Source organism: Bubalus kerabau, chromosome 8, assembly GCF_029407905.1.
Source record: "Bubalus kerabau isolate K-KA32 ecotype Philippines breed swamp buffalo chromosome 8, PCC_UOA_SB_1v2, whole genome shotgun sequence".
NCBI lineage: Eukaryota > Metazoa > Chordata > Mammalia > Artiodactyla > Bovidae > Bubalus > Bubalus kerabau.
Window position 1 is genome coordinate 97,953,575 of NC_073631.1, and position 1,153,433 is coordinate 99,107,007.

Here is a 1,153,433-nt window from a genome sequence, read left to right on the forward strand (position 1 = left end):
CAAGGGGTCACAAAGAGTCGGACATGACTGAGCAACTTCACTCAATTTCACTTTGTACAGGTCTGTGTCCTAACTTTCTCTTCTTACGAGGACACCATTTTCAATTAGGGTCCACCCTATGACCGCACTTGAATGTAATTACCTCTGTAAAGCCTCTATATCCAAGTAGTCACATTCTGGGGTATTGGAAATCTGGGGAGAAGGGGCACAATTTAGCTCTAATAGTGGGAAAGCACAAGAAAATCCAGGGGTTGTGGTGGCTCCCCATTGTGCTGAGAAGTGCTGAGTTCAGTTCAACCACGTGCAAGTGATCAGGGGTAGATCTGAAAGCAGACCAGTTTGCTTTGATAGATGGATAACTTCTCTTGTCATAGGCTTTTAAAAAATGAGTGTTTATATGCTAACCATTAGTGCTTCCCAGGTGGCACTAGTGGTAAAGAACCCACTTGCCAATGCCAGAGATGTAAGGGATGCAGGGTCGATCCCTGGGTCAGGAAGAACCCCTGGAGGGGGTTCATGGCAACCCTCTCCAGTATTCTTACCTGGAGAATCCCATGGGCAGAGGATCCTGATGGGCTACAGCCCATAGGATCATACAGAGTCAGACACAACTGAAGTGACTTAGCACATACACATGCTAACCATTAGGTTGAAAAACTGAGATATGGGATAGGGAATCAATTTGCTGCCCCAAATGCAGGCTAGGCATGGTTCCACATGGGTGTCATCTGCAAATGTCAACATCTCTTTTCCCCAACTGTATTAATAAAACAAAGCTGCTGGATAAGAGAAGTGGCATTGTTAGACTCTCCACAGCATATGTGGCTGTTGATTACTTCTTTTGGTTTATAAACTCACTACCTGATTTTAATACTTAGACGAAAACATTCTTCTTCTTGATTGATTGATTGATTGATTGGGGGATTTTGAAGCTTACCGGGTTTTTCTAATCAGAAAAATATTCTGGCTTATTGCATAAATTTGGAAAATTTATAAAAGTATAAAAAAATTATTAAAAATCAGAGACATTTCACCATATATTTAGAAAACCAGTTAATAGATTAGCATATTCCTTTCTTTCCCTAGGCATACATTTTCAATAAAATTAGGATTACACTATAATGTTTTCACAAATTCTATTGTAACAGACATGTCCCTGTTTCTTACTTATGAAAATATTTAAATGGTTATGGTGCATTTTATCCATTTCTTTGCAAGTATCCATTCATTTCACATTTTTTTTTTTTTTTTCCTTCAGTGCCTCAGCATGCTCTGCTTGGTGCTAGGTGCTGGGGATGCACTGGTAAAACAGATAGGACTCTTGCCTTCATAGAGCTTTTCCCATTTTATGGATATATGAAGATTTCCTTAAACATACCTCAAAGAGAGCTAAGCTGGGAGGAAGGCATTTTGCCCTTTTCCTCTCCCAGGCATACATCTAGAATGTGATTGATGGCTGGCACTCCAGCAGCCATCTTGGGCCATAAAGTAACTTTGAAAATGGAAGCCAAATATTGAATATAGGATGACATATAGGATATCTGGGGGTCTGAGCAAATCATGTAGACAGGATAGATAGTTCATGAGTCCTGGGCTGTCCACATCATGACTGAGTCCATGTGAAATGAAGATAAACTTCTAAGCTGTTTAAGCACTGTTATTATGTGGTGGTATGCACCAAACTCATTTCCTGATACAATGCTATTTGTGTAGAAGCTGCAAAATTCTACATAATCCAATATATCACGTTTTATCAACTCTAAGACACATTTACTTTTGTTTCTAAAATGCGTGATTTTAAGATTCTATATGCCCTCATCAACATGGTTTAAATGACAGATGTCAAAACTCTTAGTGGTATATAAAATAATAGTGAATCTTATTGTCAATGTCATGGCATCAATGAAATGTGATATGCAAGTTTTCCTTGGACTCATTCTTTGCTTTTTATCTTAAAATCTAAATAATAGAGATAAACATAGAATAGTAAACATTTTTATCCTTAGTGCCCATAATTGAAAAAAATTAACTTTTTGTTCACTTTTTAGTTTAAGATATTTTAAAATAAATAGAACATAACAGATAAAAAGTTCAAGTCCTCTCTTTCCCTTCCATCATGCCTATTACATTGCCCCCCTCTCCAGAGACAATTGTTATCACAAATCCGGCATTTCTCCTTCTAGACTGCATTTTATTACCATTGATAAATATTATAAATATATAACTTTTCTATATGTTTTTAAGCTCTAAATATATGCCACCACACTGGTGTCATTCTGCAACTTTCCTTTTAAAATAAATGCTGTGTTTGAAGTCTGTCTAGTGACGTGCTGGTAAATGCTTAACCACCAGCTCTTGTGATGGTGAAAAGGGGTGTGATTTATTGCTTGTTCTAATTTCAGTGTTGTAAATACTCCTAACGTGACTGACCTCAAACTACTGATATAATATCAACCAGCTCATAAAATTACTGAAATTTTAACAAATAGCTCTTGAGACGTGGCTGCAGCATTCCACTAAATCATTTCATATCCTTGTGTAGATCTGAGCTTTGCGTTTGTTCACTTGGGTATTGTAAGAGTGTGTCCTGATGTTTCTGTCAGTTTGCTTGTTAACAGACACCTAGATTATTTCCAGGGCTTCACTGCTGTAAAATAGCACTCCTCCCTCTCCAGCTCTCTCGTGCACGCTGCAAGACTTCCTGGGCTACTTGGTGTGTTCATCCTAAGTTTCACTAGATCTGGAAAACTGCTCTCGTCAGTAGCTGCATCAGTTTACCCACCTCCTGGTGGGGTGTGCGAGATCCCACTTCCCCACAACCTTGCTGACACTGGTGATGTCAGATGGTGATTTTTGCCAATCTAAATGGTGAAATTCCATTGACTTCAGCATTTTTTTGAAGTATAGTTGATTTGCAGTGTTGTGTTAATTTCTGTTGTGTAGACCTTTACTGTCACAGGACCATCTCGTGTAGCGGGCAAGTATTTTTAGTGGGGGGTACATTTTGTCTCATCCTCTGAACACGACTGGCGTTCTGTTAGAATGGGAAAAGAAAGGAGATGCCTGCCACAGGAGTTATTTGAATGTGAATTTTGTGTACATTATTTTTTCATAGTATCGTCAAATTGGGTAAATGCTGGGAACTTAGAAATTTCTACGATCCCCAAAAAGACACAGAACATCGTTTTTACCTTTCATCGCCTTTCATCGCTTTATCCTTCATGGTTTTGTTCATTTTATACTACCATTAGGTATACAGGCTTCATTTCCCTTTGTCTCTTTTCACTAATTCAAAAAGAATTTCATATTTAACTAGGCACAGGCTCTCTTATGATGTTCTCCAGGCATGACTCATGCCAAAAAAGGGCAGAGATTTTATAAGTATAGGTTGTGGGGTATGAGAAAGCAGCACATGAGGCCTAAAAAAAAAAAATCTGATTTGTCATTATAGTTTTGTGTTTGTAAGACAAGTCCGTTTTATTGTCTCATATTACTTAACATAACTCAGGAATGCTTTTTCCCAAAGTTGAAGACTTAGCAATGTGTGTAGGTGGGACCAAAAGAGGTGTGGTTCCTTCTAGATCATTTCCAAAAGGTGAGTCATGGGAGGGTTGTAAATTAAATATTTGCGAAGGAGGATATCTGGTATGAAAGGAGGACATACATTAGATTCCACAGCAATTAGACTTTTGTATTAAAAAAAGCATCTGGTTTTAGAACTTGCAAAAAAAGAATAAGTGAGAATTTGAAGGAGATCTTGAAGTAAAGCATCCAGGCACTCAACTAACGGTAATTAATTACTACATCCTGTGATTGTCATCACTGCTGTGCTTCCTAGGACACTTGTTATGGGGACGGAACCTGCAGTGTATCCCCATGCGTGCTAGTTCACTTCAGTCATGTCCAACTCTTTGAAACCCTATGGACTGTAGCTCACCAAGCTCCTCTGTCCGTGGGATTCTCCATGCAAGAATTCTGGAGTGGGTTGCCATGCCCTCCTCCAGGGGATCTTCCTGACCCAGGGATCAAACCTGCACCTCTTGTGTCTCCTGCATTGGCAGGAGGGTTCTTTACCACTAGTGCCACCTGGGAAGTCTGCAGTGTATCCCCATTAGGACCTAATGAGGGTGGCATGCGTGTGTGTGTCCATGCCACTTTGTAATATTAACTTACTGTGGTTTCAATTTTATACATTCTACATTGTTCAATCTTATACATTCTCAAATAGATCAGAAAAGCAATTAGTCATCTACCACCAAGTATTTCATTTAACATTTTATATTCCCACTGGAAGGATTTCAATTCTAGTTCTGGATTCTAAACTTTTTGAAATAAGGGAAGAAAAAACCTGAATGAGTGTTCTCTAAGACAACACAACATGAATGTAGAGCTTAACTCGTATCTTTAGGACTGCATGTATCACATAATGCAAAGCACACAGGTTATTAACAAGAATGGGTTTCTCCTCCACCCTCCGCGGCCGTGCGCCGCATCCGTGCTTGTGCACATGTTCCTGTGAACTGGCGTTAGAGACTCGCACTTGCGTCAGGCTGCTGTGCAGATGACAAGGCGGTTACCATTTCACACCTGGCACACAGGGGTTGGTCAGGAGATGTTAGTTCCTGCCCCCTCTGCATTATAAGTTTGCCTGGACTCACATAGGTTTAGCTTTTCCTATAGAAGAGCCATTGTGAAGGGCAAAGGATGATTCTGGGGCCAAGTCTTCCTTCAGGGTCCTTGAGGACAGCCCCTACCTTCTGTTTTAGAGGACCCCTCAGACATCTGGATTAACACAACTAAAAGATATGATGGCTTTTTCTATTTCAGATTAGCAGACATTGAAAATCAGCAGGGGAAAAGCAGCCACCTCCAAACTCTTACACTTAAAGGAGTAAGTCCAGATTGAGACCTGTGGTTATGGATACGGGTTCCAGTCCAGGCAACACCTGAGGACAGAGTGGTTCCTGTCACAGTGTGGAGCTGGGGCTTCGAGCGTCTTTTCTTTGGCTGCCCTGAGCACTGGCTTGACCAGCCATTAGAGTCAGGGAAGAAGGTAAATTCTTTTTTAAAGACTTCTTTAAAAAAAAAAAAGTTTAAAAAAATGTTTTAGGATTACAGCAAAAGTTTTAGGAAGGTTCAGAGGCTTCCCGTATAATCGGTCCTCATATGTGGATAGCCTCTGCTATTACAATATCCCCCACCAGGGTGTACACTTGTCACAAATGATGAAGCTACAGTGACGCATTGTTATCACTCCAAGTCCTTAGCTCACATGAGGGTTCACTCTCGGTGCTGTATATTCTACAGTCTGGACAGATCTACAGGGGCAGGTACCCACCACTACAGCATCATGCAGAGTATTTTCACTGTCCTGAAAAATTCCCTGTTCTCCACTTGTTTATCCCTCCATCCCCACCTACCCTCTGGCAACCACCGGTCTTTCTCTTGTCTCCAGAGTTTTACCTTTTCCAGAATGGCATATAGTTGGAGTCATACAGTTTTCAGCCTTTTTGAATTGGCTTCTTTCACTTACCAGCATGCACTTAAGTTTCCTTTTCAAGGTTCAACAGCTCATCTTTGGGTGCTGAATAATATTCCATTGTCTGGATGTACCACCCCTTCTTTATCCATTCACCTACTGAAGGACATCTTGGTTATCTCTGAGTTTTGGCAATTATGGATAAATCTGCTATAAACATCCATGTACAGGTTTTAATGTGGATATAAGTTTTCAACTCTTTCAAGGGACATGATTGCTGGATTGTATGGTAAGAGTATGTTTAGTTTTGTGAGGTGCTAGACTACCTTCCAGAGTGGTTGATAGGAACCATTCTGCATTCCCACCTGTGATGAATAATTCTTGTTGCACCACATTCTTCTTGGCATTTGGTTTTGGCAGCGTTCTGCATTTTTGCCATTCTAGTAGATGTAGTGGTATCTCATTATTGTTTAGAAGGAGAATTCTTCAGATAAAGAGTCCCTTTATTTCTCTCCTATAGAGGGGATTTACTTCAGGCCCAAATTTAATCTCTTTGGCCCTGACCATGGTGCTGAATCATCTGATCTTTGAAAATTCAGCTCCTACAATGGCAGTAGATTTACGTTCTCACGGATGTGGAATGTCTTTAAAGTGGTATAAGGAAGTGTGTGCCCCTCCTAAAGCCACATATTTAAGCTATAAAGTCCATCTGCTCCCTGAACTCCTTTTAGGGAATGTAAGATAGGCAGAGAACTTCTGGCTAAAATTTATAGATTAGGATGCTCCTAGTTCCAGAACTCCATTTGAATATGAGTAGGTTTTTAAATAGTCTAAAAACCAGCTGGTGCCAAAGTCAGTGGAATACAGGTCGAGCGCAATATTTTACCCTCAGTTTCTAAGGGAGTAGCAACAGCTATGCCATACTCCCAAAGACAATGGTTAGAGAGAGGCTTCTGCTTCTCAGAGTGGGGGTTTCCAACTTCAGTGTGGTGCTGCCTTGCTGACACCCAGCAAATCTGTGTTGACATAAAGCTTTATCATAGGTTAATCCTCTAAGAACAGTTTGTGGAAAACAGCACTTTTCATGCCAACTCTACACTGAGTGCTTAGCTACACTGTGCAAGGCGTGTGCTGGGAATGTGGACCCTGACATCAAAAGGCTTACAGCCTATTAAGTGAGAAAAACATGAATGTGAGCGATGCCAAAGGCAGGCAGAAACGCACTGTTGCTCTCACCAAGAATCAGTGTGTCGGAAGAACTGTGACAGGACAGTGACCCACTCTGACCTCAGCAGGGAGTTCTCCAGCGTCCTGAGTGCTGGTCTTGACCTTCCACTTACCTTCCATTTCAGACCAGGGGCAGACATATCTGAATTGATGAAGTCCGGTCAGCCATACACTTCTTTTTTTTTTTTTTTTTCATAGCAATTGTCAGATTTTAATATTCAAGAAAAATTAAGTCCATCATACACATTAAAAATATAGGAAATTTCATGCAGACATGAAGCTTCCAATTCAGCCTTTGTGGCAACTTTTAGAATGAGTTACATATAAATACAGTACATTTTACAATTCCCAAACTTAATTTTATACTGTGATTTATACAGCTTCATACACTTCTTTTGAGAGATGAATTCCACTTTGTGATGAGATCCTGGTCATGACTCTTGGGACTCCTGCTTGCTGGGAGCTTGGGAGGATTGCTTTTTTTTTTTTTTCCCCCATTCAAGTACTGCCAGCCAGGGAGAGGACAGTCTCAGGCAGGTTGGGGCAGATAGTGTTTAATCTGCTCCATGGACACACACTGCAGCTCCATCTCCACCAGCTCTCTGCAAACGAACAAGGCAGAGATTACTGTATGGAGGTGGTGCAAATCACAGGCTACGTAGAAGTTTGTTCGGGAAGGACAAACCACACGATCAGACTTTCCTCTGCTGACTAGGGAGGACCCTGGTTGCAATAGGATTCCAGTGTCTTTCACCTAATTAAGCATCAGGGGTTCCTCCTGCCCTTCTTAGGGTCTCTTTCTCAGGACCTAGGGTACCCTGGTGGCTCAGTTGGTAAAGAATCCGCTTGCAATGCAGGAGACCCAGGTTTGATCCCTGGGTCGGGAAGATCCCTTGGAGAAGGAGATGGCAACCCACTCCAGTATTCTTGCCTAGAGAATCCCATGTACAGAGGAGCCTAGCTGGCTACAGTCCAGGCAAAGAGTTGGACACAACTGAGCACAAAGCTCTCTCTTCTGTCTCAGAACTTAAAAAGTACTTCAAAGAGAAAGTTGTAGCATGCTAGATAAGCAGCATGGGGAGAGCAGTATGAGATTTAATAGCATGAAAAGATAGCACTTGCAATCAGTTTACCAATATCTTGAGGTGGAAATGGCCCGAGTTCTGGGCATGTTACAGAGGAACTTGCCTCTTAAATCCTAGACAGTGCCTGGAACATTGTAGGTGCTCAACAAATCTGTATTCAACTGAATTGTGCTGAGATATTAAAGGAATGGGGGATGGCTGCTTCCCAGGGCCAGTGTTGTGCTCCAGAAGGCAAAGTGGAACGAGTCACATGTTCTGGGTCTTTGGGACACTCCCACAACCCAGCAGACTGTAATCCTCACACTGTGCAGCACTGAGGAGCTCTTGCTTCAGGGATAAGAGGTATGAACTCAGGAAAAGCTTACCCAAGGACCTAGAATCTAGCCCATCTCAGCAGGACACATCTTTTTTTGTTTTGTTCCAGACTTTAAACTTTTTATTTTGTATTGGGTTATAGCTGATTAACAACGTTGTGATAATTTCAGGTCGGATACATCATCTTTAGATAAAAAAAGACCCGTATACATGACCACAATCCCTCTTTTTCTCTTTATGGCCATTACCACTTTTATTTTCAAGACATCTCAAGGAGGTATCGCTATTGACCTTACCTTCTAGGTAGGAAAAATGGGGCTAGTGGTTTCTTTCAGCCCATCAGGATGGAAACAGGACCTTTTCCAAAGTCATTTCGCAGTCGTTTGCAGGCAAGGGCCCCCCCACTCCACACCAAGAATTTCGTAACTGTTCACTGTTTTATTGCGGAAGGTCTGCTCATTTATGTTTCTCCTGGCCTCTTCCCCACCCAACGTTATTTTTTGCAGGAAGTCAGTAAGTGAGCTAGGATGAGAGCACGGCTCCATGTACAATCCACACCTTAGTCCTTTGTCCTGGTTCTCCTGTCTGCCCTTGACCTTCCCCTCTGGCCTGTTCAGTCACAGGAAGGAAGCCTGAAGGGAGGGGCAGCTGTTTTCATAGAGTAAAAATGCCTCTTTCAAAAGCATAGCCAGGGGCTGTGCTTTTTTCTGAGACCAGTTCTGACAGCTAAGAAGGCTGGCGCCCAGCTGGCACGCTCCAGGACCTTTGTCCTGTCACCTCCTGCCACATCAAGCCTTTGGCACAGGACCGGCTACTCACCCTCTGCCAGGCCTGCACCATCTCTGCCCAACCCATGGCGGGTGGTGTCCAACACTGAGGGTTGATACAGACCGGTGCAGCGCCACACTTCTGTGGATGTTTGTTTCCCTGGAGGCAGGATTTATAAAAAGCAGTAGATATAACATGGACCTTCTTTCCTCCTCCTCTTCTTTGACTACTTCCTAGGAATTTGATGAACAAGCTCCCTGTCCACCTACAGACCCCTCTTACCTCCCTGAAGGAAGAATTATGTACCCACCACCACTCTTGTCTTCTCTAGCTTTAGAAAGTGCTAATCCAGAGACAGCAAGTCGGCACAGTTTGGCCTCAAGCTTCCCAACCGCACCCACATACCAGGGCAGTGCCAGCTCAGGCACTTATCTATTGTTTCCACGCAGTGGGCAGGGTTGGCCATTGGATACTAAGGCTACCTGGGTGGAATGAGCCTTTTCAAAGCAGGGTGGGTCCAAAGCAGTTGGCTAAAGGTTGTTGCTTGGCCTTGACAGTGTGAGCAAAGGAGGGGTGTGGAGCTCAGAACTTCTCTAGAACTAGGTCACGGGGATTAAGAAAAAAAATCAATGCCAAAAAATTCTTTCATCAACTTAAAATAATTTCTATAAGGTTCTAAGCTCTGGTATCAGAAAAAATCAAAACTCATGGCCTTGGGTGGCCATTGTGCATAGATGGCGTAGGACAGACAGGATGCTGGCGGATGCTCTTCCCAACCCTCACTGACTGCTGAACCTAAGAAAACAGCTCTTCTTTTGGATACCTCTCATTTTTACCAACTGTAGAATGGGGTTGTTGTTCAGTCATTCAGTCATGTCTGACTCTTTGTGACCCCATGGACTGCAGCATGCCAGGCTTCCCTGTCCTTCATGATCTCCTGGAGTTTGCGCAAACTCACGTCAATTGAGTCGATGATGCCATCCAACCATCTAATCCTCCGTCACCCCCTTATACTGTTAAAACCCATCTCAAAGTCTTTAAAAAAATGATTGGCTGGTGAAGCCACTGCTTTCTATATGCTATATGACATATCAAACATAACTTGTACTTGGCAGGCTCAGCAGTTGCTCTCATAACTTGCTTTTTCCATTTAACAAAATACTGACTTCATGTGTAGATAGAAGTCCATCTCTGCCCTCCATTGTCTTTAGTACATCATTTGTATTTCTGCACTGTAATTTATTTAAATGATCCACTATTTGACTGTCTCCAGTTTCTCATAAACCATGTGATGTAAGGTGCAGCCTCGTAGTTGATTCTGTCCACACCTTTGTATCATTGCCTTGACTGTGTCACGAGTGGGGGTGCAGGGCTCGAGGGGTGTGTGCATCCTCATGGCTCTGCTTCCTGACACTCACACCTCAGGGCTGCTGTGCCACTTTACCCTTCTCCCTGGCAGTTCCTGACATCGGGCATTTACTATCATAAATGAATATGTTGCTACTGTAATGGGAGCAAAAATAGTGTCCTGTTGTTATAATTTGCTTTTATTTCTAATGAATTTTTATGTACTTAAAAAAAGGCTTAACTTTCTAAAACTTGCAACATGTAAAAGAAAAAAGAGAATGAACAAAACTACCAAGGCAAAGGAAGATGGCACCGAGGTTACAGGTATGTGGCCTCCGTCCACTCAGTAGTAATCCTATTATGGCCCTACATCCGGAGTTCCAAGTAGCCTCAACCAGATAACAAACAAAGGCATTAAATGACTTACTGGAAAAGACCCTGATGCTGGGAAAGATTGAGGGCAGGAGAAGGAAGTGACAGAGGATGAGCAAGCTCTGGGAGATAGCGAAGGACAGGAAAGCCTGCTATACTGCAGTCCATGGGGTCACAAAGAATTGGACACGACTGAGCAACTGAACAACAACAAAAAGCCTTGTCGGGTTGATCTAAGCTCTCATCGGGTCCAGAGATAAAAAACTGTAACTGCAATGCTGCTCTGATTTCTTGGAGGACAGTTAGTAGAGACGCTCCCCTTCACACTTCCTCCTGACCTAGGCAAAAGCTGTGCCCTTGTTCCTCTCATCTTTCTCAGCAATACAGGAAAAGTTCTCTTTGTCAGCCCCAAACAAGTCATCTTGCCCCTTTTCCACACAGAGCATAATACGATAATATGAACAGAATCCTAGCAGCTATGCTGCCCCTCAGGTCCTAAAGAGCTAAAACAGAAAGACCAAAACCAATATAGGGTTGTTTGGGTACATAGTGATGCTACTGTCTAGCATCTGTAGCTCAGCTGAGCTTGTTTTCTTGACATCACTTTTAAAAATTGTGGGGCCTTCCCTGGTGGTCCAGGGGTTGGGAGTCTGCCTGCTAATGCAGGGGACATGGGTTTGATCCCTGGTCCAGGATTCCACATGCTGAGGGGCAACTCGGCCTGCATTCCACAACTTTGAGCCTGTGCGCTGTGACCGCCGAAGCCCATGCACCTGGAGCCCACACTCTGCAACAAGAGAAGCCACCGCAGTAAGGACGCTGTGCACTGCCATGAAGATCCAGTGCAGCCAAAATTTAATTTAAAAAATCGTGTGCTGAAGAGTGCAGTGACAGGGAGACTACTGCTGATGTCACCTGGACTACCCTCAATGCCTGCCGGCCAAACTTCTGATAAGATTTCTCCCCAGGATTTCATGGTCTTTTTCATGATGAGCAAATGAGAAGGTTCCTTTAATCTCTGGTCACTCCTTCCACCAGGAATGCCAATTAATCATCTGGAAGTCCACAAGCCACTTAAACCTCGAAGCCCCTTTTTAAATTTACTTCAGAAAATTTTATTGAAGTATAGCTGATTTACAATGTTGGGTTTAATTTCTGCTGAACAGAAAAGGGACTCAGTTATACATAAATATATATTTTTTTCATATTTTTTCCATTATGGTTTATCCCAGGATATTGAATATAGTTCCCTGTGCTGTACAGTAGGCCCTTGTTGTTCATCCATCCTATATATAATATTTTTATATAATATATTTTATATATATATATATATATATATATAGTATAATTTGCACCTGCTAACCCCAGATTCCAGTCCTTCCCCCTCACCTTTGGTGACAAGTATGTCCTCTGTGTTTGTGAATCTGTTTTTGTTTCCAGATGTGCTCATTTTGTGTTATATTTTAGACTCCACATGTAAGTGATATTGAATGGTATGTGTGTTTCTCTTTCTGACTTACTTCACTAAGTATGATCATCTCTAGGTCCATCCATGTTGCTGCAAATTAAGTCTCTTGATCCCTCTGAAATGAATTAAGACTAAAAGCTGGAGTCCAGCTTTTTTGGTTTCTTGATAACTAGTACATTGAAAACTATTTCCTTAACTCTTTTATTTTTTAACTTTACAATATTGTATTGGTTTTGCCATATATCAACATGAATCCGCCACAGGTATACATGTGTTCCCCATCCTGAACCCTCCTCCCTCCTCCCTCCCCATACCATCCCTCTGGGTCGTCCCAGTGCACCAGCCCCAAGCATCCAGTATCGTGCATCGAACCTGGATTGGTGACTCATTTCATATATGATATTATACATATTTCAATGCCATTCTCCTAAATCATCCCACCCTCTCTCTCTCCCACCGAGTCCAAAAGACTGTTCTATACATCAGTGTCTCTTTTGCTGTCTTGTATACAGGGTTATTGTTACCATCTTTCTAAATTCCATATATATGCGTTAGTATACTGTATTGGTGTTTTTTTTTCTGGCTTACTTCACTCTGTATAATAGGCTCCAGTTTCATCCACCTCATTAGAACTGATTCAAATGTATTCTTTTTAATGGCTGAGTAATACTCCATTGTGTATATGTACCATAGCTTTCTTATCCATTCATCTGCTGATGGACATCTAGGTTGCTTCCATGTCCTGGCTATTATAAACAGTGCTGCGATGAACATTGGGGTACTCGTGTCTCTTTCTCTTCTGGTTTCCTCAGTGTGTATGCCCAGCAGTGGGATTGCTGGGTCATATGGCAGTTCTGTTTCCAGTTTTTTAAGGAATCTCCACACTGTTCTCCATAGTGGCTGTACTAGCTTGCATTCCCACCAACAGTGTAAGAGGGTTCCCTTTGCTCCACACCCTCTCCAGCATTTATTGCTTGTAGACTTTTGGATTGCAGCCATTCTGACTGGCGTGAAATGGTACCTCATAGTGGTTTTGATTTGCATGTCTCTGATAATGAGTGATGTTGAGCGTCTTTTCATGTGTTTGTTAGCCATCTGTATGTCTTCTTTGGAGAAATGTCTATTTAGTTCTTTGGCCCATTTTTTGGTTGGGTCATTTATTTTTCTGGAATTGAGCTTTAGGAGTTGCTTGTATATTTTTGAGATTAGTTGTTTGTCAGTTGCTTCATTTGCTATTATTTTCTCCCATTCTGAAGGCTGTCTTTTCACCTTGCTTATAGTTTCCTTTGTTGTGCAGAAGTTTTTAATTAGATCCCATTTGTTTATTTTTGCTTTTATTTCCAATATTCTGGGAGGTGGGTCATAGAGGATCCTGCTGTGATGTATGTCAGAGAGTGTTTTGCCTATGTTCTCCTCTAGGAGTTTTATAGTTTCTGGTCTTACGTTTAGATCTTTAATCCATTTTGAGTTTATTTTTGTGTATGCCTTGAAATGTCAACTTTGAAATATACTTCATTTAAACCTTACAGCTTTGAAAAATCAGAATGTCCAATCTAAAAGTAGCCTCAGAGGCAGTATAAGTCAGGGGTTCTGAACTTTGGGGTTAATACCCTTGGAGGCTTCTTGGAAGGCCCTCAGGGACCTGTGAACCTTCTAAAATAAACTCGCGTGTGTGTGTACACATGTGTACTGTTTTTCTCTTAAGGGAGAAGGACGACAGCTTTCACTGGAGTCTTGAAAAAGGACCCCGATGGGACCACTTCGTTTCAGAGATGAGAAAATTTGGCTCTTTAAAATGGTAAGGTAGCTGGAACTAGACCCAAGCCACCTGGCTTTGAGCTCTTTACACAATATACAATTAACCTTAAAAACCTTACAGCTGTTCAGTTAAACAAAGTGAACTCATAGGCTTGTTGACTTGCTTCTGAAATCCCACTAACATGATAATAAAGGGTAAAATAAGTATGAGCCAATAAGGACAAAGAGAATGCCAGAGTAGACAGCAGCCCGTGAGGCTGTGGACAAAATCTTAAGAGAGGAAACAGATATGTGGTAAGGAAACAGGCCAAAACCTTAAGACCCCAGCAAACTGATAACTGTGCAGATTGGTGGAAAGTGGAAGGTGCAGTCGCCTCTGAAAATGGGGACCAAAAACAGGCCTCACTGGGAGTCTGGGTGAGGGCTCAGTTAAAACTCCAGTCTTCTCCCCTGTCCTCCCCAACACAAATGCCATTCTCTGGAGAAGCTCTGGACTCAGGGAATCTCAGGCACAGCCATGGGAAGATCAGGTACCTTACTGCGAAGAGGGTTAGATTTCAGTCCATGTTGTGAACAGTGAGCTTCCCTCATTGTTCAGCTTCTAGCTGCTTTCCTCAGTTCAGTTTCCAGAACCTGGCAGCCAAGCTTACAATATACCTCCATGCTGGGTTGTCTACTCATGGTTGTCAGCATGCCTGTCTAAGGCTGGGAACCACCCTTCCCAGAACCCCTTTCCTGGCACGATTCCAGGCCTAGTCTGCCAGTGAGAGGAATGTGAATAAGATTCAGGTGCCAGAGCAGAGGGAACACCATTATTCCAATGGTCAGATGTGGTGGGTACACTGATCTCTCCCCACAAGCTCCCATTTCACGGCCCCTTTTGGTTGGTAGATGCTGTGGCTTCTTGGAATTGCCTGGTGCCTCCAGCTTCTGCTCATGTTGCAGGCTCACGTCTTCAGTGACAATTTCACTAATTCTCCAGCTGCAGCTTTCAAGCCCTCTCCTTTCCCAGCAAACCCCCTCCCACGTTTGTGAAGACCCTAAAGCCTGTATGGGCTTCCCAGATGGCACTAGTGTAAAGAACCCACCTGCCAATGCAGGAAACATAAGAGACATGGGTTTGATCCCTGGGTTGGGAAGATCCCCTGGAGGAGGAAATGGCAATCTACTCCAGTATTCTTGCCTGGAGAATCCATGGACAGAGGAGCCTGGCCGGCTATAGTCCATGGAGTTGCAGAGTTGGACATGACTTAGCAACTAAACACACACACATTAATGGCTATAATTAATTTATTCTAGTGAAACCTGTGGTGATTCTCTTTGAGCCTAACTGATAGACCCCCACAAGGAGAATGAAGGATTCATCACTGAAGAAAGTGACCAGACCAAAAAGTGAAAAAAAACCCCAAAGTTTATAGAGAGTGAAATTGGGAATTCTCAGTGAGCGGCTGCCCTTCCAGTTACCCTGTAGTGAAAGGGTTAGTCACTCAGCCATGTCTGACTCTGCAACCCCATGTCCTGGACCCGCCAGGCTCCTCTGTCCATGGGAGTCTCCAGGCAAGAATACTGGAGTGGGTTGCCATTCCCTTCTCCAGGGAAATCTTCCTGACCCTGGGATTGAATCTGGATCTCCTGCATTGCAGGCAGATTCTTTTACCGTCTGAGCCACCAGGGAAGCCAATCACCCTGTATTAGTTTTCTATTGCTGCTGTTAGAAATTTTTATAAACTCTGTTGCTTAAAACAACATAAATTTATACCTTACCATTCTAGAGGCCAGAAGTCTGAAGCAGGTCTCACTGGGGTAAAAGCAGTGTCCGCAGGCTGCATTCCCTCCTGGAAGTTCTGGCAGAGATTCTGTTACCTTTTTTCCCCCCAGCTTCTAAGAAGCCGACTGTATTCTCTGGCTTGTGACTCACATCCTCCATTTTCAACACCAGCAATGTGGCAACTCTCTGACCTTTCTTAGGTAGTCAAGTCTCCCTCTGAAGACAGCTGGGAACCATTCTCTCTTTTATGGGCTCGAGTGATTAGATTGATCCCACCTGGGTAATGAAGGCTGCTCTCTCCATCTCAAGGGTCTTAACCTGAAACTCATCTGCAAAGTCCTTTCTGCCATGTGATGCAACATTTCTACAAGTTCTGGGGTTTAGGATGTGGACATTTTGTCATGATTCTGCCTCTCATGCATCCTAGGATGAACCCAACAGTTGGTAAGTGAATGGATAGTCAAGGATCACAAGACATCCAAGAAAGCCTCTAACGTGAAAGACAAAACCAAAAAGTAAAACACAAAGAAACTGGGATAAACAGGTTTATCAGCAACAGTGCAGGGAGCAGAAAACTTTAAAAGGTGGGGGAGATGAATATCTATTTAACATCTTCAGAGACATTCATGAATCCTCAAAACAGGAACAAAAGGCTAAAAAAAAAAAGACAAAAACGCTCAGATATTAAACACATGTTAGCAAAAATAAGAATTTGATATTACATTTTGAAAATATAGGTGGGAATTGTCCCAGAAATGAAAATAAGATCAAGAAGATAGGAAACCGGAAGGGAAAAAAAAAGGAAAAATAACAGAGATTGTCCAGGAGGGCCAATATAGGAAAATTAACATTTCAGGAAAGAAAGAACAGTGAGAATGAATACATGGAATTATCTAAGAAATAACAAATTATTTTTGAAAGTTGAAAAAAAATAAACCTCCAAGATGAAAAGGATATTAAATACCTGGTTGAATAAATCAACAAAACCTCAATCATACACATAATTATGAAATTTAAACAACATAAGGAAGAAACAGGATCTCCTAAAAACGTCCAGAGAAAACGAGCCAGAAATTAGCATTGTATCAGACTACTCAGCAACACAGGGAGCTAGAAAACAAATGTCTGTTTTCCAATCAGGAATTAACATAAAAGTAAAGTGAAAAGCCTCAAAAAATTACCTCCTGGTTCTTCTTTCTTGAGGGCTTCCCAGGTGGCACTAGTGGTAAAGAACCTGCCTGCCAGAGCAGGAGACAGAGATGCGGGTTTGATCCCCGGTCGGGAAAATCCCCTGGAGGAGGGCATGGCAACCCACTCCGGTATTTTGCCTGGAGAATCTGATGGACAAAGGAATCTAGTGGGCTACAGTCCATAGGGTTGCAAAGATCTGGACACGACTGAGGCAACTCAGCACGCACATCCCTTTTTAGGAAACTGCTGAAGGATGGCCACGAAGTTAAAAGTAAAGCAAGCAACATTCCAGGATCCAGGGTGGGGAATCCAACCCAGGAGAAGAGAAAAGGAATTTCTAGTATGATAATGAAATTAAGTCCTGGGATGATGGCTGGGAACCATGCCCAGAAAACAGCCAGTCCAGATCACCACGGGAGGATACACAGCTCCAAGAAAAAAATGCTGAGATGGTCTTAGGGTTTCATAGTGAAGACTGGAAAAGAATTAAGTACATAGAAAATTGAGCAAGTTAAAATTATTAAATTACTAATTTCAGTATTAAAAGTTTAAAAAGAAATGTAAAATTATGTAGACCCGGGTTTGATCCCAGGGTTGGGAAGATCCCCTGGAGAAGGAAATGACAACCCACTTCAGTACTCTTTCCTGGAAAATCCCATGGACGGAGGATCCTGGTAGGCTAAAATCCACAGGGTCTCAGAGTCAGACACAACTGAGAGATTTCACTCACTCACTCATGCTGTCAACAGCGTTTATATAATTACTGACACTAATTCTTGGTTTAACCAAAAATTGTGCTATAACTAAACTGTGATGGTAAATGGACTCCAGCGTTCTTGCCTGGAGAGTCCCAGGGACGGCGGAGCCTGGTGGGCTGCCGTCTATGGGGTCGCACAGAGTCGGACACAACTGAAGCGACTTGGCAGCAGCGGCAGCAGCAAAGGGAGTAGTATGTACTTAAGGTGTGATGTTAGAACTAAATCCTCATTTCCCATAGTAGAAAAAGTAAAATAAATATAGCAGAAATGAGGAAGTAGCAGTATGAGCATTTTAAATGGAAGAAAATAATCAGAAGAAACAACTGGGCTGGAGATGGCTGCTTGTGGAAGGCAGAGGATGGCCCTTTGTTATTGTGGGACCAGCACCACCTGACTTGATAGTCTGTGGACATGTATTGCTAGAAATGTAGAGAAAGACAAGCCAAATGCCCATCAGACCGATAGCAAATAAACAAAACGTGGTCTACCCGTACAGTGGGCTATGGTTCACCCACAAAAGCAATCAAGTACAGACACTGCAACAACATGGGTGAGCCTTGAAAATGTTACGCCAAGTGAGTGGAGCCAGGCCCTCATGCTGTGTGTATCCATCTGGCATGATGTCCACAACAGGCAGGGCTTCCCAGATGGCGCTAGTGGTAAAGAAGCTGCCTGTCAATGCTGCAGATGTAAGAGACGTGGGTTTGATCCCTGGATCGGGAAGATACACCGGAGGAGGACATCCAGACCACTCCAGTATTCTTGCCTGGAGAGTCCCACAGATAGAGGAGCCTGGTGGGCCATGGTCCATACGTGTCACAAAGAGCCGGACACAACTGAAGCGACTTAGCACGCACATACGCCAGGACAGGCAAATCCATGGGAAGCGGATGGGTGGCAGAGGGGGCACTGAGGAGATCTTGCTTAACGGCTACAGAATTTCTTTTGGGAGTGATGAAAATGTGCTGGAACTAGGTAGTGGTGAAGGTTACACAGCAATATGAATGTAGGAAAAGCCACTGAGCTGTACACTTTAAGTGGTTAAAATGGTGAACTTTATGTTAGGTAACTTGGATCTCAGTAATAAAATTTAAAGAATAATGGGTTCTGTCTATAGAGTATACAGATTTGATTTTAATTTTTTGCTAAACGAGAGTTGTTTACAAAGTCTCGACAGCACATTTCTACAGTTTCTGGCTTTAGCAAGCATAGGGTGATGAATATGATTGAAGCTTTTGATGATTTATGGTTTCCACGGTTTCTGAGGATCAGTCATCATTCTGAATAGCCAAGATTATATTTTAGGCACATTAGACAGAAATGAATTATGTACTAACCTCCAAACATAATATTAGAAATATTTATGCATGCAGTTTTTCAGTAAACTTAACAGCTTGCTTTCTTGTCATCTGACACTTTCAAAGTAGAAAAGTGCGGAAAACTTAATGAATTCAGAGTTCTGGAAAGTGACGGCTTGTGAATGAGGTTACACTGTGTTCTGCTCCTTTTTTCCCCCAATCATATTTATTTCTCTTTTGTTGGCATCTCTTGCTTCTGCAACATCTTCTATTGTCTGTTTCATTCAGTAGTTAATTACTGAACATCAGGTATGTCATTCTGGCCACAAAGAAGGGCTTGATCCCTCAGAGACAAGCCAGGAAGTAAATCTTGGCCACTAAGACTTGGGGTCTCGTGTGTACATTATTTTCAAAGTTCAAATTTGTTTCTGTTGTTATTTTTAGTGGTTTATTTGGGATTCTGGTAGGTCACCAAGAGGACTTGAAATATCCAATCTCACTTAATAGCTTTTCAGGATCTATCTGAAGTTTTGCCTTACATGTTATTTTCTGCTAAGTCACTTGACTTCCTCCTTTGTACACCCTACTTAAAAATTCAACCACAAGAGTGTGTGTAGAAATGGAATGTCTTTTCTCCTTTAAGCAACATCACTCATTCTTTCCTAAAAGTTTTACTTTTACATGGATCACTTGGAACAAGGCTGCAAAATAATGCAGCTAAACGTTTAATTAGACAGTAGTTTATGATTAAATGCTGTAGACAAGAGTTTTGTTTGCAAAACGTTTACAGCTACTAAGTAGTTGTAGTCCATGATTAATTTGTGGCAAAAATCTAGTAATACAAATTCATTCCAAGGAAAAACCCAGAAAGACCAAGTGACTTGCCAAGATTGCACTGCATAGGAATTAAGTACTCTTAGTTGAACAGTCTCTATTTAAATAGTTACAAGCAAATTAAGTATTTGCATATTATATAAATAAAATTAATTTATGCCAACATCCTAATGCCAAAGAACCATTTGTGAATCTTGTAGCATTCAGTATACTTAATAAGTGGAAACCTTTAAAGGTTTTTAGCAACATATATTTGACTTTTTAAAACTATGACATGTTAGCGCCTTAACATTTAGTACTTGGGAGCCACTCCCTCCTCCCTCCTCAGTCACTTCACATAACTGTTTTCAGTTAATGTAATGATTATTTTTCTAAATAATTATAAACAGTATCCCTAATTAAAGACTTTTCTAATATTCTTTTATTATTTAAGGAATAATAAATAATGTATCTTCCAGATTTTAGCAAACACATATATATTTCATCTTGTTCTACACACACACATATACACACACACACACACACAGAGTTATGGGGTATGATATCTATTATGCTATTAAAAATGCAACCCTAATGGTGGAATAGTAAAAGCACATTGGTGGGAAAACCAGTGAGCTGTGAGTCAGTTCTGAAACTTAATCAACAGTAAGGCACCAACGTTGGCTTGTTAGCGTGGACAGTGTACCATGGTTACACAACGTAACAGACGGTGAGAGAGAAAACTGCTTTGTACTCTTTTTACCTTTTCTTTAATGCAAAGTTATTCCAACAATCAGTTTATCTAAAATATTAGGTACTGTAAGCAGAAAGTTTGAGTCTAGACATGAGGACTATGAGCTATACAGTTACCTACTGCTGTGTAACAAACAACCCCCAAACGTAGTGGCTTAAAACAACAAACCTGTATTTATTTTGTTGTTTTAATGTCCCAATTTCTATGGGTCAGGAATCTGGGCACGTTTAACTGGGTTCTGTGACACAGGGTCTCTCACAGGCCACAGTCAAGGGTTTAGCCGCAGCGGCAATCACCCCCAGGCTCTGCAGGAGGTCTCATTTCCAAGTTCACTCACGTGACTCTTGGCAGGCCTTGGGTCCTCAGGAGCTACTACTGTCTGAAGGCGTCAGTTCCTTGCCAGATGTGCCTCTCCACTGAGCAGATCCCAATGTGGCCTTTGCTTAGAGAGAGAGAGAGAGAGAGACAGCATATTTAAGAGCATGACAGAATCACAGCTATTTGTGACTTAATTTCAAAAGTCACATCCTATCACTTTTTGCTGTTATTCTATTTGGGAGAAGCAAGTCACTAGGTCCAGCCCACACTTCAGGGGAGAGGATTACACTGGGCATGAAGACCCATAGATGGGAAGCAGAGGGGGCCATCTGAGAGCCCGCCTACCAAATGAACAGGCCTGGCGTGCTGCAGTCCATGGGGTCGCCAAGAGTCGAGCACGACTGAGCGACTGAACTGAACTGATGGTGATACCCACAGTGGAGACAGCAGGACTAGTGAAGAGAAGAGCCCTGGAATCAATGTCTTGGGTTTGTACTCCTGCACAAAAATCTTAAGGTTACACCATCACTGACAAATCATTTCTTTTTGCTTGTTCTCTCGTGCAAAATAGGAATAACAGTAGTAATACCGACTTCACAGGATGATTTTGAAAGTTCTGTTAAATGAGAGAATTCATGTAAAAATGCTTATCAAGTGCCTTGCACAAAATAGGAGCTCAGTGTTAGCTGCTATTATTGTTATCATCGTTGTTGTTTGTTTTCCAATTTAGCATGACTTGAGCCAGAAGCTGGAGAATAAGCTGGAGTTCTAGGCTGAGGAGGAGAAGGAAGATCCGGGCAGAGGAACTATCACACACAGGCTTGGAGGTGTGACGGTAGCTGCGGGTTTGCAGCAGCAAGCAGCTGGGTGAGCTCAGAAGCTGGGCCCTGGGGGCGGGGGTGGGTCTGGAGAGGAAGATAGTCCTGTAGGCAGGGGTGAAAACCCCCAGGGAAGGAGAGGGAGCCAAGTCACACATGTCAGAAGGATAACTGGAGGCAACACAGAAGCTGGACGGAAGGTGAGAGGTGTGATAAGAAAGCCGCCCAGGCTACTGAGGGTGCGGGATGGATTTCAGAAAGGCGGGGCAGAGGAGCAGCACAGCCTGGGGAGTGAAGTGAGGCTGGGGCAGCGGAGGGGAAAGGCAGACACTTCTCAGACGGTCAAGCCTTAACGTGGCGGGCAGGGAGAGCTGGTTTTGGGGAATGAAAATTAGCACAGCTTTAGCATTATAACTGAGACCAAAAAATGGGGGGCAGGGGTGGAATCCCCTGGCAGTCCAGTGGTTAAGGTTCCATGCTTTCACTGCCGAGGGCCCAGGTTCAATCCCTGGTGGGGGAACTAAGATCCCTGTTGCTTAGAATAGCAAGTAAAACTATCTAGTCTTCTCTGGAGGCAAGCTTCAAGTACTGCTGCCCCACAGCCTGTCTTAAGTAAGATGTCCTCATGGAAGAAGGCTGTGGGGAATGTGACCACTTGGTCCTGACCAGACCAACTGAAGAATTGTGCCAATTATCTTATGCGTGTGTGTGTGTGTGTGTGTGTGTGTGTGTGTGTGTGTGTGTATGTAACTTATCAGGTGGCCAAGTCTGGTAAAGCTGTTGGAGTGAACAAGTGATTCTTTGCATGGGGAAAAAATGGAAATATGGACACAAGGAATTCAGGAGAATCTTCGTGGCTAGAATTCTAGTTTGAGGAAAATCATCACGTAGCAGGTGTATCTGAACCAGGGGAGTAATAAATAAGGTTGCTCAGGGAGAAAAGAGCAGGTAAGAAAGCAGCAGGCAGAGTTCTGGGGAAGGAATAACCAGAGGACAGAAAAAGCAGCAGCGAAATGGCCTTACTTGATGTCCATGGCTGACAGAATGTTTTGACGACAGATCCCATGTCGTAGCCCTGAAGTGGAAGGACTCTTCCTGACAAATTGCAGGCAGGAGTGGGGAGAGGCAGAGTGGGTGTGGGGAGGGCAGGGAGGTGGCGATCCGAGCTTTGTGAAGCAGGGTGAGGTGTCGCCCGATGTCAGTCAGGCTCCAGGGCTGCTCCAGGCCAGAGAGAAGGTGGAAGGTCGAGGCCTGGACTTCCTGCAGGAGCCCCTTCTGTGTTCCAGGACGGCCCGTGAAGGCAGCAGGTGAGGTCAGGCGGCACCCGGGGCAGTAGCCGTAGAGGAGCCCTGGGAGGCGGGGCGACTGAGACAGCTCACTCCTGAGCCCTTCCGTGCCCCTCCCGGGCCTGGGACTAGAAACTCAAGGCTGGTTTTCAGTCTTATGACTTCCCATCCATAGTAAGAAAGAAAAATTCAGGAAAATGGTTCGAGGGTGACCTGAGGCCTTCTTCACCTTGTTTGCTATACTGAACGGAAACGTTAACTTCATTGTGTCCTAGAGAGATAAACTCAGTCATCTGTGCACCTCCCCTCACACACCTTGTTAGATTTAACTTCCAGCCACCTGAGCCTGACGCTGCCTTCAAGAGAAAGACCTGGCTGACCATGGAATTCACTCCACTCCACGGAGGCAGGGGAGTGTCAAAGGTGAGGTTCACAGGCTTCTCACTGGGAGCAGAAATTACTCCCTCCTCACGACACCTCGCAAATGACCCGAGGAACTGACTTCGCCCACTTTTTCCTAGGTGTCCAGCATCAAAACAAACATCCCTACAAAGTCTGTGGAATTCCTCTAAAATACAACCACTAGGAATATGGTAATAGTTATTAGTATTAGCATTATTAGTATTATTACCATTTATTAGCATTAAAACATAAAAAAGAAAAACCACCTTGATAGGTCCATTTTCTTAGTCTTGACCCCGAAGTTCGCCAACACATTTTCTCTCCTTAGTCAGCAGCCTGGTGCTCTTCCCCAATCATTATAACCGATTTCAGATGGTGCTAGAAAATTATATTGACTCTGAACACCAAAAGAAATCAGTCATCCTCTAAGGGGGGGTCACAGGAGGAGGCGAGGGTTGGGAAGGCCCCAAGATTAATCAGTCTGCCATCTGCCACACTCTGCTTTAATGCACGCACGGTGGAGGCTGTGTCATGGGAAGAGTGCTATAGGTTTATCGCACAGATGAGTGTAAAGTTCTAGGAATGAGATGTCGCATTGTTGACCTGCTGTGTGTAACGCCGCTGCTCACCGCTGCCGGCGGTGGCTTGGGTCAGCACAGCTCCAGGCGGGCTCTCCTCGCCAGCTGGTCCTCAGGGCTTCGTCCCATTTGCCCCTTTTGCTGCCGGCGGTGCAGCTGGTCTCCCCCAAGAACACTGATTTCAAATGGTGCTAGACAATCACTATTTAAATCTAAACCACCATATGAAACCAGCTTCCTGAAGAAGCTTTAAGATCTGTTCTTCCTTCGGAACGCTCTCTTACAATGAACAAAGACAACCTGGGAAGGGAAGAGTTGAAACCTTGCTGCGAGGTACTTCCTTCGTGGTATAAGGAAAGCCTTAGCACATCTATATGCTTATACGTCTGTCTCTGTCTCCATCGCTGATGGGGGTATGGGGCAGTGATTGTGACTCTTTTATTCTCAAGCTGCCCAAAGACTCAGTTTTTATCATTCAGAGGCAAGGCACAGGTCATCTTCTTTACTCCTGGTGGGAGGTCAAGGGAAACCCTCTACTTAGGTAAAAGGTCAGCCGGTGCTGACCCAGGGGTTGGAGTGCCCAGTGCAGGATGAGTCAGAGTGGTACAACATACACGTAAATGGTACCAAGTACCATTGTACTCTGGTACAAGTTCAAGACCATGCTTTCCTAAACCTAGTGCTTTCATCTGAAGATAATTTTGTTTGATTCAAAGGATGACTACGATTTGGGGGGGCCTAAAGGAGATAACGTAATAGCTCAGAGGCAAAGTAATATATTGATGCTGCTGCTGCTGCTGCTGCTGCTAAGTCGCTTCAGTTGTGTCCCACTCTGCGCAACCCCATAGACGGCAGCCCACCAGGCTCCCCCGTCCCTGGGATTCTCCAGGCAAGAACACTGGAATGGGTTGCCATTTCCTTCTCCAATGTATGAAAGTGAAAAGTGAAAGTGAAGTCGCTCAGTCGTGTCCAACTCCATGCAACCCCTAATGAGAGCCAACTTTTTTTTTTCAGAATGGAATTCCTTAGATTGCATCTGTTTGTTAAGGATTCCTGTTGGCTTTACTTAAGGTTATGCTCCCCTCTGTTCACTGCACCCCTGGTTCGCCTTAAATTATTTTTTGCTGCAGTTCTTTTCTCCTTCCCATTATTGTTCTTGGTATCATTCATTAGGAAGCTTACTGCCATTCCCTTTAGGGTTCCAGGGATCCAAGAAGATACAGATGTGCCATTCTTTTTTTAAAACTGTTATGAAAAATTTCAGACACACGTTACATTTGAAGGACAATGAACGAATTTCTAAATTTCTTCCACCTAAATTCAATAACTGTTCACTTTGGCTACTTTTGCTTTAGTGATGTTATCTACATGTACGACATATGCATACTTTTTGCTGAATCATTTGAAAGTGAATCAACAACCATTGTGACATTGTGCTCCTAACTTTTTGAGCAGGTCTAAAGAAAAATGGGGCCATTCTTCCATCTAGTTATGATATTTTATTCATACCGAAGAAAATTAACAATTCCTTAGTATCATCTAACGTCTAGCCTATATCCAATTTTCCCCACTTTCTCCAAAAATTTTTCTTTTATGGATTTGTTGGGTTGTTTTCTACCCCAAATCCCATCAAGGTTCAGTCACCAAGACTCTGGTTTCTTTTAACTTAAAACATTTCCCTGTCCTTTTTTGCTTTTCTCATGTCAGCATCATCTTGTGAGAATGGGTTTGAATCTTGGCTGTACCACTCACTTAACTCTGCTCTCTTTGCTTAAAGATTAATTAACAGAAACTTAGCTCTTCTTCTTGACTTGCCTCATACATCAAGTGAGTGTGGGAAGAACATCCAATTAAAGGTGTCTGTGGCTGAAGATTCCAGGTGGGCTCAGCAGGATGTTAATAAAGCAGGGCAGGGAGTTCAGCTCACATTCTTATCCTTGACAGGCTTGGCCACTGACCGCTTCATCAGGAGATCGCAACACAGACTCATCTTTACAGTGGAAAAGCTGCGCGTATGTGCCTACTGCTACTAGGCTAGTTTTCTCATCTCTTTAAATAAGGAAATAGAATACTATTGGGCTGCAGAGCTGGGTAGCAATCATTTCATCAAAGTTACTGCAAAGGAACGCGCATATTTTGTGAAGTGACAGGCAGTTAAATATTTCAATTGGAGAGTCAATTCAAGCATTTAAACCCGAAAAAGAGCCAAGACACATGTAATCACTGGCATTCTCAAATAACTATGTCACTAATTTTGTTCCTTCTGGATATCCTATTGTAATTGATAATAACAGTGACTGAAATATGCAAGATGCAGCCAGACTGTTCTCATCATTTTTGGTTAAAAAAAAAACAACACCCAAAATCCAGAACAAAAAGGTCTGCTTATGTTTTACAAGTGACTAGTTACAGTTTTTGCCTACTGCCAATCAGAAGTTTTGTTTTGTTTTCAAATGACTGACACTTCAGTTATGGAGAAAACGTTTTCCTGAAGAAAAGTGAAGAGTGAATTGCTCCTTGTTACTTACGCCTAATAAAATTGTACATCAAATATATGTCAAACCCACCCAGGCACTTCATGCACATACACAACACATACTATATTACAAACCATACTCTTCTGTTCCCTTAGCAGAAACAAAGAGATAAGGTAAGTTTTGTGTTATCCTTTAAGTATATTTTTTAAAAAGTTCAGCAGAAAAATGAAGGTGGATATATCCTTTCCCATGTATATCCCTCCACGTGAGGAAGCATTCCCAGCAGACACAGGGTAATCGGCACAGGGATCAATCATGTAGTATACTTCTCTGAATTTTGTAATAAGCAGCAAACCAAGGTACTTAGTTGGTGACTGTAAAATGACTTAAGCCAAAATACTGTGAACTAGAGATCTTGAGTTGGGCCTCTGTATATAATCTTCTACAGCTAGAGGTTGGTTTTCTTCGAAGAGGTCTGTGGGCAGGCTGGCTATCGAATTAACACAGAGGAAAAACAAAAATTGCATTGTTTACTAGTAAGTGAAAAACAAAGTTGGTAAGTTACCAGGCACTTGTTCATTCTCTTTCCAGGAAAACAAGACGACAGCGCGTGGTGTCTGCTTACTTTGATGAGTGTTTCAGTGACAGTCAACTGCAGGGAAGACTTTGCTCAGTAAACATCAACATGTTTCCACTCCTCCCCATCCTCCCACCTCCAACAATCCATCTGATTGTCTGTATTTCCAGGCCAGGAGAGGGCAGGGCTGAGTTTCTGTAACTCAGGGTGTTTCTATTTGACCCCTTGACAGTGCGAAGGTATTGCATCATTTGAAAAGAATGTTATTTTTTTAACAAATCTTTCTTACACACAGGATACACACTTAACATTGTTAAACGCTCCATCTCCAGGAGCCAAGTAACCACCTTTCAAGAACAAAATCCTTCCTTGGTGTCTCTCAGCCCAGGGGCCACAAGGATGTGTTTCCGTTTCAAAATCCCACCTGCGATTCTTTACCTTCATGCTGTTTTTGAACAAGTTGCCCTTCTCTGTATTTTTTCTTCCAGATCTGATAGGAAAGTTAGAGCCAGAAATGTGAATCAGTGAGCCACACCGGTAACTCCTGTGTGGCAAAAGCAGAACAGCGGAAACATGTTGTCTTCCTTGAAGTGAAAAGCCAGTTGGTTCTTGCACGAGCTAACCAGATTAAGATAATGTCCCTTGGGGCCTGAGGATTGCACAAAGAGATGGTATCTGACTATGACACTTTGAGAAGGTAGCTTCAAAATGTTAACAGACATCAGGATATGAGAGTCCTAGCCTGAATATTTAGGACTAAAGATACAACTCTTTGATCAGTTGGAAGGTGCTGGATCCTACGGTGGGAGGTGGTTCTCTATTGACTTACGTGCCTTTAATGAGTATTTTCTTACAGGAAGTGGATGAATAAGAGTCTCAGGATCTGGCGCTGGGCTGTGCTATCGACTAGCTGTGGAATCTTGGGCCATCATTTAATTTTGCTGAGTCTTCTTATGCCGATCTAGAGAATGGAGTTACAGATTCCTGTCCTACAGTGGTTCTTAGAGGCATCGGGATTTCAGTATGAGGAAACATCTAATTTTTAAAGCACTGCACTCAAATGTTGTTTTCTTAGATGGGTTGGAACACTGCAGTGCGTTGTAGGGGGAAGGCCAACATGAACTGAAAAGTGGACGGAAAGGTTCTCTGAATAATAGCTTCCACTTTTGGAAGACTTACTCTGGGCCAAACACTGTGCTACATGCTTTCTATGCATTTTCTCATGTTCATCCGCCTACAAGGCTGTGGAATTATTTCCAGTTTCCAGGTGCAGGAACAGAGATTTAGTGAGGGTGCAGGACTCACTCTGGTCAAAAAGCTTAGGACTAACAAGACGAGGGATCAGACCACTTTGCTTGATTCCAGGCCCAGGCTTTTAGTCATCCTTCTTTGCTGCTTGGATACTGTAACAGCCAATCTTCACATGGCCATGTGGATCTCTGAACAAGCTGGCTCTGAGCTACAGGGTTTCACCAATAAGCACACACGCAAATCACTGAAACCAGCTTTGGTCACTATTAGCAGAAAACTCGGATATCGGTAGGGTTTGGCCCAGGGCCCTCAGCTACACTGACTTGCAGTGTGACCTTAAACTTAAGTTAGGTCTTCTCTAAAGCTTTGTTCTCCCACTAATCTTAAGGAAGCTCCAGGCTTTCTTAAGTCCAGCAGCCCCTTCCCACAGGGGATTGTGGCAATGCTAAAACTGTCTCCAGATACAGCCCCACTGCTCGTCCTCCAAAGCTGCCTGTTTCTATGGGGCATTTGGTGCGCTGGCCCAACGCAGACTTGTGGAGCCGAAACTCACTCCCGGCACAACCTGGGGGATGTTACTTGACTCTCCATGCCTCGGTCTCCCCATCTGGGAAATCACACCTGTGTAATATGAGGACCCACACCACAGAAGGCTGATGTGAGGGTGAAGACGGAGGAGGAGCAAGTAGAACTAGAAACGGCACACGTATACACTCAGCAAGTGATGGTGACGATACAAACAAGAGAAAGGTTTCCGTTTTGCATGTTCTAAGCGCAGATGTGGCTATGAGATCAGCCACGGCTGCCAACAGAAGGGCCCCCACATCATGGGGGCTCACCCCTGAGCTGTATGGGGCACGTTTCCACAGTTGCTTCGCACAGGAGTCTGGCGAGTACTAAACCCTGAAAAGATGCCCTTGGACCCACGAATGGCATCTCCAGCGGAACTGCCTGGAGTGAGCAGCTTTAATATTTTCTGCCTTCTCCTCTTCCCATTCTAATACCTGAATATGAGATCCCATACCCTTGCTTCTAAGCAGGAGTTCATGTCATAGACTTTCTGATAGTAAATCGGAAGTTGAGTGTTTCCGAGAAAAGAAACAGAGAAGGAACACTGATGACCATTTAAAAAATTTTACTGGGGGGATCCTCCAGGAACAAAATAGAACAAAGCTCCCTTGAGACGGATTTAGGACCAAGAGCCTCTACTTACGTCAGGCGTCACAGCAGTCTGTTGACGGATAAGTTCCAGGCACAGAAATTCTCAGGGAGCGTTGGTTCAGAATATCAGCACCTAGAATTTAAATGACACTATGAGCCCTTAGGGAACATCCCAGAGCCACAGAGGAACAAAGTCGGGCGTTTTCTCTCCTTACTCAGAGATGAGTTTTTGAGAAGGGGAGTAAGGAGCACCTTCTGCATCCTGCTTAATTAGGACACACAGTTTGAGAGGGTTCTGCCCACCAAGCGGCACACACCTCCTCTCTCTGTGGAGGTGGTACGGCTGCTGCTAAGGAGACTGTCCGCAGACACAGGGCTGTGCATTTTGCCGCCCATCAAGGTGCGTTCAGGTAGACGTCTTATGAAGTAAAACACTGTACTGACCCTCTACCTCTAATCACGAAGGGCAAGAAAGCAGCCTGCACAGGAGGCTTCTGTTCATGTTTTCAGAACTGATTTCTGCCACTGTGGGCTGCAGCGGCACAGACTCCAGAGGGCCAGCAGAGGGCAGCACGGGTCTGCACACTTGACCTCTTCCCTGCTTGGGAAGCAGGCGGACAACCCAGATCAGGTTCCAGGGACACTGTCCCCTTTGGGATCTAACTTGAGGGGTGGAATGCACCTTTCACCACATCACGGGAGGAGTGGGAGCCCAGGTTCCTAAAATCTGGTGGTTTGAGGTAAGGCTTGAGTCTGCACGTGGGACGTGCCGGACTCCCCCGGGGGCTTCAGAGCAGCTTCCAGGAGAGTTCACCTAGGGAGGACCTGGCTCTCAAGCCTTCACGTTTCAGCCAGTGGGAGGCTGAGTGACTCAGCAGTGCCATGCCGGAAAGTCTGTCTTGGCAAGTGACCGCCTGGTGAAATGTCTTAAGTTAATGGCTACAGCCCTTTGCAGGAGGAATGTCAACACGGTGGAGGCAGAAAGCAGCTGGCTCATCAGAGGACGGGTCAGAACCTGGTTCCTGGGAGCAGCCTTTCGGCCCGGTGCTTCTGAGGGGGAGGGGCCGTGCTCGGGTGCCTCGTGGTGCCCTCAGCACAGGGACACACTACGCCAGGAAGGGCCTTCAGAGTCGGGGTTGAGTCCAAGAGCATCTTGACCATTAAGAGAAACGGTTGAGAAAAAGCAATAGATGTATTCATAGAGATATAGATGAATTACAGCGATATTTTAGGTGAAACAGAGAGATATTTTCTGTTGTGCTTACAATCTAAAAAGTCAAGCAAATGGAGAACACGTGGGAAGATTTATCAGGGTGAACACAAAATTCCGGCCACCACGGAGTCACACACGTTTCTGGGATAGTTAAATACCATGTGTGACAGCAGCTTCCGAAATCGCCTACTCATAAACACGAGGACAGGACCCAAGTCGGAGAGGAGCTCTTTCCCTTTGAGATGGTTAATAGAGATGTGCAATCAGACTGTTAACTGGGGGCTTTCCAGTATCTGGGAAATGTATTTTGAGTAGTTCATTTTAGGTGCTGGGAAGCACTTCAGCTAACCTCTTCCTGCAAGAGCTGGAGATAAAGCCTCATTCTGCGGATGCTTCTCCCACCCTGGTGGTCACTCCTCTGAGGACTGTGGGAGCACTCTGTGCCCTGTGCCTGCAGCCTCCTTAGACGAGTGGGCATCAACTGCAGGTAGGGACACCAGAGCACGAAAAGAATTTGGTCAAGAAGAGTATGTAAGTTGGTGCCAGGGTTTTCAACCATGAGGATGTAAGTATGCCAGAGGCATTTGCCATCGACATCTCCACCCTCTGCCTCCCATGAGCACAGGAGGACAGTGCCTCCTACCAGCTGCTCTCATCTAAGCACAAGGCTGAGGCTGGTCCCCAGCCCATCACCAAGGGGACAGCATACTTCACTCGGATTCCTGCTGCTTTCCTAGACTGTGGGGGGGGGGGCGGGGGGAGCAGTCCGGGGTCAGCCTACACTTTCCACTGACAGTCCTTTGCCACCGAGGCCCCCAAAGGTCGTCTTCTTAGGTCATTCTCTTGAACCTTTAAGGTGTTAGAAGCTGGTCCTGGTCAATCCCTGCCCGGAATCAGTCTACCAGTATCGTTTCTTGTCTTGGCCTTTCCTCGTGAGCATTAGCTCATCTTGAGTGAGTACTTCTGCACTGCCTTTTCCATCTCAAGTGCCATTAAGCAACCTCCCATTTAATGGTCCATTTAAACTGGGAACAGAGAGACAAAAGTATAAGCTTGGAGATCAACACCACCAGGATTCAGGTTTTCCCACTGACACTTGTTACGCAGCTGGACAAGCTGTTTAACCCGTCTAAGCCTTGTGCTGTGTGCTTAGGAGCTCGGTTGTGTCCGACTCTTTGAGACCCATGCACTGTAGCCCGCCAGGCTTCTGTCTATGGAGTTCTCCAGGCAAGAATACTGGGATTGCCATGCTCTCCTCCAGGGGAGCTTCCCAACTCAGGGACTGAACCCAGGTCTCCTGCACTGTAGGCGGATTCTTTACCATCTGAGCCACTGGGGAAGCCTAGTTCCCTCATTTATAAAGTGGAAATGCTGTTAATTCTCAGAGTTGTGTAAATATAGCTTACTCAAATAAGACACATGGTAGGTACACAGCTCTTCAAATGTCAACCACCCCATCACCCCCGCGTTCCCCTCCCTGTGAGAAGATGGCTCATGTAATATTCTGGATAACATTTCCTAAGGCATTATGATCAATATGTTAAAGTTGGCATGAAACACTGAAGTCAGATTGGACATCAGTACATAGAGGCTGTGGATCGGGGGCTTCTCTGGAGGGAAAGGGTAGCACATAAGCCAAGGGATGTTGACAAGGAGCCAACAGTCAGGGAAGAGAAAAGACATACAATCCGAAACTGGGATGGGAATCTTCTAACTACGTCCATCCATGTAGTCATGCGTCACAGTTTCACCAAGATGACAATGTACCAGGAGGTGAATGAGGCTCAGAGGACACGAGAGCAAATACGGCAGGTGAGTCCAGTGTAAATAAACGAAGAGATGATGACATAACGAGGGCCCCAAAGGAAGACGGCGGGTGTGGGGGCCAACTTGGGACCACGTCCAAGGGAGGGGCTGGGGCAATCACGTCTTCCGTGGAGGGACTCACAACAGCAGTGCTCCAGGGCCAGAAGTCACTCCTCAGCACTACTGGCAAAGACAGCCCCTGGGGAAGGCGACGGCAACCCACCCCAGTGTTCTGGCCTGGAGAATCCCATGGACAGGAGCCTGGCGGGCTGTAGTCCATAGGGTTGCAAAGGGTCAGTCACGACTGAAGCGACTTAGCACAATGAAGACAGAAACATCAAAACCAAACAGCAGGCATTCACTGATGGCCTCCTCAGAGCCCAGCACTGGGCCAGACACCAGAAAAACAGGTAAAGCAGATGATGCGGTGTGCCTGCACGTGACCATACAATGTAACTGTGGAATGACCTCTCACATACAGAATGGGTGAGTCCTTCAGAGTGCACGCAGAGGACAGCGCTGCAGTCAGTCAGGGCTGGGTGGGCATGGAGCTGGCTGGGGGTGGTGGAGGGGTGGGGCTCGAAGAGGAATGGGATCTGAGCTGGGCTCCACAGGCGTGGCCCGGGCAGGTGAAGGATGGGTGGGGATGCTGACACTCAGGGGGTGGGGTGGGCGGAGGTGAAGTCAGTGAGCGTGGGGGAAAGCCACTGCATGTGGGGACTTTGGGAAACTAGACTACAAGGTATTTGAGGCAATGCAGGATTGCTGTGTGTGAGAGAGCGCCAGTTCATGTGTGCGTTGTGCCCTCCCTGCGTGCGCATGCGTGTGCACACACACAGTGAAAGTGAGATCCAAGGTGGCAGCAGAGATGAGAGAAAACATGACATTTATGAAGAACAGAAGAAACAGGTGTTTGTCGGACTCTACGTGGGAAGCACTAGGCTGGAGACACAAAGTGAACCAGCTGGGGTCCCAGTCCTCACGGCCTTGGTGGGCTTGCGGGGGTCCAGACTAACGGGCAAAGTGGGCTTTAGGTACCAGGATGGGGGAGACTCTAGGGTCTACGGGGACCCAAAGCTGAGGCCCTGGACTGCAGGGTCAGGATAATAAGCTTTCCCAGGGCCTCCTAGTCTCCACGTCTGCAGAGGTGTGGGCAAGAAGAAATGAGGGTGGTTGGGTCCTTCTGGGAGCCCTTTCTCAGGATGCCTTGATGAACAGGGTGTACAGGTATCCCTGTCTGTCTGGAGGGCCGGGGTTATGGCCCACCTCTGACTGCAGGTGGGTAGGACATGCCACACACCCTCCCTTGCTTCGCCTCACAGGACTGGAAGCACCTTCGAGTCCAACACAAATGCACAAACCTTAAGGAGAACCCTGAGTGGCTTTCTATTCTGTTTCTCCAGCTTTACCATGTAATTTTTGGCTAGGAAAATTCTACTTGTGGCTTAAATTTGAAACATTTGCTAGATTCTAATTTTTTAAGGACACACAAACATAACAAAGCCAGAGTTTTAAAACTCAGTGGTAGACAGTATGTTAAACCACTGCCCAGGCCCCTGCTGGGTGCCCCCACCCTTGGGGCAGCATGTGGAGGCCCAGCACCCTCAATGACTGGGAAAGGCCGCTGGGGACACGACTGAACGCTTCTTCTTGGCTCTTTTTAAAATGCATTGTCTCTCTTAAAAATGACAATACGAGTGATGGAGAGGAAAGCATTATTATTTATCCCCTAAAATCATCCTTAGAAGCTCAACACAAGCTGAGTCCCCCACCCTGAATTCCAGGCCTGGGAGGAGGGAAGGCGGCACTTACTGGCACTACGGGCAGCTCCTCCCACCAGCAGATCCTGTCGGACGTGCTTAATTGATATTCCCGTCATGGTAATGCCATGGCTGAGCTGTTAACAAAGTGATACGTGATGTGACGGCTGCTTGTGGGCCATCTAGAGGGGCACCTGCCCCCAGGAGGCCTTGGGCGGGAATCTTCCTGTGGCTTTTCCTCCTCAGGGAAGTGGCTCCATTTCTTAGTTCAGGGTGCTGTCCTTACACAGATACTCTCAGCGCCATCTGCCTAGGGGCTCAGGGAGGCTGCTGGTGGAGAGCCAGGGTCCTGATGCGTCCTTCTCTGTGGTTCCTGTGGATGCAGAGGTGGCCTGTGCGTCCATTAAAGGTCACAGGTTCACGTCGGGGCTCAAGGGGAACTGAGTCCTTGCCTGTGTGGGTGTCTCAAGGCCTGAAGTCCCCGGCCAGGCAGGCGGGGTGAGTCACTGCTCCTCTGGGGCGGCTGCGGTGGCTTCGCTACCCGTCTCCACCCCCTTCACGCTATTCCCAAGAGGCACTTCCAAGCTTCTAGAGCATCTTCTAAACATCACATTCACTCAGGGCTCCAAGGAGCACAGTGTGTTCTCAGAGAACATTGCTCAATTCTGTCTCCTGTGGGAAGGAGTCAACGTTTGTTTTATTAAGAACTAGCCGTGAAATAAAGTTAATTCTCATCCAGAAAAAGAAAAAGTGAAGTGGCAGGGGGCAGTGGCGGGTATATTCAAGTCTCCCACTTTGGCCCATAGACAGCAATGCTATTATTTTTATTTTTGGAAGTCCAGGAGATAATAAATTCACCACATGGACAGAGGAGGTTTGGGGAAAGCTGCCTGTGACAAGTAAATGACTTGTTTCATTTTGTAAAAATGAGGTTCTTCTTTCTGACCTAAGCCCTTTTCTAAGCATTCCTCAAAGGGCAGCGGCCTCTCCCACCGGGCTTGGACGGGAGCTGTGTGGTGGGAGGAGGGTGGCCTGGCTCTCGAGGGCCTTGCCTTCCCACGCAGTGACCTCTGGCAGGCCCCGGGCCCAGTCTCTTCACCTCTGAGACAGGCAGCTGTATGTGGCAGTTTCCCTGCTGCTCTAATATAAGAGGATTCTAAGCTGTGACACCAAGTGTGAGGTGGGTCTCTGCCCTGGCCCACACCTAAGGGGCTTCAGTCGTAAGCCCCTGTGTGCACAGTGGCCCTGCCAAGAGAGAAGCATTCTGAATCATCCAAAACCATGAAGAATGTTGGCTCTGACTTCAGAAGGGCAGGATAAACAAATCCGTGCCTAGGCGGGCACTTGCTGACTGGCTGTCTCTGCCTTTTTAACTCCTCGGGCCCTGAGTGCTTCTGTGGAGCCTTCTGACTCTGATGCTCCAGCCTGGTACCTATGCCGGCTTCCTTAAGGGCGGGCAGGCCGAGCTTGGGGCCAGTGCTCATTAATCTTTCTGTATAGTCACCAGAAAGTCACTGCCTTTTTTTTTTTTTTTTTGCAATCTCTACCCACAAAACAGATTGGTTCTCCCTCCAGACTGGTCAAAAAATAAAGAATAAAGCTGCGGTCGTGTTAAAAAATCCTCCCCCTAAACCACATGCCCCAATCCAGTGAGTGTAGAGATTCTTTTTGGCTGGAATGGATCCTACAATCAACTGGCCGCTAGCTTTCAAATCTGTTTTGATTTGGCCTTTATTGAGGCTGTAGGAATCAGGACATGGTTCTGGCTTCTAGGAGAATTCGCCTCAGTTCTTCTTGCCTCAGAGAAACTGGGAACACTTTTGACTGTCCATATTTTTGTGTGCGGTTCACAGAAAATAAAACAATAGAGAAAACCCAACTTCCTAGTCACAGCTCACAGCCTCTCTGGCAACTAAGAAGTGAGTTCCATGGCCTTGCTGAAAACTGTCCCAGGCTTGTCAGAGCAAGGAGATACACCCAGTGCTCAAGACAATCTGCCCAAGAGAATGACTGGGATTCTACCTTCAGGGACACTTCAGCAGTAGAGAATAACTAGGCTCACGATGTGTAAAGTGTGAAAAATTAAGCCTTTTAAGTTAAAGAACTGCATACTCGGAAAGCCAGAGATGTGGTCTCTGACTGTGAAAGCTCAGTGGTCACAACATAGTTAACCGTGGAGGGCTTTTGCATTCGGTCAGCTGTCTGATTAATTGTCACCAGACTTGTGGCCTTGTAGGAACTGAGTAAGCTGGGAGCATTTCCCAAGAGCCACTGTTCGGCTGTGAACACGTAGAGAGCCTTCTGTTTTTGTCTTTTGGAAAATCTAATCGGCTGAAATGACGACTTGGTGGTCAGACTTGCACTTCTCTTGCTACTTGATAAAGGCTTATTTTGCCAGGCAAGGAGTGAGATTATGGTTAACTTGTTTTTTTTTAGACTGAGGTCATCTCTATTCATTGGTGTAGTAAACAAGTCAGATTAAAAAAAAAAAAAAAAACAAAACCCTTCCTTTCAAGAGTAACACTGCATTTTTATCTTCTCTGGGATGAAATGAAAGCACCATAAAAACAACATCCACCAGAATATCTATGAATCATATAGAAAACTTAAAGAAACCCTAAACCTCGTTTGCTCATTTCTAAGGATACTGGCAGCTTAGGTACTCTATCGCTCCATGTCATTTTGTTCCTTGAGCTCTCTTACTGTACAAGGTCAAACAGAATCTTAAGCCAACATTTTCAAAACCTCTTCATTCCATTCTTAAAGATATCCATCAATGGATAATTTGCGTCTGTTCAATTAAAACCACCACAGCCCCTGTAACTGTTGAGAAAAACCCTGTGCACTTTGCCAAAGACACCAGCCAGAAATGACCATCAGGACAGTTTCCTTTTTGGTCTTCCGTGGCCTCTATTTCACTTTTCCTATCAGCCTGATGACACTCGGGATGCATAAAGGATCCCTTTCTCGGGAGCACCAACGGTGCCCTGAGAGCCTTGCAGAGCTGGGCGAGGTGGAGACCTCCCGGTTTGCCTGGGCCGGCCTTGCCAGGGCACTGTTCCCAGGGCGGTGACTCAGCTCTGGAGGCCACCTGCTGCGGGGGCGCTGCCACCTTCCGGGTCACTGCCAGTCACGAGGGGACAGGGACAGGGCAGAGCTGAATGGACTCAAAGAATCAACAGCTCAGAGCCAGGTCAAGGGCAGTGCCGGAAGCAGAGCCTTTGTTTACAGGAAGCCCAGTGTTTCCAGGTGAGGCTGTGTGTGTGTGGAGGGGCTCCGCACCTGGGTGCTGACCGTCTCGGGCAGCACCGAGATGGTGGGCCTTGGACCGTGGTGTTAAAATTAAGGAAGGGCCATGGGGCAGCTCCCACTTTCAACACCACTTTGGTCAGATCACCATGGTTTTCACAGGTAACAGAGGGTGCCCACTGCTGCAAGATACCCCACTGCATTTGAGGTCTTCCCATCACCTTCCATCACTTACATCCACCCTTCCTCCAGGGCAGCCTCCTGCCTGCCTTTAGGTAAACCCTCTGCTCCAGCTAAAATAAGCCACCTCCACCACTCTGCCCTGCAGGGCTCGCTCCCTCTCCTCTGTGCTTCTGTTTTGAGAGGCCAATTGGGCTGTCAGCAGTCAGACACAGGGCTATCCCACCTCAGACGCTCCTCGTTCTCTACCTGTTCTCTGAACGGAACCTTTAAGGTGCAGTTCAACCTTCCCTACTGTATGCAGCCTCCCTGGACCGCCTGGGCATGTCACCTTCTGCACTCACCAGCACGCAGGTCTCAACTGCAGAACCAACCGATGCGTGCTCAGTCGTAATGTGTTTCGGTCAATGACAAACGCTTATGGGACACGTGCTCAGAGTGTGAGGAGAAGAGACAGGACCCTGCGGCAGGAGTTCACCTCCTTCCCTCCTCCTGCCGCAGGACAAACTCACGTGCGCATTGCCGTCCAGCACACGCAAGGGGCTCAGCAGGCTTTATGGAGGAACTCTAGGCTGGGTTTTAAAAGAAGAGGAGGGTTTTAAAGGAGGGACAAGGCTGGACAAGGGAGGGAGGTGGGTTGTTCAGAAACAAGATGGCACGTTCTCTTGAGCATCTCTGCAGCTTTGGGTTCAAGGGTAGAAGGCCCTGGGGGCCGGGAGGCAGGCCGGGATCTGAGCTTGAAGGACTTGGCCCGACTGGCTGAGTACCTATGCTGTATGAGACGCATCAACGGGGTTACTCCTGGGTGAGAGAGGCAGAAGGCAGGGCCCGCTGGGCTCAGAAGTGCTGAGGGGTGGGGCACTTGGACATACCATGTTCAATCACCACCATGTTCTTGAGCCATTTGTTTGGCAATTAATCACATGCTGCCTTGTGACGTGGTCGCCCCGGCTATCTCGTCCCCGATGTGGCCTGCATGCTCATTTTCTCCCCAGCTGGACAGTCAGCCCCATGCAGGCCCAGAAGGCCTTCCCTCTGACTGCCCACAGTGGCCAGCACAACGCCTTATACCCACAGAGAGACAGTAACACACGTCTTTTTTTTTTTTTTTCCTTCCCTGGTCTTTTTTTTTTTTAATAGAAGTACAGTTGATTTAACAGACACTCCAGGATGTGCTTTTGCCACATCGCCTGCTAAATAAGTAATTAAGTCCATCAGGAAATAATTCTTGAGTCCTAGACTCTGGATAGTGCTCGGGGTACATGTCAAAAAGGGTGTGCAGTACAGGTGGGTGGGTCCTGCTGTGGAATCTGGAGGGCGGGCAGGAAGGAGAGTTTAGCCAGCTGCTCTGTGAGGCAAGGCTTCCTTCCACCCACCCTGACTGCTGCGCCTTCACTCTGCCTGGAGCTTAGCTGAGCTCTTTCCCAAGCTCCGCCAGGCGCAGGAGGAAGTCGGTGGCCTGGGCCTTGGCCTGCTTTAATTGTGCCTCCCCTTATTCCTTCTGTAAGGAGGACAACAGTGACAGCCAGACCCGGTGACACGGACAGCCTCCCCCTCAGGTAGCTTGCGCCTTGTGGGAGAGGAAGAACAGACCTGGTTCTAACACAGCATGCTCACGTTTTCCCCACTTCCCTCCTCCCTCTAATTACATCACATGACATCATCTAACCTAAGGCAGAGGGCTCCGTGGAGGAGGTGATACCTGAGACGACTCTTCGGAATGCACAGGTATTAGCAGGTGAAGACATGAGGAAGACAGAGGAGCGCAGGCAGAGATGGAGTCTGGGGCAGTGAAGTGGGCCTTGGGGATCTTCTGAGACTGGTGCTGAAACCTGGAAAAGAAGGAGCCGTTAAAGGGCTTGGAGTACGAGGAAAGACATCCGATTCACATTTTTGAAAGATCAGTTGGGAGGCCATGGAACAGCTTATTTGAAAGTAGTGACTCTGGAGTCAAAAGGGGACAAAAGCAGATGCCAAAGCAGAATGGTTAAGCCCTGGATATGGAGTGATATGTGTAGAGAGAGACAGCGCCTGAGAAAAGTCTTTAAAAAGACCTTTAAAACGACAGTATTTCGGAGTATTTGCAGAGTATTTCAGCAACAGGTTACACACGCACTGCTGATGCTAGCCACAAGGGGGCAGCCTCACACAGCCATTCAAGGCCAGGCCCTCCAGGATGAAGGGGGAGAATTCCCAGGTTTGCAAAAAAAACCTGAGAGCTCTGAATTCTGACCACAAGAAGTGGCTGGCCTTTCCCAGGCCTTTTGGATGAACAATTTTAGTGATGAAGAATGTTTACCATTCTCAGTTCAGTTCCTTGTAAAAGTCGATTTGAGACACTTACCTATTCAGGGTGGTTCTCTCCTTACCCAGAGATCTCCCAAGACTTCAGGTTTGTGATTTACGAGACAACAAACAAGCAGCAGAACTTCATGTGCTCTCAACCTGACTTTCTCTTCCCAGACTGCTCACCTGCTTAGCACCTCCTGGACTCATAGATGTCCACTGACAATCCCCAGGTCTCTAGCAAGGAATACCAGACCGTTATGCCCAGGCAGCCTTTAAAGATGTAATTCCTAGTAAAGACTGGATGGAACCCCCAACTTAAGTGAACGGGGTTCCCCACCATGTAAGGCAGAGCTGCTAAGTCCATTTTGAAGAGAAGACATAAGCTCTCTGAACTTGCCTCATAAACATAACTTTCTCCCATTGAGAACCTCTTGCAGAAACCACAGAGTATCAGGTGATTTGGGGGATGGGGTTGGGGTGTGGGTCAGCATGAAAACTGGTGGTCTTGCCTCTCACTGGGGTATCTGAAGGGAAGCCAGCCCAGGAAGTGTGTTGGGAGTCTGAAACAATGTAGATTGAGAAAGAAAAGTTTTAAATGAAAGGGTTTTCACCAGGGAGAACTAGCTAGTAAAGAGCCTGGCCCCATGATGCAGTCTGACAATGACCCTTGAAACTGCAGGGAATGGGCACATGACACTAGGACCTCGGCAGGCCCAGGAGTGCCACACCCAGGTCAGCAACACTGCCCACCGAGGCCCCGGGTCCTTTGTGCAATCAGTTGCCTGCGGGAGCTTCTGGGGCCTGGGCTCTGTGTGGGGCTCAGTTTCTCTTTGGGGTGGGGGTGGCGAGGGCTGCTGTGTAACCAGCTGGTGAGGGAGGTGGGCACCAAGGGGCTCTGGGACCCCGCCCCAGGGCTTTCCTGGTCATCACTTGCTCTGACTGGCTCTTGTGACCACGTTGGTCTATGTGCCTGAAGAGGTAGGAGAAAGTAGCAGGCTCCATCACTAGAACCAGTGTGATGGAGCCCTCCCAGGAACGGCAGACTGCCTTGCAGTCACGCCATACATGTTAACCCCTTCAGGCCTCACAGCAGCCTGTGAGATGGGTACTGTTCCCATTTGACAGATGAGGAGACTCGGGCACTGAGACATTAAGTAACCTTAATGTGTGCAGAGTCATACAGCTAGCAAGTGGCAGAACCAGGCTGCAGACCCTGGCAGCCTGACTTCAGGGCCTGTGGGCCATACACTGTCTCAGCTTTTCAACAGGGGGAGAGAGAGAGGCCCAGGAACCTCCCAGGTCCTTGGCGTTTGTAGGGAATAGACAGGGGCCGGGCCTCCCAGCCCCGGCAGCGCTTCCTCCACACAGCACGTGGTGCCTTCTGTGCTCTTACTGCCACCACTTGCTCACGTGGCTAGAGACCAGCTGGCCCTCAATCAAAACAATGACCAGCCGAGCAAAAGTTTTACCAAAGAGGCCCAAACCCTTGTGTGGAAATTGACCTATAACTTCCTTACTACACACAGAAGCCCTGCAGCCTGCAGAGTGATTCTAGAGATAGCAAGTTTATCCCAGGTAGGATCCCCTCCTTTTCTCACTTATTCTTAAGTTGTACTTAATTTATAACCTCACTGAAGTTTTTCGTTGATATACCATTGCCAGCGATTTAAATTGGCTCACCCAGAATTTTAAGAACCCACTTGTAGATGGGCATGTTGTTCTCAACATTAGAACTTCCAGGCATGCCTGAATCACCTCGATAGAAAAGTGAAAGTGAAGTCGCTCAGTCGTCTCCAACTCTTTGTGACCCCATGGACTGTAGCCTACCAGGTCCCTCCATCCATGGGATTTTCAAAGCAAGAGTACTGGAGTGGGTTGCCATTTCCTTCTCCAGATCTTCCCGACCCAGGGATTGAACCTGGGTCTCCCGCATTATAGGCAGACGCTTTACCGTCTGAGCCACCAAGGAAGTCCACCTCGATAGAGGAAAAGAGAAAAAGAATGAACTATGTCCCCTGGCTCTGATTTCGAGAGAATACCATATGTGGGAGGGAAGACACTGGTCCCTGGGGAGTGGGGTTTGTTGGGGAGACACAAAGTCCTCCAAGAGGCCCTCCAGCCACGTCACAGACTCCGGCCTGAACTGTGGGGTTTCAGAGCTGCTCCATCAAATTGGCAGCCCACCAGGCCTCATGAATATCTGAAAACATGACATGAAAGTGAAGTGAACCAAAGCAAGCACGCCTGGCAGGGACCTCGCGCTGGAAGTACTGGGTTGGGGGGAAACCTATGTCTCGAAGCAGTCCTGACCAGCTAAAAATATCTTCCACTTCTGCTCTTGTCCGTCTGGTCACTGTCCTAGACGCCAGCTCAGCACAGCCTGGTCCAGAGAACCTATTACATCACCGTCTACCTCCACTTCGTAACTGGATAAAGAAGACGGGATCTTCTCTTTTGATTTATTTTTTTCTCATGGACTCGAATACAAAGTTACAGACTAGGATATAACAACATTCTGTTAAGATGTAGATGCCAAGGGTAGCTAGCTGTTCCAGCCTGGCATCTCAAACTTTGCAGGTAGAGTCCTTTAAAGGAAACCACTTCCTTGAACTATAGACTAGCGGAGATCCAGCTAAGTGTTGGCACTCCTGATGAGAGTCAAGCAAACAGGATCTCATATAAAGGGAAACTTCTGTGTAATATGCCGCGTGGTCAAGCTGCTCTGACCTCCTGTGGCTTCAAAGCTCGTCTGCTCTATTGCACAACCCACAACCTTGAGAACAATCGGCTCTTCCTGCCAGCAGCTTCTCTGCGTCCACCTGTCCCTACAGGTAGTAAAAGAGAAGGAGGATCAGGAATCGGTGTTTACACAACACTGCAGAGCGCTCTCTTCCTCCTAGCCCTGCCCCACCCCCCAAGTGAGTTCGAAGTTCATTTCTGCTAAAATGGGGGAGAGGTGATTCAAAGAGCGAAAGCAGGGAGAAAGAGGGAAAGGTTCAGAAAGAGGGAGGGGTTCCTCGCCGCAGCACAGAGGAACCCTTCCTGCCCACTTGGGACTCGGGAGAGGGACTCGCCTGCAGGAGGCAACCAGGCTGCTCACCAGGGAGGCTCAGACATCAGATCAGAGGAGGTTTAGAGTCAGAACCCGCCCACCCCCACCCCATCTCCAGGAAACAGGTCCACCCAATCAGCAGACCACCTGCCCCAGGACTTCAGGGGCCAAGAAAGTAGGTTGCACTTCACAGAACTGACCAGGAGTTTTGTTTTAATCCTGCCTCCTGGCTGTCTTCCTGCTCACAAGACTGGCACGCGTGACCACGGTAGGGCAGGCGGATCATCTGTTTTAAAGCCATTTCCATGTCAAGTCACTGTATAGTCCCGTGGGCACATTCTCACTCTGGGGCGCCTGACATGACTGCTGGTTTCACCAACATATGCATCTGCTGAGATCCCCTTGACGAGTGACAGTGACAGAACAGGGAAGTGGCAGGCGGCCTTTGGAGCCTGGGCTCTCCTGAGAGCCTGGGGGCATGGGCCGGGGGCACTTCCGGGGCTCACCGGCCACATGCCTGAGACCTCCGGGGTGGACGTCTTCCGGAGCAGAGACGGATCAAGCTGGAGGCCTCCGAGGGGCCGCGCCTGCTTGCCCCTCCCTCGCCTGGGCCACACCAGCCTTCTTGATCCTCAAAGGCCAGGCTGTCCCCCACTCCAGAGCTCTTGAATGTGCTGCTCTCTGTGCCTGGAACCCGCCCCCCGGTGCCTCTGTAGACACACTCCTTTCCCATCCAGCTCTCACCTCGGAAATCACCTCCTCGGAGAACCACGTAAAGGGAAGGCTCCGTCTCATCACAGCACATTTCCCCCGATCTCAGGGAGCCTGGGTTTTAATAGGCTGTTTTTCTGGGCATTTACTCAAGTTCCATGGCGACAGAGGTCACTATCCTCTGTGCTGACCAGTGCCTGACACGCTCAAGAAATCTTTGTTGACTGAAACAGCCTGCCTTGACCTCCTCAAGCCTCTCTATTCTCTGAATGTCCTGGAGAAGGTACCTCCAGCCACATCTCCACCTCATCCTGACCTTGCCCACCCCCCAGGAAAACCACAGTAAATGCGGGGATGGCTTCTCACTGTGCATGAATGAATGAAGTCACTCAGTCGTGTCCGACTCTTTGTAACCTCATGGACTGTACAGGCGCCTTCATCCATGGAATTTTCCAGGCAAGGACACTGGAGTGGGTTGCCATTTCCTCACTGGGCATAACCAGGTACAAAAGGAGGCGTCCGTAACTAACACTCCAGACCACTGCTGAAGGAATGCCTACTGTTCTGTCGTGGTGGCAAAATTAATCTGTGCGCAATTAAACATTCCTCCCTTTGACAACATTCCCAGGAGTACTCAGAACAGAGCAGGGCTCAGTATTAAATTCTCAACTCTTCAAGTTTAGGGGTTGCTGCCCCCAATCTCTCTCTCCTCCTCTGGCTCTGTTGTGTTCCACGGGTTCCCTGCTTATGTTAATGACACAGGCCCTGCATTCCAGGTGAGTCAGTCACCTAAGCCCTGTGCGTCCAAGATGCCGCCAATTCACTTGCTTGCCACCCCTGCCCCCAACCCCGCAGGCCCGGGAAGAACACCCCCATCTGATATTAAGGTCTGTTCAACCGGTTCATTACCCAGCACACTCCAGCCAGCAGCCTCTCAACAATCTCTGGCTTGCCAAGTGAACCAGCCCCCAACTCACATCCTCTTGCTCACTTTCTCGGTTCCTAGACCCCTCCCCCAACACACACCTCCCACCCTGCTCATTTCTTACTCCCTGATACACCAGGATCTTACTCAGTTTGCTTAAGGACTTTACCAGAACTCCGTCAGCCATTTTTCCCAAAATCTCCCCCAAATTAAGACCAGCAGCCGGCCTGCTCTGCAAACAAAAGATTCACCGTCAACACCTTGAAATCTGGAAAGGATCTGGCACGAGTCACTGGGAGGTTTTCACTGGAAATGCAGGTGAGGGTGGGGGGTAGGAGGATGCCAAGGAGGCCAGCAAGAGAAATTAAAACCCGTTGATTCTCCCTCCGGATCTACTTGGTTAGGGCAAAAATGGCACGCTGCTTTGCTCCAGAGTCTAACAGCTGTGTTAAGACTGGCCTTGGGATATTCACATGGTATATTAGAGCATAAGGTGTGGGGTCAGAGACCTAAGCTCAAGTCCTGGCTTTCCCACCTACTAACCACGTATATGCACGGGGGTAAGTTGCTGTTTCCATGTCAGTGCAAAGGGGTTAATGGAATTGATTTTGCCATGTTGCCATGAGAATTCAGTACAGTAAAATCATGAATGTACCTTATGAACTGTAACCACTAGGTACTGTATATATTAGTTTCCCTCATCACCATATATGTCATTTCTACCTGTGTCTCATTTGAACATTTGTAAAGCATCTGTTGCGTCAGGCACTGTCCTGTGTGTCAGGGTTTTTATTCAAAAGTTGTTGTTTAATCGCTAAGTTTTGTCCAACTGTTCTGTGACCCCATGGACGGCAGCCTGCCAGGCTCTTGTGTCCATGGAACCTCCCAGGCAAGAAGACTGGAGTGACTTGCCATTTCCTTCTCCAGGAGATCTTCCCGAACCAGGGGTCAAACTTGCATCTCCTGCATCGGCAGGCAGATTCTTTAACACTCACCCCCAGGGAAGCCCCTATCCAAAAGTAAACAATACCAATCCTGGCCCTTACAGGGCCAGCTTTTCCAGTCAGGAGACAGATAAGAAACAGGAAGTTAGAACTTAATATAACATGTGCACGAAGAAGTAAGCAGAGGGAGCTGTGGAAGCGTTTGGGGCACTTGACCTGGTCCTGAGCAGTCAAGGAAAGCTGCCTGGAGAAGGCTTCATCTGAAGGGAACAGTAGTGGTTGGCTAGGAAGAGAGGGAAGGAAAGAGCTTCCATGCATAGCGCATGGATCAGAGACCATGGAATAGGGGAAGGATGGGGTGGTGCCAAAAGATGAGACCAATACACGAAGGGCCTTTGTGCTACAACAGTGGAAAACCAGCTCCCCCACAATTGAGGCAGTATGTAGGCAGTCAACCAAACAATAATAGTCTCATAAGACAGCAGATTTCTAGGTCCTGAGAGTGTACTTAAATTATAGGGCTCGAACTTACTGGAAGGCATGATATTAATGAGTTTCTATTCACTTCCAATAATAAAAGAAAAAGGGATTCCTCATGAGCCAACCACACTGGTTTTTTTGGTAGTTGGGATAGCTGCTTTGTTAATTCCCTTTTTTGGACATACTACTCTCTTTTAACCAATAGTGCATTTGTTGGAGCCATGGGGCTGTATTGTGGTAACATGCATCATTAATAACAAGCTGCAACCAGGTGATCCAGAGCAAGGTTAGGCATGAAAATGCCCAGCTTCGGGGGCTGCATTCATCCTTCCTAATACATTAAAAGCACCATGGAAGATAATGGACTAAATGAAGCTGAGCAGCCCCAAAGAATAGAAGTACCTCCAAAATATGAGTTGTTTATGGAAACTGAATAGGATACCAATTAAGAGCTTGAGTTTAGGAGCCAGACTGCTGTGATCCATCCTGGATCTTGCACTTACTACCTGTGTAATCTTGGGAAATAAAAACCTTTCTGCACCTCAGTTTCCTATCTATAAAATGGGTATAGTAGCAGTACCCGCTGCATAGGATTGTTTATTAAAATAGACAATCAAGTAAAACACTCCGCCTAGTGCCTGATATACAGTGCCCAGCTAACACTGTTAGCTACTGTTGTTTAGTAGTACAGATCTCTCAAACCTGTGTTGGGTCAGGTCTATTCTCACCTATTGTTTACATGAATGAAAAATTAGAGACTTAAACACAGAAATGACTTATCCCCGTTAATCCTGCCCCCGGAAGACTGAGGCGACAGGAAACACAACTGCGGTGTCCTGGAATCCCCAGTCAGTCATGGCTGGTACAGTTTAGGTCACATCTAACAGACACTGTTATCATCACAGTGGTGGAATTTCAGTTTCATCTGAGAGGGCTCTCAATTAAATCGGTACGTGAAAGATTCCATCCTGGAAAATATCTCCAATCTATCTAAAACAGTGTTTCTGTACTCTCTGTTGTTGTTTTTAAATCCATGAGAGTAACACCATAGTGTTTCATGAGCGTTTTCTCAAGACACCTAACTTAAAAGTTAAGGATGTACCCCCAGATCTTATTTTCTTTACAAACCTGTTATATAATCCCATTGCCTGTGAATGTACCCAAACCTCATGCTTAAAAACTTTATAATTGCATTTAGACTCATTTTAAAGCTGGTTTATATTTTTGACATGTTAACCCCTTTGGGGATATTAAGGTTCCAAACAGGTGTAACCCAGTTAATAAAGCAGCTTACACAGGAGTCCCAGTGCTAACGTTACAGGACCTGGTAAATAACTTCATACTCCCTCCATAGCATTTATGATCTCACCGTCGTATTTCCTGCAGATCAAGCCCAGAAGCTAGATTTTAAAACTAGCTGTGGATTCAGAAGAGGATTCATAAACCCCCTGCACAGCCTGTTGATGACTGGTGGGGAGGCAGGTTCTTTCATCGGTCTGCTTTACATTTTAATAGCGCAGAAAATAACAGGTTAGAGAGGTGCTTTGTAACTACCCTCCCTTGCTCCTGGCAAATTAATGAAAGCCCAATCAACTCCCTACTTTAGTATCTGGGTATCTGTTAAGCAGCACTGGGCTGGGAGAGGTGAGCACGGTGGGGAACAATGGTACTGGGGAGGTGGGCAGAGGGGTAAGGGTGGGGCAGCTGTGTGTTCAAAGGCAGGGCAACAGGAAATGGCCTGGCAGGTTTGGGAAGCAACACGCTGAGCCTTGCTGGAGTGTAAAGGTGAGAGGGGACAGTGGCAAGGGAAAAACTAGGTTATTTAACTTTTCTTTCCCTCTGAAAATTCACTCAAATAGGATGCCTCTTCTGAATACTGGTGTTACTAGAATATTAACGTAGGTTGTGTTACATTTTTTTCAGTATGCCAATCTTTCCATTTCAAAGCACTGGGTGGCTACGCTTCTAAAATACTATCGCATCATTGGCTACGAGCAGAGAATTCAGGACAGAAGTGACACTGGACCACAGGGTGAGTGTCCCGGAGGAGGTCCGGGCGGGAACGTGCTCTGCAAGCAGCTAGTCAGCTAACAAGCTTCCTGTGAGTAAGGCTCTCCCCCTCTGCCCGGTCTCAGGAATGCCCTCTCATTCCTTTCAGAGGAGCTAATGGCTTTAAAATTCTAGCCCCAGATCCAGAGTCTGATGAACTTCATCCAGGGTCTTAACAGCCTGGACAGACCTGTCTTCCCAGATTTCTGAGAAAGAGGTGAATACTGACCTACACTCAATGTTCTAGACTAAAATCGCAGGTTTAGGATAAAGAAAAAAAAAAAACTTCTATATAATCTAATAAAATCAACATTTTACAGACAGAAAATTGAAGCCTGGATGGGGAAAAAAGACACAGTACAAAAACGAAACGGCAGTTTATTTCTAGCGGTGACCATGAGGCAGTCTTTTAACGCAGGCTGTGCCTTTTTCCATCAGCTACTTGTACGCTGCCCCAAGAGGCAGATGCTGTGCATCAGTCTGCAGTGAGCACACGGCTGCAAACCCATCTCTAAGCTGGCATGCCATCAAGCACCAAAAACCAAGGGAATTTAAGGTGCTCATCATTGAGCCTGAAAGAGAGGTGGCTAAGCTCCTTGACCTAAGGTTTATTTGTTCTCATCACTTGCGTGAACCAGGGACACGCAAAGACGAATGTTAGGAGGGCGGGTCTGGGACAGGGCAAAGCGACCTCCATGCCAAGGACTCTGGTGGCAGAGACTGACGGCAGCCACTCAGGGAAGTGGCCGACTCCGGCAAGCGCCGACCCTCAAAGCCCACTGCGGCCCAGCCAGCCCCCTCACCAGCTCTGCCAAGGCCCATCCACCACACACTTCCACCAGCATCGTGGCGTCTACTGAGTGGCCTTTCTGGCCCTTTGCAGTTCCCGCTGGAAGAACAAAAAGCAACTGTAGTGGAAGACAGAGCTCACAGAGGACGGTGCACCCATCGTGATGTGAATGACCATCATAATCCCGACAGAGCAAACTATATTCATGAAATTAAAGGACCAAAACCAGGCAGTTTCTCTTGGTATCTATTAGGGTGTTCACTATTTTACTGTATTAATATAAATTGCTGAAAGTTTCCTATTGTTTAGTCGCTAAGTTGTGTCCAGCTCCTTTGAGACCCCATGGACTACAGCCCACCAGACTCCTCTGTCCATGGGATTCTAGAAATCAAACCTGCAAATTACAGAAAAAACCCAGAATGAAATAAAATGTCTTTGAGTCCCAGATTTGAATTCAAACAATAATTTAGGAGTATAAAAGTTAACAGATGAATAGGCAGACGATAAAGGAAAGAGTGGTAAAATATTAATTGCAGAATCTAGTTGGGATATATATGGGGGTTAACTGTAAAATTCTTTCAGCTTTGCTGTGTGAGATTTTTTTACAATAAGATGCTAGCTTAAAAGTATTTTCATAACCTTCACTTGGGTGCTAATATCCACCAAAACTCATGGACTCCTACAGCTCAATTTAAGAGTACAAGCTCTTGAAATATAAAATAAAAGCAGCACCAAAAAATCAACTGGGGAAATGTAGATGACTCTGCACACAATGTTGAGAGATTGACTTTGTCAAAAAACCCATCTGGATCCATTTGGTGGATTTTATATAAAAAATGTTTTTTAAAATTTCTCATTAGATGAATATTGTCTAACTTACGGTGGGAAGGAATTCCTAAGCCCAAGGTAACGGAAGTCACAAAGAAAAAGAATAGACAAAAATCATTTCATTTTCAGCTAAATAAAATGTAAAGTTTCTATACTTCAAAAAATCATAAGCAAAATAAAAAATCAAAGAAGCTGGGAAAAATATTTGCCACAAATGTCACATACACATAAAAGACTAAATATATTACAGAACAATGCAAATGCATTATAGAACAATTACACCCCAGTAGAAAAGCTGGTAATGGATGTGAACAGAACATTTACAAAAGTAAATAATGGACTAATCAGCACATAAAGAAGGTAAACTTTACTGACAGCTAATAAAAATGCCACATGCCTGACAGAGTATTCATCAAATAGCTGTTGAGTAAATCAACCAAAAATAATGTAATGTTTTTTGCCTAAAGATTCAAAAATAGATAAAACTGTGTATAACTTGATATATATTTTTCCAGAAAACAAACAGGCAAAGGATAACAAGAATCTTTAAGAGTTCAGCTCTTTGTGACTTGAGTTCACTGCAAGGAATCTGTCCTAAGGAAATCACTGAAAATTTGTCCAAGACACATGTACAGGTTAACTACTGTCACAGCAAAGGAACTTCAAAAAACAAAAAAGCAACCTACTAAATGGGAGAAAATATTCGCAAATGATATGGACTGATAAGGGATTAATATTCAAAACATATAAACAGCTCATACAACTCAACATCAAAAAGACAACTTGATTAAAAAAAAATGGGTAGAAGACCTGAATATACATTTTTCCCAAAGAAGACTTACAGATGGCCAGCAGGTACATAAAAGATGCTCAGCATCGTTAATTACTAGAGACAAAGAAATCAAAACAACAATGAGATATAACTTCACATCTGTCAGAATAGCCATCATCAAAAAGTCTACAAATAGCAAATTTGGGGAAGGATGTGGAGAAAAGGGAAGCCTTGTACACAGCTGGGAGGTAAACTGGTGCAACTACCATGGAAAACAGTATGGAGGTATCTCAAAAACACTAAGAACAGAACCACGATATGATCTAGCAACTGCACTCCTGGGTATATATCCAAAAAAATAAAAAATAAGAACACTAATTCAAGAAGATATATGTACTCCAATGTTCATAGAGCACTATACACAAAAGCCAAGATGTGAAAGCAACCCAAGTGTCTGTCAACAGATGAATGGATAAAGAAGATGTTTGGGGTATGTGTGTGTATATACACACACACACACCCATATATACACATACATATATTCAATGGAATATTACTCAGCCATAAAAAAAGAATGGAATTCTAACATTTGCAACAGCATGGGTGAACCTAGAGAGTACTATGCTTAGTGAGATAAGTCAGAGCAAGACAAACACTGTATATTATCATTTATATGTGGAATCTAAAACAATAAAATTAACGAATATGTATAGCAAAAAAGAAAAAGACTCACGATACAGAAAATAAACCAGTGGGTACTGGTGAGGAGAGGGAAGGTGGGGAGGGGCAAGATAGCTGTATAGGATTAAGAGACACAAACTACCTTTCATAAAATAGAGAAGTAACAAGGATACATTATACAGCACAGGGTGATACAAGATATCGCCATTATTTTGTAGTAACTTTAAGAGAAGTATAATCTATAAACATTTTGAATCACTATGTTGGACACCTGAAACCAATAAAATATTGTAAACTATATTATTATAAATCAATTATTAAAAAAAACTTTTCAGGAAGATTCTAGTCAAGATATAATTAAAAGTTTATACTTAGAAAAGGATAATTATTGTAATGTTAAGATGGCTTTTAAAAAAATGGAAGCAAACTGAATACACCCAAATTAGAGAACAATGCACCATTAAAAATGTTTTTAAAGCACTTTAAAGCACATGGATAAGATGTGCATTTAACGTGGGATATAAAAATGCCTGTACAGACAATGCTGCTCTTGCAACTCTGTGTGCACGCGCGGACATACGTGTGCATGTTCTGGAAAATACTGCAAGGAAATAAAAATATGCAAATATTAACAGCACTTTGGGTGATGGAATCAGAAGAAAATTTGTATTTCTTCTCTATTTTATTCTACAGTTTAAAAGAAGTTTCAGGAAAAACTTTTAAATACTGTATAAACAATTTAAAAGACTGATCTACTACTTGAGAAACAAGTCTTCACACAAGTCAAGACCACCACCGACTTCAGGCTGTTGCTGCTAACCCACATTTCAAGGTCCAACCCCATAGAAACCACCTTCGTGCTTGCTCGGCTCTTACGCCTCCGCCTGTTCCGTCCATGTGACTGTCACACATCCAAATGTCGCCTTGTCTTCCCCTCCAACCTGTTTTTCCTCTCGGATTTCATTCTGTGGTGAACGATACCACTTAATAACCTAAGCCACTAACCCGACTTCACCTTTCCCCTTTTTTCACCTCGCAGATCTCTCTGGAATCCACTGCCCTTGGTGTCATCATTACTTCACTGAACAACCAGAGGAGCTGTCTTTCCATCTGGACTCCTTGCCTCTTGCCCAACCCATCCCCCCACCCCAACACACACACACACACACACACACACACACACACACACACACACACTCCCTTCAGGACAGCCCCATGATGTGTCTTAAGTGCACACATCTGGCCTCATCACCCTCCTACATGGACACCTTCAGGCTAACAGGGCACAGCGGGACAGATCCCTGTATCAATGGCTCTTCCTGCTTCATCTTCTCTTGCTGTTCCTTTCCCCACACCTTCCACTGTACCTACTACTCTGAGCCTCTCTTCTTCCTCTCTTCCTCTGCATCCACTCTTCCTCCTGCCCGAAGCCCTCACCACAATGCCTGCCTCCCTGGTCCAGCTCACTCCTTAAAGGCTGTCCTTTAAGGATCAATTCGGACGCCACTCCATCAGGAAGACTCATGGATGGTGGCTGAGTGTTTGAAGGTCCCACACATACGCTATTTTTATGCAGCCAGAGCACTAAACCGTACGTTGTGAATCTGCTTTTGTAGCTAGACTGTGCGCATCTAGCAAAGTAGGTCCTCAGAGCTTGTAGAAGGAATTAATAAATGTTTCCACCACCTAAAACAGAATTCCCTAGTTTCATCTTGAAAGACAGCCCAACCAAAGATTTCATAACTTCCCTCAGCCACTTGTTTACTTTATCATCTTGGCAATCTAGATAGTCTTTCTTATCTATTAATCAACAACGAAGTGTATTTATTATACACCTTATGTCCTGACAACTCTGGTTTTATTTGAATCTATTGATTCTTGCCGAAGCCCTCATGTAAGTGTTACACATGTGCCTACACAGGACAGCCATCAAAGGATCACAATTCACTGAAAGCAAGCAGTGTGCTACAAAGATAAATCACACTGTTACTACTTAAAGACCTTTAGCAAGAAATCCCTTAGCCTTTTGGAGACTAAAACCTCCAGTTGCTTTATCTTTTGCTAGAAGAGTATATAACTTTCTGTTGATGGCATATCAGAGCTCTCCACAACTACCCAAAATCTTTTTTCAAATGTGACTCCGGTTGCACACAAGAATGAGTCTGACTAATGCAAGCCTTATTTTCTTACCCTTTTATGTCATACTCCTTTTAATACACTCCAGAATCATGTCTATTTTTTCCCACGTCAGCCTTACAGTACTGACAAATTTAGGTGACGGCCAAGAAGGGCTGTATCTTTCTTGTGGTGTTTTGTTGTGTACTCAGCTAAACTACCTTATATATACCCCAGCAAATACCTTCTGCTAATGTAGAATCATTTCTCCAATTTGTTACAGCTATTATTATTTGTATTTCTGGGGTTCAGATATTGGCAGTCCTACCTGGCTTGGTAACACACACAATGGAAATCAAAAAGGAAAGCAAAGAGGTTTCATTCCGTGTCAGGAAAACTCTCCTCAACTGTTGAACGTTGAACCCTCACGTCTTCACCGGAATTCACAACGTACTTGACGAATATCCAAGGTTAAACACTTAGGGATTCTGGAGGTTCTGATATTAATGATTCTCTTTATTTAATATCAGTCACATATTCTCTACTCTTCCTCCTTTTCTCGGACTTTGCACCCCCACCCAGCGACCATGGAGAATGACTTCTTTTCAACTTAGATGCCTGTATTTTAAGTCTCAGCGTTTGCTGGGGAACGCAGTGTCGCCGTGAGGTCTCACTCTTGGTGGAGTCCTTAACCTGGGGCCCGCGGACGAGCGCCACTGTGGCCGTAACAGTCTGGAGAATGTGGGCAAATGTGGGTGTGTGAGTGTGGTAAGAGGATTCATGGCTTCCATCACATTCTCCAAGGGGCCCAATACACCCTGGAAAGGTTAAGAACCCCATCTCTAAGGCATTCAGACATAAAGCAGTGAATGGAATAAACTGTGCCAGCATGGCCAAGTCAACTTTTTTCTCATCCATCTCCAAAAAGAATGAGAAACTCTCTAATAATTAAATAATAAATCACCACTCCTTGAGGGTGTGATCTGGTGGATCCATCATATATGAGATTATACAGAGGCCAAAATCTAACTAACACTTCAAATATCAATCACTTCAAACACCTCAGTTTCTACTTTTATCCAAGTTCAGCATATTTTTGTTGTCCTCTTGATACCTTTAGCTGATTTGATAATGCTGCTTTAAAACCAAAACGCCATGAATCAAGTTTCTCTGCACATATATTATGTTACTAGTCAAAAATTTATGCCTTAACTATTAGCAATTATATTATTTTTGCTGGAATATATGATTACCTTCCATTCCTGTGTTTTAAATAAATTACCCCAAAAAATCACTTAATACAAATATGTCAAAATCAAAACTGCCTCCATGTCAACAAGCTGCAAAAATCTATTCTATGCAAATAAATCCCAACTCTTCACTTTCATTGTTGTCTGCAGGTTATGCTGTCTTTTATACTATCACTGCACCCAGTGTATTTTCTACAGGTCAATATAAACTGTATACTGTAATATACAATGTATATTGTATAAATATAGTGTGAATGTGCCAAGAAAGAATGCTGTTTAAACTGTGTCCTTGGATAAAATGCTCTTTAGAAACTGAGAAGCAAAAACCCACAAAAATCAGAAACTGCTGCCATCAGTACTCACCACTGAACGGCCACACAAGGGATCCCCAGGAACAGGCTGGACTCGTCTGGAGGCAAGGGACTGAATTCCATTAGGAGAGCAGGCAAGTAGAAACAGCAAGTGCCAACACTACCTTTCTCCAGCTCATCTCATTTGCAGACACACAGATTTTGGAATCTTCCAGGACTAACAATGAAAACCACACTAGGTTGTTTTCTCCAATTCCTATGAAATGAGTCAGGAGGTCAAACAACTTCTCCACTCGGGAGAGACAACAATTTCTGAAGCTGCACTCACTGTTTCCAGTAACTGGATTCCTTCTCTTTCCCCTCTAGATAAAAGTACTGCCAATCATCTGTGTGGAGAGCCCACCGGGTTCTGAATGAGACACATCACAGATACTGCCAGAAGGGTTAGTATCCTTCATGGGGTAGTTTCCCCTTGCGGATAGTCAGGAAGACAAAAATCCAGTTAGGAGTAACACGTGGATGAAGTTTCTTCAGTTAAAAAGAGTTGGCAAAACTTTTTCTTTGTTGAAACCATATAGTCATTTCCTTCACACAAGAAGATGGGAGTGATAGTTAAAATAAATACAGATGGGCAGTAACTGCAGTAACTGGGCTTTTTAAACTTTTAAAAGCCCCTTACAAATGGCTTCCGTCAGTAAAATGGCCTTTCTTCCTCAAAGGGACTAGTATATTCAAAAGATTCAATGATTATTCAATTAATCCATGTTCTGAAACCCTTCCACAGGCTTCTATGAGTCCTGCAGTTCCATCCACTAAATCACACAAAGCAGAAGTATTTAAGAGCTTGCTAGCAGTCCTCTGAATCCATGACTCAAAAGAGGATGAGCCCTGGGTTAGCAACAATCTTCAGAATCTACCACCTACTCACCACAGGTAACATTTCTTGTAGTTAGCGACCTTCTTCACAGGAGATCAATCAGCTACTAGCAACGAATCCATAATTCCAAGGACTCCTACAGTGTAGGCAAGTACTAATACTCGGGCGTGTGTCGCCACACGCAGGCACACAGACCTTCCGTGACAGCGCGTCAGGAGGAGACTGGAAGTACTTTTGCTTTCTGTATCGAGAGTACTTTCTTTCCTTTTAAAGAGGAGGTTTCGTTTTGATCTTGAGACATTCTCTCTGATAAAACCACCAACTGAAAACCTGCCATTATAAACGAGGGATTTCACAACATTCATTCCAAAAAAAAACCGTGGCTATTCATTTCTGGAAGTGACTCACTGCAGAAGAATCACTGGCAGTGGAGGGAGCGTTAATTTTTAGAAGACAGCCCGCCCTCGGAGAAGTGAGCAGAAACCTCAGCGCCGGCGGCCACGTGCCTTGCAGACCCCCATCACAGCTTCCTGAATCACCACCACCAAGATGACGCGCGATGACCAATTTCCTCTCGTAACTCCCTCAGTACACAAAAATCCTTCGGTCTGTACGCCCTGAATATTCCCCTGCTCCAGCGCAAAGGTTCAAAGAAATCTGAGCAATGGCAGCAGCACTTCTCCACCTGTCAGCGGTCAGCTGCCGGCGAGTAACCAGCATATGGATACTCACTTCCTGTGAGTATTTCTAAAAGAGCTTCTGATATTTCCTTTGGAGAAAAAAAAAAAGTGGGGAGGAAAGCACCACGGGGAGGAGAAGTAACTCCAACAAGCCTGCGGAGCTAAGAGCAGGCAACGTGATCGCTGTTTACCAGCCACGCCTAATTTTAATTTGGTTTCTCAACCCCTGTGTAATTAAGACAGCCAAGACAGAACAGCATCAGGAGAAAGAAAAAAAAAAGACATTTCACAAATGCTTAGACCTTCCGTGCGCGTGACCAGAAAAGTAATTTTAAGATTCAAGTGAACCAATCTGAAGCTGTTTAGGGCATTAACCCTTCAAGGAAAAAGAGTTATTTTTTTGTTTGTCCCTAGATTTCAAATATGGAAACCATCTTTCCCACCCTGGGTGCTGAGAACACCAAAGGCACAGCCTCCGGGTGCCATCCGCACGGTCTGCAAGGAGAGAGAACGTTTTCAGATTTGTGATGGGGGCAGAAAAACACATATCTAACACTGTCACATGAATACTGACCACGTGATTTTTGCACCAAAGCACCCCTCGAAAACCAACCGTGAAGGGCTAAAATATGACCTTTTGTATTTCTCTTGTCTTTAACCAAACCTGATCACTTCAGAGAAGAGTTTCTTGACAACTGGGCAAACTAAGAAAAACTGCTTTTATCCCATCTTAAATGTCAGAGCTCGTTTTCTGATGGGACGAGTAGACATTTTGCTAAGAGATGAGCTTAAAAAAAAAAAGCCTGCCCTTTATTTTCAGGCTGTTAATGTGCTTCTATTTGGGTACGAATGGTGGGGCACGGGAGTGGAGGAGCTCATGAAGGCAGGAGGAGAAAAGCACAAGCTTCCACTTAATGGGGCTGAAGAAGTAAAATAAACAGATCTAATGTGTTCACGTTATCTGTTATACAGCACCACTAAGCCCTCAATTTCTAATGTAGCAACACTGAAATTTCTACTCTAGTGTCTGTATTTCTCATTTTTTGAACACTCAAGATAAACACAAAGAATATATGTGCAAAATTTAATAAAACCATCTGTGTGTTATATTCTTGAGGGAAATTTTCATGAATGTGAAATGTTTTTATACTTTGACCAAAACTGATGTTTTAAAAAGAAGAGTATGGAAACCATTTGCATGGTGTGAATATAACCTTCAAATTGAGGATGAGTTAAAAAAAAAAAACAGCATCAATAAACATCCTTAAGGATTTCATTAAAAACCAACTATACTACTGAACAGTCGTCTCTCTGCCCTCACTGCCAAGACCTCATCATGAATTTGCTCGCTGTCAAGAGGCCCTCTCTGTGTGACGTCTAAAGAAGATTAACCCTACATGGAGGGCAGTTTTAAATACCTACAATTTAAAAAACCTTATTGATACTGAGCTTGGTGAACGATTAGAGGCCAGACAACTACCCAAATGTTAGATCAGCTAACTTCCCCTCCCACTGTGTCACGCACATACACACGCTCGAAGTTCTCCAAGCTTCTGAGCAGTGTGTTCCTGCTTCAGACCGTGCTGTATATGAGAGTTCCTCTGAAGTCCTGGGTGACCCATGCAGAGGTTTCAAAAAGAGAAAGGAAAACAGAGCGAAACAGAATAAAGATGACAAAAAATACATGCTGGGGGGCCAGCAGGGAGAATATGAACTGAACAGGTGTGGCTGCTAAGGAGAAGGCACTGCCCCCTGGGAACTCCTCTGAACGGGGAAGGTGGAGGGGACTGTTTCTAAGGTGGGCATTTAGAATGTGATTAAGCTATAGAGACTGTCGGGTCCTGTTCTGATTCACTGTGCTGTAGACATCCCACAAGCCCAAGCTGAAAGAATCAGTGTTTGCTCTCCAGGCCTCTGGGACCATTATCACCCAGCCCCCACCTCCCCAAACAAAACCAAACCAATGTCACAAATCCTCATGGTTAACGTTTACTCAGTGCTTCCTTTTAAACAATGGCAAGGGGTGCACCCTTTAGTGATCCTTTTATAGAAAGGAGGGGGTGTGGCCCCACACAGGAAGGGCACTTGACCCAACACGGGAGGTTGAGAGGCCTGGCATTGGAGTTTCACCTCTTCCCCGGGTGACACTTCTCTCTGGTCCAGGTCACCCAACCCTCTTTCAGCCAGTTTACTCATCTGTGGTTGACAGCGCCTGACCCCAGGGCTGGTTTAGGCACCACCTATGGGGTTGCACAGAGAGCAGCAGCAGCAGCAAGGGCCTACACAGATCTGTTCGTTTGATCCTCGCAGCAACCCTGCAAGTTCAGTTCTGTGGTTATTCCCATCCTATAGATGAGGATGCAGCTAGCCTGGTGGCTCCCGGCAAATGCAAGAGACTCAGGTTCAATCCCTGGGTCTGGAGGATCTCCTGGAGGAGGAAATGGCAACCCACTCCAGTATTCTTGCCTGGGAAACCCCATGGACAGAAGAGCCTGGCGGGCTACAGTCCAGGGGGTCACAGAAGAGTTGGACACGACTGAATGACTGACCACGCCTCCACAGATAAGCACACTGAGGGACATTTAAGGGCTTGCCTAGGGTCACACAATCAGCAGGCAGTGGAGACAGGGTTCAAAGCCAGGGAGCCGCACCTTGACTACTCTGCTCTGAGCTTTCTAGAGGCCGCCCTTCGTGCCAGGCTGCCGTGTGTGTTAGATAAAACTGCCTTGGAGACCACTACTTGAGACAGATTTTCACTCATGCCACATGCAAATACATTCTCTGCAGAATTTAAAGAAAACTAGTGACAACTAAGTACTGGTAACTTTAACACATTAGCTTGTTCTCTGAGAACAGCTTCGTGTAATTTGCAAACTACTTCTTTGCAAAATTTGTGATACTGAGTTTTGGAGGCAGAAGGTATCTAGAGACCAGGCTTTCAATCAGAGTGGTGGAGGGAAGCTCCCAGCCCAGAGGGAAGGCTTGCCCTCCATCACTGGCCGCCCGGAACTGGGGAGCACTTCTCGGGAGTTCTGACCTGTCAGGCATCCACTTACTCTTGTGATGCATGCGTGTGTAATATCAGTCCTCAGAAACGTATCAGTTAAACATTTTCTTCTCACTACAAGCTCCTCAGGCTTTAAAAAGAGAGGAGAAAGATGAAGGGAAAAAAAAAAAAATCTTTTTCCAGGTCAGGGAAACAGAAGCCACCATTGAAGTTCTCCTACAGTGAACCTTGGAGAAGGAGACGGCAACCCACTCCAGTGTTCTTGCCTGGAGAATCCCATGGACAGAGAAGCCTGGTAGGCTGCAGTCCATGGGGTCGCACAGAGTTGGACATGGCTGAAGCGACTTGGTAGCACAGTGAACCTAGGGCTTCCCTGGCAGCTCAGCTGGTAAAGAATATGCCCACAATGCAGGAGACCCCAGTTCTATTCCTGGGTTGGGAAGATCCCCTGAAGGGGTGGGTTTCCCTGGTGGCTCAAATGGTAAAGAATCCACCTGCAATACAGGAGACCTGGGTTTGATGCCGGGGTTGGGAGAATCTCCTGGAGGAGGGCATTGCAACCCTCTCCAGTATTCTTGCCTAGAGAATCCTCATGGACAGAGGAGCCTGGCGTGCTACAGTCCATGGGGTCACAAAGGGTCAGACACGACTGAGCGATAAGCACAGCACACAGTGAACCTAACTGAAGGCCTACCCATTCCCTTCTTTTCTCTGCAAATCTGCTGACGTGCAGACTTGATCTTAAACAAACTATCTTTCCCATGTGCTTATGGAACACGGAAACCAGAGGAACTGGGAGCTGGGGACCTTCTTGTCTTCATTTACGCTTCAAAGAAAAAGTAACTTCCTATTTAGGGATTCAAACTTTTTGTGCTATTTATTCTGTAAAATTTGATCTTATTATTCTCTTTTGGAAAATTTTTTTTAATGATTCCATGTCATATTGGGACACACCAAAATACCCAAAAATGCCTCATCCTAAAGCAAAGACATTTGTTGACAAGAAAAGTTAAGAGGAGGAAGAAATAAAACCATGTTCTAATTTTATTTCCACTTAAAAGAGCAAAGATTCTGGGAAATTTATGTATGTTAAATTTATAAGTGAGCCCTTTCCCCCCCCAAGATTTATTTGGCGTGAAAAGTTACTTCCTGTACTGTAATCATAAAATAAAATATTATTTACTCCTGTCATAACCATTCACACACTTCCTGTCATAAAAACTTGAACTTGGCTGGAATGTTAAATAAAACATGCAAAAAACTACAGGTAGGAAGCGACTATATAAATACCTATTATCAGTTCATATTCTGATTTAAGAAAAGAATCACCTCTTCTTGGCTTCTGGGTTTGACTCGGCCAGATGCAAACCACGTGGTCCTGAGAACGTTTTGCAGTCTCCTGGAAGCACTAGTATTATGCTTTATCATCTTGGGTGACTAAATCCCACTTACGGCCCACAGAAGGAACTTAAAGGGTAAAAAGCTTGCTCTATTTACCGAGTTCAGTCAATAGTTTTCTGGCGGCCTTAGGATGCCTCCCAGGGATGCTCTGTGTGTACCAGGCTGCCATGTTCTTGAGGGGTTCATGGCCCAGAATCAGAATCGAGAAGAGTCAGAACGCACACGGGGTAGGTGTACACACTGTTAAAGGCACGTGCATGTCCTTCTTCAACGCCTGCATGTTTCTAACAGAAAACAAGCTTCTAAATCCTAGGCTTCCGTGTGTCTAGTGGGAAAAGCCGAGCCAGTGTACACATACAACGCTAGAAGAAAGTGTGTATGAACAGATTTGTTTACCAAACAGGGCCCAGCAAAGTCTGTCTCTCAGCGCCACAGCAGGATCCATCCAGCAAAACAAACAGGCAGACACGGAAGAATCTATAGGACTAGCTCTTCTTTCTGATGAAGGTATGACAGCTGGTGAATTATAACTGGGCAGTAAGTTACAATGTGGCTTAGTCTTGAACTGGGAATATGTCACAAAATCTGCTTTCACACACAAGCACGCACACACGCATACACAGAGGTGCATATAAGTCTATATAGCACAATGGTTTCAATGCTCCTGCGGCATTAGAGTCTCTAATTTATTTCTTCACACAGGCATCTTCTCCTACCTTCAATTCTATATGTTTCTATCTGCAAAGGGTGGTTGGTCCCTTTAAACTCATCAGGAAACAACAAAACCAAATGAGTTCTATTTATTTTAGCCTAATTAACTGTATGGCCATCTGACCAGGCTGGAAAGCCTATACTCAACACCCTTCTTCAGGGACCAATAGGTCGCCAAGTCTAGTCGGCACCTGTTCCCTGTTAACTACTGTTTCTGTCCTCTCCCTCCCACGCTTGCTTCTAATACATATGCCGGACCCTTATCACTTTGTTGCAAAACAAGTGTGACAACCTTTTCGATTGGTTTACTTGCCAACGAGCAGCTTTGTGGCAGTGAAACACAGACAAGAGTGGGAAGACTGGCTTCTGGGTTTGACTCGGCCAGATGCAAACCACGTGGTCCTGAGAACGTTATGCAGTCTCCTTGGGACTCAGTGTTCTCATTTACAGCAAGAAGAAAATGTCAGTCGAATTATATGCTCTGATGTGGGATATACACAGTCCCCAAATATGATCTTCTGAAACTCAGTTTCCTCAGGGAAATGCACACCTTCAAAACTTTCAGTGACTTTGCTGAGGTTTAACTTCTTCAGCCTGAACTGAGTGTGAAAGTCTCATAAAATGAACGGCACTGCACAGATGCAATGGTGACTCTAACAGGGGTCATTTCTTGAGGTGCGTGCACTATGCATTATCCAGGAATTTTATGTACGTGGGCGCTAATCCCCACGACCACTCCACAAGGTGGTTTTATGACTACATTATACACCAAGAATCTGAAGTTCTGTGGATACCTTGCCCAAGGTTATAAAATCTATTACATGTCAGAAACGGCATACAAAATCTGACTGTGGTTAATTATAAAGCCCACTAAATCATACTGAGTGCTTTAAATGTACCATAAGATGAGAGGGGGATGTCCCTAATTACTTGAATGATCATTCTCTGAGTCCCTGTAGATTCCAGGCTGCATAAGAAAGCACCAATCATCTGAATATAAAGAACAATGATGGCACGTCCCTGGTGGTCCAGTGGTTGGGATCTGAGCTTCCAATGCAGGGGGCGTGGGTTCAATCCCCAGTGTACTAGGATCCTACATGCTGTGCAATGTGGTCAAAAATAAATAAAAATAAAATTAATATTAAAAAAACAATGACAAAATGATAACTTAGTATTTAGTCCTCATTAACATCAGCATCCATTACGCTCACTTTCTTGATGGGTCAGTTCAGTTCAGTTGAGTTCACTTGCTCAGTCGTGTCTGACTCTTTGCAACCCCATGGACTGCAGCATGCCAGGCCTCCCTGTCCATCACCAACTCCCGGAGTTCACCCAAACTCATGTCCATTAAGTCAGTGATGCCATCCAGCCATCTCACATTCTCTGTCTGACTGGTCAGTACCACAGAATAAAAATGCATATACAATGAAGTTCACTTGTAACATGAAACTATACAGTTTCAACCAAAGCTGAAAACCCAGGGAAACCTGTGAGTCACACACAGTCACTGAGAAATAAGGATCAAAGGGAGTTTCAACAATTAACAACCAAGGAAGCAAAAGTCAAGAGAGATGACTGCACGCGGGGTAGGTTCTTCAAGAGAATGGTTTGTGTATCAAAAGATTAAGAGAGGTCCTTTGGGAAATTAATGCTTATTAACAAAAATCACCCTCTTTACGGTTCTGCCACAGAAGTGACCAATCTTTGGTCTAAGAAAGAGCATATTGTTGCATCATAGCCCAAATTTCTGTTATATAATGTAAAACAAACTGAGATTCAACTTTAAAACATTTTTTCAGGACTTAATTCCACTAAAATCTTTTAAAAACTTTTTACTGTTTAGTTAATTCTCTAAAAGTAAGTTTTCTGGTAGCAGTTATCTTCAGATGATAAGACTTCTTGAAATGGTAGTAACAGAAAAAAGGAAGAATAAAAGGATTACTGATATGCAAATAGTAGTGAACAAAAGATTACTAATTCTCCAGCCCACAAGTGGAAAGTAATGTCTTAGGTTTTCTCTCTCATTTCAAGATTCTTGGGCTTACCTGGCCCAGAACACCCATAAAGAAGATTCGCTCATCAGCTACATGCCCTGGTCCCACCACTGTGTCTATGGTGGCCTATATATGACATTCATATGGCATTAGCTAGCCTTTAGGCAGGTCTGTCTAGGCAAAGCTAGACTCTAGTCTAGTACTAGTGAGCTCTGTGTAAATCCTAACTTTACAAGATTCACTGCACCTACTCTGTGGTGGGTTAGTCACTATGTTGGGTCCGACTCCTGTGACTCCACACTCTGTAGCCTGCTAGGCTCCTCTGCTCATGGGACTTCCCAGGCAAGAATACTGCAGTGGGTGCCATTTCCTCCTGCAGGAAGTTCAGTTCAGTTCAGTCGCTCAGTCGTGTCGGACTCTTTGCGACCCCATGAATCACAACACGCCAGGCCTCCCTGTCCATCACCAACTCCCGGAGTCTACCCAAACCCATGTCCATCAAGTCAGTGATGCCATCCAGCCATCTCATCCTCTGTCGTCCCCTTCTCCTCCTTCCCTCAATCTTTCCCAGCATCACACTCTTTTCAAATGAGTCAGCTCTTCTTCACATCAGGTGGCCAAAGTTTTGGAGTTTCAGCTTGAACATTAGTCCTTCCAATGAACAACCAGGACTGATTTCCTTTAGGATGGACTGGTTGGATCTCCTTGCAGTCCAAGGGACTCTCAAGAGTCTTCTCCAATACCACAGTTCAAAAGCATCAATTCTTCGGTGCTCAGCTTTCTTTATAGTCCAACTCTCACATCCATACATGACCACTGGAAAAACCATAGCCTTGACTAGACGGATCTTTGTTGACAAAGTAATGTCTCTGTTTTTGAATATGCTGTCTAGGCTGGTCGTAACTTTCCTTCCAAGGAGTAAGCATCTTTTAATTTCATGACTACAATCACCCTCTGCAGCAATCTTGGAGCCCAGAAAAATAAAGTCAGCCACTGTTTCCACTGTTTCCCCATCCATTTGCCATGAAATGATGGGACTGGATGCCATGATCTTCGTTTTCTGAATGTTGAGCTTTAAGCCAATTTTTTCACCCTCCTCTTTCACTTTCATCAAGAGGCTCTTTAGTTCTTCTTCATTTTCTGCCATAAGGGTGGTATCATCTGCATATATGAGGTTATCGATATTTCTCCTGGTAATCTTGATTCCAGCTTGTGCTTCCTCCAGCCCAGCGTTTCTCTCGATGTACTCTGCATATAAGTTAAATAAGCAGGGTGCCAATATACAGCCTTGACGTACTCCTTTTCTTATTCAGAACCAGTCTGTTGTTCCATGTCCAGTTCTAACTGTTGTTTCCTGACCTGCATACAGGTTTCTCAAGAGGCAGGTCAGGTGGTCTGGTATTTCCATCTCTTTCAGGAAGTTACCAGGAAGTTAATCCAGCTACCTGACTATCTCTACCTTTTTCCCCAGAAGAGTTTATAATCTGGAAGAATTTTGCCTTATAATAATTCAATTAAAAAGGGCTTCAGACTTCCCTGGTGGTCCAGTGGCTAAGAATCCGCCTGCTAATGTAGAGGACACATGTTCAATCCCTGGTCCGGGAAGATTCCACATGCTGCAGGGCAGCTAAGCCCACGAGCCACAACTACTGAGCTAGAGAGAAAGTGCCGCTCACCACAAGTACAGAAGCACATGTGCAGCAATAAAGACCCAGCATAACCAAAAATAAATACATAATTAATTAATTTTTTAAATTTAAAAGATATTTTAAAGAAAGGCCTCAACAGTGTATCAAGATCCCTCTTGATATGCATATATACACCTGTGTACAAAATTAAACAGTTTTGGTTTCTACCAATATCCTTCAATCAAAGGTTCAGAGAAGAACTGTTTTGAAAAGATTTAATGGGATTTGTAACATAAAACCTCAAAAGCATATTACTGACTTAACCAAGACAACACTGGAATACAAAATGTGGTTGCTGTGCTTTTTCTAGTGACTATCATGTTGACTTCCAAGAATTTAATAAAATACTGTTGTCTCCTATGCCAGAGAAACCCAAGAAGGGACACCCTCGGGAGACTGAGTCTTACTGCGGTGAATTCAGAGGCATGTGGTAAGTGATGAGAACAGTATTAGTGCACTCGTGGCCTTGCAAGATGCTTGCTTGCTGTAGGGATCTTGGCTTGTTACTTAAGACAGTGGTTTTGTGATGCTCCGAAACAGCTCCTTCTCTCTGAAAAGCAAGAGGTGTCACTCTTCATAAGGAAAAACCCAGAGCCTGTGATCTAAACCTTAGAGATTCTTTTTCATATATGTGCAGAGGCCATACAAGCTCAATAATGCACCGTGAGAAATTAATATGTTAAGTAAATACAAGAGGCTTTGTAGAATTCAGCAATCTGAAACCGGGGCACGGGGTGAACTGAAGTAGGATGGGAAGAACTGGTGGCAGTTCAGTGGTTTTGAACTTCTGACTGTGATCCCAAAAGATTTTTAACACTGCCCTCGTTTTCCAGAAAGGGTTTTGCAGCACTGACCCCAAAGGCAGCATAATGTCACTGTCATAGTGTGTATTAATGAAGGCCATTGTTAATGATATGCTCTCGTTTAAGACTAAACAGAAGCTGAATACGCAAGTGGATAATGCAGAGCCATGCTGCCGTTCCACTTAAGTCCTCAGAAGCAGTGAAGCCTGTACTTCAGAAGCTTGGGGTGGAATGCTTGTTTTGGAGAGCATTCAACGGACAGCATTTGGTTTCCTCCATTTAACCAGGTCACCCAGGCATGGAATGCACAGCTCTGCCAGACAGAGTGTTGTGGATGCCTGAGAAACAACGGCCCTGTCCGGGCTACTGATGCGGAGAGAGGCCATGGTTTCCTTTTTCTCTGCTTTGAATGGCAGCCTTGACGTCACAACAGCTAGGAACCGCTGGAGGGACAAATAACAAGGCTCAAGCCAAGAGTGCCTGCTCTGTTGCAGGACCATTTTCATCTCATTCTCTCATTAGAAACAGAGGCAGCCTCTGGGCTGATAAAACAGATCTTTGACCATACTAATCGTCACCTTTAAGAAACCTGGATAAAGAACAGTTCTTGCATTAAGCTGATTTCTAACCAAATAGACTCCCCAGGGAATGCTTGGAGTGATGCTGCTCAAGGCTGAGACATCTGCATTTTCCCCAAGGAGCTGAACTTCCTGTATTTCAAAATGAACCTTTTCAAAACAGGGCTGCCACAAACATTCTGAGACAGGCAAGGAGGTCAGGAGAGCTGGCAGTTTTTGCAAGAGACTTATATTCCAGGATAAAAACATCCTTTAGGGATTTTATAATTTAAGTTCAAGCAATTAAACATGCGCATTTAGCACCCAACTGCAGGTGTCTGAACAAATGGATGAAAACTGTTCAGATGCTGGCAGGCTTAACTCACCATTATATAAAATGAGTTGTCTATCTAAGTCATCATAGCAGTTTGAAAAGCATGATCTTTCATGTTTCAATCTTACTTCAAAATTATAAATTATATTTAGCTACATGAGTGTCAGATCATTTCTTTTCATTCTAAATGCAACGGTAACTATAGACCTATACTGGGCAGTCGGAAGGCAGGATCTGAAAGTATTGTGTCTCTACTTTCATGGAACAGAGAACAGCTTTCTGTTGCCCCAAGTTTGCCCAAGTCCAGCCCTCTGCCTTAGGGCCAATAACAACGTTCACCAAACTCCAACCCTAGCCTGAGCCCACGGTTGGTCCTTTGGGACAGCCGAGGCTGGAAAACCAGGGGCTGATCTCTGAGGTGCGGGTGTGTCGCAGCGGCACAGCAACGCAGAGGGCCATGGACACATCTGCTCCTCTGACTTCTGCGCTTGTAGTTCAGCAGATTGAATGTCTAACGGCAACCCACTCCAGTGTTCTTGCCTGGAGAGTTCCACAGACAGAGGAGCCTGGCGGGTACAGTTCATGGGGTCACAAAACAGTCAAACACGACTGAGCACCTGAGTACTGAGCTACGTGGCTCCTTTTACAAGCTTCTTCTTTCCTTAATTTGATGAGCACTCCCAAAGCATAACCTCCCTGTGGTTGCTGCGTCCATCTCACTTCAAGAGAATAACCTGCTATGAAGATTTACTCACTTTCAAAGATAAAAGAGGGTAGCATTTTTATCCAAAACTCTCATTTAAGAACCCCCCTGGGGCAGAACACAGCCCTTTTGCCTGCAGGTTGCCTTGAACATCTCTGATTCTCTGCAGGCATCTGAGGCCTGTTTGGAATTTGGTCTTTGGATTCTAGTGATCTTACCTCAGTAGAGAACAAACTCTGTGCCTTGTTCCTGTTGTTTAAAAAAGAAAAAACAAAACAAAACTCCAAGTATTTTCAGTGATTAAACAGCGGAAAATATACAGCAAAAATTACTTCTTGACTACATTTTCTTTCAAATGATGATTATGCTCAAGAGGTGAAACTTATTTTAGCCCTACCCTTGTTTTTTTAAAAAGCTTTTAATAGTTTAAGAATTATAATTAAATTTCCTCTGAACTGATTTATTAAACTTAAGTTTTCAAAAAGAGAATGATGGGATTTCTTAAACTATTAAGTTTCAAAAACGAAGACTACTTATTTTTATTCTAATATAAGAGATGAGAGACTGAGAGGGAAAATTTTTTCCATCTGTATTTTGATTAGAATTTTTTAATGTTCAAATTTCTGGTAATAAACCACAGTAAACAACCAGTCATTCATTAAGAGGCAACTATTGAAATGGCGATATTTAGAGGAGAAAAAATAAAACATGATGTGATTAAAACCCCACGCACGTCTTCACTTCAAGGCAAACGCTGTGCCCATCTGGGTATTAAGAAAGTGCCAAATATCACTGGGATCTAGATTTAACTCATGTCATAAAGAAGCACTGTGTTTCATTTGTTTACAAAGGACCTGGAACCTCATGGAAATGATGGTGGTGATATGGACCTGAAGAGAACTCAACAGTAAAACGAGGTACTGATTTATAAATTATTTAAATATTGAATCAGTCACAGCATGAACTTTCAATGATCTACTGTTTCACTCTTAAGGATAAGAGGTAATATTAAAGAATGTTAACTTTCGGCTGTAATAGGTCTCTGCTCTAATTTTCTCCTCTGGAAATCTTTAAGGGTTAGTCAGTTTAAAAATCCTGGCTACTTTTAAGTCAGAAGGGCCAAAGAAGAGGAGACACAGTTTGTCCTGAGGGGACTCAAAGACTGTCCTGAGGAGTTAAGCCCTGGATGTGTTTCCTGAACTGAAGGTGCTGTCTCTGCTTGCTTTACGGTGAGGCTTGGGAAGGACTGAGCTCCAGAGCCCTCTCTCCAGGTGACGGGAAGTAGGAAGTGCCCTGAGCCAGCCACTTCCAGCACACGTTCCAGGTATCCACATTCAGAAATGAAACTCAAGCTGGCCACCCTGCCAGCCAGGATGCCCACCCTCAGCAGGGATAGGGGTTTTCCTTCCACACTTTTGTGCCCACTGAGTCTCACGTGAACAGAAGACCTGATCCCTGATTTCAGTGTAAGAACAATGATGGGAATTTTCCATGAATTTTCTTTAGGAACCGATGGCTACCATAAATCCCACAGAAATGAGCTTTCCCTTTATAAATTCCTTTGAAAACGGCAGACAAAGGCATATCCTTGCGCTAAACTCACTTGTAAATAATAATAAAAGTTTTTCCTGTAAGTTTATTACAACACAACCAACAGTCATCATCCAATCCTATAATGCACATGTGAGACACTGGTTTTCACAAATGATCTTTTGTGATCGTTAGGAAAAACTAACTTTCTATCTATTCTTTACCTACATGAGAACAAACATAATACTAATCTCCAAGAGTGATTCTAAGGTAAGTAGCTTTATAAAATCAGTCTTTTTTTTTTTTTTTTTTGGCCATGCCGCATAGCATGTGGGATCTTAGTTGCCTGACCAGGGATCAAACCTGTGCCCTCTGCAGTGAGTGGAAGAACACAGTCTCAACTGCTGGACCACCAGGGAAGTCCCTAAGACCAGGCTTTATGCTTATAAACCTATCCTCCAACTGGCAGCAACAGCTCTATCATTCCCCTTAGTTTCTACTATGTACACGGAGAGGCAAACACCGGCTTTATTGAGACTCTTTACTGTTTCTGATTTTCTTCTTCTTAGCACATCATAACCTGCGATTGCCTGTGTGTGTGTTTGTACACTGTTTTGCACAAACACTGTGGGATGAATGGAAGGAAGGGAGGGAGGGACGGGGAGGGAAGCGGAGAAGAGAGCAGTAGAGAAGGAAGGGAAGGCAGGCAGGGAAGGGAAAAAAACACTGCAAGAGCAGCTCCGCTGGTTTTAAGCAAAGCTAAGAAGTACTGTTTCATCAGATTCTTCATTTATAGAATTTAAGATTCTTTGTAACTATGATCTCATCAAATCTCATAGTAACCCTAAGTGAACATGAAATTAAAATTATTGCGTATCACCTAGAGGCACAAAAATGAGGAGCAATTAGCTCCTATCGCTCTCACGTTTTAGCTGTACAGCAGCCACTACGGAAGACAGTTCTCCTCACTGACTTCTCAGGGGGTGTGTAAAATCAGAGCTGTATTTCTTAAGAACTGTGACCAAGGTCCAGTATTTCTCCCCCTTTTATTCACTCAACATGTTTTGGAAACTGACATGGAAAGCCTGATTTTTAACTTTGGATATATTCCTGTGAAGGAAGAACTAGTTCTCAAGCAATTCTCATTTTTCCCACCCACACACAAATGCACATTCTGATGTGAAGGATGCCTCTCAACGAGGAAATTGCTTACCAATAATAAGCAGGGTCACCCACTGGGACGCCGAGCAATGTCAGACCCGATGACTGGGAAGAACTGACGTGGTGGTCCTTCCCACTGCCTAGCTCCAGGGAGAATATCCAAGGTGCCCTCCTCACACAACATATCCTATGATGATACGACGGACAACACCGTCAACACAGGGCCGAGGAGGACTCGCCCGCACTCACACAGCCCGTGACTGACGGAGCAGAGGCGTCGCCCCAAGTCTCACAGGCTGTGTGTGCTGAGCTCACCTGGCCGCCAGGCTGCTCGCTGCCCAGACTCTGAACTGACAGGGCTGCAGAAGTGGCAATGGAGTCAAGTGCAACGCAGAGAAAGTGTGAACACAGACAAGCCCAAACCGATCATCATACAGTTCTGAAGCATCTGGTCTAGGAACAGTTGCAGACAGCAAAGTTAACCTGCTGAACTGAGTGCAGCCCCAATCAGGTCTGTTTTTGTCCCAACTGCCTCGAGTCCTTCCATCAGGGCAGAGGCAAACCCCAACTCCCATCTCAGCTGTCGTGGGAACTATGAGAATTAAAAGAAATAATGCACGCCCTTGTGCACCTTAGCACCGTGGCTCTCCTGTGAATACGACACCCAACCCCAGTTCCCATATGAACACAACCAGACCAACCTTGGAAATTCAGCTTCCCTCTTGCTGAATCCTTTCTCTCAGTTTTTCTCTATCATTTTATCACAGTGTGCATTCGGTTCACAATGCACTTACCATTCTTCTCATGACAAAAGTAATAAACCACTCCCCGTACATTCCACACTCAAGCAGTTTATAATTCAAGATTTTTTTCCCCTTATGCTTATAGTTTTTTTTTGACTGACCATGGTTTAGAAAGTATGGCACATTCACAACCGTAGCAAGTTACATGCATGGCACCTGTCACACAACAAGAAAGGCAGACAAGTATTGGTTCCGACTAGCTCGGAGTTAGGAACCAATACTTGTGGAGAAGGCAATGGCACCCCACTCCAGTACTCTTGCCTGGAAAATCCCATGGATGGAGGAGCCTAGTAGGCTGCAGTCCATGGGGTCGCTAAGAGTCGGACACAACTGAGCGACTTCACTTTCACTTTTCACTTCCATGCATTGGAGAAGGAAATGGCAACCCACTCCAGTGTTCTTGCCTGGAGAATCCCAAGGATGGGGGAGCCTGGTGGGCTTCCGTCTATGGGGCTGCACAGAGTTGGACACGACTGAAGTGACTTAGCAGTAACAGCTCGGAGTTAGCTGGGCTAACTCACCTGGGTCCTGACCTGTATCACTGGTGTCCCAGGAATGTGACTTCCCCATCACAACCCCCGCGGCAATCAGCTGTGACATGCTGGCTCTGTGGGTAGGACGTCATACGTTCCAGCTCCACTTGCAAGAGTATGTCTAGGTCCAAGTGTGGCCTTGTGACCACAGCAGAGGTCCTGACCCCCTTCAGCCAGCACCAGAGGGAGACGGAATCAAGGCCAGCGATCTATGATCTAATTCTAGAACCAGTGTGAGTTTGCCAAAGGCTCTGAGAGCAAATCATGTTTTCCCTGCCTGGAGCTTGGTTTCTGTGCTTTGAAAAGGATTCTTAGTATTTACTGCAATAAAATTAACCACTTTCAAATTTCTGCCAGATCCCATGGAGAAATATGGTTTATTAACACAAAACAAATGTAGTGCTTGAAAGGCAGGAGACCCAGATCACAGTCCCTGGCCCACTACTGGCTCACTGGGAAGTTTTAGGCAGAACTTAAATCAAGTGCATCATTTTTAATGGGCACAGAATGGACACTTGGGAGGTGGGAGCACCCTGTGAGATCTCGGGCCAGCCCAGTGGTGAAACTAAGTCAGCTCAGACAAGGCCCTTTGCCAGCGCCTGCGGCCTTGAGTGCTGTTTTGTAGGTGGTTCAAGGTGGCCATGCTGCAATGTGACCCAAAAAGGTTTTGAAAGCTTGAAGCTGAAGGAACTGGCTGAAACTTGTCCTTGAAAAGAGAGGCAGTCCCACGTATTAGCTAAGAGCACAGCTTTTAGGAGCCAAATCTGTGCATTCAGATCCGGAGTTTAGTTTCTGAACTTTAGTTTTCTCATCTGTAAAATATGAATAAATACCATCTCTCTGTTATAGGCTGTTTTAAGGATTAGATGTCTTAATTCATGTAAAATAAGCACTAGGTAAACATTAGTTATTAGCCAAAAGTTAACAAAGTATTAAAATAAGATATAATAATTAAGTATATATTTTTTTAGTTTCCAATGCAAACTTATATAGTTTCAGTTGGACTGAATGAGACTCCCTGAGAGAGGTAATAATAAAATACCCAAGCTTATACAGCCCTTTAGAGTTTGCAAGACACTTCCCTCTATTTTCTCCAAGGCTCATATTCTTCTCATTTATTTTTTTACAAGTCACACTTCAGCAAAGTGACCAGAAAGATGGGAAAAAAGAAAAAAAAATGCCAATCAATGGGTTAAACAGTATTCTACAAATGGCTGGAGAAATAATACTTTAGCTGCCATCCATACGCTGGTATCTTCATCAGAGACCTTCCTCTGAATTACAAACTTGAGTGTCTACCTGCCAGCTCAACACCCCCAGTGGAATTACAACAGGCATCTCAAAGTTAACAGGACTCAACAGAACTCCTTGTAATTTTCCCCTTTCCCCATAAACAGGATACTGGGTAAACTGTGATATAGTCACACACGCGGGAACACTGCAGCAATGTATACAGAGGAACTGCAGCTCCACTCCCAACAACATGGGTGAGTTTTATAAACATAATACGGAAGGAAAACATAAGCTGCAAAAAACTACACGTGGTGTGATACCCCTTTCTGGTATCTCCAAACACCTTTAGCAATGCTCATTTATGTGATACAATTTATACATCTGTTAAAAAAATCAGGAGAATTATAAACACAAATTTCTAAACTGCAAGGAGGCCAGAGAAGAGCGGGAAAGAAGTACAAAGATCCAGAAGCATCTGTACCATTCCAGTTCCTAGAGGAGGAGGTGGGTCACTGGAGTGTTTTAAAAAATTGTGCTTTAGAGCTTAGTTGTATGTTATGAGTAATCTCTTGTATATATCAAATGACAAACAAATTAAAAAGACAGAACTACAACTCATAAAATGCACTGTGCTGAAAGTTACACTTCAAAACTAACCCATGAAGGAAAGTACATCTCGCTAAAAATATGAAGAAATTAATGTTTACTAGTAAAGTTGGGTATGGAATATAATTATTTTTACAAGGATGAATAAAACATACAAGTGTTTTATGAGAATCAAATGCCAAGGGATAAAATGATTAGGCTTGTGGAAGTGGAAGTGTTAGTCCCTCAGTCGTGCCTGACTCTTTGCGACCCTATGGACTGTAGCCTGCCAGGCCCCTCTGTCCAAGGAATATTCCAGGCAAGAATACTGGAGTGGGTAGCCATTTCCTTCTCCAGGGGATCTTCCCAACCCAGGGGTCGAACCCGGGTCTCTTGCATCGCAGGCAAGATTCTTTACCGTCTGAGCCACCAGGGAAGCCCTGGACTAGGTTTAGAGGTCAGGACAAATTTATTTGTCAGGGGTTCTTTTTCTATTTTGGTAGGCTTTCTTTTCTTAAAAACAAAATGGGTTGATTGATATTACTTGTTTAGTGTTATCTGTTTAGCAGATGGTCGGTCCAAGCTGCCTAGGATGAGAACCTCTCCCTACCCTGCCCAGGCTCGGGCCTCTGGAGGTTCGTCCAGGAGCTCAGCGCCGCATCTGGTGAGGGCCCGTGGTTTTAGAGTTCCTCTTCTTTCCTCCATCAGCACTGACAGCAGTGATTTACTGTAGACAAGCTTGGGACGTACAGGATTTCTTATTTTTTAGAGCATCTAAGTTGCAATTCTTAAAACACATATAAGAGTCCATTTCCGAAGGAAGTGACCAAGCTCAAAGCAGCACACGGCATGATATGCCTTCTTTATTTATCTGTTTTAACAGGCAAGGAAACAAAAAGAGGCCTGTGCATTTCTTGGGCTTTTCAAACAGGAGCTGAATCTATTTGAATGGCCAGGGAGGAGAAGACAGTTTGACTTAGATTTGGCATGGGTTTAGGGGAAGAAATGTCTTTGTAGCTGGTCCTAAATATTATGGCAACTTGGACTGAGTCAGTCTCCAAGAGAGAAGTTGCCACATGTTGTAACAGAAGCCACTGGGCTTGGCAAGGAAGGGAATGAAAGAATTACAATGAAAGCAACACCATTTCTCCATCATGGCGAAGATGCACTGGCCAGGACCATGGCCTGTCCTCCTTTTCCATGGCTGATCAGACCAAGCACTGCCCTTTCAAACCAGTCTTTATCATCATATTGTAAAGAATACTAAATGCTGAGATTAAAATTAATTTCTAATGAATTTTTAAAAAGAACTTTTTCTTCCTCCTTACTGGAAAAAAAAAAAAAGTAAACAATTCAGAATAGAGGTTCAAAAGGAGGAATGCCAGCAAAATAACTGAGCTTAAGAACGCTGAGAGGGAACATCTCTCAAATGCATTTATTAATTTTAGACCTCCCATGAGATAAGACTATAATCTGTTTTGAGGCACGCTTCCTCCCCACCACTTAAATTTTTGAAAATTAGATTCTTGCTTATCTGTCTCACTGTTTTGACTGGTCATTCCCAAACATACACTGCCCAGCTTTGACGCTTTCCAAAGCTAAGAGGAGGTGAAGTCTGGCACAGAGAAGGCTGTGAGTTCTTACTGAGTGATTCTGCATTATTGCATGGCCTAGAGTTGGACGTAAATTCTAAGACTTCTTACATTTATAGTCATTTTTCAGTCAATGTCATCATAACTTACTATGTCCAAAAGGAAAAATTAGCTTATTTAAAGGTTACTGAATACAATATCTAGCTTTCATTTATGGATCGAAGGAGAGGAATTTTAAGGAAAAAGAGAGAAAATATAAATCACACAGTTTCATTTTACAAAGTGGTCTTCCATGTATACCACGTGTTTCACTAAAAAAAGACAGGAGATGTTTATGAGACACGTAGGCGACAAATTAAGGGATGTGTGTGTGTAAGACCAAGAAAGTGTGAGAGAAAGACACAGAGAAAGAGACAAAGAGGAATGTAGGATAATGGAAGAAGCAGAGAGTTTAAGGAATGTTTTAAAAATATACAACTGATGACCCCTTAAAAGCACCAGTCTTACTTAAATGGTGTCCTAGACCAGTGTGGCACACCAGCTGTGAAAGGTGGCGATCCCGACAGATCACGACAGCGACGTACACAGTGCTGTGCAGACTTCTTTTGGGAAGGAGAGTTACTCACGGAGCCATGTAGGACTGACTGGGCGCAGGCTGAGAGGTTCATCGGAAGGATAAAACACCCTGGAATAGGTGCCCAAGGGCGAAACCCACGTGTGTCCAAGCTACCCTCAGTAGGTCGGTGCTCTCCCTGCCCCGCCCCTGGCCCCTGGCACCATGGGTATTGGGGAGTGATCCTAAAGAACAGGACGAGTCCACTGATCACTCAACATCAAAGTGATAAGCATCTCCTGTGTGTCAGGCCCTGCACCTGGTAGATACTGAAGTCTGATGGTGAACCCAGGGGAAAACAGTCCCTGCCCTCACAGAGCTTACAGTCTAGCAGGTAGGAATGGTAGGCACCAGGGAGGTGCCAGCAGAGTGACAGGGAACACGGTTGGCTGGGGTCCCTAGACAAGGTTTAAATCCTGCCTCGGAAGCATGAGCTCCCTGGGTCGCTGCTTTCTTTACATGTAAAATGGGATGATAATGTGAAGAAGATTCCAAAAGACCATGTTTGTGAAACACTTAAAACAATCCCTGATGCACCAAAGGCCTGCTAAATGGCAGTTACGAGGGGCAGTTCCTCAGAGAACCAAGGGACACACACGAAGAGTCTGCAGAGCACAACCCAAACTGCTGGACAAGGTGCTAGGCCACATCACCACTTCCTCACGTTGCTGCATGATTTTTGGCCAGTCAGGTGGCCCCCAGTGTCTCTAGACTAGACAGGAAAGTCTAGTCGCTAAAAGCATACCCCGGCAAGAATTTACCCCACAGTGTTCCTACAATGGGAGTGTTTTCTGTTTCTCAAGGAGGCAGCAAGGGAAGTATTATAGGAAGGCCTCTTGAAAACTAACATACAGCATTTTCTCTTTTAAAGCAAGCACTACCAAAGCACCCCTACCATGATGAACGTTCTGGATGGAAGCTCCCCAGGGACAGAGGAGGGGGCGACGTTCAAGACCTCTCAGGCCAAGGAGCAGTGGGATGGATGTGTGCGGAGCATGCTTCTGGGGCCAGGCGGCCTGGGCCCTGTGCCGGCTTGCACACACTGGCTGTGCGGCAGTGCCCACGCTGCTCGCTGGGACCTGGTGTCTCAAATCTGGAAAGGAGGGTGAATATCAGTTCTGATCTCACTGGGTAGTTGTAGGAATTAAAATCATTAACACCTGTCAAGCAATTAGGATAGACCTGACCTCCTGAAAACAGTTCACAAATGTTAGCAGTAATTATGTCTGGAAACCCAGTTAACTTTATTATCTTGCTTAATAAGAACATGCGAGCCAAACAGCAAGAGGGCAACTGAACCACACTCGAGGAATCAGAGTTCTCTCCTTGGCTCTCCCATCTTCTTTCTGCATCACAGTGGGTGCACACATCCCTCCTGGAATTCGCTTTCCTCATCTACACAACAAGCAGTACACACCTCCACCAAGCATGCCTAGAGAGGCCTGATGCAGTTTTTTGTTAGTATCAACAGCAGCTGAACAGTTTAAACTTCTATGTCTTTCTGTCTATATTAGCCACTGATCTCCAGAAAAGGAGAGTCAATAGAATGTGGTGTGAGTGTGCATGTGGACACAGAGAGAGACAGAGGGAGAGATGGAGAGACTGGATTTTAAGGCAATGGCTTCGGCGGTCAGGGGTCGATAAATCCAAAATTTGCAGGGCAGGCTGGTGACCCAGAGAAAGGATGATGCTGCAGTCTTGAGCTGGAAGGCAGTTCCTGGAGGCAGAATTCCTTCTTCCATGGGGGACAACAATCTTTTTCTCTTAAGGCCGTGAACGAACTGGATGAGGCCCACATACCTTATGGAGGATAACTTGCTTTTATTCCATATCTCTGATTTAAAATCAGCTAAAAATACCTTCATAAGTATGTTTATACCTTCTAGACTGGTGTTTCACCAAATACCTGGGTACTAGCCAAGTTGACGCATAAAATCAACCATCACACTATCATTTCAGACTAGATGGATAGATAGTTCTTTGCTGCAGGAAAAGCCTCTAAGAATGGGCAACAACTTCTCTGAGATCAGATTAAATGCAAGAATTCAGATGAGGTGCCCATTTTACTTAAGAGCTGAACTCTTAAGTCTGAAGAAAACCTTCAGAGCAGATATGGAAGATGGCATGTGAACTTAACAGAAGACTCAAATGAATGCACTCCAGTCCACAGGAAGGACAAACCTTTAGAACAAAGACTGCAAACTCAGTACCTACAAGGGCCAGACAGATAAGACAACTGAGTGGGGCGGGGTAGATGACGAACAGGGTAGGGGTTAGGCAGAGTGCACTGAGCACACTCCATGTAAAACTGCTCCTCAGATTTGGGCCATGGAAGGTTCCGAGTCTTTATGCAACAGCCCAAAGGGCAGAGCACGGTCCAGTGGGCGGACTATCAACTTCAAGTCAGGTTGAAGGAACTCTGTGCCCCAATTCCACCACTCATTAGCAGAGTGACCTGGAATAAGTTCCTTAAAACTTTCCAGGCCTCTGTTTTGTTTGTAGAATCAGGGAGCTGCCACTTACACAAAGAAGTATTGTGAATACTCAGGAAAAAGTACCTAAGACATGTGATGGCTGATATAGATGGTTCCTACTTTGCTTTTATTAAGCAATCACTTACATGGCATTTACTACGTGCCAAGCACTGCTTTACCAACTCATTTAATCCTCACAGCATCCCCATGAGGCAGGTTCTCATTTTACAAATGAAGCACAGAAAGGGTAAACAATTTGAACAAGGACACACAGCTGGGAATTACAAGAAGATTGTTCAAAAAAAAAAAAAAATAGAACAGTAGGACTCATTAGTAGATGCTATAATCTCTCTTGCAAGTGTAGGTGATGCTTGCTATCCAACTGATTCGCACTCACTCCTCATCACTCCATGAACCTTTCCCTTTAAGGAACTCAGGACTCTGTGCTCAGCAATCCCATGGTCCCTCAAGTCCTCGTCTCTTAGCCCTGTTAGCTGGGCATTGCTCAACACTTCCTCTCTCATGCACCGGCCTCCACTTGCCTCCCAAGACTCCGAGATTCCCTGTTTTCCCCTTTGAAAGCTCCTCTGGGGTCTCTTCCCATCCCTAACTCCTCTCAGAGGTGAGCCCTAGGTCCCACTCATTCTCTCCTCTTCCCTCTCTTGACGCAATGCACACAGACTGGGGAAATCACATTTTCAATGCACACACCTCAGTGCCCAACCTCAACAGGTAGTGACCAACCTACACACTGACCCTCTCCACTCCAAGTCTGGCTGGCAACCTGTGTGACTTCAACTTTCATATGAAAACTTATCGAGGTCTCTGTGTATGTTAGTCATGTCCAACTCTTTGTGACCCCAGGGACTGTAGTCACCAGGCTCCTCTGCCCATGGAATTCTCCAGGGAATAATACAGGAGTGGGTAGCCTTTCTCTTCTCCAGGGGATTGTCCCAACCCAGGGATCAAACTCAGGTCTCCCACATTGCAGGCAGATTCTTTACCGTCTGGGCCACCAGGGAAGCCAGGTCTGTCAGCTCCTTAACCTCCCCCTAGTCTGCCCTCCTCTTGGCCCGCCCACTCCAAACACCTTGTCCTCTTCCTGTCGCCTGAACTGCTTCACTTCTGAACTAGGACATTCTGACGTCCTCTAACCAACCCCCTTGCCTTCAGCTCCTTTTATTAAATATTTAGGATAACCAAACCTAACCATCTTAAACCCCACATCTGATCCTTCCACCATGTCCCCTAGGGAAGTACCAGCAACAACCCAGTGGTCCAGTTAGAAACTTCCATGTTGACTTCTATTCCTCTCTCTCCCTCATCTCCCACATCCAACAGACCCCCAAGTTCCATACATCTGCCATCCATAAACACCAACCAGAGTCTCTCTTCTCTTTCCAGATCACCAGTGCTTCTCATCCAGAGTCCTCTCTCCAATGAGCTCCTTGCCAGTTTCCTGCTTCCAGTACTTGCTTCCCTAAAATCTATGCAGCAGGCAGAACTGTCCCTCTGAAACATGAGTCTAATCACAGTGTGCCAGCGCTTACAATCCATGAACATTTTCCTACGTCCTTAACGAGATGACCAGATCCCTGAGCAGAGCTTCTGGGGCGTTCCTAGATCTAACTGCTGCCCACCTCGCTGGCCTCATCTCCTGTTTTCTCCATTTCGGCCCATCATTTCTAATTCTTCAGATGTATCGTGTTTCTCTTGCTGCAGGGGTCTTCATATATCCTCGCTCCCCTGCCTGGATTATGCGTTTTCCTCAGTTTTTATCTTGGGACTTAGCATGTGAGTGTCATGCTAAGTATACCTCTTCCTTAAGAGACTTTCCTGGCCCCCAGTCTTGGTGAGATCCTTCAGGTGGGTGTTCTATAGCCAACCTGCATTCCCCCTACCTGACAGCCACCCCACAGCATGGAGTCTCCCTCAGGAGCCTGTTCTGTGGAGTAGTATATGGCTCTCTCATTCAGCGCTGTACTCTCGTGGCCACGCAGTGCTGGTCCATAAAGACACTCCACAAGTCTGTGCCAAGTAAACGAGCGCGCAGTTGATTCTTAAAGCCTTGTCTTCAACCCTCCTACACACTGAGATTTAGCTCCTCCAGGTCTCCAGTTGCCTGATGGACACCTGACTGAGTACAAAGTGGATGGGAATCGTCTTCTCTCTCACACCTGCTCTCTTCAAAACCTAGTAGAGCAGCAAGAACACAGGCGTGGAATCAGGGGTGCCTGGGTGTGCTACATCCCACTGGCCGCACAGCTTCAGACAAACCTATCTCTGAGCCTTAGTTTTCTCATCTGGGAAATAAGGACTAGCCTCATAGGATCATACTGAAGGAGATAATGTACGTGAAGGGCTCGGCAGATGACATGGAAATAACAAATGGCACCTGAGTTAAAAAAAAACACCGGGAGTAATTCTGCTTCCATTCTCCTCCCTGCAGCCACTCCCTCTCCTCCAGACCCATTCCAGCCGGGCCCCCTCACTCAGCCCCCTGCTCCTGCCTCCTTGAGCTCTGCTGGGCTTTCCTGACTCTGGTTTTCTCAGTGCCTGGGCCACCCCACACACTGATACTAGAAGATCCTATGATCACTCCCCTGACCGAAATTCTTCATCTGCTCCTGTGACTTGAGTGTTCAGTCTAAATCGTTTAGTCATAAGCCCTCTCTGGCCTCCTGGGTCTGGCCTCAACAGACCTTTGCTGCCTTCTCTTCCCGTTAGTCACTAACACACACACTGTTGTTGCCTGGCAACAACACATGAGTCACTGCCCACTCGAAGCAACGGTTCTTCCCATCCCTATCTATGCCTCTGCTCGTGTGTCCTTGGACTCGGACCACCCTCCCGACCCCAGTTCTCAAATCCAACACCACTTTTCTTTCACTGTCTGGCCAAAGCCTCCTCAATCCATGATGCATTTCTTGATTGCCCAGCCTGAGAAAATCTTTTCTACAAACACGCGGTGTTTGATTTATCCCCCTCCTTTTATACATTTCATCTCTCTCCTCTATGTTTATCTGTGCGTGGAACCTCAGCTCCAGGCTCTCCACGGGCAGCATTGTGCCGGGGCCCATGCCGTTATGCTCAGGAAAGGTGCCCAGGAAGCAGCAGCAGCTGAGTGTGTACACCCACAGAGTCCTACTGAGGATGCAAAGCACCCCAAGGGGCCGCAGTCAGCTAAGCTTCTGCTGGGCTCCTAGGTGAGTGCCTGGCATACAGCAACACTCCACAAATAACTCTTGAAATTAACTTATCCTCGGGGAGATCAGCTATTGGCTTTGGGACAGAAATTCTGTCTCCGGAAAAAAACATGAAAGACATAAGGAAGGTTTATCTCTCCCATCATATACTTAGGATGTAGGCAAGCTTCAGGTTCACTCTCTCCCACATGCTAGACAGCTACACTCAGCAATCAATACAGTACGTGATGCTTTGATATATTTAGTATGTCAAAGTACTCGATTCTAACATATTAAGACTCATTCTTCAAAAGTCTCATTTGGGGAACACAGAGTTATTCTAACAAAGTCCAAAACCTTTTTTAGACCTTGTCTTTTATACCACCACTTCTTTTTTTTTTTTTTTTTTTTTTAATGATTACACAATGAACCCTTTTTCTCATAAAGGTTTCAACCAGCTGAAAATTGAAAACTTTCAGAAGTAAATTTCATTTTCCTCATATTTAAAGTAGAAGGCTTTTTTCAGGGCCTTCCTTTTCAAAATTCTATTATGTAAGCCACTTTATAAATCATGTACACAACAATTCTCATTTTTCCATCAAATTTTAACTCCTTCCTCTCCCCCATGCCTCCCCACCTGGCTCTGCCGACACCACGTACCATGGGTATGTCTGTTATGGTACTTGTCAGTATGTGGTGTTACCTCTTTATATGTCATTTATCCCACTAACATGTCCTGGAGGGCCAGGCCCCAGACATGCCCGTTTTTGAATCTGCGGTGCTGACTGCTGGCATGTGGTTGGTGGCTCAGGAAATGTTAACATAAATCAATGACTCAAATCAGTTATTGGATCATAAACTTTTTCATCGGACCTAACTGCTGGCTCCTTCCTACCTTCCTACTCTCCAAGGCCAGAGAATTCCCACTACTGTGGATAAAAAAAAAAAAAAAAAAAAGATGGGAGGCTCTTAAGGCAATTGCAAACAAAAACTTCTAAACGTGTCCTTGGCAAAGATGGCATGGCTCTAGGAGAAGTTTAAAGTCTTCCCAGCTAACACAGTACTCGAAGGAGGCAGCATCCATTTGCATGTGAGCTAAAACATTAATTTCACTACTTTACAGTCACACCTTATACATATGCTTCATTTAATGCATTTATTTAGTCCCCCTGAAATAAGTACTGAGGGGTAAAAACCAATTAGTGTAAATCACAACTTTAAAAAGAGAAGTTAGGGAAGGATCTAGTTCAACGGCCCAATTACATGAAAAAGCAAAAAAAAAAAAAACCCTGCCAGTTCAGCACTGTGTACCCTTCAGTGATTTGGAAGTGAGCTGCTTTTCAGGTATCATCCAATCATATTAACTGATGTTAGTGTTTCCAGAATCTACACACTGCTCTTCCCAAGATCCAACAGCATAAAGCACATCTTAGTGCTTTATTAAAGCTCATTACAAGTTGATGAGGAGTTTGAAAGAGAAAAAAAAAACCTCAAAATAAAATTAATAGACAATGACTCTCACATTTGGGCTTTCCAAACATATTGTTTAGGGTAAGAGAAATATATTTCCACATCACAAAGAGTTCTAGAAACCAGCATATTCTGGGAAGTCCATATCCACTACTTGGGGGTGGGGGCTTAATAGAGTGTATTAAGGACCAAATCTTCTTAGATAATTGTTGACACTTGGCTTAAGAATATAAAAACTGAAAACAAAAATAACCCAGATTTTAGAATTTTTCAGTTATAATGAAGTTTGGATCAAAGACTGAAAGCATTACTCTATATTCTCTTAAACACTTTTAAAAGCAGCACACATCTATTCCATTTAAAGAGGTGAAAACTGAGGCAACCAGGCTCAATCATCTTTTATGTACTCAATGTCTCAAAAGCAGTTAAAGCTATGGCCCCAAACTACAACTAAATGCTCTAATAACCCATTCTCATGAGGGAAGGTTTAAAAGGCTTCTTGCTGAACTGCAGGATAACCGATGTGACTTATTTCAATGACTGGTCCAAAAAAGCTGCTTGCAGTAGACCAGCAGACCACTCAGTATCTTGGAGACCTGTTAACATCTTTGTCCACAATTTCCCTTGAAGTTATATATATATGATATATAATGTTAATTATTTGGGGTGTGTGTGTATATATATCTTTGGTTTTGCTAAGAATAATATTCCTGTATATCCTAACTGGGTGGCTACATGCTGCCATCTTCTGATTATGCCCAGTGGAGTGTAAAAAATTTTTCACGAAAAAACAAAATCAATAAAAGCAAAACTCCCCATTTTTTCTGCCAGTAGTGCCCTTAGTAACAAGAAGGGCAAAGACACCAACACAGGGATTACAATATTCTCAGACATAACTCAAGCAGAATTGTAAATGGATAAATGCATGTTATAAACTTTTTTTTCCGCAAGTGCCTTGCATACTTATGTTACTATTCATTCTGAGACAGACAGACCATCAATGACCTTCTGGGTCACTGCCTAGGGAGAAAGCTGCCTATAAAGAAGAGTGGGGGAAAAATAAGAGGGGGGTTGCTTCCTTCCACCCCAGGCCCCCTACTGCCTTGAATGAAAGAAGACAGATGGCAGCCACCTTCCCCTTTAATTAGGAGGAGCAGCTCAGAAGGGGACAGCCCTGCTCACTTGGCACCATCTTTAAGAAACCGTTTCGATGGTAATGCTCTGCTCATTTGCCCTTGTTTCAAACTGTTCTCAATCTTTGATTTACAAACTGAATTTCTGTAAATTTCATTGTGAAAAACTACAGCTCTGAGCACAACACTCTACAGAAAGAAGGTATTTAAAGATGGCTCCTGAATTAATAATTCATACACATTCATACAGGGGGCCTGGAGTGTTTCATACGAAATACAGACACCTGAAGTCCCACCATCACCCTTTTGACATGAAACTGGAACCCTTACGGCACAGCAGCCCTTGTTTAAATTCACACAGTATTCCACACTCGATTCAGAAGACCCTGATTTCTGCTTTCCAACACCACACTACCTTCATGACACCCCCTTCTACCTTCAAAGTGACACTGTTTTCAGTTGAGAAAAGTGGAGAAAATTCTTGGTAAAAGCAGTCCATTTTATGAGGAGAGGATAATTTTAATCACAAATCACAGACTACTCACTCCACGTTTCTATTTGCTGTGCATCTGCAGAAGCACCAAAAGTGTATCAAGCCATATAACATCTCTGGAGACAGGAGCAGCTCCGAAAACCAAGTAAACAAAAACGGAAGATGAGGGCCGAGAGTCGGAATTAAGCTGATGTCACAGAATCTTCCGTGTGAGTGATGAAGCCTCTTAATTATTTTTTTTTAAGTTATTACACGTATTTGCTATAATTCTACAAGGCATGAAACTTTCTAACATGAAGGAAAAGTTCGGCTAGGTCTTTATCCCATTTTAATATTAAACCTGTTGCTGTTTTTTTTTTTTTCCTCAACATTATTAATTACTTGTTATCCCTCAGGTCCTTTCCATCTCCTAACAGGTTTTAAAATGACAGCCTCTCATCCAAGAGCCATTTCCACCTGGTGTCTGCAGTGCCCACATGCAGACTCCCTGTCCTCACACCTGTCTCATATATGCACCTCCCTGCTTCCCACTGCAAGTAAGGCCAGTGTCGTTAGACGAGCTCCTGGCCGCACCACATAAAACAGCCTTGTCTGTGTCACTGTCATTTAATTAATGGCAAAGTTCTTGAACCATTTAAACAGAGGGGGAAAAAAGAGAACTCTTTGTTTTCTCATTGATGATAAAGTTCAGTCTCTTACTATCTCTAACACGCCAGCCAGAGGGCTAGATACAGGAAGAGAGATAGAAAAGATAAAAGAAGCAATTAGCTATTCAACAAACTTCATCTCCTACTTCCCAATGAAGGGGAAAGGAAAAAAAAAAAAAAGCAACTTGGTGTTTGCCAGATATTGAGTGTCCTTAATAACGTTAGCAAGAAAAAACATGTAGGAGAGACTGACTAACAAAGAAACAAACAAAACTTACTTTGTTTTCCAGCGCAGTAAGCAGGTCCGGAACGAGATGAGGGTAATTCCTTTCCTCAAGGCCCCTGCTTTCACTTTACAAGCTGTGTTTACGCGTTCATCCAGGTTTGCTGGGGGAACTCCAGAATGCCTGCGCTGCCTCGGGATGCCCCAAGTTCACGGTTCATCTCAGAAGCTTCACGGAGGACCGGCAATCTCCAGGCCAGACCGAGGTGACCTCTGGGCGCCACGTGGCACCGCTGCTGCCTGGGACACGCGCGCCTGGGACACCCACTTGTTAGCTCAGGAACCAGGCCACCAGCAGATAACCGCTCAGACGCGCGTCCAGGGACGCCAGCCTCTGGCATTCTCAGGTTCAAGGCTGGAAAATGCATTAGGACGAGAACCATGCACTCAGCAGTATTCTGCGCCATTAACTTTCTTGTACTTAGATGCCGGTCTAAATAAGAGCAAAAGGTACAGAATTAGAAGGAGTGTTTTACTGGGGATGGTGATTGGCATTTGTTGTGCACTGGGTCAGAGCTGCTCTCAAATAAGGACATTTAAGAATCCTAGATCAGAAGTATTTTCATTTCCTCTGTGGCAACTATATGAATCACTTAAAAACAAACAGAAGACAACAGGAAAAAAAAAAGTATATTAATTATGCTTAAAAAAAATGTACCCCTTACTAAATCTCATCTGGTTAACTTTTTAAAATTCAGAAATTAGGAAGGAAAACTCAATATATAAATTTGATGTTTGTTTTGAAAAATTACTTCATCCATGTACTGTCCAGCTCATAAAAACAACCCTTCTTCCAGCAAAACGGGACACTTTGACCTTGTTTACTGCAGGGTTTTGAAACCGCTGTCTCGTAACTCCTGACATCACTGGACGTGTATTAGCACCTTTACTGCTGTTGGCTGCACACGCTGCTACCCCAACTGTCTTGAATTGCCCCTAGTTAAACAAACACTCCTCAGAACGGTAGGGATACTGGCGTTAGCATTAAGCCCCCAGAACTCACGTGATACCTTTGGTAATTGTCACATCTTTCTGATCACTAATACAACAAAACAAAAAGCATCGAACATCAGGTACTTTTTAAAACCCCTGCAGCGGCACCCACACTTAGCACAGACCACTCTCTCTCCTGACTGTCTCCCTGCCCGAGAGAAGGGCTCCGTTCCTCACCAATCGCCATATTGGCAAGAATTCCTGCCACAGAGCTTTTTCTAATAGAAGATCCTGACCTACTTTCTCCCAATAAAAAATTCCCACAAACTTTCCTAGAGGATAATTTAGTTTAGCATACTTTAGAGTTTCAAAGAGCACTGCTGCATTTTTAACTTTGGTCAAGTCAGATTTATCCATTTCTTTTTCTTTTGTGGAACCTGATTTTGGAGGTGTTTCTGAGTGCTGCATTTTTAAAGAAATAATTTTCTCTTGAAAGTCTGACATTTCCCTTCTGTGTTCCTCATTTCTTGTTCTTGATCTAGTAGAATTTTTAAAAAGGAAAACATGAGGATAGCTGTGACACAATTCAACTGTGTAAGTTGCAATAAACATCTGCCATCGCTTTAAAGAAAACTAAGTTCAGGTGCTACAACGGTGGTGTGACTTTAGAAAGACAATTAAAAACCCAGGTTTAACCTATCTGAAATCAACTGATAATATCCTCTTTCCTTCCCTACAACAACTTGCAAAACATCAAGTCCTCGAACTGTAGTCACCAAGAAATAAAGAACACGAAATACATATCTGAGCAATTACGGCCCTTGTTTATCAGAGAAGGATTAAAAACAAAGACGTCCAGGGTTAATAAAATTAATTAACTCTAGCTAGAGAACTACTAAAAAGACCCTCCAAATATCATGCCGTTACTATGACAACTTCAAAATTGCTTTGAGAAAATGTGAGGGATTTTAAGATTCATGATAAAACAAGCGTCATCTAGTCTGCTAGAAATTACTTTCATTTATATCAGGCAGCAAAAAGGCTAAAGGGCTATTTACAACTGTGAACTATCAAATCATTACCTTTTGAGAGATGCTGCTCTCTCCATGCAGATCATGAAAGGAATAAGTACATGAACAGCTCTCTCAGTAATCGGAACCATTTTGATTTCAGTCCTGCAACTACACCACTCCTTCGGTCTATCTACTTGGTACTTTATTTTTATAATGAAAGCAAAGTCTGATGCAATCTGGAAGGGAAGGGACAAAAAAAAAAACCTAACAGTCTTTACTTTCCTAATACAAACAGGCAAACACTCACTCCGATATTTTAGGCATTAATAATGAAACAAAAATGAAACAGCCTTTTTTTCCCTTAAAATTTCTGCTCACAGGTATTTAGACTGATTTACATTTTACATAATCTTGATGGCTCAATCAGGAAGTGAAAATTTTAAGTGCGTGTGTTATGGACGGGAGGAATCATGTGACCCACAGAGCAAAGAAAATTATGCAGTAGAGTAGCACACTAAGAAAAATAAACTTAACAGGAGTTTAAAAATACTGTCTTTGGGATTCATCGAGCTCTGAATATGTTACAGCTTTTAAGAAATAAAAATTAATTTGGAAACCTTGAAAATAAGCCCTCAGGACATTTAAAAAAATATTACGAGATCAAAGCAATGCACTATGTGAAACAGAAGTTTAATTAATAAAGAAACTGTTTCTATGAAGATCATATCCATTCAAGGTTTATTTTCAAGGCAATTTTTCATGTTATTTGAAGATGGGGCAAGACATAATCGTAATGAAACAAACGTATTTGCCATTATGTACTTGTGCTTTATTTAAATATGTAGTGCTGTGTGCTCCTGGAGAACAAAGAAAAAACTGTCCTGGTTTTCACACAGGTTTTATTGATTTCAAGAGGTCACTGTATTTTATTACAGCAAATATTCTCAAGAGGAAAATGTCAACACCATAAAAATTTCCATCTGAGGTATTAACTCACCCTGGAAATCAAAAAGTGGGAGATAAATGTTAAAACACTTAAGTATAATGGATTGACTGATAGATGACTTTCTCATATAAAAACCACTTGACCATAGTCTCGGTTCTAGTTGTCTAAAATGAGTATGTTAACATAAACATACTTGAAATTCAAAAGGTTTGGCCAGTGATTATTTTGTTTCTTAATGCAATTTCTGTTATTAATATCAATAAAAACAACCTGGTTGAGAGGAGGTATTTGTATCTCATAACTATTACTTTTATCAACTTAATGCTTCACATTTTTCAAAATGCTTTTCATATCTTTACATCAGCTTTTTAAAAAAAATTATACCACAGGCAAGTGGCAGGGCATGGTCAGTGAAAAACATCAGTTCTGTGTATTTCCTGGTTACGAGCTCAGCTTTCAAAATTCTTAAACACAAGAGGTAGCTGGAGAAGAAATTATTAGGGAAAACAGAGGACTCTCAGAAGGGAAGCTTGAAGTAGACCAAGAACAGTCAGGAGTATTACATGACATTGAGATATTCCTACTAAACACGGTTATCACACTGGTTGGCTAGATTAATAAGAAAAGATAAACAAGTTGCCAAGAAATGTCCCCTCAACAGAGTCATGGCACAACTCACCTGTGCACTTGCTGAGATCATAATTTATTAAGAATAAATCTCAGATTTATTCTATAAATAAGCAAAGTGGAGAAGTTAAGAGGCTTTCCCCTGTTACACACATAGTTGGCTGACAGTTGAACCTGGACTCAAGACCTCGGACTTTCCCAGGCCAGGGCTCTTCTTTACCACCTGCAGGGTCACAGCTACAACCTGAGGCTCAAGGAAGCCTCCAGTGAGCAGAGCCCTGCCAGCTTATCTTAGTTGAGGAAAGCTGAAATGTTAGGGCTTCGAGAGGCTCGCTCTGGCTACTTCGTCCCTCACTGGTGGGCCCCTGACCCTTATTACCTCTGCTGTCTCAGTCCCCCACCAGCTGGTGCGGAGCATCATACCTTTTGAGCTGGGAGGAGACACGGCAAGTTCTGAGCTGAGAAGCTAAGCTTCTGAGAGGGAACCAGACCCTCTTCCTGGCTCCTCCCCTTGCATGGGTATAACACAGCCTCCTCACTTTTCTCAGAGGAAAAATCAAGACACTAAAGTAAGAAAAAGCCCGTGTTTTGGTTCACATCACAATTTTACTGGGATTTTGGACAAACATGAGGACAAGATAATATTCTAGAAAAAATACAATTAGCTCTCACTTTATAATCCTCATCAGAATCAATACTGTGGAGATTAAGGAGTTAAATGTAAAAAGGGAGGAAAAGAAAGAATTAGAAGAAAATATTTCTGAATTCAAGATAGGAAAAGAAGTCTTAGCTTCACCAAAGCAATGGAAAAAGCAACAAACAGCAAGGTGATCAACTCAACCTGACGACATTAAAACATTAAAATCTGTAGCTCCAAAAGCATCAGACAAAACTGAAAGATATATAAAAAAATAAAATACTTGCAATAGGATAATATGGTTTATATCATTATAAATGTAAAAGATAAAAGATATTAACAGACAATTCGACCCAAAATATAAAAGGTCAATTAATACAAGAGAGTGTTGAATTTCACTAGGAAACACCAGGAGTTTTTTCATCAATCAGATTCACAAAAATGGACAACAGAAAGAACAAAGCTGGTGAAGTGAGGTAAGACAATCATTTCGGGAAATCAGCAATATCTTTCTACAAGCCCTCAAACTGCATTGACTGATAACATATCTATAAATACCTCCTGAAGAAGCAGTCACAGATACACAGGAAGATAACTATACAAGGACGTACATACAATAACTTACAATAACATAAAACCGGAAACAATCTAACATCCAAAATTGGAGAAAAGCATGTGAATAAAAAAATTACAGCAAATTCATATTTCTTTTTCATATGTTTAAATAATGGTTTTTGGAGAATACTTAATGACACTGGAGATCACAAAATATAATGTTAGGTAAAAATGCTGGATATAAAATTATATATAAATATGATATAAATGTTGCTAGGCAAAAAGAGACTGGAAAAGAACATAGTTAAAAAACTTAAGAAAGGGTGGGCAGAGAACTTGAAATTTTTTCATTACTTCTTTATAATATTGAAATATCTGACATTTCCAAAAGAAATGTTATTTTTATAGTTAGAAAAATGTTATTTAACTTAATGAACATTCTATAAATATCTCTCAGTCATATGAAAGCTTTACAAACACCAAACAAGAAAATGCTTGCATTTTATTATTAAATGCAAGGAAAAGTGCAAAACAATATGATCTTAAATAGATAAAAATTCACATTAAAAAGACCAGAAAAAAATACATCAAGATGTTAATAGTGGTTGCTTTTTAATAGTGCTACTTATTGTGTGTAATATTTTTTCTATGTAAGTTTTCTCTGATTGTCACATATCACTTTCATGAGGAAAAACAGACATCAATATCACAATTATAGGACAGATACATCAAATATATGCTACTATTAATGCAGACTGTCAACAGCCATAAAAAGCTGCTCTATCATTAAGCTGTCCTTTTTAAAATTTTAGAAACCACTGGTATGTCTTCAGAGAGTATCAGGAGGGTGTCCGGGAGGTGGGAACAAATGCTACTTCCCAGTCGGCATGCTGTTTTCTCCAGAAAGCAGCAGCGCTGCGAGGGCCACACTGAAGCACGAGACTCTTGACAGCGGGATGTTCATCATTAGCAAAATGGCAGAGAAGACTGATGGCTGAGGGGAGGAAAATGGCCCAAAGAGGAAGGCAAGAGTTCACGTAAGAACAGAAGCATTAAGAGAGAAGATTCAAGGAATCATTAGACCCAAAACAATGAAAATAAGGGTCCCAAAGAATTATGTGTATACCTATGTTCACAGCAGCATTATTTAATTCACAACAGCCAAAAGGGATGATGCAACCCAAATATCCAATGGATGGATAAACAGAAATGTGGTCTAGTCACATAGCAGAATGTTACTCAGCCTTAGAAAGGAAATTCTGATACATGGTGCAACATGGTTGGATCTTGAGGATATCATGCTAAGTGAAATAAGCCAGTCACTGAAGGCAATGGCACCCCACTCCAGTACTCTTGCCTGGAAAATCTCATGGACGGAGGAGCCTGGTGGGCTGCAGTCCATGGGGTTGCGAAGAGTCGGACAGGACTGAATGACTTCACTTTCACTTTCCACTTTCATGCATTGGAGAAGGAGATGGCAACCCACTCCAGTGTTCTTGCCTGGAGAATCCCAGGGACGGGGGAGCCTGGTGGGCTGCCGTCTATGGGGTCGCACAGAGTTGGACACGACTGAAGCGATTTAGCAGCAGCAGCAGCAAAAGATACTGTATGAATCCACTTATATGAGGTTCCTGAAATAGTTAAATTCACAGAGACAGAAAGAACTGTGCTTGCCAGGGACTGAGGGGAAAGGGAGAATGGTGAGTTAAGTGTTTAATGGGAATGCAGCTTCAGTTTAGCAAGATGCAAGAATTCCAGAGATGAGTGATGGTGATGGCTGTTCAGTAATGTAAATGTACTTAATGCCATTGAACTGTACACTTAAAAATGGTTGGGACTTCCCTGGTGGTCCAGTGGTTAAGATTCTGGGCTTCCAATGTAGAGGATGTGGGTTTGATCCCTAGTTGGGGAATTAAGATCCCACATGCCATGTGGTGTAACCAAAAAAAGAAAATAATTAAGATCATAAATTTTACATCATATGTATTTTACCACAATTTAATAATGTGTGTATATATACATACCATTAAGGGAAAAAAGAAAGAGAGAACAGAATAAAGAAAGAATGCATTAGAGTTAGTATTCATAATTCTGAAGCATGCTTTTGATTTGGTAGGAAACTCAGTTTGAAGGATGTCAAGGGTGCAAGCATCAAAATAAAATAGATTTTCTTTCTTTTTTTTTTAGATCTTATTTCTGATATTAGATTTTTTTAAATAGAGTTATAGAAGTCAGCTCAGTATCACAGAAGATCAAAAGTAAAAATAAGAAGGGACATTATGTCTAACTTGAAAAGAACATACCACACCTCTCTGTGGTTCTTTGAGACCCTTTCATTATAGCTAGCTTGAAAAATTCCCCACAACTAGGAAAGAACCTGCAAGCCCAAGAAACAAGATGATATTTTCCCATCAGCTAACAGGAAAAAAATAGAACTATGAGGGAAACCCTGAATCTCCTAAAACGTACTCTGTCCTTACTGTGCCCCATTAACAGAGAATCAAAGAATTCTGGAGGTGGACAAAGGCTCTCAGGTGGAGCTGCTGCAGGGACACAGACAGCCGCAGAGCTTGTCAGCCTGTCCAGGCTCACTCAGTGATGCTGGATTTAAAGGCAAACCCCTGGAGCACAGTTATGCTTTGTTTGTCACGTTCTGTTTTTCAATTGGCATGGTTCATATTTTATAGGCAGCTTACTAAAGGTAAGAAATAGAGCATATCTGGAATATTCTTTCTACAAGTCATCTGATTAAGTCCATTCAAAAAATATTTATTGAATACACAGTACATAGGATTCCCAGGTGGCTCCTTGGTAAAGGATCTGCTTCCAGTGCAGAATGGCGTGGTGATGAGGGTTCGACCCCTGCGTCGGGAAGATCCCCTGGAGGAGGGCACGGCAACCCACTCCAGTATCCTTGTCTGGAGAATTCCATGGACAGAGGAGCCTGGTAGACTACAGTCCATGGGGTCGCTCAGTCATGTCTGACTCTTGGCGACCCCATAGACTGAACAGTCCATGGAATTCTCCAGGACAGAATACTGGAGTGGGTAGTGACTTAGCACATACCCACACGTGCACAGTACATACCATATTCTATATACCAGGCACTGTGCTAAGCACTGAATGGTAAACTGGATGCCATCATCCTTCCTTCACCAAGCTAGCAGTTACAATTTAAAAGAAGGATGGGATGCTATTGGCACACGTCAGCGGGGGCTCCAATCTGGTCGAGGTAGCTCAAGAATGGAAACCTATATGAAGTGACATTTTTAGTAATAGTAGTAGTCATTAGTGGGCTTCCCTCGTGGCTCAGCTGGTAAAGAATCTGCCTGCAATGCTGGAGACCTGGGCTCAATCCCTGGTTTGGGAAGATCCCCCGGAGAAGGTAAAGGCTACCCACTCCAGTATTATTCCCTGGAGAATATCATGGACTGTTTAGTCCATGCGGTTGCAAAGAGCAGTCATTAGTATTATTGCCACAAGATTGACTAGCTACTACTATGAGTCAGATCGAGTTTTAAAGACATTCTCCAGGCACAAATTAATTTAATCTTTACTATAATCTTACAAAGCCAGATTTGAAAGATGAGAAAACTGAGGTACTGAGAGGTCACCCAGCTCCTCTATAGTAGAATCAGACCAGACTGTACCTATGTTCAGAATGTGCCCTGAGGGGAACCCAAACTAATATAAGACAGGCTGAAACTTAAGGATCAGAACACCTGGTAGAGAGCAGAGCTCTCTGAATAAGCAGCAGGGGCGGGCATGGGTAGGCAGAGTAATGCTCCCCATTACAGGTGGGAGCAGCTGGCACTGGGAGGCATGAGGTGAGTGGGGGGGGTGGAGGAGTGGCAGGAATATGTAGCGATGATCAGGAACCTTGGAGGGCAGAGGTGAGGGATGTCTGGGCAGGCAGGATTCTCATTAAGTTCTGCTGCGCTGAGGGGGAAATGAGTCTCTTTTCCAACTTCCCCGCCACCGCCGTGGGTTTCAGTGTTTAATGACTTGTTTACACACAGAGTGAGAACACATACTCTACAGGACCCTTATCAGTTGGGTACAGGGTATCATAGTAACAGGTGAGAGTTAAGAGCGAAGTGACACGATGAGCTTGTTTTTCAGAAGCATCACTCTGAATGCAGTCGGGAGAATGGATTGCGGAAGAATATCGGTAGCATGGAGAGGGATGCTAAAGACAACAGTTTAGGTCAAAGATGACGGTAACCAAGAAGGACACATTGGAGACAGAGTAGACGGGTTTGAGAATGGTCGAGATGCAGATTTTTGACCAGATTTGGTTTCTTTGTGGATCTGGAAGATGAGGTGAGAGAAGGGTCAGTAAGGCACAGGTTTCAGGTTTGGGTGACTGGGATCAGTCTGGAATCCATTGGCTATGAGGTGCTAGCAAGATATTGAGTAGGAAGGTCCAGCTGGCATCTGGATGCAAAGCATGGAGCTTAGCGATAAATAGAAAGAACCTGCAAAGGGAGGCAAGAAAGAGAAAAAGCCAGAGGGGCAGGTCAGGTCAGTGAGGCAAGGACATCAAACAGGTCACAGCAGATACAAATCTATATTTATCTGGCGAATGCGACAACGGAAGATAGGAAGACAACTACCACTCTGGCCAGTGCGAGACCAGCTTGGTCACAGGTGCAAAAGCCAGACTGTAGGAGCCTGAGGAGGGGGCCTGCATTGCAAGAAGATTCTTTGCCAGCTGAGCTACCAGGGAAGCCCTAAGGAGGGGGCAGGGCTGAGTAAATGGAGGCAGCAAATTCACCCTGCTCTTCCAAGAAGTTGGGCCCTGGCAGGAGACATGAGTGGAGAAGTAACCCAAAGGGAAGGCGATCCTGAAGGCCGCTGGGTTTTGTGTTTGGTTTTTGGTTGGTCCTGGAAAATCCCATGGATGGAGGAGCCTGGTAGGCTGCAGTCCATGGGGTTGCTAAGAGTCAGACACGACTGAGCGACTTCCCTTTCCCTTCGGTTGGTCAGCCTTGAGAGGGTTTTATGTGTTCATGGGAGAAAGTCAGTGGAGGATGCCAGGTAAAGGTCAGAGAGAGAAAAAGTCTCTGAGGAGGTGAGAGGGGACAGGGTCAGAGCCTGGACACGGGCGGGCTCCTCCTCCAAGAGGGCAGGAGGCAAGGAAAACAAGACAGGTGTAGATGCAGCATGCTGATCGGGGCCTCAGCCTGAGCGTGCTCACCTTCTGGTGTCTCTTTTCTCTGTGTAGGAGGGTGGCAGCTACAGAGACTGAGCAGTGAGAACGAGCCCCAGAAGAGAAAGCTGCCGGGAGACGAGAGTGGCCTGGATGGCAGGGAGCAGCCGCGGTCAGTGGAAGGTGACCTCCCAGACGCCAGATCATAGCAGCCACGTGCCGCCGCGCCGTGCCTCTGTGGCAGTTACCAAACAACACCGGGAACATAAACAAAAAGCTGATGACGCAGAGCAGACCTCATGAGAAGTCTACTTCAGGACAGTCAGGCCGGGTAAGTCAGCAGTAATCCCATCAGTCTTCTTAGGCCTCAACCACACAGGCTGTCACGAAGACAGAGGCTTCCACAGGGTATGACGGCCTTCCTGGTTACAACGTGTGGAAAGCTCACACTTCAGTCTTCAGTCAAACTTGGTTTGTGTGCGTAACCAAAACATCGTTATTTCAACCCTATTAATAGTGCGCTGACAACCTGTGTGTGTGGCCTGAGTGGGCTTGTGCTTTCGGGCCTCTAAATGGGCACCTGGATCACAGTGAGGGTCCAGCATGTCCCTCCTCCCAAAATCGTGCTGGGGAGCACGGGTGGGAAGACAGTCCTGTCACAGTCGCTTCTCCTAGACACAGCTCTAGTTCCTGCTCCGGCCGGGAAATTGCTTGAGAGAGCAAAAACAGGGGCCAGGAGCTGAGCACAACTGTACAAGTCCAAACACAGGCTAGGGGAGGTATTTCAAGTGAACGACTGTTGTGTTTTGCTCAAGCTCAGAGCAAAGTGGCAGGAGAGGAAGATGCGAGCTCAAAGAGTACCTTTCCTTATAAAGTCCTTTTGCAGTGACAAGTCATTCTAGCAATTAGTATCAAGCATCTCTTGTATTTCCAAGGCATACACTTTCCAAAGAGCTCAAAAAACAAACCAAAAAAAAAAAAACAAAAAAAAGCAAAAAAAAACCCTTTAATTCGGCATCCTTTTCAGAAAGAAGGGAAATTAACAGTAAAATCTGACCAGTTCAATCAACTGGGGAGTTTGCTATGAATAGTGAGATGTCTGAACCCTGGGACAGTGATACACTTTTGCTTTTTTAGTTTCTTCTTTTAAAAAAGACTTCCTTTCCTTGAGTGACTGTATCATGAAAGTAATGTAATATTAAATACCTCCAGCCAACAGTTCATGGCGCTCACTCTGACTCAGGCACAGCTCCAAGTCTCCTGAGTTCTCTGAATGTGAGGCAGGCATTCTCACTCTGCCTGTTTTAGGGAGAAGCACAGAGGGGCTGACTCCTTCGCCTGTGGGGACCAGCAGAGCTGGTGTCTCAACCCTGGCTGTCCAGCATCAGAGTCCTGCGCTCAACCACTGACCTGGGCTGCTATACCATGATAACATGAATTCTAAAACTCTACAAATTCAGGGTGTTAAAAAGAAATAATCAGCACTTATTCTCTCCCTCTTAACAGAGTAATGTCACGGTGTTGTTTCCTACTCTATCCATCCCACAGTTTTCAAATCAAAGATTCTCTTATATTTATATTCAAATAAAAACGCTAAGTGAAACTGTTTACAAAAACCTTTCCAAGAAGAGATTCTATTCACAGAGAAGACTTTAAAAGTCAGCAGATCTATTTTTGCATACAATAAGCACAAGCCAGCAAAATAATTTTTTTTCACAAGTTTCTTTACAAAGAATTTTCTTCTTAAGAGTAGTTATTTTTTTGTCTGACCCCACACTTAATTATACTGAGTCCCAAATCAGTCATTTTGAATCAACGCATCTCCCGGTTTTCAAATAAGAAAACTGAAGTTCAAATATTTCATTCTCTTTGAAGTTGCCCGCAGGCTTAGGCTGGATTGCACAGATTTGATGGTGTACTTCTGTAGAGATGAGGACCTGATCTTCAGTGTGGGAGTGCTGCAACTTCTAGAAACCTCAGCAAGGTTCGTTCTATAAAACAAGCAAAAAACGGCCCCCAAAATGGATCCCACAAAGTTTCTGCCAGTGACCTTTGATGCAAATGTTCCGTGATATCTAAGTTCAAGACTGCCAGTCACTTGAGGCTTATTAAGCTTGACCAGTGTGAACTGTTATTTCCTAGACTTAAGTGCATGTCACATGGCGTCTGCACAAACATTCTTCAAGGGCTCCTTTGAAACAGACCCACACTTACACGGATAACCAATTTTCAGTAAAGGTGCCAAAGCAAGTCAATGAGGAAAAGGAAGTCCTGACAACAAACCATGTTGGAACAACTGGGAAACATGCAAAAGAACGCGCCTAACCTCTACTTTACCTGATAAACAAAAATTAATCTGAGATGGATCATAGCCCAAAGGATAAAAGCTAAAACTATAAGGCTTCTAAAAGAAAACACAGAAGGATATCTTTATAGTCTTGGAAAGGCAGACTACTTAGGAAACAAGAAGTACTGATAATGTATGGGGAAATTTGATTAATTAAGTTACTTCAAAATTAAAACCTTCTGCTCATCAAAAGACATTTATAAGAAAATGAAAGGTAAAATACAGACTGGGAGAATATATCTGCATTACAAGTTTCTGACAAAAGAATTTTATTAGGAGTATAACATAGGAAAAAAACTTCTACCTATCAATAATATTAAAAAAGTTCAACTTTAAAATGGCCAAAAAGAAAAACAAAAAGGGCTAAGAGATAGAACAGATCCTTCAAACAGGAAGGTATACAAATGGCCAATAAGATGAGAGATCTTGATGAGAGATCACATCTATACACAACTACTGGAAAAACCACAGCTTTGACAAGACAGACCTTTGTCGGCAAAGTCATGTCTCTGCTTTTTAATATGCTGTCTCGGTTGGTCACAGCTTTTCTTCCAAGGAGGAAACATCTTTTAATTTCATGGCTGCAGTCACCATCTGCAGTGATTTTGGGGTCCAAAGAAATAAAGTCTGTCACTGCTTCCATTGTTTCCCCATCTATTTGCCATGAAATGATGGGACTGGATGCCATGATCTTAGTATGGATGTGAGAGCTGAACTACAAAGAAAGCTGAATGCAAAAAAATTGATGCTTTTGAACTGTGGTGTTGGAGAAGACTCTTGAGAGTCCCTTGGACTGCAAGGAAAGCAAACCAGTCCATCCTAAAGGAGATCAGTCCTGGGTGTTCATTGGAAGGACTGCTGCTGAAGCTGAAACTCCAATACTTTGGCCACCTGATGCAAAGAACTGACTCATTGGAAAAGACCTTGATGCTTGGAAAGACTGAAGGCGGGAGGAGAAGGGGACGACAGAAGTTAAGGCGGTTGGATGGCATCACCAACTCAACGGACATGAGTTTGAGCAAGTTCTGGTAGCTGGTGATGGATAGGGAAGCCTGGTGTGCTGCAGTCCATGGGGTCGCAAAGAGCTGGACATGACTGAGTGACTGAACTGAACTAACCACTTACTCTACAGTAGAATGGCTGCTGCTGCTGCTGCTGCTGCTGTGTCACTTCGGTTATGTCCTACTCTGTGTGACCCCACAGACGGCAGCCCACCGGGCTCCCCCGTCCCTGGGATTCTCCAGGCAAGAACACTGGAGTGGGTTGCCATTTCCTTTTCCAATGCATGAAAGTGAAAAGTGAAAGTGAAGTCGTTCAGTCGTATCAGACTCCCAGCAACCCCATGGACTGCAGCCTACCAGGCTCCTCCGCCCATGGGATTTTCCAGGCAAGAGTACTGGAGTGGGGTGCCATTGCCTTCTCCATTAGAAAAACCAATAGTGGTAGACTATTGGGGCTTCCAAGGAGGCTCAGTGGTAAAGAATGTACCTGCCAATGCAGGAGACCCAGGTTCAATCCCTGGGTCAGGAAGATCTCCTGGAGAAGGAAATGGCAACCCATTCCAGTGTTCTTTCCTGGAGAATTCCCTGGACAGAGGAGCCAGGCAGGCTAGAGTCCATGGGGTCACAAAGAGTCAGACAGGACTGAGCACCCATGCACACAGACAATTGTTAAGAAGGAACTGGAGGACCTGGAACTCTCATCCACTGCTGGCTGGAATATAAAATGGTATAATTATTTGAAAATTATCTGGAAGTTTCTTATAAAGGTAAACATGTATCTGCTGTCTGGTTTAGCAACTAAACTGATATTCAAACAGGAATGAGAGTGAGAAAAAAAGAGCTGGTTCATAGTAGCTTAATATCTATAACAGCCAAAAAGGGAAAAACAATCCAAATGTCCATCATCAGGAGAACTGGACCACAGATTTGGGTCTATTTATACAAGAGAATACTCCCCAGCATGGGAGCAGGAAGAATGAATGAGGATACCCACGACAATATGAAACTGCTGTGTGAGGGAGGTCAGGCAGAAGAAGTACATGCTCTGTGATTCCATTTAGGTGAAGTTCAAGAACAGGAAAAGCAATGGTATATAAATTAGAAAGTGTTTGCCAATGGGGTTGGAGATTGATTGGACTGGGCAGAAGAAAACCTAGGTGAAGAAATGTTCTACATGTTAACCAGCGTCCAGCTACACGAGTGTACTTGACATCACAGCATCGCACCACGGCTGTCCCATTTCCGTGGAGCCATCCGCACACGGACGGTCTTCCAGAGGAAAAGATCAAACCTGCTTGTTCTTCTCTCATCTAAGAGTAGCAGTCAACTGATATGCCAGGTTCCAGAACCAGTGTGACGGTGCCCTAAATTCTCCAAGTGTCCTTTGTTAGGCCCACTGTTTGTCAGTAGACAACTGACAAGCCACACTCAACATACTCCTCACCTCCAGCAGGTTACAGGAAGAGACGGGAGCAAGTGGATTTGGACAGAAGGTCACCAGGAATAAGCAGAAATAAACTACAAACATGTTCTGGGGGCTGGCGTCTTCAGAGCTCAGGACACTTCAGCACTCTCCACATCTGCTTCCGGGGCACAGCCTCAGAGAGCCTGCTCTTTGATCTAGAACTGTTCAGAAGGCTCTAAATTGGTAAACGACTTACAGAATACAGAGATCAGATACCAAGGGATCTTTGCTATCCTCAATTACCTCTACGCCATTACCAAAAAAATAAAAACAAAAATGAATGGGCAGGGCTTCCCTGGTGGCTCATTCATAAAGAATCTGCTGCTCAATGCAGGAGATACGGGTTCAATCCCTGGGTTGTGAAGATCCCCTGGAGAAGGGAATAGCAACCCACTCCAGTATTCTTGCCTGGGAAATCTTATGGACAGAGGAGCCTGGCAGGCTATATAGTCTATGGAGTCACAAAAGATTTGGACACAACTTAGCAACTAAACAACAACTACTTTGCAAATTCTCAAGATAGATTTGGGGCTCCAAATTATATTATTATATATATCTATTATATATCTAAAATATATATCTATTATACTAGACATCAGGATAGGCTGATAAGGTTCTGTGTTAGGTTCAGCCACCTGGGGGTAACTGTGGGAGACATGGAGAAGATCTCCAGGGATTATTCACAGGGAGACAGCTACTTTTTCTGATTAAAATGAGGGAATGGTAAGATCGGAAATATAAATTCAGAGTTTCTTCTGAGGTGCAAATGGATACCCCTTGTGGGAGCAAAGATAAAGGACTAATTCATCAACATCTGTTTCCATCTTCATGGTATCCATTATGCATTTTCAGGAACTATGGGACAAATACGAGAAAGGAATGACCAATAGGAATTTGGAGGTTTTTTTTCACTAAGGAAATGGGAAGGGAGAATATAGATGCTTCTTACGAGAAAAGAGAGAAGCATGATAATCTATCTCTTAAGGAATAAAAGTTATAGAAACAAAGGAACAGGAGTTTCAGAAACTCCTATGTCTAAGGGCAGACAAGAAATAAAAAAACAAGCGTATGTACATTTATGTTTGTATTAAAGATAAGGAACAACTCCCACTACTTCTATAGATTTTTTTAATGACTAACTTTCATGTTTCACAAGATGCATCTTTTCTTCTAGCAACAAAGCTAGAAGAGTGTCTTGGGGTGCTCCATGATGAACAACTACAGCCTCTGTAGCTGGAAATATTTGTGTCTTTGTATAATAAACTCAGCTTATTTTCTCTTCCCAGCCAAGCTATTTCTTTTTCATTTTTATTGAAGTATAGTCGACTTGGACTTCCCAGGTGGCACCAGTGGTAAAGAACCTGCCTGTCAATGCAGGAGATGTAAGAGACGTGGGTTCGATCCCTGGGTTAGGAAGGAATGGCTACCTACTCCAGTCTTCTTGCCTGGAGAATCCCACGGACAGAGGAGCCTGGCTGGCTACAGTCCACAGGGTCGCAAAGAGTCGGACAAGACTGAAGCAACTTAGCACGCATGCGTAGTTGATTTACAGTGTTGTGTTAGTTTCAGGGTACAGCAAAGAGAATCAACCAGTTATACATATACATATATCCATTCTTGTTTAGAGTCTTTTCTCACATAGGTCATTACAGGGCATTAAGTAGAGTTCCCTGTGCTATAGAGTAGGTCCTTATTAGTTAACCTCTTTTATATACAGTAGTGTGTGTATGTCAATCCCAACCCCCCAATTTATTTCTCCCAGCCAAGTTACTTTGAGGGTTAGTTTTCCCAAACTCTAATACCCACTGCAGTTATTGTGCCCGCATTTAAACTTTTTTCCTGGCTAACTGCATTTCTGATTTAATTCTTCAGATGTGCTTCTGACAAATGAACAAATGAAAGGACTTCTCATTTGTTATGGACTGAATGTTTGTCTCTCCTGCCTCAATTTATATGTTGAAATCTTGATTTGGTGGTGTTAGGAGGTGGGTCTTTGGGGAGGTTGTTAAATCACAGGGTACTCATGAATGGGATTAGTGCTCTTATAAAGGGAGACTCCAGAGAGCTCTCTCACCCCCTTCAACTTTGTGAGGACATGGCGAGAAAGCAGCTTTCTATAAACCAGCCCCCAGAGCCGTGAGGGATAAATTTCTGTTGTTTATAAACCAGCCAATCTATGGTACTTTGCCCAAACTAAGATACTATTTCAAAATGGTGGTCAGGGCACATGAAAGATACCATTACAGTTATTAAAAATAAGTATACATACTCACCACAATTAAAAGACTATCAGGGGCCTGAGAGATTTCAACCAACATCTGGAAGCCATAAAATAACAAAGTACTGACTGATGAAGCTACGCAGAGGCAGCTCACAGCCCCAGAGGTTCTTTGAGAGGCTGCTGCTGAGGAAGGAGATAACCCAGTGAAACCTCAAGGAGGCTCTAGACTCAGAAAAAGCAAGTGTGATATGGGCCAGAGATGATAAAAAGGGTAGAAAGAAGATTAACTGAGAAGTCAAAGCATCAAGAATTGCTACTTCCATACAACAAACCTTATAGGTACCCCCAGGCCAAAACTAAAACTTAAAAAAGGGACATGATTCTCTAAAGAAATGAAACACAATGTCTAGTGAGAACTAAACAGCCAATGTGATTCTGAAAACCCCCAAGTCAAGTCCTCTTCACTCTGATGCTTAGCAACTCTCCACACAAGGGCTGGCTGCCACCAGAGGGAAGCAAGATGCACCCTGGCAGCCTTAAGGCCATCTCATATTTATATGAGTGAAGCGTTAGGGATAAAGACACACTTAAAGAAAGTCTGTAATAGGAAAGTGGAAAACAAAGATAAACAACAAAAAGACACCGGAAGAAACAGAAAATTCAAAGCAGTAAAGATATTTCACCAAGAACCCTCAAAACAACTTTTATTAGTGTCCCTAAAAAATATTTGAGAAGCCATAAACATACCCATGGGCTTCCCCGGTGGCTCAGTGTTAAAGAATCTACCTGCCAATGCAGGAGATGCAAGAGACACAGGTTCGATCCCTGGTTGGGAAGATCCTTTGGAGGAGGAAATGGCAACCCACCCCAGTATTCTTGCCTGGAGAGTCCCATGGACAGAGGAGCCTGGTGGGCTACAGTTTGTGGGGCCACAGAGTTAGACATGACTAAGCATGTATATACTCATATCCATGTAAGGAAAAAAACCACCCAAAAAATGCACAAGAAATGGCAGTTCAAAAAAAAAGGTCTACAGAATTAAAAACATGACCCCAAGCAAGTATCAGTAAACATTGCATGCAGGTGCCTGGGTACCATGACCTCACAGCTGTGACTCCGATAACATAATCCTGTGACACAGACAATGTCTTCTTACATAAAATATGCTCTAAATTTATAGCCAGAAGTTTAAAATGGCGCATATAAAACATGTTGCTGGAAAGAAGATGGTGATACAAAGCCTCATTTTTTCAAGAAAATCTGAGTCTGTTTTTAACTCCTGTGTGAGTTTGCAAGATTACCTATGAGCTTCTCTTCATATTCTTCTGTCCTTTCCTACAGAAAGGGAGAAGCCAAAGATGGTGTTTTTAGAGTGAGATAATAAAAACTCCAGGAAAGTATTAATAAGAACTAGCTAAAAAGTTGGCTTAAAGCTCAACATTCAGAAAACGAAGATCATGGCATCTGGTCCCATCACTTCATGGGAAATAGATGGGAAAACAGTGGAAACAGTGTCAGACTTTATTTTTGGGGGGCTCCAAAATCACTGCACATGGAGATTACAGCCATGAAATTAAAAGATGCTTACTCCTTGGAAGGAAAGTTATGACCAACCTAGATAGCATATTCAAAAGCAGAGACATTACTTTGCCAACAAAGGTCCATCTAGTCAAGAAAGGGTATTACCACTGGTTTTTCCAGTGGTCATGTATGGATGTGAGAGTTGGACTGTGAAGAAAGCTGAGCGCTGAAGAATTGATGCTTTTGAACTGTGGTGTTGGAGAAGACTCTTGAGAGTCCCTTGGACTGCAAGGAGATCCAACCAGTCCATTCTGAAGGAGATCAGCCTTGGGTGTTCCTTGGAAGGAATGATGCTGAAACTGAAACTCCAGTACTTTGGCCACCTCATGCAAAGAGCTGACTCATTGGAAAAGACACCGATGCTGGGAGGGATTGGGGGCAGGAGGAGAAGGGGATGACACAGAATGAGACGGCTGGATGGCATCACCGACTCGATGGACTTGAGTTTGAGTAAACTCCGGGAGTTGGTGATGGACAGGGAGGCCTGGTGTGTTGCAATTCATGGGATTGCAAAGAGTTGGACACGACTGAGAGACTGAACTGAACTTAATGTGAGGACTTCAAAATATGAAAACATATTAATGTAGAACATGTGACATCATCCCTGGAGGTCTTCACATAGAAGACAAGTATCCCTCCTATCTAGGTGATTTGCATACTGTCCCTCCTGGAACTAGAGAGAGGGACTGGATCACTGGTTCAAAACCCCACTAGTCCAAAAGCTTTCTTTCTATAACCAAAAATTCTGCTCTATTTATATTCACTATTCTGAAATACAACTCATTGATAAACATTACCTAGTATACATATATTTTAAAAACATCAATGTAATACCCTAAATGTAAAGTGAAGGAGAATCTAAAAGAAAAGCAATTTATAATAAAAACACTACATATTTCAGTAAGTAAATAATTTTCAGGTCCCATTAACTATATAATGAAATAGATGATTATCACTTACTTATAAAGAACATTTGGATTAAGAGAAGTCAAATCATAAGCTTTCTTTATTAAAAGTACAGGAAAACAAAATAGGAGAGGTAGAGGTGGACACCAGAATGAAAATGAGTATATCCTGTGTATATTAAAAGTATGCAAAAGTTATCTTCTATTTTTATATAAAATGGATTTAGGTCTAAGTTCAGACAGTTACAAACTAACTTTCACTGCATGAGTTATCCAACAGGGGAACTGAAACTGATGTGGGATACAAGGTAATTCTTTTAGATTCTTGTTCCACTGTGGAACATTTAAAATCTCTGATCCCCACCCATTCAACACCCTTCATTGTAGAACCAAACACGGTACCAAATTCCCACTACGTCCTCTAGGGGGCAGCACTGTCCCCACAAGAACCCCCGGCTGACGACCTATGGGAGTTTCCTTCTAGCCTTCATATTCTACCACAGAGAATTAAATCCTGAAGAACAAAACCAGCAACACACTTCACACTTAAGAAAAATGAAATTAGTTTAAGCTTATGCCATTAACTGTAGCCATATTCAACATTATTCCTCTTTTTGAATTCAAGATCATTGTTTCTCCATATAGAGGGTGGAATGAAAAACTGTCTGTGTGACATTTATTTAGATAGCACAAAGTGATACTGACGGTGGGATTTTTAGCATTCAAATCTAGTTAATTAATGATGAGAAGGGAGTTTTCCATAGAACTCTACAACTCTCATTTCCTCAAAACAAGAATTAATGCATTCTTTCATATGTGGTCATTACAGGAAGGAGGGGGGGGCCATTTACTGTAAATGCCTTTCTGATGCAATTCTACCACCTCTTTCAAAGAGAGAATTCATCCAAGTCTTAGTCACTTCTTCAAGAAAAATGCCACCGCACTGAATGTACACAGACTGAATCCCCGCCTGGGGAGAGAAGAGGAGCTCGTGCCACCAGGAGAAAACATGGGGAGTGGCAGGAGGAGAGGTCTTGGGGCACCTTCCTCAGAACAGATTAAGCGGCATGCCTCAAAATTTGACCTTTGACATAAGGGAAAGTCTGATATATTTTTAACATCATTGTTTCATAAATCATATGCAAACACCGATTTTCCCTGCCCAACTGTTAAAGCACACTTCCTAAAAAAAAAAAAAAAGAAAAAAAGAGCCTTCAGTTCTGAACTAGGGAACTATGTGCAATTTATATCTTAGCAACTATAGTTACTTTAAAAATTTCATGCACAGAAAGAAAAATGGAATCCTATGCTTTAATATTTGAAAATGAAACTACAATTTGAAGAGGGTAGATTTCACATCAAAGGGATGCTGATGTACAAGGTAATACTATAAAGCAACTCAGAGGGGAAAAACTTCAGACAAATAGTTCTGAGCTCTTCCCAAACAAAGGACTAGAAAAAATTTTCTAAAATCTCAAATCCACCCAAAGGAAAAAAAAAAAGGAATGATTTCTCCATTTAACCCTTACCTGGATTCCCATTAATTCTTCTAACAGCCAGATGCACTTTCTCGCTACTACGGAGGAGTCGATGCAAAGAACAAAGCCCAGAAGTCACCCACGGCTCAAGGCTGTTTGCTGCTGGAGCCTGAAATCCCTTTGATGAATGAAACTGCACATCATAATATACACGTTCTGAGTAAGCTATTGGCTAAGCGAAGGTAACGCGTGTGGAAGTCTGATTTGCCACCTTCGGGGCATGCCTCTCATATCCCATCTCAGAAAGACGAAAGACACACCACGTCCGAGTGAGTAAAAACTAGACAAAGTTCGTTTTTTTCTCTAGCATTCTCCCTAACGCTACGAAACCACGAGGAGAACAAACAACAGTGAGAAAGGACTCCCTCATCAGGCAAAGTCAATGAAGAAGGAACTTTGTCGACGCTGCAATTTACAAGTAAATCTCACGCCACTGCCAAAGGTTTCTGTGTTATGTGGCTGCCTAAGAGTTATACAAAAGTACAGGCACAGTACACATGTTTTTAAGCCAAGAATTCCAAGCCATGGTTTCGGGGCTCAGAAATACCAAGGAAGAGTGGTAAAAATTCTCAAAAGAAATTTAGACTTCATGCTACACTGATGATCAACCAAGAAATTAAAACCAAGAATAATGGAGCAATAGTGTAACTGATCTTCTTAGAACTAGGGGTTTTCAACACGCAGCTCTTGGACCATGTGTATCAAGATAACCTAAGGTTGACTCAGTCTATGGGGTGCAGCCCAGCGATCTGCATGATAACAAGCATTCCAGGTTATTTTTAAATCCTTTAAAGTTAGAAGTGATCAGTTTTTTCCCCTGTCAGTGGAACAGTTGATTACAGCTGCTGCTATCTTCCTTAACATTCAGTTATTTTGTCTCTGTCTCCTGCTGAAATCAGGGGCAACAGTCACACTGAGGCTGCCTCACTCCTGAGGCTTTAATTCCAAGGGAGAGGAGAGCCTGCCTGGGTTCACCTGGCCTTTCCTCCCTGCCACCTCTCTCTGAGAGACAAAAGCTTGAGCTATAGAAGCTGAGAAACTCAGTACTCGATGCCAAATGTGAACATTACATTAAAAAGATGCCACTACTGGAAAACAGAGAAACACACTGCTAAAAACTGACTGCTCATGATGTTCCAGGCACCCCATCAAGAACTATATAGACAGTTTTCTGTGCCATGGGAGTCTTACCAAAGACAAAAATAAACAAACAAAAGAAGCCCTTCATCACAAGTGTATGAACACACAGACTTGGAGTCCATGTCTTATGGTAGTCTAATAGTAGGGCTCGGCCAGCAGTGGATTCTCTAATGGTAGACTTCACGTTGGCCCTGTGTGTCCACCTCCACCTCCATTATCTGCTAAACATAAAAGATTTTTTTAAAAAGAAGGAAACACTGTCAGATGCATTTAAAATGGTATCATCTTTCCATATTTCTTATTCTTGGTTCTTTCTTTATCCAGTGAAAGACTGTGTGAACTTTCAGAAAACTCAGAGTCCTTTCCCATCACCTGTTCTCCATTTTAACCTGTCAATTCACTTCAGTGCAAAGTGCTGGGCAGAGGCGAGAGGCACCATCATTGTAAATGGACATCATTTTATAATGGACAGAAAATGTTATTTGAACATCACCAAGCTGGATGAAAACTATGTTTTACTAAATAAAAAAGGTTTTACCTGTTCCTCCAATATGCAAAGAGTTTCTAAGAAAGCTTTCTGGATGCCGGGAGCTCAACTGAGAAAACAGTATGTCTATGAACAAGCTTTTCCAAGTGCTCCCCGACTGTGTCTCAGGATGACTACACACTCTGACACTCTAACACAGACAGGGCTGTAAGGAAGCTGACTTTAGAGCTTTAATTTTTACTATGAGCTGATCTAGTGTATTTGGTGTTGTATTCCAACTATTTCGCCTAACACAGGTAAAATTTGCATCTATCGGGGCAGGAGTTCTCAAACTTGCATGTTGCTTTTGGAAGCCCTTTCCACAATGAAATCTTAGGTGAAAGCCCACTATAGGCACCAGATCAAAGCAGAGCATCCTCGTTGATGTGGTGGGCTACAGGATGCAAGCCCTCCCGATCTGGGCCGGCTGACTCATCTCACCCCTCCAGGTGGCTACTGAGGCCAACTCTGCCAAACCCCAAGGGCTCTGTTTTATCTTTTCTCAGATCTAAGATGATTTTTTAAATGTATACTTTATCATTTTATTCTATGCATGCCTTTCTCTCTCAAAGGGGGGTATATATAAAAATTGTTAAAAAGGATGTCAAGTCCTGCTTCAAATGCTGCGGACTACATGAAGCTTAGGAATTCTGTTGCATATTTGGTTTTTGTGGACCCTAATGGAAAAATTATAATCTCTATTGGTCTCTCTACTGGCAACAATAAGCATATTTGCAAGTTCAAGGTCATTTTAAATACAAAACTGCGTCAGGATAATGCATTTCCAATGAGTGAGACCACAGTCATGATGTATTATTACTTCACTCTCACAGTGGCCTTTAGCTTGCTGCCCATGGTAATGTAAGTTGCAGACTATATACTAAAACTCTAGCAAAAGAAAAGTACCCTGAGATTAAAAATGAGGAATGAATTTAAAGAGTTGTTAGGCAGCCATTATTTTAAAAAGTATAATATTAATAGCAGGACAGCAAAGAGTACAGTTTGAAATGACTTCATGAAAATCCAATACCACTAAAATTCTACCATCAGGAAAATGTACTAGCCCTTTCTCTTTAAACATTTTCTGACTGCCATTTCCCAGTCTTAAAAAAAGACAGTATGTTGCACTAGCCAAAGCCATCACATTTCAAGTGTACGTGTGAGAAAGTAGCCAGAGTAAAGGGGTCTGTCCCGAGTCATGTGGGACCAACCAGCTTGAATAGGGAAAAGGCCCCAAAGCCCTGGTGGGTTACAGTCCATGGGGTCACAAAGAGTTGGAGATGACTGAGCGACACACACACACACACACAAACACCCGAAAATGAGATGTATACTGGAAGTGTGTTGCAAAACCAACAATTATATAAGGAATAAAACAAAGTAAGAGTGCTTCTTCTTTCTCTATGCAAGTGTGAAGGAAGGTCTAATCAGAAAAGGATGAAATTGACTAAGACGCTTAAGAGATCTGAAAGTGGGTGACACTGACTATTAACGCTGCATGCTACCTTCAAATACACCATGTTCTCTCCTCTTGATAATGAGCGTATCCCTACTCCTGACTTATCAGCTATGACCAGCACCTCTTGGGGCTCTGCAAAATCAGAGGGAAGAAAGAAAAAAGTCTTAGAAGAGGTTTACTTGAAATGTAATAAAGGAATATGTATGGATTTAACAAAGACTAAGGGCCAAAGGCGGGTGGGCAGGGCAGGAAGGGAATGGGATATTCAGACCTCCACCAAGGCTGATGGAAAAGGTGCTGGATTAGGCCCGGCACTGGAGTCAGGACAGCTTGGCTGCTGTGGGGCAGGGTGTTGGGGGCTGACCAGAGGCAACATGCAGCTGCTCATGGGTAAAGCCTTGTGTGGTCAGCATGGTCAGAATTTGGTTGTCTGTCTTTCAAAGAAGTAGGTTATCTGGTCTGGCTGGTGGCTCAGCTGGTGAGAATAGAGTCAGGGTCCAGCAGGGGGTGGGCAGTGCTGTGTGTTCGGCTTCATGGTCACAGCGCACAAACAGCTCTAAGCAGTCAGTGCCCAGGAACTGGTGCTGGGTCCGGAGGGACATACTGGAGCCTATGGACAGCTCTGGATGCCAACAGCTCTCTAGAGCTCCCCTCTATCGATAAAGTCACTTTTCTGCATGACATTCTTAATGCCTTATTTAACTGGGGAGGACTGGGGCAGAGTAGAAGTTAGGTATCACAATCTGAGAAGTCTGTTACTATCATCATACCTAATCTTAAACTCTTTCCTGAAAATGATTATAGGATCCTATCTTACATGAGTTCTATGCATTTTAATATTACAAATGCGCTCAAAGTGAATCTGAAATGCAGTAAAGCTTAAAGTCCTTTTACAAGACAACACAATGCAAACTCTGTCCTTACTAAACAGGTTCAGTTCAGTTCAGTTCAGTCGCTCAGTCGTGTCCGACTCTTTGCGACCCCATGAATCGCAGCACGCCAGGACTCCCTGTCCAATGTGTGTGTGTGTGTGTGTGTGTGTGTGTGAATCTCAGCTCCATTAACAGGGGAAGTTAGCAAAGAAAATGCAAAGGAAGGGAACATTGGTTATAATCAAAGGTATCCCCTCTTTTGGTTCTGGACAAGAGTCAAATTGGACTAAGGCAGTGTTCTTCAAATTGTTGGGTGATCCATTAGTGGGCTGTGAAATAATTTCGATGCATTGCAAGCAACACTTTTATAAAAATGAAAGAAGAGAATAAAATAGAAAACAAGAGCTCACTGCACTTAGTGCAACTATTAGTTCATAAAGTACTATTTCACTTATGTGTGTTGTGTGTATTTTTTCCTGATGCAAAACATAATCCTTTTCGTGAGTTCCAGGAAAGAAAATGGTTTATTAGAAAGAAGATGAAGGATCATGTTTGAGATGAGGTAGGAGGATCATGGGTGGATGCAATTTAATTAGTGTGGTGCCTCCATAGCTTTATCTTGGAAACTAACTCACAAATCAAAATGCTTTTATATAACCAATCAATAATTATAAAGATACCATGCAAGTTATTATTTACTCATTCATCCAGTTAAGTGTCTATTTTCCCTATATAAGGGTTATGGAGGTACATATTATTTAAAAAATTAAACAGGGTCACATAATAACAGCTAATACATACTCATTGTTCATTGTGTAGCTGACAGTGTTCTAGGCACTTTGAAACTGTTAGTTGCTCCGTCATGTCCAACTATTTGCAACCCCATGGCTGGTAGCTCGGCCAGGCTCCTCTGTCCATGGGATTTTCCAGGCAAGAATACTGGAGGTGGTTGCCATTTCCTTCTCCAGGAGATTTTCCCGACCCAGGAATTGAACCTGGGCCTCCTGCACTGGCAGGTGGATTCTTTACCGTCTGAGCCACCAAGGAAGCCCATTAACTCATATGATCCTCTTAATAAACCCAGGAAGTTAAATAGTAGTATTAACCCTGTTTTACAAATGAAGAATCTGAGAAATTAAGTCAGTTGCCTAAGCGGCAAAGCCAGTACCTGAACCTAAGAAGTCTGGATCCAGAGTCCTCACTTTTAATGCATAATATCCTTAACAGTTAACAGCACAATCATGCATAACTGAGAGACTGTGGCACTGGGGAAAGTGGAGCCCAGAGGCAGACTTACACCATGAACACTCCTGCCCAGGCTTTGCTGACTGTCCTCATTTCTCTGGCTAGTAAAGTACACACCACTATCCAGGCCAGAGGCAGCATACCCCTTTTACACTTTGATACCCTGGACGCATTCTAAACACAATTCCTAGCAAATCAGTTCAAACTCAATCCTTCTTCCTTCCCGAGAAAACATGTAAGAATGTGACTGAGTGGGTCCCTACTTTTCTGTGATGATCTTACTCTCATTTATTTAGAAGTTAAAAAAGAATTTATTCTCAGGTGCTGGCACTTAAAACTTTTCTAATAGTCATTTCTGACACCCTCCACGTCCTGTAGCTGTGGTGAGCAAAGCCAGTCTGAGTGATACAGAGCATGTGGGGGGGTACCTTTTTCTTTGCACCCCCTTGTGTGACTCCCCTCACTGGTTTCAAGTAAGATCCAACGAAATTACAGGTATAATATACACTGTGGCAAGCAAACCATCATGTTTCAGAAAAATATGAAAGAATTACAGGTTGGCCCAAATTCATCTGGCTTGTCTATTAGATGTTATGGGCCAAAGCACTACTGAGGATTTCTCTTTCTTCCATCTACCTACCCTTGTCTTCTGGTTATACAGTAAGCCCTAAAGATAGGATCTACACAGGTAATAAGTAAAAATCAACTTTGTTCCTGCTAGCATGGTTACCTTTCCTGGCTACCTAAGAACTCAAAACAGGACTGTTTAAATGCTGAGTACCAGGGGAGTGCTGGCACCACAGTAAAGAACCTGCCTGCCAATGCAGGAGACGTAAGGAACTCAGGTTCAATCCCTGGGTCAGGAAGATCCCCTGGAGGAGGGCACGGCAATCCACTCAAGTATTCCTGCCTGGAGAATCTCATGGACAGAGGAGCCTGGCGTACTACAGTCCATGGGTTCACAAAGAGCTGGACACAACTGAGCGCACGCACGCACACACAAATACTGTATGTTTCCACATATTGGAAAGAAAAGGAAGCACTATTCCTCCTCTTATTTAATCTGCATTGAAATAACCAGTGCAAACGAATTCTGAAACAAAAACCCAACGACATTGAAGTCTTTGGCAACTACAGCTGGCCACAAGACTTGGAACTTTCCTCAGGAGAGCACCTTGTGGCAAAACAAACATAGTTATCTTTCAAACTTCAAATAAATTATTTAAAAATGAATGCATAATGAAGCACTATACATTGTGATGTGGAGGATTAAATTATTAGAATAATTCAAGATTTTCTCAAAATGCAATGAAATGCTCAGACAACTAAGACAAACTCTGAAGCTTAGGTGTAATGTGACAATCATTTTGTCACAATTTGTCACATTTGACACTTTGCTATATTCCCTACACGTTCCCTAAGGAGTCTGTCAAAACTCTGTCAAAAAGCAAGGAGGACTTCCCTGGTGGTCCAGTGACGAAGACTCCGTGCTCCCAATGCTGGGGGTCTAGGTCTGACCCCTGGTCAGGGAACTAGATCCCACATGCCACAACTAAAGGTCCCACACACTGCAACTAAGACCCAGCACAGCCAAACAAATACACTTCTTTTTGAAGTAAGCCAATGGTTTACCACCCTTTTGAAAAAATTTGTATCAGGTAGAATGCTGTCAAAATAAAATTTCTAACTGAATAATAACTGTATATGCTGGTGTCAAGACAATACTAGAAGGCAGAAAGATGATTTTACTATTTAACACTATATCTCCATTGTTAGGTTATTTTTAGGTGTATTTAGGTTACTTCTTTTCCAGGTCAGATTAAACTATTTACTTCTACCAGGTATTGTGTCTAAAATCAATACTTTTCACAGGGGTGTCACAGGGTACATTTTCTGTAGTTTTTTTTTTAAACGTATGACTCAAGTATATACTAATCTAGTCAATCAGCTTCTAAGAAAGATACATTTTTGGATAAAGCAGTGGTAAGGCCTGCACTTGACAAACATGACCCTTCTGACTAGTGGGATTACACACGGGGTTTTTTTTGGTGATGATGCGCATTTTCCTGCCCTGTTTACCCTCTCATTAACGGTACTTGGAACAGGGAGCATTCATTTGGTGCCACCAGCACGAGAATAGTACTTGGTTCTAAGAATTCAATTTTTTAATAAATTGGGAAGCCGAATGATTTACGAGCTAGGGGGAAGGAAGTCCAACGTAAAGCTGTAACCTCAGCAAGCCCAGCACACTAATACTCTAAGCTAATGAACAACACTAGAACTGCTTTCCTACCAGTAAAATAATTATGTGGATGATAATATTCTAAACAGGAGGGGTCTCTGCCAGAGGCCTCCCTAGAGTATAGGAATTAGGGGTGTTGTTTTCTGGGCTGGACAGGGCCATGAGCAGCTGAGAAAGACATGGAACTCCTCAGGGAGCAACTACTGTTAGAAAAGCAAGTGGTTCCAGGTTTAAAAATGATCCCATAGAACGTTCATGGACACCGAGGTGAGGACTGGGTCTCTCTCTTTCTTTTCTATCTGTACCCATCAGGCTGCCCCTAATTGAGAAGAATGGAAAAAACAGTGCATCTGGTATGAGTGGGCTTTGCTTTCCACTACCTTTTGCTAAAGGACGCACACTTTCCAAGTAGTGTGCTAAAAGACAAAAAACAAAAGACAAAAAAAGCCTGAGGGCTTAGTATTAATTAATTTTTGAAAATTATTCAAGTGAGGGGAATTCTTTCCCAAGGTATATATTCATCAATCATGATGATGTTATGTTTTAAAGATAATATCATTTGTCAATTAGATCTCAATAAAGCTGAAAAAAATCATTAAAAATTTCAGTTGAAGAAGAGCTGTCTATCTATATTAGTCCTGCCCTTTAACAACTCTGTGGCATGGCGCAATCCAATCAGCTCTTAGAAACTCAGTTTCCTCGTCTGTAGATTGAAAAGGTTAAGGTAAAGTCCTTTAACTTTCCTCCCAATTCCAAATTCAGATGGTCAAATTTAAATTATTCTGTGACTTATTTTCCCCTTCAAGTATCTTTGATCATCATTCTATACTAATTTCACCTGTAAAAAGATAGGAATAGTGGGGGATAGGAGAAAGGAGGGCTTGTTAAAATAGATTCAAGTGTTAAGATTTACCCTGGACATTAATAGTTTTAAGAATAATAGGCAAATGGATTTGAATCTACAGTGGAAATGTAATAAAATCCATAATGTAATTGAATATTAATTCAAACGTTTTACAATATTTACAATATATTTTAGATTATAAGGATGTTCCTCTATTTAACAAATATATATCAAGCCACTTCCAAATCCACTGCCGTCTCTGTGCACTCCAGAAACCAAAGAGCCCAAAGCAAAACTAAACAGAAGATAAGTAACTGTGAAAAGAAAAAAAAATTTTTTTAAAAAGGAGAAGTTAAGCCTTTATTTCCTTGCTATAATAAAAAAAAGCTGGCTGTGTTGGTTGCTGAAAACTTTTGAATACCCATGCTAATGTTCCCTTCAATTAAAGTGGTAAGCTGAAAATTGATTATACATATATACTTACTTGCCTCTTCAATCAGAGATACTGGATTTATTTTCTTTCAGTTATTGATGTGACAAACCCCCAATACTGAAATCCTTCAGAATGTGTCTGCTAAGAGGTTCATTTCCTACTGAAATAGCAAGTTACATCATGTACAACTGCAAATAACAAATATTCAGGAAATACATGAAACATGTTGATTATATACATTTAAAAAGGGAATATTACTTTCAATTTTTTTTATAGTACACTGTTTTATCCTTGAGGACTAAACAGTAGATTGCAAACTACAAATATTTACTTACAAATCTTTAACATCAAATATGAAAGTAATTCTTCAAGCTTAGGAAAATCTGAGTTACTTTTTTACTCTGTGAAAACCCCCTCTTTTAATAAGGAACATTTCCCTTTTGTGGCTATCTATCACAGCTAATAAACAATGTACAACAAGAAGCTTTTTAAGCCTTGAAATATTGTTGCAACATTACTTAAGGCCAAGGAGCATTGGGCTCTGATGAGACTATGGTCTCTGCTGAGAACTGACAAGAACCTTCTGTTATCAGGCACATTCTATAAAACTGGAATGCTGATGGTACGTCCCCCCCTTACACTCTTCACCCAATGCTTAGCACATAGGAGATACTCAGTAAAGGCTATCAACCTCACTGTTTGCTTTGCCATACAAATTATCACCAAAAAATACAATAGACCAAAACAAACCCATCCTGAACTACTGGAAACACAACTAAAATGTCCTGAGTATCCTCGGCGTGACAATAGTACCTGCAAGCCCTAAGTACTTAGAATGAACCAAGCATTTCACTTAATTTCTTGACAACATACTTAGGCTTTAGTGGGTGAAGTACTGAAGTTCAAAACTTGCAATCCATGATACACTATTTCATATCTTCACGTTTACTATCTCTTTTTCTTTTATTCACGCTTTTAAAAGAAGTGCTTGGCTACCGGACATGACTTCTCATGTTCTTCATGATCAAGGTAAGTGCCTTAATATAGGGGTAATAATAGTTTCTATTTTCACTTCAGCTTCCCCCTCACAGAAAATGAACAAAGGAAAATGGCCAGAAAAAAATGGACATGGATGAAATACTTTAAAAAATACATTTAGTTGTTTGATGTTATTAAACTCACAGTAGTTTATGTTCCCAAATACTGCTCAGATTTGTGCCATAATTTGACCCCTTCAACCATCAAGAATCTCCTTTTCAGTTCTGCTGGTCTCTGAAGCCAGTATTACCTTGTCTTATGACATGTGGTTTACCTTCTGAAATGGGGGCAGCAGGGGACACAAAGTGCCTATGAGTGAAGCCAGGCAGGCGGCAAGGATCAGCTCCCACCTCTGGAAACTCTCGAAGCTTCTGGTTAAAGGGACTAACCTAACGTGTATACACTCTGGTGTTTTTCTACTGACTTCTAGGCATGTTTTGTGCACTTGGACTAAACAAGAGTAGGACAGGAAACAGATTAGAATTCACTGTTAATAAAATAAATTCCCTAAAGGTTTTTTATGGTTTCTTAATTTTTTCAAAAAGTAGGTATTCAAGTGAAGTAGTTTCTTAGTATTTATTTGAACTCTCTTTCTCTCTCTCTGTCCCTACTTTCCAAGCATCTGCCCCTGCCTCTGCTGTGCCAACACCGTGAGCTCACGGGCTGGGAACGGAAGGGGCAGAGGGAAGACTCAGGACTCATATCAAAGCGGCAGGGTCGCTCATGTTACTTGAAAGAAATCATTGGGGAGGTACGAGTAGCAGGTACTTCAGAAGGCAAGAGGACAAAGAACGGAAAGGAATGAAAACAAGCCCGTAGTGAGGGTAAACACAAGACCAAGACTGGAGCAACCTCAGCCATGACGGTGATGTGATGAGGGAAAGGCAGGAAGGCTCTGTCCTCGGGGGTTACTTATATGTGAACTGCTTACTCAGTGTTTCCAAGAAAGGCTCTTCCATTCCCTGCATAGTCACTTTTGTTTTTCCTCAATTTAGAGAGGGCTCTGGATCACATACCATCAGATCCAGTCCCTCTGGCATGTTCCCAGGACTGGCCTTCGACTGTCTGAAGACATGATGTGACTGCCAGAAAGGTACTGCTGCATCGCCTGCACCTTTCGGGATGCTTTCGTATGCTGAGATGATGCATTATGTCCCAGCCCAAATGATAAATAACCATGTGCATGAGTGCTAAGTCACTTCAGTCCTATCTGACTCTGTGGGACCTTGTGGATGGTAGTCCACCAGGCTCCTTTGTCCATGGGATTCTCCAGACAAGAATGCTGGAGTGGCTGCCATGCCCTTCTCCAGGGGATCTTCCCAAACCAAGAATGGAACCCGCGTCTCTTATGTCTCCTGCATTGGCAGGCAGGTTCTTTACCACTAGTGCCACCTGGGAATGGCTGTAGAATATTACACCAATTTAATCAGATAAATTAGTGAGTAAAAGAAGAAAGAATAAAGATATCTGAGGAACAGATGTTCAGGAAGGAGTTAGTGTCCCTTAATCAAGACTAAGAAGAAAACATTAGAAATTTTTATTATTGAGTGTGCTCTATTTACTTAATGGAAAAATACTTTATAATTCATTTTAAAATACCTTAGAAAGTAAAAAAAAAAAGAACGGGAGGGAGGAAATAAAAATGAAATCCTAGATCATGGATTTTTTCCAAAGGATTTTGATAAATACACCTTCACATCTACTAGCTGTCAAAGTCTGCTTTATTCTCTTCTTACAGTACTTTCAAACTCTAAATACTATAAATCAAAGCAATCTAAATTATGCTATATGGCATTTAAAATAATTGTAAAGTACAGGATAGAGTTAATCTGTAATACTTGACTATTATAATATAATACAGTATAGTATAACATTTGGCTAAGTTTTGGCAAATATGCTGTATTTATAATTATATGAAAAGGATTCCTTAATGACTGAAATTAGAACATACTCGAAGCAAATGAATGACTTTGGTTTGGCTTCTATAACAAAATATTTAGAAACTTCTATGACTACTCAAATGAAATCTTTTTAACTCAGAAAACTGGGACATTCTGTCTCATTCACTGCCTATAAACTTTAGAAATATTCCCCCAAAGACAGGTGAATACTGGTTGATCTTAGGTTAAAAAAAAAAACATTTTGTACATTATAACCATTAAAATTTGTTGTACATACTAAGCAATCTTAGATGTATATAATTATGATTCCTTTATAAACAAACTGGCCTCTGAAATCAGTAAGAATTTTGCTAGCATTGTTCAGAAATCAATATGATACTGTGACTAGAGGTTCAAACAGATAAGCAATAGATTTTAGCTTTTTGTTTTTCCAACACTAGACTTAAAACAAGAATGAAACGTATCTCTTCTCTAATAAATCAAGGAGCAAACATTTACTTAACTACCTTGGAAGAGTGAATTGTCATTTCCAAATGTTCTGAATCGATCTTGGCTTGTTGGATGCTTTACTAAACTATCATTTTTTCTAGTCCCATTAAGAACACATGTAGGTATGGAATCACATTTTACCATGAAAACTTTTTCCCTCATTAATTATCAGCTCCTTGATTGGGTGGTATAGCGTGAATGCATTTCAGTTTATTAGACGTTGAGCCAGAAATCCTAAAAATGCTTGAGAAGATTAAGTGATTAAGGTAGGTAACTTCAATGCGTTCCAATATATTTACAAGCTTTCTTGTACACTATGAAAATTTAAGATCCTAAAAATGACAGTCTGATGGACTTGAGGATGGAAGAGCAACCCAGCACTGTATCTGGGCCAGCAAGTGTCCCTCCACAGCCCAGGACACCAGCCAAGACGGCAGGGCACAGGAGACCCCACCGCTAATACAATTCTGTGATTTCTGGGCCATGCCAGGGCATAAGAATCGTTACGTTTCTGGGAAATTGAATATGGGGATCTAAATAAACATGAAATTAATGAAAATATATGTGTTACTTTTAAAAAGTTGTATTTACTATGCAAGATCAAACAGCACATAGATATCTATCTTATTTGAAATGGTAAATAGAAGATTCTTGTCTACTGGTCAGGAGAGGAATGCCAAAGTTCAAACAGAAGGAAAGTTGAGGAGTGGATGGAGTGTGAGAAAACAAACAGAAGCAAAGCTCTAAACGAAGAACAGAGTTTTGCACATAAAGTTCAGGCAAGTTTTGGGGGAGTGGGAGTTTAGAGATAAAACAGATATGCACATTACCACAGAATGAGGACAAAAAGGCAGGAAAAAGGTGCCCCTACCAGAGCACGAGCTTGCTCTAAGTCTGTAAAGCACTACTGACTAGTAGATTATGAACCATTTGGTAGCTTATGGGGAACATTAAAATGAGAAAAAAGGAACAGTGGAAGACACAGCAGCGGAAGATAGAGGAAAATTCTATCACAACCCACACACTCGAAAGGTGTATCAGGAAACCACGCGTCCACATGGACAAGTGTGTGCACTGGGTCCCGATGTGACATGAATTTCTTCCCAGGGGTTCCCATAAAAAGGTTTGAGAACCATGGCACATCAAGCATACCACCAGTGCCCACCTCTGTCGAGTTAGTAATACCATCTGTGACACCTCTCAACAGAAAAGCCATCTCTAAAGATAACATCTCCAAATCCAGAGTGCGAGCACGGCAAATCACAAAACAATGAGTATTTAAGTGAACCATGTAAACTGAGAAACACAAGTCCAGGGAAAGGAGGCCATCGAGAGAAATGTCTGATGTGACCAAACCAGACTGTGGGGCCCCCTCCCAGAGCTCTTCTCCTCACCCTGAATAAAGAGAGGGGTGATAGGAGCCGGGGGGAGACAGAAGAGCTGACGGTGAGAGGGAAGGGAGGATCCAGAGCATCCTTCTGGCCAGGAGACCCCGGTCTCCCTTCAGCGAGGTAAAGGAGGCAGGAACCAGTGCAGGTCCAGAGAGACGGAGTGGGTGAGCAGAGAGATGACGTGTTCAACTTTGCCATCCTAAGGCCAAGCGCAGTCCTTGGCACATAATCAATGTATGCTGAATGTGGCAGTAGGTTCTCAATAACACTGACACTTTCATGATGTCAAGTTAATACCTGGGCAGGGCCAACAGTGTGAAACTTCTTTTTCCAAGTAATCACTGGCATCATCAGAAAATGTTGAGTTCTGTTTCTAATGCCATCCTCTCTGTCTTTACTAACTATCCACACCCCATGTCAGTGGCTACCTCTGGACGAAGCCATCTCCCCAAATGATAAGCTCTTCATGAATTTTAAAGACGTTTGTTTTGTTTCAAAAAAATTGAAACTGATCTGACACTTACAAGGTTATCATGAATGAGTGCTCAAAACCAAAAATGAATGCGGATTCAACTACTCAAGAGTGCTCAGAGGTTAAAAGTAATTTTTTCAGGCTACTATAAGGGTCACGCAGAGCCCATGTCAGAACCTACCAATGATGTTCACACTTGCTTTAGGGGCAAAGGGCTTGTTTTTGTTGGGTACTTTTTGGCTGTATGAGTTATTTGTTTTAGGCTCAGGTTTGTCGTCGTTGTTGTTCAGTCACCAAATCTGACTCTTGGCGACCCCATGGACTGCAGCACACAAAGCTTCCCTGTCCCTCACCAACTCCCGGAGTTTGCCCAAGTTCATGTCCGTTGCATCAGTGCCTTAAGGCTCAGGTACACGTAAGAAACTTAATAGTAGCAAACACTTATGTAGTTATTTACTGTGTGCCAGGGAACCCTCTAGAGACAACGTGTGCTCAGTCGTGTCTGACTCTGTGATTCCATGGACTGTAGCACACTAGGCTCCTCTGTCCATGGAATTCTTCAGGCAAGAATACTGAAGTCTGTTGCCATTTTCTACTCAAAGGGCTCTTCCTGACCCAGGGATTGAACCCGAGTCTCCTGCATTACAGGTGGGTTCTTTTCCGATGAGCCACCAGGGAAGCCCAGGTAACCACCTAAGGACGTCACGAATATTAACTCTAATTAATGTGTACCAACCCCTGATAATTTAGTTACCTGTTCAGTGGTTTATTCTGTTCCATTAAAGGTACCTCTGTTTTTCCCATTTTCTCCTGCAAAAGATGAGGAAAATATTGTTAGTGAGTAGTCACAGAAGCATACATTTTATATCATTGTTCGATATTTTCTGGACTTGAGAGTGCTAACAGGGCTTCATTAAACTTCAATGAATTACTTCACCTGCCTGACTCTACTGAGTTCCTAAATAAAACTATTAAGACAGTATCATTATATGTATTGGTAATAGGAGATTTGAAAAGCAAATACTTAAAAAGAAATCAACATGGCATAAAAAAAAAAAGATGGACGCAAAGGGAGACAATGCAGGCTAAGATCCTCCTTGACTCTACACCCCTCTACATTTAATTTGTCTTTTCAAACTCCCTTCCCTCTGAAATTCTCTTTTAGGTGGCGCACCTTGCCCCACTGGGTTAATTAAATAATTGCTGTACCAACGACAGAAACAATCGGTGAATATAGCTATTATAGATTTACCTAAAAATGTTTAAATGATAATGGAAAAGCATTCATTAAAAAAGAGGATGCTGCCTAGAAAGGTAGCAGTTAAGACAGTCTCCAACAGGTGACATTTACCTGGGGGAACTCACAACTGTCTGGGTTCTATCCCTCATCCTGCTGACTCCCAAAAGTCTAATCTCACTAAGGTTCTGGAAATGATCATGTTTTATCAATACTGATTCACTATAAACAAAGCTCACGAGAGACTTAGATATAAGCCACGAAACCTAAGGATTCATTTCCAATTTAAAGTATGTCGCCAGACAACCTGGACAGTTGCTCCACCCAGCATGACCAATGCATTCACATTTCTTTGGTCAACAGATGCTTCCTGAAACCCCAGGCAGAGACACCACACAGGCAGGTTAAAGAGCAAGCCAAATGAACAGCAGACTGTTGCATGAGCATGTCAGAGCAATTGCAATCCAGATGCCAGTGGTTCCGGTATTCTCTCTCCAGACAAGTGTCCTCCTCTCTCCTCCACTACCACCATCCTAATCCAAGCAGCTATCACCCTTTCCCTGGACAAACATGAAATGCTTCTTGCCGTTTTCCCAGCTTCCGCTTCCTCCTTTCCAATCCATTGTCCACAAAGTGTCCAGAGTAAACATTTAAAGATAGAAAACAGACCATGGCTCAGCCCCAGTTCAACTCCTTTAATGCTCTGCCTGAGTCTAACGGAGGCACCTGAGAGCAGACTCTCAAGCCTTGCTCTGGCCCCGCTCACTCCTCCAGCCTACTCCGTGCACACTGCCCTGTCGCCCTCACACTTCAGCCACACTCAGCTCCTACTCTCTTGAATGCACAGACCCCTCAGCACCTCAGAGATTTTGCACGCCTCATTTCCTCTGCCTGGAAACTAATACACACAAGCTGCACCTTCCCCACAAAGCACACACATGCCTAGCCATCTGCAGATCCAAGCTCATATGTCACACGACCCCAGACTAAGACAAATTCCCTGATTTTCCCACAGCCTCTGATCATCTCCTTTGTGGGTCTTACCACAGTTTATAATTGCACATTATGTGATTATTCATGTTTATTTCTCTCACTAGACTGTAAGACACTCCATAAAGCTGAATACTGTGTTCACTTTATTACACATGTTCCACAATAGTGAACACTCAAAAGATATTTTATTGAATGAATGATGGCTTTGGGCCATTAGAACCTGCTGCATCCATTGTCAAAACAGAGTTAATTCTGCCAGGCAGACCATATGGTTTTCCTGAATGGACTCCATTCCCCCTCGTGTGCCCTCTGACCCTGGCAGGGACTGGGGGGAGGGGGGGGCGGGTGGTGGCGTTCAATAATTAGATGCATGCTGTCGAACTCACGTCTGTAACGTTACTGTTTCTGAAGACTCCGTAGCCAGAATAAATCTTAAGTTACCAAAAGAGAAATAGCACAAAGTTCAAGATACACTTGAGTAGCAACTCTACAGAGAGGACTTGTGGCAGTGGGTTACCAAGAAACACTATAAACAAAAAGGAAAACATAAACTGTGGCCAAATGAAGCCCTTGATGAGACAACACTGGAAAACAAATACACATACATGTATGTGCACACGCACCCAAAGCAGTGGTCCTCGAAGAGGGAGGCGTGAAAGGCTTTGAGTTTGCTGTGGGATGCCGCCACGACTAGGGGGTCGACAGCAACAAGCGTGGAGCTCCCTGATGGAGGGACACCCTGCGCCTCCTCTGATACCTGGGGCCTGACTCTGCACACAGGAGACCTGGTGTGCACTGTCGTCCTCCTATTGCCTTACAAACCAACAACTAATTGACGTTCCCCAACTCACTGTGTGTACTTCCCTGGAGGCTCAGACGGTAAAGCATCTGCCTACAATGCGGGAGACCTGGGTTCAGTCCCTGGGTTGGAAAGATCTCCTGGAGAAGGAAATGGCAACCCACTCCAGTATTCTTGCCTGGAAAATCCCATAGATGGAGGAGCCTGGTAGGCTACAGTCTTTGGGGTCACAAAGAGTCGGACACGACTGAGTGACTTCACTTTCTTTTCACTAATTCACTGTGTAGAAGCTTTTATATGGCTCATGGCTGTGGTTTACATTTTAAAGATGTTCTCCTAACATTTTAGTCCTCTTATGTAATGAGAGAGACAGAGAGACCAAAAATAACAGGAAGAAGTCCCACAATGCCCTCGACTCTACATTCACATCTAGTCAGGGGGCTAGAAAGGGCCAACTTCACTCATTCATTCAGCAAACAGCACGTACCTGGAATAAACCAGGCATGGTCCCAGGTGCTGAGGACACAGTGAACAAGACTAAACCCCTACTGCTCAAGAGGAGGAGACAAACAATGAACGCATTTTAAGTACACATATACTTTGGAGCCCTGAAGAAGTTAACAGCAACCCGCTCGAGTATTCTTGCCTGGGAAATCCCACAGACAGAGGAGCATGGCGGGCTACAGTCCCTGGGGTCACAAAAGAGTCGGACACGACGTAGCGACTCAACAACATACCTTGGAGACACTGCAGGTCTGGTTCCAGACCATCACTTCAATAAAGCGAGTCACATGCATTTTCTAGTTTCCTGGGGCATACAGAAGTTATTCTTACACTATACTATAGTCCATTAAGTATACAACAGCATAATGTCTAAAAAAACACATATTTTAATTTAAAAAGTCTTTATTGCTAAAAAAAATGCTAACTATCATCTGACAAAACAGAGTTGCCACAAACCGTCAACTTGTAAAAGGACTCTATTTGCAAAGCACAATAAAGCAAAGTGCAATAAAATGAGGTATTCCAGTAGAATACATCATGTGGGGGATGTTAAATTTTAAACAGGGTGGACAAGGAAAGCCTCATTGAGAAACTGACATATGAGCAGAGACCTGAAGTAAGTCCAGAGAACAGTCATGTAGATATCTTGGGAAGGACAGTTCCAGATGGAGGGTCAGCAAGTGCAAAGGCCCTGAGACAGAAGTGTGGCCTGTCTGATCTAGGGCATGCTTGGGAGATGGTAGTAGGATGTGGGGTCAGCAATATACATAGGGACCTTGTTAGGTACCCAAAGGTCTTGGGCTTTTATTTGGAGAGCCCTGCAATGCAAGAGAGGTGCCTGGGGCAGAGACAAATATGATCTGGCTGCTGTGTTGAGACAGGGCTGAAGCGACAGGAAGGGAGGAAGCAGCAAAGCCAGTTATCAGACTTTTGAAACAGTCTGGGCAAGAGATTACAGGGGCCTGGACTGGTGTGCAGTGGTGATGCATAGCAGGGCTTCTAGAAAGCTGATGGATTCTTCATGGGACTTTAAGAAAATGCCCTGGGATTAAATCTAACTCCCTTAATGGTTGATTTTAGCAATCTTAATCTTTTTTTTAATCTCTAGAGGGGTTTTATTTGGTTTCAATTATTACTTTTCTAAAGAAAACTTAGCAGATTTTTAGCTATTAAGAAGTAACATATGATCATCACAGACAGTGAAAAAGATCAAACAGACAAAAAAAGTCAGCACATCACATTATAAACAAATGGAACATTTGCGTGCCTGTGATACCGGTCATCTTGGTACATTAGCCCTTTTCCTTTGTGCTGAAAATAAAAGGCTTCTCTAAGTGAGGAGAAAGATCATTGAGTACACGTGGCCATGGGAGTTAATGACTATTTAACACAAAGATTTTCCGCCTGAAGATCTGTTGATGTACAACAGGATAAACACCAAACACAAGCATTCTTCTGGAAACCAGGCTGAGGCCAAGATAGTCTGACCCTGACTGTGGTCAGCTGTGCCAGTTTGAGTTTAGCCCAAAAGGAATGTTAGCGCATCAAGGAAGCTACATTTTTCCGCCCAGTGTTTTTCCCTGAGAAACCCAAGATGATAACATAACAAATGGACATGATGAATCCTAAAAACAATAAAAAAAGTAAAGTGTCCTTTTTATTTTCTGGTTTGGGGTTAATGGGGTAGGAGCAGATCACAGCACATAACTGTCATCATGGAAACCATCCCACTCTAGAGCAGGGAAGCAGCTCTTCACTTGCTATCCAAGCCATGGGCCACGTCATCTGCGCAGTAAACAGAGTCCCTTCCTCCCCTGGACAGGACGCTGCTGTTTAGTCAACGGTGACAAACAAAACTAAACTTTAATTCTCAGTGTTTAATACTTTTGGGGGATACGCCTTATTTGTTCAGCTTTCCTCGAAGTGGGCTAAGACAGATAAACTGCTTATGGTGAATCAGGTACTGTCTTCACCCACTAGTACCCTTTTTCAAATTTCAGCGTGCACAAGAGTTGCGGGGGGTCTGTTAAAATGCAGATTCCAATTCAGAAGTGCTGGGCTGAGGCCCGAGACTCTGCATTTCTAGGAGGCTTTCTGGAGATGCTGATGCTGCTGGTCTGTGGACCACCAGGGGAGTACACAGTGGGAGGGTATTTATTATTCTCCCTCCTGCCCCTCCCTGGTGGCTCAGACAGTGAAGAATCTTCCCACAATGCAGGAGCCGTGGGTTTGATCCCTGGGTCGGGCAGATCCCCTGGAGAAGGAAATGGCAAACCACTCCAGTATTCTTGCCTGGAGAATCCCATAGACAGAGGAATCTGACGGGCTTATAGTCCATGGGGTTGCAAAGAGTTGGAAATGACTGAGCAACTAACACACTCCTGCCTCCCTACTATGCCCTTTGTAAGTACCACTGATAAGAGACTGAAACCACATCACTGAAGACTAATTGTTTTATTACTCATTAAGACTTTGCCTTCCATGGTGTAGGACAATTAAATCTCAGCAGTAAGCAAACAGTCTCTGCTGGGGCATCCTTAGCTAGCTGACTGGGTCTCAGACTCCTAGCTGAGTGACCACACAAGGTTCTCTTTTGATTATTCTTTTTCTTCGGTCATCCTCTACATGGACGAGGACCATGTGGAGGCCTCTTTGTGCAGGTCCTCCACAAGACCATGGCTGCAAGCAAGCTCCCAGCTTTAGCACTAGGTGATGGTGTGGAAAAACCAAACCTACTGAACTTTTCCATCTCATCCTTTCTTTGTAAAGAGGCTAATCCACAGACAACCACGGCACTGGCTTGGAAAGCACAGAATTTTTATCAAGGGGTGAGAATAGATGATTAATGACTAGTTACAGGTACTGAGGAGAAGGCAATGGCACCCCACTCCAGTACTCTTGCCTGGAAAATCCCATGGATGGGGGAGCCTGGTGGGCTGCAGTCCATGGGGTCACTAAGAGTTGGACACGACTGAGCGACTTCCCTTTCACTTTTCACTTCCCTGCATTGGAGAAGGAAATGGCAACCCACTCCAGTGTTCTTGCCTGGAGAATCCCAGGGACGGGGGAGCCTGGTGAGCTTCTGTCTGTGGGGTCGCACAGAGTCGGACACGACTGAAGCCACTTAGCAGCAGCAACAGGTACTGCCATTGACATTACTGGCTTCCACTGACAAACAGGCTTTGAGAATCCCTCTTGAGGACCCACCCAAACCCTGCACTTTCAGACAGAGGGGTCTCCTATTACATACATGGCCAAAACTCTCATTTGGAACATAACCGGTATTTTCTAATTGCAGATACTTTATGTGAAAATATAACCTGAGCTTTAACATGTCTGTCTCAACCCTTAACTTCTGAACTACTTAAGTTCAATCCTAATTAACTGTATTAACATTTCACAGGTATATATTTCTTTGTGTCTGAAGTGTAAGATAACCAGTTATCTTACACTTATAATAGTTGTAAGACTGTAAAGAAAGATACTCTTCCTCGAGGACAAGGATTCCCAATAGTATATTTGAAACAAAAACCTACTTTCTATCTCTCTAAAGCCCTAAACTGACCAAAAGGAGATGGTATATGGTGGGGAGGAAGAGCAGGGAAGATGCTAGACTAACACCATGGACTGCTTCCCGCCCTCTGAGATCCTGTGAAACCTCTGGGAGGAACCCGGCAGAAAGGAGGCCAACAGACAAGAGGCTGCGGTGCCCGCAGCTCTTTGGAGGTCTGTGAGATCAAGCCAGGAGATCCCAATATATTGTTTGTAAAACTCTGAAAGGACCAACTGGAATCACTGCTTCTATTAAGGAAACAAACTATTAACCAACACCTATTAAGAAGGACAAAGGTACACAGAGCCTGCGACAAGATTTAAAGGAGCAAAACACCCCTCACACAGCAAGGCAGATGGCAGAGCACGGGCAGGCTCATTCAAGCTGCTCCTGCAGCTTGAACCCAAAGGTAAAATGGAAAAGACAGACTCGGCACAAAACGAGGAAACAGTTTCTAACAAAATACACTTCTCAGACACAGAACTTTTATTTTCTCTGCCACGCAGTGAGCTCTCATCACCTCTGAGATAGCCTCATGCTGCCCCGCCCCCCGCTCCTCCCGGGGATCAAACACCGCAGCCCAAGCATGGTTTTGTACCAGACACGGGATGCTTTTTCATTTCTAGCCTGCCCTTCAGACTTGAAATCTCCGCTTCCACATAAGCTCCTCTGTGAATCTTGTGCTGTCTCTCTTCCTCCCAAAAGGTGGGAGAGCCTGCTCCTCATCCAGGTAACTTCACGCACCTCTTCCTGTCCTCACCCCACTGTTCGTACTTCTAGACTGGGAAGCCTTTGAGGGCAGGACTATGGGCACTCATCTGTGCATCTGGAGTGCCTGCCGAGGTGACCTGGACACAGCAGGCATCAGTGGAGCGGTGAAGGAAAGAAGAGGAGAGAAAGAAACTGAAGAGAGAGAAGATACCTTGGTGATCACATCTTATGCACACTGCAGAAGGAATTCTGACACTGGGAGAGAATTAGTTTGAATGAACCTTTTCTACAGAGAAAGACACAAACTACTGTGCATTCATTAAGGTTTACCATTTTAGGTATTTAGGCCCTTATTGGATTTGTTACATTATTACTTCTGTTTTATGTTTTGGTTTTTTGGCTGGGAGGGCTCCTTGACCAGGGATTGAACCTGCACTCCTTGCATTGGAAGATGAAGTCTTTCTCATTGGACTGCCAGGGAAATCCCTTTAGGCATGTTTTGACCTAATTATTGTTAGTCGCTGTTTTAGCAGCAATAGTCCCAGTATTTTCCTTTTACTTATGCATCTAAGTACATATATTTACATATGCTATTTAATAATACAAATAATTTCCCCCAAAGTTTGCATATTAAAAAAAAAAATCTTTCATGGTTACTGGGAAGCCTGCAGAAAATGTGCCCATGTCATTTTCCTCAAGTGTGGAATAAGTACATCACAAAAGCAGGTACAGGACCACTACTGCAAGACTCTGTAAGCCTTTATGGCAGAGCTCTGCTCACCAGAAAGAGAACTCTCTCTTCCAACTTTTCCTAATTCATGCAAGCCTTTACCATTAGTTCTCAGTAAAGAGTCTACACCCAAGTTAATCTGCTCTTTACCCTGCTACTGGCGAATTCTCAAAACAAGACAATTCTGTGCTCTGTGGTCAACATGAAAGGACGTCTCAGGGGAGTGACAGGCAGATGAATACATCTGGGAACTACAGCACCATTGCTAATGACCATAATTTCTCTTTGGGAGGAGTTCTGTAAACCACATTAGCACCTTTCCCAAAGAACAGACGGCACAGGTGAACCCACACCTGAAACCATGCATCAGCCTGACATCCCCTCCCCCACATACGCCTATGAACACATTCCCACCCTTGCCTCCCTCACAGCTTCCCTTACCCCACCTTCTTCTCCCCTGTGCTGCAGCCCTGGGTGGAAACAGGACAGGTCTGGGCTCTGTGGATATCTACCCAGCCAACTGCAGCTGCTATGGGGCAACTGACCAGCCTCTGACCCAGAGGCCTGGCCGCCTCGCAGCGGGTGGTGCAGCATTTGCATATGAACTGCTGTCCCCTTTCTTTTTATAGAAGGAAGTGCAGAAGACTTCTCCATGAGATAGGAGACAGCCAGCAGGAGAGCCTGTGATACGCCCCAGTGCAAAGGCAGGAAGCCTCTCTTCCTGGTTACAAGAACCAATAGTAAATTCTGGGACATTTCCAGGGTCTTGCCCCATACCCTGAAACTCAGGATCCATGCAGGGAGCCCTAAGGTCCATCATCTTACACTGCATGCTGACTGCCTTGGCTTGGGAGAAATCTGTACAAGTGCAGTATCAAAGGGCAGATAAAGAGCCAAACTTTAGAGAACAAGCAAGCAGGGAGAGGGGAGTGGAAGTTCCCCGGAGTCAGAGAAAGGAGAGAGGAAGAAAAGCAATTTTTAAAAATAAAAAGATTTCTTTCTCTAGAATTGAGAATGAAAAGCAATGACTAGAAATCACTGGTGAGCAGAGGGAGAAGGGTGACACCATGGTCCCAAGCCAGACCAGAGTTCACATAAGCCTGGGTGTGTGCTTGCTTCCATTCCCGCCTACCCACAGTTCCTGGGGCAAACAAATTCTTGGCTGAGCAGGTATGTGTGGGAGGCCTGATTTATTTTCCAACCAGCAGAACTTTGCCCAGAACTACTTAATCAGAAGTTTTCAAGGTCATACATTCAAATATGACGTTACTGCCTCACAAAACAGCTCCAGGGTCTGTGGGGTAGGAGGGCGGGGAGAGTGAGGAGGGGAAAGAAGGAAGTGACCATCCTCACTTGAACTATCTTCTGACCACTCTTCCTGTATGTCCCCTACACTTTCTCAGAAAATCAACACATTGCAAAAACACAGAGCTAAAAGAAATAATAGCTAACTTTAACATAATGCTTACTCGATGGCAGGCACAATTCTAAATGCTCTGTATATATTAACTTCTCTGACCCTCAACAGTTCTTTGAGGGGGGGTACTATTACCATTATCCTACCTGTTTATAGATGCATCGAGAGGGTAAGTGACCTGCCCAATGACCAACAGCAGGGTGCCCTGTGCACCTCCCCTAGGCGATACTACCTCTCGAGCCCCTCAAAAAGGTAAAATTACAAGAGCTCTTTTCCATTATGGGATATCTAGCTGATTTTTCCTCTGCAGTAGGGGTTTCTTAAAGCTACTTTCCTGGGAGGAATATTATCAGAGCCAGTCCCCACCTTTAACCCTGCCGCTCAAAAAGCCATATAAGCTGGAAAAATCCCAAGGCTCAAACCACAATTCCCCTCACGGGTTGCCTGATTAGAAGCAGTTGGAAGTAAAGCTTTGATCCCTGTTAAAATATAAAAGTTCTGGGAGGTGTACTCTTTATGCTGTTATCAGTTTGTAGTGAAAGTTGTGGTGTTATCTTTTCAATGGTAAGTTTAATGATAAGAACTTCAGGTGGTTTCCAGGCATCTGGTTCACCTGTCCAGTGTGGACTTCTTCTCTGTGGGGTACCTAGGACTCTCTAGGACTTGGCACATAAACAGGTGCTCAATATCCCAGTATGGATGAACAAGTGAATGGCTGAATGGCCATAACTCTTGCAGAGGTCAGGCTTAGCACACATTTATGAAGCAGGTACGTCTTCAAGTGGCCGCCAAGTTGGGCAAAAGTATCCCTGGAAAGGGGTGTGTGTGTGTGTGTGTGTGTGTGTGTGTGTGCACGCACACACTTGGTTGCTAAGTCGTGTCCCAATCTGTGACCCCATAGACTGCAGCCTGCCAGGCTCCTTTGTCCATGGGGATTCTCCAGGCAAGAATACTGGAGTGGATGGCCATTTCCCCCTCCAGGGATCAAACCTGCATCTCTTGTATCTCCTGCATTGACAGGTGGATTCTTTACCACTGAGCCACCTAGGAAGCCTGAAAAGATCCACAGAACAAGAAAATCCCTGTCTCACGGTAATGACTTTGAAAGAAATTCCAGGCATATTTAAGTATGAAAAGGATCCTAACTTTGAATTTATTAAGAATGGATTCTATTTTTAAATGTATATAGAGTTAATTTGTTAATGAAGAAGGTAATCTAAGAGGGCAGTGATATCAACATGACTTTCCTTCTCCCTAACGTTCTCATACCCAAGTCCTGTATGTCCTCCACAGTTATTTTCTCTCCCAGGGACCCTTCCCTGGTTTCCTGGGACCCTTCCCTGGCTTCCTGGCCAGAAGAACTGGCTCCCCACTTTGTACTCAAAGTTACTTTGCTCTTTGTGCACATAAACACATTTTATGAATGGTATTTTTTTTTTCTCATCTGCATTACCTGGCTGTCTCCAACTATCTCTGTATTCCAGAGAACAAAACATTTTTCCTAACATAAATCAGCTCCCAGTCAATACAGACTAATGTTTTTGAAAAGACTCCTATGAAAGTGCTCCAAGGATACACCATCTGTTTCTAATGTTCAAATATAATCTGGATAGTTTAGAAGCTATAATTTAAAAAAAAAATGACACTGCAATCACTGCATATTCGCAGGGTCATGTGCCAAAGACCCTGTGTGAACATCCAGGCTCCCCCGGCACCACCACGCGTGCACGTGGACGTCCTGTAAGTGTGACACCGGAAAGGGAAGTTGTAGCTCCGCTCTGATCGTGTGAATAATAACATGTGCACAGTCTGCTCTCAAGAGGTTGCTCAAGCAAGTACACGAACAAAGACCGCACCCCAGCGTTGGCTGCCATTAACTGCGGGTGAGGCACAGGGGGCATCTGTACGGCCTTGCTTTCATCACAGTAGAAAGTCCTCTGTGATAATACCCTGCTTGAGAGAGGGTAAATATTTATTCTAAGAGTTAGATGCTTCCTGTATGACTTTAGATTTATGATAAGGAATGTGAGCAATTGTTTCCGTAAGTTTAGTTACAGGGTTACGGTTCTGAAACAAATATTCCCTACCTTAGACTGACTGAACCAAAAAACATCCTGGGATCCCAAGGCAAGTTATTTAAAAACAAAACCAAAGCAAAAAACCCTTGTTACAATGTGGAAGTAATCATCTATATGAACAGATTTTTTAAAAATATTATGCATTTAAAGCAAAGTATACAACTTTATTAAACACAGCTGATAATGTGAACACAGCCATTATAGTTATCATCAACCTGATTTAAAGTTTTTCATGATATCTTAAGGGTGTCGTTGTTGTTAGTGACTCTTCAATAAGCATTATAAATGTAAACTCCAAAAAAAGTTAAAATACAAGTAAATGTCACTGTTTTATATGATAGTTCCATATCATTTGATGAAAGGATTCTCTGCCTCCACAAAAGTTTAAAAACTTCTGTTGCTGCTACTGCTGCTAAGTCGCTTCAGTCGTGTCCGACTCTGTGCGACCCCATAGACGGCAGCCCACCAGGCTCCCCCGTCCCTGGGATTCTCCAGGCAAGAACACTGGAGTGGGTTGCCATTTCCTTCTCCAGTGCATGAAAGTGAAAAGTGAAAGTGAAGTCGCTCAGTCGTGTCCGACTGTAGTGACCCCATGGACTGCAGCCTACTAGGCTCCTCCGTCCATGGGATTTTCCAGGCAAAAGTATTGGAGTGGGGTGCCATTGCCTTCTCCAAAAAACTTCTGTTAGTTTTTCTCAAATCCCAGTCTATGGAGCGGCTGCAGTAGACCCGGATGAGCTTTTTTAACATACAGTTTTTCCTGGGCTCTTTCCTCGGCAATTCCCTTCCAGTAGGTATGGAGTGAAGGTGACAATATGCCAAGGGGTAGGGAGGGGCAGGGAAGGGAGAGAAGATGAAAAGGACAGTGACAGTGGCCCAGGCATGTCCATGTCCAACTCTGCCACCCCATGGATGTAGCCCGCCAGGCTCCTATGTCCACGGAATTCTCAAGGCCAGAATACCGGAGTGGGTTGCCATTCCCTTCTCCAGGGGATCTTCTCAGCCCAGGGATTGAACCCAGGTCTCTCGCATTGCAGGTGGATTCTTTACCACCTAAACCACCAGGGAAGGAAACCACTGATCTAATCAACACGCAACCGTCTTCACAGGATTTTTGGTCAAACGCTTTGGTAAAATCAAGGCAAAATATGTCAACAACATACCCTTAACATGTGAACTCTTAAAAGTTTTTATTATTTGCCTTTCATGAACTCGCACTGGACCTACTAAAATCATTTACTTTCCTTAAAGTTCACAAATATCTATTTGACTGTATGTTTTGTTGGTGATCAATAGCCAGAGCCTTTATTTGGCTTCCAGAACCTCTTGCTTTATTTAAAATTTGGACAAAGGTTGTTTTGCTCCTGTCTTCAATCTTTTAAATTCTGGATGATTTTTCGACATTTAGTCAACACTGGGGTCTTTTGAGATACTTGCCAGCTCCACGCAGCACCATTAATTTGTAACAGTCATCACTGGGCTATCCCCCCACACTGAACTACACTTCTCAGGACACTGCTGTAGTTCTGTACTCTTTACAATTTCAAAATCATTGTTCTTGCTGGAAAAGACTGGAAGTCAAACAGCAGCTAAGTAAGATCACAGATTTCTTACATAAGAGGATATTTTGGAATGCAGCTACTCTAATGATTTTTTTAAGACAAGGGAAAGGCATGTAAGAAACATATTCAAGATGAAATAGTCATTGGCAAAGTGAGAACTCAGCACACACCTTCCACAGTTTAGTAATCAAAGACCTAGGTTCACACTCAGATTATTTCACTCACTAGCTGCAGGCGTCTTAGTCAAACCCCATAAGCCACAATTTACTCAGATGTGAAAATGGCAATACATCTTTCAGGGTTGTTAGGTTAATTAAAGTAAAGACACTTAATGGTCTCCTAGAAAAGGATCTGACCCCAAGTAAGTACACAATAAACATTAGCAGTAGTTGTAAACAGACTTTGGGGTTGGGGGGCTAGAGTTTGAGAAAACAGAGTTCTCCAGCTATGGGGTAGACTACCCTGAAATCTTTGTGCTTTTAAAGTGGAGACACAAGGAAGTAAGATGATTCCCCAGTGCTGTAGGTGGGCTTGGGAAAGGGAGTTACTCAACTGTTGGGGATGACTTCTGTAAAAGCGGGAGGGGAAAGGATCCCACGAAAGGCAGCGCCCTGACCCATTCACACGCCCACAACCTTCACACCGGTATCTCTGGGGGATTCTAGCACCCTGGTTTCCTATTTAGACAGTAAAAGACATGGAGAGCATCTGAAGGTGGGGGAAAGAAAGGAGACTGGCCAGAAGAGACAGCCCCTTCCCGGCCACAGGTCAGTGGCACCTCAATACTAGTAAGATGTATCAGCCACCTGCCAATTCCAAAGAACTGCCTGTCTTTGACCGCAATTTCTGCTACACATATTTCTATATAGAGATTTCTCATCCACTGTATAGCTCTAGAATAGGTGGGTTTAGCATCCTCTTCTGTACCCCCACAGCCAGTGCAGCGCCCCTTCCAGCTCCTGCTGGTTCTCCCTGGAGTGGCAGCGCTAAGCAGGGGGTGAGGAAAGGAGAGGGGTGAAGCACGCACCTTAGCTGTGCTCAGACCACTCTTAACACCTGCCTGAGGAGGCTTTGCAGTCACAGCGGCCCTTGCTGAAGATTCTGATAATCATTTAAAAGTTTGTGGGTACTGGCAGCTTGCCACCTTGTGAAGATTTTCAAAGTATGAGTGGAGAGTATGAAATGATTCCATAACTTACTGACTCACTAGTCTGAGAGGTCTACTTCTGTGCCAGCTAGGATCACTAATGCTAACTTTATAGAGTGTAGACTGCAGACGAAGGTCCACACTTGAATTCAGATGATACGAAGCCCAACAAGCACACCACCACTTGAACTGGGGATGGCGTAGGGCGGGGGTCGGGGATGGAGGGCTCTAGCATGACTTGCGCCTTTTATTCCCTACTTGATAACATCTAGAAAAATCTGTATCCAAAAAGGACTAGGGAGCTATTCTGCATAATCTTGGATTATTTCATCATTAATCTTCTTGCTGACACATCTTTAGGGACAGTTACCAAGTTAATTTCTCCTTCTCCACTTCCATGGGAAATATACCCAATATGGTGCTACAGACTACTGAAGTTCAAGTACTAGTGAAGTTGCTGCCAAGCTATTTAATAATTTCCAACATTGCTGGTGGCAGCTACCACATTTGAACCAAAAGGAATAGGCCAACTGAACACACACAGGCATTTGGCAAGTTTCTGAGAAAAGTAATTACAGGGATATCCATCTCCAATCTCAGTCTCTGACAGGAAGTTCCACTGCACAACAATAGTTTTTGAAAAGACACACCTTTAAAAATATTTATCTGCCTCTCTAGCCTTCAGCTCCACCCATTCAAGCCCTATCCATTCTTTTACGTTCCACATAATTGCCACCTTTTGCATTGAAACTCTTCATAAACCAAGTCCATTCTTCTCTGGAAGAAAGAAGTGATCTCCCATGGCACTCTGCCTCTGCTGCCCCAAGAGCACCATCATTTTCTACCTTGTATGGCTTCATTTCTTCCTTAAGCAACATGGACACAGGATCTGTGAGGTCCTGGCTTTCTTCTAGAGCCCAGCATCTTGCACATATACCACACGTCTGTGCGCACACGTGTGCACATCCTGGGAGGACATACAGACACGCATGAAGATTTACTGAGCAGCTACTATATCCGAGGCACTATGTCTTAACTACACTGTTGATTTTTATCTTAACAGCATCTCTATTAAGAAGTCATTCTCAACCCCAGCTTAGAGATGAGAAATTCAGAGAGGTTAAAATCACAGAGCTGAGTTCCAAATCCAGGTCTGACTATTTCTAAGAGCCCATACATGCATGAAGTTAATATCCAACACAACATTCAATAAATCACTTAATGAAAAGCATTTCTATGGAGGGTATTGTGCTGAGAACTACTAGAAATCAAGATGCTTTAGGTTCAACAATTGTTAAGTAATGATTCTATAAAACAGTAAGTGAAAAAGCCAAGAGAAGGGTTTACATAAATGCTAATAGGCATGTTCAGAGAAGTATGAGATCACTGCTTTTGAAGGTGGGGCAGTGAGTGGAGAGGGGTAGGAGTAGAATTAAGATAATTACGAAGAATATGGCAGAGCTGAAACTTGGATTTAGACAAGCAGAGATGAGAGGTAATAATATATCAAAGATTAAAATGAGTTCACCCTAATATTCTTCTTAAAGCAGGAAAGTGAGCTAGCAAATCATATGCATTCAATAAGACTGAATCCTTGGCAGCAAAGACAATGCCATATACTTGTTTTTCTTCTAACGTAATATTCATTCTGGAAACATTTAATACATATTTAGCGATGAAGAAAGGATAGGGAAAGGGATAAGGGGTATGGGACTTGTAGTATTCCTCAGAATATTTAATTAACTCAGACACACTGTCCGACCTTCTGTCTGGTTTTGTAATACATATTAATTAAATCCTATTTCAATCATTAACAATCTTTCACTAAGTTGTATGTGTTCTCTGCTGCTGCTGCTGCTAAGTCGCTTCAGTCGTGTCCGACTCTGTGCGACCCCATGGACTGCAGCCTACCAGGCTTCTTTGTCCATGGGATTCTCCAGGCAAGAACACTGGAGTGGGTTGCCATTTCCTTTTCCAATGCATGAAAGTTGAAAGTGAAAGTGAAGTCGCTCAGTCGTGTCCGACCCTTAGTGACCCCATGGACTGCAGTGCAGCCTAGCAGGCTCCTCCATCCATGGGATTTTCCGGGCAACAGTACTGGAGTGGGGTGCCATTGCCTTCTCCAATCATAAATCTTTAAATAAGAGTACTTCATATTCACAATGACTAGCCCAAATCATGGTTATTGGTTTTACTTCCAAAACTAAGCACAAATGTATTTTAATCAATTTATCTGTACATTTTTCTTTGGAAAACAGCCTAGTATTTTAAAAAAGGAGAAAAGAGGAGCCATCTTCATGCAAAGCAATATGATAGAAATATAAAAGCAAATTTAATTGTTACAGTAAAATGTAACATCTGCTTCTAAAGGAAAATGAATGTTCCTCTAACAAATATGTTAGCAGAGAAAAATCAACCAGTTGTATTATGCCTTGAGCAATGAAAACCTGTTTCCTCATTTCCTTCTTGTCGTTCTGAAAAGACAATATGTCACAGTCAGACTTCTTTAAATAACAGCATCCATTCTTGTGACAAATGTTTGCCAAGGCGGGCGGGGATGGTGCAGGGAGGAAGGAAAGGAATAAAAAGGCAAAGAAAACAGACGAGATAGGAAACAGTTTAGACGCCACCTGCTGACAAAAGAGAGGAAAAAAAAGGGAAAGAAATTTGAGAGCACCACTTCCTGACTAGTGTGTCTGAAATAAATGTCAAATTAGTTTTCCATTCGTCCTCATGACATAAGAAATTTTACTGTGAAACATGTGGAATTATTTTTTTTCTTTCATAAACTTCATGTCCTGAAAAATACTGTTATTACTAAATCAAATCATAAAGACCACCATTCCTCAACTGCAGACAGAATTAACTGCATCCAAAACTATTTTAGACATCACAGGAGTATTACAGTGAATGAACTAGAAACATCTCAGTGATACAGTCCAGCTTTCCCAGGCAGAGTCAGCTAAGGGATGATTTCTTTCGTTAGAAGCAGTCATCTAAATTAAAAGCACACCTGGAACAGCAGAAAACTAAAGGATGATCACTCTCCATAAGCAGGACGTTGAACCTTTCTCACCACTGATTATAAGCTAGCCAAGCAATGTATCAATCACTCACCCTATGCTACAAAAAGGCATAACAAATAATAAGTAATTTATTCATGGCTGTGAATAAAATTAAACTAGAAGCCTCAGATCTGAGGAGAAAGGGAAAGAGAGGTTTACTTGCATGTACATCTTCAGAAACTGCAACCGACTGCCTTTCTCTCTCTTTTTTTTTTTCCAGTTAACCTGGGCAACCGCACATACAGCTCGAGCTGTTTCTATTTCAAATATACCCATACTCTCAGTTAACAGATTTCAGCGGATAGGAAGTTTTTTTCAATATCCCAGTTTTTTGGTATGTGGCATTTCTTAGCATTTAAGAAGTACTGCTGTTTACATAGGGCTTACCCAGGGGCACAGTGGTGAAGAATCCGCCTGCAGTGCGGAAGACCCAGGGTTGATTCCAGGATTGGGAAGATCCCCTGGAAAAAGGAATGGCAACCTGCTCCAGTAGTCTTCCCTGAGAATTTCATGGACAGAGAAGCCTGGCAGGCTGAAGTCATTTTCCCAGGTGGTACTAGTGGTGAAGAACCTGCCTGCCAATACAGGAGACCTGAGACATGGGTTCAATTCCTGGGTCAGGAAGATCCCCTGGAGGAGGGCATGGCAACCCGCTCCAGTATTCTTGTCTGGACAATCCCATGGACAGAGGAGCCTGGTGGGCTACAGTCCATAGGATTGCGAAGAGTCAGACACAACTGAAATGACTCAGCATGCACGCACTATTCGCATATGGAGCACCTGAAGGCCAGCTACATACAAAGGACCAGAGTCCCCAGTGGACATGACTGCGGTTTTAGAGCTGGAACATGTAAGTTCTCATTTCACAATACTTGGGGTCTGTTAGTTCACCACACTGATAACTTTAGGTAGTCAACCTTCAAAAATACATTGTTTTCATTGATTTATCTATATACTATTTGACTGTTTTGCATCAAACCGAATTTAAGAGATATTTTGTTACCAAATCATGGTATTTTTTGTTTTTGACTGTGGTCTTCAACTCTATGTGGGCACAGACTACAAAAACTCAAGGCAAGTGGACACAGAGCTGTATTCTAGGGAAGATAATGTCTTTCAACCTCATCTTATGGTAACTATGCTACTCCATGAAGCAGTTACTTCAGTTTCTAACTGAATTCAGTGTCCTCTAAGTTAAGTAGATGTCAGCTTGAGGGTTTAGGATCACATACATTTTTCCTACTGAAATTATTTAATCACTGACAACTGTTAAGAATTTACCTTACTAAGAGTTTTCAGAACAAATGATCAATATAACATTGAGGCCGACAGAAAATACTGCAGAGAGAAAAATAGAAATGGGGTTGGCCCTAATATATTTAAACAGAAGAAAAATGCACTAAGGTTGGTGATCTACGCAACTAAGGTTTAATAATGGTGCCTTAAAGCAGCCGAGTTCTCTGAAGTGCTCTAATAGGGGATACTGAAAAGGGTTAAGGACACGGTACTCGTGACATAATCTGATAGAAGAGATCCTTCCCTAGTGAAGGACACATGGCATGGTGCAGGAGTACTGAGCAAGCAGTCAGAAAATCCTGGATGCCCAGTCCCATCCCCAGCCACCTGGATTTCCATCCTTGCCTCTCCGCTATCTTGTCATCAAAGAGAAATTAGTTCTTCCAAACCCACCTCCCAGTTTCTATCAGCCCTATTAGCTAATAGAACAAACACACACTCAAAACCCTAAGCCCATATTACTGAGGACAGGATTCTAGATAGATCACCTCTAAACATGACTGCTGCTGCTGCTGCTGCTGCTAAGTCGCTTCAGTGTGTCTGACTCTGTGAGACCCCACAGACGGCAGCCCATCAGGCTCCACCGTCCCTGGGATTCTCCAGGCAAGAACACTGGATCGGGTTGCCATTTCCTTCTCTGATGCATGAAAGTGAAAAGTGAAAGTGAAGTCGCTCAGTCGTGTCCGACTCTTAGCAACCCCATGGACTGCAGCCTACCAGGCTCCTCTATCCATGGGATTTTCCAGGCAAGAGTACTAGACTGGGGTGCCACAAGAAAAAAATGGACTCAGCTCAAAGCACCTCATTTATTTTTAATACTTATTTCTACATCCGCGAAGGTTAAACAGTGCTGTCTTCTTGCAGTTGTCTGTTTATACACGTTCCAAAGTTTCTCTAGAAGGAGGGCATGGCAACCCACTCCAGTATTCTTGCCTGGAAAATCCCATGGACAGAGGAGCCTGGCAGGCTACAGTCCATGGGGATGCAAAGAGTCAGACATGACTGAGGCGACTTGGCATGCATGCACTCCCACATACAGCTTTGGTCTATGTCTCTGGTCCAGAACAGCTTCCTGCATTGGAATCAACTCAATTCCTGTTGGTCTCTGTACCTCCACTTCTATACCGTTGTCCTTCATACTTAACACTCAGCCTGGCTTTTACCATATGACTTTGCCTCCCTTTTCAATCACTGCTCATGAGACAGTACTCTAGCCATGCTGCCTCCATCCAATCCACCTCAGGACCCCTTTGACATAGCCTGTGTATGGTGTAAGGAAGGGACTCCCATAGTCACCCCTATTTCACATTTTCAAAGGCCACCACTTGCTGCTTCAAAAGTCAGCAAATACTTAGTAAGTCTCTACTCTGTGCAATGCACAGAAATCCAGTGTGTATTTGCAGAGTCTGAGTATCATTTGATTTCCCTACATAGACTCAGTGAGTGCTGTACACCATGCATGCGTGTGTGCTCAGTTGTGTCTGACTCTATGACCCCATGGAAGGTAGCCCATCAGGCTCTCTGTCCATGGGGATTCTCCAGGCAAGAATACTGGAGTGGGTTTCCATTTCCAACTTCAGAGGATCTACACCAAGAAGCTGATAGATTACAATGAACAAGCTGTCATCCTGACCTGAAGTCGGTGACATTTTAGGAGAAGAGGAAGAAGGGAGCAAGGTATATGTACAATAAGAAGACAACCCTCCTGTCCCTACCTCCCACTCTATTCAAGGATATGCTAGATTAAGGGAGATGAATAACAGATTTTCTGTGTGGCAGTGATCCCAAATCTTGTTCTATTAAGTGACCCTGTTCCCCTCCCCAAACTGAAGGGCCACTGTGGACGGTCAGCATTACTTGTTATTCCATGACCCTGGCAAATCATTTAATTTCTAAAAACATCTAGGATCTTCAGTTGCTGGATCTCTGTCGCCTTATCTGTAAATGAAACCCATGTGCCAGGCTTATTCTGAAGATTAGATGAGCATGTATGGAATAAGCGTGAGCAGTGGGGCTTTGTGCCTTCCTCCGAAACTCAGGAACACAGGCCCACGTCACTGTCAGGTAGAAACCTATGGGGTACAAGGAAGAACTTCATAATAATGAGAGAAATTCAAAGACAAAGGAGTAGTTAGGTACCAAAGCACAGGCAGGGGGTTGTAATGCCTACTCAATCAAACTGACCTTTCATAAACCTTCTCCTCTCTATAAGGAAAAGTTAGTTATGTTAGTTCAAACAGGAGAAAATACTGTGCTTAATTATCTTTCTCTTTCTATTTGGTATTTCATGATTCAAAGGACTTAGACTGAACTGCTAAATAAGCAGCCACGTGGCTCCGTCTGCACCAGGCACCACAAGCACCCATCCACAGACCCCGATCTCATCTCTGGGCTCCCTGCTGCGCTTGCCCGTCGGCCCATGGCTGCAAGTCTGTGCCGGAGGGCTGTGCCACGAGCATGCAGAGGGGGCCCACAGGGCATGCAGACTTCCAGAAATGAATGCCAACACCCTCCTTCTGCCTTCAGTCAGGGGATGACCAGAGCTGACACTTGAATGATTCAGCTTCTTACACCCTCCGGTGGGATCCACCAAGGCAGGTTCCTCACATGGCCTCCCAGAGCACCAGCAAAGCAGGGCTCCAGCTGCCCACAGTGGTGACTTGCTTGGTAACCCACTACTGGAGCTTCTGCTGTTTCTCTCACCTTCGAAATAAACTATGGACACAGACGCCCATGTCTCTCTGAGGAGAAGTCAATCTAAGAAAATACCTCATACCATAAGGACCTGAAGATACATGAAGTGAAGTGAAGTGAAGTGAAGTGAAGTCACTCAGTCGTGTCCGACTCTTTGCGACCCCATGGACTGTAGCCTACCAGGCTCCTCTGTCCATGGGATTTTCCAGGCAATAGTACTAGAGTGGATTGCCATTTCCTTCTCCAGGTGATCTTCCCGACCCAGGGATCAAACCAGGGTCTCCTGCATTGCGTTAAGAGACTTCCAGGGAAGTCTCTTAAATCTTCTAGAAACAAATAAACTTTAGAGTCTCAGGTTTTTCACAGAATTAGCAATACACAATCTAGAGATATTTACAGAATATTAAGATAAAATTCCGGTAGTGTTTGTGATGACCAGAGTCCACTAGACTTATAAGAGTAATTCAGAAGAATGCAATCATGAGTTTTTTCACTCTGCATGGTGAGTGAGTTCATTCTAACTCAAAAAGATAAAATCTCTTTGATATAATGAAAAGCAATTCTAAAACACATTTGTTTTTTAACATGGAGAAGTTCTGTTCCAGAAATAATTATTGAAGGCCTACTAGCTTCCAGACATGAAGACGACCTAGCCCCTGTCCTCAGAGAAGTTAGTGCCTAGAAAAATGAGAGACAGACATGTCAGTCAATAATTACACTAGGGTCAAAAAGTGTGATAATTAAACTGTGAACAAAGATACTGGAGGAAGGTCTGTCTGAATGGAAAAGAGCTGAATAAAGTTTCACAAGCAGCTATAGTTCAAGGTTTTCAAAGATGTCTGGGATTCCAGGGGTGGGACAGAGAGAACACACCAGGTAGAGAGGACAGCCTGGGAGAAAGCAAAAAGGAGCAAAAGCAGGTCTGTGTGTTCATCAAGTCTGGGCGCCGGGTCAACAGAAGTAAAATGGAATACTCACATGCAAGAGAGTAACTTTTGTCTTCAAACTGTAAAATCGTCACAGGAATCACTTGACAAAAATATCTGACAAGTTTTCTACTTCCAAAAAGCCTCTAACATGCCAGGCCCTCATATATTATCCCTGAAGCATAAATAAGAGAAAAATTGTCTGACTCAAAATATAGTTACTGCCTATATACAATGAGATTCCAACTATATGACATATAACTATGGATACAGTTGAAAGATCAGTGGTCTTGAGAGTGGCAGGGGCAGAGGGCTGAAGAGGTGGAGCACAGGGAATTTTCGGGGTGGTTAAAATACTCCATGGGATACTATAATGAGGGATACACGTCGTTAAACATTGGGCCAAACCCACAGAATGCACAAGTCCAAGACTTCAAGTGATTAAGATCTGTCGTTGCAGTTTCATCATCGTAATAAATGTACTGCTCTGGTGGGGGGTATTGATAATGAGGGGCGCTGCATCTGGGGAGAAGAGAAGCATGGGGTATACGCTATCCCTCTACCTAAAACTACTCTGAAATAAATTCACATATACATAAATAATTATAAGCATTCATGATCGATACCCCAGGCCTTGTTAAAAGCCATCAGATCTATAGCGATGGGAAAAAAACTAATACTTTCAGAAATAAGACTTATTCTGTTATTTATCTTCTACATGTTTGGTTAAGTTAAACTTATTCTCAGAGTTTCAACAGATATTGATCGGTACTATCTCTTTTCACGGAGGTAAATCTTCTTTTCAGTTCTTTACAGGAGATGACAACAGGGACTAAAGACTTTACAAAGTGTGTCCCAGTGTTTGGTAATATAGGAATTTTCCAGACATTTAAGAGAAACACAGCAGCGCCACAGTCTTATGACTTGTTTCTTCTCCTGGGCTGTCAGGAGGAAAACTTAGTATTCCTTACATTTTGAGGTTAGATTTACAGCTTTCATTCTGAATGTAGCACCTTCAAAAGGGGACACACAAACAGAAAGCTTTGGTTTTATCAGATAAAGAGTGCTGTTTCATTATAAGACTATAGACATTATTTCGTAAAACATAAGAAAAATACTCGAGATGAAATCCACATACATTTATGACAGGTGACATTCTAACACAATAAATAATACCAAAAAAGAAACTCGCACAATGATGAAGGATCTAATTTGATAAAGCAATCTATGAGCAAGGTTCTATCAACTTCACCATGAAAGAAAGAAAATGTAAATCAAAGCAATCTGGACCCTAATGATTCCATTCTAAAGGAGATCAGCCCTGGGTGTTCTTTGGAAGGAATGATGCTAAAGCTGAAACTCCAGTACTTTGGCCACCTCATGCGAAGAGTTGACTCATTGGAAAACACTCTGATGCTGGGAGGGATTGGGGGCAGGAGGTAAAGGGGATGACAGAGGATGAGATGGCTGCGTGGCATCACCGACTCAATGGACCTGAGTTTGAATGAACTCCGGGAGATGGTAATGGACAGGGAGGCCTGGTGTGCTGTGATTCATGCGGTCGCAAAGGGTCGGACACGACTGAGCAACTGAACTGAATGATGTCGATATCCTAGGCCCTGTTTAAAAACGTTTCCAAAGTGTTTTGCAAAGTTATTTGCAAAGTCATTCTTTGCAAATCCTTAACTCCATGGAAAGCAGAGGAGTATTACCTCTGGCAGCTGATGAGCACTCCCTGATGGCCTCACAGCAGCATTACCTGTGGCAGCTGATCCCTGATGGCCTCACAGCAGCTGCCACCCTGTGAAACAGGACAGTAGCTGCAAACCTGTCTGTTGAGCTGTTCATCTGCTTGTTGTTTAGGAGCCACGGGGAAGGAACTCAAAAAGAGAGCTTGTTTTAAGTCATCCTCAGCCACACAAATAGGGTGATCTTTCGGGACACTCCTGATCTAGGCTCCTGCTTTCCTCTGCAGGACTCCTTTTACTGAACTCCATCTTTGCCCCTGTTGGCACACCCTCTTTGGCTCACTTTACCTCTCCCAAGCCTTGACAGCAAAGCAAACATCCACTTTTTTTGTCTTATCCCATCCCAATAGGGATATTATTAAAAAAAAAAAAAAAAAGTCTTGAAAGTAAGGAACTACATAACTCCAGTGATTTCCACCAGGAATTGACTAATGGTACATTAAGAGATCTTGGCTCCAGCACCCTCACTTATTTATTAGCTGTTTGGCCTTTGGCAAGTGACTTAATCTTTCTAAATCCTACTTTCTTCAACTAGAAAATGAAGAGGCCAAATTAGATGACCTCAAAGCGCCTTTCAAACGCTCTGGATTTGCTTCTGTGAAATACACAAGTAGAGAGGCACTGAACTTTAAAGAATATGGCCTGGAAAATAAGAGCAAACAGGACCCCAAGAGAAGTCCCATGTTGTTAAGATTCAAATCTTGTATCTCCTCAGGAACTCAACCCACTCAAATATCAATCTCCAAAACAATTATTAACTGATGATTAAAACAGTCATGAAGTAGTTCCATAGGACGTTAAAGTTAAAAAGATACAAATTTCATTTTCAAGTAAGTTTCAGAGACTGTTTAGTACAACATCTTAGACTTTTATAATGCTAAGACTGCACTGTGAATTTTCAGGAAAGTTGTTAGAACATAGCATTTCTCCAAAATTGTTTGCCATAGGACCCTTTTTCACACAGCAAACCCTGAAGATCCAAGTGTTCCCAGAAATACACTCAGAGATGGCTTTTGTGAACCAATTAAATGTTCGCTCTGCAATGACTGAGTGAACTTGAAGTGGCACCCAGAGGACCTACAGGAGCCTGGGCAGCTGGTCAAGAGCCTCGTCTCTACTGCAGCTTCTGCTGCCAAATGGCTGTTTGCTCTGGACTGGTTCACCAGCCTCCTCAGGTCTGCTGGGCCCTACCTGATCTCTGGGCAGCAGCTGCTGGCCTGCCCACTTCACCCCAGCCCGGAGCAGCTCAGCTCACAGCCCTCCCAGGTCTCTGTTCTGTGTCTACACTACAGTAATACTGGCTGCACAAGCTGGCCCCCGTGACCATCTGGAAAACCTATGACCTTCATTCCACTGTCATCTTAATTTCTGCATGCTGCTGCTGCTGCCGCCAAGTTACTTCAGTCGTGTCCGACTCTGTGCGACCCCACAGACGGTGGCCCACCAGGCTCCCCCGTCCCTGGGATTCTCCAGGCAAGAACACTGGAGTGGGTTGCCATTTCCTTCTCCAATGCATGAAAGTGAAAAGTGAAAGTGAAGTCTCTCAGTCGTGTCCGACTCTTAGCGACTTCATGGACTGCAGCCTACCAGGCTCCTCCGTCCATGGGATTTTACAGGCAAGAGTACTGGAGTGGGTTGCCATTGCCTTCTCCAATTTCTGCATGATCACACAACAAATACGGGCAATGGTCTAGAGTTCTTGCAGAGTAAGAAGAATGCTAAAAAATCCCCAATTTTCTTCCATGGAGACATAACTAAAGAAAATGAACTACAAGATCTCTTTATGAACAATTTTCTTTTTCTATGAAACATCCCCATTAGCAAATTACAATTAAGCAAATACTGGCAGAGAAACAACATAGGTTTCTTTGAAATTAAAAAAAAAAAAAACTTTTCTGATAAGTATTATTGACTGAAAAAGTGTTAACATGTTTGTCACATTCAAAAAGCCACAAATGAATTTCTCTGAAAAACCCAAAGTCCTTTTAAAAAATCCACAAAATTGGGGCTCTGCCAAAGCGTGAATGTTACAAAACCATACGCCACATGCCCTTCTTCATGCTTCTATGAATTACTAAAGCAAGGATTAAGCTTCTGGTGATTTAGTATCAGAAAGATCAGATATGGATTCAAAGGCTGGCTCTAGCTGGGTATATTTGGGCAAGTTATTTAATTTTTATTTAACCTCAAACTCCTAACCCCTTAAATGAGAACAAGAATTACCTAGTTCACAGGATAATGGGGAGTTTTAAATAAAATAAAACCGAATTTACCTAACATGACAGGGACCTATGTTAGTTAGGATTAGGTTTGGCTGAGAGAGACAGGAAGCCCAACGTACCAGCAGTTTAAACAAGAGAAGTTTCTTTCTTTCTCAGGAAGAAGCCCAGGGAGGCGGGTGTAGCGCTCCACTGTCATGTCTTTTCATCACCTATGGCTCAGCTTCATGGTCCAGGATGGCGGCACCTACATCCTAGACAGCGGATCGGGAGTGACAAATAATGACCCGGCATGAGGGGCACATACTGTCCCTCAAGGGAGGTTCTGGGAAGGATCACACGGTAACACGCTTCCCATTAACCAGAATTCAGTCTCACGGCCACAGAGCTGCCACAGTTCCATCCAGCCTGTTCCTGTGGGGACAGCCAACACCAGTTACTTAAGTCGGCATCCATTCTGAATGTCTGGATTCTGAGGCCATACTGATTGCTAACCATTTTGAAAATTTCCTTGCCTTTGTGAAGCTGTGCCTTAAAACTCCACAACAAACAAGATTTCCTTTGTAACATATGCAGTTTAGGACATAATTTTCCCCTCACTGGTTATTTCCCCCTTAGTTTCCTTTTCTGAAAAAGAAACTAGCTTTAATAGAAAAAGGTCAGCATTACTGAATTACAGGGTTCTCTTTTCAAAAACTAACACTCCATTTTCGATGCCATGGTCTCCTGAAGGCTGAAATACAGAGACTCTGATGGTGGAAGAAAGCACCTTGCCCCATTGCCCCGCTCCCAGGCTGCTGGGCCCTGTCACCTCTTGGTCACTGGTAGGAGCTGTAAGTGAAGGATGGGGAGCAGCAGCCATGTAGACTGCCCAGTCTCTACTTGGTGCGCACGTGACACGTGTGGGCAGCACGTGCTGAATAAACTGGAGCCTGTCACCCTTCCAATTAAACCCAGCGAACACCAGTGTCCATCTTCCTCAAAAACTGGAGCTGGAGTGCAGGGACCCAGCCTAGGTTTTTCTGGGTTAATAATTTCCTAGAGTTTAAATCCTAAGCTGTATTCCACAATTGTCAAGAAAGCTTGCATTAAAAAAAAAAAAATTCAATATTAGGAATATTTTGCCTTTTAAAATAAATTAAATATAATTTTTAAAAATTGTTAAATAGCTTTAATTGCTGCAAAATAAGCAGTCTGTACCAACCCTGGGTCCTGGCATGCTGTGAAAGCTCTGGCCAGCCCTCTGCTATTACTCAACTGTTTAAATCTTTGTATCTTATGCGACCCTTATCTCCTTGAACAACCTTTCCTACATTCTGCACATTTTAAGGGTGGCTTTTATTTTTTCCTTAATTGCTGTATTGGTTTTTTTCGAACAAGCACATAGGGACATGATGAGAAGAGCATCAGTGAAATGCCATTCTGCTCTCTGCTTCCCTACACTGCTTCCCTTCCCAGAGAGAACTGTTCTTACTGTTTGCTGTGAAGCTGTCCAGGCTACGTAGTTTCTAACATAAAAGTCAACATGAACACATTCTGTTTTGCACCCAAAAAATGCATTTCCAGTATTCTATTCTTTTCTCACTCTAAAGAGCTTCAACATATTTTCGTCTGCACTCACTGTAACTAATTTACTTTCTAAATTGAACAGTAACATTCCTTGTACATAGAGGTGCTATTTAACAGTGTGTGTGCATCACCAATTATCACAAAGTAGTATTCTAACCTTGAAAAGCTCTTGGTACCAATATTCTTCCCCACAATTAACTTCCTATGGGACACTGCTGCTGCTGCTGCTAAGTCACTTCAGTCGTGTCCAACTACTCAACAAATACTTGAAGGAACGTGTGTCTTCAGAGGGAAGAATTACAATCTTGAGTGGGAAGGGCAAGCTCTCCACACAGCCCCATAAATTCTGGTGCATCCTCCTGGGCAGGGTCCCCCATTAATCACCTGTGTAAACATCACTACATTTAATGAGAAAGCTATTTGAAGGAAGCTTCCAGTGCGACACTGTCCACATGGACCATCGGCAAAATGGTGACATTCTGTAGCCATGCTGCCCAACACTCATACACGCCAGCCACATGTGGCTAATGGTTACTTGAAATGTGCCCAGTACAACTGAGGAACTGAATTTGTAGTTTAACTTAATTTAAATAACCACATGTGCCTAGTGGCTACCCTTTTGGACAGATCTGTTCTACTGAATAGTGGATAAACAGAAAAAGATTACAATCCCTGTTATAAAAGAGGGACACTTGAGAAACGTGTGTATAAGTATGTATGGCAAGCATGGTGGATTAAGCTCAAACTACATCTCCTGATTCTTCTTTCTTGACATATCCAAGGCTGAGTGGACTATTTTTAAAAATAATTTCTCTAGCTAAAGTTGGAGCAAGCCTTAAAGATATGCTGCAACTACCTTTAAAATCTGAAACTGAAATAGTTTTACTGTACTGAAACTCTATGTTTGATGATGCACTCTGTTTTATAATTTTCCTGGCATGATATTACATGTGCATCACACTAAATTAACAGTTTCTCTGTTGGGTGGAAAAAACAAGTTGCAGAAGCATATGTATAATACTATGCCAGCCACACACATAAATGTATGCATATATATACACATGTTTGTGTGTGTGAATAGAACTTATCTAAAATGGTTCTGCTGAAAAGCACATTCTGTGGTGATGAAAATGCTCTCTGCCTACTCTGTCCAACAGGGTTATTCGGCTACTGAGCGCTTGGAGGATGGCCAGTACGTGATGGAGGAACGGGACCTTTACTTATATTTAATTTTAATTAATTAAAATAGCCACAAGTGGCAAATGGCCAGCCTGTTGGATGGTATGATCTAGAAGAATAAACCTCAAACTGCTAAAAGGCAATTTCAGAGTGTTGTGTTGGTCACTCAGTCATGTCTGACTCTTTGTGACCCTATGGTAAGACCCTTCAAGAGGTCTTATCATTAAAGGGAAGATACATTTTTACTTAAACTTTACAAACCACTGTAGTGTTTGGGTTTAATTATCTAGTTTCATACAACTGGCACCTATAGCTAGCTCATCAAATGAATAAATATGAAGGGGCAGGGTCTTACTAGCTCAGGCCTCCACAACAAATTCCACAGACTGGGTGGCTTAAACCATAGAAAACAACTTCTTAGGTACTGGAGGTTGTAAGTCCAAGATGAGGGTGCCAGATGATTGGGTTCTGATGAGAGCTCTCTTCCTGGCTTGGAGACAGCCCCCCTTTTCACTGTGTCCTCTCACGGGGGTGCAGATGGGGAAATAAAGCTCTGAGCTTCCTCTTCTTACAAGGACACTGATCCCTCATGGGGACACCATTCTCGTGTCTTCTAAACTGATTATCTCCCAAAGGCCCCACCTCTAAATGCGGTAACACTGGGGGTTACGGTTTCAATGAACAAACTCGCAGGTGGGGACACAAACATACTGTCCGTAACAGGAGGACAAAAGAAAGAATTAAAATTCCTTCTACTCTGTGTATTTTTCTCTACTGCCTTCACATAGCTCACTGAGTGCCCTAGAAATCTTATCATCAGGCTTCCAACATCTGGTTGTTGGAACATCTGGGACAATGGCATTTTCTAATGACAGGAGTGTGGCCAAGCCTTGAGACCTTATGACCTTACGCATTCTAGTCTGAAAGAACACATTAACGATTCAATGTGCGTGTGTGCTCAGTCGCTCAATTGTGTCCAACTCTTTGGGGCCCCGTGGACTCTATTCTGCCAGGCTTCTCTGTCCATGGAATTTTCCAAGCAAGAAACACTGGAGTGGGTTGCCATTTCGAACTCCAGGCGATCTTCTCAACCCAGGGATCGAACAAACATCTCCGGAGTCTCCTGCATTGGCAGGTGAATTCTTCACCACTGAGCCACCTGGGAAGGCCCAGTGTTCTCACACCTCTACGTAATTTCTTGATGCCCTCAGCAACCAAATGGTGGTGCCAGATGCACACCAGGCAAAGCTGGAAAGGTCACTTCACATGCTACCTTTTACTGTGCCTGTTTGTAGTCCTGTGGGAATGAGCAGAGCTGCCTTAAAGTGGGTTTAACCTCTGGGTCACCTCAACACACTTGTTCTTCCAAGATCATCTGCTGGGAAGCCAAAGGCACCTTTTTGCAGGAAGGAGGACAGAGTCAAGCTGAGCTTCCTACAGGCCCAGCAGCTTCTCTTCTCTGGGTTTTTGAGCAAACTTCTGCAGCTTCCCAAGGTCTCCAGGTATGGGGGCAGCTGGTATTCTTAAACAATGCCTGTAAAACAGTGGCATCCCTAACTTAGGCTCCTTGGTCAGAAGCAGCCTGTGCATTCAACCATTATCAAAGCTGCTTTGTTGTGCCCCATAAAAAGATGAAGATGTGAAAATGCTGGCCCGGGCTAGGACAAGGGGGAAATAAGGCATGACTACTTGATGGTTACAGAGATTTCTTTAGAGGTGATGAAAATGTTTGGAACTTGGCAGAGGTGGTGGTTGTACAATATTAATGTACTAAATGCCCCTGTTGACTTTGAAATGGCTAACTTTATCTTATTTCACCTGGAAAAAATCCACAAAAACCCAAAATCTATTTTAAAAAACATAGGAAGTGGGCACCACCCCATCACACAGACCTACCCTGAGGGCTCTGGGAGGGCACACTGGTCCTGCACACCTCGCTGTGGGATGATGGGCACTGGCAGACCCGTCCTTCCCATTCTTCTCAACCAAGACTTTCGAGCTCCCTTCCCCTTAGCCATTTTCAGTTACACTGCAGAATCTACCTTAAACTCTGGGAGGGCCCATGAGGCAATCCACCCCACCCAAGAATCTAAATGGATCCTCTCCAATACCCTGTATTCTAATTCAGGCACTGATCTGTTTGTTGCTCTCAAGTTAGTCTCTGTTAGTAGTTTTTCATCTTATTCTGCTAGTTCCTACCCGTATTCCCTAAGGACCTCCCACTCAGTATTCTGCCAATCTACCACTGAGGGCAAACACCGCCTTACTGCTCTGTAACGCTGAGAAACTTCTTCAGGAAACTGTGAATGCACCCTTGACTGCTCTGGCTTCAACCGAACACAGTGGTTGACTCTATCTGAACAATCAGTGCAATCATGAGGATTGTGGTCAATTAAAATGTCAAATCAGTTGTTTGAGTAAACTGACAAATGGTTGGACTAAACTGTTTTTTCCTTGGTACTACAACAATACACAGTAACTCTTGGTGAAAACAGTTAAGAGGGAAAGACAGGGAAGTAAAGAAAAATGATTTTCTTTAGCCTCCTCCCTGTCTTTTGTCAGGCTTCCCTCATAGCTCAGTTGGTAAAGAATCCACCTGCAACGTGGGAAACCTGGGTTGGGAAGATCCCCTGGGGAAGGGAAAGGCTACCCACTCCAGTATCCTGGCCTGGAAAATTCCACGGACTGTCTAGTCCACGGGGTCGAAAAGAGTCGGACACGACCGAGCGACTTTCACTTGTCTTTTGTCACGTCTACAGCAGTTGTCCTGATCATGCTCTAGAACCATGTTTCCAAAAGATACTTGACTATGAAATCCTTTTTCATACCAACATTTTTCCCTACCCCAACTGAGACAAGAGTGGGGAGAGCACAAACTTTAAAAGAATGACATAGGCCGATGACATGATATAAACTGGCTAGAACCAACTAGGTCCAAAATGGTGGATGAGTCTACTTCCGACAGACCTTGAGTCTCAGCATACACTCACTGTAACACATCAGCAAGCTAAATGATGTACTCACAGGCACCGTGGCAGTTCCAAGGCCAACTATAAAGATCAAAAAGTGGGCGGTGGGCCAAATCCTAGAAATCCCTACCCTTTCCCCAAAATAGCTGGACTACTCCTCCCACTCATTAGCCTATGACATCACCCATCCCTATAACAACTGACGACCCCATACCCTCAGGCCTCTTGCGTTCAAAGGTGGCCCACGCTCTGCCTGTGGAGTATGTTTCTCCCTGAATAAATCTTCTTTCACTTTACTATGGCTCACTCTTGAATTCTTTCCTGTGCAAAGCCAAGAACTCACCCTCAGCAGCTGTCCCAGGGGTCTGGAGGTGACCTGAGATGTGACCATCCTCTCATGCCCCATCTCTCTCTCCTGCAACACAACCCTCACTTTCTCCATCTCAGTGAACGGCACCTTCCTTTACCTAGTTGTTCCGTCTAAAAACCTCAGAGTTATCTTTGGCTCTTCTTTTGTTCATACCTCCCAAATGATTTATCAGGAAAATGCACCAGCTCTATTTTCAGTGTCCCTAATCCAGGTATCTCTTCCCCAATCCAGACTGAGCTACCAACCCGCCTCAGGCACACCACCTCTCACCTAAACCACACCAGGTTCTGCTTTTGACCCCCAATCCCAGGGCATCCAAAGTGACCTTTTAAAATAACAAGTCCTAACACATCTTTCCCTTATTCAGAAAGGCACCTCATGCCTTACACAGACTGGACCTCAGTCTCTCTCCAACTTCACTTCCAAATGCTCTTTCCTCTGTTGCCTGTTCTGAGGACAAAGCTGTTCCTTTGACAAGCCAAGCAGTCTCATCCCAGAGCCTCCAAACTGTCAGTTCCCTGTGCCTGGAGTGCTCTTCCTCCACTGAGTGCTGGGGACCGAATGTTTGCATCCCCCAGAATTCACAGGTTGAAGCTGAACCCCACTGTGATGGTATTTGGAGGTGGTGGCCCTGGGAGTTGACTAGGTCATGAGGGTGGAGCCCCCATGATAGGGATTAGTGTACTTGTAAGAAGAGACTCAAGAGAAATAATCTTTCTCTCCACCCTGTGAGGATACAGGAAGAAGGCAACTGTCTGAAATCAGGAAGAGTCCTCGACAAGCACCTGCCCATGCTGGCCCCTGATCTCAAGACTTCCAGACTCCAGAAGTGTGTGAGAAATAAAAGTCGTTAAACTGGACATCTATGTTACATTTGTTACAGCAGCCCCAGCTAACAAAGACACACAGTCCTTGGTTAACCGTCACCTCTGCCGCGCAGCCTGGGACGAGGGAACGTAGCAGCACGCCCCGCCCTCCCACTTCTCCCACCTCTTTCCTCAGCCTTACTCTCACTGCAGCCTTCATCACCACGTGGACCGCAGCACACGTTCACGGTTTCCTGGGTGCCTCCCACACCAGAACAGAAGCTCCAGTGGACAGAAGTTTCGTTTCGTGCTCTAACGTGGCCCCAGCACTCAGAGAGCCTGGCTGGTGGTGATGCTCAAAAAAAAGCTACTGAACAAATTAATAGCTAGTTCTTATAGAAGAGTCTCTCAGAATAATCGTAAATTGCTTCTCTAGAGTAAAACAATAAAAACAAAGAGTTGGGAGAGAGGATAGTAACTGTGACAATCAGGACCTGGGAGCTCTCTACAAGGCAGTGAAGCTGGGGCACATCAGTGTTGTCAGGTCCAGCCCAGGATGCAGTCAGCTCAGGTTCCTCCAGAGGAGGCAGAGGACTTCGTTTCCAGCTAATCACAGCAGCTAAAATTGGGCTAAACCATCATCCTCAGTGATCTGGAAGTGGTTCTGACATACCCTCTGTGAAGCCACTTAAAATATCAGACCTGTGGTGAAGCATGTCAAGGCCTAAGTTTGAAGTTGGCCTTTAGAAGGTAAAGTAAAGTAAAATCACTCAGTCGTGTCTGACTCTTTGTGACCCCATGGACTGTAGCCTACCAGGCTCCTCCGTCCGTGGAATTTTCCAGCCAAGAATACTGCAGTGGGTTGCCATTTCCTTCTCCAGAGGATCTTCCCAACCCAGGGATCGAACCCAGGTCTCCTTCATTACAGGCAGACGCTTTACCGTCTGAGCCACAGAGGAGCAAATAAAATACCTTGGTGAGAATATATTACACACAAGAATCACAGTGATACCAAATGCACCATAAGCTGAATAAAGGTGGTATAATTTTCAGGCAGAGAAAGGACACTGCCATCCAGCAATCATCCTGAATAAAATACCACCATATATGGAAGAATAAAAACACCACCACACATGACTTTCAGCTACTTAGTTCTCCAATTCCTCACTATAAATATAAAGTCAACACTCAGCATGTAAACAGTCTATTACTGTATCATGAATTCTACGGTGTACAGTAGCCTTTGAGAAAGGCAACATGGGAGAGGAGAAAAACTGCGTCTACAGTAGTTTAGAGCATGAGACTTGCAGCCCAAACTCAGACGGTCTTCCCACCAAGTGACCTGCCATTTGAGGGATCTTGAGCAAATGACCACTTTCGGAGCCTCTGCTGTAAAATGTGGATCGTCTCAGCAATCTTACAGGATTCTTTAGAGACCGTATGAAATTGTGTCGATGTAACGCTCAGCACAGACTTTAATAATGTACTGGAATCCCACATTTAGATGGTTCCATATGACCACCACAAGGGCAGCGCTATGTCATACTCAAAATCTCTGCATCCCTGAATGCATGGCTCTGGAATGAAATAATTAATAAATCAATGAATAGTGTCTACTGAATGTTCCTATTTTTATGCGAAAGGCAACCAAAGAGATGAGACAAAGAATAGAAGAGGGGGAAATGGTGAGAGGCGTAAGGAGCCGCGGAGAGGCAGCATGTACAAGGAGCAGCAGGAGAGTGGGCAGCCGCCCTCCAAGAGCAGATCAGAGTTAGCACATGAAGGCGTAGACGAGAACAACAGCTGAGGTTTACTTAGCAGAAGTGGGGGGCCAGAACTCTCACCTCGCTGCACCTTGATAATCTGCAAAGGTGAGCCACACCGAAGACAAATTTTATTAGAACACTGTAATAATAAAACCGAACTCTCTGGGAAATCCCTGCCCATTTCTATCTGAAAGATGCCCATCAAAATTTCCACCGCAACCATGTAGACTAAGCCCTAGGGCACTATCTCTGCAGAGTAAAGAACCATCTAGCAGCTGAGGGAGGTGGCTCCTGTGTGTGGCCCGGCATGGCATCTGGCTAAGGTCCTGGAGGGAAGTTCTAAGTGCACACACGCACACAGCACGAGCGCGCCAGGAACCTGCCACCCTCCAGTACATTCCGGCTCTCCCCCCACAGAAGGCAAAGGACAGACACACAGGAACATTGTACTGTACTCAGAAAAACAGACACGTGTACTTGCCTTATGACAGCAGTTCAGTGTGACAGAAATGAAACCTACAAAGACAATTAAGACAGTATGAAAAGTGGATGAAAACCTAAGAAGTCATCAGGTCATGGATGCCAAGGGCCAGAAGGCTGGGTGGCGGGTGGAACAAGAGCACCCACCATAGGAGCACATCAGCAGATGAGAGTAAAAGAGGAGGAAGAGCATTCTGAGTTTGATGTTAGCTTAGTAACAGGCACCATGAAGAATCAGAAGGACAGCTAACCAGAATCAAAGGGTCCAAGTGCTGTGCAGTACTTACTGGGCAACCACCCCTCCATTTACACAAACAGGTACCAATCCACCTCGTCGTATGATTCATGCCAGCACTGCCCAGCGGTGCAGGTGTAAGCAAAAGGACAAACAGGTCAGGAGAGTGACTTAAAACCTGGACCACGGATTACACATGGATAAGAGGGAACAAAGACAGGAAGGAACAGGCTGAGTTTCAGTGAGAACAAATGTGAGGCAGAGGGTGTAACTGGATGGACCAGAGAGCATGGTCAAGGAAGGAATTTCAGACTTACTGATGGACAAGGTCTAGGAAGTGGGGAGCTGAGGGGAGCTGGGGAGAAGATCATTGGTGATGACGAGCAGTCATGAAAGGAAGTGGATGATCCCATGAAGTTGGGCCAGGATGGAGGACGATGAGGCAGTCATCAGTGATGAGTGGGAATAATGAGAACGTCAGTAGGTAAGAGTCACCTGCTGGGGTACAGGGTGTGCAAGGATGGTTACACACAGGGCTGAGTCTCCAGAGAGTAGGGGGTGGACAGGAAGGTGGAAAAGCAAAGATCCAACACAGCCTGGCCCGGCACAGGCCATCGGCCCAGCTTCTGAATAGCTTTTCATCTCTTTAATGATGAAACTAATCTACCTAAATCAGGTAGTTCTGCCCATTTTTAATCTGAAAGATGTAATCCAATCTTTCCCTTGCATGTATATAAAATAAACACTAGTAGTAGACTAGTAGAAAAACTCAGGTTTTCCAAGATAAAATCTTCAGTGACTGGGCATTCATTGTCGAATCTTCAGAAGTTCACACATTTATCCTACATGTCTATAGAGTGCAAGTAGATTAACATTCCTATTAGATTTTCTCAAAAGCCTTGTTTTTTTTTTACCATCAGATCAGATCAGTCGCTCAGTCGTGTCCTACTCTTTGCGACCCCATGAATCGCAGCACGCCACGCCTCCCTGTCCATCACCAACTCCCAGAGTTCACTGAGACTCACGTCCATCGAGTCAGTGATGCCATCCAGCCATCTCATCCTCTGTTGTCCCCTTCTCCTCCTGCCCCCAATCCCTCCCAGCATCAGAGTCTTTTCCAATGAGTCAACTCTTCGCATGATCAACTGGGAACAAAGATCTGCCTCAAAATTGGTGATTTTTTTCCTTATCATTTAGACTGAAGATATGGGAATCTGGTAAATTTCTACTATCCCCTCATCTTCCAGTATTCGTCACTGACTCCACCTATGAACTCATTTACGATGCAGTCTTTATGTTAATGAAGAAGTATTTCCTGGAGAAATGTTGACTCTCCCAGCCCTCTGAACAGGACTTGTTCAGGGATCCTCTCCTCTGGGAAGACGGCATGATAGTACACCTCCATTCCCCAGCCCCTCAGGTGGATGTCCCCCTGTTCTGCAAGAGCATTCTATAGGCAGCTCTCTTTCTGTATCTTACTGCATTTGACTGTCAACCAAAACAAGCTTTATGACCCTGGACAAGTGCTAAACCTCTCTCCGCCCTAATTTATCCATGTATAAAAGAGAGAAAATAGTCACGTGGTCACTGGGCCAGGGAAATGGTGGCTCCATGAGATAGCAGGGCTTCGGGTGAAGGAGGGAGCATAGAGAAGCATTTATGACCTTCTAATTCCCTGGTGGGTCAGACGGTAAAAGCGTCTGCCTGCTATGCGGGAGACCCGGGTTTGATCCCTGGGTCGGGAAGATCCGCTCCAGTACTCTTGCCTAGAAAATTCCATGGATGGAGGAGCCTGGTGGGCTACAGTCCATGAGGTTGCAAAGAGTCAGACACGACTGAGCGACTTCACTCACGGCGAGGTGAAACGAATAGAGAAGAGAGATTCAGTGCTAATGTCCAAGAATCAGATTGAGAGACTAACTCGTCCTGGTTCTTCCTACTTCAATTTGAACCCATTTGAGGTTCTTCAGATAGATCCCAAAGTGACAGATGAGGAAATAAAAAAGAGGTTTCGGCAACTATCCATACTGGTGTATCCTGACAAAACTCAAGATGCTGCCGAGAGAGCACAAAAGGCTTCTGAAGCCGTGGACAAAGCTTACAAGCTGCTACCGGGTCAGGAACAAAAGCAGAGGCCCTGGATGCAATTCAGGCAGGAAAAGAAGCTGTGGAACACACCGTAAAAGAGCGAAAAAAGCAATTAAAGAAGGAAGGCAGGCCTACAAATGTGGAGGAGGATGACCCTGAGCTGTTCAAACAAGCAACATACAAACAGACCATGAAACTCTTTGCTGAGCTGTAAATTAAAAGACAAAGAGATGCATGAAAGGAAGCAACAATGGGAGGAAGAGACTCAAGTTCAAGCAAAAACCAAACGAGAAAGGGAGTGGCAGAAAATTTTTTAGCAAAGTCGAGATGGCCGCGTGGACAGCTGGTGAAACTTCCAAGCAAACACAAAAGGAAAGAAAGAGAAGAAAAACCAGACCTTCCTGAGACCACCAAAAGTACAAATGGAGCAGCATGAGTGACCACCAAGGGTCACGGCCACAGAACCTTCCCCAACTGTCTCCCTTCTGCTTTGAAGGACTCATTCTTTCCTCCCATTTTCACCCCAACATAGAGTAGTACTGCTTTTTAGTCCATTTTGTTTTCAATACAGTTTAATACCGATCAGAGTAATTCTTTTGTATGTTGAAATGAGGGGTTCGGTTTAAAAAGAAACCTCCCCCCAACGCTCACCCCCCAACCAACTGGGACTGGAAGGTGCTGCTTTCTCTTCCCACAGCCTGTAACTTAACGTTCTGTACGTCACTGAAGTGTGATGGTTAGAAACGCCATGTGTAGTCTGTGGAAATCATCCAATTAAACACACTGCCGATGCTGGTGTTGCCGTGACTTCAGTGACGAGCCTGGCCACCTTAGGAAGCCCCCTCGCTTCAGTTGCTTGCTTCTGGCTGTGGCGTCCTTCGAAGCCCCAGATCAGACGGGAAGGCAGCGGACACCCAGAGCAGTCCCTGGACGCCCTGACGTCCCTGGAGTTTGACATGTGCTTTCCCATCTGACTGGCAAACCCGCATGGCATGAGGCTCCGAGCCACCCCACGTGTTCACTTTCCAAAGAGCTAGCCGTTCTCCATCCCATACCGTGGTGTCCTTGCCTGTCTGCATTTGTTAGTGGTACTATTCTGTATGTGTAATAAATTTTTATACCCTAAAAAAAAGAATAGGGAAAATAACAGTACAAACATCATAGGGCTTTTGTATTAATTCATGAGATAAAAGTGAATGCCTAGAAAGCACTTGGAACAGTTTCCAGCACACAGTAAATACAACAGAAGTGTTTGCTGTTCTTATAACAATACTTATTTGCATGTCTTTCCTTCTGTCCCACGTTAGCACCTTTAAAATAAGAGATTAGGTCTTAATCTTTGTATCTCCAGGGCCTAGTACTGTGACTGGCAAACAGGAGACGTGAGATGAATTAACGCCATGAATCAACTGGTAAACCAATTTTTATTTCATAAAAAAAGTAGAAACATAGATATTAAAAATAAGCCAAAGCATTACCCTATTTACAACCCACCTTGTTTAAAAATAACCTAAGGAAGTTCATGAACTACAGCCTGCCATTTCAAATATGTAATGAAATATGAAATGAAGGAAGTTAAAATTAAGACTAGAATTGCATCGTCAGTACCACTAAAAGGTCAGTATTCAAAAGGACTTTTTAAGCGTTATGTGGCTTAGATACATTGTGACTCTGAGAATTAGTACATCCTCAACTCACTTTTGTTTTAGGGGAAAAAAAGAGTCCAGAGGCTTGACTTTCGACCAGGATTTGTTACCATTTCTTCCACAGATCTACGTACCCAGGGAGGAGATAAAAAACCGTAGTGACCGAGTTCACCTACTTCATCTGCCACACTTCTGCAGTAGGACAGAAGCGAAGTTGTTGGGACAGAAGGGAATCAACTGAGGCATCCAAAAGAAAATGCAAATGACTGTGGCTACAAGTTCTAGACACTCATAAAGCCCTTAGGCCCTCTGAGTTGGGAGGTGGCTTCTCCCAGTCTCCAGTTACAAACAGCCGGTATTTAGGTCTCATCTTGGCTTTACCATTCCTACAGAACCCCTGATGCGGGATCACAGCGTAACCCTATTTAAAACTAGCACCAGCAGCACTTTAATAGTCTGGTCCTTCTCGGATTACCTCTGACACTACTGAAAATGAAACTAGTCACACAACTAGGAGGACCTTCCTCTTTCACAGGTGCACGGACAGAAGCCACCTTATTCATTAAGATGGAGCTTAGTGCAAGTCCATGTTAAACAAAGTCTGGGAGTGTGAAGTGTTTCACAGAGGAAGAGAAATGTTTACCATATCCTCACGGACAATCCAATTAGAAACCTACATGAAAAGGATGAGGGTGAAGAGCTAGAGGAAAGTCTTTAGTAAAACCAAGGTTGTGTCTACTTGCTGGAAGAGTTCCTCACTTCCTTCCACATTTTCCCTCGAGCCACAGAGCAGGACACTGCAGCAGAGATATAAACTCAAGTGCGAACACTGAGAGAAGAAACAAATGGTTAACGGACCTCCCCGGGCCACGTGCTGGAAACTACTGATAATAACAAACTCAGATACAGGCACATGAGAAGACAGCTGCTTTTCCAAACAACTTCACAGCTAAATGAAATCATTTCAAGCAGTAAATTCTATTCTCCTTTCCCGTACAAGCCAGCATTAATATATATAAAACACTCCCATCAGAGAAAGAGCGTTAAGCAGATAACGCATAAAACATACAATGTATCTTAACAGTGTGTTTTTCTATAATTAAGTATTAAGCTTTTTCATTTACTCATTTTAAATGAAAAGATGAAAACTGAGGTTTCAATCTATCAGGGATTGCATCTGAGGATTAAAATGTCCTTGGACATACCTCTTAACTCCTCATCTTTTAATTGCTGCATAAATGGTAACCTAGGAAACTTCCCAACTGGATGAAGAAGCACAAGCGAACTCTCGTTTCCAAGCTCGCAGGTATGACTCACTACCTTTTCTCCCACAAAGTAGGTCCTCCTGAATTCTTAGAGGCAGATATTTTTGCAACCTGGATGACAATTAAAAAAAGAAGAAGAATTATTTCGAATATATGTTTTTAACAGGAATAAAAGTTAAGGGCGAGTCCCTATTCCCATCAAGTTTAGAAGAGAAATGTGTATTCTTAAAATAGGGCTGCACAATCCATATCAGGTAGTTATGGACGGTTATTTTTCTGGCAGTATGTTGACAAGACAGTAATTAAACATTATAATGAGAGAGAACAGAGAAAACATTGGAACAATACAACCACAGATACATTTGTCAAAGAAGAATCCGGTCAGAGGGGTGCGACCCCCGAAGACCACTGAGACCTGTCCCAAGTTTAGGTTCCCTGACAATTCTTGCAACCTAGCTACATCTGTGCCCAGAATGACACCATGACATCGTTAAACAGAGACAAGGAAACACACTGCAGACCGTTACATGCCAAGAGGCAGGAACCCAGGGCAAGGGCGCCTCTGAAGGCTCTATTTTAACAAACAGCAGATGTACTGAAGGAGGCTGAAGTAGTAGGTGCAGCCCGCAGATTTCTGAGAAAGGACAGAATCTTATGTAATTACAGTGAATTAGGGCAGAAATGCAGAGAAGAGCCTCAGGGCCAAGGCGGGTGCAGGTGATTCCCTGGTTCTGTCACTGCTTCTGGTGTCTCAGACAGAGATGGACCAGGCCTGCGGAAGGGGAGGGAGGGAAGACTGGGCCCACCACCCACAGGAAGGGTCTCCGCTCTCTTCCCTGAACTCTTCCTCTAAAATCTTTCCATCATCAACTTAACATCACCATCATCTCTCTTATTGTGGTAAGAACAATGATCATTCAATTCAAAACCTAAAACTGACTCTTCTGGAGGAAAAGCTATTACTAATTCCTAACTCCACCTTCCCCTCCACCTTGAACCTATTCAAGAAAAACTTCCCCAAACCTGGTCTGGAACAGAACCAAGTTACCTACCGTGAAATTCACAACATTCTAGTGGAAAGACATCAACAACATTCCAGATAAAATGTTTTCTTTCCTATGCAATTTTTCTAGTGAACCTGAAGAAAATTAAGGTCTGTTCTGGGGAACCCACTACCACTCACCCAGCTGGTTGTCAACTATCAGTTAAAGAGTCTAGTCTAAGGATTTGCAACCAGACATGCTTTTCAGTGATGATTTAATCATTCTTCCTACTAAGAGTGATTCTGAATACACCTGCCAGGGGCCTCTTTCCTCGCACTGCAAAACTGTTAGTAAAACGCTGGGATGTGCTCATAACTCAACTGTCTGAGGAGCTGTCTTTAACAAACACTAACCTCAAGCAGCTCCTAACACCCTGCAGTGCTAAGCATGCTCCTCAGTCTCTAGACTCTGAAGGCCTCTGAATAGGCAGCAACGTCCCCCAGGAGCACCTCAAGGGCCTGACGTGGCCCCTGGCTCTCACTCCCCTTCTGTGACCACAACCCCATCATCTCCCCCACCTCCCAGCCTCCCAAACCTAGGTCATCTGTCAGTTATTCCAGAATGTTCTGCCATGAGTGTCTGGACTGCCAGCCCAGTTACTGGGCGCTTCTGTAATTAAGAGCTGTTAGCATAGTGCTTTCTATTTATCTCCCCAGACTGTAGCCTTACTGAAGACGGTGCTGGGCTTTTTTATTTCTGTATCCCCCACCTTATCAGGGGCTTCCTGGGTGGTGCTGGAGGTAAAGAACCCGCCTGCCAATGCAGAAGACATAAGAGACGCAGGTTCGATCCCTGGGTCAGAAAGATCCTCTGGAGGAGGGCATGGCAACCCACTCCAGTATTCTTGTCTGGAGAATCCCATGGACAGAGGTGCCTGGTGGGATATAGTCCATAGGGTTGCAAAGAGTCAGACATGACTTAAGCGACTTAGCATGCACACCTAATCCGAGCCTGGCTCAAAATGGGCACGTAATGTTTGTTGAATGAATGAATGTAGGAAAGAGAATGAAGCTGGAAAAAAATTTTACTCCAAGAGGTATTCTCTGTGCAGCTTCAAAACCAAACCTAAGATGCAGTCTGGTTCTGGACTGAGGGGGACTGGGCTCCACCAGGCAGCCCATGAAGCCCTCTCAAGCAGACTCAGCTCAGAGCAGGCATGCAAGGACCCTACGGACCATCTCAAGTCCACTGGAGAGCACAGCCAGCCCAGCAGGAGGTGGATCAAATGCACCACTCCCCGAAGTTTTGCCACCAGAGGAAAAATAAGGGATTTTTATAGGAGAAGCAACATAAAAAGGAGGGAAATAAAAGATGGAAAGCTATGTCCAAAGATCCTCACAGATGGGACTCTGCTAGGCACAGGAACAAAAAAGTTTAGTTTTTCATGAAAATATCTTAATTAAGTTTTTGAGCTATAAAGGCCTGCAGAAGCACCAGGAAAACTCAGGAGAGACTTTTTTTTAAACTGCTGGTTGGCTTTTGGATGGGGCAGGAAGGACCTGCAAATACCTTACAGGGAAGACAGCCTCTGTTCCCTGCCACCTCCCCCAATCTGTCATATGTCTAGAGCTCTTTTCCCAAGAACGAACCCCACTGAGGCCTGGGCATGGATGGTGTGGAGGACAAGGCAGACGACACTCAGGCACACCGCCTCCTGGGTACCTGCCAGGAGATTTCCGTTCATGGAAGACAACTTCCATCCAGTACTCAAATCTGCAAGTGTGCGTGAGAGTGGTGGAGTGGATGGCCACCTCCTGTTTACCGCTGGTGTTTCACAGGTTCCTGGCAGGACAGGGTCAGGGAGTCAAAGGGGATGTAAACACCATTTTGTCCTCGCAGAAGCCATGGCATCGCCCTCTGGGCTCGAGAAAGCACAGCATGGAGCAGGTGGTCCACTTGACGTCCTCTGACTGCCCTTTTCAGAGTATACCAATTCCTTATGGTGTGTCAAGGCTCTTCAGCTTGGCACAGTTTTCCCCCAAATGGCTCAATAGTTATTACTTTTCTGAAGATCATTTCCAGTCCTTAGAATCTGACCTGATGATAACTGCAGGAGACATACCTGCCAGAACTGAGCAGTAAAAGGATGCCCGACCCTGCATACCAAGGACAGGAGAGCCTGCAGCTAATCGGAGCGGGCCTGTGGGTGCAGCAGAAGGTAGCTAGGGGTGGGGGGCACTCACTCCTGTCTCCAAAAGTTCTGTATGGTTTTCGTTACTTACTGCAGAAAAAAGAGCTGGCATAAATCCAAAGATCTTATACTTAATAGATAGGCCTTTGACTGACCTGGGAACAAAACTAATTTTTTCTATTTCATTTTATAAAGCTCAGCCTTTCTCACTCTTGCACATCTCTACTTAGAAAAAGGGATGAGTAATATTAAAACACTGTGGCGGTATGCTGAACAGCGCTCACACAACGGAGAGAGAACGTATGCCATACAGCCCTCCGTTCCACACACATTAGACAGCTTCAAAAGAGACTTATTATAGAACCTGTGGGAATCCCCCCACAGGAATCGAAGACTCTTTTGACTAGCTGAAAGTGGAACTGAGGGGCCAGGGAAAGGATTTCCCCTGCAGTTGATTAAAAACATTATTCTGTTTTTGAGCTGTCGTACCAAGTGACCACAAAAATTCTTCTTAAAATGTACTTTTTGAACTTTCCCCTCTAGTACTGGATGTTAAGATGGACTTAAAGACAAAATTCTCTAACACACTTAAAACAACTTCTTAAATGAGTTCACAGTCATAAGAAGAAGAAAAACGAAGCTCTAATGTTCCGAAAATACACTTTAATCAGTGCACCTTAATGAACCGTGCGCACCTAAGGATGAAATTAAGTGTCTGCAAATGTGGATTTGCAAAATTGGTCATTTTCAGCATCACAAAGTTATTACAATGTTTTTTGAAATAGGTTTCCTAAGAGCACATACAATGATGATTTGATGAACAAAAACATAATTTTTATATATTTCATTTCAAGGACTTTCCTGTTATATGCTAAAACAATAAAACATTTTTCTTCTTTAGAAATGGACTTGAAAGGAAAATGTAGTCATCTGAATTGAGCTCAAAAGACTAATCAAATCAAAAAGTCAAATTCATTCAGAATTTCACCCCACAAACAACACAACAAGCAATCTGGAAATGTGAACTCCTAAGGTTCCAACGGAGTAGCCCATGTAGTACAAGAATGTAGCACACAGGATCCAAAGTTTTTAAATAAAACCAATAAAACAAACAAACAAAGACTGGGAGAAGCATTGTTTTGGGAAACACTCCTCCCAGGACTCGAGAAACTACTTCAAGTCCGTTTTAGGGCCAGGCAATTTTCATTTATGCTTAAGACTTTAAACACAAAGTACAAAAAATAATAGGCATGGTTTAAACATAGGGTCTTCCAAGGTGGCCCAGTGGTAAAGAATCTACCTGCCAATCTAGGAGACTCAGAAGACCTGGGTTCGATCCCTGGGTTGAGAAGATCCCCTGGAGGAGGAAATGGCAACTCCAGTATTCCTGCCTGGAGAATCCCATGGACAAGGAGCCTGGCGGGCCACAGTCCATGCAGTCGCCAAGAGTCAGACACGACTGAGCACGCACGCCAGACAGATAAGACAATTAACAAACCTCTTAAACTGGGACTATTGTGCTTACTGACTTGCTTCCAAATAGTAGAGTATCCAACAGGGGAGAGGGGAGAATACATTTCCAGTGCAAGATCTTGGCAGACACTACCCTGGTCAGGTGATCAAGGTCAGCACCATCAGGGATACGTCACGATGACAGCATGTTCCCTGGACACAAGGTGGTAAGAATGTCACTTCACCTCTGTGGTCCTCCTCTCAGAACCCCACAACTAGGCTAATGATCAGAAAAACAGGACAGAAATCTGAACTGAGGGGCGGTCAACAAAACATCTGTCCAGTATTCCTCAAAATTGACATCATCAAAAACAAGGCAAAGCTAAGTAACTGTTACAGACCAGAGGAAATTAAGGAGACATGATGACAAGATGTAATGTGATATCCTGGGTGGATCCTGGAACAGGAAAAGGACATTATGGAAAAACAGTGAAATCTGAATAAACTTTAGTCAATACTAGAGTCAGTAGACTTTAGTTAATACTAAGGAACCAATGTTTGTTCCTTAATGATGACAAATATGATAATGTAAGAGTAAGCAACTGGGGTAGGTGGGTGGGGGACGTAAGGGAACTCTCTGCACTACGTTTGCAACTTTTCTGAAAGTAATCAAACTTTCAAGAGCTCCGTCCACAACACTGATGCCACGATGCTCTGGGCAGCGCTGCACCAACAGGGACAAGCACGGGCTGTGACCCCGGCCACTCTGCACGCTGACCGACAGACACGTGGGCCGATCTGGGAGCCTCAGACACCAGGGACCACAGATGGCGTGCATGTGAAACAGGAACAGACATCTCTGAGCGCCTGACACCCTCATCTGAAGTGAAAAATAGGCAGTTTTATGCAAGGAAAAAAGACAAAGGCTAAATGGGTTGGCCTGGAGCCATCAGAGCTCTGTGAAAACACATGACACACCAGCCTCCATCCCTCATCAGCAAATACTACTGCCAGAATCCAAGCAGGTGTGAAAAGAGTTACACAGCCCTCCCTCCCATGCCCTACAGGCTCTGTGTCCTATTTCCGAATCATACAAAGGTAAATCTGAGAAGGGCAGGCACAGAATTCCTTTAAAGGTTTGAGGGAGAAAGGGCATTAAGAGAGCCCTTTGACCCAAGAGCACGCAACTATGTATCTCCAAGAGCCCGCCCAGTCGGCACACACGCGGCGCCCCAGGAGCCACGCTCTGTAGCGAGGAGGCCCGAGTCTGGGAAGGGCTGCTCAGCACACAAACACATTCGTGTGCAGAATAAACATGTGGCATGGTTCTGTTTGCTGCAATGGATTTCTTTAATTGCCTTGAATTTTAATTGAAAAACAAATCTGGGGGTTCATCTTTGCTAACCAAAAAGTTCCAGAATTCATCAGCTAGATGAATATGCAGTACTCATTAGGCCAGAAAATTAAAATATACATGATTTTAAAATTTTTTCAGGAAACTCACATACTGTCAATCAAAATCATAACAGTTCTAGAGGGAAAGTGACCGACTGTTTAATCTGAAAGAGAAATCATATAGAAATATCCCAGAAAAATCTGAAAAATAATAATAGTACAGATGATTATGAAGAAGGATCTTGTTCTACCAACTCTAATAATTAAGACAGTATGGTGTAGATCCAGAATCAACAAACAGACCAATGGAAGAGTAACACACCTGAAATAAGACAAATAGCAAAAACTGCTTCATTTATTCAACCATCTATTGAGGTATGGACACTGCTGATCATTCCTTGATAGTGAAACAAAAAAGGCAAAGTCAAACCAAAAGGACAAGTGTGTGAATGCTGGCCAATCACGTGGGGAGAGTGTAAGTTAAATGTTTTTCTCACATCTTACATGTGAATCTATTCCAGATAAATGTTAATTATAAAACACACCCTGCTGCTGCTGCTAAGTTGCTTCAGTCGTGTCTGACTCTGTGCGACCTCATAGACGGCAGCCCACCAGGCTCCCCCATCCCTGGGATTCTCCAGGCAAGAACACTGGAGTGGGTTGCCATTTCCTCTCCAATGCAGGAAAGTGAAAAGTGAAAGTGAAGTCATTCAGTCGTGTCCAACTCGTAGTGACCCCATGGACTGCAGCCTATCAGGCTCCTCCGTCCATGGGATTTTCCAGGCAAGAGTACTGCCCTAGCATTACACAAATACAACACAGGTGAATATTTATACACAATTTTGTGATAGGAAAGATGTGAGCTCAAAGATCATCACTGTAAACTGCTGCTGCTAAGTCGCTTCAGTCGTGTCTGACTCTGTGCGACCCCATAGACGGCAGCCCACCAGACTCCACCGTCCCTGGAATTCTCCAGGCAAGAACACCTGAGTGGGTTGCCATTTCCTTCTCCAATGCATGAAAATGAAAAGTGAAAGTGAAGTCGCTCAGTCGTGCCCGACTCTTAGCGACCCAATGGACTGCAGCCTACCAGGCTCCTCCGTCCATGGGACTTTCCAGGCAAGAGTACTGGAGTGGGGTGCCATTGCCTTCTCCGCATTGTAAACTGGGTCCATCTAAATGTCAACAGGGGCACAGTTAAGTAAATGGATGGTTATGTAGTCCTTAAATTGTTGATAAAGAAATGTACTTACTAACATGCAAAATACAGTATTTAGTAAAAAGGTATAAAAATTATGTCTGCTGTAAAAGTGAAGGTGAAAGTCACTCAGTCGTGTCCGACTCTTAGTGATCCCATGAACTATACAGTCCATAGAATTCTCCAAGCCAGAATGCTGGAGTGGGTAGGCTTTCCCTTCTCCAGCAGATCTTCCCAACCCAGAAATCGAACCGGGGTCTCCTGCATTGCAGACAGAGATTCTTTACCAACTGAGCTATAAGGGAAGCTATAAATATGTTTGCAGTAAAAATACCTAAATATAGATATTAATGGTGACACTGACAGGAAACATTTATTCTGAAAAGACGTCAATTCTTCTCTAATTAATCTATAAAGTCAACGCCTGAACTCAATCCAAGGAAGATTTTTTCATGGAATGTATTCTAAAATGTATATGCTAGAGCAAAAGGGAAAAAGTAGGGATAATTTTCAAGAACAAGAAGAAAGGAGGAGCTACTCTACAGGATAAAAAGACACAATAAAGAAATAAAGGCATCATAAAGAAAATGTAGAATTGAAGTAGGGAAAAGACAGATCTATATAGACAGAAACTTGATGTGACAAAATGGCATTGCACATCAGTGGAGAAAATACGTACCAATGAAGAAATGCTGCTAGGAAAACTGGCTGTCCATGGGAAAATAAAACAAGGTATCCACACTTCACAATATACACACAATTCCATCTTAGAGATTGCAGGTGAAACTATGAAAAGCAAAATTTGAAAACTTTTAGTAGAAAACAGATGAAACTATTGCTATGACCTCAACCTAAGAAAATAATTTTTTTCAAATAAGACACGAAGAACCAAAGCCAAAACGACTGATTTAATTTGATAGCATAAAAGGAAACTCCTGTTCAATGAAAGACATTATTTAAAAAGTGAACAATCAAGCCCCAAACCAGAAGACAACTGGACATGTATGGACAGAAAAGAATGGGTAAGAAAAATATATAAAGATAGCTTAATAAGAAAACCAATAGGAAAAACGGGCACATGACTGGCAAACACACTGTGCAGAAGACATTCAAGTAGCGTGTAAACACACACATTCTCCATCCCATTAGTAATCAACGAAATTTTTATTAAAGCCACAGTGAGATACCATGTCATACCTATCAAACTGACAAAATTAAAATCTCTTTTTGTGAGGATATGAAACAAAGTATAAGCATTGTAGGCAGCAATTTCACTACAGTTACTCAATTTGAAGTTGTGCTCATCGTAAGATCCAGGAATTTTCTGGTTATATACCCAGATAAACTAAGTACAAGTACAGGATAAACCAAATACATGCACGTGGGAATTAACACAATCTTGAGTGACAAACGGGTCACAGAAGAGATCAAAGGGAAAATTAGAAATATCTTGAGACCAAAAAAGAAAAAAATGCTTACAGCTACATGTCTGAATAGTGAAAAATTGCAGAATTTAAATACTTGTCGACAGGAAAATGTATTTTTTAAATGTGACATTTTTAGAAAACAGAATACTGTAAAAACAAATTAAATAAGTGACTATATCTATAGATATTAGCATGAATAAACCTTGAAAACGTAATATTGGGCCAAAAAGCCAAGTGCTGAAGAGTTACATACTATGTTCTAAGAGACGCAGAGGAGACACTTAGGTCTCCCTTTAGCAGTAAAGGGGACTCATTCCCCCAGCTACTGGGATTGCTGTAGGCTGACCACCCTCAGCTGAAAAGAGTCACCTTGTCAAAGTCAGGTCCCCTCTGGGGATGCAGACTGCATCCAATGACCGGTCAGTGTGAGGCTAACGATGTTTGGCCCCTCACCTCAACTTAGGACAATTGTGAAGGGCTGTCCCAGCTTCAGAGCTCCCCCTGGGATTGGCGGAGGCCTTTCCTGTGACTGCACTGCAGCCCAATTTCTCTCTCAAAAATCTCCCTAATAAACTTCCGGCATGTTAACCTCTGCCCAGAGTCTGCTTTCCTTGGAACTCTACCTTCAACAGATACACCTTATATCCTGTTTGAAAACATATAGCACACATGTTAAGAAGACTGAAATCATACCAAGTGTCTGTTCTAACCACAATGGAACAAACTAGAAATCAGCAGCAGAAGAAAAACTGGAAATTTCACAAGCACGTGGAAATTAACACAATCTTGAGTGACAAATGGGTCACAGAAGAGATCAAAGGGAAAATTAGCAATATCTTGAGACCAAAAAAAAAAAAAAAAGAATGAAAAACAACAAACCAAAATTTATGGGATGCGACAAAATCAATACTAAGAGGGAAGTTTACAGTGGTGAACACCTACATTAAAAATGAAGAAACTGCTTAAGAGCGCGTGCTCAGTCATGTCTGACTCTTTGCAACCTCGTGGCCAGGCTCAGTCTCTTATTGATTTGGAAAACTCAGCAGTGGCCACAGGACTGAAAAAAATTAATTTTCATTCCAATCCCAAAGAAAGGCAATGCCAAAGAATGTTCAACTACTGTGTAATTGTACTCATCTCACATGCTAGCAAAGCAATGCTCAAAATTCTCCAAGCCAGGCTTCAACAGTAAGTGAACCGAGAACTTCAAGATGTTCAACCTGGATTTAGAAAAGGTAGAGGAATTAGAGATCAAATTGCCAACATCCATTGGATCATAGAGAAAGCATAGAGAGTTCCAAAAAAACATCTACTTCTGCATTATTGACTACGCCAAAATCTTTGACTGTGTGGATCACAGCAAACTGTGGAAAATTCTTAAAGAGTTAGGAATACCAGATCACCTTACCTGCCTCCTGAGAAATCTGTATGCAGGTCAAGAAGCAACAGTTAGAACCCGACATGGAACAACAGACTGGTTCCAAATTGGGAAAGGAGTATGTCAAGGATGTATACTGTCAGCCTGCTTGTTTAACTTATATGCATAGTATGTCACACAAAACACCAGGCCAGATGAAGGTGGAATCAAGATTGCCAGGAGAAATATCAATAACCTCAGATATGCAGATGACACCACCTTATGGCAGAAAGTGAAGAAGAACTAAAGAGCCTCTTGATGAAAGTGAAAGAGGAGAGTGAAGAAGTTGGCTTAAAACTCAACATTCAGAAAACTAAGATCATGCCATCCAGTCCCATCAGTTCAATTCAGTTCACTTGCTCAGTTGTGTCCGACTCTTTGTGACCTCATGAACCACAGCACGCCAGGCCTCCCTGTCCATCACCAACTCCCAGAGTTTACCAGTCCCATCACCTCATGGCAAATAGAGGAGGAAACAATAGAAACAGAAACAGACCTTATTTTCTTGGGCTCTAAAATCACTGCAGATGATGACTGCAGCCATGAAATTAAAAGATGACGCTTGCTCCTTGGAAGAAAAGCTATGACCAACCTAGACAACATATTAAAAAGCAGAGACATTACTTTGCCAACAAAGGTCTGTCTAGTCAAAACTATGGTTTTTCCAATAGTCATGTATGGATGTGAGAGTTGGACCATAAAGAAAGCTGAGCACCAAAGAATTGATGCTTTTGAACTGTGGTGTTGGAGAAGACTCGTGAGAGTCCTTTGGACTGCAAGGCGATCCAACCAGTCCATCCATCCTAAAGGAATATTCACTGGAAGGACTGATGCTGAAGCTGAAGCCCCAATACTTTGGCCATCTGATGGGAAGAACTGACTCATTGGGAAAGACCCTGATGCTGCAGAAGACTGAAGGCTGGAGGAGAAGAGGAGGATAGAGGATGAGATGGTTGGATGGTATCACGGACTTGATGGACATGAGTTTGAGCAAGCTCCGGTAAGTTGGTGATGGACAGGGAGGCCTGGTATGCTGCAGTCCATGGGGCTGCAAAGAATCTGACACAAACAACTGAGAGACTGAACTGAACTGAACTGGCCAGGGTCCTCTGTCCATGGAATTTTCGAGGCAAGAATACTGGATTGGGTTGCCATTTCCTACTCCATTCCCCATCCAGAGACTGAACCCACATCTCTTGTGTCTCCTGGATTGGAAGGCAGATTCTTTACCACTGGTGCCACCTGGGAAGCCCACATTAAAAAGGAAGAAAAATCCCATATAAACAAGCTAATTTTACACCTCAGGGAACCAGAAAAAGAAGAACGAACTAAGCCCAAATTTGGCAGAAGGAAGGAAATAATAAGATTAGAGCAGAAATAAAATAGTGAATAGAAAAACAACAGGGAAAACAACAGGGAAAAACTATCAAAACTAAAAGTTGACTTTTTAAAAAAAACAGCAAAATTGACAAACATTTAGCTAGACTAAGGAAAAGAGGAAACTCAAAATCAGAAATGAAAGAGGAAACATAACAACTGATGCCACAGAAACTGAAAAATGTAAGAGGCTACTATGAGTAATTATATATCAACAAATTGGATAATCTAGAAGAAATAGAAAAATGACTAGAAACATACAACCCACCAAGACCAAATCATGAAGAAAGAGCAAATATGAACAGAGTGGTAAGGAGGCTGAATCAGTAGTCAAAAACTCCCCAACAAAGAAAAGCATAGGACCAGTGGTCACTGGTGAATTCTATCAAATAGTTAAAGAAGTATTGTGGATCACAATAAACTGTGGAAAATTCTGAAAGAGATGGGAATACCAGACCACCTGACCTGCCTCTTGAGAAATCTGTATGCAGGGCAAGAAGCAACAGTTAGAACTGGACATGGAACAACAGACTGGCTCAAAATAGGAAAAGGAGTACGTCAAGGCTGCATATTGTCACCCTGCTTATTTAACTTATATGCAGAGTACATCATGAAAAACGCTGGGTTGGAAGAAGCACAAGCTGGAATCAAGATTGCCAGGAAAAATATCAGTAACCTCAGATAAGCAGATGACACCACCCTTATGGCAGAAAGTGAAGAAGAACTAAAGAGCCTCTTGATGAAAGTGAAAGAGAAGAGTGAAAAAGTTGGCTTAAAGCTCAACATTCAGAAAACTAACATCATGGCATCCAGTCCCATCACTTCATGGCAAATAGATGGGGAAACAGTGGAAACAGTGAGAGACTTTATTTTGGGGGGCTCCAAAATCACTGCAGATGGTGATTGCAGCCATGAAATTAAAAGACGCTTGCTCCTTGGAAGAAAAGCTATGACCAACCTAGACAGCATATTAAAAAGCAGAGACATTACTTTGCCAACAAAGGTCCGTCTAGTCAAGGCTATGGTTTTTCCAGTGGTCGTGTATGGATGTGAGAGTTGGGACTACAAAGAAAGCTGAGAACCGAAGAACTGATGCTTTTGAACTGTGGTGTTGGAAAAGACTCTTGAGAGTCCCTTGGACTGCAAGGAGATCCAACTAGTCTATCCTAAAGGAGATCAGTCCTGGGTGTTCATTGGAAGGTCTGATGTTGAAGCTGAAACTCCAATACTTTGGCCACCTGATGCGAAGAGCTGACTCATTTGAAAAGACCCTGATGTTGGGAAAAGACTGAAGGCAGGAGGAGAAGGGGATGACAGAAGATGAGATGGCTGGATGGCATCACTGACTCAATGCACATGGGTTTGGGTAGACTCCAGGAGTTGGTGATGGACAGACTCCTGGCGTGCTGCGGTTCATGGGGTCGCAAAGAGTCAGACACGACTGAGCGACTGAACTGAACTGAAACCTAATTCTTCTCAAACTGGTCCTGCCATAGAGATAGACATGTAGACTGGAACAGAAGAGAGAGCAAAGAAATAAATCCATGACTATAAGGTCTTCAATAAGGGCACCAAAAATACACAAAACAGAAAAAGACAATCTCTTCAATAAACAATGCTGAGGAAACTGGATATCCACAGGCAAAAAATTAAACTGGACCCTTATCTTATGCCACATAGAAAAGTTGACTCAAAATGGTTTCAAAACTTAAACATTAAGACCCAAAACTGTAAAACTCCTAGGAGAAAACATAGGGGAAAAGCTTCATGACACTGGGCTTGCAACAAAAGCAAAAATAGACAAATATCTGTATATTAAGCAAAAAAGCTTTTGCAGAACAAAGAAAAGAATTTAACAGAGTGAAAGGAAAATATCTGATAAAGAGTTAATATCCATGATATCAATATTATGGCTGCTACAACTCAATTAGCATAAATAAATATGTACACAGATAAATAAATAAATAAGGAAATGATTAAAAATGAGCCAAGGACTTGAATTGGCTTTTGCCCAAAGGAGACACACACATGGCCAACAGAAATATGGAAAGATGCTCAACATCACTAACCATCAGAGAAATGCAAATACACACTGAGATGTCACCTCACACCTGTTACAATACCTGTGATTACAAACACACACACACGCATATAAACAAGTGTTGGCAAGGATGTGAAGAAACTGAAACCCTTGTGCACTGTTGGTAGGAATGTAAAATGCTACATCTGGTATGGAAGACAGTACAGAGGTTCCTTAAAATATTAAAAATAGAACTACCATATGATCCAGCAACTATACATCTGGATATTTATCCAAAACAATTGACATTAGGATGTCAAAGAGATATTTGCACTCCCAACACTTTAATTCTATAACATTCCTTATGCTTTCTTTGTATGCCTGAAATATTCCATAATTTTTAAAAGTAACTTTAAAGGAACATGTATCCGCTATTCTCTACCTTTACTCTTTTTTTTTTTTTACCAAGATAAATGACCTTCATGTGGACAAGAGGTTATCACAGGTGCTCCCACATCTTGAAACAAGACCAAATTTCACAGTGGAAGCAAAGAAAATAGAAATACAGAGTTCTTTTTTTCCTTTTACATTCTTCTTTTGAAACTGAGCAATCTCAAAAGTATTTACAAGTTTGTAACTCCTTGTGATGTACAAGGAAGGATCATTTGAAATTGGCCGCTGCACAGATAAAGTGCATCACTTCTACAGTAACTGCACCTCTCTTTCTTCTGCTCAAGAAATTATCAAATTTCAAATGAGAAAGAAAGTATAAGACTAACTTTGCTTTTATTACATTTCAAACTCAGTGGCGCCCTAGTTTGGACCTGGGCAGTCTGACTCTGAACTTAGACACTGTTTATTACCAGGAACAACCCCCAGAGAAAACTTCTAAAAGTAGGATTCAGAGTAAAAGGAGATGCCAATAGATCTTGCTTTCTAGGTTCAGAACATTTTCAATATGAAAAGTGTTAAAAGTATAATTACAGTTATATAAAACAAAACATTTTTGTATTTATAATAAAAACATTAGCAAAATAAAAGTGTTGCCTGGATGACTTAATCAAAGAGCATATTCACGTGAAATACACAGCTGAGGTCAAACTATTTCCCCACACTTATCAGAATAATGGCACAACTGACAGTGTCACTGTGTTCAGCTCTGATCTTGTCAATTAAAAAATTTGGTATATTAAAATTAGTTCCACATCCCTAGGGTTGGTTCACAATGTTTTTCCTTGTCCCTATCCAACTTTCTGAGCTATTTTGGGACAGAAAAATATCAAAGAATTCAGTAACTTCAAGGAAAAAGGTGCATGGAGGGAGGCAGGATGAAAAATTCATTTTCCTAATTTGGGGCAAACAGATTGAGATCAAACAATCCCATTTATCTTTCACAGTTCTCAGTGTTAGTCACTCAGTCGTGTCCAGTTCTTTGCGACCCCATGGACTATAGCCCACCACCGGGCTCCTCTGTCCAAGGGATTCTCCAAGCAAGAATACTGGAGTGGGTTGCCCTTCTCTTCTCCAGGCAATCTTCCCAACTCAGGGATTGAACTCTGGTCTCCTGCATTGCAGGCAGATTCTTTACCATCTGAGTCACCAGGAAAGACCTAATTTATCTTCAATCACATTAATTATTCAGGATCATTACTAAGAAACTAAACTTTGGATTCTATATTAAAAGATTTATAGACAGTTGCAAAGAAGGAGGAAAGAAAAATCAAAAATCTCAGATACAGGCAAAAAAAGGGGGGGGGGGGTATTGCTGACTGGCAGCAGAAATCTCCAGTGATCTATGTCAGCAAAAGCTTTCATATCTTAAAGGAATCTTATTCACAACCCCTTCCTTTACATCATTTTATGTTTCAACAATCTCTTTCCTGACACTATAAAAAAAACCTTTTTCTTTCACATTTTCCCAGCAATCCACTTGTCCCTGACTTTTCAGCCACATCTTGGAAAGAGTTGTGACCTCAGCTCAGGCTGGCAACACAGGCACGCCCTCTTCTGGCACAAAAGGAAACTGCCTGTTTACTCTGGCACTCGTGCCCAAGAAATTATTTCTGAATTTTACAGCACTGGGACACATACCTCATGGTCTGCATTTCACAGACGAGGAAAACAGCCTAACTGAGGTCAAGAAACTTACTTCATCAAGGTACGCCAAGCAGGAGGACATTTAAAGCAGGATCTGACCATGTATTATTGAAAGATAAGTTGGAAGCAATGGGTAAAACCTAATTGTAAATTGTACTGTTTTGACGTAGATTCAAAATAATGGTTTACATAGTATTTTTGGTTTAATGTAATATATTCATGATCATTAAAAAATAGAGGAATAGTGAGCAAAATTTTCAGAAGAATTAGAGGAGCTATTTTCCAAACTATTTTTCAATATTTTCAAAAAGTATAAAAATAAGATTATTTTCTGTATTTATTTGTTGGAGCTTCACAGGTGGCTCAGTGGTAAAGAATCTGCCTGCCGCTGCAAGAGATGCAGGAGACACAGGTTTGATCCCTGAGTTGAGAAGATCCCCTAGTGGGGGTGGGGGGGGGGGGGGAACGGCAACCCACTCCAGTATCTTGCCTGGGAAATCCCACGGACAGAGGAGCCTGGCAGGCTACAGTCTGTGGGGTCAAAAAGAGTTGGACATGACTGAGCACTGAGCACGCGTGCACATTTGTTACCAGTGTACTTCTTTCAAAAGAAGGACAAGGCAGAAATAATTAGAATTGAAAAAATAATGAACTGTCATCCTCATTTACATGCTAATATCAATGGATATGAATAAGAGCTTATGCTTTGTGTTAATGACATGTCAAAAAATTTTAAACCTGTTGATTTCTAAATACCTTTATTAGTAATTAGCAATCCTTATCATAAATTAATATGATTAAAAGTACCTCCTTTACAGGGCTATTTTAAAAGTTAAATGAGCTAATACATATATAAGATGGAGCTATCTTTTCTAAAATTTACCTTTTTAATCTTTATACCAAAGAAGTATAAAAAATGTACTTTATAAGTGATAAAAATGCAGAGAAAAGAAGTAGGAAAAAGCAATCAAAAGGAATTACTAAGTTCTTAAACCTGATAGGCTTTCACGTCAGAGAACACCTCCACTCTGTAACTGCTCTGAAGCTCTCATCAGTGATTTTACCTGTAAACACGAGGCCCACCACAGCCCGAGATGCTGCACAAGCGCAGATCAAGACCATGTCGGTTTTCACTTTCCTCCCTACTGTTCTGTGTGCATTCTCCCAGAACCCAGACGGGTCAAAGAAGGACATCTTTAAAGTTCAGTCAAGTGTATGCAAATAGCTACAATCCTCTGATAAAACCTCTAGAGTGATTTCTTGGTTTCCCAAACCAACAAGCAAAACAAATAAACCTCCTAGGTGTCTCGTATTCCCACCTCAGTGAATGGTATCCCCACTTGTTGAGATGGCCATGGCCAAAGGTGAACTCAACCTTGATGGCGCTTTCTCTCCTATTCTTCAAATTCAGCCCGCCACAAAGTCACGTCACTCAGACTCACTGCATCTCTTGATGCTATTCTCTCTTCTTTATACCCCATGTCACAGCTTTATGGTCCCCCCAACCTGGCTAACAGTCAAGTCCTATTCATCCTCCAAATCTCAGCAGTCTACATTCCCTGCTGCAAAGCTTCCTGGAACAATGCCTCTCTGGAGGCCCCTGCCTCCTCCCCATGGAGGCCGACTGTGCATCATCAGGCCTCCAACCTCAACTCCATGTGTCTTTTATCCTTGCAGGTATGTCTTATCTTTGGTGTACATGACAAATATAAGAGTCCCTTAAATCTTTGTTGAATAAAGGATTTGCTTTGAGGGGAGAAAAGAAAAAGAAAAATTTGGTTAAATAACTGGTATTTTATCTGGGAAAATGGCTGAATGAATTTTAGGCAAATAACTGGTTGTTTGCAGAACAAATTTTTTTCTGTTTGAATATTCCTGCCTGGAGAATCCCATGGACAGAGGAGCCTGGTGTGCTACAGTCCACAGGGGTGCAAAGAGTCAGACACAACTGCAACGACTTAGCACACATGCACACAGGCTGAATCATAAGCAAGATGTTCTAGAGTTGTTGACTTTTTCATTAAAATTAGGTCATTTTCTAATTTTATCTGAGGATGTAAAATTCAATGTCCCTAGAGACCCTATTTCTAGGCTGGTGCAGACGTGGCCAGACCCTGCTCCAGGGGGTTCTCTTGGTTGCACTTTACCTCTCATCCTCAAGGGTCTTATGTCCAGATTTCCTGCTGTCTCCATGTATGTGGGGCTGGGGATAGGTGGGTGGGCACCCAAGACCTAGAAGGGTGTGCCTCTCTGTATCTAAAAAATACAGAGGTATTAAGCTGTTATCCATTTCCTTCACGAAGAACTGAGAGGTGGAGGTTAACCTACACTTCTGAACTACTGTGCACGAATACAGTATCAACCTAAGAAACTACCGTTTCTTCCAGCCAGAGGGTGCTAACAGTTGTTCGGCACAAAACCAATCATTCCAAACCAATGTTCACAGGTAAGCGAAATGCAGCTGCTGCTGTTCCTCAGCTCTGGGACAGGCAACTAATAATGATTTGTTTCACCTTCAGAATCCAAAAAACATTTGACACAAAAATTAATTAATTCAACAGGTCTTACCAAGTATTCCAAAGCAACACAGTACAATGAAATCTGCAATCTGCCCTGTTTATTGAACAGTTGTCTTAATGAGGATTTGAAAATCTGACTGGCCATCCATTTTTTAATGGCTTTATTAAGGTGTAATTTATATACCATGAAAGTAATCCATTTTAACAATACGAGCAGATGAGCTTTAGTAAGTTATACATAGACAGCTGCATGACTGTCAACAAAAATACTTCCATCATCCTAACAGTTCTTTCTACCTGTTCACAGCCAACCTCTACTCCCGCTCTGGCCCCAGGCAACCACTGACCTGATCTTTGATTTTTTCTTTTCTAAAAATTTCGTATAAATAGCACATTACAACACATAGTCCTTTGTTTCTGGCTTCTGCTAACTGGCATGTTTTTGAGGTTCATTCATGTTATACCAGAGAACGAATTAGGAGTTTGTTCTTTTTCGTGGCTGAGTAATATTCCATTGTACAGCCGTCACACATTTTGCTTATCCATTCACCAGATGAGGGATTTGGATTCTTTGCGAATTGTCTACAGTATCTTTTGGATTGTCTATTGTAAATCTGCTATGAATACATGCTTGATTCTTGAATGGACACAATTTTTTTTTTTACAACCTTATTGGGGTGTTATTGATATACAATAAACCACACAAACTTAAACTATACAATTTGAAGAATTTTGATGTAAGTATACACCCCTGAAACTATTATGCATGATCAAGATAACGAGTATATACATCACCCCTAAGGCTTCTCTGTGCCCCTCCCTTTCCTCTTCTCCCTCCTCCCCCAAGCCATCCTCAGGCAACCATGGATCTGCTGGCACTATAGATTAGTTTCCATTTTCTAGAATTTCAATTAAATGGTGCTTTGAGGGGGCAATCTGCTTTTTTTATAGAGCATACTCATCCTGAGATTCCCCATGCCATTGCATATATGAATAGTCCACTCCTTTTCATTAGGGAGTTGCATTCCAGTGCATAGATTTATCTGTTCATCTGTTGGTGGTCAGTTACATTATTTCTACTTTTAGGCAACGACAAATAAAGCTTGCAGGAACACTGTGTACAGTCTTTGTCTGGACATATGCTATTATTTCTCCTGACAGCATATCTATAAGAATGGAATTGCTGGTCACATGTTAAGTGTATGCTGAACTTTTAAAGAAACTGCCAAACTGCTTTTGAACATGGTTGTACCATTTTATATTACCACCAGCAGCATGTAAAGATTCTGGCTTACCTACATCCTTGCCAATGCAGGGACTGTCAGGTTTTTTTTAAATTTTAGTCATTATAGTGGGTGTGCAGCAATATCTCATTAAGGCTTTAATTTGCATGTCCCTCATGACTAATGATGTTGAAACGCTTTTCATATGTTTATGTGCCATTCATGTATCTTTCTGGTGAAATGTCTCTTCAAATTTTTGTACATATTTAAATCGGATTGCTGTCTTTTGACTGAATTTTAAGAGTTCTTTATTTTTTTCCTACATGTGCTGTGCTTAGTTGCTCAGTTGTATCCGACTGTTTGTGACACCACGGACAGGCTCCACTGTCTCCAGGGGATCTTCCCAACCCAGGGATCGAACCTAGGTCTCCACACTGCAGGCGGATTCTTTACTGTCTGAGCCACCAGGGAAGCCCAAGAATACTGGAGTGGGTAAGCCTATCCCTTTTCTAGGGAATCTTTCCAACCCAGGAATTGAACTGAGGTTTCCTGCAATGAGGGTGGATTCTTTACCAGCTGAGCTACCAGGAAAGCCCCCTTTTCCTACATACTAATCCTTTATCAGACTTATGTTTTGTGAATATTTTTCCCTAGTATGTGGCTTGACTTTTCATTTTCTTAAGAGTGGTGTCTTCTGAAGAGCAAAACTTTTATTGTGATGAAATCCAATTTACCGTTGTTTCTTTTATACTTCATGATTTTTATATCCTAATGACTAACTCTGTGTCTTGAGTTAGACAAAGATTTAGTCAGTAGGATATAAAAAGCATGAAGTATAAAAGAAGCTACATTTACTTCTTTACATGGGGGTCTATGATCCACTTTAAGTTGATTTTTGTGTATGTTGTAAGGTAAAAGTCAAGGTACATTTTACTTCATGCGGAAATCCAAATGTTAGTATTTGTTGAAGAGACTATGCTCTCCCTATTCGATTACCTTAGTACGTTTGTTGAAAAGCAACTGACCACATATGTATCTTATTTCTGGATATTTTGTTCCACTGATCTATATGTTCATCCATATGTAAATACTACACTGTTTTTATTACTATAGCTTTATGGTAACTTTTGAAAAGAGGCAGTTTAAGTTTTCCAACTTTCTTCTTTTTTTAAAGTTACACTGACTGTTCTAGATCTTCTCCATTTCCGATAGATTTTAGAATTTGTTTGCCAACTTCTATAAATACATTTCTACAAAAAGTCTGTCTGAGACTTTGGCAATGACTTTGTTGAACCTCCAGATCAATCTGGAGAAGACTGCCACATCACCAATACTGAATCCTCCAACCTATAAACACAGTATATATGCCGACTTACTGAGGGATACTTCAATTTCTCTCAACAAAAGTCTGTAGTTTTAAATATGCAGGACTTACAGTTCTCTTGTTAAATTTATTCCAAAGCATTTTGGTCTTTTGGATGCTACTACGAATGGACTTGTGTTTTCTTGGAGTATCATATAAACAGCATCATACAATATGTGACCTTTTGTGACTGTCTTCTTTCACTTAGCATGTTTTCAAGGTTCACACATGTTGTAGCATGTATCAGCTCTTTGTTCATTTTTACTGCTCAATAGTATTATTCTGTTACATGGATGTACTGAATTTTATTCATCTGGTTTTCAGCTGACAGTCTCAGATTTCTAAGGGTTGATGGTTCTTTTAGTAAGCTGCTTAAACTTAAGCAGTAGACTCTATCTCCCCCCATGAAGTGTAGCTTTTGATGTCTTTGCTTTGTTTTTAAACTTTGTAATTCTTGTTTGTTTTCTGACCTGGTTCCCTAGGGATTACCTGTGTGCCTGCACACACAATAACTGCTGCTCACATGTGTCACTGTTCATCTCCCTCTCTCTGTGTCACTCACTCCACTCCAATCAGTCATCTCGCCTCCTACCATTTCAACAGGCAAGACACACTCCTGCCTCAAGGTCTTAGCATCTGCTACTCCCTCTGCCTAGAACACTCCTCCCCCAAATATCTACAGGGCTCTTTCTCTCACCTTCTTTGGGTCTTTATTCAAATAGTGCCTATCTAGTGAGGCCTTCCCTGAACACTCTTGTTTACAACTGAACCCTTCCCTTGCATTTCTTCCAAAGCATCTATTACCTTCAAATACATTATATATTTTACTTATTTATGTTTTCATTCTGGTTTCACTAATGGAATGCTAACACCATGAAGGCAGGAAGTTTTGTTTTTTCATACTGTAACACCAGTACCTAGAAGACTGTCTGGCACATAGCAGGTACTCAGCAAATACTTGATGAATCAAAGAATCATATTCTTAAAACAATGCAGATTTGTATTAATTGATCCATACACAGCCCAGAAGGTTCAAAGCTAAAAGAATGCTGATTAATGGATGACTAAGCATGTTGACTATATACAGGCCAGTTCTATCTATTGGAAATATAATGTAAGCCACAAGTAAGTTATAATTGTCTAGCAGCTACATTAAAAATAAGTAAAAGAAAACAAGTGAAATTAATTTTAATGTTTTGTTCCATCCAATATATCCAAAATATTATCATTTAAACATGTGATTTGTACAAAAATTACTAATAAAATCTTTTCAGTCTTTTTTTTTTCACACCAAGTCTTTGAACTTTGGTGTCTATTTTATGCACAGCACATCTCATTTGGGACCAGCCACATTTCAAATGTCAACAGCTCCATGTGGCCACTGGCTACCATATCGGACAGGTCAGATATAGACCCAAGTTAAATAACCCTGTTACAGTAGGGAAGTATCTTGTACATTTATTCACTGTATTCACCTGAGCATTCCAAAATAAGGTCCTGGTACAACCTCATAATTTCCTAGCTTTGTCAAACAGATTCAATGAATATAACAAGAGAACCAGTAGCTTTCATTCTGACAAACAGTTTATATCAAACTGGCTCAACTCTAAATTTCACAGAGAAATTCTGATTGGAAAGAATGAATGCCCTTCTTTTCTAGTCTCTTTAATTAAGAAACAAAGTCAAATCCAGAGAGATTTTGTAATCTTATCTATATTATAAGGGGGAAAAAAACATTATTTTCAAATAGAAAGAACTTTTAAAATTCTATTTTCAAGAAACAAATAAGCATTTATTTCAAGTTAGCCAAAATACATTTCCTGCTAAAATACAATTTTTGTACAGATATAGTTGCATTTAAGAAATTCATAACAGTTGTCTTACCAATATTTTTGCATTCATAGTAAAAAGCTGAAATAAAACACTAAGGAAAAATTTAATAAGCTCTTAAAATTTTAATATATACAGTTAGGTCCTTAATATGATTCTTAATTATATATAGAAAATGTTTTCATTAATTTTTTTATTATCAGGGGATTAATTTCTTCCAGAATCCCAGTATTTAAAAATATTCACTTACTGGAACTGTAATAATTGCCATCATTATTCGACAACAAAATTTAAAGAATCCAATTAAAATGCCTGATAATTTAAAACCTAAATGTTAAAACATTTTCTTTTTTTAGGCAATAAATTAAAGCAGATACAGCATCTACTTACTCAGATGTTACAGGAGGTTTTCTTATCTGGCAGGTTTGAGCTCAGATCATCAGCAAGGCACAGAGAAACTCCAGATGGTAAAATGTCCCAAACTCTCTTTACCCTGAAAAGCATAAATAAAATGCCAGTGTGAGTAAGAAAACTCAAGCTACAACCAAGATAGAACTCTCTGGAGTGGCTTGTCTAGATAGGGAGTAACTTCTGTTTCTTTTCTTCTTTTTTTTTTTTTAAAGTGAGGGCTCACAACAAGTTAATTCACGGTCCTGGAGTTGTGGGTGACCTGACACAGCAATACTTGGTATTATAACTGCTCTTCTGTTTTAAGAAATCTCTTTGGGAGGAAGCCTAAATTAGAACAATAAAATATGCATCCTGTACTGTAATGTGATGGTTTTTTCACCAGTCTGACTCTTCAACTGGAGAGATTAGAGACCTATCTCTAATCACATAATTTATCCTAAAACTAAGATACTTATGAAAATGAAAAAGGAAACTTTTGAAATTTTTTAAATCAATAAACTGTTTTTATGATATTATTTTTTCATAAAAAATAAAAAATAATGTACATTCATTAAAGCAAAAGATTTAAGGTTCTTTATATTATATGGACACAAAATATCATAAGTAGACTAATTATTCTTGGTGTATATTCATGTACTTCAATCCATTTTCTTAAAGAGTCTGTCTCTGGTATTGTGTCATTGATATTTTTTCTGGAAAACATGTTTGGAAAAAAGCTTATTATTTGAAAATTTTCACCAAGTTACCACAGTATTTTTTTAAGTTTTATTTTAAGTAAGCTGAAATCACTGACATCTTCATCTGACTCTTCTCCATTAATGTTATTTTTAACAAGAAAATGTTCTTTTCACAGGTGCTGAGAAACCTGATAAGCTTTAAGGCAAATTCTGCTAAGCAGAGGATATTCTCAGTTCTATTTTTTAATAACAAAATTGTAAAATCTCAGCCTATTTTATAGATACTATCTTTCTGCCTAAATTGGAGCTCTTTTTTCCCACTCTTGCCCCCTCCAATCCATTCACCATGACAGTGCAGCTCAGGTGGATTCCCCACCCCACCCCCCCACCTCAGTGCAAACTTAACATGTAACTTACCATCTAAAAGCTTTTCAATGGCTTCCCATTGCTACTAGGATATAACCTCAAAGCTTAAAAGGCCCCCAAAGCCCAGCACAATCTGCTTCCTTTCTGTCTCTTAGGCAGCTCTGGCGACCTCTCAGGTCCCTGGAAGCACCAAGTTCTGCCCTGCCCCAGGCCTTTACACGCTCTGCTCCCTCTGCTTGGAATGCTTTTCTTCTTGGTCCATCTTTACTTGTCGTTCCATCTTTCCTATCTGAGATGCCTTCTAATCTTACCCAATCCAGAGTACACCAAGACATCCTCTCTTTTTCTCTCAAAAGGAGTCCATACTTTTCCTATGAGGCATTCACTGCAATCTATATTTGTGTTTTTAGGGGGCCTACCTCCACCGGGTGGTAAAAACATCACCAGAGGTTGTAGACTGTTCGTTTGACTCACCTCCTAATCACTGTTCTTTACCCAGACCCAGTTTGATCCCTGGCACTTGGTTAACCTTCAGAAAATGTTTGATGAATGAATGAATGAAAGACTGAAAAGCAGAGGGGTATAGGGACAAAGGACAATCTAGTTATTTCAGCTAACCTGTTATCTATGACCAACACAATTCATTATCCTAAATCCAACTACACCATCAATTTCCTCCTCTATATAGGATTATTTTCATCAGTGCACAGTCTATACTTTCTTCCAACCTGAGAGAGAGACAGACAGACACACAGACACATACACACACCCCTTTCTTCTGACCCCACGTTTCCATGAATTAATTCCCCATTATTCTAATGCAATTTCACAGGAATACCCAGAAGGGCTGACTATTTCTGCTGTCTCCAATTCTCTCCTCCTCTTCTTATTTGAGCCCACTCCAATCAGGCTTTTGTCCTGAAACTATTCTTGTTGTCACCAATGACTTCCACCTTGAACTACCCAGCAGCTAGGTACTGAGGCAGGTACTTTAATGAATTCTCTAATCCATTTAAACAAGTTCATCACAGTCACCTTTGAGCAGATACCATTGCTATCCCCAGAGAGAAGATCCTCTCTTTCTTTAGACACTTTCTTGCTTGGTTTCCAGGACACCATACTACTGACCCTCCTCCTGCTTCATTGGCCATTTCTTCTTAGACTTCGCATTGTCTCAGTCTCTTAATGCTAGAGTGACCCAAGGCCCTCGGTTCTCAGATTTCTCTTCTATCCGTATTCCCTCCCCTAGGTCATCTCAATGGGTCTCTCATCACTTTAAATACCACCTACAAGAATTCAAGGCTTGTATTTTCAGCTGCCTCTTTGACATCTCCCACAGATGTCTACCAGACACTTCACATTTAACATCACCCCATGACAAAGCTGTTCATGTTCTCCCCAAGGCTGATGCTCCTACGGGCTTTCCCATGTTAGTAAATGACAATTCAACCCTCCAAGTCATCTTTGCCTTTTCTCTTTCCTTAACATCCCATTTCCAATCCATCAGTAAATCCCATTGGCTCTTCCTTAAAAACATACCTAAATTCTGCCTATTTCTCCCTATCTCCACCACGACCCACTACTGCCATCCAAGCCTTTATCATCCCCATCTGATTATCACAAGAAGCTCCCAGCTGATTCTTTCCTTGCCTCACCACACACTATTCTCAAAACAAAAGGCCAGAGTCATATAGATAAAACAAAATCAGATCATGCCACTCCTTAAAACCCAGCAACTGTCTCCTTTCTCAGAGTAAAAGTCATTTTTCTTTTTACTCTTCCCCCTGGAGAATTTCAGGTTCTTAGGGGAAATATTTTTTGTTTTGATCGATACTATATCCCTCTGGTGGCACGAAAATGCCAGGGACATAACAGGTCTCCAGTAAACATTTATCGAATTTTTAAAAAGTTTGAAAACAGGACCATGGGTAGGCAATTCAACTAAATCTTCAGACTCTACGGTTCTTAACAGCAGGCTCTTAAGAGAGCATGGACCATGCAGTTATAATTCAATTTTGCACAGTAACTTGCACACAAACTCTTAATATAATTTCATCATTGATGGCATATTTCCCACTGAAATTTTAGCTTCCTATATTATATGAATATTACTAACTTTAAAAGTTAAGCAGAACATTTTAAAATATGACATCTGGGCCTCAATCTCAACACCAATTCCCTCAACTTCTACTGACACTACCCAGCCACTTCCTCCTTCGTGGCGGTACATGCTTAGTTATTGATGCTTTGCTGTGAGCACTGTCTTGACAGTGGCTCTGGAGCTCTCACTGTTACCCTACTTGCTGCTCTATTTGTCAGGTGACCCTGCAGACATGCAGAGGCTTAGACTATCCTGAATAGCAGGAAGAATAGTGACTGAGAGTCCAGCTATGGCTGCTTTCTTTTTCAAGGTTCTTCTTTCAACTTCTTGAATATATCTATTAACGCTATAACTCTTCCAAAGGCATTTCTCAGCCTATAGCCAACTGTTTCCAAGGTCTTTTTCATGAGTAAGCCTGTCTTCCAACAGTTTCATGACTCCTACAGGCTGTACCAGCCCACACACACTTCCATTTTCAACCCAGGACTCCACGCTTCCTCTTGGTTCTTAGCAGACTCTACATAAGAATATTTTATCAGTGCAGTATCTTCATGTGACAATTTAAATTCACAGAGAAACCTGGAGCAAGCTGAATACTGATACAATCATTCTACTCTCAATCACTGTTAGACCTTATCTCGTTTCACCAAAAAGTTCAAAAGCGTTTGCAGTTCTTTCAACTATCAACAACCTATAATTTAATGAGAAGCTATACACTTTCTACATATGTCATTCTTGTTTTTCTTAAGTATCACTATAAAGCAACACTGCTAAAATCAGGATAGATACCAACATGCTTAAAAACACATATATTAATATGACCCAGTATATGTATGGCCATCATCAGTATCATGAGAGGATGATAAACTAACATATACTAAGTACTTACTATGTACAGGTATTTCATCCTCCTCATCATATGCAATCCTTATCATAGTCTTGTATGATAGCTACATATCACCAGACTTTAATCCCCTCCCCACCCCAGTGAGTGAAAGTTGCTCAGTCGTGTCTGACTCTTTGCGACCCCATGGACTGTCCATGGAATTCTCCAGGCCAGAATACTGGAAGTGGGTAGCCTTTCCCTTCTCCAGGGGATCTTCCTAACCCAGGGATCGAACCCAGGTCTCCCGCATTGCAGGCAGATTCTTTACCAACTGAGTCACAAGGGAAGCTCAAGAATACTGGAGTGGGTAGCCTATCCCTTCTCCAGCGGATCTTCCTGTCCCAGGAATCGAATCGGGGTCTCCCGCGTTGCAGGCAGACTCTTTATCTACTTTGTCCCCTTCTCCTCCTGCCCCCCAATCCCTCCCAGCATCAGAGTCTTTTCCAATGAGTCAACTCTTTGCATGACATGGCCAAAGTATTAAGAGTTTCAGCCTCAGCATCAGTCCTTCCAAAGAACACCCAGGACTGATCTCCTTTAGAATGGACTGGTTGGATCTCCTTGCAGTCCAGGGGACTCGCAAGAGTTTTCTCCAACACCACAGTCCAAAAGCATCAGTTCTTCGGCGCTCAGCTTACTTCACAGTCCAACTCTCACATCCATACATGACCACTGGAAAAACCATAGCCTTGACCAGACGGACCTTTGTTGGCAAAGTAATATCTCTGCTTTTCAATATACTATCTAGGTTGGTCATAACTTTCCTTCCAAGGAGTAAGCGTCAGCAATTAGTGACTCAACTTTAAGGAGTGCTTGGTCAATTTTTACCAAAATGAGTAGCTAATAATTAAAACTGTTTTATCTGATAAACCTGTAGAAGTCAACTTACACCTGTACGACAGGCTTAAGTGTTTAAAAGTTTTTTCAGTTGATTCACCCTAGCAGGTCTAAGGGATACAAACATTCTTTAAAGAAACTACACTATTATGACTACTGAAGTTTTTCATGGAAAAGATGAATAGTTTGTTATATTTGGCCTTTACTTATTTCTCTACATGGAAACTGTCTCTTAAATTATTCTGTTATGAAAACTTATACTAATGAGCATAAGCTCCTTGGGGGAAAAAAAAGATTTCAAAGTTGTCCTTGACTCTTTAGTGAACTAGACTTCTGAGCTGGACAAATCCAGCTCTTGAAATTCCTTGAAAAATGCTACTTTCATCCTTTAAAGCTTAAAAGCTTCACATTAATCTATAAAATAAACTATCTCTACTGAAAGTACTGTCACAGAACTTGAGGATGAACAGAATAAAATCAGCACCAATACAAAAGCCACACTGACAACACTGAATATTTAGAGAAGCAAACAACTGAACGGTGCTGTTGACCACCACGGTGCCCGAAGCCCCTGCCCCAGTGGCATTTTCACAGCAGAGGAGCTGGATTCCTGGCTCCCAGAGCCCCCGCCCCACCCCTATGGTGCACGCACCTCCCAGGCCAGGTTCCCGCGGCCTCCTCAGGCTCTGGGGAGCCCAGTCCACGTGAGCTGCACTCCTGGGTCTTTTATATAACTGTGGTTGAAGATATTTTTCACAAGGTTCTTTAAACAAAGATTCACGTGATAAATTTCTGCTCAAGTTTAGTTCCAGGAAATGTTTGGTTTCTGCAGCTGTTTATATGCTTCCGGTTGTCAGGACATGAAAACGATATAATTCTGTTTCTTTTTCTTACTTGAGCAACTAGAAAATGTGAAATCAAAGATATTGCCCAAATCTCTCACCACTGACAGATGGGAATACTTAATCCTTCAACTTCTTTTAGTTGAGATTGGTTTTACTTTTTTATAAATTTACTTTACCTTTTGGCCTGAAATGTATAAGCTGCTTTAAGTGTTTGCAGAAGCAATGAAAGTTGCTAAATGGAAAACATAAAAGACATATATAATGTTTGACATGCTTATACATCCCAGAATAAAATTCAAAAAACAGAGAAAATACACTGAGAAGGCACAAACGCCCAGAATTAAACTCTCTGTTATATAAAAAATACAGAAGATTCCACAGAGAAACAAAACAGCATTCTATCCTCCATTTAAACCCGGTTAACCAGTTTGAATACTCAAATAGGTTCTTGGTTGAACCTCCCTAGCAAAACTAAAAAGTCTGAAATTTTTACAAAGCATTTTAGTAAGAGAGCTCTCAAACATTATTTTGAAAAATAAAAACATTTTAGAAAAGTCAATTAAATTAGGTTTATGACAGGTGTATGCTTGAAGTCACTTCATTTGTAAAATAGTCCAGATTACAGGTATGCGTTCTGTAACCATAATCAGCCAAGAACTGTTTCTAGTTCCTTCACTTCTTTTCAACACTGAGGTTCAGTAATAAGTCAATAAAGTAATAAGTGATAAAAGTATCCATCCAATAAATAAGTATTTATTATAATTTTTATATTCTTTTCTCAAAGCATTTATAACCTATAAAAAGGCAGACATTATAGCAAAATTATATCTTACAAATATGAACATTCCAACAAGAGAAAAAAAGGATGATTTATGTAGGCCATAAGTTTGTACTTACACTATCTGACTGATATAGCAAAAAGAGAGAGTCAATCAATTGTAAAATGCACACTAGCCATGATGCAATGATATGTCTCAGGAGAAACAGAATTTGCCCTGGTATGCAAATCTGAGAAATATTTCTCTAGCAGATCACTATACAATAATACACTGGGGTCTTTAATACCATCCCTGACAGGCTCATCTAGCAGTTTCTTAGAGCATACAACATACAGTAAAAACATAAAGCTCTTAAGATTATCTGGATGAATAAAAAAGACAGAAAACCTAGAGAGTCTGTCTAATACAACTTTCTGTGACGATATTCTAGATATTCTAAATCTATACTGTCCAATACAGTAGCTACTGCTGCTGCTAAGTCACTTCAGTCGTGTCCGACTCTGTGTGACCCCATAGACGGCAGCCACCAGGCTCCCCCATCCCTGGGATTCTCCAGGCAAGAACACTGGAGTGGGTTGACTAAGACAACCAAGAAACTGAATTTTTAATTACTTTTAATTTTAAATTTAAAAATTTTTTATTTAATTTTTATTTTAATAACTATAAGGCAAATATCTACCCACGGGACCATACAGGTCTAAAACATTAGTTATCAAACTTGTTTTAGTAGCAAAACCATTTGAGTTGACAAACATACACCAAACCTAATATATTAAAAAAAAGTAAATGGTATATTATATATAAGTTCAAATTTATAATATTAATATAGTCAATGTGAATATGGAGAAGGCAATGGCAACCCACTCCAGTACTCTTGCCTGGAAAATCCCATGGATGGAGAAGCTTGGTGGGCTGCAGTCCATGGGGTCGCTGAGAGTCAGACACGACTGAGTGACTTCACTTTCACTTTTCACTTTCATGCATTGGAGAAGGAAATGGCAAACCACTCCAGTGTTCTTGCCTGGAGAATCCCAGGGACGGGGGAGCCTGGTGGGCTGCCGTCTATGGGGTCGCACAGAGTTGGACATGACTGAAGCAACTTAGCAGCAGCAGCAGCAATGTGAATATGAGTTTTCCAGTGGCTAAAAACTAGAAATTGACAGTTATAAGTGAGAGTTATAAACTCAAATCAGTCTCAGTAAACACTTACTTCTGTATTTCGCTTGGATGCACTGTGCACTATGAGAGACTTTCAGCTACACATTCTGAGCTACCCAATTACCAAAAGCCACATATAGCAGCCATCTACTCAGAAAGCATAAGAAGAAAGCACAGCATGCCAGCAGGGAAGCTTCAGGTGTTTGTCTTCATGGGAAGAGTCATCCCAGAAGTTCACATGGCCAAACAAGAAGCTATTCTCTTGGGCATTCAGATGACAGTTCAGATGCAAGGAAATGAGAATCACAGGGTCACAGTGACTTAGAAGCCTTCTGTCTCAAACAGAAACGAATACCTCAAAAAGGATCTTAGCCACAGCCTCCAGGTCCCCATGAATTTCATACCCATCGCTAAAAAGTGCCCCTCCCAGGGAAGCTCAAAGTTAGTGCTTCTAATCAAGAATTCAGAGCTCACATATAGTTCCTCCCAGACCAAACACATTCACCAATAAAGGTCATTTTCACCATTAGCAATGTTGCCTAGTAACACGGTTAACCTTCCATTTTTATCATAATTCAGAGGAACTGAATAGAAAGTTCATCCAGGGTTACTTTTGTCCTGAGAGAATGAGAATGGCTCTGTTAATTCTTTACCCACCTTCATGATTAAAAAAATAATAATCCTAGCATATCAAGAATAAAAAAGAACTTCCTTAGCTTCTTTCAAAAACCTGTAACAAAATCATATTAATGATTAAATACTGTAAGGATTTCCTTTAAAAGCCAGGAAATTAGACCAAGAAGACTACAACCATAACTTCTGTTCAAGGCACAGTGGTCCTAATCAATGTAACAGAAGAAATCAAAATGAGATATAAAATTTTAAATGAAATGATAAAAATTTCTCTAAGTGATAATTTATACAGGTACTTATGAAGACAAGATATTGAAAGTAATATAAAAACAAAATCATTAATGTTGCTAGATATAAGGTTAATATACAAAAACTAATATAATTCCTAGAAGTCACAGAACATAACTTGGTAATTTAACTAGGAAAAGCTACCATTTAAAATGTCAACTTAATAAAAAAAAAATAGTTCATATAGTAAAAAGACTTGTAGCAGCTGCCTGAGGTAGGGGGTGGGGGGGAGTAAAATGAGGAAGGGGGTCTCAGGGTACAAATAGTCATGGGGATGTAACATACAGCCTGGTGACTAGAGACACTAATACTGTACTGCATATTTGAAAGTAACTAAGAGAATGGATCTTCAAAGTTCTCATCATAAACAAAAAAACTGTGTCATTAGATATGGCAACAGATGTCACCTGAACTTACTGTGGTGGTGAATTTGTAATATATACAAAAATAAAAATCATTACATTGTGCAAGTGAAACAAATATAATATTATGCAACTATACTTCAATAAGAAAGGAACAAGGAAAGGTAAGGAGGGAAAAGAACAGAAAGAAAGAAAGAGAAAAAGAAAGAAGGCAACTAAAAGATACAAGCTTTCTAATAATAAATTTCCAGTAATGAAACTAACAAGAAAGTTATCAGGTGCATAGGAGGAAATCAGTGTTGAGTAAATAAAAAAATATACCATGTTTATAGACAAAGACCTAATTAATATTCTTAAATTGAGTGGAATTTCACTATGATTCTAATAAAACTCTCTACAAGGTCTTTCATGGATAAGTTGGTCCTTCCTGTGGTCATGTATGGATGTGAGAGTTGGACTGTGAAGAAGGTTGAGCGCCAAAAAATTGATGCTTTTGAACTGTGGTGTTGGAGAAGACTCTTGAGAGTCCCTTGGACTGCAAGGAGATCCAACCAGTCCATTCTGAAGGAGATCAGCCCTGGGATTTCTTTGGAAGGAATGATGCTAAAGCTGAAACTCCAGTACTTTGGCCACTCATGCGAAGAGTTGACTCATTGGAAAAGACTCTGATGCTGGGAGGGATTGGGGGCAGGAGGAGAAGGGGATGACAGAGGACGAGATGGCTAGATGGCATCACCGACTCGATGGACATGAGTCTGAGTGAACTCCGGGAGCTGGTGATGGACAGGGAGGCCTGGCGTGCTGTGATACATGGGGTTGCAAAGTGTCGGACACGACTGAGCGACTGAACTGAACTGAACTGAACACAAAATTCTTAAGAAAAATAGAGCTAAGAATAAATAGCCTTGCCAAACTTGAAGGAGAACACAGGCAACACGCCTCCAGAATGTTAGGTTTTATACTGAACCATTGTAAGTTACACAGTGCAGACAAATGAACATCACAGAACACCTATAGAAAAACGTGTGTTTGGAAATGTGATATTTAACAGTGACAGTGCTGCAAATCAGGGGAGAAAGGATGGACTATCAAACAGTGGTGCTAAGACATAAGCCATCTATAAGGAAGTAAAATTAAACCCATGTTTCACACCACACAAAAACATCATCAGGCAAACTAAAGAGATAAATGTGAAAAAAAATTAAAACTTTTTAGAAAAAAAAATCCTTGCTGTAATGAGGGCTTTTAAAAATGAGATACAAAAAGCAAAAATTGAAGTAGAAGACCAATATATATTACTATGTCAAATTTTTTTAAACATTCTAAACAATAAAAGATTCAAACTTTTAAAACAAATGAAAAAAATCAAGCCATGGACTGAGAAAAGATAGTTTAATAACCAACAAAGTGTTAATTTACAGAATACATGAAAAACTCCTAAAAAATCAAAAAGTAAACATAAACAATTGAATTGATACAACAGAGAACAATTGTGGGTAGCCAATTAGAAGGAAATCTGAGTGAAAAATAAACACAAAGTGTCCACACTTAGTACAAAGAAAATTAACACTACAATGAGATATAATTTTATATCAGGCTGGCAAAATATCATATAGTAATAAAAAATTTTAACAGATTCAGCCACTCTGGAGAGCAATTTGGCAATACTTAATAAAGGTAGCAAAGCTTGTATCTGTGACCAAGCAATTCCACTCCTGAGTATGTGTACTAGAGAAACTGGCAGGGCCTTAAGGAGGTGTATCTGCAAGTGTTTGTTAGCACTCTTTGTAACAGTAAAAAATTGGAAGCAACCCAAACACGAATTAACAGGAGAATGGATAAACATACGGTGGTACAGTCTTATCATGAAATACTACACATATTTAAAAGAATCAAGGACAGCTATAAATACCAAAGATAAATAAATCTTAGCAGAAACACAAAGAACAATGTCAGCTTCGGCACAGCCAGAGATATAATCAATAGACTGAAAAGGCAATCCACAGTATAAGAGAAAACATTTGCATATATATATATCTGATAAGTGGTTAATATCCCAACTCTATAAGTATCTTCTACAACTCAAGAGCAAAAAAATCAAGAAACCTCCTATTTAAACAGATTTTTCCTTAAAGAAGACATATAAACAGCCAACACGTACATGAAAAGATGTTCAACACTACTATCATGATGGAAATGTAAATCAAAATCACAATGAGATTATTATCACCTCACGCCTGTTAGGATGGCCATTATTAAAAAAAAAAAAAACAAACAGAAGTAACAAGTGCTGGTAAGTATGTGTATAAACTGGAATCCTTGTGTGCAGTCACTGGGAATGTAAAATGGTACAGTTGCTATGGAAAACAGTAGCGGCTGCTCCTTAAAAAATTAAAAACAGAACTACCAAATGATTCCACAGTTCCACCTGTGGAGCTTTATTCAAAAGAATTTAAAGTGGGATCTCATAGGCATATCTATACTCCCGTGTTCACTGCAACATTATTCACAATAGCCAAGAGGTGGAAATAATCTAAATGTCTTCATTTAGGAAATGTCTTCTGATTCATTCATCAGTGGGTGAATGAATACAGAAAATGGGTTGTAAACATACAATGGAATATTATTCAGCCATAAAAAGAAGGAAGTCCTGTCATATGTGTCATGGATGAACCTTGAGGACATTACACTAAGTGAAATAAGCCAAATACAGAAAAACAAACAGTGCATGATTCCACTTATATAATAAGGTAGCTGCTGCTGCTGCTGCTAAGTTGCTTCAGTCGTGTCCGACTCTGTGCGACCCCACAGACAGCAGCCCACCAGGCTCCCCATCCCTGGGATTCTCCAGGCAAGAACACTGGAGCAGGTTGCCATTTCCTTCTTCGATGTGTGAAAGTGAAGTTGCTCAGTTGTGTCTAACTCGAGACCCCCATGGACTGCAGCCCTCCAGGCTCCTCCATCCATGGGATTTTCCAGGCAAGAGTACTGGAGTGGTGCCATTGCCTTCTCTTAATAAGGTAGCTAAAGCAGTCAAATTCATAGAAGTAGGAAGTAGACGAGTGGCTGCCACAGACTGGAGGGGAGCGGCAAATGGAGGTGCTGTTCAGTAGGTGCAGAGGTTCAGTCATGCAAGATGAAGAAGTTCTAGAGCTCTGCTGCCCGGTACTGTATGTAGAGTTAATAATAATGTACCACACACTTAAAATTTTAAGAGGGAAGATCTCATGTGTCTTTCAGCACAACTAAGAAAAAAATGTTTGAAATCATATAAATAATACTATATACATATATGTGTGTGTGTGTATATATATATTTATATATGTATGTATGCATGCATGCTCAGTCACTTCAGTCGTGTCTGACTCTTTGTGACCCTATCGACTGTCCTCTGCCCACGGGATTCTCTAGGCAAGAATACTGGAGTAGGTTGCTATGCCTTCCTCTAGGGCATCGTCCCAACCCAAAGATTGAACCCGCATCCCCTGAGTCTCCTGCATTACAGGCAGATTCTTTACCCATTGAGCCACCTGGGAAACCCCATACACATATATGTATGAATATGTATGTATACAGTTGTATACAAAGGCAGTAAGAGCATAAAATACTCTTATTGTGTGGAGTATTAAACACCAAATTCAAGACAGAGGTTTCAAACTAGTAAGGAGGAAGAAAGGAGAATGGGGCCAAAAATGCTAAACAGGAAGTTTCTATTTTCTCTGTGATATTTTATTACTTTAAAAAAAAATATTTTAAAACTGATAATATTTAAACAAATATTTTAAAACTTATAGTATTTGATAATTTATTTTTACTTTCAATTTGTTTTTCTGTATGTTTGAAATATATTATTACAGAAACAAATTTTTTATAACCTAGTAAATACTAAGAACATTTTCTTCCTTTTTAAGCAATTGGTATAGTTCATCTTCTCTAATAACAAAAGATTCCATGGGGGAGGATGGGCCTGAAATTATATCAAAATTGAGTTTGTGTGTGTGTTCACTCTTCTCAGAAGAGAAGCCACAGATTTCATCAAAGGGGTCTGTGACTCAAAATGTTGAGAACCATGAACATAAGTGTTGATATTTGCCATTTTTCAGCAGGCAACAATAAAACAGAACCCCTGGGTACTTACCTGAAAAAAAAATGAAAATGCCAACTTGGAAAGTGAACATTCCTATGTTCACTGCGGTATTATTTACAACAGCCAAGACATGAAAACAAACTAAGTATACAATGACAAATAAATAGAGAAAATGTAGCATATATACACAATGTAATATTATTCAGTCATAAAAAAGAATGAAATTTTGCCTTTTCTGACAACATGGATGGACCTCGAGGGCACTGTGAGCAGTGAAATAAGTGAAGTGAGACAGAGTAAAACAAATACTGTGTGATTGCACTTACATGTGGAATCTAAAAAAAACAACAACAACAAAACACCCAGCTCGCAGTACAGAGAACAGACTGGTGGCTGCCAGAGGTGGGGGGGTGGACAAGTAGGCAAAACGGGTAAAGGAAGTCAAAAGGTACAAACTTTCCAGTTACAAAAGCCCTGGGGATGGAATGTATGGCAGACAACCATAGTTAACAATACTGTATTGCATATCTGAAAATTGCTAAGAGTCGATCTTAAAAGTTTTCATCACAAGAAAAAAAAATCCATAAATATATATGTTGACAGACATTATCTAATCATGTGATCACTTCCCAATATATACAAATATTGAATCATTATGTTGTACACCTGAAATTAGTATCTGTCGACTAAACCTCAAATAAAAAATCAAATCTGAATTTGAATCAAGCAATGTTTCTAACCTTTTTCTTAGTTCTGATTTTGTTTATATGCTCTTTTACTTTATGTATGTTTGCTGCAGAGTTGTCTCAACTCTGACACTCTCTCTGAAAAAAAGGGACAAGCTATCAATTAAAAAAAAAGAAGCACACTTTAAGAAGTCCCACCAAATGAATGTAAAAATATACAAACTAGAAGAATCATTTGGAACAAACTTAAACACTGACAGAGCAGCCTTGGATCAGGTGTCAAGACACACAGTTCCATTTACTGACTTTAGTAGGAAGGCTTCACAGAGGGCAGGTTGTGTCCGGGATCTCACCTTTTGACCACAAAAAATCAAATATGATTAAGGAATATGACAGTCACAGGAACAGGTCAGAAACTGGGGGTGGGAAGTATATTGTTGAGGAAAAACTTGCCCCAGATGATTCCTACCTTTTCCTACATCCCACCACTAAAGCCCCCACTACAGTTGAGATCACTCAGTTGAATTTATTCTTTTAAATTATTCAATGTTTGACAAATAAGTTTATTGAGCACTTACTCTATCACTGTCAGGGAGTATTTTTGAACTTCTGTACAGTTAGAGCTTTCTGGGAAAATTTACTAAGACCTGGGTTAAAGGACAAGGCTTAAAACTTAAAAAAAAAAAAGACTGAAGAGATAGTAAAAGATTGGTCTCCCCTGATGTATCGTTTACATTTCAGAAGGATGATGAAACTGGGGTCATGGAGACATTCCAGAGTTACAGACTCAGAGTCTCTTGTCTTAGGTTACTGACGTCAGTAGTAATCTGTCTTGGCCTCAGAAACCCCATGTCTACTTTCAAGATAACATGAACAAATATAGATATTAAAAACTTATCAGTCACCAGGCTAGTTCCTAAGGATATAACCACGAATAAGAGTAAGTTCGGAGCACATGGTCAACCATGGTACCAACAATGCTCCATCACCACATGATACAGCAAGTTCTTGATAGGAGATGTATGAGGAGCTCTGAGAGATCGGAGAATCTAAACAGAGACTGGAGGGGGAAGAGTTGGCCTCTGTCTGCAAGTAAGGGAAAATCCCCAGACAGCCAAGCTTCATTATCCTCACACAAGAAATGCCCAAAATGGGTGGCTCAGTCTTGCCAACCAGGGCACAAGTCCCACGAGCTTTTCTACTCTACCATCCTTGGTGTGGCGACTGGTGCTTGGACTAGCTTCTTTTGCGCTCCACCCACAGGAGGCAGAACTGCCTTGCAACCCTTTTTCCTCAGGGAAGAAAACCTTTCTCTAGACACTGCCCCACTTCTGTCTCAGAGGCCAGAACCGGGTCACATGCTCCTGGCTCAAACTAATCAACTGGCAAGGATGGAAGCTTCATGAGGCTGGAGGCTGGGGCTTCAGCCCACCTCCTCCCAAAGCATATGCAGGCAAGAATGTTCTGTTAGAAAAGAAAACTGGGATTCTGTTGGAAAAGGTCTGGTGAAAGGTCACGGGGAAAGCCGTCAGTAGGATGTGCTACAGTCATTAAGGTTAATATTTCCCTTTTGAGAATACTGTATTTAGCATTAACCGGAAATGCAAAGAAATAAAAGACCAGCTTATCCCTAACCAACAGCACACATGTATTTAAATTTTTTTATTTTAATAGAGAAAAGCTAAAAATAAGTGAAATTAATATAGTGTGAATGAAGTGCCACAAAGTTGGGAGACTACAGAATAACAGAGATTAGAATTTGAAATACCAGAGGCAGTTCTGAAAGAAGAGAATTATTAAATGATGGAGAAGGTGATAATGTTTAAAGGCACAAGGGTAAAACTTTAGGGGTGATTAGGTATGTCTGTTTAGCTATAAGAGAGCCGCTATGGAGAATACTGAAAAAATGCACAGCAAGTACAAAGTCCATGAGAGCAGAACCCCCAAGTGTCTGTACTACTGTACAAAGGCACTCAAGACATATCTGTTGAATGAGTGAATGAACAAACAGACTTGGATTTGAAACACTATTTGAAACTACCAAAGGTTTCTAGTCAGAGGACACATGTGATGAAAACTACTTCTGATAAAAACTCCAGTTTTCAATAAATAGGATGGACTGGAGGAAAAGGGGAAAAAAGGCATGGTCAATTAGGAAGCTATTGAAATCCTCCAAGACAAAGGTGGGCAGGGCCTGGATCCAGACTAAAACCCAGAAGTACAATTTTAAAAAGTGCATTCGTAAGAATACACACTTTGCTTATTTTATTTACAATGTCACAAGCATATAAAGAAGTAGCGTTGCATTATTTTCAATTCATTTATTCCTGCATGATGAAAACTCAGGTGACCATCTAGTTTATCTAATCCTCAACCGGGCTTTTTACCCTAGGTTTCTTTTTCAGCTCCAAGAGGAATGAAGCATAACCTGAGTCCTTCAGAATCATGGTCTCTGTGGCCTCCTAGTGCTGGCCATTGAGAATGACAGTTTCGGCACCAAATTTTCTGTGAAAACAAGTTAGGTTCACTCTGTACTCTAGGTTTTCTTCTATACATATATATGGTATTAATAATTATGTCATCCCTCCAAAGAACATCTTAGACACTATTCACAAGCATACCAGGTCTATGACGGAGGTAAACAAAATATCTACGAAGCTAAGTCACTGGATCATTTATGCTTATGTCTCTAACATTACTTTCTATAACAGTCTCTGAGAAGCTACTGCCAAGAGTTTTTTGTTTTATTCTTGTTTCAAACAAAATTTTAATTAATCTCTGTCCATATCTTCTATGCAATTTATTTTTTATTTCACCCTAGCAACTTTATGTATCCAATCTGCTTCTATCAACTATTCACTATAAAAGATAACTCAGTGCTTCCATCTGTCAAAAGACTCAAGTACATTTCCCTAATCAAAGGTTCTCCGATCTTCTGATTGGACTGCGAGGACTGCGAGCTTATTAGGTACGCATGACACAGCTTTTGCTGACAAGCAGGCTTGGCCACACACAAACGTGGCTCCAGTTCCAGCCAGACCCGGAGTCCCATGGCCACTCTGGGTGGCAGCAGAGACCCTTCAGCTACCCAAGAAAAGACCACTAGGTCTGAGAGGAGGGCTGAGTGCGGTCCACTGAGGATGTGATCAGCATCAAATATCCAGATGTCTGTTTCATGCAACTAAAAGGTTTTAGAGATACAAGTAGCATAAGTCTTCATGTCATCTGGACCTCTAATACCATAAATGACAAAATATTTTAGCAGAAGAATTAAACAACTGGGTCAAGGCCATGTATCCTAACTATATTTAGATATCCAGGGAAGAGATAAGGGAGGAACAAGTGACAAATACATAAAATTTGAGCAAACAATGTCTTCTCTCAAAAAGAAAAAAAATTTACTAACACTGGGGAAAACAAAAAGCTGTGTTGGAGGAAAAAAAAAAAAGTAATCATGGATTATATTGCCTCAGGTGTGAATAATGTTTTCATGGTCATAATAATGTGAACACTGATTATTATTCAAAATTCAATTATAGTTACAATGAAAAGGGAGGAGAGTTCCGCACACAGAGCGACAATGCACAAGCAAGAGAAATCCTCTTCCTCTATCATGAGAAGTCAAAGGTAATGCCTAAGACTGAACAATTGAAAACTGGACAAAGAGCAACGTGCTATTTAGAGATGTGGAGGCAAATAACAAAACCATTAGTTCTTGAACTAGAGCTGAACTCCAGACAGCAGGGACTGGGGTGGGGGTAACAGTCAGGAAACGGCTGAGTTTTATAACAAGCCTTGTACAGCTCCTGGACTCTGAATTCTGTGCATGTATAGCTGAGATTAAAATTAAATTAAAAAGTGACCATGAAGATACTAGAACCTAGTCCAGTTTCTCACTACATAATACTTTTTTAAAATTATATATTTTTTCGCTTGAAGAAAACATGGATATTTTAACCAAACAATTTAATTTTCTATTGTCCTGCTGGGGCTATTGTGTCTCATTTCATGGAAGCAAAAGAATAAATCAAAAAATCAAATATTCACCAACTGACCTGGAGACATATGAACTTATACTAGATGCCGGGAAAACATATAAGACCTCCCCTGCAAACAGTCACTCTGTTTTAGAGAAACAAACCCACAAATAAGCTAAAAGCAATGAGACAAGCACCCTAACACTTAACCGTGCTGTGAGTCTTGGTTTCTTCATTTGCAAAATGCCTCATCAGGTTTTTGTGAATATTTAATGATTCAGTACATATAAAGTTCTTGGAACACTGCCTGGCAGATTATAAGAAAAATAAGGCCCCAAATACAAACCTTTGTCTGCCTGATTTTAAAGGCCATGATCATTCTGCTACACCACATTTCTGAAATAATCCTGTTCAATTCAAAAGCAGAAAATTCTCCTAAAAATGGTATCCAGTAAAAAGACAAACTGTGACTCATTACCTAAGTATATGTAGGGGGAGAATAAAATCTGAGGATAAAAAAACTTTTCCTAGCTCTTTTTTTTCTTTTCTAGTTATTTACAAATATTTGATTTATTTAGAAACAGTCCCCTACAATATGTCTTAGGAGTTCAGTTTAGCTCAGTCACTCAGTTGTGTCTGACTCTTTGCAACCCCATGGAAAGCAGCACGCCAGACTTCCCTGTCCACCAACTCCCAGAGCTTGCTCCAATTCATGTCCATTAGGAGTTAGGCATGATTAAAGGTGAAGTTCTTGGTTTATCAAGAAGTAAAATGTAGCAGTTATCTTCAACCAGAAAGTAAATTATTTATCACTAGATGGCACTGTACTGGATAATTTTTAAAATTATTTTAGCTCAAGGTTCAACTTACTTATCAAATTAAAAGAATTCTTTCTTTCAACAGAAGAAGGTAAGATTGCATTACTCCTATTTTAAGTTATCTCATGGCTTTGAAAATAAAGATATGGTTTAATCGAAAAGAAAACAATGACATAAGTTAAAAACTCTATTTTTAAACTATTCTGATATCTTAAATAACTCTTCTGACATTTTCTAAGCAGAAACAATTATGACTGTCTCTGGTTTACAATACAACAAATAAGTACAGGAACTGAACATGTGCAGATTTGTACTGTAGCAATCTGACTTAGGTGGAACTACACTTCCCAGAATCCCTGGTCACAAAGGGCTCCAGGCACAGTTAGCCAAAAGAGGATTTCACTTCAGATGCCAGAGGAGGAACTGAGGCAGCCAAAGGATTTCTCTTCTTGGCTAGATGTGGTGACGGCCACTGACACTGCCAGCTCATCCTAACACCCAGTTCCTAACACTCAGTTCCAGCTCATCCCAACACCCCTCTGGTCCATGTCTAGCTCCTTTTTTCTCAAACATGGAACTGACTGACCAATAAAGACCCCAGGTTCACACCAGACAGCTGGCAGAAGACACAGAAGTGGTGTTCTGAAAGTATTTAATTATGGATGAATAATGTTTAGTAAGCTATAATAATGTAGTAAATGAGTTAAGCTCCCCCTCAACACAGTAGCTTCAATGTGTTGATAATGTTCTATTGATTTATATGCCCTTTTCCATGTATCAAACATTACATAATTTTTTTAAAAAAGGGCAGTCAGTGATATTAAACATCTGGAGATATTCAAATAAGTTGAGACCACAATGTCTGAACAAAACAGTGAGCTAAGAAATCCATCTCCACCATTTCTTTAATATTTACCAAATTATCATTGAGCAGTTTCATTCACTGTGCATGAAAACCCTCCATCTATAGTTAGCTATCTTTAATAGTTAGCCAAACTCCTGAGTTTGATAGCTAACCACCAAGATGACTTCTTAGTCTGTTTTATTTTCAGAACTTAAAAAGTAGATCTAGTGCTAGAACCGATGACAAGGATACACAACAGGCTCAAAATTCTGTGTTAAAAAGAGTTGATCAGTTAAATTATCTTCATACTGGTATCAGCCTGATTCAACTCCCTTAACATCTGAGTTACCATAAGGTAATGAAATAAAACATCAAAGGAAATAAGAAATATAACTGCTAGTTCACTTTTGTGGATTAAAAAGCAAAAAAATCAAGATTCTGTGTTCTGTCCTGTTTTTCTTGAGTTTGTCTCTGGCAATGTCATTCAGAATCCAACAGTCTGGGTGATTGCTTCCATATAGATAGTTCCCCAAGTCCTATCTCTACCACTGAACTTCCAGCAAAGTCACAATACTCTAGACCCATAGGGCAGTATTCTCGTCTGTGTGTGCTGTCCAGATTTACAGAGGACTTCCCAAGTTCCTAAGTTTACAAACCATTAGCTCCAGCACTGCGATGAAACAGGTACTATTACACAGATCCTGGTCTTGACACGTCCTAAGATGTATAAACTTGGAAGCTTTAGAGAGACTGAGCAGCTTTATCCAAGGTTATATACCTAGTATACGTCAAAACGAGGATCTGAACCCAGGTTGGGTCTGACCACAGAGCCCAAGTTCCCCATCCTCAGTCCATCCTCCGCTCCCATTAGATCACTTGAGAATAACATTTGCCTCTGATTTTGTCATAGTATTCACTCAAAACATGCAATACACTTGTATTTAGTATGTGTTAAGACTTAGCTGTTGACTTAATACATCCTAAATACATTATGTTGACTAATACATACATAATAATTTTTAAAAAGCTGGCTTAAAACTCAACATTCAAAAAATTAAGATCATAGCATCCAATCCCATCACTTCATGGCAAATAGATGGGGAAACAATGAAAACAGTGAGAGACACTATTTTCTTGGACTCCAAAATCACTGTAGATGGTGTCTGCAGCCATGAAATTAAAAGACACTTGCTCCTTGGAAGAAAAGCTATGACCAACCTAGATGGCATATTAAAAAGCAGAGACATTAGTTCGCTGACAAAGGTCTATCTTGTCAAAGCTATGGTTTTTCCAGCAGTCATTTTGGACTATAAAGAAAAATGAAGTGAAGTCCAAGTGCAAGTCTTTCAGTCATGTCCTACTCTTTGCAGGCCAGAATACTGGAGTGGGTAGCTGTTCCCTTCTCCAGGCGATCTTCCCAACCTAGGGATTAAACCCAGGTCTCCCGCATTGCAGGTGAATTCTTTACCAGCTGAGCCACAGGGGAAGCCCAAGAATACTGGAGTGGGTAGCCTAGCCCTTCTTTAGGGGATCTATGTGACTCAGGAATCAAACCAGGGTCTCCTGCATTGCAGGTGGATTCTTTACCAACTGAGCTATCAGGGAAGCCCAAAGGAAAATGAGCTCCGAAGAATTGAGGCTTTTGAACTGTGGTGTTGGAGAAGACTTTTGGGAGTCCCTTGGACTGCAAAGAGTTCATACCAGTCAATTCTAAAGGAAATCAGTCCTGAATATTCATTGGAAGGACTGCTGCTGAAGCTCCAACACTTTGGCCACCTGATGCAAAGAACTGACTCATTGGAAAAGACCCTGATGCTGGGAAAGATTGAAGGCAGGAGGAGAAGGGGACAACAGAGGATGAGATGGTTGGATAGCATCACCAACTCAATGGACATGAGTTTGAGCAACTCCAGGAGTTGGTGATGGACAGGGAGGCCTGGTGTGCTGCAGTCCATGGGGTCACAAAGAGTTGGACACGACTGAGCAACTGAACTAAACTGAACTGAAATACATCCTGAATGAGAAAGTGAGCTAAGGTGTTATCTGGTATCAAAGAGTAACTCCTGCTCCAATTTAAAGTAGAGAATACTCAATTTCATAAAACATAACAACAGTTAGACAATGAAGACAAAAACCAGAGGATAATTAAACTAGAGTCATGTACACCTCAAACCTCAAACCTATTCCAGTCTTAGGATTCCACCTACACTAAGGACAATCATATTATATTATCATACCTCCAGGTTCTACATTCTGTTGATGCTACTGGAGTTCCTTCCTATGTGAATGAATAAATTGCAGGTTTATACCCTTCCTGGACCTACAGCAGTTTTAGTGGGCCAAATCCAGCCATGTTCTGAGCTATGGCAATTAAAGAAGAAATTTTAAGGATCACTTGCTATGTAAAAAAAAAAAAGAGTACTTTTCTACCCCTTGACATTTAACACTTGGGTTTTCTCATCCTACCTGAATTAAATGCATCAGTTTTGCCCTGTGAAGATATTATCCTGCTGTCTCTTGTCTGAGAAGAATCCCCTACTGATACTCCTTACTGAGTAACAGACTGAGAGTACATCTATTTACTACGAGTGCATCTTGGGACTACAAATGCTATCCATTTGGATTAAGTTTTAAGCACAGTATGGGCAATTTCATGGTAGGCCTAGAAAAAGGACTCTCCTAGGCTTTCCACGATTTCCTTCTCCCTCTGGTCAGCAACTCCTTGAACTCAGTACTCTCTGTTAGGATGCTCTACCTCCATTCCCAGACACGGTGACCTCTCTGAGTCCTGAGGCAGAGAGAGAGAGTCCTTTTCCCCACAGGCCCCAGATCTAGTCCTCTAAGGACAAAAGCTTTCCCCTCAGCCACTAGACCCACTGCTGCACCACTCGGTGTCCCCTTTCAGAGACTCCTTCTCCTTGAGCATATATACTCAGCCTCACCCCCCTGTTCTCTTTAGCCTGGGTCCTTGCTAGGTCATTTTTTCTATAACTCTCTCTGTCCAGCATCACCCACTCACCTGACTCAGCAAGGGTCACACAAAGGTATACTTTAAAGGTATCTTTGCTTTATCTTGAGCATTGTTCTTTCATTTACATCTGAATAAAACAATAAGTTATAAACATTTTATTGTGGTTTAAGTCCCTGACTCCAGGTAGGCAAGTGCCTGCCTTATCCATGATTTTTACGATGAGATATTTTTCACTATGGATATTAATTAGTTGCTTTTAAATGTATGCAGTTAGAACAACAGAAGAGCCTTGAAATAAAGCGCAAGAGATTCCGTACTTCCTAATTACCTGGATACTAAAACAGTTAAACATGTACCACTGACAAGGGTTATAAAATTTCTAATTCTGTCAATATTCAAAAAAATAAATAAATAAAATGGACAGAAAACAATTATCTATCCTTGATGACTTGGTATCATTTGCCTGAAGGAAGAATTTCGGGTGTTTTATAGTCCCTCTGACTTAAGTCTTTGTTTTCATCATTACTTTAGAAGGTAATCTGATCCACTCTAATGGTCCCAGAGAACCACTTATCCTTTTCCAAGCATCCACTATAAGACTGAACCTGGCTTTGGTACTCTTCTTTCTTTAAACTCACTCCAAAAATGGGCTTCAGAGAATGACTTTCTAAAGTCAACACAAACTTCAGACTTCAGATCTCTCTTAGCAACTGATCACAGAACTCAAAAACTCAGTGGTGCTCTCCAAGCTTTCAAAGCAAAACACTGAACAAAAATGCAGAGATAAGCTCAGTCTTCAAACAACACTGAAGCCCACTGGCTTACTTCCATGAAGGTCCTGAGTTCTAGAAATAACTGTTCTGTAAATGACCTTTTTTACTTTGTCAGGATCATCCACTTAAACAACCTTGGTATGTCACTATCATTGCTTAGGTCTTTTTTTAAAAAAAGGTTTTTCATTGACACAAGACAGAAAATTCAAGAATTCAGAGAAACACTCATAGGTTAAAAAAACAAACAAACTATATATACTATTTATACATATACAGAAGCATACTACCTTATGCCAAAATAAAGACCTTCCCACTACCCTTTTCCTGAATCCACCTCTGATTTCAAATTGTTTTTAAGGTGGTCTATACACACTCATTTTCTATACTTGTTAATGCCCACAGCACTTGGCCACTGGAATGAAGCCTCTGACTTGATCCAACTCAATGGCCTCATCCTACTTCTCATCCCAACCTGACCCCTTGATGGCATCTGATATTGACCACTTCCCTTTCTTATAAACTTTTTGTTATTGGAGTACAGCTTGATTAGCAATGTTGTGATAGTTTCAGGTGAACAGCAAAGGATCTCAGCCATACCGATGATAACATGTATCCATTCTCCGCCAAACTCCCCTCCCATCCAGGCTCCCAATAACACTGAGCAGAGTTCCAATAAAACAATACAGTAGGTCCTGGCTGGTTATCCATTTTAAATACAGCATGACCACTTCCCTTTTGGAAGCTGTTCTTCAATGGGCTTTTCCTTCCCTTTAAAGGCTGGCCATGTCCAGGGGTCCTTTGCGTGGGCTGCCCTCATTATGCCCAGCTATTTCCCCTTTCGTAATCTCGCCCATTCACACAATGTGACTCCACCACCCACATCTTTCCTAAACTTCGGAGTCACATTGCCAATGGTCTGCTAGTTGTTGCCATTTCAATGCCCCCCCTTTTCAGATGTCCAAAACCAAGTCCAAGCTTCCTCTCATCCAATGGCTGCTGCTGCTGCTAAGTCGCTTCAGTCGTGTCCAACTCTGTGCAACCCCATAGACGGCAGCCCACCAGGCTCCCCCGTCCCTGGGATTCTCCAGGCAAGAACACTGGAGTGGGTTGCCATTTCCTTCTCCAGTGCATGAAAGTGAAAAGTGAAAGTCAAGTCGCTCAGTCGTGTCCGACTCTTCGCGACCCCATGGACTGCAGCCTACCAGGCTCCTCCGTCCATGGGATTTTCCAGGCAAGAGTACTGGAGTGGGGTGCCATTGCCTTCTCCACATCCAACGGCTAGAGGATTCAAAAATCAGCAGCCATTTGCTACTCTTCCATCTCTCTCACAACTGCTACATGGAGCTCTAGTCCATAAATCTCACGAACCCTACCTCCCAAAGCTCCACCTGGTCTCCTCTTTCACACCTCCAGTGTCAGTGCTCTAATCCAGGCCCTTCCTCTTGCTCATCTGGACCACTGCGTTCACTCATGTCCTAACTAGTCCATTCTCTTTAGTTTATCCCCATCCAGTCCAATTTTCACACTGCTGCCAGAGCATTTTTCTAAAATGGTGAAACTGTGCCCTTCCTACGATTTTAAAATCTCCAATGGTTCCCCACAATCAACAGGGCAATGACTAGCTATCAGGATTACAAACTCAGCTCCTTCCAATCTCATTTCCTACCACATGTCTACTTACCAACTCCCAGGAGCCTCAAGCTCCTTCTCAACTTCTCAAACAGTGATCCTCGGACCTCTACGGCTGGTACACCCTGCTCCTTCTTCTCCACGAGGTGAGCAGCTGCCTACCCATTTCCCACCCTCCCCAGGCTACACTGGTCACAGGCTTTCAAGGTGGTCTGGTGTGTGAGGCTCTGCTGTGACATGTACTACACAGTCTCATTCATCCACACTTGGCTCTCACTCCTGAGCCGTGGCTGAAACCTATTCGGAGGAGCATCTCAAGGTCAGGAAGTCCACTCTATTCATTTTTTCAGTCTACAAAAGATTCTCTGCGGCTCACGTGATCTGTCTCCCTAGCCACCAGATCTCCTGACCATCGAAGTGCAGCAATACCCCTGCCATGCTGGTGGTGTAGACACTACAAGGCGTGGGAAATCAGTCGTGTGTTCATTCCACTAACACTCATTAGACGTGGGGAGGCAATGGCACCCCACTTTAGTACTCCTGCCTGGAAACTCCCATGGACGGAGGAGCCTGGTGGGCTGCAGTCCATGGGGTCGCTGAGGGTCGGACACGACTGAGCAACTTCACTTTCACTTTTCACTTTCATGCACTGGAGAAAGAAATGGCAACCCACTCCAGTGTTCTTGCCTGGAGAATCCCAGGGATGGGGGAGCCTGGTGACCTGCCATCTATGGGGTCACACAGAGTCGGACACGACTGAAGTGACTTAGCAGCAGCAGCATCCACAGGTGAGTACGACTCGACTCCTTCCACTAAGGAATTCATAGTCCAGTAGAGAAAACAAACACCTCAATAGACATTTACATAACATGTTGGAGGAGACCAGGGATAGAGTGATTCCCAGGACATTCTGGAGTCAAGGGATCCGGAGGAGGACAAGGAACCCAGCAAGGTGTGGAGCACTGGGAATGGGAGAAGGCCACTGGAGGAAGGGTCTGGGACTGATGGTGCTCAAAGTGAGTCTCAGAGAACATTAGGGAGAGAGGAGGGGACAGAACGGACGGAGGCAGGAAAAGGGAAACACATCAATTAATCACACCAATTGCTTTTTCGCTGCCTAAGTACAAGTAGTAGAAGTCATGAGACAGTCCTTGCAAATATATCCATACATTTATGCCGGGAGCCGGCATATTGCATATTGAGTGAGGATCTGTAATAGCTCAACTGGAATTCTATCACTGCCGGGAGCCAGCGTGAAGCACGCCGCCCATGACAAAGGTCATGAGGAAGGAGGCTCGGCATACGCAAAGGCGGGATCGAGCCTCAGGAGTCCCCCTGGAAATTCTCGAGCATCTACCCCCAAAACCAGAGTCTGCCTACTTTCTGCTTTGTGCTTTCACCTACACCTCTGACTTTACGGGGGGCTGTCTCCCACTACCTCTCTCTGAAAAAAGAGTTAGCTTACAGCTCCAGTTAATAATTCTTGGATGTGACAGTGTTTCAACCTACAAACTCCTTTGGAAATCCTCTAGCCTGCCTGAATGGGTTTTTCCGGCCACATGTGATTGTTCAGAGCCTCCCAACTGTGAGAGGCAGGAGATGTTCTAAACTGTCTAAACACAGATTCCTTTGAGTAGTTAAAAGATTGATTAGAAATTGTATTGGTGAAGGGTTTTTCACTTGTTGGGCCAATGTTTGCTGCTAAGTCTCCATACTCCTTACCTACTGTGTCCTTGGCAGTGTATTGATTGATATAATGGGTGTATAGAAATGTAAAATGCAGCTTTGTCCAATGCTTTTTGGAAGGCTGGTGCCTGACTTTGGAATAATCACCTTTAGAGAAAAATAAGTTTCTTAAAATGTTAACAGGCCTCCGGGCCAGAAGATGATGTCAATCACCTGAACTTTTGCATATGATAAGTTTGAAAGCCTGGCTTAGATTAGGACCAGGAACTGCTGTCCTTGCATGACTCCACCCCTTCCCCCATTATCCTCTATGCATACCTTAAGGTATAAAAACTACTTTGGAAAATAAAGTGCGGGCCTTGTTCACTGAAACTTGGTCTCCCCATGTCACTCTCTCTCCCAAATTCTAGCTGAGTCTCCATCTGGAGCGCGGAACCCACCATGCTTGCTAATTATGCCTGGGCTTCTAAGATCCGACCGGGGAGGCCTCAGTGTCTCCTCTCCTTCGGGAGAACGGAAGGACACCTGCGGCCTACGTAAGTGGTGCAAACTTCTTGTCTTGAAGTTTTATTGGTCTCCCGCGTAAACCAAGCTACTCAGCCTCTTTTCTCCACTGAATTTTCCTACTGAGCTATCCTCATTCTATTACTCTTTGTATCCTTAATTAACGTGTAATTAAGCAGTTGTTTCCTGACCCTCGCCTATGCCGTCTCTCCTTCGAATACCCTGCATCAGCTGGGGCTGGACCCCAGCACATTTAACTGTGAAAATAAACAAAATCGGCATTCTCCTAGGACACACTTTCTCACTTTTTGTCTGTCCCTCTCTCTCATAGCCACTGACATAAAAACTTAATACATATAATGAAAAATAGATGTAAGAGTCGTCGTGGCAGTACTGACATGTTTAGAGCCCATGTTTCTCATTTCATGCTTCCTCTAACAGTTTCTTCTTTTCTGTGCTCTCCACCCCAAAGCTTCTCAGACTTCCCTCACTCCTGATGGCTTTCTCCCCCTCCCCTGCCTCTCAGCTCTTCCTATGCCCACGTTCCATGCACAATGCAGAACTAGCATACATCTTTTAATGCTGCCCTATTTATTCAGAGACCATGTTACCATGAGCAGTCAGTTCTTTTTGTGCTAATATTTATCAGCAATAGTTCTTTTTTTCTTTTTCCACAGTATAAAGTCTACCCTTTAATTCAGACCCATAGTTACTACTGATACACTAATTTAGTTTCTCTAAGTCTTTAGAAGACTCAAAAGTTATTCTTAAAGAAAAAAATAGTCCTCTTAGGAAAAAAAAAATCAAAATAATCATCATCACTCTATGTAGTACAAAAAAACCCAGATTTCATTTCTGGCTATGTCAGTGTTCCACTACATAATTCCTTGGCTCATCTGATCTCAAGTCCTTATAGAAATCTTAAACTATTTCACATACAGTGATTTTTAAAATATTTTCACGTTTTTTTGTTCCACCTTACTGACAATTCCTTTACTACCTTGAAAGCTGATTAAATACATATACAGACACATAACATAAAAGAATTCAAAGTGATCTGTCACTTTAGTGTTTCTATTTGTCAGCAGCTGTATTAATCAGATTCACTAATCACCTCTGCAAGTTCAGTGAACACCACCAATGAATAACAGAATTGTGCTTGAAGCTGAGAGATAAGGAAAAGGGAAAACAGGTGACCCCTTGCTTGGATCTGATCTTGAAGCCACACTAGGGAGGAGGGAAAGGAAGGGAGGGGGAAAAGCACAGATAAGAACAGTCAAAACAGAATGAGAAGTAAAAAAAAAATCAGAAAGTAAGCTGATTTCACTCACAGTTAAGAGTCCCTGAAAACAAGTGAAGGAAAGTCGTACTGCATCCCTCCAGCCAAGAACTGAGCAGAAGTTCCACTCCAGGAAGGCTTGGTGGTGCTAAAAGGAGGCAAGAAGGATGTAAGATCTCAGAATCTAAGCGATGAAAGGCATGCCAGCCACTCATCCTCCCACTTTAGGCACATTTTTTAAAAAAGTTAATCATCGAATTAAATGTTATAATCCAATTTCCAAAATTGTTCTACTTCACTTAAACTGCTGTCACCTGTAATAATCTTACAGGCAGATGCATTCATTTCAAACATCACTCTTTTCAGATTCCTTGATATCTGAAGTTCTCGATCACTTCACCTTTTTTGTTCTTATCAGGAACACAGCCAGATCTTTCTAGATCTGATCTTTCTAGCCAGATCTAATGCTACAGATCCAGCTCCTCTTAGTTCAGTCACTCAGTCGTGTCTGACTCTTTTCAACCTCACGGACTGCAGCATGCCAGGATTTCCTATCCATTACCAACTCCGAAAGCCTACACAAACTCATGTCCATTGTGTTGGTGATGCCATCCAACCATCTCATCCTCTGTCGTCCCCTTCTCCTCCTGCCTTCAATATTTCCCAACACCAGGGTCTTTTCCAACGAGTTGGTTCTTCGCATCAGGTGGCCAAAGTATTGGAGTTTCAGCTTCAGTAGCAGTCCTTCCAAAGAGTATTCAGGACTGATTTCCTTTAGGATGGACTGGTTGGATCTCCTTGCAGTCCAAGGGACTCTCAAGAGTCTTCTCCAACACCACAGTTCAAAAGCATCAATTCTTTGGTGCTCAGCTTTGTTTATAGTCCAACCCTCACATCCATACATGACTACTAAAAAAATCCTAGCTTTGACTAGACGGACCTTTGTTGGTTAAAGTAATGTCTCTCTTTTTTAATACGCTGTCTAGGTTGGTCACAGCTTTTCTTCCAAGGGCAAGCGTCTTTTAATTTCATGGCTGCAGTCACCATCTGCAGTGATTTTGGAGACCCCCCAAAAAAGTCTCTCACTGTTTCCACTGTATCCCCATCTATTTGCCATGAAGTGATGGGATCAGATGCCATGATCTTAAGTTTTCCAAATGTTGAGGTCTAAGCCAACTTTTTCACTCCCTTCTAACCAGACTCCAGACCATGGTTTCCCCCAGAGACTTGGTCTTCAGTTCTCTGGTCTGCCTCTCTGTACACTCATCCCTTGAAGAGTGTAACCCTCACTTCACATGAGGGTTAAACTTCACATTAAGTTTCCCTCTTTAGCTAGACATTTCAACATGAGACCTGGTTCATGTTTCAAGGGCTTAGGAATTTCCCCTTCAATGTTCAAAACCAGACAAGCACCCTTATCCCCTCAAAATTGTTTTCTCTTTCCAGTTACTACATGCCTGATCATTCTGCAGGCCAGAAAACCTTGAAACCACTTTTTACTCACATCTTCCTCTCTTTCTGCAGCACCCCTGTTCTCTCTCATCTCCCCAACCAGCTCCACCATTAACCCTACTGCTGGATTATTGCACTAAGGTCAATCTATTTGTCCCTTTCTTCAATTATTCTTTGCCACTGCTACCAGATTAATCTGCTAGATACTGTGGTAGTCTTCGTTTCAAAATTGTGCACCCCTCCTTTTCTTCAGAACACAGATAGTGGAGTGGTTTTAAAACGTCCCCAGATTCTTTGACACACCTCTCCTTAGAAGGTAGAACCTAATGCCCGCCTCCTCCCCACCTTGAGTGTGGGCTGAATCTACTGGCTTGCTTCTAAGGACAGAACTCTCGCAAGAGTTCCCAAATCCCTGACCCACGAACCACAGAAATTGCTAAGAGACCGTAAAATGCTTGTTTAGTTCTAAGCCACTAAATTCAGGGGTAATTTGTTAAATGCAATAGATTACTAATTCAGAAGGTCTTTCTACTGCCCAGTGGATCAAATCCAAACTCTGTGGGGACACAAGGTCTTCCCCAAACTGTTCCTACTTAATCTTCAAGAACAAACACCTGCTTCAGTCTAAGGCCAGTTATTTCAATGACCTCACGTAACATGGTAAAATTCTGCTTCTTTGGCTTATGCTATTCTCCCATGAAATGTCCTCCTTTGAGTCTCCCTACTAACCTAAATTCAACACTTTTTTGGGGCTCAGTTCTAAGTCTACCTACTAAAGAAATTCTTCTATTTTGTAATGTATATAAATAAACACATTTGATTTCCAAAACTATCTTTAAGTTATTTAAGGGAGAAATCATGACCTTGCTATCTTTACATTCCCCATGTTAATGGAAACATACTTTTTTGTTTACAATTAACTTTTATGACCCTTCTTTCAAAAAGAAAGTTTTGAATATCTTTTAAGAGAGGACATATACAATAAAGTTTACTTTGTTTAAAAAGTGTTGAGAGGATAAAGTTTGAGAGGATAATTTGGTATTATACACCACCAAAAAAATCTACATGATCCATGAATAAGCAATTCCATTTTCAAGAATCTATTTTATAGACATAAATACAAGTAAGCAAAAATATAGGTACAAAGATATCCTCCACAACATTGTTTATAGTAAGGAAAACTCAGAAGCAACATAAAATATAGCAATACAGGCAAAGTTAAACTAGGGTACAACAGACCAAAGCTCCATTTCAGAGAATGAAGCAGGTCCACATGTACTGATCTGTTCTGACTGCGATGATATAATATGTAAAAAAAAGGTTAGCAAAGAAAATAAAATATTTAAGAATAAATTTAATGACATGTATAAAACCCATCTGAGGAAAACTTTATAACATTCCTAAAAAGCTACAAATGAAGAACTTAACAAACAGAAAGACACTTCTTATTTTGGAACAGAACGAGCCAACGTTATAAAAATGTCAGTTTTTTATAAGTTAATTTATCAATTTAATACAATTCCCATAAATATACCAATAATTCTTTTCAATGAAGCTAAAAAATTGATACAGAGCTTCATATTAAAAACACATGTGCAAGAACAGCCAGGAAAACACCAAATGGTAGAGGCGAGGACTAGGCCTCTCAGACATTAAATTATACTATAAAACCTCTTAAGTGAAAAGTGTGCTACCGGCCCACAAGCAGACAGACAGGTCAGTGGGGTAGAACAGAAAGTTCACAACCAGACAGAATGTCAGTACTGCTTATGGTAAAGAGGGTGTCTAAAAATCACTAGGGCAAAAACTGATTTTTTAATAAATGGTTAAAGCAATTGATCAGTCATTTGGAAAAAGATAAAATTCATACCATAAGGAACAGACTCCAAACAAATCAGAGATCTAAATGTAAAACAATGAAGTATAAGAGGGGGAAAAATGGCAAATTCATCTCTAACCTTGATACATGGAAGGACACACTAACTATGAGTCAAAACCAGGAAGAATAAAAGACTGATAATTTGATTACATAAAAATGTTTAACAATTTTTTATGCATTGCAAAAAAATCATTAACCAAAGATAACAGATAAATGGGAGAAAATATTTGCATTCATATTACAGATAAACGGATAATATCCATAATACATAAAGTAGACTTAAAATTGAGGAAATAAAGACTAGTAACTTGACAGAAAAAATGGGCAAAGGACATGATATACAAGTGCATGCATGCGTGCTCAGTCATGTCTGACTCTTTGCAACCCCATGGACTGTAGCCTGCCAGGCTCCTCTGTCCATGGGATTATCCTGGCATCAATACTGGAGCGAGATGCTCCAGGGGATATTCCTGATCCAGGGATCGAATCTGTGCCTCTTGCATCTCCTGCACTGGTAGGTGAATTGTTTACCACTGAGCCACCTGGAAAGTCCCATGAATATATATACACACACACAAACACACACACGTGCAGACACATATACAAAGTATACACATTATATGAAAAGATGTTCAATTTCATTTATAAAAGATATACAAATTGAAATTACACTGAGATGTTATTTCTGATTTATCAGATTGGCAAAGATGAAACAGTATGAAAAGTCACAGTTTGGCCAGGATATAGAAAACTAGGCACCCTCATACGCTCCCCGGAGGAATGGCCACTTCCAGGGCTGAGGCAGAGACAAGACACGAGGAGGACCCCTGAGTGCCAGAAAGTGAGGACGTGTCAAAGAACGGTGCAGATGGGCCAAAAGTACAGAGCAGTCAGCTTCAGGAGGCTCCTGCCGGCCAAATCTAAGACAATTTGAGCTTCAAAATAAGTAAAGATAAGAATAAAGTAAGAATTCATGAGTCTAATCTTATTTTTTTTTTTCAGTGAGAGATAAGGCAACAGTTTGTGGAAGAAAACCAGTGAATAAATGAAGAGGGAATGATGAAATTTTAAATCACCATTGGGCAACCATCATAAGACTAACTGATTCAGCCAAGAATCATCCATGCATTCTAAAGCCTATAAATCTGAGGAGCAATCGTTTATTAATGAAAAACATCACTCCACAAGATAGTTACTGTTTGAAAAGAGGGAGAGAGTAACACTGGTCAGACCTGGCAGATAGGGCCTTAACCACAGGCTCAAGGTCAACGTGGCCAGAAGCGAGACAAACGGCTGTTGTGTGCTTGTGAAGACGACGCACTCCCCTGTGCAGCACTGCTGCCGCGAGTGCGAACCCTGAGTCTACACAGGAGGTGACTTCAAACAAACCAAAACCGAGGGTATGCTAGTCCTAACTGACCTGCTCCTCAACACTGTCAATGCCATGCAGCACACAGACAGACTGAGAAACTGTTTCAGACGAAAGGCTGCCAGATGCAATGTATGGCCCAGGATTTTCCTACCATAAAGACATTTCGGGAATAACTGATGGGATCCAAGATCTGCACCTAGATAATATTATTGGATCACCGGTAATTTTCTGATTTTGAAAAAGAATAGACAAGGAGAAATGAAGATCTGACTGAGAATGCATAACCTGCATCTAATGATAAGGAAACTTCAGACAAATACAGAAGAAGGAATTTAAAGACTGTCGATCTGATAAAAGACAAACTGTAGAAACACGCCAGGAGAAAGGACAGTAAACAGATACAACAAGTAAATGTGACGTATAACCTTAGACTGGATCTTATACCTCAGGGGAAAAAAAATGTTATAAAGGACAATATTAGGTCAACTGACAAACTGTGATATAGATAGTAGATTAGATAAAAGTATTTTAACAGTGTAAATTTATGAAACAATTACTGCTGTATAAGTGAACATCCCTGTTCTTAGGAAATACGCACTAAAATATCCAGGGGTAAAGGGCCATGATATATGTAACATTCTCAAATGATCTGGAAAAAATATATTGATACACACACATATACACATATAAATACAGAACAAGAAAATACACACAAATGATAAAGTAAATGGGGACAATGTTAACAGTAAGAGAATCTAAGAAAAAATAGTTTTTCTTTGCATTATCCTTGGGTTTTTTCCCAACCTTCATTTTTAATGGTCCAAACTATTACTGAGAATTACCATAAAACAGATTAAGATCAGCAGTCTTCAAAAAGAAACTACACTAAAAGTTACTGCTTAAATATGTTAACAATAACTGTTATTTCCTAAGTGTTCATTTGAGAGATCAGATCAGATCAAAATGGCCATGCCAGCTCCTAAGGGAAACACAGCTGGAAAGAAGGTGAAATGTGCAAAAGAAATTCCATGACATGTGGCTAAGGTCGTAAGTTTCTCTGGAGTCAGGTTACCTGCCTCTGAACTTGGGCTCCAAGTCATGAGCTTCCCTAGGCTTCGATATTCTATAAAGTGGGAATGATAATACTATCTATTTCCTAGGGCTTTTGTGGGATTAATGGAACAATAGGTGGAGGGGGGGAACTCCACATTTTTGCAAAGTGCCCAACACATGGTAAGCACTCATTATTATTATTGCTGTTATATCATTACCTTTGTACTGTAACATATCTGCCACAGAGCAATGGGGCTTTTGGTAACTAACTACAAAGAACACCAGAGAAGGATTCGTGTTTATCCAGCCCCAAAATATAAAGATGCTCTGATTTTAAGGGCCAGGTTTTAAGGCAGAATAGCCCTGGGGTGGGGGAAAAAAAAAAAGGTCCTCTACCAAATTCTTAAGACTTGATGAAAGTATCATTTGAAAATATCTCATTCTTCCCCATCTAATTTCTATGTCCACCAAGTAAAGTTAAGGTCCAAACTTTATCCTTTTGACCAGATTACAACTGACCAGAGTAACCTTAACAAGTTACCTGGCTGAGATGTTCAATATCCTGTACGCTTGTAATTCTGCTTAGCTTACTTAACATCTTTCAGTCTCACAGTCCTTGTCAACTCTGAAAGAACTGATAAAATCAAAATTCTTTCCCGGCAAGGTCACACACTAGAGAGGAAGGCCCAATCAAACCGCACGGTCTCCCTCCTCCTGAAAGCCTGCCTGAGGTCAGCGGCTTCCCTCCCTGATGGGAATGTAACCACCACTGTGGACGTGTTAACTTTCCAGAAACATCTATCAAGGGTGGACCATCTGTCTTCATTAACCGCAGGACACCTAATGGACACCGCGAGCAATTCAATACTCACTGATTAATAAACACCAGCCTTCAAGAGAAACGGCACTGAGCGCCAATCGATAACTTTGTGTTAATCATTCAAAAATGAGGGGGGGTGCGGAATGGGGCTGAGTCAACTCTGAAATTAATGATAACCTTTCAGGCAACATATTTCAAAACACTTCAAAAAACTAACTTTTAAGCATAAATATCACACAAGTTCACCATATAAATACATAAAAATGCCCACATTGTGTAACACCACACAGAATCACTATCAGATATAATTTACTAATAACGCTGATTTCTAGTATTACGCAGTAAGATTTTCTTTGAACCTTCGGATAATCTTCAGTAAAACCCAAGAATCTCTTTTAAAAATAAAGAGAATATCCAGCTATTGTTCCTAAATGTTCATTTTCTCTTAGCAGCTTTTATTTTAACATATTTATCTTCTCTCACCATCAAAGGTAGCAGAAATATACACAAAAGGTAAATAAATTCTGTGTCCTGTTTGCCATCTTCTGTACTTTTCTACTGAAACAAATGACAAAATTCTCTTGTTTCTCATTCTTATAGGAGAAAAAAAAAATATCCAAGAGGAATAAACAAACTCCTAAGAGATCTCCTTCGTGCTTCCTCTATGTAATTACAGACTTTCTGGATACTGCCCCCCGCCACCAAGTCCCTCCTCTCCACACCAGCACTTTCTGAAAACAATACCTCCTTACACCGTGAACATCCTTTTCCTTAAGTGACACAAACATCAAATATCCCTTCAAAATTTAAGAGATAAAAAAATTTCCTCCATCTTTGTTTCAGGTCTCATTCTCCGAATTTCTTTAACACATAGAGAGAAGTATGGTCCTATATCCTACAAGGTTAATGACAGTATCAACCTAAGCCTATGCTTACTTACCGTTTTTAATAAATAATGTTCAAAGTTCAAAAGGTTAAAAAAAAAAAAAGTATTCCCTGTCCTCCAGCTATCTACTTCCTTCTCCTAAAGACATGAAAATGTTATAGTTCATTTTTTATCCTTCCGAGATGTTCTTTTTTTCTTTTCTATCTATCCAGCCATCCACTGCTGTTTATAAGTTCTTTTTTTACACTCTTCTATGCTTTGTCCTTGTCTAAGATTGTATCTTCAAGAATATAGCATATCAAAATATAATGGGCTTCCTTCTTCTATCTTACTGGCTATATAGGACTTTTAAAATATATTGAAACCAGTTTCTGTGGTCCTACTCTTCTTGTTCCACCAATTCATTAAACACACATTGTGCTGGACAAGTCCACCTGATTTAAAATGAATGCATACACATTCCACTCCCAAATGTAAATACCTTCTATATACTAGATCATGTTATAGCAATGCAAAAATTGTTGGGTGTCATCATTGCACTGGGGTTACACAGAATATTAAAGTTACCTGTTCTCTTTAGCAGGTATTTAAAGGTGAAACCTCATAGCATCTGCAACTTATATTCAAGTGCTTAAAGAAAATCATACAAATATATATATACCACATTTGATTCAGAACATGTACATAACCAGAGCATGACACAAGCGTGGCAAAAATGCTAATAACCAATTCGTCTAGAAGAAGGGTAAACAGGTGCTCATATAACTGTTATTCTAAGGGTTTGACATTTTCAAAATAAAAAGATGGGGTAATAAAGGAACTTCCACAAGGAACTTTCCCTCATTTACTACCCTAAAACATACAACTATCCCTTCCTGATTCCCAGGCCTATGTCCTAACCGAAGCCAATCCCACCCCTTCTACTCTCCCCTAAAAGAGAATTAAAACAAGTTATTTAGCTATTCTTAACTCAAACTGCTCAAATGTTGTGGCTCCTTAGGGTCTTCTCCTATTGCTCGAGTTCTTCTCCCTTCTCTCTCTTGTCTAGTCATTCTTTGGGGACACTCAGACATTTACTGCATCTTTTCACGGCCTAAGCACTGAGAACCCAGCAAGAGAGTAAATACCCAGAGGAAGAAGCTCTGGATGAAGAATTCTTTTGTAACTCCTACAGCACCCAGTTCAAAAAGCGTTTATTGAAATAATGGGTTTTTTCAAACAAAGAAGGGCATGGGAACCACTGGTAAGCAATGAGGGAAAGGTCTCGAAGCTCAGTCTTTTTAGAAAATCTTCTCCAGTCTCCTCATCTTTTTCTCCAACAGGTTAAACTCATCTTGCCTAACCTTCCAGACTGCCACGACTGTCCACTCCCTGACACAATGACATATTATCCTAGTGAGAATGGAAAAACCTGTTTCACAATCCCAAATAAAACAACCCTAGAAGTGAGAATATCCAATTCTCTTACATTTTATTTATATGACGTTACTCAACACAGTAATACACTGTCAACAATTTGCAGGTGGGGGGGAAGTACCTCTCAGTCATCTGTCTATGGAATATTCCTGCATGGCACTCTTTCACCAGTTTGAAACTAAGGGAGACCAGCCTCAGAATGTGTGTCTACTTTGGTTAATCAAGAGGCAGCTGTCATGTCAACTAAGACAACAAGCTGTGTCTAACAACAATACACTTTGGAAAAGCTGATTCACTAATAAGATACAACACAAAGGATACCTACTAAAAAATAGCAACGCTTCTTGAAATAAGACTCAAGTTGAAATTTTACAAATGTAAAACAGGAAAATTCTAAATCTATTTCATTTTTCTCACCTGTGTATACGTCACAAGCCTGGAAGAGATCCTGTAGTTCAAGCATCCAAAAAGTAAGATCCAGAGAGGTTCACACCCCCGATTCAAACACCCCACCACTGGCAAATTCAAGTCAAGCCAGGTTTAGAACTCATAGACTCTTTCCAGGCTTCTCTGCCCATGTTACCTCTCAATTTCAGAAATTAACTTTCTGGAAAAAAAAAAGTTTTGTCTGAAAAAAGTAGAGGGGATGAGGAAGGGGAAGACTTAACTATAGTCAGCTATGCCACTAACCAGGTGTGTAAAATTAAGTAAACTATCTCATCTACAGAATAAGGAGACTGAATTCAATTAGCTCTGAAGCCCTGGAGAGCTAGATAGAATACACTCTGATTCGTGAGAGTGGTGTAAGTAATAGCTGTGTATTTAACACAAATTTGACTCAGTCACATTTTTTATACCAAACTTAGTTATAGCTTAGGCAATTTAAAAACAGTATTGTTAACTCAAACCACACCTTTGTTTACCAAAATTTTCATAAATACAAAGAATCTCAAAATTCATTATCTACTATTACCTACATTTTGGCAGGATGTCCTTTAGTACAAAATTAAACTTCAATCTGAAACCTATTTGAATGCATATTTAAATATCCCAAAGAGTTTGGAAAGTTATACATTTCACAGTTATTTTCCATTCAGCATGGCATCCGCTATAGAAACATACTCACATCTTTCGAAATAGAAATCTTCAGAAATAGTCTGCACCAGCATCTTGTCAGAGGAAAGCCTGCATTTGGCTCTGGGCTGCCATTTATTTAGTCAGGCTAACAAGAATGCCCGTGGGGACTGTCAGTTGTCACTGGGCTACCCATACCAGGAATGGGAAAGGCAAAAGGAAAAGGAAAAAAAAACCAGAAGAAACAGAAAAGAACCCGAGAGAGGGCGGGGGTGGGGGGGGGGGGAAAGGAAGGAAATCAAGAGAGTTAAAGAACACGGAAAAACAGAAAGACAGGAGAATAAACAAGGAGAGCAATGGCCTGTCAGTACCCCAGCGTCCACAAGCCTTCGGACAGGCTGCAGACACCTTGGAGCGTTCCTGTCTGTCTGTTTTTCTTTTGTTCTGTTCTGGACAGAAAGTTTGTGCAGAGAGGACATGTTTACTTGTGCCTGCTCCTAGACTCTGTGTCAAGGATTAGGATTCCAACATATGAACAGTAACTCAGAAGGAGCTCCGATCCAAAATACACTAGACTGTTTACTGGGAATGTCCAGGACCTGACATGTTCCTAGTGACTCATCTCTCCAGAGCATGGATCTCTTAACTCCACAAGAGCACCATGATCCAAAAAGATGTTTTAGCAAGTACTATGTATATTTATACAAATGCAACGCGGTGCTTTCAAACAACTGGTGCTATCCAAAGACAACAAGGAAATACAGTCCTCCAAAGGACAGCATTTCCAGTCAGATCCTCAGGATGCCATGGCAGTCGACCTTCAACCACATGGGCCCCTTCCTCAGCAAAGCAGCTGAAACCTCAGACAGAAGGAGCCCGGGATCTCATGCCATCATCACGTCCCCCACACACAAGCAAACGCTCTACAGCTATTATAAGTCATGGTTTCTTTCACAGATGATCACTTTAAAAATCATTTTAAAGCCAATCTGTTGCTAGAAATATTTCTGTTTTTTAGAATTTTAAATGATCTTCTATTATTGAAAAATATGTGTCTTGAAAATATTCTGCAGCTGATATGAAATGACTAAATAGGGTACTGATTCACTAAGCTTATGAAGTCCTTGTTCTAAACTGCTAGTTAGGTGTTAACAAAGATATATATAAGGCACAGAGCAAACTCCTCTGTTCAGTAAAATGAAATTCATAGCAGAAGGAATCTTCAGTTTGAACCCTTTAAAAGTGGGAGCAAACAAGGATTTTGGTACCTTTTTCATGAAAATAGAAGTCTGCAAACACAGTAACTTCATTAGTTAACTAAAAGGCATAAAACAGATCACAGATTTCAAAGATAAAATCTAAAGAAAGGCTATGAATGGCATTTTATTTAAAACACTTTTCACTTGTTGTTATCAGGTACCTGCATTTTTAGTCAATGAGCACGAAGACTGAAAAGTCATCAAAAATTCTATTGGGGCAGAGCCTATAAAAAAGATATTACACAATTTTTAAAAGATAAAAATTAGAAAAAGCTGAAGGAGTATTACTGACACAAGGAGAAAGCCGATGAAGTAAGTGTTGCCAGTATAACTAGCAAAGATTAATCTCTGGAAACATAAAATAGCAAAAAATGATAATTATAGACTTTTAGAAAATGGACTAGGTGCAATGAATGTATGATATATCAATATAAAAGCAGAAAGCACACAGCTGTGAATGACAATGATAAGAAGTCTGATGTAACTGTGAATATTATGAAAAGATTCAGTACTAACAAAAAGTGAAAGTCACTCAGTCCTGTCCAACTCTTTGCAACTGTATAGTCCATGGGATTCTCCAGGCTAGAATACTGGAGTGGGTAGCCATTCCCTTCTCCAGGAGATCTTCCCAACCCAGGAATCGAACCGGGGTCTCCTGCATTGCAGGCACATTCTATACCAACTTTTAATGAGTTGTACCGGAGAAGGCGATGGCACCCCACTCCAGTACTCTTGCCTAGAAAATCCCATGGACGGAGGAGCCTGGTAGGCTGCAGTCCATGGGGTCACGAAGACTCAGACACGACTGAGCGACTTGACTTTCACTTTTCACTTTCATGCATTGGAGAAGGAAATGGCAACCCACTCCAGTGTTCTTGCCTGGAGAATCCCAGGGACAGGGGGAGCCTGGTGGGCTGCCGTCTATGGGGTCGCACAGAGTTGGACACGACTGAAGCGACTTAGCAGCAGCAATGAGTTGTACAATAACTAATAGAAATATTAAGCAAGTTCCCTAGTAGTCCAAATATCACCCCGTGCTTCTATCATGGAAATGAAAGCAGCAGCCGAAGATTCCAGTTGGGGTCAAAAACCTTTCTACAGTGGAGTGTTTGGGTTCAATTTATTTTCGGGTCTTCTGACGTAGATGCATGTATGTCTGGAAAGTATGGAAAAGCACGCCCTTGGGACCCCTCCCTAACTCCCGAAGGAAAGAGGGCCAAACGCACTGCACACAGACTAATTCAAGGAGTCTTGGACTCCCTGATCGTGGAACTCAGAAACAACACCCTACACGAAGGCCAGTCTTGATTAACAGGGCTTTCTTTGTGGCTCAGCTAGTAAAGAATTCACCTACAATGCAGGAGATCTGGGGTTCGGTCCCTGGGTTGGGAAGATTCCCCTGAAGAAGGGAAAGGCTACCCACTCTAGTAAAGAATTCCATGGACTGTACAGTCCATGGGCTCACAAAGAGTCAGACATGACTGAGCGATTTTCACTTTCACTAAGCTAAAGTACTCCTATGAGGGTTTACAGTCCTAACACAATGCGAAAAACTCAATCACAGCCCCTTAGGGCCAGAAACACCTTGCTCCACCAAGCCCTCATTTTACAGGTGAGCGGCCTGTGGCACAAACTTGGACACTCTGAAGGTTCTGTATGAGTGAGAAATAGAAGCCAGTGGAAAGAATACAGAGCCCCAAGCACAGGATCCAAAGAGGCAGGTACCCACTGATCATTATTAGGTATTAACACTATTCTAACCTCAATACTGGAGAAGGAAATGGCAACCCACTCCACTATACTTGCCTAGAAAATCCCGTGGACCGAGGAGCCTGGTGGGCTGCTGTCCATAGGGTCGCACAGAGTCGGACACGACTGAAGCGATTTAACAGCAACAGCAGCAACCTCAATACTCTTTCCACCAAACTTAAATACGATCAGTCACAGCACAGAAAAGAGAACTAGAAGGAAAAGGAAGAAAGATGTGGAGGTAGGATCATAAAGGACATCCACAGGGGGCTTTGGCTGACCAGAAGCCAGCTGCCTGGCTGTCAGAGAAACAGAAATGTCAGAAGCTGAAAGACAGGACCCTCAAGAGATGTGGGAGGACAATGATGCATGCTGCCAAGAGCTAGTGTGTTAAGTGTGTTCACTCTCTAAAGCATAGGAAGCTTTTCAAAGGTACTGAGGGTGGAGGCGGAGAAGGGGGGACAAACTAAGAAAGATGGAGAGTGGGATCACACAGCAGTACCTTCCTCTCCTCTGGTTGCTCAATGAAAACTGGCCCATGGGCATTCTTATCACTTGAAGACTGCCAAGCCCAGCCTCAAACTGTCAAGTCTAAAGAATCCAAAACTATCTCACAGATTTTGTTACAAAGATTCTATCAGATATTTCAGTCTAGAAATGTCTGCAGATCTGAGTAGCAAATCACATGGAGTTCTTTTCAAAGTAATCAGCAGTAGATCAAAAGTTAAGGTAGCATCCATGAAATACAGTCTGAGACCAACTATATGGATGCTAAATCAACTCTAAGATTTAATGTTCAACCATTGTATAAAAGAAGTTAGAAAATAAAAGAATTTTGAGATAAAATTTAAAACTGATAGATGTGAAAAGCAAGGGAGACTTCGTGGCCTCAGCCCAGCTCTGCGGCCTCTGCTACACAAATGATTTGTTTCCTAATCCATAAAACACACCCATAATAAGCACTGCAAGTGCCTTCCAGGAATTTGATTTAAACTAGTTAACGATCATAAAGCAATCTAAAAGTGTAAGCACTGCATGAATTCTGGGCATAACTTTGGAAAGGCATTTGATGTAAGTCAAGTAATAGCATCTGGTGATTAATTTGAAGGATTCACCGGAAATGAAAACTCATTAATTTATTTTTCTAACAAAAGAAGCCTGTGCTATTAACTAGTCTTGACATACCTACACACAGGTTTAGAACACTTAATACTTAAAACCTTTCATTTTTATCCTCCCATTCCTTACTCTTCACCTGTTTCTTTTCTATTTCCTTGCTTTCAGATAAGACTGTGTGTGCGCAAAGTCACTTCAGTTGTGTCCAACTCTTTGCAACCCTATGGACTATAGCCTGCCAGGCTCCTCTGTCCCCATGGGGATTCTCCAGGCAATAATACTGAAGTGGGTTGCCATTCCCTCCTCCAAATCTTCCCAACCCAGGGATCGAACCCAGGTCTCCTACATTACAGGCAGATTCCTCTGTCCAGGAGCCTGGGATTTCCCAGTTAAGAATACTGAAGTGGGTTGCCATTTCCTCCTCTAGGGGGATCTTCCTGACCCAGGAAGCGAACCCTTAGGTCTCTCAGGTCTCCTGCATTGGCAGGCGAGTTCTTTACCACTAGTGCCACCTGGGAATTCCCCCAAAAATCTTACTATGCTTTCTTTTCCAATAAATTCACTCATATTAAAATGCATTGTCTCCATTTCTAAAATACATCTACAATTATTTGCATATTCCTTTTCTCACAATGGTCATTGTTATTTCACCTAAACTACTAAAACAGCCTCCGAGCTGGTCTCCCTGCCCACTGTCAATCCATTTCTCAGAGACAGCAGCTTGAATGATCTTTTTCAAATAAATGTCGTATCTCTGAAAAAAAAAATAAAATAAAATGCACTGTCAAATCTCACTTCTGGTCACCTCAACCTTGAGTCCATCTGACTCTTGGCACTCAGGAATCTAATCTGGAATGCTTCCACAGCACCACCTGTTCGACTGCCCTGGCATCTCCATGACCCAACGACCCAACCCCTCCTCCTAAGTCCACCTCCTTTTTCACCTCCTCCCCCTCACCCCAGCCTGGCAAAATAAACATATATTCTGCATAAGAACAGTGTGGTTGCTCTGCAAGAGCTGCTTTAAGAAGTCTCCTGGTATCTCCACTGCCTTCCTAGAGATTCCAGCCCCAAAGCCCCTTCACTGAGAAACTACAGAGCCTCCACTGTTCCCCAAAGTCCACAAAATAGGGAATGGCCATGCCCTGGCTTACTCTTCATCTCCCAATGGGAACCTCATTCCTGTAACTAGGAGTCTCCTATGAGGCAGTTACTTTCAGAGGACGATCCCCATTTAACATTATCAGAACCCATTATGGACCCATGCTGCTGCTGCTAAGTCACTTCAGTCGTGTCCGACTCTGTGTGACCCCATAGATGGCAGCCCACCAGGCTATCCCACCCCTGGGATTCTCTAGGCAAGAACACTGGAGTGGGTTGCCATTTCCTTCTCCAATGCATGAAAGTGAAAAGTGAAATGAAGTTGCTCAGTCGTGTCCGACTCTTAGCGACCTCATGGACCGCAGCCTACTAGGCTCCTCCATCCATGGGATTTTCCAGGCAAGAGTACTGGAGTGGGGTGCCATTGCCTTCTCTGTTATGGACCCATAGACTGGCTTTAATTAAGAAAAGACCTACATCTCAATAAACAAATAAATAAAATAAAACACATTTATTTAGTGAGTTCTGACAATTATCTAATGTGCTACATCTTGCCCTATAGATGTGTATTAAGAGGCACTTGGTTAGATTTGATACCCAAACATTCATTCAGGTTAAGGGAGCAGCAAGCAGTTTTGTCATTTAATAGCATCAGTAACATTTCAACATATTTTACATAGAGACTTCTACTATTGGGTAAGAACTCCAATCTGAGTTTTAATGGACTCTGAATTTTTGCAAACTATATGAGATTCTGAAGAAACTCTCATTCAAAATTAATTTAATCCATTTAAAACGTTGAAACCTCAGTTTTCCATACAGCAATCTTTAAATGAAATAATGTTGCAGAAATCAAAGGGTAGGTGTTACAGCTTGAAGAAGAGGGAACAGGCATATAATCATGGAACTTTAGAAGAGATGACCAAATCCAGTGGTTCTCAAAACGCAGTCCTTTGACCAGCAACATCAGCATCACCTGGGAACTTTTAAGAAACTCGGACTATCAGGCCCGCCCTAGACCTAATGAGTCAGAAACTGTGAAGTGGGGTCCACCAACCTGAGTTTTAACAATCCCTCAATGAAGTATCGGAGAAGGCAATGGCACCCCACTCCAGTACTCTTGCCTGGAAAATCCCATGGACGGAGGAGCCTGGTAGGCGGCAGTCCATGGGGTCGCGAAGAGTCGGGAACGACTGAGCGACTTCACTTTCACTTTTTACTCTCATGCATTGGAGAAGGAAATGGCAACCCACTCCAGTATTCTTGACTGGAGAATCCCAGGGACAGAGGAGCCTAGTGGGCTGCCGTCTATGGGGTCGCACAGAGTCGGACACGACTGAAGCGACTTAGCAGCAGCAGCAGCAGCTATGAGTCTACATACACTAAAGTTCGAGAACCACTGACCCAATCCCACCACTCCACTGAAGAGAAAAGAAATGTGGCTAGCAACTTCCTTCAATTCTTATACCAAGTTAGCGACCAAGGTCACTGAAGAAAATTCTCAATAAATCTTCAAAACGATTCTTAAGCTATTACATCTACATCTAAATAGTCACACAGGATCTTCTAAGCTGACCAGGTCTTGATCTACTGCAAGTGTAATTCTTGTATCATTGCTTTAAACTTGTGGTGGTGGTGGTGTAGTTGCTAAGTTGTGTCAGAATCTTTGCAACCCCGTGGACTGTAGCCCCCCAGCCTCCTCTGTCTATGGAGTTTATCTCCAAGCAAGAACACTGGAGTAGGTTGCCATTTCCTTCTCCAGGGGAGCTTTCCCACCCAGGGATTGAACCTGGGTCTCCTGCATTGCAGGCAGATTCTTTACTAACTGAGCCAATACTTAGGCAGACATGAATTTTTTGGTCATGGGCAATTCACATTTAATACCTAAGGGAAAAAAAAAGACTTCACATTATTGACCTGTCCATAAAATCAACAACTCAAATCTCATAGGCTTTCTTGTTTGGTCAAGTGGGTTAACTTTTATTACTGACAGCAGCAGTGGATTTTGTCTTGCAATCATTGTGTTTTGGTTCAGGTTTGAGGGCAACAGCAGAAATTTATGGGGACTCATGGCTGATGGTTTGTTTTTGATTTGGGGGCTCCCCACCATTACCACCAAAGATATTTACACACCAAGGACATTTGAAAAGCAGTCATAAAGGACTAAGAGACCAGAAACTGCTGAAAGATCCCCCTCAAAAAACTTCACGTTTTATCTTGGAACGTAGCATATGATTTTCTTTAGAAAACAGATTTCTGTTTTCAATTATATTTTACTTACCCTGGTTTAAAATTAGTTTTCAGGCTTTCCTGGTGGCTCAGTGGTAAAGAATCCGCCTGCCAATGTGGGAGACCTGGGTTTGATCCCTGCTCTGGGAAGATCCCACATGCCAGGGAGCAACTAAGCCCACCCCCCAGCCCCCCACACCACAACTGTTGAGCCTGTGCTCTAGAGCCCACGAGCCACAACTACAGAAGCCCCGAGCCCTAAGCCTGTTCTCTGCAGCAAGAGAAACCACAGGGATGAGAAGCCTGTGCACCACAACTAGAGAGTGGCCCCCACTTGCCGCAACCAGACAAAAGCCTGCGCAGGACGAAGACCCAGCACACCCCAAAATAAATACATTTTAAAAAACAGTTTTCATGTGTGCGACACACAGAAGCAGAATGACAGGAAGCTAGTCTGTGTCTCCTAGGAATGAGGACAGGGCTATAATTCAGCCACACGGAAGACCACAAGCTAGGTAAGTCTGATGCACAGCATCAAGAGCAGACTACATCGTCTTCTACAAGTACCAGACCACATATGGGGCTGCATCACCAACCCACCAATACAGCATCAACCACGTGAAAAGAGAGCTACGATTTCAGCCTTAGGGCTCTCGCTCTAAACAGATGTTTGATGTATCTCATACCTTTTCATATAAATATTTTAAAATCTGGTAGTGGTTATCTGCACAACTAAACATCTGTTTCTATTTACATTTTAAAATATTTTCTTTTGAGAAGTTTATAACTTGGGTGTTAGGATTATCACAGAGATTTAGAAGTTTAAGAGAAACGTTTCCATTCCTGTTTCTCAGATAGAAGCTGTTTTCTCAATGTCATGCCATATGAGAGATATTTTCAGTCCTCTTTTCAGACTCTATTAACATCTATAATTACCTTCGATTTCACAAACCATATTTCCTAACTAACATGGCTCAGTGCATGACTCATTCTTTGAGGAAGAATCAGAACAAGTGTGCAAAGCAATAGAAACAACTACCTCAATTTGACTTCCAATGCCCTCCCTGTGACCTGAACACCCAAGCTTTTTTGTGACTTTATTTTTCAATCTGTCATCAAATAAGGGTAATAATTCTTGCTATGTATCCTGCTACAGGAAAAGGAATCAAAGTCACTGAACTAAGGATAATGTCCCTGGAGAGACCACATTCATTCCTTGGAAGAACTCTAAGTTACAGGGCAGTCACTGAGTCTCAGCCTCCTCTGTAGCTCCACGACATACCCTCTGAGGCTACATTCAGGGGGTGAAATTATCTGAGCGTTCTTCCCTTCATGAAATGTTTCTGGGCACTTGCCACGTGTGAGGCATCATGCAAGGACACTGGGGAAATAATGGCCAGCGAGACCAACACAGAGCCTGCTCTTCACAGTACATCTAAGGAAGTACTGGTTAAGCTCATGGGACTTCCAATCAGTGTATACACCAAGGATTCAAATCCATTTGATGTTCTAAATAATTACTCAAAACCATAATGACCCATAATCACTCCACTCTGCTCCTGAAAATGGGAGATCACGTGAACTCCATGAAAAGCCCACAGACCACAGACAGATGCTCAACAATATGGAGGCCTCACGCAGGTTAAAAATATCTTGGAAACACCTTATGACCTATGAATGGGAAGCACAGTGTTATGCGCTATAAAATGAATCAAGATTTTTCTTTTAAAGGCAGAAAACTGTAAGTTAACATTTACCTATCAAACACTAGACTCAAACATAAGCAAATCCTCTGTAACTGTCCAATGCAGCAGCCACCATCCACTTGTGGCTATTTTTAAATCAATGAGAACTTTAGTTCCTATGTCACACTGCTGCTACTGCTGCTGCTAAGTCGCTTCAGTCATGTCCGACTCTGTGCGACCCCATAGACGGCAGCCCACCAGGCTCCCCCGTCCCTGGGATTCTCCAGGCAAGAACACTGGAGTGGGTTGCCATTTCCTTCTCCAATGCATGAAAGTGAAAAATGAAAGTGAAGTCGCTCAGTCATGTCTGACTCTAGCAACCCCATGGACTGCAGCCTACCAGGCTCCTCCGTCTATGGGATTTTCCAGGCAAAAGTACTTGAGTGGGGTGCCATCGCCTTCTCCGCTATGTCACACTAGACACACTGAAAGTGGCTCACTAGCCTCAAGTGCTTAGTGACTATCACTTCTAAGTCATCATAAATATATCATTATAAATCATTCCTATCATTCTGGAAAGCTCTATGGGACAGTGCTACTCTACAAACACCTCTGTAATATTAAATCTGAAAGTTACAGTGTAATGAAATGTGATGATGTATCTGTACTCAGCTACGATACACAGAAGTTTGTTCATCAATAATATAGTGCCATTTCTTCCTTCCTTAGTAAGTCGAAAAATGGTAATATTGAACATCTCTCCCAGAGCTCACAAGTAAACACTTGGTAAATTGAGGATGCAATTGGGAAACAAGTGAAAAGCTGAGTACATTTAGTCCTGTCTTTCCTACTCCTTTTACTGGAATATGTTGGTGGTACCCTGTATTCTCTGATCAAAGATGCATGGTTTCAGCTTAGCAGCAGAAGTGAGGACAGTAAAGAATGAAGATGAGTGATCAACCCAAATAATGCAACTCAAATTCAATTTAGACTGACGTAATAAACGTGGGTGCCTGTAGTGTGCCAGTAGTACACAAATCACCACCATTTCAACCTTTTATCAGGTCAATTTAGTAGAGGTGTCCAACATATAAACAAAAACAATATATGTTGTGAAAAAATGCACTCAGACACATCTGTGCAAGGAATGGAGGTGACACAGCAGGATGTTTCCAAACACCTTTCAGGAAGAAACTGGGGCTTCCCTGGTGACTCAGACAATAAAGAATCTGCCTGCAATGTGGGAGCCCTGTGTTCGATCCCTGGGTCAGAAAAGTCCCCTGGAGAAGGGAATGGCTACCAACTCCCCTATTTTTGTCTGGAAAATTTCATGAACAGAAGAGCCTGGCAGGCCCCAGTTCAGGGGGTCGCAAAGAGTCGGAGATGACTGAGTGACTAATATTTTCACTTTCATGAGAAATTAAGAGTAATGTCCTAAAGGAGGTACCCTAGAAGCAGAAGGCAGAGCTGTCCACAGGAACCACAAGTGGTTTGACAATGCTGGATTACAGTATCTTTGGTGGTCAACGAGGATGAGGATGACAAGGGAGGCAGGGAGATGGGGTTAGAGAGCTATTTCCATGCCAAAAATAGCTTACACTCAGTTATATCAGGCTTGCCCTAGTGGTTATGTCTGTCTATAAGCTTCCCTAACCAAAACTGCAAGCCACATGAAAACCAGTCTCCAAAACTTGGTAAGTAATTTGCCTACATCTGCCATACAGCTAACAGTATTAGAAAGCAATCATTAGTAGGAATACAAAGACATTTCTTTATGACGCAGTACCACTAACAAATGTGTATTGGTCACAAAAACATTGTAATTAGAACCCTCTGTTTCTAAGGATAAAACCTCTATTTCCTGTGAGTTTTATTTCTAATATCCTTAGAGAATGTATCAAGGAACATTCAATTTTCAAAATTCAATTTTCAAAACAAATAGATTACTTCCACATCTAAATATTCCCACTAAGAGTTTATCCGACAGAAGAAAATGAAATAAATCAGAGAAGAGGATACAGAAACAACACTTCTGTACTCCAGACCAGAGTAGCTGTGTGTTTTTTTTTTTCCCTCCTAAATTTTCAGGGCAAAACTTCTGCTACTCCGTATACTAACTACCTTGCACATTCTGCTACAAGCAGCCAATGACCAACAAAATTATATCGTGTCCAGCAACCTAAAGGACTTCTGTGAATGCTTGCATAAATCCTGGGGAATTATCTGCATCTTCTAGACTCTTCACTTCACCTTACACGTATGTTCAAGTCTCAAAACAACTTCCATGGAATCAGTTCTCTCCAAATTACTGGGATCCCTTCTTCAAAGAAACTTAGGGAAAATGTTAGTAGCCTATACAGGTCTCAACGAATTCACCAGGTGATTCTTCTCCCTTTCATACAAGCAAAAATTTGCAAATATATATATATATATATATATATATATATATATATATATATATATGTGCTGCTAAGTCACTTCAGTCGTGTCTGACTCTGTTCAACCCCATAGACGGCAGCCCACTAGGCTCCCCCGTCCCTGGGATTCTCCAGGCAAGAACACTGGAGTGGGTTGCCATTTCCTTCTCCAATGCATGAAAGTGAAAAGTGAAAGTGAAGTCGCTCAGTCCTGTCTGACTCTTAGCGACCCCATGGACTGCAGCCTACTAGGCTCCTCCATCCATGGGATTTTCCAGGCAAGAGTACTGGAGTGGGGTGCCATTGCCTTCCTATATATACACACACACACACACACATATATATAAATTGGCTGGTCCTTAGGCAAACACAAAACTATTCCTATTCGCACAAACACATGCCATTTAGGTAAAGGTAGATTTCCAAAGTAACATACGTAATAACTGAAAGACTGGGTTTTTAAATCAGCTTGCTTGGGTTCTAGTTATGGATCGTCACTGACCAACTCTTACTCCCTCCTGAGCTTCCACTCTGTCACCTGTAAAATGGGGGTAACAATGTTTCATCAAGAATGTCAGGGCACCCCAGCATATAGCTACCAGCCATCTACTGACAGATCAACACCTGTTGGCTACTTCAGCTATTTCGTCCCTAAATACGGATGGTTTCACAGCTATCTATTCCAGCCAGCTAGTTCTGTAAGCTCTCAACCTTCCTCGGTTATCAAAAACACTTACGGAGGTTTAAACACACACACACACACACACACACACACACACGTTCAGCCCTATTTGGATTTGGGTTCAACTGGTCTAGGATTGAGCCGGGCATCAGAATTCTTTCTAAGCCGGTCCAGTTATACTTACAACGTGCAGTCTGGATTAAGAGCCACAGATAGGTCTCTATATGCCCACAGAGACTCACGCCTGCAGAGTCTGTTGATTTCCAACTGAAACAGCGCAGGCGGGCCCCCAGCCCGGATAGAGCAGGCTCGCCTGGATGCTGCGACGACGAACTCCAAAGTGCGGTGGGATTTACACCCACGCCCGCACACCGCTCACGAGGACCAACTCCCACGAACTCCACCAGGTGGGGCCTGGACACCCGGCGCGGTCGGGATCTGTCTGGGGCACACGCCCCCTCGCCCCTTCGGCGACAGCACCCCTCGGGCGCCCGGCCCTCCGGACGCGTGCGTCACCGCGCCCCAGCCCCCTCCCGCCCCCGGCACGTGACTCGACACGCGCCAGCTGCACGAGGGCTCCATCAAAACAAAAACAGAGGGCCGGCCGGCCTGGCGGCGGGGAACGCGCGGGGGCGGCGGGCGCGCCCCCGCTGCCGCTACCGCGCCTCCGCTGCCCCGAGCGCCGCCAAGGCCGCGCGCCCCGACCGGCCGGGGGCGGGAGGGCAGAGGGCACCACCCTGTTTACAGCCCTCGCTCCGGGCCGGGGGCCCCGCCCGGAAACGGTCTCTCGGGAAAGGGCCCTGGCGTGCGCACCCACTCGCGGCCCGGACGTCGGCGCTGGCGTGGGAGGCTCGGGCAGCCGCTCGGAATAAAGCCGCGTCGCCACGGAGCTGGGGCCCCGGGCCCGCGCGAGTCTCCGCTCCTCCTCAGCGCGCCGCCCACGGCTGCTTCGTGTCAGCCCCCGTCACGACTCTGCTACGCACTTCACCCCCCAGCTCTCGGCTCCGGCGCTTCCGCAGACCCTCCTCACGTGGCCGCCTCCTCCCGGCCCTCCGTACTCCCCGGCGACCGGGCTGCGGACCCTCCCGCACTTCGGGACCCTGCGCTGCTCCTACCCCGGGGAGGGGGTACATCGCTCATCTCGGACCTCCCCCGCCTCCACAACCATCTTCTGCCCCGGGAGGGAGGGTAGGGTGGCCATGAGCTGTCAGAAGCCCAGTTTTCCACATGACGAACCTCATCTTCACCCTTACACATCCCTACTCCCCCTTCAGCCTAGCTTCGAGATGAATCAAGATATTTAAAGCGGGGTGGGGAGGTGTTGTCTTCATTTTTCTCCCTGGTTGCAAAAAAAAAAAAAAGAAAACGCAGCTCTACCGATCTGCTCGCTTTTAAGACTCCCCACGTCGTCCCGTCAAATGCAACTTACAAAATAGAAATGCCCACCACACACCTGCTACGCCACCCACCCTCTCGGAACCTGGAGACCCACCCAGCTCGCCTTCTAGAACCTGCGCCTGGGGTAGGGTGGGAGCGGTGCCGTCCGGTTCCCTAAAGTAAGAGGGAGTGAGACGGGGATCAGGCACCCCCCCCAGCCCCGCCCAAGAGCGCGATCCTCCGGTCCCCCAACTCGAGAGCGCAGCAGGGCATCCTCCGTCCCTCCCGGTGGAACGAGGAAGGTAGCCGACGGCCTGGATGCCGGGGGGTGCTGTTTTTCCCCTTTAGAACGCAGACGCCGCGTCCTCTGTGGGCACCCCCACCCCCGTCGCCTTATTTCTGGTGGTCAGCAGAGGTGGGGTGGGGGGAAGACAGGACCAAGTACTCTCGAGGTTCCGGGATGTGACTCTCCGCGGAGTGAAGAGGTGGAATCTCGAAATGGAAACAGTCTTCCCCCCTCCCTCCCCTCCTCCTCCTCCTCTTCTGTTTACCTCAAGTTTGAATTTTATCTGCGCAACATTAGCTGGAATGCGGACATTGAAAACACACACACACACACACACATATACACACACACACACACTCTCTCTCTCAACCCGGCAGCAGCTCCGGAGGAGCCATGTGGCATCAAGCCACCTCAAAGGGGAAAAAAGTGCTCTTAGCAACACAAACATGGCGAAATCGCCTCGGCATTCCCGGCTAACGCCACCACCCCTACCTTTCCTCGCCCGGCTCGCCAACATCCCGGCCGGGACCTGCGGGCCCTTCCAGGGGGAGGCGAGGGGCCCCCGGGGAGTCCCAGGGTGGGACCGCGGGGCGTGCGAAAGAGGAAATAACCGGAGTCCACAGTGGAAATGTTTCTGCTGGACCATCGAGCCCGCCGCCTCGCAGCAGTGAGGGGATGCCTCTTTTCATCTCGAGAGGTCCAAACGGAGAACAAAATTCCCATCCCGAAGTCCTGCTGGGCCGGCTTTCCCCACCCTCCAGAACTTACCTTGGGGCTGAACACACGCTGCCGCTTTAATCCCTTTCTCTTTCCTTCCTGCGGAGCGAGACGCAAGGGGGAAAACGATGCGCATGTATATTTGTAGAGCACAGTCTTCTAGAATTCCCCTTTGATCATCTGGAGGAGCGATGGAGGCTTCGGAGACAGGTGCAGTGCTGGCCGAGGCTGCCGGCTAAAGTTGTTCTCTTGGCTGTGGGCGGCGGGGGTCCCCCGGCCGGGGCTGGGCACCGGGTCTCCCTTCCCCCGCGCCGGCGTCGCCCACTTCCCGCGGGGAGCTGCTGCGTGCGGCTCGGCTGCAGGGGAGGTGGCGTAGTTTCTCTTCCTCCCACCTCTTCTCACTCACTTGTTTTTGTAGCCGTGGGCTCCCCTAATGCTTTCCTCTCCACAATGTTGTTTCATTATATCATGTCCATCATGTGACACCGGAGAGGCCTCTCTATGGAAACTTAAAGGGCCTCCCACGTGACTGCAGCAGCAACAACAGCAGCGGCAGAACTGGCGGCGGCGGCCGCAGCCGTTCGTACCACCACCACCACCCACCGAGAGCCCCTCGCAGCATCCCGGAGGGGCTCCTGGCGCTGCAGAAGCCCAGATAAGCGAGCCACAGCATCCGGGAGCTGTGGCGTCTGTGCGTGCGTGTAGCCTTTGCTCATTACATAGGAAACCGAACAGAAGGAGCGTCCTTAAATCCTTTCCTACAGTCACAAAACCCACGCTCTGTTAAAATGACATTTCGTGGCTCCTACTTTATTTTCCCCTAGAGCAATGAGTTTTCTATCAGGTCTGATTAAATTTTACCGAGGCAAAAGGAAGAACCGGACTTGTCCCTCTGCGAGTTCAGCCAGTTCTTGGGTGGCTCAGAAATGACAAAACAATAATAACAGAAATAGAATCAGGCATTTGATACATAATTACCATCGTACCAGCTTTAAAGCTTTTCTGGAATCAACATTCCTCCGATAACTGTGTTGATGATGCTTGCAGGAGGCAAATGCAATGCAGTTTTTCTCTTCCGCAGCTATATTAGGACTTTGTTGCTGACAACAGTAAAAACTTGTTTGTGTCAGGAAGTGAGGTACGACGATATGACCTGGAAGGTACAGACAAAACCAAAGTGGCAGCTTTTGCATTACTTTTCTGACCACATTCTTTCAAATAGAAGCAGCTGATCTTCTGTAAAATGCGTAGTGTGTTTGGTGGGAAATCAAATAATCAGAAAAACACATTTCCCCCGTAATCATAGTGGACGTGCTAGACGCTAGAAATTACCTATAGATTTATATACATGTTTCTATACAGAGAAAAAGTCTGTGCCTTTATATGATATTTTGAACCAATAACTTTGTCATCATTTCTAGCATTTAACTGAAGCATTTAACAGACACTTTGAAAGACTTAAGTCCAGTTATGTGTGAATCCATACCATCAGTTTTTAGAGCCTTCCGTGTTATTGAATCACAACCCCCAATCCTAAATCTCTGCCTTAAAGATTGCATGGATCATAGGATTTTATCCTGTAAATCCAAGCTAAACGGCTCTTTTGATGTTTTAGTTCATGCTTTTCAATTTATAAGGAAAACTCCCTGTTGGATTGGCAGCATTATGAAAAACTTCATAGGAAACTGAAGAGTGGGGCGGAAGATCATGTTTTCTTTGCCTTGACTGTATCTCTTTCCACCTCATCAGTTTCCCTCTGATTATCAGCCATGATGCATGATCTCCACTACATCCCTTCTGATTCCTTAATATGTCCCTCAATATTTACCTTACCATCTAACGCCTAATTCTCACATCCCTTTCCCCTTTCCTGTTTTTGCCTCCCAATTCACCATGTGCTGCCTAGATACTTAGCTCAGGCCTCCCCAAATTCTCCCTCCCAGTCCTCCTTCCAAAGCAGGTCCCCTCCCCTTCCCAGCTCGGTCTCCCTTCTCTGCAACTCTACCTCCTTACCTTTCTTTGACCTCCTTTATTCTCCTTCACAGTCTGGCCCTCGACTTCTCGGCCTCTTCTTCCCCTTCTTCCCCTGCCTCAATTGGGGTCTCCTTCACACCCTTCTCTTTGGTCCCATCCCTTCTGACGCCGAACCCCCAGCTTTCCTCACGGGCTTGGCCTGGTCGGCTTGAGCCTGATTTTGTTCCCATGCCCCTGGGCTGGGAAAAGAGTGTGTGGTGCAAAGCGGGGGCAAGCATCCCCCTCGGTGGTGGCCCCTGCCTGGTTCCCCCTCCGCCCCTCCCGAGTCCCGGTTGCGGCGCTTCCTGGGCGGATGGTTGGGACTTGCTGCGGCAGCTGCGGTTCTGCTGTGTCATGCAAGAAGGAGGCGGCGGCGGCGGCGGCCGGAGCTGGAGGGGGAGGAGGGGAGGAACCTGATCTCTCCGGTAGCGAAGGGCTGGAGGCAAACACCGAGTTCCCCCAGAGCCGCCCGGGAGCAGGGAGGGCTCCGCCACCCCGGGGGGCCCTCCCCGCGGGGCAGATGGTAAGTGGGGCGGCGCAGGTGGTCGCCTTGGGAAGGGAGCGTGCAGGGGGTTAGGTGGGGAGGCGGGGAGAACTAGGAATCACCCTGGCCAAACTGAAGGAGCCCAGTCCCCAGCTGAAAGGGACCCAGGCCACAATAAGGATGACCAGAGGCAATAGTTACCGTTCGAATAACGGCCCGCAGGTGACCCAGGCTACACAGAGGAGTAGTACATCCTGAACCAAGGACCGAGCTAGAGGCAATGTTTCAGAGTTAGAAAACCATCATCCCATCAGCCCTGGCGCTTTAGGGTACAGCTGAGTGGCAGAAGTCGACATACACCCTATTCCTATAGCCTGGCTGAGCTTTATGGGTTGCCTTGTTTAAAACTAGGAAAGGGTATGGAAACCTGCCCAACCTCACTTTAGCCACAGACATAATGCTCTTGGCCAGTGGCCTTGGACAAACAGCCTCTGGTGCAATTAAACAATCAATAGGAAAAATAGCTTCTTTCCCTTCGCCACCCTCCTTTCCCAAGCAGCTTCAACCAGGGTAGTTTATGCTGTTTAAAGGAGAAAAAAAACTACGCCGTGCGGTTTCCCTCCCCCACTTACCCTCTGTCAGCCTCAGTCCTGCCACACAAACTGCCCACCCCAGTTTCAGACTATGATTTACATTCGATGAGGGGACTGTCTTAAAGCCTGAAGAATTTTCACCTCTGCTGCCCTTCACTGGGAGGGGATTCAGAAGTAGAACTAAAAGCAGTGAACATGGGGACATGGGGACAGGCTGGGTATGTAGGAAAATTGCTTCTTTTACCTGAGTGCAGTTCTCAGAACAACTTAACATAAACACACATATATATTATATATATACATATATATGTATATATATTATTCTTGTCCATTTTGCTCCTGGAAATCAAAGCACTTTCTGCAACATCATTTTTTTTTTTTTTAATGTCAGTCATACATTAGCAGTAAGGGGTTGGCGGGATTAACTGAAAGGCTAATGACTGTCTCAGAAGCACATGCTGTTGCTAGGGAACTCAAGCTCGTCCTGCTTTCTAATCACTCGTATGTTATGTGGAAATCAAACTTCTCAGGGTGTTATTAAAATGAATGGCATCTGGTTAAAGGAGTTCTCGCTTGTGTTGTAGCATCCTGAATTATTATCGACTCCCTCACACCCACATATCTTGTTTTCCTAATTTGATTTCTGTGTGTGCGTCACTACCAGGGGCAGCAGACTAGACCAGTCAGGTTCACTTCCTGTTTCTCAGAACTGGTTTATATTTGGTCTCGTAGCTTTAGCTGGTAAAATATTATCAAACTGATACTCTTGGAAAGAAATCTGTGATTGCCGTGAAAACCAATTATCCCAATTAAATTCTAATTCCCATAGAAAATGTCATAATTTGAGGAATAAGGTATACTGCCAGTTGCCATTTGAGAAAACCGTTCTTGAAATGTAAAGCCTAGAAAAACCCATCAGCTTTATTTCTTTTACCCAGAATCTTCATTCCTCAGCATTAGAACTAAAACAAACTCAATTTGAGGGCAGATTTAAGTGTGATATTTCTAAAATAAAGCTCAAAAAAAAAATACACACTGGAGCTGGGGAAATCATTTAGACTAAATAAGGCATAGAACTGAATAGAATCCAGGCCCCAGAAGTACAAATAAGCTTGAGTTAGCGTTGGGGCACTCAGAGAACAGAGTGTGATTACAAGGCTACAGTACAAATAGAAGCCCATCTCTCTGTACTAATTGTCTCTTTTGCCAATTCTCCTATGTCCCTGGATAAGACAGCCTTGCTTAGTTTTCAGTTCCTTCCTCTTTATAACAAGGATATCAAAAAAGGCAACATCATAAAGATATGTATCTATGTAAATAGGTAGGTTCTGATGAAGATAATTTGTTTGGATGGAAGAGAATAGGGTATCTATGGCATTGAGGAGAGACCAGCCAGATGAAAGTTAGGAAATTTTAACAGGCTGGATGACCTTGGTTGAGCTAGAACAAGTCTTCTCCTGTCTGTTTCCTCTTGGAAGCTAAACAGAAATGCTGGGCTATAGAATCTTTAAGATTCTTTCTATTTACAAAATTCTGTGTTGTACTGAACTCACTGCATAAAAATTTCAATTTTAGCTGAATATTGCAATGTTAAATTTAGGCACTGAAATTGTAATACCTATCCATAGAAACCTTGGAGGAAATTATAATGGGAAAGAGTATGCTGTTGCCACATCACTTTATAGTGTCAGTTGCCAGACAAATAAAATTTACCTGACTCCCAAAGTACTTAACTCTGCTTACTTTCAGGTGTTGTAGGAGGAACAGGAGGAAAGGTAGAAAGGATGTAAAAGTATATCAAAAGATCCTTCATTCAATTTAGATTTATTTAACCCAAAGTACTTTGATGAGCAAGATGATGGAATGATGAATAAAGGCTATTAAATAATTACATGATTAACTGAACTCTCATGGAGTTAGTTATTTGCCTGTATTTTAATTAGTTACAGGCAAAAATATACCTAGATTTTTAAAATTTTCAGGCTCAAGATGTTAAGAAGTAGCATGAAGAAATGTGAGATTTGTGCCAGACAGAGAAGATCTGACTTTGAAACCCAACTCTTCCACTTTCTTTATTCATTATTGAGTGCCTGCTATGTGTCAGGTACCGTGCTAGGCAGTGGGAATACAAAGATAAACAACACAGCCTCCTCTGAAGGATCTTGTAGTTTAATGAGGAGACAGATAAGTGCAAAATTGATCACACAATACTAGGATGTTAGCAACACGGGAGCTCATTGGAAAGCTATACATTTAACCTTCACCTTGCATAGTCACGGTCCCTAACCATAGAAAATGAATTTAGAGAGGAGATCTGAAGCATAAGTAGAATAATCCAGACAAGTGGGCAAGTCAAAGAGAAATGTAGACCAGGCAAAGAAAGTATTATGTGTAAAGTCCTGAGGGTAAGAAAGTGTGCCCATAGAGTTGAAGGTGAAGGACAGAGCCCAGCAAGTAATAGATTCTGTCTTGTATGAATGCATAGCAGAACCCAGAAAGATCAGCAAGGTCTTGTATTATGAAAAGTCTTATATATTCTCCTAATAAGTTTCAACTTACCCTAAAGCCAGTGGAGAACTACTGATGAGTTTTAAGGAGCATAGTGAGGCAATCAAATGTCCATTTTATAAAGTTCAGTCCAGTTTGGAGAATTTATTAGTGTGAGCAACACAATAAGCAGGGAGACTAGCTTGGAGGCTGTTTCAGCATTATGGGGATGGAAATGATGGACACCTAAGCTAAAGCAACAAGAATAGAAATGGAGAGAGGAGAAGGATTCAAGAGAAACTGAGGGTATAGAACAAGCTGAATTTTATTATTGATTATGTCTGCAGGATTCAGGAACAGGAGAAGAAATACAGCTCAGATAAGTGGAAAGATGGTGGTACCATTTACCAAGATGAAGAGATATAGGTTGAGGAGGGAATTTAGTTTAATTTGAAGCATGGTGTTTGAAGTATCCATAGGATATCAAATTGAAGCTTTCTATTACATAAATACACAGGGGAGTTGAGAGCTCAGGAGAGAGATGTGCTGGAATCGTCAGAATGAGTGACAGTCCCTGGAAGTAGATGAAAATCTTCAAGATAAAAGGTATAGAGTAAGAAGAGAGAAGGACCTCTTCTGAAACCTTATGGGAATGCAAACATTGAAAAAATGAGGAAATAAATACACAAAAAAGAACATCCAGAGAGGTAGAAGGACCAGGAACAAGTAGTTTTGGAGAAGTCAAGAGAAATTGGCAATAGTTTGAAATGCTAAACAGAGGTCAAGAAAAATAGAAAGAAATTCCTTGGTTTTAACAACAAGGTCAGTGTTATGTTCAGAAAGATGGAGTTTATTAGGAAAAGGAGATAGTAACCAGATTGCAGTGGACTGAGGAGTGGATATGAGTAGAGGAGGTAGAGAAAGTTCTTTTGGATAAGAAGAACTAAAGACTAAGTAGGAAGGAAAATGAAAATATCAGGAAGAGAAAATCATGATCTGTGAGGTTAAGGATGCATAGGGAAAGAAGGAAATAATATAGTAATATGAAATTCTGGATACTTTTGGGCTTCTTCAAATTGAATGACATCAGTTTATTCAGTTCAGTCATTCAGTTGTGTCTGACTCCTTGCTACCCCATGCAGCATGCCAGGCCTCCCTGTCCATCACCAACTCCCAGAGTTTACCCATACCCATGTCCATCGAGTCAGTGATGCCATCCAACCATCTCATCCTCTGTCGTCCCCTTCTCCTCCTGCCCTCAATCTTTCCCAGCATCAGGCTCTTTTCAAATGAGTCAGCTCTTCGCATCAGGTGGCCAAAGTATTGGAGTTTCAGCTTCAATATCAGTCCTTCCAATGAATATTCAGGACTAATTTCCTTTAGGTTGGACTGGTTGGATCTCCTTGCAGTCCAAGGGACTCTCAAGAGTCTTCTCCAACACCACAGTTCAAAAGCATCAATTCTTCGGCGCTCAGCTTTCTTTATAGTCCAACTCTCACATCCATACATGACCACTGGAAAAACCATAGCCTTGACTAGACGGACCTTTGTTGACAAAGTAATGTCTCTACTTTTTAATATGCTGTCTAGGTCACCATCCACCATTTGCTCAAGCCAAAAAGCATGTAGATATTTACGGTTCTTCTCCTTTTCCTCCATTCTCATGTCTCCTCCATAAAGAATTTAGGTCTACTTTAACCCTCAAAAACATTTCCAAAATCTGTCTCTTTCTCTCTCCACTGCCACCACCCTAATACAGACATCATCTTGTGGGCTCCTGTAATAGCTTCTAATTGGTTTTCCTATTTCCACTTTTGCGTCCTCTCTCCACAACGCAGCTAGAGTGACATAAATCATAACACACAGATCGTATCACTTCTGTCTTAGAATCCTTCCTTGTCTTCTGATTACACTTGAAATAAAGTTCAGACTCCTTTGCCGGACAGAAAGCCTTCTGTGGCATCCCAGACCACCTCTCTTTGATCTCTTCTCCCACCACTCTCCTCTGACTCCAACTTCAGTGGTCTTTTTTTCTATTCCTCGAATGCATTAGATTTGCTCTTGTATTTAAAGGACTTCACCTAGATATTTCCTTTTCCTGGATTTGATCATTCTAATCTTTGTTTAAATGTCACTTCCTCAAGCAGGTCCACCCTGACCACCTGGCTGAAAGTACCCTTCCTTGCCCCTTCCCACCCATCTTAGTAAAGCTTTATTATTGTGTGTTTTTATTTTTATAAATGAGAACCCTTCTAAAATGTAAACCCCATGAGGATTCCTGGCAGATGGTAGGTACTTAAAAATGTTCACCGCATGTTTATAGAAGGCAGAAGAGAAGAGCAATTGATTATCAGAAACTAGAGGCATCAAGGACCAGAGCCTGATGTGGTTCAGGAATGGCCAGTGATGGTGGATTACTAGACTTTTAAGGTTCCAGGTGTGGAAGGGTTATTAGCTGTGTCACCCTGGACATTCATATTCTGTGAGCTTTATTTTGGAGTTAATACTAATACATGCCTCGTAGGGCTGTTAGGAAAATTAAATGACATAGCATAGATACAGGTATAAGCAGTCTTAAGCTATTTGCAGGTAGTCAGGACTTCTGCAAATCAATTCATAATGGGCTCCCCTATAATGGAGTTAACATTTGAAGTAACATTGATGTGTATACACTACCAAGTGTAAAATAGAGAGTAGAAAGCTTCTGTATGGCACAGGGAGCTCAGCTTGGTGCTCTGTGATGACCTGGGTGGGTGTGATGAGGGGAGGGAAGCTCAGGAGGGAGGGGGTGTATACATATAGCTGATTCACATTGTACAGCAGAAACTAACACAACATTGTAAAGGAATCATACTCCAATTGAAAAAGAAAATTTTTAAAAATTGACGATTACTTGTTATTGGGGAAAATTTGATAAAATTCTGAGTTTTAAAAATTACTAGGATTCTGAAAGAATATGGAAATTGGATAATTTAAGAAGAAATCAGAGCACTGCTACTAATCAATAAGAAAAGCATCAAAAACTCCCGTGAGACTGGGTAAAAGTTATGACAGCAGTTAAGGAAACACAAATAGGTCTTTAAAATATGCAAAAGTGCTCAGCCTTTCTAATAACAAGTAATATGCAAATTACAACTGCAATAAGAGATATTTTTTACATACTGTTGTTGTTCAGTTGCTAAGTTGTGTCCGACTCTGCAACCCATGGACTTTAGCATGCCAGGCTTCCCTCTCCATCACCGTCTCCCAGAGTTTACTCAGATTCATGTCCATTGAGTGGGTGATGCCATCTAACTATCTCATTGTCTGCCACCGTATTCTCCTTTATTTTACTCACTGAGTTGACACAAATCAAAAAGTTTAATTAGCATACTTTAGTTTGCCAGGCTGGGGAGTGGGCATTATTTTACATTGTCAATAGGATGAAAATTGATACAACCCCTGTGAAGGGTAACTTGGCAGTATTTATCAAATTTCTAAATGTACAAAGCCTTTGGCCTAGCAGCTCCATTTTTCTATATTTATCCAATAGATATACTGACAAATATTGAAGAATGACTCTTCTAGTATCTTTACTGAAGCATTATTTATGGTAGATAAAGAATGAAAACAACCTACATGTCCATTGATAGAGAAATGGTTAAATAAATTATGGTACAGTTGCACATAATGGTGGGCAACTGTTAAAAATTGTGAGGCATGGTTTCCTCATCTATAGTGATAGTGTGCTCAGGAAGAGAAATGATCCGAGTCAAGAGCTATTTTAAAAAACTTGACAATTGGATGGAATTAGTGAGTTATGGAGAAGGAGGTAGTATCATGACTGACTTGAGATTTCTTCAAAGATGAGATGAATGAGCACGGACGTCAGTGACTGAGATGGAAAATCTTGGGACAGTTGCAGAATTGCAGTATCTGTCTAAGTGGAGATGTTTACTGCAGTTTCATTATATGGATTGGAAGTTCAAGAGAGTTGCTAGAACTGGATTTATAAATTTGAGAGAAGATTGTCTAGGGAGGGTAGATAAAATCAAAAGAAAAGCAGACCCATGATTAAACTCTGATCATTTAGAGATTGAATAGAGAGGAAAAAAAAAAGACCTGATGATGGAGACCAAGAATCAGAAACCAGAGAACTAAAACCAGGAGACTATGGGACTAAAGCCACCAACAGAGGAATATATTAAGGAGGATATATTAAGAATATCTTAAGCATTTAACATCAACTCATGTTAAATGCTGCCCCAAAGTCCAGGAAGATCACTATAATTTGTGTTCCTCATAAACCCTAAGCCCCTTGAAAGTTGCAATTATCTGATTTATTTTTGTATCCTTAGGGCTTTCCCTGTACCTCTCAGGTATAATCAATGGTCAGTATATTTTTGTTAAATTGGAGAGAAAGACAAAGATACATAAAGAGAAATAGAGATACAAAAAACAACAACAATAGTATGTGTCTTTGTGTCTCAATAAATAAATAAAGCATATTCTCTTGAACTGTACTGTAAACCAAACTTGATCTTAGAAAGATCCCTTGGTTTTACTCCCGAGCTAACACGTTAATTGAGCCCTCACAATGCCACGTTGCTGGGATGTTAAATGCCTCCTGAAAATATTTTGATAAATAATATGCACCCGTGTCTCGTCATTCTGAGTCATTTTTGTCTTTATTTAGGTCCTGGGTGATGACAAAAAGAGCAATTTGTTTTTCCTCACCAATGTGACTCCATCATATCACCTTGAATTGGTTGATGGAGTCTGGAGAATCCATTCCTGTAATACTACGTTTCTGTAATACACTGTAACCACTCATAAGGATGCCCAGCCTCAGTTTCCAATCAAAGAGAAAAATGACTTTGGTTAGGAAGAAACATACTACCTCTTAGAGAAACCACCAGCTTCTCAGTTTGTTATTGTTTCTGCCAAAAGGTGCTACTGCTTTCGGGAGAGAATGTAGAGGATGCCGAAGGAGGAAAGGGTTTGACTTTGTCCTGAGAATGTGGAAATCTTCTACATCGCAAAAGAGATGTCATGACTTTTGGGTCCAGGGTACTCTAGTTAGAAACCAAAGTAATAGATGTCACTTAAACAATATTTAAAGTGTTATAACATCCTGTGTTACTTAGTGAGACCAGAGACTAGTAAATTTTTCTGTAAAGGGTAATAGTTCAGGCTTTGTGGGCCACACAGTCTCTGTCCCACCTACTCAGCTCTGCCTCTGTAGTGCTAAAGCAGCCATAGACAATAAGTAAGTGAATGACCTTGGCTGTGTTTCCAATTAAGCCTTATTTATGGAAAATGAGCTTTGAATTTCATATAAGTTTTGCATGTCATGAAGGATCATTCTTCTTTTGATGTTTTTCAGCTACTTAACAATGTGAAAACCATTTTTAGCTCACAGGCCATGCAAAAACAGGGGTGGGCTGGATTTGGCCCATGGATGTTAGTTTGGCAATCTCTGATTTCAGACAAACAAGAAGACCATGTCGTGAGAAAGATTTTCAGATTCAGAGCTCTGAAGAAAATAATGTTTCATATATACCCTTTATTTTAACTTCTCAAATTTATTTGAACATATAAACACATTTGCCTACATCTGACTTAGCATGTCTCCTCAGTTCAGTGTTAATTTATCAGTTGGCCCCTTCTCGGCCATGTAATGAATGAATGCATGTCAGTGTCGTGTTTCTGTAGAGCAAACTGAAGAATTCTTATTGCTTGTCTATATCAACACCCAAACCAAGAAAGGACATAGTAATTCTAATCACATTTTTAAGCTGCATTCATTCATTCAGTAACTACTTACTAATGATCACTTTTATATACTGCAGTACTGTTAGGGAGTTAGCGATAAAAGAGGATAGAAGATAAATTTAAAAATCTAGTGGCTGACAGGTGTCAATGAGAATGGTTTGAATGTATTACAGTATAAATATAGTCGTTTAAGCCTCAGATGCGTAGGCAAAAATTAAGTGTAAATCTGAGCACTTTGTGTCCCAGATGTGTGACCTCAGGATGATTACATAAACCATATAAGCTTCATTTTCCTCTTTTTAAACTGAGCATCATAATACCCACCTCCCAAGGAGGTGCTGTGGGAATTAAGTAAGACATAGTGTATGTAAATCAGCTAGCATGGTACCTGTACACGGTAAGTAATAAGTAAGTGAAAGTCGCTCAGTCGTGTCCGACTTTTTGTGACCACATGGACTATACAGTCCATGGAATTCTCCAAGCCAGAATACTGGAGTGGGTAGCTGTTCCCTTCTCCAGGGGATCTTCCCAACCTAGGGATTAAACCCAGGTCTCCGGCATTGCAGGTGGATTCTTTACCAGCTGAGCCACCAGGGAATTAGTTGTTGTATTGCACCAATATGAAGGTACATAATTTGTTCAAAAGAAACACACAATTAAAGGCAAAATAGAATAGCCATGTGAGTTAAGAACTTACAAATACAAATGAAGACTCACAAACCTGAACGTTAAGGGCTGGTAGAACCATCAAAATAAAAGCAGAAGTGACGTCACAGGAGCTTACAATAAGGCAGCTGGCTAGGTGTCTTGCCTTTGCCTTCCAGATGGAACAAGATGCTGGATTATCTAAGGAGCCCTGCCTATAGTTCTAGTTCTCCAAGCTCCCCAAAAGTTAAATGCCAGTTCTGATCAGAGAGAAAGTATGTCAGAAAAACATCTAGTTCTGCTTTATTGACTATGCCAAAGCCTTTTTCTGTGTGGATCACAATAAACTGTGGAAAATTCTGAAAGAGATGGGGATACCAGACCACCTGACCTGCCTCTTGAGAAACCTGTATGCAGGTCAGGAATAAACAGTTAGAACTGGACATGGAACAACAGACTGGTTCCAAATAGGAAAAGGAGTACGTCAAGGCTGTATATTGTCACCCTGCTTATTTAACTTCTATGCAGTGTACATCATGAGACACGCTGGACTGGAAGAAGCACAAGCTGGAATCAAGATTGCCGGGAGAAGTATCAATAACCTCAGATATGCAGATGACACCACCCTTATGGCAGAAAGTGAAGGGGAACTAAAAAGCCTCTTGATGAAAGTGAAAGAGGAGAGTGAACAAGTTGGCTTAAAGCTCAACATTCAGAAAACAAAGATCAAGGCATCTGGTCCCATCACATCATGGGAAATAGATGGGGAAACAGTGGAAACAGTGTCAGACTTTATTTTGGGGGGCTCCAAAATCACTGCAGATGGTGATTGCAGCCATGAAATTAAAAGACACTTACTCCTTGGAAGGAAAGTCATGACCAACCTAGATAGCATATTCAAAAGCAGAGACATTACTTTGCCAACAAAGGTTTGTCTAGTCAAGGCTATGGTTTTTTCAGTGGTCGTGTATGTATGTGAGAGTTGGACTATAAAGAAAGCTGAGCGCCAAAGAATTGATGCTTTTGAACTGTGGTGTTGGAGAAGACTCTTGAGAGTCCCTTGGACTGCAAGGAGATCCAACCAGTCCATCCTAAAGGAGATCAGTCCTGGGTGTTCTTTGGAAGGACTGATGCTAAAGCTGAAACTCCAATACTTGGGCCACCTCATGTGAAGAGTTGACTCATTGGAAAAGACTCTGATGCTGGTACGGATTTGGGGCAGGAGGAGAAGGGGATGACAGAGGATGAGATGGCTGGATGGCATCACCAACTTGATGGACATGAGTTTGAGCGAACTCCGGGAGTTGGTGATGGACAGGGAGGCCTGGCGTGCTGCAGTTCATGGAGTCACAAGGAGTCGGACACAATTGAGTGACTGAACTGAACTGAACTGAACTGATGTCATCAGTATCAGCCCAGCATCTTGCTTCCTTCCAGTCAGGTCAGCTGTGAGCCTTTGACATCTGTAGGCTCCTCCTATTACACCTCCCACTCCATGTTTTTTCAATTCTGTGCTTCCACCTTGACCTCCACACCTTCTGTCTCTGGTCATTTTGCCTCGCATCCAGATTCCCTTTATATTTGGGACATTCTCCTTAACCCTGGTCTTTTTGACCTTGATTCTGATGTCTTGTTTAGCTTATCACTGACCAGTCCTCATTCCAGAGGGTTGTATTGTGTTGTCCACACTCCTGCCATGGTCTCCTTAAACTGTGGTACACGTGTGCCTTCATGCTGGACTTCATAGTATTAGTAGCTTCTTGAACTTCACCTTGGTGAGAGACATCAGGTCTTGCATAGTTCAGCTGCCCTAATCCAAGCCAGCTTCTGTATTTACAGCCCATACCCTAGAAAGAGCTCTTCACTCCCTACTGGGCTCACACTCTCTCTCCACTGGCCATGTTTTGTCAGCTAGTTCTAACATGCCTTGTGATCCTGTTATGGCAACATCAATAATGCTTTCCCAATACAAATGACAGAATTAATAGGACAGGGCCACAATATAGGGGTAATGGAGAACTTCAACATCTACTGACAAGCTCATTCTGCTGAAAAGTGGGCATCAAATAAAGTTGGCATGACTTAAATTTAAACTAATTGCTTATTGAAGAGGTACTATTCTAAGCTTAATTCTAACCAGCTAAGAAGAATGTGTTGGTGAAGTGGAAGTGACATACAGCTTAAAGTAAGTGACCACGGTATCCTTGAATTTGTAGTACCCGAAGAAGGCAATTCTTTGCTTGCTAACCGGATATAGAGAAGACTTGAACAAGTTAAGAGAAAATACGGACATAAGGCTCTATCTGGCCAGAAACTAGGAAAGAGAGCTCAAGAGTAGCAAAATGACTTGAAATTTGAACTCTTATAAAGCCAGTGATTTCAATACAGAAAAGAGAGCATCTAAGTAAAAAAGATCAATGTTGCTGCTCAAGGAGCGTCTGATTAGCTCTTGTTTTTAAAGGACACTCACAGAAAATAGATAGGAGTAAGGGGAAAACTCACTCTAAAGAAGGACTCAGACCTGTGAAAATAATGCTGGAGGGCTTAACATCCAGAGACAAGTAGGCTCTGAGAAAAGTACTGGAGACAATGGTTTTCTGTTTGTTTTTTGTTTATAGATACAGTAAGATAATAGCAACCCACTCCAGTATTCTTGCTTGGAAAATCCCATCGATGGAGGAGCCTGGTAGGCTACCATCCATGGGGTCACAAAGAGTCGGACATGACTGAGCGACTTCACTTTCTTTCTTTCTATAGTAAGATAATAATAAAGAAGGAATAGTGTTATTGAATGAGACAGACTGATGTTAACAGGTAGCTAAAAGCCAGAATCATCCAGCTATAGTCTAGTTCACTAGACGCTTTCCCTACTCAGAACGTGTCTTCAATAGATGTATTTATTGTGGTCAAGTTTGGGCAGAAAGAAGTGAAAGTGAAAGTCGCTCAGTCATGTACAACCCATGGACTGTAGCCTGCCAGCCTCCTCTGTCCATGGAATTTTCCAGGCCAGAATACTGGCGTGGGTAGCCGTTGCCTTCTCCAGGGGATCTTCCCAGCCCAGGGATTGAACCCAGGTCTCCCACATTGCAGTGTTTGGGGGAGGGCTGTAAAAACAGTAATTAAGTGATGGTATATCATACAATAAGTTGAAGAACAGAAGAGCAGCAAGCAGTAGAGAAAGGACTAAGACAAGAAGAAAAACTGTGATCAAAACTTCTACAAAGGGGTAGAAAGAGATTGTTGTTGGCCCATAGAAGCCAAGCCACTGTACAGTCGCTGTACAGGGTCACAGAGGCAGGGAGGATGATGTCTTTGTCAGTTGGAGCTGCTATAACCAATACCACTGACTAGATAACTTATACAAAAAAATGTTTATTTCTCTCTTCTAAAGGCTAGTAAGTCCAAGACCAAGCTCTCAGCAGATTTGGTATCTGATGCAGATGAACACCTTCTTGCTGTATCCACAGGTAGAGAAAGATCATCTCTTCTTATAAGGGCACTAATCCATTCATGGAGTCAGATAATGGCTTTCCCTGGGCAGAACATTTTGAGCTGTGCCTGGCGCATAGCACGTGGGTACTATTGTGTCCTGCCTCTTCTGAATCACTATGTGGTCAACTTAAAGCCCCAGCACGCCAAAGGCCAACTTAGTTAGCTCTAGCTGACTCCTTGGAGGGCTCCTCTAAGAAGATATTTAGGTCAAGGTATAGGTCTCAGGTCACAAGCCAGGAAAAGACATTGCAAAGTGTATAGGTAAGACTTATGGTTTAAAAAAAAAAAAAAAAAAAGACAAGGGATCGCCAAAATAACTAACCAGAAAACAAAGTAGCCAGGAGACAGAGACTTTACCAGAATGGATTCAGGGGAGAATTAGGGCTATGGTCTTATTTCTACTGGGTCTATGGAACCTGTCTTAAAGAAGGTATTCAGAGAACCTATAAATTAGTTGGCCATGGAGGAAATTGTTCCAACCACATATGATTAGACTTTTTGAAACTACGATATGCCCAGGTGATCCCTATACAACTTGAATGTAAAGGATTTCTTACCTAAGGAAAGGATCATGTCCTTTCATGATCTTAACTCCAATTTCTACTGCATTAATAGTGGTAGAACAAATGTTTTCAAATGGCAGAGGATTTGCTGTTTTTCATCAAAAGCAATGATCTTGACATTTACAGATATAGTCCCTTACCTTAGTTGCCTTCTTGAATGTATCCCTCTTTCTCAGTCACTCTTTTATGTAGGGCATCCATGTAGTTTCAAGAAAACTAACTCCACCTTTATTTCCAGGGTGAGGGTCATGTGGTCCAGACTAAGTCTATCAATGAGTTTTATCCCCTTGGCTCCAGCAACTGCGTCATGTATGGGCATGTGACCTAAATCACTCCAATCAAGGAAAGACAATGTCAGGGTTTTTGTGGTAATGCTAAGACAAAGACACATTCCTCTGGCAGTGAAAGTGGTAGCATGTAACCTGGAAGTTCTTGGCCACCATCTAGGGACCAGGAGGGGAGAGTCTATTGAGAATGGAGCTCTGACTAGGGACTAAAGCAGAGAGGTAAAGAGGGAACCATCAAATCCTCTCCACGTTGTGTGAGCCATCTAGCCAAACATGTCCCTGAAGTCTTTGAACTTTTCTACTTATGGGAGCCAATAGATTCAATATTTTGTTTAAGCCTATTTGAGTTAGATTTCTCTTTCCTGAAACCAAAGCATCCTCAAAGGATAGAACAAACATGATTAGTAAGGAATGGAATAAATTTTCAATAAATAGAGAGTTAAATATTAAAAATGACCCATACAAGAGAAATGATACGTGTTGAAAAATCAAAGTGGTGCAAGCATTTCTTGACCTTAGAGTGGTAAAAACCTGAGTGAAAGAATAAAGGCTTATGATTTGTAAAAGGAAAACATTTATAGATTTGACTACTTGAAACTTTTTAGTTTATGTAGATGAAACTGTACCACAAAATTAAAAGATAAATGAGAGATTCTAGAATTTTTGCAACCAAATATATATATGACAAAGGGTAGTTTCCTTTATCGGAGAAGGCAATGGCACCCCACTCCAGTACTCTTGCCTGGAAAATCCCATGGGAGGAGGAGCCTGGTAGGCTGCAGTCCATGGGGTCACTAAGAGTCGGACGCGACAGAGTGACTTCACTTTCACTTTTCACTTTCATGCACTGGAGAAGGAAATGGCAACCCACTCCAGTGTTCTTGCCTGGAGAATCCCAGGGACAGGGGAGCCTGGTGGGCTGCCATCTATGGGGTCGCACAGAATCGGACATGACTGAAGCAACTTAGCGGCAGCAGCAGCAGTGTCCTTTATATATAAAGTACTCTTACAAATTTATAACAAAAATACATTTAAAAAGAAGTGTAAAGAACACAAGAAGGTAAAAGACATGAACAAGCCATGTGGGTAAAGAATATGAAAAAGCAAAAGAGAAGAAAGGGAATTCAACTGGTCAACTAAAATGAAAAAGGTCCCGAGTTAATAGTAAAGAAAAAGTGAAAGAAGAGTGAAAGTGTTAGTCACTTAGTCATGTCCGACTCTTTGTGACCGCATGGACTGTACCCTACCAGACTACTCTGTTCATGGATTTCTCCAGGCACAAATGCTGGAGTGGATAGCCATTCCCTTCTCCAGGGGATCTTCCTGACCCAGGAATCAAACCTCGGTCTCCCGCATTGCAGGCAGGTTCTTTTTACTGTCTGAGCCACCAAATAAAACCATATATCTTTGTACCTAACAAATTGTCAAGAATTTTAAAATAATAGCTTCCATAGATAAAGATTCAGGGAAATAAACACCCTCATACAATATGGGGCATGTAAATTGGTTCATGAGCTTCCCTGGTGGCTCAGACAGTAAAGAATCTGCCTGTAATGCAGGAGACCTGGGTTTGATCTCTGGGTCGGGAAGATCCCTTAGAGAAGGGAGCGGCTACCCACTTCAGTATTCTGACCTGGAAAATTCCATGTACAGAGTAGCCCGCAGTCCATGGGATTGCGAAGAGTTGGACATGACTGAGCCACTTTCACTTTCAAATTGATTCAAGCATTCTAGAGAGCAGTTTGGCATTATCTACATAAAATCTTAATATGTGCAAAACATTTAAAAGAGTAATTTCATTTTTAAGACTTTATCCTAAGAAAATAACCAGAAACACTCACAACATTTAATATAAGAGTACTTAGTAAAGCATACCTTCTTTATAATATTGAACACTTAGAGATAACCTACAAGTTCAAAAAGAAGTATTCTATAAATCATAATATGTTCCTTTGATGAAAACTATGCATCCAGTAGGAAGCAGATTGTGGAAGATGCCATGATATCAGAAAATGTAGGTAATTTATTTTTCAATATATATGCTCAAAAAAAAAATGACTGGACGGACACAGGAAAATATTGATAGTAATAATATCTCAATAGTGGACTTAAAACAGATTTTCTTCTTTGTGAGTTTTGAATATTCTAAATCCACCTCATGTTTTGCATATATTTTTAGGCACTGGAATGCCAAGCCCAGTGCTCTGGACATAGAAAGTACTTAACGAATACATGCTGAACTGAACTGAGTGATCAATTGCTGGTTAAAAAAATGCAGTGGGGTTGTCTTATGGAATAATGCACTCACAAGAGTTGTTTAATCAGAAACTAGCTAGCCATCTGTTGTACTAAAGACTTCCATTTCATTAAAATAAAAAAATGTCTACACCTTGCCCAACTCCATTTTCTTCCCAACCATTTCCTGCTTCTCTCACAGCCAAACTTCCAAAAAGAGTCTTCACTTTATCCATTCCAGGTTGACTTCCAATGCTCTAGAAACTGTGCTCATCAGATCTAATCCCCAGACTTTATCATTCATCCTACCCCAAAGAGAATTGTTTATCCTTTCTTCTTTGAAGCTTTCTTCTCCCTTTACTTGCAGATTTCACTCTGTCCCATTCTCGTGCTATCTCTCTGGACCTTTCCAATCTCCTCCTCCGGCTCTTCTTCCTCTGACTGCTGCCTGCGTGCTTTTTTCCCCTCAGGGTCTTGGCACTCTTCTCACTCTATGGCCTCCTCAGGATATCCCATCCATCCTGAAAATTTAGCTACCAGTGGGCCCTGACTTCTGAACCTATATAGTCAGTCCAAACTTTGCTCCTGATCCGCAGATGTGTCTTTCATTTGCTACTGGATAGCCTATAGTCACTGAAAACTTAATATCATCATCCTCCCTTCCCCCCACTTTTGCTCTCTTCTTATTTAGCTTAGTTGATGTCATTACACTTCAACTTTGGCCTCTCTCCCCTACTCCCAAGTGGCTATCTAATCAATAACTATGTCCTCGATGCTACTTCTAAATCTCCCTTGGATTTGTCACTACTCTTCATCCCCCTGCTGCTATGGTGATTCAGACCATAATCCCTTCCTTAGACTATTACAGTGACCTTCTAATTGGCTTTCCTGGCTGCAGTCTCACTTTACTCTAGTTCAGCTGTCATCCTGCTACTACAGTTTTATTTATTTTTTTTAATATGAATGTTCACATCTCTTCCCTATTTAGGAACCTGTAATACCTTTCATGCTTATTGTCTTCAGCGTGAAGTCCAGCATAAAGTCCCTTAACTGTAAACCAAGGTTCTTCTCGATATTAACTACAACCTCCCTAACCAGTTATTTTCAACCCACATCAGACTGCCCTGTCTTCTCTGAATGCAGTTTGCCTTTCCACACTTTTGTGCTTTTCCCCACTCTTTTCCCTTAGGATCCACTCTCCTCAGCCAAGTTTTTGCCTCCTTCAGTGCCCAACCCAAACTTCAGTGTCTCTAGGGGAAAAAACCCTCTGCAGCTTCCAAGACAGACATTAGGACAAGAGATATGGTATTTAAAGCAATGAGCTAGATGGGCAGTTGTACAGGACCAAGCCCAAGGGAGCTCCCAGCATTCAGAAATCAGGAAGGACCCAGCAAAAGAGACTGAAAAGGAAGAAACAATGAGGTAGAAATGAAGCACATGTGGTGTGATGGAAGCAAAGCAAAGAAAATGTTTCAGTGAAAAGAGATGGATCACCAGGGCCAAGTATTATGGCTGCTGAGAGGGCAGTGAGATTAGGATGGAAAACTGACCAGTGGATTTGACAACACAGAGGTCATTGCAACCTTCACAAGTATGTGTGTAGTAGAATTTCGGTTCAGTTCAGTCGCTCAGTCATGTCCGACTGTTTGCGACCCCATGAACCGCAGCATGCCAGGCCTCCCTATCCATCACCAACTGCCAGAGTCTACCCAAACCCATGTCCATTGAGTCAGTGATGCCATCCAACCATCTCATCCTCTGTCGTCCCCTTCTCCTCCTGCCCTCAATCTTTCCCAGCATCAGGCTCTTTTCAAATGAGTCAGCTCTTCTCATCAGGTGGCCAAAGTATTGGAGTTTCAGCTTCAACATTAGTCCTTCCAATGAACACTCAGGACTGATCTTCTTTAGGATGGGCTGGTTGGATCTCCTTGCAGTCCAAGGGACTCTCAGGAGTCTTCTCTAACACCACAGTTCAAAAGTATCAATTCTTCAGTGCTCAGCTTTCTTTATAGTCCAACTCTCACATCCATACATGACCACTGGAAAAACCATAGCCTTGACTAGATGGACCTTTGTCGACAAAGTAATGTCTCTGCTTTTGAATATGCTATCTTGGTTGGTCATAACTTTCCTTCCAAGGAGTAAGCGTCTTTTAATTTCATGGCTGCAATCCCCATCTGCAGTGATTTTGGAGCCCCAAAAAATAAAGTCAGCCACTGTTTCCACATCTATTTACCTAGAAGTGATGGGAGTATGGGGGACAAATACTGACTGGATTGGCTTGAAGAGAATGAGAAATGAGGAAGTTGATGCTCTTTGAGTGGGTCAAGGAGTAGATGAATGAAGAAATGATGTCTTAGAGGGACTTTGCTGATGATCCAGTGGTTAAGACTCCTTGCTTTCCATGCAGGGGGTGGAAGTTCAATCCCTGGTCAGGAAACTATTATAAGATCCCAGATGCTGCATGGTGTAGCCAAATTGAAAATGTTGTCTTAGAGAGGATTCTATAATTGGTCAGGAACCAACATAGATTAGTTATTTTGAACTCTTAGAGTCTCTGAAAAATTTCCAAATAGAAACATGGATGCAATTTGGTGGTGCAAAGCTTTTAGTAATTAACAGGGAATTCAGAGTAGGGCTACCCAGACAGTAGATTAGTCTATGGAAGTTTCAGTGTGAGTTATCTGTGGTTGCATTTTATCTATTACTGACCTGGTTCATAAAGGTGCATAAAGACCTTCAGGCAGGACTTCTCAGAAGCTTCAGGAAAGAGCTGTCCCTGCAGGGACTTGGGTGCAGATTTTTCAGACTGTTTCCAAACTCCTCTTGCTAGTGTGTAGTAGGGGTATTGATAAGAATCTATAAGGCTGGTTTTTGATGGCTGGGCAGTACCAAGGCTGAATGGTTAAGAGGTAAACAGGAAAAATCTGACCCACCCAATGTTGTGCATTTGAAAATGCTGTATTTGGAAGTATTTCTATATAATTTTTTTATACTGACATCATAATGGAGGTGGACTAAGTATTCACCTACGTATATTTGATGAATAGGTAGGCTGTTCTTACCTGCCTCCCCCTGGAGATGAAATATGGAGAATACAAACTTTGGGTAGACCAGATCCAAGCTTTGATTTTAACCTGATACCTGTGTGACATTTTTCAAATAGTGTTTCAAAAAGTACTTTGGTACAGATCCCATGTAAAACGTATTTTTACTTACATGACTGAAGGCAACCCAGGGACCATATATTTCCCTTCATAAAATTATTTATGTTGACATCCTAGGGCTTCCCTGGTGGCTCAGATAGTAAAGAATCCACCTGCAATTCAGGAGACCTGGGTTCGATCCCTGGAACAGGAAGATCCCCTGGAGAAGGGAAGGCTAACCACTCCAGTATTCTTGCCTGGAGAATTCCACAGAGAGAGGAGTCTCACAGGCTACAGTCCATGCGGTCACAAAATGTAGGACACGACTGAGTGACTAACAGTTTCACTTTTCTCTTCACACATGTTGATGTCCAGGGCCTAGATAATGAAATAGAACCAGTCATAGAATATGGAAGAACCTGGGGTTATACCATGCTTCCTGTGATTCCCCAAATGCACAGGGTGCTCTTATATATGCCTTTGCTCATGCTGTATCCTCTACCTGGAATATCCCAATCCCCTTCTTCCTGGCATACTCAGATCTAAGAGGCCTTCCTCGCCAGAGGTCAACCCCCCTCTATGGTCCCCAGACTGTTTTCACGTGTCACTCCATCTCCACACCTACCACACTGAAGTACAGTTGTTTGGTCTTCTGACTCCCTCATTGGGCTGTGAGTTTCCTGAAGTAAGTGATTTTTGTCTTCTTCCTCTTTCTTTTACATCTAGGGTAATGTTTTCACATTTGGGGCACACAATCAATGCTTGTTGAATGGATGTGTGAGTGCTTGAGAGTATGAATGAATGAATGAATGAATACCTGAAAAGATCAGAAAAATGTTACCCCCACCCAAATGGAAGCTCATACAAACTTGAAAGTGTCAGTGACTTTACATATATGCAGAATTAGTACATAGAATGGCAATTTCCAAGTCCAACTGAGATGACAAGATGACTGCAGCATAGTATATGTAAAGAGGAGAGTGATACTCACCAACGACTCATAATATGTGTGGCACAAGATGGTGAGAGCTGTGCTGATTAAAATCAGAGTTGAGTGATAGGAATTGATTGATTTTCATCTACATTTGGGAGAGAGTTTTGATCTGTGGAACAAAATGAACATTTTGGCCCTTGTGATTTCTTTTAAGCAAGGTATTTTTCATCTTAAAATTTAAGGGTAAGGTAACAGCTTAATAAACATGTTTTTCTAAAGCATGGCTTCCTTGTAAAACCAAAAAGAAGAACAAGCTCGCTATTACATCTCTAAAATGGAAGTTACATTGTTGAACTCATCATTTCATTCCTGCATGCCTCGGTTTCTTCCGTGCATCCTTTGTAAAATGATAATAGCCCTTACTGGTATTTACATTATAAAAGGATTGTTAATGTAAATTAGATCGTATAAAATGGGTTATGATGTTTTCTTTGAAAGACAAGCACCATACACAAATGAGGTATTATTATTTAGTTTTTCCTTTTCAGTCTCCTTAAATGAGAATTAGATGAAAACTCTGCCCCTTAAGCAATATCCAGTGGGTAAATGAATATTGAGTTGAGTAAAATGAAAAAAAAAATCTTCAGCCAGAAACTCGGTTTGTGCAGCTTAGCTAGTCTCCACATAAAACAAAAATATTGTCTTTATTTGTGATGTTCACCACCATTCTTTATCTCCTCTCTGTGCTGTAATCACAATCTGAAGACAGTTAAGCCTTCCAGTTCAGTCACAGTGTGCATTTTAGAGAACCTAGAGATCCTGGAATGATTGCAATTGAGATATAATGTTTCATTTAATCAAGCCATGCAGCCGGTTTTGCTACTGATGTAGGGCCTAATTCAACTCCTGGTTTTTAGGCTCAGGTCACTATCATGGCAACCTTTTCAGGTTGGTTACTGCCATTGCCTCTGTGTCCCTTTTAGCACCACCCAGGCCAGAACTTTCCTATCTTCTCCTTGGAATACAAGTTACTAAGAGGAGTTGAGGAGATTAGATCTGAGGAGTTGTTGTGAATGTCAGAAACTTTACTTCATGTCATGAAGGGGTGAGAATGGAAACCCTGATGGTGAAGGATTCAGGTTAACAGAGCTGGTGGTGGTGGGCTGCCTGTCCAGCATGACTATTCCTGGCCTCTGTGTGCATAGTAACTCCAGCTTACTTCTAGCTCCTGGTCCGTGTTCCCTGGTGCCTGCGCCCTGCTCCTCCTCTCTCATCCAGACCCCTTACAGTGCTCATCCATTATGTCTTGGTTCACCTTCAACACACAGGCCATGCCTACCAAGAGCATGGCCGTGAGGTAATTGAGCTAATGCAAAGGTGGTAGATGAGTCTTCATGGTGGTCTCATGTCCCTACTTTTAGGAAGAAAATCTAGGGATTATATCTTCTACTTTGAAGGCAAATTTTTTGAAACAGTTGTCTGCATTCACTGGTTCCACCAATTCCTCAATTCACTGTGAGCTGCCTTCTGCCTCCACTGTCCCGGCTCTCACCCAACTGGACAGATACCTTCTTGGAGCTCCCTCCGTAGATGCTTCTCGGGCTTTTCTCACTTGATCTCTTGACAGCGTTTACTGTTGTTGACCACAGCCTGATCGTTGAAATGTGCTTTTCCCTTGTCCTCTGTGATACCTCACTCCACTAGTTTCCCTCCTGAAACCTCTCTCTAGTTTCCCTCTCTCTGGCTTTACCTTCTCTTGATCTCCTTTTCTGGGGGGGAGGGGGAAGAAATCCTTTCTCTGCCCATGTTTTAAGTTTTGGTATTACTCTGGTTTCTCTCCTGGGCCCTTTTCTCTTCCATGACACTCCCCCCACATAACTCTTTCATCCCCATGGAGTCTATTGTTGCCTATTGTGTACTGATGCTTCCTGAACCTGTACTCTCAGACTTCCAGATCAAACTGCCTCCTCATAACCTGTGAGTGTTCCCCAGGCATCCCAAACCAAACATGACCACAGCTGGCCTCATCTCTTTAAAAAATGTCTTAGTGAGTGATATCACTGTCCACCCAATGTGCTCAGTCGCTCAGTTGTGTCCAACTCTTTGTGACCCTCTGAATTATAGCCTGCCAGGCTCCTCTGTCCATGGGATTACCCAGGGAAGAATACTGGAGTGGAGGCTGCCATTTCCTTCTCCAGGGACCCAGCTGTTCAAGTCAAAAAACTGAGCACCAGTTTAAACTATTCCCCTTCAAAATGCCGGCATTCAAGCCATCACAAACTTCAGTAGATTATACTTCCTATATGACATGACTTGTAAGGCTCTGTATAAATTGTTTCTGTTAACCTCTCCAGTTTCATCTCTGACCACTGTGTCTCAGCTATCCTGAACTATTTTCAGTATTCAGATTCTTGGTCATTTCTGTCACCTTCAAAATATGCATCCATGTGCCCTCCATTGGAACAGATCTGCCTCACCTCTTTATTGGACTAACTTCTTCTTACCTTGTAAGTCTCCATGTGGAAGCACTAACTTCCAATCCTCCCAAAGTCTGGGTTAGGTGTCCCTCCTAGAGTTCTTGGTAGTCTTCTCTTTATAACACACTGTTTTATGGGAGCTGCCATTCCTGCTTCTGTCTTGCCCTCTACTGGAAGCTCTACTGAAAGGTTTCTGTAAGCAGGAAGCATATTTACTTCATTTACCTTTGGACTCATAGAACCAACAAAGTACTTGGTACAAAGTAGATGCTCAGTGAATGAAAACAAGGTTAAAACATCACTATGAGAATAGACAATACATTTCCAATCAGAGGATACAGTTAGGATTTTACAAAACAAAGATTTATCAAGTCTCTTTGACATCAAAGAGATTTGAAGATTATCTAAAACTATTTAGAAGAATTTATCAACAATAGAATCATGAGCAGAGAGTAGTTAATAAATTTAGATTTCAAATCTGTCCCTTATGGGCTTCTCTTCCAGAGTTCAGAATCCAGACTGTCAGCTATATTTTGCAGTCCCCCAAGCATTCCATCTTCTCGACTCTCCATAAACTTTTGGATTCATAACCCACTCCATACTTGAGAAAATGGGGATTGGAATAAGGTAAGTGCTAGCTTTTCTATTTTTTCCTCTATTACTTCATTTTCAACCATGTACTATACTTGTAGAACAATAATTTTTAAACTCTCTCTCTGGAGTCTTGATCAGGAGGTATGACTGACTTCCCTGCTTGTCTAGCTGGTCTCACAGTATTTGAATATCCTATGCATATGATGAAATGTTGCAAAGTGCCTTGAGATATTATATCCTTTCAGATTTTCTTATTTCAGGACTATTTAAATTCTTTATCATTATTCTATCGAGTTTTTCCTAATATTACTCCACGTATAAAAAATAGTGAATTTTGAGAAACCAGAAAGACTTGCTGTCCACTCTGGGACAACTTTTGGATCAGATGCACACTCAGAATGCAGGGCATGAGCAGTGTAAGCAAACTTCAGAAACAGCTCTGCTTCAGCCACACTGCATGTGGACGACTGTTCACTGCACACCCACTGTCAACCTTCTCGAGCCCCTTGTTAATGTTGTCCAGTCTCTAAGTCATTTCCAACTTTTTGCAACCCCATGGACTGCAGCACACCAGGCTTCCCTGTCTATCACCAACTCCCAGAGCTTACTCAAACTCATGTCCATCATGGACATGACATGAGTCAGTGATGCCATCCAGTCATTTCATCTTCTGTCATCCCCTTCTCCTGCCTTCAATCTTTCCCAGCATCAGGGTCTTTTCCAATGAATCAGTTCTTTGCATCAGGTGGTCAAAGTATTGGAGTTTCAGCTTCAGCATCAGTCCTTCCAATGAATATTCAGGATTGATTTCCTTTAGGATTAGGTGGTTTGATCTCTTTGCTTGAGCCCCTTACTTGCTTTCATTTTTAGAAAATTTATTATTTATCTTCATATTTGTTTATTGCTTATCCCCAAATTAGAATGTAAGCTTTATAAGGGCAGGAATTTTGTTTTGTTCACCAGTATATGCTCAGCACTTGGAATAATAACTGGTTACATAATAGAAACTCAATACATATTGATTGAATGAACAGTGTCTTTCAAAAAATTTGTAAGATACTGATGCATACCCAGGCCTCTAGGGATCTAATGTAAATCTAGACCAAAGCTTTATTGCCCTCAACTTTTTGATGGATGGCTAAGATGATAACATTGACCACACGCTGAATGAATTTACAGATGTAAATTGTTGTGCATCTATAAATTATGCACAACTGCAAAGGATAGCCAATAAGTTGGATGATACAATCAGGATTCCCCTCCCCCTCATCAAATGCTGACAAAATGTAATGGTGAATCATACCTAACAATATAAAGGGACAAATATAAAGCACTCAGAGATCCCAAAATTCAATTGTACCAGTACAGGTTGGGGGCGAGATGACTTACAATTGCTCACGTAGGAAGATTTAGAGTCTCCTGTTGACTTTGAGTAGATGATGAGTCAACTCAGTGTGATGTAACTTCCAAAAAAGATCAATCTTTTGTTGTATTAATAGAAATATAGTGTTCAGGTTGGGAAGTAGTTCTCTAGTACTCACTGGTGATCAGGTCACATTTGTTTTGCTTTATGAATTCTGATCTTCAGCCTTTAAGAAAACCATTAATAAACAAAAGGTGCTTCAAGAAGAGTTTAAAAGGGTAAAATGGGATCTTGTAATCAGTGTCACATCAGAAATGGTTAAGGGTCTAAGAGTCTGTCTTGGTGTGTGAGGAGGAGGAGGGAGAGAGCTAGCTTATGTAGCTACCTTCCAAAGTGAGAAGTGCAGTCCTGCAAGGAAAGTTATATTTCTTCTCTGGGCAATCCCAGAAGACTGAACACCCTTGAGTAGAAGATATAAGTATGTATGTTACAGCCCATTAGAGTTTGTCAACAATTACTATGTTTGCCCAGTAATCAGGTGGACAACTGGTGGAGGTTGTAAGTTCCTTGACCCTGGTGGTGTTCAAGCAGAAACTGGGCACACATGCCCCATGTCCTGAATACATTTGTGATGGAAGTTCAAACACTGGGGTAAGGGATTGGGTTAATCACAATAGCAAACACACATTGGGTGCTTACTATATGACAGGTACCATAATAAGTATTAATGTGGGTTATTATTTTTAATACATCAATCTTACTCCATGGTGAAAGTGAAAGTCATTCAGTCGTGTCCAACTCTTTGCAACCCCATTGACTATACAATCCATGCAATTCTCCAGGCCAGAATACTGGAGTGGATAGCTGTTCCCTTCTCCAGGGGATGGTCCCAACCCAGAGATCAAACCCAGGTCTCCCCCATTGCAGGTGGATTCTTTACCAGTTGAGCCACCAGGGAAGCCCAAGAATGCTGGACTGGGTAGCCTATCCCTTCTCTAGCGGATCTTCCCTACCCAGGAATTGAACCAGGATCTCGTGCATTGCAGGCAGATTCTTTACCAGCTGAGCTACCAGCGAAGCGGAAACTGAGGCTTCAAGGGGTTAAGTAACTTGCCCAAGGTCTTAACACCTTGTACAAAGCAGAGCAAGGATTTTAACTTACGCAGTCAGATCCCTGATTTTAACTTATTATTCTAAGGACTCCTACTAAAAAAAATAATTTTTAACTTTTTATTTTTTATCAGAGTATAGTCGATTAACAGTGTTGTGATAGTATCAGGTGAACAGCAAATGGACTCAGCTCAGTCAAGGCTATGGTTTTTCCTGTGGTCATGTATGGATGTGAGAGTTGGACTGTGAAGAAGGCTGAGGGCTGAAGAATTGATGCTTTTGAACTGTGGTGTTGGAGAAGACTCTTGAGAGTCCCTTGGACTCCAAGGAGATCCAACCAGTCCATTCTGAAGGAGATCAGCCCTGGGATTTCTTTGGAAGGGATGGTGCTAAAGCTGAAACTCCAGTACTTTGGCCACCTCATGTGAAGAGTTGACTCATTGGAAAAGACTCTGATGCTGGGAGGGATTGGGGGCAGGAGGAGAAGGGGACGACAGAGGATGAGATGGCTGGATGGCATCACTGACTCGATGGACGTGAGTCTCAGTGAACTCCGGGAGTTGGTGATGGACAGGGAGGCCTGGCGTGCTGCAATTCATGGGGTCGCAAAGAGTCGGACACGACTGAGCGACTGATCTGATCTGATCTGATCTGATGGAGTGCTTAGGCTACCTGAGGTACTGTTCTGAGCCATATTAAAATGGTTCATCTTCACAACTCTACAAGGTCATTATTAATATTATTGCTGTTTTACAAATGAGAAAACTGAGGCACAAGATCTAAATAATTTGCCCAGATTCGCGTAGCTAGAAAGTGGAAAAGTCAGGATTTGCACCAGCCTTTTCTGGCGTTAGCAGGCACACACTTACCCTGTGCACTAAAATACCTTTAACTGGTCCCCTGAAGAGCTGAGCATTCTTAAATTCTGATTGTAAGTTCAGCTTCCTTTCAAGTGACTTTGTTCTTTAGCAATATTATTGATACATCCAAATGATAGAAATAGTGTGGGCCTGGCTACAGGAAGACATCATGTAGGTTAGGCGTCCCTGAAAGTGTTTTGGGAGAGGTATGTTAAAATCTAGGCCCTCCAAAATCACTGCAGATGGTGGCTGCAGCCATGAAATTAAAAGACACTTGCTCCTTGGAAGGAAAGCTATGACCAACCTACACAGCATATTCAAAAGCAGAGACATTACTTTGTGGACAAAGCTCCATCTGGTCAAGGCTATGGTTTTTCCAATAGTCATGTATGGATGTGAGAGTTGGACTGTGAAGAAAGCTGAGCACTGAAGAATTGATGCTTTTGAACTGTGGTGTTGGAGAAGACTCTTGAGAATCCCTTGAACTTCAAGGAGTTCAAACCAGTCCATCCTAAAGGAAATCATTTTTGCATATTCATTGGAAGGATTGATGCTGAAGCTGAAACTCCAATACTTTGGCCACCTGATGCGAAGAACTGACTCATTGGAAAAGACCCTGATGCTGGGAAAGATTGAAGGCAAGAGGAGAAGAGGACAACAGAGCGTGAGATGGTTTGATGGCATCACCGACTCGATGGACATGAGTTTGAGTAAGCTCTGGGAGTTGGTGATGGACTGGGAAGCCTGGCACGCTGCAGTCCACGGAGTCACAAAGAGTCAGATACAACTGAGCAACTGAACTGATGATAAAATCTAAAACTGGCATTAGTTGTGATTTCAGGGTCTTTCAGGGCAGCAAGAATTTGGCTTTTTGTTCTCCAGGCCAGCAGGTCTGGGCTCTAGGCACTATGATTTGTTACACATGGGAACTAGCCACCAATACTTACTTGCAGCCTTTTAAAATTTGGCTTAAATTTTTCTAAAAGAAGACAACAAGATGTGAAACATTAAGAATGAAACAAGTTAAATTCAATACTTTATATGTAAGCAAGAGTGGAGATACAGAAAAGGAGAAATGAAGCACATAATTGCTTAAATCGTCCAAGCTTTCTCTCCGTAATACAAATTCTTGGATTGAAAAATAGTTCAATCCAATAGTATTGTACCTTAATAATTAGGTTGGGTTTCCTCTGTGGTAAATCTCAGAAAGAATTGGTTATTAAAATGAATGAAGTAGATTACCCTTCCCTCAATAATTACTACTTCAGCTAATGTGAATATTACCTGTGTGATTGAATCTACTGCATTTTTAAGACACCTATCTCCAATAATTTTTGGAGATTCAGTAATTTAAAAGTCAACAGTGGGTGGGAATTTCTGTAGTAGGCAGAGGGACAGAAAAGGTCAATGTTCTTCGACATTCTTTCCTTCAAATCAAGTTTTTTGGTTTTGGTTGGTTTTCAGTGTTTTGTTACGTATGGAGACCTAGTAGATGTAACTGATTTATCTTAGCCTTTGTGTTTATAGATTTCTATTTTCTTGGCTTCAGGTCCTTGGAAACATTTGTTTTGATGGTGGCAGGAGAGTTAGTCATGTTTTATTTTTGTTGTTCCCATTTATTTTTAAGATCTTTTAGTTCAAGTCCACTTACAAGGTGTTTTATAGCCTGTATTTATGTTTCCACAAAAAAAAAAAAAAAACATTCCTAGTAGTAATTCTAGTACACTCATAAAAACAGTTAATAATTTAATGCACATCAGAATGATTCTGTGATATTAGTAAGCTGGAACTAGGATATGCTTTGGAAAAATGTGTTTGAAATTTGTAATTGGATTTAGCATTTACATATCAAATTTCAAGTCTCTTAGATCAATTATTTTTGAGTTACCAAGCAGCCAAATTCTTCTTTTTTTTTCATTACTGAGTCAACAAAAGTTGGAAAATTCTTTTCTCACATATTCCATTCTTTAACTGAGCCTGAAGGTAAATGACTTTTTAAAAACCGCATCTCAAACAAACAATTTTACATGAGGTTATGAGTAAATGAATAGAATGGGCTCTACTGGCACTGGGGATATACGTCTAATTAGAACTCTCAATCTTCCAAACATATCATTTACTGACATTGAGGTTTTTAATTCTTAACTTTGAGTCCATTGGGATGGAAACAAGTGACCCTTGTTGGAAATATGTCACGAATCAACTTTCTCAGGTTTACCTTTAGTTTGTTGGTCACCAAATCAAAACACTATTTATTCCCAGGCTTAAAGATGTCTGTACCTTCTTAAATTTGTTGTAAGATCAAGGAAATAAAGCACTGCTTTGCTGCTGTGAACAGGTTGCCTTCTCTCTTTTCCTTGATGCCTCTCAGTTTCTTCACGAGAGATAACATATCTTGGCCAGCTCCATGCATGAAGCAGTATGAAGCATGCGGCATCTCTTGCACATCCTCCGTTGTGGGTGGGAGGTAGATAACTCTGTTTTTACAATGAGACAGACCAAGATCAGCCTTCAAACTGACTTGACATACTTTCTAGTTCAGAGCTCCATACTAGGCACCAAAGACTGTTACAAATGCTCTCAAGAGCCAATGTTCATAACTTAAAAGTAGTAACATAAAATTTGCATCTATTAGATTACTTTTTGACCTTGAGCAAGCAATTTTACCTCCCTCCAAAATAACTATTTCATAGTGTTATTATAGCAAATCATTGATATTATATATATGAAAATACACAAAGCCTAGCACATAGTTGCAAGCGAAGGTTGAATTTATGTGAAGCATATAATTAACCACCCATGGAACCTCAAATGGACAAATGAATCCAAATTGACATCTGTCTCTAATCAGTTTTAAATCAGAAAATTTCACTTCTAAATGAATCACTCCATCCACTAATGACTTTGCTTCATAGTCTACATTCAGAACAAAATGTTACTTAAGTGATAGTCTGTTAATGTATTTCATAACAGGAGCTGACTATGGTTTCTTTAGGAGAAAATCACAGGTAAACAAAAAGAAAGAAAATTATATAAATGAAAGGTCTTTATTTAGAAATAAATGAAGAAGGGACAGTTATCTGATAAAAGAACATTCAGATCATGATATAATTAAATGTCTACATGTAATTACAAAATATAATTGTATTTATATTGGTTTAAAAATTTTTTTTCTGATCTTAAAGGACTAATTTTCTTGTAATTGAATGACAAACTCTGCAGTACCTCGTATTAACTATTAATAAGCTAAAAATACCCATTACCTATCTTTTTCTTAATTCCATCTACTGTCATGGACTTACATTTATCTCAGCTATACAAAAAGAATGATTTAAATTGCTTGCTCTTTCTGCTTATTAGAAAGGAGGATAAAGAACCATTTCCCCGACCCACTTAACTATGAAAAAAGGACTCTCCCAAGTTGCCAGGAACTAACACAGTAGTAAAATTACAAGAAAATTTTGTTAAGAAATCTTTTCTCATCTGCAAGTTATTTGACTGAAACCTGAGGTGCTGAATTTCAGCACAAAGGTGACTTTGGAAGAGAAAGTTTATGCCAAACTGGATCAGTTGTTTTTGTGTTATGTAAGGAGGAGAAAAAGAATTAACTATTTACTCCTAAGCTATAAATTTAAGGTTACCCTAATACACCAAATGAGAGAATGTCCAAGCTGCAAACTTTACCTTAGCCTTATATTTTCATGAACTATTTTCTGTACCCACTCAAAACTAAATATAATTAAATATTAAGTAATTTGCGTTGCTCAAATATATTTTAAAAGTACAAAGTTATTCTACTAATTATTTCAGAAGTGAACTCTAGTTGAATTGTAAAAAATGGTATTATTAAACAATTTAAAACATTTAAAAAAAATAATTTTCCTGATTATATACAAGTGTAATATAAAAATATAGAATATGCAGTACAGTAAAAACAAAAAAGTAAAAATCACCAAAATCACCCACAATTTTATCATCCAGAGATAATCACCATCCACATTTTGCTGTATCACTTGCAGTGGGTATTCACACATACACAAACCCATTATATGTAAATGTCTATTACTGTTTTATTACAGAAAATTTAAAACATGAACAAAAGTAGACAGAAAGCATCATGAACCTTTTGTACCTATCAACCTATGATGACCAAACCAAACCATCAATTAATTCCTTCTTCTTCTTCCCCACTTGTTTTACTTTAAAACAAATTCCAGGAGTTGTATCATCTCATTCACAAATATTTCAATATGGATCTTTAAAAGATAAGGCTTTAAAAATATAACCATTATCACATCCAAACTAATTAACAATGATATCTTGCTAATATTAAATAATTAAGTCAGTTTAGAATTTCAATTATCTCATGAATGTCATCATAGTTTATTTTCATAGATTGTTTCAAGCAGAATCCAAATAAGGTTCACACGATGAGATTGGCTGATCTATCTGTTAAATCTCTTTAAATATAAGTGGGTTTCTGTTCAAATAGTTTCTTTTCTTTCAAATTATTTGTTGAAGAAACTAAATTGTTTGTCCTGAAGAACATCCCACAGCCTAGACTTTTTCTCATTGTATCCCCATAGTATAGCTTCTGTCCTCTACAGTACCTGCAACTGGGTTTAATAGATTCAGTTGGTTTTTTGTTGTCCTTGTTTATTTGTTTGTTTGGGTTTTTTTTTTTTTTTGGCAAGACTGCTTCATAGATAGTAAAGTGTTTTGCCATTAAGAGGTGCATAACATGTCATAATCTCTCCTTTTATGTCACCTGGAGTCATTGGTTTGTTTATTGTTGTTGTTGTTCAGTCACTAAGTTGTGTCTGACTCTTTGTGACCCCATAGACTATAGCACACCGGGTTCCTCTGTCCTCCAGTATCTTCCGGTGTTTGTTTCAATTCATGTCTGTTGAGTCAATAATGCTATTTAGTCATCTTATCCATTAATTTATTCAAGATTGCAAAATGGCTAGATTTTATATCCTATTGTTCCTTGAATTGATTTTCTAGCATGTACCAGTGGTGGCTAAATAGATGTTTTGTGATCTTGCTTTTTAAGTTTGTTTGTCTTTAAATTATCATTCAAACTCATACCTAGAAACTTAATTAATTTGTTTCGCACATCATGTTTGTTATTCTTATTAAAGCTGAAATTAACACTTCTTTGCTTTGTGGCAGCATCTTCAAATTACCTCCTGACTTTTGACATGACCCTAGTAGTCTTTGATAGTGCCTCTGCTAGTTGGTATAATAAGATGATCTAAGCTTATCGTGTATAATTTACACAGTACAAATCTATTTAAGACTTGAGTATATATAAATATAATACAAAACCATAGGACGGAAACTATTTATAATAGCAAAAGACTGGAAACAACCCAAATGCTCATAAATAGAGGACTGATTGAACAGAGTATGGTATAATCTTACAGTGGAGTTATTTGCAGTTATAAAATGACATCAGGAATCTCTAGTTCTTTAGATATACTTATGTGGGTTGAGCTCTAAGATATATTTTATGTAAAGCAGAAAGAGGGAAAAAAGTGAGTCGAGGATGCTGCCATGTGTGTAAGAATGGATATAAATGTATATACACACACACATTTATATATATACATGAGTGAGTGAAAGTTGCTCAGTTGTGTCTGACTTTTTGTGACCCCATGGACTATACAGTCCATGGAATTCTCCAGGCCAGAATACTGGAGTGGGTACCCATTCCCTTCTCCAGAGGATCTTCCCAACCCAGGAATCGATCCCACATCTCCAGGCAGATTCTTTACCAGCTGAGCTACCAGGGAAGGAAGCCCAATATATATACATACATATATGCATGCATATACATATATATGTAGATCTGATTTGAATTTGAATCATGTAAATATTTTTCATAATTATAAAATACTAATTAAAAAATGCATTTCCTAATTTTTAAAAGTATAATTATATTATATCCAGCTGGTAGCATACAGAGAACTATTTCAAATAACTTTAAGACACAGTAATTTGACTACATATCCCTAATGAGATATAAGGACAAAAATGAAGTGCAAAAACATTTGTTAACAGTTCTTGGTAATCATTTTGTTGCAAGTAGTATCACTACTTGGTTCACGTACTGTTGAAACCTTGCTTGGAGAATTTTGAGCATTACTTTGCTAGCGCGTCAGATGAGTGCAATTGTGTGGTAGTTTAAAGGAAAGGCTACCCACTCCAGTATTCTGGCCTGGAGAATTCCATGGACTATATAGTCCATGGGGTCACAAAGAGTCGGACACGACTGAGCAACTTTCACTTTCACTTTGAACATTCTTTGGCATTGCCTAGAGCTTCCAGATGTTCAAGCTGGATTTTGAAAAGGCGGAGGAACCAGAGATCAAATTGCCAACATCTGTTGGATCATCAAAAAAGCAAGAGAGTTCCAGAAAAACATTTACTTCATTGACTACACCAAAGCCTTTGACTGTGTGGATCATAACCAACTGTGGAAAATTCTTAAAGAGATGGGAATACCAGGCCACCTTACCTGCCTCCTGAGGAATCTGTATGCAGGTCAAGAAGCAACAGTTAAAATTGGATGTGGAACAACAGACTGGGTCCAAATTGGGAAAGCCTGTATACTGTCACCCTACTTATTTAACTTATATGCAGAGTACATCATGCAAAATAGCCGGGCTGGTTGAAGCACAAGCTGGAATCAAGACTGCTGGGAGAAATATCAATAACCTCAGATATGCAGATGACACCACCCTTATGGCAGAAAGCAAAGAACAACTAAAGAGTCTCTTGATGAAGCTGAAAGAGGAGAGTGAAAAAGCTGGCTTAAAACTCCAACATTCAAAAAACTAAGATCATGACATCTGGTCCCATTACTTCATGGCAAATAGATGGGGAAACAATGGAAACAGTAATCAGACTTTATTTTGGGGGGCTCCAAAATCACTGCATATAGTGACTGCAGCCATGAAATTAAAAGATGCTTGCTCCTTGGAAGAAAGATATGACCAACCTAGACAGCATAATAAAAAGCAGAGACATTACCTTGCCAACAAAGGTCCATATAGTCAAAGCTATGTTTTCTCCAATAGTCGTGTATGGATGTGAGTGTTGGATCATAAAGCTGAGTGCCGAAGAATTGATGCTTTTGAAGTGTGGTGTTGGAGAAGACTCTTGAGAGTCCCTTGGACAGCCAGGAGATCAAACCAGTCAATCCTAAAGGAAATCAACCCTGAATATTCATTTGAAGGACTGATGCTGAAACTCCAAAATTTTGGCCACTGGATGCGAAGAGCCGACTCATTAGAAAGGACCCTGATACTGGGACAGATTGAAGGCAGGAGAAGGGGATGACAGAGGATGAGATGGTTGGATGTATTACCAATTCATTGTACTCTGGGAGATGATGAAGGATGGAAGCCTGGCGTGCTGCAGTCCATGAGGTTGCAAAGAGTTGGACACAACTGAGTGACTGAACAATAACTATATATATATATATACACACACACACACACACTTGTAATGAATATATGTATAACATCAGTTTAGCCATTTTTGTATTTTTGGACATTTAGATTGATTCCAATTTGTTATAGTTATGTATAATACTGCAACAAAGCATCTGTGCACATCTTATTATCTCTTTAGTACAAGTTTCTATAAGTCAAATTACCTGGCCAGAGAGTAAGAACATATTTAAGTTCTTGATTAATATTAATATTGTCCAATCGCCTCTAGAAAGTTTAGAGCAGGATACACACCAAGCAACAGTGTTTCATACCATGAATAGTTATGAATATTCACATTGACATGTTTCTGTCAATATGATTTAAGTCAGGTAATCACTGCAGTTTTTTCTTTCCTATTCCCTCTTTTATTTTCTTGTAGAGAACATTAAAAATTAAAAATGCCACATGGAAAAACTATACTGGTATAATATTTACATATTTACATTATGAATTAATAACTTTATTAAACAAAGATTAGAATGGCTTTATCAAACTAAATGTATTACTTATAAATTAATATGTGGAATTGCTAATGCTTTAGTTGGAAACAGACATATAATGAATGTATTAAGTTATTAATTTTTATAGCTCTTTGGTAAATTGGTAGCTGCTTTTGAAACTCTTGAGATTTTTAGTTATAATCTTACCTTTGCAGAATTTGTTACATGTAAAGCTTTATTTTTCTGATATAGTTTAGAAAGTTAAGTAACTTTGCAAACATTACTTACATGTACCTTATATATACAATTTCACATGAATAATGAAAGCAAAAAAAAAAAAGAAAAGATAACAGATTAAAAAAAAACATAGGCTGTAAGAGCTAGAAGGATCTTAAAAATCATCTGCTCTAACCGCTTCACTTAATACACTGGGAATCTAAGGCAAAAGGCAGTTATGTAACTTCCCTGAGGTCATACAACTGATTTGTAACAGAGTAAGAGAAAAATCCAAATCTCATTCAACACAGTGCCCTATCCATGTAGCTTCTCAGCATTAGCAAAATGCAAAATGCAAAATGCAAAATTAAAATAACTGTTGCATTGGAGAAATGGGATTTAAGGTGTCTTCCTTTGAAATTCTACTGTTATGCTGTCTTCTCATTGAAAAAAAAAAAACAACTGAAAATAGACCAACAACTACATTATAAAATCAGGTAAAAGACCACTTCTGTTATATGAAAGCTAGAAATAGATTATTCTAATAGTCAGGATTTATAGCAATCAAAATATACAGCATTTGAAAGATGTATACATTTGTATATGTATGTATACACACACACACGTATAGTTGTTGTTTAGTTGCTAAGTCCTGCACTTCCATGGATTGCAGCTCATCGGGCTTCTCTGTCCGTACACACATTATTGCAATCACTTCACTGTTACTATCTCATTGAATTCTAACAATCATCTAAACACAGAGTTTGTGAGACTTGCCCCAGGTATTCACATGAGTGTCAGGGTCAGGATTTAAACCTACGTATTCATAGACACAGTGTATTGTTTGAAGGTCCAAGCCTCAGTGGTCAATTTCATTGCTGCCGAAGGGTCCTGTGATTGTTTGACCCTCAGCTCTCTCCCCACAGTGTCAAAGTTTTCACCTTAGAAATCCATTTGCTTGAATAACATGATGGAATTCCTTAGGGCAAAAATTTTTAGAAACACATCTTTGAAACCCTTTACTTGCCACTTGCTAAGTATGTGACTTTTCTTTCACTATCTGTAATGTAGGTATGACAGTACTTACCTCATTGGATTATTGGAGGAGTAAAGAAAATAAATTGCATCTACTTTTTAGTAGGATACTTAACTCACAGTAAATATTCAATAAGCAATATCTGTCATCAGCTATCTTTGCCATCACCATCAGTATTATTAATATCATTATTAAAATTATCATATTTCTTTCCTATTGACCACTTTTTAAATGCAAAATCCTGTGGAAGCAATAATGCATTATTCAAGGGGCTGGTGACTCATCAGTTGTTTTTCTCCTGACAGGAGAGAGCAGACGTAATAAAGCTCAGGAAAGGAGAGAGAGAGATGGAAAAGGGGAGTGGAGACCTGGAAGACAGGGCTTTTACCTCCAGCTAGTTGGGCTAAGTTTATAGAACAGCTCACTATAGGTCCCATTCTCTGCTATGGGATCACCTTTATTAGGTTTTAGAAAGCCTGCTTGAGAATGGGGAAGACCACTGTTCCCAGGCCATGGAGACAGACTGTCTGTCGCTGCTCAAGGAATCCTACGCACCGTGGCCACTGCCTGTCCAGGCTGCAGGGGTGGAAGAGGGCAAATAATCCTCAGCAAATGCTTCTGTTTACTGTGCCTGGAAACAGGCCTTTTGCCATGGAAAATTTTCTCATTGTACCCATAGGTACAGGACCTGTATTGCACAATACGGAAGATCTTATTAAGACTTCTTGCTAACCTGTGTACATGCTGTGCTTGAAGCCCAAAGGCCGTTTGCCATTTCTAGGGTGTTATTTCACTTTTACTTCAGGGGTAAGGTTTTAAGGTGGCTTACAGGAGCATCCCTACATTCCTCTCTAAAATCTTCCTCTGGTCAGGGATCCCTGAAGTCTTCCTGTTTTATGCTACCAGCTTCTCCTAAGATCTGCATACTCTTATTTCCAGTGTTTTATTTCACGTTTTTCATTGTTATGATAAGAACATAAGCACGTGGTAAAATATAAAATAGTGCTAAAGGATGTTCAGTGAAAAGTACATCTCATTCCTGTCCCCATCCCCAGTGCCACTGCCCAGAAATAACTGTTGTCCATTCATTCATTCAGAAAACATGGCCTTGTGCCTTCTTTGTCCATGATACTTAGGGCTGAGTAGCAGACAGATAATAGTATTATTAATAATAGGAGTTGATGGGCCACGAAGAAGATCCAAAAGTAGTTATCATATGGAATATAAAAAAGTGATAAATGTTACAAACAGAAACAAACAAGGGGGGAGGATAGAGTGATATTTGAACAAGCAAAGAGGGAAGGAGGTATTGTGAGGAGCATTCCAAACAAAGGGCCAGCACACTCTAGCAAGGTTGGCAGGCTGTTGGGACAGCATTTTAACTATTTATTTTTATTTGTAAAATACTCATATCTACCACAGATCAGACACTCTTCTGAGCACTTTATATATGTTAATTCTGTTAATCCTTACATAGAAGCCCAGGCACTCTTATCCTCCCCATTGTAAAGGGGAATTGAGCCACAGAAGAATTAGGAACATTGTTTAAAGTCACACAGCTAGTGAGCAGTGAGAGCTAGACTTCCACACAAGCTGTCTGGTTTTGTCTGGCTCATTTCTTAGCTGCTACACTCTGTTGCCACAGAGTAGGCAGGTGGTACTGGAGACCTGTGGGGCCATGCTGAGGGCAAGATGACGGTAACGGGAGAGCCTTGAACAGAAGAGTGACAGGTACATTCTTTCAGAAAATCCTGACATATCTATATGCATTTATATACGTGTATATGGGCTTCCCTGGTCACTCAGCAGTAAAGAATCCACCTCCGATGCAGGAGCTGCAGAAGACCTGGGTTTGATCCCTGGGTAGGGAAGATCCCCTGGAGCAGGGCATGGCAACCCACTCCAGTATTCTTGCCTGGAGAATGTCATGTACAGAGGATCCTGGCGAGCTATATAGTCCAAAGGATCACAAAGAGTGGGACATGACTAAGGTGACAGAGCGTGTACACATGTATATGTGTGTGTATATGTGTGTGTATATGCGTGTGTATATGTGTGTATATATGTGTGTATATGTGTGTGTATATGTGTGTGTGTCCTCGAGGTTTGTGTCCTCTTAGTAGTTAATATGCTTAATGTTAAAATGTAAAACAATTTTAATTTGTGAGAAGGAAAGAAAGACTTGATATTATGTATGTTGAAGTTAAAGATGATATCTTAGCAAATAATTTTTGGGGCACAGGTGATTTCTTCTATTTTTAAAGTCTTACAAATACTTTTCTATTCTGGGGCTTTGGCAGTACTTATGTATCTGACTGTGCATCCGTAGAAAAACAAATCAACTTTCTTTTTTTTAACAATTCAGTAGTTTTTAGTATATTCACAGTGTTGTACAACCATTGCCATTATCCAATTCCAAAATATTTCCATCAACCCAAAAGAAACTCTTCAAGAGATGGGAATACCAGACCACCTTTCCTATCTCTTGAGAAACCTGTATGCAAGCCAAGATGCAACAGTTAGAACCAGACATAGAACTGGTTCCAAACTGGGAAAGGAGTACTTCAAAGTTGTATATTGTCACCCTGCTTAGTTAACTTATATGCAGGGTACATCCTGTGAAATGCCGGGTTGGATGACTCACAAGCTGGAATCAAGATTACTGAAATATCGACAACCTCAGATATCCAGATGATACCACTCTAATGGCAGAAAGTGAAGAAGAACAAAAGAGCCTCTTGATGAGGGTGAAAGAGGAGAGTGAAAAAGCTGGCTTAAAACTCAGTATTCCAAAAACTAAGATCATAGTATATGGTCCCATCACTTAATGGCAAATAAATGGGAAAAAGGTGGAAACAATGACAGATTTTATTTTATTGGACTCCAAAATCACTGTGAATGGTGACTACAGCTACAAAATTAAGACACTTGCTCATTGAAAGGAAAGCTATGAAACCTAGACAGCATATTAAAAAGCAGAGACATCACTTGCTGACAGAGATCCATATAGTCAAAGCTAAATGAAGACTAAATGCCAGATAATTGATGCCTTTGAATTGTGATGCTGGAGAAGACTCTTGAAAGTCCTTTGGACAACAAGGAGATTAAACTGGTCAATCCTAAAGGAAATCAACCCTGAATAGTTATTGGAAGGACTGATGCTAAAGCTGAAGCTCCAATACTTTGGCTACCTGATGCGAAAAGCAGACTCATTGGAAAAGACCCTGATGCTGGGAAAGATTGAGGGCAGGAGGAGATGGGGGTGACAGAGGATGAGATGGTTGGATGGCATCTCCAACTCAAAGGACATGAGTTTGGGCAAACCCCAGGTGATAGTGAAGGACAGGGAAGCCTGGCGTTCATGGGGTTGCAAAGAGTTGGACATGACTTAGTGACTGAACAAAAGAAACTTCATAATTGTTAGCAGTCACTCTCAATTCTGCTCTTCCCCCCACCTCTGGAAGCCACTAATCTATTCTCTGTCTCTATGAATTTACCCATTATGGATATTTCATGTAAATGGAATTATTCAATGTGTGGCCTTTTGTGTCTGGCTTTCACTGAGCAAGGGTGAAAGGGTCATCCATACTATAAGGGTCATCCATTCTGTAGCTTGAATTGATACCTCATTCCTTTTTATTACTAAATAATATTCCAGTGTATGGATTTATCACATTTGTTTATCTGTTCTTCAATTGATGGACATCAGGGTTGTTTCTACTTCGTAGCTATTATGAATAATGCTGCTGTTTACATTTGTTTACAAGTTTTGAGTGAACATGTTTGTAATTTTTGGGTATCAGTTCAATTCAGTCTCTCAGCTGTGTCTGACTCTTTGTGACCCCATGGACTGCAGCACATCAGGCTTCCCTGTCCATCACCAACTCCCAAAGGTTGATCAAACTCATGTCCATTGAGTCAATGATGCCATTTCATCCTCTTTTGTCCTCTTCTCCTTCTGCCTTCAGTCTTTCCCAGGATCAGGGTATTTTCCAATGAGTCAGTTCTTCACATCAGGTAGCCAAAGTATTGGAGTTAAGCTTCAGCATCAGTCCTTCCAATGAATATTCAAAACTGATTTCCTTTAGGATTGACTGGTTTGATCTCCTTGCTGTCCAAGGGACTCTCAAGAGTCTTCTCCAACACCACAGTTCAAAAACATCAATTCTTCAGCACTCAGCTTTCTTTATGGCCCAACTGTCTTGGGTATACCAGTGGAATTGCTGGGTCATATTCTAACTGTATGTTTACTATCAAATCGGTTTCTGAGCACAATGTATTACATAGCACTTCAACCCTTGTAAGGGGAAAATTATAGAAGCAAGTGGTTGCTTTAGCAAATCTCCTATCCTGTTCTTTTTATATGAGAAAGTGGCAGATTGGTGGTGGTGCCCATTTCTTAGGGTTTAACATATCAGTATCTGAAGGTCATTGGCACCTACTGGATATATTTTCCATGCAGATCCCACCTTTTGTGGCCCTCTCCATACAATAGATGGGGAGTGGCCATGAGGAAGTGGCCTCTGAAGTAACCAAAGAGCTCAATTGAGTAACCTAATCCATCCAGGTACTCCTAGGAGCATCATGGCCAGGGTCAGTCTAGAAAAGTGAAGGCTTTGAGATTACAAAGTTCCCTAAGAATATTAAGGATAATAATGAAAGCCCCAACGTTTTATCATTCACTTTATGCCTAACATAATGCTAAATGCTTTACAATTTTTTTTCTAGACCTGAACTTTCTAATATGGTAGCCACTGGCCACAGGTGGCTATTAAGTTCTTACAACATGGTTAGTTTGAATCTAACCATATGTGTAAAATATATATTGGGTTTTGATGACTTAGTACAAAAAAAGGAAATGTAAAATATCTCACTGATATTTTTTACATATTTAAATTATATTTTGGATATGTTGAATAAAATACATCACTAAAATTAATCTCACCTGTTTATTTTTACTTGTATTAATGGAACTACTAGAAATTTTTAAATTATATATGTGACTCACGTTTATGGATTGTGTTATATTTCTATTGGACAGCATTTGCTCTAGTCTATTCTTCACAAGTAATTTGATCAGCTGGACTATATTACCACCCCCAAATTATGGGTGAGGAAATTGAGGCTTAGAGAACTTAAGTAAATTGCCTATGATCACACAGCTGTGACTTAAGCACAAATCTGCTATCTCTAAGCCTGAATTCTTACCCATTATTCTATGCTGTCTCCCCAGAGTCCAGAAGTACAACCCATTTGGTGTAGAAATGGCTATGATCATTAGCTATGGCAAAATGCTGTTTTCATGCCTCCATTGTGGAGCACAAGAAAAATCATCCATGCCATTCTGTAAGGTAGAATTTAGGTTGTAGTTGGGAAAAATTGCCTATGGGGAAGTTTCTGAAATACTAACTCTTTTTTTGTAACAGCTTGGGGCTTACTCACCAAGGATAGAAGGTAGATGAAACCACTTCAGAGGTTACTTTCATTTCTATGATCCTATATTGCAATTCATGTCAGATTCACAGGTCAGTTGCTGCTGTAATGCTCAGAGTGAGATGGAGTAAAGAGAGATGAATTAGTGCTTCAGTTTCAACCTTTTCTCCTGTAAAATGTAAGGCTTTAATATCATCCCATTTCATTTGAATCTGTGAAAACCTCAATGGGACATTCTTCATAGCAATGGCGCCCTCTTCTAAGCTACAATGAAGAGAAGGTGGCAAAACAGTTTAGGAGAGAAAGAGTCACTCCATTTTCTTCCTCGCACCCCCTACCTTAAATCATTTTATAAAATATGTATTTTAACTCAGTCAGTCTTCCTTTTCCTAAGGCATCAGTGTTCACCACTCAAAAATAATTTTCATATGTGCATATTAATACTGCTGCTGCTGCTAAGTAGCTTCAGTCGTGTCCGACTCTGTGCGATCCCATAGACGGCAGCCCACTAGGCTCCTCTGTCCCTGGGATTCTCCAGGCAAGAACACTGGAGTGGGTTGCCATTTCCTTCTCCAATGTGTGAAAGTGAAAAGTGAAAGTGAAGTTGCTCAGTCGTGCCTGACTCTTAGCGACCCCATGGACTGGAGCCTACCAGGCTCCTCCGTCCATGGGATTTTCCAGGCAAGAGTACTGGAGTGGGGTGCCATTGCCTTCTCTGCATATTAATACTAGCTATTGCTATGTCATAAGTACTGTAACTTAATTTTGCTGTCATTTTATATAATTTGTATGTAACATGTATCATGAGTATGATTCACTTATTTAATTCCAAATACCAAAGGGACAGCCCAGTTTAGAACACTAGTTTCTTAAGCTACTTTTCCAAGATGGAAAGTCAAGGGAAGGATTAGGATCATTCAGACTTACGCTTTGTCTCAGGGTCTCTTCCCAAATGTTTAAACCATCTCATATTTTTAGGGGCTAGAAATGTTGCTGTCAGTCATTAAGTAAATGGCTTCCCACCCCCCGCCAACTACAAATTCGTAGCATACCAAGAAACATAGCAACTTGACACCTATAAGATTAAGTACAGCTCAAAAATCAAACCCTGATAAGCTAAAATGTTTCTAAACCTGCATGCACCATTTTTTTTTTATTAATTCAAAGTCAAAATTTTAGTGCCCCTAAATTAGATTCACTTTGGCTTAAGTAGCTACACGGAAAATAATTTCAGCATTTGTTTTTTGTTTAGTCATCCTTCCTTAAAATTCCTTAGCAGTTTCAGATGTACTTCAGATGGGGTGACAATGAACTATAGAAAGAAGTCAAAAAGATAAAATGGTATTGGGAAAGGAATATGGAGCTGAAAATCAGATGACTTGAATTCTAGTTCTGTTTCGGCAACAAAGCTTTTAGATATTTAAGTTCCACAAACATTTAATGGACACCTACTCAAGTCATGGCATTGTAATAAGTGCTTCAGGAGTCACAAGGATAAACAAGACAATCATGCTCAAGGAACTTGTCACCTAGTAGAAAAGAGTATATTTAACAAAACCATGGCATATGATACAGAATATGTGGGTAATGGAGTAGAACTTATGGGACCCCAGAGGAAAATAAGCACAATTCCAGCCAAGGAGATTGGGGATGAAGCAAGTGTTGATTGGAGTGGTTCTGGAAGTATGGTTAGTATTTCTGGGCGGGGCTGGAAGGGAAGAGTGCTGTAAACAGAAGATGCAGGGAAGGGGAGACATTGAAAGCAAAGGCATAGGTAAAAAGTACAGAGTAGGTTCTGGAAACTTACTAGACAGGAAGGCAGAGTTAATTCTTAATAACAATAGGAGATAATCTTTGACTGCTAGATTAGAATCAGATTGTGGTCGAGCTTGAATTTCATCCTGAAGAATCTGGACCTTATTTGGGAGGGGGAAGGAAGGGGCAACAAAGATAAAGAGCACACCCGTGAATGATCAGCTCTGCTAGGATGATTGCTCTGACGGTGTAAGTATATAGCATGAGTGCTGAGCAGAAAGATGGAAGCCTGAGGGAAGAGTTAGAAACTGTCACAGTGGGTTCAGGTAATGGGAATGCATAGAGAAGGCAGATGCAAGAGATATTTTGGAGGCAGAACTGACAGGAGTTGGTCATGATTGGTTTTGAGATGCGAAAGATGACTGTGGTTTTGAGTACTGATGGGTGAGAGCACTGATGGAGATGCTGAGAATGTGAGAGGTTCACTGGGAAAAATGCTGTTTTGAGCATGTTTAATCCATTCTGAACAAATCAGCTAATTATATGAAACACTGATCAATTCCTGACTCACCTGTTTCCAAAACCCTGCAATGCCTTCCTATCCTACTCAGAATAAAAGAAACATCCTCGCAATGCTCAAGAAAGTCATATATGTCCTGGCGGCCCACTTTCCCTTTGATCTCATCTCCTTCCCGGCCCCTCTCTTCTCAATACCCTGGGGCCACACTAGCTCTCTTGCTGTTCCTCCAAGACTGCCCAGTGTGAGTTCTCCTAAGTGCCATTCTTGGTGCTTTCTCTGCCTGAAAACATCTTTCCTCCGACTATTCTCCTACCTTACTCCCTCACTTTCTTCAACTTTTACTCAAATCCCTGTGTAGAAGAGCAACGTAGGAACCCTAAAGGCCTTCCCTGATCATCCTATATAAAACAGCAACCCCAACCCTTCACCTCTCCTTGGCACTTTCCTCTCCCTATTTTACTATTCTCCATATAGCTTATCACCATCAGATATACTATGTATTTATTATCATAACCCGGAAACTAAAGCAGTAAAAGCAAATTAATAATGAAACAAGCCAATGGTTTCAAGGGTACAATGAAGTTTGGTACTCACATTCAGTATTTTTGGGACTGTACATTGATATAATCCCTTTGAAAAGCAACTTGGCAATAGATATGAAGAGCCATAAAATGGTGAGGTCCTGGAACATTTTATTAATATGTTTTGGAAATTCGGGAAATGAAATCTAAGAAGATAATATTTGGAAAGAAAATGTATATGGATAACAATATTTACACTATCAAGAAACTGGAAATGTTCTAAATATCTAACAATATAAGGAGATAGTTAAATTAAGTAAATTACTGTTCATTTACTTAATGATATATTATTCACTGTTAAAAGGATAGTTATAAAAAGCTGGCTAGCAACAAGGAAAATGCTTATGAAACAAAATTATATTTAAAAGAACAGGATCCACAATTGTATACAGTATGATGTTATCTTTAAGTATGCATACAGAAAAAGACTAGGAGGAAATGAACCCAAGTGCTGATATTAAGTATATTAGGCTAAAGGGATTATAGATTTATTTTTCCTAAATCTCAGTTTTTCTGTATTTAGGTTATATCCTTTCTATAATATGGTTATGTTATTTTTTAAATATGTGTGTGTATTAGTCGCTCAGTCCTGTCTGACTCTTTGCGATCCCACGGACTATAGCCTGCCAGGCTCCTCTGTACATGGAATTCTCCAGGCAAGAATACTGGAGTGGGTAGCCCATTCCCTTCTCCAGGGGATCTTGCCAACCCAGGGATTGAACCTAGGTCTCCAGCATTGTAGGCAGATTCTTCACCGTCTGAACCACCAGGGAAGCTATTTTTTAAATAATTTTTTTTTTTGATGATCAAAAGAAACTGAGCTGGTACACATCAATTCATCCTCTGGACTGCATTGCTGAGTATCAATGGGAAGTCTGAGTTTCTCGGTATCCCATCTGCTCATTCTTGACTTCCTCTTCTTCACTTGCCTACATAATTTTAGCCTGCAACCTCCACGTTTTGATAGTCATAATCATGAAACAATAAAATGGAAAGAACATAACTTGCCCTGTGCTTCTTGATGTTTATTTACATGGACTGAGGCTAAGGTACCTGGTTCCATGTCTCCCTCTATTTTTTCTTTATTTAGCTACCACTTCCCCCATTGGTAGACCTTAGGGCTCTAACTCGTTTCTCCATACAGTGCTTATCACCATCTGATATATTATGTATTTGCCTGTGTATGTTCAATCACTCAGTCATGTGTGACTTGATTTGCAACCCCATGGACTGTAGCCCACCAGGCTCTTCTGTTCATGGATCTTTCCAGGCAAGAGTACTGGAGTGGGTTGCCATTTTCTACTCCAGGGGATATTCCCAACCCAGGAATATCCCACGTCTCTTGAGTCTCCTGCACTGGCAGGCAGATTTTTTACCATGCACCACCTGGGAAGCCAATATTATGTATTTACTTGTTTATTATTACAGCTTAGAAACTGATGTGGCTAAAAAAGAAAAAAGGAATAATACCATGTCAACCTATTACGTATCACTCTTTATATATATTTCCCCAGTTTCCTTATAAATCAGCAAAATAAATGCTACTCACATTCTAGAGATGAAAAAACTGAGGCTTTGGTTTAACAATTTGCCCAAGTTCACTGATCTAGGAGATTACCAAGTTGAAATTTAAACCCTAATTTTTGACCTCAAATCTTATGCCCTTAACCTGTACATTGATGAACACACATTAATTATTAACGTGGTGGTTTAGTCACTAAGTCGTGTCCAATTCTTGTGACTCCATAGACTATAGCCCTCCAGGCTCCTCTGTCCATGGGATTTCCCAGGCAATAATACTGGAGTGGGTTGCCAATTCCTTTTCCAGGGGCTCTTCCTGACCCAGGGATCAAATCTGCATCTCAAACCCATATCTCCTGCATTTCAGGTATATCCTTCACTGCTGAGCCATTAGGGGAGCTCTCAATTATTAAGATAGCCTAAGTTAATTTATTACATAGACATTGGCCAGGTGAAGTAAGCAATTGAATAATTGAGTTATTGAAACTCTCAATAAATTGATGTTGAGAATCTTTGTGTCTAAATTAGCCAACTCATTGCTTTAGATTTTTTCTGTGTATGTCCACAGTGTCTCAATAACTATTAGAGACCTTAAAATTATCAACGTGAAGTGTTTCAACTATTTTGGATATCTGAAGTATTCAAGTATTTACTTATTAGCCAAAATAATTTTACCTGATTTGATTAATGGTTTCCATTGAAGGATTTAGACACACTCTTTGGGGACCAATAGCAGCTTTTTTGATAAAACAAAATCCTTAGTTATTAAATAGACATTTTCAGTTGGTTATTTGGACTAAAGAATTGAGACTTAATAGAAGACATGTAAGATGTCAAAAGGACTATAAAATCCAGTTATGACTAATACTATTTCAGAGGAAATTTTAACAAAAAGAGATTTCCCATTTAATAACCCATTTATTTCCAGCAGCAGTTAGCTTAATAAAGATTCTGAGCAAATTTGTTGTAATGAGATTGGAGGAATTAAACAAAATTTTCCAAGAAATGTCACCCGTAATGTTCACCATTATAATATGTTAGCAGTGTTCTTTCTTATCTATCTTCTTTGGCCAAAATCCCTCGGAGAAAACTCTTTCAGCTCCTGACACAGACGTGAAAAATCATAACATGATATTCCTCATCACTGTTAATACTTTCGGAGACTTACTATAAGTCAGACTTTGCTACATATTACATTTGATCATCTCATTTTAATGCTCAGTATCCAATAAAGTAGGCACTATAATTACATTCATCTTATAGATAGATAAACTGAGGCATTTGAAGTATTAAGTAACTTGTTGAAGAGACAATATTTGAAAATAAAACAGATTTATTTTACTGGTTATTTCACCTTCTCTCTCATCTAAGAGACTAACATTTTTCAAAAGGAATGTCAAGTGTGACTTTACAGCTTTTATGGTAAAAGGGAGAGTGAAAGGCTTCCTGAATTGCTGTGGCTGTTATGCCAGTGATTAATTCCATCGGAGAAGAGGTTTGGTGAGAGTTGAGATTTTAGATCTAAAAGTCTGAGAGGGTGTTATCCTTGGATAATCTGTGCTTCCTTTACAACTCTTTCCCACATCAGTCTGCACTGAAAATGCCCCTTCACTCTAAGAGTGTTTTCAACTCAAGAGTGTTTATAACGGGTGGAGCTGTCCTTGGTCTGAAAGATCAGAGAAGAAATATTTTACCTGGGGTCTCTGACTTCTCACAAAGTTGCTGGGCTTCTCAGTTGATTTGTAGAAATCTGACAACCCATTATGTAGAACAGATTGGGAGAAATCTTAGGAGAGAACCAAGAAAACTCCGAAGTATTTCATTATAGTACACTTTAATTTTTTTCTCCCAACTTAGACCAGGAAATGAGGACCTTAAAATTCACTTACTGCAATAAAACAGTTTTGAAGACCTTCTTGTTGTTGCTGTTATTCAGTCACCAATTCATTTCTGACTCTTTGTGACTCCATGGACTGCAGCACGCCAGGCTTCCCGTCCTTCACTATCTCCCTGAATTTGCTTAAATTCATGTCCATTGAGTCGGTGATGCCATCTAACCATCTCATCCTCTGCTGCCCCCTTATCCTTTTGCCTTCAGTCTTTCCCGGTATCAGGGTCTTTTCCAATGATTGAGTTCTTCACATCAGGTATTGGAGCTTCAACTTCAACATCAGTACTTTGCATGATTATTCAGGATTGATTTCCTTTAGGATTGACTGGTTTGATCTCCTTGTAGTCCAAGGGACCTTCAGGAATCTTCTCTAGCACCACAATTTGAAAGCATCAGTTCTTGGGTGCTCAGCTTTCTTATGGTCCAACTCTCACATCTGTATGTGACTACTGGAAAAACCATAGTTTTGACTATAGATCTTTGTCAGCAAGAGGATATCACTACTTTTTAATATGCTGTCTAGATTTGTCACAGCTTTCCTTCCAAGGAGCAAGCATCTTCTGATTTCATGACTGCAGTCATGGTCCACAGTGTTTTTGGAGCCCAAGAAAATAAAGTCTGTTACTGTTTCCATTTTCCCCCTTCTATTTACCATGAAGTGATGAGATCAGATGCCATGATCTTAGTTTTTGAATGCTGAGTTTTAAGCCAGCTTTTTCACTCTCCTCTTTTATCCTCATTAAAAAGCTCTTTAGTTCCTCTTCACCTTCTGCCATTAAAGTAATATCATCTGCATATGTGAGGTTATTTATATTTCTCCTGGCAATCTTGATTCCAACTTGTGATTCATTTAGCCCTTCATTCTGCATCACGTACTACTCTGCATAGAAGTTAAAAAAACAGAGGGACAATATATAGCCTTGTCATACTCCTTTCCCAATTTGGAACCAATCCATTGTTCCATCTCCGGTTCTAACTGTTGCATCTTGGCTTGCATACAAGTTTCTCAGAAGACAGATAAAGTGTTGTGGTATTCCCACCTCTTTAAGAATTTTCCACAGTTTGTTGTGATCCACATAGGAAAGCCTTTAGCATAGCCAATGAAGCAAAAGTAGATGTTTTTCTGGAATTCCCTTGCTCTCTCCATGATCCAAGGAATGCTGACAATTTGATCCATGCTTCCTCTGCCTTTTCTAAATCCAGATTGTTTATCTGGAACTTCTCAGTTCATATACTGTTGAAGCCTAGCTTGAAGGATTTTGAGCATTACCCTGCTAGCATGTGAAATGAGCACAACTATATATGCAGAGTACATCATGAGAAACGCTGGGCTGAAAGAAGCACAAGCTGGAATCAAGATTGCTGGGAGAAATATCAATAACCTCAGATATGCAGATGACACCACCCCATGGCAGAAAGTGAAGAAGAACTAAAGAGCCTCTTGATGAAAGTGAAAGAGAAGAGTGAAAAAGTTGGCTTAAAGCTCAACATTCAGAAAACAAAGATCATGGCATCTGGTCCCATCACTTCATGGCAAATAAATGGGGAAACAGTGGGAACAGTGTTAGACTTTATTTTTCTGGACTCCAAAATCGCTGCAGATGGTGATTGCAGCCATGAAATTAAAAGACGTTTACTCCTTGGAAGGAAAGTTATGACCAACCTAGATAGCATATTCAAAAGCAGAGACATTACTTTGCCAACAAAGGTCTGTCTAGTCAAGGCTATGATTTTTCCAGTGGTCATATATGGATGTGAGAGTTGGACTGTGAAGAAAGCTGAGCACCAAAGAATTGATGCTTTTGAACTGTGCTGTTGGAGAAGACTCTTGAGAGTCCCTTGGACTGCAAGGAGATCCAACCAGTCCATTCTGAAGGAGATCAGCCCTGGGACTTCTTTGGAAGGACTGATGCTGAGGCTGAAACTCCAATACTTTGGCCACCTTATGCAAAGAGTTGACTCATTGGAAAAGACCCTGATGCTGGGAAGGATTGGGGGCAGGAGGAGAAGGGGACGACAGAGGATGAGATGGCTGGAGGGCATCACCAACTCGATGGACATGAGTTTGAGTGAACTCCGGGAGTTGGTGATGGACAGGGAGGCCTGGCGTGCTGCGATTCATGGGGTCGCAAAGAGTTGGACATGACTGAGCAACTGAACTGAACTGAAGATCTTTAGTATAGTTCTATGTATTCTTGCTACCTCTTCTTAATCTCTTCTGCTTCTGTTAGGTCCCTACAGAACCTGTCCTTTATCATGCCCATCCTTGCTTGAAATGTTCCCTTGATACTTCCAGTTTTCTTGAAGAGATATCTAATCTTTCCCATTCTGTTGTTTCTCTCTATTTCTTTGCATTGTTCATTGAAGAAGGCCTTCTTATCTCTCCTTCCTATTCTTTGGAACTCTGCATTCACTTGGATATATCTTTCCCTTTCTCCTTTGCCTTTTGCTTCTCTTCTTTCCTTAGCTATTTGTAAAGCTTCCTCAACCACTTTGCCTTCCTGCATTTCTTTTTCTCTGGGATGGTTTTGGTCACTCTCACCTGTAAAGTGTTACAAACCTCCATCCATAGTTCTTCAGGCACTCTGTCTGCCAGATCTAATCCCTTGAATCTATTCATCACCTCCACTGTATAATCATAAGGGATTTGATTTAGGTCATACCTGAATGGCCTAGTGGTTTTCCCTGCCTTCTTCAGTTTAAGCCTGAATTTTGCAATAAGGAGCTCATGATCTGAGCCAAGTCAGCTCCAGGTCTTGTTTTTGCTGACTGTATACATCTTCTCCATCTTTGACTTCAAGGAACATAATCAGTCTGATTTTGGTATTGACCATCTGGTGATGTCCATGTGTAGAATCGTCTCTTTGAGTTGTTGGAAAAGGGTGTTTGCTATGACCGGCATGTTCTTTTGAGAAAGCTCTGTTAGCCTTTGCCTTGCTTCATTTTGTACTTCAAGGTCAACTTGCATGTAATTCCAGATGTGTCTTGACTTCCTACTTTTGCATTGCAATCCCCTATGATGAAAAGGACATCTTTTTTTGGTGTTAGTTCTAGAAGGTGTAGCTTTTTATAGAACTCGTTAACTTCAGCTTCTTCAGCATCAATTGTTGGGGCATAGACTTAGATTACTGTGGTATTGAATGGTTTGCCTTGGAAATGAATTGAGATCATTCTGTCATTTTTGAAGTTACACCCGAGTACTGCTATTTGGACTCTTTTGTAGCATATGAGGGCTACTCCATTTCTTCTAAGGGATTCTTGCCCACAGTAGTAGATATCATGGTCATCTGAATTAAATTCACCCATTCCTGTCCATTTTAGTTCACTGATTCGTATGATGTAGATGTTCATGCTTGCCATCTCCTGCTTGACCACATCCAGTTTACCTTGAATCATGGACCTAATATTCCAGGTTCCTATGTAATATTGTTCTTTACAGCATCAGTCTTTACTTTCACCACCACACACATCCACAATTGAGTGTCATTTCCACATTGGCCCAGCCACTTCATTCTTTCTGGAGCTATTAGTAATTGCCCTACATGCCCTAGCATGTTGGACATCTTTCCATCTGGGGGGGGCTCATCTTCCGGTGTCATAAATTTTTGCCTTTTCATAATGTCTATGGGGTTCTTCAGGCAAGAATACTGAAGTACTTTGCCATTGCCTCCTCCAGTGGGCCATATTTTTTCAGAACTTTTCACCATGACCTGTCCATTTTGTGTGGCCCTGTACAGCATGACTCATAGCTCATTGAGTTATGCAAGTGCCCCCCTTCACAACAAGGCTATGATCCATGAAGGCAATTGAATACGTACTTTGTGTATAATACAGTTCTAAACTGAAAGTTCTAAATCCTCATCATGAAAGATGAGGATAAGCTCCTGCCCTCAAAGACTTTATGTTCCAGTGATAAAACTTATACATAATATAGTTTAAAAACCCAGTGTCATATAAACAGATGAATCAGAAGAGTGGTATAGATACCAAGAGTTAAAAGTTCAAGGCAGGGTACTGAGGGATGGGGGAGGATGCTAAAGCAGTGAGCTGGGTACGGGGAGCTTCCAGGGAGATGGGAAATTTAATATAGGTCTTGAAGAGGAGGAAGCTAGTCACCAGAGTATGTAGTTAGTTTAACCCTACTTGCCTAAAAATGAAATTAACAAAACTACAAGTGTATTAAATGCAAATAGAAATTGTTGGAAGTATACAAGCAAACTGGGAGGATGGAGTGCCGTCAGCAGGTGGTAGGGGAGGGGAAGAAAGGGCTAGAGTTCATAGGAGCTTGCAGTTTCTGCTGTACATACACTTCTATATTGTTCAAATATTTTCCCAAAGAAGAAGTAGTCGTGCATTAGTTTGTTTAAATAAAATACACAAAGTTTACACAAAGAATTGTAGAGCAAAAGGAAGAAGCTATTCCAGGTGAGAAGAACAGCTTGAGTCAATTCCTGAGGGTGGAGAAACACAGGGTCCATTTGGGGAGCAGTGCATAGACAAGGGGGACCAGCACAGCAGGGAGGGAGTAGGATCATAGATTGGAGCCGGTGGAGAAAGGCTATGAATGCAAGACCTAGCAGTGTGAACCTTTCACCTTTGACCAGAAGCAAAAGAACCTTTGAAGCATTTGGTTTGGGGTTCATTAATATAGCTGTGGGGCTCCCCAGGTGGCTCAGTAATAAAGAATTCACCTGCCAATGCAGAAGACACAGGAGATGCAGGCTTGATCCCTGGGTTGGGAAGATTCCCTGGAGGAGGAAATGGCAACCCACAAAGAGTGGCAAACCGCAAGGAGTCAGAATGAGTACACACAATACAGCTGTGCAAGGATTAATTTAACAGTGACCATATTTAATGAGGGCTTCCCTGGTGGCTCAGACGGTAAAGCATCTGTCTGCAATGCAGGAGACCTGGGTTCGATCCCTGGTTTGGGAAGATCCCCTGGAGAAGGAAATGGCAGCCCACTCCAGTATTCTTGCCTGGAAAATCCCATGGACGGTGGAGGTCCATGGGGTTGTAAAGAGTCGGACACGACTAAGCGAAGGGAAGAAGATACTTAATGACCCACAAAGTTATGCATGCGTGCTGAGTTGCTTAAGAAAGTGAAATCGCTCAGTCGTGTCCAACTCTTTGCTACCCCGTGGAGTATATAGCCCACCAGGCTCCTCTGTCCATGGGATTTTCCAGGCAAGAGTACTGGAGTGGGTTGCCATTTCCTTCATCCAGGGGATCTTCCCAACCCAGGGATCGAACCCAGCTCTCCCAGATGCTTTAACCTCTGAGCTGCTTAAGTCATGTTCAACTCTTTGAAACCCTATGGACCATAGCCCACCAGGCTCCTCTGTCCATGGGATTCTCCAGGCAAGAATACTGGAATGGATTGCCATTTCTTCCTCCAGGGGATCTTCCCAACCCAGGGATCGAACCTGAGTCTCTTACATCTCCTGCATTGGCAAGTAGATTCTTTACCACTTGCACCACAGACCCAGAAAGTTAGATAGTATGAATTCAGGTCTGCCTACCTTGCTCACCGTGCTGCTGCTGCTAAGTCACTTCAGTCGTGTCTGACTCTGTGCAGCTCCATAGACGGCAGCCCACCGTGAATGTCCATAAAAATTTCTCTTACAGTAACTGCAGCTAGAAAGGCTCTGACTTTCACAAACCTAATGTTAGACTTTTCAAGAACCACTGAAAGATAGAAATGCTGTCAAATGCAATTGGGGAGCAGCCACTTATACTTGATCCACAGTACTAATTTCACCATAAATCTTTGTGTAATGTTTGACATCTATGATGAATAATTAAAATGTCTGAGGGAGATTTCAATCCCTAGCATATAAGAAATGACTGAGTCAAATTTGTAAAATTCCAGTGAAAACTACTTGATTTTAAAAATGAAAGTCAGATGTATTCCATGATATGGTATTTGTTTTAGTTAGTTTGTCCTTTCTTTGGGTGAATTGGCAAAATCAATATTTTCTTTAAGCATGTGATTATAATTATAATACTATTCAAACACTATATATGTATACATTATGTTTTATTCATACACACACACAAACGTATGTGTGTGTATGAATAAACAGACACAGTATTACCAAAATCTGTAGCTACCTAGGAGTAGGGAAGAAACTAACCTACAAGCCAGTCTTTAAAGAAACATTAAATCTAATATGAGGACAAATACTGTTGCTAGTTGAATCTTGAGTCATGCATTGTGACTCATTTTAGAGGATTGGATTCTGGGTGAGATGAATTTCTTTATTGACCAATAAATGTAAGAGAGATACATCAGAGACTAGAATGATGATATGAGTTAGGTTTGTAAAAACATGGTCTTCATCTACTGTAAATTATCTTGTAACCAGAAGTGATGTTTGAGGAAGAAACTGACAATTAAATTTAGTTTTCTCAGTCTTCACTTTCCTCCCTTTTCAAACTTTAAAGACTTTTAATCCCCCATCTTTCCCCTCACCATCACCACACCACTCAGTCTGTCCTTTTTTAGAGAGGCAGATGGCTTTCTTAATAGACAAAATTGAGTTTCCCTGCCTGATGAAGGGAAAAACAAGCACGAGGGGACAAGAAAGATCCAAAAAGCTTTATTAATTACGTGGAAAGAAAGATTCCTGATTTCATATGTGGTTGCATTTTCCTCAGAACCCGTTCTCCGGTTTTCTTAATCCTTCTTTATCTTTTAAAATTACTCTGTGGCCTTTCTTCCCATCACGAGGATAAGGGCAGCTCAAGGTATCTGACCTCCATGTGTTGGGTACAGGCAGGAATGCAAGATGAGCCTGTGCCTTATAAGATTAGATAGACTCATACAAATTTTAGGAAGATAATTTTTAGAATAAAAAAAATCCTTACAAAAGATTTTCTAGAACAAAAAGAGAATCTTCTCATCATGTTAATGTAGTTCTTAACACTGATTTTATCAATTTAATCCAGTAAATATATACTACTATCTGCCAAGTTGAATTTTTTAAATTGCATGTAGCCCTGATAGAATTGTGTTAATCAACAGGGTTACAGAAAGAGTAGAGAATCTCAGCCTCTAGTACAATTCAAACAGAGGAAGTCTGTTCTCTGCCTTTCTCTCCTCTGTTTCCATTTCTTTCTGATTTCCTCCACAGTCTGTCTTCTTCCCTGAAAGACAGGCACCCTATATGTATCTTCATCTGGGAATGAATGCATTGTTTGAATTGTATCTAAGTCTGAAACTCCATAGTTGAAAAAAATTTCTTCCTGAGTTTGATGTTCTCTTACACATGGAAAGAAGATGGAGCTTCTGTGAATAACAACAGCTTAAGCAAAGGCTGAGAAAGGATGTTTATGAGTGCAGAGTTGGCGAGAAGGTCATTCTAAGTAGAAAAAATGAGAGCTGATTTCGTAATCACACAAAACCTTTTTTAAAGAGAGGAAGGAGTGGGGATTGGTGAACAATTGATATGCTAAGATAATGCTGAGAGAAATTAGAGTTAGGAAATATTCTGGACTGAAAAATTAACTACCTTCAGTTTATATATTTGTACATCAACATGTTTGAGACGAAACATAGAAAAATATGCAAAAACATAAATACCACTCTGCTGATGCTATTACCGGTCCTGCAAAATAAAGGAACAAATACCCCATTCATTTCCAGTTGACATCAGGTAGTTTATCAATGGTTTGTGACCTAATATAAACTTATTATCTTCAGTTCAGTTTTGCTTTCCATCTCAGTTCAGGAATAAAACTTTAATGTTTCTTATTTATATAATATTTTTCATAAAATTCAATTTTATTAAAAATATATAAACATTCAACACAGTTTATAACAAAAACTGTATTTACTTCCATGAAATAATTATTACAATATACAAATATATTTTTTCTGTTGTATTTATAATAGTTTTCCTATTTTCATATATTACTGTACTTGCTCATAAAAATTATCTTATCTTGACCTATTTTAAATTATTATACATATTTTAATATTTTACTTTTATGATTAAAAAATGTAATACTTTGTGAGCTTAAAAAAGCTGGGGGGGCTTCCCTGGTGGCTTAGTCAGTTAAGAATCTGTCTGCAGGAGACTCAGGTTCAATCCCTGGGTTGGGAAGGTCCCTGGAGAAGGACAGGGCAACCCACTCCAGTATTCTTGCCTGGAGAATCCATGGACTGAGGAGCCTAGCAGGCTACAGCCCCTGGGGTAGAAAAGAGTCAGACATGACTGAGCGACTAACACTTTCACTTTCCCTTTTTTACTTAAAAAAAAAAAAAGATTGATATGTGTTTCTTCTTTTTTGTATCCAGCAGCTAAATTTAGAGGTTCTGCCTTATATCACAAACAATCCTTATTGGTACAAAAGTTTATATGTTGGGGGCCATAGATACTTCTTGTCCTTTAAGCCTTATTTAGGAAGTTTTTGTCAATTGTTTCCTTATGTCCCTCATATTAGCTTGCCAGCAATAAGCAAAAATAAAGCTGGGACTGTGTCAAAAAAATTCACTGGCCCACATTCATCCTTCTACAGCAGAGTTTACTCAACTGTGTTCCCCATTCAGCTACTGTGCCCGCCAACGGAAACAGCTAGTTGTTGTCTGAAATGAAGAATAATTGGAAACATGGTGCCTGTTTCTCTTCCTGCAAGTAACAATTCATCCATTTAATATTCTTTGGTGCTCTTGAATTCCGTGCTAGACAGTGTTGTGTTCACTGTTCAGTTGAAGCCAAAGGGAGAAATGTTAACCTTCTATCCTGCCCTGACCCTTCACTGGAAACTGACCAGTGACAGCCATCTGATGGCCTGGCACCTCTACCTTGAGTTAGTTACAAGCAGCACTAGCAGCTTTATGTAGCTAAATTGACATCAAGCTGGAAAATGCTAGGCCAGAAGGGATCATAACAATTCTAGGAGATAACATGTCTAACTATTATGAGCCTTGTGTTAGTCGCTCAGTCGTGTCTGACTCTTTGTGACTCCATGGACTGTAGCCTGCCACCAGGCTCCTTACTCTATAGATAAAGACAGAAAGCCTAGAAAGGTTAAGTAACTTGCCCAAGGTCACTCTGCCAGCAAGCCATAGAACAGACTGTCTGGTTTCATCACCTTTCTTCTGCACCCTAACCACAATATGTTTCTCATCTTTTATGGCCAAATACATGATTGATTTTGTAAGTGTTCCATCCACATATAAAGAGATGGCATATTCTCTTTTTGTAAGGTAAAAATTTATACTATATACCAACCACACATATATAGTCATATATACATGCTTGTATAACAAACGTAGATTATATCATTATAGTCCTCCATATTCTCATTTGTTTTGACTTCATATTATATCAAATTTTGAAAGAGGTAATACTACTATGACAACCATAGTAGTTAGTTACCATCAAATTCTGCTTGTCTTTCTAGTAATTTTGATTTTTTAAAAACTTGTGTGCTATTTTTTAGTTCTCCATAGCTGACAACATATATATATATGTGTGTGTGTGTATATTTATGTTTGTATCTGTACCACAGGAAATTGAGCTGGCTGCATGTAAAATCATACCCAGATAATACTGGCTTAAATAAATAGAAATGTATTTTTCTCAAACATGAAAAATACCCGATAGTGAAAGAAGTCCAGGACTGGTAATGGGGCTCCATGGTCATTTAGAATGCAAGCTCTCTGTGTCTTTCTGCTCTACCACCTTTAGTAAGTGGTGTTTATCTCCAAGTCCTCATTGCAAGATAGTTCCTGCAGCTTCAGCCATAACATACGTATTCCAGTCAGGAAGAGGAAAAAAAAAAAAAAAAGACAGAAAAGAATAACTTCCAGGCCCAACCCACTGACCTCTGCTTACAATGTATTGTCCATCCTTAATTGTAAAAGAGGATGGAAGATAATCTGTTTGTATTGGAACACATGGCTGTGACAAATTAAAATGAGATTTGCTAGCAAGGGTGACAAGGAATGGGCCTAGGCATCTTGCATTCTCTGCCATAGTGCCTTTAATCATTCCATCCTCGTCTTCCTTTCTAATGCTTCTGGCCTTGAATTTGATATTAATATTGCCATTCATGCTTTTGGGCTTCCCTGGTGGCTCAGATGGTAAAAAATCTGCCTGCAATGCAGGAGATCCGCATTTGATCCTTGGGTCAAGAAGATCCCCTGGAGAAGGGAATGGCTAACCCACTCTAATGTTCTTGCCTGGAAAACTCCATGGACAGAGGAGCCTGGCAGGCTACAGTCCATGGGGTCACAAAGAGTCCGACATGACTGAACAAGGAACACTTTCACTTTCATGCTTTTGTAATTGCCTGTTTATTTTCAAACTTCATCACTTTATTTGAAGTTAATTTCTTTTTTTTATGTGAATAGGTAATATATTATTTTTATTCATTGTTAGCATTTGTGTTTTTAAAATTCTTACAAACATGCTTTGCCTTTAAGGATTTGAAAACATCTCTATGGTTATTCACTCTGTATTCTTGATGTATCCCCCACACCAAATTCTTGCTGGTGTTATAGCCACTTACATGAAAAATTACTCATTTTAAGCAGCAAGAGCTCTTTACTTTGACTCTTTATTTCCTTAAGAAATCTTAATGTACAGTGATTTGTAACATTAGTTTCATCACTTAGCTTTCTGGCAATTTGAGTTTTGGGGCTAGTATTTGGGCTATTATTCATATATGTTCTCTTTCTTGCTTAATTTTAAAATGTAAACAAAACAAACACATACAAAAAATTTCAAACAGTACCAAGAAATATAAAATAAAAAGTGTGAAGTTAATTTCTTATACATAGTTTAACTCTGTTTTCTGAGCCCAGTCTGAAAATTTTTTGAAAGGGAAATGCAACTCAAATTTTTAGTGGTCACTAATATATTTGTTTTTATTCATTCTTTTTTATTTTTATTGCTTATTATACTTCACTGTTGTTTCCTCCCCAAACCTCTTTGTTTTCCTTAGGTTTACTGGCTTGATCCTTTTTTAAAAGCTTTTTCAGGGACTTCTCTAGTGGTCCGATGGTTAAGACTCTGTGTTTCCATGGCAGGGAGCACAGATTCGATTCCAGTCCAGGTAACTAAGATCCTGCGTGCTGCATGGTGAAAAAGCTTCTCCCCCCTTGTTAAGTTCAAACTTTTCCTATGACGTACTTACTTCTCTTAAATAAATAAATGCATATTTCTGACTGAGTAACCGGTATCCCTGTATCTCAGAGATTCATCGTGAATATGATGAGGAGGAAATGTAATTTCTTTCTTCCATAGTGAAGTAAGGTCATTGGCACCAAACACTAATTAAGGAAGTTTGTTTTCCTCATTCCCTTCAATATCACCTGTAGACAGCAATGAACTCTTAAGCAGAGCTGGAGATGAGCCCAGTTTTGACTAAGCACCATTCCTGTGTGCAGCACTTTCCAGATTCCTATCAGAGTGTAACTATTGAAGCAAAAAGGAAAGCTGTTATCCTGGATTCTAAAAGTCCACATGGAATGAATTATGATAAGTATCCATCCTTACATTTCTCTCAGTCTCTCCTGAATGCAAAACAAGGTACCATGGGTGATAAAGCAAACAATGAGTAACATTGCAGTCCACTTTGTGGCTTGCTATCCTCATTGTATTCGTTTTAAAAAGTTTAAAAATTTTTTTCAATGGAAGGCTTGAGTTCTACAAAGTTTGTGGTAGTTCTATAAAGAACTTGCCTATAAAATTTAGGTTACTTGGTGAAATTATTAAACATTTTTGGATAACTTTTATGTTTACATATATTACATGAATATATTACTTCTGAAAGGAACCTTTTTTTCCCCTCATCTGGCTCCAAATTATACCTTCCACTTCATACCACAGCAGTATATTTGTTCCCAAGAGCAATCAAGGATCCTGAAATTGAACAAATGGTACATGTTACCATCTAGGCAGAAATTTTGCTGTTTTTACCATGGGAACAATATAAAAGAAGAAATCAAAGTTTTGTTAAAGCCATATAACTTCTACAGAACCTCATCATTCTAATTTATGTCTTTTTAAAAAATATATTATTTTAGGATTCCTATGGGTATGATGTGGCTACAAATGTGTATATGGTTTGATAAATCTTAGAATAACAATTTTATATGGCAAACTATTTGTACTCTACAAAATTTTATTTATATATATAATCAAATAAATATACCTGTTACATGTAAGAAGGCTCGGTCCCCAGTAGCTCAGCTGGTAAAGAATCTGCCTGCAATGCAGGAGACCCCAGTTCTATCCCTGGGTTGGGAAGATCTGCTGGAAAAGGGAATGGCTACCCACTCCAGTATTCTTGGGCTTCTCTGGTGGCTCAGCTGGTAAAGAATCTGCCTGCAATGCCGGAGACCTGGGTTCAATTCCTGGGTTGGGATGATCCCCTGGAGAAGGGAATGGCTACCCACTCTGGCCTGGAGAATTCCATGTGGACTTCAGCACATGGGGTCACAGGGGTCGCAAAGAGTCAAACATAGACTGAGCAACTTTCACTGTCAGGTATAAGAAACTCTCCACCTTGAAACATTTGGGTTACAATATTTGTCCCTCTCTGTCCCTTTATTATCAAGAATGGAATGACCCTTATTTTGCCACTCATTATATAATAAAGTAATGATCAAAATTCTCCAAGCTAGGCTTCAGCAATACGTGAACCATGAACTTCCAGATGTTCAAGCTGGTTTTAGAAAAGGCAGAGGAACCAGAGATCAAATTGCCAACATCCGCTGAATCATGGAAAAAACAGAAGAGTTCCAGAAAAACATCTATTTCTGCTTTATTGACTATGCCAAAGCCTTTGACTGTGTGGATCACAATCAGATCAGATCAGATCAGTCACTCAGTCCTGTCCAACTCTTTGCAACCCCATGAATCGCAGCACACCAGGCCTCCCTGTCCATCACCAACTCCCGGAGCTCACTGAGACTCACATCCATCGAATCAGTGATGCCATCCAGCCATCTCATCCTCTGTCGTCCCCTTCTCCTCCTGCCCCCAATCCCTCCCAGCATCAGAGTCTTTTCCAATGAGTCAACTCTTCGCATGAGTGGCCAAAGTACTGGAGTTTCAGCTTTAGCATCAGTCCTTCCAAAGAACACCCAGGACTGGTCTCCTTCAGAATGGACTGGTTGCATCTCCTTGCAGTCCAAGGGACCCTCAAGAGTCTTCTCCAACACCACAGTTCAAAAGCATCAATTCTTGGGTGCTCAGCCTTCTTCACAGTCCAACTCTCCCATCCATACATGACCACTGGAAAAACCATAGCCTTGACTAGATGAACCTTTGTTGGCAATGTCTCTGCTTTTGAGTATGCTATCTAGGTTGGTCATAACTTTCCTTCCAAGGAGTAAGCGTCTTTTAAAATTTCATGGCTGCAGTCACCATCTGTAGTGATTTTGGAGCCCAGAAAAATAAAGTCTGACACTGTTTCCACTGTTTCCCCATCTATTTGCCATGAAGTGATGGGACCGGATGCCATGATCTTTGTTTTCTGAATGTTGAGCTTTAAGCCAACTTGTTCACTCTCCTCTTTCACTTTCATCAAGAGGCTTTTGAGTTCCTCTTCACTTTCTGCCATAAGGGTGGTGTCATCTGCATATCTGAGGTTATTGATATTTCTCCCAGCAATCTTGATTACAGCTTGTGCTTCTTCAAGCCCAGTGTTTCTCATGATGTACTCTGCATATAAGTTAAATAAGCAGGGTGCCAATATATAGCCTTGACGTACTCCTTTTCCTATTTGGAACCAGTCTGTTGTTCCATGTCCAGTTCTAACTGTTGCTTCCTGACCTGCATACAAATTTCTCAAGAGGCAGATCAGGTGGTCTGGTATTCCCATCTCTTTCAGAATTTTCCACAGTTTATTGTGATCCACACAGTCAAAGGCTTTGGCATAGTCAATAAAGCAGAAATAGATGCTTTTCTGGAACTCTCCTGCTTTTTCCATGATCCAGCGGATGTTGGCAATTTGATCTCTGGTTCCTCTGCCTTTTCTAAAACCAGCTTGAACACTAGGAAGTTCACAATAAACTGTGGAAAATTCTGAAAGAGATGGGAATACCAGACCACCTGACCTGCCTCTTGAGAAACCTATATGCAGATCAGGAAGCAGCAGTTAGAACTGGACATGGAACAACAGACTGGTTCCAAATAGGAAAAGGAGTACGTCAAGGCTGTATATTGTCACCCTGCTTATTTAACTTCTATGCAGAGTACATCATGAGAAACACTGGGCTAGATGAAGCACAAGCTGGAATCAAGATGGCTAGGAGAAATATCAATAACTTCAGATATGCAGATGACACCACCCTTATGGCAGAAAGTGAAGAGGAACTAAAAAGCCTCTTGATGAAAGTGAAAGAGGAGAGGAAACAAGTTGGCTTAAAGCTCAACATTCAGAAAACAAAGATCATGGCAACCGGTCCCATCACTTCATGGCAAATAGATGGGGAAACATCTGTCACTTTATTTTTCTGGGCTCCAAAATCACTACAGATGGTGACTGCAGCCATGAAATTAAAAGATGCTTACTCCTTGGAAGGAAAGTTATGACCAACCTAGATAGCATACTCAAAAGCAGAGACATTACTTTGCCAACAAAGGTTCATCTAGTCAAGGCTATGGTTTTTCCAGTGGTCATGTATGGATGTGAGAGTTGGACTGTGAAGAAAGCTGAGCACTGAAGAATTGATGCTTTTGAACTGTGGTGTTGGAGAAGACTCTTGAGAGTCCCTTGGACTGCAAGGAGATCCAATCAGTCCATCCTAAAGGAGACCAGTCCTGGGTGTTCATTGGAAGGACTGATGCTGAAGCTGAAACTCCAATACTTTGGCCATCTGATACAAATAGTTGACTCATTGGAAAAGACCCTGATGCAGGGAGGGATTGCGGGCGGGAGGAGAAGGGGACGACAGAGGATCAGATGGCTGGATGGCATCACCGACTCGATGGACATGAGTTTGAGTGAACTCCAGGAGTTGGTGATGGACAGGGAGGCCTGGCATGCTGCGATTCATGGGGTTGCACAGAGTTGGGCATGACTGAGCGACTGAACTGAACTGATATAATAATGGAGCAAAGAGACAAAAGTTTCAGTTCTGTTGTTGGAAGTGGTTCCTTCCTATCATCACTATTTCCTACATTTTAGGCAAAGGGACCAAGGCATGGTGTCATAGGAAGTGAATAATTAATAGATTAATACACTTAAAATCTACCACTTCTTCCTCAAGTATTTTTCCTCTGGTATTGACTATGGATGAGGCTGGCCTCACTTCATCCCTGGGAAGTGAGATAGACTTGAGAGAGAAAAATGCCTGAGGAAAATTAAAATTGTTTTAGGAAAACATACATAAATAAGTGTAATAAATATATATATGTAAAATAAATATACATGAATAAGCATTTATTATTTTTGAATATTAAAATTTATTGGCATATAATGTAAGTTTAATGGTTACTAATGTTGAGTGAAAGGCTTACAGGATTGACCACATGTTGAAGCTGAATGTTGGGGTCATAAGAATGGAAGTTGGGTGCATTCTTACTCTTCTTTCTACATTTGGGTATGTTTGAAACTTTCCATAATAAAAAGTTTTGAAAAGACAATAAATGAGGTCTTAGGAAACTGTTCTAGGTTGGTTTATTCTACAAAAGAGTCCTCTTTTTGTGCCCCATTATAAGTTCATCTTAAATATTTTCATCAATGAAGTTCAAAACTAGTTTGGATTCAGTATGTCAATGAAATGCTTCAACCCTGTTTATAAGTCCTTCAGTTGACACTCTATAATTGAACCTGGAAAAAAATAGGCTCAGATGAATTTCATGAATTAATTGAAGATAATAAAAATTTTAAATTTCAGTAAGAGATGACACTTATTACCAGGAACAAGTCATCAGTTCTCTAGTTATTTTTACTTACATTTTATTTGGATCCACATATTAGATGGGGAGTGAGAAATCTTATAAGCTAATCCCTAGAACATACAACTTACTTTGTGTCTTAGTATCCCCATTTCATTCTCCAGTTGAATGAGAAGAAACCCTGTAACTAACCTTTTTATCTTCCAGAATCATTTAAGAAATAACCATGTTTAAAAGATTTTTCTAATGTATCGAATAGAGATCTGTAGAATTCTATTACTACAGAGAGATTGTCTCCTCTGCTAAGAACAAATAGAAAATAAAGACTAAATGAATGAATAATTCTAAAAATCTGTTTCATAGGGTCATCTCTTTGTGAAATTTCTCATACGAGGTGTCACATTTTTTATTTTCTTCACATCTGGTTTGGACTTCGAGCAATGATCTGCTGCTCCTATGTATCAAGTATACTCTGGAATATAGAAATATACATAATCCTTGCCTTGGGTACAATGTGAGTGAGCTGATAAAGCATAAGAATGGCTTTGAAACCCTAGTGAGTTACAAATGTATTGATATCTAGGAACCCTGTGTGATAGGTGGGACCATGACGTGCTTTGTGATTTTTTTGGTTGGTTTGCTTAAATTTCAATCAAATTTGAAGGTAACTATGCGGGGAAATGCTCTAAGGGACATGTCACACAGTTTCATGAAGATGTGGAGTGGCTTTGCCACTCAGATGAAATTAAATCCTGAGAAACTCCAATACTTTGGCCACCTCATGCGAAGAGTTGACTCATTGGAAAAGACTCTGATACTGGGAGGGATTGGGGGCAGAAGGAGGAGATGACAGAGGATGAGATGGCTGGATGGCATCACCGACTCGATGGACATGAGTTTGGGTGAACTCGGTGAGTTGGTGATGGACAGGGAGGCCTGGCGTGCTGCGATTCGTGGGGTTGCAAGGAGTCAGACACGGCTGAGCGACTGAACTGAACTGAACTGAAAGGAACAGAATAAAGAGGGGAAGGGAAGACAATACCTTATCATTAAAAATCAATCAGATGCTTACTGAATGCCTCTTCTGAAGATTTCTTACATTTCACTAGCTAGCAAATCTTGGTTTACAAATTTTACATATGTTATCTTATTTGATCCTCCCAACAAACTGGTAAGGTAAGTGGGGCAATCTTAGGAGAAGGAAATTGCATCTCAAAGGGTTCTGTGGTTCCTGCAGCCCTTATTCCCAGTGGAAGGGTGCAGGAACAGAGACGCTACCCAGGTCTCCAGACACAGTCCTGGGGTCATTTTCCTTTGACCACTAGTCTTGCACTCCTCCATTTTATGCTGGTCCAGCAGAGGATTCAAAAGAAGTAAAGACATTATCCCTGCCTTCAGTGAGTTTATGATCTAGATTGGGAAATTGCAAGTTTTACATAATGAAATATGTAAAAAAAGCAGAAAACTGTTAAATTATATGAAATGAGGTATAAATACAGTAATGTCCAAATTCTTTTAATTAGAAAAATAAGGTGCTATAAATTCTACCCAAACCCAGAAAAACATGTTTGGTCACAAAGAGTCAGACACAACTGAGTGTGCGTGCGTGTGCGCGCGCGCGCGCACACACACACACACACACACACACTGGTCAACCGGATGTTTCTCAAGTCTTCCAGTTTTTCCTGGAAAAGTCCCGTAATTAATTCCTGACTGGGAAGAGTTCCTGTAGAGGAGAAATGGGTAGAGAATATCTTCTCACACCTTATCAAGTACTTGGGGATACAGTCTTGCAGAGGTCCGCAGCGTCACACGGTTGCTTGTAAGAGCCAGTTCTTGAACTGTCGGATTCTTTCAGGCCTCTGCTGTGCCTCAGACTGAGAACTGAAGGCTTGTGAGAGCTAATCCTGGTACATCTTTGTAGGCCCTCTACTCCATCAGTGGAGGCCACCACAACATTGCTTCCTTGCCTCTTTGTATTACCTAACTGCAAAGGGGGTAAGGGGGAGAGTCCAGTATTTTGAAGAAACTACTTGGAGACAAGAGAAGGGGCACATTTGTTCTACATTCAGATGGACCAGGGACTTCAAGAATCTTCAGGGACTCTGTGATCACTTTTCTTTTCTTTTTTTTTTTTAATTATTTGTTTCTTTGTTTTTGGCTGCACTGGGCTTTTGTTGCTTTCCTTTGGTTTGTGACGAGCAGGGGCTGCTCCTTGTTGCAGCACATGGGCTTAGTTGTCCCGAGGCATGTGGGATCTTCCCGGAGCGGGGATTGAACCCATGTCTCCTGCATTAGCAGGCAGATTCTTGAACGCTGGGCCACCAGGGAAGTCTCTCACTTTTATTTTCTAGTGGCCTAATGTTCAAATCTAAAACTTTCCAAACCTATGTCTGCTTCAAAAGCAAAATTCTATTGGAAATACCTATTCTTTCTTTTTCAGCAGAGCAAGCCTGTTCTCAGAAGTGGCTGCAGGCCAGTTTGTGTCTATGTCTTCCCCACTGAGGGGTGTACTGCCTAGGAGGCCCCATGGGGACTTCCAGAGTCATCAGTGAGTGACCGGCAACAATCCTGTTAAAAAATACACATGGTCAGCCAGGTTCACCAGCATGCTGGACATGCCTCTGTAGGCTTCTTCAAAATGCTAATTGGCTTAAGTGTTGATTTGAGTGGGCCAGTGTAGATGGATCTGCTTTATAATCCTACTTGCCACCAGGAAAGTCAAAACAGCACTCACATGCTGGCAGAGCTGTCCTGGGGTCATCCCTCAGGCATCAAGACATGTCCACTCAAGAGCAGGGGAAGGCAGTGGGAGAAATGTTTGGAATTCAGTATCCACTGGAATGTTATGTGAGTAAATGTGAGGGTGCGCTTAAGAGACACCCATCCACAACTTCAATAACACTGGTCACTTACACTGAGCACCTGAGGGCAAATGTGAACACAATTCTATCTGACTCCTAGGTTGAAGCTTATAACTGCTACCACAGCGCCACCTGTATCATCAAAGATGTGTCCTTTGAATTACTTTTCCAGGAGTGGCAATGGATTTATGTTGAGTCACGCAAGCTTTCATTTCATCCAGTGATTGTGAACATGGACCCTGAAACCAGCTCTCTCATGTACTAGCTGTGTGACCTTGGGCAAGTTACTTAAAAATTCTCCATGACTCCAACTCCCCATATATGAAATGGTGGTAATTACACTGCTGCTGCTGCTGCTAAGTCGCTTCAGTCGTGTCCAACTCTGTGTGACCCCATAGACGCCGGCCCACCAGGCTCCCCCGTACCTGGGATTCTCCAGGCAAGAACACTGGAGTGGGTTGCCACTTCCTTCTCCAATGCATAAAAGTGAAAAGTGAAAGTGAAGTCGCTCAGTCGTGTCCGACTCTTAGCGACCCCATGGACTGCAGCCTACCAGGCTCCTCCATCCATGGATTTTCCAGGCAAGAGTACTGGAGTGGGGTGCCATTGTTAGCCACCCCATAAGTCATTATAAAAATTAAAGGAGTTTAGACATGTAAAGAGCTTAGAACATTGCCTGGCCTATATTAGGTACTGCATAAGTATTAGCTATTTTCATTCATTCATTCACCTAATATTAATTTAAAATCTCTGCTCTGGACACTGCTAGGTGTTGAGAAAAAAGAAATAAGGCACAGTGTGCCTTCAGAGGGCTTCTACTCTATAGTATTTGGGTTTGTTTTTTTTTTTTTTTTAGTCACTGAATTGTGTCTGCTTCTTTTGTGACCCCATGGACTATAGCCCACCAGGCTCTTCGGTCCATGGAATTTCCCAGGCAAGAATACTGGAGTAGGTTGCCATTTCCTTCTCCAACATTATAGTATAAGCTTGTGTTTTATTTATCTTTTTTTGCCTAGCACAAGCATTGTGAGGTACTCAATGTATGTTTTTGAATGCATGATTGGATTTGAGAAATAGGCAGGTTTACCACTAACTTCAATTAAATGACTGTATTTAACAGTGTCTAGCACATAGTGAGTCCTTGGTACTGTATAAGCATTGCTAACTATTTTAATGATTAATTTAGTAGGCTAAATGCTGGGACTGAATGTGCAGACTAGAGGATGAGGGTGAGGCGGTGGAGGTGCACTCAGGGAAGTCTTCCAAGAGGCAGTATCATTGAGCTGAGTTTTGATCAGAGAGTGGGCGTTAGCCAGTAAGAGAAGAGGGCTAAGTGTGTTCCAGGCAGAAGGAACATTGTGTGCAGAGCTAGAGAGGCGTGAAATAGCACAATACATTCAGGGAGCTCCAAGTAGGCAAGTACAACTGGGGCCCCATCCTCACTGTGACATACAGCCGTGCATTTGTTAAATGAGTATTTGAGATTAAAGGCTGGGAAACGAAACAAAACAAATGAGACATTGCTTGTGTCACCCTGGCCTTTAGCATTAAGTAAATAACCAGTTATGGACTAAGTGGCTATGGAATTTTAAGTTGTTCAGTATTGTCCTTGCCCTGGTACAAACGCTTTTAGTGTATACAGCTTTGCTTTATAGTCAGCTCCTTCTTGTCTTCTGAGAGAGGAAATAAAGTCACTTAATTTATTGTTTTCTCAAAGTAATTGAGGTAAATTACAATAAAGTTGATGGGATCATGGTATAGGTGAAGATGTTTTTGCATGGTGACATAGGTTGCCCTAGATCATGAGTTAGCAAACTGTGGCCTGAGGGCCAAATCCTTTCCACTGCCTGTTTTTATAATTAAGCCCTTTTGGAAAAGGGCCATGCCCATTTGTTTACATGTAGTCTAGAGCTGCCTTAGTGCTACAATGGCAGAGTTGAGTCGTTGTGACCCAGACTGTACGGCCTGCAAAGCAGGTCCCTCCACTTCCATTATCAGGTAGTTTTAAAATTCAGTTCAGTTCAGTTCAGTCACTCAGTCGTGTCCGACTCTTTGCAACCCCATGAATCGCAGCACGCCAGGACTCCCTGTCCATCACCAACTCCCAGAGTTCACTCAGACTCATGTCCATCGAGTCGGTGATGCCATCCAGCCATCTCATCCTCTGTCGTCCCCTTCTCCTCCTGCCCCCAATCCCTCCTGGCATCAGGGTCTTTTCCAATGAGTCAACTCTTTGCATGAGGTGGCCAAAGTATTGGAGTTTCACCTTCAGCATCAGTCCTTCCAAAGCACACCCAGGACTGATCTCCTTTAGGATGGACTGGTTGGATCTCCTTGCAGTCCCAGGGACTCTCAAGAGTCTTCTCCAACACTACAGTTCAAAAGCATCAATTCATCGGTGCTCAGCTTTCTTCACAGTCCAACTCTCACATCCATACATGACCACTGGAAAAACCATAGCCTTGACTAGACGGACCTTTGTTGGCAAAGTAATGTCTCTGCTTTTGAATATGCTATCTAGGTTGGTCATAACTTTCCTTCCAAGGAGTAAGCATCTTTTAATTTCATGGCTGCAATCACCATCTGCAGTGATTTTGGAGCCCCAAAAAATAAAGTCTGACACTGTTTCCACTGTTTCCCCATCTATTTCTCATGAAATGATGGGACCAGATGCCATGATGTTAGTTTTCCGAATGTTGAGCTTTAAGCCAACTTTTTAATTTGTTTAAAATTTTTTTAAGTTTTAAAATTGGTCACTGTCAAAGGCAACATTGCTATCTAGGGACATGGATGTGCCTGAAAAAGTGGAATAAATAGTCTTTTAAAAACTCACTATCCATGTGTTGATTCTTTTAAAAGTATTGCTAGTATATCTTCATTATTACCAAACTTGCCGTAATTACTTAACTTGCCTTTTCTGGCTCTTTACAGAAAATGTTTGCCAATCCTGCTCTAGAGCCCTCTCTTCTAATCTGATAAATAAAAACCACCTAAATATTTAAAACACAGGATTGATTTGGTTTTAGAACCAACATGGCAGATAATTGTTGATTTTTAAAATTTGCTACCAAGGAGAAAGAAGATTGCAAATACATTAGCCATAAGGAGTTCAATAAACATGAACCCTTTATGGCTAATAAATGAATGAACATAGATTCTGTGACTGGCCTTCCAGTTTGACTCTAAGCTTCCTGGCAGTGAAGAAGAAAAAAAAAGTAGAATTGGTTATCTGTATTGGTTACTTATTGCTTCATAACTTATTGCTTAAAAATTAGTGGCTTAAAATAGCCACCATTTATTATTTCTCATGAGACTGTGAGTTGGCTGAATAAGTTCTGTTAATCTAGTGTGGGCCTGGCTGATCTTGGTGGGCTTGTTCATGCATTTGTGGTCAGCTGGTGTTAGCTCTGGACTGGCTGGTCTGGGATGGCCTCAGCTAGGAAGGGTCCTCTCTCCCCCTCAGGAGCTCTCACCTTCCAGCAGACTAACTGAGGCTTGTTCATGTAGCAGTGGCAGTTTCGAAGAAAGAAAGAAATTAGTACTGCACATTTGAGCTTAGGCTAGGAACTGGCACATTATAACTGGCATTGTATGCTAGTAGTCAAAACAAGTCAGCCAGCCCAGATTCAGGGAGTGGGGAAATAGTCTTAACTCTTGAAGGGAGGGACTGCAAAATCACATTGCAAGGGCAGGTAAACAGTGGGGAGAGAATTGGGGCCATGATTGAAATCAAACAGCATCTAAACCTGCATGTATTCCAGCCATAAATTAAAAAATAAAGTCATCTCTGAGGTCTAAAGTGAAAAGGAGTATTCATCATATGTCTATTCAGCCCCACCCACAGATATGAATCATCATATCATTGTCTTTTACTAAGAGGACCAATATCTTCTTGCTAATGACAAATGCAGAGGAGTGGAAAGAAGCCTGCAGAAACGTGGCATGTACTATATGAGACCTAGGCCTATATTAAAATACCATCTTGATGAATTTCACCAAGGAATCAGACTTGGGTTTAGTAAGGGGATGCTTCCCTGGTGGCTCAGATGGTAAAGAATCCACCTGCAATGAGGGAGATCTGGGTTCGATCCTTGGGTTGGGAAGATCCCTTGGAGGAGGGCATGGCAACCCACTCCAGTATCTTTGCCTGGAAAATCCCCATGGACAGGAGATCTAGTGGGCTACAGTCCATGCGGTCACAAAAAGTCGGATACGACTGAGCGACTTTTACTCACTTAATAAGGTGATAGGGAAAATTGTTATCACAGAAGTAACCAATGGCTAAATCAAATGTTAGTCTTTGAGACTACAGACCTACAGTACTCTTGCCAACCATTCTTACTTCCCTCTACTTCCACGATCAGGTAGTTTTAAAATTGGTCACTGTCAAAGGCAACATTGCTATCTAGGGACATGGATGTGACTGAAAAAGTGGAATAAACAGTGTTTTAAAAACCTCACTATCCATGTATTAATTTTTAAAAAAGTATTGCTAGTATATCTTCATTATTACCAAACTTGCCTTAATAAATAATGTTAAATATAAATAGCAACAATAGTGTCAGGAATCCTTTTTAACTGTTCTTTTCCTGGTACCTCATGTTGTTCCTTAGTCTATTGCTCCTTAGTCTATTCAGAATCTACTTGTAATACCCCAAAACTCTGGGGAGGGTGGAGGAAAGACATTAAAAACAAAAAACAAAACTCCCAAACCCGTTCAGACAAAGCCACACAACCTGGGTTTGGGAATATTCTCTCTGGCCTGGAGCCAGCCAGGGTGTTTGGCCTTGTTCACAAGAAGCTGACATCTTCACATGTGGCCTTCCGGGAAGCTGCCACCATCAGACTTCTGCTGTAGCGGCAGTAGAGCATGGGGAGGAACATGACAGAATTTAGGGACTATTAGATGCCTGTTGGCTCGGATATCAGGAGCAGCTGTGAAGGGAAATCTATTTCAACTTAGATCCAGTGAAAAAGAACTGAGCTGTTATTATCGAACTGGTGGGGATGAAACTTTGAGCATACTTGAAGATGACCATTCTCTGGGAGGGTCTGAGGGAGGTAAGTCTGTCTCGAGAAGGACAAATGAAGCTTTCAAAATTTGGTGTGCAGAAAATCAGAAGTTAACCTTGGGCAGGTCACAGAAAAGTTAAGTGATATATAAAATATCTGGCAGGGTACTTAAAAGAGTAGACCTCAACAAATGTTGGTTCCTGTCTTTTGTGTCTCCCATCCACCTTAGAGATTTCTTAAAAAACAAAAGACCTGCCAGCCAGCTGCCATTGGAAAGATGTCAAACAAGATAAGCTGCTGATAGGTGATTAACAATCAACAAAATTCACACTCAAGTGGATGGAGCAGGGCATGTCACCTTTCCTACCCCTCTCCTCATCGCAGCTGGGAGGCAGCACAAAGACATCCCTTCCCTTCCTGCAGAGGAAGTGTGTGTGTTCTCTCAGACCTACCTTGGCATTCCTTGACGTCTTAGAGAAGCAGATGACCCCGGCTGAGCAAGACAGTCAGCAGAACAGCAGCCCTTGATGCTGCTTGGAAATTTCCATTCTTTGCTTGCAGCTCTGAAAAAAAAAAAAAAAAAAATCTGAAGAGCCCAGTAGCTGGGAAATTTCCACAATGGAAAATTTTAACATATTCTTTAGCTCTAAACTATGCAGGTTTATAGAGACAATTTTTTTTTCTTTTGGTAATTTCCTTCTTTAACAATAATTTATGAACATGGTAACACTACAGCTGTGGGAACAGGGAGGGCAAGATGACTTGGAGAGGAATGGGTATGGTTTTGCTAGTGGGGAGGCTGTGCTTTGTCACGTTTGACTACCTGACCATAGAAATGCAGATTACTATCAATGCAATTACCAGTGGGTCCCAGACCCACTGGTTGGGAACTCATCCAAATAGAGATAGTTTGCTCAGGAGCACTGCAGAGAAATCTGTTTAGAGACTGAAAGTGGAAAGTGAATGGCTATAACTGGAATAGGAGATGGTGGGTCCTGTTGCTGAAAAGAGCAATCTCAGGCAGATCTCTTTGACCACTGCTTCTTGAACCTAAATGTGCATATGAACCACCTGCTGCTGCTGCTGCTGCTGCTAAGTCGCTTCAGTCATGCCCGACTCTGTGCGACCCCATAGACAGCAGCCCACCAGGCTCCCCTGTCCCTGGGATTCTCCAGGCAAGAACACTGGAGTGGGTTGCCATTTCCTTCTCCAATGCGTGAAAGTGAAAAGTGAAAGTGAAGTCACTTAGTCGTGTCTGACTCCTCATGACCCCATGGACTGCAGCCCACCAGGCTCCTCCATCCATGGGATTTTCCAGGCAAGCGTACTGGAGTGGGGTGCCATTGCCTTCTCCGATGAACCACCTAGATATCTCAGTAAGTTGTAGATTCTGATGCAGTAGATCTGGGATGGGGCCTGGGACTCTGGTTCTAAATGGTTCCAGGGTGATGCTGTGGCTACCCTTCAGTGGTGCCCTTCTAAGGACTATTTTGTGAATGGCCAGACCAAAGAAAACATGTCCTCTTCATTGTGAGGCCAGCTGTCCTCCCATAGCAAAACATAGTCAAAGGACAGCTGGAAGTGAGCTCCCTTGGGGTTATTTTCTCAGATTACAGAGCTATGGTCTAAGAGAAGAACTGAATGTCTTCTGGAAAAGATACTTCATGCAACTCTGGATACAATGGATCTTTTGAAATGTGGGGATGCAAGCACTTATCAGAAACCCACGTAATCTAGCAGGTTCAAGTTGATGGTTTCTAGAACTCAATGCTTGTTCAGAGAAATCCCTGTAAGAAACTGGCAAAGATTCCTAAACTGGTTTGGTCTTCTGATTCTATAGCATTATGTCATATGGAGTAAAGCATAGATGAACTAACTCCAATTATTGAGGAAATACTATTGGCCAGAAGGGTATAACGGGCAGAAGGAATCTAGAAAATAAATTACATCCATCCCAGCCAGAGTAATTGTCTCACTTTTGATTGAAATAAATTGTGAATCAGAGGATTTTCCATTTTCTTAATAGCTGTCTTACCTTTATTCTACCTATTTTCCAGAAAGAACCAGTGAGAGACTGAGAGAGAGAGAGATCAATCTGGCATCTTTATTCTAGGGTGTTACCTCCAGTTGAGCTGTAATATGTCTGCTGTGTGTATCTTTAAAGTGACATTTGTCCTATTTTTCATTTTCCATTCAATTGAGTTTTGGATGGATTATTACTACTTACTTTTCAAATTAAAGTACACAGGAGCATATGGGAAAAAAGGAGGAGGGAGACTACCATCATGAAAATGTAGTGTTGAAATCAGAGTGTAACAAGCATGAATGAATTTGATAGTTAAAAGTATTAAAATATATATTAAAAGTCAATACTTATGCTAGTATCCCATCATTACATAATATTTATATATTCTAAATGGCTTATCAGATTATTTAGGGATTTGAACTTCAAGAATTTCTAGAAAATGTTTAAAAATCTTCACTGTGGGGTTAAGGTATGATGATTCAGCATTGATATAGACTTCCTAATTACTTAGGTAAAAGAGATCAGTTTGGGTTTTTTCTTACTATAGGTCTCAGTGAGCAATTATTCACCTAAGAGCCATCTGACAACTTATAGCCAATCAAATTAAATTTGTTTGATCCACTTAAAGTCATATCTGCTTAACAATAAACAATAATTATAAAAAAATTTAACATTATGGAGTCCTTACAACAAATGAGGCATCTGATTCTTACAAAGTTATAAGTTGGGTACCATTATTATATAGATGAGAAACTGGGGTTTAGAGAGCTTAAATGAATTGCTTGGAATCCATATATTATGGCCAAACAGGAATAACCATTGCTGGCCAACCCCACTTACGCTAGTGCTTTTTCCAAATGCCACAGCTACATCTCAGATTCATTTCCCTTATCACAGACAGATGGATAGATACTCCTTCTCAAGTTTAACAACTTCACAGAGCTTGATTCAAATACTGAATGTGTTGTTAGTTGCTTACAGCTGCTATTTCTCTAGCAGTGCAGTAAGTCCAGGCAAACTCTTTTGAAGAGCTCATTAAAACTGCTAAAATAAAGTCTTAGAAGCAGGTGCATTCATTAGCTGAAACGCAGACGATTATGTTAATATCGCATTCAGGTGACAAATTTAAAGCCATCAAAATCATGGAGGATAAAAGGACTTTTAAAGCTAAAGTTTACTTCTTTCTTTGTGGGGCTCTTTGCTCTATTAAACATGTGACTGCTTTGCAGCTGTCAACATGGGGACCTCCAATGTTACCTCACAAAAATAAAGCCAATTTTTGCAGTATCATATTTCCTTTACAATTTCTTGGGTCTCTGTTCAGGAAAAGAAAGGTAAGGCGTTGCCTACAACCCTACTGCTAGTTTCTAAATAGGAAATCTGGCACTTGATTTACAATCTGTTGTCAGATTGAGCCCAAGGGTAGAGGAGACGTGATCAAGTAGATGTTTAAAATATGTGGACAATAAGTTCAGGTTAGGATCAGATGGACCAAGAGCTTTTCACTTTACCTTTTCTGTTTTCTCTTAAAGAAATATTGAGCATGAAATATGTATATAACCCGACATCTGTATTTAGTAGGCTATACATCAGAATGTGAATGGTTACACCAGGATGATCTTGATTTTTTTTGTTTGTTTTGTATTTCTCGTATCTTCTACAGTGAATACATATTACTCTGTAAATTTAAAAATTATTACAAATTATTACAGAGCAATTAGCCTCTCCACATTCAGCTGCTTTACCTATAAAACTGGGTTACTTACCTATAAAACTGCCTAATACATAGGAACCAGATGAGATGTTATCGCAATCCCCTTTCTTTTCAAATCTAGGATGTCAGTGGAAACATTGATTCCTCTTTTCAGAAGAAAATATAAGAAAAAGAGAAATAGTATCCAGTCACTTAGAAGACAATTATAAACATGCTTAGAGATTTTTATGTCACTCTTCAGAACCTCCATCAAGTGGGGATTCATCAAAGTGAATACATCTGCCACTTGCAAAGGGAAAACGATGGCAACATTTTTAGGCCAAATTTATCCAAATTTTTTTTTGTTATACGTTCTGGGAAGTCTTTGTAAGCTAAAACTTGACACAGTCTTTTTTCTTTCCCTAAATGGTATGCTATAGTGACTGTATTACTGATTGCAAAATATAAATAATGAAGCTGCTACAGGACTGAACACATACAGTCATAGGGCATGTTTACATATTGTGTTTGTGTGTGTATGTGTGTGTGTCTAAAGAGTTAAATTAACAAGCTGAAAGACTACTTGTACACTGTAACAGTCCTGTTTTTGCCTTCCTTTGTCTTTGACTTTTCTTCTTCTACCTCACCCTGTATATTATTGCTTTCTTTTTTCCTACACAATTTAAAAGACCAGTGACCTCATTTAAAATGAAAAGCAATATAGAAAGCAGAAAATATCTCCTTGGAATGGGGTTGGATAAGCAAATACTTCTACATACATGTAAGCATTCTGAACACCTGTACGGATAGCTGAATCTCTGCTCCAAACTGTCCTAAGTCTCATTAGTTGGGACTTTGACTGCTGGACAGCTCCAAGTTTCCTATGAATATTTTCCCACCCGTTCCATCTCCTGTTTAATTTTCAAAGCTGCCACCTTCACAGAAGCTGCTGGTTCAAGACAGACTGAGGAGGGTGACCAGAAGAGACTCCTATCCTTTCAATATGGCACATCACCACCCTATGTATAGAGGGTAGACTTTAGAGCACAGAATTTGAAGATGAAAGGAACGTAAGAGGATACATGAGTCAAGTTTTCTGTGTCTCTCTTGTAGATCATACCTGATAGTCATCCAGACTGACCTGAAACTTTTCCAATGACAAAAATATCCTACCTTTTCCTTTTTATACTGGTAGATGAGTATTTAGAGCACAAAAAGTGTTCAATCACAAGGCCAAAAAGAAAAAAAAAATATTCCTAATCCTGCCACCCTTTAAAATATCAATTATTTTTAAATTTTATTACTATGTTACTGATCCAGGACCCCCCAGTCTCAAGTAAATACAACCATTTAGGGTCCATGAGGAATGTAAAGGAGCTGAACCATTGGGCTTAAAGACATTTGGGAGATTTTATTTGTCCATGGTACCAATCACACCATGAGAGTCAGATCTTGCAAAGAAAAGTTGTGTATAGAATTTAGAACCCCCTGTAGCACAGTGTTTTATGAATCTCTTCCTAATTCATCCCCTTTTGTCACTCTGACACCCATACAATAAAAGAAAATTTCTGAGATTATCTTATTGAGGGATCTTCCCAACATTTATACATACTATCTAACAATGTGTTTCCAAGTTGCCTAAATTGTACCACATGATGGGATTCTTTTCAAAGGAAACTGGAGAGTTCAGCAGTATTCTAAAACAACTAGGTGTGACAATACAAAGAACAAAAATAATGAAAGAAAGGTCAGTAATGAACTTTCCATAATGAAAGAAGCAGACAGTCTGCCTTTTCACATTGGGCATATGGGAGATTCTTTCAAGCTGAATTGTTAAGGGTGAAAGCACTGTTGAGTTTTGGTGAAGCAAATTTAGAAAATCAGTTAGCTAACAGGGTAGAAGACTGTGAACTACAATTTTGGCTAAGTGAGTAGAAAGGAGATATTTCTTTAATGATTATTATTTTTAATTAATTGTAAAGAGAAACTATTGAAAAATTCAAACAATGCACACACACACACAAATACAAGAAAGAAAGCAAAAACCATCCCACATCCCACCACCTAAAAATAAGTGTCATAGAGGTTACAGGAATGTTATTCCAGAGATGGGATAAGGGATATCTTAGAATTTTAAAAAGCAATTTGCATTCAGGCAGCTAAACAGGGTCTTTGGATGATGGTCTAAAGAGACTCTAGACCTAACTTTTGAAAATGTCTAGTTCTTCTGAAAAGTGATGAGAGGAAGTGAAGAGCAGAATGATCAGTCCATAAGCAATTATAAGAGTATGAGTTCAATAGAAATAAGCAGATATGTTTATTTATTCTAAATATCCGTGATTGACTCTCAATCTGGCTGCATCTGAAACATATTACAACAAGATATGTTTCCAACATGCTTTCAGTTTATGAGTCAACATTATGCTGACTCTCATAACCATGTAAAATAATCAGTTGATACTAAGCTGGTACATATTAGTTTCGTCATTCCAGTTGTTTATGGCAAAGTATCCTTTTTGCTTAATTAGACAGCTATTTTGATTGTCCAGTGCCGATAGTTTACCAGCAATTAAATGAACATCACCTTTGGAGTAGGAAATGATGTTGTCGTTATTCAGTCGCTCAGTCAAGTCTGCTTCTTTGAGACCCCATGGACTGCAGCACACCAGGCTCCTCTGTCCTTCACTATCTCCTGGAGTTTGCTCAACCTCATGTTCATTGAATCAGAGATACTATCTAACCATGTCATCCTCTGCCACACCCTTCTCCTTTTGCCTTCAATCTTTCCCAGCATTAGAGTCTTTTCCAATGAGTTAGCTCTTCACATCAGGAGGCAAAGTGTTAGAACTTCAGCTTCAGCATCAGTCCTTCCAATGAGTTTTCAGGTTGATTTCCTTTAGGATTGACTGGTTTAATCTTCTTGCAGTCAAAGGGACTCTCAAGAGTCTTCTCCAGCACCACAGTTTGAAAGCATCAATTCTTTGGCATTCAGTCTTCTTTATGGTCCAACTCTCATGTCTGTACATGACTACTAGAAAAACCAGAGCTTTGACTATATGGACCTTTGTCAGCAAAGTGCTGTCTCTGCTTTTTACTATGCTGTCTAGGTTTGTCATAGCTTTCCTTTCAAGGAGCAAGGGTGTTTTAATTTCATGGCTGCAGTCACCATCTGCAGTGATTTTGGAGCCCAAGAAAATAAAATCTGTCACTGCTTCCACTTTTTACCCTTCTAATCACCATGAAGTGATGGGACTGGATGCCACGATCATAGTTTTTTGAATGCTGGGTTTTAAGCCAGCTTTTTCACTTTCCTCTTTCACCCTCAGCAAGAGGTTCTTTAGTTCCTCTTCACTTTCTGCCATTGGAGTGATATTGTCTGCATATCTGAGGTTGTTGATATGTCTCCAGGCAATCTTAATAGGAAATGATAGGCAAACCTAACTCTTGCCTAGCACTTCTATTTATTTATCATCTGATGCCTACATTCTCACTTTACTTTCCCTTGTAGCAAATGCTCTAGCAAAACCATCTTCCTGTGGCTCTTTGAATACACAATTTGGTGCCATTTCATATTTCCATTATCTTGGCAATATATTTAATTCTCATGAGAACAGCTTTCCAGGGGTAGGGAGAGGTAGGGAAGGAAAGGCAGATGCACAGCACCTTGGTCTTCCCAGGTGAACGACCAGTCATTCTGCCCTTGCTTTAGGCCAGAAAGGCTGTAGCAGGAGCTCAATATAGCAGATGCCAGGATATATAGAAATTACATTATTCCCGGTACAAGAGATTCTGCCTGCTCTTCTGGTTAAGTTCATGCTTATCAGTAAAGGCGAATATACATTATTGTTGTTCAGTTGCGAAGTCATGTCTGACTCTTTGCAACCCAATGGACTGCAGCACGCCAGGCTTCCCTGTCCTTCACCCTCTCCTGGAGTTTGCTCAAACTCAGGCCCACTGAGTTAGTGATGCCATCCAACCATCTTATCCTCTGTCACCCCCTTTGCCTCCTGCCTTTAATCTTTCCCAACATCAGGGTCTTTTCCAGTGGGTTGGCTCTTTGCATCAGGTATCCAAAAGATTGGTGCGTAAGCTTCAGCATCACTCCTTCCAATGAATATTCAGGGTTGGTTTCCTTTAGGATTGACTGGTTTGATCTCCTTGCTGTCCAACGAACTCTCAAGAGTCTTCTCCAGCACCACAATTTGAAAGCACCAGTTCTTCAGTGCTCAGCTGTCTTTATAGTCCAACTCTCGTATCCACACACGACTACTGGAAAAACCATAGCTTTGACTATACAGACCTTTGTCAGCAAAGGGATGTCTGCTTTTTCATACACTGTCATATGCACTGTTGAATCCAAATCTGCCACTTCAATATTCACCTGAGAATAGTATTCTTTGTTTTAAATTGAAATGTAGTTGATCCACAGTAATACATTAGTTTCAGATGTACAACATAGGGTTCAACATTTATAAACATTACGAACTGATCACCACAATGTCTAGTTAACCATCTGTCACCATACAAAGTTATTAAAATATTATTGACTATATTCCCTATTCTGTATCCCCATGATTCATTTGATTTTTTAACTGCAAGTTTTTACCTCTTAATTCCCTTCACCTTCTTCACCCAACTCCCAACCTGCCTGCCTTCTGACAACTACCAGTTTGTTCTCTGTATCTAGGAGTCTGTTTCTGTTTCGTTTTGTTTGTTCATTTATTTTGTTTTTTAGATTCCACATATAAGTGAAATCAAATAGTATTTATGTTTTTCATTTCACTTAGTGAAATGCTCTCTAGGTCTATTCAAGTTGTTGCAAATGGCAAAATTTCATCCTAGTTTTTATAGTTGGATAATAATAGTCATATATTATCAAGCTGATGCTCTTATCAATTGATATTCTTGAGAGTATATTATCAACTGATACTCTTGAGAGCCCCTTGGACTGCAAGGAGTTCAAACATGTCAATCCTAAAGCAAATAAATCCTGAGTATTCATTGGAAAGACTGATGCTGATGCTGAAGCTCCAATACTTTGGTCACCTGATTCGAACAGCCGACTCATTAGAAAAGACCCTGATGCTGAGAAAGATTGAAGGCTGGAGGAGAAGGGGATGACAGAAGACGAGATGTTTGTAGGCATCACTGACTCAATGGACATGAGTTTGAGCAAGCTCCGGGACATGATGAAGGATAGGGAAGCCTGGTGTGCTGCAGTCCATGGGGTCGCAAAGAAGCAGACATGACTGACTGAATAACAACAAAAATCGAGTCACAGCCCTCTGGCTCTCCCAGATGTAAGCCTGCTGGTTTTTAAAGCCGGATGTTAATGGGGGCTCATCTTTCTGGTGCAGGTCCCCCTGGCTGGGGAGTCTACCTGAAGTCTGGCTCTCTCCCTCCACAGGGAGAAAGCTCTGTGACTACGATAGATACCTCCTGATAGTGGGTAACTCATGGGGGGAGTGGGTTCTGATTAGACTGTGTCTCTGTCCCTTCTACCCATCTCAATGGGCCTTTCCCTTATGTCTCGAGTTGTAGAAAATCTGTTCTGCTAGTTTTTGAGTCATTTTCAGAGACAGTTGGTCTTTGTGTAGTTGCAGTTTTGGTGTATCTGGGGGAGGAGGTGAGCTGAATATCCTCCTACTCTGCCATCTTGATCTAGAACCCTTCTAAGAATACTATTCTTGCTTAGCCAAACCTGCTTCCCCTATGGGAAGAATAAAGAAGAAATCTTTTTCTTTATAAGTAAAACTATCCAGTAACGGGGGAGGTGGGCTTTGTCACATCAAGGTCCATTTTTACTGTATATGTTTCTTTTTCTGAGCATACTGAATATTTCCCTGAGTCAAGGTTTATTCTTTTGATTTTCTAATCTTTGACTTTTTAAAATGCGTCACTCTTCATTCATTTATTTATTGGTGAATGTATCCCATAAGATTCTTTCTCTTGCTGAGATGAAATAATTGTTATTTAATTATTTCTTTCTGAAAAGGAAAGAGTGAAATTCTCCTTCCCCTACTCTTAAACATACCTCATTAAACTCACGTTTGGGCAAAGACTTGGCTAGAAATTGCTAAATTTGAAAGAAATTTTCTCTTCTTTATGTTTCAAAAACCAGGGACATTGTGATCTCCATTATGTATGTTAAATTCAGGGAACATTGATACTGATTATCATACAAGGCAGATTATCCCAGTTATTTTTATTTAAAATTTTTATGCTAGCATTCCCCTCCTACTTATATTTGACTAATGCTAATACAAAATTAGATGCCATTTCCTGACTTACTCACCAACTTACACTGAGAAAATGCAGGTCAAATAGATGAAAGAGGAAAGCCAATATATTTCCTTGGTAACCTGCATACCACAATTAAAGGTAATTGCTTAATCAGAAGTACAGATATTTTCACCTAATAATAGCTCTGTTTATCTGATTAAACTAGAATATAAGACCACCTAATTCATTTTCCAGAAAAAAAGTGTCAATGGTTTTAGTAAATTAAATATTTTGTCACTGACATATTCTAATTTAAAGATACCATTTCATTTTAATCGAGAGTGGAACTTCACCATTTTTTTTTACTATTGATACTTGTGAAAATCAAGCAGCAGGCTCAAAGTCCATGCCTATGTCACCTGTTTTTACTTTTATTATATATAAAGAGTAGGAGCCACATTCTATGTAAAAGCTGCCGCTGCTAAGTCGCTTCAGTCGTGTCTGACTCTGCACGATCCCAAGACAGCAGCCCACCAGGCTCCTCTGTCCCTGGGATTCTCCAGGCAAGAATATTGGAGTGGGTTGCCATTTCCTTCTCCAAACTATGTGAAGAAATTAAGGCCATATTTCGAAACACTTCTTCCTCCTTCCCTAGATTAAGTAGCCACCTCATTGTTTGAAACTTCATTAATATTAGCTGATTAGGCACATTAGAAACAAAACCAATTTGAATTAGTGAAAACTTTGAACGCATATAAAAGTACATACTTTTATCCCTTTATGGTATGATATGTCACTCATATGAAGTATTTCCAAGAAGAAAAGCTACTATTAGGACTGTTTTAAAGATAAGATTTTTCAATATTGTGCACTTTAAGCTTTTTCAGCAAATGAATGTTGGTTATCTGAATGTAGGTTATCTGAATATGTTGAGTTCACATTCACTGAGCAGTTACTATATGCTCAGCATCATGCTAGAAAAATTGTGTCCTCTTTAGTCAACAATTCACTCTAAATTATTATTCATTTTGCGAGCCTAGTAGGCTGCAGTCCATGGGGTTGCTACGAGTCGGACACGACTGAGCAACTTCACTTTCACTTTTCACTTTCATGCATTGGAGAAGGAAATGGCAACCCACTCCGGTGTTCTTGCCTGGAGACTCCCAGGGATGGCCGAGCCTGGTGGGCTGCCGTCTATGGGGTCGCACAGAGTCGGACACGACTGAAGTGACTTAGCAGCAGCAGCAGTGACACTTTATCTCGTGCTTTAATTACCACCTGTCTGAATTTACTCATTCATTCAAAAGACATTGAACAGTTATAATGGGTTAGGCACAGGCACAAATTCAAAATGACTGGGGTAATAGGGTGAAAGTTATTTACCATGTGGACCAACACTAAATCACCAATCAATCAATCAGCCCTTTGTTCTAAGTAATTCAGCTGCTTGAGAGTGTCTCAAGCTTGGCACTGATAGCATTTTGGATCAGATAATTCTTGTTAAGCGGGGTTGTCCTGTGCACTGTATGATGTTTAGCAATATGCTTTGCCTCTTCCATTAGATGCCGGTAGCACCCCCACTTCTAGTTCTGGTCATCAAAAACCTCCCCAGACATTTCTAGATGTCCCAGGGGTGAGGTGAGGGTGGCGGTGCCGCAACATCGTGCCTGGCTGAGAACCACGGAGCTAGTATGTACTTTATGCCTTCTTTACTGGATTATTAAGACCTTGAGGGCAGAGTCTTAGTCTGATTCATCACTCTACTGCCCTCTCCCCACCAACTAAATTTAGCTTCTGGCACAGAAATGTGCTTCTTGATGAATGTTCTGAAAAGAACAAAATATCTCTGGAGTACCTATGCTGTCGTCAGCCCTGCACAAAGCACTTCAGTAAACCCAGAAGATGAATAGGTAACCAGGGTAAATCGTCTAACGAATTTTTATTATTTGAATAATCACTCCCTATTCACATTGTGTATACCCACTTGGTGCCGAAAGCCTACATTTGTGTAGGGCTTTAATGTGTATGAAGCACATTTTACATAATGGCATTTGATCCAGATACAAAGATAATCACCTCTGTTTATAATTTAAGCTCCCAAGTCGCAGAGCCATAGTCTCAGGCAGGAGTGGGAGGTATTTTGATTTCAGTGGCATTGCTTTGGTTATTAAAACAAAATAAAACAAAACCTCCAAAATACTCAATTTAAGATTGTTTTAATAATGTTAAATCTAAAGTTCAGGATTTTTTTTTTTTTTTTTTGCTATGTTAGAAGTAGAACATCTCAAAGGCTCTCCTGTGATCTAAGTGATTCTGGTTTATTTAGATTCCTGGAAATTGCCAGAGGACTTTAAGGGAGGAGAGAAAAAAAAGTGAGGAAATTTTCCCTGTGGGCAATTGGGGAAAACAAAAATATTTTTGTGCTGTGGAGACTTCTCAGGAAAGAAGGATTGGCCAGCAGCGGCATCTGCACAAGGGGAATTTCCACATTTGGGAAAACATGGTCATAATTAATAACTTAGGAAAGCCAAGAAAATGGACCATGTTGGAAAAATATGATCTTCAATGGCCAAGTCATTGTCAACTGATTGGGCCAGAAAACTAGATTATTTTAGAAAAAGATTTTTATTTGTGGATATTTGCCTGCAGGTCTTTCCGTCTGTGGCTCTAATTAGTAGTACCCTGCCTTTGCCTGGGGAATCCGCTTCCCCTAACCAGACCCACTCTCTCTGTCCCTCCCTGACTTAAGGGAGTGTTTGCATTAGACTTCAGGCCTGGATACTGGCCTGTAGTCTTTTGCTTTGAACATGATGCTTCAGACTAGCTAGCAGGGCTTTTAGCATCCATTAGAATAGAGATGATTATACAGGATTCTTGGACAGGGTGGAAAGATAAGATTGTATGATCCTAATGCAGCCATCATTTATTGAGAACTCCATGTTCTAGGCCAGGTGCTAAGAACACTGAAAAACTATCCTGACCTAGACAGGAGGAAACTGAGGCTCAGGTAATTTAAGTAATTGGCCTCGAGTCATGCAGCTTTTAACTACTAAGCTCTACTTCTCATTTTGTATATAAAGTCTACTCCCCAAACTGGAATGTTCTTACCCTGAATACAACCTCTGATTTACTTAACTATGACCCCTTTCCTCTTCCTCTTCTCTGGTCCACTTTGTTTGTCTGGTTGTGGGGTTGTGCTCTTCAGAGAACTCCATGGTTACGTCTGACTCAAGATGAGAAATCTGGGTTAGCAGGCTTAGCACTATTCGTATCTATTTACTGAGTGCATGATTATATGGTCAGAATGTTCCTGCCCCACTTTCTGGTTTTCATCTATCTCAGTGATCACTTTTATTAAAACAAGTATGATCATCTTTTGCCTCTCCTCTTATAATTTTCTCAAGATCAGAATACAGCTTGCTAAATTTCAATGCATTTGCCAAGGTGAAGGTCAAGATTTTTAGAAAGGGAACTATAGCTTAAAAAACAACAACAAAAAAAAACCCTGTATTTGACATGTAGATGTGGTATTCAGTAGAGTATCTATAAAATGAAGCATCTTGTTTTGTGAAATGAAAACATGCAGGTTAAGCTATGTCCCCCTGAAGCAACAACTCCACACTCTAAACCCTCATGATGTAGGCTTCTAAAGTTATCCCTGTCCCGCAACTGCAATAAATATGAGAAAACAAACCTGTGATTAAAGAGTTCAGCTGCCCTGAAGCGAACCTCAGTGGCTATTATAAATAGTTAAAAAATCATAGCCTCTTGGAAATAATTCAATATATTTCTTTTCAACTTAAAACACATTAATGAAATAATCTTATTAATATTTGTTTTCTAAGTGCTTCTTGGACTAGCCTGACATTATTACTTTTAGAGATGTGAAAACCAAAGGGATGTGTTAGTTTTCTACTGCCGTGTAGCAAATTACCACAACTTGGGGGCTGGAACAGCAGCTCATTTACTAGCTCACCATTCTCTAGGTCAGAAGACGGGGTAGGTTTGGCTGAATTCTCTGCCTGGGGTCCCACAGGGTGGAAATCATGGTATTCATCAGGCTGGACTCTTACCTGAAGGCTCTAGGGAAGTCTCTGATTGCAGACTCATTCAGATGTCTGGCAGAACTTGGTTCCTTATGTCTGGGTCACTGAGGTCCCTGTTTCCTTCTGCCTTCTAGAGGCCCCACCCGTTCCTTCTCACTGGTTTTCTCTGTTTTCAAAGCCAGCAATAACTCTGGAATCTTTCTCATGTTTCAGATTTCTTTGACTTCCTCTTCTGCTACCAAATGAGGAAAACAGATCTCTTAAAGGGCTCACCTCAATGGGCCAGGCCCACCTACATATTCATATCTTAAAAGTGTTACCTATTTATTTTGGCTGGCACTGCAAGTATGGGGGATCCTCATTCTCTGACCAGGGATTAAACCTGTGTCCCCTGCATTGAAAGGGGCTTTCCAGGTGGTGCTAGTGGTAAAGAACCCACTTGCCAATGCAGGAGACATAAGAGATACAGGTTCGATCCCTGGGTTGGGAAGATCCACTGGAGGAGGGCATGGCAACCCACTCCAGTATTGTTGCCTGGAGAATCCCATGGACAGAGGAGCCTGGTGGGCTATGTTCCATAGGGTCACAAAGAGTTGGACACAACTGAAGAGACTTAGCATGCATGCCTTGCAATGGAAGGGCTGAGTCTTAACCACTGGACCACCAGGGAAAGTCCCTAGATAATCATATCTTAAGGTAAATTGACAGGAGAAGGGGATGACAGAGGATTAGATGGTTGGATGACATCACTGATTCAATGGACATGAGTTTGAGCAAACTCCAGGAGATTGTAAAGGACAGAGAAGCCTGGTATGCTGTAGAGCATGGGGTCACAAAGAGTGAGACAAAACTGAGTGACTGAACAACAACAAAACTGACCTGGGACTTTATTACATTTGCAAAATCTCTTCACAGCAGTACCTAGATTAACCAGGGTATTCAGGTATTGGCTGGATAACCAGGGCTGGTAATCTTGAGAAACTATCTTTAGAATTCAGATAACCGTGAGGAAACAGTTTCCCAGTTAACCTGAGATATAATCTGGAAATAGGTTCCCAACAGTATAGAATCAAAGAATTTATTTTTTGTTTATTATTTATTTATTATTTTATTCTTCTACTTGCATTTTTGATATATATTTATATATCAGTTCAGTTCAGTTCAGTCGCTTAGTCATGTTGGACTCTTTGCAACCCCATGGACTGTAGCATGCCAGGCTTCCCTGTCCATCACCAACTCCTTGAGCTTACTCACACTCATGTCCATCAAGTCCGTGATGCCATCCAACCATCTCATCCTCTATCATCCTCTTCTCCTCCTGTCTTCAATCTTTCCTAGCATCAGAGTCTTCTCCAGTGAGTCAGTTCTTCCCATCAGGTGGCCAAAGTATTGGAGTTAAGCTTCAGCATCAGTCCTTCCAATGAATATTCAGGACTTATTTCCTTTAGGATGGACAGATAGGATCTCCTTGCAGTCCAAGGGACTCTCAAGAGTCTTCTCCAACACCACAGTTCAAAAGCATCAGTTCTTTGGTGCTCAGTTTTCTTTATAGTCCAACTCTCACATCCATATGTGACTATTGGAAAAACCATAGCCTTGACTAGACAGACCTTTGTTGGCAAAGTAATGTCTCTGCTTTTTAATATACTATCTAGGTTGGTCATAGCTTTTCTTCCAAGGAGCAAGTGTCTTTTAATTTCATGGCTGCAGTCACTATCCACAGTGATTTTGGAGCCCCCCCCCCCAAAATCTCTCACTGTTTCCATTGTTTCCCCATCTATTTGCCATGAAGTGATGGGATGGATGCCATGATCTTAGTTTTCTGAATGTTGAATTTTAAGCCAACTTTTTCACTCTCCTCTTTCACTTTCATTGAGAGGTTCTTTAGTTCTTCTTCGCTTTCTGCCGTAAGGATGATATATAGGTATATATATAATGTGTATATATTGCGGCTACATATCCCCACATTTTTTACTGATTCATTATCAAAAATGTTGCAAGGCTGTTTGGGGACATGAGTTTCAGGGGCCTGTCCATGAATGTGTAGACATGGAGCTGGATATGGGTGTGGGATGGGAGACGGTGATGGCAGGTGAGGAAGGGCTGAGGTTGCCTTGAGTACAGAGCAACAGTTTTTTTTCTGTGTTTAATATATTCACTAAAGACCTTTGAAGATGAGAATCCTTTTGTTATTTTCTGTTGGCAAGTCTGGAAGTTCAGAAGCCCAGGATTCTTTGTGTGTAATTTATGAGCAGCATTTGAAGATATTTCTAAACACAAGGGCATTTTGGAATATACTGAATTAGCATCACTAGGATGCTCTACCCCTAATGTAAATGTGAATGTTCCAGAGTTTTTGTTGCACAATTTCAATGTGCCATGGCCTGCCAGGTGCATGGGAGGCCTAGAATGCAGGCTGAGCCTTGGGCCCAGTCAGCTGCTGATCCCAAAGCCTGTGCCTGCAGAGGGTCACCTCGGGATGAGATGGTATGGAAAGAGCAGAGTGGATCACAGAAAGGGAGATGAAGGAGGATTGCATATTCATTTATCTGGTTTTAGCATTTTACCTGGAATACAGCCTGATAAAAAATCTGGCTTTCAGGTAAAGGGAGTAGAAAATGGTTTTAGCCTTTAGAAAGAACACATATAAGAATGTAAAAACATCAGAAGAAGGCAGAAATTTTCAGATGCTAAGTATTTCTCTTTTTCCAAGAACATTTGGGTTTTTCCCTTCTTAAAGTTCTGACCAAAATTAAAGGAGAGAAGGATGTTCCCCAAGTGTTTCTTTTAAATTGTCCCAGACATTCAGAAAATGGTGAGAAAATGTAATCATATGATTAGGCAAAGGAGAGATGTCAGGGGAGAAGGTACTCAATAATTGCATTGATAGAGTGCTATGATTAAGAGTATATGTGGTGTGTTTAACTTTGAAAAGGAAGACACAGGAGGAAAGAGACTGGGTGAACGAAATTAGTGTTTCTTATTAATTATGATGTCTTTAAATCATAACACATTTTATATTCCTTAACAAAGTGATTTTGCTCTATAAGGGATAACTCTAAGGATGCTAATTATATGTTACAGATGTTATTTTTATTGATAAAATTTCCACTTATAAATCTTCCCCCTCATTTATTCATTCATTCAGAAATAGTCAATGAGAGTCTACCATGTACCTTGATCTACATGCTAGGACTGGAGCAGTGAACACAACAGACAAGGTGTCTGCTCTCATGAAGCTGATATTCTAGTTGTGGAAGAGTTGGAAAATGAATAAATAGTTGTATTTCATGACATGATACATAAAGCTGCAGCTGCTGTTTCTGCTGCTGCTAAGTCGCTTCTGTCGTGTCTGACTCTGTGCGACCCATAGACGGCAGCCCACCAGGCTCCCCCATCCCTGGGATTCTCCAGGCAAGAACACTGGAGTGGGTTGCCATTTCCTTCTCCAATGCGTGAAAGTGAAAAGTGAAAGTGAAGTCGCTCAGTCATGTCCAACTCTTAGTGACCCCATGGACTGCAGCCTACCAGGCTCCTCCGTCCATGGGATTTTCCAGGCAAGAGTACTGGAGTGGGGTGCCATTGCCTTCTTGGATACGTAAAGAGACAAACAAAATAATGTTAGATAGTGACAGGTGCATTACAGAGAAACAAGATAAGATGAAGTGAGAGATGACTAGAAGGCTATTTTAGTTTGTATGCCCAGGGAAGACCTCTCTGAAAAGATGACATTTGAGCAGTGATCTAAAATGACAAGGAGGAGGACTTCCCTGGTGGTCCAGTGATTAAGACCCTGATGCAGGGAACATGGGTTTGATCCCTGGTTGGGGAAGTTCCACATATCACGTGGCCAAAAAAATTATTAATAAATTTTTTAAAAATTATAAGGAGGAGCTGATGGTGAAAAGATCAGAATGAAGAGCATCCTAGATAGAGAGAATGGATTGTTCAAGAAATTTACCCCAAGGTGGTAAAGAATTTGAGTTTGAGGAAGAGATGTATATACCTATGGCTGATTCATGTTGGAGGTTTGACAGAAAACAATAAAATTCTGTAAAGCAATTACCCTTCAATTAAAAAATAAATTAATTAAAAAAAAAGAAAGCCTAGATGACTGGAACTCAGTGGCAAACAGAAAAGTGGTTACAAGATGCAGGTGGATAGGTAGATAGAGCCTAGATCTTATAGGCACGGGAGATCAAAGGAAGGAATTTGGATTTTAGGTGAAATGGGAAGCCAATAGGAAGTTTCATGCAAGGCAGCGATTTTCTGTGTGGGCAATGAATTGTAGCAGGCAAGAATGAAAGCTCAGAGATCTTTAGGAGGCAGCTGAAGTAATTCAGGTGAACAGTGGTGCTAGGAACAGGATGGAAGCAGTGAGGAAAGGAAGAATACAGAGGATTAAAGGTATATATGGGAAGCAGAGTCAACAGAGCTTTCTGATTGTTTGCATATTGGACATAAAAGAAAGAAAGGAATCAAAGTTCTCTCTTCTGTTATTGGCTTGGGCACTAGATGGATGATGATGCTATTTAGTGAGATAGGTCAGCTAGGAATGAGAAGTGTGGCAGACTGTGTTAATTTCCTCCCCAATAACCATTCCTCTCTTCCTCCTTGCTAACAGAGCCCTGATTTTGTTGAGAATGACAAGATGTCCAGCTTCAAGTGATGAATCATGAGTGGTGTAATTCAATCGTAATAATCCCATTTTCTTTTGCTAGATATTCAATTCCCACATCTTTTTTTGCAGCTAGGGGTGATTCACTTCTGGCTAATGAGACCAAAGTGAAAGCCTTCTGGGAATAGATATGGCTATTTGAACACCATCCCAATGCCTGGAGTCACAGCAGACTTCTAGTGAGTACAAGACAAAAGACTTGATGTTAAGGATGGTGAATTAGAAAAAAATACTGGGTCCTTGATGGTAGAATTGAGCAGTTGAGTTTGAGATGTCTGTTAGGTATCTATATGAACGTTACTGTGCAATTCCTTGCCTTACACAAGGAATAAAGTTTTCTAGACATTTTTATCTTTTCATATTACTATAATACTAGAATACAGGAGAGGATAAATATGAAAGTGAATGAAGTTGTAGTGACCATGTGGGAGGTCAAATCAAAAGCCGACCATCAGTGAATTTGGAGATTGGGATTGATATATATATACTACTATGTACTCTTGCCTGGAAAATCCCATGGATGGAGGAGCCTGGTAGGCTCCAGCCCATGGGGTTGCTAAGAGTCGGACACGACTGAGCGACTTCACTTTCACTTTTCACTTTCACGCATTGGAGAAGGAAATGGCAACCCACTCCAGTGTTCTTGCCTGGAGAATCCCAGGGACGGTGGAGCCTGGTGGGCTGCCGTCTATGGGGTCGCACAGAGTCGGACACAACTGAAGCGACTTAGCAGCAGCAGCAGCATGTATAAAATAGATAACTAATGAGAACCTACTGTATAGCATAGGGGCAGGGTAGAAAGAAGGTACAATCTGTTTGTAGGACATATATTAACCTCAAAAATACATTCCAGATACTTCTCTGGTGGTCCGGTGGTTAAGACTCCATGCTTGCAGTGCAGGGGGCATGGGTTTGATCTCTGGCCAGAGAAGTAAGATCCCACATGCCCCACAGTGCGGCCAAAAAAAATTTTTTTAAGTGCATTCCAATATACAGTTGGTGAAGACAAATACTGATTCCACTTATCCGAGGTACCTAGACTAGTTAAATTCATAAAGTCAGAAAGTACATTGGTAGATGCCAGGGGCTGGGATGGGGTGTGGTGGGGAGGGGGAATGGGGATTTAGTGTTTAAGGGGGACAGAGTTTCAGCTTAGGAAAGTGAAAAATTTGGGAGATGGATGATGGTGAGAGTTGCAGAACAATGTGAATGTACTTAGTGCCACTGAACTGTACAGTTAAATATGATTAACATAGTATTTTTATTTGTGACTTTTATCACAATAAAACAAATTTTTAAAAACACTGACCATCAATATAGAAAATTGCCTCTTTTAGCACTGATGGTTAGCAAGGTAGAAGCTGCTAAAACAGGAAAGCTGGGATGATGAAAAAAGCTCAGTTTGAGGAGCAGTGAATTCCTGCATTTCCCAGTACTTTCTGTCACATTGGTGGAGAAACGTTGCCCTAGATTAGATCACATATTACTATTAAGATACTTTCTTACTTCTACATCACAGTTTTCATGTATATCTTTATTCTCTCTTCTGAATATAACAAATAGCCTCACAAAAATGTCCCCAGTCACTTAGCCAAGTAAAGAAAAGTAGGCCAAATGGAGCTTTTAGCACAATTTCTGGTTGCTGATACAAATCAGCATCTACAAACCCAATTGCACGTATTTCCATTACAGCTATCATCCAGACTAGATGTCTAGTTTTTTAGATTAAAAGTTTACCAACACACATATTTTTTTCCCTAAACATTTTACCGCATGCTGGATGGTTTGGATTACATCTAGAGAAAAGAAAAGTCAATTTTTTATTTTTTTGCCAGTGGCCCATCAAAAAATAGCTATCGATTTTGTTTGTGTGTGTGTGGACAAGCAACCAAGTCTGCAAAATTGACTTCACAGGGTATCGTATATTCTGCCCATATTGTGAGTCTGTGTTCTCTTGAGGCTAATTGGCTCATCATATTCTGCTTTCGTGTCCCCTCGTTTATCACCGTGCTTGGGATTTTTACCTCTACACCTTTCATTTTGTTTTTCCATAATTTATTACAACCAACCCTTGTATTTTTTTTTCAATGGTTTTGAATCTGCATTAATTTTTGAGTCCCTGGAGGAACATTATGTTCCCAAACATTATGTTCTGCACTCTCACGCTCATATCACTTTGTGTAGTGCCAGACACCTCCTGGGATCTCAAGAAATGTTGTTTCTTTTTAAAAGATAGGAGATTACTCTGTGATGCCCATAAAATATCTTTCTCAGCTGAGTTGCTCTCACTGTTTATTTATCTCTAGTGGCTTAGGTAAAAATATTGGTTAATAGAAAGAACCCAAGTCTTTGGAGAAGCCTTGCTAATCTCTCCTCATCTCTGTAAAAGCAAGACGTGGATATCGATCAGTTTTTACAGGATTGTTGGAAAGAGATTACGAAAAACGTTGGGAATAAGAAATTTTCGTTAAAAATATGAAATGTTAGGGAGACGACAGTATCATTCATACTGAGCAGACCTCAGCGCAAGTGGAGCTCACTCCTTTGATAGATGCTTTTCATCGTTGTTACAAAGAATGGCTGTCCAGCAAGATTCCCTCTGCTAGCCACTACTGCAGACTGTCAGAACCTCCTTCCAAATACTCAACACCTGCTTGTACCCACAGTATTTCCTCTTCTCTCAGCTTCTTAGTTTTATCTCAAACACTTCAATGTCTTCCTAACAAGACATATTTGAAACTACCTCTGAGTGCTTCTACGGTTGTTTGAGGGAGAGAAATAGGACCATGGACAGAGGTTAGCCTTCCAATTACTGGCGCAGCAGGAAAGCCAGCTCTCTTCCTGCCAAGTGTCCCTGGGAAAGGGTCTTTAAATGAATAGATTCTTCTTTATTCAGGGTTCACTTTCCCCTTCTATCATTTTCCTTTGGCATAACATAGTTTGTTCTGGAAACACTGGCTCCCTCCACCATCTCAGTGCTTCTGAAACATAATACTCACTCATTCTTGCAAACACATCTCATAACATATTTCAAAATGTTATCATTATAAAATATTTCAAAGCAACAGAAAAACAGTGAACATAGTTGAACAAACAGCTATGTATAAAACGCTCAACAAATCAAGATTTGGCTTATTTGCTTTAGGGTTTTTTTGTTTTTTATAAAACGTTTTATAAGTACAACTTTAAGCCAGATCCCATTCATTTCTCTTTCTCCTTTCCTCTTTTCTCCAAAATATCACTACTGTGAAGTTTACTATGAATCATTCCTATGCATGTTTTATAATTTTCTGTTATATGTATATATTCATAAACAAATACAATATTGCTTTGTATTTGTAAAATGTCAAGGAATACTAATATCACTCTGTACATAACCTTCTGCAATGCTTTTTTAGTTATCATTATTTTTTAGATTTATTCATGTTGCCACCTGAGGAACTAACTCATTAATTATAACGGTTGTACATTATTCCTTTGTTTGAATATACACAAGTTACTTATCCATCCTTCTGCATTACTGACATGTAGGTTATTTTGTTTGTTATTATTGTTGTTTGCTATGACAAACAATGCTGCAATTGATGTTCAAATACCAGCCTCCTGGTATACAGACACCAAGTGAAAGTTTTTCTAGGCCAGGATTTTTCAACCTTAACATTATTGACATTTTGGACTGGATAATTCTATGTTGTGGAGTAGAACATTAAGCAGCTTCCCTTTTCTGCATGCATGCTCAGTCACTTTAGTCGTGTCTGACTCTTTGTGACCCTATAAACTGTAGCCCATCAGGCTCCTCTGTCCATGGGACTCTCCAGGCAACAATACTAGAGTGGGTTGCCATGCCCTCCTTCAGGGGATCTTCCTGACCCAGGGATCGAACCTGTGTCTCCTGCATTGGCAGATGGGTTTTTTACCACTAGCGCCACCTGGGAAGCCCCAACCTCCCTCTAACCACTAGTTATGAGTAGCACTCTGAGGTGTGACAACCAGAAATATCCTCAAACATCGGGAAATTGATCCTAGTTGAGAACACTAATCTAGGCAACGTACCTAAGAGGAATTGCTGGGTCTTGGGATTTCTACTAACCATCATTTTGGTTTCTAAGAATCTTGTTTCTCCATCATGCTAACTTTTGGTATTTTCAGAATTAAAATTTTTGCCTACTTACAGGTACTAAATAGTAACTTTTTATTATTTTATTTCATTTTCCCTTAGTTTCTAGTGAGACTTCACATCTTCTTATATGTCTATTGACCGTTAGTTTTTCTTCTGTTAATTAGCCTATTTAACTCCTTTGCCAAATTTTCTCTCTAGGTGTTTCTTTTTCTTTTTGCTTTGTAGGAGTTCTTTATAATTTTTGAATACTAATACCTTGATTGTTTTATGTCTGGGAAAATATATTTTCCCAGTCTAAGACTCTTTTCACTTTGCTAATAAATTCTTCTTATTTTAATTCAGTAAAATGTACCAACATTTTCCTTTATATTTTATGCTTTAATAAATTTTCTAACCCAAGGGTGTAAAGATAATCTCTTTTATTTTTCTGTAGAAGTTTAAAAATTGACAATTCACATTTAGGTCTTTAAACCAACTTAAACTTATTATGATATGAAATAGAAAATATGCATGTAATTATTCCAACACATATTTCTTAAATAGTTCATCTTTTCACTGTTGGTTTATTATACCACCTCTGATTTTAAATTCAGGTATTTGGTAAGACAATCCCCCTGACTTATTCTTTTTCAAAATTGCCTTGGGTATTTTGGTTGGTTATCTGACCAAAGAACATTGTTTCTTTCTCCTTTCTAACTTGAACCTAAATTGTTTTCAGGTGTCCCTGAACCTTATCTTTATCTTATAGTACTCAGTTTAAGTCCACTAAAGTAATTTCATTCCATTGGCATTGGTTTGGCCATAAGCACATGCATCTCTAGCCAATGAGACCTATGTGAAATTGTCCTATAGTGGAGATGGGATGGGGTAGGTAAGTTTTCTTCTTGCTTAAAAAGGTACATAAGAAAAAGATTTGCCCTTCCTATCTGTATATAGATTTGGAGGAAAATGTAATGTCCATTACTATGGCAGCTGTCTTGCCACTCTGAAGGAATGAGTATAATCCTGCACACTGAGAATGGCTAAGTAGACAGATGAGAAGCTTCCAGCTTCCCCTGATGTCACTGTGCTGCTGAATTATCCAATACTGAAAACACTTACCAGTAGACATCCTGTGATGTGAAATAATAAACCTCTTAGTTTGTAAGCCACTTTGTTTTATATTCTTTTCCTTGCAGCCAAAGGAATCCCCAAGTGCTATAATAACTTTGACCCCTAACTCTAAGACATGAATTTTGTGATCATTGTTCTGTGCTATGTAAGCAGGTTGGGATTTTTTTAAAATTGGGTTTGCACTGAAATTAAAAGTTAACTTTAGGAGAACTGACATCTTCATTATAATGAATATTAGAATTCATGAATATTGTATGTCTCCACTTATTTAAATCTTAACTTTTCCCACAAATCTTCCACACATAAATCCATATTTTGTTATAGTTATTCCTAAGCACTTTATTAGTATTAAGAATGGAGCCTTTCATTTAATATTGAATATTATATTGGATAAATATTGAGATGCTGCTGCTAAGTTTATTCTTTTCCCTTACTGTGTTGATAGAGATGTCATAGGTTAGTCTTGGAGATCTATGGTTGCTTGATCCAACTTCCTATCATGTGTCCTATATTCCTGCCCCATTATTCTTTCATGAAAGGCCTGCCACTAGGCTGCTGCTGCTAAGTCACTATAGTCGTGTCTGACTCTGTGCGACCCCGTAGACGGAAGCCCACCAGGCTCCCCCGTCCCCGGGATTCTCCACGCAAGAACACTGGAGTGGGTTGCCATTTCCTTCTCCAACGAGTGAAAGTGAAAAGTGAAAATGAAGTCGCTCAGTCGTGTCCGACTCTTAGCGACCCCATGGACTGCAGCCTACCAGGCTCCTCTGTCCATGGGATTTTCCAGGCAAGAGTACTGGAGTGGGATGCCATTGCCTTCTCCCGCCACTAGGCAGTGGTCAGCTTTTTTTAGCCTCTTTCATAAACTAATTTGTGAGTATGGGGGTGGGGTTCTCAGTGTAGTGCATAGCTTCAAGCAGTGAATCTGGTCTGGTTCTCATGCTCTTCCATCACCCCATGCATGTCACCTTCAGTCTCCCTTTCCTATAGAAGATGCCCCTTTAGAGCATCTTCTGCATCCTTTAACACCTGGAGCCCAACAGGCACATTTTTAGTCTCATTCATTACTTTGCATGTCTGGTCCATAGAAAAAGTTTACACTTGGGGCCAACTGTGTCTTTAATTTTTCTCTTTTACATTTTAAAAAACACCGCTTTATTTTTGGAGCTGAGCAAGTACCTCAAAGATTTGTGTACAACAATGCTACTTTGACCAGAAATCATAATTCTAAATGTCTATTTTGAAAAGTATTACAGAACTAGCTTCTAAATCTGCTGATACTACATATAGTAATTATCAGCAAATACAATGCTACTCAGAATGTTCGCAGTATCTTTTAACTCCTCATGTTTTGTAAATGTTAAGAGTTGTGTCTGTGTTTGTCATGTGGGTTATGGAGAATGAAGGTAAATACTATTTTCTACACCTGAGAAAACTGGGCCTTTTACTTAATCGTGGCCAAGAATAACCACACATAACCACAAGGCAGAGTTCCTCCAGAGGCAGGGCTGTGCTTTGTTCATGCTGTATCTTGTACTAAATGACCCTCGATGCAAGGTTTTGAACTGAGAAAACCAAACTCTAGGCCCATGCCCAGCTCTATTCCGCAGGATGTCCCCTGAATTGGGGTTCCCTGTAGCTCAGTTGGTAAAGAATCCACCTCCAATGCAGGAGACCCTGGTTCGATTCCTGGGTCAGGAAGATCCCCTGGAGAAGGGATAGGTTACCCATTCCAGTATTCTTGGGCTTCCCTTGTGGTTCAGCGGGTAAAGAATCTGCCTGCAATACGGGAGACCTGGGTTCGATCCCTGGGTTGGGAAGATCCTCTGGAGATGGGAAAGGCTACCCACTCCAGTATTCTGGCCTGGAGAATTCCATGGACTGTATAGTCCATGGGGTTGCAAAGAATCGGACACAACTGAGTGACTGTCACTTTCACTTTCCCCTGAATTAAGGATGTCCATAGTGAGGTCCTCAAGATCCATGCAGTGCTATGACTTGAGGAAAAGAAAGAAAAGGAAGGCGAAAAATAAGAGCAGCAAGAGCTGATTTCAAACAAAGTGACTGAGAAGGAATTGTTAGTAGCATATCATCTAGAAAGTGAATTTTGATTGAGCTTTATATTTTTTAATACTAACCCCTCATATAAGCTAGCTTAGTATGTAAATATAATCAAAATAGCAGTCATTAAAATTGCAAAACTTATTTATTAAGATATGTAAAACAGCCAGCTGCAGCAGTAGTGACTAAGAAGTGTAAAAATAAATTATTTTGTTCAACAAATATTCATTGAGTTCCTACTATGTGCCAGCACTATATAGAAGTTGGAGTACAAAGATAAGCAACACAGGTCCTTGTGCAGCTACCCATCTATTTGGGTGAACTAATGGGCAAATAATCCAAATATGATGGAATAAGCTCCTTAAAAGAGTGTTAATTCAAAGAGATATTTTACACCCATGTTCATAGCAGCATTATTCTTAATAGCCAAGAGGTGGAAGCAACACAAATATTCATCAACAGATGAATGAATAAACAAAATGTGGTCTACACATACAATGGAATATTATCCAGTCTTATAAAAGAAGGAAATTTCAACACATGCTAAACATGGATGAACCTTGAGGACATTATGCTAAGTGAAATAAGCCAGTCACAAAAAGGAAAATGTCATATGGTTCCACTTATATGAGGAATCTAGAAAAATCAAATTCATAAAAACAGAAAGTATAATAGAATGTTGGTCGCCCCAGCCTAGGGGGAAAGAGAAATGGGAATTGTTTGATGGGCATAGAGTTTTAGTTTTTACAAGATAGAAAAATTCCAGAGGGTATTTGCACCACAGTGTCACTATCGAACTGCTGCTGCTGCTGCTAAGTCGCTTCAGTCGTGTCCGACTCTGTGCAACCCCATAGACGGCAGCCCACCAGGCTCCGCCGTCCCTGGGATTCTCCAGGCAAGAACACTGGAGTGGGTTGCCATTTCCTTCTCCAATGCATGAAAGTGAAAAGTGAAAGTGAAGTCGCTCAGTTGTGTCCGGCTCTTAGCGACGTCATGGACTACAGCCTACCAGACTCCTCCATCCACGGGATTTTCCAGGCAAGAGTACTGGAGTGGGGTGCCATTGCCTTCTCCATCACTATTGACCTATACAGTTTAAAAGAGCTAAGATGGTAAATTTCATGTTATGTGTAATTTACTATGACTTTTTAAAAAGTAAAAAAAAAAAAAAAGTGTTAGCTTTAAGAGGACAGGGGCATGTTTTGTTCACTCTCAAATTTCTAGCATCTAGCAGAATGCCTGATACATAGTAGGCACTTGACAAATATTTGACCTTCCTCTAGTTTCTCCTCCCCATTCAACATCCTACACAACCCACAAAAGCCAAGTCAACTGTGAGCCAACCCAGCAAACAAAGGCACCTCTCTACTTTGGGCCCGGAAGGGAAAGAATTTCAAATATTTGTGATTTGGTATTTGTTGTAGTCACAACAACTATTCTTTACTTCTCAATTATGCTTATCTGAGCTTTTCTGACAGTTAAATTTCCTAACGATAGATACTGTTTCGACTTCACAAAACAGAGTTGTGGTAGACTTTGTTAAGAAAAAAATGTGGAAGGAAGTCTGTGAGCTGAAATCACTATTAGGCCGTGGTACAAATGGCTGTGGGGCCGTGCCTGCCAGTCACAGAGCAAGGGTGAGGTAATTAGCATGTATTCGCAGTTCTGCTGCCTCTGCCCTCCCTTCACTGGCTCCCTCTGATTCTAGTTCGCTCAGTGTATTCTCTGGGGTTTGTTGTTTTTCACTTGGTCAAAAATAGACAAAAAATGTTTCCTTGCACTTAACTACTGCTTTTCTACTTTTTCCCGTGTGTGGTGGGTTTCCCCTCTCCGTGATCCTTCTTCCTGCCTCCTGCTCATCGTTTCTCTGCTTTTCTTACTTTTCTCAACTAGGGCTTTTCCTTGAGTTCTGTCACCCTGGCTTGGGGCAGCATTTAGTGACAGCGCAAGCGTGAAGCCTGCCAAGGGCTTGAGGGGTTCGCACTGAGGAATTCCTATTTCTGGCCGTCTTGGCCCTGGGCGGGCACAGGGTGAGAAGTGCCCCCGCCTAGTGCTGGAGGGGAAGCTGGAGGTGAAAAGTTCCAGGGTATCTTTCTTCTGTCTCCTCCAACTGATACGGTGGGAAGGAAAGTGCAGGCCAGAGCCAGCCAAAGGCCTTCTTAAAGACAGGGTCATAGAACCAGCGGAGGTTTTCAGTCCTAGCGATTTGATGGCCTTACTTTTTACATGTAACACGTAAACAGTTCTTGCTGCAACAAACACTGTTCTAAGTGCTATTAAGCATTTGCTCATTTAACCCTTTAAATACCAACTCATTTAAGCCTTATAACAACCCCGTAAACTGAGAACTACTATTAGCTGAAGTTTTATGGATGAGGAAACTAAGGCCCAGAGAGGTTAAGTGACTTGTCCAAGGTCACTAGAGTCTGAACCCAGAAAGCTCGGCTCCTGAATCTGGGCTTTTAACCACTATACTATGTTTCTTGTCTGGTTTATTTATAGTCCCCCAAGATTTCCTTTAGAAATCTCATGTGCGATTTTACAAAATACCTTCTCCAAGGTATAACACCCTCTGGTAGGTGCTGTGCAATGTATGAATCCCTTTGAAATTTCTGTGGAGCTCTTGGGATATCTGCTAGCAGCCGTGGATTCAGAGATAACCTCCTACAGAAGACATCAGAATCAGACCTTCTCTCTCTCTAGGGATAAGGGTGCAAGAGAGCAATTTCTGCTCATACACATTTTAAGAAATAAAAATTCAGCGTATGTTTAACAAAAGTAAAATATCACACTATGTTATAGGCTTCTTCTGAAGCGCCCCCACCACCTCACCCACACAAACATAAGCGAGACTCTCACCCCAGGATCTGTTGTCAACAGTCAGGTGGAGTTTGCAGGGAACCATCCATACCTTCTCCACCAAGGCCCTTACAAACAGTATCATGAATTTTTTAGATGATTGGCTGGACTTGGGAGTGCAGCTCAGAGCTGTAGGACATAGCTTCCGGAGAGAGTAGCAAACTGGTCTGGAGAGAAGCCCACGACCTTGGCCTCTTTGCCCTGGGAGACTATGGTCATGGCCTGAATATCTGCAAATCCTCTGACCTTCCCTATTGTCCTCTGGCTGTGCCCCAGATGTCTTTCCCTGCTAAGACCTGGGTTAGCAGAGAAGAAAATTTCACACAAGATTAAGATGAGCTTGGCTTTCAGCTGCTGACTTACACTGAGATGCAGCTCTCAGTTGTCTTCTGGCCTCTTCCATGACTCCTGCCAGCTTCCCTGATCATAATTTCCGAGGCCCATTCTCTGTCTCCACAATCTTCGTCCTGGATCTTCATCCCACAGGGCCATAGTTCTAATCTGAATGGAACTGATAGAGAATTCCTGCTAAAAATATTAGCTGATTACATCTCAGGCAAGGGCTCTCTTCTATGTGCTGTGTTTGCATCTTAATAAAGATATTCAAAACCACAGAGTTAAAAAACAAAGAAGTGAATATCTGGGGATAGATTGTCAAGCTCCTTTACGCAGATTGGTGGGGTTGGGGGTGCTTGTGTCTTGTAGGTCTCCCCCCATTTTTTGTATATATATCTAAAACTGGCCCTAATGTTAATGCCAGGTCCACTGACATCTTCAAATCCAGAATAAAAACATTCACTTTGAGCAGCAATATTTTTCTCTGATTTTGTTCTGAGGACTCACCAAATCCTAAGGCCCAGATCAGGGCATGCTCATGAGTTCAGTTTACTGGCAGCTGGAGCAGGGTCCTTTGTCAAGTGGGGTATTTCCTCTGACGTCACTGGACTGTTCATCAGCTCCAAGGTGGGTCTTTGCCAGGAAAACCTGAATTGAAGAGGAGGCTTGGCCTTCGGGGAAGGGAGCCTGTGTCCTGGCAGAGGGGTGTGTCTGCTCCAGGCAGGCCTCTCAGAGCTGCTGACTCTCTGGGTTAAAGCACTTTTGACTCAAAAGGGGAAAAAAAGGGCATAAAGAGTAGGAGCTACTGCAGTCAGCTCTTACAGGGTGGCACTTGTGAGCTCGTGGGATGATGATAGCCCTAACCCTACCTGCCTACCCCAGCGGAGGCTGCTGTCTTCTCTGCTCACCCTCCCGTCAACTTCACTCCCCTCCCCCACCGCTTCTCTTCCTATTCTTCTGAAGAGCAGCTGCCTAGGTGACACCTTTTGTTTCCAAAACCTTCTTTGCAGTTCTTCCTCGACTCTCTTCTCAAAATATTCTCTTTCAATACCAGACTGTTGTCATCCGTCTCCTCGTCTTGTGCAGACTGCCATCTCTGGCTCACCAAGGTTTTATAATTGCCTCTGGTTAAAGTTTAAATAGATGGGTTTCAGCCCAAGAGAAAAATGTAAACAAGAGCTTTCTGCAGTCTTTCAGAACTGCTGACTTCCAGTGCTTTTGAATTCTCTGCTAGGAAATTCATTCAGCTCCTCCCTCACTGAGGAACTGAGAACCGCCACTGGGCTTTCAGAGACATGAGAGGCACTCTGAAACCATTGAGAGGCTTTTAGATGATCTGACCTTTTCCTTTTAACTCAATTAAGCCATCAGGATCCAGTTCCCATTCTAGGATGTTTGTCTGGTATATTGAGGTGACAGGACAGTTAAGCAATCTTCACGGGCTGGCTTCTGACGAAGGAAAGGAAGTGAAGGGAATTTTTCCTTTGAGGGGGAGGAAGGGATTATATTTGTTGCCCTGGGCCTTCTTGTTGACAAGTCTTAGGAATCAAGGGAATGAGACCACGTTTGGCCAGTGCAGAAGAAAGAGGGCAGATGGGGTTTGAACTGGTAATTCAGGTACATATCCTTTTATTTGCTGTTTTCTCAGAAGTAAGCAAGCCATTTTGTTGAATCTTGACTAAGAATATTGATTTTCTATATCTTTCTGCTTTGTGTACTTGTGATCTGATGTCAGAATGGATTCAGCAATACTTTTGGATGTTTTAGTCAAGGATTTGGTTGGATCCTTGGCTTCCCCTAATCAAAAACCTTCAATAATTCCTTATTTCAAGTTCAGATTCCTATTCAAAGCCTTCTGTGGTCTGGCTGCAGACCACTTTCACCCTCCACCTCCAAACCACACCCTCCCCCTATACACCAACCTCAGTGAACTTGCCACCCAGCTCCTTTATATGTTCCCTTCCTTATTCTGTAGTACCCCAACACCGGCTGCATTCTCACCGGCCTCTTCAAAATGCTATCTTCCTGTGTTCTGTGGAACGTTCCTCACCCTTCATGCATGAACAGAACCAACCACTCCTCCCTGCTGTTCTCAAGCGGCTCGTGACACTTCCCTTCATTGGTGTTGTTTGGTCACTCAGTTGTGTCTGACTCTTTGCAACCCCAAGGACAGCAGCACGCCAGGCTTGCCTGTCCTTCAGTATCTGCAGGAATTCACTTAAACTCATGTCCATTGAGTTGACGATGCCATCCAACCATCTCATCCTCTTTTGTCCCCTTCTCCTCCTGCCCTCAATTTTTCCCAGCATCAGGGTCTTTTCCAATGAGTTGGTTCTTCACATCAGGTGGCCAAAGTATTGGAGCTTCAACTTCAGCATTGGTCCTTTCAATGAATATTCAGGGTTGATTTCCTTTAGGATTAACTGGTTTGATCTCCTTGCTGTCCAAGGGACTCTCAAGAGTCTTCTCCAACACCACAGTTCAAAAGCATCAGTTCTTCAGCATTCAGCCTTCTTTAGGGTCCTGCTCTCACATCCATACATGACTATTGGAAGAATCATTTGATTAGACAGACTTTTGTCAGGAAAGTAATATCTCTGCTTTTTTAGTACGCTGTCTAGGTTTGTCATAGCTTTTCTCCAAGGAGCAAGTATCTTTTAATTTCATGGCTACAGTCACTGTCTGCAGTGATTTTGGAGCCCAAGGAAATAAAGTCTGTTACTGTTTCCATTTTTCCCCCATCCCTTTGCCATGAAGTGATTTCATGGTCTACTGTTCAGCCCATGTGTGTGTGTCAGGTTCCTGCACTCGGTCCTCAGCTTCTTGAGTGAAGGATGGTTTATTGCAGCCCCCACACTGCCCTGCATGCTCCACCGTCTAGTGCTCAATACATATTCAATCTTTATGTTTCAATCTCTCCAAAAAGGTAAAGTCAGTATTTTAAAAATAGCTCTTGAGAGAAACCAACAGCAGGATTTTGGAGTCAGACAAATTTGGGTTCTAATCTAAGCTGTGCTGAGTATTAATACCAAGATGGCTTCCCAATTTTTATCTGTTCCAAGCCTGACTTTCTTCACTTCTAAAATGAAGACAATAAGATCTCTCTGTGAGGATTAAAATGAGATCAGGCAAATAGAGAACCCAACACAGTTCTGTCTTATCCTTACCCTCCTTTGATGTTAAAATATTTAAGATGTTGAAACATTTTACTCTGGAATATGAATCATATTCATCAGTTTAATACATGTGAGCCATTTTGTCATTGCTGGCATAACCTTCCTTGATATAACACCTTCTTCTTACTTGCACTTGAAAGTTGTTCAAAGGCTTACCTTGTAAGTAGGATTGGACTTATCTGTTGTCACCTGAAAAATACCGGTAATGGGACAATGATAAGGCAACTCATTGCTGAGTTATTTCCACATGTGCAGGGTCAACCTCACAGCATGACAGTGGCCTCCTTCCTTCCAAAGTTAACTTTAAAGAGGAGAATAGGCACCATTAGGTGTCTCTTCTCTTTCCCACTCCACCAAATATCAGTTGCTACTTTCACCCATGGAAGAGGAGCAGTGAATTCCATTCATCCATCCAACATTTATTCAATGCCTGCTATGTGCTAGGTACTGTAATAACAGATGAATCAGTCAGGGTCCATGCCTTTAAGAGTTTCAGTCTATTGGGGTTTTTTGGAGGAAGATGAGCACCTAACTAAACAAGGATTGTTTGGTAACAATCAGCTTAGCAGGAAAAGCTTCAGAAAGAGGTGATACCTCGAAAAATCAGTACATGGCTGTCAACAGACAGTTAGGGCAGAGCACTTCAGGTGGAGGACCCCCAATTCTTGTTCCTCTTCCCCTGATCATTCTGTGCAGCCAGATGTACAGCTGTCTTCTCGGTCTAGGGGACTCAAATTCTTCCTTGGCAGCAGCCACATTGTTAGTGCTGGTTCCAATCAGAGGACTGACAGTAGATACTCTGCTGCTGCTTTTGCTGCCGAGACCACAAACAGCTGGAGTGGTTTGAGCTCCCTGGGGGATGGTGGAGGAGTTGAGCATGCGTGTGTGTACCTGTGTCTATGTACATATGGGTCCAAGAGTGTGGGGTCTTTGTCCATCTGGATGGCCAGCTAGATGTTTATCTGCAGGTGTTGCTACAGAAAACAGAAGTGGATATTCAGGAAACAAAGTGATAGCTTGGGATCTCACAAACAGCTGAAGCACTACTCAGAGAAGGGAGAGGTTGAAATAACCTCTACCAAAACAGAGTGGAACAGAGAAGGAAGTTACATCAGAAGAGGAAGAATACCAATGTCATGCTGAAGAGCCACAAATGTCACAAAATAAAAATAAAATGGGGGATTCTTATTTTAGTCAAATGCTATTACAATATTTTCTTTTTTATAGCATTATTAAAATTAGTGAAATATTTAGTGCAGTGAACACAGAGAACACAGAAAAACCAAGAAATTGCTATAATGTTTTAAAGTTCTATTTGTTTGGATCAGTGATTGATTATAACTTTGCTTTCTACCTCCACATATGAGTTGGGGCTTTTCCTTCAGCACTTAAAAAATGTAGAAAACAAGTTCTGAGGTTGACTTACTGAAGGACATTTAGAAAGTCTCATCATTAGTACAAATTACAAAGTTCTGATAAAGATAATCTAATAATAGTGAAGTGATTAAAGGGGTCAGAGCAAGAAATATAGATCCCAGAGATGTTATTAATTTTTTCTTTTCCGTTCATGTAGAAATGTTCATCTCTACCAAAAAGAAGTGTAAGAGTAGGTTTCATTTTGATTAGATTCTTGTAACCATACAAGTGAAAAATTTATAGAATTGACTTTAGGTGAGGAGGGATTATAAAAAGTTAATATAATAGTGAAATAAGCTTGGCATCACATCTCGTATGAGTCTTTTGAATTTATTACTTTAGAATATAGGAATTGACTTTCCATTACCTTGTTAGAATTATAATGACTTCAAATGATTAACTGACTTGGCAATCTCACAAATAGTTAAAAGCATATGGAGAGGAACAAACTACTATATATGAAATAAATAAGCTATGTGGATATATCATACAACACAGGGAACATAGCTCATATTTTATAATAACTATAAATGGAATATAATCTTTAAAAATTGGTTCAGGATGGGGAACACATGTATACCTGTGGCGGATTCATTTTGATATTTGGCAAAACTAATACAGTTATGTAAAGTTTAAAAATAAAATAAAATTAAAAAAAAAAAAATTGGGAATCACTATGTTGTACACCTGAAACTTAGATAATATCAAATATCAACTATACCTCAAAAAATAAGCATATGGAATTTAGCGCAGTGAACTGCGGAAATTTTTGTGCTTTGGTCACAGTGCAAAACAGTACTTCCCAACTGGATGAACAGTTGGTCCATATGCTAATTTACCAGGTAACTAGTGACTAGATTTCGGGTGGACAGAATTGTGACGAATTGACTAGGGAGAGAAAAGTACCTGGTAAAGAACAAGCAAAGCAAGTGAGTCTAATGTTCACTCTGTTTGCACATGGTAGGTACTCAGTAAATAATTGTTGAAGGAAGAAAGGAATGAAATGAGCGAATGAGTGATGAGTATGAAGAAAGTGGCAATAAACACCTAATTCAAAATGAAATTTAAATTTTGTTTTGTGATAGGGTTATAACATATTTCCTCCATGATACTTGGCTTGGTGATATTTAAAGATGTATAATTTTTAGAAGTTATGAGACCCCTGAAGGACAAAACATCTAAAAATTAGATTTGGGGAAAATAGAAATCAATGAAAATTTAAACTTTTAGATTTTCTGAATTTTTTTACAAATTTAAATTCAATGGTACTTTAGAAACATGATAATGTATTATGGCTGGTTTATTCATAAAACCATTACATGTTTTTTGATAAATATAATTCATTCACATAACATTTACTAATTAAAATTTTTTTAATGAATTTACTGATGGTTGCAAGTTGATATCAAATATCAGTTGGCTTTTTCAATGAGAAGAAACAGGAAAAAATTTAAATCATGGAAAAACAATAAATATCACAGAAACTTGTATTTTTTTCTAGACCCAGTGCATTCCTTAAGGAGTTTATTTTCAGGGAATAATCTAAGGATTGTGGGGAAAAGGAAAATAAAATTCACTGACTACAAGTTTTTAAACTGAAGTACAGTTGATTTACACTATATTGGATTCTGATGTACAGATTATGCTCCTTTAAAAGTTATTGTAAAATCATGGCTATTGAGTGCAACTTTTTCCCAAGCATCTACATTTTTGTTTAGTGAGTGATTGCCCCCCAAATTTGCCACTTTCCCTGCTTTCTGAGCTTCCACATCTCCAGGGACCCTCCATCTAGATGCATTTTCTGACTCAGAACTTGCTGAGACGCTCAAATCCCAGTCTGAAGGAGTCTCACAAACTCCCTGCCCCAGCTTGTGTTCTAGGAAGCAAGTCCTTCCCGAAAGGGTGCCCAAGGAATGGGAGAGAGAGAGAGAGAGGATGCCAAGTTCTGTTTTACGTTTTAAATCTGTAGCTCTTTCCTTTCAATGAGTGGCAGGCCATACTCAATTCCTGCTCGTCTGTATGGAAGAATTTAGCATCACTTGCCATGCTGATCCAAGGAACTTTGCTCTTTGTCCAAAATACAGCTCTTCCCCAAAGCAATTTCCCCTCCTCTGAGAAATGCTTTTGTGTCAGGCTGCACTGCCCTTGAACCAGACAACTTTCTCTTCTTGTCTTTATCTGTCTAAATAAAGCTAACCTACATTTGCTGCCTAATTCATTCGGATGCTTGCTGATGCTATTTAAAGGATCCCTCAAGGCTCCGTGGAAAACAAGATGCATTATCTTCAGTCGGGAACCTTCAGGTTTGTTGGTCATTTAAGGAATTCAAGAATTGAAAGAATCCATTCAGTCTTTAGTAGTTCAGATGTGGAGGACAAAGGAGTTCTTCGTGTTTTTTAATCCCAGGCAGTCTTTGACTTGTCCATTGCTGGGATCAGTTGATGATGAAAGAGGGAACTAGAAAGTTAATCTGTGTGTGTGTATCTGCATGTGTCTCTCTGTGTGTGTATGCACACACATGCATGTCTCTCCTTGTCTCTAGGCTTCAAGAAATTTGCCCAACAGAATTTTTTTTTTTATTCTGGACTCTGATAATTTGCTAGTCCATTGTGAGTTTACTTTCCCCTCTCAGGGAACAAAAGTGAAAGATTAAAAGGAAATGTCACCTTAGTAAATAGGCTTCTGGTGAGTTTTTGGCCTGTCTCTATCTCCCCCTCTTTAGCCTCCATCAGACATTAGAAAATTCTGTTACTTACATGTTCTAGGAAAAAAAAGAGGAAATTCTAAACAGGGAAAGGAAAAGAATGGGATTGTAAATAGGACTCCACTGTGCATTTCTATAGGACTGGGAGTTCAGAGAGGTTTCAGATCTGTTGCTTGTTTTTTCTCATCTGGGATTTATGTCGGTCTGTCTGCTTGCTTAGTGGGAGGGAGAGCTGGTACAAATGGGATGGTTTTAACCACCAGTGCACTGCTTAAGCACATGCTTTTATCAGCATCCACTTGTTCAGCCACGATTCTCTGACGTCCATTGCAGTGAGTGAGTCAGAAGCCACAAGCTAACAGGTCTATTCCTTCCCGCCGTCACCTAGGAAACCGATGCATCATCCACAGGAAATGCAGGCCCCGATGGGGAGAGTGCCCAGATCGGGTTATAAAGCTGGCAGTGAGTTTTTCAAAAGAGGTCAAATAATAACGTGTAGAATTTTAGTCTAGGGTAGAAAGTGGATCCAGCCTCTCAGGCATGGATCAAGGACTGTCAGGCAGAAATACTAGGAGGAATTAGTCAGCTAAAATCATGAAGGAGGTCTGCTTTATAAGAAATTTGGCCAAGGGCAAGGGGTATGGAGATATGGTTTGATTCTTCCAGACAGCAAACGCATTTAGTTGCTCATTGGCTGAGAGTAATTTTTTTAATGTTACAACAGTGTGTGAAGTAAGATGAGAAAATTGACATGATGTCAAACCAGGCTTTCCGTTGAGTGAAATATATATCCCCCATTGTCATTGTCTCTATCTTAAAATAGTGATGGAGAGTTCCGTCAGAGAAAAACCACACCCTGGTTCCCCTCGTGCTGTCAGTTTTTTTCTGCCTGTGCCTCGGTTTCTCCCTCCTTGACTACTATAGTTCAGCACTGCCTATTGCCTTAGTGCTCATATACAATCGACCACACACTGTCCACATATCTGCAAAGATAAGCTTAACACAGCTGAGAAAAATTACCTGTGGAGTTTCACGTTGTTTGACAAGCTTAATGTCTCCAGGTACATTTTACATGCTCATGCTGCTATGGGTGAAAGAGCCCATGGAAAAGTACAACGTGAGCTGTACCAGAACTTCCTGTTTTAGGCTCAAAGAATATTAAAACGGGAAAGAAAAACAACTCAGAAATCACTGGGCCCAACACCCTCATTTTTCACATGAGAAATGAGTCCCAGACAGATAATTTGTTTAAGGTCATCTAGGGAATTAGTGTGTCTGTTGGGGGTCAGGAAGAGGAGAGAAGATGGGCTGGAAGCTCAACTGCAAGCTCAGAATGAGTCAATAGGTGATATGGCCACCTAAGAGACTGTTAGAATATTGAACTGCATTAATTGAAGTATGGAATCCTTAATAAGAGGGGCAATTGGTACCCTTACAGGCTGGTCAGCATTGCCAAGAAAACAACATTCTGTCCTGAGTACCCATCGAATAGGAAACAGTAACAAAACCAAATGTTCCCAGAGGAGGGTAAAGATGGTGACAGGTTTTAGCTCCATACAAGTAATTTTCTAATCATTCGAGCTGATTGAGATGTATTAAACTGGCTGAGGGGACAGTGAATTAATTCTCCATTTCCAGAGGTGTTCAAATATTCATTCATCCATCCAAATACATTTATTGAGTGCCTGCCATATGCCACGAATTTATATATCTTATAAACAGGTGAATTCTGTAAAACTATTAGTAAGACAAAACTAGCTACTAGTGATTTAGGAAGAAACATCTCTACAAAAAAGGGGTTTGATGGTCTTTCAAAGCTTTAAAACTAGATGGCATTCTAATCTCCTTGCTGATATCCATTCTACTGGGCTCCTTTATCCAAAATAGACCAGTCCATGTAAATTGAAAGGCGGTCAAGACAGTGAAAGATTGAAGGCAAAAGGAAAAGGGGGCAGCAGAGAATGAGACGGTTAGTTAGCATCGCCGATTCAATGGACATGAGTTTAAGCAAAACTGTGAGAGTTAGTGGAGGATGAGGAGCCTGGCGTGCTGCAGTCCATGGGGTCACAAAGAGCTGGAAACTACTTAGCGACTAAAGAAGAGCAAGACTGCCTTTGCCAAGTGTCATAATCAACTCTTTTTCATCTTCCATATAGAACTTATTGCCAAATAGATCTAACAGATCTTGAATCTATGGAACCATCACTGGCTTTCAGTAAAGGTTCCAGAATGAGAATTTTTGCCACACTTGGCTTTTAAATGTTTGAACGTATATTCTTAGCCCTTGTGCATGCATGTTCAGTGGTGTCTGACTCTTTGTGACCCCATGGACTGTAGGCTACCAGGCTCCTCTGTCCATGGGATTTCCAGGCAAGAGTTCTGGAGTGGGTTGCCATTTTCTGCTCCAGAGAATCTTCTTGACCCAGGGATAGAGCCTGCATCTCTTGCATCTCCTGCATAGGCAGGCAGATTCTTTACCACTGCGCCACCTGGAAGTCCTTTTTTAGCCCTTATCCGAATTAATATTTGGATTATAGGCATTCACATATTCCAAATTTTTTCCATTTCTTGGATTACTTTTCCTCATTTCTTGATGATTGATGTTCCTTACATAGATCCAGCCAACATTTTTCACATGTTTTGAATCTCTCTTTGTCTTTCAGAATCACCCCTATTGACTAATGATCCAGTTCTTAGCCACATGCAACACTGGTGATTTTTCTTACCATTCCTAACATTCATTTTTGTTAATCTCTTTCATTTTCACTTTTATTTTCATCATAATCATAAGCCTTTTCTTAATAGCACATTCAACATTCCCATTGCTTTTGCAATTGTCAGACATACTGGGCTTAATAATGTTGCAAAACACCCCAAATTAAATACAGTAAACCTGCTGGTAATAAAAAACTAGTTGGCCAAGACTAAAACAACTGCATCCAACTGCCATTGCCGTCTGTTGGGGGCAGACGAAGCAGAAAAAAATTTGCTTTTGGAGCAAATTATTTTTCATCTTAGTGAAAATTCACAGGGGGCCAAGCTGGCAAAGAATCCCTTGTCTCTTCCACCGTCGTGCCATTCCAGTGAAGTGCATTTGTGACAATAGTCATCAAATCACATATAAATATGTAATCAACCAAAATTATTTTTAGATGGCTCAGTTCACTTTCATTGCCTTGATGAGACTGAGGTCATGGGTTTGATCTCTGTATGGGATATTTAGTACATGGAAAACTGTGTCACCCAAGTAGTCTGTACCTACATCTAGCCATCTCACAAATGCATGATCTTTAGGGGACCTAGACATAGCATGTGGTGGCACATATCATTTCAGTACAGTCCATATAGGAAAATGCAATTATAAACCATCATAACAATATTTGACTTTGGAATCTGCAAACTTGAAACCTCAAGTAGCCATTAATAAGAGAGAAGACGCTTCAGTGGTATGTTGGTTTTACAGAAAACAATAAAGTTCTGTAAAACAATTATCCTTCAGTTAAAAAATAAATTAATTTTAAAAATCTATCTATAAGCATAGGTCAGGTCACAGAGTTCTCCAAATGTAAAATACTAAAGAAAAAGGCTTATTTTTCTCATTGAGATCATTTGAAATATAGAGGGTGGTACCTCGTTTACTTCTACTCCCCAGGAAACTGATGACAATTAATTCCTATTGACTTAGTATTCTCAGATTTGCCAAGGAGCAGCTCAATGTCACCAGAGAATGTTACACATTTGTCAAAACTACAGATTCACAACTCAGTTTCGGCCTCAAATGTAATTTTCTCCCTCTGTTTTCAGATCTGCTCCTCCCTCATTGCCAGAGCTGCAGGCTGCTCTCTAAATAACACTGTGTCCCTGGCCTCCTAGCTCGCATTTGAATGTTTCGGCAGGGCTCCTTTGAGATCTGCCCCCCACTGCCTCCCCTCTCCCAGGCTTGCCTTCGTTTGTCTGAGTCAGCCATGAGTCACCTCACTCATTAGTGGAACTCAGAATGCCTCTCCATCCTCCAGATCCCTTTCGTCTCCCTTCTTGTAACTGGTTTTCTGGCAGCGTCAGATCTGTGGACAACCTTGAAGTTAGGGGCTGGGTCACTATTAAGATGATCTGCTCCATAAAGAGGTTGGCAGCCTGCAAAGAGAACTAAAAATGATGATGATGATGATGATAATGATGATAACAATAATGATAATGGTGCACACAGTTGCTTCAGATGCATTTTAATGGCCAGATTTGGTACCTTTGCCCGTGTCAGCTCATAGGACAGCACAGGGGTCCTTAATTCTTGGTCTCTTCCTTGTCTCTTCTTTCCCTCTTCACCATCACTTCCTCCACACACATGCCCATATGGCACAAAGTGCAGGCTTAGAGACTCCACTCTCTGGAAAGGCAGGTAAAAGAGCAATGTCCTTACGTTGGTGGGCACTCTTTTCTCCAAGATTTTCATGTTTACTCTCCTTTCTACTCATTCAATTTTACATTCCCAATTCTTTGTTTTTTGTGAAAGGTGGAACAGAGAGGACAAATCAGAAAGATTTATGCCTGTTGATGCCTCCTGGGCATATAAAGAAACCTAGTGAGATGACAGTGATAATAAACTCTGAATTCACTGTAGAAAATTTCAACACTGAAACACCATTATTGAATTAATAATGAATTATCAGTTCATTATTAATGAATTATTAATCCTACTTAAAGCCCTTTGTAAAATAGCTGATACTTTACCCAACTGGACAGTGACTAGTTTTTAGTAAGTCAGATGATTTACTCTTGAAAGGGAATGCAGCTATCCCCCTGTCCTGCCATAATCAGCATGCATTTACTAAGCACCTGTGATGAACAGACCCTGAGCCACGCCCCCTAGGGCAGTACTTTTCAAGCGTCACTGTGTGTGATGTTACCTGGGAAACTTGCTAAAATGCAGATTCCGATTCAAAAGACCTAGAGTCAGGTTCTGCATTTCCATAAGCTCCCTGGAGATGTCCTTGCTGCTGCCCAGAAACCACATTTGGAGGAGCAAGACCACAGGGGTTCCACACAGAGCCAGACAAGGCTTGACTCTGTCCCTGAGAAACACTGGGGACCCACAGCCTCTGGGATGCTACCCTGTGCATTCCTTCTCAGCTGCTGATAATTATCTGTGAGGCCCAGACAATGCTGATCTGTTCTTCTCAATGCTCTTGGCTTTCTCATGTCTTTATTCCCAGTGGAGGGTATTAAAACTGCAAGGCTCAAACTGGGATTAGGGCAAGGAAAAGGCCCATTTATCTTTAACCTTTGTTCTGAGAGTTAGTCTAGGCCACTTAACCAGCGATCTCTGAACTCACATTTTAAGCAGAGCCTGATTAGCAAAAAAGTATTTCTCTGATTGCTAGAGATCTCCTTTTATGATTTGTTAGTTTGTATGCCTTGCCAACTTTTCTATTAGGGTCTTTGTCTTTTAATTAATGAGTTGTAATAGTTTTCCATTAAAATATTAAGGAGGATCTCTTTGTCCCTAATAAAGGATGTTTCAACATTTCATCTCTTCATTTTGGAGCTAGGAATCTTAGATTCTAGGTTAACTAATTTTCTTGCTAATCTGAGCAAGCCAACTTACCTATTATGACATCGTTCCTTTACTTGTAAATGGAGGTGGTAAAGACTACATATTGAATATATGTTGAGTATAAAACTGTTGGGTATAAAAAGAAAGTACATGTGGGATGATGCTGTACGATCATAGAACATGGGTACTTGGTTTCATAGCTTATATTAATCTGATAGCATGATTGAACCTGTCTTCCCTAATAGCTCAGTTGGTAAAGAATCTGCCTGCAATGCAGGAGATACCCATTTGATTCCTGGGTCAGGAAGATCCCCTGGAGAAGGGATAGGCTACCCCCTCCAGTATTCTTGGGCTTCCCTTGTGGCTCAGCTGGTAAAGAATTCGCCTGCAATGCAGGAGACCTGGGTTCGATCCCTGGGTTGGGAAGATCTCCTGGAGAAGGGAAAGGCTACCCACTCTAGTATTCTGGCCTGGAGAATTCCATGGACTGTATGGTCCACAGGGTCACAAAGAGTCGGACACGACTGAGTGACTTTCACTTTCACTTTTTATTATTGAACCTAAAGTGGGACATAGCTGACTGATGTTAACAAGTACCAGTTTTGTTTGTTTCATTTTGTTTTGCTTTTAGTTTTTTTTTTTTTAAACAGTTATTGAGCACTGTCAAGTATTCTGAGTGTGCTTATCCGGTTTTGGTGGTACATACGTGGAGTTCGAAGCTGCCTGTTAAGAGCTTCATATGCGTGAAAGTGCTTATGCTTTCTGTTTTCCCTTTGCTTCCACAACTGCAACTTTCTAAGTTGTCAACAGACAAGATCTTGTCTCCTGACATGTCCAATTAAGAAACTATCTCAGTACTGAGGCTAATGACCCAGTTGTTCCTTAGTCTCTTCCTTAGCTGTCTCATCTCTACTAGAACCTTATATTTGTTAAAATTGTTTATTTATATAGTAGATGTTATGAGTGGTAGTATTCCAGTTTAGACTGATAGGTTTTTGTCTAGCTTAGAGTAATAGAAAATGTGTACTTCCTCCCTCATCTGTGAGTTTAATGCCTATACGTTCATACCATTACTGCCTGAAAGAAAAAGAATATAACGAACCATTATTACTAAAATAGAAATGTCTGAAAACAATGTGCTTTGCCTCTAGTTGGTATTTGTTTTTTGATACAAAGGAAAGAAACTCTAACAGCAAGATTTTGACTATCATCCAGGTAGAGAATGCTCCCTCATTCCCACTGCTTCCCCCTATATTCTTCCTACACAAAATCTGCCTTATGAGTCCCTACACAGAGCATAGAGAAAAACAAAAAGAGTCAATATTATTGAATCTCATCCATTTGCCAAGCACTGTGCTAAGTGCTTTCAGGTACATTTTCTCATCTAATGGATCTTTTCCTTTCTTACTGCAGGAAAGATGGTGAGCTTGTGCCTTTGCTTTGCTCTTTGCTCTTCCTAGAGTCCTTACACCTCCCTGTCTGTGTCAGCATTATCTTGCCAGCAAGGGAACCTAGTTTTTGCTAAATCCCCCCCCCCTTTTTTTTTTCATGTCATTCAGGTCCACAGCAAAAAATTGGTTGGTTTCTCATTCTGGAAAATGAGAGATGTGTTCATTCAGGGACAAGTGAACAGAACAGGGCTGAGGGCTAAATGCTGTTTTACACACACGGGTGGCCAACTACCTCTGGTGAGAAGTCTCTCTTTTTCTGGCTTCTTTCCCAAATAATACATTGAACTTTGCAGCAAAAAGCATCCATAAACATGCAAATTCTCCTTGGATTTATTTCTTTATATATGAACACAGGTTCCTTACCACTTCTTTCACCCACCCACAACCCACCAAAAAACAAAAAGAGAAAAAAAGGAAACCTCTCCTGGAGAAACATGATGGATCTTATCTATTCCTGAGACTAACTGCCATTTTCTCCTCTTACCATGATTCCAAATTTTGGACTCCACTAAGGAAAACATAGTCTGTGTGACCTTGCATAACCAGGGAGGAAGGAATCTCGCCTGGGCAATGAGAGAGAAGGGCTGAGTCACTATCTCAGCCCTCAGGAATGGCTCTCCAGCTGCTGACTGAGGCCACACGGGTTCAGCCACGAGGCCAGCAGGGACCTCCCCAGTGACTAGCCAAAAAGAGGCAACCAGGACTAGCCAGAGTGAACTGGGACAACTGACCCATTTGTAGATGGCCCCTCAAGGACAGTGGTCAGCAGTCCAAGTCGAAGTGTTCTGGTGGTATAGCAATGCCTGGTCCAATCTGGTGGATGAATGATGCCTGACAACAGAAGACTCTGGAAAAGGATGTACTTGTAATTAGCATGTGGTGGCATTTTTATTCTAGAATTTTATTCTTTGTTCTTTCACATATACAACAGACATTGAACAAACATATTAGGCACTGAACTAGAGGTTGGCATGTTCCTTGCCCTCAGGGAGTTGACAGTCAAGCAGAAAGGGAGGAAACATAGGCCCTCTAAGAGAACATAGAAGAGGGACTTAAGACTTGACAGTTGGAGAAGCTTCCCCAAGAATGTGAAAGGTTATTGAGCAGGGGGTAGGCGGGTGGGGTGGTGGAGAGGGACATGGAGTTGGGACCCTCCAGGCGGAGGATGCAGCAGTTCAAAGCCGCAGAGGTGAGAAAGAACAGGAGGTTCACTGGAGAAGTAAAGTGGTTTAGTGTGGCCAAGATCAGAATATGCAGGGGAATGGGTAAGAATTGACCCTGGAGAGGTGAGCAGGGATCAGGTTGTAAAGGTGTAATCCTGTATGTGTATGTAAGAGGGTCTGAATTCTATCCCGAGGCCAATGGGAATGACTAACTGACCTTCTGTGGGGGAAGGATATATCAAATATGTTTTTTAAGGAAGTTTTCTCACTGGTTGTAATCTAGAGATTGGATTCAAGGATGCATGGAGCGTTACCAAAATGCAAGTCTGTGTGCCTGACTCACAGTGATGCCAAACAATACCAAAACTTTGGAGTTTGGAACAGAGAAAGATTTATTATTATTGCAGGACCCTGAAAGGAGATGGGTAGCTCATGCCTGCAAAACCCCCAAACTCTTCAAAAGCTCTCAGCAAAGCCCTTTACTAGGAAAGGGGAGGGAGAGATGTGGTGAGTTGTTGCAAACTTCTTGGTGTCAGAGCCTCTGTTCTTGAGGTCACATCATAGTCAGGTAATGATGTTTCTGTAAACCTCCACCAAATGAATGTTATTCTCTGTTCTGACAAGAAAGTGCCAGATCATGGCATCGGGTCCCATCAATTCATGGCAAATTGATGGGGGGAAAAGTGGAAACAGTGGCAGATTTTATTTTCTTGTGCAGCAAAATCACTGCGGATGGTAACTGCAGCCATGCTATTAAAAGACGCTTACTCCTTGGAAGAAAAGCTATGACAAACCTAGACAGCGTATTAAAAAACAGAGACATCACTTTACTGACAAAGGTGACATAGTCAAAGCTATGTTTTTTCCAGTAGTCATGTATGGGTGTGAGAGTTGGACCATAAAGAAGGCTGAGTGCCAAATAATTGATGCTTTCAAATTGTGGTGTTGGAGAAGACTCTTGAGAGTCCCTTGGACTGCACAGAGATCAAACCATCAAACTAGTCAGTTCTTAAGGAAATCAACCCTGAATATTCATTGGAAGGAATGATGCTGAAGCTGAAACTCCAATACTTTGGCCACCCAATGTGAAGAGCCAACTAATTAGAAAAGACCCTGATGCTGGGAAAGATTGAGGGCAGGAGGAGAAGGGGACAACAGAGGATGAGATGGTTGGATGGCATCACCAACTCAATAGACATGAATTTGAGCAAGCTCCAGGAGATGGTGAAGGACAGGGAAGCCTTGTGCTGCAGTTCATGAGGTCACAAAGTCACACACGACTTAGTGACTGAACAACATCAGGTTGCTGCTTGACACTTGGTTGATGTGGGCAGGGCCCACTGTGGTGCCAACCAGTGGCTGAGCAGGACCCATTGCTTGGTTCTGGAATAATGGCCACAGCAGCAGCCACCTGCTAAGGACTGTGTTTGGCTGTGCTTTGTTACGGGAGGACCAGGTTGGAGGAACTTGCAGTAACTGAAGAAGGAAATAATGTGGGCCTGAGCCATAGCAGAGGCAATAGGAATGCAAGAAAGATAAGACTGAGAGATACAAAAGCAGTTACCAAGTGACCTTGGTGATTAGGTCACAGGTGGGGCCTGCAGAGTTCAGAAAGACTCTCACCTTTGGTGGGGGGGGAGAGATGATGGGAGCTGAAGGCTTGCTGGAAGGAGATGATGAGTTCAGGTTGAAGCAGGAACTCAAGATAGAAACCCTGCCATTGACCTGAATATCAGTGGTGGAAGGTCAGGGCAACTTAGCCAGCACTGGGGATTCTTCAGGTGTACCCCGAAGGAATCTTAAAGACAATTCCAGACCCCACCAGCAAGAGAGGATGGTCCTCCTAATACAAGTTCCTACTTAGAAGCCTGGCTTATTAAGACTGAATCTGTGCAGGATTGAGGCTGCAGATGAGAGGTCTTCAGAACCTGCAGCCAAACAAGGCCTGACAAGCTGTTTCCATGGAGATGCGGTGTGCGCAGGAGGGAGTGAGTAGGAGGGCTGATCCACTCCAGAGCCTTGGGTCACAAGGCTGCAGTGGGCTAACAGATAAACAGGAAAAAGGCATAGTCAATCAGAAAAGAACATTCAAAACTATTGGCAGTTAATTGGAGATATCATATCATAATTCTTGATTAAGTCTAACAATTTGAAGGATTAGGGTAAGCCACTTTATGATCCTGCTATTTATTTCAGGTACCACTTAATGAGGGCACAAGGAAGTGGATGCCAGCTGAGGCCAACTCCAAATGTACATACTCCCATCTTAAGCCTTTCTGCACCCCTGGACTCTAAGTAGCTACATATTATTTCCAAATTTCTGGGGAAACAGGCAGGGATATGGGAAGTTAATTTTTTTTTCCATTTGCCATGTTGTTGGCACTAATAACTCAGGAAATCTTTGGAGCTCTTCGGGAAACTCAGGTGCTGGCAAAGCCTCAGATTAAATGTTATTATTAAACAATTTGAGGAACATTCTGGACAGAGAGCCAGCAGCAGTGGGGACCCACGTGTTTTGTGTTGAGGGGAGGATAGAATATACATAACATGAAGTCGACTATTTTGACCATTTTAGAATATGCTATTCAGCGGCAATAAGTATATTCATAATCTTGTGTAACCATTACCACTGTCTCTTTGCAAAACTTTACCATCATCCAAAACAAAAACTCTGTAACTGTTAAGCAATGATGCCCTTCTGGGCTCCAAATGTTTTTAACAACTTTATTATGCTGTGAAAACTCTGCCTCCCAGTCAGGAGAATAGTGTGACTGCTGCTAATAAGAAAACTAGCTCGATCTTGGTTTGGTCAGTAAGCTTTCAATTTACATCTGGGGTTTTTTGGCTAAAGACTCTTTAATCCTGTGGGTGAGCCTGTTAAACCTAATCTCTGAAGGGAGGGAGCCTGATTTTTAACCACCTTAATGACTGATGGGACTTGTTAATCTTGATCTCCAAGGTATTCAAAAGGCTTGTGGCAGTGCTTATTAAGAAGTCAGCAAAAACTGTCAGGACCACAGGATCTTATGAAGATTCTACTAGAGGCAAACTTTGTTTCAAAAATAGCTGGGAGATGAATTGTCTGGGAGCAACTTCATTTTAAGTGACCAAAAATGATAATGCCCAAGGAGGATAAGACACGATTCTGACTTGGAACAGTAGATCAGGACTGAAAGACCAGAGCTGGAAATTCCAAGTTTCCTACTGTCTTTTCTTTCACAAATTAAAACATTTAGTGCAGGTAGGGATAAGCCTTTGTGATTTCCTTTCTTCATCCAACAAGTGTGAGGTGTTTAGAACATGATGCTTATCAGACAGGACTCAATCTGGAGTTCACAAACCCAAAGTAGCAATAGCTCTCAAAGCCCAGGCAGATATTTCCCAGAGGCATGATGTCAGTCTCAAAAAACAGCAGGAGGGAAAAAGAATAGGGAAGATTTAGTGAAAATCACTCCATCATAAATACAATCTAAACCACATGTCCTATTTGAGGGCCAGGGGTAAGACAAATAGTTTAAAACACTTTGCTATTCCTGGGAACTAGAACTCAGAGGAGGTTAACTGGCTTACTCAGGGTCACCCAGAAAACCAGGAAAAGAACTAAGATTTAGTACCTTTGTTTCCTGATACCTGTTTTAGTGGTTTATTTTGATCAGGATATGCCGGTATTCTATGCTTGGAATGCACAAGGGAGATGGTTCTCAGATCTTCTCTATGAAGTTTTCATTTGGTCAGGGGTGATCTATCGGTAGCTTTACCTCCAAATTCTCCTCCAGTTTAGTCTTCATATCGTAATTGGTTCAGAACCCAAATTCTGCATAGTTCAGAAAAATGTTATTAGCAGTCTAGAAGAGATTTAATACTCTTAAGATTGCATTAGGGGATGATTTCCAAAATGGTGGTACGGAGAGCTTCACAGACTCGCTCCTCAACAGAACAACCATACCTGGTGAAAATTATTTACCATTTAACATTGTTGTTCCGTAAAGGGAGATGAAAGCCAAGAAGATCAAAGGCTACCACCCCAATCTGGCGCCTCACTTGTTAAAAAAAGGGTATTACTCCAGGAGAAGTGGGTCACTGTTCCCTCAGAAGCTCTCAACAAGGGAACAGACTTTATTTAGAAAAGAATGTGGGGAAATTCAAGCTGAAGAGAGTCTTGGAAAACAATGGAGATTTTGGTGATAAGCAATTAAGGGGGAGTTGGTATCTCTTTGAGAACAACAAGCCTGACTATAGGCCAGTTAATTTTACCAGAAAGGACCAGAGAAAAAGACAGCTAAGAAGAGCCCTCCTAGGATCAGAACAAATCTCAAAGACTGGCCTCAAAAACTACCTCTGCAGAGGGTCTTAAAATTAACTGGATCAGACTGTGTAGCAATGTATGCAACAAGCATTGTTGAAAACAATAGAGTGATTTGCTAGCAACTAATAGAGCCTAATATCTAGGGATCATAACAACAAAGACAGACAATTTAGGGAGACTGGGGATAGAGACAGTCAAAGAGAACTATGCTAAAATCAACATCATCCCAGGATGACTGTATACGAGACCAAATATGCATCTTCTGAGGAGCAACATCAGAGGTTTCAAACTGTAGGGAAATAGAATTTACTAAGATAGTTTAGCTCAGTCATGGAAGAAATAAAAAGGCAAATTACAACAATAAGCTCATAAGTTCAAAAATAAACAATAAGGTTGAGAGGATCAGTATCTAGCCTTGCTACAATATATTATCTAAAATGTTCAGTTTTCAACAAAAAACTTATGAGACATGCACAGAAACAGGAAAGTGTAATGTGACCCAAACAGGAGGAAAAAAGCAGTCAATAGAAATACCCTGTGAGAGGGCTCAGATCCAGCTTAGCAGACAAAGACTTCAAAGCAGCTATTATAAATATATTCAAAAAACTGAAGAAAACCAAACTTAAAGAAGCAAAAGAAGGTAGGATAAAAATCTCCTGTAAGATAATCAGTAAAGAGATGGAAATTATTATTATTTTTGAAAGAACCTAACGGATGTCCTAAGCCTGAAAATTGTGATAATTAGGAAAAAAAAATCGCTAGAGGAGCTCAATAATATAATTGAACTGGCAGAAGAAAGAATCAACAAATGAGATAGATAGCTATTATTTGATCTCAAGAACAGAGAGAAAGGAGGATGAAGAAGTAATGAACAGAACTTCAGAGAAATGTAAGAAGCATTAAGTACATCAACATATGTATAATGGGAGTACAGGAGAAAGAAAGGAGCAGAAAAAATAGAAAGAATGGCTGAAAACTTCTCAACTAATCCCAAGTAGAATAAACCTAGATCCACATTCAGACACATCATAGTAAAAATGATGAAGGAGAATATTTGGAAAACAGCAAGGATAAACTCATCACAAACAAGGGAATCCAAATAAGACTAATAGCTGACTTCTCACCAGAGACAATGAGGGCTAGAAAGCAGTGAGGTGGCATATTTAAAGTGCTGAGGGGAGGACTTCCCTGGTGGTCCAGTGGTTGGGAATATACCTGCAAATGCAGGGAACATGGGTTTGATCCCTAGTCTGAGAAGATTCCACATGCCCCAGAGCAACTAAGCCCATGCTCCTTGAAGCCAGGGCTCTACAAAAAGAGAAACCACCCCAATGAGAAGCCCAGACACTGCAACTAAAGAAAGCCTGCAACAAAGACCCAGCACAGCCAAAAATAAATAAATAAATAAATAAATATATATATATATTTTTTTTTTTTAAAGAAAATAAAGTGCTGAGGGAAAAAATCTTCTCAAATCAGAATCTTTTATCCAGGAAACTATTTCTCAAAAATGAAAGTGAAATAGAGACATTCCCAATAAGCAAAATCTGAGAGAATTAATTGCCAGCTAGAGTTATATGAAACAAGGAAGTTCTTCAAACTGAACACAAGTAATCCCAGTCAGTAATTCAAATCCACACAAAATCCAAAGAGGACTAGTAAATACAATTATGTAAGAATAAAAGACAGTATATCAATGCATAATTTTTCTCCTTTTTTCTCTTTAATGATCTAGAAAGCAATTGTATAAAAGAACACATTTCACAATGGAGGTGGGTGGGAACGAAAAGCTATAGTAGAGTAAGAAGTGCAACAAGATGGTAACTCGAATCCACGGGAACAAATGAAGAGAACCAGAACTGGTAAATAAGAAGGCAATAAAACAAACCCTAAATATAACCTGCTTTCCTTTCTGTTCTTAACTTAAAAAAATGATATAAAATTATATTAATTAATAATTATAATATGTATTATTGGGTTTGTAACAAAAGTATAAACTAATTAGATCTAACAGACATCTATAAAATGTTCCAACAACCAACAGCAAAGTACACATTCTTTTCATATGAATATGGACTATTCTCCAGGATAGACTATACTCTAGGTTATTTAAAAGGTTTGAAGTTATAAAAGGTGTGAGTTCTGACCACAATGGAAATAAAGTAGAATCAATAAGACAAGGAAATTTGATAAATACACAGATATCTGGATGGTAAATAATTTACTCCTAAATAACAAATAGGTCCAAAAAAAAAAAAAAATCTGCTAAAGAAATTAGAAAATACTTTGAGATGAATGAAAATAAAAGCAAAACATAACAAAACTTATGGAATGTACCGAAGCAGTTCCTAGAAGGAAATGTACAGCTGTGAATGCTTATGTTGAAGAGAAAAAAAGAAAAGGATCTAAGATCAATAACCTATTCTTCCATTTTAGAAACTAGAAAAAGAAGAGCAAACTAAGTCCAAATCAAGCAGATGGAAGGAAGTAGTAGATTAGAGCAGAAATTAATAAAACAAAAGATACGATAAACAATAGAGAAAATGAACAAAACCCAAAGCTGGTTCTTTGAAAAGATCAACAAAATGACAAACCTTTAGCTAGACTGACCAAAAAATGAAGAGAGAAGATTCAGATTACTAAAATCAGAAATAAAAGAGAACATTACTATCAACTCCACAAAAATAAAAAGGATTATACTAACTAGTTTTATATATGTATATATGTGTATAAAGGCAATGGCACCCTACTCCAGTACTCTTGCCTGGAAAATCCCATGGACGGAGGAGCCTGGTAGGCTGCAGTCCACGGGGTCGCTAAGAGTCAGGCACGACTGAGTGACTTCACTTTCAGTTTTCACTTTCATGCATTGGAGAAGGAAATGGCAACCCACTCCAATATTCTTGCCTGGAGAATCCCAGGGACAGAGGAGCCTGGTGGGCTGCCGTCTATGGGGTCGTACAGAGTCGGACATGACTGAAGCGACTTAGCAGCAGCAGCAGCATATATATATATATATAAATATAAATGATTCACTTTGATGTACACCTGAAAATAACGCAACACTGTAAATCAACTATACTCCAAAAAGCCTTTTTTAAAATAAATAAAACCATGTGAACCAATCTTAGGACCACATCAGGCATGCCCTACAAAAGCAACCTGGTTTCCTCCCAAAATGGATGTACCCAGAAGACCCTAAATTGCTTACAAAAACAATAAAAATCAATCACATTTGATACCCTAAAAAAATAAAATCAACAAAGAATTTGAATAAACATTCCTTTAAGGAAGATATACAAAAAAGGCCAATTAACAAGCACATGAAAAGATGCTCAACATCATTAGCCATCAGGGAAACACAAATCAAAACTAAAATGAGGGCTTCCCTGGTGGTCCAGTGGTTAAGAATCTGCCTTGCAACTCAGAGGACACTGGTTTGATCCCTGGTCCAAGAAGATCCCACATGCCACGGAGCAGCTAAGCCTGTGCACCACAACTCCTGAGCCTGTGCTCTTGAGCCCTTGTGCCACAACTACTGAGGCCCATGGGCTTTAGAGCCAGTGCCCCACAACAAGAAGAGCCACTCCGGTGGGAAACCCACACACTGCGACTAGAAAGTAGCTCACGCTCTCCGCAACTAGAGAAAGCGTGCATGCAGCAACGAAGACCCAGAGCACCCAAAAATAAAATAAAAACTAAATGAATAAAATAAATTAAAAAAAATTTTTTTTTAATCTAAACTGAGATACCTCTTCATACTCTCTAGGATGGCTATAATCAAAAAGACAGATAATGTTAAGGTTTGGTGAAGATGTGGAGAAATTGGAATCTTTATACATTCTGGTGGAAATATAAAATGGTATGCCACTTTGGAAATCTGTCTGGCAGCTCCTCAAAAGACTACAACAGATGGATACTATATAACCCAGCAACTTCTTTCCTACATATACAACCAAAAGAAATGAAAATATATGTCAGCACAGAAACTGTACATGCATGATCATAGCAGCAGTACTCATAATGGTCTTAAATTAGAAACAATCCAGAGAAGCTGATTCCTGAACTAGAGTCCTGCTTCTCCATTCTTTGGCTATTGAAAATGTTTATGCTATTCCAGTCTACAAAAAAAGAAAGGAAAGGAGGGAGGCAGGAAGGAAGAAAGGAAAAAAGGAAGGAAGAAAACAATCCCAATGTCTATCAGCTGATGAATGGTTAAATAAAATATGGTATATCCATACAGTGGATGTTATTTGGCAATGAAAAGGAATGAATTACTGCAACATGGATAAACTTTGAACACACGGTGCTATGTGAAAAAAGCTTGATTCCATTTATATGAAATATCCAGAAAAGCTACTTTATAGAGACAGAAAATAGAGCAGCAATTGCTTAATTGCTGAGGTTTGATGGAGGAGGTTAGGAGGAAATGCAGAGTGACTGCTAATGGGTACAAAGTTTCTTTTGGGGGGTGATAAAATATTCTAAAATTGACTGTGGTATGTTTACACAACTCTGTAAATATAATAAAAATATTGAGCGGTATACTTTAAATGGGTGAATTGTATATTATGTGATGTATATCTCAAAAAAGCTGTTAGATATATATAGAAGATGGATGAAAGATAGATACATGAACAAATGGATGGTTGGGTGAATAGATGGATAGATAGATTAAAGTATTACTAGGACAAAGGATAAAAGAAAACCTAAATCCAGATTTTGCCCAGATAGTAGAGCCAATAGTAATATAATATTTTGTTAATCAGGCTGCACCTAAAATGTTAATACAGAGCTCTCTGTTAAACTGGTCTAGATCTGACAACCAAGTTAGAAGATTTAGGGGATATTTTTTCCTTGCCCTAAGTCCAAACTTGAATCTTGCAGTGTTATCACTCTCCTTTGGGTGTGTTGATAAGACAGCAACAATCAGGAACATTGGAGAGAATGGAGAAGAACAAAATAGCTGAACTAATAGCTGAACTTTGTAGTGTGAGGGAGAGTTGCCCCTCATAAATTGATGATGCTGCCTGGAAGGAGGAAAGAGAGGGAAGGAAGAGGGTGGAGAGAGAAGGAGGATGAGGAAGGACCAGCGACCCTACTCATTGTAAATGTAGATCTCTGCCTACAATCAAGGTACTCTCCCCTCTCGCAGAGTAGGAAGGAGAGGATAGAAAGAAGATTCATGTTCCTCTCCTTGATGCTTGTAGTCAGAGGAAAGTTCCTGACAGAGATACAGAGATGCAGGTAGCAGAGAAGACAGGTCAAACCAAACCTGAGCAGAATACCTTGGTGAGTAAGAATGCTTCACAGTGCCATTAAAATCAAAGATCCATGAGAAGAAGCTGTTCATTTCAAGATTTCCAAGGAAGATTTTAACCCATAGGGAAATTGAAGAATTATTAAAGCAATTTGTGTTTTATAACAAGGTTACAATTGTTGGTATAAATGAAGCGCTTTGCAGATGTTATCAGGTATTTTGGGCAGGGGAAGCCATGAATTTACTATATTAGTGCTCTGGGTGGTTCTTTTTCAAAGTCTTCTTCTTTTCTCTTCTGGGTGCACTTCTAGTCAGGGTTTACTAAAGTTCTCTTCATGAAGTATGAGGATGGAGATGAACTTCAAAACTGTACAGGAGAGACACAATCTTGACTTGCATTACGGTGCATTGTTTTGTAAAAAGGAAGTGACCTACAGTGCCTTTGGTGAAAATAGTCCTTTTCCTTTCTGTTTAGCTCCCAGAGCTGCAACAATTCTTGACCTTTCAGTGCAATTAAGCAGCCCAAACCCCAAGGGAGGACGTAGGGGTAGCAGAGGAGCCAGTTATAGCTGAGAGCAATGATTCTCTGTGCAGATTTCCGGCACTCTAGTTTTGGGTTGAAACTTTTGCTTCTCCCTTTTGAACTTTCTTTTCAGCTGCTTTTTTTATATGTAACACCTCTGTTAGGGTTACATGACTCTAACCACCAACACTCATCCTGTGCCACCGTCCTCCTTACCCTGGAAACTCTGGCCTTCCAGAGAGCATCACCTCAAAATAATTTATATCTCCAGTTCAGAATTCCAATCATTGTTTGTGCTGTTTTACAGAAGGGTGATTTGTCTGTGATTCCTTTGCAAAATTCTGATAGAGAGAAGGAATCAGAATAGTATAATGAATATCCAATATTCATCACCTAGATCAAACAATTGCTGAAAGTTTGCCAGATGTTCTCAAGTTTTCCTTTTTCTTCTTTTTTGCTGAAGTTATTTAAAGCAAGTTATAGAAGCATATGGGGCTTTCCTGGTGGCTCAGATGGTAAAGAATCTGCCTGCAATGCAAGAGATCCGAGTTTGATCCCTGGGTTGGGAAGATCCCCTGGAGAAGGGAATGGCAACCCACTCCAGTATTCTTGCCTAGAGAATTCCATGGACAGAGGAGCCTGGAAGGCTATAGTTTATGAGGTTGCAAAGAGTCAGATATGACTGAGCAACTGAAGCTTTCACTTTTCACTCATAGAAGCACATATATATATATAAAATATATTTCCCCCCTAAATATTTCAACATTCATCTCTAAATAATATACACATCTTTGTTAGGTACACAGTTCCATTATCACATTTCACACAATTCATATAACTTCTCAATAGTATTTAAATACCCACCCACATTCATATATTCACTATTTGTTCCCAAAATATCTTTTTAAAAATATGTGGTAAAGTATACATAATGTAAAATTTACCATTTTAAAGTATTCAATTCAGTGGCATTAAGTAAATTCACAACGTGTAATCACCACTATTTCCAAAACTTTTTCATTATGCCAAACAAACTATATATCCTTTAAGAATGTCTCCCTTTTTTCCTTCCCCCCACAAATTTCTTCATTGACTTCTCAACCATTCTGGGCAAATTGTTCTACAGAATGTCCCACTTGCTAGATTTGTCTGATTGTTTCCTCTTGGTGTTGTTAAACTTGTTCTTCTGTCCTCTGTATTTCTTGTAAACTCAAAGTTGGATCTAAAAACTTGAGAAGAATCAGATTAAACATTTTGGTAAGAATTCTCCATTGGGGAATGCTGTATACTTCCTACTGCCTCGTATTAGGCCTACATTATATCTGAATGTCCCACTACTAATAAAGCTAATACTGATCACTGGGTGAAGGTGATGAGAGCCAGTTTAAAAAATGGGTTTTTAAAAAGAGAACTTGTCTACTTGTACTGTTTTAAAATGATCATCCCTACTTTGAATGTTCAGATAAAAGGGCTTTGAGTTATTGCCTGACACCTAGGAGACAGCCTTTATCCTGTGTAAAGGATAAGAAGATTAAGACTGAGGTTTTATCCTCTTTATGGAGTTGATGCAGGAGCTCAAGTTTATCTCTGAGGTTGGTCAGTCAGGGCAGAACTTTCTGGAATATGAAGTCTAGCAGAGACTACTTTTTCTCTGAGCCCAGAAAAAGGTACTCTGAAATCAGTCATTAGCCAGAATTTAGCTATGAATAAACAAATCTTTTTGCTAACACGTATTTAAGACAGAACACTTTGGGGAGTTCAGATACAGAAGACTCTTTTATGGCATTTTAAAATAACTCTCCGTTCGCCTTCCATTCCTCCCCCCAACCAAAACCACTTTAGACTCTATAAACAATTAAGGAAGAGCATTTTCTTTGGATGCAAAATAGCCAGATCTTTAGATGTTTCTTGAGTACTGTTCAAATTCAAGGGTGAGGAAAAAGTATACATCTGTTCTCTTTGGTTGATGTTTACTTCTTATCTTTGAGTTGCTATAAATAACTAACCTATTGAAAATATAAGCAACTAGGTTAAAGGAGTTCATTACTAAAAGTAAGAATTTGGGTTTCTAAGGAAGATGAGTTATTTTAAAATCTCCAAATAAACACTTTCATTTTACAATAGTTAAATATCCAGCCAGTTAAACTTTGCTCAAGGTTGTCCTGTATTTCTGGATACCCAGAAGGGCTTTTAGGTTACTATTGCTTGATTGCTTTTTATGTTTGTTTTTGTTATTTGTTTTTCAGCTAGCACAAAAACAAGGGAGTTGTTGGAAATTTTTTGCATAGCAGGAGAGAACTTAATCTTAGGATACTGGCCTAACAATTTTCATTTTACTACTGGAATTAGTAATATCCTTTTTCTCCATTTATTCTGTAATTTTTAAAGATTTTGGCTTGCAAGTTACCAGTTAGATAGGGGAGGCAGTAAAGGTACTTTTTCTGGGATCTCAGAGTCAGATAGTAATGGACTTACTTGAACCATGTCCAATACTTTAAAAAAGCCTAGAAGACATTGTATATTTACTCACAATAAAGCCTGAGCAGATTGACTAAGTAATGCAAAGCTTTTCTTTTTTGTGGGGAGGCAGAGGTCTGGAATATGGGGGATTATGCCACACTGACTCATAATAAAGATGTGTCTTCACAATATGAATTTCTGGTTGGTTGTGTGTGTCTCTATCTGTAGGGTAGAGAGTCTATTGGAAAGAATGTGGGTATGGAGGTAAGGCCAATCAGAATTTACTTTCTAACAGTAAGACTTGGGCTAATTATTTAACACCTCTGAACTTTAGTTTACTCATCTGTAAGATGGGGTAATCGTTTCTATTTTTCAGACTATTTGAGGATTTTAGATAATGTGTGTAAAGCACTCATTAATGCAATACCTAGTACCTAATAAATTCTTAGTATATTTTCTTTAGTAGATGAAACTCTTTCAAAGCTTATAGCTTTGGGGGGAAAATGAATCTGATCATTGAGATAATAGGTTGGGAAGCACTCATGTAACAGCTTACATGGTCACACAGATTCCCCCTGAAGAACTCCTGCCAAGTCTGCACAAGGAGTCCACACATCCTTTGTGTTAATCAAAGATCCTATCTTGAGGGAGATAGCCTTAGGTCAGTTCCCTAACCATACCTTATCAACATTTCCTTAAGTCCACCTGTTTGTCTGTGGGTGTGTGCTCAGTTGTGTCTGACTCTTTGCGGCCCCATGGACTGTAGCCCAGTTCCTCTGTCAATGGAATTTTCCATGCAAGAATAATGGAGCAGGTTACCATTTCTTTCTCCAGAGGATCTTCCCGACCCAGGGATAGAATCTGCATCTTTTGAGTCCCATGATTGGCAAGTGGGTTTTACCACTAGCGCCACCTGGGAAGCCTTATTTGTCTGCTGGATTCTTATGTGATTTTAGACATAGCTGTGGTACTTTAAGAAGTACCAGGTCTTAACAGTGTGTGAAAGTTGCTCAGTCGAGTCTCTTTGCGACCCCATGGTCTATACGGTCCGTGGAATTCTCCAGGCCAGAATACTGGAGTGGGTAGCCATTTCCTTCTTCAGGATCTAACTGTAGCCAGAGATTTTAGATGGGAAGACAAAGGAATGGAGTGCCTTGGAAAAAGGGATAGAAGATGAGGTTTTAGAAAATTTAGAGGATCATTATAGCTTAGTTTATACCTCTTGAAAATAGGGCAAGAGAATTTATTTCTTGAAAAGTACTATTTCAAGACTGATTCTTTCATCTAAGCCCTCAGGGACTCTTTCAAAAAAATGAGACTTTCTCCTAAATCTCTTACCTTTTCCTCCCCCTGAATCATGACCAACTTCCAGTTCATCCCTTTATCTATGCACTTTCAAGATAAGGGAGATCAATCGCCCCTTTCGTTAATGGGATCAGGTTTACAGGTAGAAGCTACCTAGCATTTCCTAGGGCTATTGTCTCAGGCCCCTGCAAAATTTCATTTGGTAGAGCATCAATACAATGATGACCTGTAGAATCCAGCTTTAAAGCTTGGTGTTTTATCCAGCAGGCCACATGAATTTGGTATATCCCGTTTCAAGCTGGATTTATCCCTTGTTATTTTAAAAGCTATAACAAGTTGTTTTTTAAAATGTTTTCAATCAGCACATCTTATTTATTGTCCTTAACACCCGAGGCTACTTGAAGAAGGATTTAATTTTCAAAGTCTGGCAAGTAAACAAAAGTTTCCCAATAACATCTTCAGGCAAGCACTAAAAGGCCTTGTTTTTTTTTTTTTTTTTTTGCCACAGTGCTTGGTTGGCTCCCCCATAATTTCATTAGTATTTTATTCAACCAAACCTTGCATAATCACTTTAAAAATATACCTTCAAACACAAAGTTACTTACTAGTTGATTTTTTCTTCTTCATAATTACCATGTTTAGTAAAAAGCAAAACAGGTTTTAAATGTTGTGCTATCTGACTAGGGGCTTCACAGGTGGCGCAGTGGGAAAGAATCCGCTTGCCAGTGCAAGAGACTCAGATTCGATCCTTGGGTTGGGAAGATCCCCTGGAGGAGGTAATGGCAACCCACTCCAATATCTTTTGGCTGGGAAATTCCATGAACAGAGGAGCCTAGTGGGCTATAGTCAATGGGATCACAAAGAGTTGAACATGACTAAGTAAGCACACACATATTATCTGGCTAGATCCTAAGCACATAAATTTGAATGGACTATACTGAGGGTTCATATGATAACTATGTTTGGGAGATGATTATTCACTGTACTCTCAAGAGTATGAAAACCACCAGAGGGGACTAGTTAGATAAGCAGAGACTAACATGCATGGCTTTAGCTCTATGGGAATGTCTAAGCTTTAAATGTAACTCTAGAATTCCGCTAAATATGATATTCCCTTATGTTGAGCTTTGTCTCTGATATCGTCTTTTGTCTTGATCCTCTGAAGCTGTAGACTGAGACTCTTGAAATTCACCCTACCCTCTCTTCCTACTTGTGACCAGGAGGAAAGTTCAGAAATAGGATGTATTAGTCAAGATAAGCTAACTGTTATAACAAAGGACTTCAAAATAATGGTTTGGCCCAATGAAAAGCTATTGTTCTTGACTATATAGTATAATATAAATTAGTAGGGGTGGAGATGTGTGGGATGCAGTGGTAAATCTATGCAGTAATTCACAGACTTCTTCCAACACATGGCTCTAGCTTCCTCTAGGTTCTCAGAATCCTCTCCACATTCAGCCAGTGGGTAGGGAGAGAGCCTGCTGTATATTACACAGGAGGCTTTCCATGGGCCAGACCTGGAACTGACATCCAGTGCTTCCACCCACTTTCTATTTGCCGGAACTCTGGCATACAGCTCTGCCCAATTTCAAAAGAGGCTAGGAAGCTTAGTCCATCTGTGTGCTGAGCTGATAGCAGTTCCTGCCACAGGGGGAGACAGATAGCTCCTCAGGGCAGGCCAGTGGTTTCAAGCTCATGTATCATCAAAGGTTTGCAAAAGTGTACTGTCTTATTTTTCAGGTTACTTGATGCCTAGACCTACCATTAACACCTAGGTCAGTTCATAGAAAAAATCCGTCAGTATCAGCACCGACTTTGTTACCATCACAGATCAGTTCACACTGCAAACTTACTTGTGTATGTTTAGGACTTCCCAGATTCTCCGGATACCTGGCCAAGCCCGTGCAGAGGTTCTGATTGGAAGTTGCTTATGCATGTGCACTTTGTCCTTCTCGTCAAATGCTTCTCATGACAAAGTCTGGCAAGTAATCCCCTTGAAGCCATCTGCAATATCTAATCCAAACTTTGTCACATGGGACCTATGAGAATAAATGTATTATAAACATTGTAGAATTGTCTCTCATTTCATTTCAGTTCAGTTGCTCAGTCATGTCCGACTCTTTGCAACCTCATGGACTGCAACACACCAAGCTTCCCTGTCCATCACCAACTCCCGGGGCTTGCTCAAACTCATGTCCATTGAGTCGGTGATGCCATCCAACCATTTCATCCTCTGTTGTCCCCTTCACCTCTTCAGAAACTATGAAAAACATGTTTTCGTCTTTTCTCAATATATTTTTCAGAGTTGTCACGACTCCATAATTGTCTGCACTCTTGCTTCCTGCTTCTCTCATTAACCAATTTATAAAGGCTATTTCATAGTACAGCCATTTTAGAGACATCCATTTGTCCTAATTTTACTCACAGGCAACTATTGCCACTGAGATTCTAGTTTCCTCCAATTATGTTTGTTCATCTTCTTATATAAAGAGGATGATGACATAGCTTGTACGAGGTAATGATAATAAGAGTCCCGATGTGCACTCTGTTCTGTTTTTCTAGTTGTGGTGTAAGTTTTCACCTCCCCATCAACACTTTTCTCTTGTACTGTAAGCCATGTGTTTATTGTGTGGCTCATGGGATTAAGGGTGCCATCTTCATTCATTTCTATATCCTTTCATTCTTCCTGAAACATTTACTGAGTTCCTACTATGTGCCAGATAGTGTGCTAGATGGTGGAGTCAGATCAAAGAACCAAATGTATAGGGTCCCTACCCTCAGGGAGATGCTAAAGGAATATTGATAATAATATAAAATATTGGTTATAATTGTAACATTTGTATGGAAAGCTTATTTTCCTTTTAGCATTATGGATAAGATTGAATCATCAATATTTTTTTTTTCATCAATATTTTTTTAAACTGAGGTTTTGTTCCTCTGTAAAAACCAACTTCTTTTCCTTAGGGCATTCATTCATACACTCACTGATAATATTCATTAACATTAATTCATTAAATCTCATTGTAAAACTACTATTACCAAGCACTCTGCAGTGGCGCAGTGGTAAAGAACGTGCCTGCCAATGCATAAGACACAAGAGATGCGGGTTCAATCCCTGAGTTGGGACGATCTCCTGGAGAAGGAAATGGAAACCCACTCCAGTATTCTTCCCTGGAAAATTCCATGGACAGAGGAGCCTAGTGGGCTATAGTCCAGGAGTTCGCAAAGAGCTGGACGCAACTTAGTACGCACACATGCATGCTAAGATTTCCAAATACAAAAATAAAAAGACAGTATTTTTGCCCTTAAGGCTCATAGTCCAGTTGAGTAGACTGGCAAGCAAACCACACAGTACATTATGATAATTGTCATAATGGGGAAATGTGAAAAGTGCATGAGGCATAGAAAAAGAAAGACCTAGAACTGCAAGGGAAATGAACTTGGGCAAACTCTGGGAGATGGTGAGGGACAGGGACGCCTGGCATGCTGCAGTCCATGGAGTTGCAAACAGTCAGACACAACTTGGTGACTGAACAACAGAACTGCCTATGTAGGTCAGAGAAGACTTCACAATGAAGGTAGCACTTGGACTGAAGGGTGAATAAGACATTACTAAGCAGACAGATCAAGGAAGGGCATGAAATGCCTAGCTGACCATCCAAGACTCATGCTCTTCTTCCATAGCATCAAGTGTTCTGGGAGTTGGCCTGACCAGTTTCTAATGCCTTATACTTCTGGGGGAATCAAATGATTGGTTCTCATTAATTGGATGTGAGCAGAAGTGATGTACATCATTTCTTGGCCAGGATAAGAGTAGGTGTGCCTTTTCTTTCTTCTTTTTCCTAGCTATTAGCTTTGGAAGTAAAGGACTCTGAAACTTAGAGGATGGAGGAGCTGCAAAATAGAAGGACCCTGGGTGGAAGGTGGCTTGCCACACTGAACTGTTACATGACTAATCTATTGCATTAATCTAAAGGCAGAGGAACCAGAGATCAAATTGCAAACATCCGCTGGATCATGGAAAAAGCAAGAGAGTTCCAGAAAAACATCTATTTCTGCTTTATTGACTATGCCAAAGCCTTTGACTGGGTGGATCACAATAAACTGTGGAAAATTCTGAAAGAGATGGGAATACCAGACCACCTGATTTGCCTCTTGAGAAATTTGTATGCAGGTCAGGAAGCAACAGTTAGAACTGGACATGGAACAACAGACTGGTTCCAAATAGGAAAAGGAGTATGTCAAGGCTGTGTATTGTCACCCTGCTTATTTAACTTCTATGCAGAGTACATCATGAGAAACGCTGGGCTGGAAGAAACACAAGCTGGAATCAAGATTGCCGGCAGAAATATCAATAACCTCAGATATGCAGATGACACCACCCTTATGGCAGAAAGGGAAGAGGAACTAAAAAGCCTCTTGATGAAAGTGAAAGTGGAGAGTGAAAAAGTTGGCTTAAAGCTCAACATTCTGAAAACAAAGATCCTGGCATCTGGTCCCATCACTTCATGGGAAATAGATGGGGAAACAGTGGAAACAGTGTCAGACTTTATTTTGGGGGGCTCCAAAATCACTGCAGATGGTGACTGCAGCCATGAAATTAAAAGATGCTTACTCCTTGGAAGGAAAGTTATGACCAACCTAAATAGCATATTGAAAAGCAGAAACATTACTTTGCCAACAAAGGTCCGTCTAGTCAAGGCTATGGTTTTTCCTGTGGTCACGTATGGATGTGAGAGTTGGACTGTGAAGAAGGCTGAGCGCTGAAGAATTGATGCTTTTGAACTGTAGTATTGGAGAAGACTCTTGAGAGTCCCTTGGACTGCAAGGAGATCCAACCAGTCCATTCTGAAGGAGATCAGCCTTGGGATTTCTTTGGAAGGAATGATGCTAAAGCTGAAACTCCAGTACTTTGGCCACCTCATGGGAAGAGTTGATTCATTGGAAAAGACTCTGATGCTGGGAGGGATTGGGGGCAGGAGGAGAAGGGGATGACAGAGGATGAGATGGCTGGATGGCATCACTGACTCAATGGACGTGAGTATGGGTGAACTCCGGGAGTTGGTGATGGACAGGGAGGCGTGCTGTGATTCATGGGGTCGCAAAGAGTCGGACATGACTGAGCGACTGAACTGAACTGATTGACCCTACATAGCTTGTTTGTATAGCAATGAGGTCTATTAATTAATACAAAGTAATACAATACGTGAAAAGACTTACTGATGTGTCTAGCACAGAGTACATGCTCAGTGAGTATTTGAAATTGCACGGGGCATACACATAGACCAGTATAGCCAGAACAGAATACATGATTGGTGAGAGCAAGAGGAGGGCAGCTGAATAGCTAGGCATGGACTGATCTCAAAGAACCTTGAATGTCACGCTAAAGAATTTAGGTTTAATCTTGTGGAAGGAAAGCCAACGAAGAATATTGAAAAGGTGAGAGGCAAGATCTCCAAGAAACACAACACCCAAGAACCTGCTGTGATTTTCTTTAAATGTAAGGTGGGAATCCTAAGATGAAAGATAGGATTTCAGAACCAGAAGGCACCGTGGTTTAATCAAACCTCATTTAACAAATGAGGAAAGTGAGACCCAGAGAATTTAAGTACCTTTGTCAAGGTCACCCAGCTAAAACTTGGCAGAGCTGGGGACTGGAAGGCTAGTCTCTTATTTCCAGCCCTACAGCATTGCTCTTTCCACTGTGCCACAGTGCTTCAAAGCAGTGGAGACCAGCTGGTGTGCCTGTGTTTTCAGTCCCCTAATGAAGACATTGGGGATTTGGAGGCTGGGTATTTACCATGGAAGGCTGTCTTCTCTGTAATTCCTCATCTGGTTTGAACCACTATTTTGGAAAAGGTCCATTTTTCAGCATCAGATTTCCCTAGAGGACAATTGGGAGTGTGCTCAGTGGCCTGTGGGGTGCCCTTGCACTTTCTGAGCTTTGGTTGGGAGGTTGAGAAGAAAGTAGCAGCGGTTTGAGCTCCTGGAAATGCTCCTGGTCCTTAGGCATCTGGGGAGTAGTTGGCCCTCTCAGTTGGCTGTGGTTTAGCCTGCCAGCAGACTGTCCTCCAGGGGTCACATCAAAACATCTTCCTCAGCTTGTCTCTTTAAAGGGTCAGCCCCTATGACTGGCATTTTAAAATCATTTTCTGTTCATCAGTTCAGTACTTCTGGTTTTCATATACTGCTAAGCTGATTCATTATTCAACATAATTATTTTTACTCCATGTGCTATCCAGAGCAATATGACATACATTTGTTTGTTTTTTTAATAGCAAGTGGATGTAAAAGGACAACCATGATGAGGCCAGTCTCAGGGAAGCATGACATGTGATCTGACCTAAGGAGGATTGGGTATTATTGAATTATTTTACAACTGGGGGATTCCAGAGCACAAGTTGGGGGACAGGGAAGGCCATTTGTCCAAAAGTCCCCAAGAAAACTGGGGAAAAATACATTTCTTGATGTTTCTTTGTAATTTCCTTGCTCCTTGTCCTTTGGTTGTATCCTGGTTTCCTCCCTTGCACTGATAGATTAAGGTTAGGATGATAAATCAAATGGTTGCTGCTGCTGCTGCTAAGTCGCTTCAGTCGTGTTCGACTCTGTGCGACCCCATAGACGGCAGCCCACCAGGCTTCTCCGTCCCTGGGATTCTCCAGGCAAGAACACTGGAGTGGGTTGCCATTTCCTTCTCCAATGCATGAAAGTGAAAAGTGAAAGTGAAGTCACTCAGTAGTGTCTGACTCTAGTGACCCCACGGACTGCAGCCTACCAGGCTCCTCCGTCCATGGGATTTTCCAGGAAAGAGTACTGGAGTGGGGTGCCATTGCCTTCTCCAAGATCAAATGGTTAGGATGAAGTATTAAGAAAGATAAGATTGTTGCCCCAGTCACTGAGGAGTGCCTTGGTGGCACCTGAAAACAATGTCTTATGCAGTGGAAAATGCTTGGGCTTTGAAGTCAAAGAGACATCAGCCACTCTTTAGCTGTGAGACTTTGGAAAATTCTTAACCTCTCTGAGCCTCAGTTTCTTTTTCTGTGAGATGGGAAAATAATGTAAAATATGGGGGTGGTTTTAGGGATTAAATAAGTGAACATACGTAAAACATGTCTTAGTGCTGGGCACATAGCTGGCTCTTAACAAGTATTATTTCCTTTTTCAAGTTTCTGATAAGTTCCCATTCTTTCCCCCAATCCCTATCCTGGGTTCTGGTCAACTGGTAAAATGAAACAAAAGAGTGAGCAGATAGAGACCAAAATGCCACTTCAATTGTTGATAAAGGCTGTTTATTGTAAGAGATAATGGATTGCTAAATACTAAATGAGTTAGGTCAACTTGTTTACCCAGTCACAAATAAAATTTGACCAGAGTAGGACCTCTCACGCTGGGAGTAGCAGTGGGAGCAGGAAGGGGACCCTGCCCCCAGAGGAGTAAACTAAGGTGATATCCTCACTGTGGGCAGGTAGATACATAACCTTCTGAAAGAAAGGAGAAGCTAAGCTGAACCTGCCATGTGTACTTTGCAATTCACAAAGCAGATTAAGCCCCTCCCCTAAGGAGGAGGAACAAGAGAGGAGTAGACAGAGGCCACAGAGAAGGCAATGGCACCCCACTCCAATACTCTTGCCTGGAAAATCCCATGGATGGAGGAGCCTGGTGGGCTGCAATCCATGGGGTCGCTAAGATTCAGACACGGCTAAGTGACTTCACTTTCACTTTCATGCATTGGAGAAGGTAATGGCAGCCCAGTCCAATGTGCTTGCCTGGAGAATCCCAGGGATGGGGGAGCCTGGTGGGCTGCCGTCTACGGGGTTGCATAGAGTCGGACATGACTGAAGTGACTTAGCAGCAGCAGACAGAGGCCAGGAGAGTCAAATGTCCACAAGGACGGAAACCTCAGAAGCATCTCCCTCAGTATCTCCCTTCTCTTGACCCCCTCCTCTCATTTTGTGCTACTTCTTAGCCACACTGCTCACGAAGGACACAGCTATCAGTGCGTCACTGTGGGTAGCCTCAGAGTACAAATGTTGGGAGAAAGGCAGGGAAGAGAAAGGGAGATATTTGGTTGAGTCATTGGGAGAGAAAGAGAGGTGGCCACATAAATCCAGAAAGAGTAGCCTAAATTTAGAATTGGGAGGTAGAGGTCTGAAGGGAGGATCTCTGACAGATTTGACCTCTGAGTCCCGGAACCATATCTCCTGGAGATGATTCTCAGTCCCAGCATTGGGTTATATACCCTCTGCCTCAGTTTTTAGTTTTTAAAATGTAAGCATATTTTGTGATTATAAGCTAATATGTGATCACTTTGGAAAATTCAGAAATAACAGAGAGGTACAAAGAATAAATCAAAAATAATCCATAGTCTCACCACAAAGAGAAACTAATATTAACTTGGACTGTATTTCTATTAAGTCTTTCTTCTATGCATATCATTATACAGATAAGGTGATTCTATCTATACATGTTAAATTTGCATGCTGAATTTTTACTTACTATTATAATCATTTCCCCATGTTATTAAAAGTTCTCAGTAATTAACATCATTTTAAATGACATTTTCCCTGGTTATAAGCAGATCTGGATCAGTCTCTACCAATTTATGAAAATCCCATGGGTCTGGAGAGATCTTCTAAGTGTTTACCTTCTTGAACAGGTGAATAGGGCATTTTCAAAGGCCAGGGCTTTATGGGCCTGTTCATGGTAACTATTGCACTAAACTTGAGCTTCTAGAGAGTTCTCATGTTTCTAGCAATTGATTATATAAGTGATCAAAAGATGCCACTCTGCAAAATACAATAATTCAAAGCATAGGCCTTTCTTATACACCACAGCATTGTTACACACTCAAAAAAACCATTGTGTTAGTTTGCTATAGCTGCCATGACAAAATACCTTAGCCTGAGTAGTTTAAACAGCAGCAATTTATTTTCTCACAGTGCTAAAGGCTAAAAGTCCAAGATGTCAGCAGGTCTCACTGCTCCTGAAACCTCACTTCTTGGCTCGCACGTGTCTGCCTTCTTGCTGTGTCCTCAGATGTTCTTTTCTCTATGCGTGGGCAGTCCTGGTGTCTTGCTGTGCATATTGAATTAGGGCCCACCTTAAAGACTTCATTTTAACTTAACCTCATTAAAGACCTTATCTATCAATACAATCTATAGTCTTTCGTGAATAGCTTCTTTTGCTTAGCATAATGTTTTCAAAGTTTATCCATGTTGTCACATACATCAGTACTTCATGCAGAAAATGTTCTATTGTATGCATGTAAAACATTTTGTTTACCCATTCATCACTTCATGGACATAGGTTGTCTCCACTTTTTAACCACTGCAAATAACCCTGCTATGAACGTTCATGTATAAGCTTTTGTGTGGAGCTATGTTTTCATTTCTCTTGAGTATGTGCCTGGGAGTGGAATTGATGAGTATTATAGTAAGTCCATGCTTAGAATTTTGAGAAACTACCAAACCGTTTTCCAAAGTGGCTGCATCATTTTACATGCCCACCCACAGTGTGTGAGGGTTCCAATTTCTCTATATCCTTACAAACACTTGTTATTGTCTGTTCTTATTATAGCCATCCTTGTGGGTGTGAAGAGCTGTCCCTTGTGAGGTTTTGACTTGCATTTCCCTAATGACTAGTGATGCTTAGTGTCTCTTCTTGTGTGTATTGGCAATTTGTATAGATTCTTTGGAGGAATTTCATTCAAATTCGTTGCCCATGATTTAACTGGGTTGTCTTCTTATTATTGAGTCATAATACATTTGTATATATTCTAGCTTTAAGTTCCCTGTCAATATACAATTTGCAAAGGTTTTCTCCCATTCTGTTGTTGTCCTCTTACTATCTTGATGGTGTTCTGTGAAGCACAAAAGTTTTTAATTTTGAAGTCTGATTTATTTATTTATTTTTTGGTCACATCTGCTTTTGGCAGCATATTAAGAAACCTTGCCATATCCAAGGTCATAAACATTTTCTCTGTTTTCTTCTAGGAGTTTTGTAGTTTTAGCTCTTACATTTAGGTCTATGATCCATTTTGAGTTAATTTATTTGTATGGTGTAAGGTATAGCCCAACTTCATTCTTTTACACGTGGATACCCAGTGGACACAACTGAGCGACTGAACTGAACTGAACTGAACCCAGTTGTTCCAGCAGTATTTATTGAGAAAACTACCTTTTGCCTATTGAATTGTCTTGGGTCCCTTGTCAAAAAAAGTAAATTGACCATGTACTTGAGGGTTTATTTCTGGACATTCAGTTCTATTCCTTTGATCTAAACATGAGTTCTTATGCCTTATACCTTGATTTCTGTAGGTTTTTTTAATAAGTTCTGAAGTCAGGAAATGTGTATCTTCCAAATTTGTTCTTCCTTTTCCAAAATGTTTTGGTTATTCTGGGTTACATTTCCATATGAAATGTAGCATCAGCTTGATGATTTCTGAAAAAAAAAATTAAAAAGAAGAGAAAAAAGGAAAAAAGAAAAAGCAGTAAGATATGGAGAGGATTGCACTGAATTTCATTTTCTGACTGTTCATTGCTATTGTATAGAAATACAATTGATTTTTGTATATTGTTCTTATATCCTGCCACATTTCTGAACTTGTTTTTATCTTATATTCTTAATCATATGCTTTACTGCTTATCTGTGTTAACTATTATAAAAAATACAAAAATGAACAAGATATGATCCCTATTCTGAAGAAGCTGATAGCCTAATTCAAGAAGTAAGACATAAACTTATTGAGTGAATAATTGCCTATTTCAGCAACGTACAGGAACGTACAGAATTGCCAAATGAACACTACAGATAATTAGAGCTCTAGAAAAGTTCAGGGGATGGAGAGACAATTAAAAGTTGGAGAGTCTGAAAAAACAGAGTAGAAAGGATCTGAAGGCTCACTGATACGAGCCATCCCTATAAACAAACTTTGAATTTCAATATTTGAGAACCCTAAAAATTTCAAGAGATCCCTCCGCTATGGATGACCCTCAGAGTTACCTGTGCAACATATATGTATTATCCAGATTTAATAAATTATATCAACTTGCCATATTTGCTTAAGGTTTTTAAGCTATAAGTAAAACATTTTAGTTACAAAAAAAGGCCCTTTCATTCCATCTGTCCTCAGAGATAGCCAGTCTCTTAAAGATAGTGAGAATCCTTCCCACATTTGTTTTTACATTTTTGCTACAAATATATATATATTAGGTGTTTAAACATGTACATAAATGGTGTACATATTTTTCTAGAACTTTTTTCAACATCATGCTTTTAAGATTTATCCATGTGATACTTGCAGAGCTGGTTCATTTTTTATAACATAGTAATAACATACTATGTAGTACTGCAATATAGTCTCATTGTATAAATATTCTAGAATGGATGGTCTATAGGTGGATATTTGTTATGTCTAGTTTTTTGCTATTTCAAATTGCTATATAATTAATGATCTGGCGTATGCCTCCACAAGCTCCTGTATAAGAGTTCTTCTAGGGAATATATCTAGAATAGAAGTTATTAAGGAATAGACTATGCATTCTCAACTTCACTAGATTGCTCTCTAGATTATTCTCCACAGATGCTGAACTACTTCTTACTCTCATCAATGATACATGAGAATTTCTCTCATTTTACAGTCTAACCAACAGTGTCAAGTTTTTTAAAAAAACTACACATATCTGGGTCCTATTTTCACAGATTCTGTTAGGGTAACTCTGGAGTGTGGTTTGAAACAGGTGATACTAAAACCCAGTAATTATGAATAAATTTGTATCATTGAGAGCATCAGCTCTATGTACGTATGCACAGTCTAATATGGTGAAAGGGCCCTAGCACTTTGTTGGTAACATCTATATTGGATAGATAGATTTATCTGCACTTAGATCCTTGAAGATGGGTAGAGAAGTACCACTGCCCAACATATGTTGTAGATGTTGGGTGTATAATTGACCAGCCCACTGACTGGGGACTTAAAGTCCCACCTTTGACAGCTGGGTTGATGGGGGACTATGTTAGCTTTCTGGGAGCTGTCTTGCCTCTTACTAGGTGTGTGGCTGGGTGCCAGTTGTCAGGACTTGCATACATGCCATCGCTTAGGGCAGGGTTCGTGTCAGCGATGTCTGCCAGCCCGCTGGGTGGTGTCACTGTGTGGAGCATTTGTGGCTTTTTCAAAGCCCTGAGGAATCTGAGAAGCAAGTGAGGGAATGCTGCATGAAAACAAAAGGCAGTGGAAAGAGTGACCAGCCAGCAGGCTCCAGCAGGCTAGAACGCTCTGTCCTTGTTATTACTGCTTCATGAAAATGCCGCCGGCTTCCTGGCAAGGTCTGGAAGGTAGAGGCTTCTTGAGAAAACAAGGACAAGCGATGGGTACTTTCAGGCTGGAATCTGATTGCCTGGCTTCCCTGTTTTCCAGTGGAAGCTGCAGGGGGAGGATGGGGAACCCTCTGCCCCTTGGTGGGTTTAGGTTGCTCTTTCCCTGTCTGCTGGCTGCTTTCCTGAGTTTTCTCCTCCCACTCATATGCAGCACAGTTCTGGTCTCAGAGGCCCAGCAGGGCTGGGCTGGGAGAAACACTGGGCGGTGCCCCGGACAGAACTGTTCCTCAAGGAGCCATCTGAAGGTCAGTCTACGGGAGGACAGAGGGCTTCAGCCATAATCCTCCTTCAAGGGGGCTTTGCCACAAAGAAGGGCCTCCTGATCTGGGGCTGTGAGACCAGGGAGAGTTTTCATTCCTTGCCTGCTTTCCTCAAAGCTATTTATGCCCTGGTATCACGCACTCTCACAGCATAGCCTGCCTCAGTTTTCAGAAATGAGGGAGAAGCTCAGGAAAGACAAGAGTTTTCATTAACTCATTATAGGATGGCTACTTGGACTCATTATTTGACTTGTCAGAAGTCAACCTCTGCTTTCCCTCCTGATAATTTGTCAGTGACATATAAAATAATCTAGGTGCAAAACAGGGAAGTACCCAGCATTCTCTTCCTCTCTTGAAAAGAAACTATGTGGATAATGAATAAAAATAGGTCTTTGTGGATACAACAGGGCTGAACTGAGGGTGTGGCTTGCTTGGCAACAGCTCAAGCAAAGTTATTTCTCTTGGTCCCCAAATGTTCTCGACTTTGCTCTGCCTGATAAAGTCCTAAAAGACCAGCTTGAATGTGACCTTTTTTTTTGGTGAAACCTTCCATCGATAGAGTTCCTTCTGGTCCCGTAGCATCTTGTTTTTATAAAAAAGCATTCATCATGTTGTGTGGCAACTACTAACTTGGAATTACAGCATATTCTATGTGTGTATACATGTGTGTGTATTCCCCCAGCATTTATGGACTGTACTTTAACATAATAGTCTTTTGATACATATTTATTTGATGAATCAGAATTCCTGAGGAAAAAAAAACAATATTCAGCGCTAGTATTTTCTTAATTATCTTGCCTTTTCCTCCTTGGGGTGAAACTGCAAGCAGGTTTAGCTCCACATGGGATAGATAACACGCTAAAACCAAATGGTTTTTCTTTTTTTTAAAGGAACTGCTCCAGCAGGAATGGGTGTTTCAGTTCTATCATTCTATTACAGGTACAGAAATTGTTTCCAGGAAACACTGCCATTATTATCTCTGAAAGGCAAGTCAGTGGAAATTGTTATTTTCCATTTATGGATGGACAAATGGAAGCTTTCTTTCTCATTTACCAATTACAGAATGTGCACTCTGTTCAAAGTACTGTGCTAGGATTTTCATGGGATACAAAGATGGGCAAGACAAGGTTCTTGTTCTAAAGGCGAATTTATAATCTAGTTAGGAGGAAAAAATATTTGTATGCAAAAGTCACTATAACTAGGGAGCTTTTTATCTGAATCATATGAGTGGTCCAAAAAGAAGTACCAAAGGGAATACCGAAGGTAGGCAAAAGAATTTCCAGTCAAAGTAACTGGGGATATCATGTTAGTCAACACAGCATTTAAGATGAATAGATTTTGCGCTCCTTATTCTCTGTTTGGCCCCTGGATTAGTTTCCTGTGACTGCTGTAACAAATTACTAAACTGGGTGGCTAATAACAACATAATTTTATTTTCTCAAAGTTCTGGAGGCCAGAAGCCTGAAATCAAGGCTTTGGCAGGGCCAGGCTCCCTCTGAAGGCTCTAAGGATGAATCTGTTCCTCGTCTCTTCCAGCTTCTGATGGCTTCGGGATTCCCTGGCTTGTGGCCACTTCACGCTAGTTCTGATTCTGTGGACATGCTGCTTCCTCCTCTTCTCTCTCAGAACTCCGCCTGCTTCTCTTTTATTAGGATACATGTGATTGCACTTAGGGCCCATCCATGTAAACTAGGATTCGTATGCTCTTCCACTCGGGATCCTGAACTCAGTCACATCCTTTGCATGTACTATTATTTTCTCAGGTCCCAGGCAGTAGCATGTGGATATATTTTTTCGAGGAGCACTAGGTAGCCCATGACAGCGTCCTATCCTCCTATTCCCTGCTCTGTGCCCCCTGAGGCTGTTATCTACAGATGACTCGCCTGGGCTCCATTGCCCTCTTGCTTACTGTTGGGTTTAGCCAATGGGAGGCATCAGCAAGTATCAAAGGGTAGGAGAAAAAAAGAGGTTGAGGTATTTCTTCTTCCTTCTTCTGCTTTAGCACCAGGTTCTGGCAGCAGCTATGCCCTTTCGCAGCTCGAGCTCCATCAGGACTCTCATAACACCTTTTCCATCCCTTGTCTCTTCAGCCCTGGGCTTCTACTCTCACTAGTCCTTGGGTGCCTCAATACTTCCTATGCTCCAGAAACCCTGCCTACACCTTCGTAAATAGTGTCTTCATTAAATTATTGTCAAAATCCCAGTGGAGTGTGAGTTTCCTGACTGATACAGACACCAGGAGGCAAAAATTTAATTTTCAGAACACAGATAGACTCAAGTTGCCTCCATCTAAGTTTAAGTAATGACCAGTGGGGACTGGAAGGTGATTCAGCACACAAGACAGCCATAGCAGCTGGGTTATCTTGCGGGCTCTTTGGCAGTAAATATCTGTTGCTTTGTGCTCTAATTATCTGCTATTATTGTGACTCTATTCTGTTGCCCTTGCTACTAAGTACTTTCTATTCTTTTCTCTGTCTCACAGTTTCTATTGCTCATGGTTTCTGCTGCTACGTGATGTCGGCTTTCTTCTCTCTGTGAATCTTTTTGTTTCTCCCCGCTGCTGACTCCCTCTTTGTATTTCATATTCAACCCTCCAAAGGGCCTGACTGGTTTGGCTGCTCACCATCAAGTATAGGCAGTTAGGAAGAACTTCCTCTGACACGTTGTCATATGAGCATAAGTGTACTGCTCTAGGGTAGGTGCCTGCTCCTAGACTAAACGGTTTTGCTTGAAATGGCAGAATAAATTGAAACACAATTCAGTGTTCTGTCAATTAGATATCCGTGAGAAGTGGTGTGGATCACAATAAACTGTGGAAAATTCTGAAAGAGATGGGAATACCAGATCACCTGACCTGCCTCTTGAGAAACCTTTATGTAGGTCAGGAAGCAGCAGTTAGAACTGGACATGGAACAACAGACTGGTTCCAAATAGGAAAAGGAGTATGTCAAGGCTGTATATTGTCACCCTGCTTATTTAACTTCTATGCAGAGTACATCATGAGAAATGCTGTGCTGGAAGAAGCACAAGCTGGAATCAAGTTTGCCAGGAGAAATATCAATAACCTCAGATATGCTTATGGCAGAAAGTGAAGAGGAGCTAAAAAGCCTCTTGATGAAAGTGAAAGAAGAGAGTGAAAAAGTTGGCTTAAAGCTCAACATTCAGAAAACAAAGATCCTGGCATCTGTTCCTGTCACTTCATGGGAAATAGATGGGGAAACAGTGGAAATAGTGTCAGACTTTATTTTTTGGGGCTCCAAAATCACTGCAGATGGTGACTGCAGCCATGAAATTAAAAGACGCTTACTCCTTGGATGGAAAGTTATGACCAACCTAGATAGCATATTCAAAAGCAGACATTACTTTGCCAACAAAGGTCCATCTAGTCAAGGCTATGGTTTTTCCAGTGGTCATGTATGGATGTGAGAGTTGGACTGTGAAGAAAGCTGAGTGCCAAAGAATTGATGCTTTTGAACTGTGGTGTTGGAGAAGACTCTTGAGAGTCCCATGGACTGCAAGGAGATCCAACCAGTCCATTCTAAAGGAGATCAGCCCTGGGTGTTCTTTGGAAGGAATGATGCTAAAGCTGAAACTCCAGTACTTTGGCCACCTCATGGGAAGAGTTGACTCATTGAAAAAGACCCTGATGCTGGTAGGGATTGGGGGCAGGAGGAAAAGGGGATGACAGAGGATGAGATGGCTGGATGGCATCACCGACTAGATGGACGTGAGTTTGAGTGCACTCCAGGAGATGGTGATGGACAGGGAGGCCTGGCGTGCTGCGATTCATGGGGTCCCAGAGTAGACACTACTGAGCGATTGAACTGAACTGAACTGAGAAGCGGTTATGGGTGTGGCAAGCATTCTGACACTTCCCAGGGTGGTTATCAAAAATCACAAGTCCTTCTGTTTCCCAGTTCAATAGCAGAGGCATGGTGGTCTCTGAAAAGTACAACACATGTTTGGAAAAAGCAAGCAGCCCAGAATAACTAATGGTGTAATTAAAATAGAGAAACATTATCATTGGCATTAAAGCTGGAAATGTAGGTCACAACAGTTTGTGGAGGGCCTTGAGTGAAGATTTGTTTTAGAAGGAACTTTAAACATTATTTTATGTTCAGTGAAAAGTTACTGAAGGTTTTTTGAAAGTGGGAGAGCAAGATAAAATCAGTTTTTAGGGCTATTTATCTGATGGCAGTGGTATTCAGATTGGATCAGAAGTAGGAAAATGTGGAAACAGAAAGACAAATTAGGAAGGTGTTATAATAGCATAAGTTAGAATAATGGGGAACCAAGCCAGAACAAGACTGGGAAGAAAGGGGACGTTCTTGTAAGAACTTCAGAGCAAGAGTAGATTTAGGATTGAGGCTGGTTTTGAGCCATTGGTTCAGAATATTTTTACTATCAAGGGTGGCGGTATGTATTTGGAGGAATACATGAAATCTATCAGACATAGTAATAAGACTGACAATATTTTTACCAGCTATTATCTTTTAGAATACATTTTTTGGAAGCTTGGCATTGAGCCAAGGGAGGGTAGGACCTGGTGGTTCCACTGAGAGAAATTGAGTCTGAATGTCTTAGCCTATATTTTCTAGAAAAACAGACCTCAAAGCAAGAATTAACGCTAATGTTTTATTTAGAAGATGTAATCCTAGGGCAGTAAGAGTGAGAGAAAAAGGGAAGAGAGGCTGAGAAAGCGAGGAAGTGATGCAAGGTGATGTTTGAACAATCTACAGAGGCGGCAGGTGCACCTGCCTGTGCATGCAGAATATCTCTAGACATTCTGCATGGCAAAAACACGCTCAGGTAAGTTCTTGGGACAGAGAAAGTAAAAGTAACCCATCTTCATGGTTCTCTTCCATCTCCTATTTCCCAGTGATCAAACTGTACCACACCAAGAGTTTCTTTCCTCATACTTCTAAGTTATGTCATATGTTCCTACTAATAGTCTCTTAGGGAGCCACAGCCAATGCTCTATGGCATGGCCTCTAGTCCTAGTTGAGGAGTAGAGAGAGAAGCCAGAAATTCATGGTGTGTGGCTGATGAGCCTAGTTGCTCAGTGCCAACCAAGGGGGAGGGCCAGGCTGGGAGAGTGGCAGATAAGCTCCAGCCCCAGGTAGCAGGATTCCGTGTACCCAAACAAAGCAAGCTAGCTGCAGTCGTGGCTGATACAGAACTGGAACCACCTCCAGGAAGATAGTGTTCTGAGGGTTACAGAAGGAATAATCAAAGACAAGTACATTCCTAGACAGCATAGAATAAATGAGTCTCAATATGGGCTCTGGAGACTGGCAGAGCTGTGCTTAAGTCACAGCTGTATATGATCTTAGGCAATTTACTTAATCTCTTTAAGCCAGTTTCTTTACTCACAATATGGGGATGATGATACTATATAGCTCATGCTTGTAAAGTATTTGGCATGATGCTTGGCATACAGTAAATGCTAAGTAAATTATGGCAATTACAGTCATTAATATCATTCTTGGATGACTGCGTAATCTTCCCAATGCTTTCTTTTCTCCTGGCTGACTCTGCCATGTGCTGCTCCTAAATCTGTCTTGAGCAGGTTGGGTGGCTTGAGCTTGAGTCCTTTGTTACTCTCAGGGCCAGCTAGCTGTGGATCACTCCACACTTCGGGTCATGGAGCCCCACTGAAGTGACTCCCTAAGGTCCTGACACATTAAGCCCTAAGAAAGTAGCACCAATAACCCATCACCTTTGGTATGTAGATAGGACATATGTTATATAACCATTTGCTTTTAAACATTTTTTTCCCTTCAAAATAGAAAAATAATGTTGCCTTGGTGTCCCAAGACAGCACAGTCAAATACATAATAATTGCTAGCTCCACATTATAAAAAGGTTCCTATTAGACTTTGAAAACAGAAAAGATCACTCTTACACAAATGGCATTTGATGGGACATCATCTCTAAATTGGAGAAGGCAATGGCACCCCACTCCAGTATTCTTGCCTGGAAAATCCCACGGACAGAGGAGCCTGGTGGGCTGCAGTCCATGGGGTTGCTAGGAGTCGGACACGACTGAGCGACTTCACTTTCACTTTTCACTTTCATGCATTGGAGAAGGAAATGGCAACCCACTCCAGTGTTCTTGCCTGGAAAATCCCAGGGACGGGGGAGCCTGGTGGGCTGCCGTCTCTGGGGTCGCACAGAGTTGGACACGACTGAAGCGACTTAGCAGCAGCAGCAGCATCTCTAAATTATATATATCAAAATGTCTTTGTTCCCATAAATTGAAATCCTTTTGACTTTTCATAAGCGTATTAAATTCCAAGAGGAACACATATCTAAAGTTTGCAGGACAACAACAAAAACAGACGTATCACTCTTTTATTCAAAACCCCATATCACTCAGAATAAAAATTGAATATTTACCAATGGCCTTTAATGACCTATGGGCTCTAGTCTTCAGTTATTGGGCCTCATCTTTTAATAACTAGGAGGCAGGAGAGCATACTCGGGTACTTAAGAGCACCAAATGTCTCTAGAAACTTACTACCTGAGTACCAGTTCCATCTCTATCATTTGAGAATTATGTGATTTGGAGACAGTTATTTAACCTTCCTGTGTCTCAGTTTCCTCATCTGGAAAAGAGAAAAAAACAGCACCCATGTCACAAGTTGTTGGGAAGATTAGTTAATATTTTTAAGTGCTTAAAATAGTGCTACTAGTGTTAGTTACTCAGTCGTGTCTGACTCTTGGTGAGCCCTCTGGCTGTAGCCTGCCAGGCTCCTCCCTCCATGGGATTTTTCAGGCAAGAATACTGGAGTGGGTTGCCTATCTAAGTGTTAGATAAATAACATACTTCCTCTTATTCATTATACTCCAGCCACAATGGCCTCCTTTCCATGCCTCCAGAAGGCCAAGCACACTCCTGCCCAAGGACCTTTGTATTTGTTGTTCTCCCAGATGGCCCCATGCCCAAATTCTTCTCCTCCTTCAAGTCTGCTCAACTATCACCTTTTAAAGGATGACAGCCCTATTTAAAATAGCAATCTCCTCCTGTACACCCCTGCTTTGTTTTTCTCATTGGCACTTATCTACTTTAATACTCCATACAGTTTTCATATTTACTTGTTTTTCATCTGTCTCCTCCAATTGGAAGATAAACAAGGGCAGAAATATTTATTTTATCCTCTGATGTATCTCAAGCGCCTTGACCATTGCATGTGCTAGATGCTCAATACTATTTTTGGAATGAATGAATGCACTGTTTTCAGGTAAAGAGTCCACATATTCTGAACATTGATTTGTAAATGAGATTCCTATGCAAATGCAAAAGTTGTTCTCTTAGGTTGAGTAGATGAAATCTCCTTCCCACAATATTTTTTAAGAAGTTAATTAGCAAACCTTTTTTTTTTTCCCCTTAAATACAATAAGGGTAAATTTTAGCTGAAACTTAGGTAAAGCTACCTTAATTAGAAATGAGCATATTCTGAATTAATAAAATTGATCAACTCCTGATTAACTGCTAGTGGACTCTGGCACAGTCATTTATCTAACATGACCTAGAAGTCATGGCCTGTCATCAGGCTATGAAAAGAAGAGAACTAGTAAACACTTGGTCTAGGTTAGATAAGCTGCTGGGTCAAAACTATGAGGAAAATATTATCATCCCCATAGTATAGATAAACAAACCAAGGCCACAGAGGCCCCAAATCACATACCTGATAGGTGATAGAGCCCATATACAAAGTACTGGCTTGCAAAATCCATGCTCCTTCTAGTGTCTCACTTTGAGCCTCAGATTTCACATTCACATGTAGTAATATTACTGGGCTTCCCTGGTAGCTCAGCTGGTAAAGAATCCACCTGCGATGCAGGAGACCTGGTTGATTCCTGGGTCAGGAAGATCCCCTGGAGAAGGGATAGGCTACCCACTCCAGTATTCTTGGAATTCCCACTCTGGATTCTTTATGCAGATGGTAAAGAATCTACCTGCAGTGTGGGAGACATAAGAGACTGGGATCGATCCCTGGATTGGGAAGATCCCCTGGAGGAGGGCATGGCAACCCACTCCAGTATTTTTGCCTGGAGAATCCCCATGGACAGAGGAGCCCGGCAGGCTGCAGTCCATGGTGTCACAAAGGGTCGGACATGACTGAGCAACTAAGCACAGGACAGCACAGCACAGTAACATTACTAAGGCACAGTTATTATGACAATGAAAATAATATATGTATAGTAAAACACTCAATAAATGATGGGCTTTTTTTTTTAATGGTTATACTTTGGCAATGACGAGGAGATTTATCAGAGCCTCTCCAGGGCTAAATATGTGAGCCCCAACTTACCTGGACAAGCGAAGTGGGTCTTATGGGATAGATTAGTGGAGAAGTAACATTTTAAGAAGAATTTTCAATTTAATGCAAATTTAAATACTTTTTGTACTTTTATTTGCTAAGTTGACTTTGCTCAGTCACTCAGTCATGTCTGACTCTTTGCTACCCCGTGGACTGTAGCCCACCAGGCTCCTCTGTCCATGGGATTCTCCAGGCAAGAATACTGGAGTGGGTTGCCATTTCCTCCTCCAGGGGATCTTCCCAACCCAGGGATCAAACCTGTTTTTCCTGCACTCCTGCATCGGCAGGTAGCTTCTTTACCACTGAGCCACCAGTTTCCCTATAGTTGACTTTATGGACTCTAATTAACGAAATTTGAGACAGTTCGATCACCACAATTCAATCAGTTGAATCAAAAGAAAAACTCACATATTCAAAGTGATTTGAAAAGTTGGGAGGGAGAGGAAAGAAGAGATAGGGGAGAAATGGGAAAAAACAAATCTTTACAGAAGAATGCCAGCTCATAAATGTTGAATAATTGATGAGGGTTAAGAGAAGGCAATGGCAACCCACTCCAGTACTCTTGCCTGGAAAATCCCACAGTGGAGGAGCCTGGTAGGCTGCAGTCCATGGGGTTGCTACAGTCGGACACGACTGAGCGACTTCACTTTCACTTTTCACTTTCATGCATTGGAGAAGGAAATGGCAACCCACTCCAGTGTTCTTGCCTGGAGAATCCCAGGGACGGGGAAGCCTGGTGGGCAGCCATCTATGGGGTCACACAGAGTCAGACACGACTGAAGCGACTTAACAGCGACAAGAAGAAGAACACTGTTGTACAATTCTCAATATAATAACTTATTCAATCAAGGACTATCAGTGGATGATAAAACCTTTGGGTAAAGGGTAGATGGGTGTCATGGGCTGAATTACGTTTCCCAAAAAAGGTATGTTGAAATCTTACCCCCAGCCCTCAGAATGTGATCTTATTTGGAAATAGTTTTGTTGCGATGTAATTAGTTAAGATGAGGTCATACTGTAGAAGGGTGGGATCCTAATCCAATGACTGGTGTCCTTGTAAGAAGATATGGGGACACATGGAGAATGCCACAGGATGATGGAGGCAGAATTGAAGTGCTGCAGCTACAAGCCAAGGAATGTCTAGAGCTAAAAGAAGCTGGAAGAGTCAAGAAAGGATTCTCCTCTAGAGTTTCAGAGGGAGCCTACCAACACATTGTTTTCATACTTCTTGTCTCCAGACTATGAGACAATAAATTCCTGTTGTTTTAAGCCAGCGAATCTGTGGGTTCTTTGTTACAGCAGCCCTAGGAAATTAATACAACGGCAAGCAGGACAGACAAAGTACACCAAAGTATCACCTTCTTTATTTGAGAGAGAAAGCTTTCCAAAGGAGAACTGTCAGTTACCACTTAATCAGGTGACAAACTTAACTTCACTAATAGTGGGACAATCTGACATGTATACCTCCTGATATTATGCAATAAGAGGTAAACAATATCATTTTGATAGACTGAGTGCAATAGGCACATGTCTTGTAATGTGACTTTGCAGCAACTCCAATCAAGAGGTAGTTGATTTATTGACCACTTGAGTCTAGGCTGGCTTCGTTACCTTGTTACCTAATTGATATTTTGGGCCAAACTCTTTTGTTGTGGGGGGCTGTCCTGTGTATTTCAGGATGTTCAGCAGCATCCCTGGCCTCCATCCACTTGATGCCAGTAGCACTCCGAGTCATGACAATCAAAGGTATCGCCAGGCATTGCTAAATGCCTACCTCAGAGCACTGGACTCGAGAGACAGAATCAAATGCAATGTATGGACTTTATTAAGTTCTTGGATAAAAAAGAAAAGATGGTTATAAAAGATATTTTGAAGATTAGAAGAATTTGAATGTGGAATTAAAGATATTGAATCATTAATTTTCCTAGGTCTAAAAATAGTATTGCAGTTATGTTGCTGCTGCTGCTAAGTTGCTTCAGTCGTGTCTGACTCTGTGCGACCCCAGAGATGGCAGCCCACCAGGCTCCCCCGTCCCTGGGATTCTCCAGGCAAGAACACTGGAGTGGGTCGCCATTTCCTTCTCCAATGCATGAACGTGAAAAGTGAAAGTGAAGTCGCTCAGTCGTGTCCGACTCTAGTGACCCCATGGACTGCAGCCTACCAGGCTCCTCCATCCACGGGATTTTCCAGGCAAAAGTACTGGAGTGGGGTGCCATTGCCTTCTCCGGCAGTTATGTAGGAGAATGCCTTTATTCTTAGGAGATGTATGCTGAATTATTTTGAGTGAAACCTCATAAAGTATTCAGCTTACTTTCAAATGCATCAGTGGATAAAAGTGTATGTTTATAGAAAGAGATAAAGGAAAGGTGACAAAGTGTTAACAATTGGTGAATCTCGGTGAAGAGTATAGGGTCATTCATCATATCATTCTTTTGAGTTACATGGTTTGAAAATATTCAAAATGAAATGTTGGGGGTAAAAAGTGTTAGTCTCACCTCCACTGAGTGACTCTTTACTGACTTAATATGATACAAAGAGCAGGCTTGTTCTAAATAAATCTTGTGTTGTGTTCTAAATAAATCTTGTGTTCTAAATCATTCTGTGTTGCCTGGATAAAGAGTTAGCTCATACCAGTTTGGAGCGGGGTTGGAACTGCGGGAGGGGGCTTCTCGCAGCCTAAGGAACTATACACAAGCCCAGCTTCTCATGTGACTACTGGCTTTCTTTCTCTTGCGTAACACCCCACAGGACCAAAAGTCAATGGCTGGGCAGCTTGTGTGTGTTTCCCAGACAACTCTGGTAAACAGCTTGCACCAAAATCCAGGTTAAAGTAAAAGTGAAGTTGCTCAGTCGTGTCTAACTCTTTGTGACCCCATGGACACCAGGCTCCTCCATCCACGGGATTTTCTAGGCAAGAGTACTGGAGTGGGTTGCCTTTTCCTTCTCCAGGGAACTTCCCGACCCAGGGATTGAACCCAGGTCTCCCACATTGTAGACAGTCGCTTTACTGTCTGAGCCACCAGGGAAGTCTCCAGGTTGCCTGATGCCAAAACAGTCTGGATATTCCTTTCACTGATAAGGCTACTCTCAAATTTGCTGTATACCAGAAGGAGACCAAAAGAGGGGCAGAATTCCCTTCTCTGGAAAACCATTCTGTGAGGCCAGCAGGTCAGCCAGGGACACTAAGAGAATGGGGTCTCTCGGCTCTCCCTTTTGTTAAAGATATTGTGAATTTTCTCTTTCCAAAGTAAAATCTAATTATTTTTCATTTTATTTATTTATTATTATTAAAAAAAATTTTTGGCTCAGACAGTAAAGAATCTGCCTGCAATGTGGGAAATCCAGGTTTGATCCCTGGGTTGGGAAGATCCCCTGGAGAAGTATCCTTGCCTGGAGAATTCCATGGACAGAGGAGCCTGGGGCTCCTGGTGCTACAGTCCACGGGGTCCTAAAGAGTCAGACACAACTGAGCGACTAACATGTTCACTTTCACAGTCTGTGAGACCTTAGTTCCCCCACAGGAATTGAACCCATGTCCCCTGCATTGGAAGGTGAAGTTTTAACCACTGGACCACTAGGAAAGTCCTCCCAATCCAGTTTTTTTAACCTATACTTACGATGTAGTAAAATGCAAATCATGCCTTGGTACACTAACGCTTAGGTAACTGTAAAGAGACCCATCTTGTAAGACAGCTAATATTGAAAACATAGACAAAACTCAGAAACCAAAAAGGAAAGTGCTAATAAATGCTTTAGTGTAAAATACCTGAAACTTTTTAATGGTAAAAACAAATATGACAAGAGCAACAAGAAAATACTATAAATTGAGCCAAAAGACAAATGGCACAGAAGGAAATAATTAGTTGTAACACAACACAAAGGGTTTATTTTGTTACTGTATAAAGAGATCTTACAGTTTAACAAGGAAAAAATGAACAGGAAAAAGGGCAAATAATATGAACAGGTATTTCATAAAGAAAATAAGAATGGCAAAACTACTTGGAAAAAAATACAATTTCATTAGTGCTTAGAAAAATGGAAATCATAACAATGTGATACCATCTTTATCTACCAGATTGACAAAAACTTGGAAGTTTGATAAAACTTCATTTAGACAAGGGTATAAGTGAACTTTTACTGTTGGTGGAAATGGAACAACTGTTTGGAGGTTACAATTTGGCAACATCTAACTCAATTTTTAAATCTATATATACTTTAACCTAGCAACTTCAGTTACAGGAATTTATCCTAAGATAGAGCAATATAAATTTCCAATGACACATGTATAAAAATGTAGAAACACTGTTTATAGTAACAACCAGAAATTATTTAAATGTCATCAATGGGGCAGTGGTTAAATAAATTATGGCACATCCAATGATTAAAAGATCTTAAGATCTGTATGTGCTGACATGGAAATATTTCTGATACATTATTAAATGAATAAAACAGGGTATAGGTAATTAGGAAAAACTCACTCTTTCTCCTCCGTCTCCTTCACTATCAATCACATTTACAACACTTCTGACATCAGATACGTGGGAAATTTCCCCACATCAAGCAATTCTCTATGACATGAGCTGGGTGTCCTACAATTTAATACAATCTTGACGCAAGGGCTTCCCTTGTGGCTCAGTTGGTAAAGAATCTGCCTGCAATGCGGGAGACCTGGGTTTGATCCCTGGGTTGGGAAGATCCCCTGGAGAAGGGAAAGGCTACCCATTCCAGTATTCTGGCCTGGAGAATTCCATGGGCTGTATAGTCCATGTGGTCACAGAGTCAGACACAACTGGGTGACTTTGGCTTTCACTGACACTATTTACCTGGACACTATCGCACAGGTTAAAGGCTCAGTTCTATGAGGTTGCCCCCCACTTCAGATTAACCAGGTTCCCAGATTATCCATGATTTCTGTCTGATTTGGCTACAAACTGGAGGTTCCCAAGATCTCCTACCTCTTGGATTGCATTATTTGCTAGAACAGCTCAAAGAATTAAGAGAAACAGTTATGTTTATCAGTTTATTACATAACAAAGTGTAATGTAAAGGATCCAGATGAATAGCTAGATGACAAGACACATGGGAGAAGGTCTGGGAGGGTCTGAGGGCAGGAGTGGTTCATCCTCCCACTAGGTGGGTGTGTTCACCTGTCTGGAAGCACTCCAAACCCCATACTATTGAGATTTTTATAGAGGCTTCATCACAGAGGCATGATCAATTAATTCCATTTCTATTCTTTTTTCCCTGCCTCTCTGGAGAATGGGTGATGGGGCTGAAAATACCAAGCTTCTAATCCTGGCTTGGTCTTTCTGGGGACCAGGCCTGATCCAGGAGCCATCCAATAGCTCACCTCACTAAAAGAAACTACAAACCCCCAGGAAATTCAAAGCTATTTAGGAACTCTATGTCAGGAAGCAGGGTCGAAGACCAAATATCAGAACAAAAGATGCTCCCAGTATTCTTATCACTTAGGGTTTAGTAGCTCTGTGCTGGAACTGGAGCACAGGTCAATGTATATATTTTCTATTATCTCACAATAGGATACTATATATTTGTATATTTTATGATCTGCTTTGTGGGAAAAACACATATATAATATGTTTATGTGGAAAAAATATACATGAAATAGTTGACAGCACTTACCTTGGGATAAGCGACTCTTGAGAGTCCCTTGACAGCAAGGAAATCAAACCAATCAATACTAAAGGAAGTCAACTCTGAATATTCATTGAAAGGACTGATTTTGAACCTTCAATACTTTGACCACTTGATGTGAAGACCCAACTCATTGGAAAAGACCCTGATGCTGGGAAAGATTAAAGGCAAAAGGAGAAGGGGGCAGCAGAGGATGAGATGGTTAGATAGCAATGGACATGAATTTTAGCAAACTCTGGGAGACAGTGGAGGACAGGGAAGCCTGGCATGCTGTAGTCCACGGGGTCACAAAGAGTTGGACATGACTTAGTGACTGAACAACAGCAACAAAAACTCTAGATAAAAGTGGAAAGATTTTTCTTTCCATTTTAAGGCTTTTTGAAGTTGACTTTATTTTCATTAGTGGTGTTTTCAGTTCAGTTCAGTCGCTCAGTCATGTCCGACTCTTTGTGACCCCATGAATTGCAGCACACCAGGCCTCCCTGTCCATCACCAACTCCCGGAGTTCACTCAAACTCACGTCCATCGAGTCGGTGATGCCATCCGGCCATCTCATCCTCTGTCATCCCCTTTTCCTCCTGCCCCCAATCCCTCCCAGCATCAGGGTCTTTTCCAATGAGTCAACTCTTCCCATGAGGTGGCCAAAGTACTAGAGTTTCAGTTTTAGCATCATTTCTTCCAAAGAACACCCAGGACTGATCTCCTTTAGAATGGACTGGTTGGATCTCCTTGTAGTCCAAGGGACTCTCAAGAGTCTTCTCCAACAACACAGTTTAAAAGCATCAATTCTTCGGCACTCAGCCTTCTTCACAGTCCAACTCTCGCATCCATACATGACCACTGGAAAAACCATAGCCTTGACTAGACGGACCTATGTTGGCAAAGTAATGTCTCTGCTTTTCAATATGCTATCTAGGTTGGTCATAACTTTCCTTCCAAGGAATAAGCGTCTTTTAATTTCATGGCTGCAGTCACCATCTGCAGTGATTTTGGAGCCCCCCTCAAAAATAGTCTGACACTGTTTCCACTGTTTCCCCATCTATTTCCCATGAAGTGATGGGACCAGATGCCATGATCTTAGTTTTCTGAATGTTGAGCTTTATGCCAACTTTTTCACTCTCCTCTTTCACTTTCATCAAGAGGCTTTTTAATTCCTCTTCACTTTCTGCCATAAGGGTGGTGTCATCTGCATATCTGAGGTTATTGATATTTCTCCCTGCAATCTTGATTCCAGCTTGTGCTTCTTCCAGCCCAGCGTTTCTCATGATGTACTCTGCACAGAAGTTAAATAAGCAGGGTGACAATATACAGCTTTGACGTACTCCTTTTCCTATTTGGAACCAGTCTGTTGTTCCATGTCCAGTTCTAACTGTTGTTTCCTGACCTGCATACAGGTTTCTCAAGAGGCAGGTCAGGTGGTCTGGTATTCCCATGTCTTTCAGAATTTTCCACAGTTTATTGTGATCCACACAGTCAAAGGCTTTTTACTTTTACACTTAAAAAATATACACAGATCGTGCCTTGAAACAGCTTTTAAAATGTCAATCAGTGCCCCTTCTGATACTTCTGAAGAAAATATTTAAATTACTGAAGCAAGATGAGGCTGTGGATAGGTAAATATGTATGAGGATGCAAACATGTCAGTAGTATCAAGCCACTTCAACTGGCTGTATGATTTTTAGAATCCAGCTAGGCTGGATCAGTGCAGTTAGCAACTTTCTTAAGCAGCCTAGAGCCATTCAGCTTTCTAAAACTGCACAGGCCATGCCTTTTAGCAAGATTCCTGTTGGAAAGCCACAGTAGCCAGCAAGGGGAAAAAAATGCGACAGGAGATTTTCTTTCTCCTTCTCTCCTGAGTTTTTTTCAGAAATGTTGAAACTAAGATATAAACATGACTCAAAAGTACTGAGATATGGGGAAATTTTGCAAAGGTGTTCAGATGATTCTTGCTTTTTTATAAAAGCACCACATTCGCGTCTGGCTGAGTCTCTTTAAGACACCCCAGGTAATAATCTGAGAGGATAGCCTCTATCAGGGGAACATTTTCTGCTCCCAGTGAAGTGGCACATTTAGTTCCTGGTACAGGCTCACTTAATTCCTATTAGTCATTTCACAGCAGTATCTTGGGAAGAAAAAAATCTCAAATACTTTTGGGTGATTTCACAAGTAAATTAAAGACAGTCCCTCTTTTCTCACAGTTCCCATTTGTTTACAAATTTCAAGTCAGTAAAACATGTTTGCCTTTGTGGATATTTCTCTGCTGATGTACCTACCTGGTTTCCACTCTACTTGGGTACCTAGATTTATGGCCACAACATAGCAGGTGGATCCTGGACCACACAGCCTGGTTTCCCATTGAATTGATGGTGAAATTTTAATTTCTTGGTCTGTGATTTGAAGGTTGTTCTGGGACACTGCTTAGAAACACAGGTCACTGTAAGTAAGACACTGGATCTGATCAAGGTTGGTTTGTTATTTTTTATGTTGTTTAAGGACGTTAGATGAATGCTTAAATTTGTTATTGAAGAGTTGCCATGAATGCTGAAGATGCCCATACGGGATTATTATTGTAGGTTGGTTTGTGACAGCTGGTCTTGATTTAGTTATTTCCTCAAGAAGACACTTTGAACAATTATTTAAATGCCTCCCCTCTGCAATTACAATAATAACGATGATGATGATTTTGCAACTGAATATGTAATTCAGGATGCATACACTCAACTACTGTTTTTAGCTTGCTTCTCTTTCTACATTGATGTCAGCTGCTGTTGTCAGGATGACTGAAGAACAGAGAACCATTTTTATATTGAGGGTCACCAAACTACATAAAAAAAAAAAAGTAAGAGAAGGGCAACACAGGAAGTTCTAAGAAAAATAATGATTATAGTTAGTATTTAAGGAGTGCTAAACTATGAGCAAGTATTTTTTTTCTCCTTGGAGAGAAAAATTTAGTATTTTCAGAATTTATCTGCTTTTAAAATGAACACATTTCTTATTTAATAATTATAAATATCTGACAATGGTTTTGTTCTATAGCACAGTCAACAAAGGAGCCACAAGTGAGAAAGATAGTGAAACAGATGAGGGAGGTATGTGTTGCCGATAACCAGGAGACAATATAGAGTAAAAGAAATGGAGTCAGATGCAGAAGGACAGGAAGATGCAGAGGGTCATATAGATAAATGAGGGGTAAGAGGAATAAAAAAGACAGTAATAGGGCGGGAGAACAGGTGAAGGAGATAGGTAGGTAGGAAGAGAGAGGAAGTGGAAGAGAAACATGAATAAAGAAAGAGGAGACAACAGACTGAGTAATCTGGGGGATTAAAAAAAAAAAGCATCTAAGTTTGTTTTTAAGATGAATGTGGGATCTGTAGAACATGGCATTTCCACCACCATCACCTGTTACCAATTCTCTGAAATACTGATCAACGACTGCTCACAATTCTAAGCACTAAAATCACTTTAATTGTAGACATGGTGGATAAGGTGGGAAAGTTGACATGGAAACCTTATAAAATGGATGTCCAAGCTAGGTGCCATTGCAGTGTCTGGTTGCTGGAGGCTGCCTTCTCAGGAGAAACCCCAAAGGGAGGAGGAGAGCTCAGCTGTTAGTTTTAAGCAGCTTCTGGCCTACCACTCTCCTGAGGCTTAACGGGAAAAAGTTTTCGACCTTGACTGCACAAAGAAATGTGCTCATCAGAGAATCCCACTGTAAGGCCGGTTATTGTGGGGAGCTATCGGAGAAGGCGATGGCACCCCACTCCAGTACTCTTGCCTGGAAAATCCCATGGACGGAGGAGCCTGGTGGGCTGCAGTCCATGGGGTCGCGAAGAGTTGGACACGACTGAGCGACTTTACTTTTACTTTTCACTGTCATGCATTGGAGAAGGAAATGGCAACCCACTCCAGTGTTCTTGCCTGGAGAATTCCAGGGACGGGGAGCCTGGTGGGCTGCCGTCTCTGGGGTTGCACAGAGTCGGACACGACTGAAGCGACTTAGCAGCATGAGAGCAGAGATTCCAACATTAAAATGGATAAAATTAGGTCAAAGGCCAGAGGTTCTCAAACTTTGTACTATATGTTTAGTAAGTGGCATTGCTAAACACTGATCCTAGAAGTGGGGGGAAAAGATAATTTTGAACTTATTTGGAAATATACAGGAAGAAAACAAATCAAAATTATCAACATGGTAAGAAAGTCTGTATAAAAATCTACATTTGAGAAATAATTTGACCTGATTCCAACATCTGGTGTCTCTTTGAAGACAAGCTTCTGTTGATGTGCTTAGATGGATCTAAGATGGGGAACCAGGAGAAATAGTTGGCTTCTTTTCTGCTTGTTTGTTGTACTCTATAGCTCAGTTCAGTCCCCTGTCCCACTGGGCATTCCTGTGTTCCCCTACTTTTTGACCTATTCGAGTTCTATTCTCTTTGTGGAGCCTCCTAGAATTGCTATTGCCATGCTCTCCTATTTTTGTCATTCCCCAGTTCCCTCTATCCAGTTCTCATTTTTTCAGTAACACTGGAACTTATATAACCCGATCACCTATGCTTCCCTGGTAGCTCAGACAGTGAAGAATTTGCCTGTAATGCAGGAGACCTGGGTTCAATCCTTGGGATGGGAAGATCCTCTGGAGAAGGGATAGGCTACCCACTCCAGCTGGTGACTCAGATGGTAAAGAATCCGCCTGCAATGCGAGAGACCTGGTTTCGATCCCTGGGTCAGGAAGATGTCCTATGAGAAGAGAATGGCTACTGCGCAGAAGCGCGCCGGCCACGGCGGACCACACAGAAGCACAGCTGAGAGGAGCTATCCCACGGGTGGTGACTGAGAGTGCCAGGCTCTGACGGCGCAGGAGTGGCCGAGAGGGTCTATCGCACGTCCGAGGTCAGGAGCGGCAGCTGAGAGGAGCTATCCCTCGTCCAAGGTCAGGGGCAGCGGCCGAGACAAGCTACCCCACGTCTGAGGTCAGGGGCGGTGGCCGAGAGGAGCTACCCCATGTCCAAGGAGTGGCGGCTGCACTGGCGCTGGAGGGCCAAGAGGAGCTACTCCACGTTCAAGGTCAGGAGGGGTGACCTCGTCCAAGGAAAGGAGCAGCGGCTGAACTTTGCTGGAGCAGCCATGAAGAGATACCCTGTGTCTAACATAAGAGAAACCCAAGTAAGACAGCAGGTGTTGCAAGAGGGCATCAGAGGGCAGATACACTGAAACCATTATCACAGAAAACTAGCCAATCTGATCACATGGACCACAGCCTTGTCTAACTCAATGAAACTAAGCCATGCCGTGTGGGGCCACCCAAGACAGGTCATGGTGGAGAGGTCTGATAGAATGTTGTCCACTGGAGAAGGGAATGACAAACCACTTTAGTATTCTTGCCTTGAGAACCCAATGAACAGTATGAAAAGGCAAAATGATAGGATACTGAAAGAGGAACTCCCCAGGTTGGTAGGTGCCCAATATGCTACAGGAGATCAGAGGAGAAATAACTCCAGAAAGAATGAAGGGATGAAGCCAAAGCAAGAACAATACCCAGTTGTGGATGTGACTGGTGATAGAAGCAAGGTCTGATGCTGTAAGGAGCAATATTGCATAGGAACTTGGAATGTTAGGTCCATGAATCAAGGCAAATTGGAAGTGATCAAACAGGAGATGGTAAGAGTGAATACTGACATTCTAGGAATCAGCAAACTAAAATGGACTGGAATGGGTGAATTTAACTCAGATGACTGTTATATCTACTATTGTGGGCAGGAATCCCTCAGAAGAAATGGAGTAGCTGTCATAGTCAACAAAAGAGTCTGAAATGCAGTACTTGGATGCAATCTCAAAAACGACAGAATGATCTCTTTTCATTTCCAAGGCAAACCATTCAATATCACGGTGATCTAAGCTTATGCCCCAATCAGTAACACTGAAGAAGCTGAAGCTGAACGGTTCTATGAAGCCCTACAAGACCTTTTAGAACTAACACCCAAAACAGATGTCCTTTTCATTATAGGGGACTGGAATGCAAAAGAACAAAGTCAAGAAACACCTGGGGTAACAAGCAAATTTGTCCTTGGACTACAGAATGAAGCAGGGCAAAGACTAATAGAGTTTTGCCAAGAGAACGCACTGGTCATAGCAAACACCCTCTTCCAACAACACAAGAGAAGACTCTACACATGGACATCACCAGATGGTCAACACCAAAATCAGATTGATTATATTTTTTGCAGCCAAAGATGGAGAAGCTCTATACAGTCAGCAAAAACAAGACCGGGAGCTGACTGTGGCTCAGATCATGAACTCCTTATTGCCAAATTCAGACTTAAACTGAAGAAAGTAGGGAAAACCACTAGACCATTCAGGTATGACCTAAATCAAATCCCTTATGATTATACAGTGGAAATGAGAAACAGATTTAACGGACTAGATCTGATAGAGTACCTGGTGAACTATGGACGGAGGTTTGTGACATTGTACAGGAGACAGGGATCAAGACCATCCCCATGGAAAAGAAATGAAACAAAGCAAATGGCTGTCTGAGGAGGCCTTACAAATAGCTGTGAAAAGAAGAGAAGTGAAAAACAAAGGAGAAAAGGAAAGATATAACCATCTGAATGCAGAGTTCCAAAGAATAGCAAGGAGAGATAAGAAAGCCTTCCTCAGTGATCAATGCAAAGAAATAGAGGAAAACAACAGAATGTGAAAGACTAGAGATCTCTTCAAGAAAATTAAGAGATACCAAGGGAACATTTCATGCAAAAATGGGCTCGATAAAGGACAGAAATCGTATAGACCTAACAGAAGCAGAAGATATTAAGAAGAGGTGGCAAGAATACACAGAAGAACTGTACAAAAAAGATCTTCATGACCAAGATAATCATGATGGTGTGATCATTCACCTAGAGCCAGACATTCTGGAATGTGAGTCAAGTGGGCCTTAGAAAGCATCACTATGAACAAAGCTAGTGGAGGTGATGGAATTCCAGTTGAGCTATTTCAAATCCTGAAAGATGATGCTGTGAAGGTGCTGCACTCAATATGCCAGCAAACTTGGAAAACTCAGCAGTGGCCACAGGACTGGAAAAGATCAGTTTTCATTCTAATCCCAAAGAAAGGCAATGCCAAAGAATGGTCAAACTACCACACAATTGCACTCATCTCACACGCTAGTAAAGTAATGTTCAAAATTCTCCAAGCCAGGCTTCAGCAATAGGTGAACTAGGAACTTGTAGATGTTCAAGCTGGTTTTAGAAAAGGCAGAGGAACCAGAGATCAAATTGCTAACATCCACTGGATCATGGGAAAAGCAAGAGAGTTCCAGAAAAACATCTATTTCTGCTTTATTGAGTATGCCAAAGCCTTTGACTGTGTGGATCACAATAAACTGTGGAAGATTTTGAAAGAGATGAGAATACCAGACCAACTGACCTGCCTCTTGAGAAATTTGTATGCAGGTCAGGAAGCAGCAGTTAGAACTGGACATGGAACAACAGACTGGTTCCAAATAGGAAAAGGAGTGCATCAAGGCTGTATATTGTCATCCTGCTTATTTAACTTCTATGCAGAGTACATCATGAGAAACGCTGGGCTGGAAGAAGCACAAGCTGGAATCAAGATTGCTGGGAGAAATATCAATAACCTCAGATATGCAGATGACAGAAAGTGAAGAGGAATTAAAAAGCCTTATGGCAGAAAGTGAAGAGGAATTAAAAAGCCTCTTGATGAAAGTGAAAGAGAAGAGTGAAAAAGTTGGCATAAAGCTCAACATTCGGAAAACTAAGATCATGGCATCTGGTCCCATCACTTCATGGGAAATAGATGGGGAAACAGTGGAAACAGTGTCAGACTATTTTTGAGGGGGGCTCCAAAATCACTGCAGATGGTGACTGCAGCCATGAAATTAAAAGACGCTTACTCCTTGGAAGGAAAGTTATGACCAACCTAGATAGCATATTAAAAAGCAGAGATACTACTTTGCCAACAAAGGTCCGTCTAGTCAAGGCTATGGTTTTTCCAGTGGTCATGTATGGATGTGAGAGTTGGACTGTGAAGAAAGCTGAGTGCTGAAGAATTGATGCTTTTGAACTGTGGTGTGGGAGAAGACTCTTGAGGGTCCCTTGGACTGCAAGGAGATCCAACCAGTCCATCCTAAAGGAGACCAGTCCTGGGTATTCATTGGAAGGACTGATGCTGAGGCTGAAACGCCAATACTTTGGCCACCTCATGTGAATAGTTGACTCATTGGAAAAGACTCTGATGCTGGGAGGGATTGGGGGCAGGAGGAGAAGGGGACGACAGAGGATGAGATGACTGGATGGCATCACTGACTCGATGGACATGAGTTTGAGTGAACTCCGGGAGTTGGTGATGGACAGGGAGGCCTGGCGTGCTGCGACTCATGGGGTCGCAAAGAGTTGGACACGACTGAGTGACTGAACTGAACTGACTGACCCACTGCAGTATTCTTGCCTAGAGAATTCCAAGGACAGAGAAGTCTGGCAGGCTACAGTCCATGGGGTTGCAAAAAGTCAGACATGACTGAACAACAAATACTTTCACAATTTTCAACTATGCTAATATTCTTAATGAGAAAAGATAGAGGAGGAAGCTGGAATTCCCAATCAGTCCTGTCCTTTCATGCTAGGTAACATAGAGATATGTCCATGTATAGTGACCTGGAGTTAAACTTTCCTAGTGTAGAAAGGGATTCTAATAGGCTGACTTTCATGTGAAATAGGAAGAATAGATTGTTTTGAAGACCCAAAGGAGGGAATGCAAGTAGACCTATGGGATTGTTTCTAGATGATTCTACTATGTTCTGGAGGTAGCTTTAATAAGGAAATATGATATCTGACCTGTGGCCTTGCAGAGATAATGCTACTGCTAACCACTATGACTACCATTATGCTCTTATATTATATATGGTAATCCTGACTGCATATTAACCTGTTTAATATCTGTCTACTTGATTGTGAGTTCTTTAATAGCTAGGTGCCAGCACCTGGCACATAGTAGGTGTTTACTGAATCGATGCATCAACGTTTAAGCAGTCCAGGCAATAAAAGTGAGAGCAAGCAGGATGAAACAAGGGAGAAAAGACAGGAGCTAGTTCCATCTCCTCTTTCACAAAGGCCACGTTTAACCCTGACAGTGGTCATGGACAGCTGCACTGAAAGATCCTGACTTAATGAATCCCCTTAACCTCAAACATTTCTACCCAGAGGGCTGGGATACTTTATTTTTTTGAGTCACTTTCACTTTTCCCCAAAGACCATATGCTTCCAAATACACTAGAAATCAGTGTTAATTGCTTTTTGGAATATTATTTTGTCGGCTTCATTTAGATGTGGTAATTTGCAAAGCAACCCCCAGCAGCTGACAGTTCATCCATAGCTGTATGGTGTTCAGACATTTCCTGGGATTCCTGCCCACTGCCTAGGCAGTGTTTGCCAGGATTTGTGCTCACCTGGGATTAACTTGGAATCAGTAGTGCTTTGTTGTGTCTAGAATTTTTAAAATTCTGAAAGGGTAAAGGCCCAATCCTACTTAATCTAGAAAATAAAAGGGTAGTAACTTATAATTTAAGATTTAGCAGGTGCGTAAAGATCATCTCCTCCATACTTGGTGGAAGAGGAAATTGCAGCTCTGACAGAGTCAATGACAAGGTCAGCTGGCTGGTAGCTGGGAGGTTGGGATTAGAATCTATGTTCTTTGTGGCACCAAACTGTGAGCTGGGGTCCTCTGGATTTACGCCTGTGTGGATATGAGTGTTCAAGTTACTATTTGTTTCTTTTTGAAGCTCTTTTCCCTGGCTAGAGACTTTCTGGTCCTCCTTCACACATGCTTCAAGGTCACAGCTCAGACCAAGGTGTTTACAGAAAAACTAGGCACTTATGAGAGGATTCATTGCCAGTCCCTGCACTTGCTGTGCCCTGGCTTCAACCAAGCTCAGCAAACCAAGGGAGGGATAAAGTGGTCCCTGGAAGGAGGAATTTCTCGGTTTAGATGCCAACAGGCGAAAGGATGAATTCTGCCTGACTTCTCCAGCAAGTGGAGGCTGCTGCCGCTGCTGCCACCTCCTGGGGAAAGAAAGACCTGAGCTTCATACCTGAAGCTAGTCTCAGGGTTCACCTGTGACTTGGGCAAAGGCCGCACTGGGGCTAGGCTGACATTCCTTGGTTCTAGAAAATAAAAGGGATAGCCCTTTACTTAGAAAATATTAGTATTTGCTATTAATCTACTCCTTTTGGCAGCATTGTGCTCAAAGAAATGATTTTAAACAGAGATGACAAAGTTGCAATTAATTAATATGCAAACCATGAGAAAACAGAAGTAAGGCTGAGGCAGAGCCTTAGGAAAACACCAGATTTGTCCTCTTGGCTTTCTGAATCCTAAATCCTGGGGGCATATTAGGAATGCATCCACCTGAGAATTGTATAATAGCGAGGACACATTGGAGTTTTAATCTGAGTTCACTTGCAGGGCTGTTCTGAGGATTAATTGAGATAATATATAGGTCCCATCACTTCATGACAAACAGAAGGGGAAAAAGTGTAGGCAGTGACAGACTTTATTTTCTTGGTCTCCAAAATCACTGCAGACAGTGACTGCAGCCATGAAATTAAAAGATGCTTGCTCCTTGGAAGGAAAGCTATGACAAATCTAGACAGCATATTAAAAAGCAGAGACATCACTTTGTTGACAAAGGTCCATATAGTCAAAGCTATGGTTTTTCCAATAGTCATGTACGAAATGTGAGAGTTGAACTGTAACAAAGGCTGAGTGCTAAAGAATTGATGCTTTTGAACTGTGGTGCTGGAGAAGACTCTCTTGACAGTCCCTTGGGCTGAAAGGAGATCAAACCAGTCAATCCTAAAGGAAATCGACCCTGACTATTCACTGGAAAGACTGATGCTGAATCTGAAGCTCCAATACTTTGGCCACCTGATGGGAAGGGTTGACTCACTGCAAAAGACCCTGATGCCGGGAAAGATTGAAGGCAAAAGGAGAAGTGGGTGGCAGAGGATGAGATGGTTAGATATCATCACTGACTCAATGGACATGAATTTGAGCAACCTCTGGGAGATACTGAAGGACAGGGAAGCCTTGCGTGGTGCAGTCATGAGGTCGCAGAGAGTTGGACATGACTTAGCGACTGAATAACACGTAAGTTCCTGGTATGCGAGAAAAGTTCAATGGGAATTATACTGAGGCAAATTTACTCTTCTGATGCCCATGGTGATTTTCTTCATTTACTGACCAGAAATTGATTGATAGCTGCCATGTCTTTAATTCTTTTCAGTCTTCTGACTATAGATGGTCCTTAGGCTAACTCATTTTATTTTTTAAAAATATAGTCATAAATTATTGCTAAGGACTAAATGTTTGTGGGCACCCCCCATCCACAATTCATATGCTGAAGCCCTAATCCCAATGCGCTGTTAGGTGGAGACAAGACCTGTGAAGTAACTAACTTTAGACACCATCAGTGGAGGCCCCGATGGGATTAGTGCCCTTACAAGAGGATGAAGAGATGAGAGCGCTTCTCCTTTGGCCATGTGAGGATACAGCAAGGAGGCAACCATCTGCAAGCTAGGAACAGGGCTCTCACCAGACTCTGAATCTACTAGCACATTGATCCTGGACTTTCCAGCCTCCATCTGTAGTTTAAGATGCCCAGTAAATGTTATTTTGTTATAGCAGCCTTTGTTATGTTGATTAAGAGAAAAAGTGGTAAAAAGAAGTGGGGGTGTTGCTGTAACAAATACCTAAAAATATGGAAGCAGCTTTGGAATTGGATAATGGGCAGAGGCTGGACAATTTTTGAGCTATCTGCATAGAGGCAATTCTGGTGACAGCTCAGAAAGAGAAGAGAAGAGCTGGAGAGAATGCTTCCATCTTCTTAGGGAATATAAATAACCATGAATAGAATGTTGGTAGAAATATGAACAGTAAAGGCCATTTTGGTCTCAGATAGTAAAGGGGGAACATGTTATTGGAAACCAGAGGCAAGGGGATTCCTGTTATAAAGTGCCCAATACTTGGCTGAATTATGTTCAGGTTCTGGTGTTTTGTGGAAGGTAAGAATTGGCAGGTTATGAAATCTGGTATCTAGCTGAGGAAATTCCTAAGCAAAGTGTTGAAGGAGCTGCGTGGTTCCTCCTGATTACTTGCACAGCAAAATATAAGAAGAGAGAAATGAATTGATGATGGAACTTTTAAGCAAAATGGAACCAGAACTTAAAGACTTGGAAAATTCTCAGCCTGTCCATATTACAAAAAATGAGAAGCATGTTCTTTCTCATTTCATATCATAAAAAAAAAAACGAGAAACCAGGACTGATGGACTTCTTGGATTTTACAGGAGTGGGACCATAGAACTATTTAGTTGGAACATAAGCTATTCTTTAAGACAAGGGAAGACTCAAGATTTCCCTGGTGATCCAGTGGTTAGAACATGGCACTTTCACTGCTAAGGGCCAGGGTTCAGTCCCTGATAGAGGAACTAAGATCCTGTAACAAGCTACACAGTGTCTACTCCCTCACCACCTCCCACCCCACCCAACAAAAGATAAGAATGACTCTGAAGGCAATTCAGAAATCACAGTTTTTAAAAGGTATGTGGATTGGGAAGTGGGGAGGATCACCTTGGTTTCAACAGGCCATACAGCCTCCAACAAAAATCTTGAGAACAAGGCTGCCACTTGATAGAGCCCTGGGTGGGTGTGTCTCGGGCTTGGCAGAGCTCCTGGGGCAGGGCTACTCCAGGTAGTCCAGAAGGTAGAGTGTCAAGCCCAAGGGATTAGTCTCTAGATTTAAGAGATCATGGAGTTTGCTTTGCTAGGTTTTGGACTTCCTTGGGACTCATTACCCCTCCCTTCTTTCTTCTTTCTCCCTTTTGGAATGGGAATGTCTCTTCTAGTCCTTTTGGTTTTACAGGTTCATAGCCGGAGAGGAATTTTGCCTCAGAATGTCTCACTCACATTTGATTTAGATGAGTTCCTGGACTTTATTTAGAGTTGATGCTGGAATAAGTTAAGATTTGGGGGGCTGTTGGGATGGAATGCATGTATTTTGTCTGTGAGGACATACATCTTGGGGGCCAGGAGTGAAAGCAAGAAGTTGGCTGTCTACAAACCAGGAAGAAGGCCCTCTCCAGATACCAATCTACTGGTGTCTTGATCTTGGACTTCCCAGTCTCTAGTATTGTGAGAAATAAATGTTTGTTGTTGAAGCCACCCAGTCTATGGTATTTTTGTTATAGCAGCCTAAACTAAGACAATGAGTGAGAAGAAATTCAGGAGGAACTAAGAGATTTAATTCAGGAATATTTTGGGGGTATCTACTGTGTGCTAGTTACAGAGGATTTAAAGAATAATGTAGCTGTAGACCTAAAAAGTTTCCATTAATTAGTAAGTGAAAGTCACTCTGTCGTGTCTGACTCTTTGTGACCCCATGGACTATACAGTCCATGGAATTCTCCAGGTCAGAATACTGGAATGTGTAGCCGTTCCCTTCTCCAGGGGGTCTTCCCAACCCAGGGATGGAACCCAGGTCTCCAGGTAGATTCTTTACCAGCTGAGTCACCAGGGAAGCCCAAGAATACTGGAGTGGGTAGCCTATCGCTTCTTGAGTGGATCTTCCTGAACCAGGAATCAAACTGGGGTCTCCTATATTGCAGGCAGATTCTTTACTGACTGAGCTAGTAGGGAAGCCCCTCCATTAATTATATTAGGGAAAAAGAGACTGAGAATTAGGTGCTTGGATTCTAATAGATTCAGATCTGCAAACAGCCCAGTTGTAAAATGACCTTAGATGTCACATTGAACATACCTGGGTATTAGTTTCTTCATATTATTATTGCATAATAATATTGTGAAGAGAAATTCTTCTTTTTACAGCAGGGCTTGCCTACCACATAGCAAGCACACTGAGTATTGTGCTGTGCCTCAACTCTCCTAACCAGCTGGAAATTGTTAAAGAAACCATGAACTTTGAATGATCCTGGTAAGCTAAAGCAAAACCCTTAAAGGGCCTATCTGAAGACTTTTTTCCCTGACCAATGAAGTATGGGGCTTGTTTTAACCAATTATATATACAAAGCTATTTAGAGTATTTGTTTGAATCTTTAATTAGTACAACATATTATGACAGCCCTTCCTAAAAATTAAAAAACACCTTTTCCCCCTCAGTCAGTTGGTTATGTCCCTTTGCCTGGAAATAAAGTCAGCTGGGTTTGTTTTGCCTTTAAACTCTTCATTATTTGACCATATCTTATCTTTGAACAGGCTTCCGTGGTGGCTCAGACGGTAAAGAATTTGCTTGCAATGCTGGAGCCCTGGGTTTGATCCCTGGGTTGGGAAGATCCTCTGGAGAAGGGAATGGCTACCCACTCCAGTATTCCTGCCTGGGGAATTCCATGGACAGAGGAGTCTGGCAGGCTACAGGCCATGGGGTTACAGAGTCAGATACAAGTGAGCAACTGACACTTTCAACACTAGCAACACTATCTTTGAATAACACTTTACAGTTTGCTCAGTCTCTTCCCACCTGAAAGGAATGGGGATCCTATCAAACAAGATGGGCTTTTTGAAACAGAGATTCTGGCTCTGTTACTGACTAGCTATATTTCCTTGGATAAGTTACTGTAACAGTTAGGGTCCCAGCTGGAAACAGATGGCATTCTCAAATTGGGCAATTGGAGATGTTTAATAAAGGGACTATTTATAAAGATCTGAGAACATACTGGGAAACCACAGGGAGCATGGGGAGGGGTTGGTTACTGGAACCTAGTACCAGAGAGCTGTGTAGAGAGGCCACTTGGGAGGACTTGTGACCTTTGGTTGAAAGGACAGTCAGCCCACTGTGCTTCCAGTTAGAGAGGTCAGGGGAAGGCACACTCCAAGCTTACTCTCCTCCCTCCTACACATCTAGAAGGGCAAACTAAAGATAACAAACAATTAGTTAACCTTTCCGAGTCTTATTTTTCTTATTTGTGAAAAAGAGAATAACAATATTTCTCTCTCAGAGTTTTTGTGAGAATTAAAATGAGAACTTATAGCAAACAAGCTAGGCCCTCTTCTTTTGCTTGATTTTCAAACCTTCACTGTGAAGTAGACAGATTTTATTACAGCCACTTTGCAGTAGTGGAAAATGAGATGCTGAGAAGTTGTGACTTTCCCAAGGTCTCATAGCTGGAAAAGTAGCTGAACTGGGATTGCAAACAAGATTTTTGATGTATACTCTGGGTTTCTTTCCCTTACTACTCCGTATCCCTTGATCCCCTTCTGCAGAAGGCTGCCACAGATGGTTTCTTCTTTCTAGAGCTGCTATACCCAGAGCTATACTGACTGTGCTATTTAGAGAAAAATTGATTAACCCAGGAATCAGTGCCTAAGCTTGCACTGATTGGTAAGATATGAAGAAGGTTAAGTGCCTATTTGAGGTGGTCTGATATAAGACTGACAAATATAGATCCCCACATTGGATGCTTGGCAATTCTACTTGGATATCCATTAGGCTTCCATTATAGTACACTGAAGTCAGAATTCTTGATTGCTTCTACCTCAAAACTGTTCTAACCCTAAATCTTCCTCTTTCAGTTAAAAGCATCACTAGTTATTCAGTGGTGCAAACATGAAACACAGGAATCATCCTCTTTTCATTTCTTCCTGCCTTCCCTCCCTCATCAGCAAGTCTAGCTGGCTTTACTCCCAAAATACATGCCAATTCAACCACTTCTCTCTACCTCCTCTGTTAGTGCAAGCCACCATCTCTTCTTGCCTTGGCTTAACCTCTTGTCAAGTCTCCTCCCTCCAACTCTTGCCTCTTTCCATTCCATTTTCTGTTTTGCAGAGTGATTTGTACAAAATGTGAAGTGGATCACATGGCTTGAATCCTCCTATAGGTTTCCCCTTCACATTTCCATGTCATGACTCCTTACCACGACTATTAGGGCCCTATGTGTTCTGATTCTAGTCTCCCTCTCCATCACTATGCTACCACCACACTTTCTTCTTCAACAATTCCTCTCTCCCCTCAGGCCCATAGAGCTTACTTATTCTCTCTTCCCAGAATGTTTTTTATCAGCCTTTGCATGGGTGGCATTTTTGCACTGCACAGGTACTAGCTCAAACATTACCTTCTTAGAGACAGTTTCCCATCCGATCTAAATATTACTCCACTGTAGTCTTTTATTAGCACCAAAAATGTGCAGAATAAAATTATCTTGTTGACTTGTTTACTACATTTATTATATGTTGGCCTGTCAGGATGTAAGCTTCATGAAACCAGGGTCCTTTTCTGGCTTATCTGTTTATCCCTGCCTCCCTAGCCTCTAGGACAGGGCCTGGCATATCACAGCCTCTCAATAAATCTTTTTCTTTTTTGCAGGAAAAGACAGTGAATGGTGATAAGCCAAATATAATCAGTTACTCTCTCTGAGCAGTATTTGTTATGAGAAACATGTTGAGACATTATCAGGGAGTAAAGGATGATTTCTATTAGGAGATGATAAGATAACTGGATTACTAGAGCTGTTGATCCCTGAAAAATGATTATCCATTGTCCAGTTTTCCATGAGGTCACCAATATATACTAATCTTTGAGTGTGGGGAACTAGAATGGCTGCCTACAGTTTCCAGGCCTTTCCCAGTATCGTTACAATAAACCCCATCAACTAAGGCAATTCCCCAAAGGCAGAGGAGGTAAATACGTACCCTTAGGAGATCTGAACTATGGCTGACTTCCGTAGATTTTGAAATTTCTTTAGTCTTCTATTTCATCTTAACATTTATATGAATTTTGGGTTCAGAATCATAACATCCCTATCTGTATTTTTGTTAACATATGAATGCTTTAAATTATTGTACCATTTGTGAAATCTGTGGCACAGGAAAGCCATGCTATCCTGGATCTTTACATTCTATGAGGCTATCATACCTCAGGGATACATTTTTGTAGTTTGAGAAGTCCCTGGCATTCTTATTCCTTTTTAGCACAATTAATTCATTCTCCAATAAATATTTATTGAACACCCACTATACACAAGACTAACAGGATTAAGGATACATCTATGAACAAAATATGCATGAATCCTACCTTCAAGGGAGTTATAGTTTAGGAGAGAATGAGAAATAAAGAGGAAATCAAAATGTATTGTGATGTTTGCTACAATAAGGAAGGAAGCTGAAGGTGACAAGAGAAATGTAAAAAAAAAAATGGCACCTAACCCCAAAACAGGTGATGACAACCAATTTTCCAGAATGAAATAATCTGGCAAACAAACAGAATTTAGCAAGATGAAGAAAGTGGGGAGAGTACTCCAAGCTTGGCTTAGACTAAGCCCTAGAGACCAGAGAGAGCACAGAATTATAGGCGCCAATTCAGTCAGTGTGTTAGTTTAGTGTGGCTGGAGTAAGGAGTGCAAAGGAGAAAGGAGAGAGGGAAGACTAGACAGGTAATCAAAGCAGGATATGAAACGCCTATGCTAAGGACTTTCAGCGTTACCCGAAGGGAATAGAAAGTAACTGAAAAGAGTCCAAAACTAATTCCGAGTCCCAAACTAATTGAACTGAGTTATTATCTTAACCTTTATCTTAACCTTTTCCTCTTAAAAGTATCCCCCCCCCCTCCCACCCCCGCCCAAATAACCACTAATCATCTTTGGAACTAACTTACCTTCTCTGGCCTCTTCCACTGTCTCTGTAGTCCCAATTTCATTTCTGGGATTATAGCATTATGTCAAGAACCAAATACTTTTCTAACATGCTGCAACACACAGAACACGTATGATTTTTTAAAGATTAACATACTGTTGCCTTTCTATATGGCATTCTCTATCTGAGATGCTAGTGGAGGCCACTACCAAGTTCTCCCCTGTGGAAGCTGGAAGTCAGGAAAGGATTTGGGGAAGTTTGGGCAGATTGGAAAAGGAAATGGCAACCCACTCGGGTACTTAATCACTTTGGGCAGATTAAGGATTATAATGGGAAAAGAATACAATGAGAGTACCAAGGTGTTTCAACTCGGTCATTCACTACAAAAAAAAACCAAAAACTGCTTTGCTTGAGTTTTTCCATCAGTCAGGTCAGGTGGAAACGAAGATGCTGTGCAGCAGGAGTAGAACCTCTTAGACAAGGAGAGAAGAGTTCTTGGTGTTGAAGTGGCTAAGACAAGGAATAGATATGCCCAATGCTAACCAACAGGTATTTGATGGGAACACGACCTAAAGCTGCTAGATATTTCAAGTCAAGTGTTCCTTTTTTTGATAAGAAGCCGATGTGATGCCCATGGGCTTGCCTGGTGGCTCAGATGCTAAAGAATCTGCCTGCAATGTGGGAGACCTGGGTTTGATTCCTGGGTTGCGAAGATTCCCCTGGAGGAGGGGATGGCAACGCACTCCAGTATTCCTGCCTGGAGAATCCCATGGACAGAGGAGCCTGGCAGGCTGAGAGGTCTATGGGGTGGGTCTATGACTCTTTGGGGTCGCAAAGTGTAGGATACGACTGAGCGACTAAGCACACACACAATGACCATATGGAATTCCGAGCATACGGGCTGTTAGTCCCTCTGGTCATCTTCTTGAAACTCTCAGTCTCTTGCTCTTTCAGAATTTGGGGGCTAAATAAGTATCTGTCAGCTTAATGTAGGCAGACTTACCAGCTGGAAGAATGACGACACCAAGCTTCCCGACTCCTTCAGGGTTTTTCTGGCCTCTGGGTGAATGTCATTACTGAGCAAACGGATTGCGCAAGACGGGTCTGAGCGGGCTCCCAACAGATGCTTACCACGAAGGGCCTCACACACTGAAAACTGAGCAGGGCGAGAGGACACTCGAGACTTTCCTCTTCCTGTCTCCATGTGACTATGTGGACCAGGCGACAAGACATTTAAAACCAGGACAACTCCAGAAGGAAGGGCCGTTAGCTGTGCCACTGGTTTCCTTCAATGCGTTTCCTTAAAGAATTTAGAAACCGCAGTAAGCCGTGGTTTCCAGTCTCACTGGCGGTCCCCTCTCCAAGTTCTTCTCATTTTCCCATCCTGGCCCATAACTACAATTTATTTCTTTTCACAATATTTTTGGCCTTTCCCTTACCTCTGCTTTCAAGAAAAGTCATTTAAGCCACTCCTTTACAAGCCCCACTGGAGAGCCCCTCAAGGTGCTCTCCCTCCAAGGCCAGTTTCCGCCAGTCAGTCATTCAGGAGAGTTCAGCGGCGAAGACCCCCAGAGTGAATAGCCAACCCTCGTGCATCTCACTGCTTCAGGCAGCGCTCACGACGCGAGACTCGGAGAGCTGATCGCCCAGGCGGGCCGCGGCCCCTTTAAGTGCAGGCCACGCCCCTTCCCTCCTCTCGGCTAGGCGGGCGGTCGGTGGCGGCTGCTTCGGTGCTGACAAGATGGCGGCTGGCGGGGCTGTTGCTGCGGCGCCCGAGTGCCGGCTTCTGCCCTACGCGCTACACAAGTGGAGCTCCTTCTCCTCCACCTACCTTCCCGAGTAAGTGCCGAGTCCTGGGCTCGTGCTGCCCTACTGTTCGGCGTAAGCACGGCTCGGGCAGGGGGGCCGTGGAGGGCAGCCGCGCCGAGAGGCCCAGGCGGGGCCTGGTGAGGGGGACGCGCGGCCTCCGGAGTCTCAGTGCAGCTGCCAAGAGCCCTTGCCAGCCCCCGCCTCGGGGAGGGGTTAGGATTCGGAGAGCAAGGTCGGGGTGAAAGGGGCGAGGTGTGTGGCGGCGCCGGGACGCGTAGGACAGCGGGGAGCCAGGTGATGCTGCGGCCGTGTTTGGGAGTTGAGAAGGGCTTGGGGGCGGGCAGCTCAGGGACGTGAAGGCAGGAGTCGGGGCTCTCAGGGTCGGGACCGCGGACAAACTGGTGAAGATGTCTAAGGGCGCCGAGGGCCCCGGAGACGTGGGGGGAAGGTTCAGTCGGTTGCTGCCGGGACGAAGTGTAAGGCTGAGAAGAGTGATTCTTCCTGGGGGAGGGGGGCGGTGGTCATTAAAAGCGATTAGCTCCAGAGGAGTGGTAAAAGTCACAGGCGGCCGAAAAGTTGTGAAGTCTTTGCAAGTGGGGATACATTGTAGGATTTGCAGAGGGTACCTTTTCCGGTTGGTAGTTCTGAAAAAGAGAGTGGGCAGGAGAGGCATTACAGAAGAGTTCCATTATATGATGGCTCAGAGCTTAAGAGTTCCATTATATGATGGCTCAGAGCTTAGATTTATGTAAACACAGACCAACTTCCCAGCCCAGAAGCTCAAATACAAACAAAAAAGTCTGACTTTAATGAATCTTGACTTCCAATACTCGCTCGGTCTGAATCCCCAACTTAGGTGTTAAAAAGAATTGCAGAAAAACTGTATGTTTTTCTGTAGCAGATTGCTTCTGAAATGCTGACAGTACTTTGGTTCAGTATTTATTTAGCTTTAGCTCGTCTTGGAGAGAAGGAGCAAAGCGAACTCCAGTTTTATCAATACATACTGATAGAGAAACGAGCTTAGTGAAGTTTTAAGATCTGTGCAGACCCTGAAGAAAAGTGCTGGTTGTCCCCCTGGACCATCATTTTACAAGTCCAGAAATGATTTTATGAGCAAAACAAGTTGCAAATCATCTGTTTTTATGTTACTGAACAAATAAAGTGACTAGATATGTGAAGCATAACTCAAAAGTTTGCCACCTATATTTCAAAAGTTCTTCACGCTTTCTCAAATGTGATTTCTCGAGTCAAATCAGTCAAAAATCTAAAAATGGATCTATAACCGCAAGAATCTAACTCTCTTGACTGCCAGCCCATTGTACTGTTCTCCAGGTCAAGGGTTGGCAGTAAGGCCTTTAGTAGGATGTGGTTCAGTGAAGGATGCCAAGTGACCTGTGGCCTGATGTGGCCTATGTGTCCTGTTGATGGCTGCTGTGTGACTGTGTCCCTGACTGATAATGACATCCTACTTTTAATGTGAGAGTAAACCAGGTAAACATTCCAGCCCTCAGCTGGAGTTGAAATGTGTCCCTTGGTACTTGACTTCTGATTTTCAGGGCTTACTAAATTGTTGAGTCTGAAGGTAATCATCATTTTTCTGTACCCAAAGTTAGGATCACATGGAGTTGGGAAATGGTTTGGCATTGTTTGATCTAATAACTCTGGGAACATTTTCCTGGTTTCAAGTTAGACTGCTTCTAGGATTTCACTCCTTAAATTTCTGTTCATGGGGTGAGACTTGGGTATCATAAGTCTTATCTGAGTTAGGAATAAAAAGGGAAACGTAGGTTTTAAGCAGGCAGTGATTTAGTGGGATGGCAACTTTACTTTGACTTTGTCTCATTATCCTGGCCCCAGATTTGAAGTGGACAGCATACTAAATTTGGAGTTAAGACAGCCATTTGTGATAGGAGAAATCGATTGCAGTTTTCTCAGATATATTTGTAAACTAGTATTTAGTGCATATTTAACTTTCAAACAATTTCATTTATTGTGTTTTTAGTCTTTATGATATTCTGTTGACTTATGCAGTATAGTTTTTATTTTAAAGCACTAAACTATTATAATAGGGGAGTAATCTGAACTTTTTCTTCAAAGGAGTTGAGCATTATGGATCTTGGGTTTGAGAGTTTCATGTCTGCTGGATTGGTGTATGCCATACCTGAACTTCTAATTGCAAATAAGGATGACTCTGAATTTCTATTGGCAAGTAAGGCTAAGTTGTAGCTCTCTATGCTAGGAAGCTTAAGGAAGGGATTGACTTTACTTACTTTGGCCCTAAAGTCTTAACAGCAATTAATTTAATTAATTAATTTACTGGCAGTGACAGTCATGTTAAAGTCTAATTTTAAGTAAAGCCTTTTGTTGAAATTGTCTGAAAAAAAGGGAAAATGTTCACTCAGTTCTGTCTGACTCTTTTCAACCCCATTGACTATAGTCTGCTGGGCTTATCTGTCCATGGAATTCTCCAGGCAAGAATACTGGAGTTGGTAGTTGTTCCCTTCTGCAGGGATCTTCCTGACCCAGGGGTCCAACCCAGATCTCTTGCATTGCAAGTGGATTCTTTACCATCTGAGCCAAGAGAGAATAATCCTCTGGAAAAGGGCATGGCTACCCGCTCTAGTATTCTTGCCAGGAGAATTCCATGGACAGAGGAGCCTGGTGGACTACAGTCCATGGGGTTGCAGAGTCGGACATGATTGAGTGACTAGCAATGAAATTGTCTACAGAGTAGCAAATATTTATTGATTATAAGTCACTGATCAAGGCATCTTGAGGGGTAATAATGAGTCAGTAACAATGGGGAACATAATGTGCCTTCCATTTGCTAGGCTCTCTTATGAACCCATAAGTGTATTAACTCATTTCATCCTCACAGCCGTTATGTGAGAAGTCTTCATTTTCAGCTGAAGCAACAGACATGGAGACATTAAAATTTGCCTCTGGTAAAGTTTAACTCCTGTACAGAATTAGGATTTGAACTCAGGCAGTCAGGCTTGGTCTTAACTTTGGAGCTGTTCTGCTTTTGCACAAAGGTGGAGAAGATTTGAAAGGGTTATTGTATTAAAGGCACTTACATTTTAGTTCTGAAAGATATTGTGAAGTCATAAAATAAAAAAGAAAAGAAAAATTCAGATCTTAGATTTTTTTTCTAAAGACTTAAACTTTTTCTTTCAAAGGCAGTAAAGAACATTTTTCTTCTAACCCTTTTATTGGACTTCAAAAATGTTACAGCGGATTGCATTATAGATAACACAATTTTATTTTGAAACTAATGAAGTAGCCTTTGACTTTTCAGTATGTTTAAAAAGTTTGCTTGTGTTTTACCTTTTTCTGAAGTTTACAGCTACTCTGGGACTTAAGAGAAATGCATCTGTTTAAATGATGGTTAATTCTTAGATGCACTCTTATATGTAAAAATATTTTATAAACTGCTGATCTCTGTACTCAGATGTGTATTGTTCTTGCTAATAGTGATACTACAATTTATGGAGCACCTACTGTATGCAAGATGATTTTTGGATATAATTTTACCAAATCCTTAACTGCAAACCTGGTGGATAGGTATTATTGTATCTATTTTGCATACGAGGAAACCAAGGTCCATATAGGTCAAGTAACTTGCCCAAGGTCAGAGTTTTCAGGAGGCTTGGCAAGTTCTCAGATTTAAACTCTTGTGTGTGCCTCTAGTAATCACCCCTCTGAGTACCTACTAATGAATCAGGCACCGTGTTTAGGACTTAGCATGTTTCCTTGATTTCATCTTCAGAAAAACTATGATAAATATTATCATTCTCTTTTATAGCTAGGGAAACTGGGGTTCAGAGAGGTAAGATAAATTGTCCACTTCTAAGAGTTGAAAGGGTAGGAGATATGACTCTGATCTTGGACTTCTTGACTTCTGTTATCAAAGCTGCTTCAGTGTTTTTCATGGCTGTAATATGTTCCTAATTGGGAATACAGATTAAAAAGTGCTATAAGGTTAGAATGGAGAGAGGGAAAGATATTTAGATATACTATATTATCTTGACATTTAAGTTTTAATGTATTAATATAAAAATTGGGAGGACCTTTGAAAGTATATGTACATGTTAAGTAATTTTATTAATATGGGATGATCTTTCTCTTGTTTACATATAGTGAAAGACTTCATTAGTTTAGGTAGTAAAATTGGATACATTTTGAAATGTTAGCCTTTTTTTATCTGCTAGTCTTTTGTATTAAAATCAAACATTATTTAAAACTGTATGTAGGACAAAAGATGAACGTATCTCAGGGCTTCCTGGGTGGCTCTGTGGTAACGAATCAGACAGAGTTTGATTCCTGATCCAGGAAAATCCCACGTGCTGGGGAGCAACTAAGCCTGTGTGCCACAAGTATCGAGCCTGTGCTCTAGATCCTTGGAGCCACAACTGTCGAGCCCACATGCTGCAACTGCTGAGCCCGTGTGCCACAACTACTGAAGCCCGCACACGCTAGAGCCTGTGCTCCAAAAAAGGAGAAGCCACCGCAGTAAGAAGCCACACCCAGAGCACTGTCCCTGCTCACCTCAATTAGGGAAAAGCTCATGCAGCAACAAAGACTCAGCGCAGCCAAGAAAAGTAAATAAATTAAATTAATAAATAAAATAATTAAAAAAACTGATTTGCATTTTAGAAGAGAGATGAACCTATTTCAGCTATTTTAAAATTATACGTTTAAAAGTGAATATGTTTAAAAAAAAAAAAGTGAATATGTTTTTCTAATTGCCAAAAAACACCCATCCTGAGTTATGGGAGGAATATTTGCAAAATAGACTCATAGAAACAAAATTTAAATTATTCTCAATCCCACCACCCAGAGATAGCTACTGTTACTGTTAAGTCACTTCAGTTGTGTCTGACTCTGTGCGACCCCATAGACGGCAGCCCACCAGGCTCCCCCGTCCTAATCATCCTGCAATATTCCAGATATTCCGTTATGTCTGTATCTATTTTCCAGTTTGATATTGTCCCTCTGTTGCTGTTCTGTATTCTTTTTCCTTCTTAATATGTGATAAATATTTCCTCATGTTATTATTCTTTTATATTATCATTTGTTATGGATATATTATCTGTATTATGATTTTATGGCATTTTATTTCATTGACCCCCTATTTTGGAATGTTTAGGCTTCCTGAGTTTGTTTTGTTTTTATTGTTCTTTGGCCATTAGGAGTAATAAGGCATTTTGCCTTATAGAAACAAATCTTGAATTCATTTATGAAGAGTTCTGAGATGTTGAATTGTTGGATTAAAGATATCAGATTATTTTTCTGCTGTTTGTGTAGGAAACTCTGTTTCTATGTACCCTGGCTTTACTTTGGTATTATCCTTAGTAATCTGGGGTTAAGAATGTGGTTTTGGTCAGATAGGTCCTTAGAGATGGCTAGAGAGTGGTTACATAATTCAAAGGTGACATTGCTCCTTGTCATTTCTTTTTTCTTCTCTCTCATCTTCGTTTATTTTAGCTTTTAAATGGGGTTTTAGTTTGTAAATCATATACATTTGAAAACTAGAACACATTTGTGAGATTTATTATTTGTTTGGAATATAGACAGTGATTACTGTGCATATAAATTTGAGAATTTGTTACAATCCTGTAGGCTTCTGAAACCCAGGAGTTGTGAATCCCTAGTTTGGAGTTATTTGGAGTCCCCTGGAGACTGGGGACTGTCATGCTTTTTCTTTCTTTCCTACTCCTTTTTCCCTTTCCCTAAACTAAAATTAGTACTGGCCTGACTCGGGAGCCTTACTATTCACTGATTGTTCTAAGACTGATATTTTCAGTCTGGTGGTCTTAGAACTTTAGGAAAATAAAGATACCAGGATATAGGAAAAGTTTGAGATGCATCATGAACTGGAGATTGAATCTGTGGAGCTGACTCCTAGGATTGGATCTTTGCGATTTTTATGAAGATGTTCTCTGAGCATTGTCAGTTTCCTTCTATGTAGCAATACTTGTTATCTTGATCAAATACTAGGAGGTTTAGTATTATGTTTACTTTTTCTTTCTTTTTTTGGCAGATAGGCAAATAGCTCTGTTATTTGCATTAACTTTTTTTTTTAAGGCTGATCCCGGGATGTTCTGCATGTTGATAAGATACATTGCAGCTGTTGCTGGTGATCTGACTTTGCTTTTTTTCAGTTATTCAGTTACTCATCTTTGGAATTATGAGAGATTTTCCAATAGATTAAAACAAATACTTTTATTTATTTATCTTTGGCTGCGCTGGGCTTTTGTTGCTGCTTGGGCTTCGCTCTAGTTGCAGTGCAGGCTTCTCACTTCAGTGGAGCACCAGCTGTAAGGCACGCAGGCTTCAGATGTTGGGGCTCCTGCGCTCTACAGCACAGGCTCAGTAGATGTGGCACACGGGCTTAGCTGCTCCATGGCGTGTGGGATCTTCCCGGACCAGGGATTGAATCCGTGTCCCCTGCATTGGCAGGCGGATTCTTTACCACTGAGACACCAGAGAATTCCCTCCAATAGATTTTAATTTTAGAAATGTAGCTGTTAGCACCTAAGAATGGTTTTGTTTGTATTTATTCTGTTTGGGGTTTCTGATACCTCTTCAATTTATGATATGACTCTCATTAGTTCAGAAAAAAATTTCCAAACTAATTTTTTCAAATATTCTTTCTACCCGCTTTTTTTCCTTCTTCCTTTTCTGACTTTGGTTAAATCCATACTATACCTTTTGTCTTGTCCCATATATCCTTTATGCTTTTTTCTGTTTTTTAATCTTTTTTTCCTTCTGCTTGTTTCTCATTCTGGATAGGCTTTACTTACCTGTGCTCCAGGTTCACTAGTCCTCTATTCTGGCATGCCTTGTCAGCTTTTGATCCCATTTATTTTATTCTTGATTTCAGCTATTTTTTTTTTAGTGCTAGACTTCGTTTGATTTTCCCTCTTTTAAAAAATAGATTCTAATTTTCTGGTGAAAATCTCCATATTGTGGTCTGTTTTCTTGACATCAGCCAAATTGCTTAAGAGTCTGTCTGAAAACTCCACTGTGTGAATCACTTTTAGGTCTATTTCTGGTTTCTTTTTTCACACATTTTTATCTTGGTGGTTGTTATTATTATTACCGTTATTTTGGGGAATAACTTTTGATTGAATACCAGACATTATATTTAGAATTTTAGCTACAATTAGAAATTATAGTTAGTTGCATATACTGTTTTAGCATTTCTCTAGAGAAGGTTCACTCATCTTCTGGCAGGCAGGTAAAATGGTGGCAGATCACCTCAACAGTTCGAAATTGAGCTGACTTGAGGCTGGGTTCAGATTTTGTGAACATCTAGCTTGTACAACTTTGGTAGCCCTTCAGGGAGCAGCTGAGAGACTGGGTGTTTCTCGGGCTTCCTCTGCTTTTGCATTCCCAACAGCATGCGACTCTTAAAAGCTGGAGCTCCTTACTTTCAGTTGTTCTCTGCTGGCTTTTTAGCTTTTTGCTTTTTTCGTTTTAGGAATCGACAAATGCTTTAAGAGGAAAATCAGTACACATTGTCAGGTTTGTTCTTTTATACCTTCCTTTTCTATAGGATCTTAATCCCTCAAATCTGGTATGTCATGGCAAGATCCACTTACCAAGTTTTGTCCCCTTACCTCCTTGAAAATCCCAAAACCTCTGCTGACTTTTCTGCCCTTTAGCCCCTGTCCTTTCTTGGCTTCTCAGCTCCTTATCTTAAAAAATTTTTTTTTAATTTATTATTTGGCTGCACTGGGTCTTAGTTTTGGCACGTGGAATTTTTAGTTGTGGCCTGTGCGATTTAGTTCCTTGACCAGGGATTGAACTCAGGTCCCCTGCATTCGGAGCATGGAGTCTTAGCCACTGAACCACCCAGGAAGTCCCTCAGCCCCTGTTCTGTGCCATTAAAGAAATAGCTGGAATGCCCTGAGAGGGAAAGCTGCACAGAATCTGGGGCTCCTTTTAACAAGGTCTTTGTTATTTCAAATCCTAACTACCTCAGAAAGTCTCTGATACCTTAAGAACTTTACAGCTTTTCTGGTTATAAAAGGTAATGTTGGTCTGCTGTGGGCTATTTTGTCATAACCAAAAGCAAAAATCTTTCTGGGTTTGGTACTTATGAAATAGACTTACATTTTGTAGGCTTCTGAATTCTTCATGGTTATGTTAATGTACTATCTTAACACCTGGGCCCCACATATTTTTGCTCAATGTTTTCCATCATTTTGCCTTTAGATGCCGTAACTGCTTATTCCTAATATCTGGTGGGAAAATTTAGGGACTATAAATAACACTATTGGTTAGCAGCTGTTTTAAGTATTTATTGACTCTTTTGAGACTTATTTGTTTCTGAGGTCCAGAAATTGAAAGTTTAACCTTTGTCATTGTTGTTGTTCAGTAGCTAAGTTGTGTCCGACTCATTGCAACCCCATGGACTACAGCACACCTTCTCCCAGAGTTTGCTCAAACTCATGTCCATTGAGTTGGTGATGCCATCCAACCATCTCACCCTCTGCCACACTCTTCTCCTCCCACCTTCCATCTTTGCCAGCATCAGGGTCTTTCCCAGAGAGTTGGCACTTTGCATCAGGTGGCCAGAGTATTGGAGCTTCAGCATCAGTCCTTCCAATGAAGAAAATTCAGGGTTGGTTTCCTTTAGGACTGACTGGTTTGTCTCCTTGCTGTCCAAGGGACTCTCCGAGTCTTCTTCAGCACCATGATTTGAAAGCATCAGTTCTTCAGTGCTCAGTCTTCTTTATGGTCCAACTCTCACATCCATACATGACTACTGAAAAAACCATAGCTTTGACTATGGATCTTTGTTGGCAAAGTAATGTCTCTGCTTTTTAATATGCTGTCTAGGTTTGTCATAGCTTTTCTTCCAAGGAAGAAGCATCTTTTAATTTCATGGCTGCAGTCACTGTCTGCGGTGATTTTGGAGCCCAAGAAAATAAAATCTGTCACTGCTTCCACTTTTTCCCCTTCTATTTCTCATGATATCATGGGACTGGATGCTGTGATCCTCCTTTTTTGAATGTTGAGTTTTAAGCCAACCTTTTCACTCTACTCTTTCACCTTCATCAAGAGGTTCTTTACTTCCTCTTCACTGTCTGCCATCAGGGTCGTATCATCTGCATATCTGAGGTTATTGATATTTCTCCTGGCAGTCTTGATTCCAGCTTATGATTCATCCAGCCTGGCATTTCACATGATGTACTCTGCATGTAAGCAGAGTGACAATATACAGTCTTGATTCCAGCTTATGATTCATCCAGCCTGGCATTTTGCATGATGTACTCTACATATAAGCAGAGTGATAATATACAGTCTTGATTCCAGCTTATGATTCATCCAGCCTGGCATTTCACATGATGTACTCTACATATAAGCAGGGTGACAATATACAGCCTTGACATACTCCTTTCCCAATTTGAAACCAGTCCGTTGTTCCATGTCCAGTTCTAACTGTTGCTTCTTGACCTGCATACAGGTTTTTCAGGAGACAAGTAAGGTGGTCTGGTACTCCCATCTCTTTAAGAATTTTCCACAGTTTGTTGTGATCCACAGAATCAAAGAGTTTAACATAGTCAGTGAAGCAGAAGTAGATGTTTTTCTAGAATTACTTAGCTCTCTCCATGATCCAACCAATGTTGACAGCTTGATCTCTGGTTCCTCTGCCTTTCCTAAATCCAGCTTGTACATCTGGAGTTCTCAGTTTAGGTACTGTTGAAGCCTAGCTTGAAGGGTTTTGAGCATTACCTTGCTAGCATGTGAAATGAATGCAGTTGTATGGTAGTTTGAACATGCTATGGCATTGCCTTTCTTTGGGATTGGAATGAAAACTGACCTTTTCCAGTCCCGTGGCCCCTGCTGACTTTTCAAAATTTGCTGATGTATTGAATGCAGCACTTTAACAGCATCATCTTTTAGGATTTGAAATAGCTCAGCTGGAATTCCATCACCTCCACTAGTTTTTTCATAGTAATGTCTCTTAAGACCCACTTAACTTCACACTCCTGGATGTCTGGCTCTAGATGAGTGACCATAGCATTGTGGTTATCCGGTTCATGAAGTCCTTTTTTTGTATAGTTCTGTGTATGCTTGCCACCTCCTCTTAATCTCTTCTGCTTCTGTTAGGTCCGTACCATTTCTGTCCTTTATTGTGCCCATCTTTGCATGAAATGTTCCCTTGGTACCTCCAGTTTTCTTAAAGAGATCTCTAGTCTTCCCCATTCTATTGTTTTCCTCTATTTCTTTGCATTGTTTACTTAAGGAGGCTGTCTTATCTCTTCTTGCTGTTCTCTGAAACTCTGCATTCAGTTAGGTGTACCTTTTTCTCCTTTGCCTTTTGCTTCTCTTCTTTTTTCAGTTATTTGTAAGGCCGCCTCAAAAACCATTTTACCTTCTTGCATTTCTTTTTTGGGGGGCTTTGGTCACCACCTCCTGTATAGTGTTATGAACCTCTGTCCATAGTTCTTCAGGCACTCTGTCTACTAGCTTCAATCCCGTGAATCTATTCATCACTTCCACTGTGTAATCACAAGGGATTTGATTTAGGTCATACCCAAATGGTCTTTCTTCAATATAATCCTGAATTTTGCAGTAATGAGCATGATTTGAGCCATCGTCAGCTCCAGGTCTTGTCTTTGCTGAATGTATAAAGCTTTTCCATCTTCGGTTGTGAAGAATATGATCAATGATTTTGGTATTGACCATCTGGTGATGTCCATGTGTAAAGTCGTCTCTTGTGTTGTTGGAAGAGGATGTTTGTTATGACCTTGTGTTCTCTTGGCCAAACTCTGATAGCCTTTGCCTTGCTTCGAACTATATATAGTTATTTTCCCTTCCTAAAATATGATTTTTGTATTGTTTATCTTTTTTTTTTTAGAACGTTCATGGGGATATTTATGTGAAAACATTGTTTAAAAGAAGGAGCTTGGGTCCAATGTAAATTTTTTTTGAGTTGTAAATATTGTTAGTATTTAATACTTTAAAAATATCCTCACCAAAAAAAAAAAAATATCCTCACAGTTCTTCAAGCTGACTGGTATTTATTATAGTTATCATCTCAGTGGTAAAGAATCCACCTGCCAGGCACCCACAGCCAGTGCTCTGTGACAACCTGGAGGGGTAGGGTGGTGAGGGAGATGGGAGGGGCATTCAGGATGGAGGGGACACGTGTATACCTGTGGCTCATTCATACTGATGTATGGCAAAAACCGTGACAATATTGTAATTATCTATCAATAAAAGTAAATAAGAAAAAGAACTCACCTGCCAATGCAGGAGACACAGGTTCCATCTCTGGGTCAGGAAGATCCTCTGGAGAAGGAAATGGCAACCCATTTCAGTATTCTTGCCTGGGAAGTCCCCATGAAGTGAGAAGCCTGGTGGGCTACAGTCCATGGGGTGGCAAAAGAGTTGGACTCCACTGAGTGACTAAACAACAATGGCAACAATGTATTTGTTGTTAAGGCGTATTGTTTTGGATAAATAGAAACATTAAATTATTTTAAGCATCCTTGAATATGTCTCCTTTCCCTTTCCTTTCATTGTCCCCTTTCTTCCCTTTTGATTTAAGTAGTGTGATCAGTGGCACCCCACTCCAGTACTCTTGCCTGGAAAATCCCATGGATGGAGGAGTCTGGTAGGCTGCAGTTCATGGGGTCGCTAAGAGTCAGACACGACTGAGCGACTTCACTTTTTACTTTCATGCATTGGAGAAGGAAATGGCAACCCACTCCAGCATTCTTGCCTGGAGAATCCCAGGGACGGGGGAGCCTGGTGAGCTGCCGTCTATGGGGTCACACAGAGTCGGACACGACTGAAGCGACTTAGCAGCAGCAGCAGTGTGATCAAAAGAGTCCCAAAACCTAACTCTTACTTATTATTCAGCTATCAGCTGGAATGTCACTCTCATAGGACTATATGACTGATCCCATTCCACCAAAGAACTCTGCACCCTTCTCTGCCCCTGTAGTTTAATGCGTTCTTACAGATATATACCCCCTCATGTATCACTTCATACAGTTTATAATTATGGATTTATTTGTATAATTATTTGATTTATAGCTGTCCCCCAGTTAGACCACAAGCTCCATAAGGACTGTGAAATTTCGCCCCCCGCCGTCATTGTAGTCCAGCATGAGTGAGTGAGTGAAAGTTACTCAGTCGTGTCCAACTCTTTGGGACCCCATGGACTTATACAGTCCATGGAATTCTCCAGGCCAGAATATTGAAGTGGGTAGCCTTTCCCTTCTCCCAGGGGATCTTCCCAAGCCAGGGATCAAACCCAGGTCTCCCATACTGCAGGCGGATTCTTGACTAGCTGAGTCACTAGTCCAGCATAGTGTTTATTAAGTGCATGAATGAATTAATTAACTAAGCACCTTGACTACTTTTCTTCTTTTAATAGAGTTTTATTCTGGGGCTACATAGAGTCATATACTGGCTAGGTTAAAAATATTAAATAATTAGTTTTAATGATAAGCTTTAAATCTGTGCTATAAATTTTCATGGTTTTCATAATTTTTAGCAATTTCAGAGAATGTTTTAAGTGAAATTGATTGTCTTGGGCTGGGGATGTTGCGTTTTGAAGGACTTGGAAAAGAAAGCTTCTTATCTATCTTGGTATTTTAAGAATTTTTTTATTGTTAAGATTATTTAAAATTCTTATAGGCAGTTTTTCCAATGAGACCTTGAGAACTTGAAAGCATAGTTTATCACAGAACCTGATTTGGCTAATAGCTTTTAATAGTTTTAGAATATATTATGAATATTCTGATTAGTTTTCAGATAAGGATCATTTCCTCCAATTCCTTGAGTATATGTATTTAATATGAAATATAAAAGTTAGTTGACTTAACAATGTTTTGGGATTGGTAATTTGCATCCCATGCATTTAGCTACTTAGAACAATTCAGTGGCTTTTAGTATGTTCAGAGATATGTATAACATCACTACAGTCAATTTTAGAACATTTTCATAATCTCAAAAAGAAAACTATACCCTTTGTTATGACCTGCTTACTTTCTTATCCTTAAGCAACCACTGATTTACTTTCTGTATAGATTTGCCTGTCTCTGTAGATAGTGGGTGTTTTATATAAAGTTATATAATATGTGTTCTTTGTAATTGGCTTCTTTCACTTAGCATATTGTTTTCAAGGTTCATTTATGTTGTAGCATGTAGGATGTATCAGTACTACATTCTTTTTGTGACAGGTATTCTTTTGTATGGATATACTGCATTTTTATCCATTCATTAGTAGATGGACATTTAGGTTGTATCCACTGTTTTGGCTTTTATGAATAATCATGCTGTAAAAATTTGTGTGAAAAGTTTTGTGTGGTTTTATGTTTTTCTTTGGGTAAATGCCTATGAGTAGAATTTCTTGGTCCTATGGTAATTCTGTGTTTAACTGTTTAAGGAACTGCCAGGCTATTGTTGGTTGATTTTTTGTTGTTGTTATTGAAATTTTGTCAGACTGATTAGTGCATGTGAGTTGAAGCCCTGTAAGGAGAATGACCATCTGGAATTAGATAGCAAATTGCTTGACTTCAAGTCTGTTAATCTAAGAACTTTCTGTCACAGTTGATCTAGTCCTTTATCTTCTTTTATTTTTGTTCAGAATGCATGTGTGTGGATTGGCTCCATGTCTTCATCTTTTCAGTTACTTACCTACTTATCAGTGTACATTCTTACTTGGAGACATAACATATATTTACACATACTTTGCTAAGTAGTTCATGGTGGGGATGTTAATTGAAAATCGTTATTTTTCCCCCTAAAATTTATATAGTTTGTTAACGTGTAAAATACTGAATGGGAGATATTTATGAAACTTTTTTATGAATTCTTAAACAAACTGAGGCATAAATTTTAAAAGAGCTGAAATTGATGTCCAGTTTGACAGAATAATTTCTTTTAAAATTTCAGGTGATTGTAAAATTCACATATCATCAAAGTCTAAAAGTTTAAGTCTTTGACATCTATCACCATCTCCATTTTCTCCAACCTCAAATGCTACTTTGGGTGACAGGTTAAAGAAGACTTTGTGTTTTTTATTGTTATTGCTACATTGTGGTATTTAAATCACAATTATGGCTTTTCACATTTTTGGCTGTCTGTGCCATAAACAAATTATTCAGTTCAGTTGCTCAGTCGTGTCTGACTCTTGGTGACCCCATGGACTGCAGTATGCCAGGCTTCCCTGTCTATCACCAACTCCTGGAGTTATACTCAGACTCCTGCCTTCAATCTTTCTCAGCATCAGGGTCTTTTCAAATGAGTCAGTTCTTCGCATCAGGTGGCCAAAATATTGGAGTTTCAGCTCTAGCATCAGTCCTTCCAGTGAATATTATTGGAACAAACAAATTATTAGGTGCCTCTAACTCCTGAGTAACAACTAGGCCTCTTTGAAGTTATGAGAGAGTATTTATTTATCATTTAATTTAATATTATTTATTTCTGGTGATGAATTATATATACATTTAATAGTGCACTAGAAGGTAGCAAAAAAGTTCATCTGAGTTCAGATGAATGACAAAAGCAGTAAATGTTACAGAAATCAGAAGTGAGATTCAGAGGATGAAGCATCTGTTGTTTACATGGGCTTGAGGGGAGACTTCCTGAAAGAGGTAAATGAGCTGTGACTTTCTTTGTGTACAGATACAATTTATTTAACCATGCTTTAAATTCTTTGAATGCAGGATTTATATTTACCCTTGTGTGTATTTAGCAATTGCTCTTAGGGAAATTAGGTTAACATTTGGAGCTTGTGGAGTTAGTGTAGCATATTAGAGCCAGAAGGATGCTTGGAGGTAGACTTAGCCCAGACAGTGTACAGGGCACTTGATACAGGCTGGGTCATTGGTCAGGTGCTTCTTCCATATATTACACACGTGGACTGATGTCCTTGCCCACATTTCCCTCCGGATTCACCATTTTAAAATGTGTTAAGTTAATCTTTGTTTTTATTCAGGTTTGTTTCATATATCAGTTACAAAAGATACTGTATACTGAAGGAAGCTTTTCTGATAGTATTCCAAAGTCACTGGCTTATATTCTCTACCAAATAGCTAACATTTATCCTATCCATTATTTTTCAGTGAACTCCTCTATTTATTTATACTTCCTTTATGATTTTGCATATTGGAAGACATAAGCATTCACTTATCACATATGCATTTAAGCAGCTTTCCTCTCTCTGTGCAGAAATTTAGGTATAATGAAAACAGAACTGAATTGTATTTCATTCTGTCTGAGGAGTGTGTAATTTCCTGGGTTCTGTCTCATCACAACAAAAATTGGAAGCAATGGACCAGCATTACAGCCCTCGGACTGGCCAGCATTAGAGCTCTTGGATGGACCAGTGTTACTGCTCCGTGTTACAGCTCAGTTTTATTTAGAAAATAAAGGAAACTACATCCTCGAGGCCTGAGGGCATGACGACCCATGAGACCCGAAGAGAGAGAGAGAGACCCCCAGCCTTTTGGCTCCTTTTTTTATCTGTTTTTTCTCCCCTCCCCGGGCCTGCCCTGTGTAAATTGGGCTAGCCGGGAGTGCTGTTTGTTCTACCTGAGGTCCTCACTCTGTCCTCAGACCTTCCTTTGTTCTGTGTTCACGGGCATTTCCCCGCCTTGTCTTTTAGCCACCACCATTTTGGACTCCCTTTTTCCTATTCTAACTACCTAACAGTTTTTTCAAGGAAACTTAGTAAGATATTTTGAATTGTTTTATGGTATTCTAACCTGCTTTTCCATGGCATTTTGGGCAGTGATTATGTTTATATTTATCTAAAATATAATGTATGGATTGCAAATTAATCCTCTAGCAAAAATCCAATATTATTGATAGACGTACGTTGTCCTGAGATTTACTAGATTTAACAGAATAATTTTTTTGAGATTATGATGGACTGTTTGGCTGCCATTAAAAAGTAAGTTTTAGAATATTTTTTAATGATATAGAGAAAATCTTTCAGATATAATGTTATATAAAAAACAGATTAAAAAAGCTTTTTCAAATGGTTTCTCCAATTTATCTTTAAACATACACATATATTTGTATGCTTAGTCATATAGAAAAGGCTGCAAACAAATTAACTGAAGTCTTAACAGTGATTATCTTGGGATGTAGTAATTGTTGATTTTTATTTTTTAATGTCTGTTCTTTGGACATTGCCCAGAGTTTTAAATTTTATTTAAATAAATAATACATTAAAAATAAAAAGTAGAGGTTGTGTGGGACTGTATCGCATCTTCTGCATTGGTGGGTGGATTCTTTACTATTAGCACCACCTGGGAAGCCCATTTCCTTGTTGGTGAGTTTGCATTTTATTTTTTTGAAAATGTGGCATCATCAAATAATTTAGGTAGAAAAGTGATGTGACTAAAGTCAATGGTTTAAAATTTAAAAATTTAAACACCTGATTAACAACAAGATCCTACTTCATAGCACAGGGAACTATATTTAATATCCTGTGAAAAATGATAATGGAAAAGAATATGAAAAGAAATACATGTATAACTGAGTCACTATGCTGTACAGCAGAAATTAAACACATCATTGTAAATCAAATATATTTCAGTAAAACTAAAAAAATTTTTGAAGCACTCTTAAAAACCAGTAATTTTCATTGATTCTGAGTAGCTGATTTCGTTGATTTTGAGTAACTGATTTTGAGTAGCAGTCTTCAGATTGGGGCATGCTTATTCCTGGGAGTACATGTAGACTTTCCAGGGGGTATGGTGGCAAAAATAGTTTGAAGGATTCAGTTTCCTGAGTTTTGTTATTATTGTCTGTTCTCTTAAAAATTGACAAGCCTGAGAACCTGCCTGTGGTTTAGGCCCTTGCTACTAAAAAGTGTGGCCCACTTACCAGCAGCATTGCCTTTACTAGGTGCTTGTTCTTTGGAAGGAATGATGCTGAAGCTGAAACTCCAGTACTTTGGCCACCTCATGGGAAGAGTTGACTCATTGGAAAAGACTCTGATGCTGGGAGGGACTGGGGGCAGGAGGAGAAGGGGACGACAGAGGATGAGATGGCTGGATGGTATCGCCGACTCGATGGACATGAGTTTGAGTAAACTCCGGGAGTTGGTGATGGACAGGGAGGCCTGGCGTGCTGCGATTCATGGGGTTGCAAAGAGTCAGACACGACTGAGCGACTGAACTGAACTGAACTGTTAGAAACGCAGAATCTCAGACCCACCCCAGACCTACTGAGTCATAATCTGCATTTTTTTTTTTTTCATAATCTGCATTTTTAACAAGAACCCCAGGTGATTTGCCTGCCCTTTAAAGACTTCTAGCTGTCCCATATCCTATTTCTCAATTGCAAAAGAGGCATGCTTCTCATCTATTCTGTAGAATGTAAGAATCTTCAGAGTGCAGACAAAGGACTGTTGTAAAAGTATTGAAGTTGAGAAGGTGAATGACAAAAAAAAGTCTAGTTGTAAAATAAGTGGCTCTCAATTCTTTCTTTTTAAACGGAAGATCTAAATCAACCTGTTTGTTGGTAGAGCATAAACAGTAATTTTTAATGATAGCTCATCATGTAATTTTTGACATATAATTCTGAAGGTAGTAAAAAAATTAACAGTACTAGCAGAAATTCCTTCTGTTTCCATGTATTTGTGTAAGTGAAATTTTCACTACATACGTCTGCAAAATAGACGATGCTGAATTTCACTTTATTCTGATAGTGATGTTCACCTGTATATACATGAATTAATTTTATAAAAAATGGAAAAATACTGCTCATAATATCTTTGAAAATAATTTTTAATACCATTTTACCCCACATTTAATCTTGTCTGTCAATGTGCATATTATATTTATATTAATTTGGTGCATACTGTATTTATAATAGTGTCCAGAAGAAATTTAAAAAATGTGACCAAAGCTAAAAAAGTTTAATTTATACTCTTTTTTTTTCCCCCCAGAGAAGTCATAGAGAGTGAATATAAACAACTCTGCAGTACAGTAGAATATTATAATACATTAGTTAAAATTCTGTAGGGAAAGCTTAAAGAAAAGCATGAATAACATAAAATTTTGACTATTCAATTCATTTCAGTCGCTCAGTCGTGTCTGACTCTTTGCGACCCCATGAACCACAGCACACCAGGCCTCCCTGTCCATCACCAACTCCCAGAGTCCACCTAAACCCATGTCCATTGAGTCAGTGATGTCATCCAACCATCTCATCCTCTGTCATCCCCTTCTCCTCCTGCCCTGAATCTTTCCCAGCATCAGGGTCTTTTCCAGTGAGTCAGCTCTTTGCATCAGGTGGCCAAAGTATTGGAGTTTCAGCTTCAGCATCAGTCCTTCCAAAGAACACCCAGGACTGATCTCCTTTAGGATGGACTGGTTGGATCTCCTTGGAGTCCAAGGGACTCTCAAGAGTCTTCTCCAACACCACAGTTCAAAAGCATCAATTCTTTGGCACTCAGCTTTCTTCAGAGTCCAACTCTCACATCCATACATGACCACTGGAAAAACCATAGCCTTGACTAGATGGACCTTTGTTGGCAAAGTAATGTCTGGTTTTTAACACGCTGTCTAACTAGGTTGGTCATAACTTTCCTTCCAAGGAGTAAGTGTCTTTTAATTTCATGGCTGCAGTCACCATCTGCAATGATTTTGGAGCCCCAAAAAGTAAAGTCAGCCACTGTTTCCACTGTTTCCCCATCTATTTCCCATGAAGTGATGGGATCAGATGCCATGATCTTAGTTTTGTAATGTTGAGCTTTAAGCCAACTTATTCACTCTCCTCTTTCACTTTCATCAAGAGGCTCTTTAGTTCTTTATCACTTTCTGCCATAAGGGTGGTGTCATCTGCATATCTGAGGTTATTGATATTTCTCCCAGCAATCTTGATTCCAGCTTGTGCTTCTTCCAGCCCAGCGTTTCTCATGATGTACTCTGCATAGAAGTTAAATAAGCAGGGTAACAGTATACGGCTTTGACGTACTCCTTTTCCTATTTGGAACCAGTCTGTTGTTCCATGTCCAGTTCTAACTGTTGCTTCCTGACCTGCATACAGGTTTCTCAAGAGGCAGGTCAGGTGGTCTGGTATTCCCATGTCTTTCAGAATTTTCCACAGTTTATTGTGATTCACACAGTCAGAGGCTTTGGCATAGTAAAGCAGAAATAGGTGTTTTTCTGGAATTCTCTTGCTTTTTCCATGATCCAGTGGATGTTGGCAATTTGATCTCTGGAAGTCAAGAAACACCTGGAGTAACAGGCAAATTTGGCCTTGGAGTACAGAATGAAGCGAGGCAAAGGCTAATAGAGTTTTGCCGAGAGAATGCACTGGTCATAGAAAACACCCTCTTCCAACAACACAAGAGAAGACTCTACATGTGGACATCACCAGATAGTCAACACGGAAATCAAATTAATTAGGGAGCTGTAAAAAAATTCTGAGCCCCCAAATCACAAAACAGTCTTTTCTTTTGGACCTTGGCCCAAGATACTAGATTTATAATGAAGCTTCTACAAAAATGACAATTTTTCTATAGTTCTGTACATACACATCTGTTTTTTTGTTGTTGTTTGTTTTGTAGTTACAGGCATACATACAGCAAGTGATTTTAAGCCTAGAACTTAAAGAAAAAGATAAGGAAAACAGTTAAAATATGAGACATGCAGGTTAGCCTTGATCCAGAAAGTCCATTTTCTCATTTTCACAACACATGGCTTAGTGAGAAAGTGATGCTTTTTGATCAGGATGCAGGACTATTAAGTGGGACTCAGAGTGGATTTCAGCTTTTATTCCTTGTGGGATCTTTTTATGCAAAGTCAAAGTGTTATTTGCTCAATCGTATCTGACTCTTTGTGATCCCGAGGACTATAGCTTACCAGGCTCCTCTGTCCATGGAGTTCTCCAGGCAAGAATACTGGAGTGGGTAGACATTCCTTTTCCAAGGAATCTTCTTGACCCAGGGATCAAACCCAGGTCTCCTGCATTGTAGGCTGATTCATTACCGTCTGAGCCACCAGGAACACCTACAACCTAATATAATAGCCCAGTACCTTCTGCCTGTTAAGTCCAGAATGATACCAGAAAAAATAGAGAAGTTTTTTAAAAAAGAGGAAAAATTTTCTGAGCTCAGGAAAGGTTCAGGTTATTCATTAGTTTGAAAAGGCCTGCTGAATGTGACAAAGCTAAAAAAAAATACCCACAAATATTATATATTCTGGTGTAGAAACTTCCTTGGTGCTAGAGAAGCTGGTCTCATGCACATGTCAGCTGGGCTTTGCGGGGGACTGCATATGCTCTAGGAGCAGGATGCTAGAGAAGCATCTCTACTACAGAAACTGTGAGCTGGAGAAGCGTGCCTGAACTAGGAAGCAAACAACCCTCCGTTCATTAGGGAAGAAGCAAAGACAATCACTGTATGCGGAGATGACTCTTTTGCCCCTCTCTACTGACAAAATAACATTGTGCCAGCTGTCAAAGAAAAAAATGCTAAAAGAGCCCAAATGAGTTTCCAAGAAAAGACAAAAAGGGTGAGTTTAGAAGTGTGAGTGAATACATCCATAATCGGCCCACCTATGCTTTAGCTTTTGATGTTATCTATTAACCATTTTTCTCAGTGTTTTGTTTATACTTAAGCTAGTTAAGTCTGCTTAGTGTCTGAAGTTTTCTTCATTTGCATCACCTTATGATGCCCGTTATTGTTTCAGTTGAAGTAATGTTACTCGTAGGCTTTTGTGTTTTCATTTTCCGTTCTTATAATAGTAGAAATGCAATAAAATATTTCATAAGTTGTAAAAATGGACTCTGAACTACAAAGAAGGCAACGCTTTGGAAACAAACACTGGCTGGCATGTGGGGCATGTTGGCATGCTGGTCCAGTCACTTGGACTATTGGTTGAATCAACTGATAAACATTCTGAATTTGGTAAAGGAAAATCTGAGAGCTCTAAGCATGTAAGATACAAAAGTGTGGGTTGTCTGAAAGTTAAATGAGGAATGTTGCTTATCACTTGTAATAAATTTGTTTTCAAGGTTAGTGTCATCGAACTATGCATAGAATAATAATATATAATAATTAATAAATTATTAATTTAAATGTAATAATTTAAAATTAATTTATATATTATTTAAATTTATATTTATTTAAAAATAATTATATCCATATAATAATTTAAAAAGTCAGAAGAAGCACTCATTCAAATTCTGTGCTACAGTGATCTATAATGTGACATCTCCTTAGTTTTTGAGGAGAGCATTAGAACCAAACAGTTCTGAACCTTGTTCAATTACTAATTACATTATGATTGTGAATTTATTTGTGAATTTTACATGAACAGATATATATAGAACTGAATTTAAGACTGGAATACGATTGCAGCTATATTTCAAAGTGACGTACTTTGAAAAGTTCGAAGAGATACAGAGGTGTCCAAAGAAATTTACTCTTTGCACAAAACTTTGCACAAAAACAAGATAAACAAGTTGCTGTGGAGTGTGGTATCCATTGTAGTAATATTTGGTCTAGAATATTTTGGAATTTTTAATAGTATTAAGATTAGTTTAAAATATTTAAAAAATATTTTTTAAAACTTAGATCCTATGGAATCTCTCTGCGCAACAGAGAAAAAAATGCTGTGCCGTAGGATTTAGGCCTTGGTCAAAGGTAACCTGTTAGGAGGATAAGAGGAGAATTCCCCCAAAACAGATTTGGGGGAATCTGTTAGTTATTGGTTTGACCTCTCGCCATTAGTACAGTTTAAATTACTACATTAAGCTGGGAAGAAAGTTATATCCAAAGAAAGGAAAACATGAAGAAAAGGGAAATAGTGTAGTACAGAGAGAACAGTGAACAAGGATAGGAGATTTGGGTTCTAATCCCAGTTCTGTCATTAATTAATTGGTAATTTTGGGTCTTTAGTTTCTCCAGTCTTTTATTTATTTTCATAAAAACCAAGAGGATTAGATGCTTAAGGTCTTTTTTGCACAAGAAAGCATGGAGTATTAAAGAATAGTTTTTTAAAATAAATGTAGCCCCTCCCAATGCATGACACATATAGTAACTCAAATTAAGCTAAATTGTTGCCCAAAAAAGATATTTTGAGGACATCAAAAGATGATAGTGATTATTTCCATAAAATTATTTACATATAAGTGAAACCTTTGAGGGTGCTTGGAAACACTTTATTTTAAATATTTATAATTCCTTTGGATATATAGTTATTTTGTCTGAGATTTGAAGAATGTATATATCAAGCAGCATTAAACCTTTCCCAGGGCTTCCCTGGTAGCTCAGTTGGTAAAGAGAGCTGGGTTTTATCCCTGGGTTGGGAAGATTCCCCTGGAGAAGGGAAAGGCTACCCACTCCAGTATTCTGGCCTAGAGAATTCCATGGACTCTATAGTCCATGGGGTCGCAAAGAGTAGGACACGACTGAGTGACTTTCACTTTCAGAGCTTTCCCAGATCATGTCCAACTTTAATAGTCTTTGCTTTTGGTAGAAAGAGACCCTTCTTAGCTTTGAAATATATTCTGAAGGGGCTAAATGTTTAATTTCAGAAAAGATTGATAACTCAGCCTTCTGAGATACTCAGCAAATGAGAACTATTTTTTATATGAATGTCTCAGCAGGTTTTTTTTTTGTTTGTTTTAGGGGGTACATCACATAAACTAGCTTTCCAAGTTGATTTTTTGGCTAGTCAGAGTTTCCTATCTTACGGTTCTTCTATATAGGCAGGTTTCTTTATTTCATTACCATTCCCTTTTCCCCATGGTTGCTGCATTTCTGTTCCCAATGTGCTTTGAGGTAACTACTTTATATCAGACATTTGCAAGTGCTTGGTAGTAATAAACAGAGTTGAGTTTTGCTCTGGGTAATGGTAAACAGATGACCTACCATTTACTAGACCGTTGACTTCCTATAATTCTCAACAGTGACTCTTTGAAATGTAGTGTAGGTGTTGATTTGCATATACACACTGAGGCCAATAAGTATAACAGCTTAATCAAGGTCATTTATGAAGTAAGCATTGGAGCTGAGTTTAGAATCCACATCTTTGTAAACTCAGTCATATTGTCTACATGACTTGATTAGAGCATATTAACAATGTGAGACAATTTAGGTTTTTGTCAGTGAAAGTGAAATTGTTATATGTTCAAATTACACTTAAGTGCTATGAAACTGATCTGTCATTTTCTCCATCTTTTTATCTATTAAAATGGGAGAGATCATTTTAGTTTTTCTTCTCATACTTTAGGTCCGATTTTGATTTTATTCATCAGTTGACTCTTCTTTCCTATGTTATCAACCACTCGGTTTCTACTCTTACCCCTCATTCAGTGCCCATCAGACTAATTTTCACTAATCTTTAAAAAAAACTTTGCATTAACCCTGTTTCTCTCATTTATCTGCTTCACAGCCAGAGGACATTGTGTTAGTTATTGATTGCTTCCTAATAAATTGGCATGAATTTAGCAGCTTCAAACAGTATTTATTATTTCATAGTTTATAGGATCAAGATTTCAGGAATAGCTTATATGAACCCTCTGTTTCATGTTTTTTATATGGCTACTAAGTCAGAGCGTTGACCAGAGCTGGGGTTTCATCAGTTGTCTTGAGTGGGGAAGAATCTGCTCCCAAGCTCCTGTGTGATTTTTTTTGGCAGATTTCATTTTCTTGAGAACTGTTGGCCAGAGGCTGTCCTCTTCAACATGGTGTTCTGTTTCATCAAAGCCAGCAAAGGAGAGAGTGGGAAGAATATGCTAACAGATGAAAGTCACACTTTTCTGTAGCCTAGTCCCAGAAATGATACCTCATTACTTTTGCTGTGTAGCCTGTTGGTTAGATGCAAGTTACTAGGGATTGAACAAGGGCTCCCTTGGAGCCATCTTTGGATTTCCCTGCTAGAGGCAATTTTTTTTTTTTTAATTTTATTTTATTTTTAAACTTTACTTAATTGTATTAGTTTTGCCAAATATCAAAATGAATCCGCCACAGGTATACATGTGTTCCCCATCCTGAACCCTCCTCCCTCCTCCCTCCCCATTCCATCCCTCTGGGTCGTCCCAGTGCACCAGCCCCAAGCATCCAGTATCGTGCATCGAACCTGGACTGGCAACTCATTTCATACATGATATTTTACATGTTTCAATTAGAGGCAATTTTTATTAAAACCACAATGCCATTATTTTGTGCTCAGTCCTGTCCGACTTTTTGCGACCCCATGGACTGTAGCTTCCAGACTCCTCTGTCCATGGGATTTTCCAGGCAAGAATTCTGGAGTGGGTTGCCATTTCCTCCTCCCAGGAGGGTTCCCAACCCAGAGATCAAACCCTTTTCTCCTGGATTGGTAGGCAGATTCTTTACCTCTTGAGCCACCTGGGAAGCCGCCATTATTTTACTTAATGGATTTAGCAGTAGTTCTTTAGTAATGTCTGATACCTGGCCCATATTTTTCTGTCTGTTAAAAAGTGCCGCCTTATAGTTTATCTGAATTAGGATCCAAACACTTTGTATTTGTTGTTATAGCCTTTTAAAATTATTTTCAAGAGTAATCTTAACTATTTTTACTAGTCTCCTCTCTTTTTTTTTCATCCATTGATTTGTTGAAGAAATCTGTCATTTATCCTGAAAAGGCTCCTACTTTCTGAATTTGTCCAGTTGCTTCTTTGTAGTAACATTTGACTAATTCCTCTGTCATACTTTGTGTAAACTGGAAGTTATATGGAAAGACTTGTGTACCTTGTATCACTTTCAGAGACACAAAGTCTGGGGGTGATAGCTTGGTCCCTTTATTGCAGAGTTTTCCATCCACCTTTCATTAATGGTTTTAATCTCCAGTGATAACTTTAGTGAAGTAGCTTATTCTAACAATGGTTATCAATATCGGATTTTTCTGTTTCTAACATTCCTTTCACATTTATTACCTGAATTTTTGTATACAGTTCTCCCTAATGCTCTGAAATAGTTTTATTGGAAAACCAAGATAAATGCTTAATTTCTTTTAATGACCAGTTTTCAGAGTAAGGAGTTGATATATCCAGGTGTCTGATTTTTTTTTTTTTAAGCATTTATGTACCTTAGATTTTTCTGTATTCATTGTATATTTAAAAATTTCTGTAGTTATTCTTTTTGGTGCCGCATTGGTCCATCCTTGACAGATGGGAGCCCCTTCAGGCGGCCACTCCTGTGTTCCTGTGACACAGTCTCATTAATCTCTATTTTCTTGCTTTTCAGTGTGGCAGAGTGTCCTTTGTTTATCATGCCCTGATGAGGGAATGGTGCTTAGAGCTCACAGTTGGAAACTAGAAACATTTGTGACTGGATTGTCATTTCTTTTAGACTGTTTTAGGGGACATAGCTAGGAATTTTTTTTTTTTTAAGGGAAAAAAAAAGTATCTTGAGTTCATACTGCTGTGTCCAATTCCAATTTGATTTATGGGATTGTAATTTATATAATTTTACAATTCTGTTGTTTTTTCTTATGTTATCTTTACTATGTTGAGTCTTTCAATCTATAAATACCGTATATCTTTCCATTTATTTAGGTTGCTTTTAATTCTTTCATTAGCTTTTTGTAATTTTTAGGGCAGAGAGCTTCCTTACATGCTTTTTATATTTATATTTATTTCCTTTGAAACCATTGTAAATAGTTTTGTGGTTTTAATTTTGGGTTCCACTTGTTTATTGTTAGACTGTAGAAATGCAGTTGACTGCTGTGTGTTTATCTTGTATCCTGTGACATTGCTGAACTCACTTAAGTTCTAGGAAGTTGTTTTTGTTGGTCATTTGTTTTCAGTAAATTCCTTGGGATTTTCCATGTGACAGATCATGCCATCTACAAATAAGAAAAGTTTCATTTTTTCCTTTCTGAAAGTTGTGTTTCTTCTTGGTTGAATTGTCAGGTTTTATTTTATTTCTTCTGGCTTTTGAATTATATATAGGGGATGTTCTCAGTGTCAGGTTGTAATGGATTTACATGTTTTTTTCTAGTACTTACATGTTTTTATATTTTGTTTTCTTATCCATTTGAAATTTAACCTGTATGCAGAGTGAGATACAAATCTAATCATATTGTTTCTAAATGACTGTCCAGTTATTTTGTCACTTGGGAATTTCATATTCTCCCTACTGACTTGTGGTGCTACCTTGATGATTTATTGACTTTTCTGAATTTTTATTTTGATAATTTCTCTTTTGTTCCAAAATGTCTATTTGCGTATAAAATCCTCCACTGTTTTAATCACAGACTTCATGACCTGCCTCACCCCAACCCTTCACCCCGCCGTCATATCTGCTTTAACATCTGGTAAGGTCTTCCCTTTTTGGTCTTTTTTTCCCCAGGATTTTGAGAGCTGGCTTAATTTTTATATAAACTTTATTAACTGTGAATTATATCACCTGAGTTATATTAAAAATTTTTTATGGAGTGTAGTTATTTACAATCTTGTGTTCATTTCAGGCGTACAGCAAAGTAAATCAGTCATATATCCACTCTTTTTTATTTTTTTAGATTCTTTTCCCATTATAGGCCACTACAGAGTATTGAGTAGAGTTGCCTGTGCTATAGCAGCTTCTTATTAGTTATCTATTTTATATATTTGTTATTATTCAATCACTAAGTCATGTCAGACTCTTTGCAACCCCAAGCACGCCAGGTTTCCTTATCCTTCATTATCTCCTGGAGTTTGTTCACATTAGTGAATTGGTGTTGAATTGGTTCGCTATCTAACCATTTCATCCTCTGCTGCCCCCCTTCTCCTTTTGCCTTCAATCTTTTCCAGCATCAGGTTCTCTTCCAGTGAGTCGGCTCTTAGCATCAGGTGGCCAAAGTACTGGAGCTTCAGCATCAGTCTTTCCAGTAAATCTCAGAGTTGATTTCCTTTAGGATTGACTGATTTAATCTCTTTGCAGTCCAAGGAACTTTCAAGAGTCTTCTTTAGCACTACAGTTCAAAAAGCATCAATTCTTCTGCACTCAGCCTTCTTTATGGTCCAACTCTTAAGCCTGTACATGACTACTGGAAGTACCATTGCTTTGATTATACAGTCCTTTGTCAGCAAGGTTATGCCTTTGCTTTTTAAATACTTTGTGACTTTGTGTAGGTTTGACATAGCTTTCCTTTCAAGGAGCAAGCGTCTTTTAATTTCATGGCTGCAGTGGCCGTCTGCAGTGATTTTGGAGACCAAGGGGAAAAAAAATCTGTCACTGCTTCCATTTTTTCCTCTTCTATTAAATATTTGCCATGAAGTGATAGCGCCGGATGCCATGATTTTAGTTTTTTGAGTGTTGAATTTTAAGCTAACATTTTCTACCCTTTTCTTTCACCCTCATCAAGAGATTCTTTTATTACTCTTCACTTTCTGCCTTTAGAGTGGTATCATCTGCATATCTGAGGTTGTTGATAATTCTCTGACAATCTTAATTCCAGCTTCTGATTTGTATACATAGTAGGGTGATTTTATATATAGTGGGGTGTATATGTCAATCCCAATCTCCCCCTCACCCCCAGATAACTAAAAGTTTGTTTTGTACATCCATGACTTACTTCTGATTTAAGGTTTATTTGTATTCTTTTTTTTTTTAAGATTCCCTGCGTGACCAGTATCTTATGATATTTGTATCTGACTTTCTTCACTCAGTGTGACAGTCTCTGGATCCATCCATGTCACTGTAAATGGCATTATTTTGTTCTTTGTTATGACTAATATTCTGCCGTGTATATGCACCACATCTTCTTTATCCATTCCTGTCTCAGTGGACATGTAGGTTTGCAGTCCAAGGAACTCTGAAGAGTCTTCTTCAGCACTGCAGTTCAAAAGCATCAATTCTTCTGCACTCAGCCTTCTTTATGGTCCAACTCTTAATTCTCTACATGACTACTGGAAGTACCATTGCTTTGATTATACAGTCCTTTGTCAGCAAGGTTATGCCTTTGCTTTTTAATACTTGGTGACTTTGTTTAGGTTGCTTTGTTTAGGTTGCTTCCATGTCTTGGCGTCCCCAGTGGCTCAACTGATAAAGAGCATGCCTGCCAACGCAGGAGACACAAGAGATGTCTTGTGTTCGAGATATTAGGTTCCATCCCTGCATTGGGAAGATCCCCTGGAGGAGGAAATGGCAACCCACTTCAGTATTCTTGCCTGGAAATCCCATGGATGAAAGAGCCTGGTAGGCTACAGTGCATGGGGTCACAGAGTTGGACAGTACTGAGTCTGTGCACACAAACATGTCTTGGCTATTGTAACTTGTGCTGCAGTGAACGTCGGGGTGCGTATATCTTTTCACATTATGGTTTTCTCTGGGTATATGCCCAGGAGTGGGATTTCTGGGTCACATGGTAGTTCTCTATTTTCAGTTTTTTAAGGCACCTCCATACTTTTCTCTCTAATGGTTGTACCAATGTACATTCCCACCACCAGTGCTGGAGCGTTCCCTTTTCTCCACACCATCTCCAGCATTTATTGTTTGTAGACTTTCTGATGGTGGTCATTCTGATCTGTGTGAGGTCCCACCTCCTTATAGTTTTGATATGCATTTCTCTAATAATTAGTGATGTTGAGCATCTTTTCATGTGCTTTTTGGCCATCTGTATGTTGTCTTTGGAGAGATGTCTGTTAAGATCTTCTGCCCATTAAAAAATTTTTTTTTAATATTGAACTGCATGTATCACCTTTATTTATTATCTAGTTTCAGAAAAAACTTGTTCTTATTTTTGAGTATAATTAAACTATAAATTAATGTAGAGAGAATTGACATCTTTATGATGATGAGTCCTTCTCCATGAGGACACAGTATGCCTTTAAGTTTATTTTAGGCTTACTTTATGTGCCTTTTGCATGTTCAGTCGCTTGGTTGAATCCGACTCTTTGCGACCCTATGGACTGTAGCTCACCAGGCTCCTCTGTCCATGGAATTTTCCAGGCAAGAATACTGAAGTGGTTGCCATTTTCTCCTCCAAGGGATCATCTGGAGCCAGGGATTGAACCCAAGTCTCCTGCATTGGCAGGTGGATTTTTTACCACTGAGTCACCTGGGAAGCACCCATATGTGCCTTTTAGGATTTAAAAAATTTTTTTTAAGTTTAGTATTTTATTTTATTGCTGTTGTAAGTGGATTTTTTCCCATTATATGTTCTAGCTGCTTTTTGCTTTTAAGTTTCAAGGCTTCTGAAACTTTTTGTATTTTAATTTGATATATATATTTAAAAACTAAATTAATAGTATTTTTTTCCATTGATTCTTTGGTGATTTCTAGTATGTAATCTTGTCTGCAAACAAGTAGTTTTTTATTTTCCTTTCTAATATGTATGCTGTAATTACTTTGCCTTTTTTTTTTTTTAAAGTAAATTATAGACTTTATTTTTTGGAGCAGTTTTAGATTTACAGAAATATGAAGCAGATAATACAGGGTACAAATATACTCCCCAGCATTTTTTACCATTATTAATTATATAACTAACATTAAATTACATATTGTACTTAGTCACTCAGTCGTGTTTGACACTTTGTGACCCAGTGGACTGCAAGCCCGCCAGGCTTCTCTGTCCATAGAATTCTCCAGGCAAGAATACTAGAGTGGGTTGCCATACCCTCCTCCAGTGGATCTTCCCAACCTAGGGATCAAACCCAGGTCTCCCACGTTGTAGGTGGATTCTTTACTGTCTGAGCCATGAGGGAAACCCAAATTACATATTATATTGATTTATTACAGTTAATGATCCAGCATTGATACATAATTATTACTGTAATCTTCAGATTTCCTTAGTTTTTACCTAATATTCTTTTTCTATTCCAAGATCTCATGCAGGATTGTATTTAATTGTCATGTCTCCTAGGCTTGACTGGACAATTTCTCAGACTTCCTTTGTTTTTGATGACTTTTATAGTTTGAGGAGGACTGGTCAGGTATATTGCAGGGTGCCCCTTTCTTTGAGTTTGTGTGATTTTTTTTTTTTTTTTTTCCTTCTCATGATTAAGATGAGTTATGGTGTTTTGGAAGAAAAAGCAAAGAGGTAAAGTTCCATTTTCATCACTTTATGCACATTCTGTTATCATGATTTTTCGTTATTGATTTTGACTTTGATTAATCTGGTTGAGATAGTGTTTGTCAGGTTTCTCTACTGTAAAGTTATTTCTTTTTCTCCTTTCCACACAGTAGTCTTTGGGAGGAAATTACTACATGCAGCCCACTGTACTGCCCATACATACTGTGGGGAATTATGCTTTCCTCCTTTAGGGTAGAGTTTCTGCATAATTTATTCAGAATTCTGCATGGGAGATTACCCTCTGCCCATTTATTAATTTATTCAGTCATTTATATCACTTTGTACGGAGAAGGCAATGGCACCCCACTCCAGTACTCTTCCTGGAAAATCCTAGGGACGGAGGAGCCTGGTAGGCTGCAGTCCATGGGGTTGCTGAGGGTCGGACACGACTGAGCGACTTGACTTTCACTTTTCACTTTCATGCATTGGAGAAGGAAATGGCAACCCACTCCAGTGTTCTTGCCTGGAGAATCCCAGGGACGGGGAAGCCTGGTGGGCTGCCGTCTATGGGGTCGCACAGAGTCGGACACGACTGAAGTGACTTAGCAGCAGCAGCAGTACTTAACGTGTACTTACTTTATTCTTTGGGTTACAATCTAATATTAGTTTGTTGCTCAAATTGTTCCAGATTTGGCTATTGGAAGCTTTTTTATTTGGCTCCTGTGCCCTTTGGACATAACCCGCATCAACAGATTTTTTTTTTTTTAAACACTTCTTTACTTTCTGGTACCACAACATGCTCCAGACTCATGTATTTCCTGCCCCATTTCTTCATGGAGCCCTAGTTCCTTTTATTGGAAAATGGTATCAGAAACTAAGGTTTGGGTGTTAGGTATGCTCCTTGCTTCTGGGGTGTTGTTTATTTTAGTAACTCTCAGCTGACAAAGTGAAGAAATAAATTGATGTATAGTAACCTGTGTTATAGGCACATACTTGTAAATATTTCTATATGTAACCATTAGTAATTATATTAAACATTGGTTTCTACCCATATTGCCTACTCTAATCCATTACCACATGGATAATTCCAGATTCCTCCCCTTGCTGATCTGTACATTTCCACCTCAGCAGTTAGAAACCTGGCCCTAACCATTCGCCAAGCATCTTAATTGTTCAGTTCCAGTATACATGTATAGCAGTATCAGAATTGTTTATCTGTACCCTGCAGAAATCAACCTTATTAACTAGAGTACAGCACTCAAGTACAGTCCCTTCTGCCTTTAGTCCTATATAGTCCTTTCATTTATTTACATAGTTACTTAAGTCGGTACCTTTTCCCCATTGCCTTCAGTTGGGTTGTTTCATACATTTGTGATAGTTAGATTTTGTGATAGTTAGATTCTCTTGTCACAGTTTGCATTTTTTTTGTGAAAGCCTCTGCTGCTGCTGCTGCTGCTGAGTCGCTTCAGTCGTGTCCGACTCTGTGCGACCCTATAGACGGCAGCCCACCAGGCTTCCCCGTCCCTGGGATTCTCCAGGCAAGAACACTGGAGTGGGTTGCCATTTCCTTCTCCAATGCATGAAAGTGAAAAGTGAAAGTGAAGTCACTCAGTTGTGTCCAACTCTAGTGACCCCATGGACTGCAGCCTCTAACTTCCTAATTTTTTAAACTTCCTAATTTTTTAAACTTGCATGCGTTAGGGGCTTCCCAGGTGGCGATAGTGGTAAAGAACCTGCCTGCCAATGCAGGAGACATAAGAGATGTTGGTTTCATCCCTGGGTTGGGAAGATACCCTGGAGGACGAAATGGCAACTGACTCCCAGTACTCTTGCTGGGAAAATCCCATGGACAGAGGATCTTGGCGGACTACAGTCCATAGGGTCGCAAAGAGTTGGACACGACTGAAGTGACGGAGCATGCATGCATGAGTTAAGGTTTACTCTTAATGTAGAGTGACAAATGTATCATGTTGTATATCCACCTGTATAGAACCATACAGAATAGTTTCACCCCCTCTTAAAAAGCCTTTGTGCTTCACCTATTCATCCCTTCCCTTCTCCCACCAAACCTGTGGCAAACTGATCTTTTTACTGTATAAAGTTTTTTGTATTTTCCAAGTTTTCCTATAATTTTTAAAGTTAGCAGCATTCATTTAAGATTCCTTCATTTCTCTTCATGGCTTGATGGCTCATTTCTTTTTACTTAAGAATAATACTCCATTGTATGGATATACTGTGGGTTGTTTATCCTTTTAACTATTGAAGGACATACTGATTGCTTTCAAGTTTCGGCAGTTACGAGCAAAAGCTGCTATAATCATTCATGTGAAATTTGGCTTAGACATTAGTTTTTAAACTTATTTGGGTAAATACCTAGCAGTGTGATCACGCTGCCAATGGTATTTCCACCAGCTATGGGAGTTCAATCCTCAGTTCTCTTTGGTACTATCAGCTTTTTTTCATTTGAGCCATCCTAATAGGTGTGTGATGATAACTCATTACTGTTTTGATTTGTAATTCTCTAATATATGAAATATCAGTAACTTCTGATACGCAGATGACATCACCCTTTGGCAGAAAGCAAAGAGGAACTAAAGAGCCTCTTGATGAAAGTGAAAGAGGAGGGTTAAAAAGCTGGCTTAAAACTCAACATTCAGAAAACTGATATCATGACATCTGGTCCCATCACTTCATAGCAAATAGATGGGGAATCAATGGAAACAGTGAGGGACTTTATTTTCTTGGGCTCCAAAATCACTGCAGATGGTGACTGCAGCCATGAAATTAAAAGATGCTTCCTCCTTGGAAGAAAAACTATGGCCAATTTAGACAGCATATTAAACAGCAGAGACATTACTTTGCTGACAATGGTCCATCTAGTCAAAGCTACGGTTTTTTTAGTAGTCACGTATGGATGTGAGAGTTGGACCATAAAGAAGACTGAGTGCCAAAAAATTGATGCTTTCAAGTTGTGGTGCTAGAGAAGATTCTTGAGAGTCCTTTGGACAACAGGGAGATCAAACCAGTCAATCCTAAAAGAAATCAACCCTGAACATTCATTGGAAGGTGCTGACGCTGAAGCTCCAATACTTTGGCTACCTGATGTGAAGAGCTGACTCACTGGAAAAGACCCTGATCCTGGGAAAGAGTGAAGGCAGGAGGAGAAGGGGACGACAGAGGATTAGGTGGTTAGATGGCATCACCAACTCAACAGACATGAGTTTGAGCACTCTTCGGGTGTTGGTGAAGGACAGGGAAGCCTGGCATGCTGCAGTCCATGGGGTTGCGAAGAGTTGGACACGACTGAGCTAAACTGAATGATATGTGATGTTGACATCTTTACATATGTTTAGTTTTCATCCTTATACAGATGTGTATGCACATCTTTTGTCTGTTTTTAAATTGGGTGGGTTGTTTTCTTATTTTTGAATTTTAGGAGTTCTTTTGTAGATTTTGGATACAGACCTTTATCGTGTAAGTGTTTTGCAAATATTTTCTTCCCATCAGTGGCCTGTTTATTTCTCTTAACAGTGTCTTGCAGAGCAGAAGTTCTAAATTTTAATAAAGTCCAACTTAATCAGTTTTTTTCTTTAATGGATGTGCTTTTGGTGTTTAAAGTCATTGTCAAACCCAGGCCACATGTTTTTCGCCTATAATATCTCATAGGGGTTTTATAGTTTTGTGTTTCACATTTAGGTCTGAGATTAATTTTGAGTTAAGTTTTGTGAAAAGTGTGTGGTCTTCTTCTTTCTTTTTTTTTTTTACTATGTGAATGCCCAGTTGTTACAGCAACCTTTTGTTGAAAGGATTATCTTTTCTCCATTGAATTGCCTTTGCACTTTTGTCAAAATTGATTATTTGATTGGTTTTATTTCTGAACTCTATTCTTTTCCATTGACCTGTATGTCTTCTTTCACCATTACCATGCTGTCTTTCTTACTATAAGTAAGTGAGTCTTGAAGGCACGTAATGTTATTCCTCAACTTTGTATTTCTTTAGTGTTGTGTTGGCTACCCTGGGTCTTTTGTCTTTCCATATGAATTTTAGAATCAGTTTGTTAATATCCACAAAATAGTTTTCTGGGATTTGTTTGGGATTGGGTTCAGTGTACAGATCAAGTTGGGAAAAACTAGTATCTTAACAATATTGAGGCCTATATCCATGAACATAGAATATCTCTATTAATTATTTAGATTTTCTTTGATTTCTTTCATTAAAGCTTATAGTTTTCCTTATATAGATCTTATATATATATGACTTAGTCTTTTAAGTATTTTGTGTTTTAAGTGCTAATATAAATGGTATTGTGCTTTTATTTCATTTTTAAAAATTTGTTTGTTTATTTTTGGCTGTGCTGGGTCTTCCTTGCTCTGTGCAGGCCTTCTTTAGTTGTGGCAAGCAGGGGCTCCTCTGCTGCAGCACAGACCCCTCGTTGTGGAGGCTTTTCCTGTTGCAGAGCACAGGCTGCAGCAGTTGCAGCACGTAGGCTCGGGAGTTGTGGCTTGCAGTGTGTTTTTACTGTTAAATTCCAGTTTATTGCTAGGATGTAGGAAAGCAGTTGACTTTTGTGTATTAACTTTCTGTCCTGCAACCTTGCTAACCTTGCTGTAATTGTCTGTTAGTTCTAGGGGTTTTTTTTTTTTTTTTTTTTTTAATTGTTGTTGATTCTTTGGGATTTTCTTTCTTTTTTTGTCAATCTGTGTACCTTGTATTTCCTTTTTTAGTTTTATTGCATTAGCTAGAACTTCCAGTATGATGGAATAGGAATGCTTTGTTCCTGATGTTAAGGAGAAACATACAATTTCTTACCTTTATGTTAGCTATAGGTGTTTTGAGGTGTGTTCTTTATCAATTTGATGAAGGTCCTTTCTACTTGTTTGCTGAGATTTTTCATTGTGAATGCATGTTGGATTTCGTGAAGTGCTTTCTCTGCATGTATTGATAGATGATTCTTACTTCTTTTGCTTGTTGGTGTGATGAATTTCATTAATTGATTTTTGAATGTTGAACTACTCTTGCATATGTGGAATAAATACCATTTGATTGTAGTATGTAATTAGTTTTACACATTGTTAGATTTGATTTGCAGATATTTTGTTGAGAATTTTTGTATCTGTATTCATAAGATGGTTTGGAATTTTTCTTTCTTGTAATGTCATTATCTGGTTTTGGTATTTGAATAATGCTGGCCTCATACAGAGTTAGGAAGTTTTCACTTTGCTTTTAGTTTCTGGAAGAAATTTCAGAGAAGTGATATCATAACTTTCTTTAAATATCTGTTAGAATTCACCAGTGAAACCATCTGGGCCTGTTGCTTTCATTTTTGGAGGATTATTAGTTATTGATTTAATTTCATTAATAGCTATCAGCTTATTCAGAAGATGTTTCTCCTTGGGGAGCTTCTCTGGTGGCTCAGATTGTAAAGAATCTGCCTGTAATACAGGAGACCTGAGTTTGATCCCGGGTCGTGAAAATCCCCTGGAGAAGGAAATGGCTACCCACATCAGTATTCTTGCCTGGAGAATCCCATGGACAGAGGAGCTTGGCAGGCTACAGTCCATGGTCACAAAGAGTCAGATAAGACTAAGCGACTAACACATTTCTCCTTGAATATTGGTAGTTTGTGCCTTTTAAGGAATTGGTCCGTTCCATCTCTTAGAATGTTGTAGAGATAGAGTAGTGTATAATATTTATTTTATTAAGCTTTTAGTATCCAAGTGATCAGTAATGATGACCTTTCTTTCATATCTGATATTAGAAATTTGTGTTTCTCTGTTTTTTTTCTTGATTTCATTAGCTAGAAAGTTGCCAATGTTACTGTTTTTTCAAATAGCCAGCTTTTAGTTTTATGGATTTTTTTTTCTCTTTTTCATTTCCTGTTTTCAGTTTCATGGATTTTTGCTTTTTATTGTTTATCTTCTCTGTTTGCTTTATACTTAAATTGTTCTTCTTTCTCTAGTTTCCTAAAGTGGAAGCTTTGGCAATTGATTTTAGATCCATCTTCTGATATGTGCATTCAGTACTATATTCAGTGCTTCACTTTGGCTGTCACCCAAATTTTGATGTTTTGTTTTCATTTAATTCAATATAATTTTAAATTTATATTGTGACTTGACCTTTGTATTATTTAGAAGAGTATTGTTTACCCCACATATTTTGGGATTGTCCACTCTTTCTGTTACTGATTAAATTTAATTCTACTGATTAAGTGTAATTAAGTTTAATTCCATTGTGGCCTGAGAGCATACTTTGAATAAGTTTCTGTTCTTCTACACTTATTAATATGTATTTTATGGTGTATCTTGGTCAATATCCCAATGTGAGCTTGAGGAGAATGTGTATTCTGCTGTGTTGCATAAAATACTCTATAAATGTTAATTAGACCCAGTTGATTGATGCTGTTCAGTTCAACTGTATTCTTGCTGAGTTTCTGCCTCCTGGATCTGTCAGTTACTGATAGAAAGATGTTGATGTCTTCAGTTATAATACTGGATTTGTCTTTTTTCCCCCTGCAATTCTGTCATTTTTTCCCTCAAGTATTTTGACACTTTTTTGGGGGGAGGGGGGTACAGATATCTCAAAGATTGCTACATCTTTTTGGAGAATTTGACACTTTTCATTATGTAATGCCCTTCTTTATCTATCCCTGATGATTTTCATTGTTCTTAAATCTTTTGCCTGATAGAAATACAACATCAGCTTTCTTTTGAAAGCATGGTTTATCTTTCTCTGTTTCTTTACTTTTCATCTACCTGTGTCTCTATGGTGTGTTTCTTGTGCGTGTGTTTTCAGTCGTGTTTGACTCTTTCTGACCCCATGGACTGGTCTGCCAGGCTCCTTTGTCCATGGAATTTTCCAGGCAAGAATACTGGAGTGGGTTGCTATTTCCTATTGCAGGAATCTTCCTGACCCAGGGATCAAACCTGCATCTCTTGGCGTCTCCTGCATTGGTAGGCAGATTCTTTACCATTGTGCCACCAGGTAAGCCCATAGAGTTTCTTATAGGCCATATATTCAGATCTTGTTCTTTTATCCACTCTGACAATCTCTATCTTCTAATTGTTTGATTAAGATCATACACATTTAAATTGATTATTAAATTAATTATTATTTTCTATTCTTTGAACTTGTTCTTTAGTCTTCTTACTTTTTCTTTTTTCTCTGCCTTCTCTGATTTGAAATGAATATTGAATGTGCTTTTATTTTCTCTCCACTTAGCATGTCAATTATACTTCTTTTAAATATGTTTTTAGTGGTTGTCCCAGAGTTTGCATCGGTATATTTACAACTAATTTAATCCAGCTTTAAATGACATGGGCTTTCCTGGCGGCTCATGGTAAATAATGTGCCTGCCAATGCAGAAGATGTGGGTTTGATCTCTAGTTTGGGAAGATCTGCTGGAGAAGGAAATGGCAACCCTCTCCAGTATTCTTGCCTGGACAACCCCTGGCAGAGGAACCTGTGCAGAGTCAGACACGACTGAGTTACTGAACAACAGTAATGATGCTTCATGGATAGGTAGTTCAAGTACCTTATATTAATACCAAAATATTTCTGATTCCTCCCTCCCGTATAACACTGCTGTCATTCACTTTGCTTTTCTGTATGCTCTAATCACCCCATACATTACTGCTTTTATTTCTTTGAACCAGGTATCTATTACTCAGTTAGGAATAAGACAATAGAAGTTTTTTATGTTAGCTTCTTGTAGTCCTTTTCTGTCCTTCTTTGTGTTGATCCAGGTATCTGACCTATATTATTTTCCTTCAAAGAAATTACTTACCATTAATGCAAGGCAGGTTCTAGTGGCGGTAGGTTTTCTCAGTTTTTGTTTTGAGTGCACATGTGCTAAGTCACTTCAGTCAGCCCGACTCTGCTGCCCTGTGGACCGTTGCCTGCCAGGCTCCTCTGTCCGTGGGCTTCTCCAGGTGACACTGGACTGAGTTGCTATTCCTTCCTCCAGGGGATCTTCCCCACCCAGGGATCCAGCTCACATTGCTTATGTCTCCTTCATTGGCAGGCAGTTTTTACCACTAGCACGATCTGGGAAGTTTTAGCACGTTATTTATTTTTCTGTCACATTTAAGAGATTTCATTTGTTTCTCTTTCATTGGATACAGAATTTTAGATTGGTGGTTTTTTTCTTCTTTCAACACTTCTAAGTATTTCATTCTACACTTTCTTGATTGTATGTATGGTTTCTGGTAAGAAACCTGACACCATTCTTATGCTTGTTCTTATGTAGGTAAGGAGTTTTCCCATTGATTACGCTCAGATTTTCTTTTTATTTGATTTTCTACAGTTTGAATATGATAATGCCTCTGTGTAGATTTTTTTGCATGTATCCTGCTTGTGTCTGAACCTCCTGGATCTGTGGTTTCTTGTTGTCATTCATTTTGGAAAATTTCCAGTCATTATCACTTCATATATTTCTTCCACTCCTTATTCTCTTTTTTCTCCTTCTCTTATTGCAATTATGCATATATTATAGCTTTTGTAGTTTTCTCACAGTTCCTTGAAATTCTTTTCCTTAATTTTTTTTTTTCTCTTTCAGTGTGGGAACTGTCTGCTGGCTTAACTTCAAGCTTCCTGATTCTTTCCTTGATACATTACCCATTTATCTTGCATTAGCGCTCTTAAGATGTTAATCACAATTATTTCAAATTCCCTATCTAATAATTCCAAAATCCACATCTTATTTGAGTCTGATTTTGATGCTTGCTTTGTCTCTTCAGACTGTGCTTTTTCTTGTCTTTTAGCGTGCTGAAGTTTTTTGTTGGAAGGATCTAGGATGTATTGGATAGTAGGAACTGAAGTAATTAGGCTTTTTGTTTGAAGTTTTATGTTCATCATGTTAGAAGTTGGGCTGTTAGTGTTTGATGTAGCCCTAGGTGGCAGAGGCTTCATTTTCCTCTAGTGTTCATATTTTCTCTGTCTCTTTTGTTTTTTTTCTTTTGGGGGAAGTGGGTAGGTGGCGGAGTTGTTCCCTAAGGTCTTAAATAGTTTGTGTCTTGAAGCTCTCAGTTGTAGTCTCCTGTAATTATACATTACCCCTGTTGTGGTGGCTAGATGTGAAGGAAGGGAAGCATTCTTTATCTTATGATTAAATCCCAGTTTTTACTGGGTCTGAGTCCCTGTACTCTTACTTTGCAAAGTGTTTTTTAGCCTTTATTTTTCTCCCCAAATGTGAGAAAGGAAAGCTAAAGGGGGCTGGAATTGACTCGTTACGAAGAACACTCGGTCAATATTTTTAAATGGTTGCTTTTCCTCTACTCTGTTTCAGGCAGGGTTTTTTTTCCTCTCAACTAACTTCTTTTACTGGAAGTAAAACCCACAAAAGTATGCGAGACCCCTAAAACTATGCCCCAAGAGTTTCTGTCAAACTAGTCCACTTTCAGTCTCTAGAAATTTATCAAAATGACCTTGTAATTTTTCCTATCAATTATTGGCTCCAGTGGCTTCTGCTTCAGATAAGGTGATCTCAGCTGTGATTATCTGTCTTTTGCTCTTCTCTCCAGATTACAGGGTGTTTTGTTTGTTCCCCAGTGACCTCAGCTTTTTGAGGAATCTAAAGAAAGTTGTTGATTTTCACCTTGTTCAGCTTTTATCTTCTCTCTCAATAAGACTCAGAGAAAGCAGCTAAGCTCTTAACATTTTGGAGCTGAATCTGGAAGTCCTTTTGCTTTCCTTTTTAAAATCGTATTAGCTAACCCCTTCATTAGTAAATGTTTGCATAGATTTCCTTTCTGGAAACAATTGTACCTACCTAGTGTTTTTTGATAGTTGGGTTCTGATAACTTTTTTTTTTCTTCTAGGGAAATTTCTCTGTTTCAGCTTTCTGTATCTACTAGGGTCAGTTGGTACATTTTTTCCCACAGAGAGTTGTACATTTCATCTAAGTTTTCAAATTTATCTTTGTAGACTTGCAAAATAGCTGTGTAATTCTTAAAATAGTCTCTGCCTAGCAGCTTTTTTTTTTAATTTTGCTGGCTGTTTTTCTCTCTTTAATTTTTCCAGATATTAAATTTTTAGTTTATATTGACACAGTTATTAAATTTTGAGTTTCTGGTGTACTATAAAGAGCTGCACTATTCAATGTGATAATTACTAGATTGTTTTCTTGTTGTTTAGTTGCGTAGTCATGTCTGACTCTTTTGTGACCTCATGGACTGTAGCCCACCAGGCTCCTCTGTCCATGGATTTCCCAGGCAGTAATACTAGAGTGGGTTACCATTTCCTTCTCCAGGGGATCTTCCCCACCCAGGGATGGAACCCGTGTGTCCTGCATTAGCAGGGAAATTGTATCACTGAGCCACCAGATTTTGTTGCTGTTCAGTTGCTAAGTCACGTCCAACTCTTCGCAACCCCATATGGCTGCTCTTTCACTTTCATCAAGAGACTTTAGTTCCTCTTCACTTTCTGCCATTAGGGTGGTATCATTGGCATATCTGAGGTTAATGACTCCACCAGAGTCAGTGAGGTTATCTGAGGTTAATGACTCCATGTGTAGCAATACAAATTGAATTTTAGAATTCAGTGATGGGGTCACACAGAGTCAGACACGACTGAAGTGACTTAGCAGCAGCAGCAGTCTCACATTAGGCATATTTTAAGTATTCAGTAGCCACATGTGTCTAGCAGCGATTGTATTGGTCAGTGCAGATACAGAGTATTTTTATCATCACAGAAAGTTCTCTTGGATGGTACTGCTGTATTATCTGTCACACTACGCTATTAGCATTATTTTGTAGAAATTTTGCAGTTTGCTTTGTATTTCTCCTTTGACCTAATAATTTTTAATAGAATTTTTTTATTCACTTGGAGAGATGTTTTAGATTTTGGTGTTTTTTGAAAAAATTTGTTAGTAATGGCACCCCACTCCAGTGCTCTTGCCTGGAAAATCCCATGGAGGAGGAGCCTGGTGGGCTGCAGTCCATGGGGTCGCTAAGAGTTGGACACGACTGAGCGACTTCACTTTCCCTTTTCACTTTCATACATTGGATGAGGAAATGGTAACCCACTCCAGTGTTCTTGTCTGGAGAATCCCAGGGATGGGGAGCCTGGTGGGCTGCCGTCTATGGGGTCACACAGAGTCGGACACGACTGAAGCGACTTAGCAGCAGCAGCAGCATTACTTGGTATTATAAACTATAGTATTTTATTATAAAGTACTCTTTTATTTTTGCTTAAGGCTTAGTAGTTCCTCTTGTGTGAAATTAAATTTGAACCTTGCTTTATTATTATTTCATTTGCTTGGTCTGTCTTTGCTATTCCTTTAAAATGTAATGTTTTATTTATGTCTTTTGTATATGTGATAGGATTGGATTTTTGCCTTGCTACCTCATCTTAAAAATTAAGAAAAAATGTGTTAAGGCCATTTATGTTTACTGACATGTTTGATGTCAATTTTGCTCTAATATTTTGTGGGATATTTTACATAAACTTGTAGAATCTTTCACTATGTTGTCTTTTTTCTTTGATCTTTCTCTTATTAAAACAGGTTTCTTTTGGCATTTAGGATGGCTTGTGATTTTGTTTTTTAGTTTCCTTCAATCTAGTGTCTCCCTGAGGAAATTAGCTGGGAACCTCTTCTTCCTCCTCTCTCTCCCAGTATCTAATTGTAAACGATGATCTTTCCTTCTAAGAGTTAGTATTTGTGAGGCAGTTAATAAGTCTATTCTGACTTCTACTTATTTCCTCCATTCTTCTCCCATTTTTGATGGATCTGTTCTTTCTACTTTGTTGTAGAACATATTTATATACTGTTACGTTGTCATTGTCTTCATTGTTAGTTTCATTTCTTTAGTTCAGTGTCTTTAGTTCATGTGATCAGATTTTACTGTGAAGCTTTTCAGGTCATTTCTTGAATATGTATAGTTTGTTTTTTAGTTGCAGGAAAGGCTCAGGAAACTTTATATGTTGTTGACCATCTATGCCTGTAAACATGAAGGACAGTTTAACTGTATATGAAATCCCAGGCTCACATTTTTTGTGTGTGTGCTTGGATATTTTACAATTTTTTGTTTCATTTTATTTGTGTACAAAACATAGCTGTTTTGAAGTTCCTTGAAACAATAATCTTCTTTTTCTTGTAAGAGACTTGATCTTTCTACCGGGATGTTTAAAGTCTTTAAAGTCTAATAGTTTATACTAGGAATATTCTCAGTTGAATTTCTCTACTATACCATGTATCCTTTATAATGTAGATTCAAGTTTATTTTAGGAAAATTTGCTTCTAGCACAGTTTGTAATACCTGTCTGGTTCCAATTACATATTTATTGGACCCTCTACTTACTGTTGCTTTCTATTTTTTGTGTGTCATTATTTTTCAGTTCAGTTCAGTTGCTCAGTCATGTCTGACTCTTTGTGACCCCACGGACTGCAGCACGCCAGGCTTCCCTGTCCATCACCAACTCCCGGAGCTTACTCAGACTCAAGTCCATTGAGTCAATGATGCCATCCAACCATCTCATCCTCTGTCATCCCCTTCTGCTCCCACCTTCAATATTTCCCAGCATCAGGGTCTTTTCTACTGACTTAGTTCTTCCCATCAGGTGGCCAAAGTATTGGAGTTTCAGCTTCAGCATCAGTCCTTCCAATGAATATTCAGGACCAATTTCCTTTAGGATGGACTGGTTGGATCTCCCTGCTGTCCAAGGGACTCTCAAGAGTCTTCTCCAACACCATAGTTCAAAAACATCAGTTCTTTGGTGCTCAGCTTTCTTTATAGTCCAGCTCTCACATCCATACATAACTACTGCAAAAACGATAGCTTTGACTAGATGGACCTTTGTTGGCAAAGTAATGTCTCTCCTTTTTAATATGCTGTCTAGGTTGGTCATAGCCTTTCTTTCAAGGAGCAAGCGTCTTTTAATTTCATGGCTGCAGTCACCATCTGCAGTGATTTTTGGAGCCCCCCCAAAATAAAGTCTCTCACTGTTTCCCTATCTGTTTGCCATGAAGTGATGGGACCAGATGCCATGATCTTAGTTTTCTGAATGTTGAGTTTTAAGCCAACTTTTTCACTCTCTCCTCTTTCATTTTCATCAAGAGGCTCTTTAGTTCCTCTTTGATTGCTGCCATAAGGGTGGTGTCATCTGCATATCTGAGGTTATTGATATTTCTCCCTGCAATCTTGATTCCAGGTCTGCTTCATCCAGTCCAGCATTTCTCATGATGTACACTGCATATAAGTTAAATAAGCAAGGTGACAATATACAGCCTGGACATACTCCTTTCCCAACTTGGAACCAGTCTGTTGTTTCATGTCCAGTTCTAACTGTTGCTTCCTGACCTGCATATAGATTTTCCAGGAGGCAAGTCAGGTGGTCTGGTATTCCCATCTCTTTCAGAATTTTCCACAGTTTGTTGTGATCCACACAGTCAAAGGCTTTGGCGTAGTCAATAAAACAGAAGTAGATGTTTTTCTGGAACTCTCTTGCTTTTTCAGTGATCCAGTGGATGTTGGCAATTTGATCTCTGGTTCCTCTGCCTTTTCTAAATCCAGCTTTAACATCTGGATGTTCACGGTTCAGGTGCTGTTTAAACCTCGCTTGGAGAAGTTTGAGCTTTACTTTGCTAGCATGTGAAATGAGTGCAATTGTGTGGTAGTGTGAACATTCTTTGGTATGGCCTTCCTTTGGGATTGGAATGAAAACTGATCTTTTCCAGTCCTGTGGCCACGGCTGAGTTTTCCAACTTTGCTGTCATATTGAGTGCAGCACTTTCACAGCATCATCTTTTAGGATTTGAAATAGCTCAACTGGAATTCCACGATCTCCGCTAGCTTTGTTCATAGTGATGCTTCCTACGGCCCACTTGAGTTCGAATTCCAGGATGTCTGGCTCTAGGTGAGTGATTACACCATTGTGATTATCTGGGTCATGAAGATCTTTTTTGTACAGTTCTTCTGTGTATTCTTGCCACCTCTTCTTAATATCTTCTGCTTCTGTTAAGTCCATACCATTTCTGTCCTTTATCAAGCCCATCTTTGCATGAAATGTTCCCTTGGTATCTCTTAATTTTCTTGAAGAGATCTCTTGTCTTTCCCATTCTGTTGTTTTCCTCTGTTTCTTTGCATTGATCACTGAGAAAGGCTTTCTTTTCTCTCCTTGCTGTTCCTTGGAACTCTGCATTCAGATGGATGTATCTTTCCTTTTCTCTTTGCCTTTGCTTCTTAGCGATTTGTAAGGCCTCCTCAGACAGCCGTTTTGCTTTTTTGCATTTCTTTTTCTTGGGGATGGTCTTGATCCCTGCCTCCTGTCAGTGTCACGGACCTCCGTTCATAGTTCTTCAGGCACTCTGTCTTTCAGATCTAATGCCTTGAATCTTATTTGTCATTCCATTGTATAATTTTAAGGGATTTGATTTAGGTCATACCTGAATTGTCTAGTGGTTTTCTCTACTTTCTTCAATTTCAGTCTGAATTTGGCAATAAGGAGTTCATGATCTGAGCCACAGTCAGATCCTGGTCTTGTTTTTGCTGACTGTATAGAGCTTCTCTATCTTTGGTTGCAAAGAATATAATCAATCTAATTTTATTATTGACCATCTTGTGTAGAGTCTTCTCCTGTGTTGTTGGAAGAGGGTGTTTGCTATGACAGTGCGTTCTCTTGGCAAAACTCTATTAGCCTTTGCCCTGCTTCATTCTGTATTCCAAGGCCAAATTTGCCTGTTACTCCACGTGTTTCTTGACTTCCACTTTTGCATTCTAGTCCCCTAAAATGCAAAGGACATCTTTTTTGGGTGTTCTAGAAGATCTTGTAGGTCTGCATAAAACCATTCAACTTCAGGTTCTTCAGCATTACTGGTTGGGGCATAGCCTAGGATTACTGTAATATTGAATGGTTTGCCTTGGAAATGAACAGAGATCAGTCTGTCGTTTTTGAGATTGCTTCAGATTGCGTTTCGGACTCTTGTTGACTATAATGGCTACGCCATTTCTTCTAAGGGATGCTTGGCCACAATAATAGATATAATGGTCATCTGAGTTAAATCCACCCATTCCAGTCCATTTTAGTTTGCTGATTCCTAAAATGTCGATGTTCACTCTTGCCATCTCCTGTTTGACCACTTCCAATTTGCCTTGATTCATGGACCTAAATTCCAGGTTCCTATGCAGTATTGCTCTTTACGGCGTCAGACTTTACTTCCATCACCAGTCACATCCACAGCTGGGTATTGTTTTTGCTTTGGTTCCATCCCTTCATTCTTTCTGGAGTTATTTCTCTACTGATCTCCAGAAGTATATTGGGCACCTACTGACCTGGGGAGTTCATCTTTCCGTGACCTGTCTTTTTGCCTTTCCATACTGTTCATGGGGTTCTCCAGGCACAAATACTGAAGTTGTCTGCTGTTCCCTTCTGCAGTGGACCACGTTTTGTCAGAACTCTCCACCACGACTCGTCTGTCTTGGGTGGTTTCATTGAGTTAGACAAGGCTGTGGTCCATGTGATCAGATTGGTTAGTGGGACTGTGGTTTTCAGTCTGTCTGCCCTCTGATGGAGAAGGATAAGAGGCTTATGGAAGCTTCCTGACGGGAGACTGACTGAGAGGGAAACTGGGTCTTGTTCTGATGGGCGGGGCCTTGCTCAGTAAATCTTTAATCTAGTTTTGTAGTCTGTTTTTTCCTTATTGGGTGTTTTGGGGCAGGGTTGGGGGAGGAGGGGGATATATTCTTTTTGTGTGTGTGTTTTAGTTGAGATACAGTTGGCATACATTATATTAGTTTCAGGTGTGCAACGTAATGTTTGATATACTGCATAATGGTTACCACATTAACAATTTAGTCTAATTATTTCTAATTTAGTCTGTTTTCTGAAAGAAATCTATTTCCCCCATTTGGGAGTCGTCTTTCCCCTCCAACCTGGTTTATTAAACATAACATAATTATGTATCCAAGGTGACCTAAACCTGCTGCTTCAAAACATGTGATACTTTTTAACTAGTATCTTGATAAGTTAGTCCACAGAATGTCAAAAAGCAGCTCACTCTAAAATTAATAGAAAAGTGCCCAATGCATATTACATGAATGGTCTAATTACTGGAATTCTAATAGTTCTATAAGATAATTAGCATCAGGTAGGACTGAGTTTCTGTGACAGGCTGCTGAAGAAGTGATACAAGATGTCAAGAGGCCATTTTGTGCACTGTTAACGTGATGCCATCGTGTTTCTGGACCATAATGTTCCCATTATCTGATTCTAGATACACCAGAGGAGTATCAGTGGGGTCTGGGCTTACCTTAGCTGCTTGCTGGGCTAGAACTGATAGCACCCGAGCATGCTCATCTGATCGGATTCCGTGGCAGCCCATATTGAGTCCGTGTGAATCTGCACAGGACTCCAGCAGTGGGTGGATTCTTCAGTACGTCTTCCAGGCGCTGCTGTCGGGCAGCTGCCCCCCCGCCCCCCCCCCCCCCCCGGTTGCTTGCTTCTTCGCTGCCAGTGTCCCATTTGTGAGTCTCAATAGCTCTTCCTATGGTCTAATATTTCTGAAATGTCATAATTTTGATTACTGCTTAGTAAAGCTTCAGCTATTTTCTAAATTTCTTTTAGTTCATGTTGAAACACTAGATAATAATGTTCATCATTTTTTGTGGCCACATTTTTCTCATGTGTTTTTATTATCTGTTAAAATGTGATGTATTTTACATGTATTATTTTTCCTACAATTTCTTAGTGTGGGCTCTCATTTTAACTTTCTAATATTTAAACAAGTTCGGTTTTCCAGTAGTTATTTTATTTATTTATTTTTTTTGCCATCCCGTGTGGCTTGTGAGATTTAGTTCCCTGGCTGGGGATTGAACCAGCACCCTCAACAGGGAAAGCATGGAGTCCTTACTATTGGACCACCAAAGAATTCACTTGTAATAGTTTTAGATGGAAGAACTTCTGTAGGCTGAAGGAATGGACAAGTGTAGTTTATGAGCTTTGTGGCTCAAGACCTCTCTCCTTTGGGAAATATAATATGAGATATAGTATGAGATATAATAAAGCTATTTGCCTTTATATCTGTATCTGTGCTTTCCGAATATTTTGCTTTTTGGAGAGGCATATTTGAATATATTTTGCTCTGTGATATGTCTTGAGTTCTGTATCGCTTGGACCTTTGCCAGCTTAGCATATGAGTCTTACCTTTCCTAGGAGTTGTCATTCTTTATGCTTTGCTTAATTTATTTTCTGTTCCCAGCAGTTTCTCTTCAGAATGGGTTTCTGTCTTCCTAGAAATAAGGAAATATTTTCAGGATAGTTGTGAAATCCTCTTAGGTCTAGATTCAACATTTTATGAATGTTCTCAGGCCCCCTTGGTGATTTACCTTCTTTGGATTTATCTTATCTTGGAGCCTGTGAGGCCATTATCTGACTTAGTCTAGTTCTCAGATTTCCATGGTTTCCATAGATTATTTCCTGTTGCTCTGATTTTGAGCTTGTTGATTTCTTTGTGAAGAGTTGACTTTTCTTTTGTTTTTCCATGAGTGGGTCCTTTTAATTAGCATTTTGTGGACCACCTCAAATAAAAGAACTTCTCTGCCCTAGTGCAGCTCCCTGTTTATTTCTCTTACATCATTTATTACGATCTGTAATTACCTTGTTAACAGCTGTTCCTGTTTACTTTCTGCTACTTCTCATTTGAACGTTAGCGTCACAAGTGGGGATTCTTTCTGTCTTATTTATCAGTGTATTCCTAGAGCCTAGCACAATGTCTAGCATTTAGACATGAGTAAATATTTGTCGAAAAACGTCAGCTTATGGTAAGGCCTCTTCACCATGCTCCTGTGTGAAAATTAGGAAGTATTTGAAAGTGAGTGTACAAGTGGTTTTTTTGGAAAAGCTACAATTTTTATAGTATACTCTTTAACACTGTACAACTGTGGATATTCAAAATTGTTTGAGTTGATTTCTGTTTTGCATTTTGAATTGGCTTTTTATTATATATGGTTTTTATGTCTCAAACATTTTATGCTATATACATTTATTATTTATTAAATCACAATATCCTTGGCCACAGGTACCCCTTCTACACTTTTGTGGTGTTACCCTAGAACAGTGTTTACACATAATGGAAGCTGTTTTACAGTCAATGGATTGTGTGTTGTTATTGACTGCTGTGTAAGAGGAGAATTATACATGATACCTTCAATGAAATATGTGAAATCTTTTCATAGAATTGTAGAATATTAACATGGCCTCATGAATGGTGTTTTCTAGAGTTGTGCAATGCACTGCTCCTATTAGAGCTGGAAGAAACTTGAGATCAAAGAATTCAGCCCTTCCCTTTACACTACAGTTAAAGGAATTAAAGTCCTGAGAGATTATGTGATGTGCTTAATGTTACCCAACAAATTAGTGGCCAAGCTCCAGGATCTTATCATTCCTAGTCAGAGCTGATTTCTTCTAGATGTGTTTTGTCACATTATTCAACCAAAAGGCACAGGTTTTAGTAGGGTTTTTAAAACTACCAGAAGAAAAATATTCTCAGACTTGGCTTGACTGACTTCTTCACATTGAAATTAGAGGTAGCTAGCTTTTGAGTATCCAAAACTCTCAGTTTAAAATCGACTGGATTTACTGTTAAGTATCCTGTGCATCCATTAGCAGAAAAAAATGGTAAGTGCTCCATTTTTTTGCCCAAGTGCTGCTTTTTGTGTTTAAGTATTCTTAAGAGCAGCAATTTAAAAGATGTTGCCAGGCAGGCTTAAGATTTGAACATGTTTAATCAAAAAAAAGATTTTTAATTTGCTGACTTGAACTCAAAATGTCCAGTAAATTATCTTCTTATAATGCATTTCAATAGTTTGTTCCTGGCATGTAGTTGGTAGTATAATTAAATATATTACCTTAAAAAATTTGCAAAATAGAGACATAAAGCTTGGAAAAAAATTAATGTTGTATCCCGTATTTCAGTTGTCCATGTGTTTCACTATAGATTTTTATAGTCTTAATAGAAAAATTAATTATTCACAGCCTTGCCTTTTTTAGTCTATATCTAAGAGACTTAATATGGCTCAGTTTTATTTCCTTACAGTTTTCATCTTGCATTGGTAGGAATAAAAATATACCTTTTAAAATTAAATTAACCCTGATGAAAAAAGGAAACCATTTTAGTCTTTAGCCCATCTGTTTTATCGGTTCACAAGTTCTCTGATAGTTGTTATTGGTATTTTGCTTTTTAAAATATATTTTAGAATGGCATGTTATTGAGCTTAATCTTAGTAGATTACTTTTCTTTATTATTTGGATCATATGGTTTCTATACTGAATTGTGTCTTCTGTAATTTTTTTTTTTTTTTTTGCTGATCATTTACTTGTTTTCTCAGACAATAGTTAAAATGTTAAACATTAGTCATGGAGTACCTAGAAGTATGTTTTGATCACATATTTTGGTGGCCAGAAATAGCCTCTTGTAAGCTAGAACCAAAAAGCCATTAATTTCTGTTCTCTGTTATTCCTTGGAGTCTCTTCTATTTTATGTCTGCTACAGTCTTATCTTACTATTGACTGTCTTATTCTCTCTCTTTTATCTCTTATTCTGTATACTTTTCCCTCTGTTTCATTGGTTCTATTTTTTATACATTATTTTCATATGACCCATTCTATCTCTTAGCTAGGCTAGATCGGCTATCACTGAGGTAGTTGGGTCACAAGCAAAAACATCACTGTCTGTCTGTGATTGCTTCTTCAGCATAGGCTGTGGATGGGATGCTTCCCCTTTCAGAGATTAGGGCTAGTGAACTAGTATCATGATTGACAGTTTGTGGTGAAAGAGGTTAATGTCTCTCTTGAGTGTTAGAAGAAGGAAAAACTATACCAGTAATGATGGTGGGTTTTATAGATCTTTGGGAGTTATGAGTAAGGACACTTACGCACATGTTTTATAGAGCGCTACCACAGTGGCTGTGTCCCTGCTGATGAAGAGTAATGCTGATAATAGTCACTGCCCACAGCCAGTTTCTCACTTGCTTTCCAGGAGAGTGCAAATGGATTTTAGGAAGGAGCATCTGGGAGGAAGAACTAAAACTGATCTGTAGTTGACTTTAAGCTTTGAGGGATAATCTTGTCACTTAAAAATTTTAAGAAACAGTTATAGCTTTATTAATTGCTTCTTTATCACCTATGTCTTCAAAAAGAAAGAAAAGTTGAGCCTGATTTGACCATCTGATGATGATGTAGTCAGTTTTCCATAAATATGAAAAGTTTGTCATAATATTTTTACAATACTTTAATGCTTATATAAAAATGTTTATTTTTAAAATCTGAGTATGATAAGTAGAAGAAGATAAATAAAACTCATTAATGATACTTATGCTTCATTTTGGGGCTTCCCTGATAGCTCAGTTGGTAAAGAACCCACCTGTAATGCAGGAGACCCCAGTTCAATTTCTGGGTTGGGAAGATCCCCTGGAGAAGGGATAGGCTACCCACTCCAGTATTCTTGGGCTTCCCTTGTGGCTCAGCTGGTAAAGAATCTGCCTGCAATGAGGTAGACCTGGGTTCAATCCCTGGGTTGGGAACAATTCCTGGAGAAGGGAAAGGCTACCCATTCCAGTATTCTGGCCTGGAGAATTCCATGGAATCACAAAAGTTGGACATGACTGAGTGACTTTCACTTTGACTTTCATGCTTCATTATTGGCTTATATCTGTGCTTTCTATATTTGATATAAATTAGGTAATACCACACATGCTTATTAATTCATCTGGATACAAGTGAAAATCTCTGTCGTGTCCGACTCTTTGCGACTCCATGGACTGTAGCCTGCCAGGCTCCTCTGTCCATGTAATTCTCCAGGCAAGAATATTGGAGTGGCCGTTTCCTTCTCCAGGGGATCTTCCCAATCCAGGGATCAAACCCAGGTCTCCCACAATGCATGCAGATTCTTTATCATCTGAGCCACCAGGGAAGCCCTAGAATATTGGAGTGGGTAGCCTATCTCTTCTGTGACGGATCTTCCCAACCCAGGAATCAAACCCTGGTCTCCTGGTCTCCTGGTGTGTTCTTTACCAGCTGAGCTATCAGGGAAGCCACAATTGGACACAAATATATATAAATAATAATTTTTTTTAACAATAAAATCATACTTCCTTCTTTATTTTTTATATTGCAGAAATCCCTACAAGTTAGCTGGCATAGATCCAGCAGTGTAGTGTTTTATGATTTATTTCCCTGCTATTGCAACTAGACTCATAAGTGAGTCTCTATACATAGATCTTTATATACTGATGATTTTATTTTTATAGGATAGATTCTGAGAGTGCTAGGTGAAAGAATATGTACAGTTAGAATTTTGATAGATATTGCAAATTGACTTTCCATCCAGGTTGGAATAATGGACATGTCCAGTTTCTCCCTGAGATTTCCTGCTAAGTAAAGATTTAACTTAATCAATTTGAGGGGTGAAAAAAGATATCTTAATGTGTTAATTTGTTTTTCCTGACACAGGGATTTAGAAAAAAAATTTTTGTTGTTATTTACTAGTTATTAAATTTTAATGACTCTTCAGTGACACGCATTCACTCATTTTTCATTTTATTCATTTTATTCTCAAGTGAAACGCTGTATGATTACTAGCTTGTTAGTCATATGAGTTGCAAGTACTTTTTCCTAAACTATTGCTTATTTCCGGTCTTTTTAAAAAAGTTTTATTTATTTTAGTTGGAGGATAATTACTTTATAACATTGTAACGGTTTTTGCCACAGCAGTTGGAATCAGCCATAGACATACATGTGTCTCCTCTCTCCTGAGCCCCACTTCCACCTCCCTCCCCACCCCATCCCTCTAGGTCGTCACAGAGCAATGGCTTTGGTGCCCTACGTCATACATCAGATTCACACTGGCTATGTATTTTCCATACGGTAATGTGTATGTTCCAATGCTGTTCTTTCAAATCATCTCACCTTCTCCTTCTCTCACTAAGACCAAAAGTCTGTTCTTTGTGTTTTTGTCTCCTTTGCTGCCCTGCACATAGGATCATCAGTTCCATCTTTCTAGACTTCATATGTGTTTGTTAATATATGATATCTGTCTTTCTCTTTCTAACTTCACTCTGTATACTAGGTTCTAGGTTCATCTACCTCATTAGAATGGATTCAAATGCATTCTTTTTTAAGCTAAATAATATTCCATTGTGTATATGTACCACAACTTCCTTATCCATTCATCTGCCGATGGACATCTAGGTTGCTTCCATATCCTAGCTTTTGTAAGTAGTGCTTCAGTGAACATTGGGATACATGTGTCTTTTTCAGTTATGGTTTCCTCAGGATATATGTCCAGTATATATCCCCAGGTAGTGGGATTGCTGGGTCATATGGCAGTTTTATTCCTAGTTTTTTAAGGAATCTCTGTACTGTTCTCCATGGTGCTTGTATCAGTTTGCATTCCCACCAACAATGTAAAAGGGTTCCCTTTTCTCCATGCCCTCTCCAGCATTTATTGTTAGTAGACTTTTTGATGATGGCCATTCTGACCCATGTGATTCCTATCCTTTTTTATGGAGTTTTTTTTTACAATACAAAATTTTAAAGTTTTTTAAATAAAATTTTTGTTTAAGCTTCTGTGTTTCTTGACAGAAAGATCTCTTAACACTTTTTTGGTTGTATATATTGGCCGTCAGTTTTTTCTGAGATGTTTATGTATGTGTGTATGGTTATATCTTTAATTGGAATTAATTTTGTATATAATATTAGATAGGGGTTAACTTATTTTCTTCCTGTGGATATCCAGTTGTATAAGCATCATTTAAATATGAAGTAGTATTTCCCATTGAAATAAACTATCATCTTCATAAAATATTAAGTTCTCATCTACACCGGGCTCAATTTCTGGGTTTTTGTTTCTTAGTTCTTGGTTTGTTCCTATACCAATCCCTACTGTTTTAATTATAAAGAATTTGAAGTGTTTTAAAAGCTGATAAAATGATCTCTTCTCACTTTTTTAATAAATTTTCTTGGCTCTTTTTGTACATTTTTCTATACGAACTTTTTTGTATTGTGTACTCTTTGGGTAAAGCTTCTGATACCTCAGATTATGGGCAGGCTGGCAGTCTTTTGTCTTGGTGCTTTTTGTGTAACATTTCGTATATTGTTAGTTCTCTGTGGTTCGCCATGGGTCACTGGGAGCCACCTCTTAGCAGCTAGATGCCTTCAGCTAGGAGAAGTATGTTCTTATATTCAGCAGTAAAGTTCTCCTGCAGCTCTTTGTGGGCCCGGGAGACTAGCCTGTTGTCCCAGAAGTGCTTGTTTAGTTACTGCATTTCTCTTGGGGAAAGGTGAATCCATGGATCTCGTGGTCCTCCTAGTACTAATAAGCTTTTGTGATAATTCTTAAAAGTTCTGGTTCTGGCCTCTGTCACCTTCTGGGCTTAAGAGAGGTACTTGGTAGTTGACTTAGTGTTAGAACTAGAGAGAAATCATCAGGAATATTTTCAAGCGTCCATCTTTCCAAGGCACCTTAGACCTGACCTCATTTCTGATCTGCATCATATTTCTGTTTTATCCATTTTTAAAATTAATATAGTTGATTTACAATACTGTATTAGTTTCAAGTGTACATATCTCTTTTATCTTAGTATAAGCTTTAAATTACAGATAACAAATATATTAATATATTTGTTTTATATTAATATAATTAATATACTCTATACTTTAATAGAATCATTTGAATTTTTTTCTTTTAGTGCTGTTTATGTATTTGTTCATATCTATCAAATATTTATTAAGCACTTTCTGTGTGGCAACTTTTAAGTTTGGAGTTAGTCAAATGAAGTGAATACCACCCAAATCTTGTCTTCTCAGCAGCACTGAACATAGTTTTTCACTTCTTTGTTCTCAAAATACGTTCTTCATTTGACATCACAGTTTCTAAGTTTTCAGTTTCTTCATCTTTGGTCCTTCTCAGTCTCCTTTGCTTGATCTTTCTCTCTGGCCCCCCAAATAATGGACCCTCCAGAGCTTAATGAGTCCTTCAGCTTCTCTGTGCGTGCCAAGTTGCTTCAGTTGCATCCAACTCTTTGTGACCCCCCAGACTGTAGCCTGCTAGGCTCCTCTGTCTGTGGGATTCTCCAGGTAAAGATACTGGAGTGGGTTGCCATTTCCTCCTCCAAAGGATTTTCCAGACCCAGGGATCAAACCTATGTCTCTAATGTCTCCTGCATTGGAAGCAGCTTCTTTACCATTAGCGCCATATGGGGGGTCGGGGGGCGGTGCAGCTTCTCTTTACCTCCTTTTTATCCCCTGAGTTATTTCATTCAGTGTCATAGCTTTATATATTTTAGCATTTGATACACTGATGGCTCTATTTTTTCAGCTCTGGCATTTTCCTTGAATTTCAGCCTCAGTTAGTCAGCTGCTGAATCTCCAGTGGGTTGTTTAATAGGCATTTCAGAATTCACAAGACCATAACATACTGTAACTATTTACCCCTTTAGCTTTGTGTTTAGTGATCTATCTGCTCATTTTTCAGATTATGACATGGCTAACTCCCTCACATTATTTAGGTCTGTTTCTCTTCTACTTTGTTTTGTTTTTCTTCATAGTACTATTAGTCCTTATTGCTACTTTGACATTGTATAGATGTTTATTAATTTTCTAGATGCTGAGAGACTTTAATTTCCTGCTACTGTTTTATTAGTTTCTTCTGGCACTGTGTTTTTTACTTTATTTTTGTTTTCATTTAATTCATTGACTCACAATCCTAGCTTGAATTCTTATTATCTTATTGTTTTCCTCCAGTCCAGACTTCTTTAAATTTTATTTTTTTATCTCTCCCTTTGAGCCCTTTAATCCCAGTTAATACTTTTTCTTTAAATTCCTCCTAGTTTTGCAAAGATTGTATCTGCCGTACATAGCTTTTATCTGTTACTAGTCACTCTATTAATGTGTGTGTGCCTTCATGTAATAGTAATGTTACTACTATACACCCAGTTCAAAGGATATCTTACTGTGTTATTTTAGGCCATTTATATGTCTGACTGTTTTAGATTCTTTGTATTAATATTGTCATTGTATTTTAAATTTTCTGTTTTCAGTGTGTCCTGCTTTCATTTAATCTTCTGTTAGCTCCTTTTTGCTGTTCTGTTGTTGGTGGTATTCTGTCTTAAATAATTTATGAGATAGGTAGTATGTTTTTATTCTAAATTTCAGTATTCTTGAGTCTCTTTATTTTTATCAGTTTCAGAAACATTATTCTTAGGAGCTATGAAAATGATGAAATTAACTCACATTTGATCTCCCCTCCCACAATGTATTATACTTTGTGATTTTTGTGGTCCCAATTTATCATAGTTACATTAGATTTTCCTTCATACTTTCCTGTCAGAGTGATTTTTTTCCTCCTAGTTTTTATAGCTTTAGTTTTTAACAGTACTGCAGCCTTTTCATAGAGTTCTTATCTTTGTTTTGTGATGCTTAATAAAACACATCTTTTTTTTCTGATTATATGTTGATGTGTTAGTTTTAGAATATTTGAAAAGTACAAAAACGTGCAAAGAAGGAGGAAAGTCGTTGTAATCTCACCATTACCATATTACATTATTGTAATGCAACAGCTACATTAGCAATTTAGCATATCTTCTTGGTCTTTTCTTTTCATGCACGAACATTATTATTACTTAAAATACTTGATTCATTGTACGTACTCTGTAAACTGCCTTTTCTCTTCACTCACTGTGTAATAAACATTTGCCAACAGCATTAAAGTGCGGCCATAATATTATGGTTACATGTTATTCTGTAACATAGGCATTTCATAAGTTTTTTTAACACATCCTCTATTGTTTACAGTTTGCTTTTATAAATTGTATTGTCATGAATGTGGATGTTTTAAACCCCCTGGATTATTGTTTAGGTTAAGTTCCAGGAAGTGAAATATGCTAAAACTGTGTACTATGGTGATTAAAAGCATTGACTTTGGAGTCAGATCGCCTTGGGTTGAGATTCTTAATTTTTGGTGTGGGCTTCCCTTGTAGCTCAGTTGGTAAAGAATCTGCCTGCATTGCAGGATACCTGGGTTCTATTCCTGGGTTGGGAAGAGCCCCTGGAGGAGGAAATGGCAACCCACTCCAGTATTCTTGCCTGGAGAATCCCATGGACTGAGGAGCCTGGCAGGCTGTAATCCATGGGGTTGCAAAGAGTCGGATGCAACTAAACTGCAACCACCACTTAGGTATATTAATTTCTCTCTCTCAGTTTCTTAATCTGTACGTTGAAGGTAATAGTTTATATATAGAAAGCACTTAGACCAGGATGTCTTAGTCTGGGATGTCATAAAAGCTCAGAAATGTTAGACACAAACATCATCATTGTCATCACGGCTGTTATCATTTTTATTTAGAGGGATATACATATTTGAAATGTTTTTGATATATAATATATTAAAATTCTCTCTTGAAAAATTGTATCAATTTGTATTTCTGCCAGCAAAATATGAGAGTACCATTTTACCAGCTCTGGCCAACAACTGCAGTTCTGATTCAAATATGTTATTTTGAGTATAGGCTCAATTTTATAGGGATAATGTATATCTTTGTTTTAATCTCTAATTTTTTGTTATTATTGATTTTGAATGGTTGGGTTTGCTAGTTTTTGTATGGGCTATTTATAATTTAGCCACTCAGTCGTGTCCAACTCTTTGTGACCCCATAGACTGTAGCCCACCAGTCTCCTCTGTCCATGGGATTCTCCAGGCAAGAATACTGGAGTGGGTTGCCATGCCCTCCTTCAGGGGATCTTCCCAACCCAGGGATCAAACCTGTGTCTCCACATTGCAGGCAAAGTCTTTACCATCTGGGCCATGTGGGAAGGCTGTATTTATAATTAAGTGCTGTTTAAATATTCAAATTTTAATTAGCCTTTTGTGTTTTACATTGCCTATATTTTTCTAGCTGGTTTTTACCTTTTAGAATGCATGAGGTCATTTCATTTATTATTTATTATTATGTATTAATGTTTTATCTTTGTAAAATGTGTATGTAAAGACAATTCTTTTTCTTATAGTTCTGTCTTTAAAAAAATTCATTCATCTTTTTGACATTTATTAAGTACCTTTTCTGTGATAGGTGTAGATCCAACTTAAAAAAAAATACCCTTTTTATTTTAAAATGATTTTAGATCTTTATAGAAAAGTTGCAGCGAGTTCGAGTTTGCATATGCCCCTCATTTAGTTTCTCCTGTTGATGACATCTTATATTACCATGGTACATTTGTCATGACCAAAACACCAACACTGATACATTACTGTTAGCTAAATTTCACATTTTATTTGAATTTTGTTAGATTTCCTATTTTAGTGTCTTCTGATCCAGGATCCCATTCAAGATACCATTACTTTTAGTTATCTTGTTCCTTTACTCTCTTCTGGTCTGTGATGGGTTTTTAATCTTCCTTATTTTTCATTGTATTGATAGTTTGAGGAGTACTGGTCGTGTATTTTGTTGAGTATTCTTAAGTCTGAATCTGTTTGATGTTTTTCTGATTGTTAGGCTAGAGTTATTTATATCACTAGAGACTCAGGGATGTTTGGGTTGTAATCCAGTACCTCATTATTTATTTTGCTGTTTAGCTATTTTAGCTTTGGCCATTCATTCTTTCACGTTGGCTCCTCTGTGTCCCTTTGACATGCCCCCACCTCCCCCCGCCCCGACCTTTGTGGTGGTTTTAAGCACTACAAGATGTTCTAGACTAATGTTCTGAATTCCCTGCTCTATGCCTAGAATCAGCTCCTTTCCCAAGAATCCCTGTTTCCTTTTATTGGACTGTGGTATGTAGAAACCAAGAATTGGTATTGAGTGTACTCACTGCTACTGGAGTATCAATGATTCTAGTCCCTATTAGTGAACAGAGCTAGGAGTACTATTTGTGCCAGTGTGTGTATGCACACTCACGTACAATTATTGAATCTATTTATCTGTATCTATATAAAGCTGAATATTAATATGAGTTCACACTGATGTCTCTGATTCTATTTCAGTACCCTTGGGTTCATTCCAACCTCATCCCCTTGCTTTTCTGTTGCTTTCCACTCCAAAGTGAGAAGCTTGACTCCCACCATCTACTGTCCATTTACCAGTGTGAAGTGTTTCAGAATTAACCCATATCCCTCTGAGAAATAACTTTAATATTTTTTTTATGTGTGATTTTGTTTGTCTTTAGCCTTATAATTTCCAGTAAAAGCACCACCTTCCAAAGTTATGTATATCAGTTCCTTTTTTCATAGGTCTGTTTTAGGTGCTGGGCTTAAAAGACCTTGATTCAAAGTTTGAAAAAAAAAAAAGATGTGTATATTTATATAAACATATACATATATGTATGTGTATATATATATGATATTATATTTATTATTAGGTCTTTTATTTACCTTAAATTCCTAAATATATATATACACACACACACATATATGTGTGTATAAATATATAGTATTAATTATTAGTATTTTATTACTTTGTTTACCTTAAATTCCTAAGTACACCTGTAGCTTATGTTGTCACTGGATATGAAGTAGAGCTCGCTCGCTCTCTCTCTCTCTCTCTGTGTGCACATATATATAAATAAAATGCCTTTTTTCAGTTGTTTAAAATACTACCTTTATCATATTTAAAAACCTTAAAACTGCTAGACATTTTCTGTGTTGCTTGTTCTGTTTCCTTTTTTTTTCTTCTTATTCAAGTTCCCAGTATTATATAACTTAGTGATAATTTTAACATCTGGTAGATTATTTCTCTTCACATATTTTTGTTCACTTATTCTCTTAATTAAATGTATAATTTCCTTTTCTTTATTTCAGGAACATTTTAGTTGATAAACCAAATGACCAGTCTTCAAGGTGGTCTTCAGAGAGCAACTACCCTCCGCAGGTAAGATTATGTTTAATTCCTGTTTCCATTTAGAAGTCATATTTTAAATAGGCAAGTACTGAATGGTTAACAGTTATCTGGATTACATCAATAGTTTATTCAGTCTTTGAAACTGTTAGGTAAATTTTTATTTCCCCTTTTTTTGTTTGTTTACATTTTGGAAGAATTTTTTTTCATAGGCAAATATAGTGTGGGGTTTGATGAAGCATAGACTTTTTATCTCTCTCTACTGGAACATTTAAAATCTAATTTTTGGAGGGGGGGCGTTACTAATGATACAAATCTAAGTCTCTTGTTATATTTTGAGGAAAATGTTAACTAAAAAGAACTGGTTATGGTGCTGTTACTATTCTGAGTAGTAACTGATAAGAGTACAGATCTGAACAGCTTGTGGCTTCTACTGCACTTAAACTCAAGTCATTCTGTAAACATTTAATGTGATGTTAGTAAACTGAACTTTCACTCAGTGATTCAGTTAACTGCCTTTTAGAAAAAATAAACTTAACATAGTTTGTTATTTTACTAAAAAAGTGTACTTGGATGGTATTAGGACCGTGAGCTAAATTGTTTCCTTGACAAATAGTGTCTGAAGTCATCTGAAGTAAAAAATCATTTTTCATTTATACACTTTCAGCATTAACACTTATTATGTCCATATCCTTGAGGAAATTAATGCTCTGATAGGTAAAGAAGTTGGATAAATAAAACTTAATTTTTAACTTTACTGTAGTTCTTGGAAACCTAGTCTCTATACTTATTTTTCTTTTTAATTGTTTTTTTACTGTTTACAAACCTTTTGGATCACGTCATGTTTTAAGTGTTTCATTGCAAAATATGCTATATTCAAAGGGAAAAAATATGCCTACTTATATATAAAATTTAAAGAATAATAAAACAAATACTTGTTTATTCTTCAGCAGTCTTTAGAAATGGAAAACTACTGCAACCTTTGAAGCTTCCTGTGAGCCCCATTTTGTATCTGTCCTCTAATCCCACTTCCATAATTATTATTTCATATTTGTTAACCATGGGCTTCACTGGTGGCTCAGACGGTAAAGTGTCTGCCTGCGATGCGGGAGACTCGGGTTCAATCCCTGGGTCAGGAAGATCCCCTGGAAAAGGAAATGGCAACCCACTCCAGCACTCTTGCCTGGAAAATTTCCATGGACTGAGGAGCCTGGTGGGCTACAGTCCATGGAGTCGCAAAGAGTCGGACACGATTGAGCAACTTCACTATTTGTTAACCATATTCTCACAGTATTATATATGTATATGTTTATAAATTGCTGTGATTTAAGTTTTGTCTGACTTTCAGTTCAGTTCAGTTGCTCAGTCGTGTCCGACTCTTTGCAACCCCATGAACCGCAGCATGCCAGGCCTGTCTGTCCATCACCAACTCCTGGAGTCCACCCAAACCCATGTCCATCGAGTCGGTGATGCCATCTAACCATCTCATCCTCTGTCGTCCCCTTCTTCTCCTGCCGTCAATCTTTCCCAGCATCAGGGTCTTTTCAAATGAGTCAGCTCTTCACATCAGGTGGCCAAAGTATTAGAGTTTCAGCTTCAACATCAGTCCTTCCAATGAACATTCAGGACTGATCTCCCTTAGGATGGACTGGTTGGATCTCCTTGCAGTCCAAGGGACTATCAAGAGTCTTCTCCAACACCACAGTTCAAAAGCATCAATTCTTCGGTGGTCAATTTCTTTATAGTCCAACTTTCACATCCATACATGACCACTGGAAAAATCATAACCTTGACTAGACGGACCTTTGTTGGCAAAGTAATGTCTCTGCTTTTTAATATGCTGTCTAGGTTGGTCATAACTTTCCTTCCAAGGAGTAAGCGTCTTTTAATTTCATGGCTGCAGTCACCATCTGCAGTGATTTTGGAGCCCAGAAAAATAAAATCTAACACCGTTTCCACTGTTTCCCCATCTGTTTCCCATGAAGTGATGGGACCAGATGCCATGATCTTTGTTTTCTGAATGTTGAGCTTTAAGCCAACTTTTTCACTCTCCTCTTTCACTTTCATAAAGAGGCTCTTTAGTTCTTTATCACTTTCTGCCATAAGGGTGGTGTCATCTGCATATCTGAGGTTATTGATATTTCTCCCGGCAATGTTGATTCTAGCTTGTGCTTCTTCCAGCCCAGGGTTTCTCATGATGTACTCTGCATAGAAGTTAAATAAGCAGGGTGACAATATACAGCCTTAACGTACTCCTTTTCCTGTTTGGAACCAGTCTGTTGTTCCATGTCCAGTTCTAACTGGTGCTTCCTGACCTGCATGTAAGTTTCTCAAGAGGCAGGTCAGGTGGTCTGGCTTTGACTTTATGTAAATATAATAGAACTTGAAGCCATTTATACATTTTCTGTGGCTTTTTGTTTGTTTGTTAAAGATTATGATATTAATGTTGCCGAGTATAATTGTAGTTTGTTAGTTTTGACTGACCTTCCCCAGTGGTGCTACTGGTCAAGAACCTGCCTGCCAAAGCAGGAGACATAGGAGACATGGGTTCGATTTCTGGGTTGGGAAGATCCTCTAGAGGAGGGCATGGCAACCCACTCCAGTATTTTTGCCTGGAGAATCCCATGGACGGGGGACCTGATGGGCTATAGTCGATAGGTTGCAAGGAGTCAAGACACAATCGAAGTGACTTAGCACACACAGTTTTAACTGTTCGGTATTCTAGTATATCAGTATGCGAAAATATATTTATCCATTTTTCAATTTGATAGGCTTTTGAGTTTTTATTGCTTTTGCTCTTAGGAACAGAGTACTATGAACATTCTTGTATGTTTTTTCCTCGTACACACATACGAGAGTTTCTTTAGGGTATGTACCTTGGCATACAGTTGCTGGATCATAGAGGATATGTGTATTTGAGTTCTATCTGGTAATGCAAAAGTTTTTAGAAAATGGCTCTGTAATTTGTGCTCTGATTGGCAGTGTATGAAAGTTGTTATGTCTTGTACTCTCCCCATCATTTCTATGACTAATTTTTAGATTTTGCCAGACTGGTGGATTGTTCATTGTAACTCAGAGTTAGGTTTCTATGAGCCTCTTGTTACTCTTGGTTACTGGATTTTTATCAATCAGTCCGTACATAATGTTGCTTTATATGCATTTCTGTTTAAAGTCATCTTACTTTGTGTATATGGTTTATTCATTTCACTGAACTCACAGCCAATAGCACTATAACTCTTGCCCGAATAAAGCTTATCTGACAAAGATATTTTCTCTCGAAGGCACATCACTGCCTTCTTGTATTTAAAAACACCAGACAGCACTTCAGCACTACACTTAGGGACCATTTTAGCAGTGAAACACCAACAGCACACACAAAAATATTTTAAAATGTGGCACTAAATAGACCATGAAAAAGACACTTGTATGAGAGCAAGTGTGTAGGCTCCTTTGTTTGACCTTAGCTCAGAGAGTGTGCATGCATGCCTGGTCAGTCAATATGTATCCAGCTCTTTGCAACCCCATGGACTAGCCCACCCGGCTTGTCTGTCCATGGGATTGCATATGGCAACTTAAATTTTTTGCTGCTCTGTGCATGTCCAGGAATGACTGAAACTATTGATTTGATGTTACAAATAAATTTTAATGAGTAGATGAATTTGCAAGTACCAGATCCGTGAAAAGATAGGAACAGCTGTACTGTAACCAGCAATTCATTTACCATATTTGAAACAGGTCTGAGATTAGAAAGAAAGGAAAACAGGACTCTGAAAAATCAAAAACAATGTGATGAGATTTTTAGGTACTAATAGCCTTTTCTTAAGAATCCACTTTGCATTTAATGTTATTCTGTTTGGTTCATTGTTTCTTCAGGTTTCAGCAGCTGGAAGCAGCTTTGTGCATGGGGACCATAGCTATGAAATATAGGCACATTGACAGCAAGTTGATAACTGACAAAGTGTCATAAAAGGGAAGATAGAATAATCTAAGTAACAAATAGAAAACCAACAGTATCACATTTAGGAGGTCTTTAGGGCAAGAATACTCTGTATTTCATTAACCTCTAGGATAGTGTTTACAGTAAACTTTCTACAGTGATGGATATATTCTTATAATCTGCACTGTATTGTATGGCAGTTGCTAACAGCAGATAGCTGTTGAGTATTTGAAATGAGTCTAGTAGAACTAAGGAATGCAGTTTTAAATTTTACTTAATTTTAATTAGTTTAGAATACATAGCCCCAGGTGGCTAGTGGCTATGTATTAGACTGCATAGATCTAAGGCATTGCTGTTATTAGGATATACTGTTTGATATATAGTGCTTGACTTTGTCAGTAAGATACTGTAATTATGTTTAGTATGTGCAGCTTACGCGGATACGGAAGTTAATGTGTAGTTATTTAGAAAAGGATGGGAAACAAACTCAAAGCCTCTCAACTACTCCTTTTTTAACCATAAAGAGGAAGGACTATGTGTATACATGGATGCTAGGATGTATGGCATGTTTTGAGAATGGCATCCCAGAGTGAAGGAACTCTAAACACTTTTCTAAAGCTTGTGTTGGGCTATGAATGGGCTAGATAAAAATAGAAATATTTTCCTTGTAATGTATGTTAAGAATTTTTTTCAGGTGGCTACTCAGTTATTGTCAGGACATGAATACTTATTGTTTGGACATAACTACTTAATAAGTAGAACTGTTGATATTTCTTTTGACCTTAGAATCTATATTAGTCGTTCAATTGCTGTGTAACAAATTACCACAGAAGTTAGCAGTTAAAAACAAACATTATTTCACCCTGTTACTGAGGGTCAGATTTTGGCTCAGGAGAAAAAAAGAGTACTTATCTACAAGGTAATGGTTGAATACATTTTTCATGGAGTATTGTCAGCCATTTAAATACAGTGAACTGGCTTCATACCAGTTGACTTGGAGGAATTTCCTCCATAAAATGAGAAAAGCATGATGCAGAGAAACATCTAATAGGATCCTACTATTGTTACCTGAATAACAACTCTCCCTCCTTCAACAATGTGTATGTATGTATATGTGTATATTTTTATTTGATACAGTGAGACCAGGTAAAGATATGAAAGGATATATATCTGGTTGTTGACATTGGTTATTTAAGAGAGGAGGAGATGAGAGAGGAAAGGGAGATAAAAGAACCATTTGAAAGAGTTATTCCCATGAAAAACAACATATATGATATTCAAATTGTGTAAAGTGTCTGTGTAAGTGTGTACAACAGGGTTCAACTGAATCATCAAAATGGTGGTGGTTGTATCAGAAAATGGAATTTAGGAATTTTAATTTCTTTTAAATTTTGTTCTTACGCTTTTGTCCTGATTCTCATTTTCAACTTATAATTTATATAGTAAGAAAAAAGAGTGAAAGCCATTTCCATTGTGGAAGGGAGCAAATATTTGGTGACCTAATGAGGAAAGCATTGCTGTCAATTTTGGGTCATCTGTCTGTACTGGTAGAGAGTAAAATGTAGCATGAACGAAAACCCCATACGTACTTTAAGATAGTAATTTCCTCCTTCTCCCATATCAGATATGTTTTATAGAAGTTACTAATACTGCCATGGAAAACATGTCTTTCAGGGTGACTGGGGAATGCCCTAGGGTTGATTAAAATGTACAGGTGGTTATATATGTCTTGATAATTGTTTTAAGAAAGATTAAATCATAATTTTTCTACAACAACTATAAGTTCTTTATGAGGTAGTTAAAATAAAAGTATGGTATTAGGTAATATTCTTTGCCTTCTGGGCCTGGAGAGAGAAGAGTTGAAAGTTTAACCAACTGTGGGCATTCTGCTTTTGAAGGTCAAGAAACTTCAGTGATTATTTAATACAGTTGGGGTATGTGTGTGTTATAGCTTTTGCAGTATGCTCCTGTTATTCTTTCTGTTTGGTGAACCATAACAATATTATGGGAATAAGAGTTTTGTAAAGTGAGGAATAAACAGAAAATATATGTATTTCTATGTAATTTCTATCTGTGGAACCAGGGTGGCAGCAAATTTATGAAGTTTCTTTATGGTATTTTGCCCTAGTTTGTTAAAAGAACATTGTATGTGTTCAATAATACAGTTTTGTTTAATATAATTTACATATAGTGAAATGCATGAACCTTAAGTGCATAGTATTCATTTTGAAAAATGCACACATTAATTTATATGCTTATCAAGATGTCAAGCATTTTCATTACATCAGAAAGATTCTTTCTGTCCCTTACCAGTGAATCCTTCAGTCTCCCACCCTTTACCCAGAGGCAAGAGGATTTCTTTTGCCACAGATTAGTTTTGCCTGTACTAAAATTTAATAGAAATGGAGTCAGAGCATATGCACACTCTTTTGTATATGACTTTTTATACTTTGAATTTTGAGGTGGGGGGTTGCTATCCACTTACGTGTATCAGTATTTCATTTCTTTTCATTAACAGAATACCATTTTTTTCTATGGATATACCACATTTTGTTTATCTGTTTTCCTATTTATGGATATTTGTTACATTTAAGTTTTTGGTGATTGTGAAGAAAGCTTATATAAGTATTCTTTTATAAGATTTTTAAAATGATACATAATTTCAATTATTTGAGATAAATGTTTGGAGGTAAAGTTGCTACATCATAAGGTAGAGAGATACAGTTGATCCTTGAACAATGCAAAGAGGTGGCAACTTCTCTTCAGTTGAAAATTTGCATGTTAACTTCTGACTCCCCCAAAACATTACTCATAGTGTACTGTTGGTCCAAAACCTTATTGATAACATAGTCAATTAACAGGTATTTTGTGTGTTATATGTATTATTTATTAATACTGTATCTTATAATAAAGTAAGCTAGAGAAAAGAAAATGTTATTAAGAAAATCATAAGGAATAGAAAGTACTTTTACTGTACTATGTTTATTGATATCATAAGTTTATGCTGTGTACAAGATGAATGGTCTGTCCATACCAACATCAGTATTTTCTCACATGATACAGAACTCTGTAGATGTATTACCAACACTAGAGACCAAAAATGAAAAGATAAAATGTGAAAAAGAAATTTGTATATATTTACAGGTATAACCATTCATTGATAAATGAAGAAGCAGGAAAATGATTGCTTTATGGTTTGGTCCAGTCCAGTTCAGTTCAGTTGCTCAGTTGTGTCCGACTCTTTGTGACCCCATGAATCGCAGCATGCCAGGCCTCCCTGTCCATCGGGACACCGATGGCGTGCGCCCAAACTCATGTGCATCGAGTCGGTGATGCCATCCAGCCATCTTCTCCTCTGTCGTCCCCTTCTCCTCCTGCCCCCAATCCCTCCCAGCATCAGGGTCTTTTCCAATGAGTCAACTCTTGGCATGAGGTGGCCAAAGTATTGGAGTTTCAGCCTCAACATCAGACCTTCTAATGAACACCCAGGACTGATCTCCTTTAGGATGGACTGGTGGATCTCCTTGCAGTCCAAGGGACTCTGAAGAATCTTCTCCAACACCACAGTTCAAAAGCATCAGTTCTTCTATAGTATTGTAATTGGTACTGTTGCTTCACAGTACCTTACCCTATATACTAATGATGAGTATACCATAAAATATTTATGGTATATTTTATTGCAGTCGTACTCATAATACAGTATTTAAAACATTATTAACATTGTCTTGAAAGCCTCTTACCTGTGTGATAGGTCGATATGTAATTTTTCCAATTACTAAAGAGAGAGGGGGCATACTGTATGATACTGTTGATATCAAATTATCAAATAATGATAATTATTTGAAAATAAAGTTGCAAAACAGTAAGAAAACCAACATTATTAATTTTATATAAAATATTAGTCACCTTATGCCTATGTAAGGATTGGCTATCCATTTCAGTACAAGTCTTGTACAGAAGTCTGAGGTGTTCTATACAATGAATACTTAGGCAAGGATGATCACACAAAAATGGTTTCATATAGTTCTTGCTGGACAGTTACTAAATGTTCACACAATGATACACACATACACAGCAGAGAGGTCTATCAGTTGTATGGCATGATGATTACTTACTGCTCATTAAGTGGACATGGGTCATCATAAAGTTCTTGGTTCTTGTCATCTTCATGTTGAGTAGGCTGAGGAGGAGCAGGAAGATGAGGGGTTGGTGTTACTGTCTCAGGAGTGGCCTCAGTGGAAGACAGAGAGGAGTTGCCAGGAGAGGCAGGCACACTTGGTGTAACTGTGCATGAATACCTGGTAACTTCTGACTTTTTTGCTTTTTCATTACTGTAGAAATGTTTTTATGCAGTAGCAATCCTTCTTCCATTGTTCGCTTTAGTTTTACTGGCCCTGTCATGAAAGAGTCCATGCCGTAAAAGAAGTCAAAAGCAGTCTTGAATAATTGGAACCCTTCTTTCTGTCAGATCGTCTATTGTCAGTTTGTTTTCTGGCACAGCTTTTTCTGGTGTTTTCTTCCTCATCGTCTGGCTCTAGTTTGGAAGCACTTATCTCCATCAAGTTATCTTCTTTTAATTCCTCTGGTTTGATGTCTGTTAGCTCTTGAATTTCTCTAAGGTCTGTATTTTGAAACCCTTCATCCCTCACCTTTTTTTTGATATCAACTCTCTTTCAAGATTTCCTTGATTGGCTCTGTTATAAATCCTGTGACATCATACGTGAAACCTGGACACAGTTTTCACCAGCAGGCATTTATCGTTTTGGGCTTAAAGTCTTTCACAGCTTTTTCTACAATAACCATGGCATCTTCAGTGGTGAAATTCTTCCAGATGTCCATGATGTTCTATCAGAGTTTTCTTCCATAGCATTGACAATCTTTCCCATGGAGTATGAGCCTTAAAGATCTTTATGACTCCTGATCTAGAGGCTGAATTAGAGACACTGTATTTGGGGGCAAAGAGTCTGAAACTACTGAGCGACTGAACTGAACTGAACTGAGACCACTTTGACGGAGAAGGCAATGGCAACCCACTCCAGTACTCTTGCCTGGAAAATCCCATGGGCAGAGGAGCCTGGTAGGCTGCAGTCCATGGGGTTGCACAGAGTCAGACATGACTGAAGCGACTTAGCAGCAGCAGCAGACCACTTTGACACCTTTGATGTTGCAGTCACAGAGTTCTGGGTAGCCAGGGGTATTGTCCGATATGAAAGGCGCTTTAAAAGGTAGTTTCTTACTGGCAGAACAATACCTGTATCAAGGACAAAGCATCAGTGGAGCCAATCCAGAAAAAGGGTTTTTACCCAAGCCTTTTTATTGTACAACCAAAAGACTGGCAGCTAGTGTTTATCTTTTCCCTTCAAGGCTTGGGGTTAGCAGCATTATAGATAAAGACAGTCCTGATCATAATCCCGACTGCATTTACACAAAACAGTAGAGTTAGCTTACCCTTCCTGCTTGCAGGCCACTAAAGATGGACAGGTCATAGTGAAGAGTTGTGACAAAATTCGGTCCACTGGAGGAGGAAATCACAACCCACTCCAGTATTCTACTGCAAGAACCCCATGAACAGTATGAAAAGGCAAAAAATATGACACGAAGATAAGGCCTGTAGGTTGGAGGTGTTCCATATGCTACTGGGGAAGAGTAGAGGGCAATTACTAATAGCTCCAGAAAGAATGAAGTGGCTGGACCAAAGCGGAAATGACGCTCAGTTGTGGATTAGCCCTCATAGTCAACAAAAGAGTCTGAAATGCTATACCTGAGTGCAATCTCAAAAACGACAGAATGGTTTGTTTCTAAGACAAATCATTCAGCATCACAATAATCCAAGTCTGTGCCCCAACCACTAATGCCAAAGAAGCTGAAGTTGACTGGATCTTTGAAGACCTATAAGACCTTCTAGAACTAACACACACACGAAAAGATGTCCTTTTCATCATAGAGGATTAGAATGCAAAAGTAGGAAGTTAGGAGATACCCAGAATAACAGGGAAGTTTGATCTTAGAGTACAAAGTGAAGCAGGGCAAAGGCTAACCAACTTTTATCAAGAGAAGATTCTGGTCATAGTAAACATGCTTTTCCAACAACCCTAGAAACCTCTCTACATGTGGACATCACCAGATGGTCAATACTGAAGTCAGATTGATTATTTTCTTTGCAGCCACAGGTGGAGAAGCTCTATACAGTCCACAAAAAACAAGACCTGGAACTGACTGTGGCTCAGATCATGAGCTCCTTATTGCAAAATTCAGGCTTTAAATTGAAGAAAATAGAGACAACCACTAGACCATTCAGTTATGACCTAAAGCAAATTCCTTATGACTATACGGTAGAGGTGACAAATAGGTTCAAGGGGTTAGGTCTGGTAGACAGAGTGCCTGAAGAACTATGGATGAAGGTTCATAATATTGTACAAGAAGCAGTGACCAAAACTATCCCAAAGAAAAAGAAGTGGTTGTGTGACGAGACTTTACAAATAACTAAGGAAAGAAGTGTCTAAAACAACAGTCCCCTTCTATCGACAGAGGATGAGAGGGGATGACAGAAGGGGACTGTTATTTTCAGTTCAGTTCAGTTCAACCGCTAGGTCATGTCCAACTTTTTGCAACCCCATGGACTGCAGTACGCCAGGCCTCCCTGTCCATCATCAACTCTTGGAGCTTACTCATTCTAATGTCCATTGAGTCGATGATGCTATCCAACCATCTCATCCTCTGTCTTCCTCTTCTCCTCCCGCCTTCAATCTTTCCCAGCATCAGGGTCTTTTCCAATGAGTCAGTTCTTTGCATCAGGTGGCCAAAGTATTGGAGTTTCAGCTTTATCATCAGTCCTTCCAATGAATATTCAGGGTTGATTTCCTTTAGGATTAACTGGTTGGATCTCCCTGCTGTCCAAGGGACTCGCAAGAGTCTTCTCCAACACCACAATTTTTCAGCACTCAGCTTTCTTTATAGTCCAACTCTCACATCCATACATGTCTACTGGAAAAACCATAGCTTTGACTAGACAGACCTTTGTTGGCAAAGTAATGTCTTTGCTTTTTAATATGCTGTCTGTGTTGATCATAACTTTTCTCCCAAGGAGTAAGCGTCTTTTAATTTCATGGCTGCAGTTACCATCTGCAGTGATTTTTTTGACCCCCCCAAAAATAAAGTCTGTCATTTTCCCACTGTTTCTCCATCTGTTTGCCATGAAGTGATGGGACTTCATGAAGTGACTGTTGTTTTAGACACTGATTTATTACACTGAGATTTACACAGATATATAATCTTGGACTTTTCTAGTGTCATTTCCATGCTGCCTGTTTCTTTGTCAATCCTTCCCATCAGAGTAAATGATATTTCAATTACCCTGTTATTCAGGTCAGAAACTAAATCACCACTGTTGCTACTTTCTCCCCTCCCTATACTTTGGCCACCTGATTCGAAGAACTAACTCATTTAAAAAGACCCTGATGCTGAGAAAGATTGAGGGCAGGAGGAGAAGGGGGCGTCAGAGAATGAGATGGTTGGCTGGCATCACTGACTCAATGGACATGAATTTGAGCAAACTCTGGGAGATAGTGAAGGACAGGGAAGCCTGGCATGTGGCAGTCCATATGGTGGCGTAGAGTAGGACAGGACTGAGCAACTGAGCAATCCATCCCTATATCCAGCTATTACTTAATCCCTTTCATTCTTGCTCCAAAATATATGTCAGAACTGTCTAATCCTCTGTCTCCACACTGCCTGAGTTTAAATCTGCTTCATCTCTTCTTTTGTTGGAATTATTATAACTGTATGCCATTTCCTCTGATCCATTTTCTACCAGATAGACGGTGTGTGATGTTAATCATATCTTGGCTTTCCATTGTGCTTAATAGATTCTATGGCATTTATGATGTATGATATGGTAACTTCTCTTCGGTCTCAACATATACCATTCTCGACCTTGCTTACTAGGCTCCAGTCATGCTGGCCTTTAACAGTTTCCATAACTCATTTTTCATAAGTCTTTTTGCCTGACTGGCTCTGTGTAGTAGGTGATTAGTGCTCCCCACTACCCTCGTGGGGGTGGGGGGGAGATATGTGCAACCTCAGAATGTATCCTTATTTCAAATAAAGGTTTTAGCAGATGTAATTAAGATAAGGGTCTCAAAGTGAGATCATCCTGGATTAGGTTGAGCCCTAAATCAAATGACAAGTGTTTTTATTAGACACAGAAAAGGAGAAAACACAGAGGGACACAAGGAAGAAGGTCATGTGACGGATGGAGACAGAGGTTGAAATTATGCTGCCACAAGCAAAGAACACCAGGAGCCACTAGATACTGGTAGAGGCAAAGGAGGATCTGCTCTTAGAGCCTTCGGAGGGAACATTGTCTTGCTAACATCTAGAGTTCAGACTGCTGGCCTTCAGAATTGTGAGAGAATACATTTCTGTTGTTTTAAACCACCAGGTTTGTGGTAATATGTTATGGCAGCCTGAGGACACTACGCTGTCTCATCCTTTAAGGCTCAGCTCCTGGGAGATACTTTTGATGACAGACCTATCAAAAGCTAAAGTAGTCTCCTTTTATATCATCTTTATTTCTTATAAATTGTTAATATTCATATGATTTAAATGATTTTACATATATATTTTTTATTTTTTATATTGAAAAATCACTATGGGCTGAAATTGTGAGCAGTTTTGAACATTAAATTTTTTTTTATTGTTTGCTTAATTCTATGCCTAATTTAAGAATCATGTAATAGATAGTTCTTTGATCCTTTATGAACCTAAGTTGCTTTGATAAAGAGATTGTGAGTCATTATGTTTTGTTTTAAAATTAATTTATTAATACATAATTTAAAGGTTGGTAATAGAGATTGTAAAATAGTTTTTCTCAAATGTTCATTCTCTATTTTTTTTTTTTTTCTTACAGTTTCTGTTACTAAATCTACAGCAGTTATTTCTTTAAATTAAAAGTAACAGAAATCTATTTAACTATGGGATAACACTGTTTAATAGTAACATATTCATCATTGAGGCCAAGAGTTTGAAAAATGAAGTTATAAAATTTATTAATAATGTGGTTAAACACTAAAATTTTTACCTGTAATGTATTTGTCAGATCACTGTGCTTTACTTCAGTTAGAGAATTTGCATTTTACTTATATAATTTTTAATAACAAAATCCTATTTGGTATAAATAAAATTATATATAGACAAATGCTTTCTATTGTATTTAGAACTATTGTATATGGGGTGATGGATAGTATACAATAGATTATATTAATGTAAAGATCTGTTTTTACTACCTGACTAACCAATTGTCAGGGAAAACTGACTTCTAAACTTGAGAATTTAGAGAATGACCAAAGAGAGAAAGAAGGGGAAAAGGATGGGAGGAAGTGGAATTTCATGAGAAAGATAGAAATATGAATACTTTCTTACCTGGCTTTGTAGTCTGTTCTCCAATATACAGCTGTATTCTTAAGAAACTCAATTAACCAAAAATCATGTTACCACACCTATTAATTTGATATGGATGAGAAGGATAATGATTTAAGACTAGCAAGCTCAATTTTCCTATGGCAATTTCTATAATAAAGAAATCTTAATAGCTCCTTAGAATATAAATATTATATAAGCCTAAGCAGTTGTGATTGTATAATGGTTAAATAAAGGTTCGACTGTGGGGTTAGTCAATCAGTAGGAATGCTTTTAGCATCAAATAACAGAAGGTCCTATAACAGTGGGTTAATAAACAAATGAGTTTCTTCCCTATCACCATCCCTATCTCTGTTCCTGCCAGCACAAGAAAACTAGAGTTAGGCAGCTGCTGGTGAAAGTTGAGTGTCTCACAGATGACTGTTAGTAGATCTTTTCTTACTTGTTGCAGGGGGGTGGGGGGTCCAGTTCAGATGGTAAAGAAGTAACATTTGTTTCGAAAAGCAAAACTTATCCCACAACTTCTACTTATATCTCATTGACCAGAATTTTGCCATGTATCTATTTTTGCCTGGAAGGCGGCTAGGAAGAATTGGATTGAGAATGGAAATTGGGTTAGCCAACCAGCAGTCTGACTGATTAAAAAAAATTTTTTTAATGGCATCCCTGGTGGCTCAGATGGTAAAGCATCTGCCTGCAATGCGGGAGACCCGGGTTCGATCCCAGGGTTGTGGGAAGATCCTCTGGAGAAGGAAATGGCAACCAACTCCAGTACTCTTGCCTGGAAAATTCCAGGGATGGAGGAGCTGGTAGGCTACAGTCCACGGGGTCACAAAGAGTCGGACACGACTGAGTGACTTCACTTTTTTTCACTACAGTTGGTTTACAGCGTTGTGTTAGTTTCATGAGTATAGCACAGTGATTTGGTTTACACATTTATATATAATTCTTTTTCAGGTTGTTTTCCTTTATAGGTTATTATAAAGTGTAGAATTTAGTTCCCTGTGCTATACAGTAGATCCTTGTTTGTATATTTTATATGTAGTAGTGTGTGTCTGCAAATCCCAAACTCCTAATTTGTCTCTCCCCATTATTTCTTCTTTGGTAACCATAAGTTTGTTTTCTGTGTATGTGGATCTATTTCTGTTTTGTAAATAAGTTCATTTGAATCATTGTTTAAAGATTCCCCATGTAAGGGATATCATATGATATTTGTATTTCTCTGGCTTACTTATTATAATAATTTTCTAGGTCTATCCATGTTGATGGAAATGGCATTATTTCATTATTTATTATGGATATGTGTTTCATTATCCATTCTTTGGATATTTCATTATCCATTCTTTATCCACCCAATTGCCAGTGGACATTTAGGTTGCTTCCATGTCTTGGCTGTTTGTAAAGTGTGCTGCTGTGAACATTGAAGTGCATGTGTTTTTTCAAATTATAGTTTTCTACAGATGTATGCCTAGGAGAGAAATTTCTGAATCATATGGTAATTCTATTTTTAGTTTTTGTAAGGAACCTTCATAGTGTTCTCCATAGTGGTTGTACCAATTTACATTCCCACCAACATTATAGGAGGGTTCCTTTTTCTCCACACCCTCCCCAATAGACAGTAGACTTTTTGATGTTGATCATTCTGACTAGTGTGAGTGATACCTCATTATAGTTTTGATGTGCATTTCTCTAATAATTAGCAGTGTTGAGCATTTTTTCATGTGTTTGTTGGCCTTCTGTATGTCTTCTTTGGACAAATGTCTGTTTAAATCTTCTGCCCATTTTTTGTTTGGGTTGTTTGGTTTTTTTATATTGAGCTATGTGAACTGTTTCTATATTTTGAAAATTAATCCCTTTTTGGTTGCATCGCTGTAAATATTTTCTCCTATTCTGTGGGTTGTCTTTTTGTTTTTGTTGGTAGTTTCCTTTGCTGTGCAGAGCTTTTAAGTTTAATTAGGTCCCATTTGTTTATTTTTGTTTTTATTTCCAGTACTTCAGGAGACAGATCCAAAGAGATAACTGCTGTGATTTATGTCAAAGAGTGTTCTGTGGTTTACTCTAGGAGTTTTATAGTATTTGGACTAACATTTTGATCTTTAATCCATTTTGAATTTATTTTTGTGTATGATGTTAGAGAATGTTCTGATTTTGTCCTTTTGCATGTAGCAAACTGTCCTGTTTTCCCAACACGACTTACTGAAAACCTGTCTTTTTTCCATTGTATATTCTTGCCTCCTTTGCAGATAGACTGATTTTTAATCTAAACTCTATTTTTTAACTGTGTAACAATGACAAGTTACTTAGCCTTTCTAAGCCAAAATTTTTTTATCCATAAAATGATGAAGAGGATGATTATTGTTCTTAAAATACTACTCCTGTTCCTCCTGCACCTATTAAAATGAGGTAAGTGAAAGAGTTAGTCGCTCAGTCATGTCCAACTCTTTGTGACCGCGTGGACTGTATCCCGCTAGGCTCCTCTGTCCATGAAATTCTCCAGGCAACGATACCGAGTGAGTAACCATTCCCTTCTCCAGGGCATCTTTCTGACCCAGGGATCGAACCCAGGTTGCTTGCCTTGTGGCTTAGCTGGTAAAGAATTCACCTGCAATGTGGGAGACCTGGGTTCAATCCCTGGGTTGGGAAGATCCCCTGGAGAAGGGAAAGGCTACCCACTCCAGTATTCTGGCCTGGAGAATTCCATGAACTGTATATGTATAGTCCATGAGGTCACAAAGAGGCAGACACGACTGAGCAACTTTCACTTTCACTTCTGAATTGCAGATACTTTATGTCTGAGCCACTGAGCTTTACTGTCTTATCTCACCAAAATGAGATAAAATACATAAAAATCTGAGTAATCTGTAAGTCAAGGGAATTAATACTCATGAGATATTATTTCTGATTATATCATCATCTTTCATGTTACCACCAACTTCATTCTTTTATTTTATTGAGGTAAAAGTCACATAACAAAATTAACCATTTTTAAGTGTTCAAATACATAGTGTTGTACAACTGTCATTTCTGCTTAGTTTTTTTTCATTACCCTCTAAGAAAACCTGGTACCAGTTAAGCATTCTCTCCTTTCCCTGTAACCCAGCTCCCGGTGACTAATGATGCTGAACATCTTTTCATGTACCTGTTGGCCATTTGTTTATCTTCTTTGAACAAAGGGCTATTGAGGTCCTTTGCCCATTTTAAAATTAGGTTGTCTTTGTTTTTGTCATCGAGTTGTACAAATTCCTTATATATTCTCGATACTATGCCCTCATCAGATAAGTATCTGCAAGTATTTTCTCCCATTCTGTAGATTGTCTTTTTACTTTTTTGGTAGTGCCATTTGATGCACAAAACTTTAATTTTGATAAAGACCAGTTTATTTTATATTCTGTTGCTAGCACTTTTGGAGTCATATCTCAGAATTCCATTGCCAAACCAGAGTCATAAAGATATACCCCTATTTTTGTCTAAGAGTTTTATATAGTTTTATCTCTTACCTTTATGCCTTATATTTGATTGTAAAGGATCAATTTTGAATCATTTTGGTTACATTTTGAGTTAATTTTTGTGTTTGGTACAAAGTAAGACCATCCACTTAATTGTATTCTCCTTTATCATGAGTATTACCCATTATTACAAAGCATGAAGCCACTGCAACGTAACAACTGAGTTGTCTAAATAGCTTTCCTCCCATGTATTTGACTATTAGTAATTTCCTTCTTAATTTTTATAATTGAAAACAGTCTGCATAATGTAAAATACGTTCCCTAAGTAACTGATCCCATTTTATTCTGTGTGTAGTTAGAAAACTTGAGCTGCGTTAGACATGTCTATGGTAGGTCTGAGTTTTTTCATTTATAAAATAGGCAGGGGTGACTGGTAAATCTTTTTTCTAGGTTAAAATTTTATCACTGACTTTGAACATTGAATTTATTAGTAAAGTGTAGTCATTGAGAATATGTAATTGTTACTTTTGTATTCTAATTTATTTGATTATTCATAGCCTATTTTATTAAATGCTATTCCTTGATTACAAGTTATCTCACTAGTCCATTTTTCCCCTCCTTCATCTACATTGTTCAAAATAATGTAGTTTCCTGGGTGAAAGTGGTGATGTTATGGTAGCCTGGTATCCTTTCACATTAAAAAAAAAAAAATCTATTGGTGTAGGATGGACAGGATGAACCTTATTCAGTCCACTGTCCAAGATTTTAATTATTCAAATTGTCTAACCATTTGTTTTGAGTGGAGGAGGATATAATTTGGTTATTCCTTTTTGTAGTACTTGATTCTGAAGCTTGAAAGGCCTGCTATAGTCCAGAATATCACATTTGGAAAATATGAGAAAACTCATGTCTGCAATTTGAAGAAATTTAAAGTCTTTGGTGGAATGAATGAAGAAAACATGACAGAGCTCTTGTCCAGGTGGGTTATGATTATGGGGAGGAAAGAGCTGTCTTCTCAATGTAGTCTTAGTTTAGTCTCTTTGTAGCTAAATCTTCATGGCTTGATATTTCTTACCAGGGAGAAAAGAATACTTCTACTATTTTATTTCTAGTGCCTTATTTTAATATTGTGGCTTGAGTCAACTTTTTTCCACCGAGATACTAATTAATATTGTTACCAAAGCAGAAAGAATAAAATTGGGGTTATTTTTCTACTTCTTATTTTTCAGTCTTATTTTTAAAATGTTAATGACTTCAGATATACTTTTGAGCTATAATTGAAATCTTTGCTGTAATCCTTGCTGTAAAAATATATAATCTGTTGAAAACATTAAGATTGATTGCCCTGAGAGCTTAGTATAAATTGGAGACTAAACAGAGTAAAATTATGTGATTGCACCTAGTGCAGAGCGTACCTCTTGAAAAAGAAACGAAAAAATAAAAGTGTCAGTCACTCAGTCATGTTCAACTCTTTGCAACCCCATGGACTATAGCCCACCAGGCTCCTCTCTGTCCATGGAATTCTCCAGGTAAGAATACCTGAAGTGAGTAGCCATTCCTTTCTCTGGGGATCTTTCCTACCCAGGGATCGAACCCAGGTCTCCTGCATATGCTTTACCAGCTGAGCCACCAGAAAGCCCCACCTCTTGGAAGGAACTCAGTAAATTTGAGTTTTGACAGCATAGACCACCAGGAGTGAATGTTAATTGGCCCTCTAGATGATGAAAAAGGGGTTATAAAATGGAGCGGACAAATGAAGTCATGCAGTTTTAGAATATATTTGTGACATAGTGTGTTCCATTAGCACAGTATTTTATATAAGTATTCTTGCATCTAGAGTGCATTTGAGTTAAGCCATGGAAGTATGTCAGTTGAATATAAGGCAGCCTGAAAGTAAGTGACTTTTCCATAAATACTTGAATCAGTCCTAAGTTGTTTAAGTACAGAAATTATATTAATTTCTTTTTACATAGGGCAAACTGGATGCTGTTAAACCAACAGAGTAAGATTGTCTTTGAAAATGTATTGAGCTATAAAAAGGAATATTGGCATCTCAGTCAGAATTTAATGACTTAATTCTTTGGCAGATTCGAATACCTGGCTCTGTTTAGGTTGTAAGATACGAGTATGAATTGGTTTCAGTTTTCTTACTGCTTGAATATTTTACATTGTATTCAGTACTTCCCTGGTGGCTCAGACGGAAAAGCGTCTGCCTACAGTGCAGGAGACCCGGGTTCAATCCCTGGGTCAGGAAGATCTCCTGGAGAAGGAAATGGCAACCCACTCCAGTATTCTTGCCTGGAAAATCCCATCGACAGAGGAGCCTGGTAGGCTAGAGTCCATGGGATCACAAAGAGTCGGACACGACTGAGCAACTTCACTTTCTTTCTTTCTACACAAAGGACACTGGACCTTGTCACACATTTTCATGCACTGTAGTCACATTCTTTAACACTGAACGTTTTCATTAGTCCTCATTTAATTACGAGACCACCATATAGTGCAGTTGATGTGAATGTACAAGCTTTGTCCTGTATTCTCATGTTCAACTACTTCGTTATATTATCCCTTTCGTATTTGTCAAACCTTAAAATCTGGGTATGTTATTAATCTTTGTTTTAGTATGTTTACTAAATTATGAAATCAGATTTAATCATCTTATTTTTTTTCCACAGTGGCTTAAAGAATGATTATAACAAAGAAACATTTACCTTAAAGCATAAAATTGATGAACAGATGTTTCCGTGTCGATTCATTAAAATAGGTAAGGCTTTTAGCATTCTGGAATAGAAATAAATTCTTTATACCATTAATCAGCAAACACAGCCTGTGTGGGCCCAATCTTGTAGGTTCACTGTTTTTTCTTCTTCTTCTTTTTTTTTAATAAAATTTTATGGCAACACCGCCATGCCAGTTTTTCACATAGTATCTCTCTGCTTTTGCAGTACAATGGCAAAGTTGAGTAGTTGCAAAAGACAGTATAGCCCACAAAGTCCAAAATGTTTACTGTTTGGCTGGCCCCTAGTTTATAAATCTGTACCTGAGTGACAGTTATTTCAAATAGAATCTTTTCTAAATACTTTATCATTTAATGAGATACAGTGATTTGAGAGCCTTGATTGTTTTATGGAAGGTTTATCAGTTCTAAAGTTGCATCATTCTAAAACCAAATACTGATGGATTCCTTAAGGCAGTATATTATGGTTATTTTCTATTTTTTTCTTTTGTATTTCCTTTTTGTGCGTGTGGTAATGTTGGTCAAACACATAAAAACTAATTTCATAACCCACTAATTAGTTTCAAAGTAATTCTTGAAAAATGCTATCTAAGGCATTTATCTTTTTAGCAAGTGTTTTAACTTTAAAAGTATTTGTAATACCTCCTCAAAACTAATGTTTTTAGGATTATTTTGTTTATAAGTTGTGTTAGAGGGTATGAAAGTTGAGGACTTCACTGTTAATTTCCATCTTTATTTCATACCTTTGAAAATAGTATGTTAAAATTGTAATTATGGTGAATCATATTCCTTAAAGAATGGTAATAAAAGCCAGAATCCTGTGTTTTGATTTGGGAGAAAAATCCTCTTTTGAAACGGACAGCTCCATTATCGTTATTTGCCAGTCTGTTGCAAGTTGGCCTGTTCATTTCATTGAGTCAAATAGTTTCATTGTGTGTGTGTCTGACTCCGTGATGCCATGGAGTGTAGCACACCAGGCTCCTCTGTACATGGAATTAGACAAAAAGAATATCTGAAAAGACTATTTATAGAGGGAAAACTATTTTTAGAATCATTGGACTTTTTGGTTTTTCACTTTCTTCTATAAACAGGCGTGCGTGCTAGTCGCTTTAGTCATGTCCCACACTGTGCAACCCTGTGGACTGCAGCCCGCCAGGCTCCTCTGTCCATGGGATTCTCCAGGCAAAAATACTGGAGTGGGCTGCCATTTCTTCCTCCAGGGGATCTTCCCAACCCAGGGATCGAACCCAAGTCTCTTATGTCTCCTGCATTGGCAGGCAGGTTCTTTACCACTAGCACCACCTGGGAAGCCTGAAAGAAACAGGAAGCAGGAAAATGAGCAAACCCCAATCCTGCTTCCTGAACCCCTACCAGCTGAGGGGGAGAAGGAGTTCTGGAGCAGAGCCCTGCCCCTGTAACCTGCCTGAGCAAAGTGGCCTCTTGCCTTTTGGACCCTGCCCCCACCCTCACTGCGGGCACAGCTGTCCAGTTTCTCTCCCACCCTTCCTGCTGCCTAATGCAGGCCATCTACCTGAGCGAGGGTGGGGGAGAATGGATGGTCAGAGGGGCCTCAGGCTGTCTTGGTGCCGGGGTCCGCCTTCGTGTGAGTCCAGAGCTCCTTGTGCTGCTTCCAGCCAAAGCCTTAGCCGTAGTTGCCTTTGCTCTTAAACAGCTGCTGATAGTGGGGTTTGCAGTAGAACTCCCCTTTGCAGCACCGTGTAGCCGCCCAGGCTGAGCTTGGTGTAACAGTGCTTGCAGCAGAAGCTATAGTTTGTTATAATAAGTAATTGGAAATAAAACCCTGTATCCTGTTTATGAAAATTGATGAACAAGCAAATTTTTTAAATAAATTCTTTGGTTGTTTCTTCTTTCATGCTAATAAATAATTCTTTCCTCATTATGCATGCCACCCATTTCTTATAGATTCTTACATTCTTGAACAATGCTTGAACAATTCTTACATTCCAAATGTAGCAACAGTGAAAATATTTTATATTTTCATGTAATAAATTTAGATTTAAATATTTTAAAGTACTTATTCAACATCTGATTGCTTAGTCATGCAAAATGAAATGTTCTCTTTTTAAAGTTATTTTATTTGAATCATCAGAGTACATATTCTATACCCATCAGTTTTCTTTGAAGGAAAGTACTACTGCTGCTTCTAAAATTCTTAATCCTCTAATATTATTCATTAGAAGAACTATGAATAGAAGCCTGTTTAGGGTTGTTGAATAGTTTGTTCCCTTAAAAAATTTATAAGAAAACAGAGGTCCTCTTATGCATCAGTTAGACATAGAAAAAGTACATGCACATGATTTGAGCCGTCATGTCATTTCAGCAATCATTACTTAGAACTTCATATGTTTTTAATGGGCTTCCCAGGTGGCTCAGTGGTAAAGAATCTTCCTGCCAGTACAGGAGAAAAAGGAGTTACAGGTTCAATCCCTGGGTCAGGAAGATTCCCTGGAAAAGGAAATGGCAACCCACTCCAGTATTCTTGCCTGGAAAATTCCATGAACCAGAGGAGCTTGGCGGTCTACAGTTCATGGGGTTGCAAAGAGTTAAATGTGTTGTTTCTACTGCTTTTGCGTTTGTAAGTGTTTTCACAAGTGGTATCTCATTTGAGCATTACACTGGAAGATAAAAAATCTTGCCTTTTTTGGTTAAGGAAAATGAGACTAGAAGTCAAATGATGTGTCCCAGGGTATATAGCTAGTAAGTGATGGATCAAAGACATATCATTTGGTATATGCTTTTGGATATGTGCTTACATTACTTTAAAGTAATGAATAGATATTGTTTATGAAACATCTAACACTGTGTGAAATAGGTATATTATGCTCACTTTTCAGATGAGAAAACTGAAGTTTAGAGGTAGATTAAATGATTAGACCAAGACTGTACAGTAGAAATAGAGATAGGATACAAACTTAAGTCTGTCTTTTTATGAATGTTGAATTCTTTTACTCTGTGATGGGTGAAAGTTTTGTTTCCTCAAGTAGATTCTGAAATCCTTGGTGATAGCAACTGTCTTCTGTTTTCTCATATTTCAGAAGCAGCAAGCAAACTGCTTGCCTCATTAGAGACATCCTATTCATACTTCTTGAGTTTATTATATAGAGATTTATAAGGATTAATCAGTGGCTGTGTGTTACATCTTTGTGTTCTCTAAACTCTTAGCATTGTCTTCAGTTATGAATATAGGCAGTAGCTTACAGTATTGGCATTACCTGTGACTTGTTTTGGATAGAAGTTATAAGTATTTCTCATCACATTCAGTTCGGTTCAGTTCAGTTCAGTCGCTCAGTCGTGTCCACTCTTTGTGACCCCACGAACCGCAGCACGCCAGGCCTTCCTGTCCATCACCAACTCCCGGAGTTCACTCAGACTCACGTCCATCGAGTCAGTGATGCCATCCAGCCATCTCATCCTCTGTCGTCCCTTCTCCTCCTGTCCCCAATCCCTCCCAGCATCAGTCTTTTCCAGTGAGTCAACTCTTCGCATGAGGTGGCCAGAGTACTGGAGTTTCAGCTTCAGCATCATTCCTTCCAAAGAAATCCAAGGGTTGATCTCCTTCAGAATGGACTGGTTGGATCTCCTTGCAGTCCAAGGGACTCTCAAGAGTCTTCTCCAACACCACAGTTCAAAAGCATCAATTCTTTGGCGCTCAGCTTTCTTCACAGTCCAACTCTCACGTCCATACATGACCACAGGAAAAACCATAGCCTTGACTAGAAGGACCTTTGTTGGCAAAGTAATGTCTCTGCTTTTGAATATGCTATCTAGGTTGGTCATAACTTTCCTTCTGAGGAGTAAGCATCTTTTAATTTCATGGCTGCAGTCACCATCTGCAGTGATTTTGGAGCTCCCAAAAATAAAGTCTGACACCGTTTCCACTGTTTGCCCATCTATTTCCCATGAAGTGATGGGACCGGATGCCATGAGCTTCATTTCCTGAATGTTGAGCTTTAAGCAACTTTTTCACTCTCCACTTTCACTTTCATCAAGAGGCTTTTTAGTTCCTCTTCACTTTCTGCCATAAGGGTGGTGTCATCTGCATATCTGAGGTTATTGATATTTCTCCCGGCAATCTTGATTCCAGCTTGTGCTTCTTCCAGCCCAGCGTTTCTCATGATGTACTCTGCATAGAAGTTAAATAAGCAGGGTGACAATATACAGCCTTGACGTACTCCTTTTCCTACTTGGAACCAGTCTGTTGTTCCATGTCCAGTTCTAACTGTTGCTTCCTGACCTGCATACAGGTTTTTCAGGAGGCAGGTCAGGTGGCCTGGTATTCCCATCTCTCATCACGTTACACTGTGGCAAATATTGTATCTTTGAAATTATGGTAATTATTAGACCTGTCACTAGAATCTTGTTAGCTAATGTGCCAATAAAAAGCATATATATTTCTATATCATAATTTTGTATCTTAGTTATTTTTATAGCTATATTTCAATACAGTTTGCTTACTCTGAATCCTGTGTACTTTTCATTTTACATTTAAATCTGAGAGGGATTGAGTCACAGCGTTCATTGAATATCCAAGGGGAATCACCACACAAAAAACCAAAGAGCCCATACTGGAGTGAAGTCTTCAGTAGGACTTAGTGTGAAAGTTGAGAGTTGGCCTTAGGAAGAAGCTTAGTTTCAGGTAAGCTTTGTAAGTAAAAAGAAAGTTTAGTAAGGACGGAGAGTAGTTATTTGGGTGGTTAGATTCAAGAGAGCAAGTTTAAAGTTTGGAAGGGAAAACCTTAGTGGGCGATTAGATCAGATGGCTGAAAACATAAAGTCGAATGGGATAAGGTTATTAGTTTTATGGTGCCTAGAAAGGTTTGTATATTGATTCATAGCCAAGATAGTAGTTGTATCAGGAAATAAGGTGATGTGAAGGCAGAAAGAAGTACTGATTTTTTGAAAGGATTCTGGAGGAGTTCTGGTTTTTGGTAGATGAGATGACTTAGATTTCTATGAATTTTTTGTATTTTTGTAGCCTGAGTGGGTGTCAGAGGTTCAGAGAGAAGCTTTAGCTTTGACTGGACTCAACCTGCATTCTGGATCCTCAGGAGTCTGGAAGTCTAGGATGAGTACTGTGTCTTGTCAGAGGGAGGTGGGGAGGTAGGGGAAGAACGTACCCCAGTGGTGGCTTTCATGAGAGCATGTGGAGAGGTAACATTTTAAAAGTATACTATTAAGCAGAAAATTATTATAGGAATAAGAGTTAATAATACTAATATCTAGCATTTATTGAGCATTTACCATATGCCAGTTACTGCGCTGAGTGTTTTGTGTACTTACTGCATTCATTCGTTTGTAAGTAGAGTAGACGCATTCTTTCAGCAAGGTTAATCTTGAATTTTTACAGTCTTCCAAAGCTTTTGACTGTGTGGATCACAACAAATTGTGGAAAATTCTTCAAAAGATGGGAATACCAGACCACCTGTCCTCTTGAGAAACCTGTATGCAGGTCAGGAAGCAACAGTTAGAACTGGACGTGGAACAACAGACTCGTTCCATATAGGGAAAGGAGTACATCAAGCCTGTATATTGTCACCCTGCTTATTTAACTTCTATGCAGAGTACATCATGAGAAATGCTGGGCTGGATGAAGCACCAGCTGGAATCAAGATTGCCGGGAGAAATATCAATAACCTCAGATATGCAGATGATACCGCCCTTATGGCAGAAAGTGAAGAGGAACTAAAGAGCCTCTTGATGAAAGTAAAAGAGGAGAGTGAAAAAGTTGGCTTAAAACTCAACATTCAGAAAACTAATATCATGGCGTCTGGTCCCATCACTTCATGGGAAATAGATGGGGAAACAGTGTCAGACTTTATTTTTGGGGGCTCCAAAATCACTGCAGATGGTGACTGCAGCCATGAAATTAAAAGACGTTTACTCTCTGTGAGAAAAGTTATGACCAACCTAGATAGCATATTCAAAAGCAGAGACATTACTTTGCCAACAAAGGTCTGTCTAGTCAAAGCTATGGTTTTTCCAGTAGTCATGTATGGATGTGAGAGTTGGACTATAAAGAAAGCTGAGCACCGAAGAATTGATGCTTTTGAATTATGGTTTTGGAGAAGACTCTTGAGAGTCCCTTGAACAGCAGGGAGATCCAACCAGCCTATACTAAAGGAAATCAGTCCTGAATATTCATTGGAAAGAATGATGCTGAAGCTGAAACTCCAGTACTTTGGCCACCTGATGTGAACAGCTGACTCATTTGAAAAGACCCTGATGCTGGGAAAGATTGAAGGCGGGAGGAGAAGGGGACGACAGAGGATTAGTTGGTTGGATGGCATCACTGACTCAATGGACATGAGCTTGAGGAAGCTCCAGGAGTTGGTGATGGACAGGGAAGCCTGGCATGCTGCAGTTCATGAGGTCACAAAGAGTCAGACACGACTGAGCAACTAAACTGAACTGAACTGAGTAAGAGTAGATGCACTCTTTCAGCGAAGTTAATGTTGAATTTTTATAGTCTTCCAGAACCTGAGCTTAAAGTTACCAGCATCTTCTAAGAGCTGTTTACATCTAGACAAGAGCTTTCCAAATGATACTACAAAGCATATTGAACGTATGTGTACCTGTGTACATTGACTCCCTGCCAATCCTAGAATCACAGAATCCTAAAGCCTAGTGTGCTTGTGTACTAAGTATTTTGTCATTTTCTATGCATGCCATTTTATGAAAATGTGTGGGAGGCATTGATCTTGATCTTGCCTTTGCCTGATTATCCAATTGGAAGAACTGATAGTGAATCTTAGGATACAGTCTCTTAGCCTTGGGATGGGAGGAGTTTCTAAAAAAATTTTTTTTATTTTAGGTGAGAACAAAGGCATCTTTTATTAGGGAGCAAGGAAGATGTGCTTGGTGTTCCAGTTCACATTTAGGTTTCTGATAAACACACAGAGTGGGTCTTATAATATTCAGTATTAGTGTTGTTAATGCCACCAAAAATCACTGGTGTATATTTGAAATGGGTATATATGAGTCTGCTCATCCTGTATATATGCCTTCAGTTTGTTAAAAATTCACTGTACTCTTTATTTGTCTAATAGAAGATCTTGTGAGATGATTTCCTAATTAACCTCCCTCCCACAGTTGCTTATAAGGATTTAATAAATGAACATTTTTCTGAGTTGAATAGATGTAATAGTAAGCTTTTTTTCCTCCTGATTTTATTGAAATTGGACTTGGAACTTAAGAATGGATTTCAGATCACTAACTAATAAGTTACACTTACAGACTGCATTCCTGGGGTCTTGGGTTTAGAATGTTGTTTTATTCTGATATTTATACTGCTTAATGGTTATTGCTGTGATGTAGTAGATAACGCTTTTTAAATGGTACTTCTGAAGAAATGCACACTGAAACAGTGATGATAATTCAGTATTTGTTAGTATAAAACTTTTGGAAGTTTGTGTTATTTGCACATATAAACTGAAGGTCATATTAAACATTCCGGGAATCCTGCGTATATCCTGATGACTGGGTCCTGTTGCTTTTTTCTATCTTTACTCACTCAGCATCCTTTAGATGACAAAAATAGGAAAGCATCTGACCTAGTACATCTTAGCTCTTCATTGAGTCTCATATGCTAGGAAATAGCAGTGGACTTGGAAATTAGTAGCCCTGATATTAAATATTGTAGATACTCTGTTTTGATACTTAATCAAAAATTGACAAGTATTAGTTTCTTAGACATTACTCAGTCTGAACCATGTTGGTGTGATACTAAAATCCATTGTTCTGTTTTGTACCTTGAACCAGTCTTTCATCCATGTATGGTTTTGTAAAATCATTTATTGGTAATTTAGAAAATGTGATTCACTGAGTTATGCAAATTTTTCAAATGTTGGAACATTTCATTATATAATATTTTTTAAAAATCACACTTATTATTACCACCAGTCTTATCAGAAAAGTATTGGAAAGTAGCTAAGCTCACAATGCTGAATACTGAATTTCCGAAATTCTGATTTTTCCTCAAAAGCTTGAATTTTGTCCATGGCAACAAATACTGTTATTTGTTGTCTTTGAAATGACAGGTAAATGTCTGGCAGATACTGAAATCTAAATACTAGATGTCAGCTTTTCTTTTAAGAAAAAATAGTATCCTACAGAGCTATTTCAGTGGCTGTTTCAGCTCATAGCTTACACAGGTTCTTTTCCTTGAGAATGCCATCGTACTTTCACGTGCAGCAAAAGTACCTTTTGTGTACTTCGCATTGTGCCGCACAGAATATTAAAATGATGTGTACTTAAGGATAGGAATTTACTAAAATTAACTTTACACGACATCAGAGACATTTTTCATGTTTTAATCATATTTTAATTAGAGGGATGAATGCACAATTAAGCATTGCAGTTAAAATTAATATTAAATTGATAATGCAATCACAATTTTAGGAGTTTATGTTGCGTTTTTAAGTGTATATTACAGGCAAAACGACATTTTATTTAAAAAAATTTATGCGTTTCTAGGAGCTATGAAAGTGAGCATCATTTAAGAAAATTTAGAAAACTTTTCACAAACCAAGAAATAAATTTATTTATATATTTACTTTTTATACTGTTTATTAAAATATACTTGATTTATAAAATTATATGGATTTCAAGTGCACAGTGTTATGATATAATATATCTTATGGTCCATTTAAAGTTATAAAATGTTGGCTATATTAGCTATGCAGTAAACTATATTGTTGTAGCTTACTTTATTTATGCTATTTTCTTTTTTATGGAAAAGCATTTTATTTTTTTAATAAATTTATTTTTAATCGGAGGATGACTGCCATACAGTATTATGCTGATTTCTGCCATGCATCAGCATGAATCAGCCATGGGTATACATATGTCCCCTGCCTCTTGAACTTCCCTCACACCCCCACCCCATCTCACCATCTAGGTTGTCAGAGAACACTGGATTTGCGCTCCCTACATCATACATCAAATTCCCACTGGCTATCTATTTGCAGAAGACATTGTTAAATGAATTGTCGTTTTGTATTTTAACTGCAGGTGTGTGATGGCGAGGAATACAGTTCAGTTCATACTGTATTAAGGAATGAACACTGGAACACTCTCATACTACTACTTTTTATGGCACTACCAAGATGCCAATGGTTTTATTCAGCATTGCTTTTGTATCATGAGTGCAAATGTCATTACAGTTTAGAAAAAAAAGAAAAGGCTACAAAGCCTCAGTCTTATTATGAAAAGTAGTTTTGACCACATGGGACCTCCTGAAAGGGTTGTGGGGAGCCTATCAATCACAGGTTAAAAACTTCTGTCTGCTGTGTCCTGTCATTACTGATGTGAAATGTTATCTTGAGTCTGTGAAATTCCTCTGGATCCTTCAGAGATGTTTGGACACGCTCTTGTGCTCCCGTAATGTTACCTTGTTTTCTTTCATTAATACCAAACTTAAAATTCCTTTATCTTTTAGTATGTTTATTTTCTTATTATTTGTATTATTTTAGATATTTTGTCTTGTTGATATTTTTCAGATGAGCTTGTCTGATGTCAAAAAAATAGGATCTATACCATAAGGATTATGAGATTACATTAAATTTATAATTAATTTGAGGGGACTCAACATGTTTACAACCTTTGAGTTTTCCCATCTAGAAATATATTAAGTATTTATGTTTTAAAATTTTATTACCTTGTGTATTTTAAAATTTATTCTGAGATATTTTAAGCTTTTTTTTTTCTTGCATATACACTTTAAATAAAAGTTTTTCAGTTAAATGTCTTGAATTTTTTAAGTAGATGAACTAAATCATCTTCAGGTGATATTTTTTTCTTAATTTGCAGGGGTTTTTCCAGATTGCACTGGCTAGGATCTCCCTTATAGTGTTGAATAGTAGAGATGTTAGGCCTCTCTGTCATATTCCTGATTTGAGTGGGAATACTTAATGTTTCTCCGTTAGTCTTTTGTTTTGGTTTGGTTTGGTTGAGGCGGGTGGTAGGTTGAGGTTTTGATACTTAAGAAAAAAATCTAGGTAGCAAAGTTTTCTTCTGCCTCTGTTCCTTATATATTAAGAGTTTTGGGGGGTTTTTTTAAGTAAATTTTATTAGTTTGCTCCTAGCGTCTGTTGAAGTAATCAAATGTGTTTCTCTTTTACTTACTTAACATGATGAATTACATTAATATCACTCCTGTTGAACCAACCTTCCATTCCTTGAACTAATTCTATTTAGTGCAGTGAAAACCTGGTAGAATTAATTTGCTTTTTTAAAAAAAATCAGTATTATTTAAAATTTTGAATATATACTCAGAGCTGAGATTATCCTTAAATCTTTTCTCTTCTGGTTTTGTTTTCTGGGATATGCCACTTTGCTAAGCAGTTGAAGTTTGTCTCTTTCTGTGCTCTGATACAGTTTAAATTATAAATAGCTTTTATACTAATTATTTGTTTCTTGAGGCATTGATAAAAACTAGCCTGCTAAAATAAATCATCTAGCCCTGGTCCTGTTTTGGGGGGGATAGATACATGACACTTTGAATATGTCCTCATGTTTTTATAATTAAAGCAGTCTCATAATGGCATAGATCATGTTTCATTTTGCTGCTGTAGCCCTAGCACCAATGTGCTGGGCATATAGAAAGGATTCAGAAAATTTGCTGACTATTAAGTTTGAATTGTTGTTTTACTTTGCTAAAGTTTTGTTTGAACTATGTTAATTTTTTTTCTTTTTCTTTCTTTTTTTCCTCCTCCAAGTTCCACTCTTATCGTGGGGACCCAGCTTTAACTTTAGCATCTGGTATGTTGAACTTAGTGGCATTGATGATCCTGATGTAGTACAACCCTGTCTCAACTGGTATAGTAAGGTAGGACTGTATTTTAAAAACTGATTTTATGTTTCAGATGCTTGTAATAGAGAATTGTGTCATGCTCTTGTCTTGAGATTAATTTAAAATATTGAGAACAGTAATGATAATTAAAAAGATGAATCAGTGTTTATTAAACATTTGCATTTTGCTAGGTTATAACCTTCTTTGTCACTTATTCACTCATTGCCACTCTTATGAGATAGGTACAATTATTAGCCATATTTTACAGATGATGAAGTAGAACACAGAGAGGATAAGTATTTGCCTCAGGACACACAGCTGTCAAATGCTCAAGGCAGTGCATCAACGCAGGCAGCGTGACACCAGAATCTGCTCTTATATTAATATTCCAAATCTGTATTGATAGAAATATTTGTATGTAGTTTTCAGTCGGGTAGTTGTGGTTCTGGATTGCTTTTATTATGTATTCCTCCTTTGTGTTCATGTTGAGTAAAATAGCAATGTTTACATTTCCTTTTAAAGAACTAAAATTTGAGATAGTGTCTATAAATAGTGTGATCTTATTCTTACAGGGAGTATAAAGATAATATTTAATAATTTTATTCATGCTGCTGCTGGTGCTGCTAAGTTGCTTCAGTCATGTCCGACTCTATGCAACCCCATAGACGGCAGCCCACCAGGCTCCCCCATCCCTGGGATTCTCCAGGCAAGAACACTGGAGTGGGTTGCCATTTCCTTCTCCAATTTTATTCATAGGTCATTTTATATAATAAATGCAGCCTGAGAAGTGTGAATTTAAATTATTAAGAAATGGGTCTTTGGTTTTTTTTTTAACACCTTTAATGTTTCATCTTTGTTTCTGATGTATATCCATTTAACTCTTTCTGCTATGTTTTTGTTGAGGGGAGGACTATTTATTTATATTTAGGGGAATGATAAGCTTTAATCTAATCACTGTTTCCTGACTTCTTGGGCTGAACTGTCAACTCATCTCTTAGGAGGCTGGGAAGCAATATAGGGTCTTTCTAAGTTTTTTTTTTTTAATAGAGTTTCAGTTCTTTTCTGGTCAGTGTAATTGAGGAACTTTTTGTTTGACTAATTTATTGTGGGGATTTGATTATATTCAATTTAAAGTGGATTCTGGGTTTTTCTATATTTTTAATATATTTTCTGGGATTGCCTGTAATATTCTAAATTATTTCCAGGTAGAGATGATATTCTTAAACATTAAAAATGACAATTACAGTGTTATACACATAACAGTGCTTAGCAGATACTTAACAGTCTTCTAAATTCTCTTGGTTCTTTTTTTTTTAAAAATTAATGAGTAAGGTTTTCTGATACCAGAAAATATTTTCTCTTTAGCCTCTGATGCGTACATGTGTTTTCTCTAATATATTCACAAATTGCTTGATACTGTGAGAAATTGCAGATTGCACCTTTTCCCCCACAACATTGTGGACAGATTATATTTGAGAACTTAAAATTGTTTGGTCATTCTTTTGTCAAGTTCTCTGTATTATTGTAAACCTCTAGAAATTAAAGTCAGCATGATAACAAGGTATTACTGTTTAATATGGTTCCAGATAGTTAGGTAAATCTTTATTTAGAAGCCAAGCATATGAAGCTATTAATGTCAAGTTAGTTTGTATGTAGAATTATTCTTTTGTTAATTGATGAGGGAAAACCTTGCTATAGTGTTTAAGAAAAAGTGTTTTGGTAACCTGTCATTAATAAAATATCAGAAACTATAAACTGATTAGTGTTTTGAGTCTTGTAAATGTTCCTGCCTTATTAAACAGTAATGCTGACAAGTAAATTATATTTTTATTTGGTTATTATGCATTGGTTCCATGTCAGTTTGTTGTACTCTTATTTAGGAAATTTGTGGAAGTTTTATAACTTATTCCTTTTTAAAATAATTATTTATTTTTGATTGATTATTGGTTTACAGTATTGGTTTGATTTCTGTCATACTTCAACATGAATTACCATAGGTATAGATATGTCCCCCCCGCTCTTGAATCTCCCTCTTCCGTTTTGCCCACTCTGTAATCCTAGGTAATTACAGAGCCCCAGTTTGAGTTCCCTGAGTCCTACAGCAAATTCCCATTGGCTAACTATTTACCCATGTTAGTGTATATGCATCCGTCCTGCTCTCTCCATTTATTTCATTATCTCCCACTTCTCCCCTACCCTTGTCCATAAGTCTGTTCCCTATGTCATAACTTATACTTGAAGTTAAATTTTCTTTTAAATTATATATGTGATCTTGTTTTTTGGCATTCATCCTTTTAGGGAAGAGACAGTACATTGAATATTTCTTTTTGGATTGTAATTAATTGAGATTTTTTTTACTTTATAGCTATTTAATCAATGAATTAGCTCAGGGTTAGAAAAAAATTATGAAACTTAAATAGTTTCTTCCTGATGATTTTAATCATAAAACCTGTTTGTGAATTTGAAATACATGAACATTTGATAATATTTGTCATTCAACTAGTAACTTATTACTAAGAACTAAGAACAAAGAGCGTGTATTTAATGGCTTCTGTGCTTTCAGTACCAACATTGTCGCCCGATCAGTAAAAACCTTGGAAGCTATTATTTTTATCATCTTAAGTAAGATTTGATAAATATTTTTTCTGGTTCTTTTCTTGAAGGTTCAGAATTAGGCCTGGTTTCATCTTTTGGTATCTTTTGTCTTCATGAAATAATATGCCAGTATATATATCTGTATATCTTCATCTCTTTAATATCTTTCTGCTATATACTTTGTGACCTTTGGCAAGTTATTACAATTGACTAGGCTTCAGCTTTGCCATTTAATAGTGGAATTAGTAATGATACTAATGAATAGGATTAGTACAATGCTAAGTTATGCTTAGTATGTTTAGTTAATGTTTAAAATGCTCGCTTTAGGTTAGTAATTGTCACTTATTATTTCCTAAAGTAATAACTAACCAGATCTCTTTTTTTCATACCTTCTCTTGTGTTCCAGTAGTACCGTGAACAGGAAGCTATTCGCCTTTGCCTAAAACACTTTAGACAACATAACTATACAGAAGCCTTTGAATCACTGCAAAAGAAAACCAAGATTGCCCTGGAACATCCAATGTTAACAGATCTGCATGATAAATTGGTATTGAAGGGTGATTTTGATGCTTGTGAAGAATTAATTGAAAAAGCTGTAAATGGTATGTCATAAACATACTTAGATTGGTTATTAGGGCGATTATTAAGTATATACAAGAAACAGGGTTTGTTTGTTTTTAAAGAATGTAAGTTTGTGTCAGTTCTTAGTTTTCTTTTCTTCTTTCCCTTCTCCTCCCCCATCTTTTTACTCTAAGGATTTAGCTCCTTGAGTTTGGGACTTCTTTTCTGTAAGACAGGTCCATAATGTGATAATGAAACTTGAAAAATAAGCAAGTAACATATTTGAACTCATGTATCTAAATTTAAGTTTTCATCTTGGAAAACCATGTACTTACAGATGCTAACACTGACTAGCACTGAGCGACTTAGAAAAATTCTTTTAATGTTACTTTCAGTACCGGTGACCTATTCCTTTACATATTTTTGTTGATAACAAGTTGTTATTTTTTTAATAGTGTAATTTGGGGCTTCCCTGGTGGCTCACATGGTTAAGAATCTGCCTGCCAGCACAGGAGACCCAGGTTCAATCTCTGGGTCAAGAAGATATCCTGGAGGAGGAAATGGCAACCCACTCCAGTATTCTTGCCTGGAGAATTCCATGTACAGAGGAGCCTGGCAGACTATAGTCCATGGGGTCACAAAGAGTCAGACACCACTGAGCGACTGATACATACACACACACAATTTGGGGGTGGGGAGTGCTTGCGTAAGCCAAAAAATTCTATTAGTATACAGTTAATAATGATATAGTTGGTAATGAAGAGATTTGTATTGGAAACATTGTCTGTGTGATGTGAATGCTACATAATTGCTAATTTTCTTGGCTAGCCTGTGATCTGACTCTGAAAGAAATGTGAATGTTAGAGCATAATATTGTTGCAGAAAGGAGAACCCCTTCCAGGGCCTGAGAGTGGGCTCTTGTCTAACACTGGAAAATGAACTATCCCAGGAGACACATGTGCCAACAGCGCAAGAGACTTTATTGGGAAGGGGCGCCCAGGCAGAGAGCAGTAGGATAAGGGAACCCAGGAGAACTGCTCTGCCATGTGGCTCGCAGTCTCAGGTTTTATTGTGATGGGATTAGTTTCTGGGTTGTCTCTGGCCAATCATTTCGACTTAGAGTCCTTCCTGGGGGCACACGCATTGCTCAGCCAAGATAGATGCCAGCGAGAATTCTGGGAGATGGTGGGACACATGGTCTTTTGACGAACACATGGTCTTTCCCGAACTCTTCCGGGAAAGAGTGGTAGGTATATTAATTCCATGTTCTTTACTGGGACCTCCTGTTGTAAAATAACTCATGCAGATGGTTACTATGGTGCCTGACCAGGGTGTGTGTTTCCCCTAACAATATAATCTCCCAAGGTAATTGTTTTGGAGGATGATACCAATTAAATATTTAATGTCTTGTATTTTGTTATTTAAGGAACTGTGTTCTTATTGTATAGAGTAGCATGCTTTTAAAAAATTTAACTGTCATAGTAACAGAGTACAGAGTAGATGCTTGTGTTATAATGAAAAATAAGTATTTGGTCTTTTCTGTTTCCTGGCACACAACTCCTAAAACCCTTGGGATCTTCAGAGTGATGTGTCTTTTGTATGCTGAGATGACTGGTGCTGAAGTCCCTAGGTAGCTTCAGATCTCCATAAAAATCAAACCATGTGATTCAGCCCCATCCCTGATCTCTGGGGAGAGAAGCAGAGTCAAAGATGGTGTTCAGTCACCTAAAACCGTGTTTTAATCAGTCATCCCCACCTGATGGTATCTTGCCCAAAAGCCCAGAACAGTGGGGTTCAGATTACTTCAGTTTGAGGAACACATTGAGGTGCTAGGGAGCGTAGCATGAAGGGTATGGAAGGTACACAAACACACACTTCCAGTCACACACACACACGAAGCTATACACACTTCCAGTCACACACACACACCCCCCACCCTCGTACTTTGCCCTACATTTTTCTTCCATTTGGCTGTTTCAGATTTGAATCCTTTATAATAAACCAGTGATAGTAACTAAAGTGCTTTCCTAAATTACGTGGTTACTCTAGACTCGTTGACTCTGAAGGATGCTGTGGGAAACCCCGGTTTACAGCTGGTAGGTCACGAGGACCAGTGGCATGGAATTTGCGATTGGAATTTGAAGTGAGGATAGTCTTGTCAGACTAAGTCCTTTAATTTATGAGATCTGACACTAACTCCTGGTAGATACTGTCAGAATTGAATTGAATCTCTGTTGGATATCAAGTGGGAGTCAGAGAATTGGAGAAATGGTTGGTGTAAGGAGAAAACCCACACATTTGGAGTCAGAAGCACTGTAAGTGAAAAAGCTTAATGCTCAGTATAAAACTTGTGAAATGATGCAAAGTTGTATAGAAATCCTATTGCTTTAATAGAAACAAAGAATAGTAAACTTTCCTGGTGCTCTTTTCATATATTTTAATCTTATCACTATCTTTCATTATTATTAGACACTCACTTATCACATTTGTTGTTCTTGTTCAGTCACACAGTCGTGTCCGATTCTTTGCAACCCCATGGACTGCAGCACGCCAGGCTTCCCTGTCCATCACCAGCTCCCGGAGCTTGCTCAAACTCATGTCCATTGAGTTGGTGATGCCATCCAACCATCTCATCCTCTGTCGTCCCCTTCTTCTCTCACCTTGAGTCTCTCCCAGCCGTCAGGGTCTTTTCCAGTGAGTCAGCTCTTCACATCAGGTGGCCAAAGTATTGGAGCTTCAGCTTTAGCATCAGTCCTTCCAGTGAATATTCAGGACTGATTTCCTTTAGGATTTGGTTGAATATTTTACAGTTAGAGAAACAGAACCAGTGCCGCCTTTGAGTTTATAAATTTAAAGTTAAGTTAAAATGAATTGCTCCCAGCTCCACTGTGTAATAATAACAAACCTGCCTCTCAACCTTATGCATTGTTACTGTTTATCTAATTGATGATGATACTTTCAAATAAATGATTACTGTGTTTAAATAGAATATACTTTGGAGTATATACAAATAGAACATATGTAATAATCTCTTATAATCAAAATCCCACTAATGAAAGTATATATGTATGTGTGTATATATATGTATGTATACCATTTCTGAGAATTAGTTTATATTTTTTAACTTTGTAGGTGAAGGCACAAGTAAATTTATGTTGTAAGTCTTTTTATGGCATTTAATATTTTGTTAAGGTAAACAACAGACCCACCAGCAATTTTATGTAATTAGCTAAAAACAGGTTTTAGAACTGCCTGTTTAGCAATAGACATTTAAGAGAAGTTGTTAAAATCATGTGTAACTCTGCTCTTGCAGACAGTTAACTTATCCTTCTGACTCCAGGAAGGAACCAGGTTTAGGGAAATTGGTAGTAACTATGCTTGAGACTTTGGCACCCTACTCCAGTACTCTTGCCTGGAAAATCCCATGGACAGAGGAGCCTGTTGGGCTGCAGTCCATGGGGTCGCGAAGAGTTGGACACTTCAGAAGACTGAGCGACTTCACTTTCACCTTTCATTTTCATGCATTGGAGAAGGAAATGGCAACCCACTCCAGTGTTCTTGCCTGGAGAATCCCAGGGACTGGGGAGCCTGGTGGGCTGCCGTCTCTGGGGTCGCACAGAGTCGGACACGACTGAAGCGACTTAACAGCAGCATGCTTGAGACTTAAAGCCAAGTCATACTTTTTGTACACTTCACTGGCCTGGAACAGTGTTTAGTTAATAAACATTCCTTCCAGGGTTATTCAGTTTGCTGCTGACTTAACTGATGATGATTTGTTGGACAAATAAGGAAGTAAACACTGCAAAGTTTTTTGGCTTGTGCTCCATTAAAAACATAGTAGAGAAGGGTAAGAAGTTCCTGCCTGATCATAAGAAAGTCTAGGGAATCCAAAGCATTTTTCAGACTTCTTATGGTGGAGGTAACAAAAACTACTTTTAGTATATTTGATGTATTAGTATGCTCTTCTTCAAGTATAGTCTGTATTTTAAGAAAATGTTGGTCTGTATTTATTTCTTTAATAGACTTCCTGTTTGCCTAGAAACTTCCCTTTTTGTTGTTCAGTTGCTCAGTCGTGTCCGACTCTTTGCAACCCCATGGACTGCAGCACGCCAGGCTTCCCTGTCCTTCACAGCTCCTGGAGCTTGCTCAGACTCATGTCCATTGAGTTGGTGGTGCCATCCAATCATCTCATCCTCTGTTGTCCCCTTCTCTTCCTGCCTTCAATTTTTCCCAGCATCAGGATCTTTTCCTGTGAGTTTGCTCTTTGCATCAGGTGGCCAAAGTATTGGAGCTTCAGCTTCAGCATCAGTCCTTCTAATGAATATTCAGGACTGATTTCCTTTAGGATTGACTGGTTTGATCTCCTATATTTTATAGAGTCTTATGCCTATATAAATATGGATAGGGTAGTATCTACATATTTTATGCTTTCATGACATACCTAATTAGACCAATACCTATTAGACTAATTCACATAAAATGTTTAGGATTTAACCTTGTCTTCCTGTTTTCTGAATAAATGTAAGATGTGAATTATTTCTTTCTCATATGCTTGGTTGAATTTATCATTTAACCATCTGTGCTTGAGATTTACTTTCAGGAATAGTTTTAGGTTACCAGTTCAATTTCTTTGAACTTTATAAGACTATTCAGAGTTGTTTGGTTGGTTGGTTGAGGTTTAATAAGATCACCTAAAATTTCAAACTTACTAGCATGAAACTGTACCTAATACCCCCCATTATCTGTTTAATGTTTGTAGGATTTCTTAAAATGTGCTAATATTTATTATTTATGAATTATTTCTCCCTCCCCAATTCATTATTTTTACCATAAGTTTATCTTTTGAGAGAACCAACTGGTTTGTTGATTCTTTATGTTAACTTTTATGTCCTTGACTTATACTCTGTGTTTAATATTGTCTTCTTTTTCTCTTTGAGGTTAATATGCTTTTTATAATTTACTGAGATGGATACTTAGCTTTTTAATTTTCAGACTTTGTTATTTTCCTGTTATATGCATTTAAGGACATAAATTTCCCTCTTCTTATTTTTTAATTGTGCTATGAATTGTTTTCATTTTTATCCAGTTCATTAATTTCATTAGGAAATGATACTGCTCTTTTGTGAGTCATAGTTATATAAGAAATATAGTTTAATTTCCAAATACATAAAGGTTTTCTGGCTCTTTTCTTTGTTACTTCTATCTAACTAAATGCATAGTGGTCAGAGTACATATTTTGCACATTCCAGTTCTTCAGAATTTGAGAAGACTTAACCATATTGCCTACTTTTTCCATTTTTATAAACATATTATGTGCACTTGGACAAAATCCAATTCTTTAGTTGTTGGTGCAATGTTTTATCTAAGTCCAGTTAGTCTCGTTTTCTTATCATGTTGTGTAAGTCTGCTTTCCTAGTAAGGTTTTCTATCTGATTCTCTCAATTACTAAGAAAAATGTGTTAACACTTCCAACTATGATTATGGAACTCTCTCTTCATATACATCTGTCAGCTTTTGCTTGGTATATTTTGAAGCTATATTACTAGATGCACACAAATTTTTAATTTTTTAATTTTGGATGAAAACTTTTGTATTAAAGTATATTTTTATCTCTAGTAATGTTTTTACATTAAGGCATAGATTGTCTTACATTAATATAACTGCCTTTATTTGGTAAGTGTTTACATAGCATATCTATCTCCATGTTTTAATTTCAAGCTTTCTGTATCCTTTTTTCAGAGATGTATCTCCTATAAATTTAGTTGTTTTTTTTTTTTTTTTTTTAAATCTGTCTTCTTTTGATTTGAACATTAATTTACTTACTTGATTGAATTACTGGTAAATATATGAGTTTAATCCTACCATTTTACTGAAAAATTTTGTAATGTCCTTTATTTCTTCTCTTTGGTTCTTGTCTCTTATTTTTTTAAACTTTTAACCTTTCTATTTTTTATTTATTTATTTGGAAGTAGTGCAGCCTGTTTATATTTTTTTATGGTGAATCTGTAAATGACTACAAATATAAATACTTAACAAAATTTATTAGTACAAGAACGTAATAGATTTTCAACTCCCATCTACTTACATTCCAGCTCATATGCTGTTGTTCTTTATTTTCATACTATGTTCAAAGATCCTAGAAGACATTACTAATCTTGATTTTATAGTATCCATTAATTTTATCAAATTTTACTGATTTTTTTTTTGCTGTTCATTGCCATTTGAATCTTTGACTTTATATCTAAGATCATATTCCTTCTGCCTTAAGCACATCCTTTAGAATTTCTTCTAATGAAGATTAACTCAGTTTTTGTTTGATTGAAAATTTGCCTCTTTTCTCAAAAGATATTTTACTGGGTATAGAATTCTAGAGAAAATGGCAACCCACTCCAGTATTCTTGCCTGGGAAATTCCATGGACAGAGAAGCCTGGCAGGGTGTGGTCCAGGGGGTCCCAAAGAGTCAGACATGACTGAGTGACTAACATTTAACTTACATAGAATTCTAGATTGACAATTATTTTCTTCAAGTACATTTTGGGTATCATTTCACTGTTATCAGTTTTCATTATTGGCAGTTTCAACGATTGCTTTTTTAGCTGCAGTCTGTCTTTTTTCCTGTGGCTGTTTAAATATACAAGTATATTAGCTATACCTTTGTTTTAGATTATTTTATAATTATATAAATAGGGCAGCTCCAGTATGGTGACCCTGTTAACTATTATGTATTTTGGTTTTCTTTCAAGTTAAAGGTACATTGCCTGTCTATCTTTCATTTCTTTCATTTTCTCATTTTAATTGCACATTTATGTTTAATTTTTTAAGCTTCTCTAATATTTTTATCTCGTTTCCATTACTATATTGTTGTTTTCTTTCTTACTTTGATCTTCATTTCTGTTATGTATTCTTCTTTTCCTTCCTTTTTTCCTTCAACTCTGACATTCATGTTTTATTTACCTTTGTTTTCATACCTTATCTTTGTATCTCTGTTTTCTGTGTGTATCTCTAATTGTGCTAATATTGTATAATAGAGTTTCTTACTTTTTTATATTCATGGAAAAGTATTTGGCCATTTTCATCTATTACATGACTACATTTTGATGTTGAATCAGATTTTTTTGCCACTTCAAAATTTTTTCTTCCTTTTCCTTTTTACATCTTTATAAAAATCTTGAATTGCTTGTTTTTGACATTTAGTAATCTTTGAAAGAAATAAATTTTTCCTGTTTTAAATAGGCTCTTAGGACTGTGTTCTAGAATAGAAAAATTTTTTCTTATGGTATTGCTTTTCTCTTGGGACATTGTTTCTTCTCAACAGTACTCCTAATGCAAAATCTCTCTCTCTTTTTTTTCCACCAGACTGCTTCCTGAAACATGACTAGTTTCCCCAAGTCCTGTTCATTCATGTCTTTTTTTTTTTAATTAGTTTTTATTAGTGTATATTTCGGAGAAGGTAATGGCACCCCACTCCAGTACTCTTGCCTGGAAAATCCCATGGATTTCACTTTCACTTTTCACTTTCATGCTTTGGAGAAGGAAATGGCAACCCACTCCAGTGTTCTTGCCTGGAGAATCCCAGGGACGGGGGAGCCTGGTGGGCTGCCGTCTATGGGGTCACCCAGAGTCGGACACGACTGAAGCGACTTAGCAGCAGCAGCAGCAGCAGTTCTTAGACATTTAAATGCTGTACTTTTTTTTTGTTTTGGAGACTTTTAAAATAGTATAACAGTTGTTTTCATAGTTTTGTAGATGAGAATGTCATTGTTTCAGTAGAAAGCTCAGTTGTTTGTGTTCAATCATTTAGAATATATACAAGTAAATATACCAGACAAAAGGCTTATTAACTAAGCAAGACCTTTCTAGAATTAGAAATTTGGGAAACATGGGGAAATTATTTGGGCAGCAGAGGTGTAAACTTTTCATTTGTTATTAGATATTGAAAGGAGTTCTTTAACATTAAAACAAGGAACTGAAAGCAATATATTTTGAAAAAATCTTTATCCTGCCTTTTTGTTATTTTCTATTTTTTAATGCGGGATCTTAGTTCCCTGAACAGGGAGCAAATGTATGCCTCCCGTAGTGGAAGAGTGACATCTTAATCACTGGACGGCCAGGAAGTCGCATCTTTATCCTGCTTTAATAATGTTTGTAGCATTTGTATTGATCACCTCAAGTATTTCAGGCTTATGACTGTTTAATATCAAAAATTTTAACTTATTCTATTAAAAAATAAAGTCTCTTTAGCATGTCTCCTATGGGTTTGAAATGACTTTTCACCAAGAAAACAGTATATTAAACTTTATATTACTGTTCTTCTTTTTGAGGACATGAAAGAAGATTCTTAAGCATGTTATTTCATTGAAAATAGCTACTAAATACAATTTGCTTCAGATCTGATCTGGACTATTTAATGATAACCCAGTTTCTCTGGCAGTAGGCAATAATATGTATTCTAATAAATGAGGGTAATCTTTAATTTATTGTGTTTCTCTGCAAAATTTAACATTTTAAGTAATTTTAAAATTTTGAGTCATGAGATAGTTTAATATTACAAAATGAAAGTACAAGAATTTAGAGTTGAATGTGGAGAGGTATGAGAGAGCTGGAATTATGTTTCTAGCTTTTATGTCTTATGGTAACCCATGATTTCTCCAAAAGAAGTGTTGTGGTTGAGTTTGGTTTGGTTTTAGTTTTAGTTTTTGGTAGAACAGTTAGCTTATCAACTAACCACATTTGTTTTCTGAAACAACTTCCAACTCACATGAATAGTACAGATAAGAAAGTGATCTGGAGTAGTGGCAAACCAGTGTTGCAGAGAGAAAATGAAACATAAGTAAACTTGAGCCTCAGTGTCCAATAGGTCTTTTATTTAAGAGTGAGATTACATTTTTTCCTTTAAATTGTAATTAATGTGACATAATTGAACTATTCTAAAAGGCTAATAGAGTTTTGCCAAGAGAATGCACTGGTCATAGCAAACACTCTATTCCAAAAACACAAGAGAAGACTCTACACATGGACATCACCAGATGGTCAACACCGAAATCAGATTGATTATATTCTTTGCAGCCAAAGATGGAGAAGCTCTATACAGTCAGCAAAAACAAGACCGGGAGCTGACTGTGGCTCAGATCATGAACTCCTTATTGCCAAATTCACACTTAAATTGAAGAAAGCAGGGAAAACCACTAGACCATTCAGGTATGACCTAAATCAAATCCCTTATGATTATCCAGTGGAAGTGAGAAATAGATTTAAGGGCCTAGATCTGATAGACAGAGTGCCTGATGAACTATGGACGGAAGTTCGTGACATGGTACAGGAGACAGGGATCAAGACCATCCCCATGGAAAAGAAATGCAAAAAAGCAATGTGGCTGTCTGGGGAGGCCTTACAAATAGCTGTGAAAAGAAGAGAAGCAAAAAGCAAAGGAGAAAAGGAAAGATATAAGCATCTGAATGCAGAGTTCCAAAGAATAACAAGGAGAGATAAGAAAGTCTTCCTCAGCGATCAATGCAAAGAAATAGAGGAAAACAACAGAATGGGAAAGACTAGAGATCTCTTCAAGAAAATTAGAGACACCAAGGGAACAATGGGCTCGATAAAGGACAGAAATGGTATGGACCTAACAGAAGCAGAAGATATCAAGAAGAGGTGGCAAGAATACACAGAAGAACTGTACAAAAAAGATCTTCATGACCCAGATAATCACGATGGTGTGATCATTCACCTAGAGCCAGACATCCTGGAATGTGAAGTCAAGTGGGCCTTAGAAAGCATCACTATGAACAAAGCTAGTGGAGGTGATGGAATTCCAGTTGAGCTATTTCAAATCCTGAAAGATGATGCTGTGAAAGTGCTGCACTCAATATGCCAGCAAATTTGGAAAACTCAGCAGTGGCCACAGGACTGGAAAATGTCAGTTTTCATTCCAATCCCAAAGAAAGGCAATACCAAAGAATGCTCAAACTACTGCACAGTTGCACTCATCTCACATGCTAGTAAAGTAATGCTCAAAATTCTCCAAGCCAGGCTTCAACAGTGCGTGAACTGTGAACTTCCAGATGTTCAAGCTGGTTTTAGAAAAGGCAGAGGAACCACAGATGAAATTGCCAACATCTGCTGGATCATTGAAAAAACAAGAGAGTTCCAGAAAAACATCTATTTCTGCTTTATTGACTATGCCAAAGCCTTTGACTGTGTGGATCACAATAAACTGTGGAAAATTCTGAAAGAGATGGGAATACCAGACCACCTGACCTGCCTCTTGAGAAACCTATATGCAGGTCAGGAAGCAGCAGTTAGAACTGGACATGGAACAACAGACTGGTTCCAAATAGGAAAAGGAGTATGTCAAGGCTGTATATTGTCACCCTGCTTATTTAACTTCTGTGCAGAGTACATCATGAGAAACGCTGGGCTGGAAGAAGCACAAGCTGGAATCAATATCAATAACCTCAGATATGCAGATGACACCATCCTTACGGCAGAAAGTGCAGAGGAACTAAAAAGCCTCTTGATGAAAGTGAAAGTGGAGAGTGAAAAAGTTGGCTTAAAGCTTAACATTCAGAAAACTAAGATCCTGGCATCTGGTCCCATCACTTCATGGGAAATAGTTGGGGAAACAGTGTCAGACTTTTTTTGAGGGGATCTCCAAAATCACTGCAGATGGTGATTGCAGCCATGAAATTAAAAGACGCTTACTCCTCAGAAGGAAAGTTATGACCAACCTAGAAAGCATATTCAAAAGCAGAGACATTACTTTGCCAACAAAGGTCCGTCTAGTCAAGGTTATGGTTTTTCCAGTAGTCATGTATGGATGTGAGAGTTGGACTGTGAAGAAAGCTGAGCGCTGAAGATTTGATGCTTTTAACTGTGGTGTTGGAGAAGACTCTTGAGAGTCCCTTGGACTGCAAGGAGATCCAACCAATCCATTCTAGAGGAGATCAGTCTTGGGTGTTCTTTGGAGGGAATGATGCTGAAGCTGAAACTCCAGTACTTTGGCCACCTCATGTGATGAGTTGACTCATTGGAAAAGACTCTGATGCAGGGAGGGATTGGGGGCAGGAGGAGAAGGGGACGACAGAGGATGAGATGGCTGGATGGCATCACCGATGCCATCACGACTCGATGGACGTGAGTTTGAGTGAACTCAGGGAGTTGGTGATGGACAGGGAGGCCTGGCGTGCTGTTATTCATGGGGTCGCAAAGAGTTGGACACAACTGAGCAACTGAACTGAACTGAACTGATCCCTCTTTTATTAGAACATTTAGTATTGCAGTAGAATGATCTGGTGTGGTGAGTTTTGTTGCCCAGACTCTTGTTTTTTTTCAAGTGTTATTGAGTAGGTACATTGTTGTGTATTTTATTACAGTGTTTAATCTGAGAGTATAATTTAAAAACTATTATTTGTGTTATATGTGTGTGTTTATTTTTAGTTACATGCTCTCTATAAAGAGTTGAAAATACTTTAGACTTTGGAATTGGACTTTTTACCTTTTTGTTTAGATTCTTTGGGCTTGCTAATTTCTCTGAACCTTGATTTTCTAAACTTTGCAATAATTAGTAATAACCATGGCATAGATTTATTTTCGGAGAAGGCAGTGGCACCCCACTCCAGTACTCTTGCCTGGAAAATCCCATGGACGGAGGAGCCTGGTAGGCTACAGTCCATGGGGTCGCTAAAAGAGTTGGATACCACTGAGCGACTTCACTTTCACTTTTCACTTTCATGCATTGGAGAAGGAAATGGCAACCCACTCCAGTGTTCTTGCCTGGAGAATCCCAGGGACGGGGGAGCCTGGTGGGCTGCCGTCTGTGGGGTTGTGCAGAGTTGGACACGACTGAAGTGACGCAGCAGATTTATTTTAAAGAGTAAATGAGTTAACCTTTCTGGTGTCTTGCACACAGTAAGTATGCAATAAAAGTCAACTCTTCTTTGGTAAGATATTTTTAAAGAGTTGCTTCCAGGTTTGATAATTCTATTTTGAAGTAACTTCAAGTTTTCTGATAGTCTCTAAGAATGAATAAGAGATACCAAGGAGAACTGTGTGACCTTTAGACTAGTGAAGAGAAAAGGGATTTATTTGAGATAGAGGAAGGCAAATTAAAAAGTTCCCCAAACAATGTTTTTTTAAATATTTGCTTGACTGCTTTGCAAGATGGTGTGACTTGTCAGGGAGCCATCATGTACTAGAAATTGACTTCATTGGAAGTAGGAGTTTTATGAACAGTTTGTTGAAATGTAAGGAACTTAGTAACAGTAAGATGACTCAAAGGAAATGTCAGCCATGTGGCTAGGAAAGTCCCTCCACCTCTTGCTCTTTTTTCCATTCTAAGCATTTATTATATACTGAGCATCTCTGATGTTATACTGTTAACTGTCATTATTCAAAAGAAGGTTAACTGTATCTATCTAGAGTAAAATCATCATAACATCTGATTTTAAGTTTGGAGTACTTAATATTTAAATTTTGGAAATAAGTTCATCTGTATGCCTGAGTATAAATCCTTTGTGCATACTTAGGTCTCTTTGTCCTTGTTAAAACAAGCTAATGTCAATGTACAAAGCACTGCTTGTAGAAACTGAATATGTCTAGTGAGCCTTGAAGAAGAGACATTTCAGGGGTAACAAAGTAAATGTGAAAATGGTTTATATTGGTAGTAACAGTATGTTGCAAAATTCTCCCCAAGTTATGGGAAAAAATCCACCTATCTAGTTGTTTTGTGGCTTTTCTTCTGATAGTAATCATGCTCAATGCAAAAAAAGAGCGAGTGGGAAACAAATAAATACAAAGGCAAAACCCAAAATCAAAATTATCCTACTCCTGCCAATCAAAGAATGTCACTTTTACGTTTTTGATGTATGTCACTGTGTGTTTTTCTGTGTGTGTGTGGTATTTACAAATTGATTTTACAAAATTACATAAGAATTGTTTAGAGAATTGCTTTTTTTACTTTGAAAAATTCCTGACAATATTTTCATAAGACAGTTGTGTTTGATAGAAGAGAAATTATGAAGCCCTTGATGGATAAAGTATTTATTTGTAAGCTTTTCAAGTTAGTTAAGAGTGAGAATAGAAGGATTGGTTGAAGAAACAGAATTTTACCTCCAGTGTTCAGAATGACTTTAAAGATCAGGAAGTCCTTCATCTGATTATAACTGTTCCTATGATCACTACTTTAGGAGCTGTTAGAAGAATTTCCCCCAGTGGATTGTGATTTCTTTTTCAGAATAGTCACAGAAGACTTTTAGGAGAAAGAGGAGATGGAGACTTTTCTAAGGTGAACATAAGGTGGAATCAGCCAGACACACACAGTTGGAGTAAATAAATATATTGGTTCTAACAGTGATGGAATCCTAGAATGGCAGAATTTGGAAGGAACCTCAGGCTCTGTCCAACTCTTAAACACCAATTTTACAAGATGAGGAACTTTTTTGACTTATCAAAAGTCCTGTAACAAATTACTGTTGGAGACTTAGGTAATATGACAATTGCGTGCTATGTCGCTTCAGTCTTGTGTGACACTTTGCAGCCCTGTGGACTGTAGCCTGCCAGTCTCCTCTGTCCATGGGATTCTCCAGGCAAGAATACTAGAGTGGGTTGCTATGCCCTCCTTCAGGGGTCTTCCCGACCCAGGGATCGAACCTGCATCTCTTATGTCTCCTGTGTTGGCCTGGGCTTCATTGGTGGCTCACATGGTAAAGAATCTGCCTGCAATGCAGGAGACCCGGGTTCGATCCCTCGGTGGGGAAGATCCCCTGGATAAGGGAACAGCAACCCATTCCAGTATTCATGCCTGGAGAATTCCATGGACAGAGGAGCCTGGTGGACTACAGCCCATGGGGTCACAAAGAGTCGGACATGACTGAGTGACTAACACACACAAAAACAGAAAATTTATTACTTTTCTAATTGTCTCTATTGTTGCTTTGTATTTTTCTGCCGTTTTCTTATCTCCCTCAGTTTTCTCTTTATCTCTGTATAGTTCCATCTTTTACTTTTTCCTCTCTCTCCTCTTCAGTTAGCCATTATGTAGAATATTTTAAAATCATTATTTATCTTAAATAATTTTATCTTGCCCTGTTTACGGTTTGTAAGACAAACCGTAAACAGGATCATTTAACTTTTATGTGCCTTTCACAAAATGAACTAAAATGTACTGTTTTATTTCTGAATTTGTAATTATTATATTTATTATCATCTTATCATTATTGTTAGTAGGAGCGCCACAACATTTTGTCCGGAATACAAAAGATTTCCCACTCTTGTAATGGGAAAATACTATTGACCAGAATAGACTGGATGGACAAGAATTGTCATGAAAACCTATGGGAGTAGATAATATTGATAGAAACACTCAATAAAACATGCTGTAAATCTATTTGTTCCCCTTACTTTAATATTTAAAATATAAATGCTAATTTATGAGTGCTTATTTAAGAAGGAGAGAGCTTACTTTTTGCAATAATTTTTTAAAGTCCACAAGCAAAGAAAAAGAAACTAGTTGAGTTTATGAGATAGAGCTTTTCTTCTCAAAGCCATATGAAAGGACTTGAAAGCTGAAGGGTGTGGTAGCAATTGAGCTTCATAATTGCCCAGAAAAGAAAGAGATTAGGGAGGTTCTGTAAATTACACAGTCTTTGGCAAGTATACAAGTCAGAGAGAACAGACAGTTTTCTTTATAAGTTCTTTGCAAAAGTATTTGCTTTCAGTGGCTAAATGAAGCGAAAGGAAATCCTTTATTCAAATTGAAATCAGAGTCAAATGACAGAATTTACAGTAAAGGTAACTCTGTAAATTATAATCTGTTTGAGCTCATGTAAAAGAAAACCCTAGTTTGAAAAGTAAGGGAATGTTGTTTTATCATATAACAAGAAGTCCAGAGGTAAGGTAGATTTCATGGTTAGTGGATTCAGTGATCCAGTTTCTTTCTCTCTCTCTGTCCTGTCATCATTACAGAGTTGATTTCATTCTTGAATGTAGCAGTTATGTACATTTGCATGTTGATATAAACATTTCCAGGGGAACAAAAGTAGATTCTTCCTTCCTTCTCTGTATATTCATTTAAAAGTAAGAAAATATTTCCCTAAAGCAACCCACCCCACCCCACCCCACCCCACCCTCCAGGAGATCCTCATGATTCAGTAGCCAGGGATTGCTTTCATACCATTCTTAAACTAATCTTTGTTGAAGGGCACAGGATTAGGACTTGATAATAATTTGGAGTAGAATGGATGTATGTGGGGAGTTCAGTCTCCATCATAGTACCTAGTATAGACCATCATAGTACCTAGTATAACTAGCTACTGTACTGTAACAACAACTGTTAAGAATGAGATTTAGAATTTATTAAATGAAGAAAGTAAAGCATATTGAAACATGAGTCCTCGCCCGACTACTTAAGAACTCTGTTATTTGGATTAAATTCATTCATTACTCTTGAGTACGTATTTCCACATCTATAAAATGAAGATGATAATGCGTAATTCATAAAGTTGATTTTAGAATTAAATCAGATAAGATAGCACAGTTTCTAATGTTTAGTGTTCAATAAATATACTATTACAGTTACTGGTACTTTTATCTCTCTACAATTTTATACTTGAACTGTAAAAGTGGTATTTTCACTTTAAAGGACTAGTTTTGTTTTTTCCCGAAGATACAAGGGCCTAGTCCAAAGTTGTTGGAGCTCCCATTTCCTTTTCTAGATTTTTGGGATAATAGTACAAAAATGGGGAGAACTTAGTAAGTTTAGTATGAGCTGCCACTGAAAAAATTTGTGTACATGGTCGTGTCAACTTATATTTTGCTATTTATATTTGAGGTAGCATAAAAACTAAAGTGACATTTTATGAAAATGTGCTGCTGTTTTAGTGTCATATTAGTGATTTTCTTTAATGTAGGCTTCCACATTTTGGTCTTTTTTGCTATAATAAAAAGTGTAAGCTACTGAGATGTAATTCTTTCTCCTTTAATACTTGCAGATGGCTTGTTCAATCAGTATATCAGTCAGCAGGAATATAAGCCACGATGGAGTCAGATCATTCCCAAAAGCACCAAAGGTGAGTCTGACCTTCGAGGTTGTGGGTGCTTTTGCTTTAATGTTCCAGTTCATTTGTGCTCAAGTTTCACTGTACCCTACTAATGAAAATCAGGTGCTTAAAAACAGACAAAGGCTCCTCAGCAAGGTGGCAGAGGTATTTTATTACCTTAAATTTTTCTTTTAAATCTTTTTGTTTTATGGCTATAACAGAAGGTTGGGCATTATTTACACAGAATAGCAGCACAAACTGCTTTTATATAGAGACTCTGTAAAATTATAGGTTATGGTATTATAATGCCAAACATGTGTCCCTAGAAAACCTTAAATTCTGCAAAATTGCTCACTAAAGCTCATAGGACTTATGTGAGAGGTAGAAATGGGACATACCATTCTAAATCTGTGGAACTTAATAGCCAGATACTAATAAAAACTAGTGTTCAGTTCAGTTCAGTCCCTCAGTCGTGTCTGACTCTTTGCGACCCCATGAATCGCAGCACGCTGGGCCTCCCTGTCCATCACCAACTCCCGGAGTTCACTCCAACTCACGTCCATCGAGTTGGTGATGCCATCCAGCCATCTCATCCTCTGTCGTCCCCTTTTCCTCCTGCTCCCAATCCCTCCCAGCATCAGAGTCTTTTCCAATGAGTCAACTCTTCGCGTGAGGTGGCCAAAGTACTGGAGTTTCAGCTTTAGCATCATTCCTTCCAAAGAAATCCCAGGGCTGATCTCCTTCAGAATGGACTGGTTGGATCTCCTTGCAGTCCAAGGGACCCTCAAGAGTCTTCTCCAACACCACAGTTCAAAAGCATCAATTCTTCAGCGCTCAGCCTTCTTCACAGTCCAACTCTCAAATCCATACATGACCACAGGAAAAACCACAGCCCTGACTAGACGGACCTTTGTTGGCAAAGTAATGTCTCTGCTTTTTAAAAACTAGTGTAGTAATTCTAATAAGAATAAATGCTAGTATGTAAAGAGTCTGATGTGACTGAACAACAGCAGTTAAATATAGGCGTTTATATTAAGCATCCCAGTGATTTTGGAGCTTTAAACCTTGGGTCACACACTTTCTTTGAGCTATAGGCACTAGAGGACATTTGATGCTAATGAAGACTATTTTTATCAAAGCTTAAAATCTGACCTTGGCTGTGATATTCTTCATTAACCTGTCTTTTCATATGGGAGAGGTTTTGGTCACTCCTTCATCGGCACTCACTGCTTTGTCAGTTGGTTAACATAATGGAAAGTGTAGCAGTTCTTGAATGCAACTACTTGTGGTAAAGGAAGGCAGTTCTGTGGATGTTCAGCTTTCTTCCTCTGGTCTTCATACATTGTCAAAGCCTTCATTTTATTTGTGAGAAAGCTTTTCCACATAGTGTTAAACATCAGTATACTGGAGAAAATTGCTTATGAACCTCCATAAGTTCTGAGTTACATTGGCATCATTTTCCTGTTTTATCAGTCACATACAAGGTAATTTTCTTCAAAGATGAAGAAGCATGTTTCTTCAAACATGCTACCACATTTTTGCTACATGTGGTGGCAAACAGATTGCAGCTGTATATCTGAAAGCTAATGGATTAAATATATAAAATGCAAGCATACTGACAATAAATTTATTTTAGTGTGTTCTTAATCTGTTCTTGAAAGTGGTGATACTGACTTTACTAATTGGAGAGAAGAAGGAAGAAAAGGGCAAAACTTCTACAGTAATGAGCTGCAGAATCTAAACCTGTCTATTAAAAAGGAGAGAGAATTTGCAGGAAACTTCTGATTGATTAGTGCTTAAATATAGTTTCAGTTTTGCGTCTTATGTATAATATATAAGAACTGACATTTCAGTCTTTTTCATAGTATCCCAATGAAATCAGTAAAAACTTGGATGGTCCCTATTTTACATAGGAGGAGGCTGGTTCAGGGAAAGTTATTAGCTAACATAATACATTTCAATTAATGGGAGAGTTGCAAAGAAAAATTCAGGTTTTCAAGTTTACATCAAGAAAGGCATTAGAATCTTGTAGCTGTTGAACCACGGAAATGAAATTTTATCTTCATTTATGTAGGATCTGATATAAAGTAAGGTTAAAGTTGAATAATAGTTTTCTCCTACTGAAGTTTAAAATTTTCACTCATTATATTTATTTATTTGGCTGCACCAGGTCCTAGTTGTGTCTCGCAGATCTTTGCTGTGGAATGAGGGATCTTTCGTTGCAGTAATCGGTTTCTCCGTAGTTAGTGCCCCGTCTTACTTGCCCTGCAGCATGTGGGATCTTTTCCCAACCAGGGTTCGAACCCACGTCCCCTGCATTGGAAGGCGAATTCCTAACCACTGGACCAGCAGGGAAGTCCCTTCACTGATTATATTTAATCCTGCCTATTAAGCTCTGTGATGTGTAAATAAGAGTCAAAAGAAAGCAAATCTTATGTTTTGTCACACAGTACTACTCAAAGTGGTGGATTATGTGGAAACTGATTTCTGAAATATTGGAAAACAAAATTAATACAGTGAGGAAATGATCATTAATGTAAAACTTGATAGCATCATAGTTATCAGTAGCTAGTTTAATGAACTTTAAAACTGCTCATTAGGGACTTCCCTGGTGGTCCAGTGGCTAGGACTACGTGTTCCCAATGTAGGGGTCCTGAGTTTGAACCCTGATCAGGGAACTAGAACCCCACATGCTGCAACTAAGACCCAGTGCAGCCAAATAAATAAGAATAATTTTTTTTTAAATAATAAAAATAAAACTGCTCATTTTACTAATAAACCATGCCTAGAGTTATAAGACCTGCAGTCTAATAAGACCTGCAGTCTAATTCTGTAATTGTTTCCCACCTTCACTTTGTCACTCCATTAGTTTAGAGATTTTATGTTTTTGTGGAATATCCTGTCTTTGCTGCTTAATGGCATTGGTTCTAAATAAGTTGAAAGTAGCTTCTACTGCATTAAGAGCCTGAAAGCCAGCAATTAGAAAAAAAGAGCAAGATAATTATTATAAATTTAGTTATAAGTAATATTATTTCTTCTATGAGTCCTCTTATTCTTAATATTGAAGGAATAAGTGTGTGCTATTTTCACTACTCATTACAGACTTATGAATGAAGTTACTCTGGATATGCAGTTGTTACTTCTTTTAAAAAATATATTGTTTCTACTTCAGGTGATGGAGAAGATAACCGGCCAGGAATGAGGGGAGGTCATCAGATGGTTATTGATGTCCAGACAGGTAAGGACTACTTGGAATGGAAAGCAGATTTTTAAAAAAATGATACATTATTAAATATCAGATACTCGTGAATATATATACTTCTTTCCATTCCTTGCAGAGGTTACATGTTATTGGCCATAACCAGGTATCAAAGAAAATAGGCATTAGCTTCAGATATAACCAAAACCAGGCAATGGCACATCAGCCTGGGGAGGCTGCTGCACAGATGAAATTAGAAAACCTAGAAGAAATGTGTCGTGCAGACCTTTATGTGTGTGTGTGTATAGTTTTATATGTGCTTGATTTCACAGTTAGCTGGAATATTTCTTGATTTTTAGTGCATTTATATATTTTTTTTGTTTTATTTTATTTTTTAACTATATTTTAATGGCGTAGTATGGGAATTGTAGTAAAAGAGAAATTAAGGTATATTTTTAAAGGGAGAGGATATAAAATTAAGTAGCCTAATGTTGGTAGATCCATTAATTGCTAAACACTGTCCACAGGTGTATAAATAATTTGTTTTAGTTAATCTTTCTTGCCTTTTTAATTTTCTGTAACTTGATAATACAAATTTTCCCTAGGTTTCTACAGCCTAGAACAGCTTAAATACTGTTATATTTAGAGGTTAATGCTAAAATTATAATTGGCTTCAAATTACCATCCTGAGAAGCAAGTAATACCAAGAATTCTGTGTAATTTTATTTTATTTAGTTTTTAAAAAAACTTTACCACATAAAATGCCAATATTCACCCAAATAATATTTTACTTGTAATAGAAACTCTGTTTATTAGTGTTGTGTTATGCTGACAGTAGTTCTCCAGGATGGTCTTTGTGATTCAAAATTTTAAAAAATTATTGCAGTGCAGATAATGATGATCTAGGCATTAACATTATCACACGTTTTATAAGTAAAAGGAGAAATTATAATATTTTATTTAAAATCCACTGCTAAATTTGTAGAATAACCTGTGAGTTTGTTTAGTATTATTATTAGGGTCTCTTTGGAATAGGTTCATTTGAGGCATAAGAATTTGCTTTCCTAGTCTTAGCTTCTCTTCCGAAACCCCTTCCTTCCCACAGAAATAGGTTTGACTCAGCTGTAGTCTTAAACATCTTTTTTTTTCTACCTGAGAGTTCAATAAATAATGCATATGCTTATTTCTCACAGAACCAGATCTATATGTTGATTTTTTGTAATCCAAAAAAGTTAAATTTGTATGAAAAAAGAGGTAAATTTTTGTGTTTAGATTGTCTACAGTAGCTTTTCTCCTCTTTTGAACATACAGTGGAATTTATAATGCCTCCCTTTTTTTTCTCAGTCACGATGAAAATATTATTATGTCCTCCTTTAAAAATTGCTAAGAAAATACTAAAAAAGAGTGTTTGTTTGGAAAGCTACTTTTATTTCCTAGATAAAATGCTATTTTTCTTAAATATGAAAATAATGTGGTTTACTTTAACATTTAAAGTTTTCCTTATCAAAATTTTCATAGTGCTTTCTGTGTTGCTTATTATGGAATGTGGCCTATATAAAATAGGTTAAAGTACATGTGTAACAAAAGAGAAAGATTTTCTTTTTTTGTAACCCATGATATTTGAGAATGGAAAATGGGAAGATTCAAATAATAGGCAGATGTCCTAACAGAACTTGGTATAAGCAGAGACATTTACAATTAAAACCTGACTTTTTGGGTCAGAGATCCTTGAAGTAAAATACTTACAACATATAGTGATAAAGATCCACATTTTTTTTGGTAATATCTTGGTTTTATGAATTAAGGGGAGGATTTCAGCAGACTCTTGTTAGTCAAGATCCTTATCCCTATACTCCCTTTAAAAAAATACTTCAAGGAACGGAAAAGAGTTGTTTCAGTATTTACTTCATTTGCTTTAGAAACTATAAGAAAACAATGACTTAAAGTAAGTCATTGTAAATAAGTAAGAATGACTTACAGGCATGGGATATATTCCAGATGGAATCTTTAAAGGATTAATCTGTCATAGCTTCTGAGGATTTATTATAGATTAACAAAGATCTACAATGAAAAATTGACCAGTATCCATACTTCTGTTTGAGGTCTGGTTTATAGAAGTGTTAATAAAAGTACTTTGTGAATATATTTTTGAGCAAATATTTCTACCATAGGAAATTTAGAGATTTATCTATCAATACGTCTGTATGTGTGTGTGTGTGTTCGTGCAGTTGTGTCCAACTCTTGCTTCCCCATGGATTTGTAGTCCACCAGGCTTCTCTATCCACTGTGCCAAATAGAGGGATTTTAATTTAGAGCCATTCTGTATCTGTTTCAGTGATCCCCCCCACCCCCGACTTTCTAAATGCTGGGTCAGGCTTTATTTAGGCCCATGCCGCTTCCCAGGTGGCTCAGTTGTAAAGAATCTGCCTGCCAATGCAGGAGACACAAGAGAGATGCAGGTTTGATCCCTGGGTCAGGAAGATCCCTTGGAGGAGGACATGGCAGCCTACTTCACAGTATTCTCACCTGGAGAATTCCATGGACAGAGGAACCTGGTGGGCTATAGTCCATGGGATTGTGAAGAGTTGACACGACTGAGCATGTCCATATGCATGTGATAATAAAATGAGATTTTGAGCCTTTAAAAGAGGAGCCAAAAACTTAAAGTCTGGTAAACTAAATAATCATGATAGTCAATTAACAAAAAGTTGTCCATAACTCAAGTGAGCTTGATGGTCAGTGTTACCATTGCTGCTTATAGTGTGGAAAATAATACTAAGTGAACAGTGAAATTCAAGGAGTTTAACCACATTCCAGTAATCCTTTGTGTGAGTGATAGGGATGGTGTGTAAAACTTATTGGTGAGGAATTCTTCCTTTTGAGATATACACGTACACACACACACACACACACACATATATATATATATATACATATCACATCAGATCAGATCAGTCGCTCAGTCGTGTCCGACTCTTTATACATACATACTAGGAGTCAGACATGACTGAGCGACTTCACTTTCACTTTTCACTTTCATGCATTGGAGAAGGAAATGGCAACCCACTCCAGTGTTCTTCCCTGGAGAATCCCAGGGACCGAGAAGCCTGGTGGGCTGCCGTCTCTGGGGTTGCACCGAGTCGGACACGACTGAAGTGACTTAGCAGCAGTGCACATATATACATACATACATACATACATATATATATACACACATACTTACAAATGCTAACATTGACTAGCACTGAACAACTTAGAATTCTTTTAATGTTACCTGCAGTACCAGTGACCTATTCCTTTACATATTTTTGTTGATAACAAGTTGTCATTTTTTTAATAGTGTAATTTGGGGCTTCCCTGGTGGCTCAGATGGTTAAGAATCTGCCTGCCAGCACAGAAGACCCAGGTTCAATCCCTGGGTCAGGAAGATATCCTAAAGAAGGAAATGGCAACCCACTCCAGTATTCTTCCATGTACAGAGGAGCCTGGCAGACTACAGTCCATGGGGTCGCAAAGAGTCGGACACCACTGAGCGACTGACACACACACACACACACACACACACACACACACACCACACACACCTGGCAGACTACAGTCCATGGGGTCGCAAAGAGTCGGACACCACTGAGCAACTGACACACGCACACACACACACACACACACACCTGGCAGACTACAGTCCATGGGGTCACAAAGAGTCAGACACCACTGAGCTACTGATATGCACATGCACACACATATAAACTAGTGATGCAGTTAGGATTGGAATCCAGATTGAGGTAGAGGAGGAATGCAGCTTCTGAGGATTCAGGTGTCTGGAAGCAGAGATAAAAGTAAGGCAAGATGCCCTCGGACTCAACCAAGTCAGAAAAAGCTTTGTACTTTCATAAGATTCTAGAACTGTGGTTTAGGTTAAGTTAAAACAGGTGTTTGCTTATGAGGTCGGTAATCCAGGAATCTGCTATATCAAGAGGAAACAAAAGGAATTTTAAAAATACCATTCAAAAGTCTAGTAACTTCTATACTCTGGCATTCTCAATCTTTTGTTTCAGCTAACCCTTGCTGTCTATAGTCCTTTGTATTGCCATGCTCTATTCTTTTGGTATTTCTTTGTTTTCTTAGATGAGGCTTCATAAGTGGGCTCTAAGGAGGCCCATGATACTCTTGAAATGGTATGTAATATTTTTGTCTGCGTTTGTGGAGCTTTCTGGGAAGATTCATTACCTATTTATTTTTTAAAGGATTAAAATACCTCATAAGTTTTGACATTCCGCAGTAAGTAAATACTGCTGGTATTCATATAAAATTTCAAATGAAATTTCTCGCTCTGTGTAAGTGGTATTCATGTTGAAATAATAGTGTTTACAAAGTAAACTCTTGCCAACCTTTCCTCTACTCTTGTTTTTTTTCCAGATTATTTGCTGCTTGGTATAAGGTGGGGGTGAGGAAGAGAGTATAGGGAATAAAGTCAGAGAGGTAGAGATGTGCGATTGTGTTGTTTTTTTGTAAGAACTTTAACCTTTATTCATAGTGAGAGATTAATGAGAAATATTGTTGGGCTTTGAGAAATGTTACTGTTAATAATTGACTTTGCATTTTAACAAAACGAATTAGGTGATAGGCAGAAGTAGTGAGACCTTTTAGGAAGCAGTTCTTACCAGAGAAGTAATGATAGCATTGAAATTTACTAGAGTGGTGATCATAGTGATGAGAATTAATCAAATTTTGGGTGTATTTTGAAGATGTCACATACAGCTGACAGAATTTACTGACAGTCTGGATATGAGTCAGTGAAAGGAGTAAAGGATAACTCAAGGTTTTGATATGATTAATTGGGAAAATAGTATAGCCATTCCCTAAGATGGGTGGAAAAAGAAGATTAAATATGGTCCGTTGTTCAGCAGGTTGATTTCAGACAGGTTAAGTTTGAGATTCCAGTTACAAATCCTAGTTCAGTTCAGTTCAGTTCAGTCGCTCAGTTCTGTCCGACTCTTTGCGGCCCCATGAATCGCAGCACACCAGGCCTCCCTGTCCATCAACAACTCCCAGAGTTCACTCAGACTCACATCCATCGAGTTAGTGATGCCATCCAGCCATCTCATCCTCTGGCGTCCCCTTTTCCTCCTGCCCCCAATCCCTCCCGGCATCAGGGTCTTTTCCAGTGAGTCAATTCTTCGCATGAAGTGGCCAAAGTGTTGGAGTTTCAGCTTTAGCATCATTCCTTCCAAAGAAATCCCAGGGCTGATCTCCTTCAGAATGGACTGGTTGGATCTCCTTGCAGTCCAAGGGACCCTCAAGAGTCTTCTCCAACACCACAGTTCAAAAGCATCAATTCTTTGGCACTCAGCCTTCTTCACAGTCCAACTCTCACATCCATACATGACCACAGGAAAAACCATAGCCTTGACTAGATGGACCTTTGTTGGCAAAGTCTCTGCTTTTGAATATGCTGTCTAGGTTGGTCATAACTTTCCTTCCAAGGAGTAAGCGTCTTTTAATTTCATGGATGCAGTCACCATCTGCAGTGATTTTGGAGCCCCCCAAAATAAAGTCTGACACTGTTTCCACTGTTTCCCCATCTATTTCCCCTGAAGTGATGGGACTGGATGCCATGATCTTCGTTTTCTGAATGTTGAGCTTTAAGCCAACTTTTTCACTCTCCACTTTCACTTTCATCAAGGTGCTTTTGAGTTCCTCTTCACTTTCTGCCATAAGGGTGGTTTCATCTACAAATCCTAGTAGATATTTCTGATAAGTGGTTAGATATATTACTTTGGGTTTCAGAAGACAGGTCCAGGCTGAATAATCATTTCCTTTTTTGTGTTTGCATAGAACTTTGTTCATCCTATTATTTTTACTATAGTGATTTCCATATTGTTTTAGAATTGCTTGGGTAGGTGTTATGTGTCCCATTGCTCTCTCCTTTCTATCTCCCATCCCCAGTAGTCTTATTGTGGCCAAGGAGGGGGAAGAGAGGAATCTTGCATTATTTATTTTTGTGGCCCCAGAGCCTGGTGTGGAGTATGTACTAAATATTTGTTGAATTGAATCAGAATTTTGAAATCCATTTTCCTTTGAATGGAAAGAAAGATATTTATTTAGAAACTACATTCTTACATTGCTTTAAACCTTGGTGAGTAGATCATGTCATGATGCCGTTTGTTTAATATGCTAATATTTTTTTGAGGTGAATTTACGTTATTGATTTTATTCTAATATATTTAAATTTTCTGATGATTGTTCTGTATATAGACTATATTATCTTACAGCTGTAGTTACTACCTTGGGATCTAGGTAGAAAAATAAAATGTTTTATAGACTTGGTGTTTTTTTAGGGTAACATTTGGTGCTTTCTGGATTTAATTTGAGTGTAAGAGAATCTGGGATATCTTTGGGATTTTTTTCTCTACAAATTCTTCTATTTCTCTTATAAAATTAAAAGCATAATTTACCAAGGTGGTTTCATATACTTTATTTCATTATGTATTCTTATAACTGCTACCATTAGGTTGATTTTAATCATCTTCTAAGATGCATTTATTGTTAAGTCTTAGAAAGAACCTTTTCTAGTACAGTCTTATTGATAAAACAATCAGATATAGTGGTTGGAGGTTGAGTTTGTGGGAGGGAAGTGTGTATGTGTATTTGTTAAACATATATGAATTTCAATCCTGATTTTTTTTTTTCCCACTGACTTTTTGTTTGATCTTGAAGGAGTTATGATGATGATAAAAATAGGAATAATTGATTTGTGGAAGTTAAATGAAATAATTTATAATATAAATGCATACTATTTATATGCAACATTAACATACAAATACATACTTATTAGTTCTTCTGAGAGAATTTGATGTAAATTTAGAGGTCTTTTGTTTTTTGATATAATCTCACAGTGGAAATATTTTTAAGCAGTTTAAAAATTTTTGAAAAGCAATTTAAAGCAAGAAGTTTTGAAGGGAAAAAAAATATCTCACCCGTAATTCCACATTCTAACCAGTATTATTTCAGTATATTTGTTTCATCTTTTGTATATATTGCCGTTACTAAATGTTTTAGAAAGTGAGGGAAACTATAAGTATACTTTTTGTTTTTAGAAAAAAATACTGAAAATCATTTTAAGAACTTTCTCGTAAGAATTAGGTAGGTTGTGACTTTCCTCAAGTAGAATTTGAAGAAACCAGAAATTCTGTCTTTATAAAGTTGGTGCTTACGTAGTGAAGTATAGAGAAGTCCAGTCCTTATTTTAAATATGCATTTCGAAGGTTTCCTGAGCAGGGCTCTTAATCTGTTGAAATTATATGTAATATTTGGTTTGCATATTCATTTTTCTGAAAGAGAATCCATGAATTCAGATCATCAAAGAGTTAAGAACATTTTCACTAGACTAAAACGTTTTCTTCAAACCTGAGGAGTAATATTTATTGAATACCTACAATATGTAGAGGTTGGGATTAGAACTTTAATATGTTCATTTATTTTATTTACTACTGGAAAGGTAGATAATCCTCATTATACAGAATAGGTGATGTTGTGTCCAGGGCTGTGGAGCTGGGATTTGAACCTAGGTCTGTAGGACTGTCTGGCTCCAAAGCCTGTGTTTATGTTGCTGTTACCTTGGTGATTCTTAGATTCTTATGCTGAAGATACAGTGAAAATCTCCAGTGTAATAGCAGAAAAGAGAAAACACAGTAGATGTGAGAGCTAAATCCTGAGACCTTATCAAGTATTAAATATGTAAATAGTAATAAAGTATATAACTTCACTTATAAAATACCATAAAGTGAAATTGAAAAGGATAGTTAATTCCTTTGCATTCTTATTAAAAGCTATTGCAGATATAAAAAGTAAGGAACAACAGCTTTCCTAATAATTGCTAACATTTATTGAGTGATTGCAGTGTGCCAGGTATTTAACCAGACTAAAACTTCATAGAGCTCTTTTCAGCTTCTTTGAAGTGACTTGTATTTCAGAGCAATTATTGATTCCCAGTGTTTCATGTATCTTGTTTTCTTATATATTAAAAATGTAATAGTCCTTAAATTTTCTTTTCCTTTTTCAGTCTGTAGATTTTTTTTTTTTTTTTTTTTTCAATTTTGCTACAGCTCTAAGAATACAGGGCCATTTTTAAAAGTACATGGAGGCACAAATTTTACTCTAATTTTCAAAGTTTTCTTCTAAGTGAATTCTGTTGTTATTACTAGAGAAGGAATGTTGTGTTTTGTCTTACTTGGAAGAGCATGTCAATTTTATTGATCATAATTCCTATACCTGGCAGTTTTCCACTTACATTCTTCAACTCTGAGTTGTGTTTCAAGTCTGAGTAAAATAAGGCAAATAGAAAGACAGAAAAGACATGTCTGTTTTGCTTCAGAGTGGAAGTCTGTCCAGATGAAAACTTCATTGCACCAGGCAATTCTTTGTTCAACTCTCATTGAATTTTAAGAACCTACATTACCAGCCTTTTTCTGACTTAAGCAGAATAGGTGATAAGATTTAGGCAAAACCCCAGTATTTGATATCTTTTAAAGAGTTAAAGAAGTTGCTGGAAAGAGCCTTCTATGGAAATCTGAATCTGACTGTTCTATAGACTTGATATGTAAAGTTCTTTCTTTTAAAAAAAAAAAAAAATTCTACATTGAAGAAAGTAGGTAAACATGGGCTTTAGTTTTTAAATACAAATGCATTCATATGGCTGTATTTCTATAACTACATGTGATGGTATATTTCTCTAACTACATGTGACACAAATCTGTTTCTTTCATATGGTTATCAGAAAGGAATTCTAAAATATAGCCCTAGTATAAAGTATATTGTCATAGGCAGAAAATACAACCTTTTAGCATAGAAATTGCAATATGTTGAAATAACCCAAAAGATCAGTCTGTAGTTTTGTAATCATAGCTTTACGTAAGAAATATAGCTCTTTTTAAAGAGAGACACATGAATCCAGTTGATGATCTGCTGGGTCTTGAGAGTTCAAGACAATGGCTAAAGAAAGTAAGGTTAAAGAGCACATAAAATATCTTTTTCCCTTCTAATTTATTCCTCCCTTCAAAAATTCTCATGTCAATCTAAGGTCTTAGCTACATTTTCAGAGGAATTAAACTCATAAACTGAATGTCCTGACAGAGTTCATTTAACCTTGGATATAAATTTGTGTTTCTTAAAAGCTTTTTTAAAAATTTCACTTGTTTTTCTATTGTATTACACTAGAAATTGTGTATTACACTAGAAATTAAGCTAACCTCTTTTACAAGGCTACTAACCCTCCTCTTCCCTCTTCTTTTTGAGACTTGAATGAAAAAAAAATTTTTTTTAAATTTTGTTTTGGGGTATAGCCAGTTAACAAACAGTGTTATGATAGTTTCAGGTGAACAGTGAAGGAACTCAGCTGTACATATACATGTATCCATTCTCCCTTTCAAACTCCCCTCTCATCCAGCCTGTCACATAGCATTGAGCAAAGTTCCTGTGCTATATAGTAGGTCCTTGTTGGTTATCCATTTTAAATACAGCTGCATGACATTAGATTTTTATCTGAGATTGGGCCCATGGTGTGTCAGTCCATAGTCATTCTGTACTATTTCAAAGTGGAAAAATTGATTTAATTACGAATAGTAGTGTGCCATCTTGTGGAGGATTATGCAATTAGCATAGTCTAAGAATCAGAGGAGGATAGATACTGCAGTTGGGCTTGTAAAATAAAAAGCTTACTTCTTTGTGCAAAATGGTGTGAAGACACTGATGTGATAACATTTCTACCTTATTTGTAGTGTATGCGAGATGTATAGATTAGTACTTTTGGTAGTGAGTAGTTGTAGGGTTTATCTAGTACTGATATCGAAAAAGACCTGTGCCAAAGAATATGGCTGCATTTTAACTTTTGTGGCTGAAGTAATGACTGATTGGTGATTGATCCATTTAGTCTCTGAGAATGAAATTGGCTTGATATCTTTAACATTGGCTATTGTTGATCACTTTATTCCTAATCTTTCTGTTTCTTGGCTCATCCTTTTTAGTAAGTCCATATGCTGCAGGTTCAGATCTGACCATGTCACATCTTTGCATAAACTCTTCTGTGGATCTATACTGTGTGTAGTTGTTGTTTAGTCACTCAGTTGTGTTCTACTCTTTTGTGACCCCATGGACTGTAGTCCACCAGGCTCCTCTGTCCATGGGATTTCTCAGGCAACAGTACTGGAGTGGGTTGCCATTTCTTTCTCCAGGGAGTTTTCTTGACTCAGGAATTGAACCTGCAAACCCACATCTCCTGCATTGACCAGAGGATTCTTTACCTCTGACCTACACAGGAAGTTCATACTGTCTGGAGTCAAGTTCAAAACATTTATGTTGCCGTTTATCCCATTTCATGATCTGGCTTCTGCCTGTCTTTATAACTTAACTATATTCTGCTACCTTTTTTGTTCTTTTAAAATGAACAGTGTGTTTATTCATCACACAGTTTTCACCATGGTATGTGCATTATTGAATTCTCGTGATAGCTTTATGAGATAGGTATTCTGTCTCAGAATTTTAGAGCTGAGGAAACCAGTGGTTAAGGAATGTGGTGTTGGTTCCACAGCCATGGTGGTAGAGCTGCAATATCATTCAAGGTCTGCCTGGCTTTAGATTCTGTGTCTTTTAAAACACTTTTTGTGTGTTTTTCTGTCTCTGTACCTTTATTTTACTTTGTACCCTACTTGAAAAAGTCCTCTTCTCTTTCTTTCATTCTGTCAACAAAGCCACCTTTTGATGCATAGGTCAGATACCACTTATCACCATGAAATCTTCCTGGGTCCCTTTCCTTATGTGAACTCCCATGGTGATCTTTTACCTTTCTTATGGCACTTAGTCTACATTCCATTGTGGTGATTTATGTACTTGTTTTATGTTGGTGGTGTTCAGTTGCTAAGTTGCATATAAGTCTTTGTGACCCCATGGACTACAGCACGCCAGCCTCCTCTGTCCTCCACTATCTTCTGGAGTTTGCTCAAATTCATGTTCTTTGAGTTGGTGACGCAATCTAACCATCTCATCTTCTACTACTACTAAGTTGCTTCAGTCATGTCCGACTCTGTGTGACCCCACAGACGGCAGCCCACCAGGCTCCGCTGTCCCTGGGATTCTCCAGGCAAGAATGCTGGAGTGGGTTGCCATTTCCTTCTCCAATGCATGAAAGTGAAAACTGAAAGTGAAGTCGCTCAGTCGTGCCCGACTCTTTGCGACCCCATGGACTGCAGCCTACCAGGCTCCTCCGTCCATGGGATTTTCCAGGCAAGAGTACTGGAGTGGGGTGCCATTGCCTTCTCCGATCTCATCCTCTACCACCCCTTTTTCCTTTTGCTTTTAATCTTTCCCAGCATCAGGGTCTTTTCCACTGAGTCGGCTCTTCCTAATGGGTGGCCAAAGTATGGGACCTTCAACATTTTATATTCACTAGATTGTAAGCTCCTTGAGGGTAGGGACAATGTCATCTTTGTTTGGTTTTTTTCTCTAAAGCCCCTTGCCAGTTCGGATTAGTACTGAGAAAATATTGACTGAACATTCCCATGCGTCTGGGAGAAATAGTCTCTGTAGCCTATGCTCCTTTAAGAAAAGACAATGGAGAAAGGGCTGCTGCTTGAGGAAGATTTACTACCCTATGCATGTATATGAATTATTAAAAAAAATTTTTTTTTAATTGGAGGGTAATTGCTTTACAATGTATTAGTTTCTACTGTACAGCATTGTGAAACAGCTGTATGTATACATATATCCCTTCCCTGACATGAGTTAGAGCAAACTCCCAGAGACAATGAAGGACAGGGAAGCCTGGTGTACTGCAGTCCATGGGGTCGCAAAGAGCTGGACACAACTTAGCAACTGAATAACAACAACATTCCCTCCCTCTTGAGCCTCCCTATCATCCCTCCATCTTACCCCTTTAAGTCATCCCAGAGCCCTGAGCTGAGCTCCCTGTGCCACATGTAGCAGCTTCCCACTGGCTGTTTTATACTTGGTGGTGTATAAGTTCTCGTGCTGCTCTTTCAGTTGGTCCCACCTTTTCCTTCTCTTACTGTGTCCGCAAGTCCATTCTCTACATCTGCGTCTCTATCCTGCCCTGCAGATAGGTTCATCAGTTACATTTTTCTGGATTCCATATATGTGCATTAATATACGATATTTGTTTTTCTCTTTCTGACTTATGACAGCCTCTAGATTCATCCACATCACTGCAAATGACCCAGTTTCTTTCCTTTTTATGGCTGAGTAATATTCCATTGTATATATGTACCACAATTTCCTTATCCATTCATCTGTCGATGGACATCTAGGTTGCTTCCATGTCCTGACAGTTGTAAATAGTGCTTCAGAGAACATTGGGGTACATGTGTCTTTTGAGTTACGGTTTTCTCAGGGTATATATCCAGTAGTGGGATTGCTGGATCATAGAGTAGTTTTATTTGTAGTTTCTTAAGGAATGTCTGCACTGTTCTCCATAGTCGCTGTATCAATTTAGGTTCCCACCATCAGTTCAAGAGGATTCCCTTTTCTTCACATTCTCTCCGTCACTTATTGTATATAGATATTTTTGGTAATGGACATTCTGACTGGTATAAACTGATACCTCATTGTAGTTTTGATTTGCATTTCTCTAATAATGAGCAATGTTGAGCATCTTTTCATGTGTTTGTTGGCCATCTGTATGTCTTCATTTGAGACAAAGGTCTGCTTAGGTCTTCCACCCATTTTTTTAATTGGGTTGTTTGTTTTCCTGATATTGAGCTGCACATGAATTGTTATGTAACCTATAAACATGAGAGTAGACATCAGTAAACCAAGCTACTGCTGCTGCTGCTAAGTCACTTCAGTCGTGTCCGACTCTGTGAGACCCCATAGACAGCAACCTACCAGGCTCCCCTGTCCCTGGGATTCTCCAGGCAAGAATGCTGGAGTGGGTTGCCATTTCCTTCTCCAATGCATGAAAGTGAAAAGTGAAAGTGAAGTTGCTCAGTCATGTCCGACTCTTCGCGACCCCATGGACTGCAGCCTACCAGGCTCGTCCGCGCATGGGGTTTTCCAGGCAAGAGTACTGGAGTGGGGTGCCATTGCCTTCTCCAAACCAAGCTACTGCCATGTTGCAAATAATAGCATTTCCTTTTTTTGCTTTTTGCCATGTTGCAAATAATAGCATTTCCTTTTTTTTGGTTTCTTACTTCTCACTACAGTTGTATCTGGTCATTTCTATAATCTTTAAAAGTTTTTTATATTCTTTAAAAGTTTTTTATATTCTTTATGTGTTAAATAATATTTTTGCTGGTGTTCATTTCTAGATATTTTTATCTCCGAGTGATTTAACTTAAATGATTAGATGATTTAATTAAAATTGTGTTATGCATTTCATTCAGGTATGTCAGAAGGTCCTGTTTCTATCTTGATTCATTCAATTTTACTATTAAACTTTTAACTGGGACCACAAAGCATTCACAAACAAGAATGGCATCTTGGATTAATTCCCTTGGGATGCTTTGCTCTGTGCCAGATTTTATTTTGCTCAGCTATCAATGAGGCTGTTGTGGAAATGTGGGTTTTCTCTGCTGTGAGAATTTATGCGTACAAAGAAACTTGCTTTTCAGAAAGAACATTGAGAACCCAGAGCCCAAGAGGAAAGGTTATTAAAGTTAATGAACCAGGGTAACCTTATCCAGAGGTTGCCCAGAAACACCATTAAAACAAAAGGACAATTGCTATTGCTATTTTAGTTGTATACCCTCTCCTTCTCCAGGCTTTAGAATCTAATGGGGTTTGGCAAATAATTTTTATGTCAGATGAAAATTCTTAAATTTTTTCCTGTAAAATTCTCAGTATCTGGGCATTACTGTGTTTCATTTGGGAAATAGAATGTTACTTAACTAATGATAATGGATTGTTTTGTATTTCTGAGAGGTGGCACTATTCCACTATTTCACATTTGTACAGAACCAAAAGTGTTCTAGGGAAGCAGATACAGTAATACTGGTTTTATTGCATTTGTGATGCTTAGTAACTACAAAGTATTTTGTGTGTGTATGCATGTTTTAAAGGTTGAAATGCTGTTCATGCTTGACAACAGTCTTCAGAAGGTTTTCGTGTAACTTATATCTGAAAATCTTTATCACCACACTAAGAGTTCTATAAGTGAAAAAACCAAGACCCAGGCAAGTGAAGTGACCTATACATGATTACTAAGTTAACATTAGAATGGTTCCAGTGGTTTGTTCTTATCCAACAGCTTTGTTTTGATTTCCTCTAGGTTCTTTCACTTAGAAGATTCACTCAGAGTTTAAAATTACTTGAAAACATGACAAAAATCTCTTATAAGATATCTGTATGAATGGCAGGAATTTTCTTAAGTAGTGTTACAGTATTTCCATATGCACTCTGCATTTTACCCCTTCCTGGTAGGATGTAATGTAGATGACAGTCTCCATATATATAGGCTTGGGTCATGTCAGTTAGAGAGTAGATGGCTTTATAGTTTCCTGTAATATATTATTTAACTTAAAAAAGTGGTAGGTATGTATTAAGATATTTACAAAGGAGATAAATATTTGAAGAAAAGAAAGGCACTATTATTTTATAAAGAAAGTGGATGATTCACAGTGTTGTATATAAAAATTTTCACTAGTCTCTGAGCAAGAAATGTTTTGTCGCATGATAAAGTCCATAGATACAATAGACATTTCAGAGTTAGAAAAAATCAAATTTTCAGGATACCTGGAATGACTTAAAAGTTGATTTCTGAGGAGTTATATCTACCACAATATATTGACAGTAATTTCCCCCAGTTTCCATGGGAATATCAAGGCTATGCATCACTTTATTCTTGAGATATCTAACTTCAACTCAGCTAGTTTTAACTATTTTTTTTGATATTGTAGTAGAAAACAGTTTTACTGCGAATTTTTTTTACTCACTGTATATTCCTCTGGAATTTTTTTTTTTAAAGACTCTGAAGCTACATTGTTGAGAAGCTGGTAAATGTAAACTTTTCATGGCCTAACACAGAAGATCCTAAACTGGCTGCTCATCAGGATTCCCCTTGGATACTGTCAAAGTACTGCCTCTTTTTACTCACAAAGGACCTTTGGAATCAGAATCTTAGGGGATGCCTCTTAGTTACCTTCATATTTATAAATCTATCAAAATACTGGTTCTGCAGCAGCCTTTCCATATGCTTATGTTTAGGAAATACTAGTATTTATTTTGGAATGTTACCAGTTTAAAAATCTCATTTTTAAGGTTACTTAGAGGAATCTTCTTAAATGATCTTAGAAGCAATGGCTAAATTGGGTGCCATTAAATTAAATTCTGTTCTTAAGTTTATTTTTTAAACAAATTTTTCTAATTTTCACAGAGACTGTTTATTTGTTTGGTGGCTGGGATGGAACGCAAGATCTTGCTGACTTCTGGGCGTACAGTGTGAAAGAGAACCAGTGGACTTGTATCTCTAGAGACACTGAGAAAGAGGCAAGTTTTCAGACTTGAGTTCTCACCTGTCTTTATTACGATAGGGGTGTGGGCATACATTTCTCTTTCTGAGTGATTTGTGTTCTTTTCTAATGTATGTCAGCAGTGGTAGCAGAAGAATTTGTGGTGACAAGTTTGGCTTAAGTATTCTTGCATTCCAGCTTCTATACCAGGTTCTTGAACTACAGTTACATGAACAAGTCTATTTTATAGAGATAAATAGAAATGGGTATCTAATGTAACTTAGATTTTAACCATTTTAGTTAAAATGTAACTGTATAAACCATCTTTTTTCTCATGTTCGTGTCACCTCTACTCTTATTTTGTACGTTTATTTTTGTTTCCTCTGGAAATAACATGCTTTTGATTCCTCACTATCTTGCTACTTTGGCCCCTCACTATTTGACTGTATTATAATTTTCCACAAATGATAGATATTTTATTTTTAACTAAAATTGTTTATATGTATTCATGAGTGAGTCTATTGATGCATATACACATAAAACTTCCATAGTGAATAGAATGTCTTGAATTTATGATTTTGAATTAAATAAGTGTATAATTAATTATACACTGCTAGAAGGCACATATTCATGTATTTTTTTAATATCTTTGTAGAATTTTTTATTGTACTTTTCCATCCAAGCAGTTTTAGATTACAAGGTGAAAAATAAACTAAAATCAATTGTAACAGCAAATGAAAAGAAGAAAAGACTTAATTCAAACCCACCAGTTTTAACCTAGGAAGGCCATTTTTTAAAAACTCTGGTGCTGTGTCTTTCATCTTAAGAAACTGGATTCTTGCTTACTTGGTGTGTTCCTTTGTTAATCATTTGAGTATTTTTTAATCTTTCTAAAGAGATCTTAAAATTATTATCCCTGTAAAAACGGCCTTTGCCTTTTCAGTATTAAGTACCATTTTCTGAAATGATTATTTCTCTCCTCAAAAATACAAAGGCAGATCTTAAAAGAATACCTTTCTTATTTCTCTTAAACTATTTTAAATCTAGGTTGATTGTGTCTGAATTGTTTTTGCAAGAAGTTTACAATTCATCCTGAAATCCTTTCTCTTCACTGAATTGTGTCGAATTAGGGCCTAAGTTCCACCGGTTCTAGCACCCAATATTGAGTTTCAGACATTTTTTCCTCTCTATTCCTTTCAGCTTTATGTTTTTTTTCTTTAAACTTTTTTTTTGCCTCCATTGTTGATTCCAAACCTAGTCTTCATTCATTAACATAGTCCTTAAAAATTTTTTTTCTTTGGGCCACATAGCATCTCTGCTTAAACCCTATAATTAGTCTCAGTCTGTTTCAGTTATCTACTGCATTCCATATATCACAATATATTCCATATATTACAAGCACCCACAAAACTTTAGTGGCATATAATAATAAGTATTTATTTTGTTCACAAGTCTGTAGGTTGACTGGGCTCACTCATGTGTTGGGAGTCAGCCGACTGTCTCTAGTCTAGACTAGCTTCTGGGACTATTTGACTCTGTTCTGCATAGCCACTCACCTTCTTGTTGGCTAGCATGAGTCTTATTCTCATGTAGGGACAAGGCTGCAGGGGGGATGATGTAGACATATGTGCGTCATTAAATTTGTTATTGTCCCATTTTCCCAAAAGAAGTCATGTGATCAAATCCACAGTTAGGGTGATGGGCGGCACTACCCAGGGACATAGATCAGGAAAGTATGAGTAATAACCGCTGCAACAATAATAAAGAAGTTTATCTACCTTAGTTCTATTCGCTTGGTGTGAAAACTTCAAATTTCTCATCATGATTTGGTCCCCATCTACTTTTCTAGCCTCATTATTTGACTGTGGTAGCCATACTTGTAGTTGCTAGAATTATTCAACATTCTCACCTGTATTTTTTGGTATGCAGTTTGTTCTTTCCCTATTTGGAATTAACAGAGGCTGCTCCTCCCATGTACTCAGCTTTTACCTTGTGTATGCCTGCTGCTGCTGCTAAGTCGCTTCAGTTGTGTCCAACTCTGTGCGACCCCATAGACGGCAGCCCACTAGGCTCCTCTGTCCCTGGATTCTCCAGGCAAGAACACTGGAGTGGGTTGCCATTTCCTTCCCCAATGCATGAAAGTGAAAAGTGAAAGTGAAGTCACTTAGTCATGCCTGACTCTTCGTGACCCTATGGACTGCAGCCTACCAGGCTCCTCCGTCCGTGGGATTTTCCAGGCAAGAGTACTAGAGTGGGGTGCCATCGCCTTTTCCGAGTGTATGCCTACTTACCCTTTAAAACACAGTTCACACTTCAGTTCCTCTGTGAGGCCTTTGTTGACTTCCCCAACCAGAATTGGAAGCTTCCTTTGGTGTGACCACTTAACCCCTTAAATTTCTTGAGTGGGTTACTACAATGATTGGTTTACATTTCTGTTTCCCAGTGAAAACTCTGAAATCCTTAAGGCATGGATGGTTACTCTGTAGTGAGTAAATAGTTCAGATAAGTTAGGTAAAAAGCTAATGCTGGAGAAAAGCAAAGAAATGATAAATACAAAATTCAGGAGAGTGGCTGCTTTGGCAGGAGAGGGGAATTATAGAGGTCCTCAAAAGTAATATTAATGTAATATTCTAAGTAATATTTAGAATGCAATTAACAGTAGATTATTTTGCTGAGAACACTTTTCTGTTATTTTCAAGTCAGTAGAGATAAACTGATTATCCAGTATTGGAATTAAGATTTATTATAGTTTATTATTACTTACTTCATTTAAACACCTAAAAACCTTTGTTTCATTAGTGAAGTGAATGAGGATATATGGCTCTAGCAAAATGCTCATTCCTTCCAAAATTGAAGAGGTTCATATATCTAATTTTGTTTTCTACAAAATTAGTACAGTAAGTACAAGTTTTATTATTTAATGATACCTCAGTGCATATTTTTAAAAAGTATAATATACAATTAAAAAGCAGAATTACTGTGTGTAAAATAATTAAGCAACAAGGATATATTGTGCAGTATAGGGAAATAGAACCATTAATTTGTAATAACTTTAAATGGAGTAGAATCTATAAAAATATTGAATCACACACACACAGAAGTAATTTAATTTATTTAGATTAAGTAATGTATCAATAACACGTAGTAGATTGAAAGGTAGAATGGCTCAGCTTTTAGAATAATTATTTTAAATGTTCATGTATATATGCATGCAAGTTTTTATTGGTTCAAAACAAATTATATTTTTAATTTTGCATTTTTATAAATATCTTTAATATCTGTCTTAGTGGAAGACAGCTAGATTCTCATATGCTCTTGTGCATGTCATCTTTTACAACATACTGTTTTACGTAAAATATATGAAGAAAATTGGACCTCACATTTATATATTCTTGGAAAGACTATTAATATTATTATTAGTAGTGTTTTAATAGTATTTTAATTGTAGCCTTTTTATGTAATAGCACATATTCTTTTTTGATCTTATACCCCATATTGACAAATTGTTGTTTGCTTCTTAAAGGTAATTGCACCATAGACTCTGATACCTCATCAGCTAATGTTTTGTATTCTGTTACAGTAAAATCCACTGATCTGTGTTGCTCTTTGAATATATCTTTTTCCTTTGCTTGTTTTTTTTACTTGTGTGATGGTCACTTGAAAAATATTGGTTCTGTGAGTTAGTCAGGTCTTCAGATGTTGAAATATTTTATTATACCAAACCACATTTGTTAATATCACTATCAGTCTCATTAGCAAAGTCTTTTATGTGTTGAGAAGGTGTCACAATCACAGTGGCAGGTAGAAGTTTTCTAAAATTCTAAATTTGCTTTAAAATGTACATTTTATTACTGGCAACAGATTTTATCATTTGTTTTCCTTCAAAGTAAAATATACTTCATTTACTTTTCAGAAAATCTCTGAATACCTGTACCTGGATTGTTAGTTTTCTTTTGAGTAAATACCATGTTTTGTGGAAAAAGCAGCTAGATCAGCATGCAACTAAAACAACTGCATAGATGCTTTTCCTTAAGACAGCCATCATATGTCAAGTAGCACTGTCTTATAGTTTTCTAAGTCTCTTTAATTGTGACTGAATAGAAGGCAGGTAGATTTATATCTGCTGCTATATCACAAGTCATGTAGCTTCTGGAAGATATCACATACACTTATAAGTGAGTAAGAGTGAAAATAGTATTGTTATGAACAGTGACAGATTTTATTTTACTGGGGTCCAAAATCACTGTGGACGGTGACTGCAACCACGAAATTTAAAGACACTTGCTTGCCCCTTAGAAGAAAAGCTATGACAGACTTAGTGTATTAAAAAGCAAAGACATCACTTTGCCAGTAAACGTCTGTATAGTCAAAGCTATGATTTTTCCAGTAGTCACATATGAATGTGAGAGTTGAACCATAAAGAAGACGGAGTGCCAAAGAATTGATGCTTTCAAATTGTGGTGCTGGAGAAGACTCTTGAGAGTCCCTTGGACTGCAAAGAGATGAAACCAGTCAGTCATTCGTAAAGGAAGTCAACCCTGAATATTCATTGGAAGGTACTGATGCTGAAGCTGAAGCTCCAATATTTTGGCCACCTGATATGAAGAGGTGACTCACTGGAAAAGACCCTGATGCTGGGAAAAATTGAGGGCAAGAGGAAAAGAGGGCAACAGAGGATGAGATGGTTAGATAGCATCACTGACTCAATGGACACGAGCTTGAGCAAACTCCAGGAGATAGTAAAGGACAGGGAAGCCTGGCATGCTGCAGTTTGTGGGGTCACAAATAGTCAGACATGACTTTAGAGACTGAACAACAACAACAATCGTTATAAAAATGACTTTGACTTTTATAGAGTCCCTGAAGACCCCTGAAGTGCTGTTTTAACCCCCATTCCCTTTTCACATAGGTAGCTATCCCAATAGTGCCTTAGTTAATGTCCTTTATGGGCTTCCCTGATAGCTCAGTTGGTAAAGAATCTGCCTGCAATGCAGAAGACCCCATTTCGATTCCTGGGATGGGACAATCCACTGGAGAAGGGATAGGCTACCCACTCCTGTATTCTTGGGTTTCCCTTATGGCTCAGCTGGTAAAAAATCCACCTGCAATGCAAGAAACCTGGGTTCAGTCCTTGGGTTGGGAAGATCCCATGGAGAAGGGAAAGGCTACCCACTCCAGTTACTTAATGTCCTTTGTAGGTGTCTTACTGTTACCCCAACTCTGTCCCTGACCCAGGACTCAGTTCATGATAATGCAGTGCATTTCAGTGCCATGTTTCTTTAGTATCCTTTAGTTCCTTGATTTGTCTGTCTTTCTTGACCATGGCATTTTTGAAGAATATATGGCAGTTTTGTAGACTATCCTTCTGTTGGGTCTGTTTAATGTTTCCCTAGGATTGGATATAGGTTAAGCATCTCTAGCTCGGATGCCATGTGTGAACATCAGGTCCTCCTAAATATGTCCTGACAGGAGACAGGCACGTTACATCAGTTTGTCTGATGTGCTCACCAGATTTCCTACTCCATGATTAAGTAATTTGAGGGGAGACATTTTGAGACTATGAAAATATTGTGTTACTCATCAAACTTTCCAGAGAAGGAAATGGCATCCCACTCCAATATTCTTGCCTAGAGAATCCCGTGGCCAGCAGAGCCTGGTGGGCTGCCGTCTATGGGATCGCACAGAGTTGGACATGAGTGAAGCGACTTAGCAGCAGCAGCATCAATCTTTTGCCCTTTTAGCATCCATTGATGGAACTGTTAAAACTTTCTCCAAAGTGGTTGTACTGTTTTACATTCCTTCCAGAAATGTATGCGAGTTCTGGTCGCTTCCTATCTTCTTTCCCTGTTTGCCACCTTTTTCAAGAATCAATGGAGTATATAAGTATATTTGTCTTTTAGGATATTTGAATATGCCCCATTATCTTTTAATCTATTTATATTCCAGTGTGACTTTAGATCAAGTAATGTAAGACCTTTTTGTTCTTCTTTTTAAAAATTATTTTGGCTCTTCTAAGTCCTTTACATTTTCACATAAATTTTAGAATCATCGTCAGTTTCTAACACTGTTGAAATTATGATTGGATGTGTGTTCAGTCTATAAATCAACCTGAAGGTAATTGATGTCTTAATGATACTGAGCCTTCTAATCCATGAACAAGGCTAAATTTCCATTTATTTGAGTCTTACTCATTATCCCTCAGCACTTGGAGTTTGCAGATTAGAGGTCTTAAAAAAGACCTCTAATTATTAAATGGACCCCAGTGTATTTTGCTTTTCCTTGCTGTTGTAAATGAAACTTATACATTTTTAATTTTCAACCTGTTTCCTGATAATATACTGAAGTAAACTGATGTTTTAGTATTTTTTGTATCATCACTTTTGTGAATCCACTTAATTATTTCTAATAGTTTGTCTTTTGTTCTATGTTGGTTTCTTAGGATGTTTTAAACACTCCTGTCATCTGTGAGTAGAGATGATTTAACTTCTTTGTTTCCACTCTTTAAAAAAATTTTTTTAATGTCTTACTGCACTGGATGGACATCCTTATTTCAGATCTTAGCAGGAAAGCATTCTGTGTTTCACCATTAAGTGGAAAATTAGAGTTAGGATGGTCATACCTTGTTTATAGATATAGGAAGTTCATTTCTTTTCCTAGTTTGCTGTGAGTTCTTCCTCATGAGTATGTGTTAAATTTATCAGGTGCTTGGTTCTATAATATTTATTGCTAAGATTGTATATTTTCTCTCTTTATTCTTTCACTTTTCTTTTTTTTGACCTTGCTAGCTAGTGGGATCTTAGTTCCCTGTCCAGGAATTAAACCTGGGCCCTGGCAGTGAAAGCACCAAGTCCTAACCACTGGACCACCAGGGAAATCACCTTTATTCTGGCAAAGTACCTTGATTGATTTTCAGATGTAAAATTGACTTTGCATCTTTGAGATAAACCCCCTTTAGTTATGAAATATTCTTTTTTATATTGCCGTATTCTATTTAATATTTTGTTAAAGATGTTTTGTGTTTGTAGTCATGAGGTATACTAGCTATCTGTATATTACTTCTACTCTTCCTCCTTTGTAGTATAGCTTCAGTGCTATGTCGTCCTCATAAAATATGTGTTAGGAGTGAATAGAATACAGATTTTGAAAATGGAGGCCTTTTTCTTCCTCTGTTTTCTGAAAATTTTTTTGTAAAATTGATACTAGTTTTTCCTTAAGTATTTGATAAAATTTACCAGTATAGATAGCTGTGGCTGTATTCTCTTTGTAGAAAGATTTAAAATTATGAATCCAAGTTTTCAAGAGATATAATGATTTCAAGAGATATAATGACTAACCCTAACCCTAACCCTAACCCTAGGGGTGTCAATTTTAATGTTATTTTTTCAAGGAATATGTCTGTTTTATCTTCTTAGTCAAATTTTACTGTATTTTTCATGATAGTTCTTTGTTTTTTGTTTTTTAGTGAGCCTGTGTTGATGGTACTGCTTTCATTTCTGATACTGGCAATTTGTATTTTCTCTCTCTTTTAAAAAAAAAATTAGCCTTACTACTGGTATAATTCTGTTAATCATTGTTATTTTTTGAAAGGAAAAAAATAACTTTATTAGTTTTCTCTATTTTTTCTTCTGTTCCCCAGTTTGTTGGTTTCTATTCTTTATTCCCTTTTTTCTTCTTAGTATAGGAAGTAATTTGCTCATCATTTTAATAGCACTTTTGCTAATTAAACTGAAGGAAGAAGTCCTATTATTCTCCTATTAAAACTTCAGGTTTCACACTGTAGGAAATATGGCATAGATTCATTATATGTTGCCTCATATTTGTTTTTGAAATTGTTTAATTACAGAGGAAATTGTTTCTTTTTTTTTTTTTTTTTTAACCAGGTAAATAACTTTATTAACTTGTGTTTCAGACTTTCCTCCCAGGCTTCTTCAGCTTAATTAGCTGCAAAGAATGAATTGTATACAAGCAAAAAATGTGAAGAGCTGTGTTGTCTTGGGGCTTGGGATTAAAAATACTAGATCTAGATTTTATTAGATCCATAAAATTTTAAAGAGCAGTCATAATATAAGATAGCAAGTCCCAATAACTTCTTCAAGATTTATCTTCTTCAGAAGTTGACTCGGCTTACTTTGCTTCATTCTTGGAAGCTTCACCAAAATTCTCCACAACATCTAGAACTTCATCATCATCATCCTCTCCCGTGGCAAGTGGTGCTTTTCCATCCACAGATTGTTCGGGCAGAGCCTCAGCCTCTCTTAAACTGGTCGGACTCTGTGCCAAGCAGGTTTAAGATGCTGGGTAGCATTTCTGTCAGCTGCTTTGTCTCAGCATGGCCTGTAATGGTGAAAGTCTTTGCTACCAGAGAGGCCTAACCTCTAGGGTTGTTCAAGTGAATCACTGTTCCTTGGTTTGTGAACATCTTCACCTCTTCAATACCAGAGATACTGTTTACCTCTGACTTCTTTAAAGAGAACTGAAATTTCTTTATTGTCTGCTGTAACTGTTCTAAGAACCACTTTCTTCTTTCTGCTAGCAGTTTTTTTCCCACTAATGTGCACTTGTGCCTGCCATTTGGCGAGTTTATTCTGGTTCACAATAGTTTCTTTCATCTTGCTGGAGCAGAAGTGGGCTTCCCTGGGGGATTAGGTTTGGTGCTCAGGGGGTCTCCTGCACACCAGCTGAAATTAGGTGCACACATGTGGGGACACAACATGGCAGCCAGAGCGGAAATTCTTTCTTATATAAAATTTCTGCCTTTCTGCTGCAGATTTTCCTTGACAAAAATATTTAACAATAATCTTAAAATAGTAATTAGTGTGAATACTCAAACGAATGTCAAGCTGTTTTTCCTGTCTGATATTTTTATTCCTTCATCTAATCTAAATAATACTGGATTACTCATCCTGTAATGCTCTTTTTTATGTTGTATCCTTCTCTAGAAATCTATAATAGTTCTTTAATGCTTGCAAGATTATATTCAGTTCTCTGTCAGTCATTCACAGGCTTTGTATTTCCACCTTATACTTCAGCTGTGCTGTTTCTGTGGCAGGAATTCTTCATCTCAGTCGTAACTGCACATACTGTAGTGTAATTTTGCTTTTGTCTCTCTTCTGGAGAAAACAGTATGGAAGAGTAGAAAGAACAGTTTTTGGCTTGGTTACACTGGGTCTTAGATTCTATATCTTAGACTGTAGACAGACTATTTAGACTCTGTGAAATGGTGATATTATTTCCTTATGGAGTTGTTACAAGGATAAATAAAATATATATATGCATACATAGTAATAATATAGGTAGAATTTAGGAGATATTTAACAAATACAAGTTATTTTTCCTTTTCCCTCTTTCAACTAATCCAGTCCTACCCAGTTGAAGTTCCATTTTTTTTCCCCATGAATTCTTGTTTTTTTTTAGGCTTATGCTACAATTTTTTTTTTAACCTTTTGTTCTGTCCTGTGATACAAGTGATCTCAACTAATTGATTTCTATTGATAATGTACTGTTCTTCATTTTGTTCCCTAATTGTTTAATGTGGCTGAATTATTTATCTTGTCAGGAGAGTCAATTTTATATAATATAAAGTGTGGAAGAAGTAGTGAAAGACTTGTATTCTCATTCTGCTTCTTTCACTAGCTTACTACTTTCAGGAGGATATCTTTCTTCTTTGAGCTTCTGCATCTTTATTTTTTAAAGGAGAACATCAAACTATAAGTTTTATTAAGGTTCCTACCAATTATGAAATTCTAAATATTCTTGGAGTATCTGTTTTATGCTAGATTCTGATGAGTGTACAAAAATATTTTGAAAAACCAAATGTGTCTTTGAGTAGATTGACATGTACAAAAGAATTAAGCTCTGTACACAAATGACAAAATGTAGTGGAGTATACATTAGAAGGCATAGAAGTGTTATAAACAGAGTGCCATAGAATAGAAAATAGTTGTTCTCGTCTTTCCTGGTATAGTTTAAGCATTTCTAAGCCAAGATTTGTGTCTCCTATTGCTTCTTTTATTTTTCTATAGAGACTTAAGTCTAATATTGGACATATATTAGTTGGACTTGATCAAATTTCTGAGCAAACCTGTTTGTGAAAGTCAGCAAAAAGAGGCATTTAATTTTATTTTCTGTTATTTATTCTTTGAATTTTCTTTCTTTTTTTTTTTGTTTGCTCTCCACAGAACGGTCCTAGTGCTAGATCATGTCATAAAATGTGCATTGACATTCAGCGAAGGCAGATCTACACTTTGGGGCGTTATTTGGATTCCTCTGTGAGGAACAGCAAATCTCTGAAAAGTGATTTCTATCGTTACGACATTGACACAAACACATGGATGTTACTCAGTGAGGATACTGCTGCTGATGGAGGACCGAAACTAGTGTTTGATCATCAGGTTTGGTGCATAGATAACTATATGGTGGAATTAATTAGTGCTTAGTCACTCTTGCTCTTCGAATTTCAGATGTTATGCTGAGTTTTCTGTTAGTGATTTCTACCACAAATACCTATGACAAATAATAAAAGAAACTATTGTTTCAGTAGTTTAAAGTTATTCCTTAATTTTTTTTTTCTCTTATTTGGTACAAAATAAAGTAATATGATCTCAGAACACAGTCGTTAATTTATGAAAACTTTATAGAGAGTAGATGGAAAGGCAAATTTAGTTCTATGGTATTCATAAATCATAACAATAAATTTTAAATTGTTTATTCTACATTCCTGAAAATTTTTTAATTACTTTATAATGAGTTCAAGGATTTGAAATGTAGAGTGTTTCTGCCAATGTGAGTACAGTATATTCACTTTTGTATATAATCACAAACTCAGTATAAGATAGATAAGAATTTGGCATGTACTAGATGAAGTTTAAATTCAGGACCAGTAGAAGTCATATAATGATGTTGTAAACAAGAAGACTACATATAGCAGTCTCATAAACCATTTAAATATCAGTATGTGAATAGCTCTCATCATCCCAGTTATTGTTATCTGTCTTTGAATTCTTTTTTTTATTTTAAGTTCTTATTTTGTATCATTTCAGTTTAGGTCAGTACTACTTCAAACTAAATAATAACCACTTTGAATTCAGTAGGCAGTTTTGCTTGGCTTAGCCCATGCCCAAAGTTTTTGGAGTATGAGGAAGAAAAAGATTTTTTTTTAAATCTATAATACTATTAATGAACAAAGCATTATATCAGTACTTGAGAAATTGGGGGGTGGTGCTAGAATTTATGACATAATCTATGCCTAATATCTAGGCATTAAAACTAAAGTCTTTATTTACTGCTTCCTTTTTTTTGTTAATTCTTTAAAACTTTCCTCCTGCCATGTTTATATTAACAAGTAGATTTTATAGGAGAACGGTGAGGGGAGTGGCTTATATGCCTACCGAGTATGTGGTAGGTGGAAAATAAAAAACATTAGTATAGAGTGTGCTCCCCAGATTGAATTTGTAACTTTTGCTGGCTGTACATAACCCTGTAAAGCTGTACATAAGCTCTGTAAAGCTTTGCACTTTGCTGCTGACATACTCAGTGTTGTTCATGTAGAAAATAAGAACTCCAAAAAAGTTAGACTTGCTCTGATCTTTTAAAAATAGAACATCAACAGATAACGTTATTAGGGAAACAGTTTATGTTCTTCCAACTTGTTCCAAATATCTTTTCCAAAAGATGCTTATGTTTTTACAGGTTGAAAAAAAAGAATAACTTAGGGGTAGTCTGAGGATATCACATACGTTGTGCTCATGTGGGCCTATGTTTCTCTTGACTTTGGTAAAATAGAATGTCCCCTGAAGCCTAGGTTCTGTTAAATAATGCTTCACTTTTAACTCATTAGATGTTATTAACAGGACACTAGGGGTGAAGAGGCCAAGATTGCAGTGGTGATTCAGCCAATAGCTACTTCTGTGATCTTGAACAATTAACACAATGTACTAGCATACATTTTCTGTTCTGTTTCACGCAAATTCAAAGTTATAAGTTGGAACCGACTCCAAGAAATACTTGGAGTTGTTTGTAACACTATAAGATTCGACACTTAACATTCAATTTAAGAGGATCATGAGAAAGCTAGAGGCCTGAAGATATGTTTAAAAATTACTTTGCCATTTTAAATTTTAGCATATTAAAAAAATTAAAATTCAGAGACTTTTAGATTTCCTAAGGACATAGTGGCAGCTTAGTTCTGAAGCTTTCCATGTTGTTGCTTTGTGTGATTCTTCAGGAACAATGAGAACCAATCAAAAAGATTTTTAAAGAAGCAAAAAAACAAGACAAGTCACATATTCAGCAAAACCAGAAGCCAAAGAAAACCCACAACTCCTAATTCCTTGTAAATTTAGCCAGAAACAACTGGAATACCCAGAAGCTGTATTGAAGTTCACAACTGTTTAATGGGGAGAACTGGGAATGCAGAGGAAGCCTAGCAGAGGTACATCTTAATGGAAGTGTCATGAGCAGAGCAGAAATTGAACCCATTGCAGCTACTGAGGAAATCAGTTAAGTAACGTGGGGGCTTCCCTGATAGCTCAGTTCGGTGAAGAATCCATCTGCAATGCAGGAGACCCAGGTTCAATTCCTGGGTCGGGAAGATCCGCTGGAGAAGGGATAGGCCACCCACTCCGGTATTGTTGGGCTTCCCTTGTGGCTCAGCTGGTAAAGAATCCTCCTGCAATGTCAGAGACCTGGGTTTGATCCCTGGGTTGGGTAGATCCCCTGGAGAATGGAAAGGCTACCCACTCTAGTATTCTGGCCTGGAGAATGCCATGGTCTGTATAGTCCATGGGGTCACAAAGAGTCGGATATGACTGAGCGACTTTCACTTTGACTTTTCACCATGTGGAAAATGCCCAGCAAGGCCCATAAGTGGTATGGAAACACCATGACAAGTAGGGACAGTGTCTTGTTCTGCATGTCCATTGAAGGAACTGGGGGAGCTCAAGACTCAAGGTAAGGCCCCCTAAGCCAGATGAGATCCAGTTAGAGAAAACATGGCTTCACAGAAGCTCCATATTTTGAAGAAGCCATGCAATTCATTTTCTATTTCTATAGAGGAGGAATTCCTTGAGAAACAATATCATACCTCCATAGGAACCTTGTATTATCTGGTGCAGGGAAATTTAGCTCAGTTAAATATGGGAAATCATATTTAAATGTTATTTAAATATGAAAAACTAGTAAGTAGTAAACAGTGTAATCAGTAGTAAACAGATCTGTAGTAAACAGATCTTTAGTGAAGTACTCTAAAGGAAAGCAGTGAAAGTAAAAACAGTAGCAGAAGCTTTCTTTCATGCTAACAGCAGATGAAAATTATATTCCAATATTCTAACATAAATTAAATGACTTAATGAAGCTTGAAACTCTGAAGAAAACTACAAGGCATACATTCAAGAATGCAGATGAGATGGCCAAATAACTGGAGCAGGTGAAACTGGGCCTGGTAAATCTCAGGGAAGAAATTGAGGAAAAATATAGTAAACTTCACTAGTCTACAAGGAACATAAAGAAGACTGGGTAAGGGTCATAAGAAATACAAAAAGCAGATAAAGAAAGCAAGTATGGATATAACAGCTAGCTAGGAAATATGGAGAAGGAAATGGCAACCTACTCCAGTGTTCTTGTCTAGAGAATCCCAGGGACGGGGGAGCCTGGTGGGCTGCCGTCTATGGGGTCACACAGAGTTGGACACGACTGAAGTGACTTAGCTTAGCAGGAAAGTATAGACAGAAAAGACATGCACGAGAGAGCCAACATATACATTATTGGACACATTAAAGAAGAAAACCAAAACAGTGTAACAGAAGAAATATTTATACATAAAATTCAAGAAGAATTTCCTCAAGATGGAAACCTATTCCACATAGTGTAAAAGGATGTGTTATAGCCAGAGAAAATTGCCCTAGGCATTCAACTGTAAAAAATTCAACTGTGATAATATATTAGTGACATTGAATTTCAAAGATAAAGAAGCCATTTTGGGGCAACTAGACAAAATGATCTACAGTTGCATTCAGTGCTAAGAGACAGTATCTAGAAGGTTTTCAAAGAAAAGACAGTATGAGCCAAGGACTTGACATAAAGTACTGGACAGTGTAAAATGAGCCAATCAAGAAGTGACAGGAGGAACTTCAGTCACAAGATTGGAGATCTCAGCTTACTGACATTCTCCCTGGGTCAGTGTGGATCATTGAACATACACTTTTACCGTCTTCCTGCCCAGCATCCTGTGAAATGACAAGAGAATACGTTAGTAATTGTGTAGAAAAACAAGAAAGATTGCCCTTAGGAAACTTAAAATATTTGAGGGAATTCTTATGAGTTAGAAAGTAGGTAGGATTAGATCCAACCAAAATAAACCACAACCTATAAGACAGCAGCAACTGGAGTCTCAAAGTATGCATTTTGGGGCAAACAGTACATGATCAATTGGGGATGAAACAGCTGGACAGTTTCCAGTTTGACTGAGTAGCACTGGACTGTGATCGTTATTAACAGGTCAAGTGTTCATTGTGGACGTTGGCGCTGGACAGATAAAGCACTGGAGAGCTGCTGCTGCACCCTTCACAGCATTGTCTCGTCTTGTCCTACACAGTCCCTTAGGTAGACTGTATATACAACAGGCAGATGAATAGGGGTTCTCAGATACGAAGAAGGCTAAAACAGTAATGCCCAAATCCAAATATTTGAAGATAATTTAATACTACGAGACATGAGATACTGAACTCAATAAACTAAGACTTAAAAACAGCTTGTAGTGTGAACTGAAGACATCTTTCAGTGATTAGAGCAATTCAGGAGACTATTGCATCCATGAAAAGGAAATATATAGAAAAATTATAAATTAAAGATTTGATAGTGAAATTTAAAAATTCAGTAAATAGATTAAAAAGCAATGTGGACATCCTCACCTCTAAATGGTTACTAAATTATTACATTTCTCTCTGAAATTATGAGAGAAAAATTAAACAAAGAAAATTGTTCTGAAATATTCTGAAATTTGAATATGTACCTGATAGTTCTAGAAAGAGAATGGAAGCCAACAAACAAACAAAAACCCCGCTCAAGGTAAAAATGAAGAAAATTATCAGAACTGAAGAAAGATACTTTCAGAATGAAAGAAATTCCTAGTACAGATCAGGATAAATGGAAAAAGAATATCCCTGCCTTGATACTTCCTTAATGATATCTCAGAATCAAGAAAGAGAAAATCCTATAAGTTACAGAGAGAAAACTGGTTACCTTCGAGAGTAAGCAAGTATCAGCCTCCTAGGTGGCACCTAGTGGTAAAGAAGCCGCCTGCCCATGCAGGAGACACAAGAGACGTGGGTTTGTTCCATGGGTCAGGAAGACCCCCTGAAGGAGCAAGTGGCAATGTGCTCCAGTATTCTTGCCTGGAAAATTCCATGGGCAGAGGAAAGTGGTGGGCTACAGTCCATAGGGTCACAAAGAGTCAGACATGACTGAGCACAAACACACAACATACACAAGAATCAGTTTAACATGAGGATTTTTGGATGTTGCTGGGAGGTTGGGTAATGGGTTGGACGACACTACTTAGAAAGCTTTATAATAATTTCTTCAGATTTTGTGAGGAAATTAATTTTGAACCCACCCTAACCCTAGCCAACCTTGTGTTCATGTAATAAAGTAAAATAAGATACTTTCAAATTAAAAAAAACAATTGGGGATAGGTGTGAGGAATAAGTGGCTATCCATTATTTATTTGATTTTAGAAATTAAATACCTGTCCTGACAGAGTAGACTCAAGATTTCTTGAGGGAAGAGATACTGTGGATTGCATAGTTTTAATAAGCCATTGGATTTTCAAAACATTTTTCAGAGATAAAAAATTAAAAGGAAACCATAAACTGATAAACAGCGAAGTTTCCTGGAGTGATTAAAACTTGTTATCTGAAAATCGACCCTCATTTAAACTAGGTATCTTACAGGGAACAACCAAGCTAAAGGAATAAAATTATTTCTGTTTTGTGTCCTGTTTGTTCTAAGATATGAGAAAGAATCATCAAGCTACTGCAGTATCTTCCTCTGTCTTTGAGTTTGGCCTGCTGTGCAAGAAAGAGCTACCAAATAAAGATGTTTATGTTTCTCTGATAACAAATGAGAATAGCCATATCAAAAAGAAAGTTAAATATCCCCCAAAGGAAAGAGAAATGCCCTTTGTAGTCATATGAAGTAGAACCATAAGGGCTAGATAACAGAGACTGAACAGAATGAGTATGACTCTGTGAAAGAAAATGAAAATACGCTCACATTATGTGTGTCCCTCAGCAATGTATGGATTGCTTTTCATGATATAGTTGGATTGCTTGGATATGATGGATTGCTTTTCATGATATAATCATTTAAGATTAAAGCATAGGATCACTTTTCTTCTGAGTACCGGGGACATGTAAACTTTGACATCATAGTTTTTGAACCGTTCTCCCCAAGATTTCACCCCTGGGAATTAAAGATTTTCATCTTAATTTGTCAAAGTCTGCCAGAAACCTGGGAAATGGCAAGTGAGTGAATCTTTAGTGGTAGGTAAAGATTTGGAGGTGCTAGACTAGAATCGTTTCTTTTTAAGATGAAATACTAATTTTAAAATAAGCTTTATAATTATTTAGTTTTTTTGGTTAAAAACAATACCAGAAATAAACAGCAGAAGTAGTTTGATAGGAGGAAAGAACTGAACATATAATGCCTAGTATTTGTGCTTTAGCAACAACAAGATGTTTTATTATTATTGAATATTATTTAATATTAAATTTATTATTTAAGCATAAATGCCACTTGTATTCAGTCTCTGATTACCAACTTGTACTTATGTATTCTTTGAAATAGAATTTGTTTCTTATTTATTGTCCTGTGACCAATGGCTGTTTTCCCAGAGATATTTTTGTATAAACAATCTTGAGTTGAAAGAATGGAAGAGTCAGGGTTGGCTTTTGAAGATGAATTGCTTGACGTACCTCAAAGAAAATTAAATTTACATATTGTGTTAAAAGGAGGCAAGATTCATCATACCATAGAATTCAGCCCAAAGATGGATTGCTGCAAATGTCTTTTCGTATGTTTGTTTTGGTAAAAACATAACTGGGAGAATTTTGTAAAATAAAGGCAAAATGATGAATAAGCTACATCACTCTTATTCACATATCTTCTCTTTTATTAAATGGTAGCAAGAGGAATGGAATGCTTGCCTAGAATGGAAAGGGCTTCTCAGGTGGCACTAGTGGTAAAAAAACAGAACCTGCCCTGCCAATGCAGGAGACATAAGAGATGTGAGTTCAATCCCTGGGTCGGGAAGATCCCCTGGAGGAGGGCATTCTTGCCTGGAGAATCCCATGGACAAAGGAGCCTGGCGAGCTACAGTCCATAAGGTCTCAAAGTCGGACACGACTGAAGCAACTAAGCATGCACGTACTAGAATGGAAAAAAGGGAGTTTTTATAAGGAGGATATGATCACTGTTTTCCCACAGAGTATGTTCAGTATTAAATCAGTAACTAAATTATTATTGGTTGATTTGGTAAAAATTATGCAGCTCGAGAAAGCATAAAACTCCTTAACCCAACATATTTTATTCTCACTGGGGGAAACAAAAAAAGGAAACCTGGAAAGGTATTTTGAAATCCATCCTGAATCTCTTCCATGTGGTGAGCAGAGCAGGATTTTAATATAAATTAGTAAGTGCATATAATAATCAGGGATGGTGTTTGATATTATTGAGACAATATTCAGTTTTTTTTAGATTCTAAAACTGCACACATTGGTTTAATTTTAACTCATATGACAGGAACAGTCTAAAGCTATTCAACCTGTTGCCTTGTTCTGTAGATGTGTATGGACTCGGAAAAACACATGATCTACACCTTTGGTGGTAGGATTTTGACATGTAATGGCAGTGTAGACGACAGCAGAGCCAGTGAACCGCAGTTCAGTGGATTGTTTGCTTTCAACTGTCAATGTCAAACCTGGAAGCTTCTTCGAGAGGACTCCTGTAATGCTGGTCCTGAGGACATCCAGTCTCGGATAGGACACTGCATGCTCTTCCACTCAGTAAGAATATTCTGTACATTGTCTTATGTTATTTTGTCATGTATCTCTTAATAGGAAAAGAAGTGATGCAATCTAATTCTTCAGTAAGAGAGCAAAACTTTTCATTAGAAATAAATAAGTGTTAACAATGGTAAGGAAAAACAAAACTACCTTTATTGGTGAACTGTTTGCTAATTATATTTCCTATCAGCCTAATAATTCCTAAGTAGTTATCTCAGCACTTTTATGACTGACTTCACTGCTTATATGTTGTAGCTATTTCTCTTTCTTACATACCTTTCTACTTCCTGTTTTCTCTTAGTATCTGGAAGGTTGATTTTATTACCTGTTCTTATTTTCTCCTCTACTACTCTCCATTAAGTGCAAAGAATTAAGAATTGACTTTATAGAATTGGAATTAAAATTTATCAGCAAAAACCAGCATACAGACATTTAATTTTTTCAAGTGTTATAATGAAAACATGGGCTCCTGCTATGAACAAGACTTTAAAAATATACTGTGAAATATGTTTAACATATACCAAAGTGGAGAGAACAGTATAATAAATTCCTACATACTTATTTACCAGTTTCAACAATTATTATTATTGTCTAATCTTAAATTTTATTGTGTTGGGTATTTTAAAGCAAATTCCAGACATTATATCATTACAACTATAAATACCATAGTGTGTCACTAACAGATAAAGACGTTTTAAAAACATAATTGTAGTATGGTTATGCTGCTGCTGCTAAGTCACTTCAGTCGTGTCCGACTCTGTGCGACCCCATAGACGGCAGCCCACCAGGCTCCCCCATCCCTGGGATTCTCCAGGCAAGAACACTGGAGCGGGTTGCCATTTCCTTCTCCAGTGCATGAAAGTGAAAAGTGAAAGTGAAGTCGCTCAGTCGTGTCCGACTCTTAGCGACCCCATGGACTGCAGCCCACCAGGCTCCTCCATCCATGGGATTTTCCAGGCAAGAGTACTGGAGTGGGGTGCCATTGCCTTCTCCGAGTATGGTTATGAAACCCAACTGAAGTAAAAACAATTTCTGTATATTGTTTAATACTGCACTCATTTTCCCTTGCCATGCTGAAAAATACTTTTCGTAGTTGATTTATCTAAGTCAGGATCCAGAAAAGGTCTGTGTATTTCATTTGGTTGTTAATAGCTCTTAAATTTCTTTTAATCTTTAAGAATATTCCCCCTTCCTTTTTTTTTTTTTCACCCTCTGTATACTGCTTATTTGTTTAAGTAAGTCTCATGTGTGCTTTGGAATTTCCCATGTTCTCAGTTTGACTGATTTTTATCATAGTGTCATTTAACATGATCCTCTGTTTTCCATATTTCCTGTGAGCTGGTATGTAGATCCGGAGGCTTAATTTTAGATTCCTCTCCTTTTTTGGGTGGGCCAAAAGGGGAGTTGCAAGTATACTTCACAGCTGATCCGATTATAAAATATAAAGAGCATTTAATGTCTAGTTGTCACAACTTCAGTGGTGTTAAAATTGTTCAGGTGGGTTTAGGTGTTATCAACCTGATTGATCAGTTATTAAGTTTCCTGTCAACTTTTTATCTAGTGGTTTTAGCTGTCACTGTAGTCTATAGTCATAGACTAGATTTTAGTAGGGTTTGGTAAGTGGACATTTTTCTAATTACCTTTTTCTTTATTAACTGATTCTGCTATAAAAACTTATCCTCATTAACTAATTGGCTACTCTAATGGTAAACCACACAGGATAGGTAATATAAATATTTTGATTCTTTTCCTCTATTGTCTTTTCATTTTAATGAGCTGAGGCTCCAAACTTTGCCAATGAGTTTTTCATAAGAATTATTATAAACTCATGGATTTTTATGTATTTGGTGTATTTAACTTGCTGTCATTATTTTTTTTGATTCCCTAATTTTTCTCCATCTTTGACCAGTGGGAGTACCCATCTCCCAGTATACCTTTGCATATATACACACACATATGTCTTTTTTAGTAATAGAAAAAAAAAATCATGAGTTTATACTGATATGTCCAAGTTAAATTTAAGATTATAGAATTTAAAATTTTATATCTTTGTTTTTGTGAAACTTTATAATTAAAATCCTACTTCCAGATGATGATATGTTACTTGCTCTTTCTATAATAGCTTACTGGATAGCAAAACTGATAGAATCACTGAATGCTGTTTAAGATTTCTTTCTGATTATTTTTCTGTTTAGGAAATAGCCCTCTAGGGATGGGTAGTCAAAAAGCGAGAATTAAAATCACTAGAAATACTACTACTTGTCTGCATGATCATGTGTCTCTGTCCAATTGTATCTTTGTATATAGGTTTTGTATATAGGCTTACTTGTTTCTTTTTTTTCCCCCAAATTTCAGACATTATTTTTTCTTTTACTTTTATTTTCTAATTAAGGAAAAACATATACATACTTCTCAAGGCAAAACTGTCAGTATGCTGTTGGAGAGATATGGTTATTTTCCCTGTCTGTTCTGTTTCTTTCCCTGTAGCTAATTATGTTATTACTAGTTTCGTTTGTTTCTTTTTGAAGAAAGAAACAGACACAGCACACATTCCTTTTTCTCCTTCCATACACTGAGGTAGTACCCTATATGTATTACTCTGCACTTTGGGTTTTTTTGTTTTTTTTTTGTTTTTTTTACTTCAGTAGGCTATCCTAGCTATTATCCCTTAGCAGTATATGCAGAGCTTCCTTTTCCACTTTATACCAGTTCAGTAAGTACTTCATTGCATGGAATCTCTCATAAATTACTTCTCTAGACATTTAAATTTTAAAAGAATTATTCTGAATTCTTTGTGAAAATGACTTTTTTTTCTTCTTTCCCATTTTTTTTTATTTTACAGAAAAATCGTTGCTTGTATGTATTTGGTGGCCAGCGATCGAAGACCTATTTGAATGATTTCTTTAGTTATGATGTGGATTCTGATCATGTAGACATAATATCAGATGGTACCAAGAAAGACTCTGGAATGGGTAAAGGCAATTAGTGATTCTTCTCTCATGTCTTAATTATTTCAGGTAGAAGACTATAACCCATTAGCTTTTCTTTCTAACCATTCTTAATGCTTTTCCCATTTGTTTAACCAAAGTAATTCTGAGTAAGAGGAAAAAAATTCTCTACCAGCTAAATTATTTAATTCAACCTGTTTAAAAATGCTATATGAATTATTATTATGATGATTCCCTTTAACAGAAAGACAATATGCAAATTTGTAAAGGGATTATTTATATGTGTACTTATTAAGGGTGATTATAAGAATTAATACCTTTTAAAAACTATATGATCCTATATTTGCTAGTTCTTCCCACCTTCCATTTTCACTAAGGTGACTTATATGTTAGACACATATAGTAGAGTATGTCATTGTTCTTGAGGGAAGACTTCACATCGTTCATTGGTAATGCCTTATAACTTTATACTCTCAGCATCCAGAAAGTTATTCTCCTGATAATAAGGTGATTAGTTTGCCTGAGATAATCCCAGTTTATATATAATTATTCATAGTGTCCCATTCATTCTCAAAAGTCTTATTTTGGATAACTTACATAGTTACCCTGCTTAGTAGTCTCTTTGCCTGCATTTAGTATACACAGAATAATGATATTTGTTTAAGATTCAGTGCTTTAAAGTGCCTAATTAGAGCATTAGGGTAAGAAATTAGATTAGCTTGCTCTTCCTTTTATCTGTTTTTGCTTTTCCTTTTACTATTTATTATATATATATTTATAATAGTTGCTTATATTTAGGAAGAATTAAAAAAAAAAAAGCTAACACCGTAATAAAAAAGTACATGCGAGGCAGTTTGACCCTCAGGATCTTTCTCCCATACTTCCTATTGGGCAGAGGCTAGAACTTCATATCCTGGAGAAATAGAGGCTCTGTGGAGGCAGAGAGAACAGGGTGTAAAATATGAGAATTAAGTCTATGTACTGAATAGTGGAACTTCTAACCCTTTCCCTACTCTTAGGATTCTAGGCGTGTGTCTCCTACAGAAGTTTAGTATCACCTTCTCTAGAGGAAATATGTGGCGTCATAGAAAAGTTTTCCAGATACTGTTGTTTGGGGTACCAATGGCAACCCACTCCAGTACTCTTGCCTGGAAAATCCCATGGGCTGAGGAGCCTGGTAGGCTGCAGTCCATGGGATCGCTAAGAGTCAGACACGACTGAGCAACTTCACTTCCACTTTTGACTTTCATGCATTGGAGAAGGAAATGGCAACCCCCTCCAGTGCTCTTGCCTGGAGAATCCCAGGGATGGGGGAGCCTGGTGGGCTGCCGTCTATGGGGTCGCACAGAGTCGGATACGACTCAAGTGACTTAGCAGCAGCAGCAGCCCCCACTAAGATGTCTGATCTTTCTGGCTAGCTCCCTGTACAATGGTTACTTTCATGGCCCAGTTCCCCTACAGTGTTCCCGTTGTATACATGCTATTTTCAGTTAAATTTTATTTCTTCACTGTAAATGAACTGTCAGTTAATGATCAAGATCAGTTTTCTTAGAGAAAAGGATATTGCATCCATAAAACAATAAATAATAGGATACAATGAAAGATCAGAGACTAAGAAAGACCTTTTGGAAATAAATTTTGTTAAAAGTAGAAGAGTTGTAAGACATCTCCTGAGAAACAGACAAAGAGACAGAGATGGTGGAAATTGGAGAAAATAAAGACCTTAGAAAGTCAGTGTAAGAGGTCTGGTGTTAAACTAATAATAGTTTCTCTAACTATGGAGAGCAAGGAGAATGTGCAAGACTAGATTATAAAACGAAGGACTAACAGAAAATTTCCCTAAACTGAAAAGTATTGGTCTGCACATTATAAATGGCCCCTTTTGGATGTCAGTACCTTGAATTAAAAAAAAAAATAAAAACCTTCTCAGTCAGATGACACATCATTGCTCATTATGGAATTTTACATGTCAGTCATAAAAAGAATATCTGAAAAGCTACCAGTGTAAAATGAGGTCACATTCAAAGAAATAGGTCTTAGAATGCTAGAAATTTTCAGCAACATTGGAAGCTATAAGGGAAAACAAGGTCTTAAAAATTCTGAGGGAAAATTATCATCAACCTGGATTTCTATTTCTAGCCAAACAGCAAGGAAACGAGGGAAGAAATGGTATTTTCAGATATACCAGGTTTTTCAGTGGGGTATGTGTGTGTCTCTAGGTAATAGAAAACCAAGAGAATGGCTTAAACAGATCGGGAATCTTTTTCTCATAGGACGAGAAATCCAGATGTAGATAATCTGGGACTGATGTAGTGACTTAGGAAATGTCATAAATGCTCTCAGATTCTTTTTGATGTGTTTTTCTATTTTTAACTGGTTTATTGACTATGCCAAAGCCTTTGACTGTGTGGATCACAATAAACGGTGGAAAATTCTGAAAGAGATGGGAATACCAGACCACCTGACCTGCCTCTTGAGAAACCTATATGCAGGTCAGGAAGCAACAGTTAGAACTGGACATGGAACAACAGACTGGTTCCAAATAGGAAAAGGAGTACGTCAAGACTGTATATTGTCACCCTGCTTATTTAACTTCTGTGCAGAGTACATCATGAGAAACGCTGGGCTGGAAGAAGCACAAGCTGGAATCAAGATTGCTGGGAGAAATATCAATAACCTCAGATATGCAGATGACACCACCCTTATGGCAGAAAGTGAAGAGGAACTAAAAAGCCTGTTGATGAAAGTGAAAGAGGAGAGTGAAAAAGTTGGCTTAAAGCTCAATATTCAGAAAACGAAGATCATGGCATCTGGTCCCATCACTTCATGGTTAATAGATGGGGAAACAGTGGAAACAGTGTCAGACTTTATTTTTGGGGGCTCCAAAATCACCACAGATGGTGATTGCAGCCATGAAATTAAAAGACACTTACTAACTCCTTGGAAGGAAAGTTATGATCAACCTAGACGGCATATTCAAAGGCAGAGACATTACTTTGCCAACAAAGGTCCGTCTAGTCAGGGCTATGGTTTTTCCATTGGTCATGTATGGATGTGAGAGTTGGACTGTGAAGAAAGCTGAGCGCCAAAGAATTGATGCTTTTGAACTGTGGTGTTGGAGAAGACTCTTGAGAGTCCCTTGGACTGCAAGGAGATACAACCAGTCCATCCTAAAGGAGATCAGTCCTGGGTGTTCTTTGGAAGGAGTGATGCTAAAGCTGAAACTCCAATACTTTGGCCACCTCATGTGAAGAGTTGACTCATTGGAAAAGACTCTGATGCTGGGAGGGATTGGGGGCAGGAGGAGAAGGGGACGACAGAGGATGAGATGGCTGGATGGCATCAGCGACTCGATGGACACGAGTTTGGGTGAACTCCGGGAGTTGGTGATGAACAGGGAGGCCTGGCATGCTGCGGTTCATGGGGTCGCAAAGAGTTGGAAACGACTGAGCGATTGAACTGAACTGAACCTCATGGTGGCAAGTTGACTAACGCACCCTAACATCATGCCTTCCTTCCATACAGGAAAAAAGGAAGGAGAGCCAAATTTGCCCAGAAAGCTCCCTACTGACATTTCATTGACTAGAACTGTGAGACCTGGCTTCAGGAGAGTCTGGGAAAGCAAGCATTTAGCTTTTCCAGCCTTTGTATAGTATACAGAGTAAGGGATTTGGAAATGGCTGTTGGATCATGCAATTAACAGTGTCTGCCACACAAGATTTAAAAAATGATCATCTTTTATGCACTGTTTTTCGGAAGTTAGTACATCATATATACTAACAAAAGGGAGTAAAAGTAGTGAAAAAGAAAACATTCTGAGAATTGAAGAAAAGAGAATCTAATCTAACACAGGAAAGCAGTGAAGGGCCATCCCAACATGATGCCTGCACAGCCAATGTATGAGCACCCAGTTCATATTGGAGCAGGAGGACACAGGAAAATAGACCTCTCCTCCTCACCAAAAAGTGGGGTTGACTAAAAGTAGATAAAAGATAAAAGTAGACTAAATAGATGTTTGAGCAGTTGGAGTAAAAAAGGTATTAATCGGTAAATAATACCTGATGTAAGAGGATAGGAACACAGTGGGAAAAGAAAATATTTTTAAAAAGCAGACATCATCATAGTACAGTTTTTGGCTCTACAATGAGCAGTATCCCCCTCTTCATAATAATGCAAAAACTAAAATCAATTTAACCAAAAATTGGGGTAAAATTTAGTAGGAAGATAGCATCAGTGTAGTAAAATTCTTTGTCTACTATAACAAGAAGTCAGTAGGTGCTGATATTATATAAAACTATGGAAAGAAATGGGCTTCCCTTGTGGCTCAGCTGGTGAAGAATCTGCTTGCACTTTGGGAGACCTGGGTTGGGAAGATCCCCTGGAGAAGGGAACAGCTACCCACTCCAGTATTCTGGCCTGGAGAATTCCATGGACTGAAATTCCATAGATAGAAATATTCTCAGAAATGACTAATAACATTATTTATCATGTCTAAAATTGTCTGTCTAGTTTACTCATTTATTTTCTACTACCATAGAATAATGTGGAGGTATATGATTTAATCTTTGATTTCCTCTAGCTTTTAAAACTTAATCTAATTTTCCATTAAAATTACTAAGAAGATGGAAATAATAATCCCCGACAATTCTGACGTAGCTCTGCCTGAAAAACAGGTAGTGAAAATAGTAATTGATTCGATAGGTATGTGTTAAAAACTTCTACATGCTGGCTTATGCTGAACTAGGGATACACTGGAACGAGATGATCATGGTCTCTCAGAGTGTTTATAATCCATCTAGTAAGTAATGTTCTGATGGATTATAGTTGTTCAGTTGCTAAGTCGTGTCCAACCCGTTGTGACCCCATGAACTGCAGCTTGCCATCCCTGTCCTTCACTCTCTCTCTGAGTTTGCTGAAACTCATGTCCATTGAGTCGATGATGCTATCCAGCCATCTCATTCTCTGCCACCTGCTTCTGCTGCCCTCAATCTTTTGACTGTCGGTCTTTTCCAATGAGTCGGCTTTTCACAGTAGGTGGCTAAAGTATTGGAGCTTCAGCTTCAGCATCAGTCCTTCTGATGAATATTCAGAGTTGATTTCCTAATGGCTATTCTTTATTTAGACCCTAAATGCCAGTTACTAAGCATGGCAATACCAATAGTATTATTAGAACTATACCAAGAGTTTTAATTGGTAGTATTAGTCTCATTTACTAGATGAGAAAAATTAAACTTAGTGAAGTACTATCTTATTAATATACCACTAGATAATGATACAGTCAGGGTTTAGAAGTTGAGGTGCAAAGAAGTATTTTTGTTTGTTTTTTTGAGGTGCAAAGGTTTTTTTTGTTTTCTTGACCATACTAAAGTACTCCCCAAGATTAAAAGGAAAAAGTGGCGAAGTGATAGTGGTAAAGATTGAGCAAAAAAAATGCACTATGACAGTAAATAGGCTTTAATGACTATCATTTGAATATTTTAAAAGTAAATTATTATTAGTAATTTGCAGAATTGTTCAGTATATTTCATTCATTGCTATGGCTAGCTTTAGGGCCAGCAATGAATGGCCATAATTGTTCTTTTTGTTAAATTTTGTTTTGATTATAAGAGTAATAATATGCTTGTTGTAGAGAATTTGAAAAATACAGAAAGATGTAAAAAAGAAACTATCAAACCATTCAGACATTTTATTAATGTTAACATTTTATTAATGTATTTCCTTCTAGTCTTTTTATGCTTATTTATTTTATAAAATTTAGCACAATTTTATATTCTGCCCCTGGAGAAGGGAATGGCAACCCACTCCAGTATTCTTGCCTGGGAGATCCCATGAACATAGGAGCCTGGTGTGCTATAGTCCATGGGGTCGCAAAGAGTCAGATACGACTGAGTGACTGACAGTGCTGTTTTTAAACTTACATTAAATTGTGGTATTTTTTTGTCGTTATGGTTTTATTACCAAAAGATAAGTGGATTTATTGCTTAATTACTGCTTTAATCAACTTTTATAAAATGAAAATCACCAATATTGCTATGGGTTCTTTAATTTTTTTATTGCTTTGTGGTGAATTATCCCACAATGCAAGCAAGTTTTTTTGTTAATAGTAATTGTTGATCATCTACTAACATCTAAGTTTGGCCTTCTCCCTCCCTTTCTCCCAATATATTTCAGTACCTTATATATGCCAAGTATGTTTAGGTTCATAGCTGTGGACTAGAGGATAAGATCCCTTCTCTCAAAGGACGCATTTTAGTGAAGAGAGGCTTACGCTTGCTTTCTAAGTACTGGGAAGAAAAAAAATTGAATGCTATAATAGTGAGTAACATGAGAGGACCCACTTAGATAGAATAGGTTGGGAAACTGTTTCCGAGGAGGCAATCTTTAAGATTTCACACGAGAAACAGAATTAGGAAGAACTGTGTTACGAACTGAGAGAAGTGCATGTACGAAGATTTCAAAGCACGAAAGAATTTAATGTGTTCCCAAAGCAGAGGGAGCTATTGCATATCAAAGGTGAGGCAGGTTATGTCAAGTGAGGTTGGAGAAATAGTTAAGTCTGATTATTCAGTGCCTTGTATAATACAAATACAAGAAATTTGTTTTTTTTTCCCCTAAATAATATAGAAGGTTATTGAAAGGTTTAATGCTAAGGGCTTTTTTGTTGTTGTTTTAATTGAAGTATAGTTGATTTACAGTGTTCTGTTAGTTTCTGGCATACAATTGATTTAATTTTCTATAGTATGTGCGTATTCTTGCCACCTCCTGATGTATATAGTACACACATACTATAGAAACTAGCATGCTGCAGTCCCTGGGGTCACAAAGAGTCACACACGACTGAGTGAGTGAACTGAACTGAATATGTGTGTATACATATTTATGTGTATATATATATATGCTCTTTTTCAAATTCTTTTCCATTGTAGTTTATTATAAGATACTGAATGTAAAGTTTTCTGTACTATACAGTTGGACCTTGTTATTTATCTGTTTTACATATAGTAATTTGTATCTACTAATCCCAAATACTTACTTTATCCCTCCACCCCCATCCTTTCCGCTTTGGTAACCATTAGTTTGTTTTGTCTGTGAGCTTGTTTCCGTTTTGTAAATAAGTTTGTTTGTGTCGTATTTCAGGTTCCACATGTAAGTGATATCTTATGATTTTTGTCTTTCTCTGTCTGATTTACTTCAGTTCAAATGATAATCTCTGGGTCCATCCATGTTGCTGAAAATGAATGCTAGGGTTTTGATCTGATTGAAGTTTTGAAAATATCATTCTTTTGTCTAAATGTACATTTTCCAAGTGTTTTATGTTGACAGTATGCCTGTAAATTGCATTGTCCAAAGGTTATGTGTTCAACAGGCCATGTGTACATCCTTTAACTGAAGATTTTTATGGCAAAGTTGAGCATCTGGTTAGAACCTGCCTAAAACTGTTGCCATTATTACTTAGAGTTGTGAAACTTCAGTGGCTCTGCTGGCATATTAGAGTGAAACTGAAATTACTTTCTTTCCATTTTTCTTTCTTATTTTTTCCATCTCTCCCTTTCTCCTTTCCTTAGGTCACTTCCTTCCATCCCTCCTTCCTTTATTCCTCTCTCTTCCTTCCCATTTTCCCCTTTTTCTCTGCTCCCTTCTTTAAGTCCTCTTTTTTCTCTCTGTCTGTCGTCCTGGAACATCCTCTACTCCTCCCTTAAGAGGGGCTTCTAAATAGTGGCCAGGATTAAGAATCACTCTTCTAGCTCTCCAGAGCCTGAGTCCTTAATCAAGTAAGTGTGGACAGGTTACTTAATGTTACACCTTATTTTGCACACCTATAAGTGACCCAAATTATATTTTAAGTAAAATGGTATCTCATTTATAGCCACTCTAGGAGTAGAAGTGGATTGACACTAGTTTGGGCTGGTGTTATTGTTGGGTACCTCAGTTTTCACAAGTGTATGTCAATACTGCCTACAGGTTCATTGATCTACCCAGTAATCAAGTCATATTAGTTTTGCCGCCATCTTCTCTCTTTTCTCATTGCTATTTCACTAGTTTGGACTGCCAACACCTATTTGACCTCTGTCTCTAGTATTCTTCTTCCTGTGTATCCCATCCCTCCCCTAACCCATTCTTCACAGTTTGAGCAGAATGCAGCTGTTTCTGTGTTACCAATTAAGTACAGAACTGTGTACTTTAACATTTATTCAACACATATCTTTTGGTCACATTCTAGGTACCACATAATCTAAGCACTAGGGATAAAACTATAAATAAGAGCTCTAACGTCATGGATCTTACAGTTGTGCATAGGGAAGAAAAAGAAGTAGATTAACACCTTACCTTTTGATTAGTACTAATAAGATAAGAAAATACCCTTATTTTTGGCCATGCGACACAGCTAGTGGGATCTTAGTTCCTGAACCAGAGATCAAACCCAGACGCCCAGCAGTGAAAGCTCCAAGTCCTTATCACTAGACCACCCCAGGATTCCCAGAAAATCTTTTAAAAATATAAACCTGATCATTTTTCTCTCCCTTGCTTACCATGGTTTTTTTTAAATTGTTCTTCTTTGCCCTCAGATTAAGTCTAAACTCAGCCTAACTCACAGATTCCTTTACGATATGCCTCAGCTTAGTTAGTTCCCTGTTCTTGATATCCACCCTCACCTTGGCACCAATTCTTTTTTTCATGACCACTGAATATTAATTATCGATGGCATATTTTTTCATGCCTTTGAGTTTTTTCCCATAGTGTTCTCCCTACCTAAGTCACTCTTTCCTCCTACCTCCAAAGTGTAGCTGATTTTTGCTCATCTTTCAGATCTTAGCTTATAGAGCATTGTCTCCTGAAATTCTTTAACTCCTCAAACCCAGGTTAGGGATTAGAGCATATTGTTTTAACCTTAGTTGTTAACATGATTCTGAACTTTCATCTGGCAGTGTAATCTTGACTCTGCTTTTCAGAACCTCAAAAAAAAAAAAAAGCTACTGAAATACACAGACTTCATTCAGGATTTTTTAAAGAGTATTCAATCTTTTCAGTACTCTTAGTCTAAAATTTTTTCACTGGCTTAAGTTAGACCAATTAGAAGACCTCGTGTCAGAACTATGGTGGATGTATTGTCCTCTCATAGAGTTACTTTCAGCTGATTTTTAAAAGTCTGTTTAAATTTTAATTTTATCTTGCTAGATAATTACTTATTTTGTAAGCCATTCAAAGTCCTTTTAAGGACAAGACAGAGTACTCTTTAAACTTCTGTATTATTAAGTATTCTTAGGAAATACCAATTTTATTATATGGATCCTCTGTAGTTCACTTAAACATTCTGTTTATTAACTGTTCTTCTAAACTTGTTTTATTATAGTTAATTAGTATAATTTGAGATGGATTTAACACATAATTGCTATGTTTCTGTGATTCAGTAATGTGAGTTATTTGATTAAAACTGCTTTTATGTGACCTTCAAATTGGATTGTTTACAGTCATAGAAGAAATCTATATGAACTGTTGAGACCACCAATTTAGAGATAGTATATCTAGTTGTAAAATTACTGCTTCTTGTTATAATTTCTTATTGTGTCAGATACTGTAAAATCTTAAATGATTGCTATTTATAATTACTTAAATGAATTAACTCAGATTTAGCATTTTAAGATCTAAAGAAACATCAACTCTTTTTTTTGTCAACTCTGATTTTTTTAACTAGAGTATAACAGTTTCATGTTTTCCTTAGAAGGAAATTACAATTTAAATCAGTGGATTGACAGCTGCTCAGGAAAAAAAGGATTTACTGGTATTGTGTCTAACACATACATAATTACATCAAAATTCAGCACATCAAAAATTTGAGTTTATTTCTGCATAACTTTTGGCAATAGGTCTGTGAACACAGGGGGTTTAGCAGACTTCCCATATGTAAGCTCTGTTTAACACTAATTGAAAATTATGTTTAGAAGATCTGTCACACAACCAGAACTTTATGGTTTGCTCTAGAAACTCAGCTGACAATAATGGAACTACTTTCTCGTATCTTTTTTTTTTTATTCAAGGTAACAAACATATATTGTGTCTTCAACATTTGCCAGATACTAAATAGGGCATTGGTGATACAGAACTCTTACAAACCTCTAGTTCCTGTTCTATAGTAATTAGTGTGTTTACTTGTTGTGTTCCTTAAATTCTGTCGACTCTTATTTTCCCACATCTGCCAGTGTTTACACCATTCTGTCTTAACCATAGTGGCAGATTGTTATAATTGAAAGAATAGTGAATTCAGAATCAGAGGATCTGATCTTTCTTCATCTGGGTCTGCCACTCATCCTTCTGTAGCTTTGGCAAAATTGTGTAATTTCTCTGGACCTGATTGTTCATCTGAAAACAGGGGATTGGACCAGTTTATCTTAAAGGCTTATCATCTAGCTCCAAAATTTTGACAGTTAAATTTTGTTCCTTTTTGCTGTTATCAGGCTGTGAAAATAAAAAATGAGGGCTGTGTTAATCATGTCTGCAAGATTTGATTTATCTGTAAACATATTTTCATGAAAACTTTAAATGCAAAATCTTACAGATTTTCAGCCTGGGAATGTGCTTATTGACATTGATGTTTTGTTTTTCTTTAATCTTTGTGTGTGTTTGTGTAAGTTCCTATATTTTTGACCCTTTTACTCTTAACAGTTAACTAAATAAGGCCACTTCAGCAGTATAGAGAAGACTCTGAAGCTAATGTTTTGCTGTCATTTACACAGATTAGTTACTGAGCTAGGAGATGGGAGTGCCTATTTTTAATGTAACTAGACTTCATTGCTTTCTGTTTAGCATCTTTTGTATTAGGTGTGCCATTATTCTGCCATTTTTATTCTCAACATTACTGGTGGTAATAACTTTCCATAACTTCCCCCTTTCACTCTTGCAGGGGTGTTTTTGCTAGTTATAAGCTTATAAAGGTATTTCATATTTTCAATATAAAATTTAGGTCATATGGGACTTCCCTGATGGAGCAATGGATAAGAATCAGTCTGCCAGTGTAGGGGACACGGGCTCAATCTTTGGTCTGGGAAGATTCCACATGCTGAGAGCAACTAAGCCCATGTGCCATAACTATTGAGCCCACGCTCTAGGGCCTGCAAGCCACAACAACTGAGCCTGTGTGCTACAACTGCTGAAGCCCGTGCTCCACAGCAAGAGAAGCGACTGCCGTGAGAAACCTGTGCACCACAAGGAAGAGTAGCCACCACTTGCCATAACTAGAGAAAGGCTGCATAAAACAACAAAGAACCAGTGCAGCCAAAAGTGAAAAAATAAAAATTTAGGTCATTTGATAGTAAATGTGAATTAAAGTTCACCTGTAAAAACAAACATTCAAGAACACTAAAGACAGTTTCGAAAATGAAAGATAATATAATATTAGCAAGTATTTAGAAAGCTACAATTTTGTGCAGATTAATGGAATGGAATGCAGCAGACACTATAAAGTATACCTAATTACATATGAGAATTTAGTATATGGTAAAGTGGCATTGCCAGTCAGAGAAGGAAAATAGATTATGCAGTAAATGACACTGAGATGTCACTTAAGACCTGACAAGCAAAAAGCAAAATCCTAACTCTAATTGATGTCTGTATATCACAAAAAAAATTCTCAGTAGACTTAAGTTTTATATTTAACAAATAAAAATATAAGTCTAATTGCTTTTAATAATTTAGGATGGAGAAGCCTTTCCAACCATGACGGAAAACCCAGAAGCTGTAAAAAAAAAAAGAGAAACTTAGTTTGATTTTTTTGCAAATTAAAAATTATTATAAAAATATTTAAATGTCAAATGATAAATGACAAACTGGGAACTGAGACAAAGGTTAATGTCCTACTTTTTAAACAAACGACTCTTACAAATCAATAAAAAAAGGAATAATTTTCTAGTAGAACAGTGACAAATGATAGAACTAGATAATTCAAAGAAAAAAATTCAAGTAGCTGACAGATTTACTTTTGTATAATGCTCAGCTCCATTCATAATTTTTAAAATGTAAATTAAAGGATCACTCACTGAATGTTGTTATCTAATAAAATATAAAATACATATACTCTTTGACCAAGCATTTTTTTCCAGAATTTACCCTGCTCGCACATGTACAGATGCATAAAAGTAAGTTATACAGAGATACTTAATGTGACAGTTTGCAAGAGTTAAGAAATCCAGAAACAACTTTATCCACCAGTAGCTAACCAGTTATGTGTGATCTATATTCAATGAGATGAATTCTTTGTAACTTCATGCAGCTGAGATAGATTAATAAATACTACATTGTTGGGTGTCAAAAGCTAGTTGGAATTTTACAGAAAGCAAATAATGAGTGGTAGAAACCCAGGTTCAGGTAAAATAATAGTTTTAATAAAATCCAAAAATTTATGTGGAACTGCAGAAGACCCAGAATTGCTAAAGTAATCCTGAGAAAGAAGGACAAAGCTGGAAGTATAACCCTTCCGGACTTCAGACATACTACAAAGTGCAGTAATCAAAACAGCATGGTATTCACACAGAACAGATCAACAGAACAGAAAAGGAAGCCCAGAAATAAATCCACATTCTTATGATCAGTTAATCTACAACAAAGGAGGCAAGAATATACAGTGGAGAAAAGACAGTCTTTTCAACAAGTGGTATTGGGAAAACTGGACAGCTATGTGTAAAACAGTGAAATTAGAACATTCCCTTGTCCAAAAATAAACTCAAGTTCATCCATATACAGAAATAAACTCAAAATGGTTTAAAGACCTAAATGTATGATGACACCACAAAACTCCTAGAAGACATAGGTGCAACACTGACATACATCTTAGCAATATTTTCTTAGATTACTCTCAAGGCAGAAGAAATTAAAGTAAATGGGGCCTAATGGGTGTTCATTGGAAGGACTGGTGCTAAAGCTGAAACTCCAATACTTTGGCCACCTCATGCGAAGAGTTGACACATTGGAAAAGACCCTGATGCTGCTGGGAGGGATTGGGAGCAGGAGGAGAAGGGGACGACAGAGGATGAGATGGCTGGATGGCATCACCGACTCGATGGACATTAGTTTGGGTGAACTCTGGGAGTTGGTGATGGACAGGGAGGCCTGGAATGCTGCGATTCATGGGGTTGGAAAGAGTCTGACACGACTGAGCGACTGAACTGGATGAAATTTAAAAAGGTTTTGCACAACAAAGGAAATGGTCAACAAAATGAAAAGATGATGTACGGAATGGGAGAATAGATTTGCAAGTGATGCAGCTAACAAGAAATTAATATCCAGAATATGCAAACAGCTCATACAACTCAGTGTCGAAAAACAACCCAATCAAAAAGCGGGCAGAAGACTTGAATAGAAATTTTTCCAAAGAAGACATTCTGATGGCTAACCGGCTGTTAGTCAGTTGTGTCCGACTCTGTGACCCCATGACTGTAGCCTGCCAGGCTCCCCTGTCCGTGGAATTCTCCAAGCAAGAATACTGACATGAGTAGCCATTTTCGTCTTCGGGGATCTTCCCAACCCAGGGATCAAACCCAAGTCTCCTAATTTTTTTGCCATCTGAGCCACCAGGGAAGCCCAAAAAGATTCACAACCTCGCTAATTATTAGAGAAATGCAAATCAAAACCACAGTGTGGTATTGCCTCACACCTGTCAGAATAGCTATCGTCAATATGTCTACAAATAGCAAATGTTGGAGGGGATGTGGAGGAAAGGGAATCCTTGTACTTTGTTGGTGGGAATGTAAATCAATGCACCCACTATGTAAAACAATATGGAGGTTACTTTAAAAGCTAAAGATAGGACTTTTATGTGATCCAGCTATTCTACTCCTGGGTGTATATTTGGAAAAAGTAAAAGCTTTAATTTGCAAAGATACATGAACCCCAATGTTAATAGCAACATTATTTATAATAGCCAAGACATGATTTTAACCCAAGTGCCCATCAACAGACAGTTGACCTAAGAAGATGGCTCAATGTGTCTGTGTGCGTATAAATATTTTTGTGGGTTAGTTGCTCAGTCGTATCCGGCTCTTTGCTTCCCCATGGACTGTATGTAGCTTACCAGGCTCCTCTCAGCCATAAAATAAGAATGAAATGCTGCCATTTGCAGCAACATGGATGGACTTAGAGAATATAATGATTAGTGACTTGTCAGAGGAAGACAAATACTATATAATATCACTTGTATGTGGAATCCAGAAAAATAATATAAATGAATATATATAGAAAATGAACTTCTGGTTACCTAAAGAGAGGAGGAAGGAGGGGCAAATTAAGAATAAGGGATTAACAGATACAAACTACTGTTTATAAACACATAAGCAACTGGGATTTACTGTATAACACAAGGAATTGTACCCAATATGTTATAATAACCCATAATGGACTACCTGGAGAAGGAAATGGTGAGCCACTCCACTTTTTGTGCCTGAAAAATCCCATGGACAGGATAGCCTGGTAGGCTATTGTCCATGGGCTCAGAAAGAGTTGAACATGACTGAGGACACGGCACATAAGGGAATATAATCTGCAAAAAAAAGAATCACTATGCTGTACGCCTAAAACTAACACAATAAATCAATTTCAATGAAAGTAAATAGTAGAAATTTTAAACTGGGGCTACTACTGAAACCGAGTAGGATCTCATTCAACACTTTAAATGTCCCAGATTTAGAAGAAAAGAATGTGGCAGACACTGTCAGTTACTACCCTATAATCATTAGCTCTTGTTAACCAAACCATGATTTTGTTTACTGACAAGTTGTCCAACCCCAGGAGTTGAATAGTGATTATTCTGAAATAGTCATTTTTATCCTTTGCCAGATTATTTAATTTTCCCTGCCTTCCACGTGATACAGTTCTGGCCAGTGAGCACAAGAAAAGGCTCCAGGAGGACGTTGGCAAAAACTATTTTCCAGAAGCAAACAAATACTGAAAGAGTCCTTTCCCTCTCTGGTTTGAAAACTCTATAAAATAATGTGATGCTTAGAGCTGGTACTGGCAACTTGAATGGAAAGCCAAGAGAATTCTAAGAATGATAACCTAGCATTATTATTTGGTTGAATTGCTGAAACCATTCTGGAACTATCTACTTGCAAAAATTTATTTTATGAACTAATTTATAATTATTCAGATTTCCTGTTACTTGAAGCTGAAAATATTCTAACAAATAGAGAATTTGTGGAAATCTTTTTTTGTTAAACTTCATATTTCTGTGAAAGTTGCTCAGTTGTGTCCACCTCTTTGAAACCATGGCAGGCTCCTCTGTCCATGGAATTCTCCAGGCAAGAATACTGGAGTGGATAGCCATTCCCTTCTCCAGGGTATCTTCCCAACCCAGGGATTGAACTCGGGTCTCCTGCATTACAGCCAGATTCTTTACCATCTGAGCCACAAGGGAAGCTCATATTTCTGTGGCAGTTCTGAAAATTATTTTTTTTCCTGTCTTAAAGTAATAATAATGAAAATGTAGGTGCATTGGATCATGAAGCAAAAATAGAGTTCAGATTAATTGATGAATGCAAAAAAGTATCTTCCTCAGAAATTGAAATAACTTTTTATGCTTTTATCCTCCCTATAAGATTTCCTTGTATTACGCATTCTGGTAATCTCCTATTAGGTAAATCAAAGGAAAAAAAAAATGTGAGTCAGCCTGTCAGATAAAATATTTTACTTGATTTCCCTTTTATCTGTTCTATTTCAAGTTTTAAAGATGCTAATGAAAAAATAGTAGAGTTGAATGATTATCATTGTAATTTCTTGGAAAAACTATAAAAATAACAGGTTGGCAATAGTAGTTGTATGTTGTACAATTCTTATTCTCTGTTTTTGCAGACACGTGTCCTTCCAAAATGTGTTCCTGACTAGCATACGATCTTGTTGGCTGATCTGTTTGATTAATTTTTCTTTCTGAGTCCATTTTTCAAGAATGGTTAAAGTGCCTGGCATTCAGTCACTTTTTAGCAGTTGAAAATGAAATGCTTTAAAATATTGTATGTTGCAGATCTTCTGTCCTTTGCCCCTCCTGTGGATACTGCCCATTCAGTTCAGTTCAGTTCAGTCGCTCAGTCGTGTCCGACTCTTTGCGACCCCATGAACCGCAGCACGTCAGGCCTCCCTGTCCATCACCAACTCCCAGAGTTCACTCACACTCATGTCCATCGAGTCGGTGATGCCATCCAGCCATCTCATCCTCTGTCGTCCCCTTCTCCTCCAGCCCCCAATCCCTCTAAGCATCAGAGTCTTTTCCAATGAGTCAACTCTTCGCATGAGGTGGCCAAAGTATTGGAGTTTCAGCTTTAGCATCAGTCCTTCCAAAGAACACCCAGGACTGATCTCCTTTAGGATGGACTGGTTGGATCTCCTTGCAGTCCAAGGGACTCTCAAGAGTCTTCTCCAACACCACAGTTCAAAATCATCAATTCTTCAGCACTCAGCATTCTTCACAGTCCAACTCTCACATACATACGTAACTACTGGAAAAACCATAGCCTTGACTAGACGGACCTTTGGTGGCAAAGTAATGTCTCTGCTTTTGAATATGCTATCTAGGTTGGTCATAACTTTCCTTCCAAGGAGTAAACGTCTTTTAATTTCATGGCTTCAGTCACCATCTGCAGTGATTTTGGAGCCTCAAAAAATAAAGTCTGACACTGTTTCCATTTTTTTCCCCATCTATTTCCCATGAAGTGATGGGACTGGATGCCATGATCTTCGTTTTCTGAATGTTGAGCTTTAAGCCAACTTTTTCACTCTCCTCTTTCACATTCATCAAGAGGCTCTTTAGTTCCTCTTCACTTTCTGCCATAAGGGTGGTGTCATCTGCATATCTGAGGTTATTGATATTTCTCCCGGCAATCTTGATTCCAGCTTGTGCTTCTTCCAGCCCTGCGTTTCTCATGATGTACTCTGCATAAAAGTTAAATAAGCAGGGTGACAATATACAGCCTTGATGTACTCCTTTTCCCATTTGGAACCAGTCTGTTGTTCCATGTCCAGTTCTAACTGCTGCTTCCTGACCTGCATACACGTGTCTCAAGGCAGGTCAAATGGTCTGGTATTCCCATCTCTTGAAGAATTTTCCACAGTTTATTGTGATCCACACAGTCAAAGGCTTTGGCATAGTCAATAAAGCAGAAATGCATTTTTTTCTGGCATTCTCTTACTTTTTCCATGATCCAGCGGATGTTGGCAATTTGATCTTTGGTTCCTCTGCCTTTTCTAAAACCAGCTTGAACATCTGGAAGTTCACGGTTCACATGTTGCTGAAGCCTGGCTTGGAGAATTTAAACATTACTTTGAGTAGCGTGTGAGACAAGTGCAATTGTGTGGTCGTTTGAGCATTCTTTGGGATTGGAATGAAAACCGACCTTTTCCAGTCCTGTGGCCACTGCTGAGTTTTCCCAATTTGCTGGCATATTGAGTGCAGCACTTTCACAGCATCATCTTTCAGGATTTGAAATAGCTCAACTGGAATTCCATCACCTTCACTAACTTTGTTGGTAGTGATGCTTTCTAAGGCTGACTTGACTTCACATTCCAGGATGTCTGGCTCTAGGTGAATGATCACACCATCTTGATTATCTGGGTCGTGAAGCTCTTTTTTATACAGTTCTTCTGTGTATTCTTGCTACCTCTTCTTAATATCTTCTACTTCTGTTAGGTGCATACATACCATTTCTGTCCTTTATTGAGCCCATCTTTGCATATAATGTTCCCTTGGTATCTCTAATTTTCTTGAAGAGATCTCTGGTCTTTCCCATTCTGTTGTTTTCCTCTATTTCTTTGCATTGATGGCTGAGGAAGGCTTTCTTATCTCTCCTTGCTATTCTTTGCAACTCTGCATTCAGATGCTTATATCTTTCCTTTTCTCCTTTGCTTTTCAGTTCTCTTCTTTTCACAGCTATTTGTAAGGCCTCCCCAGACAGCTATTTTGCTTTTTTGCATTTCTTTTCCATGGGGATGGTCTTGATCCCTGTCTCCTGTACCGTGTCGCAAACCCCCATCCATAGTTCATCAGGCACTCTTACCTATCAGATCTAGTCCCTTAAGTCTATTTCTCACTTCCACTGTGTAATCATAAGGGATTTAATTTAGGTCATACCTGAATGGTCTAGTGGTTTTCCCTACTTTCTTCAATTTAAGTCTGAATTTGGCAATAACGAGTTCATGATCTGAGCCACAGTCAGCTCCCGGTCTCGTTTTTGCTGACTGTATAGAGCTTCTCCATCTTTGGCTGCAAAGAATATGATCAGTCTGATTTCGGTGTTGACCATCTGGTGATGTCCATGTGTAGAGTCTTCTCTTGTGTTGTTGGAAGAGGGTGTTGCTATGACCAGTGTGTTCTCTTGGCAAAACTCTATTAGCCTTTGCCCTGCTTTATTCCATATTCCAAGGCCAAATTTGCCTGTTACTCCAGATGTTTCTTGACTTCCTGCTTTTGCATTCCAGTCCCCTGTAATGAAAAGGACATCTTTTTTGGGTGTTAGTTTTAAAAGGTCTTGTAAGTCTTCATAGAACCATTCAACTTTGGCTTCTTCAGCATTACTGGTTGGGGCATAGGCTTGGATTACTGTGATAGTGAATGGTGTGCCTTGGAAACAAACAGAGATCATTCTGTAGTTTTTGAGATTGCATCCAAGTACTGCATTTTGGACTCTTTTGTTGACCATGATGGCTCCTCCATTTCTTCTAAGGGATTCCTGCCCACAGTAGTAGATATAACAGTCATCTGAGTTAAATTCACCCATTCCAGTCCATTTTAGTTCTCCGATTCCTAGAATGTTGACGTTCACTCTTGCCATCTCCTGTTTGACCACTTCCAATTTGCCTTGATCCATGGACCTGACATTCCAGGTTCCTATGCAATATTGCTCTTTACAGCATCGGACCTTGCTTCTATCACCAGTCACATCCACAGCTGGGTATTGTTTTTGCTTTGGCTCCATCCCTTCATTCTTTCTGGAGTTATTTCTCCACTGATCTCATGTAGCATATTGGGCACCTACCGACCTGGGGAGTTCCTCTTTCAGTATCCTATCATTTTGCCTTTTCATACTGTTCATGGGGTTCTCAAGGCAAGAAAACTGAAGTGATTTGCTATTCCCTTCTCCAGTGGACCACATTCTGTCAGACCTCTCCACCATGACCCACCCGTCTTGGGTGGCCCCACACGGCTTAGTTTCATTGAGTTAGACAAGGCTGTGGTCCATGTGATCAGATTGACTAGTTTTCTGTGATTATGGTTTCAGTGTGTCTTCCCTCTGATGCCCTCTCACAACACCTACCATCTTACTTGGGTTTCTCTTACCATTAGCAACTGTTAAATCTTTTCAAGACAGGCTTGTTTTCTTCTTGGGAAGAGAATTAATACAGAATTAATCATTATTAAATGTTGTACAGAAAACTTCTTTCTTAGTTTTGACCTTTAGGTCTTTTTAGTTTTTGATAATGCCATTTTTGTTAGACTAGTTATTATTTTTATAAAATTATTATAGAAATGATGTGATATGCATAATTAATAAAATAATTCAAATAATATAGAATGCTATGAAATGAAAAGTATTTCTGTCAACATAGCTAACTAACATAAGCTGCTGTTTCCCTTCCCCAAAATCAGTCTTGAAAAAATAAAATGAGAGGCAGCTGGCCTCCCTGAACTCTGAGACATAGGCAGTCTCTCCGCTAAAATACCTTGAGTTAATTCTTACTCCTTCACTGTGGAAACTGGCAGTAGTAGCCCATACCACTAGTGCCAGAATCCAGAGCACAACATTATGGCAGTGCAGACACCCTAGTGCAGTGAAGTACTGAGAAAAATAGGTGTGGACTGACCATCTACTCTCATTAATCCATTTCTTCCTCTCTACCTTCAAGTCCAGGGAGACTACCTTCTACTTCCTCCAGAGGGTTTCAACCTAGGAAATACTTGCATAGAGGTGTGGTAGTAAAAGGAAGTGATGTATTGATTCTCAGTTTCTATGCTTCAGTATCTACCTGATGACTCTTTCCCTCCAGTTTTTTTAAACTCATTGGTGCTGATGGTAGTTAAGGCCTGGCCTCTGGTGACCTGTAGTACATAGCTTGATAGAATTGCTGATACCCGAGAAACATTATCTCACAGACCAATAAAGCTAAACATTTGAGGATTGCAGCTGTACCTAAAGAAATTAGTAAGGTAACAACATACATGATCTAAAGCAGGATTATTATAATAGATGAACCATGAATTTAAAACAACTGTGATCAGTATAAAGATAAGAGGGAACACATATTAGTAAAATGAAATAAGATCATAAAAATAGAACCAAATGGAAATATTAGGCATGAAAAATATATTTGAAATGAAGAATGCAACAAATTTATAAATAGAATGGATATGAATGAATTAATTAGTTGAAAGATTAGAATGACTACTGTTCCAGGAAGAAATAGGAAAGAAATAAAGATGAAGAGATGGAAAATAGAAAGAGCAGTACCCAGTGTTCATTGCAGCACTGGTTACAATAGCCAAGACATAGAAGCAACCTAAAGATCCATCCGCAGATGAATGGATAAAGAAGACTGGTACATATATGTACAATGGAATATTACTCAGCCATTAAAAAGAATGAAGTAATGCCATTTACAGCAACATGGATGGACCTAGAGATTATCATACTGAATAAAGTAAGTCAGTGAAAGATATATGATGTCATGCATATGCAGAATCTTAAAAAAATGATACAAATTGCACTTATTTATGAAACAGAAACAGACTCACAGACTTAGAGAACCAATTTTTGGTTATCAGAGGGCCAGTGTCATGGGGAGGGATAGATTAGAAGTTTGGGATTGACAAATGTGCACTATTTTACATTTAAAATAGATAACCAACAGACCTACTAATTAGCACAGAGAATTCTCAGTAAATAGTAATAACCTAAATGAGAAAAGAATTTGAAAGCAGACACTCATATATATGGGAAAAGGAAAAGATATAGAGAAGAACTGTGCAAGTACCAACATCTTAACAGCAATTTCAGGAGAAGACAAAAATGAAATTTTAAGAAGATGAAATAATTGAAGAAATAAAGATAATTGAAGAGATAAGTTTCCTAGAACTCAGAAAAGATAAAAGGCTTCAGATTGGTGAAAGGGTTTATAGTATGCTAAATGGGAAAAATAAATAAAATAAAATAAAAAAATAAATAAAAATAAGGGAGAACACATACTTAAGACATTTATTAAAGTAAAATTAGGAATGTTAAAGATTTAAAGGAAATTCTGAAAGATTTCAGAGAAAGAGTTGGTGATCTGTAGGGAACAAGATAGATAGCTAGGTATCAGTTCAACAGCAAAGTGAATGGAAGAAAATAGTAAACTTTAAAAATATTCAAGGAAAATGTCTATGAACCAAGCAGTTTATATCCTCCTAACTTTCATATGAAGATAAAATAAAATATCAGATATTTTTGCCTTGAAGTTTACCAAATGAAGACACGTATTGAAAATCCATTTGAAAGCAAGACACATGAGAAATCTAGAGGTGAGAGGTGGTAATCAAATTATCTTGAGGAAATTTATTACTGACTGAAGGAAAATATTAGAATCAAAATTCTAAGCATGAAAATATGACGGAGGGGGAAGGGGCACTATATAAATTCAGGTGTTGTGATTGGACTTACAGAGGAGAAAATGTTCTACATTATTAAAACTTTTTCATTCCAAAATGTCTTATACACAGTGCTTAAGACCTAATGGGCCTTTATTACCTTTCAAGCTTCCTTTTCTTTTCCTGTGTCATATATCACTGCCACTGTTTCTTCTATCCCATGTCATTCTTTATGTTGGATTCATTTATGTTTAAAATTCAAAGAATTTTTTCAGATGCAGTTATCAGTATAAACTTTAATATATTTGCTGATCCAAAAATTCCTTTATTTTCCCCTCACTATTGGGATTGCTAATTTAACAGGAAATAGAATTTTTAGTTCCATATCTTTTTAAATTCCAAGAAATTTTTTAAGTTAATTGCTTAGTTGTATTCTAGCATTCTTTATTACTGATAAAAGGTCTAGTGTTAGTTTGATACTTATTCCTCTGTGTATAATAACCTGCTTTTTCTCTCTGGAAGCTTTTAGAATTTTCTTTTAATCCCTGAATTTTTGAAATTTCACTAGGAAATGTGTGTATATATGTGTGTATGTATGTGCTTAGCACCCTAGGCTCTTTCAAACAGAACACCCACTTATTTCTTTTGTTCAGGAAAGTTTTCTTTATTCCTTTTTTCTACATTATTTCATTTCTCTTTCTGGTATACTTTTCAGACAGATTTTTTTACTTCCATGGCTTTATCCTCTGTGTCCCTTAATGTTTTTCTATATCTTAATCATAATTTCTATATCTTTATGCTATATATTCTGATAATTTGTCATTTTTATCTGAAATGACTGACTTTGTTTTTACTATACACATTTTGTTTTCATTCTGTTATTTGATTTTCTGTTATAGTTTTACTTTTTAATGTCTTTTCATATGCTGTGCCTCTTTTTTGTGGAAGTTTAATTTTGTGTTACACATGTAATGTTTTCTTTACTTTACAATGATAATGAGTTTGTGCTTTTTCTTTAGAGTTCTGTTCCTTTCTGCGATTTATCTTTTCTTCTTGTTCTGTTTGTTCATCTAGGTCCCTCTCTTTACATTGCTGATTTTTTTTTCTCATTATCATGTGATTCTTGTCTAAACATTAAAATTTATGAATAAAGGTCTATATCAGTTAAAGAAGGTAGTTGACAGTGGTTTCCTGTGCATTGTATGTCTCTCTTTTTTTTTTTTTTTCAAAAGACTTCTCACTTTAACCAGACTCTGACTTTAACCAGACTCTGACAGTTTTGCAACCTTTCTTACAGGATGCAAGCTTATATGCATGCAGGCTTTCTTATAGGGTGCATAAACTGAGGATAGGAAGGCAGGTTGGGACATATACATGGTTATCAAAGCACAGCTGCCTTGTTTCCTATCTTCACCTAATGTCTGTGGTGAAGATTTGGAGTCACTTTAAGCTCTGCTCTCATTCTTACTCAGGCCCCTGTGTCCTTATTATAAGCTCGCCACAGGAGTCTTTCTCATGGTCCACTCCTGCTTTTTGTATTTGATGATTTACTCAGAAATTTTCCATCTTATATTGCGAGTGAGTTGGGCTCTCTTTTCCTTGGTTGTGATTTGTCAGTATAATCCCAACTGCTGTTTCTCAAGATTCCTCAGAATTTCTTATCTCTTGGTACTTTCTTGACATTTCCAGTCCTGTTTCTTTGTTTTTCTTTTGGCTGGAATTCTGCCATTTCAAGTGGGATGCTGGGAAGGAAGGAAAAGGTGGTTAAGGTTTAGCTTACTATCTAAAACCAAAAGCCCCAACCTTTCGATTTAATAAGCAGCAGCTGTTGGTAGTAAAAATTCAACTCTAAAATACCTGCTAGGGCTAGACCATAATTCTTTGGTTTCTGTATATATGTAACATTTTACATGTAATTTTCTTTAGTAAGAATTCATAAAGCCTTTGCTTAAAATGAAAAATAAGTTTTTTTCCTCCTGTTTACAAAGAAGATAACAAATCCAGACTTCTTTTGAAGGTAGATATGGAAAACTTTATTTTTTTTTAATTGAAGTACTCTTAATTTACAATGTTGTGTTAGTTTCTGGTACAGCAAAATCCATCATATTCTTTTCCATTATAGATTATTCAGGATACTGAATATAGTTCCCCCTGTGCCATAAGTAGGACCTTGTTGTTTATTTTGTATGTAGTGATTTGTATCTGCAGATCCCAAACTCCTATTTTATCCCTTCCTACCCTTTCTCCTTTGGTAACCATAAGTTTGTTTTCTATCTGTGAGTCTGGTTCTATTCTCTAAGTTCATTTGTGTCATAGTTTAGATTCTACATATAAGTGATGGTATTTGTCTTTCTCTAAAGACTTCACTTAGTATAACAATCGCTAGGTCCATCCATGTTGCTGTTGTCATTGTTCGGTCACTAAGTCTTGTCCAGCTCTTTGCGACCCCATGAACTGCAGCATGCCAGGCTTCCCTGTCCTTCACTATCTCCCAGAGTTTGCTCAAACTCATGTCCGCTGAGTCGGTGATGCCATCCAACCATCTCAACCTCTGTCTCCCCCTTCTCCTGCCCTCAGTCTTTCCTGCATCAGGGTCTTTTCCAATGAGTTAGCTCTTCGCATCAGGGGGCCCAGAGTATTGGCACTTCAACTTCAACAGCAGTCCTTCCAATGAATATTCAGGGTTAATTTCCTTTAGGATTGACTAGTTTGATCTCCTTGCAGTCCAAGGGACTCTTCAGAATCATTTCCAGCATCAAAGTTCGAAAGCATCAATTCTTTGGTGCTCAGCCTTCTGTATGGTCCAACTCTCATATCTGTACATGACTACTAGAAAAACCATAACTTTGACTATATGGACTTTTGTTGATAAAGTGATGTCTCTGCTTTTTAATATACTGTCTAGGTTTGTCATAGCTTTTCCTCCAAGGACCAAGCATCTTTGAATTTTGTGGCTGCAGTCACTGTCCACAATGACTTTGGAGCCCAAGAAAATGAAATCTGTCACTGTTAATTAACACTTCTTCCCCATCTGTTTGCCACAAAGTGTTGGGACTAGATGGCCATGATCATAGTTTTTTGAATGTTGAGTTTTAAGTCAGCTTTTTCACTCTCCTCTTCCACCTTCATCAAGAAGTTCTTTAGTTCTTCTTTGCTTTCTGCCATTAGGGTAGTATCATCTGCATATCTGAGGTGGTTGATACTTCTTCTGGCAGTCTTAATTCCAGCTCGTGATTCATCCAGCCCGGTCTTTTGCATGATGCACTCTGCATATGAGTTAAATAAGCAGGGTGACATTATACGGCTTTGACGTACTTCCTTTCCCAATTTTGAATCAGTCTATTGTTCTGTATCCAGTTCTAACTGTTGCTCCTTGTCCTGCGTACAGTATTCTCAGGAGACAAATAAGGTGGTCTAGTATTCCTAACAGTGGAAACAGTGACAGACTTTATTTTTGGGGGGCTCCAAAATCACTGCAGATGGTGATTGCAGTCATTAAGTTAAAAGACGCTTACTCCTTGGAAGAAAAGTTATGACCAACCTAGACAGCGTATTTAAAAGCAGAGACATTACTTTGCCAACAAAGGTCCATCTAGTCAAGACTATGGTTTTTCCAGTAGTCATGTATGGATTTGAAAGTTGGACTATAAAGAAAGCTGAGTGCCAAAGAATTGATGCTTTTGAACTGTGGTGTTGGAGAAGACTCTTGAGAGTCCCTTGGACTGCAGGGAGGACAAAGGAAAGGAAATCAGTCCTGAATATACATTGGAAGGACTGATGTTGAAGCTGAAACTCTAATTCTTTGGCTACCAGGTGGCTTCCCTGGTGGCTCAGAGGATAAAGTGTCCGCCTGCAATGTAGGAGACCCAGGTTCGATACCTGGGTTGGGAAGATCCCCTGGAAAAGGAAATGGCAACCCACTCCAGTATTCTTGCCTGGAGAATCCATGGACAGAGGAGCCTGGCGGGCTACAGTCCACGGGATCGCAAAGAGTCGGACACGACTGAGCAACTTCACACACACACCTGAGGCAAAGAGCTGACTCATTTGAAAAGACCCTATGTTGGGAAAGATTGAAGGCGGGAGGAGAAGGGGACGACAGGATGAGATGTTTGGATGGCATCACTGACTCAATGAACATGAGTTTGAGTAAACTCTGGGTGTTGGTGATGGAAGAGAGGCCTGATGTGCTACAGTCCATGGGGTCGCAAAGAGTTGGACAGAACTGAGTGGCTGAACTAAACTGAGTATTCCTATCTCTTTAAGAATTTTCCACACTTTGATGTGATCCACAGTCAAGGGCTTTAGTGTAGTCAATGAAGCAGAAATAGATGTTTTTCCGGAGCTCTCTTGCTTTCTGTATGATCCACCTGATGTTGACAACTTGATCTTTGGTTCCTCTGCTTTTTCTAAATCCAGCCTGTACATCTGAAGGTTCTTGGTTCACGTTCTGCTGAAGCCTAGCTTGAAGGATTTTGAGCATAACCTTACTAGGATGTGAAATGAGTGGAGGTGTCTGATAGTTTGAACATTCTTTGGGATTGGAATGAAGACTGACCTTTTCCAGTCCTGTGGCCACTGCTGTGTTTTCTAAATTTACTGGCATGTTAAGTGTGGCACTTTAGCAGCATCGTCTTTTAGGATTAGAAATAGCTCAGCTGGAATGCCATCACCTCCACTAGCTTTGTTCATAGTGATGCTTCGTAAGGCCCACTTAACTTAACATTCCAGGATGTCTGACTCTAGGTGAGTGATCACACCATCGTGATTATCTGCGTCATTAAGATCTTTTTTAGTATAGTTCTTCTGTGTATTCTTGCCACCTTTTCTTAAACTCTTCTGCTTCTGTTAGGTCCTTGCCGTTTCTGTCCTTTATTGTGCCCATCTGTCTATGAAAAGTATGAAAAGGCAAAATCCATGTTCTACAAATGGCATTATTTCCTTCTTTTTTGTGGTGGAGTCGTGTTTTTATATATATATATATATATATATATATATATATATATATATATATACACACACACACATACACATACATCTTTATCCTTTTACCTGTTAGTGGACATTTAGGTCTCTTCCATTTCTTGGCTATTGTAAATAGTGTTTCTATGAATACTGGGGTGGGTGTATCTTTTCAAATTAGAGGAAAGGCTTTATTTTTATTGGTTTCTTATTGAAATGTTCTTTGAATTGTTAGTGTGTGGAGAGTGGAATGGAAATAGGAATTAAACTTAAGTACAATTTGTAAAATTTAAGCAAAAGGCCATTAACATAGATATATTCAGTGTAAGTTTGAATTAACCCTTAATTTTAGGAACTCTTTAGATATGTTTTCATTTTTATTTTTTAGAGAAAAAATACTTTAATCTCTAGTTTTAGTTTTGTAGCTAAATGATTTTAAAACATAGGGGTTTTTAGTGCCATTAAAATTGTCTTTTGAAACCTGAATTCTCTTTCCATGTAAATAGCAGCATTTCAAATATTAATGTAAAATTTTGTCCTTGAGAAATTTGAGAGGATGTGTGAGAATTTTTCACTTATTACTAAAAGTTCCCAGTGTGTATAACCAGATATTTTTTTTTTCTGTATTTTGGTTTAGATTGTTCTTCTTTTAACTATAAAAGCAATATATATTGGAAGTTTTCATGTTATATAATTAGAAAGTTAAAATGTCCTAACTTCCCCGTCTCCAATAGCTATTATTTTTATGTACTTAATTATTTTTTTCTATTCACATGTATGTAAATATTGTATATGTGAACATTTTTCTTGTCATTAGTATGCAATAAAAATTATATTTGTAAAGGTCTGTAAACTTAAGAATTAATAGAAATTCTGTCCTTGAGAGATTTTGCATTTGAATATTTTAGAGTAAAATATTTGAAAACCTCCAAAAAATTTCAATGAAACATTTTTACTCTTATTTTTCCACAAGTGTCCATTCCAAGTCTCTCTTAAGCCAGTTCAGAGATTTTTATATTTTTGTGCTGATGGAAATAAATGCTTGTTTATTGATACTTCCTTCCTGCTTTTGTTCATTCCACTCCATTGCATTCTTAACAGCCTCCTGATTGATCTCTGTGTCTCAGGATCCTCTCACTGTGCCTGTCTCTGCTGCACACTCATTGTTGGTAGACATGTCAAATGATGCTGTGACCCAGTGGGCAGAAAGGGGGTGGGAAATGATTCCTGATGGGTACAGGGTTTGTTTTTGGAGTGATAAAAATATTATAAAATTAGATTGTGATGATAGTTTTACAGGATTAAAAAAAAAACAACCAAGCTATGTGAATAGATGAATTACATGGTATTTGGTTAATATTCAGTAAAGTTGTTTAAAAAGCCAGTAAAAGATTTAAATATATAACTCTGATGCAAAAATCAGTGTTATGTAGAGTAAAAGGCATATTGTATATGAAAGAGCAAAGAAATGGGAAGTATATGTTTTCTAATATGCTTTATAATCAAAGTAATTTTTTATAATTCTTATAATACACATTTGGTAAACACGGAAGTCTTGCCTCCCTAAGTATTGTAAACCGGCCCACTGCTTTTGTTTTTAAGAAGGAACACTTGTCATTTTTTTCTTATGTTACAAAGCTGCTTCTAGGTAAAAATGTGACAGTATGGAAGAGGAAGCATGTAAAACTTGGTCTTACATCCCTCTGCGTTCTTCCTTGTCTTGCATAGCCCAGGACTCCTTTATTCTCCTCTTAGTGACTCCAGCCCTGTTTTAATAGAATTCAAAATCTCTTTCCCACTCTACTGATTTCCATTCCACCCAGAAATTTCCATTTCCTCAGTGGGTCCTTATTTAAGGTAAGCAGTTTGCTGCATTCATTTATAAGTCATATATCTCTTGATATTTGCCTTTTAAAAGATTATAGAATAGGGATTAGCAGATGTTTTCTGTGAAGAACCAGCTGTAATTATTGCCATTGCAGCTACTCAACCTTGCTATTGTGGGGTGAAATCAGTCACAGCCACAGTGTGGATGATTGACTGAGGCCTGATTTGAACCTAAGCAAATCAGATTGAGCCATAGTTTGTCAACCCATGTTATAGAATTCTAAATGGAATGAAGAAATTTAAGGGCAAAAAATATTTAGGCAGTTATGTCCTCTGCTTCTACCATTAATGAAAATGATTTCATTTCTTTACTGTTTTATCTTCCAAGATTATCTGAGGAACAGGTCAGAACCAAGGTACTTCTGAAAGTTTACCAGGGTTTAAGTAGAAAATACCAGGCTTTACATGACCACTAAAAATGATGTAGAATGAGAGTTGAGGTTATTATTAAGGTTAGGTTGGTGTATGTGTGTATCAAGATAAATGTATTTGTCTATGGATGCATATGTTACATATGTGTGTGTGCATGCAGGGTTTTACTATATTTACTGTGGAATACATTTGGATAGTCTCTAAAATATTCCTAACAAACTTATTGAATATGAATATAAAAGACACATGAGTTAAACTAGGAAAAAGTCAATATTGCATTATTTGACCCTACTAAAGAAGATAAAGACAAATGAGTATTAGTGTGGTTACCATCTGCTTCTGTAGTATTATGAATTGACTGAAATGTTTTACTTCAAGCTGATGTTTGTGTAGCTTTTTCAGCATATGATACTTGTTCGTGTATAAAAGAAATTTAATACTGAAACAATGGCATTGTTTTTAGATCTGTAGCAAGTATGTTGTCAATCATAAAATTATATTTCAACTACTGTGTGGATCACAATAAACTGTGGAAAATTTTGAAAGAGATGGGAATACCAGGCCATCTGACCTGCCTCTTGAGAAACCTATATGCAGGTCAGGAAGCAACAGTTAGAACTGGACATGGAACAACAGACTGGTTGCAAGTAGGAAAAGGAGTAGTCAAGGCTGTATATTGTCACCCTGCTTATTTAACTTCTATGCAGAATACATCCTGAGAAATGCTGGGCTGAAAGAAGCGCCAGCTGGAATCAAGATTGCCGGGAGAAATATCAATAACCTCAGATATGCAGATGACACCACCCTTATGGCAGAAAGTGAAGGGGAACTAAAAAGCCTCTTGATGAAAGTGAAAGAGGAGAGTGAACAAGTTGGCTTAAAGCTCAACATTCAGAAAACAAAGATCCTGGCATCTGTTCCTGTCACTTCATGGGAAATAGATGGGGAAACAGTGGAAACAGTGTCAGACTTTATTTTTTGGGGCTCCAAAATCACTGCAGATGGTGACTGCAGCCATGAAATTAAAAGACGCTTAGTCCTTGGAAGGAAAAGTTATGACCAACCTAGAGAGCATATTGAAAAGCAGAGACATTACTTTGCCAGCAAAGGTCCGTCTAGTCAAGGCTATGGTTTTTCCACTGGTCATGTATGGATGTGAGAGTTGGACTGTGAAGAAAGCTGAGCGCCAAAGAATTGATGCTTTTGAACTGTGGTGTTGGAGAAGACTCTTGAGAGTCCCTTGGACTGCAAGGAGATCCATCCAGTCCTTTCTAAAGGAGATCAGTCCTGAGTGTTCTTTGGAAGGAATGATGCTAAAGCTGAAACTTTGGCTACCTCATGCAAAGAGTTGACTCACTGGAAAAGACTCAGATGCTGAGAGGGATTGGGGGAAGGAAAAAAAGGGGATGATAGAGGATGAGATGGCTGGTTAGCATTACTGACTCAATGGACGTGAGTTTGAGTGAACTCTGGGAGTTGGTGATGGACAGGGAGGCCTGGCGTGCTGCGGTTCATGGGGTCGCAAAGAGTTGGACACAACTGAGTGACAACTGAACTGAATATTTCCAAGTAACAATAGTGAGAAGATTTGCATTTGCCATATCAGTGTTTTGCAAAGTACTGGATAATGCAAAATGACCATCACTTATTTAATGGATTTCTCAGGAAAATAAAATATTTTTGTCATAAAATTGACTCTAGGGAGTCCAAACCACTCGGGAAAACAAAATGGCATATTTTACCCGCAAGTATTTATTTTTCTTGGAAACTTTGTCATTTCATTATATGTCTTAAACAGGTATTTTAGATGACTTTGACTTTATTAAACAAACCTGTGTGTCAAATTTTTGTTTTTCTTAGTCAAGATTTAAATATTTTGTCTCTGCTATTAAATTAGAACCAGTCCAGAGAATCAATCAGTTAAATAAAGCATTGCCCCTTCCCTCAATAAAAATAATTACATTGCACACTCGTTCTACCTCTTTCCTCCTCTTAACTCCATCCTGATAGTTATCGTTCATGAATTTCAGCAAATAGTTGAGTAACTATTACATGCCAGGCAGTTGTTTTAGGTACTGGGAACAAAACAGTGATCCAAACAACCTTTGCCCTTATAGAGCTTATGTTTTAGAGTGAGGAGAGGGCAATAAACATTTGATTGTTGTTTAATATAAAAGTTATATCATATGTTAGAAAATAAGTGCTGAAGTAGTACTAACCTGTTACCTAATGTTAATACTATCCTCTTATTTTCTCTTTCAATTTATAGTTCCAATGACAGGATTCACACAGAGAGCAACCATTGATCCAGAGCTGAATGAAATACATGTCTTATCTGGACTCAGCAAAGACAAGGAAAAGAGGGAAGAGAATGTCAGAAATTCATTCTGGATTTATGATATTGTAAGAAATAGTTGGTAAGTAGCTCTTGTCTGTGTTGAAATCCCTGTGTAACATTTCTTTGAGGTTGAGGTTGTTGGTTTATTCAGAAGAGGGAAGTAGAAGGCTTACCTTAGTTTGTGATGTCATATACTTTAATATCAATGTTAGGGATTGGAAGAGTCAGTGTTGGTGCCTGTGTTTACAGTGATGTCCAACAATGGATTTTACTTTTGAATTTTTCAGTTAGTAGATATCTCCTGGTCTGAGCGTCAAGAGAATTATATTTTAGTCTAGCTTTTGCTACCATGTAGATGTGTAAGCTGGAGAATGATGTATTTTTAATGTTCCCAGGCCTTTCTTAGTTTTTATGAAATGAAGCAGTTTGACTAGAGCAAGATCACGGGAAGGGGAGTATTATTATTTAGCGTATTCAAACCTAGGACCCTTTTGTCACAGAGCACCTCGCAGAACTGCTGTACATTTTTGTTTGAAAAACACTGACCCAGAGGACCCAGCTCTAATGTTCTGTAGTACTACCTAAGTGAATATTCCCCAGAACAGAGGAACTTCTGAGAACCTCCCTTCAGTAATGGAGGGTGATGCTCAGCAACTAAGGGATTTGTTATCTTCTAAGTAGGACATTTATTTATAGTAAGAATGAAAGCAATCTGTTGTGAGTTTTTATTGTGAATAGATAAATATGATATTATCTCTTTCAACCTTTGGTTTAAGCCTGTTCTTAAATGAGATTTTGATGGACATTAAAGAACTTCAGAACTCAGTTCTAACAAATTCGGATTATTTTATATGAGAGTGACCAGAACTTTCAGATTTGATGTGAACAAATTTATAAATTTTTGTTGGTAATTAGACATTGCATTAATTTGCTTGCTACAATTACATTAACCTTATGTGTACTGCTAATTTTCTAGGATAGAATGCCTTAAAAGCAATGTCTTGCAGGTCTTGTGTCTATAAGAATGATCAAGCTGCAAAGGATAATCCAAGTAAAAGTCTTCAGGAGGAAGAACCATGTCCAAGATTTGCCCATCAGCTTGTATATGATGAATTACACAAGGTATCCTAACTACATTGACCGGTAAACTTTCTATGACGTCTAATCAGAAAGAATCTCAAAATAACTGTTGCTGATTATTTTCGGTAGATCTGAATAAAAATAACCAACATTTACTAGAATATGTAGCACAGATATCACTTCTCCCTGAAATTCCTTAAAAGAATAAACATTTTTGCATAATCCATAATTCCTGGCACACTTCTTATAAAAATGGCCAGTGCCTGTTGCTTCTTAGGTGCATAGATCTGATATATAGTGTGGCCTATTGTTTCTATAATATGAATATTCAAGTAGAAGATACACAGTTTTCAGCACTTGTATACCTTTTTCCATGATATGAAAAGATATATATAACTTCCTGATTTTAGATATTCCCGTTGTGTAAGAAATCTTTATTTTTCCTATGATTGACATATCTATTCCATCAGCCTTGTGAAAATAGTTCTGAATTCTGAAGTTTTAGTGTCACGAAGTGTTTAGTGTGGTTACTTTAGGTATTTCTCCCTTAAACTTTACATATAGTTTAATGATTGGGCTTAGATTATATAGTAAATTACTGACAGAACCGTATTCTTTCTGTTAAATTCTCAATCATTTGAGATCTTTAGGTAAACGATACCATTCGAATAACTAAAACCCCTTTCTCTGAGAGTCTCCCAAAGTGAAGGTTAAATGAATTCCCATCTATAGGATAGAAATAGTATCTCTGTTGTATAACACTGCTGATTATAAATGTTTCAAAATATCAAAAAATGCTTTACCACTTTGAATACAGAATATTACAAAACATTTAATAGTGTCATTATGCCATTATTGCATTCCTTTTACATTTCTTATGTGGTATTGTCGGGGGAGTGTGTAATTTCTTCAGTTCTGTCTTGCCACAGCAAAAATTGAAGTGGCAGACCAGTGTTACAGCTTGGTTACAGCTCAGTTTTATTTGGCAAGCAAGGGAAAATACATCCTCTAGGAGGGAGTGAGGGTGGACCAACCCAAAAGAAGCACGGGGCTCAATTTTGACTCCTCTTTTTATATGATTTTTCTCCTCCCCCTAAGCCTGCCCTGTGTAAATTGGGCTAGCCAGGAGGGCTGTTTGCTTCACCTGAGGTTCTCACGCCAGTTCTTAGAACTTCCTTTGTTCTATTTTTATGGGCTTTTTCCTTTCTTTGTCTTTTAGCCACTACTATATTGGACTCCTGTTTCCTATTCTAACTATCTAACAGTATTAATTATATGATAGAATAATATTTTTAAAGTTATTTCACAAATCATACATCTCATTTAATATTCAACATTAAGGTTAATATTCAGTTATATTCATCTTGAAACATATTCAACAAAAGTAAGATGCTAAAATTTTTAAAACTTTCTAGTTATTGTTGACCTTCAGTGATTCAACTTGTGTGTCAGTTTTTTTAAAAGATTTTTTATTACGATTGACACTTGATTAACTTGATAATCTCCATTATTTGTTGCCTAAGCAAACTCTGTATCTTAGAATAGCTTCTTACTACCATTGCTTTATTTTTATGTCTTCCATTTTCAGTGTAACTGTGGTAATACAACTTATTTTATTATGAAATGTAATTTAAGGAAGTAATCACAGTACTTTAAAGTAAAATGGAAACTTGAGAAAAATCAGAGGAAGCCTTTGGTAGACATGCAGGAATGTTTTAGTTTTTTTGTATGAGTAAAGCTGCTGAACAAGTTACTTGTTATACACTACTACCAAAATGAAGAAATTTTACTACGACTTTCCTTAGTATGCATGCATTTAAAAACAATCTGGTTTGCTTTATTTATTATAGGTTCATTATTTATTTGGTGGGAATCCAGGAAAATCATGCTCCCCAAAGATGAGATTAGATGACTTCTGGTCACTGAAATTGTGTAGGCCTTCAAAGGATTACTTACTGCGGCATTGCAAGTACCTCATAAGAAAACACAGGTATAAAAATAATTCACTAAAAACTTTTATTTAGCATTATCAGCTATTGTTGGTATTACCTAAGCTTTGGAGATGTGACTTTATCTTTGGAAATTTAGTGACACGACAGTGTAAATATTGTGAAGATCATGACTTTTGTAAATGCCCTGTTACTCTCCTTATTTTTGTCTTTATTTTTCAAAGAAAGGTACAAAGTGAAGATAGATCTTGATGCTAAAAGTTATTAAAGATAAGCAAGGATATATTGCAAATGTCAAAATAATGGAAAAAGTTTCTATGAACATGCTGAACTTACCTTCAAGTAACTCAAGGCCTAACCCACTACAAATTATATCATTTCTAGAATTATTGGCATTTGACTGACCTATTGTTGATTCTCTTAACAGTGAATATGATGATATAGTTGACTTAATAATCTCTTTATGCTTTGATGTTTCAGAATACAATTTAAAATATTATAGTTTTGCATCATTACTTTTGCAATATAATTGCAAAATCATGTAATCAAACATTTTCATATATATCTCCTCAGTCTTGTTTGCTTTTTAGCCTTAGCAAATGATAAGCTACTGAAAAATGTAGAAAAATACACCTATTCCTTTGGTTCCTAATAGTGTTAGAGTGTAATTAAAATTTACAGTTTGAAGGGAGAGACAGCTTTTAATGATGATAATAGATACCATTTATGAACAATTTTTGTATGCTAAATCCTGCATGTTATTTGCACAATAAATCAGTGGAGAAGTTACTGTAACAGTTATTCTTTTTGTAAAAGAAGAAATGGAGCCATTTTAAGTGGATTGTGTAACTCATCTAAGGTCATTCAGTAGTCAGTGACAGCAGTATTTGATCCTGAGTATTCTGACTCCAGAGTTTTTACCACTTTACCACCACCACCACTTCCACTTCATACACATATGTATACACACAGACATGCATACGTATGTGTATTTATATATTTATTATATAATTATGTATTCTAGTTTATTAATATATAAAAAAAAATTAAAACCTCTGTATAGGTATAAAGGAGAAGGCAATGGCACCCCACTCCAGTACTCTTGCCTGGAAAATCCCATGGGCAGAGGAGCCTGGTAGGCTGCAGTCCATGGGGTCGCTAAGAGTTGGATATGACTGAGCAACTTCACTTTCACTTTTCACTTTCATGCATTGGAGAAAGAAATGGCAACCCACTCCAGTGTTCTTGCCTGGAGAATCCCAGGGATGGGGGAGCCTGGTGGGTTGCTGTCTGTGGGGTCGCACAGAGTCGGACACGACTGAAGTGACTTAGCAGTAGCAGTATAGGTATAAAATAGATTTTTATTCCTTTATCATATCATGTTTACCTGTTATTTCTTACTCTGCTTTCACAAGTTGTGCTTAAGAAACAAATTGATAAGAGAAACGAGTTGCTTCTGTTGCTTTGTCATTACTATGAATAAGTAAGAGTATTTCCTATAGAATCTATAGGAGAAGGATGCTGAATTGTCACATTGGCTGGATAGCAAGAGATAAATTCTGTCTGACTAGCAACATTTAAGCTTAAAGTACCTTCCAGTCCAATTCCAGTTCAGTTGCTCAATCATGTCTGACTCTGCGACACCATGAATCTCAGTACGCCAGGCCTCCCTGTCCATCACCAACTTCCGGAGTTCACTCAGACTCAACGTCCATCGAGTCGGTGATGCCATCCAGCCATCTCATCCTCTGTCGTCCCCTTCTCCTCCCACCCCCAATCCCTCCCAGCATCAGGTCTTTTCCAATGAGTCTACTCTTCGCATGAGGTGGCCAAAGTACTGGAGTTTCAGCATTAGCATCATTCCTCCCAAAGAAATCCCAGGGCTGATCTCCTTCAGAATGGACTGGTTGGATCTCCTTGCAGTCCAAGGGACTCTCAAGAGTCTTCTCCAACACCACAGTTCAAAAGCATCAATTCTTTGGCGCTCAGCTTTCTTCACAGTCCAACTCTCACATCCATACATGACCACTGGAAAAACCATAGCCTTGATTAGACGGACCTTTGTTGGCAAAGTAATGTCTCTGCTTTTGAATATGCTCTCTAGGTTGGTCATAACTTTCCTTCCAAGGAGTAAGCGTCTTTTAATTTCATGGCTGCAGTCACCATCTGCAGTGATTTTGGAGCCCCCCAAAATAAAGTCTGACACTGTTTCCACTGTTTCCCCATCTATTTCCCATGAAGTGATGGGACCGGATGCCATGATCTTTGTTTTCTGAATGTTGAGCTTTAAGCCAACTTTTTCACTCTCCTCTTTCACTTTCACCAAGAGGCTCTTTAGTTCCTCTTCACTTTCTGCCATAAGGGTGGTGTCATCTGCATATCTGAGGTTATTGATATTCCTCCTGGCAATCTTGATTCCACCTTGTGTTTCTTCCAGCCCAGCGTTTCTCAGGATGTACTCTGCATAGAAGTTAAATAAGCAGGGTGACAATATACAGCCTTGATGTACTCCTTTTCCTATTTGGAACCAGTCTGTTGTTCCATGTCCAGTTCTAACTGTTGCTTCCTGACCTGCATATAGGTTTCTCAAGAGGCAGGTCAGGTGGTCTGGTATTCCCATCTCTTGAAGAATTTTCCACAGTTTATTGTGATCCACACAGTCACAGGCTTTGGCATAGTCAATAAAGCAGAAATAGATGTTTTTCTGGAACTCTCTTGCTTTTTCCATGATCCAGCGGATGTTGGCAATTTGATCTCTGGTTCCTCTGCCTTTTCTAAAACCAGCTTGAACATCTGGAAATTCACGGTTCGCGTATTGCTGAAGCCTGGCTTGGAGAATTTTGAGCATTCCTTTACTAGCATGTGAGATGAGTGCAGTTGTGTGGTAGTTTGAGCATTCTTTGGCATTGCCTTTCTTTGGGATTGGAATGAAAACTGACCTTTTCCAGTCCTGTGGCCACTGCTGAGTTTTCCAAATTTGCTGGCATATTGAGTGCAGCACTTTAACAGCATCATCTTTCAGGATTTGGAATAGCTCAACTGGAATTCCATCACCTCCACTAGCTTTGTTTCTAGTGATTCTTTCTAAGCCCACTTGACTTCACATTCCAGGATGTCTGGCTCTAGGTCAGTGATCACACCATCATGATTATATGGGTCATGAAGATCTTTTTTGTACAGTTCTTCTGTGTATTCTTCCCACCTCTTCTTGATATCTTCTGCTTCTGTTAGGTCCATACCATTTCTGTCCTTTATTGAGCCCATCTGTGCATAAAATGTTCCCTTGGTATCTCTAATTTTCTTGAAGAGATCTCTAGTCTTTCCCATTCTCTTGTTTTCCTCTATTTCTTTGCATTGATCGCTGAGGAAAGCTTTCTTATTCTCTTCTTGCTATTCTTTGGAACTCTGCATTCAGATGCTTATATCTTTCCTTTTCCCCTTTGCTTTTCGCTTCGCTTCTTTTCACAGCTATTTGTAAGGCCTCCCCAGACAGCCATTTTGCTTTTTTGCATTTCTTTTCCATGGGGATGGTCTTGATCCCTGTCTCCTGTACAGTGTCACGAACCTCTATCCATAGTTCATCAGGCACTCTACCTATCAGATCTAGTCCCTTAAATCTATTTCTCACTTCCACTGTATAATCATAAGGGATTTGATTTAGGTCATACCTGAATGGTCTAGTGGTTTTCCCTGCTTTCTTCAATTTAAGTCTGAATTTGGCAACAACGAGTTCATGATCTGAGCCACAGTCAGCTCCCGGTCTCGTTTTTGCTGACTGTATAGAGCTTCTCCATCTTTGGCTGCAAAGAATATAATCAATCTGATTTTGGTGTTGACCATCTGGTGATGTCCATGTGTAGAGTCTTCTCTTGTGTTGTTGGAAGAGGGTGTTTGCTATGACCAGTGCATTTTCTTGGCAAAACTCTATTAGTCTTTGCCCTGCTTCATTCCGTATTCCAAGGCCAAATTTACCTGTTAGTCCAGGTGTTTCTTGACTTCATTCTTTTGCATTCCAGTCCCCTATAATGAAAAGGACATCTTTTTTGGGTGTTAGTTCTAAAAGGTCTTACATTAGTAAATATAAATTTACTTACATTAGTAAATATAAATATAATGGCTACATTCATACATAGTAGAACATACAGTGTTCTACTCGGTGTCATTTACATAACTAGTCTCCTTTTGTAGAATATTTAGATTATTTCCAACTTATTTGCAATTACAAATAACAGAAATAACAGTGTAGTTAATGTTATTATATAAGTCTGTATGCTCCTCTGTGGCTTCTCTGGTTGCTCAGATGGTGAAGAATCAACCTGCTATCCAGGAGACCTGGGTTCGATCCCTGGATTGAGATGATCCTTTGGAGAAGGAAATGGCAACACACTCCAGTATTCTTGCCTGGAGAATCTCATGGGCAGAGGAGTCTGGCAGGCTACAGTCCATGGGGTCACAGAGAGTCGGACATGACTGAGTGACTAAGCATGCATGTATGCACCCCTATCCAAAATTTCTATAGGATAGAGGCAGAATTGATGAAGTATAAGTTGCCCTTCAGAAAAATTAATTTTCATTCCTTCTAGAAATAAGTAGAATTATTCATTTCCACACAGCCAACTCATCTTAAGAAATATTATTTTTGATCTTTGGCAGTTTTTCTCCTTTAAAAATCTATCAGTGGGCAGGCAAAATGACAATTTATGGGAATCTGAAATACTGTGAAACATTATGGCATCTTTTAAGTTTTAGATACAAAGCATCATTGTTAGTGACTTGTGCTAGTAAATGCACAAAGTGAGGCATGAAAGTGAATAAGGAAAATAATAATCAGTAACAAATTATTAAATTTTTAATTATATGATGAAAGACTAGCAAATCTTGTGAGTGTGATTCATGAAATAAAGTGACTGAAGTTGAAAGACAGTTTTGTGTGATTGAGCAAATAATAAGCCTTTGAAATTTGTTACTATTTAGTTAAAATATAAATTTTAGTTAAAATACAAATTTGGAGGGAGAGAAGTGTGTTGACTGCCAAGAATGTGTCTTTGTTCTTAATGGTGCCACATGATACAGAAAATAAAGTGCCACTCTTCTGTAACATTCAAGTTTCCAAACATGATTGGGGGATAGAAAGGGGCAAAAGAAAACCGTTTTTGATAGTATTAGTCCCTTGTTCCTTTAGGTAGAGGGCACTATTATTGGCTGAAATATAATTCTAGATGGCAAAGGTAAGTCCAGTAATAAGTTTTAGCAGGCTAACCAAAAAAGCTTAGAAAATACACAACTTCCAGGAAAATGGATTCTTTTGCTGGATTTATTTAATAGAACCATAGATATGTGTTGATTAAGTTATCAGGTTACAAAGGATAAAGACATACTTAGAGTTTCTCACTGGAAAAGAATGAGTATATCCAGAGAATTAAAGTGCTTTCTTAGCATTTGAACAGAGAGGCCTAATAAAGAATTGTTTAAGATACTGAGACAATTCTGATTAGCTAGAAGCTACAGTAACTTTCCTTGTAATTGAGCCTTTCTATTTCTGCTTTTCTGTCTGGTTTTCTTGTTCTGCTTCCTGACTCTGTCTTCTCTTACAACTTTGGTAGGTAGCTAGGTAGGACGGGAGAGAAGGATAGAAGGGAAAGAATCTGCCATTTCATGTCTTCTACCTACTGCCTTCTGTGGTTTGTGTTTTTGTGTTCTTGTGTATCTCTCATTCAGATTCTCTAAGAGATTATCTTAGAGAAAGTTCCCTGGAGAGTGTATCCTGGAAAGATTTTGCCAGACCGCTATAAATGGCTCAGCAAGCTCAAGATGACTGCTTTTGGTTCAGGTGCCAAAACTAATTCATTGTGGACAGGATGGTAGAGTAACATGACTAAAACTCTCATCTGAGGGTTGTAAGGCTGACTGACAATCAGGGTACTATCTGGTACAGGAAAACTGTAATATTTTGCCAGTCTTTGCCCCTCCTTGCAGGTACCCTTTCACTGAGGTTAGTTCTAAACACAGGAAATTGTTGATGCCATCAGCTGAACATAGTCATGAAAGGCTCATTACTATTTTCCTTTTCCAAATGAAATGTAATATCTTTTCTTTCCTTTTGTATAATACTTTGAAAAGCATACCAATTTTTTGGAAATAAATCCATATATAATTCTATTACAAAAGGAATTATCATTATTTAAATAAATATATAGTCGAAGCAGACTTTTTTAATTTAGGAGAACTCATTGTTTCCTTTCTGCTTTGGAATCAGAGAAACTTGAGTTTAATTCTATTTCTGCTGCTTACTAGGTTTTAGCATGGCCAAATTCATTTACTGGGCAACAGTTCTTCATCTCTTCTGCTTTTTAAATGATCATCAACTTGTCATTATAGGGGTTATATGAGCATAAATGAAATGATATATATAAGATGCTTGATACAGTGTCTAGCACAAATAATTGATAAATGGTTGGTACAGTTGTTTTTGTTATTACTGACTGAGATGTGGAAGTAGTCTCATTAAAAATATATAATCATTAAAAGAAACTATAGTCATTTTGGTTTCTGAAGTATCTGTTAAACACCTCCAGTGGAAAGTATGTGACACAAATCTAGGAAAGTATTTTTATTTTATCCCTACTTATTTTTTTATGAAACACATTTGACTGTTTTGTAGTTCTGTTATAAAAAATTTTTGATATATCTACTGTGTAAGTAGTTGACTTGATCCTAGCTTATAGTTTTAAGAAGAGGGTAGTGAGTAAGTGAAGTTGCTCAGTCGTGTCTGACTCTTTGCAACCCCATGGAATGTAGCCTACCAGGCTCCTCCATCCATGGGATTTTCCAGGCAAGAATACTGGAGTGGGTTGCTATTTCCTTCTCCAGGAGATCTTCCCGACCCAGGGATTGAACCCGGGTCTCCTGCATTGTAGGCAGACACTTTACTGTCTGAGCCACCAGGGAAGTCCCTAAGAATAGGGTAGGAAATGTTCTTATCTAGTCTCTAGCACCACAGCCTGGCGTTACCATTGTTTCCAGAGGCTCCACATGTACACTGTTTATATAAGTGGCAGTATTCTTACTTCTGGATTCTTAAACACAGATTTTTTGATATCCACAATATCTCCTCAGATACAGAGTATCACTCCAGATTTGAAAGACATTTCTGATGCTTTTTCATAACTCTAAAGCAATTACTATTTTTGTTTGCATTTTCTAGGTTTGAAGAAAAGGCCCAAATGGATCCCCTTAGTGCTCTGAAATATTTACAAAATGATCTTTATATAACTGTGGATCATTCAGACCCAGAAGAGACTAAAGAGGTAAAGGTGATAATAAACTTTAGAAATTGAACTTTTTAAAAAAAGTTTCTAACTTACATTTGTTGACTTTGTTCTTGAGTGTTTAAAGGGAAGTGAGGAATATATGATAACACTAAATATCTTAAAAATGGTATGGAGCAGATGAAATAGAAATCGAATAGACATATTTCTATTTAATAATGTAAGATTCAAGTCAGAAACCTGTGATCCATTCAGAAAAGAATTCTCAGGTATGAAGTTGTAACTTAGACATTAGTGTTTGTATTGGGAAGGAAATAGAAAATTTTACTTCTACCGTAGTTCTGTGCTTCTTTTACTTAAGGGTTATGTAATGTTCAATATAAACTTTTTCTGTTGGTACTCCAAAATTCCTTAAAAGAAGCAGGAAAACTCTCCTTTAGTATGAGAAGAGAGTGAAGAGAGGTTGGTAGGAATAGCATCTCTGCTGGCTTGATCCTGCTTATATGGATGTTGTAGCACTGCAGTTTTGCCGTAGGCCTCCAGCTTTGTTCATCAGTAGCCCCTAGGCTTGAGAAATTAGTAACAGATCATCACGTTTTGGTTTTCTCTTTTGATACATAACATGGGACGGAAGCAACTGTTTGTAAGAATATTCTTAGGGTGTATCTGCTTATCCCCACTGTGTGAATACACCTGCCATGAGTTTCATGGTCTTACTAACGTTTGTTCCTGCTACCTTCTAAGACTCCTTTTGTCACTTCTTCCTTTCACCAGCTATTCTTGTTCGTGCTTCATCTAACAACATCTGAACTGCAGTCCATTTACCTTCACTCTCAGAATTGGTGATTATACGTGGTTCCATTCCTCTATTTCCCTGTTAGCTTTTGCAGTGCTTTGGCTTTGTAATAGCAACATCATACAGCGTTTTTCTCTGTTCAGCATTGACACAGATTTCAGATTTAATGTTGAATAACTTTCAGGCCCCAGGTTCATTGTACTTTCAAACAGAAGAGCCTGCATGTTCTTGGCACCAAAACAAACAAATATTCTTTCATAGTTGCCTACGATGAAAATAAGCCCCAGTTTTCTTACTCAGTATTGGTTATAGCCGTTCAGTAGGTGGAGGATCAGCAAAACATAATTTAAAACCCCCTGAAGAAAGATCATGGCATCTACTCCCAACACTTCATGGCAAGCAGAAGGGGAAAAAGTGGAAGCAGTGACAGATTTTATTTTCGTGGGCTCCAAAGTCAGTGCAGTGACTGCAGCCGTGAAATTAAAAGCCTCTTGCTCCTTGGAAGAAAGCTATGGCCAACCTAGCAGGGTATTAAAAAGCAGAGACATCACTTTGCCAGCAAAGGTCCATATAGTCAAAGCTATGGTTTTTCCCTAGTCATGTCCAGATATGAGAGTTGGACCATAAAGAAGGCTGAGTGCTGAAGAAATTATACTTTCGAATTGTGGTGTTGGAGAAGACTCTTGAGAGTCCCTTAGATTGCATGGAGATCAAACCAGTCAATCCTAAGGGAAGTCAACCTGGAATATTCATTGGAAGGACTGATACTGAATCTGCAGCTCCAATAATTTGACCACCTGATGTAAAGAGGCAACTTATTGGAAAATCCCCTAATGCTTGGAGAGATTGAAGGCAAAAGGAGAAGAGGGAGGCAGAGGATGAGATGGTTAGATAGCATCACTGACTCAATGGACTTGAATTTGAGCAAACTCTGGGAGATAGTGGAGGACAGGGAAGCCTGGTGTGCTGCAGTCTGTGAGGTTGCAAAGAGTCGGGCACAATTTAGCTACAACAACAATCATGATTTTGCCAAGTAGCAGAATATATTTAGATTAATCTGTTATGGATTATATTAATAAGCTGAAGATAGTTGTGAAAAATGCATTATTGTTCATTTTGTTAGACTTGTGTGTTCGAGAGATAAATGGATTTTCTTGTGTTTTCACCATAGTCTGTCTAAAATGGCTATAATCCGGGAACATTCATTTTTCTCTTATTTTTTAAAACCAAACCAAACCAAAACAAAATACTATGAAGTAAATAATTTCAGCTGTGTGAGTTGCAAGTAGGCCAAAGAAAACAGACAGTTTGTTCTTAAAGCTAAGCTAATGGGAAAAACCAGGACAGGGAGGTATCTCAAGTTCAAATAGTCATATTAAGAATTTTGATGGTGAGTTTCTCTTTTCCTGAAGACTATCAAATTATGATTTTGTATGCCACAGACTTCCATTCTGTTTCTTAAAAGCTTAGAGTTGTTGAGTAGAAGTTAGGAAAAAGTGATGTTATTCTTGTTATTCATGTATGTGTCAGCATCCGAATCACTTTAGAAACTTTTCAAAACAATACCCACACTCGAGGATTCTTCTCTGTCTGCTCTTTTATAATGGAAAACTGAAAACACATCTAAAACATTGAGAATTGCTGATCTGTAAGTTTATTATTTTGTTTAAAAATGTGTGGCCAGATTTTGTTTGGGGAAAGAAGTCCCTGGTGACAGCTCCAGTATGTATATGTACTTACAGTATTTGTTAGTGGGGCATATAGATCTTCGCTTTTCCTTGTAAGAAATCATTCCCCTTATTGAAAAAGGCCTATACTGCTGTTTATTTTTTGTAGTAGCTTGGTTTTGTTTTCTGTGTACGTTTTACAAAATGTTAAATGATTTTATCAGCAATTGGCTTCCCTGATAGCTCAGTTGGTAAAGAATACTCCTGCAGCGCAGGAGACCCCAGTTCGATTCCTGGGTTGGGAAGATCCACTGGAGAAGGAAGGGATAGGCTACCCACTCCAGTATTCTTGGGCTTCCCTGGTGGCTCAGCTGGTAAAGAATCCACCTGCAATGCAGGAGACCTGGGTTCAATTCCTGGGTTGGGAAGATCTCCTGGAGAGAGGAAAGGCTACCCACTCCAGTATTCTGGGCTAGAGAATTCCATGGACTGTATACTCCATGGGGTCGCAAAGAGTTGGACATGACTGAGTGACTTTCACTTTCAAAAATGATTTTTAGATTTTTCTCCCCCTTTTTTGGATCATCATTGTGCCTGTTAGTGGGGAACTGCTGGTAGACTGTCAACTATGTACCAAATAATGGTCCTTTGCTTTCTTCAGTCTCCAGAACGTGGATTCTAAATTGGTGATGAGATTATAATAATGTTTATGAAAATTACATTATTTTTTCTAGAAAAGGGCCAAGAAAAGGTTGCCTAAAACTGATTCTACCAATTTTAGAGAGAGTTCTATAATAAAGAAGGAATGAGAAAAACAAGTTTTCAGGCAGTTTTGCACATTTTGTATTAATTATCTTTCTACTGAACTTTTGAAGTACTGGTGTCATTTATTTAACAGATGTGTAGAGTCTCTACAATATGCAAGGCATAAGAGAGACACCAATGAACCAAACAAGATACTTGCCCAGGAGATACTTACAAGCTAGTGGGGAGGAGCAATAAACATATTAAATAAACAAATATGGTGCATTAGAATTTGATAAGGATTATAGGAAAGTTAAACAATTAAAAATATAAAGGGTAAGAATTGGACAGTTGCAGCTATTAAATAGAGTAATCATAGTAGACCACATTTAGAAATCAGATGTGCACAGAAAGTTGAAGAATTATGAGGGAGTGATCTAAGTAGATAATTTGGGGAAGGTAATTCCTAGCAAAAGGAGGGCTAGAACAAAGACCTTAGGATGAGAGTATTTGGCTTTGTTTAGAACATCAAGGAGACATCCTTTGTGGCTGGAATAGAGAGGTAAGGAGACAGAGTAATTAGAGGTGAGGTCAGAGAGGTAAGAGCAGCTATTGGCAGAACAGATTATAAATAACTTTGTAAGTCATTGTTAGAACTTTGGTTTTTACTCTGAATAGGGAGCCAGATCAGGGTATTGTGCATGCAGAGGAGTGATATAATCTGCTTTATGTGTTAATTAGGTCGCACTGATTACTGTATTGAAAATAGACTAAAAAGGAACACAGATGGAGGCAAAGAGAGCTCTGAGGGAGGTGTATAAATCTAAGCAAGGGGGATTAGATTGCTCAGACCAAAATAGTAGTGATAGAAATGATGAGTAAAACAGCTTTGATTCTCAATATATTTTAAAGGTTGAACCAACGAAATTTTATGATTGGATGTAGGGTTGAAAGAAATGACTCTAGAGTATTGAGCCTGAAAAACTAAAGGATGGAGTTACTGTCAGATGAAATGAGAAGGTGGAGACTTCTGACTGGAATTGGGAGTTTAATTTTTCATGTGTTCAGTTTGGGATGCCTATGAAATAGCCTACTTGAGATGTTGAAGTGATAGTTGGATATTCAAGTCTGGAGTTGCAGGGAGAGGTCTGACTTTATTCAGATTGTATACTACTACTTGGTACCTGTTAAAACTCTAGGCCAGTACATATCAGTGCTACTTATTTAATTGAATAGTGAAAATAACAGTTTTCTCCCCCGCTCCCATCTACATAGTGCCTATGAAGTTTATCTTTGAAGTTAGAAAAGAGGAACAAATTAATCCCAAATAAGTATTTAGACTATAGGAAATTAGTAAAATGGGAAATAATAAAAAATGTAAAAAGTGAAAGGTTGGTTCTTTGAAAAAGTAACTAAAATTAGTCAATCTCTAGCAAAACTTATCAAGAAAAGAAAAAATGAAAACACAGATTATCAACATCACAGATGAAAAGGGGAAATCATTACAAGCCTCTCTACAATAAAAGTATATTACAGAAATATTATAAACAACTTGTCAACAAATTCAACAACTTGATGAACAAATTTCTTTAAAGATACAACTTACAAAAACAAGAAGAATTATAAAATCTTAAGGAACTCCTCTATCAATTAGAGGTTGAATTTGTAATTGAAAACTTTCCAAAAGAGGAAATCCTAGGGCTAGATGGTTATATCAGTAAATTCTATCAACACTTTAAGGAAGAAAAAATGCCAGTTTGGTATAGATTCTTAGATATCAGAAGAAGACAAAACAGTTTCTAAATCCAATGCACGATGGCCAAGAGGGGGTTTATGCTAGAGTACAAGGTTGTTTTAACTTTTAAAAATCTGTCACTGTATTTCACCACATTGGCAGAATGAAAGAGAAAAACCATACATCATCTCCATAAGTGAATAAAGCATCTGACAGAATGCAAAACCCATTCATTATAAAAATTCTTAACAAACTGGGAATAAAAAAAATATCATAAGTCTCATAAAGGGCATCTATGAAAAATATACAGCTAGTGCCATGCTTCATTATAAAACGTTAAACCCTTTCCGTTAAGATTATGACAAGGAAAAGATGTCTGCTGTCAACACCTCTGTTCAGCATTGTGCCAGAAGTACTAGCTAGTGCAATAAGAAAACGAAAGAAACAGCATATAGATTTAAAAGGAGCAAGTAAAACCATTTGCATCTTTAGATGACATTATTGTGTACGTAGAAAACATCATGCAATCTACAAAAATATACTAAGATAATAGAATTCGACAAGGTTACAGAATACAAGGCCAATAGAATTAAAAAGCAGTTCCAATTTTATACTAGCAGTGAGCACTTAGAAAATGAAATATTTACTCTCTCTCTATTCTGCCTTTTCACTTTAGTTCCTCATTGCTTTTTTCTCTCTTATCTATAAAAAAGAACCTGGCATCCAGACCCTGATAAGATGAGTATTTTGAGGTGCTAACCTGCCATCTTCTTGGTCAGATGGCTTTCTAAATAAAGTCATTTTCCTTGCTTTAAAAAAAAAAAGAAAATGAAAAATTTTAAATTTTTATATTAATATCATAATCAAATATACAGAAGTAAGTTATTAAAAGAAATTAAACAACACCTGAATAAATGGAGAAATAAATCACATGGTTTGAAAGACTGTAAAAGTGTTGAGATGTCCATTCTCCCCAAATTGGTTACTGCAGTTTCTGTCAGTATCCCAGCTTATTCTAAAATTCAGTGGAAATGTGAAGACTCTGGACTAGCTAAAAGAATCTTGAAAAAAAAGGTTGGAGGTCTCATACTTACTACCTGATTTCAGGGCTCTGTATAGAGCCATAGTAATCACGGGGGTATGGTATTGTCTTAAGGATAGAGAAATAGATCAAAAGAACAGAATAGAATTCAGAAATAGACTCATACATATGCAGTCAGTTGATTTTTTTTTTTTTAAACCAAACACCAAGTTCAATAGGGAAAAGAAAGTCTTTTTAACAAATGATGCTAAATAGATGGATATCTCAACCCCTGTTTCACTCTTAACACAAAAATTAAGATGGATTATGGATCTAAATATAAAACCCAAAATAGTCCATCCTTAAGAAGAAAACAGATTATCTTCACCACCTTGGGATAAGCAAAGCTTTCTTGGATATGACATAAAAGGAAGGCACTAATCATAAAGAGAAAACTTGACAAATTGAACTTCAACACAATTAAAGTTTCTACTCATTAAAAGATATTATCAAAAATTTTTTTTAAAGAGAGGGAGAGAGAAGGGAATTCCCTGGTGGTCCAGTGGTTGGGACTTCCCACTTTCACGGTAGAGCGCCTGGGTTCAATCCCTGGCTGAGGGAACTCAGATCCCAGAAGCTAAATGGTGCAGTAAAAAAAAAATAGACAAGGCACAGACCAGATAATATTTGTAGTAGGTATGTCTGACAGAGTACTGACACCCAAAATATATGAAGAAGTTTCATATATTTTTAACTCGTCCTTTTATACCCCTTTATGGGGAAACAGTGAAAACAGCGTCAGACTTTATTTTTTGGGGCTCCAAAATCACTGCAGATGGTGACTGCAGCCATGAAATTACAAGACTCTTACTCCTTGGAAGGAAAGTTATGACCAATCTAGATAGCATATTCAAAAGCAGAGACATTACTTTGCCAACAAAGGTCCGTCTAGTCAAGGCTATGGTTTTTCCTGTGGTCATGTATGGATGTGCGAGTTAGACTGTGAAGAAGGCTGAGCGCCGAAGAATTGATGCTTTTGAACTGTGGTGTTGGAGAATACTCTTGAGAGTCCCTTGGACTGCAAGGAGATCCAATCAGTCCATTCTGAAGGAGATCAGCCCTGGGATTTCTTTGGAGGGAATGATGCTGAAGCTGAAACTCCAGTACTTTGGCCACCTTATGCGAAGAGTTGACTCATTGGAAAAGACTCTGATGCTGGGAGGGATTGGGGGCAGGAGGGGAAGGGAACGACAGAGGATGAAATGGCTGGATGGCATCACTGACTCGATGGACGTGAGTCTGAGTGAACTCTGGGAGTTGGTGATGGACAGGGAGGCCTGGTGTGCTGCAATTCATGGGGTCTCGAAGAGTTGGACACAACTGAGCAACTGAACTGAACTGAACTCCCCCTGTAACTCTTGCTTAGTTGCTTCTGGATTATTTGTCCAGTTTCTTACATTCAAAGGATGATTAATCAGGTGACTGATACTGAAATTTTAAAGGCTACAAGTGTGTGAAATTCATCCTGAAGAATCAGTGGCATCAGTGGCTCAAGCTTTGCAAAGTGTCAAGTAACTCTGTTGAGATTCTGTTTATTTGACCTTTACCTGACCTGTTTTCCAGGATCCTCATTCAAGATAAATATAAATAGTTCTCCTAAATTTTTCTCTCATGTGCTTAGTCGCTGTCATGTCTGACTCTGTAACCCCATGGATTGTAGTCCACCGGGCTCCTCTGCCCATAGGGATTCTCCAGGCAAGAATACTGGAGTGGGTTGCCATGCCCTCCTCCAAGGGATCTTCCCAACCCAGGCATCAAACCCAAGTCTCCTGCACTGCAGGCGGATTCTTTACCATCTGAGACACCAGGGAAGCCTAAATTTTTCTTTACCAATTTGTTAAAGTACCCCGATGCAATAGTTTTGTCTTATTTTATTTTGTCGTCATTCAGCTACATTGTCTGATTTTAAACTGACTGACTAATCTGAGAATCTAATCAACACTTACAACATTTTTTCACTTTGAGCTTTTAAAATTATATAATTATATAACACTAAAATTATACATACCATGGAATACCAGTCTAAGTTGTAATTTATATTATGTATAAGCCATCCCTAAAGTTCAGTAACTGTATTTTGGGCATCAATCTCTCTATGATAGATTCCCAAATAAGTAATTTTCTTTTTCTTTTAATCAAAGTATGCTGCTGCTGCTGCTCAGTTGCTTCAGTCATGTCTGACTCTGTGCGACCCCATAGACGGCAGCCCACCAGGCTTCCCGTCCCTGGGATTCTCCAGGCAAGAACACTGGAGTGGGTTGCCATTTCCTTCTCCAATGCATGAAAGTGAAAAGTGAAAGTGAAGTCACTCAGTCGTGTCCGACTCTAGCGACCCCATGGACTGCAGCCTACCAGGCTCCTCCGTCCATGGGATTTTCTAGGCCAAAGTACTGGAGTGGGGTGCCATTGCTTTCTCCGTAATCAAAGTATAGTTGATTTATAATATTATATTAGTTTCAGATGTATAACATAGTGATTCAGTATTTTTACAGATTATGCTCCATTTAAATTTATTGTAAGATACTGGCTATATTCCCTGTACTGTTTAATATATCTTTGTGTCTAGTTTTTTATATATAGTAGTTTGTACCTCTTAATCTTACCCTTGTTTTGCCCCTACCCTTTCTATGTTCCCATTGGTAATCACTATTTTGTTCTGCTTGTGAGTCTGTTTCTCTTTTGTTTTATTCATTCATTTATTTTTTAGTTTCTGTATGTAAATGTTGACATCCAGTATTTATTGTTCTCTGTCTGACTTATTTCACTTAGCATATAACACCTTCCAGATCCATCCATGTTGTTGCAAATGGCAGAATTTTGTTCTTTTTTATTGCTGAGTAGTATTCCAGTGTGTAGGGGGTTGTGGGTGTGGATGTGTGTATACATACCACATTTTTATCCATGCATCTGTTGATGGACAGTTAGGTTGCTTCCATACCATAGTAAATAATGGTTCTATGAAACATCAGAGTGTATGTATCTTTTCAAATTAATGTTTTCATTTTCTTTGGATATGTGTACTCGGGAGTGAAATTGTTGGATCACACAGTAGCAGTAATTTTTTATTTCAGTTGACCTCTTGTTCCTTAGGAGCCTGGTGGGCTACAGTCCAGGGGATTCCAACAGAATCAGACACGACTGAACACAGTACTAGGGACTAAATTGTTCCTTAACAAGTACATACTTTAATATATTTTTAAAATAAAATAATTCCAGGACTTAGTCTAGTATTTTGAAAAATGATAAGAGAGTCAAGTAAAAAAATTAGCATGTTCTTTAATCTAAATACGATGTTCTTCTTTCCACTATTTGGTGGTGAATCAGTTTGGTTCAGTTCAGTCGCTCAGTCGTGTCCGACTCTTTGTAACCCCATGGACTGTAGCATGCCGGGCTTCCCTGTCCATCAACAACTCTCAGAGCTTACTCAAGCTCATGTCCATTGAGTCGGTGATGCCATCCAACAATTGCATCCTCTGTTGTCCCCTTCTCCTGCCTTCAGTCTTTCTGTTTGGTAAATAGACCTAAGCAATACATATGGACAGACATCCAGTAACTAATAAATGGTTGAAATTATAGGAATTTTTTTTCTCCAGTGTGCTTACCTAGCTTGGAGAAGGAAATGGCAACTTACTGCAGTATCCTTGCCTAGGAAAACCCATGGATTGGAGGAGCCTGGCAGGCTACAGTCCATGGGGTCGCAGAGAGTTGGACACGACTGAGTGACTGGCACTGCGCTACCTAGCTAAGCTAATTGGCTTTCTTTTTTTCCCCACAGTTTCAGCTCCTAGCTTCAGCTCTATTTAAATCTGGTTCAGATTTCACAGCTTTAGGTAAGTATTGCAGTGTACTTTACCTGGCCATATGCCCTAGCATTGGGGAGGTTTGATTTTGATTTCTTCAAAATGAAACATTAGATGAGATGTCATCCAAACAAATGAAAGAGGTCTCAAGGTAACATGCAAAAAATTCTTGATAACTGGCATCAGTTCCAGTTCATGGGTCAGCTTGCAGTTCCTGTTATACCAGTCGCTGGGTTATTATGCAGATAGACGGCACAGAAGCCTGGTCAAATAATTTGTGTACCATTGTTTTGGAATGCAGACTGTATTACTGATATACTTACCATGAGTTAACATTCCACCACAGGGTGAGAGGACCGCTATGAAACATAACTTCAGAAGGTTCTTCTAAAAATTTACATAATTGTTTACCACCATTCCACACACTGAAAGGCTTTTTAAGAAGGAATTCCCTGGCGGTCCAGTGGTTAAGAATCTGCCTTGCAATGCAAGGGACATGGATTCGATCCCTGGTCCAGGAAGATTCCACATGCTGCGGGGCAGCTAAGCCCACGCACCACAACTACTGGGCCTGCACTCTCGAACCCTCGCTCTGCAACGCAAAGCTACCGCAAGCAGAAGCCTGCGCACTGCAGTGAAGAGTAGCCCTGGCTCGCCCAACTAGAGAAGACCCACACACGCACAGCAACGAAGACCCAGCGCAGCCATAAATAAACAAACTAGTTAAAAAAATTTTTTTTAAGTGTATTCAGGTTGTTAGGAATCTCAACCCTGAGGTAGAGTCTAGTTATAGGCATTATTTTAGAAAATTCATGCCCTTTTGAATTTTATCTTTTGAAATGGATTTAGTGATAGAAAACTGGGAGCCTGGCACATAGATATTCAGTTTGAGTGAATGTGTGCCTTGTTATGTATGGATACCGCAGTCCAGAGCCATTATTTTTATTTTAATGGTGGATAGCACTAAAATGTCTCTAGCTGACTTATATTTAGCCTTTAGAACAAGAATTTCTTGGCAGTCATTTAAATATATTAAACTGTTGTCAGCAAATATTTTACCTTTAGCTTAACTCTTTTCTTTGCTCTATTCACTGTCAGCTAATATATTTTGTCAGGAACAGTTTGTCTTACTTGGATTCTAAACAGACCTTATGTAGATACACTGAGATCAGTACAGACACAACAGAAATAAATACAAAAAGGGAAATTTTCTGTGGAGTTTTGTTTCCTACCTTGTCTGAAGGGAAGCAGTGTAGTAGTTAAGAGGGAAGAGTGTAGTATAGTGGTTAAGGGTCAGAATCTAGGTTTAGATATCAGCTTTGCCACTTGCTAATTTTAAAAGTGACTTTGAACAAGTCACCTTTCTAATCATTCATCATTAATTTCTTCATGTGTAAAATGGAGGTAAGCAGAGTAGTGACCTCAGGTTGTTGAGAGAATTAAGTATTCTTGAAAACAGCAAAATGAAATGCTTAGTAAGTGTTCTATTTAGAGTACCACTTCTGTTACCTGCCTTATAAACGTAAGCTTTGTAACATTGGTGAATTTGAATAAGGAGTAAATTCAGGCTATATGCCAATTTTCATAAGGAGAAATTTGACATTTGTTTTGAAAAGTCTTTTTCATAAGGTTTCAGGCCTATTTAGAGTTCCTAGTTCTTCTCGTTCATTTTCTGATTGATTTACCTTCACTCCACTTAGAATTTAAATCTAGTGGGTTATTTTTTTTAATGTATGGATGTGTACACTTTTCATGTGTAAATAACTATTTCATTTTCTAAATTATGTTTTCCCCCAAAATTGGCTCAACTAAAATTTCTGACTTCTTCAGAATTCATCCAGTTTATCTTAACCTCTCAGAATTAAAAATTATTTGCTAATGTTATTTGTAATTTAAAAATTTAGAAAGATGGAAAATGGTTTACAAACTGCTGGCATTGTCTTAGTTTTGAAAAATGACTGACATCAGAGAAAAATAACCTTCGAGGTTCTTTAGCTTAGGCTGCTGTGGCTATGGCTGTGGACACTTTGAAGCTTGACTTCTGACTTTTAGCTAATTTTAAAAGCATATTTTCAGCAAGGTATGTTTTAATAAAGAACATGAAAGTTAAAATCAATACAGCCTTTTTGTCCTGTCACTACCATTTATGTAGTAATGTTGCTGTTGCTGAGTTTCCTGGTGCCCCACACATTTTAAAGGGTTTTTGTTGTTTTTTTTTTTAATATTCAGGTTGTCTTTGAACAACTTCCCTCAATCTCTGTCTCCTTCCTTCAAGTGTGACCGCTTGCATTTGGCAGATCTTTACACACAGGCATACAGATAGAGTTGATTCCCACAATTCACAATAATATTCTATACAGTTACCTGTAACCCTGAATTTGTTTAATACTGACCCATTGCTCCTATGGAAAATACCAGAGTTAGGGTCCTGTAAGCCTCTTGTCACAGAATTTTTTCAACTAATTAATTTATAATGTTGTTTTGTTACAGCAGGAACATACCTTATTACATATTTATATTGTTGATTCATTAACATTGAACTCATGCCAGTAGCACTGTATCTCACCCTGAGCAAAGCTTATCTAACGTGTATTTTCTTCATAAAGCACATCACAGCCTTCTTGCACTTAGGAACACTAGCCATCACTTCAGCACCTCACTTGGGGGCCATTTTAAGCAGTGAAGTCACCAACAGAAAACACAAAATGCGAAGAACATGACACCAAGTAGATGGTGAGAAGAGCAGTTGTTTATAGTCTGAGAGCTGAAACAAGTGGGCAGAGCACTAACTAGTTTGACCTCAGTTGAGAATGTATATTTACATGTGGCAGCTGAGATTTTTTTGCCACTTGGTGCCAATCACTGTCTGTGATTGACCACAAAAGTGGCACAATACCGATTTAGGGATTACAAATTTAGCAGGTAGACAAATGCACAAATATGAAATCTGTGAATAATGAGGATCAACTGTATACGTGTACACACACACATACAGATGTTTGGTTTTATGTGTTCTGGTTCTATTTATTATGTAATATAAAAATGTGTATTCTCCACATAACTCTTTAAAATTTAACAGTGTGGCTTGGAGATGCTTATGTGAAACTATACTAGATTTATTGTATTTGTAAGTGATACACAATGTCCCATAATAGGGATCTACCATAATTTAACCATTCATCTAATGATAGTGTAAATTTCACGTTCCTTATTGGTAAATGGTGAATAAAAATAAAAGATAGGTTTTCTATTTAATAAGTACTCAAATACTTGATAAAAATAAATAAATGAGCTTTAGAGTTAGACACATGGATTCACACTCCATTCTCTTTCCTCTCCAACTGTGATACGTTACTGAATGACTGAATCTCTCTCAAGTGTCTCATCTGAAATTGGAGTTTATGGTAACTGCTTCATATGATTTTTGTGACAGTGAAATGTGGTCATACATGAAGAACCCAGCAGGTAGTAGGAGACTCAGTGTTTATTTCCTTCCCTCCTACATAATTTGATCTCATGGAAATGATATTATAATTACTACCACAGAATCAATGTCCTCTCTTAAAAATACAATATACCACAACATTTTTTTATACAACATTTTTACAAATAAAACAAAGGTGGTAAATGCCCTGAAGTTGAACGTGAACAGAAACAAACATGTTTATCAAATTTGTGACATAATCAGACAATAGGGGAAAAAAGAATTAAGTCTTTTAAGTACAGCTTAAACTGTATACTCTCAGTGAAGTATATTCTAAAGATAGCAAAAGCAAGGAAATCTTGAATTTTGCTGGTACTGATTTGGGTATAGTAATTCTGGAACTTCTTTTGTGTGTGTTTTAGGTTGAGCAAATGAATACATATGATGATATTGCTGAGAGAGATGGTTTCCCTAGTAGGAGAAAGGAGATATAAATATGGAGTGAAATAAAGAGAGGAAGAATCCTATGAGGTTCCTTAAAAAATATTAGCAGTAAAAGCATGGACTAATAATTTTATTCTTTTTAAAAGAGATATGTGTATTATATGTGTACATATATATAAGTCCTAGAAACAGCACCACTGATCTTGGTTTGTAAATATCATTTGCCACTAAAAGAAATTAGAGCTGTTAGGGAAAATGATAGATTCCAAAGCTGTGTAAAGATAAGCTTGGAGATCCTACTGTGCCAGAAAGCAAGGAGGTACTCAAAAAGTAATGGAGTAAGTCAGAAAGAGAAAAACAATTATCGTATATTAATACACATATATGGAATCTTGAAAAATAGTACTGATAAACCTATTTGCAGTGCAAGAATAGAGACGTAGATTTAGAGAGCAGACCTGTGGACATGCCACGAGAGGGTGGGATAAATTGAGAGGACAGCATTGACATACATGCAGTGCAGCGTGTGCAACAGTGGGAAGCTGCTGTACGGCACAGGGAGCCCAGCTCAGTGCTCTGTGCTGACCTAGAGGCTGGGACGGGGGTGGGGTCAGGAGGCACAAGAGGGAGGAGATATACGTATAGTTCCAGCTGATGCTTGTTGTTGTACAGCAGAAACCAACACAACATTGTAAAGCAATAACCCTCCAATTAAAAATAAATTTAAAAAAATTAAAAATGTTGCTTCCATCCTCTGGAAGGACATTCTTCTGGACTATCTGAATTTTCACTCAGTTCTTTGAGACTTCTTCCAGCTCTCAGTGGCATAATGATTTCATACTGATTCTAAGGAAGTGTAAGTGTCAGTCGCACAGTCATGCCCAACTCTTTGTGACCCCATGGACTGCAGCCCACCAGGCTCCTCTGTCCGTGGGATTTTCCAGGCAAGAATGCTGGAGTGGGTTGCCATTTCCTTCTCCAGGGGATCTTCCCGACCCAGGGAACAGACCCAGGTCTCCCGCACTGCAGGCAGATTCTTTACTGACTGAGCTACAAGGGAAGCCCACTGCTTTCTAAAGACCCCTTTAATTTTTATTAGATTTTTATTATCAAAACAATTTTAGTGGCCAAAAACATTAAAAAGAAAAGAGATGCAGAATGGGAGAAGATAATAGCAAATGAAGCAAGTGACAAACAACTAATCTTGAGAATATACAAGCAACTCCTACAGCTCAACTCCAGAAAAATAAATGACCCAATCAAAAAATGGGCCAAAGAACTAAATAGACATTTCTCCAAAGAAGACATACAGATGGCTAACAAACACATGAAAAGATGCTCAACATCACTCATTATCAGAGAAATGCAAATCAAAACCACTATGAGGTACCATTTCACACCAGTCAGAATGGCTGCGATCCAAAAGTCTACAAGTAATAAATGCTGGAGAGGGTGTGGAGAAAAGGGAACCCTCTTACACTGTTGGTGGGAACGCAAACTAGTCCAGCCACTATGGAGAACAGTGTGGAGATTCCTTAAAAAACTGGAAATAGAACTGCCTTATGATCCAGCAATCCCACTGCTGGGCATACACACTGAGGAAACCAGAAGGGAAAGAGACACGTGTACCCCAATGTTCATCGCAGCACTGATTATAATAGCCAGGACATGGAAGCAACCTAGATGTCCATCAGCAGATGAATGGATAAGAAAGCTGTGGTACATATACACAATGGAGTATTACTCAGCCATTAAAAAGAATACATTTGAATCAGTTCTAATGAGGTGGATGAAACTGGAGCCTATTATACAGAGTGAAGTAAGCCAGAAAGAAAAACACCAATACAGTATACTAACGCATATATATGGAATTTAGAAAGATGGTGACAATAACCCTGTGTACGAGACAGCAAAAGAGACACTGATGTATAGATCAGTCTTATGGACTCTGTGGGAGAGGGAGAGGGTGGGAAGATTTGGGAGAATGGCATTGAAACATGTAAAATATGTATGAAACGAGTTGCCAGTCCAGGTTCGATGCACGATACTGGATGCTTGGGGCTGGTGCACTGGGACGACCCAGAGGGATGGTATGGGGAGGGAGGAGGGTTCAGGATGGGGAACACATATATACCTGTGGCGGATTCATTTTGATATTTGGCAAAACTAATACAATTATGTAAAGTTTAAAAATAAAATTAAAAAAAAAAAAAGAAAAGAGATGAAAATTCCTCAGTGGACCAGAAGAGGAAAATGCTTACAAAGAAAGGAAGAGAAATCAATATTAGTTACTAAAATACTAATCATTCTGCTGGGTGGTATTCAGATAATTGCATTTAATCTGTACTGTAAAGGTTATGACATAAACAGGATTATCACAGATTTGTAGCTGAGGAAACAGTTGTAGAAAGGCTGCTTACTTTACGTAAGATCATACCATTGCTGTGTCACAGAACTGGAATCAAAGCCCATCGCTGTCTAGTTTCAAAGCCTGATTTGGTTTTGATTTTTCCATTATACATTGCTGCTTTTGTCAACTAGCTTTACTGTTACGTGTAGAGCGTTAAACACAGTGGATGAGTTTCTTTGTTATCTCTCTTTCACCAGGCTTTTCGGACGTGGATCACACCTATGCTCAAAGAACTCAGCTCTTTGACACCTTAGTAAATTTCTTTCCTGACAGCATGACTCCTCCTAAAGGCAACCTGGTGGACCTCATCACACTGTGACTGAAGAGTCTCTGGACAGAACTGGAGCACAGGAGTCTGCTTTTGGTATTCTGGATTTCAGCTCTGTTGACTGACAGTTAGGCTACAGTGACTGAGGACTGCACCAGAGTTTTGAAGGGATCTTTGCTGTCACAAGTTTTAACCCTCTTTTCACACCTGACCTTGACCCCGTCGTCCTCATCCCATTCCTAAATTAGGCTAATAAAGTGAAATTGGTATATACTTTCCATTAAATATATATTTTTTCTTACTTTAACTTTTAAGAATTCATGAGTATAAAAGAAAAAAATAATCAGGCAGTATACCCTTTTCTGATCTTTATTTCATTTTTCTAAAATTGGGACAAATAAGCCCTGTTCACGGACTCAGTGCTACAAGGATTGGGATTTTGTTGTTGGCTTGTTTTGCCCTTTCTTTCTTTTTCTTTTCTTCCCATTTCACTTTACCTTATATCACCCAACTGCTTGTAAGTGATTTATATCATCTGTTACCTCTTTACTTCATTCTTAACAGTATATAGTTCTGTAGGGCAGTTGCTGTATGTTTAAGTGATATATGTGTCTTTGTTGACTAGAGTCTTGTATTACATTAAACAGTAGGAGAGACAGAGGGCTCCTTGTCATAGAACTAAAAGGCAAAACCTGAGATTGATCCACGTACTTATCTAAGATTGGTATATAGTATTCCTATAATGATATATTTTGTAGTGATTATTACAAAACTTTGAGTCACAGAAACCTTAAACCGAGGAGAGAATATACTTCAGAACCTTTAAGAGCCATTCTCAAAATTACCAGCAGGAGGATTCTGGTTGTGACTGATACATTCATGGATACTGTTCTGGAAGAAAACAACTCCTTCCCCTGGCAGAGCTATTCAGGGCCAGGGCTTCAATTTCGTCCTGTATGCTGTCAGTTTCTTCCTACAAATGCTGTCTCTTTATAGTGTTTCCATTTGGGAGAATGGGTTCCAGGGCTGCGTTATTTCCATACACATTAGCTCCCTACATCTGCTTCTATATACTGATATTTTAAAGAATAATGGTTTGTAGTCCAGTGGACTACAACTGACAGGCATTTCATATAACACATAGACCAGGCTTTTTTCAATAGAGAAAAAGAAAAATAATGGTGCAAATATTTTTTTATTTAGAAGAAAGGCAGTTCCACAGTTCCTTTTGTTGTGAAGATTGGAGGCTTGTATTCCATGAGGTGCTGTGGAATGCGGCATAGGAAACTTAAACCTGGCCAAGAAGTATGCTGTATGCAACCCACACCCACCACACTTAAAGCAGACTGAGTATAATAAATGTCTACCAGTCCAATGGCTCTTCAAGTGAATGCCTTCAGAGAATTTAGTATGTCCCGAGTAGCAAGGTTAGGCCTCACCAAAGAAAGAAGAAATTGATTTGCACTTTTGAAAAGTCTCATGTATAAGAATGAGACTTTGAGATCCCTCTTCAGTTAGTCATTATTGCATGGTTTCTCATCTTTTGGAGACGGATAGAAATATATCTCTCCTACTCCTAGCCTTGAATCTTGGAGTCCTTAGCTTTTCAGGCATTCCAAAGCAATCAGTAGTGATTTATAAAACAATTAGATTTATGAAAGATACAGTACATAATTCAGGAAGTACCTAACTATGTAGCTGCAGAATAACCCTTTGACTTTACAGGTGAGCAAGTAGAATCTACTTACTACTTATACAGTTCCTTAAAAGATTTCCCTAAGTGACAGTCAAGAACATAAAACATAATTGTTCATATTATAATCTAGTGAAGTCTTTTTGAGGAATCAAGTACAAATCAGTGAGTTGATAGGAAAGAACTTGGAAAGCGTTTCTAAATTTAAAAGCTCTAGTTTTACTCACTGTGATTTCTGGCACTTTTAAAGACAGTAACCAAATGAAATTCTGCTCCCCTCCACCATTTATTTTTATTTATTTATTTTAATTGGAGGATAGTTACTTTATTATGGTGGTTCCCTCCCCTCCCCGCCCCCTGCTTTTTTCTGGCCATTTTTTTCCTGTAGTTCTTTAGATTCTGTATTTGGAGGAAACTTAGTTCTTGGACTCAGTGATTTTGTTTGCTTTTATTTTTTTCCCTAACTGACTTTCTACTGATTGTTTTCTAAATATTCTTGTTCTAATTTCATCTTTCCTCACTTTAAGTGAAACCTTTTCTCTTTTTTTCACTTCTATATATATTTTTCACTAACGTGTTAAAATAGGATTGAGTCATAGCAAACCATTTAGTGTTGCTTAAGTGACATAGACTGTATTTAGGAAGTTATTGACTAGGTAAATCAGAATTTGTACCCTGGGGCAGTGCTGGTAATGATTGCCAGAGAATGTAGGGCTTCATTATACCCACCAGGATTGACGCTCGGCTCACTTTGGACATCCGAACCCTGATGTGTAACTTGTTTATATATTTAGTGAAAAGCTACATGTATTTCCAAGTATTCTAGTAGTATATTATAGAATTTACTTTGGTATTTATATACATTGTTCAAGTAGCCAAATATCTATGCTTTACTACTTAAAAATCCTTTTATCCTAGCTTAGTGAGCCCCCATTGAGACACCCTGGTGCTAGATGCGTTCATTAGTGGAGTACAGTTTGCTCAGTTTCATTACCGCTAACTTCAACCTCATCCCCATTTCTCCTTTTTCCACTGGAATATATTATTCCAGAATAATAAACTAGAAATAATTTAAACTAGAAATAGACTAGGCTCTAACACTATTTTCAGTGCTTGTACCTCGTGATAAATTAATTATCTGATTTGTAAGATACTTCCAAAATGCACTTGGATCTTGTGGAATGACAGAGACCTCATGTGGCTAACCTGAATAATTCACATGTATTGGCCTCCTGTGAAGCAAAGGAATTGAGACTTGGGTGCCTCGCTCTGTGCTAAAGCTGACAGTATTAACCTTTAGCAAGATTGTCTTCTAGACCTGGTTTTCTTTAAAACTGATAGAAAACATTAGAAAGTTAATACACTGATTTATCACAGAAAAGCATGTTGTGTTTAGAGCTCAGTGTTTTAAGATTATAAAACTACATTAATCAGTGAAATATGTCTTGAACATAAATGATTTGCCAACTTATCTTTCTAGTGGATCTCTTCACATCTGCCTTAAAAGTGCTATTTAGAGATACATTAACAGAGTTTCAGATAATAAAACAGTTTTAAAATTTAATTTATAAACAGAAACTAGTTTGAGACACAATGCTAGATTGTGAATGATACTTAATGGCTCAAAAGCACTTATAAAGCAGTGTAGTTCTGATTTTGTTTTCTGAATTAAACTCAGTGTCATGTAAGGAGTTACCCTATAATTATTCTTAACACAAGATGAAATTCATTAGGTAACCGTGGGTCATTTGATTATTTCCTAGCTGAATGTCATGCTACCTCTTTAGCTGGTTGGGTGTTACAAAGCACTTGAGAATTATGGTTTGAAATGATTTCTATGGGAGAGGATCATACAATGTGTACTTTAAACATCATCAAGCTATTAAAAAATATACCCTTTGTAATCTTTTTTTTTCCCCCTCTCAAAAAATACATGTACATACCCCGGTCACTCGGTGGTGAAGAATCTGCCTGCAATGCAGGAGACACAAGAGATGCAGGTTCAGTCCCTGGGTTCGGAAGATCACCTGGAGAAGGAAATGGCAACCCACTCCAGTATTCTTGCCTGGAGAATCCCATGGACAGAGGAGCCTGGAGGGCTACAATCCATAGGATTGCAAAGAGTCGGACACAATTGAAGCGACTTAGCACGTGCAGTTTCAAACTTTTTCAGAAATTCTAGCCTGAACTTTAATTAAGTTTTAAATTCTTAAGATAGTCCTTAATCTAAGATACACAGGCTTCTTAGAAAAAGTTTATAGTTCTTAGAGGAGTAATCATAGAGAGTCTGTATATAACAGTAGTTGTAGATTAGGTACTTTCACTCAAATTTTTTGTATTCCTTATTAGTCAAATAGCATTATTCTTTTGTGATTTTTGACTATGACCTACATCTCCCTGTGGTTTGTATTAATGCTGAAATGATATGGGTGCTCCAAACTTCTAATCTGGAGGTAATTCAGTTGAAGGTGGAAATTTTGATGTTTGTTGAAATAATTAGGAGCCAGCTAGATCAGCTGATGATGTCAGTCAGCACTGTTTGTTTTGACAGGGAGGACTCATAACTACAGTTATTGATTTCTTCACCAAATGCTCTTTTTATTTAAAAAAAAAAAAAGCTGTCTTAAGAGATTTTATTTATACATAATTTTTAAACCTTGATTTCTTCCTATCCCCCAAATACTATGAATTGTGCTTCCATTATTTTTCTTAGCAATTATAACTTTATTCGGGGCTTTTTTAGCCCTAGACTTCCTGGGTTTTCAAAATCATTCTGAAGCAAACATGCTCTTTTATCCTTGATAATGACAATAGATTAGTGAAATTTAAAATCATATGTTATTAAAGAATTTATAATGTTCAGACACTGCTATAAAAGTGCTTGAATCATTTTCATTTGGGGGATAGTAATATGGCTTATAGCTTATAGCATTCTTTAAATGAAGAGCCAGTGTTGCTTTGCCTGGCACTAAGAAGTATAGTTATACTATAGGTGAGGTGCACGTTTCATAGCAGAGCTCATGGAATTTAGCACATCACCAGAATTTTCATTTGCCTGTTGTCTTTGTATTTCTTTGCCTCTTTCCCCCTATTCTTAGAGCCTCCCTGGTAGCTCAACTGGTAAAGAATCTGCCTGCAATGCAGGAGGCCCCAGTTCGATTCCTGGATCGGGAAGATCCCCTGGAGAAGGGATAGGCTACCCACTCCAGAGTTCTTGGGCCTCCCTTGTGGCTCAGCTGGCAAAGAATCCACCTGCAATGCTGGAGACCTGGGTTCGATCCCTGGGTTGGGAAGATCCTTTGGAGAAGGGAAAGGCTACCCACTCCAGTATTCTGGCCTGGAGAATTCCATGGTATAGTCCATGGGGTCGCAGAGTCAGACACTGAGTAACTTTCAGTTCCCTATTCTTACCTCCCCTGAGTAGCATTGATTTTCTGCTAAAGTTGAATTTTGTGTTAAGAATTGACTTTCAATTTCTGAGATAATTGAATATCAGGAATAGCTTTAATTGCCATGAAATGATTGGTATTCATTCTGTGTTTTTTTTTTTTTTTTTTTTCTTAAAATAGTACAGGGACTTCTCTGGTGGTCTAATGTTTAAGCTTCCATGCTTCCAATGCAGAGGGTGCAGATTCAATCCTTGGTCAGGGAACTAAGATCCCACATGCCTCTTGGTGTGACCAAAAAAATAAATAAATTTTTAAATGTGTAGTACAGTCTTATAAATGTCTCTTCCCCTTAAGTATGTAAATTTAGTGAATTCCCTGGTGGTCCAGTGGTTAGGACACCACATTTACATTGCCAAGGCCCTGGGTTTGATCCCTAGTCGAGGAACTAAGATTCCATAAGCCATACCACATGGCCCAAAAGAATAACAACAACAACAAAGAATGTGAATTTAGCTCAAATTTTAAATAGCTAAATCCTACCCAGTCATTGCCAGTGATAAATCATGTAAATTCTCTGACAGTAGATTTACAGCCCTTAACCTAAGGAGTCATTAGAAATGATAGTAAACCAGATTTTCTCGTAGAACACGGAGATGCCTTTGTGGGAATCTGTATATTTTTTCCTCTTAGAACTCTGAAGTTACAGATCTTGAACTCCAGTTCAATTCAGAACGTAAAAACCTGAAAATCAAAGGGTAATTCTAGTTTATCTTCCACAGTAGCCATTCTTTGGAAGTAAGACTTCCAAATACGTACTATCGTGTCGTCAAACACTGCCTAGCTTTATTGTAAACAGTGTTACGTGGATATTACCTGACAGCCACAGGGTTAGCAACAATAAAGGGGGAAATGTTAAGTAAGGAAATAGACCAGTTGTATCACTTGAAATTATGAACTAATTTGTCTTCTTTTTCTTTTTATCTGCTGTTGAAACAGTTTTGATGAACTATTAAACAATTATATGTAATGTCCTGTTTTGACTGTTTGGCATTTTCACTTGGAAGTATTGAACTTCAGGAACAGATCTATATAGGAGATTTGAAGGTTTGTTAGAGAAGGAAAACTAGGAGCTTTTTGCCCATGGATTTGAAGGTCCACAGATCTAAATGAGAAAGAAAGTTCTTCATTTCTAACCATAAATTAATCTATTGCAGTGCTGAGAAGAAGCCTGTCAAAAGGGATCAAAGCTCAGTTATTCTGAACAGTCTTTAGAAAGCAGCATTTCTTGGTTAGTTGCTTTTCTCACTCTCCCAAATAGCTGATACAGATCTTGAAACAGAAAATCCAGTTATAATGGGCTCTAGATCTTAAAGTAGGTGAGCAGTTTCTTATGTACAGCCAGTTCCTTGATAAGGATCCAGAGGAAAAACCAGCAATAAAACATTTTAACACACAAATTTTGGGGGCTCCCAGGGAACTTGTTTTTTTATCAAGTTTAAGCTCTTGCTGCACACAGCTGTGTACCATCTGGGATGCTAGCATTCACAGCAGTTAGTTTGGGTATCTGAGCTGTCTGCCACGCGAATACCAACCTGAAAAGATCGTCATTCTTCACTTTCATTCAGTGCTTAATGAATGCAAAATTAATTGGCAGAAAGGAAAAACACTGTGTGATGTACTGAACAGGCCTTTGTGCATGATTAAGGAGTTGCTCAAGTAGCCAATTTTGAGCTTAATTTCTCTCCTTTTGTTAACAAATCTCAAGAAAACCTTTGTTACAGTTCAGCTAGTGTCATGTGGTTGGCATTCATTTTCTAGCCCTTTAGGAAGAAAATTATCATTTCATGCTTAACTTCTAACCCATACAGAATTGAACTGATATCAGTTTAGTTTCCGTGTTTTAAAATAAATAAATTAAACATACTCTAGAAAGTCTCTGTTTATTTGACTTTGCCAGGAAGTAAATGAGTTCTGGGCTTGGCATTAGGAGTACTTAACAATTTTGGTTTGTTCTTTAGGTTTCCTTCCCATCTGTGAAGTGACTGCATTAGAGAAAGTATCTAGAATGAGTTTAATTCCACTGTAACTGGCAGAGCTCTATAAATTCATTTTGCAGCAAAGGAGAGGATCCTATGCCATCAGATTTTGGCAAGTGACTGTTTCAGCATGTTGCCTTGTAGTTGGCTGTGTTTACCTTCATAAGGTAAAAGGCGGGGAAACAGGACAGAATGATGGACATGAGTCTGAGTGAACTCCAGGAGTTGGTGATGGACAGGGAGGCCTGGTGTGCTGCGATTCATGGGGTCACAAAGAGTCGGACACGACTGAGCGACTGAACTGAACTGAACATTTTTTAAATTGTGTACTTTAAAAGTCTTAGGATACTTGCACCTTTATAAAGGCTCAGCTTAAATTCACTTGGCTTTTCTGGAGACCCTGTTTTGATTCCTGGATCTGGAAGATCCCCTAAAGAAGGGATAGGCTACCCACTCCACAGTGTTCTGGCCTGGAGAATTCCATGGCCTGTATAGTCCATGGGCTCGCAGAGTCGGATACGATTTACACATACACATTAGCTATAAACCCCAAATTTGATAGTAGGATATCGAAGTCCAAAAGTTTAAATGTGAGCAATCTTCTGTGGAGAAGCTATGTTTTTAACAGTCATGTGTGTAGTCTCCTTTTTGAGATTTTTTTTTTTCCTTTCCCAGAAAAATGATTTTGGTAACCAGTTTTAAAAGAATTTTTCCCTGAATTGTAAACCACACATTTAGAGAAATAAAAGTGGACTCACTTTCTTAAGCATTACATTTAGCCTAACCAAGATACACTGTGATTGTGTTATTCTTTAAGCCAGCTTGCTCTTCTGACTTGTCATAAAATATCTTTTGAAGTGAACAAATTAAATAATATAGTATTAATTTTCCATATAGCTCAGTTTAGAAACTGTAAAGAGACATTTTTTTGTGAGCAGATTCTTTTATGGAAATAGGTTTTTGTTTTTAATGAGATTTCTTCCCACAGCTGAGTCTGCAGCCTCAGAAGAGTATAGGAAAACTTAGGGCCTCCTTTTCTTGTGTTGGTCTTGGCAACAAACAATATTCCACCTTTTCAATGGAAAAGATGGGGGGTTGGGGGGGGTTATGAATGCAGCTTGGGAAAGACGTTAGAGGTTTTTTTTTGTCAACTCTTACAAATTAGAAGTATCTCTTGGCCAGAAATTAAGATCCATTTAGATAGAGATAGATCCTCAGAACCAAAGTTGGACTGCAGATTAGGTTGAGCAGAAAGGTGCAGCTCATCCACAGCCAGTAGAATCTGTCTTTCTGGATCTGCTTATTGACGCTGTGGATAGTTCCTGCTCTCTGTTAGCACATCTCCCAGACTGGAAACATGGTGTTAGAGCAGCCAGTTCATGAGTGTTAAACATCTCTAATGGGACTTTTAAATAATAACATTGATTGGTTTTGTATTATTATTATGTTTATCATAGAAATTTAGGAAATTACAGAGTGTGAAGAAGGAAAGCCACTCTTATTTAACTGTTGAGACTCACTCATTTTACTTTACTTCTGTTACCCTACATGGTAAAGACCAGGAAAAAAATAAAAAATCTTGACACAGCCATTCCATTGTCCACAAGCATTTTTCCTTTAAAACATTATCCTTTTTAGATAAACCATCTGAAAATAATTGTTGAAATGTAATTTTTAAGCCTAAACTATAGATAGAAGATACTACCCAAAAGCTATATAAGGAGCTGCCTTGTTCAGGTCATTTGAAATTGTATCTCTAAGATTAATTTGAATTTTAAAACCCTTTATGTACCGTTATAGACATTTGGAGCATATTCATAACAAAGAGCTTTCTATTTAGATGGACTTTATTTTAATATAATCATAATTAAACTCACACCTAAGAAGGATAAGGTACTTTTCAAAGGCCAAAGGAAAAGCAGAGAAGAGCAAAGCAAAAGAAAAGAGATGAGCATAAGTATATAAATAAGGAGTCCTTGACACAAGATTTCCCTTACCATGCTTAGCAACTGTCTCTCCAAAAATGTATTTCTCTGGTTATCAGCTAAGATTTAGGAGCTTTGTATTTCATGAGAGTCCTTTTCTTAATGTATGAAGGAAGAAACCACAACCTTTCAGGGTCCCACCCCTTCCTTTACTCTCCTCTTCTATAGCAACACGGATCCTGTAGTGGAATCATGAGATAGGTCTGGAACCCCTGGCATGGGCCAGCTAGAATGTTTAAACAGAACCGTTTTGGGGGCATCAGGTATCCTCTGACATCATTAGTGTTCTACATTGCTGGGCTCTGTTGAGTGTGCTCTGTAATCTTCCTCACCCCGCTCATGATCCTCTGTTTTATCTCACTTTTGCCCTATCAGTATGGACTTTTTAGGGTTTTGTTTTCTTTCTTAGTATGAGTAATGTTCTGATCCCAGGTTTGGTGAATGTGTTAACACTGCTTTGTGAATAAATAGGTGATCTGCTGAACAGTCGCAGTTGTAGAATTATGTTGTATGTAATGTACATATGGAGAAAGAATGTATTTTGTTCATTTTCTTAATAAAAAGTTATATATGGACACTACAAGATGTTTCTTGTGTTTGGTAAAACTTCTTTTGAAGTCAACTTTTGAAATACCTACATACTTTGTAAATACTTTTACAAAGTTAATATTTTCCCTCAAACAGGTGAGTTTTATTCAGGCAAATTATATACACTGTAGAAAGACCTTGTTTTCTTTGAGGCAGTGTTGAAATGACACTCTGGTGGATCTTACTGAGTTTCTAGGGGAAGTTTCCTAAAGAGCACTGGTAAGTGACTTCATAAAATGGTGTTTTCTTCGTCTACTGTTAATGACCAGTCCTACTTTATCCGTTTTGTAAATCTGGACTTGGGTTTCCCAGGTTTTCTTTAAGTGGGGGCATGCTTGTACAAGTTAGGAACTAGAAGGAAAAAAAACTGAACTGAAAATTAATTGTAGAAAAGATAATAAAGAGAATCTGAAGGCTGGTAGAATTCTGGATCCCTGTCTCCAAAGAAGGGGAAGAAATTTTAAGGGCTGATTCTTGAAAAAAATAAACTCAGAAATATGCTCAACAAAGATAACGGATTGTTTGGGCTGAGTTGTATGAGCTTTCCTCTTGGCCCTTTCTATCTCCTGGTCTGGTTTACATTTTTCTTGGCTTTGTGTGTGATCCTGTATTCTGGTGTTAGTTGTCCACTGATTTTATTCAAAATAGGGATTATGTTCTCTCACTTTACAAATCAAAAATAATCCATTTTACTAGAGTGTGCTTTGAGCATGGCCCATGAGTAACATTTCTCTGTTTTCAAAACAGGAAAACAGTGTGTGGTGATAAAGTAAGGAATTGGCCTTTCCTGGGTTAATCCTGTAGAGAATTAAAAGGATGGAAATGTGGGTCACCACCTCCTCTCCCTTGAGGTATTTGTCATCTGGTGGGAGGGGAGCAGTCAGCAGAGAAGGCTTCGTGTTTAACGCAGTTGAGACGTAGCTGCTCCCATATCAAGTGTGGATGAAGGCCGTCAAGTTATATACTGTCCAGAAACATTCGTATTACAAGGAAGAGAGGAAGAAAAGCTATAGTAGAAGTAGCTTTCCTACTGTTGGTCTGTCCACTGCCAGGCTAGTCTGATGTTTGGCAAAACTTCAAGTGGGAGGTTAGGACATTTGGTATAATGTCTGTAGCACATGTTGTCTACCTGCCCTCTGAACTCAGGCTGTAAGGATGGGTGGTCCAGGGCAGGAGTCAGGAATCCTAGGCTCATATCTAGATCCGCCAGTGACTTTTGTGTAGCACTAGGCACAGTCTCAACTCCTTTGCCTCACCTTCCCTTTTAAGTAAATGCTGGTAGAAGACCCTGTTTGCTAGGGTCCCAGTGACTTTAATCTATAAGATGCCAAGGCCATTGAAAAATACTAGCTATCTCAGTACCACCTATGTAATTATAGTGGCTAGTCCTATTCTTTAATTTTTTCACCCTTAGGATTCAAAGTAAATATGTGGTTTGGGAGGGAGCTTGTAAAATGGGGACTTACGAGTGACTAAGAGGCATAACAAATTAAAAATGACCACTGAGAGTGCCTCGTGGTTGGCAGGGCAGGGAGCAGGGTGAATGACCTCTTCAGGAAGAGAATGGAGTCATAGGTCTTTGTGACCATGATAAACGATGAGTCATTCTCTTAGAACAGTGTACCTTGAGCATGGCCAGAGGCCTTCCTGAGTCCTTGGTACTCCTCCTTTCTGTATTCTTGGCACACTCTTGAAGTTAACCTCAAAATACCCCTGGCCCAACTCTGGCACCCTTAAGGATGTTAACTGCCTTTCGGAACTCCCATGTAAAAGGAAAATCCTATTATAATTGCATTCTGGAAACATACTTTGTTGTTATTGGAACACAAGCATCAATATGGTGTTGAGAGAATGTAGGACTTGGGAGGGAAAAGATGTAGATTGGAGGGCTACTGGTACATTTAACTAGCTGTGTGATGTTGAGAGAATCCTCAGTTTCTGTCCCCAGTTTCCCTATTGGTAGAATGGTGGCAACTCCTAAATAAGATGTGTAGACTGTCAGATGCCAGGCAAACAGAAGAGACTGCCGTTTAGCCAAGTATGAGCATGGACCAGATTCACCTGTTTCCCTGCAGCAGATTAGGAATGATAAAGTTTTCTTCTTGCAGTGAAGAAACATGTCAGTAGATAATTACCACCCCAAGAGACAGAATCAGAATCATCTTTGAGCAATTCCTTTCCTGAACCTCCTTCATCTTCACTACATCTCTGGGTAAAGAATCCACCTGCTAACACAGGAAATATAGGAGGAGGTGGGTTTGATCCCTGAGTCAGAAGATCCCCTGGAGGAGGAAATGGCAACCCACTCCAGTATCCTTGCCTGGAGAATCCCAGGGACAGAGGAGCCTGTGCTGCATGGGATCTGAGAGTCTGACATTACTGGGCATGCTCGCATATCTCTGGGTAAGGGACAGGCACAGGCTTCTGACAAGTAAACTGATCCTTTTATTGGCAGAACAGAATCCTTTAAATTTTTTTGTATTTTTATTAATGTTTGCCTTGTCCTTAAAACTGTTTCATACCTATCAGGATTCAGCAGCCCCCTTGGGATCTTTGGTGGTGGGTGAGTCACAATTTTTTCTGAGGCAAATGAAGAGAAGGAAGAGGGTAAAACATTGATAAATGTGTTGTGAGGGAAAATGGGGCACTTTGGGTTCTCCTCCCTAAAGCAGCCTGAGATTATCTGGAGAACTTGGCATCACCTCCAGAATCCCCTTTGTCCTTTCTCTTGCTTCTGTCCTTTTGCTCTGGGCCTGTGTAGTTAAGCAGGCACAGCTAAGCAGAGGTCGCCCCACTGTGTCTTCAGTGATGAGCCATGTGCGCAAGTGAAGAATGGAAGCCAATCAGAGCGAAATACTAGGGCTTGAGCCAGCTTAGACAAAAGCAGTTTAATTGACAGTATACAACTTTCCAAAATATACTTTTGTAAGAAAACAGCAATAAGTAATAATCTTTACAAACAAGTTTCTCAGTAAATTCCAGTGTACTTTAGACCCCTGTCCACTAAGACACAGCTCCCCCAGTCTCCTGAGCAAACTCTTTTAACATTCACTGATTTTTTTAAAAAGACATGGAGCAAATAGTAATCCCCTCCTTTGACTCAGGGTAGGATTTTCACCAAACCTGAGTTAATCAGCTAATGACAAGGATGAAAGCCATTGCTTTACTCTCGCCCCCTCTGCCTTCCCATCCTGTTCCCTTTGATCCTTAGTCCTATATGTAGAAACTATTCAAAACTATTCCTGGCAGAACAAAATTGTTCAAGTCTTAGATCTAAATAAGCCACAGACCAGTAAGGTTCCTGTTTTTGTCTTCATGCTCTCCCTACGCTTGCTTTGCTGCAGATCTGTCCTTGGTATCACTCTCCTTAATTTGTTGGTTTCTCCCTGAAGCACAGAGCACTGGACAGTCTTCCATTCCAGGTTTTAAGCCTGTTTTCTGTCACTAAATACATGAGTTTCGCCAGGTCACTTTATCTTTCTGGGCTTCAGACTCTTCTTCTGTTAAAAAAATAAAGATTGGACTGGGTTCTAAAACCCCTCTATGACTAGAGAGTCTCTTCCCAACCAGTGCATATGGACTACAACCCTTATTGTAACATGCTGGGACTTCATGGGGAGGGGATGAGGACCATATTTAAAAATAAAAATGCCCAGTCTGCCAAGACAAATACTTCATCATCAGCCTGTCTTGTATTTCATTTTTCATTAAAGAAAAACAAAAGCTAGTAAAATAGACATCTACATTCCTGTTTAGAGGGAAAAAAGCCTTCTCTCTTAACAGAGGTTTTTTTCAAAGTATATTCACTCAAAGCAGTGCAGGGTGGATTAACATGTGGCTGTTGTATTTACATTTTCAAAAAATACATATATGTGTATCAGCTGGAACTGGTTTTTCAAAGTTTCTCCAGTATATTGTCAAAAAGATAAAAGCTCAAGAAGTGATTTAAATAAACTTTCTGTTAGCTTTCCTTATCAAGAAAGGAAAGAACAGTCTTGCATCTAGACTAGATTAAACCTGTATCTTGTCCTATGACACAGAAGAATATTCTGTGCCCCCCTTCATAAGCATTGCTGCGCCTCTCCCCACTGACATGACAGTGTGTTTCCCCCTGGATTTCGTCCAGTCATCAGATTCATGGTTTCTGGCCTTTTATGAAGTTTAGGGAAACCAGTGTGCCACCGAAATAAGAGTTTATAATCTCTCTGGTACAGACTGTTTCAAGTCAATGCTGAGTTCTCTCTCTCTTCTCTCTTCTCAGCCCCAGAATCTGAATTAACTAGATAGCATCCGAGACCAGCAAAGATGTGGGAAGAAGATGACCACTACAGATGCATGGCAATATGGTCTTTGACATAGGTGTCTAGTGGCACGAGCAAGCCACGGCAAGTTGCCCAGAAGGCTAGAACAATACAGTTCAGATGCACCCAAAGAAGGAGCCTCTGAACCAGCCCAGAGCTTATCAAGGCTGTCTCTGGACAGAGCCACAGTCATTCCTCTTGACCAAGCCTCATTTTTACTCTCTCGTCCTTGCCAGTCACCTTCTCGCTCCCCAAGAGGCCTGTGGGTTATGGCCTTTGATTGGCTTCCAGAATGTATTTGCTGTCTCTGTCTAAACCTGGCTGGTGGAATGAGACCCAGAATCAGCAAAGGAGTAATCCAGGCTGGCCTCTCCCACGGTGGCCATGATAGAAACCCACTGGGTAGAAAGAACCAAATGCTGGGTAGGAAAGAAGCAAACATCTTTTCCCAATGAGACAGCATTTTCTATTTCCCCCCAAACCAGTATTCTCCATCCTGCCAGCCTCCAAATAGGGAAGAATCAGGGCAAATACTTCAGGATCTTTGTTACCTTAGCATCTTTCTAGCCTGTGGGAAACTCACTGGGGGCCCTACTTGAACCTCTGGCCTTCCTCTTCCCTTTAGTATCAAATGGCTAAAGACTATGAAGAGGGAATTAGATGGCCAAGGAAAGACACAGATTGTCCCCCTAAGATCCTCTCCTTTAAAAAAAATATCCCAAAGCAGAGAGCCTATTCTATCAGATCTATCGCAGCCTAGGCCAAGTGACCATTTCATTCTCCAAAGCATCTTCCTAGTAGGATCTAGGGGCATTATGCCTAGCAACAGAGAGACCGTGGGCAGAGTTCAAAATTCCACGCAGAATTCCCTCTCCTCAGAAAATCAGGTGAAAGCTCGCTGTGCTCAGTCCTCAGGTGCCGTCTATGTAGCTGCTACCTGCTAAGCTCCCTCCAAACCCCTCCACTGGGCAACGGTCGGCACTGTGCTTCCCTGAGAATGCCACCAGAACCTGCAGGAGCGCCGGGCAGCCAGCCCCACTAGGAATACCGAGGAGGGCACACGGCACGGCCTAGCTCCATGCCCGACAGTGAAAGGTCGCTGGGATTCTACTCAGGCTGGCTGCTCCTTACGCAGCTTGAAGTGCACCTCCCCTCCAGTCTCTTCTTGCCCTGTGCACAGAAGACTGGAATCTTCAAACATCTCAATGATTTGAGTTTTGGCCTTTGGCAGTAGAGGGCTGGATTAAGAGAGAAAACTCTGAGCAACTTGCAAAGCCCCTGAGTATCCTATGAAATGGAAAAGTAAAGCCTGTCCTTCCTGTTTCAGTCGATTGTCTGTTTGGACACCTCTCTGCTGACTGGGCCTGAGGAAGCTCTGTCCTGAAGCTGCTCATTCACGCTGAACCTCAGAGGGAATGACTGAGCTGGGATCTCCTCTCTACTGCATCGGCTGAGCAACGACAACGAAACAGGAAACATCTTGCCTTTCAGTAGCTGCTGCAGATTTTAGTCCCCGTGGGAGTGGGAGGCCAGGCAGCACTTGGGGAGCCTTGGGGGTAGGTGGGGACCCATCCTGGAAAGAGGGGCTTCCCTTTCTCTCTTCATCTGTAGATGGCTGGTGGGCAGACATATTCACAGGGGGAGTCTTGTGTGCTCTGTCAGTGCCAGCAGACGCCAGGAAACTAGACTCCAGAACAAGGGACTGAGGGTCATGAATGACCTCCGTTAGTCCCAGAGGCCCTGGAACACAGTGGGGATGAAAAAACTGAATGAAGGGAGGGAGAACAAACGGCAGGAACACAGGCAGGCAGACAAGGCCGGCAGACGAGACAGGAACAGGACCTGTCCTTTCAAGAAGCCAGACCCTCCACTGATGGGCAGCTTCCACCCCTGCCCGGGGTAGCTCTGGAGGGAGGGCACGGGTGATGCCAGCAGCGTGGTGTGGTGGGAACGGGCACTGGACTGAATGAAGGGTCTCTGTTTTCATTCCGACATGTCACCCAGTGGCTGTGTGACCTTGACTTTACCCTCTTTAGGCCTCAGTCATCTTGTCTGTGAAGGGAGGCTAGTAGATGGTCTCGAAAAGTTCCTTCTATGGCTCTTTCCTGTTCTCCCAGCAGCACTGCACTCAGGCACTAGTGGGTTATTCTACAAGAGGATTCTACACAGAATGTGATTTGTTCAGCTTGAAAAGGGAAAAATTAAGGCCTGTGGGGACTGGGATGAGGGGACCCTCCAAGTCTGCTCTTCTTCCCCAGTCTTTCCCTCTAAGGGGAAGGGTCTTCCTCCTCCCCTTACAAATGGCACTTGAGGTGGTTGGGCTGGAGCTCTGCACCGTCGGAGACGGCCGGCAGCCCCGATTAGAGGTGTGTGTCTTCCTCTTCAGGGTCATCTTTGGTCAGGTTGTCCAGAGGCACAATCCAGCTGTCCCCCAGCTCCCCATTGAGGTTCGCCACCTTCTTCTCCTGCATCTCTGATGAGGTCTCCATCACTTCCAGTGTCGGATTGTCATGGTAACCATTCTCCACCGTCTGTAGCTCCTCTGTTAGTCGTTGCTAGAGTGAGAGAGGTGACCCAAGAAAAAAGGGTAGTTTTTGAGAGTTGTCAGCCTTGTACCCCTATAATTCAGGAACCCCAATTTAGCTAATGTGAACACCAGGTGGTCCTGGAGGCCAATCCTGACAGCTGGCTTGCCTCAGGGCAAGTTTGAGATGAGAACCTGCCCAGCATCCCTAGAATTCCCAGCTCGGCCCCTGGTGGCAAATCTGTAACGTCAGCAGAGACGGACTTTGTTCTCCCATCTCCTCTCCTCCACTCCTTCCCCATCAAACCTTCCTCTCAAGGTCCCTCCTCACCACTTCTCTGAACAGGGAAGAACTCTAAAAAAATGCCTTTCATCAGGCTGAATGACTAGGACTTCTCTAAGGCTGAACATGATGCGTACAGAAACTTTAGCCCTCCCACTGCAGGTGGAAACCGTCTGAAGGGAGCTTTCTCTCCTTTACCCGGGATACAACCTCAGTGGCAGAAGACAGTCCCTGGGAAGCTTTAAACGAATACAGTGACCCAGAAATGCCGTTTCAGTTGGGGTGTGAGGAAACTAAGCAGGGAGATTTCTTGTAAAGCTCTCCACAGTGTGCAGCCAGGGTTGAGAACCCTGAATCTGGGCGGAACTGTTACAAGGGAATCCTAGGAAGGTAGATGAAAAAGCTTCTGGTTAGACGGGTATGCCTCAGCCCATTTACAGCAGTGGATCCACAGAGCAACTCTGCAAGGTGGATATTCCCACTACGCAGATGAGAAACCTGAAGCTCAGAGATTATGACTTGCTCAAGGTCACCCAGTTAATCAGAGGCAGAGCTAGGGCTTAACCCAAGTCTTCTTTGACTCCAAAACCCTTGCCGCCTCTTTAATTCTTCAGGCAAATTTCCATTTCCAATAAGGGATGATGACCTCTGCCTATCAGAAAGGGCCCACGGCTTTTCTCTAATATGGGAATAACAGGGTGAAAGTCCTCCGGTGAACTGGACTGCTTGGTCCTCACCTGGTCCTTCCTATGGGAGAGGCGCTGGTGGCAGCAGCCATAGAGGGCCGCCACCAGGAGCAAGAAGGATGCCATGCAGACAATAGTGATGATCAGGGGCATGCTGAACCGGTCCTCCATCTCTTCTGGTGGTCCTTGACCCCCAAACTGCATGTCTCTGACTCCCACCTGGCCAGGAAAGAGAAAGTGACAGAGCAAAAAATAGGTTCCGGGTCCCTCTCTCTCTCAGAACTCCCATTCACTTACGAGCTCTTCCACTTGGGGTTGGGGGGCCTGTTCCACTGCCCTGCTGGCCCCTTTTATCCTCCCATCTAGATGATTGCAAACCAGAGGTTCCTCAGCAATGAGAAACAGTGGAACCGGGGAATCGCGGGCTTCCGAGGGACAGGCTCCTGACCCAGTCTGTCCCAGCATGTGGGGCCGTCTACTTACGTCTTCTAGCTTGTCCCAGTCGTCTTTCAGCAACTTATAAATGTCCGCGGGTTGGAGCTTTGCTGAGGGGGAGAGGGAGAGATGCCGCTTCAGTGGTCTAGCTCAGAGAGACATGGCAGGGACAGAGGACTTCCTGTTCCTCCGTCTCCTGAGCGGTGTGTCTCTCGTGCAGGTGACTGAGAGTTGACAACTGACCCATCCTGTGGCTCCTGTCACCCCCCTGCCCCATTCCCACCCCAGACAGGCCTCCCTGCCCTTGCCCTCAACTCACTGATGATAGTAATTTGTTTGATGTCCACTTCCTGGGCATGTGAACCAGGAGCCATCTCTATATAGCACTCATCTTGAGTTTTGTTGAAGGAGGATTTTACTGCTTGGCACAACACCTCGACCAGTCTGTGATTTGAAGCGACTGTGTTCTGTTGTGGGGAGACAACAGGTAATTCCTCGGGGATCACAACAGCAGCCTAGGCTTGCGGGGCCGCCCTTGCAAGCTAAGGTCAGGACAATGCTGTTGCCAGCTGTGAACCGACTGCCTGGACTGGCGGGTCACACGCTCTCCTCCTGGGCCAGCCCCTGCCTTCTCTCTCCTCCCTCGTCCCCCCGTCCCGCTTATCTCATCTTGGTTGAACAATGCCATTCCCCCGAGTGTGCCCCTCTTTCTCAGAGCTCTTTAAGCATCATGATCTGCTGCCCGTCATCATTTCTCTCCCCTGGAAGGACCCACGGAGGCACTGCCAGCGCAAAGATGCCAATGAACCTGTATTCACCAGCCCTTGATGCTGAGTTCAGAGACCTCAGGAGGGGAAGTGCCCGGCTCTTCGCTCAAGGTCATCCATCCCAAAGTTGAAACACATGCCCGTTCCCTCGGCTAAGACTGAAAACATAAATAGGCTGACAAGAGAAGGGCAAGGCCATCACTGCACAGGGGGACTTGGGAGTGTCTGGAAGACGCACAAGGACATCTTTGAGGGGCTTCCTCTATATTTCTAAGCAGAAAAAGCATGGCTGATGTGGCTTTAGGGCTGAGGGTGAGGAAGTGAAGTGTGGGGAGCTTTTACCCAGTCATCCAGAGGCACCCCAAACTGGTGTTTCTCTGACCAGACTTTTGAATAAGGATACCAAGATGAAGAATAGGACTCTTGCTTTGGCTTGTCCCACAAACCATCCCTTGGGTTTTCTACCTGGAATTTCCTTAGGCCTACTAACTCTCCAGCCCTGCTGCCAGGTAAAGATGCAGGGCTTTCCTCTTCCCATTTATGGCAAAGGAAAAGAAGGCTTACCACCAAACACAGCCCTGCCAAGTTTCAGCCAAAAAGAGCCGGAGGAAAGGCTGGGCAAGCGTCAGTGTGGTTCTCACCTTGTCTAACAAGCCCAGTCCCAGGAAAACCCTGCTGTGTTTGAAAACTCTAGCTTTTCTATAGTTCACTTGGAAAATTCCAGCAAAATGGACACCCGAAAGAAAACAACTGCAGAAAATAGGTAGCATTAAAGTATCGTAAACCCAAGTTTTCCATGCTGCTTGCTTTCCCTTTCTGGTTCCTAGAGGTGTTTGCAAAATAGCCACTGACCAGGAGAGGGTGGCAGTGAGCCATCCATCACCAGCACTCACTCAGGCCTCAGCTACTGAGTAAGCGCTGCAGCAGATATCCCCAGACTAAAGCCCTTAATCCTAGGGAGACTGGCAGTCCGAAGGCAGTGGACAACACGGCTAACTCTCTCTTTCATGCAAACGCACTCACACACATGCTGACACCATCTCCCTCAAACAGTACACACACACACCATCCTGAGCTGTTGGCAACGGCTCCCCTGGGTTAGAGGCAGGCCGTCAGATAACATGGAGCAGGAAATATAAAACCACAGACTCTTAGAACAACGCAAGTTAGGCAGACTAAGCCTCTTCTTTTCAACTGAGGCCTCTGAAGCCCAAAGAGATGGGCTTAACAAAGTCACATCCTGAACTGGAGGCAAGCAAGACCCAGGGCTTGGGTCAGACTCTCAGAAGTGAAAGCTCAGAAGACCTGGTATTTCTGGCCCTGTAGCAGCCCTGTGGGCGGGGCTTCCTTTAGAGAAGCTGGTTCTGACCCTCCGTAAGATTGGAAGGACCAAAAACAAGGGCAGGAAATGAACACATCTCTCAGCTCCTTTCTACAAGGAACACTCTAGTCCCTTCCACTTTCAGTAATCCTGGAGCTAAACCACCTTTGGAGGATGCAGGTCAGGGTGGGGCTCAAGACGAACAAGGTACTCACACAGCTGTTGGCTCCCGAGATGTTCAGGGAGAGTTTGCTCTCATTCAGCTTTTCAGGAGGATGGCACTGGATCTGAAAGAAGCCACTGGGATTAAGGGCCAGGCTGAACTTGATAGGATCTCGTCTTTGAATCCTCCCTCCCTCCCTCCCTTAGGTGCTTCCCTGGTGGCTCAGAATCTGCCTGCAATGCAAGAGACCAGGGTTCGATCCCTGGGTCGGGAAGACTCCCCTGGAGGAGGGAATGAATCCCATGGACAGAGAAGCCTGGTGGGCTACAGTCCATGGGGTTGCAAAGAGTTGGACACAACTGAAGCGCCTGAGTACACACACCGTTAGGTGGGTGACACCAGGCAAGTAGCTCGGGGCAAGCTGGGAGCTGGCCAGCTGGGGTCTGACAGCCAGGTATGTTACTGGTTATCCCGCTGTCTAAGGCCGAGTCCAGCAAAGCCAGAGACAGTGGGTGAATGATACTGGCTCCTCACACCCCCACCAGGGGCTCTGGGAAGGGAAGGGTAAAGATGCTCTTCCTGGAGTCCCTTTCTCTCCAAGTCTGGGCTCTCTTACCTGCCCGATATTTGTTGGAATTACTGAGGTGGGAGAAGGGGTGCTGGAGCTTTGGGGGGCATTTGACGTCAACTGGGTGCTGGAGATGGTGGATCTCCTGACAAGAGATGTGGTCCCACGTCCCTGTGAAGAGCCCGTAGGCTGCTGAACTCCCGTGGCGACAGTGGCAGCCGGCGTCTCACTGGAGGCGTGTTGAGTTCCTTCAACGGCGACCTGTGTTTCTGTAAATGGGGAAACAAAGCTTATGAGGAAAGGTGAGTAGTTTAAACAGAAAAAAGATAGTCTTTTCTGTTCTTAGTTTTCTGAGGTTCTCTAGTCTTCCCCCACCCCACTTTGGCTTTACAGACCACAAGCAAAAGGAGGCAAGCTATGAGAAAGAGGAGGTAGATGGATGAAGCCAGTTCCCATAACCTATTACAGGATGAGCAGATTGGATGAGCCGGTGTAGGAACCCGAGAGAAGTATCAACAGCAGTGACAATGCCAGCAGCAAATGTCAACTGAGTAACTGCTTCATGTCAGGGTCCTAAGCGCTTCACAGGTACTTCCTTCTTCAGTCCTCACAGTGACTCTGAGGAAAGTACCATAATTATTCCTTTCATAAACAAGGAAGTGGAGGCTCAGAGGAGCTTGATGCATTCCGCACCAACAAGTGGCAGAGCTGGGACTGGAGTCCAGGTTTATCCAGCTCAGGGCCCTTGCTCTCACACAGGACAGACTTCACCATGTACACACATGACATGGCAGCGGGGGCGGGGCAGGGGTCCCTCGAAATGCAAATGCTCAGATTCACACCAAGAAATTCTGATTCAATAGATCTCAAATGGGCCACGAGGCTCATGATCCATCAGTGAGGTTTGAAATGAATTTACTGGACTAAGACTAGTGCTTAAAAAAAAAAAAAAAAAAAAGGAAAATGCTCCACTGGGCAGATCAAAACCTCGAGCTCTCATCACAACACACAGCTCTGCTGGCCGCTGCTCACCACTGGATGGGAAACAGGCTGAGCGAAGGTGGTACACATTTACGATCCTTAACCCACGGCATGAATCTCCACCTTCTAGTCGAACAACGGTACAGAACATAGACATCTGAAAGTTTCTTTCTACTTCAAAAAGGCAAGGCAACACTTACTCAGTGTGGTCACCTGAGCTGTGAACGTGGGACTTGTCATCCTGCCTAAACTTGTAGTTACAGTCATTTTGTCTGATCCCTCAGGGAAACTCCCTGTGGGCTCTGAAGTCCCAGGGGCCAAAGTCACAGGGCCGGGGCTAGGCTGCTGAGTGCTTGAGAGGTTGGTCGAAGAGGACAGAACAGGAGAGATGCTTGGGATGATATTCGGATGTGGAGATGTGGCGATTTTCTGACTGCCTTCCTTAGCAGCCACGCTGTCTGTGGCCACACTGTGGGTAGTTGGGATTCTGGATGTGGGTGAATCATTCATTGCATTCCGGCTGCTCGTGCTTTCAGGACTTGTTGAGACTGTGGTTGATGTGGCTGCAGGAGCTCCGGTAGTGACGGGAGTGGTTTCAGTGGCCGAGGCAGTTGGGCTTTGCTGGGCTGAGGTTGACACCACAGTGCTGGCCGGTGCTGTAGTCACAGTGGATGTCTCAGTGGATGTCAGGGCTGCACTTTGTTTGTCTGGGGTTGAATTCAATGTCTGATCACTGGCGATTATGGATACTACCGACTGGGTTGTGGTCTTGACAGTTGAGCTTTGTCCATCGGTTGTTCCTGTGACATTTCCTAGGAACAAAGACAACACAGAATCAATTAGGGTATTAGCTGGAAGTCTTTCTCTCTCCATTGCTCCAGCTCTTCCCCAGGATCCAGAGGCCTTGCTCTCATCCCTGCCATTTTTGCTCAAGGGTTTGGGCCCTTGATGTGTCCAGATTTCTCTGGGGTTCAAGAAGCCTCTAAGAGGGAGGCTGAGGAGAAAGCAGAGGAAGTCAAGAGAAATTCTGCTCCAGAGAAGGACTCAGCACCCAGTCCCACTGCCTGTGGGAGCCTGCAGTGAATTCTCTGCCCTCCCCATCTGGCCCCAGACACACACTGTTAAAGGTTTCCACACCCCAGCACAGAACCCTCATCATCCCTGCCTCCTTCTCCCAGACCCAGGAGCTTGCAGAAAATGCAACAGACTCACACATATCCAAGTACCCTGTTCTAAACATGGCATGAAGGACCTCTGTTCCTCTGGAAAAATATATCTAGAAGGAGAAACTGGAAAAGTGAAATTACACAAATTGTACTTAAGGACAACTGTGAGACACACTGAGGGGTCTCTGTGTCTAGCATGGGAGCTCAACCTTGTCAAGGGGTCAGGGATTGAGCATATTAAAAAGCAGAGACATTACTTTGCCAACAAAGGTCCATATAGTCAAAGCTATGGTTTTCCCAGTAATCATGTATGGATGTGAGAGTTGAACCATAAAGAAGGCTGAGTGCCGAAGAATTGATACTTTTGAACCATGGTGTTGGAGAAGACTCTTGAGAGTCCCTTGGACTGCAAGATCAAACCAGTCAATCCTAAAGGAGATCAGTCCTGAATATTCATTGCAAGGACTGATGCTGAAGCTAAAACTCCAATACTTTGGCCACCTGATACAAACAGCCAACTCATTAGAAAAGACCCTGATGCTGAGAAATATTGAAGGCGGGAGAAGAAGGGGACGACAGAGGATAAGATGGTTGGCTGGCATCACTCAATGGACATGAGTTTGAGCAAGCTCTGGGAGATGGTGAAGAACAGGGAAGTCTGGCATGCTGCAGTCCATGGGGTTGCAAAGAGTCATACATGACTGAGACTGAATAACAACAACAGGGATTGAGTGAGGGAACAGTTAAGTGACAGGTTCAGGCCCTGGGATTACAATGGAAAGTAAGACACAGATGCTTACTTGTGCGGCCCTAAAGTTCTAGGACTCACAACAGATTTCCCAACCTGGGGATCCGACATAGGGACTGAGAATCCCCAGGGAATTTGACTTTGAAGGCCAGCAGTATTTGATTACAGAACTTCCACAGGACTGGGGAAACAGACTCTTGGAGGGCACAAACAAAATCTTGTGCACACCAGGACCCAGGAGAAAGGAGCAGTGATCCCACAGGAGACTGAGCCAGACTTGCCTGTGAGTGTCCAGGAGTCTCTGGCAGAGGCATGGGTTGACAGTCACCTGCCATGGGATCAGGGGGCACTGAATACAACAGTCCTGGCTTAAGTCCTTCTTAAGGAGGTCACCATTATCCCTGCCATAGTTTGGCCTCAGGCCAAACAGGGAGGGAACACAGTCCTGCCCATCAACAGAAAAATTGGATTAAAGATTTACTGAGAATGCCCCTGCCCATCAGAGCAAGACCCAGATTCTCCCACAGTCAGTCCCTCCCATCAGGAAGCTTCGACAAGCCTCTTATCCTTATCCATCAGAGGGCAGACAGAATGGAAACCACAATTACAGAAAACTAACCAAACTGATCACATGGACCACAGCCTTGTCTTAACTCAATGAAACTATGAGCCATGCTGTGTAGGGCCACCCAAGACGGACGGGTCATGGTGGAGAGTTCTGACAAAATATGGTCCACTGGAGAAGGGAATAGCAAACCACCTCAATATTCTTGCCTTGAGAACCCCATAGTATGAAAACCCGCATAGTATGAAAAGGCAAAAAGATATGACACTGAAAGATGAATTCTCCAGGTCAGTAGGTGCCCAATATGCTACTGAAGAAGAGTGGAGAAATAACTCCAGAAAGAATGAAGAGACAGAGCCAAAGCAAAAACAATGCCCAGTTGTGGATGTGACTGGTGATGTGAAGTAAAGTCCGATGCTATAAAGAACAATACTGCACAGGAACCTGGAATGTCAGGTCCATGAATCAAGGTAAACTGGAAGTGGTCAAACAGGAGATGGCAAGAGTGAACATTGACATTTTAGGAATCAGTGAACTAAAATGGACCACAATGGCCAAATTTAATCAGATGACCATTATATCTACTACTGTGGGCAAGAATCCCTTACAAGAAATGGAGTAGCCCTCATAATCAACAAGAGTCTGAAATGCAGTACTTGGGTGCAATCTCAAAAATGACAGAATGATCTGTTTCCAAGGCAAACCATTCAATATTACAGTAATCCAAATCTATGCCCCAACCACTAATGCCAAAGAAGCTGAAGTTGAACAGTTCTATGAAGACCTACAAGACCTTCTAGAACTAACACCAAAAAAAAAGATGTCCTTTTCATCATAAGGGACTGGAATGCAAAAGAAGGAAATCAAGAAATCCCTGGAGTAACAAGCAAGTTTGGCCTTGGAGTACAAAATGAAGCGGGGCAAAGGCTAACAGAGGGTGAGATGGTTGGATGGCATCACCAACTCAATGAACATGAGTCTGAGTAAACTCTGGGAGCTGGTGATGGACAGGGACACCTGGCCTGCTGCAGTCCATGGGGTCACAGAGTCGGACACGACTGAGTGACTGAACTGAACTGATGGTTTTTCCAGTAGTCATGTATGGATGTGAGAGTTGGACCATAAAGAAAGCTGAGGGCCAAAGAATTGATGCTTTTGAACTGTGGTATTGGAGAAGACCCCTGAGAGTCCCTTGGACTGCAAGGAGATCCAACCAGTCCATCCTACAGATCAGTCCTGGGTGTTCATTGGAAGAACTGCTACTGAAGCTGAAGCTCTGATACTTTGGCCACCTGATGAAAAGAACTGACTCATTAGAAAAGACCCTGATGCTGGCAAAGATTGAAGGCGGGAGAAGGGGATGACAGAGGATGAGATGGTTGGATGGCATCACTGACTCGATGGACATGAGTTTGAGCAAGCTCCAGGAGTTGGTGATGGCAGGGAAGCCTGGCGCAAAGAGACAGACATGACTGAGCAACTGAACAACAATGAGAATTAAATGTCACATTCTGCTGACTCCATGGAGGAAATGAATAAGGAAGTGATGCAGAGAACAAGGAAGTGATGCTGTTAGAGAGGTAAGGAAAAGCGCCTCAGGGACACCCATGAAGCTAAGGCTTGAAGGACAATAAGGCGAGAGCTGTGAAGAAGGTGAGGAAAAGCGTACCAGGGAAAAGGAAAGAACCTGCAAGTCCCCAAAGGAGGGACAAGAGCTCAGAGAACACAAATCTGAGTGCAGTTTTCTGAGTGAGGGGGGGTGGACAGGGCCCAGAAAACTTAGGGCCTCACAGTAAAGGGACTAACATGCTGTCCAAACCGTAGGGTTTTGAGAATAAAACAAAAGCTCTCTTAAAAACTGTATCCTATGTAAAATGAGGCATAAGATCACCCTCCTTAGCCCAAAATAAGGATTTGGGGTTTTAAGTGCTCAAAAAAGTCACTGAAGGCTTTAAAAAGCAAACAAGTTTGAGAGAGTGATTTACAAAGACACATCCCCTTGCTGCTCTGGGGAACACGGGCGTGGAGATGGGAAGAGAAGAGGCTGTTACAGTAATTCAGATGAAGTGGGTAATAGTCATCTGCAGCAAGTCCTTGACACAAGAGCCAAAACAAGGATGGATTCAAGACTATTTTGGAGAAAGAGTCAACTACTTGCTGATGTACCAAGGGAGGGGAAGAGGAGAAGTCAGGATGACTCCTGGTTTTCTGTTTTGAGCAGAAGGGAGAGAGAGCTGGGGCTCAGCAAAGTGGACTCTGGCCATTCTTCATAGCCAATTAGAATCTGTAACCTAGTTCTATGCTTGGGGAATTCCCCACACAGTTAAGACTGATGGAAGCAGGATTTGCCTCTTGTTACACTATAGATGCTGAAAAATGCCAGCCTCCCTTATGACTAGAGCCTAAGTATGCACTAAGCTGCTATGAATGAGTCACTTCCACCTGGGCCAGAGAGTGAAGGGGTGGTCGACTATGAGGAACCGTGAGGCAGGATCAGCAGAACCACGACCAGGTGTGAGCAGCCGCGGAGGTGAGGCAAGAGTCTACAGCCAAAGCTGAGGCGTCTGGGTCCTTGGCATCAGTGAGCAGCACTGCCTCTTCACACAAGTTCTATAAGCTTGTCTCGGATGATGTTAAGGGTGACCCTAAATGTGGTCTTCATCAGGGCTTCCCTGATGGCTGAGTGGTAGAAAATCCACCTGCCAATGCAGGAGACCTGGGTTCGATCCCTGAGTGGGGAAGATCCCCTGGAGGAGGGCATGACTACCCACTCCAGTATTCTTGCCTGGGAAATCCCATGGACAGAGGAGCCTGGTGGGCTACAGTCCACAGGGTCGCAAAAGAGTTGGGCACGACTTAAAGACTAAACAACAACAAAATGTGGTCATCAGCAATCCCAGCTCCTTCATAAGCTGGAGAAGGACCCAACAGCTTTCATGTGTGTGTGCATGAACACACATACATTTTGCTAATGAGAATCAGAAATTTGCATTAGGAGTGACTCAGGCAATAGAAATGTGAGAACTAGTTTCTCAGCCTTACTGGGGTTAAAGGTAAGTGGAATTCTGCAGACACGAAGTGATGTGACTTTACTATCCTACAGTATTTCACAGAGAGGCAGTCACAACATCACCCACCATCTAGAATGAAGTACCTGTAAAGTGGCTTTGGCAGGACTGAGTGGCTACTGTCACAGAACAATATAAAGGGCATGCATAAAAGGACATGTGGTAAAAATCAATGTAGTGTTATGATTTGACAGTGGCACTTCTTATAACTGATCATATCAGAGCACCTTTCTGGCAAAAAATGAGATTGCTGGAGAGGAACATCAGCATATTTAATAAATTAAGGATGTAGGGCGGGGTGGTTACTTCTTACAAAGACGACTAGCTGAAAGCAGAGTTTTTCAAACCCCAAACTGTTGACATTTTGGGCTGAATGTATGCATGCTAAGTCATTTCAGTCGTGTCTGACTCTTTACGACTCTATGGACGGTAGCCCACCAGGCTCCTCTGTCTACGGGATTCTCCAGGCAAGAATACTGGAGTGGATTGCCATGCCCTCCTCCAGGGGATCTTCCCAACCCCAGCATCGAACCTGTGTCTCTTACATCTCCTGCATTGGCAGGTGGGTTCTTTACCACTAGTGCCACCTGGGAAGCCCTTTGGGCTGGATACTTTTGTTACGGAGGTGGTCCTATGCAGTGCGGGATGTTTAACAACATCCCTGGTCTCTAGCTACTAGATGCTAGTAAGACACATACTACCCTTCCTGGTTGGGATAACTGGCAGAAGACGCGGGTTCAATCACTGGTCGGGAAACTAAGATACCACAAGCCACGTATTAACTAAGTCCACACACTACAACCAGAGAGTCAGTGGGCTGTGGTGGAGGATCCTACACGACCCAACAAATATCCTGCGAGAAGGATCCCGTGTGCCACAACGGAGACCCAACACAGCCAAATAAATAACTAAAAAAAAAGGGGGGCGCTCAATCTGCGATGGAACTTGCTTGGAAGACTCAACCACTTTTCTCCTGTCTGATGACACAGTTTCTATCCTGCTTCAAAACTCAATAACCTCACTTGAGCTCGGTGACAAAGAAAGCTATATCCTTTCATCATCTCTACCACTCTTCATATTTTTCAAACCTGTGATAACAGTCAGATGCCTGAGAAAGACAGTGTCTAACCCAGAAGAAGGCTTCTACTTAAAAAAAAATCTGCAAAAAGTCTAGCAAATAAGCCTGGTTGATAGACTATAAGGATGCTAGATCAGAGAAGGATAATCACAATTTTTATCAGGTTGAATTTATCAATATGGGTATGCATACCAGGGGTCTGGGACCATCATGCTGACTCAACCAGCTGCAAGAAGTACTAATTGTTTTCTTAGTTGGTTGACTGAAACGTGAACTTAATGGTAGTCTACATATTAAAGTTGCCAGAAATTCTCTGGAATAATGAATAGGAAGAAACCAAAGTCTTAGAGAAATGTTCCAGGGGTTTATCATGTATGGTCTGCTTGCTCACACTCTTTGTTCCTTAAGAGAGCTCAAATGACACTCCCTTCATCAAGGTTTTGAGAAACACTGTACTTCATGTGCTCTAAAAAGGACATCTTTTCATGTCTCTGAGCTGAGGATGAATTATAAATTATTTTAAGGCACACTCTGGCAGTGTTTTTTCTCCCCCACATGGTTCGTAAAATATAGTGCGTTTTATCTTTGATGGTGTTTTGGATTTTGATTAAATTTGGTGTGTTGTTGGGGGGGAATAGGAGCATGTTATTCTGACTATTCATCAGCCTGGTATGCTGGGAGGTTGTTGATATTTCTGCCAGCAATCTTGATTTCAGCTTGTGATTCATCCAGCCTGGGATTTTGCATGACGTACTCTGCATGTAAGATAAATAAGCATGGTGATGATATACAGCTTTGACGTACTCTTTTCCCACTTTGGAATCAGTCTATTGTTCCATGTCCAGTTCTGTTGCTTCTTGACCTGCATATAGGTTTCTCCGGAGGCAGGTGAGGTGGTCTGGTATTCCTATCTCTGAGAATTTTCCACAGTTTGTTGTGATGAGTCAAAGGCTTTAGACTGCAAGGAGATCAAAACAGTCAATCCTAAAGGAAGTCAGCCCTGAATATTCACTGAAAGGACTGATGCTGAAGCTGAAGCTCCAATACTTTGGCCACCTGATGCAGAGAGTCAACTCATTGGAAAAGACCCTGATGCTGGGAAAGATGGAGGGCAGGAGGAGAAGGGGATGACAGAGGATGAGATGGTTGGATGGCATCACCGACTCGACGGACATGAGTTTGTGTAACTCCAGGAGATGGTGAAGGACAGGGAGGCCTGGTGTGCTGCTGTTCATGGGGTTGCAAAGAGTCAAACACGACTTAGTGACTGAATAGCAATGACAATGACATGCTGGTAGGAGATGCTGATTTCAGTGGGAATGGACAGCACGTTCCCTGGGTAGCGGGGCATGAGCAGAATTTCATTTCCAGGAAAAAAGTGGGTACCATACCCTTGTGGCTTGTACCCTCGGGCTTCCCTTGTGCCCTGCACCTGCAATGTGGGAGACCTGGGTTCTATCCCTGGGTTGGGAAGATCCCCTGGAGAAGGGAAAGACTGCCCACTCCAGTATTCTGGCCTGGAAAATCCCCTGGACTGTATAGTCCATGAAGTTGTAAAGAGTCAGACACGACTGAGAAAGTCCTTCTCTTCTACCATACCCTAGCATGACTTAGAAATTGAACGACAACCACTATATCCTAGGCAGCAGGACCAGCATGGTGATCAGGGTAGTCTAATGAGGGGACCTGGACAGTGGCTAACAATCATGTGTTTTTTAGGATCAAAATGGATTAAAGTGCTACCTCTCAGCCCAGCAAACTGAGACCTAGGCCGAATCACCACAGTAGAGAACACAAGCAGCTGCTCATCCAGTTATCAGGACTGAATCTTTTCACATACTCAAATGATGTGATGATAAGCAAATGAATGAAGGACAATAGCAAATACCAACACAGTTAAAAACTGATTTTTAAAAATAGGCTAATGAAGCAGTAAAACCTTTAATGAGGATGACCAAAGGGGAATAAAAACCCAGAAGGGCATAAATACAAAATATGAGGCATAAAACCAGTAATATAATATAGGCCATTATGAGCAAACGCTAACAAGTTTGAGGCATGTTTCTCCACCCTTAAACAGTAAAAAGCTGGAGAAACGGAAAAGTAATGACTTTTCTTGAACCCACTGGCAAAGTCGGGTCATGGGCAGACAACTACCCTGAAAACTGGAGAGTCAGCCACGGGGAGAAACCAGACTCAAGTGTTTGCTTACAGGACAGAATTTGGCAAGAAGATTAAAGTTAAAGTGTTTAATGAATTGCTAAAGGCTGACCATGGGCTCCTGTAAAAGTGGAAACGTGAGAACTGCCGAAATCGAAAGCTTCACACACTTGTAGAGGCTCCCCCAGCACCAGAAACGCCACCAAGAGCTGGTAAAGATGCCCAGAAACAGCCTTGAGAAAGTTTCCCCCATGGGGCTGGCTGCAGAGAAGAAACAGCAGTGAGCACTGACACTCTACCTAGCCCCTTATCCCCTGGGGGAAAAAAAGCCTGACTTATCCGTGGACATCAACCAAATCTACGGCCTGAGGCCACTGGTGGAAACCCCACCACAGCGGGGGAAGGAAACGACAGGCACCGATGAAACACCAAGGAGATGCTGCCCAGATCCATTGCCCCTCTCTCTGCTGGGAGACAAAGGCATTAAGCATAGCCTGAAGGAAGTGGTGGAAACCCACTGCAGCTGGGGAAAGGAACAAGAAAAATAAAAAAGCTCTTTGCCCCTGGGAGAGGGCAGGAATCCGTGCTAAGTCCAGCAGGATTTCTAGAAAAGAGACAGGAACACTAGCAAAGCCCGCACCCTCCAGCCCAAGGTTCCAGTGCCTTTGCAAACATCTGGGAATATGCTTCTACCCTGCCATGAACTCAAAATGCTAGCAAGTGTGAAGATAAGTGGAGTATAGCTGGAGGGGGGCTGCCAAAGTCAGGCTCCCTGGGAGCCGCAGAAAGGAAGACTAACAGGCAAGCAGGGATGCGGACCAAGGTCTCACCTGTACAACATCAAGTCAGGGGTTTGCTGCTTTGTTTTGTTTTTCGTTTCGGTTTTGTTTTTGATGGGCACCATTTTTTAAGTCTTTATTGAATTTGTTACAATAGGGCTTTATGTTTTGGTTTAAAACACCTGGGATCTTAGCTGCTCAACCAGGGATCGAACCTGCACCCCCTGCATCGGAAGGCAAAGTCTTAACAGCTGGACTGCCAGGCAAGTCCCCAACATTAACTTAAAAAGTCAGCCCCACTGATGAGATTAACATAAACCCTCACGCTGAAGACACAGCAGAAGAGAAGCCGTGCTTCAGGCAACCGCTGATCCACAAGGGGAGGTGCACAGCCTGTGGCTCCTTTCACTTATTTACCTTTCTGAGGTTCATCCATGTTGCGGCACGTGTCAGTTTTTTATTTTTATTGCCGAATGATATTCCATGGTAAGGATAGTCTACATTTTGTTTTTCCGCTCATCAGCTGATGAACGTTCAAGCTGTTTCCACTTTTTAGCTATTATAAACAGTGCTACTCTGAACGTTTGTGTACAAGTTTTTGTGTGGATGTTTCATTTCTCTTGGGGCTATACCTAGGCGTGGAATTTCTGGGTCACATGGGAACTCTATATTTAGCGTTCTGAGGAATGGCCAAACAATCTTCCAAAGTGGCTGCACCATAGTACATGCCCACCAGCAGTGTATACAATGCAAGATGAGCCTGGAACATCTTGTAACAACAGAAAGTAAAGAAGTGCTTAAAAAAAAAGACAAAAACAAAATAGTGGGCAAGTCCAGCTCTCAGGGAACTAACCTGAGAGCTCCCAATAGGCAAACCTGGAAAACTCTGATCAACAAAATTAAAAAATATGGGACCGAGGGCTTATCTGGTGTCTCAGTGGTAAAGAATCCACCTGCCAATGCAGGAGACACCAGCTTGATCCCGACTCGGGAAGATCCCACATGCCGCAGAGTAACTAAGTCCATGAGCCACAACTACGGATGCCCACATATCCTCGAGTCCATGCTCCCCAACAAGAGAAGCCACCGCAATGAGAAGCCCATGCCGTTGCTCGCCGCAACTAGAGAATAGCCCAGCATAGCCAAAAATAAATAATTTTTTAAAAATCTCTATAAAAAAATACTGGATTGAAACCCAAAGAATAAAATAAATATCCATGCATCCATTCTGATAAATGATTAAATATATAAATAAATGGGAAAGATGGGGAAGAATTCCAAAAAAGGATAGATACTCTTCCCTCCTCTAGAAGGAAGGTATTCTCCCCCATCCCCATCTGAGTATGGGCTGGTCTTAGTGACTCTCCTAGGACGGAAAGGGAAAACCAGTAACATTACAGTGAGAAACCCAGTAAACACATCATCTTAACTAAATAATCAACGTTAGCATCATGATAAGTCATGACCAGTGATAAGGCATCATGTCCTGGGATAAGATGTGTTGAGAAGGGCCCTTCACCTCTGTGCTCTTCCTTCTAAAAATACATAGCCCCAGTCTAACCAAGAAAAAAAAAAAATCTAACGTACCCAAATTGAAGGGGATGCTACAAAATATTCAGCTAGTACTCTAAAAACCATCCAGGTTGTGAACAATATAAAGAAAGACTGAGAAATTGCCACAATTTGGAAGAGATGAGAGAGACATGATGAAATGCAGTGCTCTATTCTGGAACAAGAAAGACCATTAGTAGACATACTGGTTAAATAGGAATGAGGTCTGTAGGTTAGGTGATAGCACAGTACCGTGTTAATTTCGTAGTTTTGATAAGAGGACCATGGTTTACAAGATGCTAATATTAGGGGAAGATGAAGGAAAGGTATCTGCCACTCTGCATCATCTCTGCAGCTCTTCTGTAAATCTAAATTATTTTAAAATTAAAGATTTGTAAAAATGTGTTTAAGTATTTATTTTGGTTGCTTGGGCCTTAGTTGTGGCGCGTACACTTACTGTCCATGGAACGTGGCTCCATATAGGTGACAAGCAAATGCTTATTAACACTGGTGATAAATAAGTTACTTTATAATCAGACTAGAGTATCACACAGCACTGAAAACCAGAGACAGGTATTATATTGTTATATATATGTTTATCTGTGTAATATACATATTATATATTATTATACATGTATTAGGGCTTCCCTGATAGCTCAGTTGGTAAAGAATCCACCTGCAATGCAGGAAACCCTGGTTCGATTCCTGGGTCAAAAAGATCCACTGGAGAAGGGATAGGCTACCCACTCCAGTATTCTTGGGCTTCCCTTGTGGCTCAGCTGGTAAGGAATCCACCCGTAGTGCGAGAGACCTGGGTTTGATCCCTGGGTTGGGAAGATCCGCTAGAAAAAGGAAAAGCTACCCACTCCAGTATTCTGGCCTGGAGAATTCCATGGACTGTATAGTCCATGGGGTTGCAAAGAGTCGGACACAACTGAGCAACTTTCACATATGTGTATTAACATGAATCAATCTGAAAACTATACTGAACAACAAAAACCAAAACAAAAATTCATATGGTTTTATTTACAGGGTTTAAAATCTACAAAATTAAACAATATAGTTTTAGAAAAAGAGACATACAAAATATTTACATTATACACAGAATTTAATACTAAATTTAGGATAACAGCCACGTCCAGAGGAAATAGGAAGATGCAACAGGGACATCTGATTTTTTTTTCCCTCCTAAGGAGGGAGTGGCTGATGGTGCTGGATGATGAAACTGCCAACATGGAAGTTCCCGGAAACCTCAACTTGCAGTTTCCATGGGAACAGTGCAGGTGGAAGCCTAACTGGGGCTGATAGAAGATGAGTGAATGGTAGGGAAGTGAGCTTCTGTGTGTAAATAACTTTATCTGATAAAGTTGTAATGTAATATAACTTTATGCTAACAAAGGTGCTAAGTTGCTTCAGTCGTGTCCGACTCTTTGTGACCCCATGGACTGTATCCCGCCAGGCTCCTCTGTCTATGGAATTGTCCAGGCAAGAATACTGGAGTGGGTTGCCATACCCTCCTCCAGGGAAGCTTCTCGACCCAGGGATGGAACCCAAGTCCTCTTACATCTTCTGCACTGGCAGGCACCTGGGAAGCACAAGAACTTTATCAAATGTTAGCTATTAAAAGGAGTGGAGAAATATGGCAGTTGCTGGAAAGGAACTGCAGTAATCAAGAAAGTTTTGCTTTTCTCCTTGAAGGTGAGAGATGCTAGAGCTGATAAGGATGCCCCTTTTGTTTTATTCCCTCCTTAAGATGCAGAGGGAGACACCCGTGTATTAGATGGTAGGATACTTCTGCCTTTGAAACCAGAGGGAAGAAGATGGATACAGCCATCAGAACATTGGTAATGTTGGTAACAGGAAGACAAGTTTCCATTTGACATCCTCAGTTCTCTCAGCCAAGTCTAGAGGAAATCAGTATACTGACAAAGATGAAATAAGAGAGGAGGAGGAGTAATGTGGAAGGGAAAAGTATGAAATACTCATTAGGGGTAGGAAAGGGAGCAGAGCACCAAAGAATTGATGCTTTTGAACTGTGGTGTTACAGAAGACTCTTGAGAGTCCCTTGGACTGCAAGGAGATCCAACCAGTCCATCCTAAAGGAGATCAGTCCTGGGTGTTCTTTGGAAGGACTGATGCTGAGGCTGAAACTCCAATACTTTGGCCACCTAATGTAAAGAAATGACTCATTTGAAAAGACCCTGATCCTGGCAAAGATTGAAGGCGAGAGGAGAAGGGGAGGACAGAGAATGAGATGGTTGGATGACATCACCGACTCAATGGATATGAGTTTGAGTCAACACCAGGAGTTAGTGATGGACAGGGAGGCCTGGCATGCTGCGCTCCATGAGGTCACAAAGAGTCGGACACGACTGAGTGACTGAACTGGATAACTGAACTGAAGGCAGCCTACTAGAAAAATGGTGCTCAAACTCTAGGGAGTATCAGAATCACCTGGGGAGCTTGTGAACACACCTGCTTAGGACCTCAGCCCAAATTTCTGATTCAACAGATCTAGGGTGGGGCATCAGAGTTTACATTTTAACAAGTTGCCAAATGACTCTGTTGCTGTTGGTCTGAGGACCACACTTTCAGAACCACTCAACCAGAAAAATACAGGATGACTGTCAAGTGGCATCTGGTGCCAAATTGGGCCAGAAATCCTGAATTTAAAAATAGTAACCCAATCAACCACTGTGTGATTTTTTTCTCCTTCCACTGTTTGCAGGTAGTTATAGGAACAGGAGACAGGGTTCACCCGGGAATGGAGTTTTTGCCAGGTGAGTTATGATGGCAGAAGATGCAAGAGACCTCAGCATATCTGTAAAGTTGGGATTACAATGGTAGATGGTGACGTATAGGGTGGATAAAACAGACAGGGGCTGACAGGCAGTGACAAAGTCACGGGTCATCAGAGTGGCTGCCTTCTGTTCAAGCAGCGTGGTCCAGGTGTACCTGAGCAAATGAACTGGAAGGGAAAGAAACAGTGATCAAAGAATGAAATGCAGAGATGGTGCACAGCATGGGGACGATAAAGTTCAGGGTGTGAAATGGGAATACCAATGGGGGAAATGGCAACCCACTCCAGTGTTCTTGCCTGGAGGATCCCAGGGACAGGGCAGCCTGGTGGGCTGCCGTCTATGGGGTCGCACAGAGTCGGACACGACTGAAACGACTTAGCAGCAGTAGAGATGGAAAAAGGTCAAGAAAATGGGAGGCCAGGGTATTTAAGTGTTTATCCGAATGTGTACTGAGCTCCCCAAGAACGAGGATGGGAATCGAGATAGTGAGGAAGGAATGAGTGGTGGGGAGTGAAGAGGTAGGCAGAGAGCAGCAGTGAGGAGCTAAGGATGAAGCTGGTGTGAAGGGTCAGCAAGGAGCTGACCTCCAGCGGGTGTGAAAGGCCAGCAAGGAGCTGACTTCCAGCGGGCAGACCAAACAGGAGCAGGAGAAGAAGGCTGACTCCACTCCTCTCCCCTGGGATGAGAGGAGCGCTGTTCTCAGTCTGAGGCCCTGCTTTCTCCGGCTCCTGGCCATTTTCTTATCTGGGATGGACTCTGGACTATTAATAGCGGGAAAGGAAGCTCGAAAGAATGCCCCAGGAAGAGGGTGTGCGCAGGGAAGGCCACGAGTTGGGAGGACCCAGGCCTGGACACCAGCATCCACCCCTTTGTCTTTTGTTGCCTCCAGCTCACCTCCCCCGAGCGTGGTTAAAACCAAGAAGCTTCTTGGGGGTCCGGCGGGAGGCAGTGAAAGGGGCAGAAACCAGGCAGGATGAACCGACGTCTTCAGGGAAGCATGTGATCAAGGAAGGCGCAAAGCCAGATGGAAGCCTCTAGTCCTGGTTCTCCTCTGAGCCCCAAGGGTGGGATGCAAGTCCTTGGCCCTCTTGAAACATCTGTGAAATGGGCTGGGTGGCTTCTAAGGTCCCCCAAGGAGGTATATGCAACTTTCCCAAGCACGACGCTGCTTTTGACGTGGTAACGGAGCCATCGGAACCAGCCACTTCAGAGGCCAGCTCCTTTCCAAGAGCTGTCTGACCTTGAAATGCGTTCTCCTAGCCTGTGACATACATCTGCTTCGGAAGCCACCTCCTTCCCTCCCAGGAGCAGGCTCTGTGCATGTCGGGGGAGGGCGCGCTGTGATCCTGCCTCAGGTTCAGCCTGGTGGGAATCTGAGCCCTACCCAGCTCTCTAGGGCCCTCCATCCTTGGCACCCCAATCCTGCTTCCCTTCTTGAACTGGCCCATTTATTGCCAGGCTTCTGTATGGCAGCTGGGAATTCATTTCAGCAGGAGCGGGGCAGGATGGGGGGAGCTTTGGAAGGACAGAGACCCCTAAACTCCTGGGTGGGGCAGGGACCTGGGGCTGTCCTAGGAGCTGAGAGGAGCTGCAGGCCCACTGTCTGCCCGGCCAGGATGTTTCCCCACGTCCTGTAGATCAGATGTCCTCTCTTCACCCTGCATTCGGCCCCCTCACTCTCCCTCTTACCCTCATTTTGAAAGATCTGATGCCCCCTCCCTTGCCACCATGTACTGTCCCTGCCTCCATGCTTCTTGAGTTTTATTGAATCAGCCGCCTGACCCTGAAATTCATTTTCCCAGCCCGTGACATCTGCTTCTTGCACCTCTTCCCTCCAGGAGCTGAGCCACACTCCTCACTCCAGGTGGGTCTCCTCAAGTCTCACATCTCGGGGGTCTGGCCATCCTCCCCAGCCACTCCCTCCTGCACAGCTGAGAGCTCCAGGCCTTCCACCAGGAGGCCTTTCTAGATTTGCTTCTGCCTCAGCTGAGTCCTGTCCTTGGAGGCTGCCTGCTCTGGTGCTCTGCCCTGGGTATCTCATTAGATCTCTGCATGGTGAGAAGTGAAAGTGTTAGTTGCTCAATCATGTCCGACTCTTTGCAACCCCATGGATTGTAGCCCACCAGGCTCCTCTGGTCCATGGAATTCTCTAGGCAAGTAGTGGAGTGGGTAGCCATTCCCTTCTCCAGGGGACCTTCCCCACACCAGGGATCAAACCCAGGTCTCCTGCATTGCAGGCAGATTCTTTACCGTCTGAGCCACAATGCTTGTCCTCTGTGACTGTAACAAAGTCAGTTATCCCCCCAAAAGTTCTTAAGCTTGTGGGGGCAGGGAGGGAGGGGGACCCTGACCTGGGTGAACAGTATCAGCTCGGGGTGGTGACAGCTGGGAAAGGGGGTCAGGGCTCTGGGCTGCGAGCCCAGGGAGAGGAACAGGGAGGCGGACTCGCCTCACCTCGACCACCTGGCCGTGGCACTCTCCCGGGGCTGCGATGGGCCTGGGGGAGAACCTGGACCCTCTCGGTGCCTTGGGTCCTATGTCCTTGGTCTGCCACAACACAAATGGGGGTGCTTACAAGAAACCGATTCCCAAATAGGTCTGGCAGCCAGAAGTGTGAGATCCAAGTATCGGCAGGACTCCGCTCCACCTGGAGGCTCCACGGGGAACCCTTCCTTGCCTCTTCCGGCATCTGGGGGCTGTTGGCATTCCTTCGCTGGCAGCAGCATCACTGCCATCTCGGCCACCGGGGCGGGGCCACACTGCTGCCTCCTCCCCTGCTATGTCTCTGAGTCACTGAATCTAGGGCCTATCCAGATACTCCAGGATGACCTCATCCTCAGCTTAGTATCAGTAACATTAGCAAAGACCCTTGGTCCAAAGGTGATCATCAGTTTCAGGGATTTGATGTACTTATCTTTTGGGAAGGGTGGATTTTTTTTTTAGACTGCCATGGTCCCCATCTGAAAAATGGGGACAATGATCTTTGAGTCTTCTCTGTACCCCTCCAAATGGCCCCCTGCTTGGACTGAGGGCCCCAAAGATGTGCCTGGCCAACTTTCCTGGCATAAGGGGTGTTCTGGGACTGAAGGTCTCTCTCCCCCTCAACTTGGATGTTGAAGCCCTACCCCCAGTGTGATGGTGTTAGGGGTTGGGGCCCCACGACAGAAGAAGAGAAGTCACCGGAGCTTCCTCTGTCTCTGCCACGTGAGGACACACTGGATGGTGGCCATCTACCAGCCAGGAAGAGGGTCCTCACCAGGAGCCCACTCTGGCGCCACCCTGATCTCAGACCCTCCAGCCCCCCGAACTGTGAGAAAGGCGGGTCTGAAAGGCCACCCTCATTGTCCCCGTCAGGCCAAGCGGTCAGGCAGACAAGTGCACCCACAGGTTCTGGCCAGGCTCCACCCGCCCTGCCCCTGCCCCAGGGCCTGGCCGCTCTGACTCCCTGGTGCCCAGTGCCCCAGGGGGTTATCAGGCCCAGCTCCTCTGCATCCCTTCTCTCGGAGGGACTCAGAGCTGCCCCCTCGGGGAGATACTTCCAGGCATTCTTCAAATCTGGAATTGTTCTGCCCTTATCAGCTTGTTTCAGCTGGCCTGCCTGACACTTGCTCCCAGGGTGGGGCCTTGTCTGGTGGTTTCCCAGCACGGGAGAGGGCTGCCACTGTCCAGCACGGGTATCTCCCGGCCATGGAGAAGGGCAGGCTCCCCTTGGGCACCTTGTTCCCCACAGGGGAGGGCGGTGTGGCCAGAGGACCTGCTCCTCCTCTTTTCCAGGCCAGCAGTTCTTCCTTCTTTCCTGGCCCTACACCTGGAGTGTGGCCTGAGCCCGAGGCAGGCGGGTCTGGTGTGGACACACCCCTGCCCAGTCCTACATTGTGACCTCTTCCCCCACCCTCACCCTGAAAGTGGGACCGGCGGGGGTCGGGGGGGTAGGTGGGGGCGGGGTTAAGAGCCCGAAGCTGGGAGCCCAAGCCCCTGGGTTCAAGCCCTGTTCCATCACGCCCTGGTCAGGTGCCAGGCACGTGTCTTCACTCTAGTCCTCAGTTTCCCCTTCCGTCAAAAGTGGAGGAAGGTGATTAACAGTAACTATAACTCACACCTCTAGGCATTCAGAGCAATGAGCATGCAGGGGAAGTGCTCAGGTATTCCAAGGGAGCAGGGAAGAGCCTGCCAAGTCAGGTCCCCACGGTCTCCCCTGAGATGCTGGTGTCAGTGTGGGCCTTGAGGCGGACGGGGGGATGCGAGGCTCTCCCCAGCATTCCCAATGAGGCCTGCCGTGTAGGGTGGGGAAGATGACTGCACCAGGGTGACTGTGGTCCAGTGAATTCTCAGACCAGGGGGTAAGCCAGAATTTTCTTGGAGAAGGAAGAGGAACCGGAGGCCAGGGTGTGGCCTGGCTCCAGGGAAATGTTTCCTCACCAACACAGAGAAGCCCAAGGGAGAGGCGGAGCAGAGACAGGCAGTGAGGCAGGGGCTTTCCTGCAGGCTGCCCAGCCGTCCCAGAGACAACTGGCAGCCTGAGCCTCCCTCCTGGGAGAGCCGTTTAAGGCTGACTGGGCTCCGGGACCAGGGTTTGGAGTTAGGGACCACATGGTGGGCTAGGGAAGGGATGCTGGGCACGCCCCTCTCCCTCTCAGCCTGGGCTTCCTCCTCTGTGAAACAAAGCTTCAAGTTTCAAAACAAAGTTTCCGTGAAACTTCTGCTTCCTTCCCCAGCCCAATCCTGAGGGATGTGGGGGATGATGAAAGAGTCTGAGTAAGCGTCTGACTCTGGGTGAAGAAGGTGAGCAACTCATGTATTAAGGTGTATTGACCAGAAGACCTACATAGACATTTCTCCAAAGAAGACATACAGACGGCCAAGAGGCACATGAAAAGATGCTCCACATTGAATCAGTAGGACACGCACATCAAAATGACAATGGGGTATCACTTCACACCGGTCAGAATGGCCGTCATTAAAAAGTCTACAAATATCAAACACTGGAGATGGCGTGGAGAAAAAGGAACCCTCAGATATTGGTGGTGGGAATGTAAGTTGGTGCGGCCACTACGGGAAATGGCGTGGAGGTTCCTCACAAAACTAAAAATAGAGTTGCCATACGATCCAGCAATCTCACTCCCGGGCACGTAACCAGACAAAACTATCATTTGAGAAGATACACGTACCCCTATGTTCATAGCATCACTATTCACAATAGGCAAGAAACAGAAGCAACCTATATGTCCACCAACAGAGGAATGGATAAAGATGATGTGGTGCACACATACAATGGAATGGTGGTGTTGTTTAGTCACTAAGCTGTGTCCAACTCTTTGTGACCCCTAGGACCCTGAAGCTTACTAGGCTCCTCTGTCCATGGGGTTTCCCAGCCAAAACTAATAGAGTGAGTTGCCATTTCCTACTCTAGGGGATCTTCCTGACCCAGGGATCGAACACATGTCTCTTGCACAGGCAGGTGGATTCTTTACTGCAGAGCCACCAGGGAAGCCCCAGTGGAATATCCGTTGGCAGATGGATTCAGTTGTCCATACTTATACATTCCTTTTTTAATAGAGTCCACATATAAGTGATATTTATGGTATTTGTCTTTCTCTTTGACTTATTTCACTTAATATGATAATCTCTAGTTACATCCATGTTGCTGCAAATGGAATTATTTCGCTCTTTTTAATGAATGGAATATTACTCAGTCATAAAAAAGAATGAAATAATGCCATTTGCAACAACATGAATGGACCTAGAGATCATCATACTAAGTGAAATAAGTCAGAAAGAGAATGACAAATACCATACAATATCACTCATATATGGAATCTAGAAAAAAGAATGTATATATATGTATGTATAACTGAATCACTTTGCTATACAACAGAAATAAACACAATATTGTAAGTTGATTATACTTCAATAAAAATAAAATATACTATCAACTGAGGGGCAGGGCTTTTATGGAAAAAACTCAAAAAAAGTTTCTGTTATTAAGAAAATAAGGTGGAAAACGGTATCTACCTTGTTCAGCACCATAGAAAGTGGTCTGCAGGTGGCTTAGGCCTCCAACGCAGGGTGTGGGCTGAGGAAGAACAGCCTGGCTAGGAGTCAGGGGCTGGCTCCAGATGGGGGTGGGGGCATGCTGCTATCTGGGCAAGACATTTGCATTTCTTGAGCCCTGCCTCCCATTTGTAGGATAATGATATTGTGCCAGGGAACTGTAGAACATGGGTTGGCTGACTTTTTCTGTAAAGAGTTTTTTTTAACATCTATTTCTTTATTTGGCTGTGCTGTGTCTCAGTTGTGGCAGTTGGGATCTGGTTCCCTGACCAGGAATGGAACTCAGGCCCCCTGCATTGGGAGTATGGAATCTTAGCCATGGGACCACCAGGGAAGTACAGAGAGTTAAGTATTTTAGACTTTGCTAGCCACACAGTCTCGGTCACAATTACCCAACCCCATTGTAGCCCAAGAGCAAGCACAAGCAGTGTGTGAATAAACAGACGTGGCTGCTTTCCAATAAAACTATATTTATACAGATACAGGCTATGAGGCTGCAGTTTGCCGGCCCCTGATACACACAACCCCTCCTGGGTCTGGGGCTAGCAGGCTAGGTTTCTATCCAGCTGTGGACCCCATTATGTGATGTCCCGGGAAAGCCCCACAAGGGCCACCGGCACAGGCCTGCTGTTAGAAATCCAGCCATGAGATAGCTAACCAGGACAAGTATTTGCTACTCAGGTCACAAACAAGGGGAAACACCTAAATCATTACCTATTCAAAAAACAAATTAAAAAGTAAGTAGTGGTTTGGTCGCTAAGTCGTGTCCGACTCTTGAGACTCCATGGACTACAGCCTGCGGGGCTTCTCTGTCCACGGAATTCTCCAGGCAAGTATACTGGAGTGGGTTGCTGTTTCCTTCTCTAGGGGATCTTCTCAACCCAGGAATTGAACCCAGGTCTCCTGCATTGCAGGCAGATTCTTTACCGATTGAGCTACGAGGGAAGCCCTAAAAAGTAAGAATAAATACTAAAAATCTAAGAGCACCGCAGTCCACTAACAGACATTAGAGGGGTGAGCTGGGCAGCGGTCCTCACAGAGCTGCCTCCCATCCTGACTGTTACCATGTATGAGTAATGTTGTGGAAGCAGCCACGGTCATACCCTTCATGCCCTGTAATCTGCACAGCACCAGTGTTCCCATGGATGGGGCCCGTGGTTCAAACTCCCTCTGACCCTGAGGGTAATGGCCAGTGACAGCTGGGAGCAGGGGCAGGGCTGGCCAGCCCGATGCCCAGGTTAGTAGCACACAACTTGGCTCCCTTTCTCTTCTCAGGGGCTGGCTGCTCCCGTCCACAGAGCTTCTCTCCCAGGCTGGCCCACTGGAATTGTCTGCCTGGGGCCCCGGGGTTTTGACTACTGAGCATCTGCTTCTGTGGGTTCAGGTAGCTCCTGCTGCGTGCCATGAGGGGAGCCTCAGGACAGCCCCCTCCCCCTTTATTTTAACAAGGTCTCACTGAAGAGCTATGTACCACCCATCACAGGGGAGAATGGAGCACTGGCACACAACCAGCGCCCAGATGGCGGAAAAGGACACCTCATCTCAAAGCCTTCCCTTTGTTCCCTTCCAGTCACTCTCCATCCCCAGGGCAACCTCTCTTCTGACTTTAAATATCATAGGTCACTTTTGCCTGGCCTGGAATTTTGGATCAATGACATCACACAGTGTGACTCTGGGGTCTGGCTTCATTCCCTCGGCATTTCATTTGCGTGATTCATCGCGGCGTGTAGGTGTGGACCATCCACTCACTGCAGTGTGGTACTCTGCTCCGTGTGTCTGTGTCTGTCTGTCCTACTGCCATTGGGCACTGGGGTGGCCTTGGGGCAGGCCCTGGGGCATGGGCCGCACTTTGGGCGCGTCCGTGTGGAGGCTGAGCTGCACAGATGGGTCCCACCAGAGTGCAGGGAGGGAGAGGATGGGAGGGCTGGCCCCGGGCCCACCTCCTGAGCGCCTCCCCTGCCACCCGGGTCCCAGAGTCAGGCAGAATCTCGGGCCCTCCCCGAGTGGGCCACTCGACTTGGCTGCTGCCCCAGAACCACTCCCGACTGGCTGGCTGGCACTCAAGAGTGGGCTTTCAGCGCCGTGGGCGTTGAAGATTTGGAGGGGCAGGAGCAGAATGGGGAGCCAGGAGGCCTGCTATAGAGCAGCCCTGCTCTCATCCTCCCCCCATCCCCCAGGCTAGCACAGGGGGCCTTCAGCAAGCTCTGCGATCCCTCCTGGTGACAACCCCAGGCCCGAGCTGGCTGCCCACCCCCAGCAGATGCTCTCCAGGTGGGGTCAGAGGGCAGAACCCCATCCCCACACTGTAACAAGACGCTTCGAAACGCGTTCTCTGGATTACTCATAATGCTGTTGCTGATGGCAGAGAGGACAGAGGAGAGCTTGGAATTCGTCAACTCTGGTCACCCAGGATGTCAGCCCACCTCTACCTGAGCGCCTGCGGCCCCTCCTGCTTCCTCCTCCACTCCCGCATCGAGGTGCCTGGCCTGGGCCAGCCTCCTGCCTCTGAGCCACACTCACTGCCTAAGGGAGGCTGGGCACAGGGTGTCAGGCTTCGTGGTGGGGCTGTGGCTCTTCCTGTACTGGAAAGATAGACTAACCCCTTTAAAACAACACCCTACCCGGGCCTCCTAATCCCTAGGTCTGCTGCCGACCATGTGAAGCCTGATCTGTGTGAGCGGGCAGCCGGCCCAGCAGCCGCCAAGCCACTGACCTGCGGTGGGCGGGGTGATGCCTGGCTGACTGGGCATCGCCAGGGAGTTGGGCTCCCCTACAAAGGTCAGGACGATGGGACAGCACCCTGGGGAAGGGGCAGAGCGCCTTCAGCTCCTCCTTGCGGTCTGTTTCAAGGACCCTGAGTGCGATGTACAAGCCTCCAGCAGGAGAAGGAGCTTAGAGGGTGGGAGAGAGAGCCGGGTCCTGAGTGAGCCTGGGGCTTCCTGGGGGTGCCTGGTCTTCTGGTCAGGAGAAAGAGAAAGGCCTCCCTTAGAACAAAGTGAACGATTTTAAAATGTCTAAGCATTGGGGGGGAAATGTCAAAATACTCCAATTCTTCAGAGGTCTGCTGGGATGAGAAGGCGGGCTGACCACCGTGCCTACAGCCTGCTGAGGGCTGGAGCCACAAACGCTGTGCCCAGAGCTGAAGAAAGGGGGGGATGGGGTGGGGAGGGGGGATTCACGCCCTGCCGCGCCTGTGCCACCTGAGGCCACGGGCACAGGCAGGTATGTTTCCTCTCTCTTCTCACCACGCAGTTTCCTACCAACCACTATCAGAATCAGTGTATCCTCATTCCTCTGAAGCTTATAAGCAGCATTGCTGCTCCTGTCTTCCTGACCAGACACTGAGCCGCCAGACTGAGCAGGGTCCCATCTGGGTCTCCCCAATCCGGTGTGGGGAAGGTGCCCTCATGATGCTCCTTGTAATGGAGCCCCGGGCTGGGGAGATACAGGACTTTAGCTGGGGGAGGGGTCTGTCCGTAGAGGTGGCTCTCCCCATCCCCTTGCAGGCCCACATTCTCCTTGCCCTTGCCCCCCAAACCCCGCTCTGCACCTGCTTCTTGTAGGCCCTGGGATGCAGCCAACGCAGGAGCGCATTTGGCATCCCACTCCTTCCTTAGTAGCCAGTTCAAGAACAACCCTGGTAAATATTTTTCCGCAGGAGCACGTTGTCGTTCCCACGGCCACCTTCCCCCCCTCCCGAAGCTGTGAAAATCGCCAGATGTGTACGGGTTTCTCAGCTGCCCCTGGAAACCTCCTCCAGGGACCAGTCGCCACTCCTGGCCCCAAAACAAAACAAAGACCAAGAGCCAGAGGGAAGTCCCGCACTGACGGCTGGTGGCCTCTGGGAGCCGAGGGAGCAAGCTCTGTGAAAGGCAGCCTGCGATTTTCCCAGGGAACGACAGGTTTCCACCTGCTGGAAGCTGAAGGTGAAGGCTGCAGGCTCAGCTTTCCAAATGTCCAAACTTTTTTTTTTTTTTTCCTGTCCTGGAGAGAAGCCTCCCCTTCCAGGAATAACACCTGCATCTTTCTTGCTGCAGGAAAATCCACGTTGGGACGCAGTGCCCACACTAAATGTGCAGCGCTTTGGAAGACAGGGGGTGGGTAGGAGCTGAGGTCCGTGTGCTTCCGGCTTGAAACCCCACTCAACTCTACAAAGTGGGTTAAATAAAGCCCCAACCCCATCACCCATGACTCTGCTCTGCACTTGGCCCAGAGAAGCAGGGGGAAGGCAGACTACCCCTCCCCTTGCAGAGCAGGAAACCTGGGTTTCTTTGGTGTTGGAAGACTGGCTAGTGGGGAGTGGGGGTCTGGTCGGGTGCTGCTTAAAAGAACAAACAATCCTCCCGAATGAATATGGCCGAACAATTGAGGGCAAGCCCCGCCCCCTGCCCCCCACCAAGGCCTGCAGGAAAAGTTAAAAGCCATGTTCCTTTTAAACAAAGCCAAGTTGTCCTCATGTTTGGGCCTTAGAGCCCAGTCAAGGAAGCTCAGTTTCCTATTCACCCCGCCTAGGAAGTGAATCAGGAATCCCAGGGTCGGGCCCGGCCACAGCCAGGTATCCAAATGACTGAAAACTCGCCTCCAAAAAGTAGTAGTCAAGGGGTCAATTCCAGTTGAGCTATATCAAATCCTAAAAGATGATGCTGTGAAAGTGCTGCACTCAATACGCCAGCAAAGTTAGAAAACTCAGCAGTGGCCACAGGACTGGAAAAGGTCAGTTTTTACTCCAATCCCAGAGAAAGGCAATGCCAAAGAATGTTCAAACTACCACACAATTGCACTCATCTCACATGCTAGCAAAGTAATGCTCAAAATTCTCCAAGCCAGGCTTCAGCAGTACATGAACCGAGAACTTCTAGATGTTCAAGAGAATTTAGAAAAGGCAGAGGAACCAGAGATCAAATTGCCAATATTCGTTGGATCATTGAAAAAGCAAGAGCATTCCAGAAAAACACCTGCTTTATTGACTATGCCAAAGCCTTTGACTGTGTGGATCACAACAAACTGTGGAAAATTCTGAAAGAGATGGGAATACCAGACCACCTGACCTGCCTCCTGAGAAATCTGTATTCAGGTCAAGAAGCAACAGTTAGAACCAGACATGGAACAACGAACTGGTTCCAAACTGGGAAAGGAGTACGTCAAGGCTGTATACTGTCACCCTACTTATTTAACTTATATGCAGAGTACATCATGCGAAATGCCGGGCTGGATGAAGCACAAGCTGGAATCAAGACTGCTGGGAGAAATATCAATAACCTCAGATAAGCAGATGATACCACCCTTATGGCAGAAAGCAAAGAAAAACTAAGGAGCCTCTTGATGAAAGTGAAAGAGGACAGTGAAAAAGCTGGCTTAACACTCAACATTCAAAAAATGAAGATGATGGCATCCAGTCCCATCACTTCATGGCAAATAGAGGGAAAAACAATGGAAACAGTGACAGACTTTATTTTCTTGGGCTCCAAAATCACTGCAGATGGGGACTGTAGCTATGAAATTAAAAGACACTTGCTCTTTGGAAGAAAAGCTATGACCAACCTAGACAGCATAATAAAAAGCAGAGACGACCAACAAAGGCTTGTCTGGTCAAAGCTATGGTTTTTCCCATGATGTATGGATGTGAGAGTTGGACTATAAAGAAAGCTGAATGCTGAAAAATTGATGCTTTTGAACTGTAGTGTTGTAGAAGACCCCTGAGAGTCCCTTGGACTGCAAGATCAAACCAGTGAATCTTAAAGGAAATTAGTCCTGAATATTCATTGGAAGGATTGATGCTGAAGCTGAAATTCCAATACTTTGGCCACCTGATGCAAAAAACTGATCATTGGAAAAGACCCTGATTTTGGGAAGGATTGAAGACAGGAGGAGAAGGGTACAACAGAGGATGAGATGGTTGGATGGCATCACCAGCTTGATGGACATGAGTTTGGGCAAGCTCTGGGAGTTGGTGATGTGCACAGACTGCAGGCCTGTCGTGCTCCAGTCCATGGGGTCACAAAAAGTCAGACATGACTGAGCGATCGAACTGAACTGAACTGAAAAGTAGCCGAGGAGGCTCCACATCACCAGAACAGCAGGTGCGAACACCCACACCCCATGCAGTGATTTCACAGTTGTTCTTTTCAGAAGAAACTAGGAGCAAAATGAAATGTTTCCTTCCAAGGTTCCAAAGGTCAGGACGGGGTTCAGGGTCGCTTGGGTCACACAAGGGTGATTCTGAAGTCAGACCCAGGGCTCCTTCTCCTAGGTGGAGAACGGGAGGCACCACCTCTTGTCCTCGGCCTCACAGGCTCCTGACCCTACTGTTCCCCACTCTCTTCACTGCATCTCACCACCCTTCGAGTGGGTGCAGAAGCCTGGATGTCTGGGCCAAGTGTCTCTGGTATCCCTACATCTCAAGCACTAAGACAGAAGTGCTCAAGTGGAAGACTGACTCTGGTAAACAACCATGATCCTCCTGCCTCGAATTTCCCATCTGGAAAGTGGGTGCAGTGCTCTGGAGGTGGCACATCCAGGGCCAGAGGATTTCAGGGAGGCTGGTCCTTTATAGACTGGTCTTTGCTTTTAGAGTAGTAGCATCATGACTAAAGATGCAGCCAGAGGAGTAGCTGATGCCCACCCCTCAGGCTGGGGAAGCAGGGGCCAGAGAGAGGCAGAGAGTTACAGAACAGACAGGGCCGGATGTGGCTCAGTATACGGTCCTCTGTGATTATTCTGGGTATGTCCTCTGCTCTAGAAGCCGTGCAGACATCACTTTCCTCGCATCCCTGGGTCATACTGTCAGAACAAGAAAGTGAAAGTGAAAGTCACTCAGTCGCATTTGACTCTTTGCAACCGCATGGACTATACAGTCCATGGAATTCTGAAGTGGGTAGCCTTTCCCTTCTTCAGGGGATCTTCTCAACCCAGGGATCAAACTCAGGTCTCCCACATTGCAGGCAGATTCTTAACCGTCTGAGCTACCAGGAAAGCCCAAGAATACTGGAGTGGGTAGCCTATCCCTTCTCCAAGCGAACTTCCCCACCCAGGGATCGAAGCGGGGTCTCCTGCATTGCAGGCAGATTCTTTACCAGCTGAACTACCCAGGAAGCCATCAGAACCAGAGGGACCCTAGAAATCATGGATTCCCTCTCCATCAAGGGAGAGATGGGCAAACAGATAGTCAGCATCCTGGGCAACAGGTCACGCCTCCTTTGGTAACCAGAACTCTGTGGTCCAATTCCCAGGTGGCTGTCTATCCTGGGGGCATATGCCCTACGCTCCCGGTTCCAGGTCCTGCTTCTCCTTGCCTTCAGACAGGGAGGAGGAACCATCTGACTTGGGGTGAGATGAAGAGGATAGAGCAGCTCACATCTTCCAGGAATTCAAGGTGTCACTGGCAGTCCCCCACCCCGTCACTCCCATCACCACCCCCAAAAGCATCATGCTGCCATGTCTAGTCTCCCCCAGTCTCCCAGCTCCCCAGGCCCTCCTGGATGGATCCACAAGCTTGAATCCATTCCCATTATGCCAGTAGTTCTGGGGCTGAGACCATCAAGCAAGTCAGTCCTTTTCAGACCACGGAGTAACAGCCCCTCACTCACAGATGAGAAAACACATGTACACACCCACACACACACACACCCCTACCTTAACTGTCAGGAGACCCCAGGGGCACTTATAGGTGGTGTCTTGAAACAGCTGCCCATGGAATTCAGAGATGTGAATTTGTGTGGTCAGGATCAGATTCTAGATTGCCCCCAGGCTTCACAGCAAAGCCAAAGTGTTTCTCTAGCTACTTGCAACCTCCCAGGATGGGGCAGTGGGGAGGGGGGGGCGGCGGGTGGGGGGGAGGCGTGAGATGGGAGGACAAGAGTCTGACTCTCAAAAAGCTAGCTGTCCATAGCATAAGCTCTCTAGTGCTCTGACCCACTGTATCTGCAGAGAAGTTGACACCAGGATAACCTCGAGGTGGGTGGGGGGTGGTAAGCAATCTGTATGATGCTCTAAGGGTCTTCTGGTAAAGGGGTGCATTGGGGAGTAGGCTGACAGGACAGCACAGTGGGAAGGCAGGGACCCAGCCCCCGCTACTCAGCAGTGCCCCCTAAAGCTGGGGTGCACGACTAAGCCTGCCTGAGCAAGGGGCTCGTGGACCTGCCTGGGAGAAGGTAGGGGCCTCACCTGCCAGTGGCAGCTTGGGACGCACAGGCAAGCTGGTGACTCAGCAGACAAAAACACACTCCTTTCAGCCATTTGGTTCCCTGAATCCCAGGAAAATGACAGACTGAGGGTGGATGAGATCTTAGCACTGAGTGGAAAGTTCCAGCATCACTGCCTCTGGTGAGCCATTTTAGGGTGCTGGCTCTGGAAGCCCCCTTCTCCAAGGCTCGAGACAGGATGACAGAGTCAGATCGAATTGGAAACAGAGATGTCACGATCAGGGGCTCAAAAGAGCAGGGGCAGAGGCACAACAGGAAGGAAGCTGGAAGTAACTGGCAAACTGTGTTTGCTCCCATTGGAGCGAAAAGGTCAACCATCAGAACACGCACAACCAGTCTTCATGATGCCTCCAACTTTCATGTGAGAAATGCTTTGACCTTTAAGCACTCAGGAGAGGCCACTAGCCTTGAATGCCACTCATCCTGCCCAGACTCAGGTACAAGCAGCTTTCCTAGTGGCCACAGCCTTCCAGAAGTTTCCTATGAAGCCCCTAAGGAGGGAGGGCCTGCTCCTGCTCCATCACCACGTCAAGAAGATCTTGCTTAGGGGACTTCCCTGGGGGCCCACTGGTTAAGAATCTGCCTTCCAGTGCAAGGGATGCGGGTTTGATGCCCGGCTGGGGAACTAAGATCCCACATTCCATGGGGCGACTACTGAGCCCTTGTGCTCTGGAAGCCAAGTGCCGCAATGAAGATAATGTGTGTTGCAACTAAGACTCAGGGCAGCCAAACAAATAACAAGTAATAAATAAATAGAAGATCTTGCTTTGCAACACCCCTGACACAGCCAGTTGTGTTTTTACATTTGACCTGGTCCAGGTCTTTACATGGGCTTCTCAGGTGGCACAATGGTAAAGAATCCACCCGCCATGCAGGAGACTCAAGAGACAGAGGTTCGATCCCTGGGTCAGGAAGATCTCCCAGAGAAGGGAATGGCAACCCACTCTAGTATTCTTGCCTGGAGAATCCCATAGACAGAGGAGTCTGGGGAGCTACAGTCCATGGAGTCACAGAGAGTCAGCTGGACATGACTGAGCACACACACAGAGATCTTTACATAGGATTGTCTGGGTTTTGGCTCTGAAAGTCATCCACCCATTCCAGACCATCTCTCAATCCTGGGTAAACTGGGACAGCTGGTCACTAACTTCACACTGGCATCCCCCCAATAGATGTTCTATTAAAAAGAGGAAGGAAAAGAGGAAAAGGTTCCATGGTTAAGGTGTGCCTGAGGAACTTGGGGTTAAACAAAAGTAATGAGGGCCCCTCAGACCACTTCAGATCCTAGAATGTGTTGACTTTCCACCGAGGGGAGCAGAGTAGGCAGCCTTTCCCAAACGTTTTGGATCATGGTTCCCTTTTATTCATAAAACAATATTTTATTCATTTATCAAACATTTACTGAGAGTGTAATTATTAAAATTTTGAGTAGTACTGGGTGTTCTTTGGAAGGACTGATGCAAAAGCTGAATCTCCAGTACTTTGGCCACCTCATGTGAAGACGTGACTCACTGGAAAAGACTCTGATGCTGGGAAGGATTGGGGGCTGGAGGAGAAGGGGACGACAGAGGATGAGATGGCTGGATGGCATCACCGACTCATGGACATGAGTTTGAGCGAACTCCGGGAGTTGGTGATGGACAGGGAGGCCTGGCGTGCTGCGATTCATGGAGTCACAAAGAGTCGGACATGACTGAGCTACTGAACTGAACTGAGTGTTCTTTTTGTACAGTTTGGGACACAGCTCATCTCACTGAATTGTAAAAGGAAAAAAAAACCCATATGGTGCTAGCCCAGATTTACCATCTCAGTAAACAGAGGCACGGGACACGCCCCACTGGTGTTTATTGTGGAGAAAACCAAAGGCAGCCCAGCTGCAATGACTCAATGGGAAAAGGTCACGGAGGAGAAAGCTCAGCCCAGCAAGGCCACGGCAGATGCACCAGTTTGGGAGGGGGCAATGGCAGGATCTGTTTCATCACACCTCACCTTGGGTTAGAGCTGAAGTCAACTAAAGAAATAAAACTAAAGTATTGTCAGGCCCATCACTGACATGACATATGAAATATTCAACCCTCACCGAGGAAGGCAGGAAGAAACAAGCCAGGAAACAAGTCTGAAATCACAAGGCTAGTAAGCGACAATGTGCTCAGTTGCTCAGTCATGTCCAACTCTGTGACCCCACGAACTGCAGCCTGCCAGGCTCTTCCATCCACGGAATCCTCCAGACAAGAATACTGGAGTGGGTTGCCATTTTCTCCTCCAGGGAATCTTCCTGACCCAGAGAACCCCTGCATTGACAGGTGGTTTCTTTACTACTGAGCCACTTGGGATTCAAGCTTCTGACTTTGAAGCCTGGGGCACTATGCCAGGAGATTTCTATTTTTCTTCTCTTTGACTACAGACAGAACTCTCAAAGGACTTCTTTTGTGGAGACCAACTCTATAGAACAGATAATTGCAGAGCCTCACCAAGTGAATGGGATGTGAATTGGATCCCTCCCAACTGACCTACTCTTCATTTTCCCCTCCAGGAGTGTACGCCAAGCTCTTGGAGGCCCCTAAAACAGTTCACAGAACCTCTCCAGGTTTAAGGGCCACTGGCCTCCAGCTGCTGCTCTCGCAAGAGTCCATGGACCAAACTCCTAAGAACAGTATCTCCTGCTGCCCTGCACTTGCCCTGCTGAGGCAGGAAGAGGAGCATGGGACACAGAAACTCTTCTTTCCCATCCAGAGAAATGTGGGGGACAGGAGTCCCCCATGCTTGCCCTGGCTGAGGCCCTGCTTATGGGATGGCCCCAGGGCACCTGGCTCACTGGTGCAGCTCATGGCTGAGGGACTGGAGAGGGAGGGAGCTGGGTTTCCCTGAGCATCACAAGGAGCTGCTCCATCAATACGAAAAGGCTGGAGCTGCAAAAAGCAAGGACCAAGCTGGACGTGGCTGAGCCAGAAGGTGGCAAAGCCTCAGGTCACAGGGGCCAACTGCTTGTTTCACTTGTGCAGATAGATGCAAAGTGGATCTTACTACAAGGTAGAAGGACTGAAGGAAGAGAAAACCAGTGAGCAGGACCATGATAGCATGTGCCAGGGACCTAGTCCAATATCCATCATCCTTCACTTCTTCACAACAGAAGCACTGATTGTTGGTTAGGCACATGTCTGCCTGAAATAAAGCTCACTCTTCCCGCTTCCCTTGCAGCTACATGTGACCACAGGACCAAGCTTCATTCAACAAACTGTAACTGGATGGGGTGTGCGTGGTTTCTAGCAGAAGAGCTGCAGCCTTCTTGTTCTTTTCTCCTGACAACTGGACCACAAGGCAGCTCACCCTCCTGCCTGTGTCCACTCCGCCATGGATGAGGCCAGCCTCCCTACCACCTGCCTCTCTGCTGGAGTCAGGTCAGGAGCCTCATAGTTGGAGAGCCAGAACTGGCCGATAAGATTTCAGGTTCTAATACAGCTCGCTCTGCCTCTTGCTCACTCACTCACTCAGCAAATATTTATCGAATACCTACTATGTGCCGGTGCTTGTGGGTGCTATGGCTACAGCGCTGACCAACAGAAGTCCCTGCCCTTGTGGAGCTCGGGAGACAAAGAAATGAATGCCCATCAGGACAGATGGAGACAAGTCTCAGGGGAGAAGGGGTGGGGGCGTGGAGGCCCAAAAGCTGCTCTGAGAAGGTGGCACTGCAGCAGAGAGCTGAAGGAAATGTCAGATGAGGCAGGCAGGCATTGGGAATAAGAGCTGCTTATGTGATCTACCATGGCCCTTGGTGCCTGGGGCCTCCATTTGCCCTCTCTGGAATAATCTGTGAGATAGAGGCTGTCCATAGGCAACCTCTGTGGCCCTGGCTGGAAAGTCTCACTCCAGTCAGCAGGATCTGAGCAGATTAGCAGAGGAATCAGACCAGATGGAGATGGAGGGATCCCTGGGACAGAGCTCCATGAATTTCTGCTGCAAAGGGGGCATGGGTTCAATCCCACCTTGCCTACGTTCAGTTGAAGAATTACAAAGTGTCCTGGCCTTCCCACTGTCCCTTCCATGCTGACCTGAGCTGGAAAGTTAGGGGTCAGACAACTGTGGGCTCCCAGGTCAGCCCATGCATCTCCAGGGGTCCAGCTCTGGAAGGGTCCTCTGCACCCCAAGCTGGAGCTGCACGGCCAGCCACACATGGACGTTCCTCCACACTCTCTCCCCACTGGGCTGAGGCCCACAGCCTTCCGGCCATGACAATTGGCGGAGAGGGTGCCACCCTGCACCCTGGCCCTAGGGAAGTTGGAGGTAAGGCTACAAAGGAAGAGATGTAAGGCTACAAAGGAAGAGAGGGTGGTGGTGGTGCATGCCAGGTCAAGGGGTGGGACAGTGGGAGGATGGGTGGCTGGGAGGCCAAGAGGCTGGGGATCTGTGCTGGTTGTGGGAGTGGTCCACAGCAGCCCCTGTATGAGAGCACAGGGTGGGGACACGTGAGGAGGGGACACATGGGGAGGGGCATGTGGGGTGGGGGCACGTGGGGTGGGGCCATGTGGGGAGGGGGCTAGTGGGGTGGGGACATGTGGGGAGGGAGCATGTGGGGTGGGGGCACGTGGGGTGGGGCCACATGGGGAGGGGGCTCGTGGGGTGGGGGCACGTGGGGTGGGGGGCACATGCCATGGGGGCACGTGGGGAGGGGGCTCGTGGGGAGGGGGCACGTGGAGTGGGGGGCACGTGCAGAGGGGCAGGTGGGGAGGGGCTGCTCCTGAATCTGCAAATGATGCTGCATTTGTGCACTAGTCCTCAAACAATGACTTCTCACCTGCTCTTTGTTCTGGATTCTGACTCCATGCTGCAGATACCAGAGGCACCCAGGCAACGGGAGACGAGACACGCAATCACGACGCGTGGGGCCAGCACTCTGACAGGGGAGCCTAAATCTTCAGTGACAAAGTGGCTCCAAGCCTCAGTGTACCTGGCCAGCGGAGGGGTGGGGAGAGAGTCTGGGCACCCAGCAGAGATGTCACCACCAACCACGCAGCCCTGTCTTCACAGGGTCGGAGGGAGCTTCTCCAATGCCCAGGGAAGAATGAGCCCTGAGGTTGAGTACATTTACTAGTGGCTGCGGCTGCAGACACGCACATGCACACACGTCCCCAAGAGGCCCAGAGAACTTCAGCAAGTTCATCCCCTCATCTGAAAAAACGAGGGTGTGTAGAAGATGACTTCCAAAAGGCTCCCTGCTCTAGAATTCTGTGTTCTCTGATTTTCTGGGTTATTCAGAAGTACTGTGGAAACCACCCTTTGTTGACTGAATTCTATTTTGAACAGCCAGCAGGCTGCCTACTTGAAGGTATCTTATGGACTGCTGCTGCTAAGTCACTTCAATCGTGTCCGACTCTGTGCAACCCCATAGACAGCAGCCCACCAGGCGCCCCAGTCCCTGGGATTCTCCAGGCAAGAACACTGGAGTGGGTTGCCATTTCCTTCTCCAATCTTATGGACTACACTATTGCAAATAGAAGGAGGCTCCTTACCGTGTATCTTTTGTGTAGATTTTCTTGAAGGCTTTCCCTACAGAGAATACCTAGAGCTGTGAATACCTACATGTGTGGCCTGAAGAGTGGTGATCCCAGATCTGCCACCTGATGTTCTAACAGCCCCACAAAGTGGACAGGACACAGGACAAGGAGAGAAGCACACCACTACGTGGGGTTGGCTGGGGATGAAACGAGACACCGACACCCCCTGCTGAGCCCCCTGCCCTGCATCCTACATGGTGGGCATGACTAGGAAGTAAGCCTTGAGCTGAGGACAGAGCTCCAGCCTCCTCTCGGTCTGATGAAGTCTCTAGGCAGGCTTGGGTTCGGACGGCTGGGCAGGGAGTGGGCAGAGGGTGGTCACTCTCCTTCTCCAGGGACGTGGGAGGATATCCACTCTAGCTCGAGCTTGTACTTGGCAGCCCTGCACAGGGCCCCAGGGGGTGTGAAGAAGCCAGCCCTTCCTGAGGTAAGGATCATCTACATTCCGACGCCCCTCCTAAGAAGTGCCAAGCGTGGTCCGGAGGGTTCCTTTCACTTCCCTTAGGAGCTGAGCGGTCCTCACAGCGGCCGCCTGGCTGGTCTGTATTCCCACGCCCGGAAGTCCTGAACCTCTGTGGTTGCTTCCAGTGGCTCTGGCTGCTGCAGAAAGAGCCCGGTGGCCAGCATCACCACAGGGGTTCGAGCTGGCCTCATGCCTCGCCCTTCCAGAGAGCCTGAAAAGCCAGGGGCTGGGGCCAGTTCCCCTCAAGTTTCCCAGTCCAGATAACATTTCCTGAGCTTAGTGCCCGGTGCTGTGCTGGGCCCTGGAGGACAGATGAATGTGCTACCGGCTGTGCCCTGAGGGGCTCCCTGAGTGGAGGAGACGCCCTCACAGACCCTGGAACAGGACTGGGTTCCCTCTAGGGAAGCTCGGCAGAGGTGACACCAGAAGGATGGACGGGGTTAATGCTCCAGCCCTCCCCACCCAGGGGGATTCACCCCAGGTGGAATTCCCATCCTTTCTGGGCTTCCAAAGCGGGGGCAGAGATATCATAACCCTACTCAGCGGGACCCCTTCCTCTCCCTCCAAATTTTGAGAAAAAAAGCAAAGGCAGGGAGCTGCCTCTCCCCCCACCTCTGTGCCCTGGCTTCTCTAGGTCCTGGGTGACCCCCAGAGGGCCCTCCCTCCCTGATGGCCACACCCTGCAGCTCTGGCCAAGCAGCCACCTGGTGTCTCTGGGAGTCTTTGCTCAACCTCCCCAGCCCGTCCGCTCCTCCCTCTCAGCCTGCTAGAACCAGTCTCCTCCCAGTACCGCCCCCACTTTGTCTAGCTCACTCCAGCCTCAAAGCCCAAACAGCACCTCACTGGAACACCCGCTGTCCCCAACCCCACCCCATGGAATGTTCTTTCTGGGCTCTGAAAGTTCACCTCCTCCCCAAAGCCTCCCTGCAGCTCATTGACTCTCTCAGCTCAAGAAGCCCCCATCATATCCCCAGCTTCTGGTCTTCGCTACACCCTGCAATTCATTTTGCCTCAGGCCACCCTAGGAAGGATCTCTCACCCCCTGCTGATCCTTTTATTTTAAAATCCCTGTATAGGACTTCCCTGGTGGTCCAGTGGTTAAGACTCTGTGCTCCCAATGCAGGGAGCACTGGTTTAATCCCAGGTCAGGGAACTAAAGTCCCGCATGTTGCATGGGGTGGCCAAAAAATTAATTAATTAATTAAAAAATAAAATAAAATCCCTGTATAACCCCTGCCTCACTTTGCCCAAATCACCCCTTCCCAAATCCTGCCACTTCTCCACATATGCCGCCCTTTCCCCCAACACGTGGCACTTTAAGCTTCAGTTTTTTATTACTGCTTAGCAATTGACACAGACATTAGCAGAATCTTGATGCTGGGGGAAGAGCACATATGGCTTATTAACCATAAAAGCCAGGATTTTTTGAGTTCTGACGGTGAGTTGGGCACAACGGCAAACTCATTAAAATGTTATCTCTCATTTTCAGAACAACCTGCAAGATGGAGATTTGTTGTCCTTTTTTACAGACTCAAAGAGGTTCACTATCTGGTCTTCAGTCATGTAAGTCTGTCTGATCCAAAGTTCGAGTGTTTTCAACCACCTCTAGCTGCCTTTCCCTTGCCTAAGATTCATCCATCGAATGACACAATCAGACCCTTAAGACAGTGCTCAGTCAACCTGTCCTTTCAGCAAAAGCCCAGAAATGTCACGGTGACACTAGATGTTCCCCTGCTCTTTCATTCTGTCTTACAGATATGGAAACAGGTTCAGAGGTACAATTTGCCATATGGTTCAACCAAGTGGATATCAAACCAGAAAGGGGTCTAATGGGTTGTCGGCACTGGGCTGGATGCTGCTGACGCTGTGTGACCCACCTACAATAGAAGGTAAGATCCCAGGGCCCTGTCGGATATAATTCGTTTGTTCTACTTGAAACCTTGCTTAGAACTAAATCACAGGATTCCAGCAGTTTGGGGGTTCACCCTCCCAGATGACTGCAACTCAGCCAGCCATACCTTCAGAAGAGCAGAGATGAAGCCGTCCTTACTGGGTCCCTATGGTGTGCTCAGTCATGTCCAACGCTTTGCGACCCCATGGACTATAGCCCGCCAGGCTACTCTCTCTGTCCATGGGATTCTCCAGACAAGAATACTGGAGTGGGTTGCCATTCCCTTCTCCAGGGGATCTTCCCAACTCTGCCACAGCCTGCACCCTTCAGCCTTCTCTGGTCTCAACATAGCAAATAATAATGTTAATAGTGATATTCCCTTGCCAGCTAACACTCTTCAACACACTTCCCGTTATCACTACATACAATGGTAGCATTTTAGGAACCGGACACCTGGGCTCAGAAAGTCCAAGTGATTTGCTGGTGGGAGAGGAAGCAGGGTTATGGTTCCTCTTTTCTTTACCACAGATGGAGCTCCTACCATACTCCATGCCCCATGCTAGGCTTGAGGAGGGCTTCTTGGAAGAGACAGGGTTTCTGGGCAGTGCACAGGTGCCAAGGAAGACAGTCCCAGCCTCGAAGCCAGCAAGGAGTGGGGCTTGGAGCTCTTTGCATTTTATGGGTGGCTCCAGACAGAGTGACCTCTGAGGACAGAGGAGCAGGGGTCTCATCCCACAGCCTCCACCTTCTCCTTCAAGCTCAGCTCCTGAAGCTCAGAGGCACTGGGAACTACCCCAGCCTTCCTAACACAGCCCATCTCCCTTCTGGATGGTGCTAAGAGGCTCCTGGCAGAAAGGATGAGCGTTGGGTCCACACTGAGGTCCATCTGCCTGAGAGCAGGACTGAGAAGAGACGCCCCACTCCTGCATCTGCTCAGCCCTGCAGGTTGTGCAAATCTGCAGTGCTCCTCACACTGGAATCCCTCCTGCAGGCGTCACCTCTTCACCCACTCACCCCTTTCAGGCCAAACTGTGGAGTCTCAGGGCCGCTCCCTGGAGGATGCCCAAACCTGCTTGCTCCTTGAGCGCCTGCCCCTTCCCACGAGCAAAGTTCCCTCTGACAAAGAAAACAGACTGCACTGCCATGCCACCCCCGCCTTCCCCTAAGACTTTAGTCCCGAAGGCAGCACCTACCAAGAAGAGCAAGGTCCCCTCTCTGTCTCGACTGTCACCACACCCTCCTGACTCTAGAATGGAAACAGGGCTCTTTCTCCCTGCAGACACCTGCTCGGGTGGGCAAGAAAGAAATGCTTCTCTCTCCTGGGGCTGAGACTCCTAGCTGTTCCTAGGGACTCTGGGACAGTACCTGTCTCACCAGATTTTCACCTTTAGAAGAAATACGGGAGATGTGTCTATGGCACAGTGCAGGCTGGTTTCATGAGAGAGAAATTCTTTTCTCTACAAAGGGTTGGGAGGGACTCTCATCTTCCTGGCCGTGCACAGAGAAGGGAGTTGTTCCCTCGGTGCCCTGGAGGCAAGGGCCCCACTCAGGTGAGTCTGGGATTGTGGAGAATCCACTTATTCCCTCCCCCTTTCCACCTGCCCCAGCACAGGTTCAAGTGAGCTGAGTGACCACACTCACTCAGCAGAACGCGAAACACATGGCCTCGAGGGCCGTTACTGGAGGTTTGTCACCTGCTTCGGGGACTTCCTCATAAGCTCCCAGCCTGCCGCTCTACCTGGAATTAACGACGACACAATACCGTTCCTTACCGCTCCAACGCGGAGAAAAAAGTGATCAGACGCTGGGGGTCCAGTGGAAGCGTGGAGGCTCGCGGTGCCCCAAGTCCCGACTCTAGGACAGCGAGCCCACTCAGCGCCGGAGCGCCCGTTTGCCTGAACAGAACCCATCGCAACTCCACCCACGTGGAGATCCGGACGACCCACGCTCGGATCCCGGCACCTGCGGCGTTCTCCGGGGATGGGAAGGGGCCTGGCTGGTGCAAGGTCAGGGCTCCGCGTGTGACCCCGGGTAGTAGTGGGCGCAGGGGCTGCTCCCGGGTCCCGCCACGAGGCAGGGCGGGTTTCCCAGCAGCGGGCCCGGCCGGGGGCGCACCGGCACATGGGGAGTCCCGGCGGAGCCCGAGCCACCATCACTCACCATTAACGGAGAGCAGCAGCGACAGTAAAAACGCCGAGAGCAACAGCGCGGAGCGCATCGTGTCCTGGGCGCGGGCGCGGAGCAGGTGGCTGCGGACTTGGCCAAGGGTCCGGGCGGCGGGAGCGTCTGGACGCCTCTCCGGGAGGCCTGGCGGTGGCTCCGACGGCCGGGCGGTGGCCCGAGCGTCCCGAGTCGCGCTCCGGTGGCCCCTCCTCGCGGCCGCTGCGGCAGAGCCGGCCGAGGCGCCGAGCCAGGCGGCAGAGGAGCGGCAGACGGCTGCGTCCCGGGCGGTGTCTGCGCGGCTGCGGCCCGGCCGGCGGCTGCGGCGACTCCGGTCCCGTCCGCGCCGGCCCCCGCCCCCTCCCCTCCCCTTCCCCAGGAGCGCGCGGGCGGGGCGGCGCTGGGCGGAGAACAATGAGCCGAGGAGGAAACTCCGCCCTGGCGCGCGGCGGGCGGGGGAGCACGGCCGGCTCCCGGCTCCCGGCTCCGGGCTCCGGGCTCAGGCTCCTGGCGGGCGGCCCCTGCTCGGGGCAGAGGGGATGGGGGAATGTGAGCGGGAGCGCCGGGAGGCGCGGTAGCGGGGGAGATTCCCGGCACCAGACCGCCCCCTGCCCGCCCCGGAGCGCAGGTGTCTCCCGCGATACTTTTGAGGCGAGTCTGGCGGGACCGCCCCCCCTCAACACTGCCGCGTTCCTATTCGCCCAGATCCAGAGCTAGAAGGCCCCCAAGGCTGTGTGTTCTCCACGGAGCGCTCCAGGCCTCCCGGCTGCAGCGCGTTTTGTTGCAAAGCCTGAGGAGCGCGTCTCCCCACCTGCTAGGTGCAACTCACTTGCGGGCGGGCCCGCATCGCGCACGACTTATGAGCAGGTCTGCGCTATAGGGTTTGCACCATAGGGTCTGCACCCAGCAATCTGGACTAATTAGTTGTTCAGCTTTTCTAAACCGACCTCACTTGTGAATGGAGGTGATGGGAAAAGACATGCAAAACCAAACAAAAAACAAGACAAAATATTGAAGGATTAATCATATGTGCCACTTGGTGTTCTAAGGGCTTTACACATATTAAGTCATTTATTCTTCGCAACAGCGATGTTTTCAGCTTCATTGTGTAGGTATGGAATTGACTGAAAAAGAGGTTTTTCAGTGATCTGAAGATCACAGAACTGGTAACTATCAGACCTGCTTCTGAAAGTAGTTTGGAGGAAATACTTTGCGCAGTGCCTGGCATATAGCAATTGCTCAGTATTACTATTGTTCTTACTCTTGCTATATCAAGAACAACAATGAAAATTTAGGGCTTCGATTTAAAACCGACTTGACCTCAAAACCTAGCTATGCCCATCTATTAGCTGTAAAACCCTGGGCACGTTATTCCGTGTACCTCAGCTCTTTCCATCTGTAAAACAGGGATAACACTACCTAGCCCAGAGGGTTGCCATGAAACTTATCTAAGATAAAATGCTTAGCACAGGGCCGGGAACACAGACAGTCTGCGGGAATGAAGAGGCCCCGCTCCCAGTACTGGAAGGAGAAATTTGCAGACCTGGGGTAGGGGTGGGAATTGAATTCCATAAACCGAGTAAACCCGGTTTAAGAACAAAGACCTCCCCCTCGGTTAGGTGGTTTTTGTTTTCAAAAGCTGCTTGAATGATGCAGATCCTGGAATCCCCTGCGGAGGATGCTCAGGGGTGGCTCCGGGGCTGGGGTTGGGGGGAGGGGAAGCAGACCCAGAAAGGGAAAGATGATTAACTGGGGGGCAGGGGGTGGGGGGTACGCTAGGATTTGGTTCAAGCGACTTCTGGGTTGATAAATGGAGTCTTTCTGCCAGATGGGTCCGGGGTGGGAAAGAAGGGGTGTCCCCAGAGCCCAGCCCCGTGCCAGGACCCAGCCCAGTGGACTCCTCTAGCCCCTCGAGGGGGCTACACGCATACGCTGCCCTAAAGGCACAGGATCTTTGAGGCAGAGAAGGAAGCGGGGGCACTCTGGCTGGGTTTTTTGCGGCAGCAGGCTGGGCTTGGGAATGGCTGACCTGCCTGTTTTCTTCTGGAAGTTTCTGCAGGATCATTCTGGCCCCGTTTTCCATGCCGCATATGGGAAAGACAGAGTGTGTTCCCTATAAATATTATGGTGGGGGGCGGGGGGGGGGAGCTGTGACTATCTTTGATATTTTTTAGTACTGTTCCCCTTATATCTGTGCCAACAAAAGGCTTGTTTCTCTTTCTGAAACCAAGCAGTGTGCTTAAAAAGTTGGGATTTTAAAATTTGTGTATTGTGTGCTCTTCGATTTAAACAGTAATTTTGCACTCAATCGGTGGCTCCAAAAATCTAGAAAAGAGCATGTTAACTCACAAAGGGAGAGTGTATACTTCAAATTCACATGATGTGGGATTGGTCCTATTACTATGCAAAATTAAAATGAGAGCAGACATCTCCGGCATATGAAAAGGACAGCTCTTTGTAGCCAGAGACTTGGCAAAATCAGAAACGCCCTGAACCGTCCCCAGTAACCAGCAGCAGCGGGTCTTCCCCTCACTTTATGCAGATGGGGTTTCCAGGAATGAGGCTGGCCAGGCAGGAACATCAGCCGTGGTCAGTGAGCAGAACTGCTTCAGGCACCTGGCCTGGGCCCTGGGCCCCCTTTAACATAGCACTTCCACCAACTAGTTCACTGGCTCTGAAAGTCAAAACTCAAAGGACTTTTAAAAAAATAATAATTTTATTTATTTATACATATATTTTGGGCCATGCTAGGTCTTCATTGCTGTGAAGGCTTTTCTCTGGTTGTGATGAGTGGGGCAGGGGGCATTACTCTCAAGCTGTTGAAGGACAGAGTGTGTTCCCTTATAAATACAATGGGATGTGAGTGCAGGCTTCTGATTGCGGTAGCTTCTCTAATTGCGGAGCATGGGCTCTAGGCACACGGGCTTCAGTAGTCGCGGCAGGTGGGCTCAGGAGTTTCAGCTTCCAGAGCACAGGCTCAATGGTTGCGGTGCACGGGCTTAGTTACTCCACGGCATGTGGGATCTTCCTAAACCAGGGATCAAACCTGGGTCTCTTGCATTGGCAGGCAGATTCTTTACCACTGAGCCACCAGGAAAGCCCTCAGAGCACTTTTAGATGCTAGTCCATCATCCTTCTGAGATTTATTACATTTTTGTTATATGTAGCATGCATTAGCTCCCCTAGGAGACTTTCAACTGTTTTTCTTTTTTGCTTTAGACAATTATATTTATTAACATATTATTTTGAAATAATTTTAGATTAAGAGAGTTACAAGGAAAGTGCAAGAGTTCCTGAATATCCTTTAGATTGCTTCCTTTAGGATTAGCATCTAAAGAAAACATGGCACAATGACCAAAAAAAGAAAATTAACATCAGTTCAATACTATTTACTAATCAAGGCCTCAATCAAATTTTGCGACCTTTTATTTTTTATGTACTTTCTCTGGCACAGGAAGTTATCCAGGATCCCACGTTTCATCTAGTTTTCCTGTCCAGTTTCTTCTCCAGTTTATGAGAGTTCCTCGGTCTTTTTCATTTATGACATTGACAGATGTTTTCAGCTTCTTAATGTGGGTTATCTCTTATTTGCCTACTTCCTCAGATCACCCGGAATAGCACATCACATCATAAATATAGATACAGATGCAGATATAGATCCTGAAAGCAAACTTGAATGCCAACTCGTAGGTATTACATAGGAATCTATGGCACAGGTTGAAAATGGTTTTTCCCATGGTCCCTGTCAGTCAAAGTTCACTGTTATAATACTTGGCCCCACATTTAATTTAACGATGCTGCTGACCTCATCCTTAAATGCAGGTTTGATAAAGTTCTCCTGACCCTCATCCTAAATAACTTTCATCTCCCACCACAACATCTGCATCTAGGGTTAGGACAAAGTCTCCAGCCATCACACCCACCAATAAAAAATAAAAGCACACACATCCATCCTGGGGCACATCACTATTCATAAGATGCCAAGGATGCTCTTACTTTGGCTTTCTAATCCCTGAGCTCTGAGTTCCCTGGGGGCCCAGATTGGAATTTCATTCAGCGTGGAATCTCAGTGCCCAGTCCAGTGGTCCCCACCCCAAGAAGGTGCTTGATACCCAAGTGCTGAATAGATAGAGAAGTCCTTGGATTTCATCTCTGAAGCTGGGCTTTATCTCTGACTGCTAAGTTTTGTGATTCTATGAATATCAGCTGAGGTTCAGATTGGGCACCTCTTCCCAAATCATACATTTACCTATTAGTATTCAACAGCATCTACACTGACAGCGTAGAATGCCAGGCTCTGTGCTCAGTGCTAAGAATGACAATGTGGATAGAATAGCCTCGGCCCTCCTGGGGGAGAAGCAACACCTATACACAGACATAGCTGAGGTGTTGTAGAGCCTATAACAAGAGTCATGAGCAGGCATGTGGGAAGCAGAGAGCAGGACCAACTCAGCATCACCTGGGGAGGTCAGGAATGGCTTGTGAGGAGGGAACAGGGACTTGGAGAAGGCGTAGGACTCACCAGGAGAAGAACGAAAAGCAAAGCACTTTGGAGAGGTAGAGCAACGGGTGAAAGTGAAGAGGGGCCTGTAGGCTGGTGTTTTGCCTTAAGTAGAGTTCAAGGTGTGCGGACAGGGATGGAAGATGGGACTGGAGAGGTGGGTGGGATGAGATTCTTAGACAATGGAGAATCCCCGAAGGGTCAGAAGCTGGAGGAGACAGGACCAACTTGCCAGTGAGGGAGATCACTCTAGCTGCAGTGGACAGAAGGCTCAGGGGGCAGATTCGAGACTGGAGGTGAGCACAGGGCTTTGGGAGACTAAGGCACTTATTCATACAGGGCCTGAGCTCAGACAGTGGTGGTGGGAAAGACGAGGAGGGGCTGTAGGCAGCTCCTTGGCCTCTTTGCTGTTTGTTCATCCCTATTTTCCTTAGACCTTAATCATAAAGATGAGCTCGTTAGGCAACATTTAATTTAGCTCCTGATTTCTGCTTTTCTAAATATCCACAACGCCTTACCTAAACTGTTGATTCCTTTTCTGGATTAGAAGGGATAAGAATGAAGAATTAAATAGTTAAAGAATGACTGACTCTCTACCTCCAGCATCTGCTTAGTAAATCTGCAGGTGGACCATGAGGGTAAGAGAATATTCAGTTGCAGGCATATCACCAGAGCAAGACAGAGTCCCAAGGAAGATGGGGAGAGGTCAACCGGCCTGCACCCAATGGAAAGATGAAGGCGAATCTGACCTCCTGCCTTAATAATTAACTGAGATCATTTCCCCCTTTTTCCCTTTAAAAATTGTCATGGCTGAACAGAATCTTTGGAGCCAGGCCCTGCATACAAGTCCACTTTCTCTCCAGATTGCTGGCTTTTCTGAAAAAAGCATCTTTCTTCTCTTTGAAACTTGCTCCTCCATTTATTGGCTGTTGAAGGGCAAGCAGTCAAACGTATGTTCAGTTACAGGGCCTGATGCATGAGGTATTTGGAGAGCAGAATCGATAGGACTTGGTGACTCGCTGGATGTGGGCATGGTATGTGTGATATGTCGAGGGCATGGAGCCATGGAAGGAGTCTAGGCTCACTTGGGTTCCTGGGTGAATTATCCAAGTGCCAAGATTTAATGTCACTAACTAAGGTCGAGGACATAGCAGCAAGTTTGGGAGTAGAAAAAGAAGAGTCCTATTTTAAATGTGTTGACTCTGAAGACCCCTGAGGCATTCAGGGGCCATGTCTAGAAGTTTTATCTGTGACACTGAAGCTCTATCTGTGACACTGAGGTCAGGACTGGAGATTGGAGAGCCATCGGTGTGCGGGCAGGGGTGGAGACATGGCAGTGGATATTACCCTGGGATGCTCTGCTGTGAGAAGAAGCTGGAGGCAGAGACTTTCAGCTCTCATGGAATAGGCTGAGGAAGTGGAGATGGGGGATTTGGAGCTGCCTAGGAGGTAACCAAGAGCGAAGGGTGCCATGGAAACAGAAAGAAGTGGATATTGTAGTAATAAGATGGTCTAGGGTCACCTGCTGCAAAAACTGAATTTACGGATAAGATCTGGCAATGAGAGTCACTGGGGATCTCGTCTAGAGTGATCTTAACGACGTGAAGTAACTTGGGGGAGTGTATGGAGATGAGGAAACAGAGGTGTTGAGTGTGGAAGGAGGGAAAATGTGTGGTCGAGGGAAAGGTTTGATTATATTTGTGTGTTCGATGTATTAAAATTGAAGAGGCACCCGTGATTGTGAGCCAAGAGGAAGAAGCCAGCTCAAGGGGAAAAGTTCCAGGAGATGGGAGGTGAAGCAGAGATGGAAGGAGTGATCTCAGGCAAAGAAGCTTCGTTGCTGAAGGTGTGGGATTGGCAGAGGAGAAATGGCCTTGGAGTGAGTCAGCAGCAGTTCGAATCTTCTCTGATTTAATAGCTCTGTGACCTTGGGCTTTTACTTAACCTCTCTGAGCCGGAGCCTCTTTTTTTCTATAAAATAAATAATAGCGTGAATCTTCGGAGAAGGCAATGGCACCCCACTCCAGTACTCTTGCCTGAAAATCCCATGGATGGAGGAGGCTGGTGGGCTGCAGTCCATGGGGTCGCTAAGAGTCGGATACGACTGAGCGACTTGACTTTCACTTTTCACTTTCATGCATTGGAGAAGGAAATGGCAACCCACTCCAGTGTTCTTGCCTGGAGAATCCCAGGGATGGGGGAGCCTGGTGGGCTGCTGTCTATGGGGTCGCACAGAGTTGGACACAACTGAAGTGACTTAGCAGCAGTAGCAGCGTGAATGTTGCAGAATCACTGTGAGAATGTGAGGGAGTATGTGATGCCTAGTTGACACTCAATAAATGGAGGGTCATATTCTTGGGTCAACAAAAGAACTGCTCCACTTCCCACCTCTCTTGGAAGGAGCAGGGGCAACAGGGCGATTGCTCAACAGTCAACAGCAGCTCATGCTGCTCCTTGGCAGACATTTCCCCTCTCGGAGGCCCGCATGCTGGGTCAGAAAAGCAGGTCCTGCCCCAGAACGACAGGTTTTCCCGTCGTGGTTGCCTCTAGGTAGGCCAAGCTGCGGGCTGCAAAATCAGGCTTTGTTGTTGTCGTTCAGTTGCTAAGTCGTGTCCCACTCTTTGCAACCCCATGAACTGCAGCACACCAGGCTCCTTGCTTCTCAGCCTTTGGGCTAAGATCAAGTGTTGTACCCCATTTGATGGATAAGGAAACTGAGGTGTTCATGGAAATGAAGTAGCTGACCTAAGATCACACAGGTGTTGAGTAGTGGACTCGGGATTCGGATCCAGCAGCCTGACTCCTAAAATCATTACACTATTCAGAGAATGAAAACATACATGAATGAAAAGTGATATTTACTGTACTATAATCTTGCCTGACATGTCTCATAAATACGATGAAGATGAAATATCTGCTCCTAGGAGCAATCTACAACATAATGCGGGTATAGCAGGCAACTGCTGTTTTTCTCAATTCGGGAAATGATTGGTTCACCATAAGACCCCTCCTACACTTGTTAACGACAGAGGATGAGATGGCTGGATGGCATCACTGACCCAATGGACGTGAGTCTGAGTGAACTCCGGGAGTTGGTGATAGACAGGGAGGCCTGGAGCGCTGCGATTCATGGGGTCGCAAAGAGTCGGACACGACTGAGCGACTGAACTGAACTGAACTGACACTTGTTAAAACCCATACTCCCCCATATCCCCAAAGAAGCCCACCCAACTCAAATAAAAATTGGCATATATTTAGCCTGATAGTTTTCTGTTACTGATACCTCAGGATACAACACACAAGAACTATAGGCCATGTCTGTGTTTAAGTTAAACATGTGCAAGAACTTTTCATTTAATCACCGGACTCTTCACGTCCCAGGGTTTCTTGCTCCATCTGCAAAAGTCAGAATTGTAGCACCCCCAATGTATTTTTTACCCCCAGTGTTTTTGTATCACTGTTCCCCTTTCTCACGCCCAAGGATCTTCCGAAGTGCCTTAACTGGTTGGTATTTGTTAAAGTTTTTTATTCACTCTTCCTTGATTCATAAAACCTAGGATTATGCAACCCCATTATTACTTCTCCTCTTGGGGGTCACACTCCATTTGGGGGGACTTAGGTATTGGGGAAAACTATCTCGCCCAGGTATCCTTCTTCCTTGCTACAGAGGTGAGTGAAACTATGGGGACAGAGCTGCAGACCCACAAAGATAAACAGGCTGGATGAACAACAGCTACGGGACAGGGCTGGGATGTAGCTCTGAAGGTTCCCATGACCTCATCAACCTCTGAAGCATTGTTTTCCCCTGTCACCAGGGCATTCTGGTAACACTTACACACTCAGAGTGCACAGATGGGGTGGTAGGCTCTGCCTCTGTGCAGCAGGGAGGCAATGCAGAGCTCTGCTCAAACCGGAAAGAATCCTGACATTTTATCCCAGGTCCAAAGAATCCTGGCGCTTAAGGAGTTCTCTCCCAGCTCCTCTTCCTTCATAGCAGGGATGGCTCATCCATTTCTTGTTTATTTCTCTGTGTGCAGTTTTGGGCTTCCTGACTACATAACAAGGCCATGACCCTCTCTCTCTATGACCCCTCTTACATCCCAGGGCCTAGCATGGTGCCTGCCCATGGTAGGTGCTCAGTGAAGACTGGTTGGATAAACAAAATTCCAGAGATAATTTGAAAAAAATACAACAACAGAAAGTTGTATTTCTGTTCTTTGTTTTATCATCAACTAGCTCATGATATCACCCACTCCAGTGTTCTTGCCTGGAGAATCCCAGGGACGGGAGAGCCTGGTGGGCTGCCGTCTATGGGGTCACACAGAGTCGGACACGACTGAAGTGACTTAGCAGCAGCAGCAGCTCATGATATCAGGGAATTCTCTGATCAGAATGTGTTAGTTTCTTTATCTACCAAATGGGGAGACTATATCAGCCCTAACTCTTTTTCAGAGAGGTTTCAAAGCAGCTGGGGAGGCAAAAATTGTTGAGGTTTGAAAATATAACACTTTTTGTAGCTATTACTCATTATTATTTATTTAATCAATCTCTTTCAGACTTTGCACAGGTTGATGTGGCAAATCATTTGAAATCTTGGAATGAACACTCCATGTCATATGATGGTGTGCCTCAAGATTGGTTTAAACCCTGGAACCCTTGGGGGACAGTTTATAGATGTGCGTTCTGTGCTGTTTTTAGTGGAGCCCTGTGTCCACCCCCTAGACCCAGAAATAGTGACAAATGTAGAAAGGGTGTGAGGGTCAAAACACAGAGGTTTGTCCCTCTGTCCCAAGGGAGGACTGCACCCAGTTAAGTGTTAAGTCGCTCACTCATGTCTGACTCTTTGTGACGCTGTGGACTGTAGCCTGCTAGGCTCCTCTGTCCATGGAATTCGCCAGACAAGAATACTGGAATGGGTAGCTATTCCCTTCTCCAGGGGATCTTCCCGACCCAGGAACTGAACTTGCGTCTCCTACATTGCAGGCAGATTCTTAACCATCTGAGCCACCAGTTCCTAGTTCCTTCTGAAGTTTGTGTTCTGAGTTTCTCTCCCCTGTGGCGCTTTATTTGTGTCCACATTGGGCTTTTGCTAAACTATGATAAATGGTGGCACCTGAGTCGGCCCCACCAGCTCCGCCACCTCTGCCCTGGCTTTCAAGGGAGGATGTCACTTTATACCCACTGCTGGCGCCCCAGCCCTAGAACAGCCTCCACCAATGTTTGCTGATTGAAAAATTGACGAACACTAAAATAGTAGTTTCTGTCTCAAGTAATTCTGGGGACCAGGGTGAGCATCACACTTAGTTGGGATCCTGGAAGATAAAGAATGAGTGAAAGTGATAATCCTAGACTTTTAGAAGTTTATAATGGAAATTGTGTGTGCCTTCCTGAAAAACACAGTTTATGGCTTTAGGAAGAGACACATCAGCAAGGACAAAAATGATTATCTAACTATCAATTCTGGGCATAGATGCACTTAAAACAGTTTTTGGAATAGGTAACAATCCACATGATTCAGAAAGTCCAAATGAAATACAGTGATTACTCCCTTCACCCTCTCCCCCAGCCACTCACACTCCTCCCCACAGAACAACCTATGCTATTCCTTTCTTTTGTATTCTTCCAGAGATTATTTTATGCATGTGCAAGACAAAATAATCTGTTTGGGCTATAATATATGTTACATATATGTGTGTATATGCAGTTAGTATATATTAGCTATAAAAACATGGCAGCTACATATATATCACAACTAAAATATGTAACAGATACAAAATATATATTATATATGCTTTTTTATGTGTTGACTCTGCCTGTGGGTCCGTGCTAAGTCAGTTTAGTCATGTCTGACTCTGTGACTCTATGGACTATAGCCCTCCAGGCTCCTCTGTCCATGGGGTTCTCCAGGCAAGAATACTGAAGTGGTTGCCATTTCCTCCTCCGGGGGATCTTCCTGACCCAAGGATCAAATCTGTGTCTCTTACGTCTCCTTCATTGGCAGACGGGTTCTTTACCACTAGCACCACTGAGACTTTACTTGGGATATTCAATAATATAGCAGGCCATCAATTAAAATCCAACATTTACTAAGCCCAACATGAGCACAGGCTGTGAAAGAAACTGGACCTCAAGATGAATATAACAGAAACCTTGAATCCTGGTCAAAAAGAGCTACCACTTGGGATGGGGTTGAGATGCATCTTGTTTCAGTTAATTCAGCCTGTACCCAGAGACCGCCTGGGGCGAGAGTGGGGGATAAGGAGGTAAGGGGGAGTTGGTGAACTTAGTTTTAAAAGAGAATTATCACTTTTATCACTTTTCTCTATTCTCTGTCCCTGGAAAATAACCGTTGAATGAGTCATTGTAAAGCAGATCCCATTTTCTCCATAAAAATAATGCTGCAGCTGGAGGTTACATTCTGAAATAAAGACTTGGCCTCAAAAAACACGAATATGACTGGAGAGGTCATAAGAGCAAAGAACCATAAACCTTTATAATCACTTAAAATAATAAAATTATGCTCCAAAGCGTTTTACAAATGTACATAATTATACCAATCATATTAATAACACAAAGGGCCACAGTGAGCCGTAAAATGTACAGGCAGTACATAAAAAAGACGGCATTGCTGCCTCCTAAATTTTCTCTAGGACTGATATATTGCTTATGATAAGTATTAATTAAAAGATTAATTAACAATATTTATCCCTGCCCATCAAAGAATTTTTTAAAAAGGCTTTTTGAGACTAATTTGAAGCTACTTTGAGATAATAATTTGGAGGCATTTTTTGATTTAATAATTTAATAAATTTTGAGAGACCTTTTAGGCATCCAGAACTCATTATAAACTTATCCAAGAAAGTTTGAACCATTGCCTAATTCTCCCAATACATTTTCTTTGATGGGGACAGAGATGTTCAAAATCACTCCTTTGATCTTAACATTGCCTTTAAAATGGCAGCAGCTCATTCAGACACCAAAAATTTCTGAGCACAAACTTTGCACTAGACACTGAGGATTAAAAAGAAAAAGGAATAAGGCGTGATGTCCACCTGGAAGAACTCATAATGGACGGACCAGCTATTATTAACATAGCAGCTACATTTTTGAAGGTTTAGTATGCACCATGGCAAATTTAGCCACCCATTAGCTCATTTAATCTCTGTGTTAGAAGGAAGATACTTTTTAAATGTGTTTGAGAAAGGAGGAAGCAGTTTAAGCTTACCCAGGTGTTATGGGTTGAATTGTGTTTCCCCCCACTAAAAAAATGTTGAAGTCCTGACACCCACTATCTGAAAAGCAACCTTCTTTGGAAATAGGGCAGTTGCAGATGTAATTAAGCTAAAATAAATTCACACTGGAATGGGATGGTCCCTTGATCCCACATGGTTGGTGAACTTTTAAGACGAGGAGAGAGACAAAGAGGAGAGGACCAGGTGAGCATAGACACATGGGAGAAGATGGCACGTGAAGACGGAGGCAGAGATTGGAGCCGTGAGTCTACCAGCCAAGGAAGGCCAAGGTCACCAGCCGTGTCCAGAAGCTAGTTGAGAGGCATGGACAGGTTTTTCCAGAATCTGCAGAAAGAATCCACATTACCAACACCCTGATTTCAGACTTCTGGCCTCCAGGACTGTGAGACAGTACCTACATTTCTGTTAATTTAAGCCACCCAGTTTGTGGTCCTTTACTAGAGCAGCCCTGGGAAATCCCTGGTGGCTCAGTGGTAAAGAATTCGCCTGCCAATGCAGGAGACATGGGTTCGATCCCTGGGTCGGGAAGATCCCTTGGAGAAGGAAATGGCTTATCTACTCCAGTATTCTTGCCTGCAAAATCCCATGGACAGAGAAGCCTGGCGAGCTACAGTCCATGGGGTCGCATAGGACATGACTGAGTGACTAAACAACAGCAGAGGAAATGAATATCCCACGCCACACAGCTGTTGAGGTGGAGCCAGGCTGGGTCTGCCTCCAAGCTCACTCTCTTAGTGTCACCTTGAGGAGTGGGAGAAGTGTCCAGCAGAGGGGACAAAGCTCCTCGGAGGACAGGGAGGAGCAGTCACCTCTGCCTGCAGGTGGGAGCTTCTCAGAGGAGGGAAATTTAGAATGGGATCTCACAGTTAAGGAAGCATTCCCCAGGGCCAGAAGGCTGGGGTGGAGGGGTGTACTGGGGAGAAGGATCAGCTGATGAGAGGTGAGAAGTGTGTTGCTGCTGGAGATGGTGACAGTTTTTGCCCTAAAAAGAAAGGATTCCTTGTAAAGTGGGGACTCTGAAGCTGAAGCTCCAGTACTTTGATTTGAAGAGCCGACTCATTGGGAAAGACCCTGATGCTGGGAAAGATTGAAAGCAGGAAGAGAAGGGGACAACAGAGTATGAGATAGTTGGATGGCATCACCAACTCGATGGACATGAGTCTGAGCAAACTCCGGGAGATGGTGAAGGACAGGGAAGCCTGGCGTGCTGCAGTCCATGGGGTTGCAAAGAGTTGGACACGACTGAGTGACCGAACAACAATAGTCCCCACTTCTTTCCTCCCCGCTGCCCCACGTCCTTCATAAGTGGAGGCCAAAGTCCCTTCCCAGCGCCTGTTCCAGCCCCATGGCCCTTCCTTCCCAGACTCACTCTTTTGCTCTTGGAGCCTCTGTCCTTACCATCCCCATGGCTGATCCCTCTGGTCCCCAGTGGACCAGGTCTCCACCCTGAACACCACCTCCCCAGAGAAGCCTCCAAGGCATCCCCCTCTGCCTCCTGGAGCTTCCCCATCGTCAAGCTCAGTTTTTTCCAAACATCTCATTATCATTTGTATTCTCTGTGTTTTCTGCCTCCGCGCCCCCAATTTAGATTTAAGCTCTGTGTGAGCAGAGACCCCCACCTGGCCTGTCCCCAGAATAGAGGGCTGGGTCTGGGACTAAGGAATGGCTTCTACAAAGAATTGTCAAGTGAACGAAGGAAGAACTTTCTAGCAGTGAAAGCAATTTAAAAGGTCAAATGGATGGTCCCAGGAGGGCCTATCTGTCTGAAGGGATTCAACAGAGGTACTACATGTGGGTTTGCAGGCATGGAAGGCAACTGTAAAACAGAGACTCTGACTGGGCTCTGCCAATAGCCAGACTGTGTCTTCACCAGGACCTAGGTCTAGAAGAGAGAGGCCTTGACACCCATGAGAGTCCAGGAACTTCCTGGCAGGAAACATCCTAGGGAAGAATAGAATCATGCACGTCACTCAGGTTCTAGAACAACAGGCCAGGCCAGAGAGGTTTCAATTCTTTAAAAAAAAATTTTTTTTTTTGTGATGTGGACCATTTTTAAAGTCTTTCTTGAATTTGTTACATTATTGTTTATGTTTTGGTTTTTTTGGCCATGAAGTAGGTGGGAGCTTAGCTCCCTGACCAGGGATCAAACCCACATCCCCCACATTGGAAGGCAAGGTCTTAACCAGCCATCCCAAGAAGTTTCAACTCTGAGGCCAGCAAATACCTGTTCCCAAGCTCCCATACAGAGCGGGGCTGAATCACAAAGAAAATAAAACCAGAATGAGACACTGGGCACCAAGAGAGCAGGAAGCATGAGTGGCCCAGGCTGCGATGGCCAGAGGTTCCATCAGGGCAGAGAGTAGGTCTGTAGGCAGCAGCATCAGCAGCATGGAGAGGCAGCCATCATGGCAGGAACCTGGAGGGCTGCTACACAGCTGGGGAGCTTGAGCTGGAGTGGGCGTGGCCTGCCCAGAACACAAGGGCCCCTCTCCTAATTATTAGCACAAAGGTGTCATCCGGGCCTGCACCAGGGCAGGTGGGCATGATGTCGGCGGCCAGACTGGAGAGCTGTGTTCTTACATGGCACGTTCCCTAGTGATAGGCTGGGATTGAGGAGGGCGGGGCCCAGGGAGCAGGGAAATACTGGCCAGCTTATAGTCTCTGTGGCCCCTTTTTGCCCCTGAACTGGTTGTGTCTGAGAAACAGCAGAGCCAATGTTCCTTAGATTATTAAATTATCCCGCCTTTGCCTTCAGTGTCGCTAGCACTTCCTGACGCTTCCTTGCTGTGCTGTCAGAATACTTCACACTTCAGTGATGAGCCAGAAGGAAAATCAGTAAAACTAGAGCTGCGAGGGATTTCTCCCTGACTTGATTAGATGGACAGCTTGCCTGTCCCTTCCTGTCCCAGGGGAGAAGGGGCTGGTTGAGTGAGTCCCTACCTGCCAGGAACTGTGTTCTATCTGGAGAGGTTAAGGCAATAAAGAAGACATGCACATACACATACACATCCCTCAAGACTGCACGCACACTTCAGAGTTCAGAGGCCTATCTTCATCTGCATTGATGGGGTTGCAGGGGGCGATGTGTGGTGTGGGTGAAGGGAAGTCCTTCAGCCAGGGACTGAGGTTAGGGCACAAAAACCCTAATCTTCTTGTTCAGAGAGAGCTGTGAAATTAAAGGGCCCTTTCAGAGAAAACAATTATGGGGTGTTCATTCCCTCTGTGACAGGTGCAGTCTTAGATGTACATATTTTATAGAAATGAAGTCGCTTAATTCCTATGACAATGGTTAAATGGATAAGGGGACCCTGATGCCTGAAGAGGTGGCCCCATAACCTAACAGGACCAAAGCAGGGGCAGTGAGGCCCAGGAGGACACATGTCACAGGTCCCATGTTTTTTTCCATCACCGAGTCCTCGGGGTCTACCTCAGTGTCCAGAGCATGGTAAATGTTCCATAAATATCTGTGGAGTGAGTGAAAACAAGACAACCCACCAGAATATTAAGGTTTACTTCGTAAGAGCATCTCCACATGCTCAGCTCATGTCTATCTTCATGTTTACCTTGTGAGGGTGGATGGGAGCAGGAATTCTCCTCCATGCTGTTATTCTCGTTATTGTCATCATTCTCCTTTTGCAGAGAACAGAACTGTCCAGGAGATCAGAGAGTTCTATTTTCCGTGGGATGAGAAGACTTCAAAGTCCTGCCCATGTCTTCTAATCATTGGCTCCCAAATCCTGGGTTCTTCCTCGGGCACCCTGAGGGTGAAGAAAGGTGCTGAATCCACCAGAAACAACCTTATTCCAGTGGGGAAGCTTTTGTCTTCCTTGGCATCTTGTACTCCCTCCCTCCCGTCTCCTCCTCACCTCCCTCTCTACGCAAAGAAAACTGTCTTCTGCTCTTAGAATAAGGTGACCCCCAGCTCCAGCTCTCAACATCCCTACCACCCCTCCAGCTAAGAAGATTGGATGCACTGGAAAAGCCCCAGGCTTCCAGATTAACCTTGCAAAACCACTCAGCTGTAGCTGGTCTCAGTTGAGCCCCCACGTGCTGGTGATACCACCTCAGGATTGGAGGATTGATTAAGTGAACTATAGCATGGAAAAATGCTCTGTGCATTTTGAAATCTATGCAGATGTTCATTATTATCACTTTTAGAGCTCTGCCTCCCTAGAGGTTCTAACCTCTAGAAATATCCAGAGTTTCCAAATCTCACTCTGGGGAGGGGAAACCTAATCAGTGCCTCGTCCCCTTCCTTCTGGGGAATAATGGATGGGGCTTCATATAAGAGGAAGAAGGAGGCCATGAAGAAGCAAGGGGATGCTCTGTTTTGTGGGAAACAGGAGGAGGAGCAGGATTTTGTCCAACAAACAGGTCTGCCGGGTCAGTTCACACCCCACACCTTAGCTCAAAAATAAACTCGGATGAGGTCGACTCTAGGTGGATTCTGAGTAGAAGGGGAGGTTATTTGGTTCAATAAGAATTTAATAAACTTCTACTATGTTCCTTGAAGCCACCATAGGAATATATGGAAAGACACTCTTCCAGGTTTCACCTTTCTGATAACTTCATCCCTCTTCAACAGAGTCAAGAAAGGGGAAAAAAAAGTCACTTATTAGTCAGAAATATGTCATAAAGTATACATATAAATCCACGACTTTGTGTATTTACTCTGAGTCTATTAACTCTTCATGTGCACATAATTCTAGCAGATTAAGAAGTCAGAAACCTAAAAACTTGAAAGAGAGGTGGGTCTGTAAACAGCAGTCTAAAATTAACCTTTAGGCTATCTTAAAAAAAGAAAAATAAACTAGGTATACCAGAAAGCAATCTACCAAAAATGGTTATGACAAGTCAAAGTCAGCTATGATGTCTTGTGCGGGTCAAAGGGCCTTAGGTACGTCAATAGCTTCTGTATTGACATCACTGTATGACCACGTGGTATAAAACAAATGGAACCACAGAACATGAGAATTAAGATCAACGCTTGGTGTCATCAGGCTAACTCTGAGAGCCAGAGAGGTGAAGAAACTTGCTCAAGTTTGCACAGCTAGCCAGGCAAGGTGAGAAATGGCATGAAGGTGAGTCCTTTCTCTTTGTCCCAGGGTCCTTTCTACTGCTTACACAGGGTGCCAAGCCAAGATCCTGAGTTTCCAAGAAAAACGCAAATTCTTTTTTCTTTTTTTTTTCAGATTTTTTGGTCATAATTTTATTGCGATGTCATTTACACATTTAATGTGGATAAATACCCAGAAGAGTTCCAGTTTCTCCACAACCTTGCCAACTCTCGTCTTTTTAAAAATCATAGCCATTCTGAGAGATGTGAGATGAGGTCTCTTGTGGCTTTTTTTTTTTTTAACTTTTTATTTTGTATTGGAGTATAACTGATAATGTTTTGATAGTTTCAGAGGAATAGCTAAGGGACTCCCCCATACATATACATGTATCCATTCTCCCCTAAACCCCGCTCCCATCCAGGCTGCCACGTAAGATTGAGCAGAGTTCTCTGTACTATAACAGTAGGTCCTTGTTGGTTGTCCATTTTAAATACAGCAGTGTGTACTGCTGTACAGTGTGTACATCTGTCCCAATCTATCTATTCCCTAACTATCCCTTCACCCCTGGCAACCATAAGTTCATTCTCTAGGTCTGTGAGTCTCTGTTTTGTAAGTAGATTATTTTGTATCATTTTTGAAAAACTCAAATTCTGTTCTATGTCTTCTGAGGCATCAGGAGGGTATGATTCCTTCTAGAAAGGATTCCATTGCAAATGAGGACAATGAAGAAAAGTATGTGGGATTTCCCTGGCAACCCAGTGGTTAGGATTCCAATCTTCCAATGCAAGGGGCATGGGTTCAACCACTGGTCAGGGAACTAAGTCCCATTTACAAGTGGCCTAACTTAAAAAAAAAAAAAATTTTTTTTAAAGAAGACTGAGAGCTTAAAAAGGTCTAGTGGGGAACTGATGCCCACAGACACACTGCCAGCTATCTAGAAGCAGAGTCTAACCCTGAGGAATCTGACCACAAAGGTTTTCCTATGGCGAGAAGGAAGGGTCCCTCAGGAGCCCACACTGACTTGGAGGGTTTGGGCCCGGCAGACCTGATCCACGATCAAGCGAAGGAGGCCCAGGCAGGAGAAGCAAAGGGTGGTGCTGACAGGAGAGCTGACGGACCGACAGACTCCTGACCCCTTGAAACGTGCCAGTGGAGCCTGTGCAATGTCTTGTCGGGCATATAAATACCCGACAGGCTATTATCAGGAGTCCACGGCCCCGTTATTTGAACTTGACGATCCTGCCCCTGCCGGTGGGCATCCTGCCAGTCTGCATTCCCACATCCTGCTGCTGACTCGGGGCCCACCCGTTTCTATATTGAGACACTCCTCGCTATAAAGAACGGGAGCGGGGCACAAAAGAAAGGCCCTTTCAAGAAGGCTGTCACATGGGCCAACAAAGGGCAGGAAGTGGCGGGCGGTGGCCCCGTGTCCGTCCCCAAGCCCAGCTCACCTGGCTGGGCTGTAGGGCCTTTGTGCAAAAAATGTCAGGCCCAAGTCCTGAACTTCCTGCCATTTGTCAGGCTGTGCCGTGACCTGGAGTTCACCGAAATGCTTGCGGCTCCCAACAATACACACACGCATCCTTTGGAAAAATCCTGTCTCCCCGCTCCTCCAGGCAGCAGTGGTTTTTTTATGGAAGTGGCTGGGGTGGGAGCGGGATGGTCCAGGGCTGAGAAATGGAAGTTTCGGTCGTATTTCTTTCTTGGAGAAGCCCAGCTCAGACAGGGCCCAGAAAGGGCAGAATCCCAGGTGTTGGACGGGGGCTCTGGGGTCTGACCCCAACTCTGCTCCTGATCAGCTTGGAGCCATGAGCCCTTTGCGGGGTGGGGGGGGCGGGTATCTGTTTCTGTGACCTATTGGATTTTCTTGTGTCCCACCAGGCAGGTGCTCCCATCCCACCTGCCTCCCTTGAGGCTCTAGGATTTTACTGCCCAAGAAAGAGATGCAATCAGTGTCATGAATACCTGTCTGCCTACAGAGAAGCAAAAATTCAGCCCGTGTGTCTGAGACCTGAGACAGAGCTGAAGGCATGGGGTCAACACTGCCCGGCCAGCCATGCCTCTGGCTCCCAGGCTGGATCTGGTGAGAGGAGACTCATGAGGCTTCTCCAGACAACAACTGAACAAAGACATCCACCGCTCATTCCACTCGAACTGTTTTCACCTGGTGAGGAGCTGCAGACAGAGGCTTCAGAACACTGGGACAGGGGTTGATAAAATAGTCACCTGTCCCCTGCGAACTGAAGAAAAAGAAACAATGAATTTTCCGGTTTACTAGATTTATCCATTTGAAAGCACTGTCCTTTTATTCTGAGATTATTTCTGAAATGAAGAAGAGAAACGCAGTGAATTTTTCCATCCTGCTGCTGCTGCTAAGTCACGTCAGTCGTGTCCGACTCTGTGTGACCGCATAGACAGTACCCAACAGGCTCCTCTGTCCCTGGGATTCTCCAGGCAAGTTCCATCCTGCTAAGCTTCTTCAGTTTCAAGGAGTGTCCTTTACTCTGCGTTGATGTTCTTCCTACTTTCCAGGTGCTACTTTGTGAGTGTTAAAATGTGCTTTTGTTGGTGAAATCACGGTAATTAAAAAAAAAATGTTTTTGTTTGATGAAAAAAAAACCTGACAGCCCCGTGCTGGCCCTCTGATCAGAAACAAAAGAACCACAACCTGCAGCATGTAACATCCCCACGTCTAGGAGCCATAGTCTAGGGCACAGAAGGAGTGGGATACTGGGCTGTCTAGACTACAGACCTGTAATGGTGATGCCCTGTAAGACTTCAGGGATTCTGTGTGGAAGTGTGGGGTGGGCATTACTTGTGCTGTTGGAGCTCAGAGGGGAGGCCAGTCAGTGAAAGCCTTGTTCATGGTAAAAGGGCTCAATTAACACTGGCTGAATACATGAATTACTGGAAAGCGTCTAAGAGGACTTAGCGAAATGGAGACTGGGAGGCATTGGGGTTCTTGGTGAGGGGATGAGATACAGAAGTGTATTTCTGGTCAGTGGGTCAGCCTGAGCCGAGGCACAGAGGCCCCAAAGGGCCGGCATGTATCCCTGGTGTAAGGGGTCTGGCCTGGCCTGGAGCAGAGATACTCCTAACTGGACAAGTGGGATGTGAATGTTAGGTAGGGGTGCATGCACCTTGGGAGCCAGACAAATATGTTTGGCCTTGCATCCTCAGTCCCTTCACTCATATCTTTGCACCCTATGGACTGCAGCCCGCCAGGCTCCTCCATCCATGGGATTCTCCAGGCAAGAATACTGGAGTGGGTTACCATTTCCTTCTCCAGGGGATCTTCCCAACCCAGGGATCGAACCTGCATCTTCTGTGTCTCCTGCATTGCAGGCAAATTCTTTAACTACTGAGCGACCTGGGAAGCCCTCAGTCGTTAATAGGGAGCCACGGACATTTCATGAGCAGCATGGTGCCAGGGTGAAATGCTAATTGAAGACTGTTAGCCTGGCAGCCATGTAGAAGGGGCTTGGAAACCAGGACCCAGGGAGTTGTCCGAGGGCTCCAGCCTGCAAGGGCAGGGATGGGGCCTTGGGCGGTGGTGCTGGTGCGGGGCAACGCCAGGATGGGATGGGAAGGGTGCTGGACTGTGCCTGAGATTTTAATCCAGGAGCCTAGAAGAGTTTTGACGTGACTGAATGGGGGGAAATGTGGGTGAGATGGGAGGTTTGGAAGAAGCCAGAGGATGAGCTCGAGCTTGCCAGTTCTGAGGGGATGGCTGGGTCCGCAAGGACGTGCCCAGCCTCCCGGTCCTGGAGTGACAGTGCAGGGAGCAGCACGACCACCCTGCCCGGCAGCAGAGAGAGGCCGCCTGGCTTCCGGGTGCTGGGGTGAGAGCGCAGGGAGCAGCACGACCACCCTGCCCGGCAGCAGAGAGGGGCCACCTGGCTCCTGAGCAGGGCCTGCAGTTTGGGGGTCTGGTGGGCGTGGAGGTGCCGGCCCTTCCCCGACGGCCTCCAGTTTGGCCTAATAATGTGTGGAATTCGGGCCTGGATGAAAGGCATTTAAAACTGCCAGTGATGAATGGCCCCTCTCGCTGAGAGGGAGGCTGTCAGGAGGCCCGCATGCTCGGGCAGCTGAGATAACCCCAGGTTATTTCAGGAAGAGAGCCCTAAGAAGATAAACAGGTCAGTGGCCAGCAGATGGACAGATAACCTGCCTTATCCGAGACTGAGGCAAGAGAGGGCCCCCCCGGGACAGGGTTGTCTGAGACAGGAAGGTGCCAGAGCGCCTCAGAGGGAGAACACGATGGGAGCAGGACCGGGGCTGTGGCTCAGCTCGGGCTGGGGGGCACCTCACTGCCCAGTCCAGTCTCTCCCTGGGCAGCAGACAGAAGTCCCTCGGATTCTGATGGGAAGTGGAGGCTGGAGTTCCCTGTTGTTGTCATTCAGTCGCTTAATCATGTCCAACTCTCTGCGACCACATAGATTGTCGCACGCCAGGCTTCCCTGTCCTCCACTATCTCCTGGAGTTTGCTCAAACTCATGTCCTCTGAGTTAATGATGCCATCCAACTATCTAATCTCTGTTGCCCCCTTCTCCTCCTGCCCTCAATCTTTCCCAGCATCAGGATGTTTTCCAGTGAGTCAGCTCTTCACATCAGGTGGCCAAAGTACTGGAGCTTCATCTTTAGCATCAGTCCTCCCAATGAATATTCAGGGTTCCCTAAGGTCACCCCAAAATCAGGAGCTCCAGACCTTATTCAGGTCTGAATGCCCAACAACAGCCCCGGAGACTGCAGGTTTTTTATGTTTTACTCTTTCAGCTTGTTCAGGAGGCAGTTTTCCACCTGTGTTTATTGGAGGCACAACCCGCTGTGGTGCTAGGCATGTGTGTGTGGGGGTGTGGTGTATGTGTATGTGTGAGTGCCGTGTATGGGGTTGGTGGTTGTAGATGTGGAGGGTGTGAGACAGGTGAGTGTAATGGACGTGTGTGGATTAGTGTGTATGGATGCAGTATGTGTTCTGGGATGTGGGTGAGAGTGTGTAGTGTGTGTGTGCAGTGTGTGTGGGCAGGATGTGGGCATGTGTGGTGTGTGTATGTGTGAGTGTCCAGTGTGGGTCTGGGGAGGGTGGTGTGTGTGTGTGTGCAGTGCTCGTGTGAGGGGGCTGTGTATGCTCAAGGTGAGTGTGGAGCAGGCTCCTGGCCCAGCCCACCCAACCCTCCCCAACTTCTTAGAAAATACAGCTAAGCCTGCATGGCCCAGTAGGAGCGGAGGCTCTCAGCGCCACGGGACGTGGGCCAGACGCCTCAAGGTGTCCCGGGAAGCCTCCAGGATTCACCTGAAGCCCTTGGAGCCCCACTGGCGAGACTGCCCTCCTTCCAGGGGCCTCCCATCTCTTCTGACAGGCATGGGTTTTCCTGTCTCTGGGTCCCCGTTCAGGCAGCTTCCTCTCTGTGGAAGGGCCGGCCCATCCTCTCCATCTCAGAAAGCACCTTCGTCCTTGAAGCCTCGGCCCCCAGACACTGAGCGGGATGCGCGGCTGGCACTGTCCTCGTCCATGCCCTCTGCCCTGGATGGGCATCCTTAACATCTTATGGAAAAACCCCAGTGAACTTTTGGCCAACCCAGTGTTTAAGTCCATAGACTCAGTAAAGAAGGTGCCCTCACCCATGTGGGTGGGGCTGCCCCAATCCCTCTGAGGGCCTGGACAGAACAAAGAGGCAGTGAATTGGCCGTTTCTGCTTGAGCCGAAATGTCCACCCTCTCCTGTCCTCGGGCGTAGGACATGGTGCTCCTGATTCTCAGGCTTTAAGACCAAGACCGGGACCTAGGCTCCGTGCACCCCTCGCCCCCATCCTCAGACCTTCAGCCCCAGGCTGAGTTACCCACCAGCTTCCCTGGTTCTACAGTCCGCAGACAGGATCACAGGACTTCTCAGCTTCCATCACGGCATGAGCCAGTTCCTGTGATGAATCCCCTCTTCATCATACATTACACATCCTACTGGTTCTGTTTCTCTGGACATCCTGACTAATGCACTGAGAGGAGGTGAGCAGGGGCCACTTCCGCCCCAGCTGGCAGCCCCGGCCAGTGCCCTGACCACTGCCCTGTTGTCTTAATCTCAGTCCCCCTGGGAAAGCCTGAGACCTGGATTCGGGACCTGGATCCAGGTGAGGCATTTAGGGAAGTGATCCCAGAGCACAGGAGTGGAGGAGTGAAGAGAGTGAACAGGGAAGGAGGGCAGGCCAATCCAAGGATGCCTTTTCAGGCGGGTCGCAGCCGCGGCGGCCAGGGCTCCATTCTGCCGGGAAGCTCTGAGGAGCACAGAGAATGGATCTCGGAACTGTGCCCCTGGGAAGGACGGGACAGCAGTTATCGAGCAGCTCCCACCCCCTCATCATGGCAGAGCTTATCTCATCACCTGTGAGTGTGTCCAGAGGGGCTCTCCTGGTCACGAAGGAGCCCTGGGGCAGAATGGTCACAGATGGCTCCGACAGGTGCTGTCAGATGCCACCTGGGCAAGGCTGGGTGCTGCAGTCACGGGTTGAGAGCACGTGAGGCCAAGGTGCTGCCTGGAATTGTTACTGTTGGCACTTCCCTCCTGGTTTCTCTCCCTGCAGGTCTGTCTCACTTCTCCAAGCAGAAGGCTGGCCTCTGGTAGGTGGGTTGCAACCTTGGCTCATCAGTCTTTATTTCCTCCTCCATGTCCAGTGTGCTGATATAACAATCCCCCCTTCTATTGAGCATCTTTTATACTCGTGGCACCAGGGGTGGTCTCTATGTGCACCGATGCTTGTAATCCTAGTGAGAGGTCCTGTGGTAATGCTTTATGCACAAGAACACGGAGGCTAAGAGGGTTAGGCAACAGAGCCAAGGTCAGAGTCCAGGCTGGCCCTACACAGGGGCCAGAGCCTCCTAGGAGCTGGCTGAAGGGACAGCCCCCAGCTGCTTCTGTCTGCACCAGGGAGACTAGCGGAAAGCAGGAGGGAGGTGCCCTTTTACTTAGAGGAAACGGCTAGAAGCTGAACAAAGGCCCAAAGCAGGAGAGCCTGGGCTTGTGTAAGGAAGAGCAGTTTGGCTAAGAGTAGAAAATTTGTGGGTGGCACTCCTAAAACAATTGCCATTTGTGGGGTGGGAGGGGTGGGTGAGGGGAGGTGGTAGCAGGCAGAGGTGGTTTTTTTCTTTCTAAAACTTAGTTGGCAGTGGATGGAGGGGAGCTTGTGTTGACTTTTTCTTATTTTTTTATTGACATATACTTGATTTCCAATGTTGTTAATTCCTATTGGAGAGCAAAGTGATGCGGTTATATGCATACCTGAATTCTTTCATATTTTTTTCCCTAATGGTTTATCATAGGGAATATCTTTTTAAAAACAATGTTATTGATGTATTTATTTGTGGCTGTGCTGATCTTCATTACTGCACAGACTTTTCTCTAGTTGTGGCAAGTGGGGCTACTCCTTGGTTGTGGAGTCTGGGCTTCCCGTTGCGGTGCTTCTCTTGTTGCAGGGCTTCTCCAGGGCGTGTGGGCCTCAGTATTTGTGGCTCCCAGGCTCTAGAGCACAGGCTCAGTAATTGTGGCACACAGGCTCAGCTGCTCTGCTGCATGTGGGATCTTCCTGGATCGGAGATCAAACCGGTGTCTCTGGCACTGGCAGGCAGACTCCACCACTAAGCCACCAGGGAAGCCCAGGAAATACCTTTTGAATTGGGGACTAATTGCTTTGTCATATTTTGTTGGTTTCTGCTGTACAACACATATCAGCTATAAGTATACATATACTCCCTCCCTCTTGAGCTTCCCCGCCAACCCTTGGACTGGTCTTCTTAAAGCCTCTGTCACACTGCAGTCTCCGTGAGGACAGGAACCCCTGCTTCTCCTTTGTGTGACAGAGAAGTAGAAAGACACCTCCCACCCCCCACTGTCCCCCTCCACCCCACCCTGTTCCCCAGTCATGTGCATGGGTGTGTGTGTGCTCTTTGTCATGAATGTGGTGGGTGGAAAGATAAGCCACTCCTGGCTGGCCTTCTGGGCATATTCCCCTGGTTACACTCTACTATGCTAACCCACCCACCGGACCTATCCTCACCCCCACCTAAGGGAGCAGCTCCACCTACTTGTCATCACTTCCGTTGTTGGTTTTCAGCCTAGAATAGTCCTAGCGGTCCTTGGGGACTCCTGTATTGTGTCACAAAGGAACAAAAGCTGATTCCTACCAGCTGCCACCCTCCCAGATTGCACAATTCAATGTCACCACGAGTAGAAGAGAGGAGAGAGTCCTGACCTGTGGCCTGGTTGGCCCTTGGCCCTTGGTGATGGAGGTACGATTTATCCTTGGTCTCCCTCCTGCTTGTCCCTCCTGTGATGTGAGTTTGGCAAGTTCTCTGTCCTTACAAGCCTCTGCCTTACATCCCATCTCCTTTAGCTGGCCCTGGTCCCTGGTTCCCGACTCTCACCCCTCCCCTGCCACCCCACTTCCAACAGGGACCCGCGGGCGTTAGGGGGAGGTTAGAGGTTAGAGGTAGAGGTAGGTATTTGGGATATATATTCAAAACCAAAAGCATATGATGTGTGTTGCTGTGCAAATTGCTCCCTCACCTCAGTAATATCACAGCCAGGACTTCCTTGTGGTCTGGTGGATGAGACTCTGCCTGCCAATGCAGGGGCCCCCAGGCTCAATTCCCCAATTCCGTGGGAAGTAGATCCCACGTGCCACAGCTAAAGATCCTGCAGGCCACAACTAGAACCTGGCACAGCCGAATAAATAAAAGAAGAGACATTTAAAAAAATAATCATGGCCATCTTTCCATGGACTGTGTATGGACTTGACTCATTCTTTCCAGTGTCAGTACCTGCACGTGAGGGCTTCCATGGTAAAGAATCTGCCTGCCAATTCAGGAGATGCAGGCTCAATCCCTGGGTCAAGAGGATCCCCTGGAGAAGGAAATGACCACCCACTCCAGTATTCCTGCCTGGAGAATCCCGTGGACAGAGGAGCCTGGTGGGCTACAGTCCATGGGGTTGCAAAAGAGCTGGACATGACTTCAGTTCAGTTCAGTTCAGTCGCTCAGTCGTGTCCAACTCTTTGTGGTCCCATGAATCGCAGCACACCAGGCCTCCCTGTCCATCACCAACTCCCGGAGTTCACTCAGACTCACGTCCATCGAGTCAGTGATGCCATCCAGCCATCTCATCCTCTGTTGTCCCCTTCTCCTCCTGCCCCCAATCCCTCCCAGCATCAGAGTCTTTTCCAATGAGTCAACTCTTCACAAGAGGTGGCCAAAGTACTGGAGTTTCAGCTTCAGCATCATTCCTTCCAAAGAAATCCCAGGGCTGATCTCCTTCAGAATGGACTGGTTGGATCTCCTTGCAGTCCAAGGGACTCTCAAAAGTCTCCAATACCACAGTTCAAAAGCATCAATTCTTTGGCGCTCAGCTTTCTTCACAGTCCAACTCTTTTAGGGACTAAATAACAAGAAAGGGCTTCCCTGGTGGTTCAGATGGTAAGGAATCTGCCTGTAATGCGGGAGACCTGAGTTTGACCCCTGGATTGGGAAGATCCCCTGGAGGAGGGCATGGCAACCCACTCCAGTATTCTTGCCTGGAGAATTCCATGGACAGAGGAGCCTGCCAGGCTGCAGTCCATGGGGTCACAAAGAGTTGGACACGACTGAGTGACTAAGCACAGCATGACAACAGCAAAACCTGCACATGGTGTAATATTTTGAACAGATTCTCTTCCAATTGTTTATTGAGAAATGGTCAAGGGCAAGGCTGTATTCTGGGGACCAGAATGTACATTCTAGCACAAGGAGTTAGGAGGTATTAAAGTGCTTAAATAAATAAGCAGCAGCATTATGGATGGTGTGAAGCGTGAGGAAAATAAAATTGGGGGGTTTGGGAAAGTGTCACTACGGAGGTGACATCCGACAACTCAGATGCAAGCTTTAGGATGATAAGATAGATGCCTACTTGAGCTGTGTCCAGTGTGGGGCTAGGACACACGCTGCTGGTGTCACTTTGAGCCCATGGGATGCAGATGGTGAAGATGGAGATGGGTGAGCCCTGTGGCACTAGTCTTCCCTCTCATTCAGTGTCCTGAAGGGCAAAGGCAGCTGCCCAGGTCTAGGCATGCATGCACAGGTCCACAGGCCCTGTGAGTCCTTTTTCACAAGCCCTCCGGGCATGAGACAGCCCTGGGTTGGGTCTAGCTATAATACTGCCTGTGACCTCTTGAAGTAAAAGAAGGGACTTTCTTATTTGAAAAACTGAATTTAATTTATCTACCATAAATAGGCCTCTATTTATGATAGAGGCCTATCATAAAATGCCTCTGCTTTCACAAGATACTGTATGTGAAAGTGCTTTAAGAAAAGAAAGTGTCAGAAAAAAAAAGAGAGAGAAAAGTTTTTCTATGAGTTTCCTAGGGCTGCTTTAACAAAGTATCACAAGCTAGGTGGCTTAAAACAATAGACATTGACCATCTCACACTCTGATATCAAGGTGTTGGGAGGTTGGTTCCTCCTTAGGGGCTCAGACCCGGAGAAGGCAATGGCACCCCACTCCAGTACTCTTGCCTGGAAAATCCCATGGACGGAGGAGCCTGGTAGGCTGCAGTCCATGGGGTCGGATATAGAGTCGGACACGACTGAAGTGACTTAGCAGTAGCAGTAGGGGCTCAGAGGAAGAATCTGTTTCATGTCTCTCTGCTAGTTTCTGGCAGCTGTCTGCAATCCTTGGCATTCCTTGGCTCCTGGCAAGGTAACTCCAATCTCTGCCTCTGTCATCACATGGCATTCTCCCCTGGCGTCTGCTGCCCAAATTTCCCTCTTTTTTCTTTCAAACATATTTATTTATTTGGCTGCACCAGGTCTCAGTTGAGACATGCAGGATCTTTATCTGCAGCATGCGAACTCTTAGTTGCAGCATGTGGGATCTAGCTCCCTCACCAGGGGTCGAACCTGGACCCCCTGCATTGGGAGCATGGAGTCTCAGCCACTAGACCACCAGCGAAATCCCTCCCTCTTCTTATAAGGACAGTAGCCATTGGATTAGGGCAATCCTAATCACCTCATCTTAACTTGATCTCATCGGCAAAGACCCTATTTCCAAATAAGGTCATATTTACAGGTCCTGGGGGTTAGGATTTGAACATATCCTTTGGCGGAGGGACACAATTCAACCCCTAACAGTATCTAATGTCATCTTCATCATCAGCATCATCATTGGCATTATCATCACAAAAAATCAGTGTTGGAACTTCCCTGGGGATCCAGAGGTTAAGACTCCACTTTTCTACTGCAGGGGTCACAGATCCATACCTGTTCAGGGAACTAAGATCCCATAAGCTACACAGCTTGGCCAAAAAAAAAAAAAAATCAGTGTTAAAAAATAAACACCAAAATGCACTATCAGCAAACTGGGTATGCCTGTTTTTGTGTGAGTGGTAGTCCACTTTGACATGACAAAGGCAGATTTTATAGCAACCTGGGAGAGACAAAGACTGAGGACCCACTTGGCAGTTCTCAAACATCAGCGCACACAGGAATTACCTGGGGTCTTGTCAAAATGCAGACCCTCGTCAGGAGGCCTGGGGCAGTCCTACAGTCTGTATTTCTATCAAGCTCCCAGGTGATGCCTCTGCCACTGCTCCATGGACCACACTGTGAGTGGCAAGGGTCTGACGGATTGCCAGTATACAAGCCTCTGTCCTGCCTAAGGCCCAGGCACCGGATACCTTTGAAGAACCTCGCCCTCTTTCTCCCTTGACCTTCATGAATTCGAGAGCCAGTCTGGCAGGCTTCACACATATCACTTCTTGCTTAGGTGGTCCCAGCTGTGATGTCTTTCCCTACCTAACCCGGCCCTAACATGGCTCGCTGTTTTTCCTTGGCCTCGCATTAGTATTCTAGTGGACGGCCTCACTGACGGTGGAACGCACTGGGGGAGCTGAGAGGAAACTTAGCTGAAAGGAGGCCTGAAAACACCACAGAGCACAAAACACACACATTCAGCCAGAAGACCCCCATTCCTGGACCCCATCCAGGCTCGTCCCTTTATTATTTTTGTTCCCCTTCATCTTTTACTAGCTCTCGCCTGAAAACAGCCTGGGCGTTGCTAGGGTAACGCTGTAGAGCCTCCCCCCAGTTCCTCATTGTTCAATTCCAACAGCGGCAGCCCAAGGAATTTGCTATTTGTTTAAGAGATGAAAGCCCCAAACTTCCACACATTCTTCTCCAGTTTCACTCCCCTCGAACTGTACGGCCCAGTCAGAGTGGAACGCATGGGGCGGAGTGGACTCATGGGACCCGACACAATAGGAGGTGCTTGAGAATGGTCCTCATCACTCAGAGAGAGAGCTGAGATGTGCCTGGAAGGGGCGCCAGGGCTGGGGAGGGTGGGGAACTGTCCTCACTGAGGGTCTGAGATGGATATGGTGGGAAAGGAAACCCTCTCTGGCAGTATGAGCCCGCCCAGCCTCAGATCTGGAAACCGCACTTCCCTCGGGGTCTCCGTTTCACAGACTGTGACTCTGGGAAGGGTACCAGAGATCCCACAAGCAGCACATCTAACCTGTAGGGAAATTCAGGGTACGGAGGAGGTTCCGGAGTGCATACAGCCCCATTTCAGAAGCTTTGTCAGGACACCACTGTGGCCTCCAGGCCTGCAAGGTAGGTCCTGGGGAAGCAGGGTCCACAGCCTGGACCTATAGCTTCTCACCAGCAGGAGCGCATTGATCCAACTTTGCTCTGCCACCAGGGATGGAAGGATTTCTCTCTGCCCCAGCTTATCTTTCTGTGTCATTCTGCCTCTCTCACAAACAACCTCCTTGGCTGCCCACTCTGTGTTGCATCCAAACTCCCTAGGCAGGAAAATTTGACTGGTTCAAGTATCACTAGCTCTAAGCTGGAATCAAGATTGCCAGGAGAAATATCAATAACCTCAGATTAAAAAAGGAAAGGCATATCCATCTGAATGCAAAGTTCCAAAGAAGAACAAGGAAAGTTAAGAAAGCCTTCCTAAGTGATCAATGCAATGAAATAAGATGAAAATAATAGAATGGGAAAGACCAGAGATCTCTTCAAGAAAATTAGAGATACCAAGGGAACATTTCATGCAAAGATGGGCTCAGTAAAGGACAGAAATAGTATGGACCTAACAGAAGCAGAAGATATTAAGAAGAGGTGGCAAGAATACACAGAAGAACTATACAAAAAAGATCTTCATGACCCAGCTAATCATGATGGTGTGATCACTCACCTAGAGCCAGACATCCTGGAATGTGAAGTCAAGTGGGCCTTAGGAAGCATCACTACAAACGAAGCAAGTGGAGGTGATGGAATTCCAGTTGAGCTATTTCAAATCTTAAAAGATGATGCTGTGAAAGTGCTGCACTCAGTATGCCAGCAAATTTGGAAAACTCAGCAGTGGCCTCAGGACTGGAAAAGGTCAGTTTTCATTTCTTCAATGAGAGAATGAAAGCAATTGCCTTGCATGAAGGCAATGCCAGAGAATGTTCAAACTACCACACAATTGCACTCATCTCACATGCTAGCAAATTAATGCTCAAAATTCTTCAAGCCAGGCTTCAACAGTGCATGAACCATGAACTTCTAGATGGTCAAGCTGGATTTAGAAAAGGCAGAGGAACCAGAGATCAAATTGCCAACATCTGTTGGATCAAAAAAGTGAGAGCATTCCAGAAAAGCATCTACTTCTGCTTTATTGACTACCAAAGCCTTTGACTGTGTGGATCACAACCAACTATGGAAAATTCTGAAAGAGATGGGAATACTAGACCATCTGATCTGCCTCCTGAGAAATCTGTATGCAGGTCAAGAAGCAACAGTTAGAACTGGACATGGAACAACAGACTGGTTCCAAATTTGGAAAGGAGAACATCAAGGCTGTATATTGTCACCCTGCTTATTTAACTTATATGCAGAGTACATAATGAGAAATGCTGGACTGGATGAAGCACAAGCTGGAATCAAGATTGCTGGGAGAAATATCAGTAACCTCAGATATGCAGATGACACCACCCTTATGGCAGAAAATGAAGAACTAAAGAGCCACTTGATGAAAGTGAAAGAGGAGAGTGAAAAAGTTGGCTTAAAACTCAGTGTTCAAAAAACGAAGATAATGACACATAGTGACACAGTTTACTTTGGGGGCTCCAAAATCACTGCAGATGGTGACTGCAGCCATGAAATTAAAAAACACTTGTTCCTTGGAAGAAAAGTTTTGACCAACCTAGACAGCATGTTAAAAAGCAGAGACATTACTTTGCCAACAAAGATCCGTCTAGTCAAAGCTATAGTTTTTCCAGTAGTCATGTATGGATGTGAGAGTTAGACTATAAAGAAAGCTGAGCGCCAAAGAAAGCTGGGAAAGATTGAAGGCAGGAGGTAAAGGGGATGATAGAGGATGAGATGGTTGGATGGCATCACCGACTTGGTAGACATGAGTTTGAAGTTGGTGATGGACAGGGAAGCCTGGTGTGCTGCAGTCCATGGGGTCGCAAAGAGTCGGACACGACTGAGTAACTGATCTGAACTGATGCAGGTGACACCACCCTTATGGCAGAAAGCAAAGAGGAACTTAAGAGCCTCTTGATGAAGGTGAAAGAGGAGAGTGAAAAGGCTGGCTTAAAGCTCAACGTTCAAAAAACTAAGATCATGGCATCTGGTCCCACCACTTCATGGAAAATAGATGGGGAAGCAATGGAAACAGTGACAGACTTTATTTTCTTGGGCTCCAAAACCACTGCAGATGGTAACTGCAGCCATGAAATTAAAAGACCCTTGCTCCTTGGAAGAAAGCTATGACAAACCTAGACAGGGTATTAAAAAGTAGAGACATTACTTTGCCAACAAAGGTCCATTTAGTCAAAACCATGGTTTTTCCAGTAGTCATGTATGGATGTGAGAGTTGGACCATAAAAAAGTCTGAGCATAGAAGACTTGATGCTTTGATGCTTTTGAACTGTGATGTTGGAGAGGACTCTTGAGAGTCCCTTGGACTGCAAGGAGATCAAACCAGTCCATCCTAAAGGAAATCGACCCTGAATATTCATTGGAAGGACTGATATTAAAGCTGAAACTCCAATACTTTGGCCACCTGATGCAAAGAGCTGACTCATTTGAAAAGACTCTGATGCTGGGAAAGATTGAGGGCAGGAGGAGAAGGGGACGACAGAGGATGAGATGGTTGGATGGCATCACCAACTCACTGGACATGGATTTGGGTGATGGATAGGGAGGCCTGGCGTGCTGCAGTTCATGGGGTCACAAGGAGTCGGACACGACTCAGCAACTGAAGTGAACTGAACTGAATCACCGTCTGCAGTGATTTTGGAGCCCAGAAAAATAAAGTCAGCCACTATTTCCACTGTTTCCCCATCTATTTCCCATGAAGTGATGGGACCAGATGCCATGATCTTGGTTTTCTGAATGTTGAGCTTTAAGCCAACTTTTTCACTCTCCTCTTTCACTTTCATCAAGAGGCTCTTTAGTTCCTCTTCACTTTCTGCCATAAGGGTGGTGTCATCTGCATATCTGAGCTTATTGATATTCCTCCCGGCAATCTTGATTCCAGCTTGTGCTTCCACCAGCCCAGCGTTTCACATGATGTACTCTGCATATAAATTAAATAAGCAAGGTGGCAATATACATCCTTGACGTGCTCCTTTTCCTATTTGGAACCAGTCTGTTGTTCCATGTCCAGTTCTAACTGTTGCTTCCTGACCTGCATATAGGTTTCTCAAGAGGCAGATCAGGTGGTCTGATAGTCGCATCTCTTATAGAATTTTCCACAGTTTATTGTCATCCACACACTTACTCACATCCACTGAAACACAGGGAGCTCTGAAAAGAGCTTGCGACTCATGTATAAGGAAGTGAACACTGTATCCAGGAGGGCAGGGGTGTCTAGCACAACCGATTTTCTGGATGTTCAGGATGTCATGGTAAAATATTAATAGTTTGGAGCCCATCTTCAGAGAGAAGAAGGGGAGTGTTATGGCTAGGCAATTCAATACAATCCCTTTCCCTAGGAAAATATGTTCTTCAAAGTTGAAAAGCAAAAAACAAACCCCCCAAAGCAGGTAGGTGTGGACACACTTTTGGAGATGTTGCCAGAACCCAGATGAGTTCTCAGTGTTTATGGCCCCAGCATTGAGAATTGGATCCCCTTGGGGAACACTGTGATACCTTCAGTGTCTGGAGAAGTGGACAGTTTGGTTAGGAAGCTAATGTTGCACAAAAGGGTGGCTGTCCTTGTGCAGCCACCTTGTCCTATGTGCAGCCACCCACATAGGGATTGAGGCCATGAAGGAATTAGAGACTGAATTCGAGCAACAGCCAAACCCAGAGGGAGGGCCAGCACCTGGACAACAGAGGGGCGATGAGGAGGAGTCCCCGTGGTAAGATGTGGAGCTCACACTTAGGCTGTCATGTCTGGAAGGGATCTCGGAGGTCTTCTTGTCCAATCCTTTATTTTTCAGAGGAGAAAACTCAAGCTCAGAGGTTAAGTGATTTGCCTGGTGTCACACGATGAGTTGGGTGGCATCATTGACTCAATGGGCATGAGTTTGAGCAAACTCCAGGAGATGGTGAAGGACAGGGAAGCCTAGTGTGCTGCAGTTTATGGGGTCGCAGAGAGTTGGACACGACTGAGTGACAAGGAGATGCAATGAGTTGGTGGTGACCTGACAAACTCATTTACCAATATCTGCTGCCCTTACCTTAGATCATTTTTAAAAACTTCTTAGAAGAAGATCAGGTCTGTGGGAGAGGTCTGGTGGGGACGAAACCTGATAAGAGGTCCAAGGATCTCTGAGAGGGGTTGGTTGAGGAAGTACCAGGCAACTGTCACAGACATGTCTGCTTCATTTTATCTGCAGGATCCCTCCTCCTGTGGGGCCCTTGGTTCCTTGATGAAGACTTCATCTTGGCCACAAGAGGGATGTGGTAACTCAAGTGCTTCAGAGCACGGGTGATTTGGAGTCCTGGAGAGAAGTGAGCTGAGAAAGGCGACTGATGGTATTCAGGGGCAGGCTGGGCCATTAGTCACAGCAGGGACCCCGCTCCTCCCCCCACCTCACTTCCTCTCCTCCCCAGCTTTGTGAATTGGTTGATTAGGATGCAAAATGGCCTCTGGTGGGAGAGGAGAATGGGTTCAGATCTCAAACTGATATCTGAGGGATGTTGTTCACAACTGCCAAAGCCCTGCTGGCCCCGGGTACTTGGCATCTGAAATCACCCGCCAAAGGGGGCTTCCTGTTGATCTCTTATTGGAGCCTAGCCATGGTGTTCCTGCTCCTTATGAGCCCTGTTCTTACACTCGACACGGCCTGACTGTCCCCTTTGGTCTCCTCACCACTATGGGGATGGGAAGCGAGAGGACAAGGCCAAACCCTTCTCTGTGCTGGGAGAGGGGAGGAATGTAACATCGGGTCCACAGGGGTTGACTTGAGGTCTGGCAGAGCCATCAGAGCCCAGGCAGCCTGGTTCCCAGTTGCGTCTGCCAGCTCATGGGTGCCTCTGATGCTCCCTGAGGATTCAGAGGGTGCTGGAGGACAGCTCGTCTCAGAAAGCAGCCTCACAAGACATTACAGATGACCTGGACCGGGGGCGGGGCCAGAGGTGAGAGGTGGGAAACGGAGTGAAGAGGGAGCTAGAGAAAAACTGATCTCCCCACAGTTCCCCCACCCCCTAGATGCCTCAGTTTGGTCTTTGAGATTAGAAAACAGGCACCGAATTCTTTGGGCTCTCTGCTAGGAGCTTCCTTTTGAATGCAAAGGAGAGACTGAGAGCTCGCTGCAGAGTCAAACGTGGATCTCCATCTCAATGCCCAGAGACAAAGGGCCAAAAAATGCAAGGAATTTCCAAAGCGTCTCCTTCAAACAGCATCTCCCCCAGTCTCTGGCTCAGCTTCATGGGTGCTGAGGAAGGGGTGGCAGCTTTCTTCTCCTGGCCCACTGCCCATTCGCTAAAAGCTTGTATCTGAGGAAAAATGAAATTAGGAACCTCCCTGCTCAACCTCCCGATCGTGCTCATGTAAGAAGATACCTCTGTGAACCCAGATGGTAGGGTGGGGCTCTGGAGTGGCTTCCACTGGGCAGCCCAGTCTCTGCCTGGCTCGCTGTCCCCTCCCCCACTCCTCTGCTCCCCCACCACCCCATTTCCACACCCCCCATCCCCTCCCCACCTGCTGTGATAGCGGGTCAGGGAGATGGATGCACCTCACCCACTCTGGGGCAATGGGAACATTTTCACTTTCTGCCCGAGGCCTGTAAGAGGACTCTTCACTTGGCTCAGGGTTCTTTTCTCTTTCCCCTCTGGAGGCTGAACAAAGATGACCCTATATGTGAGGCAGCAGGAGAGACACAGATGTAAAGAAGTCTTTTGGACTCTGTGGGAGAAGGTGAGGGTGGGATGATTTGAGAGAATAGCATTGAAACCTGTATATTATCATATGTGAAATAGTTCGTCAGTCCAGGTTCGATGCATGAGGCAGGGTTCTCAGGGCTGGTGCACTGGGATGACCCTGAGGGATGGGATGGGCAGGGAGGTGGGAGGGGGGTTCAGGATGGGGAACACATGTACACCCATGGCTGATTCATGTCATTGTATGGCAAAAACCACTACAATATTGTAAAGTAATTAGCCTCCAATTAAAATAAATAAATAAAATTTTTTTTTTTAAAAGAAAGGGAATTAGCTTCCAGAACATCATAAGGAGTAAAAGAAGATTGGAAAAGAGCCTGAGGAGTTGTCATTTTGAAACATCTTTGAGACAGAGAGTGACACTCAATGCTCTGGGGCCCTTAGCAGTGTGGGCGACCATCTGGCAACCCTCATTACCTGTTTATTTGACACTAATCTCCTGTCCCTCCTGTGCAGGACAGTCGAATCTTTGGGAGTCCCTGTGATCCCTCAGAAGGTGAGAAAAACAGAAATTATCCCAACCCACAGATAACTGCTGGAGGAGGGGTTGGTAGTGATATCACTTTTAGAATTACACAACCCACGTAAGACCACAGCAATAAACATGACAACATAAGGGAAATCACCTAGCTCATGGCTTGCCTTGACCTAACCAACTTATAGACTTGCCCAGGCTCTCCTTGCTCCCTGCCGGCTGCCAGAATAATTTCCTCTATCACTGACTTAGTCATGCCAGCGCCAACTTTAAAACCTACAGCAGCGCTCTTTAGCCACAGCATCTGGCCCAGAGGTCTTGTGGCACTCTCTTCCCAGCCTCTACAGCTCACCCCCGACAATGTCCTTCAATATGGCTGCCCTTCCTGGCTTGGCCGTTATCCTGCCCGTCCCTCTGAACAGTGTCCTCACCTCCTTGACTCTTATCTATCTTTATCCCATCTAACACGAAGGACACCTCCCATCCTCTCCTCCCCCCAGCTCCCACTTTTAGTATGGTGCTTCACAGACTCCCTGCTTCTTCATCGCTGCTATCATGGTCTCCATCGAGCTCGAGCCACTTTTTCCTAAACGTTCTCTGAGCAGCCCTGTTGCAGGAAGGGGAACCCCCTTCCAGGGCCCTCAAGGAGGCTCTTGTCTAACACTTGGAAATGAATTGTCCGAGGAGACACACATGCTGACAGAGCGAGAGACTTTAATGGGCAAGGGCACCCAGGCAGAGAGCAGGAAGGTAAAAGGAACCCAGAACTGCTCTGCCACTTGGCTCAAAGTCTCGGATTTTATGGTGATGGGATTAGTTTCCATGTTGTCTCTGCCCAATCACTCTGACTTAGGGTCCTTCCTGGTGACGGACACATTGCTCAGCCAAGATGGATGCCAGGGAGGAGGATTCTGGGAAGTGGTAGGACATGTGGTGTCTCCTTTCGCCCTTTTCTGAACTCTTCACTTGGTGGTGGCTTATTAGTTGCATGTTCCTCAATAGGACCTCCTGTCATAAAATAACTCACACAAATGTTTACTATGGTGCTGGCCAGGGCGGGCCGTTTCAGTCAGCGTTTCCCCTAACAGTCCCACCTCCTCCCTTGATGTCAGGCAGGCCTGACCTCAGAGCCCTGAATTGCATTCTTAGTAGTTTTGGCTTTGGAAGTATCTTTAGGAACTCACATGGATATTGGCCTCAAATGATTGGTAACCTCCTTGAGGTCAGGGGAGACCCTCTCCCAATGGTTTCCAAAGTGAGGTCCCTGATCCCAGAATCAGCATCACCTGGGAACTTGCTGGAAATGCAGATGACCAGGCCCCACACCCACCCTATTGCACCATCGAGTGGAAGCCGGCCCAGCAATCCTGTGTTGTAACAAGCCCTCCAGGTAACTTCGATGCACTTTCCAGTTTGAGAACCACGGCACGAATGCTCTGCAGAGTAGTGTGCTGGAACCCAAGTTCATGTGCCGAACACAAAATGAGTGAGGCCCACCAGAACATCAGAATTTGGAGCAGAGGCAGGTTTATTGCAAGAATTAAGCAAGGAGAACAGGCAGCTCATACTCAAAAGACTCGAACTCCCTCATGGATTTCAGGGAAGAGTGTTTAAAGACAAATTTGGGTAAGAGCTGTAGGTTGTCTGACTTTCAGATTGCTTGGTGGGTAGGTAATGGGGTGATGTTCCAGGAATCTCAGTTATCAGCCTTCTGGTTTCTACCAGTCTGAGATCCACGTGCTTGTGCTCAGCCTGAAGTAACCATCCTCCACCTGGTTGGGGGCCTTCGTTCCCGCAGAACTCAGAGATACTTGTATCAGATCATCCTGTATATCTCTTGAGGAGGAGCCAGGACTCTGCCCCAAACTGCGTGCTTATTTTTTGACTACCTTTCCTTTGTTTCTGCATTCCTTCCCTCCCCTAATTAGTAACTGTTTGAATCTGTCTTTCAGAACTCAGGGAAGGCCTAGGAAGCTGAAGCCTTTTTCCTATGAACAAGAAAGAGGGGGACATAGAAAGTCATTTGTATCCTGGAGAGCCCCAGAGGCTCTGCTTGGTTTCAGTAGTACGCCATGCTGAGTGAGCTTCAAAAACCGAAATTGGCTGGCAGATTTCCCTAGTGGTCCAATGGTTAAGACTTCGCCTTCCAATGCAGGGGATGTGGGTTTGATCCCTGGTCAGGGAGCTAACATCCCTCATGGCTTGTGGCCAAAAACGTAAAACAGAAGCAGTATTTTAGAAATTCAATAATGGGTTAAAAAAGAAGTCAATTAGCAGGCTCTCTAACTGCTACAGCCCCAGCCAGCAGCCTGTCCCTTGGATCTGACTGATTCATTAGTTGGTAGGGGTAGGTACCTTGCCGACAGCAGTTTTTCTTCCCTTTGCTCATTGAAAGATGAACCAAGGAAGTTGCATTCATTTGCTTTGTTGTGTCTGTCCTCTCCTTTCATGTCGTGGCTACCAGGAGCTTGGATGGCTGTTGGCGGAGAGAGTGGGCTCCCCAGAGGCCCACCTGTGACCCGGAGACCCTGGAAGGATTTCTCAGGCAGCAGCTGCCAGGCAGCACTGGGCAGACAGAGAGAACCCGGGCATCATTTACTTGGCCTCTGTAGAACTGGGAGTAACATGCATCCTGTACCCCGACCCCGGGGCAACTTTCCTCAGGGAGCAGGGGCTGCCTGTGTGGCCGAGGAGGATGAATGGAGACCTTGTATCAGGACCTCGCTGGAGCTGGGAGCCACAACACAGGGCTTTTCACGAGCAACCTCACAACAGAGGCAGCATTGAGCGTGACTGGTGGCCCGCGGGTCTGGCGGACGCGTGGCATCGGTGGAACAACATTAGTGCCCCACCTGCCTCTGCCTCGGCCGGAGTGGGGTGGGGGCTGTTAGAGGCCTCCTTTCGAGGGGAGACTCAAAGAGTCGTATTGTTCAGAGCTTAAGCTGCCCCCAAACCCTCTTATCACCGACTCAATGGTTGTGAGTTTGAGCAAACTCCAGGAGATGGTGAAAGACAGGGAAGCATGGGGTGCTGCTGTTCATAGGGTCACAAAGAGTTGGACATGACTGAGTGACTGAATAACAATAAACCCCGTCTCGGAGTTCCAGGCTGCAGCAGGGGGTGGGGGGGGCGCAGGATGTGAGCGATGGGGTTGCTGTATGCAGGGAGTGTGCTGGCATGCAAGACAAGAACGGGTTAAACACAGCGTCTTGGAGACAGCCCCACTGGGGCCTGTGCTACAAGAACCAGGAGGAGATACCAGATGTACTGAGTCTTTCCGAGGGAAGCTGAATCCCAGCGTGCCCTCCACGGGGTCAGTGAGAGGTGAGGAGGAAGTGTGGCCCTGCTGGGGGGGCTGTGTGGAGGCTACAAGTTGGAGACAGATGACAACTGCCCAGGAGGAACCAGGAAGGGAGTGACAGTGGGGCGGGGGGCATGATGGGTTAAATATTTCCAAAGGAAGAGTCTCCCTCCCTGTATATTGGAGAAGGAAATGGCAACCCATTCCAGTATTCTTGCCTGGAAGATTACATGGACAGAGGATCCTGGTGGGCTATGGTCCATGGGGTCGCAAGTAGTTGGACACGACTGAGCACCCCATTTTTACACATATCCTCTGTCCACCTACAGCTGACCTTCACCTCAACAAGGTGGTTGCTAGATCCATTTGCCCTGGCTTCCTCTCCTCTCTTCTCCTGTCTCCATTTCTTTTCTTTCTTTTTTTAAATTTTTTGGCCGTGCTGTGTGGCATGTGGGATCTTAGTTCCTCAACCAGGGACTGAACCTGTGCCCCCTGTATTGGGAGGGAAGGGTCTCAACCACTGGACCACCATGGAAGTTCTCTGTCTCCTTTCTGAGGGGGACCAGCTGTTACGGTTTACTCAGGGCCAAAGGATTTCCAGGGATGTGGGACTTTCAGTAATAAAACTGGGAGAGTTGGTCACTCTACTTCCATTTTGATACCTTCTACTACGTTTGAAAGTTGTTATACTTGTCTCCCACCCCTCCCCCACCAAAATTTGACAATCAGACGGGGAATGAGAACGAGGGGATAGGCCTCTGCTCTGCCACTTGCAGTCATGGTTAATGGTGTATTGAATGTGGATCCGGTAGATATGTTGAAGTCCCTGGTTAATATAAACTGTGGAGGCAAGTTATGGCCAATGGTTTATTTAGGACTCATTAGGTTGAGGAGGTGACTGTGTTTTCTCTATTTTCACTCTTGTGGACCATCCCATGTCTCTTTGTTCCTTTGTAAGGACTCTTGTCTTCTGCCTGTGGCAGATCCCACCATCCCTCAAAACAGCCCAGGCTGCGTGATGTTGCCTCCCACGTGCTCCCAACATCATATGTGAGATGGATAGACATGTATACGTAGTGCATGTAACACTCTTTCAGCTCTTTCCCTTATCTGCTCCAGTAGAACGTGATCCTCTTAAAGAAAGGATTGTTTTAATTTTCTATATCCACTGCTACGGGCTTCCCTGGTGGCTCAGCGGTAAAGAATCTGCCTGCAATACAGGAGATGCAGGAGACAGGGGTTTGATCCTTGGGTTGGGAAAATCTCCTGGAATAGGAAATGGCAACCCACTCCAGTGTTCTTACCGGGAAAATCCCATGGACAGGAGCCTGGCAGGCTATAGTCCATGGGGTCACAAAAGAGTCGAGAGAGACTAAGCACAACACACATCCACTGCTACGTGGAAGGTTCAGTCAATATTTGCTAATAAATGAACAAATGAGTAAATTATTCCCATCCAGGTGAGAGGATCTGGGAAGACTTCATGGAGAAAGGAGTCTAGGAGGTTGACTTGGGTACTGTGGGGTAGAGATGGAGCGGCAGGTGGCCTTCTGGGATGGAGCTGTGTGACACCAGCTAGAGCCATGGCCTGCTTCTCCTGGCCTTCCCCTGCACCCCCCGCCGCAACACGCACCCCCCTGCCCCTGCCTCCGCAGCAACCCTGAGTCAGTCCCCTCCATATCCGCCCTCCCAGAGCTGGGCCACTGCCATCATCACGCAGTGGTGGCTCACCATCCCTGGAGCTCAGTGTTTCCCTGCGCCTAACGGGCAGGCCTCGGCGAGTTGGGGAGCAGCCCTGGAGACCTCTCAAAATGACAGGGTCAAACACTTTCCTTGATTTCCAAGGAAAATGCTGTTGTGTTTTCACTCTTTCATCAGAAATAAATGAATAATCCCAGCCAGTCCACGTTAGTGGACTCATGTTCAGCTGTCACTCTTGGGGACCCATCTCTGTCTTTCAAAAGTCTCCCCTGGGGCCCCATCCAGGCCTCTGGGGCAGCTGGCAGACTCTCAGGAGCTCCCAGGCTCAGGGCAGGAGGCCTCCTGGATAAAAGCCAGGGGGCAGAGAGGATGAACTTGAGCTGAGTCCCAGGAAAGCCGCAGCTCTTGGCCTCTGACAGGGCTCGGCTGAGGGGAGCAGGCCGAGTCTGCCTCCCAGCCCCATGCAAGGACCCCAGGGCCCCCCTCCACCCGCTCTGTGAACCACTTCCTCTTCCTTTTCTCCTTCCTTCTCTTTCTCCCCCCACCTCTCATTGGCAGTCCCTCCCTGAATTTTAGCCCAGGAGAGGATGATGGGTGGATGAGTCTCCCCTAACTACCCCAGCTGTTCTTTGCGACACTTACTACCACCTGAAATAGATCAGCTGTTTTGCACTTGTTTCCCAGACCTGAATGAGGGCACCGACTAGTATACGCGCCACTATGTCCCAGCATTTCGAACAGCGCCCAGTGCATCATAGTTCATGAGTGACTGAAGGAGGCCACGTATTGAGTCCCAGGCCCCAGGCTCTGTGTTTTCGAGGTTTCTGGACAGACAATTGGGAGCCAGAGACTGGGGAAAGCCCTCTGCAGTTCTGTAACTAGCTCATTTTTTTTTTTAATGCAGACTATTTTTCTTAAAGTCTTTATTGAATTTGTTACAATTCTGCTTCTGTTTTATGTTTTATGCCCAAGGTATGTGGGATCTTAGCTCTCTGACCGGGGATTGAACATGCACCCCCTGCTTTGGAAGATGAATTCTTAACCATTGGATCTCCAGGGAAGCCTCAACCACTTTTTTTTTCCAACCACATTTTTTAACCTCGGGGGAGTCACAGAAGCAGAAGGAGGTTCTAGGGTACAGGGCATGAGGGCCAGGCCCTATCGCTTGCCCTGCAAGACCTCCTCGCCACATTCTTGGCGTTGTCTCTCAAGTCGCCCATGGATGCCCATGCTCCTTTGGTCTGGAGTACTGAGTTCTTCCAGAGAAGGCGATGGCACCCCACTCCAGTACTCTTGCCTGGAAAATCCCATGGATGGAGGAGCCTGGTAGGCTGCAGTCCATGGGGTTGCTAGGAGTCAGACACGACTGAGCGACTTCACTTTCACTTTTTCCTTTCATGCATTGGAGAAGGACATGGCAACCCACTCCAGTGTTCTTGCCTGGAGAATCCCAGGGAGGGCAGAGCTTGGTGGGCTGCCATCTATGGGGTCGCACAGAGTCGGACACAACTGAAGCGACTTAGCTGCAGCAGCAGCAGCAGCAGCTGAGTTCTTGTCTTCTGTGTCCCCCAGCACGGCCTGTCTGGTGGCCAGGGCTCCTCTGCTGACATGGAGTCTGGCCCTGGGAGGGACCGTATGATCGCGTGCTCAGGCTCTCATTTATTGCAGGACAGGCTATGGTCCAGACAGAGCAAATGAAGTCATTTGTTTAAAATTACATTGTCTGGTTTTGACAGGGCTGAGAGTTTATTCATTCATTGAACATGTGTTTATGGAGACCTACTATGTGTCAGCACTCCACAGGGCATTTGAGGTACTGTCCTGTGCGTACATGCTCAGTCGAGCCCACGTCTCCTGCACTGGTAGGCGGACTCTTCACCACTGAGCCACCTGAGGAGCATTTGGCTTCTGCCCGCATCCCACATCCTATTGGTCAGGTCTCCTTCAGCTGAAACCCATACCACGCTCCATCCTCTTAGATCATATTTAGGTGACAGCAGTCGAAGTTGGAAGCAGCCTCAAGGTGCCAAGTAGAACCCTCTAACACTCGTTAGACTGTGCATGGTATTTATGGTTTGGCACAGCCTACCTATTTGGACTGGGCTTCTCAGATGGCGCAGTGGTGAAGAATTCTCCCACCAGTGCTGGAGATGTAAGAGATGTGGGTTCAGTCCCTGGATTGGGAAGATCCCCTGGAGGAAGAAATGGCAACCCACTCCAATATTCTTGTTTGGAAAATTCCATGGACAGAGGAGCCTGGTAGGCTACAGTTCATGGGATCCCAAAGAGTTGGATGCGACTGAACACACACACATACAACTATCTGGACCACTGGACCACTAGCAAAATGTAGCAACCAGCCCCCATCCTTAGAGGCTTTTCCAAAGTCACCTTGTTACCATAACAAAAGACATGTTTTGTGCTCTCTTCACTTGGGAAATTCCAAACCTTGTGCCAGGAATGGTAATGAAGAACAAATATATATTTATTATAAATTACAAGATCACAAAAGATATTTAAGAATGGAAAGGAATCCTAAAACTGAAAAGTTTGAGAAGCACTGCAAAAGAGGGAACGTAACGCAGGTAGCCCGTCACAAGATCCCTGGAACTGTAGAAAGGCCAAATAGAGAGTGGTGAGAAAGCCCGAGCGTGGCTTCACTGGAAGTTGAGATTGGAGGAACAAGGATGGGGTGGTGTTTTGGCAGCCATGAACCAGAGCCTCCTTTTGGGACCTCACATCATGAAGGAAGACCATCTGGCAGTCAGAGTGCAGACTCAGGGACATCTAGTGGTATCTGGGATCCCGTCAGAGGCTGTAACCAGTTATGGCAGGGGGATCCTGGAGAAAGAGAACCCAGGCACGGTTTTCTTGTTATAAGAAAAGCCATTGTGGACTCAGGCCATTTTTTGCGGTCTAAGCCCTGGCCACAATGCTTGCTCTTGAATAGTCTCAGTAATTAGTGATCTTAAGGGAACAAAAGAATGCAGGGACAAACAACTGTTATCAGGCGAGAGAAGTAACAATAGCAAAGATAATGTATCAGTTGTAAAGACTCAGGGTTCTGTTTCAATGGTAAAGATTAGCCTGAAGAGCTTAAGCACCAGATCCACTGAAACCTAAGGGATGATGATGTTAATCTTTTCTCACTCTGGCAACTTCTACTGACTCTTTCGACCTTTGTTCCGATTCTATGCTGAATTGTCCGCTCAAGCCCCTTCATGAATATGCCTGTACTCTTAGCTTACTACTACTACAAGTCGCTTCAGTCGTGTCCGACTCTGTGCAACCCCATAGACGGCAGCCCACCAGGCTTCCCCATCCCTGGGATTCTCCAGGCAAGAACACTGGAGTGGGTTGCCATTTCCTTCTCCAATGCATGAAAGTCAAAAGTGAAAGTGAAGTCGCTCAGTCGTGTCAACTCTAGCGACCCCATGGACTGCAGCCTTCCAGGCTTCTCTCTGGATCCTAACAAATCCACCTCTTATCACTTTGTCTCTCAATGAATTTTTGCAATGAGACATCAGAGCCTGAGTTTCATTAGTTTTGGCTGGGCTTGAGTCCCGGGAGAGAGCTAAAGGACTCTTAGCTTAAAGCTTTCCCAATTTTGCTGTTAAGGGAGTCACTGCTTTGGGAAAGATCCCTAGTGTTCTTCCTTACTTGCTGCAGGTCATAAATCCACCCTTTTTCTGATCTTTGGCTTGGTTGTGTCTTTGCTAAGTCGCTTCAGTTGTGTCCAACTCTGCGACCCCATAGATGGCAGCCCACCAGGCTCCCCTGTCCCTGGGATTCTCCAGGCAAGAACACTGGAGTGGGTTGCCATTTCCTTCTCCAATGCATGAAAGTGAAAAGTGAAAGTGAAGTCGCTCAGTCGTGTCCGACTCTCAGCGACCCCATGGACTGCAGCCTACCAGGCTCCTCCATCCATGGGATTTTCCAGGCAAGAGTACTGGAGTGGGGTGCCATTGCCTTCTCTGGGTTGTGTCTTTAGTCATCCACTAAGAGGCAAATCCAGTTCATTGGGTCACAGGGCTGCCTGATGGGAGCTGAAAGTAATAATGAGGCACAGCTCCTGCTGGAGACCCCACCCAGAACAGACAGAAGGGGGGAGAAATGCCCTTCTTTCTTTCTTTCTCCTACCTTGTTCTCCAATTTCACAGAACAACCAGGTATGGAAGTTCTCAACTGATCTTGGAAAACATAGTTGGCAGGACTCAATCCCAACTGCTACACAGAGCAGTGGAGAGCAGGGAACGTGGATCTGAGCAAAGGGCATGTGCCGGATTCAGAAAGGGAAGGACAGAACCTGGATGTTGGCTCAAGGGAGCCAAGGGGGACGAGAACCGTCAGCTTATGACGGGAGGCTCTTATACTGGTGTGAGGGTAGAGCAGAGGAAGAGAGAGGCAAACCCAGTCTGGATGGAGATACAGGTAGCAGAGGGAGATGGTGGACTCCAGGCAGAATGCTGGCCTTGGAGATGGGGCCACTGGATATAGACTTTCCGATGAAAAGAGTTTAGTGGGGCCAGCTGATGGCACTAGAAATGAGGTAGGTTGGGGCTAGGGTCCTGGACCCTTGCTTCAGCGCTTGCACCTGGACAAACTTCTCCTCAACCAATAGAATGCAAAGAAACTGTAAGGGACTAAAAATAACTGCATGTGAGCCTGTGCAGTTGGGGCAAATTATAAACAAGATACAAAACGGCCAAAACCTGACTGCCTCTTCTGAGGTGCCGAGAAAAGCAGAGAACTGCCCTGTGATTTCTACACACAGCACCACCAAGGGGGTGGGCAGACCACCTAAGCCACCCCTCTACCCTCACCACATTTAAGGGACCAGCTTGCCCCAACTCAGTGGGTAAGCAAGGGAACCTGTGATTTGTTTTCTTTCCTAATGTTGCGAGTCCCAGTAAAACCTTGCCTGTACTTCTTGTCTGGCTTCTTACCAATTTCTATTGATTAAAGAGACCAAGAACCCCCGTCAATAACAGAAACAGGGAACTTATTTAAAAAACTGTTTGTATGCTACTCTTACTTGGGGAGATGGTTGGATTTGGGACATAGAAAGGCTGATTGTTATCTATAATATATAAAGGCTAATAATTTTCAAGTCTTTGTGTGCAGTCTAGACCCCTCTCCCATCCGACCATTTGCTAAAGATCTCCACCTGGATGATGAGGTGTCCGTGCTCTTCCTCATGGCCTGGTAACTCATCTTCACCCTTCAGGGGTCTCCTGAAATGGACTTATTCCCAGAATCCTTCCTTTGGCTCCTAGACTAGACTCCCATTCCAGAGGCTTTATTGGCATTAGCAGTTTAACTTCTGTCTCTCCCATCGATCTGAGTAAAGAGGTAAGCTGAAGCAAGCTCAAATTACTAGAAATTGAGTTTGTCTATTCAGGGAATAGCAGATAAATTGCAATTTTGCAAAATACCATCGGTAGCAAGCTACTGCAACAGCGGCAGTTTCGGGGAATTTTATTACAGGCAAGGAGTACAAAGAGGGGGCGGTCTAGCCGGAGTCCCACAGTGAGTTCATTGGCTTGTTGGTCAGGAGATAAGTCTCTCTTTTCTGTAAATCAGGCATTTATGGGGAAACCAGTCTCCCAGTTCCTAAGGTTTTTTTTTCCCTGAGGGCGCATGTGTGAAAGTCTCCATTTTTTTTTTTTTTTTAATATCCTCCGGGTCTATTTTAGATGGAAATCTTTTCACATTTTCACCTCAAAAGGAGTGGCATCTCTGCTACCAGCTCCTGGCACAGTGCTTGGTACAGGGTATGTGCTTAATAAATATTTGGTGAGTGAATGAATGGTTGTAAGGATATGTGGATGTCTGGGTGTATCACCATCCTTGAGGTTCACATGGAGCAGCTATACCCTCCCTCCTGTTCCCGGTGTGCCCTCAGGAGCCAGAGAAGAGAACTGGGTCAGGCAGCTTCACTTCCCTAGCACATACAGGTCACAGACAAGAGCCAGGAGCTGGAGGGTCAATTTGGCTGTCACGTAGCAGCAATGAGATCTCAGGGAAGCCACAAAACTTTTCTCCATCTCTCATCTTCTCGTGGATGAAATGGAGACAGTTGTGCCTGCCTTCTCCACCTCTCCAGGTTGTCGGACAGGAGGGAGCATTGAGGTTCCTGATACAGAAGCACAAACCAGAATTCACAGAAGCCCTGAAAAATCTTCACTCTGAGCCCCGGGTAGCCACACTGGTGTTACCAGCCCTGTTCATCTCTAGAGATGAAATATTAACTGGGCGCCCTTAAAGGGAGGCAGCCCTTTGACTGTGAAGCTGGGCCGTCTCCTCGACTTCTGAAAGTGGTGATGGAGGGAGCCTCCAGCAGGTATGGGGTGTGCTGGGCAGCCAAGGGGCCAGCCTATCTTCTGCCAACACCCCCACTGTGGGGTTGGCACATGGGGCAGCTGATAACAGATGGTGGAACTGGGTGAGACCTGGGCCCAGGACACATTCTCCTCCTGCCAACCACAAACCAAAGAAATACGTCCTGAACAGAGAGCAGCCTGGAAATGACAAGTCCCTTCCCTACAGAGACCTTCCTTTGTCAACCCCCAGGATCTAGGGACTAAAGGTGCTTCCCAGGTGGTGCTAGTGGTAAAGGGCCTGCCTGTCAATGCAGGGATGTAAGAGATGTGGGTTCGATTCCTAGGTCGGGAAGATCCCCTGGAGAAGGAAATGTCAACCCACTCCAGTATTCTTTCCTATGGAGTTCCATGGACAGAGGAGCCTGGTGGGCTACAGTCCATGGGGTCTCGAAGAGTTTGACACCGTTGAAGTGACTTACCATGCATGCATGCTCACAGCGACTAAAGGCACGGCATTTAGTTGAACTCAGGGTTGAACAGGGTATAGAATGGATATCCTTATCCTGGGCAATGATGGCCTCGCTAGGGAGCAGTGATAGCTGAGGTTTTTTGGAGACATGGGGAGCGGGTGGCAGGCCTGTCCCAGGGCTGTTGCCTGGATCTTTTTCTCCTGGAGCTGCCGAGGCGGGTCTGCTAGGAGCTAAGGAGGGCGCTTCCTGGCTCCAGTCACTGAGACTGAATCACTGGGTTTGGTCAGAGGCGGAAGCCATGGGAAAGGGCTTGTCTCAGAGGAAGGTCTGAGGTTCCAGGGGAGAAACAGTCTCACTTCCTCTCTTCTCCAGCTGACATGCTATGTGACCTGCCTCTAGGTTGGGGCCCACAGAAACCCAAGCGGCCCCCACCTCCACTGGCAGGGGATTTGAGGGGAGGTGGTCCGCAGGAATGCAGGAGTCCCCCACGCCCTAATCCCCAGGGCCTGGGTGGAGGGCGTGGCTGGTACCGGCTAGGACCGAGGTTTCACCACCGAAGCCCCTCCAGAGCCAGGAGGCCAGAGTGTATGAATTATAGGTAAGGGGGCTGAGCTGGGCCCTGGGCCTCCCGTCCCTCCAGGGTAGATAAGGATGGATCAAAGGCACTGCTTGTGGGCTCATCCCTCACTCAGCACAGCTTCCAAGATTCACCACCCAGTGAGTGAGCGGATGGAGTGACAAGATGGATAATACATGTACTTAAAGGGGAATTTTTGGTTTCCTTTTGAAGTCTTTCACATAAACATCTTTGTGTGTGAACCAGCCTGAGTACCTCCTCTGCATAGCCCCCATTGGATTTGACACCCCCCAGGACATCCTGTAAGGCTGGTTCTGCCTCCTCTGCTGGTTTATCCCTTGGAGCCCAGATGGGCTTGAAATGAACATCAAGAGCAGCCTCTGTGAGCCTCCGTAGGAGCCCTGGGGGAGCTGTGGCCGCCCGTGCCAGGCTTGGGGTCAGCCGGCACTTTGGCACAGCCTGAGCTCAGGGGGAAGTGTGGACTCTCTTGGAGGTTCTGTGCCGGTCACACGCCAATCAGCCAGCTACACAGCATCAGGTTTCCCTTCCCTGCCCAGTAGACATCCTGGCCCTCCCTGCCTCCCTGTTCCTGGGCACTGGGCTGCCAGCCCCTTCGTCCCTTGCTGCTCCTCATTCAGACTCGAAAACCCCCCTCTGCTTGCCAAGGCGAGGGGGCCTTTCCCAGATCCTCCCCGCAGCCCTTCTGGGGATTCCCCTTCAGAGTGAAGCCAGCAGCTCTTACCCAGCCAACAACGGGCACCGCGACTGCGTGTACTTTTTAAAACCTGCCTGGGTGCATCCTGCCTGCTTTATCCTGCTGCCGAAGAAGAAAAGAGCTGGAGGAAGAGAGACCGGCTGTAGGTTGTCCAAGTTCTTGTGGGCCCTGGCTTGGCTTCTGGCATGTTGCCAAAGCTCAGGGCTGGGGGCTTTGTCCACTCCCAGGATCTGGGACTCCATCCCCGCCCCCCACACCCTCAACAATCTTTCTTCCCTCCAAACAAAGAGTCCTTTTGATCTTTATCACTCTCTTGGAACATACATGCCAATCGTCTTGGGTCATAAAAAGTAAGACTATCAGCAAACATTTAGAGAGCGCTTACTATGTTCTAGATACCGTTCTAAGTATTTCATAGTTATTAACTCATTTAACTTCCGTGGTTGGCAGAGGCGGGGAGCTGTCTGGTTGCTTTAATTATACAGTGACGTTCTCAAGGGTGGTGGTGGGTGTCATGTCTTGTATCCCCCCAGATTCCTTGCCCTCCAGGAATATTTGCTGATTGACTCAGTCTGCTCTTGGGTGGTCCCATCCCACCCAGCTTACTCACTTTTCCTTTCTTTTCCGAGGGTGCTCTGATTTCCTGCCCTTTCCTGCATTCTCAGGAGGAATGAGTGATGGGAGTGACCTGGAGAGGCTTGGGGCCACCGGATGCTCTTCCTCTGACTGTAGGTAGGACTCTTGGCCTGTCAGTGGGAGGCACCAGCCAGAGCTGAGCAGAGCAAGGCACGTGTGGGCTTTCTGAGAGCTAGGGGAGAGAGGCACCCTGTGTATGCTCATGGTGATTGTCTCCAGATGGTAGACTGTGGACAATTTTTGGTTATGCTTTCCTGCATTTCCTACCATGAACAAGCATTACTTTTATACTCAAAAAAAAAAATGTTTATTGAATATTTTGTTGTGTAGTGACTATTGAGGAAAGTTTGAAAGGATGAATACACACGGCTCAGAGCTGGGCTGGCTTTCAGCAGGTGTCCATCCTGGTGGTCAGTGACCTGTTTTGACTGACCAGTTCTAATGCCACCTACATTAGTAGATACTTTAATCTCTCCCAGAAGTCATAATCTGCCCAGAAGTCATAATCTCTTCCTTGCAAGGGAGGAAGATTCTATTCTGGGCCTAATGCCCTTCTCCAAGCCTGCGGCCCCAGTCTGATGACGTCCTATATCAATCTCTTTGCTTCTGCAAAGATGTTCCGTGAGGAGGTTAATGTGTCCTGCCTGGATTATCCAGTTCAACCTCCCAGCTCTTAGAGTGAGCAGTCTCTGCCTCCAAGTTGTGTTCACACTCTAGAGCAGAGATCCTTAGCCTTGGCTGCACATTTTAAAAATGCCAGCGTCTGAGTTGTATCCTGTCCCAGTCGCATCAGAGCCTCTGGGAGGAGCCCGTAGTAATTTCCAAGGCCCCCCAGATGCCTCTGATGTGTAGCCAGGGTCAAGGACCTGTGGGGCAGCTGGACAGAGGCAGAGAGGCCCCAGTGTTGACAAAGGGGGCAGCATGGATTTGCACTAGATGCTCTGGAAGAGGACACAGATAGGGGTCTGCCCTCTGGGGGCTGGTAGTTGATGAGAAAGCCAGAACCTGGGCAAAGAGGGCCAGGGACACTGGGAATGATGCCCACCGTGTCCAACCTGTGCCAGTTCAGATTCGGGTGTTGAAAGGCTGAGGAAGGATGTGATCCAGGCAGCATGAGGATAATCAGGCTGATCTTTCTGCTAGGAGTTCTGGAGGCAGTTTTGGAGGGAAGAGTCCCTTCTGCTAGTGAAGTGACTCCTATGGTCATTTTCTAAGGGTTTGCTCTGAGACCCTTATCTGATTACCCAACCTCTTTGTAACTCTGGCCCCAGCGGGTGTGGCTGGCCACTCTTCAGTCAGTGCCCTGGCCCTCCAGGACACCCCGGCAGGACTAGGCTGGGACAGATAAGAACCATGCTTGTTAACACAGCTGTTCCCTGCAACACCCAGCGTTGTTTTCAAACCTACGGAAACTTGGGTGCGGAAGTGTGGCTACATCCACCCAACTTCAGAGTTGGGCTTGGTTCCAAATAAAAGGAAATTTAGTCAGTTTTCCCAGACGCAGGGACAAAAATAGAGTTGACAGGAACCTCCAAGGGTCTGCTGGGGTACCAGGGTCCCAAATAAAAAAATCAACTGGATCTTTGGTCTGAGTGCAGCAACAATTGAATTTTCAGCCTCAACAATGAGCCCTGGAATCTGTCCACATGGTTCTTGACAGAGTTCTCAAGATGATGTTGTCTTACAAGAGGTGATTTTGTTCCTTCTGCTGGAAGCAGTCTTAAAGGTTTCTGTGTGTTTTCTGAGCCTCCTTGGCTGATCAGCTAGGTTCTGGGGTTTGTGAGGTTCAAACAGTCTGCATGGTCATGGAGATTGTACAGGAGGAGACAAGGGATTGGATGGCATGACTCATGTTTGGGTAGACTGGATCCCAGGATGATTTATTCTGCCCAGATTCAACCTGGGACCTTTGGAGGCGCTTGTTCTGCCTTGGCGTCCCCAGCAGGACGAGGCTCAGCCAGTGTTGACATCACACATGTCCTTCCTCACCCTCCGGATAGTGCCGTCTCTACTGTTCTTTCACCAGCTCAGCACCTGGCACCTTCCCCGCAGTGGCCTTGGGGTCTCTAGCTCACTGTGGGTCCTCTGAGGACCTCAAAGTGAGCAGGTTTCCCAATATCCAGCACAGAGAGATCACACTCTGGGGAGCAGCAGAACTGAGCCTGAAATTCCAACCTCCGGATCCCCAGCCCGTCCTCCCCGATGGAGCCAACTGTGGGTGGTGAGATGGCCATGCCCAGAGACTCCAGAACCCCCAGAACTGGGAGACTGTGTAAAGCACGAATTATAACCAGGACTGGACAGGACAGCATCTCCATACGTTTGTGAGGGTGCTGAGCTGCGGGTGGCCTGGCCGGGGCAGAATGGGGTGTGTAGACAACATGAATATTCTCATTGCCCCGGGGAAGGTACCAGAGAGCCCGGAACCCCTCATTGTGTGGATGGGGAAGGGAAAGGATGTCAGATAGCAGAGCTGAATTCATTCTCCTTGACGTTAGAAACATAGTACAGAAGCGACTTGTGGGGAGTTGTCTGACCCCCTGATCTTTAGTTTCCTCTTCTGTAAACTGGGAACAAGAAAAGTACCTCCTGGGGACTTCCCTGGCGGTCCAGTGGTTAAGATTCTGTGCTTCCAGTGGTGGAAGCGTGAGTTTGATCCCCGGTCGGAGAACTAAGATCCCACAGGCTGCTTGGTGTGGCCAAAAAAATAAATAAATAAAAATTTAAAGTAATAAATCATTAAAAGTTGAGATCAGCTACACCTAAAAGAACAAAAGCACTTAGTTCACAGAGTATGGTGAAGGTTTCCCTGAGAGGATGTTTGCAAAGTGCAGAGAGATAAAGAGAGAGAGAGAGAGAGAGCGCGCGCGTGCGTGCGTGTGCACGCTGGGCAGAGGAAACTCACCAAGGCTGAGAAACCACCTTTCCCTAACGGCTCTCAGCTGCGTCCCTTTGAGATAAAGGTACCCCCTCCCCACCCCCCTAGGGAAGTGGCTTGTCCCTGAGACTTGCAGGGAGTCTAATAGATGGCCAGGCCTTCTCCCTGCCAGTGCCTTGAATTCTGCCTTCCCCTGGCTGGCCTGGGGCCCTGCCTCCCCCCATCTTGCTGCTGTCCTGGCCGGAAACCCGCCCCATTGTCCTAGGCGGCGGGGCCTGGGGAGTCCAGCTGTGATGGGCTGACAAAGTTGGGCTGACAGTTTCCTCCTTTGACTGAGATAAGTTCTAGAGATGGCTATCGGCTTCAGGGAAAGGGTGGAGGGTCTGAGAGAGGGCCCCTGCCCCATGCTATCTGGCAGACAATTCTGAGACAAGAAACTGATTAACCTCCACTTGGGAGCTTGGGTGTGAAGGGAGACAAGCCCTGTTAACCCCTTCAGCACTCTGGGTGCTGTGGGTAGGGAAGGAGGAAAAGTGCCCTTCCCCTGGACCTGGGTTGTGGGCTTATACTCACTGATGCAGGGCTGGGTGGGGGGCGGGGAGGGGCTTTTAGTGGGGATGGTTCAGTCGCTCTAATGTTGTCCCAGGAAAAAGCTTCTCTGTGGCTGAGCTTTGGAGTCCAACAGATCTGATTTTAAGCCCGGGCTGTTTCCTGGAGTACTCCAATGAGCTTGGGCAACTTAAAGTTCCTTCTCCGAGCCCTGGTTTTCTCATCTGTTCAGTGGAGCCAGAATTGCTGAAAGCATGAGGTTCTTACATGGAAGGAAAGAGCTAAATCACACAGAGAAGCTAGCAGAGGGCCTGACACAGGAGGCTAGCATAACGGCCATTCGTGGGCTGCCATCCATGGGGGCCTAGTGACAGCAGTGAGTAGGAGCTCTCTTGACTGGAAACAGCCCCTCAGATGCTGGTGGGAAGTCAGATGAGGCAGCTTGGCCTGGAAGGAATCGCACTTCATTCAGTAGACGCCTCTGTGTTGAAAGCTTGCTGTGTATCTGACACAGTTCAAGCAGCTTGGGGGTCAACAGCGAGCATGGCAGTCCCTGTCTGTGGGGTGTTCCAGTGTGAGGGGCTGAGGGGGGTCAAGGTGGTGGGGGCGGGGAGGAGTCGGGGCTGGGTGAGTGGGAACCGATAACAAGCCAGCAAAACGTGAGACTCTTAGCTTCACGGAGAGATGGGTGTTTTGAAGAAAACGAAACTAGAATAAAGGGTTAGAGGGCAGCCGGCCACACAGGTGTTATTTTAGATAAGGCCTGTAGAGAAGGCCTAGAGAAAGGGGTGATCTTTGAGCAGCATTTGAACGGGGCAAAGGTGAGAGCTTATGATGGGAGGGTTTTCCAGCCATTGAGGACAGTAGGTGTGGAGACGCAGAGGTAGAGACCCAGGCTGGGCAGGTTCTGGAAAAAGCGTGAATACCAATGCTGATGGGGTGAAGGGGGAGAGGGCACCTAGGAGCAGCGGCCACACTTGGGGGTGAGAAATTTCCCCTGGCCCCAGGCTATGACCTTTGTGCAGGTCCCCTGATGCCTGTGAGCGTGTGTGTGTGTGTGTGTGTGTGTGTGTGTGTGTGTGTGTGTGGTGTGTGTGAGTGTAGGGGGCATCAAGGAGCAGCAGAAAGCTGACCAGAGTGGACTGTGTATTTTTTTTTTTTGTATTTTTTTTTAATTAGAGCGATGAGAGGGAGCTGTTGTTGATTCCTTTATATTTATTTATTTAGTTCCTGGTTTCTGATTTTCTGATGAAACTTTCTGGTGCTATTTGCTGATGCCAGAGGCAATGTTGAGTTCTGAAAACACAGCGGGCCCAGCTGCTCCCCTTCGGAAAACAGCCGGCAGCCAGGGCAGTGCCCTCCACCTGGGAGCCAGCCCAGAGCTCTCCTTAGGACCAGAATTCAGAGTGAGGAAGTCACTTGAGTCCCCAGGTCACACCCTTGACTTGACTGAACCGGGCTTTTCTTTCATTAACTTGAGGCTCTCTTGCATCATTTCCTGGGACTGGGACCGGGAGCTAATTAGGTTACAAACCCAGCTGGAGGTCCTGGGTATGGTCTGATGGGTTTCTTACAAATGTCAAGTATCACACTGTTAGAAACAAGGCTTCCCAGGTGGCACTAGTGGAAAAGAATCCACCTGCCAATGCAGCAGACGCAAGAGACCTGGGTTTGATCCCTGAGTCAGGAAGATGCCCTGGAGAAGGAAATGGCAACTCATTCCAGTATTCTTGCTTGGAAAAATCCCATGGACAGAGGATCCTGGTGGGCTACAGTCCACGAGGTCGCAAAGAATTGGGCACGACTGAGCACTTGTCAGCAGAAACAAGGGTGGACAGAAGATGGTCTCTGCACATCAGGAAGCACGCCTGGGGAGGTGGAGTTTTGACAACTGGATAAACCAAGTGCCAAGACATAAAGTGCATCAAAAAATCAACTTCTGCTAGTAGGTATCTCCCTGAGCTAAGCCCACAGAGAGCCTCAGTCCTCTGCCCCATTTCCAAAGTCTGGACTGTATTTCTTTCACTTCTTCTGGGTCTTCCCCAGGTTTTCACCTCCTAGTAACTGGCACTTGGGCTGGCTTGCCCATCTTTGCTCTCCAAGGAGCCCTTCCTGCAAATCTCAGGGCCTTGCAGGGTTCTCATTCCTCAGACCCGCCATTCGGGTTGCCGCCCTCCACCTCCCTAGGAAGCTTTGTATTTCAGTTTCAGCTTCCAGAATGTCTCCGTGGAATCTCCTGCCTCCTATGAGTGACCCTCCAACTTGAATTCTGCTCCAGGGTCTCTTTGCAAAGCCTGTTAATTTCTGAGGACCACCATGGCTACCATTTTTCAGGCCCAGTCCCAAACGTCCCAGGCCCTGGCCTTCTGTGGTCTCCCGGGGATCTCAGGTGTCCCCTACATTTCAGTGTCTCGGCTCCCCTTTCCCAGTTCTGATGAAGTCAGGTGACTTTGTTCTCTCTCAGCTAGCGGGGATAAGGAAAGGATGAGGGACGGGGGTAGGGTGGAGGCAGCGGAACATTCCCAGGCCTTCTGGAAGGTCTCGCTGCTCCATGGAAGGGTGGAATGCCCCGAGGACCAGGCTAGGCAGGCCAGGGCACTGACCAGGGAGCAGACCCAGCCTTTCTGGGATGGGGCTGCAGCGGGAAGGGGGTGGGCAGTGACCAAAAATAGACCTGGATCCATCCCCGGGGCACCCACGGAAAGTGCTGGTGTGGAGCAGGGTGGGGTGCTGTTTCCCTGATCTCATCCAGCATCTGTTTTCCTTTGCCTCCCCTGGTGCAGGGCCGCCCCAGCTGCCCTTTTTGCCGGTTAACATTTATCTGGGCTCAGTTCCTGCTGTGGGCCATCCCCTTCCTTGCCTGCTTTGTCAACCTGAGACCCAGGGTGCAGTCTGGGCAGGCTGGACTGTCCCCTCAGAGTAGGGATGTCTCAGAAAGGCAGAGGGTATGTCCCAGGGGGTGGCCCCAAACTTGCCTTTCAGACTTTTCCCTTGAACGGGACAAGTGACTCACCCAGAACAATGACGTGATCACAGGGGCATGCTTGGGACTGGCGGCCAGGTCTCTGGGTCATGGGTGGGGGGGTGCTCCATGGGCATGCAGGAAAGGCACTCTGAGGACTGACCCCGATGACTGACCGAGACCCACCCTGTGAGGCAGAGCTGAGGTGTGGACTGCTGAGCCCGGAGGAGGGTGATTGGTACAAAAGAAATAGAGACCCAGTGGCTGGGAGAGGATGGGAGGTCCCAAACCAAAGGCCACCTTTGGAAAGTGCTGGCAAAGCACCAGGAAGGTGACTTGGTGAGGTGCAGCTAGCTCTTCCCATGTGATGGAGAAAGGCACAGGAGAGGGGAGGGAGACTCAGAGTCTCCGGGTCACGGAGGAGCCAGCATCCACTCTGTCCGCCTCTCACGGGCCAGACCAGGAGACCGAGTCCACCCTGTGAGGTGAGGGGCTTGGCTCCAGATGTCCCGGCCACAGAGGGGCTGACGGCCCTGCAGCTTAGCTCTTGGTCATGGCTCTTTCCACCCACGCAGAGACACAGCCTGGGGAGCACTTGAACTGGGAGCCTGGAGGTGATTCCTGGTGTTGGGACACTGAGGTCACAGCAAGGGACAGCAATCAGGGACTCCTGGCAGATGCAATGGCCAACGCTTGGAATGTTCTCATTTCTCTCTCCTCATCTTGTGTTCAGCCATCGTGTCTTGCGTTGTCTTTTCCTTTCTGGTTGGGTCTCTCTCTTCCCTCTTCATCTGGTTGAATGTGGATGCTGGCAAGAAGCCTGCATCTTTCCTCCTGATCCACTCTGGTTCCCAATAAGTTTTGTCTTGTGGTTGCCAGGCATGGTTTGAGGGAGCAGAGTGAAGGGCCAGTGGACCAGAGGATGAGGCTTCAAGGCTTTTCCCCTCGGAGGATGTGGTACCACAGATACTCATGGAAGAGCCGGCATGTGCTGGGGGTTGGGCTAAGCCCTGAGTTACAAACGGGAGGAGACGTGGTCCCTGAGCTCAGCTTGCTGTTTAGTTGGGGGAGACTACCATACAATACAAATAGCTACCACTACAATACAAATAACTCAAGTATTAAAGAGAATGGGACGAGGGTTCCAATGGTAACAGTGACTGACGCCATGCATGGTGGGTGAGACTTGGTTCAGCTCCCCTTTGTTCCTTCATTTCTTGCTTTGTCATTCGTTTGTCCCTCCCTCTGTCCCTCCTTTCTGCCCTCTCTCCTTGGCCCCATCTCTTCCTTTGCTCTTTCCACAGTCTTGGATGTGCCGGTTGGGCGCCGAGCCTTAATTCCCAGCTTCTCGCTAGATGCTTCTATCTGGCTGTCCCACAGATGTCCCCACTCAACGTGTCCCCCACACATCAGTCTTTCCTTCCTTCCCCACACCTTCTTCTCTGATTTCTCATTTCAGGTGAGGTCATCACTCTGTGATCCCAGCCAGAAACCTCTGGGGATGTTTTAACCTCCTCCCTCATTGTCATACACACACATCCTGAAAAGGATGTGCGAGGACCAGCTCCAGAATTCTTCCCAGTCCTCCCATCACTCCTCTCCATCCCCATGGTCCTGATTAATGTGGGCTCCCACTAGCTCTCTCCTAGACCACTGCGGGCACCTGCCCTGTGCCCCTCGTGTCCTCCTTTATAAAGTACAGCCCTGCCAGGAACATTTCTCAAACACAGATCAGGTTATTTACTTGACAGCACGTATATGGAAATTATTATGGAGTAGGCAATGGCACCCCACTCCAGTACTCTTGCCTGGAAAATCCAGGGACAGAGGAGCCTGGTAGGCTGCAGTCCATGGGGTCACTAAGAGTCGGACACGACTGAGCGACTTCACTTTCACTTTTCCCTTTCATGCATTGGAGAAGGAAATGGCAACCCACTCCAGTCTTCTTGCCTGGAGAATCCCAGGGACGGGGGAGCCTGGTGGGCTGCCGTCTATGGGGCCGCACAGAGTCAGACACGACTGAGTGACTGACCTGAACTGAACTTACATAGATTTTCAAAATCATATGTCTGTCTTGTGCATATTTAAGAAAATTTATAGGTGCAATAAATGTCTAGATTTTCTTTTTTTTTTCCAGCCATGTCACATGGCTTGCAGGATTCCAGTTCCCCAAGCAGGGGAACATCTTCAGAGTTCCACCTTTCTGAATTGCTTTTAGGCTCAGAATCATCAGTATCTGTTTTTCTCTCACATAATTTCTCTGTGCCATTAAGAGTGATGCAGGATTTCTTAAAAGTGTGGATTTTCTACCAAATGATTCTGCAGTGTTTGATATGCACACATAGCTGCAGACAACTGTCATTATGGCCACCTAGCCAGTGATTCTAAGATGATTTTAGATGTTTGAAAATGTGGGGAAGTGTGTATCTTATAATTGATGAAGCACATTATCCCATTTGACAGATGAGAAAACTGAGGCAGAGAGACACTAAACATCTTTCCCAAGGCCACATACCTACTAAGTGGCAGAGCTCAGATTTGAACCCTGGCAATCATGCATTGGAGAAGGAAATGGCAACCCACTCCAGTGTTCTTGCCTGGAGAATCCCAGGGACGGGGGAGCCTGGTGGGCTGCCGTCTATGGGGTTGCACAGAGTCGGACACGACTGAAGCGACTTAGCAGCAGCAGCAACAGCAGCAGCAATCAGTCTCTGGAGGCTTCCCTGGTGGATCAGATGGGAAAGAATCTGCCTGCAATGCAGGAGACCAGGGTTTGATCTCTGGGGTGGGAAGATCCCCTGGAGAAGGGCATGGCAACCCACTCTAGTATTCTTGCCTGGAGAATCCCATGGACAGAGGAGCCTGGCAGGCTACAGTCCATGGGGTTGCAAAGAGTCAGATACGACTGAATGACTAACACACACACACACACACACACACAGAGTCAGCCTCTGGGGTCTTTGCTTTATTAGAAAGTCTTTGCTGGAAACCCATTTCCTAGAGTAAATGAAATCCAGACTCTCATCCCAATATTCAAGTCTTCTGTGATCCGGTCCTGCTTTTGTACCTAGCCTCACCAGCCCTCAGCTGGTTTGTGGTCCAGCCGCTCCCAGCCAGGCCTGTCCCCCTCAGGGCTCCGCTCCAGTGTCTGCTGCCCTAGGAGAGGACATAGATGCCCCTCAGAGGTTAAGGCTCCGCTCCAGTGCCTCATCCCTCCGGTTACCTCCCCGGCTCCCTCGCTGATGCTCCTGCAGGATTTGGTTTATTAGGCCCCTGCTTGCAGCCTGCTGTGTACGCTGCGGCCCCTCTGAAAGCCTGGGGTCTCTTGGGGTGGGGCCCTGGCTTCCTCCTCTGTGCCTCCCTGCCAGCGCAGCGTCCCATCTGAGGGCTTGACCTTACCAGCCTCCCTTCCCCCACCTGGACTGACAGGAAACCTGATAGTTTTGTAACCGGGAAGTGTTAATTTAGAATTTGTGCTGGATCTGCTTCTGTGACTTTAACCCTCAGCTTGCCGCTTTGGTTATTGTAGGCATACATAAGGCCCTGCCTCTGGGAGGGGAGGACGACCTGGACCGCCCACCTGCAAAGGACAGTTAGGAAGTGAAACTAACGCATTCTCCTGCCTGAGGCTTGCCAGGTCTAGGGTACATTTTCAAGGACTGAACAGTCTTTTTATTTTGTTTCCTCACCCCCTGCCCCTATCTCTGATCCAACCAGGCCCCTACAAGATGGTTGTTTTGAGGAGCTAGCCTGCCAGCTTCTCGGTCAGCCGGCTTCGGAATCAAGTCCCTTCCTAGTCCCAACACTTCGTCTCTGATTCATTGGCCTATCTTGTGGTGAGCAGAGCGAGCTTGGACTCGAAGCATTCGGGAGAATGCTTCTATAGTTGCCACTCGAATGTTGACCAGCTGGGGACTCTCTGTTGGTGTAGATAATATCTTGTTCATGGGGGTGTGTTCCTACAGTCATCCTGAGCTGTAGAAAAAGGCCTGATTTGGTATGTTCCACCCTAGAACGCCTTCTGCAGAACCCCTCAACAACTTACAGGACACAATGACTCAGGCCTTGTAAGCTGGAGAACTCACGGGTGTACGTGTGTGTGGGGTGTGTGTCTGTGTATGCTGATATGCACAGGGCAGGGCAGAAGTGTTGATGGACAGATCTTTTCTGCAAACATCTCATTTCCTGTGGTTGATGGATTCAGTGGCGCCTCCAGGATCCTCTCTTCCCAGTCTCCCCCAAACCGGGGCCAGCTGCCCCTGGCAGGAGGCCCTCAGGGCAGCATGAGACTCCACCATTCCTCCTCCACAGACGAAACCCATGTGGGATGGCAAAACCCATGTGGGAGAAGGGGAGGAGGAATGTTCCAGGCCAGCTCAGTTATTAAAGACCTCTCAAGATAATGAGGTTCAAGGAAGAACAAAGAGACAGAAAGGCAACAAGATTAAAAAATACCACCCTCCGCACTTTGACCCTCAGGCCCAGGCAGAGGCGTTTGGCGGACATTCAGCTGTTTGGACGGAGAAGGCAATGGCACCCCACTCCAGTACTTTTGCCTAGAAAATCCCATGGACGGAGGAGCCTGGTAGGTTGCAGTCCATGGGGTCGCTAGAGTCGGACACAACTAAGCAACTTCACTTTCACTTTTCACCTTCATGCATTGGAGAAGGAAATGGCAACCCACTCCAGTGTTCTTGCCTGGAGAATCCCAGGGACGGGGAAGCCTGGTGGGCTGCTGTCTATGGGGTCACACAGAGTCGGACACAACTGAAGTGACTTAGCAGCAGCAGCAGTAGCAGCAGCTGTTTGGAAGAGGGGATTTCTGGCTGCATCAGGCTGGAGGGTCTCTGGGTGTCCTTGAGGACATAGGAAGGGCTGTCCTGGCTTGAGTCTGTGGTCCACTGAGTGAAGGGGCCGTGTCTCTGAAAAGGAGTGCCCTGGGTTTGTGGGTGGTCATTCTCCCTAATGACACTCTTAAGATCAGGGACCGGAGCCAGTCCACGTGCTGGTTTGCTCTTAATATCCCACTCTGGGTAGACTCTAAAACGTGTAAACTTTTGGTACCTATTCATGTAACTACTTGGAACTCTCTTCAGAATATTGATGACTCAAGTGGTATTTTCTTCCCTGTTCTTTCCTCTTTCTAAGCTTCCTGCTGGTGCTCTGGAACTGGAGAACCAGCTAGCTGCATTGTTGATCATAGCCTCCTTTGGACAGATAAAGTAAGAAGGCAGGAGAGAAGGGAGGAAGGAACGAAGAAAGGAAGGAAAGAAAGACATAAACAAATTTGATGACGAGGCATCACATCTGTGTTTTAAACGTGGATATTTTACACTTGGGTCAAGCCGCTTTGCTTCATCTTGGAGTGCGGGTTCTAGCTGAGGTGGCGTTGGAAAAATAATCTTTTAAAGTGTTAAGTCCTTTCAGTTCAGTTCAGTTGTTCAGTCATGTCCAACTCTTTGTGACCCCATGGACTGCAGCACGCCAGGCCTCCCTGTCCATCACCAACTCCTGGAGCTTACTCAAACTCATGTCCATTGAGTCTGTGATGACATCCAACCATCTCATCCTCTGTCATCCCCTTCTCCTCCTACCTTCAATCTTTCCCAGCATCAGGGTCTTTTCCCAATGAGTCAGTTCTTCGCATCAGGTGGCCAAAGTATTGGAGCTTCAGCTTCAGCATCAGTCCTTCCAATGAATATTCAGGACTGATTTCCTTTAGGATGGACTGGTTGGATCTCCTTGTTGTACAAGGGACTCTCAAGCGTCTTCTCCAACACCACAGTTCAAAAGCATCAATTCTTCGGCGCTCAACTTTCTTTAAATCCTTTAGAGGACTAAGTTATGCTGAATTATGAGTCACTGGCAAACACAAAGTCACAGCTCTTTTCTGTCACTGATACACTTATACATGGTGTGTATAGGTGGTTTCTGAGGGTAGGGCACACCTGCAAACACGGCTCCCAGACATCAGCCTTGCTCAGGCCTCACTCTCATGAATGACCATCACCTCCTCCCACAAGCCCAACATGTGGCAAAGGGACAGGATGCTAACCCAGGACACAGCAAGACCAAGAAAGTCATTAAGAAAAAAGAACCCACTAACCTCCCCTTTGCCCAAGTGATTCTAGATGAAAGAGAGCCCCAGGGACTGGGCCAGTTGTGCTCAAGAAAGGCCGGCTTTTAGGGTTTTCTTGGTATGTCCTGGGGTTGATGGCTATTGCCTCTGGAAAGGGGGTGATTCGAGGACCTTGATGTCCTGCCCAAGAATTGTCATGGAGCCTTTTCACATGGAAAGCTTAGGGTGGCTTTTGGTCAGCATCTTTCTCTCCTGTAAGTCAGGAGATTTTATGGGAATGAGATAGGGATCTAGTATGGTAGAGCTGTTGACCAGAACGAGGAAAAAAGTTCATACTTTGAGGTCTTGACCAATGTGACCTTGAACTACCAGAAAAGGAGAGGGGGATGGTGATGGTCTAGGAACACGTGGGAAGCGGGGCTCCCCCGCCCAGAGGAGGTTATGGTCTTACAATCCCAGAGCGTGGGGTTCAGAGGTGCTGAAGGTAAAGCCCATGGGGCTGCAGGAGGAGGGGCGGAGAGGCTTCCAGCTCTGGAGCTGCTGCTGGAGAGATGATGAGAGCACAGGGCTGAGGGGCAGAGCTGAAGGGGTGAGCCGAGGGCGGGGCCCCCGGGTCCTGGAAGCCCAGTTGTTCCCCTAATCCTCAGGGATCTGGCTCTCCAGGGGCACTGGGGGGGACCTTCTTGGGAAGGTCATGTCCAACCTCAAGGCAAAGGACAGACCCTGGTGGCCAAAGACCTTGCTCCTATCTGAACTCAGAAGGCTAGAAGACAGTTTGGGATGAAGGCCATATCTGCATGGTCCAGAAGGAAGAATGGAACCCAAGGCTGGGGGCTGGTGGGAGGGGCCTGAGGACCAGAGGGAAGACTTGGGAAGAGGCCTGAAAGCAGCTGAGGAGTACTTTGAGCTGTGCAAGGATGCTGCCTTCAACGTGCACAGGACCTGCCAGGGCCCCGCCTCTGGCTAGTCCCGGGGCATGAGACCTGCACGCTGCCATGTGTCTGTGAGCTGGGAGCAGGGACCACTTATGTTCCTCTTCATTTTAGAGTCGGGAACACTGAGACTCAGGAGAAGTGACCTTCTCAAGCTCACACAGCTGAGGATCCACAGCTGCGAATCCTTGGGTATTCCTTTTCCCACAGAGTCTCTTGGTCTCGATGTGCTATGTGCTTAGTCTTGATAAGACCAGCCTGTAGCAGAGTTTCCTCACTAGCAGGCCACAATCCCCTCTGTGCCTGGACTCAGGTGCTCCAGCCAAGGCCAAGACCATTGTCTCTGGAAGGCTGCCATTGGAATGAACATGTGGCCACCTGGTGGGAAGGGGTGGCAGGAACACTCCCCTCTCCCAGAACAGAGAACTCCTGAAAATTCACTGTTTAAGTTGAAGGAATGACTGTCTAACGGTGGAATTGCAGGCATCAGTCAGTATGTGAGACTGTTCTTTCTCCAGTGCCTTCAAGCGGCTTCCCAGTTGCTTGTGCTTCTGCACTGATGTTGGCACAGGTACTGAAGCTGGTGTAGTATAGTCCATCCATTCAAACCTCATGCCTGGCAGGGCCACATCTGCACAGGACTGGGAACCAGATTGGGCTCCATCGTATCTTAGAAGACAGAAAACAGGACACAGAGTAGACAGGAGGCGACGTGCCACAGAGGTCTGGGAATCCTGCTGGAGGTGGGGGGTTGGGGAGGGGCTTGACCTGTAAGGGGCAGCCTGGGCTTTTGGGGAATGGCAGAGGGCTCCGATGAACCTGCTGACTGTGAGTTCCTTGCCACTGCTCAGTAAAACCACTCGCAGGAGACCAGACAAATCCTCACTCCCCCAGAGCCGCCCTTATCACCCAGAGCAACACCAGAGCTGCTGAGAGCAGGTACCTGGAACTGCGGTCCCAGGTCACATTCTTTTCATAAGTGGAATAACACAATGCCCCTTTAAACTTCCTTATTAATTGACTCTGCTGCCAAAAAAGCAGTCCATCACCCACTCCGCCTCCACCCCCGCTCCTTGTATATGGCTCTGATGAGGCTGGGCTCTCAGTGAGCTGACATGATGATAAAGGGCAAAGCCCCAGACCTCGTGCGAGATCGCACGTGGGGGCTGCGGCCAGAGCTGCCTTGTCTCCAGAACTCTGCTGTTTAGAGAAGTTTCAAGCGGACTTACGGGCCTCCCCGTTCCTGGTACAACTTGGGGAGTGATGTCAAACGGTGTTGTAAGGAGCCTGGAATTCCCCTGGCTGCTTTCTCACAGCCTCCCTCTCTGGACAGGTGATTTGTTCTCATGGATAGAAAATCACGGGTACCCCTAGAAAGGGGGAAAGTGGTCCCCATATTCCTCACCCAGGCATTGGGGCAGCCTTGGGGGAAAACCCAGAGTGCCTGCGTGAGTTAGGGGATGAAGACGAAAAATTCAAATACAATCTGCGTGACCAGCACTGTGTCTTGGCATTGGGTGGGTGGGCCCCTCTCGATGAACATCAGGGTCTGGGTCAGCATCAGCATTTGCAGGAAGCAGCTCCAGCTCTAGGTCACCTCTCTGGCTCTAAAGGTGCAGGACACTGGATGGATAGATGCTGTGGGCGTGGGAGACGAGGAGAGGACGGTGGTAATAGAGCCTGGGTGCTGGCTAGGAAAGCTAGCTCTGCCCGCTTGGGATCCTAGTTGAACCTCTCCTTCCGGGATCCAGTGATGGTCCTTCCCCTCGTCCCTTCAGTTAAAGGTGTGACAGATGTCTTGTTGGTGGCCTTGGGGTATAGCCATATCTCTTCTGGTTCCTCTCTAACCTGCCCACACCTTTGAAAATAGATTCTTTATTTAAAAACTCTCCCACAGTTATCTCAGTTAGCGTGTGCCCTTTGTCTCTTTCTGGGATGCTGACTGATACAAATAGCAGGACAAATAAATAGAAAATAACTGGGGGAGCCAAACTGTACCTGAGGCAGAAGAGTGGATGCTCTAGGAGTGTGTGTGTCGGGGGTGAGAGGGGCAGGCAGGGAGGACTTCTCAAAAGTCATGGAATCTGCGACCTTGAAGGGTGGTGGGAACTGAAGACTCCGTGAGGCTCCCGGCACAGTGAGCAGCTGATTGGACAGAATAAAACTGGAAAATGACGCTGGTATTCAACACTGGCGCCCAGCCATCTGTGCCGGTGGGCCACTTGGATCCTGAGGATGAAGGCTGCACCTGTGCTGGGATGTTGCCCTCCAAGGAGTCCCTGTCATCCTTGCAACCTTCCCGTGACCTTTCTCACTTGTCTGGAAGCAGAGGTGGGAGTGTCCCTTAGCTGCCAAGTAGATTCTAGATCAAGCTTCCTTGTACACCTAGTGCTTAAAACTATGCTTTGCATAGAGCTCAGTTTAAATAAATATTTATTGACTGGCTAAACAAGTGTATGAATGAAAGAATTGGGTTCTGTCAGTGTTTGATTATCTGATGTGCTCAATACTGAGAGGATCCGGGTGGGGCGGTGTAGAGGTGGGACCTGCCTCGTTAAGGAGCCCCAGGCTGGTGGAACAAGCCACTGGAAGGGGACCAAGACTGAGTCTGTTGAAAGGCAAGGGCAAGGTGATAAGAGTCCAGAGGAAAGAGGGAACCCTTAGAATGGAGCTGGGAGGGGCAGAGAGGGCACCTCAGAGGAGAAGGCATTTGAATGGAGTCTAGATTATGCCTAGTGGAGGAAGGATGGAGGAGGATTCTAGGCAGAGGAACAGCATGAAAAACGTGCCTGAAACGTGCATGACATGTTTAGGAAAGATGAGTAGAGCCCATCACCTGGGCTTCCCAGGTGATGTTAGTGGTCAAGAACCTGCCTGCCAGTGCAGGAGACTTAGAGATTCATGTTCGATCTCTGGGTCAGGAAGATCCCCTGGAGGAGGCATGGCCACCCACTCCAGTAGTCTTGCCTGGAGAATCCTATGGACAGAGGAGGCTGGTGGCCTACAGTCCACTGGGTCACAAAGAGTCGGACAAGACTGAATGACTTAGCACGCACTCAGGGTGCTTAGGAGAATGGTGACAATGGACCCTGAAGGGTGGCTGAGGTCAGATTGGAAAGGGCTTGAAGACCATGGGGAACCAGGAACGATTTTGAAGCAATGAAATAACACGATCAGACCTGTGTTTTGGAAAAACACCTCTGGTGGTAGGCGTTGGGGGGATTTGGGGGTTTAGGGACTATGTGAGATAATACTTTAGTAATCCAGGTGACAGATGATGGAAACCCAAGAGAGGGTCTCAGTGGTGGGGATGGTGAGGAAAGGACAGAGGAGAGAGACGCACTGGAAGTAAGACTGATGGCATCCCGCCGGAGGTGACGAGGGGTAAAGCCCACGATGACGGGTGTCTGGCTGCCAAGGGATGTGGCTTTTCAGGGCTTTGGGAACCCGAGAGGAGGAGCCAGTTTGGGGAAGGAAATAATTATTTCCTTTTTATTTTGGCTTATGAGACCCTTGTTCCCTGACCCAGGTAGAATCCATGCACCCTGCAGAGGAAGCACTGAGTCCTAACCACTGGACCATCAGGGAATCCATGGGAAATAATTATTTTCATGTCAGCCAAGCTTGAGGCATCTGTAGGACATGCCCTGACCAGGAGGAGCTAGATGAGGACTCAGTTCAGTGCAGTCATGTCCGACTCTTTGCGAACCCACGGACTGCAGCACGCCAGGCTTCCCTGTCCATCACTCGGAGCTTGCTCAAACCCGTGTCCATCGAGTCGGTGATGCCATCCAGCCATCTCATTCTCTGTCATCCCCTTCTCCTCCTGCCCTCAATCTTTCCCAGCATCAGGGTCTTTTCCAATGAGCCAGGTCTTCACATAGGTGAGGGCTAGAGGTGTGTCTGGGTTCCCTCAGCAGAGGCATGAGGTTTATACTCCAGGGAATGTATGGTGAGAGGACTGAAGAGGGAGACTTCCATACTGAAACCCTTTAAAATTTTTTTAAATTTATTTATTTGGCTACAATAGATCTTACTTGAGGCAGGAGGGTCTATTTTCAGTTGTGCTACGTGAACTCTTTGTTGTGGTATGGGGGTTCTAGATCCCTGACCAGAGATCGAGCCTGGGCTCCCTGCATTGGTAGCATGGAGTCTTAGCCACTAGACCACCACCCAAACTCTTAAGGGCGGCCATTGTAGGAACCAGAGAACAGGGTTGGCAGGAGGGCTGGGGATCAGAAAGAGGAGAGCCCAGATGGAGTCCCTCAGGCTCAGAGAAGAGTGAAGGATTGGCCCAATCTGAGCACACAAGGAGCTTGCCAACATTGCCTGAGCAGAAGCATTGCTTCTCCCCATGGAATTCTGACATTTTGAGCAGGTGGAGAAGAGTTGTTATGTCAGGCCTAGGGGCTGATAAGATGGCGCTAGTGGTAAAGAACCTGCCTGCCAGTGCAGGAGACCTAAGAGATGCAGATTCGATTCCTGAGTTGAGAAGATCCCCTGGAGACTGGCATGGCAACCCACTCCAGTATTCTTGCCTGGAGAGTTCCATGGACAGAGGAGCATGATGGGCTACAGTTCATGGGGTCACAAGGAGTCAGACCTGATGGAGCAACTTAGCATGCACATGCACACAGGAGCTGATAAAGTGGTTTCAGAAGGCCCATGGACTTTCCTGGTAGTCCAGTGGTTAAGACTCTGCACTTCCAGTGCTTCACTTCTGGGGATGCAGGTTCGATTCCTGGTTGGGGAACTAAGATCCTACATGCCTTGAGACATGGCCAAAAAAATTCAGAAAGTCCTAGATGGGTCTTAGAAGGCAGCTGGTGTGATAATCATGACTCTTCAAATCCTGCCAGTCCAGGCTCCTGCCAATGGCAGGGTGAGCACTGGGGACCCTGGGTTGATACCCTGGATGGCGGGAGTGGAGCACCTGGGCACTCTGTGTGGTTCTGTTGATGATCAGGGACTTCAGTTCAGTTCAGTTCAGTCGCTCCGTTGTGTCCGACTCTTTGTGATCCCATGAACAGCAGCATGCCAGGCCTCCCTGTCCATCATCAACTCCCAGAGTTTACCCAAACTCATGTCCATTGAGTTGGTGATCATTCAGAAACTTCATCTCTGCACATCAGCTGGATCTTGTGAGGACAGCTCCCAACTCTCCTGAGCATCTTAGTAAACTCAATCTGACGATGCTAAAACTCTTCATTTTGGTGAAAGACTACCTTGTAACTTGGGAAAACCAGTGCCTGTGTCCCTCCTTAAATCATAATTGGTTAGAGACGAGCAATCTGGAAAATTCATTCAGTACTCCATATTATAGATGGAGGAAGCCGAGGCTGGGGCCAGACAGAATGAGCGACCCCAGTGCTAGCTCAGAGCAGTTCTCAGCTGCTCTGGGTGAGTGGGGCTGCGTCCAAGCCCCTCTTTTCCCCAAAGGTGGCCCAGTGAAAATGACAGTTTGCCACTACTGGGGAGATGTGAAGAGCCAGGGCGTGTGAGCACATTACTCTGAGAAGTCCTGGTCTGAGCCCTGAGCTCTGCTGGTCGATGGAGCAGAGGCTAGATGCACCCCAAGGGAAAGTTAACTTCACAAAGAAAAGACCCCTGAGTTATCTCTAAAGCAAAAATCAGACCACCTCACCCCCTGCTTGCAACCCTCCAAGTGCTTCCTCTGGCCCTTGGGAAACCCAGGCTATGCAGGACAGGACACCCAACAAGGGCCCCGTGACCCAGCCCTGCCCTTTCCACCCCATCTGTGAATCCCGTGTCCTCTGCCTCTGGCCATCCGTTTCTCGGTTTTGCAGCTTGTTCTGGCTCAAGGTCTTTGTATGGACTGTATCCTGTGGTTGGAATAGCCTCCCCAAGTCAATCGTTAAGACCCATTAAGATGTCTGCTCCCCTAGGAGTCCTTCTCCTCCAAGTCTAGCTCAGGCCATCTGTTCTTTTCTCTTAGCCGCAGTTATTTGCCTTCATGGTTTGTGGTTATTTCCTTAACAGTTATTTCCACTGTCTGTAATTTTCTTGGACATTTCTTTGTTTACATGCCTACCATCTGGCTGCCCTCCCTAGGTTGTAAATGCCAGGAGGACAGGGACTGTCGTATTCACCATCATGCCCTTGTGCCCAGTACAGAGCCTGGAGCATGGGCGCTCGGTTGGTGCATATGCCCGACACTGTGCGGTCAGCAGGGGTGTCACCTAGGACAGGAATGCTCGTGGTCATCACGGGCACAAGCAAGAGAGTGTGGCCGACTCTACAGAGGCCCTTGGCTTTGGGAGGTTGGGTGGTTAAAAGCATGAACTCTGGCCCCAGGTGGACCTGAACTCAGATTTCAGTTCTGCCCCTGGGGAGAGACTCTAGATACTTCATTTTTAAACTTTTAATCATGGTAGAATACACATGACATCAAATTTGCTGTTTCAACTACTATATGGCTTCTCTAGTGGCTCAGATGGTAAAGAATCTGCCTGTAATGCAGGAGACGCGGCTTCAATTCCTGGGTTGGGAAGATCCCCTGGAGAAAGGAGTGGTACCCCACTCCAGGGTTCTTGCCTGGAGAATCCCATGGACAGAGGAACCTGGCCGGCTACAGTTCGTGGCATTGCAAAGAGTTGGGCACGACTGAGCAGCTAACACCAACTACTTTAAGTGTACAGTTCAGTAGTGTGAAGCACATTCACATGTTGAGCAGCCTGTCTCCAGAACTTTTTCATCCTGTGAAACTGAAACTCTAGACTCACTGAACATTCTTTCCTCTCCCAGGCCCTGGCAGCCACCCTTTGCTTTGTTTCCGTGAATGTGACTACTTCAGATGCGTCATATAAATGGAATCATAACATATTTATCTTTTTAAAAATTGAAGTAGATTTACAATATTCCTTTAGTTTCAGATATATAGCAAAGTGATTCAGTATTTTTACAGATTATACTCTATTAAAGGTTATTACAAGATGGTGGCTGTTATTTTCTGCTACACAATATGTCCTTATTGCTATCTAGTTTGTATCTGGTAGTTTGTATCTCTTAATTCCATGCCCTTAATTTGTCCCTCCCTTTTCCTTCTCCTCTTTGGTAACTACAGTCTTGTTTCTGTGAGTCTGTTTGTTTTGCATATATATTAATTTGTATTATTTTTTAGATTCCACATATAAGTGATATTTCAGAGTATATTTGGGAGAAGGCAATGGCACTCCACTCCAGTACTCTTGCCTGGAAAATCCCATGGACGGAGGGAGGAGCCTGGTAGGCTGCAGTCCATGGGGTCACTAAGAGTCGGACACGACTGAGCGACTTCACTTTCACTTTTCACTTTCATGCATTGAAGAAGGAAATGGCAACCCACTCCCATGATCTTGCCTGGAGAATCCCAGGGACGGGGGAGCCTGGTGGGCTGCCGTCTATGGGGTCTCACAGAGTCAGACATGACTGAAGCGACTTAGCAGCAGCAGCAGCAGAGTATATTTGTCTTTGTCTGGCTTATTTCACTAAGCATAATATCGTCTAAGGGCTTTCAAGGTGGCGCTAGTGGTAAAGGATCTGCCTGCCAATGCAGGAGATGCAAGAGAAGTGGGTTCGATCCCTGGGCTGAGAAGATCTAGTGAAAGAGGAAATGGCAACCCACTCCAGTATTCTTGCCAGGATAACCCCATGGACAGAGGATGGACCACAGCCCGTGGGGTGGCAAAGAGTCAGACACGACTGAGCATGAACATGTAGTATTCTCTAGGTCCATCCATGTTGCTGCAAATGGCAATATTTTGTTCTTTTTTATGACTGAGTAATATTCCTGTGTGTGTGTGTGTGTGTGTGTATTGTTTTTTGACTGTGCCGTGTGGCTTCTGAGATCTTAGTTCCCTGACCAGGGTTTGAATCCAGGCCTTTGACAGTGGAAGTGTGGCATCCTAACCATTAGACCATCAAGGAATTCCTGTACATATAAAAATATATCTCACACCTTCTTTATCCATTCATCTGTTGATGGACATTTAGGTTGCTTCCGTGTCTTGGCTATTGTAAATGGTGCTATGAACACTGGGTTGCAAGTTTCTTTTCAAATTAGTGTTTTTTCCTGGATTTATACCTGGGAGTGGAATTGCTGAATTATATGGTAGTTCAGTTTTTAGTTTGAGGAACTTCCCTACTGTTTTCATTACTGGCTGTGTCAAACTTACATTCTCATCAACAGTACACAAGGGTTCCTTTTCTCCACATCCTCCAACATTTGCTGCTTGTAGGTTTTTTGATGACAGCCATTCTGACAGATGGGAGGTAAAATATTGTTGTTTTGATTTGCCTTTCTCTAATTAGTAGGCATATTGAGCATCTTTCCGTGTGCCTGTTGACCATCCGTACGTCTTTGGAAACATTTCTGTTCAGGTCTTCTGCCCATGTTTTGATTGGGTTATCTGGTTTTTTTTTTTTTTTTTTTTTTTTTGATATTGAGTTGTATGAGCTGTTTATAGAGTTTTGGATGTTAACCCCATGATGGTCATATCACCTGCAAATATTTTCTCCCATTCTGTAGGTTGTTTTTTCGTTTTGTCAGTGGTTTCCTTTGCCATGCATAAAGGTTTAAGTTGAATTAGCTCCTATTTGTTTATTTTTGCTTTTATTTCTTATGCCTTAAGGGACAGAACAAAAAAATATTGCTGCAATTTATGTCAAAGAATGTTTCGCCTATGTTCTCTCCTAGGAGTTTTATGGCTTCAGGTCTTCCATTTAGGTCTTTAATCCATTTTGAGTTTATTTTTGTACATAGTGTGAGGAAATGTTCTATTCTCATTGTTTTACATGTAGCTGTCCAGTTTCCTCAGCACCACTTGTTGAAGAGATTGTCTTTTGCACTTGTATATTCTTTCCTCCTTTGTCATAGATTAATTGCCCGACAGCGTTTATCTTTCTGGGACTATTGTGGCAGTTGTCAGAAGTCTCTTCTTTTTGATGCTGAATAATATTCAATTGTGTGTGTACACCATTATTTATCCATTCATCTGCTGATGGACGTTGGGGTTGCTTCAACCTCTTGGCTCTTGTTAATGCCACTGTGAACATGGCTATCCAAATATCTCTTCAAGACTCTGCTTTCCGTTCTTTTGGGTATATGCCCAGTAGTGGGATTGCTGGATCCATGGCAATTCCTTTTCAGCTGTTTGAGGAACCGCAGTACTGTTTTCTCTAGTGGGTGTACCATTTCACATTCCCACCAATGGTGCCTAAGTGCTCCAATTTCTCTGTATTCTTGCCAACACTTATTTTCTGTTGTGTTTTGATAATAGCCATCCTAAGGGTGTGAAGCGGCATGTTGTGGTTTTGATGAGTATTTCCCTAATGGTTAGTGATGTTGAGACATTTCCCTCATTTTTAGATGTGTAGCACCTGTCTTACTGGGTGGCTAGGAGGTTTAAAGGTGAAAATGTATGTAAAATCCTTGGGATAAGTAAGTGCTCAGTGTAAAGGCCATCAATTATTATTCTAATTTTTTAAAAAGAATTTTTTGATGGGGACCATTTTAAGTGTCTTTCTTGAATTTGTTACAATATTGCTTCAGTTTTATGTTTTGTTTTCTTGGCCACAAGGCATGTGGGATCTCCGCCCCCTGACCAGGGGTCACACCCACACCCCCTGCACAGGAAGGTGAAGTCTTAAGCCCTGGACAGCCAGGGAAGTCCCTGTTCTTTCTTATTTATCCTAGAGAACGGACCCAAAACGCAGGTCCTGAGGAAGCATGTGTGAAGTGCTATATATGCTGCATTCTGGGTCCCCCTGGTCCCCTTTTTGTGGAGCACTGTTGCTGCAGGTGGTGAGGCAAGAGCCTGCAAAGTAGGCAAGCACCTTGGAGGTGGGGGGAGTAGAGAGACAGGTCCAGGGGTCCCAGGGGGTCTCCTCATTGCTCCTGTACTACCTGCTTAGCATAGGTACCAGCACTAGGTCCCACCTGTCCTCTGCCTCAGTTTCTCCTTGTGTTACAAAAGAGGCCACCCTGAGGAGAGGCCAGATTCCCAGCTATGACTGGAAATAGCTCTGAATTCTGTCCCCAAAGCCTGAGTCCTGTGCCTGGGACCTGCAGGGGCTGGTGTGGCAGGGCCTCTGGCTCTGTTCCTTCTCACAGGTTTTCTGCGTGCTCAGGGGACAGGCTCTGATTGCCAGAACCCACAACTAGCAGTAAAAGCCCCTTTGAAGTGAGGCAGCCAGTTTTAAGTGCAATCAGCTTGGAGATAACCCTTGACTCCCAGCCCCCAACCCAGGAATGTCTCCTCCCCCAAGCTGAGCCCAGCCTTGGGAGGATTCCAGCCCAAGAATCCTCGTTTCTGTTTGTTGTGCTGATTTGTTATGTGTTTCCCTTCTGTGAAAATGAGAGATGGAGGAAGATAGATATGTTCCTGGTAGGAAAATGGAGCAGGATCCCAGGGTGGTAAGGAGAGGCTGGAGAAGGGACGAAAAGAGGCAGGACTGAGAAAACTCAGAGCTAGAGCAGAAAAGACTGGCCCCAACAGGCCAGAACGCAATGTATGGGGTCATTTTTCTCCTAAGACCAGGGGTTGGGGGGTGGGAGAGTCTGAGGCTAGAAAGGCAGGAGGAAAAGGTTTGGAAACTGGTAGGCCTTTGGGAAAGGTAGAGAGTTAGGAAGCAGGTTTTTGAGAGCCCGGCAGCCACCCTCTCACCTTGACACTTTCTACTGCTCAGTGGTTGGAAGATGCTCTTCCTGAGCTGAACCTTACCTGCTCAGAGAAGCCAAATTGGTGAAGTCACCGTGTTGAAGCCCTGCATGGCCATGGCGGCTGGTTGCCCAGGTTCAAGGTGGAGAATGGGAGGCCGTGGTGCTGGGACCTCAGAGGCAGACTTGATTTCCAATCCCTCCTCTGTGCCCCCTTGACTGTATGACTGTCAACCTCTCAGAGCCTTCGGCTCCATTTCTGGGAGATGGAGCATTGGCACCCACCTGTTAGGGTGTTAGGAGGTCTAACTAAGACCAGCTGAGCCAAATGTCTGTCATCTATCATGAGCTCACGAAGCATTTCTTTCTTAAGTGGTAGAGCCAAGGCTCTTGGTGATGGGGCTTGGCTTCCATCTCTAGCCCCTGGCTACCCTGATGAGCTCACCTCTGCAAGCTTATGCCCAGGCTCTTTGCCCAAGGGCTCAGAAACGTCTTCACCACTTGTCTTCTGGATGGGTCCACTCTGCTCCCTCCTGGCCAGGGCACTGGCTCTGCCACAGCCACGTCATGATGCCCACTTTTGAGGGCAGTAGCTTCTTGTAGACAGAAACAGTGCAGTCACTAGAGGGTTCCATCTAGCTGCCAACTGTCTGGGCTCTCCAGGTAGCTGCTGCAGGGAACTCTGGCCCTGGAAGTGTGTTGAGGAGCCCTGGTCATGCACCCCAGGCTTGCACAGAAGAGGAACCAGCAATCCGGACCGTCATTAGATGAGGGTCTACCAGCACTGAGCTGATGTCTGCAGTTTGGTGCCTGGGAAGGAGATACTTCAGCTGGCCTTCAACCCACATAACAGACTGTTAACTCATACATTCTCTCAAGCATCCCGTGAGCAAACTCCCGTCCACCTCCTCCACAGTATGCCTTGTGACTTCCCTTCCCCTTTGAGGCTGGCATGGTGGTTGCTAGAAATTTGTTTTCTTTCTGCTGGGTGAGACTGTGGGGAGGGGGAGGGGCGCTCCTGGCCGCACCGTCTCAAATTTCCAACCTAGCCTTCGATCGGCCCCTGTTTGACTTGGGTTCTTTTATTGTTATTTACTTATTTTTAATTGTGGTTTAAACACCATGTAAAACTGACCATGTTAACCATTTAAATGTACACGTGATTAGTACTTTACATAGCTGTGCCACAGGTCTCCAGAACTTCTTCCTCTTGTAGAACTGAAACTCCATACCCCTTAGACATCAACTCCCCGTCGCCCCCTTCTCCCAGCCCCTGACAACCACCATTCTGCTTTCCAGTCTCTGTGAAGTTGACTACTCTAAGTACCTCTTAGGAGTGGACTCACACAGTATCTGTCTTTGTGACTGGCTTGTATCACTTAGCATGATGTCCTCAAACTTCACCCATGTTGCTATGTATCCATGTCCACGTCCATTTTAAGAGGCTGGATAATATTCCATATATATACTATATGAATATACTGCATTTGATTTATCCATCCATCAGTCAATGGAGTATTCAGCACACATTCTGATTCTGACCTAACTGGCCATTGTTGAGTGTCCACCCTCTGCCGAGCGCTATCTTAGCATCTGGGATACCCACCACTGAGAGAGACATTTCCACCCACGGCCGGGAACGTCCACTGCAAGTGGACACAAATAGGGTCTTTGTTCTTTGTCACTTTCCTGATCCCTAAGAACCCTGTTGTGTCACAGAACAGCCTCTCAAAGGATTCAGCCATGAACCTGTACTACTTTGATAAATGTTCCAGAAGATAAAAATAATTAAAAAAACAAAGCAAACAATGGATTCTGGAGCTAAAAAAGGCTTGGAAACTACAGCTTTATCTCATTTGGTCATCGTACCAGCTGTGTGAGGTCTACGCCTCCCATTTTTCAGACACAGAGGTAGAAATAGTGCAGATCCTGGGAGCAGGATGGTTGGGAAGGAGGCAGAGTGGTCGTGGGGCTGGAAGGCGAGAGTTCGGCTGGTACTAGGGAGACATAAGAGAGGTGCCCAGGGGAGTGCCCTACATTTATGCCCTGGTTACCTTGCTCGCCCCACTCTAGTCCCGGCCCTAGGATGATGGCCGAGACTTTGGGGCCTCTCTCAAGTCCAGAAGCAGCTGGCCACGCCCGAAGGTCTGAAAGCCGCCCTGAAGGGGCTCAGCCTGCAGGGACTCGGGTTGGAGGTGGGGAGGCGGGGCTTCCCTCGAGAGGCAGAGCGGTGGGAGCCGCACTGTCACTGCCGCCCCATCCCGTCCTCTGCCTGTCCCTGTCTCAGGTGTTCAGTGTTATTCCTGCTTCCCAGCATCCCTGTGAGGACCCACCTGGAGGTCCGCACATGCAGACGAAGAAACCCGTGTCCAGGCAGTGCTTATGAAGGTGCCTCGTGCCTCCCTAAGGAGGCATGAGCCCTTCTGTTGAACTTAAAACAGCTTGAGGGGAGGAATCATGGATGGAGGTCTTGGCCTCTGTGCTGTCGGCCAGGGCGCGCCAGGACCCCTGGTCCCTGGGACCTCTGTGTTGAGGCGTAAATCCCTGGGGCACATTTCAACAGAAGCACCCATTTTTAAAGCTTCAGGTGACTTTCTCAGTCTTCTCTACTTCCATCCATGTCTACTTCCATCTGTGTCAGGCCCTGGAGAAATTGAGCTCTGGCCTTGGGAGGGTGGAGACACGGGAGAAGCAGGCCCAGTGGAGAACCCCTCTCCGAATGAGGGGGAGCCCGAGGGGCAGAGACCCTCCATCTCCTCACACCCCGCTTCTGCCATGTCGGTACACAGAGGGCAGGCCTCTGGGCGTCCAGAGCAGGGAGTGTTGAGTAAGAATGTGGGGCATCACCTGTGGGGGTTGCAGAGGCCAAGGGACACTCCGGGAGTCTGAAGGGCTAGCCTCTGGTCCCGTCCACTCTGGATGGGCCAGGAGTGCACCCCTTGAGATTGTTTCCTGTTTCTAAAAATGGCGATGATAATACTTGCCTCTGATGATTGTTGAGACGGTCAAAGGAGAAAGAGGGTGAGAAAGAACTTGACAAAGCAGAAAATGTTCTGCTGGTGGGAGGTTTTCTTTCACCTCTGACGATGTGGAGGGGAGGGAAATGCTGATATTTGGGGAGTGTATGGGGGAGAGAGGCACGAGACAGGAGTATTTGGGAAAAGATAATGATGAAAGGTTTGGAATTTGTAGATACTGAGGAGAAGAGGGGAGGGGAAGAGGATAGAAAAGCTGGAGAAAGGAGACGTTAGCATCTACCAAAACGGTGATGGTCTGTATGTGTTGTATAGGTGTTGTGTGGTGTGTGTGTGTGGTAAGTGGTGTGTTCAGTTCAGTTGCTCAGTCATGTCCGACTCTTTGCTGTCCCAATGGACTGCTGCACGCCAGGCTTCCCTGTTTATCACAGACTCCTGGAGCTTACTCAAACTCATGTCCATTGAGTCGGTAATGCCATCCAACCATCTCATCCTCTGTTGTCCCCTTTTCCTCCTGCCTTCAATCTTCCCCAGCATCAGGGTCTTTTCCAACGAGTCAGTTCTTCTAATCAGGTGGCCAAAGTGTTGGAGTTTCAGCTTCAGCATCAGTTCTTCCAATGAATATTCAGGACTGATTTCCTTTAGGATGGACTGGTTGGATCTCCTGGCAGTCCAAGGGACTCTCAAGAGTCTTCTCCAACACCACAGTTCAAAAGCATCAATTCTTCAGCGCTCAGCTTTCTTTATAGTCCAACTCTCACGTGCATACGTGACTATTGGAAAAACCATAGCTTTGACTAGGTGGACCTTTGTTGGCAAAATAATGTCTCTGCCTTTTAATATGCTGTCTAGTTTGGTCATAGCTTTTCTTCCAAGGAGCAAGCATCTTTTAATTTCATGGCTGCAGTCACCATCTGCAGTGATTTTGGAGCCCCCAACTGTCTCTCACAGTTTCCATTGTTTCCCCATCTATTTGCCATGAAGTGATGGGACTGGATGCCATGATCTTAGTTTTCTGAATGTTGAGTTTTAAGCCAACTCTAAGTGGTGTGTGGAGTATGTATGTATGGTGTATAGGTGTTGTGTGTTGTGAGTGCTAAGTGGTGTGTGGAGTATGTATGTATGGTGTATAGGTGTTGTGGTGTGTTTGTGGTGTGTGTGTGTTGTGTCCTTTGGCTTCTTCCCCACACTCTCTCCTTGGCCTCTGCCTCAGGCTGCTCTCTGGGTGGCCGCCCAGACACCATAGTCAGCTCAGCGGGCCTGGGCCTGCCACCTGGTGGCTGAGCGTGGTAGCGCGTCCTCTGTTCCCGCCTCCGACGCCCTCCTCTACTCTTCTTCCTCCACCTCTGCACCCGAGGCAGCCAAGTTTCTCCCCAGGCTCCCCAAACTTCTCAAGTATAAATAGGGGTCCATCCTAAAGGAAATCAACCCTGAATATTCATTGGAAGGACTGATGCTAAGCTGAAACTCTAATACTTGGGCCACCTGATGTGAAGACCTGACTCATTGGAAAAGACCCTGATGCTGGGAGGGATTGGGGGGAGGAGGAGAAGGGGACGACAGAGGATGAAATGGTTGGATGGCATCACCGACTTGATGGACATGAGTTTGAGCAAGCTCCAGGAGCTGGTGATGGACAGGGAAGCCTAGTGTGCTGCAGTCCATGGGGTCGCAGAGTCGGACACGACTGAGCGACTGAACAACAACAACCACTCCAAAGCTGCCTGCTTCCTGGGACCATGTGAGGATGAGACAGATGCTGGGGGTGGGTGCCGTGACAGGACTTTGTGTATCAGTGTTACCCCAGCTTGCACCCCGGCCCTCCTGGTGGCCGTCTGTCTGTTCCCCAGGGGCCCCAGCGGAATTCCCATCAGTTTGGGCAGTGCCTGGGTGATGGGGCTGTAGACATTTCCATACCATACTCAGCTGCTTTATTTTTCCTAACAAGGATTTTAAAAACAAGGGACTTATTGGTGATTAACAAGATTACACAGTGCAGGTTTCCTACACAATTAAACACCAGGACTAGTGGCTGGTATGCTGTCCAGGCATTCTGGTTACTACTCCTGTTCCCTTCAGAGCTGTCTGGCTCCTTGGGACACCACTGGGCTTGCTATCCTCCCTGCTCAGGGAGTGATTCACTCGCGCGTGCATTTGGTTACTGATGCAAAAAGTATTTATTCAGTGCTTGGAACACGCATGGCACAGTGCTAGATACAGGGGACAGCAAGATGCATAAACACACACCTGCCGCCGAGGGTCTCAACGGGCAAGCCGAGAAGCCACTTCAGGATAAGTGCTCTGACTCGGCTGTGTTGTTGCTGCGGTCCCCAGAGGGTTCTGGTACGGAGCAGGGGCAGGTGATGTTAAAGGTTTGGTAGACCAGTGATGCAGAGCAGGACCTGCCTCGGGGAGGCTCAGCGTGCCAGCTGCTGTGAGCCAGGACGCAGACACCACCACACAGATGGTGGGGCCCCACTCCCAGCAGCTCCACCCTGTGGCACGAAGAAGACGGGCTACACGCTTGTGTCAAATAAATGAGGATTTGATGTTAGTCAAGCAGTCGTGTCTGACTCTTTTGCGACCCCATGGACTGTAGCCCACCAGCTTCCTCTGTACATGGGATTTCCCAGACAAGAATACTGGAGTGGGGTGCCAATTCCTTCTCCAGGGGATCTTCCTGACCCAGGGAATCTAACCCGGGTCTTCTGAATTGCAGGCAGATTCTTTACTGTCTGAGCTACCAGGGAGTCAAATAAATGAGGATTTCATGACTGTATCGTGAGATATCTTTCTGCTGCCTGCTCCTGCCTGGAATCTGGCGTGCAGGTCTGGGTCTGTGTTGCCTGTTCTCTGGACTGATGGTCAGAGCTCTGTGGACCGGTTGGCCTGCCTTGACCGACTCACAGAAAAAGCTGTTTGTTCACCTTCTGGGCCAAACATCACCAGAAAGACCCACTCTAGAAAAGAAGACAACTCTCTATCTACAGCAGCATTTACAATATGAATTCAAAATAATTTATGAGGGAATTCCTTCATAGTCCACTGGTTAGGACTCTGTGCTTTCACTGCTGAGTACGTGGGTTCAATCCCTGGTCGCGGAATTAAGATCCCACAAGCTGTGTGATAGGGCCAAAGAAAAAAAGAAAAACAAAAATTAAAAGAAAGGAAAGAGACTTCCCTGGTGGTCCGGTGCCTTGGACCATTGCAAGGCTCTGCGCTTGCAATGCAGGGGGCCCAGATTCGATCGCTGGTCAAGGAACTAAACCCATATGCCACAACGGAGATCAAAGATCCCGAGTGCTGTGGCTAAGACCCGGTGCAGCCAAATAAATACATATTTTTTAAAAAGAAAAAAGTTATAAATATTAATGTGTAAACGTGAGTTTCAAATGCAGAGGGAGAAAGAGGAGACATTTGTGGTCTTAAGTTAATATGTATTGGTGTAAAAATAAAATGGGTGTGTTTCTAAGTAGCTCCTCAGGGATTTTGGTAAGACGACTCTCCAGGAGGTGGGATGATCCTACCTTCAGCCTTCTGCAGACATGTTTGACATCGAGCTCTTTTTATGAACCAGCTCTTCTTTTCACACTGGAGTTTTGGGGAGGATTCGTTTGGGAGAACCTTCTTTATGGATTTACCCTTCTTCTCCACCTGGGCTTCCCTGGTGGCTCAGAAGATAAAGAATCTGCCTGAAATACAGGAGACCTGGGTTTGATCCCTGGGTCAGGAAGATCCCCTGGAGAAAGAAACGGTAACCCACTCCAGTATTCTTGCCTGGGAAATCCCATGGACAGAGGAGCCTGGTGGGTTTCAGTCTGTGGGATCAAGAAGAGTTGGACCTGACTGAGTGACTAACACTTCACTTCACTTCTCTACCTATATCCAGTACTAAAGGAAGGAATCAGTCAGACTTCAGGCCCTGCTGGCCTTCTTAACAGGAGTGAGACCACTCCCGAGGAGATGCAGTGGTTCTTGAAGAGGAAAACAGTCTTTCTCTGTTTGTGTATTATGTAGCCATATAGTACCTACACAGATATGCAGGATATCTATACTATTAAAATTTCATGGGGGAGGGAGGGAGTGATTAGAGGGGGAAAAAATGACTACAAAGTCTCCTGAGAAGGGCAATAATGAAAAGCAGTTTGGGAAATGCTGACATGCAGACTATCAGCCGGTCCATCTGGGATCAGGTGGCAGCCCTGCTGCTGTGTGACCTGGGGTAAGTTGTTTACCTCTCTGAGCCTGAGGTTCCTGACCCAGAAACAGAGACTCTTGTCATCTCATGATACTGCTGTGAACTCGAACAAAATAAATATAGTGCCTAACACACAGGAAGTGTTTGACAGACTAAAGGCAGCCCTTCAGGCCTGAAACTTTGCTATCCAGTGTGGGTAATCGTAGTGGGGCTACTTGATAGACTCTCCTGTTGGGTTTCTCAGCCTCTAGGTGGGATGGCATAACCGACTCAATGGACATGAGTTTGAGTAAACTCCGGGAGTTGGTGATGGACAGGGAGGCCTGGCCTGCTGCAGTCGATGGAATCGCAAAGAGTCAGACACGACTAAGCGACTGAATGGAACTGAACTGAGGCTGTAGACTGATGCATATACAGGAAGCTTAGAACAGCCAGGCCTAAGGAAAAGGAAATGGGGAAATACTATTTTAAAGCTTGCAAGATAAACAAAAAAGCAGTGTAGCCTGGGGACACCCCACCAAGTCAGAGTGGGCCACGGGGGTGGCGACAGCACCACCTGGGCACTCCGCTGCCCACCTGGATGGCAGGGGCCTAGCCCCTGGGATCAGACCCTTCATCTTGTAGGCCTACCCTGCTGGGTTCCAGGGGCTGGGATAGACAACCCGGGTGGGTAGGGCAGGCCCAGGCAGGAACTGTCTGCTGCGCCTAAATATAGTGTGGGAGAGAACGGGAAACAGAAACTTCAGGCCAACCGGGAAATGCTTTTTGAATTATCAGGAAATCAGGACTGGAGCCCTGGGGCAGCCACACCCTGCAGCAGTGCTGCGGGTCCCCAAAGGAGACGGATGGAGGAAGCAGGCGCTGGGGTGGGGAGGGGGCGCCTAACTGGGAAAGCGTTGGGCTCAGTGCTTTGCTTCCTGCTCTGTGCCCTGTTGGTCTTTAGCTGCATGTGGATGCAAATCTTTTTTAGATGGCCAACAGTCCCAGCGCTCCCAGGACTGAAGGGGACATGGAACTTTGAGTTTTCAGACTGAGGAGTCCTGTGCAAACTCTCGAGTTAGTCACCTTCTTAACACAGGATGTTTCAGTCTCTCAAAGCTATAGTGCCAGGGTTGCCATCATGCCTGCACAGAGCATCCCTGAGAGAGTTCTTAAAAATCCCCAGGTCAAGGCCTCACTCAGACCAGCTTACTTAGACTCTGGGGTGGGGAGCAGGCATCTTGGATTTTAAAGCTCTTCGGGCAGGTGATTGCTCTGTGCAGCCCAAGCTGAGAACAGAGGCTTTCCTGTGAGTTAAACATCACCTGGGGTCTGTTTTCCGGTCTCACCTCCAGAAATTCTCAGTGTATCGTCTGCAGCGGAGGCTTTGAATGCTTCATTTACAACTAAGTCAGCAGTCTGGATCAGGAGCATACATTTATTCTCCCAAGGTCAACTTTCTATAGGTCTGCAGCTCAAAGATGGTACTCACTGTTTGCACAGAGAGTCCAGCTGCATGAAAACTCAGTCCAGGACTTTCCTGGTGGCACAGTAGATAGAAATCTGTCTGCCAATGCAGGGGACACAGGTTTGATCCCTGGTCTGGGAAGATTCCATATGCTGAGGACCAACTAAGTTCGTGGGGCATAACTACTGAGCCTGAGCTCTAGAGCCCAGGAACCACAACTGCTGAGCCTGCATGCTGCAACTTCTGAAGCCCGTGCGCCTAGAGCCTGTGCTCCACAAGAGAAGCCACCAATGAGAAGCCCACGCACCGCAATGAAGAGCAGCCCCCACTTGCTACAACTAGAGAAAACTCCCCGTGTGCAGCAACAAAGACCCAGCACAGCCCCCCGCCTCCTCAAAAACCCATTCTAATACATCTGGGAAAAAACTGGAAGATTTATTTGTGAGCGGTTCCTTTGCTGTGCAATTCCATACAACTTCATGGAACAAAAAAATATTTTTTTTTGTTGGAATGCCAGCCAAGGGACCTAGAACTTGGAATCAACTCTTATTGAAGTCTGATAGGTTTGGTAGATTTTACTGCACTGAAAGTGAGATTCCAAGCCAGGTGAACTGAGGAAAGAGGGTATGAAAAACTGTACCTGTTAGGTTGTTACTAAATTTTATTTGGCTTGTTGCAAAACTGAAATATATTTGAAAAAAAAAAGTCATGTTTTACTCATGCAAGTTTCCTCTGGGCACACTTTGAGAAAAAACTGGCCTGGCGTCTTATTCCTTTGTGAATCTGCTAGCTTTGAACAGGAAAGCATGCTCTGATCAATCCAATCAAAATGTTTATTCAACATCCGCCTAGGATGACAGAAGAGGTTACAAAGATGACTTCATCAAGGTCCCTCTTCTAAACGCAAATTAACTTCTAATGAGCAAGACAGCCACACTTCAGGGCAGCTGGTGACAAAAGTCATTGCTGGGGAAGAAACCTGGGATTCAACTGATGAAAAGTGCACTGGAGTGAGCATCAGAATTCCTCAGCTGTTTTCACATCCCTTCTATGAATGAGCAGCGGTGAGACCCCAAACAATTCTTCTGAGTCCTCATCTATAAATAGTAAGGCTGATGACCTGACTCCTCAGGGCCTCACCTCATCTGAATCGATGATTCTGAACCTGATCAGCGTGCCATGTTGGATAGCAGAGTATGTAGCATTCCCCCATGCTATGGACAAGCTCCTTCTCTCCTGTGGCTAAAAAGAGAACACATTTGCTTTGGGATTGAAGCAGGAGGAAGATGAGCTCCCTCTGGGTGAGCAACTCGGGGTCATTCCTTGTGGACAGAAACTCCAAAATATCATGTCCAAATTCCAAATTTCATGTCCTAATAGCAGGACAGTCAAGAGAGAAGGCTGGGCCCTGCCCAGATGAGAGATAATAGACCACAAACTGGGCTTCCCTGGTGGCCCAGTGGTAAAGAATCTGCCTGCTAATGCAGGAGACACAGGTTCCATCCCTGAGTTGGGAAGATTCCCTGGAGAGGAAAATGGCAGCCCACTCCAGGATTCTTGCCTGGGAAATCCCATAGACAGAGGAGCCTGGTGGGCTACAGCCCACAGGGTTGCAAAGAGTCAGACATGACTTAGGGACTAAACAACAAAAATAGGACCACATACTTCTCATTCTCAAAGTCAAGGAGACCTTCCTGACTAGAAAACTTCTCAGAAGTCCAGAGGGGAGTGATGCTAAGCTACCCATAGGCCACTTTCTTGGAATACATCTTGGCTGAGAGATGTGTGAGTGCGTAGCAGAGGATCCTGAGATATATCAAATACGGACTCAGAACTAGGCAAGTCAAAATGATTGATCAAAGGAAACTCAGAAGAAATGCCCCATATAAATAATTCAAACTACCTCAAGGGTGCAGCTCTCTGAGTCCACCTGGGTGTCGATCCACACGTGCCGTACTCTTTTTTCCTTCTAATAAACACTTTACTTGTCTCACTACTTTCCTTCTTTGTGGGAGTTCTTTTCCGCAAAGCTGAAGGGCCACGGCCTTGTCAGTGACCACCGGTCTAGCGCCTAGGATTCAGCTGCCACTGCTGTGATCTGACCTCAGTCTCAGACCAGGAATTTAAATCCTGCTTCAAGCCACTGCAGGCCAAGGCCCCCCAAGATCAGGATAAGAGAGTGAAAGTCATAAGGTCCCATACAGAAGGGGAAGATCTAGAGGCGCCTGAGTTGACTACAGTGTTTCTTGCAGGCAGGACAGGGAGGTAATAAAGCCTTTCAGAGGTGTACTGGGTTGCTCAAACTGTTGTCACAAAGCATTACGAACTGGGTGGATTAAACAACTGAAGTTTATCCACTGGAGGCTCGATGCCTGAGGTCAAGGTGTGTGTGGCCATGTTCCCTCTGAAGGCACTTAGAGAAGGATCTGTTCCAGGCCTTTCTCCAAGCTTCTGGTGATTGCTTGGTTGTGGCAGCCTAGCTCAGTCTTTACAAGGAGTTCTCCCTGCATTCAGATGTCCTTTTTTATGAAGATGACAGTCATGCTGGATTAGGGGCCCTGCCTACTCTAGTAGGGGTTTCCTACCTGGCTCAGTGGTAAAAGAACCCACCTGCGAGTGCGGGAGCTTCAGGAGACCTGGGTTTGATCCCTGGGTTGGGAAGATCCCCTGGAGGAGGGCATGGCAACCCGCTCCAGCATTCTTGCCTGAAAAGTCCCACGGAGAGAGGAGGCTGGCGGGCTACAGTCCATGAGGTCACAAAGAGTTGGACACGACTGAGGGACTGAGTGCGAGCGTGAGCGCTGAGCTAGTGATGACTCAGCGAATCGCATCTGCGAGGACCTCATTTCCAAATAAGGTCACATGTTGACGTGCTGGGAGTTAGGGCTTCACCGTGTGGATTTTGAGGGGTGCCCGGTTCAATCCATCGCGGTGGGGATGCACTAACGGGAGCAGCTAAACAGCTCCAATGACTCAAAAAGCCTCAAAGACTGCAAATGATGGTGCTTGCAAACCTACAATTTATTAACAGCAGCAACATCAAAGTGGAGATAGCATCACAGCCAGAGGCTGCTCACGGCAGGGGGTCTAGAGAAATCAGGCCCCAGCTCCCATCGCCTCCCTCTGTCAGGGGCCACGGCAAGATGTGCTCTCCCTCAAACCAGGAACCCCCGACGTGTGCATCTGAGCCCCGGATGGAGCCTCTTCCTGGGTTTCTCATACCCACCGTGGGGCGCGTGCATGCTCAGTCGTGTCCGACTCTTTGCGACCCCATGGACTATAGCCCGCCAGGCTCCTCTGTCCATGGGATTTTCCAGGCAAGAATACTGGACTGGGTTGCCATTTCCCTCTCTAGTATCTGCTGACACTCAGGCAGAGCCTCACTCCACAGCCTCACCTAGTGGCAACACCTCCAGGGTCTCCCCGGGACCAGCTGCAAACCATCAATCTCATTGCCACCAAAGTACAAAGCTGACAAGCTGGTAGAAACCACCCTAGTCCTTGGGGGCATGGTTACAGAGCAACACTCTTAATCAGTGTGTTTTCTGCCTCCACCAAGATCAGTCCGAGGACATTGCGGATTTCACAGGCAGAGATCAGGCGAATCCCAGACCTGCTGGAATTAGTCCTCACAGTCCAGGAGGTGGAGAAGATTACACAGGTGACCCTCTTCATTAGGTGCTGAGTTCTCCCTTCCATAGGTCAGTATGTGTGAAACTCATGGGATCACAGGGACAAAGATCTGAGGCCGTTTGAGAGACCGGGGGCAGTTCTATTTCCTTCGCTGTTGGCTTGGGTTAGGGGCTGGTGGTTTAAATCTTACTGTGTTTTTAAAGATTTGTTTCTCAATGTGGACCATTAAAAAAGTTTTTAATTTGTTATATTTGCTTATTTTCTTATTTAACTTATATGCAGAATACAATATGAGAAACATTGGGCTGGATGAAGCACAAGCTGGAATCAAGATTGTCGGGAGAAATATCAATAACCTCAGATATGCAGATGACACCACCCTTATGGCAGAAAGTGAAGAACTGAAGAGCCTTTTGATGAAAGTGAAAGGGCAGAGTGAAAAAGTTGGCTTAAAACTCAACATTCAGAAAACGAAGATCATGGCATCTGGTCGCATCACTTCATGGCAAATAAATGGGGAAACAATGGAAAAAAATGACAGACTTTATTTTTTTGGTCTCCAAAATCACTGCAGATGGTGACTGCAGCCATGAAATTAAAAGATGCTTGCTCCTTGGAAGAAAAGCTATGACCAACCTAGACAGCATATTAAAAAGCAGAGACATTACTTAGCCAACAAAGGTCCGTCTAGTCAAGGCTATGGTTTTTCCAGTGGTCATGTGAGAGTTGGACTATAAAGAAAGTTTGGTGCCAAAGAATTGATGCTTTTGAACTGTGGTGTTGGAGAAGACTCTTGAGAGTCCCTTGGACTGCAAGGAGATCCAACCAGTCCATCCTAAAGGAGATCAGTCCTGAATATTCATTGGAAGGACTGATGCTGAAGCTGAAACTGCAATACTTTGGCCACCTGAAGTGAAGAACTGACTCACTGGAAAAGACCCTGATGCTGGGAATGATTGAAGGCGGGAAGAGAAGGGGACAACAGAGGATGAGATGATTTGATGGCTTCACCGACTCAATGGACATGAATTTGAGTCAACTTTGGGAGTTGGTGATGGACAGGGAGGCCTGGTGTGCTGTGGTCCATGGGATTGCAGAGTCCGACAGGACTGAATGACTGAACTGAACTGAATTTGTTATAATATTGTTTCTGTTTTATGTTTGTTTCTTTTTTGGCCATGAGGCATGTGGGATCAAACCTGAACCTCCTGCATTGGAAGGTGAAGTCTTAACCCCTGGACCACTAGGGAAGCCTCTAAATCTTATTTTTATGTGCATCCTTTTCAGGTCTTTTGTAGCTCCAGCCACTGGAGTTTCTCCTGCATGCCTTCCTGTTGCTTTCCTGAGTTACTTCCCTGGCATTTTGGGTCCAAGATGCCCCTGGAGCCTGATGTGTGGGGCAGAAGGCTTCATGCCTGACCCCGTGGCCTGTGGGGGCAGTCCCAGTGTCCCGGGGGCAGGGGTGCAGATGGTGAAGCCCATAGATGGGTGAGCCCAGTGGCCTGAGGGAGTGCCCATGGCTTATTGCCCATGGGCAGTTGGCTTCAGGGTGGCTGTTCAGAGCTAGGGGTGCAGAGAGCCTGGGAAGCCCCCAGACTAGGCACAAGGGATGAACTGGAGTCCTGGACCTGTGGGCTAATGGTCTGTGTGGGAGGCGTCAGGCTAAGGGGCCCTGCAGGCTCCACTGGGCAGTGAGAGCCCCCGATCCCAGTCTGGGGGAACCACAGGGGTCCGGCTGGTTTCCACAGCTGTTTCTTCCCCATGAGATAGAGCAGAAACCAGAACTGGGAGCAGAACATGAAGAGGGAAGGGGCAGGGGGCAAGGCAGAGCAAGACTGATTGATGCTGAGCACCCATAGGGTCCTGCTTATTTCCGGTCCATTAGGGACAGGGCGCCCCAGAGCTGGGGGCCTGGCTGCATGTGCAGACATGAGGGGCCAAGAGAGAGGTGACAGAGCAGGAAACCAGGCAGGTCCTAGAGTCAGCAAAGAAAGCCGTGCTGAGACAGGGCAGAGCAGACTGAGGCCTCAGGGATGTTTCCTGATGGGGCTGAAAGCAGCACTAGAGGCGATGGGGAGGAGACACCAGCCCCAGTGGACAGGGACTGCTGGCCTTCCTGGCTTCCCAGGTCTCACACTCACATCCTTTCAGCCTCTGCTTCATGGTGCTTTTAGCCCCGCCCTTGTCTATGAAGGCTTCCCTGGTGGCTCGGACAGTAAGGGATCTGTCTGCAGTGCAGGAGACCCAGGTTCGATTACTGGGTTGGGAAGATATCCTGGAGAAGAAAAAGGCAACCCACGCCAGTATTCTTGCCTGGGAAATCCCATGGACAGAGGAGCCTGGCGGGCTACAGTCCATGGGGTCCCAACGAGTGACACGACTGAGTGACTAACACTTTCACGCTTTAACCAAGTTGTCTCCCCCCCTGGTTCCACCACAACCTGGACAGACACACACCTCACCGTTTATGGATTTTAATTCTATAGGAAGATCAAAGTAACACAAAGGACACTAAGAAAGGACTGGAAAAAAATAGATTCTGGTGGCCCCTGTGCAATTCTGCGTTTTGTTCCATTTGTTAAGTGGTGTGAATGATCGCTCAGAGAGTGTTTCCGTGGATGGTGATACACGGGAGTCTCAGGTTAGCAGCTTGCTGGTGGGTGGTGACGATTATTTATGTGTTATATGTCTGCTTTATAGTTTGGGGGGTCTCTTGAGTAACCCATATGCTCATTGCCTGTTTTATGTGACTTCAGAGCAACATTTTTTAATTTTGAATGATTGTGGAGGCTAGGGTTTTGGAATCTTTACATTTGGAGGACTTTTTTGTTGTGTGTGTGATGCTGTTGAGGCTGAGACCTTACTTGGTTAAGGAGATGCTGGAAAGGCTCTGAGTCAGGGTTGAGTCCTAGCTCCATCCCCAACAGTCATGTGACCCTGAGCAAAGCATTTCTCTGAGCCTCATTTCTTCATCCATGCACTGAAGAGAGCACAGAGCCTGCCTTCCAGGGCTAAATGCAGTAGAGTATGTGATATGGGAAAGTCTTTTGCAAAGTTCTACACAAGTGCTGAGTATTACCCTACAGTTACTATTCCACATAACATTGTTTTCATGGGAAAGTACAGTTTGCCTTTTAACAATTGGATTTACAGCGTAGTTTCCAGGAATGCATTTGTCTCTAAAGCAGTCTTGGGCCAAAAGCAACACAACTTGACCCCGAGATAAAATGCACTGAGGCAAAAGGCAGGAACTGGCCCAGCAGGTTTTCAAAGAAGAAGAGAAAGAAAACTGCCCCCAGCTATGATGCTCATCTCGCCCATCTGCCAAGAAGTCCTGGTATTGGATTTCTCCAGTGAAACAGAAAAAAACAGGATGTACATGTGTCTGTTTATTTCTTTATTTATATTAAAGAATTGGCTTACGCAATCGTGGAGGTTTGGCAAGTCCAAAATGTGCACGGTGGGTCAGCGGGCTGGAGACCTGCATCAGAGCTGACAATGTAGTTTGAGTCCATAGGTAGTCGGCTGGCAGAATTCCTTCCTCAAAGGTGAGGGTGGTTTTTTCCTATGAATGTCTTCAACTGATGGGATGAAACCCACCCACACTATGGAGGGCAATCTGCTTTCCTCAGAGTCTATTGATTTACATGTGAATGTCATCTAACTATCCCCTTACCCCCAAGGGGAGCGGTGGGGGGTACTCGCTTCTCACCTCAAGCTTTGATTAGTGTCCTCTGCACTTTGGGGTGCTTGGTGGACAGGCCACAGCCTCTCACTTGAGAAATCTAAAGTGTATGAGGGAGGCAGTAAAGACCAGATGCTTTAAAGTTGGAGCAGAGGAGAGGTGGCTTCACCGGGGTCTACCCACTCTCCCGTAGTTTGTTGATGAGAAGAACATGAGATCCATTGGAGCCTCAAGGGCAGGAGAGCTGCATGGGCTCCTCCAAACCTGCCAAGAGGAGAGCCTATGGGAGAAGGGGGTGAAGAGTCTTCTGCAGATAGAGGCTGGGACATCTCCAGAAGCCCAGGGGCCGAGGAAGGAGCAAGTGACGGCCAGATGAGGCATGCGTTGGCTGTCACCAGGAGCCCTAGAACTCTAGATCCTCAAACTCTGGAGGACCCTTGAGAGTGTTCACAAAGGTCTCCTGGGAATGTTTCTTTCAGCCTTTAACCAAGTTGGCTCCCTCTGGTTCCACCCCAACCTGGACAGACACACACCACACCGTTTATGAATTTTAATTCTGTAGGAAGATCAGAGTAACACAAAGCGCACTAAGAAGGGACTGGAAAAAAATAGATTCAGGTGCTCCTGTGCAATTCTGCTTTTTGTCCCATTTGTTAAGCAGGGTGAATGATCGCTCAGAGATGGCTCAGAGATGGTGGCCCCCATATCTATAAGTGAGAATTCTCCTGCCCCTTTCTCCTCCCGCTTCCCTATTCTTGGACCTGGAGAGGTCAGGAACCAGGATTGGCAACGTGGGGGAGGAGGGGCAAAAGCACCAAGGAGGGAAGGAGAGAAGAAGCCAGGCTCGCCCTCCACTGGATAGCTCGATGGTGGCACTGGGGAGCATGGCTTTGATCCCCCTGCCACCTGCCACCTGATCACAGTGGTGAAGTGTATTTCCCCAGTGGGCTGGTATTGGGTTTGGTCATGTGACTTGCCCATGGAATGTTAGTAGATGTCATGTGAGTAAAGGCTTGCCACGCACTTGCAATGAGGACTTTCCTCTTGCATTTCTGCCCTCATCAGGAGAACATGGCCCAGGTAGAATGTGCTCTCCTAAAGAGTGAAAGACGTGAAAGAGTCCCAAACAGCGCTCGCAGCCTGGAGCAAGCCCTACCAAGGTCAGCAAACTGCCCCCTACTTATGAGCTAGAAACAGATGCCTATTTCTGAGTGTCCCTGAGCTTTGGGGTGGTTTATTATGTGGCATTATTATGACAATACTTGATAAATGGGGTCACCAAATAAAGTTGAGAACCATGATGATTACACTAAGATAGACATGACTTATTGACTGCAGGACATTTTTTATTGACTAGAACTGTCTAGATTTCATTCTAGGGCAGGGGAAGGACATGCCTGACTGAATAAACTTAAAGAAACATTAATAGATAATGATGAAGTCACTTTCTGATTATACCCATGAGCCCTGCTTGTTTAACTTAGCAGTTACATATACTTCCATAAACAGTATATAATAATGCTATATAGGTTTAAAAATGTGTACAAATAGCATCGTGTATTCTGCAAGTTGCCCTTTCCACTTGCGGTTATGCTTTTGAGATTTATCCAGCCTTTAATGAAGGGGGCTGAGATTGGTTCAGTCTGGCTGGTGTCCCGTCTTTGACCTGTCTGGTCCAATCCTCGTTCGTGTCTGTAGCCTTTCTCCTCTGAACATAACTTTTCTCTGCGGTCACCATTTGTGTATTCTTTAAATCTTCACTGGTGCCTGGCCCCTGGAGGAGAAGGAAAGAGAAGGGAAGTAACATTTATTAGGTATCTCCTGCATGCAGGGCACTGAACTGGGTGCTTTTATGTGCCCTGTCTCATTTAATGCTCACAGTACCCCTTTGGGTAGCTGTTGTCATTCCTCTTTTATGGATGAGAAGCCTGCGGCTTGGAGAGATGAATCATTTACCTGAAACCACATGAGCAGAAGGTTTGTCTGTCTGCAGAGCCCGTGCTGCTGACAAGGGCCGTGCATCTGTGCTTGTTAGTGGAACACCTGCCTTTCAGTCCCACGTCATTGTCCTTCGAGTCCCCTCTGCAGTCCCTGGATCATGTGCAGAGGGTAGGACCTACCTGCTTCCTCAGGTAGGAAGGCCCACCCGCGTTGAGACCACAGTCCCCGGGGAACAAGCCTTACCCTCTTTTTTCCCAGTACTGCATGGTATGCTTGTACCTGGTATTAGCGACCCGCACAGAAGTGTCACCAAGGGAAGAGAAGCTGCTCTCTCCCGCGGGAGCCGGCAGGTCCCGTGGTGCAGGCAGAAGCTTTTGAGGGCCCTGGGAGAGTGAATGATGGGCAAGGCAGGGGAGGAGGTGGGGGACAGAGCAGGAACACAGCTGCTCCTGGTGGCTCCGAGTCACGTTCGAAGCCTAAATTAGCCTTGTTCTTTTCCAGATCCTCTATGTGCTCGCTGCAGCCTGCCTCATCTCTGAGGTGTTGTTTTGTCCCTTTCCTCCTTTTCCAGTCCTCCTCCTTAGGCTCTTTCATCACAGTTAGCTTGCTGAGAAGCTAGATGGGGTGGCCTAAATGTGGCCTGAAAGATGGCGGTGGGGGGTGCTCAGGTTTCTCTCTTGTCTCTTCCTGTCCCTAGGAAGTTTCACCATTAGAGATTCTTTTACTAGAATGCAACTTGGGGCTTCCCAGGTGGCAGAGGTGGTAAAGAATCCGCCTGCCAGTGCAGGAGGTATAAGAGATGTGAGTTGGATCCCTGGGTCGGGAAGATCCCCTGGAGGAGGAAATGGCAACCCACTCCAGTATTCTTACCTGGGAAATCCCCTGGACAGAGGAGTCTGGTGGGCTACAGTCCATGGGGTCACAAAGAGGCGTACATGACTGAACACGCAAACACACGGAATACAACTGGAAGTAAAGTCTTATCAGTACAATTGATCAGATTTCCCCTTCAAGACAGCATCTCTGAAAAACACACAGACAATTCTCATATGATTTACTGCTATGTGGAGTGTTGCTACCCACTCCAGTGTTCTTGCCTGGAGAATCCCAGGGACGGGGGAGCCTAGTGGGCTGCCGTCTATGGGGTCGCACAGAGTTGGACACGACTGAAGTGACTTAGCAGCAGCAGCAGCAGCAGAGTGATGCTTGCCTCCTGTCCATCTTATCCTCTCTCCCTGCTTAAATGGCTGCACTGATGGAAGAGGGGTGCATCAGGGCTCTGAGTTGAGAAGGGTCAAGGAGGGGCCTAACCAGACGGAGGCAGCAGAAAGGGCAAGTTGTCCATGGGCACAGGTCTGCTCTCAGCCAGTTGTACTGTGGCCTCAGAGCTGGAAAGCCCAAGTCTGAGCTTCAGCCCTTTCACAGATTGGATGCAGAAACTGGATGCAGCAACTCTCTTGAGTTGCTTTTTCCTGGGCCTCAGTTTCCTCTCAAGGAAAACAAAGATTGAAGAGGATGAGCCCTGAGATGCCATCTCAGGCGGCGAGTCTGCGTTTTCTCTGCAAATTCTGTACTTCAGGGGAGTCTTCTCAGTCTCGGGTTTTGCTGACTCAGCACTGCGGCTCTCTCTGCTGCCAACTAACCTGCGCCCCACAACTGATCTTAAAAACAAGGGAAAACAACAAGCCACTGTTTTTCTTATTAACTCTGCAAACAGCAGAGGTAGTCTAGGAGGGGACTGCTGACGGGTTATTAGATGGAGCTGGGCTTTGCTCCGAAGCGCAGGGTGATGGGTGCACTCCGGGGGCAGCCCTGGTGCACCCTGGTATCTACATGGCACGAATGATGGGCTTGCAACCATCTGGTTTTCCCTTTGCCTGTTAGTCATTCTCTAGACCCTCTGCAGGTCTGGTCCAACTGGGGCCTTAGCAGTTGCCAGGCAGTGTAGAGGCACTTCCCACCACTCTGCCCTGAGATTTCTTTGGCATCTTTTCCAAAATAGCTTGTTCTTCTTTCAATGGTGTGTGTTGCCTTTATACCTTTAATTATTTTGTGTATGTCTCATTATTTTGAATATTCTGATTTGTCTCTCTCAATTTTTCCTTTACCTGAAATTTTGGGTTTCTCGTACCCTTGCTTGTTTTTGTCTGCTGGTTCTTATTCAAGGCGACTATTTCCTTATAATTTGGAATTGAAATTTTGGATTGTGACCTCTTATCTTGGGGCTGCGGGGACTTGATCTGAGGGTTAAGTACAGGTTCCTCCTGGGCTTCCTGGGTTATCTCTGGTCATGGATCCATTTCATGTTAATTTCTCTTTTTGGAGAGTCCTAGATCCCTAGTGTAATTTCAAATCCCTTTGTGAGTCACAGCCCTGGTTTCTAGAATTCTCAGCTGAGACTTCTCTACTTGATTCTAATAAAGTAAGAAAGAACAGATAAGTTTCCTTGAGGTCTCCCTATGCTAGTGAGTGAATTTTTATAATCCATCTCTTTACTGAGGTTGCATCTCTTTGAGAGTTCTGGCTTTATGCAGGGATCTCGGTTCCCTTGTACCAGGTAAGTGTCATTGCTGATGCTTGGAGAGAGGATGGTCCTGGTTACTGAATTGAGCGGTGCAGACTTAACTGGGGCAGCAACAATGTCATCACAAACCACGGATTTCAGTTCCCACTTGATTTCTGGCACTGGAGAATCCACCCTTACTTTTTCTTATGAGATCAGCTATACTTAAAATCCCTGGAGAAGGAAATGGCAGCCCACTCCAGTATTCTTGCCTGGAGCGTCCCATAGACTGTAGCCTGTCAGGCTCCTCTGTCCACGGGGGTTGCAAGCGTTGGACACGACTTAGCGACTATACTAACACCATACTTAAAATACTTTTTTGGTTATATTTTTTCCAGAATTTCAAGAAAAGTTTAGGTTAGTTTAATCCCCATCTCACTGGAATCTGAATCTAGGCCCTGCTGTTTACTTAATAGGAGTTATGCTTCTTGAGAAAGAGAGGAGATGGGAAGAGAAGGCCAGATTGGTTGTGTTAATGTGTCAGTAGCCTTTTCAGTTCAGTTCAGTCCCTCAGTCACGTCCGACTCTTTGTGACCCCATGAATCGCAGCACCCCAGGCCTCCCTGTCCATCACCAACTCCTGGAGTTCACCCAAACTCATGTCCATCGAGTCAGTGATGCCATCCAGCCATCTTATCCTCTGTCGTCCCCTTCTCCTCCTGCCCCCAATCCCTCCCAGCATCAGAGTCTTTTCCAATGAGTCAACTCTTCACATAGGTGGCCAAAGTATTGGAGTTTCAGCTTTAGCATCAGTCCTTCCAAAGAACACCCAGGACTGATCTCCTTTAGAATAGACTGGTTGGATCTCCTTGCAGTCCAAGGGACTCTCAAGAGTCTTCTCCAACACCACAGTTCAAAAGCATCAATTCTTTGGTGCTCAGCTTTCTTCACAGTCCAACTTTCACATTCATACATGACCACTGGAAAAACCATAGCCTTGACTAGACGGAACTTTGTAAAGTAATGTCTCTGCTTTTGAATATGCCATCTAGGTTGGTCATAACTTTCCTTCCAAGGACTAAGCGTCCTTTAATTTCATGGCTGCAATCACCATCTGCAGTGATTTTGGAGCCCCCCAAAAAATAAAGTCTGATACTGTTTCCACTCTTTCCCCATCTGTTTCCCATGAAGTGATGGGCCTGGATGCCATGATCTTAGTTTTCTGAATGTTAAGCTTTAAGCTAACTTTTTCACTCTCCTCTTTCACTTTCATCAAGAGGCTTTTTAGTTCCTCTTCAGTAGCCTTTTAGGGACAGGAGGCAGGAGGAGAAGGGGACGACAGAGGATGAGATGGCTGGATGGCATCACTGACTCGATGGACGTGAGTCTCAGTGAACTCCGGGAGTTGGTGATGGACAGGGAGGCCTGGCGTTCTGCGATTCATGGGGTCGCAAAGAGTCGGACATGACTGAGCGACTGATCTGATCTGATCTGATCTGAAATGTTATCTGCTCCAGGGATCTTTTCTCTCATTTAGTTAAAAGAAATTTGAAAACTGATGTGTTTTTTTTTTTTTTTTAGCACATTTTGGAATTCCCTTATGAACAATATCAAAATAAGTTGAAGTAATTGCAAAAGATATAACTTCCAATGTATCTGAAATATGTTCATTAAAAACTGTTACATCACTTTTTAAAATGGTAGAGATTTGATATCTATCATCATTTATTCAAAATACACATACAATTTTATTTTTCAGCTGTACAACATGGTCTGTGGGATCTTAGTTCCTTGATCATGGACTGAACCTGGGCCCTCGGCAGAGAGAACACAGCGTCTTAACCACTGGACCACCAGGAAATTCCTGTACAAATTCTTTTCTAAGCGTTTGAAACTTTATATAATTTTTTCTTTAAGCTCATTTTTCTGTACCACTTTAAAATAATTTTATGATCTAACGCTTTGTCTTTATAAGTATTTTAGATGGTCTTATATTTCTCAGCAACACAAAGCAACATAAAGTTAAATTTTATTTCTTGTGATTTTAAATCCTTAAGTGTTGAACATTTTTCTGTATTGAGTTTTTTTTTTGCAATTATTATGAATAAGGTATGGATCAAAAGAACATAAATACATTACAAAATTTGATAAATAGTTAAATATTTAAAAAATGGAAATATTTCAGGAGGTAGATGGGACTGGCCAAGTCACCCTGGGCAAATATTGCTATTTCTTGAATGAGACAGGAGTCAGTATATCTCACTTCTTTTTATTTTTATCATATGAGCACTGAACAACTTCATTCACATAAATAAGAGGATTTGGAAAAGAAGGATTTTTCATGCTACCTGTTGCTCAGTTCTTTAACTTTGTTTAAACTTTTTAAGCCCAAATTACATGGTCACATGGCGATTCAGCAGCAAAAATTATTTTTTGCAACCTATCACTTAGTTTGATTAGCTTCTCCTCTGATTTTTGAGCAAGGAAAGAATTGAAAAAAATCATGATTGACAAAAACCGAAGGCAGTCAATTTCTTTCTTTCTGGCTGTGCTGGGTCTCTGTTACTGCCCTCGGACCCTCTCTAGTTGCTGCAAGCGGGGGCCCCCTCTGGTTGCCGTGTGCAGGCTTCTCATTGCGGGGGCTTCTCTTCTTGTGGAGCATGGACTCTAGGCGCTCAGGCTTCAGTAGTTGTGGGGTACGGGCCTAGCTGCACTGGAACATGTGGAATCTTCCCGAACCAGGGATCGAACCTGTGTTCCCAACCAACTTTATGTTGCTTTGTGGTTGCTGAGGCATATAAGAAGATTTAAAGTACTTTTAAAGGCAAAGTATTAGATCATAAAATTATTTTAAAGTGTTACAGAGAAATGAGTTCAAAGAGAAAATGATATAGTTTCAATGTTTAAAAGGAAGTAGTAGAGGAATTTCCTGGCAGTCCAGTGGTTAGAACTCTGAGCTCTCCCGGTTGAGGGCCCATGTTCAATCTCTGGTCAGGAGACTGACCAGACAACTACACTGGCTGGCGGACTCAACCTCTAGACCGCCAGGGAAGTCCAAGTCACCTATTTTCTCATCACACAGTCCAGTGTTTCAACCTTGCTGTTTGGTCTGGTACCCTAGGGATTTTCATACCTGGAATCAAGCAGCACACTGATGGTTTGGGTGGGTAGGAAGGGTGCCTTCCTTTCATAAAGTGGGAGAAGGGACCTGAGCGGAGGCCCCGCTGCAGGTATTTGCAGGTTGATCAGCTCTGGGGGTAAGCTGCATGGAGGTTGAGGATCTGGAATGGAAAACCATTCCCTTGAGATTTCTAGGCCTGAAAAACCCCTGGAGAGTTTTCCAGACCCTCAATTTGTTTTCTTCCCGGAAGAAGAGGGCTTTGTAGCTTGATTATAAGCTCTATGAATGGGAACCACATCTGTGTGTCCACGTGGTGCTCAGCAAGTTCAAGGTGGATGGTAATTAGCTAACATTTCTCGTGTATTTACTGGCATATTAGCAACTGCCTTAGCTCAGTCAATCTGCACAGAACTCCACGAGGAGTTTCTTCCTGGCAATTTCATCTCACAGGTGAGGTGCTAAAGACTAGAAGGGGCAGACAACATGCTAAGAGTGCCTGATGGTGAATAGTAGGCTGGGGCCTGAACCCCATGAGTCTGCCTAATGTCGAAGAAGCAGTGTGAGACCTCGGGGTGGCCTGACTCCCCTTCTCTTCTCTCCATTCAGGGAGAAAAGAGAAGAGATTGCTTCTTGGATAATTAAAAAATAAGAGAATGGTAGTGTTGGAAATGACTTTTTAATGAGCAACCTGCTATGGAGTGACTTAGTTGGCTTTTCTCAGTTCTTATGCCTCATGTGTGAAACAGGGACGTGACGATGCTGGTAATGATGAGGATAAGGATGATGGTAAGGATAAGGATGGGTGGCGATTATGATGGTGGCAATAGTACCTACTGCATAAGGGAATAATCATCTCACAGCCAGTACTTGCCATTGCTGGACACCTAACTCGTTATTCCGTTTAGGCCAGCATCCCTTGTCCATCTCCTCATCTACAAAATGCTCTCCTTATAATAAGCCTTCAGCTATTTGATGTTTAAATACCTCTTCCCTTTGTTGTCTCTTCTCCAAGATAAATCTCATGAATTCTTTGTCTAAATGGAATTTATAATGTTAAGACTTCTTATTTTCCTGGTCACTCTCCTCTGGATGTATTCTCATTTGTCAAAATGACTTTAAAAATATGGCACCCAGATTTTATCGCCATGTTCCAGATGTGGTTTGACCAGGGCAGAGTGCTGTGAAATTGCTCTTTCCCCAGATCTTTAGGTGTCATTGAAACACTTAATGCTTTTCCCTGAGTGTCCTCACTCTTGACTCGATAAACTTCTATTAAGTTTACACCATTCACAGATTATGATACAAGTCGGCTGCAAACCCCACTTTCCAACCCATCCTACAGTTTGGCAGCAGACAGTATGTAACCTTCAATGTGGGACTGTACATTTACCTAGGTGAAATTTCGTCTTGTGAACCACAGTCCATATTCTAGTTTGTCAAAGTGGTTTTGAATCCTGATTCTGTTCCTTAAGGAGGAGAGCACAGCAATGATAGTGGAAGGTGAACAGGGGGATTTAGGAGAAAGAGCAGTGAATGAATGGCGTTGCAGACATCCAAGCCAATGAGGTCATCGCTATTTTAAGTTCTTTTTGGTTGATAGCACTCCCTTCTATTATTTACAGACAGGTGAAGGATAGGCCTCCCCGCACCCTTACTACACCTAGTTTTATAAGTTCTGTAATGTCCCAGCTCCCTGTCCCCTGGGCATTCTTCTGTGCACTTTACATACTTGGGATGGATGGATGAAGCAACGCTTAGCAGAGCATTCAGCTAACTGTCTAACTGGGACCAGGTGACAGACCTCCGTAAGCACTGATGGAATCCCAAGGCCTGGGAGCTACTCTGAAAGGCACGGGCTACCGGGCTCGGTGGATTCTTCTCCTCCACTCACCCATGGGTGAGAATGCCCGTGAGGTCTTTTAGCCAATCCATGCATCTTGAACAGCATTCAGTTTAGCAACAAAAATATTTTCCAACATTCATTCTACTAATTAACCAAAATGATTAGTGTGGATCAGAGATTAAGTTGGCTGGAATGCTTGTCAGTAATTGTTGGGTGTGGGATGTTCATGAGAGTATTTCAAATGCTAACTGCCTGCTTCACATGCTAACTGCCTGCCTGTTTAATCCCATTATGTGCACATGTGCTCAGTGGCTTCAGTCGTGTCCAGCTCTTCGTGACCCTATGGGCCTGCCAGGCTCCTCTGTCCTTGGGATTCTCCAGGCAAAAATACTGGAGTGGGTTGCCATGTCCTCCTCCAAGGATCTTCCCAACCCAGGGATCGAACCTGTGTCTCCTGCATCTCCTGCATTACAGGCGGATTTTTTTTTTTTTTTTACTGCTGAGCCACTGGGGAAGCCTGTGTATCTCCATTAAGGAACTTCAAATGTTAAATAACCTTCCCTGGGCTACCCATGGATGACTGTACTATATGTTACTGTAGGGGCTAATTTTATGTGTCAGCTGGACTGGGCCATAGGGTGTCCAGATATTTGGTTGAACGTTACATCTGAGTGTATCCATGCATGCTCAGTCACTTCAGTCATGTCCAACTCTTTGTGACGCTATGGACTATAGCACCGCACCCCCCCCCGCCCCCACCGCCCCCCCCACCCCCCCGCCCCCCCCGCCCCCCCCACCCCCCCCACCCCCCCGCACTGGGCTCCTCTCTTCATGGGATTCTTCAGGCAAGAATACTGGAGTGGGTTGCCATGCCCTTCTCAGGGCATCTTCTTGACCCAGGGATCAAACCTGTGTCTCTTACATCTCCTGCATTGGCAGGTGGATTCTTTACCACTAGCACCACCTGGGAAGGGTATTTCTGGATGAGATTAATATCTGGATTCAGTTCAGTTCAGTTACTCAGTCGTGTCCGACTCTTTGCGACCCCATGAATCGCAGCACGCCAGACCTCCCTGTCCATCACCAACTCCCAGAGTTTCCTCAAACTCACGTCCATCAAGTTGGTGATGCCATCCAGCCATCTCATCCTCTGTCATCCCCTTCTCTTCCTGCCCCCAATCCCTCCCAGCATCAGAGTCTTTTCCAATGAGTCAACTCTTCACATAGGTGGCCAAAGTATTGGAGTTTCAGCTTTAGCATCAGTCCTTCCAAAGAACACCCAGGACTGATCTCCTTTAGAATGGACTGGTTGGATCTCCTTGCAGTCCAAGGGACTCTCAAGAGTCTTCTCCAACACCACAGTTCAAAAGCATCAATTCTTTGGCGCTCAGCTTTCTTCACAGTCCAACTCTCACATCCATACATGACCACTGGAAAAACCATAGCCTTGATTAGACGGACCTTTGTTGGCAAAGTAATGTCTCTGCTTTTCAATATGCTATCTAGGTTGGTCATAACTTTCCTTCCAAGGAGTAAGCATCTTTTAATTTCATGGCTGCAATCACCATCTGCAGTGATTTTGAAGCCCCCCAAAATAAAGTCTGACACTGTTTCCACTATTTCCCCATCTATTTCCCAGGAAGTGATGGGACCGGATGCCATGATCTTCATTTTCTGAATGTTGAGCTTTAAGCCAACTTTTTCACTCTCCTCTTTCACTTTCATCAAGAGATTAGTACTGAGTAAAGCAGATTGCCCTCTTTAAGGTGGGTGGGCCTCATCCAATCTGCTGAAGATCTCAGTGGAACAAAAAGGCTAAGAGGGAACTTCTGTCTATTTGAACTGAGACATTGATTTTTTTTTTTTCCTGCCTTCAGATTGGAACTGAAAAGTGGGCTCCTCTTGGGTTTTGAGGTGGCTGGCTTTTGACTGGAACTTACACTGTGGGACCTTCTGGGTATCCAGTTTGCCTGCAGATCTTGGGGCTTCCCAGCCTCCATTGTGTGGGCCTACTCCATGTGATGAGTCACTTTCTGCCTCTGTCTCTTTCTATGTATGTATATATCTGCCATAGGTTCTGGTTCTCTGGAGAACCCTTAGGAATGTATGTGTTACCAGCTACACAGAAGTATTGTGGAGTAAGTGATAGCAAGATAGCAGATTGGGAGATGGGTGGTGGGTTTTCTTCCCATCTCTTGCTGCTAACTGGTTTGGCATGCCATAGTGGCCCTGTGAGTATCACCATGGCCACACAGAGGGGTCCCCTCTAGGCGCCCATCCATCTGTTACACAACAAGAGTGGTACCCATCCCACAATGTCACATGGTATAGGTTAAGAGCTAGACTTCTCCGGGAGTGAGGGTGGAAAAAGGGAGCATACAACGCACAGTCCACACCATCCTCCCATCATCCCTGCAAAGAGCCATGGCAGGGTGGGCTCTGCTGGGTGCGCAGCGGGTTTTGCATTCTGACGGCCAGGGTCTGTCTTATTTCAGAGGCAAGGGTGAGTGTGATCCAGTAGCAGGCAAGGGAGCCCTTACTGCCTGACACAGGGGGTCCAGGTTTCCTGCTCCAGCTGTTACTGGGAGTTTTCTGGGAGCACCAGTTGCTTAGCCTCTGGAGACCTGGGGCCCCCGGGGAGTGGCAGCTCCTCTGCCAGGGGTGGGGGGAGCAGGGAGGACATCCACTATTCCCATGACAAGTGGGCTTGGGTGCAGCACTTTGCACTGGGAGAAGTAGGGGGAGGGGCACTTCCAGCTGGCTTGGTGCCCAGGAAACCCAGAGTGGGGTCTTGGGGTCACGGTATTATGACTGGGATGGCTCTGCGCCTTCCTGGGCTCAGTCTTCTCATCCTTAGGGATGATGAGATTGGTTTTTGGTTTCTTTTAGGCTCTTCACTCTAAATGGGGATGGAGGCCTACTTCCTCTAGGGCACAGAGACTCAATATAGATATGTGCGCATGTCGTGTCCGACTCTTTGTGACCCTGTGGACTGTAGCCCACCAGGCTCCTCTGTCCAGGGGATTCCCCCTGCAGAATACTGGAGCGGGTTGCCATTTCCTCCTCCAGGGTATCTTCCTGACCCAGGGATCGAACCTATGTCTCTTGCTTCTCTTGTATTGGCAGGTGGATTCTTTACTGCTGTGCCACCTAGGAAGCCCAGACACAGAAATGGTGTGTGTCAAATATATAAATTCCCTCGATTCAAAATATTGAATAATTTTCCTTTAAATTTTCTTGCACAAATGAGTAGCAGGTAAATTTTAATATTTTGCTAGTAATGATGCTCAGTGATTAGAAGGTGGAAAGAAATTTAAAAAAATACTCAGAAAATAAAATGGATAAAGGCTTCACTTCACATTGCTGAGTGACTCAGAGCATTTGTAGAACAATGATGTTCCTGTCATTTTCTCGTGCTCGTTAAAAAAGGCATGGGGAGATTTGGGGTCCATAGAGTTCTGTCTTTTCTCCGTAAAAGCGTCGCGTTTGTTTTACTTTTCCCTGCGACTGATTTTGGAGATAGACGGCCCTTTTCAAAAGTGTAGATCTTCTTGACTTCAGAACAGTGATACATTCAATCTTCACATTTTCATGACCAAACGGGGCACAGGATCGCGGAAACATGTTGCCCGCTGGCTCGTATTGGCAGTGCTGGGGGAGAAGCGGCAGGCTGTGGGGGGTGGGATATGGATGTAGCTGTCGACCTGGTTACCGTGCAGTTGAATAATTATGATGGCATCATTTTTCTGCACTCGGCCAAAATTGCACGCAGAGCAGTCTGACGGTGCCCATTGGTCTGGACCATTTTTCTTTATCAAAGCCACGGCGTTTGTCTCCTTTCCCTCGAGACTCATTTCAGAGGCAGATAACTTACTTCTAAGGTACAGATGTACCCCTTTTCACAATCCCTCAGAAATCTCTCCTCAACTTTTCCTTCCCCGCATCTGGCAGAGTGTCCTGAGTATAACAGACAGTCAATAAATATCTGGTGTGGCTGATGATGACGGGGAGAGAAATTGAGGAAGCCTTTCATGGGTTTATAATGGTGATGCTGTGCAATAGATTGGTGCGAGGGGTTGCTGGAAACATCCGATGATGACTGCTACAGCCCCATCTCCCTCGGTGAGCCTTTGATTGAACGGCGATAAAGGTATCATTTTGCTGCTTTAGGAGGAAAAGGTATATGGAGATTTGACATGCGTGGTGTTTCATAACTTTCCCTTTCATCTGGGGCTGAATCATTTCTGAAATGGAGACCTAAATTTTAAGGCACGGAACATCTCAAGTTAAACATCCTTGAGAAAGCTCGCTTCATGGTTTTTTTTTTTTTTTTTTCTGCCCCAAATGGGGAGTAAGAATATAGAAGAAACCTGTCACCTTTTGATAATGGCACTTCTGAGTCAGAGCATGGGGAGGGGTGGCTGCGGAAGGCTGCCTGACATCGCTGGCTTGTTTTTGTTTTTGATGCATTTAAGGGCTGGAACCCAGACAGTGGAATCTGCAGAGGGCGATGGTAGGGGGAAGCTGGAGGCTGATTTTGGGAAACGAGGATAAAGGGAAATCCTGCAGAGTGACATTTCTTGAAGCCCCATCATAAGGCACACACTGTTCCAAAGAATAGGAATCCAAAGATGCTTATGGTCTCTGTTCCCAAGGAGCTCCTGGTGACGTGAGCGACATGGACCATGAAGCAAACGCTTCCAGCACAGACAAGTCCAGGGTGACACAGAAGGGAGTGCTGGATGGTGTGAAAGTGCAGAGGACGGGAACCTTATGCAGTTCAGGGGAGTCAGAGAAGCTTCCTGGGGGAGGCATATTTGCATTGCTGCTGCTGCTGCTAAGTACCTTCAGTCATGTCCAACTCTTATTGACCCCAAGGACTGCAGCCTACCAGGCTCCTCCATCCATGGGATTTTCCAGGCAAGAGTACTGGAGTGGGGTGCCATTGCCTTCTCCGATATTTGCATTGAGTCAGTAACAGATGCTATGAGTTAGTCAGGCAAAGGCAGTGTGGGGCAAAGGTGATGTAGGCTGGAGGGGGTGTTCTAGCAAAAAGAGAAGCACATGTGAGGGGTATAGCAAGAGAGGTCATGGCAAGGTGATTTTGGATCCAGGGAGAGGAGAGGTCCTGAAGAAGAGATGTCTGAGGAGGAAGTTAGATGCAGAAGTGAAATGACAGCAGCAGAAAAGGACAGCCTGTCTCAGCACCTCCTTTCTGCTGCCAATTTAATGCCAGGCTGGTCCTCCATCCTCACACCCCACATTCTTTGCTTTGGCTGCACAACATGCAGGATCTTAGTTCCCCAACCAGAGACTGAACCCTCACCCCTTTGCACAGGAAGTGTGGCATCTTAACCACTGGACCACCAAGGAGTTTCCATCACATCCCACATCCAATCAGATACCAAGTCCTGTTAGACTTACCCGCAGGATCCTTCTAGGACCTACTATTACCGCCCCTTTTCACACTCACCTCCAACTTCATCCTCTCTGGCCAAGACCCTGACAGACCCCACCAACAGAGGGACCATAAATAACAGCAGCCGAAACACCCGAGAAGTCCATTTCTCTTTCACCGGGGACTGCCGTGTCAGCACAGCTGCTCTGTGGTGCCTGGCACACAGCGTCTTCTGGGTCCTCACTCTGCTGGTTCTGTGATGTTGCCCTTGTTGGTGAGACACCAGGTACCATAGCAGCTTAGCTGCAGGCCAGTCGGTGGAAGAAGTGCAAGCGGAAGGGAAGGCATGCTCCCTCTTTGAAAAGCATCACCTAGAAGTTTGCACAAGTTCTTCTCACATCTCCGGAGCCACATGGTCCCACCTGTCAGCAAGGAGAGTCAGGGAATGTAGTTTTACTTAGGGTGGCCAAAAATTAAGTGATAAACTCAGGGTTCAACTAGTGAAAGAAGAGAAGGGTTATTGAGGGACAGCTGGTCACCCACTCCTCATCTTGCCCTCTTTGCCCACTGTTTGCAAAACTCTGAAGGTGAAGGTCTTGGCATCCTGTCTACTATAAAACCACTCAGCTCTGTGTCCACCTCTCTGGGAACACGCTCGTTCCTGGGTGAGCCTCCAGGCTCCACTTGTTTGCCTGGGCTCTGCTTTTTGCTGGAGAAACAACAGAATATGATGCAAGGAAGATGAGACCAGAGTCAGATAATTCTGTAGCTATGGGACCAGGGGCTTGCTCTTCTAGCTCTTAGGCACTGTCGTCTGTACACTTTGGATAATAATTTAACTGGAGGACAAAGGTAGATGATAACATAGGTAAAGGTGGTGCCCAGTAGATGTCAGTCGTTACAGTAGCCTCCCTGCCCCACTCCCCTCGGGTGACACTGGTCACCCATAAGCTTGTGACTCTGATCCTTTCCCCACAGAGCTCCCCTCCAGGGGCACCTGGTTCACTGTCCTCATAAAGTTCAGCACCCCGTATCCTCTAGTATGATAATTTTTACCCACGTCCACCTTCCCTGGCAGACTGAACTCTGTGGTCCCCACTGCCCCCAGAAAGATGCCTGCTAAAAGCAGGGGTCCATGTCAGTTAAACTGAAGTGGGTTGAATCAGGGCCAAGAAGCAGGTCATGCAGACCCAGAGGAGCAGAGGCTCAGAAAAAGGCATCCCAGAGCCTTGGAGCTGGTGCTCAACAGCTGGATGTCTGGGGGCCAGCTCAGCTCTTACTGGAGGTCCATGCCTTTGGTGGGTGAGGTGGTCAGATTGGCAGGCAGAAGGAAGAGATGAGATCCAGGCAGGGAGACCTGGAGAGATAGGGTCACAGTGCAGGGAAAGCCCGCCCATATCATAGGCAGAGTGTCAGCCCTGTGGAAGGAGGCAGTCCCTGAGTGCCGGGATCAGAAAGGAGGGGTCCTCGTTTGCAGGAGGAGGAATAGGGAATAGAAATGAGGGAATAGAAGGAAAGGCTCCTTCCCCATCAGTCTGGTCCTGGCGTAGAGTTCAGGTACAGCATCCTGCGGGAAAAGAGCAAAGACTGACGAGGTGATGGGAGGAAAGGCGATTTCTGCATTTGGGTTGCACAGGGATGCGGTTGCACTGCTACAGCTTGTCCAGAAGAGGGCAGGAGAGGCCCGCGCATGAGGCTCAGACAGCGTGGGCTGTAGAGCTCCCGGAAGGTCTTTGGCCTTGGCTGCCGGGGCTGGAAGATCAGGAGAAATGATGGGGAGGAAAAGTCTTCGGCCAAGTCTTCTTTCAGAGACACTGTCTAGACAGGCATTTCTCAGCCCCTGGGCTATACAGAGCCTGGGAAATGCTGTGAAACGGGGTCACCTATGCAGAGGGTTCATTTAAAAGGTGACCCCAGGCAGCGCCTGTGAGCCCCAGGTTCTGAACAGCTGGTTTGAGCCTCCTCACTTGTCCATCATCTTCTAGCCCATGGTTCAGAAACAGAGATGATCTGTCCGCCCTCCCTAGCCTGGGTTGTTTCCATGGAAGGACATCGGTTTATGAGTGACGTGAGCGTGGGTGGAGTCCCACATCCCAGGCTCCACACCTCAGATCTTAGGACCTCAACGTGTCTCCGTGACGGCATCAATCAAACCCTCTCCCGCCCCTGCAAATGGCGAGAGGACCCTGTCCTGGCGTCCAGTTGTGGGCAGTCAAGTGGGGGAGCTTTGAGCTGACGTCCCAGTCAGGCTCTGGTTGGGACTTCCCCTCATCAATCTGAGACTCAGTTGTCACTTCCGAGAAGCGGAGGCTTGAAAACCAGCCCTTCCGCAGCTCCCTTAGGCATCCGAAATGAAATAATTGCATAAACACTCTTCGGAACGGTGAAGTACCACAGCTATGGGATTTTTTGTCACCAATCATCTGTTCCAGGCGTGAAGGTTCTGTGAGGACAAGGATGGAGTCTCATCCATCCCTCTGGCTGTCTGAGGCTGAGTGCTGTCTTAGCTGTTGGAAAGCAGTCCCCGAGGAAGGCGTGGGCAGTGAGCGCCGGCTCCTTAAGGGACAGGGTCGGGTGGGGAAGTGGATGAGACCAAGACTGCTGCCCAGGTGCGACCTGAGACCGTGGATGTCCGGAGGGCAGGAGCTAAAGAGCCTAGAGTCCCCACGGAGGTGGCGTCTCCCGCTGAAAGCGTTTCTGGAACCGACTTGGCACATTTGCAGGCTGATGATCCCTGGGTCGGGTAGATCCCCTGGAGGAGGGCATGGCAACCCACTCTATATTCTTGCCTGGAGAAGCCCATGGGCAGAGGAGCCTGGCAGGCTACAGTCCATAGGGTCCCACAGAGTTGGACATGACTGAAGCGACTCAGCATGCATGCACACACGCACGTAAGCTCATCTGGCCCAGGTTGGCAGGGAGGGGTCAGGGATGGCAGGTGTAGGCCAGGCTCCTAGTGCTGGAAACAAGCCCCAGAGCTGCCGCTGTTGGGGGCTGGGCTGTGTTTTCTGCCAGGCAGCCCCTCTTTCTAGCTGGTGGGAGCATCTGATTGTAGCCCCTGCTTGGAGAGACCACTCCATAGCTCATGAGGGTCCTGAATTCCTCAACTTGTCTTCCTTCTTCCTTGAGAGCAGACGTGTGTGGGGGCATTCATAGGCTCCGACAAGTCCCATTTCCTCACTAATAAATATTCCTCCTCTCCTCTCTGAGCACTAAAAAAAAAATCCAGAGGATGAACAAGTCGCCCATTTGTCACCTGCTCCTCCGACCAGACTGTAGGATACATTTTGCTGTTGCTTGTGGCCGACTCAGAGAAGCAGGGATGAAGGATGCGTTTGTTTCTTTCCAATCAGTTTAATTCTGCTTTGAGGTGCAGGAGGAGGTGGAGGGCAGTGCTGGGCAGGGGGCTCAGGCAGGAGACCAGGAAGCAGGGAGGGTGGGGAGAGTGTGGATAGAGGTTGCTGACACTGATCAGGGGATGCTCTGCCCCCCAGGGAGAAGACAAGAAGGTTCCCAAACTGAAAGGATGTGGGCTGGCAGAGAGCCCAGAGCCTTTGGCTACCTTTACCTAAGGACCGTGGCTTCTCCCTAGGGATGGCCATGCTGGTCACTTGGTACAGGATCATGATGTCCAGTAAGCAAACCATTCGTGCTCCAGCCTTGCAGCCACTAGCCCAGGATGTCTGCATCCTATGGACTGTCCAGGGAGGAGGGGCGGTCTCCATGCTCTGAGATGCTTCTGTTTTCTCCGATCTTTGCTCATCCCTACTGAAGGTGCTTTTCAGCCTTTTAGAGAGAACTCAGACTGTGGCCAGATCCGGGCCTCTTCTAGACCACACCTGGCCATAGCCAGGTGACAAGCCGGGCCTTGGTGGTGTGGGGGTGTGTGCTTTTGTCAGGATGGGACCTTGTGATCACAGATGTTCTGGGACCTCTCACAGAGGTCCCAAAACACTTGTTTAAATGATCTTTCAGAGCCCTGGGCCAGGAAGGCAGACCCCATGTTGGGGGTCTCATTTCACACCTGGCTGTGTGATGTGGGTAAGGGTCGCAACCCCTTGGGTCTCCTTTCTCATCTGCAAAGTGGAAGGAAACCTACCCTGCCCTGTCTTTCCCTTCAGGTTGCTCAGATTTGAGGTGGTTATCCATGTACGTGAGTCCCTCTGGGTCCCTTGAAGAATGTCTACATGGAGTTGTTGTTATGGTTACTCTTCTGGGGGGCTGGGGACCTCCCTCTCTCTGCTCTCCTTCCCCCTCTCATTTTCTGGGCTGCCTGTTCCCACTCTGCAAGCTGGCCCCTCTCCTGGACATGGCCAGTCCCACAGCCCCAGTAGGAGCCATCGAGCCAGTGTCTTCCTGGGTGAGGCTGAGTGGAGGAAAGGAGGTTGTCCTGGCCTGTGCTGTCTTCTTTGACCTCATCCTAGAATATTGTGGGACTTCCCTGATAGCTCAGTTGGTAAAGAATCTGCCTGCAATGCAGGAGACCCTGGTTCGATTCTTGGGTCAGGAAGATCCGCTGGAGAAGGGATAGGCTACCCACTCCAGAATGCTTGGGCTTCCCTTGTGGCTCAGCTGGTAAAGAATCTGCCTTGCAATGTGGGAGACCTGGGTTCGATCCCTGGGTTGGGAAGATCCCATGGAGAAGAGAAAGCGTACTCACTCCAGTATTCTGGCTGGAGAATTCCATGGACTGTATAGTCCATGGTATATTCTGAAAGCTGCCAGCAGGGGGCAGTAGTACCTCACACCTTGACCTCTCACTCTGGTCCCTCGCTGGGACCAGAAGGCCCAGTCGGTGAGCACGTGTGCAGCAGGCAGATCAGGAGTGAATTGCCGACCTGGGCTGGGTGTGATGGGCTAGCTGAAGGCATGGTGTCGCAGGATCACCTGAGAGCCAGGCCTGGAAACAAGTGCTGACCTTTTTGGAGAGCAGGAGCTTGGGAGGTGATGTCCTGAATGATGCTGACCAGCAGTGAGGCCCCCCCGCCTCCACCCCCGTGCGGTCCTCAGGGGCTTGCTTGTGTCCACTGAGCTCCCTGCCCCAGTGGAGGGGCCACGAGGCAGCTCAGATGAGCACAGAGGATGGGATGGGGGCAGGCATGTGGGTCACCTGGCCGGGCCCTCCATGGCACCCTGCTGAGCCCAGGGGGGTGACAATAGCAAGGGTGCCCACAGCACCCCAGCAGGCCTGGAGGCAGGTCCCCTGGCCTGGACCCCTGCCCCCTGCTCAGACCCCTGCCCTCCTGACATGAACCCCGGTTCCCTCCTGGCCCTGCTTCCGGGGCCCCTGCTCCTGCACTCAGCCATCTCCCTTCCTCTGCACTCCTGGGTGCTGCCGAGTCAAGAGTGAAAGTGGTACCGGGTTCCTTCCCAGCAGTTATCCTTCTCGCTCAGCATCTGGATGTTGTCACAGGATGAGGCTCACTGTCCACAGGGAACTTGGCCCAGGGCTTCTAGGGATTTGCAGCACCGCCCCCTACCCCTGAGGAGGGACAGAACAACGTGGACCTTGTGTTTCGGTTGTGTTTTGCCCATAGGGGTTTTTTGAGGGCTCAGGGGGGCTTCAGGGCGGGGGCAGTATCGTTGTTTGCAGTTATCATTGTTCCCTCCTCCATCAGAAGCAGCAGGCAGTCACATCCTGGGCCTTGGCAATCACTTGGCTTCCCAGGGGTGATGGCAGGATCTCTCTCACAGGATCTGTCTCCCCAGAAAGCAGGAATCACATGCTGTCTTCTCACACCTGAGAAATACTCAGTGCTGTGGAATATTCTGGGATGAGGGCATCAGGGTGTCTTGTTTTCTCCACTCTTATGCTTTCTGGTGTGACTGCCATTAAATTATTCATAGAGTAGCATGCATTTACTTCCTCATCGGTTCACTGGTATTTATTGAGCACCTACTATGCACCAGGGCTTCCCTTGTGGCTCACCTGGTTAAAGAATCCGCCTACAATGGGGGAGACCTGGGTTTGATCCCTGGGTTGGGAAGAGCCCCTGGAGAAGGGAACGGCTACCCACTCCAGTATTCTGGCCTGGAGAATTCCATGGCCTGTATAGCCCATGGAGTTGGAAAGAGTCAGACACGACTGAGCGACTTTCACTATGCACCATGTGCCTTTTTTTTAAGTTAGGGAGGGGGATTGGTGTCCCATTTCAGGTCCCATGAATAGTCTCGAGCCTCCCTCCTCTAATGAGAGCCAGCTGTGCTCCAGATGTGGGGCTAGAAGGGTGAGCAGGACAGAGCCAGGGGACAGAGCTGGGCATGTATGTAGCACGGTAGAACGGGGAGGAGAGATGTTACAGATCTGGGGGGAGGAGGACAGATCAGGTAGGAGGCAGGACAGAGTAGGGAAGGAGACAGGATGCATGGGTTGGCTGGCCTGGGGACAGGCAGAGGGAAAGAGACAGGGACAGGGAGGAGGGGCAGGGCAGGCATGGCTTGGGGAGAGGCAGTGAGGAACACTGGGCAGACAGGGGCCAGGGCTGGAGTGAGAGGTCCCCGGAGAGTCTGCAGTTCAGGTTCGGCACTGGGATCCCTGAGCAGGAAGTGATGGGGCACAGGTCAGACCCAGGGCCCAGTGCCCTAGAGGTCACAGCGATGACTGGCACCTGCCTGGGGGTGTATCCCTGAAAGCCAGACCGTCAGTGTGCAGGGGGGCGGGTGACCAGGTTCTCTGGGAATAACATCATCAACACTCAAAGTTCCTGCCTTCGCGAAGCTCCTTCTGAAAGCAGAATGAGTGCAGGGTCAGTGAGGAATGATGTTCGTCTTCCGGCCTGTCCCTGCTCCAGGCAGAGTTCCCCTCCATGTTCCCTGGCGGTCTTCAGCTAGGCTGTGTCTGCCTTTCTCTCATCTAAGTTTCACCACATACTAGCTCTGGGTCTGTTTCCTGAGGATTCCCCTGGCTGATAAGAGAAATTTGAATAAGTTACAGTGTTAAAGACTCTTAATGACTCTAAGGATGATGCCTTCCAGGTAACGTGTATTCTCTGGAACCATAAAGACCTTAAGACTAGAACCACAGGCAGCCAGGCAGGGCCAGTGGGAAGATAATGCGGGAAATTTGAACTCAAGGTGTGTCAAAATTTCACCCTGCAGATGGCCAAGCTGTCTGCTTAGAGCACCAGCTCCTCCTTGTCCATGCATCGGCACCCCATCTTTAGAATCTCCAAGGACAACTCGGGGGAAGTGGGTTCTACTCTTCTCTCATTGGTTCTAAGGTTCCTAAGAGACACACGGATACCCTGATGCTTAAGGGCCCTCTCCCTCCCTACTTCCCCCACTGAGTGGTGTCCCGTTCCAGCCCTGGTAGAGGTAAACAACATTTGAAATCTTTTCTTTATTTTGTGAAGATTCTTTGCAAGTCTCTCTTTCAGCTCTTTCCTCCTCAAGTTCAAAGAAAAGCAAGTTCCTTTAACCTTTCCTCAAGCATCTTGCTCTTTAATCCCTAATCATTTTTGCAATTTCTGTCCTCTAAATCTTTTCCAGTTCTTGCTTCTCAAGTGAAACCTTAAATTGGACATCTTAGGAGTTTGGGGATTTTAATGGGGTGATTGCTTCTTGGTTCTCATCTAATGTTCCCACATAATAATGATAAAAAATGAATGTTTTCGTTTTTTTCTCCCATCTGTCAGGTTGCAGAGTTTCTTGTATGTATCTTAATTTGATCTTCATAACAACTGGCTTGTGAGGAAGCCATTATCATTCCATTTTATGTGACAAAAACTGGGCTCAGAGAAGTTAAGTCATTTGTCCAAAGTCACACACACGGCTAGTAAGAGCCAGGTAGGGGTTGGGTAATAGTACTACCAAAGCTGACTTTCGTAAATGTGGAAATTTGTTATGAGTCCAATTTAAAAGTCTTACTAATTCATGCAAAGGTTTTGCACTGTGCTTTATACAAAACCCACATTTGTTTTGCTGTAAAAATAACACTTATTATTTTGATGAGCTTCAGGATAGAATTGATGCTCTGGGGAGACAGGCCATGTCTAGGCTGTGGCCTCAGGTCCCCAGGGAACACCTATGTACACCCCTGGGCTTCACACACCCCAAAGGGAAATTTCTGCTCTCTGAGTCCTGAGACTTATCTTCTAGCATCTCCACATAGCTGGACAACTTTATAGGTGTATTTTCTCCTAGAGCACCAGTTCCTCAACTTCTAAGATGGAAAAGATTTGTTTCTTAGAGCCGTTTTGAAGAGAATGTGAAATAATAGCTATGAAAGGACCTGTAAAGTGCAAAAGCATAGCATTCTTGGTGAACATTTGCATTTTGACATCAGAGGCCGTTTGGGCTACACTGAGCCTCTGATTTATTCTGGCCCTAGATTTATTTTACTACATTTGGACAGATTTATTTTACATAGAGTTTTTTCCCCCCTCAATGTTTATTTGGCTGCACTGAGTCTTAGTGGCCGCATGCAGGATTTTTCAGTTCAGTTCAGTTGCTCAGTTGTGTCCAATTCTCTATGACCCGATGGACTGCAGCACGCCAGGCCTCCCTGTCCATTACCAACTCCTGGAGTTTACTCAAACTCATGCCCATTGAATCAGTGATGCCATCCAACCATCTCATCCTCTGTCATCCCCTTCTCCCCCCACCTTCAATCTTTCCCAGCATCAGGGTCTTTTCAAATGAGTCAGTTCTTCACTTCAGGTGGCCAAAGTATTGGAGTTTCAGCTTCAGCATCAGTCCTTCCAATGAATATTCAGGACTGATTTCCTTTAGGATGGACTGGTTGGATCTCCTTGCAGTCCAAGGGACTCTCAAGAGTCTTCTCCAACACCACAGTTCAAAAGCATCAATTCTTCAGCGTTCAGCTTTCTTTATAGTCCAATTCTCACTTCCATATATGACCACTGGAAAAGCCATAGCCTTGACTAGATGGACCTTTGTTGGCAAAGTGATGTCTCTGCTTTTTAATAGGCTGTTTAGGTTGGTCATAACTTTCCTTCCAAGGAGCAAGCATCTTTTAATGTCGTGGCTGCAGGCATGTGAACTCTTAGTTGCAGCATGTGGGATCTAGTTCCCTAACTAGGCATTGAACCTGGACCCCCTGCATTGGGAGTGCTGGGTCTTAGCTACTGGACCACCAGGCAAGTCTCTTATATAGAATTTCTATTTAGCCCCATCTCCATTTCCCAGAGTCCAAATGAAGTCTTTGTTTCCCTGACTTGATTCTTCTGCCTGGTTAATAGGATTTCCCTCCGAATGGGGAGTGGGGCATGGGTGGCTGCAGGGCAGAGGGGGTGTCCCTGCCCATGAGAGCAGACATAGGGGCTCTTAAAGTTGGAACTGTCACAGAGCTCTCACCCTGCCTGAACAGAAGCATCTTTCACGTCCACATATGGAGCATGCCATGCAGGAAGGCTGCTTATGGAGACAGGAGATGATTCCACACGCAGCAGTCAGTGGGCGTGCATACAGTGCCTGCTCTGAGCTGGATACCGTTCTGTGGTTTGAGGGATATCAGTGAGCCCAGCGGACAACGACTCCTTCCCTCGGGAGTTTGGATTTCATTGTGTATGTACATACAGTGTAAACATAAGTAAAGCGGTGTCTGACTCTTTGTGACCCTGTGGACTATACAGTCCATGGGATTCTCCAGACTGGAATACTGGAGTGGGTAGCCTTTCCCTTCTCCAGGGGATCTTCCCAACCCAGGGATCGAACCCAGGTCGATTGCAGACGTCAACCCCGTCATTGCAGATGGATTGAGCCATTAGGGAAGCTGCTGCTGCTGCTAAGTCACTTCAGTCGTGTCCGACTCTGTGCGACCACATAGATGGCAGCCCACTAGGCTCCCCTGTACCTGGGATTCTCCAGGCAAGAACACTGGAGTGGGTTGCCATTTCCTTCTCCAATGCATGAAAGTGAAAAGTGAAAGTGAAGTCGCACAGTTGTGTCCAACCCTCAGCGACCCCGTGGACTGCAGCCTTCCAGGCTCCTCCGTCCATGGGATTTTTCAGGCAAGAGTACTGGAGAGGGGTGCCATTGCCTTCTCCAATTAGGGAAGCTATGAATAAGCAAATTACAGAGTCTGTTGGAGAGAAAGAGGAGAGGAAGCAGAGTTAGGGGCTTTAAGGAATGTTGGGTGGTGGATGCTACCTGAAAATGGGAGTCAGGATGAGCCCTCGCCAGGAAAGTGAGGCTTGCACGGCGTCCTGCAGGTCTCCATCTGGAGTCAGTCAATGGATGTCTGAGGGAAGAGAGGTCCAGCCATGGGACCAGATGGAGCAAAGGCATTGAGGCGGGAATGGACCTGGTGTGTCTGAGGAGAATCAAAGCAGTGGTGTGGCTGAGGCAGACAGGAGGTAAAGAATAGCAGAAAAGATGCGAGGGGACTAGGGGAGCGCACAATCTATCTAGAGCCTCCTTGGCTTGTCCTTTTAAGTGAAATGGGAGCTTCCTCAGGGTTGCAGACAGAGACATGACATCATGTGACATCTTTCCAGCTTAGCCATGCCCACATCCCACGCTAGTTCTCCGGGTGAAGTTCACAGGTTCTGGGAGTCAGGAGGGAAGTAGTTCTGCTGAAGCCACGTGGTCCGAGAGTGGGGAGAGGCGGTTCCTGAGAGGAGAGTCAGGTGAGCCCATGACTGTGCCGTGCGAGGGAGACTGGAACCTCAGAAGACAGACACAGGGACTGTCCACCACCCTCCTGGGGATTAGCTGGTGGGGAAGTAGGACCTGGGCATAACTAACACTCCAGGAAAAGGCCCTAGGAGTTCAGAGAAGGACGCCATTAATACAGATTCTGAGGAGTCAAGGTTTAATTATGGAGGATGTCATTTAATCTGGGACTTAGATAATAGGGTTTGGATAGTTGGCTATGAACGAAGGGGCAGACTGTGTGCTGGAAATAGCTGAGGTGTGCACTGGGGTAGAAGAACAAAGCAACGGCAGTGATAACTGGTTCTGCTTCATTTGATTGTAGGATGTGTGAGGGGGAAGGTGGAAAGGTAGGCTGGTTCCTGAGATCCTCAAATACCATTTGGAATACAAGCATAACATCATTATTTTATGTTTGAAGAATAAGGACGTAAACTTGCCAGAATTCTAAAACCACTCAGTAAGGAAAGAGAGAGAGGTTAAGAACCAAATTCAGAGACATGTGTTGAGTTGAGGGCTTTGTTTGGAAGATAACTGTGTGGAGAACTAGTAATCAAGTCATCTCAAGAAACAAGACCACATGACCAAAAACATAGAGAAAAAGAGGCAGTAGAAATAAACCCATAGAAGAGGCACATCTTAGAATGAGGAGAACTGGACATTAAAAATTGACATATTCAGGACGTTACATGAGAAGATGGAGAACTTCAACAGAGAACTGAAATCTATAAACAGAAACAAGGAAAATTCTAGAGCTGAAAAATATACCATAGGCTAGGCTGGGTTTAACAGTAGATTTGATAGATATGAAGAGAATAGGGATTTGAAAATACCCAGATATAGAAAAAATGTAAAATTCAGAAACAAGCATAAGAGATAGAAGGAATATAGTGAAAAGGTCTAACATACATGCATTGAAAATCCCAGAAAGAGAGGAGATAATCCCAGGAAGAGAAAGAGAGGAGAGAGATAATGGGGCAGAAACAATGTCTAAAGAAATAATAACCAGTGATTTTATGAAAGTGATGGAAGACAAGCTATGGGCTCAAGAAGCACCATGAACCTCAGGTAGGATAAATACAAAGAAAACCCATATTATCTAGGCTCATCAGAGTAAAATGGCCAGACACAAAGGCAAAGATTTGAAAAAAATCTTAAAGGCAGCCAAAGAGGGGAAAACGTATGTGACCTTCAAACAAAAAGAAATAAGATCCACAGCTGTCTTCTCACCAGAAATGATGGAAACCAGAAGACAATGTAACACTGTCTTTGAAGTGCTAAAAGAAAATAATTGCTTCAAAAGTTAAAGTGAAATGAAGCATTTTGGGGTAAACAAAAACAGAACCCCTCACCTGAAGACCTATTCTAAAGCACTAAAAAAATTCTTCAGACTGCAGGAAAAGGATTCCGGAGTGAAGAACAGGAATACAAGAAGAAATGAAGAGTGAGGGGGTAGATAAATAAATCTACATGAATATGGACTGCATAAGACAACCACAAGAGTTACTTTTTATGAAGTGTATGTTATGTTCCAGGAAATGCGTAGACATTATTGTGTTTGTTCTTCACAACAATCCTGTGGATTTGGTTCCCGTTTGGAACACGAAACTGAGGCTTAGAGAGTAAATGTAGCTTGTTTGAGCTTGAGTCTGTCGCCACCAAGTCTTTGCTTCTCTAAGATGTGCTTTTCTGAAGGGTCAGTGGCTGATCTCCTGAAGTTCCAGGGGGAACTGCTGAGTGAGGCTCCACCTGGGTGAGTCGCAGTGGCCGTCATTTCCACGTACTTCCCTCTCACTTAGTGACCCAGAGTAGCTGTGGATGTGGGCACAGCAGCTGGTTGGCCAGCTCCCTCTGTGGGGCTGGTGAGTTCCTCCTGCTTCAAACAGCATCCATTCCTCTCTCCTCCGATGGAGGCACTAGCCATCCCATGGCCAGGGCAAGACCCAGAAAAAATCTTGCCCTGGCCATGAAGGCTTTCTTGATATCTCCATTTATTCACTCCATTTAACCTATCTGCAAATGTAGACATCAGTATTCCTGGCTGGGCCAGACGCAGGCAAAAACGAGGGCCATGTGAGTCTGAAATGGCCCAGGTAAATGTTGGATCTCTCAGCAAATTTAGACATCAGTACCTTATTGAAGAGTTCTCAGTTTCTTATGTGATGGCTCTTCTCCCCTGCCATTAGATTGTAAGATCCTGGAAAGCAGAGGCCAAAGCTGTTTGTTTTTTTTTTTACCTGTCAGTGTGCTTAGTTTGGCACCTGGCACTTAGCATTCAGGCAGCAAATACTCATTGACTGCTTAATTACAGGCCACCCTGTCCACCACTGGAAGTGAAGCCAGAGCCAGTGTTTTGGCCAGGAGTACCATGTGAACAATTGCAGAGCATTTCAAATTGCCTTGAATTTAGCAGAGTTGTTGGATTCAATGAGGTCTTATTGGGGCTAAGTTTACACAGCATCAAGGAGTCTGGATTGAAGTGTGAGCAGTGGACTCTGTGAGTTATGTTTGGATCATCAACCAACCAAATTCCCAAGCACTACCAAGAGAGGTTATTTAATAGAATTTGACTTTCTCATAGGATCATCTGTCAAACTGATTTGTGAGTGGCATCATAGTCAAGCCACTCCAGGTGCCCTCCTCAGCCACGTCGCTCTGGGCCCCACCTGCATCTTCCCTGTTGATTAACCACTGATTTTTAATCCGCTTTCTCAGTGCTGATATCCATAGAAGTCTAGACACATCTGTGGGTAGGGAGGACACCCGCAAGTGTACCCATGGTGAATATTAATGAGTGTTCTGTAATGAGACTGGAACACCTGTGTGCCAGTGGGAGTGTAGAGGCAGAAAACAACATTTGGAGGAAGATGGAAGAATACAAAGAATACATGGTATTCCTGGTTGGACAAGATGCAGTCGAGGAAGAGAGCCGCAGGTCTAAAATGGCCCAGGTAGATTTTGGATCTCTGTTAGCTTGGCAGAGGTCGGGCACAGAGGAGTGCACTTAAGTGACTACAGGAGGAGTCAAATCTGAAATTTATTGAGGACCTTGTCATGCTCAGCTTGGTGTTGAAAGGAAGCCACAAGGGAGAGAAATATCTCCTGTGTAGTCCTCAGATGAGAGTGAAGGGAGAAAAGGCAAAGTACAAGTGTTTCTGAGCTCAAGCTGTAACATCCAGGGGTCCAAGCACCTCCTTGTTTCACCTGTGATTCTGGCTTGTATTTCATATAACTTGAGCTTCATTGGAGAAGGCAATGGCACCCCACTCCAGTACTCTTGCCAGGACAATCCCATGGATGGAGGAGCCTGGTGGGCTGCAGTCCATGGGGTCACTGAGAGTCGGACACGACTGATCGACTTCACTTTCACTTTCATGCATTGGAGAAGGAAATGGCAACCCACTCCAGTGTTCTTGCCTGGAGAATCTCAGGGACGGGGGAGCCCAGTGGGCTGCCGTCCATGGGGTCGCACAGAGTCAGACATGACTGAAGCGACTTAGCAGCAGCAGCAGCAGAGCTTCATTGGGGAGGAGGACATTTTCGACTTCCAGCCCCACCTGCTCTTCATAAATAGCCAACCACAATAATGAGTTGTATTTCCCTAATTAAGGCCTAATCTTAAACATACATGTGCACACATGCACACAGATACTCATTCTTCAGTCAAAATCTGCAAAAACTGGTTGATCTAGGACATTTTAAAAAATTATAAACATTAACTAAAAAATCTTGCTGGGATTTTGGTAGAAATTGTATTTAATCTGAGTATCAGTTTGGGGAGAATCAACACCTTTGCTATGTTGAGTCTTTTAACCCATGAACATAGTATGTCATTTAACTAGAGCTTAGATTTCTTTCATGAGTGTTTTGTAGCATATAACATGTAAGTTTTGCACACCTTTGAAAGATTTATACCTACTTCATTTCTTTATGAGTGATTGTAAATGGCATACGGAGAAGGCAATGGCACCCCACTTCAGTACTCTTACCTGGAAAACCCCATGGACGGAGGAGCCTGGTAAGCTGCAGTCCATGGGGTCACTAAGAGTTGGACACGACTGAGCAACTTCACTTTCACTTTTCACTTTCATGCATTGGAGAAGGAAATGGCAACCCACTCCAGTGTTCTTGCCTGGAGAATCCCAGGGATGAGGGAGCCTGGTGGGCTGCTGTCTCTGGGGTCACACAGAGTTGGACACAACTGAAGTGACTTAGCAGTAGCAGCAGCAGTAAATGGCATATATAAAATTTCAATTTTGATTTCCATGTGTTCATTGCTGGTATGTAGAAATACAGTTGATTTTCTTTTTTTTTTTAAATTTTATTTTTAAACTTTACAATATTGTATTGGTTTTGCCAAATATCGAAATGAATCCACCACAGGTATACATGTGTTCCCCATCCTGAACCCTCATCCCTCCTCCCTCCCCATACCATCCCTCTGGGTCATCCCAGTGCACCAGCCCCAAGCATCCAGTATCGTGCATCGAGCCTGGACTGGCGACTCGTTTCATATATGATATTATATGTATTTCAATGCCATTCTCCCAAATCATCCCACCCTCTCCCTTTCCCACAGAGTCCAAAAGACTGTTCTATACATCAGTGTCTCTTTTGCTGTCTCGTATACAGGGTTATTGTTACCATCTTTCTAAATTCCATATATATGCGTTAGTATACTGTGTTGGTGTTTTTCTTTCTGGCTTACTTCACTCTGTATAATAGGCTCCAGTTTCATCCACCTCATTAGAACTGATTCAAATGTATTCTTTTTAATGGCTGAGTAATACTCCATTGTGTATATGCACCACAGCTTTCTTATCCATTCATCTGCTGATGGACATCTAGGTTGCTTCCATGTCCTAGCTATTATAAACAGTGCTGTGATGAACACTGGGATACATGTGTCTCTTTCAATTCTGGTTTCCTCGGTGTGTATGCCCAGCAGTGGGATTGCTGGGTCATAAGGCAGTTCATCTTGTACCCTCTGACTGTGCTGAACTCATTAGTTCTAGGAGTTCTTTTCTTCTTTCTTTTTAGTAGATTCTGTAATTTTCTGCCCAGATGATCTTGTCACGTTGCTGCACATTAGGACAGTTTAATTTCTCTCTTTGTGCTCTGCATGGGTTTTATTTCTTTTTCTTGCCTTAGTGTGCCACCTATAAGTTTTGGGATTATGTTGAATAGCGGTGGTGGCAGTGGTCAAGCCCACTTGCTTTCTGATCTTAGAAGGAATGCATTCAGTCTTTGACTTTTATGTATGTTGATTGTATTTTTTTTTTTTGTAGATGTTGAGGAAATGCCCCTCTATTTCTAGTTTTCTGAAAGTTTTTAATCAAAAATGTGCTGAATTTGTCAGTGTTTTCCCTGAATCAATATATATGAATGTACGATTTTTCTTCTTTTGTCTGTTTGTATGTAAATTACATTGATCGATTGAGTTTTAAAATATTAAACCAATCTTATATATATTTAGGCTTACTGTATAGCACAGTAGGGTTTCCCAGGTGGCTCAGTGGTAAAGAATCTGCCTGCTAATGCAGGAGGTGTGGGTTCCATCCCTGGTCAGGGAAGATCCCCTGGAGTAGGAAATGGCCACCCACTCCAGGATTCTTGCCTTGGAAATCCCATGGACAGAGGAGTCTGGTGGGCTACAGTCCATGAGTTGCAAAGAGTTGGACACGACTAAGTGACCGAGCACACACACAGTAACCAAGGCAGTGCAGTGCTGGTAGAGGGATAGACCCATAGACCAGTAGAATAGGGTAGAGAACCAGACAAGTGCGACCAACTGACTTTTGACAAAGGTACAAAAATATTTTAATGGAGAAAGTATAGTCTTTTCAACAAATTGTGCTAGGGTAATTGGATATCCATAGGCACCCCCCCCCAAAAAAAAGGAATCGACTTAATATTACATCTTATGCAAAAATTAGCTATAATTATAATAAAAAGTGGAATATATAGATTTAAATATAAAAGATAAAAATACAAACATTTAGAAGAAAATATAGGACCTGGCAAAGAGTTCTTGGACATGACACCAAAGCATTATACATAAAAGAAAAAAATGGATAAATTGAACATCATCAAAATTAAAATCTCTTGCTTTGTGTCAGGTCTTGTTAAGAGAATGAAAAGATGAATTACAGACTGGGAGAAAATATTTGTAAACCCCACGTCTGATAAAGAACTTATGTCTAGAGTATATTAAGAAATCTTAAAACAACACAAAAAAGCTAAGCAATCGAATTAGAAAATGGACAAAAAATATGGAGAGACATTTCATCAAGGAGGAAACAGAGGTGGCAAGTAAGCACATGAAAACATGTTCAACATCAGTAATTGTCAGGGAAATGCTGTTAAGACCATGATGAGATATTTCTACATACCTGTCAGCTAAAATAGAAAATAATGACAAGTTTAGCTGCTGCTGAGAATGTGGAGGACTTGGGTCTATCATACACTTCTGATGAATAAGGAAAAGGACCACTCTGGAATGTAATCTGACAATTTCTTAAAAATTAAACATATTGGTGCAGCCACTATGAAAAACAGTATGGAGGTGGCTCAAAAAGCTAAAAATAGAGTTGCCATATGATCTAGCAGCCCCATTCCTGGGCAGATATCTGAAAAAACTATAATCAAAAAGATTCATGTACCCCACATTCATAGCAGAACTGCTTACAACAGCCAAGACATGGAAGAAAACTAAATGTCCATTAACAGATGAATGGATAAAGAAGATGCAGTGTATATACGCAATGGAATATTACTCAGCCATAAAAAGAATGAAATAATGCCATTTGCAGCAATGTGGATGGACCTAGAGATTATCATACTGAGTGAAAGAGAAAGAAGTACTGTATGACATCACTTATATGCGAATGTAAAATTCACAGTCTAAAATCTGACACAAATAAACCTATCTACAAAAAAAGAAACAGACTCACAGACTTGTGGCAGCCAAGATGGGAGGGTGTTAGGGGAAGGATGGAATGAGAGGTTGGGGTTAGCAGATGTAAGCTATTATATATAGAATGTATCCTTAAATAATGTGACATATTGTTTTACATATTTTAGAACTATATAAATGGTGTCATGCTATCAAATTGTGCTGATCCTACAACTTAATTTTTTTTTCACTTGAAATATGCTTTTTTAGATTTGTCAAATGGTATATATTACTTTAGGTTAATTATTTAAAATGGTGGCATAGTCTACTGAATTAATTTGCTATAATTAACCATTTCTTTGATGGACATTTAGGGTATTTCAATTTTTCCTTATTATACCCAATGCTACAATAATCATTTAATAAAAGTCTTCTTGGCCATATATAGAAGAGTTTTAGGGGACATATTTTGGAGTGGAATTGCTGGGCCATGGGTATGGGTTATATACATCTTTAGTGTATAATAACTGGTGTTGCCCAGCTGTACTTTAGAGTGGCTTTCCTAGGACCATAAGAGAATTCCTATTGTGCCACATCACTGCCAGCATCCAGTAGTGCCACAATTTTTTCCAATCTACTGGGTATGAAATGGAATTTTACTGTGGTTTGAATTTGTGTTCCTTGTTTTCTGGTGGTGTTGAGCATTAAAAAAATATGCTTTTTGAGCATTTTGACATATCCTGTAATGAATCTCTACTCATTCTTTGTCTATTTGTCCACTGGGTGGTTTGTTTATTATTTTTAGGAGTTTCTTATCATGGATAGAATTTCTGTATGTTTAGGTGCATTGCAAGTAACTTCTTGATGTCTATGGCTTGTATGTTAATTATGTTTATCTGATGACCAACCTAGATAGCATATTCAAAAGCAGAGACATTACTTTGCTAACAAAGGTCCTTCTAGTCAAGGCTATGGTTTTTCCTGTGGTCATGTATGGATGTGAGAGTTGGACTGTGAAGAAAGTTGAGCGCCAAAGAATTGATGCGTTTGAACTGTGGTGTTGGAGAAGACTCTTGAGAGTCCCTTGGACTGCAAGGAGATCCAACCAGTCCATTCTGAAGGAGATCAGCCCTGGGATTTCTTTGGAAGGAATGATGCTAAAGCTGAAACTCCAGTACTTTGGCCACCTCACTGGAAGAGTTGACTTATTGGAAAAGACTCTGATGCTGGGAGGGATTGGGGGCAGGAGGAGAAGGGGATGACAGAGGATGAGATGGCTGGATGGCATCATCGACTCGATGGACGTGAATTGGAGTGAACTCTGGGAGTTGGTGATGGACAGGAAGGCCTGGTGTGCTGCGGTTCATGGGTTTGCAAAGAGTTGGACACAACTGAGCGACTGGACTGAACTGAACTGATGCCCTGAAAGTTTTAATTTTGTCCTAGTTGAACTTATCAGTCTTTTCTTCAACAACCTGTGCTTTTTGTGTCTTACTAAGAAATTTCTTTCCAGCCTATAGGTCACAAGATGTTTTCCCATAGTTTAAATATTTCTAAAGGTTTTAAAGTTTTGCTTTTCATTTATAGGTCTTAATCTACTTGCAAGTGTGTGTGTGTGTGTGTGTGTGTGTGTGTGTGTGTGTGTAAGATGTGAGGTAGCAACCAGATCAATTATATTTCCATATGAATAATTGTCCCAGGACCTCTGATTTGAATATTCCATTCTTACCCCTGCTGATCTGCAATGCCACCTGTGTCATATATCAAATTATTTTTATAGGCACAAGTCTCTTTTTTTATAGGCACAAGTCTCTCTTTGGACCCTCGATTGTCCCTAGTTAACCTGATGATCCCCCTTATGCCAACAGTGTCTTGATTACTATAACCTTATTAGTAGCCTTGATTTTAGAGAGGGCAAGTCCACCCATGTGATTTCTCTTTTTCAAATTTTTGGCTATTCTTGGTCATTTACTTCTCCTAGAACTTCTCAGTTTCTATGGACTTTTGATTGGAATTTCACTAAATTATACTTTTGTTTGGGGAAAATCATTATTTTTTTTAATGATATTTAGTCTTCTCATCCTTTTATACTTCTCAAATTTTTAGACCATCTTTGATAGTATGAAATAGTGCTTTATAATTTGTCTAAAAGAGTCCTGCAGGAACTTCCCTGGGTCTAGTGGCTAAGTCTCAGCACTCCCACTGCAGGGAGCCTAGGTTCTACCCCTGGTCTGGGAACTAGAATCCCGCATTAAGGATTCTGCATATTGCTACAAAGATCAAAGATCCTGTGTGCTGAATCTAAGACCCAGCACAGCCAAACAAATAAATACATATTAAAAGAGGGATCTTGCACACCGTATTAGATTTAGTCTTAGATACTTTTTAGTTTTTTTGCTATTGTAAGTTGTATTTCTTAAACTGAATGTTCTAACTTTTTATGTTGATATGTGGAATTATGACTGATTTTTGTATAATAATTTTATATCCCTAAACTTTGCTGAATCCTCCCTCTTATTAAGTTTAATTATTTTAAAAAGTCTTAGATCTTCTATATGGAAATCATATTGTTTGTGTAGATTTACAGTTTTATACCTTTAGTGAAATGCTCAGTAGAGACAATGAATATGGTATTCTTACCTTATTCCTTATTTTAAAAAGAAATTCTTCTATTTCCCCATAAGTACAATGTTTGATAAAGTTTTTGGTGGCTATTAAGAAGATCCCTTCTGTGTCTACTTGATATGATTTTTGAAGTACCTAATGCTTTTTTAATCAAAAGATTATCTGTCTCTATTCCATTGATTATGTACTTTTTCTGCCTTCTCTTAATGTGATTTATTATGTTGGTAGACCTTCTAGTATTGAATTTTCCTTGCCTTTGTGAGGAAATTTACATGGTTGTGATGTATTATGATTTTAAACATTATTTGATTCAGTTTGTTAAAATTTTATTCAACATTTTTTACATCACTTTTTGTGAATGAGTTTGGCTTGAAATGTTTCTTTCTTGTATTATCCTTGTTTGATTTTGGAATCAAAGTTTTGGAAGCCTCATAAATTAATGAGTTTTATTCCTTTTTATCCTGTTAAATACCTTTTGAATAAGGTTGAAATTTATTCTTGAGGATTTGATAGAATATGCTCATGAAACAATCTGGCCCAGGGATTCATCCACCCCCAAAATGGATTTTAACTGCTGATTTAATTACTTTAACAATTAGCATATATTCTATTTTCCTTGGGCCAGCTATTAAAAATTTTGGTAAAAGATTATTAATTTTATTTAAGCTTTCAATTTTGTGGTTACGAAAATGCCATCCTTTCTTTTTATCTAATACATGCAATTAAGACTAGAAATGTCCCCCTAACAGTGTCCAGAAATTTTGATTTGTAATGTTGTCATTGTCAAAAACTTTTTTCATTTCAAATAATTTTATTTAAAAATATTTTGATTTTTCAACTTTATTGAGATATAATTGGGAAATAAAATTGTAATGTTTAATATATGCATACAATGAAAGGATTCCCACATTTAAGTTAATTACTAAATTTATTACCTCACATGTTTTTCTTTTTTGGTGAGAATACTTAAGTTCTACTCTCTCAGCAAATTTCAATTACACAATACAGTATTATCAATTATAGTCATGTTATGCATTAGATTTTCAGATGTAATTCATGTTATAACTGAAAGTTTTTACCCTTTTACCAGGCTCTTCCTGTTTCCTACAATCTCCTTTTCCTTGGAACCTCAGCTCTCTGATAGGCTCAACAGAAATAGTCAATTTTCAGATTTTCAGGTGATTTTTGACTGTAAGTGTGGGATGTTTTTTCCAACTTTCTGAATTTTTTTCTCTGTAGACTGTTTATATCTTGATTCCATTGTTCCATGGAGTTGCTTTCTTCAACTATATCTTCTCTTTTACTAATTCCCTTTTTAGATGGTCTACACTACTGTTAAAGTCATCCACTGAGTTTTTAATTCTAATTTATCTTTAAATCTTGGAGAAGGAAATAGCAACCCACTCCAGTATTCTTGCCTGGAAAATCCCATGGACAGAGAAGCCTGGTGGGTCCATTGGGTCCATGGGGTCACAAAGGGTTGGACACAACTGAAGCGACTTAATGACATAACCACATCTTTAACTGTACAATTCCAATTTGGTTCTTTCTCAAATCTGCCAGAAACTACTGAGCGACTTCACTTTCACTTTTCACTTTCATGCATTGGAGAAGGAAATGGCAACCCACTCCAGTGTTCTTGCCTGGAGAATCCCAGGGATGGGGGAGCCTGGTGGGCTGCCGTCTATGGGGTCACACAGAGTCGGACACGACTGAAGTGACTTAGCAGCAGCAGCAGCAGCAGCATTTGTGGTATTTCTTTGAGTCCCCAGAATAAAGGTCCATTCTTCCAGAGATGACTTTGTTTACTTCTTTCTTATGCCAGTAGGTTCTATTGGTACTAACCTATTTAAGCTGAATTAATTGTTTGAGGTTAGTAAGCAATCCAAGTGGGCTGCAAATCTGACTTGTGGTTACAGATTTTCAGTGACAGTTCACGTTTTTCCTCCTGCTTTCCTTCGTGCCAAGGCAACTCTTCTTACAGTCACTGGGAGTATGAGGGTAAGCTGAGCTTATCCCTACTTACCTTGGGTGTATAACCTTTTGGCTTCCTAACTTTATGGAAAGAGGTTCACTTTTAGACTTTCCATGTTGGGAGGTCATGGGCTTTGTCTTTCATCTTCTAAGCTTTGTGAGTCTGAGCAAACTTTAGATTCAAGTTCTCTTACTTTGACAAATGCCATCAGGATAAATGTAACTTCAGGATTCTTGATTCCCTTTGTCACATAGATTTTGATCTCCTCATTCCTTAGTTGCCAGCTCTTTGAGATTTTTAAAGAAATTTAAAAAATGCACCTAACATTTAGTTTTTTCCTTTTCAGATGGAAAATCTATCCAACAATCCTGCAAGTTCTTGCAGGAAATAGTAGGCTTCACTGAGTTTTAAAATTTAATGACAGCAAATTTATTTCTAGAAATTCCACACCACTTAAAAACATTATCTTATTCCTTTCTTGCTTTTGACTCTTTATTTTACACTCTTGAATTTTTAATCTGGCAGCCTGTATCGAATCATTCTATGAACTAAAACACCTGGGTCAGGTTCTGCTGGTTGCTGTTTCCAGTGATCTGTTTGCTCTCTCGTTTCCTTGTGCGTTTTGTGATTTGGACTGATCAGCTTTTATGTAATGGAGCTTTATCAGTGGTATCCTGTGCAGTGTATATCAGAGTGTCTCCTTCTAGAGATGGCTTACACTTGTTTGTATCATGTGCTCAGGACATTGCCAGCAGGGGCCACTTCTGTGTGACTTCCTCAGCTGGGCGGTTCTGAGACTATGTAGTTAGTGTAAGATGAGCCTGTGCTTGGTAAAGATGGCTCAGTGGTAAAGAATCTGCCTGCCAGTGCAGGCGACACAGGTTCAATCCCTGGTCCAGGAAGATCCCACACGCTGTGGAGCAACTAAGCCCGTGCACCACAACTACTGAACTTGTGCTCTAGAGCCTGGGAGCCGCAGCTACTGACACCATCGTTCCTGGAGCCTGTGCTCTGCAACTAGAGAAGCTGCGGCAATGAGAAGCCTGCTGTTGCTGCTGCTAAGTTGCTCCAGTCGTGTCCGACTCTGTGCGACCGCATAGACGGCAGCCCACCAGGCTCCCCCATCCCTGGGATTCTCCAGGCAAGAATACTGGATTGGGTGGCCATTTCCTTCTCCAGTGCATGCATGCATACTAAGTCGCTTCAGTCGTGTCCGACTCTGTGTGACCCCATAGATGGCAGCCCACCAGGCTCCCCCCTCCCTGGGATTCTCCAGGCAAGAATACTGGAGTGGGTTGCCATTTCCTTCTCCAAATGAGAAGCCGGCACACCACAACTAGAGAGTAATTTCCCCTCACCGCTACTAAAGAAAAAGTCCACGCAGCAATGAAGACCCGGCATAGCCCAATAAATAGATACAATTATATAAAGAAAATGAAGATATTTTTTGGCTATTCAGTTTCCAGGACCCAAGAGAGAGACTCTGTGCCATTTTCCTTTGACAGTGCATAGATTTTTTTCTAGTTCATCCTTGCACACAGACATAGCTCTCCAAGTGTTATGATTTTTCAGATGTGATTCCACATCTCATCCTGGCCCGTGACTTTGTCCCTTGTACCTTGATGGCTATGCAAGCCCAAGGTTCTTTATTTTTTTTCCCCTTAATCGAGACCAGGAAATGCTCCGGGTGCAGCCACAGCCTCAGCACCACTTCCCACTCTGGTTTTCAGCTTCCTCTTCCTTTTTTGTTTTTCCTCCTCTGGTGATTTTCTTTGCTTTCTTATGAGATCAGCCAAGCATTTAAACAATGCTTTATTTTATCCAGCATTTCTAAGTAGTTGCTTAACAGGAGACTTTTCAGCTATCTCATCTGCCACATTGTTGGAATTGATATTAATTCACTCTTTTTTTTTTTTTTTTTAGGGAGCATCTACATGGTGTTCCATATCTGATTTGAATACTTTTTTTTTTAAGTTTTGACTTATATTTTTGAAAGTTGAAAATAGTGAAAGCAAGGACCTCATCATATTTATATTTCTCTTGTCTATAAAGTCGGAGAAGGCAATGGCAACCCACTCCAGTATTCTCATCTGGAAAATCCCATGGATGGAGGAGCCTGGTGGGCTACAGTCTATGGGATCGCTAAGACTCAGACACGACTGAGCGACTTCACTTTCCCTTTTCACTTTCAGGCATTGGAGAAGGAAATGGCAACCCAGGGAAATGCCCACCAGGCAACCCAGTGTTCATGCCTGGAGAATCCCAGGGACGGGGGAGCCTGGTGGGCTGTCATCTCTGGGGTCGCACAGAGTTAGACACGACTGAAGCGACTTAGCAGCAGCAGCAGCAGGTATAAAGTACCAATAATTGTTTCAAAAATGAAATAGGAAGTTTATCTATAGCATATCATCTGCTATTCTTTCAAGACTGTGCTTACTTCTAAACATCCTTAAAAAAACATCTCAGCCAACATAAAAACTGTTATTAAGCAGATATCTGATTACAGTGCTTTTGCTTTATTTGTTTAGTTGTTAAGTCGTGTCTGACTCTTTGCGACCCCATGGACCATAGTAGCCCACCAGCCTCCTCTGTCCATGGGATTTTCCAGAAAGGAATACTGGAGTGGGTTGCCATTTCCTTCTCTGAGGGGTCTTCCCAACCCAGGGATCAAACCCATGTCTCCTGCATTGTCAGGTGGGTTCTTTACCACTGAGACACCTGGGAAGCCCTAGAGTGCTTTTATTTGTTCACAAAAAAGTTTCTTCTGGCTTTGTGAGTGTGAAGGTTTTCCCTGCATCCAAACAAATGTTGGCATATAGGTAAAAAATCAGGTGACTAGCAAGGCTGTTTGCATCCATTTTGGTAACCTTTCTCCAGGGCCACATCTCCCTGCAGTCATTTTAATTCCATCATTATTTGTAGACTAGATGACGGTGCAATGTGATTACAGCAAACAGTATTAATAACAATGCTCCATGCCCCTCCTCTGTCTGTGAGCTCACATGTTTGAATACACACATATAAACACATAGTATATCAGACATGTGCTACGTCTCAGGAAAAATAATCGCAGCGGTCTTTAGGCATTTGATACCCAGAAGGAAGGCATTGCTGGGTACACAGGCCTTGGGAAGTGGGCACTGGAGTAGCTTCTTGCTTTCCTGAAACCCCCTCCTAGGGGTTCTGTCCCCTGCCAAGCAGAGCAAGGTGACATCCCAGAGTCTCCAGTACCGAGGCTCTGCCAGGCCTCACTGGTTAATTGCCAACCAATGTGGGAGTTAATCAGAGATTTCCCAGGCAGCTGGAGTGGAGATTTGAGAGAAAACAGGGCAAGCAGCTGCCAGACATAATCCCCTACCCGCCTGCCCTCTCTAGGATGCTGGAGAGATTTTTTTTTTTTTTTAAATATCTTGCTTTTCTGACATCCAGAGCAGATCATTTTCTTGTTGTTGCTTTTACTGTTTTTTTTTTTTTTTTTTTTTTTTTTTTTACCTCACTCTGCAGCCTGAGGGATCTTAGTTCCCTGACCAGTGATCAGATCCATGCTCCCTGCACCAGAAGTGCGGGGTTTTAATCACTGGACCGTCAGGGAAGTCCCGAGATGGAGATTTTGAGGCAGCCTCTGGATGTGATGGTGTTGCCCTGGGCAACCCAAAAAGCAGCAAGTAGAGGATGGAGAGATGGGAGCTGGCTAGGGGAGGTGAACCTTAGGGCTGAGAGTAGGAGCAAAGGGACGTGGCGTCTCCTCTGCGGATGGTGCTGGGAGTGGACTTGGGGAGGCTACTGCCAACTCACAGAGGCAGACGGGCTCCTGGGAGCTGTGGTTTCCAGTGTCTGTATATCTGCATTTGGTGCTTCAGAGGAGAGTTTAAACCAGTGCAAATGGATGTGGCCATGACTGTCAGATAGTCAGAGACCGCAGACCCATTCTCTGTTGTCTAATTTTCTAACGAGATGGTTGGCAGGCCAAACACAGCCCATGCTTTATCCTGCAAGCATGAGTAGTAACTCTAGAGAGAGCTGGCCCGATGCCAGTTCAGTAGGGAGCTCTGTGTTGACGATAAAACCCACAAATCTGCACCATTGGTCACTAGAAGGGATTATACCCTAACCCCCTCTGACAACTCGGGTCCTAGGAGAACAAGCCTGACCACAGTGGGTGTCGGTTCCCTCACATCCAAGCTTGTGCTCTCCTGCTCACGTCTCCATTCTCTTGGCCCTATCTTGGTTCCTGTTTAGGGTTCTAGGGAGTGAGCATGGCAATAGGAGTTAGGGGAAGTCCTGGGCTCATTTCGGCATCCCTCTTGGCAGGCCGAAGGTTGAGAAGGTGCAGATAATCATCATAAAGGAGAGGCCAGGAGGCTCAGACCCTCGTGTACTCAAGAATGAGTGTCAAAATTTCAAGGGCTAATGTTTTACCTTTTCCCACATCACATTGCCGCCCCCTACCCCTGACAACCCCTAAGCCTGATGGTGTCATCCGTCTCAGTCTGGATTAGGGCTCTTTGAGACACAGACAGAAGGACATCTTGGCTTCTTGGCTCCCCTTAGGGTTGAGTAAGTCAGTATTGAAGAGACCCTAAGGATTTCCTTAGGAGTTCCAATCTCAGGTCACTATGGTTTTCTGTTGGACCCTTTTCCACTCCATACTGCTTTCCTGACTGCAGAGAATCACCCGAGCAAGTGTTCCAGGTTTTGCCCTGCTTTCCTGAGAACATTGCTACTTCTGCCTCCAACTTTGCTTTGCTCAGTATTTTTTGGACTTCTGTCTGAGATATGGCACTTGTTGGCGGACATGAGAGCTCTTTCTGCTGGTCCCTAAAACTGGAGCACTTTCTCCTAGGACAACTCTGCCCCAAATGATAGATTTAGTGTTAGATCCTGAGCCTTCTGGGGCTTCCCAGTGGCTCCGGAGTAAAGAATCTGCCTGCCAATGCAGGAGACGTGGGTTTGATTCAGACCAAGCCTGCAGTGCTGAGTTGACGTAAGTGGTAAGGGAGAACTCTGGCACTCCCCAGTCCCCCTCCATTATATGTTGCAGCTGCTTCTTGGGGGCTGGAAGGTGGGGGGTGTGTTGCTGAGAGGAGCCATGAGCTCCGCAGGGTGACTGCAGAGGTCGCTGCTCAGGGGGTGGCCACTCTCATGTCCCCAGTGGAGTGAGTCTGGGCGAGGAGGGCTCAGCTGCTGCCCTGAGCTGGCTCCTTTCAGAGCTCACCTGCCTGCTGTGAGTCTCTGTGTGGCGTGTGTGTGTTGAAGTCACAGGAAGTGCTGTAATCCTGTTATCCCTGTCCTTTCCCGCCCAGGAGTCTAAAATCCAATTCCTGAGAACATCAGCAGACATAATGGATGTGGACGTCAGAGGAAATGCCAGAAGGGCTCGGGTGGCTTCGCCAGCTCCCCACGCAGCCTGATTCAAGCGAGCCTGTCCCTGACCCTGACAGATGAACTGGACAATGGCCCAGCTCCACCTCGGGCCTTCCCACCCCCGTATTCTGCTTTCCTATTCCCAGGGTTAATTACTGGGTACCCCCTCACGCCTGGGTGCACCCCACTCTTCTGCACATGCCCTCTCATTCTGTACCTTTCTGCTCTCCTCCCCCGTACGTCAGATTCCCTTTCTAGACTGAGCTCAGCTCCTCAAGCAGAATTTCTCAAGATCAGTGCTTTGCTTTCCTGGCCTTCTTGGCTCCTCTGTGTTCTTGGCAAAGGCTTCCTTTCTTGATGTGATTTCCACCTGCGATCTTGCTGGTGGAGAGCGCTGGGCTCGGCTCCAAGGGTATTGACCAGCTGACCCTGTGTCCAGCCACCAGCCTCTTGTCTCCTGTGGGTCTGTCTGGAGCTGCTTCCTGCGGTTGCAGTCTGTGTCTGTCTGCTCCTTTCTCTCTCATAGGAAGTTATTGACAACATGCTTTCAGACTGGTCATTTAAAATGCAACAAGAGCCCACAGGCTTAAGGATTTATAGCGGACAGACGCTTAAGAATAATAGAGTAATTAAGGGGGAGGGCTGATGGGGAAGATACATAAAAAGCACCCACAATTCTATGACTTGGAGATAACCACTGTAAACACTCAGCAGTGTTTCCGTCCCATTCTTTTCATGCATATTTATCAAGCATTGCTGTGATCAGTGGAGAAGGCAATGGCACCCCACTCCAGTACTGTTGCCTGGAAAATCCCATGGATGGAGGAGCCTGGTGGGCTGCAGTCCATGGGGTTGCTAAGAGTCGGACACGACTGAGCGACTTCACTTTCACTTTTCACTTTCATGCATTGGAGAAGGAAATGGCAACCCGCTCCAGTGTTCTTGCCTGGAGAATCCCAGGGACGGGGGAGTCTGGTGGGCTGCCGTCTATGGGGTCGCACAGAGTTGGACACGACTGAAGCGACTTAGCAGAAGCAGCAGCAGCAGCTGTGATCAGACTCTCGATTCCACTTTTCACCCAAGCTGCTTCTGGGTGGGCATTAACAGGTGCCCAGGAAAGAGGCATCCTTCTGCAAGTCTTGGGCAGAGAAGCCTCAGCTCCTAGAATATTGGTCCAGCTAGTCACAGCCAGCGCCATCCCAGGAGGGATCCTGCTTACTCTGCTGCATTGAGAACTCTGTATTTTCTTTGGGTTTCATCAGCTTTAGGCCCTTATCCAGGCTGAGTTCTGCCTGCACTCACTCCCTCAGCCCCCAGGGCTGGTGGCTCTTCTATTCCCCGGTTTTATTCTGAGTGCAGTGTTGTCGTCCCCACCGGGCTCTGAGCAGCAAGGATCTCCTGGATCCCGTGTCCCACGAAGCAGAGATGGAAAGTCTCAGGAACACCCCACTTTCTTCTGATCTGCTTTTCCACTTGGAATTCAGAGCACTCTGCTGCTTTTCTCCTTTGCAGAAAGGGCCAGAGGCTGTTTTCTCTCCCATTACCGGTGAAAGCTAGCTTATACCAGCAGCCGCTTCCCATCGATTGCAAGGAAAGCCGCCGCCAGACCGGCAATGTCACAGGAGGGCACAGAGAGGCGAGGGTTTTTCTTTACAGAGTCAGTCTCTTCTCCAGCAGGACGGAAGCGCTGGAAGATGCAGAAGGAGCCTGCTCCGGTCCTTCCGCCCTGGTCCTTGACCCCATGGCTCTGTCTAGGGAGGAATATGAGCCTCCCCCAAGTGAGCTGACTGCGGTGTGTCTGCGGAAGGTGTCTCCCTCCATGTAGGCTGTCTCCCTCCTTACCTGCTGACCCCCTTCCAAATCTCTCCATCCTCTTTGTCTCTTTAGGTCCTACCTACCCCCCTCCCCCATGCACACTCCTCCATCTAGAAGCCTGCCCTAACTCCTCCTGACCCTTTGCTCTGAATTCCTGCAGCACAGACAGCCCCCAACAGCACCACCCGGGGGGGCCAGGTAACCAGGAGCCTTGCTTTCAAAGGCTTCTCTCTGGTCCTCCATTGGCCGTGTAGCTTCCACTAGGCACAGTAATTCTCTGAGCTGGTCACCCAGTTTTTTCAACTCTGGAGGCAGCCTGTGGACAGTCAGCTCTCAGAGGGCCGACTTTATTCCTTGTAGAATCTGAACGATGATTGTGTATGTGTGGGGCCTCCTTACACAGTGAGGAAGCGAGAGAGTGACACCCAGGGTGTGACTTTCTACAAAGAAGGGCAGGCAGCACAGACTGCCCCAGGAGGTCTGAGAGGTGGGAAGGGGCACTGTGGGAGGGACTTTTTTTTTTCAGGGGATAATGAACAGGCCAGGGAGGGACAGACCTTAACAGCATTGAAAATGCTTCAAGCAGATTCCATCGTGAAATGAACCCAGAACTGAAGAAACTCACAGACAGCCGGGGACACCCCCAACTCCCCATACCGTTGGGAAGGAAGCATGGAGAATGAGTGTCCTAGAGGGTTGCTCTTCCATAGGATGACTTGGCTGAGGGGCTGGGGACTCACCTGTGGATGGGGAGTTACAAGGTCAGGACAGCTAGAATGCACTGGACGTCCCATTACTCTGAATGGACAGCAAGAATCGGAGTCTGACCTGTGTGCAGAGACCAGGGATGACAGAGAAGGAATGCTCTCTGAGCCTTGCCTGGCAACCTGGCTCTGGTCCCAGAGATGCTGCGGGACTGTGTCCCAAGGAGCAGAGGATGGAACTGCTAGAATTTACAATGGCCAAACTCAGCTCTGCCATCTTCTAAGTCCCTGGGCTTTTTGGTGGCCACAGCTCGATTTTTCACTTTCTCTCTCTTAATTTAATGCACAAGACTAAATTCAACTTAATTAGGAGGATTATATGTCTTATAAATTTAATATTTAATATTCAAGCAGGAGCTTTCACCCCTCGGCGTATTTATTAAAGATATCCTGGGAGGAATGTTAATGAATCATGACGTCACAAATATTTAGACCGAAGGAGCTGGAGGCAGGAAAGAGGGGAGTGAGAAGAACAGATCATTTTAGGAACCAAAGGGGATGAAATTTCCCTCTTGGATCAGGGCTGGTTGGGCAGAAATGCGACTTCAAGATTCACAGCTGTGAGCCATGTTCTTGTCCAAAGCTGAGCGGAGCTGGGGGTGCCATGTGCTCTGGCTGAGTCGGGTTCGTTCTGCATTTGCTTGTGTGCTTTGCCGTCAGGATGCCAAAGCACACATTTCAGTGAATGATGGAGGAAGTATCCTAGCCTGACGCTGCACCCATTCTGTCTTCTCTGGCTGGCTGAGAGCAGCATTTGGTGTAGATTCCGCATTTGCATGACTGACCTCAGTGCTGAACCTTCATCCAGAAGCTGAATGTTTTATAACGGAAATAACATGGGAAAAAAAAAAAAAAAAAAGGAAATAACTTGGGAAGAGGGAGCCTAGAAGCTCATTTGCAGCCTTGGGGAGGGACTTTGCCATAATTATTCTTCCCAGTGCCCATATGTGTCCAGACCCAAAGGGTGTACAAATTACCCTCTTCTGACGGAACTGGCTTATTGAACAGTCTGAACTGAGAGGAATGCAAAGAGGGATACAGGAAGAGTCTCCCTTCCCATCTCCTAGTGACATCTCAGACAGAGCCCTGGCTTTCCAGTCCCCTTGATGGAAATAAAGGGCTCCTGGTCTGGTCTGGTGTACAGTTCATTTCTTCACCAGCCATCCAGGCCAGTGGCCCCCTGCCCTCCTCCAGAGATGATGGTGCAGTGGTGGGGGCCGGGCTGCTCTCTTAGGAGCAGAAGTCATCATCCTTAGTGGTGCTATAGGAGAGAGCTCTGGGCTGTCCCTGCCTTGGGGGCTGGGGAGGAGGGGCAAGAGGTGCCCCAACAGACCAGGGGTGACCCAGCCCTTCTCCTGCTGGGGGTGAATGAGATGTAGCATCTTCTTCTTGCAGCCACTTCCAGTCTCCACAGTCTATTCTCTTGGAGCCAGCTTGTCTTGACTCAGATTCAGAGAAGCATCTTCCACCCCTTCCCAAAGGAAAAGGGAGGAAAAATCCACAGTGTTCTTTGCCCCAGGTCTTTAAACTCTGTTTTTCTGAAAGTTATCTGGACTTCTTTCTTGTCTTCTGCTTGTGTTTAGGGAAGAAGGTGTGAGAGTAGTTGGAGACAGAACCTTCTCATAAATTTTTGGAAGCTTCTGTAAGAATGTAGGAAGTAACTTCATGTCTATTTTTTTCAGGTTTAAGGCCTGAGCTGTGGTTCTGCAAGCCAAGGCAAGTGGAGAGGGTTCAGTCAGCAAATCTTATATTAGCTTTTTGTAATCATGATATATCGACAGTCACACATGCAGAAACTTCCCTCCCATCTTCATGTCATTCATTCATTCACACCTTGAATTCCTTGGCTCTTGTGTTCTGCAATGGACTTATTGTTAGGGACACAGATATGAATAAAGACCATCACCCTTGCCCTTGGAAAGCTTCGAGTTAGGTGGGGAGGTAGACCAGCTAATACATGTGATAATCCTCAAGGAGGAGAAGGATAGGGACTTCTCTGGCCATCCAGTGGTTAGGACTCCACTGGACCTGGGTTCAACCCCCTTGTTGGGGAACTAAAATCCCACAAGCTGTGAGGTGCAACTTCCCACTCTGCTTGACCACCTGCCCCTCCCCAAAAAAGAGGGGAAGGAAAAAGGGCCATGGAGAACATGCAAGGGCACCTAGCTTAGTTGGTGGGTATCAGGGAAGGCTTTCTGGAGTAAGTGGTAACTAAGGTGCATCCCAAAGGCTGAATAGAAAGTAGCTAGACAAAGGGGATCAGCATTTTAGGCAGAGGGAACAGCATAAACAAAAGACTCAGAGGACAGAGAAAGGTAGGTTTGGGGAATTACAGGAAATTCAGGGTGGCTGAATCATAGAGAGCAGGTCAGGGATTGAGGGCTCATGGATGAAGGCCAGAATGGTGGCTGGAGCTTGATCATGAAGGGCCTGGCTCCAGGAGGGGACTTTATCCTGAGGGCAAGGGCAATCCCCGGAGGCCATCCAGCAGGGGCTGACACAACACACTTCTCAGTTAGAAAACAACCCTTGGCTGCGGGTGGAGAATGGATTCAGGGGCCTCTCCTGGAGCCTGCTAAGAGCCTGCTCCCATGTTTTTCTAGTCTTACTTGCTATTAGCCTACTCCATGGGGGAGAGCTGGTTGACTAGACTAGGGCCAGTCAGGGCCAGAGGGAGGTATGCAGATTCAAGAAGCGTCTTGTTTCTTATTTGCTTGTTTTCATTTTTTACTATAGAGAGAGCCCCTGCATTCATGCTCTTACTTCAGTGTCCAGCACACCTTCTGTGCTCCTCCACAGCCACCTCAAACATTTAAAAGCCCAGATCCTAGTCCCTTAGCTCTGGGGTCAGGGCATATGTGACTGTAAGATGAGTTACCATGGCAACCCAGAGCAAGTTTGGGTTTGGCCTGGCAAATTGAAGGTGAGTGATGGAGGTAAAAGATGCTGTGATGAGCAGAAGAGTTTTGGCTCTGAGTCGGCCCTAACATAGGCTAGAATTGTTCTGTATGCCTAGCAACGACCTGCCAGGCTGGACAGGGAGGCCAGGTGGCTTGAGAGAAAAGCCAGGTCTGAGTTCTGACCTGCGGAAGGTGTTGGGAGGGGTGGTGGTAACTATGGTAACCGGGAGTGCATGACACCGTGGAGAGTAAGCCCAGGCCCTCCTGGACCTGTGGATACACATGGAGGCCTGTGGTCTGAGATCTGAAGGGCAGCGTGGATGCTGAAGGTGCCCAGGGCAGCAGATGGGTGATAGATGGAAGTGTTGTCTCCAGACCCAGGGGAGAGTGTTCTGCGAGGGGCTGGGGAGTTTGTGAGGGGCACTCCAGTGCTCCCCACTGGTCATGTCATCATAACCCCCTGGGCCCCAGCTCTGTGGGGTCTTCTGGGTCATCTGCTGCTTCCATGGTAAACTTCTGGGGCAGAGTCCCAGTGAACCTGTCCTCTCCGCCCTCCCTCCTCGGGCTGCCCATCTCCCTTTCTTCTCGCGCTCCACTCTGCTCCAGCCGTGCTGGTGCTGGTGATGCTGGAATTCTCCCCGTGTCCTTCTCCCTTTGTCCCCTTGTTGGTCATCAAGCCCCTTGTCTGGCTGTGCTGACATCGTGGTGGGAGGTTTTCTTCCCAACAGTGTTTCAAAACCTGCAGAAAAGAAGCAGACAGTGGCTAGAACCCCTCCGCCAAAGTCCCCAATCTCTTCCTCCTTCCAACCCATGGGGAATTCGCCTCCTTCCTCAGTTTCCTCCTTTTGTAGGAGGTGACCCTGCAGCTTGCTAGGGTGGTTGGCTGCAGGGTGAAGGTGGGAAAAACTCAGTTAATGGGGACCCCTCAGTATGGAGAGCCCATTCCTGTGGCTTGGGGTGATGGGCGAGCACACTCTGGGTTGAGACCTGCAGAGACTGGGGCTGTAGCCTACGATGGGAGGGGTGTGTGTGTGTGTGTGTGTCTGCAGGATGGTTTTCTTTGGCTCATTTTGCATTTGGGTTACAAACGGGGTAAAGCTGGGGGCAGTTGGGAACAGCAGAGGGAACCTTGCAGGCAGTGGGGAGCCTGGGCAGAGGCAAGCATGAGGCTAATCATACAAGTGTTATACGTGCTGGGCAGGTGCTCACTTGGAACTGAGAGCCTTCTTAAGAGGACAGGCTTGATTTTGAGATGGATTCAAATCTCACACAGTCACCAATAGCCCTTTGTGATAATTTGAGGTTTCCCTGGGGGCAGTAAGTGACATAATTTTCAATGACTAGCAGGAGATGGCAGAGGCGGGCAGGGAGGTGGGCCCCCCTGAGGGTGATGCAGTCTCAGGTACCCATCATTTTCTTAGGAAGGTGTACAGGGTCACTAGCCTCCTAGTTCTGGCTCCCTGCTGTATTGGAAGGGGGGCCCCTAAGGGCAGAGACGGGCAGAAACTGCCTGGGGCCTCTGCGCTTGAGTCTTGCAAAGGAGGGGTGAGGTGCTGGCCTCTGTGCTGCACAGACCGGTGAAAAAGAAAAACCCACCAACCAGGGCTAATACGAGCAAGCTGACTTCTTTTGTCTAGTAAGAATGTTAAATAAAGAAAGGGGAACGAAACACTGATTTAGCAACAAAACCACTATTATTATTATCAATTCATACAAGAAAGGATATTTTAACAGGAAAAAAGGGACTCTTCCCAGGAAAGGAATAATCTCAGAATGAAGGATAACTCTGCCCAAGAAAGGGCAGTTGGAAAACTTGTGCACACACACACACACACCCCCTGCATTTTTCTTACTTTTATTTTTTCATTTTGATAAAGTCTGATAAAAGCATTTCCCTGAGATGGTCCTGGTCTATATTGGTTTTGGAACCAAGGGAATCTTGAGCCATTGGGCAGGGAGAAAGATGGGGGAGGGCTTGTCCTATCCCACCTCCTGGGGGTTTATACTGCTGGAACTCCATCCCAAGCAGGCCACACTGATTCTTACAAGACAGCTCATCTTGGACTCAGAAAAGAAGAACTGGAGAAGGGGGAGAATAGTAATGGACTCTCTGAAGTTCTAATATATTGCTCCCCGGCAGGATCTTTCTCCATCACCCCTATCCTCCACGTATCCTTCCCATGTTTGGTATTCCAATGGCCATGGTCCAAGAGTTTTCCATTCTTGGAATGAAGCTCTGTCCAAGCCAAAGTCTTGGCCACAACTTCCTAAAGTTCTAGTGGAGCCTGATAAACCCACATCCCACAGCACCCGGGAGCCGGTTGATGTGGACCATGTCTGTCGTGTCTTTAGTAAATCACTGCTCTGGGCTCCAGGTGAGGGGCTGGTAGCAGTTTCCTCAGGGAGACACACATTTTCAGTTGCATCATTTTCAGGAACTCTTCTAATCGGTTCAGCTTTTTTATTTGTTGTTCTAAGCTGTTAACTTACATTGTCTTTATCAGCTCTTACCCTGAGTTCTGACCATCTCTCAAGTGGGAAAATGCCTGGCAAAACATCAATTTCCTCTGAAAGGAGATTCTGAATTGTCCATGAAATGAAAGCTTGTTCGCTGAAAGAGCTTTAATAGAACCACAGCCCCGAGGTTGCAGCTGAGTCGCTTGGACTTTTGGTGGCATCAGGGACAAAACACCTCAGTGTCAGCATGTGCTGCGTTGATGTGCCAGGGCAAATGCGTGGCTGTCCCTGGGGATTTACACATGGACTCGCATGCACAGACCCATGGGAGCTGGGAAGACAGGACTTAGGGGAAAGAGGAAAGTCTGTCTTAAAGGGACAGTTATTTTCCTTGTCACCTGCTGCTGAAATGAGCTCTGGGTTAGAGTGGGGAAGGTTGAATCCAGTCCCAGCTCTGCCTCGATATTGCTGTGGGTCCTTGGGGAAGTAACTTCACCTCTCTGAACTTCATCTGCAAAATGGATATGGAGACCTCTCAGGTCAGTTCAGTCAGTTCAGCTCAGTCACTCAGTCGTGTCTGACTCCTTGCGACCCCAGGGACGGCAGCACGCCAGGGTTCCCTGTCCTTCACCAACTCCCGGAGCTTGCTCAAACTCATGTCCAACTAGTCGGTGATGCCATCCAACCATCTCATCCTCTGAAGAAGAAGGCAGTTCTTCTCCTCTTGCCTTCAGTCTTTCCCAGCATCAGGGTCTTTTTCAACGAGTCAGTTCTTCACATTGGGCGGCCAAAGTATTGGAGTTTCAGCTTCAGCATCAGTCCTTCCAATGAACATTCAGGACTGATTTCCTTTAGGATGGACAGAGACCTCTAGAGACCCTGTATGTATGGAATGCTGCAGTCAGACTTTAAGGCAGGAAACAGAAACCACTCTAGGTATTTCAAGCAGAAAGAGATTTTATACAGAGAATGAGGATGTCACAAAATCCTTGGAAGAGTAAAGGAAGCTGAAGGCTCTGGGGAGGAGAAATGTCCCATCAGGGTTGCCTCTATGTCACTGTCACACCTCAGCCCACTCTTGGCTTGGTGACATGACCGTGGGCCCTGGAGCCCAGCCACCGCCAGCGCTTGTGTCTGCCTGGCCTGCCTGCCTGACTGCGACTCTGCAGAGATGCGGCCGCCCCTGGGGGCGACTCTCTCCAGATTTGGCAAGACCGCATCTGATCAGCAGAACCTGATGGTCTGGGAAGTGTGGTTTCTCGCCTTGCCAGCTCTGGATGAAATGGCAATGGAGAATCAACTAGAACTTCTAGCACAACCCCTTTTCCCCACGGTTCATGATTCTGCTGGTGAGATTGTCAGCAGAGACACCAGACTGTCAAAGTTGTTCTTGGCGTTGCCACACTTCGTCCAGCCTCCTGAGTGGCCCCCAGCTCCAAAGGGATGAGGTGCCCTGCATGTCAGGGCGCTGGGCTTGGATGCCCCTTGAGGTCTGCCTCTGACCTTGGCTTTCTGTGGGAGTGGATGGATTAAGAATTGCCAGTCGCCTTCTCTTCCCTTGATTCCTCCTGCCCCAACTCCCTCCCTCATGTGAGGTTGAAAAATAGGATTTGGAGGACTGAGAAGTTCAGAGGATCTTGAGGAAGAACTCGAGAGTTCTCTTCTGGAGTCACACAGCCAAGGCCTTGGCCCATATCTCAGGACGAATGGCACCCTCCTCAGCTGGGAGAGCCCCTTCTAGTGGGCAGAGGCTGAGCTCAGAGGGATTCTGCCTGGAGCAAGGAGGGAGGGGGCCAGCTCCATTCCCTGGCTCTCCCCTGCTGTCCTGACAAGGAAAGGGATATTGAGCAGAAAGGAGGATGGGAGGCCGGCTGCTCCTGCTGGTAGGTCACAAGGAGAAGGGGACAGGTGAAAGAATAGAATTTTATTAATGAGAAACTTAATGTTCATGAGAACCTCATGAGAAACTTCCCTGTGTCTGCATCGCTCCTCTAAATTGGCACTAATTGCACCCTCCCTCCCCAGGCCTGTCAGTGGAGCTTCAGGGAGGGAAGATGCCAGGGAGTGAGGAGACACAGCTTCTTCGAAAGCTGGGTTCCAGATCAGGAGAGGCGGCGAGTGGGGAAAGCAGGAGAGGGAGGCTGGGGCGGTGCTGGTGGAGACCTGGCAACCCCGGGGGAATCCAGTCTCTTTCCCCAGTGTGTCCTTAGGATTTTATCCCTGGGAACTTATGGAGAAAGGCCCGGGAACAGGCTAGTTTTTCTAAAGATGGCTTCATTCGGAGGTGAGCAGCAATTAAGCTTTCGAGCACCTGGATGGCAGTGTGTCTTGCTGCACCTTGACCCTCTGGAACAGTGATGGGACTTGGCAGGGTGCACTGTTGGCTCTCCAGATGGGATGTTCCTCTTGAGAAGGCAGCCAGAGACCATCCACATTTTCTGATGAGGAGCTTTATGGGCTGAAAAGGAGAGCCCAAGGCTCTTTCTGGACACGAGGCTCCCAAGAAGCAAGAGGGTCTGTGTATTTTAGTGGAAAGTTCTTCAGTCTGCTTGGGCAGGAGAAATGGCTTTGTCTTGGCTCCATCACTTCCCCTCTTGGCTAGAAGTTTCCATACCTGTCTGGTGATGTAATGGCCATCACCGAAGGCCCTTTTGACTTTGATGGTCTGTAATCTTAGGTCTTCTGCTCCTTTCCCACGGGGTGTGTGATCTTCCCCTTCTGGTCGCAGAGCGAGTTTCAGTTGCCTCCACACTCTTCTCAGGCAAGTGCAGGGGTGGTCCCTGCATGTCAAAAAGACCCCGTTTGGCTGTTGGGAAAGAGCCCGGATGTTCGCTGCATACAACCTCTGGTGTTGTTATTCACCAGGAAGAAAGACCAGAAAGAAAAGCAAAGGGAAAAGATATTGTTTGGGTACAATCTGTGTTTGCAATTTTCCACATCGGTTCTTTTTATGAGCGCTCCAAAAACAAGACAACAGCAGTGACTGATTCAATATGCGCCATGCAGGAAAACAATAAGGAAAGAAAAGAAGGGTTTTTAGTAAGCACTTGGAAAGCCTGTAATTAAATCTGGGCTCTGTTTGGAAAACAAGAATCTCATTTAGTGCTTTTGCCCCGGCGCTCCCTAACATCTGCACCCGTGTTTTCTGCCGGGCAATTACTGCATCCTCTGTGGCTTGATTAACAAATACAGGTGTGGGCTCTGGAGGGGGATCCCAGGATGGAAGGAGACTCGGTGCTCACCCTAACAGGTGTCAGAGACCTGGGGGAGGAAGAGGCTTAGGGCACAGGACAGGAGAGAGGAAGATGCTCAGGGGGTAGGAGAGGAGAAACTCGACTGTGTCTTCCCCCTGCTCTTCTTGGAGTCAGATTTCACCAAGGACCCCAGGGGTTAAGGGCTCACTGAAGGCCCCTCTAGCCTAGGATTCAGGGGCTTTAAAAAAGATGATCAGGAGGATGGAATGGGGAGGGAGATGGGAGGGGAGTTCTGGATGGGGAACACATGTGCGCCTGTGGCTGATTCATGTTGATGTTTGGCAAAAACCACTACAATATTGTAAAGTAATTAGCCTCCAATTAAAATAAATAAATTAATTGAAAAAAATTAAAAAAGATAATCAGAGGAGGAAGGGACATTTCAATAAGGGAATGGGAACCCCAAGTCAGTGGGAGTTGTGTGTCCACAGGTAAATTTTTAGGAAATTTACAAAGTGGCATAGGAAGGGCATATCTCCTACACTTCAAGTAGTTCAAAATCGCCTTTTTGGGACTTCTCTGGTATGTCCAGTGGCTAAGACTCCAGGTTCCCAATGCAGGGGGCCGGGTTTGATCCCTGGTCAGGAAACAATCCCTTGTCAGGTTAGATCCCACAAGGAAGACCTGGCACAGCAAAATACATACATACATAAAAAATACGGGCTTCCCTGGTAGCTCAGTGGTAAAGAATCTGCCTGCCAATGCAAAAGATGTGGGTCTGATCCCTGGGTCAGGAAGACCCCTGGAGAAGGAAATGGCAACCCACTCCAGTATTCTTGCCTGGGAAATCCCATGGACGGAGGAGTCTGGTGGGCTACAGTCCATGGGGTTGCAAAAGAGGCAGACTTAATGACTAAATTAATGACTAAACACAGTAAGAACAAATAAATAAAATTGCCTTCTTGACTGTAAGACTCCACCTGTCCTATGGAAATGCCACCCTCCCTCCCCAGCCGCCTTATTATGGTACCATTTGTTACTACACATTTGCTAGGGGCCAGGCACCTGTGAGGCTCTGCCCTTCACTCATTTCCCTGTGTCCCTCAACAGTGGCCGGAAGGCTGATGTATCCATCTTTGTATTCTGGGTGAGAAATTTGAGGCACAGAGGTTAAAAACACCTGCAGGAATATGTAGCTGGTAGGAATGGACCAGCTCTGAACCCAGGCCATCCGCTGGCCTTGGTCCCCTTGCTTGTTTATCAGAGACATATTCTCTCCTCCCCTTCCTCCACTTGCTCTGGGTGCTTGCTTCCCAGGTGTTTTAGCCGAGTGCCTGCTGGGAGAGCAGAGGAGGCATCTTGGTCTGGATTGGGTTGGAATGGGGCTGGGATCCCACTCCTGGAGCCCAGAGTCCCAGGAGTGTGATGTCAGGGAAAGGAATGGAGAAGCAGTTTGATCCAGAGCAATGTTGGGGCTTGCAGTGACAGGAGCTGCTTCTGTGGGGAGCAGGGCCTGCCACCTTGAGCAAAGGTCCTGACACGTAAAGCTTTTCCTAGAAAGCTTTTGCAAATCTAATGTCTTATCCAAATGTTATGTACAATATGTGAATTGTTATCATGTCTGACTCTTTGTGACCCTATGGACTGTAGCCCGCCAGACTCCTCTGTCCATGGGATTCTGCAGGCAAGAATACTGGAGTAGGTTGTCATGACCTCCTCCAGGGGATCTTCCCAACCTCTGGATTGAACCCGTGTTTCCTGTGGCAGGTGGATTCTTTACCGTCTGAGCCACCAGGGAAGCCTCCTTAGGTACTATGAGGACATGTATTATTGACTGGGTGCTTTGTCAGGAAGCATGGCTCAGGTTGGCGGTGCCAGAGGGCTGAGAGAACCTGGTTACTTTGGTGTCTTGTGTTTGTTTACCGATTGCCTCAGTTTCCAGTGCTCTGAAGCAGAGCCTAGGTCTTTTGAAAAGTTTGGCCTTTCCTTTCCATCATCATGTGATCTTCAGCAAAGGATTTTCCCTCCCTGAGTCTCAAAGACAGATGGATTTCCTTGTTAGAAGTTGTGTCCAACTCCACGGTGCTACCTTATGGCTTTGAGCTCTGCCGTGCCTCTTGTCATGGCTGCATCTCAGCTCTAGCCAGAAGCTGGCTCTGGCCCCTTCCTTCCCAGCTCCTCCCAAAAGTGCTGAGGGTGCTACCCTCCAACACCAGCTGGAAGCTGCCCTGCTGGTGTGTGTGTTCATGGCGATTCCTGTGCCCGGTTCCAGGCTCCTGGAAGAGGACTGAGATTCTAAAGCAGCCAAGCCCCTCGCCATCACTTGGCGTAAGCTTTTCTCACTTTCTGAAATGAAGAGAAGGAAAGCTTCTGATGCGCTGCTCACTGGCTGCCTCTTCTGCTGTTGACTGTTGCGACTGTGGCTGTTGGGACAACAGCTACTGATGTGTTGCCTGTATGGACTGGACACAGTGAAGGGGAAGAGGAGGAGGAGCAGGGGGAGGGAGAGGAGAAGAGAGAGAGAGAAAGTGAGCATCGCCAAACTGGGAAGTCAATTTATATCCTTGGGACCAACTGACTTTGCAATATCTCCTGCCATCAGGAAGCAAATGCGAATGGTGAAAATCTGCAGAAGATGAGAGCAGGTCATTTCTTTAATGCCAGGACATTCTGCTTGATGTGGTCTGGAGGAGGTGAAACAGCTAGCCATTGCCCTTTAATACTAGTTCCAAACTTTAGGAAGCACCTGAGTATGTCATTAATATCACGACCTTGCATGCAGGGTGTAATTTCTCCAGGAAGCTCTGATAAGCAGTAAAAGCATGAGTTCATTTATCCTCACTACCAAGCCCTTATTTTTCAGATTCAAACACAGAGTCCAGGAAGATCACAGCATGTTAATGGTGAAATCGAGTTTCTGGTTCCAAGCCGTTGCTCCTTCATTGAAATTCCTTAACTCAATAGGATCTTGAATTTAAGCCTTTTTTGAGAGACTCTGTGTTGCATGGGCAGAAGATGATTCTTATTCATTTGTTCTTGTTGTTGTTCAGTGCCTAAATTGTGTCCAGTTCTTTCCAACGTCATGGATTGCAGTATGCCAGGCTTCCCTGTCCTTCACTATCTCCTGGAGTTTGAGCAAACTCATGGTCACTGAGTCAATGATGCCATCCAACCATCTCGTCCTCTGTTGCTTTCAACTCCTCTTGCCCTCAGTTTTTCCCAGCATCAGGGTCTTTTCCAATGAGTTGGCCATCATGTGGCCAAAGTGTTGGAGCTTTAGCATCAGTTCTTCAGTGAATATTCAGGGTTGATTTCCTTTAGGATTGACTGGTTGAATCTCCTTGCTGTCCAAGGGACTCTCAAGAATCTTCTCCAACACCACAGTTTGAAAGCATCAATTCTTTGGTGCACATACCTTCTTTACGTGACTACTGGAAAAACTGTAGTTTTGACTACATGGATCTTTGTTGGCAAAGTGGAGTCTCTGCTTTTTAATACACTGTCTAGGTTGGTCGTTGCTTTCCTTCCAAGGTTGCTAAACTACTGATAGGGCTGGTTGATGTTTTCTGTGAAAGTCGTGAAGCAAATCTGGTGGCCCAAGGTCTTTCATGCATGGTTCTGGTGGGAAGCTGTTCTAAGCTATGGCATCTGCACTGTTTGCTGAGGCTGACTGCCAAGTTCTTCTTCTTAGGCTCTTGCATATGGTCTTCACTGAGTATTTGTAAAGGATCCAACCACGACCTAAACAGACAAAGCCCTGCTCTTGATGAGTGGGTGCTTTGGACAGAACAGCACATGACTTGGACGTTAGACATACCTGCAGTGATGAAGGCCAAGATTTACGAGATGGCCAGTGGCTTTGATCTCTGACCACCCCCTCTCCAACAGGACCATGAGAATCACTTTTCTGTGATTCCTGAGGGTGGATAGAGGTGATGAGCTGAAATCAGAAGTAATTCTACTTCCAGTATTAGTGCCTTTGGGGAAGCAAGTTTGAAAGCAAGATCGAAAGCCCTCAAACTAGTGTAAGGGAACACAACATGCTGCCAATATTCTCCGGGGCAGGCTGCACTTTCATAGAATCTTTTTTGTCCTTCCTGGGGAAGTAGAGGCCACTCTGCCAACCATATAGGTACCAGGTTTTGGATATACGAGATCCTCACTGTGGCTTTTACTGGTTTTGGATTGTAGATCAACAAGCTTTTAGCTGCCAAGTAGCGCAGACAAGCGTGTGCCTTTTTGTGGGTGACCCTCAGCAGACCTCACAATGTAGCAGAGAGAAGGAGACAGCAGAGAAATGAACAACAGGACTGTATCAGGTGGCGCCTGAGCTGGATGACCGCTAATGTCCCTTCTCCACACGCGTGTCTGGGCTTCTGTGAATCTGTAAGTAGTTGAGGAGGAAGGGGGAGAGAGAGATAAATAGGAGATTGATGTATGGGGTGAGATATGGGAGCAGGAGAGTGTCAGTCTCCCAGGGTCACTGGGCCCTCCCTCTCTGCCCGCTGCTGCTCCCATCAGGCACTGAGAATGAACTCCAGTTGGATGCTGAGGCCAAGGCTGGTTTCTAACTCTGGAGGCAGCTCTGCTGGACCGAGCAGCAGCTTCTCAGCTGATGCTTCATGGATCAGGGTCTACTGCTTACCACTGTATGGATAGGAGGCCACATGTGGTGACCCCACAGCTTCTCAAACTGCATATACCAGGAAGGTCAGCTGCTTGCACAGAGTCCAGAGCATGGAAGGCCTCACAAAAAGTTGAGTGGAGTAATTTGAACTACTCTGCTTCAACAGGGCAAACTATTTATGGCAAATCTTCCAAAATTCAGGGTGCAGGAGACTTGTCCAAGTGGTGTCCAGATGCTCAACCCCAGAGATTCTGATTCAGCAGGTCTGCATTAAAAATTTTTTTTTTAATTAATTAAATTATTACTCTTTTTTTGGCTGTGCTGGGTCTTCATTGCTGCATACGGGCTTCCTCTAGTTGCAGCGAGTGGGAGACACTCTCTAGTTGTGGTGCGTAGGCTTCTCATATGGTGGTTTCTCTTGTTGCCAAACACAGGCTCTAGGTGCATGGGCTCAGTCATTGTGGTGCATGGGCTTAGTTGCCCCGAGACATGTGGGATCTTCCCAGACCATGGATTGAACCTGTGTCCCCTGCATTAGCAAGTGAATTCTTAACCACCAGACCACAAGGGAAGCCCTGGTGTGCATTTTGAAAAAGCTCTCTAGTTGGTGCTGAACAAACCACAGCATGTCATTCCTTCCTGTGAGGTGGAGCCCCTGACTTTGGGGCCATCAGGGTTCTCCTTTGACTTCCTCGTTAGTGGAAGATGTCCTTTGTGCCTGGCATGGGAAGAGGGATGTGTGTTGTGACTTTTCCTGCTCCTTAGGACTCAGTTTTTCTGGACTGTGCCTGGTTTTAAAGGCTTTCCCATAACAAAACCAGAATCAGGGCTTCCATCACTCATCTGTTCCTTGACCTGTCCTTCCTGAATGGTCTTATCTCACCCTCCAGGCTTAGAGTTTGGAAAAAGTAACTGCCCAGGTTGGCTATAGCAGCCCAAATTTGGACTTTTCCATCCTCATCATCGAGTCCCTTCTTAACTAGAACAGTGCCTCCTTGTCAAGCCTGTCTCCACTCTCATCTTGGCTCTGATGCAAGGACTTACATAAACAGGTTATAGTGAAGACTCTGGCCATTTGGGAAGCAGACTCCTTTGTGGGAGATTCAGAATGATGCCTTCCCTATGCCTTTCATGTTGACAATGTGCTGGCCAAGGGTGGAGCAAGGGTCTCATATCCACGGTCCCTCCTTGGAGGGCAGAGGGTTGGTAAGGAGGTTCATGGACACGGTGGTTCATGGAGACACTGTCTGCTGTGGGAGAAGAGGAGACGAGGAACCCTGATGTATCAGAACCCTGCTGGCACAGCTTTCTCAGTGCTGGGCCCTGTCTGGCCTTAGACAAGTCCCCATGTCAAAGGTCTGAAGCCAGGCAGAACCTGCTAGGCAGAATTCTACAGTGTGCCTCTTGGGATGTCCTTAGAGCTTTGTTAGCCTTTTGCAGTCTCCCCAGAGTCCCAGACTGGTCTCTGGGTGTGCATGGAGGAGATGAAGAACTGTTAAACAAGGACTCTCCCTGAGGAAAGGAACCCACCTTCTTGAGCTGTCTGAACATCACATTGACTTATGGATTGTTCTGGTGCAATAGATGGAAGAGTTGGCTCTTGATTCATTTGAGAATTGAATTGTTCTTGTTCAGTCACTAAATTGTGTCTGACTCTTTGCGACCTCATGGACTGCAGCATGCCAGACTTCCCTGTCCTTCACTATCTCTTGGAGTTCACTCAAATTCATGTCCACTGAGTTGATGATGGCATCCAACCATCTCATTTTCTTACCCTCTTCTCCTCCTGCCCTCAATCTTTCCCAGCATCAGAGTCTTTTCCAATGAGTTGGCTCTTTGCATCAGGTGGCCTAGTAATGGAGCTTCAGCTTCAGCATTGGTCCTTCTAATGAATATTCAGGGTTGATTTCCTTTAGGATTGACTGGTTGAATCTCCTTTCTTTCCAAGGGACTCTCAAGAGTCTTTTCCAGCACCACAGTTCAAAAGCATCAATTCTTTGGCAATCAACTTTCTTTTTCTTCCAACTCTCTCATCTGTACATGACTACTGGAAAAACCATAGCTTTTACTACATGGATCTTTGTTGGCAAAGTGATGTCTCTGCTTTTTAATATGCTGTCTAGGTTTGTCATAGTATTTCCTCCAAGGAACAAGCAACTTTTAATTTCATGACTACAGTCATCATCCACAGTGATTTTGGAGCCCAAGAAGATAAAGTCTGTTACTGTTTCCATTGTTTGCCCATCTATTTGCCATAAAGTAATGGGACCAGATGCCATGATCTTAGTTTTTTTGAATGTTGAGTTTTAAGTGAGCTTTTTCACTCTCCTCTTTCACCTTCATCAAGAGCATTGAAACTTGCATTTAAATAGGTGGGCCACATTCTTTTAATGTTGCAGTTTGCTCCCATATAAAATAGAAAAAAATTCCTGAATAATCATCTTGATATTATTAATACTGTTGCATTCAACAAGTAGTTTAGAGCATGGACTTGCCAGTCGTGTTTAATGTCTCTAGGGATATAGAATCCATGCCTTTGTGGAGCTCATGCCCTAAAAAGGGAAAGAAAAAAATAAAAACATAGCAGTAATATTTAAAATGTCAGAATGTGCTATATTTCAGGTAGAGAAATAAAGCAGGAATGGAAGGTAGGAGTCTAGAAGAAAGGGTGGGACTGTTTTTTAGGGTGTGGTCAGGGAAGGTCTCACTGATTACTCAAAGATGTAAGAGAGCAAGCCATATGAAGATTTTTGGAGAAAGTTTCTAAACCTAGGAAATAGCAAATGAATGGGCTCTGAGGCAGGAATATACTTAACCAAGAAGAATAACAAGAGGAACAGCAACAACAAAGCCATTTATGGGTACTCTGTATGTTCCTTGGGCTTCCCTGGTGGCTCAGATGGTAAAGAATCACTTTATTTTTCAGTCCTCACTAATTCAATATTATAGGTACTATTATCACCTCCATTTTGCAAGAGAGGGAAGTTATGTAACTTGCCCAAGGTTATACAGCTTCAAGGTGGAGGAGCTTAGTCCAGACAGCCTCCAGGACATGCTCTCTTAGTCATCAAATGGAAGAGGGTGGGGAGGAATTTGAAGCTGTTGTCAAATGCAATCAGCTTCTTAGAGAGGGGAGGAATCTGTACATATGTAGCTTTCTTTTCTCTTCCTCTACTGGTTAATCAGTGAAATGTTAGTATAACACAGTCAGTCTTCATGGACACCCAAACACTGTGGTCCTGAGTGGACACTAGGAAAGACGCATCAGAGACAAAGGGAAGAACCAGAACAGCGTGGCTGACTGTGAGAGAACAATTATATTTCCTGACTGCCCTTTCTGGGTTTCTCGCCCTTCTCCTGTCTCAGGAGCTGGCCATGGTGCTGAATGCTGATGTTCTGTGCTAGGGGATGTCTTATGTGACTGGTAATTTTACCTGGGGCAGCGGTCAGCGTAGGGGCTGTTTGTGTGCCTGATGCAGGACATATTTAGATGTGGACAGTTGGTGAGAGCTGAAAGAAAGAAGGTGTAGCAGGAGTGAGGGGTGACTAGCCCATTTCTGGTTCTAAGATTAGCCCATGGTGAACTAAACATAATGGTCTTTGCGGTCCAGTCCTGGGGTGATGTTTGCTAGGTGGCTGTACCAGGATCACAACTGGGAGTACCCACCAGCCTCCCTACCATCCAGTAGTGATTACTGTTTGCATCAGCGAAGCCACTTTTTCTGTGACCCCAGACCACGTGCATTTCCACCTTTGTGCTTTGGCTGTTTTGTCTCTCCATCCAGGAATGTTTAAAACCTGACTTAAATCACCATTGACTTCCTGAAACCACATTAACTATTTCTTTTTGGAAGTACAATTTTATGTGTAGCTTATTTCACACATTATAACAGTCTCCTGTTCTTAGTCTGTTGGCTAATTAACATTTCCTTGAGGCCACAGAAGATATTCTTCATATCTTTTGTACCTTCACTGCACAGTTCTGGGTATATGATTCACAAAAATCATATAGGGTATATTAGGTTCACAAAAATATCAGATCCTTTTTGGTCTTGGTGTCTTTCAAAAGCTCCTTTTATCTTTCCTGGATTTCTTTTACACAAGAGTCATGCCAGGCTTTGTAGGGCTAAAATCTCAAATTTTAAGCAGGCTGATTTTTTACAAAGCCAAATAGCCAAGTATATATTGGGCATTATAGAGGAGGGAAAATGAAATGGGGCTGAATGATGAGGATCCAAGAGTGGGCAAAATAAAAAGGATAGTATTTATGCTTCTAGCAGGGAGAGTAACTGTGTTGCATTTTCTGGCTTAATTATGAAAACCATAAATTGCTTTGGCTTGTCTCAACCTGCTGTCCCAGATGACAGCCTGCAGGTTACTAGTATTCTATGGATGCATAGATCAAGCCCTTGAGTAACTGGCATTTAACTATGTGTTTTTAAAAAACTAGATTGAGATGGACATATATACACTATATATACACTATATAAAATAGATAACTAATAAGGGCCTACACTGTAGCACAGGGACCTCTTCTCAATACTCTGTAATGACATATATGTGAAAAGATGTGGAAAAAAGAGTGGATATACATATATGTATAACTGATTTATTTTGTTGTACAGCAGAAACTAACACAACATTTTATATCAACTATACTCCAGTAAAATTTTTTTAGAAAGTATATATGACCTTATTGTTTTAGTTCTTTGACCTGGATATTTGAGTAGAGCCAGTGAACAGTATCCTGCTTTGGAGGAATCCAGATATATATCCTCTTGGAGCCAGAGAGAAAGGAGTGGAATGGAAGAAGGGCTACCAAAAGGCATGTCCCCTCCTCTACCAGATCTGCCCCACATGGTGACCCAGGTAAATCCTGCTCTTATCTTTTGCCACCGTCTTTCTTGGGAACTTGGCAGCTGCTTTTGTAACTTGGACATCAACGATGTCCTAAGTAACAGAACTTTTTCTCAGCTCTGGGAGAAACTTGCAAATGTTTGATGACTGTGGGGATATCACAGAAAAAAGCATTAAACTTTCCAGCATGGCTGGGCAAAATATTAATCATCTGTCAGCTAGGAATCTCAGTGAGCAGGAGGGAGAGGATGAACTGGAGAGTGTGATGAGAGGCTGAGAGATAGCATTTCAGGAGCTAGGTAGAACGAAGAGTGGAGGGAGTGAGGGGGAGGGAATGATGAGAAGATAGCAGATCAACTGGGGAGGAAAGTGAAAGAAACAAAGGAAGGTGTATGGAAAAAATGAAGGGGGAGGGGGAGAGAATGCAAGAGAGATGTGAAAATTCTTTAAATAGGATAAGATTCTGGACAAGTAGAATATCATTACAGATACTTCTACACACAGAAGTATAGGAGAGGAGATAGCAGAAAGAGGAAGGAGAAAAAACAAAAACAAAAACAAGGATGGACATAAAGGCAGACTGAGAACAGACAGGCAGAGGCAGACCATGCGGATGAAAAGGAAATGAATATTCCAGGGCCTTAAGAAACCAGGGACTGCAGATATTGTGACATCGACAGAAGGCAGAGACTCCAAGACAAAAGGCAACTTAAACCATTTTCTGGTCTGTTAAGTCACCCACGGCAGCACAATGTGCTGGGAAATGATGTCTGCCTGTGATCATTGTTTACTCAGAAAGCCGGCTGACACAAGATGAAATTAACACAATAGGATGGAAAATTGCTAATAAAACAAAAATCCCTGCCGTTCGATTTTCATAGCCTAATTATTCAGCATGTTACTCACTAATGGCACGAGACATTACCATGCTAATGTGCAGACTGCATATGTCAGAGGAGGAAGGCTTGGAGGGACTTCCACCCTCTGCCAGTGGAGAAGTTCCCTAACCCCAGATGGAAGACGGTTAAGATGAGTAGGGCACTGGTGGCCAAGGAAGGGAGGCAGACGTAGACGCTTCCAGACTTGGGCGGGAATTAGGGCCGTGGGGCTTGTTCCCCTGTACTAATCAAAGCGCCACGGGCCCTTCCCATCCAAGCTGCTTTCTGCATCCACCATGTGTCCCTCTCATTTGAAGATCACATTACTGAGGGTGATTAAGTTTTGCACACGAACAGCAAGAAGCAAAAGCTGTCTCTCAGTGAACTCCATAACTGTGGAAACCCAACTTTGCTTTCTCTGTTACTTGGGATTCTCTGATCACTCTCGGACTCAAATCAAATGGGGTTAATTTACGCTTGTTGCTGTTTTTACTCGCAAATCTGCTCTGTTAAAAGGTATTCTTTTTTTCTGGACACACCTGTGGTGTGTGGGATCTTAGTACCCCAACCTGAGATCGAACTCACAGCCTTTGCGGTGGAAGTGTGGAATCTTAACCATTGGACTGCCAGGGAAGTCCCTTAAAATATATTCTGACTGTCCTTGACAAAGTAAAAAGATCTGGTGTCAGGGATCATGTCTTCTACTTTCTTAGAAATTCCTTATTCTCTCTATCCATGGATCTGTGGATCCAGCCATCCATTCAACATTGATTGAATGACTATTCCTGAGCCACCTGATGGAATGCAAATAAAAATAGAGACCAGCGTTTTCCTCAAGATTCTCATGGGCTCTTGGTGGGGCATGGGGTGGGTATGCATATTGCAAAGCTGTTCAACCAAGGAAAGGCTGAAAGAGTGTCTACAGCTTGTCCCACAGTTATGGAAGATGTGAGCAGGGCTCTACCTCTGGAGGAGTCATTCTGTCTTTTTTCAGCCTTAGGTGATCCTGGAACCAAGACCCATTTTCAGGGTGGGCAGTTTGAGGATAGAAAGGCTCTCTGAGTGGGTGTGTGTTTCTTGAGTCTGTCTCCCCCTCTATGATAGGCTCAGGTAGTGTAGCGTTAGTCTCTTTGTCTTCTCCCATGGAAGGTGAGAACTTTTTCTAACAAGAAGCTTAGTTGATGTCAATCTGTGAGCTCAAAATGTTTATTTCATATCAGTCTGTGTGACTGAAATACAGTGGCCATGGTGCCTGGTTCACATGTGACCTAGGTTGGATCAATCAACATCTTTCTGGTACTTGTGCTGGAACCATGGAAGAAGTATTCTCTGTCTCTCTCTTGCCCTGACAGAAATGTCTGAGGCAGATTGAACTCTCTAAATTTAGAGGCGCAAGTTTAGAGGCCCAATTTGTAGCATATGGGAGACAATGACCTGAGAATGAAACCAACACATAACTGCAAATTCAGAGGACAGAGAAAGAGAGAGAAATCTAATGATTTCAAATCAATCCTTGAATCTAGACATTTCTGAAATGAGGCCTGCCTTTCAGATTTCTGGTTGCACAGACCAGTTCATTCCTTTTTCTTTTAAAGTGGTTGGAATTAAATTTTTGTCACACACACATCAGGTAGTCCTTAGTAACACCCTTTCTTCCACTGATCTCGGGTTTAGAATGTTTAACGCATTCTTGGCCACCATGAACAGAACAAAGCTTCACGGTTCCTTACAACTAATGTGTTCTTTGGTCACCTGTCATCTCCTTTGGTGGCGGCAGGGGAAGAGATAGGTCAAGCAGCTTGCTGAGCAGTACTCAGTGGAGTGAAATCCAGGGCCAAGGTCCTTGATCTTCTCACCGACAAAGGCTTTTTGAAACACACATTTTTCTTGGCCTCCCTTCTGTCTCTCTCTGGACTTTTCCCCTCTTGTAAATTGACATAGAGACTATGAAGCTGAGGGAGAGCCTTGTAATAAAGACCTAGGTTTTCCAGGAGAGGTTTCAGAGTGTGGGAGCTATTAAGTGGGTGGAACTTGCTTGAAGTAGAGCAAGGCCACCAGCAGGGATTACAGGGCTGGCAGAAGCTGTCTTTGAGCATCAGTGTTTTCTTACACACTGGCTTGAAGTTCCCCATGCACAAGGGTCTTGCCCTGTGTCTTTTTGATGACATTGGGTGGGGATGGGAATAGGAATCAGGGCATGGTAATCAATAGGGCTCATGACGGGTATTCTGATTTTTCTTTTTCTAGGCACATGCATACCATGCTAAGTTGCTTCAGTTATGTCCAACTCTTTTTGACCCTGTGGGCTGTTGCCTACCAGGCTCCTCTGTCCATGGAATTCTCCAAGCAAGAATACTGGAGTGGATTGCCATGCCCTCCTCCAGGAGATCTTCCAGACCCAGGGATCAAACCTGAGTTTCTTACAACTGCTGTATTGTCAGGCGGTTCTTTACCACTAGCGCCACCTGGGAAGCCCCTTCATGGTAAGAGTTTATCACCCACCCCTTGAAGGTGGGTTTGGCTAAATGACTTGATCACAGTCAAATGTGAGCAGAATTGATGGACCCATTCTGGGACAAAGTTGTGAAAGTCATTGCATGATTTTCTTGCCATAGTGCCTAGTGAATATTCAGGATGGGTCCCTTGGACTGTAGCCCGCCAGGCTTCTCTGTCCATGGAATTCTCTAGGCAAGAATACTGGAGTGGATTGCCATTTCCTTCTCCATGTGATCTTCCTAACCCAGGGATCAAAGCCGGGTCTCCAACACTGCAGGCAAAAAATTCTTTGGTGTCCAAGCCACTAGGGAAGCCCTCAAGATGAGCAGGCTCCACCAAACAGGCCGTCCCCAGTGAGGAAAAGGCAGTCAAGCTGATGTGGACATGAAGTGTGAGCAAGAAGAGAACCATTGTTGGTTTAAGGGATTGGATTGGCCAAAAAGTTTGTTCACGTTTTCCATAATATTGTATGGGAAAACCCAAATTAACTTTTTGGCCAACCCTATAAAAGCCATTGCTTTTCTTTTCTTTTTTTTCAGCATGATTTTAGTTTTAAAGAATTGAGAGGCTAGTTCAAAGAGTTCCATGTACCACCTCCACCGTAACAATTTCCTGTTATTAATACCACACATTAGTGTGGTATATTTGTTACAATTAATGAATGACACCAATATATCATTAGTTTACATTGGGACCCACTCTTAGTGCTGCACAGTTTTATGGGTTTTGACAAATGTGTGTCATGTATCTGTCATTGCCCTATCATACAGAAAGAGTTTCGAAGCCCTACACCCCTATGCTTCAGTTATTTATCCTACCTTCCTTCCCCTCAACTTCTGGCAGTCTTTGACATTAAAGAAAACTACTTACTGATTTATTTGGTTTCTCTGGGCTTTTTTTGGTGGCACACAGGCATCTTTGTTGCAGGATCTTCATCATGTCCTGTGTACTCAGTAGTCTTAGAGTGGGGTCTTAATTCTCCTGAAGCATGTGGGATTTTAGCTCCCTGACCAGGGCTTGAACCCCTCCACCCCCTGCATTGGAAGGTCAATTCTTAACCACTGGACCACCAGGGAAGTCCCAAATCCTTGATGTTTTTAATGTCTCTGTAGTTTTTCCTTTTCCAGAATGTCAGAGAGTTGGAATCATACAGTATGTGGCCCTTTCAGACTAGTTTCTTTCACTTAGCACCATGCCTTTAACTTTCCTTCATATTTTTTCATGACTTTGTAGCTTACTTATTTCTTTTATCACTGAGTAATATTTTTTCATATGGAATGCAGTTTGCTTATCCATTCAAATATGGAAGGACATTTCTTTCAGTTTGGGGCTATTGTAAATAAAGCTGCTATAATCATTCTTGCACAGGTCTTGTGTGGACACAATTTTTCAGTTCAATTGGGTAAATACCTGAGACTGCAGTTGCTGGATCACATGGTAAAACTATATTTGACTTTGTCAAAAATAAGAAACTGCTAACCTGTCAATCGGAGAAGGCAATGGCACCCCACTCCAGTACTCTTGCCTGGAAAATCCCATGGGCCTCCGCCTGGTAGGCTGCAGTCCATGGAGTCGCTAAGAGTCGGACACGACTGAGAGACTTCACTTTGACTTTTCCCTTTCATGCAATGGAGAAGGAAATGGCAACCCACTCCAGTGTTCTTGCCTGGAGAATCCCAGGGATGGGGGAGCCTGGTGGACTGCCGTCTATGGGGTCGCACAGGGTCGGACACAACTGAAGCTACTTAGCAGCAGCAGCAGCAGCAACCTGTCAATCAGATTGGTTGTACTATTTTTTTTGGTGGGGGAGCAGGGTGAATAAGCAAATGAACATTTGTGTATTTATTTATTTTCTTTTGTAACTTACATTGTGGTTGAAAAAATTTACTGAAGTATAGTTGATTTACAATGTTAGTTTCTGGTGTACAGAACAGTGGTTCAATTATATATATATTCAACTATATATATGTAATTTCAGATTTCTTTTTCATTATACTTTATCACAAGATGTTGAATATAGTTCCCTGTTCAGGTTTCTTTTCTTTTTTTATTTGATTGTTCCAGGTCTTAGTTGCGGCACGTGGGATCTTTGTTGTAAAGTGTGTGATCTTTAACTGTGGCTTGTGGGCTCTCAACTGTGGCTTGCGGACTCTAGTACCCTGACCAGGGATCGAAACTGGGCCCTCTGCATTGGGATCACAGAATCTTAACCACAGGACCGCCAGGTAAGACCCCAGGGTTCTTTGAGACTTTAGCGATTTCTAATAGGTGTATACAGGGATTTCATTATCGTTTTAACTTGCAGTTCCCTAATGACATATGATGTTGAACATCTATTCATACGTTTATTTGTCATCTGTGTGTCTTCTTTGGTGAGATGTCTGTTTAGATCTTTCGCCCATTTTTAAACTGGGTTGTTTGTTTTCTTACTGTTGAGCTTTAAGAGCTTATTTTCCATTTGGGATTCAAGGCCTTTATCAGATGGTGTTTTGCAAATATATTCTCCCCATCTGTGGCTTGTCTTTCCATTTCTTAACAGTGTCTTTTGCAGATCAGTAGCTCTTAACATTAATAAAGTCCAACTTATCAATTTTTTCTTTAATGCATTGTACATTTGGTATTGTATCAGAAAGCTCTTTTCCAAACCCAAGATCACCTAAATTTTCTTCCATGTTACCCTCCAGTAGTTTTATAGTTTTTCCTTTTGTATTTAGGTCTGTGATCCATTTTGAATTAATTTTTGTGAAAGGTAGAAAGTGTATCAGATTAAATTTTTGCATTGTTATTGTTGTTCAGTTGCTAACTTGGATTTGACTTTGGCGACCCCATGGACTGTAGCATTCCAGGTTTCCCTGTCCTTCACTATCTCCTGGAGTTTGCTCAAATTCATGTCCATTGAGCCAGTGAGGCTATCTAACCTTATCCTCTGTTGCCCTCTTCTACTTTTTCCTTCAATCTTTCCCAGCATCAGGGTCTTTTCCAATCAGTAGGGTTTTTTCCAATCAGTTGGCTCTTCCCATTAGGTGGTCAAAATATTGGACCTTCAGCTTCAGCATCAACCCTTCCAATAAATATTCAGGGTTGATTTCCTTTAGGATTGACTGGTTGGATCTCCTTGCTGTCTAAGGGACTCTCAAGAGTCTTCTCCAGGACCACAGTTTGAGAGCATCAGTTCTTCAGTGCTCAGCCTTCTTAATGGTTCAACTCTCAAGTTCCATACATGGCTACTGGAAAAACCATAGCTTTGACAATACAAACCTTTGTTGGCAAAGTGACGCCTCTGCTTTTTGAATTTTTGCATAAGCATGTCTAATTGTTCCAGGACCATTTGTTGAAAAGACTATCATTCATCGAATCTCCTTTGCTCCTTTGTCAAAGACCATTGGCCTATATTTGTGTGGGCCTGTTTCTGAACTCTGTTACATTTCATTGATTTAATTGTCTATTTTTCTTCCAGAACTATACTTTCTTGATTACTGTAACTTTAGATAGTCTTGAAGTCAGAAAACATTTGTCTTTTGACTTTGTTCTTCAATATTGAGTTGACTATTCTGTGTCTTTTGTTTTCTTTTTTTAAAAAATATTGACTTATTTATTTGGTTGCATCAAGTATTAGTTGCAGCATGCAGGATCTTCACTGCAGCATGAGAGATCTTTTGTTGCAGTGCTTGAGTGTCTCTCTATTTGTGGCGAGTGGGCTCAGTAGTTTTGGCATGCGTGGTGGCATGTGGGATCTTAGTTCCCTTACCAGGGATCAAACCTGCATCCCCTGAATTGGAAGGTGGATTCTTAACCATTGGACCACCAGGGAAGTCCCTCCTTTCCTTTCTGTATAAACTTTAGAATCATTTTGTTGATAATTCTTTTACTGATATCCACAAAATAACTGGCTAGAATTTTCAGTAGACTGTATTAAAACTGTGGTCAAGTTGGGAAGAACTGACATCTTAACAATATTGAGTCTTCCAGTTTGTGAACATGGAATATTTCTCTCTTTATTTAGATCTTTGATTTATTTCATCAGGATTTTATAGTTTCCGCCCCTGGTGGCTCAAATGGTAAAGAATCTACCTGCAATGTGGGAGACCCTGGATTGGGAAGACCACCCAGAGGAGGGCCTGGCAACCCACTCCAGTATTCTTACCTGGAGAATCCCCATGGACAGAGGAGTCTGGCGGACTACAGTCTATGGGTTGCAAAGAGTCGGACACGACTGAGTGACTAAGCACAGCACATATAGGTTCTGTACTTATTTTGTTAGATTTATACCTAAGTATTTAAACTTTCTGATGCTTATTTAGATGATATTCTGCTTTGAATTTCAAATTTCAGTTCTTCCTTCTTGGTATATAGGAAAACAACTTTTGTATGTTAGCCTGATATCCTGAACCCTTGCTATGATTGCTTACTAGTTTCAGAGATAGTTTTGTTGTTGTTGTTGTTTGGATTTTTTCAGGTTCTTTGGAATTTTCTATATGGACAATTATGTCATCTGCAAATAATGACAGTTTTATTTCTTCCTTTTCTCTCTCTATAAATCTGGTGTCCTTTTATTGACTTATTTTATTAGCTGAGACTTCTAATATGATGCTGAATAGAGTGGTGAGAGGAGTCATCCTTTTCTTGCCCCTAATCTTAGGGGAAAGGCTCCTAGTCTCTTACTGTTAAGTATAATATTAATTGTAGGCATTTGTAGATATTCTTTATCAAGTTAAGGAAGTTATCCTCTCTTCTTACTTTGCTGAGGCTTTCTATTCTGAATGGGTGTTGGATTTTTGTCAAATGCATATTTTGCTTTTACTGATATGATCATATAATTTTTCTTTAGCCTGTTTATGTTTACGTTAGTTGATTGCATTGATTGATTTTCAAATGTTGAACCAGACTCGCCTATCTGGAATAAATTCCATTTGATTATGTGTATAATTCTTACCATTTTGGATTTGGTTTTTGAATATTTTTGCATCTATGTTCACAAGTCATATTTGTCTTTAGTTTTCCTTTCTTATGCATATATGTTCAGTCATTTAATCGTGTCTAACTCTTTGTGACCCAAGGACTGCAGCATGCCAGGCTTCCCTATCCTTCACCATCTCCCGGAGCTTGCTCAAACTTATCTGCATTGAATCAGAGATGTCATCCAACCATTGCACCTTCCTTTCTTATGACGTTTATATTTGGGTTTGGTATTAGAGCAATGCTGATCTCATAGCATGAGTTAGAAAATATTCCTTCTGTTTTTATTTTCTGGAAGAGATTATAGAGAGCTGATACCTTTTCTTCCTTAAATGTTTGGTAGAATTCACCAGTGAGACCATCTGGCCCTGGTGCTTTCCTTTTTGGAAGGTTATTAATTATTCATTCAATGCATTTCATTTATATGTAAGTCTATTCATAGTATCTATTTCTCCTTGTGTGAGTTTTGCTAGTTTATATCTCTGAAGAAATTGGTCCATTTTGTATAAGTTGTAAAATTTGTGGGCATAGAGTTGTTCATAATATCTGTTTACTGCTGCTGCTAAGCTGCTTCAGTCGTGTCCGACTCTGTGCAACCCCATAGATGGCAGCCCACCAGGCTCCCCTGTCCCTGGGATTCTCCAGGCAAGAACACTGGAGTGGGTTGCCATTTCTTTCTCCAATGTATGAGAGTGAAAAGTGAAAGAGAATTCGCTCAGTCGGGTCCGACTCTTTGCAACCCTACGGACTGCAGCCTACCAGGCTCCTCCATCCCTGGAATTTTCCAGGCAAGAGTACTGGAGTGGGGTGCCATTGCCTTCTCTGAATATCTGTTTATTAGGCTCTAAATGTTATAAGGATCAAGAGAGATAACCTCCTTTTCCTTTCTGATATCTTTAATTTGTGTCTATTTTTCTTGGTTAACCTGCCTGGAGGTTTATCAACTTTACTGATTTTTTGAAAGAATTAACTTTTCATCATTTTCTCAATTGATTTCTTGTTTTCAATTTTACTGATTTCTGTTCTAATTTTACTGTTTCTTCTATTCCGGTTCTTTAGGTTTATGTTATTTCTTTTCTTGAACTTCCTAAGTATGGATGCTTGGTGATTGATTTTAGGTCTTTCTTCTCTTCTGTTATATATATTCAATGTTACTATTGCCACCCTGGGGTGTTGCCACTTCTGACCACCATGCAGACATCCCCAACACTGGGTGCTGCCTTGGCAAACTGGAGATAGCTGCTGCCACTTAATGAAGAGAATTGAGTCTCTCAGCTCCTGCCTTTTCACAGGCCTTGCTTCCAGTTTAAATTCTAGAGGGGTCATGTAGGCTAGTTCAGCAGAATATCATCCTAAGTAAGATAGAATGTAACTGGAAGATTACCAGACTATAAGATGACTTGGGTTGGCATCCAGACTCTGCATGGTGAACCTGAACAGGCCTCTTTACTTTGTGAATTTGTAGGGTGGTATGAGGATGAAAGATTAGTGTTTGGGAACAATGAGACACTCTATTAGATGTATGTTATGATGTGTTCAAATGCCCACATAAGCATAGAGTCCCACAACTAACCCAGCTTTGGACACAGATCAGTCCCTCAATACATACAGCAAATAAAAAATCTAAATCTGTCCAGGTTAAACACCTTGACCTCTTAATACCTATCTTCCCCACTGGAAAGTAAATGAGAGATTTTGGTCTGTTTTTCTTAGTGATGTAGCACAAGTAGCTAGAACATGGCCTAGAGGATTGAACTCTCAATAAATATTTGTTGAATGAATGAATGAGCAAGTGAATGAATGAATATCTCTATTCTGTCATCTGAGACCAGTTTCCCTACCATAGGCTCTTACTTCTAGGTTCATCCAAGGAGTTTCTTCCTGACTGAGTTCTATCTTCCGTCAGCTTTAATGAAAGGGCTTCAAGGCATCAGCTGTCCAAGCAACCAGCTCCTGCCATTGTTTCTCTAGATAGTATGATAAGGACTTGCTGGTCACTTTTGAAGGAAGCAGGCCCCAGTCTCCACAATACCGCCATTAGCCCACCACCCAATTGTGTCTTCACCCTTTTAGCCATAGTTTTCTCTTTCCAGTCTTGGCTTTGATTTTCCCATTGCTCATTTGTGTAACTATATCACTCTTCACCTCTTAGTGACAGTAATCACCCCTTAAAGAACCATCATTTGACTTATCCCAGTATCATATGCAATAGTCATAGAAAATATAAGAACATAAGTTAGACCAAGAAAGAACTGTAGAAACCATATAAGCCTGTTTCTTTGGGGAAGCCTTGCATTTTCTCTTTCTTCTGCTTGTATGGCATTTTCTCTTGAGCTTCCCATGGCTAACTCCTTCTTATCATTGTAGAAAGTGAAAGGGAAGTGCAGTCGTTCAGCTGTGTCCAACTCTTTGTGACCCCATGGACTATAGCCCACCAGGCTCTTCTATCCTTAGAATTTTCTAGGCAACAGTACTGGAGTGGGTTGCCATTCCCTTCTCCAGGTAACATTGTAGACCTCAGTATAAAAATCAGGGGAGACTCCTCACATGGGTCTTCCCTGAACATTTAAAGTGGTCACTAGCAACTTTCCATCATAAAACTACATTTAAAATTATTTATTTTATTTATCACTTATTTGGCTGGCTGCACCAGGTCTTAGGTGCAGCAAAGCTGATCTTCGATCTTCATTGCAGTAGGAGGAATCTTTAAGCTGTGGCATGTGGGATCTAGTTCCCTGACCAGGGATTGAACCTGGGCCCCCTGCATTGGGAGCACAGAATCTTAGCCTTTGGACCAGCAGGGAAGCCCCATAAGACTACATCTTAATGATCTGCTTATTATTACCACTATTTCACATACCACAGTTCAGTCAGTTGGGTTGCTTAGACGTGTCTGACTCTTTGCGACCCCATGGACTGCAGCATGGCAGGCCTTCCCTGTTCATCACCAACTCCTGAAGAATGCTCAAACTCATGTCCATCGAGTCGGTGATGCCATCCAACCTTCTCATCCTCTGTCGTCCCCCTCTCCTCCCACCTTCAATCTTTCCCAGCATCAGGGTCTTTTCAAATGAGTCAGCTCTTCACATCAGGTGGCCAAAGTATTGGAGTTTCAGCTTCAGCATCAGTCCTTCCAATGAATATTCAGGACCTATATTCTTTAGGATGGACTGGTTGGATCTCCTTGCAGTCCAAGGGACTCTCAAGAGTCTTCTTTAACACCACGTTCAAAAGCATCAATTCTTTGGTGCTCAGCTTTCTTTATAGTCCAACTTTCACATCCATACATGACCACTGGAAAAACAATAGCCTTGATTAGACACACCTTTGTTGGCAAAGTAATGTCTCTTCTTTTTAATATGCTATCTAGGTTGGTCATAACTTTCCTTCCAAGGAGTAAGTGTCTTTTAATTTCATGGCTGCAGTCATCATCTGCAGTGATTTTGGAGCCCCCCAAAATAAAGCCTCTCACTGTTTCCATTGTTTCCCCATCTATCTGCCATGAAGTGATGGGACCAGATGCCATGAACTTAGTTTTCTGAATGTTGAGTTTTAAGCCAACTATTTCACTGTCCTCTTTCACCTTCATCAAGAGGCTCTTTAGTTCCTCTTTGCTTTCTTCCATAAGGGTGGTGTCATTTGCATATCTGAGGTTATTGATATTTCTCCTGGCAATCTTGATTCCAGCTTGTGCTTCATCCAGCCCAGCATTTCCCATGATATACTTTGCATAGAAGTTAAATAACTAGGGTGACAATATACAGCCTTGACCTACTCCTTTCCCTATTTGAAACCAGTCTGTTGTTCCATGTCCAGTTCTAACTGCTGCTTCTTGACCTGCATACAGATTTCTCAAGAGGCAAGTAAAGTGGTCTGGCATTCCCATCTCTTTAAGAATCTTCCACAGTTTGTTGTGATCCACACAGTCAAAGGCTTTGGCATAGTCAATAAAGCAGAAGTAGATGTTTTTCTGAAATTCTCTTGCTTTTTCTATGATCCAGCAGATGTTGGCAATTTGATTTCCAATTCCTCTGTCTTTTCTAAATCCAGCTTAAACATCTGGAAGTTCATGGTTCACTTACTGGTGAAGCCTGGCTTGGAGAATTTTGAGCATTACTTTGCTAGCATGTGAGGTGAGTGCAATTGTGTGCTAGTTTGAGCATTCTTTGGCATTGCCTTTCTTTGGGATTGGAATGAAAACTGAAGTTTTCCAGTCCTGTGGCCACTGCTGAGTTTTCCAAATTTGCTGGCATATTGAGTGCAGCACTTTCACAGTGTCATCTTTTAGGATTTGAAATAGTTCAACTGGAATTCCATCACCTCCGCTAGCTTTGTTCATAGTGATGCTTCCTAAGGCCCACTTGACTTTGCACTCCTGGATGTTTGGCTGTAGGTGAGTGATCACACCATCGTGGTTATCTGGGTCACAAAGATCTTTTTTGTATAGTTCTTCTATGTATTCTTGCCACCTCTTCTTAATATCTTCTGCTTCTGTTAGGTCCATACTGTTTCTGTCCTTTATTGTGCTCATCTTTGCATGAAATGTTCCCTTGGTATCTCTAATTTTCTTGAAGAGATCTCTAGTCTTTCCCATTCTATTGTATTCCTCTATTTCTTTGCACTGATCACTTAGAAAGGCGTTCTTATTTCTCCTTGCTATTTTTTGGAAGTCTCCATTCAAATGGGTGTATCTTTTCTTTTCTCCTTTGCTTTTCACTTCTCTTCTTTTCTCAGCTATTTGTAAGGCCTCCTCAGACAACCACTTTGCCTTTTTGTATTTCTTTTTCTTGGGGATGGTCTTGATCCCTCCCTCCTGTACAGTGTTACAAACCTCCATCCATAGTTCTTCAGTACTCTATCAAATCTAATCTCTTGAACCTATTCGTCACTTCCACTATATAAACATAAGGGATTTGATTTAGGTCATACCTGAATGCTGCTGCTGCTGCTGCTGCTAAGTCATGTCAGTCATGTCTGACTCTGTGCAACCCCACAGATGGCAGCCCACTAGGCTCCTCTGTCCTTGGGATTCTCCAGGCAAGAATACTGGAGTGGGTTGCCATTTCCTCTCCAATGCATGCATGATAAAATGGCCTAGTGGTTTTCCCTACTTTTTTCAATTTAAGTCTGAATTTGGTGATAAGGAGTTCATGATCTGAGCCACAGTCAAATCCCGGTCTTGTTTTTGCTGACTGTATAGAGTTTCTCTATCTTTGGCTGCAAAGAATATAATCAATCTGATTTCAGTATTGACCATCTGGTAATGTCCATGTGTAGACTCTTCTCTTGTGTTGTTGGAAGAGGGTGTTTGCTATGACCAATGCATTCTCATGGCAAAAGAGAGCATCATATACCTGTTTATTCATTTATTGATCATCTAGGAGAAGGCAATAGCAATCCAGTCCAGAACTCTTGCCTGGAAAATCCCATGGACAGAAGAGCCTGGTAGGCTGCAGTCCATGGGGTTGCTAAGAGTCGGATACAACTGAGCGTCTTCACTTTCACTTTTCACTTTCATGTATTGAAGAGGGAAATGGCAACCCACTCCAGTGTTCTTGCCTGGAGAATCCCAGGAATGGGGGAGCCTGGTGGGCTGCCGTCTATGGGGTCGCACAGAGTCAGACACGGCTGATGAACAGTACCTGCCACATATCAGGAGCTCAATACCAGTGTTGAATGAATCCACTCAAGTTTCTCTGGAAACTGAGCCTAGAGGAGTAAAGTGACCCTAAAAAGGTCATGGAGCTCATCAATGGAAAAATAAGGGACTGGAAAGCATGGCTCCTGACTCTTCCAGTGCTTTTCCACCATACCTTCGCAGTGATAAAGATAATAAGAGCAAATGCACCTTGAGTCCTCACTGTGTGTCAGCCACCATGCTAATTGCTCTCTACCTGCCCATCCATCCTTGCTATAGCCCTACAAGGTTGATTGAATTCACATTTTTAGAAATAAGAATAGAGGGTCTTTTGGATTCTAAGCAATTTGCCAGGTATCACACTGCTATAGAGAGAGCTGGCATCTAAACCCAGCTTGGTCTCATTCTCAACTTTTCATACCATCTCAGCTGCATGACTCCCTTCAGATAAAATTTGCACTCTATTAGTATTCCTGTACAGTAAACCTTAGCAGTGAATAAGGAAATTTCAGGCACTGTGGCAGGCTGTCAGAAGGCTTGGGGCAGGGAGTACCTGCAGCCTTCCCTTTGCCCTTCAAATCATACAACAGAGGTGACATCTGTCTCTTTTTCTCACAAGTGAGATTCATGGGCTCTAGGGTCCTGGAAAGCCACTGTCACACCACATAAGCAGCCTCCAAAGGTGCACAGTGTGAAAGGAAGCTCTTCTCAACTCTATTCCATGTCCTCCTTGGGAAGACAAAAAGTTGGGTGTATGTAACTGATGCCAAGATGGCTAGAAAATAAATGATCCCATCCAAGATTTGTGTGAGTTATTAGTCACTCAGTCGTGTCCGACTCTTTGCAGCTCTGTGGACTGTGGCCCACCAGGCTCCTCTTTCCATAGAATTCTCCAGGCAAGAATACTGGCATGGGCTGCCATTCCTTTCTCCAGGGATCTTCTTGATTGAATCTGGGTCTCCTGCATTGCAGGCAAATTCTTTACTGTCTGAGCTATCAGGGAAGCCCAAGATTTGTACAACCCAAAACGTGTGGACCAAAAGATATCAGACGTCATGAGACCTTGGTTTCTGCCCGCTCTGTGCAGCCTGGACCTATGATCAATCAGACCTCACCCACTCCTTGTCCTCTTGACCCTATGTTGCAGTTATTTGGCTAACTCTTGACTTTGGACAAACTCAACCATCCCCTTTCTCTTGCTCTTTCTCCAGGCAGCAGGATATTTCTGGAGAAATCCCACAGTCCACATCCTCTTGCTTCATCTGGGCCTTTGATGTAGCTCCATGATCCTTTTGCTCCTTCCCGTCTTCACTGTTGTGGTAAAGACATCCATGATGTGTTCAGAAATGCTGGTCCAAATATAATACATAAGCCTGCTTTGAGAGCTTAGAGGGAGCTGCAGATTGGGGGGAAGGCATAGGTTCTGAGCATCTGTAGGTTCTTAGGTTGTGACAGCTAAGGAGGTGCTGGTATCTTGCTCCCTGGGCCTCTATCATAAAAATCTGAAACTTGCCTTATGGGCCCAAACTCTTGTCCCCACCCCTCTGATAAATGGCTTGGGGGTGTTTGTATTACAGAGTGTGGTCTTCTTGCTCTCTTTGCTCCCTTGCTATCTTAACTTCTTTCTTTCAACAAAAGTCAGATACCTACTGTGTGCTGAGCACTGTTCTATGCTCTGAAGAGGGAAAGCGAAAACCTCTGATATCCTGAAACTTCCATGTAAGTCAGGGTTGGCATCCCCGGCACACCTTCTAAGGATGGAGTGGCTCCCGGGTCCCATCCACCCCTGGTACACATGAATGTATCTACATGCTCATTAAGTTTAGTTATATTCTTGGGCTGAACCAACCTCATGAGGCTCCCATCTAATTCACTAGATTTCTCTTTCTGAGACTGAGAAAAACAAAGGCAAAGGCAATAAGGATGTAAGGAACGGATACACCTGTTCAAGACAGAGACCCTCAAAGCAGCTCTTGGAGCAAACCAAACATTAAAACTAATTTTGGTTGGGCTGAGAGCTCCCTGAACTCGAAAGCACAGGTGTAATGAGATGAGAGGGAAGAATTATCTTGGAGACACGGTAATAAGCTAATACAGTGTGCATGGTAACTCAGGGACTGAGAATTCATAAATATATTCATGTTTTCTTCCCAGTAAGGTTGATTAAATACCCAAAGTTAGACTAGAAGAGAGATGGAAAGAGCAAGAGAGAGAAAGGGGGAGTGAGCTACAGAAGATCTGGTAAAACATATCAACTCTGGACAAAGTATACTTTGTCAAACACATAAACAGCCACTGCCTGATACATTAGAATCTGGAAGGATCATAAATTAACCTGCCAAGAAACTTTGCAAAAGGTCATATTTAACATTAATCAGGCTGTGGGAAGCCGTGTGTACTTTCAAGGTGAGAAGGAAGAAAAAAGACTGCCCTCCTTGTATTGCATTTTCAAAATCACTTCCAAATTATTCAGTGGGAGAGGAAAAGACCATTTCCAGCTGTTTTAGGGACAGAAAATTGTTTCTATTGTCACCTGGACATCCCTTCATTGTGGGTGTTGGGGCATATATGTGCAGGGGAACATTGCCTGGACGCGACCATTCACTTTCATATTACGTCCCTTCTCCTGCTTTCAACAGCATGTGCTTAGATGCTCAGTCATGTCTGACTCTTTGCAACCCCATGGACTATAGCCTGCCAGGCTCCTCTGTCCCTGGAAATCTCCAGGCCAGAATACTGGAGTGGGTAGCCTTTCCCTCTTCTAGGGGATCTTCCCAACCCAGAGATTGAACCTGGGTCTCCCACATTGCAGGTGGATTCTTTACCAGCTAAGCTACCAGGGAAGCCCCCTTCAACAGCATGGTGGTCTTATTTTGAAAAGGGCCTACCCATAGGTTAAAGATTACCTTGAAAACTGCACAGCAAAAAAAGGAGCTAAAGAGCCCAGTCAATAGCAAGTTGTAGGTGGAAGAATATAGGCTATCACCACAGTGGTGGCTGGTTTGGAAAACAAGCCTTCTTTATTTTCGGCTGCTGGACTTTGAGTCACAGCCAAGTTCTACGTCATTTAGGAAGGACCACATGAGATACCAGACTCATCATTCCTGGGACTTAGTTTCCCACCCACTGAATGGGATGGTAACACTTACCTCCAAGCAGGTAGAGAGTGCATCTACTCATCTGGCTGGGAACTGTGTAGCATGAATTTATACCATTCATTTTCTCTCCTCTCTCAAAATTTCCATTTTCTTGATCTGACTTGACACCAATGCTTCTGTCTTTACTGCTGCTTGCTTTAGACTCTTATCCTATTCCTTTCCTGTCAACTGCTTTTTCTAATTGGCAAGTCTAATTTGCCCCAAGATAGGACTCCATCAACATGTACATTTAGTCAACAAACATTTATGAGGCATTTGGTATGTGGGGTCAGGCGCTGTTCTAGGTGCTGAGGGTGTAACTGTGAGAAAAACAGACCCAAGGTCCCTGCCCTCCCCATGTACATAAACAGATAAACACAAGAAATCAGTGAATAGTGCGGTGATGTGACAAATAATAAATGAATGACGTGCACGGTGAGAAGGTGGGGTAACAGTTGGAGTGCCAAGGTGTGTACAGTTGTAAACGGAGTGGTCAGTACAGGCTTTGTTGAGAGAATAATATTTTTTTTTTTTTTGGAGAGAATAATATTTTAAACAAAGCCTTGCAGGAAGTGAGGGAGGAGCCAGTTGGCTACTCAAGGAAAGAGGGGTCCAGGTAAGAGGACAGCAAATGCAAAGACCCTGAGGAAGAAGTGAGCCTGGTGTGTGTGAGCAGCACCAAGGAGGCTGTCATGGTAGGGACAGAGTTGAGTGAGGGGGATGGGGAGAAGGAGAGGGAAGCTAAAGTCTCCAGGGCCTCACAGTTCAGCAGGAAGGACTTTGGCTTTTCTTGTGCAGGAAACGGGCCATCTTTGGAGGGTTTGGAGCAAAAGAGACACAACTTCATATGCACATTGGTTCACAAGGTTGACACCCGTGTTGATCAGGTCTGCTCTAATCAGAGAGAGGAAAAGGAATTTAATCTCTAAACCCATGTGTGTGCTAAGTCGCTTCAGTCATGTCTGACTCTTTGTGACCCCATGGACTGTAGCCCGTCAGGCATCTCTGTTCATGGAATTTTCCAGGCAAGTATACTGGAGTGGGTTGCCATTTCCTCCTCCAGGTGATCTTCCTGACCCAAGGATCGAACCCATGTCTCTTAAGTCCCCTGCATTGGCAGGCAGGCTCTTTACCGCTAGCACCACCTGGGAAGCCCCAGGCCCCAAGGTCAGTGATGGGTGGTGCAGAGCCCACCCAGAGTAGCTCTCCCTTCATTCACTCTTTCCCTCTACAAAGTCCTTGTTGTAACCTGAGCTTTCATCTTCTCTCTCAACCTTGAGGAGAGCATCTCAGACAGCTGAGGAAGCAGCCTGAGACAGGGAGCATGGAGTACTGAGACATATTCTGCAGGAGCCCGCCTGTCCCAGCCCACCCCCGCCGGCTGGAGAACCTTCTGTCAGCAGCAGAGACGGCCTGCTGGGGGAGGCGGCATCTCCACACAGCCAGACTGTCTGTCTGTTCTGATGGTCCAGGAGGGATGTACGAGGAGCTGCAGCCAAGAGCCTTCTCAGGTGTAAAACTTCCCAGAGGCACTCAGGAGAGGAAGGCTCCTGGTGAAATGGGAAGAACAAGCACTGTGCTGTGTAAATACATTTGTGGGGATGGAGCTGTTCCTGGGCCCACGGGGGCCCATTTCTTGACTGTGTGGCAGGAATTGTCTTTGTTGGAACGATTGACAGGGCCAGTGGGGAAAGCTAAGCAGCCCTTGATTTCTTTTCTTGCATTGGCACATTTAACTAATGAGCGGGAGGAACAGGCCTGGAGAGGCACTGAAGCTGTGGCCACAGGTGGCCTTGGAGCGGAAAACTTGCTCTTCGCGTCGAGTGGAAAAATCCTGTGTGGTCCATCTCCACGTTCCAGTTCTCTGGTCCAAGTCCTGTAGGATCTTCATTTCCTTTCATGGGGCAGACAGGAAACTCCCTTTGGGACCAACCTGGGTTGGGGTCATGTTGTTTGACTGCCGCAGTTAAGAAGCTCTGTCCAGTGGCTAAGACTGCATGCTTCCGATACAGAGTTCGATCCCTGGTCAGGGAACTAGCTCCCACATCCCGCAACTAAGAGTTCACACGCTGCAACTAAAGATCCTGCATGCTGTCACTAAGATCCGGCACAGCCAAATAAAGGAATGAATATTTTAAAAAATAAAAATAAAAAAGAAGCGTTGTCTGTCCGGCTCTTCTGGGAGAAGCTACAGTTGGGTCCAGGTTGATGGGTGTGAGATGGTGGTACTGATGATACAGGCCTGGTGGCAGCTCCATTCCTGTGGCCCAGAACCAGCCTCTCTGATTTAGATGGTGGGATTCTGGGGGCTCTTAACAGGTGCAGCTCAGCCGCTAAGCCTCTCTCAACAGGTCTCAAAGGAAGAACGTGGCCCCTTAACAATGGGTGTCGAGGACACTCAACCAGCCCAGCATACTGAAATACGTCAGATTCAGTCCATGTGTTGGGAGGTGTGCAAACATCCCTTCAGTCCAGCTCAGAGAAGAAAGAGGACTCAGGACCCGGTGCTCCCAGGAGCCAAAGTTGTCACAGTGTGAGGGTCTCTGAGTCCTATTCTTGCCTCCTCTGGGGCTGGGAATGCTGTTTTTGTGCTTCCCAGGTGGCCCTAGTGGTAAAGAACCCACCTGCCAATGCAGGAGACATAAGAGATGCTGGCTTGATCCCTAGGTTGGAGAGATCCCCTGGGGAAGGGAATGGCAACCCACTCCAGTATTCTTGCCTGGAGAATCCCATGGACAGGAGCCTGGTGGGCTACAGTCCATAGGGTTGCAAAGAGTCAGATATGACTGAAGCAGCTTTGCACACATGCACACGCTGCCCTGGGATTGTGCTTGACTCCCCACTCATGGGTGGGCCTGTGACCCCCACATCTTTGGTGTCTCTCTTGCCGATGTGGGAGAATGCAGCTCTCTGCAAATCTACAGGAACAGCTGGCTGGAAACCGCTGCTCAGCAGGAGGGCTGTGCTTTGGTTGATGTGCTTCTATCTCTGAGGTGAGCAGCCCTTCTCTTTGGTATCCTGGGAAGGACGGATTTCTGATACCGAGATGTTTAGGCTGCAGATTTCTGCCCCCAGGAGAAGTAGGAGAGGTGCCAGCCTCCGAGTCCCTCCAAGAGGGGCTGGCAGGATCCCTGGAGAGGAGAGTGGGATGCGCCCTCCCCTGCCAGTTTCCCTGGGGAGAAGGTGCCTGACTTACAGGGCTGTTTCTACCTTGAATTTCTAAAACTCATCCGTTTGGTCTCTAGGGGAAAGAAGCCAGACAGCTAGGATTCTCTGAGCAGCGGCCCTTGGGACAGCTACTGCTATGATTTTGGCATCTTCATTCACAGCTTTTCAAGTGTTTGGCCTTTTGACCACCCAGCTTCCCATTCATCTCTCAGCCCCAAGGACAGCTGGTGTGCAAAGCTTTGGGGGTCACCATCCCCTAGGGGATTCTCTTCTCTTAGCTGGTGCTGGAGGCACTTGAGAAAGGATGGATTTTACTCCAAACCGCAAACCCAGCTTGAATTTCTTCTAGTTCAGAGGTTCACATTGTTGAGGGATTGTAAATGGGGACGTGGTAAGTCCATGGAGGACACCCTGTGAGTGTGTGGAGTGTGTCCAGGGAGTGAGTCAGCATGAGCCCAGGATGGAGGGAGCACGTTCTACCCCTGATGACAAAAGAGCTGGCGAGTCCTTCCACCTACCTCCCCCTTCCCCTACCCACAAGCCATAGGCATATTTTACAAGCCTCCTCTATAGGGACAGGCTGGACTTGATTCCCTCCCCAGTGCCTGCTTCTGAACTGATGCTCAGAGACCAGACACAGCATTGGATTCCCAGCCCAGTTTGCATTAAACAACATAGCAAGAAAGGATTACAACATCCTGTGTCTCCAACATCCTTATTTTACAGATTAGGAAACTGAGTCCCAGTGAAAATAATAATAATAAAAACAAAAATAATAGCCGGTGCCTTTGTATTGTTTACTCTCTGCCTATTCCTGTTACTTACAAGGACTTCCACATTTCACCCTCACAAACTCTATGAGGTAGGTATTGTCGCTATCTCCGTGTTACAGATGAGAAAACTGAGGCAATGGAGGCTAAGTTTCTTGCCCAAGGACATGTGGTTGGCTTGTGGTGCAGCTGGCATTCAAAGCCAGGCGAGTCTGTTTCCAGGGTCTAGGTTCTCAACCATTAAAGTGGTCTTGGTAGTTTTTCAGAATTAGGACCTCAATCCAAGCATTCCAAGCCTCCATCCATGCAATTTTCTTCTAGACCCATGCTGTCTGATATGGTAACCACTAACTACACGTGTGTCTTGAGCACGTGAAATGTGGCTTCTCCAAACTGGGGATGTGTTCCAAGTATAAAACGCACTATAGATTTCAGGGACCTAACAACAGAAAACTGGACATGGAACAGCAGACTGGTTCCAAATAGGAAAAGGAGTACGTCAAGGCTTATATTGTCACCCTGCTTATTTAACTTCTATGCAGAGTACATTGTGAGAAATGCTGGACTGGAAGAAACACAAGCTGGAATCAAGATTGCTGGGAGAAATATCAATAACCTCAGATATGCAGATGACACCACCCTTATGGCAGAAAGTGAAGAGGAACTAAAAAGCCTCTTGATGAAAGTGAAAGTGGAGAGTGAAAAAGGTGGCTTAAAGCTCAACATTCAGAAAATGAAGATCATGGCATCTGGTCCCATCACTTCATGGGAAATAGATGGGGAAACAGTGGAAACAGTGTCAGACTTTATTTTTTGGGGCTCCATAATCACTGCAGATGGTGACTGCAGCCATGAAATTAAAAGAGGCTTACTCCTTGGAAGGAAAGTTATGACCAACCTAGATAGCATATTGAAAAGCAGAGACATTACTTTGCCAACAAATGTCCATCTAGTCAAGGCTATGGTTTTTCCTGTGGTCATGTATGGATGTGAGAGTTGGACTGTGAAGAAGGCTGAGCGCCGAAGAATTGATGCTTTTGAACTGTGGTGTTGGAGAAGACTCTTGAGAGTCCCTTGGACTGCAAGGAGATCCGACCAGTCCATTCTGAAGGAGATCAGCCCTGGGATTTCTTTGGAAGGAATAATGCTAAAGCTGAAACTCCAGTACTTTGGCCACCTCACTGGAAGAGTTGACTCATTGGAAAAGACTCTGATGCTGGGAGGGATTGGGGGCAGGAGGAGAAGGGGACGACAGAGGATGAGATGGCTGGATGGCATCACCAACTCGATGGACGTGAGTCTGAGTGAACTCCGGGAGTTGTTGATGGACAGGGAGGCCTGGCGTGCTGCGATTCATGGGGTTGCAAAGAGTCGGACACGACTGAGTGACTGAACTGAACTGAACTGAACAATAGAAAAAGAATATGTGCTGTATCATTATTATTTTTATATTGGTTACATGTTGAAATGATAATTTATCAGATGTATTGCTTTAGATGAAACATATATTTAACTAACAACAATCTTTTTTTTTTTAAACTCAGTTTTTGTAACTGCCAGAATTTTAGGATTACCTCTGTGACTTGCATCCATGACTGCAGTGTCTCTCGAAGAAGGCATCTTACCTGCACTTGGCCTTGTCTGCATCTGTGACTCGCATCTTTGCTCCAGTGATGGGCTGGAACCTTCCCAGCTACCGTTGCAATTATGTCATCAGGGGAAGGGCACAACATCAAACTCCTGAAACTGTTGTTGTTTAGCTGCTAAGCTGTGTCTGACTGTCTTGCGACCCCATGGAGAGGCTCCTTTGTCCATGGGATTTCCCAGGCAAAGTTAGTGAGGCTTAATGGAAAGGGCACGAGCCTCACAGATACACGTTTGAAATCCAGGTTTTGTTACATATTTGCTCTGCTATTTAAACTCTGAGCTTCTCTTTCCTTATCTGTAGAATGGGGATAAGAGTGCCTATGCCTTTGAGTTGTGGGGATAAATGAGATGATGCATATGAAGTATGTAAAGCAGAGTAAGGTACCCACTAAAGCCACTGGTCCTCTTCCTTCCAACCCCTATTACCAGAGGCTGGGTTTTTTCTACCACTTGTAATATCTTGTTCTAGGGACCAAAACCTACATTAGAACATCAGAGAAAATGATCCTTAGTACTTTCTTACTTTCTGATTTCCTCGGTAACTTGGGACAAGTCTGAACCTTGGTTTCTCTCTCTGTGAAGAATGTTAGGCCCCTGAAAGACAGGCCTGCTCATGCTGCCCAGTGATGGTCAGAACTCTCAAATGCCAAAGAGCAGTGCTCAGAGTGGGTGGGAAGAGGGTGCACTGGGGCAGCCTCCAGGGTAGCACCTTCCTGTCCTTCCCCTGCTCATACAACTCAGCCTGCTCTGCTACTAGCTCAGGTCTGGGGCAGACGCCGGTGTGAATCTGGTACCAAGGAGGCCTCAACTATCCTGGACACATAGTGGCTTGACAGCAAGCCATTTCCAGTGGATCTGTCCAGAGAGAACGGAGTGACATCAGCACTCACCCTGGTCTGCTATTTGGAATATCTGTGGGAGGGGGTGGAGCCCCAGGTCGGCTCTAGCTTTCTTAAATGTCTCTAGGCTGTGACTCTAAGACTCCTGTTGTGTGCCTGCCTAGTGAAGTCTTGTCAGCGTAACAAAGTGGAGGTGCGCAGCTGTTGAAAGGAGTGCAACCATACTCACATCCAGAGCCTGAACTTGTTAGAGGACCGTGGGCAAGTCATCCCATCTCTCTGAGCCTCCTTCTCATCTTTATAAGGAAACGATACCTCACATAGTAGTTGGAAGATAAATGACAAAATGCACTGGAGTGGACATTAAAACTGCATTGTGGGCGGTCATTCCGTGTCAGCTGTTGTGGAGCCATGACAGCAGGAAGGTTTCCCCCCTTTGTTGTCGAGAGCCCTGGATCTGTCCTTAAGAACACTGCCAGCAGCAGGCCACTGAAGAGAAAAAGAGAAATGCCGCACGCTTACTGACCTCTTCCCTTCCCCAGTTCATCCCCCACTGTCCATCTGATGGCCTGAATCGCAAACATAAGGCTGAGAAACAGAATCACTTCCTTTTCAGAAGTTTATAGGAAAAATCAGCAAGCACAAGGACAATTTGGGACTAATTTCAGTCCCTACATGGTTCTGAGCAAACAAATGAGTCATAGTATGCCCTTGGCCAGCTCCTGTATCCTCTTGGGACATCTGCTTCCTCTTTAATAAAATGGGATGAGTGATCCTTGCCTCTCCTTCATTTTACAAGCGTGTAACAAGGATGAATCCAGTAACTGCTGCAGAATCCTTTGAGGTCCTTGGAGAAATAGTTGCTATATAAATGCAAAGTATGATGTCCATTTCTATTACATTGTGTTTTGCAAATAAATATGTAAGCCTGCATCATATGCATCTCAATGCCAGTCTGGCCAGCTATGCGCCATGTGCCTCTTTTCAGTGAGATAATCACCTCTACGTGTTATTCCTTGAAAACATAACTCCAAATTTATAAAGTGTGAGATTGTTATTACTGTTTTTCTTTTTGGAAGCCCATCTATTCTGCCCATGTCAGCTTCTGGTGTTTCTGACAGATCGGTCATGGTGATGTGTGCGTGAGGGGTTTCTCAGTATCTTCAAGGACCTGGGTCAGGACCAAGGAGGGTTTCACCTTCATTGCTTTTCCCGTTCTTTCCCCTGACCCTCTTAATTGAGTTGTTCGGAAGAGAAGCCCTGTCATTCGTTTGAAAAATGGCCTGCTTGTCCCTTCCTAAAAACTTTAACCAGGTTGCTCTCTGATTCAGGAAATAAAAGAACAGATTGCAGGACACACTTTGAATAATATAACACTTCACAGGCCGTCAGGTGTCAGCACTTTGCTCGATAACGCTGACTCTGCGTGGCCTTGGTGATTGAGCCGAAAGATGTGTGAGGTGGCAATTTCCTAGTCATGATTCCAAAGCTTCAGAGCTCACACTTAGGTGAATCACAATTCTCAGGGCTGAGTTTTCTTCCTTTTTAATACAAATACACAGAAATCTGGCCCATGAGGAAAAGTGAGTATTGATCCTGAATCGAAGGGGAAACACTTCTGTGTTTAAGAGTCTCCTGGGTCTTGTACTCAAATGTAGCCAATTGGGAGTCCTCTGGGCTTCTGTCTCCTAGGATTACTCATATCCATCGCATGTCGGCCCTTCTCCAAAAAGATTCGTGAAACTTCATTCATGTTCACAAAATCCCTATAGCAGCTGAAGAATTGGAACTTCTGAATCTTCTACCTTTACAGAAAGTATAAAGGAAATTCTAGTTCACTGTTTCCCAGAAAGGCTTGGCCTCAAGGGTCCTGCTGCTCAATCCACGGTCTAATTGTTTTGACTAAATGTTGGCACATTTTGGGTGAACACTTGACCATTCAAATTCAAAGTCTCCCTAATTGGGGGCCTCATCTTCCTCCCTCCTCCCTGTTTTAAATGTAGGTTCTTTTCTCAGCTTTCCTTTCTTTTCATTCAAACCAGCCTCTTCCAGTAGCTTGCTGCTGCTGCTGCTAAGTCGCTTCAGTTGTGTCCGACTCTGTGCGACCCCATGGACTGCAGCCTGCCAGGTTCCTCCGTCCATGGGATTTTCCAGGCAAGAGTACTGGAGTGGGTTGCCATTGCCTTCTCCAATAGCTTACCCTCTCTAATATCTTTCACTACCAATGTTATTTTTCTGATTTATTTTTCTTTCCTTAGCTCCAGATCCCTGTTTCTACCTGCCCATTGTGCATCTCTCCCTGTATGTCCTGTATGACCAAAGGATCAAAATCAGTCTCTCCATCTTTTCTTCACATCAGTTCCACTGCCTATGTTCTTTGTCTTGGCTTGTGGCAGCCAGTAAACAAACTAAGCCAAAAATGCAGGCATTGTTTTATATTCTCCCCTTTATTCCAGTCTGTTATGAAATCCTGTCCATTTCTCTCGAATCCTTTTTTCCACCCTCTCTACTGCTTTTGGAAGAGTTACAGGTCTTGGATCATCTTCCTTGAACTCTTGCAGTGGTTTTAAATTCACCACCTTTTTCAAGTCTCACTGCCATCTCCTCTCCTCCTCAGCGCACCCTGTTTAAGATCTTTATAAGTCCAATCTGATCATCAGATTGTGTGCTTTAACAGATCCACTGTATTTTTAGGATGTAGTTCCCTCAAGGTTGTGGCAATGTTTGTTTTTTTTCCCCCTTTGGATATCTTTGTTTTATTATTTGTTTTGGTACCTCACTTATTTTGTGTGTGTGTGTGGCATTTGTTTTTTATCTCTACAACTTGATCGTGAGATCCCTGAGGACAGGTACCCTGGGTTTTGCTAACCCAGGTTTCAGTACAGAGTTAGCACTCAAGAATCAGAGGGTTTAGCTCAAAATACTGTGACAAAGGCCTCGGGGCTGCTGTTAATGGTGTTCATTCCTTGATACTTTCACCCTTACCTTGGCCTCCGTGTTAGAAGCAGAATTCTATTTGATATATGTTTGTACTATTTAACTCTGCAGAGTAAAGTGAAAAAAAGTGAAAGTGTTAGTTGCTCAGTCATCTCTGACTTTTTTGTGACCCTATGGACTATAGCCTGCCAGGTTCCTCTGTCCATGGCATTCTCCAGGTAAGAATACTGGCATGGGTAGCCATTCCCTTTTCCAGGGGATCTTCCCAACCCAGGGATTGAACCTGGGTCTCCTGCATTGCAGGCCAATTCTTTACCATCTGAGCCACCAGGGAAACCCAGCTCTGCAGAGTAAAAATCGCATATTGTCTATATTCTGCCTTCCACCCCCACCTCTCCAAATCTCACGAAGTCTTCTTGCAAAATGAACCTGTGTTCTCTGCACCAAAGGACACAATCAACAGAGTGAAAAGGTAACCTATGAAATGGGAGAAAATATTTGTGAATTATCTATTTGATGGGGTTAGTATTCAGAATATATAAAGAACTCCGACAACTCAACAATAAACAACAACAGCAACAACAAAATGCAACTCCAAACCACCTCACACACAGTAGAATGGCTACCATACAACCAAAATAACAAGTGTTGGTGAGAATGTAGAGAAACTAGACCCACGCGCCCTGTTTGTGGGAATGTAAAATGCCACTGCAGAAAACAGTATAGAAGTTGCTCCAAAGTGCTCAGAAGTGGAATTTATGGATCACATGGTAATCTATTTTTTAATTTTTTTGTACCCATATTCACAGCAACATTATACACAATAGCCAAAACATGGCAGCCACCCAAGTGTCCATCAATAAGTGGATGTATAAACAGAATGTGTTCTCTACTTATGGAATGGGATATCATTCATCCCTGAAAAGGCAGGCAATCCTGGTACGTGCTACAATATAGATGAACCCTACAGACATTATGCTAAGTGAACCAAGTGAGTCCAGAAAAAGAGAAATGTTGTATGATTCCTTTTATATGAGGACTTAGAGCACTCGGATCCATAGAGACAGAGAGCTGAACTATACTTGCTAGGGACACAGGGGGAAGGAGTCCATGGTTTCAGTTTTACAAGATGAAGGAGATTCTGGAAACGGATGGTGGTGATAATGTGTAATAATGTTGTGATAATTCACAACAATGTGAATGCACTTAATAGCACTGAACTGTACATTTACAAATGGTTAAGATGGTAAATTTTATGTTATGTGTATTTTACTGCAATTAAAGAATGTTAAAAAAGAATTCAGATCTTCTGGTGAAACAGTAATGGGCCAGAATTTAGGAGCCTTGTTTTCAAGTACCGGTTTTACTTTCAATGAACTCTAGGTCTCAGGATTCTAATTTAGAAGACAATTGGGTGAGATGATGGCCCATGTTCCCTCTGAAATTCTGCAATTTGGAGTGTGGATCACTGGCCTCAGGAAAAGCCAGATGGAGGGCTATGGAAATTTACTGAGAAAATGGCCATGAGCACACACACACCAAATATTTTCTTCTGTAGCTTGCCTCATCATTTTCTTAGCTGTGTCAAAGAGCAGAAGTTAAAAATCTTGATAATGTTTAATTTGCCAATTTTTTGAGATTCATGCTTTCTGTGTTGTATGGAATCTTTACCCCCCAAACAAGGTTTTTGTCCTAAATTTTGTTCCAGATGTTTTGTTGTTTAACTTTTATGCTTAGGTCTGTGATTAATTCCAAGTCAAAGTTGTATATGGTGTGAGGAACAGGCCATGGTTTATTTTTTTTTATGAACATTCAATTATCCCAAACCATTTATGAAAAGACTATCCTTTCTCTATTAAATTATGTTTTTACCTTTGTTTAAAAAATCAACTGAACATATAGTTCTGCGTCTCTTTCTGGATTTGCCCTTTTGGTCCATTGACCTATATACCTATGAATTGAAGTGAAGTGAAGTCACTCAGTCTTGTCCGACTCTTTGCAACCCCATGGACTGTAGCCTACAAGGCTCCTCTACCCATGGAATTTTCCAGGCAAGAGTACTGGAGTGGGTTGCCATTTCCTTTTCCAGGGGATCTTCCCAACCCAGGGATCGAACCCTGGTCTCCCGGATTGTAGGCAAATGCTTTACTGTCTGAGCCACCAGGAAAGCCCCTATATTCCTATACATAGGCTATGGAAAATCTTGAAATCAGTCAGCATAAAATCTCTCAGTTTATTCTTTTTCAAAATTGTTTCAGCTTTTTTAGATCCTTTGCATTTCCATATGAATTTTAGAATCAGCTTGTCAATTTCCACAGAAAAAGCCTGCTGAGATTTTTATTGAGAATGCATTGACACTACAGATTAATTTGGGGAGAATTGATATCTTAACAACACTGAGTATTCCAAACTGAATATGGGTCATCTCCATTTATTTAGGTCTTATTTACTGTATTTCACAGTGTTTTGTAATTTTCAAGGGGGTGGTTTAGATGACTTTTAGTAGATTTATTCCCAGTATTTTATGTTTTTGGTGCTATTTACATAGGATTATTTTAAAATTTCATTTTCCAATTGACTGCTGCTAATACAGAAGAATACAGTTGATTTTTAATATCAACCTTGAATTTTATGGCTTTCTTAAACTCACATAATACTTCCATGACCTGACATGAGATATTTCTACGTTTCTCACAATAGAGAGAAATTTATAGCTTTCAAGATACAGATCTTTGCACATATTTTAGATTCATCCCTGAGTATATTTTTTGATAAACTACTGTAAATAATCTTTAAAAATCATTTTCTTTTCCAATTACTTTTTGCCCAGGCACCAGTGGTTTTCTTTTTTTTTTTTTAGCTTCTCAGCTACTCCTTTTTTTTTTTAGGCTTCTTCTTGATCTACATGTAGCTGAGGCTCAGAACCACTGGTCCTGAGACTCTGATCATGATCCCTGCTGGAGGTGGGACCACACATGATATTTGGCTTCCTTCCTTTGTTGTGATGCACATGGACGCCTCAGATCACTTAAGTAACCGAGAGCCCCTTCACAAGCAGAATCATTTGCGCCTGTGGCAGAGTGGCATCCTTGTGATGCCTCTTAATGGAAAGCGCTATTGGGCTCTAAAGATAACAGGCTCTTAAAAGGGACTTAATGGATCTCCAAGTATGTTATTGACCTAGTGTGGACCTGACTATGCTGATGGGCTAGATTTGAACTTCACCACCTCAGTACTGTCTATATGTGCTGGGCATGAGTGTTGGGAGGTGAACTTTGCAGCTCTGTGGGCTACATGTTTTCCCTGAAGTTATTTATATGTGTTGTAGGAAGTGGGGATAGATTGGGGAGGACATGCGGGGTTTGTTTTGTTTTGGTAGTTTTTTTCCCTTCGTTAGAAGAAAAGAGATGGTTGCTGGGAGGTGAGACTGCAACCCATTCTTCATTTTTCCCAGTGCTCCAGGTAATGGTATTTAACAGGAAGAAAATCCATTCATCTTGCCAGCATCCTGGCACACAGAGGCCATGAGGGCTGCTGTCAGAAGAGATATTAGGGGCTATAAAAAGCCATTCGATCTCCTCCCCTCCTTATTCCCCCTTTGTAACCCCTTTCCCAGGGAGACTGGTATTGTGCTTGCTGACTCTCCATCACCTGGAAGTCTTAGGCCTCATGGGCATGTTATCGAGATTCAGATTGGCTTAACCATCCCATTCTTTCTTTTATCTTCATCATTTCTCTGCCAGGGGTAGTGGCAACACCATGGAAGGATTTGTCTTTTCTGCTTTATTCTGCTGATTTTTAAAAGAGCTGGTTGGGATGCCGCTGGGCGTAGGAGAGCAAACCCTCCCCTCAGGACAGGTGGGGGCTGAAGTGATGCGTCTAGCCTCAGGGCCCAGGTGTTTCAGAGCCAGGCTTAGGGAAACAGGAATCCCTTGCTTCTCTCCTGTGCTTTTGTTTTCAGCGTTGGCATCTGTACCTTGTCTCATCTCCCATTAGTTCTTGTGCCAGGGTGGAGCTAGATTAGTTGGGCAGCATTTGTCCCCTTTGATCATAAAATTGTCCTGGAGGAGAGATACATTTCCAAAGGATTTTCTCCCTCTGCGCCTGTTCTTTCATTCTCTCAGGTTGCTGTGTCCCCCTACGCCTCTGCTTACACTGCTCCTCTCCCATTTTCATTTGTTTTTCACCGCAGGTTTAGAAAATTCAATTCCACACCCGTTTACTGAGCACTGATTCCATGCCAGGGACTGTGGTGGGCAGGAAGTTTACAGTAGGAAACAGGTCTTGTCTCTGCTCACGAGGAGCAAGTTTACCAGAAGAGAGACATTCACAGATGCAAATAGCTGTCCCTCCAGGTCAGGAATTACACACTCACAACAGAAGAATGAGTAAAGCACTTTGGATGATGACCTCCAGGAAGGGCAAGCTTCATATACATGCTGCCTTTTATCTGGGTTTCGAAGACCAGGTGAGGTTTCAACTATCACAGAACAGGCAGGCTGTGGTAGGACAGTTAAACAAAGGGAACTGAGTTAGCAAAGGCCCGGAGGGCTGAATTTGCATGTTGGGAGCCTGTGAGTGTCATGTTCAATTGGAAGGCAGCACATATGACTTGGGAGGAATAACAGAGCCTGAGCTGAGACTAGCAAGGCAAGTTGAACCTGTTGAGAATGGCCTTGTGGCACACTAAGGAGCCTACATGCATGTTCTAGAATATGATGGGGAGCTGGCAAGGTTGATGAACAGGAAATGGCTTGGTCAGAGCTGGGCTTTAGGAAGCTCTGTCTAACAGAACTGTGAATGATGAATTGGAGAGGTCAAGGATGGGATGGGGAGCAGAGAGGAGCCTTTATCAGATTAGCTCAGATTAGCAACAACAGGGGCCCAGATGTAGGCATCAGTCTCAAGACTTGGAAAGGAGAGAACCAGCTGAGAAAAGTTTCAGGTATGGGTCAGACAAGATTCAGTGGAAACAGAGAGGAAACCAAGTTGACGACTAGGTAAACAAGAAGAGGACCAAGTCATGAATAAATCATGCGAATAGAGCACTAGAGAGGACAAGGTGGGCTTTGGGAAGGGCATATAGTTAAATTCTTTGGATTGCAAGCAACAGGAAATGGCATTAGCTAGTTGAAATACAACCTAGACAGCATGTTAAAAAGCAGAGACATTACTTTGCCAACAAAGGACCGTCTAGTCAAGGCTATGGTTTTTCCAGTGGTCATGTATGGATGTGAGAGTTGGACCATAAAGAAAGCTGAGCGCCGAAGAATTGATGCTTTTGAACTGTGGTGTTGGAGAAGACTCTTGAGAGTCCCTTGGACTGCAAGGAGATCCAACCAGTCCATCCTAAAGGAGATCAGTCCTGAGTGTTCATTGGAAGGACTGATGTTGAAGCTGAAACTCCAATACTTTGGCTACCTGATGTGAAGAACTGACTCGTTGGAAAAGACCCTGATGCTGGGAAAGATTGAAGGCAGGAGGAGAAGGGAACGACAGAGGATGAGATGACTCAATGGACATGCGTTTGGGTAAACTCCAGGAGTTGGTGATGGACAGGGAGGCCTGGCGTGCTGAGGTCCATGGGGTTGCAGAGTCGCACATGACTAAGCGACTGAACTGAACTGAGTTAAAATACAAAAGGACATTTAATGCAAGAATATAGAGTAGGGGGACTTCCCTGGTGGTTCAGGAGTTAAGACTTTGCCTTCCAATGCAGGGGGGATATGAATCTAATCCCTGGTCAGGGATATAAGATCCCACATGCCTCAAGGCCAAAAAACCAAAACATGGTTGATTCAAATTCAATAAAGACTTTAAAAACAGTGCAAGTCCAAAAAAAAAAAAATCTTAAAAAAGGAATATAGAGTAGGAATCCTTCCAACCAAAAGGAAGAACTGAATACCCAAGGGGACCACTGAAGGAAGTTTCTGATGCTTGAGTGAAGAGGATTTGTGGATCTTTCTTCTGTGACATTATCTTCGGTGCCTTAGGAACCCCTAAGCTCTCAGTGCAAATTTTAAATTCACAGGAGAGAGAATCTGGCCCAGCTTAGCAGAGGTGCCTCCTCTGAGTGTCAGGAGCTGTGGGATGGGTTAGATTCATGGCTACAGACGTATTCTCTGGAGACTCAGTCCTGAGCATTAGGGGTGTTCCCAGAGAAGGGGAAATGGTGTTGTTGCAGAAACAAGTACTCGAGAAAGCAAGCACCATACTTGGAGAGTTGGAGAACTCAGGTTTATTACACCAGCGGGCCCAGAGGAGTTAACGCTCCAAGCTCTGAACCCTGAACAAAGGGATTACAGAGTTTTTATAGACAGAATGTAGTGGGCAACACTAGCTGTTAATAGGCTGGTTTAAACTAAGGGGTTTTACGAGCACGGGAACAGCAGTCAAGATGGGGAGGGGGATGCCTGGCCTGGACAGGCATGATTAAGCAGGTTTGCAGGGGCTGGACAATTGCAAAGAGCAGGACAAGGGTCAGTGAGACAAACTCCAGTTCCTAGTATTGCAAGTCCCCACTTTCTGAGACTATGTGACCTATGTGATCTAGACTTTGTAAGGGGCAAACTGAGCTATAGAGGCAGAATGAGAAGGAGGTTATGTAGAATTTTAAATTTTCCTCTTCAGTGTGAGCCAGGGAGCCACACTGCTCGATGTGTGCTCTGGAGAGCGCTGAGGGGGAGGATGAGGCTGTGTTTTGTTTTGGATAAGTTGTGCTGTGGGTGAGATGCAGGACATGTACATCCTGATGGAATGAACTTGACTGAGCTCTGCTGGAAAGTTGCAAATGCTTGGACTCCCCAGGTGGAGTGATAGTTGCAGCTTTTAGAGTAGGGGAGCTTGAGAAAGTGAAGCAAAGAGAACAAGGTGTGCAGACACCCTACAAGGTTGGGAAAACCTTAACTATCATCTAGTCCAATGCTTTCATTGTATTTAATTTGCATTCATTTATTTTTTATGGAGCTTGTTGGTTGTTCTTGTCCTTGACTCTTTGTGGGCCCATGGACATAGCTCACCAAGCTCCTCTGTCCCTGGGATTTCCCAGGTATAAATACTGGAGTGGGTTGCCATGCCCTCCTCCAGGGGATCTTCCCAACCCAGGGATCAAGCCTGCATTTCCTTTTTTTTTTTTTTTGTTATTATATATTACTACAGTTTATTAAATAATGAAACAAGGTTTATGCCACATTTTCCAGCAATGTTTAAATAAAGAGCTCGAAATATAAAGGCTTATGAAAACTTTTATAGTCTTTATGTAATCATATACACTATTTCTGGTGCATGAATAAATACAGAAAACAGAAGCCGTTCTTTATATCACAATCAGCCAACGCTTAGCCATCAATGATTACACAAATCCACAAGCAAACAAAAAAATCCACTTTCTTCATTTGGGTTATAAAAGCTAAAAATCCCTTTGCTACATTTAACAATACCCAAGGGGGTGAGGGGAGGGAACTTATAGTCACAGCCCTGAAGACAAAGGGACCAAGTCTCCCAGTCCTTCAAATTCTTTCTTGGTTAGAAGCTTCAACAACTGCATTACTCTTTCAGGAAACAGAAAAAAAAAATCAAAACAGGTTAAGACTCGTTCTATAAGGTATTTAATAGGTCTGCACTGAAGAAAAACATATTTGTCTTAAAAATACGCTAACCTTTTACAAGGAGGTTTGGTTTTCTTTTCTTCCTGATGTGAGCATGTACATATTTGAAAAAACTTATATAATGAATATTGCATGACATTCAATCTTTTCATGGTCTTTAAAATGAACTCACTTCTACTGTTGTAGGAATTATATGTACACTTACAATGTTTTCTACATTAAGGGAAAAAAACAAAGAGTGGCTTATGAAAAGTCATCCTTTAAACTCAAGGAACTCAAAAGTGAAAGCCTTTCTGTAGAAAGCCCTTACATCAATGGAATGTTCTGGTAAGAAGAGAAGTCTCCTCTCTAAAGATATGGTTCAGTATGAGGGTTGAGGCCTGAGCTCTCGTGTCACCTCTGGAACTGGTCAGTGAGAACTAGACTTCCATCTGAGTCTTGAAGCAATCAACACCTCTGACCTCCTCTGTTCCTGCCTTAGCTCTTCTTTTTGGAATGGAAATCCTGCTTCACAAAATCTTATTTTCAAAGTCAGCATTAATAAAGAAGGCAAGGTGAGGGAGACTGGGAGGAAAATTGCCCAATCCCCAAGAAAAATCTGTGTGCCTTCTATTTTGCTTCAAAGGAGGAAGCAGTCCAGGGGCTGGACAGACTGGGAACATGCATATACCGCAGAGGTGACTGTCCTGGATCCCCAATGAATAGGTATTTAATGTTACTCTCATAGGGCTTCCCAGGTGGCTCAGTGGTTAAGAATCTGCCTGTCAATGCAGGAGACACAAGAGACATGGGTTCAAGCCCTGGGTCAGGGAGATCCCCTGGAGAAGGAAATGGCAACCTACTCTGGTATTCTTGCCTGGAGAATCCCATGGACAGAGGAGCCTGGTGGGCTATAGCAATGGGGTGGCTAAGAGTTGGACACGATAGAGTGAGCACACTCTAAGGGTAGAACCAAAGTTACCCAAGTGAATGTTAAATATATTTCCTTTCCTAGGGATGTCTTCTAGAAGTATAAAGGTCCTGGGACGCTCTCAGAGTCACTTTCTTTTTTGCCAGAGTAAGATGGAGACGAGAAAGAAGAATGATATCCTGTCTTTGAAAGAAAAGAAAGAAGCTATTTTATACCTCTTATCAGACTCTAGGTATACAAAAATATTGCTTTTCAAATTTCAAGCAAGTATTTTCCATCCAAACTGATAAGGAAGTCCAAGACAGGAAATATTTTAACAAACGTGACCAGAACTAAAGTAAAACCCAGGAAATCTAGAAAAATCAACTCTTTGATTCACTTGCCACGTTTCACAAAGGGAAACATAATAGAACATTAGCCTCTTTCTTTCATAAGAGTTTTATCACAGGACCTAGCTTGGGAGAAGTCCATGATAAAATGACTCTTCATACACGGGATCTATTTATTCTGGAATTATGGCTGTATGACACCATGATGTAAAGATACTTATCCTACAAGTCTAGCAGTAGGAGCTACTGTTTCCTCACCTGACACTCAGTATCAATAGATGTCATTATCCCCATTTTACAGATGGGGAGATAGAAACTTGGTTAATATCACAGAGCAAATTATTGACTCGGCCAAAGAGTTTGTTTGGATTTTTCCTAAGCTCTTACAACCTGAACAAACTTTTTGGCTAACCCAGTACTACCGATACCTAGGATAGAACCCAAGTTGCTTAAACACACCCACACAACACAGACTTTGCTACCTTCCAAGCCAACCTGTCACATGTCATGAGCTTAGATAGTAATACTTTGTAACAAGTCCTCACAAAGGTTGAGTGGTCAAAGGCTTAAAAGTCACTTATTATAAAGTGAAAGAATCCTGCCAAAATGGGAAATTACAAAGCAGTGCAGTGTTCCAGGGATTTCTGTCCTGCTCTGTTTATATTTGGGGTACATCAGGTCTCCATGTGTGAATTTCTTCAGCGGACATGAAGCCAAAGCTCCCCCCAAAGCTCAGGAACAGTAACACTGTCTCAGAGGTTCTATCCCATGGTTCCAAAGAGCTTCTTTAGAACAGTCTGGGAGTCTTGGCTATGAACTGAGATGCACCAGGAATTACTCTTCTCCTAAAGGAAACGGTCCACAGTTCCTGATCATGCAATTTTTCTTTAGCAAGAAACATGCATTTCCTGTTGTCTTTGATGTCGAAGGGCACTTGAATGGTAAGGACTAGTGTCTGGATGTTACAGTTAAACATTTGGTGCAGAGCGTCCGATGCCAGGACACAGGGATCTGAGCTAACCCTGTCCTCACCTGTTGCTCACACCTCAATCTGTGGTGGGCCAAGCAGTGAGCAGCAGTGGGAAAGACAGGAAGCTTCACTATTTCAGAAGTGAGCCTTTTCAGTGGATGTCTCATGCAGTCTTGACTTGTCACAAATCCAGTTTCTTCAACTGCTCATATGTCACTAAGAAAATAAGATTCCAAGGACCAACTCTCAATCAAGTTAGCCAAAACCCTTTATATAGAGCAAAAAACCCTTCATTCTTCCATGTCTGTAACAAGCAATCCAGGGTATCTTTGTAGCCAGGGTGTTTGTCATCGCAGAGGACTCTCTGATTCATCGTACATGTTCTCACCACATTGACAGGGTTTGAGGCCAGGACTCCCGCCAGCCCACAGGTGAAGCTTGAGAGGAAATGGGTATACACAGTGTCTCCCATCAGGCCTAAGGGAATCAGATGCTTCTTGGTGAGGTCGTAGACCTCACCAAGGTGGTGGTTTGTAACAACCACCAGAAGCAGGACCCAGAGCATGACCTGACCCCAGAAGCTTCTTCCCTCACGCCCCTTCTTAGTCCATACCATCACCATCCATACCACAAAGCCCACAGTAGCAGCCCTCTGAGCGGTAAGGGATATGCCCTTCCACAGTCCTGTCTTTCCCTCTTTTTGGTAAATGTTAATGAAGTTGCCTATCATTCCTCCTTGCAGGGTGCTGCTTTAAGCTTGCATTCATATCTTCAAAACATCTGTTGGATTAGCAATGCTTGAGGATATGACTCCAGAGAATCCCACAGACCACATTTATCAGAAGGGTTTCATCTTCTGGACGCTCGACAAATAACCACTTCAAGCTCTGATAGGTGCCTATCTTGATGGTGCCATAGGAAGCCTGGTGTAACATCGCTGGGGCAATCCCCGAATACAGTGCTTTCAGGCCTTCCTCTCTGCCTATCCTCACTAATGCATGCAACATTCCTCCATACCTGATTTCTTTAAAGTTTGCATCGTTCTTATGGCCTTGAATCTGGAGCTGTGTCTTGGTTAAATCAATTGGAAAGGTACTACACTCCACCTTGATGGAGGCCAGGCCTCCATACACCAAGGGCTTCAGGGCCGACATGCTCACTGCTGCCCCTTCTTTTCGTTCACAGAAGCATAGCCTCTAACAGGGTTTTCTAGGGCGGTGGCGGCCCTGGGTCTTCTCTAGCTCTGGGTCAGCAGCAGATGGAACTGGCAGCTTCGAGGGAGCTGAAAAAGAGGCTGAACCCAAGTTTCTTGCATTTCCTGCATTGGCAGGTGAATTCTTTACCGCTGAAGCACCTGGGAAGCACATGGAGCTTATAACAATTTATAGGGAAGTGCACACACTTTAGGTAGACAGCTCAGTGAAGTTTTTCATGTTTCCACCTTTGTAACAACCACCAGGAGCAGGACCCAGAGCATGACCTGACCCCAGAAGCTTCTCCCCTCACGCCCCTTCTTAGTCCATACCATCACCATCCATACCAGAAGTAACCACTGTTCTGATTTTACTGCCAGAGATTAGTTTTGCCTGTTGAACTTCATACAAATCTTATCTGTCAGTATGTGTCCCTTGAAGTCTCGCTTCTTTTCACTGACTTTGTGTCTGAGAGCTTTACCCATGCATTAAGCACAACTGATTTGTTATCCTGTTGCTGGACATATGAGTTTCTCAAATTTTTGGCTATTAGGAATAAAACTGCTATGAAATTTCTTGTACGCGGCTTTTAATGATATAATATTTACTGATTTTTTTCTAGAGTATAGGTGTCCTTAGGGTTAGGATTGCGGAGTCCAAGTCCATTGCATTTTAACAGGTACTTCTGATTTCCCAAAGCGACTGTTCCATTTTACACTTCCTCCAGCAATGGAAAATAGTGCTTATTGTTCCACCTTCTCACAGACATTGTCAGTCTTATTTATTTTATCCATTTTGTTAGATATATAGTGGTATCTTGTGTTAGTTTGCTTTCCTATATGACTAATAGTATTGAGCACATTTTTGTCTGCATGATGGCGATTTGAATATTTATCTCTGTGTGTGTGTCTGTGTGTGTATGAAGTGAATGTTCATATCTTTTGTCTACTTTATTATTTGTTTTCTTCTTGTTTTTAGGAACTCTGGATACAAGTCCTTAGTTGAATACATGTTTTGTGATTACCTTCTTTCAGTCTCTGGTTAGTCTTCTCTCTTAAAAATGTCTTTTAATGAACACAGGTTTTTATTTTCAATTATCTATTGTTTATTTTATGGTTAGTGCCTATTTTTCTCTGTACAGAAAATATTTACCTACTATAAGTCACTACTCTCATTTTGGAGATTAAACAGTATTTAAAGAGGGAAACGCCAGTACTCTTGCCTGGAAAATCCCATGGACGGAGGAGCCTGATGGGCTGCAGTCCATGGGGTCGCAAAGAGTCGGACACGACTGGGCGACTTCACTTTCCCTTTTCACTTTCATGCATTGGAGAAGGAAATGGCAACCCACTCCAGTGTTCTTGCCTGGAGAATCCCAGGGACGGGGGAGTCTGGTGGGCTGCCGTCTATGGGGTTGCATAGAGTCGTACATGACTGAAGCGACTTAGCAGCAGCAGCAGCAGCAAAGAGGGAAAATGACTCAAGGTTACACATCAAGTGACTGGACCAGGACAAGGACCCATGACTTCTTTAGTCCTCTGCGCTTTTCAGTGGGAATTCATATAAACTTCTCTCCACTAACAGAGGAGCTGTGGAAAAATTGACTACCCTCCTTCAGTCACTGTGACTTCCTACCCCCACAGTTAAGGGAATCAGATTTAAGAAGACGTTCTTCCAAATGTATTGAAAATATCCCTACTCTTTGACCCAACAGTTGCTTCTCGAGGAATCCAAAACACAAAGATTCATGCACACAGATGTTTGTTGCAATGTTGTTTTCAGCAGCAAAAACCAAAACAAAGCAAAACTTAAATATCCAGCTGCCATGGACTGGCCAATTGAGTTGTGGCACATGGATAACACTGAATAGTACAGCTACATAATACTCAAACTAAGGTACTTTTGAAAAGTATTTAATGGCCCACGAAAATGAGCACAGTACAATATATATATTTTTCCATTTTAAAAGCTCAACTTAATTGAGTCGCAATTTACATAGAAAAAAGTGCACCTACTTTAAGTGCATGGTTTGATGAGTTTTCTCTTTTTGCAAAAAAATAAGACTCATTGAAAAGGTAAAATTTTAACAATTTTAAGTATACAATATGATGAGTTTAGAAAAACGTGTACCATTGTGTAACCACAGCCACAATCAATATTTCCATTACTCCCCCAATGTCCTCATGCTTCTTTTCCTTCCATTGCTTCCCCCCTACTCTCAGGTCCAGGTGATCATTGATCTTTTTCCTCTTGTGATAGATTCGATTTCCTTTTTCTAGGATTTCATATAAATGGAACAATACAGTCTTATCTGTAGAGCTTCTTTCAGGCAGCATAATGGTTTTGAGATTCAAGTCTGCTGTTGCTGCTATTGGTAATTCTTTTACGTTGCTACCATATATTCTACTGAATAAGCATTCCAATTTGTTTATCTGTTGTGCTGCTGATGAACTTTGCTGTCCTTGCCGGTTTGAGGTTAGTATGAATGAAGCTGTTATGAACACTTGTGTGCAGGTTTTTGTGTGGCCGTTTTGTGTCATTTCTTCTGGGTTAATACCTAGGAGTAGGATTGTCAGGTACTACAGGAAGCACACGTTTAACTTTGTAAGAAACTGTCAAACCCTTTTCCAAAGTGGCTGCACCATTTTGTACTCCCACCAAGATTCTCGTTGTTCCACATCCTTACTAGTATTTGGAATTTTCAGGGTTTAGAAAAATATTTATTTTTTGTTTTTAATATTAGCCATTCTAAAAGATATATAGTGGTAACTCATTATGATTTTTTAAAAAGCAGCTTTATTGACCTGTAGTTTACATACCGTGAAGTTCACCTGTTTAGAATATATGCATGCATGCATGCAAAGTCACTTCAGCCATGTTCCACTCTTTGTGACCCTATGAACTGTAGCCTGCCAGGCTCCTTTGTCCATGGGGTTCTCCAGGCAAGAATACTGGAGTGGATTTCTTTCTCCAGCTGACCTTCTTGACCTAGGGATGGAACTGGCATCTCTTACGTCTCTTGCATCGGCAGGCATGTTCTTTACCACTAGCGCCATCTGGAAAGCTAACGTTTCTCCCCATACTTCTCATGCTATATAATACTAGGTAGAAAAAACATTATTCAAATATATATATACATATATATATACTTCCATATATGTATGAAAAAAGACTAGAAGGAAATACATAAAAACAAGCCTTAGTTGTCTCTTGGTGGTTGCATTTATAAGCACCCTTATTTTCTCTTCTGTACTTTTTAGAATTTCGAGATTCCTCATGGTGAGCACATATTAGTTTTGTAATTAAAAAAAATCATGATTTGTATGAAAAATATAAAAGAAAAATTTTCAGGCTACATCAATGAAGGGGGTGCAGTACCATACCAGCTTCTAACACTCAGTCTGATTTCCTTTGGGAAGAGAATGTGTAAAATCTTATTCTTCTGGGTTTCCACAGTGAGTTGGCGGTATAAACTCACTGTTTGCAATATTTACGTGCATTGCCTGGGGGAGTCCTGTAAACTACTCGATGAGTTGGTTTCTCTATTGACAGACTGTTGAATGCTTCGAAAACATGCTCTGGAAAGTGAATCCATATGGGAGCGGACTCAAGGGATACACATGTCTTGTGATATATTGCAAGAAGTGAAGAGAAGTTGCTATATACTTGGGAATCATTTCCTGGTTTGTAAAGTGTGGTGTGGCCACTTATGTATGAGAGCTCACGAATGCACATTTGTGTGAGTGTGTGGCACATATTTACATGACATGGTACTCTGGGTGTGGAGGGCTAAGTGCATCAGCTCTCTAGTTCTAGTTTTTAAAATTTAATTAATTAATTAAATTAAGCTGTGCCTGTGTATGTATGTGTATGTACACACACACACACACACACACACACTTCATATATGTATGAAAAAAGACTAGAAGGAAATATATAAAATGTTTGTTATTTTGCATGTGAGATCCTTACTTGTCAGCATGTGGTGGTTTTTGTTATAGCATGTGGGATCTAGTTCCCCGACCAGGGGTTGAACCTGGACCCCTGCACTGGGAGCTCAGAGTCTTAGCCACTGGACCACCAAGGAAGTCCCTCTAGTTCTAGTTTAGCGGCCTCTGAGCAGTTTGCTGGAGAAGTCAAATTCCCATTTCCATAATTTCATTTCCCTTTTAGTTCACTTAGACAACTCTGAAAGTGAAAGTGTTAGTCACTCAGTCACGTCTGACCCTTTGTGACCCCGTGGACTGTAGCCCGCCAGGCTCCTCTGTCCATAAAATTCTCCAGGCAAGACTACTGGAGTGGGTAGCCATTCTCTTCTCTAGGGGATCTTCCTGACCCAGGGATTGAACCCAGGTTGCTTGCATTGCAGGTAAAAAGATTCTTTTATCATCTGAGCCACCAGGGAAGCCAACTCTAACCCCATCTCAATACAGGCCTACAGTAATGCATTGAATAGCACCTGTGCTTTGGAAAAAAAAATGTGCTTTGCTCTGCACACAGTTTGCTATCTCAAAGGTCAATTTCTGGGGTGAGATTGAACTGATTATATTAATTATTTTCCAGAAAAAGAAACAGACTGGGAAGGACTTGGCTGAGGCAGACTTTGATGGCTCAGAAACAAAGTCCACTCAGGCTGACCCAGTGGAGGGTGGGAGGGCGCCCGCCCTGCAGAGATGGACTAAACAGGTAAGGGCGAAAGGAGGCCAGGCTCCCTGCTTCTGTCTCTGCTGGGCCTCACGACCTCTCGTCCTTTCCCGTCTGCACGCAAGTCTCTCTGGCCTTTCTCCTGCAGGCTGGCTCCTTCTGCTTATGCCTGGCTCCCATCCTCTGGTAATTGTAGTCTGAGGGCGGCTTTATTCGGTTTGTCCTCAGACTCTGGCCTTGCTTCTGCTTGACCATTCAGTTTAACTTCGTTTGTATCCTAAATTAGGGGTCCCCAACCCCTGGGACCTAATGCCTGGTGATCTGAGGTGGAGCTGATGTAATAGTATTAGAAATAAAGTGCACAATAAATGTGATGCGGCTGAATCATCCTGAAACTGTCCCCCTTCACTGTCCATGGAAGTATTATTTCCCATGGAACAGGTTCCTGGTACCAAAAAGGTTGGGGACCGCTTTCCTAGTTGATTCCCTGGAGAGGAATCTGATTGGCCCATCTTTGGTCAGATTTCCCAGCAGATGTGATGTGAAGGGAGGTCAAATATACAGACATGGTCACCGGGGCCTACCTACCCCCTTGAGCACAAGCTTGGTGGGGGCGGTTGACTATTGCAAAGATAGAATCTGATCAAAGAGTTTTTGTTTTTTTCTTACTTTGGACAATGACTGTAGCAGAGACATGTAAATGAAGATGGTATTAGGTAAGGTGGTCCGTGGTAAGCCCCCTCCACTGTGGCCCCCAAATGACCTCCATCTGCTGGATTCATGTCCTTCTGAATCCCCTCCCCTAGAGCATGGGAGCACTTAGCAGCTTACTTCTTCTATTTGCTTTTTAAAAAAGTTTTATTTATTTATTTGGCCGCATCAAGTTTTAGTTGCGGCATGCAAGATCTTTTTTTTTTTTTTTAAGTTGTGGCATATGAACTCTTAGTTGCGGCATGTGGGATCTAGTTTCTTGATCAGGGATTGAACTTGGGCCCCCTGCATTGGGAGTGTGGAGTCTTAGCCACTGGACCACCAATTTGCTTCTAGTGAACAGATCGCAACACAGCTAATGGGATGTCACTTCTGAGTTAAGTCACCAAAGGCTGTGGTTTCCATCTCCTGAATTCTCTTTAAGGCTGTCATTTGCTCACTCTGATGGAAACAATGCTGTGTTGTAAGCGGCTCTCTTGTGGGGCCCCTGGGGCCAGAAACTAGGGGAGGCTTCTGGCCAACAGCCAGCCAGGAACTCGGTCCAACAGTCTCAAGGAAAGAGTCTAGCCAACAATCACATGAGTCAACTTGGGAAGCAGGGCACACTCCCTGGCTGAGCCCTGAGATGCTGCAACCCTGGTGATACCCTGACTGTAGCCCATGGACACCTTGAGGCAGAAACAGCCAGTGAAGCCATGCCTGGATTATTGACCCACACAAACTGTGAGATACTGTTTAAAGCTGCTAAGTTGGGGGGTAATTTGGCAACAGTAGGTAACAGATAGGTAGACGGTCTCCTAAATAATGCTGTTTTTGAAGCACAGAACACAGACTCACCTCAAAACAAATTGTAAGAGGTGATGTGACCCAAGGAGCCCTTCTGGACAACTTGTTTAGGCCAAACTTCCTCCAGTATGGTGGGCAAGTTCAAGTTAGGCAGTGCCATGTCTCCCATGGGGCCAGCTAGACAGAAATTAGGTTCTAACAGTGACAGCCTAACTGTATAAAATGCAAACATTGTGGCGAACAATAGGTGACAGCCAAATGTTTCAACCTGTGCTATTATATATAGGATATGTAGAGGGTTGCATTTGGAGAATCTGGTGGCCTTTTCAACTCCAAATGGCAACAAATCTGAGCATGTGCCTGTGGACACCAAGCCCCTATGGTTGGTGCCCCACGTGACTGGTGTGGACCAGAGCAATGTCCTCATGATTATCTCAGTCTTCTGGAATGTCCCTGGGATGAAAGATCAGACACGGGAGACTGTTAACATCTCAGAGTCTCACTGCTGGCGTGATGAGACTCAGAGGCTGGAGACCATTCAGGTGGTCTAGCTACTTCGTGAAGCCATTTCACAGGGAGGGCCTCTCAGCAGGTCTCCACGAACCAGGACTCCTCAAAACCCTGTATTTCCCAATAAATTTGTTGTTCAGTCACTCAGTCATGTCTGACTCTTTGTGACCCCATGGACTACAGCACACCAGACTTCCCTGTCCTTTACCATCTCCCAGAGCTTGCTCAAACTCATATCCATTGAGCCAGTGATGGCATCCGATCATCTCATCCTCTGTCATCCCCTTTTCCTCCTGCCTTCAATCTTCCCCAGCATCAGGGTCTTTTCTAATGAGTCAACTCTTCCCATCAGGTGGCCAAAGTATTGGAGCTTCAGCTTCAGCATCAGTCCTTCCAATGAATATTCAGGACTGATTTCTTTTAGGATGGACTGGTTGGATCTCCTTGCAGTCCAAGGGACTCTCAAGAGTCTTCTCTAGCACCACAGTTCAAAAGCATCAATTCTTGTTCTTTATGGTTCAACTCTAACATCCACGACTGGAAAAATCATAGCTTTTACTCGACAGACCTTTGTCGGCAAAGTGGTATCTCTGCTTTTTAATATGCTGTCTAGGTTTGCCATAGCTTTTCTTCCAAGGAGCAAGTATCTTTTAATTTCATGGCTGCCCAACAGATGCCACAGAATTATTTGGAAGTTCAACTGGAGAGGAGATCCACAGTCAGAGAACATGTCCTGAGGGGATAGCTTCTTGCTGTAGCAGCCCCCAGGGTGGAATTTTCCCTCAGCATCCTTGAGTTCCAAGAACATGCTTGCTGGGCTCTTCAATTCAGATCTCCATCCTTCCCTTCCTCAAACTTTGGCCTCAGCTTCTATGAAGCCCACTTATCCAGTGACTTCCTTTTAGACACCCTCATCTGCCTCATATCAGATGTTTCCTTCTTCTTCACCTGTGTCCATCTATAGGTCTACAGGTTGACAATATCGATTTAAAATATTTAAGTACAGTTTTATTGACACCAACATCCTGTCCCCACAGAAAGAATTATGAAGAAATGATATAACACAGGAAGGGCTTTTCCTTTCTGCTTTTAAAAGCAGAATTCCTTAAGCTGCTATAGATAAACTTTAGCTCAGGAGGCTGGTCATTGTGAAAGGACAGATGAGAACTCTCACTTTCTCTGCCTCGCGTGCTCTCCCCAGAAGCCAGCAGCAGTGTGGGACAGGCAGTGATGGGTGCTGAGCTGACAGCTGGGCAGGGTCCAGCCCCACTGGCAGCCATGATGGCTCTGTCTGCAGAGAAGGAGGTGTTATCAGTCTCATTATAGAAAAAAGGTATTAATGGAGAAGTGCGCTTTTGGAGGGATGGTGGGTTAGGGAAGAAAAACTCAGCAAAGGGACAGTTATTGTGTCTGATTTTCAAGGTTACCTGTTGAGATATGGCTGTAGCTCTCTTGTGGCCTGGAAAAGCAATTCCTTTCCGATGGCTTTATAATAAAGAAGAAAGACCCTTTTGTGAATGATAACTTGTATTTATCTCACGTCTTTCTCTAGAGAAACTGCAAGTGCTTCAGAGATTTTTATCTTTGTAAAAAGCTGATGAGGAAGTGTGAAGACCTTTTGGTGAACTCAGCCCCTCGGTCCCTAATCCAATCCTGTTGCCTACCGTCCTCTGACTTCCTTCTGGTGATGATGAATGCCAAGTCCATCTGTGATCACCCCTGTTGTGGGCACTGTAGACCAGGGGGCAGGGTAGCCCACTTCTTCCCAGGACTGTTCAGTGTCTCTTGTTCACTGGTGCCCTGTCCACAATCCCCCTCCCACAGCCTTAAATTAAAGGGACTTTATTCGAAGGAATCGAGAATATTTCACCGAATTCAAGACGCATAAGAATGGTTGAATTTCACAAAGTTCTAGAACTGGGTCCTAGAAAGACAGCATTGTCTCTCTCTCTCTCTTTGGGATCACACAGTACCCTGGGGGTCCCTGCCTCTGTGCACTCATTCTCACCTGTTTCTCTTTAGGGACCCCTTTCTCTGCTTGCGTCTCTGGATCCATGCCCCCAGATGGCGACCTTGACACCTGAGTTATCAGGTTCAGGGCACACAGTTCCTTTAGTCTGGCTATCTTAGACGAGGAAACCCATGGGCTCCCTGTACTGCCTAGACTGGTATCCACCCGGTCCAGTTATTTCTGCTGGTAGAAAGAGCTCCCTCCTCAAGGGTGTAGAAGGGTTTGGCCCTGGCATTTCCACTTATGTTGTTCCCTTTGCTTACAATGACCTTAACCTTGACTCACCAGGGGAACCTCAACCTACATGTATTTCTCTGAGAGGCTGCCCCTAAGCCACCTTCATCACCTCTTCAACCCCTACCTGCTCTGCACAACCTGTGGATCCCTCTTCTCCTCCATTCTCTGTTTGCCTGTTTGCACCCTTGACTCTGTGACCTTCTAGTATGTGAGTGTCTTGAGGGCAAGCCTTTGGTCTCTCTCCTTTGTGTATCTTGAAAGCTAGAAAAGTGCCCTTCAAATGCCTGGGAGTGAATGAATGTATAAAAAGCCATAGATCTTAAAAGCTTTGCAATTTTAATCTTTATGCTTATGGTTTGTTAGTAGCAAAACAAATGATCCTCTTTTTAAATAAGCATCTATTATGGTTGAGTACAGAGACTTGGGGATAAACTGCATTTACCACTAGGTCCTATCTCTTTGGGGGTTTCAAGGAAGAACCCTGAGGCAGCAGCCGCAGGGTGCAGCATCCTGTGTGTGGTTTAGGAACCATGATCCTTTTCTCGCCATCTGTGCTCCAGCTACTGCAGGGTGGAGAATTAGTGTTTGTGTCAGGTACAATCCTAGGAAATCAACTCTGAACGTTCATTGGATGGACTGTTGCTGAAGCTGATGCTCCAATACTTCGGCCACCTGATGCTAAGAGCTGACTCATTTGGAAAAGACTCTGATGTTGGGAAGGGTTGAAGGCAAAAGGAGAAGGGGGCGGCAGAGGATGAGATGGTTAGAGAGCGTCACTGACTCAGTGGACGTGAATTTAAGCAAACCCTGGGAGATGGTGGAGGACAGAGGAGCCTGGTGTGCTGCAGTCCACAAGGTCGCAAAGAGCTGGACAGGACTTAACAGCTGAACACCACCACCACTACGGTCTTCGGTTTTGCTTTATAGTGTGTCTATAGATTCATGATTATATTGCGTATGGCACTGTTGATCTGTGATCATGTGCCTCACACATTTTGTTAGCATCGTTTGCCTTACAGTTTCCAGCAATAACTGAACAGGGCAATGCCACGGTATGACAATAGGTGGGTGGCTGGGGAGGGCGCGCAGGTAGTGTGGTGAAATGGAATCAGCTGAAGAGTTTTCCAAATAGCCTCGCTCCCCCTCCACCTGACACCCATGCTGATCTCATTCCCCAGCTGACACTTGCCCTAGGTGACACCTGCCTCTCTTTGCTCATTGTTTCTGCTCACTCTCCCAGACTCTGGTGGAAATGATGTGAAAGATGGAGAGGATGAGGAATAGGGTGGGTGAGCTCTCTCCCTCTCCTGTTTTTTCCCCCAGCACTTTACCCCATGGTCCCATGCTGCGAGAGCCTCTTCTTAGGTCTCCAAGTCACCCATCCTCTTCCTTAGCAACCAGCCAGTATCTTTGCTTGTGCGTGGCAGCTGTGGAGCCCACATCGAGGTGTTTGGACATAAACACCTTCTAATCTACTATTAAGTCCTTCAGTCTGTGCTCTCATAATATTAACCATAATGAACTGTTCACATACTGATGTCAGTTTAATACTGCCTGCTTCCCCCAGCAGGGCCTAGTCATTTAGCGTTAATTAATGATGACTTATTGCAAATGGTGTTCCTGACTTAGGGACGCTCCTGGGTGACACACACATCTTTCAGATGAAGCCATAACGTTATTACTTAGCGTTCTCATAGCACTTCACGCGGTAAGGATGTTTGGTAATTGAATTGGCTGCTTTGTCACTATTCCTCATGCTGATCCTGTCATGCGGGTTCGTGGAGGTGTCTCTCATTACAGGTAAACTTGACACGCTGAGTTTTAAACTTGCCATGTTGCTGACATGGAGGAATGACATTTTACTGATCGTAGAGTCTGGGGCTCATCAGGAGTTCAGTGGCGACAGTAACTATGGAGCATAAAACTGGAGAGTGGCTCCATCAGGCTTTTAAAAAGGTTCTTAGCTGCACTGGGTCTCCGTTGCAGCCTGGGGAATTTTCATTGTATTGTATGAGGTCTTTTGTCGTGGCTCAGGGGCTCTCTAGTTGTGGTGCGTGGGCTCAGTTGCTCCGCAGCATGTAGGATCTTAGTTCCCCCACCAGGGATCGAACCCGCGTACCCTGCATTGGAAGGCAGGTTGTTAACCTCTGGACCACCAGGGAAGCCCCTCCATCAGGCATTTTTTAATACCCAGAAAGAACCAACAGGGAAGTTGGTCTAGGGCACATGCAGTCAGATGTTTAGATATGAGAGGAGGCTAGGGAAGATGGCAGACCATGGTCAAGGGGAGTCTGAGATACAGACAAGATCCCAGAGGGAAAATAAGCCACTCAGGTGGACCATACTGCTCATAGATATGATCAAGGTCATAAGTTTTTGTTGTCAGAATTTTACGGGGTGGGGTTTTCAGTGGGAAACATCTTAGTTTCTATACAACCAAAATCACTTGAATCACTGGAAGTTTACTTTATAAAGTAAATGTTAAAAATCGATGCTATTGGACCACACCTATGCTGTAGAGTAAGGGAAGGAAATCCTCTTGTTACTTTCTCCATTTTCAGGATTAAGGAAACTCAAGAATAAGAAGATGACCAATGAGCCAAGCCTCATGGAACGAAGTGGGAGAGATTGGAGAGAAACCTTTGGCTATGTGATTCAGGATCTTTTTTCATCTCCTTTCTACTCCCTGTTGCCTGCCTACCAATGTTGCCCTTTTTTTCTGGACACATTATATTGTCTGAAATATTAAACACATCCATTTGAAACAATATTTTGATTTCTAATAAATGATAAGGAGAGGGGAAATGAGATTCCCCTCTGGCCTGAAAAAGGGCAATCTTTACTCTTCATGGGAGAAAGATAAGCCCAGCCGATTTGTGGAGACAGTCTCAAAATTAAATTATTTCTCCAGAAACTTTATATATATATATATATATATATATAATCCAACTTTTTTTTTTTAGAAGAAGCACTATTACCATCTTTCCTTTATCCCATTCTGTGGCCAACTCCAGGACTTTAATTAATCCCTGCTCTTGATTTTATTGGTTCATTTCTGTCTTGTCCTTGTCTTGCTTGCCAACCCCATTTAAAAAAAGAAATTGAAAAAAAAAAAGAAATTGGCTTCCATAACAAACAACTAAGAATTCATCTCAAGCTCAAGTATTAGTAGAACTCATATCAGAAACTTTATATATTATTCCTCGACTCTTGTATCAAAACCTTTAGATGAAGCCCAAGTAAACCAATGACACATTCAGATCAGATTAGCAGTTTGCACCTTCATGGAGAGCTTAGCAGAGCAGCTTTATTCTGATGTTTAAAGAAAAAATCCACTTGTATTTGTCAGGAAAATGAAACCTTGTTTGTGTCTGGGACTGTGTCCCTGGGCTGGTAATGATGATACATCAACTCAGATCTCAGAGGCCGGTGGTGCCCAAAACATCAAGCTCACCTGGAGGTGGGAGGATGAGTCCTTGGGGGTGGCCTCCACCTCCCTGGCCCATTCTCTTGCAGAAACTTCTAGGCTGAGAAGCAGCAGAGCTCCTGGCAAGGGGAGGCAGTGAGGTAAGTGGGCAGCAGAGGCAACCCTAGAGTCTACATGAAATTCACATTCTGACTGTCCACTTTCTAGACGTACTGGCTTGGGAAAGTCAGCTGGACCTCTTTGACCCTTGATTTTCTTACCGGGAAAATGGACATCATGGTATCAACCCTGTAAGGCTGCTGTAAAGATTCGATTAAATGAGATGATGTACTTAAGGCACTTGCCGTGTGGTGAGCACTCGCTTGAGGGTCTCTTTTATCTTGATATGTAGAGTTAAAACGCGGTGAGAGAAACAGGCAGAGGTATAAGTAGAAGTCAGGGCACCAGCTATTTGTGAACTGGACGTGGAAAAAGTTTCCCCTGCTGACATCTTGTTTGATACCCTTTGAAGCATGTACATGAAACCTCCATGCCACCCCCATCCACTAGGTTCATGGGCAGGGTACTGGGGCTCTTCTCCAGGCAGACCACTGAGTGGGGCCGGGGGTGTGGGCAGTGGAAGAGGCTAGGTAAGTTTTCCCCACTCACCAGCTGGTTAGCGGTGAAGCTGGGATTTGTATCCGGGTTGTCTGACTCCAGAACCACCATTCTCAACCTTGTCTGCAATTAAGGTCACCTTCAGAGCTTCTAAGGGCTTCACTGGTGGCTCAGATGGTAAAGAATCCACCTACCAATGTGGGACATGCAGATTTGATCCCTGGGTCGGGGAGATCCCCTGGAGGAGGAAGTGGCAACCCACTCTAATATTCTTGCCTGGGAAATCCCACGGAGCCTGGCGGGCTACAGTCCATGGGCTCACAAAGAGTCAAACACTACTGAGCAACTAAACATCAACAATAAAAGAGCTTCTAAATGTTCAAATGCCTCGGCTAGGCTTGAGCCTAATGAACCCAGAGCTTTGGAGGGTGGGACCCAGGCAGCAGTAGCTTTTAAAGGTTTCTAGATGATGACTGTGTGCAGCCAGGCTGAGAAAATCTGCTCTAGATTAGGGCAGCGGTGTTCAGAGTGTGGTCCCTGAGCCATGAGCATCCCTGGGAAAACTGGAAAAAACGCAGGACTGAGTTCCACCCAGACCACCTGAATCAGAAACTGTGGGGGTGAGGTCCAGCAATCTGCACTTTAACAGGCTCTGCAGTGATTCTGACTCATACTATTGGAACCGTGGCTCCAGAGCTGTTCTTCTCCCTCAATGTGCTTGTGTAGATTCAGACTCGGTGGGAATGGAGTGGGGCCAGGGCTTTGAATTGATGATGCCTATGCTGCTTGTGTGCTGATCATGTTGTCCACGCTGGGGAGCTCTGCGTTACTCAACATGCTGCCTCCAGAGCCCCCAGACCGCCTGTGTCAGAGTTACCTGGGATGTTTGTTAACAGGCAAACACCATGGCCCAGCTCCAGACCTCCTGAATTCTGATCTCTGAGGATGGGATCTGGCAGTGCATATTTACACAGACACCAGGTAATTTTTTTAAAGGTCCTGGTATGTTTGAGACCATAAAGAAGGCAGAGCCCTGAAGAATTGATTCTTTTGAATTGTGGCACTGGAGAACTCTTGAGAGGCCCCTAGACAGCAAGGAGATCAAATCAGTCCATCCTAAAGGAAATCAATCCTGAATATTCACTGAAGAACTGATGCTGAAGCTGAATCTCCAGTACTTTGGCCACCTGATGCAAAGAAGTGACTCATGGGAAAATATCGTATTGCTGGGAAAGATTGAAGGCAGGAGGAGAAGAGGACAACAGAGGATGAGATGGTTGGATGGTGTCATGATTCAGTGGACATGAACTTGAGCAAACTCTGGGAGATGATGAGGGACAGGGAGGCCTGGTGTGCTGTAGTTCATGGGATCACAGAGTTGGATACAACTTGACGACTGAACACACAAGTTTGGAAAGCTGTGTTCCCAACATGCTGATCACGATTAGTACCTGTTCCTCTCCCAGCAAGTCCCTTTCAATCTCCAGGACCGGCTGGCCAGCCAGCTAGCCAGGTAGGGTCTGGATAGCAGGCCATGGGTAATATAGCTTATTTATTATTTTTTTTAAAGAAAAGAAACCAGCAACAGAAGCCCTCAGGCTGCTGTCAGTGTGTCCAGCTTAGGACCACATCTTGATGTGTCCACAGGCTGTAGAGCACAAGGCTGTATTAATCCCTTGGGTTCTGATGCTGCCCTGACTACACTCCTTGGGCCCTGAGGATGGAAATACAACTCTCCTTCCTCTTTTGGATGCAGGGTGCCTGCCTGGCCACCCCAACCACCTCTCTGACCCAGTGACCTTTGGCCAACCCACAGACCAGTAGACTAGGAGCTGGTATGACCCTCCCTGGACGGCTGCTGCCCCACACATGGTACCAGCCCCTTTATCTTAATGAGCACAGAACATTGAAAACCCAAAAAGTGGGTCCCATTTTAAGTGGAGGAAGAATTATGTTCATGGGTAGTGTGCAGATCTAGAAGCAGGCTCTTCAGAGACAGACAGCACTTCCTCTGGGGCCTTTTAGATTGGAGCTACCACAGGGTGCACAAATATCCTTGAATCCATGTTCACATAAGCGTTGCAGTGCTGAGAGGCCAGGGTGGATAGGGCTACCATTGGCCAGCAAGGAGTCACCCTTCTCAGAACCCCCAGCCATCTCTCCTGAAATATATCATCCCCGAGAAAAAGCCATCCTCAAGAAAAAGAAATGGAAAAAGGCAAAATGGTTTTCTGAGGAGGCCTTACAAATAGCTGAGAAAAGAAGAGAAGCTAAAGGCAAAGGAGAAAAGGAAAGATATATCCATCTGAATGCAGAGTTCCAAAGAATAGCAAGGAGAGATAAGAAAGCCTTCCTCAGTGATCAATGCAATGAAGGAGAGAAAAACAATAGAATGGGAAAGACTAGAGATCTCTTCAAGAAAATTAGAGATACCAAGGGAACATTTCATGCAATAGGCACACAATAAAAGACAGAAATGGTATGACCTAACAGAAGCAGAAGATTTTAAGAAGAGGTGGCAAGAATACACAGAGGAACTGTACAAAAAAGATCTTCATGACCCAGATAACCACGATGGTGTGATCACTCACCTACAGCCAGACATCCTGGAGTGCAAAGTCAAGTGGGCCTTAAGAAGAATCACTATGAACAAAGCTAGCGGAGGTGATGGAATTCCAGTTGAACTATTTCAAATCCTAAAAGATGATGCTGTGAAAGTGCTACACTCAATATGCCAGCAAATTTGGAAAACTCAGCAATGGCCACAGGACAGGAAAAGGTCAGTTTTCGTTCCAGTCCCAAAGAAAGGCAGTCCCAAAGTGCAGTAGTTCAAACTACCACACAATTGCACTCATCTCACATGCTAGCAAAGTAATGCTCAAAATTCTCCAAGCTAGCCTTCAACAGTATGTGAGCTGAGAACTTCCAGATGTTCAAGCTAGATTTAGAGAAGGCAGAGGAACTGGAGATCAAATTGCCAACATCCGCTGGATGATAGAAAAAGCAAGAGAATTCCAGAAAAGCATTTACTTCTGTTTCATTGACTATGCTAAAGCCTTTGACTGTGTGGATCACAACAAACTGTGGAAAATTCTTGAAGAGATGGGAATACCAGACCACCTGACCTGCCTCTTGAGAAATTTATATGCAGGTCGAGAAGCAGCAGCTAAAACCGGATATGGAACAATGGACTGTTTCCAAATTGGGAAAGGAATAAATCAAGGCTGTATATTGTCACCCTGCTTATTTAACTTGTATGCAGAACACATCATGTGAAATGCTGGGCTGGATGAAACACAAGCTGGAATCAAGATTGCCAGGAGAAATATCGATAACTGCAGATATGCAGATGACACCACCATTATGGCATAAAGTGAAGAGGAACTAAAAAGCCTCTTGATGAAAGTGAAAGTGGAGAGTGAAAAAGTTGGCTTAAAGCTCAACATTCAGAAAATGAAGATCATGGCAAATAGATGGGGAACAATGGAAACAGTGAGAGACTTTATTTTCTTGGGCTCCAAAATCACTGCAGATGGTGACTGCAGCCATGAAATTAAAAGATGCTTGCTCCTTGGAAGAAAAGCTATGACCAACCTAGATATTAAAAAGAAGAGACATTACTTTGCTGACAAAGGTCCGTCTAGTCAAAGCTATTGTTTTTTCTAGTAGTCATGATGGGTGTGATAGTTGGACTATAAAGAAAGCTGAGTGCTGAAGAATTGATACTTTTGAACTTTGAACTTTTGAACTGTGGTGTTGGAGAAGACTCTTGAGAGTCCCTTGGACTTCAAGGAGATCAAACCAGTCAATCGTGAAGGAAATCGGTCCTGACTATTCATTCGAAGTACTGATGCTGAAGCTGAAACTGCAATACTTTGGCCACCTGATTTGAAGAACTGACTTACTGGAAAAGGCCCTGATGCTGGGAAAGATTGAAGGCAGGAGGAGAAGGGGATAACAGAGGATGAGATGTTTGGATGGCATCACTGACTAGATGAACGTGAGTTTGAGCAAACTCACCTAGCAAGGAGCTTGGAACTCCGCCCTTGGCTGCTTATTCCTTTAGATCTCTTGGGTTTCTTGCTCATAGAATCCTCTCTGAAAATCTGAAATATACATATTCCTGAGTAGTTTCCACCCCTCTGAAGTGGGCAACCATCATTTAGGCTGGGGTAAGGATTACATTGTTAACATATGGAATGAAGAACAGAAGAAAGCCTGGTACAGGGTAAAGGCTATATAAGTGTTAGCTACTTATATTGCTTTTAGTACCAGGTAAAGTTCTTGAGAGTCCCTTGGACTGCAATATCAAGCCAGTCTATCCTAAAGGGAATCAACCCTGAATATTCATTGGAAGGACTGATGCTGAAGCTGAAGCTCCAATACTTTGGCAACCTGATGGGAAGAGCCAACTCATTGGAAAAGACCCTGTGATGGGAAAGACTGAAGGCAATAGGAGAAGGGGCAACAGGGGATGAGGTGGTTAGATAGCGTTACCTACTCAATGAACATCAATTTGAGCAAACTCCAGGAGACAATGAAGGACAGGGCAATGTGACGTGCTGCAGCCCATGGGGTCACAATGACTCAATCACTGAACAGCATAAGTTAAAAACTGATATCTTTGGGGGAGAAGTGTTACCTGCTTTTCATCGAGATCATTGCTAAACATGCCACCAAGTACAGAGTCTGAGGCCTGAAGTTCCCAAACCATTCTGATCATCAAGAGGCTGGGTGCAGAGGGAAGGGGCAATTCAATAACACAGGAATATCCCTTCCTTCCCCATAAGTGAGGACTGCCAATGTGTCTGTCATCTAGAAAGCAGAGCCAAATGTAGTAACATGACCTGTCTAGGAATCTTATCTGACAGACGAACAGAAATGGCCAGCTGGTTGACCTGAATTACAACAACCCCCTGTAGACTAGTCTCAGACAAGTCTGTAGGTTTGCAGGCGGCTTGGTATTGTCTGCTGTTGCTAAGTTGCTTCAGTCATGTCCGACTCTGTGTGACCCCATGGACAGCAGCCCACCAGGCTCCTCCGTCCATGGGATTCTCCAGGCAAGAACACTGGAGTGGGTTGCCATTTCCTTCTCCAATGCATGAAAGTGAAAAGTGAAAGTGAAGTCGCTCAGTCGTGTCCGACTCTTAGCGACCCAATGGACTGCAGCCCACCAGGCTCCTCCATCCATGGGATTTTCCAGGCAAGAGTACTGGAGCGGGGTGCCATCGCCTTCTCCGTGGTATTGTCTAGGGGGGCCCTTTATGATGGAGCACAAGGCCCCTTCCTCTTTGTTCTGCTCTGGATGGAATAATAGCCATTAGAAAGCCCTTTTTGAAGGTTTAGTCGAGGTCTCGCTACTGAAGTGCAGTGAAACAGGAGGGACAGGCTACAGCTCCCAGGTGTGTCTGTAGTGATGCAGGTCTTCCTGCATAGCCCTTATTTGAACACAAAGGACCACAGATCTGCTAGCCCTGCTTCTGCTCATCCTTTGCAGGCAGGCAGGGAGGAGATGTACTCTCTTCCACCTCTCCTTCTCTTTCCAGTTTCGTTTATGGGGAACCGGAGGCTCAGAGAGGTTATGTGACTTAGCTAAGGTCGCTGGTTAGATCCTGACTAATACAACTCATTAATAACATGGTTATCAGGACAAGATATAATTCTTGTGTATCAACTCTGTCTATCAGAGCTTAGTGTAAGTACCTCATGGGTGGACTTAGCAACTTAAAAGAGATTTGCTTGTTGATTGAAATACTCCAGCATTTCTATTTTCTTCCATTTTCCTGATTTTATATGTTTGTCTGTTGAGTGAGAGAGAAGAGGATGTGTATTGGGCTATGAAGACAGTGGATTTTACTGAAAATTAAAAAGCTTGAGGTTTTGCTTTACTTTTTCTGGCATAAGGCAGGCTCTGAGAAAGCCTAGAAAATTTCAGGACAGATGGAACCTCATTATTCTGTCATTTCATGGGGCCCATTTCCTTGTCCCTCTCCAGTTCACTTCCATGGTGTCCTTCCAGGGTACCAGAGGTCAGGGAAGCAGACAAGAGGGAGGGTCAGAGTTGGGGAAGGAGGAGAGGAATGAGGCCAGGAGAAGGGGGAGGGCAGTGAGTTACACTGTGTGTATAGAGAAAACTAAGATGCTGAACTAGAGACCATTCATGAGAAATCTTAGAATTTCTTGCATCGGTCCCCAAAGCATGACTGTGTGACCTTCTTGTGTCAGCAATAGGAGCTCAGGGTTTCCGTCAGAACCATTTGCCTGAGAAAAGTTCCTTCTACCAGTTTTCAGAGCCTCATACACTCTATCCCATTTGAGCATGATCTGTTGGCCCATGGCTGCCGTTTTCCTCTGGCCTTTCAGCCTCTCCCCTCTCCTTTCTCAGAGGAGGCTCTGCTCAAGGGATTTATCTTCGAGTTGTCTTCATCCTGAGCTAACAGGGTGGGATGGATGCTCCTTGAGGAAGAACTCTCTGTGGTCCTTGCTCAGCTACTTCAATCTGTGAGGCCTGAGGACAGAAAGCCACATATATGCCAAGGACACGGGGATTGAATTGTGTTATGTTGCCCATGGCAACAGGTTCTAAGGCTGCTTCTCCTCTGACTTTGTCAGGCCTGTGTTGGAGAACTACTGCACTTCCTTTGGGGTTTGAGAGTCTGTGGGTTTTTCCTTCTGTGCACCTGAAGTGGTAATTTTCTTTTTTGACAGTACTCACACGTGTGTGCACGCACACGCGCGCGCACACACACACACACACACACTCACACTCACAAGCAGTCACTTTCCGAGGCTTGGTTGACATGTGAATATGTATCCTTACCTGTTGATGTTGGGGAGCTTCTGGAACACTGCTTGGTAGTCTGGGTCTGAGCAATTGAGTTCTGGATCTACAGGTCAGTAAGGAAACTGAGGTCTTATGGTGGAAATAATACTCAGTTGGAGTTGGAGACCTAGGGTCCCCCCTAGTTTTGCTTCCAGTTAGCTGTGGGAAAGTCACAGAATGTTGATAAGCCTCTTTCCTTATCTATTTATTAGGTTAAAATACTTACCTCGCAAGATTACTGTGAGGATTAAATCACATTAAATAAGATAATGGCTGTGGAAATGTCTACAATGACTGATAAAAATGTTTTGATGAAGAATGAGTACCATTCATGTGCATGGTGTTAGGCAGTACTGGGGAAACCTACAAAAGATGCAGATAACATGGACCCTTTATTTTAAAATGTAAAATATACAAAACAGAAAACATTTACCATCTTAACCATTTTTAAATATATAATTCAGTTAATACATTCATGTTGCTGTATTACCAGTTTTGCCAAACTTTTTCATCTTGCAAAACTGAAACTTTGAACGACGACTCTCCATTTCTCCCATATGCAGCTCTTGGCAACCATCATTTTACTCCGTTCTATGACTCCACCTACTCTAGGTACATCATACAAGAGGAGTGGTACAGTGTGTGTCTTTTTGAGTCTGATTATTTCACTTAGCATTATGTCTTCAAGGTTCATCTATGTTGTGCCAGGATTATGAATTCCCTTCCTTTTTAAGGCTTTATTCCAAAGATGTGGACCTTTTAAAAATGTCTGGATAACATGAAAAACAGCATATAGGCAGAGCCCTGAGGAGTGACAGAGCAGCCTGTTACACAAGGCATCCAAAGCTCAACAATAGAAGAGGAGAGAATTTTCAGGAAGCTCCTGCCCTCCTTGCTGGACCTGGCTTTGCATCTTAGGACTGATCAGTCCTAAATGACAGCATATAGTCATCAGAACCCTGTGGTTCAGGACAGTGATTCTCAAACAAATGGTGCTGAAGGGTGATGAACAGTTTAGACCTGCTCTGGGTCTCCAGGCGTGAGGAGCAGTAGGAGGGAGGGACAGGAGAAGGGCCAGTGTCTGAAGTAGGGGCAGTCTTTGGGACAAAGCCCTTAAATCTGTGAAGTCTGATACTGGATGCTTGGGGCTGGTGCCCTGGGGTGACCCAGAGGGATGGAATGGGGAGGGAGGAGGGATGAGGGCTCAGGATGGGGAACACATGTATACCTGTGGTGGATTCATTTTGATATTTGGCAAAACTAATACAATTATGTAAAGTTTAAAAATAAAATAAAATAAAAAAAAATTTTCTCCAACACCAAAAAAAAAAAAAAAAAAAAAAATCTGTGAAGTCTGAGGCTAAATCCAGATAGTTGGTGGCAAAAACTGAATTCAATCATCGGACTCCTAACTGGTGTTGAAGAAACAGAATTGGTTGCTTTGTGGAAAAAAATCTCTCAATGGCTTAATCCTTGAACTCTCTTACCACAAATAAAAGCACTCCCTACTGGAAGTTACTAGAATTGCAAGCTTTGTGTCATAAAACAACCACCAGAAGACTTGCTTGGTAAAACAAGTGACGAGTTCTAAGTGACAGAAGACGTAACAGGTGATTTCCAAAGAATGGCTCAGTTTGGAGTGAGACTAGAATCAGAGCTGAGCTAGAAAGAAAATAAGCCACAAGAAAATAAGCCACGAGAGAAGATATTTCCCTGCATGTAATCCATGAAGGATAAATATCCAGAGTACAGTCGGCCCTCTGTACCCACAGGCTCCACATCTGTGGATTTAACCAACTGCAAAACAAAATAGTTTTAAAAAATTGCTCAAAGTTCCAAAAGGTAAAACTTGAAATTTGCTGTGCATCAGCAAGTATTTACATAGCATTTACATTGTATTTACAACTATTTACATAGTATTTGCATTGTATTCAGTATTATAAATAATCTAGTGATGATTTAAAGTGTACAGGAGGATATGCGTGGGTTTTATGCAAATATTACACCATTTTATATAAGGAACTTGAGCATCCCCCTGGAGTTTGGTATCTGCAGGAGGATCCCCCGGGAATACTGAGGGACAACTGGACATGAGAATTCCACAAGTCAGTAAGAAAAAGATAAATGAGCCACTGAAAATGGACAGAGGATAAATAGGAAGCAATTCACAGATGAGGAATCCTGAATAGCCAATAAATATATGAAAAGTGTTCAGTCTTACCAGTATCCGGAAAGCAAAAAAAAAAAAATCCCTCAAGGAGATGCCATTCCCTGCCCTTCGGTTTAGCAACCAAGTTTAAAAATTTATTAGTATCAGCAAGGATGTGGGATACTGGGAACTGTCTCACAGTGCTGGTGGGCACAGCCTACCAGGCAGTATCTAGTGAAATGTAAGATACGAAGACTGTGATCCAGCAGCTTCACGTCTAGGTGTAGATACTCTAGAGACAGTTGTATGTAGACAAGGAGATGTGTGCAAGGATGCTTGTGTCAGTCTTGTTCATGATGGTCTCCTAAGTAAGCAATTACAGAATATTATAAATAGCATGAAGCCATTTCCATAAATATTACAAACACACACAATAATATTGCATACTTTTAAGGAAACACATATAGTAAGACTCAGATACATAGACAAGAAGGGTATACACCGATTTCAGAGACTTGTTTCTTACAGGAAATGGGATAGAGTAGGGGCGAGGACTCTAAACCATAGCCATCATGCTTTAGTTCTCTTTGAAAATCTTACGTAGTATGAAAAGGTTTAGCAGTTAATGCTCAGTGGTGGCTAGGTGGGTATTTGCCTTAATCTTCTCTGTGATTTTTGGGTATGTTTGAAATATTTCATAGATGCATTCTTTTAAGTAAAAAAGATAATGAAATCCTTCCTAATCTGGGGAAAAAACTTGATTTTATAATTACTCTTTGTTCTTGTACTCACCTCCAGTGTAGTTTCTTCCCCAAATCTGTGATTGAAGAAGCTTGCTTGGGACTAGGCAGAAAGGAGTGAGAGATCTTAAAGCCTCAGCCACTAATCACATAGGAGAGTGAAAAGTCACCCCAGGCAAGTGGTCTATCTACTCCTAGCCTGGGAAATGGCCACTAAACATCTGCTAGTATGACTTGAGCAGCAGCAAGCTCACTACACCCTGCACACCTGACCTCTCCTCTGCTGGGGACATCCTCAGGGTGATGAAGACGAGCTTTTTCCTACACCGGCTGGACAGCTGTAACTTTTGTCTTTGTTGCTCCACCACAAGAACAATCGCAGCATGGACGCCTCTTTGTCCAGACGTTGAATGAGAAGCTTCCCATGTCTCACCAATTTGTCGATCCTTCTTTAGAAGCTCTGAGATATGGCGGTGTGACATCCAAAGATGAAGCAAGTGCTATGAGTGTGATCAGATTACAGCGGAGCACAGGGAACTCGTAATTCACCTTGAACTGCATATTGTACCTTAATATGCTTGCATTAGCTCTTTTAAATGGTCACATCATATTATTGCTTCATATTAGGTTTGTGATCAATGACTGCCTAACTGCCTCTCTTGTGCCACAAAATCCTTTTCACATAAACAGCTGGCAAGTCACTGTTTCCTCTGCAATCATTCTGCATTTGTGCAAGTGAATTTCAGAGACTGCTGCTGGGCTATGCATTCATCCTTGTTAAATTTTATCTTTTCGGCTGGGGCCATGCATTCTAGACTTGAGATCATGCTGAATTTTGATTACATCATCTATGGCATGTGCTCTTGCCATCAGCTTGGGGTTATCTGAATAATTGATTGACATATTTTCAAAGGGACAGGGCCAGGAACAGAATCCTGTAGCAAAGCAGGGAAAACTTTTCTCTGGGTTGACACAGAAACATTAATCAGCAATCTTTGATTACAGTGGTTCAGTTGGTCATAAATCTGCCTCAAATTATTATCATCTGATGCTGGGGGAGTGCAAGAGACAGAGTGGTTAGGAAGACTTGCTGTTGTAAAGATGTCAATTATCTCCAGATGAATCCATAAACTGAATACAATTTAAGGCAAAATTCCAACAACTTTTTTTTTTCATAGAACCTGGTAAGCTGTATCTAAAATTTCCTGGGAGAACAAAGGAAGGACCAGGAATATCCAAGATAATTTTGAGGAAAAAGGACAAGAATTAGGGACATCAGTTTACCAGAAATCAAGCTTTATCATAAAATTGCCCAAGTGATTAGGGCAGTTTGGTTTTGAAAAGGAAAAACACAAAAGAGACCAAAGAGACAGAAAAGAGAGCCGAGAAATAAAATCACAGATATATGGAATTTAATATGTGACACTGCATACACAGATACACTGCAGATCTGTTAGGAATGCATAGGGTATTTTAAAAATGGCAATGGTAATCCATAATGGGAAAAAATTCTATTTCTCTTTCCAACCTATACAAAAATAGATTTCAGGACCTTTAGAGACCTAAATGAGAGAAAGGAAATTTCAGAATATTGGAAGAATTGGAAGGAAATATTTCCATGACCCTGAATGTAGGGAGGGTTTCTTAAACAAAGTGCCAGAAGCATAGCCAAAATGAGAAGTTTGATAGATTTGTCTATATGAAAACAAAAAATACTTGTGTATCAAAATACAAGTTAAAAGTCAAGTTACAGGCTCAGAAAAGATGTTTGTAAAGCTTATAAAAGATAAATAATTAGTAACCAGAATATGAGAAAGCCTCTTACAAATCAGTGTAAAAAATACAAATAACATAACAGAAAAAAAGATGGGATATGATCAGAGTTTTATAAAATGAATGCCTAAATAACTGGTGAAGATATGAGAAAATGCTCAACCTCATTCGTAAACAGGCAAGTAAAAATTAAAAATTACAGTGAGATACAAATTTCTGATCTGTCAGACTGGCAAAATTTAGGAAATCTTATAATAGCCAGAATGGGTAATAATGTGGAGCCAAGGGGAGCCATCATATGCTAATGGGAGGTTTCATTGGTACAGTCATGGAGAGAAAGTTTGGAAACAGCTAGTAAAACTGAAAATGCACATGTCTTGTGGATACAGTGATTTCATTCCCAGGTGTGAATTCTAAAGAAACTCACACATGCTTTAGGAGACATTTACATGAGTGTGCATTGTAACACTGTGAGAATGATATAATTAGAAACAATCTGAATGATCAACAGACGAATGAGTAAATTGTGAAACAGTCATTCAATGTTCTAGTTTCTGGTGATGGAAATGATTAAACTAAATCTACATATATAACATGGAGAAATGTCAAAAACATAATGTTGAGCAAAGAAAGTAAGTAGCAGAAGGATACATAGGGTGTGATGCCATTTACATCAAGTCTAAAAATGTGTCGGTGCTACTGTGTATCAGGGGTAGCAAACTGTAGCCTGCGGGCCAAATCTGATTAAAGAATGTCTATTTTTATAAAGTTTTGTTGGAACATAGCCACACCCATTTGTAATCTCTGGCTGCTTTTGTGCTCCAAAGGCAGAGGTGAATAGTTGCAACAGAGATTGTATGGTCTGCAGAACCGAAAACATAGGCTGTCTGGACCCTGATATGTATCTGTATTAGTTAGGCTCGTATGTAATATTAGAGAAAACTTTTCTTTTTCCATTGGAATGACTAGGTGGGCTTTCCAGGTCTTCTGGGCGTAGCTTAGCAGTCATTGGAGACCCAAGATCCTTTGCTGCAGGTTCTCTGTCATTCTTATGATTCAAGATAGTATCATCTTATGATCCAAGATGCTGCCTAGCTCTCATCATCACATCCCCCTTCCAGCCAGTGTGAGGAGGCCAAAAAGGAAGGGTTACACCATCACCTTTATTTATTTGTATTTTTTGAAATTTCTGTTACCTTACCAGTATTTTTTAAAATTATTATTTATTTATTTATTCTGGGCTGTGTCTGGCCCCAGCGTTGGCACTCAGGATCTTCACTGTTGCATGTGGGATCTTTCCTTGTAGTGCACACGTGTCTCTCTCGTTGGGGCACATGGGGTTAGTTGCCCTGGGGCATGTGGGATCTTAGTTCCCTGACCAGGGATCAAACCTGCCTCCCCTTCACTGGAAGGTGGATTCTTAACCACCGGATCATCAGGGAAGTCCTGGCACTTTTATTTTAAGCATGTGGCCTAGGAGTTACACACATCCCATTGATAATAATTTTTTCCTGCAAGAAAACTAGGAAGTACCGACTTCATCTGGGCTACCTACCAGGGGCTAACCCCAAATCCCATTGCCATGAAAACATGAAGAATGGATGTGGTGGAACAACTAGAAGCCTCTGCAACAAGCTCATTTGTAATCAAGATGTAAAAAGGAATGCGGAACACTGGCTGGTTCTCCATCTTTAAACAGAATGGTGGTCACTTTTAGGGAGGACGAAATGCAATCAGAGAGAAGTGCAATAAAAAGAGGTAAGAAAAAAGGTATGTGCCCCAGGACTAGAGATTTGAGACATAGTTTTATGCCTTAAGGTCTTGGCAGCCAAGTCAAATCTATAGATCCTGCAATTATTCATTTACACACATACTTATATTAGAAGAAAGTAGAATAATAAAAGGAAAATGTCAATGGCGGAATAAGAAAGACATGGGAAGATCACTCATTATAAGAAAGACAAGAAAATATACTAAATGAAAGGCCAATGTAAAGCTCAGTGTATTGGCACAGAATCTTACTGGACTCACAAAGCCATGGTTGATGTAGTATAGATTTTTGAATAGTCACTTTATTATGGGTTTATGGGTGCTGGCAGCTGGAGCCAATAGGTCAAGAGCCTTGGGATGGGCTTGAAACATATTGCCTAAAAATATGCCTTCATTCTTTCATGCTTTGATATCCTGACAATAAAGAGGGAATATTTAGGGAGGGGCTAGAAGAATTTCACAGGTGTGGGCAAGCATGCATTGTTTCTTAGAATACTTAGGTGGTCACCTGGGGAAGAAGTGGGTAACTCCTCTTGCTTGGGGCTCTGCCTGGCTGATAATTAGGTGCCTGGTACACAAAGAGAAGAGTTGAAAGGGGCTGAGCCCCAGACCTTCAAAGGAAAACCCTCGGATAGAGGAATTGCCTGGCCCTGGTGGGTGCTTAGGGTGTGCAACCCTTAAGAAAGCCATCTCACACTGTTTAGTTAAATGAAGAATGTATTTCCCATGTGACCCAGTAATTTCATTCCTGGGCACATATCCCAAAGAAATTCTTTCACAGGTCCCTAGTGGCATGTGCAAGGAGGCTCATGGTCCCATCGTTTCACGGTGATGAGAAGTTGGAGGCAGTCTAGGCTACCATCGTCAGGGGAGTCCAGATAACAATGTGGCAGGTACTCCCTGCAGACCAGAAACACAGTGGTTAGAAACAGAGACTGGATATACCCACCGCAGTGCGGGAGGGTCTTAAACAGAGTGCTCACGAGAAGAGTTAAGAAAAAGGGAATGAGATCTCCAGCACAATAATTTATATCAATGAAAAATGCAGGCACACAAAGCAACAGTATGCATTTTCCAGGAACATATTCAAATCGAAGGAGGCACATTAACACATTAAAATGGGTGCTGATGAGGGGGTGAGAGAGACCAGGCCCCTCAGTATTGACTCTGTCGAGTTTACTTGGACTGCCTTTCCATTCCATCTCAATGCCTTGCAGTCTTTCCAGCTCCTGCCTAGATATGCCAGTTGGATTCTCATACCCTTACTGGATTCGGCATCTCTCACTTTGCTCTCTTGGTGTTTAACCATGGCCATACTCCGAAGTCCACTCTGCCTTAACATCTTGCTATTGCTCTCTCGGTTTCTGACCATACTGCTCACCTTCTGGTCTTGCTTTCATCATGCCCGGCTCAGTGATGACAGCTTGTCATGGTCTTGCTCTATTACATGGCCATGCAGGTCAACTGGTGTGTAGAGGATGGACTTGCTTGAACTTGTGTGATGGATCAGTGGTGACCAAATATAGCCATGCTTGCTTCCATCTGTCGTCTCCCCAGACCATTTGTCTGCCTTCCACCCTCTCTTTCCCCAGGCTTATAGCTCCTGCTCTGGAGGACATGGACTCTGTCTTTAACTCAACATGGTGCCTTTGATTTTTATTTAATACCTTGACATGTGCTGATAATATTTTAATATAAACTTCCTCTTCAAATGCAAAGGGCTAAGTAATTTTATATATATCAAAATACGTGAGTTATTGGAGAGTGGGTGAAAAAGCCTGGCACTCTAGGCCACACATCCAATGACCCTTGTGTCATGAGACTGGGACAGCTTTCAGGAAGCTGGTGATATCAATTAAAGGCTCAATGGCCAACGGGTTACCTGGAGGGCAGATGAAAGTGTTAGCTGACTCTTTGCAACACCAGGGACTGTAGCCCAGCAGGCTCCTCTGTCCATGGGATTCTCCAGGCAAGAATACTGGAGTGGATTGCTATTTCCTTCTCCAGGGGATATTCCCAACCCAGGGAGGGCAGATAGTTAGGAGATATACAAATGGCTGCCTTTCACCTGCCTTCAACTGAGAATCAATCATTTGGAACCACCAGTCTCCGTGGCTCTTGGCCAAGGATATTTTCCTTGTTTCTTGGACATGACACAGAGGAGGGTTGTACAAACACATGTGTATGGGATGGGTGGGTGGGTGAGGGTGTGTGCAGTCTATAAACCCCAGGACCAACAGAATGCCTGGCCACATGTGCTCCTGGCACCGGCCGGGCTCTGTGTGAGCTGGCCAGGTCTGCACAGGGCTCGGTGCCATGGCGTAGCAGCATGATACAGGGAGCGGTGAGGACTTGCATCAGTGCTTTATGACAATCTGCTGGCTGTTCTCTAGGGGAGAGAATCAGGCTGCTGGAAAATAGTTGTGCTACCACCAGAGGTCTGTATGAATAAGAATTGGCTTGGGGATGATGATGGCAGTCAATAGGTATATGGAGGCTAATTAAACACCAGCGCCCGTGGCTGGGAGCCGCTCTGGCTCAGCTGTGGTGGTGGTACCACGTGGCATAATGGCTTTGCTGAAGTGTAAATAGCCTCAGCCAGGAGTAAGAAGAGGGCTAAAACTCCTCCGTCAATAGGATTCCAGGGCTGTGTTTTCAGAGCCCAAGGAATTTGGACAAAGGAAATCTGACAAAGGAATCTGGGACTCCTTTGGGTGTGAAAAACAGAGTTTGAAGCTCTTTTGAATGTGAACATATTGTAATTCCTCTAACTTTTTGTGGTTTATGTAGAACATAGGTCACACGATTGAGTAATCAAGATTACTCTGGAAAATCCAGACCGTGTGGGCATTATAGTATTATAGAACAGTCGAAATGAGATGTTTTGGGAGAAAGCGGTAATAGCAATATATAAATGCCAGCAATAGGTCAATAGTCTGCTGTTTGATGAGTCCAATAAAACAACGGTTCTTTTAGCTGTTGGTGATTCTCTTAAAGCAGCCCAAGAAGAGGATACACCAAGAAGATATGCTTTGATTCTGGTGGTGAGATGAATTGTAGTGTAGGAGGTGGTCGAAAGTATTACAAGGTCAGGCTCTCTGGGTTCATATACAGACTCTGTCACTTAATTAGGTGATCTTAGGCAAATCACTCAGCTTCTCTCTGTTTTCTATAATAGATTTTATTAGTACCTTCCTCATAGGGTTGTTGAAAACATTAAATGAGATAATTCATGTAAGATATTTAGACAGTGGCTGAAAGAAAGTGCTAAATAAAATTTGCTATTTTAATCATATTAGTCTTACACCATCTTGTTAAATATCTTAACAGGTATTTTTTTTTTTTTTTAATCTAGATGGACTCCAAAATGAATAAAACTCCAACCTCAACAAGGACAAAGATAGTCTATGTTAATTTTTTCCCTATTTTACTTAATTTTTAAATCTGAAGTATAGTTATGTTCAGTGCTTCAGGTGTACCGTAAAGTGATTCAGTTATACATATATATACATGTGCTGGGCTTCCCAGGTGGTGCTAGTGGTAGGAGTGCCGAGGCAGGAGACACAGAAGATGTGGGCTTGATCCTTGGGTCGGGAAGATCCTGTGGAGGAGGGCACGGCAACCCATTCCAGTGTTCTTGCCTGGAGAATCCCTTGGACAGAGGAGCTTGGTGGGCTACAGTCCATGGGGTCACAAAGAGTGGGAGATGACTGAAGCAATTTAGCAGGCACAGTCATGTCTAACTCTTTGCAGCCCCATGGACTGTAACCTGCCAAGCTCCTCTGTCCATGGGATTCGCCAGGCAAGAATACTGGAGTGGGTAGCCATGCCCTCCTCCAGGGGATCTTCCAGGGATCCAACCCATGTCTCCTGTGGCTCCTGCATTGCAGGCAGATTCTTTACCTCTGAGCCACTGGGGAAGCCCATGTGCATATGCATATACATACATACATACATATATATATTCTTCTCCAGAGTCTTTTCCATTATGTGTTATTATAAGATATTGAATATAGTTCCCTGTGCTATACGGTAGGTCCTTGTTGCTTATCTCTTTAATATATAGTAGTGTGTATCTGCTAATCCCAAATTCCTAATTTATCCATCCCCCACCCCTTTCCCCTCGTCTATAATAATTAACTGAGAATTATGTGGTAATGAAGTCATATGGCTGTATCTGTAGGCAGCACTTGAAAAAATTTACAATTTTTTCATAAGAATTTAGAAGTTTCTAGCATTTTCTAGAGTAAATGCTCTAAGTGAAGGACGATGGGGCTACAGGCAAGAAGAAACTTGTCAGAATTCAGCCAAGCAAACGGAACACTGATGCCATCTGGGACACGTGCTATGGGAGGTGAGGCCTGTAGGGGGCACTATTCTAGCATCTTCCTAGGGGCAGTGGCTTTTCTCCCCAGCTTTGCTGAGAGTTGGCTCCAGGCTCCGCTCCTACAGCAGGCCAGTGCCTTCTTTCCTCACTCAGGTCCTCCAAGGCGCGAAGACAGTTTCGGCATCTCTCTTGGCTTCTCTAAGAATGGCCGTCCACCTACTCTCTACCCTCAGCCTATGGTTCTCTCTGACCATCTCTGAATTCTCAGTCTTCAGCTCTGAGACTGCTCTCCCCTTTCTGCAGGCCTCCCAAGAGGTTTGGCATCAGTGAGATTTTATAAGTCTTTATTGCAGGGCTAAGAGCCTGCTGCCCCTGATGGGTCCTTGGCTGCCAGGAGCTGACGTCTGGAGGAGGCAGTTTGTATGCTAATGTCACTGACTGCCCGCATCTTCTGAGGATTCTGCTTTAGGCTTTCTATCTGCCCCTGGAGAGAGACTCAGGAGTTGTTATCCCGTCTACCCTCCCCCTGCCCGCCCCCTCCTTCCCAGCGCCCCTCCCGGCCTTCCCAGAGAGACCCATAAAATTGTATTCAACTCATTATGTCCCAGGCAATGCCTGATCCTTCATTTTGAGAATAATAACCAAATGTCCAGATTCAAATGTGGTATCTGAGGCTGCCTTGGGGACACTGATGAAGGCCTGATACGAGCTGCCTGGAGGGCAGTGCTTGCGGCTGTTTCTGGGAGACTACGTGAGGGGTGTGTAGGGAAAGCCCTGGCTCCCATGGACCATTCTCTCTGTGGGGAGGGAGGCAAAGCCTCTATTAAAAAAAAAAAATTCTTAATATTTTAATTTATTTGTAAAAAACTTTATTTTCATGTTACCCATATTTACTGTTTTTCCAGCTTTATGGATATATAATTGACATAACATTGTCTATGTTTAACGTGTGCATTACTATGTGGCAGAACAATTACCACGTAGCTTCTTCGGCAAACATCTGAATCCCATCACATCCATCGCATTTCTTATTTGTGGTGAGAACGTTTAAATCAATGCTCTTAGCAACTTTCAAGTATACACAGTATTAGATAGAATCACCATGCTACATATTAGATCGCCGGAACTTATTCATCATGTAGGGGGACGTTTGAACTCTTTACGTTTTCTTTCCCTCCACCATCCAGCAGCTGGTAACCACAGTTCTAGTTTCTGCTTCTCCAAGTTCCACTTTCTTTTAGATTCCACACACAAATGATATCATACAGTATTTTTCTTTCTCTGTCTGACATATTTCATTCTGCATAATGTCCTCAAGTTCCATCCATGATGTCACAAATATCATGTCCTTCTTTCTCCTGCAAAGCCTTACTTTTGAGCTGAGTGTTTATCCCCTGTCCCCTGCTCTGAGAGTTGGGAGGGAGATGCTGTTGTCAGTGGGAATACACTTTGTCCTGGTGGCTAGACTCAGAACTTCAGATGTTGTAGAATCAGATGCTTAATACTGTGAGAGTCTGTTCGATTCCGCTTTGCTGTTGAACCGTCATCCGGTGGTTCATGGCCTTGGAGGCATTGTTGTTCCTTGGGGAGCTGTAAAAAATACAGATGCTTGGGTCACAGTCCCAAGATTTGCATTTAATTGGTCCAGAGTGGGGCCATAGCACTGGGATTTTTAAATTAAAAAAAACGGTGACCCCCTAATATCACTGGAGTCATAAAAGGTGGTGGTGGTTTCATTGCTAAGTCATGTCAGACTCTGGTGACCCCATGGACTGTACCCCACCAGTCTCCTCTTTCCATGGGATTTCCCAGGCAAGAATACTGGAGTGGATTGCCATTTCCTTCTCCCGGGGATCTTCTTGACCCAGGGATTGAACCTGGGTCTCCTGCATTGCAGGCGGATTCTTTACCGACTGAGCCACCAAGAGACTGCCGCATAAATCCAAACACTCCTGTATTAATTCAAAGTGGGATGGAGTTGCCAATGGAGAGCCATTCCATTGTCCATGAGTTCTCTCTCTGGTAGAAAAGTCAACATGGAGAGACAAAACAGTCCCAGTAAGGTGCGTGGCATGCCTAGGATCGGTGGGTTTTGTGGTAGTTAAGAACCCAGGCTCTGGGGACTTCCTGGCAGTCCAGTGGTTAAACTTCTTCCAATGCGGGGGACGTGGGTTTGAATCTTGGTCAGGAAACTAAGGTTTCACATGCCTCATGGGCAAAAAACTAAAACATAAAACAGAGGCAATATTGTAAGAAATTCAAAAAAAGACTCTAAAAATGGTCCACATTAAAAAAAAAAATCTTTTAAAAAACAAAAGAGCCCAGGCTCTGGAATCACATGAACTTGGTTTATGTCCTGGTTCCCCTGCTTTGGGCTGTGTGGCAGGGAGCAAGTCACTTAATCTTTCTAAGCTTCTTCATCATCTATAAGAAGGGGATAAGAATATTTAGCTACCCCCAAAGAGCTGCTGTGGGGATTCCGGAACTAGTAGAATGGATGTAAAGGGGCTGATAGAATGTGCGTGTAGTGACTGAGATTCTCTTTAAAAGGCAGTTATTATTATCACAGTTAAAACCTGGTGTCTAGGAGCCTGGGTGGGGTGGTGGTCAAGTCTCTCCTTTGGGGAGATAATTAATAATGCTGCCTAGTAGTGCACTTATTACTTGCTGAGCAGGATTCTAAGCCCTTTACCTGTATTTGCTGAGGCATGGAGAGGCTAAGAAGCATGCCCAGGGCTCACAGCTAATGATTGGGGGATGGGGAGGGAGGGCAGAACTGAAAACAGCCAGACTGATTCCGGAGAAGGCAATGGCAACCCGGGTACTCCAGTACTCTTGCCTGGAAAATCCCATGGATGGAGGAGCCTGGTAGGCTGCAGTCCATGGGATCGCTAAGAGTTGGGCATGACTGAGCGACTTCATTTTCACTTTTCGCTTTCATGCATTGGAGAAGGAAATGGCAAGGTACTCCAGTACTCTTGCCTGGAGAATCCCAGGGATGGGGGAGCCTGGTGGGCTGCCGTCTCTGGGGTCACACAGAGTCGGACACGACTGAAGTGACTGAGCAGCAGCAGCAGCAGCAGCAGACTGATTCCAGGGCTTGTCCCTGACAACCACACTCTGTAGCAGGTGGACCAGAACACCTGGTCATGATCACAGCCCCTCCTCCCTGGTCAGTGCTGGCAGAAGCCTTGAAGAAGGGAGGTGTTCACAGAAATCTGATCCTGCATGGAGAAACTAGAAAAGGAGCATGGCTTTTGATGGCAGCATTCTGCCAAGCCATTAATTAGATCACAGCCTTTGTTAGCTGCATGGATATCCTGAGGACTGCTCTGGTCACCTTGATCAGACCTGGTTGTTTTCCAGTCTCCAAGCTGTTGCTCCAGGCATGTACATTTATATAAACTGATGGCTAGGCTCGTCCTCTTTCTGACAACCTTCATGTGGCAACCTGACTTAGTAGACTTTTTGACACTGATAATTTTAATGCTAATAATCAGCTCTGCAGAAGATGGTTCCTGATAAGGGTTTCTCTGTGCTGATTGCCCACTACAATCAGCCCACTTGGGAGTGTTAATTTTAGGACCTCTTGAATGCTCACCACCTCTGAAGTGTACTGAGAAATAGTTTACATACATCTAATCTTGTTTATACTGACATGTTTGAAAGTAAATTACCTTATACATGATATAACACTCTTCTGGGAGGAAGATCTTTTCCTTGAACTTGTTCCCAAATATCTTTATAGACATATAGGCAAACAGAAAAGTCTTCCCAGGAGGCTCAGTGGTAAAGAATCCACCTGCCAATGTAGGAGACACAGGATATACGAGTTCGATGTCTGGGTCGGGAAGATCCCCTAGAGGAGGACATGGCAACCCACTTCAGTGTTCTTGCCTGGGAGATCCCATGGACAGAAGACTGGTATGCTGCAGTCCACAGAGTCACAAAGAGTCGGACACGACTGAACACGCACATGTGCATGCAAACGGGAGCCCCATAGGCTGTGCAGAAAAGTGTGGATAAATGAGATCCCTACAGGAGAGCTCTATGTAATCCACTTTATCAGAAAGGCCTGGAGCCTTTTTGCTGTACACAGGCCATTTCACATTAATGGTCCAAGTTTTGTTCTACCAGGGCTGGCAGAGGGGATCAGGAAGATTCTTCATGCCAACTCTCAAGCCTGCCCTCAGATCTCCCCTCCCTACTCCTCAGGACCCTTTGCAGAAGAGGGTGAGTGAGGAGGGCAGGACAGAAGGACGCCTCTGCTGCTCCTGGGCAGAAGCACGAGACCACGAGGAGAACTGAGCATGCTCCTGCCTCTTGTCACTTTCCCATCCACGTCCTGCACTTGGCTTTATCACTGCATCTGCCAGCAAATATTCTAACTGAAAACTGTCTATTTCAAAAGCGTCTTCTAGAATTTCATAGAAAATTTCATAGACACCCACGATGGGCTAGGTGCTGTCTTTCTACTTGACTTCTGTCCTACTCTCTCTTGCTTTTGTCTGTCTTTATGGTTGTCCCAGCTGCTCCTTCCCAGTCCTCTGAGAGCTGAAGGCCAACCCTTCATCCAAGGCACACTTGTAGGTAGCACAGAAGAAGAACCAAATATTTCTGTAAGCCCGTCATGCACCAGGTGGTGCTAGAAGATCCCTTGTGCATTATATTCGTCCGTAAACTGGTTATAGCTGACAAAACCAAATCTCCAAGAGGTCTAAACATTTCTCCAAGGCAAACAGCTATTTTCAGTAGAACCTGCACTCAAAGCCAGGTCTTTGGGTTTCATATCTGGTGCTCTTTTCCACTCACCACGTGGTGTCTGAGTTCTGGCTACTGATGCTAAATGTGTTGGTGTTCAGTTGTTAAGTCATGTCTGAATCTTTGCAATCGCATGGTCTGCAGCAGGCCAGGCTTCCCTGTGTTTCACTATCTCCTGGAGTTTGCTCAAATTCATGTCCGTTGAGTCGGTGTTAAACATTAGAGGATCCTTAACAGAAGCTTTCTGGTCTGCCCCCCACCTTCTATCTACCTGGGGCCACCTCTGTGTCTCCCCTACTCCTGTGAACATCCTTTCCCCTTGCGACCCAAGGAGAAGGGAACCAGCGGGGAAAGCATGGGGAAAGTTTGCTGTCCATCAGAGCTGGGGACCCTGGCTGGGACACTCATGGGGCCAGGGTGTAATTGGCTGGGAATCTAGCATTGCCCACTCCTGTCTGCCTCCTTTAGCTTTGCAGGGAATTCCAGGAGCTCCAAGTAACAAATGACAGCAAATTAGGAGCTGAGTAACATAGCAACTGCAAATGTTATCAGTCAGGTGACCCTCAGCGGCTGGCTGCCATTTAGGGGAGATTATTGTTTATCCAAGTAAATACCAAGCCCTCACCATGATGGTTTGTGTGGCAGGGAATGAAGAAGCTCTATCATTCCTGCCTAGGAGCACTCAGAGCTGTGGAGGTTAAGGATTTTACTCCTTTATTAAAAATTCAGGTGCTTTTGAGTATGTATGTGTGTGTGTGTGTATTTATTAGGTAGTGCTGACTCTTTTTGGAGCAAGTCCTTTGTTCTTTCATGAGGAAGCTGGTGGAGCAGAATTAGCACAGAACTGAGAGCAGGCCTTTGTTTTCTTTCTAGTTCTGAGCAAGCTGTGTGACCTGGGGCAAGTAACTTACCCTCTCTGGGCTCTAGTGTGGGGATTGCAGTAAGAATGAAGGATGATGTATTAGTCTGCTCAGGCTGCCATAACAAAAATGCCACACACTGGGTGGCTTTAACAACAGAGTTTTATTTTTTTGCGTTTCTGGAGACTAGAAGTCCAAGGTCAAGGCTTGGCTTTTCCTGAGGCCTTTCTTCCTGGCTTGCAGATGGCCCTCTTCTCACTGTGTCCTCATGTGGCCTTTCCTCTTGTGTGCATATGTGGTGTCTCTTCCTTTTCTTATAAGGACACCAGTCATATTGGATCATCGGATCATATTAAACCTCATCCAGTCTTAGTTACTTCCTTAAGGGCTTTGTCTCCAAATAGAGTCATGTTGGGGATTCAGGTTTCAACGCATGAATTTTGGGGAGACACAGTTCAGCCCATAGTGGATGGTTAGTGACTCTTTCCCTTTTATACTTCAGATCTCTTTTCTGAGGACTAGCAAAGCTCTCTTTGACTAATTCCAGAAAACTGACACAGGAACCAATGACTTCATTCTGTTCCTCAAGGGCTCAGCACCCATCTCGGCTCTCTCTCCTAAGCTGGGGCCTCGCTCAGAGTCTAGGACAGGTGGCCCAGTGGGCTGTAGGATCCCTCCCCACAGTGTAGCTTGCTCTGTGCTTGTCGGCCTGCCCAGACCCCTCCCCAGAGTCCCCTGCTGTTATTGTCACGTGTGTCTGATACTCACACTCAGAGCCCACTCTCCCAGGTCAGGGGGGGCTCCTCCCATTGCTTGTCACTTTCTAGTTGGCAATTTTCTGTCCTGGCCTCCCCTCGTCTGTTTTGAGCATGGGCCAGGAACACCCTCTTTTTTTTTTAAATTTTATTTTATTTTTAAACTTTACATAATTGTATTAGTTTTGCCAAATATCAAAATGAATCCGCCACAGGTATACATGTGTTCCCCATCCTGAACCCTCCTCCCTCCTCCCTCCCCATTCCATCCCTCTGGGTCGTCCCAGTGCACCAGCCCCAAGCATCCAGTATCGTGCATTGAACCTGGACTGGCGACTCGTTTCATACATGATATTTTACATGTTTCAATGCCATTCTCTCAAATCTTCCCACCCTCTCCCTCTCTCACAGAGTCCATAAGACTATTCTATACATCAGTGTCTCTTTTGCTGTCTCGTACACAGGGTTATTGTTACCATCTTTCTAAATTCCATATATATGCGTTAGTATACTGTATTGGGGAACACCCTCTTTTATGGGCAGTTTTCAAAGCTGGTATCTGACCAAAAAGGGCTGGGATCAGGGAATCTCCTACCGTCTTTGGGCAGGGCGATGGCAGGAAGATCTCATTAACACCTTTCCACAAAGGGGAAAAATAATATTTCAGCGTGTTCCCTTTGTGTCTTCAAGCGGTGATAAGGTGCCACCAAAGTGCCAGTCTGAGCTGCGTTCAAATGAAGGATTATTCTGATAAGATGGAGAGGGGAGATGCTCGGGGCAGGAGGACCCTCTGGAGGGGGGTGAGGCTGGCTTAAGGTTATTAAACAGGAAATGCCTGGTCGCGGTGGATCAAGGGGAAATTACACATTCTGTCACATTTGCTTATTGAATCCCAGTTCTATTGCAGCTCGAAAGGGGGAAAAAAATAACGCCACCCCCATCAACCTCCTTGTAGCTCTTATTAGATTTTGCAACCTTTCAATATTAAAATGCTAGTGCCGGTGGCAAAATTCCTTGTCAGTTTTTAATATCAGTAAGGGATTGTGGTATTAGGCTTAAGGGGGATGGAAATGGGAGGGGCAGGGGGGTACAGACCGTCCGCCGAGTCCCCTGTGTCCACAGCCGCAGCTGTCTTTGCTTCTCAGAGCACCTTGCAAGCCTAGTAGATCCTGTCCTCACACTTTGAAAGGAGGCTGCAGAGATGAGGGTGACCATCTCAGGGGGGACCACACGCGCCTCTGAGCTTCACAGCCAGAGTCACTGAGCCCCACACTCAGGTTTATCCTGAGGCACCCCACTCCAGTAACTCAGTTTATCCGATGGCACCGCACTCCAGTACTCTTGCCTAGAAAATCCCATGGACGGAGGAGCCTGGTAGGCTGCAGTCCATGGGGTTGCGAAGAGTCGGGCATGACTGAGCAACTTGACTTTCACTTTTCACTTTCATGCATTGGAGAAGGAAATGGCAACCCACTCCAGTGTTCTTGCCTGGAGACTCCCAGGGAACGGGGGAGCCTGGTGGGCTGCCATCTATGGGGTCGCACACAGTCTGACACGACTGAAGCAACATAGCAGCAGCAGCAGCAAACTCTATCGTTAGGTGCTGCTCTAACAAAAGGCCGCAGACTGGGTGGGTAAAACAACAGGAGATTATTGTCTCATGGTTCTGGAGGCCAGACATCCAGAATCAAGGTGCTGGCAGGGCCACACTCTCTCTGAAGCTTGTAGGGGAGAAACTTTACTGGACTTCGGTAGCTTCTGGTGTTTGTCGGTATCCCTTGGCCTGTTGATGTATCACCGCAATCACTCTTCTATCATCACATACCTGTTTTCTGCCTCGGTGTCACTCCTCTCCTCCTCTTAAAGGGACATCAGTCGTATCAGACTACAGACCACCTGACTCCAGTATCACCTAATCTTAATTAATCACACCAGAAATGGAATTATTTTAAAAAATAATATTATTTATTTATTTTTGGTGGTGCTGGGTCTTTGTTGCTATGTGGGCTTTTCTCTAGTTGCGACTTGTAGGTTCAGTAGTTGCTGCTCCTGGGCTCTGGAGCCCAAGCTCAGCAGTTGCGGTACACGGGCTTAGTTGCTCTGCAGCACGGGGGTTACGTCCTGGGCCAGGGATCGAACCTGTGTCTCCTGTGTTGTCAAGTGGATTCTTACCATTGGAGCACCAGGGAAGCCTCAGCTTATTTTTAAATAGGGTCACATTCTGAGGTCCTGGGGCCTCCCTGGTGGCTCAGATGGTAAAGAATCCGCCTGCAATGTGGGAGACCTGAATGTGATCCCTGAGTTGAAAAGATCCCCTGGAGAAGGGAATGGCTATCCACTCCAGTATTCTTGCCTGGAGAATTCCATGGACGGAGGAGCCTGGCGGGCTACAGTCCATGGGGTCGCAAAGAGTTGGACACGACTGAGCGACTTTCACTTACTCGCTCACTTGAGGTCCTGGGGGCTGGGATTTCAACATACCTTTTCTGGGGATGCAGCTGACTCCCTAACAGATGTCTTTGTTTGGATTCCCTGCCAAACTTACGCTGAGACAAGTAGTATTTTGGTACAAGTAATTTGTCTAGGGAAAGACCCAAGGAAGGCAGTTGAGGGAGAAAGGGCAGTAAAGAGTGATTTAATGAGTTGGTTGTCACTGTGGGCGACTGAGTCTCAGTCCTTCTGGAATTCTCCTAGAGACCTTGGAAACATTCTGTGGAATATATTCCCAGGGGTAGGGGAGTGGGGTGTCTATTCCTCCAAAGAGGGTCACTCGGACAGCAGGAACCCCTGGCATGCACCTGTCTCTGAAGGGGCCAAGGAAGCTCCCACAGGGTATTCTCAGCAGGAAGATGTGGGAGGCCTGAGCTGCCTAGGAACTGGCTCCAGGAGCTCCCATGCATGCATGCTCAGTTGCTTCAGTCATGTCTGCATAGTCCGGACAAAGGTCCATATTGTCAAGGCTGTGGTCTTCCCAGTGGTCAGCACGGCTGTGAGAGCTGTACTGTAAGGAAGGCAGAACGCCTATGAACTGATGTCTTCGAACTATGGTGCTGGAGAAGACTCCTGAAAGTCCTTTGGACAGCAAGGAGATCAAACCGGTCAATCTTAAGGGAGATCAATCCTGAATATTCACTGGAAGGACTGATGCTAAAGCTGAAGCTCCAATATTTTGGTCACCTGATGCAAATAGACAACTCATTGCAAAAGTCCCTGATGCTGGGAAAAGATCGAGGGCAGAAAGAGAAGAGGGTATCAGAGGATGAGATGGCTGGATGGCATCACCGATGCAATGAACATGAACTTGGGCAAACTCTGGGAGATGGTGAAAGACAGGGAGGCCTGTCGTGCTACAGTCCATGGGGTCGCAAAGAGTCAAACACGACTGGGTGACGGAACAGCAACAATAGTATTTGTATATAATGGGCACACATCCTCCTGTATATTTAAGTCATCTCTTGATTACTTGTAATAATACCTAATACAAGGTACAAACTATTTAAATGGTTGCCTCTTTGTGGCAGATATAACTTTTGCTTTTTGGAACTTTCTAGAATATATTTTCTGAATATTTTCCATCTGTGGTTAATTGAATTCACAGATGCAGAACTCACAGATATGGAGGGCTGACTGCATTGTATTTTTACATTTTGTCTTTTTATTTATTTGTTTATTTTGCTGCACCGCATGCTTGTGGGAATCTTAATTATCCCAACCAGGGATTGAACCCAGGCCATGGTAGTGAAAGTGTCAAGTCCCAACCACTAGACTGCTAGAGAATTTGTTTTATTTTATTTTTTTTACCTCTTGTGCCTCAAGCTCCTCTTTGGCCAGAAGAGGAGAAAAACCTACCAAAAAAGCACTCTCCCTCAAGAAGGTGGTCCTTCCCTGACATGTTCATGTAAAGCCAAGTTATTGTGAAGTTGAGAGCGGGATTGACAACTAATTGACCTAATTTGGAAGAAGGTTGAGGCAGGTGAGTGATCCAGGTGGCATGACAATTCTACCTTGAATATATGTGGTTTCGAGGCAGGTAGAAGGAAATCTGGGCTGGGTTGGGGAGAAGGTGCTGGCTTCCCGTAAGCAGGGGGCCTGTCAAATCTGCTCATCTCCTGCCTTTCCTGAACACTCCATGCTCTACCTGCCACCTCTGCCCTGGGGAGGGCTCCAGGGGCCCTCCCCCCGACCCCTCCTGGGACATATACACACAGCACATCAGTCACCCCCTTTTTCCATCCTCAGCAAGGCCACATCAGAACAATCTCTATGAGCTCAGTGCTAAGCTTGAGAGGGGGCCGACGGAGGGGAGGGTCCTTTGGGGAGTGGAGTTTGTGAGAGGGGAGTAGCAATAAGTGGGGATGAGTCAGGTACTGAGCCTTTGTCTCCTTTCTGAGAAATGGGGAGAATCATGTGGAAACCTGTCTGCAGGGACCTCATTATTTCACGCAGACCTACTATTTTTCAGTGCCAGTGGAGGCTCAGCCATCTGAATTAGTCCAAATTGATAAACGATTTTTACCAGGTTTTTTTTGATACATAATTTTTGCTTTACTGTCAACTTGAGAAACTGTGCTTGGGGAACAGATGTGAAATGTCGTCCCCCTAATTTTTATTTATCTATTTATTTGTGGTTGCACTGGGTCTTCATGGCTGTGGGAGCCTTCTTCCAGTTGCAACAAGTGGGGGTTACTCTTGGTTGCAACATGCTGGCTTCTCTTTGCAGTGGCTTCTGTGGTTGCGGAGCACTGGCTCTAGGAGCGTGGGCTTCAGTAGTTGTGGTGCATGGGCTTAGTTGCCCCGAAGCATATGGGATCTTCCTGGAAGAGGGTTGGAACCGGTATCTGCTGCATTGGCAGGCTGGTTCTTTACCATTAAGCCACCAGAAGTGAAGTGAAATGAAGTCATTCAGTCATGTCTGACTCTTTGTGACCCCGTGGACTGTAGCCCCCAACCATGGGATTCTCCAGGCAAGAACACTGGAATGGGTTGCCATTTCCTTCTCCAGGGGATCTTCCCAACCCAGGGATCGAACCCAGGTCTCCCGCATTGCAGGCAGACGCTTTAACCTCTGAGCCACCAGGGAAGCCCTCAATTTCTTTCTTTTTAAATTGAAGTAGGAACTTCCCTGGTGGTCCAGTGGTTGGCCGCGCTTCCACTGCAGGGGACATGGGTTCAATCTCAGGGATTTTAGATCCCATATGCCACATGGTGTGGCCAAAAATAAAAATACATTTAAAATGGATAACCAACAAAGTCCTACTGTATAGCACAGGGAACTCTGCTCAGTAATATGTGGCAGCTTGGATGGGAGGGGAGTTTGGGGGAGAATAAGTGAAGTTGCTCAGTTGTGTCCGACTCTTTGCAACCCTATGGACTGTAGCCCACCAGGCTCCTCCATCCTTGGGATTTTCCAGGCAAGAATACTGGAGTGGGTTGCCATTTCCTTCTCCAGGGGATCTTCCTGACCCAGGGATTGATCCCAGGTCTTCTGTATTGCAGGCAGACTCTTTACCATCTGAGCCACCTGGATGCTGCTGCTGCTGCTGCTGCTAAGTCGCTTCAGTCGTGCCCGACTCTTAGCGACCCCATGGACTGCAGCCTACCAGGCTCCTCTGTCCATGGGATTTTCCAGACAAGAGTACTGGAGTGGGGTGCCATTGCCTTCTCCGTATCCTACACCTGGATACATGTATATATATCCCTTTGCTGTCCACCTGAAACTATCATGACATTGTTAACTGGCTGTACTTCAATATGAAATAAAAAGTGGTCTAAAAAATAAACTGAAGTATAGCTGGGTGACCATATTATATTAGTTTCAGGTGTGTAACATAGTGATTCAATATTTTTATACATTATTCTTCATTTAATGTATTACAAAATAGTGGCTGTATTTCCCTTCATATACCCTTAATATACCTTTGCTTATTTGTTTTGTATGTAGTAGTTTGTGTTTCACTGTCCCAGTTTCCAACTGAACAAATTGCTTACATGTGAGTGGGGCTCAGTTAAGGGCTGAGCAGAGCCCACTTACTTGGTACCGTGTGAGACGGCCCTCCATGGAGTTTGGACCTACATCCTTAGCCTCCTGGGGATGTCTGTCTGGCCTGGGGCAGGCAGGTCAACTATGGCATGTCTGAAGGTTATTTGCACACATGTCTGACTCTCCACTAGCTGAGAGCCCCTCAGGGGCTGGACCTGTCCTTCCTGATGTCCCAGGAATCCTGCACGGCATCTGGCCATGTCAGCAGTTCCCGAATGTTCAGTGAGTCAAACCCTGCCTCTTGGCTCTGGAAATTGGAGGCCCCATTGAGAACCTGGGGGGAAGCCAGGTTGACAGCTGAGCAGCTCTCTCCCAGGAGCAGCGTTATAAATCTGCTCTCATTAGCAAGAGGCCTTGGGGGAAGGGAGTGGGAGTGAGTGGGTGTCTGTGTGTCGGAGTGCTGGGGAGAGCTCCGCCATGAACCTGCCGCGCCCCCTAGGATGCTGCATCCTCGCCTCTGCTTCTGGGCTGGTTGGGTCAGTCCAGGGGTGGCTTCTCAGGATCCTGCAGAAATCCTGACTCAGAAGCCCAGTGTCCTGTAAACCTACACAGCGCCCTCTCCAGAAGGTCACGCCTCCTCTGCTTACTTCTGTTTTTCAGGCACACTAACTGGCCTGTGCCTTTTTGCATCAGGGATGGAGGAAGAGCTGAAAAGTTCTGCTCATCTTTGGTGATGGCTTTTCCTTGTTTTGAGTGCTCTTTGGGGGTCATGTCTGGTAGCCTCAGCTGCAGTTGACACTGGTCCTTGGCCTTTAGGTCAAAAGACTTTTCTGCCAGATAAGAGAGAAAAAAACAAAACAAAAACAAAAAACAGCTGCCTCTCCATCCCACCCATGAAATATAACTTATTGCCAGAGACCCAGCATTCAGCACCTTGCGGGACTGAGGTCTCCAACATGGGATCTTCCCTTCCCATCCATGCAGCCAGCTCTCACGTGTGTCCACTCCCAGCACGAGGCAGCCTGAGTGACAGGCTGGCTTCCACTGTGGCTCTTGGAGACTCAGAGCCCACACCGGTGCCCACCAACAACATCTATGGTAAAACATGTTACTTCCTCCTCCCCATTTCCTAATTTTCTGTTAAATTTGTATACCATTAAGGTAATAAAACACATTTCCTTTGTTGATAGCCATATAACACTAGTTTAGGCATGAGAGGCAGTAAGGGGACACAATAAAGAACCAAGATGAAAAGAAAATACAAATGAACGGGGGGCTGATCTCAGGTGGGGGATGCTAGCGAGTGCTCTGCTAGAGCCTGTGCTTTGACTAGCATTATTAGCATCATTGTTGTTACGGTCTTTGCTTCAAAGTGTAAAAAACTTCATACCTCCATACTCATTCTTTGAAGAATTTTGTTAACTGGAAAGGTAGGTCTCAGCTCTTTCCTTTGGGGCCCAGCCCTACCTGAATGCTCTGATTGGCTCATGTGACGTGAGGGGGTGGTAAATAACGTGCAAAGCCCACGGGGGCCTGCCCATGGACTCCACGGCTGTGGGAACACTAGACTTCTTGCTGAGGAACCTTGACTTTTTGTACGATCACTGCCTAGGTTCTGCTCAGGGGCCCTGAAACTACTAGAATACACTGGAAATATTTTTTTTTTGAAGACAGTTTTGTTTGTTGTCACTTGAAAGTGAAGTCGCTCAGTCGTGTCCGACTCTTTGCGACCCCATAGACGGTAGCCTACCAGGCTCCTCCGTCCATGGGATTTTCCAGGCAAGAGTACTGGAGTGGGGTGCCATTGCCTTCTCCAGTGCATGCAAGTGAAAAGCGAAAGTGAAGTCGCTCAGTTGTGTCCGACTCTTTGCGACCCCATAGACGGTAGCCTACCAGGCTCCTCCGTCCATGGGATTTTCCAGGCAAGAGTACTGGAGTGGGTTGCCATTTCCTTCTCCAGAGAATCTTCCCGACCCAGGGATCAAACCCGGGTCTGCCGCATTGTAGGCAGACGCTTTACCTTCTGAGCCACCAGGGAAGCCTTATGTCGTCACTTGGAGAATAGCATTTTTTTTCCTTCCAGTTTTACTGAGATATCATTGACGTGTTGTTGTCATTTAGTCACTACGTCATGTCCAACTCTTTTGCGACCCCACGGACTGTAGCCCACCAGGCTCTTTTGTCCATGGGATTTTCTAGGCAAGACTACTGGAGCAGGTTGCTATTTTTTTCTCCATGGGATCCAGGGATCTTCCTGACCCAGGGATTGTATACAGCACTGTATAAGTTTAAGGTGTATAGAATAATGATTTGACTTACATACATGAGATGGTTAGATAGAATCACCGACCCAGTGGACATAATCTGAGCAAAGTTTGGTAGACAGTAGAGGACAAGGAAGCCTGGCGTGCTGCAGTCCATGGGGTTGCAGAGTCGGATACAACTGAGCGACTGAACAACAACAATATCATGAAATGATGACCACAATATGTTTAGTGAATATCCATCATCTCATATAGATGCAAAAGTGAAAGAAGTAGGAATAATTCTTTCTCATGATGAGAAATCTTAGGATTTATTCTCTTAACAACTTTCATATATAATGTGCAGCAGCGTTAACTATATTTACCATGTTGTATATTACAGCCCTAATACTCATTTATCTTTTTTTGTTGAAATATAATGGCTTTACAATGTTGTTAGCTTCTGTTGCACAACAAAGTAAATCAGCTATATGCATACATTTATCCTCTCCCTCACTTACTTATCTTAAAATTGGAAGTTTGTACCTTTTTACTACCCTCACCCAATCCCCCTCCCCTGCCTCTGTAACCGCAAACCTGATCTCTTTTTTTCTGTGAGTTTGCTTGTTTTTGAAGTATAATTGACCTGCAACACTATGTTAATTCCTGGTACAGAATATAGTGATTCAATATATCTATACATTTCAAAATGATCACCATGATAAATCTAATTACGATGAGAATGGCATTTTTAATACTAAAAATATGCAAGCAGTTTGTTCTTGCTGGGACCTGAAAGGCACAAAGGAGTTAGAGAGAAGGGTCCTCACTAAAGACCTAGACTTTAATCTTTCTGAACTACTGGCATCGAGTCATGTAAGAGTCAAGTTCAAACCCAGCCCTCACCTATCTATGTGAAGTTGATACATTACAGAATTTACATAAGCCTTAGTTTCTTTTTCTATAAGAAAGATGAGAATAATAATAGGTTGTTAAAAAGATGAAAGGGATTATATTTGAAAAAAATACCTTCCTCAGTGCTTAGCACATGGAAAGCTCTCAGTCGAATGTTAGCTTGTGAACTGACGCACGTCCTTATATCTTTACTTGCAAAATGAGGAGAGCAGTATCCGCCATAGAGAGCTGTTTGACTAAGTGAACTAATGAAGTGAAATAAGGCATGAAATGAAGTCAATGATAAAATATCTAAAGTATCAGCCTTCACTCAGTGAATGGTGCAGCTTGCCCCCAAGATCCAGAGCATGAATTATCAGAATGGAATAGAAACGTACTGTTTGATCAAGACTCTCATACATTTTCCTAGAAAAAACAGAACTCTTTGTCAATATAGCTACTGGTTCTTAATTATGAGATAAAACAAGGGGAACAATATAGAATAATATTAAGAGAAATAGAAACATCTGTTGTCAAATTAAGTACCTTTTCATTGCATCCTCTTAGGCCATTAATTACCACTTTAACCTCCTCTTGGTCTCCCTACTCAGCTTACGAGGAGAATACTTAACTTTCTTTCGGTGGTTCAAGTGTCAAAAATGTCCTCAGCCCGGTGCAGAGTTTTTCAGAAAATCACTTCTAACTCTTCTCCTGCTGATCCGTCTAATAACCCTACTTAAGTTTTATCAGAGGAGGCAAAGTGTTAAGTGTTTCATTGCTTCTCTAATTAGTTCTAGAGGATAATAACAGCTCCTTCACAAAAATAAACCATTTTTCAAAAATAATTTTAAGTTTTGCTTCTAGAATGTCTTCCTATTTCTCTTTCCTCCAGCTAACTGTCTAATTTAGAGTGGTGCTAGAATATAATATAATAATAGCAACCAACCATTTGGTGAGCACTTACTTATTGGCAGTTAGTTTTCTAAGCATTTTACATTTTAAATCTTATTTAATTATTATAAAAATCTTGTGAGGTAGTAGGTTGCTACTACTCCCCCTTTAAAGGTAAGGGCTTGTTGTTGTTTAGTCACTAAGTCCTGTCTGACTCTTTTGTGATTCCGTGGACTGTGGCCTGCCAGACTCGTTTGTCCAAGGGATTTCTCAGGCAAGAATACTGGAGTGGGATGTCATTTCATTTTCCAGAAAGATAAGGATACCGAGGCTCAAAGAGTTGAAGTAGCTTGTTCAAGGATCTTGCAGAGCCAGGATTTATTTATTAATATTATTTGTTTTTTTTTAACTTTAATTTTATATTGGAGTGTAGCCAAGTAACAGTGTTCTGATGTTCAAGGTGGACAGCCAAGGGGCTCAGCTATACGTATACTCATATCCATTCTCCCCCAGACTCCCCTCCCATCCAGTCTGCCACATAACGTTGGGCACAATTCCCTGTGCTATATAGTAGGAACTTTTTCGTTATCCATCTAAAATACAGCCGTGTGTACATGTTGATCCTGAGCTCCCTAACTCTCCCTTGCCCCATTCCTCTCCCCTGGCAAACATGTGTTTGTTCTCTAAGTCTGTGACTCTCTTTCTGTTTTGTAAATAAGTTCATTTGTATCATTTCTTATTAGATTCTGCATATAAGGGATATAATATTTCTCCTTCTCTGTCTGACTTACTTCACTCAGTATGACAATCTCTAGGTTCAACCGTGTTGCTGCAAATGGCTTTATTTCATTCTTTTTAATGGCTGAGTAAAATTCCATTGTGTATATGTGCCGCATCTTCTTTATCCATTCCTCTGCGGATGGGACATTTAGGTTGCTTCCATGTCTTGGCTATTGTAAACAGTGCTGCAATAAACACTGGTATGCATGTATCGATTTAAACCTTGTTTTTCTCTGGGTATATGCCCAGGAGTGGAATTGCAAGGTCATATGTAGATCTATTTTTAGTTTTTTAAAGGAACTTTTATAGTGTTCTCCAAGGTGAGAGCCAGGATTTAAATGTGGGTAGTGTCAATCAGAACTTGTGTTTAATCCCTGGGCAACGATGTCAGGCACTGTGCATGACTCCAGACATAAAAAGAAAATGTAATAGTCTGCCAGTGAGGATGCCTAGAACCTTATAGCTGAGAAATGGCAACCAAGCTCATGCCCACCGCTGCCTCCCCAAATCAAGGCCGGTGAGGGATGCTTGCGTTTGAAAGTGGCTCTCCCAGTCTGTACCCACTCCTCCTGTGCCCCACACCCAACCATCGTTCCCTTGGTTCCTCCCACACACTCCAAACAGAGAAAAAAAAATTCCTCAAAGGAAGAGCTTTTGAGCTTATGACAAACCTTTCCCAGGCAACTCTTGTTCTTTTTCTTTACCAGCATGTCTTCTACATTAATGGAAATTTTGGAAAATCACATCTTTGCTAATTTTAAAAAGGTTTTTGATTTTTAAAAAAATGTTTGTCCCAGAGGCTTATGAAAGAAACCCATTTTTTCTCTTTCAGAATAGTTTACATATGAGAACAATACAGAAGAGCTTGAAAACAGTCATTCCACGCACACTAATGAAGAGACTTGTTTGTTTTCAAATAGCAGAAATCAATTCCGGCTAGTTTAAGCAAAAGGGGAATTTGGGGAGGGGATAATGGGAAATCTCATGGCTCAAAGAAATGTATTAAACAACCAAGATCAGAAAGGGGGAAAAAACTGGGGGGTGTCTGGAGATCCCATGAGGGTCCTGGGAGCTCCTCCCTCCCCCTGGTCATTGCCATCGTGCAAGTTTGTGCTTGATTTCCCCGGCTGGGGCTCTGATTATTGCATCAGATGAATCCCCAGTTGGAAGAGAATGTGATGGCCCAGGTTTACTTCGGGGTCTACAAATGGATGCGTCAGCCATGACCAGGTGCAGGGTCAAAATTCCATGTTCCAGGATGATACCCAGACTGGGGAGAATAGCTGTGAGTGGGTGTTTGCACCTCTATGGTTTCTTTACTTCACCTTTATGATGAATCACGTAGCCCAGGACATACAACCTATTGGAGTTCTGATCCTGGGAAGAAGAGACAGAGAAGCTCACTGGCGCTATAGAAAGCCCTTTCTCTCTTCTTTCTCTTCTATGCTGACCCTACCTAGTGAGGGGCTTCCCAGGTGGCGCTAGTGGTAAAGAACCCACCTGCCAGTGCAGGAGACATAAGAGACTGGGGTTTGATCCCTGGGTCGGGAAGATCCCCTGAAAGAGGGCATGGAACCCACTCCAGTATTCTTGCCTGGAGAATCCCATGGACAGAGGAGGCTGCCTGGCTACAGTCCATGGGGTCGCAAAGATCTGGACATGACTGAAGTGACTTACCATGCACGCACCCTAGGGAGAGCTCTACAGTCCAAAATCCGAAGTATTCAGAGCAAGCAGTACTGGCTGCTGAATGTCTCCAGGGTGTCTTCAGGTTAAACAGTTTGGTAACAAGCTAACTGGGACCACATCTGCCTTCCCTCATCAGCAGAAGGAGCTGTGAGCACTCAACTTCCCCAGCCTCCATATTCTCCAGGTGCCCTGCAGCCAGCATTCCCAGTCACCCCTGTTGAATAGCTGGTACCCGAATTGAGAGCATTTGGCACCCACATTCAGGCAGGTTCTAACTTACTTTCAAGGCCACTGTCATGCTTGACCCATAAAAGGAGAACCTCAGGGTGTGGGTTCCTCTGCTGACACACAGTCCCGCCCTGTACCAGTCTGCAGCCAGCCCCACACCGCCTCTGCACGACGTCCAGAGAAGCCAGGACCCGTGCAAGGCCAGCCCCTTCCACCATCGCTCCAGGCAGCTCCAGGCACCGGCTTAATCCTAATTCCAAGGTAGTGTGTTCAATTTAGCCCAAGTCTGAAATGTGGGGGATTATTAAGGGACAGGGGCATCAATAATTCTAAGAGACAGCAACTCTCAATGCTAGGTGGAGTCTGAGCCCTGAATCTATTAAGACTTTAGGAGATGATCCAAATGGATGGATACAGGGTCCAGGAGCCAGTCTGAAGGCTTCCATCGGAAGCTTCTTGCCTTAGCTGTAACAGTAAACTTAGCACTTAAGTTGTGCATGTGTTCTTCGTCTCTCAGTCTATCTGACTCTTTGGGACCCTTTGGACTGTAGCCCGCCAGGCTCCTCTGTTTGTGATTTTTTAGGCAAGAATACTGGAGTGAGTTACCATTTCCTCCTCCAGGGGATCTCCCCAACCCAGGGATTGAACTCAAGTCTCCTTCACTGTAGGTGGATTCTTAACCACTGAGCCATCAGGGAAGTGAGCACTTAAGTCACTCGACCATAATTTCCTCATTATGTAAATTCTTCATATACAGAAATGTAATGATATTCATCCCATTTTGGAGACATTTTAGGAGATGAACAACAGAAGTCAGAAGTGCTGTAAATTTGGGGGTTTTGTTGGTCTGGGGAAACTGAGTCGCAGCGCTTTTCCCCAGCTGACTCAGAATGTGGACGAATGGATTCAGGCCTTGGAACATAGCAGGGGGCGGTGAGCGGGCCCCACAGTCCCATTGCTGTGCTTTGTAGTTAAAGGTGACTGTGACTTCTGCTAACTTTTCTCAGGATCACAGATTTCTCAGAGCAGAACTGTAGTCATAATAACTTAGCAGGCTCCCCTGGATCAATAACTCTGAAATCTAAGGGCCATTCAGTTGCTAAAGGCTTTTTATTTAGTCTTTGTGTTTGGTATTAATGTTATCCCCATGGCATCTAAATGGCAGAGCTATTTATGGATTGGAAGTCAATCTGACAGTGTGACTCCTGGCCATCCATCATGGGCAGGAGAGAAAAATCCAGGTGAGCAAAACTCCTAGGGTAAGCAGGACAGATGGGGATATTTAATGCTTGCTGATGGCATGAATTCTACCTAATTTCTTTGTAAGCAATGTAGTAAAGGGCAATAGAGAAAGAGCGTCATTCTTTGAAAATGATAGCGATCCAGTACTCAGCTTTGGATTTGAGTTACAACATCTGCAGAATCTAAGTCACTCTAAAGACCATACTGTGATGTATCTTGGTGCTTTTCCACCTATTTTTTTGAGTATGGGGATTCTTTTAATTGGAAAAAACTCAGCATAGGAGTAGTTATACTGTGACTGCTTGCTGACAGGGAAAACATATAATTATTGTAGGGGACATTATTCAGTGCCAGTTTTCAATGAGTTTATAGTTAATTCATTAAAACCGCACACTGGATAAACAGTGCATGTCTGGCTAAGACATACTTTTTCTTCAGTCTGTGGACTCAACATATACACAGCTGCTAATGACAAGACGGAGAAAGCAATGGCACCCCACTCCAGTACTCTTGCCTGGAAAATCCCATGGACGGAGGAGCCTGGTAGGCTGCAGTCCATGGGCTCTCGAAGAGTCGGACACAACTGAGTGACTTCACTTTCACTTTTCACTTTCATGCATTGGAGAAGGAAATGGCAACCCACTCCAGTGTTGTTGCCTGGAGAATCCCAGGGATGGGGGAGCCTGGTGGGCTGCCGTCTATGGGGTCGCACAGAGTCGGACACGACTGAAGTGACTTAGCAGCAGTAGCAGCAATGACAAGACACCTAACACTTTTTGAATGCTTAAGCATTTTAAAGACGTTTTCTCGTTTACTTCTCAAGACAACTCTGGGTATAAGGGTAACAACCACTCTTCTCATTTTATAGATGAGGAAACTGAGGATCACAAATGCTAAGTAATATGCTCAAGGTCCTTTAGTTGGTAAGTGATGGACAAACACTAATCTCTAGGTCATCTAACGCTATTGTTCAGTGTTATCAGCATCATCGGCTGAGATCTTTGAGATTCTTCGATTTATTTATTTTTAATTTAAGTATAGTTGATTTACAATGTCATGTTAATTTCTGTTTCTGTTATATAGAAAAGTGATTCAGTTATACATATGTACACATATATGTATTCTTTAAAAAAAACCCTTTTCTACCATAATTTAACACAGTGTGTTGAATAAGGTTCCCCATGCTCTACAGTAGTACTTGGTTATTTATTCATTCTATATATAATACCTTACATCTAACCCCAACCTCCTCCTCCATCCCTCCTCCAACCCCTGCCCCCTTGGCAACCACAAGTCTGTTTTCTATGTCTGCGAGTCTGCTTCTGTTTTGTAGACAGGTTCATTTGTGTCGTATTTCAGATTCCACACATAAGTGATGTCATGTAGTATTTGTCTTTCTCTTTGTGACTTACTTCACCTAGTATGATAATCTCTAGTTGCATCCATGTCACTATAAATGACATGATTTCATTCCTTTTTAAAGGCTGAGTAGCATTCCATTGTATATGTGCACCACATCTTCTTTATCCGTTCCTCTGTTGATGGACACTGAGGTTGCTTCCCTCTCTTGGCTATTGTAAACAGTGCTGCTATGAACATGGGGGTGCATGGATCTTTTTGAATTTTAGTTTTGTCTTGATACATGCCCAGGAATGGGATTGCTGTGTCATTTGATAACGCTATGTTTAGTTTTATGAGGCAACTCCATAGTCTTTTCCTTAGTGGCTGCACCCACTTACATTCCCTCCAACAGTATCAAGGGTTTCTTTTTCTCCACATGCTCTCTAGCATTTGCTATTTATAGATTTTTAGTGATGGCCATTCTGACTGATGTGTGCATTCATGCTAAGTCACTTTAGTCGAACCTGACTCTTTGCAACCTTATGGACTGTAGCCTGCCAGGCTCCTCTGCCCATGGGATTCTCCAGGCAAGAATATTGGAGTGGGTTGATCAATGTATAGTGATTCCTTATTGTAGTTTCGATGATGTTGAGCATCTTCTCATGTGCCTATTGGCCATCTGTATGTCTTCTCTGGAGAAATGTGAGACTCTTCTAATACAGAGCCTCCCAAGGAGCTAATGTGGAGGTTGGGTGATGGGGAAGGGCTCTGAAGCTTGGCTTAGAATCTTTTGAAGTCTGCCGCCCAAGTAGGAGCAGGTGCCAACCTCCCTTGACTGCACATCCCACTTTATACTTTTCTCCCCTGTCTTCTTCTTAATCACTTTCTTTGGTTTTTACAAGTGCAGGTTCAGGAAAAGACCAGTCAGGTGGGGTGGGGGGCACAGAGGGCTGAAGAAGTATGAGGAATTTGCTATCTACAAGTCTTATTTTTCACCATTCTGCTCCTACAACTCTTACACAATTTCCACTGGTGATACCTGATGCAGGAAGGATTTTCAAAATAAAGTGCGTGAGTTGCTCTGTCCTGTCCTACTCTTTGTGACCCCCTGAGCTGTAGCCCACCAGCCTCCTCTGTCCATGAAATTCTCCAGGCAAGAATACTGGAGTGGGTTTCCGTTCCCTTCTCCAGGGGATCTTCCTGGCCCAGGGATCGAACCTGGGTCTACCGCATTGTAGGCAGGTTTCCTACTGACTGAGCCAAGAGGGAAGCACATTCATAATAAAACAGTAGTCAAATGGAGAAACTACTTTATTAGCAGCTCAGCACAGCTCCTGATGACTCCAAAGGCAGGCCTTCTCTGAAAAAAATTCAGCTTGGAAAATATGAGTTAGGATCAGAGACCCGAGTTGGGCTTTCTCTTCCCTGTTCCTTGAATCTAAAACACAAAATATTCTGTAGAAAATTTTGAGATTGCATTAAAAAAAAAAAAACCAATCTCGTGAAGCATGAATGTCTGAGTTGCTTTTGTATGTGGGCATCTACTGTATTTGTCTCGATTTCTTTTTCCTGCCATTTCTTTGGGGAAACTGCCTCTCTTCCATTTCTGGTCCTTCTGGTGGAGGCTGCTGATTCCACTCTCTGTGCCTCCACCATCATGGATGCATTGACTGAGCTGAGGACTGTGGATGTGACTCTAGCAAAGCTAATTTATGGACCAGGAGAGGGAAGTCTTTTCTTGAATGTCACCAGTGGAACTTGTGTAAGATGGAGCCATCTGAGGCCCCTATCCATTCCAAGAAGAAGACATACAGTAGTAAAGGACTTAGAGTCAACACACAGAGAGTTGAGAGATAGAAGGACTGGAGCTAGAACTAGTAAGCTGCACTGGGAGTTGGGAATTCTGAACTCTTGCTACTGACAAGCATAGAATTCTCTGTAAGGCACTCAGGATTCTCTTGAAGCCTCAGTCTTCTCATCTGGGAGACAGTTGGATCCAGTAACTGACCTCTTCCATCTGACTATTCACTGCAGAGCCTGTGAACACTCTGAGCAGAAGTTGCTTCTTTTCCTGCAGTCTTTGATCCCATGCAGTACTCAGCTCAGCCTTCTTCTCAGACAGTTCCAACTGAACAGGGGAATGAAAGGAAGGATTTCTTTGCAAACTTTTTTTTCCATCAGAGCAAACACTGGGCTTGTTGCACTGTGTGCTTGGGAGCATTAAATAGCCTCCATGCTGTGCTGTCCTCTGGGGTCCATTGTAGGACCCCCTTGCCCTCACCTTGCCCAAAACCCTTCTTGACCACCCTTGAAGAGTTTTTAATGACCTCCCATCTTCCAAAGTCCACTTTATGTTCAGTCAGTGCAGAGCAGTGTCCCAGAGCTTTGATGGCCATGGCTCTGAAAAGTACCTTCTAGATTAAACGTTCAAGCTGGGAGCTGAGTGGTTCAGTCTGTTTGGCCTTTGACTTCTCCCTGTGAACAGGAACAAGTTAGATTTCCCAGGAAAGATCTTGTGCTTCTGCAGAAGTTGCAGAGGAATAAAGGGACTTTTTGGCCAAGGTGATCAAGCATGAGTTTTGAGGGTCCACGTAGATGGTGACTTTCTCTGGATATCTGGGGGAAAGAACAAATTTGTGGGAGTTGGGATACCTAAGTTGTAGTCACAGACCCCTCTCTCCCTCCTGAGCGACCTTGGCCAACCGTTATTCATTTTTAACCTCTGTGAGCCTGAGCTGCCTCACTAGTAAATCAGGACAAGGAATCTCAGCTCATGAGTGATTGTGTCATGACAATTAAAGGAGATCATGTGTGTCGTGCCATATTGCTGGCACTTTTAGTTTTCTTAGGGATACTATGAAGATGACATGAACTAACTGGAAAGAAAGCCATTTGATGTTTGCGAGGGCTGGGGCAGGACAGACTGACTGAGAGAGACCAGGGGGTCTGGTTGAGTAGAATCCAGGAATTTGGCCATCTGAGGATAGGAAGCCCCCCTTGTAGGCCCTTCCCAAATCTGGAGGTTGGGTGTGCTGAACTCGATCAAGGTGGGTTGATTGGATTTGAGGTGGTGTACTCCTTTGAACGCCGCTTCCCTCTCTCCCCAGGTTTCAGGCAGGGAATAGCTACAGCCTCAGTGCCTCCTTGCTCATTGCTCAAAGTCAAGAGGTGTTTTTATGACAAAGGCGGATGAGCACGTCTAAATATTTAACTGGCAGATCAATCTGTGGCGACAAGGAACGGCACTTGCAAAAAAAAAACAGAGGAGGCAATCCAATGACGTCTTCACGACTGGCGGTATGCCGTGGGGAGGGAGCGGGGCTCTGTCTGGGTTGTTTTGTTCTGATAGAACTCAGAGGGGAGAGAGCAATACTTCAAACGAACATAGCCTGGAAGGTCTGCCTCTGGCTGGTAATTAGAGCTGGTGCCCTTGGAGCAGTGGAGAGTGCGTGGGCAAACAGGAGGCTAATGCAGGGAGCTCAAAAGCCTAAGCCAGCTCCATGGTGCACAGAGCTCAAGTAGTGCGTGGAGCGGCGACCTCAGGTGGGAGGAAGGAGGACCCGCAAAGTGTAAATCTGAATGAGTAGCTGTCTTTCCCAGGTTCAGTGTGGGCAGCACTGGGCTTACTGACAAGGTGGTGGCTGTCTCTGCCCCTCTGACCTGACCATGTCACCCTCAAGACGGGAGACAGTGGACTGGTCAGGTAGTGGTGTTATATATGAAGAAGTGGCATGGTGGTCAGGCTTTATTTTAGTAGAGCTGCAAGTGCAGACTTCTGTGTTCTTTAGAAGTGCAGCGCTGGTGGTACCGCATAGAGGCGCTGGCTTGTCATCAGTTGCGAGTGTCCTAAAGCGAGGACAGCAAGAGGACTGAGAGATAATGCTTAGCGATGCCCACTGTGTGCTAGACCCTTTGCTAGAAAATTAACCTGCTTAGTTATACCTTAAGGTAACTCTGAAATAAACAGATACACACACAGGTGCATGACTACACACACACGTGCATAAACACAAACACACACAGCACACACACATTCACACACACGTACGCACATATACATACACAAGCATGTACTTTTATATAAGCATGCACATATATCCATATGTGTATATATATTATATGTATTTTACATATATATATATAGGGCTTCCCTGGTGGCCCAGACAGTAAAGAATCTGCCTGCAATGAAGGAGACCTGGGTTCAATCCCTGGGCTGGGAAGATCCTCTGGAGAAGGGAATGGCAACCCACTCCAGTGTTCTTGCCTGGAGAATTCCATGGACAGAGAAGCCTGGTGGGCTACAGTCCGTGGGGTCGCAGAGTCCAACACGACTGAGCAACTAACACTTAGGTGGCTCAGTGGTTAAGAATCTGCCCGCCAGTGCAGGAGCCACAAGGGACATAAGTTTGATCCCTGGGTCGGGAAGATTCCCTGGAGGAAGAAATGGCAACTCACTCCAGTATTCTTGCCAGAATAATCCCATAGACAGAGGGCTACAGTCACTAGGGTCGTGAAGAGTCAGATGTAACTGAGCACAGAACAGCATGCTGCTGCTGCTGCTGCTGCGTCGCTTCAGTCGTGTCCGACTCTGTGCGACCCCATAGACGGCAGCCCACCAAGCTTCCCATCCCTGGGATTCTCCAGGTAAGAACACTGGAGTGGGTTGCCATTTCCTTCTCCAAACAGAACAGCGCATATATATATATATATATATACACACACACACATATACATATACATATATATATACAATGTGCCGATTATTTATTCTCTCTTTATTTCCCTCACTTTTAATATGGAAATGCCTATAGCTATTCACTTGTATACTTAACTTTTTTTTCACACTCTCTAAAAGTTCATTCCTTTTTAGTGACACAAACTGTATCTAATACCGATTGGGAGGTTCCAGCAGGGAGGGCTGCTCAGAAGAGACCCTTGACCTGGAAGAGCTGCCTCTGTAACCAGGGGAAACCCCAAGGCCAGTGTTGTTAGGCAGCTGCCATCCGCCGACTGCTGGGTGACCCGTGTTTTCTGCCATGATGCTCGGGATCCTTGCGTTGAAGTCGTAAGAGTGTCAGGCCACGTGCAGATGTTTACAGATGTGTTTATGCTTCCTCATTCACCACCGTCTTCAGGGCCTAGGGCAGTGCCCAGCGTGGTGGAGACACTCAGTAAATCTTTGCTGAATGAATGAATTCAGAGAAGTATATGTTCCCATCTTACAGGTGAGGGAGGGGAGGTCAGGTCCAACAAGGTCCACAAAATCACAGAATAGGCAAGCATCAGAGTGAACCTGAGGTATCTCGCTCTCAAATGCGGACCCTTGGCAATGGGTCTAAATGGAAAGAGCAGACGGTATTGTCTCAGACTGGTTTAATGCTCCTAGGACTACAGCCTTTGTTTCCTGCAATTCTGTTCATCTGCTAAATTCTTAGAAATGCTCCCTCAGCTTTATGGGTTTCCTTCATGACATTTTCCTTTCTTCCAAGCAAAATGCAAAGTCAACTTTTAACAACCTCAGAGAAGAAGCGGGTCCCCTGGCCCTGTGGCCCCATAACCCCATGGCCCCGTGGCCCTATGACCCCATGGCCCCAAGCATGAGCCTGCGTGTGTGTGTGCACTTGGATGTATGTGCTCCTGTGCACACACTCGAGAATACCGGGAGGAGCTTGCTCCCAAACAAGTCAGCTCCACAATTTCATAATTATGGAGGATGTTAATGTTCTATGATTGGAAAATGTCACCCTGCGTGACTAATTTGCCAGCAGGGCCTAATTGAAGTTCGGCATCATCTGCGGCTCTGGTAAGTCTTTCTTCTGAGGTGTGGAGGCAGAGGTGATGGCGGTGGCAGCGAGCCAGGGCTGGGTCAGTGGATGGCGATTTATTGCCCCTCATTTCTCAACGGTTCTGAGGGTCAGATGGAACATCAGCTGTGGTTGAAATGGGCTTGGCCATAAAGGAAAAGTCTGGGCCTGGATTAACCCATGTGGCAGGTGGCACTCAGTAAATAGCTGTTCTTTCTCCAGGGAGGATTTTTATTTTTTGAACCAAGGGGATCTTTTGTATGGGGCAAACATCAGAGAGTCACAGGGCCCAAAGCAGCCTTAGGCAGAGTGCAAGTCCTGGGAGGTTTGTTCTTGTGAGTCTCCTGTCTTAAGGATGGATGCGATGGTAAGGTTCTGGGGATGCAAGGCTTACCTGAACATCCCCATTCTCAAGGGGTCACTCTCTAGCTGCTGCTGCTGCTACTGCTGTTGCTGCTGCTGCTGCTTAGCCGCTTCAGTCGTGTCCGACTCTGTGCGACCCCATAGATGGCTGCCTACCAGGCTCCTCCGTCCCTGGGATTCTCCAGGCAAGAACACTGGAGTGGGTTGCCATTTCCTTCTCCAATGAGTGAAAGTGAAAAGTGAAAGTCAAGTCGCTCAGTTGTGTCCAACTCTTCTCGACCCCATGGACTGCAGCCTACCAGGCTCCTCCGCCCATGGGATTTTCCAGGCAAGAGTACTGGAGTGGGGTGCCATTGCCTTCTCCGCTCTAGCAGGCATCACCAAAGGCAAATCAATACTGACAATTCTGGGTGATGACCGCTAGGGGGAGTAGGGCAGAAAAGTGCCTGCTACCTTGTCCTGTGCTGGTACCCACTTTTAACTTTTATCTGACTTACATCTCCTATGCCTCTCACCTCCTTTCTATCAAGTGAGGATACAAGAAGAAGTCAGCCCGGCTTGGAAGAAGGCTTCACCAGAACTCAACCGTGCTGGCACCCTGATCTGGGACTTCTAGCCTCCAGAGCTATAAGAAATAATTTCTGTGGTTCATAAGTCAACTAGTCTATGGCACTTTATGATAGCCACCCAGGCCAAGACAGTGAGGAGAAGACAAAGGACCCAGTTTCATTTAACATGGAGAAACATAGAGGCGAAGGCAGGAACCTTCCAGCATGGGAGCAGCTCTGGTCTAGAAAATGACAGCGAACGGGCAGAAGAGAGGGGACACTGGCCGAAGCTCATGTAGAAGGAATCGCTTTCTTACCCTTTGAATCATTTGACAGCAGGACAGGTTTTCCGTATATAAATACAATTCCCTCTGGTTTTTGTTTTTCCCGCATCATGTGCCAACAGCTCAATGAGTTTTCAGTGAATTTGGAGGGCGTGTTTGGGATGGTCTGCCTTGAAATAGATGCCATGCGATGTACTCACATTTCACTTTGGGGATCCCTAGAGCTTGTTAAAGAGCTTGTACTGTGTCCCCCCAAAACAGGAACAAAGACACCCAAGGGATGGATCGGGAGGGACATGCCAGGACATGTAAACTCAAACTTTGGGAATAGAACATTTTTTTGTACTCTCCATTTTCTGGATGAAAAAAAAAAAAAAAGAAAGAGAGAGAGACACTACTCTTTTTTTAATCTTTTAATTCAAGACATGGGGCAAAAGCAACCAAATCCTATTCTGAACTTTCTCTTGAGCCAGACACAGAAGGTGCTATTTGTTCCTTCTTTCCCCCTGCTTCTCTCCTTAGGCTCTTAATGTTTTACTGACCTCCCTCCCCGCCCAGAAGAGCCCAAAAGTGGGGAAACTAAAATAAAAGATAAAGGCTCATGGAAAATCCACTGTTATCATCGGCACCCCCCACATTTTGCCCCCAGCGCTCTCCCTGGAGTTAGTTCAGGAGGGGAATCCGTAATCTGATTTCAGACGTACAGCATTATTATTCTGTTTCTTCCAATTCTTTTCTCCCTACGCCAGCACAGCTGCCATTCCCCCCGCCACCCACCCCCATCTCTGTCTCTCTCTCTCCCCATCAACTCCTGTATCACTTTCAGGCCAGTCTCTCTGCATTTGATTTCCCTACCTCCTAATATTGAATTTTAATTCAAAGCCCCCCTTCCCTTGCAAATCCTCTGATGACGCAGACCAGCTTGGCTTTCCCCTCTGATTTCCTTCTCCTTTCTTCATTATCAGTGAGTCAGATTAGCATCTGACAAGGGAGCAGAATTGACTCTATTCTGCCTTGACTTCAAAACCTAAGGCGGATTATTGTCCCTGTTATAAATATAAAGGACATTTTAATTTGCTGGGCGCCAAGAACAGGCAAGTCCCCCAGAGTCACTGTTGAACAGGGCCCAGAGTGCTGGGCCCTGCCATCTGTTTTCTGCTGACACGGGGGATACGAGGGTCAGCTTTGGAAGAGCCCCTCCCCCCTTGCCCCTCCCCTATTTTTCTCCACACCCCCTACAGGAAGAAGAGCTCCCCTCTGGGCCTGGCTGAGCCGCTTGGCAGTTCTGGGAGTCAAGGTGTGCATGTACTTAGTACTCAGTCGTGTCTGGCTCTTTGTATCCTGCCAGGCTCCTCTGTCCTTGGGATTCTCCTGGCAAGAATCCTGGAAGTGAAAAGTGAAGTCACTCAGTCGTGTCCAACTCCTTGCGACCCCATGGACTGTAGCCTACCAGGCTCCTCTGTCCATGGGATTTTCCAGGCAAGAATTCTGGAATGGGTAGCCATTCCCGTCTCCAGGGGACCTTCCCAACCCAGGTATCGAACCCTGGTCTCCTGTATGGCAGGCAGATTCTTTACTGTCTGAGCTACCACGGAAGCCCCAAAGGGCTCAAAGGCTGTGCCCAGTGCAGACCTGGGGTGTGTGGATGTTTGAGGAGGGGTCCCAGCCAGCATGGGACTCCCCCCTTCACAACTCCCAAATCCCCTCCCCACCCTTCCTCACTTGCCCCAGTCAGGCTAAGGCCAGCTCTAGGGAGTGTTCGCGTTCTGCTGGGACACGTTGCACATCCAAGCCCCAGAGAGCTGCTGGCTCACAGGCGTGTCCTCGTGGTTGGCCTGCCCTCTGCCATCCCCCGAGGATCTGAGGGGTGTCCTGCTCTGGAAATAAAGGGCTGTTCTTCTTTTCCTTCTGGATGGAGCTTCGGGTTCAGAAGTCCCTTGATTTGGGCCTGTGGCAGCCTGGTCCCCCTTTTCTTTTGGGGGAGGTTAAATCCAATGGATGTTGCTTTTATTTTTCTTAATTTTTATTTTTAAACTTTTACTTTGTGTTGGGGTATAGCTGATTAACAGTGTTGTGATGGTTTCAGGCGAACAGCAAGGGGACTCAGTCATACATATGCATGTATCCATTCTGCCCCAAATTCCCCAGCCCGGCCTCCTTTTGAAAGCCCTGCAGCCATTACTTAGCATGGCCTTCTTTATACAGAAGCGTCTGGAAAGCAGGGACCATGTGTTGTCCTGCTTATAGCTCAGAAATCCCAGGTCCGACCTCTGGCCGTGGGAGATGCTCCTCTGGTCCTTTTTCTCAGGATGATGCGGCAGCTCTTAGAGGAGGGAGGAGAGCCTGGGGCTGCAGATCCACACTGTAGACTCCAGTCCGCCGCTCTGTGTTTGTTGACTGTGAACATGGGAAGGTGCATTAGTTCCTGCGGCTGCCGTAACACGCGATCACACGGTGGCCGACTTACACATTCTCTCGCAATTCTGGAGGCTAGAAGTCCAAACTTGGGGTTGGCTCGTGCTGGAGGCTCTGAGGGAGAGGTCTCCTGCCTCTCTCCCAAGTTGCCAGCCCATCGGTCATCCTTAGATTTTACAGCTGCCTTGCTCCAGCCCCTCCCCCATGTCACATGGCCTTCTTGTATATCTCAGTGTTCTTGTGTCTTTACAGAGCCTTCTTATAAGGACACGGGCCGTCAGACTTAGGACCCGGCCTCTTCCAGCATGACTGCATCTTAACGTGATTACATTGGCTAAAAGCCTGTTTCCCAATAAGGTCTCATTCATAAGCACAATGAGGACGGGTGATTAGGACATAGAATTATCACTTAGGGGAACACAGTTCAGCCCAAAACAGAAAGCCCCTCAGCTTACCAACTGATGCCAGACCTTAGGAGAAAGAGTTTGCTTCAGTGGAAAGGGAACTGAGTTAAGAGAGGGCTGATTGGACCCCAATCCTAAGCACTCAGAAACCATGCTATCTTGACAAAGTCCCTTTAGCGTTCATGAACCTCAGTTTCTTGGCATCAGAATGATTTCAAAGACACCTTTTTTTCCCTAACATTCTATGATTTTAAATTTATTTTTGACTGGGCCATTCTCCTGCTTCAAAGAGAAAGACAAAGAATGAATAAGGGACTTCCCTGGTGGTCCGGTGGTGAAGATTTCACCTTTCACTGCCAGGGGTGCGGGTTTGATCCCCGGTCGGAGAACTGAGATCCCTCATGCCTCCTAGCCAAAAAGCCAAAACATAAAAACAGAAGCAATATTGTAACAGATTCAATAAAGACTTTTAAAGTGGTCCACATCAAAAATATCTTTAAAAAAAGAATGAAGAATAAGAAAACCAAGAAAGCACAGAAATAGAAAAAGGAAAAAGGGGAAAAGAAAATAAACAAGGACCAAGCATAATGGTGAAGGACAGGGAAGCCTGGCATGCTGCAGTTCGTGGGGTCACAAAGAGTTGGACACAACGTAGCAACCAACCAGCAACAGCGAAGTATAATGAGCCGGAGAAGATAAGGAGGGAGGTTAGGACAGGAGAAACATGGAAGCAAGAAAAATCATCAAAGCAAAGTCAAAGAAGGGAGTTTGAGGCGGCGGGTCACAGAGCAGAAAATTGAAGCCTATTTGCCTCTGTGTGTGTGTGTCTGTGTGTGCATTTAACCTTGTTTGCCCATAATCTGACTGCAAAAGAAAAATATAGCTGTATAATGAGGAGCAGAGCATTTTCCCTGGTTGCATACAAACTTCTGCTTTATAAACCATTATCTCCCTGAAGCTATTAATTTAGAGCATATTGTGCGAGGGACTGCCAAGGCACGACCATAGGAAAGGGTGTGTGTGTGTGTAAAGGGAGAGTTTTCTTTTCCTTCTCCTCTCTTAAATAAAGCAGTTTGCTGGCAGAAGTGAGGTCTGGGAGAAAACTACTTTTCTGCTTGTTTGTAGCTGCCTCCCTTATGTTCCTCCTGGAAAAATTGCAATGGGCATAGCCTTAGTCTATGCCCAGCAATCCTTGTGCCCCCCGAGCCCTGTGTCCTGAAGAGGCTGCAATCAGAGCCCCCACAGTATCTCTGGATCTCTCTGTGACTCTTTTTTAAAATTGTGTTTATTTATTTATTTTATTTTGGTTGCGCTGGGTCTTTGTTGCTGTGGTCATGGGCTTTCTCTAGTTGTGCCGAGTGGGGGCTACATTGCACTGCATGGGCTTCTCATTGAGATGGCTTCTCTTGTTTCTGAGCACAGGTTCTAGGCACATGAGGTTTCTGTAGTTGTGATGTGTGGGCTTAGTTGCTCCATGGCAGGTAGGATCTTCTTGCACCAGGGATCAAACCTGTGTCCCCTGCATTGGCAGGCAGATTCTTAACCACTGGCCCACCAGGGTAGTCCCTCTCTGTGGCTTTCTCAAGGGCAGGGACCCTTGAGCTGAGATCCTGTAAATAAATCCCCTCATTGGTAACAAGCTGCAGCCCACCTCCTTTAAACTAGTGCTCTCAATTTCCTGGACACCACGCTATATCCCCTCAATTCACATTCACCTCCCAATGGTGTGGTTGCTGCTCTTAAGAGCTCCTGTGCAATAATGGTGCAGTAGGTAGATTTGCCCAACCCAACAAATAAAAATCCACCATGTTCGTTAAATCAGAATTTCAGAAGAGTATTTTTTTTTAGTATATTATGTCCCCAACATTTTGTGAGACACACTTACTAAAATAATTATTTGGTGTTTGTAGGAAATCTGTTGATGGGGCATCTTGCATTTTATCTGGCAATCCTTGCGGCAGAGAGCAGACAGTGAAAAGCCCTCCTACTCTGCCTGTTGTCATTCTCCGCTGAGTCCCTGAACCATTGGCAGTCTTCTCTTTCCCACTCCCCCTGACATTTTCATATGATATATGAGTTCTTCTTCTTCGAGGTCCGTCCCTTTTGGACAGAAGGGGTCAGTGAAATGCCACGAATAAATAACTAGCCTTGCTTGTCACCCAGATTAGCCCTTGGGAAGGATCTCCTTTTTGCTGAGATACATCAGCGGTGCTCACTTAGAGCTCCTTTTTTTTTTTTAGCCCCTACATGCATCCCTTCATAGGTATTTATCTTTTGCCACTAAAACACCAGGCAGGGGGGGAACAGTGCAGCGTGAGATCCATCAAAATGGCAAACATTCCAGCAATCACACTCCTAGGAATCTGCCCCAAGGAAATAATCAGAGATGTGCACAGAGATTTATGTGCAAGAATGTGCCTCACAGAGCTATTTATAATAGTGAAATATTGGAAACCCTCTATGCGCCCAACAATGGGAGCATGGTAAATTACAGGACATTCTTGAGTGGAATATTATGTGACAACTAAAAATCGTGTTTTTAGAAAAATGTTTTATGACACAGCAGTATGAATAATGTAGAGAGTGGAAGAAAAAGTGAACGTGGCTCTGTGATCCTGATACACTCAGGGAAAAGTCTAGAAGGAAATTCACCAAAATGTTAGGTGCTTGGAAGAGTGTGGGGCCCAGCCTGCAAGACTGCATACGATTCATTTAAGACTTTTTCCCCTTTCTGGTGGTCAGGGCTCAGTGGTTGAAAATCAACACGAGAGGGCAGTTTGGTTCACTGTTACCTATGGGCCATCGCTTGGTGGTTGTTTCTCCGAGCTGGGGTAGGGTATGGAGCAAGAAGTGGGGTGAGATCCTTGCCTCTGTTCATCTGTCTTTCACAAATGAGGACACCTTTGTTCCAGTACCCTGGAGCACCCTTTTCTAGTCTGCAAGTTAACTGCTGGCTAACAGCCAGATCATGGCAACCCAACTCCAGTATTCTTGCCTGGAGAATTGCCATGGACAGAGGAGCCTGGCGGGCTACAGTCCATAGGGTTGCAGAGTCGGACATGACTGAAGTGACTTAGCACGCATGCACACACCATCATTTATGACTTCCTCTGACTTAGCCGCGGCTCCCCACCTTAGAGGACGCCCTGTAGAACTAGGGCTCAGTAACCCGCGGTGTGCTCCGTGCAACTATCAGTGTGTCCAGGAGACACGTGTGTCACTTTTTCCATACAGGTGAATGCTGTGGCCATCTGTGCAATGCAAAACAGATTTGTTTAATAAGTCTTGTGTATGTCATACAGTTATACGTTTCTTTGTTTTCCAACCAAACAACTTAAAAGATATACTTATCAAATGACAGTGAAGCACAGAAGTTACTTGTTTCTTAAATCGTAATTGCTGATCATCGTTTTATGTTTCTGGAGTAAAAGTATGGACTTCATATGTTTTTGGACTTTGAAGTTTTATTTGTTCTATATGAATGAGTACTTTACCTTCATACAGCTGGTTTACAAAGAGTTTTTAAAAGGGGGGAGAAATTGTTCTCAATTTGAGTAGTTTGGAAATTTTTGGCCTATAGACCAAAGTTAAACTTCTCAGCATAACCTGGTCTGGACCAGAAATTCTAGCTTCAACCTTTTCACACTCCCTCCTAACTAGACTCTTGAACACGCCTTTGCCTTCAAATCATCCCTTCTTTGAATGTCTTTTTCCATATTTTCATCTCTCTGTTTTACTTCAACAACAAATTCAAGTATCACATGCTCTCTGAAGACTTCCTAGTGTTCGAATTAGAGATGGCTTTTTGCTTTGTAATCCCTGATGGCTCAGACGGTAAAGCGTCTGCCTGCAGTGCGGGAGACCCAGGTTCGATCCCTGGGTTGGGAAGATCCCCTGGAGAAGGAAATGGCAACCCACTCCAGTACTCTTGTCTGGAAAATTCCATGGACAGAGGAGCCTGGTAGGCTACAGTCCATGCGGTCGCAAAGAGTCAGACACGACTGAGTGACTTACACACTTTCTTGCTTTGTACCTCATTTGCAATCATTTGTTCAGGTCTCCATCTCCCCCATGAATCTCTGGGCAATTTGGGAGGAAGGTACATTTATACCTTTAAAAAATTATCCCAGCTCCTTGCACATGAGTGGAGGCAGGTAGATTTCTTGATTGAGATAATCACCTTGACCCCAGCCCAAACAGAAGTCCTAGCTCAAGGGTTCTGAAACAATCATTCAACATCTTTTTATTGAGCACCTATTATGGGTCAGACACTATTATTGGCAATGGCGATATGGTGGGAATAAGACAGGTGTCTCCTCTCAGGGGAAGGCCCATTCTAGTGAGATGGATGATGGATGGATAGTAACATAAATAAAAAACAGAATCTTAGAACAAAACAGGGTAATGTTATTCATTCAGTCATTCAGCAGATATTTATTGCATACCTATGACACATTAGATGTCCTCATTGCTGGGAATACAGAAGGAAACAAGGCAAAGATTTTGTTTTCAAGGCTTTCTGAGGATGGGAAGGGACCTGTGGGTGAGATGCAGTGTTAGGTGAGATGGTGGAGGAGGCATTCATCCATCAAGAAGCTGCCAGGGACCTAGATGATGAAGAGGATGGTACTCGAATAAACAGCCATTTTTATAAATAATTAAGAAACTCCTTTTATGCTCTGAGAATGTTTTGTAGTCTGCGGGTCTTCAGCTTCCTGTGTAAGCCTCCAAGCTGGTTTAGGGAGCAGAGTCCTGAAGTTCATTTCTATGAGTCCATCTGTTTTAAATGGTTATGGGTAAAGAAATCGGTTGAGATTCACCCTAAGGGCCTCCCCTCCAGAAACAAAGCAAGATAAAATTTTGGATTCTATTTTTTCATCAAATCATTCATGCTAATCTTATGAAGCAGGGTGGCCAGGCTCATTACCTACAACGGGCATTATGGTAGATTTGTCTAGAACCCTGAGTCCCCTGACTTACATCTCTGAGTTCACCCAAGACATCTAGAATCAGCCCCTTATGGCATGTTCAGTGTTCACTGGAACTTCTGGTTCCTAAAATCTTGTGGCAGAAGTACTTTAAAACGTTGCTTGTTCTTTCCCTCTGGGGATGGACAGGACTACGCCCCAGGCAGATGGAGAGTTGCATTTCTTGTGTAGGGAAAAGGAGATAGCCCTGAGCTCTGGGCTGAGTGTCTCAGTGGGGTGATTTTACGTTAAGTCCTGTCCTTCTCTGGGCCTGGTTTTGTACTTCTGCAAAGGGAACTGGGCTTCCCTGGTGGCTTAAAGAATCCACCTGCAATGCAGGAGACCTGGGTTTGATCCCTGGGTTGGGAAGATCCCCTGGAGAAGGGAATGGCAACTTACTCCAGTGTTCTTGCCTGGAGAATTCCACAGACAGAGGAACCTGGTTGGTTACAGTCCATGGGGTCGCAAACAGTCAGACACGACTGGGTGACTAATGCACACACAAAAAGGACTGGTAAGATGAAATGTCATGTCTGACTTACCACGATTATTTAATCATTTGCTTTAAAGAGCTGGGGAAATTGAGTCTCAGTGTCAGGCAGAGGCTCCTCACCATCTCGGAGAAAATTGCCTTTTCAATAGAGAACAATTCCTCTCTGGTTCCCTGTTCAGCATGCTGGCCACCGCCAGACCGCACTTGGTCCCCAGCAAGCTTTTGTTCAGGGCAGCCTGCAGAGAGGCTGCAACAAGCACACTGGCCTCCGGGCCCCGTTTCTCATTTTCCACCCGGGTGTCATTTAGATGGAAGCTTTTATTACCTCTTTTTCTCCTGGGTTCCTTTCTTTTCTATTCTGATGCGTCCACAAATACAATTAGAGAGGACAAATGCTAATTTCCTGGAGAGCTGGAAACTAAATTTTTTTAAAAAAAGAGACAGGACTTTAGAGGGAGAACACTCTCTATTTTCACAAAGGCAGTGAAGCAGAGTCAGGGAGGGCTGGGTGGAAAGAGAGGAGGCTCTGATTCGGGAAGCTGTGCTCCCTGCTGTTGGCATGAAAGAGAAGTCGACTCAAGTGTCCCTGCCTGAAGTGACATACATTTGTATGGGAGGCAGGATCCATTGACTGGAAAATGCAGGGACATGCCAGGGACTAGCTCACGATCTCAAAGGGGTTTTAACACAGGCGCTGATTGTGGCCATGGACACCCAGAGAGCGTTGCCATAGCTCCATGTCTCCATTAGGAATCCTGCAATTTGGACGTGTCTGGAGGTGTAGGACTGAGTCTGTCCAGTGGAGGGCACCAGTGGGCTCCATCCCCAGAGCAGCCTTCCTCTGAACACTCTCTGCTTCCCTAGGAGGGTTGACAAACAAGGCTGGGCTGCCTTCATCTCTTCAGCCTCCTGAGCCTGGCTTCCATCCATCCAGGGAGAGCAGGAGCCCTGGATCCAGAGTCACCAGCCTTGGGTTTTAGTCTCAGCTCTGAGACTGCCAGCAAGCCGGACATCTTGGCCTTTGTTTTCCTATCTTCCAAATTTGTGATAATTATCTCAGAGGTGCCTTTCAGCTTGAACACCCTGCAGTTCTATGACTCACAGGTATGACTGACGCTCTGAGCAGAAAGGGAGATTAACTTGAAATGTTCTTGAAGCTCCTTCGAGTAGGGGTGATTTGTGAACAACTTCAGTTAGAGGAACAAGGAAACTTCCTCCCTACAACCTCTTGAATCAGAAGTGTATTAAGTTTTTAAACTTAGGTCCCTGGAATCTTTTCAGGTAAGCCTGTTAAAAGGAAGCAACATGGTTAGGCTTGCAGTAGGGTGAGTCAAGCACCATAAAAATGACCCCCAATAACAAATAACCCCCAAATTTCAGGAGCCTAAACACAATCAAATTTTATTTCTTATTCATGTCACAGTCCAGTGAAATTTGAGGGAGATGAAATGGGCTCAGCTCCACTGAGTCATTCAAGGACTCTAGACTCCTCTCAGTTTGGGACTCCATCCTTCCCTCGTCCTCAAGGTGTTCTGTTCAGCCAGGGGGAGGGGGAGAGAGGGTGGGGGGCTGTTTACAGGTCAAGCCAGGAAGTGATGTATATGGGGCATATGTGCTAAGTCTCTTCAGTTGTGTCTGACTCTGTGTGACCCTATCGACTGACGCCTGCCAGGATCCTCTGTCCATGGGATTCTCCAGGCAAGAATACTGGAGTGGGCTGCCATACACTTCTTCAGGGGATCTTCCTGAGCCAGGGATTGAACCCACATTTCTTACATCTCCTGCACTGGCAGGCAGGTTCTTTACTACTAGCTCAACCTGTGACGCCCCAGATGTACATGGTGCCGGCCACGTGGCCCCGCCTAAGGGCTCAGGGACTGAGTAATATGGCCCCAAAAGAAGGAGAACAAAGACTTTGGTGAGGACTGGTGATCTCTGCCTAGCTCAGGGCTGTTTCTGAGAATGAAGAAGTGGGGTTCTAACTTGCCCCTGACTGTAGAACACACACTGTTTGCATAATCAACTGTCTCTGGCACTGCAGGACTGGGTCTTGCCAGAGCTATGTCCTTCTCTGTTTCCCATAAAAGCACTATGTAGGCTGGGCTGGGGTGTGCTCTGAGGTCAGATGTATCATGCAGCTAATCCCAGCTCCATTAATTAACCATGAGAACTTGAATAAGAAACCTGTTCCCAGATTACAGATGAGGCAACTGAGGGTTATAGAAACTGACTGACCCAATTTCAGAGGGTCGTGGTGAGGATTAGATGAAATCAGATATTTAGAGGTGACTGGGACAGAGAGGACACTCGATAAATAGAATCAGAGGTCTCTTTTCATTTCCCTTCTGGGATCATTCTAACACCCTAAGAACCCTATTAGGAACACTGGTCTATGGCTCAGCTCATTAATGGATTTGGGCCACTTCCAGCTCCCTGAAACAGTGTAAGATCCTTTCCACCCCTGTTGAAAGGGAGGGTTAATGTTAGCTCTGAGGCTGGCATGTGTTCAATAAGACATAAAATAGAAGCTGAAAACCATAGAGAAGAAGGGGCAGAGATAATTACACTAAAAATCCAGGCTACTTAAGTGACAGCAATTGAATATTAAATTTAGTTTTGAGATGTCTGGTAGCCATGGCAAAAAAGGGGAATTGAATGGATGACAGATCTCGCTGTCTAATTTTAGAAGGCATGATTCTTTGTAAGGGAATATTAATTGTGTAAGGGGATGATAGACTTACAGGGTTGCAAAGAGTTGGACATAACTGAGTGAGTAACACCACCAGACGTCAAAGACATTGACCAGGTGCTTATAGATAACCATCACTGACCCTTCTTTCTAGGCAATTGGCTCTGAAAAACTGCCTTTGGAGTTTTGAAAGTTTATCTGGGGCAGAATGGAGGTGATGATCCCCAGGATTTAGTGGCAGGCTGGTGCTTCTCAAAGGTAGAGTAAGTAGACGCTCCCCTGATGGACCGAGATTTGAAGAGTCAAGACACAGGAGGGGCTTCCCAAGTAGCGCTAGTGGTAAAGAATGCAGATTAGAAGTTAGAGACGCAGGTTCGATCCCTGGGTTGGGAAGATTCCCCTGGAGGAGGGCATGGCCACCCACTCCAGTATTGTTGCCTGGAGAATCCCATGGACAGGGGAGCCTGGCCGGCTGCAGTCCATAGGATTGCACAGAGCTGGGCATGGTTGAAATGACTTAGCACACACTCAGGGAGGACACAGGTGAGAGGAGTCTCTCTTTTACAGGCTGGATTCTAAGAGCCAGGAATCACCCTCCACAGAGCCACAGGGACTGTGAATGTGATGGGGACAGAGCAGAAATGCTGCTGCCAAGTTCTCCATCGGGCTCCCTTTCCAGCAGCTTCGCTGGATGATGAGCAAGGATTCAGCTGACCTGTCCAGGGCCGGCCCTGCGCTGGTGTCATGTGCCGACTGTAAATCCTTCTGAAATCATTTCGCATTTGATTTAGAAGCCCATTTGCCTAATTGTAATGATAAAACAACACTACATGCAGATGTCTCACTATTTTTAAAAACCCAACTTGCCTTTAATGAGTGCTCGATGTGGCCGCCGGTGGCAGCAAGCGTAGAGATGCCAAGGCTGGGAGATGGAGCTGCTGAAATGGGATGGCCACTGAGCAAAACTGTCAATTTATTTTCTCTTATAATAAAAATTTTAGGGGAGAGGATCGAGTTAAAATCTACAGGAAACACTTCCATCCAGGAATCTTTTAAAGCTCGTGCCAACATCAACAACAAGGAGCGCGTTTGGAAAGTGCTTTGCAAACCTCCACAGAGAGCTCCACATCGCTGAGACGGTGAAGTCAGGGATGTTCACAAAACACCTGTGCAAAGGAGCTGCTAGTACTGGGTATTTAAGTCCTGCTTATTTACACAGTTGTGCTGGGGCCTTGAGGGGACAGGAATCATTCTCCTCTTTAATAAACAAGGAAACTGAGTCATAGCCACCGGTTGGACTGACTTCATTGCAACTTGGATCCTGTCACATGGCACGGATCTGGGTTTTGGAGGTCGACCTCACAGCAAGGTTATGGGGTGACCATTTGACTTGGGACCTTAGGCACAGTCTCCATGTGAACTGCATCCGGCAAGTGGTGGAACTGGGCATGGAAATAAAGCAAGCCTGGACGACTGCTGTAAGTCTCTCCTTCCTGCAGAATTTGACCCAAGTGGCCACTAGGCCTCTTCCAAGTGTCACACATCTGGTCCTGTTTCCTTCCTTTGTCCTGTCCTCAGACCTTCCTCAAAAGGCTGTAAACACTAGATGCATTCAGGGCCAGCCCTGCACACTTTACCCTCCCTGCGTTCAGCCCCAAGAGACAACGAGGCAACCAGGAATGTGTGAAAGATCTGGCATCAGTAGAGGACTTAGACTGGAACCTCCGTGCAGCTATTTGTAAAATTGTATGGCTGTGGGTAGATAGCCCAGGGTGTTGTTGTTCAGTTACTCAGTCATGTCCTACTCTTTTTGACCCTGTGGACTGTAGGCTTCCCTGTCCTTCACCATCTCCTGGAATTTGCTCAAACTCATGTCCATTGAGTTGGTGATGTCATCCAACCATCTCATCTTCTGTCGTCCCCTTCTCCTCCTGCCTTCAATCTTTCTCAGCATCAGGGTCTTTTCCAATGAGTTGGCCTTTTGTTTCACGTGGCCAAAGTATTGGAGCTTTAGCATCAGTCCTTCCAGTGAATATTCAGGATTTATTTCCTTTAGGATTAACTGGTTTGATCTCCTTGCTGTCCAAGGGACTCTCAAGAGTCTTCTCCAGCACTATGATTCAAAAGCATAAATTCTTCGGCGCTCAGCTTTCTTTAGGGTCCAACTCTCACATCTGTACGTGACTACTGGAAAAACCATAGCTTTGACTATATGGACCTTTATTGGCAAAGTAATATCTCTGCTTCTTCATATGCTGTCTAGGTTTGTCATAGCTTTTCTTCCAAGGAGCTAGTGTCTTTTAATTTCAAGGTTGCAGTCACTGTCCACAGTGATTTTGGAACTTCATTTGAATGGAGTCTCTTCTGAACCCTAACTTATGAGTATGATCCCCAGCAGCACAATCTGCACCATCTACTTATTTGTTAGAAATACCAGTTCTTGGGCCCTACCCCAGACTGACTGAAGGGTAACTACTCAGTGGGGGTGGGCCCAGCAATCTGGGTTCTTAAACCCTTCACGTGCTTCTGGAGTGTGCTTACATTTGAGAACTCTTGCTCTGACTGATGCTACTGGTAACCTTACAAAGAGGTTGTGAAGTTATCATTAAGCCAGGTCAAGTGAGTGGGTCAATGATTGACGGTCATGAGAGTGGCTTATCATCATGCTCAACATCATGTCTTCTCTGGAGAGTCCTTTTAGCTTGAGAGACAGAAGGTTCATGGCTCAGAACAGCTGCCTGGACCTTTTTCTCTTAGTGGATGCTTAAGGCCTGGGGGCATAGACGTGACTTTATACAATCTTATATTCTTGGCCTTTTTATTCAAGCTCTGGAGCAGTGGGAAGAGTTCCACGAGAGAGAAGACTGTGAGTCCTACAGGGACTCTTTGGGCAGCATGTTGACCCCTATGTACCATTACCTCCCCCGTGATGAAGGTCACGTTCCAGAGAGGAAGGACTTTGTCTGGAGGTGGCAGGAAGACTTTCTGTCCCTGGATTCTGGAAGGGACTTTTGTTTGTTATGTTTTGTTTTTCCCACCCCAAGTCTTATTATTACGTTTCTGTGGTTCATTAACTTCCAATAGGATAGCGGAACTCCTGAAGAGGTTTTCTTACTCCAGAATAATCCCACGCAAAAGTAATACAAAAGAGTTATAAAACCTTTGTAAATAGTTTACATTTAAATCATACTTCCTACCCCAAGTACCTTCATTTTGCTCCTCGAAACATCCCTTGGAATTAGGCAGGATGGGGGTGATTGTCAATATTTTACAGATGTGGGGCCTGAAGCAGAGAGGGACTGAGGACTTAACTGATCACGTGGTGGCCCCTGAGTCAGGAACCTGGCCTCTGGCTCTCACTGCTGGATCGGGGAATTTTTTTTTAGAAAGTATTTTTATGATTTATTTATTTACTATTTATGTGGTTGCACAAGGTCTTAGTTGTGGCGCTCGAGATCTTCAGACTTAGTTGCTGCATGTATGTGGGATCTTCAGTTGCGGCAAATGGGATCTAGATCCCTGATCAGGGATCGAACCCTGCTTTGGGAGGTCACTGGACCCCTGGGGAAGTCCCTGGGTGGGGAATTCTGAGGGCCCTACTCCCGGAGGCTGTGGCGGACATGGGGAAACAAACAATGCTTGTTTATCAAGCAAGGGAGCAGAACCCGAGATTTAGCACCTTGTGTAGGAGAGCCCCCTGACCTCCTCAGTCTCCTGGGAGCGGACAGGAGATAGGGAGTGGGGAGCAGAGAATTCGCAATTCTGAAGGGAAGAAGAGATGCTAAGGAGTTGCTTGGCAATCTTTGCACAGAAGGTCTGAAGCTCTATACCCGGGAGCCCCAGAGGAGCCATTGGGCAGGCATGGTTCTCCCTGGGAGGTGTCTGTCTTCAAATCCTGTAACCGAATGTGGCAGGTTCACCCTGGGTGCTGCTGCTTTGAGACAGCACATTCCGATCTTCCCATCTTGAGGTTTGGGACTGGTTCTCTGAACCGTTTTTACATTTTGTGCATGTTATCTCAAGCTTGATCTCCCTGTGATCAGGCAGGATCTGAGCAGCCACTGTGACGACCAGCTAGGAACACTGAGGCTCAGGGCAGCTGGTTGAAAGGACAGTGAGCCAGAGTTTAGGACTCAGCCACCAAATACGGTCCCTCGTGTCTCCCTTCCTGAGGAAGCAGCAAGTCCCAGGGAGACCAGGTGGGACAGGGCCTTCCAGTGGCCACACACCCCCTGCCTCCATTCCTGCTGGGCCCTGGCATCAGCCTGTATTGGGTCTGAGTGACGAGCAAGACAACTGGTCCAGTGGAGTGGAGGTGGGATGAGGGGGGGGGGTCTGCTTTCTCTCTCTTCTTTTTCCTGCCAGTAATCCAGCTGTTCTCATTCCAGACCCTTTGAGGGAGGGTTAACAGCCTCTTTTGTTGGAGGCACCAGCTGGTGCAGACACTATCCCCAGAGGAGACTTAAATCATCCTGCCTTTTGCTACCAAGGCATCAGACACAAGAGGCGGTGTGTGTGCATGTGTGTGTGAGGGTGCACCTGTGTGTGTGTGAGGGAACAATATGATCCTCATCCTATCATCCCAGCTACTCATGCCCCACCAAGGGAAGTTGGTGCAGCCTCATGCAGGAGGGGAGAATGTGAAACAGACGAGAACTGGCCAGCCAGAGGTAAAGGGATCCATTCCAGGCAAGAGCTTCCCCCTCTCACCAGTGCAGATGTAGTAGATCCTCCCTGCATCGCCCCTCACCCCCCAACAAAGGACACAGCATTGTAGCTGGAAAGGCCCTCAGAGGGTGGTGTACGCCACTACACAGAGAAGGGACAGGGCAGGGCCCAGAGTGAGTGAGTGACTGAGGCAGTTTTTGTCAACTGATGTCACAGGAGGCTTAGAGGCAGAAACCAGTGTTATTACATTCATGCCAATGCCTCACCACTGACCTTGGCCATGGATTTCATGATAACAATAAACATTCACAGTTCTGACTCATCAGTCCAATTATTTTCAATATCTTTTTTAATCATAGGAAAAATCCAGTAATGATAGCTTACTTTTATCAAGTGGTGTCTGTGCCAAGTGCTTCCCAAGGATTGGTTCCTGTAACATCCCTACAGTGGTTGAGACAGATTCATCACCGCCTCAGGGAACTGAGGCTTGGCTTAAGAAGCTTGCCCCACCCAGGTTTACAGCTTTCACTAACATCAAGCTGATCTCTGATTCGTAAAATATCTGAAGAGCTGGGATGAAGGAGGCTTAAGCTGCTTTAAATACTGTTCAAACACAAACAGTAAGTGGTAGAACCAGGTACTGAGCCCAAGAAGTCCAACTCCAGATCATGAGTTTCACTTACACAACTGGACTTCTCCCCCAAGCCCGCATATTAATACATCTGCTTGGACTTCCTTATGATAACCTTTGTTCAAAGTCTTGTTTGACTTTCTTTTTCTGCCTCTCTGTGTGGCTTGCAGAATCTTAATTCCCCAAGCAGGGATTGAACCCAGCCCACTGCAGTGGAAGTGCTAAGTCCTAACCACTGGACTGCCAAGGGCATTCCCTTGACCTTTTGACTAGAGTCATGACTAGACTAGGCTAGAGTCATGACTCCCATGACTAGAGTCATGACATTCATGACTCTAGAGTCTAGTGGCCCAAGTAATTTTTGAAGCACATGTTGTTTTCCAGAGCTGTAGATAAAGGTGAGCAATGCATCCTAATAATTGATGAGTGTTGAATCAGAAAAAAAAAAGGATATCAAAGATAGATTTTTTTTTTTTTTTTGCTGATGGTAAATGATCTTTGAAGTCAGTAGTCCTGAGAGTAAGGTGAAAAATACCAAAATGATGTAGCCCTGTGGAGTACTTGCTCTCAGTAACTTTCATTTATGCCAAGAGCAATGAAACAATAAAGGAGCCGATGTCTTGTGTTCTAAGAAGTGCTTTTGGTGCAGTTTTCCCCAAATTTATGTAACTGGCTTTCATTAAGGTTTAGCTGCTAGGTCATGCATAAAATGTCTGAAGAGCTAAGATGCAGTCAAGTGGCTTAAGATGCTTTTTCACTGTTGATACTCAGCTCCAGCTGAGAGTCTGGAGTTCTTTGCTTCATGTCGTTGCCTATTTAAACCTCCGTAATTTCCTCCTTGGGAGGCTTTGTCAGCTCCAAGCCCGGCTCTCAGAGGTTCTCTGTGTGGCTGAGGACTTCGGATGAGTGAGCCCTGGATCGGTGGGGAACATCCAGGGATGGTCCTGTGCTGTTCTGGGCCCACCCACCAAAGGGGTTGGAGCCATGGCTGGACTACATCTGTTTGCCCGGCTCATCTTGCTTCTTTGCCTTCCTCTGCCCTTGGCTGTCCCTCCCTCTTTCATCCTGCTCTTACCCCACCAGCTCCAAGTCGATGAGTGGAAAGGCATCTCCAGAGTTAGAGGTCAACATGAGTGTGGATTGTCTGCAGACATGGGCCCCGAGGAGTTCTCCACCTACCGTCATTTAGCTCCATGGAAACCCTGGACCAGCACAAAGGGGCTGGCCAAGCAGAAGGAGTAGCTGATCCTGCTGCCTTGAGCCTTGTCCCAGAGAGGGTCAGTGCCTTGGCTGGTAGCCTCTAGGAGAAAATGCTGCTAAGACTCTTGTTGACAACATGCAAGTTTGAGTCCCAGAGACTTGGGTGCAAATCTGCTTCTCAGGTGAGATCTCAAACTACTCAACTTCTGTGAGCGTACATTTAAAATGAGCAGGATAATTGGAAAGGTGGAGTGAGATACTGGTTACTTTTAGCAGTAGGCCTGGAAAATAGTAGTGCTGTGCTAGGTTGCTTCAGTCAGGCTGTCTCTTTGTGACCCTAGGGATTGTAGCCCACCAGAGAAGGCGATGGCACCCTACTCTAGTACTCTCGCCTGGAAAATCCCATGGATGGAGAGGCCTGGTGGGCTGCAGTCCATGGGGTTGCTAAGAGTTGGACACGACTGAGCGACTTCCCTTTCACTTTTCACTTTCATGCATTGGAGAAGGAAATGGCAACCCACTCCAGTGTTCTTGCCTGGAGAATCCCAGGGATGGGGGAGCCTGGTGGGCTGCCGTCTATGAGGTCGCACAGAGTCGGACATGACTAAAGCGACTTAGCAGCAGCAGCAGCAGGGAGTACTGGCGTCGGTCACCATTCCCTTCTCCAGGGTATCTTCCCAATCCAGGGATTGAACCCAGGTCTCCTGCATTGCAGGTGGATTCTTTTCTGTCTGAGCCACCAGGCAGATGTCTGAGCCACGCTCGTAGATGCTCAGTAAGTAAGTATTATCATTACTGCTTTCACAACTGGGGAATATGTCTCATTGTCCCCACTCTGCAGTTCTAGGAAAGTACACGAGTCAATCTCTTCCTCCCTTTCCACTTTCTTCCTTTCCTCCCTCCCATCTTTCCTTCCTAATTGAACAGGTTCTCATGGAGAGGTTAGTTTCTGCAGGGAGCAGTTCTGGGTCCTCTGACCTCCAGGCTCCCTGTCCTCCAAGAGCCCCAACTCCCACCCACCTTCCCTCTCCCCTCGTGCTCCTGGGGCTGCTGGCTGCCCCTTGGCCTGGCTCATTGCTGCCCAGTGACAGCATTTCCTCTGTTTTGTGTCCCCCCAACCTGAGACTGGGGCTGGCTTCCCGGGAGAGGAATCAGACAGTGCGGCTGTAATGAGTCTGCAGTGTTATTTCTCTCTCAGCCCCTCTTGCTGGGATCAGAATGAAGCTGTCATTGCTTGGTGGCTAGAAAGGTCCCCAGAAAAAACTACAAACAACCTTCCCCCGAGCGTCAGCATTTGGGGCTTAATTGTGTTTTGTTAATCAGGAAAACAATTAATTTGGCTGCTGCCTCTTTGGTGGGGTGGGTTTTTTTTTTCCTTTTTTTTTCTTTTAATATAAGAGATGCTACTACGATGATCCACGTGATGTCTCTAGATTCAATTTCTCTCTCTCCCCAAGGCAAGAAACGACTCCTCTCTGTATCCATGACATCGGAGACAGTGGGGCGAGGCACTGTGGCTTCTTAAGAAGTCTGGTTTCTAAAACTTAAATTTAGATGTCTCCTTCACAGATGTGAAAGGGCCTGGGCCCTGGCTCTCTAACCCTCCCCTTTCCTCCAGTCCAGGAAAGGCAAGGAGGCTGAGGCCCCACAGGGCTGCCCAGAAACCCCCTTCAGAGTAGAAGCCCCGAAGGTTCTGGTTTCACCCTTTCTCCTGTCCTCCCCTCACTTTGCGACAGAAATGGTGAACCCCACTCCCTGTCGCTTGGAGGACACCTCGTAGAGCTTGGGATGGGGGCTGGGAGACAGGGTGGGGGGCTGTGTTCCTTCTCAGATAAACATTTTCACCCCCAGGTGTTAACAACTGATAGGAGCTTGATTCCAGGCCATACAAAAGAAACCCCCCACCAAGGCTCCAAAGGTGGTTATCCATTCTGCTCAAATCTCCTGTAGACCAGAGCAGTCCTTGGGAGAGAACCAGGTGAATAGGACCCTGTAGACAGGACTCTGCATTTAAGCAACCAGTCAAACACAGTTTGTTGTGAGTTTGGAGTGTGTGCTCTGTAAGGACAGCAGCCCATCTCCATCCTATTCACTGAAAGATCCAAGGGCTTAAAACAGCTGGGCACATGGTAGACACTCCAATATGGGTTGAGGAATGGTGGGGGACAAATTCAACACAGAAGATAACAAGCCTCTGGTTATGTGCGCTGGTCAACCAGCCTTTGAGCAAATTGAAGACACCAGTGGTCTTGGGGAATGATTTCTGACATGTGAAACAGTGAAAATTAGTCGCTTAGTTGTGTCTCTTTGTGACCCCATGGACTGTAGCCCGCCAGGGTCCTCTGTCCATGGAATTCCCCAGGCAAGAATACTGGAGTGGGTAGACATTCCCTTCTCCAGGGGATCTTCCTGACCCGGGTCTCCTGCACTGTAGGTGGCTTCTTTACCGTCTGAGCCATGAGGGAAGCCCACCTGACATGAGAGGAAGATTTCTCCAAGTTGAAGAGTTGGTGACAAAGTCCTTCAGCAAGAAGTGGTGGAGAGGGAAGAGAACACACATTCATTGAGGAACTTTGGTGCCTGGTGCCCCCCAAGGCATTTTATGACTGAGACTTTCCTGTTATTTCCTTAAAATAGCCTGTGAGGGGTGTTCACATTTGCACAGTTGAGGAAGCTCAGGCTTAGAGAAATAAGTAGCTGGCCCGGGATGACACAGCAGTTAGGTGGAGGAGTCAGGATTCCCCACAAAGATTCATGCTTTTGCCATGACCCTATAGTGCTTCTTGGGTCGGGGCTGCTTGAGTGGCATGAGTGGATACATCTGTGTGCTCGCCTTGTGGGTGTGGGGAAGGGCTGCAGCCCAAATGAACAGGACCCACTTCCTCTCCTCAGGATGTCCATACACCTTGGGCTTTGGCTCCTGGTCTGGCCACTCACTGGACCAAGACAGTGGACCTCGGACAAGATGCAGAACTTCTTGGTGCCTCAGTTTCCTCATTTACAACGAAAATACCAAAGGCGCCAATTCATAGAGTTGCTCGTGGATGCAGCACTTATAACTGTGCCCGATCCCAGCAGGATGGAGGTAGGTGAAACCTGTTGTTAGGACACGCTCTATATCTTTATATGTCCTGTGTCCATGGAGGGTCACCTGTGTGGTATATTGCTCTTAAATTATTAACAAAAGCCTGGTCCCCAGGTGCCCTCTCCAGAAAATCAAATTTCTAACCAGGTGCTACTGAAATGCTGATTATTAAACACTGGGAAAGCGCACCCTCATCTAGATGGCTTTTTATCACTGTGGTGTAGGCACAGAGGGTATTATTACCCTGAGCGGAAAAACCTACATTTAGTGAGGAATCCGTGCTGGAGGCATAGTCCTGTGTACTGTTGTTAAGCTCCCCCGAAAGGGCTTTAGGCTGGAGAGCGAGTGAATGTGTTGGATGTGGAAGATTAATTACCTAGTCACCCTGGGATTTGCTTGTGAGGGGCTGTGTGGTTCCCTCCTGACCCCTGGCCCCTTCCCAGGGAAAAGTGGAGGGAAATGAGAGCCAGATGACCAGACGGTGGTAGAGATGGTCGATGCCAAGGGCAGGATCTGGGACAAGTGTCTGCTTCGGTGGCAGAGTCAAGGAAGAGGGCTGGATGACTTTGCCTGAGCTGCCATCACAAAATGCCACAGACGGGGTGGTTTTAAACCGCAGAAGCTCGTAATCTCGCAGTACTGGAGGCTGGAAGTCCATGATCAAGGTGTCGGCAGGGTTGGTTTCTCCCCCAGGCCTCTGTCCTTTGTGGAGATGGTGGATGGCCATCTCCTCATGGTTCCTCAGGTGGTCTTTCCTCTGTGCACACATATCCCTGGTGTCTTTGAGTTTCCACCCATTCTCTTCTTTAGGGACACCCACCAGACTGGATGAGAGCCCACCCTAACTGTGTGTTGGGCTCAGTAACTAATTACCTCTCTGAAGGCCCTCTCACCCAGTACAGTCATGCTCTGAGATACTAGGGGTTAGAACTCCCGCATATGAGTGGGGATGGCGTGGGGCGGGTGCATTTCAGTCTATAACAAGGCCTTTATGGGGTTTACTGTTGGATTAATCCTAGCTGCTTTAAGGGACACATGGCTAAGTCCCTCCACCTCTGGATGCTTTTTACCAAGTGAATCAGAATGCTTATATTCCGGATCTTAATCCATCTTCACAACATTGCTGTAAGACAGACCTCAGCCCTGTTTCACAGATGGAGGTCTTGAGGCTTCAAGAAGTTGTTAAGTGCAGCCTCAGTGTACATGGAGGTCAGTAGCAGACCCAACCTCACTCACAGGTCTCCACACTAGACCAGCGGTTCTCAGCTTGGGGAGACTTTGTCCTCCAGGGTGCTGGGCAATGTCTGGAGATGGTTTGATCATCAGAGCTGGGTAGGAAGTACTCTTGGCATTTAGTGGGTAGAGGCTGGGGATGCTGCTAGATACTCTATAATGCACAGGACAGTCCCCCTCACAGGAAGGAATGATCTGCTCCCAAATGTCAGTTATGCAAGGTTAAGAAATCCAGCTCTAGATGTCACTTCCTGTCACCTGAGAGGCCGCAAGGACAACTTTAAAGGTGTATGTACTGAGTGGGAGTCCTGCCATGCTGAAATCTCTGCCCTGTGCTCTGGAGAACCACGGCCTTAGAACAATTTCCTCAACTTCTGTGATCACAAGGATCACCAGGGCACTTGCTAAAGCTGTTTTCTCCAGTCCTTTTCCTGGAGATTCTGACTCAGCTCTTTTTCTTTTTTCCCTTTAATTTTTTTTCCCCCCACAAAGAATTTGCAGTTTGATTAAGTGTCTCAGGAGATTTTTAGCACCAGAAGAGCTTGGAAGCTGCCTTAAACAGTTATGGGGCACATGTACCACTCCTGGATGGGGCTGGACACTTGACACTGCTGGAAGTTTGGAAAGATAACCTCCGTTTCACTGATTTGATGTCTTTCCCCACAATGATGTGGAAACTTGACATGACTGAACACTGTTAGATTAACCAAGGTGTGAGTGGCTCACAGGCTCCGCCTTCCCTGGGAAGTACATCCTTGAGCAAGGGGAGCTTCCTAGCATCCTCTCCATCCCTCTTCTGATGGGGCAGTGTGGTGAGATGGGGAAACGTGGACCAGAGCCCTGATTTTGCTCTTTGATCTAAGCTTAGTTAAATGCGTTAGCCTGGGCAAGTTGTTTAGGTGTCCTGAGCCTGAGTTTTCTCACTTGCAAGTTGGGGATAACAGAACGTGTCTTCCATCTCTCAGGGACGTCTTTCTTTCTATGAGGAAGCAGTGAGATGATGCAGCCCAGGGCCTCTCAATTTTGTCTGTGCACCAGGAACACCTGCAGGCTTTTTCAAAGCCACAGAAGCCCAGGTCACGTCCCAGACCTACTCCTGCTGAGTCTTGAGGACGGGACCCACATTTAAAAAACAGTGCTTCTTTTACAAGCTCCACAGGTAGGACCCTTGGAAGCTGCAAAGCTCCCCAGAAAGTGCCCTGCAAACTGGAGCCTGCTGTTCTGAGAGAAGGAGTTCTCTCCGTTTTCTCCGGTTGCTGGTCCCAGCAGTAAATGGTGCTGTCATGGATTCCCATTTGGCCTTGTCAGATCATCAGACACATTTGACTACCTAAGCAGATGGTGGCATTTCTTGTGGGTATTTTGAAAAAAAAATAGGACAGGCTCCCATCTGCCTGCGATGACTCAGGAGCTGCCTGTCCTTCCCAGAGGCAGGAGCAGCTGTTGAATGTCCTCTGAGGATCCCTCTAGCCCCTGGGGGTGGGGACAATGCCTCCTTCCAGGACAGGGCCATCAAGGGAGCATGCTGCATGCCAGCAAGGGGGCAGGGCACAGCCAGGCAAAGGCCACAGTGCCAGTGGTGGGAGCTGGGGCCGGAGCCTGTGTGGGTGGCCCCTCGTGGGCCTGAGTCTGGGTGGATGAGGGATGGAGCAGGGTGCCTCCTCCCTTCCTTGGCCAGCTACCCAGGGACACGGGCAGGGCGGGTGGTGACAGTAGAAACTAAAGGGTCTTGCCAGCCAAACAGCTCTCTGCAGCTGGGGCAAATTCTTGTGGTTCCTTTTTATTATTATAGTTAATATGTACATAGGTTTCTCTCCTCCCCACAGAGCAGCCAGACTCAGGGTGAGGGTGACCCCACCTGGATGGAGAGGGCGGGGTGACCCTGTCCCACTGCTTCTCCATCCCTTAGCCTGGAAGCAGGAGGAGGCCTGTGTGTGGGGAGAAATTGGCTGGCAGGTTTGCACCCCAGGAGGGGAAGTGCTGGGCAGAGAGAGGTCCCCTAGGGTGACCTGAGTATCTGAGGGGCCTGCTGTTAGGAGCAACTCATTTGGTTTTGCAGTAGCTTCCGCTACTGGAACCAAATGGCTCGGATCCTTGCTCTTTGCCTAAAAATACTGAAAGCTCACGGGCCCCTCAGCTTATCACTACCCGTTGGTGGTCCTCTGTGGGCCACTGCTCCAGCCAAAGCCCTGTGTCCCCCGCCTTCTGTGAAGATGCCCGACTCTCCTGGAATTTATTAATCTGTGCAATATCCTCCATCCACCTGGAGTCTTGTTCTTCCTACACCACAGCACCTTTGTATTTCTGGACAGAAAATCACCCAGTGCTGTCTGCTTGCCTGTTCTTCTGGGGAAACGGTCCAGTCCACGCTGGTTCTGTGTAGGGCTGTGAGCCCTCCTGGGAAGGCCCAGATGTCTGGGTCTTTGAGAAAGCACCCAAACAGATGCATTTCCATTTAGGCCCTCTGGGGCCTGGACCACTGGTCACTGGGCCCCACTCAGTGGTGGTTTCTGTTCCCTCGCCAGCATGACGGAAGACTGAGGGACAGCGAGAGGCTGAGACACTGGCTGGACGATTATAGGAGAGCAGCCTAAGAAATTCTGAAACATGGAACTGAGTTGTTCGGGGCAGAAATCTAAGAATAAGAGAGACTATATTTTTTCATAGTCTCTACTTATTAAGCTGAAGTGTAGTTGTTTTACAATACTGTGTTAGCTTTATATATATAGCAGTGATTCCGTTTTATATATATATATATTCCTTTTCAGATTCTTTTCCATTATAGACTATAACAAGATATTGAATGGAGTTCCCTGTTGTTGTTCAGTCACTAAGTCCTGTCTGACTTTGCGATCCCATGGACTGCAGCACACCAGGCTTCCCTGTCCTTCACTATCTCTCAGAGTCTGCTCAAACTCGTGTCCATGGGGTCAGTGAAGCCATCCAACCATCTCTTCTTCTGTCATCCCCTTCTCTTCTTACCCTCAGTCTTTCCCAGCATCATGGACTTTCCCAATGAGTTCCCTGTGCTATACAGTAAATTCTTCTTGTTAATTTCATGCATAGTAGTGTGTATTTGTTAATCTCATGCTCCTGATTTATTCCATCCCTCCACCTTTCCTTTTTGGTAATCTAAGTTTGTTTTCTATGTCTGTGAGACTATTTCTGTTTTGTAAATAAGTTCATTAGCATTATTTAAGTTCCACATATAAATGGTATGTATGATATTTTTCTTTCTCTGCCTGACTTAATTTATTTAGTATGACTGTCTCTAGGTCCATCCATGATGCTGCAAATGGCATTGTTTTATTCTTTTTTTATTGCCAAGGAATATTCCTATTACTCTGTATATAATATTCCTATATATAAAATATTTCTATATGTATATGGTATATATATGGTGTATATATATATATGGTGTGTGTATATATATATATATGGTATATGTGTATATACCACATCTTCTTTATCCATTCATCTGTTAATGGACATTTAGGTTGCTTCCATGTCTTGACTATTGTAAACAGTGCTGCTATGAACGTTGAGGTGCATGTATTTTTTTTTTAATTTTTAAATTGAAGGATAATTGCTTTATAGAATTTTGTGGTTTTCTGTCATACATCAACAAGAATCAGCCATAGGTACACCTGTGTTTCCTCCTTCCTGAATCTCCCTCCCATCTCCCTTCCCTTCCCGCCCTTCAAGTTGTCGCAGAGCCCCTGTTTGAGCTCCCTGAGTCATACAGCAAATTCTCATTGGCTATCTATTTTACATATGGTATTGTAAATTTCCATGTTACTCTCTCCATACTAGGTACATGTATTTTTTTCTTAATTAGAGCTTTTATTAGAAGAATAGAGAATACTAAAGGGAGAATTAAAGTTCATTTAAAATTATTTAGACTTCTAGATCTAGATCATGTAGCTATTGGTCTTCAGAATAGAGTGGAAATGCTCACGTCAGCTAAGGATGTTGAGTAGTCCTGAATATTGTTTCATCCACTCTCTCTTTCTCTCCTACATGCCCGATATACATCAAGGACTTCAGTGTGTGTGCCCCACCTCCGCACCCTCCCCCATTCAAACACACACACACACACACACACACCTACTCTGGGGCACTCTGCCCACAGATATATGCCCAAGGAAATCATCCACAGATTCCCACAAGTCCCTGTTTGCATGTCCGTGGAGCACAAATCCCCTTTCTCATTATCCATGTTAGAACTGCTAAGTGCACATCTACTGGGCTGGTTGTGTTTCCTCTCCCGCAGACCCTGTGCTGCTGGTCTCAGTGACTCTCTTCAGTCCCTATGTCAGGACCCTGCAAGGGCAGAGACTGTGTCCTACTCATCTTTGAGCCTCTGGTGCCTTGTATAGTGTCTGGCACATAGTAGGTAGGTGCCCAGTAATCATTTGTGACCCTAAAGTTTGGGGTCTGACTCTAGGTGATGAAGTGGTGGAAGCTGCAACTGTCCATAAAAATGCACCCTCTCTTCTTCCTGGGCTTGCAGCTAGTATGACTCCCCCTCCCTTGCTCTTAGATGTGGACATGGAACTGAGACCTAGAAGTGGAACATGAACAGAAGTGATGATGGCCCCTTCCAGATCCGGCCCATAGACCCCTCCCATCATGCCATTCCACACCCTTTCTCCCTTCTGGCTGCCTGGAAAGGCAATGCCCGGGGAGCCTAGAAAATCAGGCATTAGAGATTGTAGAATGGCTACCAGCCAGGGTCCTGCATGCCCACGTGGAGCAGAGCTGTGCCTTCAGCCTGAAAACCCACCCTGGACTATTACGTGAGGGAGAAATAGGCTGCTTAATTTAAAGCCACCAAACGCTTTCAGTCTCCTTGCCATGGCAGCTTGGCACCCCCTGCATGTGACCCTGGCCTTGTTTATCAGCACCGTGGCCCCAGCTCACAAAGAGAGGCTGTGTGCTCATGGCGCCCACGGTGCTGGATTGGGCGGGAGGGCCCAGCTGCTCTTGGATGCACTTTCCCCTCCTTTAGACCTCTGTTGATAAGACCTAGGGCCCGGGTTCTGGTTCCCAGAGGAGGAAGAGAAAGGCATAGAGAGAAATAAGGTCAGAAGTTTTCCGGAACAGCCCTTCCAGGCTTAGGGCTGGAACACGACACTGGCAGCTCCCTCTCCCTGGGTCCTTACTCTGCCTGTTTTCCTATTTGAAAAACGCAAATAATCAGGATGCTCCATGTCCCTGTGGTATAAGAAGGAAGGATTCATTAAGGACAGCATCTTATGGACTTAAACTATTCAAAGGGGGTGAGAATGAAGCAATGTTGTGCAGAAAGAAAGAACCCCAGGGAGAAGCCAGAGGACACGAGCTGAGAGTTTCATGGACCTAATGCTCATGGATGTGAACTGGCATGATTTTCTCTGTAAACCCACACATATATTTTAGCTACAGTGTTTGGCCCCATCCCAAGACCCAGGGTCATCTCTTGCCTTGGGTTGTACAGTCAATGGTGAGGATGGCTGACTCACTCTTCTGGGTGTTTAGAGCACCTTTTCTGGGAGGTGGCTGCTGCTTGGCCTGGGGCTTCTCACAGCTGTTTCCTGCCCTTGTACCATCTCTTCGCAAAAGGCCGTGAAGCAATCCCTGATGGGGGACCCGGGACCCCCCACTGAGCTGTCAGCTTGTTTTCAGGAGGCACAGAAAATGAGGAAGTATATTCTTGGGCAAATTTTAAAGATAAAAATAGCTTTAATGTTATAAAAGAATGGATGATTACTGTAGAAAATGGGAAAATTCAGATACTTACAAAGAAAAAAAAAATTAAATGCCTGCTATTCCATTCCCCAGAGACAACCACTATCAACACTCTGATAAAATATGCCTTTTTCTTCTCTCTCTTATCCTCCTCCTTCTCTTATCTCCTCCCTTCCCTTCCCTTTCCTTTTTTCCTTCCTTCCATCTATCTGATAAATTCTATCACAGGCATCCTTGGAGATTCTGTGGGCTGGTTCCAGACAACTACAATAAAGCAATTATCACAATATAGCAAGTCCAAGTTTTCTTGGTTTCCCAGTGCATGTAAAAGTTAGTCTACATGACATTGTAGTCTGTTATGGGTGCAATAGCCATATGTTTCAAAAGAAATGAACATAATTAAAAATGATTTGTGGCTAAAAGAAGTGCTAACCGTCATCTGAGCCTTCAGAGAGTCATAATCTTTTTGCAATAGTAGCATCAAAGATTAGTGGTCACAGATCACCAGAACAAGCATACTAATAATGAAAAAGCTTGAAATATTGTGAGAATTCTCAAAATGTGACACAGAGACACCATGTGAGCAAATACTGTTGGAAAAATGGTGCCAATAGACTTACCTGACACAGAGTTGCTGCAAAACTTCAATTTGTAAAAAAATGCAGTATCTGCGAAGTACACTAAAGTGAAGAGCAATAAAACAAGGTATGCTTGAATTTATCTAGTTATATTTAAACAATGCAGGGTGCTCTTCTACATCTTTTCTGCATGTGTTCACTTAGCATACACCCATGTCAATAAATGGAGCATCGTTCTGAATAGCTGGGAGGTGTTCGGTTGTATGGCTGAGTGACAGACAAGGTTTGTTTGGTCTCTGTGTTTCCCCACTTACAGGAGGTCTGTGTTGACTACTGAAAGTGTGGTCACAGTGATGCGTGCTCAACACATCAGCGTCACCTGGGAGCTGAATAGAAATGCCGACTCTCAGGCCCCACTCTGACCTGGTGGGTCAGACTGTGCTCTTTAGTATTTAGATTCCCCAGGCGATTCATGTGCATGTTAGGGCTTGAGAAGTGCAGTCTTGTGCTTTTAGTCTGATGAACCTACTTTTCATTCATTCATTCTTTTATTTATCAAATACCCATTATATTCCAGGGACATGCAAGGTGAGCAGGAAATAGAAATGACTGAGAAACCGTATTCCCAGGCGCTGAGGAGCTCAGAGCTCCCCATCTAAAGAGAAGACAGGCCTTGGAACACAAAAACACAGTCTGCACAGGAGGTTTTTGGGAGCACAGAGGACGGAAGTGTCTGATTCTCCTTGCATCCAAAAATGCTTCACAGAGTTCGTTGGGAAGAGAAGAGCATCTTAGGCACAGGGATGGTGTGTCAAAGACACAGGCGTGTAGAGCCAATGGCAAGAAACACAGTGGAGTAGAGTGTGGGTCCATGTGGCAGACCTGTATGAGGGGAGATTGGAGAGAAACCCTGTGACTGGCTCCTGAGAAGCCTTGCTTGCCACTGAGGGGTGTTGGTGTTGCCCATTAGGCTAAATAGAACCACACTTCGTGAGTGATTTTCAGTCTGGTACCCTCAGCAAGTGAGAGAGAATGGACTGAGAGACGGAAGGTGGTGAACAAACACAGGCAGAGTCCTGCTGAGAAATGGCCAGAGTCCCCGAGGAAGCAGTGAAGGCCATGATGAGGGCGGTTTGGAAACATTTCTGGTGTAGAACCAGCAGGGCTTAATGACCGATCTGATATGGGGCTGAATAAAAGGAAAGTGTCTAGGAAGTATCTGAGGTGACCCCTGCCAACTTTCTCTCTGGGCATGTGAGTAGCTGGTGGGTCGTCATTTTGAGATAAGGGACACCAGATGAAGAACGGGTCAGGGGGTGGAATGTGAGTCCCCTCACGTTGTTGGCTCCCCCGCTGACTGGGGTACCCTCTCTCTGTCTGCTTGTCTGGAATGCATACCTCGTGTTTATCATCTACCTTTCTTCCTAGAACAGCCTCCCCAGTCATGTTCATGACCTGCTGCTGCTGCTGCTAAGTCGCTTCAGTCATGTCCGACTCTGTGCGACCCCATGGACGGCAGCCCACCAGGCTCCCCCGTCCCTGGGATCCTCCAGACAAGAACACTGGAGTGGGTTGCCATTTCCTTCTCCAATGCATGAAAGTGAAAAGTGAAAGTGAAGTCGCTCAGTCGTGTCCAACTCTTAGCGACCCCATGGACTGCAGCCTACCAGGCTCCTCCATCCATGGGATTTTCCAGGCAAGAGTACTGGAGTGGGGTGCCATTGCCTTCTCCATTGATGACCTGAACTAAATGCAAATAAGAGGCTAATGATTTTGTTCTCACTAGATCACACAACTGCCCAGACACTGATAGGCTGGGACCTGACCTGACCTTCATGCTGTGTGATAGCAGAAAAGTCTAACTCAGATCCCAGCCCAGGCATTTTGAAACCCCAGAAGGATCTTACTGATATTAAACTGAAGTTCCAACCTGTGAGATAGTCCCACAGCAGGAACCCTCCAAAACAGACGGCAAACAAGGTTTCAATTCATCATACACCCCAAAGCCTGTTCATACTGGGGTTTGTTATCTTTGTCCCTTTCACTGGCTTCCCAAGTGGTACTAGTGGTAAAAAACCCACCTGCTAATGCAGGAGACATGAGAGACATGGGTTTGATCTCTGGATCAGGAAGATCCCCTGGAGGAAGGCATGGCAACGCACTCCAGTATTCTTGCCTGGAGAATCCCATGGGCAGAAGAGCCTGGTGGGCTACAGTCTATAGGGTCGCAGAGTCAGACATGACTGAAGTGACTTAACACACACAGGTCTCTTTCACGGCATCAGATCCCTGCAGGACGTAAGTGAAAAGTGACAGGTTCTCTGTTCTGCAACCCTGCTGTGTGTGTGTCCCACTCTTCCCTCTTGTTGAGCTGACAAATGTGTGTAGCTGTTCCTTTTGCCACATTTTTCTGGGTTTGTATCGCCCACTGATGCTTGGAACTTTTAGTGGGAAAATGGCTGTTTGTGGAGAAGGACTTTTGATTTCTGCCAGTTAGCTGTCTTCCTTCAGTGGTTTTTCCTCCTTGAGGGGGTTAGCATAGTATTCTCCTATTATTCTGTTACTCGGCATCCCTGGTGGCGCTGTGGGAGGTCTTAAGTTTTCCTTCTCTGTCCTATGTGGTAATCACTGGCCACATGTGGATCTTTGCATTGAAATTTCTACTCATTAAGGTTACATTTCCCTGGTGGCTCAGATGGTAAAGAGTCTGCCTGCAATGTGGGAAACCCAGGTTCAATCCCTGGGTCAGGAAAATCCCCTGGAGAAGGGAATGGCTACCCACTCCAGTATTCTCACCTGGAGAATTCTATGGACAGAGGCTATAGTCCATGTGATCGCAGAGAGTCAGACACAACTGAGTGACTAATACTTTCACTTTCAAAGCTGAAAACTCAGTTTTTTTCAGTTGCATCAGTCACCCTAGCCATGAGAGCCGGCTGGCTGTGCATTGAACAGCATGCTAAGTCACTCAGTCATGTCCAACTCTTTGGACTCCATGGACTGTAGCCCACCAGGCTCCTTTGTCCATGGAATTCTCCAGGCAAGAATACTGGAGTGGGTTTCCATTTCATTCTCCAGTTGAATAGCATAGATATGGGACATTTCTGTCATCACATAAATTTTTCCTGGACCATGTGGTTTTATTCCAACTAGCCCAGGTGTGTCTCGAAAGCTGTAGGACAAGAGGTGTGTGACTCAGGCTCTTTCCACTTTATTATTTTTTTTTTAATTTAAATTAATTTACTTTAAGTAGAGGCTAATTACTTTACAATATTGTATTGCTTTTGCCAGACATCAACATGAATCCGCCATGGGTGTACACGTGTTCCCAATCCTGAAACCCCTCCCACCTCCCTCCCCATACCATCCCTCTGGGTCATCCCAGTGCACCAGCCCCAAGCATCCTGTATCCTGCATCAAACCTGGACTGGTGATTCATTTCTTATATGATATTATACATGTTTCAATGCTATTCTCCCAAATCATTCCCCCCGCCCCAACAGAGTCCAAAAGACTGTTCTGTCTATCTGTGTCTCTTTTGCTGTCTTGCATACAGGGTTATCGTTACCATCTTTCTAAATTCCATATGTATGCTTTAATATACTGTATTGGCATTTTTCTTTCTGGCTTACTTCACTCTGTATAATAGGCTCCAGTTTCATCCACCTCATTAGAACTGATTCAAATGTATTCTTTTTAATGGCTGAATAATACTTTATTGTGTATATGTACCACAGCTTTCTTATCCATTCATCTGCTGATGGACATCTAGGTTGCTTCCATGTCCTGGCTATTATAAACAGTGCTGTGATGAACATTGGGGTACACGTGTCTCTTTCAACTCTGGTTTCCTTGGTGTGTATGCCCAGCAGTGGGATTGCTGGGTTATATGGCAGTTCTATTTCCAGTTTTTTAAGGAATCTCCACACTGTTCTCCATAGTGGCTGTACTAGTTTGCATTCCCACCAACAGTGTAAAAGGGTTCCCTTTTCTCCACATCCTCTCCAGCATTTATTGCTTGTAGACTTTTGGATCGCAGCCATTCTGACTGGATGTGAAATGGTACCTCATTGTGGTTTTGATTTGCATTTCTCTGATAATGAGTGAAAATGTTGAGCATCTTTTCATGTGTTTTTTAGCCATCTGTACGTCTTCTTTGGAGAAATGTCTATTTAGTTCTTTGGCCCATTTTTTTGATTGGGTCGTTTATTTTTCTGGAATTGAGCTGCAGGAGTTGCTTGTATATTCTTGAGATTAGTTGTTTGTCAGTTGCTTCATTTGCTATTATCTTCTCCCATTCTGAAGGCTGTCTTTTCACCTTGCTTATGGTTTCTTTTGTTGTGCAGAAGATTTTAATTTTAATTAGATCCCATTTGTTTATTTTTGCTTTTATTTCCAATATTCTTGGAGGTGGGTCATAGAGGATCCTGCTGTGATTCATGTCGGAGAGTGTTTTGCCTATGTTCTCCTCTAAGAGTTTTATAGTTTCTGGTCTTATGTTTAGATCTTTAATCCATTTTGAGTTTATTTTTGTGTATGGTGTTAGAAAGTGTTCTAGTTTCATTCTTTTATAAGTGGTTGACCAATTTTCCCAGCACCACTTGTTAAAGAGATTGTCTTTTCTCCATTGTGTATTCTTGCCTCCTTTGTCAAAGATAAGGTGTCCATAGGTGCATGGGTTTATCTCTGGGCTTTCTATTTTGTTCCATTGATCTATATTTCTGTCTTTGTGCCAGTACCATACTGTCTTGATGACTGTGGCTTTGTAGTAGAGCCTGAAGTCAGGCAGGTTGATTCCTCCAGTTCCATTCTTCTTTCTCAAGTTTGCTTTGGCTATTCGAGGTTTTTTTGTATTTCCATACAAATTGTGAAATTATTTGTTCTAGCTCCGTGAAAAATACCATTGGTAGCTTGATAAGGATTGCATTGAATCTCTAGATTGCTTTGGGTAGTATACTCATTTTCACTATACTGATTCTTCCGATCCGTGAACATGGTATATTTCTCCATCTATTAGTGTCCTCTGATTTCTTTCACCAGTGTTTTATAGTTTTCTATATATAGGTCTTTAGTTTCTTTAGGTATATATATTCATAAGTATTTTATTCTTTTTGTTGCAGTGGTGAATGGGATTGTTTCCTTAATTTCTTTTCCTATTTTCTCACTATTAGTGTGTAGGAATGCAAGGGATTTCTGTGTGTTTATTTTATATCCTGCAACTTTACTATATTCATTGATTAGCTCTAGTAATTTTCTGGTGGAGTCTTTAGGGTTTTCTATGTAGAGGATCATGTCATCTGCAAACAGTGAGAGTTTTACTTCTTCTTTTCCAATTTGGATTCCTTTTATTTCTTTTTCTGCTCTGATTGCTGTGGCCAAAACTTCCAAAACCATGTTGAACAGTAGTGGTAAGAGTGGGCACACTTGTCTTGTTTCTGACTTTAGGGGAAATGCTTTAAATTTTTCACCATTGAGGTTAATGTTTGCTGTGGGTTTGTCATATATAGTTTTTATTATGTTGAGGTATGTTCCTTCTATTCCTGTTTTCTGGAGAGTTTTTATCATAAATGGATGTTGAATTTTGTCAAAGGCTTTCTCTGCATTTATTGAGATAATCATATGGCTTTTATTTTTCAATTTGTTAATGTGGTGTATTACATTGATTGATTTGCAGATATTGAAGAATCCTTGCATCCCTGGAATAAAGCCCACTTGGTCATGGTGTATGATCTTTTTAATGTGTTGTTGGATTCTGATGGTTAGAATTTTGTTAAGAATTTCTTTCCACTTTAAAATGATGCTTTTAGAGACTGGAAACCACCAGGCACTTTAAGTTAGGGTAGGGCAGGAAGACCCCTGCCTTCAGAGGTCTCATGGGTAGCATGGGGACAATGCAGGACACCAAGGGGACCCAGATTAGTGGCTCTAAAATGGGAAATGTGACTCTCTGTAGTCACTCCAGAGGGCTGCATTCCTGCAGCTTTGGCTCCAGAGCAGGAGTTACCACAGCAGCCGGGCACACACCGGTGGATTCCATCCTGGCATGGCCTCTAGCTCGCTGAAGAGAAAGAGAACCCACGCTGCCCCCCGTCTCAGTGCCTACTGCACAGGGAGCTCAGCGCTGCAGGAAGGGGCCTGCAGGGCACGGGGAGCAGTGTCCATGTCTACACCGTCTTCATCTCATCTGTGTGCTGATGAGGTGGCTAGTCTCTTAGCATCGGCACCTGCCTGCCAAGCCCTTCCTATCTGAGGCCACTGAGACAGGCTGGGTAGACACTTAGAGGAGAAGCTTCCACTCAGGGACTCGTGTTTAGAAGGCAATGGCCTGCCTCTCCACCTGAACTTCCATCTCTCCCTCTTACTTCCCCAGTCATTCTTCCTTTCTTCTCTTCCTTTCTTCCTCTTTTCTTTCCTCCTTCCCTTCATCCCTTCCTTCCTTGCTTCCACCATGAAGGCTCAACAGTGGTCGGGGAACCTGTATCCCTCTCTCATCATTCTCTTGTCTCCTTGGAAGCAGTTTTGCTCCTTCAGTGAACCCCTTTCTCAGGTATTTTTGAAGCTGTGCTTTCTCAGCACAGTGAGACTTGGAAATGCAGAAGACATAGATGTGCATGCGTGTGCTTGTTCGCTCAGTCATGTCCTACTCTCTGTGACTCCATGGACTGTAGCCCACCAGGCTCCTCTGTCCATGGGATTCTCCAGGTAAGAATAATGGAGTGGATAGCCATTCCCTTCTTCAGGGAATCCTCCTGACCCAAGGATCAAACTCATGTTTCCTGAATTGGCAGGTGGATTCTTTACCACTGAACCACCTGGGTAGTCCCAAGAGAAATAGGACCTGTAGCCAAAGGCCACCTTCTTTCCCTGAAGCCAGGGCAATGCTGAAGACGGCTGCTACATCTGTGAGCTTCTCCACCCTGCTGGGGGTAGCCCAGAGTGTTCTCACCACTCCATTACATTAGTTAAAGTGATTTGTTGCTGTTGTTTCTTCCTGCTTCTGGGAGGCAGAGAGGGAATAGGTCACTGTCAGACCCATGCCTGCAGGTCTTTCTTACCCTTTTCTTTCTCTTTCACCAGCTCAGATTTTTTAACTGGGGCAAACAAAAATGTCCACTGGCCAGTAGGGGTCAGCCAAAATCTGCCTTAGGGCAGAGAGTAGGTCATGACAGCAAAGATAAGCTTACCTGTCAGAGCAGAGTAAGGCAGGAGTGAGGCCTGCCTCCAAGCAGGAGAAATTAGTGGCTACTAAAAAGCCTCTTGATGAAAGTGAAAGAGGAGAGTGAAAAAGTTGGCTTAAAGCTCAACGTTCAGAAAACGAAGATCATGGCATCTGATTCCATCACTTCATGGGAAATAGATGGGGAAACAGTGGAAACAGTGGCTGACTTTATTTTTTTGGGCTCCAAAATCACTGAAGATGGTGACTGCAGCCATGAAATTAAAAGACATTTACTCCTTGGAAGGAAAGTTATGACCAATCTAGATAGCATATTCAAAAGCAGAGACATTTCTTTGCCAACAAAGGACCGCAGGTCCCTGCAGGGGAGGCTTCTCACACTTTACCCCTTTGTTTACCCTGGCACCATCTGCCATTCCCTCCCCTCCCCACCATTCTTCTGATCTGATCAAAATAGAAGAAAAAAAAAAAAAACTGAAGTCTGGCTATTGAACATTCTCATTCTGTCAGGGAAGCAGCCAGTCTGACAAATTAATCAGGAAGAAGGTGCTTGAGGAGACTGCTGAGGGTTCTGCAGTCTGTAACCCTCTCTTGCGAAGCACCTTTGCGTTCTGGCAGGGGCCCTCTGGAGATGGCCCATAGGAGCCGCAGAGTACCCGGAGCTGCCTTCTTGCCTCTGAAAAGGTGGGCCCTGGGCTGGGCCACATGGGGAGGCTGCTGATCCTGCTGGGGTTCCTGCTGGCCCTTCTCGGTTCCCTGCCTCCTCTGCAGGAATGTGGCCTGTGGTCCCCTTGCCTCAAATCCAGTCCTCTCTGTCCTCAAGATGCTCATTTACCCACTGTTGCCTCATCCTCTCCAGGAACTTGGGGAGCAGTAGGGAGCAAGCTCACTGTGGCTGATGGCCCCATTTAGAAGAGAGTCTGGGCAATGAATGGTCCCCCTGCAGCTCAGCCTCATCTCCTTAATGGATCCTAATTACCTCTGTCCTGCTTGTGGCTTCTCTCCAGGGCCCATCTGTCAGGATGACGGATGAGGTGAATGAGGGGTGTGGGCAGCTGGGGCTGGAGGAATCCTGCCCTTCTCTCCTAGGGTGGGGGGGTGGTCAGTGTAGGAAGTTTAAATCAGATCCAAAGATCCTGAGGACCGGAAGGCACCATCACAGGATGAGCTGTTCACCCCTAGAATTTGGGCCAGGTGATTTTAGTCTAGAAGGACTGGTGATGGGGAAGCAAGGTGGGGAGGATGGGCTCTTTTGGAGTGCTGCTGCTGCTAAGTTGCTTCAGTTGTGTTCGACTTTGTGCGACCCCATAGATGGCAGCCCACCAGGATCCCCTGACTCTGGGATTCTCCAGGCAAGAATACTGGAGCGGGTTGCCATTTTCTCCTCCAATGCATGCATGCGAAGTCGCTTCAGTCATGTCCGACTCTGTGTGACTCCATGGATAGCAGCCCACAAGGCTCCTCTGTCCACAGGATTCTCCAGGCAAGAATACAAGAGTGGGTTGCCATGTCCTTCTCCCTTTTGGTGTGAAGTCTCAGGAATATATGATGAGGGAAGAGAGGAAGGCTGGTGGCCCAGTGGAGGACCCACTCCAAGGTGGGACTGAGAGCTGGGAATTATGACTCCAACCCCAGGTCCACGACAAGTCCACATCCACCTGGGCAAGGCAGTGATCATCAGAGCTGTGTGGGTCCTTCTGAATCAGGGTTATGCTGGGACCCAATCTCAAGTCCATTCCATATCCCCACGGACACACACCCAGTATTGTTGTTGTTCAGTCACTCAGTCATGTCTGATACTTTGCAACCCAATAGACTGCAGCATGCCAGGCTTCCCTGTTCTTTGCTATCTCCTGGAGTTTGCTCAAACTCATGTCCATTGAGTCAATCATACCATCCTACCATCTCATCCTCTGTTGCCCCCTTCTCTGCCCTCAGTCTTTCCAAGCATCAGAGTCTTTTCCAGTGAGTTGGCTCTTTGCATCAGGTGGCCAAAGTGTTGGAGCTTCAGCTCCACACACCCAGTGAACACTCAGTAAATGGACTGCAGGTCATCTGGGGTCCCAGACACACATCTTTGACCCAGGAAAATAGTAGCTGATGCTGGACAGCATTGATTCTGTGGATGAAACAGATAAGAGAGAAAGAATAAAGATTCTCCTTTAAGTCTGGTCTACTCAGTCTACAAACCAATGAGCGAAGTCTCAGGAGAAAGTGATTCTGTCAGTACCTTGATTTTGGTGTAGTGTAGTGGCATAGACCATGCATTGTAGAACTTGACTGCCTGCATTCAGTTTATAGCTCCACTGCCCACTGGCATTGTGACCCTGAACAAGTCACTTAACCTCTCTGTGCTTCAGTTTCTCCATCTCTGAAATGGAGACACTAGTACGCACCTAGTAGGTTACTAAGGATTCAAAGAGCTATAAGCCATGGGCTTGGAGCACAGCCTGCGCAAGGGAAGCACGCTGTGAATGTTAGTGTTCTTTCTCTTTCTGCTTTATAGTATGGCATCCCAAAGAGGGTGTGAATCCCCAAATCAGGCTGGGCCTGACAGTGCCTCGATCAGACACAGAGAACAGCGAAGGTTGTCGAATTGACCATCTATGTGGAAACACTTCCTCTTTCCCTCTCTTCCTCTCCAATCCCAACCCACGCAGCTCAAGGTTGTGAGATGGCTGATGGCTGCTGACAGATCCAAAACACAGTCTCCCCTGAGCTCCTGTGGTGGCCCAGGCCAGAGCTCCCAGGACAAGAGCCCTTTTCCTGGAGATGGAGCATAACCCTCACATTCCAAGGGGAGATGGGGGACTCGGACTTCAGACAGAAGGGTGATCAAACTTCTGTGGACAACACACTGTTTCACTTTGGGGATCAGTGAGAGCCTGTGAGGGTGGGCTTGGGGGTTGTCAGAGCAGTGTCTCTGGAGGGGAAGGGCCCAGGCTGGGTTTCCTGCTGCCCGCCTTCCAAACTGAAAAGGAGCAGCTGAGTGTTATTGATCCAAGTTCCAAGGGGAAGATTTGCTAGGAGGTCGCTGGCACCAGCCCATCACTTAGCCGGTATTCATTATTCAGCGATGGGGAGGAGGAGAAGAAGAAAGGCTGGCATCCTGCCGCCAAGCCTGGCCTCCCAAGAGAGGAGTTGATGTGGTAACTGGGAGAGACAGTCAACCAGCCAGAAAAGGGTCAAGGGCAACTCGCTCTCATCCTGGGACAAAAGGTGCCAGGTAGACCTTTATAAGAGGAATCCTACCTTCCAGGCAGCCCAGGTCTCCTACAGGAACTGGAGCATCTCAACTTTGGCTGGAGAAGGGGAAAAGAATCTTGAATGGTACCAGCTCTGGCTGCTTTCTGATGGCCTTTGTATTCAATATATGCCTCAGTTTACTCAAATGCCCACTGACATAAAATGTCCCACCCATTTTTAATAGCGTATTGCACTGAAACTAGTCTTTACAGGGACAAAGATGGTAATTAAGTCCTGATATCCAAAAGTGGATCAGAATGATTCGCTAATTAAGACCCAGAGGCCCTGAATTCAGCCATGTCCCAACCCTGTGATGGGCTGGCCTATGTCTAGAGTTGTTGAATTAGATCACGTTGATAAAGGTGTTCTGTAACAATGTTAACATCAGACAAGTGTCAGCTGTCATCATCATATTATTATCATTATCACCTTTCCAGAAATACAAGTCTGAAAGCATAACATAGCCTTAACAATAGTGTGAGAGATGGTGGGTGTTAGGACAGGAAAAAGAGTGTTCACAGCAGCACTGTTTGGAAACAACTCGAAGGCCCACAGGGTGAAGAATGGATAAATGAATAATGATATCTTTACAAAATGGAAATTTTTATAGCAATGAAAATGAGTGAACTGCACGTAACAACACAGGTGAATCTTGGTAACATAATGAATAGAGAAAAGTCCTAGAAGGCTTATAGAGTACAATACCTGTTTTCTAAATTCAACATTAAAGGTTAAAAGATGAATAATATGAAGCATACATATATTGGTGATACATTGAAAAATAAAGCACAAGATTTAGTATAATGGTTATCTCTGACACAGACGGGGAGCACTGAGGGAGGGGGCCAGGCAAGGTGAGGAACACACAAATATGTTGTGTATATTCTTCTACATTTGGAGTTGGCTGAACAAAAATGAGTGAATGTATGCATGAATGAATGAATGAATGGACCAGCAGGCCATGCATGGAACAATATTGGCCTTGGGTCATAAGGATGGATTATGTTTAGTCCAAGTTGAATAACTGGAGTCCAAAATACAATATTTTTTTCATCTAAAGAAAAGTCTGATGTTAAGTAGATATTCAGTTCAGTTCAGTTCAGTCGCTCAGTCGTGTCTGACTCTTTGTGACCCCATGAATGGCAGCACGCCAGGCCTCCCCATCCATCACCAGCTCCCAGAGTCCATCCAAACCCATGTCCATTGAGTCGGTGATGCCATCCAACCATCTCATCCTCTGCCATCCCCTTCTCCTCCTGCCCTCAATCTTTCCCAGCATCAGGGTCTTTTCAAATGAGTCAGCTCTCTGCATCAGGTGGCCAAAGTATTGGAGTTTCAGCTTCAACATCAGTCCCTCCAATGAACACCCAGGACTAATCTCCTTTAGGATGGACTGGTTGGATCTCCTTGCAGTCCAAGGGACTCTCAAGAGTTTTCTCCACACTACAGTTCAAAAGCATCAATTCTTCAGAGCTCAGCTTTCTTTATGGTCCAACTCTCACATCCATACATGACTACTGGAAAAACCGTAGCCTTGACTAGACAGACCTTTGTTGGCAAAGTAATGTCTCTGCTTTTTAATATGCTGTCTAGGTTGGTCATAACTTTCCTTCCAAGGAGCAAGCATCTTTTAATTTCATGGTTGCAATCACCATCTGCAGTGATTTTGGAGCCCATAAAAATAAAGTCTGCCACTGTTTCCACTGTTTCCCCATCTATTTCCCATGAAGTGATGGGACTGGATGCCATGATCTTAGTTTTCTGAATGTTAAGCTTTAAACCAATTTTTCACTCTTCTTTTTCACTTTCATCAAGAGGCTCTTTAGTTCTTCTTCACTTTCTGCCATAAGGGTGGTGTCATCTGCATATCTGACAGACTGAAATCACAATCACAGACAACTAACCAATCTGATCACATGGACCACAGCCTTGTCTAACTCAATGAAACTAAGCCATGCCGCGTGAAGCCACCCAAGACAGACAGGTCATGGTGGAGAGGTCTGACAGAATGTGGTCCACTGGAAAAGGGAATGGCAAACTGCTTCAGTATTCTTGCCTCAAGAGCCCCATGAACAGTATGAAAAGGCAAAAAGATAGGATATTGAAAGATGAACTCTCCAGGTCAGTAGGTGCCCAATATGCTACTGGAGATCAGTGGAGAAATAACTCCAGAAAGAATGAAGGGATGGAGCCAAAGCAAAAACAACACCCAGTTGTGGATGGGACTGGTGATAGAAGCAAGATTCAATGCTATAAAGAGCAATATTGCATAGGAACCAGGAATTTTAGGTCCATGAATCAAGGCAAATTGGAAGTGGTCAAACAGGAGATGGCAAGAGTGAACATTGACATTCTAGGAATCAGTGAACTAAGATGGACTGGAATGGGTGAATTTAACTCAGATGACCATGATATCTACTACTGTGGGCAGGAATCTCTTAGAGGCAATGGAGTAGCCATCATAGTCAACAAAAGAGTCTGAAATGCAGTACTTGGATGCAATCTCAAAAACGACAGAATGATCTCTGTTCATTTCCAAGGCAAACCATTCAATATCAAGGTAATCCAAGTCTATGCCCCAACCAGTAATGCTGAAGAAGCTGAAGTTGAATGGTTTTATGAAGACCTACAAGACCTGCTAGAACTAACACCCCAAAAAGATGTGCTTTTCATTATAGGGGACTGGAATGTGAAAGTAGAAAGTCAAGAAACACCTGGAGTAACAGGCAAATTTGGCCTTGGAGTACAGAATGAAGCAGGGCAAAGGCTAATAGAGTTCTGCCAAGAGAGCGCACTGGTCATAGAAAACACCCTCTTCCAACAACACAAGAAAAGATATTTAGTACTGGATCCCCAACTTGTTATTCTAGAAAGACAATCACTGTTTTCTAAAGGGGCTGAGGGGAGCTCCTCTCCATAGCCCATTGTCCCCAGGAATACTCTCCTCACACTCCCTTTTAAGGAAAGGCAAGTTCCAGACTCTCTCTTTTTTATAACTTTAGTTGTTGATGGGTTTCATTTTATTTGTTTGGCTGTGCCAGGTCTTAGTCACAGCATGTGGGACCTTCAGTCTCCCTTGCAGTATGCACAGTCTTTAGTTACAGCATGAGAACTCTTAATTGTGGCTTGTGGCATCTAGTTTCCTCACCAGGGATTGAACCTGGTGCCCTGCATTGAGAGCACAGAGTCTTAGCCACTGGGTCACCAGGGAAGTCCTCCAGTCTCTCTTATAGCCTGTTGTACATATGCATAAAGCATGTGTGTTCCTGGGGCAGAATTTGCAAGTGGTACTAAACAATGAGAGCCTCTCAGATGGCTCAGTGGTAAAGAATCTGCCTGCCAGTGCGGGAGACACAGGTTTGACCCCTGGGAAAGAGGAGCCTGGTAGGCTACAGTCCATGGGCTTGCAAAGAGTCAGACACGACTGAGTGACTGAGCATACATACACAAAACAATGATGAATAATGCTTCTATAAACATTCTTATGCCTGTCTTTTGGTGTACATATGTGTGCATTTCTTTTGGCTGTATATCTAGTAGTGAAATTGCTGAGTTATAGAGTATATCTATACACAACTTGGATAGACAATGCCTCTGTTCTGATGTACCAATCTGTGTTCTTGCCAGAGGGTATGAGAGTTCTAGTTTCTTGACATCCTCATCAACACTTCGTGTTGTCAGTCTTTCAAATTTTCATCATTGTGTTGAGTGTAAGGTCATATCTTACCATGGTTTTTTTTTTTTTGGTTTCTTTGAAGATTGATAAGATTGAGCATCTTTTCATATATTAATTGGTCATGTGGATATTCTTTTTTATGAAGTATTTGAGTCTCTTCCCATTTTAAACTGGATAATTTATCCTACTTTTAGTGAATTTTTATATTCTTTATATATTCTTTTTTTGCACCTTAAGTATTTTTATTTGATTTACATCCCCAGTGGGTTTATCCCCAGCAGTACCTCCAGATACAATTTGACATGTACATATACTATGTAATTTAGCAGATCTTGTGGTTAGGTTTCTCCTTACTAACAAAAAGTGATTTAGAACAATGAGGTTAATCCTAGTTGATGAAGCCAGCAGTAGCATAGCAGTATTTTTACACACTTCAGGGATATATATTCTGTGTATAATCCTTCCAGAGGATATATTTACATATGCTATATATATTCAAGACTGTCCTGGCTATTCTTGGATGTTTTCATTTCATTTAATTTTAAAATAAACTTTATTTATTAATGCAAGTAGCCCAAATGCCCACAAACAGGAGAGTAGATGAATAAACTGAAGAATAGTCACATAAAGGAATATTACACAGCAATGAAAATGAATAAACCTCTGTGACATGAAGCAATATGGAAGCATCTTAGCAAAGCAAAGTGAAGTGAAGGAAGAAAAGGCTCTGATTACATACAGCACAGTGCCCCCCACTTTTTTTAGAATGGTAAGAATTGATGCTTTTGAACTGTGGTGTTGGAGAAGACTCTTGAGAGTCCCTTGGACTTCAATGGAGATCCAGTCCATTCTAAAGGAGATCAGTCCTGGGTGTTCTTTGGAAGGACTGATGCTAAAGCTGAAACTCCAATACTTTGGCCACCTGATGTGAAGAGTTGACACATTGGAAAAGACTCTGATGCTGGGAGGGATTGGGGCAGGAGAAGGGGATGACGGAGGTTGAGATGGCTGGCTGGCATCACGGACTTGATGGATAAGAGTTTGGGTAAACTCTGGGAGTTGGTGATGGACAGGGAGGCCTGGCGTGCTGCAATTCATGGGGTCGCAAAGAGTTGGACACGACTGAGCAACTGAACTGAATTGAAGATCAACTGAAATAAAAATCTTCACCTTTAAGGAATACATGCAGACAAGTTAGCACTATATTAGAGGAAACATTGTTACTATATTAAGGAACAATGGACCTGTGATTCAGAATGGCGGCTGCCTTAGGCAGGGACAGCAGGATGATGGGATGGCGAATGGCTGCATGGCTGAATGGAAATTATCATCGAGGTCCTAGCCTTCCTGTTGGATGGTAGATTGATGGGTGCTTATTGCATCATTAAAAATACATAAATACATAAATAAATTAAAGACTAATGATGAAATGTTATATGGATCAGGGATTATGACTAATATGATTTAATACAACTTGGAAATCCTAAAGGAAATCATTCCTGAATATTCATTGGAAGGACTGATGCTGAAGCTGAAGCTACAATACTTTGGCCACCTGATGTGAAGAGTTGACTCACTGGAAAAGACCCTGATGTTGGGAAAGATTGAAGGCAGGAGGAGAAGGGGGTGACAGAGGATAAGATGGTTGGATTGCACCACTGACTCAATGGACATGAGTTTGAATAAGCTCCGGGAGTTGGTGATGGACAGGGAAGTCTGGCATGCTGCAGTCCATGGGGTTTCAAAGAGTCAGACATGACTGAGCAACTGAACTGAACTGAGATTGATTATACAAAAAATAAAAAAGGCTGAAGATGAAGGATTGAATGAGGACACACCATCAACCCTTTAGTTGTAGGGCCTCCATTCTCCCCCTGCTTGCTCCACCCATGGACTGAGCAGGGGTGTCAGTATCAAGATTACTATTTTATATATATATATATATATATATATATATATATTTCTTAGAAAAATAAACAGAAGTTTAATTTTTTCCCCCTTCTCTATCCCAATGCGTCTTATGTATTCCCTGGGCTGTATACATGCCTCTGGGCTTCCCAGGTGGGGCTAGTGGTAAAGAACCTGCCTGCCAATGCAGAAGACATAAATGAGATGTGTGTTCAATCCCTGGGTCAGGAAGATCCTCTGAAGGAGAGTATGGCAACCCACTCCAATATTCTTGCCTGGAGAATCCCATGGACAGAGGAGCCTGGTGGGCTGCAGTCCATAGGATTGCACAGAGTCAGACATGACTGAAGCAGCTTAGTACGCACACATGCATACATGCCTGTGCCCTAAGCAAATGGAATTGTAAACCAACTTTCATTGGAATGGATCACCCAGTTGACATGTGGAAATCAGATACCCTCTTGAGCATTTAAGAGGCTGTTGATAGACTCAAAGTCAGAAAGGATAAGACAAGACAGGACAGCCTTGGGAAAAGATGGGAGACTAGGAATTTGAGAGGAGTTTAAGAGAAGGAATTTGGAGGACTTCAGTTCCTTAATAGCAGGACATCTAGGCGATACAGAACTCCATGTTCTCTGCTACTGACTCCTATTTCTCTTAGAGCCATAATCTCTATTTGCTCTACACTCTTGTCCTGTCATCCTCCTGCAGAACGCTGACATTCTCATGTGGGTCCCAGGGCAGTTACAGCCTTTTATCTGATTCCTGCTCATGGATGGACTAATTGGTGGAGCCCTCCCTGCTGACAGCCGTCAGATGTTGAAGGCACATCAAGCAGTCCTCGATGGGTCCTGATGCTGCTGAAATCTGGAGGCGGGAGTGGCTTGGGGGTGGGGTGTGCCTTTCAGGGAAGTAGATATAGCTATGTCTCAAATCCCTGAGCTTGGTCTGATCAGCTTCCTCAGACACAGCCCATCAATCAGTTGCCTTGGATGCTTCCACAGGCAATTTTTAATTGAAAGCTTCAGATGGATTTAGGGAGTTGGCTTCGAGGAGCCATGATCCTAGAGGGTAAGTTGGCAACGGGCAGGTCCTCCATCCTTAGAATTTGGGGGAGAAAGACCATATGTTGGGCCACAGAGACCAAAGGCTTGAAGTCTTTTGAGCTAGAAGAACACCTGCTCCCTCAGGGAGAGCAAAGGCTTGCCTTGTTGGAGCACAGAGTCCACCGCCTGCTCCCTCGGCCTGAGCCTTCCTTGACTTTTGTAACAGGAACAGAACCTAATAAATCTTACCTATGTTCTGTGCTCAGTTGTGTCTGACTCTTTGAGGCCCCATGGATTGTAGCCCCCCAGGCTTCTCTGACCATGGAATTGTCCAGGCAAGAATCCTGGAGTGGGTTGCCATTTCTTGCTCCAGGGAATCTTCCCAACTCAGGACCCGTGTCTCTTCATGCTTCTGCATTGGCAAGCAGATTCTTTACCACTGTGCCACCTGGGAAGTCCAATGAGTCTTAGTTCAGTTCAGTTCAGTTCAGTCGCTCAGTCGTGTCCGACTCTTTGCAACCCCATGAATTGCAGCATGCCAGGCCTCCCTGTCTATCACCAACTCCCTGAGTTCACTCAGACTCACGTCCATCGAGTCAGTGATGCCATCCAGCCATCTCATCCTCTGTCGTCCCCTTCTCCTCCTGCCCCCAATCCCTCCCAGCATCACAGTCTTTTCCAATGAGTCAACTCTTCCAATGAGGTGGCCAAAGTACTGGAGTTTCAGCTTTAGTATCACTCCTTCCAAAGAAATCCCAGGGTTGATCTCCTTCAGAATGGACTGGTTGGATCTCCTTGCAGTCCAAGGGACTCTCAAGAGTCTTCTCCAATACCACAGTTCAAAAGCATCAATTCTTTGGCACTCAGCCTTCTTCACAGTCCAACTCTCACATCCATACATGACCACTGGAAAAACCATAGCCTCGGCTAGACGGACCTTTATTGGCAAAGTAATGTCTCTGCTTTTGAATATGTTATCTAGGTTGGTCATAACTTTCCTTCCAAGGAGTAAGCGTCTTTTAATCTCATGGCTGCAGTCACCATCTGCAGTGATTTTGGAACCCCCAAAAATAAAGTCTGACACTGTTTCCACTGTTTTCCCATCTATTTCCCATGAAGTGATGGGACCGGATGCCATGATCTTCGTTTTCTGAATGTTGAGTTTTAAGCCAACTTTTTCACTCTCCTCTTTCACTTTCATCAATGAGTCTTAAGGTGAGGGCAAAGATGCTGTCTTAAAGAAATAAGTGCCATTATAGCTGGGCAACCTGTAACCACCACTTGGGGGTTATGTGACCCTGGGTGAATCCTCTGATCTCTACTAGTCCTGACCTCACAGATGCGGGGGTGATGTATTGATAAATGAGCACTGGTGAAAAAAAAAAAAACCCATAGGATACCTTACAGATCATAGGGCTCAGCTGCCAACATGAAGGACTGAAAGCCAACTGCTTCCTGCCTCAGAGCCAAGGACTCACCAATCCGGATCAGCCCAGTTCTGGAGCATTCCTCTGGGAGGTGGGCTTACTTGCCAAAAGTAATTTTTCTGAGACTCCATTGATGGGAAGCCACCCATTTTATTTTATTTGGCAAAATGAAAGCAATGAATTGACTCTCCTTGAATTGAGTTTTGATGAAGGCTCCTGGGGCTCCTGTGTCCAGAAGCACACTCAAACAATCACCACTCAAAAAAAAAAAAAAAATTCAGTGAGTCACAGAGTCTGTTCCAAGGGGAAGCCTGGGAAAGTGGATGTGGAGGAGACCTCACATTCAGAGTTCACCTTCTGTGTTCCAATATTTTGTGTAGGCTATCTAATTTAACTCTTCACAATGAGCCCAAGTTTTGTGTGTGGGAAAACTGAAGCTGGAGAGCTAAGTAACTTGCCTACAGTTTCTGACTCCAGAGCCTCAGACCGCTCCTTCCTGCCATTCAGCCTCCTTGTTCCCAGCTCAGAACATGTTTTTACATGTGTTAACTCCTTTAGTCCTCTTGGACAGTGAAGATACTGTTATTATGCCCATTGCACAGATATGGTAAACTGAGATCCAGAGAAGTTAAATCATATGGTTAGTGCCTGATGGCGGAGAAGGCAATGGCACCCCACTCCAGTACTCTTGCCTGGAAAATCCCATGGATGGAGGACCCTGGTGGGCTGCAGTCCATGGGGTCGCTAAGAGTCGGACACGACTGAGCAACTTCACTTTCACTTTTCACTTTCATGCATTGGAGAAGGAAATGGCAACCCACTCCAGTGTTCCTTCCTGGAGAATCCCAGGGACGGGGGAGCCTGGTGGGCTACCGTCTATGGGGTCGCACAGAGTCGGACATGACTGAAGCGACTTAGCAGCAGCAGCAGCAGTGACTGATGGAGCTGAGTCTGGTTCTCAGTGCTCATGCATGTTCACTTTAATGCTACTCACCTGAGGAGCGAGTTTGGGAAAGTCAAGGAATTCAGTGATACAGGAGACTGGTTTGTCAGCGTTTTCAAAAGCTAAGGAAAACTGGAGATGCTTATGGGCTCCCACCATTCTGGTCTCCAAACCCCTACAGCTCTGCGACACCCTCCACTTGAGCATCTCTGTTCCTCTGCTCGAGGACAAGGTGACCTTGCTGAGGAGGTGGGGAAAGCAGCAGGGGTACACATGAGCTTGACTGAACAAGCCAAGAAAGGAGTGGCATTACACAGGTTTAAGATTTAACAAAAGGAGAACCAAATTGACATTTTATTGACTGGCAGTGGGAGTTGTTAAAGACAGATTACTGCACCAAGGGTAGAGTTTGATTGAGAGGCCAGGGGAACACTCAACCATCAGAGGCATCAAAATGAAGGCCAATGATACCCAAGGGGCAAGGTGAATACATATGTTTGAGCTCACACACAGATACTTGCTGATACACATGCACACACAATACCACCACCACCACCAGAAATAAAACCTGAGCTTCTCCCTTAGCTCCCAGAGGCCAGATCCAGAGACCTGGAGTGAAATGAGGGTGAATGGAAAGCACCATGTGCTAGATTTGATCTTTACTAATACTCCCTCTCCACCCCAACCTGATCCATCCCTGGACCCACTGGGAGCTTCAGAGATAGAATTCCCCAGGCTTTAAGGTTGAAATAGGGTGTTAAATAGATGGGGGAATAGATGGGGAAATAGATAGCAAATAGATGGGGAAACAATGGAAGCAGTGGGAGATTTTATTTTTGGGGGCTCCAAAATCACTGCAGATGGTGACTGCAGCCATGAAATTAAAAGAAGCTTGCTTCTTGGAAGAAAACCTATGACCAACCTAGACAGCATATTTTGAAAAGCAGAGACATTACTTTGCCAACAAACGTCTATCTAGTCAAAATTATGGTTTTTCTGGTAGTTATGTATGGATGTGAGAGTTGGACTATAAAGAAAGGTGAGCGCTGAAGAATTGATGCTTTTGAACTGTGGTGTTGGAGAAGATTCTTGAGAGTCCCTTGGACTGCAAGGAGATCCAACCAGTTAATCCTAAAGGAGATCAATCCTGAGTATTCATTGGAGGGACTGATGCTGAAGCTGAAACTCCAATACTTTGGCCACTTGATGCAAAGAACTGACTCATTGGAAAAGACCCTGATGCTGGAAAAGATTGAAGGCAGGAGGAGAAGGTGATGGCAGAGGATGAGATGGTTGGATGGCATCACCGACTCAATGGATATGAGTTTGAGTAAACTCCAGGATTTGGTGATGGACAGGGAAGCCTGGGATGCTGCAGTCCATGGGGTCGCAAAGAGTCGGACATGACTGAGTGATTGAACTGAACTGAGGGTCTTAAAAAACAAACAAACAAACACCTCATTGCTTCCAGTAAGTAAGAGACCCCATTTCAAAGCCCTCTCTTTGAGGGCTCCCTGCATGCTGGCTGGCTCTGTGCAGAGATGCAGAGCCTCCTCAGGGAACATGAAAATGGCCCCTGGAGGTCTGCTTGAAAGAGTCCGGAACACTGTAATTTGCTCTGGCAGAGGGTTGAGTGGGGGTCACCCAGTGAACCTCAAGAGGGCAGAACAGAGAGACACGTGGGAAGGGGGAGAATGATATGGATACAGGTGGATAACGAGGAGCAGCTCGGCTTATACTCTCCCTTAGGGATGCCACCACCCTGGTCTCTTCCTTCCTGAAAATATTGGCACATGGTCTGGACTCTACGGTGGATGATGTTGGATCTTGTCCCAGGAGGTCTATTCTCTGTGGGCCCATCATTTTCTCATGGGTTGCACCCCACCTCTCCTCCTCCCTGGAGCCAACGGGGGCCTGGACCAGTGTTTGAATGGCCTCTTTCTCCTCTCTTCCTGCAACTAACATCACATCTTTGGGAATGCTTCTGCCAGCTCTCTTCCTTTCCTGAGTCTTGCCTCAGAGGCGTTGGCTGTGTCCAGTGATCTCTGACATTCATGTATAACCCTTCCCTCATCCATGCATAACCCACTGTCTTCCTAGCAACAGCCAAAGCAGACAAGGGTATTATTATTAAAAACAACTCAGATTCCTCCCAGACATGTGCTGTAATCTATTGCAGGAAGTGGCTCTCAGAATCACCCTCACCCTATTTCCTTTACCCCTACCTGGGTTCTTAGCTTTCAGGGCATCATCTGCACAGCACCTACCCACCCCCATTCTTGATCCACCACTGCCCCAGGTTCTGCCTGCACGGAGCACTAGGAGGAAAGGAGAGTCTGGTTTGAAGGTGACCTTCACTGAGCCTAAGAGAGATAGCAATCTCTGCAATCAACAAGCCTGGCTCCTCTAGATACTCAAATAGCAACTGTGGAGTAAATCTGCTCCCAACCCCCACTTCCTTCCCCTCTCTTTCTCTTCAGGACAACACAAAGAAACCTGGGGTGAACCGGGAAATCACAGCATCTTTTAACAGCCTGAAAGCCTGAAAATAAAGTTCCTGTGTGTATGTATTTGCAGCTCCTCAGTACAGGAAAGCCAATTATCTCAGCGCTGTTACCACCACCTTGCATTTAGCAAACTCTGTCCTTTTATTTAAGACCTTATTTGTCCCATCAACATCCCTGAGTTCACAGAGGGTCCAGAAATGCTGTACCCCATTTTAGGTAGGAGGGAACAGAGGTCTACGGAAGGAAGGTGCCTGCCCAGGGTCACCCAAGAAGGGAGAGGATGGAGTGGCTCGAGTCAGACGATGACTATCTGCTTCCTAAGGTTCCTGCACTAGATTTCTGCTGGGAGTAAAATGTGTTCTCAGGACTTGATTGCCAGACCTTGGGAGTATTTGAGGTTGGGATGATGTAAAGGCAATGGCAACCCACTCCAGTACTCTTGCCTGGAGAGCCCCAGGGACGGTGGAGCCTGGTGGACTGCCATCTATAGGGTTGCACAGAGTCGGACACGACTGAAGCGACTTAGCAGCAGCAGCAGCAGCAGCAATGCTCTTAGCAACCCCCTGTTGACGCCTCACTGTTCCTCTACTCCTCATGCTGGGCCCAGAGCTGTTGTACAGTCCCGATTAGAGCACCCAGTGGCTGGCTGTCAAGGTAGGAACAGATGGAGTGGGGAAGGGAAGATCCTCTGCCCTGTGGCATTTGGGGAGGGGAGTGAAGACTGGATCTGTCAGAGTTGGCCTGAGCAGGAATGTGGAACATGTGTTTATAGATGGTGGCACATCATTGATGGGAAAGAAGATGCTGGCAAATGGAATCATGCATGGATGTCTTTTGAGTGAACAAAATAAAGGGTGGGCCTAGTTAGACAATGGAGAAGGCAATGGCAACCCACTCCAGTACTCTTGCCTGGGAAATCCCATGGACGGAAGAGCCTGGTAAGCTACAGCCCATGGGGGTCTCGAAGAGTTGGACACGACTAAGTGACTTCACTTTCACTTTTCACTTTCATGCACTGGAGAAGGAAATGACAACCCACTCCAGTATTCTTTCCTGGAGAATCCCAGGGATGGGAGCCTGGTGGGCTGCTGCCAATGGGGTCGCACAGAGTCGGACACAACTGATGTGACTTAGCAGCAGCAGCAGACAATGGTCCTGCATTCACTTGTATGAGAGCATGGAAGCAGGACCATTCTGGAAGCATCCTCATCCAGTGGGCTGCTTCCAGGATGCATCTTCCCCCAACCTGAAAGACCCTCTTCTGCCTTATAGAGAACTGATGGGTGGTGGTGTTCAGAACCAGGGCATGACCGGTTCTTGCATAACTTACCCATGTGAACAGGTGATGGAGAGGACCATGCTCAGGTTTACTTTACAGATAGATCCCAGGATCATAACCTCAAAGTTAGTAGGATACTTAGAGGTCATCTAGTTCAATCTCTTAAATATTCAGATGAGAAAACTGACCTCAGTGACATGCCCAAATGAACACAGTTGCTACGTCACAGAATGAAACTTGAACCCTGCTTTCCTCAATTTCTAGCCCAGGACTTCGTTCAGTTACTCCACTGATGAGGGTCAGGTCATTTCACCAGGTTCACCTGTCTCTCTGTAAGAGATCAAGGGAGCATTGTACTAACTTTGGTTTTGTTTTTCTGCAGGCTGGAGATACATGCCTGCGTTTGGAAAAGCCCTGGCAGTACCCTGGGGACTTTATGCTGAATCCTTTCCCGTAGGTCTAAAATATGGCCATTCAGAAGACAGTCCAGAGAAAATATGTGGGAGACAAGAGATAACAATGGAGTTAAATGAGACAGTGGGATAGATCAGTGCAGGAAATGCGGACATTTATCCTTCACCATCCCTCAGAGATAGGTACCTACTTCCACTGTCAGCCATCCTATAGTGACTGGGACCAGATTTATGCTCTTAACTTTAAACAGCAAAAAACAAAACAACACCTCTGAAGCCATGGTTTGGGAGACATTGGACAGCAGGTATTAACAGCATAGGAATGGGATCCCCAAGAGAAGAAAAACAAGAAAGATGAACCCTCTAGGGTTCCAGCTTACTCCTGGAGGCAGATACCAGGGTTGCAGTGTGAGGTGAGGGTGGAGGGAGCAGCACATAGCTTGTTGACTTTGTTGGTTTGAGAAGACAGAAATCAGTTTGGGGAAGCCATGGTACCTGGAATTTGCCATGTGGGGTAGCAGAGAGAATGGAATGGAATTGTACAGAGAAAGAGCCCTGAAGGTCTGCAGAAGTCCCCTCGCATCTTTGTCTGAGTACTGATCTGCACATGCACGAGAGGAAACTCACCACAACTGGGGGAACCCACTAGAAATTGTAGAGCGAAGAGTTCCTAGAGCTCACAGAGGGGCAGGAATAATTCATGTTCCCACCAGCTAGAGTGGGAAGATCTCCTAATAAATGCAGCATTGGGTAGAATCCTCAGAGGAGCCTTTTTTTTTTCAGTAGTAGAGCCAAAACACCCTAAGGAATAATGGTTGTTGTGGACCTGCCCTAACAAGGCTTAAAGCAAGTCTCAAGAGCATCCAATGCATTCCAAGTATGTGCGTGTTAAGTCACTTCAGTTATGTCCAACTCTTTGCGACCCTATGGACTGTAGCCCGCCAGACTCCTCTGTCCATGGGATTCTCCAGGCAGGAATACTGGAGTGGGTTGCCATGCCTGTCTCCAGGGGATCCTCCCGACTCAGGGATTGAACAAGGGTCTCCCACATTGCAGTCAGATTCTTTACCATCTGAGCCACCAGGGAAGCCCTGTATATATGAGAGCAGAATCTAACACACACACACACACACTCTTACATAATTATAAGACATAAGAAAGCAAGAAAATAAGATGAATAATTAAGAAGAAAATCAGTTAATAGAAATAGACCGAGCCATGACAGAAATGATGAAATTAGTAGACAAGGATGTTAAAGCCACCCATCGTTATAAAAATTATACAGATATTCAAGAAAGTATAGGAGAGTGTGAACATGAAGAGGAGAGAAATGCGGGATACAAAGGGAGGTCAAATGGAACTTCTGGAGAGGAAAAACAATATCTGAAATAAAAAATATACTGGATGGAATTACAGTGGATAAGACACTACAGAAGTAAGGATCAATCAGCTGAAAGAAATAGTATAAAAGTGATTCAAAATTAAGCAGAGAGGAAAAACACTACAGAAATAAACAGAGCACCGGTGATCTATGGCACAGTATTATGTGGCCTCTTGTATGTTACTGGTGTCACAGAAGGAAAAGAGGAAAGGGTGAGACAGGAAAAATGTTTCAAGAGAAAATAGGCAGTTTCTAAAGTACAATAAAAAATATGAAGCCACAGATCCAGCAATTTCAACAGGATCAAAGTAGAAGCAGCATAAAGAAAATCATACCAAGGCACATCATAATCAAGTTGGTCAAAGCCAGAGATAATCAGGAAATCACAAAACCAGCCAAAGGAAAAAAGGGGTATTATGTGTAAAGGGACAAAGATAAAAATGATAATAGGCTTCTTATCATAAAGCAAACCAGAGGTAATGGAGCAACGTTTTAAGGTTACGATAAAAAAAATAAACTCTCAGCCTAGAAATCTAACCTAACAAGAATATCTTTTAACATTGAAGCTGAAATGAAGACTTTTCAGACAAAAAAAAGGTGAGAGAATACATTACAGTGGGCTTGAATTAAAAAAAAAAAGATTCTTCAGGCAGAAGAAATATGAAGACAGGTAAAAGTTTAGGTCTGTACAGATGAATGAAGAGTTCTGCAGGTGATAAATATAGAAATAGATATAAAATACATTGTTTTCCATTTTAAACTGTGTTACATAATCATTGACTGTCTCAAGTGGAAAAGAAAACAATGTAATTTATGGTTTATAGCATTACTTGAGATAAATGTATGCCAGTAACAAAAGAGAGGAGAGGGAGAAATGGAAATATGCTATTGTAAAGTTCTTACTGTATATGTGGGAGGCATAACGTTACTGGAAAGTAGGCTGGGATAATTTAGCAAACACCAAAGCAAACACAAAACAAAGCTGTAGCTAATATTGAAGATAAAACGGTGTGTAACTTCCCTTGTGGATCAAAGGGCAAAGCGTCTGCCTACAATGCGGAAGACCCGGGTATTTGATCCCTGGGTCGGGAAGATCCCTTGCAGAAGGCAATGGCACCCCACTCCAGTACTCTTGCCTGGAAAATGCCATGGACAGAGGAGCCTGGTAAGCTGCAGTCCATGGGGTCGCGAAGAGTCGGACATGACTGAGCGACTTCACTTCAAAAAAAGACAAAAAACAAGAAAAAGAGAGAACAGATGGAGATGGCACAGATAGAAAACAAATAACAGGATGATAGTTTTAAACTCAATCAATCATGTAAATGATTATATATATTACATATAAGTAGTCTAAACATTCCAAATAAAAAGGACTGGTCAGTTTGACTAATAAAAGCAAAACACACTACGTGCACTGATAAGAAGTGAAAGCCGCTCAGTCGTGTCCGACTCTTTGTGACCCCATGGACTATACAGTCCATGCAATTTTCCAGGCCAGAATACTGGAGTGGGTAGCCTTTCTCTTCTCCAGGGGATCTTCCCAACCCAGGGATCGAACCCAGGTCTCCCACACTGCAGGTGGATTCTTTACCAGCTGAGCCACAAGGGAAGCCCACACCTATAAGAAATTGACTTTAAATATAAAGACAAAGATAGGTTAAAAGTAAAAGGATGGAAAAATTGTGCTATGCTAGCCGTGATTGAAAGAAAGCTGGAATGACTTTATTAATATCAGATATCAGGCTTCAGAGTAAGGAAAATTGCTCACAATAAAGAGGAAGGTTACATAATGATAAAAGAGTCAACTCACCAAGAAAACATAAAAGTCCTGAAGGCATAAGCTCCTAAAAATACATGAGCCAAAGCTGAAAGAAAGGAGAAGTAGAAAACCCCATAATTAGTTGGAAATCCCAGTGATTCTTTCTTTCTTTACCAGTGTTTCTTTCTTTAAAATTTATAGAACAATAAGACAAAAAGTCTACAAGGATCCAGAAGTCTTGAACACTATTAGGTCAAACTTGAATTGATTAATATTTATAAAACATTCTACCCAACAAGATTGAGGATGAAATGGTTGGATGGCTCAATGGACATGGGTTTGGGTGGACTCTGGGAGTTGGTGATGGACAGGGAGGCCTGGCATGCTGCAGTTCATGGGGTCCCAAAGACTCGGACATGACTGAGCGACTGAACTGAACTGAACCCAACAAGAGCAGACTACATACTCTTTTTTTTTTTCAATTTTATTTTATTGTTAATTGGAGGATAATTACAATATTGTGATGATTTCTTCCATACATCAACATGAAAGAGTCATAGGTATACATATTCCCCTCCCTCTGTAACCTCTCTCCCACCTCCCACCCCATCCCACCCCTCGAGGTTGTTGCAGAGCACCAGATTTGGGTCCCTGTGTCATACCTTAGATTCCCACTGGCTATCTATTTTACATATGGTAATGTATGTTTCAATGCTACTGTCTCAAATCATCCCACACTCTTCTTCTCCCGTGTCCAAAAGTCTGTTCTTTATGTCTGCATTTCCTTTGCTGCTTTGCAAATAGGATCCTCAGTACCTTCTTTCTAGATTCCATATATATGCATTAATATACGAAATTTGCTTTTCTCTTTCTGACTCACTTCACTCTGTATAATAAGCTCTAGGTTCATCCACCTCATTAGAACTGACTCAAATGTGTTCCTTATTATAGTTGAGTAACATTCCATTGTATATATGTTATCACATCTTCTTTATCCATTCTCACCAAGACAGACTACATTCTGGAACATAAAACAAGTCTCAGTAAATTTAGGATTAAAATGATAAGTAGTATCTTTTCTGATCATAACAGAATTAAACTAGAAGTCTACAAAATATTTAAAATCATTAAATGTTTGGAAATCAATAATGTGCTTTGAAGTAATCCATGAGTCAAGTAAGAAATCAAGAGGAAAATTAGAAAATATTTTGAATAAGATGAAAGTAAAGTGATTGATTATATTCTTTGCAGCCAAAGATGGAGAAGCTCTATACAGTCAGAAAAAACAAGACTGGGAGCTGACTGTGGCTCAGATCATGAACTCCTTATTGCCAAATTCAGACTTAAATTGAAGAAAGTAGGAAAAACCACTAGACCATTCAGGTATGACCTAAATCAAATCCCTTATATTTATACAGTTGAAGTGAGAAATAGATTTAAAGGACTAGATCTGATAGACAGAGTGCCTGATGAACTATGGACAGAGGTTCGTGACATTGTACAGGAGACAGGGATCAAGACTATCCCTATGGAAAAGAAATGCAAAAAAGCAAAATGGCTGTCTGAGGAGGCCTTACAAATAGCTGTGAAAAGAAGAGACGCGAAAAGCAAAGGAGAAAAGGAAAGATATAAGCATCTGAATGCAGAGTTCCAAAGAATAGCAAGGAGAGATAAGAAAGCCTTCCTCAGTGATCAATGCAAAGAAACAGGAACACAACAGAATGGGAAAGACTAGAGACCTTTTCAAGAAAATTAGAGATACCAAGGGAACATTTCATGCAAAGATGGGCTCGATAAAGGACAGAAATGGTATGGACCTAACAGAAGCAGAAGATAATAAGAAGAAATGTCAAGAATACACAGAAGAACTGTACAAAAAAGAGCTTCACGGACCCAGATAATCATGATGGTGTGATCACTGACCTAGAGCCAGACATCCTGGAATGTGAAGTCAAGTGGGCCTTAGAAAGCATCACTACGAACAAAGCTAGTGGAGGTGATGGAATTCCAGTTGAGCTATTTCAAATCCTGAAAGATGATGTTGTGAAAGGGCTGCACTCAATATGCCAGCAAATTTGGAAACCTCAGCAGTGGCCACAGGACTGGAAAAGGTCAGTTTTCATTCCAATCCCAAAGAAAGGCAATGCCAAAGAATGCTCAAACTACCGCACAATTGCACTTATCTCACATGCTAGTAAAGTAATGCTCAAAATTCTCCAAGCCAGGCTTCAGAAATACATGAATTGTGAACTTCCTGATGTTCAAGCTGGTTTTAGAAAAGGCAGAGGAACCAGAGATCAAATTGCCAACATGTGCTGGATCATGGAAAAAGCAAGAGAGTTCCAGAAAAACACCTATTTCTGCTTTATTGACTATGCCAAAGCCTTTGACTGTGTGGATAACAATAAAATGTGGAAAATTCTGAAAGAGATGGGAATACCAGACCACCTGACCTGTCTCTTGAGAAACCTATATGCAGATCAGGAAGCAACAGTTAGAACTGGACATGGAACAACAGACTGGTTCCAAATAGGAAAAGGAGTACATCAAGGCTGTATATTGTCACCCTGCTTATTTAACTTCTATGCAGAGTACATCATGAGAAACGCTGGGCTGGAAGAAGCACAAGCTGGAATCAAGATTGCCAGGAGAAATATCAATAACCTCAGATATGCAGATGACACCACCCTTGTGGCAGAAAGTGAAGAGGAACTCAAAAGCCTCTTGATGAAAGTGAAAGAGGAGAGTGAAAAAGTTGGCTTAAAGCTCAACATTCAGAAAACTAAGATCATGGCATCTGGTCCCATCACTGCATGGGAGATAGATGGGGAAACAGTAGAAACAGTGTCAGACGTCAATTTTTTGGGCTCCAAAATCACTGCCAATGGTGATTGAAGCCATGAAATTAAAAGACATTTACTTCTTGGAAGGAAAGTTATGACCAACCTAGATAGCCTATTCAAAAGAGAGACATTACTTTGCCAACAAAGGTCCATCTAGTCAAGGCTATGGTTTTTCCAGTGGTTATGTATGGATGTGAGAGTTGGACTGTGAAGAAAGCTGAGCGCCGAAGAATTGATGCTTTTGAACTGTGGTGTTGGAGAAGACTCTTGAGAGTCCCTTGGACTGCAAGGAGATCCAACCAGTCCATCCTAAAGATCAGTCCTGGGTGTTCACTGGAAGAACTGATGCTAAAGCTGAAACTCCAATATGTTGGTCACCTCATGCGAAGAATTGACTCATTGGAAAAGACCTTGATGCTGGGAAGGATTGGGGGCAGGAGGAGAAGGGGATGACAGAGGATGAGATGGCTGGATGGCATCACCGACTCGATGGCCATGAGTTTGAGTGAACTCTGGGAGTTGGTGATGGACAGGGAGGCCTGGCATGCTGTGATTCATGGGGTCGCAGAGTCGGACACGACCGAGCGACTGAACTGAACTGAACTGAACGTTGTGTGAGTTATAACCAAAGAAGTGATTATAGAGAAGTTTATAGCATTAAGTTCCTTTTTTTTTGGCTGCACTGGGTCTTTGTTACGGCACATGGGCTTCTCTTGTGGGGCACGGGCTCTAGAGTGAGCAGGCTCTTCTCTTGTGGTGTGTAGGCTTGATTGCCCTGTGATGATGGATCTTAGTTTTCAGAACAGGAATGGAACCTGCGTCCCCTGCATCGGAAGGCAGATTCTCAACCACTGGACCACCGGGGAAGTTCCAGCGTTAAATTCTTATATCAGAAAAGCAGATAGATTTCATATAAAAGGTATCAGCTTCCATCTCAAGAAACTAGAAAAAGAAGAGAAAATTAAACCTAAACTAAGCCGAAGGAAGAAAATAATGAAGTGCAAAAATCAATGAAACAGAAAACAGGAGAACAATACAGAAAATCAATGAAACCAAAATCTATTTTTCCACAAAGATAAATAAAATGAATAAACCTCTAGCCTGACCGATCAAGGAGAAAAAAAATGCAAATTGCCAATAACAGGAATGAGAAATAGGGCATTACTACAGGCCTTACAAACACTGAGAGGATAATAAAGAGAAAGAAACAACTTTATAACAATCACTTTGATAACTTAGATGAAATAAACCAATGCCTGCAAAGACACAAACTACCATCTGAAAAGAAAGCCATAATCTTAGTATTCCAATATTTATTAAGGAGATTTATTCATAGTTTAGAATCTTTCAAAAACAAAGCAGAAATCTTTTTCAGCAAAGAAAACTACAGGCCCAGAGGGTCTCACCAATTAATTCTATCAAACATTTAAAGAAAAATAATATCAAGTCTACACAATCTCTTCCAGAAAGTAGAAGAGAACACTTCCCAACACATTTTATGAAGCCAGCATTACTCGGATACCAAAACCAAAGACATGATAAGAAAAGAAAACTATATTCTATGTGAACATAGACACAATCTCCTTAATAAAATCTTAACATTTAACTAAAATTCTTCAACATATAAAAACTATATCCTGACCAAGGGAGGTTATCTTAGCGACATTAGGTTGGCTTAATATTTGAAACTGAATCATCTAAAGAAGAAAAACTGTAAGATCATCACAATTAATGCAGGACAAGTATGATAGAATTATGAAAACTTAACAAAATATGTGCAAGACTTTCATGTTGAAAACTATGAAACAACTACCAAAAGAAATTAAAGATTTTAATAAATGGAGATATATAACACATTCATGGATTAGAATCCTTAAAACTTAATTAAGAAGACAAAAGCCTTGATAGAAAATAAGCAACAGATTTAAACAGACACTTCACCAAAGAAGATAGATAAATAGCAAGTGAGCACATGAAAAGATGATTAACTTTGTTAGTCATTAGGGAAATGCAAATTAATACCACAGTGAGCTACCCATATCACTAAAAATTAAGGAACTGACAATTTCAAGATTTAATGAAGATGTGGAGAAACATGAATTCATACCTTGCTGCTGAGAATGCAAAATGGTACAGACAAATTGGAAAGCAGTTTAGCAGTTTCTTAGAACCCTGCTAAGTATCTACCCAAGACAAATGAATACATATATAAACACAAAGACATACATTCAAATGTTCATTCTTTACTCTAATTGCACCCAAGTTGGGCCCAACCCAGATGTTTATTGGCAGATAAAAGCATAAACAAACGGTGGCAAATGCATACAATGGAATACTATTCAGCAATGAAAAGGAATGAACAACCACGTGAAGAATCTCAAACATTTTGCTAGGTGAAGAAAGGCTGGCAAAAAAGACTGCATGTTTTTTCATTTCATTTTTATTACTTTCTGTAAAAGGCAGAACTATGGAGACAGAAAGCAGATCAACAGTTGCCAGAAGAGGTCAGGGAAGGATATTGATGACTAAGAAGCACAAGGGAGTTTTTAGGGTACAGAAATATTCTATATTGGTTACAGTCTGTGTATATTTGTCAAAACTCACTGAATTATTTATAAAATTTGGTGTATATAAGTTACCTTCATTAAATCTGATTAAAAAATTAGGCTGGGCTTCCCTTGGTGGTCTAGTGGCTAAGACTCTGCATTCCCAATGTAGGGGGCCCAGGTTTGATCCTGGATCAGGGAACTAGATCCCACATGCTGCAGCTAAGTTCACATGCCACAGTGAAATCCCTTGTGCCACAGCTAAGACTCGACATAGCCAAATAAATAAACGAAAACAAATATTTTTTAAAAATTTAAAAATCAGGCTTACTCTGCCTTATTTAGATTCTAAAAGTTGAAGGAAGTATAGATGGCCTTCCACAGATGGAATGATCAGCTCTTAATTTCTTGTGAATACAGATATCTGTGGAGTGGTCCTTGAGGGTGGGAGTGGGGTAGAAAAGGTGGAGGTCTGGGAGGCATGTGTCTCTTGGCATGAGAAGGATGGTCAAATACTCATCCTCAGTGCAATTCCACCCTGGGAGGACAGCCAGTATGTTTTAGGCAAAGAGAAATCCCCCATCTTTTTTAAAGCTGAGCATCAAATGTGGGTGGGGTGGGAAGTGGGATGCACAAGGCAGTGCTATTGGCTTTTGAGCATTTGAGCTTTGGGGATGCCAATCATATCGTCTTTCCTGTTGAAACATTCACAGGTAGCTGGGGTAGTAGACCCCTCATATAACCCCTCAATATTGTCTCTAGACATCCAAAAAACGAGTGACAGAAGGATTTTTAAGGCCAAATTTCAAGTGTGGGGGCCCCCTAATTGGAGTCTGCAGTCCCAAGACAATCTCTTGCAAAGCCCGAATCCTTTAGCTAGTAGTCATCATATGTCATTGTCCTAACCCCCAGCGCCTCAGAATGTGACCTTATTTGGAAACAGGGCATTTGCAGATGTAATTAGCTGAGATGACATCAGGCTGGAGTACAGTGAGTGCCTAATCCAATATGACTGGTGTCCTTATAAAAGGAGGAACTTTGGACCCAGACAGGCACACAGGGAGAATGCGATCTAATGATTGGAATTCTGCCTCTGCAAGCCAGTGAACTGCTAGGAGCTTGAGAGAGGCCTGGAACAGATCTTTCTTCCCTGGTGTCCCTGGAGGGAGACTGGTCCTGCCCACACCTTGATTTCAGACTTCTCCAGAACTGCATGACTATATTTCTATTGTTCTAAGTCTCCCAGTTTGTTGCAGTAGCTCTCAGAAACCAGCAGGGCTTGGCGTTGGCCCCAAGTCTCTACACCCCTCCCCTGCAGGAACTGTGTGCCTGAAACACTGGTGCCCAGCAAGTTATCTGTGGAATAACATTTTGTTTTGCAATAATATTTATCATGGCCGTTTACTGGTCAGGCTTCTCAGATGGCAAGGAAGAGACACACAGAGAATCATGAGATATCTGGGCTCCTGGGGAAGCAGCCCAGTCACCCAGATCCAAGTTTGTCCCTCAGTAGGATGTGTGGAGCCTCCACAAAGGATGCAAGGGTGTGGCCCTTTAGGGAACCAGCACCCTGAGCTTAGGTGATTTTTCTCCATGGTCGTTTCCAGAAGTAGAGTGAGGGCCAGAGGGCCAGTGACTCACTCAGGGCACACTCATCTATGCAGCCCAGTACATCAATTAATATTTATGAAGCACTCGGGCTGGGCTGGCACATCAAGAGTGCTATTATGTAAGTGTTCTCTTCTGACCCTAAGGAGGGATGGCTTTCCTTGAGTTCCAGCTTTTTAGATGATTGCTTTTGGGTCACACGCTGAGCCCTGGTCCAGTTCTCGAGTGTGGAGTTTCTTCTTTAACAAGTGCCCTTTCTGAATGCTGGCAAAAGAAAACATGGAAAAAGCCACTTGGATTCCTTTTCTTAGTCAGAAACTGTGTATGTGGCTGGCAGTAAAGGCTTGATGGATTCCTCAGTACATCCACTAAAAATGAATAAATGGGTGAAGGAAACTTGGATGGATGGATGGGCGGATGATAAGTTTGCCTTCGGGTAAGAAGGTAAAGGTAGCTCAGCTGGTAAAGAATCCGCCTACAATGCAGGAGACCCTGGTTCGATTCCTGGGTTGGGATGATCCCCTGGAGGAGGACATGGTAACCCATTCCTGGATTCTTGCCTGGAGAGTCCCCATGGACAGAGGAGCCTGGCGGGCTACAGTCCATGGGGTCACAAAGAGTCAGACACGACTGACTAAGCACACAACAACACAAGAAGGCAAAGTAAAGGCACTGCATGAAAGGGAGGTGTGTGCACGTCTGGAGAGAGGAAATTTGGGAGGATGTAAGTATATGCTTGTGTGTCCTTTGGCCCTCCTCGAATAAGGATTACATGATAGATTGAGACTGTATAGGTTTCATATTCCCTCCCAACACCATGTGCTTTACATCTGGATAAAAGGAGCTATAAATCTCTCCAGGCAGAATGTAGCTGGGCTCTGCCTTTCTACCCTTCTCACTGAGATCTTACTTGGAAATACAGCTGAACAGTCGATGATGAATCATAGCGTCTGTGGAGCAGCCCAGATAAGGAACAATTTGCATTTTCATGTGATAATTCGCTCCTCTTGGCGTTTTCAATTTACCTTTAGAGCAACATTGATTCTGTTGCCATAAACCACCACTCTGTGCCAAGTCAGTGGGAGAGGGAGACTCAAGTGGCAGGTCTGTTTGGCTTTACAGGAGAGAGGAGTGCTCCCTTCCTGCAGCACGGGGTGTAGGAGACCGAGCTGGCCCTTAGAGAGCGCCTCTTGCAGAAGCTCCCCCAGGAAAGGTCGTAGCTTCAAACCCCGCTCGCATTCGCATCCTCCATGTCTGTACGTCGTGCGTGCGTGCGCGTGCTCAGTTGCTTCCGGCTCTTTCCAACCCCGTGGACTGTAGCCCGCCAGACTCCTCTGTACATGGAATTATCCAGGCAAGAATACTGGAGCGGGCTGCTATCTCCTCCTCTAGGGGGTCTTCCTGACTCAGGGATGGAACCTGCACCTGTGTCACCTGCATTGGCAGGCGGATTCTTTACCACTGTACCGCCTGGGAGGCCATGTTTGTATGTCACCTGGTTAAAAATAAGCTAAACACACCAGGAAAAATGCCGCTTTGCCTTCTGAGTGTTTCTAGAAGAGCCCCAACTTCTCTCTCCCTGGACGTGTAGCTGCAGAAGTATTGGGAAGTATTGAGGCTTTAATTAGGATTGACCTTCGGATGAAGGTGACTTGACGGGACGACAGGAAAGAAACAGGCTCCTGAGGAGATTGTTGCGTCTCAGTGACATCAGTTGAATCTGCTGAATGAAGGAATAGATGCTGTCAATACATCTTTAAAAAAAATAAAAACAGAAAATAAGCTAAACGTAAACTGCTCCTCCTACTCCTTGCCTCAGTGCAGAGGACATGCCCCCTCAGGTAGCTACATCTATGTCTGTTTCAGGAATTTGATGCTTGGTGACAGCCCGTTCCATGTGGCTCCTGCAGACAGGGTCTTTCCGGGAGGATTGTCTTAGAAGAGCTCTCCTGAGGGTTGGGTGAGCCCCTGAGCCTTGCAGAGGAAACCATTGTCTCAGGCTTGTCTGCTGGTTTCCCAGTGCTCACAGAGCCTTCTAGAGGCACCCTGTGGCCAAGGGAGGCGGGGGTGGGGGGTGGGGAAGTCTGGCAGAAAAAGACAGAATCTACCCCAATCTTGCAAAGTGGGTCTCCTCCACTATGACATCCCTGGACAAAGGCATTCCGTAGTCTGCCACTCTCGGGTTCCCTGGCTTCTCCTAGCCTTCACAATCCAGGAAGTTCTTAATACTCATCAGAAACCCTTTCTTTCTGCAGTGCAAATCCATTTCCTTGCCCGGAAGCAGAGAGAGTCAATCTTACACTCTTGAGCTTGCACATCCCTGCATTTCTTAAACAAATTCTCAGGATGCTATCAAGTAAGTTAATGAGGAGCCTTGTAAAAATGAGAATAATTTCTGTTTCTTTCTCCTAATTTACATTTGTCCATTTCCTGAGGTTCCATTCTATTAAACTTTAATTTGCTCCCCTCTCATCCCAAGCCTTTCAGGAGTCTGACATGGGAGATTTTCTTCACATAGTCAGAATCTCTTGGGCTCTAATGGATTACACTTATGGGCAGGCAAGATATATTTTGTCCCTGAAGTGATTTCTAGATTGGCAGCCTGGTGTAAAGGAGAAGGTGAGAGTTTGGGTGATGGGAAAGCAGCGGTGAGGTGACAATTCTCTGAAGTTCTATTTATTTTTGTTTTAGTACTTTTTCCATCCTAGTGTGCAGCAGTTGTGTTTTGAGCAGTTTTCTTCTGTTAACTCTTCCAGGTTCTGTACTTGTAAACTGAGTGCAGAGGGCTGGAGGTTGAATATTCAATCCCACTCTCTTACTTGTGTCTTTAAAATATATGAAGAAAGTGTGGAAATTGGGAATGCTTTTGGTTCCTTGGAAAGTCCAAGTCCCAGAAAAGAAATATGTTAGATTGAACCATATAAAAGTCACCATTTTTGAAATTAAAAACAAAATTTTTAATTTTAATTAAAATTTTTTAATTTTTAATGTGTTAGTTTCTGCTGTACAATAGCATGAATCATCTATAAGTATACATATACTCCCTCCCTCTGGTGCCTCCCTCCCCCACCCCCAATCCCATCCTTCTAGGTCATCCAGAGCATTGAGCTGAGCTCCCTGGACTAAAAATACAGCAGCCTCCTACTAGCTGTCTATTTCACACACGGTAGTGTATATATGTCAGGGCTACTGTCTCAATTCGTCCCACCTTCTCTTCCTCCCTATGTCCACAAGTCTATTCCCTACATCTATGTCTCTATTCCTGCCCTACAGGTTCATCAGTATCATTTTTCTATCCAGTCGCTATTTTAAAGGTCCAAAATGATTGAATATTGCTGATTTCATATGATTCCCTCTAGTACAATCAAACCTCATTAATTCAGGCTAATGAGAGGAAGGTTGGTCTGAATTTGCTGGAGTGCTGCAAAAAGGAGTCTGAATTACGAGATCATTTTAAACAGGTGCAACTTCCCTCTACCCCAGTGCTGATGGTAATGGAAAGTAGGTCAAAAAAAGTACCATCTCTACAAGTCCACGGGGGGATGTCTGGTTAATAAAGACAGCTTATAATGGGCATACAAGTATGTTGGGTAAGAAAGGGTGCTCTAGTCTAAGGTGTGTTCGAGAATGCTTGAGTTTATTCTTATAAGGGGCTTTAAATAATTTCCCTCTGATTTACATGTACGATTAGTTTCCTTAACAAATCCTTCCTTCAAAGAGAGAAACTGGATGGCTCAAGTTTGCTGTCTGAATGATTTCTTTTTCCAAAATAGTGGATTCCAAATTAATGACGCTTGCCGGCTCTATTCCTGACCTTGAGGTTGGGCATCAGGATAATGCAAATCAATAGAGATAAGCCCTCAAGGACTGGAGACGGGGGGATACACTTGACAGTGAGGCTGGTCTTCTTGTATGTCTCATACACTGACTCTGAAGGCAGTTTCAGAGGCAAAGTTCTAACAGCATTCAGCGTAATAACAGCAAACTTGGAAGAAGTCAGCCACATCCTACAGAACCACTTCAAAAAGCAACATGAATGGACAGATTCCAACCTCTGATGGTTTTAAAAAACATTTGCATATGCTCGTTCTCCTAGGATAATATTTATCCCTTTAAAAATATTCTTAAAGGTTCCTTCTAAATAATAGCAATCTCTAGTGACATTTAAGTTTATTTGAAAGTGAGTTTTTAGATCAATTTTCTACTTCCCTAAAACCTCAAGAGGGTGCACAGGTAGGTGGGAAGGTGATGGAAATGGAACCAAAGATTGATGACCAGCAAGAGACAAAAGACTGATAGGCTGTTTGATAAAATTGGGATAGGGTATAACTTTTCAGATGTGTACAGTGTGGCAAAGTCTGTCCTCACAGAATTCCTTCCCTGGCTTGTGCATCCCTCCCATTCAAGGGGAATTCTAGAGGAAAACACTTCTTTCTTGGGGTGACTTGGTACAGATCCCACCTTCCTTTGCCCTGTATTGCCCTCTGTTACTTTAAAATGTCAAATAGGGCTCAGAGGAGGGGCAGATCTGAGTAGGCTACTGGAAGGAACTGACTCAGTCTTCAGTTAACTCATCTCCACTAACAGGGGATATGAAATAAAAATTTGTTGTTGCTGTTCAGTCGCTCAGTCATATCCAAGTCTTAGCAACTCCATGGACTGCAGCACACCAGGCTCCCCTGTGCTTCACTATCTCCCGGAGTCTGCTCAAACTCATGTCCATTGAGTTGATGATGCCATCCAACCATCTCATCCTCTATCGTCCCCTTCTCCTCCTGCCCTCAATCATTCCCAGCATCAGGGTCTTTTCCAATGAGTTGGCTCTTCGCAGCAGGTGGCCAAAGTACTGGAGCTTCAGCTTCAGCATCAGTCCTTCCAATGAATATTCAGGATTGATTTCCTTTAGGATTGACTGGTTTGATCTCCTTGTTGTCCAAGGGACTCTCAAGGGACTGATAAAATATAGGTGGTTAGTTAACAACACTAAACAGAGAAGTGAGGGAATGGTTCAGTTATCTTCGTTGTGCTCACACAATTCTACGTACCTTTGTCCAAAATGTATAAACTCGTATACCAAAAAGACTGGGTGGACTGGATGGAAATTGGAAGCAACTAAATAAACATGAAGTAAGACCAGTCCTTCCTCAGTAGCCTGCTGCATGAATGCTGGAGTGGTGGGGTCTTCTGGGCTCCTCTCCTGGTGCTGTCACTGACCAGCACGACAAACCTTCCTCCTGGCCATGTCCCCGCCATGGGGGAAGGAGGGTCACAGTCTGCATGTCCCTCTCGCCACATGTGAGCTCCGTGACAGTGAGGATGCAGCTCAGCTCCATGCCCAGCAGAACAGGCGCCCCAGGCTGCTGTGTGAATAAGCCTTGATCGTGCATGCTGCTATTTTAAGTCCAAACACTCTGATCTTGTCCTTGGCAGAGTCGTTCAGTCAGGCGACACTCACTGGACATCTACCTCGTGCTGAGGACACACAGTAGTGCTGGGACTCGGGGACTTAGAAATAAAACACAGCCTCGGTTCCAGCTGCTCCAGAGGGGAGCCAGCCTGTAGACACATGATCAGAGCACAGTGTAATTAGTGCTAATAGAGGCGTGGGCACCCTGCTCCAGGGCACCGGGGAGGGGCGGCTCACTCAGCCTCAAGTCAACACCCACCATCTCCTGTGCTGTTGGGTCTGAAAAGAAGGAGGCTTCACCCAAGGGGGCACTGAGGCTGGGTCAGCTCAGTGTCTTAGCACAGACACACACATCACACACACAGACATCCCACATCACACATAGACACATCACATACATCATACATCACACACATCATGTATTACCCACACAAAGCATCTCCCCACACACAGACACACACCTCACAGATATTACATACCCAGGACAACACTATACATAAAGACACATCACACAGATACACACAGACACAAATATCACATACAGACACACGTCACACACAGACACATCACCTATAAACACACATATCACATATAGACACACGTCACACACAGACACATAACCCATAAACACACATATCACATACTGACACAGGCATCACACATCACACACATCACGTGTTACAAATCCAGAATATCCCCCCACACATAGACACACCCACATCACAGGCATTATACACATGACACAGATACGTGACACAGATACACACACAGACATACACATCATGCACATATCATGGTCACACAGATACACACAGACACACACATCACACAGATACACAGGTAGACACACACATCACACTTCTATCACATACATCATACAGAGCATGTATTACACAGAACATCCCCCCACAGGCACACATTACACGTCAGACACGTCACCCATCACCCACAGACACACTCATCATAATCATACACAGACACACACAAATCACACACATCACACAAACACATCACACAAACACATCACACATCACCTATCACACACAGAGAACACCCCCCTATAGACACAGAAACACATAAAAGATATTACACATATGATCATACTACACACAGACCCATGGCACAGACACATATAGCACACACATCAGATCATACACAGACACACACCTCACACAGATACACACATAGACACACACATCACAGTTATATCACGTACATCACACATATCACACTCATCATGTATTACACACACAGAACATCCCCCTACACAGACACACACGTCACAGATATTACACCATCACACATTGCATACACAGACACACATCATGCACACACACCCCTGAAGACCTCCCCATCTCCTCCGGGATGGTTAATATCATCCTTGCCCCCTCCTCCTCCCGGGCCACAAGGGAAACAGTCCAGGCACTATTTCCAGCCCTGGGAGCAGCCAAGGGACCAGCCCTGGTCATGCCCCTGGTGGGCTGCGTGGTGGTCGTGGGTGAATTCCTACAGCTCACTATGATCCCTCTTCGTGCCTTCTTACAGGCTGCAGCAGTCTAGGCTGCCCAACAGTCACCATGGCAACGGGTCTCTCTTGCCATCTTCTACAGTGCAGGGTGCTTCCTTTTCGGAGTGCCGGCCCCTGTCCGGCGCCCAGCCATGCCGCAGGCTCTGTGTCTGCCTCGCTGGGTTGTTTCAAGGCCTTAAATTTTGTGCCAGGTATCAACAGTGGACTGGGAGCACGTGGAAGTTCTACCTGTCCAGACCTGATCTCCCTGCTTCCCATTCAATTTCAAGCGCTGCTGATGGTAGCCGCTCTGTCAGAAAGTGAGTGAAGAGATCCTGAATATTCAGACCTGCAGCTGCCGAGGACAAGGTGGCCGCACCAAAGTGATGAGCTGGGAGCTAGTGCTGGACAGATGAGAGCATGTAGATTGCAGGGTCACCAGGATGGCAAAGAGACTGATGTGCAGAGCGAACAAAGGGACCAGGGATGCAGGGCTGCACAGACTGGAGGAGAGAAGTATCATAGGGAAACCCCCCCCACCCCCGACCAGACACTGTATAGAAAAAGGAGCAGAGACAGTCTAGGGTGTGGGTTTAGTATCACTTGGACCAAATGATTGGTACAGAAAAAGCCACAAAATTTGCTTCCTCTTCCTCGCGCTTCTGGGAAGTCTCCTAAGCCTTTCAAAGGTGGAAGGTGCTGCCTTCGAGGAAGTGAGCTCTCTGTCAATGCAGATAATCAAGCAGTGGCCATTGGGTGGGCATTTAAATATGGGGTGCCACCAGCACAACTCATCCAACCTGACGGGCTTGCCATTGTCCTGTGAGTAGCCTGCTTTCTTACCTGTGAAATGAGGGGAAGGACCCGAACATGATCCAGACCTCTATGTTCCACAGCCCTGTGTTCAGATCCCATTTTTTAAACCTGATTCTGACTATATGGCACCTAATTTTATATATGTAAAGCACTTCCTATTATTCCGAGCACTTGCCTATCCATGATCTCATGGTCTCGTGATCTCTTCCCCATCGTTATGTGAAGTGCGTAGAACACGGATGATCACAGAGGCAAGGGAGTTCTAGGGGAGGTTGCGAAGGTTACCGGTGACTTAATGGTAGAGCCAGTGCGGCGACCAGGTCTGGGGTCTGCCAGCCCACCGTCCACACTTGTGCATGGTGCGTTCACTGGGCAGATCAGGGCGTGGAGAGGGGTTATCCATTAGAGGTACCATGAAATGAAGAAAACAGGCTGACTGTCTGTTGCTTTCAGCTTTGAACTTTGTGGTTAAACTCTGAGACACAAAGTTGCCAAATACAAGTGGGTCTTGTAAAAGTGATTTGTGCCCAGAGATCTGGGTAGGGTACAAGTTGAATAATAAAAGGATCTGATAAACCTAAACTAGTCTCCCTTAAACTCGTCCTGTGAGTGCTGAGAAGCGGGGAGCTGGCTACTGGGTCTGCTCGGTATTGCATCCAAGCAAATTCAACAGGCGTAATGTTCCTTGAGAAATTGAAACATCAAATGTCAAATAAGATCTCGCTGCTCCAATTCTTTATTCAGGCCCCTGGGGAATAATGTATCCAACGCGACAACCCAATAAGCTCTAACATCATCCCCGTGTGCTATTGTAAAGCCCCTTTCTCTGCCTTCTTAAAAAATCACCGTCTCCTTCTTTTAATAAATCCAACTGGAGCAATGAACCCAAATGTGAAACCACATGGAATATGTGTTTCTGCGGGACTCATCCATGGATGATGGGAAAATCCGCTCTGAAATAACCTTTGTCTCCAAGTGAGTCATGATGGTGATAAAACTTGCTGCCCTCTACTGTTTCTAACCAGGGGCTCCAATGACCCTTCTTCTTCACCAGCTCTTGGTGAAGTGGGAAGAAGAGCACAGATCTCCTGTCTCACTTAGGAGTTGTAACCTGAAGCCTGAGGATTGTTCACCTGTGTGACGTAGGGACAGTGGTTCAAGCGTTGAAGGAAGAGAAACAGGTGATGAAAGGAGGAGGTTCACCAGGCAGGCCACCGTCTTGCTTTTGGGAGAGGCCAGAGGTCTTTGGGAACAGGTGGTACTACAGTCCAAGCTGGACTCGGGGGGCGGCCTCCGTGGTGACATCTGGGGGACCACAGAGTCCCAGACACCATGGGTCAATGTGCTGTGAGGTCCTGCCTTCCTCAGGGTTTATATCGTATCTACTCAACTTTGATGCTGAAAGAGTTGGAGCCGGGTGGCAGAAGGTGAGCTGCTGGGGAGACAGAGGTGCTCTGGCATGGTGGATTGGTCCTACTGGCCTAATGTCCCTAATTGGGAAGTTGGAAGTCTCTATCACTGATGTGAGCACTTAGCTCACATCAAATGTCTGTCTTTGCTCTGTTCACTGAAGTTCTGGCTGCTTTCCTAATCAGAGCCTTGTAGGGTAATCTGTTCTTTCCTGGATTTATCCTAGCTTTGACAAGGTCACTGCTGCAGCTTGCATCAGTGTCTGCTTGCCCACTCCCAGCATCCCGGTCCACCCAGGGGCCCCGAGCCATGTTGGATAGATCCAGTATTAGAAAGTGCCTTCCTCAAGTGGAGCTGAACACCCCCTCCTTTCATCCTCCACCACTGGTTCCAGGTATTAAGCTGGAGCCACAAAGGCATAAATCCAGTCTCCCCAATGGGCCACCCCTTCAAACATTTGAAGACATATGTTCCATCCCTTCTGGTTTTTCTCCTCTCATGATGTGGTTGTCAGACCCCTCGCCACCTGGTCACCCCGTCCTGGGGGTGAATCAGTTAGTCTGTGCCTTGTTTTCACTGCGGTACATGGGTCTATGCTGAAGGGGGCTTCTCATCCTTGGCAAGCCGGTCAGACTCCTGAGACCTACGTGCTCTGGCATAGACATTCCTCCAGCCAGCCTTCCTCAGGAGAAGGAGGAGGAGGAGAGAGGCAAAGCCTTGGAGGATAGAGCCCTAGAGAGAAACGTCCATGAGGACCATCCCCAGGACTGGAAGGCAGATGCTGCTCACCTTCCCAAAGACCCAGTGTCACATCAGTGATAGAGACTTCTGACTTCCCAGAGGCCTGGATCCTTCCCAGAATCAACACAGGGCTTCGGGAGGACACAGCATCCCCACTGATCTCCCCTCAAGCCACTCTTCCACTCAGGATGCTTGAAATGGCAGGCACGACTGTGATGACCTCACCCTGGTGGCGTGAGGCTGACTCACGCAGAGTCTTTAAGCTGGCTGAGCTCATTTGAGAGCAGGGCCAGACCATTCTGGCTGAAGGAGACCCAAGTCTTTCACTGTCCTCACTGCTGTAGCTTCTTGCATGGTTTTCTGGAAACAACCTCAATTATATCAGAAAGCTGCATGTACAGTGCAAAACATGCTCTTCTCTCTCAGCTATTTCAGAGTGTGTTGCTGACATAATGTCCATCACCCGTGAATGCTGTTGTTGTTTGGTTGCTAGGTTGTGTCTGACTCTTTTGTGAGTCCATGGACTGTAGCCTGCCAGGCTCCTCTGTCCATGGGATTTCCCAGGCATGAATACTGGAGTGAGTTGACATTTCCTTCTTCAGGGGATCTTCCTGACTCAGGGATCGAACCTGTGTCTCCTGCATTAGAAGGCAGATTCTTTGCCACTGAGCCACTAGGGATGAATACTTCAGTTTATATATCCTACAAACAAGGACATGCTCTTATGTGACCATGAACAGTCGTCAAAGGCAGGAAGTGAGCTGATTCGTTACTAGCATTTAATCCTCAGGCCCCAGTCAAGTTTTGCCAGCTGCCCCAGTGGTGATTTTTACAGTAAAAGGATCCAGTCTAGGGTCACACTCTGCATTTCATTGCCATTGTCTCCCAAATCTCCTTCAATCTGGAACAGATTCCCAATCTTTTCTTAACTTTCAAGACATTGACACTTTTGAAGACTCCGGGCCAACTCTTTTGATTAATGTCCCGTACCCTGGGTTTGTCTGATGTTTCCTCATGATTAGATTCAGTCTACGCATCTTTGGCAGGAGATTCACAGAAGTGCGGTTGTGTTCTTCTCATCTTCTCACCTTATCAGGCATCACATGATTCTGATTTGTCCCAGACCTGGTGATATGGACTTTGATTACTTTTGTTTAAACTGGTGTCACCAGCCTTCCCCACGGCAGAGTTACTCTTTTCCTCTTTGTAAATAACTGTGTGTGGAGATGCTCTGAGATTAGGTAAATATTCCATTCCTTATCAAACTCCAATTTATTCATTTATCTCTATCAGGTTGAACTTGCATTTCTTATTTTATGCACTGGATTGTCCCTTATTACCATTATTTATTTTAATGCTGAAATTGTCTCAGAGATGCCTGGTGGGAATCCTTTCAAACTGCCTTTGGTGTCCTTTTCACAAGTCCCCATTGTTCTTTGAATGCTTCCTCTCTTCTTGTAAAGTAAGAAAATCCATGTTCGTATTGTACTCTTCCTGCCCTGGTCTGGAATCAGTCAATTTTTTCAGGGAGCCCTGGTTCCTTACAGTTGAGAATGATATTTAGAAACCAAGATCTAAGGGCTAGGTGTACACACTGGTACTGGCGTGGCTCCCAGACCCTTTTGGTGAATAGAGTGGAGAAATACGTGTGTGTGTGTCTACACGTACAGTTGCATCTGTATTTGTATATTTGTTCAAGTGAAAGTGTTAGTCACTCAGTCGTGTCTGACTTTTTATGACCCTATGGACTGTAGCCTGCCAGGGTCCTCTGTTCATGGTATTCTCCAGGCAAGAATAATGGGGTGGGTAGCCATTCCCTTCTCCAGGGGATCTTCCTGACCCAGGGATTGAACCTGGGTCTGTCTACTGCATTGCAGGCAAATTCTTTACCATCTGAGGCACCAGGGAAGCCCACATATTTGTCTAACTAAATATTAAAACCCATCAGTTTACATAGATACCACCAAATTCCAATCTAACACCTCTGGATTCACTTTAGTTTTCTTCCTCTTTATGCTTGTACTTTCCTTCTCCAACAGTGAGAAATTTGACTCCTGCTTCCCTTTTTTGGTGGTGGTGGTGGTTTAGTCATTAAGTTATATCTGACTTTTGAGACCCCATGGACTGTAGTCTGCTAAGCTCCTCTGTCAATGGGATTTCCCAGACAAGAATATCAGAGTGGGTTGCCATTTCCTTTTCCGGGACATCTTCCCAACCCAGGGATCGAACCCAGGTCTCCTGCAATCCAGGCAGAATCTTTACCGACTGAGCCACCAGGGAAGTTCTTACTTGATCAATCTTCCCTTCAGTTCAGTTCAGTTCAGTTCAGTCGCTCAGTCGTGTCTGACTCTTTGCGACCCCATGAATCTCAGCACGCCAGGCCTCCCTGTCCATCACCAACTCCCAGAGTTCACCTAGACTCATGTCCATTGAGTCAGTGATGGCATCCAGTCATCTCATCCTCTGTCGTCCCCTTCTCCTCCTGCCACCAATCCCTCCCAGCATCAGTCTTTCCCAATGAGTCAACTCTTCCAATGAGGTGGCCAAAGTACTGGAGTTTCAGCTTTAGCATCATTCCTTTGCAAGAAATCCCAGGGCTGATCTCCTTCAGAATGGACTGGTTGGATCTCCTTGCAGTCCAAGGGACTCTCAAGAGTCTTCTCCAACACCACAGTTCAAAAGCATCAATTCTTCGGCACTCAGCCTTCTTCACAGTCCAACTCTCACATCCGTACATGACCACAGGAAAAACCATAGTCTTGACCAGTCGGTCCTTTGTTGGCAAAGTAATGTCCCTGTTTTTGAATATGCTATCTAGGTTGGTCATAACTTTCCTTCCAAGGAGTAAGCATCTTTTAATTTCATGGCTGCAGTCACCATCTGCAATGATTTTGGAGCCCCCAAAAATAAAGTCTGACACTGTTTCCACTGTTTCCCCATCTATTTCCCATGAAGTGATGGGACCGGATGCCATGATCTTCGTTTTCTGAATGTTGAGCTTTAAGCCAACTTTTTCACTCTCCTCTTTCATTTTAACCAAGAGGCTTTTTAGTTCCTCTTCACTTTCTGCCATAAGGGTGGTGTCATCTGCATATCTGAGGTTATTGATATCAATCTTCCCTTGCTGCTACCACCGCTTTCTGGCAAGATGCCCTCCTCATCCTTCTTGGCCTCCCAGCCTGTACCAGGCTGCTGTCCCCTCAACGTGGTGCAGAAGCCCCTCTCAGTCCTCTTGGGTACCCACGCCCTCGCCTGGCTGCACTCTGAAGGGACTCCCTCCTTATTCCCTGGAGCTCCAGCCCTCCACACTAGGCTCCCCCTGAGGCCCCCATCCCATGTAGGAACCTCTCACAGTGCTCAGCCTCCTGACCCTGAGCTGAACTGTCCCTCTTGGGTCCTCTTCTCCACATGTGGGCTCTGGCACTCAGCTCTGGGTCACAGCATCTCCCCTCTGCCCGGGCACACAGCTGCTCACTTTTATAGGCTGCCCTCTGCCCACAGTGGTCTGTGGCCTGAATAGTTCAGGAAGAAAAAGGATGGGAAGGAAGACGAAGTGAGACTGCATCTGAGATGCTTAACTGCTCTCGCCAGGGGGTCCCCCTGCTCTGTTTAAGTGACAAGCGCAGGACAGCTGCCTAGCAAACGCTGGATTTACTAAGGCCTGTGAGCAGGGCAACCTGCACTTTGGCATATTAAGGTGAAGTGCAGTGGGGACTGAGGCCGCCTTTGGGTAATATGTAGATTATCCCATTCTGAAGCGCATTAACGAAGTGCTAATTGTGCTTTCTGAATGCAATTTGGTGCCAGTTGCAGGAATAACTCTGGCACCTGCTTGGACTTTAGACTTGCAGATTAACTCAAATGGAAAGAGTAGCAAAACAGGGAATAATTTGTTCTCTAATAAGCCACTTGGAAGCCAACTCATTTCTACAGTTGGTGTCAGAAAAGTGAAGCTCAGTGATTGGAACAGGAAGCTGTGTATCTGGTGTGCGGGTTTCTGTGTTGTTTTTGCCAACTCGCTGAACAGCCCACCTCGCTCTGCATCCATTGGCCTCAATTTACCTTCCAACTATTAGGAATGAGAAGAAGTTTATTCAGCTCGGACAAACTGGATCTGCAGAGCTCTGTTTTCTGCCCTTGTCACTTGTCTTCATGTGGCCAGAAGGCAGAAGGGCAGGAGACCGGTGCCTGCATTTATGAGTTCTCTCAGGATGTGATTCTCAAAGTGGGGGGGGTCCCTGGACCAGCAGCATGGTCATCAGCTGGCAGCTGGTTGGAAATGCAAATGCACAGGCCCCCTCTCCCCACCCCAGATCTAGTGAATCAGAAGCCAGGGGTGGGGCCCAGAGAATCTGTGGTTTAAGAAACCTTCCAGGTGATTCTGATGCACACCAAAGTTCAAGAATACTGATTGCTCTAGGAAATGTGGCCCAATGCAATGGAGCAGGGTTTGCTGCTGCTGCTGCTGCTAAGTCGCGTCAGTCGTGTCCGACTCTGTGTGACCCCATAGACGGCAGCCCACCAGGCTCCCTGATCCCTGGGATTCTTCAGGCAAGAACATTGGAGTGGGTTGCCATTTCCTTCTCTATTACTGAACATTTACTTCTAAGTTATTAGCACATGGCTCCTGGGGTCCTACTGTGTGCCTATCGTGGGGTGATGCTGTGGTTTCTGCTCCCCCACACCCCGCAGAGCAGGTTGTCTCATGAGTGATGTGTTGAACAAACAAACACGTGGGATGCCAGGAGTAAAAACACACGTGCTTGGAGGAAGACTTGTGGAAGGTTCCTGCTTTAGTTAACACAGGGGAATCGGAGACGGCTACTCTGAGCAAATGATGTCTACACAGCAGAGCAAGTAACATCTACATCTACAGACATCTACACAGCAGCTATGATTTCTAGGAAGCCACGGAAAGTTGGCTGGAGGGAGGTACAAGGTAGGGAAGTTGTGAATCCTCCTGTATCCACACAGGTGGCCAGAAGACTGCGGGCTCGAAGCCCAAGATACAGGAACGGGAGTGCGGGCTGAGTCTCTCCTCCTTCCTCTCCTCAGAGATGACTGTGGAGGAGGGGCTGTGCCTCCCTGGCTGTGGAGGGCAGCAGGGGGCGGGGGGAAGCTCTGTTTATCATCCAGCCAGCAGAGATAACACCATGATCATTTTCCAGGGGCCAGATATGTGCAATATTAAAAAAGAAATCATATGATTTGCTGACAGCACTTAATGGGTAATTCAAGGGGCCTTATTATTCCTATACATCATGTCTGGCTTGTGACAGGCAGCGGGGTCTCTGGCACAGAGGGGAAGCTCAAGTGCTTTCAGTTTGGGTGTTTCCTTCCTTCCTGAGGTGATGACTGGCAGCCGAGTCCCTGTTTGAAAGATTCATCAGGGACCACTTGGTGCTGAGGTGGGTTTTAAGGAGGCAGTGGTGGGGTCTCTGAAGGTAGGTGGCTGGCCTGCTGCTCTGTTGGTGATTCAATAATGCTGATCAGCTTGAGGTCTCAGATAGAGAGCTGCCAGAGGTGGCGCTCTCAGACCCACTGACTGCTGACCGTGTGGGCAATGGAAGGCGTGCTTACATTCTGATGGGAGTTGGGTCAGAGGCTCTATCACTGTTTGGTATTGAGAGGCGTGTCTTCATCCCCAGCAGTATGTCTCACAATGGGTGTGTGTGGACAGGGGGCTCCTCTCTTATCCACGTGGAAGGCACTCTTGAACTTCACTTCTCTAACATGGTGCCTGGCAGGTGAAAAGACAACTATGGGATGCCTGGATGGATGAATGGGTGCAGCAGAGGAACTGGGAATTGCCCTAAAGGTCAAGGAGCCAGGTCTTTAAAGCAGGGACAAAGTCTCTCTACTAAAGTGGGTAGCACATTGGGGCACATGTCCTGTGCCTAGTTGCCCCTGTTATATTTGGAGACCCAGTTCCAGGGCCCCCCAGCTCTTGGAAGGGGGGGTCACAGTGGCGAAGTGACACATGCCTAGCTCTGTGTCTGGCGCACATTAGGCTTTCAGAAACTGTTGTAGAATTAATGCAATCAATCATGTTTTTCTTCGAGGTCAGGCACTATTATTTCTAATACAGCCATCTTCCTGGGGCTCTCCCTGGCTGTGTGGATAGCGGGTGCTGGCAAGGCAAACTGCAGAATGGGGACCCATGCTCACCTCCTGTCTCTGCAAGGAATATACAGGCAGTGTTAACAGGGGAAGATGACTGTGTCTGCCCTTCCTCTTAGCTCTTAGTCATCCTGAAAGAGGCTAGGAAGGCCCATTTGTATATGGGAATGAGTTGGCATGAGATAAAAATATATCTGCATAGCACTATTCATAATAGCCAAAGGCGAAAGCAACCCAAGTGTCCATTGGCAGATGAATGGATGGATGGACAAAATGTGGTCTGTACATACACTGAAATATTATTCAGCCCCAAAGGGAGGAATTCTGACAAATGCTACAACATGGATAAACCTCAGAGATTCAAGTTAAGTGATACAAGCCAGGCATGAAAAGACATACTGTGTGATTCCTGTTATGTGAGGTCCCTAGAGTAGTCAGATTCATGGAGACAGAAAGTTGAATGGTGGCTTCTGGGGAAGGGAGAATGTGGAGTTAGTGTTTCATGGGTATAGAATTGCAGTTGGGGAAGATGAAAAAACTGGGAAAATGGATGGTGGTGATGATTGCCGAACAATGAGAATTTACTTAATGCCACTGGGACTTCCCTGGTGGCTCAGATGGTAAAGAATTTGTCTACAATGCAGGAGAACCTGGCTCAATCTCTGGGTCGGGAAGATCCCCTGGAGAAAGGAATGGCTACCCACTCCAGTATTCTTGTCCAAAGAATTCCATGAACAGAATTCATGGAACAGGGAAGCAGTTTGGGGCTTCCCAAATGGTTCAGATGGTAGAGAACCTGCCTGCCAATGCAAGAGACACAAGAGACACAGGTTTGATCTCCAGGTTGGGAAAATCCCCTGGAGAAAGAAATGGCAACTCACTCCAGTATTCTTGCCTGGAAAATTCCATGGACAGAAGAGTCTGGCAGGCTACAGTCCATGGGGTCGCAAGGTTGGACACGACTGTGTACCTGTGTGTGCCTGCGTACACACGCACACACACACACACACACGCTGAATGGTACCTTAAAATGGTTCAAATAATACATTTAATGTTATGTGTATTTTACCACAATTTTTTAAGTCTGCAGAGGAGCAAGTTGATGCCGTATGTTGGGCCTTCTGGACACGGATGCTAGGATAGGGTTTGGGCTGCAAGATGAACTTAGGAGATCCACAATGCTGAAGGATAGGGGAGGAGATAGGTTTGGAAAGGGGAGGAAGTTGGACTGAGTCTGGGATATGGTCTCAAAGCCTGGGCGCCGGAGTGAGAACTGCTCATAAGGCAAAAGCACACCCCGGCCTTTGATACTTGTGCCTTGCTCATACTTGATCTTGTAGGCTCAGTTCCGTCAGCTGAAGCTGACCTCGAGGGACCACAGAAGAGGACCTGGGTGGCACTTTTCTCTGTCTACCATAATTGGGAAATTAGAGGTCAGGAGTCGTCTGCAGGTTGCTAAAAGCATAGATGTGTATGCTCAGTCGCTCAGACATGTCCGACTCTTTGTGACCCCATGGACTGTAACATAAATACATACCTTCATTTAACATGTTGCAGACACTGATAGTTAGGGGAGGTGAAGTAACCTGCCCTATCAGTGGGCGGGTCTAGAACCATCTTCTCCCAACTCTTGGCCCACTCCATGTCCAGTTTCCTCCTGGTCCAATATGCAGATCTGTCTAGTTTCTGACTATGGGGTGATCATACCCATTATACCTACCTTCTGGAATTTCCAGGAAGACCTAAGTATCAGATGTGAATATACCTGAATGAGTTAAAGGGGAAAATATGATCATGGACACAATGAATGGGGTACTGAAAATATAGCAATAATAATAATTCAGAAATTAGTAGGTCAGCGTCCTAATTCCACTAGTAGTGACTAACTAGGCGTCTGTGTGTGAATCATGGTTTTCATGTTTGCGTGCCTCGACCCTCAATTCCCACACATTTTATTGAGAACCTACTAAATGCACAGCATTCTGTGGGATCCAGTGAAGGACATGGTGTGGTGCCAGTTCTGGAAGATGCATACTCCCCCCACACAGACACACACGTGGGGAAGAAGGACAAGCTAAAAGACAGGACCAGGCAGCAGTGGAGAAGTGCCCGGTGAGTGGGGTTGACAGGTGTGAGGAAGACCAGGGCGAGGGCCTGGAGGTGCTTGCCTCAACACTCTGAGAACACTGCTCCCCCACAGGACACTCAAGGGCCAGGGATCGCCCACTGAAGAAACTCCTAATGAAAAACCACAATTTAGCCAAAAAGTCAATACCCAGCTCTTTTCCCCGAGTCACAGAGATTTTTTCAAACCCTCAAACTCCACACCAGCCTCTGCATCCAGAGGGCCCAAGCTCACCCCTGTGCAGACCCATTTCTGTCTCACTCCGTGCTCTCACTGCCAACCCTTGGGCCTTTCTGGTCCCCTCCTACAGAATCACCAAAGGAAGATTGTGTTATTCCTCAGGGCTGCAAACTGGGCGGCTTAAAACTGTAGAAACGGATCGTCTCCTGGTCCTGAAAAAGCCTGAAATCCAGTGGAGTAGACCACACTCTGTCTGAAACCTACAGAGAGGATCCTTTCCTGGCCTCTTGCAGCTTCTGCTGGTTTGCCGGCCATCTGCGGTGTTCCCTGCTTGCGGCTGTATCACTCCAGTCTCTTCACCTTCATGCAGCATCCTCTCTAAGTCTCTGTGTATCCCCACGGCCCATCCTGTCTTCTTAGAAGTACTCCAGTCCTATGGACACCCTAGTCCACTACGACCTCGTCTAAACTAATTATATCTGCAGTGACTCTATTTCTAAATAAGGCACGTTCTAAGGCTCCAGGGATTAGAACTTCAGCATATCCTTTTTTTTTTTTTTTTTTTTTTTTTTTTTTTGGAGGAAGGACACAATACAACTCATAACAAGGATACAATACAACTCATAACAGGAACCCAGAAATACATCAGGTATCTTCTGCACACATGCTGGAAATGGGTGTATCTGATGTGGGTGTGTTTTTCCATGAGTGTGTGCAGAGTGTCCATTATGCCTCCAAGTTGGGAGAACACCGATATGTGTAGATTTTGACAAACAGACACATAGGGATACTGTTTACATATTCATTCTCAAAGTCGGTTATTTAAGTAAAAGCATATGCCTTGATGAGGGTTCCCAGGTGGCTCAGATGGCAAAGAATACACCTGCAATGCAGGAGACGTGGGTTTGATCCCTGGATCAGAAGATCCCCTGGAGAAGGGAATGGCAACCCGCTCCAGTGTTCTTGCTTGGAGAATCTCATGGACAGAGGAGCCTGGTGGGCTACAGTCCATGGGGTCGCAAAAGAGTTAAACACAGCTTAGCAACTAAATGAAACAAAACCAAATATTCCTTGTTGATGACCTTAAGTGCATTTGGGATGCTGATTGTTTTTAGATGAGGATGCTAAGTATAGCAAACTCTCTACTGCTAACTCTGACCAAGGCCAAAGGCCACACCAGTTCCATCCTGGAGAACTGAGGTCCAAAGGGGAGCAGACATAGTGGATTTGCTACTTCTTTTAGCTGCTGTCGGTATTTCTTGTGGTTTGTGTTTTCAGCAGTGTAAGCGCCTATCTCTGCATGTGATTGTGTGTGTGTTATTCATTCTCATCTCTCTCCACACATTGTCAATGTGTGAGGTGTGAAGGGTACACAGAGAAGAAGGGTGGTGTCTTTGATGTGAAAACAATCTCCAAAACAATGGAATGTCACAAACCAGGAAGAAGTCAGGTATGTCAAAGAAGGACATACCCGTGGTGTCTGTGGCCGTGTTCCTCCACTGAGCACACTTCTTACCTGGTTGACTCTTCTTTCTGGGAAGCTCCCTTTCTTTTCCCAGGAGATGCCCAGGGTCAAGGTCACTTTCCAGAGTGGAACTTTCTGCGGCTCCATCAGGTTCTTCCCAGCCTAGTTGCTAGGCAATGATGGTGTGCACCAGAGGGGCTGTTCCTGCCGGGGCGGCTGGCTCACCCTCCCATCTGCAATTTAAATTCCCTGACAGGCAGAAGCAGCCAAGCTGTTCACTTGAGATTGCAAAAAGTTAGATTGAAATACAAGGAATATCCAGTGCCTCGAGCCCTTCATAAATTTTGCTTTGATAGTAACTGGGAGAGAGACGGGGAGCGAGGGGGAGAGAGAGGGAGCTGAGAGGGGAACGTGTTGTGGTTTAGACTTACGCGCTCGACTGACATTTGATAAACGTGTCCCAGGCCTCCTCGCTGCCCCAGGTCTTCTCTCCTGGCCTCCCCGGGCTTCTTCTTGTCCCTTTTCCGCGCATCTCCCTGTCCTGCAGTTTGGGTTGAGTGAGCCTCTGAGCATCTCTTCTGCCTTTCCAGAGCCGTCTGGACAAGAAGAAGCAGGCATATAGCCACTGGCTAATCAACTGCCCCATGCAGGTCCCACTGTGACCCAGTTCCCAGGCTCTCCCGCTCCTGGACCAACCTGCACCCCTCGAAGGTCTGCAAAGATACGCTTCCTTGGCGATGCCCGGAGCAACAGCTGCATTGACAACAGCTGGATTCTCCAATCTGCTGGGTCTTTGGTGTTCTCAGGGCCACCTGAAGCTTAGCCTCTGGCCCTGATGGGACCCCCAGGAAAAGCTGACCCCCTCTATCCTCTGAAGCTGATATAGGGCTAAGGTGGCAGGGAGTTCCGCAGCAGAACCTCTGTAATTTTCCAGCTCAGACCTGTGAGAGAAGAATCAAATGCAGAGAAGGAGCCGTGAAACCCACTTCTCAGCAGACTGGAGTCTGTGATTAACTCCCCTCTTCAATCTCTCTTCTCCTCTCCTCGCTTTCACTCCTGGGCCCTGCCCTTTCAACCTCAGGCTCGTCCAGCTCTTTCTCATTCACTTTTCCTTCTTTTTCTCCCTGTTCCTCAAACGCTGTTGTTGTGGCCTCCAGCATTCCGGCTTCTGTCAGTGGGAAAGGTGGACACAGCTGGATTCCAGGACCTCAGGGAGACAGCTGTCATCTCCACACGCCACCCTGGTCACCACCGAGCGGGGCGTGGAAGTGAACATGGTGGTCTTGAGGGAACCATACACAGGTTTTACCCTCTTGATCTTTCCCTCTGAAACCAGCTTATTTATACCCCATGTACTACAAGAATAGGACCATCCTCAGACAATATGATAAATATCTTGGGCATTGAGGGGGCTTAAGAGTGAAATGAAACCACTTATCACCTACTAGGATAGTTATAATTTAAAAACTTGAAAATAAGTATTGGTGAGGATATGGAGCAATTGAAGCCTTCATGCCTTGCTGGTGGAAAAGTAAAATGGTTCAGTCACTGGGAAAAACAGTTTGATGGCTCCTCAAAAAGCTAAACAGAGAGCTAACATATGACCCAGCAATTCCATGCCAACCCAAGGGGATTCAAAATAGATGTTCGTACGCCTGTATTTGTAGCATTACTGTTCACAGTTATATATATATATATACACACACACACACACACATATTCAGAATGTGTATATATATATTTGTAATGGAATATTATTCCGCCATAAAAATGAATGAAATTTTGATATGTATTACAACATGATGCATGGACCTTGAAAATATGCTGAGTGGAACAGTCTGATACAGAAGGATAAACACTGTATGATTTCACTTATGCGCAGTACCTGGAACAGACAAATGTATAGAGATAGAAGGTATAATAGTGGTTAGCTGGGGTGAGGGCAGGGAGAATGGGGAGTTACTGTTTATTGGGAATAGAGTTTATGTCGGGGGTGTCGGGGATGACGACAAACGTTGGTATATAAATGCTGGCGATAGTATAAAATCTTGTGAATGTACTTAATGCCATCAAATCGTGTACTTACAAATAGCTATAACGATGAATACGTACGTTTCGTGACAATAAAAGGGTGAAATGAAGCAGCAAGTCTGGGAGGAAATTCCTAGTGTGAGAGGGTGGGGGAGGGGAGGAGGAGGTGCCCAGCAGAATCTCAGGCTTGGCTGGCCCATGGCATCCGCAGAGGGAGTCTAGTGAAGACAGTGAGAACGTCAGGAGTGAGTGAGTCCGTGGCGAGCATCAGCAACTACTCCCATTGTACAAAACCAAGGCTGGAGATCCGAGGGTCTGGAGGAAAACTAAACACATGGGAGGGGGTCTGGCCATCCTGTGGGAAATTAGAGTTGACATCCCTCCCAGCCCCGCTCCTGGTGCTGGAAACAGTTGCAAATGTCCATCCCAGCAGGCCTGATGGGAAAGTTGGAAGGACCTGCCGTGAGGTGGGAGAGGGCTTGGGGAACTGCAAGGCAGCCGTAGGCTTGAGGGACTCTTGTGGGTTTCAGCAGGATTCTGGGCTGCCCACTGGCTTCTGTTTCCTGCTACTCCCCAAGTCCAATGAGAGCACCCCCCACTCCCATCCCCACCCCTGGCTGAGCCTTGGGGTCCACTGCTCCTCTGGAGAGGAATAGACTAGAACCGAGGACCACCCTCTCAACCCAGCTCTAAGGGGCCCAGGAAGCTCTGTGGAGGGCCGGTGATGCTCTTAGGTCAGCAGCAGGGGGAGAATGGACTTCTAGCATCTGTGACGGCACTGGAGGTGGGGTTGTAACTGGATTCTCTCTCTCTCCCCCTCATGATGGCCCCACAGGATACACTACTCACCTTCGTCTTCTCTCTCCCCGACCCCGCTGCCATCCATCCCTTCTGCCGTCCCCACAGGAGACCATGGGGGCAGTGGTGTCTGAGGCAGGTGGCCGCCCACCAATTCCAGGTGTGTTCAAAGCCAATGGCCCTGCTTTCTCAGGTAAGCCTGACCAGCTTCCCTCCACCATTTGATCTTTATGCTGCTCATGCATCTCATGGTTACAAATAGCTCAGCCTCCCCGGTGCTGACGGCAGCACTGGGAGGTTGCGGTAATGTACCCATTCAAATCAAGTGCAGGCAAAGATTGCTACAGCAGCTTTTCGCCACGGAACATTTAGCTTTCAATAATAGCATTTTGGGTCCCTCTGGAACCTTCCTCCGCAGATGCACCTGGGATACGGCTCTCCCCCTTCCCCGACCCCTGCAACCCCGGAAGCTGAAGAGGGGCAAAGATCATTCTTGTTTTTGTTGATGAGGAAGTGGAAATTCGAAGAAGGGAACATCAGGCAGGAAATAAGAGGGCTAGGACTGTTATCACAATGATGATGCTGATGATCATTGTAATAATGATTCTTTGTGTGCAGTTGCTGGTTGCGGTGTGCTGGGGAAGCAGTTTGGCTGCACTGGGGTAGGTGATGAGGTCCATGAGGTTCAGGAGCTGTCTCAGGAACAGGGACAGAGGGAACCTTGCTTTCCAGCTGGTTCCCACTGATGCTCTTGACCTCTCTGCCAGGTAAATTCAACTCAGGGCTGGGTCCCAGCACAATTCGAAATTCAGAGAAAGCTGTCCTTCCCTTCCTGCCTCTAGGCCCCTATCCTAGGGTCCTCAGGCTGTCCCTGGGACCCTGACCCTGCAGCGTTGCCCTTTCCTACTCCAAATCCTCTGGACTTAGCTCCGGACAGCCCCTGCCTTCCAGGAGGCTGACTGCTAAAGCAGATCATCTGACTTTCACCTTCTGGATCCAACCCCCCACTGCCCCGCACAGCATTTTTATTTATACAACCTTGGCAATGCCTTGCCTTAAGGTGAGAGTCCAAGGACACGGGCAAGAGCTAAGATGGAAATACCAGTGACATTTCAGAGTCAGAGTCCACGCAGGGAAGATGGCCCTGGCTGTGTTTGCATCTTCCCACCGCAATTGCGCATTTCGTGGGAAAGAAAAAAGACCAGGGTACCTTTACCCCCGTTTGCTAACGCTGCCACGTGTTTGTTACCTAAGTGAATGTTCCAGGACACATCTCTGAGTTGTAAAGCAAGGTATTAGAAGGTCCGTCTTGCAGGTGAGAAAACTGAGGCATGGAGCAAACATACTTAGTCAAAGATAAATGGTGAGTGGTAGAAATAGAAGGAGATCCTATAATGGTAGAAATAGATCCAGACCCCACATTTCCTCGTCTTGGGTGCTTTCTGCTGCTACACTGAGCTTTGGCTCAGGCTCAAAGTGGCCCAAACAGACATTGTTTAACTGGGGTGACTGAGTAAAATCTTCACTGATGCTGTGGCTCCCCTGGGCTCTTTGTTGGGCCATTCAATCCATCGACACAGCTTGGTCTTTGAAGAAGTGAGAGCGGCTTCTGGAAATACATGGAGAGGACGAAGGGGAGAGAAGGCCTCTGCCTTTGACCTAAATCCCAAATAAAAGTCTCTCTGCCTAAATAATTAAGGCAGCAGAAGATATAAGAGAGGTGTGTTCGATCCTTGGGTCAGGAATATCCCCCGGAGGAGGGCATGGTAACCCTCTCCAATATTCTTGCCTGGAGAATCCCATAGATAGAGGAACCTGGTGGGCTATATAGTCCATAGGATCACAAGGAGTTGGACACGACTGAAGCGACTAACACAAATGCATGAATTTTCCTCCTTCCCAATTCCCACACCCTCCCCATCTGAGTCTTCAGAGGACAGACTCGGCTCCTATACTCAGGAAAAGGGAGGTCTTCTGATTCATTTCCACCGACTCTGCTCTGTAAGCCCTTCCTATGGGAGGATGCAGGCCAGTAGCCTGATTTTTCAAAGGACCATCTCTGAGCGCAGGCTGGGACCCCCGATTCACTGTAGTAACAGCAGAGGGCGCTCCTGACCTTGGAGAATGACTCGTTACCAGCCCTTCCTCAGCCCTGTGAGTCAGTCAGTCTGGCTTCTTGGGGGCTGTGTGGGAGGAAAGTGCGGGCAATGCTTTGCCCACTTCTGCCTGGGGAGTTGCAGGCAGACTGGAGAGCCCAGGTCTGTGTCCCCGCTCTCCACTTCCTCCTCTGTCTTCTGGCTCAGTCTCCAGGGAGGCAGAGGAATGGTAGGGTGTGACAGACAGAGGGAGAGACTGCTGGGCTTGTGGGGACGCTGCTGCCATGTGGACACTTGGCTTGAATCAGTGTCCTCATGTGATGGCCTTGCTGAGCATTGTTCTCATAGGAGCGCCATAGGGACCTGCTCCCAGTGGCACAAAGGATGGGAAGGGTCTTTGAGCAGAAAGGTTCTCTATGGACGCAAACCTGGACATACCTGTGTGACCCCAGGGCAAGTTGTTGGGTTCCCCCTGTGCAGAGTTCCTGCATAACCCAAAGGGCTGAATTGGAGGGCTGTCTGTGTCTTCCCTGATGGCTCAGCAGTAAAGTATCTGCCTGCCAATGCAGGAGACACGGGTTCGATCCCTGGGTTGGGAAGATCCCCTGGAGGAGGAAATGGCAACCTACTCCAGTATTCTTGCCGGGAAAATCCTATGGATAGGGGAGTCTGGCGGGTTACAGTCCATGGGGTTGCAAAGAGTTGAACATGACTGGGCAACTGAACAGCAACTGTGTCCCTAGCCCCTGCTAGGGCTAAAAACTGGGATTCATGTTGGCCCCTTCTCATGGTTTCTTTCCACGGTTATACTGGTTGGAGTTGGCACTCTGATGACTATGTGCTGGGGGCATGTGGGGACCGAGGTGGCCCCTTTAAAGTCACACCAGAGTCACACACACAAGCAGCAGGGCCATTGCTCCTGTGTCCCAGTACCCTCTCCTTCCTGTCACTGGGAAGAGAATCCCTGAGGTTAGATGCCTCTCCATCACTGGGGACATTCCCGCTCACACTCACTCTATCCTGACACTCTGTGGGGAAGAGAGCCCGTGAAATGGTTTTCCTTCTCTCAGGGCAGTGTTCTAGAAAAGGCTAGGCAAGTCTGGGCTCTGATTTGGCTCTGGCATCACCTCCTGGGGCATTTGGGAGCGATCTCGCTGCATCTCCGAGCCCCGGTTTGCTCATCCATGAAAGAAAGGCTGGCGATGGTTTCAGGTTTCAGAATGGTTTCCCATTCTCATGTCTGTGCTCTCTGGGTCCTTGTCAAGCTTGTCTAACATCTGGCTTCTTGGAGAAGGGAGATGAAGGAGGAGGAGGCTGGGAGGGAAGGAACACCATGAGGAGGAGGGCAGAGAGGCAGGAGTGGAAGGAAAGAAGGAAGGCTGGGGGATAGGTTTGCATCTGCTTAGAAGTGGGTAGCTGACCTTTAAAGACTTGACCTCCCTGGGCTGCAGTTCCTGAGACTGTGGGGAGGTTGAGAGGGGGTTTCTGATCATTTAGGAGAATACATCTTTGTAGCCATCTGCAATGCTCTCTTTGTCTATCCATCTAGACAGACTATAGCCCCTCAAGATATTCAGAAACTGAAAACAGACACCATATAGCTCTGGGGGCCAGGTTGTGTGTGTGTGTGCGTGCGCGCGTGTGATGCACAAATACACATGGGACAGAAATGCAAGCACAACAACTTGTACAGGCAGGCATCCCCACTAAACATGTATTCGACACCTACACACACAGGAACGCGCTCATGAACTCATGTGCATATACAAGCCAACACACTGGGCCTGCTGTTCGCAAAAGATCACATTGACCCCTAAGGCAAAGAACCACTTACTTGAAGAAACATCTCTTACAACATATTAATAAAATATTTAGGCAGATTTTAACTTTAAAAACCCTGGAGAAGGAGAGATGAGGGTGAGGAGAAGGGGCGGCGGGGCAGTGGGTAAAGGCAGGTCTAATCATGAAGCACTTAGCCCGCATGTCTGGGCTTCAGTGTAAGCACCATATTTCATGATACATTCAACCTGATTTTCCAATTCATTGAAAACACTCACCAGCTGCTGCTGAGTGGCTCCATTCATTGTATACATGAGCTTGCTCTAACAGGAACCCCTGGACAGAAGTCCCCCAGGAGAGCGGCAGATGGAAACTGAGCCGGAGAACTGAGGGCTGACCACTTTGCCTGGGAGCCAGGGAGAAGGCAGAGGTGGGACACACCTGGGGCTGTGGGCAGGCTGGGGGGTGGTGGGCAAGGTTGGGTGTTCTGGAAACTTCCACGGGCACACACTGGAGAGGAACTCTGGTAGTGGGCAGTGTGAAACTTCTTCGTCTTGTGTCACCACCTTGGCAGACTCTTGCACAAACACGTGAAATGATGCATGAGGATTTGTAGCACCCCTCAGAAGGTGGTGCTCTTGCAGACACCTGAACTGTCTGACCCCGGCATCTGTGAGGAACAGGCATCACCTTGCAAGGCCCCACCCCTCCTGAACATCACCTCCCCAGGTCTGTCATGGGTCCCTCTCCTCTCTTCTCCCAGCTACTTCACGCTGGATCCCTAATGCTATTAGAAGCTCACCTCCTGCCCTTTCCTTCATCCTACTCTGCCTCCAGAAAGCTCCTGGAAAGAAGGGGAGGCCCTTGCGTTGGCACATGCAGATGCATTGCCAGGTTTGAGGATTGCTGGCTTGTTGCAAGTGGATATGATGCTCCCCTGAGAAGCTGAGACTCTGGGCAGCAGAGTTAGGGTCAGAGAATGGATAAGTATTTATAGGAAGGTGGAGGTGATTTTGGGTAAGGGGATCTGGCCAGCCAGGGTTCAATTTGGCCCATTCACATTGTAGCCCACAATAGCCCTTGGTCTGCGATGAAAGTTTAGCAAGCCCTCCAAATCTTGCCTGAGACAGAGGGGACCTGAGAATCCCCATCCCACTATCAGAGACCCCTCGACTTTGGCCTTTATGCCCAAAGGTCTGTGAGGGCTGGGAGCGATCCCGTCCCATGGAGATGGACCTCCTCCACGTCTAGCCAGGAGAGCCAGCCCTGACATGGCTCTGTGGGGACTCAAGCATCAGACCTTGTCTGTAGTAACCAGATTATGCGGCTGTGGATCAGCCAGATGGAGTGGAGGAGGCCTGGCTCCCCCGCGGGGCAGCTGCCGGGCCGAGGTGTGATCTGCTGTCAGCAATCCGCTTGCAAGCACTTTACCAGTTTGTCTCCGGCACGTCTCTGTCAGATGGAGGCAGGGATGGCTGAGCCTTCTCATGGACGGCGCTGGGGCAGGGGCTTGGCCCGCAGGCCCCACGGTGAGTCAGAGAAGGCTGAGCTTGGACCTCTGCATCCTCACTCCTTAGACCCCCCAGGTGACCTCCCAGGACCTGATGGCTGATGGCTCGGTATGGGACCATTATTATTATTAACATGTATGTCGTGCCTGCACTTTCAGTTGTAATGTTTTGAAATAGTCCAATAAATGACTTCGGAGGACACTGTCACAGATGCGACCCTCCAAACCAGACAGGGCATCTCACAGACTGCTTAGGTGTTCACAGAAAGACAGGTCAGGTTGACAAGGTCCAGAAGAAAAACTGAAGCCTGGTCATCCTACCGATTAACAGCAGGATCAGCTTCCCAGAACTTATTCTAGAAAGTCCCAGCTCTCTGTGGTTCAGAACTTCCCTATTCTTATTTCTAATTCACTAGGTAACCTCAATGCCAGTTTTCTTTGGGAAATGTAGTCAAATGTCCCCATGGCAGTGTACCCATCTTTGAAGGGCAATTTGGTGACCATCCAGACTCTTGGTTGGGAGGAGGCCAGCTGGACTTTAAGGCCCTGAACATACCTGGACTGGGTCACCATGTAGGACCAGACCTCCCGGGAAATCAAAAGAAATGGAGAGGTTTTTGTACCCACATCGGGGCCTAGGCTTCTGGGACAACCACCTGCTGTGTACTTGCTGAGAAGGTACTGAGTTCAAGGTGCTGGGTGGTTAGTTGGAGACACTTAAAGCAGTAAAACTTGCAGTTACATCTAAAGATGGACTTGCAGCTGTTGGTCCTCATAGAGTAAGGACTGCTTCTCATAAGCTTCACTTAATGATTTTTGTAAAAATTTCACTTGAAAGCTTGTAGCGTAGGGGAAGGATGGGATCGTTTTGATGTGCATTTTAAAGAAAGGCTTAGAGGTACTGAATATATGAATATCATGTTAAGATTTTTTTTTACCAACACTTCTTCTGCTTTCCAAGATTGTACTGAGCCATGATTTTTATATAAAGTCCTCCCCCCTCATACCACCCCCGCATGAACCTGGCAGGCCTGGGTGTCGGTGGCGGGGAGCGTGGTGACCTTGGGGACTGCCTCTGGGTGCAGGGACCATGGTTCTTCAAATCCTCACTAAGCCCCTAGTCCCTGGCAGGGCCCTTCACTGCCATAGCCAGGCAGGTTTCCCAGCAGAAGTAAATTCTGGAGGGGATTGACCTAATTTTCAGAGTCTAAAGGGCGACAAAGGCCCCATTCAGAACTCCTGTAAATGAGCGATAAATAGTATCTATTAGAAAAAATAAATAACTTTTCCAGAAGAAAGCAGGCATCCTGAATCCCTCTCACCTCTTAAGGAGCCTGCTGTCTCCCAGAGGGGTTCCCAGAGCCTTATGCCTCCCTGAAATGCTGGCCATGCTGCAGGCCACTCTGATCACAGGTTCCTTGCAGACCCCGTGATAGACAAGAGACAGTCCTCGGTCAAGTGGAGGGGTGGGGAAGCTGATGGCCGTGCTTGGCCCTCAGGGTTGAACTTTATGGACTGCCAGCCCTGGGAGGAGTAATCACACACACACACACACACACACACACACACACACACACACGCCTATGATACCTAATTTACACTTAGGGAAACTGAGGCTCAGGGAGGTTAAATAACTTGTTTGGATTTGCCCAGCTATTAGACAAAGCCAGAACCAATACTCAGTAGCCTTCGTCTTTCAAATCCCGTTCTCTTTCCCCTACTCTGATGCTGTTCCAGCTTTTTTCACATCAGAATCACTCAGAGATCTTGTTAAAATGCAGGTTCTCATTCTCTAGGTCTAAGGTGGGCCCAGTGTGTGCTCAGTCGCTTCAGTCATGTCTGACTCTGTGTAACCCCATGGACTGTAGTCTGCCAGGTTCCTCGGTCCATGAGAGATTCTGTATTTGTAGTCAAGATTCCAGGTAGTACCAGTGCTTCCCTCCACAGAACACACTTTAAGTAACGAGGGTTTACTATGAATTCCTCGAAGGAGCCGGCCCTGGGGAGCACTGCTCGTGGAGTGGGAGGCTGGGTTCATTCTGGGAAATGGGGAGACGTACATACCAAGACCAGCTCAGGCCTTGGGGTAGGCAGAGAGGTCAGAAATGGGAAGAAAGGGCTGCTGTGCCATCTGTCCCCACTCTCTGGACACTTCATGGTTTGATCTTTGCTCAGGGCACATTTCCTGGGATGGGTACAATCTGTGCTGATCTCCATGGAAGCCTGGAGCCAGAAATGACCAGTAATAGGGGGATGCAACATCTGCCAAGCCACATCCCTGGTCCAGAATTCTGACCCGTTGGCTTGTTCATTCATCTCGTGACTCAGACCCCCTGGTAGATTGAATTTTTCAAAAATGTCTTCCATCCTACACACTGTTTCTACAGTAGGACTTCCCATCTAGAGGTGGTGGCCTCTCTTCCTTCCCATGAATCTGAATGGAAGTGTTCACAGTGGAAGCGAGGCTGCGTGACTCCTGAGGCCAGTTCAACGAGCATCCACCGGCTCCCCTGGGATGTGTGCCCCTGGGACCCAGCCACCACACTGTGAGGAAGCCCAGCCGTCCCCCAGAGGGCCCAGGTGCAGATGTTCTGGCCGACATTCCGGGTGAGGTCCCGCCAAGAGCAGACCTGTGAGTGCACGGGTTTTCAGATGATTCTGGTGCCTGGTTTTTGAGTCACTCCTCCAGCCTCTGACTTTTTCCACCTGAGGCCTCATCATGGAGCACAGAGAGCTATTCTAGCTGGGCCCTTTCTGAATTCCCAACCGACAGAATCCCTGATTGTAAGGAAATTGTTGTTGTTGTTGAACTTTTTATTTTGTATGGGGGTATAACCAATTAGCAATGTTGTAATAGTTTCAGGTGAACATCGAAGGGACCCAGCCTACATATACCTGCCTCTGTGAAAATGGTTTTGTTAATGCCTAAGTGTTTGCGGTTGTGTGTACATGGCAATGACTTTTCAGGTGGCTCAGTGGTAAAGAATCCACCTGCCAAAGAAGGAGCTGCAGGACATACGGGTTTGATCTCTGGGTTGGGAAGATTCCCCTGGAGGAGGGCCTGGAAACCTGCTCCAGTATTCTTGTCTGGAGAATCCGATGGACAGGGGAGCCTGGTGGGCTACAGTCCATGGGGTCGTGAAGAGTTAGACATGCCTGAAAATGCACTCACTTTCACAGCAGTAAGAACCAGAGAAAGCCCCAAAGCAGAGTGGCCTGAGGCCGTGAGGGTGATGAGACTCAGATGGGGTTCAGGACAGTGAGGACGGAAGTGGCTCAGCCCCTGGATTCATGAAGCACTTTATCCTTCAAAGGTGCCTTTTCATACTGATGTCCCATGAACTGTCCCCACTTTGTAGGTAGGAACACTCTCTTTTCAGATGATGGTGTTGCCGTGGTTCCTGGAGATTACAGACTTGCTCAAGCCCACTCGGAGGCCAAGGCAGGGCCAGGATAACCCTCTAGCCTGACCCCAGAAGCAGAACTCTTTCCCTGAACGCTGGATTGCCTCCGTCAACCCTTGACAAATACAATGTCACTGCCTGCCACAAAGCCACGGATGGCTGGAGCCCTCCCCTCGGCATGATTAGTTAGAAGCTTGTGCCTTTAGCACCCATCATGGGAGAAGAAAAATCTCGAATGTTGTTAATAAACAGAGTCCGAGGAAAGCGCTGGAACGGGGCAGGTGTTATTTATCAAATGTGAGAAATAAGCTAATCAGGAAAATCCATCGCAGGGTGACTGTTTCACGGGAGGGTGAGGGTGAGTGTGGGGACTCAGCTCATTGCTGCTCCAGGATCTGGAGGCAATTGGTGAGTGGATCTGGGGTGGGTGGGGGGTGTTCTTTGAGCCTATTTGTTGGCAGCTGTTTTTCCCCATCTTCTCTGTATCTGTCATGAGGGCACCCATGGGAGCGGGCAGGACCCAGTGTTGTGGGGAGGGGAGTTTTATCCAGATCCCTGCCCTCTGGCAGGAACTTGCTTGTCAAACTCCTGGCAGGATGGGACGAAAGCAGCCACCCTCCTCTGAGTCACAGAAAGGGGCATTCTCCTCTTTTTTAAAAATTCCATTTCTGGGTTTCGGTTGAGGAGAGGGGCGTTTGTCTCCCCCAGAGCTCTTCCAGCTTCAACAGAAGATTGTTTTCGATGATGTGATAGTTTTATGTCTCATCTTGACCTGGTCTAGTTACTTGACCTGGCTCAGTTACTCAATAAAACATGTTGTTGTGAGGGTATCTGGTAAGTGTGGTTACATCTGCAATTGACTGGCTTTAAGTTATGGGCTTCTCTGATAGCTCAGTTGGTGAAGAATCCGCTTGCCATGCAGGAGACACCAGTTCAATCCCTGGGTCAGGAAGATCTGCTAGAAAAGGGATAGGCTACCCACTCCAGTATTCTTGGGCTTCCCTTGTGGCTCAGCTGGTAAAGAACTCACCTGCAATGCGTAGACCTGGGTTCAATCCCTGGGTTGAGAAGATGCCCTGGAGAAGGGAAAGGCTACCCACTCCAGTATTCTGGCCTGGAGAGTTCCATGGACTGTATAGTCCATGGGTTGCAAGGAGTCGGACACAACTGAGAGACTTTCACTTTCAAAGGACATTATGGGGCTTCCCAGGTGGCGCTAGTGGTAAAGAACCTGTCTGCTAGTGCAGGAGAGCTAAGGGACATGGGTTCAATCTCTGGGTCAGGAAGATACTCTGGAGGAGGAAATGGCAACCCACTCCAGTATTCTTGCCTGGAGAATCCCCATGGACAGAAGAGCCTGGTAGGCTGTCTATAGGGTCGCAAAGAGTCGGACACAACTGAAGTGGCTTAGCATGCATGCACAAAGGACAATACCCTCAGTAACACGGGTGGGCCTCATCCAATCAGTTGAAGGCCATGTGAGTTAAAAATGGAGGTTTTCTGTAGAAGAAATTCTGCCTCAAAACTATGCTGGTGCCTTGATCTTGGACTTCCTGGCTGCTAGAAATTTAGGGAAAAAATTTATGTTGTTTATAAGCTTAAAAAAAAGAATTGTCCCAGCATCAAATCCTCCCTGAGTTTCCAAAACTTTTCCCCCCAATACTTCCCCAAATACTTCACTGAAACCCCCAAACTGGGAAAGACATGTGACTGTCTAGGGCAGCGAGTCTAAGAGTGCCTGTTGGCAGTGGCGACCGATAGGGTCCACCCCCACTGTGCGGGCCAACAGTGCTGCCAGCTGCCCAGGGAACAGAGGGCGATGGAGGTCTCCAGGACAAAGGCCTTGCAGATGCTGAGGAACATCAACTGGACGACTGTTATCCAGAAAGTGTGGTCCAGGTCATAGTGCGTTATCATCCAGACCTGGGCAAATGTGGTGATATGATGTGCCAGACTTGATGTTGGAGCCCCTGGTCGTCTGGACTTATTTCATACAATTACATGAGCCAATTCCTTTAAAGAACACACACACACATACTTATACACACATACATGGGCATCTCCTATTGGGTCCATTTATCAGGAGAACATTGCCTAATACAGATTTTATTTATTTATTGCCTAATAGAACATTGCCTATTTTTAATATATCATGTTTTCCAGACATTTTTTATTTTCCTTGACAACTCTTTGATTCAGGGGTTCAACCGGTGTGATGACGATGGTAGTGGAAGTGGGTCGAAGGTGAGGCTGTTGTGCAAACACACACATGTGTTTTATGAACTCAGGTCTTGTGTACCTTACCTGCTGCAGGTGGTAAGGAGAACCTGGTTTGATGGGAAGAGCACCCAGTTGAGAGTCAAAGGCCACTGTTGAGGCCTTGGTCCTGTGACAGACCATTGCTGTTCTATATCAAGGAGATAAGCCCAGGAATGATTAGGGTAATCAAATAAGGTCATGGACAGAGAAAAGCAAAGCCTGTGTGGTATCATTTACATGTGGAATCTTTAGAAAAAGATGATTCCATAGACACAAAGAATAAAACGGTGGTTGCCATAGACTGGGGGTGTGGAGAGGGAATGGAGTGATGTAAATCAAAGGGTACAAAATTTTAACTGTAAGAAGAACACATTTTAAGGCGCTAATGTAAGCAAGGTGACTATATTTAATTTGGTATTGTATATTTGAAAGTTGCTAAGAGTTGATCTTAAGCACTCTTATCACACACACACACACAAAGAGTCAACTACATAAAGTGATGGATATGTTGATTGTCTTGATCTTGGTAATCATTCCATAATGTATATATATATATATATATCTCAGATCATTACATTGTACACTATAAACACATACAATTGTATTCGCAAGTTATCCCTCAATAAAGATAAAAAATAAAAACATTTTTTTTAAAGGAAAAGCTAATGGAAGTTAAAACATTTTGTAAAGCAATATACACAAATAATTTGGTATCCTTAATTTTTTTTAACTCAGATTCTGCCCACAAATTATCTGAGATAGCTATTATTTAGAAAGAATATGACCAATGTGTAGAGATGGGCTTGGTTCTCCTTCTGAATGTCAATTCAGCACAGTTCAAGCAAGAAGGGAAAACACAGGGGGCCCGTTTATCCAAACCAGTGAAGTACTTTAAATGAGGTCTCTCAGAGATGCAGATGTGTGTGTGTGATGAGGCAACGATGGGAAGTAAAGCACTTGCTTGGAAGGGGCTTTGGTCAGGCATTCAGGGTGGAGCTGGAACTCCAAGACATTTTTGCCCTTCTTGTTTTGTTTACTTTGCTTAACTTGGCTTTTTAGAATCACTGATCCTGAGAATTTGGTAGAAGGACAGGGCTCAGGGGAGAACCCTTGGCTGGTGACCTTTTGTGCCCAAAACAGGGGAGGATGCTCTTGGCACATGGCAGGGCTGACTGTCCTGGGAAGAAGGGAAAGAGTCCCCATCCTGAGCTGGAATTCTTATCAGATTTTTCAGCAGTGGTCTGCAGAGTGCCTTGTGCTTTACTCTTTATAAGGTCCTTGAGGGCCACAGAGCACAACTTTTTGGTTTTATTTTTTATTTTTTTGAACTCCTTCCTTTTCTGTCTCTTAGACTATCCCATGAATTTTATGTGGTCAGAGGCCATCAGGACCTGTATTCTAGTATATAATGGTTAATGAATAAATTAATGAAGTCCTAAGGATGCTCAATCCACTGGCCATCATTTATCATGGTCATTTTTTGTGTGTCCCCTATCAGGGGCCCTGAGGGGAAGTATCCTGGGGCAGAGTAGGAAGAACAGGGGAGAGGAAGAAAGGGGAAGAATGGGGAGAAAATTAATCAAAGAAACAAGGAAAATAATTCCTATCCTCCAGGGAACTGCAACTTCCATTAAGGAGGTCAAGTATACTCACACAATGCTAACCATTTGCTCTCCTAAAATTTAATGAGCTTCAACCTGCAACATCTCATTGCTGAAGAATTAGCAGCCAGCCTGTGTGCAGGCCCAGGGCAGTCTCCCAAGGAACAAAACCTGGAGGTGCAAGGGCTTTTAAAGACAAGTCCACTCTGGATGGAGCTGAGTTGGGTTAATCAGGGCCAAGTCTGGAGGGGGTGAACTTGGAGAGGGCCTCTGAGCGGGGCGATGGCTGTTCTCTGAGCTCCGGGTACCCTTGCAAACTGGGAAAAAGCCCTGCCTGCATCCAGCTAAGATCAATGTGTCAGATCCTGCCCATCTCAAGCTGTCAGGGACCCTCTTCCTTAGAGCACAGTTGGGCAGCACAGTCTTGCATTAATTTAGAGCTAATTGTCAGGTAATGAATTCGATTTGGCTCACCATATTGAAATCCCTTCTGCTCCCAGCTGAACACCAGTAAATCATTTGCATAACAAATCTCCTCTTCACTGGATGCTCAGCTCACCCAAGCTGTTGCTCAGACCCTCTCCTGCCTCCATACATTCCATCATCTTTGAAATCAGCTGAAAAATCATCACATTTTCTTATCAGTGTGCAAAGTTGAGATCCACCCAAGAAAACTGAGTTTGGGTGAGTATCTTTGAAAAGTCTAGAATAGTGGTTCTCAAAATGTGGTCCCCTGAACCACCAGCATCCTGGTAACTCATTAGACATGTAAATTTTCGGGCCCAACAAAGGTCTGCGTATAGTCAAAGCTATGGTTTTTCCAGTAGTCATGTATGGCTGTGAGAGTTGGACCATAAAGAAGGCTGAGTGCCAAAGAATTGATGCCTTTGACCTGGAGATAAGAAGGACAGGAAAGCCTGGTGTGCTGCAGTCCATGGGGTCGCAAAGAGTCAGACACGACTGAACCACTGAACAACAACTTCCCAAATTAACTGAATCAGAAACTCTGAGGTGGGGCCCAGCAATCTGTGCTTGAAGAACTCTCCAGGGACTTCCCTGGTGGTCCAGTGATTAAGAATCCACCTATCAATCCAGGAGACAGGGGCTTGATCCCTGCTCCAGGAGGATCCAACATGGCAGAGCAACTAAGTCACAGTTGCTGAAGCCTGAGCTCTAGAGCCTGTGCTCTAGAGCAAGAGAAGCTCTCTCAACCGCAATAAGGAGTAGCCCCCACTCTTTGCAATTAGAGAAAGCCCATGCACAGCAACAAAGACCTAGCACAGCCAATAAATATTTAAATAAAAAGAAACTCTCCAGGTGATTCTGATGCACAACCAGGTTTGAAAACCACCAGTCTATCTAGAATATCCAGTAGGTGCACCAGAAAGTCAGTGTCAGAATCTGTCTCAATTCATTTTTAACTCTACAAGGCTATTTTCCCTGTTTAGGTTTCTGGATCTTTTCAGAGGCTTCTGAACTTATTTCTCTTCTATCTCTGTATTAGCTAGAATTAGATTCAATTGAGAGAAAACAAGGCCAATTTAATGCAAGTGACTTAACATAGAATGGAAAGAAGTTGGGGGTAGGCAGTCCAAAACTATCTGCTCTGACATGTTAGCATGGGACCTCATGATCTAGGACATCTGCTCAGGACCAATCATCATATGCGCACTAGAGGAGTCAGTGGGAGAGAGGAAGAGAGAAGGTCATGCTCATTCCTGAAAGTTTCAACCCTTCTATCTTAGACCTCATCGGTCAAGCCTGCCTGCAAGGGAGGCTGGGAAATGTAGTTTTAATTGTGGGTGTTCATGTGCCTAGTGAAAAATCAGGAAATCTACTTCTAAGGAAGAAGAGGAACTCAGATATTGGCAGAGACAACTAGCCACAAACGACCGCATGGCACAGCCTCTGAGATATATTTCTACTTTAAAGCCTTCAAGCAAACTTCTCCATGTTCTTCCACACTTCAGTGCCTGCTGCACAACACTTTTATTTCAGGAAGAATTCTTCAGTCACTCAGGGCATCTCTTTTTTTGACGGCCCCCATGTCCGTAGACCACTACATTCAATCCCCACTGCCTGTTGATCCACATAATTTCCATGTAATGAGGATCCACGGTTAGTCTGTAAATGTCTTGAAGCAAGTATGAGGGTGGCATCTTTGCTGGTGGAGTGAAGGTGAGTTTCTCAGCTCCTCCGTGACCCCCAACTCCTCACCTGTAAAATGAGGGGATTGTAGATGGTCCCTGGGGTGTCTCCCAGCTCTAGTGTGCCCTGATGCTCTCTTTCTCATTTCCTTTCCCAACATTTATGACTGTCCCCGGGGTGGAAAGGCAATGAGCCCTGACCAGCTAACTACTCGACGAACTTGGGCTAGTGCTGGTAAAAGTCGCTCAGTTGTGTCTGACTCTTTGCGACCCCATGGACTATAGACTCCATGGAATTCTCCAGGCCAGAATACTAGAAGTGGGTAGTCTTTCCCTTCTCCAGGGGATCTTCCCAACCCAAGGATGGGACCCAGGTCTCCCGCATTGCAAGTGGATTCTTTACCAGCTGAGCCACAAGGGAAGCCTGGTTATAGATGAAGGCAAGGACTCTGAAGCCAGGAAATACAGCTTGGGGCTTGATTTGGAGGGTGGCTTTTGGGAGGCTGGTTCTGGAAATGAGAAATGTAATGTGTATAAAAATTAGGGGGAAGAGGTCTGGTAGAGAATCCTATAAGGTTGGCTCAGACGGGAGGTCATTTTTCTGATCTCACCTCTCCTTGCCCCAAGTTCACCCCATCTACTGCCACTTCCAGCATTTTACAGGTTTAAAAAGCAAACAAACAAGCATAAAGACCCTGAGGTCCACAGAGAAGGCACATAATTTGTCCAAAGTCTTACAACCAATTCGTGAAATGACAGAATTGATGGTGACATCCTCTGTGTGACCTGGTCACTAAAAGGCCACTAGAATACACACGCCCACACACACACACTCCACCAAATACTCTCTTAAATGAACCTGGCTAGAGGTAGGTATTCGAATGAGGCACACGTAACCTCTGTAAGCCCGTAGGTTTCCTTATCTGTTCAATGGGGTTAACAACCATTCTCATGATTCTTAGGAGGATTAGACATACATATATATATGCACACACTCTTTTTTCAGGTTCTTTTCCATTATAGGATATTATAAGATGTTGAATATAGTTCCCTGCTCTATACAGTAGGTCCTGTTGTTCATCTATTTTATACATTGTAGTACATATCTGTTAATCCCAAGCTTCTAAGTTATCCCTTCCTATATCCTTTCCCCCTTGGTAAACATAAGTTTGTCTTCTGTGTCTGTGAGTCTGTCTCTGTTTCATAAATAAGTTCATTTGTGCCATGTTTTAGATTCCACATAGAAGTGATATCAGATAGTTGTCTTTGTCTGACTTACTTCACTTAGTACGATAATATCTAGGTCCATCCATGTGGCTACAAATGGTATTATTTTATTCTTGTTTATGGCTGAGGAACATTCTGTTGTATACATACGTGTCTGTATACATGTGTGTATCACATCTTCTTTATTCATTCATCTTTTAGGGTGCTTCCATGTCTTGGCTATTGTAAATAGTGCTGTTATGCACACTGGGGTGCATGGATCTTTTAAAATTAGATATATGGGTATATGTCCAGGAGTGGGATTGCTGGATCATATGACTACTTTGTTTTTAGTTTTTTGAGAAACGTCCATACTGTTTTCCATAGTGACTCTACCAATTTACATTCCTACTCACAGTGCAGGGTGGGGTTCCCTTTTCTCCACCCTTTCTCTAGCGTTTATTATTTGTAGACTTTTTTGGATATTTGTAGACTTTTTGCTGATGACCATTCTGACTGGTGTGAACTACTTCACTGTAGTTTTGATTTGCATTCCTCTAATAATGAGTGATGTTGAGCATCTTTTCATGTGCCTGTTGGCCATCTGTATCTGGACCTTTTTTCAGTGGGTCTTAGGCACTACAGGGTCTTCCCTGGTAGCTCAGCTGGTAAAGAATCCGCCTGCAATGTAGGAGACCCTGGTTCTATTCCTGGCTCGGGAAATTCCCCTGGAGACGGGATAGGCTACCCACTCCAGTATTCTTGCCTGGAGAATTCCATGGACAGAGGAGCCTGTCAGGCTATAGTCCATGGGGTTGCAAAGTGTCAGATACCACTGAGTGACTTTCATACTTCTAGGCATTGTAGTCTATAAGCAGACCTCCCTTGGTTTACTTGAACAACTAGTTAGCTGAGAAATTGCTCTCAGGACATCTTGTTCCTCAAACACTGAGCACCAATCCAAGCTAGACAAGACCGAGACACATGAGGCCTCGGACTGCCATGCCAGCCTGCCCCTTGCTTCATCTGCATCCCTGCCCTTGTATGAGTGATGGCTGCTGCCTGTGGACATGTTGCCTTGCCGACTCCTCCTGAGTCCCTGCAGCTATCTCCCCGGGGAGACCATTCTCTTCAAGCTCTGTGGGGGTGAGCTGGGTGTCTCCCCTTAGTGCTCACCCCACTGGAGCACTGGCCGCCCTGTTAGAGCTGGCTGTTAGCATCCCTCCTTTCTCCTCAGGAAGCTGGTGTTTGCCCGTGTGTGAGTCCCCAGTGCCCAGAGCCCAGTAGGTGCTGGTTAAAGTGAATTTCCTCCATTAGTTCTCAGATGTGATTTATCAGTCAACTGCAAACTGGGTTCTGAGAGGGGAGATACAGACGACAGGGGGCACTGGAATTCTGCTGGGAATCCAGCCTCCGCAGTGAGGGAGCATTAACCCAGAGAATAGGGACTGACGATCTGTCAAGGGTGAATCATGCCACCCGGATGGTGGACACCTGGAGGTTTCATAGATAGGGCAGATTCTTAGAAGCTGGAGCAATTAAGCAAGTGGCATTTTGGAAGCTGTTTGGGTTGGGCTAGGAAGCGAGGAGGGATGGTGGCCAGTGGGAGGGGCTGGTTGCAATGAGTGACCAGCAGAGCAGGAAGAGGGGGTGCAAAGGCTTAAAAGCCACAGAAGAAAGTAGGGAGCCACGGGAGGTTGTCGAGCAGGGAGAGGCAGGGTGAAGCGGGGTTTTAGGCAGGTGAGTTTCTGGAAGTGGTAGGCAGAGAAGTCTGTGACCTGGAAGGAGAGAAAGAGCAGCCAGAAGGACTGGCTTTTCTTTGACCCTTTTCACATATGCTCTATCTGTAACCTCTTTTAGGTGCTTGTAGCTTTGACATACCCCATACATGGACCATAGGAGCCTCTGCTATTTGTTCACTTATTCTTTCCAAAACATTTTTCTATTGATTCCTATTATGTTCCAGTTCTAATGGTGGTGTTAGGACTGCAGGCCCCTGTCCTCAAGGGTGTCTGTGACTGGGGACAGACACTGTGTAAATACACCTGATGACCTCTTTTACCTACACTCTTTCATTTAAAGAAGTTATTTCATTATGTGCAAAGCTCTAATCACCTGTCCCCACCTTTACCTTCTCGTGTCCCCATCCCCATGTATCTGCTAGTTTTCTCAATGGGGCTACTTATAAACAGTACATTGTCCACGGGAGATGAAGGTGCTATGTGACCTTGCAGGGGTGGGGATGACCTTGAAATGTGGACAAGGTGGAATTCCTTCACTTGGTCTCCCGCCCTCGCCTTCTGATGTCTGTCCAGTGAATCCCTCTACTGCCCCCTCCCCTGCCACTGGAGATGTCTGCACACTGGCGGCCCTCAGGACAGAGACTGGGCAGAAAAGCCCTTTGACATCTCAGCCCCTGGGGGTGTGACACCAACCTCTGATGGCCCCCGGAGTCTGGGACACCTTTCCCTCCTTGTCCTTCTCTATTTCTCCTTCAGCCTCATGCCGAAGACTAAGGAAAAGTGTTGACAGCACAGAGAAAGAGGCTCAGGACTTGCTGGCCTTGGTCTCTGCACACCCAGCCAGCCAGCAGCTCTCCCCTGGGGTAAAGGCTTTTCGGGGAAGCCAGTGTGACAGTGCACCCCTTTCTGTCTAGAGTGAATCCCCTTCAAGTCAGATTGGTCACTGGTTAGAAATCCTCTCTAATAGAACTTGGTGGTCTGGGCAGGGGCAGGCATGACTGAACATATGACCGCACATATCCCATGTACTAGGCTGTAGCACATAACATCGTCCCACTCCATCGTCACACACTCCAATATCTTTATATGATCCAGAGGAATGTTGGAATTGGTTTCAAGTCAGGATTAGGTTTATTATAGGGCTTCCCAGGTGGTGCTAGTGGTAAAGAACGTGCCTGACACTGCAGGAGCTACAAGAGACAGGGGTTCAATCCCTGGGTTGGGAAGATCCCCTGGAGGAAGACGTGGCAACCCACTCCAGTATTCTTGCCTGGAGAATTCCATGCAAAGAGGAGCCTGGTGGACGCAAAAAGTCGGACATGACTGAAGCAACTTAGCATGCATGCAGGTTTATTATGTTAATATCACTCACGGGGAAGTGGGGCTCAGACAGGTGAAATTGTTTTCTCAGATTCACACACACCCTGGTGGTCTGGGATCAGAAGCCCCCAGCTCCTACTCTTAACAGCATTGCTGCTCTGCTGAAGGTGCTCACACTGCTCCAGAAATGCAACCTTGTGATGCCCTGCCAGGCTGGACACGTTTCCCCAGCTCTCCCAGTGTTTATCAGCTTCACCTGCCTCCCCACTGCCTCACAGCACCCTCTCTACACGTGGCCCACCTTTGTCTTGGGCACTCGCTAACTGAAGCCTGCACTGTGGATGGGCTGGAACCCTCTTTTCTATACATAGCAATGGAAAATATCGCAGAACAAACACGGACCCCTGCAGTGCCACAAAGGAGGCTCACTTAAGTTGGCAGCAATTTTGCTAACCTCCTGCTGGAATGTTTGCCAGTCTGGCCAAGGTTCTGGGCTGCCTGGGGCCCAGGAACACCTCTGCTGTTTAACGCTGACCTTGAATGGGATCCTGTTTCTGGAGGTGGTGAGGGCTGTTTTGCGTGGTTTCTGCTCCCTTGACTTTGGGATCCCAGCAAGGTCATCGTCTGCATCTACCAGCTTCACTTCCTTGGCTGCTCCTCTCTTCTGCCTTTCAAGCTTAAATTTGCCAACAAGATTGGGGTCTGGCCAGGCAGACATTTCTCTGCACCAGGGTCCAGGCACTGGGGACCACCGCATCCTTCTTCACCAGCATTTTCACCTGGCTCCCCAGGGATGTTTGCAAAGCACATTGTCTCGGGTGCTGCTCATAAGCACCACATGCAGATGGCTGCCAGGTAGGCAACAGTTATCTCTAGGTTGTAGAAGGGAAATTGTAGCTTGGTGAGGTACCCAAGGCTGTTTACAGTCTCTAACCCAGACCTCTGCCCATGGCTGAGTCATTGCCTCTGTGCCTCCCAGAGCACTTCTGGCCCTGTACACACGTGACCCAGCCTCCACTTGGCCTCCTGACTTTTGTTAAGGGAATCATGTACCTCTTGGTTGTGAAATCTGATGGAGGCAGGATGCCGAAGGGGGCATAGGTGGTCTCAGTCCTCCTGCTGTGCCCACCGCCATCCCCTGAATTCATTTCGTATCACACAGCCCTTCTCTAGACCACAGAGCCGCCCAGGCAGGCACACCTGGCCTTTGGGGATGACTGCCTGGGCCAGTGTCTCTTCCTCCACTCAGAATTTCCCCCTCCCTGCTTGCCCTTATCAAATCTTTTACAATATAGTTTTATTTGTCTGTCTATTTTTGGCTGTGTGACCCTGGGCCGGTTCTCACCCTCTCTGCAGCTGATGGGCAACACGGGAAGATGCTAGTACCTGCTTCCAAGGGCAGTAATGAGGGCTGTATGAGTTAATGCATGTAAAGCCCCCAGACCAGCCGAGCACCAGGCATAAAATAAATCCACAAAACCTCCTAAAAATGTGAGCTATTGTAATTCTTATTATGCAGCTATCTTGCTCTTGCCATTCTTGGCCATCTTAATAACAATACATAAGTATGCACAGGGCTTCTCAGTTTAAAAAACACAGTACCTTGTACATTTAGCAGGAGTGAAGGTTACAGGATATGCCCCAAGGTCACATAGTCAGGGAGGGAGCAGTGCCCGGTCTTAAAATTGGGCCCAAGTTCTTTTTTTTTCCTTTTAAGTCTCTTTATATTACTCAACACCACCTTGTATAGAATGGGTGGGAAAGCTGTGGATGACCCAGTAACTCCTAATTACAGGGGAGAAGAAAACACCCCCAAAGCTAGCTCATTTTGAGAAGAGCATGTTTGGGGAAAAAAAAATTACAAATGAAATTCTAAACCCATCCCAGAGGCAGCTGCAATTCTTTGCCAGCCCCGGGAGTTCAAAGAGGAAGACGTAAAGAAGGTCTTGAGGAGAATTACTTAATTCGGAGCATTGGAAACCCAACAATTATTTGCTTAAAAATAGAATTTGCTGAAACAACTTCCAGCTTCTTATTCTTCTCACTGCATAATAAAGTAATTAGTAATTTGTGTCACTCCGGTAATTTTTCTCCTTCTCCTAATCACCAACAGTGACACTGTTCCCATGCTGGGGTTCCAACACATATACTCACACACAGAGAGATACACACGCATACCTACTCATTCCTATCTGAATCCTTGGAAGAAGGTGGATATGCCTTAGTTTCTGTGGTCGCTTTGCTGGAATGAAAAGTTCTGTGACCCCTAAAATTTTTCCATTACTATATATATATGACAATCTGGGTGTAGTTGTCCTAAGTAGTAGAAAGGAAGGCAGAGAACTGTCAAGATATCCTCAAATATCACAAGAACCTGTTATGAGCAATTTGAGTACTACCTGTGCAACTGAAAATCAGGACTTTTACCTGACAAAAGGATTTGTTTCGAAGGGTGGGTTATATTACTGTTTAATGAGATGGGCCTTACAAATGTTTGAAAAGTAAATCCCATTTATTTATACATTTGTTAGATTGAAAAGAAGGAAGCTAGATCAAATAATGGACAGTCTAGGATAATCCAGAACGTAATTATAAGGAAAACTTACATGTGTCTTAATACCAACTATGGGCTAGATTTATAATCAGCTATTATAAATCAAACAAATATTCAGCTATTTGAAACAAAGCAATGGTAGGGGAAATTTTGTCCCTAAGTTTATCTGACTGAATTTATAAAGGACTTTAAGTGACTATGAGGAGCTACAGAAAGGAGGTTCAAAACATTGGGTCTCTTCCCTGTTTATCATCTAATAGTCTATTATATTCAAATTCCTGTAGAGTAAGTCCCCTACATATGAGCAAGTTCTGTTTTGAGAGTGTGTTCATAAGCCCAATGTGTTTGTAAGTTCAACAAAGTTAGCCTGGGTTCCCAACTAACGCAGTCGACTGTATAATACTGTACTGTAATAGGTTTATAATACATTTCACACAAATAATACATGGAACACAAAAACGAAAAATATTTTTAGCCTTATAATACAGGTCCTTGAAAAGCACAGTAGTACAGTACAACAGCTGGGGTACAGGGGCTGACATCCAGTGAACAGGCGAGAAGAATTACTGACTGAAGGATTGTCAGCAGTAGGAGACGGAGGGCAGGCTGTAATTTTGCTCACACCTGATGTTGATGGCACAGGTTCTCGTTCCTTGCTGAATTCAGTTGTATCTGTGTGTGCTGTGCTCAATTGTGTCTGACTCTTTGCTACCCCGTGGACTGTAGTCCACCAGGCTCCCTGTCCATGGGGATTTTCCGGGCAAAAAATACTACAGGGGGTAGCCACTTCCTTTTCCAGGGGATCTTCTGGATCCAGGGATCGAACTCACATCTCCTGTGTCTTCTGCTTTGGAAGGCAGATTCTTTACCAATGAGCCACTTGGGAAGTGCACAATTCTGTCTACCCTCAAGAAAAAATGATCCAGTAATGTCTGGGTAGTAGCTCTTTTTTTCCTCATCATAGGTGACACGGTAGCACTGGACTGTAATCTGGATGGCTGCTATAGCCTTTATGTACCATTCAAATTTCAGGTCCTGTGCCTTAAAAATGAACAGTGCCTCCTTAGCAGTGCCAGCTACATCATCACTGCTTTTCCGCTTGCTTCTGGACGTCCTGGGCTTGAAGTAAAGATACTGTAGTACGTACTGTATACAGTTCTGTACAGTAAGGTATACAAAAGCACAGCCACCTGTGGAGGGTGCGTGCATGTGACCATGTATGCCAGACATGTGAACTGGTGTGACTGAGTGGACACGCAAACACATTCGCGTCTTTGATTGTTCGTAAGTTGAAGGTTCATACGTATGGGACTTGCTGTACTGTCATAACTAGTATTATTGCTAACATTTATTGACTGGTCACCATATACTAGGCACTTTGCTAAGAGGTTTACCTTCACTATATCCTTTAATCCTCATATCAACTTTATAAGTTAGGTATTAACATTATTTCCATTTTATAGGTGAGGAATGTGATGTAGACTGTGTTGCTTATCCAATACCCATTCTTTTCTTTTTTTGCCCATAATACTAAAACCCAGATTTTATTTGGGTTGGTAATATGACATGCTAACCGCCTACATTTTCCCACCCTTAAAGCCAGGCATGGCCATGTGACGAACTTCTGAGCAAGGAGATAGCAGAATTGTTGTGTATACCATCCAGAGGTGCGCCCCAAAGTATCTGACTCCTCTGAGCAGTGCACCGTTCTTGTCATCACTTTTGTTTTATACTCTCTGAAGATGTGATATCTGACAGAATGCTGTTTCTAGTAGCAGTTGAACAGGCAGTTCAGACTCATTCTTCTGCTGAGAGAATGGCTAGAAAGGCTAGATGAAGTATATCTTTAAAAATCTGTTAGGGACTTCCCTGGCAGTCCAGTGGTTAGGACTTGGTACTTTCACTGATGGGGGCCCGCTGATGTGATCCTTGGTTGGGGAACTAAGATCCGGCAAGCCAGTCAAAAAAACCTGTTTGAAAGTATCAGGAAAATTACAGGACAATGAAGAATTATTGGACCAAGTCCTGTGCCAAGAGGGAAAGCTGGTGAAAGGTGAGCATGGATTTTCTGGCTAGTTTTCTCTTAAGTTGTCTGACAATTTCAGAAGATGTGGCTGGGGGACTAAGATGCCAAGCAGGGGACTTACCTGGCAGCCTAGTGGTGAAGACTCTGAGCTGCCAGTGAAAGGGGCATGGGTTTGTTCCTTGGTCAAGGAACTAGATCCCATATGCTGTGCGGTGAGGCCAAAAATGCATACATATGCATGCATGCTAAGTCGCTTCAGTTGTGTCTGACTCTTTGCAACCCCATGGACTGTAGCCTGCCAGGCTCCTCTGTCCATGGGATTCTCCAGGCAAGAATAATGGAGTAGGTTGCCAGCCCTCCTCCAGGGGATCTCCAGGGCTCGAACCTGCATCTCATATCTCCTGCATTGGCAGTCAGGTTCTTTACCACTACTGCCACTTGGGAAGCTCCTGTACTGTCTATACCCGTGGCCTTTAGGAAATGACATTATGATGACAACAACCGCAGGTAGGTCTATCAACACTAAAGAGGAGTAGACTCTATGCGATCTACTTAGCTCCATCTTGTAGAATGTTCTGATGAAGAGTATGGGTGAGATAGCACAACAATGACAACAAAATGTCGTGAAGAGAATGAGTATGGCTCAGATGTAAGAATGCGGTAAAGAAGTGATGCCGTCCAGATAGCGTTGTTTTTTTAAAAAAATATTTATTTGCTATTTGTTTGGCTGCACCAGGTCTTAGCTGTGGCATGCAGGTGCTAGTTCCTTGACCAGGGAGCTCTTTCACATCTCTTCCTGGGCATCTGCTTTCATTTCTAAGGCGGGCACTGAAGCCGGGGCTGAAAGTGGAGGGATGGAGGAACGTAAATGACCTCATCCTCTGGTGGAAGGGAGCCTTCCTAGCTTTATCCTCATCTCTGGGGAGTGTGCTGAGAACATTAAAAAAAGATACATAGCTTCTCACAAGAGGAGGAAAAACCAGTAAGACATCCTCAGAGTTGAAGCTCTGTCCACTGTAAAGGTGGCCATTCACATTCTTTTGCAAAATTGTTCTTCTTTGCCCCAACTGTCCATAGGAGACAAAACTCAGGACTAAATTTTGCATGTCAAAATGTATTTTAAAGTGTTTCCTCAAAAAATAAAAAAAGAACAACCTTTTAAAAAAATACATATCTTTGGATCATAAGTAAACATAATAAATTGATAAGGATGAACAGTGTATAGGCCATATTTCTTTAGAATAATGAAAAATAACAGTAAATCAAACATATGGAAATCAGTATTTAAAAAGTTATTCAAAATATTAGCTCATTTAAAACAAAAATAGTTTAGGAAATTTGAGTAATTTTTATTAATAAATGATAAAATAGACAATTTATGGCTAATATTATCATGGCAAGAGAAAATGCAGAGATGAAAATGCCTATGTAGTTTTATATTACTAAGTAAATGTATTAACAGATATAATAATTTCAAATGATAATTTAACAAAAACAACTTTATGCTAATATATTAAAAAATCTACCTGACACTAATGACTAATTCAAGAAAAATTAGATAATCTAATTAGATTAATACTTAGGTAAAAAATTGATGTCTAAATATGCTCCAGTTTTATGTGATTTTGCTTTTAATTTTTAAAGGAGCCAGTAATTTCTGTGCCATTTAAACTGTTCTGGAGTGGAGAAAAATATTAAAACCTTCCCATTCACTTTACAAAACAAGTATAATCCTGTAAAAGACTTTCAGAAATGTAAAATGGAATACAAATAATTCTCACTATATATAGACACAAGATTTCTAAATAAAGTGCTGGTAAATCAATTTTAATAGTATATAAGAACAACCCATGATGATTTTATTGGGTTATTCTTGAAATACAAAAATCATTTAATATTATGGAATATAATATGATATTAGTAAGTCTAAAGAGAAAATCTGAATGATCTCAGAAACTATCTAGAAGGCACTTCACCTTCCCGGCCAGACGGCTGGCAAGACGGCTGGGTGTGCAGCGTCCTCGAAAACACGAGCCAGCGAGCAGGTCTTTTGCGCCTCTTGGGACTCGGGTCCACACCATGGCGGATTCCGAGCGCCTCACGGCTCCTGGGCCGCCTGCACCAGCTTCTCGCGCACCGGAAAGGGATTTCTTCTGTTTGCTGAGATTATACTATGCCTGGTGATTCTGATCTGCTTTAGCACCTCGACATCAGGGTACTCTTTCTTGTCGATGATAGAGATGATCTTTGCCGCCGTCTTTTTTGTTGTCTACATGTGTGACCTGCACACCAAGATACAGATCATCAACTGGCCTTGGAGTGATTTCTTCCAAAGCCTTGTAGCAGTCATTCTCTACCTGATCACCTCCATTGTGGTGCTCGTTGAGAGAGGAAACAGCTCCAAAATCGCTGCAGGTGTGCTGGGCCTATGCGCTGCAGGCCTCTTTGGCTATGATGCCTACATTACCTTCCCCTTGCGGCAGCAGAGACATACAGCAGCCCCTACTGACCCTGCAGATGGCCCGGTGTAGGTGAACTCTCTTCATTTCTCTCAGCAATCTGCAAATAACACCTCTATTGAAATAATTCCTCCCCACCCCTACAACACTCCCAGTCAACTCCCAGCTCCCTATTGAGGTAAAAGTGGCTTTGTCGTGGAATTTTTCTTCCAGCCTGCCAATCAACCCTCCTGGGTATGGCTACCTTTATGGGTGTGCCTAGGGCCCCCTTCTGCAGTATCCAGAGACATCAGTTCTGCCTGGACAATGCCCCACCTAAGTCACAAAATGACAGGAGAGGGTACCTCAGATTTCAGACTCCAGGCTCCATGTTGTAACCCACTCTAAATAACCGCCTCAGTGTGTGTAGGGGGTGGGGGTGTTCTGTGGAGCAATAAATAAATACTATGCAGATTATAAAAAAAAAAAGCACTTCAGAAAAATGCTGCACCAATTCTGAATAAAAAATATTTAGTAAACTAGAAGTAGAAGGTATTTTTTAATGATAATAAATATTTATATTAAATAATAGCATTTATCATATTTAAAGGGGAAACATCAGATATATTCTGGTTCAGATGAGGAATAAGATAAAAATATCTGGTTTCATGATAGTAACTGATATTGTCCTGGATATCCTAGCCAATGCAAAAAGATAGGAAGCAGAAATTAGGCTACCTGAAAGGAAGCCAAAAATTAATATGATTGTCTACCCAGAAAACCTAACAGAATCAATTGACAACCTACTAGAGCTAATAAAAAATTAGGAAGATGGCTGAATATGAATAAGTATACAAAGTAAGCACTTTCCCAATTTAACAGCAATAGTTGGTTTAAATATATAATAGGGAAAGTGTTTCTACTTAAAACAATTACAAAAGTATAATATGCTAGGAATAACTCAACAATGAACATTAGCAATTTCTCCTGATGAATATAAAAAAAGACCAGAGTCAAAGATTTCCAGACCAGAAGACTGAATATTGAAGAGAGGCCTGTTCATCCCAGGTTCATTTATAGGATTAATTAAACTCCACTGAAAATTTCAGTGGGAATTACTTTCACATCTGAAAACCAAAAAGCCATGGACAAATAATAGATGAAAATAGTCAACAGTATTTTTAAAGAAGAGTATTGATGGGATCATTTTTCTTTCAGAGAGTAAAACACTTTTAAGTGAAGTGGGTCTAAATTAGCGTTTTCCTGGAACTTAATTTGGCCATTTATATCAAGCAGCTTTACCCCAGTAATTCCTCTGTAATATTTTATCCTGATACACATTTTCAGAGATGCAGATAAAGTTTTATAATGTTCATCATAGAAGTGTTTATAATAATGTTTCTAAAATTTGCAAACACTGAATTTTGTTAAATCAGTGATGATATATTTTAAAATAGATGTTATTCAGCCATCACAATTATGAAGAAGACTCTTTAATAAGCTAGTAGCACATTGTATTTTCCAAAGATGGCTATAGAGATATCCTCCATCCTACCTGTTCTTCAGCAATATGACCTTGCAGCTGCCCTCTGGGGGCTGGAGACCATTTCTCCATTGCCTGGAATGTGGTTGGGCCCCAAACCACAAAATCATGAGTAAAAGAAAATTATTGCTTTAAACCACTCTGTGTGTGTTAGTTGCTCAGTAGCAGTTGCTCCGTTGTTACTCACTCATAGCGACTGTTGGTTGCTCAGTGTGTCTGATTTCGTTTGCGACCCCGTGGACTGTAGCCCTCCAGGCTCCTCTGTCCATGAGATTTTCCAGGCAAGAATCCTGGAAAGGGTTGCCATTCCCTTCGCCAGGGGATCTTCCCGGCCCAGGGATAGAACCCAGGTCTCCTGTGTCTCCTGCATTACAGGCAGATTCTTTACTGCCTGAGCCCCCAGGGAAGTCTAAACCTTCCCTGGGTCTAGGTTTTGATATAGCTTGTTACACAGCAACAGAGGAGTGAGAAAATAAGTAAAGGGGTTTTAGACACAGTAAATGAAAACACATGTCATTAAACAAAATACACTTTGTAATTCAGTTAAAAGTAATGTATATGTATACACAGATCAGAGATTAGAAGGATTTACGGGGAAATGCTAGCAGTGGTTATTTTGAATGGTGGGATTACTCTGCTTCTCATTTTTTTCTAAAGCTGCCTTATTTCTCAAATTTCTACCATAACTGTGTATTATTTTATAATAAGACAAAAAATATAAAATCATGTTTTGTTTTGTTTTTTTTAAATACTGGGGTAGAATTCCTTTGGGCTTACTGGTGGCTCAGTGGTAAAGAACCCACCTGCAATGCAGCTGGTGTGGGTTCGATACCCGGGTCAGGAAGATCCCCTGGAGAAGGAAATGCCAACTCACTCCAGTATTCTTGCCTGGGAAATCCCAAGGACAGAGGAGCCTGGCGGGCTATAGTCCATAGAGTCACAAACAAGTTGAACTCAGCAGCTGAACGACAGCAACAAACAGCAGTAATTCCTTTACAATGTCGTGTTAGTTTCTGTTGTATAACATGAGTCAGCTCTATGTATATGCATGTCCCTTCCCTCCTGAACCTCCCTCCCACCCCCTACCCCCATTCCACCCTTCTAGGTATCCTGGAGCCCCAAGCTGAGCTCCCTGGACTATGCAGCAATACACTGTCAATGCTGCTCTCCCAAATCATCCCACCCTCCTCTTCCCACCATGTGCACACACCTGTTCTCTACATCTGTGTCTCTATTCCTGCCCTGAAAATAGGTTCATCTGTACTATTTTTCTAGATCTCGTATGTGTATGCATTAAAATATGATATTTATTTTTCTCTTTCTGACTTCTTCACTCTGTCTGACAGACTCTAGGTCCATCCACATCACTACAAATGACTCAGTTTTTGATGCTATTTTGATGACAGATAGATGCTCACAAATCTGTGTTACTTGAAAAGAGCAAGATCTAAACACTGTCTCTGAGGGTTTACCTATTTCTTGGAATGCATGTTTCCAAGAGGGAACTTTGGCAAGAAAGCATTGTTTTTCTTTCCACTTTTTTTTTTTTTTTTTCTCACTTGCTTCTCAGCAAAAGAGAAGGAATGATTTTCTTAGCTGGTGAGACAATGAGCTTGAACACCCTCTGCTCATCAGTCCTCTTTGGGGGAGTTTAAATGCACAATGTGTACAGTGGCTGCTCCCCAGAGTGTTCATGCCTGGAAGCCAGGGGCAAGGGGGGAGAAGTGCTCTGTTTCTGCTCCAGGTGTGAGTGCAGGAGGTGGGGCCAGGCTTGCCCTCCCAGGTCTGCTGTGCACCGCCTGCTCTGGGGATCAGAGAGTCCAGAGCAGCGAGTCCTCTCACCCGCAGCTGACTGGTGAGGCGTGTGCCTTGAGAATCCCATTCTGAAGACTGAGGTGGGGATGGGATGTCAACTAGAAAGCCTGTTTGGACACGAGCCCAGCCATGTCCTCTGAGCTTCCTCTCTGCCGGAATCCTTACCTAAAGCCTGTGTTTATTTATCAGAGGGAGGAAGAGTGGATTGATAATTTTCTTAAAAACTGGAGTGGTATCTGTGTGTGCATGCTAAGTTGCTTCAATTGTGTCTGACTCTATGCAACCCCATGGACTGTACCTACCAGGCTCCTCTGTCCATGGGATTCTCCAGGCAAGAATACTAGAGTGGATTGCCATTCCCTCCTCCAGGGGATCTTCCCAAGCCAGGAATTGAACCCCTGTCTCTTACTCTCCTGCTGGCAGGCAGATTCTTTACCACTAGCACCACCTGGGTAGCCTAAGCAGTATCTGTAAATGAATCCAATTCATTTTACATATTTAAAAACATACATATGTATATATATATATATTACAGATATGAATTGCTTATGTTATATACCACAAGAATTATGAAAGACAGTACATCAAAATAGTAACAGTGATAGACCTCTAGATGTTGGGATTGTCTCTATTATTTATACCCTTTGTAGTGTACTACGCAAGCATAGAGAACCTTTCTAATCAGGAAGGAAATCATTAATATTTTAAAATGAATTTCGATTGTCTGAGATTACTCTGACATCACATATCTAGGCTCTTTAGATGGCTATTGCTGTCTGGTTGATTTACAATGTTGTGTTAGGTCCAGGTATACAGCAAAGTGATTTGGTCACACACACACACAGATGTATATATCTATATTCTTTTTTTCCCTAATTCTTTTCTGTGCTTCCTTCTGGGCCAAGGCAAGCTCTGCTTTCCTGCATCCTCTGGGAAGGCTGATTTTCTAAAATAAAATCCTGGGGTAATCAGAAAAGGCATATAAGTCTGGGCCTTTTGTAGTTTGGGGAAATGAAAATGCTTTGTCTTCTACCATCACATAAGCCATTTGCATCATTTGGAGAATACTTGTATTGACTGGTTACATCAGTCAGGAAAACAAACATAATTAACAAAGAGAATTTAATATAAGGGTTTGCTTAAACAGGTGTTAAGGAATTGCAAAAGCAAAAAAGGAGCATTGAGGTAGCACAGATATAATAAGTGCAGGAAACAGCTGCTATTCCTAGGCTGGGGGAGGGGAAGAAGGTGGAAGTGTGGAAGAAGGGACCTGAAGAGCTGGGACCTCATGGACAGCGACGGTGGTAAAATGTAAGTACACAGGGAATAATAAGTTTGGGGGTATTAATTACCTTTGTTGGTTTAAACATTTTTTTTTAATTGAAGTACAGTTGATTTACAAGCTGTGTTAGTTTTAGACATACAGCAAAGTGATTCATTTATACACACACATATGTATATTCTTTTCTTCCCAATTCTTTTACATTATAGTTTATTACAAGATATTGAATATAGTTCCCTGTGCTGTACAGAAAGTCCTTGTTTATCTGCTTTATATATAGTAGTGTGTATCTATTAATCCCATACTCAGTGTATTGCTACCCCCATCTCCTTTGGTAACCATACATTTGTTTTCTATGTCTGTGAGTCTGTTTCTGTTTTATAAATGTTCATTTGTACTATTTTTTTAGATTCCACATATAAATAATATCATATAATATTTGTCTTTGTCTGACTTACTTCACTTGGCTTGATAGTCTCTAGGTCCATTAGAACTTTTTTTATTTTGAAATAATTATAGACTCACAAGGAGCTGCAAAAGCAGTACCTATCACTCAGCTTCCTCTGGTAGTGACATCTGTACATCATGAAAACCAGGTAAAAGAATGGCACAATGCAATTAATTTAACTACTGACCTAGATTTTACCAGTTTTGCACTTATATCTTTGTATATAATTCTGTGACATTTTGTCACATATACAGATTTATATAACCACCACGGCCACAATCTAGATATATAAGTGTCCCATCACCACAAAGGTGGCTTCTTCTACAAACCAAGAAATGCCAAAGACTGCCAGCAAACCACCAGAAACCAGGAGACAGGCATGGAACAGAGCATCCCTCCCAGCCCTGGAAGAGAATCATTCCTGCAGACACCTTATCTTGGACTTCTTGCCTCTAGAATTGGAATTTCTCAGTTCCAGACACAATGAGCTAGTTCTGGGAGCATGGAAAGAACTGGAAGTTGGAACCAGCTACCACTTTTGGAGCAGAGCAACATTTCTTGGGGGTGGGCAGCATGCTGGAAGGAACTCCAGTAACAAGGATTTATCATTTCTGTTGCTGAAGTCACCCAGTTTGTATACTTTGCAGCCCTCACAAATGAATACAGTAGGTTTTATAGAACTTTACTTATAATGGCAACTGTGCTCTAAATTAGTTCACAAATTCCTGAAATTCTGTGAAGCAAGCTTGCTTCAACATACCATGGCCAAGAAGGGGGCACAATGAGCTAGTTCTTGGGGCATGGAAAGAACTGGAAGTTGGAACCAGCTGCCACTCTGGGACCAGAGCAGCATTGCTGGGTGGGGCAGCATGCCTGAAGGATCTCCAGCCACCCAGCTTCCCTCCAGCACCTTCAATCACCTAGGATATATAAGTAGCTGTGCTTCCCTGCTAGAAACTCCAAACAAGCTCTCGAGAAGAGACAGTTAAGTTTGGAACTGAGAGATAAGAGTTTAATATCCAAATGCACTGGCTTTTTTAGAAGACTCTTCCGGATCTTCTAGTCTTTTATTCAGTTCAGCTAAGATTCTTGGGTTTCCTCTGGACCATAAGCTGCTAGCCAAGGAGACAAATATTTCAGTCTTGTTGTTTAGTTGCTAAGTCATGTTTAGCTCTTTGCCACCCCATGGACTGCAGCACGCCAGGCTTCCCTGCCGTTTTCCATCTCCTGGTGTTTGTTGAAACTCATGTCCATTGAGTCAGTGACGCCATCCAACCATCTCATCCTCTGTTATCCCCCTTTTCTCCTGTCTTCTGTCTACTTACAGTCAGTAACTTATTTCCAGAAATGTATCACTTGTGCCATATTTTGAGTCTCATCATTTTTAAAAAATGTTTATTTATGTATTTGATGGTCTTGGGTCTTAGTTGAGACAAAGGGATCATTGTGACTTCACGCAGGGTCTTTCGCTGCAGTGCACAGACTCTCTAGTTGTGGCACGTGGCCTCGGTAGCTGCAGTGCAAGGAGCTAGATGCTCCATGGCACGTGGGATCTTAGTTCCCTGATCAGGGATTGAACTCATATCCCCTGCATTACAAGGCAGATTCTTAGCCACTGGACCACCAGCGAAGACCCCTGAGCCTTACCATTAAAAAAAAAATGCCTTTTACAAAAGAGCATGCTGTCTTTTGCTTGTGTCATAGTCCCAAGAGTGGATTGACTATATTTTCTCAAGAAGGTTTCTTACTATAATAATAAAAGGAGGGGAAATTAGGATTTAGTATACGAAAATTTGATTTACAAAAAACTTTTTCAGGACATGTATGTTCTTTGAATACAGCACGATTCTCCTGGGATGCTTGGAAATCCATCGTTCCCCTTGGAAGGAAAAGGAACTTCTTAGAAAGCCCTAAGAGCCAGGGAATGACTAATTGTAGGCTGCCTCCCTGTGTAGGTTAATTCTCTTCTTGCTAAGTAGCCTGAGATGAGTGGAGTTGTTCTTTCCGGGGCCCCAGGACCAGCCAAGTATTTTCCCCGCAAGCTCTGAGCATAGCGCAGTCCCCCAGCACATTTCCACTAATGATCCAAACTGATACTGCAGCATCTGCTCTTACATCAGACTCACAAGCTTGAAGACATCCAACCTGGGTGAGGCATTTCTGCTAGAGCCCGCCTCTTTCTTGCAGCACACCAGCCATTTCACTACCTTCTTGGGCATCATATTTCCAGGTTGTCTTTGAAAAACGATTGAAAATCTAACTCCCCATTATAAATGCAATGCATGCTTATTGCAGATATTTTCAGAAATACAGAAAATTATGGAAAATAAAATATAATTTGAAGTCGTGTGGCTTTAAATATCATCTAAGTTTAACAGGAAAAGGAATCAGATGCATGTGTTTACTTAAAAGATAATGTGATTTTTTTTTTGTCTTTTTCTTGGTAATGAATACTGGAGAAAAGTAAACAATATTTGATTTCAATATTCTTTTCTTCCCTGCCTTGACCCTTGGGAGAGCCAAGCCTTAGGGCTTTCCACACTGCTGCCACCAAGGCATGCCTCTTTCTTGTCGTGTTTTTTCAGGGCCATAATGTTAGTTGCTCAATCACGTCTAGCTCTTTGTGACCCCATAGACTGTAGTCCACCAGGCTCCTCTGTCCATGGAATTTTCCAGGCAAGAACACTGCACTAGGTAACTATTCCCTTCTCCAGAGGATCTTCCTGACCCAGGGATCAAACCTGGATCTCCTGCATCGCAGGCAGATTCTTTACTACCTGAGCTACCGAGGCTTACTTCTTTTTTGTCATATTTTTTCAGTGCCATGCTCTTTGATAATTTTGGATACTAGTCTAGTCTGAGAAGAATGCTCTGGGTGACCATCATGCCATGACAAGACCTGTTAGAAGTGGAATGCTTTATCAGGACTGTCATGACCAAGATGTTGGCTGGGGCTGCAAACAATAGATAAGCTATTTTATGGGCAGCAGATACCAGACATTTGGGGAAATGCAATGATAGGGAGCTCCTTAGAGGAGGGGACTGTGGAGACCCTTCCTTCTCAGAGATTTCAGTTCCTGTTTCCACCTCCCTCCACTTGGTCCTGGACAAAGCACCTGGACCTTGGTCACATGGACTACAGTTGTTCAGTTGCTCAGTCATGTCCAACTCTTTGCGACCCCAAGGATTCCAGCACACCAGCCTTCTCTGTTCTTCACTAGCTCTGGGAGTTTGCTCAAACTTTTGTCCTTTAGACTACAGTCAGTTCAGTTCAGTTGCTCAGTCGTGTATGACTTTGCGACCCCATGAGCCCCAGCACACCAGGCTTCCCTGTTCTTCACTATCTCTGGGAGTTTGCTCAGACTCTTGTCCACTAGACTACAGTGAAGTGAATGAAAGTCGCTCAGTTGTGTCCAACTCTTTGCAACCCCATGGACTGTCCATGGATTTCTCTAGGCCAGAATACTGGAGCGGGTACTGGAGTGGGTAGCCTTTCCCTTCTCCAAGGGATCTTCCCAACCCAGGGACTGAACTCAGGTCTCCCTCATTGTGGGCGGATTCTTTACCAGCTGAGCCACAAGGGAAGCCATGCCTACAGTGGTGGTCTCTAATTTCCCTCTTCCCTCACCTCTCGTCCCACTGCCCCTCCCACTAGAGGCAGAATTTCAATTGGTTATCTCTAGCCTTGACCTGCCATTCATATGCAGATCTTCTCTTCTGTCAAGGCTGGATTGAGACTTCACCTTAGAGAAAACTGGCCGTGCGGTAATTTCAGTGAGGGGAAGAGAGGAAAATTACTATGAGCTTTTAAACAAAAGTTGTTCCTATTCTGCTTTTCAGAAAGAAATTCAGAGATGATGTAATGGCAGCTAAAACAAGGATTTTGGATTAGACTGGGTTCCACTCTTGGCCCTGTTAGTTACTTGCTATGTGATCTTGGCAGGTTATAACCTTTCCATCCATCAGTTTCCTCCTCTGTAAAAATGGGCCGAGCGTACTCTTTTTGTAGTGTTTTCACTGTAAAAGAATTGAGTTGTACTATAGGTGGTACCTAATACAGCTCCCCCAACCAGTGATCCCACAGTAAATGGTAAGAAGTACATAAAAGGTGATCCTGGGAAAGGAATTGACGTCTGAATCTACCCACACCCTTGGATGGGGATAGGGAATTGGCGCAAGGCAGCCTTTCAGACGCTTGACTGGGTTTTGTTTGTTGTTGTTCAGTTGCCTAGTCCTGTCCGACTCTTTGTGACCCCATGGACGGCAGCACACCAGGCCTCCCAGACTTAGAACCCCGAATTGTCAAGTGGACACATTGTCCTGCCTCTGCTGGTGAGTGGTCCCTACTTTAGCCCTAGATCAACACTTCTACTTAAGGACTGGCTCCCCTCCCTTACTACTCAAAGGCATTTCTACAGCAATTTCCACTGTTATCTCCTAAATCACTCATTCGTCTTCTCCCTATTCGTTTTATTCCTGTACTGTGCTGACCATTCCCATGAGCATTCATATATGTTGCTATTTCTTCCATCTGAAAAAAGCTTAAAATTCATTTTTGGCTTCATCCTCCCTTCCAGCTCCCACCCCACTTATCTTGTTTGCTTTACAGCAAAACTCCTAGAAAAGTTGTCTGTGCTTATAGGTTCTGATATTTCTCCTTCTGTTCTCTCTTGAGCCTTTTCCAGACTCAGGAGATGAATTTGTGGAAACTAATCTTTTGAAGATCACCAGTGATGTCCTACTTGCCATTCTAGTGGTCTTTCCTTGATTCTCCTCTAACTGGACCAGCTGTATTTCATTCAATGGTTTACTCTTTCTTCCTGGAAGCATTTCTTCTCTTGGCTTATAAAACACCCCTTTCTTCTGGCTCTTCTCCTTCTTTACTGTCTTTCCCTCTCAAGCTCCGGTGCTGACTTCACCCAACTTCCTGCCCTCTAAACCTTGGAATATCCCAGGGCCTAGGGCTCAGACTTCTTTTTTAAATTTTACTCATCCTCATGGTGACCTCATCCAATCCCATTGTCTTTAAATACCATCTATGTGCCGATGGCTCAACGTTTTCTATCTCCAGCCCTGCCTCTTCAGAACTCCTTATTCTCACAGCCTCTTAATAGCTCTAAAGATACCTCCAGCTTAACAGGCCAGAACTGAGCCAGTGATCTGTACCCCAAAACTTACTGCTTCCACAGATTCCCCCATCCCAGCTAAAGGTCAACTCTATACTTTCAGTTCCTCAAACTCAAAACCATGGAGTTAAACTTAATTATAAGGGCACTAATCCCATTCATGAGAACTGCACCCTGTGACCTAATGACTTCCCAAAGGCCCCAGTTCTTAATACCATCATGTTGGGAGTTAGAATTTCAATACATGAATTTGAGGGGGCATGGCAACATCCAGTTCTTCGCATATACATCAATGAACTCTTAGACCTGTGGCTCATACCTTTCTACTAGCTCTTGACCTGGGTATACTCTATTACTGCTTTTCTGAATGCTACTATATCTCCACCTGCATTTCTCAAAGGTACCTCCAACTCCACAGTCTAAGAGGAAACTCATGATCCCCCTCCCTCTGGGAGCCTCTGCCTGATTCAGGTCTAATTTTCTGATTTTCTGTTTTAGTTTTCCCTGTTTCAATCCACTCGGTTTCTTAAGTCAGAAATCTAGAAGTTTTCCATGATGCTTTCCTTCTTCAATGTCTAGATTTAATACATCTAGAATTAACACACTTTCCTGTTGATTTTGATTTCTAAATACCTTCCTAATCTGTCTACTTGTCTCTATTTCTACAACCATCCCTCCAATCAACTACCATCCTTTCTCCCCAGAATACCCTGAAAGCCTACCAGTTGGTCTCTCAGCTCTCCCCAGGCTTTACCAAACTATTTCCCACACCATTGTTAGAATGATCTTCCACAACCTGGATATGATTGACTCCCAATCTTGACCCATCTCCTACTTGTAACACTTGAGCAGCTTCCTTTTCCTCCTGGGATTTAAACTAAGTTCTCCAACAAGATCTACAAGGCCTGTTTTGGGGCCGCTAGGTAGCTCCCAGTTTCATCATGTTCCACTCCCCACTTCATTCTCTGCATAGCTGCCATCCTGACCTTGCTAGCATTTCACTTCATCTTGCTGAAGATCTTTTCAGATGTCCTTCCTTCTCCCTGGACAGCCACCCTCTTCCCTTTGCCTGGTTAACTTCTGGTAATCCTTCCAATGCTGGCTGAACCATCACTTCTCCTGGGAGGCCTACCCATGCCCTAGTCCAGTGCTAGCTTCTTGGTTATATTCTGAAATAGCAATTTCTTTATAGTACTCACGCACTTTGTATTATACACACATGGTTGTGATTTTAAAAGAAATTAATATACATTTTCTCCATCCTACCAGAAGCTCTATGAGAAAATACATTCTATCAAATTTTGTTCATAGTTGTACCCCTGGACCTAGCATAGTGCCTGACATTAAGAATGTGTAAAAAAAATTTTTTTAAATGATCAACTGAACACAATTTGTAATACATTCTCTGAAAGAAACTAACAGAGAGCTGAGATAGAAAACATAGCTAGTGAGTTCGATCCTCTTGCTGGTGTAACACCATCTGCTGGGGCAGGGCCACCAACCCTAACTGCAGATGAAGCTCCTGATGTTGGCCTTGGTCAGGGCATTTGCAGATGAGCCAGACCAGGGAGGTCCAACGTGTACACCATCTGCTTTGATAAGTCATTGTTAAACAGGATGAGGGCTGAGTAGATGCAGGAGAGCAGGAGACCAAGGCTCTGGTGTGACTGTGGTGAGTGCTGGGCGGTGGCTGCAGGGATCTGTGCTTTCCAACTTAGCCTCCTCTGAAGGACCGAGCAGATGAGGAGACAAAGGGGATAGTTTGGTCTTCATAAGAAATATTTATAATTTTTTTTAGCAGCCCTGGCTCTTTGTTGCTGCACATGGGCTTTCTCTCGTGGTGAGCGGGGCTACTCCCTGTGGTGTGCGGGCTTCCTTGCCGTGGTTTCTCTTGCAGTGATTGCAGAGCATAGGCTCTACACGTGGGCACTCAGCAGCTGTAGCTCGGTAGTTGCAGTGCACGGGCTTAGCTGTTCTGTGGCAGCTAAGATTCTGTGTGGAATCTTCCTGCACCAGGGATTGAACTGGTGTCCCCTGCATTGGCAGTGGATTCTTAACCACTGGACCACCAGGGAAGTCTGGATAGGTTGGTGTTGATGAGAAACGTAGGGGAAGGCATTTGAAGAGATTTTTGCTTATGTTATGGGGACCAAGAAAGAAGTGACAATCAAGTCAAGTGTTGGGAGGCTACATCCGGGGTGATGATACTTGAGGTTTCCTGAATGGTCTATTATAAAACTCCTTAGGGTTAAAAAGAGGGAGATTTATGAAGTTGAGAGAAAGTCAAGTCAGATGTTTTAAAGAGGGGCTAAGTTAGACTGTAACTCTGAAGTATTTCTATAATGTGCTAGACTTTAAGCAGCTTTATTATACACAGATTTTTCTTCCATAGTAAAGCAGCAATTGATACGGCCAATAAGCACATGAAAAGATGCTGGACATCACTAATCATTAGGGAAATGCGAATCAAAACCATAATGAGATACCATTTCACATCCATTAGGATGGCTACTATAAAAAAAAAAAAACCTGAGAAAATAGTTTAGATGTGGATGTGGAGAAATTGGGACCCTTGTGCATTACTGGTAGGAATATAAAATGGTGTGGCCATTATGAAAAACAGTGTGGCAGTTCCTCAAAAAAATTTAAACATAGCATTATAAATGTGACCCAGAAGTTCCATTTCTGGCTATAGACTCCGAAGAACTGAAAGCAGAGACTTGAATAGATATTTGTACATCAGTATACTATTATATATATATATATATATATATATATATATATATATATATATGATAGATAAATAACAAGGACCTGTATGTCACAGGGAACTATATTCAGTATCTTATAATCTATAATACAAAAGATTATTATAGATTATTTATTATAATCTATAATAAATCCACGTACCTATGGACACCTTATCTTTGACAAAGGAGGCAAGAATATACAATGGAGAAAAGACAATCTCTTTAACAAGTGGTGCTGGGAAAACTGGTCAACCACTTGTAAAAGAATGAAACCAGAACACTTTCTAATACCATACACAAAAATAAACTGAAAATGGATTAAAGATCTAAACATAAGACCAGAAACTATAAAACTCCTAGCGGAGAACATAGGCAAAATACTCTCCGACATAAATCACAGCAGGATCCTCTATGACCCACCTCCCAGAATATTGGAAATAAAAGCAAAAAAATAAACAAATGGGACCTAATTAAAATTAAAAGCTTCTGCACAACACAGGAAACTATAAGCAAGGTGAAAAGACAGCCTTCAGAATGGAGAAAATAATAGCAAATGAAGCAACTGGCAAAGAATATCTCAAAAATATACAAGCAACTCCTGCAGCTCAATTCCAGAAAAATAAACGACCCAATCAAAAAATGGGCCAAAGAACTAAACAGACATTTCTCCAAAGAAGACATACAGATGGTTAACAAACACATGAAAAGATGCTCAACATCACTCATTATCAGAAAATTGCAAATCAAAACCACAATGAGGTACCATTTCATGCCGGTCAGAATGGCTGCGATCCAAAAGTCTATAAGCAATAAATGCTGGAGAGGGTGTGGAGAAAAGGGAACCCTCTTACACTGTTGGTGGGAATGCAAACTAGTACAGTCACTATGGAGAACAGTGTGGAGATTCCTCAAAAAACTGGAAATAGACCTGCCTTATGACCCTGCAATCGCACTGCTGAGCATACACACTGAGGAAACCAGAAGGGAAAGAGACACATGTACCCCAATGTTCATTGCAGCACTGTTTATAATAGCCAGAACATGGAAGCAACCTAGGTGTCCATCAGCAGACGAATGGATAAGAAAGCTGTGGTACATATACACAATGGAATATTACTCAGCCATTAAAAAGAATACATTTGAATTAGTTCTAATGAGGTGGATGAAACTGGAGCCTATTATACAGAGTGAAGTAAGCCAGAAAGAAAAACACCAATACAGTATACTAATGCATATATATGGAATTTAGAAAGATGGTAACGATAACCCTGTATGTGAGACAGCAAAAGAGACACAGATGTATAGAGCAATCTTTTGGACTCTGTGGGAGAGGGCGAGGGTGGGATGATTTGGGAGAATGGCATTGAAACATGTATATCATATGTGAAACGAATCACCAGTCCAGGTTTGATGCATGATACAGGATGCTCGGGGCTGGTGCACTGGGATGACCCAGAGGGATGGTATGGGGAGGGAGGAGGGAGGGGGGTTCAGGATGGGGAGCACGTGTACACCCGTGGCAGATTCATGTTGATGTATGGCAAAACCAATACAATATTGTAAAGTAATTAGCCTCCAATTAAAATAAATAAATTTATATTAAACTAAAAGAGTAATAATAAAAGTTTGAAATATTGTGAAGGAAAAAAAAAGAATCTGAAAAAGAATGTATATGTATAACTGAATCACTTTATGGTACACCTGAAACTAACACACCACTGTAAAGCAACTGTACTTTAAAGAAAAAAAGAGTTGAACCCCCTCTTGACACCAACACTCAGTGCTACCACCCCAGTCTGAGACACTGGCCTTTGTTGTGTAAACAATGCAATGGCCTGCTAAGATATGTCTATTCTCGATAGAGACTCTAAAGCCATCCTCTTAAAACATAAGTCAGACTATGTGGCTCTTCTAATCAGAATTCTGCTGTGGCTCCCTACTGCCCAAGTTAAAACCGAATGGCCCAGAACCTTCCATGACCTACACTTCACCCCCAGTCTATTCCCCAGTCGATTCACTGGTCATCCTCCCTGTGTATCCACAACCCCACCCCCTTCACCCCCACCCCCTGACACACACACACACACACACACACTCACACACACTCACACACACACACTCACACACACACTCACACACACTCACACACACACACACTCACACACTCACACACACACACACACACACTCTCACACTCCAGCACTGCTGTCGCCTTCTTGTTCTTGCTCCTGCCCTGGGCTCTTGGCTCTAACTCAAAGGTCGCTACACTTTTTCTGCAAAGGGCTATATAGTAAATATTTTAGGCTTTGAGGGTCTCTGTCACAGCGATTTAACTCTGCCGACACAGCCTGAAATCAGCCACAGGCAATACGTAAACGAATGAGTGGCTGTGTTCCAATACAACTTTATTTATGGGCACCGAAATTTGAATTTCATGTCGTTTTCATGAGTCGTGAAATATTACTCTTCTTTTGATTTTTTTTCTCAACTGTTTAAAAATGTAAGAAACATTCTTAGTGAGTGGGCCATCTGCAAACAAGTGGCAGGTTGAATTTGACCTGTGGGCCACAGTTCCCAGGGAATGTTCTTCCTACAGAAATCTGCGGGACAGGGCCTTTCTGTCTCAAGTCTTTGGGTGAATGTCACCTGCATGAGGCTTGTCCAGACCTCCCTGTTTAACCCTGCCCCACCCTCTCTCGTTGCCTTAGCATTCTCTGTCAGCTTTACCCTTCTCCGATCATTCCTTTTTGTATGTGCTTGTCAACCTCTAACATGTTATATAATTTACTTACTCTGTGTTCATTGTGTATTGATGTCCTGACCTGCCCCTGGTATGGGTGGGGCTCTTTGCTTTGTTCATTGGTTATATTGCAAATGCAGGGATCAGTGCCTCCTACCTGATGGGCCCTCAATACATAGTTGTAGATTGAGTTTTTATGATAAATATCTATTTATTAGTGATTTTTTCAGATTATGGTGATTTTTGCTGCTTTATACCTCAGATAATGAATACTAGGAAAACAAGGATACCCTGAATTGACCAGACGTAACAGGGCAGACTTTATGGAGGAGGTGATATCTGAACTGGCTCTAAAGGAGAAACTCATGGGGTGGAGGAGGGCTGAAGGAAGAGCAGTCCAAGCAGAAAAAAACAGTTTCTTGGATGCAGGAAAGAGTATAAAGCGTGAGGTTTGGCATTAGTAGAGTGCAGGTGGGAAGCAGTGATGGGGAAGAGGCTAGAAGCATCCCTAGTGGTTGGGGATGGCGTGCTCTGGATGAATGTAGGTGCTGTTTACAAATTTCCGCAGACCCAAGAGACTGCCTTCGGCAAGAGTGAAACCAGACTTGTTTTGTCAAGTGAAACCAGACATACTGTGCCAAGGGTTGCTCGGAAAAGTACTCCAGGATCATTCCTTAGTACTTTTTCTAAAAATGTGCATGCGTGCTAAGTTGCTTCAGTTGTGTCCAACTCTGTGTGACCCTGTGGACTACAGCCTGCCAGGCTCCTCTGTCCATGGGATTCTCTAGGCAAGAATACTGGAGTGGGTTGCCATGCCGTCCTCCAGGGGATCTTCCCGACCCAGGGATCAAACCTGCATCTTTATATCTCCTGAATTGGCAGGTGGGTTTTGTTTTTTTTTTTTAAATCACTAACCCCACCTAGGAAGCCCTTCCTTAAAATGCCCCACCATAAATTATGGGAATCTAGGGCCAAACTTCTCTGGACATCAGTGCCTCCTAGAGAGAGGCCCCTCAGGATGGCAGACCACACCATGCGCTCTTCATCCCTACGGCCCTGTGGATAACAGCAACGTGGTGAGATCAGATCTGCGGAACCCCAGCCCAAGCAACGCCACTGCCTTCCTGAGCCCTGGAAGCCCCCAAGACCCTCCTTTCCTGCACTGCCTGGGTGGACAGCTGAGACAAGAGCACAGAGAAGTGTTTACATTTCTCACTGCCTGTTGTATGCGCAGCCTTGTGGGCTCCGAGCAGTAATGTGTGTGAGATGTTTCAGGGCCAGGAGGAGAAGGCACAGGCAGAAAGAGGTCCTGCACAAAGCAGCTTGTGATGAAACCTTTGAAGATGGGCGGGAGTCAGGAGGCAAGAGTGGCCACTTGTGGATGGAGAAATCAAGGAGGACTTCGTGGAAGTGGTAGCATTTTTATGTCATTCCCAGTCAAAGATGGGAGGAGAAGGGGAAGGAGACTCCACAGCCAGAGTGTGTGGACATTTGTGTGCTTGTAGCCTCTAGATTAGCACCAAAGCAAGGAATCTACTAATTGCATAAATAACAATTGTTTCTCAAGCAGTCAGAAAACCCAACCCTAGCAGATGTTGTCAAATGTATCAGTTTTGTCCTATAATCCTTAAATAATCTTTTCATAAAGTACCATCTGAAGTAAAGGCCTAATCCATCCTCCCCCGCTAGGAGGGAAATTATCTTTCTGATGGTATAATAATCCTTTTAGGTAACATGAAACCAGCTCTCAGCCTAGATCCCTTCTTGTTCCTCCCCCACAGGTGCCATCATTACTGTTAAGAACAGCATTTAAGAAATAATCAGGAAGATGGGAGGGGTTATTTTGAGCCTCAAATAGTACTGAATTGGAAACTGAATCTTCTGAAATGAAGCCGGGCTTGTGACTGGCTGTGCTGGGCAACCCGCTGCTCCCCATTGGAAGGGGGCCTCTGCATCCTGGGTGAGGAGCCGGTGTTCCTGGCCTGCTTCCTGGAGACTCAGTCCCAATTGCCTCTTTCAGGACCGTGAGAGGTTAGGTAGGAAGAGGGATTCCCCACATTCTGGGGGTAGAGAGTATTGGAATGAAAGCCTTTCGAGGTAATGGGAATTGGAGATAATCCACTTCCTAGGGCTCTTCTTCGAGGGCCAGACAGCCCACTTGGAGCAGGAGGACATAGAGTTTACAGAGACCCTGAGCTCAAGTTCTGGGCTCCCCAGGAAGCTCCATGGTAAAGAAACCACCTGCCAATTCAGGAGACACAGGTTCCATCTCTGGGTCAGGAAGACCCCCTGGAGGAGGAAATGACAGCCCACTCCAGTCTTCTTGCTCGAGAAATTCCATGGAGAGACGAGCCTGGAGGGCTACAGTCCATGGAGCTGCAAAGAGTCTGACATGACTTACCGACTGAGCACGCATGGTTTGGGGACATCTCAATTCGTCTCTTAGAATCTGTACAGTGGGAACAGCATTAGGAAAGCCCATTCTTGTAATATACACATGAGAGGAAGCTATGGAAGCAGTAAATGAGAGGGAGGGCCTGGGACAGAGAATCGAAGAGCCACAGTTAAGATCAACATAACAGTGAGGTCTGGAGCAAAAATGAGTGCACGAAGCTCCTTAAATTCTGAGGTCCTCTTCCTGTTTACCAGATGAGACTCCATCATGTTGGGCAGCTATATTAGGGCAGAGCTGAGACTGAGAGTTGATTCCAGTCTCATCTGCCTTCTTCTTCCTGGTTCTAGCATGCAAACAGGGGCTCCAGCTTGTAATATACTTTGTCTATTATCCTCTCTCTCTTTGTAATTAATATCATCTATTTGCTGAAACAAGATTTGTTGAGCATCTACTATGTGTCTTAGTGGTAAAGAACCTGCCTGCCAATGCAGGAGAATAATAGATGTGGGTTTGATCCCTGGGGTCGGAAAGATCCCTTGGAGGAAGGCATGGCAACCCACTCCAGTATTCTTGCCTGGAGAATCCCATGGACAGAGGAGCCTGGTGGGTTACGGTCCATAGGGTCACAAAGAGTTGGACACGACTGAAGCTACAGCACAAGTGTGTCCATCAGGCACTTTGAAGGGCTGGGGACTCAAGCAAGAAAGATGGCTTGTTGGTCCCTTAAGGAACACACAGACGAACCTGTACCCAGAAAACATATGATGCTCTGCAATGTCTTATAATAGAGATTGGCACCCGGTGTTAGAGGATGCAAGAGAATGGAGCTCATAATTAGAGCTATTTTCATTTTTACGGGAGGAGAGGCAGGAGGAGTTGGGAGAGGCTGCACAGAGGGAGTCATGTCAACTGAGGGAACTGGGAGAGTAGCAGAGAAAGCTCTCAGTAGGTGGATGCTGATGGGAGTCTGTGTGTGTGTGTGTGTGTGTATGTTTGGGGTGGGGGAGGGGTTGATGGGGGAGAGGCACTTGAGCAGGCATGCAGACCCCTGTAAAGCTGCTGCCCAGGTATATCCATCATGGCTGGATGGGGTGAGGGTCCAGCAGGGAGCAGTAAGACCAGCAGAAAGACCCTGGGCCCTTGGCTGGTGCCAGAACCCCAAGGTTCCTCGTGGCTTCTAAGGAGTTAAGTTTTATCCTGCAGTTTCTTTACAAGCTTTCTAAACAGGGGAGTGACATTATCAGATTTTAGAAAGATAATTCTGGTGGCAGTGTGCAGCACAGATGGGAGGGGAGAAAACTGGAAACAGGGAACCCTGTTCTGCAAAGATTGTGATAATCCAGGCAACGATGATGAGGGCCTGAGTGAGGGCAGGTGTGTGGGAATGAGGACGAAGAGGATTTAAAAAAAAGAGACTCGGAAAGGTTTAAAAGAGAGCCTCAGCCTGGTGACTGGTGGGGAGTGGGGGTTGTGAACCAGAGGGAGGAGTAGAAAATACACTGAGCTTTTTGGTTTGGGCGACAGAGAGAATGCTGGTGTCGTTCACCAGGGCATGGTGGGTGAAGAGGAGGCTGAGGTGAGGGCAGGGAGGATAGAATTAAAAACTCTGCTTTGGAATCTGTTGAGTTTGAGGATTTCCAGGGAGAGGTGTCCAGCTGGCGGCTGAAAAAGGTTTTAAGGTTTAGGGGAGGTGTTCATTTATTCAAGACACAAACACTTCCTCTGTGTCTGCTTTGCGTCAGGTGGCATCCCAGCGTCTGGAGGTCCAGTGGTGACGATGACGGACAAGGTCTTCCCTCCCATGGAGTGTTCATTCCAAGGTGTGTGTTCATCACTCAGTCGTGTCCAGCTCTCTGCGACCCCATGGACTGTCGCCCACCAGGCTCCTCTGTCCATGGGATTATCCAGGCAAGAATACTGAAGTGGGTTACCATTCCCTTCTCCAGCGGGATCGTCCCAACCCAGGGGTCAAACCTAGGTCCCCTGCATTGCAGGAAGATTCTTTACCATCTGAGCCACCAGGGTAGCTCTTCCAAATTCACATTTCAAGGAAGGAAAGTAAGTAATGTATTAGTGAACAGATGCAAAATGAGGCAGGATAATGTGATAGAGAGTGACTGCGGGGCTGTGTTAGACAGAGGTTCAGGGAAGGTATTTCTTGAGGAGGTGAGATTCAAACTGAGATATGAATAGTGAAGAAGAGACAGCCCTGTGAAAACTTCAGGGAAAAGCAATCCAGGCAGTGGGAACAGCATGTGCAAACCTCGGGCTCTCAGGTGAGAATAAACTTGGCTTGTGTTCAAGGAAGAGAAAGAAACTCAGAATGTTTGGAGTGTAGTGGAATAGAGGAAGGTAAGACACGAGACTGGAGGAATGGTGAGAGGTGGATGACATTGTATCTGTGAGATCAGGATAAACTGCATGCTACCATGCAAGTGTCTTCAGTTGCTAAGTCAGGTCTGACTCTTTGTGACCCGATGGACTGTAGCCCGCCAGGCTCCTCTGTCCATGGGAGGTGGGGGAGTGCCAATTCCTCCTCCAGGGGATCTTCCTGACCTAAGAATCCAACCCATGTCTCCTGCATTGGCAGGTGGATTCTTTATCACTGAGTCACTTGGGAAGCCCGCATGGTACTGAAGGCCCTGAAATCTCAGTAGTATACAATGAAGAAGATTTTCCATGCGTACTTCATGTCCACTGTGCATTAGCTGTACATCTTTTTCACTCTAGGACTCAGGTTCATGAAACAGCTCTTATCCGGGACATTCCTGGTCTCCTAGCAGAGAAGAGAGAAGGTAGAGGACCATATGATGGCCTTAAAACATCTACATGGAAGTGGATGGGCTGCTTCCATTGGCCAAAGCAAATGATATGGCCAATCGTGATATCACTGGGAGTGGGGCTGTTTACTCCCTTCACCGAGACAGTCAATGTTGAGATCAACATTACAACCTATCACATAGGTTGTAGTGAAGAGATTAGATTTTTTTCTAAGGGCTATATGAATCCACTTGGATTTTTTTTTTTTAAAAAGAGGATGTTAGTATTGGTTGCCAAGGTAGATTAAAAAGTAGATCGGGAATGAAAATAAGGGATGTAGGAAGCAGGGTGGGCTTCCCACATGGTGCTAGTGGTAAAGAACTCATCTGCCAATGCAGGAAACTTTTAAGAGATGTGGGTTTAATCCCGGGGTCAGGAAGATCTCCTAGAGGAGGGCGTGGCAACCCACTCCCATATGCTTGCCTGGACAGAGAAGCCTGGTGCACTACAGTCCATGGGGTCATGAGTTGGACGTGACTGAAGAGACTTGGACTTGGACTTCCCTGGTGGCTCAGATGGTAAAGTGTCTGCCTACAATGCGGGAAAGCCGGGTTCAATCCCTGGGTTGGGAAGATCTCCTGGAGGAGAAAATGGCAACCCGCTTCAGTATTCTTCCTTGGAAAGTCCCATGGATGGAGGAGCCTGGTAGGTTATAGCCCATGGGGTCGCAAACAGTCAGACATGACTGAGCAACTTATGACTATGAAGAGACTTAGCACAGCATAGCACAGGAAGCAGGGCAATCTAGAAAAGTAAGTCTCAGACACTGAACATGTGGCAAAGGGGTCTCATCAGGGTAGAGTTCTGAAAATACTGCAGCAATCTCTGCAGGGGGTACATGTGGAAATGTTTTGGCAAAGCCCTTGGCTTCCAGGGTCTCCATTTATCAAGCTATCAGGCACTCTTTGGTGGTTTTTGGACAAGGGGCCCTGGAATACTAGGATTCTGCCCAAAATTGTACATTCCTCCCTATAAAGTTGTATATGATGAAAGTTGTAAATGGAAAATAAAGCAGCACCGCATTGATAACGAGGGTGGACTCCAGCTGAAATGGAGAAGGTTTTTGTAAGTTAGGCTGGGGGAAAAAGAAACAACTGTGGCTTTTATTTTCTCTCCCTCCACACATGAGCTTTCATAAGAAAAAACCCTTATCTCTGGTCATGAATCTTTTTTCTTTCCTACATAGAATGGGGAAGGAGAATAGGGCAAGGTGGTTGGGCTTGTTCAAGGAGGGTGGGTCCCTGGGATGGTATCCCACTTCTGCCACCATGCTGAAGACGAAAGAGAAGCCAGATGTCTGGGAGCTCCAGGGCAGTGTAGACTCAACCCACCTTTAAGGCAGAGTGGCCCCACTCAACAGGTAGTCCAGTCCCAACTGTCAAAGTGATGAGCTTGGACCCATCTTCCTCCTCTGTGGGGCAAGTGAGGAAGAGGTGAAATGGGAGCTTCCTTCCTCAAAAATGCCTTCCACTGCTCCCTCACCCCTCCAACCCAGGAGAGAGGATGGAGGAAGCCAGAAGAAGAGCTCTTGACTTTTCTCCTGCAGAAGGTCCGCCTGGTGGTGGTCCCATCGGGCTTCCTCAGTGCAAGTTTGAAATGTGCCAGAGGGACCCAGAAGTGGGGAGGGGACATAAGACTAACATATCCAGCCAGCACAATTGACTTTGCCCACCTGGAGATTTTCTTTGAACACCAAATCTTGGCTTTTACTTCCTTTTTAAACTTTTTGTTGGATTAGAATTGATATACAAGATTGTGTTTGTTTTTGGCTTTTGTTTTTATAAGAATTTGTCACCTCTCTTCAACTAAGATTACAGATGTTATAATTTATACTTCTTTGTGAACCCAGCTTTGTCACACGTCCACGTGTTCTTAGTCGCTTCAGTCCTGTCTGACTCTTGGCGACCCTATGGACTGTAGCCCACCAGGCTCCTTTGTCTTTGGGATTTCCCAGGCAAGAATACTGGAGTGCATTGCCATTTCCTTCTCCAGAGGATCTTCCAGACCCAGGGATCGAGCTACACTGGCGGGCAGGTTCTTAACTGCTAGTGCTACCTGGGAAGCCCCTCTGTCTCTTACTCCCCCAACAAGTCCAGCACAGGCCAGTCAAAAACCAGTAAAATATCGGTATGAATGAATGAGTGAGTGAACAAATGATTTTTCTGGAGGCTTAGAAGCCACACTGGTGCTGCACCTGTCTCATTGGCCGAAGTCTGTGCGATGAACTTTGTATACATACGAGAATACAGAGAGAGAGAAGGAAATTTAAGATGCTGTCAGAGAGGGAGAGCTTTCTGCTTGTTTTCCTACTGGCTGGGTCCTGTGGCTTAAAGAATTATAAGGCAAAAAAAAAAAAAAGAATTACAAAGCTTGGTCTCTTGTTTTCTCCAGGGACCAAGATGGCTCAGGCCATTACCCAGGGAGCTGGTCAGGGAGAACCGACCTGTCAACCTGGCTGGAACAAGAGAGATAAACTGGCAATTCCTGCTGTGGCACCCTGGGGCTTTGGTGACAGAGTTAATTAATTAAGACACCAGCGTCAAAATTAAAGTGAGGAAGAAAAGTCAATTAGTGATTGAATAGCTGTGAGGAGATGTTTTTTAATAGGGTTCCCTGTAATTTGAGCAGTCCCTTGCCCCTCCTTGTTGGGCATGGTCATTTGTCCCTTTTCTGTGTACTCTAGGGCTTCGAAGGAGGGAGCAATGAGGAACCCACATCTCTCATTTATACGAAGGGGCGGATGGGGAGAGGGAGAGAGTCCTCTGCTGTCTGTGAGATGCCAGGGCCCCATACACCTATTTATCAAGCACTCTGAATTCTTTTCAGCAGGATGTTCATTTCAATTTGCAGCCACCTCTTTCTCATCCCTTCGGCAGGCTTGGCCAGGCTCCTGAGAGAAGATCTGAGCTGAGAGGGGGGAGACACAGACAGGTGAGGGAGGCTGGAGCTGGGCTCTCCAGGGATGTATCTGCCACCATTCCACCCTCCACAGCCTCCTTTAACTCTATTTGCTTCTTCGGGGAGACGGGAGATTATGATGTTTAGCAGGCGTTCCAAACCCTTGTCATGCTTAATAAAGGTCTGGCAGGAACGGGAGCTAGGATGGCTTAGCAGGCTCCGGTGCTAGGGATTTGGGGGAGGGAAGGTACTGCTTTGCTCCAGCTGCCTGTGTGACACCAAGGAATCTGAGGACCAGGAGAGACCAGGCTGAGGGTCCCTGCTTCTGGCACATACTCAGCAGGTTTTCTGACTCCCTGAGTGGTGTGAGGACAGTGGGGCTGCTAGGAGCAAGGCTAATAGCCAGAAAAGGAAGCCCCAGAGCATCAGGTTATTAAGACAAGAGGGTAGCACAGGAAGAAGTTCAAGGTCAAATGACCAGAAGGGGATCATTAACAGCAAGATGAAATCCACGATGGGGAAACTTCTGGCCGGGGGAATTCTGCAATTCCCTGAGGCTGACTTGGATCAGGATTGGGCCCAGGGCTTGAAATTGGGATTTAAATTGACCATTTCTTTTTGTCACAAAATAATACGTATTCACTGTAGGAAAAGAAGACAGGAAAAAGAAGTTTAACCTCACTTCACTACCCAGAGTCTAACTACTACTAATATTTTCAAATGCTTTCAGATAAATATATTTAATGTTTTACATTAATAGAGTAATAGTTAGCTGTATATCATGTGTGGTAGGCTTGAGTATTTGGGTCATGGGAAAGGCCTATACCAATTGTTATAGTCACAAATTAAAGTTCAGTGTTATTATTTTCTAGAAATCAGGAGCTATTGGGTAAAACTGAGGTTCTTTTATAATGAGACTATAACTATGGATTTCTTGTGCAATAAAAAACCAATTTAAACTAAGCAAATGATAGCAGGACATAAGTGACATGTGAGTAACTAGAGAAAAATATCTTATTCTTGGATAAAGAGAGCAATATTGCAAAAATACCAAAAAAAGAAAAACCTAATATCTGAAAATATTTTTAAAGGAAAGAAAAACATCAAAATTTAGAATACCAAATTGAAATGAAAAAAAAAAAGACACACCTATAAGCCCAACACAATTTATCATTATGGTTTATTTCCTTTTAGGGTTTTCCCATATGTATATTTGTCCGAGAATGTAAAGGATTATAGCATAAATATGTCTTTACCTTGTGCTGTAGTCATAATAAATATAATTGTTAGTGACTAAAATATATTATATAAAGTATTGCATTTTGTTTAATTTTTACTCAATGTTGGAGTTTAAAATGCCTCAGATTACATAATTACAAAAATACATTTTTTGTAACATTTTGCATTTTTTTTATTTTGTTAGTTTTGAATTATTTCTTAAGAGTAGACTTGCTTAAATATATCACTGAATTAAAATGGTTGGACTTTTTAGAATTCTTTATTATTTTTGCCACAGTGATTTGTAAAATGATTGTCCAGTTTATAGGAGCATTGGCTTTATTACATCCTCATCAGTCAAATATAGTATTACCAAAAATTTTTGGTGGGTATAAGTTGTATAAAATGCCATGCACATATTTTATAATTTGATTTGATGTGTTTTGATGATGACATATACTTTAAAACCACCAACCACCACCCAAAATAAGATAATAGAATGTGTCTGTCACCCAAGGAAATTTTTTGCCTGTTCTTGGAGTTCATATAAATGTGAATAATAGTGCTCTTTTGTCTAGCTTTTTCTGTTGTTCAACACATTTTTTGAGATCCATCCATGTTTTTGTACATATCAGTGGTTCATTTCGTCCTGTGGCTAAGTAATTTTCTATTGAATGACTGTGCCAGTTTGTTTATCCATTCTTTAGATGATGAACATTTGAATTGTTTAAAATTTGGAGCTATTATATCCAGGACCAGATGGCTTCACAGGTGAATTCTACCAAACATTTGAAGAACAATCAATACCAATCCTTCATAAACTCTCCTTCAAATAAATAAAGAGGGAATATAGTCAAACTCATTTTATAAGGCCAGCATTATGCGGATACCAAAACCAGACAAAGGTATCAGAAAAGAAGAAAACTATAGGTCAGGGACCATGATGGACATAGATGCAAAATCCTCAATAAACTATTAGCAAACTGAACTCAGCAGCACATTAAAAAGCTAATATACCATGACCAAGTGGAAATTATCCCTGGGATGCAAAGATGGTTCAACATATGCAAATAGATAAATATTATACAACACATTTTAGGAAGGAAGGATAAAGATCACATTGCAATCTCTATACAAATGTCTGCATAGTTAAAGCTACAGTTTTTCCAGCAGTTATATATGGATGTAAGAGTTGGACCATAAAGAAGGCTGAATGCCAAAGAATTGATGCTTTCAAGCTGTGGTGTTGGACAAGACTCTTGAGAGTCCTTTGGATTGCAAGGAGATCAAGCCAGTTAATCCTAAAGGAAATCAACACTGAATATTCATTGGAAGGAGTGACGCTGAAGCTGAAGCTCTAATATTTGGCCTCCTGATGCGAAGAGCAGACTCATTAGAAAAGATCCTGATGCTGGGAAGGATTGAAAGCAGGAGAAGAAGGGAGCAACAGAAGATGAGATGGTTGGATGGCATCACCAATGGATAAGAGTTTGAGCAAACTTGGGGAAGCCTTGTGTCCATGGGATCACAAAGAGTTGGAGGTGACTGAGCAACTGAACTACAACAATCTCTATAGTTACAGGAAAAAGTGACAAAATTCAGCACATTTTCAGGATAAAAACTCTTGACAAATTAGATAGAGGTGGAATTTACACAACACAATAAAGACCATGATACAAAAACCCCATAGAAATCATATTCAATGATAAGAAACTGAAAGCTTTTCCTCTAAGATCTGGAATAAAGCAAAGATGACCACTCTTGCCATTTCTATCCAACATCGTTCTGGAAGTTCTAGCCAGAGCAGTTAGGGAAGAAAAAGAAATAAAAGACATCCAAATTGGGAAGGAAGAACTAAATAATGTCTGTTCACAGATGACATGGTCTTATATGCAGAAAACCCTCATGATTTCACACACAAAAAAACTGTTAGAACTAATAAATGAATACAATAAATCTGAGTGTGCTTTGAGAAGATGCCGGCAGTCCTGTAAGGCTACAGCATGGGTGGGATACCTGGGGACTTGTCTGAGGTGAGACCCCTGGGCATGATGGGGACAGGCTATGCCGAGCAGTCTGGATTATAGGAGGGTCACTGAGCTGCGCATGGTGAAAGCTGAGAGGGGATTTCTCTCAGCTCTCCATTCTGTTTCCAAGCTCCAGCAGGTCTTGCACTTGGGGAAGGTCCTGCATGCCTCAAGGGTATTCTGTCAGCTCTCCTGCCTTGTCCTTAGCCTTCATTCTATTATTTCTGAGTCCTTGATGGAGACCTGTGTGAAAGCATTGGGAAGTGGGTGGGTGTTGGCTCCTTCTGTGGCTGCATCTTTTGGGGATTCTAATCTATCACATTAGCTCACATACAATCATTAAATGTGTTATGAGTTTAGCTGATAGCTCTTGACCAGAGATCTGTGGCAGACTCCTCCCCCATCCTGCCACTTCTTCCTGGATAGGAGCAGCCATGGGTCTCTTCTATCGTAGGAAGATCTGGTTGCTGCTGGAATTTAGTTTATTTAGGTTTCTTTACATCTTTAGCACTCTAATGGTCTTAATATTTATTTGTTTAGCTGCCCTAGGTCTTAGTTGTGACATGCAGGATCTTTGGATGTGGCATGCGGACTCTTAGTTATGGCATGTGGGATCTAGTTCCCTGACCAGGGATCAACCTTGGGCCCCCTGCATTGGGAATGTAGAATCTTAGCTACTGGACCACCAGGGAAGTCCCTCTAATATGCTGCAGAAGGAAAAAAAAAAGAAATCATGGCTTAGCTTGTTCCCATTGCTAGGGCAGTCTCCCCGGTCAATTGTGACTTTCAACATCCTAACCAGAAACAGAAGTCCCAGAGATATTGGTTTTTAAATTTATGCTAATTTTAAAAAGGAAATGGTAACTTGATGTTTTAATTTATATTCTATGGGAATAGAACATCTCAAATCTTTTGTTTTCTAGTTACATTGCATCTTTTGTGTCTTTTTTCCTTCTCTCTTTTAGTCTTCTTTTTTTTTCCTGATCAATACTTACGAGGTCTTGAACACCAAATAATGCCTCTTTGCTACATTCACTGTAGTAGTTTTTGGTGGCTTGTTTGCTTTTTTACTTTACACTTTTGTAGTCAAGCTTAGCGATCTTGCTCATTTTTATTCCTTGTATTGCATCGAAGCCTATAAAATCATCTTTCCTCTAGAGGTTGGCAAAATATTCAGTTCTAATTTTCTGAGATTTTGATGTTAAAAAAAAAACACATTTAACTCTTCCGCTCAATTGGAATTTATTTTAATGCACAACATAAAGTGAGGTTCTGAAATTACTGTTTCTCCAAATTGCTAGATAATTTTCCCAACACCATTTATTGGGTAATCCTTTCTTCCCCTCATTGAGCTGTAATGAATCTTACATCTTTGTACATAATCAGGTCCATTTCAGTGCCATCTGTTTGGTTATAGTGATCTCTCAGTCTGGTCCTGGGCAGATACAGATACATTTCTGAAACTGAAAAGCTATTATGTTAACTGTGGACTTGATGTGTCCTTGTTATGGACCAGGAGCCAGTTTCTGTCTGAGAGCACCCGAAGGCAGTTGTATAAATTTAATTCATTGACTTATTTGCTTGTTTAACTCTCAAATCCACCCCCCCTCCCCCATTAAAGCTCTTTCAGGACTGTGTCCTAAACTATGCTTAACTTTATCTGAGGCTTGTTCTCTTGGAAAACAGCAATGGAAATGATGTACAATAAAGAATAACCCTCACAAATATGACTTAGATGAGATTCAGGAGTGACTCCCTTGCTTTCCTGTGACATGGCCAGACATGGATCCTTGAAATCCCAGTTCTTTGTCTCATAAGTGATTAGTTAAACTGTTTGTTCCCACTGATGTGAAAAGTGAAAATGTTAGTTGCTCAGTCGTGTCTGACTCTTTGCAACACATGGACTGTAGCCCACCAGGCTCCTCTGTCCATGGAATTCTCCAGGCAAGAATACTAGTGTTGGTAGCCATTCCTTTCTCCAGGGGATCTTCCCGACCCAGGGACTGAACCCAGGTCTCCTGCATGGTAGGCAGATTCTTTACCATATGAGCCACCAAGGAAGCCCTCCCACTAATGTACCTGGACAAAATACTGCTGACTTGCTAACTTGTCTTGGCCAAATTATTTACTGCCTCCCAACCCCCTGAACTTTGATTCATGCTCAGCCTGAGCTAACACTGCAGGCATTGGAAGCCCCTCCATCATGACCCCTCCTGAAAATGACTTGACCCCAAAGAAAAACTACCCTTCATCCGCTGTCTGAGGCAGCCCCCTGCTCAGCCACTCCCCCAAGCCTAGTTCTTTACTCCTCCTGTAAAAGTATAGCCCTTGGGACTTCCCTGGTGGTCCAGTGGTTAAGTTCCCATGGCTCCACTGCAGGGGCTGTGGTCTCTATACCTGGTCTGGATGAACTAGGATCCCACAGACTGCTCTGCATGGCCAAAAAAAAAAAAAAAAAACCCAAAATGGAAAACCTTTTTCTGCTTGACTTACAATCTTGAAGATGTTCAGGTCAGAACATTCTTTCTATTGCCGTGGTTTCCCTTCCCTATTGCAACATTCCCTTTCATTTCATGTTATTATTTACTACTTGAGAAGAGATAATCTAGTTTGACTGTCTCTTAATTAGAGATATCAACTCACCACTGTAGCCCCAGTGTCTAAATCATTCCCATAGCAGAGGCGATTAATCAGATTCAGCTAATGGTTCAAGCTAGTTTTTTAAAATAATAAGAATAATACATACCCATGAAAAGAAAAAAAACTGAACAGTTCAGATTGATATGAAGTAAAGTATAAAATCTCTCTTCTCTTTAGTTCTATCGTTTAGAAGTTTCTACTATTTATGTCTTTCATCTTTTAAGATGTTTTCTACACTTGTGTGAAAAGTGTCTGTACATATAATAAATGACATTAGTGTAGTGTGTGTACTCAGTCGTGTTGGACTCTGTGACCCCATGGAATGTAACCTGCCAGGCTCCTGTGTCCATGGGATTTCCCAGGCAAGAATACTGGAGTGGGTTACCATGCCTTCCTCCAGGGGATCTTTCCAACCCAGGGATTGAACCCATATCTCCTGCATCAAAAGTGGATTCTTTACTGCTGAGCCATCAGGGAAGTCTGAATGACATTATTTATACTTAATATTCTCTAGCTTTCTGTGTTCACTTAGCAATCTGTCTATCAGTATATCTTGGGTGTTTTTTCCTGATGTGCATATGGAGTTACTTCCTTCTGCCTAACAACATTGTAGGATTCCATTAGAAACGTACCCAAATTTATTTATTTTGTTCCAGGTATTTGATATTACAAACAGCATTGCTGTAAATACCCTTATATATAGTAAGGAAATACTTAAAGAGTTTAATATATAAGAATTTAAAATTTTGGTAGATTATAGAATCATCCTTCAAATTTACACTTCCACCAGAGATGTATAGGCTTCCCTTGTAGCTCAGTCAGTAAAGAATCTGCCTGCAATGCAGAAGACTTGAGTTCGATTCCTAGGTCTGGAAGATGCCCTGGAGAAGGAAATGGAAGCCCACTCCAGTATTCTTTTTTTTTTTTTTTTCCACTCCAGTACTCTTGCCTGGAGAATTCCATGGACAGAGGAGCCCGGCAGGCTATGGTCCATGGAGTCGCAGGAGACAAACATGACTTAGCGACTAAACCAGCACCAGAGATGAATGAGAACTTTTTTTTTTTTCTTACTGGGGTTATTATTAGACTTGGCCTGTATTATAGACGAAAAAGTGGGTTTAGCTACTAACACAGTTTACGTTTCTTTAATTGTGTGAGACAGTATCTTTTCAGTCTTATTGATTTTTAAAGAATTCTTTCTGCATTAAGTAATTTAGTTTGCCTGTCATGTACATTGCAAATAACTTACCCATTTGTCTTCTGACATTGTAAATGTTACTATTGCCATAGAAAATGTTCATATTTTTAGATAGTCAAGTCTATTATTCTTTTTTCATTGTAGCTTCTACATTACTTTCAGTTCAATGTATAGGCATATCATAGTTTACTTAAAGCCAACATCTTTGAACATTTGAGTTGTTTTCCATTTTTAAATTATTTTAAACAACATTTGCAGATACATAGTTATACTCATTGTTGACTATTTCCTTTGAGTAAATTCCTAAAAGTGTTATTTTAGAGTCAAAAGGTGTGAACATTTTGAGCATTTAATAGGTGCTGCCTAGTCAAGGGCACTGATTTTCACCCTCTTTTTGGTTCACTGATCTAACGCACCCAGAAGAGTCAGATGCTGAAAATGAAAAGGGATGAGAAGTAGGCAAACAAAGATTCAGGATAAAAGAAACTTTTAAGAAGATACTGTGAAGAACTGTATCACACGTGCAAATTCAAGTTAGTATTTTTATCACTTAGCTTTTCTTCCTTCATCACAGTTTGCTGGAGGGGTTTATTTGTTGTTCCTGAGCTTTGGGAGGAGGGGATGGGGACTCATTAGAACCCTGCCTAATAGTTGGGTTTGCATACAATGATCGTGACTTTTATATCAGCAAGCAAGATGGGACCTCTTTCTCTCTGTTTTCCTGCTGTGTATGAGGTGGTGGTCTGTACAGTTTGTATTTCGCCCATGATTTACCATAATCTTGAAAACTGGAACAAGGGGCACTCTATCTACTCATGAGTAATGATTTTGGAGTAAATTGGATTTTTCCCTTTTAAATATAAACTAAAGGAGAATTTACAAATTCTGACTCCTGCTGCTAAATGCAGCAAAGGTAAATTGCATACTTTATAGACAAGCATGAAGTTCGAATTTCTCTATTTTCAGAACTAAAATTGGTTTAGGAACTTGAGTTATAATGACAAGGTGGCTGATTTGCTTGATGGCTGCTTTTTATGAACTCCATAGGATTATATAATCATACGCCCAGGAACTTAGTTTAACGGATCAATCTTTTACATTAATCTCACACTGCTTTTTACATCTCTGCCATCTTCCCCACAAGACTGTGAGCTCCCTGAGAGCAGGCCTACCTTGTGAGGGAGATGGTGCCCTGCTCCGGCAGGTGCCCGGGAAACCTTTGTCAAATCACCAAGTGTAGCCACACAGGATTTCCTCTGGAAGTCTTACAGCTGCTGATTGCTCAAAGGAGGGAGTTCTAATCTGACCTGACATTGCAGAACTTTCTCCCTGAATAGCAACATTCATTTCACAGGGACTTTCTGCTGGGCAATGTAGCGGAGGTCATGAACCTCTGTGTACAAAATCATTTGCTGCTGGAACAGTGAAACCTGGAGCTGGTGGTTCCTCTGCTTTAGTTCCTATATGCTTTGGTGCGAATTCCTTAACTTATCAGTGCTCTGAAAATCTCACCACGGATTTTTGTCTTTGGTTTCTCTAAAGTGCCTGGAAGGTTCTGAGTGCCATGGGGGAGCAGTAGGTGCCTCCCTCCCCCACCACCACCCTAGCCCTCCTTTAGTGTTTTTTTTCAAACATTCTCAAGAGAGCTATGCCGGTCTTGCTTTTGGAGTCTGTGTGAGGTGTGACTGGACTCTTGTCAAGAGAACAGGACAGGAGGTTGATGGGGGTTGGGGAGGCAGATCAGAGGAAAGGAGGCCTTAAGAATGAGATAGCTGTGTGTAAAGTAGGGTTCTTGGGTCGGGGAGGGGAAGTGGAAACATTCCTTGTTAGGCATAAACCACTAGGAGACCCCAAGTAGGGGAGGACACTTTCTTATTAATATCAACAATAAGCTTGGCGAGTGCGGGGTTCTATGCTCCCCCACCCTTACCATCCCCTGTGCCCTCTTTGCTGATGGTCAGAACTTATAGCCAAAGAGTTGATCTTTAAGATTCCTGACCTTTCTAAGCATCAAGGCATGGTCTGGGGCTGAGAGGGGAGCAGGCTGGGATTCAGGAATCTCACTTCTGGTTTCCAATCTTAGAGCTGCTCCAGAGCTCCCAAGAGATGTGGCCGACTTCCCTGGCAGGACGGGCCTCAGTTTCCCTGAGATGGGCAGGTGGGAAGGTGAAGATCCAAGGTGAGTCACCATCTGCAAAGGGTCAGAGATAGCAGATTAAAAACAGGCTTTGAGAGGGAAGGAAGCCAGAAAGCACAAAATTGGAGTTGGCGCATGAGAGAAAGAGATTAAACAGAATAAGTAAAATTGCCAGGAGCTTTGGATTTACCCAGCCGGAGTTTCTCTACTGGGCAAGGAAAGCTTAAGTAATCCAAATTAATTTCTAGTTAAAGGCAGAACTCAGAAAGCAATCAAACAGGTGACCACAGCTGGCACCAAATTTCCCCAGGAGATAAACTTCTAATGCTAAAAATAAGCCCTGTGTGCTGAGGAAGGGGCTGTTTGGAATTAGGACGCCCCAGGCACAATGCAGAAGCTGGGATGTTTCAATTATTCAGCACACCTACAGCAAACCCCTGCTCTGTGCTAGGCACTGAGCTTCCAGCGTGTGTCTGAGATTCGGTCCCTGCCTTGGAATCCCTCACAGTCTCTAGTGGGAGATGCACAGAGTGTTCATGGGATAAGGAATCTGATGACACTATCCAATGTCACCCTGTAATGAAGGGAGCAGGGAGAGGTGGATGGGGTTCTGCAGTTAGGAGAGGCTTTCTGCAGAATCAGGCACCTTACCCCTGTGTGAAAGAAAAAATAGGCATTATCACGCTGACAAGGAGGGCAGGAAAAGGACTTTGGAGGCAGCTGGACTATCAGGTGGGATGATGTGGAGGCCAGAGGGAGCTTGGGCGGGCTCTGGGGAAACGCCAGCAGCCCTGTAAGGCTGCAGTGTGGGGGGCACCTAGGGACATGGCTAAGGTGAGACCCCTGGGGCAGGATATGCCCAGGCTATGCTGAGTGGTCTGGGTTATATTTTGAAAGATTATTGGGAGTCACTAGGAGGCTTTAAGCAGGATGTTGTGATCAGATTTATGTTTTTGGAAGATTGCTCAGACAGCTTCGTAGGTGATGAGGTAGGGGGAAGACTGAAGGAGGTGAGAGTGTCTGCATAATGATAGTCATTATCTAGGCAAAGGGACTGTAGCCTTGAGAAGGAGAACACAGAAAAGGACATGGATTTGGGACATCTGGAGGGATGGAAGCCATGGACTTGGTAAGCCATTATTTCTGTGTGGCTTGTCAAAAGAGTCAGGTCAGCTCATACCACTCAACAACAACAAAAAGCCCAATCAAAAAATGGGCAGAAGACCTAAATAGAAAATTCTCCAAAAAAAGAGACACAGATGGACAACAGACACATGAAAAGATGCTCAACATCGTTATTATTCAAGAAATGTAAATCAAAACTACAATGAGATACTACCTCACACTGGTCAGAATGGCCATCATTAAAAAGTCTTCAAGTAACAAATATTGGAAAGGGTACAGAGAAAAGGGAGCCCTCCCACACTGTTGGTGGGAATATAAATTGGTATAGCCACTACAGAGAATAGTACGGAGGTTCCTTAAAAAACTAAAGCAGAGCTGCCATATGATCCAGCAATCCCACTCCTGGATACACATCTGGAGAAAACTAATTTGAGAAGATACATGCACCCCTATAGTCATAGGGGCATTATTTATAATAGCCAAGGCACAGAAGCATCCTAAATGTTCATCAATAGATGAATGGATGAAGAAGATGAAGATGTGGTACACACACACACACACACACACACACACACACAGAGGAATGTTACTCAGGCATGAAAAAGAATGAAATACTGCTATTTGTAGCAACACAGATGGACCCACAGCTTATCATACTAAGTGAAGTTAGACAGAGAAAGACATATCATATGATATCACTTATATGTGGAATCTAGATAATAGTGCAGATGAAGTTATTTACAGAACAGAAACAGATGCACAGACGTGGAAATTGAACTTAAGGTTACCAAAGGAAAAGCAGGGGGATGGGATAAAGTAGGAGTTTGGGATTAACAGATACACACTACATATAGATAAACAACAAGGATTTACTTTATAGCACAGGGAAGCATGTTCAATATCTTGTGTTTGTATGTGCTAGTTGCTCAGTCCTGTCCAACCCTTTGCGACCCCATGGACTGTGGCCCACCAGGCCCCTCTGTCCATAGAATTCTCCAGGCAGGATTTCCATGTACAAAGGAATATCTTGTAATAGCATATAATAGAAAAAGAGTCCAACTTGGTGACTGGGGGCACCATCTTCAGCGATGGGGAGGAGAGGAGAACAAAGGAAGGGCTCAGGACACCCAGAGAGGACGAATCAGGAAGTGGCTGAAGGGCATCAGAAGTATGGAGCCTCACCCCTTTCTCATTTTCTCCCACCTCTTGAAGTGGGCACCATCTGGGTGCCCCTGTAGTAAGCAGCAGTGTCCCTACAAGTGGGTTTAGAGGATGGCTGGGTGGTAGTATTTGCAGATATCAAGTTCATGGTGCAGGGGGACTCATTTCTACCAGCTTGGTCTTTGAGAACTGAGTTGAGTGTCATTTGCTGGGGAGGATCAGGGAGAGAAAGCGTGGGCCAAGTGGGGAGAACCCACGCAGGATGAAGTTAAGGAGCGTAATGCTGTGCTCACTGGCAGCCAGAGCTGGTCTGGTTTACAGGAAGGTCCTTGGAGGATGGAGGAGGAATTAATTCTGAGGCTGTGTAGGGCTGGGGCAGGAGGGGAACAGGACTACTCTAACATACATGTGACAAGCTGGAGTCTGCTTGCAAAACCCTAAATACAGGCACATTTTGTTTGGCTCTGGAATTGTTTGTTTGTTTTTTTTTTAATTATTTCTAAATTAATTAGTCACCAGCGTTTGAAAATCAGGAGACTTTGTGTAAAATTTTGATTTGGAATTTCTTTTGAAAAAAATAAAATTAGACCTGTGTACAGGCGTTCCTACCCGGAAACAGTCAGCTGGAGCTACCTTTAAGGTGGCTGGCTTTTCCTTTGTGAACCAGCCCCATCCTCCCCTAATCTCCCCTGAGCCTGCTTTTCTCACTGATGGGACTGACTACCTTCCCTAAGGCAAACCCATCAGAGGCCAGGGGCTCACTCCTTTTTCAATCCTGAAACCTACTGGGAGTGTGAGAGGACTGTTTTCTCTCTCCCTCCCTTTGAAAAAGTTTTTAGCCTAAACTGAGTTGGGCTATGGGGACTGCCTCCCTTCTACCATCCTGCCTGTTATCAGGTACGTGAGTAAGCATACGTGACCACTCTGGGAGAGGAGCCGCCTGCTGGCCTCTGGACAGTAGACTCTAAAATTGCAATTTTGACACATGCCACGGGAGAGAAGTATGTTAGAGTCCTGGCATAAGCCAGAAGGAGAGGGCACATGTCTGAGATCTACTGGATAAGAAAGACTTAATGGATGTGGGAGGAAAGAATGTTGAAGTTGGAGAGAGGAGTAAGGTGGAGAGATGCTAGGGAGGGGAGACATGGGTAGATGAGCCAGGAGGCAACTGTATTAGCCCAGGAGAAAGATGGAAGCTTGGATCAGAGAAATGGCAGGGGATACGTTTCAGGGAATTTTAGGAAGTAAATAGCTAGCACTGAGGGATGGATTGGTGATAAGGAGAGAAATAATGTGAAATAATGTGTCTTTAGTTTCTGGTTTGTACAACTAGACAGAGAGTGGTGGCATTCACTGAGCTATGGAGCTGCAGGAAAGCATGATCATGGAAAAGTCACAAGTCTTTGGAGATTGAGGTTGACTTTGAGACATCACAGAGGAATTGACAAATGACAGTTGGATACACAGGTCTACCAGAGAAGCTTGGACTCTAAAAAGAGCTGTCTGCTACCAATCTACTGGTCTGATGGTTGGCTGCCTCCTGGCCACTTTGCTTTCTCAGATCTGGACAACTTCATTGTTCATTCATTCAACAGATGTTCATTCGAAACCTAATGTGATCCACTTTGATAGGTGCTGGCTACAGAGTGGTAAACCAACAGGTGCTATTCCTGCCCTCAAGGAACCAAGCCTTGAGTTTTGCAGAAAATGTGGACGTGATGAAATTCCCTCACCTCTAGTGTTGTCTTTGCCTTTGCACACGATTGGGGTCATTAAAGGTGGGCTAGGAGTTCTCCATGTTCCTCGTTTCCTTGGGTTTTGATTAGCCATTTTGAACAGATTTACTCATGGCTTTACCCTCACAGATACATTTAGACAAGAATTTCAAAACTGCCTGCCACCATTGCTCTGATGTGGTCTACCTAGTATTGTTGGCTCTAGACATTGGGTCTGAAGCTCTGAATGCTCTGAGGTGGGAAACCAGACCTTGGCTAACCTTTCTGCTTCGAGTATTAGAGTTGATCTCCCAGCCCCTGGAGGAAGTATTTCAAATATTGTGAAACCTAGCCTTTCTCAGTACTCAGAGCCAGAAGAGAATGAATTAATCATGAGCATTGATTTGCTCATCAATCTCCTCCTCTAGACTGTAAATACCTTGAGGGAAGGACCATATTATTCAAACTTGTATCTTTGGTTTCCAGTCTAGTCCATAGTATACCAGAGGCAATTCATGAATATATATGGTGAACGAATCAGTGAACATGGGGCATCTTTGCATGACTGTCTTGTTCTTTTAGTCACTTTTTATTTGACTTAAACGTGTATGTTTTTGCCTCAACTCTTTAACTAAAATTGAGTTCTATAGGTAAGAACTTTGCGTGTTCTGTGATGTTGAATCCCAGCAGATGCTCACTACAGATATGTTGATTGGTTTCTTAGAATTAGGAAGAGTTTTGCTCTAGTCACTCTCCTTCATCTGTGATGACCTTATCAATGGATTTTCTCAATTTTGCCTGGTTTATAAGACTGAATCCAAGTTATTTCTTGAATACTTACCACCTCTCAAATTCTGCACGGAAGGGCAACTTTGAAGAGCTCTTCGGCTGCCACAAACAAAGTCTGTCCTCTATGTCTCTTCTCCATGTCTTAGGAGACGCTCTTATTATGATTTCACAATAGAAGAGAACTGAAGCTCAAGGAAGTTAGGCAACCTTCCCAAAGTTGGGATTTGAATCCAAATGGTTCTGATCCAAAACCCATGCTCTAAGGCAAAGATTGTGCAATTTCCATAAACATCAGAATCACTGGGAGCCTGGGAATGCCTCGGGCCTCTGTCACAGACTGTGTTCGTGGTTTGGAGTCTGTTTTAACAGGCAAGCACCCAGTAGGGTTCTGAGATGGTGGCACTTGGGCACTGTGCCATCATCCACATGGAACAGAGTTACCCAGAGGCTGCGACTGACTGTGCCCCTGCCATATCCATCACTGCCCCTCGGGGGACAAGGCCTATGACGTTTTTCTCCTCTGTGTTTTTCCAGAAACCTGTAAGCCTGCAACAAAGCTCTGCTGGTGGTGCCTCCCGTAGGGGCTCTAACGTGAGTCCCTTCTCTAAACTGGGAGGCAGTTAAGCACTGAGAAGCAAGCTCTCTAATCACCCTGCATCAGCGCAGTAAAGATGATCTCTTCCTCTCTGTCTCCCCACCTTGGAAATAAAACAAGTGAGACACAGAAAGGGACAGATAAAGAGAGCACACACCCACCCCCAGCGTGGCGGGGTGCAGGTGAGAATTCCTGAGGGACCATTTGGGACACTGGTAGTGGACCACCCTTCACTGGGCGCAGGGGAGAGGGAAGGAGGAAAGGCAACTAAGACCAAGTAGAGACCAGGGTCCCATCCTGGAGGGAGAACACACAGGGCCTCCTGGAGAGGAAGAGTCCAGACACTGGTGCTAAGCAGAGTGTTGGCTGTATCACTCGGGTCAGGCTACCTGCTCTAGACTCAGTTTCTTTCTTTTTTTTTTTTTTACTTTTACTTTGATTTTTGGCTGTGCTTCTTCCTGTGGGTTTTCTCTAGCTGTGGTGAGTGTGGGCTACTCTTCACTGCAGTGCGCTGGCTTCTCACTGTGGTGGCTTCTCTTTTTGTGGGAAAGGGGCTCTAGGGTGTGTGGGCTTCAGTAGTTCTGGTGCACAGGTTTAGTTGCCCCGCAGGATCTTCTGGAACCAGGATCGAAATGGTGTCCCCTGCGTTGGCAGGCAGATTCTTAATCTCTGGACCACCAGGGAAGTCCACGTTCTCAGTCTCCATATCTGTATAATGAGAACACTAATCCCTAAATTGCAGTGCACAGATTAGAGACAACCAAGGACACCTTGCCCAGCACAGCACCGACACTAGACAGAAGGTACCCATCAGCAGGGGTCTGAGGTTTTCAAGGGCATGTCTAGGATGGATGCTGGCATTCGGCTTTCCCCTCATCCTGCACTAAAATTCCTCCATGGGAAGCCCAGGGGGAAGTCCTGGCTCCAACACTGACTCACCAAGTGGCATAAATATTTATTGAGAGTTAGGCAACCTCACCAAATGTCTTCCCTACGCGTTGGCCCTGCTTCCCTCTTTCAACCATTGATATCTAGAGTATTCTACAAGGGAGAGGCTCAGCCTTTAGAAAGATGAGATAGAGAGATCCAGGAGCTGGGAACTGGAAGAACTCTTCAGCTGATGTGAAAGGTGCAAGATGGCTAATGCTTCAGAGCCTGAAATTGAATAACTGTTGTGATTCGCTTCAGAGCCTTTGGCATATTTATAGAAGACCCGGGGCTATTAAAGGATGTGCACGCTGGGCCACCTGCCAAGGAAACCCTGGCTTGCTTCTGCCTGGAGCTTGCCAGGCTTTTGCTGCCCTAGGTTGTAGCCTTGAAGCCAGGGGACATTCAAAGGTCCCGGGATAGCCCTGGGAAAATAATGTCTAGAGCAGTAGCAATTCATATGTAGAAGGCACCGAGATACATGCATTCTTTGATCCTCACAGCCATCCGGTGAGACAAGTATCCTGTAATGATTAAACCTAGTAACTCTGGGAAGAGTAATGCAGAGGACAGAGAGTCCTAACTTTTACTTACTGTGTGAATGTGACAAATTCTTAACCTCTCTAAGCCTCAGACTCATCACCTAGAAAATGAGAATAAACATATCTATCTCATAGGGTTATTTTGGGACATTCCAGATAAAGCCAATAGCCAATATCTAGCGTGGATGTGTATATATGTGTGTGTGCCAGCCCAGTCGTGTCTGGCTCTTTGTAACCCTATAGATTGTAGCCTGACAGGCTCCTCTGTCCTTGGGATTTCCCAGGCAAGAGTACTAGAGTGGGTTGCCCTTTCCTTCTCCAGGGGGATCTTCCCAATGCAGGGATCAAAACCACGGTTCTTACATCTCCTGCATTGGCAGGCGGGTTCTTTACCATTGTGCCACCTGGGAAGCCCAGCATATAATGTATAACCATCAGCAAATATCAGTTCAGTTCAGTCGCTCAGTTGTGTCTGACTCTTTGTGACCCCATGAACTGCAGCACTCCAGGCCTTCCTGTCCATCATCAACTCCCGGAGTCCACCCAAACCCATGTCCATTGAGTTGGTGATGCCATCCAACCATCTCATCCTCTGTCGTCCCCTTCTCCTCCTGCCCTCAATCTTTCCCAGCATCAGGGTCTTTTCAAATAAGTCAGCTCTTCACATCAGGTGGCCAAAGTATTGGAGCTTCAGCCTCAACATCAGTCCTTCCAGTGAACACCCAGGACTGATCTCCTTTAGGATGGATTGGTTGGATCTCCTTGCCGTCCAAGGGACTCTCAAGAGTCTTCTCCAACACCACAGTTCAAAAGCATCAATTCTTCGGTGCTCAGCTTTCTTTATAGTCCAACTCTCACATCCATACATGACTACTGGAAAAACCATAGCCTTGACTAGATGGATCTTTGTTGACAAAGTAATGTCTCTGCTTTTTAATATGCTGTCTAGGTTGGTCATAACTTTCCTTGCAATGAGTAAGCGTCTTTTAATTTCATGGCTGCAATCACCATCTGCAGTGATTTTGGAGCCCCCAAAAATAAAGTCAGCCAGTATCCATTTCGGTTTTTGTTTGTTTTTGGCTTCCTCTCGCAGCACACAGAACTTCCCTGAGCAGGGGTCAAACCTGTACCCCCTGCATTGGAAGCACAGAGTCTTAACCATGAGACTGCAAGTGTTAAGAAGCCCCATTATGTTCATTTTGTAGATGCAGACACTGAGGCCTCGACACTGTGCCCAGTGTCATGTAGGCAGGAAGCGGAGAAACCAGACTCGGTACTTGAGGATGTTTGACTATATGCTTTTGTTCTTAATGCCTGGGTATTCTGCCTGAGCTGAAAAACTCCCTCAGGAAGTCTTGCTGAACTCCAATGACGAGGAGCCCTGGGGTTCCGGTCACCCTGTACTTTTTAGGGGTAAAGACCTCTAGACATGCAGGGTAGAGTCAAGAGGGCCTTGGGGCAGCCAGGCTGAGCCAGGAGAATCAGATGGTGAAATATTCCCCATGCCCTGGCTTCCTGGGTCAGCCGCCCAGAGAGGCCATGTCTGTGGTGTACTGCCCTCCTTCTTGACTTGCTCCACAGCCAAAAATCTCAGGAAAGAGAGCCAGAAAGGGCGGGGTTCACCCCATCAGTTTATTGGTGTGAAGACTGTCTTATTTTAAGTGGAGCTGGCTGCTGCCCCGGAAGGATGCACCTTCTCTGTCTGCTAGTCTGTCTCTCTACTTCCACTCTCTTCTCTCTTTCTCTTCGGCTTATAATAATTCCTATAAAAGAACAGATAGTCAGCAGCCTAGGGTTTTTGATGCCATATTCCTGGAACAGTCGATGCAACTAGATTCGTTCGCCTCAAACTATCTGGGATGAAGGAACAGAGGTTTTTCTTGGACAGTTTATTGTAGAATGGTATTTTGATGCTATATATATTTTTCTTAAAATGTATTCTCTAGACTACATTTCTGGGAAAATGAAATGGAAAGATAAAAATACAATTCCCTTTTAAATTATTAGAATAAACATGTTACCATTACTCTGCCAGACTGCTATAAGAGTTTCAAATGCTTGCTCTTGACTGCTGTGCTTAAAACCACACTGGACCAGTAACGGACAACCTGCAGCTTAGTCCTGCTACGCACTTTGAGTAGCCTTGGTCTAGACGACTGGCGGCGGGAGTGTGGTCACAGATGGCAGGTGTGTCTCACGGTCGACAGTTTCATCGCTGGACATGGCCTGAACTTTCAGTGGCTGTCATTGTCAAGTGATGGTGACCAGGATGATGCACGGGAGTGCGTAAGAGCTATCCCTCCTCCCCCGCAGTCCATGTTACTGTGTGGAAAGGAGGCCCCAGGCTTGAGGCTGGTTGATAGACACTGCAGAGCTCCCATAAATAATTGCCTCGAGGTTTAGGCTCTGGGAGGAAGACTAGGAGTCAGTGTCTTATCTTCGTCTCTGATTGGCACATGGGAGGGTTATTTGGGGAGGGGAATGGAGGGAGGCCATGGGCCCACTCCACACAAGCCTGCCTATCACGGACCTGAGAAGCATGATAGCATATCAGATCTTCTCTCCCCTTAACCTTGTCAGCCTGCCTTCCAACTCAGACAGTGCCAGCAGTTGACAAGAGAAAGGGAGGATGATGGGAAATTCCTCTCCTGGCAACAGGGAATGTGTTACAGGGGTCCCCCGAGGGAGAGGAGCTTGCTCTAGAATCATATCTACCAACACCTTGACTCGAACATGCCCAAGAACAGGTCCTCATTCACCTATAAATTCTGTACTCACCCTAATGCAGGCTTGAGAGAGGCTTGCGGTGCTGGGTAAGTGTGTCTGCCTCCGTGGAGGTCAGACAGGCACCTGCTGTTTCACCTGCAGCCTCTAAAAAGAGGCTGTTCCATCTCAAAGCCCCAGATCCACTTTGCATAGCCTGTTATTTTCCTGTCTGAGAAGAGTTTCCAGCTCTCACTGTATTTATAACATCTCTGATGACTGACAGGTCCTAACTCAATTAGGCAAAGGCAGCTTATGACTCACTCTTAATGTTCCCCAGGTAGGGCCACTCACAGTCCTGTCACTGTCGTTTGGCGTTCCAAAAGGCCTTAAGCTCTCAGGAACAAAAGCAATAGCTCCCACAGAGAGGAAGAGAACTTTTATTAGTCAAGGGTAAGAGTGGGATGCAAGGAGGCCTGCTTTGCGTTCCAGCCAATGCTGGGAGGGTGGGAAGGGCAGCAGGTGATGAACAACCAGGCTTTTCAAATGGAGGGAATGGCTGCCACCAGCCCCCATATAACCTTGCTCAGTACACTTTTTCTTTCTTTTTCCATTTTTATCCCTAAATAGCATTCCTTGCCACTTTCCCCCTGAGATCGAGAAAATTCAAGGATCAGGTATGTGAGAGTCAAAGCTCTGGAGTGGGGACGGTACAGAAAGGAATGCTTTCGCCTTTTGAGGTATTCAGAGCTGAAGAGGTCCAGCCCCTGACTATATGTGGCCATGCCACTTGGGGTCCCCTGGGACGTGGCAGCTAGCTCTATCTGCAAGCTACAATTATTCCCAAGATGGTAGACTGTAGCAGTTAAGAGCAGGGCTTTGCTGTCAGACAGAATTAAGCCTCAACCCTCTCTCTGTGTTAAAATATCTCTTTTCCTGGGGCTCTTCAAGTCTTTCCTGGACAATCCCATTCATTCATCACCAATAGTTCTGTGGTTTTGGCAGGTCAGCAAGCATCATTATTGCTTTTGTTTTATTTTAAAGACGTGGGAAAGAAGCTTTTTCTTACCCTTGGAGCATCACCCCAAGTCCCGGTTGTTTAGGTACACCCAGTCAAGGGTTAACCATCCAGAAAACCTCCTCAGAAAGCCACCCTAAAGTGTGCCAGTCCCCAGGAGAGCTGGAAAGTTACTGCATATAGCTGGAAGCCACTACAGCTCCACAAACACCTTTGACATGTATAGGAAGGCCTCTGTGGACGTGGCTGAGCAGCACAGACGCTAAGTGGTAATGATAAAGCCCATGGGAATGAACAGGACTCCACACCTGCCCATGGCTTCCAGCCTAAAAGCCAAACTCCGAAGGCTCCTACCATATCCATCCATAGCTGGGGGGCCTGCATCTCCCTGTGCGCTCAGAAATGGTGCTTGCTTGGGAGGTGGATCTGGGGATAGCAGTAGAAGCCAGTTGACTATTTCCAAGTCACCCCAAACACACTTTCTCTTCCCTTTGTTCAACAGAAAGGATACGTCTCTTTCTTCAGTGTGATTTTTTTTTCCCTTTTATCCCCTCCAGCCCTGCTCTGGCCTGACCTGGGGAAGGGGACCTGGCCAGGAAATGGCCAGTCCTGCCCTGGACCTTCCCTTGTGGTACTGGGGCCAAGTTGGCTCTGCCCAGGGAGATTCCATGGTCAAGAAAAACACAAGAGAACGTTACACAGTGGGGAGACAGATGCTGGGCAAGCTGGGTCAGAGAGGGTGGCAAGGTCCAGGGCAAAGGGGAGGCTCTCCCCTCCCCCTCCTCTAGTTTCCTGGGCCTTTTTGCTCTCTCTTCGTTAGCTGCACCCATGATGTAAGTGGACTGCGGGTGGATGGCATCACCCACAGCTTCAGGATGGGTTCACAAGCTGAGGAACCTGCCATGCTCTGGTTAGGGGTTTGCTTAGGCAGTTTCCTCTTGGGAAGAGCATGGAATAGGGACACCTTGCTGGGAATTTTGCAGGACACTGTTCTCTACCTCCATTTTCTAGAGTGTCTTTACAGTTCAAAATGATTCTTGTTTCTTCTTTATCATCAAGAAAGTGAATATAGTTCCCTGTGCTATACTGTAGGTCCTTATTGTTTATCTATTTTATATATAATAGTATGTATCTGTTAGCATCAAACTCCTAATTTCTTCCTCCCTACTTTCCCCTTTGGTAACCAGAAGTTTCTTTTCTATGTCTGTGAGTCTATTTCTGTTGAAAATGTATATATATATATTTAGGGAAAACAGACATCACACAGTAATATAACCTGGTCCTTGCACTTAACAATGCCCATAAACATTTCCCAGCATCGTTAGACAGTTTTCTACATCTAGCATCTCTTTTATGTTTGCAGTGAATTTCATCATATGGTTATAGCGTAATTTATTTAATAATAGCAACTATTTATAAAATGCTTCCCATGGGCTAAGCTTTATACACATCATCTAATTTATTCCTTGTTATATACCTAGGAGGTAAATACTATTACTCTTTACATTTTAAAATTAAGAATAAAAGGTGTGGAGGCAAGATTTTGCCCAGGGTCACGCAGGGAGCTTGCAGAAGAGCTGGGGTTTGAAGCCCACCACACTCTCTCTGGCTCCCAAATGGAGCGGCTTCCGCACCGTGTTGCCACCCCCGCTAAGCATCGGTTGCTGGCACTTGGGTTGTTTTCGGCTTTTAAATGTTACAAACAGAGCTGTGAAGAACATCTTTATAGCTATATGTTTCGCACATGCCATTGTTATTTTCAAGGATAAATTTCTAGAATGAAGCAGGGAGGTCAGAGGGAGCACACATTTTTATGGATTTAGAAGAATTGCGTGGGGGGCAGGAGCTGGCAGCACTCAGAGGCATTGTGGGGGAGGAGACACCTGCTCGCCACCCCTCCATCCTCTCCCCCTGCCCACTGGAAAGGTTACAGCAATCTGGATTCCCAGCACCACGTTTGAAGAGGAACTATTTCCCAGCTCCCGCATAAACAGCAAGAATTCTCATTTCAAAAACACTTGCTACAGTGTTCAGTTCAGTTCAGGTCAGTCACTCAGTTGTGTCCGACTCTTTGCGACCCCATGAATCGAAGCACGCCAGGCCTCCCTGTTCATCACAAACTCCCGGAGTTCACTCAGACTCACGTCTGTTGAGTCGGTGATGCCATCCAGCCATCTCATCCTCTGTCGTCCCCTTCTCCTCCTGCCCCTAATCCCTCCCAGCATCAGGGTCTTTTCAAATGAGTCAGCTCTTCACATCAGGTGGCCAAAGTATTGGAGTTTCAGCTTCAACATCAGTCCTTCCAATGAACACCCAGGACTGATCTCCTTTAGGATGGACTGGTTGGATCTCCTTGCAGTCCAAGGGACTCTCAAGAGTCTTCTCCAACACCACAGTTCAAAAGCATCAGTTTTTTGGTGCTCAGCTTTCTTCACAGTTCAACTCTCCATAGTCCAACATCCATACATGACCACTGGAAAAACCATAGCTTTGACTAGATGGACCTTTGTTGGCAAAGTAATGTCTCTGCTTTTGAATATGCTATCTAGGTTGGTCATAACTTTCCTTCTTGGTATTTTTATTTACAGATTTAAAATTTCTAGTAAGGCCAAATAAACATTTTAAGTTTGTTATTAGGTCATCTGTATTTCTTTTTTGTTGATTTTCCTATTTCTGTCCTCTGCGATAGGGTATGGTGGTGACATCCAGGAATTCATAGCATCTGTGTGTCCTTATTCCCATTCCCTTCCTGGGGTGGATGGCTGGCTGGCTGGGTGGGTGGGTGGCATATCTCCTGACAGGTCAATTTTTTATTTTATTGATATATTGTTAATTTATAGTGTTGTGTTAATTTCTGCTATGCAGTAAAATGATTTAGTAGTACATACATATTCTTTTTTATATTCTTTTCCATTATGGTTTATCACAGGGTATTGAATATAGTTCCCTGTGCTATGCAGTAGGACCTTGCTGTTTTTCCATCCTGCTGCTGCTGCTGCTGCTAAGTCACCTCAGTCGTGTCCGACTCTGTGTGACCCCATAGACGGCAGCCCACTAGGCTCCTCTGTCCCTGGGATTCTCCAGGCAAGAACACTGGAGTGGGTTGCCATCTCCTTCTCCAATGCGTGAAAGTGAAGTCGCTCAGTCGTGCCCGACTCTTAGCGACTGCATGGACTGGAGCCTACCAGGCTTCTCCATCCATGGGATTTTCCAGGCAAGAGTACTAGAGTAGGGTGTCATTGCCTTCTCCGTTCTATATATGTAATAGTTTGCATCTGCTAATCCCAAACTCCCAGTCCTTTCCTCCCTATTCCCCTCACCCTTGGCAATCACAAGTCTGTTCTCTGTGTCTGTGAGTCTGTCTCTGTTTCATTGATGAGTTCGTCTGTGTCATAGTTTAGATTCTGCATATAAGTGATATCACAGGGTATTTGCCTTTCTCTTTCTGACTTACTTTGCTGAGTGTGATCATCTCTAGGTTCATCCACATTGCTGCAAACAGTATTATTTCATTCTTTTTTATGGCCAAGTAATATTCCACTGTATATATGTACCACATCTTCTTTATAAATGAGTAAAGGGCTCAGAGAGGTTCAGTGACTTGTATTGGATCACACAGCTAGCAAGCAGCAGGAGAAAAATGTCCTCTGTCCATCACACTAAATTAGTAAGGGATTTAGGAATTCTGTTTTTTCTTCTCATTGACAATTCTTATTTATTTCATGACTACAAAAAATCAAATAGTTGAAACTTAGGAAGTTGTTATGGCAGCTTTAATACTGAGAAAGTTCTATAATAATAATTTCTAGAATTTCTTTCAGTTGCTTGCATCTGTGATTACTTTGAGAACCCAAATGTGCATACTTTGAGAACCCAAAGAAGCCCATGTTAGACTTGGAATCCATCTCTGGCCAGCCATCATTGCTGAGCCAGTTGGCCAGATTTGCATACACTTCTTCTTTCCCCAGGCTTCCTTGGTGGCTTAGTGATAAAGAATCCACTTGACATGCAAGAGAGATGTGTTTGATCCCTGGGTCAGGAAGATCCTCTGGAGAAGGAAAGGACAACTCACTCCAGTATTCTTGCCTGGGAAATCCCATGGGCAGAGGAGCCTTGAACTGTAGCAGAGGTGGGCTACAGTTCATGGGTTGCAGATTGGGACATGGCTTAGGGACCAAACTACCACCACCACTTTTTTCCCTGGCATTGGTGTCTGGGGTTGCACACTGCTCCCTCCTCCTCTTTCCTTGGATACTTGCTGACTGAAGGGTGGAGTCTAGAGCCTCATTATGGCTGGAGTAGGAGCTTCCTAAGGGGCAGGTAGATATGGGAATGCAAGAGCTGTAGAGTGGGTGCTGCCTACCCATGTCTGCTGGGATGATTGTACCTGCCTGCCTACCCTCCAAGTAAGCCTCAGACAGAGGGACGAACAGCACTTGCCTCTGAGAAGCCTTCTGAGCTCCACTCCTATAGATAGATGCTAGTTCATACCTCTGCTGGGACACTGGACGCCATCTCCTGAAATGTTCCTTGATTTCTCCCCACCTGACTGGGAAGCTCTTGAGCTTGAGAACTGGCTTATTTATCTTTGAACACAAAGCAGATGCTCAAATGTTTGAGTGACAGGAAGGAAATGCATTAAGACGAAGAAAACTTCTGATATACGTTTGATGCTTTGGCTGGAGCGGATGAAATGATTTCACAAGCCTCCTGGTAGACGCACATCCCAAATGGAGCTAGCTGCTTCGACTTCCCTTTCCAAGGAGAAGGCAATGAAGTCTGTCCTCTGGACATAACTTTGTCCACCCACCTCGGCCACCACTGCCATCCTCCTCCCCAAAACAGGCACAAACCCACCAAACCCAGAGCCTCCATATCCTCTGCAGCAATGGTTTAGAAAGTAAGGATGTATGATAAAGACCTACCTTTGTGTCTCTTCTTCCTAGGAGGCTGTAGGGCAGCTCCCCCAACACCCATGAGAGGTCAGCCTTGGAGAAGACTGGGCAGAGCTCCCCTGGTGTCTGCTGGCACCATGCCTTGCAGCCCGAGGTGGGGAGGGAGTTTGCAGCCATTGAATGCTCCTCTCTTACTGGAAAGCCCATGGCTGAGTGAGGAGGGGCAGAAGGCAGAAGCATCTTGGTTTCATCACTATATCTGCAAAGACCCCTGGTGGGATTGGTTGGTGCCAGGTCAGGCATGACTCTCCTGAGAAGTGCCAGTAGGAGTAGGGAAAAGAGATGAGTCTTTAGAGTGATTTACAATGAGAACACAGGGATCCCAGAAGGGTTGCTTATGGCAGGAACAAAAGGATATTAGAAGGAGTTAGAATAATTCAGCAACTCTTTAGTAAGGATGGGGTGTGGGGTGCAGGAGTGGAGATTTCAGAGCAGGGTAAGGTCAAAATAGTCCTAAAGCTAGCCTGAAGAAGGCATTTGGCAACTTTTGGATAAAGACAATCCCTACAGGTCTCTAGGTGTCAGAGAGGTCTCTGGGGATCCTGGAGTGTCAAAGTGATGCAGTGGCACCTCTGAGGACATTGTAAATATGTGGGGACAGTTTTTTATTTCTGGATGACTTAAAGAGTGTATCTGGCTTCTAACACGGACACCAGATTTGTTAGTGCTCTTGTAATATGTAAGACAATCTCGAACAGTAAAGATTTCCCCAGTTCAAATGCCAAGGAAGTCCCGTTGAGAATATGAGATGATATCTCAAGATGCTTCCAGTTCTAATAACCTAATACTCTGTGATTTATCCTGGCTACAACAGTTTGTTTTCTTCAAAGATGAAGTGGGGAAAAAATTGACCATCTCAATATATGCAGAGAAAAGGACTCAATAGGACTCAATATGCATTCATGATTAAAGAAAAATCTCTTAGCAAATTAGGAGTAGCCTCTTAACTTAATAATGGTATCTATTATTTACAACAAATATTATAATTAATTACGTGCATGCATGGTTATTTGCTCAGTTGTGTCTGCCTCTTTGTGATCTCAAGCACTGTGGCCCACCAGGCTTTTCTGCCCATGGGATTTCCCAGGCAAGGTTACTGGCATGGGTTGTCATCTCCTTCTCCAGGGATCTTCCTAACCCAGGGACTGAACCCACGTCTTCTACACTGCAGGTTGTTTCTTTACCACTGAGCTACAGGGAAGCACGTTAACCAAATTAGAAATTTTAATTTAAAAAATTAATTTAAAAAAGATGCAATTTATGATAGCAAGAAAACTAAAAAATATCCATTAATAATTATAACAATAATCCAACTAATGTGCAAAGAATTAAACAAATTGAGAGATCATGTTTGTGGATGAGAACACTATTATCAAGATACTGATTTTCCCAAAATTAGGCTATACATTCAACACACATATAACAGAAATTTCAATGTGACTATCATAACACTTGACAAATTGATTCTAAAATTCATATAAAACCAATGTATAAACACAGTTAAAATAATTCTGAGAAAGAAGAGAAGATGTCTTACTAAATAGAAAGACAAAGTCATAGTAAAAATATCAATATAGTATTGACATAGGAATACACAAATAGATCAATAGAACATAATAAAGAGTCCATATACAGATTCAAGCACATACAGATCCTTGATATTTGATGAAGGAGGCTTTATAAAATGATAAGGAAAGAAAGCGATCTTCTGGGGTAACTGAATTCAAATTTCTGATGTTTGGATCACAAAGTCATGGGTTCTAAGCAGTTTTGGTGTTTCTTTTAGAACAATCTTGTGGCATATTGAAGTATTCTTGGGACTGGGATATCTCTGGCAATACTTTCCCAGCCTACTTTTCTGACCTTGCCAGAATTTTATAGACTATCTGATATTTAATTATGCCACTGTTTGCTTAAACAAGCTATAGTGAATTCTGTCATCTGTAACTAGGAAAATTTGAAATATATATATATTAAAATCCCATATCCAGGTATATATCCTAAGAAAGTACTCTCCAACATGTGTACAGTTATGTACAAGAGTACCCATGATGAATTTGATCATAATGCTAAAAAACTGGAAATGAACATGTCCAGTAGATAAAGAAAAAAAATTGTGATATAGTCATGGTAGAATCTTGTACAGCAAGTAAAATGAATTAACTAGATCTGCATATATCAACCTGGATAGTATCAGATGCATAATACTGAGTGGAAATGTAAATTACAGAATACTGTGTTCATTGATACCATTTACACAAAACTCAATATCCATATGCATACACATAGTCTATGTATTTATTTTTATACAAAATGTAAAAACAAGACAGAAAAAAATGTGCCTAAGTTGGTGATAGCTATTGTACCTGGTAAGGGAGGGTAGAAAATGTAATTAAGGATAATAATAGAAATAGCTTTCTTTTTTTTCCCTAGAATTGTTCCATTTATCTTATTTTAGAAAATAAACCGTAAATTACTTCTGGGTGTTGAGTGTGTGGTATTTATTATTCTTTGTATTTTTATATGTTTCTTAAACCAAAGAAAAAGGAAGAGGAGGAGGAAGAGGAGAAGAAAGAGAAAGAAAGAAGGAAAGAAAGAAAGAGATGAAAAGAAAGGAAGGTAGGAAGGGAAGAAAAAATAGTACCTATGGCTTTATAAACTTTCACATACAAATAATCTCAGGGCACATTTCTCCTTGAAATCAGTGATATGCACACACACACACACACACACATGCACAGTTTTTAAAAACTAATTGTTTTTAAAATTATTTTCATTAGATAATGAGAACCATGTTTCCTTTTTATGCATTACCTGCTAGGAAATACAGCTAAATTTCAGGCTCAGTAGTGATAATTAACTCATCTCAAGTACTTGGTAACCTCTATTTATTTGATTTTTGCATTTTTTTTATTATCTTATTTCCTATACTACTTCATTTCAAAATTCTCCAAGCCAGGCTTCAATAGTACATGAACCATGAACTTCCAGATGTTCAAGCTGGATTTAGAAAAGGCAGAGGAACTGGAGATCAAATTGTCAACATCCATTGGATCATCAAAAAAGCAAGAGAGTTTCAGAAAAACATCTACTTTTGCTTTATTGACTACACCAAAGCCTTTGACTGTGTGAATCAGAACAAACTGGAAAATTCTTCAAGAGATGGGAATACCAGACCACCTGACCTGCCTCCTGAGAAATCTGTACGCAGGTCAAGAAGCAACAGTTAGAACTGGACATGGAACAACAGACTGGTTCCGAATCAGGAAAGGAGAACATCAAGGCTGTATATTGTCACCCTGCTTATTTAACTTATATGCAGAGTACATCATGCGAAATGCTGGGCTGGATGAAGCACAAGCTGGAATCAAGATTGCTGGGAGAAATATCAATAACCTCAGATTTGCAGATAACACCACCCTTATGGCAGAAAGCGAAGAGGAACTAAAGAGCCTCTTAATGCAAGTGAAAGAGGAGAGAGAAAAAGTTGTCTTAAAACTCAACATTCAGAAAACTAAGATCATGGCATCCAGTCCCATCACTTCATGGCAAATAGATGGGAAACAATGGAAACAGTGAGAGACTTTATTTTGGGGGGCTCCAAAATCACTGTAGATGGTGACTGCAGCCATGAAATTAAAAGACGCTTGCTCCTTGGAAGAAAATCTATGACCAACCTGGACAGCATATTAAAAAGCAGAGATATTACTTTGCCAACAAAGGTCCATGTAGTCAAAGCTATGGTTTTTCCAGTGGTCATGTATGGGTGTTAGAGTTGGACGATAAAGAAAGCTGAGTGCCCAAGAATTGATGCTTTTGAACTATGGTGTTGGAGAAGACTCTTGAGAGTCCCTTGAACTGCACAGAGATCCAACCAGTCCATCCTAAAGGAAATTAGTCCTGAATATTCATCAGAAGGACTGATGTTGAAGCTGAAACTCCAATAATTTGGCCACCTGATGGGAAGAATCGACTCATTGGAAAAGACCCTGATGCTGGGCAAGATTGAAGGTGGGAGGAGAAGGGGATGACAGAGGATGAGGTGGTTGGATGGCATCATCACCGACGTGATGGACACGAGTTTGAGTAGGCTCCGGGAATTGGTGATGAACAGGGAAGCCTGGTGTGCTGCAGTCCAGGGGATTAGAAAGTGTCAGACACTGGGTGACTGAACTGATTTCATTTCATAAACTATCTCAAATGAACTTGCAAAATCTTTGGAGTACAAACAACTTAAAAATGCAGAACAACTTTATTCCCTAATTTTTCTATTTCTGAACTAGAACAGTAAAATAGGAAGGTGTAATTGGTAAATCTTACAATTTGGGTCCTGGATGCAATTTTTTTAAGTGCTCTTAAATTATCTTTGTTCTGTACTTTGGAAGCTGCTTAGGTGCTGGGAGTGGGTATGGTAGGGGTAGGGTGGGGGAAGCGTGGGAGGTGGGCAGGGGCTTGCCCTTTTCCAGGCACTATGGGGCCTCTTTGATTTACAGTAAGATGCTGACTCTTATGCCATATAGGGCTCAGAACTAGGCATCAGGGGAATTAGCAGAAACTGCTCATGGATTTGCTGTATGACATGGTCAACAAATACAATAATGTCCATGGAAAGAATTTTGAGTCCATACATTCTTGGCTTGGAATCTGGGTATGGCTGTTACTACCTATGTGACAGTGGGCAAGTTACTGTCTCTGGGCTCTGGTTTATTGATTTACAACAAAGATGACATTTCTCACAAGAATATAATGAGGACTAAATGAGTTCATTTGTCCTGCATACAGTACCTGGCATTATTGGAGACCAGGTAAACAGTTTCTATTTTTGCCCCTCACTTTTATTACATCTACTAGATAACATGGGCTTCCCTGGTGGTTCAGTGGTAAAGAATGCAGGAGATGTGGGTTTGATCCCTGGGTCAGGAAGATTCCCTGGAGGAGGGCACAGCAACTCATTCCAGTATTCTTTTCTGGAGAATCCCATGGAGACAGGAGCCTGGCGGGCTACAGTCCACAGGGTTGCAAAGAGTTGTACTTGACTGAAGCAACTGAGCTCACACCCATGCACCGGATAGCATAGTTGAATCACTGCAGATGGTGACTGCAGCCATAAAATTAAAAGACGCTTACTCCTTGGAAGGAAAGTTATGACCAACCTAGATAGCATATTCAAAAGCAGAGACATTACTTTGCCAACAAAGGTCCGTCTAGTCAAGGCTATGGTTTTTCCAGTGGTCATGTATGGTTGTGAAACTTGGACTGTGAAGAAAGCTGAGTGCTAAAGAATTGTTGCTTTTGAACTGTGGTGTTGGAGAAGACTCTTGAGAGTCCCTTGGACTGCAAGGAGATCCAACCAGTCCATCCTAAAGGAGATCAGTCCTGAATAGTCATTGGAAGAGCTGATGCTGAAGCTGAAACTCCAATACATTGGCCACCTGATGCAAAGAGTTGACTCACTGGAAAAGACTCTGATGCTGGGAGGGAGTGGGGGCAGGAGGAGAAGGGGATGACAGAGGATGAGATGGCTGGATGGCATCACTGACTTGATGTACATGAGTCTGAGTGAACTCCGGGAGTTGGTGATGGACAGGGAGGCCTGGGGTGCTGCGATTCATGGGGTCGCAAAGAATCAGACACAACTGAGTGACTGAACTGAACTGAAGGATAAGATATAAGGACATACAAAGATTGTTTGAAGGAAAGGAAGAAAACTACAGGAAGTCCCCTACATACAAATAAGTTTTGCTGAGAATGTGTTTGTAAGTCCAATTTGTTAATAAGTCCAACAAAGTTAGCCTAGGAACCCAACTAACCAGGTGGCACTAGTGGTAAGGAATTCACCTACTCAAGCAGGAGCCAAGGGACACGACTTAATAACTGAACAATAACAACACAAATGATACATAACAAACAAAAATACAGAAAAAAAAACTTTTAATCTTACAGTGCAGGGAACATGGGTTCAATCTCTGGGTTAGAAAGATCCCCTGGAGAAGGAAATGGCAACCCACTCCAGTACTCTTGCCTGGAGAATCCCATGGACGGAGAAGCCTGGTAGGCTACAGTCCACGGGGTCGCAAAGAGTCAGACACGACTGAGCGACTTCACTTTCACTTTCACTTTGGAGCATCCTGGGCTGGAAATAAAGATACTGTACTATTGTACTGAACAGTAAAATACACAGAAGCGCAACCACTTGCGGAGGATGTATGCACATGACAATGTATGCCAGACACATGAATTAACTTATGTGATTGGATATGTGAGCACATGTTCATATCTTTGAAAACACAACTTGAAGGCTCGTATGTATGGGATGGTGACTGAAGCCATGAAATTAAAAGATGCTTACTTCTTGGAAGAAAAGTTATGACCAACCTAGATAGCATATTCAAAAGCAGAGACATTACTTTGCCAACAAAGGTCCATCTAGTCCAGGATATGGTTTTTCCTGTGGTCATGTATAGATGTGAGAGTTGGACTGTGAAGAAAGCTGAGCGCCGAAGAATTGATGCTTTTGAACTGTGGTGCTGGAGAAGACTCCTGAGAGTCCCTTGGACTGCAAGGAGATCCAACCAGTCCATTCTGAAGGAGATCAGCCCCGGGATTTCTTTGGAAGGAATGATGCTAAAGCTGAAACTCTAGTACTTTGGCCACCTGACGTGAAGAGTTGACTCATTGGAAAAGACTGTGATGCTGGGAGGGATTGGGGGCAAGAGGAGAAGGGGACGACAGAGGATGAGATGGCTGGATGGCATCACTGACTCGATGGATGTGAGTCTGAGTGAACTCCGGGAGTTGGTGATGGACAGGGAGGCCTGGGGTGCTGCGATTCATGGGGTCGCAGAGAGTCGGACATGATTGAGCGACTGAACTGAACTGTAATGAACTCTATTTTAAAAAGCGAAGTATTATATATTATGAAAAGTTTTTTAACCCTGAGGCAAATTTGTCACAATTTAAGTTTATCTGTTACAGATGCTGCCGTCTTCCTTGACCTAAGGAATGGTTTATAGTCAGTGCTGTACTGGAAGCCAAGAAACGCCTGGAGTAACAGGCAGATTTGGCCTTGGAATACGGAATGAAGCAGGGCAAAGACTAATAGAGTTTTGCCAAGAAAATGCACTGGTCATAACAAACACCTTCCTCCAACAATACAAGAGAAGACTCTATACATGGACATCACCAGATGGTAAACACCAAAATCAGATTGATTATATTCTTTGCAGCCAAAGATGGAGAAGCTCTATACAGTCAGCAAAAACAAGACCAGGAGCTGACTGTGGCTCAGACCATGAACTCCTTATTGCCAAATTCAGACTGAAATTGAAGAAAGTAGGGAAAACCACTAGACCATTCAGGTATGACCTAAATCAAATCCCTTATGATTATACAGTGGAAGTGAGAAATAGATTTAAGGGCCTAGATCTGATAGATAGAGTCCCTGATGAACTATGGAATGAGGTTCGTGACATTGTACAAGAGACAGGGATCAAGACCATCCCCATGGAAAAGAAATGCAAAAAAGCAAAATGGCTGTCTGAGGAGGCCTTACAAATAGCTGTGAAAAGAAGAGAAGCGAAAAGCAAAGGAGAAAAGGAAAGATATAAACATCTGAATGCAGAGTTCCAAAGAATAGCAAGAAGAGATAAGAAAGCCTTCTTAAGCGATCAATGCAAAGAAATAGAGGAAAACAACAGAGTGGGAAAGACTAGGGATCTCTTCAAGAAAATCAGAGATACCAAAGGAACATTTCATGCAAAGATGGGGTCGATAAAGGACGGAAATGGTATGGAGCTAACAGAAGCAGAAGATATTAAGAAGAGATGGCAAGAATATACAGAAGAACTGTACAAAAAAGATCTTCATGACCCAGATAATCACAATGGTGTGATCACTGACCTAGAGCCAGACATCCTGGAATGTGAAGTCAAGTGGGCCTTAGAAAGCATCACTACGAACAAAGCTAGTGGAGGTGATGGAATTCCAGTTGAGCTATTCCAAATCCTGAAAGATGATGCTGTGAAAGTGCTGTACTCAATATGCCAGAAAATTTGGAAAACTGAGCAGTGGCCACAGGACTGGAAAAGGTCAATTTTCCAATCCAAAGGAAAGGCAATGCCAAAGAATGCTCAAACTACCGCACAATTGCACTCATCTCACACACTAGTAAAGTAATACTCAAAATTCTCCAAGCCAGGCTTCAGCAATATGTGAACCATGAACTTCCTGATGTTCAAGCTGGTTTTAGAAAAGGCAGAGGAACCAGAGATCAAATTGCCAACATCCGCTGGATCATGGAAAAAGCAAGAGAGTTCCAGAAAAGCATCTATTTCTGCTTTATTGACTATGCCAAAGCCTTTGACTGTGTCGATCACAATAAACTGTGGAAAATTCTGAAAGAGATGGGAATACCAGACCACCTGATCTGCTTCTTGAGAAATTTGTATGCAGGTCAGGAAGTAACAGTTAGAACTGGACATGAAACAATAGACTGGTTCCAAATAGGAAAAGGAGTTTGTCAAGGCTGTATATTGTCACCCTGTTTATTTAACTTATATGCAGAGTACATTATGAGAAACGCCGGACTGGAAGAAACACAAGCTGGAATCAAGATTGCCGGGAGAAATATCAATAACCTCAGCTATGCAGATGACACCACCCTTATGGCAGAAAGTGAAGAGGAACTCAAAAGCCTCTTGATGAAAGTGAAAGAGGAGAGTGAAAAAGTTGGCTTAAAGCTCAACATTCAGAAAATGAAGATCATGGCATCCGGTCCCATTGCTTCGTGGGAAATAGATGGGGAAACAGTGGAAACAATGTCAGACTTTATTTTTGGGGCTCCAAAATCACTACAGATGGTGACTTCAGCCATGAAATTAAAAGACGCTTACTCCTTGGAAGGAAAGTTATGACCAACCTAGATAGTATATTCAAAAGCAGAGACATGACTTTGCCAACAAAGATTCGTCTAGTCAAGGCTATGGTTTTTCCTGTGGTCATGTATGGATGTGAGAGTTGGACTGTGAAGAAGGCTGAGCACCAAAGAATTGATGCTTTTGAAGTGTGGTGTTGGAGAAGACTCTTGAGAGTCCCTTGGACTGCAAGGAGATCCAACCAGTCCATTCTGAAGGAGATCAGCCCTGGGATTTCTTTAGAAGGAATGATGCTAAAGCTGAAACTCCAATACTTTGGCCACCTGATGTGAAGAGTTGACTCACTGGAAAAGACTGTGATGCTGTGAGGGATTGGGGGCAGGAGGAGAAGGGGACGACAGAGGATGAGATGGCTGGATGGAATCACTGACTCGATGGAAGTGAGTCTCAGTGAACTCCGGGAGTTGGTGATGGACAGAGAGGCCTGGTGTGCTGCGATTCATGGGGTCGCAAAGAGTCGGACACGACTGAGCGACTGATCTGATCTGTACTATTCTCACTCCAGTCCCCCAATAACAAGTGAGCTCTTCTCCACAGGTCACTACCACCAACCAGCTCCTTTTGTGACTTAACTCTGACCACCCTCCTGAGCAGTAAGCTTATGACACTGCTCCCTGGGACTGTGTGCAGGTGATAGTTATGTAGAGTAGGAGGAAAATGTATTAAGGGGGAAAATGCGAAATATGTGGACATGGGAAGGACTTTGTGGTGTCTGTTCTCCAGCCTCACTCCTAGTTTTTGACTGAGCCCTAGAGGGCATGGGAGCTTCCCAGATGGCACTAGTTTAAAAAAACAAAAAACAAAACCTGCCTGCCAATGCAGGAGACATAAGAGACACAGATTCGATCCCTGGGTTGGGAAGTTCCCTTGGAGGAGGAGATGGCAATCCATTCCAGTATTCTTGCCTGGAGAATCCCATGGACAGAGGAGCCTGGGAGGCTACTGTCCACAGTGTTGCAAAGAGTCAGACATGACTGAAGTGACTTAGCATGCACACACACACAGGATGTGGACTAGTAAGCAAAGCAAAAAGAGTTTTGTCTCGGATTAGACTAACCTGTGCTGTGGGGTAAAACTCAGTGGTTAATTATCAAGGTTCATTGCTCACTAAGTCAACTTTGACTGTCTTTCCCCAAGGCTGCTTTTGTCTGCAAGGTGCCTTGGGAATCTAAGTCATTTGTGTCTACTCTACCTTTGGAACATGTAGCACCATGTCCTTGGAGAGAGAACAAAGGGCATGGGGAAATCACAGACCCTTTTTGGTGATTTGGCCCAGAAGTTGCACATACATCATTGCCCCTTATAAACCCGAACATGGTCCCAACTTGATTGCAAGAGCAGCTTGGAATGCAGTCACGGGAAAGGAAAGGAGGCTTGATGAGCACTGAATCTGATCTCTGCAATGAAGTATTTCTGTGAAGGACACAGACAGTGTTCCATCAGGGCTCAGTTAACAAGGGCCACAGGGTTGAACAGAGGGAGTTCTCGCTTTTCTGTGGGGAAATGATGCCTCTGTGATGGCCGGAGGGAATGGGCATGTTCATGGTTTTGAGGCTGCAGCACTGTATCACCCCTAGTCAGGAAAGCTTCATCCTCCAGGGTTACCGGCCGTGATCAGGGACCACTCTCACGTGTTTCGGGGTGTGGGGAAGAAGATCAACAAAGAGAGAATTTCACAGAAGAACACGAGACCTGCATGTAGACATATGGGGTCTCCTGAATACTTGGTCTGGAATTTGTCAGCTGGGGGCTTGTGAGGGCTATCAGCATTGATACCATCCCCACAGAACCCATACGCTGGTAGAGCCTGGGGACATTTGGTTTATATCCCAACAGCTTGTCAGATAAGAACATGAATCATCTACATGGCTGCATTTTTAGCACTTAGAAACCATTTCCTATTTAGATTGAGCCTGAACAGTTTAGATTCATATTCTATTATGAGCTTTTAAACACTTGAGCTCAGAGTTCCTCAAGGTGTGATCCTGGGACCAGCAGCATCAGCATCACCCGAGGATGGGATAGAAATGCAAATTCTTAGCCTCCATTCCAAGCCTAGTAAGTCAAAAGTACTAGGAGTAGGACCCAGCAACCCGTGTTTTCATAAGCTTCTCCTCCCCGACACCCTGCCCCACTATCTAATGCTATACAAGGTCAAGTTTGAGAACCATTCATTAGCTTATTTAATCTTGGTTATAGCCCTTTCCTATTACAGAATAGGAAATGGAGGGCAATGAAATGACAAAGCATCATATTTTGAGTCAAAAACATAACCTCAGGTTTCCTGACACTAAATCCTATGCTCAAATCTGGGGTTAGCATTCTTTCCCAGGTAGAAGTGTGAACTCTGGTGTTTTAGGTCATAAGTCTGGGCTGGAAGGGACACAGAGAAAAATTTTCTTTTAAATTTCTCATTTTACAAATGAAGAAAATGAAGCCCAGAGAGGTTAGAATGGATACTTAATGGCCAAGGCAGTAACTGGAACAGTTTCCTGGAGCCTGGGGCAATGAACTTTCCATTAGGGCATGAAGAAACCATAATTTAATTTTGTCAGAGGCCCATGTTTCTGTTTAACTGATCTGATTAAGTCTGAATTGGGACAGGCCACCTGCGTTTTCTGAATCTCTCCCCCACTCCCTTCCCCTTCTCTGGCTCTGGAAGAGTCTGTAAAATACCGTGACTCAGCTGCTGCTTGAGCTGGAGGGACTGGTATGATCTAATAACAGGACATCCAAAGTGAATTTCCAATGTTGTACCAAGCCTAAGTGAGGAGTCCCTGAGTAACTGGGGACCCACTGGGGGCCCTGGGAATACTCGGACTCTGACCTGCAAGTTCTGCTTGACATCATGGATTTCAGTTTCTTGGCCTGGAAAGGGTCTAAATCAAGCTCTCCTATCCTTCTTGGGTTTTGAGGGTATAACTTTGCTGTGCATGTTGTAAATATTTAGTGAAAACTTGAGCCTAGGATTTGAGTCCAGAAGACTCACACTTACCAGCCATGTGATTTGACTCTGTCATGTAATCTCTTTGTACCTTCACTGCAGAAATGTAGAAAGCATCCTTCCCTTCACACTGTTAGGAGATTTAAATGGCACAGAACCATGGGAGCCCTCAGATCTGTGCTGAGAAGTGCCAATTACCACCTTCCTCTTGTTTTGGATTATTTGAAAAAATTCCTCATTTTTTCTTGTATTTGCCAATTTAATCAGTACCCTATGGAAAAACGTTTTTTAACCCCCTTCTGGTTCAAAATTTTTTACTGAAGTATAACACACCCAAATGAGTGCATAAATCATAAATGCACAACTCAATGAATTTTCACAAATTGAGGATACCGAAGTAACCTGCACTTCAATTAAGAAACAGAACTTCGGGACGTCCCTGGAGGCCCAGTGGTTAAGACTCCACACTTTCAATGCAGGGGACACAGTTTCCATCCCTGGTCAGGGAATTAAGATCCTATACGTTGCATGGCACAGCCAAGGAAAAAAAAACCAAAACAGAATATCACCAGTACCCCAGAAGGCCCTGGGTGCTTCCTTCCAGACACTACCATCTCTCCACCCCAAAGGGTAGCCAATACCTTGACTTCAACACCATAAATCAGTTTAACATGTTATATAAATGAAAAAAAGGGAAAATGTTAGTCTCTCAGTTGTGTCCAGCTCTTTGCAGTCCCATGAACTGTAGCCCACCAGGCTCCTCTGTCCATGGAATTCTCCAGGCAAGAACAAAAGGAGTGGGTAGCCATTCCCTTCTCCAGGGGATCAGCCCAAGACCTAGGGATCAAACCCAGGTCTCCCACATTGCAGGCAGATTCTTCACTGTCTGAGCCACCAGGGAAGCTTTTTTTCTTATATAAATGGATTAATAAAAAGCTGTCATGTCTGGCTTTTTTTGTTCAACATTATGTGTATAAGGCCCATATACTCCTCTCTTTATAATTTAATGCTTAATTATATCTCTCTCAATACTTTGTAGCATCTTGTATGACTCACCTTCTGCTCCATGTCTTGCGCCCATAAAGTATCTTTAGGCGGCTGATGGGCTTTGCTAACCATAATGGACTGTAGTGCTTTCCCCATCTACCTATGGCTTTAATTAAGTCAGGACTGTGGGTTTTCAGAGGATGACAGTCAGGGTACTTAAGTAACTGAATGCCTGCTGAGCCCATGTCCTCAGCGGTGAGATCTCCTACACAGGGACGCTGGCCCCAGACAGAAGACACCTCGGCTGTCCTGTTCTGGACTGCCGCTTCCTTCCAAAGGAAATGACCCAGAGAGGGCTGCTTCAAAGATCTGCTTCTCTTCTTTGCATGACTGAGACATCTCTTCTCTGAAAGCCCTGGGATAAATAATAGATAAAATCACTGCATTTGAATGGGACAGCTCCCGGGACCTCAGAATATTTTACTGAGGCATTAAAGGAAATTCTCTTCCCCACTCCCCATGGAGGTGAGGAGGGGACAGGACAGACTTCTGCTCAGTGCTATGGTGTCTAGAGAAGCCGGATAAAAATGAGATCCCAGGATCTGGGCCACTTTCTTCTGGTTGTTTGAGGAAATGTCCCTTTGTACCCTGGGGCACCCTGAGATGTGCCTAAACATGTAAATAATAAAGAAGGCTCTGTGGGTACCTAATACATTTCTATTCTCTTTAGATTCTGCAACACAAACCCAGCCCTGCACAAACCACCTTCAAAACAACAAAAAAAGACAAAGCACAGCTTCTAAGGTTTTGGAAAACAATGTCTTAGCTGTACTGCCTTAAAGATCCCTCAGTGCTGATTTCTCAGTGGTTGAGGCTTGATGTCAGTAAAGTTATGTTGTTGATTTTTTTGTTTGTTTTGTTTTTAGGATAATAAGATTGTAGATGGGAAGATTTTAGAGTTCGAATGTCCTTCAAATAGCCAGGCCACTTATTTGTGACAAATGTCCCTTTCATTGCATCCTGGAAAAATTAGTTACCTATTTTTTAGCTTTTTTCAGTGAAGAGGAGCTGACTTCTCTGGCTTCAGCTTCCTTTGAGACAGTCTGTTCTCTTGCTGAACAAGGGAAAGTCCCTTGTTGAACCCAAATTTTCCTCTAATAATTTCCATCCATTAGCTCTAGTTCTTTCCTCTAGAGCCATCCAGATTCATTCCAATCCATATAACAGATCTTTAACTATTTGAAAAATGGCTCTGATGTAACCCCCTTAGGTTACTTATTGAATTCCTACTTTTGACAGGAATTGAACCCTCTCTTTTCAAAGATAAATGTTTCTAGTTAAAAAAAATTTTTTTTATATGAAGTGGTTTTCTAACTTCACTTTTGAGTGCTCTCTGGTTTGTCGGTGTCATTCTTGAAATGTAATGCCTCGTGTCAAGATGTATTATTCAATCATCAAAATTAGAGAGAATTGTAATGCTGACATATTAGTGGTTCAATGGATTGATGGATTTCAGTGAAAACCCAGGAACAGTCCCAAATAAATGTACCAGATTTTAGTGTGTGATAAGATTTCTATCTGTATAATTTAACATAATAAATTCCAGATGGATTAAAGATTTCAATGTAAAGCAAATGTCTCAAGAAAAAATATTGATATGGTTGTATACTCTAAGGGTGTAGAATGTCTTTCTAAGCATAATTCTAAAGACAGAAACCATGAAGAAATGACTAATATGTTTGATGACATAAATGCATTGCATATGTGGAAATACCTTCAACAAATAAAGAGGCAAATGATAAACTGAAAAACATTTTTGTAACATCCATATCAAATAAAGGATGAATAAACTTACTATAAAAAGATCTCTTAAAATTAATTTTCAAATAAAAGATGAATCATTTTAATAGAAAAAGCAAAGGAAATAAATAGGCAATTTAAAAAGAGATTTAATATAGCAAATAGATGAAAAATGTTCAGCTCTACAAGTAAAGGAAAATATTCTCATTAAGGCAAAATATTATTATTCATCAATAAAACTTTTTTTAAGGACAGAGAGAAAAGCTCCATTAACTATGGTCAGTGTCAGCAGGCTATGGGAAAAAGTAGAGACTCATATTCTACTGCTTAAAGGTGAATTTGTACAATCTTTTTGAAGGACTATTGGCAATATTGACAAAATGAATCAAAAACTTAAAAAAATGTGCACACCATTTGATTCAACAATTCCACTTCTGGGTAATTACCTGATGTAAATAATCAGTATGTTTATATGTGTATTTATGTGGATACGAAATGCTATGTATTTATGTGCATGTACATGCCTGCTATGTTGCTTCAGTTGTGTCTGACTCTTTGAGACTCAAAGGACTGTATGCAGACCTCCAGCTCCTCTGTCCAGGGGATTTTACAGGCAAGAATACTGGAGTGGGTGGCCATGCCCTTCTCCAGGGATCTTCCCAACCCAGGGATTGAACCCGAATTTCTTACGTCTCCAGGGTTCTTTACCACTAGTGCTACCTGGGGAACCCATTTATGTGTGTGTATGTTGGCTCAGAAGGTAAAGAATCCGCCTGCAATGCAAGAGACCTGGGTTCGATCCCTGAGTTGGGAAGATCCCCTGGAGGAGAGCATGGCAACAGCTGCCCACATCAGCTCCTTATCCTGTGGCTCATCCAGCAGCTGAGGTTCTGAGATCTGGGCTGGACTCTAAGAAGTCAATGAGAGGAGTGCTGTTGGTTAAGCTTAGGGCCCGGATGTGGGACAGATGAGCTGGGCAGCACCAGTACTTAAACAGGACAGCAGGACTTAGCCAGGGTTATTGCACATCGCTCTACATCTCCATGACCTTCCGTCTGGACTCTGTGCTCGGGAGAAGGAGAAAGCAGACCCAGAGACACCGGCTCTTGTATGGAAAAGGGGGACTTGAGTCCTTTTCCCTCTACAAAGGGAGACATGAACTGGATACAGAGGAAGTGAGACTTCTTTACATCAGGAAATTAAAATCTGGTAAAAACCAGAGTGGCAAGTGATGGATTTACGTGCTGCTGGAGGGAGAGCAGGGACGGCCTGTCAAGAGGGGCTCCCAGGAGAGAGGAGAACAGATGAGGCAATTGGCCTCCTGCTGACCCGCTTCGAGCTCTCTTAGTGGTCTCTGCGGATGCTCAGGGTAGGGAAGTGGGTCCAGGGACGGCAGGAGTTACTGAAGCTCGTGCACGACCTTCCCCAGCCCCCCTGCTCTCTGCTGGGAGACTGTCCCTTGTTTTCAGCCAGGAGAGGCTTCTGAGGGACCTGGTCTGAGAGGCAGAGGAGGCTATGAGGGTGAGAACTCTGTCCCAGGGTCCACAGAAGCTTTCCTTTGATGCTTAGGAAATAATTGTGTGCTACATGAGGAAACGCATGAGACAAGGTTTTCGAGAGACCAGGTGATAAGAAGTAGGAAACCTTTTTGTTTTGCTTTGGATGGATTGAGCAGATTGAATTCTAAATCTTTCACACCCATCAGGGTGTGTTTTCATCCTATCATTTCAAGTAGATCAACAAATGAAGCTACTGGTTCCCTTCACTAGAATCAAACTGCCCACACTGCTCTGCAGAAAGTCAGAAAGGCCTTTCTGCCCCTTTCTAGTGCCCCTTCTAACAGGCACTGTGAAAGGATAAGACTAGAATGGAGAACAGAAAGAGATAATCGATACTTCCTCCCATTGATTCTGAATTGATTGCCTATGCATTGCTTCAGTTGTGTCTGACTCTTTCAACCCTATGGACTGCAGCCCACCAGGCTCCCCTGTCCTTGGAATTCTCCAGGTAAGAATACTGGAGTGGGTTGCCATGCCCTCCTCCGGGGGATTTTCCCAACCCAAGGATGGAACTCGAATCACTGGCGACTCCAGTATTGCAGGTGGATTCTTTACTGTTGAGCCACAGGGGAAGCCGTTAATTGCCTGGGTCCCCTGAATAATTCTGGTCCAGAGTTTCCCCTCATGGGATGTCTTCACTGCCTGACTGCTGGAGTCCCAACCAAGGACAGGACAGCCAGTCCACTCAACCCTTCAACGGAGGGGACAAGAACCTCAATGTGAAGTGCCCAGGCTGGGCTCAGCCCACTCTGGGGAATCTGTACTAAGAGAAACAGAAGAACTTTCTAGTTGGTGAGTGTCTGTGTTGACAAATCATGAAAAACTAGGGGCTGAAGGAACCACGCTGAGCCACGGGCACGTCAGCAGGAGTATAACTTTGAGTTTTTCCACAGCTCTTACAGAGGCTGGTCAGGCTCTGTGGATACAGCCTCATCACCTCTGGTTTCCCTTCCTGCCCATCACCCCTTGCTCCCTCTGCTCGAGCTGCCCTGGTGTCCTAACTTTTCCTCAAACACCCCAGGCACATTTTCACTCAGGACTTGGGCATGTTGAGTCTCTTCTGTGGCCTTTTTATCATAAAGTTATCTGTTAAGCATAAGCACCCAGTGATAGGACATACATGGATACCACCTGCTGCTCCCGTACACAGCCTGGCATCTGACAGGCCTGGGTGGAAATCTCACTCTGCCAGTGATCATTTGTGTCGCTTCCGAGAAGCTTGTTACTTCCCCAAGTCTCAGTCTCCTCACCTGTAAAAAGGGTGCGATCCATACTACAGTATATGCTTGTGATGGTCAGATCAAATAACAGACTTGAAGCTCAACCCTTGGGACTTCCCTGGTGGTCCAGAGGCTTAGACTCTGCACTTCCTATGCAGGGGTCTCTATTTTGATTCCTGGTCAGGGAACTAGATCCCACATGCTGCAACTAAAAATTTCATATACTGCAGCGAAGATCAAAGATCCCATGTGCCTAAGACCCAGCACGGCCAAATAAATAAATATTTTTCTTTTAAAGAAAAAGATTAACCCTAGATTATGCCATATAGAAGGTTCTGGAAACAATGGTCCACAGGTGTTCCTCTTTTTATTAATCGGTGTTGTCTTTGTCTACATTTTAAAATAGCTTTCTAAAATGATAAAAAAAAACACACACATGCATGTCATAAAAATCTGAAAAGTATGGAAGAGTATAAAGAAGGAGGTAAAAAATCACCTATAATCCCATTACCTGTAGGCAACCACTGTTACCACCCTGGTACACATCCTTCTGCACTATTTTTGATATTCCCCCCACCTCCCCACCCCAAGCAGCTCCATTCCCTGTATGTTGATCTGGAGTTAAGTTCAACCATTGGACTGCCTGAAGCTCACAAATGATTTAAATGTGAACATGAGGGACTTAATCCTCTAGGGAGGGTGAAGATGGGTATTGATGGTTTTCCACTGTGTTTGGCTCTGCCACTTGGGAGAAGCAAAAGCTTCCTGTAGGAAGAGCATTTTACTTTTGAAAGGAAATAAACAGAGACATCGCTGTGCAGAGCCTCCTTTCCCGTGCACCCCCACTGGCTGCCTTCCCTTATTTCTTATCGTTGGAAAGTTCCCTGGCTGAAATTACCAAGCCTGTTGCTTAGCAGTTCATCTGCTCCTGCCTGTTCCCCTCCTATCCCTGGGAACTCGGGGACATGTGTTGCCTTGGCCCATACGCTGACAACATCTTCCTGCCCAACTTGGTATCAGCTTGGGCACCCACCAGGGCCACCTGCTCAGTGTCTGCCCCTCTCTGACTTCCAGAGGCAAGAGTTGGGAGTGGAAAGAGAGTGAGGTTAAGAGCAGGGGAAAAAAGGATGTCTCAGACAAGGGATTCCGGGGCCTCCGACGGCTCTTTCCTCCAGTCCTTCTTGCAGTCCTTACCCCTGCTTTTAATTGATCCCTCCTTGGATGGTGCTTCAGGGAGCTCAGCCAGCCAAAAATGGAGCTAGGAAAAGAAGGATGCTATCACAGGGAGAGTATAAACTACTTATTTCTCTGCATAGCTTGTTAGCCTCCATCGAGCAGGTGGGTGAGGCTGATAGCTGGGCCAGGGGTGAAATCCCAGGGTGGAACCTCAGTACCACCTGCCTTCTTCCTGGGCTATGGGTCTTGCATTCTGCAACCTCACCCTTATCTGCAGGACACCATACAGATCCTTATGCTGATTTGCCACATTATAGCCCTCTGTTATTTTAATAAAATTATATGTGTTTTAGTTACTCAGTTGTGTATGACTCTTGGCAACCCCATGGACTGTAGCCTGTCAGTCTCCTCTGTCCATGGAATTCTCCAGGCAAGATACTGGAATGGGTAGTCATTCCCTTCTCCTGGGGATCTTCCCAACCCAGGGATTGAACCTGGGTCTCCTGCATTGCAGGCAGATTCTTTACTGTCGAAGCCACCAAAATTACACATATAAGAAATGTTGCTCTGTATATCTTCGAATTGAGCAATTGTATGGAGGGTGGGGCTTCCCAGCTGGCTCAGCAGTAAATAATCCATCTGCCAATGCAGGAGATGAGGCTTCAATCCCTGGATTGAGAAGATCCCCTGGAGAAGGGAATGACAACTGACTCTAGTATTCTGGCCTGAGAAATGCCATGGATAGCAGAGCCTGGCAGGCTATAGTCCGTGGAGTCGCCAAGAGTCAGACGCTTAGTGAATAAACAACAAAAACAACAAGTGGAGGATAGGGAGCCATCTTTCTGCAGTCAGGGTACAAAAACACTTCCTGTGATCCAAGCAAGGTGCCTCTACTGGAATTGTAAAAGCTGATCACTGCAGAAGTTGACTTAGTTTCCCAAAAGAGCTCAGAGGGTCTTCTGCACAAGGAAGATAGACACCCATCCCTGCGTCCTGAAATTCAAAGCCAGGGAAACCTGTTGAAGAGGAAATAGAGAGCATCCCATCAAGGGCTGGTGGAAAGGGGGAGCTATGAGGGTCCAGAAAGAAACTTGAAGAAAGAGAGAACAAAGGCTAGTGAGGAAGTGCCCCGGGTAGTATAAGAGTGCAAGTTTGTGTGTAGCTGGTGGCCGCTGTCAGAATTCCAACTGGGAGGACTTCCCTGGTGGTCCAGCGGTTGGGACTCTGCACTTCCAATGCATGGGATGCAGGTTTAATCCCTGGCTGGGAAACCAGGATCTCACATACTTTGAGGCCAAAAAAAGGAAGTCCCAGCTGGACCCAGCAGCTTGGCACAGCACTTGTGCCCTCAGAGAGCATGTGGGGGTGTAAGTAAGGTGAGACGGGAAGTGAAAAGGGACACTAGACATGGGATCACCTGTCCTGAGGGTTGCCGCAGGAACATGAGCCAAGGAGGCATTGTAACAATGGATCAGTGGGCGGTTTCCAGTCTGGGTCAGCTCAGTGCTCAAGAGCATCTTCCACTGGCAGAGAGAAGTGGGCCATTGTGACCTGCTCAGAAGGCAACAAGCTCCCCACGTGGTATGGATGACAAATGGATGCTTCCTTGAGACAGTGTCAACCCACAAAGGTTGCAGGATGGGAGGAAGTCAAGAGAGCATCTCAAGTTTAACACTTACTTGGTATTTGGGGTTTTTCCAGGTTTTAACTCAAATTCATATCTGTCATTCTTGTAAGAAGTAAATGTTAACTCTAGGAAATACAAATCAAAAGAAGAAAATAAAATGGTCCATATTTTCATTGTAGAAGGATCAAATAGTGCTAACATTCTGGTATATTTTCTTCTAGGCTGTTTTCTCTACATATGATATATATATGGTGAAAGTGAAAGTTGCTCAGGTGTGTCCAACTCTTTGTGACCCCATGGACTATACAGTCCATGGAATTCTCCAGGCCAGAATACTGGAGTGAGTAGGCTTTCCCTTCTCCAGGGGATCTTCCCAACCCACAGATCAAACCCAGGTCTCCCACATTTCAGGCAGATTCTTTACCAACTGAGCTACAAGGGAAGCCCAAGAATACTGGAGTGGGTAGCCTGTCCCTTCTCCAGAGGATCTTCCTGACACAGAAATCGAATTGTGGTCTCCTGCATTGCAGGCATATTCTTTACCAACTGAGCTATCAGGGAAGCCCTTATATATGGTAGGACAGTGCACACTATTTTCTAACCTGTAATTTTACATTTTAAAATGATGTTGATGGCATTTTCTATATCACTTAAATTTTCTCCCATATCTTTTAAAATGGCTGTATCACACTCCATTGCATGGTTGTATCATGATCCATTAACAAACCCAGTATTGTTAGACCCTGAGGTTCCTACAAACCCCTTTTGAACTCTGACTTTGTGTATGATTCTTAGTCTGGCTCTTAAGGATTGGCAGACACAGAAGGGTGAGACAGGGTTTCTGCTCTTAGTTCATTACAGTCTAACTGAGGACTTTCAGCTGGTATGATGGATGGAGGAGAAAGGGAAAGGTGTTTCTTCCAATGATGCATCTATAAATCTGCATATAATATAACAGAAAAGATTCAATTACACACAGGACTGTAAAGAAAGAGAGAGGACTTTCCAGTGTCAGTGATGGGGAAGGAATTCAAAGCCACTGTGCTGAGTGAGACCTGAAGCCATGTTAGTCCAAGGAGGTTTAAGGCCAAGAGATAGGATTTAGGGTTTGAATTGTTTAAAATTTTTATTGAAATATAGTTGATCTACAATGTTGTGTTTCAACTGTACGGTAGGGCTTCTCAGGCGGCTCTAGTTGTAAAGAACCCACCAGCCAGTGCAGGAGTTGTAACAGACTCAGGTTCAGTCCCTGGATCAGGAAGATCCCCTGGAGGAGGAAATGGCAACCCACTCCAGTATCTTTGCCTGGAGAATCCCATGGACAGAGGAGCCTGGAAGGCTGTAGTCCATGGGGTTGTGAAGAGTTGGACATGACTGAAGTGACTTAGCATGCCTAAGTGTACAGTTACATATATTCAGTTATATATATTCCTTTTTACATTCTCTTCCATTATAGGTTATTACAAGATCTTGAGTATAGTTCCCTGTGCTATACAGTAGGTCCTTGTTGGTCATCTATTTTATATATAGTAGTGTGTGTATTTTAACATCCATCCAAGGAAAAGAATTAAGGTCTCAAATCTAGGTGAGTTGAGAGGCAGGGATTGAGACCTTCTGGCATAAGTTTAGAATTTATTAGGGGAGAAGAAAAACTTAGCAGATCTATTTGGGGGAAGTTTCAACAAGATCTGACATCTGCCAAGGCCTTGGAAGGAAAGTTATGACCAACCTAGATAGCATATTCAAAAGCAGAGACATTACTTTGCCAACAAAGGTCTGTCTAGTCAAGGCTATTGTTTTTCCAGTGGTCATGTATAGATGTGAGAGTTGGACTGTGAAGAAGGCTGAGCACCAAAGAATTGATGCTTTTGAACTGTGGTTTTGGAGAAGACTCTTGAGAGTCCCTTGGACTGCAAGGAGATCCAACCAGTCCATTCTGAAGGAGGTCGGTCTTGGGTGCTCTTTGGAAGGAATGATGCTAAAGCTGAAACTCCAGTACTTTGGCCACCTCATGCAAAGAGTTGACTCATTGGAAAAGACTCTGATTCTGGGAGGGATTGGGGGCAGGAGGAGAAGGGGACGACAGAGGATGAGATGGCTGGATGGCATCACTGACTTGATGGACCTGAGTTTGGGTGAACTCCGGGAGTTGGTGATGGACAGGGAGGCCTGGCGTGCTGCGATTCATGGGGTCGCAAAGAGTTGGACACAACTGAGCAACTGAATTGAACTGAACTGAAGGCCTTGAGTAGAAGAGAGTCAGGTACTACAAACTGGAAACCTAAGCCCCATAATACATGTACAAATGTATACCATAAAAGTAATGCTTAGAAACTAGCATAAATGCTGGTCCAGAATTGGTAGAGCTGGGGGAAGCTAGCAAAGGTGAATATACAGCATTATACAGAGGTATGCCACCACCATTTACATTCGGAAGACATAAGATTCTGTCTTCATAAGGAAACTAATGCCATTGAAAAACTCACAGTAAAAATTAGAATCTATGGAAAGCTACAAGCTATCATGAAGGACACTTAGAAGGAACAGCAGACAGGGTAGTTAGCATTCCAAGATCTAGGGGAAATAGAACAATTTTAAGTAGACTACAATTTCAGTATATTAAAGTTATTTTAAAAACATCAAAGGAGGAATGAAAATAAAATAACAGGGCAGAGCAATACAAAAATATATTTAATAGCATTGAAACATGTATATATGAAATAGATCATCAGTCCCAGTTCAATGCGTGAAACAGGGCACTTAAAGCCAGTGCACTGGGACAACCTTGAGGGGTGGGATGGGGAGAGAGTTGGGAGGGGGTTTCAGGATGGGGGACACATGTACACCCATGGCTGATTCATATCAATGTATGGCAAAAACCGCTACAATATTGTAAAGTAATTAGCCTCCAATTAAAATTAATTAATTAATTTAAAAAATAAATAAAAATAGGCAAAGAGTGCTTCTAGAAATAAAAGCTGTATCATTAAAAATTGTATTATATGTGTTAAGTTATATATTAGACATGGCCAAAGAGAGAATTAATGACCTGGAAGATACATTGAGACTATCACCTAGAATTTGAAATAAAAAATATGAAAGGGAGTTAACAGGTATGTAGTCAAAATGCATGTAGTCAAGTACCAGAAACAGAACAAAGAATATGTGAGAGAGGTAATATTTTAAAAGATAATCACAGAGAACTTTTCAGAATTTAAATGAACTTAAGTTCTTAAATTGAAGACTATCAGGTCCCATGAATGATAAAGAAAAACAAATGCAACTCTAGACACTTTCTAGGTAATTATAGAAAATAAAAAATAAGGAGAAAATCTTTAAAAGGTTTCAGAGATGAAAGAGTACACAAAGGAATTACAATTCAACTAAAGACTTATCACCAGCAAAAATAGATAGCATTAGGAAGTGTATCTTCAAATCCCTGTAGGACAATAACTGTTGCTGCTGCTGCTGCTAAGTCACTTCAGTCGTGTCCGACTCTGTGTGACCCCATAGACGGCGGCCCATGAGGCTCCCCCATCCCTGGGATTCTCCAGGCAAGAACACTGGAGTGGGTTGCCATTGCCTTCTCCAGGACAATAAGTAGCACCCTAAAATTCAAATCCTAACTAAACCATCATTCAAATATAAGGGAAAAAGAGTTTTAAATACAAACAAAACTCAAGAGGATTTATGACTCACAGATCCTAGTTGAAAAAACAAATAAAGGATACAGCTAGAGAGATGGAGCCGAACCAGATGGAGGGAGTAGAAAGCCAGAATCAACGGTGAAAAAATTAACAACAATTAAAAAGATCTAAGTAAGCACCAAATATAATAACACCAATAACAAAGACGTAGATTAAAAACAAGGTGAAACTAAAATGTTGGATAACAGAAGGTAGCATAGAAGACAGGAGTGAGGTGGGGTGGGGAATTTTACTTACTGTCCTGAAGGGTGTATGCCAAGGGGGTGTTTGTGTGTGTGTGTGTGTGTGTCTGTGTGTGTGTGTGTGTGTCTGTGTGTGTGTGTATCAGCTGTGTCTGACTCTTTGCGACCCTAAGTACTGACGCCGCCAGTCTCCTCTGTCCATGGGATTATCCTGGCAAGAATACTGGAGTGGATTGCCATGCCCTCCTGCAGGGGATCTTGCCAATCTAGGGATCGAACCCTAGTCTCACATCTCCTGCATTGGCAGGTGGATTCTTTACCACCGTGCCACTGGGAAGCCCAATGTCCTGAAAGAAAAAGTGAAAGTGACGTCATTCAGTTGTGTCCGACTCTTTGTGACCCCATGGACTGTAGCCTACCACGCTCCTCTGTCCATGGGATTTTCCAGGCAAGAGTACTGGAGTGGGGTTGCCATTTCCTTCTCCAGAGAATGTCCTGAAGGGAGATAGAAATATTGACAACCTATAAACATTGTTAAACTTCAGAAGTTTTTAAAAATCTGGTTATTTACAGGAACCAATAAAAGAAGAGAAATACAATGCATAATTTTCAAAGTGACAGAGGCTAAAAAGGAAATAAAGCAGAATCACTCCAGAAGGAAGCATGATACAAGAAAATAATCATGAGAACTATTATTAGGTTTGTGAAGGGTCTTTGATTTGATTAATCCTACCTATACGCTGATAAGTTAGCCTTTTACTGTTTTTTGGATGCTAACAGAAGACATGAAACTTGGGGGTCAGAGATAAAGGACCTTAACACTGTCATTTGGTGACCACCTTGAGCATCACATGTGCTTCAGTTCTTCTTGGTCCCTCAGTCCCAGGCTAGATGACGTGGAGAGACCCTGATAGATGTTGCATGTTGGTGAGTCTGTTGCGGCTGAGGAACAGTGTCCATGGGGAACCCATCTCTTAGCAGGCCGTGAACTTGCCCCGTGTCTTAAAGGGAGACATTACCTCATGTTGTTGGATTTTTTTTTAAGCAAACACAACACTGAGAAATGATCTAGGTGATCAGCGGTCCAAGCCTTATATTCTTGGCAAACCCAGCAAGACACGGAGAAGCAGGAAAAAGCCAGAGAGGGGTTTATCTACAAACAATTTCCAATCACAAAACAAGATGACAGAAATGAATTAGAACACACCAGCAACCACAATAAATAGAAACTGATTAAATTTGCCTCTTTAAAGAGAAAATTTTTAAGTTTGGGTCTGAAAAATGTATAATTCATAAGAAACACCTTGTTCTTTGGCCAAACTCTTATTTTATTAATAATGGCTATCTGGTTGTCTGTATAATGTGAGTTTGTATTTGCATGTGTTTGTATGTGTGTGTGTTGGTGGTGATGCTGATGTACTAGTTGTGGGGAGGACTGGTTAATTTCTTTCCTTTTTCCTTTTACCACATCTTTGGTCAAATCCATTCACACCTATGGAAGACAGATGCAGAATGTTTGAAAGTAGTTAACAATGAAGAAAGGCATACTGTGAAAATACTAACCAAAACAAAACTGATGCATAAAAAAAATAGCAAACAAAATATATTTAAGGCAAAATCCCCTCCACATTAATTCAGAATGGAGCGAGCCCCACATTACTTTTCAACAAGCAGAACAATCTAGCTGAGAGGAAACATAAAAAGTTAAATCCACTAGAAGATGACATAAGATATGCCTCCGATGAGAAGTTCAAACAGCAGGTGTTAGGAGTTCAGATGAAAGAGCGGCGGATCTGATGTGAAATGATCCAGAAGTGGGTTCCGTATCGAGAACACACTGCTGTAGATAGATCCCACGTGAGGGTGGCCCGTGAACCATGTAGCAAGTAAACTAAGGCTTTTTGAGTCCCTGACACATATATCTTGGGACTTTATAAACAAAGGGGGGAAATCAATGCAGCATGGACCCCAGTGACTGGGCAGATGAAGATCTTGCTGTTGGGTGACTAAAGTCAGGAAACTCATCCCTGTAAAAGCTTGTTTTCCTCTGCTCCCAAACCTGTAACAAATTCCGCCTGGATTGAGCCTCTTCTGAATAAATTATCCATTGTGGGCCTGGGTGATAAGTTATAGGTGGTCTGGAACAATCATATTGCTCTTGAAAAGCATGGACCACTGACATGGGGGAAGGACGCGGCAGCACAGAGAAATGACAGGTGCCTGGTTGAAGGTCAGCTAGCCCGCAGTAGAGCTGGGACCCGCAGGTAGAGCTTTTCCCACTACATACCAGGACTTCCCTGATGGCTCAGATGGTAAAGAATCTGCCTGCAATTCAGGGGACCCAGGTCCCATCTCTGGGTCAGGAAGATCCCATGGAGAAGGGAATGACTATCCACTCCAGTGTTCTTGCCTGGAGAATTCCATGGACAGAGGAGTCTGGTGGCTACATCCATGGAGTCACAAGGAGTTGGACATAACTGAGTGACTTTAACTTATATGCAGAGTACATCATGAGAAACACTGGACTGGAAGAAGCACAAGCTGGAATCAAGATTGCCGGCAGAAATATCAATAACCTCAGCTATGCAGATGACACCACCCTTATGGCAGAAAGTGAAGAGGAACTCAAAAGCCACTTGATGAAAGTGAAAGTGGAGAGTGAAAAAGTTGGCTTAAAGCTCAACATTCAGAAAACGAAGATCATGGCATCCGGTCCCATCACTTCATGGGAAATAGATGGGGAAACAGTGTCAGACTTTATTTTTCTGGGCTCCAAAATCACTACAGATGGTGACTGCAGCCATGAAATTAAAAGATGCTTACTCCTTGGAAGTAAAGTTATGACCAACCTAGATAGCATATTCAAAAGCAGAGACATTACTTTGCCAACAAAGGTCCGTCTAGTCAAGGCTATGGTTTTTCCTGTGGTCATGTATGGATGTGAGTGTTGGAATGTGAAGAAGGCTGAGCGCCGAAGAATTGATGCTTTTGAACTGTGGTGTTGGAGAAGACTCTTGAGAGTCCCTTGGACTGCAAGGAGATCCAACCAGTCAATTCCGAAGGAGATCAGCCCTGGGATTTCTTTGGAAGGAATGATGCTAAAGCTGAAACTCCAATACTTTGGCCACCTCATGTGAAGAGTTGACTCATTGGAAAAGACTCTGATGCTGGGAGGGATTGGGGGCAAGAGGAGAAGGGGACGACAGAGGATGAGATGGCTGGATGGCATCACTGACTCGATGGATGTGAGTCTGAGTGAACTCCGGGAGTTGGTGATGGACAGGGAGGCCTGGCATGCTGCGATTCATGGGGTCGCAAAGAGTTGGACACGACTGAGCAACTGATCTGATCTGATCTGAGTGACTCACACTTTTTCACACTTCACACCGTAGTGGCAACACTTTTCCTAGCTTCCCGATTTGGTCTTAGTGTGTTGGCCATAGTCTACTTTGGCAGATGACTGGCTGCCTGTGTATGAGTAGGGGTGTGTGTGTGTGCACGCGCGTATGTGCATGTGTGATGATAGTGATGTGGTGTTAAGAGGGTGCAGTTCATTTCTCTCCCCTTTTCTTCCTTTCTCATCCTTTGTTAATTCCATTCACACCTTTGCTAGACAGATGGGAAAAGAAACTTCAAGTAGGAGAGTGGGCTTTACAACCTGGCTTCCTGGACACAGGGCCTGGGTGACTGCTGGAGGACTCTGGAGCATCTGTCTGGAGATGCTGTGGACCCGTGTCCTGAGAACACCCCCTTGGAAGCTGAGGCAGGGCATTACCCCGTCTTGAGAGCCTAAAGCCTTCTCACTCACTAATGCCATGTGCTAACAAGCTGGTAGCAGAGCCCCGGAGAAAGATGTCTGGGTGAACAACAGCAACAACCCTCCCTGGATCTCATTAGCGCCTGGGGGTGGGAGGAGAGGGGCTGGCACTGCCAGCGCTCACACCAGTGCGAGCCAGCCGAGGGGGGCGGAGTGGGAGGCACCCAGCGCTCAGCTGCCAAAAGGCCTTTCAGATGCTATGCTTGTTTATTTGTTCCCTTGTGTGTGGATTTTTACACAAAGTATCAGATTCCTGAATCCTTTCATGTTGGACACTGTTTTTCAGTCTACTATTCTGTGAAGAGTTGACTCATTGGAAAAGACCCTGATGCTGGGAGGGATTGAGGGCAGGAGGAGAAGGGGACGACAGAGGATGAGATGGCTGGATGGCATCACTGACTCGATAGACATGAGTTTGAGTGAACTCCGGGAGTTGGTGATGGACAGGGAGGCCTGGTGTGCTGAGATTCATGGGGTCGCAAAGAGCCGGACACGACTGAGGGACTGAACTGAACTGATTCCCCAACTGGCCAGGTCTTGAAGACCTCTTCCACATCTCTGAACCCTGAGGATTTAATATGATTTCTTGGGGGTTCCCAGGTGGCTCAGTGGTAAAGAATCAACCTGCCAAAGCAGGAGACGCAGGAGATGCGGGTTTGATCCCTGGATTGGGAAGATTGCCTGGAGGAGGAAATGGCTACCCACTCCAGTATTCTTGCCTGGAGAATGCCATGGACAGAGGAGTCCATGGAGTTGCAAAGAGTTGGACATGACTGAGCATGCCCCCCCCCACACAGCAGAAACTGAGACAGTGTTTAAAATCAACCATGCTCCAACAAAAATTAAAAACAAAACAAAAATAAATGGCTGTGAAATACTATTAAAAAAAAGAAGAAGAAGAAGAAGAAAGGCATGTCCCTGCAGAGTTGTGTCTTCAGCTGACCTTATGACTTGGACTTGCTATATTTGGCCAATGGTGATTGGAGGTCAGGATGCTTTTCATAGACACCCCTACTCACTGCCACAATTAGGCCACTACTCACCTCCAGAGGGCACATCCTATTGTCCAGGCTGGAAATTTGGCCCCCTAGATCCACAGCAATTCCCCTCATTTTTTCCCACTTATGCCCTCATCCCTTCATGTTTGTATACTCAAGTTCCCAGCCTTCCAAGAAAGCTCCTGTTGGCCCAGAAGAGGGAAGTAAGACATGATGTGGCCACGGTCCCCTCTGTCCTCTCACAAAGGAGCAGCAGCTCCATCCGGCCACTGGTATTGGAGGCACTCTGCCCTTTCACTCCTGAAGGTAGGGGGAGAAGGGGATGACAGAGGATGAGATGGTTGGATGGCATCACCAACTTAATGGACATGAGTCTGAGCAAGCTCTGGGAGTTGGTGATGGACAGGGAAGCCTGGTGTGCTGCAGTCCATGGGGTCTCAGAGTCAGACACAACTGAGTGACTGAACGGAACTGCCTTTTCACATTTTCCCAGATTTTCCCTCCCAGTTTATTCTATGCTGGAAGGAACTGCTGTACCTTATCCTATGATGAGTCAGATTACTACCCCTCTCATTTCTCTTTCCAGAAAATAGGGCTGGGGGTGAAGCAGGGACTTTCACAGAGAGAGGGATGACAGTCCACAGGAAACAACAGGAGGTGGCTTCTCTCAACAACTCTCTTTTTTTCTCAGCAAAGACAAGCCATGATGCCAGCGTCTGTGGCTTGATTCTGGGGTCCTGCCTACCCTGGAAGCAGGGCAAGCAGGGGACCAGCAATGTTGGTATAGCAAACAGTTCCGCTTGATAATGACCTTTTAGAGCTAGGTTCCTGGAAAGGGTAACGAACCTCCATGCAGTTGTTGTCAAATCATCAAGTGCTTTGTTACCATTTCTTACCTAGGATGAGAAAATCATTATTCAAAAGTTCACTGAGGTGAGAGAGTGGCAAGTGGGAGAGGTTGTGGCGTGGGGCTCAAGACCCTCTCCAGGGACTTCCTAGGTGCCCCAACAGTTAAGTTAACAGTTAACATCAACCTGCCAATGCAGAGGACACGAGTTCTATCCATGGTCAGGGAAGATTCCAAATGCCCTGGATCAGCTGAGCCTGTGCACCCTAGAGCCCATGCGCCCCAACAAGAGAAGCCACTGCAGTGAGAAGCCCAGGTGCCACAACTGGAGAGCAGCCTCCCACTCACTGCAACTAGAGAAAGCCCATGTGTAGCAACGAAGACTCAGCACAGTCAAAAAGAAATAATTAAAATGTAAAAAACAGCAAACTGGTTAAATGGTGAAAGTGTTAGTTGCTCAGTCATGTCTGACTCTTTGCAACCCCATGGACCGTAGCCCACCAGGCTCCTCTGTCCATGGAATTCTCCAGGCAAGAATACTGGAGTGAGTAGTCATTCCCTCCTCCAGGGCATCTTCCTGACCCAGGGATCGAACCCAGGTCTCCTGCATTGGAGGTAGATTCTTTACTGCCTGAGCCACCAGGGAAGCCCCAGTATAAATGGTACAGCTATTATTTTTTTTTAAGACCCTCTCTGAGAGCCCAGGCTGCTGGGACAGAATCACTCTGTACACCCAACAGCTGCTTGGCATGTCAGCAGGTGTTCAAGGCTCTTGGGCTTCTGGAACCAAGTCCTCAGGACATCTTCCCAGCACCAGTGTTATAGGGCACCACCTGTCTGGGACTGGGGGGGAGAAGGAAGGCTGACTGCCCCCTGAACCGCTGCTGGCTCAGCCAGGAAGGAGATAAGGAACTGGCTCCTCATTCTTGTCCATCCTGCTGGATCTGCTCCTAGTTCAGCATGATAAGAGGCAAGCTATCCCAAGTTCACAGATGTGAAAACCGAACACGAGTGAAGAGCCAGGTAAGCTTCCATCGCTGTCTCTGGAGTAAACTGAGCACGCTCAGAAGGAAGTGGTGAGACTGCCCTTGGTGAGGCTCCAGAAAGCTCAGTTTGGGGCTGGGAGCCAGCTTGGCAAACTCATTGAGTCTTAGCATTTGCTCCCAAGCACCTTGAAGAGCAGAGCCTGTACCTTCACTGCATCCTCCCCCACCTCCTCTGCGGGCTGCTTTATCTCCTGGCACTTAGCCTTCTTACTTCTGTTCTTGGTACAGAACTGGGGAAGGAAAGATGAGTAAGTGCTTCTTTTATGCGGATGCCCCTGACTCATCCGTCAGAAATCGGCTCCCTGGGGAAGACTTTCCTGTTGGCTGTGCTTCTGTCTCTTTCCATCTTTTCTCTCTCAACATTCTCCCTCCCCTCCCCGGTCCCTTGCCTCAAAATGAAGTAATGTATAGAGTTCTCCTTGGCTTCTATTAGCATATCAGCTCCATAAAGTCAGGTTGAGGATTCACAGCATGGAGGTGAGGATTGGAGTCGTGACTCTAGTACCCACTTCGCGTGGCTTTGAGTGGTCACTGTACTTCTCGAAGTCTCTGTGTCCTTGGTCATAAGCTGGAGAAATAATAGAAGCTGCCTCTCAGGGTGACTGTGGGGATCAGCTGAAATAATGTGAGTTGTCAGTGTTGGCAACATGTGGCACACGCGGTGAGCTGGGCACGGATGGCTGCTCAGGTTTGGGTTTGCTCCATGTGGAACAGGCAGGCCCGGTGACAAATGGAGGGAAGAGGAATAAGCCAGCCTTGCGTGCCATGGAAGAACACCCAGCCCCTATGTCCCTCTCTGCTGTCCCAACCCCCACTAAGCAAATGGATAATACCAGGTAGCATCAGCCCGGGGACAGATGTCTTCATAGGGAACAGCCAGATCTCCTGGTAGCCAGGGACCAGGCCATGCTGGGAGGCACAATTGAATTTTCCCCTTCCATCTGACAGTTCAGGACTGGATGCTCCTTTCCAAATGAAAGCAGTTCTGGAAGGTCATTGGGAACAGTGAATTGTGTTTATGCTGGCGCATTTTTAATTCTGTCTCATTACAGCTGCTGTTAAGGCCGCATTATAATAATTGCTTTAGTTCTGCTTTGGTATTTTTGGGCTTCTTTAATGTAGCTATAATCTATGTCTATATTAAAGTGAGCAGAGCCAAAGAGCAGGGCCAGCGTTATTAGACCAGCCAAGCAAATGCTGGTGGAGGGTGTGGAGCAGACAGGCAGGCAGGGGGAGGAGCCATGGCTGGCGTGGGGGGGAAGGGGGGGAGTGCCAGGCAGCAGCAGGAGGTGGGAGAGGGGGGTGGTCCTGGCCCCAGGCCCCACACAGACTCACAGTGTGACTCTGAGCAAGTTGGAGCTGCCTGTCTCTGGGCCCCCCATCCATTATGTGAGTTGCAAAGTCTGTCTTGGAGGCGCTTACAAGTTGTTAAGAGAAAAGCCATTGCTGGCAGAGAGCCCAGTGGGGGGATGCCTGCGTGGGGCCTCGGAGGAGCCTGTCTGCTGGAGGAGACCTCTCTTGCAGCCCCCAGCAGAGGGCCATGTGACCTCTAGAGTCAGAGATGGTATGCAGACAACCCCCCAGTCCCCAGGGGACATTTTGCACTGGTCTTTCTTTATTCACTCCCTGATCTTTTTCTGAAATTTTGTTTCTTTGAGCCATCTCCATTCCCAGCACAGTCCTTTACATGTGGTGTCTTAGCCACTTGATGGAGGCTTTCCTGGAATCCCAGATCACTGTGTCATCCCCTCAAAGGGCAGTGGTGCTAGTCTGAGGGGTAGAATACCAAGGGCCCTCCTGGACCAGGCACTTATGTAGCGCTTACTATATCCCATGTTCTGTGCTCAGCATCCACCGGCCATATGAATTCACCACCCTCACAACAATCCTATGATCTAAGTACAGTATCATTCCTTTTTAAGAACACAAGGAGGCCAGAAAAGCTGAGAAATTTGCCCACGTAACCAGGGAGTGACAGGGCCAGAATTCAAGTTCAGCCCAGGGTCAGGTTCACCATCATCTATTGCATCTGGCTGCCTCTTCCCACCTCTGCCCCTCGCTCCCCACTCCAGAGGGTCTTCCAGGCTGCTAAGTGGAAAAGTCCTGAGTAGTCACTTTCAGGTCAGAGGCCATGTGCCTAGGCTGCTGTGCGGCACTGGTGTGGGTCAGGACGACTGGTCAACAGTTGGGGATGTGAACGCCAACTGAACAAAATGTCTTTTAGTTCCTCACTTCTTATCTGCCGCCCGACCCCAGGTATACCTTTGCCTGGAAGCTGTGGGTGTTGCAGAGTAAGTGAGAAGAAGGAAGAACTCTTAAAGTCATGTCCCCACCTGCCTGTAACCCCACCTTGTCTCCTGGGCTAAGCAACACCTTGGTATTTCCAGAAGGAGTCCTGTATGTCCTCCCATTTCTAAAGACTTTCATATGAAGAGGATTTCAAAGCCTTTCCCAGGGGCTTTTGCCCTATTACTTCCTTAGGCAAAATAGTCTTTATTGTATGCAGTTGAAAAATATGGCCTGTTGCAGCTCAATATCTACAGACTGGTGAGATCTCAATACTTAAGGGACCTCAAAATCAATGCTCTACTTGAAGAATTCCTTCCAAACATCTCTGCCTGATGCCTCACAGTCTTGCCTCAAACATGCAGGAACATAGGGGCTACCTCCATCACATAGCAGCCTGTTTAATTTCTTGAACTGTTCTAATCATTAAAAAGTTTTTCCTTTGGATCAAAGTCTGCCGCCCGATAACTTCTACTAATCAGTCCTAGTTTGATCTCAAAAACATCAAAAGATCTTAAATTGTCTCCAGCACAAACCATACTCATAAAAATGCTTTCTTTTCTTCCTCTACAGTAAAATTTTGGGGCTGCTACCAACACCACATATTGTGCTGAGAGTTAGAAAATAAGATGGGGTCTTTGCTCTTGGTTGTGTGATAGTAGTGAGGTAGGAGATAGATGGGGCTCCGGTTGGAAAGTTACAATCAGCCAGCCTCCTCTTTGCATTTCCTGGGGCAAGACATAGAGGGGCTCCAGTTAAGGAATTTACAATCAGCCTCCTGTTTGCTCCCCCCAGAGGAGCTTCCCTGGTGGCTCAGACAGTAAAGAATCCATCTGCAATGCAGGAGACCCAGGTTCAGTTCCTGGGTTGGGAGAATCCCCTGGAGAAGGAAATGGCAACCCACTCCAGTATACTTGCCTGGAGAATCCCATGGACAGAGGAGCCTGGTGGGCTACTGTTCATGGGGTTGCAGAGTTGGACACGACTGAGCTCTCCAAAATGGAAGGAACAGCAGAAAGAGGGTAAATAGCTAGTCTTTGTCTCTTGTAAAGACTTCAAGGGAATAATCATGGCAAGGACAAAGAGAGGCAAAAGCCCTGTCTGAGTAAAAGGATTAAGGAATCTCTCCTTCCCCTTCTTTTGGGACAAGGGAGACACTACACATGTGTAGAAAGGCTCCTTGGAGTCAAAATTTGGAGGACAATTCCAAGCCGTAATGACTCTTGCTTCTCCTAGATGCCTTCCCTTTGAGATCCATCTTGGCTAAGGTGTGCATACGCACCCCAGGGAAGGGTCCTGAGACAAATTAACTGGGTGGGAGAGGACAGAGCAAGATGGCTGGCCTGAGGGAAGACAGAGACCCTGAAAACTTCACCCTTATAAAGGATTTGAACTTCCCAAATATGCGGCTCTCACTCTGAGTTCATCTGTACCTCTTTCCGCATGTGCTTTTCTTTTCAATAAACTTTTTACTTTACTCTTTACCTTCTGCCTCTTTGCCTGAATTTGTTCTTGACTAGGCAAGTAAAGACTAGGGACCTTAGCCCTAACTGATGGCTAAGCTGTGGTCCAGTGGTTAGGACTGCCTGTCGGGAAAGTAAGACCTTGCTTCCAGTTACTGCTTGTTGCATGCTGCTGCTTGCTGCTGCGCGCATCCGAAATCAATAGCATTAACAACTACGAAGTACCAACTTTGGACAAACTGCCTCCTGCTTCCTATGGATTTGTTTATTGGTATAGAAAGTGCACTCATACTTGTGTGCAGACTGACAAGACAGACAGAGATTCGCTTAGTTGTGTCCGACTCTTTGCGACCCCACAGACTGTAGCCTGCAGGACTCCTCTGTCCATGGAATTCTCCAGGCAAGAATACTGGAGTGGGTTGCCATTCCCCTCTCCTGGGGATCCCCCCTCGACCCTGGGATTGAACCTGGGTCTCCCGTGTTGCAGGCAGAGTCTTTACTGTCTGAACCACCAAGCCGTGTCCTATTTTGACTGTAAGAACCATAAAACTGGCTGCCCGCCAGCCTGATTCACTCCTGTTCCTCCCTCTCTCCCACATCATCTTCCAGGTCACCCTGCGGTCACTGCCATTTTTGTCTCTATTTTCAGTTTTCCTTAATCAGACCATCCAAGAACTCTCTCCAATCCTCCCATCCCTGTTTCCCACAGCACCATGACACTCTTTCCTAAAAACTGTCCTTAATTAGTGAACAAAATTTCCCTCCCCGACACAGGCTGTGCTCCCCCAGAAAAGCCAGTGACAGATATGAACACCATTTGGTCTAATTAGTTTTGATATTTCACACACCATATTTGTGAGGTTTTTTGGAGGGAGGGGGGTAGGCAGGGTAAATGCTTCTATTAAAAAGAACAGCAGGGGCACTTAGCCGAGGGGAGGGGTGGAGTTTGGGGGGGTATCTTCTTTTGTCATTGCCTATAAAACTTTTGTTAGATCAGTGCTACCTGGCCTGAGGACACAACTTCCTTGCACTTCTATGTGCCTGCATCAGTCCTCCCCAGAGATGATACCCATGTCTTTCCTTATTCCAGTGGCTCATAAAGTTCCTGATTGAGTGATCTTTTCTCTTCTGTGACAGAAATCTGTGCAAGGTGAGGGGGCCTGGTGCTGAAACCTGGGTGCTCTCTATCCATCCTGCCCTTGGCTTGTTCTGTGACCTTGGGCAGGCCACTACAGAACTCTCCAGGGCCCTTTTGCAGTTGAAGGGCTGTGTGTTAGGGAAGAGGAGGGGGAGAGGGAGATAAGATCACATCTTGAGTGGCTGGAATAGATGTCTCCCAAGATGTGGAATATTGGCAATTATAGAGTGTATAAATTAGAAGAAGCTCTTGACATAGAAAATCAATCCTCTATTCCTCCATCACATTTTCTGTCATCTGTTTATACCCTGCAAGGTTTAAGAGGCATGCTTATCAGTCCAAAGAGCTGAACATATTCTCAGTGTATCCCAGAACTTGGCCACAATCTCATGAACTGCCCCAGAAATATGCAGTTGAGATTGGAAATCAACCCCGGGCTTTTCACATGCTCGGGTGTCCCAGTACCTAATTGAAGTGCTTTTCAGTCACTCAGTCATGTCCTACTCTTTGTGACCCCATGGACTGCAGCACTCCAGGCTTCCCTGTCCTTCACTATCTCCCAGAGCTTGCTCAAACTCATGCTCATTGAGTCGGGGATGCCATCCAACCATCTTGCCCTCTGTCGTCCCCTTCTCCTCCAACCTTCAATCTGAAGTGGATGTTCCCTAAAAGTCGTAGGACCAGATATGGGGCAGAATTCCAAGCCTTACCATGGTATTATGGGATGAGCACTGGAAGGGGAGTGAGAACTTCTGGGTTTCCACATTACCTGGCTTTGTGAACTCAGGCAATGCATTCAGGTCCCCAAACTCATTCACTCATCTCTAAATCCAGAGAGCTGAATAGTTCTCTAAGCCTCATAGTAGTTCAAAGTTCATGATTTTATGACCAAGCCTGGAACAAAGCAACGAGGCTATTTTAATAACCCTGTTGGTGTAGGTAAGGGGTAAACCGATGGGGTCAGCCTAAGCTTCAAGCTTGAGGGATCCCTGAGGGATTTCTCTCTCAAGGGGCTGCCTCTGTGTGATTCTCTTGGGAATTATGGGGCAAACCTGTCCTGCTCTTCAGACCATCTGGAACCTCACCCCCAGTTATTTGGGGAGCTGGACATGTGCCCTGGTCCTAATTTATCCTGCCCTTGTCCCTTTACACCTTCTGTGCTGATGTGAGCATTGCTTTATTGTGACCTCCACCTACAAAAGCTGGCTACCCAGCCATTCCTGGGAGGCCAATGGAGGGCCCTCCCTCAAGGCAGGAGGACACAGAACTATAGTGGGTGATACTCAAGAGTGTGTCCTGCAAAGTCAGCCCAGGTGTGAATGCCAGCTCTCCTGTGACCAGCCCTCCTCCTGCTCTGTCTGGCTCTCACTTCCCTCATCTGGAAAGTTGTGGTGAGAATCAAATAAAAACAAAAACTAAAGTGTGTAAAGTACTTAGCACTATGCCTGGCTTCTGGTAAGCACTCAGTAAATAAATGTTAGTTTAGGTGTGTTGATGCTGTTATTTGTGATAAATCCTCCTGACCCTTTTCCTCCAATCAGGAGTTTTCTTTGCCAACCCCTGCATTAATGGTGTTGGCTTTCCCTTTTGAGCAATGAGAAAAATCACATTTAATCACACCCTTCCCTTCGTGAGTCTTGAATCCTTCCAGAAATAGACCAGAAGTCAGATAGATAGGGAAAAAACCATTTTCATTGCTGGTAAAGCTGGATTATGGAAACACAATTAGACCCAAGAACCCCTCTTCCAAATATAGTTCATCAACTCTAGACCTGGATTTGCTCTGTGTAAAGGTTGGATGGCCAAGAGCATAGATGCCTCAGGGGGCTTGGAGAGGCCCAAGGGGTGTGCCATCTGAAGGTGAACATGAACTCTGCTGCACAGAGGGGAGCAGCTCCTGGAGGTTTGAAGCCTTGCCGTTCCCATCATGCACTACTCTTCTTTCAGAGCCAGCAGGGCTTACTCAAGGGACAGGAAGTATCTTCCCAACAGCTCAGCAAGAGTGCAAGTTGCTAATTCCTGGAGTGAGGCAGAAAGACAGGGAGGGGAGAGTTCTACTCCCACTACAACCTCCTGGTAAGAAGTTCCTTGTTTCCTTGCTTCAACTTAAAAGATACCAGAAATGCATGTAAACCGACTCTTAAAAAAGCCTTCCAGAAGTTATTTTAAAAAGTCTTACATGTCTTCCCGTAACATATTCTTTAATATATCTTTTTATGATGAAAGATAGGATTATTATAAAATGTAAAGTATGAAAGAAGTATATAATAGAGTAGGTGAAGGTCCCCTTACTCTAATTAGGTCACACACCTCTCTCCCAACCAATGGTTCATTAACAAAGTTCTATGTCCACCAGATATTTTAAAACAATGTATATAAACAAGGTTAAGTTGATTAGTCACGCACTCCTGCTCACTCACTTGTGGTACAGGAAAGCCCTTTCCAGGTGCCCTGAGTTGGGTGATTTGGGAAGAATATCCCTACTAATTTTGTGTACGCCTATCAGGTCCTAGGGGCTCCCCCCATGACTCAGGGGTAAAGAATCCACCTGCAATGCAGGTAACATGGGTTCTATCTTGGGTTGGGAAGAGCCCCTGGAGAAGGAAATGGCAACTCACTCTAGTATTCTTGCCTGGGAAATCCCATGGACAGAGGAGCCTGGCGTGCTACAGTCTATGGGGTCATAAAAGAGTCGGACATGACTGAGCAACTAATCACCACCAATAACAACAATTGGGTCCCAGTGTTGAGGCTCCTCTACCTGTTTCTTTCTTTCAGTGTCAAGAATGTTTGACTTGGGGTGGATTTCTGCAGGTCCAGGGTGACCTATTCTTTTCTAAAATGTAGCTACTTCCAGGGCAACCCCAGAGGCAGTCTTTAGACTATGACCATGGCTCGATCTTACCTGAGTCAGAATTGGGGCTTCTTTTATACATAAAAGGGAAGGGGGTGTGGTTAATTGTGGCAAACTTCTTGATGTTGGAATCCTTTGTTCTTTCAGCTATCCACATAGGCCAGGTCACAAGACAAATGTTATTCTCTGTTCTGTAACTTTTTATCTCTATGTGAATGGAAAAGTGTTATACCCTTAAAAGTTAAAGAGCCTTGAGAATAGGCTATCCTGTATATTTCAGGCTATATGCAACATTCTTAACTCAAAGCAATAGAATATGAAGGCTAAAGTTAAAGGAATGGATCTAATAGGGACTTTCCTGGCAGTCCAGTGCTAAGACTCTGTGTTTCCACTGCTGAGAGGGAAGGTTCAATTCCTGGTCTGGGGACTACAATTCTGCATGCTGTGTGGCATGGCCAAAGAATACAAACATATATATATATATATATATATGTTTGTATTCTATGTTTGTATATATATGTTTGTATATAATATATCATATATTTGAAAATATTTCCAAATATATTTGGGAAAAGTTAAAAAAATGAAGTTAGTAATATTTAAGAGCTTTATGAAAAAACAAAACAGAAACAGACCTGATATGGAGTTAAACTTGTTCTTCCCTATTATAGTATCAGCCCATGATGAAAATTTGGTAGAAGCTCCAAGACCGAGGGTTCAATCACTGCATCTCACAGTCCTTCTGTTGGAAGTTATCCCAGCTTTGTTCATTCTTCCCTTGCCCCACTGCTTGGAAGGGTTTGGAACCATCCTACTGACCCACGCCTGGTGTCTTTTGCACTGGAATGTGGTCTCCCTGAGACCAGCAGCTACCTTACCCCAAGCTCCACAGTTTGGTCTTCCATTTGGATGTCCTGCACCCAGACTTTCTCCCCACTGCCATTTCCCTCCCTCCTCTTTTTATATCAGTGGCGGGCTTTACCCTTCTTGACCCCAACATTCCAGCCCCTTGATGGGCTCCTTGGCCAGGGCTTGCTGTAGATTCTCGGATCAGTGTCCTGCCTCCCCACTCAGGTCAATTTCTGGCTCATTGACCCCAGGAGGGGGAGATATTACTCTATCCCCATGGTTCCAGCCCTGGACCTTGCCCTCTGTCCCTACCTGGACCAGGGCACTGTGGCAGCCTGGATCTCCCCTGGCTTTCCCCCATTTCCAGCAGGAGCCCCTCATATTCTGTGCAATCAAGGCCATGCCATTGGTGACATGTTCAGCTGTCTCTGCTATTTCCCATGAGACGTTAACTGTCTCTCAAATACTGAGCAGTGTCACTAGTTTGCAGTTCTATTTGGCAATTTATTTATTGTTGCTAATACTCCATCAGAAAAATATTGATGTCCTTTTAAATATATGATTTTAGCAGGTTTCTCTGGGGAGTTTCTTGTATTTGGGGACAGGTTTTTCTCCCTCAGGGACGCAAGCCTAATTTTACCTTGAAATTGAAAATAAGATGCATGTCGGAGGATCCTGTTTCATAGATAACATTCTTAGGCTGCACAGCACACCTGTACCACAGGGCAGGAGTTAGGGGGAAAGGAGGGCATAGCTGTCAGGCACTGGGTGTGTGTCTATGGCATCCCCACCACTCACTTCCACTTTTGCCTGCAAATAAATTCTTGGTTGAGAAAAAATTCTGCCTTTTGTTTCAAAGTTTGGTTTTCTTGGTTTGCATTAGGCTTATTTCATTTAACACTTCTATACAACTCACTATGTGCCAGGCACTATTTTGAACACTTGCAAGTAATATTCTATTAAATTCTTAGACAGTCTTACACTATTGTTCTCCCCATTTTACAGATAGGAAAACTGAGGCAGAGAGAGGTTCATGAAATTGCTCAAGGTAATTGCATCTAGTAAGTGGCAGTTCTCATGGTTGTTTAGTCACTAAGTCATGTTGGACTCTCTGTGACCCCAAGGACTGTAGCCCACCAGGCTCTTCTGTCCACGGGATTTCCCAGGCAAGAATACTGGAATGAGTTGCCATTTCCTTTTTCAGGGGATCTTTCCCATCCACGTCTCCTGCATTGATAGGTGGATTTTTTTTTTTTTAACCTCTGAGCTGCCATGAAAGCCCCAGTAAGTGGCAGATAAGGCATTAAAATTCAGGCCACCCTGTGCCACAGTTTGTGCCTGCCTGCTGCCCCAGGCTGCCTCCCAGCCTCGAGCATCCTTTCTGTCTGCAGTCGACTCAGGTCCTTGGGAGGTTCTCACCTTGTTCTCACTCCACAGGAAATTGCACGTGTCAGGACTGGACACACATCTTTGCTACCCGACATGTGGGATATTTTTTTTCCCCTTCCATCCATTTCCTTCACCTGGAAGGATGAATCGGACAGCTGAGTTGATGCTGTGTAAATGCAGCATTTGATTTGTCCTCAGATGAACTTGTCACAAAAATCAGCAATGTGCCAGTCCGCTTGGCTACTGCACATTGTTTCCAGTTGTGGTCGAGGACCTTCATTGACTGCTCCATTCATCTTGTCCTTGATCCATCCCATGGCTCTTTGTGGTTCTGGGAATCTGGGCAGTGATCTTGACAGCCCCTGCGCTCCCCCAGCATCTCGTGACATTCCTCCAGGCATTGGGGGTTGCTTGTAGTATACCAGTCCCCACAGTCTGTATCCTTATTTCTCAATGTGATACAAAAAGGGAAAGGGAGATGAGGGGGCAGGAGGCTGGATGAGAACACTACATGTTCTAGAAAACATCCTTCCTGCTTATGACTAAGATGTGGTGGGTTATACCTTGGGTGGTCAGAGAAGATGCTGATTTGATGCTCTGTGTGCTTGCAAAACTCAGCTACAGAGCAGGAGCCGGGTGTGGAGGGGTGGACCGGGAATGAGGAGAACTATTCTAGTACCAGCCTCAGTCTCCTTACCCGGACAGCAAGGAGCTCAGGACAGACACTCTCTTGGTTTCTCTGGCTCTGAAATCCAAGGGTCATACGTGGCAGGAGGTCCATGGTATAACAGGGAGACCAGGAAGGCACCCCTTTCCTAGAGTTATACTGCCGATGTAACAAATGGGCCAGTTACAGCTAGACACTGTGCTCAGAGGTAAGGGGGGGCTAGGGAAGTGAGAATGGGCATATCACATGCCAGCTCTGGCATTCATTAACAGGGCACCTGATTAATAGCATCCATTCTAATGACTTTCCCACACTCCCTCCTGCCATGTTCTGCCCCATTTGATACCTGGTTACCCACTCCCCAACTTTCCAGGAGCTTCTTTTTATTTTTGTTTGGTTCTGGGTTTTCTGGCTGTACCAGGCAGCATGTGGGCTGCCTGGTACAGCCCACATGCTATAAAAGGGGGTCTGTTCCCTGGCCCAACAGGCTTCCCTAACAGCTCAGGTGGTAAAGAATCCGCCTGCAATGCAGGAGACCCCGGTTCGATTCCTGGGTCAGGAAGATCCCCTGGAGAAGGGATAGGCTACCCACTCCAGTATTCTTGGGCTTCCCTTGTGGCTCAGCTGGTAAAGAATCTGCCTGCAATGTGGGAGACCTGGGTTCTATCCCTGGTTTGGGAAGGAGAACACTACCAACTCCAGTATTCTGGCCTGGAGAATTCCATGGACAGTCTATGGGGTTGCGAAGAGTCAGACACGCCTGAGTGACTTTCACTTTCAGGCAGCCTGTGGGATCTTAATTCCCTGACCAGGGATCGAACCTGTGCCCCCTGCAGTGGAAGCAAGGAGTCTTAACCACTGGACACCAGCAAAGTCCCTCTGGGAGCTTCTTAAGTCACATTTCTTTAACAACCAGTGTGGCTTGGTCAAGACCCAAAGGATGGAGAGGATAGTCCTGATGGAGACAAGAGGGCTGCTGTCACCCCCGGGTCCTCAGTCTAGCACATAAGTATTTAATTAAAAGTCACCCATTGAATGAGGGGTAATGGATTAGTGCCTCCCCAAAACCAGCCAGGAAAGACTTGGGTAGAGGGAAACTTTGAACTTTCTATTTAGAAAGACAAGTAACTACAGGGCTGCTGAAGGATTCACCAGGCCCTTCAATGTGATCCTGAGCTATCTGGGGACAGTAGATGAATGTAGGTCCCCCGCAGCACCAACATCTTTCCTTTCCTGTTTCTCCTCTCTTGCCCAGCCGACCACACCCCAACTCCCCTCCCCTGACCAGGCCACTGCCAGGCTCTCTGCCCATGATGGATTTTTCAGGCTTCATTTAGTGACATAACCATCCCAGTAAAACATACAAATGGCCCAACCGTGGATCCTAATGTGCAGTAAACGGTTTTTCACCTCATATCATTTTTTATGGGAAGGAACTGGCTTTGGGCTTCTTCTGCACCCCCACCCTACCCCTCCCTGCAGGCAGATTCTGCTGGGGAAAGGTTGGCCACCTCTCCTTCCTTCATCTGCCAGGCAGGCTGTCAGCTCAGCTCCGGGTACTGTTCACTCATGGGAGTGGTGGGGGTTCAGTTCAGCTTCGATTAACTATCCCTTGCAATGTTCATTTCCAGCAAGAGGCTCACTTTGTTGTCCCGGCAGGAAAAGGAAGGTGGAGAGGTGGGGTGGCGGGGGGAGGAGGGAGGCTTCCAGGTTCCTGATTGGTTTCAGTTCTTTATTTGCCTGTCCTGTTTGTTTTCAGAAGGCACTCTTCTGCAGTAATCCTTTCTTCCTACATCTGTCCTCCCTGGCTGGGTGAGTTCTGTCTGCCCTTTACTTGGTCTTCCTGGGTGCTCTTACATGTGAAATGGGAACCTCAATGCTCCTCTCTCTCTGTCATATGGCAAGCCTGGAGGGGGATCTCCCCCTTTAAGGAGATGAAGTAACCTTCAAACCAACTAGACAGAATCACCTCCATACCCCATGGCGGGGCAGGGCTCAGTGATGCTGAACTAAACAGCTTATGATCCAAGCTCAACACCCGGACCCAGCAAGGTCAGTTCATCCATGTCTCCAGACTGACTGACTATGCTTGGCTAATGTTCACAATTGGCCTCGTGGTCTTTGCCTCTTGGCCTAGTCCTGCCCGAGCTCCTCTTTCAAATGGCTTCATTTCCTCCCCTCCACTCTGAACTGGGGCATCTCCTAAGACCCCAGCCTGGGCCATCTGCTTTTTTCTGTAAACATTCACAGTGGACATTCATAGAAGTCCCGGCAGATGATTTGAATGAGGGTGGGCTATTTGCTGAAAAAGAGTTTGGTGATGACACAAGGTCTTCCCTAGCAGTGGGATTGCTTCATGCTCTTAGGCGGCAAAAATCCTACCTGCCTGCCTTCCAGCCAGCTGCTTTCCCCGTGCCCGGAAGGCAGGAGATGCAGCAGGGTTGTGAGGTTCCAGCAACTTCTTCTGCTGTTACTTACTGCTGGCTCTGCCTCCCTGGCCAAAGAGGCAGCTGATCCTCGATGCTACATCACGAACAGAGCTGCAAGAATGTGTCTCTGCTTATGCATCTTCTGGTAGGTACCTGAAGCTGCCCCCGCAGTGTCTTGGATTGCTTCATGCCCCTTTGGTGGCAGCTGGCTTCTCACCTCTCCACCTGGCCAGTGCTGGGGCAAGGATCACACATGCCCAGCACTGAAGCATGCATGTGGGTATGTATCCAAGCAAGCATCTTGCATGCAGAGAGTTATTTTGGAGCAATATCTGTGCATTTGGCTCAAAGGCATACACTCAGTATGTGTGTGTATGTTAGTTGCTCAGTCATGTCCGACTCTTTGCAACCCCATGAACTATAGCTTGCCAGGCTCCTCTATCCATGGATTTCTCCAGGCAAGAATACTGTAGTGGGTAGCCATTCCCTTTTCCAGTTGATCTTCCCAACTGGGGAGGGCATTGCTGGCAGATTCTTTACTGTCTGAGCCACCAGGGAAGCCCTAAAATAAGTATACCTAGTACCTATCATGGCATCACCAACTCAATGGACATGCATTTGAGTAAACTCGGGGAGTTGGTGATGGACAGGGAGGCATGGTGTGCTGCAGTCCATGGGGTCGCAAAGAGTCAGACACAACTGGGCGACTGAACTGAAGTACCTATGAGATACTCTGATAGAGAGACACTGCTTTGGAGAAAAAATTGTTCAATAAAGAAATAATTGAACAAAAGGAAAGTCCTTTACAGTGTCAAGAAGTTTTATAGAAATGTCAAGGCTGATAATAATGATGATCACTCTTTGGAGACTCTGTTAGAACATACATACTCTTTAGACCACACCCCCATGGTGAGCCTGGGAATGAAGGACAAGGGGCAAGAGAGCTCAGCTGGTGTTTCCTACCACCTTGGACACGTGGGTATATTCTGAAGCCCAGGTTTCTGGGTGAGTAAAGATAAGCCAGCAAGTGCTTGGGGTAGTATGGCTAGAGTTGAGGGGGGCTGGGTGCTATAAACACCACTGAGGAGCTTTGGCCTGCGGACAGACGGTGGCAGCTGACCAAGATCTTGAAGGGTTTTCAAGCAGAGAAGTAATCAGCCAGCTTGAAGTTGCCCCAGAGGATGAAACTAGGGGTGAATGAAGCTCAGGATTAGAGGGCTGATTTCTTCCCCAAGTTTGACCGTCCCCACAACTATACAAGTGGCTTCACTCCACCTGCTGAGATGGAGCAGGCAGGACCGGAGACTGGCTATCAGCGTCATTGAAAGATTCTGGCATTTGGGGGGAAAACTCTGCAAGAGAATGTGTGAGGGGCTTTCATTGGGTTCTAACCAATTATCCTCCAAAGAGACAATTTGAACCCAGAACCATAGGCATAAGGAGGAGATCAGATAACTTGTAGCAGTTGAGACCCCCAAAGTCTGCATTACCTGAAGACCCTATGACTTCACCCTGGAAAACCTCACAGTGCTTTATGACAACAGTCCAGCTGGAGATTGGGGTTCCAAGTGCAGAAGTACCGGGATGAAGCAGACATGGCTTGTTGAGGAACTTTCTAGGGTTCAGAAGAGTTCAGGTGACTTCCTTCCATCACCCAGTCCTAAGCAATACCCTCTTTCTTGCCTCTGCAACCATACCTCTCAGTAGCCCTGGAAGACCTGGGACCAAGAAGTGGGTGAGGTTCAAAGGGCAGGGAGATGGGCAATGACTAAACCCCCAATTTAGGAGACAAAAAGCATGGCAGTGAAAACAAATCTATTTAGAAGCCTCCAGCAGATTTTAGACACCTTGATTAATCATAACTTGCTACACATTATTCCCCTATAAACAAACTACAATGTTACTCATATAAACAGCTTTATCTTGACAGCTGCAAAATGTCAGGATTTAATGTAGAATGAGCAGAGATACACCATATGTTACCACTCCAGGCCTGGAACACACTAATTCATAGCATATTGCCTCATCCTGAAGAGGTGATTACAAAAGAGGGCCTAGGTCTTCGCCTGGTCATGACTATGTATGCCAAGTCCAAGTCCCTGGCCCCCCTCTCCTTGGCTGAGCCGTAATGACTGAGAAGCAATGCAGAGTAAGGCTCTGAGGTTGCCAGCAGCGAGCTAGATGGCAACGCGGGAAGTACGGATGTGGTTGTGTTGTTGTATTTTAAAAAATTGACTCAAATAAATACAGGTGTACCACACTGGGAAACCCACGGTTCCAGTACAATAATGAGGGAAACAAAACCAGGCAATGAATTGCTGATACCCTGCTGAGGGGGATTGCTGCTGCCTTTGCCAGAATAAAAAGCCCACAAAAGACACCAAACAAACAGAACCCCCCATGGAAACCAACAGTTAAGAAAGAAGCTAAATACAAGAGGAAACAGAACTTAATACTCATGGAAACAAAGTCTATAAAAGGGCTCTTTATCGAGGGGTAGTTTTATTCCCCAAAGAAGAAGTTTTCCCAACAGACTACTCTTAGCTAGAAAACTCGTAAGACGTATTTTCGTAGACAGGATGGTTTCTTAACTCTCTTTGCTTCTTTCCCCTTCTGTGGCTTGTTTTTTACTTTAATTTGACATAAGTCAGGGATCGGTGCAGTCACGAACACCCACTGCCTCTTTTTATAAATGCAGCCTTGTGGGAGCACAGACACGCCCATCAGTGTATATATTGTCTGTCTGCTTTTACGCTACACATCAGAGGTGAGTCCATGCACTAGGAACCATATGGCCCACAAGGCTGAAAATATTTGCTATCTGGCCCTTTACAGAAAGGGTCCCAAACTCTAGATGTGTTACATCACCCTCCAGCCTAAACATGTGAGGCATGCTCTCAGTTAACTTTTGACCACCGGGAAATCAATCCTCTTCCTTGGCTCTAGAACCCTGAGTTACCTTTAAGGAAGTGCCACCCACCTGGCCTGGTCTTGGTGCGACTGTCAGCCAAGGAGCAGGTGTGTGGCCCTAGCTTGCTGTCCGATTCTCCCTGGAATCTGGCTTGCCAGGGGAGTGGGGTGCAGTTGATTTGTTCTATTGGTAGCTCCCTGAAGCTCTGGAGTCCCAGAACAGTCTTGGTTTTCAATTCTTTCCCTAAACTGCTGGGTTGTACTTCAGATTGGTGAACAACCTTCATGCTTCCATCACCTGTGTTTTCTTGCTTAAGTGAGAGCTAGTTTCTGTTGCTTATGACCAAAGAGCCTGAATGGATGTCAACAGCCTCTCAATGGCCCCTCACCACCTATGGGTCAGGTTGGAGTGAGACCTACTAGACAGACACCCCCAGACTTGACCCTGGCTCACTTTGAGGGCCTATCCACTCCCTCTTCTCTCTTCAGTTCCAATGCTTCGTACCCTGAGGGTATGCTGCACACTCTAGCTACTCTGTTAAAATTACTAGTTTATGAGGCTGTCTTCCCACACCTTGCTGTGAGCTCCTTGGAGACCAGGAAATGGTTTTCTTTATCTCTATCCCCAGAGCATGGATAGGTTGTTGAATGTGAGAAGACTGAACCCCTATGGTCACCGCTGATGCTGTATTTGGCTGTTAAGTTATTATCTTGGACCTATGACAATAGTTCCCCAACCCAACTCAGTATCAAGTCATCCTTTTTGCTCCCATGTTGATTTTATTCCCTGATTCCAGTTATTTGCCTCTAGTCTGATCTGTTCAAGCACTGAATTTGTACCCACTCCCGGACTGGGGTTCTAGGATTCTTTGCAGGTCTGTTCCTCTGCCTGCAGATTCTGGGTCCTGTCTTCGTCTTCTTAGGACAGCTGTGGCTGACAGTTCCGCACCGGGACCTTGTAGTTCATGGCTGCTCGACACCAGATGTACAACTCCCATCCCCAGCCACCCTCCAGGGAGGTATGAACCTTCCAGATGCTTCTCACCCTTTTGGGTTGCCTTTCCTGCCCTTCTGGGGTCTACACCTGGATCCTGACAATCTGTTGCTAACTCCTTGCCAGGAGCCCTCTGGCAGGATGATGATTTTTTTGCCTCAGTGGTACAAGCAGGCAGGGCAGAAGTGGATGCTAAGCACCTCCATGAGCCTTTTGCTGGAAGAAGAGTCTTTAGTTCTTTCCCTTTGCAGAGAGGAAATCAGTCCTCCGGGGAGCATACAGCCAACAGTTTTAGCAGGACAGTTAAACTCAAACCCCAGTGTTTCTAATGCGGCTCCTTTCTCTTGGGCCAGTTGCACGGGGCCATCTTGGATTTCAGAACTCTTCATGCCCCACATCCATCTATAAGAGATAAGCATTGTGGTGCTTTGCAGGCTCCTTGGTGAGGGAGACAGATTCGTCTCTTGGACCCACTTCTCTCTTGTTTCACGGTGGTCCAGGGCTCTCTGACTGCAAGATCCCATCTGAGTGTCAGAATCTTAAACATTAATATTAGTAATTCTCTCTCTCTACTGTTCTTATGCCAGAAGGGCTCTCAGAATGTGCAAAATATTCTGCATCCTGATCCTGCTGCCTGGGGGTCAAGAAGGGTACTTGGTTCCTCTCCAGATGGTGGAGTCATCCAAAGAAGCAGATTGTCCCAGTAAGTCCAAACACAGGAGCCTCATTTTGCCCAAAGAAGGCATAATTCTCAAGACGAGGGCTCTTTCTGGGTTCTGAGTTCACTTCTAAAGGCAGTTGGCAGATGCTGGTCTCTACTTGCCAGAAACTCCTCCAGGAACCATGAGGTCAAAGACAAATGTGATGAGTGGGGAGTGAACCGGGGTAGAGGATGAGCCAGCATCCTCAAGTGCCCAGGACAGGCCAGCATTGTCAAACAGGCTGCTCGACTGCTTTTTACAAACTTTCCTTCATCTTCTGAAGTTTTTGGCTCACAAACTGTGTCTCTAAGACTGTCTGTCTTTCACACTTGGCATGCACAAACTTTTTGCATGACCACAAACCACGTATTAGGTTGGCCAAAATGTTCGTTCAGGTTTTTTCCATAAGATGTTATGTAATCTGTAATACTTGACTTGAAGCCTGGTCCTGGTGTCTTTGGGGACCCCAAAGGGTAGCTGGACCTCAGCTTCCTGCCTTATCCTCTGCAGGCCCCAGTTGGCTCAAACTGGGGCCAGCTCCCTGGCCTTGCCCTGGGAGGCTGCCATGATGTGGTTAGAAAATGGAGCCCATGAGTTAGATGCTGTCTTCAGTTTAGCTCCAGGTTCCCAGTTTTGAGCTCCTGGAAAAAGCTCATGGTAGGTTGCCTTTTGCATCACTGGCCTTTGTCTTCTGTCTCAAGGACTTGACTCTGGAGCTCAAAAGACTCCAGACACCCCAAATACAAATGTCTACAGGATCAAAAAGTAGAATCCAATCATTACCAAACAAAGTGGTTTCCCCTTTCTGTGTGTCCAGGGCCTATGACTGCCGTAACACGTAGATCTGGATTTCAAGAGAGTAATTCCATCAACACCAGTGCTCAGCAATGAGATTAATCTGGGTTTCTCCATATTTGCAGTGTGTGTGTGTGGCAGGGGGTGGGGGTGGGGGGGGTGGGGGGAGATAGAGAACAAAATTAGTTTCAAAACAAAATATCCCTCAACTCTGATTAGCTGTTGGTGAATGCTAACTCTAACACTCTCTCCCGCACCGAGTACACACACAATTGATTGCAGTCTAAATCAGTCTCATGGGGGAAAGGCCAGGCTTCGGGTGATGCCTGGGACTTTTGCATTTACTTTAAAGGATTTTGTAGATTCCACAGTAACCTCATGGCTAGCGGTGCTGATGGAGGTGAGCAACAGCAAGAGTAATCTGAAGCTGGCAGATAATCTGTACATCATTACCATCTGTGTTTGAAATGTACCATTTGATCATTCTTGGGAGCTGATTTGCCTTCCTAATCAGTCTCTCTCCTTGGACTAATATTAAAACTGACATTTCTTTCCAATGAAAAATAATATAAGCTATTAAACACTGTTTGAATCCACTGCATCTGATCGAAAAGGCCTTAAAAAAAAAAACAGGAGGGAAAAAAAGACAAAAAGACAAAAAAAGGTGGTGGAGGAGGAGCCTTCGCTTTGCTTCGGATTGACTTCTTGCCACTACTCAAAGAATGAAAAGTGGAGTCAGACCTCAGAACCTAAGCCTATTGCACATTTTCTACTCAGAGGAGAACACTCCTTTCCCATGTATAACGTTAGAGTCTCTGATTCCAGCCTGATGCAGGTTAGTTTGTAAGGGTGATGCTGATGTTAAAGGCTCTTACCTGTTTGCCCTGGAGCCCACAGACTCCCTTTAATCCAGGTTCTTGGTCCCAATTGGTATTATTTCTTGCTACCTTTTGTTATCTTAATACAGAATTTGCTCAAACGGGTAATGATTATACGTGGTATGGAATTCAAAAAATATACAAAACAGTGATAATTCAGTCTCCCTCCCTCCACTCTCCCCCTGCCCATTTCTCTCCAGGGTCACCTCTTGCAGTGCTTTCTGCAGACCACTTGGAAGACGGTCCCTTCTTTTTGCTCAAGTCAGCTGCTCAGTTTCAAACAGCTCTCCTCACAGTCACTTGAGCTCTGATATCCTTGCTTGTTCCCTTGGCGTCTGAACAACAGCTTTGAGCAAATCTAGTCTCTTGGGTCTTCAATGCCAGAGAAAAGTCATGTACTTCCTGTGTTTCCAGCATCCCTAGGCCCTGCTCCCCACTCCCCAGACATTAGCTTCTCCATTCTTTCTCTCCTCTACATTCTCCAGTTCATGCTGAAGGACCCCAGAGGCCCTATCCTGGTCACCTCTGGTCTCAGTGTGGCATCTGACAGTCTTGTCTCCATCTTCCTACTGAAGCCTTCTTACTCCTGGACTCAGACTTCTGTGCTAGTGATTCTTCTGTTGCCTTTCTAAGTGCCCCTCTCCAGTGTCTGAGACTCATTTTCCTACCTTTGTTCATAGTCCAATCATTTCTTCTTCCCTCTCTCCCTTTCCATCCTTCACTCTCAGCTCCATTATGAAGGTGATTCTCAAATCTGTAACTCTAGACCTGACCCTCTCATTGAACCTCAGACAGTATTTCCAACTTTCTGCTGGACAGTTCCACCACAATGTTCAATGGTTAGTTGACATCCACACTTGTCTTCTACCTCTGATACTATCCCTTCTTTTCACCTTTAGAATTTCTCAAAATAGTTCCATGATTCTCCCAATCACCCTTAACTTTTCCAGACATCTTCCTTATCCCCCTGACTGGTCAATTCCCCTTTCACATTTTCTGCCATAATCATCCTTTTATTTCAGTTCATACAGCTGCCATTTCATGTCCAAGTTTTTCTGGCCCAGCACCTGAAGGATGTCAGTAAACTTCTAACTAATTCTCCCTTAACTCTAACTCTTTATCCCCAAGCTACTCCACATATCACCTTCAGGATAACATCCCCGGATATGATTTTATCATGTCATTCTCCTAAACAGAGGGTTTTTTTTTTACCTTATATAAGCTGATATGAGGGCTTCCCAGGTGGTGCTAGTGGTAGAGAATCCACCTGCCAATGCAGGAGATGCAAGAGATGAAGTGTCAATGCCTGAGTTGGGAAGATCCCCAGGAGAAGGAAATGGCAACCTGCTCCAATATTCTTGCCTGGAAAATTCCACGGAGAAAGGAACTGGTGGGCTACAGTCTACGGGGTCACAAAGAGCTGGACATGACTGAGACTGAATACACACACACAAGCTGTTGTGAAGCAGACAAAATTCTATAGATTCATACCTTCCTTTTTTTCCTGGTTTCAATAACCAAAGTAGGAAGTCAAGAAACACCTGGAGTAACAGGCAAATTTGGCCTTGGAGTACGGAATGAAGCAGGGCAAAGACTAGTAGAGTTTTGCCAAGAGAATGCTCTGGTCATAGCAAACACCCTCTTCCAACAACACAAGAGAAGACACTACACACAGACATCACCAGATGGTCAACACCAAAATCATATTGATTATATTCTTTGCAGCCAAAGATGGAGAAGCTCTATGCAGTCAGCAAGAACAAGACTGGGAGCTGACTGTGGCTTGGATCATGAAATCCTTATTGCCAAATTCAGACTGAAATTGAAGAAAGTAGGGAAAACCACTAGACTGTTCAGGTATGACCTAAATCAAATCCCTTATGATTATACAGTGGAAGTGAGAAATAGATTTAAGGGACTAGATCTGATAGAGTGCCTGATGAACTATGGACAGAGGTTCGTGGCATTGTACAGGAGACAGGGATCAAGACCATCCCCATGGAAAAGCAATGCAAAAAAGCAAAATGGCTGTCTGAGGAGGCCTTACATATAGCTGTGAAAAGAAGAGAAGTGAAAAGCAAAGGAGAAAAGGAAAGATATAAACATCTGAATGCAGAGTTCCAAAGAACAGCAAGGAGAGATAAGAAAGCCTTCTTTAGCGATCAATGCAAAGAAATAGAAGAAAACAACAGAGTGGGAAAGACTAGAGATCTCTTCAAGAAAATTAGAGATACCAAGGGAACATTTCATGCAAAGATGGGCTTGATAAAGGACAGAAATGGTATGGACCTAACAGAAGCAGAAGATATTAAGAAGAGATGGCAAGAATACACAGAAGAACTGTACAAAAAGATCTTCACGACCCAGATAATCATGATGGTGTGATCACACACCTAGAGCCAGACATCCTGAAATGAGAAGTCAAGTGGGCCTTACAAAGCATCACTATGAACAAAGCTAGTGGAGGTGATGGGATTCCAGTTGAGCTATTTCAAATCCTGAAAGATGATGCTGTGAAAGTGCTGCACTCAATATGCCAGAAAATTTGGAAAACTGAGCAGTGGCCACTGGACTGGATAAGGTCAGTTTTCATTCCAATCCCAAAGAAAGGCAATGCCAAAGAATGCCCAAACTACCGTGCAACTGCACTCATCTCACACGCTAGTAAAGTAATGCTCAAAATTCTCCAAGCTAGGCTTCAGCAATACATGAACCGTGAACTTCCAGATGTTCAAGCTGGTTTTAGAAAAGGCAGAGGAACCAGAGATCAAAATGCTAACATCCGCTGGATCATGGAAAAAGCAAGAGAGTTCCAGAAAAACATCTATTTCTGCTTTATTGACTATGCCAAAGCCTTTGACTGTGTGGATCACAATAAACTGTGGAAAATTCTGAAAGAGATGGGAATACCAGACCACCTGACCTGTCTCTTGAGAAATGTGTATGCGGATCAGGAAGCAACAGTTAGAACTGGACATGGAACGACAGACTGGTTCCAAATAGGAAAAGGAATATGTCAAGGCTGTATATTGTCACCCTGCTTATTTAACTTCTATGCAGAGTACATCCTGAGAAACGCTGGGCTGGAAGAAGCACAAGCTGGAATCAAGATTGCCGGGAGAAATATCAATAACCTCAGCTATGCAGATGACACCACCCTTATGGCAGAAAGTGAAGAGGAACTAAAAAGCCTCTTGATGAAAGTGAAAGAGGAGAGTGAAAAAGTTGGCTTAAAGCTCAACATTCAGAAAACTAAGATCATGCCATCTGGTCCCTTCACTTCATGGGAAATAGATGGGGAAACAGTGGAAACAGTGTCAGACTTTATTTTGGGGGGCTCCAAAATCACTGTAGATAGTGATTGCAGCCATGAAATTAAAAGACGCTTACTCCTTGGAAGGAAAGTTATGACCAACCTAGATAGCATATTCAAAAGCAGAGACATTACTTTGCCAACAAAGGTCCGTCTAGTCAAGGCTATGGTTTTTCCAGTGGTCATGTATGGATGTGAGAGTTGGACTGTGAAGAAAGCTGAGCACCAAAGAATTGATGCTTTTGAACTGTGGTGTTGGAGAAGACTCTTGAGAGTCCCTTGGACTGCAAGGAGATCCAACCAGTCCATTCTAAAGGAGATCAGTACTGGGTGTTGATTGGAAGGAATGATGTTGAAGCTGAAACTCCAATACTTTGGCCACCTGATGTGAAGAGCTGACTCACTGGAAAAGACCCTGATGCTGGGAGGGATTGGGGGCAGGAGGAGACGGGGACGACAGAGGATGAAATGGCTGGATGGCATCACAGACTCGATGGACATGAGTTTGAGTGAACGCTTGGAGTTGGTGATGGACAGGGAGGCGTGGCATGCCGCGGTTCATGGGATCGCAAAGAGTTGGACATGACTGAGCGACTGAACTGAACCGAATAACCAAAAGGAAACATTGCTGCTGCTGCCGCTGCTGCTCAGTCGCTTCAGTCGTGTCCAACTCTGTGCGACCCCATAGACAGCATGAAAACTCTGTTGCTGAAAGCAAACAACTTTTTACCCTGACATCCAAGTAATATCAAATTACCTGCAAATTACCTTTTCTAATTTACCTGCTATCTTCTTTTCGTCTTATTTTAGAGGCCTTAGAGTATGGCAGCTTTGACAAAGGGTTCATTCTGCTCAGTCTGTATTCCAGATCTTCCAAATACTTATTAAGTCACTTCAAGGGAGTTTTTAAAAACCCTTCCAAGTTTTAATTTGCACACCTTTTATTAAAAATGGGAGTTATGTACCTATGTTATAGATTGGTCTCTAGATTATTTAATCCATATAACCCTTGTAAAACTTTAGTGACTGCCTGACACTTCATGGTGCCAAATAAAATTTTCACCCTTGTTATTATATTCCCAAATATGAGACCTTTGCTTAAAACAAACTCATCTAACCATTCCTTTTTTTTCTGAAGCAAGCATTTTAATTTTATTATTATTTTTATCCAAGTGTAGTTAATTTACAATGCTATGTTATTTTCAGGCATTGAATGTTTTGAACAAAGTGATTCAGTTATATATATATATATATATATATATATTCTTTTTCAGATTCTTTTCCATTACAGATTATTACAATATATTGAATACAGTTCCCTGTGCTATACAGTAGGACCTTGTGTATCTGTTTTATGTTTGCTCATGGTGGTTTAGTCATTATGTTGTGTCTGACTCTTGCGACCCCATGGACTGTAGCCCACCATGTTCCTCTGTGCATGGAATTCCCCAGGCAAGAATACTGGAGTGGGTTGCTGTTTCCTTCTCCAATTTTATATATAGTAATGCATATCTGTTTATCTCAAATGCCTAATTTATCCCTCCCCCTCTTTTCCCTTTGATAATCATCAGTTTGTTTTCTATGTCTATGAGTCTATTTCTGTCATATGTATCATTTTTTTTTTAGATTCCACATGTAAGTGATATCATATGATATTTGTCTTTCTCTGTCTGTCTTACTTCACTTAGTATGATAATCTCTAGGTCCATCCACCCTGCTGCAAATGGCAGTGCTTCATTCTTTTTTATGGCTGAGTGATATTTTATTGAAGCTGAAACTCCAATACTTTGGCCACCTCATGCAAAGAACTGACTCATTTGAAAAGACCCTGATGCCGGGAAAGATTGAAGGCGGGAGGAGAAGGGGATGACAGAGGATGAGATGGTTGGATGGCATCACTGACTCAATGGACATGAGTTTGAGTAACCTCCGGAAGTTGGTGATGGACAGGGAGGCCTGGTGTGCTGCAGTCCATGGGGTTGCAAAGAGTCGGCCACGACTGAGCAACTAAACTGAACAAACTGATATTCTATTGTGTGTATATACCACACCTAACACTACCTCTTGAACAATGTCTTGTGCATTTCTTCCTCTTTGGCTTTGTTCAGGGTTCTTGGTTCATCTGAAAATCTTATTCATTTTTAAAAGTCCAACATTCCACTCCTGTGAAACATTTCCCTGGTTCTTGCTCCATTGAAACTATTCTGTACCATACTGTTGTGGGTAGGTACATATCCTCATAGAGGTGCCAAAGCCCATAGAACTATACAACACAAAGTGTGAACCCTGATGTAAACTATTGACTTTAGTTAACAAGAATATATCATTATGGGCTCATCAATTGTGAAAAATGCACCACACTAATTTTAGTTATTAATAATAGGGTAGGCAAGAGAAGATATGGAAACTCACTGTGATTTTCATTACTTTTTTCTGTAATCCTAAAAAAATGCTCTAAAAATATGTCTATTAATTTAAAACAAATCTGACCTGTGAGCTCCTTTAAGGTATATTTCTTTGTCTTCCGACTAACATTTGTCTGACTTGACGATACGAAGGAGACCCTTTAACGCATCATGTTGTACATTCTTCTACCTTTATGTTGATATTCCAGAGTAAAGAGATAATGTAGCTTAAGTAAAAGCAAGCATGGGATCAGAAAGGTCTGAGTTTACATCCTGGCTCTTCTCTTTACCCAATTATGTTCTTGGACCAATTATTTAACTTCTTTGAGCCTCAATCACCTCATGTAGGATAGGGATAATACTATTTATCTGTTATATTGTTGTGAGGATTACAGAGAGAGATGTAATAAACCATTCGTTGCCATCTCATTATTACGTGAGATAAAAGCTTTATTTTATTTTTTTTATTGCCAACTGAACTGCCAGAGGAACACATTCCTAATGAGGTTTTATAAAAAAACATACAAAAGGTGATTGCTTTTGGACCAAAAAATGTGATCAGAATTGGAGAGATTAGATGAGTTAGTGGTGAGGATAGACACAAAGAGCTTTTTATCCTCAGATATATGCTATTCAGAACATGAAAGAAAGTCTACAAATATTAGCTGAATCTGAGCTGCCATAGCAAGATTACATTAATCAGTAATTAGTGTTTAGTGCATCAAAGATTTTTTTGGTTATCCTTTTATTTTAATATTTTTTAAAATTAACTTTTATTGGAGTATGATTTACAGTTGCCAGGACATGGAAGCAACCAAAATGTCCATCGAAAGAGGAGTGGATAAAGAAGACGTGGTATATGTACAGCAGAGTTTCTCACTTAGGTCTTCATCTCGCAGATACACCTGGCACACATAACCTCCGAGGTCACTGCGGTGGAGGATCAGGCCTGGAAGTGGGTTAAATCACCTCTGTTTACATCGCACTGGCCAGAACTCATGCACATGGCCCCGGCCTCATTTCAAGGAGCTTGGGAGACAGTGTCTCCCTGGTGTTTAGAAAGAGGAAGCATCGGCGAGTGCAGAGCAAAGTCTCTGCAGAATCATCTCTCTACCGAATCATCTTAACCAAAGTATGTGGCTTCAAAACTAATTTTTCCAATGCTAGTCTGGTGCTTTAGTTTGAAAATAAAATACTGGTTATTTCAAACGGTGGTTGAATGGGATGACTAAGAAAAGAGAGGGTGATTGCTCAATAATTGAAAGAGAGAAGACCAGTTTCTTCTTCAATAAATTATTTGAAGTAGTGCTTCAACATTTTAATGATGATAAAAGAAAACCATCTGGGTCATTGCAGCCAATCGCAGTAGGAAATGTTATTCTCTTAAACTATGGATAAAAATGTCAAAAATGAAATCCATCTCTGTCTGCAAGTTAAAAGTAGAGAATGGTGTAGTTTTGCTGAAGAAACAGGCCTGAGTTACTTTGAAGTCTGGAACCATAGAGTCACTTCTCTCTTTTACAGACCTGTCCATCACATTACACATATAGATTCACTTTGTTCCTAGGGAGAATTTCATTAAAACAACAAAACTGACAGATGACGGAATCAATTTTCATCTCCAGCCCACATGGTCCAAAGTGAATACATATATCAACAAGAACATCTTGAGGAACCAAGTGGGCTGGAATCCTCTGGTTTATTATCATTGCAATTACTCTTATTATTTGTGTGATTTAGCAAAGGTGGCCTAATTTAATTTGTAATAGTTATGATAATACCATTTGGGTGCCAGATAACAATCTTGTAGCTCATTAGGTAATTTCCAAAACAAATATCCATCATCAAACATGCTTAATCTCAGTTCAGCTCCTAGAGGGACAGAAGTGACCAGAGCGAGCCTCACAGCCCTGCACCTTCTGCCCTCAGGCAGAGATCTGGCACAAGGCTAGATTCAATGAGCAGCCCACAGGCAGTCCTGGCTTCCCTCCTTGGGCACCATTTCTTCATGCCTTCCTCTTACTAATGGTTGAGAGCCCAGCCATAGCTCCCTCACTTACAATCCAGAAAGTTATTGTTGGCATTGCTGTTCAGTCACTCAGTTGTGTCGAGCTCTTTGCAATCCCATGGACTGCAGCACAGGCCTCCCTGTCCTTCACCACCTCCCAGAGTTTGCTCAAACTCATGTCTATTGAGTCAGTGATGCCATCCAAACATCTCATCCTCTGTTGTCCACTTCTCCTCCTGCCTTTAATCTTTCCCAGTGTTAGGGTCTTTTCCAATGAATCAGCTCTTTGCATCAGGTGGCTAAAGTATTAGACCTTCAGCTTCAACATCAGTCGTTCCAAAGAATATTAAGTCTTGATTTCCTTTAGGACTGAGTGGTTTGATCTCCTTGCTGTCCAAGGGACTCTCAAGAGTCTTCTCTAGCACCACAGTCCAAAAGCATCAATTCTTCAGTGCCCAGCCTTCTTAATGGTCCAACTCTCACAACCATACATGACTACAGGAAAAACCATAGCTTTGGCTATACTGACCTTTGTCAGCAAAGTAATGTTTTTCTTTTGAATATGCTGTCTAGGTTTGTCATAGCTTTTCTTCCAAGGAGCAAGTGTCTTTTAATTTCATGGCTGCAGTCACTGTCTGCAGTGATTTTGGAGTCCAAGAAAATAAAATCTGTCACTGTTTTCATTTTTTTCCCCATTTGCCATGAAGTGATGGGACCAGTGGCCATGATCATTGTTTTTTAAATGCTGAAATTTAAGCCAACTTTTTCCACTCTCCTCTTTCACCTTCAAGAGGTCCTTTAGTTTCTCTTCTCTTTCTGCCATTAGGATGGTGTCATTTTCATATTTGAGGTTATGCATATTGCATAACAAGAGAGTTATGGGAGATCCTTATGAACCACCGAGCATAGTGTCTGGCTTGTAAATTGTCCCCAGATGTTATTATTTGCTCCCGTTTCCCTTCCTCATGATGTCTTAGGTTGGTAAAGGGGTTCCTGAGAGCAGTGCCAAGCCTTCCAAAGGCCATTTACGAAAGATGAAAGGGCATGAAACACTTCTCATGGGCCCTGGCTCATCTGCAGATCGATTTCAGTATTTTCCTTTACCCTCACCAGGAGCCTGAGAGAGGAGGTGTCTGCTTCCTTTTACAGGTGAAGACACAAAGGCTTAAAGAGTTTGGGTTCCTCACCCAAGGTCACAACAGCTGGTGGGGAGTAGAGCTGGGATTAGAACCCACATGTCCACTAAAGTTTACTGCTCTGTGTGCTTTATTTACTGCATCCTCTGAGAACTGGAAGGAATGGGTGAAAGACTGAAAAGGCAGCTGCCACACACCCCCACCCCCCACCCCAGTTGACAGAGTAGACAGATGTGTTGGTAACCACCCGGCAGGAACCCATTCGTCTCTTACAGGCTCTGTGAGTCCCTTGGGGGTCTTGCCCTCTGCTTGGCATCCCATCTGTTCCCTTCCCTGGAGAACTCTGCGGGGAAGTGCAGGTGGTCAAGCCCGTTGACCCTAAGCTGCGGCTCGTGTTGCCTGCTGTGAGGGGCTGGAACCAGGATGGAGATTGGTAGCTGAATCTGGAGCAGGCAGTGCTAAGGATCCCTCCCCACCTCCTGGCAGCGTGTCCTCCAGCGGCCACCTGGCCCCCTTGGGTTGAACCGTGAGGAAGAACGTGGGGCTCCGTCTTGATGCAGGAAGAGGGACTGAAGGGCCCTGCAGGTAAGGGTTCTACCACAAGGATGCCTTCTTGCTCTCCCTTCCCCACCCCTCGCCCCAGTACTGGTCACAGGGTTTGCAAGTCCTGCAGGGGCAAGAGCTATTTCTACGGGACCTCCTTCCGGCCTCTTCTTGCTTGGTCTGCCTCTGTGCCCATGTGTTTTCCTCTCTGTTCATTCCCTGTTTGTATGGGGCGTGGGACAGTGAGTTAGAGGAGCCCAGGTGGGGGCACTGGACAGAAAAGAGGGACCTGGGCCTTCCCAGGCCTGTTTGTTTCTTCTGAAGTCTGGCTCGGACTCCGTGGGGTTATTAGGTGGCCACTTAGCTTTAACCCAGGCAGGCCTCCAGGGACTCCATCCCTGAGCTCTTCATTACAGTCCATGGGTGTCTTATCCCAGATTACCTTTCCTTATACAGCAGGATGGAGCAAGGAGGGGCTGCTGGTGTGGGAGGCAGGAGCCTGGGACTCGGGCATTATTCACTCCATATCTGCCTCCCCTTTTCTGCCAATGGTCCCTTCCTCTGAAGGTGCAAGGTTTATTAGATGATTCCTGTGGGCCCTCCCTCCCCAACATTTGTGGGTTTTTGAACTTTGAGATCTGCACCGCAGCCCTTGCATTCACTTGATTTAAGCCTCATGACTCTCCAAGGCCAGTACCACGTGTTGAGAATTCAGCTGGCAGCACCTCTAAACTACACGTGGCCAGAGAGATAACCTATAAATTCCCATCAACACTTTACATCGCACGATATTTCCTTTGGATTGATAGCGCTCCTCAAGTGAGGCCACTCCCCCACTATTGATTCAACCTTCTAATCTGTTTCTCTGTGCTTGTCGCCTGGCAGAAGACTGCCTCTCCACCTCCATGAACTGCTGCCATCATGGGTGTATCCAAGTCGCAGCACAGCCAGTGACTGTTTCCCAGCTAATCCAGTCCAGCTCGATTCAATGTGTATCAAGCACCTGTGTGTGGAAATCTCTGGATTGGGGCCTGAAGCTATCACAGAGCGCGTGGTCCCTGCCTGGAGGAGTTGGCAGTCCCATGGGGCTTGGATGGAGGCAGTGGTGGTGTGTGGGAGAGAATGAGGCGAATGCACTGATAACTTCCAAGCTAGGGAGTCAGGGTCTCTCTTTTCTACCGTCATCATGAGTCATACTCCCCCAGCTATGCGGGCTATGGAGATAGATTTTGTGGGGACCCAGAGGATATGCAGAGGTGACCACCAGGACCCTCTGCCCAGAGGAGAACAGAGAAGACTGTTCACGTCCTTGGATTGGAGATGACTCATCTGCCTTTTCCACTTGTCACCTTGAAGTAAGCTCTGCCACAATTTTTTTTAAAATATAGTATTTAAAAAAAATATTTAATTATTTGACTGCCCCGGGTCTTAGTTGTGGCATGTAGGATCTTTAGTCGCAGCATGTGGGATCTAGTTCCCTGACCAGGGATTGAACCCAGACCCCATGCATTGGGAGCACAGAGTCTTAGCCACTGGACCACCATGGAAGTTTCTCACAAGGATTTTACTGGGGGCAAAACCATGCACATATCTGTGGGCTGCAGAGGAAGCAGCACCAAGTGTGTCCAGAGGTCAGTCCCCACCCAGCCCTGGTCCTTGTAACCTCCATCAGGTCCTAATCTCTTGGGCTTGGGAACCTCATCTGGATGCTGTGTGGATGGGAGAGCACATTTCTGAGGTTGATCCCGGATCTACTGCTATGGTTTCCCCAAACTGCACACCCCGGACCTCCCATCTTCACAGGCCAGGGGAAAGCCCTCAGCGACCTCCTGGTAAATCCTTCATTAGGGGCTCCTCCTGGTCCCAGGCCAGCTTCCATCCCTCCTCCCAGCACATGTGTGTGCTCCCTCACCTTCCCCCAAAACTGCATCCCAACAACCACTATGCGCTCTGGGAATTGAAACCCATTTTCTTATTAAGTAAAGCATCTGCTGCCGAAGCTGCATCCCTCCTTTAAAATCCAATTAGCGTGGTTTGAGAGGTGCTCTTTTTAGGACTGGAGCCCCCTCTGCTTCATTAGGATCACTGCCTGTGAACCTGCATGGGCAGTGAGCCCCGGTGCAGAGCCCTGTCAGGACCCTTTAGGAACTGGAGTTAGATGGTATGGAAGAGAATGAGTAGGTAGTTTCATCAGAGATGGCCACACACTGAGAAATTACAAATAACTTCTTCTGTAGCTTCTAATTGCGGAGTTGTCTTGTTGTGAAGTGTCTCAGGTAGTGAAGTGTGACTGGGGATAACAGTACCTGCTAGGAGAGTAGAAGCTCACGTGTGTGTGTGTGTGTGTGCATATGTGTGACTAGAAAGGTGCTGATTGGCTAGGGGTTCAAATGCCAGGAAGAGGACGAGGTTTTACCTTAGTCTCTAGGCTTCTAGAAAGGTCCAAGAGAAAGCATCAGCTCCCCGGGCACCCCTTCTTTGGAGCTGGCCCCTCTGCATCCCCAGAGGGGAGCCCCTTGCTTTTAGCCCTTGAGGCTCTGCCCTCCTTTGAGTGGCTCCCCAAAGACACAGCCTCCCTGGAGACTTAATTGGCAATGCTTCACTGAGCGCAAAACCCTGGGATATGACAGTTCTTGCTCTTTAAATTGTCAAGGAAGGCAAGGTGCTTTGAACTGCAGCTGCTGGGAGGGCAGGGGGACCCTGCTCGGAGTCACCTCTGCCTCCATGAATGTTCAGGGAGCATGAAATAGTGACAGAGAGACAAGCAGGTAGATGGAGCAGAGTGGCCAACATGAGCTCGACAGGCCGTTTGACGGTCAGGCCGTGAGGGTTCCCGGGAAGGTAAGTTTGCATCATCTGGGGCTGGTGCTCGCTGAGCTGATGCCACAGACCGTTTGGGGGCTCTGGAGGGACTGAGCCCTGCTTCGGCCATTCACCATGACTCTGCCTCTTCAGGCACACACGGCTGGCCACCAGGTTGATGGCTCTGGGCTCTTGCTGGGACTCCACCTGGGTAGCTGGGACAGTAGGAAGTCAGGAAGTGTCTCTGACATTTCACATGGGATAAAAAGAACTGCCTGGGAGGTACAGTGTGGGGACTTCTCCATGGTGTCCCCAGGCATGATAAAGAGGTGGCCCGGAAGGAAGGAGAGTCCTGGACCAGCAGTGGGGAGGGAAGGAGTATGGTAGGGGGCAGATGGAGCCAGCATAGAGGCATAGAGAGACTGGGACTTGGGTGAGGAAAGATGGAAACAGATGGAGTAAGGGTGGGTCAATTCTCAAGAAAGCTTTCCTGGAGGGATTTATCATATCCCTATGATATATCATAGAATGCTGGGATCAGTTCTTAGCTTTGGCATTTGCTCTTGGAACTTGGAGTAGTCACTTAGTCCCCAATTTGGACGCCCCATCTGAAAAACTTTTGGTTCATCTAGTATGCTTCTTAGCCTGACCCTTGATAGTAAGTCCCTTCAGGGTGGTGGTTGTTGTTCAGTCAATATCATGTCCAATTCTTTTCGACCCCATGGACTGCAGCACACCAGGTTTCCTTGTCCTCCACTATCCCCTAGAGTTTGCTCAAGCTCACGTCCATTGGGTCGGTGATGCCATCCAACCTTCTCATCCTCTGTTGTCCACTTCTCCTCCCGCCTTCAATCTTTCCCAGCATCAGGGTTTTTTTCCCAATGAGTCAGTTCTTCGCATAAGGTGGCCAAAGTATTGGAGCTTTAGCTTTAGCACCAGTCCTTCCAATGAATATTCAGGATTGATTTCCTCTAGGATTGACTGGTTGGATCTCCTTGCAGTCCAAGGGACTCTCAAAAGTCTTCTCCAACACCACAGTTCAAAAGCATCAATGCTTCGGCACTCAGCCTTCTTTATGGTACACCTCTCACATCTGTACATGACTACTGGAAAAAGCATAGCTTTGACTATAAAGTCCTTTGTCCGCAAAGTGATATCTCTGCTTTTGAATAATTAAGGGGAGTAGCCATATGTGTTTGTTACACATCCAGATCTTTAGGATATTCCCTGTAGCTCAGACTGTAAAGAATCTGCTTGTAATGCAGGAGACCCAGGTTTGACCCCTGGGTCGGGAAGATCCTCTGGAGAAGATAATGGCAACCCACTCCAGTATTCGTCTGGAGAATTCCATGCACTGAGGAGCCTGGCGGGCTATAGTCTGTGGGGTCACAAAGAGTCGGACACATCTGAGCAACTAACACTACTACTACAACTAGAGCTCAGAAGGCCAAGTCGTCTCATTCTGCTCTCCCCTTCCTTTGCCTTACTTTTGAAATATTTAGGTCTCCTGTCTTTCCTATTCTTGTGTCAAGGGGGGAGGAGGGAATGAAACAGGGGAGGAAGTAAAGGGGATAAACTGCTGTCCCTGAGTTAGATTATGAGCATCTAGGACAAAGCCCTTTCTGACACAGGGTATAGGGTTATTTTATATTTTTGAATAGAGTTTCCAAGGAGGACCATGGCTCAAAATTGGGATTTACAGAGAGGGAGACAGAGAAAGAAAAATCTTTCTTGTTTTCCTGCTGACCCTTAGCTTCAAGGTAAAGTTGTGGGGGCCTCCTTAGCTGCCACCTGCACCTTGCAAATTTGTTTCGCACCCTGGTTGGGTGCACAGGACTCCAAGCTTCCCCACCTTATCCTGAGAAGCTGGGGATTTCACAGTCTGGTTCATGCTTCCAGGACACATGGTCCTCAAGCTTTAATATATACCAACCCATGACACTCCTGTGTTCATCCTTGATAATCAATTGGTCTCTAATTATCTCCATTAGCATTCTTATTAGGTCCAAACCAGAAACTCTGAACTCGTGGACTCTCCCCATTAGCAATCTCTGCACCTGCGGCCCCATTAAGGCAGGATGTGGGTCTTAATATTTATGAACATTAGACTAATTTCAATTAGCTGTGCTAAGGAGAGGTGCTCCCTCCTCTTCTCCTTCCTTCTCCTTCTCCCT

At 43.0% G+C, this 1,153,433-nt stretch overlaps 2 protein-coding genes, 6 long non-coding RNA genes, 1 other non-coding gene and 5 pseudogenes across 21 annotated transcripts; 5 read left to right on the top strand and 9 right to left on the bottom strand.

Annotated features, from left to right (window-relative positions):
• Positions 1-6,879: 6,879 nt before the first annotated feature.
• Positions 6,880-88,727, bottom strand: LOC129659506 (uncharacterized). Its single transcript, XR_008718095.1, has 7 exons — positions 87,180-88,727; positions 85,160-85,597; positions 54,727-65,582; positions 39,147-39,309; positions 22,561-29,402; positions 15,584-20,843; positions 6,880-7,308 (listed from the first exon to the last, which is right to left on the bottom strand). It is a non-coding gene; the product is annotated as an uncharacterized LOC129659506 (long non-coding RNA).
• On the top strand, positions 83,693-85,402 carry LOC129659508 (uncharacterized). Of its 2 annotated transcripts, none has more exons than XR_008718098.1 (3): positions 83,693-83,821; positions 84,317-84,443; positions 85,264-85,402. It is a non-coding gene; the product is annotated as an uncharacterized LOC129659508 (long non-coding RNA). The 2 variants fall into 2 exon arrangements; XR_008718099.1 differs by having other exon boundaries at positions 83,784-83,943.
• A 67,900-nt stretch (positions 88,728-156,627) lies between the features above and the next one.
• LOC129658371 (dnaJ homolog subfamily C member 8-like) lies at positions 156,628-158,718 on the top strand (annotated as a pseudogene).
• Positions 158,719-161,128: 2,410 nt separating this feature from the next.
• On the bottom strand, positions 161,129-239,581 carry LOC129659507 (uncharacterized). Of its 2 annotated transcripts, XR_008718096.1 has the most exons (7): positions 239,547-239,581; positions 238,862-239,250; positions 236,900-238,001; positions 212,331-212,426; positions 184,072-184,174; positions 169,088-169,194; positions 161,129-161,300 (listed from the first exon to the last, which is right to left on the bottom strand). It is a non-coding gene; the product is annotated as an uncharacterized LOC129659507 (long non-coding RNA). The 2 variants fall into 2 exon arrangements; XR_008718097.1 differs by lacking the exons at positions 161,129-161,300; positions 169,088-169,194 and adding an exon at positions 169,201-179,002.
• Positions 239,262-621,141, top strand: MKLN1 (muskelin 1). 7 transcript variants are annotated; one of them, XM_055590941.1, is made up of 19 exons: positions 239,262-239,384; positions 262,463-262,585; positions 473,804-473,873; positions 491,477-491,619; positions 493,316-493,404; positions 504,114-504,223; positions 507,192-507,384; positions 523,331-523,408; positions 526,551-526,616; positions 541,957-542,069; positions 552,211-552,423; positions 559,870-560,091; positions 562,934-563,063; positions 594,122-594,269; positions 595,198-595,312; positions 597,121-597,260; positions 604,424-604,526; positions 614,286-614,340; positions 620,786-621,141. In XM_055590941.1, exons 2-19 carry the CDS (start codon positions 262,569-262,571, stop codon positions 620,905-620,907), a joined length of 2,127 nt encoding a protein of 708 aa, XP_055446916.1. In that variant the 5' UTR covers positions 239,262-239,384; positions 262,463-262,568; the 3' UTR covers positions 620,908-621,141. The 7 variants fall into 7 exon arrangements, with proteins under 7 accessions (XP_055446916.1, XP_055446915.1, XP_055446919.1 ...); XM_055590940.1 differs by lacking the exons at positions 239,262-239,384; positions 262,463-262,585 and adding an exon at positions 414,938-415,093; XM_055590944.1 differs by lacking the exons at positions 239,262-239,384; positions 262,463-262,585 and adding an exon at positions 442,687-442,709.
• On the bottom strand, positions 366,298-414,892 carry LOC129659509 (uncharacterized). Of its 3 annotated transcripts, XR_008718102.1 has the most exons (6): positions 414,694-414,892; positions 414,258-414,554; positions 413,277-413,366; positions 379,292-379,429; positions 370,843-371,028; positions 366,298-366,453 (listed from the first exon to the last, which is right to left on the bottom strand). It is a non-coding gene; the product is annotated as an uncharacterized LOC129659509 (long non-coding RNA). The 3 variants fall into 3 exon arrangements; XR_008718101.1 differs by lacking the exons at positions 366,298-366,453; positions 370,843-371,028 and adding an exon at positions 388,024-388,232 and having other exon boundaries at positions 377,912-379,429; XR_008718100.1 differs by lacking the exons at positions 366,298-366,453; positions 370,843-371,028 and having other exon boundaries at positions 377,912-379,429.
• LOC129658799 (ragulator complex protein LAMTOR5-like) lies at positions 461,153-462,178 on the bottom strand (annotated as a pseudogene).
• On the bottom strand, positions 548,833-548,904 carry TRNAE-UUC (transfer RNA glutamic acid (anticodon UUC)). The gene has a single exon. It is a non-coding gene; the product is annotated as a tRNA-Glu (tRNA).
• On the bottom strand, positions 550,157-550,641 carry LOC129658800 (transcription factor BTF3-like; annotated as a pseudogene).
• Positions 621,142-633,420: 12,279 nt separating the features above from the next.
• Positions 633,421-681,657, bottom strand: PODXL (podocalyxin like). The gene is made up of 9 exons (XM_055589388.1): positions 681,640-681,657; positions 680,811-681,210; positions 642,777-643,388; positions 641,644-641,864; positions 641,080-641,151; positions 639,096-639,243; positions 638,825-638,886; positions 638,393-638,560; positions 633,421-637,403 (listed from the first exon to the last, which is right to left on the bottom strand). The coding sequence occupies exons 1-9, from the start codon at positions 681,655-681,657 to the stop codon at positions 637,209-637,211; spliced, it is 1,896 nt and encodes a 631-aa protein (XP_055445363.1). The 3' UTR covers positions 633,421-637,208.
• Positions 681,658-687,150: 5,493 nt separating this feature from the next.
• On the bottom strand, positions 687,151-696,532 carry LOC129658644 (uncharacterized). Of its 3 annotated transcripts, none has more exons than XR_008717478.1 (3): positions 696,431-696,532; positions 696,128-696,322; positions 687,151-687,282 (listed from the first exon to the last, which is right to left on the bottom strand). It is a non-coding gene; the product is annotated as an uncharacterized LOC129658644 (long non-coding RNA). The 3 variants fall into 3 exon arrangements; XR_008717479.1 differs by lacking the exon at positions 687,151-687,282 and adding an exon at positions 692,755-692,888; XR_008717477.1 differs by lacking the exon at positions 687,151-687,282 and adding an exon at positions 694,332-694,505.
• Positions 696,533-869,575: 173,043 nt separating this feature from the next.
• On the bottom strand, positions 869,576-870,548 carry LOC129658645 (kidney mitochondrial carrier protein 1-like; annotated as a pseudogene).
• A 55,303-nt stretch (positions 870,549-925,851) lies between these two features.
• On the top strand, positions 925,852-930,137 carry LOC129658646 (uncharacterized). Its single transcript, XR_008717480.1, has 2 exons — positions 925,852-926,053; positions 929,454-930,137. It is a non-coding gene; the product is annotated as an uncharacterized LOC129658646 (long non-coding RNA).
• Positions 930,138-1,039,930: 109,793 nt separating this feature from the next.
• LOC129658647 (proteolipid protein 2-like) lies at positions 1,039,931-1,040,727 on the top strand (annotated as a pseudogene).
• The last annotated feature ends 112,706 nt before the right edge of the window (positions 1,040,728-1,153,433 follow it).

Excerpts from the sequence above, each read along its gene's own strand:
- MKLN1 (XM_055590940.1), top strand. The coding sequence starts at position 414,996 with ATGGCGGCTGGCGGGGCTGTTGCTGCGGCGCCCGAGTGCCGGCTTCTG. Across the intron at positions 542,070-552,210 it reads CTAGAGACACTGAGAAAGAG|AACGGTCCTAGTGCTAGATC; the intron begins GCAAGTTTTCAG and ends TGCTCTCCACAG. Across the intron at positions 614,341-620,785 it reads TTCAGATTTCACAGCTTTAG|GCTTTTCGGACGTGGATCAC; the intron begins GTAAGTATTGCA and ends CTCTTTCACCAG.
- PODXL (XM_055589388.1), bottom strand. Across the intron at positions 641,865-642,776 it reads AGCTCAGGTGACCACACTGA|AAACACAGGTCGCCGTTGAA; the intron begins GTAAGTGTTGCC and ends CCCCATTTACAG. Across the intron at positions 638,887-639,095 it reads CAAACAAATTACTATCATCA|CAAAGCTCCAACCCGCGGAC; the intron begins GTGAGTTGAGGG and ends TCTCCCCCTCAG.